Source organism: Mastigoproctus giganteus, chromosome 10, assembly GCF_048544385.1.
Source record: "Mastigoproctus giganteus isolate SK-2022 chromosome 10, ASM4854438v1, whole genome shotgun sequence".
Classification (NCBI taxonomy): Eukaryota; Metazoa; Arthropoda; class Arachnida; order Uropygi; family Thelyphonidae; genus Mastigoproctus; species Mastigoproctus giganteus.
The window spans coordinates 55,424,620-56,373,370 of record NC_143584.1 but is presented as its reverse complement, the minus strand read 5'-3'; the positions used below and the strand labels follow the sequence as shown (position 1 = coordinate 56,373,370).

Below are 948,751 nucleotides of genomic sequence, written 5' to 3'. Positions count from 1 at the left end.
TTTTTTTTCTCCTTTATTTATTTTATTGATCACCAGAAATGAGCATACAGCGATTTCAAGAAATTATAGTGCCCGAATACTTCAGATTTCTCCTTTATTTATTTTAATCATCACCAGAAATGAGCATACAGTGATGTCAAGAAATTATAGTGGCAATATTTATACAACGATCTGGATAAAAAACTTCATTATAGGAAGGCAACACTTCATTCAATGGTATAGAGTTAAAATTGCACGTAAATATCTTAGAAATCCAAGGTTAGGTTTACCACAAAATTTTGCTATATTCGTTATAGGATGATTTTCACTTTGATCAACTTACGCCATGATGCGCCAAGTCCATTTCGTTATAGTGGGAGGGGAGGAACCATGCACTTTAAAATCCCTTTGCAATTGATACAGCCCCACGCTCCAATCCCCCCAATAATACGAGAAATTTTATGGACTTTTTGCCCTCCGTAATTGAGTTAGCCAGTCTCCGACATCAGGAGCGGATTAAGGTCGGTTGAGACCCCGGGCGCAGAAGAAAATATTGGGCCCCTTAAAAAAAAAGAGAGAGACAGGGAAAATAAAAATACATGTTAACCATTTTTTAAAATAAATAAAAAATATTATGTACTATTAATGTTTTATTTCCAATAAAATTTGAATATGATATATGTATAATATAATTAATAATAGCATAATAATAATCACAAAGTTTTGAACTAATATGTTCAACTAATTTGTTGGGGTTTTGCGTGGGCCCTTCAGAAGTCGGGGCCCAGGGCGCGCGCCCGGTGCCCCCGCAGTTAAATCTGCCTCTGTCCGACATGGAAAGCAAGGTTTTCGTCAACCCAAACTTAGATTTTTTTTCATCCAGCAAAGCAGGCAAACCGAACAGAGCGAGCACACACTATTCATGGACATAATACACACGAGCAGATACGATATCTCTTGAGTGGCTCTAATATGACTGTTTTTTTTTTTTTAACTTCTTTTTTTCCAAGTCAATTATTTCCTTAAAATGTTTTCACACATTTGATTTTACTCTCCATCTTCCGCTGCTGCAAATTCACCCATTTCAATTTTTGTTTTATTTGCAGCGACTCACACAATTTCACTAGCTGCTATCTCCAACGCTAAACTGAGAGCAGAGTGATGCGTTAGCATTTATGCATGAAGCGCCTTTGTCTTCATGTCTGTAAGTCCGCCTACTTCAATATATAAAATGCACTGTTTGCTTGATGTTTGCAGAGCAATCGGGTACGGGACATGATACTGCCAAGGGGGATGTCTTTGTGTGTGCGCGATGCAAGAAGTGTATCGATATCAGGCAACAACTCGGCGTTCTTATGGGCCTATATGAGAGCTTGAAGGACAGGGTGGATGCCCTCGAAGAAACTAAATTGAGGGGCCCATCAAGCTCTCAGCTGCCCACATCAACGCCAGAGCTTGCACTTGGGCATCGCGTGACACAGAGACAACCCCCAAGGCAGAATGCACTGGTCCCAAAGGAACTAGTAGTTGTTGGTGACTATTGTCAGGGAAACGGGGAACATGCTTTGTAAAAAAGATAGGTGGAACAGGACCAGGGTATGTCTGCCAGGAGCAAAGGTTGATGACGTTGTAGAGCGAATATCATCTTAAAAGATTTTTAAGGGCACAAAAGGTGATATAGTTGTACACGTTGGCACTAATAATATTAAGAGTAGGACACCGGCAGAATTACTTAACAAGTACAGGTCACTGTTGAACAAAAGCCGAGAATTAGGGTTGAATTTGAAAGTGTCTGCAATTCTGCCCAGACACGATAGGAGGGAGCATATGATGAGAGCCTTGTCGATCAATTCGGCCCTGGAAAGATTGTGCAAGGCTCAAGGGGTAGAATTTTTTTCAGCCTGGACTATACTTGTTAACAGGAGAGATTGCTTCTATAGGGATGGGATACACTTAAATAGAAAGGGTGCAAGAATATTTGCTGATGCTATCGAGGCAGTGTTAGGTGGGTCGGAAAACTGCTAGCTTGGGGGGAGACAAAGACCAATAGATTGACAGTAGCCACTGGCAGAGGTGAAAGAGATTCTTGCACTGCTTCTATTAGAATGAGCAGAAGCCTGAAAAACAAGATGCATGGTATTTCAGAGACTGCTGGGAGCCATTGCGGTACAAGTAAACACATGGGTTGTGTTAGGGTATCTAAGAATAGAAACAGGTGCAGGTATACTTGCGTGTACACAAATGCTAGGAGTTTAGTAAATAAATTAGATGAATTTCAGGTTTTGCTCAAAACATCGAAGGCAGATATTGTTGGGATATCAGAGACGTGGTGTCACACAGATATAAGGGATGCGGAACTGCAATTTGGGGAGTACAACGTCTACAGAAAGGATAGACAGGATAGGAAGGGGGGAGGGGTTATGCTATTAGTTAAGAAACACATAAAAACCAAGGAAGTGAAGCCAGTCGACATCGCTGGACAGTGCAGAGTGGAGTCAGTTTGGTGTGACATAAACATTGGGAGATCAAAATTGAGAGTAGGTGTGTGCTATAGGCCTAATGACTCTGATGAGTATAATAAGGAACTGTACAGGGAAATAGAGTGGGCCAGTAAATCAGAGGGTCTTATAATGGGATATTTTAATTTCCCAGATATTGATTTGATTTTGGGGGCTGGTTACTCACACACTAGCAGGGCTTTTGTGGATTTATTGGATGATTGTTTTCTACATCAGCATGTTCGGGAGGCAACTAAAGGGAGTAATACTCTTGATTTGATTATCAGCAGTGATTCTTCATGCATTAAGAATCTGCAGATAAATGAACCACTAGGTGGCAGTGATCACAGTGTGCTGAAGTGGGATTTACTCAAAGAGGTAACTACCATTAGGGGTAAAGGGAAGGGTTATTGCTTCCGTAAAGGCGACTACGATGGACTGAGACAGTATTTAAATTCTATACAGTGGGACCAACTGATGATGTTACCAACAGCAAATTCAAAATGGGAAGCATTCAAAGAACTTATCTTGGAAACTACTAGCCTTTACATACCAACTAAGAAATATTGTTCAAGGTTTAGGCCAAAATGGATGTCAAATGAACTAATGAGGCACATGGCAGAGAAGAAAAATGCATGGGATACATACAAATTAACACATGACACAGAAGCCTATGATAGATACAAGTTGATATGCAACCAAGTTACAAAGGAGGTTAGGCAGGCGAAGGCAGATTACGAGAAATCCTTGGCAAGGGATGCAAAGAAAAACAGCAAAGAGTTCTTTACTTATGTAAACTCTAGAAGGAAGGGGATGAATCAGATTGGTCCACTTGATATTGATGGGTCAAGTGTTGATGATCCTGCTCAGGTAGCTAACAAACTAAATGAATATTTTGCATCGACATTCACACATGAGGAGTTATTCAGCAAGGGGAATGCCAGAGGTGTATTCAACTCTAGCAGTAAGCTACAGAATCTTGAAATAACTGGGAGTAAAGTGGAGGAGAAACTGTTGAAGATAAACACAAGAAAGGCACCCGGGGTGGATGGGATCTATCCAGTTATATTAAAGGAGGCAGCAAAGGAAGTAAGCAAACCCTTAGCCATAATTATGAGAGCTTCCTTGGACTCAGGGGAGGTACCCATAGACTGGAAATGTGCAAATGTGACCCCCAATTCACAAAGGAGGATCAAAGGCTGACACAAATAATTATAGACCTGTGAGCTTAACTTCTGTTCCAGGAAAATTAATGGAGGCACTGGTTAAAGAAGCACTGCAGGATCATTTAGACAAGACTTCAGTTATAGCTCAGACACAGCATGGTTTTGTTAAGGGGAAGTCTTGCCTGACCAACTTGATTGGATACTATGATGCAGTCACAAAAGAACTGGATGCAGGGAATAACTTTGATATTATATACTTGGATCTTAGAAAGGCTTTTGATACTGTTGCACATGGAAGACTGCTACACAAATTGGAGCAGTGTGACATTGGAGGCAAATTGCTGCTATGGATAAAGGGGTGGTTGAGGGGGAGAAGACAGAGAGTGGTAATCAATGGACACTGCTCATCGTGGACTGATGTTATTAGTGGAGTCCCTCAGGGCTCAGTGTTGGGTCCATTATTGTTTTCTGTATTTATAAATGATATTGATGATGGTATATCGGGCTTAATGTCCAAGTTTGCAGACGATACAAAGGTTGGCAGGGTTGTCAAGGACACTACTGACACTATGCTGCTGCAACAGAATCTGGAAAGGTTGAGCAGATGGGCTGAGAGGTGGCAAATGAAGTTTAACATTGACAAATGTAAAGTACTACACATGGGAAACAGCAACCCCAGAGCAACGTATCAACTCTGTGGTACAACACTGACAGTGGTAGAGAATGAAAGGGACTTGGGGGTAGTTGTGCAGGCAGATATGAAGTTCTCTGAGCAGTGCAGACGGGCTGCAAGAGTAGCTCATGGAGTATTATCAATGATATACAGGAATTTTTCCAGCAGGGATAAGCAGGTGATTATTCCATTGTATAAGGCGATGGTCAGGCCACACCTAGAGTACCGTATACAGGTCTGGAGGCCTCATTTCAAGAAGGATGTAGAGCTGCTGGAACGAGTACAGAGAAGGGCAACAAGATTAGTGAATGGAACAAAGGGGTGCTCTTACGAAGAAAGGCTTAAGTTTTGCAAATTACAGTGTCTGGAGACTAGGCACCAGCGAGGTAATCTGATAGATGTGTATAAAGCCTTGAATTGTTTAAGCATGCTCAATGCTGATGGGATTCTTCCTCTAGCTCAGAAAAATCACCTGAGAGGGCATAAATTCAAATTGAGGAAAGACAGATGTAGGATAGACGTGCGGAAATTTGCCTTTAGCCAGCGGGTGGTTTGTTGGTGGAACAGACTTCCATCCCTTGTGGTGGAGGTTGATAGCCTAAATAAGTTTAAGGCTCAGCTGGACAGGTATTTTGAACGAACAGAAGGGTGAAGTGGAAGTGGGTTGTTTTTTTTTTTTTTTTTTTTGGCTGATGCTGCACAAGCTTGCTTTCTTGCATCAAATGCCTCTACTAATGCTAATGCTAACACCTCCTCCCTTCCTATCCTTTCTGTACATGGAGAAGATGAAAAGTTGAATCTGTGGGTTTGAAGTTGGACAGTAAATGGATGTTGGCGGCACGTGTTCGGACTGTTTTGAAAGAGAGAGCGGGAATTATAGAAGCCAATTCAGAAGAACAGTGCCCATGGAAGTATCTGCAGAAGAGGCAGGCAGCAGAAACAGTACGTCTATGAGAAAGCGAGTGGAGAGACTCTGTTAGAGATGAATCATTAATTAATCAAACTGCTCTCTTCTGAATGGAATCAAGAAGGGCGGATTTGCGATTTATACAGAGTGAGCAGCTGTTTAGAAGAAAAGTAAAGCCGAGAGCGAAAGAGAAAACCAAGTTTTTTAGATGCAGAGGAAACAATATTTGTAATGTGCTTATGCGAAGAGAGGTTAGAAGTCAGGGTAATCCCCAAAAGAGATATATCGTTTTTCCTAGACATCGGAGTGTCACTAAAGATAAGCATAGGAGCAGAAGAATCCTTTTTGCGAGATATAAGACAAGACTGAGTTTTAGAAGGGTTGACATCAACTAAGTTGTCTTTGCCCCACTGGAGAATTATCTGAAGATCGGAAATTTAAGGAATTGGTTGCAACTTTTTGAGAAGTTGAAGCCGATTGAGCAGGACAAGGTTTCTCAAAATGGAAAGTGGAATGCAATGTGCTATCATCGGGAAAACTATGGATAGGATTTACAATCAATAGAAGGTCATTAATATACAAGAGGAAAAGAGTGGGCGAAAAGAAATGAACCCTGGGGGACACCCGCATTAGTGGAGAAGTTAGAAGACAGAGCCATCTACCGTCACCCTCAGTGAGCGATCAGAGAGAAAACTGGATAACCAATTACTAAAAACAGTTAGCAAACCATAAGATGGAAGCTTGTTTAGAAGACGTTTATGCCAAACACGATCAAAAGCCTTTGAGATGTCAAGAGCAACTACTTGTGTTTCACCGAACCTTTCCATTGAATTAGTCCATAAATGGGTAACATAAGCCAGAATATCACCAGTGGATCGACACTGACGGAATCCATACTGGCGATCGTTGATCAGATGGAAGGTTTCTAGGTAGTTTAAGAGTTGGTGGTTAATTGATTTCTCCATTACTTTAGAAAGAGTAGAAGTAATTGCAATGGGACGATAATTGGATGGGAGGGATTTGTCACCCTTTTTAGGAACTTGCTGGATATGAGCAAATTTCCAAGCAGAAGGAAAAACACATTTACAATAAATAAGGGAAAAAAGGCGGCAAAGAATAGGAGTAAGTTCAGGAGCACAGGTTTTGAGAACAAGTGGAGAAATACCATCAGGACCTGGGCCTTTCTTAGCATAAAAATTCATCAAACTCCTTCTGATATCCTTTTAACGGAAGACCACAGGAGGCATTGAATGGAGTATGTTGGGTATGGTGGGAGGTGTTTTACCAAGATCATTAATCCATGAGCTGGAAGGAAAATGGGATGCTAGCAGGTCAGCTTTATCCTTGGCTGAAGTGACAACAGAACCATCTGGTTTGGGCAGAGGTGGGAGCAGAGATGGGCAAAAGTTACGGCCAATAGCTTTGGCAAGAGACCAGAATGCTCGGCTACCATTAGGGCAAGAAGCAAGTTTTCTACTCTTAGCCAGTTCAAACTCCTGTTTGGACTGATTAATAACAGCTTTACAATTGTTGCGAGCTTTGGTGTAGGCAGAAAATGAAACTGAAGAATTAGAAACAAGCCAATTACGATATGCAACATTTTTCTCGTGAACAGCCTTAGCACATTTATTGGAGAACCAAAGTTTAGATAAAGGACGAGATTTTAAAGTGGAGTGTGGGATAAAGGATTCCATTCCTGCAAGAATAATTTCACTGACATGATCTGAGCAAACATTGACATCAGAAGATTTTGAAACATAATCTGACCAAGTAAAAGAAGAAAAGAAGTCTCGCCGGTCTTCCCATTTTTGATTCTTGTAATGCCAAACAACACGAGGTTGGGAATACCCATGAGATAAAGGTTCCATTGGAGAAGAGACCATCACCAAGTTGTGATCTGAAGTGCCTAAAGGACCTCTCACTTTGATCGTGTACTTAGAAGGGTTGTTTGTGAGAAAAAGATCAAGCGTATTGGCTGTATGATTAGGATTGTCCGGTATTCTTGTAGGTAAATGAACCATCTGTGCTAGGTCATTAGTAATTGGAAAAACCTCAGCATCTCGACCTGCTGGGTCGGTGTGACTAGAAAAGGGAAGCCAGCTGGAGTTGTGAACATTAAAATCACCAAGGAAAATTACCTCACTGTTAGGAGAGTTGGACTGGAGAAAGTCAAGTTGCAAAGAGAGGAAGTCAAAGAGCTCCAAGTGATTAATTGAGTTGGGAGAACGGTAAAGACAACAGATGAATTTGACACGAGGTAGAGAGATTTTGAGCCATAGAAGATCAAAGAGAGGAGATTCCAAATTGCCAAGTCTCTGACAGGGAATATCAGAACAGACATATGCACAAGTACCACCTTTGAGGCAAAAGGAATCACACAGCGAATAATTCGGGCATCTGAGATGAGCATAGTTGAATCAACTGATAACTGAGATTCTGTCAGAAAAAGTACACGGGGTTTGGCAGACTGCAAATGGAAATGAACATCGTTGAGATTAGAATTGAGACCACGTATATTTTTGAAATGAATTAGGAAGTGCTTGGGAGGTTTAGATCTTTTCGCAGGTAAGCTTGCTCTATTAGTTTGACAATTCATGGTGTATTCAATGGTAAGAAAAATTGGGTGGGGCATGCTATATGAAGTAATGAAATTTTTGGATATGGCGTACATGTGGTAAGAATATACCCAGAACCTTGACATAACGTGGCCTCGACAATGCTCCCCGCATACACACTACTCAGACTCCCTCCAGTCACTATCTGGCAGAGTAGAGGTAGCAAGATTATACACTAGGTGATCCAGAAGCCTCCTAGAGAGTTACCAATAGGTTCGGTCCGGTGTACTAACTAGTGGGCGGCCTGCGAATACCGTTTTAGAGCTGTACCCTCGAAATGTAAGGAATATTGGATCTCGCCACTACATTCATCATATTCTCAAAAGTCATCAATCATACTGCATGATGGAAGAGTTTACCGGAACTTAGCTCTAGAGACTAAACATGGGTTCCACCACTTCAAGCCTCCAATAAGCAAAGTGGTGGTATTTCACCAGTTGATGAGTTATCTACCTCCGGCGTTCCTCCATGTGGTGTGGGCGCTACTCCTCGACCCCTGCTTACGTTGGTTCACACCTGGGTGGTGACCCACCATGTACTTGTGCATGGAGGTTATTACTAACAGTCCCACCATCGTGAAGATGCAAGCAGAGGATTTGGCTGTCACAGACCCTCCAGACTTCGCCGAAATTGGGTCCACTTGACTTGAGTGTCACCCGAATATCAGTTCCATTAGCGTTTTAGACTCCCAGGTAGCAAGTACAGCTTGTCTGGCATATCTGAAAGAATGTCTGACAACCTCAAGGAATGATACTCATAAAGGGTGGTGGCCATTGAAATCCAATAGCAGGCAGATAGGGGAGGGTAGCTGTATTAAATGTTTTTCAAGGTCATTATAAGAGTATGATTTGGCGGGAGATAAATTGAGACTAGTGTTAAAGCAATGTGGGTAATCAGACGCACAGCAACAGCTTCAGTTTGGGTTTGGAGAGCGATTTGCTTAGCCGGAATCTTTGAGCTAATTAAAATGGCTACACCACCACAAGCAGAATTGAATGTATTCCAATCTAGTCTATAGATTGAGTAGTTTTATATGGAAACGGAAATTTGAGAAGTTAAATAGGTTTCTTGCTGGCAGAAGCCAACTGGAGGGTAGTAGTTAATGAAGTATTGAATGTCATCAATGTTGCCATGAAAGCCTCTGCAAGATGTTAGGCATTACTTGAATTTAGAAGCTGTACCTGACGTGGCTGTCTTATGGCATTCAGGCTTTGGTTTGTCTCTTTTTAGAAAGGTAGGGCGACCGGCGTCCACATCTTCTTTTACAAATACTGTATTTCCAGAATTGGATCTTCTTATTTGGATGAATACTCTGTATCCATCGATGTATCCCGAATAATCTTTTTTGAAGGACTACGATTATTTTAAGTAGTAGGAATCACTGGCGGAGATTTTGCTGGTATTGTAAGAGGCGTATTTGCTTACTTGGTCTAAGTGCTTAAGGGGACTGGAATGTTGCTGAGACCTGTTTGATGGAACGGTAACATCAGTTTGAGTTGCTATTGATATATTTTTGCAATATTGGCATATGTAGGTTTAGGTATAGTGGGTACAATTAATTTTCTTGCTTCCTGATAACTAATTTTATATTTCACAATTTTTTTTCTCCATTTTCCATCTCTCACATCTTAGAGTAGGCAGGATGGTTGCCTTTGCAGTTGGGACTTATTTCCTTCGCCGAACGATCACTTTGAATGTGATCGGAGGATCCACAGTTGGACAAACTGGGTTGCCTCTGCATGTAGTTGGAGAGTAGCCATACTTTTGGCATTTATAACATCTCAATGGATTGGGTATGAAAGGACGAGTGTGGCAACATAGATATCCTGCTTTTACTGTTGAGGGTAAGTTTGGACTGTTAAAGGTGAGAATATTTCTGGTAGGTGTGAGTATATTGTCTCTTTTGATCATAATTTTTTTTACAGCAATTACATTTTGTTCCTGAAGCTCTTCTTTAATTTCTTCCTCCATCACATTCATCATTAGGTCCCAACTAGATATTGCACCCTTTGTTGTATTTAGGGTTGCACGGGGGGTTAGAGAGAGTTTCACACTCTCTCTCTCTCTCTCTCACACATGCACACAATTCATGGTTATTTTGCTACAAAAACTGCTAAAAATTACACATGCACACAATTTATGGTTATTTTGCTACAAAAACTGGTAAAAATTTGTATTTTTAGCAGTTTTTCAGAATGCCTGTAGTTGAGAGTTTCAACAAGTCCCCTGATTGCAGTCTCTTAACTGTCTTGGGAGACCCCGCAATACTTTCCAGGTGTTTTTGGATTAGAAAAGGGGATAGCTTACTGAGTGGCTGTTCTGATAGTGAGTGCATTATTAAGAATGCAAGTAAGTCTGTTGCCGAGATATTGATTTTCAACCTCTTTGGTTGCGATGAATCATGTTCATGCTCATTTTCTGTATCTGGCCGACTTTTAGCCCTTGACGGATGAACTTTTCTGCCAAGGTTACCGGCCCTGCCATGGGGAGGCAGGAGCAGTGCCTGGTGTGACCAAGCAAAATTAGTAGGATTTAGTCTATAAAATATGAAAAATAAAGAAAAGTTACTTTCCCTCCTTGCTCTCTACCAGTACTTTTGATAAAAGAACTGCTATTAAATAAAAGGATTTATTAAGGAGAGAAATGTAAAAGATAACTTTAATTTACCTTTCTGAAAATCGCAGTGAAAGCACAGAGAAATTGCTCAGTCACAATTGCTTGGCACCCAGGGCCACATCACTTGTGCAAACCGAAAATCACGTCTTTGTCATCAAAAGTAGTGACAAAATGAAGCAACTTCAAGCACGCACACGCACACGCACTTTATGGTTATTTTGCTACAAATTAAAGCTCTACAACTACCAATGAGAAAACATACAAGATTTAGAAGTGTTTAATCTGAGTCAACAGAAACAGAAACAATTTACCTTTATTCTCCTTTGAAGTTTTGTGAGCAGGAGTGATTAAGTGCTAATTCAGCTGTAGGATTTTTTTAACATAGTTCACTCTTGTTGAACAAACCTGATAAAATATTACCTGTCTGCCTGTTGCAAAGTCACTGTTCCCTCTTACATCTTAAAAGACAAGTATTTTTTCTCTCTTAGGCATAATTCAACAATCAAAAAGGATAAAATTTTATAAAACAATTCAATGCTTCATGCAAGCAGCTACTTTTGTTTTTGGAAGGTTAGTACTACACAATCGAACTGATATGAAATGCAACCCATTGTGTTTTTGTCCCAATTATGATTTGTAAAAATGAAAAAAAAAAAAAAAAAAAAAAAAAGTCATAGTATGCATGTGTATCTCCTGAAAAACCCTATCTCAAAGTGTTTTGATATTTAAATAGTGACCTTGCAAAAATATAAGAGGGGAAGGGATTCTGTATTAATCCAGAAATAGTTGTGATTGAAAGATCAAAATTTCATTTGTTTGGTACCTTGAAATCTCTATAGCAACCACACAAATTTTTGTTTCATTCTGACAATTCATCTTTTTTTCTTATCGGCACTGAATGAAGAAGTGTCACAGATAAATCAGTGATTTGGTTCCTCTTTCTGCAAGGGAAAACACCCAAAACAATCCATGAAGAAACAAACGGTTTCTGTTCATAAAGAAAACTGCTCAAGTTTCAGTGTTGTTGCACATGATATAAACAATTCTCAGTGCATGATGAAGAAATCTCCAGATGCCCAGCAACAGAAGAGTTTTGTAAAAATTGAGGCATTAATCCTGGAAGATCACCATATTAGCATCAAAGAACTAGCTGCAGATCTCCAAATTAGTGTAGGATCTGGAGAACATCATCAATCAATAGTTGCACAAGAGTAAAGTGTCTGCTAGATGGGTTCCCAGACTTCTAACCCCTTACCAGAAAAAGGAAAGGGCATAATGTGCACGTCAATGTACCAGGAAAAGCAAGAGAAGTTTTTCATGGCTAGTCACCACAGATGAAACTTGGATCCATGATCCTAAAACTAAACAAATATCAAAACATTGGAAATATGCCAAATCACCACTCTCCAAAAAGTCAAAGGTGCAAAATTCCTAGCAAGGTGATGCTGTTAGTTTTTTGGGATCAGCATGGTGTGATACTAAAAGATTAACTTCAGGACTGTACTGTGACAGAAAAGTATTATTCCAACCTGCTCATAAAGCTACATGTTGCTATAAAAGAAAAATGACAGGGAAGGTTATCAAAAGGTGTGAGCCTGCTCCACAATAATGCCCCTGCATATTTCTCTCATACTGCAGTGAGGAGCGCCTATGAATGTGGGTTTGAAATTTTGCCACATACTACTTATTTCCCCGACCCTCGGATTTATTTTGGGATTTCTATAGGAATTTTGCTAGCAGAGACAAGGAGGTGATTATACCTTTGTATAACGCAATGGTCAGGCCACACCTTGAGTACTGCGTACAGGTCAGCACCTCCGTAGCCAGGTGGGAAGGAGCAGCAGTGCATAGCACACGCTTATTGATTAGACCGGGGTTCGAGCCCGTCACCACCAAATACGAAGGATGAGGAAAGGTCAGGAAATGACCACCGCATATCCCGGAGCAATCTGGCCTTAGTTGCTAATGCTCCTAAAAACCAAATAACAAACAACGACAAGGGTTCACTCTTGTATAGGTCAAGGGTATAGGTCTGGAAGCCTCATTTTAGGAAGGATGTAGAGTTGCTAGAATGAGTACAGAGAAGGGCAACAAGATTGGTGAGAGGAACAAAGGGGTTCTCTCACCAGGAGAGGCTTAAATTCTGTAAGTTGCAGCATCTGGAGACTAGGCACCTGCGAGGTGATCTGATTGAGGTGAACAAGGTCTTGAATGGTTTGAGCAGGCTCAATGCTGATGGGATACTTCCGCTTGCTCAGATTAAGAACCCGAGTGGGCATAGATTCAAATTAAGGAAAGACAATTGTAGAATAGATGTGCGGAAGTTTTCCTTTAGTCAGCGGGTAGTTGATTGCTGGAACAGGCTTCCATCTGTTGTGGAAGTTGATAGATTAAATAAATTTAAGGATGAACTAGACAAACATTTGGAGTGAATGGATGGGTGAAATGGGAAGGTTTTTTTTTATTATTATTTTATTTTATTCTTTTTTTTTGCTGATACTCTATAAGCTTGCTTTCTTGCATCATATGCCTCAACTAATTAATGCTAATGATGAAGTTCTTCCTCTTTCCAACTAAGTCCTTTCTTCAGAGAAAACACTTTGCTGATAATGAGGTAATTTCTGCCGTGTGGTTTGAAAGACAATCAGAAGACTTCTACAAAACTGGCCCGTGGAAGTGTATTGAGAGGTGGCAAAAATGTATCATTTTGTCTAGTTACTATGGTTGTTGGTTTTTATGGCGCATGAGTGACAAATGCAATGATGTGCCACTGGTGATTATATCAAAAAACTTTAATATATGGTGTTTCAATCGATATTACAATACCTCTGGATGAATAGAAATCTTTTTTGAACCCTATCATAACTATTACAACACTTATCACAACTACTTCTGGGTGAATACAAATCTTTTTTGAACCTCCCCATACATAAAATGTTTTATCTACATAATGGTTTTACATCATCCTTAATTTAAGATGATATTTATCAGATGTGAATGCTTGGGTATATGAATCCAGTTAAAAAAGCATAACTGAAAACTGATTCATTACACTATTTATTTGGGAACTATCTCCCAATTAACAAGTTTACATCCATAATATATACAGAATTGCTAAATGAGCATTTATTACTTGTTTTAGAAAAGTATTAGAACATATTTTATTAAATGAATAACAGAGTTAATCTGTACAAAATATGAATATGTTAAGTATTTAATGATTTTTTCAAGCTTTTTTATACCTTATCAAGAAATTCTTAAAAATTTTAATTAAGCACCTGATTTTAGAACCTGAATTTCAAAAGAAAAGTTAACTTGTAATTTTAAATTATACTATTGTTTCTGTATCTGCATATGGAAGATTCTGTTTTAGACAAAAAGAATCAGGCTTTAAATAAAAGTGAATGAGATCATAAAGCTTTTCAAAGTAACTTGATATTCAATTACACATAACAATACTATATTTCGATTCATTGAATTTTTGCCATTTCTTTCCTGTTTTTTTCTTCTTCAACAAATGTACCTGCAATAAGGCTAAAAAAAAAAATACATTCATTTTATAGGATTTATTGGTATGAAAAAATTACCATATATTCTCTTATATGGAACTCTACTTCGTTTTCCTTATTACCAAAAAATATCAACATATTGAAGGCAATAAAAAAATAAAAAAATTTGGTAGTACTGGAAAGCTTGTCGCAAGGGTTGCAACTGAAGGGGGGGGGGGGTTATGGCTCACACTGCAAGTGGATAAAATTTCTTTGTGGTTTTCTTTATGTGGAAATATTTTAATATGATAAAAATAACTGCAATGATTCTCTCAGCCTTATAATTAAAAATAAGATAAGCAGTATGAAGCACTTTACCTGTCAATAAAAGTAAAATTACTTACGGGAATGATATTAATCTCATTTGACTGATTTGTAGTTCAAAATTTCAGCATTGAAGTTCATCACATTTTGACCGAGAATATGTAAATACATAAATACAGTTTTAAAACTTTTTCTTTGGTGGTACATTTTTCTGAAAAATGTTCTGTACCAGATTCCTTGTAAGGGAAAACAAAACTTCATATGCATGATTATTAAACTGATGAAACATCTTTAATTTATGAATAGAAAAGAGATCACAGCATACACACATACATACATGAAAAAATCCTCTACTTCATCACATTATATAAATTATGTCACTCATCTTTGTGATAATAAAATGCTCATGTTAAATAACTAATTAATGTGGGTGCTGGTAATCTCAATAGTGAATATATTAAGGATTAAAAAAATATGATTACAGCAAAATTCTTAGTATAGTTTTAACTCCAAATAATGAAAACATGGAACTGCATGTGAAAAATTGCAGCTATCATGATTACACTAATAATCTGTTCTATTTTTACTTAATCCAAGTAACTTTTGATCCTTTATTCATTTCATATCTTAAGAATGTTATTATTATTAGCCATGTGGTGCAAGGAAGCCTGAGGCTTATGCTGCACCAGCCAAAAAAAAAAAAAAAAAATTCTGAATTTCCCTGAGAAAGAGAGAGAGAAGCAGAAAGGAATCACCAAGAAAGAGGAATGATGATATCCAGCTAAGGATATCATTTCCACATATTCACCAGATGCAGGCCCCTGGGGTAGATTATACTGAAAGTTTTATTTTATCTCATTCAAAGAAACTGTCAACTTATAATTTTATTATTAATGTATTTTAGGATTTAATATATAATATTCAATTTTAACATAATTTTAAAATAGTAAGAATAACTAGTTAATCTGCAGAATAATATGAAAGATTTTATGACAATAGTTAAATCTGGAGTTCAAATGAATCTTCAAATGCTGAAATGATTTACAAATATATATTTGAAATTTATTGAAATTTCCCATTTTTCTTAATTTTTTGAGGAATAAAATTTTCTGGCTTTTATTAAAAGAAAAATTCCACTATAGTACTCTACTGATAAAACTGATATACAGTGATAAATTAAATCATGTATGCCTCTAAACTTCCAAAAGGTAACAAAATTATGCAGGCAGCCATTCTAAAACCATAGCTGCACTTAAAGCTCTTAATGGATTTTTTTCTTATTTTTTACACTTCAATATCAGGCATACTAAATGTACTTTATAAGAAAATAGTACCTATAATTTGAGAATAATATAAAATAATAATGTTTGCAACTGACATATTTTTATTTTTTGAATAAATAATTGTTGAAATTATTTATTCAAAATTACATTTTCAAGTATTAATTTCATTTTTTGTAAGTTCTCTGGCACGACCACCAGATTAGTAAAGTTTACAATAAATCACTGATACAAATGTTAATCATATTTAGCAGTCATGGGCTTGAAGCCCAGTACTGTACACTCAAAGGGCGCATGCTACTGCACTCATGCTCCTGACCACTTGGCTATGTAGCACATAACAACCACCACTATTTTTTTTCCTCCGTTATTTTTTAAAAATTTGGAATAGACATATCTTTCTATATACCTTTCCCTACCAATTTTCTCTAAATGGTAATGCAGTATTTTTGATTTCATTTCAATTTACTACAGATTCTGAAAACCAACTGTTTGTTTGACATGTGAGTAACAGTGTTTTATTATTTTTGGAATTAGTGAAGTGTACTGATACCTCTTATTTGGCAATTACAATTCGCCCTTACATACACATTCCTTCAAGGCGTATTAAGTGAATAATAATCATGTTATCTCTGCACCAACAGCATTCTATAACTTGGCTTACTGTACCTGTTGTGTGTATTTTTCTGAAAACTATTTTGCCATATGAAAAATTGATAGAAGTAGGAAGAAATTGAAGAGAAGTGAAAAAATGTGCACAGCATAAGAAATTTCAAGCAATGAGAAATGGGATCAATTATGTAAATCATAATTAATAACGGCCTGTAGCACACTGAAATGTTGCAGTACCCAAATACCATGACATTGACATGTCACTATGCAGTAATTGTCAAATGAAAAGATCAGAAATACAAATTTCAGAAAAGAATAGGAAACAACATTTACAGTTCACAATTTTTAAAGTTTGCCAGCAGAATTTGAGATCAGAAATTATTAATTTTATATATATTCAGATGAAACACATTGCAGATGAAGAATACATTTTTTTTTAGAACTTTAAAAATAAAATAGTGAAAAATACACAAAGTAATGAAGGGTTACAAATTATACATTAAAAATTAATGTAACTGTAAGTTTACAATAACTTTATAACTTTGATGAAATACATGAGCATATAGCAGTCATACTTGATTTGAAATTTGATTACTGCTATTTGTCCTACTGAACAGTGAAAATGTTTCGATTAGAAAAGGCTGTTGAAAATTACTGTTTAACAGCAGCTTAAAAAAAAGAGTAAGCAACATCAGCCTCTAGAACAAAAAGTCAGGACAGTCAGTTCTTATATGGAGAAAAATATAAGGGTTCACCAAATCTCCAAATCTTCATAGCATGAAATTCTGGATTTTTCCAGATGATTTGAGAAAAATTGAAAAAAAAAAAAAAAAAAATCCTCTACCAGCAGCAGGAAATACTTGCATGCACTAAGACACGCAGTCGAAAAATCTGTAATCATTACTTCAGTTTTGTTGTGGGGACCCCCATCATAGCCTTCACTTTTTTTTTTTGTTTCAGTAAAACCTGGACAAATGAGGTGATTACGGTTGTTCAATTTCCAAATGATTTCATTTTCAGTCATATGACAAATACAATGTTTTTGAGGAGGATTATAAGTGGAACCCCCCTTTCCCTTTTGAGAAATATTTTTCATACTTCATCAATATTTTGGTAGATAGCACTGATTTTTCAGGATTTTTTTATTTTTGCAGTGATTTTGGAGCAATGATTAATATATGTTTTAAAACCTGCATTACACTATACTATACTTGCTTTTTTGGCACAGTTGCTCCTTTTCTACATTCTATTTGATGCTGCTGCTGAATAAGTTTGCTTTCTTGCATCATATGCCTATACTAATGCTAATATTATTAAAATGAATGAAAATTTTAAGATTTTATTAAATTAAACTAAATATACTTGAGCATTATAAACATGATAAATGTAGTATCAACTATTATCATGTTGATAATACATTTATATTGTGCTATGTTGTATAATAATAATATATCATGAACAAAATTTATTGATATCATGTTATTTGTACTGGCAAGGAAAGTGGATGAACAATGTTGAATTAAAAAAAAAAACCTGTTGAGTGTGCAAATGTAATGAAAAATGGCTACACATTAAATTTTAAAAAGGGCAGCCCTTCACAATTTCTATTCAATTAAAAGTTTTGAGTTAAATACAATAAACAATAGAAATTGAATTGTTCCCCTTCACCAGGAATAATTTCTATGAAGTTAACAAATCAAACTAAACAATCCAAGAAATTAGCCTGTATCGTTTCTTTCTCTCCCAAAACTAAAACCAAGAGGATGGGGATTTATATCTCAGTTAATTCCCCCCCCTTAAAAAAACCAATATAGGCAAGAAAGCATTTTAGTGCTACAGATTTTAACAATGCCCTTTTTCTGTTGTAAAATTTATCAGAACCAACCAACCATAACTGAATTTAAAACTGACTTTCTTGTATGCAATGTGCTCATGTATTTCAAGAGTTTACACAATGTAACTATAAATGTATAGTTTCTCTAAACTGATAACTATACTGATTTTTAATGTATTTTTTTAACCCTTCAATTATGTTATATATTTTTTCCACTTTTGCTTTTCAATAAAAAAACATATTCTTAATTTATAATCTTTATGTAAGGTGTTTCCTGATAAATGAAATTAAACAATTTCTAATTTTTTACCTAATTCTATTATCACACTTTTACTTGAAATGTTATCCTCATTCTTTTCTTAAATTTATATTCCCTATTGGGAAAATAAATTGAAGAGAAGAAGTAAAGTTTTTTTTTTCATTGTAACATTTACTGCATAGTGGTGTATAATTCTTCGCATTTTGACTGGCGCTGTTTTTAGTCTGCAGCATTTTGGTTCTGTGGTGACTTGATAAGAATCTAAAAGACTATTGACAATTCAATAAAAAAGCTAAAAATGAAGTTTTATAATAAAATTTAGATGCCACATGAACGTGTTCTATTTAGGAATGGGAGCGACTTGGAATCAAAGCAGCCTTAATATTCTATCTACAATAATTATAGATCAACTCCTAAATAAGTTTATTAAAATATGTCCTTTCACACATCTTTTTAGAAACAATGATAAAAAAAGATTGTGATAAAACTTCAACTTATTATATTAAGTTGAAACATTAGTTAGATTGGCAAGGTCACTGGATTTTATAATGTTTTTGAGGATGGCAACATAATCTGAGGTTGAACATTTAAATTCATTTAAGTAAAACATTATTGATGAAATACGAAATGTATGTGCAACAAGGACTGAATATTATAAATGCAGATTGATATAAACAATCAGTTTCTCAATCATGATAAAGTTTATATTTTGTATATTTTTGGTAGTATAGGAATGTTTAAGTAACTGAAGTCACTCTGGGATATGTTTAGTTTAAACATATTTCAAGGCAATAATTAAATACTCAAGGAATGTAACATGTATGCAACTTTTACATAATGTTTGTAAAAATTAGTATAATCATTATTCACTTCATCAAAAGTAGTTTCTTCATATAATTTTTACAGAAGCTCAATGTAACTCCTGTCATAATAATGGGTCATGATAAGCACACTCAAAAAAGCTTCTAAGTTACCTAACTAAAGAAATATATATACAATGCATAAAGAGAAATATATAATTTTTTCTGAAATATGGATGAAAAGTGTTGTCTAAAGAACAGACAATTTTGTATGAAAGTAAATCTAAAATCTGATTACACGAATATATGAATATTGCTGCACTGTAAATAAATACTAAGTTTGTCTAGAATTTTAACAGCATTATTTAGTGGCAATTAATTAATTTACTTTTGAATGCCGGGATTAGGCAATTTATTACTCAAAAGTTTAAAGGATTCTCTTTCCTCTCATGAATTTATGTTTAGAAAATCAGTTGAATTCAATTATAGTAAAAAATATTATACATGGACATTCAAACTAAAAAAAAAAAAAAAAAATAATAAAATAAAATAAATAAATAAAATAAAATATCACTTGCACTGATTTACATATTTCTAAGTATCTATTTATAAGGACTGCAATGAACTATCCATTTGGAAAGAATACTAAAGCAACAAGGATGGAAACCAAAATACTAAATTGGCTTTTTTTTTTTTATCACAAATTTCTTGCAAGAACAGAATCAAAACATTTTACATGCTTGTGAAACCCCCCAGAAAAACATACTATTCTATGTTATTATTTTAAATACCAGTATAGATGTTGCCAATGCCAAATTGGCAAAAATTAATACTATATATTAGCATTAATATATAGCCCATATTAACTTAAAAGATAATATAAGGTAGGAGTAATACTGTATAACCAAATACCCTGGTGGAGAGAATATATTTTCATGCCAGAACAGCAAATTACTAGCATACTTGAAGTTCTCTAACAAAATTACCAAATAATTTATAAGTTTTGAAAACTAAATGAGCATTTTACCAGGAAAGTAGCAATTACCTAAAGAGGTTAAGCTGTGACTTAGAACTGAATAATTCAGAATGCTTAAATCATATTAATTTGATTTATATATAAGTTAGTATGATTATATTTACAAAAGTGACCTTTCCTTTACATTATAAAACAGAGCCAGTGAACTTGGTATGTAATTTCCATCACAGTGGTAAATACAGGGGTAGATTTATATTACAGCCATGATGCTTTATATATATACATATATATTTATATATATATATATATATATATTCCCAACCACCATGAACTAAATCTCAACAGAAAACATTTCACAAGTAAATTGCATCATCATCCAACAAGATTTTTTACATGAATGAATAAACAAAAAAATAACATTTTTAGAAGTACAAAAGTATCAGAAACAAGTATATACTTACATACATACATTACATACATAAATACACTGGCATGAGAGGATTCAACTATCTTCATGAGCACCAAAATGTAAGTTTATGCATCCTCACATGCCAACTGCTTAAAGGACCAAACTGTTATGTACTTGCCATATACTTATGCAAAATGAAACTACTAACAGAATGGTGATGCAGTTGGATCAATGGTTTTAAACATATCCTTTAATGACGAAGTTTCATCTAGAGGATTAACTGTAGACACAGGAATTTCACTATTTGCAAACGAAGTGGGGGAATTAAGACTCAAAGATTCCTGGGAAGACAATGGCTGAGAATCTGTTGATGAACTGACAGAAGAATGATGTTCTGGAATGGTTGTTTGTGAACTTGCAATTGAATTCTGAATCCTTTGCTTAGGCCTTCTGTTATAATTATTATAACCTGAACTAATGGAATTACAGTCATCATATGAATTCAAAGGAGAAGCATAATCCATACTACTTTTCCTGTTGTAAGTAGAAGTCACTTTTTGCTTCTTCTCATCGTCTTTATTTACAGCTTCTGTTATTTCCTGATCTGGTGAATTTTTACTTTCACTTACGCTATTATTCTGAACAACTGTTAACTGTGTATCAGAAGGCAGTCTTCTTGGAAAGCTGTTATCCTTAGAAACAGGAATGGAAGAAGGTAACACATCATAAGCATTATCACTCAAAGTAATAGTTTTCTTCCTCACGGACTGCTGTGCAGAACTTTCTGTCTGTTGTTGGTTAGGTTCAGTTGCATGACGAACTCTTCTGGGATCCAGAGGGTGATGTAGCCTTGCAAGACGGGGGTCAGTTATTGCACGAGGAAGATGAGTTGATGTTACCATAAGTGAAGATGATACTGCAGACACAGAAGGAGAGGAAACAGTAGACAAGTTAGCTTCTCCAGTACTATTTTGAGGTGGAGTTAAACTTCCCTGTTGCCTTACTACACGAGGATCTGTGAGGACAAGCTTTGATATTCGTGGATCAGCAATTTGCACTGCTGGTAGCTTTATATCAGGAAGTTGCCAAGGATCAGGACCACTTGCAACTAAAGCTGAACTGTGCAATTTTGCGCTGTTCCCTTGGTTCTCTCCAATTAGACCTTTATTTTGATATCCTGTTGCATTCTTATCATGGGAAAACTGCTTGTGTGAATGCTGCTGCTGCTGTTGGAATTGTTCAAAATATTTTTTTAATCGTGGATCATTTAAAAGTTTAGGATCAGACTGACTAGCTACAACATAAGAAGAATAATTGGGTTGAGAAGTAGCTATAGCTCTTAACTTGTATGGGATATTTCCACTTTTTCCACCTTCAACAACAACAGCGGGTTTATTTTGTAGAACATTATGCAATTCTCTTAATTTGTCACTATTTCCACTTCGTGGATCATTAAAGATACTAACAGATGACTGTTCATTTACCATATTAGTTCCACCTGTCCGTAAGTCTCTAGTGACAACTCCTGAAATCCTAGGATCACGATTTTGAAGCCTTGGATCTCTTATGACTGGCAACCTATCTGGGTTTTGCGCTCTTGGATCTCGTGATGATGATTCTTGATTGAGGGATGTGTGTGTTCTTGGAACAGCATTATTAGGCCTGTCTTTAGTGGTGTCATTAATATTCCTAGACAATGCTGAAATGAATGAGGAATTAGCAGAAGGTGGTGGTAATGTGCCTGATAAGATATTTTGCCAAAATTCACTTTGTTGATTGCCAAAACTACTAGTATTTGGTCCCACAGTTTGACTTGCCTGTTGACGAATTGTGTTCAGCATTTTAGCAATATCAATGGGAGGTGTAGAACTAAACTGAGGCTTTGAAGGAATAGGCTGGGAGACAAAAAAAAAAAAAAAATAAATAAATCATCTTATCAATCTGCATCAATATTATGATTATATACATATAAGTTGTTATAGTTAATATTTAATTTGGTGAAAGTACTATGTTAAAATGGTATCATGTTTTATGGAGGGGGAAATTTGTCTCCCCAATTTAAATTTGGTCAGGGGGATAAACCAAAGAAGTGCAAATATTTTTTAAAATTAATTTTTTTATAGAATTAATAGAGAAAACTGCTTTTTTATATTAAAAAAAATAAAAAGCAACTTTTAAGCAAATCATTGGACCATTTTCTAATGAAAAACAATTTCTCATTTTTCAATTGTATTTCTGACCCCAGCTGCTCTAGACAGCAGCAGCAGACTGCTGTTTATGTTCCATGCAAAACAGATTGGATGGTACATAACAGATCATCTACAATATACCCCTTTCCTAAAACTTAACGTTAGCATTTTAATTAAGGAAATGCCAAAGGGCAGAGGTTCTATTGCAAATCCACACCACATTTGAGGAATGTTTATCTCCCCAATTTAAATTTGGTCAGGGGGATAAACCAAAGTGCAAATTTTTTTAAAATTAATTTTTTTATAGGATTAGTAGAGCAAACTGCTTTTTATTAATAATTTATAAATTATTAATATGGGGAAATTAAAAATATATACAGTGTGTTATAACACGTGAGACCAACTTCATGGAAGGATTTAGGACCTGATAAAAAAAAAAAAAAAAAAAAAAAATCATGTAAACAAGTCTGATTTCACCTTGTTTCCGAATTTCTGAAACACATTTCTGTGTTTCAGAAATTCTTCCCACAAACTGATTCAGCATATCTGGCTCCAATCAACTGTTCACAAACAATGCTCGATATCTCATAGAGGGCCCTGATAGTTGTAAAGAAGATCCATAGTGTTCTTTGAGTAATTTCAGTTAGTTCTGACAAGGACACTACATTTGGAACTTGTTATTAACATTTTGATACTGAGCATTTACTACGATAATGGAGGTTTATTCAAATTGAGAGATGGCAGATACACATCTCATTTATGGACTTGCTAGATGCAATGCAGCCAAGACAAGACATCTGTATGCAGAAAACTTCCCTAATCCATGTGCCAAATAAGAAGACCTTTCAGAGAATACATGAATGCCTTGTGGAAACTGGTTCTAAATGAAACAAGTGATCTACCCTCTGAAACTCGTTTCAGATGGTGGGAGATCCATCAACACTAGAACAGTAAATCCAATAGACAACTGGAACTTATGTTGTAGCAGGTGAGATCTATAATGAGGAATCTGCAGGCTTTTATTCAGGTGCACAGTAGTCATTTTGAGCATTTCCTGTAAATGTAAGCAGTTAAGTGTTGGAACACAAAAATAGCTGTAACCTGGAAACAAGGTGAAATCAGGCGTACATTTACATGGACTTTTATTATTGTTTATAGGTCCTAAATCCATCCCCGAAGTGGGTCCCACACATTACAATACCCCCGTCTATAACACTGTAACAAATTTTCAAAAAGTTTCTGTTTATCTACATTTCTTGGTATTTCTTTATGGCTTTCGGTATGATTATTCTGAATATGAACTTACTTTTTGAATAGTATCAATGGTTTGCTAAAGATGAAAGAAAAAGTTAACACTACATGAGATTTGTTAACATGTTTAACTTCTGTACAGAAGAGAAAATTAATTTTTGCTACAAGATAAACAAGCTAAAAAAATAACAAACAAATTAAAAAGAAGAAACTCTCATCTGGTTAATCAAAGAAAATTTAAAATGTACATTTCAATGACTGTCTTTTGTGGTCAATGTGATCAGCCTGAATGGTTGCTAACCATACTCACCTTCCTTGGTACTTTCTCTTCATTAACTGTATGTATTGGCAAAAACCCCTATGCTTTTCACCAAAATCACATAGGTTGATTTGGTCTGAAAAATTTCAGGTGAGAATGCAAGTAATAAAGCTTGATTGCAATTCTGCATCCCATTTTTCCATAATTTTCAGTCAACTTGTCAGCCACTTTGAAGAAAGGATAATAACTTAATTTGGAGAATGGCAGGAGAATCTATATCCAAGAATTCACTGACTAGAATTCAAGGCCAGCTGCAAAGTGGCCTTGAATTATATATTGTTAGTGTGAACTGTTTTGTAAACTGCATAATAGAAGATTTGGACACAGCAATGTTAGTATATCTGGCTTCTGTAGCACTCATATCATGTGTTTGACATGAGTACTACAGAAACTGTGAAATAAACTAGAGGATTACAGAGACAAATATTTGAGGAAGACTGCAAATTCCAAGTGGCACAAGGGCATTAAAGAAGATTGAGAATCTCTTGCCTCAACATTGGCATTCAAAGATTTATAAAGAAACGGCTTCCAAGAGTACTTCTATGAGAGGGATTGTAGATGGTGCAAGTGTATCTGCTTTGAAATGATTATTTTGTAAAGAAGAAAGAACTGGCAGACTTCAGAGATGAAGATTAAAATTATGGTAGGCTCATTAGCAAATTAATGTTATCAAGAAAGTCATTCACTGTCTCCCAGTTCTCTTGTGAAGCCAACATCTGCTTAACCTGTTGACCAATAAATATGCCACTTTCACTTTTGCATTAGACACTTTGGAAATATAAATTGTATATGCTTGAATGATTGATTGATTGGTTTGGTTTTTTATGGCGCATTGTATATGCTTGAAGCCGTCATCTTAAGGACCCAATGCTTTAACACAGTTTCACCAGTACAAGCTTCATAGGCTGATGGAAGCAAGTCATTTTAATTATTATTACTATTATTATTTTTATGGAAACCCCAGACACGAAAGTTATTAGAACCTATGCTTGGTAACACAGTATTTGGAATCTATGGGAAATAATAATAAAAGTGAAGGACTGTTTCATAAAACTGAAGAAGGAAGGGAAATGAAAAGGTGATTCTGTGAGTTTCGAGTTGGAGAGAAGTGGATGTTGATTGGTTGGGGCATGGGTCTGGACTAGTTTGGAAGAGTGGGGGTATTACAGATGCCATTTCTGAAGCATACCTTATAGAAGTATCTAATAAAAAGCATGCAGCAGAAATTGAATGTCTATGATAAAGAGAATGGAGAGACTCTGTAAGAGATGGGTCATTAATTAACCACTGTCCTTTTTTCAAATGAATCACAAGTTTGATGGTGGTTTCGGGACATTACCCCCAGATGTGGAAACAATAATCCATGGTAAGGATGGGCTTCAGATTTATAGAGTGAATGATTGTTTATAAGGGGGTCACACTAATCTCTCGGTAAATTTTGTGGAATTATCCAAGTCACTTGTTAAAATAATTAGTTTTATAAAATTTAAGAGATTATTTAAACTAGCGATGACCCTTAGCTGAAATATTTTTTGACTGAGACTCCCTGTGAACAAACCGACAGCATACCTATTTTCCTTTAATCTTGATCTGTAACTACTGCTGCAGTAATGAGGTTGTTTTTTCTTGCAGCTTATCTTGATCATCAGTAGGCATTTCAAAGCAGGCTTCATATGCAGAACAAAACTTGGCACATCAATGTTATATCTCAACTATCTCAGGCTTATATAATATTTACAAACATAGCAGAATGAGTATGGTGATGATTTACACCTTTTTTTGGTAGACATAGCAAACTGCAAAAAAAAAAAAAAAACGAGAGACCTTATTATATGAATATTATAGGCTCCTATATATCATAGCACTGGTATGAACTTGTGTAATTCATATAAATATCACAAAACATAAAATCTACAATTGAAACTAAAATATTGATACTACAGTAAAACAATGGCACCACTGGATTCAGTGTACAGAATACATATAAGAAATAGTTAATAAGCATTATCAATAACATTATTTATTTGATATCATTATAATGCAGCTTAATAGTCACTGGAGTATAAGAAAATTCCAAATATGTAACTTTGTATTGGGTACTTTAACCATAATGAGTATCTTAAACTGCTGCAAAATTGTTCCTTCAAAAGCAACCAGCATACTAGGTGTGACCATTTTGATCACACCTAGTATGCTGGTTGCATTTAAGCCTTCTTGGTAAGAGCATCCCTTTGTTCCCCTCACCAATCTTGTTGCCCTTCTCTGTACTCACTCTAGAAACTCTACATCCTTCCTAAAACAAGGTCTTCAGACCTGTATGCAGTACTCAAGGTGTGGCCTGACCATTGACTTATACAAAGGGATAATCACCTCCTTATCCCTACTAGTAAAATTCATGTACGTCATCGACAACCCCATGATCTGCTCTGGCAGCCTGTCTGCACTGCTCAGAAAACTTCATATCTGACTGCATAATTACCACCAGGTCTTTTTCATTCTCCACTACCCTGAGTGTAGCACCACACAGTTGGTACGTTTCTCTGAGGGTTACTGCTACCCACATGCAGTACTTTGCATTTGTAAATGTTAAATTTCAGTTGCCACTTCTCAGCCCATCTGCTCAACTCTTCTAGAAACTTTGTGTTATTTGCAATCTTTGACATTAAGCCCGATATACAGTGGATTCCGGTAATTTGGGCCACCGGTTAATCGGGGCAGCCGTTTATTTGGGGCAAATCTTAAAAAACAGAACCCAATCGAAAAAACAGCCAGAGTTTGCTTCGCTTAATTGGGACAACATGCTGTTTAATCGGGACAGGAGACTGCAGCACTGGAGATTACTGTACGGTTGTCTCCGACCGATTTCTGGAGGTCACAACCATAAAACAATAAAAACAATCAGCAGTCACCTGTTTATTGGGCTTTTCTGTTAGTGCAATCTATCATAAACGGACAGTAAACTCAATCTTATTGAATTTGCGATAATACCGACAGCTGGAATTCTGTGGTTTATTATGGTGAATTGTGTTTACACTTCAATGGAATCTTCAACCATATAAAAAAATTAATTTTCAGAATCTTCTCTTCATTACTATTTTTAAAGCTTCGTAACTTGTTACTCCGTTCTCTCGCTTGCGCATATCGTGTTACTTGCAATTTGTGTGTGCCTTGTTCTTTGTTATTGATTGCTTATCTTTTTACTGTTTTAAATTTTAACCCCCACCCACAAATGTCAGTGAACAGAAATGTCAACTAGTTAGTATGTACATATTACAGTACGTATTAATTATTCCGATTGTCACGTATATTCTTCCGATTTTCGTGTATCATTTAATTTTTTAATTGGTAAGGTAATAAAAGGTAAATTTGTGCTTAATATATCTTTACTTTTATAGCCTGTGGCTAATATTCCTCCTATTTTTGCTAATTAGAATCACTGTTTAATAGAATTAAAATTCAATTCACAAACGTGAGCACAATGACTGGCACTTACTACACATCATATAGTGAATGGTACTTTACTATGGTGACTCCATTGTAACATGATTTGATTGTACAGTGAACCAATTGTAAAGCGGGGGTCCATTGTATTTTTAACTTTTTTTTTTACGTGAAACTTTGGATAATTGGGACAGCCGTTTAATCGGGCCAAAATGCACTAGTCCCGATGTGTCCCAAATAACCGTAATCGACTGTCATTAATAAATATATAAAACAACAATGGGCCCAACACCGAACTCTGGGGAACTCCACTAATAACATTAGTCCATGAAAAGCAGTGTCCAATGATTACCACTCTGTCTTCTCCCACTCAACCATCCTTTTATCCATTGTAGCAACTTGCCCTTAATGCCATACTTCTCCAATTTGTAAATAGTCTTCCATGTGCAACAGTATCAAAAGCTTTCCTGAAATCCAAGTATATGATAGAAAAATTATTTTTTGCATCCAGTTTCTTTGTGACCACATCATAGTATCCAATCAAATTGGTCAGACAAGACTTCCCTTTAAGAAACCCATGCTGTGGTCTGTATTATTATTGCAGTCTTGTCTAGATGATCCTGCAATGCTTCTTTAACCAGACTCCATTTTTTCCCCTGGAACAGAAGTTAAGCTAATAGGCTGTAATCAAATTACTTGTGTCACCGTTTCATCTGCTTTGTGAACTAAGGGATACATTTGCACATCTCCAATTCGTAGGGACCTCCCCTGAGTACAAGGAAGCTTTCATAATTATGGTTAAGGGTTTGCTTACTTCCTTTACTGCCTCCTTTAATATTAGTAAATTAATACAGTTCAACTTTACGAGAACTTCGAGAAAATAAGGACATTATTATACAGAGGGCAGATAAAGGAGATACAGTGGTAATACTAGATAAACATGATTATATTAATAAGTTAGATTCAGTTGTGTCTGATACCTCCACTTATCGTGAAGTGGACCCGACACTGTTTACCAATTTGGTAAATCAATACAATAAAACGTTAACCACATATCGTAAAAACGACTACATTACTATGGTTCAGTTGAAGGAATTGAAGTCCAGAACATACAATATTCCTGCACTTTTTGGTCAGGTAAAATTACACAAGCCTGGATTTCCGATTCGACCTATTGTTTCCTACAGGAACTCGGCATTTTCAGCCTTAGCCACACATGTATATAACATTATAAAACCTTTTAGACAGGTTATAAATTTGCGATTAAGAATTACGATACATTATTTAATAATCTTAAAGACTGTAGACTCGGCGACAATGACAATTTATTCTCATTAGATGTTACCTCATTATATACGAATGTAAACGTTGAATACACATTAGATATTATTTGGGATATGTTAAATAAAAACTCGACACCGATTAATTATACGAAGCTGCCTATTAAGGAACTTTTTCACTTAATTAAACTATTAGTTGAGGCTAACTACATCACCTTTCGAGACAAGGTGTACAAACAAATTTTTGGATTACCAATGGGTTTGAGTCTGAGTGGCTTAATGTCAGAGATCTATCTCTCAACGATTGAGCAGATACATTTGACACCTTTTCGTCCCCGTATCACATACTATGGGAGGTATTTAGACGATGTTCTAGTTATTACCGATAGTAGTACTATCCAAGACATTCTACATTCGTTTAATAATATTCATTCTAGACTCAAATTTACATTGGAAAGGGAAGATACAGATACTAAGTCATTAAACTTTCTAAATTTCACGCTTACCCGGGACTCGAACAAAATACAATTTAGCATCTATCGGAAACCCACAAACACCGGTATGCTTCTACATTATAATAGCTACCACCCGTTCACCTACAAAAGATCGGTTATCTTTAATCAATTTCTAAATGCCTATAAATATTCAACGATGGATTCTGCTTTGGACTCAGAAATACAAATATTAACTAGCAGATTCTTGAACAGGGGTTATCCCATTAACACAATAAATCGAATTAGGGTACAAGCTAAGGATAGGATACAAAATACTGCACCAATCAACAATAGTAATATCAAAAAATACTTTATTTCTGTCCCATATGTTGAACAGTGGCACAAACAGCTTAACAGATTCTTTAAAGATACCGAATTTAAAATTATAGCTAGGCCTATACGGAAGTTACACACTATACTGAACAATCGCTCGGTTCTTTCCGCGTTCGCAACACAAATTAATGATCTAGTATACAACATTTCTTGCGGTGATTGCGACTCGTCTTATCAGGGTTCGACGCGGTTTTCTCTTAATATTCGGGTAAATCAACACGAATCCTCAGTTCGTGCTTCTCGTTCAGCAGCGTCAGAATTAGCCTTTCATGCCATTAACGAAAAACATACTTTTTTATTTAACGAGGCCAAAATACTTAACGTTCAACGTAATTATACGCGACTATTAATTGCAGAAACCGTTGAAATTAAATTACACGAGAATTCTGTTAATGTTCGGCGGCCATATTTGATCTCCGATGCGTGGACCTTTACGCGCATGCGCGAAGACACATAATCACTATTTAAGTTGCAGGTTTAGCCTGATTCGGTAATTTTCATTCCTGTGATCACGACAGTCAGTCGAAAAGCATTGTCAGCTTCAGGAAGGAAAATCGTTTTGAATTTTTTCGTTAGATTCTTTTAATTGCGTTAATTTGAATTTTAATTGTTTTGAATTGATTTTGAATTGTGTTAAATTGATTATTTAATTATTTATATTTTACTTTAATTATTTATATTTTATTTTAATGTACCGGTAAGTTGTCGATTTTTTCGTTTTTTCCGTTTTAATTTCTGGAGGGTATCATACGGAAGTGTTCCACGTACTATATTGAGGTATACTCCTCTTATTAATTTACTAATATTATTATCAACGTAGAACATATTGAGTATTACAGCTCTGATTCATACTATGCCTCCTTTAATATAACTGGAATGATCCCATCCACCCCAGGTGCCTTTTTTATGTTCAGTTTCAACAATTTCTCCTCCACTTTGTTCTCAGTTATTACAAAAACATTTAGCTCCCTGTTAGAGTTTAATAAGCTTCTATCCTCCACTTCCCTACAGAATTCCTCACATGTGAATGTAGTGCAAACTACCCATTCAGTTTGTCTATCTGAGCATGATCATCAATAGTCGAATCACTGATATCAAGTGGGCCAATCTGATTCATCCCCTTCCTTCTAGAGTTTACATACATAAATAATGAAGTCTTTGCTGTTTTTCTTTGCATACTTTGCCAAAGATTTCTTGTGATTTACCTTCGCTTGCCTAACCTCTTTTGTGATTTGATTACACACGCGTATATCTACCATAGGCTTCTGTGTTGCCCGATAATTTGTATGCATCCCATGCATTTTTCTTCTCTATCACGAGTCTCAATAGTTCATGTGACATTCATTTAAGTCTAAACCTTGAACAGTATTTCTTAGTTGGAACAAAAAGCCTGGTAGCTTCCAAGATTACTTCCTTGAATGCTTCCCATTTAGAATTTGCTGTCAGTAACATCATCACTTGGTCCCACTGCCATCACCTTTACAAAAGCAAAAATCCTTCCCTTTACCCCTGATGGTAATTGCATCTTTAAGTAAATCCCACATCGGTACAATGTGATTATGGAAAATGCACAATGAAAATCCACAAAATGTTAACAGCTTTTGGAAATGAAGCTATGTATTATTCAAAGACTTTTCAATGGTTTGCTGAGTTTAAAGAGGGACACTTGCCCAGCAAAGATGATCTTTGCTCTGGCCACCAAACTTCAACTTCGAAAACTAATGGTTCTCAAGTTTTGATCTCCTCAGGAGCAATCGATGTTTAACTATCCATGAAATAGCTAGTGAAACTGGTATTTCTTATGGAACACGTTTGAGCCAAGTTTGTAGCTTCCATCCTCAATGATGATCAAAGAGTGCAGCAAGTTCGGGCATGTAAGGATCTTTTTTTCTGCATGCTGCTGCTACTGATCCACACTGTTTCTTCTGTCATTATTGGGGAACTAATTGTGGGTGGCTATGAATTGGAAAGGAATGCCTGGTCCTCTCATCAAAAGGCTCTGTCTTCTCCACTTACAAGATCATACTTATTCTATTTTTTGACCAATAGGGACATTGTATATTATAAATTTGTTCCATATGGTCAAACAGTGAACCACGAATACTACAAAACAGTTCTATAGTGATTATGTGAAGCTGTTTTGAGAACATGGACAGAAAAATAGCCTTCAGGGAATTGATAACTACATTATGACAATGCCCTTGTACACTTGTCACTTTCCATTCAAGAATTTCTTATGATCTATTCATCATAGTCACTGGATATTTTTGTGATATTTTTCATTTTATTTACAAGCTTATTAAAGTTCCCTTGAATGGAACTATTAGCAATTCCAAAAGAAGTCAATCATTACATTATGACAATGCTCTTGCACACTTGTAACTTTCCATTCAAGAATTTCTTAGGATCTATTCATCATAGTCACTGGATTTAGCTCTTGTGATATTTTTCATTTTGTTTACAAGCTTAAAGTTCCCTTGAACGGAACTTTAAGCTTGTAAACAAAACTATTGGCAATTCCAAAAGAAGTCAATCAGGATTGCTTCCGGAAGTTGAAGAAGTGATGGAATTGTGTATATAGTGACATGGAGACTACTATGAAAAGGGTCATTTGAGTAGCCAGTAAGGGTCATAATTTCTTAAATATTAATTTAGCCCTGAGCTTTTTGATCACACCTCATAATATAAATGAAATACGCATAACTGAAATTATTGCATATATATCACCCCTGGATATGTACAGTGTGTCTGAAAAGTAATGAGACAAAAAAAAAAAAAAAAAAAGAAAAATCATTCAAAATAGACCCTACTCAACTCTACACTTTTCTTTTAATTGTTCAAAGCATTCTTGAAACTCTTCCAAATAGCCAAAGAATGTGCCTAACTCTCTCCTTGAGAGGGCTGGTTACATTCTTTTTGATGTTTTGGACAATATAAAATCGTTTCCCTTTCATCTTCATTTTTAATTTCAGAAAAACGAAGTCAGTGGAGTTGCTGGTGAATGGCGGGGGGGGGGGGGTTAAGAATCAGTTGATCTCAGTAACACTTTTTTTTTTGCAAAAGAAATCTTTGAACAATTAGTGTGGAATGTGCAACAAAAACAAAGATTTCTGTTACAAAGGAGATTATTGAGATCAATCCCACATTCACCAAATTTTGGATTTGGTTGACTTTTCCCTTTCTGAACTTAAAAATGAAGATGAAAGGGAAATGACTGCATTCCTACCAAAACATGTTTTTTTTTCTTTTTCTTTTTTGTTTTTTTTTCAGAATTTTTATTAATGGACATATCCTATTATTTCCATATGCTGCAGCCCTAGTATTACTTTTCAGATACACTATGTAACTCCATTTGTTTCACTTCAGAAGGGGCGCCTCCGTAGCCAGGTGGGAAGGAGCAGCAGTGCGTAGCACATGCTTCTTGATTAGACCGGGGTTCGAGCCCATCACCACCAAATATGGAGGATGCGGAAAGGTCAGGGAATGACCACCGCATATTCCGGGAGCAATATGGCCTTAGTTGCTAATGCTCCTAAAAACCAAATAACAACAACTTCAGAAGGGCTCTGCCACTTTATATCTCTCACAGCAGGGCTTGTACAATAAGTAATTAATCCAGTTAGATCAGCTTTCAATTTCCAAATTGGCTTTCAATTTACATCTCATAGAGTTTCTTGACTGACCAATAATAGAGATTAGCTTTCCAAAAAGGTCATGGATATTTCCTGAATAGTTAGCAGAAATAATCTGCAAAAACATGCATTTCTTTCTTTTCTCACCAAAACTTGGCATTTGTTTTAAACTACACCTTGAGGATTCTCTGGATACCAGAAGAGGCAAAAATGCCAACACGAGAACCACGGCAAACTTATCAGACAAACTGCTTTGCCGCTACTGCAGTTTCTCCCTACATTCTCGGTAAACAGTGCTTTTGAAAAATTGTGCATTAAAGAGGAAACTTAGTTATTTCATGGTTACTTAATCCACAGTAGAGCTTAGCTAAAAATGGATCATCCATTTTTTGTGTGCACTTGGTGCTGTTATCAGTGGCGGCAGTAGAAGTAGAGAACAATATACTGATTGATACGTAGGCATGACAGATGATGTACAGATTGGTGTGTGAACACAACAGAAGATAACATCATTGCGTTAAGTGATTGGTTGATGTTATGATACATGTGTGTGTAACAAATCTTTCTTTCTTTCTTTTCCTATTATTTCCTAACCTAACTGGTTTTAATAATGAGAAAAAAACTAATCATTACATCATCTGTCATGCCTACATCTCAATCAATATATCGATCTCGACTTCTACTGCTGTTACTGATATGCACTCTGTTTACCAAGAATGCAGGGAGAAACTGCGGTAGCGGCAAAACAGTTTGTCTGGTAAGTTTCCCATAGTTTGCTGTGGTTCTCGTGTTGGCTTTCTTTACCTTAGCCGGAGCTATTTTATGAATTCTGTAGACCAGAATAGCAGGTAAGCAGAATTCATAGCTGTAGTAAACAGGAAAAATGTTTCACTAGCATTTGCAATTTTCAAAATATATTCTGTTATATTGTTTCAACGGTATTTTAGGAATTGTATTAGTTAGTTGCCAGGGCTGCAATGAATTTTTCACTAGTCACTCTACGCAGCGACTTTCTTCACGAAATTTTACAAAAAGGTCACTGAGAACCTCAAATTATTGGCCATAGCAGCAACTAATCATTGTAAGAGATCAAAGTAGGACAGATAAATGGATAGCATTTTATTGCTGATGCAAATGAACTGTCTAAAGAGATGGAACAGGTGCATCTTGACATCTTGCTGGAGGAGCCTTACTGATTCAAAAGAGAGATAAGGGGCTACTCATCATTCAGAATTATATAATCACATCATACTTTCAATTGAGCTATCCTATACATCGACAGACTGCAGCCAAAGCTTTGTATTATCAGGGCAGTAGTCAAATTTTCATTTTTACTGACACTAATGCAAGCTCTACTATGTGGGGTTTAATGATTCTACAGATAACAAGAGTGATTAACTGGAGGAGTTCCTTACTACACAGAATGTTTTCATCAAAATTTCTTTGAATTAACCAAAAACATACAGTTCCACCGCTGGGGTTTCCAACTTTGGCACTTAGATGTAACCCTTATCTCTGCCCCTGTAGCAAAGAAGAGTATCAATTGGAGTCCTTGATCAGTGTCCCAAAAAAAAGTTTTGGGGATGCTGTTTTGCCATCATGATTTCAGTAAAGCTCTTTTCTCCCCAATCAATTGTTATTGTTATTTGGTTTTTTTTTTAGGAGCATTAGCAACTGAGGCCATATTGCTCCGGGGATATGTGGTGGTCCTTCCCTGACCTTTCTGCACCCTCCGTATTTGGTGGTCACGGGCTCGAACCCCGGCCTAATCAAGAAGCGTGTGCTACGCACTGTTGCTCCTGCCCACCTGGCTACGGAGGCGCTCCCCCCAATTTAAAATAGCTGTTTAAATGTATTTAAAAGGAACAACATTCAAAGGAGTGGATATTTAACAAAATAAGATAGATTGCTTTAATGATGAAGTTCAATGCATAATAAGAATGACATTTTTAAGTAGGGGAGACGGTGGTCATGCTGATATAAATGCTTACTTAAAATAAGGAAAAAAACAAGCAAAACTGATGTGAAACTACAAATTCTGGCTCCTCCCACAAAATACTCAATTAGGCCTACCCTATGACAATGTTCTTTAACAATGATATTGAAACAACAGTTGGGTTTTCTGAATTTCTGGGCACTCCCAATAATTTAGAAAGTGGAGAATTCAGAATTTCACACAGTGGCATTGCTGTTTCAACACTGCAAAATTGCCATTGTGCGTAGGAATGTGTCAGGTTATCACAATTCCTGAAAGTAAACAGCAAATGCAGTTTCACTCAACATGTGAAAAGGACACAAATAAAAGAGTATTGGCATTACTGGTTCCATAAACATACATTCATAACTGTTTAAGTCTGTAGAAGTGTGTGTGATCACTGGCTGATTTGCATGTTGTGCAGGCTGAAAAACTTGGAATAACTCATGAGAGAAAACCCTCTGAGATTGGCTAACTTCAGCTTTGAATAAAGATAACTTTAGAAATTCCTCCAGTTATCAACAGAAATTGAACTCAGACTTCTCCAAACACAAGCAGACAGTGAAGTATGACAGTGAAGCAAATAGTGAACATGGTTGATAGGTAGTTTTACTAAGCTCTTTTCATGCCACAGAGGGCATGAAAAGAGCTTAGTAAAACTACCATTTACTCTTCCTGTGAGTTGATTGCCCGGATGTAACGTTCTGGAGGTGGTAACATGGAAGGTAGTTTTTCTTTACTGCAGTATTCCAAGTATTAAAATGCTGCCAAGTTTTTCTCACCCATTTTCTTTTTACTGCAGTATGGACAATGGAACTGAGAGACTACCTGGTTTGCTGCCCTCATTTCTGGAAAATGGAATGAATGGCGGCAGCATTGTTGGAAATGGAAAGTGGGAATTCTTAAATTCCCTGTTCTCATGAGGAGAATTGTGGCTGAGAAGAATGAGAGCCATTCTTTAACAAAATATGGTCAATCATTCAATTATCAAAAGGTGGTGAGGTGGTGGCATGTATTAAGTGCCAAAGTGGCTAAAGCTATGAAGCATCAGTATATTGTGTTTGTAATAGTGTGTATATTCTTCAGTTGGGTTGATATTTACTGGATGAAACACTCAAATTTTCAGGAGATAAGCCATGCAACCCTGGTCCAAAACCAACTATGTTGTTGTTATTTGGTTTTTAGGAGCATTAGCAACTAAGGCCATATTGCTCCGGGAATATGCGGTGGTCATTCCCTGACCTTTCCGCATCCTCCGTATTTGGTCCAAAACCAACTATCATGGCTATGTTGTGAAAAAAGTTGATGAAAGATCCTACAGTCAAGAAAGGCCTTTTGCATACTTGGAAAGCTGGGCTCATATTTCTATTTCAATATCATGACACTGTGAAAATACTTTTGTTGAACAACAATGCCATTAAATATAGCTATACACAAGATTATTTATCTATAGAACTAAAATACCTTATGGAAAAATTCATAGCTAGAAAATATCCATTACAGTTAATAAAAGAGACCATTTCCAGAGTTGAAAACAGAATTAATAACCCACATCATCGCAATAATCATAATAAAGAACAAGGAACCCAAATTTTCCTCCCTTATCACAGACAATATGTGAAATAACTCTGACAGATTTTTTACAAACAAACATAACCATAATTTTTTCATTGTACAATAAATTAGGCTCCAAATTTAATTCATACAGAACAACACACAAATACACCATGCAGAATTACAATAATATCATATATTTAATTCGATGCCAATCGGACGTAAGGCCTGTTACACTGGGAGCACGACGACAAAATTTGGTACTTCTAAAATCTCTAATATGCGCACATATTATCGTTTTAATAGTTTTAAATCTAACCTATCTAATACAGAGTTAACACAACATATCCATTCCTACAATCATAACCCACTAATAGATTCAGCTATCACAATAATTAAATTAGAGTCCAATTACAAAATTCTCCAAAATGAAGCACTAGTTATTGAATGATTTCGGCGACATATGTCATTTAACATACTAAACACAAAACTCCAAATCAACCTTTCCCCTATTTGGAATTTAATCGTTGACAATGCAAGCCTCATTTCTTCATCAATAGATCTAAGTCTTTTCCTCTATGAGGTTTTAATTTTAGTGAAGGTCGAAAAGCCCAGTTCACACAAATAAGTAGTTGAAAATGAATAAAAAATGAATAGCAAGTGCTTAAAAAACGGTACTCACCTTGTATAAATCTGCAATAAATTTATTGGTAGATGGTGGCTAAATTTAGGTTGGAAGATGCATTAAAAAGAACTAAGGCGAAGAATGGGATGAAAATATTTTAAAGAGATTTTAAAATGAGCGCAAGGAAGTTGAAGTGCAGATCTCCAATCCTTGATTATCATAAAGAGGTTAAAGGACGCAAATGAAAAAATGAAAAAAGAAGACCAGTGATGCCAATAGTCGTTACGGGGGACTTTCGTTGAATAAACCATCATCAGTTGGCAAATGGGAGAGAAGTGAGCGCGTGTTGTATTTAAAGTTTATCTATACTCTCGTGATGCTCTTTTTGACACGTGGGAACTCTAGCCGCGAGAGGTTTCAAGCCGGTGAGAGGTTGAAGGGATTATTAACACTAAACTTCCCTTCAACCTCTCATCGGCTTGGAACCTCTCAGAGCTAACATTTTTTACAACACCAGAACTTCCAATAAGACTCTGTTCGTGATTCAATTAGTTAATTCAATTAGTGATTCTAAAGAAAAAAGGTCAGGTTACCCCCTCCACTTCAGGAGGGTTTCAAGCTCCTGTGGGATTCAATTTCTACTCCAGATCGATAACACCCACCGTCTGTTTACCGAGCAAGCAACAATACAAATGCCATTACGGCAAAGTACTTTTACCGGTAAATTTCATCAAACTTTTGCATGCTTCTTGCGTGGGCTTTCTTTACCTTAGCCATGTTTTGAAACAGTAGTGCGACCAAAGAAAAGAAGAAAATAAATCTCACAGGTCATCCCAATTTGCATTCTTGTAATACCAAACAACAAGAGGTTGGGAAAAGCTATGAGATAAAGGCTCCATTTGAGAAGAGACAATCATAAAGTTGTAATCTGAGAAAAAGATCAAGCGCACTGGCTGTATGGTTAGGATTGTCCGGTATTGTAGGTAAATATTAGGATTGTCCGGTATTGTAGGACCTCTGTGTGAAGTCATTAGTAATTGCAAAAGCCTCAGCATCTCGACCAGCTGGGTCTGTATGACTAGAAAACGGAAGCCAGCTCGAGTTGTGAACATTAAAATCACCAAGGAAAATTATCTTGCTGTTAGGAAAGTTGGACTGGAGAAAGTCAAGTTGCAAAGAGAGGAAGTCAAAGAGTTCCAAGTGATTAGTGGAGTTAGGAGTACGGTAGAGACAACAGATGAATTTGAAAGAATGAGGTAAAGAGATTTTAAGCCAGAGAAGATCGAAAAGAGGAGATTCCAAATTACCAAGTCTTTGTTAGGGAATATCAGAATGGATATATGCACAAGTATCACATTTGAGGTGAAAGGAATCATATAGCAAATAATTTGGGCAACCGAGATGAGCAGTAGTTGAATCAACCGATAACTGAGATTCTGTCAGAAAAAATATATGGGGTTTGGCAGACCGCAAGTGGAAATGGACATCATTGAGATTAGAATTGAGACCACATATATTTGTGAAATGAACTAGGAAGTGTTTGGGAGGTTTAGATATTTTTGCAAATAAGCTTACTCTATTAGTTTGACAATTCATGGTTTATTAAATAGTAAGAAAAAGTTGGGGGGGGGGGACATGCTGTATGAAGTAATGAAATTTTTGGATATGGCATACACACATGGTAAGAATATACCCAGATCCTTTACATAACTTGGCCTCGACAATGCCCTCTGCATACACACACAACTCGGACTCCCTCCAGTCACTATCTGGCAGAGTATAGGCAGGTAGCAAGATTATACACTAGCTGATCCAGAAACCTCCTAAAGAGTTACTAAAGATTCAGTCTGGTGTACTAACTAGTGGCCGGCCTGCGAATATCATTTTAGAGCTGTACCCTTGAAATGTAAGGAAGATTGGATCTCGTCTATCATAACCTCAAAAGTCATCGGCCATACTGCATGATGGAAGAGATGGGGAAGGTTTGACTGGAACTTAGTTCTGGAGACTAAACATGGGTTTCACCACTTCAAGCCTCCAATAAGCAAAGTGGTGGTATTGCACCGATTGATGAGAGTCATCTACCACCTAGTATTGCCTGGTAACACGGAGGGGCGGCATTCCTCCATGTGGTGTGGGCACCACACCTCGACCCCTGCTTATGTTGGTTCACACCCGGGTGGTAGCCACCCAAGATTACTAACAGTCCCACCATCGTGAAGGTGCAAACAGAGGATTTGGCTGTCACAGACTATCCGGACCAAGTCGAGTGTCACCCGAATATCAGGTAGTGGCCTCCTCAAGGGTCTTAGACATGGCCCAGATTTAAGGCATCTGCACAGGAGAGACAAGTTGAATTCCAAGAAATAAGGAGGGAGCTAAGGACAAGAAAAAGTAAAGCTGAAAGAAGTCCACCCTGTGGAACCAGCTAAAATGTTTTACTATACACCTATCTAAACTAATAGAAAGGAACAGTGACCTACCAATAAGTGAGACTAATAAAGTAGAGAAAGTCAGCGGAAATTGCATAAAATTGACTGAGAAGGGAAATGAGTATGGAAACAGTAACTGAATCAAAGGCAGCAGCGATGTTGAGATGGATAATATCAAGTTGTTACTTTTGATGGAGAGCACTAGTGACAAGAAAGGAGGTTTCCAATAGATTAGTGACAGTGGTGATTCCCTTCTTCCCTTGGTGTATATTTGAGAATTCAACTGGAAGGATATGCTGGGCGAGGATAGGAAGCAAAGCATTTTACATGATCTTCAACAAAGAAGATGAGATAGAGATGGGACGGTAAGAGCCGAAGCATTTTAATTTTGGGCATGGAAGATATATTGTAGCCAAGACTGAGGAAAGGATCTTTCTTTCAAACACCTACTGAAAATGGAGGTAATGGGGGTCTAAGATGTACACACACTGTTAAGCTTATCAATAAAATCTGGAATTGTGTCAGGACGAACTGAACAGAATGAGGGTAACCAGTTAATTACATATTTAGCTGATGAGTTTCAAAGTTAAAGCACTTTGCCTGCCTTTTTGATAGGTATACTGTGGTCAAGATGGGAGACTCCGGTCACTTGAGGAGAAATCAGCCTTACAAATAAAGTTGAGCCATTTGATGGAGTCAACTGATTGAGAGAAGGAAGCATTATTTTTTGGTATATTCTTGCCTGGAGAAACCCTAGAAGACAGAAAAGTTTCAATTTAGGTCCTTTTAAGTCTTACATATTCTGCCATGGCTATCTTATAGTTTTCAGAATCAGAGACAGGGTTGTTTGGCATTTACTCTAAATAGTTTCTCTTTCTTTCAGACTGCTTCAGAAAGTTGGGAACCTACAATAATTTGGAAAAGTTTGAAATTTTTACACATTCTGAAGCTGCATTGGTTGCAAAAGAGGAAAGTCATACATCAAAAAAGAGAGACAGCCAGGTCAATGGGACAGGAGTTGAGAGGCCAAGGAAAGATTTTTAAAAGTTCAAGGGCAAAATTAACATTAAGAAGTTTAGAGGAATATACCTGCTTGGTTATGATTACCTCCTTATCACAAGAGGAAAGAGATGACTGAATTTTCATTATGTTAAACATAGTTATGATCTAAGGAGAAGATTGGGTCAAAAGTCAAGGAAGCATAATTAGCAGCATTAAGATTAAGATGCATAATTCAGGATTTAATTGTTAAGAAGTTTAGGGGAAAATACCTAATTGGTTATTATTACCTCCTCATTACAAGATTCTAATAATGATTGAATTTTTGAAGGTGGTATGGTATTGATCTAGCAGAAGATTGGGTCAAAAGCATAATTAGCAGAATTAGTAAAAAGAAAGTTTAGAATTTGGTCATTGTATGTAGGAGAGAAAATAATTTGGACCATTCCTAAGACATGAAACATTTCAATAACTTGATTATGTAAAAGAGGAAAAGTTGGGGAGGTTAAAGTCCCTAAAAATGATTGTTGATACCTTTAAGTTTAAGTTAACATTAAGGGAAATCCCAGAGGGAAACTCTATATAATATTCCTCAACAGTGTCATGTGACAATTGGGGTGGATGGGATCTATCCAGTTATATTGAAGGAGGAAGCAAAGGAAGTAAGCAAATCCTTAGCCATAATTATGAGAGCATCCTTGGAGTCAGGGGAGGTCCCATTGGACTGGAGATGCACAAATGTATTTCCAATTTACGAAGGGGGAGATCAAAGGGTGACATGAGCAATTACAGACCTGTTAGTTTAACTTCTGTTCTGGGCAAAATAATGGAGCCACAGTTAAAGAAGCATTGCAGAATCATTTAGAGAAGACAGCAGTAATAATTCAGACACAGCATGGTTTGTTAAGTGGAGGCCTTGTCTGATTAACTTGAGTGGTTACTATGATGTAGTCACAAAGGAAATGGATGTAAAAAATAATTCTGATATCATACTTGAATTTCAGGAAAGCTTTTGATACTGTTGCACATCAAAGACTACTGTACAAATTGGAGCAGTACGGAATTAATGGCAAGTTGCTACAATGGATAAAAGGATAGTTGAGTGGGAGAACACAGAGTGGTAATCTATGGACACTGCTCTTCGTGGACTAATATTATTAGTGGAGTCCCCCAGGGTTCGGTGTTGGGTCCATTGTTGTTTTCACTATTTATCAATGATATTGATGAAGGCATATCAGGGTTAATGTCCAAGTTTGCAGATGATACAAAGGTTGGTAGGGTTGAGTGGGAGAAGAATGGTCCTTGAGTTTGTCACAGACATTCTCTCAGATATGCACAAAAGGTGATATAGTTGTACACGTTGGCACTAATGATATTAAGAGTAGGAGACTGGCGGAATTACTTAACAAGTACAGGTCACTGTTGAAAAAAAAAGCCGTGAATTAGGGTTGAATTTGAAAGTGTCTGCAATTCTGCCCAGACACGATAGGAGGGAGTATATGATGAGACCCTTGTCAATCAATTCGGCCCTGGAAAGATTGTGCAGGCCTCAAGGGGTAGAATTTTTTTCAGCCTGGTCTGTACTTGTTAATAGTTGAGACTGCTTCTACAGGGATGGGATACACTTAAATAGAAAGGGTGGAAGAATGTTTACTGATGCTATCGAGGCAGTGTTAGGTGGGTTGGAAAGCTGCTAGATTGGGGGATACAAGAACTAATAGATTAACAGTAGCCACTGGCAGAGGTGAAAGTGATTCTTGCACTGCTTCTATTGGAATGAGCAGCAGCTTGGAAAATAAGATGCAGGATATTTCAGAGTCTGTTGGGAGTCATTGGGGTACAAGTAAACACATGGGTTGTGTTAGAGTAGCTAAGAAAAAGAACAGATGCATGTATACTTGCGTGTACACTAATGCTAGGAGTTTGGTAAATAAATTTGGTGAATTTGAGGTATTGCTCAAAGCATCAAAGGCGGATATTGTTGGGATATCAGAGACGTGGTGTCACACAGATATAAGTAATGCAGAACTGGAATTTGGGGAGTAAAACGTCTACAGAAAGGATAGACAGGGAGGAGGGGTTATGCTATTAGTTAAGAAACACATAAAATCCAAGGAAGTGAAGCCAGTCAACATCGCTGGACAGTGCAGTGTTGAGTCAGTTTGGTGTGACATAAGTATAGGGAGATCAAAATTGAGAGTAGGAGTGTGCTATATGCCTATGACTCTGATGAGTATAATAAGAAACTGTACAGGGAAATAGTGGACCAGTAAATCAGAGAGTCTTATAATGGGGGATTTTAATTTCCCAGATATTGACTGGAATTTGTGGGTTGGTCACTCACACACTAGCAAGGCTTTTGTGGATTTATTGGATGATTGTTTTCTAAATCAGCATGTTCGGGAGGCAACTAGAGGGAGTAATACTCTTGATTTGATTATCAGTAGTGATTCTTCATGCATTAAGAATCTGCAGATACAGGAACCACTAGGTGGCAGTGATCACAGTGTGCTGAAGTGGGATTTACTCAAGGAGGTAACTACCATCAGGGGTAAAGGGAAGGGTTATTGCTTTCGTAAAGGCGACTACGATGGTCTGAGACAGTATTTAAATTCTATACAGTGGGACCAACTGATGATGTTACCAACAGCAAACTCAAAATGGGAAGCATTCAAAGACCTTATCTTTGAAACTACTAGGCTTCATATACCAACTAAAAAATATTGTTCAAGTTTCAGGCCTAAATGGATGTCAGATGAACTAATGAGACATATGGCAGAGAAGAAAAATGCATGGGATTCCTATAAATTAACATGTGACACAGAAGCCTATGATACATATAAGTTGATCTGTAACCAAGTTACAAAGGAGGTTAGGCAGGCGAAGGCAGATTAAGAGAAATCTTTGGCAAGGGATGCAAAGAAAAACAGCAAGGAGTTCTTTACTTATGTAAACTCTAGAAGGAAGGGGATGAATCAGATTTGTCCACTTGATATCGATCGTTCAACTGTTCATGATCCTGCTCAGGTAGCTAACAAACTAAATCAATATTTTGCATCTACATTCACACATGAGGAGTTATTCAGGAAGGGGAATGCCATAGATGAAGTAAACACTGGCAGTGAGCTAGATGATTTTGTAATAATTGAGAGTAAAGTGGAGGAGAAATTGTTGAAGAAAAATACAAGAAAGGCACCTGGGCTGGATGGGATCTATCCAGTTATATTAAAGGAGGCAGCAAAGGAAGTAAGCAATCCATTAGCAATAATTATGAGAGCTTCCTTGGACTCAGGGGAGGTACCCACAGACTGGAGATGTGCAAATGTAACCCCAATTCACAAAGGAGGATCAAAGGCTGACACAAGTAATTATAGACCTGTGAGTTTAACTTCTGTTCCAGGAAAATTAATGGAAGCACTGCAGGATCATCTTGACAAGAATTCAGTTATAGCTCAGACACAGCAGGGTTTTGTTAAGGGAAGGTCTTGCATGACCAATTTGATTGGATACTATGATGTAGTCACAAAAGCATTGGATGCAGGGAATAACTTTGATATTATATATTTGGATCTTAGAAAGGCTTTTGATACTGTTGCACACGGTAGACTGCTATACAAATTGGAGCAGTGTGGCACTGGTGGCAAATTGTTGATATGGATAAAGGGATGGTTGAGTGGCAGAAGACAGAGAGTGGTAATTAATGGACACTGCTCATCGTGGACTAAGGTTATTAGTGGAGTCCCTCAGGGTTTAGTGTAGGGTCCATTGTTGTTTTCAATATTATTTATAAATAATATTGATGATGGTGTATCAAGCTTAATGTCCAAATTTGCAGACGATACAAAGGTCGGCAGGGTTGGTAAGGACACTACTGACGTTATGCTGCTGCAACAGGATCTGGAAAGGTTGAGCAGATGGGCTGAGAGGTGGCAAATGAAGTTTAACATTGACAAATGTAAAGTACTACATATGGGAAACAGCAACCCCAGAGCAACTCTGTGCTACTACACTGACAGTGGTAGAGAATGAAAAGAACCTGGGGGTAATTGTGCTGTCAGATATGAAGTTCTCTGAGCAGTGCAGATGGGCTGCAAGAGCAGCTCATGGTGTCTTGTGAGAGATATACAGGAATTTTTCTAGAAGGGATAAAGAGGTGATTATTCCCTTGTATAAGGCAATGGTCAGGCCGCACCTTGAGTACTTTATACAGGTCTGGAGGCCTCATTTCAAGAAGGATGTAGAGCTGCTGGAACGAGTACAGAGAAGGGCAACAAGGTTAGTGAACGGAACGAAGGGTTGCTCTTACGAAGAAAGGCTTAAGTTTTGCAAATTACAGTGTCTGGAGACTAGGCATCGGCGAGTTGATCTGATATCGGTGTACAAAGCCTTGAATGGGTTCAGCATGCTCAATGCTGATGGGATACTGCCTCTTGCTCAGAATAATCACATGAGAGGGCATAAATTCAAATTGAGGAAAGACAGATGTAGGATAGATGTGCGGAAATTTGCCTTTAGCCAGCGGGTAGTTGGATGGTGGAACAGACTTCCATCCCTTGTTGTGGAAGTTGATAGCCTAAATAAATTTAAGGCTCAGCTGGACAGGTATTTCGAAAGAACCGAGCGGTGAAGTGGAAGGGTTTTTTTTTTTTTTTTTTAGGCTGATGCTGCATAAGCTTGCTTTCTTGCATCAATATGCCTCTACTAATGCTAATGCCAGACAAGCTGCACTTGCTACCTGGGAGTCTAAAACGCTGATGGAACTGATATTCGGGTGACACTCAAGTCAAGTGGACCCAGTTTCGGCAAAGTCCAGACGGTCTGTAACAGCCAAATCCTCTACTTGCATCTTCACAATGGTGGGACTGTTAGTAATCCTGGGTATATCCTACATGCACAAGTACATGGTGGGTGACCACCCAGGTGTGAACCAACGTAAGCAGTGGTCAAGGTGTGGCACCCACACCACATGGAGGAATGCCACCCCTCTATGTTACCAGGCAGTACCAGGTGGTAGATGACTCTCATCAACCGGTGGTAGATGACTCTCATCAACCACCACTTTGCTTATTGGAGGCTTGAAGTGGTGGGATCCAAGTTCCGGTCAACCCTTCCCCATCTCTTCCATCATGACTTTTGAGGTTATGATGAACATCATGGCGAGATCCAATATTCCTTACATCTCTAAAACGGTGTTCGCAGGCCGGCCGCTAGTTACACCGGACCAAACCTATTGGTAACTCTCTAGGAAGCTTCCGGATCAGCTAGAGTATAATCTTGCAACCTCTACTCTGCCAGATAGTGACTGGAGGGTGTCCGAGTAGTGTATATGTGGGGGGCATTGTCAAGGCCACGTTATGTCAAGGATCTGGGTATATTCTTACAATGTGTAGCCATATCCAAAAATTTCATTACTACATACAGCACGTCCCACCCACTTTTTCTTACTATTGAATACACCATGAATTGTCAAACTAATAGAGCAAGCTTATCTGCGAAAAGATCTAAACCTCCCAAACACTTCCTAATTCATTTCACAAATATACGTGGTCTCAATTCTAATCTCAAGGATGTACATTTCCACTTGCGTTCATGCAAACCCAATGTACTTTTTCTGAGAGAATCTCAGTTATCGGTTGATTCAACTACTGCTCATCTCAGATGCCCAAATTATTCATTGTATGATTTCTTTTGCCGCAAAGGTGGTACTTGCACTTATGTCCATTCTGATATTCCCTGTCAGAAACTTGGCAATTTGGAATCTTCTCTCTTCGATCTTCTCTGGCTTGTTTGTTTATTTAGTTTTTAGGAGCATTAACAACTAAGGCCATATTGCTCCGGGATATGCGGTGGTCATTCCCTGACCTTTCCGCATCCTCCGTATTTGGTGGTGACGGGCTTGAACCCTGGTCTAATCAAGAACCGTGTGCTACGCACTGCTGCTGTCTTCCCACCTAGCTACGGAGACGCCTCTTCTTTGGCTTAAAATCTCTCTACCTCATTGTGTCAAATTTATCTGTTGTCTCTACCGTTCTCCCAACTTCACTAATCACTTGGAGCTCTGACTTCCTCTCTTTGCAACTTGACTTTCTCCAGTCCAACTTTCTAACAGTGAGGTAATTTTCCTTGGTGATTTTAAGGTTCACAACTCCTGATGGATTCCGTTTTCTAGTCACACCGATCCAGCTGGTCGAGATGCTGAGGCTTTTGCAATTACTAATGACCTTGCACAGATTGTTCATTTACCTAGAAGAATACCGGAAAGTCCTAATCATCCAGCCAAAACGCTTGATCTGTTTCTCACAAACAACCCTTCTAAGTACACGGTTGAAGTAAGTGGTCCTTTAGGCACTTCAGATCACAACTTGGCAATTGTCTCTTCTCCAATGGAGCCTTTATCTCATGGCTATTCCCAACCTCATGTTGTTTGGCATTACAAGAATGCACAATGGCATGACCTGCGAGACTTCTTTTCTTCTTTTCCTTGGTCAGATTACTGTTTGAAAACATCTGATGCCAACACTTGCTCAGATCGTGTCAGTGAAATTATCTTGCAGGAATGGAATCCTTTATCCCACACTCCACTTTAAAATCTTGTCCTTTATCTAAACCTTGGTTTTCCAATAAATATGCTAAGGCTGTTCAAGAGAAGAACGTTGCATATCCTAATTGGCTTGTTTCTAATTTTTCAGTTTCATTTTCTGCCTACACCAAAGCTGGCAACAATTGTAAAGCAGTTATTAATCAGTCTAAACTAGAGTTTGAACAGGCTAAGAGTAGAAAACTTGCTTCTTGCCCTAATGGTAGCCGAGCATTCTGGTCTCTTGCGAAAGCTATTGGCCGCAACTTTTGCCCATCTCTGTCCAAACCAGTTGGTTCTGTTGTCACTTCAGCCAAGGATAAAGCTGACCTGCTAGCATCCCATTTTTCTTCCAACTCATGTATTAATGATCTTGGTAAAACACCTCCCACCATTTCCAACACGCTTCATTCAATGCCTCCTGTTGTCTTTAGCATTAGCATTAGTAGAGGCATTTGATGCAAGAAAGCAAGCTTATGCAGCATCAGCCAAAAAAAAAAAAAAAAAAAAAAAAGTAACATAAATAAATAAAAATAACCACTTCCACTTCACCCCTCTGTTCGTTCGAAATACCTGTCCAGCTGAGCCTTAAACTTATTTAGGCTATCAACTTCCACGACAAGGGATGGAAGTCTGTTCCACCCACCAACCACCCGCTGGCTAAAGGCAAATTTCCGCACATCTATCCTACATCTGTCTTTTCTCAATTTGAATTTATGCCCTCTCAGGTGATTTTTCTGAGCTAGAGGAAGAATCCCATCAGCATTGAGCATGCTCAAACCATTCAAGGCTTTGTACACCTCTATCAGATCACCCCGCTGGTGCCTAGTTTCCAGACACTGTAATTTGCAAAACTTAAGCCTTTCTTCGTAAGAGAACCCCTTTGTCCCATTCACCAATCTAGTTGCCCTTCTCTGTACTCGTTCCAGCAGCTCTACATCCTTCCTGAAATGAGGCCTCCAGGCCTGTATACAGTACTCTAGGTGTGGCCTGACCATTGCCTTATACAAGGGAATAATCACCTCCTTATCCCTGCTAGAAAAATTCCTATATATCATTGACAATACACCATGAGCTACTCTTGCAGCTCGTCTGCACTGCTCAGAGAACTTCATATCTGCCTGCACCACCACCCCCAGGTCCCTTTCATTCTCTACCACTGTCAGTGTAGTACCACAGAGTTGATACGTTGCTCTGGGGTTGCTGTTTCCCATATGTAGTACTTTACATTTGTCAATGTTAAACTTCATTTGCCACCTCGAAGCCCATCTGCTCAACCTTTCCAAATCCTGTTGCAGCAGCATAGTGTCAGTAGTGTCCTTGACAACCCTGCCAACCTTCGTATCGTCTGCAAACTTGGACATTAAGCCTGATATACCATCATCAATATCATTTATAAATACAGAAAACAATAAAGGCCCCAATACTGAACCCTGAGGGACTCCACTAATAACATTAGTCCACGATGAGCAGTGTCCATTGATTACCACTCTCTGTCTTCTCCCCCTCAACCACCCCTTTATCCATAGCAGCAACTTGCCTCCAATGCCACACTGCTCCAATTTGTGCAGCAGTCTTCCATGTGCAACAGTATCAAAAGCCTTTCTAAGATCCAAGTATATAATATCAAAGTTATTCCCTGCATTCAGTTCTTTTGTGACTGCATCATAGTATCCAATCAAATTGGTCAGGCAAGACTTCCCCTTAACAAAACCATGCTGTGTCCTAGCTATAACTGAAGTCTTGTCTAGATGATCCTGCAGTGCTTCTTTCACCAGTGGCTCCATTAATTTTCCGGGAACAGAAGTTAAACTCACAGGTCTATAATTACTTGTGTCAGCCTTTGATCCCCCTTTGTGAATTGGGGTCACATTTGCACATCTCCAGTCAATGGGTACCTCCCCTGAGTCCAAGGAAGCTCTCATAATTATGGCTAAGGGTTTGCTTACCTCCTTTGCTGCCTCCTTTAATATAACTGGATAGATCCCATCCACCCCAGGTGCCTTTCTTGTGTTTATCTTCAACAATTTCTCCTCCACTTTGCTCTCAGTTATTACAAGATTCTCTAGCTTATTGCTAGAGTTGAATACACCTCTGGCATTCCCCTCGCTGAATAACTCCTCATGTGTGAATGTCGATGCAAAATATTCATTTAGTTTGTTAGCTACCCGAGCAGGATCATCAACAGTTGACCCATCGATCTCAAGTGGACCAATCTGATTCATCCCCTTCCTTCTAGAGTTTACATAAGTAAAGAACTCTTTGCTGTTTTTCTTCGCATCCCTTGCCAAGGATCTCTCGTAATCTGCCTTCGCCTGCCTAACCTCCTTTGTAACTTGGTTACAGATCAACTTGTATCTATCATAGGCATCCGTGTCACGTGTTAATTTGTATGTATCCCATGCATTTTTCTTCTCTGCCATATGCCTCATTAGTTCATCTGACAACCATTTAGGCCTAAACCTTGAACAATATTTCTTAGTTGGTATGTAAAGCCTAGTAGCTTCCACGATAAGTTCTTTGAATGCTTCCCATTTTGAATTTGCTGTTGGCAATATCATCAGTTGATCCCACTGTATAGAATTTAAATACTGTCTCAGTCCATTGTAGTCGCCTTTACGAAAGCAATACCCCTTCCCTTTACCCCTAATGGTAGTTACCTCTTTGAGTAACTCCCACTTCAGCACACTGTGATCACTGCCACCAAGTGGTTCATTTATCTGCAGATTCTTAATGCATGAAGAATCACTACTGATAATCAAATCAAGAGTATTACTCCCTCTAGTTGCCTCCCGAACATGCTGATGTAGAAAACAATCATCCAATAAATCCACAAAAGCCTTGCTACTGTGTGAGTGACCAGCCCCCAAATTCCAGTCAATATCTGGGAAATTAAAATCCCCCATTATAAGACTCTCTGATTTACTGGCCCACTCTATTTCTCCGAACAGTTTCTTATTATACTCATCAGAGTCATTAGGCCTATAGCACACTCCTACTCTCAATTTTGATCTCCCAATGCTTATGTCACACCAAACTGACTCGACACTGCACTGTCCAGCGATGTCGACTGGCTTCACTTCCTTGGATTTTATGTGTTTTTTAACTAATAGCATAACCCCTCCTCCCTTCCTATCCTGTCTATCCTTTCTGTAGACATTGTACTCCCCAAATTCCAGTTCTGCATTTCTTATATCTGTGTGACACCACGTCTCTGAAATCCCCACAATATCTGCCTTTGATGTTTTGAGCAATACCTCAAATTCATCAAATTTATTTACTAAACTCCTAGCATTGGTGTACACACAAGTATACATGCACCTGTTCTTTTTCTTAGCTACCCTAACACAACCCATGTGTTTACTTGTACCCCAATGATTCCCAGCAGTCTCTGAAATATCCTGCATCTTATTTTCCAGGCTGCGGCTCATTCCAATAGAAGCAGTGTAAGAATCACTTTCACCTCTGCCAGTGGCTACTGTTAATCTATTAGTCCTTGTATCCCCCCAATCTAGCAGTTTTCCGACCCACCTAACATTGCCTCGATAGCATCAGCAAACATTCTTGCACCCTTTCTATTTAAGTGTATCCCATCCCTGTAGAAGCAGTCTCTCCTGTTAACAAGTACAGACCAGGCTGAAAAAAATTCTACCCCTTGAGCCCTGCACAATCTTTCCAGGGCCGAATTGATTGACAGGGCTCTCATCATATGCTCCCTCCTATCGTGTCTGGGCAGTCTTCAGTCAAAAGGATGTCAGAAGGATTTTGACGAATCTTGATGCTAAGAAAGCTCCAGGTCCCGATGGTATTTCTCCACTTGTTCTCAAAACCTGTGCTCCTGAACTTACTCCTATTCTTTGCCGCCTTTTTTTTTTTTTTTTTTTTTTCACTTTCTTATTCCAAAGGTTTTCCCCTTCTGCTTGGAAATTTGCTCATATCCAGCCAATTTTTCCTCAAAAGGGTGACCAATCCCTGCCATCTAATTATTGTGCCATTGCAATTACTTCTACTCTTTCTAAAGTAATGGAGAAATCAATTAAGAGCCAACTCTTAAACTACCTAGAAACCTTCCATCTGATCAATGATCGCCAGTATGGATTCCGTCAGGGTCGATCCACTGGTGATATTCTGGCTTATGTTACCCATTTATGGCCTAATTGAATGGAAAGGTTTGCTGAAACACAAGTAGTTCCTCTTGACATCTCAAAGGCTTTCGATTGTGTTTGGCATAAAGGTCTTCTAAACAAGCTTCCATCATATGGTTTGCCAACTGTTTTTGTAATTGGTTATCCAGTTTTCTTTCTGATCGCTCACGGAGGGTAATGGTAGATGGCTCTCTGTCTTCTAACTTCTCCACTAATGCCGGTGTCCCCCAAGGTTCAGTTCCTTCCATTTTGAGAAACCTTGCCCTGCTCAATCAGCTTCAACTTTTCGAAAATCTGCTATCAATTCCTTAAATGCCAATCTTCAGGTAATTCTCCAGTGGGGCAAAGACAACTTAGTTGATTTCAACCCTTCTAAAACTCAGTCTTGTCTTATATCTTGCAAAAAGGATTCTTCTGCTCCTATGCTTATCTTTAGTGACATTCCAATTTCTAGGCAAATTGATATATCTCTTTTGGGGATTACCCTGACTTCTAATCTCTCTTGGCACAAGCACATTACAAATATTTCTTCCTCTGCATCTAAAAAACTTGGTTTTCTCTTTCGCTCTCGACATTACTTTTCTTCCAAACAGCTGCTCACTCTGTATAAATCGCAAATCCGCCCTACCATGGAATATTGTTCCCACATCTGGGGTGGTGCTCCCAAAACCTCTCTCAGGCTTCTTGATTCCATTCAGAAGAGGGCAGTTAGGTTAATTAATGATTCATCTCTAACAGAGTCTCTCCACTCACTGTCTCATAGATGTACTGTTTCTGCTGCATGCCTCTTCTACAGATACTTCCATGGGCACTGTTCTTCTGAAGTGGCTTCTATAATTCTCGCTCTCTCTTTCAAAACAGTCCGAACACGTGCCGCCACCAGCCAACATCCATTTACTGTCCAACTTCAAACCCACAGAACCAACTTTTCATCTTCCTCATTTATTCATTCAACTGCCGTTTTCTGGAACAACCTTCCTTCATACGTATTTCCTGAAAATTACAATCTACAGAAGTTCAAGTCCAATGTCAACAAATATCTTCTTTCGTCTTCTCAACTGCAACCCAAGCACAGTACTAAGTATTATATGTTCTAATACCACTCGTGTTTGGGGTTTACATAAAAAAAAAAAAAAAAAAAAAGAAGACAGAGTGGTAATTTATGGACACTGCTCTTCGTGGACTAATGTTATTAGTGGAGTCCCCCAGGGTTCGGTGTTGGGTCCATTGTTGTTTTCTCTATTTATCAATGATATTGATGAAGGTATATCAGGGTTAATGCCCCAGTTTGGATATGATATGAAGGTTGGTAGGGTTATTAATGATAGTAAGGACACTATATTACTGCTATAAGATCTATAAAAGTTGGGCATATGGCTGAGAAGTGGCAACTGAAGTTTAACATAAGACACAGGCACCTGCGAGGTGATCTGATTGAGTTGAATAAGGCCTTCAATTGTTTGAGCAGGCTCAATGTTGATGGGATTCTTCGTCTTACTCAAATCACGAACCTGAGGGGGCATAAACTCAAATTGAGGAAAGACAGTTGTAGAATAGATGTGCGGAAATTTACCTTTAGGCAGCGGGTATTTGATTGCTGGAACTAACTTCCATCTGTCATTTTGTGGATGTGACAGTTTAAATAAATTCAAGGAAGAACTGGACAAGCTTTTGGATCGAATGGATGGGGTAAAATGGGGAGGATTTTTTTGGTTGATGCTGTATAAGCTTGCTTTCTTGCATCACATGTCTCTGCTAATGCAACCGTGGGGGGGTTGGAAACAGACATTAATTATACACTTATATGGATGTATCAAGACCTATCTCCAGGACCGGCAAGTTGTCGTGTCTGCTCCCCACTGCAGTGTCTCCAGACCAGTCTTCAGGGGATGCCCTCAGGGATCTGTCCTGGGGCCTCTCCTCTGGAATCTGGTGCTGGATGATTTCTTGAACACCAAACTCAACAATGTACAGACCCAGGCCTATGCAGATGACCTGGTCATGCTCTTTTCTGCCAATAACAGAGCCCAACTAGAAGCAACTGCCAACCAGGCCATCTCCACCCTTCAAGCTTGGGCAGAGAAAAACAACCTAAAGATCTCCCCAGAGAAAACCAATTCGATCCTACTAAAAGGTACCCTTGATTTGAGAAGACCACCACAAATCAAGGTCAATGGTGTTACAGTAAAACTAAAAACAGAGCTTAAATATCTAGGTTTGATCTTAGACAAAAACCTTTCCTTCACTCCTCATCTAGATCAACTCAAGATTAAGATCAGGAAGTATGCTGCCCAAGTCTCAAGAGTTGCCCGGAAGGACTGGGGCTTAAAGAAGAGAACGCTGTCCCTTTTCTATAAGGCAGTTTTCATCCCGGTTATCACCTATGCCTCTGGAGTCTGGTACAAGAAGGCCAATACAGTAGTAAACCGATCGCACCTAGGAACTATCCAGCGCTCCCTTCTCCTTCTGTCCTCGCGTGCCTGTCGCACTGTCAGCACCCATGCGCTCCAGGTTCTCACTGGATCTCTTCCACTGGACCTGGAGATTGTTTGTCATGGGTTGCTCTATCAAATAGCCAAAGGAAGAGCAGTTACCTGCACAGGTTTCACCACCGACCCAGCAAATAATAGAAACGCTGAAAAGAAGAGACTTAATGAACATCTAACAGACACCTGGCAAGAAAGATGGCAGACCTCAACTAAAGGCGCTGTCACCAAAAGATTCTTCCCGGATGTCAGGGCCTCCTACCCCTTCACACCTGTCTGGTTTTCACCGGGACTCTATGCTACCTACCTCCTCACTAGACATGGCTCCTTCCAGAAAAGACTACATGACTTCAGAATTTCAGACTCACCCCGCTGCCACTGTGGAGAGCATCAGACGTGGGAGCACCTTGCCCACAGCTGTGAAATCTACGAGGACTTCAGGAGGATCCTAATAACGAAACTACGCTTCAACTACCAAAATCAAGAACACCTCACCCTACAGAATGAAGAAACTTACAGAGCCCTGACTCAATTTGCAACGGACCTATTTACCAGGCAGAAAGCGCTACCACCACCTTAGCATCCGATTCAATGTCATAACAACTATGACTGCCAACTGTTGCTGCGCATCATTGAGCAATGGATGCTAATGCCCTGGACCAACTTACACAAGCCTGAACCGACAAACCATCTGGAGTACAGAACCTAACCTGATCCCTCACATGTCAAGTAGTCAACTGGTCTCCCCACTTGGTTGGGACAATATCCTGCAATCAAAGACAGGGTTTACACATACCTTGACAAATTCCTCATCATTGATTCCTGGACCAACTTCTCCTGACTAGACGTGACACATCTCATCAAGAAGAGACCTACCATCGATCCCTGTACTTGACCATCATATCTTGGACTCCCGGTTTTGACCACTCCACTATTCGTTATCATGGAGTACTGGAACAGGCTTCAGTCTGGATGCGACACAGACTCACCAAATGGAGTCCCAATGACAACACCTGGACTAGACCTTCCTGAACATGACCCATCCACCATAGCAGCACTCACACTGCTGGATTTCCACCAAGTGTCGGCTCCAACTGACTGGCCGTACTAGCTGTACCTACTCTGCACTTGCAGGGTATCTCTCTCTCTCTCTCTCTCTCTCTCTCTCTCTCTCTCTCTCTATCTATCTCTCTCTCTCTCTCTCTCTCTCTCTCTCTCTCTCTCTCTCTCTTTTTTCTCCCCCTACTATCCGTCCTTCTACCCCCCCACACCTATTTTATTTTACTTTTTTTTTTACCTTTGTGGGGAAGTGGTTTTTTTTTTTTTTTTTTTTGTGTGTCCACCCCACTCTTCTCTCCTGTGAGGCACTGGGCATGCCACACATTCATCAGGGGTCATCTTCCCTGTCGGCCCCCTTCTTCTGTTTCGTACCCTCCAGTCTTCTGCTTTCCTCCCTTACTTTACTCTTTCACAACTTTTTTTTTTTTTTTTTTTTATATATGTGTGTGTGTATATATATATATATATATATATATATATGCCCCACAGATCTAAATCTAAATACATCAAAATTACTGCCTGACCTATTTGGCCCTAGAACAAGTTATCAGCGAACAACCCTACGCTCTGTTAAAATTACAACCGTTGCTCAAGAAACAGCGATCATCTCATTCTCAAATCTGGTCCTAGCCACTGAAATCCCAGGAAAGTAGGTGGCAGGACCCGCCAGAGTACTCTAGCTACAGTGGTACACCCGGTCAGCCTCCCCGTGGCATGGTGTGGTAACGTCAGGTCCCACTAGGGGCTCGGCGGCTAATAGACCGGAGGAACAAAGGGCACAACACAATATACAGCACATGACCCCCACATACTTCAAATCTCTGGCCCCGATACAATGTACAGCCGCAGAGATGGGAGAAATCCCAGGAGCCGTTAGACACTAACATACCTTACACCTTACACCCAGCATAGGTACCCAAACAAAATTCACCAATCATGCCATCATGGCTTATTTATTTATTTATCTATCGGATTGTTAACATTTTTTATTATTTTAAATGGCTTTTTCAGCAAGGTCAAGACCCCAATCACTCACTCTTTTATTCTTTTGATAATTTACAAAATGGAAATATCCTACATTACTAGATATTAAAGAATCTTCAGTTGATTTCTTAATGCAAACCTCAGTTAAACAGACAAGTCAAATTTCTGAGTAAGGAGTAGTTGTTTGAATTCACTATTTGTTTTTCAAACTTTGCCTATTCTGACAAAAAAAACTGCACTTGAAGAAATCATGCAAAATCAATTGGACCCATGTTGGGAGTTGCGTGCTGATCATCAGAAGCAGATTTATTTATTTATTTGAGAATTCTCTGCCAATAGATGGTAACAGTTCTGACAGGAACAGAAGATCCAATTTTGAGTATTGCCACATTATAAATTGGAGACTGTAGATGTAAAATAAAAAAAGAGACCTAACTTGTGCATCAGTGTAATCTGAAATGCATAGAAAAACATCACAAACTCTAAAAAAAATTATAATACTTTAGAGAGCACAATCACGGGCTGCCTTGCCAAAGAGGCCAAGGTCACATGATAATGATACTTATTCAAGATAGAAAAACTGAAAGTGCATATTAAGCATATGATTAATATTATCTACACTAAGCATGAGGAGAACTACAACTTTGAAGACTATTTCTTTTATTAATAAAGGAAATATAAAACTTTCACACTTGCACATTTTGGAGAACAAAACAATTAGCCTACAATACAGAAGAAAAGTAAACTTGTGAAAACTGTAAAAACAAAATAGCAAGAATTTGTCAAAACAGAAAAATTTGGCAGGTATGCTAAATGAGATAATAAAATACAAAATTACACAGGTAGTGAAAGTAGCTTCATGCTTTGAAAGCTTATGCTATAAAAAAAAAAGTGAATTTATTACTGCATTCATAACAGATAAGCAAACAGATTTTATCAGCTCATTATAGTTAATTTACTATTTATGTCTTTTGGCATCCATCTCATTAGCTAAACCATTAAATTACTATCATCTCATATCCTGCTCTGTTGGGGAGCCTGGTATTCGCCAATAAAATGCCAAAAAGCACTGAATTGACCACCTGGGTATCATAGAACAGACAGTAGTATATCTGTTTGGGGAAGTGCTGCTTACTTTGACACATAAATGACACAAAGAGATTTTTCCTTTTTTACATAAGTAAACTTCGGTTGGCTGCCTTTCCACTAAAAAATGGAAGTGTACTAGGCTCATTAAAATTTAAAAATCCTTCCATGCCAAGTTAATGGAACAATACAATAGCATACAATAAATGGAACTGAATAAAAGATGCGAAGAAATGCAAAATAATGCATTTCTTTGCATCTTACCATTGCAGTAATAAAACATTGTTTTATTATGCAGTGTACACTCACAACTGGAATTCTGTAAACTAGAATATCTGATAAAGTGGCATCCAGTGAAATAGCAGCTGGCAGCCATATACAAATATTGGTGTTAGGCAAAATATTCTCTTAAACATTTAATTTCTCAAAATTCATTTTATAATGTTGGAAAAAATGGCTTTTCCATTTGACTAAACCAACTTTTCCTTATGGAAAACGGAATATCAAAACTGGCATTTTTGTCAATCAAGAAATCTGTGCAGTTATAGAAGAAGACGACTGTTTTAGTGAAACTGGAAATGAATTAGACAATGCAACTCAAAATGCTGTTAATGATTTCTTTAGATAGGTTGAATTATCATGTTTAGCTCACAAAGAGACAGGGTGCATTTATGTCATCACAAAAAATACATTTTCTTTGCTCTTATCATATTAATCCGAGTGAGTGAATGAGTGAGAAAGACTATGTGGTTACTTGTGTATATATTTATCCATTTAGTCCAAGGAATTAAGATTATGATAAAATAAATTTCATAGTTCAATATGAAAATATTACCGTTTGTTGCAACTTTTTCAGAACAGCAGTGAGTGGCTGATCTTCTGTATCATCGTCATCATCTTCATCATCATCATCACTACTATACCATTTTTCTTTCTCAACAATTTCTTCTTGTTCATCTTCCTCAGGCTTGAGATCATGATCTGAAGCTTCTCCCCCATCTGTTCCACTTTCACCACTTACAGCCTCTTTCTGATGTTGCTGGATACGAAGGAAAAGTTCCCTTTGTTTCCGTGGTAGATGACTTGGTATGGATATAGCACTCTGTGAAATACCAGAACCAGTGTTAGACATATCAATATATGGAGGAGACTGAGAATCACCACAAGATTCTTGAGAATGTGCAGTTACAGCAGCTTGTTCTTCACATATATTATTAATAATCGGGAGTGACTCTGGACGTTGGTTATTTGTTGCTGCATCTCCCATATCACCAGCACCAATTTCTTCTGTCTTTATTTGGTCTTCATCTGTAAAAGATATACAGTTAATAATTGTATATATACATATATTTGAATGGGAGACTTATACAAAGTAAAGAGACAATTAAATGCAAGTTGTTATAGTACCAGCACCAGCATATAATTTATAAGTATCGGAAAGCCAAAGTAGAAGCCAGGTAACAACTACCAAGTTCTGGACATAACAATTAATGTTACAATAAATTAATAATTTAAAACAAGTGTATAACAAATGTAAATACTAATAAAGTAAAGACAATAAACAATATCAATATAAAAGTAAAGCAAGGCATAAAGCAAAAATATTATACCAGAATTGATAAGCAATGAAATATGGCAAAATGAGCAATATATAAAAATAATCCAGAAATACTTAAAGCAAGAAATAAAACCAAGTAGAAATTGTGGCTATACTTCACTTTCTTAGCATTAGCATTAGTAGAGGCATATGATGCAAGAAAGCAAGCTTATGCAGCATCAGCCAGAAAAAAAAACAAAAAAACTTCCACTTCACCCCTTCATTTGTTCGAAATATCTGTCCAGCTGAGCCTTAAATTTATTTAGGCTATCAACTTCCACAACAAGGGATGGAAGTCTGTTCCACCAACCAACCACTCGCTGGTTAAAGACAAATTTCCAGACATCTATCCTACATCTGTCTTTCCTCAATTTGAATTTATGCCCTCTCAGGTGATTATTCTGAGCAAGAGGCAGAATCCCATCAGCATTGAGCATGCTCAAACCATTCAAGGCTTTATACACCTCTATCAGATCACCTTGTTGGTGCCTAGTCTCCAGACACTGTAATTTGCAAAACTTAAGCCTTTCTTCACGTAAGAGCAACCCTTTGTTCCATTCACTAATCTTGTTGCCCTTCTCTGTACTTGTTCCAGCAGCTCTACATCCTTCTTGAAATGAGGCCTCCAGACCTGTATATTGCCTTATACAAGGGAATAATCACCTCCTTCTTCTTTACATTTTGTTTGATTATTTTTGATTTTAATAATAGATTAAAAACCTACACTTGAAAAGAGATAAAAAGTAAAAAACTTGACATAAACACTCCAATAACCCAATCTTTTAAAGAAAATTTCAAAATCCTTGTGGATATTGTTGTGAAGTATAGATATGGAGACAACTGTTAGCCACTACCCATGTGGTATCTCATTAGACCCCTTATTTTACACACACACACACACACACACACACACACACACACACACACACACACACACACACACACACACACACACACACACACACACACACACACAATATTTAAATTAAAAGGGATCAAGGTTTTGGACTAAGTATTTGATTTGAGAATATCAAAATTAAAATTCTGGATAATCAACAGTTATTTTTTTCAATAGAAAAGTTGTGCCCTATCCTCAGTTTAGTCTAAAAACATCATTGGTGTACTTCTGTAACAAATATGAACTAATTTTATTTAAATAAAAAAAGTAATAATACAATGGCCACAGCATGAAGAGACATGGCACAATTCGATTGGTGTTGAAGCAAAACAAGCACACTGAACAGTAAATATCCCACGCAAATGGTGTGTTTCTTAGTTCTATTTTGTCAAATAAAATTGTCTTACATTTGACCTTAACCTGAATAAGGTTAGATGTACATCAATTTGATTGAAAGAGTTACCAAAATTAAAAAAAAAAAAAAAAAAAATTTCAGCAATTTTTTTTTTTTTTTTTTGCAGAAGTTGCACTAAACTGTCTGGCTAATTGAAATACTTTGTGCTTCCATAAACCATGGACATGTGGCTTTTTGATAAGTTAATATGTACCTTAGTTTATGATTATCCTTTATTCATTTATTCATTAATTGTATATATATTTTTTTCTATGTTATGCTTGTTTGTTTGTTATTTGGTTTTTAGGAGCATTAGCAACTAAGGCCATATTGCCCCGGGATATGCGGTGGTCATTCCCTGACCTTTCCGCATCCTCCGTATTTTGTGGTGACGGGCTCAAACCCCAGTCTGATCAAGAAGCATGTGCTACGCACTGCTGTTCCTTCCCACCTGGCTATGGAGGCGCTTCTATGTTATTAGTTATAATTCATTTTCATTAACCTTTACTTAACCCACTGCTCATTACATATAAAACAGCCATTATTATTAAAAAAAAAAACTGGTTGCTTAATGAACTATTCTCTAAAATTATAATTTATATATATACATATATATTTTTTTTAATAAAAACCCCAAACATTGAAGGCATTAGAACCTATAATACTTTGTACTATGCTTCGGTTGAAGGTTGAGAAGTCAAAAGATACTTGTTGACATTAGACTTGAATTTCTGTAGACTGTAATTTTCAGGAAATTCATGTGAAGGAAGGCTGTTCCAGAAAATAGAATTAAGTTGGTTCTGGGAGTTTGAAGCCAGACAGTAATCATATGCTAACTGGTTGCAGCACATATTCAGATTGGTTTTGAAGAGAGAGAGAGAGAGAGAGAGAGAGAGAGAGAGAGAGAGAGAGAGAGAGAGGGGGGGGGAGATTATAAATGTCAATTCAGAAGAAAAGTACCCATGGAAATATCTATGAAAACATCTATGAGACAAAGAGTGAAGAAACTGTAAAAGATGGATCATTAATTAACCTGACTAACCCCTTTTGAATGGAGTCTAGAAGCCAGAGAGAGAGAGAGAAGGGAGGGGTTAGGTGCACCACTCCAGATTTGGGAAGAATATTCTATGGTAGGGCTGAAGATGGAGGATCTATCTTCAGCAACAGTGGAAGTCTGTCACTCTTCCAAGATACTGGTCAAATCTAAATTGTGGACTATGCAGCAGAGGAATGGCAAGCTGGCTGCATTATCTGCCTTAAATCCTATGGATCTCAGTCATTGTAAGATAAACAGTCATGCTACCACGTCCGGGGTAACTGACATGGCTGTTCTTATACCATGGAGAACAGCTGTGAAGAAAGCTATATGGTCAGCCAAAACTCAAATGTATCTCTCAACGCTAAATGTAAGATCGCTTTACAAGCCTGGGAAAATAAAATTGGTAAAAGAATTGAAAAAGATCAAATGGGATATCGTAGAAATGTCAGAGATACATGCAACAGAAGAAGGAACACAGGATATGACAGAAGAAAGAATATTTTACTCAGGAAGAAAAGACAACATATATAGAGAAGGAGTCGCTTTCATAGTAAAGAAATATCTATTAAATTCAATAATAGAAATTCACCCACACAGCTCAAGAATGATAAGTTTAAGAATAAAAGGTAAAGAAAAAGGAATCTTCATAAAAATAATCCAGGCATAAGCCCCAGACTCCTCACATGACAATACAGAAACAGCTGCCTTCTATTCAGACCTACAAGAAACCATAGATAACACAAACAAGAAAGATATTTTAATAATAAAGGGAAACTTTAATGCAAAAGTTGGAGGCTTTTCGACAGACTTCAGCAACGTATTAGGAAAGTTCGGGATAGGAAATGGAAATGAGTAAGGAGAAGAACTCTTGAACTTCTGCAAAGAAAATAAACTATTCATCACCAACACGCTGTTCTACCACAGATCTCAACTTTAAGTATACATGGACATCACCAGATGGAAATACAAAAAACTGCATTGACTACATTTTAATAAATAACAACTGTAAATCATCCATTCAAAATGTTAAAACTCTTAGAAGTACAGATTTTGACACCGACCACGAACTGCTAGCAGCAACAATTAAATGGAAATTTATAAATACGAAGCCAAGGAACAATAGAGCAACATTAAATATATCACAATTTGAAGAAGACAAAATAAAGGAAATTTATGAGAAAACACTACAAGAAAAATTAAAAGATATAAACTATTCATCATCTGCAGAAAATATATGGGAGAAAACTAAACAAATGACTAAAGTTGCAGCCTTAGAAACCTTGGGAACAAAACCAAAACGTCCTTGAATTACACCAGAAATTTTAGATGCATGGATGGAAAAAAGACAAATGAAAAACCTCCTAAACAAAGAAAATAGTCAAGAAAAAAGGGAAAAATATAAAACCCTAAAAAACAAAACAGATAACCTATGTAAAGCTGCTATTTATTTGGTTTTTTTTTTTTAGGAGCATTAGCAACTAAGGCCATATTGCTCCGGGATATGCGGTGGTCATTTCCTGACCTTTCCGCATCTTCCGTATTTGGTGGTGACGGGCTCGAACCCCGGTCTAATCAAGAAGCGTGTGTTATGCACTGCTGCTCCTTCCCACCTGGCTACGGAGGCGCCCCGTAAAGCTGCTAAAAGGAAATGGTTAGAAGACAAAGAAAAGCAGTGTAAAGAGGCAAATAAATGTCACAACTCTAAAACAACTTAGCAGGTTATAAAGGAACTCTCTAAAATATACATCCCGAAAACACTGACAACGAAAAATAAAAAAAATATAAAAACAGGAAACATGCAAGAAATTAAAAAAATATGGAAAGAATATTACCAAACCCTGTTCAAAGGGGAAAGAAAAAAAGTTCTTGCCTTAGATAATATAAGAGATAAAGCACCCTTGATAACAAAAGAAGTTCAGAAAGCAATTAGCCAAATGAAGAATGACAAGGCACCCGGAAATTATGGTATCCAAGCAGAACTATGGAAATTTGGAGGCGAATGTTAAAACACATCGCACAATTGTTTAATCTAATTTTATTTACAGATGATATACCAGAAGACTGTAAAAGTGGAATAATAGTACGTATACCAAAAAAGAAGCAATAGTAAAATTCAACAACCTTAAAACAGAGAAAGGAGTCATGCAGAGATGCCCTTTATCTCATTATCCATTTAATATCTACCTAGAAGAACTAATGAAATCAATTGAAGAAAAAAGAGGCACAATAATAAATGGAAAAAATATAAACCACATAAAATATGCAGATGATATTGTGTTCTTTGGTTTCCAAAGAACAACTAAAAGAAATATTAACAAAACATTGATAAAGCAAGCAACAATTATGGAATTAATATTAATATAAATAAAACCAAAGTACTGCAAATCGGAAAAAACAACAAACATCCAAAATCAACAAACAGAACAAGTACAAAAATTTGTATACCTGGGCTCTCTAATAACTGGAAACCTAAGTAATATTGACCAAATTAATCACAGACTGAACATTGGATGGACAAAAATGAACAAACTCAAAAACATATGGAAGAGCAATAAAACCTCAAATAATCTAAAAATTAAACTATATGAAACTGTCATCATACCCACAGCAACTTATGGATCGAGAATTGGAGAATAAATAAGAAAAAAAGGCAAAATATAATGGCATTTGAAATGAGATGTCTAAGGGAAATCAATAAAACAAATTGGAGAGAACATAAAACTAATGAACAAGTAAGGAGAGATCTAAATTTTGAACGCAGAATAATAGAGCAGATCTACAAAAAACAACTTCAGTGGTTTGGACATGTGAACCAGATGACACAACACAGGCTGACTAATGTAGTACTGACAGGAAGAATTGGAGATAAGAGACCACCAGGAAGACCCAAAAGAGAATGGCTCCAATGCCTAAACGAAAACACAGGCTTTCAGAGTTATCAACAAATGATGCAAGATTCAATAGATCGACAACAATGGAGGACGATATCTAAATAGGGACTCAACCCGTGCCAAATGGAAGAGTAGAATGATGAATGATGAGGGATGTTTTAAAATTTGTACAGAGTAGATAGCTATTGTTTGGAAAGAAAAGTAACACTGAGGGCAAAAAAATCAGTTTTTTAGATTCAGAGGAAGCAATATTTGCAATGTGCTAATGACAAGGGAGAGTAGAAGTCTGGGTAATACCTAATAGGGATATCACTGAACAACAAATTTTGAGTCATATCTTCTTAAAGCAATGTCTCTCCCCCCCCCCCCACCTTTGTAAAATCTGTGGTTAAGAATGAGATTCAGGGACATCTCGACCAGAATGGTATCATGAATAGATACTGGCACGGTTCATTAAAGGGAGTTATGCCTGGCCAATTTGGTAAATTACTATGATATATTCATCAAACAGCTGGATGTAGCTAAAAATTTTAACATTATATATCTAGACTTCAGTAAAAATTTTGATACTGTTACTCAACGAAAGCTACTATATAAACTGGAACAAGTTGGAGTTACTGGTAAGATTCTATGCTGGATTGCAAGCTGGCAAAAAAAAAAAAAAAAAAAAATAGAAAACAGAGAGTTGTCATAAATGGTCAATCTTTAGACCATTTATGACAACTCTCTGAAACAAAGGGAATCCCTCTTATTTCTCAGTTTTGGGTCCCCTCTTATTTCTCATTTTCATAAATGAGAAATATTTTAAATAAGGATATCCAAGGGAAGCTGTCTCTAAGTCTGATCATGAAATAATTTTGGTGGGATGGGTGGGAACAGGCTTCCTCAAAATGATTTGGAATGGCTGCATATATTGTCCAAAAACATGGAAACACTAAAGTATAATGCTTCAAAATTCAAGGGAACAGAATTTGAGGGAACAGAAATCTTGGAGTCATATATAAGATGGGGGAGAGGAACTAAAAGTGATCCATGAAAAAAAGACAGTTTTTCATATTTAACCTGATATTACATTTTCCATGAAGTGTAAATAGGTAGCTAGGAAGGCACTTGGTAAACCCATCCATGATTTATAGGACCTTTTCCTTTATATAAAGGAAAAAACAGGGAGAAGGATATCATTATTTCTCTATATAAGATTAGATCATATCTGGAATAAAAAATAAAAAAAAAACTAACTTGCCCTTCTTTAAACCCTCCAGAAATTTTGGGGAGGGTTCAAAGAACGGTAACCAGATTAGTGATAATTAACACACATGAAAAACTAGACAATTAAGGGGGGCTTAAGTAAAACAAGGAATACTTGTTTTTCCCCTCACAGATGAGATAAGAACCAGCAGGCATAAATATAAAATATATATATTTCTAGGGATAACAGAAGTTTAGACCTCATGAAGTTCACCTATGGGCAGTGGATTGTTTAACAATGGAATAAGTTGCCTCTCAGGCAGAGGCAGTGAGTCTGACTAAATTTAAATTACCTTGTGGTAATGGGAATAGTATGAATATTGTGATGTGATTTTTTTTAAAACTTAGAGCTAAGACAGCTTGTATTATAAATCCCTTTTCTGCCTGACATTAAAATATGAATATACAAAGAGTGAGGGCTGTATGAAAGCCTATTGTATATAGCCGTAGCAATGCACGGCTATATACAATAATGGTATTTTTATACCATGCTGCTTTTCTTTCATATTCAGATGCCAAGCAGGGATTGGATTTGTAGGATTTGTATTATAAACTCTCTTAGCTCTATAGGTTTTGCTTGTATTCAATGTTTTTGATACATATGGAATTACAATAAAATCTAGTTAATCTGAAATATCTGTACAAGTTGAAAACAGGTTAGTATTAATTAATCAAATGAAATTTTTAGTGAGATATCTTATTAACACTGTGCAGAATTTTCATAATTCTTATTTAAAATATTAATAATCTTTTAGTTTCACAATGACAGATATTTGTTGAAGTGTTAAATTAGTCAATATGAGAAAGAACTTTGCAGAAAATTCAGTAAATTTCTTTTATGTGATAAGAAGTTTGCTAAGTTTTGGTTTTGTCACAATAACTGTCATGCAGCTTGACATACATAAGCTGTAAATAAAAAACAGGTACTTTTTTTTTTAAGTATAACTGTACAAGTGTATGCACAAGTGTGTGTGTCCTTATTTTGGGATATTATTTGCTGTTTAATATTTGTAATCCAGGCAAAAAAGGGTGATATTTCTCTATCTAGCATTATTGCTTTCAATAAACTTTGTAACTAAGTGTGAGTGTTATTTCTAATTATACCACGTAAGCTGATGTTCAGAACAGCTGAAAACATGTTTGATTACAGTTGTAAAATTTAAAATTAGTTCTGTGTAATTAAAATTTTTTGTGTGTAAATAAATTGCTATTTATGGAAAAAAATTAACCATGGAAGCTGTGTGAAAGGAAAGTATTACACACAGCTATTCAGGACAATGGAACTATTTAATTCAAATGTGGAGGTATCTGAGAAAATTTTTATTTAGAGATTGTTTTATTTTTATCTACACCGATGAGCCAAAACATTATGACCAAGCGAGTTGTTATGCAAATTGAAGCAACTGCAGGTGAACTCCGGCGCATGCGCAGGTCGGGACACAGTATAAAAAACACCTGATACTGAGCTCCATTAATCAGTGTTACTCTTGTTATTCAGATGGGAAAGGCAGCGGACTTAAGCAAGTTTGACAAAGGCCAAATTGTAATGGCCAGACGACTGGGTCAGAGCATATCCGAAATGGCATGGCTGGTGGGGTGTTCATGGTCAGCCGTGGTTAGTACCTACCAAAAGTGGTCAGAGGAGGGAAAACCCACGAACTGCCGGCGAGGTGTTGGACGACCAACACTCGATGCTCGAGGTGAGCGAAGGTGCTCCTGGATGGTACGTGGCAACAGAAGGGCGACGCACTGGTAATTGGAATGCTGGTGACGGGAGTAGTGTGTCACAACACACAGTATATCGAACCCTGCTGAAAATGGGGCTGCATAGCTGCTCCGAGTGCCCATGCTAACCATGGTTCACTGGCGAGTGAGCATCGAAACTGAACCTTGAGTGATTGGAAGGTCGTTTGGTCCGATGAATCCCATTTCCTGTTGCACCATGTGGACGGCTGGGTATGTGCGCATCGTTTACTTGGGGAAGTGATGCCAATGGATGCACCATGGGACAAAAACAAGCTAGCGGCGGCGGTGTCATGCTTTGTGAGATGTTATGCTGGGATACACTGGATGACTGGACCCAGTGTATCCCAGTGTATGCTGGGATACACTGGGTCCAGTCATCCATGTGCTGGGCACTCTGATGTCTGCCATCTACCTAAACATCATTGCTGACCAGGTACACCTTTCAAGACAACGGTCTTCCCCTCTGGCAGTGCAGTCTTTCAGCAGAATAATGTGCCATGCTACACCGTCTGGATTTTTCGAGACTGGTTCATGGAACATGAGGAAGACTTCCAGGTATTGCCCTGGCCTCCAAGTTCCCCAGACATCAATCCCATCGAGCATCTGTGGTTTGTGTTGGACAGCAACTCCAATCAGCAGCTTCTCAACCATGGACCTTACAAGAGTTAAAGGATCTGTTGGTTACATGTTGGTACCAGATACTACAAGACACATTTTGAAATCTTGTAGCATCCATGCCTCGTCGGGTATGAGCTGTTTTGGCTGCACGCGGAGGACCAACATCATATTAGGTAGGTGGTCATAATGTTTTGGCTCATCGGTGTATTTATTTCTACGTTTGGAGGTATGTGATAAAATTTTTAATCTTTTTTCCTTTTTAATTTGGCTCAGCAGAGTAGGTAATGAAAATGGAAGAATAACTCCTGAAGCAGATTCGTGGTTAATCTCTTCTGTAAATAGCAACTTAATTTATGTATGCAAAAATAGATTTAATTCCAGACACCGAAAGTAAAATTTTACAAGTGTGATCAGATATATATTTTTAAAGCTGTATCAAACACTGGACATTCTCTCACTCTCTCTTTTCACTGCCTTTTTTTTTTTCTCTCTTTTCAGTGCTCACCCAGTTGCTTTAAAGTAATTTCAAACTGGTCACTGGTTTATGCAACTGCTCTATGACCAGATTATGTAGCGGCAATTAGCAAGAGCAATTTTTGGCAAAGTGGATAAAAATAAAACAAAATTAAAATTTACTGTACAATACAAGTTATTAACTTTTTTTAATATTTTTAATTTTAATTGTGTGAAGTGGGGCACAATTTGTGGTTAGCCATTAACTGTGATTTAAATGAAATTTAAAACTGTTTTTAATTTCCTTTCAATTTTATATTTTGTTATACTGGTTGTTTGACTGTAGTTGGTTTTAGCAGCATTTGCGAATTAGACTATTCACAAGTCACAGGCCCAGCTGAGACTACATATTTCATTATGGATATAATTTTGAAATATCAATACTAAAATGCATATAAAACTGTATATTGTTAAGTCAGGGAATGACTTTGAAATGCATTACATTTTGAATAATCTGATATTCAATTAATGCAGATATATTGTCTGTCAGGGATGTCGAACTCAGTGTTCTGGGGCCACAGTCCCCTGAAAATGGCAAATGAGATTTCAGCAGTCAGGGATAAGTGCAAGGGCTTTAATTTCAAGAAAGGGATTACTGTGGACTGAGAAGATTTTTGGACACAGTCAGTTAAGATAAAATATATTAAAGTGGAAATAGAGTGGAATTATTACTTTCATCCCATTCACCTGGCATGGGTCACCTGTTAGGTGACCTGCGTGAAAGTTGTACGCATTTTTGTTTTGGTTGAAGATTAATAAATGAAACCTTCTCTACCTTCCTAGATATATACTTAGTTTTACTCATGGTGTTTTTACTCATTGTCATTTTACATACATGTGAAAAATGTAAAATGTAAAATATGTGAAAGAATCTGACAGGTCCAGCGTGCCACTCTTCACAGGTGACACTCCTCTTTATTGATTTAGTCGAATGGTTGCCTAGTTTGTCCATCCTTGTTCTAGTTTTACCATTTCCTAAAAGAAAGCAGCACTATTAGTTTAGTATGTTTCCTAGAAATAACAACAAATAAAACTTAAAGCAGTATCCATGCTGTTCTAGATCAAGAAAATACAATAGACATGCTCTGTAACCACACTAATTTTCTAAATAAAGCATTGTCTTATCCTTGGAAGGAATATTTCAGGCCTTTCTCAGAATATTTACCTGAAAAGATGTGATTGGAAAAATGTGTTAAAAAACCGTAGAAAAGTTAGCTCTTTTGCTGCTGTCATTCCTGTAATTATTTTCACAAAAAGCTTTGGTTGAGGAGAAACACTCAGTCCAGTTTTTTGGTTTTTTTTTTTTAATATAAAGGTACTGCATCTTTCTATACAGTACTTCAGATTTTAATAATTTTATTTTTCATTCATTTCAAAAAATAGTTTTATTTATGGTTTATTTCATACAGTATATATTATGCATAATATCTTCAACTGGTCTGTGAGTATTGAATACAGTAATGCCAGAAGTATAAAATATAATACAGTATTTTCATACTACCAGAGAAATATAGCAATGCAAGAAGTTAGTATAAAACATAAGAAATAATATATATATATATATATATATATATTATTATTATTTTACTTATTTTTTTTTTTTTTTTTTGTTTGCATGTTGCTATATGCCCCACACATAGGGCTTGCAATACCAGTCAAAATCTTAATACCAAATTGGTATTCCAAAAACAAACATAATAAATTTTCTAAAAAAAATCATTAAATACAATTATTCTAAAAACAAAGAAATATATATTGTTACTGCAAAGTTTAGTTATGTTTAAGCATCCACACTACCTGTCCGAATAAAGTGAGCTCTTAAGAAATAGTATCAATAGTATGATCGTTTAAAATGGATCTAATTTTGGTACATACAGTATTTGATTAGTGGCAGAAAACGCACCTTCGGATTCTATTCTGGTACTATTGTACTGAGATAACCGTAGACAATCTCAGTCCATATTTTCTAAGCTTTGAACTTTTTTAGCAAAAATAGTTAAAAAGTACCGTATTTCCCCATGTATAAGATGCACCTTAATTTTGGGGCCCGAAATTTGAAAAAAAAAAAAATGTATTACATAAGTTATTGAACTCAAGTTTTATTCATCATAAAATTCATACAACTCATCAGTGTCTGATGACGAATCACTGTTTTCATATATTGCCTCGTCCTCAGTTCCATCTATGGCATTTGAAATGCCACACTTCTTAAATGACTTGACAACGATCTCAATCTTGATATTATCCCAGGATCTTTTCACCCAGGTACAAACTTCTCCTATAGTTGGTTTCTTCACTCTTCCTGCTGGTGTCAAATTGTCCCTAGAAGACTTCATCCTTTGGTTCCATTCATCTCTCATGGCAGCTTTGAAGGGTTTGTTAATGCTGACATCAAGTGGTTGGAGCTGGGATGTCAAGCCTCCAGGTATGACGGCAAGTTTTGTTTTTTGCTCTGCAGCAATCTTCTTTGTATTTTTTGTTATGTGTGCCCTGAACTGATCAAGCACCAATAGGGCAGGTTTGTGTAAGAGCCCACCTGGTTTCCTGCTCCAAAATTTCTCAAACCAAATCTTCATCCCATCCTGATCCATCCAACCCTTGTCATGAACGTGACAATCACTCCTCGAGGAATGTCTTCTTTTGGCATTGTTTTGTGTTTGAAAATCAGCATAGGAGGCAGATTGGTTCCATCAGCACAACAAGCTAGAACAACTGTATAATGGCTCTTTTCATGTCCACTTGTCTTCACAGTTAGTTTTCACCCCCTTTCTTATCAACAGTTCTGTTACTTGGGACGCAAATTGAAGAGGGACTTTGTCAATATTTGCAATCTGTCCCAACTCAAACTGATGTGTTTTCCAACACTGAATGACAAAACAATGAAATTCAAGGACCTTCTGCTCATAGCTTTCAGGCATCGTTTGGGCAAGTCTGGTGCATGTACGCATGCTTAGTCCATTCCGTTTCATGAACCTGAAGCACCAATTGTGCCCTCCTTTGAAATCAGTAACTTCTTTTTCATCAGCAATTCTTCTTGCCTCATGCTGAACCATTTTTGTGGACACAGGAATTCCAATTGCCCTTTGTTCCTCAATCCATATCTTCAATTTCCTCTCTAAATCAGGCCATTTTGCTGACTTGCCTCTAATGGCCTTCTTCTGCCGTGGCGTTTACAGTAGGGTTTCTTCTTCTTCTTCCCATAGCAAGTCTCGGATTGTTTTCTCAGTTGGAGGAGGACCAAACTTACATTCAGCAGCACGATTTCCATTCACTTTTGCAAACTGGATCACTTTTAACTTGAATTCAGCACTGTACGAAAATATTTTCTGAGCCATTTCTGGGCAGAACGTGGCAAAATGTAACCTAATATACCGGTAACAAGTGCGAAACAATGAGCGCAAATACAACAACAAGCGGGAAAAAGCAGGAAATGCAAGTACAACCACTGTATAAGACGCATCCAGTTTTTAGACCCCAAATTTTTCGAAAAAAGGTGCGTCTTATACATGGGGAAATACAGTATTTCATTAATTTCCGACTCGAGTTCGTCTTTTAAAATCTCATTGGAGTCCAGGCAATTTCTTATTTTTGAAAGAATTTGTGGAACACTGATGTTCTGTTCCAAGTAGGTCTTCCATGGTTGAATTATGTTCATCATTTTCTAAAGGAGAAAGAAGTTTTGAAGTATAATTTTCACTATAGTATCTTTACTGAGTCTGGGGGAGAGCAAAGAGTGGAGATAAAGAATAAAGAAGAGAGCAGAGAGTGCAGTTAAGGAATTCTTCACATATCACATATCATATCAGAAGGACAAATCAGATTGGACCCTTATGTAATGAACATGGGATAGTATTGGATACCATAGCTGAAGTTGCAGATGAACTCAATAGTTACTTTGCATCGATATTTACATTAAAAAAAAAAAAAACCGCTTGTGTCAATGAGATATTATGGAAGTGAAGTTGAAAAAATGTATTTAATGATGGTGAAATTTCAAATGATTATTTAATGAGAACATTTCGTGCCTACAGGCAAGTAAGGCTCCTGTGGTTGATGGCATATACCCTATAATCTTAAAGGAGGTGGCAAGTGAGTGCATTGAACCATTAAGGCTAGTTATGAGAGCATCACTGGACTCAGGAGAGATTCCATTGGACTGGTGTAAATTGGAACATAAAGGCAGTTTATGTTCCAATTTATGCGTGTAACGGGAAATTACCGACCGGCCAGTCTAACTTCAGTAGTAGGGAAAATCATGGAGGCAATAATCATGGGTGGAATTCAGGATCATTTAGATGGAAATGAAATTCTGTAGGATACACAGCATAGTTTTGTAAAGGGAAAATAATGTTTAACAAATCTGGTTAGGTATTTTGACAGGTCACTTGTGAGCTGGACTTAGGGAATAATTTCGATATTGTTTATTTGGATTTCAGCAAAGCATTTGACTCAGTTCCACATGAGTGGTTACTTTATAAGTTGGAGCAGGCTGGAATCATAGGGGAAAATCCTTAGATGGATAGCACGATGGCTTGAGGGCACCAGGCAGAGGGTTGTGATAAATGGTTATTCCACAGATTGAGTTAATGTAAGAAGTGGGTTTCCCAAGGATCAGTATTGGGAACACTGTTGTTTTTGATTATCTTAAATGACATCTATGAAGGGATGGAGGGTGTGAAGTCTAAACTTGCAGATGCTGTAAAGATCAGTAGAGTAGTTAATGATTGCCGCCAAGCAGAGCATCTTCAGAGTGACCTAGATAGACTTCCGGGATGGTCACAAAACTGGCAGCTATGCTTTAATTCAGCAAAATGCAAGGTCTTACACCTGGGAAACAGCAACCCCAAAATAACTTATACACTTGGTAGAGTTGAACTAAAGTCAATAGTGGAAGAACGGGACTTGGGAGTTACGATACGGTCAGACATGAAGTTGTCCGAGAATTGTGGACAGTTGCAATGTTGCATAATGTCCTATCGATGATGATTTATTGAACATTTGCTAGTAGAGATAACTACGTCATAATCACATAAAGGTGATTTTATAATCTTTATGTGATTAAATTATAATCAATTATTTTTTTTAAAATTAGTACCGAAAAACCGGTATTTTTTGTATCAATACCGGAAAAAATGACTGTGATCCTGGTATTCGGGATTGCACGCACGCACACGCACCCACACACCTTTCCATTATGTATAGCCTTAATAGACTATGAAAAAGCATGACTCGGTCACAAAACAAGCAATAATCAATGTGCTAATCGACTAGGTGTAGACAGAGCATACAGCAATATTTTCCAATCAGTATATGAAAAGGTGACTGCATCAATATGGGTCAACAACGATAAAGTTCAGATCAACATAGAAAAAGCTGTCTGACAAGGAAACACAACCTCCCCAAAACTATTTTATGCCTGTTCAGAAGAAATTTTTTACAAGCTAAATTCAGGATAATAAAGGACTCAAGATAAATGGAGATTACCTGAATCACTTATAATTTGCAGAAGATATTATCCTTTTTTCCAATAATCTGGAAGAATTGCAGCAAAAATTCTTCAATTTTTGCTGCAATGAAGAACTGTAGCATGAAAGCAAGATGTTCAGCTTGAAGATGAATATCAAGAAAACACAGGTTGTGTTCGAAAAATTACCAGACCAAAGAAAATCATTTCCGACGGACAAGAAACGAAAGAAGTGGATTTCTTATCCAAGGTATTTGGATAAGAAATTTCAACAGATGGAAGCATCATGATGGAAATTGAATGGTGCATAAAACTGAGATGGCAAGAATTTGGAAAACAATATAGTCTTCAAGATAAACTTGCCACTCAGTCTCGAACAAAAAGTTTTTGATCAGTGTATACTTCCCTGTTCTAACATATGTTTGTAAAGCAAGGGACATTGAATGCCAGCTTTACAAAGACTAAGGGTCACACAAAGAAGTATGGAGTGCTGAATTTTGAATATAACCCAAAGAGACAAAAAAAAAAAAAAAAAGTGCTTGGATTTGCCAATAAACCAAGGTCTGTGATATCACTGAAAGGACAAAGCACTTAAAATGGAAATGGGCAGGTCACATATCAAGATGATGATAGATCAAACAAATTTTGGAATGGATGCTGCTTGGCTCTACATGCCCAAGAAAAAGACCAAAGTGAGGTGAATCAATGAAACTGAAATTTGCTGGTCTACAATGAGGTGAACCAATGAAACTGAAATTTGCTGGTCTACAATGGCAACAGAAAGTGCAAGATCATGGTTTTGGAAATGTGCTGAGGAGGTCTTCAGCCTGCATGGATCAACAATGGCTGAAGAAGAGGATGACGATGATGTGCCCTGACGTAGCCGAGTGGTCAGGAGCGAGAGTGCAGTAGCACGGCCTCTTTGAGTGGACTGGAGTTCAAGCCCGTGGCTGCTAAATACAATCAATGTTTGTATTCATGATTTATTGTAAACTCTAATGACCTGGTAGTATAAACAAGAACATTTATATATACAGTATTATTTTTCTTTTAATTCTGTTGTATTTGAAGACTTGTTTTTTTTTTTTTTTTGGTAGTTGTTGGCGGATAGGCTTCTGTGGCCATAATGCACCTCCCAAGGTTTTTGCAGTACTTTGATCCAAGCCCGAGGCGGGAATCGAACCCGCGACCTTTGGGTTGCCAGGCAGGCACTTTACCCACCCGGCTAGCCCGGTGAGCTTGAAGACTTGTATTTGGTATACTGCTAGTAATATACCAAACTGAATATAAAGTGGGAAAATAAAAAAGGAAGAGTGCAAGCATAATTATAAGCAGTAATATGCACACATCCATAACTTTGAATCATGTATATGATTTTATCAACTCTAAAATTAAAGTGCCTAACAGATTCTAGTTTATATTTTATGGTTGTACCTTTTTTTTTTTAAATTTTAAGCAGATAAAATTTGTCGCATATTTCTACATCCATACATAGTATATAAGCAGAAATAGATGCACATGCACAAATTTCGTGCTCTTAACCCTTGGTTGGAAAAAGGAACAAAGTATTTAATTTCATGTTTATATGTCATGTCTGTATTTTTTTTTTTTTTAAATATTGTAAAAAATACACATATTTAAAATTATTTATTTTCTTAAAATTAAATTTTTGAATCAAAAACTTTTACCATAAATAAATAAAAATCCAAGTTGATCACTTGACAGGCATAGCATGACTCCCACTGTCCCAAACCAGAATTTTACCAATGCAAAGTAAGGAGGATCTCTCCACTCTGTTTCACAGATGTTCTGTTTCTGCTGCATGCCTTTTCTGTAGATACTTCCATGGGCACTGTTCTTCTGAATTGACTTCCATGATTCCCACGTGCACATTCTCTCTCTCTCTTCCCCCCCCCCCAAACTAGTGTGAATGCCACAACCAGTCAGCTTCCTTTTACTGCCGAACTTCAAACTCACAGAACCAACTTTTCTTCTTCCTCATTTATTCTTTCAACCTCTGTTTTCTGGAACAACCTCCCTTCATACATATTTCCTGAAAGTGCAATCTATAAAAATTCGAGTCTAATGTCAACAAGTATCTTCTTTCATCTTCTCAGCCTTCAACTCATGCAAGGCACTAAGTACCATACATTCTAATACACTTCTTTGGAAAATGCCTTTTGGAAAATGTGATTTGACCAGTATAATATTATTTTCCCTCCAACTTTCACTTTTAAAATCCGATTTCATCTTTCCTTCCTGCATCTCCGTACTTAATATTTTCCACAAATTTTCAGTATTAGTTAGTATCCAAAATTTTCCCTATTTCAACCTTTTCCTCTTCAATCCATCATTGAGTAAATAGTGAATTCTAAAAATTTTTAGCATCATAAGCCTTGCGTCTAAGGACTTAGAAATAACAGCTACACTAGAGAGAATATTTTTAACTGATAGGAAATTACAATCAAAGTCTGCTGTGAAAAACGCAAATTATACTTTTCCAACTGCTCACTGATGAAATATTTGCTTCACTGGTGGCTGTCTGGGAAATACCATGACAACAATCACTAAAACAAATGTCAAAGGGAATGGCTCCATGTTACAAATGAGAATATTTCTCTTTTGAGTTCATGTTGCTTATTAGGTGTAAAAAAAGGAAACTTATTGCAACAGTCTCAATTTGTGAAACTGGTGTCTATAAAAAAAAAAAAAAAAAAAGGATTTATCTTTTCATTGTAAGTCCTATTGTCTATTATTAAAAAGAGCACAGAAGTATAGTTCTGTGTTCAAATAAATAAATAATAGAGATAATTAAAAAAATCAGGGATATACTAGATACTTACCATCTTCTCTTATGACAGATTCTTCTTCATTCTTCAAAAAGTTATTTTGCTCAGGTAATCCATTATTCTGCCACTCTTCTTGGCCACTACTATTACCATCAGGTAATGTTTGTTCAAAAGAATTTTTGACTTTATCCATTCTCTTAAACATCGAGTCCGAATTGAAGCCAGATATACTGGGAATTGGTAATGGGACTGGTTGCTTAGTGGGAGATTTCAACGGAGATTTCATAGTGTCTATATAGAAATTCGGTCTGCAAATCAAAAATTTACAATGTAACATGTGAAATAAAATTTACAATGTAACATAACGACAAAACAGTGTCTTAGGCATGCTAAACTATACTTGAAAAAAGCTGAATAGCAGTTCTAAAATAAAATTTATGTTTATTCAGTTTATTAATAACACTTTCTATTAATATATCATCAGCTGATATTTTGCCCCACTATTTTCAGAATTAGCTGGTTGCACTATTAAAGAAGGTATCTAACTTAAATCGAATGTTCATGGAATTCAGGTCAATACCCTGTGCTGGCTTGAGAAAATTCTGCAGCACTGTACTCTAAAACTAGACATCTGCTTTGAGAGAACACTGTTCCAGAATTTGTTCTCTCAGACCAAATGTCTAGTTTTAACACGTTGACTGCCACATCAGCGGTATATGTCTGACACCCTCTGTTTTAGTCTGAGTTCCATCAGCTATATAGCGTTGACGACATATAGCTGACATATAGCGTTGACGACATCAGCTATATAGCGTTGACGGGGTTTTGTCAATGATATATAGGAATTTTGCTAGCAGGGAAAAGGAGGTGATTGTCCCTCTGTATAAGGCAATGGTCAGGCCACGCCTTGAGTACTGCGTACAGGTCTGGAGGCCTCATTTTAGGAAGGATGTAGATTTGCTTGAGCGTGTACAGAGAAGAGCAACACGATTGGTGAGGGGAATGAAGGGATTCTCTTACCAAGAGAGGCTCAAGTTCTGCAAATTGCAGTGGCGGGAGACTAGGCACCTGCGCGGTGATCTGATTGAGGTCTATAAGGCCTTGAATGGGTTGAGCATGCTGAATTCTGATGGGATCCTTCCACTTGTTCAGATTACCAACCTACGGGGACATAAGTTCAAATTAAGAAAGGACAGATGTAGAATAGATGTGCGGAAATTTGCCTTTAGCCAGCGGGTGGTTAATTGCTGGAACAAACTTCCATCTGTCGTTGTGGAAGTTGATAGGTTAAATAAATTTAAGGAGGAACTGGACAGGCATTTGGAGGGAATGGTGTGATTTTTTTTTTTTTTTTTTTGGCTGATGCTGCATAAGCTCCTACACTTGCTTTCTTGCATCATGTGCCACTACTACTACTACTACTACTACTACGACTGATGGGAATTCACATTATTTTTGAAAAGCATGGCCCCTGGTGATACATCTGATTAAATTTGTATGGCACTATGAAAAAAATAAGCAAGTAGCTGCTGATTATTTATTATACGAATTTTACAATTACAATATTATGTAGATTTGTGGTATTGATCAAAACACTAAATACATGAAAGGCTGATGATTACAGTCCGGGCAAAGTCTTTTTGTTTTCCTTTACTGGTGGAGGGTTCATCAACCATTTTTGGGGCATGTTTTGTTGACATTTATTTTAGAATTACTAATCAAATTATTTGCTAAATATTTTTTGGCCCCAAGGGTAATTTTTTTTTAAACTAGCTTGGTAACCAACATGTTAAAGAATAATGGTACATGGGCAAATCCACTGCCACAGTGCAGATATGATTAAGATATCATTAGGTACAATCAACAGCCAGTCAAATGACAAGAAACTCCAAATGTCACTGTTTGGACAAAGCATTCTTTCACAGAATTTCCTAGTCATTCCAAAATTCATACCTTACCATTTGATTTGAACAGCATATAGTGCAACATGCTAATCCATAGCCTCTTTTCTTTATATTAGAGTAAAAAAACAATAGGAAATGCCAACCAATTCTTGTTTTTTTACATTATGTCAGGATTCAGATACTTAACCAATGCTTGAAATATCTATATATGGATGGACAGATAAGCCAACTGAAAACTGATTTGCCAACGTGTGGTAAATACTGAGCATTTTGATGTCTGTTTTGTTTTGGAAAAAAAAAAAAAAAAAAAACTTCACAGAGATATCCATTTGTATTGTGGATAGCATAGAGAACGGGCAGTATACATCTGTATTACAGGTAAGTAGGCAAGGACCTGTTTTTCAAATTGCTGAAAATAGTTATTAAAGCATGTTGGACATATCTGCCATAGAGATTTCATTACCGTATGCTCACTGAAAACTTTTACTTGGGTTCAGTTTCAAGGATTGTATTATATCCTGTAATCGCATGGTGGCTGGTTTATTCATCCTCAGTTTACTTTTGTATAGACAATCCCACTATGGACGGAAAAGATATTGCCAAATTGGATGACGTTCAAGTTTTTGATTTTTGCAGCATAGTTTATCAACAACATTTATCTACAGTGATGAAACAGAAATTAATTGGTGGGTGGGCAGGTATTCTGTTGTTGCAACAGTGACAACCTAGTTATGAAGTATAACTCCACAATATGAGAAAATGCCTGATGGTGTCTGTGGTTTAATCTAAAAGATATTTCTTGGTTAAATGCCTAAGAGCATGAAGGAGTTTAATTATGCATGGGTAATGCACATACATCATTTCTACTACCAAGGTAGTTTTAATGCATCATTTTAATTATATCTCATATTTTGAACACATTCACAATGAATTTACCATGGTATTGCACTACATCGAATAAGTAACGCTTCACCTATGGTAGGGGTCGGCAACCTGCAGCTCTTTAACTTTTAGCCCACACGAAGCACAATTTAAAATGGAGTTAAGAGGATTTAAAAATCATGGACATGTGGAGTGCAAGACTAAAATGCCTTAAAATTGAAATTGAGGATTTGGAGAGGCAAAAGGCTGCCCCTGCAATTCTACACAAATGTACGGCGATAGATGAGTTGAAAAAGCAAGACCAAATTGTATTCGAGGCGTGGAGTAACTTACCGGCCACATATATAAATTTGAAAATATTTGTGTTTGGACTTCTCTCAGTTTTTGGTTCGATGAATTTCTGAGGGCAAATATTTTCGAACATGAACTATATTCAAAATAAATCAAGGAAGTCTGAAAAATGCGAGTCTCTCAGTATGTTTAAAGGTGACAATTATGGCATACTTGCCCGAAGTTCAGAGACTCGCTCAAGAAGTTCAGCAGCAAAAGTCACATTAATTCGTACCAGAAAAATCATTTGTTACATATTTTCAGTATTAATAAATAATATTTCAAAATATATATTTTTTAAATAAAATACCTTCCCACTTTATTCCATTTCTTAATCCCCCCTTCTTCCCAGGTTGAGCTGAGGTGCAGCTCTTCGGATTCGTTCTTTTTTTTTAATTAGATCAAAAATGGCTCTTCACTTAAAAAGGCTGCCGACCCCTGACCTAAGGAGAAGACTATAGTGATATATCTTGTTCTACGGGGAAGATATATCTTCTGTTATGTTATATCTTATATAACATAATAGATTATCTTATTATATCTTATATAACTTATCTTCTATATGTCACTATTGCTTCTCCTATAGAGAAGCAATAGTGACAACCCAGTTTGAAGTATAACTCCACAATATGAGAGATGACTGATGGTGGGTGTGGTTTAATATAAAAGATATTTCTTGACAAAATGCCTAAGAGTATGAGGGAGTTTAATTATACATGAGTAATGCATAATTAAACTCCATAATTAATTCAATTAAACTCATAATATTTCATATTCTTCAATTAAACTCTTTGTAATTAATTAATTAAACTCCTCCAGTTATACTTCATAACCGGGTTGTCACAACCCTGTTATGAAGTATATGAAAGCAGGTACCCTGTTGTCATATTGCAACAGCGTACCTGCCCGCCAACCCACTGACTGACTGACCGACAGATGAGAAGCTAATAAGCTTCTCATCGGTGCTGTCTGGATGGTGGTGGTGGTATCTGCTGATAATAAGTAACATTAGTCTCCTCCATAAGTGAAGTGTTACTTATTCGAGGTAGTGCAATACCATGAGATATAATTAAAATGATGCATTAAAACTAATCTTATATATTAAATATACCAATGCTAGAAGTATAGTAAATAAATTTGATGAATTTGAAGTGTTGGTCAAGACATCAAAGGCGGATGGATAGTGTTGGGATATCAGAGACGTGGTGTCACACAGATATTAGGAATGCAGAATTGGAATTTGGGGAGTACAATGCGTACAGAAAGGACAAACAGGATAGGAAGGGAGGAGGTGTTATGCTGTTAATTAAGAAAAACATAAAATCAGAAGAAGTGCATCCAGTTGATACAGATGAACAGTGCACTGTTCAGTCAGTGTGGTGTGACATAAGCACTGCGAAAGCAAAAATAAGAGTAGGAGTGTGTTATCGGCCAAATGACTCGAATGAGTACAATGAACAATTGTACAGAGAAATAGAGTGGGCTAGTAAATCAGAATGTCTTATAATGGGAGATTTTAACTTCCCAGATATTGACTAGAACTTGTGGGTTGGTCACTAGCACATTGGTAAAACTTTTGTGGATTTATTGGATGATTGTTTTCTGCAGCAGCATGTTTGAGAAGCAACCAGAGAGGGTAATACTCTTGATCTGGTAATCAGCAGTGATCATTCATGTACAGTAAACCCCCACTATTTGCGGTATCTGTATTCGCGTATTCGCGATCGCTGATTTAATAGAAAATGAAACCTAAAAATATGTGAATTTTAAAGCGCCGTGAATATTTTCCGCCATAAAAAAAACATGGGCATGGCTAAAATTATCTTTCCCAGTCAAAATAGCGTTCAGTGGGTGGGGGGGAGAAGGGTGACAAAATCGTGAGCGTGGATGTTTCTCGCTAATCCTTGTTCAGTATGTGTTATGCGCTTGTCATGGAAGGTTTGGTCGTTTGCTTTTAATTTATATGCTTATAAATTGAATAAATTTATCAATCTATAAATTGATATGCTTACAAAAGTGATAAATCTACCGTTTTGCAGTGTAAAACAGACTTTTTCGAGTGTGTTAACGGAAGAAAGTGCCTTTATTGTGGACGAGTTCTTTTTTTACCCGTACAAAAATATGGCTACGAATAACAAGGGAAATGTGAAAATATCAAAGGTTATGACATTAGCGAATAAAATTGAGTTATTAGACAAAATTTCTAATGGTGAAAGTGTCTCCTCAGTGGCAAAACATTATAAAATCAATGAGTAAACGGTACGATCAATCAAAAAATCGGAAGAAAAAATCCGCCGTAGTGGCCGTGAAAACGCGCTAATTGCTTCAAAAATTTGCTCTGTAACTCGTGATGTTAAATTAGAAAAAAATGGAAAAAGCTTTAAATCTGTGGATAGAAGACCGAACTCAAAATAAAATCAGTTAAGTTCACTCATCATTCGTGAAAAGGCAAAACTTCTTTATCAACACTTTAGCGAAACTGGTGATAGCACTGGCGGGATAAGTTTTTTTGCTAGCAAAGGCGCTAGTTTGAAAGATTTGTTTGAAATTTCTAATAAATATTACATTTAATATTAAATTGTTTCTTATTTTCATTTCGATGCCATATGCTTGCATTTCACTATGTACTGTCTATGTACAGTCATATTATGAAGGTACATATAATACAGTCCATTCCGGTTATTTGGGACACATCGGACTAGAGCATTTTGGCCCGATTAAGCGGCTGCCCCAATTATCCGAAGTTTCACGTAAATAGTTAAAAATACAATTTACCCCCCTTTACAATTAGTTCACTGTACAATCAAATCACGTTACGACGAACTCACCACAGTAAAGTACCGTTCACTATACGATGTTCAGTAAGCGCAGGTCATTTTGATCACGTTTGTGAATTGAATTTTAATTCTATTACACAGCGATTCTAATTAGCGAAAATAGGAGGAATATAATCCATAGGCTATAAAAGCAAAGATATATTAAGCACAAATTTACCCTTTATTACCTTACCAATTAAAAAATACGTGAAAATTGGAAGAATATACGTGATAATCGGAATAATTAATACGTACTGTAATATGTACATACGAACTAGTTGACATTTCTGTTCACTGATATTTGTGGGTGGGGTTTAAAATTTAAAACAGTAAAAAGATAAGCAATCCATAACAAAGAACACGGCACACACACAAATTGCAAGTAACACGATACGTGCAAGTAAGAACGGAGTAACGAGTTACAAAGTTTTAAAAATAGGAATGAAGAGAAGATCTCAAAATTAATTTTTTTATTTGATTGAAGATTTCATGGAAGTGTAAACACATTTCACCATAATAACCCACAGAATTCCAGCTGTTGGTATTATCACAAATTCAATAAGATCGAGTTTACTGTCCGTTTATGATAGATTTCACTAACAGAAAAACCCAATACACAGGTGACTGCTAATTGTTTTTATTGTTTTATGGTTGTGACTTCCAGAATTTCGACCAAACCACGTTGTACCGTCGGAGACAATCGTAAGGTAATCTCCAGTGCTGCGGTCTCCTGCCCCGATTAAACGGCATGCTGTCCCAATTAAGCGAAGTAAACCCTGGCTATTTTCTCAATTGGTTTCTGTTTTTTAAGATTTGCCCCAAATAAACGGCCGCCCCGATTAACCGGTGGCCCAAATAACCGGAATCCACTGTACATACTTAGACAAAAATTTAGACTAGTTTTTCTTATATATTTCATACTTTGGAACGGAACCCCTTTATTACTATGGGAGCCATAACTCAGTAATTCGCGTTTTCGGTATTCGCGACATTTCTCAGAAACTTAACTCCCGCGAATATCGCGGGTTTACTGTATTAAGAATTTGCAGATAAAGGAACCACTAGGTGGCAGTGATCACAGTGTACTGATGTGGAATTTACTTAAAGATATAATTATCATCAGGGGAAAAGGAAAGGGTTTTTGCTTCTGTAAAGGTAACTACGGTGGTCTCAGACAGTTTTTAAATTCTCTACAGTGGGATCAACTGATGATGTTACAAACAGCAAATTCTAAGTGGGAAGCATTCAAGGAATTAATCGTGGAAGCTACTAAAAGTTTCAAGCCTATTAAATATTGTTCAAGGTTTAGGGCAAAATGGTTATCAAATGAACTAATGAGGCTCGTGACAGAGAAGAAAAATGCATGGGATGCATATAAATTATCAGGCGACACAGAGCCTATGGCAGATATAAGCTAGTCTGTAATCAAGTCACAAAGGAAGTTAGACATGCGAAAGCAGATTACGAGAAATCTTTGGCAAAGGATGCTAAGAAAAACAGCAAGGATTTCTTTACTTATATAAACTCTAAAAGGAAGGGGATTAATCTGATTGGTCCACTTGATATCGATGGTTCGACTGTTGATGATCCTGCTCAGATAGCAAACAAACTGAATGAGTATTTTGCATCTACATTCACACATGAGGAGTTATTAAGGTTTGAAAATGGCAGAAGGCTATCAAATTGTAGCAGTGTGCTTAATGATTTTGTAATAACTGAGAGCAAAGTGGAGGAGAAATTGTTGAAGTTAAACATAAGTAAAGCACCTGGAGTGGATGGGATCTATCCAGTTATATTAAAGGAGGTGGCAAAGGAAGTAAGCAAACCCTTAGCCATAATTATGAGAGAATTCTTGGACTCAGGGGAGGTCCCCAGGGACTGGAGAGTGCAAATGTATCCCCAATTCACAAAGGGGGATGGAAGGGTGACAAGTAATTACAGACCAGTTAGTTTAAACTTCAGTTCTTGGTAAAATTATGGAGTCACTGGTTAAAGATGCATTGCAGGATCATCTAGACAAGACTGCTGCAATAATTCAGACACAGCATAGGTTTGTTAAGGGAAAGTCTTGTCTGACAAATGTGATCAGATATTATGATGTGGTTACAAAGGAACTGGATGCAAAAAATAATTTTGATATCTATTTGGATTTCAGGAAAGCTTTTGACACTGTTGCGCATGGAAGGCTACTTTACAAATTGGAGCAGAATGGTATTATGAGTAAGTTGCTACAGTGGATAAAAAGGATGGTTGAGTGGGAGAAGACAGAGGGTGGTAATCAATGGGTGCTGCTCTTTGTGGACTAATGTTATTAATGTAGTCCCACAGGGATCGGTGTTGGGTCCATTGTTGTTTTGTATATTTATCAATGATATTGATGAAGGTATATCAGGCTTAGTGTCGCAGTTTGCAGATGATACAAAGGTTGGCAGGGTTGTTAATGACAGTAATGGCAGTATGCTACTGCAATAGGATCTAGAAAATTTGGGCAGATAGGCTGAGAAGTGGCAACTGAAGTTTAACCTCGACAAATTTAAAGTACTGCATATGGGTAGAAGTAACCCCAGAGAAACGTAACAACTGTGTGGTACTACACTTAAATTGGTAGAAAATGAAAAAGACCTGGGACTAATTGTGCAGTCAGATATGAAGTTTTCTGAGCAATGCAGACAGGCTGCCAAGGCAGGTCAGGTCATGGGGTTTTGTCAATGATATATAGGAATTTTGCTAGCAGGGAAAAGGAGGTGATTGTCCCTCTGTATAAGGCAATGGTCAGGCCATGCCTTGAGTACTGTATACAGGTCTGGAGGCCTCATTTTAGGAAGGATGTAGATTTGCTTGAGCATGTACAGAGAAGGGTAACAAGATTGGTGAGGGTAATGAAGGGATCCTCTTACCAAGAGAGGCTTACTGAAGTGGCTGGAGACTAGGCACCTGTGTGGTGATCTGACTGAGGTGTATAAGTCCTTGAATGGGTTGACCACGCTGAATTCTGAAGGGATTCTTCCACTTGTTCAAATTACGAACCTAAGGGGGCAATAAATTCAAATTAAGGAAAGACAGACATAGAATAGATGTGCGGAAAGTTGCCTTTAGCCAGCGGGTGGTTAATTGCTGGAACAAACTTCCATCTGTCGTTGTGGAAGTTGATAGGTTAAATAAATTTAAGGAGGAACTGGACAAACATTTAGAGGGAATGGTTGTGTGAATTTTTTTTTTTTTTTTTGGCTGATGCTGCACAAGCTCATATACTTGCTTTCTTGCATCACATGTCACTACTACTACTACTACCTTGGTAGCTGAAATGATGTATATGCATTACCCATGCATAATTAAACTCCTTCATACTTTTAGGCATTTAGCGGTGAAACCTCTTTTAGATTTTATGGATGATGTTCTATAAGCTCCCAAGCAATATGCAAAGCATTAAGATGAACTGGCACTTTCTGAGCTACATACCAGGGCATATATAGCCCAAGGCATAGATCTCATAGAAAATAAAAAATATTTTTTTTTTTTTTGGCTGATGCTGCATAAGCTTGCTTTCTTGCATCATATGCCTCTACTAATGCTAATGCTATGTGAGTAGGAAAGTGCATAATATTTATTTTCTTATCTTGTACTTTTTTTTGCTGGTGCGTCAAAAGCCTGTGGCTTCATTGCACTACATGCCTAATACTAATATAAAGCAATCAAGACTCATAATTGTTATCACTCTTGTTGGTTGGCTCATGGATTCACCAACAAGCTCCCCACTGTGCTCAGAGAACCATGACACCCAGCATAAATATTCTGTTTGAAGAACCCTTCAGCGATGTGAGGAATTTTATGGGCTTCTTCCAGAACTTTGTATTTTACTGGTTGGGAAAAGCGAGGATAATGGCTTGGATAAGTTTTCTGTGCAGATTCCATTTTACAGAAATAGCCATGAATTACAGAAGAGTGCGCAAAAATTTCTTACTGAGTTTTAGAATCATTTGACAGCATATTTCATTCTGGACCTGCAGCACTTTTTGTTCATCTGGTCAGAACACTTTTTGTAACTCATCATTATATAGCTGATTGTATAGAAAATATCAATTGGTAGTAAAAAGAATTTATATATTTTCTTTTCAACTAGGGATCTGGACTTTTGAAAAGGCTGCAGATATGCGAATATAGCTGATGACTGAACAAAGGTTTCACTATGGAATTTGCAACTTTGTTGGCAGTGGTTAAGTCTTTTCTATGCAATTGTAATATTGGAGTTGGTATAGCTAGGGATTTACCATTATGTTGTCTGATTTTATTCCATATTACCTGGCCATCTGTATTTTTATTGATGGTGGAAGCAAAGTGTGGCCAAGATTCTTTTTTGCTTTTGCACTGAATGTATTGTGCTTTTGCTCTAGCTTTTTTGTAATTTAATGAGATTATCAGTGGTGGGATATTTGTGGAAGAGATTCCAAGCCCCATACTTTTCTTTTTTGGCTTTGCTACAGTCATCGTTCCACCAGAAAGGACAGTGCCTATGATGGCCACAGATAGATTGTGGAATTGTAGCTTTGGCCATTGCTAGCATCTCATCTGTGATGTGCATAACTATATTGTCTATAGATTGAGAGGATGCAATCTGCTCTTTTAGTATGGCAAGATTTGCATACAGTGTCCAGTCAGCTATGAAACTTTGACCCCACTTGAGTTTTAACTAGCGGGGTATCATTTGTTAATAGTTTGAAGATTACAGTAAAATGATCACTTTTAAGTAGATCATCACTAACAGCCCAATCAAAAAGCAGATATATAGCTGGAGAGGTTATAGAAAGGTCAATTGTTGAGATAGTTTTTGTTGGGAAATGCATATACCTATGGGTACCAGAATTAAACAAGGCAAGGTTTTGCTTGTCAAGCAAGCATTCCATCATTTGTCTTCGCTTACCTAAATCAGTGGTTCTCAACCTTTTTTTTGGGCTTATGGCACACTTCAAAATAATGTGAATTCTGTGGCATACTTTATCAAATATAATTATGTGGTGGTTATAACAAAAAAAATACTATATATTCAATAAAGGAAGAACTAATATATTTTAATAAATCCCAAGTCAAAGATTTTTTTTTTATTCAGTTGGCAAATATACAAATTGGAAGTATTTTCACTGAAATATTTTGTTTCTGAGCAATTTCCTGTACGTTATGGCATATTTCAAATAAACTTACCCCTCAATGTCTTCGATGACATCAGTTTTTCCCTTTTATTGGATTTAACATTTTTTAATGTTGAGAATCTCAACTCACAACAATAAGTAGTGGAGAACTGCAATAAAATTCTCAAGGCACGATTTGAAATTTCAGGATACTCATCTTCGATTGAAATCCAGAACGCATCTAGGGGACTTCAATCACATAAAATTGATGCTAATTGTTCTTCTTCAATCACTATAAACCCTAAGCCAAATGACACGGACATAAAAGGGTTTTTCACCCAGTCAAAACTCTACATTTAGTGATGCAAAGTATTTTTCGATATTGTTTTCCAATGCTTCTAAGTAATGGGTTATGAGAGCAGCAATATCCTTTTTATTGGTTTTGGGTATAAATGGAAACATATCAATATTTCCCCTTCTTGATCTGTTCAGCCAAATCAAACATTCTTACTTCTACAGACAAGCTACTAGCATTTAAGCATACTGTTATTCAAGCTATTCAAATGGACAAATATTTTCACTAGATAAATTAGCCTTGAACACCACAGCTCATTATTGTAAAAATTGTTCTTTTCTTCTGATTGAAAGAAAACTTACACTTCGTTTTTCGGTTCATAGATGCAAAACAATACCTTTCCCTTTGACAGCCATCTTATTTCTGTATGCAAAATTAAATGTTTATACTTAGCATCCATGGCATATGGATGCTAAGTATAAATACTGTTTAAAGAGATGGGTTTTTAGTTGTCTTGATTTAATGTAAATGACCATTAATACAACATGATCTAACACTGATTTCAACTCACTGCCCAATGTTCTTCCAATAAGGGCCACTTTGTGCAGAAAGCAACAAATAAACATTGCATTCGGGTTTTTTCTCTCTACAAATGAAACAAAACCTCTGATGGACCCTATCATTGATGGAATACCATCAGTAGAGACACAGACATGCATGACTTCCATGGAAGTTCTAATTTTTCTAAGTAGCCAGTCACAGTATCAAAAATGTCACTACCTCTAGTATGTTCTTTAAGCTCTTTGAAGCATAATTGAGTTACAATTTTGGTTCCATGAATAAAATGAACCAAGGCTAGAAGTTGCGCTTTGCCACTACTTTAACTACCATTTTAACGTAAAACTGATTTTTTTAGCCTTGTAGATATTTGTTCCTTGATGTAAGAAGACGTTTTGATTATTCTTCTTTGAATAGTGTGATCCAATAGGGGTATTTTAGCAATTTATTTTTCAGCTTCAGCACCAATGTTACGCCAATCAAACAATAAGAGCAAAATAAGGGACTTGGCTATGGTGTTCTGTTTCTTTTGCAATTCAATGATTTCTGCTATTTGACAAAAAGCAATCTCAGCTTTTTTTCAAAAAGTTATATTCTTTTTTCAAAATAGTCTGCCCATTTTTGTTATTCAGAAGTAATCTTTTGAAATAGCTTACATTTTTTAAATTACATAAAGCATTTTAGCAGTCTAATTTTTATCATTTAATTTAATTGTTTAAGATTTCAATGGTTAGAAATTAAATTTGCTAGGAAACAAGACATCATTGGAAAGTTTTTCACCACAAATAATAAACACACTGGGGTAGAGGACAGCCCCTTCTCTTCACATGAAGCAGCTCCAAAATTTAAATAATTGTCCATATGCTTTTGGATAATTTTGTGCTCCTTCAGTTGTGTGTTCCTGCTCAAATAAATCTGGCTTTTATCACTTGTGGGACTCCCAATAATTGTTGCAGCATTCTTCTTTGTATCTCTTGATGAAATTTTCCATTTTACTTTTAGGGTGGCCATTTAAGCATAAAAAAATAACAATTAAATTAAATGATAAAAATTAGACTGCTAAAATGTTTTATGTAATTTACTCACAACACTGATTATATCTCTGCAAATCATTGAGCAAAATTGTCTGAGAATTTTATTTCTTTTAGGTGAACTGGCCAATGGGCATAAGTTGGTAGACAGATATTGCACCCAGATAGCTAGCACCATAGAGGAAGTATTACAATGTAATGCCCACTGTAATGTAATAATTATACGGAGGCAGCACTGGGATGCATAGACTTAGTTCGATTTCTCCATCATGGGTGCCACTCACTCACTCTCTCTCTCTCTACAGAATTGCTATATATTTTTTAAAATGAAATTCCCAAGCATGAAAGGTATTAGAACCTATAGTTGTTGTTGTTGGGTTTTTAGGAGCATTAGCAACTAAGGCCATATTGCTCCGTGGATATGCGGTGGTCATTCTCTGACCTTTCCGCACTCTCCATATTTGGTGGTCACGGGCTCGAACCGCAGTCTAATCAGAAAGTGTGTGCTACGCACTGCTGCTCCTGCCCACCTGGCTACGGAGGCGCCAGAACCTATAGTACTTAGTACTGTACATGGATTGAAGGTTGGGAAGAGAAAAGAAGATACTTGTTGAAATTAGACATGAATTTCTATAGATTAAAATTTTCAGGAAAAACATACGAAGGGAGTTGTTCCAGAAAACAAAAGTTGAAGAAATAAATAAGGAAGAAGAAAAGTGGGTTCTGTGAGTTTGACGTTGAACATTAAAAGGATACTGACTGGTTGCTGAACATGTTTGAACTGGTTTGGAAAAGAGAAAGGGAAATATAGAAGCCAATTCAGAACATTCTCCATGGAAGTATCAATAAAAGAGGCATGCAGCAGAAACAATATGTCTGTGAGACAGGGAGTGGAGAGACTTTATTAGAGATGAGTCATTAATAAACCTAACTTCCCTCTACTGGATGGAATCTAGAAGCCTAAGAGATGTTTTGGAACACCACCCCAGATACAGAAACAACATTCAATGGTAGGGTGGAGTTTCAATTTGTACAGAGTGAGCAACGGTTTGGAAGAAAAGTAATGCCAAGAGTGAAAAAGAAAACCCAGTTTTTTAGATACAGAGGAAGCAATATTTGTGATGGGCTTATGCCATCACAAATATTGCTCAAATATTCAGGGTAATCGCTAAGAGAGGGATATGTGATCTTGTCTAGAAATCTGAGTATCATCAAAGATAAGCATATAAGCAGAAGAACCCTTTTTCTGTGAGATATTAGATAGCACTGGATTTCAGAAGGATTGAAATCAACTAAGTTATTTTTGCCCTACTGGAGAATTACCTGAAGATCAGCATTTAAAGAATTGGTAGTGGATATTTGAGAGGTCAAAGCTATTTTTTTAGGGCAAGATTTCTCAAATTGGAAGGTGGAATGCAGTGTGCTATCTTCAGGAAAACTATGGATAGGATTTGCAGTCAATGGAAGGTCATTAATATACAAGAGGAAAAGAATGGGAGAAAGACATGAACTGGGGAACGCCAGCATTAGTGGAGAAGTTAGAAGGCATGGAGCTGTCTAACATCACGCACAGTGAATGATCAGGGAGAAAACTGGATACCCAATTACAACAGGACCCCACTCATATGGCGGGTTAAGTTCCAGACCCCTGCTGTAAAGTGGAACATAGCCTTTTTTTCACTTGCGAATGCACATAAAAGCCTAATAACATGTTTACACTATCATATGCTGTAAACAGACTGAATCGCCGACAATAAAAGGGCACTCTTCTTGGCCTTAGCTGCTGAGCACATCATGCCAAAAAAGCTGAACAAGCATGAACGTAATGAACATGGATATAATTGAAAAACTGGCGTATTAGCAGAATGCCGAAAAGCAGAGCGCTACAATTACAATACGGTCAGACATGAAGTTCTCCTAGCATTGTAGACTGCTTGCAAGGAAGGCCCATGGTGTCCTATCGATGATTTATTGAACGATTGCTAGTAGAGATAAGGATGTAATAATCCCATTATATAAGGCGCTTGTTAGACCACACTTGGAATATTCTGTTCAAGTGGGGAGACCGCACCTAAAGAAAGACTGTGCTTCTTGAAAGGGTCCAAAGACAGATAACTCGCATGGTGAGATTGGCAAAAGGCCATCCATATGAGGAAAGACTTCGTATATGTGGGTTGCCGAGCTTGGAAACTAGGCACCTTAGAGGAGACTTGATTGAGGTGTTTAAGGCTCTGAGAGGCATAAGTAAAATGAATGAGCACGAAATTTTCACAGTTATAAATGATTCTAGAACTAGGGGCCATAATTTAAAGTTACAGGGGGAGATGTTTAGACTGGATTGCATGCAGGAAGTTTTATTTTAGCCAGTGAGTTAAAAATTACTGGAATAGGTTACCTACAGGGGTGATAGAGGCTGGCAGTTTGGGGAAATTCAAAGGTTCAGCTGGATAATTACCTACGAGAGGAGGGAAACTCATAGGTTGCCTATTTCAAAGAATTAATCGTGGAAGCTACTAGACTTTATATACCGATTAAGAAATATCGTTCAAGGTTTAGGCCTAAATGGTTATCAAATGAACTAATGAGACTCGTGACAGAGAAGAAAAATGCATGGGATGCATATAAATTATCAGGTGACGCAGAAGCCTGTGGCAGATATAAGATAGTCTGTAATCAGGTCACAAAGGAGGTTCGGCAGGCAAAGGCGGATTACGAGAAATCTTTGGCAAAAGATGCTAAGAAAAACAGCAAGGATTTCTTTACTTATATAAACTCTAAAAGGAAGGGGATGAATATGATTGGTCCACTTGACATCGATGGTTCGACTGTTGATGATCCTGCTCAGATAGCAAACAAACTGAATGAGTATTTTGCATCTACATTCACACGTGAGGAATTATTACAATTTGAAAATGGAAGAAGGTTATCAAATTGTAGCAGTGTGCTTAATGATTTTGTAATAACTGAGAGCAAAGTGGAGGAGAAATTGTTGAAGTTAAACATAAGAAAGGCACCTGGGGTGGATGGGATCTATCCAGTTATTTTAAAGGAGGCGGCAAAGCAACTAAGCAAACCCTTAGCCATAATTATGAGAGCATCCTTGGACTCAGGGGAGGTTCCCACGGACTGGAGATGTGCAAATGTGTCCCCAATTCACAAAGGTGCATCGAAGGGTGACACGAGTAATTACAGACCAGTTAGTTTAACTTCTGTTCCGGGTAAAATAATGGAGTCGCTGGTTAAAGATGCATTGCAGGATCATCTAGACAAGACTGCAGCAATAATTCAAACACAGCATGGGTTTGTTAAGGGAAAGTCTTGTCTGACAAATTTGATTGGTTATTATGATGTGGTCACAAAGGAACTGGATGCAAAAAATAATTTTGATATCATATACTTGGATTTCAGGAAAGCTTTTGACACTGTTGCGCATGGAAGACTACTGTACAAATTGGAGCAGAATGGTATTAAGGGTAAGTTGCTACAATGGATAAAAGGATGGTTAAGTGGGAGAAGACAGAGGGTGGTAATCAATGGGTGCTGCTCTTCGTGGACTAATGTTATTAGTGGAGTCCCACAGGGTTCGGTGTTGGGTCCACTGTTGTTTTGTGTATTTATCAATGATATTGATGAAGGTATATCAGGCTTAATGTCGAAGTTTGCAGATGACACAAAGGTTGGCAGGGTTGTTAATGACAGTAATGGCAGTGTGCTACTGCAACAGGATCTAGAAAATTTGGGCAGATGGGCTAAGAAGTGGCAACTGAAGTTCAACCTTGACAAATGCAAAGTACTGCATATGGGTAGAAGTAACCCCAGAGAAACGTACCAACTGTGTGGTACTACACTTAAGGTGGTAGAAAATGAAAAAGACCTGGGAGTAATTGTGCAGTCAGATATGAAGTTTTCTGAGCAGTGCAGACAGGCTGCTAGGGCGGGTCATGGGGTTTTGTCAATGATATATAGGAATTTTGCTAGCAGGGAAAAGGAGGTGATTGTCCCTCTGTATAAGGCAATGGTCAGGCCACGCCTTGAGTACTGCGTACAGGTCTGGAGGCCTCATTTTAGGAAGGATGTAGATTTGCTTGAGCGTGTACAGAGAAGAGCAACACGATTGGTGAGGGGAATGAAGGGATTCTCTTACCAAGAGAGGCTTAAGTTCTACAAATTGCAGTGGCTGGAGACTAGGCACCTGCGCGGTGATCTGATTGAGGTCTCTAAGGCCTTGAATGGGTTGAGCACGCTGAATTCTGATGGGATCCTTCCACTTGTTCAGATTACCAACCTACGGGGACATAAGTTCAAATTAAGAAAGGACAGATGTAGAATAGATGTGCGGAAATTTGCCTTTAGCCAGCGGGCGGTTAATTGCTGGAACAAACTTCTATCTGTCGTTGTGGAAGTTGATAGGTTAAATAAATTTAAGGAGGAACTGGACAGGCATTTGGAGGGAATGGTGTGATTTTTTTTTTTTTTTTTGGCTGATGCTGCATAAGCTCCTACACTTGCTTTCTTGCATCATGTGCCACTACTACTACTATTTCCATTTCTCTTATTATTTTAATATTTTTTTAATTTTCTTCTTCTTCTTATTATTATTTTTTTATTTTTTGGCTGGTGCAGTATAAAGCCATAGGCTTCCTTGCACCATGTGGCTAATACTAATACTAAAATGTACGTGGAGTTTGGCAGACCATAGGTGGAAATAGACATCACTGAGATTTGAACTTAGACCACATATATTTGTGAAATTAATGAGAAAGTGTTTGGGAGGTTTAGATCTTTTCACAGATAAGTTTGTTCTATTAGTTTGACTACTCATCATGTATTAAGTAGTAAGAAAGGTGGGGAGGGCATGTTGTATGAAGGAATGAAATTTTTGGACATTACATAGACAGGGCAAGGATATACCTAGCTCCTTGACATAACGTGGCTTTGACAATGCACCCAGCATACACTCAGACTCCCTACAGTCACTATCTGGCAGAGTAGAGGCCATGAGAATATACACTAGTTCAGTGCTACTCAAAGTGTGGTCCGGGGACCGGGTCCGGTCCACAAACTGTTTTTTACCAGTCTGCAACGAATTGGAAATTAGTCATGGACGTTACCCCTCTCTGGAAATAAAAGAAACTGAACCTTCACCACAGATAGTTTGAGAAGCACTGCACTAGCTGATCTGGGAGTCTCCTAGAGAGATACCAATAGGTTTGGTCTGGTGAACTGTCCTGCAAACACTGTTTTAGAGCAGTAACCTTGCAATTTAAGGAAGACTGGATCTCACCATTATGCTCATCATAACATCAAAAGGCATCAATCATACTGCATAATGAAAGAGATGGGGGAGGGGATTTGCAGGAGCTTTGCTCTAGAGCCTAAACATGGGTTCCACCACTTCAAGCCTCCAATAAGCAAAGTACAGTCAGTCCTCTCATAACGTGTTCACACTACACGAATTTGATCATACACGATTTATAAATAGGGGAACGATATATTATATAACACAAACCGAATTCGCTTGTACACGAATCGCCTTTGTGTTTACAAGAAATGGCAGTTGAATGCAGAATCACCCCCAACCGGAACGCAACACGATGGGAATGAAGAGAAGATTCTGAAAATGTATTTATGTTTTTTATATCAGTGAAGGGGGAAACACATTTCACCATAATAACGTAAAAACCAATGCATTTCCAGCTATAGGTATTATCGCAAATGCAATTAGATCGAGTTTACTACCAGTTTATAACAGATTCCACTAGCAGAAACGCAACTGGAAATTGTTTTTATTGTTTTATGGTAGTAACCCCTAGAAATGTGCTTTAGCAAAATGTGAGGTGTTAATCTCTGCCTTTACGGTGTTGTTTATTCAGTTGCTACACGCACGCACGCACGCAGCTTTGTTTATGTGTATCAAACGTGCCTCCTCGTTTTGTAATTGTGCTTTATTCCCTAAAAATGAGTAAAATACTTAAAAGGTGTGAAAAGGAAGCGTCCTGGTGAAGACACTACAGATTCGGAGAGAAAAAGAAAAGCAATATCGATAAACAGAAGTGGACTGGATCAAAAATTCTTACTTAGGAAAATTTATAGTGGCCTCATACTATGGTTTATGGCCAAAATCACACCAGCCTACGGCCCACCGGGGTTTCCCCGGTAAGGCTTTTGGCCAGTCCGCCTCTATCGATAGAGAAAAAAAATATGAAACTGTGAAACGCTTTGAGCGAAATGAAAGACCATGTGATATTGCATGTGCTACAGACCAAAATGAGGAAACGCCGAGAATTAGAAAGAATGCAGAGAAAATAAAAACAACTTTGATAGCAGGAACACAAAGTGTAATTAAAATCCATTAGATTAAGACACAAAGAATTGGAAGAAATGGAACAGCTGTCATCTGTTTGGATAGAAAATAAAACAAAAAACAAGTTTGCTTACGATAGAAGCAAAAGCATTAGCAATATTTTATTACGTAATAGTCGTAATAAAATACAGAAGTATTTTATTAATTATTTATTGTGTTTAGTAATGTTTTGGTTACAAATGTGTGTTCAATCTTGGGTGGTCGGCACCTAACCCTATTTTTCTCGTAGGGCCTGTTGTTTATATTGCATGATTTTGCATTGCACGAGGATTTCTAGGAACACAACTATCGTGCTATACGAGGACTGACTGTAATGGTACTGCACCGATTGATGAGTGTCATCTACCATCTAGTATTGCCTAATAACATAAAAGGGCGGCATTCCTCCGTGTGGTGTGGATGCCACACCTCAACCCCTGTTTACATAAGTTCTCACCTGCGTGGGCCCCTTCAGTATACTTGGTACTATATTTCAGGAGTTGCACATGTATCTAGGGTTACTAACAGTACCACCACTATGAAGGTGCAAGGAGCATCTGGTTGTTGCAGAACATCATAACATCAAAAGGCATCAATCATACTGCATAATGAAAGAGATGGGGGAGGGGATTTGCAGGACTGAATATGTGCAACTGAATTTTGCACATATTCAGTCCACTTGACTTGGGGTCAAGTGTACTGAATATTAGTTACCTGAATATTAGTTCCATCAGCGTTTTAGACTTACAGGTAGCAAGTTTAGCTTAGCTTGTTATACCTGAGAGAATGTCTGTGACAGCCTAAAGGATTTCCTTCCAATGCTGGTCTTTTTAGGTTAGAAATGCAGTAGCATTATGGGAAAGCAAGTTGACAGCTAGAAGGAGGTTATAAAAAAGATCATAATTGTGACATGTCACAAAAGGGGTGAGAGCAATAGAGGAAACATATGAATCTGACAGAATGGAGTACAGAGATTTTAAGCCAAAGAAGATCCTGAATTACTGTCTTTGACAGGAATATCACAGCAGACCTATACACAAGTACCACATTTGAAGTGAAAGGAATCATACAGCTAATAATTAGGACTGAGATGAGCAGTAGTTGGATCAACCAATAATTAAGATTCTGTCAGAAAAAGTATATGGGGTTTGGCAGACTATAGGTGGAAATGGACATCATTGAGATTCGAACTGAGACCATGTATATTTGTGAAATGAAAGAGGAAAGTGTTCAGGAGGTTTCGATGAGTAGGGGGAATTCCAGCAGAAATTCCCAGTACTTATGTTGGGACCATGCACAGAAGATGAATTCCGTCTCTATATAATAACTTGTCTATTATACCTGGCTGACACTACCTCCTGAAAAAATTGTGAAATCACGTAGGAGTACATTTTTGTTATTTTTCTCACAAATTTAAAAATGTTCCATTTTATCTTGTGACACGGGTTGAGAACCACTGATCTAAATCAGTGCTAATCAAAGTGTGATCCGCAGACTGGCACCTTTTCACGACAAATTGGAAATTGGTCCTGGACGGTACCAATCCCCAACGATTCTTCTGTTACTGGTCTGCGAGATTTGTATTTTATAAAAGTACTGGCCCACGGCAGATTGAAAATAAAAGAAACTGGTCCACCACATATAGTTTGAGAAGCATTGATCTAAATGATTGCATTCCCAGAGGACAGTTTCCATTCATATCCCCCAAGATGCAAAAGAGGGATTGTACATGAGCGATAAGATTTTTAAGGTCCCCGTAAGCAATATGACTGTTCAGAAGAAGAAGATATAAAGAGATTAATATTAATGTCATGTGAGTACTGCTATAGCTTTCAAAGGTCCCTGTTGAGGAATATGCTGAGATGGTATTCTAGAATCGATGACGACTGCTACTCCTCACTGAATGCCATTTGAAGCACTGAGATCTAAATGATGGCACTTCCAGAGGATAGTTTCCATTCATATCCCCCAAGATGCAAAAGGGGGATTGTACACGAGTGATAAGATTTTCAAGGTCTCCGTAAGCAATATGACTGTTCAGAAGATATTAAGAGATTAATGTTAATGTCATGTGAGTCAGGATATGTACTGCTATAGCTTCCAAAGGTGCCTGTTCAGGAATATGCTGAGATGGTATTCTAGAATCGATAATGATTGCTACTCCTCATTGAATGCCATTTGAGGTGGTGCGATCTTTTCTAGAAGTGATATAACATTTCATTAAAAAAACTAAATTTATTCATCTTATTAATTTTCACTGTTAATCAATTAATTGTATTCAAATGGAAATCATGCTCCCAAAGCAGCAAAGCAATGGGCACAAAGTAGCGGGTGTACTGTGGCTCGGGAGAGAATCTCTAATGCATCACAGCCTAAACAATTTGTGCAATGTGAAACATTTGCAGAGCTTTCTGGAACAGGACATGATCTAGCCAAAGAGAATGTCTTTGTGTGTGCTAGGTGCAGAGAGTGTCAAGAAATTAGGCACCAACTCGGTGTTCTGATGGGTGTCTGAGAATTTGAAAAGTAGGGTAGATGCCCTCGAAGAAATTAAAATGAGGGGACCGTCAAGCTCTTAGCTGCCCAACTCAATGTCAGAGCTCACACTTGTACACCAGGCAGCATAGCAGCAGCAATCTTCAAGGCAGAATGAACAGGTGCCACAGGAGCTAGTTATTGTCAGGACTCTATGTTAGGGAGATGGAAATATATTGTGCAAAAATAGATGGAATAGGATAGGCAATAAGGACCTGGGTATGTCTGCCAGGGACAAAAGCTGATGATGTTGTAGAAAAGATATGTTTTGAGGGCACAAAATGTGATACCGTTTTACATTAATGATATCAAGAAAAGGAAATCTGCAGATTTACTTAACAAGTACAGGTGAATGTTGAAAAAAAGCCATGAGTTAGGGTTAAATTTGAAAGTGTCTGCAATCCCGCATAGACAAAATAGGAGAAGTATATGATGAGAGCCTTGTCAATTAATTCACAGCCCTGGAGAGATTGTGCAAGGCTCAAGAGGCAGAATTTTTCTCAGCCTGATCTGTGCTTGTTAACAGGAGAGACTGCTTCTACAGGGATGGGATACACTTAAATAGAAAGGGTGCAAGAATATTTGCTGATGCTATCGAAGCAGTGTTAGGTGCGTCGGAAAACTACTACACTGGTGTGCAAAACTTAAGGACCAGTCAGGTTTTCACCTGTAGCTTCTCATAGGAGTGGCCTGGATATGGAAAAAGCATACAAAAGGAACCTCGTGAGGCACAGAAATGATAAAGGAAACAGCACCGACACAACAATGGAAACAAACCGGTACATAGGGACTTTATTCAAAAATGGCGACATAGCACTGGCTGCCATGATACAGATGCATCACTGCCAAAGATGGAACAAAGGGAAGAGGTAGCCCTTGGAGATATGGTTACCTCTAATATCGATGCAGGCTTTGCACTGCCTGTCCATACTTAGAACAATGTTGTTGATAAGTTCTTGTGGTAACATCGTCCATTCCTCTGTTAGCGCCATCTTCAGCTGGTGAACATTTTCTGGCAGGTGTGGACGTGCCGCTAGGCATCTGCCTAAAGGCACGTCCCCAGAGTGTCCCATATGTGTTCAATGGGATTTAGATCGGTGGAACGGGCAGGCCAATCCATTCGAACAATGTCTTTATTTTCCAAAAGCATATCAACAGCTGCAGTGCGATGGGGTGTGGCATTATCATCCATAAACATGAACTCGGGGCCAATGGCACCTTGGAACAGATGCACATAGGGAAGGATTACCTCAGTACAGTAGTGTGCACTGGGTATTGTACTGCCTTCCAGTATCTGGAGTCATGTACATCCATCCAAGATAACGCCTCCCCAGACGAGAACACCTTGACTGCCATATCGATCCCTTTCAGTGAAGTTTGCAAGGTGATACAATATGCCAACCTCTCACCAGATTAGCTGAAGTCCAGAATCGCTGCTCAGACTGAATCTACTCTCATCAGTAAAGAGTACCTTATCCCATTGTGCTGCTGTCTAGTCCTTGTGTTCGATGCACCACTGTAAACAGTCTCCGATTGGCAGATGTTAAAGGGACACAGCGTACTGACTGTCGGGCAAACAGTTCATATTTGTGGAGTCGCCTGGCCACAGTAAACTGCGATATCCTGCATCCTGTGCTTGCAATGGATCCCACTGTCTGGTGTTGGTTCCTCTTGGCCTGTAGGAGTATATAGCGGTCATCATTGGGCGTTGTTTTTCGTGAACGACCACCACTGGTCCTTCAAACAGCTGTACCTGTTGTTCTGAAGGCCAACCACGCACATGAGACAATGCTATGGGCGATACCGAACTCTGCAGCCACACTCCTAGCACTTCGACCTTCCCAATTATTCGATTCAGGGTAAAGTCATCCAGATGTTGTCTACTGGCCATTTCACTGTCTGTAGCAATGTAGGAAGCCAATCGAATGTCTGTAACAATCGTGCTCACCATTTGGTAATTTGCACATAAATTCTGAACTGCTGCTTTTATCTGTTTATGTGAGCCCTCTCATCGTGATTCAAATTTTTGCATGTGCACCAGCTTTCTACTGAACGGCCACAGTTATGCAAATTGCCACAGGCTGTTTCGTTTGATTTTGTGGTTGTAACCTTTAGAAATAGTGTTGGTCCTTAAGTTTTGCACACCAGTGTAGCTTGGTGGGATGCTTGGACTAATAGATTAACAGCAGCCACGGGCAGAGGTGAAAGTGATTCTTGCACTGCTTCTATTGGAATGAGCAGCAGGCTGAAAAACAAGGTGTGGGGTTGATTTCAGAGACTGCTGGGAGTCATCACGGAACAAGTAAATACATGGGCTGTGTTAGGGTAGCTAAGAATAAGAACAGGTGCATGTATACTTGAGTGTACACCAATGCTAAGAGTTTGGTAAATAAATTTGATGAATTTGAGGTGTTGGTCAGAACATCAAAGGCAGATATTGTTGGAATATCAGAGTTGTGGTGTCCCACAAATATAAGGAATGCAGAATTGGAATTTGGGGAGTACAATGTGTACAGGAAGGATAGGATAGGATAGGATAGGAAGGGAGGAGAGGTTAGGTTGTTAGTTAAGAAACACAAAATCTAAGGAAGTGCATACAGTTGACACGGGTGGACAGTGCAATGTTGCGTCAGTTTGGTATGACATAAGCACTAATGACATCAAAATTAGGAAATCTGCATATTTACTTAACAAGTACACGTCAATGATGAAAAAAAAAAGTCATGAGTTAGGGGTAAATTTGAAAGTGTCTGCAATTCTGCCAGATCTGATAGGAGGGAACATATGATGAGAGCTTTATCAATCAACTTGGCCTTGGAGAGATCATTAGCATTAGCATTAGTAGAGGCATTTGATGCAAGAAAGCAAGCTTATACAGCATCAGCCAAAAAAAAAAAAAAAAAAAAACCCCACTTCCACTTCACCCCTCTGTTCGTTCCAAATACCTGTCCAGCTGAGCCTTAAACTTATTTAGGCTATCAACCTCCACCACAAGGGATGGAAGTCTGTTCCACCAACCAACCACCCGCTGGCTAAAGGCAAATTTCCTCACGTCTATCATGCAAGGCTAGGGCAAAAATTTCTTCACATGGTCAGTGCTTATTAACAGGCTGCTTTTACAGGGATGGAATACATTCAAATAGAAAGGGTGCAAGAATATTTGCTGATGCTAATGAGGCAGTGTCGAAAAACTGCTTGCTTGGAGGAATTCACATTGCACTATAAGGTATGTTCATGTCACACGGCACCTGGGATTTCTCCCAACTCCGCGTGTGTTTCGCTGTATCGAGAGACTTGAACCAGAGACTTGAAAGTGTGTGGACCGTGTCTGTGCAGTGTGATATGTTGTGCCCATTGTTTGACCGGCTTATTGGCCACCAGGCCCCTAGTGGGGCCTGAAGTTGCCCATACCCTGCCACGTGGGGCTAGCTGGGTGTATCCAGTATCACAACAAATTGCTCTGGCAGGTCCTGCCACCTAGTTTCCTGGGATTTCAGTGGCTAGGACCTTAAAAAAAAAAAAAAATTTACGCATTTGACATTAGTGCTTAATGGGATTGCTGTTTGGAAATCGCTGGTTAGGGTTGAACGCTAAAGAGATATGTTAAAGGCCTAATAGGTCAGGTAAAATTTTGATGTTATTAAATTTATACGTGAGGCTATATGCTAGATAAAAGCTAATAGTGTTTGTTGTCTTAGAGATTTAGACGAAACCGATGGAATTCAGGCGATTAGAATTTGGTGGCATTGTTAAGGGTGTACCTTGGTTGATTTAGTGAGGGGGGGGAACAAGACTGAGGGGAAAACAGAAGAATAGGGATGATAGAGTAGGCATCCCCAAAGAGGTCAGTGGAGTCGAGCCCCACCAGGTGAAGTATGGGGGATAGGCAGGGAGGAGAGGAGACAGAGATCCGTCACCCCCCCACCTGGGGATGGGGTTTTAAAGGGAACCAGGTTAGAGTACCCAGTTCAGATCGCAAATGGCGTGTTGGCAGCAAAGCCGCAGAATGTCTTTGTCAGGGTCATGTCCAAACACTGTTGAATCCGGTATGAAGGTCAAGCTGCCCATCCCGCTCCGGGGGTGGGATATGTTAGTGGCAGTGGGGAACCCACCATTTATTTCATTCATAATCTGCATTCTCACTCTACTTGCATTTTATATATATAAAAACAGTATAACAGTATATGTAAAGTAATGTAAGTTATTTTTAACTTCGTATTCTTTCGGCCAATTACATTTGCTCTTCCATTCATTCCCATTCATTCTCTTTCCCTCGTGCTAGGTCACTCTTTCTTTCACCAAAACTGCCATTTATTCCCTTTTACCATAATTCCTAGTCTAGTTCACTCAGTGCCCAGCCTATTCATTCTATCTTTCATTTTCATTCATTCATTCATTCTTCTTTCATTCTACATTGAGATCCCCTTGCTACTAGCTTACTGATATTTTTCAGTTAATCTGCTTCCCTGGCTGCCTGTACATCTCCCTCCCCCTGCATGGTTACTTATTTGGTGTGGGGCCACATGGCAGGGTAGTCCTGGGGAGTTTTTTTATATCAGGTTTCTGTCAAGGTGCAGAATTACTGCTGTCCTAACTGTTTTTAAGTCATCATCTGGGAGTGGTGGGAAACTTGGGCAATTTTACTATTGATTATTGTCTAATTGTTGGGGGGCTGAATTGCCATTCTTTGGATTGCTCTGCACATTTCGAATACTTTCTGTGTGAAAGATGTAAAAGCTTTATAATTTTGCTCTTCTATGATGAACAGTTCTTCTCCCTTGGGAAGGAGACCAATCTGTCCTATTAGCTCTGTTCTGGGGATGTCATATATTATACATTCATACAGAATGTGTACCCAGTCTTCACTTTCACCACAGGTGCATCGGTCAGGCCTAAGGAGGTTAGTTTCGCCTTTAGGGAGCCGTGACCTGTCAATATAAATGTTGTAAAAAGTCCAGGGGCATACCACTTAGGTGGCTCTGGGCTAACCATTGACACCCGTGGCAGAAACCATTTGATAACCAGACCTCTGGTTTCCTGCTCCCACTTTGTTTGCCATAGCTCATGGAGCTTTCATCATTGAAAGTCTTGGTTGTGTCAAGGGCTATCCCCAGAAATTCTGTGGGTATGCCCTTTTTAAATCTATAATATAATCCCACTTTACCTGGAAGTAGCCTCTTTTGGCTACTTCCAGGTAAAGTGGGAGAGCTCCAGCCAGCAATTGTAGTGCAGGTGTGCTTACTGTGCGACATGCTCTGGTAATAGTGAGTAGTATTGTCCTTTGTATTGATTCTAATTTATTCCTATTTCTTACTATGGCCGAGCAGATGAACCACGGACGGCTCCATAGGTGATAACAGGTAGGAACATTGCACGGTATATGACTGCCAGGGTCTTTTTTTTGAGGCCCCAGCCTGCTCAACTGATCCTGGCAATCACACCTGCATAATTTCTCACTTTCTTCGCCAAGTAGATCAAATGGGGTTAAAAAGTTAGTTTTGAATCCACTCTGAGATATTTTAGTTCTGTTACCATTTTTATAGTGGTTGTGTTAATTTTGATTTGTGGACGTCTGCTTATGTCCAAATTGCCTTTTAGAAGTATTTGTTTGGTTTTTTCAGGCGATATTTTGAGCATGTGCATTTGTGCCACTCCTGCAGCTGCAAGAGGGCGGCGTTTGCTCTTTGCTCTACAACCATTCATGAGTTACCTTTTACAAGGAAAATCATGTCATCTGCAAAAAGGCCAGGCTTTCCACGGGGCCCAGATCCAAGGCCAGAAATTCTTCCAGAACAATGTTCCAAAAGAAAGGGCCAAGGATTGAACCCTGCGGGCAGCCTTTATTCACAGGGCGTGTCAATTCCTGGAACCTTGTGCGTACTGACACACTCTGTAAGGTAGCTGTTTATTACCTTATAGAGGATTTGTGGGGCATTTGCCTGGCGAAGCCTCCTAAGGACACCAGAGTGAGTCAAATTCCCCAGCAAAGTCAATGGAGATTGCCAGCATATATTTCTCTGTGTTTTTAACTATTGTCAGTAGGTGGTGCATGGCATCCTCCATGGAATTTCCCTGCTTAAAACCGTACTGATTGTTGGAATGCAAACCTGCTTCTGTGTAATATTGAGCTAATCTGCTATATATTAGTCTTTCATATATTTTCCCTAGTAGGGCTAGGGCTACTGGTCTATATGATTCGGGTTCAGTAGGGAGTTTTTCAGGGTTTTTGAGAATTAATCAACACAGCTTGTTACCATATTTTTGGGAATATGCCTTCTGTCATACAGTTATTATATAGTGCTATTAATTTATCTGGTGCTATTTCTGCTAATTTTTTGATAATCTCAACCTCTAAGAGGTCAAAACCTGGGCATTTATCGTTTTTGGTTTTAGATAGTGCTGTTTCTAAGTCTTATATGGTGAACAGTGGTTCAATATTGGCATTGTCATATTCAGTGTTTTCGTTTATAATGTTTAGCTGGGTGGGGGAATGATTCCCAGTTTCAGTCTGAATGATACTGTCTAGGATGTTATTTACAGAATCCACCCAACACAGGGTTGGGGTTCCATCTGGTTTGACAGTAGTTTCTAAGACATCTCCTCTTGGCAGCTTGTTGGTCACTATTCTGTAGACAACTCCCCATGGGTTATTGTTTCCAGTAGTTCCCACCAAGTGCCTCCAGCAATCCCTTTTCTTGTCTCTTATAAGAGCCTGATTCCTGAGAGTTCTATAAGAATCTCTCAGTGCATCCACCTCATTTTGTGGTCAAGATGTTCTGGCCCTTTGAAAATGTCTCCTCGCCTGGTGTACCCTACTTCTGAGTATAGTCAGTTTGGGGCACCACCAGGGAACTGTCTGCTTCCTCGGTTTTTTCCGTGGGATAGACAGGGTTGCCATTTTTGTTAAAATGTTTGTCATAGTCAGTGTTTGCTCGTCCGGGCTGCAGTTGCCTGATCTAGACCACTAATTTTCCTGTTTTTGCAGCTCAGCTGCTGTATGTTCTGCAAAAATCTGCAGAACATACAGCAGCTTGTCTTTTTAAGGTTATACCTTTTGATGTCCAACAGGGAGTGTGGGTTGTTTGTTGTTGGTTGTTATTTGATTTTTAGGAGCATTAGCAACTAAGGCCATATTGCTCCGGGGATATGCGGTGGTCATTCCCTGACCTTTCCGCATCCTCCGTATTTGGTGGTCACGGGCTTGAACCCCTGTCTAATCAAGAAGCATGTGCTATGCACTGCTGCTCCTGCCCGCCCGGCTACGGAGGTGCCAGGGAGTTGTTTGTAATTGCCTGTTTAGTTTGAAGGAAATGGCTCTGTGATCTGATGTGGTCACACACCAGTCTGTGATTTTATAAGCTATTGAATTGGTGGCAAGAATAACATCAATGTCACTCTCCCACATGGTACTGCTAAAAGTTGGGAGGTTATTTGGTTAGTTTACCACTTGAAAGGGTGAAGTGGCTATATAGTCTGAGAGTATCTGGCCATCGTGTGTGTGCCTGCTCTGTCTTCCGTATGGCTATGTCATAAGGCTGACCGGCAGTTGACATTAGCACACACGATGATATTTGCAGTAGGTAGCAAGTTTGTGACTACTTGCAGGTATTCAATGGTTGGGTTTATATCTTCCCCTGGTCTGAAATAATGTAAAACTGTCCTACAGCACTGGTGATATGGGCACACATTCCCACTGGGGAGCAGAGGTGACCCACCTTTGTGACTGTAAGGTCAGTATTTTTAACTACTATTGCTGTAGAAGGGACACCTGAAGTATTCTATTATTTTATAGCCTCTTGGGTATCCTTGAACCCTATCCATATGTGTGTAGGGTTCTCGGAGTACCAAGATATCTATATTATTTTCTTCCAATTTGAGTTTGATCTGATCTACAACGGCTCTTGCTCTTTGAGCATTTAATTGGACAAGATTTAGAGCCTTAGTCACATTTATGTTTTCAGTCTGGCCCATAGTTGGTCCTAGATTGTATAAATTTTACCGTTTTTTTATAACAGGGGCATTTATCATCCCTGATACTATGTGCATAGTCAGTCAGTCAGCCGTGCTGCTTTACAGGTAGCACATTTTGGCTGCTGATTTTTATTTTGGCGGTTCTTGTAATCATGGCCAGTGACTGCACAGTGGCCACAGACAGGGGATTTCTGTCTGCAGTCTCTGGCAGTATGGCCATATTTATGACAGTTAAAGCACTGCTGTACAGGAAATTTATCCCTGAATTTATGGCTGGTCCAGCCAGCATAGACTCTTTGCTGTCCTTGTAGGTTTTTCCAAATTCTGGGTGACACTTCCACAATGACGTTGAATTGCCCATTTCTTTTGTTTTTTGTCCCTCTTTTTAGAAGAAATTCTTTGGCAAACTCCTCTAGTTCCATTATATTAAAGTTTTTGCTGTAGAAATCCAACATAAGATCTCTTTCCAGAGTTGTCTCAGGGATGTCAAATATAATAATGTTGGGGTTTCTGCTCCTTGGCTTTTCTGTTTTACTACCTCTGGGTTGGTTACAATCTTTTTAACATCCTCCTTATTTGGTAGTACATCAATTAAAACTCCATTATCTTTTATTTTTCTCATGTTATTCACTTTTATTTCTTTCAAATGAAGTTTTAATTTTGTCATGACAGTATCTCTGACTGCCTCACTGGATTTGTATGTAGAGTCAGACTTAGCCTTTATAGATTATGTTTGTTTCTTTTGCCTTTGGTATTTCCTTAATCTTATTGTTGGTTTGTTTAGTTTGTGATGAATCTGCTTTGGTGGCCCTTGATACTTGGGCATAAGTCAAAGTATTTATTTCTTTATAATTATTCTTCTCTTCAGTCACCGTTTCTACTTTTGCTTTCAATACTTTGTTTTCTGTATTAAGTTCAACCACTCCAAATGTTCCAAAACAGACCAGCAGTTCACTATCTGCAATCTTGTTGCAGATGTAATCCTATTTGTCTGTTTATAAAGAAGCTCTTCTAGGAATAGTTTCATTTCTTTAATTTGTCTTATGGGATCCTCTATTTGATTTATAAGCTGAAATTTCCTCTCCTCTTCTGTTTTTGTTATCTGTGGTTCTAAATTATCATTCTCCTTTTCATCTGTATTTTCTATCTGGTTTTTGCCTTTTCTAGCCTGTTTTACACTAAGGTGGCATGATTATAAGTCTTCGTTTGTGATTTCTTCATTGTTTAGTGCCTGTATCCCACAATCAGGCAGGTGCTTTAAGTTAGGAATGCGATCGATATTTTTTGATTTTTCAGTTTTTTCCCGTGAGTTTTGGTCTTTGCCAGTCATTCTGCTGTTATTATATTTTGTATAATATACGTATTATATATTATATAATATAAGTAAGGTATATTTTATCGTCGTGGGCCTATTAAAACCCAAGATGCAACGTTTTCCAGTTTTGGCAGGAAAACAGTCACACACAAAGAAAGGCAAGAATATGTTTAATCTAAGTGAAATTTACATTTCCCCTCACAAATAACATGTATCCAGCTAATCTGATTGGCAAATTTATCCCAATTTTTGGAATTTTGAGGCGTTGCAGTATCGAAATCGGCGAGGTAGGATTGCTAGTGCTGTAACAATCGTACTGTGCGTAAACGCATTCAAAAAGCTAACAATAGCTAAAAACAACTATAACTAACAAGCTTGCCTGAGTAATACTAGTTGTTTCCATTGTACACAGCATGTAGAATCCAAGTTTTATGGTTTTTGAAGCCAGAAAGTCCAAGAAATCCTCTCTGCTGCCGTCGGTTTCTATCCGCTGTTTACATCAAGTGGAGCTTCTTGCAGATGCATCCGTTCAACTCCGCGATCACAGTGCACAATCATTCACACTGCACTAAAAGATTAACAGTAGACGCAGGCAGAGTGAAAGAGATTCTTGCACTGCTTCTATTAGAATGAGCAGCAGCATGAAAAACAAGATGCTGGGAGTCATCATGGAACAAGTAAATACATGGGCTGTGTTAGGGTAAACTAAGAATAAAAACAAGTGCATGTATACTTGCATGCACACCAATGCTAGGATCAAGACATCAAAGGCAGATATTGTAGAGATATCAGAGATGTGGTGTCACACAGATATTAGGAATGCAGAATTGAAATTTGGGAAGTACAATTGTGTACAGAAAGGACAGACTGGATAGGAAGGAAGGAGGGGGTTGTGGGTTAGATAAGAAACACAAAATCTAAGGAAGTGCATCCAGTTTACATGGGTGGACAGTGCAATGTTGAGTCAGTTTGGTGTGACCAAGCACTGGGAAAGCTGTTGTTATTTTGTTATTGTTGTTATTTTAGTTTGTAGGAGCATTAGCAACTAAGGCCATATTGCTCCGAGATATGCAGTGGTCATTCCCTGACCTTTCCGCATCCTCTGTATTTGGTGGTGACGGGCTCGAACCCCGGTCTAATCAAGAAGCGTGTGCTGTGCACTGCTGCTCCTTCCCACCTGGCTACGGAGGCGCCACTGGGAAAGCAAAAATGGAAGTAGGATTGTGTTATAGGCCTAATGACTCTGATGAGTACAATGAACAATTGTATATAGAAACAGAGTAGGCCAGTAAATCAGAATGTCTTATAATGGGGGATTTTAATTTCAAAGATATTGACTGAAACTTGTGGATTGGTCACTTGCACACTAGCAAGACTTATGTTTATTTATTCGATGACTGTTTTCTACAGCAGCATATTCGGGAGAAAACAGGAAGGAGTAAGGAGTAATACTCTTGATCCGATTATCAGCAGTGATTATTCATGCATTAAGATTTGAAGATAAAGGAACCACTAGGTGGCAGCAATCACAATGTACTGATGTGGGATTTACTTAAAGATGTAATTATCATCATGGGTAAAAGGAAGGGATTTTGATTTCATAAAGGCCTTATGATGACCCCAGCATCTTGTTTTTCATGCTGCTGCTCATTCTAATAGAAGCAGTGCAAGAATCTTTTTCACTCTGCCTGCGTCTACTGTTAATCTTTTAGTGCAGTGTGAATGATTGTGCACTGTGATCGCAGAGTTGAAGGCCCAATTAATGAAATTAGCATTTCATTAATGCTAATGCTAAGGTGGTAGAAAATGTAAAAGACCTGGGAGTAATTGTACAGTCAGATATGAAGTTTTCTGAGCAATGCAGACAGGCTGGCAGGGCAGGTCATGGGGTTTTGTCAATGATATATAGGAATTTTGCTAGCAGGGAAAAGGCGGTGATTGTCCCTCTGTATAAGGCAATGGTCAGGCCACGCCTTGAGTACTGCGTACAGGTCTGGAGGCCTCATTTTAGGAAGGATGTAGATTTCCTTGAGCGTGTACAGAGAAGGGCAACAAGATTGGTGAGGGGAATGAAGGGATCCTCTTACCAGGAGAGGCTTAAGTTCTGCAAATTGCAGCAGCTGGACACTAGGCACCTGCGAGGTGATCTGATTGAGGTGTATAAGGCCTTGAATGGGTTGAGCATGCTGAATTCTGATGGTATTCTTCTACTTGTTCAGATTACGAACCTAAGGGGGCATAAATTGAAATTGAGGAAGGACAGAGGTAGAATAGATGTGCAGAAATTTGCCTTTAGCCAGCGGGTGGTTAATTGCTGGAACAAACTTCCATCTGTCGTTGTGGAAGTTGATACGTTAAATAAATTTAAGGAGGAACTGGACAAATATTTTGAGGGGATTGCTTTGTAATTTTTTTTATTTTATTTTATTATTTTTTTTTGGCTGATGCTGCATAAGCTCATGCACTTGCTTTCTTGCATCACATGCCACTACTACTGTTTGTTTTTTGTTATTTGGTTTTTAGGAGCATTAGCAACTTATTGCTAATGCTCCTAAAGGCCATATTGCTCCAGGGATATGCGGTGGTCATTCCCTGACCTTTCCGCATCCTCCGTATTTGGCGGGCACGGGCTCGAATCCCAGTCTAATCAAGAAGCGTATGCTACGCACTACTGCAGGCTCCACCCACTACTACTATTAGTGCCACCCTCTGAGCATTAATTGGGAACTGTAAAGTTGAGATAACTTGTGAGGGTGGTAGTGCTGCAAACTAACAAAAACAAAACTGTCATTTAGCTTAATACCAGCCCAACTTTGGGTGTACTCTCTTTCATTCTTACTGCCTTGATAAGTCAACCCAAAAACACCACCAAGTGAATCATCCACCCACAGAAACACTAGCCATTAACGTAAGAGAAGGGGAGGACTAAGTCAGTGCCAGCCTATAAAAAAAAAAAAAGGAACAAGATGGTATTATCAAAAATGGAACGAGAAACAAGAAGTCTAAATGAAAACCAGGAGACTCAGGACAAACCGGTCATTATTCGTGACACAAAAGATAACACCAACAAGCAGCATGGTGTCCCCCTAACCTTCCAGACAGCACTGTCCTTGAAAAGAAGCTAAAATTAAGATAGCCCTGGAGGACTTACTCAAGGACGAGTCAAATGGGGTCACAACTGGCATTAGGGGACAGATCGTTACCCTCTGAACGAAGCTGGAAACAGTGCTACTACAAACTCGCCTTGTGTGCGAACGAGCCACCGCAAAACTGGAGGCATACACGGAAAGTGGGACGAATCAAATGCTACGTGTACCTACTTATGCACAAGCGCTGAGGAACACACAAAACAGTGTACTAGTAGCCCCCAAGCAAGAAAGAAAACATTACTACCAATACCTAATTTGGTAATTGTAAGACCAACAGGAGTACAGGAACAAACAAGTGAGGAGATTAAATCGAAAATAATGGAAAACCTAAAAGAGGACTTTAGACCCACCAGGATAAACGCAATTAGAAAAACTCGAAATCCGGGTGTCATGATTGAAACTAAAATGAAAGAGGAGATGCAGCATATAATCAGTAATCCCAAAATGACCACGCTGGGTCTACTTGCTGAGCCCCCAAAAAAGAAAGGGCCATCGCTCATCATCTTTGATGTTGATAAATACCTGACACCAGAGAAACTAATAGAAGTGTATGGAAGAAATCTGCAAAGCGACCTACCGGATCAGGAAGGACAGAACCTTATATTTCTTAAGTATACGAGCAAAACAAAAGAAGCAATGGCAGCCTGAATTGGATCATTGAACTGGCCCCAGAAGCTTTGCAGGTACTGCGGGTGCAGAACAGGATCTACATAGAGTGGGGAAGCCACCGCTTCGGAGAACATGTGGCCGTTCCAAAATGTTTTAAATGTTGTAAGTTCGGCCACACTTCCCATACATGCACACAGATAAAACCACATTGATCTGCAGCCACTGCTCTGAAAAGGGCCACGAATTTAGTAGCAAACATTTATTTGACATAATATTATTTGACATAGTGGAGTACAAGATGAATGCAATTCATGATGTTACAACAGTTGCTCGAAGGTTCCACCATGAGACGCGATGCATGCGTGACACCGACGCAGCATGGATTGGCGGACATAGTCGAAAACACCTGGAGTTTCTTTGACAGTAGTAGCAGGGCAGACAAGTCTCGCCATGATATCCATTTCCGTCTCCACAGACGACTCATACACGATAGATTTGAGGGCCCCCACAGAAAGAAATCAAGGCTCGATAAATCAGGTGAGCGTGGGGGCCAGGTTATGGGTCCACCACAGCCAATTTAACGCCCAAAATGCCTGTTCAAATGGTCACGAACACACCTTCCATAATGGGCAGGTGCCCCATCATGTTAAAACCAAATGTTGCTTCTCACATTTGCTGGAACATCGTCAAGTAACCCTGGTAGAACTTGTTGAAGAAAGATCCGATATTTAGCGGAGTGCATGCGGGATGGTAACAGACATGAGTCGACTAAGCAGTCACCAACCATACTTGCCCACACATTTATTGCGAAGCGATGTTGTGCCGCTCGGGAATGCACACCGTATGGATTGTCGTGAGCCCACACATGAGCATTGTGCTGATTGAATAAGCCTTCCCGAGTGAAATAAGACTCATCCATGAACAAAACATAGGCTGTAAAATTCAAGTCTTGAACACTTTCTTGGAGAAACCACTGCGCAAAAGCCACACGTGCAGGATGATCTTGGGGGAGCAGTAACTGAACCCTTTGGAGATGAAAGGGGTGTAAGGAATCGTCATGCCAGACACGCTGTACACTGCAACGAGACACTCCTAAGCAGAGGCAACAGCACGTGTGCGGGTGCCTCTGTAGCCAGGTGGGAAGGAGCAGCAGTGCATAGCACACGCTTTTTGATTAGACTGCGTTTCGAGCCCGTCACCACCAAATACGGAAGATGCGGAAAGGTCAGGGAATGACGGCTGCATATTCCCGGAGCAACATGGTCTTAGTTGCTAATGCTCCTAAAAACCAAACAACAACAACACGGCAAGTGTGCTGGTAGTAGGATTATTCTGGACGGCATTCAACACACTTTCTTCCATGGCAGGAGTTCGCGTCGAACGTGGTCTGCCCGCACTACTCCTGTTACCTCTAAATGACCCATAATTGCACAAATTTTGATGCACATGTGCAAACAAACGGTGGTCTGGTATATGTATGTCTGGGAAGCGTTCTCCATAAATTCGTTGAACGGCTCGTCCATTACCCTCTGCTAATCCATACACTAGGTACATGTCTGCCAGCTCACAGTTCGTATATCAATGCTCTTCGTGCGGTGACTACTGCTTGAATGAGTAAACCAGAAATTTTCCCTCTTGCGAACTGATGAACAGCACCGTGTACCGACTTACGGTGATGTTTCCGGTTATGGGTTCCTCTGCGATTCACATTCCTTTAGATGTTACCTACATCCCCTAAACGTTTGTATCAATATTTTTGAGACACCCTGTATTTATCAATAATATTGATAAAGTTATATCAGGTTTAATGTCCAAGTTTACAGATGATACAAAGGTTGGCAGGGTTGTTAACGACAATAAAGACATTATGCTACTCCAACTGGATCTAGATAAGTTGGGCAAATAGGTAGCAATAACCGAAGAGAAACATACCAACTGTGTGGTACTACATTCAGGGAAGTGGAAAGTGAAAAGACCTGGGGGTAATTGTGCAGTCAAATATGAAGTTTGCTGACTAGTGCAGATGGGCTGCCAGGGCAGGTCATGGAGTCTTGTCAATGATATATATAGGAATTTTGCTAGCAGGGAGAGGGATGTGATTATCCTGTTATACAAGGCAATGGTCAGGCCACACCTAGAGTGCTGTGTACAGGTCTGGAGGCCACACTTTAGGAAGGACGTAAAGTTGCTAGAATGAGTACAAAGAAGGGCAACAAGATTGGTGAGGGGAAAGGGGTGCTCTTACCAAGAAAGGCTTAAGTTCTGCAAATTGCATAGCCTGGAGAGTAGGCACCTGCAAGGTGATATGATTGTGGTGTATAAGACCGTGAATGGGTTGAGCAAGCTGAATGCTGATGGGAATCTTCATCTTGCTCAGAATTAGAACCTGAGGGGGCACAGATTCGAATTGAGGAAAGACAGCTGTAAAATACATGTGTGGAAATTTGCCTTTAGCCAGTGGGTAGTTGATTGGTGGAACAGACTTCCATCTTTTGTTGTGGAAGTTGATAGCCTAAATAAATTTAAGGCTGAGCTGGACAGGCAATTTGGAACAAATGGAGGGGTGAAATGGGAGAATTTTTTTTTTTGGCTGATGCTCCATAAGCTTGCATCGTATGCCTCTACTAAAGTTAATGCTACGGCAGGATCATCTTTACAAGACTGCAGTTATAATTCAGACACAGCATGGTTTTCTTAAGGGGGAAGTCTTGTCTGACCAATTTTTTTTTTTTTTTTTTTTTTTTTTGAAAACCCCAAATATGAGAGGTATTAGCGCCTGTAGTACTTAGTACTGTGCTTGGGTTGGAGGTTGAGAAGACGAAAGAAGATATTTGTTGACATTAGACTTCAACTTCCGTAAACTGTAATTTTCAGGAAAAATTTACGAAAGAAGGTTCTTCCACAAAACAGCAGCTGAATGAATAAATGAGGAAGATAAAAAGTTGGTTCAGTTAGTTTGAAGTTGGACAATAAATGGATGTTGGCTGGTGGCAGCATGTGTTCAGACTGTTTTGAAAGAAAGAGCGGGAATTATAGAAAAGGCATAAAGCAGAAACAGTACGTCTATGAGACAGCGAGTGGAGAGACTCTGTTAGAGATGATCGTTAATTTACCTAACTGCCCTCTTCTGAATGGAATCTAGAAGACTGAGAGAGGTTTTGAGGGCACCGCCCCAGATGTAGGAACAATATTCTATGGTAGAGTGGATTTGCTATTAGAAGAATAGAAGTCAGGGTAATCCCCAAAAGAGATATATCATCTTGCCTAGAAATCAGAGTGCCACCAAAGATAACCATAGGAGCAGAAGAATCCTTTTTGTGAGATATAAGACAAGGCTTGAGTTTTAGAAGGATTGAAATCAACTAAGTTGTCTTTGCCCCACTGGAGAATTACTTGGAGATCGGTATTTAAGGAATTGGTAGTGAATATTGAAGAAGTTGAAGCTGATTGAGCAGGGCTAGGTTTCTCAAACTGGAAAGTGGAATGCAATGTGCTATCATTGGCAAAACTATCGATAGGATTTCCAGTTAATGGAAGAAGGTCATTAATATACAAGAGGAAAAGAGTGGGGGAAACAAATGAACCTTGGGGGACACAAGCTTTAGTGGAGAAGTTAGAAGATAGAGAGCCATCTACCATCACCCTCAGTGAGGAATAAGAGAGAGAAAACTGGATAACTAATTACAAAAAACAGTTGGCAAACCATAAGATGGAACTTCGTTTAGAAGACTGTATAAGTGTGTACAGCTCCTGGTCAGGAAATTACGATCCCTCATCTCTAGAGTGAAAACACCAGTTTCCACCATACTACAAAGTGGACTAGTCTACCGCATTTCTTGCCGTGACTGCACTGGTTTCTACATCGGAGAAACTGGCTGAAGGCTCAGCAAATGTATCTCAGAACACGAAAGAGCCATCCGCTTAGCAGACAGAGAACACTTGGCCATTGCTGAGCACTTCTGGTCAACCCCACACGACATTAAACCGCGCCACGATCTCATGGTTCTCAATCGGTCCCACCATTACCGATGCCGCACCTGGTTGGTGTCATTGCATATCACGTGCTATAGTACTCCAGTCAACAGAAGCAGTGGATGTCGTGTCCACCCTATTACTAACACAACCATTCTCACGACTGATAAAAGTTGGCAACATTCAAATACGTCACAACCACAGGCTTCAACTTCAAATAGTTAATTGTTACATCATGCAGTTTACTGTGCACGACTGGCACTATATGCTCTTAAGTTCTACATTCCTAAACTTTAAGTTCAACTGATGAAGGTTATCATAATAACTGAAAGCTTTTTGTAATGTATGTATTTAACATATTCTGTTTTACTCTTTAACATTAAACCTGTCATTTATTTTATTTTACTTGCCGTTTCACTCTGTGCTATATAATAGATTATACAGAATGAATCCAGAGCACACAGGCCTCTTTACCAATGTTGTTTAGAAGACCTTTATGCGAAACATGATCAAAAGCCTTTGAGATGTCAAGAGCAACTGCATGTGTTTCACTGAACTTTTCCATTGAATTTGTCCATAAATGGGTACTATAAGCTGGAATATCACCAATGGATCCCCAGTGATGAAATCCATACTGGCGATCGTTGATCAGACAGAAGGTTTCTAGGTAGTTTAAGAGTTGGCAGTTAATTGATTTCTCCATTACTTTAGAAAGAGTAGAAGTAACTGCAATGGGGCGATAATTGGATGGGAGGGATTTGTCACCCTTTTTAGGAACTGGCTGGATATGAGCAAATTTCTAAGCAGAAGGAAAAACACCTTTGGAATAAGAAAGTGAAAAAAGGTGGCAAAGAACAGGAGTAAGTTCAGGAGCACAGGTTTTGAGAACAAGTGGAGAAATACCATCAGGACCTGGAGCTTTCTGAGCATCAAGTTTCATCAAAATCCTTCTGACATCATTTTGACGGAAGACAACAGGAGGCACTGAATGGAGCGTGTTGGGAATGGTGGGAGGTGTTTTACCAAGATCATTAATACATGAATTGGAAGAAAAATGGGATGCTAGCAGGTCAGTTTTATCCTTGGCTGAACTGACAACAGAACCATCTGGTTTTGACAGAAGTGGGAGCACAGATGGGCAAAAGTTTCAGCCAATTGCTTTGGCAAGAGACTAGAATGCTCAGCTCCCATTAGGGCAAGAAACAAGTTTTCTACTCTTAGCCTGTTTAAAATCTAGTTTAGACTGATTAATAACTGCTTTACAATTGTTGCAAGCTTTGGTGTAGGCAGAAAATGAAATTGAAGAATTCGAAACCAGCCAATTATGATATGCAACATTCTTCTTTTGAATCTGCTTTATTGGTAAACCAAGGTACGAGATTTTAAAATGGAGTGTGGAATAAAGGATTCCATTCCTACAAGAATAATTTCACTGACACAATCTGAGCAAATGTTGACATCAGAAGTTTTGAAAAGTAATACGACCAAGGAAAAGAAGAAGAAGAAATCTCGCAGGTCATCCCATTTTGCATTTTTGTAATGTCAAACAACACGAGGTTGGGAAAAGCCACGAGATAAAGATTCCACTTGAGAAGAGGCAATCACCAAGTTGTGATCTGAGGTGCGTAAAGAACCACTCACTTCAACCGTGTACTTAGTAGGGTTGTTTGTGAGAAAAAGATCAAGCGCGTTGGCTGTATGGTTAGGATTGTATGGTAGGTAAATGAACAATCTGTGTGAGGTCATTAATAATTGCAAAAGCCTTAGCATCTCGACAAGCTGGGTTTGTGTTAATACAGAACGGAAGCCAGTTGGAGTTGTGAATATTAAAATCACCATGGAAAATTACATCACTGTTGGGAAAGTTGGACTGGATACAGTCAAGTTGCAAAGGGAGGAAGTCAAAGAGCTCCAAGTGATTAGTGGATTTGGGAGAACAGTAGAGACAACAGATGAATTTGACTGAATGAGGTAGAGAGATTTTAAGCCAGAGAAGATCGAAAAGAGGAGATTTCAAATTAACAAGTCTCTGACAGGGAATATCGGTGAAAAGAATCATACAGTGAATTATTTGGGCAACTGAGATCAGCAGTAGTTGAATCAACTGATAACTGAGATTCTGTCAAAAAAAGTACAAGGGGTTTGGCTGACTGCAAGTGTAAATGGACATCGTTGAGATTAGAACTGAGACCACGTATGAACTAGGAACCACGTAATGAACTAGGAAGTGTTTGAGAGGTTTAGATCTTTTTGCAGATAAGCTTACTCTATTAGTTTGACAATTCACGGTGTAGTCAACAGTAAGAAAAAGTGTGGGGGGAGACATGCTGTATTAAGTAATAAAATTTTTGGATATGGCATACACATGGTAAAAATATACCCTGATCCTTGACATAACATTGCCTCGACAATGCCCCCTCCCCCACATAGTGACTGGAGGGTCTGAGTAGTGTGTATGGGGGGGGGCATTGTATTGGTAGCAAGATTATACACTAGCTGATCTGGAAGCCTCCTAGAGAGTTAACAATAGGTTCGGTCCAGTGTTGCTGGCCTGTGAACACTGTTTTACAGCTGTAACTTTGAAATGTAAGGAAGATTGGATCTTGCCATGATGTCCTCATAACCTCAAAAGTCATCAGTCATACTGCATGATGGAAAAGATGGGAAGTGTTGACTGGAACTTAGCTCTGGAGATTAAACTTGGGTTCCACCACTTCAAGCCTCCAATAAGTAAAGTGGTGGTATTGTACCGGGTGATGAGTCATCTACCACCTAGTATTGCCTGGTAACACAGAGGGGCCGCATTCCTTCATGTGGTGTGGATGCCACATCTCGACCCCTGCTTATGTTGGTTCACACCTGGGTGGTCACCCACAGTGTGCTTGCACATGGGAGTTACTACCCAGGATTACTAACAGTCCCATCATTGTGAATGTGCAAGCAGAGGATTTGGCTGTCACAGACAATCTGAACTTCACTGAATTTTTGTCCACTTGACTTGAGTGTCACCTAAATATCAGTCCAATCAGCACTTTAGACTCCCAGGTCGTAAGTACAGCTTGTCTGGCATATCTGAGAGAATGTCTGCGATAACCTCAAGGACCAATTTGATTGGATACTATGATGTGGTCATAAAGGAAACTGGATGCAAAAAAAAATAATTTTAATATCATATAGATTTTAATATCATAATATTAAATATTATTAATAATCATAATAATTCATAATAATAATAATCATAATAATTCATAATAATAATAATCATAATAATAATCATAATAATATTATGATTATTAATCATATTAATAATCATAATAATAATAATCATAATAATAATCATAATCATTATCATAATATTATTAATAATATTAATTTTAATATCATAATATCACACCTAGAGTACTGTATACAGGTCTGGAGGCCTCATTTCAAGAAGGATGTAGAGCTGCTGGAACGAGTACAGAGAAGGGCAACAAGATTAGTGAATGGAACAAAGGGGTGCTCTTACGAAGAAAGGCTTAAGTTTTGCAAATTACAGTGTCTGGAGACTAGGCACCAGCGAGGTGATCTGATAGAGGTGTATAAAGACTTGAATGGTTTAAGCATGCTCAATGCTGATGGGATTCTTCCTCTAGCTCAGAAAAATCACCTGAGAGGGCATAAATTCAAATTGAGGAAAGACAGATGTAGGATAGACGTGCGGAAATTTGCCTTTAGCCAGCGGGTGGTTGGTTGGTGGAACAGACTGCCATCCCTTGTGGTGGAGGTTGATAGCCTAAATAAGTTTAAGGCTCAGCTGGACAGGTATTTTGAACGAACAGAGGGGTGAAGTGGAAGTGGGTTTTTTTTTTTTTGGCTGATGCTGCATGAGCTTGCTTTCTTGCATCAAATGCCTCTACTAATGCTAATGCTAATATACTTAGATTTCAGGAAAGCTTTTGATACTGTTGCACTTGGAAGACTATAGCAGAAATTGGAGCAGTTTGGCATTAAGGGCAAGTTACTGCTATGGATAAAGGGATAGTTCAGTGGGAGAAGACAGAGTGATAATCAATGGATTTGAGAAATAATGAGAAACTATTTGAGAAATAATGTTATTAGTGGAGTTGCCCACTGTTCGACGTTGGGCCCATTGCTGTTTTCTATATTTATTACTAGAATGATATAGATGAAGGTTGGCAGTGTTGTTAATGACAGTAAAGACAGTATGCTACTGCACCAGGATCTAGAGAAGTTGGGCAGAGAAGTGGCAACTGAAGTTTAACATTGGCAAATGAAAATTTCTGCATACGAGTAGCAGTAACCCCAGAGGGACGTATCAACTATGTGGTACAACACTGAGGTAGTGGAGAATTAAAAAGACCTATTTGTGCAGTCAGATATGAAGTTTTCTGAGCAGTACAGACAGGCTGCGAGAGAAGGTAATGGGATTTTGCGGCGTCTCCATAGCCAGGTGGGCAGGGTCAGCAGTGAGTAGCACACACTTCTTGATTAGACTGGGGTTCAAGCCCGTGCCCATCAAATACGGAGGATGCGGAAAGGTCAGGGAACGACCACTGCATATCTCCCCGGAGCAATATGGCCTTAGTTGCTGATGCTCCTAAAAACCAAATAACAAACAAATAAACAATGGGATTTTGCCAATGATATACAAGAATTTTGCTAGCAGGGACAAAGAGGTGATTATCCCTTTGTACAAGGCAAAGGTTAGGCCACACCTTGAGTATGGCCCCATTTTAGGAAGGATGTTGAAGTGCTGGAAAGAGTACAGAAAAGGGCAAGATTGCTGAGAGGAACAAAGGTTGCCCTTACCAAGAAAGGCTTAAATTCTGCAAATTACAATGTCTGGCAACTAGGCACCTCCAAGGTGATCTGATTTTTTTTTTTTTTTTTTTTTTTATGAAAACCCCAAACACGAAAGGTATCAAAACCTATAGTACTTAGTACCATGCATGGGTTGAAGGAGAAGTATGGGGGGAGGGGGATGCCGGAAACTTTGCTCCAGAGATTAAACATGGGTTTCACCACTTCAAGCCTCCAATAAGCAAAGTGGTGGTATTTCACCGGTTGATGAAAGTCATCTACCATTGAGATGTATAAGGCTGGAATGGTTTGAGCAAGTTCAATGCTGATTCTTCTTCTTGCTCAGACTATGCACATGGGGGAGAAGCTGAAAGTCAAATTGAGGAATTATAGTTGCAGAATAGATCTACTGAAATTTTCCTTTACCAGTGGGTGGTTGATTGCTGGAACAAACATTTTGAGCGAATGGATGGGTGAAATGGGAAGTGGTTATTTTTTTGGCTGATGCTGTATAAGCTTGCTTCTTGCATCATTTGCCTCTACTAATGCTAAATCAAGGAGATCAGCAGATTTTCAGAATTTCCTTTTCTTTTCTTCAGCATTTATATTCTTTTTAACCTAATACTTTGTCTGTTACTAAAAAACTGTTATAATGATTATCTTTCTGATTTTTCAGCTCTCAACTATAGTAGATTTTCACTATACATCTGGACCTGAACAGGTCCAGATGTATAGTGAAAATATGCACGCATGAATGCACAAGTTTTATTTTCAGTACTGATAATTTGCTGTAAAATAAACTTTTTGGATTTATAGAGCAACTTAAAAAAATAAATTCTTCTTTAATTTCACTAAAAAACTCATTGTAATTAAAATGTGCAAGGGCTGCTTACCGTGTAAATCTAGGTGCCGAAGAAAGCAAAGCTGGTGAGTGAGTCGCAAAATGTCTATCAAAAGGTCCATGGCCTTTACTCTTTTGCATTTGTAAAAGTTCCTGTTGCCAACGTAAAGTTTCTGCTGCTTCCTTAATGTGACGAGGTGGTGATCCTAGAAGACTTGGCCTTTTATGATGGTGTCTAGGAGGCGACGATATTACATCTTCTGTACCACTTCCTCCATCATGCTCTTCCTCTTGTCTGCAGGACTCTAAGTACTGAAATATGAATAAACTGTCACTGAAAAGTAATTTTACTTTTTAAAATCCTCTCTAAAACAGGTAATAAATTTAAAGGTTACTGAAGAAAATAAACAAAATGACTTCAGTCAATTTATTTCTGAATTAGTATAATTATACTAAGAACAATCTTAATAAAAACTTTCTGTTAATGCCAACAATGGAAATTTACAATAAAAAGCAAATCAGCAGAATAAAAAAGTTTTTGATATACAGGCATCCCTTGTTTAGCAGGTTTTCATATAGTGTGACTTTTGCATAGTTTTCAAACTGAGGAACTTTTGTTTAGTGCAAAATTCTCAATGTTTCATGCATCTCCATTTTTCTTCATATGAATGTCTGATGGAAGGTTGTATACACTTAATCTCAACCTAAAGATTATATACATCACCATGATTATTGTTTCACTAACAAAATTCAACCAAAGCTTAGTTAATTTCAAGATTAAAGTCAAGACCACATTCCATTACTGTTTACATATGACACAGAAAGAAAAGAATAATGGAGTATATGAATTAGTGTTTTGGTGTGTATTTTTGGATCAGCAGCAATGTGTGTACTGCATGTAGTTTGTGTGGATTTGTCATAGTGTTATGAGTAGCTTCATGTATTAAAATGTAGAAAACAATTATTCAAAATTAAAATTATCAAAATCACGTATCACCTTTCATTACTTTGCTTCTGTGTCAGTCTTCTATCACGTATGATGCAGTGTCAATTGCTTATTACGTTTCTGCTCTGGGAATTTCTTAAAATTATTTGTAACTTACATTTTAAAGGAGTTTATCCCTCACTACATCTTCAAAAAGACCATCTTCTTTAGTTCCTTGTTTTGGCAAGAAGAAATGTATTGATTTAGAAATGGAACTTGCAGTGCTCAAGCACCTTTTAAAAGGATGATTGTGTGATTGATGTTACTAATCAATGGGGTTGGCCGAATTAACTATGTATACTATAAACAAATACAGACAAAATAAAGAAGAGCAGTCAGGATGCAATTTCACATTAAATGAGAAAAGGCAGCATTTTCATAGATTGATGAGGGAGAAAATGGCTGTCTCAATAACAAACAATCTTTATTGAAGACCAAACATCACAAGTCCTATTGAACACAATGTCACTTCAAGAGAAAACCAAGGGTCTCTTTGAAAATTTAAAAAGTGAATCAAGTAGTGAATCCACTGAAAGTTAAGGCAAGCTCTACAGGTTTAGGCATTTTTTTTTTTTTTTTTTTTAAAGGGTTGATTTTAAACAACTTGAAATTAACTGGTGAGGGGATTGTGTTGATTTTGAAGCAACAGAAGTATATTGTGAAACTTTGCAAACTACTGTAGAAGGAGGAGGATATTAATCATATTAAGTTTTTAAATGTAGATGATACTTTCTTTTTTTGAAAAAAAAAAAAAAAAAATGTCCAGAAGAACTTTTAATTCCTGTAAGGAAAAGTCCACACAGGAGTTTAAGGAGGGAAAAGATATGATAACTGTTCTTTTAGGAGAAAACGAAACGCTGAAGGGTATTTTAAATTAAAGCCCAGGCTAGTTTATCACTGAAAGCATCCAAGCACTCTTAAAGGATATAAGGAAGCCTCTCTTTTTATTATGTGGTTATCAAATCAGAAGAGATGGGTAATGTGGAAGATCTCTGAAGAATGGTTTACTTCTGCCCTGCTGTAGTGAAATATTGCAAAAATAATATCATCATAAAGCTTTGTTGCTTCTTGACAGTGACCATGGACACATTAGAGCTGAATCTGTCCCCCACACAGCAGTTTTGATCCAACCAATAGATCAAGGTGCAATTAAAAATTTAAGGCAAACTAATTTCTTTTCATCTAGGCTAATGTTCTCTTTTAAAAGGAAACATTAGGGTAGGTGAAAAGAAATTAGTTCTTTTAAAAGAAAACATTAGCTCAGATAATTTGAAGGTGTTGGTTAGTCAATGGATCAAGAATTTTGGAGAAATTATATCATGTATGCCATTAGCAATATGGCAATATCAGAGAAATACTGGGGTGAAATCAAACAATCAACAATGAATTTAGTGTGGCAAAAATGTAAGATTTACATGGCGTTAATGAACAAATAGCTATAATAATTGGCATTGTTAAACTTTCAAAAGATGTGGGCTTCAATAAGGTTAAGGAAAGATATATGATAGAGTTGTTAAATTCACATAGTGAAGCTCTATCAAATGAAGACTTCCTTGAAGTGGAGAGGGCAAAAGAGATGATTACGATTTCAGATGAGGGGATATAAAAAAAAAAAAAAAAAACACTGAAGCACAGATCACTTAAATTACAAAGAAACTGGGCTGAATTTTCACTTTAACTAATGAGACAATAAATTAGTGAAGAGATGGATCCTTCTCCCTATAAAGTTTACAGGTAAATTTATAGGAAGAAGAAGTTTAGTACTATAGAAAGTAAACTAACAAAAGTAATAAAGTCACCTCCAGTATGAACTTCCAATAAATCCATGCAATAATTTCTTCATTTTTGATAATGTTAATCATTTTTTCTCGTTTTACAGTTTAATTTTATTTTTTATATTTTTAGTTTTACTTAACTATTCTGATTTCTATACAGTTAATTCAAAATAATAATTTAGTGGCTAACTACAGAAGAAAAAAAAAATTACAGTGACAACTTTTCATGACATCATACATGAAAAGTTTAAGTAGGGATGTACCTTATTGTATGCATCATTGTTTCATGTATTCTGATTGAAAAGTATTTCATTTAGCATGGCAATTTTCTGAAAAATATCTAATTTGCTAAATGAGGAATAGCTGTATTTGGAAAAGGACACTTATAAAATCATGTGAAGAACATATTTCATTGTGTGAATCATATAAGGCATTTTATAGGAACAATTTGGAATAATACAATATTTTAAATTTAATGCCTAAAAGTTGAAGCACTATTTTGAGAGCCTTCATCAGTGATTAACGTATATTCATTCACAAAGAAACTATTTACAAGTTCCTTATATTCCAGTCTAAGGTTACTATGCACTCTTTAGATGGGAATATTAATTTAATATGTTTGTTTGTTATTTGGATTTTAGGAGCATTAGCAACTAAGGCCATATTGCTCCGGGATATGTGGTGGCCATTCCCTGACCTTTCTGCATCCTCTGTACTTGGTGGCGATGGGCTCGAACCCCGGTCTAATCAAGAAGCGTGTGCTACGCACTGCTGCTCCTTCCCACCTGGCTACGGAGGCGCCTTTAATTTAATATAATTAATTTCTTGGATTTATGCAAGACATTAAAATTCAATGAGAAGAATTGAGAATCCTGCTAGCAAGGGGATTATCTTATCTGGATGTTAATTAGTTGAAGATATGATCAACAATGACATCCAGGTTCTGAAAACTGTGTGTGCGTGTGTGTGTGTGTGTGTGAGAAGACAAAGGCTACCTGCAGGTTCTGTTGTACTACAGTGCTTTTGGGTAACTAATGCATAGAAAGAGAGCTCTCTTGGATGCCACTCTGGCAGATTTAATCCTGAAAGCTTCTTTTGAGGTGGTCAAGCTGGACTTGTCATCTATGCTCATTCTTGTGTATTGATGAACTCCATGGAAGGAGGGATAAGATAAGATCCTATGGGAGGGTAAGCTGAAAGTAGGAGAGGATGAAGGAAAGGGGTAAGGGAAGTACCCGTCTCCTCCCCCTGGCTGGGGAGGAGAGTAAAAGAAAATCAGGTTAGAGTGCTCGGTTTGATTGCCAATGTGGCTTGTGGTAGAGAGGTTGCTGGTGTCACCAAAGCCTGTTTGGAGTCTTGCATGGGATCAGGTCCCGTTTGATCTTGCCGGCAGATTCAGTTGCAGATATCAGCCTGATGGAACTTGGACGAAAGAAGTGAATTTAAGTTCAATTGAGCTTCGATGAGGTTGGCGGTTTATGCTAGGTGGTCTATTTAATATTCCTTTCAGTAACAGTTGTTTGGTTTTTTCCATTGAAATTTGTAGTTTGTGCATGTTGCACCATTCAGATAGATCAGCTAGGATCGTGTTGGCTTGGGCCTCCAGGTCACGCCTAGAATTTCCAAATATGGGCACAGCCAGATCATCCACATAGGCTTTGACAGCATTGTTGTGTTGTAGTGTTAGCCACCCGTCAAAGACCGCATTATAGCAATAGGGGCCTAGAACTGTTCCAAAAGAAGAGGTGCAAGAATCACTTTCACCTCTGCCTGTGGCTGGTTAATCTATTAGTCTGTGTATTCCTTCAAACTAGCAGTTTTCAAACCCACCTATCGCTGCCTCCATAGCATCAGCAAATATTCTTGCATCCCTTCTATTTAAGTGTGTCCTTCCCTGAAAAAAACAGTTTCTCCTAACAAACACAGGCCATGCTGAGGAAAAATTCTACCCCATGAGCATTGCACATTCTCTCCAAATCAATTGACAAGGCTCTCCACATGTACTCTCTCCTATCGTGTCTGGGCAGAATTGCAGACACTTTCAAATTCAATTCTTACTCACAATGTTTTTCCCAACATTGCCCTGTAATTGTGAAAGCTAACGGATCCACCATATTTCTTGGAAGACAAACCCCTTATGTCCATAAGTAGTAAAAAAATACAAGATTATCATCATCATCATACACATCCCAGCAGTAAATCTCTATGATTCCCAGTGGCTTACCTTTTATTTCTTGAATTTATTCAAGACTAGACAAATTATTAAAGGGGATGGATAGGTGAAATGGGAAGTTTTTTTTTTTTTTTTTTTTTGTATCATTTGCCCACTAATACTAACAAAAAAAACAAAACAAAACTTCCCATTTTTATCCTGGGTGCCTAATCTTCTAGATCTGAACATATTTAATATGTTTGAGATATATTATATTTGAAAGTGCAATTTTGCTTTGCAGCTCACTACTGACCATAATACACCAACTTACAAATATCCTGATGAATGAATGATAAAAATGTGGAGCTAAACTTCCTGAGGCACTTACTGGAACACATACTATGACATGTACGGGCTGCAATTTGAACAAAGGGTGGCTCTACTAGATACTGAATAAAGAGTTCTAATTTTTTGGTCAGTAAGTATATGTTAAAATTTTCTTTATCTAATCGGCCTCCGTAGCCGAGTGGGCAGGAGCGGGAGTGCAGTAGCACACGCTCTTTGAGTAGACCGGGGTTCAAGCCCCTGACTGCTGAATACGGTCGATCTGCCAACCCGCACTGGACCAGCGTGGCAGATTATGGTCCATTTCCCTCAGCATGAATTGTTGAGGAGGCTTCCATCCTGCAGTGGGTTGATAATGGCTGCACTTTACTTTTTTTTTACTTTTTATCTAAAAAGTACTAGTAAATATAAATTTTAATATCACTATAATTAATTCTTGTCTTGAATTAATTCTTATAATTAATTCTTGTCTAAAGAGTAGAATATAAAAATTAAAATACTTTATTTACAAAATAAAAATACATAAGAATCCTAAAATTTGAGTACAGACAAGTGGTATTTTATATTTTATTATGTACAAGTAAAGTACATAATAAAATACCACTGAAATACAGAACAAATTTTAATCTTTTCACATGCATTCCAATATGTAATACAATAGAACCCGGATAGGAAATTCTCGTATAAGAAGTTTTCCTCTGTACTAGGTTTGGTTTCTTAATTCCCAATTTCAACTCTGTATATTCTAATGTATTATTTTCCTGTGTAAAAATTTTCCCACATAAAAAGTAGGTGATCAAGAACACACGGTGTATTATTATAATGACATTTTCCCACTTAATGTTTTTTAAATATAGAAATTGTTTATTTTATATAAACAATATATAACCTTTTGATAATTGAACAAGTTAGTGCATAGCATCATTTTAGTCGTAATAAATCACCAAAGTAGGTGAAATGGCATAGTTTTTTACATTTCATATTGTGAATGCCCTCACAAGTTGCCCAGATATTGCACTACCTCCAATAAACAAAGCTACACACTAGAGAAGACTAACATTACTTATTCTCAGCAGATGCTACCATCCAGGGGTGATGGTATCTGTCGAGAATCCACTGGTGAAGTGTTGCCTATTTGAGAATCCACCATCGAAGGTAGTTCAATATCAGGGCAACTTGTTATGAAAGCATTCACAATATGAGATATAACAAAAATGATGCCATTTCACCTACTTTGGTGATTTATTATGAACTTAAATGATTCTATGCACTAACTTGTTCAATTAGTGGATTTTCTGTAGTGAGAGACTTTCTGTGCTAAAACCTGTTTAGTTTAAATATAATGGAATTGACATATTGCAATTGTTGTAGTAGTAGTAGTAGAAGTAGTGGCATTTGATGCAAGAAAGCAAGTGTACGAGCTTATGCAGCATCAGCCAAAAAAAATCACACCATTACCTCCAAATGCCTGTCCAGTTCCTCCTTAAATTTATTCAACCTATCAACTTCCACAACGACAGATGGAAGTTTGTTCCAGCAATTAACCACCCACTGGCTAAAGGCAAATTTCCGCACATCTAATCTACATCTGTCTTTACTTCATTTGAATTTATGACCCCTTAGGTTCGTAATCTGAACAAGTGGAAGGATCCCATCAGAATTCAGCGTGCTCAACCCATTCAAGGCCTTATAGACCTCAATCAGATCACCGCGCAGGTGCCTAGTCTCCAGCCACTGCAATTTGCAGAAATTAAGCCTCTCTTGGTAAGAGAATCCCTTCATTCCCCTCACCAATCTTGTTGCCCTTCTCTGTACACGCTCAAGTAAATCTACATCCTTCCTAAAATGAGGCCTCCAGACCTGTACGCAGTACTCAAGGTGTGACATGACCATTGCCTTATACAGAGGGATAATCACCTCCTTTTCCCTGCTAGCAAAATTCCTATATATCATTGACAAAACCCCATGACCTGCCCTGGCAGCCTGTCTGCATTGCTCAGAGAACTTCATATCTGACTGCACAATTACTTCCAGGTCTTTTTCATTTTCTACCACCTTAAGTGTAGTACCACACAGTTGGTACGTTTCTCTGGGGTTACTTCTACCCATATGCAGTACTTTGCATTTGTCAAGGTTAAACTTCAGTTGCCACTGCTTAGCCCATCTGCCCAAATTATCTAGATCCTGTTGCAGTAGTACACTGCCATTACTGTCATTAACAACCCTGCCAACCTTTGTATCATCTGCAAACTTCGACATTAAGCCTGATATACCTTCATCAATATCATTGATAAATATACAAAACAACAGTGGACCTAACACCGAACCCTGTGGGACTCCACTAATAACATTAGTCCAAGAAGAGCAGCACCCATTGATTACCACCCTCTGTCTTCTCCCACTTAACCATCCTTTTATCCATTGTAGCAACTTACCCTTAATACCATTCTGCTCCAATTTGTACAATAGTCTTCCATGCACAACAGTGTTAAAAGCTTTCCTGAAATCCAAATATATGATATCAAAATTATTTTTTGCATCCAGTTCCTTTGTAACCACATCATAATATCCTATCAAATTTGTCAGACAAGACTTCCCCTTAACAAACCCATGCTGTGTCTGAATTATTGCTGCAGTCTTGTCTAGATGATCCTGCAATGCATCTTTAACCAGTGACTCCATTATTTTACCCGGAACAGAAGTAAAACTAACTGGTCTGTAATTACTCATGTCACCCTTCAATCCCCCTTTGTGAATTGGGGATACATTTGCACATCTCCAGTCCGTGGGAACCTCCCCTGAGTCCAAGGATGCTCTCATAATTATGGCTAAGGGTTTGCTTAGTTGCTTTGCCGCCTCCTTTAATATAACTGGATAGATTACATCCACCCTAGGTGCTTTTCTTATGTTTAACTTCAACAATTTCTCCTCCACTTTGCTTTCAGTTATTTCAAAATCATTAAGTATCCTGCTACAATTTGATAACCTTCTGCCATTTTCAAACCTTAATAATTCCTCATGTGTGAATGTAGATGCAAAATACTCATTCAGTTTGTTTGCTATCTGAGCAGGATCATCAACAGTCGAACCATCGATGTCAAGTGGATCCTTTTAGAGTTTATATAAGTAAAGAAATCCTTGCTGTTTTTCTTAGCATCTTTTGCCAAGAATTTCTCGTAATCTGCCTTCGCCTGGCTAACCTCCTTTGTCACCTGATTACAGACTTGCTTATATCTGTTATCGATATCCATAATTGGATACGTCGACCACATTAAGCATTAAGTTCTGATGGTCGTGAACAGTTCTGAATTACTTAGCGGATTGTTGCTCTGTCTTATTGTAATTGTGACCTTTTAAGGTATATTAAAACTCCAAAAGAGCTCTTTCTTCCTTGGTAATGAGTTTAATGAAGACAATATTAAGCAATTAGAAATCCTCAGTTTAAAAATGTTTCCCATAGGCAGAGTAAAATATTTATAAATTCAGAAATAGTACTTAAAAATGATCTTTAACTTATGATGTGTATCTTTTCATTTTTATTTGTGTAGTTAATATTTCATACCCTTAAGGTCATTTTTCCTTCATAAGAAGTTCTAAACCTCCACTCCCTTGGAAAACGTCTTATCCGGGTTCTATTGTATAACTTTACATTACATGTTATCATTATGCGATTACTTACTGCTTGAAGTTGAACAAAAATGAGAGCAAGGATTATCAGTTTGCTCGGCAAAACTACGTAATTTTTTAAACATGACCTGTAGAGGTAATTGTTTGTTGTATTTAGGCTATTTTTTTTTTTTTGCAAAACCGTGTATTTTAATACTCACATACGGTGATCAGAAATAAAATTTGTTTGCGTCTCATAATAAGATCATCAGCTAAACTAATGCATCTGGCAAATGAAATTTTTAATTCTTGATTTGTCCCTTCATCAGTATTACCATCATTGATGTCTTCACCTTTTTCAGAATGCAAGACCATGTCCACAATTTCACTGTCTATGTTGGAGAAAAACAGGAGCAACATTATCTACACTGAAACATTCCTTGATAGCCTCTTTATCTATCATTACTTCTTCACACATTAATTCTTTTGCATATTTTAACAAGTTATTTACAACTTGCTTTTCATGCAAAACAGCAAAACCTCTAAAATCAGAGATGTCTTTATTATCAAAAAAGGCCGTAGCAGCCTATGCTACCCATTAGACAAAATATCTTGTGGTAGACTTGCCCATGCTTTCTCAGCACCCCATAATGCATCCTTTATATTCAAGTCCCATGCATAAATTCATGCAGTACTGTATGCATAAGTTCATCCTTGCATTTGCAGGAATGGACAATGCCCCGATCCAATTGTTAAATAATAGCTGGAGACAAATACAATTTGAATGCAAATAGATTGCGTAAACATAACCATTTTTTTTTAAAAAAGAATTCTGCATTTGGCTATGCAGGATAGTTGTCTAGCAGCAGAGCACCATCTTATAACCTTACTGTCTTAAAATTATTTTAATCGAATTTAAACGAAAATCATACCTATTAGACCAGCGTTTCCCAAACTTTTTTAGTCACGGAACACTTTTCATCTCACAACACATTCACAGAATACTTTTCATCTTGCAATATATTCACAGAACATTTACGAAACACAAGTTTAGTGAGAGCCGAAGAACTGTTGCTAATATTTTATTACGTATTGAGTACTGTGCATCAGGAGCATCTTTACTTCCAACACATGCAAAGCCGAAATTCAAATAGCTGTCATCATACTTTCATTTTGGTCTTTCATTAATTGGTTCCTGTTTTTTCACTTCAGATTTCTGGGGAACAAAATGCTGAATTTTTCATCCTAACTTTGAAGTGTGGCAACACTGTTTTCGTTTTCATTGACCACAGTTGCACTACTAGAAGTACTTTGCTTCTTGTTTTAAAGTTCCTTTTTTCAACCACAAATCTATGGTCACATATTTTAATAATAATATTTCGAGATACTAATATTTATCAAAAAAAAAAAAACATTATACAAGGAAATGAGTTAAGTTATGATATCGGTTCGCTTCCCCCTCTCCTTCGCAACCCGTGTACTCCGAGCTAAATCGCATACGAATGGCATACTAGATTACCACATTGCTACTTTTTCACGGGTGTCATTTCTCTATGCAAAGTCTGCCAAAATAAAGTGTTCCACAGTCTGTTTGATTATTAGTCTATGCCAGTATACTAATAACCGAAAAAAAAATTATGTTAAATATTATAATAATACAAAAGCAGTGTCTGCTACAAATATGCAAAATTTATTTATTTTATTTTTTTTATTATTAATTACGATTTTTCAAGGAACACTTGTTCACATCTCACAGAACACAGTTTGAGAAACACTGCTTTCGACTAAAGCAGCAAAGCAAAGAGCTCAAAAGCAGCTGGAGTAGTGTGGCTCAGGGGACAAAAGAAGGAGACAGTTCTCTTATCAATCGTGGCTTTATAAAATGTGCATTTTCTTCAGTGTTTGCAGATGTCCCGAATGGGTTACAATACAGCCAGGAGGGATGTCTTTTAATGTGTTTGGTACAAAGAGTGTGAGGAAAGTAAGCATAAACTAAGCATTCTGATGGGCATTTATGACACCTTGAAGAACAGGGCTCATGCCCATGAAGGAATTAAAATGGGGCTCTTCAAGCTCTCAGCTGCCCAACTCAATGCCAGAGCTTACACTTGGGCATTAAACAACACGGCAGCAAACAAAAAGCAGAATGGCTGTTCCTACAGGAGGCAGTTATTGTCAGTGACTCTATTTTCAGAGAAATGGGAAATATATTATGCAAAATGGAGAGATGGAGTAGGACCAGAGTATGTCTCCCAGAGGAAAAAGTTGATGGCACTGTAGAGCAGATATTATCTTTTAATGGCACAAAATGTTGAAATGTTGCACACACTTGTAGAACAGTAGAAGATAAAAGGACTTATTAACACGTACAGGGCAATAGTGAGAAAAAGTTGCAAGTTAGGATTAAATATGAAAAAAGTCTGCAATTCCACTTAGAAATGATAGGGGAGCATTTATCAATCAATTCAGCATTCGAAAGATGGTGCAGGGCTTATGGGGGTAGAATGATTCTCAGTGTAGTCTATGCTTGTTAACAGGAGAGACTCTTTACAGGAATGGGATATAGTTAAGCAAAAGGGATGAAAGAATATTTGCTGATGCTATCAAGGTGATGGAACTGGAAACTGCTAACATGGGAGGGGATATATATATACTAATAGAACTATAACCACAGGCAGAAGTGTACATGATTCTTTCACTGCTTCAATTAAACATGAAGCAGTCTGAAAAGCAGGGTGGATACTGAACCAACGTGATTTTTTAAATTTGAGGCATGCCGGGGGGTTCTTATGGAACAAGCCAGCATATGGAATGTTTTAGGATAACTAAGAGTAAAAATAGCTGCAGGAAAATACTTCGGTGGATACTAATGTTTACACTAATTTTCTCTCAGATTTGCCAGACAAGCTGCACTTGCTACCTGGGAGTCTAAAATGCTGATGGAACTGATATTTAGGTGACACTCAAGTCAAGTGGACACAATTTCGGCAAAGTCTGAACGGTCGGTGACAGCCAAATCATCTGCTTGCACTTTCACGATGGTGGGACTGTTAGTAATCCTGGGTATAACCTCTATGCACAAGTACATGGTGATTGACCACCCAGGTGTGAACCAACATAAGCAGGGGTCGAGGTGTGGCGCCCAAACCACATGCCCCCTCTATGTTACAAGGCAGTACTAGGTGGTAGATGATTCTCATCAACCGGTGCATTACCACCACTTTGCTTATTGGAGGCTTGAAGTGGTGGAACCCATGTTTAGTCTCTAGAGCTAAGTTCCAGTCAACCATTCTCTATGTCTTCCATCATGCAGTATGATTGATGACTTTTGAGGTTATGATGAACATCGTGGCGAGATCCAATATTCCTTACATTTCGAGGGTACAGCTCTAAAACGGTGTTCGCAGACCGGCCGCTAGTTAATACACCGGATCGAACCTATTGTTAGCTCCCTAGGAGGCTTCCGGATCAGCTAGTGTATAATCTTGCTACCTCTACTCTGCCAGATAGTGATTGGAGGGAGTCCGAGCCAAAAAGTGTCCCACCCACTTTTTCTTACTATTGAATACACCGTGAATTGTCAAACTAATAGAGTAAGCTTATCTGCGAAAAGATCTAAACCTCCCAAGCACTTCCTAATTCATTTCACAAATATACATGGTCTCAATTCTAATCTCAACGATGTCCATTTCCACATGCGGTCTGCCAAACCCCATGTACTTTTTTCTGACAGAATCTCAGTTATCGGTTGATTCAACTACTGTTCATCTCAGATGCCCAAATTATTCGCTGTATGATTCCTTTCGCCTCAAAGGTGTTACTTGTGCATATGTCCGTTCTGATATTCCCTGTCAGAGACTTGGCAATTTGGAATCTCCTCTCTTTGAGCTTCTCTGGCTTAAAATCTCTCTACCTCATTGCGTCAAATTCATCTGTTGTCTCTACCGTTCTCCCAATTCCACTAATCACTTGGAGCTCTTTGACTTCCTCTCTTTGCAACTTGACTTTCTCCAGTCCAACTTTCCTAACAGTGAGGTAATTTTCCTTGGCGATTTTAATGTTCACAACTCCAGCTGGCTTCCGTTTTCTAGTCACACCGACCCAGCTGGTCGAGATGCTGAGGCTTTTGCAATTACTAATGACCCTGCACAGATTGTTCATTTACCTACAAGAATACCGGATAATCCTAATCATACAGCCAATACGCTTGATCTTTTTCTCACAAACAACCCTTCTAAGTACACGGTCAAAGTGAGAGGTCCTTTAGGCACTTCAGATCACAACTTGGTGATTGTCTCTTCTCCAATGGAACCTTTATCTCATGGCTATTCCCAACCTCGTGTTGTTTGGCATTACAAGAATGCAAAATGGGATGACCTGCGAGACTTCTTTTCTTCTTTTCCTTGGTCAGATTACAGTTTCAAAACTTCTGATGACAACGTTTGCTCAGATTATGTAAGTGAAATTATTCTTGCAGGAATGGAATCCTTTATCTCACACTCCACTTTAAAATTTTATCTTTTAACTAAACCTTGGTTTTCCAATAAATGTGCTAAGGCTGTTCAAGAGAAGAATGTTGCATATTGTAATTGGCTTGTTTCTAATTTTCCAGTTTCATTTTCTGCCTACACCAAAGCTTGCAGCAATTGTAAAGCAGTTATTAATCAGTCCAAACTAGAGTTTGAACAGGCTAAGAGTAGAAAACTTGCTTCTTGCCCTAATGGTAGCTGAGCATTCTGGTCTCTTGTCAAAGCTATTGGCCACAAGTTTTGCCCATCTCTGCTCTCACCTCTGTCCAAACCAGATGGTTCTGTTGCCACTTCAGAGAAGGGTAGAGCTGACCTGCTAGCATCCCATTTTTCTTCCAACTCATGTATTAATGATCTTGGTAAAACATCTCCCACCATTCCCAATATGCTCCATTCAATGCCTCCTGTTGTCTTCTGTAAAAAGGATGTCAGAAGGATTTTGATGAATCTTGATGCTAAGAAAGCTCCAGGTCCCGATGGTATTTCTCCACTTGTTCTCAAAACCTGTGCTCCTGAACTTACTCCTTTTCTTTGCCGCCTTTTTTCACTTTCTTATTCCAAAGGTGTTTTTCCTTCTGCTTGGAAATTTGCTCATATCCAGCCAGTTCCTAAAAAGGGTGACAAATCCCTCCAATTATCGTCCCATTGCAATTACTTCTACTCTTTCTAAAGTAATGGAGAAATCAATTAACCGCCAACTCTTAAACTACCTAGAAACCTTTCGTCTGATCAACGATCACCAGTATGGATTCCGTCAGTGTCGATCCACTGGTGATATTCTGGCTTATGTTACCTATTTATGGACTAATTCAATGGAAAGGTTCGGTGAAACACAAGCAGTTGCTCTTGACATCTCAAAGGCTTTTGATCGTGTTTGGCATAAAGGTCTTCTAAACAAGCTTCCATCTTATGGTTTGCCAACTGTTTTTAGTAATTGATTATCCAGTTTTCTCTCTGATCGCTCACTGAGGGTGATGGTAGATGGCTCTCTGTCGTCTAACTTCTCCATTAATGCCGGTGTCCCCCAAGGTTCAGTTCTTTCCCCCACTCTTTTCCTATTGTATATCAATGACCTTCTTCCATTGACTGGAAATCCTATCCATAGTTTTGCCGATGATAGCACATTGCATTCAACTTTCCATTTTGAGAAACATTGTCCTGCTCAATCAGCTTCAACTTCTCGAAAATCTGCTACCAATTCCTTAAATGCCGATCTTCAGGTAATTCTCCAGTGGGAAGATATCTCGCAAAAAGGATTCTTATATCTCGCAAAAGAATAAGATTATTCTTATATCTCGCAAAAAGGATTCTTCTGCTCCTATGCTTATCTTTAGTGACATTCCGATTTCTAGGAAAAATGATATACTTCTTTTGGGGATTACCCTGACTTCTAATCTCTCTTGGCACAAGCACATTACAAATATTGCTTCTTCCGCATCTAAAAAACTTGGTTTTCTCTTTCGCTCTTTGCATTACTTTTCTTCCAAACAGCTGCTCACTCTGTATAAATTGCAAATCCGCCCTGCCATGGAATATTGTTCCCACGTCTGGGGTGGTGCCCCCAAAACCTCTCTCAGGCTTCTTGATTGCATTCAGAAGAGGGCAGTTAGGTTAATTAATGATTCATCTCTAACAGAATCTCTCCACTCGCTCTCTCATAGACGTACTGTTTCTGCTGCATGCCTCTTCTACAGACTTCCATGGGCACTGTTCTTCTGAATTGGCTTCTATAATTCACGCTTTCTCTCTTTCAAAACGGTCCAAACACGTGCCGCCACCAGCCAACATCCATTTATTGTCCAACTTCAAACTCACAGAACCAACTTTTCATCTTCCTCATTTATTCATTCAACTGCTGTTTTCTGGAACAACCTTCCTTCATACGTATTTCCTGAAAATTACAGTCTCCAGAAGTTCAAGTCCAATGTAAACAAATATCTTTTTTCGTCTTCTCAACCTCCAACCCAAGCACAGTACTAAGTACTATAGGGTCTAATACCTCTCGTGTTTGGGGTTTACATAAAAAAAAAAAAAAAAAAAAAAAAAGGCATAGTAAATAAATTGATGAATTTCAAGTACTGCCTAAATCACCAAATGTGGACATTGTAGAGATATGGGACCTGGTGTTACTCAGACAAGGGATGCAGAATTTGAACATGGGAAATAAAATGTATACAGAAAGGACAGACAGTACAGGAGGGTTGGAAGGGATAAGCTCTTAGTTAAGAGTAGCATAAAATCTAAGGCAGTGCCCCCAGTTTACATGGGTAGCCAGGCAAATAGTCAATTTGGTGTAACATAAGTGCACTAGGTAATGAAAAATGAGAGTAGGGGTGTGTTATAGACCTAATGACTGTGATTACAAACAACCATACTGACAAATAGTGGCAAGTAAATCAGAATGCCTTATTATGGATGATTTTAACTTTCTGCATATTGACTGGAACTTGTGGGTTGGTCACTCACATAGCAGCAAGACTGTGGATTTATGGATGACTGTTTTCTACAGCAGCATGCTAAATAGGCAGCAAGAGAAAGCAATACTCTTGAACTGATTATATTAGCAATAATTATTCATCCATAAAGAATATGCAGATAAAAGAACCACAAAGGGATAGTGATCGTGATACTGATGTATGAGAAATTGTAGAAACTACTACTTGCTTTTTATACTAATTAAGAGATACTGTTCAAGACTTTGACAAAATGGAGGTCAGATGGACTGATACAACTCATGGCAGGGAAGACAAATGCATGGGATTCATATAAACTATCAGGTGATACTTTGGTTTGGTTTGGGTTTTATTGGCGCATCAGCAACTGAGGATATAATGCGCCAAATCCGGTGATACAGAAGCCAACATAGTTATAAAATAGTCTGCAATCAAGTTGCAAAGAAATTAAACAAGCTAAAGCAGATTATGAGAATTTCGAAAATAATGGAAAGAAATACAAAGAATTTCTTTATTTATGTAAGCACTAGAAGGAAGCAGATGAATCACATTATCCAGTAGATATGCATGGTTTAACTATTAATATTGATGATCCTGCTTAGGTTGCTGACAAACTGAATTGGAATTTTGCATCTACGTATCCATGTGAGGAATTCTTTAGGGAAGGGGATGCCAGAAGATTATCAAATTCTAACACAGAGCTAAATGATTCTACGATAACTGTGAGAAAAGTGGAAGAGAACCGTTGAAGCTAAACAAAAAAACAGGCATCTGGGATGGCCAGGCTCTATCCAATTATATTAAGGGAGGCAGCAAAGGAGGTTTTTATGGAGGTCAAGGGAGATCAAAGGGTGTATGAGTAATTACAGACTTGTAAGCTTAAATTCTGTTCCACGGGAAAATAATGCCATCACTGGTTAAAGAAGTAATGCATGTCTGTCTCGATAGCAGTGCACTTATACTGTAATAACAACAAATTTGTTAAGGGACAATTTTGTAGATGTCAGAAAAAGCTTTTGATACAGTTGCACATGAAAGACTGCTATACAAATTGGAGAAGTTTGGCATTAAGGGCAAGTTAATGCTACAGATAAAGGGATGGTTGATTGGGAGAACACAGTGATTATCGATGGATCCTGCTCTTTGTGTGATAATGTCATTAGTGGAGTTCCCCAGGCTTCAGTGCTGGGCCCATTTTTGTTTTCTATATGTATATTAATGATATTGATGAAAGCACATTATGCTTAAGCACATCTGTCTAGGGTTTTCAGATGATACAGGGGTTGGCAGGATGGTTAATGACTGTAATCAAGGTCTGCTGTTGAACAAGATCTTCAAAAATATTAGGCAGATGGGCTGAGAAATGGCAACTGAAATTTAACATTGACAAATTCAAGTTATTGCACATGGACAGCAGTAATCCCAGATTAACTTACCAACTATGCAGTACTACATTCACAATATGGGAAAATGAAAAACACCTGTGGGGTGGACTGTACAACCAGATATGAAATTTTCTGAACAGTGCAGGTCGATTTGCAGGGCAGCTCATGGGGTTTTGTCAATGATATACAGGAATTTTTATAGCAAGGATAAGGATGTGATTATCCCTTTATCTAAGGCAATGGTTAGGCTACATCTTCAGTACTGCATACAGGTCTGGAAGCCTCATTTAAAAAAAGATGTGGTATGTTGTTACAGGTACAGAGAAGAGCGACCAGATTGGCGAGGGGAACAAAAGAGTGATCTTACAAAGAAAGGCTTCAATTTTGCACATTGCAGCCTCTGGAGACTATGCAACTAGAAGGAGATCTGATTGAGTGTTTAAGGAATTGATATGAGGGGTCATAAATTTAAACTGAGGAAGAATGGTTGTAGGCCAGTTGTATGGAACTTTGCCTTCAGCCAGCAGGTAGTTGCTTGTTGGAACAAACTTCCATCTGTTGTGGAAGTGGGTAGTTTGAATAAAATTTTTGCCTTTAGCCAGCGGGTGGTTGGTTGCTGGAATAGACTTCCATCCCTTGTCGTGGAAGTTGATAGCCTAAATAAGTTTAAGGCTCAGCTGGACAGGTATTTCGAACGAACAGAGGGGTGAAGTGGAAGTGGTTATTTTTTATTTATTTAATTGTTTTTTTTTTTTTTTTTTTGGCTGACTCTGCATAATAGTGGATTCAGAACAAGATTTACAGACCATCTTGAACGAAGTGGACATAGAAAGCGAAGCATGGGGGCTACGAATCAACAAAAAGAAAACAAAGGTGATGAAGGTCAGCAGGACTGCAAGCAAAATCATGATCAAACTAAACAACGAAAAATTAGAGCAAATACACCGCTTCAAGTATCTCGGAGTACTCATTGATGACCAGCTGAACCATGAGGCCGAAATCAAAAGCAGAATTGAACAAGCCAGGCAGGCATTCACCAAATGGAGAACCCTCCTCACCGACAGAAGCTTGAACATCATGCTCAAATTACGCACATTGAAATGCTACATCTGGCCAATACTGCTCTACGGTGTAGAAACCTGGACTCTAACATCAGCCACTACAAAAAAGCTCCAGGCCTTCGAAATGTGGCTCTACCGAAGAATGCTGAAAATTCCGTGGACAGCCAAGATAACCAACGCACAGGTCCTGCAGGACATGCACACGGAACGGGACCTGCTCAAAACCGTCATCAGCAGGAAATGCAAATACCTAGGTCACATCGCTAGGAACCAACAAAAATATCACCTACTACCACTCATCCTGGAGGGAAAGATCGAACGCAAGAAACGCCCAGGCAGACCGAAAATGGCATGGCTAGATAACATCAACACCTGGCTTCACATGACAACAGCACAAATTTTACACGCAGAGCTAGACAGAGAACAATATCAAAACGAAGTCGCAAACGCCATTCGGCAGCATTAAAGAAGAAGAAGAAGACTCTGCATAAGCTTGCTTTCTTGCATCAAATGCCTCTACTAATGCTAATGCTAAATCAAAGAACAACTAGGCAAACTACTGATGGGGATAGACAGGTGATGGGGAAAGTGCCTGATTGTTTAAACCTCTCAAGCTAAAATTGGTAATATTTGACTGAATATTTCTCAACTGATTGACAACAAAACTGACTAATAAAACTGATAGAAGATAATAATACTTATAAAACAGGTGGAAACACTATCAATTACTGGGCCCAATTAGTACTAAGTTGGCTGAAATTAATTAACTTTTTGTTATACCCACCAGTCCACAGAGTTTTGTTTTCAGTGAGTTGAGCTTTTTTTTAGTCAAAATGAAATATTATTTTTGAGTGCAAAAAAAAAAAAGCAACAAGTATCTTTACATACTTGTGAATAAAATAAATGATTGTAAAAATTTTGATTTTTATTTGCTTACTTTTCAAGACACATTTAAAAACATTATTCTGCAAAAATAAATAGATGTAACTAGTACCTTGGTATAGGGTGTTGGAAATTTTGCCTTTTCAAACATAAGTAGTTTTTTGAGGCAAAACATTGAGTGCTATACAGTATATAAATACAGTACTGCACAGAAATGTCTGCATGATTTTTTTTTTTTATTATCGTTTTGTTACTATGGAATGAAATGAATTAAATGGTTGAAATGGCAAATATGCCTTTAATTTAGGTTTTTTTTATAATGCTGTCTATACTTATTAAAAAGCAATATTTCATTAACTTAGAAAATAAAATGTCAAAATTGTCAATTATTTCTGCAATCCAATGCTTCCACATGAGACATGTTTATCTATTTATAGCAATAAAATTATATCATATAAATAGGTAATACAGCATGGCATATAAACAGGAAATAAATCATTAGCTGCATAATCATAGCAATCTATCATAATATGACAATCAAATATCAAAACTGTCAATTACTTATACAATTATACTACTACGATCCCATGCTCCCATATGAGATATGTTTACCTAATTATAGCAATACAATTATAGAATATAAATAACAGTATGGTTATGAATAGGAAATACAAACTATTCAGCTACAAAATCATAGCTCATACATATGTATGAGCTATGATTATGAATAGGAAATACAAACCATTCAGCTACAAAATCATAGCTCATACATATGTATGAGCTATGATCATATATATGTATGAGCTACTTAACCTGGCAGTGGCGGCACCCAAATTGTAGCAAAAATGGCGAATGGCCATCTGACAAGTGCCATACACTTTCTCTTTAATTATTAGGTGCCTCTGTTGCATATATATATATATATATATATATATATATATATATATATAAGCTGACAGTTGGAAATGTAAAGAGCACAAGGTGCCAAACTATTAGAGAAAGGAAAGAAGTATTTAAAGTGGATGAAAGGAAAAGAAGCTGAAAAAACCTAAGTGATACACAGAATGATATGAAATTAAAAGCTGAATTAGAAAGCCAATTAGATGGAATGAAGCTAAAAAAGGAAAAGTAAAAATAAATGATTAATATTAATGATTATAATAAACTATAATAAAGTAGCATACATCAAATAAGAGCGTCGAAAATTATTTTTATTTTTTATTATTTTGATACAAAAGAAATCTAAAGATGGGAAAAAGGTAAAGACTAGTAAAATAATAAAACTTTTTGATGCATGGTATAAATAATTGATACACAAAATAGGTAATTCTTTGGGAGACTACACCTGATTATGTATCAGTAAAAAAAAAATTATAATAAAAGAGGGTAAAAGCAGCAAATTCTTCCATAAACATAGGGAGGGTAGTCCCAACACAGTGTATGTGAAAAATTATGGTAAAATAAAATAAACAAAATTAAAATAATATTAACAAGTGAATGCATGCAGCAATAATCAAATTTAAAGGGAGATTAAGGATGAATAAAGTGAATCTGAAGTAAAGGTAGGTTGGTAAATTAGAACAGGCTTTGAGGCTTTGTATGCTGTATGACTAATAAGTTGAAGCAAAGATGAAGAAGTATAAGTAAAAAAATGGTTTAAAGTATGGATAAGTATGGAAGAAAAGAAGTATGCAAAGGCAAATGGCATTGGAAAAGGAAAATAAAGTATGGTAAAGGAGGTGTAAAATAATGCATAAAAAGTAGGCGAAGGTAGCATAAAGGAAATGATGGCAACAGCATCCACATTGCCCTCATGTTACACTAATAGCTCAGTGTACAGAAAAAACAAAGTATAGAAAGTAAAAACATAAAAGAAAAGAATTTTGGAATAATTGGGCAAGCTAGGAGCGTAACTTCCCAGCCTCTTAAAGAGGGCCTTGGCTAAGAAAGCAGGTTTCTATTTGCTTTTTGTCATTTTTTAGGTATGGTCTCCAAGATCTGAATAGAATATTCAAAATGTGGTCTAACAATATTCTTCATAGAGGGATGATGGTGTCCTATAAATCAAGAACAGAAAATTTCATATCGGATTGAATCACAATACCTAAGTCTTTTTTCATCTTGAACCATTTCTAGTGCTCTACCCCTAGTTTATAAGTGACTGCAGAATTTCTTTTTCCCAAAATACATAATAATCTTATATCTAGAAGCATTAAACTTTAACTGCCATTTTTTGGACTACATATGCAACTGATTTTTGAAGCAACTTTTTGAAGCAACATGGCCTGGCTCAGATGGTTTACCAAACTTTAAATCTTCGCATCATCAGCAAACTTTAGCAGCTTCCCCTAGATATCATTTATCCACCATTTCCTCCACCATTAATGACCCACCCTCTGTCATTTGTCTTTTAGCCAGCCCTGAAATCCAGCATAGGATCTTACCAGGAATTCCAATTTCTTCCAGTTTATACAACAGTCTTCATGAGGAACAGTATCAAAAGTTTTTTAATGATTACATCATAGTAATTTACCAGATTGTCAGGAATGTCAACTGGGATGACATTATCACTTCTCCAGTTCGAGGGAATCACCCCAGAGTCAAATGATGCCCTCATTAGCATTTCTAATGGCTTGATGTACTCATATACAGCCTTTTTCATTATAACTGAATATATATCGTATGTTCTTGGAAACTTTTCCTCCTTTACTTCAACTTCAATAACTATTCTAGAAAATGCTTCTTTGATATCACTATATAATAGCCATCTAACATATATATAGATAGAAATATAACAAAAAAAATAGCAATTTAACTCCTTAACATTTTCCAATGATTTTAGTTTATTTATAACTGAAAATATCATTGAGACATATCTAGTAGTAGTAGTAGTAGTGGCACTTGATGCAAGAAAGCAAGTGTAGGAGCTTATGCAGCATCAGCCAAAAAAAAAAAAAAAAAAAAATCACACCATACCCTCCAAATGCCTGTCCAGTTCCTCCTTAAATTTATTTAACCTATCAACTTCCACAACGACAGATGGAAGTTTGTTCCAGCAATTAACCACCCGCTGGCTAAAGGCAAATTTCCGCACATCTATTCTACATCTATCCTTTCTTAATTTGAACTTATGTCCCCGTAGGTTCGTATTCTGAACAAGTGGGAGGATCCCATCAGAATTCAGCGTGCTCAACCCATTCAAGGCCTTATAGACCTCAATCAGATCACCGCGCAGGTGCCTAGTCTCCAGCCACTGCAATTTGCAGACCTTAAGCCTCTCTTGGTAAGAGGATCCCTTCATTCCCCTCACCAATCGTGTTGCTCTTCTCTGTACACGCTCAAGCAAATCTACATCCTTCCTAAAATGAGGCCTCCAGACCTGTACACAGTACTCAAGGCATGGCCTGACCATTGACTTATACAGAGGGACAATCACCGCCTTTTCCCTGCTAGCAAAATTCCTATATATCATTGACAAAACCCCATGACCTGCCCTAGCAGCCTGTCTACATTGCTCAGAAAACTTCATATCTGACTGCACAATTACTCCCAGGTCTTTTTCATTTTCTACCACCTTAAGTGTAGTACCACACAGTTGGTACGTTTCTCTGGGGTTACTTCTACCCATATGCAGTACTTTGCATTTGTCAAGGTTAAACTTCAGTTGCCACTTCTTAGCCCATCTGCCCAAATTATCTAGATCCTGTTGCAGTAGCACACTGCCATTACTGTCATTAACAACCCTGCCAACCTTCGTGTCATCTGCAAACTTCGACATTAAGCCTGATATACCTTCATCAATATCATTGATAAATATACAAAACAACAGTGGACCCAACACCGAACCCTGTGGGACTCCACTAATAACATTAGTCCACGAAGAGCAGCACCCATTGATTACCACCCTCTGTCTTCTCCCACTTAACCATCCTTTTATCCATTGTAGCAACTTACCCTTAATACCATTCTGCTCCAATTTGTACAATAGTCTTCCATGCGCAACAGTGTCAAAAGCTTTCCTGAAATCCAAGTATATGATATCAAAATTATTTTTTGCATCCAGTTCCTTTGTGACCACATCATAATAACCAATCAAATTTGTCAGACAAGACTTTCCTTTAACAAACCCATGCTGTGTCTGAATTATTGCTGCAGTCTTGTCTAGATGATCCTGCAATGCATCTTTAACCAGTGACTCCATTATTTTACCCGGAACAGAAGTTAAACTAACTGGTCTGTAATTACTCGTGTCACCCTTCGAACCTCCTTTGTGAATTGGGGATACATTTGCACATCTCCAGTCCGTGGGAACCTCCCCTGAATCCAAGGATGCTCTCATAATTATGGCTAAGGGTTTGCTTAGTTGCTTTGCCGCCTCCTTTAATATAACTGGATAGATCCCATCCACCCCAGGTGCCTTTCTTATGTTTAACTTCAACAATTTCTCCTCCACTTTGCTCTCAGTTATTACAAAATCATTAAGCACACTGCTACAATTTGATAACCTTCTTCCATTTTCAAACTGTAATAATTCCTCACGTGTGAATGTAGATGCAAAATACTCATTCAGTTTGTTTGCTATCTGAGCAGGATCATCAACAGTCGAACCATCGATGTCAAGTGGACCAATCATATTCATCCCCTTCCTTTTAGAGTTTATATAAGTAAAGAAATCCTTGCTGTTTTTCTTAGCATCTTTTGCCAAAGATTTCTCGTAATCCGCCTTCGCCTGCCGAACCTCCTTTGTGACCTGACTACAGACTAGCTTATATCTGCTACAGGCTTCTGCGTCGCCTGATAATTTATATGCATCCCATGCATTTTTCTTCTCTGTCACGAGTCTCATTAGTTCATTTGATAACCATTTAGGCCTAAACCTTGAACAATATTTCTTCATCGGTATGAAAAGTCTAGTAGCTTCCACGATTAATTCCTTGAATGCTTCCCACTTAGAATTTACTGTTTGTAACATCGTCAGTTGATCCCACTGTACAGAATTTAAAAACTGTCTGAGACCACTGTACTCCCCTTTACGGAAGCAAAAACCCTTTCCTTTACCCCTGACGGTAGTAACCTCTTTGAGTAAATCCCACTTCAGCACACTGTGATCACTGCCACCTAGTGGTTCCTTTATCTGCAAATTCTTAATACACGAATGATCACTGCTGATAACCAGATCAAGAGTATTACTTTCTCTGGTTGCCTCTCGAACATGCTGCTGCAGAAAACAATCATCCAATAAATCCACAAAAGTCTGACTAGTGTGTGAGTGACCAACCCACAAGTTCCAGTCAATATCTGGGAAGTTAAAATCCCCCATTATAAGACATTCTGATTTACTGGCCCACTCTATTTCTCTGTACAATTGTTCATTGTACTCATTCGAGTCATTAGGCCTATAACACACTCCTACTCTTATTTTTGCTTTCGCAGTGCTTATGTCACACCAAACTGACTCAACAGTGCACTGTCCATCTATATCAACTGGATGCACTTCTTTTGATTTTATGTTTTTCTTAATTAACAGCATAACACCTCCTCCCTTTCTGTCCTGTCTATCCTTTCTGTACACATTGTACTCCCCAAATTCCAGTTCTGCATTCCTTATATCTTTGTGACACCACGTCTCTGCTATCCCAACAATATCCGCCTTTGATGTCTTGACCAACACTTCAAATTCATCAAATTTATTTACTATACTTCTAGCATTGGTATACATGCAAGCATACATGCTCCTATGCCTATTCCTTGTTACCCTAACACATCCCATATACCCAACTATTCCAGGATGACTGCCATCCGTCCCTGAAACCCCCAACACCCCTCACTCCAGGTCGCTTCTTATTCTAATAGAAGTTGTGCAAGAATCACCTTCACCTCTGCCTGCGGTTACTGTTAAACTATTAGTCTTTGTATCCCCCCAAGCTAGCAGTTTTCCGACCCACCTAACACTGCCTCGATAGCATCAGCAAATATTCTTGCACCCTTTCTATTTAAGTGTATCCCATCCCTGTAGAAGCAATCTCTCCTGTTAACAAGTACAGTCCAGGCTGAAAAAAATTCTACCCCTTGAGCCTTGCACAATCTTTCCAGGGCCGAATTGATCGACAAGGCTCTCGTCATATACTCCCTCCTATCGTGTCTGGGCAGAATTGCAGACACTTTCAAATTCAACCCTAATTCTCGGCTTTTTTTCAACAGTGACCTGTACTTGTTGAGTAATTCTGCCGGTCTCCTACTCTTAATATCATTAGTGCCAACGTGTACAACTATATCACCTTTTGTGCCCTTGAAAGATGATATCCGCTCTACAACGTCATCAACCTTTGCCCCTGGCAGACATACCCTGGTCCTGTTCCACCTATCCTTTTTACATAGCATGTTCCCCGTTTCCCTGACAATAGAGTCACCAACAACTAATAGTTCCTGTGGGACCAGCGCATTCTGCCTTGGGGTTTGCCGCTGTGTTGCGCGATGACCAAGTGCAAGCTCTGGCGTTGATGTGGGCAGCTGAGAGCTTGATGGGCCCCTCAATTTATTTCCTTCGAGGGCATCCACCCTGTCCTTCAAACTCTCATATAGGCCCACAACAACGCTGAGTTGTCGCCTGATTTCCTTACACTCCTTACATCGCGCACACACAAAGACATCCCCCATGGCAATATCATGTTCCGTTCCAGAGAGTTCGGCAAACATTTCACAAGTTGCACATTTTTTTAGGCTGTGACGCGTTGGAGAATCGCCCCACTCAGTTCTCCCCCGAGACACAACACTCCTGCCACTTTGTGCCCGTTGCTTTGCTGCTCTAGTTCGGGGCATGGTAGTTTAAATTAATAAAATCAATAAATTAAATGTCAGTAGTATTTGAATAGAAACTATGAAATAGAAACAGTGAAGCGTATTACTATATAATTATGCGTTAGAGCTACCTAGCTACCTCAATTAAAAAATTTGAATTCCCTACAAAAACTTTGAATTCCCTATATACAAAAACAATGGCTACAAAAATCGAACAAAAATAACGGTTTTACCTATCGTAAGTAAAATCCACAAAAACTCTTTATCTAAATTAAAATAAAAAATAACCAGCGTAACTATAACTATATGACTACGTATTAAGTACAATATAAAACAACAATCATGTAAATAAAAGGCAAACACTTATTGTTTTTGCAGAGCTTGTAACTGGCAGCTGTAACTTTTAAATAGAGTCAGCGCCCTCTGACCGTTCAACTTCTCTGCCATTTTTGTTGGGCTTTTTATGGACTTTCAACTGTAACCAATTCTATTTTATTTACTCTCTTCTTTTTATGTTCATGTATAAGAAGTCCATTCTTAGCTCTCTTTACTAGCAATTTCTCATCATCAGCTTTCACTCATTTTATCTCATCAGTGGCTTGTACTCTTCTAATGCTCATACAAATTGGAATCACATGATTGTTTGTAGCTGGTACCTGTTTGTTTCTTTTGCTCAAAACTCATAACTTCACCTCCCATCCATTTTGGCACCTTACATTTATGTACCTCGAGCAATGGTACAGATATGTTTGTGGCTTTAAGGATAAATCCCTCGAATATTCCCCATAGCATATTTGTATCCAACAGCATCAGTAATCTCTCCAGCTAATAAAGCCTAAGAATATCTTATTCCATTATAAGTCCCACCACCTGAAATTAAAGCACTCATCTTTACCTCGACTGCATAAGATTCTTTAGATATAACCTATTTTATAGATTATATCTAAAGAATCTTATTCATGCTATTGGTTCCCCAACTGCCAAGCTTTTGATTTGGTTAAACCCTTTAATGAGAATAAGATCTAGGAGATTACATCTGATTGTGCTCTCTCAGCCCTAGTGGAATGAGTAGCAATCATCCAGCTGTTTCAAAAAATTGTCCACATATTCCAGTCTATAAGAGGGTGGGTGAACCTCCATGATGAGACAATTGTACTTACTAGCCCATCCATTCTGCCTAAAGAAAATTTTGTCACGCTCCTCAGGGTAATTTGGCCTATAGCATACCCATCAATCATCTTCCCTTTACTGTAAGTTATTTCAAACCATAACTCAATATCTGCAACATCTAATTATGATCTGATTCAGGGAATGTTCTTGCTACTTTCAGGCAGTTTTTGATCACAAAAGTTACTTCCCTCCCCACTCCATCCTGCCTATCCCTTCCAAACACATAATATTCACTGATCTTGTATTTTTGAGTGGCATCATGTCTCAGCCCAACCACGTAAGCATTAGCTGAATTGATCAAAAGCTGAAGTTCATTTAATTTGTTTACAACACACCTGACATTACTATACATGAAGTTTTATACATCCCGATACACAACTTACAGTTAGTTAAAGGCATTTTTGTGTGGTTTATTATTATTAGCCACATGGTGCAAGGAAGCCTAAGACTTATGCTGCACCAGCCAAAAAAAAAATTCCCGAGTTACCCTGTGTGTGTGAGTGAGTGAGTGAGAGAGAGAGAGAGAGAGAGAGAGAGAGAGAGAGAGAGAAGTAGAAAGGAATCACCAAGAAAGAGAAGAATGATGATATATTGCAAGTATTGATGGATTTCACTTCTATTACAATTTCATTTCAGTGTTTAGGTTAGTTAAGAGTTGCACACAAACAACTCTTAATTAGCCTCAAAGATTTTTTTTTTTTTAGGAGCATTAGCCACTAAGGCCATATTGCTCCGGGGATATGCAGTGGTCATTCCCTGACCTTTTCGCATCCTCTGTATTTGGTGGCCACGAGCTCGAACCCCGGTCTAATCAAGAAGCATGTGCTATGCACTGCTGCTCCTACCCACCTGGCTACGGAGGCACTTAGCCTCAAAGAGGATGCAAATGTAATTTTGCCCCGTGCACTTTACTTCCCAAACTAGCAATTTCAGTGAACCCTTAATGTCTCTTCAATGGCATTAGCAAGAGGCCTAGTCCCAAGCTCTGTCAACTGTTGCAGGAAGGATAATATGGCTCCCATATTATCCTTCCTTCATGTAATGATAGAAAAACAATGTAGCATAGCATTATTTTCTCAAATTATTTCTATACCTATATTGAAATAGTACTCCACTCCTATACTAAATTCCTTAACTATTTCTTCCTATGGGATTTTAAATTCCATTCCATTATAATTACTTAGACGTGTTCACAGTAGACATAACTGGAATCCAGTAAAGGTTGTTTGTTTTAATAACTCTTCTTGTTTTCTTGGGCTGGATGTTTCTATTAGAAGGTCTCCTGACTGAAGCCTTTTAATCATTTTGGAAGAACACGCAACTGCTTCAAAACTTTTCTGTACAAGGAAAGGTGAAAGCTTGTTTAGAGGTTGAGTACCCAGTGAATACAGTATCAGGAAGGATGGGGTATCTTGTGATAACAAAAATAGTCCTTTTCATGTGTTTCAGTTGAAGAATCTCATGATCTTTTAAATTGGCATGATTAGAGCATGCTAGAGCCATTGGGAGGGAAAAGATGTAATGTCCATTTGGACCTGAGGAATGGTTTTTCTTTAGGCTATTGTCCCTGCCAAAGAAAGGCAGAAGTACTGCTTGGTGTGATCAGTAAGGTTAGTAATTAAACAATGAAAAAATAAAGAATGGTAACTTTCCTTTCTTGCTCTCTTCACATATTGTTTGAAAGAATTGTTCTCAAATAAGTAGTGTAATCTCTCTAGAGGATCACAGCTGAGGTAAAGAAGTAACGCTCAGTCAAAAATAGCTTGGCACCCACATTCAAAGAGTTGTCTTCAGCGTGTTCAGCAAACTAATCCTGCACACATCTTGCCCAGCGCATTGTCTTGCTGGAAGATGCCATCACTCTCAGGGAACAGCAGGAATAATGACATGTATACGGCCTGTAATGATGACATGATAGGTCTTACCATCAAACTTCCTTGCACACATACCTAAGAATATGATTTAGGATACCTGAAGATCTTCTGTCCAGTAATCAACACTTTCTTCTCATGATCCACTGTTTGAATGCAGTGTTTGCAACACTAGTTGAGATACCGATGTCTATGACATGCAGTCAGGGTGGGATTGTCGAATTGGTAGGCTGGTTTGATATCTCATCCAATGAAGAGTATATCAGGCAATACTGCTACAAAGTGCTCTTTATTGTCTCACACTCACCACAAAGGAGAAGGGTTAGTTGCACCACTGTGACCATCCTGTTGGTCTGCATGAGCCACTGCAATTGTCTCCCATCCCTATTCATCCACCATCTCCACCATTAGTTTTACACCACTGGTTTAGCCCCTTATCTGTTGCTCTTGGTACATTAACACAAATTAAAGTCAGGAATAGCCAACTATACACAATATCCTGAAGATGGACACCCCTCCTCACTCTGCAACAATCATACTGTTGAAAGTTCATATCCTAGCCTCTTACATGTGCCCATGTGTACACATGGGCACATGTAAGCGTTACACATGCTTAATCATGTGTAACACTACCATGTGAGATGTACACACATACTTATGCATCAACTACTGAATGCTATTTCAATTTGTATTTACATAAATAATATGTGAGTATGGATCTTGCAAATAATTTATAAGTAATGTGCGAGCATAACTTTTGTAAATAATACATAAGAGATTTGCAACCTGTGGATTGGTGACGTGAACTTTGTCTCTTTTATAATAAAAATTTGGAGATTTTCATTAACAAGTTCAAACTTATTTCTGATTATCAAGGCTTTAATATGAATGCCAAATAGGTTTCCTAAATTTATTTTTAAATTATCTCTTACCTTATCAAGTAGCCGTCTTGATTCCTCTGTTAATGGATCATGGGAGAATCTGCAATTCTGATCAGAGTAACATTTTGAACCTGTGTGATAAAATTTGCATGGAAATTCCTGTACAACAGAATTAAGGTATAGCCAAAATATTTGCACTTTGCATATTACTAAGTACATTTCTGCATTTTTAAAATGTTTTCATAAAGGAAGCAGGGACCACAAAGGGCGATCTTACTAAGAAAAAATCCTGTTATTTCAGACTGTCAATTCATAACCTTTTTATCAATTTTATTTAACAAAGAATTCCAGCTTGAAATTCTTTGTTCAATTACATTAATTCATGTTTGTGTTCCACCTAGGAAAAGGTTGGGTTAGTCTGTTTAGGATTTCCACTGAGACTACCAAGAGTCAACATACAGTCTGTAAACAGTAAGTATTGTACAGTTGGCTTTTCTGAGATACCCTCTCTCACAAGTTTCCAGAAGGGAAAATAATTCAAGCTCTGCCCTAGTGTGAAACAAGTCAATAATGATAAAAGTTCCTTTTATTCAATGGAAGTATATTCAGTATTTTCTAAAACTTGTGCCACAACAAAAGAATTAATGGAATGGAACTGTCTAAAATCTGCATGCTAATGCACTGTTGATATACGCAAATAATCGAATAGGGTATATGCTGGAAACAAAAATAAGAGGATAAAGAGCAACAGAAATGGTCAGTTAAAATATTATCATTAGTTACAAAAGAAGAAGATAGGGTATTAGTGAATCAGTTTTTTTGTAAGGCCTTTTAAGATGCCAAAACCATGTTTACAAGCACCATATAGAAAATTATATCAGCCTGAAAAGTCATATAGTTGAAATTTATGAGACTGAATGGTCCAGTCAGCAAAATGCCATACCTAGAAGGAAGGGGATGAATCAGATTGGTCCACTTCATACTGATGGTTTGACTGTTGATGATCCTGCTGAAGCAGCTGACAAACTGAATGAGTATTTTGTATCTACACTCACACATGAGGAATTTTGCAGGGAAGTGGAGGACAGAAGCTTATCAAACTCAAACAAGGAGCTAAATGATTGTGTAATAACTGAGAGCAAAGTGGAGGAAAAACTATTAAAGTTAAACATAAGAAAGGCACTTGGGTTGGATGGGATCTATCCAGTTATATTGAAGGCAGTAAAGGAAGTCAGCAGGCCATTAGCCACAATTATGAGAGCTTCCTTGAACTCAGACAAGGTCCACATGAAATGGAGGTATGCAAATGTATCACCAATTCACAAAGGGGGTTCACAAAGGGTGACACAAGTAACTACAGACCTGTCAGTTAGTTAAACTTGTGTTCCGGGCAAAATAACAGAGTCATTATTTGGAGTCATACGTTCTACAAATTACAGTGTTTGGAGACTAGGCATCTGCAAGGTGATCTGATTGAGGTATACAAGGGCTTGAATGGTTTGAGAAGCTCAATGCTGATGGGATCCTTCCTCTTGCTCAGATTACTCACCTGAAGGACATGAATTCAAACTGAGGAAAGATAGTTGTAGGTGTGCAGAAATTTGTCTTTAGCCAGTGGCTGGTTGACTGTTGGAACAAACTTCCATCTGTTGTAGTGGAGGTTGATGACTTAATAAGTTCAAAGCAGAATTAGAGTAGCATTTGGAGTTGATGGATGAGTGAAATTTTTTTTGACTGATCCTATATAAGCTTGCTTTCTTGCATCACATGCCTCTACTAATGCTAATGTTTGCTAAGATCCTAAAATATTTGATCAAAGTTGGCACCAGCAGACAGCAAAACATACCTATAGTTGTCATACAGTTTTGGAGAACCCAGACAAATATCAAAACTTCTCTGAGAAGGATTTGAGATGATATTAATTCATCTTTATCATGAAGCACCATTATCAGATGGCTGGTAGAAGCATTAGGACATTTTATATTTTGCACTACATCCACACTTAATATATACATAATGAGAACATTGAGTAGATAAGTTCAACAGAGAGACTCAAGAAATGATAAATAGAACCATACATATGAAGAAAGGTAACAAAACAATGTCGAAATTAATAGTATAACTGCATCCTGTCTAGATGTTCCTGCATTACTAATTTAACCAACCACTCTTTTATTTATGCTGGAATAGAAGTCAAGCTAATAAGCATGTAATTATTCATGTCACCTGTGATCCAACTTTGAGAACTGGGGATACATTTGTACATCTCCAGATCATAAGGAACTCCCCTGAATCCAAAGATGCTCTCTTAATCATGGCTAAAGGTTTCCTTCCTTCTTTTGCTGCCTTCTATAATATAACTGGATAGATACTCAGCACTTTAGATGTTTTTTTTATGTTTAGCTTCAACAATTTCTCTGACTTTCAACTAGTTATCAAAAATCATTCTTCTATTAGACTTTGACGCACACTTCTGGCATTCCCATTCCTCATGCAAAATACCTATTCAGTTGGTCAGCAACCTGAGCAAAGTCAAACTGTTAAACCATTCACATCTAGCACATCAATGTGATTCATCCCCCTTCCTTTTAGTGTTTACATAAATAAAGAAGTTTTTGCTGGTTTTCTTTGCATTCTTTGGCAGGACCTTCTCATTATCTGTCTTAGCTCCTTTGTGCCTTAATTGCAAATTAGTTTATATCTATTGTGTAAAATATCACCTGATCATTTATATACATCCCATGCATTTTTTATCACTGCCACAAGGCTCATCAGTTCATCTGACACCATTTAGGTCTAAATCTTGAATAGTAAACTCATCGTGTGGTTCCTGCACAGAATTTAAAAGCTATCTGAGACCACTGTAATCACCTTTATGAAAGCAAAAGTCTCTTTCCCTGCTTTTGACAGTTGTTAGTTACATCTTTATGTAAATCCCACATCAATACACTGTGATGACTACCATCTACGTTGTTGTTGTTCTTTGGTTTTAGGAGCATTAGCAACTAAGGCCATATTGCTCTGGACTACCATCTACTGGGTCTTTTATCTGCAGACTCTTAGAGCATTAAGGGTTGCTGCTGATTATCAGATCAAGAGCATTGCTTTCTTTTGTCTCTCTAACATGCTGTTGTAGAAAACAGTGATCCAATAAATCCACAAGTCCTTCTGTTACTCTGTGAATGACCAACCCGCATGGTCCAATCAATATCTGGAAAGTTAAAGTTCCCCTTTTATAAGAAAGTCTGATTTACTAGCCCATTCTATATGTCTGTATGGTTGCACAAACGTAAGGTTTGTTATGCTTACTTAGTCATTAGGCCTATAACACACCAATTCTGATTTCTTTTGTTTTCCCAGTGCTTACATCACACCAAATTGACTCAACATTGTACTGGCTATCCATGCCCTCTGGAGGCACTGCCATAAACTTTGTGTTTCTTAACTAAGGGTATAACTTCTCTCCTCCACTTCTGTCTCTGTCTTTTCTGTACACATTGTATTCCCCATATTCAAAATCTGAATTCCTTATATCTGAGAGACACCACATCTCTGATATTCTTGCAATACCTGCATTTGATGAATTGACCAATAGTTCAAAGACTTGTCAAAGGTTGCAACTATTTCACGTCAAGTTACACATTTAATCAGACAGCTAACGTTTGCAGATACACTTTAAAATCTTTTTTACATCAGATTATTCCAAACAAAATTGTTTAAATCTATCTTTTTTCCTTTCATATACAATCTAGAATCTTCTTTCTAGATTGTATATGAAAGCATTCCCCTTTTTAGCACACAAATTAATAAAGTAACAAAGAGAGTCTTTTACCACCAAGTGCTCCATCTGCTCCTCCAGTTTTTAGGTGCACTGTCAACGCTGAATAACAGTTTTTTTTAAAAGGAATCCTACATGGCTTCAGGCTTTTCGCAAGAAGATGCCTAATGTTGTACCTTGTAAGTCATGTTCCAATGACAGCAAGCTACTTTAGATTTGACAAGTTTTTTTTTTTTTTCTGTTTGTTGCAAAAGGTTACCACAGTGGGATATAGCTTGGAATCACTTTGATTACTGTTTTTCCTATTTTTCCTGAACTGCTACTACCTCTATTTTCTCTACACATGCAATTTTACTAAGGGCTATACTAGACAAGCGCTTAAAGTGTGAGCGTAAGCTGGCGTCGTGAATGCCTCCAAAACAGAAAACTACATATAGTGCTCCTAATGTCAGATTGTTTCAAACTAGATGGTGCGCTTCTAACATTTCATTGGATACCACCAGCGACTCACTTTTTCTATTCCCAGTCTGAAGATGGATGTATTGCGTATTTATGTACAGTATTGATTTCAAGTAGAAAGAGACAATGATGATGGTGGATTCCAGCAAATTCAAATAGGTTAAAAAAAAAAGTTTTATATTATGTTTGTAACACACAGAAAGTTTCCCCAAGATTTTTTATTTTCTATTTTTTTTTTTTTATTTTACTGAATGTTGATACAGAGTTTTGATGAACTTCTAATGTTAATTAGTGAAAAGTCTTACAAATACTAAGGTATTTGTAAAACTCAGTGTCTTACAGAATTACTGTCGGTAACATAAAGTGCAACTTCCTGTTTGATTTTACTGCACGTGACTTCTTAGAATAAAACACCTATATTCCCATCTATATTCCACCACTCAACATTATTTTCAGATGGAATATTGACAAGTACTTTCCATCCTTTTGAAGCAGAAAACATTCTGCTTTGGAGTACTTTTTGTGCAATAAAGGATTAGTGTTGTTCGATTTTACGAATGTTCATGAAAAGACACCAGTTTCCAAAGTTTGTAACACGGCTATCAATAGAAATATTTTCTTGAATTTTCGTTAGAAGATCCAGAAAAGGTGCTGTACCGATACTGATCCTTAAAAACAATTACAATAAGGCAAACTTTTTTTATTTTTATCAAATCAGTTTTACAATAATTTTTCCTGTTTCCAGTGTGGCTTCCAATAGATGCATTTCCTTGCATTTGTCTTAATAGATGCAATACACACTGAAGAAAGGAAGTATGATCTTTTCGTTTTTCAAAAACAACCCGTTGCAATTCCTTCGGACATATTTTTTTCCATTATTATTTATTTTTTTTTTTTTCCCCTGTATCACGCTGGCAACAACTCTGTACTTTGTGCTTTCACAATACTTTTCAAAAAAGAAAGACACCGAAGTTATGTTTGAAACAAAAGGTTTTTAAGATTCATTTTTGAAGAAGACAGAGACCGCACGTGATTCTCATTTGTTAACACTGACATTAGTTGTATTGTTGCAGTGGATATTCTTCAGCAGTTTTCTGATTACTGTTTTCATCTTATTTAATAATAATAAAGTTCTTTATTAACTTAAATTACGTACATTCGTGATTCCATACAAATAAAACCCAGAATCTACCAATAAATTGTCTCTGCAAGTGAACAAATTTGTATTTTGTTAACTAATGAAACAAATAGAAGTAATATTTATTAAATATAAGGTTCAGAACTGAGCTTTCTGATTCTTCTCATCATTGCGTAGTTCATCCCAGTTCAGAAACATTTATTTTCCAATTTCAATACAACATTTGGCCTTTATTTCTTTGTTGGAGTAGTCTTTTGATGAAGTGTTGTACAGGGGAGGCCTCCTTTCCACCTCACAAATAAACTCCTCTGTGTCAAACATCGTCTTCTCTAAAGTATAATAAACAAACCAATTAAGGCCAACCACTCCATGCATGAGGAAAATGTCTCCTCAGGCTATGCAAATGGCTTGGCGTTTGCATAGCCTGAGGAGACATTTGCTGAATGCTTGTAACGCATTCAAAGGTGTTTTACGCCAGCATACGTCGTCCTATGCAGGGTTTGAAGTGATCTAGTTTGCATGCCTTTACCCTCTGCTTCCTGTAAAACTGGGCATTGGTAGGTGTCGGTGATGCCGTGCTTGACTAGTGCTTGAAGCACTAGTCTAGTCTAGTACAGCACTAACAGTCTGCATTTTTTTATTCTTCCACAACCATATTTTCTTGCTATTTGACTATTGGAAAACACATTTTTAAACAATAAAACTGCAAAATTAGCATAACTCAGAGGAACATTATGTTCTATGATAAATGATTAGAATAAATATTCAGTAAAACTGAAATTCTACACTGTAATAGTAGTAGTAGTAGTGGCATGTGATGCAAGAAAGGAAGTGTATGAGCTTATGCAGCAACAGCCAAAAAAAAAAAAAAAAAATTACACCATTCCCTCCCTGTCCAGTTCCTCCTTAAATTTATTCAACCTATCAACTTCCACGACAGATGGAAGTTTGTTCCAGCAATTAACCACCCGCTGGAGAAAGGTAAATTTCCGCACATCTATTCTACATCTATCTTTTCTTAATTTGAATTTATGCCCCCTTAGGTTCGTAATTTGAACAAGCGGAAGGATCCCAGCAGAATTCAGCGTGCTCAACCCATTCAAGGCCTTATACACCTCAATCAGATCACTGTGCAGGTGCCTAGTCTCCAGCCACTGCAATTTGCAGAACTTAAGCCTCTCTTAGTAAGAGGATCCCTTAATTCCCCCTCACCAATCTTGTTGCCCTTCTCTGTACACGCTCATGCAAATCTACATCCTTCCTAAAATGAGGCCTCCAGACCTGTACGCAGTATTCAAGGTGTGGCCTGACCATTGCCTTATACAGAGGGACAATCACCTCCTTTTCCCTGCTAGCAAAATTCCTATATATCATTGACAAAATCCCATGACCTGCCCTGGCAGCCTGTCTGCATTGCTCAGAAAACTTCATATCTGACTGCACAATTACTCCCAGGTCTTTTTCATTTTCTACTACCTTAAGTGTAGTACCATACAGTTGGTACTTTTCTCTCGAGTTACTTCTACCCATATGCAGTACTTTGCATTTGTCAAGGCTAAACTTCAGTTGCCACTTCTTAGCTCATCTGCCCAAATTATCTAGATCATTTGGGCAGATGAGCCAACCTTTGTATCATCTGCAAACTTCGACACTAAGCCTGATATACTTTTATCAATATCATTGATAAATATACAAAACAACAGAGGACCCAACACCGAAGCTTGTGGGACTCCACTAATAACATTAGTCCACGAAGAGGACCATTCTTTTATCCATTGTAGCAACTTACCCTTAATACCATTCTGCTCCAATTTGTACAGTAGTCTTCCATGCGCAACAGTGTCAAAAGCTTTCCTGAAATCCAAATATATGATATCATTCTATGTACTACGTACTATTACTATGTACATAGTAATGTACTATGTATGTGCCATATACATTATTCTCATGGTTATTTGTTTTGCAAATACCTAATTATACCATGTTTCTGCCACTTTAAACTGAAAAATCAGATATACAGTTGTTGTTGTTGTTGTTTGGTTTTTAGGAGCATTAGCAACTAAGGCCATATTGCTCCGGGATATGCGGTCGTCATTCCCTGACCTTTCCGCATCCTCCGTATTTGGTGGTGACGGGCTCGAACCCCGGTCTAATCAAGAAGCGTGTGCTGCGCACTGCTGCTCCTTCCCACCTGGCTACGGAGGCGCCCCAGATATACAGTCAGTCCTCGTATAGCACGATAGTTGTGTTCCTAGAAACCCTCGTGCAATATAAACAACAGGCCCTATGGGAAAAATAGGGTTAGGTGCCGACCACCCAAGATTGAACACACATTTGTAACCAAAACATTACCAAACACAATAAATAATTGTAATAAAATACTTATGTATTTTAAATACGTAAGTAAATATTTTAAATACGTAAGTAAAATACGTATTTTATTACGACTTATGTAATAAAATATTGCTAATGCTTTTGCTTCTATCGTAAGCAAACTTGTTTTTTGTTTGATTTTCTATCCAAACAGATGACAGCCGTTCCATCTCTTCCAATTCTTTGTGTCTTAATCTAATGGATTTTAATTACACTTTGAGTTGTTCCTGCTATGAAAGTTGTTTTTATTTTCTCTGCATTCTTTGTAATTCTCGGCGTTGCCTCATTTAGGTCTGTAGCACGTGCTCTTTCATTTCGCTCAAAGCGTTTCACAATTTCATATTTTTTCTTTATCGACAGAGGCTGACTGGCCATAAGCCTTACCGGGGAAACCCCGGTGGGTCGGAGTGATTTTGGCCATAAACCATAGTATGAGGCCACTATAAATTTTCCCGGGTAAGAATTTTTGACCCAGTCCGCCTCTGTTTATCGATATTGCTTTTCTTTTTCTCTCTGAATCTGCAGTGTCTTCATCAGCACGCTTCATTTTCACACCTTTTAAGTATTTTACTCATTTTTAGGGAATAAAGCACAATTATAAAAAGAGGAGGCACGCTTGATACACATAAACAAAGCTGCGCGTGTGTAGCAACTGAATAAACAACACCGTAAAGGCAGAGATACACAATTAACACCTCATATTTTACTAAAGCATATTTCTAGGGGTTACTACCATAAAACAGTAAAAACAATTTCCAGTTGCGTTTCTGCTAGTGGAATCTGTTATAAACTGGTAGTAAACTCGATCTAATTGCATTTGCGATTATACCGATAGCTGGAATTGTGTTGGTTTTTACGTTATTATGGTGAAATGTGTTTCCCCTTCACTGATATAAAAAACATATACATTTTCAGAATCTTCTCTTCATTCCTATTGTGTTCCATTCGGTTGGGGTGATTCTGCGTTCGATTGCCATTTCTTGTAAACACAAAGGCGAATCGTGCATAAGCGAATTCGGTTCGTGTTATATAAGATATCGTTCCCCTATTTATAAATCGTGTATGATCAAATTCGTGTAGTGTAAACACGTGTTATACGAGGACTGACTGTATTTATATAGTACACAAAGTAAACAGGTTACCTTCTTCAGAATTTACAACATATCAAAAATGCAGCATATATATCTAAAATTTTATACCATATTCTTTGGCATCTTTGTTAGATTTCACACAAACACACAAATATTGCTGCTGTACACAACAGAGAATGGTGACAATTTGTTGCATCAGAGATTAGCACAAAAAGACTGACAAAAGATGGAGAATCAATCTTTTTTTCTCAGAAAAAAAGACTGATTCTCCATCATAAATGTGGAGTTGGCAGATATATATGCAATAAGGCCTCTAAGGTTGGGATTATTCATACCACAAATTTAAACATATACGTTTAAAACTGATTTAATAATAAAATAAAATAATACAAAAGACTGTAAAATAATATTTACAAAGATTGATTATTTACAAAAAACTAGTTTAAGACAAAAATATAAAAATAAAATAAAATAAGTAAATACGTTAAAATGCATTAAAATATAAATTTAGAAGCGATAAAAACACTATTGTAAGCTTTCGGAGGTGTCTGCCTCCTTCCTCAGCAATAATGAAAGTTAAGCAAACCATCCTTAAATACCAGGTTCATTTGCAGGGCAATAGTGTTTTTATCACTTTTAAATTTATATTTTAATGCATTTTAACGTATTTATTTTATTTTATTTTTATATTTTTGTCTTAAACTAGTTTTTTGTAAATAATCAATCTTTGTAAATATTATTTTACAGTCTTTTGTATTATTTTATTTTCTTATTAAATCAGTTTTAAATGGTTGGCGTATCTGTTTAAATTTGTGATATATATGTACATTAATGTAAATAACAATGAAATTAAAATATTCATTAAAACCTCAAATGAGTCCATTATAGAGATATATAATATCCATATAATGTCCATAAACCAATATAATGATACCAAATAAAGATATCATACAATATCCACATAATGTCCATATTAGTAGACATAGTGATAATCAGACATTGACAAATGCAGAATTTGAACATGAATATAATCTATACAGAAATGACATGTACATATAAATATATACAAGGGGTATCAAAAAATTCGTACCCTGAGCTAGAAAATTTCAGTAGGAAGATGCCGTTTTTAATATAAATTGTCCACATATTCAATAATTAACATTGTGAAATTTCATTCCAGTAGGTGATCGTACACCAGAGGTGGAACCCAGAATCTGAGGAAGAACGCTATAGTTGACGAAGTGGAGTATTGTGCAGTGATCAATTTCCAGCATTTGCAGGGCAAGAAAGCTCAGGAAATTGATGAAGAAATGAAAGCTGTGTATGGGCATGAATTTTCCATCCTATGACACTGTAAAAAAGTAGAAATGGGAGTTCCAGCGTGGTTGTACAAGTGTCTTTGACGAGCCACGAGAAGGAAGGCCATCAACATCCACAGATAGTGAGATGGTTGCAAAGGTCGAGCAGCTGGTGCTGACTGACAGATGTGTGACAAATCATTTCATCACAAATTCAAAGGGAATTAGTTATGGGTCAACCCACAGCCTTTTACACGACCATCTGCACATGTCTAAGGTCTCCGTATGATGGGTTCCAAGACTGCTGATGCCTTTGCAGAAGCAATGTCGAATGCAATGTTCTCGCCAACTGTTGGATTTGTGCTACTACAGCACCCACTCTATTCTTCTAACCTAGCACCATCAGACTTCTTCTTGTTTCGAGAAATGAAGAAACCATTGCATGGATGGCGCTTTGGTTCGTCTCAAGAAGTCATCAATGAAGTGGAATCATGGTTTCATGGAAAAAGTGCGGACTTCTATGATCAAGGCATTAAGCAACTGATCCATAGATGGGAGAAATGTGTTACTATACATGGAGAGTACATAGAAAAGGATTAAAGTTCCTATGAAGTTTCACCTTTCCAAGGTTGTTATTATTTCTAGGTAAGGGTATGAACAAGATTGGTGAAGGGAACAAAGGGGTGCTCTTACCAAGAAAGGCTTAAGTTCTGCAAATTGCAGCACCTGGAGAGTAGGCACCTGCGAGGTGATCTGATTAAGGTGTATAAGGCCTTGAATGGGTTGAGCAAGCTGAATACTGATGGGATTCTTCCTCTTGCTCAGATTAAAACCCTGAGGGGGCATAGATTCAAATTGAGGAAAGACAATTGTAGAACAGATGTGCAGAAATTTGCCTTTAGCCAGCAGGTGGTTGATTGGTGGAAGACTTCCACCTTTTGTTCTGGAAGTTGATAGCCTAAATAAATTTAAGGCTGAGCTGGACAGGCATTTGGAATGAATGGAGACTAAACATTTAAGGCTGAACTAGACAGGCATTTGGAGTGGCTGGAGACTAGGCACCTGAGATGTGATCTGATTGAGGTGTACAAGGCATTGAACGGGTTGAGTGCGCTGAATTCTGATGGGATTCTTCCACTTGCTCAGATTACAAACCTAAGGGGGCATAAATTCAAATTGAGGAAAGATAATTGTAGAATAGATGTGCAGAAATTTGCCTTTAGCCAGCAGGTGGTTAATTGCTGGAACAAACTTCCATCTGTCGTTGTGGAAGTTGATAGCTTAAATAAATTCAAGGAGGAACTGGACAAACATTTAGAGGGAATGGTTGTGTGAATTTTTTTTTTGGCTGATGCTACATAAGCTCATATGCTTGCTTTCTTGCATCACATGCCTCTACTAATGCTAATGCTTTCTGATACCCCTTCATATATATGTATGTATGTATGTGAGTGGTGACTTATGTAGCAGCTCTCAAACATCAATTGAACTCAGCTATGTTATTCTATGATATTGTAATACACAAGCCGGGGTGAGTGTTTGTGTGTGATATGTTAAGCTGTTGTGCCTAGCCATTTTATTGCAAAGAATCAAAATGGTAAGGATGGATACTATTTGAGAAGGAACACAAAGTCAAAGGGGGAATGCAAGATGGCTCTTTAAATAAGATCTAAGTTAAATTTTTGGAACATAAATTTTTTAGTATCATTGACCACTTTATTTAAAGGAGTCTGCAAAAGCATTGGCTAAATTATTAGCAATTTTGTTAAGTGAGAGTGGGTTCATAAGTGCTATAATTAATGCATTTTACAGCTGAATTTAAGTGTGAATAGTAGTTGCAAATTTTCATCAGATTATCATTTGCCATTGTGCGTTTATAGGACAAATTTTTAGCATTAGCATTAGTAGAGGCATATGATGCAACAAAGCAAGCTTATTCAGCATCAGCCAAAAAAAAAAAACACCACTCCCATTTCACCCCTCCATTCGTTCGAAATACCTGTCCAGCTGAGCCTTAAATTTGTTCAGGCTATCAACTTCAACAACAAGTGAAGGAAGTCTGTTCCACCAACCAACTACCCGCTGGCTAAAGGCAAATTTCCGCACATCTATCCTACATCTGTCTTTCCTCAATTTGAATTTATGCCCTCTCAGGTGATTATTCTGAGCAAGAGGAAGAATCCCGTCAGCACTGAGCATGCTCAAACCATTCAAGGCCTTATACACCTCTATCAGATCACCTCGCCGGTGCCTAGTCTCCAGACTCTGTAATTTTCAAAACTTAAGCCTTTCTTCATAAGAGCAACCCTTTGTTCCATTCACTAATCTTGTTGCCCTTCTCTGTACTCATTCCAGCAGCTCTACATCCTTCTTGAAATGAGGCCTCCAGACCTGTATACAGAACTCAAAGTGTGGCCTGACCATTGCCTTATACAAGGGAATAATCACCTCCCTATCCCTGCTAGCAAAATTCCTATATATCATTGACAAGACACCATGAGCTACCCTTGCAGCTCGCCTGCACTGCTCAGAGAACTTCATATCTCCCTGCACAATTACCGCCAGGTCCTTTTCATTCTCTACCACTGTCAGTGTAGTACCGCAGAATTGATACGTTGCTCTGGGGTTACTGTTTCCCATATGTAGTACTTTACATTTGTCAATGTTAAACTTCATTTTCCACCTCTCAGCCCATCTGCTCAACCTTTCCAGATCCTGTTGCAGCAGCATAGCATCAGCAGTCCTTAACAACTCTGCCAACCTTTGTATCGTCTGCAAACTTGGACATTAAGCTTGATATACCATCATCAATATCATTTATAAATACAGAAAACAACAACGGACCCAACACTGAACTCTGAGGAACTTCACTAATAACATTAGTCCACGTTGAGCAGTGTCCATTGATTACCACTCTCTGTCTTCTACCACTGAACCATCCCTTTATCCATAGCAGCAATTTGCCTCCAATGCCACATTGATCCAATTTGTGCAGCAGTCTTCCATGTGCAACAGTATCAAAAGCCTTTCTAAGATCCAAATATATAATATCAAAGTTATTCTCTGCATCCAGTTCTTTTGTGACTACATCATAGTATCCAATAAAATTGGTCAGGCAAGACCTTCCCTTAACAAAACCATGCTGTGTCTGAGCTATAACTGAATTCTTGTCTAGATGATCCTGCAGTGCTTCTTTAACCAGTGCCTCCATTAATTTTCCTTGAACAGAAGTTAAACTAACAGGTCTACAATTACTTGTGTCAGCCTTTGATCCTCCTTTGTGAATTGGGGTTACATTTGCACATCTCCAGTCTATGGGTACCTCCCCTGAGTCCAAAGAAGCTCTCATAATTATGGCTAGGGGTTTGCTTACTTCCTTTGCTGCCTCCTTTAATATAACTGGATAGATCCCATCCACCCCAGGTGCCTTTTTTATGTTTATCCTCAACAATTTCTCCCCCACTTTCCTCTCAGTTATTACAAAATCAGCTAGCTCACTGCCAATGTTTACTTCACTTACGATATTCCCTTCCTGAATAACTCCTCATGTGTGAATGTAGATGCAAAATACTCGTTTAGTTTGTTAGCCACCTGAGCAGGATCCTCAACTGTTGAACCATCAATATCCAGTGGACCAATCTGATTTATCCCTTTCCTTCTTGAGTTTAAATAGGTAAAGAACTCTTTGCTGTTTTTCTTTGCATCCCTTGCCAAGGATTTCTCGTAATCTGCCTTCGCCTGCCTAACCTCCTTTGTGACTTGGTTACAGACCAACTTATATCTATCATAGGCTTCCATGTCACCCATTAATTTGTATGTATCCCATGCATTTTTCTTCTCTGCCATATGTCTCATTAGTTCATCTGACATCCATTTAGGCCTGAACCTTGAACAATATTTCTTAGTTGGTATGTAAAGCCTGGTAGCTTCCAAGATTAGTTCTTTAAATGCTTCCCATTTTGAATTTGCTGTTGATAACATCATCAGTTTGTCCCACTGTATAGAATTTAAATACAGTCTCAGACCATCATAGTCGCCTTTACGAAAGCAAAAACGTTTCTCTTTGCCTCTGATGGTAGTTACCTCCTTGAGTAAATCCCACTTCAGAACACTGTGATCACTGCCACCTAGTGGTTCCTGTATCTGCAGAATTTTTAATGCATGAAGAATCACTACTGATAATCAGATCAAGAGTATTGCTCCCTCTAGTTGCCTCATGAACATGCTGATGTAGAAAACAATCATCCAATAAATCCACAAAAGCCTTGCTAGTGTGTGAGTGACCAGCCCACAAATTCCAGTCAATATCTGGGAAATTCAAATCCCCCATTATAAGACTCTCTGATTTACTGGCCCACTCTATTTCCCTGTACAGTATCTTATTATACTCATCAGTTTTTAAGTCCATTAAACAAAATGTCTTTAGCATCAAAAGCCAAGAATAATTTTTACCACATGAGAAACATAAAAGAATCACAAGACAACCAAGGTTTGAATAATAAAGAATTATATGCACAACAACACATAACACTTGAACAGTCTCTAATAATGCTAGTTTTTATAAAGATAGAGGGAAGCTATTTTAATTCTTTAAACGTGAATGAGGGGCATCACAAACAGCAATATCATGAATGCTGCCCTACCCACCTGACTATGGAGGTGCCTCATGAATACTATTCACAAAACTATCTCATGACATTTTAAAAGAATTTTGGAGTTCTGTAATTTTATTTTGATTCTTTTGCCCAAAGGCAATCTGATGTTGGTGTTAAACATGAAACTATGCTGTAAAGAACATTATTTTCATGTCTCTAAGGTTAATTTTCATGAAAGACAGTGAAAGAGAATAACTTATCTATAATTCTTCATTTCTTTATATATTATTTTCTAAGATATATTTTTTTGAAGAAAGCAGCTGGTAAAATTATTTGTATTTCTAACAAGGATTCATTAAATGCTCAGTTTGTTGCTTTTATATTTAGAATTGTGTTTTTACTACTTTGATTTTGGACACATTAAGAGTAAAGAGGTTAACAAGTTATCATAATTTTAAACCTGGCTGATAGAGGATAATTTATGTTTTCTTCATCCCGGAATCCTATATTGATAATTAAAGTGTAAACATAATTAAATGGATGTCAGATGAACTGATGAGACTAGTGGAATTGAAGAAAAATGGATGGGATAATTATATAAATACAGGCACATCCTGGCTTACGTAATACTCAACTTACAGAAATTCGACTTTATGTTTTTGCCGGATGGTGCAAACTTAAAAAAATCGTGGAAACGTATCGTGCATTCCATAGGATAAATGGAAGTATCATGAAAATATCATAATGTGAAACCAATAACACATTGTGTTTTTTTTTTTTTTTTTTTTGGTAATTCGTTCCAAGACCTAGGAAGTTGAAATTTTCACTATATAACTAAGCTATTTATCTCTCTAAAAGGTCATTTTTATAATGGAAGCTGCATTATACTTTCATCATTATCATATGTTCCATTTTAAACGTGTTTGTGATATTTTTCTAAATATCTGGAGGTCACTAACATAAAACAATAAAAAAAATTTCACTTTTCTGTTAGTGCAATTTAATATAAATGGGTAGTAAACTCTATCTTATTGCATTTGCGATAATACCGATAACTGGAATTCTGTGGGATTTTACGTTACGGTATTATGTTTAAATGTGTTCCCCTTCATTGACATCTTCAATCATAAAAAAAAAAAAAAAAAAAAAAAAAAAAAAAAACATTTTCAGAATCTATTCATTCCTATTTACTTATTACAATGGTGAATGGAAAAGGGCCAACGAAAAGTGCAAGTTCTGGGAGGGCTAGGAAATGAAACAAAATTGATTTAGAAATGAAGATTAAAATGATTAAGTAACAAGCAGGTCGAAGTTTGTCATCTATTGAATGGAATTAGGTCTCACTGCTTCAACAGTGAATAATATTTTAAGGGATAGTGCACATATAAAAGAACATGTTAAAGGATCAATGCATTTAAGATAAACTGTGATCACAAAACAGTGTCCAGGTGCTATATCGAAGATGGAAAAACTATTAATAATATGGATGGAAAATCAGATTCAGAAGCAAGTGCCCCCGAGTCCAATGGCCATTCAATCAAAAGCAAGAAGTATTCATGAAGATATTAAGGATAAGTACGGCGAACCCCAAGCCAAGTTCGTGGCAAGCAACGGGTGGTTTGATAGGTTCAAGCGCTACACTGATTTCCAAAACATTAAAGTATGCGGTGAAGTTGCCAGTGCAGATTCTGCAGCTGCAGAGAAATGTTGTGATGTGCTGGAAAAAAAAAACCACATCGAAATCTTCACAGCGGCATGCTTATCAATTGGAGAGTTAATTTTGGCAATGATGCTCAAAAGGTAAAACTTGCCAATGTTATGCCTGTCTCCTCTCTCTTTTTGTAATTTTATAATTTTAGTAATTTTGTACGCTTTTGTAATTTTTCCTGAGCATGAGATACAAAAATTGAATAAATAATTCTATTTACATGTTCGTTGAACATTTATTTTTTGCTCCAATCAAATTCAGCACACATAGTTGCGAGTGCTACATAAGCATTTAGGGAAATTCTGACTTATGTAAAATTCAACTTACATAGGGTTCCACAGAACGCAGCCCTTACGTAAGTCAGGGAGTGGCTGTAATGGGGGATTTTCACTTTCCAGATACTGATTGGAACTTGTGGGCTGATCATTTGCACACTAGTAACTTTTGTGGATTTACTGGATGACTGTTTTCTACAGCAGCAAGTTCAATAGGCAACTAGAGGGGAATAATACTCTTGATCTGATGTTCCAGCAATCAACTACCTGCTGGCTAAAGCCAAATTCCCGCACATCTATTCTACAACTGTCTTTCCTCAATTTGATTCTATGTTCCCTGAGGTTTGTCATCTGAGCAAGAGGAAGAATCCCATCAGCACTGAGCTTGCTCAACCCGTTCAAGGCCTTATACACCTCAATCTGGTCACCTCACAAGTGCCTAGTCTCCAGGCACTACAATTTGCAGAACTTGTGCCTTTCTTGGTAAAAGCACCCCTTTCTTCCCCCTCACCAATTCTGGCCTTCTTTGTACTCATTCTAGCAACTCTACATCCTTCTAAAATGATGCGCCCAGACCTGTACACAGTCCTCAAGGTGTGGCCCGACCACTGCCTTGTACAATGAGATAATCATCTCGTAGTCCCTGCTAGCAAAATTCCTATATACAATATCATTGACAAGACTCCATGACCTGCTCTGGCAGCCCATCTACACTGTCAGAGAACTTCATATCTGATTGCACAATTACCCCCAGGTCTTTTTTATTCTCCACTTCCCTGAGTGTAGTACCACACAGTTGGTACATTTCTCTTGGGTTACTGCTACCCATATGCAGTACTTTGCATCTTTCAATGTTAATCTTCAGTGTTGCCACTTCTCAGCCCATTTTTACAACTTAGCTAGATCCTGTTGCAGTAGCATACTGTCTTTATTTTCATTAACAACCCTGCCAATCTTTGTATCATCCTGCAAACTTGGACATTAAGCCTGATATACCTTCATCAATATCATTCATAAATATACAAAAAAAAAAAAAAAAAAAAGGCCCAACACCGAACCCCGGGGAACTCCGCTAATAACATTAGTTCACAAAGAGCAGTGTCCATTTATTACCAAACTCAGTCATCTTCCACTTAACCCCCCTAACCATTGTAGAAACTTGCCTTTAATGCCATTCCACTCTAATTTTCACAGCAGTCTTCCATATTCAACTGTATCAAAAGCTTTTCTGAAATCCAATTAAAGTTATTTTTTTGCATTCAGTTCCATTGTGACCACATCACAGTATTCAATCAAATTGGTCAGACAAGACCTCCCTTTAACAAACCTATAATGTGTCTTAACTATTACAGCAGTCTTGTCTAGATGGACCAGTGACTCCATTATTTTCCTTGGAACAGAAGTCAAACTAACAGGTCTGTAATTAATTGTGTTGCCCTTTGTAAATTGGGGACACATTTGCACACCTCCAGTCCATAGACTGGAGGTGTGCAAGGAAGCTCCCATAATTATGGCCAAGGGTTTGCTTACTTCTTTTAATATAACTGGATAGATCCCATACAACCCAGGTGCCTTTCTTATGTTTAACTTCAACAAATTCTCCTCCACTTTGCTTGCCATTAATACAAAATCACTTATCTCCCTGTTAGAGTTTGATAAACTTCTGGCATACCCCTTCTTGAATAACTTCTCATGTGTGAATGTAGATGCAAAATACTCAGTCAGTTTATACATGAGCATGATCAGCAATAGACGAACCATCTATATTAAGTGGATCAATCTGATTTGTCCCTTTCCTTCTAGAGTTTACATAAGTAAAGAACTCTTTGCATCCTTTGCCAAAGATTTCTTATAATCTGCCCTAGCCTGCCTAACCTCCTTTGCAACTTGACTTCAGACTGGCTTATATTTGACGACATAGGCTTCTGTGTCGATGATAATTTATATGCATCCCATGCATTTTTCTTCTCTGCCACCAGCCTCATTAATTCATCTGACATCCATTTAGGCCTAAACCTTGAACAGTATTTCTTAGTTGGTATGAAAAGCCAAGTAGCCTCCAAGATTAAGTGACTGAAAACTTCCCATTCAGAATTCACCATTGGTGACATCATCAGTTGATACAACTGTATAGAATTTAAAAACTATTTGAGATCACTGTAGTCACCTGGAAGAAAGCAAAATCACTTCCTTTTACCCTTGATGGTAGTACCATCTTTAGGTAAATCCTACATCAGTACACTGTGATCACTGTCACCCAGTGGTTCCTTTATCTGCAAATTCTTAATGCATGAATAATCACTGCTGATAATGAGATCAAGGGTATTACTCCCTCTGGTCACCTCTTGAACACATTGCTGTAGAAAATAGTCATCCAATAAATCCACAAACATCTTGCTAGTGACCAACCTACAATTTCCAGTCAATATCTGGAAAGTTAAAAACCCCCATTATAAGACATTCTGATTTATTGGCCCACTATTTCTCTACATAAAAGGCCTATAACACTCACCTACTCTCATTTTCCCTGCTCCAGTGCATATGTCACACCACACTGACTCAACATTGCATTGTCCACCAATGTCAATTGGATGCACATCCTTAGATTTTATGGGTTTCTTGACTAACAGCATAATCCCTCCTCCCATCTTGTCCTGTCTATCCTTTCTGTACACATTGTACTCACCAAATTCCAATTCTGCACTGCTTATATCTGTGTGATAACACGTCTTTGATATCCCAACAATATCCACCTTTGATGTCTTTACTACACTTCAAACTCATCAAATTTATTTACTATACTTCTAGCACTGGTGTACATGCACATATACATGCACCTGTTCTTATTCTTAGTTACCCTAACACAGCCCATGTATTTACTTGTTCCATGATGACTCCCAGCAGTCCTGGAAATTCTCATCATCTTGCTTCCCAGGCTGCTGCTCATTCCAATAGAAGCAGTGCAAGAATCAGCTTCGCCTTTGGTTGCAGCCATCGTTAATCTTTTAGTCTGTGAATCCCCCCAAAGCTAGCAGTTTTCCGACCCATCTAACATTGCCTCGATAGCATCAGCTAATATTCTTGTACCTTTCTATTTAAGTATACCCCATCACTATAGAAGCAGTCTCTCCTGTTAACAAGCACAGACCATGCTAAAAAAAAATTCTACCTCATGAGCCTTGCACAATCTCTCCATGGCCAAATTGATTGACAAAACTCTCGTCATATACTCCCTCCTATCGTGTCTGGGCAGAATTGCAGACACTTTCGTATTTAACCCTAACTAGTGACTTTTTTTTCAACATTGACTTGTACTTGTTAAGTAAATCTGCAGACCTCTTACTCTTAATGTTATTAGTGCCCATGTGACATTAAGGGTAAGAGATTGTGAGAAGTCTTTTGCTAGGAATGCAAAGAACAGTGCCAAGAATTCTTTGCTTATGTCAATACTGCAGGAAAATGGATGAAACACACTGATCCACTAGATATGAATGGCATAATTATTGATGATCCTGTTTAGGCTGCTGAAAAACTAAATAAATATTTTGCACTTACATTCACAGATTTTTAGGCATGGGGATACTAGAAGTATACAAATTAGAAGTGAAGCTAAATGATTTTGCGCTAACTGAGAGGAAAGATGCACAGAAGGGAAATTTCTAAAGCTAAATGTGAATAAGGTTGATGGACGAATCTATCCAATTACAGGTAGTTCTCGACTTTACGAGTTAATTCGTTCCTAGCGCGTGCTCGTAAAGCGAAAACTCGTAAAGTGGGAATTTATTTCTCACTGACAATGTTAAAAATAGGGGTTACGTTATCAACAATGAAATTAGTTATCTAATTAGTTTATGTTTAAACAATGATTGATTTATTGAAAGAAATGAAAACGTAGCCTGTAAAATCAAGCAAATTATAATAATAGAGAAATTATTTACGACTTACAAATGTTAAAGAATGTTTATTCTTCACCATCATCATCAACTAAATGCACACTCGTTGATCATTCATTATTGGCTCGGCACTCGTTGGTTTGTTGCAGAAGGAGTTGTCTTCTTCAGAAATGCTTCAAGAGACGTTTATTTCCAAGATAATCTTCTCTTTTCTTTACAAATTTCAATAGCATGCATGAGCATTTTTTAATGGAAAGCACAAATTGCAACTAACACGATTCGCGTGGAGTAACAAGTTTATGAAGCTTTAAAAAAAGGAATGAAGAGAAGGAGATTCTGAAAATTTATTTATGTTTTTTTATACGATGGAAGGTTTCAGTAAAGGGCAAACACATTTCACCATAATAACGCAAAAACCCACACAATACCAGCTATCGGTATTTTCGCAAATGCAAATGCAATAACAGAAAAGCCCAATAAACCAGAAAGTGCAAATTGCTTTTATTGTTTTATGGTAGTGACCTCAGAAATGTGCTTTTAGAAAAATATCACAAAAGCATTTAAAATTGATTCTTATAACAAGAACATGATAACGATGAAAGAGTAGTGCATTTTAATGATTTGAATTGGTAACTAATCCATTTTACAAATCATGCTCACGACCTTTTATATGGCCTTAAGGTCATGTTCGTTACATTAAAAATGACATTTTAGAGAGATAAATTGCTTAGTTATACAGCGAAAAGTTCCACTTCCGAGATCTTGAAACAAATTACCAAAAAACAATCTGTTATTGGGTTCACATTACGATATTTTCACCATATGATGGTGTCTCTGGAACTGATTAATATCGTAAAGCGGGGGTAGATATACCACGTGTGTAGGTATACTGTATTGTATAGCTACGCACGTGGTTGGAATGCGGTATTTATGTGGTATAAATTTAACATTCATTTTTGTAATTAATGTTCATATTTTCCATTTTGTTGATACTTGGGGGAAAAAAACTCGTAAACCCGGGAACTCGTAAAGCGAGAACTCCCTGTATATGAAAAGAAGCTGAAAAATTGATATATAAACTTCTATCATATTCATAAAGGGGGGAGGGAGATCAAAGAGTGAAGTAATTACAGATCTATAAGCCTTACTTTTGTTCCAGAAAAAATAATGAAATGAATGGTTAGAGAAGCGATTCAGAATCACCTTGAGAGGAATGCGATTATATGGCAATCATAGCATGGATTTGTTAAGGAGAGTTCTCATATGACCAATCTGATTAGCTGCCATGATAGAGTAGCAAAAAATAAATAACATACAATACAATCTCAATATAATGAAGTTTTGGGTATAATGTGATCATGTTACTAAGAGAGGCTTAAAAACAATATTAATTATGGTAAAGCACAGATTTCTCAACGGATACCAGCAGAAGCAAAACTTTACACAGCAATATTAGCTACTGAATGATAATGGTTTTCCCCATGTATTGCCTCAATTATAGATACAATAAAAATACATCAATGAAATGTTAACTGGGCACATGATACAAAACTAAACATTTTTCTCTCAGAGGAGGACCAGCGACATTTCCCAGTTGTGATATACTCAGTTATAAATTTTTCCATTTTTTCCATAATCCAATACAGGATGTAACCCAGCTGTATTACACTATTTTCCATTTAATAAATAATACAGGGATTTTTTTTTTACCTTGATCTCTTTATAGGAGGGCTTATCCAACTCTCCTAGTCCATCACATAAAACAATTAAAATACAATGATAAAATTTATAAACTACATTTTAATGTGTTCCACAATGACAGCACAATAGCGATTTAATAGCCCGGTATCACCATTGAGGCCACAACCCGACTCTAAAAATATTAACCACGATGCTACTATCAAGTATGGGAAAACATTTTGTCAAAAAAAACAAATAGTTTAAGAACGAAAATAAAATACATGAAGACAGATTTCTTTCTCCTTAAGTTAGATGAAAACCTTTCGATACTACATGTTCACAGGATGGAATGAAACTAAAAAAATGCACCGCTGCATCTGTATTTAAAAGAAAATTTAGTCCTCATAACACGTGCATTTATAGGACAAATCATCTGATATTAAAAAAGGTCTGCGAATGTTGATTGAGTTTTTACATAATTTTATTTCAAGACTTTTTGCAATAAGTAGCTTACTACTTATTGCAGAACGTACCAACTGTGTGGTATTACACTTAAGGTGGTAGAAAATGAAAAAGATCTGGGAGTAATTGTGCAGTCAGATATGAAGTTTTCTGAGCAATGCAGACAGGCTGCCAGGGCAGGTCATGGGGTTTTGTCAATGATATATAGGAATTTTGCTAGCAGGGAAAAGGAGGTGATTGTCCCTCTGTATAAGGCAATGGTCAGGCCATGCCTTGAGTACTGCGTACAGGTCTGGAGGCCTCATTTTAGGAAGGATGTAGATTTGCTTGAGCCTGTACAGAGAAGGGCAACAAGATTGGTGAGGGGAATGAAGGGATCCTCTTACCAAGAGAGGCTTAAGTTCTGCAAATTGCAGTGGCTGGAGACTAGGCACCTGCGCGGTGATCTGATTGAGGTGTATAAAGCCTTGAATGGGTTGAGCATGGTGAATTCTGATGGGATCCTTCCACTTGTTCAGATTACGAACCTAAGGAGGCATAAATTCAAATTAAGAAAGGACAGATGTAGAATAGATGTGCGGAAATTTGCCTTTAGCCAGCGGATGGTTAATTGCTGGAACAAACTTCCATCTGTCGTTGTGGAAGTTGATAGGTTGAATAAATTTAAGGAGGAACTGGACAGGCATTTGGAGGGAATGGTGTGATTTTTTTTTTTTTTTTTGGCTGATGCTGCATAAGCTCATACACTTGCTTTCTTTCATCACATGCCACCACCACTACTACTACTACTATAATGAAGCTAAAATAATCAATATTCAGCATAATTATAGTAAGCTACTTATTGCAGAAGCTCTTGAAATAAAATTATGTAAACACTCAATCAAAATTCGCAGACCTTTTTTAATATCAGGTGATTGGTCCTATAAAATGCATGCGTGATGAGGACTAAATTTCTTTTAAATACAGATGCACCGGCGAATTTTTTAGTTTCATTCTGTCCTGTGAACAGGTAGTATCAAAAAGTTTTCGTCTAACTTAAGGAGGAAGAAATCTGTCTTCACGTATTTTATTTTCGTTCTAAAACTATTTGTTTTTTTTGACAAAATGTTTTCCCATACTGATAGTAGCATTGCAGTTAATATTTTTGGAGTCAGGTTGTGGCCTCAATGGTGATTCCGGGCTATTAAATCGCTATCATGCTGTCATTGTTAGCATTAGCAAGGGCACATGATGCAAGAAAGCAAGCTTATATAGCATCAGCCAAACACACACACACACACACACACACACACACACACACACACACACACACACACACACACACACACACACACACACTATTTCACCCATCCACTTGCTCCAAATGTTTGTCTAGTTCTGCCTTGAGGAACACATTAAAATGCAGTTTATAAATTTTATCAGTGTATTTTAATTGTTTTACGTGATGGACTAGGAGAGTTGGATAAGAGGCCTTCCTATAAAGAGATCAAGGTAAATCCCTGCATTATTTATTAAATGTTACATAATATAGGAAATATTGAGCATATAAAGCTCTTATTGCGCTAAACTATTTTCCATGGAAAATAGATTTCCATGACTTTGGTTTTTGACTACGTGATGTAGAAATGCCTTAATTGCATAACTCAAGGGACTCCTGTTAGAAAAAACAAAGCTGCCTTTTTATTTATTTATTTTTTTTTAATACCCTCATGTATGACCACTCAGCTATGGTGGCTGTTAAATTACGTGGCCGAGATTTCCTTATTTCCTATTTATGTGCTATCCTCTAAACTGGATTATTACAAAAATATCACATTTGGAAGCATGGGATCATTATAAGAAACTAGCAATTTTGAAATTTTATTTTTTAAGTATAAAATGAAGCATTACTGTTTATTACTTTTGTTTTAAAGTATAGCATTATTTAAGGAAAGAACCACAATAACACTGTATTTGCCAATTAAAGAATTTAACCCATTTCATCCACTGATGGCAAAACAATAAAGCTAAAAAAAAAATAAATAAATAAATAAAATTTGCTTTTATAAAAATGGTTGTCTTTTTTCATTGTGTATTCACAATAAAAAAAATTGAAAATTGGAATAAACTGAAATTTTATTTCCTAACAATGATGAAATTTATAATGTTTACTTATAATGTGGATGTTAAATTGTCTCCTGACACCACATTATATTGAGGTTGCATTGTTCTTAGATTTCCATAAAGTTTATGGTAGTGTTCAACATGAAAGACAGCAGTACAAACTAGAGCAATGTGGCATTAGTGACAAGTTACAGCTGTGAATAGACAGAGAGAGAGAGAGAGAGAGAGAGAGAGAGAGAGAGAGAGAGAGAGAGAGAGAGAGAGAGAGAGAGAGAGAGAGAGAGCAGTTATTAATGCTCTTATTGGACTAATGTTCTCAGTGGAGTCCATCATGGTCCAATTCTCGACCTCTTATTCAAAATACAGTCGAAGCTCTTTATAGCTAACCTCTTTTTAATGTGCCAGCATGTTATAACGTCCTATGTGGTGGATCCTGGCCAATTTCTCATTAACCTAATGCTATTTTACATTCATCATAATGACCTAGAAAATAAAAGGATTTCTCTAAAACGATCATAAATTTCTACCTCTTAATCTGAATTTTTACTTTTTTGGCATTTAAAAATGACAGAATGTTTAAAAATATATTGAAGTAATTCACGGGCTTGCAGCCTTATCATAAGAAATTGTTTTTTAAAGATTTCCTACATTCTTTTCTCACAGTGCGGTAATGAAATGAACATCGGCTAGAAGTTAATTTCATTAGCTAGAATGTATGTTTATTGGTATGGCTCCAAGAAAGTGGATAACTTTGCCAATCACAGATAAAATTAGAATTTTGCAAGCTGTAGATAATGGTGTGCATTCTAAGACTGATATCGCCAAACAGTTCGGCATTCCTAAGAGTGCTCTGTTCACTATTCTGAAAGATTGGAAAAAAGATTGAAAGCTTAAAGAAATCTGCTGCACCATGTAGTATTTGAGCATGAAAGGTGAAGTATCCAGACAGGGTACTTTTGAAATGGCTAATGATGATGTGTGCAAAAAACGTTCCAGTAGATAGTAATCTTTTAAAAGCTAAGGCTGAATCATTTGTGCACTGAATGGATATTGAAGAATTTAAAAGTTCAGATGGATGGTTCCAGAAATTTAAGACTCATCATGGCCTGTCTTTCAAAAAACAAAGGAAAATCATTTAAAAAATATTTTGCTGACACATGACCACAATGACACCTTCAATGCTCACAAAACAGGACTCTTTTTTTAAACTGCTACCGGATAAAACACTTACATTTAAAGCTAGAAATGTAATGGCAGAAAACAGTACCGTTCTCCTAGCAGCACTCATGCCTGGCACAGAGAAGCTTTCTCTTTTAATCATCGGAAAAGCCCAGAAGCCTCGATGCTTTAAAGGTGTGAAGACATTACCGACTATGTATCGAGCAAACCAAAAGGCATGGATGACATTACAAATCTAGGAAGAATGGATCCGAGACTCTGATCCCAGGATAAGTGAGAAGAATAGAAAATATTTTGCTGGTTGTTGATAACTGCACCTCCCTCATTGTCAAGTAAATGACCTATGTACAATCACTATTGAGTACCTACCACGAAATATGACGTTAGTTCTTCAGCCACTTGATCAAGGTGTAATCCAGTGTTTCAAGAAAAATCACTGAAGAATGCTATTAAACAAAATTGTGCCGTGTGTTGAAAGCAAAATTCAATGCGAAATTGGCATCTTGCAGGCAATGTATTTATGTGTTTCAGCATGGGATGAAGTTGATGAAAAAGTGATTGCCAACTGCTTCAAACGTGCTGGATTTACCATCTTAAATGATGCAATGTGTGAATTTTGATTGCGAAGAACAGTACGATAATAGGGAAGAAATATTTGAGCATGTGTGTCATCACCTAAACTTACAGGAAAACTTCAACTTCAAAGATTAAGCAGAAGTGGATGTGGACATGAATGTTTCAGAATATGCATAAATGAAGAATGAATGATGAATTGCAGACGTAATGGAATCTGAAATCTGCAGTGATGAAGATGAGGAACTAACCGTGGTTGAACAAGAAGTTTCAATGAAAGATGCTCATCAAGGATTAGAACTTGTATGCCGATTTTTTCAAGAGTAGCCTAACTGCGAAAGTGAAATAACTGCTATCGCGCACCTTCATAATTCTCTTTTAAAGGAGAATTATGAAGCAGTATTTTAGACAGATTATTTTAAAGTACGAAACAATTCACTTGTTAGTCTTGATAGGTATGTAGCCTATATAATGAAAGTTACAATTTATTTGTAACCTTACTGCACTCTACAATAAATGCAAAATTTACACTTATAATTTTCTTGTTTAATACTGCAGTACATATTATAAATAAGATTATAATTATTGTATTAGTAGAATTACATTAAATATTCAAGCCTTTACTTGTTTTTTTGCTGATTTTATGAACGATCGATATAACGTCCTTCCGATATAATGACCATTTTTCTCATTCCCCTAGGGGTTTGTTATATAGAACTTCGACTGTATTTATTAATGATACTGATGGAGGCATAGAAAATTTAATGTCTATGTTTGCTGATGATACAAAAGTTGGCAGGGTTGTTAATGACCAGAATCAAGGTATGCAACAATACCTAAAGAAATTAGCTGGATGGGCTGGGAAGTGGAAACTGAGGTTTAACATTGATAAATGCAAGGTATTGCATATGGGTAGGTGTAAACTCAGAATAACATACCAATTCTCAGTTACTTTTATGGTGTCACCAATTAGGTGGCATCATACTCAAATTAGCTGAGAATGAAAGAGACCCATGGATGACTATAGTCCTGCATGAAGTTCTCTGAGCAGTGCAAACAGGCAGACAACTAGGACAACTTACTGGGTTTCCATCAGTGATACATAGGAATTTTTCCGGCAGGAATAAGAAAATATTTATCCCCATGTATAAGTCAATAGCAATAAGGCTATAAAAAAAGCCGACCGGGCTAGCTGAGTGGGGTGTAAAAGTACCTGCCCGGCAACCCAAAGGTCGGGGGTTCGATTCCCGCCTCGGGCTTGGATCAAAGTACTGCAAAAACCTTGGGAGGTGCAATATGGCCACAGAAGCCGATGCGCCAACAACTACCAAATCAAAAAATAAAAAAAATAAATAAAAAAATAAGGCTATAAATGACTGATGAGCATAAAGGTCTGGAAGCTTTATTTTATAAAGGATATGGATGTCTTAGAACAGGTCAAAGAGGAAGATCAAGATTATTCAAGGGCATGAAAGGGTATTTATACAACATAAGTCAGTTCTGCAGCATCTGGAAATTCAGCACTTGTAAGGAGACCTGACCAAAGTATTTAAGAATTAAATGGACTGAATAAACTAAATGATCCTTACTGTAGTTATTCTATTATAAAGAGCTATAAATTTAAGTGAAAAAAGGATTTCTGCAGCACAGACGTGCAAAAATTTATTTTCAATTAGTGAATAACTGATTGTTGGAACAATCTATCACATGATGTTTTGAAAGTGCGTAATTCGAATTAAACATAAGGAAGAATTGAATAAGTTGTTATAGTGGTTGGACAAATGATGTAAGTTTTTTTTTTAAGCTGATGCTACATTTTTTTAAGCTTCTTCCTTGCATCATTTGCCACCACTAATACTAATATATTTTATGCAAATTCATATAATTAAATACAGAATATGTTCATTTTGACAGTTTGAGTTCAGTGACTTTATACTTACTCATATTATTGACTAGAAAAAAAAAAAACAGTGAAAAATATTCATAATCATTATGGCCAGACAACTTAAGCAGTTAAAAACAGACCCCTTCAAAACCTTAGGTGACATACTACAGAATTTTGAGAATTTTATATGCTGTTTTCTAGTTTGTTTCAGCAATAATTAGCACACAACAATAATAGATGAAAGGATATGGTGCATGAAAAGACAAACTTCTCCTTTGGCGCAATAACCATTTAGATAAAATTTACATAACTCCTTCTTTTTTTTCGGAGAACCAGCATGAGTAAATGGACAATCAGATCCCTATGTAAAAAAAAAAAAAATAAATAAATAATGATAATAAATAAATATATAGTTCTTGAAATAGTTATAAATTATGAACAAGAGGAAAGAATAAAAAAAAAAAAAAAAAAAAAAAATTGTGATTTTTTTTTATTTCCCTTCAATATTAATTATAATCAAGTTAACAGTAATTTTTATTATCTGTGCAATACACAAGAAGGTTTTATTTTTACCCAAACTATCAGTGAAAAGGCTATATTGTTATGGAGCTTACAGCAATACATTAAAGATTATATTCAGTAAATTTAATTTTTATGGAATGAATTAGGACTAAGTTCATTCTTCTGTGGAACAAATAAAAAAAACATCCTAAGCATTTTAGTGAAACCAGAACTATATGTGAATACAAAAACACATTCTAGTGTTTATCTTTCTCCCCTTTATTAATGAATTAGGATATGTACAATACTCTTCTAGAATTATGCAAACAATGAACTAATTTTATTAAATTATTTGTGACTATTATTATTACTTGATCTAATAAGATTATAATTTAAAAAACAAAATGATATAATAGCACTGCAAAAGTGCACTAAAAAAAAAAAACAACAAGAAATGGTTCTAAAATTAGCATAACACATAATATAAAGTTTTCTTAAACTGCATTAACCCTTTCATTACTGAGTTTGCCAAATATAAGCATGGGAATCAGTTTTCTGGCTCTGTAAAGCAAGTTTATTTGTATAATCTTGAAAATTTGTAAAAATTAAAAAATACTTTTAAACATTAATTTGTTTTTATTGTGATGACTTGAATAATTGAAATGAAAAATTGACTTGAAAAAATTGCCATTACTTTTTCTTTCTAATGTAATAATTTCATTTACATCTACAATCATTGCTTGAACTTCTGGATCTGAATTCCAAAGATTTTTTTTTTTCTTTTTGGTAAAATAGGTTTTTAAAATAAGAAATAGGTTTTTTTAATAAAAGATATAGGTTCTTTATATATATATATATATATATATATATATATATATACTTACTTTAATGCATTTTCCTTCAGCAAAAAATTTACACACTGCCTTGTATATTTTCTGGTCTTTTTTCCTTCCCCTTCCTGACTGCCCACCACCTCTTCTTTTTTTTGGATCACACATTCTCTTTCTTTTACCTCCCCTGGCAGATGATTTTCTAGATCTGGAATGATTATGCAAAAGCCTGTCCTTTTTTTTACGGTCTTCAGGTTGATCATCATCCTCTTCACCATAAGAAGGTGAGCTATAAGGGCTATGAGATCTGTAGTTTAACAGAAAGTAAAACAATAAAAATAAATTGGAAGTAAAATAATAAATGAAAATCTCTCTCTCTCTCTCTCTCTCTCTTTTTTCTCTCTCTCTCTCTCTTTTTTCTCTCTCTATATATATATATATATATATATATAATGTTTATATAGATTTGTTCTCCATAATGTTAGCGCATTGGCTTTCTCTATTTCAAACATTATGGTCGTTGGGAACTTTCTGCATATAGCAGTGTCCCAGGTCCATAAACCATTATTAATAATATTATATATATATATATATATATATATATATATATATATATATATATATATATATATATATATACAGGTAACTCTCATATAACACGGTGGTTACTAGGTTCCTATAAAATGTTGTGTTGTGCGAAACTGTGTTATATGGGACTAAGAAAAAGTACAAAAAGGGGAGTTACATTCCAAAAGCTAACAAAAATACACTATTTCATTAACAAAATGTTAACAAAAATACACCATTCTAGATTTTTTGTATCTTCTGCTCTCTCTTTAACAAAAAATCAGTAATCTGAGTTTGTTTTCTTTTGCTTGATAAATCTTTGTGAATTTCATCGTATGGAACTAAGCATTTTTGAAATTCCCCTTTGAACTTTGGTCTCCTTTCATTCAAGAATCTGCATTCAAAAAATAGGATTCTAATTGCTCGGCTACCTTTATGCCTTCCCGTATGCTTTTTAGTGTAAAATTTTGAAGTTTAGAATTTTCATCTGCACTACCATCCTCTGAATTGATTTGGTTTTGAAAAGATATGATTACTGAACGTCTTCAGTAATCATATCTTTTTTTATTAATTTAGGAGCATCGGCGACTAAGGCCACATTACTTTGTGTATATTGTCTATAAATTGCGTTTGTCCTAAAGTTGATTTTCTGTTTTGCTGGATGAAAAACCAGAGGTTTTTTTTGGGGGGGGGGGGGGAACATGCTACCCTCACCTGAACCTGACTAACTCAGTCATGTTGTGAAAAAGACCCATAAAAATTCCTCTCATCATTGACTGGATTTGAACTCAGGTCTTTTCTGCCCAGTGTGGGGAGGAGGAGGAGGGCAATTCTATCAACTGTACTACCCACGAGGGTTTCAGTAGTCATGTCATCAAAACCTTCCCCTCCTACTGAGATAGCAAGTTCTACTATCACACCAATTCCGTTTTCTGCCAGTTCGACCATATTTCCTGAACGAACTGATTCTGGCCATACATTTTTCCACATGTATTTAATGTTGACGGTTTTACTTCTTTCAGCAATAAAGCTACGATTCTGACACACAGTCCACAACTGAGAAATGTTTCCATGCCTCCAATTACTTCAGTAGATTCGGAATCAATTTTTTCCAAAATTCATTATAACAAGTTTTAAAGGTGGATATAATCTTGATCTAATGGCTGAATGAAAGAAGTTGTATTAACCTAGCAACTGTGGTTTGACTAGCGAGTCAACAGTGGGGATTCAAAAGGAGTGGAAATGTTGAAAAATTACATCCATCATAATAGCAGGGTTTCCCCTACACAAAAGCTCAAAAACAGCCTGTTATGCGAGGTTTACCAAAATTCTCTAATGTTATACAAGTATAGTATTATGCGAGGATTGTCTCAATTTATCAATCATGTTAGAGCGAAACTGTGTTGTAGAAGTACCGTGTTATATGGGGGTTGCCTGTATATATAAAGTTAAATAAAGAGTTGGTAAAGAGAATGAAATTTATACAGGATTATAGCTCTAGATTACTAAATTGAAAGTAGAAAGAACCCAGCAAATATAAGGTGTAGATAATAATATAGACTTTGAATATGGGGTACAGTATAGTCTAAGGAGCCATCTGTCGAACCCATAGTAAAAATACATGTCAGTATATTGTGAAAGTGAAAGTACTTAGTGTTGCAATTATGATGACTTTGGCATTTTCTTCAGGAGTCAGCTGCCAAAATCAAGGGAAATGCAAATTAAAGAGATTTAAGAAATTAACAAAATTGAGGAAAGCATATAATAGCTGATGTATATCTCATGGCTGACCCTACAGAGCCGGAGGTAAAAAGTAATAACCAGTGTAAAAAACTTTACAAAGCAAGAAAAATAATTTACGAAGCAAGAAGGAAATGAAAATGATTACGATTTGAAGAAAGAATGAATGAAATGCATTTAAAATAAATCAGTGGTTCAGTGGGCCAAAGTTGTACTTACTAACGTGCCATGCTGATGCTGGCATGTGTGCCGTGAGGCGTAAGCCAACATGCTGCGTAGGAGAAAAAGAAAGCGAAGTTTGCTGCTCTTAAGATGTGGAGGTGAAGCGATCTCATGTGTTGGAAAGTGGAAAGAATAAAAAGTAGGATTATGACTGGATGAGAACAAATTGAATGCACGTAACATGTATCCCAGGAAAGCATAGAGAACTGACTGTAAAAGTAGCGTGATATATATGCTGAGCTTAGTGTAAGATGAAAACAGTAAATATAGTAAAAAATAGCATCTTGATTGCTTTCAACAACCTAATTGTGCTCAAGAAGAAAGTCATAATGGGTATAAGGATAGTAAATAGATGTATGAGGAAGAGTGACAAAGGTAGTGCTCGGGCAGTTTGGGGTTGCAATTCCCGTTCCTCTAGTACGACCTTGAACGAAGTTCTGGGAGAAAGTTACAAGTGTTTAAGTCATTTGTGTTAAGATGGTAGGAACACCACATACAGCCACTCCCCAATTAACATAAGGGTTGCATTCCTTGGAACTCTGCGTAAGTCGGAATTTCCCCCATGCTTGTGCAGCACTCACAACTGTGCTCACTGAATTGATTGAATCAAAAAATAAATTTTTGATGAACATGTAAATAGAATTATTTATTGTATTTTTTTCAATTTTTTTATCTCATGTGCAGGAAAAATTACAAAAGCGTGCAAATTTAAAAATTTTCAAAATTATAAAATTACAAAAAAAAGAGAGGAGACAGGCATAATGTCAGTAAGTTTTACCTCTTGAGCATCTTTGCCAGAATAAATGTCTTCAATCGATAAGTACGCCATGCGGAGGTTGAGGGCTGTGGAGATTTAGAAGGGGTCGGCCGCTCAACCTTACGAAAGAACATATTAATGGATGACTGGATGGTGGCTTTTTTCTTTTCATTATAGATTTCTTTCTAGCAAGCAAGTATATCATTCACCCCTCTGTTAACTTTTAAAAATTGTTCGCTGTCAGGATCCATCTTCTCAAACCTCACTATCGCTGATGCAATTTCACGAAATGCCACTGCCATCCCTCTGGTGATGAAGCACCTTGGTTCCTCATTTGGTTCATCTTGAGCTTTGTCAGCATTTTTTATTTTTCATTATCGCTGCCTGCAAGTCAATAAGTTCTTCGTTAGATAATTCCTTCTCTTCTTTCTCTATTAACTCCTCATCTTTGGCAAAACCTCCAACTGAAGTACTCTGTAACCTCTTCATATGATTCATCTTTTTCAAACCCTTTGAAGCCTTTTACGTGCCATGGGCATATTTTCTTCCACGTGTCATTCAAACAATTTTTAATAATTTCCGCACAGGCCTTATTAATATTTAAGATGCCATGGTAAATATTGTAAGATTTCCAAAAGTCTCTTAACGTAAAAAAATTCTCACTGTCTATTGCAGACAATGGCTGAGCAAATGTTGTGTGTAAATAGAATGCTTTTAAATTCGAAATAGCGCCTCAATCCATAGGTTGGATGAGTGACGTCGGTAGAAATATGACTCTCATGTTCAAATTGAAATCATCTAAATGTGTAGTATGTCCTGGAGCATTATCTAATATGAGCAAAATCTTGAAAGGAACATCGTTGTATTTAGAATATTTTTCAACCTCAGGAATGAAGCAGCATTTAAACCAATCCTCAAAGAGAGATATTGTTATCCATGCTCTCTGGTTTGATTTTGATCGGAATGCATGGGTAGGGTGGCTTTATTGATGCCCCTAAATGCACAAGGATTTACAGAATGGTACACAAGCAGTGGTTTTAATCTGTAATCACCCATTGCATTAGCCACAAGCAAGAGCGTGGCCCTATCTTTTGAAGCATTGAAACCTGGCATTGTCTTTTCCTCTTTGGCAATGTATGTTTGATCCGGCATTTTTTTTCTATACAGAGTAGTCTTGTCAACGTTAAATTTGCTGCATTGAATAGCTGCCTTCATCAATAATTTTTTTTCCAATACATCACAAAATTTCTCTGCACCTGTAGAATCGGCCCTAATGACTTCACTGCATACTTTAATGTTTAGGAAATCACTGTGATGCTTGAACCTATTAAACCACCCGTTGCTTGCCACGAACTTGGCTTGAGGTTAGCCGTACTTATCCTTAATATCTTCATAAATACATCTTGTTTTTGATTGAATGGCCATTGGACTCGGGGGCACTTGCTTCTGAATCGGATTTTCCATCTTTGATATAGCACCTGAACACTGTTTTGTAATCACAGTTGATCTTAAATGCATTGATCCTTTAACATGTTCTTTTATACGTACACTATCCCTTAAAATAGTATACACTGTTGAAGCAGTGAGACCTAATTCCATGCAATAGATGACAAACTTCAACCTGCTTGTTACTTCTTAATCATTTTCATCTTCATTTCTAAATCAATTTTGTTTCATTTCCTAGCCCTCCCAGCACTTGCACTTTTCATTGGCCCCTTTTTCTTCACCATTGTAATAAGTAAATAGGAATGAATAGATTCTGAAAATGTATTTATGTTTTTTATATGATTGAAGATTTCAATCATATAAAAAATGGAGATGTTTTATTTGTCTTTGGTTCCTTTAGTTCTGAAAATGAAGTAAATGAAGGTAACCTGTATTGTAGGTAATGAGAACAATTCATGAGAATATTTTTAACTGTAAGAGTGGAACAGCGATTACACTGTGGCGTATAGTCACCTGTAAGAATACATAGGTTAGATGAGCATGTGTGTTCAATATGCATTCTAGCAAGGATTACTTCTTCTTGCCTATTTATTCAGGAACTGGAATTCCAAAAATTGCATTTTTAGAAGGCTGTGGTATATGATGTTGATGCAGATACCCTGGAGAACACTTTACCAAGGGCATTTGCAATCTCTTGGGAAGAAGGTATTTCTGGCCCATTCCAGTTAAGAATTGGGATAATGCATTCTGCTTGAATAATTTGTTCATCTAAAGAGACAGATAATATATATTTTATACTAATGAACGTTGTGTGGTAATGCAATATTTTGTTCGTAGTGAACTTGAAAGTAGCTGAAATGGTATCGACTAAATTGTATTTCATATTGTGACTATCACAACGAGTTGCCATGGTATTGCACTACCTTGAATAAGTAACGCTTCACTAATAGAGTTACTTATTCATTATATTATTAATTATATTATATTATATTATTAACTATTGTTACTTATTCTTGGTGGATACCACCACCCAGATGGCACTGTTTCAAGGCTTGTTGGCCTATCATCAGTGGGTAGGTAGGTACCCTGGTGTTGCAATTGTGACAATCCAGTTGCGAAGTATTTCCACAATATGAGAGATGCCTAAAGGTGTGCATTAGTATATACTTAAGTAAATATGCATGTAAGCATAGGACTATGAATTAGAAATTCACTAATGAACGTTCAGTGTAGATACACAATATTTTGTTTGTAGTGGAACTCAAAAGTAGTTGAAATGGCATCAATTTAATTGTATCTCATATTGTGACTATCTTATGCACACCATTATAAGATACAATTAAATCGATATCATTAACTACTTTCGAGTGCACTATGAACAAAATACTGCATATCTACACTGAATGTTCATTAGTGAATTTCTAATTCGTAGTCCTATGCTTCATGCACATACAGAAGGCCCCCGTTATAACGCGGTTCGCTTTACGCTGATTCGATATAACGCTGTTCTTATATTATAACTCGTATCTGACTATAACGCTGTCACAGATCACTATAACACTCTTTTACAGATTACATTTTTGACATATTTAACGAAATAGTTTCATTTGATGGAGTCGATAGCTTGAAAATGAATAGCAAAACAGCATTAAAACGTTTCCCTCACCGACTTGAGAAATTTTCCCACGTTCAGTGAAATTTTCTCGCACGCTAATTTAATTGTAGTACAGTGACTTGTTACGTAGTTCCGAGATCAACATTTTAAAAAATGATCAAGTATATTGCTTGTAATATTTGCGTTATGTGCATTTATCCGAAGTCTAGTCATCACTCAGTACAGTATTAGACATCGTGCGTAACGGACAGTTTACTTGAACATTGTATCATAATTAATTCAACCAATGCAGTTACATTTTCGAAGAGCTAATAATGACCGATAGGAATGAAAAAGCAACAACGTCTGGGCGCAGTACGAAGACTATAAATGTAAGAAAAAGACTGAATTTGAAAATTAAATTAGACGTTTTGAAGCGAATTGATTCCGGTCAATGACAAGCGGATGTGTGCCATAATTTAGGACTTGCAACTTTAACTGTAAGCACAATTAAAAAAAATGAAGAATTAATTTTAGCAGCGGGAAAGATAGCTGTTCCACTGCAAGCAACTAGGACTAGGCCGGCTATTAGGATTGAAATGGAAAGACTTTAATTTTATTGAAGATAATATTCCAATGCAGAATTCAGTTAAGTTAAATATTAAAAAAAAAAAAAAAAGAGAGAGAGAAAGAGATTAGCCAATATGATGATCTAAAGAAAACTCGCCTAAAAAAGAAAAAAATATGGAACCATTTAAAACTGGTAAGGGCTGGTAGAATAGATTTAAAATCCAGGGAGAAGCCGCTAGTGCAGATCAAGGAGCCAAAACTTTCAAAAAAGAACTTGTTAAAATTATTGAAGAGGGGTATTATGTGTTAAACTTCTCAACAAGTTTTTAACATAGATGAAGCAGGACTTTTGTGGAAACGAATGCCTAAAAGAAGTTTCATATTGAAAGAAGAAAAAACATGCCAAGTTTCAAAGCGGCGAAGGATCAGTTGACTTTATTGTTGGGTGGTAGCGCTGTGGGCCATTTAAAATTAATACCCCTTTTAGTTTATTTGGAAGAGGGCCAAAGTTCAACTCAAAATCCACACATTTTTCATGATTAAATTCGTCCATTAAATTAAATCAATTAAATTCATTATTTTAATTGGAATTTTAAGTTTACTTTTGATACGCAAATAGTTACCACATAATTATACGTATGTAATGCAGAATATTTTATATGTGCAAATATTTGAATATTAAATATTTTGACCGACATTTGTGCATCTTTTCATTACCGTTTATTATTGATTAGGAAATATCCTATGGCACTGACCGCAGCTCACAAATACATATGTTACCTTATGGGAAAGCGGCGCTCGCTTAGCGCGGATTCACTTCGAGCTCTGTTTTTCCGGAACGAATGATCAGCGTTAAGCAGGGATCACCTGTATTTACTTAACTATTTTAAACTAAAATAATATCGGCACTACCAACGGTTATGGTTGTGGGTTGCAATATTATTTTAGTATGTTTAACCCCAATGCTCGAGGCCTTTTCTCTAATTTATATTTTGTCCAATTTTCCTTAGAAAATTTCCATTTCCCGTGAATCCAGCCCTTTGTATAAAGCTGGTTGAAAAATATTGGGAAATGATTGCTGTTAAGTGGTATACTGTCCATTCAATGCTAGAGTATAAGGTTGGGGAACAGATGTAAAGATCAATGGCTGATGACGATCTAGTTTTTTTTTTTTTTTTTTTTTTTTGGTAGTTGTTGGCGCATAGGCTTCTGTGGCCATAATGCACCTCACAAGGTTTTTTGTAGTACTTTGATCCAAGCCCGAGGCGGGAATCGAACCCGCGACCTTTGGGTTGCCAGGCAGGCACTTTACCCACCCGGCTAGCCCGGTCGGCTGACGATCTAGTGGGAAGATGCATATGTGTGTGTATACTATTATTTAACTAGGTAAGATTTTGAGTGTCTAGAATAGATTCAATTAGTCAACCTTGTTTATCTAGTTGTAATGATCTGCACAATGGGTGATGCCTGTTGAAATCTAATAAACAAAGTGGATGAGGTAACTGTCAAGGTCTGCATTGGTGACAACATGATTTGGTGGGAGGTACAGTGACACAAGTGTTAAAGCAATTCCAAGTACTACACAGACAGCAACAACTTCCAGATCTGTGTGTATATTGACATGTTTTGATGATTTTCTAGTCTACCAGGATGGGGTCTGTAGGGTCTATTGCAAACAGTTGCCTGCTGGGTTATAATGATTGATCAGATCAAAGATGTCTTCCGAACTGGTACGAGAGCTTCTACTGTTTCACTGGATTATAACACATTATTTGGGTTTAGCAGATGAAGCATCTGTTTTTTTTTTTAAATTAGGAACCTGTTTCCCTTTTTTTTCTTTCTTAGAAAATACATGTTGCTGTCCAGTGTCAATATTGCTTTCTACATCAATCTCTAATATTTCTTCTTGACTGACTTTGTCAATATGTCCATATATGTATCAGGATAACGTATTTTTATAATGAGATCAGGTATTTTTGTTCTATTGTGGGAAGTTATGTGGTGGCTGTTGGGATTGAGTCTGCTGTGTTACTGGCTTGATCTGCTATTGGTTAATTACTGTTTTCTGCTTGTGTAGCAGAAAACAGTAATCAACTTTTTTGCACACTTTTGTTGTAGAAATTTTGCACGCTTTTGTTGTTTTAGTGTCGTTTCTTATATTCATTTTGTCAAATTCGGTAAGTTTTTTCCCTCCTGGTACTCGGTTTGGTGATTCCCCCCCCCTTTGCAGTTTGGACATATTACAGATTGGGCAGGACATTCAGTTTGAGCAGTTTTTGGATCCATAGTTTGGAGGGATAGAGATTCCTTTTTTGATAATACTCATAATAATTCTGAGATTTATAGTATCTTAGAGAATTAGGAATATATATCCTGCTTATACAGATGTTGGTAACTTTAGTGTGCTAAAGGTAATAATTAGGTTGTATGTAGGAATCAGTATGCCATTTTTTTTTTTTTTTTTTTTTAACTAGTATTTATTTTGCTTGCATAACCTTTTGTCCTTATAGTTCTTAAACAATTTCTTCCTAACTTAATGTTCATCAAGTCCCATTCTAAGATGACATCTTTGCATAAGTTAAAGAGTTGCATGGGGAGTTATCTTGACAGGCACTCCACCAAAGGATGAAAGTTTTAAGAAAGTCTCTGAATATTTGGTGCTAGCAGTTTCAATCAACGGCTCTCCATACTGAAGTCTTTTGACTGTTTTCAGTGAGCCAGCAGCATATTCCAAATATTTTTGGATGAGGAAAGATGATAACTTGCTCAGCTGATCCAACAGAGAATGAATTCAGGTTTTTGCATTTCACTAGGCATTCAGCACAGAAACATGGCACAGCTGCTCCTTTAGGCCCTTGGGGGAGATGTATGTTTTTATCTCTCAGGATTCTGGCCTTGCTATGCGAAGACAGGAGCAGTGTTGCTTAGTGGCCAAGTGCAGGGGTTAGCATCGTTAATATCAAATGAATTAAAATTAAACAAAAAGCACTTTCTTTTTCTGGGCTCTCTTCTTAGTGTTTTTAAGTAAATAGACTACTTTAAAAGAAAAATTAATATGCCATTTAAAACCTAGCCACAGGAATGCTTGGCACCCATGGCTGTAGGATGCTACCTCTCACCTGTTTATTTTGTCCATTTTCTTTCTGTGTATTGGTATTCTTTTGGCAGCCAATGCCTTTTTTGATGGCAGTGAAATGTGAAGTCCAGGTGATGGTTTTAAAAAATTAAAGGTATATTCCCCTAATTCACCAATAATCATGCAGTATTACAGTCCCTTTTTTATATTCAAAGCTCATCTGTAGCAAGAAGGAGAAATTTTACTTTCTCTCTCTTCCCCCCCCTCTGAAATTTGCTTCCTTAAGATTATTCTTATAATACTGGAGTTATCACTTTTTGAACTCAAGAATTTGGTTAGTTTGAAGTTGTACAACAGTAAATTTTTCACAGAAAAACCCTTCATTATCTTGAAATATTCATCTGAAATGTATGCCCTAACACAGTGGCCAGTTTCATATTAAATTACACTTTTATGATTGTTACTTTGAAGGAGTGGTCATAACAAATGCTGAAAGATAAGAAAAATTTTGTTACCTTTCAAGTTAAACATAAAAAAAACAATAATAACCATGTGATTTTTATTCTAGACGGGGCAGCTGTGGGATAATATATAGCACTCATATTTTCTTAGCCATCCTTTTTTCTATCATTAAGTCATTCACAATTTTCTGCTTACTTTGACAGGTTCATGTTTTATAGTATCAATTTGTATTCTACTGAATCTGAAATATATCAAAGAAAAATTTTCCTTAAAACACTTTGGATAAATTCTGTGGTCTGTTTTCATTCTGAATGTTTTCTTTAACCATGGCATACACTGTTTTTACATCTAATTGAGTTAAGGTACTCAATATTCACTTATTTATTATTTTTTTTTTTTTTTTAGAAATGAACACATATGTTCTTGTGGTATAAGAATATATCTAGAAATCTCACGGATGTTTCTCTCATTTGTAGTATGGACTTTTTCCTCCCAAGGATTAAATTTTTTTTTTAAACATGGCATGCATTTTAAATCCAATCGAGCATCAAAGTATCATATCACTGCCAAGCATAAGGGGGGTTTTAAGGGGGAAATGAAAGTATATGTTCATGAATCCTGTGGCATTCAGGTGATATATTATCTTTCGATGTTTCCCTCCTTGTCATAGGGCCTTTTCCTATAATAATTTGCATAGCCTACAAACTCTTGCGATTTCATGTAACGAAATAAATGCTCCCCCCCTCCCTTTATGCAATATTCCATAGTTAGTACATAAAAAAGTGAAAATTACTTTGGATAAATCATTACTTTTTTTGATAAGTAGTTGAAATATCTTCAACAAATTTAGTAAAACACAACATACATCTACAAAAAAAAAAAAAAAAAAAAAAACCCAATATGCTACTATTACTGTTCTGCAGATCATTTTATTGTTCTAATTTTATTTTAAAATCAGATTCAAAAATATTGAAAATTATTTACAATATAATTTTCATTGGTTATTCTAGTGGACACTAGTTTTCCTGTCCACTTCATATACACCTCTACTTTAACTTTTGGATTTTTATCAAATTTCTTTTATTCACGTTTTCTCCTTTTCATTGTCTACTGTTAGATTCTGAATCAGCTGCAGAGGTTATTTTGTTATTTAACACTTAAAATACAATCAGCACACAGACAGATAATAACACATTGCAATTCCCCAAACATCTTTAGAATAAATGCTTATGGTACTGTTAATTGAAAAGGCAGAACTAAGAATGCTATTACCACCAATAGATTGCTATATTTGATGGGATTAATGATGGATTTTGCAGTTTTTGTAATGACCAGTTCAGTCACTGGGTGAACTGGATGTTGGTTATTCTTGTAAGTAACCTTTAATTTGGCATTAAATACATCAATTAATTAAAAACTTCACAAAGACTGGTATTCTTCACACAGCTAATGCTACACTTCTATTGCTATGCTTATAAGAGAAAATTTTTAAAATTACTGCTCTAATTTTTTAATAGTGGAGTAGAATATATAAAAAAGTACATGATATTTTACTTATAAGATACTACTCATAATGCTTGTACTTGCCTCCTGTAATCTGGACTATAACCAGGGCTGTCATAAGGACCACGAGGTGACCTGCTGGGTGAGCTGTATGGACTACCTCGATATTCTGCTAATTCTCGGGTATAATCAATTGGATGATCTCTGTGTGAGTATCGTGTTGGACTAAATGATTTGAACCAGTTTTCATTATCTTCGACTCTATCATGATCGATATATTTAGTAATTTTCTTTTTTTTCTGAAAAAAAAAAAAAAAAAAAGTCACACATATATATAAACACACACATGCACACATTTTTGCATTATTACTGTGGTACCTCTGTTTACTATTAGGTGTGCATGTTTAAATATATTCTAAACTGCAAAAAAGATGTTAATATAATAATGGTGAAATTCTCTTCTACTGCACTTGTTGCTGGTAGATCTAACTTATAAGAATCAAAATGCATAAAACTTTTAATATAGACTTGTCTTCTTGCCAGAATGCACCTTACAAATTCATAAAAATAGTTACCGGGTAACTATATTATACAAACAATGGGAAAATTATGTATATCATAAAATTCCCAGTGAGAATTTAAGCAGGTAATACTATGTGCTCAGCACATGTGATTGTTTGACATTTACATTCCCTCAAAACTCTGCTGTTGATAAACAAATTAGAATATCAATGAAATGGAATGTTCCTCTTTTCACATATTTTTATGATAATTTTATTACGTGGTGTTTATTTTATTAATAAATTTAGTTTACTGATATATTTATAGAGAGAAATATAAAATTTTATGAAAACATAAAACTGCCCCAACAAACTTCCCTTTGCAGTTATGAAACTAGCTTGGCAGATTTTCAGATTATATATTCATCAAAGTTCACTTTCAAGAGAAATGAGGTATTACCTAATTGAAAAAATTTGCAATTATTGAACTATAAAATGGTTACATCATTGGTAAAAATAGTATATTTCTTCAGTGTAGGCATTAATTTATTAAAAGCTATATAAACAAAAAGGCTTTCTGTGACTGCAAAATATGTTTTCCGAAAAGACAATTTGATGGGAAAAAACCATAAAAATTGACAAGTATACAAGTATGATTTTTACAGTTAATGACAGCTATAAAGCTTTATATACTACAGCTCTGGAAGAACTACAATCCAGTACTACATAAAAACGAATCCAAAAATATTTCAGCATCATCATAAAAAAAAATTGCATTACATAAAAAAATTAAAATTAAATAATAATAATTATAAATATCTGTTTATATACAGGGCATCTAGCAGAATTACTATCAATAAAAAATGTATTTATTTCATAAAATAATAATAATAGAAAAATAATTTTTTTTTTCTAGGTTCAAAACCTGCTAAATTTGTGTAGCCAGAAGAGCAACAGATCATGTGCACTGTGTTGCACAGGATGTATGTGTGGGGAAATTTGCTTTTATCCAGCAAGTTGATTGCTGGAACAAATTTCCATCCGGTGTTTTTTTTTTTTTTTTTTTTTGGTAGTTGTTGGCACATAGGCTTCTGTGGCCACAATGCACCTCCCAAGGTTTTTGCAGTACTTTGATCCAAGCCCGAGGCGGGAATCGAACCTGCGACCTTTGGGTTGCTAGGTAGGCACTTTACCCACCCGGCTAGCCCGGTCGGCTATCTGGTGTTGGAATGAGTAGTCTGAATTAATTTAAGGTTGTAAGCAAGTACGGTTTTAGAGCATCAGCAACTAAGGCCATACTGCTCCGTGTATATTGTCTGTAAATTGTGTGTATTCTGAGGTCAATTTTTTGTTATGCTGGAAGAAAAACCAGACTTTCCAGGAGGGAAAAACCACGCTACCCTTGCCCAAGACCAACCAACTCAGCTATGTTGTGAAAAAGGCCCATAAAAATTCCTTCCTTTCAGTGTGGAGAGGATGGCAATTCTATTAACTCTGCTACCCACGAGAGTATTAATTTAAGAAATATATACGAGAGAGAGAGAGAGAGAGAGAGAGAGAGAGAGAGAGCGAGAGCTATAATGATCACAATTACTGCATGGAATGTTTTATTTCCCTCATTTTTTGTATTATAGCTGGAGAAATAATGTTTTTCTGCAGATATATAAAAGGAAATATTCAATGATTATCAGATATAACTTCACATAAACTGCTCTGAGAAATTTTAACTATCTACTGGGTGTATTGGTGTTAAATGTCCACAAAAAATTAAACTTAAATTTTTTACTTTAATAATTTTTATAGTTAAAGTTTAATTTAATTTAAATTAAAAATGTATAAGTTTAAAATCAGTAAAATTAACACAATGTTCCTTTTGCACAATGTGTACCTTTTTATAAACATGTACTACCAGTTATATTGCACTAATATTTTTTTTCATTTTTGTATCCATTTTGGTATTCCTTATTAATTTAACATATCAGGTTTGCGGACACCATGTATTAGGTTTGCGGACACCATGTACATAAAAACTTACACATTTCTAAGATATACAGAAGTACTTTCAACTCATATATAACAAAAGCATTTCAGGAACATTTCTGAAATCAGCTAATCTAAAAAAAAAATAATAATAAATTAAGTAACATAAATGTTGTTTAAACGTGGTTCATAATTAACATGTACTACTCTCTTCTTGTGTTTTGATTAATAATTAACAGAGGATTGCATTCAAGCAAAAATCATAGATAAGAAGATTCTTATGTGCATCTTGTAGCTGAGGGTACAATTGCAGTATACAAAATCTAGGTCAAAATTCATCAAAAGCATTTCCTGTCAGATGTTGAAGATGAACGATCTTGATAACAGTTAAGCAACAGAGGGTCATGAGGGAATACCTAATAGTGCACAAGACTTACCAAAGAATATTCTGCAAGAATATCTTCTCCCAGCCACTGCTGGAAAAAAAAAAAAAAAAAAAAAGAAACTAACAACATTCAAACCTGAAAAATGGTTTCCAAGTTTTTCTTTGCATAACTTATTTTACTGATAATCATGCTGAAATACTGTCACATTTTCCACATTCTCCTGATTTAATTATCTTTAGTTTTTAGTTCTTCTCAAAATAAAAGAAAGAGGCAGAAAGGTTTAGAAACAGTTCAGAACTGGGCATAATATAACTTTTCAGTATGGAAAACATCAATCAGCAACAGATAGTCAGATATGGGTAGTGGCTTCACTGCTTGCAAAAAAGAAAATATGCTGAAAAGTAACAGGTGTTTGCCTCATTATAAAAGCTGGTAATTGCTGTTTTCAAGAATAATAATGTATTCTTGAAAGTAGCAATTTAAAATTATACTACATTAGAATAAAATTCTTGAAAGTAGTAATCCAAAAGTATACTTACTTTTGTTTGTATTTCTTCATCTGGTTGAACAGGCGGTATACTTTTACGCTTCTTTTTTTTCTTTTTTTTATCTTCATTGTTTGTAATAATTTTTTCTGTAGGTTCCAATATGGCAGCTTCTTGGACATTGGGTAAATCCTCTAATTTTGTTTCTACTAAAAATTAAATAATAAGCTAAAGATCAGTAAGTTTAATTTACTTAATATTCTAATAACAAAAAGTTTAATTGGCATGGTATAATTTTTTTTTCTTAAATAACTACTTTGCTTAAAAAAGAGACTATGCTTAACCGCATTTCCACATTTTGAAATGCAGTTAAAAAGTAAAAGTATCAAGGAGAGAAAAGGAGCTGAAATAAAATTATACACTACCCCACCAATTTATGTCCTGCATTCAGCAAACTGTAAGTAGTTAGCAGAATACAGATAAAAAATATACAGTTGTACACTGCTACAGCACAGTTCACCCAGTTTGCTATACTGTTTTGAATATTTTGACCCCCCCCCACAGAAATAATGCTATTCGCTACATCAGTTTTTCCAGTCAAATTAAATTCACATTACTTGCTTTCAAAGGGGTATTAAATCATTTAAATCAACTCTTAACCATTAATGTACTTGACAAGAAAATGACTGAATTGCATGTGAAACTAGAAATAATGCAAAGCATTTCTAATTTATGACAAAGGGAAATTTTGAAAACTGCCTGTTTATTGATCCAACAAAAGTTATTTTTCATATCAACCAGTAATTTACATCTCTGCATCCACTGCTGCAAAAAGTTATGGTCATTTAATGTGATAGGTGGGGAAAAAAAAATTTTGAAGCAGTCACAGCACCATTTATTGCATATTACAAATACAGCAGAATCTCATTAATACAAAGTTCAAGGGAACTAAATTTACACATTTTGTAATAACGAGGTTTGTAGTAACAAAGTTCCCCAAAATTGGCAAAATTTTACTTTTTTTTTTTTTTGGTACGTACTGTATATCTAAGAATAATAATAATATCAAAAAAAAATAAAATAAAATAAAAACAAAAGCCTTGTCTAACAATAGGAATAACATTTTTTTTAAAAAGATTCTATTTTATTTATAAGATAAAATAAGAGAAAAGCAATATTAATGGAAATGAAAATATTGTACAGTATATATATATTGATATATACAATATTTTAATATCACAGTAAAAAGAATTAATCTTAATATAAAAGGAGACATACAAACCATTAACTTTTTAATAAATTAATCTAATTTAAAGAAAGAATCCAATGTTGTTTGCACAGTTTTTTTCCTATATGCATTTTTAACTACAGCACAGACGTCATCAAATGCAATAGTTGTTTTTTTATCAACATTACTGCAGGCTAACACATTCTTCATTATGATAAATGCATTTTTTTGGACATTTTTTTAGATGGCAGTGTGCACGTGTCTTCACTTTCGATGTCACTGGTAACAAAAACATCATCGTTTTGTTTGGTACCCAGCAGCTATTCTGGTGTTAGCACTGCAGTGGTAGCAACTTCAACCTTCACAAACTCTTCAACTTTTCCAACAAAATCCATATACTCCTTCAAATTCCTCCATTCCTCACTGTTGCTATCGCATTCATCTGCTGGACCATGTTTTTTGAGGATGTTCTCCTCAAAGCCACTCTTTCTGAAACAGTTGATTATTACACTTGATGCAATATTTTCCCAAGCAATAACATCCAAGACATTCCAATTTGGCTGCAAATTGTTCCCTCCTTCTATGTTGCAGATCAAGTACCTTATGAGGCAGGCTCTATATGCTCCCTTGAGGTTAGAAATAATGCCGTGGTTGCATTAAACTGGTGGTATTGGGGGGGGGAGATAAAAACAACAGCAGTATATGCTGTAAAATGGTCTAGAATCATCAAAATGTTCCTTTTTTCCGAAGCCATTCTTCTGTCCAATTTTGATAACCAAGACTGAAAAATTTTGATCGTAAGCCAAGCACTTCTATTGGCCTCATAATCACAGAGAAGTTGGTTAACTGCTTTAAAACATCTTGGCTTGGAAAACTTACCAATCACAAGTGGGCGCAGTTTTGTACTGCCATCTGAATTTCAGCATAACAGAACAGAGTCTTTGTTTATTAATTTTCCACCATGACAAGACTCTCCTCTAACAGCAAATGTTTTGTTTGGCAGCAAATTATAAAATAAACCTGTCTCGTCAAGATTAAAAATAGCCTTTGCCTCATATTTTTCAAGAATGGACCGTACAACACAACCAGTCTTTAGCCTTTTCTCTGTCGACTAATCCAGACTCACCGCAAACATTTCGTGAAACCAAGTTATTCCTGTCTTTAAATCTTTGGAGCCAGCCACTGCTGCATTTGAAGTCGCTAATCTCATGTTGCTGAGCTAGATAATTTGCCTTTTCTTGCAAAATCGGACCTGATATTGGCAAATCAGATGCACGCATTTGTTGGTACCACGAATTCGTTTCCTGTTTTTCATCGCTGCTCCAATGTAACGCACTTATTCAAGTCTTTTTTGGTTTTTCAGTATTGTAGATAAAGTAGGTAAAGGGATGTTGTATTCCTTTGCAATGTCTGTTTTGCTTCTTACCATCCTATCAGCCTCTTGTATAATTTTTAGTTTAATTTCCAGGCTTAATTCTGTATGTGTCTACGTTTTGTCACCATAACACAGTTAGATAAAATTTAATATAAACAAATTTTAAATTAATTTAAAGACACAAGTTCCGAAAAAGACATCAGCTCAGATAAAATGGCACAAAAAATAGATTGCTGTATATGATAGCAAAAGACTTTGAACTGGGGTAACAATTGCAAATGACTTTATTCCCGTGGAGAGCAAGGGAGTGCATGTAAACAACTTAGAAAAACTTTTTATTCTTTTGTGAATTTAACAACTCATCCTTCAGAAAGATGTTTTTCGGAGTGCACTTGACGTTGTAGCTACCATAAACTGCTTTTGTTTACACAAAACTAATTCTAACAAGTCAGTGCCATCCTTCGGAAAGTAGGGAGCCAGATGGCCAGGGGCAATAATCAGATCGCACTGTCAAGATTTGTATTAAACATACAAAATGACAATATTTATTTCTCATGGGGTGAAAAAGAACTTTGTAATACATATTAACCGAATTTTGTAATAAATGAATATATTTACATAGAAAAGCCTATCCTTTCACAGGGGAATGGTATGTGCTTCATATAAATGAGCACTTTGTATAAACCGAGTTTGTATTAACGAGATTTGACTGTATATATGCTTTATACATCATCCCACACAGTGGTGTTATTGAAAAGGGACCGGCCACTTGGGGGGGGGTACAAACAGCTGAAGTTTATTGAAATGTTTATAAAACTGCTCTTAACTACACAGAGTTCGGTAGCCAAGAATTGCTTAACAATGCTGCTTTCAGTTTATTTTGGTTTATGTATTGTTTGTGCGCATTCTGCATCCGAGTGATTGATTTTAGTTTACTGTGCAAGTAGTTTTCAACTTTTTTTTTTTTTTTTTTTGAAATGGACTCAAAGAGATCACGAGTCAGCTAATGCTAATAACACAAAGATGGGGATGAACAGCCAATTAGAAAAACATTTCCTTGTAAACTAAACTGGGCATTCTACAAAGACTGCAGTTGGGCAAGCACCAGGTTTAACTACATTTAGTGGCTTTTTGTGAATTGAAAATCAACAGTATCACACATTCTTTTTGTAATACAATATGCATATAAAGTTCTGTAATTTTAGGGTAAGCTTGTTTGCATTTTATTGAATGTATACCTAAATTATTTTTATGTATATATATTTAAAATTTTAAACGTTTCTGTTATGTTTAATACTGTTATAAAGAATTAAAATCAGCCAATCATGCAATTAAAGTTAATTACAAAATATTCTATGGATAAATCTTCCCCATTTAATGTGGATTCACTTAGTGATCTGTGTTTACAGCCCCAATTAAGAGTGCTAAATGGGGCTGTAAACAAGAGTGCTAAAAATATGCCAGTATATATAATTTGTCTAATTCTTTGAACAAAAGGAAAAAGTTGCCGCCATTTGCCATATCCACAATATGGCCAGAGTGGAAAACTATAACGGTAATTGTCACTTTTGTTAGTGAATGTAACTAGATTATCAGTGAAGAATAAGTAGAACAAGATCATTTATTCAAATTTGCATTTGGTGATAATGACCAGTGACTACAGAGCCATAGTTATCAACATTTGCACTATTAGTTGCATATTCCTCGCCACAGGCTTTCACTCAAAAATAGAGTAAATTCTGCTCCTCCATCCATACAGTACAATTTTTCATTTTCATTTGAAATTCTTACTACACATAACTTTTGCTGTTTCTGAAGTTGCATCATTTGATTAAAAGGCACTCATCAATGTATTGATGAGTGGCTTTCAACAACAATTTAGTCTTCTTTCAATGAACAAGAAGACTATAAACTCCAAATTTGTTTCATATTGGACTCACAAGTTGACAAATTTATGTTAACAAGTACCCAAAGCAAGAAAAAAACTACCAGTGCAAAAGAAGCTGGCCACTTTCAAAGGTTAATAGACTAAAATATATATCAGGACTTATGAATATGAAAAATGTATGTAAAAAGAAATTGCTCAGCAGAAGCTTTAATCTGACAACAACTCATTTTGGATGTTGGAAACTCAGATCTGCGGGGATTATCACGTATAAAATTAATAAACTTTAAGTAAGTCCTGTTAATTAACTTTAAGTTAATTAACAGGGTTAAGTAAGCTCTGTTGTCACAAATAATACAGACATCCAACTGGCATTACTCATTCACTTGCTATTCCTGATAGGCAACTACCAACTGATGATCCTTGTACAGATCTTCTGAAGCATATACTAATGCATATTTCACATTAATGGGGATACAGATTCTTTTACATTAGAATAGGTCAATCTGGCAGTCTCAAAAATAAGAATAAAAAATGTTAACACCAGAATCTATATCTTTACTGCTAAATTACATGAAATCAAACTTAATATACAACTAATGTTTTTCAACAGATGAATTTTTGGATCGGATTTTTCCAAAATTCCAGAAAAATGCATTTCTTAAAATTATTAAGAAACCTGGAAAACTTGTCACTGATCCTAAAGCTTATTGTCCAATATCTCTCCTGTTGAACCGAATAAAAAATCTTGGAACATATAACTACTTTCGGAATGATAAATTTGTTTAATATGAATAATTTATTCTCTCCTTAACAATATGGATTTAGAGCTGAAAAATCTTATGAAGAGGCACTGATTGTTCTGTTTCATGTGGAATCTTCACTGGCAAAGTACAAATAAGCTGTCTTTATCAATTTTGAGGATGCATTTGACTACCTCTTTGGAAGAGGAAGAGTGACTCAGATCAACTTCAGAAAGCCAATTGTACAACCTAACTGTATCTGCTTATTGGAAATTATTTTTCACAAAGGAGAGTACAGATGATATTGAAATATAACTTGATTTCCAAAGCCATTTCTAGAGGGTGTCATCAAGGATCACTTCTGGATCCCTCTTCTAAAACTTAGTTTTAGGTAGTTGCCAGAGATATCAGTGAGGTCATCCACATAATTACTCATGTGGATGACCTCACTAATATCTCTGGCAAATCTCAGCAGATCGCAATGCTGTACTATCTGACTAGAACTACTGGTCTATTTCAAATAAGCTTAAAATATCACCTTCGAAAACAAAAATGATAGCATTCAGGGGAAAATGGTGTCCAAATATTAACGTCAATGGCACACCTATCCCAATATAATGAAATATTTGGGTATCACCACTGATGCCAGATTCAACTTTTCATTGCATATACATCATATAACAATAAAAATTAAGAAATTCACAGCATCCATTATTAGAATTTCAAATGAGGAATGGGAGGAACATTTCTACCTCTATGGCCACTAATGGTATACCTATTTAGCTTCATATGGCTCAAAACAAAATTAAATAACTACAAACGCTACAAAATTATATATTCCTCGCAGTTATTCTGGCCTGCAGGTCATTTTTGTATGTAGAGGTCACTGTTATAGCTTCAAAAAGCAGATCCCCAATGTAATTCAAATTCTTGGAATTGAATTACACATAAATGCAGGTGTCAAATCAGGAAAATCTTATTGTTAGAATGAACTTGAAAATATCTGGTAGTCCAGATGAGACAAATGTGCAGAGATAAATGTGCATTTACCTCTGCACATTTGTCTTCTATTTTAAAACCAGAAAACAGTTCATACCCACTTTTTATACATTTTTTCTACTCACAGGGTTTAGATCCTTAAACAAAATTAAAAGAACTAGGTCTTGTAGATATTCATATCTGTTCCTGCAGCAAAGCAGAAAACTCAGTACATATTACTTACTGTTGCCTGTTTACGGTGATTATCAAGCCACCTAGAAACAATGCTGTGCAACTTTCTCCCAGGAGGAGATTCCTACTTTGTTTCTAATGAACAAATTTTTAAAAACTTTAAAAGGTTTTTACAAGGAGGAAAACTTTTTAACAAATTCAAGCTATAAATTTCAACAATGATTGCTCTCTATTTTCTGGAACTATGTACAGCTCTGGCTCATTTCTAGAATATTAATGGATAAAATGCTGTCATTCTGACATCACAACTGAACACCTAAAGCTGCAATAACAACTGCCCTATTGACTCCTCCAAGACATCCGACCTTGATCATCTGCAATAATTAAAATCACTGCATAACTTCTGTTGCATTTGCTTCAGTAGTATAGCAATGATTTCCTAAATCCAGATTTACATCTGACCATATAGGTATGACAACCTATACAGATTTCACAACTTGGGCTCCATTTGAACAAACCTCCTCGTTGGATGGTACAATCTACTGTCTGGAAAATGGAACAACTGCAAGACCACTAAAACTTTAATGATCAACTGCTGCAATGAACTCACTGATTATAACTACCTAAGATTTGATCTCTATGTGGTGATCCCTCTTGCTGGTTAAAGGAATGGAATTCACTGGAAATGCCTCAACTGTCCCCCTTCCAGTTCACTAGCACCTAACAGGTATTACTGAACTGAGCCCAAAGTAGTATTAGATTTGGTGGCATCCACTAGTCTGGCTTTACTTCCACTGGAAGTAAAGCCAGAGCACAAAGACCCACCTCTTCATGGCTAAGGACCGGTACCATAAAGCAGCTTTTCTAATTGGTTGCAAACTTCCTGGTAGCTAAATGCCACGAAATGACATTTACAACACAACACACACTATGCTGACATTCACCAACTATGCATTTCTAGCTTTTTACAGATTTGTATCATCACAGTACAAATTTAAACTCCGCACAGTGTATCTGTGCGGAGTTTAAATCATGTTTAGGAGCCACCTTACCTCAGACACAAACATGCATGCACACATCCTTTCTGTACACACTGCAATCATACTAAAATTCTGCATTTTTTATGTTCGAGTGACACCATGTGACTAAATTTCTGTAATGTCTGCATTTGATGATTTAACCAACATTTCAAATTCATCATTATTACATTCATTCATGTGCACATTATTATGTGCCTGTCAACTCTTCAGATTTATGTTAGAGAATCCATCTTTGACTCTTTTTGACCTCTTCCCAATCTCACCACTGTATTGTAATTTTCCTCCATCTTTTTCACAAAAAAAATAACAGCTTTGTTAATAAATTTGGAATTTTTTAAAATATTCTGCAAATTTTTGTTTAGTTATTTTTTATACTTATTTAATCAATTGACTGCCAGGTGTGACAGTCTATGTTGCATCACGTTGCCTTATTCTTGTTGTGTGTGTGTGTGTGTGTGTGTGTGTGTGTGTGTGTGTGTGTGTGTGTGTGTGTGTGTGTGTGTGTGTGTGTGTGTGTGTGTGTGTGTAGCATTTGTCATAAAAAAGTTTATTAAATTTTGTGATTACTTCCCTGAAAGCTTCCTATTTACAATTTACAGTTGGTAATATCATCACTTGGTCTCACTGAAAAGAATTTAAAAACTAAGATCATTGTAGTCACCATCATGACAGCAAAATCCTTTCCCTTTAATCAATACACCTTGGCTAAATAAGTATAACTACTGTCTTGGGTAAATGGAAGGGTTACTGAGTCTTTGATTGTAACATCATAAAAGAGTGATGGATTCTTATGATGTCATCTCCCTTCTCTTACTTGCCTGGACATCCTCACGACTGAGAAGAGTTGTACACACATTCAAAGGTCCAGTATAGGTTTTGGAACATGGCACCCATTATAAAAGTAATTAGTGCACAGTAACAGTGATTTAAATTGTACTTATCTCTTAATGGAAATTCTCCATAGCTGTGTTCAGATACATTTTAATACAGTACACACATGCTTGTTTTAAAATATTAAAGTGCTAATCATAAAGACAAGAGTAATGAATACAGCTAGTGTTTATACCTTTTATAGTGAGTTATCAACTATCAATACTTCAATTTATGATATCAAAGCGAATTATGATATCAAAAATAGGCATATAAATTGAACTACTAACACGGAAATAATGCATATAGGAAACCAATTAGACTAGAAGTAACAAGTATGTTGAATGCTACCATATTAGGTTAAAGCTCACTTATTAATAAGAGAAATGAAGTTGCTTTTTTTTTTTTTTTTTTTTTTTAAGTTTATAATATATTACCCTGTGTTGCAGAACTTTCACTGTCACTACACTGAATATCCTCCTCTCCAGAATCTAATATCTCCCCTTCCTCAAGATCAGCTTCTGAAACTGCATTTTCAAACTTTTCCTCACTATTTAACAAAATAATTTTCATTTATTTTTTTTGAGCAAATAAATCTGATTTAGATAAATACTAAATAATATATAAATATGATACTATATATATCTTTACAAAAAACACACAACCTAAAGACTACATTTGAATATACATTTATGTATGGATTTTTGATGTATAACAAATTAAATTAAACCTTTAAAGAAAAATCAGAAAAAAGAAATTAATTCATTTAAAATTTCGGAAAACTGCTGGCTTCAGGGGATTCACAGAGTAATAGATTAACAGTAGGTAGAGGTGAAAGTGATTCTTGCACTGCTTCTATTGGGATGAACAGCAGCCTGGAAAGAAAAGTACTGGGTATTTCAAGGACTGCTGGGAGTCATCATGGAATGAGTAAATACATGGGTTGTTTGTTTGTTATTTGGGTTTTAGGAGCATTAGCAACTAAGGCCATATTGCTCCGGGGATATGCGGTGGTCATTCCCTGACCTTTCCGCATCCTCCGTATTTGGCGGGCACAGGCTTGAACCACAGTCGAATCAAGAAGTGTGTGCTATGCACTGCTGCTCCTGCCCACCTGGCTACGGAGGCGCCACATGGGTTGTGTTAGAGTAACTAAGAGTAAGAACAGGTGCATGTTTGCTTGCATACAAACCAATGCTAGGAGTTTAGTAAATAAATTTGATGAATTTAAGGTGCTGGTGAAAACATCAAAGGCAGATGTTGTTGGGATAACAGATACGCGGTGTCACACAGATATAAGGAATGCAGAATTGGAATTTGGGGAGTACAACGTGTACAGAAAGGATTGATAGGAAGTGCATGTGAATTGGATGCACTTCCTTAGGAAACACGTAAAATCTAAGGAAGTGCATCCGGTTGACATGGGTAGACAGTGCAGTGTCGAGTCAGTTTGGTGTGACATAACCACTAGGAAAAGTTGAGAGAATTAGTGTATTATACGCCTAATGACTCTGATGAGTATTTTTTTTTTTTTTTTTTTTTTGATTTGGTAGTTGTTGGCGCATCGGCTTCTATGGCCATATTGCACCTCCCAAGGTTTTTGCAGTACTTTGATCCAAGCCCGAGGCGGGAATCGAACCCGCGACCTTTGGGTTGCCGGGCAGGTACTTTACCCACTCGGCTAGCCCGGTCGGCCCTGATGAGTATAACAAACAACTGTACAGAGAAATAGATTCGGCCAGTAAATCAGATTAGCTTATAATGGGGGATTTTAACTTCCCGGGATATAGACTAGAACTTGTGAGTTGGTCATTCATGTATACAGTGGGACCAACTGATGATGTTACCAACAGCAAATTCTAAATGGGAAGCATTCAAGGAATTAATCTTGGAAACTACGAGCCTTAAGGTTTAGACCTAAATGGATGTCAGATGAGCTCATTAGACTCGTGGCAGAGAAGAAAAATGTATGGAATGCATATAAATTATCATTAGATGAGGATGCCTATGGAGGTTAGGCAAGCAAAGGCAGATTACAAGAAACCTTTTGCAAAGGATGAAAGGAAAAACAGTAAAGACTTCTTTACTTATGTAAGCTCTACAGGAAGGGAATGAATCAGATTGGCCCAATCGATATTGATGGTTCGATTGTTGAGGATTTTGCTCAGGTAGCTTGACAAACTGAATGAGTATTTTGCATTTACATTCATCCATGAGGAATTCTGTAGGTAAATGGAGGCCGGAAGCTTATCAAACTCTAACAGGGAGCTAAATCATTTTGTAAAAACTGAAAGGAAAGGGGAGGAGAAATTGCTATAGATAAACACAAGGAAGCACATGGGGTGGTGGGATCTATCCAGTTATATTAAAGGAGGTGGCAAAGGAAGTAAGCAAACCCTTATCCAAGGACATCCTTGGACTCAGGACAGCTCCCTATGGACTGGAGACGAGCAAATGTATCCCCAATTCACAAAGGGGGTCGAAAGTTGACAAGTAATTACAGACCGGTTAGTTTAACTTCTGTTCCGGTGAAAATAATGGAGTCACTGGATAAAGAAGAACTGCAGAATCATCTAGCCAAGCCTACAGTTATATTTCAGACACAGCATATGTTTGTTAAGTCTTATCTTACCAATTTGATTGGATACTATGATGTGGACAAAAAGGAATTGGATGCAAAACATAATTTTGATATTATATACTTGGAGTTTAGGAAAGCTTTTAATACTGTTGCATATGGAAGACTTCAGTACAAGTTGGAGCAGTATGGCATTAAGGACAATTTGCTATAATGGATAAAACGATGGTTGAGTGGGAGAACACAGAGAGTGGTAATCAATGGACACTGCTTGCCATGGACTAATGTTATTAGTGGAGTTCCTCAGGGGTCTGTGTTTGGCCCATTGTTGTTTTCTGTATTTATCAATGATATTGATGAAGGTATATTAGGCTTAATGTCCAAGTTTGGAGATGACATGAAGGTTGGTAGGGTTGTTGATGACAGTAAGGATGCTACGCTATAGCAAGAGGTTCTAGAAAAGTTGGGCTGAGAAGTGGCAAATGAAGTTTAACATTGACAAATGCAAAGTACTGCATATGGGTGGCAAGTAACCCCAGAGTAACATACCAGCTGTGCAGTACTACACTTAAGGTAGTGGAGGATGAAAAAGACCAGGGGTGGCTCGTTGGTAGGCACTGCGGAACTGCAGCATCCCCAGCTTTTTAAATCTAAATATACAGTCAATGGAATTACATGAAAATTTGTGAAGGACAATGCAACGCAATGAATATTTTTATTAAAAGGTCCCACATATAGTATACTCATCCTGTATTTCCTATAATCAAAAAAATAAAAATAAAAAAAATAATTGCTTTATTGATACAAGTATTCAACAGAGCCCGATCCATCCAGGATCAACCATAGACTAAGGCCTTTGGTCCATGTGAAAACAACTATTTACAATAATCATTTCAATAATAAACAAATAAAAACACGAAATTGTTTTTAACTTTGAAGTTTAACCGTAGGCCAAACTGTGTGCTAGACAGTTCCACATTTTGCTCCCAGTGGTTGTGTCAATGCCTGGTCGTTGGGTTGCCAATATGCATTTTTTAGAGGTGACGAAACGAGTCAAAGGAACTGTGGAGTAAGCAGTGTCGATTTGATTGTTGACCGTTAGGGGGGTGTATCACCACAATGTGTCGGTGTCTTTTTGTTATTCGCAGGATTCACCCGAATTTCCATTATGTATATTATATCAGTGTCAACAGTGCACCAAACTTGAATGAAAAAGTCATTAATCTATTTTTAACAAATAAAAACCAAATGGATTTTATTTTTAAATAAAATTTCAAGATTACCCATGTCTGTTAATGCTAAGTGTCCAGTTAATGTTTTGTAGTATTTTTAACTTGCTTATTATTATAAATATCTATGTCTACATGTCTTTTAACTACGGCAATTTAACGTAACTTTAAGAAGCAGCACCAGCATACATCATTGTCACAAGCCACCACTGAAAAAGACGTGAGGATAATTGTGTAGTCAGATACGAAGTTTTCTCAGCAGTGCAGACAGGCTGCAAAAGTAGCTCATGGGGTCTTGTCAATGATATGTAGGAATTTTGCTAGCATGGATAAGGAGGTGATTATCCCCTTGTATAAGGCAATGGTCAGGCCACACCTTGAATCCTCCGTACAGGTTCTGGAAGCCTCGTTTTAGGAAGGATGTAGAGTTGCTAGAACTAGTACAGAGAATGGCAACAAGACTGGTGAGGGGGGAACAAAGGGGTACTCTTACCAAGAAAGGCTTAAGTTCTGCAGATTTCAGCATCTGGAGACTAGGCACCTTCAAGATGATTTGATTGAGGTGTATAAGGCCTTGAATAGTTTGAGCAAGCTTAATGCAAATGGAATTTTTCCTCTTTTTTTTTTTTTTATGAAAACACCAATAAAACGAGAGGTATTAGAACCTATAGTACTTAGTACCATGCTTGGGTTGGAGGTTGAGAAGATGAAAGAAGATATTTGTAGACTCTTCCTCAACTTCCGCAACTGATAAATTCAAATCAAGGAAAGTCATCTGTAGAACAGATGTGCAGAAATTTGCCTTTAGCCAGTGGGTGGTTGATTGCTGGAACAAACTTCCATATGTCATTGTGGAAGTTGACAGCTTAAATAAATTCAAGGCTGAACTAGACAAACTTTTGGAGTAACAGATGGATGAAATGGGAAGGGTTTTTTTTTTTTTTTTTGCTGATGCTACATAAGCTTGCTTGCTTTCTTGCATCATATGCCTCTACTAATGCCTATGCTAAATAAAACTGGTCCAGTTGTTAATAACCGTAATACAATAACAGCTAAAAAAAAAAAAAAAAAGCATGAAAATGTCATCAACAAGATGGTCACTTGAAAGTCAACTAATAAAATTGACATTCAGGTCACACACTGAGTGGATTCATGTAGAATTCTAATGAAGTCTGGTAATTTTATGGTCAAATAATCTCTTTCCATCATCATGCTGACCTCAATAACTGGGTATATCTGCCAAAAGGCATCAAAGTATTATAAATGGCTGCTGTACTGGAAGTGGCCACCTAGATACTAACTAATGCAATTTACTGATGGGGATTGAGATGTGTATTCTATACAAGAATGGCTAGGCTTCCATAGTACTAGGTGATTCTCATAACCATGTTTTGAGAATCATCTAGTACTATGGAAGCATAGTATTGAGTGATACTGTATTAGTACTATATACCACAGTCTTGCTCCTTCAGGCCAGAAGCAGCACTGGTTCATCATTCCTTCTAAGTGTAGTACAACAGATATTTTTATGACTGGCATCATCATGGGATCCAATATCCCTTACATTCTGAGCACAGCTTTAAGAATAGATGCAAAGTTAGCAGACCAGATATTTTTATGGTTGGACCTATCAGTAACAATTTTTTTTGGAAGGGCAGTTGCTTTGGTAACACAATTTTGCTACTACTTCATTGATGGGGTTCACAGTAGCGACTTTGAGGTGTAGTCCCTGCAGAGATCACAATAATTTGGATTTTATCTCCTTCAATCTAACCATATATATTAGGTGTGACCAAAAATAAATAAATGTATTTATTTAATTTCAAATAAATGTATTATACTGATTATTTTATACTAATTTGAAATAAAGTTAACTAACTCACATGCCAAACATTTCAGAGCTCTTTGACTATATCTTTGGTAGCTATAATATGAACAAATGAAACACATGGGTCGCTAGCAAGAAAGCCATTTTTTACTTGCTGCCATTCCATTTCAAAAGCTGAACAATCAAGTTCCAGATGACGACTAGCAAAATGGAGTTTACTGTCCAGTGTTGGGCTATTTATTATCAGCATACAGGTGATTTGAAGTTTACCCTAGCAGTAGTGGCACCCAAAATGTAGCAAAAATGGTGGCAGGTTACCTGACAGGTACTCAACTTTCCTTTTAATTTATGAAAATGTTTTGTGATTTTTTTTTTTTTTTTTTTTTAATTCTGCTTAAACGTGCCAATATTTCATATTTTCTTAGTACTTACTTTTTAAGTTTTTAATAAAAAATTAATTTTAAAACATGCTATGTGGTTTACACTTTTTATTTAAAAAAAAAAAAGAAATCCTGTTAAACTGTAAAAAACGTTTTACACAAAAAACAGAAACATAAATCTCTTGTATTATGTATTCTGCATATGCCTATGCACCAGTTCATGTAACAACAGGCTTAAGCCTGTTGCTTAAGCAAATTGCTGAGAATGCCAAGAGTTTGTAATAAAAACAAACATCACAAGTTGGAAAAATTACTTCTACAGTGATGCAAATGTCTGATTTTAATTTATTTTTGGTTTTGATTTCATGTCTTAATGTAATTTTTTCAGTTTGAAGTGCAATTCAATTATAATTTTCTGGTGGAAAACGTAATCAACATTACAAGTTTTAGGTCAATGGTCTGTTGTTAGTGGTTTTTAGATTCTGCGCAACTGGAATTCTTATTTTAAGTTTTATAAGTCTTCTTGCCACTTTTTTTAGTGCAGGTGTATTCAGCTAGCACAGCTTGACACAATAGGCTGCCAATATGATATGAAATTATTACCCAGAATACTAAAAAACAAAACAATAAACATTTATAACTGCATTAGCATACAGTATGACTGATTTCATTTGTAAATTTATTGTCAATTTTTATTCCTATTTAATTATCATATGTCATATGCTTAAATGCAGAATTCAATTAAGCGAGGGAAAGTGGTGGAAGCTAATCTAGCTCTCAAATTCTTCAAATTTTGAAATTGTTTTTAAACAAAGTATATACTGAAATATTTATTATAAAGCTTTTAAAGTTTTATTCTTAAAATCATAGTTTAATGTTAATTTTTAAAAAATGATTAAATTAAAATAATTAAAAGTTAAAATACTATTTCTTTTTATTGACTATTCTGTCAAGATAATGAATATATTAAAAAGTGCCCAATTTTAAATCATTTACTGCTTAACATTTCCATGGTATCATTGAGGGTTCAGATTGCCCAGTAACTTCCTGGATGCCAAGCTAGTTTAGTTTTTTTATCTGTTCTAATAAATGGTTACTGTCCATCCACATACCTCTGTTTCAGTTAATATTGTTGATTATGCCAATAATGAAGGATTCTTTCTATAGTATACAAGTAAGTAAATGTATACAAATTATACATTTATACAAATTATACAAACAGATTAAAAGCATAATCAAAGAATATATTATAAGAATAAGGTTGTACACTATATTCTTTAGCTTACATTACATTCTCACATATTCTTTACATTAAAAATATGGTAAACTGCCCCCCCCCACTTCTCTCATGATGAAGATTCTTTCCCAGTACACAATTTACAATGCAAAGATTGAGAAAAATCATAGAAGGATACACTGGAAGAAGAAGATTGTTCAAAAGAATTAAAGAACATAAATATGACCCCATATTTCCCCTTCTAATGTAATCTTCAATTTTAAACCACTATCTTTGTATCTGAGGCTCAGTGTCATAAGGAGAGCATTACAAGAGTGTAAGAATTTATATAGTTATCCATTTATTTAATGTTAATTTATTTAATTTTAATTGTTAATCTTATTATCAAAATTAATAGCTAATGTAAAATTATTTAAAGCTATTAAAATTTAATCTTTACCTGACATTTTCTAATTATTTAACTAATTCAAGACTAAACCTTAACAAATAAGAAATGTGAAATCAAATTAACAACTTTAATTAAATCAAGTCACCATAATATACTGGTTCTGTTGTCTTTAGAGTCACTGAAGAAGAGAAAGGAACAGGAAGATCTGCAAAATGTCTGAAAATAATCTGCAATTCTTTAAGAAATTAAAGGTATATTACACTCCACACAGGATTAAGTGCTCATTATTTCACCAATTTCCAGTCACTTCCAGTCAATTTCCAATTTCACCAATTTTCTGGTGAGCATCACTGGTTTACTACACCCAATGAGGATCACATAAGTTGCCTATAACACAGAAATAACTTCCAAAAAGTCTCCACATGTTTGACATTATGGAGGATTATAAAGGACACAAGGTTGACCAAAAATAAGCTTATATCAATAAAGAGATTAAGAATAGTTGTTATAAATGGTACATTTCAATCCGTATCCAAGCTCAAGAAAATGACTGTAATAGTGTCAGAGCATTGTACAAAACCAATCTCTGCAAAAAACAATGTTGCATCAATACTGTCTTACATATATTTTATTTTACCTTTTTAAAATTGAATCTGCCTTTTAGATTTTAACCTTGAAACAGCACTCACGAAAAATGTAAAAATTCAAAAAAACATTTAATGAATTTAAACAATACATATGGTATACATCTCAATCAATGTTTAAAATTAGATTTAATAATTATTACTATAAAAGCCAAATAATTTTATGTATCATGGTTGGCACTGTGTCAACAATTTTGAACAACAGGAATTTGACATTGGTGTGTCTGTAAATAACACTCCTAGAATGCATATTAGGCACCATAGCATGACCTCACATTTACAATATAAAGACATCATGCTCCTATTGCCGAAAAACTGTAGGAACTTCAAATGGGTGCAAAAATTGCTGATATACCTGACAGTACATAAAGATATAATTAGCATTAAAGACAAAATATTTTTGTGTTTTGCACTTAGCACTGATAACTCCTTTTCGGCAATAGGAACTTGGTTAAACTTCTGGAAATGGCCCGTCACATATAAAAGTGAGGTCATGATGTGTGGTAATGACAAGAATGACCTCCCTTTTATGCAAAGTTAAAGCACACCTCACAGTTCAAAGTATGCAAAGTTCGAAGTGCACCTCACAGTACATGCTTAAATACTGCATTCAGTATTTAATCAACACAATAATTTCAATGTACATTTTACTGTAAGTAAAATGCAACTGGCATTTTTTTGTTTTATAATTATTTCTAAAGGTATGGCCACTAGTGTTGACCATTCATATTCAGGTGTTCTTTATCATAATTTCATGATCCCCCCCCCCTTTTTGAATACAATTTATTTCAAAGCATAAGTTAAGATAATTTATCTGAAAAGTTTATAAAATGATTGGTTTTTTACAATATTTAAGATGGAAGAGGGACTAATCCCTCAAGAAAAGAAAAGTAAAAGAACAAAGAGCCCTGGTTGCAGCGACAAAGTTTGGTTGATAAACAAATAAGAATTTCACACATAGAATAAATGACTACTGCAATATCAAATGAAACTCTTGAGCAAACTTAAGTCAGATGAGCATCTGTAATTCTTCATGGTAGATAGCACATGTTAAGCAGGCGCCTCCGTAGTTGGGTGGGCAGGAGCAGCAGTGCATAGCACATGCTTCTTGATTAGACCGGGGTTCAAGCCCGTGACCACCAAATACGGAGGATGCGGAAAGGTCAGGGAATGATCACCACATATCCCGGAGCAATATGGCCTTAGTTGCAAATGCTCCTAAAAACCAAATAACAAACAAACATGTTAAGCATCAAAGCAACTAAGGCTATGAGGCAGAGTATATTTTTTGTAGGTCTGCCTGTTTGATAGATAAAAAAAAAAAACACACAAGAGCTTCTGGGAGATAACACCCCAGACTGACAAACTCTTCCATGTTGAGGAAAAAAGGCGAATAAAAGTTCCTTTCAAAAAGCAGAATTCAAAAACCCAGAACTTTTCCACATGATAATGGAGGGATGGTATTCATGACTGCTCTGCAACTATCAGATTAAGAATGAGATTTCTGAACAACTCAGCATAAAAGAAGTGAATTGGCCAGAAATTCTTAAAGGACCAAATATTGAACAGCACAACCCTGAACTATTTAATAATAGTTATTTTTGAGTTTTGCAAGAAGTCCTAGAGACAAAAAATTCAACAGCTGTTGCCACAAAGGCAAATTAAAATTGGAATTCACAGCAGTATTTCCAGACTTCTCCCATGAATTAATGCCAAATAGACGCTTTCCACATTATAAAAATTTTAAAAATATTAGAGGTTATGTAATAAAGAGTATGTATCCATAGGGAGAATCTATGGGAAATAATGAATGAATTTGGAAATAAATAAATAAATAAATATATATATATATAAAGTATATTGTATGTAGAAATGTAAAGATTTTGATTTAAACCTATTGAATATATGGTATACACTGTGAGCTTGACTGAATGAATAAGGAAAATAGTGATATATGGTTTGAAGAAGAAATAGGCAGGAAATTAAAAATAAAGATAAGTGAAAAGGCAACCAAAATAAGATAACATTGCAGTGTCTTTCACAGTATCAACTTATCTTCTTATCTTTATAAGATAAGAAGAATTAAAAAACTTCTTATCTTTATTTTTAGTTTCCTATCTATTTCTTCTTCCTTTTCTTCTTCATACCATATATCGCTACATTCCTTATTCATTCAGTCGAGCTCACAGTGTATACCGTATATTCAATAGGTTTAAATCAAAATATTCTTCACATTTCTACATACAATATACTTTATATATATATTTATATATATATATACACATTATGGCTGTAGGGTACGTTTTGCTAATGCAGTGTCCCTGATCCATAAGCTATGTTATCTTCCTTTTCGTATAGTCACATTCCACCCCCATGATTAATTAGCTTCTTAATACAATTAATTATTCTTTACTATATATATATATATATATATATTAATAAATATGAAAGTTGGAGTGAAGGCTACACAAGATACCAAAAGCAAGGCCAATTAGAGAGGAGTGATATGTAAAGTAAATAAATTAAATTAGTGACAAATAAATAAATAAATAATTATTTATTTATAAAGTGATAAATAAATAAATAAATAATTATTTATTTGTCACTTTTATTTAATTTATTTACTTTACAGGTAACTCCTCTCTAATTGGCCTTGCCTTGCTTTCACTCACATCTTCTCTCAAACTTCCATATTTATTAATACATACATACTCATACATATATATATATATATATATATATATATACCTATGCATCCTTTGCTGCTGCTTTGTGTGCTCTGGTGCATCTGTCATATCAAATTTATTTTATTTTATTTTTGTTTCTGCCTTTCCTCTGTAGCTTTGGATTTTGACCCATCATATCCTTTACTTCTTATACATGTATACACACACACACACACACACACACACACTGGTGTTCAAAGAAAGTGTATCACCTAGGAATTTCACCTTTCTAACCCTTTTTTCGATGGTATGCTCCATTAATGACTAGCATAACAAATAGAAATATAATGTCACTTCCATGTCACCCATTAATAAATTAATGGGGAACACGGGAAGCTTATGATAGATATAAGCTGGTCTGTAACCAAGTCACAAAGGAGGTTACATAGGCGAAGGCAGATTAGGAGAAATCTTTGGCAAAGGATGCAAAGAAAAACAGCAAAGAGTTCTTTACTTATGTAAACTCTAGAAGGAAGGGGATGAATCAGATTGGTATCATGAATCATAGTATCCAATTTGATTGGATACTATGATGTAGTCACAAAGGAACTGGATGCAAAGAATAACTTTGATATCATATATTTGGATCTTAGAAAGGTCTTTGATACTGTTGCACATGGAAGACTGCTGCACAAATTGGAGCAGTGTGGAATTGGGGGAAAATTGCTACTATGGATAAAGGGATGGTTGAGTGGGAGAAGACAGAGAGTGGTAATCAATGGACACTGTTCTTCGTGGACTAATGTTATTATAATGTTATTTCCAGGGTTTAGTGTTGGGTACATTGTTGTTTTCTGTAATTATGAATGGTATTGATGATGGTATATCAGGCTTATTGTCCAAGTTTGTACTACATATGGGAAGCAGTAACCCCAGAGTAACGTATCAACTCTGTGGTACTACACTGACAGTGGAGAGAATGAAAAGGACCTGGGGGTAATTGTGCAGGCAGATATGAAGTTTTCTGGACAGTGCAGACGGTCTGCAAGAGTAACTCATGGTGTCTTGTCAATGATATACAGGAATTTTTCTAGCAGGGATAAGGAGGTGATTATCCCCTTGTATAAGGCAATGGTCAGGCCACACCTTGAGTACTGTATAAAGGTCTGGAAGTCTCATTTTAAGGATGCAGAGCTGTTGGAACAAGTACAGAGAAGGGCAACAAGATTAGTGAATGGAGCAAAGGGTTGCTCTTATGAAGAAAGGCTTAAGTTTTGCAAATTACAGTGTCTGGAGACTAGGCACCTGCGAGGTGATCTGACTGAGGTGTATAAAGCCTTGAATGGTTTGAGCATGCTCAATGCTGATGGGGTTCTTCCTCTTGCTCAGAATAATCGCTTGAGAGGGCATAAATTCAAATTGAGGAAAGACGGTTGTAGGATAGATGTGCGGAAGTTTGCCTTTAGCCAGCGGATGGTTGACTGCTGGAACAAACTTCCATCTGCCACTGTAGAAGATGATAGCTTAAATAGATTCAAGGCAGAACTTGACAAATATTTGGAGCGAGTGGATGGGTGAAATAAGGTTTTTTTTTGGTTGATGCTATATATAAGCTTGCTTTCTTGCATCATGTGCCATTGCTAACAAGTAATTATAGACCTATTAGTTTAACTTTTGTTCCAGGGAAATTAATGGAGGCACTGGTTAAAGAAGCACTGCAGGATCATCTAGACAAGACTTCAGTTATAGCTCGGTTGGGTTGTTCTTACGAAGAAACGCTTAAGTTTTGCAGATTACAGTGTCTGGAGACTAGGCACCTTGCGAGATGATCTGATTAAGGTGTATAAAGCCTTGAATGGTTTGAGCATGCTCAATGCTCATGGGATTCTTCCTCTTGCTCAGAATAATCACGTGAGAGAGCATAAATTCAAATTGAGGAAAGATAGTTGTAGGATAGATGTGCAGAAGTTTGCCTTTAGCCAGCAGGTAGTTGATTGGCAGAACAGACTTCCATCTTTTGTTGTGGAAGTTGATAGCCTAAATAAATTTAAGGCTTAGCTGGACAGATATTTGGAATGAACGAGGGGTGAAATGGGAGCGGTTTTATTTTTTTGGCTCATGCTGCATAAGCTTGCATCATATGCCTCTACTAATGCTAATAAACAAAAGATATTTATTAAAAGTTAAGGCTGTCCATTATCTCCCATTCTTTTTAACATCTATTCGGAAATGATCTTCGACCAAACACTGGCTGACAAGAACATCGGCATAAAAGTTAACGGATACTACATCAATAACTTAAGATATGCCGATGACACAGCACTAATAGCGGATTCAGAACAAGATTTACAGACCATCTTGAACGAAGTGGACATAGAAAGCCAAGCATGGGGGCTACGAATCAACAAAAAGAAAACAAAGGTGATGAAGGTCAGCAGGACTGCAAGCAAAATCACGATCAAACTAAACAACGAAAAATTAGAGCAAATACACCGCTTCAAGTATCTCGAAGTACTCATTGATGACCAGCTGAACCATGAGGCCGAAATCAAAAGCAGAATTGAACAAGCCAGGCAGGCATTCACCAAATGGAGAACCCTCCTCACCGACAGAAGCTTGAACATCATGCTCAAATTACGCACATTGAAATGCTACATCTGGCCAATACTGCTCTACGGTGTAGAAACCTGGACTCTAACATCAGCCACTACAAAAAAGCTCCAGGCCTTCGAAATGTGGCTCTACTGAAGAATGCTGAAAATTCCGTGGACAGCCAAGATAACCAAACGCACAGGTCCTGCAGGACATGCACACGGAACGGGACCTGCTCAAAACCATCATCAGCAGGAAATGAAAATACCTAGGTCACATCGCTAGGAACCAACAAAAATATCACCTACTACCACTCATCCTGGAGGGAAAGATCAAAGGCAAGAAACGCCCAGGCAGACTGAAAATGGCATGGCTAGATAACATCAACACCTGGCTTCACATGACAACAGCACAAATTCTACACGCAGCGCTAGACAGAGAACAATATCAAAACGAAGTCGCAAACGCCATTCGGCAGCATTAAAGAAGAAGAAGAAGGCAAAGCTACTCTCATATTAATAGTTAAGGCAAAGCTACTCTCATATTAATAGTTAAGGCAAAGGTGCTCTCAAAATATATTCCAAAATGAGCATTTGCAACCTTTATACAACAGTTTCGGTAAACACGACAATTATGGCTGAAAGGTTATCAGAAGTCCTCAATTTGCTACAGTTTATCATTTTAAATGAAAACAAAATGAAAAGTTCACTGGGTGCAAAGTAATATTTAGTTGAACCGCCTCTGATCGTGATGACAGCAGCACACTGTCGAGGCATTCACAAGATCAATTTCTGAAGATAATCAACTGCTAGTTCGTGGTTCCAAACATGAATTATGGCTTCCTGAAGTTCAAGAAGGATCTTTGGTTTCTTTCTGGCAACTGCAGATTCCACACGATGCCAACAGTTCTATATAGTATTCAGTTCCGGGCTGTTTCCTGGCCAGCTAAGAGTTGTAATGAACCATTCTTCCAACCATTTTTTTCTCCTGTAACAAATGTAAACACATTAGTGTTGAACCTCTAATGCTGAAATGAAGCTAAAGTAACTACAGAAGTTCCTACTTACATTTTTCACCCAATGACAAGGAGCAGAGTCATTCTGTAAGATGCAGTCACTTGGCAGGTTGAAATGGTCTCTGATGGTTGGCAGTAATTTGCCTTCAAATATATCCAAGTATCCAGTGGCATTTACGGAACCTTTTATAAACTGCAGTTGAACTACTCCGCTATATGAAATGCACCCCCACATCATTTGGCAGTTAGGGAATTTCTCTGTAGATACCATACAGTCTGGATGGTATTCTTTACCACATCTACAGCGAATTGTTTGTCTCCCATCAGAGCCATGCAGGTTGAATTTCTTCTCAACTGAGAAAATAACTGACTTCCACTGCTCGGGAATCCATTTGACATGCTGCTTACACCAAATTAATCGGGCCTTTTTCATTTTTTGTGTGAGGAGGGGCTTCTTCTTAGGACAACAGGCTACAAGTCCATTTTTGAAGAGGCGTCTTCTGACTGTTACTGCCCTTGCTACCACTCCTGTATGTACTTCCCATTCTCTTTTCAGCTCAGATATAAGCACTTCAAACACAGTCCTGTTTGGGCATAGAGACTTGTTTGTGGCATCTGGTTCCTTTTTTTCCTATCAGCAGAACCAGTATTCTTCAGTTTGGAAAGAAATCTACTCACTGTTGACTGATTACAAGACATTCTATAAGCAATATAGAATGTCTCTGATTTACAAGATCAAGTGCACTAAGTGCTGATTTACAAGTCCAACTTACTGAATATATACTCTTGTATTTCATCTGGGTTGGCCAGATGAAATACAAGAGTGTGTGTATGTATATATATATATATATATATAAATATATATATATGTATGTATGTAATAATGATTGGTATTAGCCAAAGTGGTCTGTGAAAAATAAAAATTGACAAAGTGGATTTACTCTAGAGTTGCTATTTTATCAAAATTTCTGACTCAAAGGTAGTCGAGGCAGGAGGAAATTATTTAAATCTAATTAAACCCAGTTAAAAATGTAGATTACTTTGTAACAAGGATTATCAGCAGTGAGTCTTCATGCATTCAAATCTGCAGATAAAGGAACCACTAGGTGGCAGTGATCACAGTGTACTGATGTGGGATTTATGTGGGATAGATGAAACTATCTTTATGTGGGATAGATGCAACTCCCATCAGTGGTAAAGTGAAGTGTTTTTGCTTTCATAAAGGTGACTATAGTGGTCTCAGAGATTTTTTAAATTCTATTGATGATGTTGCCAACAGCAAATTCTAAATGGGAAGCATTCAAGGAATTAATCTAGAAAGCTACTAGGCTTTCCATACCAACCAAGAAATACTGTTGAAGCCTAAATGGATGTCAGATGAACTAATGAGAAGAAAAATGCATGGGACGCATATCAGGAGGCACAGATGTCTATGGTAGATACAGCAGACTCTCGATTTACCGAGATTGGTTTAACCGGGACACTTCAAGGCTCCAAATAAAAAAATAATAATAAAAAAAACCAGAATAGGTATAAACAGATGTTTTGCAAGTCGTAAATAAGCGACAAGCAGGGCGTTATAAAGTCATCATTGGGATATTATTATCTTGCAACCCCCACGCTTAAAGAAGCGTGGGGGTTGCAAGATAATAATACTGTCAAGAGAAAAATTTAGTTTCGTTATTTATGTAAGGGATAACAAAAAATTTTTTTTGTTTAGAAATCGCGAAAATGATGGGTAAATGCAAACGAGTTGCGCTTTCAATTAAACAAAAACTTGAAATTATTCAAAAGTTTGAAAATGGTGAGTTAAAACGGTGCATCCATTAAATCTCTAAAGAACCAGTATAATGTTGGTGACCAAACCATACGCGACATTGTAAAAAATAAAGGGAAGCATCGTATTGGACACGCAAGAGTGCATGCTAAGTTTTTTTTATCTATTGCCATATTTTTTACGGAGGTTGCTGAACATTTTTGGATATACTGTACTGTAGTAAGTCCCTGACTTACGTAACTTCGAACTTACGTTAATTTTTTTTTCTTTTTTAGGATTGTAAAATTTAAAACAGAATAATAAGCAACCAATAAACGATCACGGCACGCGGAATTTGGAGTCACAGGCTTAACAATAGGAATGAAGAAAAGATTTTTAAAATTTATTTAGGTTTTTTTTTTATATGGCTGAAGATTTCAGTGAAGGGTACACAATTTCACCATAATAGCGTAAAATCCCACAGAATTGCAGCCATCGGTATTATCGCAAATGCAATACGATCGAGTTTACTACCCTTTTATAACGAATTGCAGTAACAGAAAAGCCCAATAACCTGGAATGTGCAATATGGTTGTGACCTCCAGAAAGGTGTTTTAATAAAATGTGAGCTCGTGTGGGGTGATAATAGTGAGTTTTTGCCTTAACCCTGTGAAATTCTTTACATAAAATTTCATTTTGACCATTATCATAAGATCCCCATGCCGACTAAGGGAATAAGTGACAGCGGTACTAGTAAATCTATCAAAAAAAAAAAAAAAAGGAAAGCAATCGATTCGGATTAGAAAATTAAAATAAGGATGTTTGAAAATGGTCAAACATGAACAAGTATCGCGCGGAATTTAGATTTGTCAGTGTCAACAGTGAACACAATAATAAAGGAAAAAGACAGAATACGAGATTGATTGATTTGGTAGTTATTGGCGCATCGGCTTCTGTGGCCATATTGCACCTCCCAAGGTTTTTGCAGTACTTTGATCCAAGCCCGAGGCGGGAATCGAACCCGCGACCTTTGGGTTGCAGGACAGGTACTTTACCCACTCGGCTAGCCCGGTCGGCCCAGAATACGAGAAGCGGTGAAGGGATTGGCACAAATGAAGTCAACTATGATAACCAAGGCTACGAAATACATATCAGTTTTTACTGTACAATTTTTTCCTTTAATGTTTTCTTTTCTTATGTGCCACTCCAGCAACTTCACCACTGTCCCCAGATAAAGTTTTTAAATGAACTAATTAAAAAATATATAACTATTTTTCTTCATTCTTCTGAGGATATTATGTGGTTTTGTCATTTTGGCATATAACGGATATAGGAGTAATATTTTATTAGTCATTCCCAAGTTACGTAAAACTCGACTTACATAAGAAGTCCTGGAACGTATGTCGGAGACTTACAGTATTTTTGGATTAACCAGGAAATCGATTATCCGAGATTTTTATTTTACCATCTATCCTGGAAAATCGAGAGTCTACTGTATAAGACAGTCTGTAATCAAGTTACAAAGGACTTCAGGCAATCAAAGGCAGATTACAAGAAATCTTTGGCAAAGGATGCAAATAAAATCAGTAAAGACTTCTTTTCTTATGTAAACTCAAGAAGGGGATGAATCAGATTGGTCCATTTGACATCGACGATTCTATTGTTGATGGACCTGCTGAGGTAGCTAACAAACTGAATAAGTATTTTGCATCTACATTCACACAAGAGGAAGTCTGTAGGGAAGTGGAGACCAGAATCTTATCAAGTTCTGGCAGGGAGCTAAATGATTTTACGAAAGCTTTTGATACTGTCGGACATGGAAGACTACTGTACAACTTGGAGCAGTATGGCATTAAGGTCAAGTTGCTACAATGGATAAAAGGATGGTTGAGTGGGAGAAGACAGAGAGTGGGAATCAACAGACCCTGCTCTTTGTGGACTAATGTTATTAGTGGCGTTCACCAGGGTTCAGCGTTGGGTCCATTGTTGTTTTCTGTATTTATCAATGATATTGATGAAGGTATATCAGGCTTAATGTCCCAGTTTGCAGACAATACAAAGGTTGGTAGGGTTGTTAATGACAGTAAGGACCCTACGCTACTGCAACAGGATCTAGAAAAGTTGAGCAGATGGGCCGAGAGACAACTGAAGTTTAACATTGACAAATCCAAAATACTGCATATGGGTGGCAGTAACACAAGAGAAATGTATCAACTGTGTGGTACTACACTCAGGGAGGTGGAGAATGAAAAAAAACTGGGCGTAATTGTGCAATCAGATATGAAGTTCTCTGAGCAGTGTAGATTGGCTGCCAGAGCAAGTCATGGAGTTTGTTGTTGTTGTTGTTATTTGTTTTTTAGGAGCATTAGCAACTAAGGCCATATTGCTCCGGGAATATGCGGTGGTCACTCCCTTGACCTTTCCGCATCCTCCGTATTTGGTGGTGACGGGCTCGAACCCCGGTCTAATCAAGAAGCGTGTGCTACACACTGCTGCTCCTTCCCACCTGGCTACGGAGATGCCTCATGGAGTTTTGTCAATGATATTTAGGAATTCTGTCAACCCTTCCCTATCTCTTCTATTATGCAGTATGATTGATGGCTTTTGAGGTTATGATGAACAACATGGCAAGATCCAAACTTCCTTACATTTCGATGGTACAGCTCTAAAACAGTGTTTGCAAGCCGGCCGCTAGTTAGTACACCAGACCAAGCCTATTGGTAACTCTCTAGGAGGCTTCCGATCAGCAAGCATATAATCTTGCTACCTCTACTCTGCCAGATAGTGACTGGAGGGAGTCCAAGTAGTGTGTATGCGGGGGCATTGTCAAGGTCACTTTATGTCAAGGATCTGAGTATATTCTCACCATGTGTATGCCACATCCAAAATTTCATTACTTCCTACAGCGTGTCCCCCCCCACTTTTTCTCACTACTGAATACACCATAAATTGTCAAACTAGCAGAGAAAACATATCTGCGAAAAGATCTAAACCTCCCAAACACTTCCTAGTTCATTTCACAAATATATGTGGTCTCAGTTCTAATATCAATGATGTCCATTTCCACTTACAGTCTGCCAAACCCCATGTACTTTTTCTCAGTTATCGGTTGATTCAACCACTGCTCATCTCAGTTTCCCAAATTATTCGCTGTATGATTCTTTTCACCTCAAAGGTGGTACTTGTGCATATGTCCAATTTGGAGAGGTATTGACTCTGATTCTACTATGATAATTAAAGTTAATCAAAGAAAGCAAAGAAACATCAACAAATCCAATAATAAGTTCATATAGAAAGTTCTTAAAGTAATTAAGGCTGATGATGATGATGGAATTAAAGTATCATAAAACATCCAACTTAAAATTATTATTTTATTATAATATTTAAAATTATTATAATAAAATATGCCACTCATTAAGCGAAAATGCTTTCACCAATTTTTACAATGTCTGTACTTTTAATCTAGGTACAACTTGGGAGAAAGACAGCTAAGAAATTGTCTTTGGACATTATCTATATCCCACTAGAAACCCTATTAAGTGGCACTTAAATAACTGCAGCACATTCCAACAGAGGTACAGCCATCAAAAACTGGTAGACTATGTCCATACAGTCAACTTTGTTGGACCATGAAAATCCTTCTAAAAAACAATTTCTAGAAGCTTTATTTAAAACAGAATGATCATCGATCTTAAATTTGACTCCTAAATTGAGCATCCTATATTCTAGGAAAGAGGTTCATCTTGTATATTAGAAATTGAGTACTGATTTCTTCAAAGTTTTAAATAGTATAAAGCTTAATGAGCGGTACTCACCTTAGATAATCTGCTGTGTTACGTGGAATAGGATGGGAGAATAATTTTGAGGCTTAAGTAGTTTAAAATAATTTAGAGTAAGTTAAGATTATGAATGTGTGAACGCGGAATTAAAATACAGAATTAAAATATGCTCAAGGAAGTAGAAGTACACAACTTCGTCCCTGGTTGTCATTGAAGAATTAATTTAAACTTTAAAAATATTAAAGATATTTAAAAATATATGAGACCGGTGAAGCGAAATATATATCTTTAAAAATATTAAAGATATATAAAAATATTTTATATATTTTTTAATTTTATATTTTATAAATTTTATATTAAATTTTATATTTTTTTATTCTTTAATTTAAAAATATTTAAAAATATATGAGACCGGTGAAACGAAATATATATCTTTAAAAATATTAAAGATATATAAAAATATTTTATATTTTTAAATATCTTTAATATTTTTAAAGTTTAAATTAATTCTTCAATGACAACCAGGGATGAAGTTGAGCACTTCTACTTCCTTGAGCATATTTTAATTCAGTGTTCACACATTCATAATCTTAACTTATTCTAAATTATTTTAAACTACTTAAGCCTCAAAATTATTCTCCCATCCTATTCCACGTAACACAGCAGATTATCTAAGGTGAGTACCGCTCATTAAGCTTTATGTTATTTAAAACTTTGAGTCAATTTCAAACAGTACATTAAGACATTTTATAACTTATCTAAGTACTGATTTCTTTTGATAACCTGGCTGTACAAGATCATAGAATATTTATATAAGTTAAGTCAATACTTAATCTGTTATGTGATTCCAACTATTAATTTGATCGATGATATTCCGTAGCAGCTCCTAATCTCCTACATAGATCACCCCACAATTCTGGAACAGAAACTGTTAAAACATTTCTAAATGTACACCATTTTCACGAATGTAAATTATTTTGTCTGTCCACTACAAAGTGAGGAAATCATGGCTCATTGCATGCAGTGACAATTCAGTGTTTAGGATGCTTGATGTTGCACATTTTCATAGCATGTACCTTCATTTGGAAATTGTTGCCCAGGTAAAAATCCAGAGGGGGGGGGGGTTCAACATCAGGGAATTGTGGTGGCCATTCCATTCCAACCTTTCAATCAATTTTTGAAGAAATTGCTCATCCAGCCATCCTAAAGAATGGCTGCATACCTGTAATGATCAAGTGTGCAATATTACAGGAATCATTTCAGATATTTGCTCTGCTCAATGAGAATGTCTTAAAAAGCTTTATTCTGCAATGTATCAACAGAAGTACAATAATCTTGTTATTGTGTTTTGGAAGAAGAATGAACCAATTATTCAGTATTTACAGAGACTGCACCATAATGTGAACGATCATCAGCCTGCTCTTTAGATGGGCTAATCCAGTTAGGGCTACTTTTGGACCAGTTGCATACTTTGCTGATTAATTTCACGCAACAAATAAAAATCAGCCTCGTCGCTGAACAGAATGGCTGTTCTAAAGCAAGAATAAAATTGCTCTGAGCAGAATTCCCACCCAAAGAACTCAATGTATCAATTAGGATCATCCTCACTCTGCCCCAGAAACTGCTAGGAAGAAAAATAGTGAATATTTTGACTACTCCAGTTTCCACTGACATGTGGCACAGAAATCTGTTTGGGCAGAATACAAACCTTCCAAGTACTTCTATCACTGTTGCTTCCTCAGAAACTCTCCATGATGATCCATTTTTTTCTTTAAACACTGATCCTGCCTTCTTGAAATCTCACCAGCATCCACAGGAATGGGGAACTGAGAGCCACTCTCAGTTATGCACATTTAGTGTGCTCTGAACTGCTTTCAAACTATGCCCTTCACCATGCAGCAGAATTAACTACATACACTCATCATTCAATGGCATCATTAACAAGTACAACAAAAAACTAAAATAAGCCATGAGGTCCATGATTTCAGACTTACAAGATACCCTGTAAAGAAATATTTTTAAACATTAGCAAATGTCAGTATTATAATGTTAGCAGGAATGTGTGAGCAAAATTATTCATTCAAAGATCAGTGATAAACCACAGCACAAGAAATCTGTGCAAAACAAAAGGTACTATTATTGTGACGACAGAACACTTTTCTAAGTGGAAAGTACACAGAGGTGTAATATTATACTACTAAAGTATTTAACCAAGCGCGCAATTTTTTTTTTTTTTTAAATAAATGTAAAATAACTATGGATAATTACAAATAACAAATGCCATATAATTTGGCTTAACGCTTTCAAAGTTTTCTCCTATGGCTATAACAAAGAATTAAGAAAATGCTTACATCTGTTTTTACTCTTGGTTCTATGCTTCAAACTCAGGTCAGACTCAAAGGTACTGTCAAAGAAAGGGTACTATTCTTAAACTTGTAGCAGGTGTGCTTTATGTATTTTGTACACCAAAAAATATTACAAAAAAAAAAAATTAAAATATCTGTTAGAATTATGTCAATTTGAATTTTAGTATTCCTCAAGTATGGTATTCACTTTCGATGTGCATCATTAAACAATTTTTAATTGGAGAAGTACAGCAGTAAAAAAATTCTTTACAGTCAGATTACAAATGTGCAATTTTTAACAATTTCTTGCCATTTGTTTCAAAAACGGTTAGATAATGTTACAATATACTGAGTACTCTTGAATTTTTTTTACTGCATCTGCTAGAGAGTTAACATTTGAATGTCAAGAGTGCTCAAAATTTCACACACACACACACACACACACACACACACACACACACACACACACACACACAAAAGCAGCTGCATCTAATGAAATAAAGTACATTTCAGTAGTTTTTTCCAATGCAGCCATTACTAAAAACAATAAGTTAGGCTGTAAAATAAAAATATCTAATTAATTAACATCAAGGTTCATGGCTGTAATGATCAGGATGGGAATTGTATACAGGTTCTCTTCCACAACAGCAGACCACCTTGCATCACTAATACTTTTCGCTGTTTTCTTTTGTTGTAGATATGAATGATTTCAATATACTCCATCAATGTGGTAGAAAACAATTTTTAATAAAATCTCTAACTGCTCCCATGTTATAATTTTCTAAAAGCAGAATGCAATGATTAATAAACTAGCTATTTAACTTTAAAAATAAAACAAAACTAATTTTATAATAAGATACTTTATTATCACAGCACACAGAAAAGGTGTGATTAAAAAAAAAATTGATAAAAATTTTATTCACATTACTGTCACTATTAATTTAATATTTTTACATATAATTATTTGATATATTATTTTTGCAGTATATTTATCACTGGTAATTAGAAAAATTTGTAACACCATATGTGGCTACACTATAAGCTAATAAAAATACATTATATGAAGGGTATTTTAGGTTTTTTTTTTTTTTTTTTCTATTTGAACATTATAATTAACATTTACAATATATATATGGCATACTGTACAAAAAAATCTTGGCATCGTGTTCACTAATTTTTTATGGAAGGGCATGCCAGAGTTTTTCAAACTCTAAACGGAAATTAAATGATTTTGTGGTAACGGAGAGGAAAGTGGAAAACAAATTGTTGAAACTAAACATAAAAAAGGTGCCTGATGTGGATGGGATCTATCCAATTATATTAAGTGGGCAGCAAAGGAGGTAAGCAAACCCTTAGCCATAATAATGAGAGACTCTTTGGATTCAGAGGAGGTCCCTATGGACTAAAGATGTGCCAATGTATTCCCAAAATCAAAAAGGGGGAGGGCAAAAGGTGACATGAGTAATTACAGACATGTTAGCTTAATTTCTGTTCCAGGAAAAATAATGGAGTCATTGGTTAAAGAAGTAATGCAGGACAATCTAGACAGAAATGCAATTATACTGCAGTCACAGTATGGATTTGTTAAGGGAACAATATTTTTTGACCAACCCAATTGGAAACTGTTAGGTGGTGGTTGACAGTACCAAAAAAAAAAAAAAAATATATTTGATATAATAAGCTTGGGTTTTCAGGGGGGCTTTTGTTACTGCTATATAAATTTGAGCAATGTGGCATTAAGGGTGAGATACTGCTATGGATAAAGGGATAATTGAGTGGGAGAAGACAAAATGGTTATTAATGGACACTTTTTTTTATGGATTAATGAAATTAGTGGAGACCTTCAGGGTTCAGTGCTGGTCCCACTGTTGTTTTCTATACTTATTAATGACATTAACAAAGGTATATCAGACTTAATGTCTAAGTTTGCAGATGATACAAGGTTGTTAGGGTGGTAAATAAGTAATAAAGGTAAGCTACAACAACAAGATCTAGAAAAATTAGCATATTGGCTGATAAATGGTAGTTGGTACTTAACTGTAGTACTACACTCAGAGTAGTGGAAAATAAGAAAAGACCCAAAGGTAACTGTGCAGTTATATATGAAGTTTTCTACACAATGCAGACAAGCTGCCAGGCCAGCTCATGGAGTTTTGCCAATAATAAACAGGAACTTTGATATCAGAAACCTTTGGGTGTGATTATCTCATTGTAAAAGGCAATGGCCAGGAAGCAGCTTGAGTACTGCATATAGGTTTGGAGGCCTCATTTTTGGAAAGATTTGCTGAAAATGGTGCAGAGAAGTGGGTTGAACAAAAGGGTGCCCTTAAAAAGAAACGCTTCAATTCTGCAAACTGACGTCTGGATACTAGGCACTGCAAGGTGATTAAGGTTTTGAATGAACTGAGCAAGCTCAATGCTAATGACATTCTTACTCTTGCTTAGACTACACACGAGCCTTATAAATTCACACTGAAGAAGTATATTGTAGGATAGATGTGCAGAGGTTTGCCTTCAGCCAGCAGGTGGTTGATCATTGGAATAAACTTCCATGGGTAGTTTGAATAAATTCAAGGAAGACCTTGATCAATTATTGGAAGAGATGGAGCAGTGATGTAGCAATTTTTTTTTTTTTTTTTTTGGTTGATGCTTTATAGCTTGATTTCTTGCATCATTTGCCACTACTAATAATAATAAGAAACCAATTACGCAGTTCTTAGGATTATTTTAATTTTTGTCCTATACTAATAAAAGATGGATATGAATAAGATGCGTTCCTTAAAAATCATGCAGTTATCAGTTTAGTGTCCATATTAAGAATCCATCATACTGCACTTTTGTTGAAAACTGTGCCAATCCTAGGATACAGATCATGGTATTTGTGAAACAAAGAATTAACAGCTCATTTTCTCTTCCACTAGACAGATTTCTAATTGCCAAGCCAGATTTCTTAGCCACCATATCCGTCATGTTTTTCAGTCTCTGGGTCAGCTCTTTTTTAATGAAATTCAGAAACAATTAGGACCAATTAGTAGGATCTGATGTACTACACTGAGAACAATAATTATAACCCCTTTGCTTCTATCAGCAAACAATCCTTTTTATCCACTAGAGATTTACTACAACAGATGAATTCTCCCTTCTGGTAATTGTTCACTTTGTATAGAAACAATTCAGTTTCAAAAGTAAAGTCTACACAGACTATGTAAAAATTATTTTTTACATTCAAATTCTTTTGATATTTTCATTGAAGTGTACCAGATTAGTTAGATATAGTTACTGTTTAATAAGCCTGTGTCATTTCTCTATAATTTTTCCTGTCAAAGAAGTAAGACTTGCAGGTTTTACTTCTTTAAGGGCAAAACAGGTAGACACTGTTTTGCCCTTATGCTCACATTTGTAAACCGGAGAGACAATTTTCAATCATGAGGGACTTCCTATAAGTTCAGAGATTTCATTATAATAAAGGATTGGCCACTGGGCTTGCTGCTTCATTTAATATAACTGGATAAATCTCCACTACTCCTCTCCCCCATTCATATATGGGTGTGATAATACTGCTTCCATTATTAGTGCAACTGTTTATTTTCCAATTGCTGATATCTGGATTAGATGTACAGCACATGGTCCAAACTGGTCTGCAGACCAACTGATATTCCTGCATATTTTGATACTTACCTTGTAAGTTATTCATTTTTCATATTATGTATGACTATGCTAAATGCCATCAACTGAAATGTTTGGCAACAGTGCATACATAACAGGCAAATTATCAGAACATGATAAACTGAACTGAACTGTATACAGTTCTCCAGACAATTTTCAGATCTGAAAAAACTAATACCCAAACATCCTAAATAAACAGATTATGTCCAATGATGTTCATTTTCACCTTTCAAGGGTTTGAAAATAAAATGAACAGTCATTACTGGCATAAGAAAATCCAAGTCAGAGCCATCAAATCAGTGTTCACAAATAATCCAACACAAGCACCATATGATTGCATAGGCCAATGGTATCAATGTGGCAGAAAACATAACTCCAAGATCCTACCTTTCAGTATCTTTGCACAAGAATACATTTCTGCAACTTTCTACTTCTGATCTTTGAAGGAGAGTACATTATTCCCAGCACGTGAAATTTAAACACTAAACGTGTCTATGCTCTCTGCTATATATTTTAAAAATTTATTGCCATATTTTAACTGGCGTTTACATCAGCTGATCAACAGAAAGTTATAAAATCTTTTGACAGCAATTTTGAAATTACAGGGCCTAAATTCACAAATAAGTGAATTGCAGAGTCACCTCACAAAAATGGAAGCAGATCTAAACTACACAAAAATATGACCAGTTCTGTTCTTTATGATTTAAGTAAATATGAGCGTAAAAAGCATAGGACTATAAATTAGAAATTCATTAATGAACATTCAGTGTAGATACAGAATATTTTGTTTGTAGTGAACTCGAAAGTAGTTGAAATGGCATCGATTTAATTGTATCTCATATTGTGACTGTCTCATTAGTGAATTTCCAATTCTTAGTCCTATGCTTTATGCACATATTTATTTAAGTATATACTTATGCACACCATTAGGCATCTCTCATTTTGGAAATACTTTGCAACTACTGTATGTTATGATTGCAACACCAGGGTACCTACCCAACGATAAGCCAACAAGTTTTGAAATGGTGCAGTCTGGGTGGTGGTATCTGCCAAGAATAAGTAACAATAGCCTTCTTTATTAGTGGAGCGTTACTTAATCGAGGTAGTGCAATACCATGGCAACTCGTTGTGAAGGTAATCACAATATGAGATACAATTAAATAGATGCCATTTCAACTACTTTTGAGTTCACTTATGAACAAAATACTGTGACTATTTTTCATAGTGATATCTACACCGAATGTTCATTAGTTCTTAATGATTGAAATATTCATGGGTAAAAGACAGAGTTACTCATAAGTACCACAAACAAGTAAAATTATTTTGAAACAACATACATAAAAAATGCATATAAGTTAAGAGCCTAAGATAGAAACATTCCCCAAGTAAAGTAAATAAATAATCAATATATTATTTTCATTAAAGCTTTACAACATAATCCAGCTAAAAAGTTCTATTTACAAAAAAATTAATATTACAACAATAAGAAATTAACTTAATGAAAGGAAAAAAAAAAAAAAAAAGAAATCGGCAATTTAACTTTGTGAGATACAAACCAGGGAATCAGTGATTTAGAAATTCTAAAGAACTATCTCTTAATCATGTAAGTTGTGTACATAAATATTTTTGACTGCTTTGACCAAATATCAGAATATATTTACAAATAAAATCTGAAGAACTTGGATTAAGCATACAATAAAATATTATTGTAAAATATACCCAATAAAAGCATTAAAAATATAATGAAATAAAATCTAAACACAGGAACTTCAAGAATTTTTGTGCTGTTTTTTTTTTTTTTTTGTCCTCGCCTGTTCTCATTATTATATGGGGTCAGTGTTTTTATTGTTTTTGGCATGCAATTTTTGCTGCTTTTATCAACTGTAATACTTGCATAGAGGCAGTATATTAAATATCAAATATTAAATGAGGGGAAAAAAGCAGTGTCACACAGAAATAGTTTAAATAGTCAAACAGAAATTCTATTGTTCCACTCTCCCCATGAATTTATACTTGCTGCCTCCGCACATATTACAGCTGATAAGGGCAACATACACATGACAAAAACTCCTGTTTTCAAATTTTATTTCATTATATTTTTTTAATGTTAAAACTGGATATTTTAAGCATTTTACAGTAACATTTTATTGTATGTTTAATCAAAGCTGATCATATTTTATTTGTATATTTTTAACAACAAATATTTTCTTGAAATTTGGTCAGAACAATCAAGAATTATTCATGTATCCAGTTCCTGATTTCCAAGGGTTTTTTTTTCCCTGTCATTAGCATTAGTAAAGGCACATGATGCAAGAAAGCAAGCTTATATAGCATCAGCCAAAAAAAAAAAAAAAAAAAAAACCTTCTCATTTCAACCATCCACTCACTCTAAATGTTTGTCTAGTTCTGCCTTGAATCTATTTAAGCTATTCAACCACCCGCTGGCTAAAGGCAAATTTCCACACATCTATCCTACAACTGACTTTCCTTAACTTGAATTTATGCCCTCTCAGGCGATTATTCTGAGCAAGAGGAAGAATCCCATCAGCATTGAGCATGCTCAAACCATTCAAGGCTTTATACACTTCAATCAGATCAGCTTGCAGATGCCTAGTCTCGAGACACAACTGTAATTTGCAAAACTTAAGCCTTTCTTCATAAGAGTAACTCTTTGTTCCATTCACTAATCTTCTTGCCCTTCTCTGTACTTGTTCCAGCAGCTCTACATCCTTCTTAAAATTAGGCCTCCAGAGCTCTATACAGTACTCAAGGTGAGGCCTGACCATTGCCTTTATACAAGGGGATAATCACCTCCTTATTCCTGCTAGAAAAATTCCTGTATATCATTGACAAGACACCATGAGTTACTCTTGCAGGCCGTCTGCACTGCTCAGAAAACTTCATATATGTTTGCACAATTACCCCCAGGTCATATAAGCTGTCTTTTTCAATCATTATAATATTAGTCAATTGAAGTAAAATTAAAATAGCATTTGAATCAGGTCAATCTCAACATAATGCTGTTTGGTACTTCACACAGCACAGGATCCCAAGTAACAACTATGGAGGGTTTTTTTTTTTTTTTGTATATGATGATTACTTTATTACTCCATATCAGTGGGTTCTACAACTGGTCTATGGACCTTTGGGGGACAGGTCTGTGAAAGTAGTACTGTGGATCTCCAAACCATTTTCAATAAACCTTTTGTGGATTATTGATGAAATTCGTATAGTAGACAAAATTCAGAACCCTCATAGGAAATATGAGAAAATGAGTTAATTGTTAGTTAATAAAAACAGTCTGAAGAGCAGGTAGGATCTTAGAAAAACAAAAAAAGGCATCCATGAGGAACAAATAAGAATAAACAGGGTCAATGGAATGGGGGATTATTATTAAAGATTGAAAAACATTGCTCCAGAGTACAAGAATTCCACAGTTACAGAATCATTTTTCAAAATTTTAGCTAAACCCCAATATCTTTAAAAGATATAATCTATATATATGCATACACAAGTTAAATAAACTACAATATCTTCAAAAACAATGTGTATACATATATATATACATCAATACATATATTAAGGGGCTTAGAGGGGGAACAGATATTCTGTGTTATCAGACACTCAGTCTAAAACATTGATGGATCCAATATCTTTCTATTACAGAAGATTTAGGAGAAGTCCGGTTGGCCTGCATCCCTAAAATCCACTCGTGCACATCTCGATGGTAAGCCTTGTTACACCACTTAGGTGGCAATGAACGTGTAAAGTGGTTCTCCTCAAGACGCCTGGTCAGCGTGAAGAGGAAAAGACCAAACCCTCCAGCACATGACAGCAAGACGAAACAAATGGCCCTCAGTCCCCAGGGGCTTTCACTCCTCCTCTTACGGCAGCGAGGGGATCGGAGTGGAAGCAGAGGTGCTAAGAATCTCTAGGTAAGACCAGGCTGCTATGCATGGAAACTGAACTTGGCCTGTTACAATGTAAGATTGCTCATCGGTGAAGACAGGATATTAGAGCTGGAAACTATAAATTGGAATATCATTGGTTTGGCTGAAACAAGAAGAAATGAATCACTTATAAGTTTATCAAGTGGAAATCTGCTGTACACCAATGGAAACAGTGAAAGGTCGCTCCTTTCAGGTGGAGTTGGGTTTCTGGTCCATCAAGATATAAAAAACAACATTTTGGAATTCAAAAGTACATCACCAAGGGTGTCAAGGGACTCAAGATTTCTAAGAGGTATAAGCTGAAGGCTATAATGATTTATGCACCAACATCGAGCCATGATGATGAAGAGGTTGAAGAAATGTACACCGAAATTGAGTCTTCTAGTTGAGCAGAAAACCCACTACACTATTATTATGGGAGACTTCAATGCTAAGGTTGGAAAAAGACAAAACAGCACAGAAAGGGGAACTATAGGAAAATTTTGGAATTGGTGAAAGAGGTGAAAGACTTGTGGAATTTGAAGAATCTCAAGGATTGTCAGTAATAAACACTTTTTTCAAGAAAAGGGTGAACAGAAAGTGGACATAGAAGAGTCCAAATCGATTAACAACTAATGATATCGACTTCATCCTCACTAACAGAAGATATATTGTGAATGATGTTACCGTCCTGAATAAGGTAAATGTTGGAAGTGATCACAGAATGGTAAGATGTACACTTGATATAGATGTAGGAAAGGAAAGGAAAAAACTGACTCGAGTAAATAATACAAAGGTCTTTGAGATAACAGAAGAGGAGAAAAAGCAGTATGTACTGGAACTTAACAAGTTTGAGCTTCTGTAGACTGCTCAAGATCAAGATATTGACGAGGAATATTACAACTTTCTGAAAGTGATAAAGCCCAAGAAACCTATAGGGAAAAAGAAATCCAAAGAAGAAAAAATTAGTCATGAAACACTTGTTATGATGAACCGAAGGCGACAAGTGAAGAGCAAGATAAACACTGACAAGGAGAAAATTGAATATACTGAGTTATGCAAAGCCATTAGAAAGAGACTCAGAGAGGACATAAGAAGATTTAATTCAAGAAAAGTAGAACAAGCATTAAGGGAAAACAAAGGACTTAAATCAGCAGCTATGAGCAGTAATACAGAAAGACAAACAATACCAAAACTGAAGAATAGCGAAGGTGTACTTATAAATAGAAGAGAAGGTATAACTCAAATAGCAGAAGACTACTATAGAGAATTATACAAGGTGTGAGGGAATGATGCCAGCAGTAGGGAAGATGGATCACAAATTAGTAACACATATGACATACCCGACATGTCTTTCCAGTGCCCGAAACATACATGTTTCGGGCACTGGAAAGACAAGGCATAGATACCCCATATATTATGATTTTGAAGAAAATATATGAGAACGCTACCTCCTTTATTAGAGTAGACAAAGACAGTAGCAAATATAAAATCGAGAAAGGAGTTCGACAAGGAGAGACAGATGTAGGATAGACGTGAGGAAATTTGCCTTTAGCCAGCGGGTGGTTGGTTGGTGGAATAGACTTCCATCCCTTGTCGTGGAAGTTGATAACCTAAATAAGTTTAAGGCTCAGCTGGACAGGTATTTCAAACGAACAGAGGGGTGAAGTGGAAGTGGTTATTTTTTATTTATTTATTTATTATTATTTTTTTTTTGGCTGATGCTGCATAAGCTTGCTTTCTTGCATCAAATGCCTCTACTAATGCTAATGCTAAAGGAGACACAATATCTCTGAAGCTGTTTACTGCTGCCCTTGAGGAAGCTTTCAGAAGATTAGACTGGTCGCAGAAAGGAGTCGATGTGAATGGAGAGTACCTAAACCATTTACGATTTGACATTGTGATCATAAGTCACAGATGACATTGTGGTTATAAATCACGATCCCAAAGAATTACAGCAAAATCTTAATCAGTTGCACAGTTGGTAAGGATTTTGGACTACAGATGAATATGGCTAATCTACTGTAAACAATAGTCCACACAACAGATAAAATTATTTTATTCAATAATAAGTAAATATAATGACCATTTCTTGCAAGTAACTATATAATCTTTCCAGATAAGTCATATACTTATCTGGGACAAAATGAGGCCTCCAGACCTGTATACAGTACTCAAGGTGTGGCCTGACCATTGCCTTATACAAGGGGATAATCACCTCCTTATCCCTGCTAGAAAAATTCCTGTATATCATTGACAAGACACCATGAGCTACTCTTGCAGACCATCTGCACTGCTCAGAAAACTTCATATCTGCCTGTACAATTAACCCTTTCATTCTCTACCACTGTCAGTGTGGTACCACAGAGTTCATACGTTACTCTGGGATTGCTGCTTCCCATATGTAGTACTATACATTTGTCAATGTTAAACTATATTTTCCACCTCTCAGCCCATCTGCTCAACTTTTCTAGATCCTGTTGCAGCAGCATACTGTCATTAATGTCATTAACAACCTTCGTATCGTCTGCAAACTTGGACATTAAGCCTGATATACCATCATCAATATCATTTATAAATACAGAAAACAACAGTGGACCCAACACTGAACCCTGAGGGATTCCACTAATAACATTAGTCCACGAAGAGCAGTGTCCATTAATTAACACTCTGTCTTCTCCCACTCAACCATCCCTTTATCCATAGCAGCAATTTTCAAAAAACATTGACAAATGCAAAATACTGCATATGAGCAGCAGTAACCCCAGAGTAACATATGAACTGTGTGATACTATACTCAGGATAGTGGAGAATGAAAAAGACCTGGGGATAACTGTGCAGTCAGATATGAAGTTTTCCGAGCAGTGCAGACAGGATGCACTGCACTGCTCATGGGGGCTTGTCTATGATATATAGGAATTTTACTAGCGGGGATAAGTAGGTGATTATCCTTTGTATAAAGCAATGGTCAGACCACACCTGAGTACTACATATAGGACTGGAGGCCTAATTTTAGAAAGATGTTGAGCTATTAGAACAAGTACAGAGAAGGGCAACGACATTAGTAAGTGGAACAAAGATTTGCTGTTACAAAGATAGGCTTAACTTCTGCATCTGGAGACTAGGCACCTGCGAGGTGATCTGATTTAGATGTATAAGGCCTTGAATAGTTTGAGCAAGCTCAATGCTGATGATATTCTTCCTCTAGCTCAGATTTCACAACTGACCTTAGATGGGAGAAATGTGTAATAAGTAATGAGAAATATGTGGAGAGTACATAGAAAAGGATTAAAGTTCCTGTGAAGGAACTTTATTTCAAGGTAAGGGTATGAACTTTTTGATATCCCCTCCTATACAGGTCTGGAGGCCTCATTTTAGGAAGGATGTAGAGCTGCTGGAATGAGAGAAGGGCAACAAGGTTAGTGAATGGAACAAAGGGTTACGAGGAAAGGCTTAAGTTATGCAAATTACAATGTCTGAAGACTAGGCATCTGCAAGGTGATCTGACTGAGGTGTATAAGGTCTTGAATAGTTTGAGGAAGCTCAATGCTGATGGGATTCTTCCTTTTGCCAAGATTTTGCCATTAACTAATTGACTGAGGGACATAAATTCAAATTGAGGAAATACGGTTGTAGAAACAGAAGGGCACTGAAATTTGCTTTTAGCCAGTGGTTGATTGCTGAAACAAACTTCCATCTGTTGTTGTGGAAGTTGACAGCTTAAATAAATTTGAGGCTGAACTAACAAACTTTTGGAATGAATGGATGGGTGAAATGGGAAGGGTTTGTTTTGGCTGATGCTAAATAAGCTTCCATTCTTGCATCATATGCCTTTACTAACGTTCATATACAATAGGGGAAAGATTAAAACAATTTTTTGCAGTTATTGTAATTTCCTTAGGAACAAATAAACTAATTGTTTATTTATCATATGTATTATTTTTTTTATAATGTAGTTGCTACAATCATTTTTTATGTCATAATGTTTGGCATGCAATCAGTTACATCATATAATAGAATCATCATTGGCGGCACAAATAATAGTAATTTTGCATGTTTCTTGCAGTTGCAACTGTGACATACACTGAATTGCTATTCAAGTGCAAAGTCTGCCAACATCTGCCATATTTCCCTTTTTTTGGCTGTTCTTCTTCTTCTTCTTGGGAGGGCACCTCTTGCATTCAACATTTGTCCAAAATCCCATATGCCAAGGGCAGTGAATGTATTTTTATCCTTTCAGATAAGTGAGTTTTCATTAATTCCAATATTAATTGAAAAATATATCAAGAATATATTTCATGAAAGTTTTGCACTATTGGGGTTGCAGTCACTTTTCTTCTAAACAGCTGTTCACTCTTTACAAATCACAAATCCGCCCTACCATGGAATATTGTTTCCACATCTGGGGTGGTGCCACCAAAACCTTTCTGAGGCTTCTTGATTCCATTCAGAAGAGGGCAGTTAGGTTAATTAATGATTCATTTCTAACAGTCTCTCTCCACTTGCTGTCTCATAGACATACTGTTTATGCTGCATGCCTCTTCTACAGATACTTCCATGGGGACTGTTCTTCTGAATTGGCTTCTATAATTCCCGCTCTCTCTTTAAAAACAGTCCGAACACGTGCCGCCACCAGCCAACATCCATTTACTGTCCAACTTAAAACTCCCAGAACCAACTTTTCATCTTTCTCATTTATTCATTCAACTGCCATTTTCTGGAACAACCTTCCTTCGTACGTATTTCCTGAAAATTACAGTCTACAGAAGTTCAAGTCCAATGTCAACAAATATCTTCTTTCGTCTTCTCAACCTCCAACCCAAGCACGGTACTAAGTACTATAGGTTCTAATACCTCTCGTTTTTGGGGTTTACATAAAAAAAAAAAAAAAGAAGTAAAATAAAATTATATAAACAATATTTAAGAGAGGAAAAAAGTCTGCCATAGACATCCTCTGTGACAGGTGGCAGATTAACCAGATTTGGGCCACATCCTTTGTGGCCCAAATCTGGTTAAGTGTCTGAAAACCTTTTTTATGTTGCAATCAGATACAATCTGTGATTTTCTGGTGTCAACCCAGAGTCATTTTTCGTGAAAAATGAATATCTAGATTTTTGCAAGTACATATATCTTAAATGCTTTTTATACCCAAACAATGATAACTCTATTTGTGTTCCTTTCTGTGGCAAGACTTTGGCAGGTATTTCCCACTTCTCTTTTGTAGCAGTACCAATGTGCATGAAAGAAATTTTTCTCGTGACTGCTATAGAGTGTTTAGTTTCTTACAAGAAGCAGTGGGTGGCAATATGAACTGCAGTGATGCCATCATGCATCAACAAATGGTCACCAGAGAGAGATGCTGCTGTTTTTAATAACACATTCTCCAGTTATTTTAAAAAAATCTGTGTTATGCAAACATGCATAAACAAAGCTTCCAAAAAAGAAAATTTTGCCTGTTATTTTATTTTTTATGTTCAAGCTAATCCAATTTAAGTGCAAGTAAATGATGCAGATTGAAAAGAAACAATAATAACACTGATGTCATTCTGATAGATGCATATCTTTTTTTTTTTTAAAGGGATTTGTGATACTTTATATAAGTGTATGCCTTTATGTGTGTGTATATATATATATATATATATATATATACACACACACGCACATTTCAGAAAGAAATCTATAACAAATTCAATGTTGCCTAAATGGGGGGGGGGGGGCAAAATACAACAGCTGGTCTAACACGAACTGAAAACTTCAAAATGCCTTTCAGAACTCCACTATTTAAAAATAAACAGGCGTCATCACTTAATTATATAAAATTAATGTCATTCTATTATAGAATTAATAAATAGTAAAAAAGAATATTTGAATATTTATATGGTCACACATTTAACCCTCAATTCTTACTCTGGGTAGTGAGGTGCCCACAGTGGTATATAGGAGGTCATATGTTTTTTTTTTAGTGTGCAGCAGTACTGTTTCATGAATCTGCCTATTTAACTTCTCTATATTAGGCCATTATGACCGTCAGTCATGCAGCACCTGAGAAACTGTATCCTGGTAACCATGGGTAGTAACGTGTTTTTTGATTTTGTCTGATGAAAGTGGGAACTGTTTTCTGAGTGAAACGTTTGAGAATAGGTCAAATCAGTGACAAGAGAATTTTAGTTTTGAGTCCAGCTGATACAGAGAGCGAGTCCATTTATGTAAGAGATTTTGTGATTGTATTGAGTATGCTTGAAAAATTATAGGAACAGCAAATACAAATTGACCAGGAAAAGATTTTAAAACACGAGTATGCAGATAAAATTTACTTTTTCACATCCAAGTAAATTTTACACAAACTACTGCTTGTGTAAAATTTACTTTTACACAAGGAGTAGTTTGTGTAATAGAATCCTGGTGTAAATTTCTCCTTATTTCAAAGAGTTATTTAATCATTAAAATAATAAATTTTGGATAGCACAGCACTCACTCCTCTTTCATATTGCGTGTTAAAAAGAAAAAAAAAACAAGATAGTAACTAATACTATTTTTTCAATGCATTACTACCAGATAAAGAAGAGAGTTCAGATTACCAGTTTTTATAACACAACTGCAGTGCTGTACCCAGACTTCTGTCAGACCCAGAGAAAAGATTCAACTGGGGGCCCTCCTCACAAAAATTAAAGGTGGAATTCATAAAATTGAAAAATAAAGGAATTACCCAAATATTATTCAAATCATAATTATTTATTTAAACTTACTCTAATGACTAGTACATTATTTATGTAAACTTAAAAGTTTTCACATTATTACCTTATGATATTTACTTAATATAAATTTGTCTATAAATTCTGATGTTTTTATATCTTTTAGTCCATCTTGTTCTATTGACATAATGGCCAATCCATCAATTCTTCCTTGGACAATTGTTGCTCATCAATATGTTTTTATCATTCTGAGTCTTGAAAAACTCCTCTCTCCAGGCGCAACTGTAATTTGCAATGCTAATATCCGAATGGAATATAATTCAACTAAGTTTTTTTTTTGAATAAATGTCCATAATTCTAAGCAACCAAATTTTTTTTCCTTTTAAAACATGCTGCGAAGATTGGATTTCTTGACGTAACTCTTTGGAATCAATATCGCTGCTCCTGTCTTCACCAGTGAGAATTCCTTCGAGGTGTTGACATTTCGTTTCGATTGCACTTTCAAAGAAATTCATGAAGTTTTCTGATTTTAGAATAAGATGAAAAACCGAGGATATTTTATTCATCTGATCAAATCTTTCTTGTAACGATAGCTACATAAATCATTATATTAAACAATTCCATTTCGAACCTTTTGGTTGGATCAACAGAGCATTCATCTGATGAAGTTCCATAGGTAAATTCACAATTTGTCCTAGAAACTCACACTTCTGGAAACACAGATAACACTTCCAACTCAGTTGCAATGTCTATAGCTTTCATCATACACAGTTTAAAACCCGATGTTCTAAATTCGTTTAGTTGACTAAGAGCATCTTCCATCAATATAATTGCAGTGTTCATATCAATTTTACTACTTTGCATGACTTTAATTACTTAATTTATAATACTCAATAGTTCAACACCAAACAACTACACTTATAATAAATTTAAAAGTAATTTTTGTTAATAACTTGGTATTTCAGCCTGCAATTTTGCATCTTTTCCTTTGGTCTGTTCCTTGATTTCATTTAATGCAGTTGTAATATCCCGTAACTGATATCGTACTATATTTCTGAACGTTCAATTATTTTTCATTGTTGAAAAGCTCATATTTCTTTATAACAAATTTTTTAAAGCGAACAATCGATTAAGTTATAGAGATCGAATTGTATTCTGTTCTCCACAGAATAATATCGTTTCTTTTAATTAAGACTTTTGTTTTCTTTCATTTCAGCCCCATTTGTTTCAAAATTGCATGTAGAGCTATTTTCTGAATGGAAAATCTCATTCCTGCCTTATAACTGGCAACAATTTATTTAAAGTGGCTACCTTTCTATTGACACTATAAAAATTCTTGAATAGTGCAATGAATAATGCATATATCAAAATCATCTACCTCATCATTTGTTTTCCTACTCACCATTCTTTTTATTTCTTATGTGCAGATTTTAATTTATCTTCCGAATGTGACAGCAATGCAGGTTCATTTCTAGTCAGTTTAATTGTTATTTCTGATAAACCTATAGTTATAACAACTCTTCTTGTAGGTTGATTTTTAGGCACAATTAAATAGAACACCTTCATTACAGTATACGTCATATGTACTGCTCAGTCAGGTGCCTCTTTACCTTACCCTTCTGCAAAATGGTTTTTGCCCGGTTGTCAAGGCACCAAAATCTGTTCCACTCTCCAAATGACAGTACTGTGCACTAGTACAGGTTGCAACTTGTAATGTACTGTGTTAGTGCTCATGTCTCTTCCATCTCATTCTATGCAATATGACATCACATTCAGTGCAAAGCGAAGAGTTTTAAATGTGAATCTGCATTATTGTGGATTTTTGTTTAAATAATAAAAATAGGCAAAAATTAATTTCTTTTAACATCTGATTAAAAAACAAATAAATTTAATGTAATATAAATAAGCCAATATTGAATTTTTTTGTATAATTAAAGTATTACAGTAGAATCTCGTTAATACAAAGGTCAAGTGACCTAAATTGTCATGTTTTGTCATAACGGGGTTCGTAGTAACAAGGTCCCCAAAAGTGTCAAAATTTTACTTTCATTATTATTATTGGCACATACTATACATCTAAGAATAATAATAAATAATAATATCAAAAATAAAGTAAAAAATAAAATAATAAAAATAAAAAAAAACAAAAGCCGTGTCTAATAATACAGTAAGATTAGCACACTTTTTAAAGATTTTATTTTATTTGTAAGATAAACTAAGAGAAAAGCAATTAACAGAAATTAAAATATTGTACAGTTTATATTTTAATATATATATAATATTTTAGTATCACATTAAAAGAATTAATCTTAATATAAAAGGAGACATCAAATCCATTAACTTTTTTCTAATTTAAAGAAAGAATCCAATATTGTTTGCACAGTTTTGTCCCATATGCATTTTTAACTACAGCACAGACAAAATGCAATAGTTGTTTATTTATCAACATTACTGCAGGCCAACACATTCTCTATTATGCTCAATGCATTTTGAGCATCTTGATGATAGTGAGTGTGTGTGTGTGTGTGTGTGTGTGCACGCTACTTCACTTTTGCTGGTAACAAAAACATCATCGTTTTGCTTGGTGCTTAGCAACTCTTCTTATGTTGCATTGCTGTGGTAGAAACTATATGTAGCTTCACAAACTCTTCAAATTCCCCATTCCTCAATGTTGCTATCATATTCGTCTGCTGGATCATGTTTTTCGATGATATTCTCTCCAGAGGCCATTCTTTCTGAAGCAGTTGATTATTACACTAAATACTGTCCCAAGCAATAACAAGATTATGGATAGCATTCAAGACATTCCAATTTAGCTGCAACTTGTTCCCTCCCTCCTATGTTGAGAATCAAGTACCTTATCAGGCAAACTCTATATGCTCCAGTGTGGTTATAAATAATGCCTTGATCCAGTGGCTGCATAAAACTGGTAGTAAAAAAAAAAGAAAAAAGGGTAAACTACAGGCATTATCACCCACTGTAGGACGGAAGCCTCCTCAACAATTCATTTTGAGGAAAATGGACCATAATCTGAAATATGGTTGACAGATCAACCATATTTAGCAGTCTGGGGCTTGATCCCCAGTCTACTCAAAGAGCGTGTCCTGCTCCCAACCACTCAGCTACATGGTAATGGGAGGTTAAAAACAACAGCCGTATATTTGTAAACTTGTGTGTGTCTCGGCAGAACATGCTGTACAATGATCTAGAATCTTAAAAATGTTCCTTTTTTTTCTGAAGCCATTCTTAAAACATCTTGGCTTGGAAAACTTACTGATCACCAGTGGGCATAGTTTTGCATTGCCATTTGAACTGCAGCATAACAGAATATGAGTTTTTCTTTACTTAATTTTCCACCATGACAAGACTCTTCGAACAGCAAATTATAAAATAAACCTGTCTCGTCATGATTAAAAATATCCTTCACATCATATTTTTCAAGAATGGACTGTACAGAACACAACCAGTCTGTAGCCTTTTCCTTATCGACCAATCCAGACTTGTCGGAAACATTTTGCGAAACCAAGTTATTCCTGTCTTTAAACCTTTGGAGCCAGCTGCTACTGCATTTGAAGTTGCTAATTCCATGTTGCTGAGCAAGATAATTTGCCTTTTCTTGTAAAATTGGAGCTGATATTGGCAAATTAGATGCATGCATTTGTTGGTACCACTTGAAATGTTTTGTTTCAAACTCAGTGTTTTGAATCAGGAATTCGTTTCCTTTTTTTTTGCTGCTCCAGTGTCACGCAGTCCAGGTTTTTTTCCAGTTTTTCAGTATTGTAGACGAAGTAGGTAAAGGGATGTTGTATTCCTTTGCAATATCCGTTTTGCTAAGTTTAGTCCTATCAGCTGCTTGTATAATTTTCAGTTTAATTTCCAGGTTCAAATTCCGTCAGTTTACGTTTTGTAACCATAACACTACTAGATGAGATTTAATATAAACCAACTTTAAATTAATTTAAAGACAAGTTCCGAAAAAGATATTCACTCAGATAAAATTAAACAAAAAATAGATTACTGTATACTGTAGCAAAAGATTCTTTAAACTGGCATAACAATTGCAACTGACATTAATCCTGTGGAGAGCAAGGGAATGCATGTAAACAACTTAGAAAAACTGTTTTTATTCTTTTGTTAATTTAACATGATGTTTTTCAGAATGCACTTATGCTGTAGATACCATAAACTGGTTTTGTTTACACAATAATAATTTCTAACAAGTCAGTGCCTTCCTTTGGGAAGCAGGGAACTGGGTGGCCAGAGGCAATAATCATTTATCTGTGCTAAGATTTCTATTAAATGTTCAAAATAACAATATTTATTTCTCACAGTGTAAAAATGAACTTTGTAATACACAAATATATTTACATTGAAAAGCCTATCCTTTTGCAGGGGAATGGTATGTGCGTCATATAAACGAGTACTTTGTATAAACCGAGTTTGTATTAACGAGATTTTACTGTATATTACAAAACAACTATTTTTTTTTATTTTTTAAAAAAATTAAAATATCATTGGAATTTGAGCCCCCTACATTCCTGGGCAGCCGCCCGATCTGCCCATACCTAGGTATGGCACTGCACAACTGAAGATACTTTGATCAGCTTCGTAGCCTAGTGGTCAGGTGCGCGGGTGCATAAGTACACGTGCCTTGAGTGACCGGGGTTCAAGCCCGTGACTGCTGAATTCAGTGCTGTTTCTTGTATTCTGTCTATCTTGTTAACTCCTCTGACTGTTTGGTTGTCCCGGAGTATAAACAGGAAATTTATATATATATATATATTTTTTTTATTCAGTGCCAAGAAAAATATGCCACTGGCCTTTATAATTATGTTTATGAACGTCCCAATACTGTTAGAATAAATTCTATGAATTCTTTTTAACAATTCTAGTGTCAAGGATAACAAATCAATTCTAAATGGATGGTAGCCCCTCAAGAGTTTGGAATCAGTCTAATCAACCTCAGGGGCTCACATCTGGTGAGTATGGGCTTGGCACGCCCAGGGTCCTGAGCTGGATATCATCATTCTTCTCTTTCTTGGTGATTTCCTTTTACTTCTGACTTGATTTCTCTCTCTCAGGGTAACTGAAATTTTTTTTTTTTTTTGGCTGGTGCAGCAGAAGTCTCAGGCTTCCTTGCACCATATGGATAATTATAATAATAAGACATTACGTGAAACATTGACATACATATCAAACTTTAGATCTGACAATGTGAACATAAGTATTTTAAAAAAAAAATTACCACAAGAAGTCCCAAATCAATTAGAATCAAGGAATAGAAGGGGTCAGGTGCAAGGGTAGAAATGTAGCAAGCATCAGATAAAAATGTGTTATCCCAATAACATATACAACTTTTTTCATGTCATCATATACAAGGTCATTTATTAAATAAACATATGACAAATAAGCATCTTCTTTTCATTTTTTCATATCAAAATATGGGTAGGAATTAATAAAATTTAATTAAAATGATAAATATTATTTTAATTAAGAAAAATTTAATTTACAGTATTGTCTGTATATATATCGATTTGCTTATCCTTTGGGTTTTATTTCATAAAACTATAATATTTCTAGAGATATTCTGTTCAATCAAACCAAACTAATGAGTACATTCAGGCCGTTGGCAAGTTCATTCTGGAAAGAAGTTGCCGATTGGTGCGGAATGGATAGCAATCGTTGGTTGACAAATTACCTCAGTATATCTCCTCAAACAATTAATTCAGCTAATCTAAAAATGATTAAGATTAAACTTTGTTTTATTGCATACATGCATTTATGAAACTACTGCAAGTATTTATTTGCAAGGAGATATCGCTACATGTACGCAAGCAAATATAAGTATAAAACATGATTAACAACTGGAAATTCAAAATAAATTAAAAAATTAAAAATAGAAAAAAAAAAAAGTGTCGAATTGTCTATTATTATATATATATGTTAACGAAGGAAATAAAACTTCTCATGTATCTCACTGTTAAAATTAATGTGTTTGTTATATGCATTAACTGAAATAATCAGTGGAATGGAGATGATTATTTATAAATTCCGATTTAAAATTGCGGATGATGATAACAGCACCACTGACAACGACGTATCACCCACCAGAAATTTTACAGACATTTTATTTATTACAGTGGTAATTACACAATAGCATATACGGTTTACTTCGTTCTTTGAAATATGATTATATCTCGCACTAAAATGGGAGATATATTTTTCAATAAACTGACCAAACTGTGCATTTTATTGTTTACACTAACAATGGCCAGTACTTTTATTTTGAGGGGGTGTATGCATCAACGGGCGTACTACGACCGTTTAACGGTACACTCAACCAACCCGTGTATTGGCACACCCACAATTTTTAATTTGAGAGAAGCTGGGAATCTCACTGCTCTGAACTAGACAAAAATTCTAATTTTTTTTTTTTTTTTTTCATTTTAATAACCCTCTTCGGGAGGGGAAAGAACCCCCATCGAGTATGATAAGCTTAATACGCCTTGGCTATAATTCGAATGCACGTTAACTGCTATAACCACAATAGCATGTATGGTTTACTTCGTTCTTTGAAATATGACTATCTCGCACTAAAATGGGAGATATATTTTTCAATAAACTGACCAAACTGTGCATTTCATTGTTTACACTAACAATGGCCAGTACTTTATTTTGAGGCGGCGTATGGCTCAATGTGCGTACTACTAATCATAACTAACTCAGCGAGAATATAATTTAAAATATTTGCCTCTACCGTTATTCTTTTAGGAGTATCAACTACTTTGGTCCATACGCCAGTTTACATTGGATGTTCTTGTTTATAGTTGTTTACTGAGGAGGACACGATCTGAAGAGTTTACATTTGTATACATTTGAAAATGAATACAATTAACCGCAGTCACGCAACTTAGAACCACGGTCTACTAAAAACCTGTGTGATCCTGCACACTTTAGGAAAACCACTTGGATGCTAGTTCATAATGTCTTTACCGAGTCTGCATTCATAGGCCGCCTGCATGTTGTGCAGACTGAAAATCCCACACAACATGCAAACTAACTCAAGGGGAAAATCCCTACTACCCCCAGGGGCTCACATCTTGTGAGTATGGGCTTGGCACACCCAGGGTTCCGAGCTGGATATAATCATTCTTCTCTTTCTTGATTCCCTTCTACTTCTGTCTCTCTCTTGGGGTAATTCAGAATTTTTTTTTTTTTTTTTTTTTTTGGCTGGTGTAGCCTCAGGCTTCCTTGCACCTCAGGCTAATAATAATAAAAATCAAGTTTTATCGACATCCAGTAGCGCGGTTGTGTTCCAAGACTACAGATCGCGGGGTTACCCTAGAAGAATGCGATTACTGTTAAAGGGAATCCCTTCCCCAAAGACTATTTCCTGGTGTTCAAGAATAAATGGTTAGGGCTCCAGCCAATCTAGATCCAGCACTGCCTCGTGAGATCAGCTAACTACAACCTATATCGAAACAACTATTCATTGTTGTTTCGATATAGGTTGTATATCGAAGTTTCATACACGCACATAATCGCTATTATCACGAATTTTGTTCCCTGATGCAACGATATTTTATTATATATTCCCTTTTGTTATATATATATAGATGAAATAAAAAAAAAGTTCACATGGCAGGGTATGGTGTGCAACAGAAATGAAAATTCTTATGTTTACATTAATTGCAGAAAAATTTCTTCTGTTACTTGGACACCGTCAAACATAAAAAAATAATAATAAATAAATAAAATTCAACTCGAAATAGTTGTCTTTCCTATCACCTTATGCTACGACCATTACGGATGGGGAAAGTCCACGCAGAGACGAAACTAGAAATTACCCCCTCCCCATACACAAAGATCTTCAGATGTGCTCCTGCTCTTTAACAGCCGAACGAAATAATGATCTTCGCGTTCCCAAACTCTGTACCCTCCCCCTCTCACCAGTGGTAGCTGATGGGTAGTTTCATCACTCCCGGAGCACTTCTACATTCCACGGTAATTTCGCGAAATATACTGTAATATGCATGCACTAACGCAATGAAAATCTATTCTGACCGACTGATACAAAATCTGTACTCCGTGGCCAAATAAATTATTTCATTATTAACGTACTGCAGTACATATTTTACGTATAAACACAGCATTAATTAGAGAAACTTCGTTTTTCAGTAGGGGAATAATAAATTGCTCGAAACTGAAAGAAACATACTGCTTATGCTCTTCGAATTTACGAGTCAGTTGCAATGGAACAAAAGCGGAATCCATCCTCATATTTTGGAATGGAAAGTGATAACGGCATAATAAAATACACGAGCTGGTCTGTGGAGGAATAACAGAATACGAAAAAAAAAAAAACTGTTTTGTTTACAGATAACGCAGAATCATAACACGCATTTGGAATAACCTTAGAAGTAATTACCTGCGCGCCCCCATCCGGCCACGCAAAAGCAAGTGTTCTCTTTTGTAACCCCCGGCATACCAATCGAATACGTAATCTGACTATTTTTTGAGGGGAGGTATTCCCACCTGCTGAGCAGAAAATGGGAAGCCCCACAAAAATGATGTAATCTAACCCAATAAATAATTTTATATACAGTATTACATAAAATTATTTACTGAGATTTCATCTAGAACGATGTTACGTTACCCGCTAGCAAGGCATTCACTCGTTAACTCCACTGTAAGAATAATTTGGCTTTCATATTTTTATTGGTGCAATGAACTTAATGTTCATTATTATGTACAGCAGAATATTTTTCACAAATGAAGGTGAGGGCTCTCAAAAATGGGACAGCTGCACTGGATACGAAGCATCACGGCTCAACACTGAGAAACTTTACAGTGATTCCAACTTGTGCCAATTACAATAACTATTATAAATATTATTAAAAAGTATACATGATAAGTATAATTATTAGTAACTGCTATCAAAAAGTTTACATAAAAATAGGCGTAATATAACCTAACAGCTGAAGCATATCTTTGTATCAATGATAAAAGATAGTCCAATTATAAATATTGCTTTCACAATTAGCAGATCCACACTAAGAATTATTCACTAGTAACGTTAAACAGGAACCGGAACTAGCGGTTACGCCTAGGTCAACAAAATGACCAAATGTGATATTGACAAATTATTCGTAATCCACCTTTACTTTAATTTCATAAAAATAATGGCATGCATTATTGACATCTTCGTTTTTTTTTTTAAATTTTATCTATCCTTGAAATTAATCAGAAATGTCAATCGTCATATCTTTGTACATTAAAACTGTACACTAAAAGTACAAATCAATCGGTATAGTGTATATTAAGTTGGTTTCTGAGATGTATGCATAATCTAACAATACCTGGATGTAATGAAATAAAATTAAAAAAAAAAAAAATGTATGGTATGCAAAAATGTTACTAGTAGTATTTCGTTCATCTAACAAAAGATTTATTTCCTACTGAAGTACTCTTCTATCTAGGCACAACGATAAAATAATGCTTTCTTACAATATCCATTCATTATTATTTTTTTCTTTTATTGCAGTATATAATATAAAAACACAATGATTGGGCTTAAGTTTCTAAGAAAAGTCCATTACCAAACAAGTTCCTAATAAATGAATATCGATAAACGACACAACATAAGAACAAAAGGAACGTCAAATTAGAAATATGAAATAGAGATCCTTGGGACGAGATGGTAAAAAACTTTATTACAATCTAAGCCTCTTCCCCCAATAAATTTTGCATGTCTTCTATTAATATCACCAATCAGTATTCAAATAATAATTTAAAAAAATAACAAAAAACTATGGGTGGAAATAATTTATTTCCAATTTTAACTAATTGCACGATGGTCTAAGTACATGTACCGAGCAAATAAAAAAAAAAAAAAAAAACACGTGCACAGAACCATTTCCGCGAAGAGCGTAAGGTTACTCTCCGCGTTATATGATAAACCAATGTATCTTCACGCGATTGCTCGGGCAGTTGAAAGAATATTTTAGGAGCGCATGCACCAATGGCGCTGAAAGTGTAATACGAGGTAGTATCACTAGAAGCGTAACAGATTTTGAAAACAAGGCAATGAGCCATTCATTATTCAATTAACATTAGCCACACTACTTAAATACCACTCAAATAAGCACAAAGAAAAAAGTTTGCATAAGTTATTTAAACCCGACGAACTTCGTATTTATCTAAGAAATTAAGCAGAGAAATTTTGCTTCGATTACAACTTCATATGCCAGACTGCATATGCAAGAGACAATCTTTCAATAATAAAATTGTTTATTTTTTTAAGCGAAAAAAAAACAAGAGTTGAGTCAAAAGTTGCCAAAAAGAATTGAACAAGATAGGTTTCTCAATACGCTGCTATACACCACGACCATTCTTAGCAAAGTAGACGAAACGCAAAAGTCCCTCCGCCATGACACTATGAAGAGACATTGAAGGACGAGTAGAGGTTAAGACTTGATCACATTAGGAACATATTAAACTTTGCATGCAGGAGACCAATAAAGATACCACTAAGTTGCTTTTTTGATATACATAACGACCCGATTGTTATTCATTCAATATTTTAGTCTACTCATTTTCTTCCCCCCCCATTAGCAGATGTTACCTTTTCATGTACATTTAGACTTACTCCCTTCAAATAATATACGCTAAAATCACAAAAGTGAAATTTTAAAAGGGCACGTTGGCCAGATGATGTTTGAATACTCGACCTTTCTTTTTCTCCAATCTGTGTGTCTTTGTTTACCTCACCGATCAAAGGTGGGGCTTTGGCAAACACACTTTCAAGGGCCATTAGCGCGAGTTTCGCATGTAAGACGTCAAAAGATGAGGTCTAATCTTTAGTGGAGTTTCAGAATGTAGAAATAATAAAATTTGTTACGATTATGTCCAATATCCTGCTCCAACACAACTTCACATACTCTCATTCAGTCCACTTTTAACTGCAATGGCGCAGTCTTGAATACGGTAATGACGTCACACGCTGACCTGGCATTTGGAGTATGCGAAAAAGGTTAAGGTAATTATAACTTATGAGTAAAATTGTTTAAATTCTAATGAAAAATTCCATATTAGTATAAAATATAAAATTTAACACAAAAATGCCATTAAAATCAATTTATTTAAAATAATTAAATATTTCAAATAAATAAATAGTAATTTATTAAATACAATAAACATGTATAATGATGCCATCTCGTAAATTTATTTTTGGTAAAAACTACTAAACTTTTACTACAAGTTATAAAGGGCATTTTTACAAGAAAAATTTGTACGGATTTGGTAACGCATACGAAACCGAATCAGTAACATGGCGACTGAGGACGAATGGAAGTGAAATTTGTGTGGTCCGTCTGTTATTGACTAAATTTTATGAACGTTGTTCTAAGTTCATTTTGGCGAAAATAAGGTAAATCTTTGAATTGGGGTATGTTTTTTTCCTTCTCTCTCCCATTTATGATCTGATTGCTTTTATATTGCATGTAAAACATATATATTACCTGAAATTAGTGTAATGTATAATGAAATATATATTACACTAGCAATAATAAAATATTTTAGAGGTAAAATATTTTCTAGATAATATTTAGAAGCCATAAAGGCAGTTGTTTTATTGAAATCCAATTACGCTATATCTTTTGATATGTAGAATTTATGTTGACAGTTATATAACCTATGATTAGCTGGCGAGTAGAACAAGCAAGTATACTTGCTTGAGTATGTTAGTGTAATTTAAAATTATAGAGGTTCTTCCTTTCTCGTTTACATCGATGAAAGTTGAAAAAGAACAAGCAGTTACCGCGCAACAGATTTCACAACAGTACATGTAACTGACTGGTGGCACAGAAATATATTGATAATGAACCCAGAAACATGCTAGAAAGATGTTATGTAGCGATGAAGTGCAGTATAAAACATTAACATTAGTGTTTGTCTCCTGCTTACCCAAGAAAGGTAAGCTGTGGGATTAACGTTAATGTAATTTTTAAAATAGGAACCATTATAAAACAATGTATGTGCTGATAAGGTTGGCTGATGAAAAGAACAAATATAAAAGACAAATTTATGGAAAGATTTACTTGGAGTTCCAAAATTTCAGTGAAAAAAACAGCCAGGTAGGAACTTGCATTGTTAAATGCAATAATTTTCATTATTGCTAAGTTGATATTAAACCATGTGGGGAAGAAAAAGGGTAGGATTTTTTTTTTTTTCCTTTTTTGTCACTGGAGTATTGGGAATGGTCTAAATGGGAAAGGAGGTGATTATTCCCTTGCATAAGGCAATGGTCAGGCCACACATTGAGTACTGTATACAGGTCTGGAGGCCTCATTTCAAAAAGGATGTAGGGCAACAAGATTAGTTAATGGAACAAAGGGTTGCTCTTACGAAGAAAGGCTTAAGTTTTGCAAATTACAGTGTCTGGAGACTAGGCACCGGCGAGGTGATCTGATAGAGGTGTATAAAGCCTTGAATGGTTTGAGCATGCTCAATGCTGATGGGATTCTTCCTCTTGCTCAGAATAATCACCTGAGAGGGCATAAATTCAAATTGAGGAAAGACAGATGTGGGATAGATGTGTGGAAATTTGCCTTTAGCCAGCAGGTAGTTGGTTGGTGGAACAGACTTCCATCTCTTGTTGTGGAAGTTGATAGCCTAAATAAATTTAAGGCTCAGCTGGACAGGTATTTCGAATGAACGGAGGGGTGAAGTGGAAGTTTTTTTTTTTTTTGGCTGATGCTGCATAAGCTTGCTTTCTTGCATCATATGCTAATGATTAGTATAATCCTCATTAACAGCTTATAGGAAATTTAGTATATTTTTTAGAAAATATTGAAAGGAAACGATTAGTGAGGTATTAAAAGTTTGGAATTCTGTTCCTGAAACTTTTTCTCTTTAAAAAGTCTGGCAACAGCATTACTAACAATTTTCTCATCAACATATTCTTGAGAGTCGCCGTTCTCAGTGATGAAATTTGTCAAGGCTAGTCATAGGAGTAGTGTTACGGATGAAACTAGTGCTGCATGCATATCTCTAACAGTTACAAAGTATAAGCCTGATGTAAAGTATCCATTGTCAATGGTGTAGCAACAAAGTCTCACTGATGTTTTATAATTATAATATGAGAGGTTTATCATTTTATGGTAGTAGTAGTAGTAGTGGCATGTGATGCAAGAAAGCAAATGTATGAGCTTATGCAGCATCAGCCAAAAAAAAAAAAAAAAAATCACACCATTCCCTCCAAATGCCTGTCCAGTTCCTCCTTAAATTTATTCAACCTATCAACTTCCACAACGACAGATGGAAGTTTGTTCCAGCAATTAACCACCCGCTGGCTAAAGGCAAATTTCCGCACATCTAATCTACATCTGTCTTTTCTTAATTTGAATTTATGCCCCCTTAGGTTCGTAATCTGAACAAGTGGAAGGATCCCATCAGAATCCAGCGTGCTGAACCCATTCAAGGCCTTATACACCTCAATCAGATCACTGCGCAGGTGCCTAGTCTCCAGCCACTGGAATTTGCAGAACTTAAGCCTCTCTTGATAAGAGGATCCCTTCATTCCCCTCACCAATCTTGTTGCCCTTCTCTGTACAGGCTCAAGCAAATCTACATCCTTCCTAAAATGAGGCCTCCAGACCTGTACGCAGTACTCAAGGCGTGGCCTGACCATTGCCTTATACAGAGAGATAATCACCTCCTTTTCCCTGCTAGCAAAATTCCTATATATCATTGACAAAACCCCATGACCTGCCCTGGCAGCCTGTCTGCATTGGTGCCTCCGTAGCCAGGTGGGAAGGAGCAGCAGTGCGTAGCACATGCTATTGATTAGACTGGGGTTCGAGCCCATCACCACCAGATGCGGAAAGGTCAGGGAATGACCACTGCATATTCCCAGAGCAATATGGCCTTAGTTGCTAATGCTCCTAAAACCAAACAACAACGAAAGTTTATCATTTTATATTAAATTTGTTCTGTATGCGAAAAGTTAAATTTTTTTTGTTATGAAGGATTTTATTTTAATACCTTTATTAAAGCATCTTTGAAATAATGTATTTTATTTCTTTTTTTTTTTTTTTTTTTTTTGATTATGCTTTTGTCAAGTAAAACTTGCATGAGAAAAATAACAATACAGTACAATGTTGATTATCCGAACTAACTGGGACCAAGGTTTGTTCAGTTAATCAAATTGTTCAGATAATCAAACACGAGAATACCCAGTTTATACGAAACATAGTGTAATTAGGCCTACAATTTATTGTACTCAAGGTATTTTGAAATATGAAATATTATAAAAAATAATTGATTTAGGAAAAATGGTTTGTAAATAATAACCAAAACTTTTTGAAGAAACAATGTGTATTATATTTATTTCGAACTTATTTAATTGTGTTACATAGTTTCAACTATAAACCACACTTTGTTTATGTCAAAAAAAAAAAAAAAAAAGTAATTGCACACAAATAAGAGTATAATGAACCTTGGGAAGGTTTATTTTTTAAAATATGTAATCTTGAATTTTTCTTGGAACTATGCGAGATTGACTTTTTTTTTGCGGCAAGATTTCTCATCCTCTTGAATAGTAGTTATCTCCATAGAACTGCATTCAGACTGTTACTCACACCATGTCATTGTAGTTCTAGTGCAGTGAAGGCCTCCGAATGAGTGGGCCTTCAAATGCTTTAAGCGGCAGAAATAATATTTCAGCATAACAATCAGTGCACTAAAAGTAGATACTGTAATTTTGGGGGCGGGGGGTTGGATAATCGTTCTACTCTACTTTTCAAAATTCCGAGGCACACAAGGGTAAATTTCTTAAAAAATTTAGCCAATTTTGTCATACACCCATAAAAAGGTTTGCCACACCTGGCCTAGATATTTGATTTTGTCAACTCTCTCTTTATATATATATATATCAGCCTTCCGTTTAACATGAGGGGAATTGTTGAGAAGTGGGGAGGATAATGGGGGAAATTTGCCATTTAGCTGTTTTATTTTTCTCCATATTATTCTGTCCCATTAAGGACCATGAGCTTAGTCTTGTTTATATTAATCCCGAGACCCATTCTTTCACTTTCTTCACTTACAAGATTGAAGAGTATTTGCAAGTCCTGCATATTATTAGTTGTACAAAGTACAGTGTGATCTGCATGGCAAAGGTTGTTAATCACTACCATTGACAGATATTCATTTCTTCCATCTAATGCTCTCTTGAAGATGATGTCCGAGTAAATGTTAAACAGGAGGGGGGGGGAGTACACATCTTTGTTTCACTCCACATTCAATGTTGATGTTTTCTGTCTTTTCATTATTATTATTATTAATAGCCATATAGTGCAAGGAAGCCTGAGGCTTATGCTGCACCAGCCAAAAAAAAATTTCTGAATTACCCTGAGAGAGAATGAAAGTCAGAAATTAATCACCAAGAAAGAGAAGAATGATGATATCCAGCTCAGGATCCTGGGTGTGCCCATACTCACCAGATGAGAGCCCCTGGGGTTGATCAACTAAACGATGCCATTTGGTTCCTGTAGAGGTGTTTGATTATTTGGATGTCATTTTCATCAAGGCCAGATCTTCAAGGATCTTGATGAGCTTGGTATGTTGGACTCAATCAAAGGCCTTCAAAGTCAATAAAACAAAGATGAGCATCAATCTGTTGTTTTTTGCATCACGACCTGGGCACAAAATAGTGCTTCTCTCGTACCTAATCCTTCCCTAAATCCATACTGAGCACCGTCCATCGACTCCTTACAATTCCTGAAGATCCGATTTTGAATTATTTTTAGGAACATTTTGAGGACTTGGCTCATCGAGCTTGATTAGTCCGAAGTCTCTTTTTGGAAAGAGTGATGAACGTTGATGTCAGCCTGTCCTGAGGGATGTTGCTGTGTCGTAAATTCTGTTAAATAATTAAAAAAGAATGTCTGCGTTTTTGTAGTCGATTAATTTGACTATTTCCACTGATTTCATCAGGTCCCTTGGCTTTTCCCTTCATTGATTTAATCACCTTCTCCATCTTGAATGTTAGGATGGATGGCCCTGCCACTGCATCTTTCTTGTCATTACTTCACGTTCACTGTCGGCGAAGAGGTCTTTTATGTATTTAGTCCACATGTTCAGTTTTTCTGATTCTTCCATGATAATCTCACCTTTGTCATTTCAGACTGAAGTTGGTTGTTTCCTTCTATTAATTCCTGAAATCTCTTTAATCATTTTGTGAAGATTGAAATCATCATGTTTTTCTTGCAGAGCTTCTATTTCTCCGCATTTTTCTATGATCCAGCTTCTTTAGTTCCTTTAATTTTGTTCTTAATCATTCTATTCATCTCCTTATACCTTAGTGCATTGCAGTTCTTAAATGCTCTGCGCTTCTCCATGAGTGTCAAAATTTCATCTTCGTTTCTTAGCTCGTTTCAGTCAGAACAGATTTAAAACTCTTCCAAAGATCTTCCACTCGCCTCTCCTCCTGCCTATGGATATGTTGCATTCTTTTGTTAAGGCATGTCTTTATTAACTGATATGTTTCTGGATTTTTTAACTTCTCTAAGTCAGCTTTCTTTATCAGCTGCTTTCTCTTAGTTGCCTTCAATCTCAGCTTGATCTCAGTTATGACTGGATTGTGGTCTGAATCAATATCTGCACTGGGGGTATGTCTTGGTGCTTTTAATACTGCTCCAGAAATGCTGATTGATCATAATATAGTCAGTTTGGTTTCTGACCACATTTTGTGTGCTGTCTAGGGGGTGACTTCCATGTATACAGCTTTCTCTTGGGCAGTTGAAACCAGCTGTTAGCAATCATCAAGTTCTTCTCTTGGCAAAATTGTATCAGCCGATCCCCTCTTTCATTCCTTTCCCCAAGATCAAATTCTCCTATAGTTTTACCAGATCTGCCTTTTCCAATCTTTGCATTCAGATCTCCCATAGCATTATTTAGGTCTTGTTTCTTTGTTAGTTTGACTACTTCTTTCATCTCTGTATAGAATCGTTCAATTTCCACATCTTCCTTATCAGCGATCACAGCATATACTTGAATTATGTTGAAATTTAAAGATTGTCCCTTCGGCTGGAGTAACATTATTTGCTCGGAGCATGGCACAAAGTTGAGGATGCTTTTGGAGACATCCTTGGTGACTAGGATCCCCACTCCATGCTGGTATATGTTGTCGTCATTTCCTGAGTAGTACAAGGTCGCGTCTTTGGAAACACATGTGCCTGAACTAGGCCATCTAGTTTCACATAACCCCATCACCTGTACATTAACTCTTTTCATCTCCTGGGTCGCATTCTTAAGTTTTCTCGCAGCAAACAGCATTCTGACATTTAATGTTCCAATTCCCAAAACATTCACCTTTTTGAGCCTTGGAGGTTCTTAAGCACCCCTATCCCATTAAAGTGAAGCTGAGAACTTGGGGCTGGTTGCTGTAGTAGTTTTCTTGCCATGGTGATTGTTCTTGGGATACAGTAATGCAGTAGTTTCCCTGCTGGCTTTCTGTATCACAGTGCTGTAATGATATAATGTATTACTAAGCTGTCAGGACAGTGACTGTTCAGATAGCTTCTATCCCCACTCATTGCCTGTACTGTAGGAGCTGCTGCCCTCTTCCAGAGGTGTTATTTAGAGCACTTTTTCCTAGGTATGTTGCCTTAATGGGCTAAAGAGTCACACCTACCCTGTTTGAATCGGAGTTTCCTTCTCCTAGGTATATCTCTTAGTCTGGCTCCTAACTCACAAAGACCCGCCCGGCTTGGGTGACCCTACTAGTAGCTACGCTACTGCTGGCAAGACTTTCAAGGTTATCAGAGCATTCAAGCCTCATTGCTGCGACAAGGTTAAGATGCCATCGAGGGGTTCTGATATTCATTACATAAATTCTGTGTAACCGAAATAATGATGGTATTTCATTTTGTATTAGCTTGATTATTTTTATCTTTCTTACAAATAGTTTTATTTTTTACAAACTTTTCTTCACATATTCATGTCTGCATGTTATTGATACTTCATGAATATATTCTTTAAGTAATAAAAAAAATCATCACAGACCAGCAGGCGACAGTATAGCATTTCAGCTGATATTATACAAAGCTTTGCCGAAGTATGTCATCTCCCCCTCCAGAATTGTAAAATGCAATAATATCTAGTTTTTTTTTTTTTTTTTTTTTATCTCTCCTGTTGAAGAATTCATTTTACAAATACACTGGAATTAGCAGATTTACTGTTTATGGCCACAAAATCTACCAGAATTTCATTGTTTTCTAAATAGTACCCATGTAGCTGAGATTGTGATCTTTGAGTATTTTGCTACCTGATGAACTGCACTTGGCCAGACACAATGGAGTAACATAAAAAGTTTACATGTAGCGAACAACAATATAACTGTTCAAAAACAAAAAAAAAAGCACATTTTTTTTTTAATGTGAATAAACACATTTTTAAATAATGTGTTATGATTTAAACAAAAAAATAAACATTTTTAAAATAAGAAAATATTAAGAAGGCTTTCTTTATTCGTATACCTTCTTTATTTAAAGAAGGTATACGTAATCACCAGTAATTCCTAATCAGTGACTGAAGAACAATAAATATTTTTCTGCAGAACCTTCAAGGCTATGCAGTACCACTGCTATATTAAGTGATGTAACCATTCCTTTTATGGCTTTGAGTGCTGTGCTATAGGAGTTTAGCAATGTATATGTGTTGTGTTAGTTAATTATATATATACACATAACTATTTAGTAAATTATACAAGAAGCTTCACTAATAGTGCAGCCTTACTCCCAATTTATTCCTATATTAGTTCCCTAATGCTAGTTTTATTATATATCCAAAGTCCTTAGCATCAGTACAGATAATGCAAGAAAGCAAGCTTATGCAGCATCAGAAAAAAAAAAAAGTCCATTTTCTTCAATAGTTTTGTTTCCTTTAATTTATTTAAAATATCAATTTCCACAAAACAACAGATATGTTTATAGCTACTCTACAACTGTCTTTTTTCTCAATTTGAGTTTATGCCCCCTCAGGTTCGTAATCTGTGCAAGAGGAAGAATCCCATCAGCATTGAGCCTGCTCAGACTAAGCCCATGCAAGGACTTATATACCTCAATCAGATCACATTGCAAGTGCCTAGTCTCCAGATGCTGCAATTTTCAGAACTTAAGCCTTTCTTGGTAAGAGCATCCCATTGTTCCCCTTCTCTGTACTCATTCTAGCAACTCTGCATCCTTAAAATGAGGCCTCCAGACCTGTATGCAGTACTCAAGGTTTGGGCCGACCATTGCTTTATACAAAGGGATAATCACATTCTTATCCCTGCTAGCAAAATTCTTGTATATCATTAACAAGGTCCCATGACCTGCTCTGGCAAGCCTGTCTGCACTGCTCAGAAAACTCATATTACTGCACAATTACCCTCCAGATCTTTTTCATTCTCAACTGTCCTGGTGTAGTACCACACATTTGGTACATTTCTCTGGGGTTACTGCTACCCATATGCAGTACTTTGCATTTGTCAATGTTAAACTTCAGTTGATACTTCTCAGCCCATCTGCCCAACTTTTCTAGATCCTGTTGCAGTAACATACTGTCATTAACAACCCTGGCAGCGTTTGTGTCATCTGCAAACTTCAACATTGTCTGATATACCTTCATCAGTATCATTGATAAATATACAAAACAATAATGGTCCCAACACCACTGGGGTAATAATAACATCGGTCCATGAAGAGCAGTGTCCATTGTCTTGCCACTCAACCATCCTTTTATCCATTGTAGCAACTTTCCCTTAAACCATACTGCTCCAATTTGTGCAGTAGTCTTTTGCAACAGTATCAAAATCTTTCCTGAAATTCAAGAATATGATATCAAAATTATTTTTTGCATCCAGCCTTTGTGACCATATCACAGTACCCAATCAAATTGGTCAGACATGACTTCCCCTTTTCAAACCCATGCTGGGTCTGAATTATTACTGCAGTCTTGTTTGGATGATATTTCAATGCTTCTTTAACCTGTGACTCCATTATTTTCCCCAGAACAGAAGTTAAACTTACACGTTTGTAATTACTTGTGCCACCCTTTGATCCCTCTTTGTGAATTGGGGATACATTTTCACATCTCCAGTCCGTGGGAACCTCCCCTGAGTCCAACGATGCCCCACCTCCTTCAATATATTGATCTCATCCACATCAGGTGCCTTTCTTATGTTTAACTTCAACAATTTCTTCTCCACTTTGTGTTCAGTTATTACAGAATCATTTAGCTCCCTGTTAGAGTTTAATAAGCCTTTGTCCTTCCTCATGTTTGATGTAGATGCAAAATATTCATTCAGTTTGTCAGCTATTTGAGCAAGAACATCAACAGGCAAACCACTGATATCAAGTGGATCAATGTGATTCATTCCTTCTAGAGTTGATATAAGTAAAAAAGTCTTTACTTATATCAGCTCTAGAAGTAAAGAAGTATTTCCTGTTTTTCTTTGCATCCTTTGCCAAAGATTTCTCGTAATCCGTCTTTGTTTGCTTAGCCTCCTTTGTGACTTGATTACAGAATGTATCTACCATAGTTTCTATGTACCCTGATAATTTATATGTATCTCATGCATTTTTCTTCTCTGCCTTGAGTCTCACTAGTTCATCTGACATCCATTTAGGCCTAAATCTTGAACAGTATTTCTTAAGTGTATGAAAAGCTTAGTAGCTTTCAAGATTAATTCCTTGAAAGCGTCATCAGTTTGCCCCAATATAGAATTTAAAAACTGTCTGAGACCACTGTATTCACCTTTAGGAAAGCAAAAACCATTCCATTTACCACTGATGGTAGCTACATCTTTAAGTAAATCCCACATTAGTACGCTGTGAAAACTGCCACCTAGTCATTACTTTATCTGTAGATTTTTAATGCATGAATAATCATTGGTGATAATCAGATCAAGGGTATTACTCTTTCTGGTTGCTCTCGAACATGCTGCTCTAGAAAACAATCGTCCAACAAATCCACAAAAGTCCTGCTAGTGTGTGAGTGATCAACCTACAAGTTCCAGTCAATATCTGGGAAGTTAAAATCCCCCATTATAAGACATTCTGATTTATTCGCCCACTGTATGTACATTTGTTCGTTGTACTCGTCAGAGTCAGGCCTATAACACACTCCTACTGTCATTTCTGATTTCACACTGCTTATGTCACACCAAACTGACTCAGTATTGCACTGTGTGTCAACTGAATTGTACTTCACCTTAGATTTTTGTTTCTTGACTAACAGCATAGCCCTACTCCCTTCCTGTCTGTCCTTTCTGCACACTTTGTACTCCCCAAATTACAATTCTGCATTCCTTATATATGTGTGACACTGCATTCCTTATTTATGGGGATACTTACAAGTTAAATATATATGATTTTTTTGATTGTGGTAACTGCGATTGTTCATTATTGCAGATAATTTAGTTGATCAGCCTTTTGAAATATACCACTTCATGTGTGAACAATCATGTAGCATTCCTGATCATTAATATCTGAATGTTATATACCATAATATAATTCATAAGAATAAGAACTTGAAACACAGCAGATATAAATGGAATGTGTGTCTGTCCATCTATCTACATGCAGGCCCTATCTGTAAACTAATTTCACCAAATGTTGTCAAAAGAACAAGTCTGTAAACTACTAATTTTAACAAATATTGGTAAAGGAAGATACCAGTCATATTTGATTTTGCACATTTCGACTTTAATGAATCAGAAAAAGATGTTGTGATCTGTATATATCCAGTAATAAATTTAATGACAAATGACAAGAATGTAGCTTTCAGAGTAAAATGTGGACCCTTTCATCAGCAATATACAGATTTCATTAGAATCTCTATATTCCATTAGAATCTGCGTATTGCTGATATGGGGTCCATTTTACCCTGAAAGCTACATTCTTGTCATTTAATGACAAGAATGAAAGCTACATTCTTGTCATTAAATTTATTGCTGGATACAGTATCATTAATCTCCTTACACAATGGAATCCAGTACAACAGGCCCATTTGTATTTATATTGTGATCTAATGATTACCAGTATTAATGTGGCAAGTGATACAAGAAAGCAAGCTTGTGCAGCATCAGCTGATTTAAAAAAAAAAAAAAAAAAATTTCTCATTTCGCCTATCCATTCCCTTCACTAGTTCACCATCAACCTGAATTTATTTACACTATGGACTTCGAAACAACAAATGGAAGTTTGTTCGAGCAATAAACCACTCGCTGGCTAAAGGTAAATTTCTGTACATCTGTTCAGTAACTGTCCATTCTCAGTTTGAATTTGTGCTCCCTCATGTGAGTAGTTTCAGCAAGAGGAAGAATCCCATTAGCATTGAGCTTTCTCAGTCCATTAAATGCCTTAAACACCCCGGTCAAATCACATTGCAGGTGCCTAGTCTCCATTTGCCGCAATTGGCAGAACTGAATTTTTTCTTGTTAAGAGCACCCCCTTCGTTCCTCTCACCAATCTTATTGCCTTTCTCTCTGCTCATTCCAGCAATTCTACATCCTTCCTGAAATGAGGCCTCCAGACCTGTATACAGTAATCAAGATGTGACCTGCCCATTGCCTTATAGCAGGGGTGGCCAACTTAATTTGTGATGCGATCTACTTTTTTTCCTTCAAAATGTGCCACGATCTACCATCTCAAAAATTTCATTGCACAAGGTTAAAAAAGTTAGTCAACACATATCGAAAAATGTTGTTTATGAATTTTAAAATTCAATACAATTCAGAATTCTTATTTTAAATTCACACATTTTTTAATTTATGTGAAGGTTGTCTCTTCATGTCATATGCCAAGCTTTCAAAATCGGGGATATACTGTGATAAGGCCAACCGTAAAGAATCTTCTGTATGCAAGTCTGTAAGAGCACAGCGATTCTTTGTTTCAAATACGAAAAGGCCGTTTCACAGATGTGGTACCAAAACAGGAATTTAGAGTTCACTTTTTTCTTTTACATTTGGGTACTTTTCTTGGCAAACATTTCCAAAACTCTTTTACTGATGATCTGTCTTTTAGGAAGATGTCGTTTCGCAATGTAATAATTTCATTTTCAAGTAATATTTTCTCCATGTGAAAAGTCGCAGCATTTTTTTTTTTTTTTTTTTCTGCAATTTGTTTTGTATCCAAGTCAACATTAAATGGATAAGAAATATATTGAACAATGTCTTCAATTGTTTTAAAATCACGGAATCTGGTTTCAAAATTGTCCACAACATTCTCAATTTCCGAAACATATTTCTCACTATTAAATTATTCAAAAACAGGATATTTTTGCAAATGGTCTTGCATATTTGCAAAATGGTCGAATTTTTTTTTTCTTTGAGATCTTTAGCCATTGCCAAAAATTGATATTTATATGCAGAAATACTAATGTCATCCACATTTTAATTTTTACTTGTAATTCGAAATTCAGATCACTTAATTTACTGGTAAAATCTACAAAAAAGCCAGATTACACAACCACTCCATATCTTGTAGCTGCTGATAATCATCTCCCCTTTGATCAACAATTTTTTTAATTTCATTCAGCAAATTTCGAAATCTCTGTAGAAACTTACTCTGACTCAGCTACCTCACATCTGTGTATACTTTCAGATCTGGTTCTTTTTCATCGAGTTGCATTTTGAAAAGTCTCCTTTGAAGAGATTGTCATCTGATGAAATTCATGATTTTGAAAGCAAAGTTCATAACACTTTTAGTATTTAATCTTTTGCTGGCTAACACTTGTTGGTTGATGATACATTGGTAACTCAGAAAATCTGGGAATTCATCATTCTTTTGGCACAATGCAGTGAATCTGTTAAGATGCCCAGTCATTGCTTTAGCTCCATCTGTTGTTACTGATACGAGCTTAAATAGTGGTAATTTACTTTTTTCAATAAAATGTTTTGAATGAGTTAAAGATATCAAGACCTCTAGTTCTTTCTATTAATGAAACCATACCCAGCAGTTCTTCTCTAGTGGCAGAATCATTGAAAACCATATGAATAAAAACGAGCAACTGAGCTGTATCACTGACATCTGTAGATTCATCCAGTTGTAAAGAAAAGGACACACAATTAGCAATATCATCACGCAGTTGTTTGCTCACATTTTTACTCATTTTTTTCGATGCATCGCATCACAGTATTTCGAGATAATTGCACATCTGGAAGGGCACTTTTAATTTCATTTTTGCTCTTAAAATTTTCAAAAAGAGAATCTGTTATTTCTAAAAATGCATCTTTGATGAATTGACCATCAGAAAATGATTTGCATTTTTTTTGCAAGAAGATGACTCACTTTAAATGATGCTACAGTTACTGCTTTAGATTGTAAATTAGGTGTCATGAAGAAATTTTGTTGCGTGAATAATCTAGATTTAAGTTCTAATTTCTTTTTTCTGAGGTCACTATTTGGTGGAAAATCCGATTGGTATTTACCACGGAGTGTGTTGAAGTGCCTGTCTAAATTTCCTTTTTTGTGTAGCCATGGAAGCATTGCAAATCAAACAGCAACATTGTTCTTTCACCATTACAAAAAAGTATTCTAGTTCCCACTCTTGATGAAAATTATACTAGGGCTTACAATACCGGTCAAAATCTTAATACCGGTATTTCGGTATTTTTACTTTATGAAACCTGGATACCGGTATTAATACTGGTATTCCGAAAACAAACATTTTTCTCAATAAATTTTGATGATAATTAGGTGCAATAAAGTAAGGAAAAAAAAACAAGTACTGTAATTACTTGAATTAATGTTTAAATAAACCTTTATTGCAATAATAAATATTCTTAAAAAAATCATTAAAATACAGTTATTCTAAAAACAAAAAAATACATATTGTTACTGCAAAGTTTAGTTATGTTTAAGCATCCACACTACCTGTCCGAATAAAGTGAGGTCTTAAGAAACATAAGCAATCAATAGTATGATCGTTTAAAATGGATCTAATTTTGGTACATACAGTTTGATTAGCAGCAGAAAATGCCCTTTCTGATTCTATTCTGCTACTGAGATAATAGTAGACAATCTCAGTCCATATTTTTTAGGCTTTGAGCTTTTTTTTTTAGCAAAAATAGTTAAAAGTATTTCATTAATTTCCGACTAAAGTTCATCTTTTAAAATCTCATTGGTGTCAGGCCATTACTTATTTTGGAAAGAATATGTGGAATACTGATGTTCTGTTCCATGTTGGTTCATTTTCTGAAGGAGAAAGACGTTTTATTCAGCGAAGTATAATTTTCACTATAGTATCTTTACTGAGTCTGAGAGAGAGCAAAGAGTGCAGTTAAGGAATTCTTTACATATATAAATGCAAAGAACAGAAGGACAAATCGGATCGGATCCTTATGTAATGGACGTGGGACAGTATTAGATACCACAGCTGAAGTTACAGATGAACTCAACAGTTACTTTGCATCAATATTTACATAAAAAAAAAAACCCTTTGTGTCAATGAGATATTATGGAAGTGAAGTTGAAAAAAATGTAATTAATGATGTTGAAATTTCAAATGATTATTTAATGAGAACTTTTGAACCTACAGGCGAATAAGGCTCCTGTGGTTGATGGCATATACCCTATAATCTTAAAGGAGGTGGCAAGTGAGTGCATTGAACCATTAAAGCTATTATGAGAGCATCACTGGACAGGAGGGATTTCGTTGGATTGGTGTAAATTGGGAAAAATAGTAGTAGGGAAAAATCAGAGGTGGAATTCAGTATCATTTAGATGGAAATGGAATTCTGTAGGATACACAGCAGGGTTTTGTAAAGGGAAAATCATGTTTAATTAATCTGGTAAGCTGTTTTGACAGGGTCACTCGAGCTGGACTTTGGGAATAATTTTGACATTGTCTATTTGGATTTCAGCAAAGCATTTGACTCAGTCCCACATGAGTAGTTCCAACCGGCTCCAACTTTATAAGTTGGAGCCGGCTGGAATCATAGGGAAAATCCTTAGATCGATGGCTTGAGGGCACCAGGCAGAGGGTTGTGATAAATGGTTATTCCTCAGATTTTGATTATCTTAAATGACGTCTATGAGGGGATGAGGTCTAAACTTGCAGATGATGTAAAGATCAGTAGAGTAGTTAATGATTATCGCCAAGCAGAGCTTCTTCAGAGTGACCTAGATAGACTTCCAGGATGGTCAGAAAAGTGGCAGCTATGCATGCTTTAATTCAGCAAAATGCAAGGTCTTACACCTCGGGAACAGTAACCCCAAAATAACTTATACAGTTGGTAGAGTTGAACTAAAGTCAGTAGTGGAGGAACGGGACTTGGGAGTTACGATACGGTCAGACATGAAGTTGTCCGAGAATTGTGGACAGGTTGCAATGTTGCATGGTGTCCTATTGATGATTTATCGAACATTTGCTAGTAGAGATAACTACGTCATAATCACATAAAGATGATTTTATAACCTTTATGTGATTAAATTATAACCAATTATTTTTTTTTTTAAATTAGTACCGAAAAACCGGTATTTTTTGTATCAATACCGGAAAAAAATGACCGGGATCCCAGTATTGTAAGCCCTAAATGATACTTTTTACTCTTTTTCATGGTATTCGTTTTAAATCAAAAAGGTATTAAATTAATATATAAGTACTTTCCAGTTATTAAATCATCAAAAGCAATACCTACTGATTTAAAACACTTAGGTTACCCGAACCGGAAAAATGTTCTGTCTGAACCGCTAACGTAGGATAATTGACGAGGATTCCCGAATGAGGATGTTGTTTCCAAAATAACCGGACAAACACACCACCATTTATTCCTCTGTTTGGTTATATCGTTATAAGAATCAGTTTTGAACACCTTTGTGATATTTCTCTAAAGCTATTTCTGGAGGTCACGACCATAAAACAATAAAAACAATTTGCACTTTCCGGTTTATTGTGCTTTTCTGTTACTGCAATCTAATTATAAACAGGTAGTAAACTCAATTTTATTGCCTTTGCAATAATACTGACAGCCGGAATTCTGTGGGATTTTACTTTATTATGGTGAAATGTGTTTCTACTTCAATGAAATCTTCAATCTTCAATGAAATCTGCAAAAAAAAAACAAAAATAAGTTTTCAAAATCTGATCTTCATTCCTATTTTTGAAGCTTCATAAAATAAAATAAAAATAACACGCAGGTAGCGAAACCCGCTGCACAATATAAAATTTTGGTAGTATACCTGACCGCGCAGATCCAGGGATGACTGTATATTTAAAATTCATTGTGATCGACCGAAATTAAAGCTACAATTGACTGGTAGATCACGATCTACTCGTTGGCCACCCCTGCTGTATAAGCTTGGTTTCTTTCATCATTTGCCACTATTAATACTAAATTGTCTTGCATTACTTCTTTAACCAGTGACTCCATTATTGTGCTTGTGCCAAGAGGGATTAGAAGTCAGGGTAATCCCAAAAGATATATCATTTTGCTTAGAAATCGGAGTGTCACCAAAGATAATCATAGGAGCAAAAGAATCCTTTTTGTGAGATATAAGACAGAACTGGAATCAACTAAGTTATCTTTGCCCCGCTGGAGAATTACCTGGAGATCGGCATTTAAGGAATTGATTGCGAATATTCAAGAAGTTGAAGCTGATTGAGCAGGGCAAGGTTTCTCAAACTGGAAAGTGGAATGCAATGCAAAACTATGAATAGGATTTCCGATCAATGAAAGAAGGTCATTAATATACACGAGGAAAAGAATGGAGAGAAAGAACTGAACCTTGGGGGACACCAGCATTAGTAGTGAAGTTAGAAGATAGAGAGCCATTTATCCTCACCCACCGTGAGCAGTCAGAGAGAAAACTGGATAACCAGTTACAAAGAACAGTTGGCAAACCATAAGATGGAAGCTTGTTTAGAAAATCTTTATGCCAAACACGATTGAAAGCCTCTGAGATGTCAAGAGCAACTGCTTGTGTTTCACCGAATTTTGCCATTGAATTTGTCCACAAATTGGTAACATAGGCCAGAATATCACCACTGTGGACCAACACTGACGATAGTTGATCAGATGGAAGGTTTCTAGGTAGTTTAAGAGTTGACGGTTAAGTAATTTCTCCGTTACTTTAGAAAGAGTAGAAGTAACTGGATGGGAGGGATTTGTCATCCTTTTTAGGAACAGGCTGGATATGAGCAAATTTCCAAGCAGAAGGAAAAACACCTTTGGAATAAGAAAGTGAATAAAGGTGGCATAGAACAGGAGTAAGTTCAGGAGCGCAGGTTTTGAGAACAAGTGGAGAAATACCATCAGGACCTGGAGCTCCATCGAGAAATACCATCAGGACATAATCTTCATTATATGTTGAGATTGGCACTACAATTTGCAACCAAATTTTGAACAATTATTTAAAAATATCCAACCTCAATCATCTCATTAAATGTTAAGTTTTGTCCACTAAATGTTATTTTGTATTGTACTTAATAAAATTTTCGAATATTTCAATTTTAGGTTTATCATTATATTTGTTTATTCACCTTAATATTGAAAAGCAGTGATCCTTTTCAGGTTGTAAATTTTCTAAAATGAGCATTTAAAAGCAAAAGTAAAGTATTTAGAAAAAACCAAACAAAAGTAAGGCATATTTTTATACTTTTAATAAAATCTAAAAAATAAATCACTGACAGATTTGTTGCAAGTAAAAGTGCTGGGAATTTGCATTTTTTTTATATATAGCTTGAAAAGAAAAAACTGTAACATGAAAATAAACTTTCTTTTACGAGTAACAACATATAGAAAATGTGACAATTTTTTTTCTCGAATCACTCTGTGCGGCCCGTGAAAAAAATCTAACTTTGAATACAGCCCCCGTACGGGAAAAGGTTTGACACCACTGAAGTAGAAGAATCTACAATGAAGAAGAAACTTCTTAGCTCCACAACAGATGGCATTGATGCAGTAATCAAAAATTGCAGGAGTGTTATGAATTGTGAGAACTGTGAGGGAGGTCCTAATTAAAGAACAGCAGCAAAATAAAGTGCTTGCCAGAAGTACAACTTCTGGGTCTTGTATTGGATAAATGTATTGTCTTTATATAGTTTTTAGCTAAAGGCTGTACAGTGGCCCCTCTGCAGCCATGTGGGCAGGAGCAGCAGTTCGTAGCACACGCTTCCTGATTAGACTGGGGTTCGAGCCCGTGACCACCAAATACGGAGGACGCGGATAGTCAGGGAATGACACCGCATATCCCCAGCCTGGATAAAGGGTGAGGGTTGATGTCAGGAAGGGCATCTGGCTGTAAAAATTTCATGCCAAAACAGTAAAAATGCTGAAAAGCGTTTTTACTGTTTTAATGGGGAAAAAGGTGAGGACAAAAAAAAAAAAAAAAAAGTTAAAGGCTGTACAGTGATATTTTTTTAATTATATACTCATCAGAACTACCTATATCATTACATTTTTTTTTTTTTTTTTTTTTTGTGTTCTAAATTTTTTGTCTTTTAGGGCTCTTTTGCTTTACTAATCTGAATTATCACTGTATTCAGATGACCCCTTCCCCCAATTAATCCAGATTAGCGAGGAGAGAATATGATATCAAAATTATTTTTTTGCATCCGGTTCCTTTGTGACTATATCATACTACCCAGTCAAATTGGTCAGACAAGATTTACCCTTAACAAACCCATGCTGTTTTGAAGCATAATTCGGTCCTTGTGGTAGGTTCTTCTTTCAACAGTGACTCCATTATTTTCTGTGGAACAAAAGTTATAAACTAACAGGTTTGTAATTACTCATGGATGCATTCATCCTTTGTGAATTGGGGATGCATTTTCTTATCTCCAGTATGCGGGTACCACCCCTGAATCCAAGGAATGTTCTCATAATTATGGTTAAGGGTTTGCTTACTTCCTTTGTAGCCTTCTTTAATATAATTGATTAGATCCCATCCACCCCATATGCCTTTCTTTTGGATAACTTCAACAATTTTTCTTCCACTTTCCTCTCAGTTGTTAGAAAATCATTTAGCTCCCTCTTAGAGTTTGATAAACTTCTGACATCCACTTCCCTAAAGAATTCCTCATGTGTGAATGTAGATGCAAAATACCTATTCATTTTGTCAGCAACCTGAGCAGGATCATCAACAATTGAACTGTCAATTTGAAGTTGACTAACTTGATTCATCCCCTTCCTTCTGGTGTTTACAAAAGTAAAGAAGTCTTTGCTGTTTTTCTTTCCATCGTTTGTCAAAGATTTCTATCAGAAGAGGAACTATTAGTAACATTTCTCTGCATTCTGCTCTATGGCCATCCTGTGATCATAACATATTCCAGCTTATACAGTGTAGGTGGTAGATGACTTTCATCAACCGGTGAAATACCACCACTTCGCTTATTGGAGGCTTGAAGTGGTGAAACCCATGTTTAGTCTCTAGAGCAAAGTTTCTGGCATCCCCCTCCCCCCATACTTCTCCTTCAACCCATGCACAGTACTAAGTACTATAGGTTTTGATACCTTTCGTGTTTGGGGTTTTTCATAAAAAAAAAAAAACCTCCCCTGTGAGTTGATTACAAACTAGTTTATCTACCATTGGCTTCTCTATTGTGTTAACTGATTATGAAGTGTAATCTCTGGCTTTGATATGGGCAGCTGAGTACTTTTGATTCCGTCAATTTAACTCTTTTGAATACATCCACCCTGTTCCTCAAGCTCTCAAAAGCATTACATGCATTTTTCTTCTATTCCACAAGTCTCATTAGTTCATCTGACATCCATTGAGGCCAATACATTGAAGAGTATTTCCTAATTGGTATGAAAAGTTTGGTAGCTTCTATGATTAATTCCTTGAATGCTTCCTATTTAGAATTTTCTAATGGTAACATATCAGTTCATCCTACTGTATAGAATTTTTAAAAACTGTGAGACCACTGTAGTCAGCTTTACAAAAGTAAAAGTGACTACAGTACTCTGTGATCACTGCCACCTAGTGGTTCTTTTATCGGCAGATTCTTAATGCATGAATAATCACTGCTGATGATTAGATCAAGAGTATTACTTCTTGTTGCCTCTCTAACATGCTTCTGTAGAAAACAGTCATTGAATTCAAAACTCTTGCTACTGTGTTGAATGACCAATCTACAAGTTCCAGTCAATATCTCGAAAGATAAAATTCCCCGTTATAAGATATTCTGATTTACTGGCCCACTGTTTCTCCGTTCTTTCTCATTACAGTCATTACGCCTATAACATGCTTCTATTCTCATTTTGCTTTCTCTCAATGCTTATGTCACATAAACATTGCACTGGCTACTTATGTCAGCTGGATGCAACTGCCTTCGATTTTATGTGCTTCTTAACTAAAAACATAACCCCCCCCCTTTATATCCTTTCTGTACACATTGTACTTCCATATTCTAATTCTACATCCATATCTGAGTGACATCATGTCTCTGATATCCTAACAGTATTTGCATTTGATGATTTGACCAGCACTCCAAATTCATCAAATTTATTTATTATGCTCCTAGCATTGGTGTACATGCAAGTATGCATGCACCTGTTCTTACTCTTAGTTACCCTAATCCAGTGTATTTACTTTTTCCATGATGTCTGCAGGTTTCTTACACTTAATGTCATTACTGCCAGCATGAACAACAATATTACCCTTTAAGGGTATGACAGTATACTCTTAAAAGATGATATCTGCTCTACAACATCATTAACTTTTGCTCCTGACTCTATTCCACCCATCCTTTTTGCACAATACATTTCCTGTTTCCCTGACAATGGAGTCACCGACGAGAACAAGCTGTTCTGTGACCAGCGGATTCTGCTTTGGGGTAGTTGCTGTGTTGTCCGATGATCAAGTGCAAGCTCCGGTGTTGATGTGTGCAGCTGACAGCTTGATGGTGCTCCCAAGTTTAAATCCTTCTAAGGTAACCTTAGAAGGATGGATCAACTTACCTATGTGAGGTGACTTTCTATGACCGTTATTAAAACCACATTTAGAAATAAACTTAACTTGGAACCAGATCTTCCAGTAGCTGTGTCCCAAAATATGAAACCAAGATACACAGCAATAATGAAAAATATTCAAGCACATTGTTCCCACTTAAAAATGCTGTTGATTTGATTTATACCACTTTGTACTTTAATTAAAATTTTTTTTTTTTTTTTTTTTTGTATTTTTGCATTGAATTAGATTGTGATCTTTTCAAATTATGTGATTTTATATATATGATTCGAGATATAATTCATACCATATAAAACAAATAGGATTACATTACATTTACTACACTTGTTGCATTAATGATTTCATATCATTTTGTGCTTGAACTTCAATTTAATTTTTTTTTTTTTTTTTTGTATTTTTTTTATTTGTGATCTTTTAAAATTATGTGATTTTAGATTTAATGCCTTGCATGTAAATGATTTATAAATAAAATAAATATTTAAACTTGTATTTTTAATTTTTTATTCCGGGGTGCACACTAGTAGTCCTTTTAACTAAAGTAAGGGTGCATGAACAAAAAAATTTGGAGACCACTGCTCTAGACAACAGGCTTAGATTCGTATTGTATGGTGCAGAAGATAATTTGTGTTTTAATGATGACCAAAATTGTGAAAGGTATTGGAACATGAATTAAAACTCAGAAGAACACACACACACACAGTTATTATTACAAACTGATGAATTTTTCACCTACAGTAATTGGAGTCTAATGCTGTAACTGAAAATTGAACCGGTGTGGAATAAATACTGCCTTTTGTTTTGATATTAGTATTAGTAGTGACAAATAATGAATGAAAGCAAAAGCAGCAAAGAGTAGACCTGTGCAAAGAAATGCTTTTTTCATTTTGAAACAGGGTCAAAACTTCTTAAATCAAATAGCGATTTGTGATGAAACTTGGATTTTCACTATGATCTGGAGACAAAACAGCCGTCGAGTGAGTGGAAGCATTCTGATTCACCAAGACCTAAGAAATTTCTAGCTTCTCATTCGGCTGACAAACAAATGGTTCTCGTGCTTTTTGACATAAAAGATATTTTTGCCTCGTGGAACATTTATGAATAAGGAAGCATACTCTGAGGTTCTCAGAGTCAAACTTTGCCACGCCATTTGTGAGAAAAGTCTAGAACTTTCCATTATGAAGTAGTGTTTCTCTTCAAGACAATGCCAGACCCCATTTCTTCATACATGGAAACCAAACAGGACTAAGTCCGGAATAAGGTAGACATGGCAGAACCTCTGCACCTATGGCTAATATTGTGCAGCCAGTGATCAGTGCCATAGGTGCAGAGGTTCTGCCATGTCTCCCTCTTAAAGGCAGGCCTTTCGCTTCCAACAATTATGCTCTCAGAGCTATACTTTGCAATCTTTTGAAAAATGGCGTGCAAGAAGCATTTAATGTATGATGGTTGCAAAAGTGTGTGAAGTTCATAGGAGAGTATTTTGGGGATGAGAAATCCACAGAAGATTCAGATGATAACAATTAAGATAAGATCTTGCACCAGTCCACACATTAAATTATCACCCCTCATATATATGTATATATTTCTATCTGGTGTTTACAATATATTATTTCTTAACTTTTATTATTATGCTTTTCACTTTTATAATTAGCTATAAACTACCTCCTCATCTTTCCATTTTGTCTTCCCACATTTTCCTTTTTCTTTTCTTTCCTCTTCTCAACAACTTTATCTATTCATAATACAATTATGGTTGTTGGGTGCTTTCTGTCCATCAGTGGCCCTTGTCCATAAGTTTTCCCTCTTTCTTCCTTTTCCTTTTCAAATAATATATATATATATATATATATATAAAGCTCTATATACATATAAAGACTTGTAAAGCCAGAGCTTTTGTAAGCTAATTTCTTTCAATTGAGAAAGATAATGCTTAAGTGTATAAAACTTTTTAAAATAAATAAACCATATATTGTGGCATGTGATTCAGCTTTGGAAGATTAAAAAATCACCTTTAAAACTATCACTGGCCAAAACTTAGACCTTAAATTTGTTTATATCATTATTATTATTAGCCATATGGTGCAAGGAAACCTGAGACTTATGCTGAACCAACCAAAAAAAAAAAAAATTTCCCCAAGTTACCCTGAGAGAGAGTCAGAAGTTTTTTTTTTTTTTTTTATGTGAACCTCAAACATGAGAGGTATTAGAACCTATAGTACTTAGTACCGTGCTTGGGTTGGAGGTTGAGAAGACGAAAGAAGATATTTGTTGACATTGGACTTGAACTTCTGTAGATTGTAATTTTTCAGGAAATACGTATGAAGGAAGGTTGTTACAGAAAACGGCAGTTGAATGAATAAATGAGGAAGATGAAAAGTTGGTTCTGTGGGTTTGAAGTTGGACAGTAAATGGATGTTGGCTGGTGGCAGCACGTGTTCGGACTGTTTTGAAATAGAGCGGGAATTATAGAAACCAATTCAGAAGAACAGTGCCCACGGAAGTATCTGTAGAAGAGGCATGCAGCAGAAACAGTACGTCTATGAGAAAGTGAGTGGAGAGACTGTTAGAGATGAATCATTAATTTACCTAACTGCCCTCTTCTGAACGGAATCAAGAAGCCTGAGAGAGGTTTTGGGGGCACCACCCCAGATGTGGGAACAATATTCCATGGCAGGGCGGATTTCTGATTTATACAGAGTGAGCAGCTGTTTGGAAGAAAAGTAATGCCGAGAGCGAAAGAGAAAACCAAGTTTTTTAGATGCAGAGGAAGCAATATTTGTAATGTGCTTGTGGAAAGAGAGATTAGACGTCAGGGTAATCCACAAAAGAGATATATCATTTTGCCTAGAAATCGGAGTGTCACCAAAGATAAGCATAGGAGCAGAAGAATCCTTTTTGCGAGATATAAGACAAGACTGAGTTTTAGAAGGGTTGAAATCAACTAAGTTGTCTTTGCCCCACTGGAGAATTACCTGAAGATCGGCATTTAAGGAATTGGTAGCAGATTTTCGAGAAGTTGAAGCTGATTGAGCAGGACAAGGTTTCTCAAAATGGAAAGTGGAATGCAATGTGCTATCATCGGTAAAACTATGGATAGGATTTCCAGTCAATGGAAGAAGGTCATTAATATACAAGGAGAAAAGAGTGGGGGAAAGAACTGAACCTTGGGGGACACCGGCATCACCCCCAGTGAGCGATCAGAGAGAAAACTGGATAACCAATTACTAAAAACAGTTGGCAAACCATAAGATGGAATCTTGTTTAGAAGACCTTTATGCCAAACACGATCAAAAGCCTTTGAGATGTCAAGAGCAACTACTTGTGTTTCACCGAACCTTTCCATTGAATTAGTCCATAAATGGGCAACATAAGCCAGAATATCACCAGTGGATCGACACTGACGGAATCCATACTGGCGATCGTTAATCAGACAGAAGGTTTCTAGGTAGTTTAAGAGTTGGCGGTTAATTGATTTCTCCATTACTTTAGAAAGAGTAGAAGTAATTGCAATGGAACGATAATTGGATCGGAGGGATTTGTCACCCTTTTTAGCAACTGGCTTGGATATGAGCAAATTTCCAAGCAGAAGGAAAAACACCTTTGGAATAAGAAAGTGAAAAAAGGCGGCAAAGAATAGGAGTAAGTTCTGGAGCACAGGTTTTGAGAACAAGTGGAGAAATACCATCAGGACCTGGAGCTTTCTTAGCAACAAGATTCATTAAAATCCTTCTGATATCCTTTTGACAGAAGACCACAGGAGACATTGAATGGAGTGTGTTGGGAATGGTGGGAGGTGTTTTACCAAGATCATTAATACATGAGCTAGAAGAAAAATGGGATGCTAGCAGGTCAGCTTTATCCTTGGCTGAAGTGACAACAGAACCATCTGGTTTGGACAGAGGTGGGAGCAGAGATGGGCAAAAGTTGCGGCCAATAGCTTTGGCAAGAGACCAGAATGCTCAGCTACCATTAGGGCAAGAAGCAAGTTTTCTACTCTTAGCCTGTTCAAACTCTAGTTTGGACTGATTAATAACTGCTTTACAATTGTTGCGAGCTTTGGTGTAGGCAGAAAATGAAGAATTAGAAACAAGCCAATTACAATATGCAACATTCTTCTCTTGAACAGCCTTAGCACATTTATTGGAAAACCAAGGTTTAGATAAAGGACGAGATTTTAAAGTGGAGTGTGGGATAAAGGATTCCATTCCTCCAAGAATAATTTCACTGACACGATCTGAGCAAACGTTGACATCAGAAGTTTTGAAACAGTAATCCGACCAAGGAAAAGAAGTCTCGCAGGTCATCCCATTTTGCATTCTTGTAATGCCAAACAACACGAGGTTGGGAATAGCCATGAGATAAAGGTTCCATTGGAGAAGAGACAATCAGGAAGTTGTGATCTGTAGTGCCTAAAGGAGCTCTCACTTCGACCGTGTACTTAGAAGGGTTGTTTGTGAGAAAAAGATCAAGCGTATTGGCTGTATGATTAGGATTGTCCGGTATTCTTGTAGGTAAATGAACAATCTGTGCTAGGTCATTAGTAATTGCAAAAGCCTCAGAATCTCACCTGCTGGGTCGGTTTGACTAGAAAATGGAAGCCAGCTGGAGTTGTGAACATTAAAATCACCAAGGAAAATTACCCCACTGTTAGGAAAGTTGGACTGGAGAAAGTCAAGTTGCAAAGAGAGGAAGTCAAAGAGCTCCAAGTGATTAGTGGAGTTGGGAGAACGGTAGAGACAACAGATGAATTTGACACAATGAGGTAGAGAGATTTTAAGCCAGAGAAGATCAAAGAGAGGAGATTCCAAATTGCCAAGTCTCTGACAGGGAATATCAGAATGGACATATGCACAAGTACCACCTTTGAGGCGAAAGGAATCATACAGCAAATAATTTGGGCATCTGAGATGAGCAGTAGTTGAATCAACCGATAACTGAGATTCTGTCAGAAAAAGTACATAGGGTTTGGCAGACTGCAAGTGGAAATGGACATCGTTGAGATTAGAATTGAGACCATGTATATTTGTGAAATGAATTAGGAAGTGCTTGGGAGGTTTAGATCTTTTCTCAGATAAGCTTGCTCTATTAGTTTGACAATTCATGGTGTATTCAATGGTAAGAAAATGTGGGTGGGACATGCTGTATGAAGTAATGAAATTTTTGGATATGGCGTACACGTGGTAAGAATATACCCAGATCCTTGACATAACGTGGCCTCAACAATGCTCCCCGTATACACACTACTCGGACTCCCACCAGTCACTATCTGGCAGAGTAGAGGTAGCAAGATTATACACTAGCTGATCCAGAAGCCTCCTAGAGAGTTACCAATAGGTTCGGTCCAGTGTACTAACTAGTGGCCGGCCTGCGAACACAGTTTTAGAGCTCTACCCTCGAAATGTAAGGAATATTGGATCTTGCCACTACATTCATCATAACCTCAAAAGTCATCAATCATACTGCATGATGGAAGAGATAGGGAAGGGCTGACCGGAACTTAGCTCTAGAGACTAAACATGGGTTCCACCACTTCAAGCCTCCAATAAGCAAAGTGGTGGTATTTCACCGGTTGATGAGTCATCTGCCACCTAGTACTGCCTGGTAACAGAGGGTCGTAGTTCCATGTGGTGTGGTGTGGGCGCCACACCTCGACCCCTGCTCACGTTGGTTCATACCTGGGTGGTCACCCACCATATACCCAGGATTACTAACAGTCCCACCATCGTGAAGGTGCAAGCAGAGGATTTGGCTGTCGCAGACTGTCCGGACTTCACCAAAATTGGGTCCACTTGACTTGAGTGTCAACCGAATATCAGTTCCATCAGCGTTTTAGACTCCCAGGTAGCAAGTGCAGCTTGTCTGGCATATCTGAGAAAATGTCTTTGACAACCTCAAGGACCAAAGAAAGGAATCACCAAGAAAGAGAAGAATGATGATACCCAGCTCAGGAGAGCTGACCATCTGGTATCTGGTGAGCATAATTATAATAAGATAATTGTAACTAATGTTCTGGTGTATAATTTGACCTTTTAGAAAGTAACAATTTCTCAAAAATTTTAACATTAACTCTGAAAATCCATGCAAATTTTCTCATGAATGTGAACAAAAATCTCTTCCAGAAATTTTATTTGTGGCATATTTTTTTTTCTTTTTTGAAATTGTTCTTCAGTTTAAATAACAGTACTGTTCACTTAAAGTAAACTGAAAAGAAGTTGACGAGATTGTCAATTTTTTGTTGGTTTACTTTTTTAGATGCTCCCATCGTCTACAGAGAAACGTGTAGACAATAGAAGCATCTAAAATTAGTACTGTACAATTTGCAGTACAGTACTAATGAGGCAACAAGGAATGACTCAGTTACATAATCATGACCTATGTCCTCACCATGCCTGTACAAGAATTGTGTTATACTTATTGCCTCCTGCACAGTTTTACTGTGCAATGTTAAAAAAAAAAGTCACAATGCAAACTTTTAAAATAAAAAGCAGAAATAATTGAATTAATAAGTAGATAGAGGTTCTTCATGTAGAATTTATCATAATACGCCACTGTGTGAGACGCAAAGGGGACTGTAAAAAGCGGGCCAAAATATATGGCAAACGCTCAAATTTCATGATCAAACATGAAATTTTCATTGAAAAAAAAATAGAAGTTAAAGCTGACAAAAATAGAAGTTGAATGTATGCTGGAATTATGGTAACTGTGTTAAGCCAAAACAAAAAGTCCTGAAATTTTATGATATTAACTCATTGCTTTTAAATCTAAATTTCAGAAAAGAAATAAGGATGTCAGATAGTGAAGGAAGCAATTTCTCTGATAATGAAAGTGAAAAAAGCTTTGCTGAAAGTGAGGTGGGTTGAATTTTTTTTATTTTTATTTTTAATTTCCAATTGAGTCAGCAATTTCTTGTATAAAAGTTTATAGATTGTCTAATCTTAGTTGGAAAAAGTGAAAATAGTAAAGAACAGCTACTAACAGTTTAGTATTAGTATTTTTCAATATTTTTCTCCATGGAACCTCTTTGTCAACCCTTGAGATAACAGATAACAAATGCTATAAACATGGAATTTTATTTAAATTTATAAAATTAATTAAGTAATAAAAAATATAAGTGAAATAGTGATATAAGATGAGATTTAAAACTGAATCAGTTACAGTAGACTCCTGATTATTTGGGGACAGTCTAACCGAGTTGTGGATTAACCAGGGATGAAAAAAAAAATTGATTTTAAATGTCTTGAAAAAATCAATTACAGTATCTGCTTAACAATAATTTATTTTTAAATTTAAATGTTTTGAGAAAAATACCACTTAAGGCCCACAAGCCCTTACCACTAGGAGTCGACTGTCAAATCCTGTTCCTTAGGGATTTCTTCAATCCTTAGGTGCTTGCACATACAGACAGGTATGTAATCATTGTTCATCTATTAATTCAAAATTTTAAAGAAATAAAAAGAAAAACAAAAACTTGTTACATAAATTAATAATGGAAGGTAAATCATTGTCATTTTGGTAAAATGACAGTATTAGATGCAATTTATGCAAATTTCAATGTCGTCAACTTTGATCAAAAGTACATCACAAAATTCTTTTTGGTAAAAAAAAATTTACACGTAACTGCAGAATATGGAAGTTCTTAGTGATGAGACTAATAAGGATATATTATATGATTTAAGAAAGACTGAAGGTTTTTTTAAATTTTAGATGAAGAAGCAGTTGCTGAATGGTTTAATTCAGATAAAAGTTTAATCTGCCATGAAATGTTATATGATGATGAAATAATACATAGGGTTATGAAGGAAGAAGAGTGAAACAGAGACAAACTCTGAGGACACGGAAGAAAATCTATTGCCAACAAATAAAATCTCGGTAGTACTGCACTGCTTTGTCTCATGTGGAGATTTTGCTTGACTATGCAGAGCAAGAAGACTTTCTTGCCAACAAGATATTGTGTAATTTATGTTTTGCCATTTTAGGAAGATCAGTCAAAGAAACAGACATCTTTACTTTGCTTCTCCAATAAATAATAGAACATGAATAAATGTATACATAATTTGTTTCCCATCAATACTGATTTTTTTTTGCTTATTTTGTGGATTATCCAGGGCAGTCAATTTCCCTACCTTCCTGGTTAATCAGGAGTTTATTGCACATTAAAAGAAGAAGAGAACATAAATCAGCTGAGTAGGATTGAGTCGTCATATCCAAAGTTTAATTTTTTTTTTTTTTATTATTATTATTTATTTTTAATTTTTTTTATTGTTATTACTTTTTTCACTTGAGAATATACATCACTCTTCAGAATTCAAGAGTTTAGTGTCAGATGTTAATTACAAAATCATTTTGTAGTAAATGTTTTTGTAATTAACTAAGAAAAAGTCATTTGACGTTTTCTTGGTTTACCAGAAATGTGCCTATAGCCCAAGCTAACTTGTAAACTACTAGAGAAATACATTTCTATGACATGATATGCATTGTTATTTCTATAAAGTTAAACTAAAGATGTCTCAAAACAAAAAATGCAATTTTGTAGTTAATGTTGTCCGACACTAAGCCCTCGAATTATACCAATTGATAACTTATTTTTTTATATTGGTTTTTACATAGAAAACATCAATATTAGAAGAATTTAAAAAATTAAACGTTCTGTTGAAAAAGTCAAATTTTAAATAGTTCTGAATTTATGAAGAACGAAAGGTATATATTGACCAGAGATAACAGAACAGGGGAATCCAATTTACTGGAGATCAATAAATGTAGAAATTTACAATCTGCAATGAAATGCTTGACTAAATTCCTTTGATGTAGAGGAGATAAGCCAAAAAATTTACAGCACTCATCATAAGATTTCATTTCGATTTTAATTTAGTTTTGTATATAAGAAACCTATCATGAACCTCTGAACCTGTTCCAGTTGATTTATTAAATATTTAGTACTAGGGAGGCCGAAACCTGGGAAGCATATTCTAAAATAGGATTAACTGTTATAGTATAGGCTGTTTTTAGGTTTTATGGTAAGAGTGCCATTTTGTGTCCTTGACTAATCTTGTTGCTGTTTTCTTCTCTGCACCCATTTGAACAGTAACTTCCTAAAACAACTTCCAAACAGTTTTTGCGATATTCAAGATGTGGCCTAATCAATAAACCAATATCTTATGCAAGTGGACAATTGCCTCCTTGTCTCTGCTGGCAAATTTCCTGTATATCATTGACAGAACAACCCGGAGTTGCCCTAACATCCTGTCTATATTACCTAGAAAACTCCATGTCAGACTGTACCATTATCCCAGGTCTTTTTCTTTTCCATTACCTTTCTTCTCCATTGCTCAGATTGCTGATTCCTGTATGGAGCACCTTGCATTTTTCAATGCAGTTAATACACAAAGGTTGTTCCTTATGAGGGCATTTGGCTTAAACATGCCTGCTCCTGGTGTAAGGGTGAATTGTGGGAACAAAACTGAGAGGTATGGCCATATCCCAGGCACAAAAAGCATTTAGTCACAATTATAAACAGCCAAAAACCCATGCAAACTACTACTACTAAGAAATACTCTGTCAGATGATTTGATGCATTTAAACTGTTTAGAAGAAAGACTGACAGTCCAGTGCATGTAGTTTGAAGACCTTGATTTGGTATCGAAACAAAAATCTGTCATTTTTAACCTCATCAAATGTGAAGCTGTAGTCAATGAGGTTTTGGTTGTAGATATTGTCAGTTATTTCTTCATTAGTCATATCCTTAGGGTATAGATGAGAATTGACGGCTTGGCATGTTTAGGTGGACTCACTGCTACACCAGCCTAGGTATGAGAAGTTGAACTTGAAATATTGTCAAGGTCAGCCTTATTACTAGTTTTTAAAATGATCCCTCAGTTTCTTACCAAGTGCAAGGACAGTGTTTTTAAAATGTGTTTTCAAAGTCTAAATAACTAATTCTTTAACTTCATTACTGGTTCTAAGTTCAGAATTGTCATTTGGACATATCAGTAGGGTATATTGTGATACACTCTTAGAAGCAGGAACAGAAGAAAGGAGTCTTTGGTCTGCAAGATCGCTGAAGGCAGTCCTGTTCCCACAGCATTCACAAAAGTGGTGATGGACGAGGAAATTGTGTGATGCCCAACTAGGATGTACGTCACGTGAAGGAAGAGGAGCTGGAGGCCAAAGCATTCAAAAGCAATCAAAAACCTAATAAGTTGGCTCTGGTTCTAAGCTCATTCACATTCAGAGTTTTTCATTATTCTATGAGTAAGGAAGCTGTAATTGTCTCAAAATTAGACCATATGTCTAAGATTGCATTGTGTAAAGTTTTAGTAACTTCGTTTTAGTGAGCTTCGCAGGCTATGAAACTCGTATTTTCTTAATTTGGAAATAGTTAGTTCTGCTGATAATGAAATTATAGTAATCTTATAATACCGTGATAAATCTGACTAAAAATGAATAGCAAGTTTAAAAAACGGTACTCACCTTGTATAAATCTGCAATAAATTTATTGGTAGATGGTGGTTAAATTTAGGTTGGAAGGTGCATTAAAAAGAACTAGGGCGGAGGGAGAATAGGATGAAAATATTTTAAACAGGTTTTAAAATGAGTGCAAGGAAGTAGAAATGCAGATCTCCAATCCTTGGTTGCTGTAAAGAGGTTAAAGGACATAAGTGAAAAAAAAGACCGGTGATGCCAATAGTCGTTACGAGGGACTTTCGTTGAATAGAACGTCATCAGTTGTCAAATGGGAGAGAAGTGAGCGCGTGTTGTATTTAAAGTTGTATCTATACTTTCGTGATGCTCTTTTTGACACGTGGGAACTTTAGCCATGAGAGGTTGAAGGAGAGTTTAGCGTTAATAATATTGAGATTGGAATGGTGTCGGTACCATTCAACTTTCCCAAAATTGAATGGTACCGACATTTTTCCCAAAAATATCTGTAAAAAATATCCACATATCATACACGTGAAGAACTAAAGAAAAGATTTAACAAAAAACATCAACTTTTAAACCGTATACACCAACTACGATTCTTTCTGAAAAGAGATATGCCACCGCACACCTGGAATGAATATATTAACCACAACAATATACATATCAATGCCCCCATCCAACACACACAGCACAAAAACACACCAAAAAATGAAACACACTCGCATCCAACCCCCCCCCCCCCCAACAAATCTCCACTGTCAACCTCTCTTCAAAATCCTTCAATCCTTCCGAACTCCCCGGCCTAGAATTTGGCTTCAATTTTGCCATTAAAGAACAACACTATCCAATTAAAGATTGTATAATCGAACTTCAGTCCAAACTTGACCAACATCCCGATAAGTGGCGATTTATACACCAGGATAATAAATTCTATACTCACATCTCTCCCTAACATAAAAAAACAACAACTCTCGGATTTACAAAGATTAAGCAAAATCCCAAATATCATCATTCAAAAAGCTGACAAAGGAGACACGGTCGTTATCCTGGACAAGAACACCTACACAGAAAAAATGGAATTAATTTTAGCCGACCAAGATACATATACAAATGACAGCAACCACAACATTACAAAACTCAAAAATAAACTTGACACAATTCTTAGAAAACTCAGACAGAACAAAGAAATAAACCTCTTTACATTACAACAGATAGGTATTCGCAACAACATTCTGCCCCACATGTTCGGAATAACCAAGTTACACAAACCTGGCCACCCACTAAGACCTATCGTTTCTTTTAGTAGATCAGCTTTTGCCAATTTATCCTCCTTCCTTGTCAAAATTATATCCCCATTCACTCAATTCTCTACATTCAAAATTAATAATACCAACCAAGCCTTCCAAAAAATCAGTAACACCACCATATCCGGCGGAGACGTATTAGCTTCTTTTGACGTTGTATCCCTATACACTAATGTTCATATTCCTTTCACCCTACAAGCATTACATGTACTTCTAACAGCTGATGACACTTTAATGAAACATACCTCTCTTTCAGTTGACCACATCCTTGAACTCGCCACCCTTTTATTAGACGCTAGATATTTTAGATTTAATCATAAATTTATAGACAAACATTCGGTTTACCAATGGGTTTAGGCATTTCTGCCCCCCCTTTCTGAAATTTATCTTGCCACTATTGAAAACCAAATTTTACAGCCTTTCCCTTCTGAAATTAAATTATACACATGCTATGCCGACGATATCCTAATAATAGGCAACAGATCAACCATAGACAATCTCTTTTTGAAATTCAATACAATACATGACAGGCTAAACTTTACCCTTGAAATCAGAATGAACAACCAGATTAATTTTCTTAATCTTACTATTTATACAACAGGCACAAATTTAAATACAAAAAAGATTTTTAGGAAAAATATGGACACCGGTAAATATCTACATTTCACTTCACATAATCCCCTTAGTACCAAAAAAGCCGTCCTACACAACCAAATCTACAACGCTATCAAATTCAGCCCCTCACAAAATGATCTACACAATGAACTTCAGTACCTTACTGATAAATTCATAGCCAGAAACAACCCCCCCCCCTCAACTCATCCAACATACAATATCCACCGTTTAAAACAGTATTAATAACCCCACCAGACACAATAACAAGACAAACGCTCACATAGTTCTCCCTTATCATAGTGAACTCGCAGCACAATTCTGGCATATATTCAAAGATACCGATATCTCCCTCACTTTCTCTACTTACAATAAACTAGGTTCTCTATTTAATTCTTATAAAGATACACGCAAATATTCCACCAATGATCTCAATAATATTATATATCTCATAAAATGCCAACCAAACTGCGACACCTGTTACATCGGCAGCACTACCACCAAATTCGGTTCCTCCACAACTTCCAATACCAGCACATACTACCACTTCAACAGTTTCAGGACAGGTCAATCCTGCACTGAGTTAACAATCCACAACCAAACCCCCCTTATCGACTCTGCCATCATCATTATTAAACTTAGATCAAGCTACAGAATTCTTCAGTATGAAGCCGTCACCATTGAACGGTACCGACACCATTCTGATCTCAATATTATTAACGCTAAACTCCCCTTCAACCTCTCACCGCCTTGGAACCTCTCGCGGCTAAAGTTCCCACGTGTCAAAAAGAGCATCACGAGAGTATAGATACAACTTTAAATACAACACGCGCTCACTTCTCTCCCATTTGCCAACTGATGACGTTCTATTCAACGAAAGTCCCTCGTAACGACTATTGGCATCACCGGTCTTTTTTTTCACTTATGTCCTTTAACCTCTTTACAGCAACCAAGGATTGGAGATCTGCATTTCTACTTCCTTGCACTCATTTTAAAACCTGTTTAAAATATTTTCATCCTATTCTCCCTCCACCCTAGTTCTTTTTAATGCACCTTCCAACCTAAATTTAACCACCATCTACCAATAAATTTATTGCAGATTTATACAAGGTGTGTACTGTTTTTTAAGCACTTGCTATTCATTTTTAGTTAGTTCTGCTATAACGTGGTACATGTGTCCCTAAAAATATACGCACTATGGTATTTTGCACATTAAAAACAACAGGGCTTATGGGAAAAATAGGGATAGGGGCAGAGCACTCAAAAAAATATTCAGTGTAGTAAGTAAAAAACTCAATAAAATTGCTAACACAGGTTTAAACATTTTAAATTTCTAATAAATAATATTACAGTAAATATAGCACTTTACCTTGACTGGATAGTTTTGTTCACTGACATTTTCTTTTTTTGGATTATAAAATTTAAAACAGTAAAAAAGATAAGCAATGAATAACGACGAACATGGCATACACAAATGGCACAAGTGAGATACAGAGTAACAAGTTTACGAAGCTTAAAAAATAGGAATGAAGAGAAGATTCTGAAAATTTATTTGTTTTTTATATGATTGGAGATTTCACGGAACGGAAACACATTTCTCCATAATAACGTAAAAACCCACAGAATTCCAGCTATCGGTATTATTGCAATTGCAGTAAGATTGAACTAACTGAAAAGCCCAATAAACAGGGAACTGCAGATTGTTTTTATTGTTTTATGGTAGTAACCTCCAGCAATGTACTCTGCTGCTCATGCTATCCTGCCTCACGAAATTTCTGTTCTAACAGGAAAATATGAGCTCCTGAAAACATGAGTCGGTCTTCAATCTTGTGAATATAGCTAATGACCAATACAACTACAGTAAATGGGAAATACAGCTTTCACACATTTGATGTTTGACATTTTTTTAAGCTTCGTAAACTTGTAAAATCGCATTGTTCCCTAATATATCAGTTGTGTTGGAGCAAATTCGCTTTGCGAAAATGCATGTTATAGCAGAACTGACTGTAACCGTAAAAAAAAGTGATGATGCATCTTGATATTTGTCTTCAGTTTTATCAAGCATAGCACATAAATCAAACATGATGCCAAACTGAGAACTAACAGGTAGCCCTGTGCTGATATTACTATCAAGGGCAGAAATTGCTGGAGTAGCTGTCAAAGTTGAAGTTACAGAAGTAGACAGGATTAATTTTTAGCAGAATTATCCTGAGACACACTGGATAAAACTTCTTGAAATAACATTGAGTCAACTTGAGACAGTTTGACTAGGGAAAACCCAAGGGTCATACAATTTTGCTTCTGCAAAATTAATAGTTGTCAAGGGAGGAAAATCCTCGGAGGTGGTTAACTTAACCTCCATTGTGCAATATTACAAATAAATTCAAAATAAATAAATACAGTTATAAAAGAAAAAAAAATAAAATGTACAATAAGCAGAGTCAGTGTTAAAAATAAAGCAAGTACACTTAAAAATGATAGGTTTTCAAAGAAATATCAGTTAATTTTGGAGTCTTCTGAAGATCACAGGTCCAGAAATGCCCTGGTGGGCATTTCTGGACCAGGGCATGCTTAAATTCCACAAGATGCAGAAGGTCTTAAAAAAAAGAAACCTTTCAAGTTGTACTACAGTCATAACCGTGAGTTTTTCATGTTAATAGAACAAATACAGAACTTGCCGTATAAGTTTGAACAGGTTGGGATTACTGGTGAGCTTCTAAGATGGATTGGTGGGTGGCAGCAGGCAGAGGGCTGTGATTAATGAATATACTTCGGATTGATGTAATGTCAGGAGTGGGGTCCTTCAAGGTTTTGTTCTTGAACCACTGTTTCTCATTTTTATAAATGACATTGATAAAGGAATGGAAAGCATTATGTCAATATTTGCACATGTAAAGATTAATATATCGATAAAGTATCGATGGTTTATTGAATATTATCCTGTAGAGATAGTGATAATCCCACTCTATAAGGAAGGCAGTTTGTAAGGCCACATTTGGATTTCCGTGTTCAAATATGGAGACCACTTCGGAACAAAAGACATTTGAACTTCTTGAAAGGATCCAAAGACGGAAAACTCGCTTGGTGAGATTAGAAAAAGGGAGACCATATGAGGAAAGACTTCCTGTAGTGGGCTACAGTGCTTAGCAACCAAATGCCTCTGAAATGACATGTTTTGAGGTTTCTAAGGCGCTGAGAGGGATTAGTAAAATGAATGAAAAAGGAATTCTCACTCTTATAAAGAATTCCAGAACTAGGGTTCATAAATTCGAATTAGAGGTTGAAGTTTAGATTAGGTTGTAGGAAGTTTACTTTTAGCCAGTGAGTCATTGATTGCTGGAACAAGTTTCCCTCAGGTAGTTGAGGCTGAATGTTTGAATTAATTCAAAGGTCAACTGGATAGTTACCTGTTTGAGGAGGAAAGCATGTAATTAGTATTTTCTTATCTACATCTTCTTTGCACTATATGACACTGTTACTATTACTAAATACCAACCCTGCAGGTTTATGAGTGAAGCGAGTTTTCGGAGAATTAAGTATAGTACATGGGGAGTTGAAAAAATATTGATAATTGAAGTAATTGGAACTATTTACACGTATATTTTTTCCAGAATTAACTATGGTGTGGTTAAGGAAATATTGCTGAAAGAAGTTTTGCCCTAAACTACCCCAATATAGGCTTCAATGCTATTATAGGAAATGACATAGAAAATGCAAAGTAATCACTGCCAGGTCCCTCACAAGGATATATTAAAGCAGAAATACTATAAAGAACCCCTACAATATATACTTTTGAAATATTTAAACTTAATATACATAGAACCTTTTGTATCGCTTGAATCTTGCCCCCATCATTATAGTTATAGAGTGGGTAGTAGGGGAAATTCAAATTTTTTATTATGGTATCACTTAGGTTGGCATTAGTGGATAATTTTGTTATAAGTTATAATAACTCCTAGTCACTTGTTGGGCATACATCTTTTTGTGTTTAGCTTAGGATACAACTAATTTAATGTTTTGATCGTTATGGTATATCGTAATGTATATCCCAAACTTGATAGCGTAAGGTGTAATGTAAAACTAGATATTGTAATATGTATAACTGCATTTAGGAATCTATTAGCTTAGTGTAGTATTGTCAATTAATTAATTAAATTTATTAATCTTATTAATTTTCAATTTTAATCAATTGAATTGTATTTAAATAGAAATCCTGCCCCAGACTAGTGCAGCAAAGCAACGAGCACGAAGTAGCGGGAGCGCTGTGGCTCGGAAGAACCGAAGGAGGTGGTTCTCCAATGCATCACAGCTAAAAAAAATGCCCGACTTGTGAAACCTTTACAGATCTTTCTGGAACAGGACATGATCTGTGTGTGTGTTGGTGCAGAGAGTGTGAAAAAATTAGGTGCCAACTCAGTGTTCTGATGGGCATCCATGAGAGTTTGAAGAGTAGGGTAGCTGCACTCCAAGGAATTCAAATGGTGGCCGATCAAGCTCTCAGCTGCCCAGCTCAATGACAGACCTCATTATTGTGCATCAGGCAACACAGTGGTAATCTCCAAAGAATGTGCTGGACCCACAGAAGCTAATTATTGTCAGTGACTCTATTATCAGGGAGATGGGAAATATATTGTGTAAAAAGGATAGGTGGAATAAGACCAGAGTATGTCTGCCAGAGGCAAAATTTGATGTTGTAGAGCAGATATCTTTTAAGGGCACAAAGAGTGATATTGTTGTACACATTGGCACAGGTGACATTAAGAGTAGATGTGCAGATTTATTTCACAAGTACAAGTCAAAGTTGAAAAAAAATTTAACTTAAGGTTAAATATGAAAGCATCTGCATTTCTGCCCAGACATGATTGATAGAAGGCAGTATATGACGAGTGCCTTCTCAATCAGTTCGGCCCTGGAGAGATTGTTCAAGGCTCATGGGATAGAATTTTTCTCACTGCATTGTGTGCATTAACAGAAGAGACTGCTTCTACAAATATGGGATACACTTAAATAGAAAGTGTGCAAGAATATTTGCTGATGCGGTTGAGGCAAGTGTGGGTCGGAAAACTGCTAACTTGAGGAGATTCTCATACTAATTGATTAACAGTAGCCACTGGCAGAAGTGAAAGTGATTCTTGCAATGCTTCTATTAGAATGAGCAGCAACCTGGAAAGAAAGGTGCTCGGGATTTCAAGGACTGCTGAGAGTCATCCTGGAACAAATAAATACATGGGCTGTGTTAGGGTAACTAAGAATAAGAACAGGTGCATGTATACTTGCATGTACACTATGGTAGGAATAAAATAAATAAATTGGATGAATTTGAAGTTCTGGTCAAGACATCAAAGGCTGATATTGTTGGGATATCAGAGACTTGGTGTTGCACAGATATAAGGAATGTAGAATTGGAATTTGGGGAGTACAATGTGTACAGAAAGAATAGACAGAATAAGAAGGAAGGAGGGGTTATGCTGTTAGCTAAGAAACACACAAAATCTAAGGTGAAGTACATTCAGGTGACATGGGAGGACAGTGCAATGCTGAGTCAGTTTGGTGGGAAATCAGAAATGATAATAGGAGTGTGGTATAGGCCTAATGAATCTGATTAGTACAATGAACAACTGTACATATAGTGGGCAAATAAATCAGAATGTCTTATAATGGGGAAATTTTAACTTCCCAGATATTGACTGGAACTTGTAGGTTGATCACTCACACACTAACAGGACTTTTGTGGATTTGTTGGATGATTGTTTCCTAGAGCAGCATTTTGAGAGGCAACTAAAGAGGCAACTGATTGTCACCAGTGATTATTCATGCATTAAGAATCTGCAGATAAAATAATGACTAGGTGGCAGTTTTCTCAGTGGTAAAGGGAACGGTTTTTGCTTTCCTGAAGGTGAATACAGTGGTCTCAGACAGTTTTTAAATTCTCTACAGCGTGGCCAACTGATGATGATGATGATGTCAAAAGCAATTTCTAAATGGGAAGCTTTCAAGGAATTAATCTTGGGAGCTACTAAGCTTTTCATACACTTAAGAAATACTGTTCAAGGTTTAGGCCTAAATGGATGTCAGATGAACTAGTGAGACTCAAGACTGTCAGATGAACTAGTGAGACTAATTTCTGATCCTGGGAAAATAATGGAGTCACTGGTTAAAGAATCAACACAGGATCATCTATAAGACTGAAGTTATAGTTGATGCATAATGTGTGACCAATTTGATTGCTTACTATGATATCATATACTTGGATTTCAGGAAAGCTTTTGATACTGCTGCACATGGAAGAATACTGTACAAATTAGAGCAGTATGGCATTAACAGCAATTTGCTACTATCAATAAAGGGATGGGAGAAGACAGGGAGTGGTAATCAATGGATGCTGCTCTTTGTAGACTAATGTAAGTGAAATCTGCCAAGGTTCGGTGTTGGGAACATTATTGTATTGTATATTTATCAATGATAATGATGAAGGTATATTAGGATTAATGTCCAAGTTTGCAGATGATACAAAGGCTGGCAGAGATGTTAATAACAGTAATGCCAGTATGCTGCTGCAACAGGATCTAGAAAAGTTGGGCAGATGGACTAAGAAATGGCAACTGAAGATTAACATTGAAAATGCAAAGTACTGCCTAAGAGTAGCAGTAACTCCGGAGTAATGCACCAACTGAGTGGTACTACACTCAGGGAGGTGGAGAATGAAAAAGATTTGGGGGTAATTGTGCACTCAGATATGGAGTTCTCAGAGCAGTGCAGACGGGTTGCCAGAGCAGGTCATGTAGTTTTGTCAGTGTTATACAGGAATTTTCATAGTTTATGATTATCCCTTTGTAGAAGGCAATGGTCAGGATACACCCTGAGTACTGCATTCAGGTCTGGAGGCCTCATTTTATTAATGATTTACAGCTGCTGAACAAGTACAAAAAAGGGACACGAGATTGGTGAGTGGGACAAAGGGTTGCTCTTAGCAAGAAAACCTCAAGCTCTGCAAATTGCCGCATATGGACACTAGGCACCTGTGAGGTGATCTGTTTGAGGTGTATAAGGCCTTGAATTGTTTGAGCAAGCTCAGTGCTGATGGGATTCTTCCTCTTGCTCAGTTTACTTTTTTGGTGGGGGGGCATAAACTCAAGTTGAGTAAAGTCAGTTGTAGAAAAGATGTGCAGAAATTTGCCTTTAGCTAGTGGGTAGTAGATTGCTGGAATGAATGGGTGAGCGAATAGATGGTGAATGGATGAATGGAAAGTGTTATTTATTTTTTATCTTTGGTTGATTCTGTGTAAGTTTTTCTTGTGTCATATGCCTCTACTAATGCTAATGCTATTTCAATTAAATTTTTGAAATTTCAATTTATATTAACAAATTTCAGCTTAGTTAGCATTAGCAGAGGCATATGATGCAAGAAAGCAAGCTTTTTAGCACCATCCAGAAAAAGCTGTTCCGTTTATCCCATCCATTCACTTCAAAAGTTTGTTTAGTTCAGCCTTGAATTTATTTAAGCTCTCAACTTCCACAACAACAGAAGGAAGTTTGTTCCAGCAATCAACCATTGGCTAAAGGCAAATTTCCACACCTCCTTTCTACAACCCTCTTTCTCCAATTTGAATTTATGCTCCCTCAGTTGCAGACACTGAGCTAGAGGAAGAATACAATTAGCATTGAGCTTGCTCAAACTATTCAAGGCCTTATACAACTCAATCAGATCACCTCGCAGATGCCTAACCTCCAGAGTGCAATTTGCAGCAGTTAATCCTATCTTCTTAAAACCACCCTTTTGTTCCACTCACTAATCTCGTTGATTTTCTCTGTACTTGTTCTAGCAGCTCAATGTCTTTCCTAAAATGAGGCCTATAGTCCTGTATGCAGTACTCAAGGTGTGGTCTGACCATTGCCTTATGGAAGGGGACAATCACCTCCTTATCCCTGCTAGCAAACTTTCTGTATATCAATGATAACACACCATGAGCTACTCTTGCAGCCTGTCTGCACTTCTCAAAAAAAACTTCATATATGACTGCACTATTACTGCAGGTCCTTTTCATTCTCTACTACTCTAGAGTAGTATAGAATGAAAAGTTACTTACCACATAGTTGGTACGTTACTCTGGGGTTACTGCTACCCATATGCAGTACTTTACATTTGTTAATGTTAAACTTCAGTTGCCACCTCTCAGCCCATCTGATCAACTTTTCTAGATCCTGTTGTAGTAGTGTGCTATCATTACTCTCCTTAACAATCCTGCCAACCTATTGTCTGCAGACTTAGACATTAACACTGATATACCTTCATCGATATCATTGATAAATACAGAAAATAACACTGGGTCCAACACCGAACCCTGGGGGACTCCACAAAGAGCAGTGTCCATTGATTACAACTGTCTTCTCCCACTCAAGCATCCTTTTATCCATTGTAGCAACTTTCGCTTAATGCCATACTGCTCCTACTTGTACTGTAGTCTTCATTGGGAAAGAGTATCAAAATCTTTCCTAAAATTCAAGTACAGTGGATTCCGGTTATTTGAGCCACTGGTTAATCGGGGCAACCATTTATTTGGGGCAAATCTTAAAAAACAGAAACCAATCGAGAAAATAGCCAGGGTTTACTTCTCTTAATTGGGACAAAATGCTGTTTAATCGGGGCAGGAGAAGACCGCAGCACTGGAGATTACTCTACGATTGTCTCCGACGGTGCCACGTGGTTCGGTGGAAATTCTGGAGTTCACAACCATAAAACAATAAAAACAATTAGCAGTCACCTGTTTATTGGGCTTTAGTGAAATCTATCATAAATGGACAGTAAACTCGATCTTACTGAATTTGCGATAATACCGACAGCTGGAATTCTGTCGGCTATTATGGTGAAATGTGTTTACACTTCCACGAAATCTTCAATCATATAAAAAAATTAATTTTCAGGTCTTCTCTTCATTCCTATTTTTAAAGCTTTGTAACTCGTTACTCCATTCTCACTTGCGCTTATTGTGTTACTTGCAATTTGTGCGTGCCATGTTCTTTGTTATTGATTGCTTAGCTTTTTTCTGTTTTAAATTTTAACCGCCACCCACAAATGTCAGTGAACAGAAATGTCAACTAGTTCGTATGTACGTATTAATTATTCTGATTATTACGTATATTCTTCCGATTTTCACGTATCATTTAATTTTTTAATTGGTAAGGTAATAAAGGGTAAATTTGTGCTTAATACATATTTATTTTTATAGCATGTGGATAATATTCCTCCTATTTTCGCTAATTAGAATCGCTGTTTAATAGAATTAAAATTCAATTCACAAACGTGATCATAATGACTGGCGCTTACTACACATCGTATAGTGAACAGTACTTTACTATGATGAGTTCGTCGTAATGTGATTTGATTGTACAGTGAACTAATTGTAAAGGGGGGGTACATTGTATTTTTAACTATTTACGTGAAACTTCGGATAATTGGGGCAGCCGCTTAATTGGGCCAAAATGCACTAATCCTGATGTGTCCCAAATAACTGGAATGGACTGTATATGATATCAAAATTATTTTTTGCATCCAGTTTCTTTGTGACCACATCATAGTATCTAATCAGATTTGTCAGACAACACTTCCCCTTAAATCCATACTGTGTCTGAATTATAACTGCAGTCTTGTCTAGATGATCCTGCAGTGCTTCTTTCACCATTGATTGCATTATTTTCCCTGGAACAGAAGTTAAACTAACCTTTAATCCCTTTGTGAATTGGGGACACATCTGCACATCTCCAGTCCATTAGGAACTCCCCTGAGTCCAAGGAAGCTTTCATAATTATGGTGAAGGGTTGGCTTACTTCTTCTGCTGCCTCCTATTATATTAATGGGTAGATCCCATTCACCCCAGTTGCCTTTTTTATGTTCAATTTCAACAATTTTCCCTTCACTTTGCTCTCAGTTATTATAAAATCATTTAGCACCCTATTTGAATTTGATAAGCTTCTGGCCCCCCACTTCCTTACAGACTTTCTCATATATGAATTTATATGCAAAATACTCATTCAGTTTTTCTGCTACTTCAGCAAGTTCATCCAAAATCGAACCATCGATATGAAGTGAACCAATGCTGATTCATCCCCTTCCATCTAGAGTTTATATAAGTAAAGAGGACTTTGCATTCTTTGCCAATGATTTCTCTTAATCTGTCTTCACTTGCCTAACTTCCTTTGTGACTTGATTAGACTAGTTTATACTACCATAGTCTTCTGTATCACCTGATTATTTATATGCGTCCCATGAATTTTTCTTCTCTGCCACGAGTCTCATTACTTCATCTGCCATCCATTTAGGCCTAAATCTTGACCAATGTTTTTTAGGTGGTACAAAAAGCTTAGTAGCTTCCAAGATTACTTCCTTGAATGCTTCCCATTTCGAATTTGCTGTTGGTAACATCATCATTTGATTCCATTGTATAGAACTTAAAAACTGTCTGAGACTACTGTAGTCACTTTTATGAAAGCAAAAACCCTTCCCTTTAACCATAACCCTTCCCTTTAACCATAACCTTGAAATTAATTCCACATCAGCAGAGTGTGGTGACTGCCACCTATTTGGTTTCTTTATTTGCAGATTCTTAATGCATGAAGAATTACTGCTAATAATCAGATCAAGAGTATTACTTCCTCCAGTAGCCTCTCCAACATGCTGCTGTAGAAAAGTCATCCAATAAATCCACAAAACGTTTGCTATATAGTGTGCAAGTGACCAGTCACAAGTTCCAGTCAATATCTGGGAAGTTAAAATCCCCCATTATAAGACAATCTGGTTTACTGGCCCACTCTATTTCTCTGTACAGTTGTTCATTGTACTCATCAGAATAATTAGGCCTATAACACTTCTACTTTCAATTTTTCTTTCACAGTGCTTCCCACCTAACTGACTCAGTGTTGCAATTGACTACCTATGTTAAGTGGATCCAGTTGTTTAGATTTTATGTATTTCTTAACTAACGGCATGACCCCTTCTTCCCTTTCTACCCTGTCTATCCATTCTCTTCACATTATACTCCTCAATTTCCAATTTAGCATACCTTATCTCTGTGTGACACCACATCTCTGATATGCCAACAATATCCACCTTTGATGTCTTCACCAGCCCATCAAATTTATTTACTATACTCCTAGTATTGGTGTACATGCAAGTATACATGCACTTATTGTTACTCTTAGTTATCGTAACACAGCTCATGTACTTGTTCCATGATAACTCCCAGCAGTCCTGGAAATCTGTGGCACCTTGCTTTCCTGACTGCTCCCTCATTCCAATAGAAGCAGTGCAAGAGTCACCTTTGCCTGCAGCTACTGTTAGACTATTAGTCTGTGAATCCTCCCCCCATTCTGATAGTTTTCTAACCCACCTAACAATGCCTTGATAGCATCAGCAAATATTCTTGCACCATTTCTATTTAAATGAATCACATTCCTGTAGAAACACTCCTGTTAACAAGCACAGTCCAGGCTGAGAAAAATTCTGCCCCATGAGCCTTGCACAATTTTTCCAGGCCGAATTGATCGACAAGGCTCTCATCATATGTTCTGTCCTATCATGTCTGGGCAGAATTGCAGACACTTTCAAATTTTACTCTAACTCATGACTTTTTTTTTTTTCAACATTGAATTGTACTTGCTAAGTAAGTTTGCAGGCCTCCTACTCTTAATGTCATTAGTGCCAACATGTACAACAATATCACCCTTTGTGCCCTTAGAAGATGATATCTGCTCTACATCATCTACTTTTGCCGTGGCAGACATACCCCGGTCCTATTTCACCTATTATTTATTTCCTGTCTCCCTCACAATAGTCGCCAACAATAACTAGCTCCTGTAGGACCAGTGCATTCTGCTCTTAATGTTGCCACTCTGTTGCCTGATGCACAAGAGTGAGCTCTGACATTGAGATAGGCAATTCATAGCTTGATGGGTCCCCCATTTGAATTCCTTCAAGGGCATCTACTCTACTCTTCATACTCTCATTGACGCCCATCAGAACACAGAGTTTGCGCCTAAGTTCTTGATACTCTCTGTACCTAGCACACACAAAGACATCCTGCTTGGCTTGATCAAGTCCTGTTCCATAAACATTTCACCAGCTGCACAATTTTTTAGGCAGTGATGCATTGGAGAATCACCTTCTTTGGTTCCCCCTCAAGCCACAGCCCTCTCACTACTTTGTGCAAGTTGCTTTGCTGCTCTAGTCTTGGGCATGATTTCCATTTAAATATGATTTAATTCACAATGAAAATTAATAATGTTAATAAATTTAATTGATTAATAGACTATACTACACTTAACTATACAATATTATACTAAGCTAATGCAGTGATACGTATCATGCTATCTAGTTATATTTTATTCCTTGTGCTGTCAAGTTTGAGATATACGCTGTGCTGTAATGCTTACAATGTTAAATTATAAATTAGTTATAAGTTTCCCTCCAAATTTAAAGCTGTTTCATGTTCTGCCAATTACAGTAGCATTTGGTGAAGAAGCTAAGAATGCAACAGAGGACAGTGGTTAATGCAAATATAATATAATACAGGGTAATTCAAAAAAGGACTTTACAACTTCGTAAGTGTATAGAAATTTATTCAGGAGACATATAATTTATTGAACTGTCATATTGTATCAAAAAACATCAAGTTTAACCTAGAACAGTCATTTTGGTTCAGTGTGACTGCCATTGGTGATACGGCAGACATCCCATCTGAACTCAATTTCCTCCCAAACGCAACGTAACATCTGTGACTGCGGCGGTTATTTTAGTTTTGAGCTCGGCAAGATTGGTTGGTAAGGATGCAACAAACATTCGATCTTTAATGAAACCCCATAGAAAAAAGTCTAGAGGTGTCAAATTTGGGGAACGAAGGTGGCCATGCTAACGATTATCGAGGAATTCCTTTACCACTGTCAGGTAGTGAGGAAGTGCTACGTCTTGCTGAAAGTGAAAGCGTCCTTTGTGGTCATCTTCGTTGAACTGTGGAATGAGAAAATTTTCCAGCATATCCAGATATATGATACCGTTGATGGTTGTGTCATGGAAAAAGAAAGGTCTGTAAAAGACATTCACCTTTGGGCTGTCGTAAACATGTTCCAGACGTGCACACGGGTTTTCGCCGGCCCAAATTCTTCAGTTGTGGGTGTTAACCCTACCACTAACATGAAATGTTGACTCATCACCAAAGATTATGTTGTCCAGTAATGTCTCTTCTTCCTCTATCCGATGTAACATGTCTGCACGAATTCCTGATGAGCAACTTTATCTGAGTGAGTAATTTGTTGCACCATAGTAAATCAGTATGGCTGCAAGTGTAAACGTCTTTGTAACACTCACCAAACAGTCGGTTGTGGAATGCCAGTCTCACGGGATGCACCTCTTGTTGATTTCACAGGATTCCGAACAAACCTTTCCCTCACCATTTCCACGACAGCATCAGAAACATGTGGGCGACCTGGAGATTTATCATGGCAAGCAAAACAACCCTCCCAGTAGACCTACATTGTAGGTCTACTGGGAGGCTCCTTTCCATATTTGCTGCGAAAATTCCATTGAACCGTTGTCGCAGATTTCGTTTCTTCAAACCAAAATGCACACTGAGCATGCTCCGCTCCTGTTAAAGTAACCATTTTTGAAATGCAAGCCGCTGGCACTCGCGGTGACGGAATTCGGTACTACGGCAGTAAAACTTGATGTTTTTTGCTACAATATGAGAGTTCAATAAATTATATAAGTCTCCTGAATAAATTTCTATACACTTACGAAGTTGTATAGTCTTTTTTTGAATCACCCTGTATATCAGGCATAAGCTAACAGTAAAAAAATCAAATATGCCCCATTTTAAGTTGTCAAAAGAGTCCTTTGACGTCTTGTGATTATCCAAAAATGCAGTCGGCATATTGTTTTGTGGAAGATGTCAAGGTGGTGTCCCATATCTGCACCATAGTACTTTGTGAAGAAGAAGTACAGAATCTCTGTAAAAGCCAGAAAAGTGTAATGTCTGGTTTGTGTAAGCAACAGGGGCGGGCCATCCCGAGGGTGAAAGGGGTGCACTGCACCCGGGTGGCAACATTCAAGGGGCACCTGAAACTTACATACATGTATGAAGAAAATTTTAAAGGGGGGGGGGGTACCAAATTTTAATTGGCAAAAAAATCAAATCTGCCCCATTTTAAGTTGTCAAAAGAGTCCTTTGACGTCTTGTGATTATCCAAAAATGTAGTTGGTATAGTGTATACCCTAGGAATACCTTGATAAGCAATGATATGTTCTTTTGTTGTATCTCTGTCTATTTCCTGCAAGGTCCCTAGTGAGCCCCAACGTTGCCTGCCACAACCACCACCACTACTGGGAGGTGAGCCAGGCTACCCATCACACTCTGGCTGGCCTCCACCAGGGCCACCTGAGGAAAAGCAGTTGGCACCATTGCCCACCCCTTCTGAAAAGGAGTTGACAATAAATAATTTGTCGCAACTTGAAAATAACTACAATTATAAGAGTAGCCCTCTTTTACCCACAAAGAAAGAAAAAAAATAAGCAAATACATATGAAAGGGCAATTTTGAAAATGACAAATAGCACGGCAATCCCCACTAGCTGTCACAAAAATGCTATCTATAAACTCATCACATATTCATAGAACTTTCACTTATGTTTTTGAAGAGTGGATGTCCAGAAATAAAGAAAAATGTGATTTTCTGAGAGCTAATTAGGAAGCTAGTACACCACTCAATCAACAGGTGCCTCCGTAGCCAGGTGGGAAGGAGCAGCAGTGCGTAGCACACGCTTCTTGATTAGACCGGGGTTCGAGCCTGTCACCACCAAATACGGAGGATGCGGAAAGGTCAGGGAATGACCACCGCATATCCCCGGAGCAATATGGCCTTAGTTGCTAATGCTCCTAAAAACCAAATAACAACAAATAACAACACCACTCAATGGACGAGTCTGCTATACTGTACAGAAAGGACAGTGTTTAGTTTTTCCATGGGGTGGGGAACACCCCCTCGTCAGGGCAGTTGTTATTTAGGTGAAGTAGTTGGTCAGGGGAGGTTGGCCTCCGTAGCCAGGTGGGCATGAGCAGTAGTGCATAGCACACGCTTCTTGATTAGACCAGAGTTTGCTCCTGTGACCACCAAATACAGAGGATGCGGAAAGTCGGGGAATGACCACTGCATATCCCCAGCCCGGATAAAGGGTGAGGTCAGGAAGGGCATCCAGCCGTAAAAATTGCATGCCAAAACAATAAAAACGCTGACCCCATATAATAATGGGAAAAGGCGAGGACAAAAAAAAAGTGAATAACTGTTTGGAAGAAAAGTAATGCTGAGAGCGAATTAGAAAACCCAGTTTTTTAGATGCAGAGAAAGCAATATTTGTAATGTGTTTATGCCAAGAGAGATTAGAAGTCAGGTTAATCCCCTATAGAGATATATGCCCTTTCCTAGAAATCAGAGTGTCATCAAAGATAAGCGTGGGTTGTAGGGTGAGAAGATGAAAGAAGATACTTGTTGCAGAAGAATCCTTTTTGCAAGATATAAGACAGGACTGAGTTTTAGAAGGAATGAAATCAACTAAGTAATCTTTGCCACACTGGAGAATTTCCTGGAGATCAGCATTTAACAAATTGGTAGTGGATATTCGAGAAGTTGAAGCAGTTTGAGCAGGGCAAGGTTTCTCAAACCGGAGGGTGGAATGCAATGTGCTATCATCAGCAAAACCTTGGGGAACACCAGCATTAGTGGAGAAGTTAGATAAGACAGAGAGCTATCTACCATCACCCGCTATGAGCAGTCAGAGAGAAAACTTGATACTCAATTACAAAAGTCAGTTGGCAAACCATACGATAGAAGCTTATTTAGAAGACCTTTATTCCAAACATGATTAAAAGCCTTTGAAATGTCAAGAGCAACTGCTTGAGTTTCCCCAAACTTTTCCATTGAATTTGTCCAAAGATGGGTAACATAAGCCAGAATATCATCAGTGGATTGACACTGATGGAATTCACACTGGCATTCATTGATCAGATGGAAGGTTTCTAGGTAGTTTGAGTTGCCAGTTAATTGTTTTCTCTATTACTTTGGAAAGACTAGAGGTGATTGCAATGGGACAATAATTGAAGGCATTTGTCACTCTTTTTAGGAATTGGCTGCATATGAGTAATTTTTTAAGCAGAAAGAAAAATACCTTTGGAGTAAAAGTGAAAAAAGACGACACAGAACAGGAGTAAGTTCAGGAGCACAGGTTTTCTCAAAACCTGTGCTCCTGGGGATGAATACTAGAATTTGGAAAGACAAAGAGGTTTACGTGACAGCATTTGAATTTTAGATATTGATTAGAATTTGCAGCAGCATTGTTAGGGGTATACTCGGTCGGTTTAATTAGAGTGTAGAGGGAGATTGAAAACTGGGAGAAACAGGTAGAAGGATGGGGATGATAGAGTAGGCATCCACAAAGTGGTCAGTGGGGATGGGCCCCACCAGGTGAAGTGGGGGGAGGAGACAGACGCCAGTCCCCCATTCCCCTGCCTGCGGATGAGGTTTTAAAGGGAACATGGTTTGAGTACTCGGTTCAGATTGCTAAATGCCTTGGGTAACGGAGCCACAGTGTGTCTGTCAGTGATGGTTGTAAGGTCCATGTAAGCATCGCATCCGGTAGGAAGGTCAAACTGCCAATACTGTTCCAGGGATTGGAATACGTTAGCTGGCAGTCGGGCACCTACCAGGCAAAGGGAGGACAATCTCTCCCCTTACCCAGTGTGGGTGAGAGAGACACATTTACTTCATTCATAATTCGCATTCTATTTTTATCCTTTTTCTTATATTTTATAATATATATATATATATATATAATTTTTTCTTTTCACTCATTTTTTTTATCACACCAGGGGGAATGCAGTGGTGTGTAATGTAAATTTAAATACTAATGCATAAATAATTAAGAATACAAAAGATTAAAACTAGTATGGTTGTTTTTTTTTTTTTTTTTTTTTTTTCCCCCACACACGTACACTCTCATTCATTCTTCTGGCTTTCATTTCATTTGTTCTACTCTTGCTTTTCTGCACTGATCTCTCTGGGCACCAGCTTACTGTTATATTCTTTGATTAGACCGGGGTTCGAGCCTGTAACCACAAATATGGAGAATGCGGAAAGGTCAGGGAATGACCACCGCATATACCTGGAGCCTTAGTTGCTAATGTTCCTAAAAACCCAACAACAACAACAACTGTTATATTCTTCAGTTGTGGTGCAGACCTAGCCACAAGTTTTTTTTTTTGCAGGCCAGGGAAGAATGCAGTGATAGTGTTTGTGTTGTTAGTATATATATAGTAATGTTAGTTGTTATTAACTTTGTATAGGCAACGAGATTATACACTAGCTGATCCAGAAGCCTACTACAGGTTGGGGGCGGTGTACTAACTTGCGGCCGGCCTGCAAACACCGTTTTAGAGCTGTACCTTCGAAATGTGAGGAAGATTGGATCTTGCCATGATGTCCACCATAACCTGAATAGACATCAATCATACTTCACGATGAAAGAGATGGGGGAGGGTTTGCCAGAGCTTTGCTCTGGAGACCAAACATGGGTTATAACAATTCAAGCATCCAATAAGCAAAGTGGTGGTATCGGACTGGTTGATGAGAGTTATCTACCACTTAGTATTATCTGGTAACACAGAGGGGCAGCATTCCTCCATGTGGCGTGGGCGGCACAGCTAGACTCCTGCTTACATTGGTTCGCACCTGGGTGGTCACCTACAGCGTGCTTGGTGCTGTATTTCAGGACTTGCGCATGGGAGTTATACCCAGGGTTATTAACAGTCCCACCCTCGTGAAGGTGCAAGCAGAGGATTTAGCTAGCACAAACCGACCGTACTTCGCCAAAATTAGATCCACCAAGTGTCACCCGAATATCAGTTCCATCAGCGTTTTAGACTCCCAGGTAGCAAGTACACCTTGGCATATCTGAGAGAATGCTTACGACGTCCTCAAGGACCAGTATTAAAGAATGTAGGGGTGTCCCAGTTGATGTAAAAGGTCGAAGGTTATTCTTCTCTGATATGATGTAGTGTCCATGCATCATGGGCACACCAGTTTGTTATTTTGGGTGATATCACTGCAATTGCTATGGTTGAATAAATCGTAGAATTGTGAGTACCAGCAAGGCCCTCAGTCAGGCTCTAAACAAATTCTTAGCCATAATTAGGAGAGCATCTTTGGATTCAAAGGAGGTCCCTATGGAGTAGGTGTGCAAATGTATCCCTAATTCACAAAGCAGGATCAAAAGTTTAACTTCTGTTCCAGGGAAATAATGGAGTCTGATTAAAGAAGTAAGGCAAGACCCATTCACACAAGAATATAATTATACTGTAGTCACAGCATGGCTTTGTTAAGAGGCAATCTTGTCAGACCAAACTGATTGGATACTACGATGCAGTAACAGAGGAACCAGATGCAAAAAGTAATTTTGATATCATATACTTGTATTTCAGGAAAGCTGCAATACTGTTGTATATAAAAGACTGCTGAACAAATTGGAACACTGTGGCATTAAGGGCAAGTTACTCCTCTGGATAAAGGTGTGGTTGTGTTGGAGAAGACAGTGGTTATTAATGGCCAATACTCTTTATGGACTAATGTTATTAGTGGACACGCCCACGGTTCAGTGCTGGGCTCTTTTTTTTTTTTTTCTTTTTTCTCTATATTTATTAATGATATTGTTGAAGGTATATCAAGATTAATGTCAAAGTTTGCAAATGATAAAAGGTTGGCAGGGTGGTTAATGACAATAATCAGGGTGAGCTACTGCAACAAGATCGAGGAAAATTAGCTTGATGGGCTGAAAAATGGCAGTTGTAGACTCCCAAATTAATGTAGCATGTTTGTGGCACTACACTCATGGCAGAAGAAAATGAAAAAATACCTGGGGGGTCACAACAAGAAGAACTTGTTCTAGAAATATTTGCAGAAGAAGATATGGACACTGGAAAACCATACTTCCCTAAAAAAGACAAATCACAGACAGAAAAAAATAAAAGAGTAATGAGAAAACAACCAGAAAACTCATAGGCGCCTCCGTAGCCAGGTGGGAAGGAGCGGCAATGCGTAGCGCACACTTCTTGATTAGACCGGGGTTCGAGCCCGTCACCACCAAATATGAGGATGCAGAAAGGTCAGGGAATGACCACCGCATATCCTGGAGCAATATGGCCTTAGTTGCTAATGCTCCTAAAAACCAAATAACAACAACAGAAAACTCATCTAAAACAAAACAATGAATACTTTATTCAATGGAATTGTCGAGCTTTCCGTAATATTGACGATGTCTGGGATTTAATTCCTCAGTATCACCCAATATATTTCTGCTTTCAAGAAACATATCTAAAACCTGACAATACAATCTTAATCAAAAAGTACACTATACATAGATGATATCAAATAAATAATTCTAGTGCCACGGAGGAATAGCAGTCCTTGTCAATTCTCACATAACAGTCCACTTACAAATCACTTGTGAGGCAATAACTATTTGAATAATGGCAAGTAGTTGTAATAACAATAATATCAATATATATATAACCCTCGAACCAAGAAATAATTTATGAAGACTTAGAAGAACTGATAGATCAACTATCCCCCTCCTTACTGTATAATGGGGGATCTAAATGGACATCACTACTTATGGGGAAATACTGATTTTTTTAAATAAAAGGGGCTGTGAAATAGAAAAAGTAATTGATGCCAACAATCTAACTCTCCTGAATAGTGGAAAATGCTCGTATGACCACCTTCCAACAGGAACCAGCTCATCGATATACCTTATTTTATACTTCCCAGCATTATATCTCATTTTAGGGTGGACAGTTCATGAAGATCCATACACAGCAACCACTATTCCATTATTGTCAATCTAACAATAGATACCCCATGTCAATCCAGATGAAAACTCAAATGGAAGCTTGATAAAACAGACTGGAAAAAATACAAAAATCTAACAGTAATCGAACAACAGAAAGTTAGACAACTAACCATTGACTAGGCAGTACAATATGTAACCGTCCAAATTAATCAAGCAGCAGAACAATCAATACCAAAAATATCCACCAAACTTCCTCTATTCCCAACGCCTTGGTGGAATGAGGAATATACACAAGCAAAATGAGACAGAAACAGAGCTTGGAATATTTTTTGCAAAAATCGTACCATAGACAATCTAATACAATTTTTAAAAAATGAGAGCAAGAGCAGGATATGCCAGACGAACATGCAACAAAGTCTCCTGGATACATTTCTCCTAAGCCAGGAATAGAACTACAAATACTAAAACAGTTTGGGATAAAATAAGAAAAATGAGAAGTAGATACCAAAATTTAGTACATCCAAGATATAGCTGGTCCAAAAGATATAGCAAATTCTCTAGGTGAAACTTTTGCCAAAATATCTACCACCAGATCCTATTCACCAAAGTTCCAAAAATATAAAAATCATCAAGAAAAATACAACTTAAATTTCTCCACAAAATACGTAGAACAATATAACCATCCACTAACCATAACAGAACTCCATAAGGCATTTTCACAAACAAAACAAAGTGCAGAGAGCGTCGATCATATGATGATGAAGAAACTTGGTGAAGAATCTTTACAATTTCTACTTCTTTTATACAACAGAATTTATACAGAGCACAAATTCCCTAACATGTGGCATAATGTGATTTTCTTCGCTTTCCCAACACCTGACAAAGACCCTACTAATCTGAACAACTATCATCCGATAGCACTCACCAGCTGCCTAGGGAAAAAAAAAAAAAAATCATAAATACGAGACTTATGAGGTGCCTAAAAAACTATATAATGTTTTGTGCTCAGTACAGTGTGGCTTCAGGAAACATAGATCAACCTTGAACCTACTCATTAAAATAGAAAACAACATACAGAATGCTTTCATTAGAAAAGAGAATTTAGTTGTGATATGTTTTGATATCGAGAAAGCATACGATACAGGCTGGCACCATGTCATCCTCCGGGACATATATAACTTAAAGTTAAGAGGACATCTCCCTATTTTCATCCAAACTTTTTACATCACCGAACCTTCCAAGTATGAATACAAACTACACTCTCAAAAGTGTTCCTACAAGGAGTACCACAGGAATCAGTCCTCAGTGCCACCCTGTTTGCAATAAAAATGAAGTTGATAACTCAACAGATACTATCTACCATAAATACAGCTCTTATGTAGCTGATTTCAGTATCTTTTTACAATCCCAAAACACGAGAACAATAGAATGCCAACTACAAGGTGCAATTAGGGCTCAGGAAAATAGTTTCACAATCTCCATACAAAAAACAATAGGCATGCATTTCTGTAGGAAGAGAAACCTTAATTTAGATTTGGAATTAAAACTTAATGGACAGTTAATCCCAATCAAACCAACCATAAAATTTCTTGGACTTATTCTTGATAAAAAAAATAAAAAAAAACCTGACCTTTTTAGAACACAAAACAACTAAGAACAAACTGCCTCAAGAAACTAAACATTTTGAGAGTCTTGTCGGCTACGACCTGGGGCACAGATAGTTACTTTATTATGATTATACAGAGCCCAAACGGAGTGCCCTGAGATGGCTTGATCCAGTGCATCATAGCACTTTAAGTACAGTATTAGAAGCATATCGCAGATCACCAGTCCAGAGCCTATATGCAGAGGCTCATGAACCACTGCTACAGTTCTGGAGACAAAACTTGCTGTTATTCTACGCTGCAAAGATAAAATCAATACCAAACTGATATGTACAATCCTACATGAACCAAGTTCGGAAAACATATATAGAGCACATTGAAAATACCAACAAACCAGAAGGCATATATTTAAAAGGTCTAATACAGCAACGTAATCATAATCAGATAGAAACTTCTAAAGTTTCGTATCCACCTTGGGATACCATACAAACAACATGTGATCTCCATATGTATAACTGAAAAAAAAGATTCTTTACCTAAGCAAAATTTCCAGTAATTACATGCAGCCTACGAAGACCAACATTCCAGTCGCACCCTGATATGCACAGATGGTTCCAAAACAGAAACTAAGGTAGGAATAGCTGCCAGGTTCCTAAATACCATCATCTCTCAACTAATGGCAAATTTCTGTACACCTATTCTACAACTGTCTTTCCTCAATTTGGATTTATGTCCCCTCAGGTTCGTAATCTGAGCAAAAGGAAGAATTCCATCAGAATTGAGCCTGCTCAACCCATTCAAGACCTTATACTTCAATCAGATCACCTTGTGTCTAGTCTCCATATGCTGCAATTTGCAGAGCTTAAGCCTTTCTTGGTAAGAGGGTCCCTTCGTTCCCCTCACCAATCTTGTTGCCCTTCTCTGTACTCGCTCAAGCAACTCTACATCCTTCCTAAAATGAGGCCTCCAGACCTGTATGCAGTACTCAAGGCATGGCCTGGCTGCCTTATACAAAGGGATAATCATCTCTTTTTCCCTACTAGCAAAATTTCTGCATATCATTAACAATACCTCATGACCTGCTCTGGAACCTGTCTGCACTGCTCAGAAAACTTCATATCTGACTGCACAATTACTCCCAGGCCTTTTTCATTTTCTACCACACAGTTGGTAAGTTTCTCTGTAGTTAATTCTACCCATATGCAGTATTTTGCATTTGTCAATGTTAAGCTTCAGTTGCCACTTCTCAGCCCATCTGCCCAACTTTTTTTTTTATTATTATTATTAGCCATGTAGTGCCAAGAAAGCCTGAGGCTTATGCTGCACCAGCCAAAAAAAAATTTCTGAATTACCCCAACACACACACACACACACACACAGTGAGAGAGAGTAATAAAAGGGAATCACCAAGGATGAGAAGAATGATGATATCCAGCTCAGGACCTGGGTGTGCCAAGCCCATACTCACCAGATGAGAGCCCCTTGCAGTAGCACACTGTCATTAACAACCCTGTTAACCTTTGTATCATTTGCATACTTGGACATTAATACCTGACTATTCAAATTCTCATAAGTGCCCATCAGAACGCTGAGTTGCAGCCTAACTTCTTAAAACTCTCTGCACCTACTCTTTTTTTTCTTGACATTTTCTGCCCACATACAAAGACATCTTCCTTGTCTAGATCATGTTGTGTTCCAGAAAGATCCAGAAACATCCCGCAAATCCCAAAATTTTTTAGACTGTAATACGTTGGAGAATCGCTACCCTTGGTTCTTCCCCTATTCACAGAACTCCTGCTACTTAGTGCCCATTGCTTTGCTGCTCTTGCCTGGGGCATGATATCCGAATTCCTAAATGCCATCATCTCCTAACTAACCCTAACCGAATGCTGCAGTAATACTGCAGAATTGGAGGCTATATTACTAGCCATGATCTATATGTATGGCTCACCAACATCCCCCTGCAGTTGAATCTTCACGGATTCATTTAATGCCCTGCAAGCATTTAAAGATCGTCGGTGGCCACGTTCATCCACCACCTTTCTCCGCCCACTGTCCACGATGAGATGTTAAATGCCCATCAGACCGTATTGGAAATCCAAAACATGCTATCAAACAAGCAAAGCGAAAGAAAAACAGAAGTTTCTGCTGGATTCCTGTACATGTAGGAATAGATGGTAATGAACAAGCAGAAAAACAAACAGATAGCACAATCAACAAAATCTGAAAAATACCACACCTAAACTATAAAATAACAATTCAAAATAGCGGTGAAAGATAGTGGCAACAAAAATGGCAGGAGCAAGCTGGTAACAAATTATTATAGATAAAACTGTTGTTACAACAATGGAAAACCAGTACAAGACCTAACAGACCAAAAGTTATACTGAGCAGACTAAGAAGACTAACACACCAATGTTATCCACTCCTATCTGCCCAAGCTGAATCTCCACCTCAGTGCTCTGACTGTCAAAAATTTTGACAGTCGAGTGCTAACAGTCCAACCTATTGTACTTGACTGCTCTAACTTTACATGAGAATGTCAGATTGCTTTTAAATCCTTAAATCCAATGAACATGTTTTAATTACAAATAATATTGTCAGATAGATCTGATATATCCAAAGTTTTCCACTTTCTGAAATGTATAAATTACTCTAATTTAATTTAAAAATCATAACAAATGGCATTAGTGAATAAACCATAAATCATAAGTTTGGCGCACTTGGCCATAGAAGCTGATGCACCAGTAAAATATCCAAAATCAACATACGAATCTGGGGGTCATTGTGCAGACAGATGACAGGTGCCAGGAGAGCTGATGGGGTTTGTCAGACATTTAGACCTGCACACAAGTCTAAATGTCTGATTTTAAGAAAGATGTAGAGCTGCTGGAATGGGTAGAGCGAAGGGCAATGAGATTGAGAGGGAACAAATGCTCTTACCGAGAAAGGCTTCAGTTTTGCAAATTGCAGTGGCTGGAGACTAGGCACTTACTTGGTGATCTATTTGAGGTGTTTGAATTGGACTGAGTCCCATTTGAATCTGATTGAGGCTTTGAATGGTGTGAGCAAGCTTAATGTTGATGAATATTCTTCCTCTTGCTCAGGCTGCATATATGGGTAGTTGGTATATGGGTTGAAATGGGTAGTTTGAATCATTTTAGGAAGAACCAGACCAATTATTGGAGGGGGGATGGACAAGTGATGTGGGAATTCTTTTGGGGAGGGTTTCTTGCATCATATACTACTACTACTTTATTTATTATAATAATAATAACAATAACTGGACACAACTAATCACACCATGCACTTGGTATTCCAGTTCCCATCATGGGGTAAAGAAAAATAAAAAGCCCACAAAAGGAGAAAAGGTTTTAAAACAATAATAATCTCCTTGACAGAGGGTATGGCATATAAATATCTGAGAATAATGCAGACCTCACCAGTTAGAACACAAGAAGATCAAGGCCTGCCTCTCTGAAAAACACCACCAGAGACTGAGAAGCCTGCTAAAATCAAAGCTTAGTGGTGGGAACATGGTCACATCCATGAACAGTTACATAGTCCCAGTACTAACATACTCCTCTGGGATCATAGATTGGACCATCACTGAGCTGGAAGAGATTATGGGTTCACTAGGATAATGATGACCAAGATCCACCATCCTCACCCAAAGTCAGCCATCGAGGGACTGATCATAGCCTGGAAAGGAGGGAGGGAATTGATTCACTTCATTGAACAAGAGAAGGTGATTAAGACTGCTGGATTACCTCCAGGAAAACACAGCACCAATCTACCAAGCCATAAAAAATATAGACAAATAGCACACAGCACTCAACTTTAACAATAAGATCCAACTTCACATAGACAGAAGAGACAAAGACAGAAAGTTAGGTGAAGAAGACACTCCATGGCAGACACTACAATGACCTCCTTCAAGAATACATAGATAGGATGGCTTCCACCACACGGTTCATGAACGGGACCAAGTAATCAATACTAGGAAATACATTACCAAGGACTTGTGGGGGGAGGGGTTATTTTAGAAAATGTTATTTTATATATTTGGTTATATTTATTATTTCCCCTATTAACAACTCCCCTTTATAATAACTCCCCACTTGCGCAATCTGACAATTTCTTTACAGAAAATTCCAAGTTCTAGGGGAAAATCTCCTTGATGAGTTTAATTCCCTTTGGATAGGCTTTTTCTCAGAATAACAAAGAGACACACAAATGTTGTATAATAAAAATACAGTTTATTGGACACCTTTACATAGATACATCAAACAAAAGAAATCTATTAAACTCATGACCAAATAGATTTCATTTCATCTTCTTATAACAGAATGTAAATGAGCAAAGTAATTTGCCTATTGAGCAAACTCAAGGAGGGCTATTTCCTTTACATAAATCATAAACAACTATCTCCTCTTTTAAACTAACAAAATGTTTCTACTTCCTTACTCCTGAGTTCAATTGACTTTCAAAAGAATCTATTAACATTCTCCTTTCATTACAAAACAATTCCTACTCCAAATTGATAAAGCTCCGATACTCTTAATTTCAGTATAAATCATTACTCTGTTTTCTAACAGATTATAGCCTACAACCTTCTCTAATCTAGGTAATTATTACTATCAAATTTCTACAATTAACTACTTGCACATTCGGGGGTTACTGACATCCGTCTATCCCCTTCCAAAATTCATACCTAGTCATTCACTTATTTAACCAAATATTAACAAGTATCAATCACATCAAAAATTTTATATCTATTCCCTTCCAAAATTTATCTATATGTATATATTGACTTGCCTTGGGTAATGTCCTTCAGTTCATAACATTCACTAACTTATTCATTACAATAAAGTACTACTTATACATATGTGTTCAATCGAAAGTTCTGATAAATTGGTCATCGAGTGTCTATAGGCGGTGTGATGGTGCTTAAGCAAACTAATCACTTACTTACATAACTTGGCAGACTTCACGGTACATCCTTCTCTAAGCGAGTAGGGGATTCTTTCTATCTAGATCGCATCTCACAATCACTGGGGGAGTTCGATATAAGATACTGGATTCCTTCCTGGGTACCTTTTTATTTCTTTATGGACGCATTAATTTCATCTGATCAGAATGGCTGTACTCTTTTTGTCCGGCTTCGGATTTCATCAGCTCCAGCGAACTTGCTCTCAGAAATATCAGGCAATCTCGTTCCTTATAATGGAGTTGACTCCTTCTCATCTACTTTAAGGATCTTGAAAAATTTTCCCTCTTTCCTATGGCTCGTGTTCATCTCTCACTTCGAAACTCAGTCTACTTTGACTGACTGTCTGACCGACTTCTACGCTCCAACTTCATCTTTCCACTTACTCGACTGCTTCTCTCACTACTTATTAGATCACTAACTTAACTGTTCACTTAAAGCTTATCTATCCCTCATACTCACTACACATTAGAACTTAGCCACTTTTCTCCACTGGCTACTCTATCTAAAAAAAACTCATTCCTTTCCTTTCTTCTCCAACTCTCATCTTACTGCCCCACTCACTGACACTGACCCACTCTCATCTTACTGCCCAACTCACTGACACTGACTCACTCTCCTCTTACTGCCCAACTCACTGACACTGACCCCCTCTCATCTTACTGCCGAACTCACTGACACTCTTTTTTGTCCGTCTCCATCCACAAATTTTCCGAGTTTGTCACGCCTTCCTACAGTGGTTCTGCCAATCTCCTCCTTCCTATATTCATTTTTATCCTTTCATTTGTTGGCAGGTCAGCCAGCCCTGTGGCACGTGATTCACAATACCCCTCTCCTTTTTTATTTCCTACCTGTTGACATCCGTTGAGCTCTTTCATGTAGGCCGAATGCATCAAAACAACTCCTTCTGTGTCATCACAGCTTGTCTCCATAGCACTACAGACAAACCACAAATGTGTCACTGGAGACCATCGCGTCTATTTTTAGAGGCTTGTGTGTGCGTTTAGCCATATGCGTTTCCGGTGCGTGACCCCTCATAAACTTGTTGCGCCGTACCACCTGCTGGGCTTGCTATAGTATTTTCCGTCAGTTTTCTGTTTTTGACGGATTTAAAGCTAATTTTTCTGTTTTTCGTTCTTCCTACCTTTTAAGTTTTACAATCCTTACTGGATAATTCTTGTTTATTGAACTGACGCTATTAACATTTCTCCCAACGGCAAGAATCCAAAAAGGAAAACTAACTTCAGAAGTCAAAAAAAATATTTTATTTTTGTAAGATTTTCAGATCTTACAGACTATCAACTGACAGATGACACGTGGTTGTTTCCACCACACCAGACATCCATTTAGGCCAAAATATTGAGCAGTATTTTTATTAGTTGATATGGAACGCCTAGTAGCTTCCAAGATTAATTCCTTGAATACTTCCCATTTAGAATTTGCTGTTGGTAATATCATCTGTCTGAGACCACTGTAGTCACCTTTATGAAGGCAAAAACCGTTCCCTTTACTCCTGATGGTAGTTACCTCTTTGAGTAACTCCAACTTCAGCACAGGCGCCTCTGTAGCCAGGTGGGCAGGAGCAGCAGTGCATAGCACACGCTTCTTGATTAGACCGGGGTTCAAGCACTTGACTACCAAATACGGAGGATGTAGAAAGGCCAGGGAATGACCACCGCATATCCCTGGAGCAATATGGCCTTAGTTGCTAATGCTCCTAAAAACCAATTAACAACGACTTCAGCACACTATGGTCACTGCCACCTACTGGTTCCTTTATCTACTTATTCTTAATGCACTGCTAATAATCAGATCAAGAGTATTACTCCTCTCTAGTTGCATATTGAACTTGCTGCTGTAAAAAACAGTCATCCAGTAAATCCACAAAAGTTGCTAGCGTGCGAATGACCGACACACAAGTTCCATTCAGTATCTGGAAAGTGAAAATCCCCCATTACAGCCACTCCAAGATTTACGTAAGGGTTGCGTTATGCGGAACTTTATGTAAGTCGAATTTTACGTAAGTCAGAATTTCCCTAATTGCTTATGTAGCACTCGCAGCTGTGCGCGCTGAATTTTAATTGAAACAAAAAAGAAATGTTCTAACATGTAAATAGAATTATTTGTTCAATTTTTTTTTATTTTATACACAGGAAAAATTACAAAAGTGTATAAAATTACAAAAAGAGAGAGGAGACAGGCATAATGTTAGCAAGTTTTACTTTTTGAGCACTGTTGCCAGAATTAAGTCTCCAGCTGATAAGCATGCTGAGATTTAGAAGGGATTTTTTCCCAACATGTCACAAAATTTCTATGCAGCTGCAGAATCTGAACTGGCGACTTCACCGCATACTTTAATGTTTTGGAACCCAGCACGATTCTTCAACCTATTAACCCACCCGTTGCTTGCCACTAACTTTGCTTGGGGTTCGCCGTACTTATCCTTAATACCTTCATAAATACTTCTTGCTTTTGCTTGAATGGCCATTGGACTCGGGGGCACTTGCTTCTGAATCTGATTTTCCATCCATATTAATAATAGTTTTTCCCTCTTCGATATAGCACCTGAACGCAGTTTTGTGATCACTGTTGGCCTTAAATGCGTTGATCCTTTAAACATGTTCTTTTATACATACACTGTCCCTTAAAATAGTATTTGCTGTTGAAGCAGCAAGACTTAATCCTGGGCAATAAATGACAAATTTTGTCCTGCTTCATCCTTCTTAATTGGCCCCGGATGCCAAGCGTTTTCCGTGGCCAAGCGATTCTCTGAGCTCTATAAAGCGATTTAAAGCATTCTCCTTTAAAGGAATCACTTTTCTTTTAAGTTCCCCGTTAGTTTCTCTTAAGTTCTTAAAAAAAGCACTGTAGACTTCATCTTACAAGTTGTAAGTTAAGTCAGGAAAGAAAAGACAACTTTCCTTTAATTTTATTAGAGTTACTAACCAACTAACCTAACAACCGCTTGGCCACTCGTGGCATTATTCCTGCCTCCCCGTGGCGGGGCCGGTAACCTGAGTGGGAAAGCCAACCCTCAGGGCCAAAAGGAGTATAAAATGGACAAAGAAACCTTTCCCTCACTTGATCAGTTGAGATCATCTACTGATCAAGACCAACCCGATCATGACACTTATCAAAATAAAAGGCAAAAAACAGATCTATGTCAACAAGATCACCCAGCCTTTCTCCTTATTCATTCTGTATCAGATTCTCCTGTTAGCAAATTATCCCCATTTCTAATCCAAAAATGCTTGGAAAATGCTGCAGGATCACCGAAGATGGTAAAGTGATTACAGTCTGGAGATCTGCTGGTAGAGACAATGAAGCCAAAACACTCGGAATTATTATTGAAACTGACTACTTTTGGTGGAATTCCCGTGAAAATAACGCCTCATGCCACTCTGAATACATCTAAAGGAGTTATAGCAGTGGGATCTGATTAACATCTCAGAGGATGAAATTGTACAAGAAATGACAGATCAAAGAGTAATACATGCAAAAAGAATATTAATCCGGAAAGATGGAGAATTAAAGCCAACAAGGAACATAATACTGACCTTCAGTACCCCAAACTTACCAACAATGGTTAAAGCAGGGTATCTGAATTGTCGTATACGTCCATATATACCGAATCCCATCAGGTGTTACAAATGCCAGAAATATGGACACTCCCAGGTAGCATGCCGTGGCACTATGATTTGCCCAAACTGTAGTTCAACAGAACACACTCAAGCTGATTGTACCGTAACCTCCTTCACCTGTCCCAATTGCAAAGGTAACCATCCGGCATATTCAAAAAATTGTGAAATGTGGAAAGTGGGGAAAAAAATACAAAACAGAAAACAAAGTAACGTATCAGGAAGCCAAAAAGCACATCATGCAGTTTATGCCGAAACGCACGTATGCACAAGCAACCCAACACAATCATTCTATTGCTACTCAAACTGACATTGCTGTCCCTCCAAACATTTCTTTTGCAGATTGGGCCAGGTCCGTGCTTAATGCTAAGCCACAACCTGCCAAACACAAGCAACTGGAACAAGGAATTAATACTCCAATTTCAGTTCCGCCTAACATGCCTGAAACTACAAAAAAAGCAGAAAAAACAGTACCTACAGGTCATGCTCTGACCAAGAAACAATTCCCTGTACATATGGATGTTGACAACAAAACTGACCAAGAAGAAACTATATTAGAACTTCATGCAGAAGAACACATGGATACAGAGAGACCGGTTTTCCCCAAGAAAGACAGAAATAAATCAGATTGTTACAAACAAACTGCTTCAAAAAAACAGACAGATCAAAACATAACTCCTAAAAGCAAGTAATGCAGCACATACTTCAATGGAATTGCAGAGGCATACGAGCCAATATTGATGATATATATGACCTGATTAATAAGTACAATCCAGTGAGTGTTTGTCTGCAAGAAACAAATTTAACACCACAGGTAACTCTCTCAATTAGAAACTTCACAATGTACAGAAAAGACAGGAATACTGCAAAATCCGCACATGGAGGAGTAGCAATACTAGTTAATTCTAAAATCCCAGTTCGACATATCTCTCTACAGACTGACTTAGAAGCTGTTGCTGTGCGTATTGCACTTGGAATAACACTAACTCTTGTTTCAATATATCTCCCACCAAACAGACTTTTCATGCTTAAAGAACTAGAAGATCTTATAGCACAATTGCCAAAACCTTTCTGCCTTTTTGGAGATTTCAATGGGCATCACCCGTTGTGGGGATCTTCAAGCATGGATAAAAGAGGACATATGATAGAGACATTACTGAATCAATTTAGCAGTTAACCTTGCTAAATACTGGCCATCACACTTATGTCCATCTACCCACAGGCTCCACTTCAGCAATTGATCTATCAATCTGTTCTCCCATACTGTTCCCCAGTATGGAGTGGTCAACCTTATATCATCCACACAACAGCGATCATTTTCCAATTATATGTAAAATACAAATAAAAGAATCCCACTCTCCAGATTACAGAGTAAAATGGAAATTCACAAAAGCAAACTGGACAAAATATTCATTCTGTGTTTATTTTGATGATCAATTTATTAAAACACAACCAATAGATAAAGTCACAGAGCACATCACTGCACCAATTTTGGCAGCAGCTTCTGAGGCAATTCCTCAATCCTCTGCAAACCAAAAAAGACATGCAAAACACTGGTGGAATGAGGCCTGTAACAGTGCAAAACGAGAAAAAAATAAAGCTTGGAACCTATTTTGTAGATTTCCTACAACAGCCAACCTCATTTTATATAAAAAACAAAAGGCAAGGGCACGACAAATCAGGAAACAAGCCAAAAATGAAGCGTGGATTACATTTGCCAGTACCATCACGAAGGACACCAGCAGTCGGCTAATATGGAAGAAAATCCAACAATTAAATAATAAGTACATTCCCTTTTCTGCTCCAATCTTGATTAAGAATGGACGAGAACTGTCCTCCCCAAAAGAAATAGGCAATTTCCTTGGAGAGACCTTCAGTCAAATATCATCAGCTTCTGCGTACGACAATCCTTTCCTGAAAATGAAAACCTCTGCAGAAAAATATAAATTAAATTTCAACACCACCCAATCCCTTCCTTATAATCAACCATTCATCCTAGCTGAACTCCAAGAAGCTCTGAACAGATCAGCAAACAGCTCAGCAGGACCGGACGGAATCTACTATATAATGCTTAAACACCTAAATAATACAGCTTTAAGATTATTACTAGTATTCTATAACCAGATATTTCTTGAATGTGTTTATCCTTCCTCATGGCATCATTTTGTAATTCTTGCCTTTCCAAAACCAGGAAAGGATCAATCGCTTCAACAAAACTACCCACCAATTTCTCTAACCAGCTGTTTGAGTAAAACACAGAAAAAAATTATACATAGGAGATTAAAATGGATACTAGAAAGCAAAATGCTACTAAATATCAACCAATATGGTTTCCGATGAAACAGATCCTGCTTGGACCTTATGGTAAGAGCCGAAACTAACATTCGGAATGCATATGTTAAAAATGAACATCTGGTAATGGTGAGCCTAGATATTGAAAAGGCATTCAATACCACATGGAGATATGGCATTCTTCGAGAGCTGTATACCCTAGGTTTGAGAGGACACATACCTCAATTCATCCAGAACTTTCTCAAGTGCAGAACTTTTCAAGTTCGTCACCAGAATGTACTTTCACAATATTTTATTCAAGAAGAAGGGGTGCCTCAAGTGTCCATACTTAGTCCTACCCTCTTCGCAATTAGACTAAATACCATGACGCAGAATATTCCCAAAAGCGTAGAAATATATATGTATGCCAACGATCTTGCTATATCATGCCATTCACCAACAATTAACAGCATAGAGAGATAGTTACAACTTTCCATAAATAAGTTAGAAACATGGACTGTACAAAATGGTTATCGCCTGTCAAAACAAGACAATTGCAGTTCATTTCTGTAAAAAGTGCAGATTACATCCAGAGCCTGAACTTAAGTTAAAAAACCAACCAATCCCTCTTGCCAGCAATATCCGCTTTTTAGGTTTAATATTAGATACTAAACTTAATTTTTCCATGCACATAACTTATCTCAGAACTCTCTGCTTGAAAAAACTCAATATACTCAGAGCCATCTCTGCCATGGCATGGGGTGCAGATAGATGGACTCTCCTGCATTTGTATCGTTCGCTCATCAGGTCCCGTCTAGATTATGGTTCAATAGTATACGACTCAGCTAGGAAAACTGTACTTACAAGACTGAATACAATACAGCACAGTGCTTTTCGAGCTTTTCGAACATCTCTGGTCCAAAGTCTCTATATAAAGGCAAACGAACCACCACTCCACCTCAGAAGGAAAATGTTACTCCTCACCTGTGCAGCCAGGATTAAAAGCCTTCCAGATCATCCAAATCAACCGCTACTTTTCAATCATGAAAGGGTAACATTCTATAACAATAAACCCACTGAAAATAGACCAACTGGTATTAGACTACAAGATTTGATGTATTACTGGAATGTTCACTTTGAAAACACGCTCAAAGAAACCAAAATATCTGATCTGGCTTGGTCCTCAAACCCACCTTACTGTGATACCTGTTTCCATCAATGGGGAAAAAAGTCCATGGAAAGCTGCTACATCAAGCAACCGCACGAAGGACATGCCGCTAGCAATGCGCAGAGCTGCTTAATATATACTGATGGCTCAAAATCAGATGATGCCGTAGGTGCTGCAGCAGTCTTTCCCACATTTACATTATCTGTATCTCTCTCGACTGAATGTAGCAGTTATACTGCAGAACTTTATGCAATATACCTAGCTATATACAATATCAATATCTTTCTCAACACTAATAGTTTAATATATAGACTCCATGAGTGCGCTTTCCGCAATAAGTAGCAATTTCTCAACCCCACATCCCATAGTAAAAGAAATCAGGTCTCGTCTAAATCATTTGAGGAATCTGAATCATACCGTAAGTTTCTGTTGGATTCCAGGGCATGCTGGAATCACAGGTAATGAAACAGCAGACCAGGCAGCAAAGCACCCAAAGAGCAACGCACCTCCATCTTACCAAGTACCCTATACAGATTTATTAAAACATATCCGACGTATCTGTAGGGACCAATGGTTAAACATTTGGAAGACGCAGACAAACAATAAATTATTTGAAATTAAACAAGAACCACAAATATGGAGCTCGAGCTTGAGGAAAAACAGGCATGAAGAAGTAATACTGGCAAGATTGTGCATAGGGCACACACACCTGACCCACTTGTTCCTGCTCATGGGCGATGACCCTCCTTATGCATGCATTGTTCATCACAACTTTTTACAGTTCGACATAATCTGTTAGATTGTTTGTATTATTCCCATATCAGAAATACTACCTTCCTTTCTCTGACACAAATGCAAGAACTTTTATCACTAACCCACCTATTGGGAAACACTGCCAATCTGGATGAGCTTTTCGCTTATCTCAAACAAATTAGACTTTATGAATATATCTAATAACAAATAAGGCAAACTCCGGTACAATTCCAAATATTTGAATAGGCACATTTTGGCCACAGTTGCCCTTGTGCCGAAAAACCTCTACATCAACAACAACCTTCTTAATTAATCATCTTCATTTCTAAATCAGTTTTGTTTTGTTTTGTTTCCTAGCAATGCCAGCACTTGCACTTTCATTTGGTCCCTTTCTCTTCACCATTGTAATAAGTAATTTGGTCCTTGAGTTTGTCACAGACATTCTCTCAGATATGCCAGGCAAGCTGTACTTGCTACCTCGGAGTCTAAAACGCTGATGGAACTGGTATTTGGGTGACACTCAAGTCAAGTGGACCCAATTTCGGCGAAGTCCGGATGGTCTGGAACAGCCAAATCCTCTGCTTGCACCTTCACGATTGTGGGACTGTTAGTAATCTTGGGTATAACCTCCATGCACAAGTACATGATGGGTGACCACCCAGGTGTGAACCAACGTAAGCAGGGGTTGAGGTGTGGCGCCCACACCACGTGGAGGAACGCCACCCCTCTATGTTACCAGGCAGTACTAGGTGGTAGATGACTCTCATCAACCGGTGAAATACCACCACTTTGCTTATTGGAGGCTTGAAGTGGTGGAACCCTGTTTAGTCTCTAGAGCTAAGTTCCGGTCAACCCTTCCCTATCTCTTTGATCATGCAGTATGATTGGTGACTTTTGAGGTTATGATGAACGTCGTGGTGAGATCCAACATTCCTTACATTTCGAGGGTACAGCTCTAAAACGGTATTCGCAGGCCGGCCGCTAGTTAGTACACCGGACCGAACCTATTGGTAACTCTCTAGGAGGCTTCCGAATCAGCTAGTATATACTCTTGCTACCTCTACTCTGCCAGATAGTGACTGGAGGGAGTCCGAGTAGTGTGTATGCAGGGAGCATTGCTAAACTTCCCAAGCACTTCCTAATTCATTTCACAAATATACGTGGTCTCAATTCTAATCTCAATGATGTCCATTTCCACTTGCAGTCTGCCAAACCCCATGTACTTTTTCTGACAGAATATCAGTTATCGGTTGATTCAACTACTGCTCATCTCAGATGCCCAAATTATTCACTGAATGATTCCTTTTGCCTCAAAGGTGGTACTTGTGCATATGTCCGTTGTGATATTCCCTGTCAGAGACTTGGCAATTTGGAATCTCCTCTCTTTGATCTTCTCTGGCTTAAAATCTCTCTACCTCATTGTGTCAAATTCGTCTGTTGTCTGTACTGTTCTCCCAACTCCACTAATCACTTGGAGCTCTTTGACTTCCTCTTTCTGTTTGACTTCCTCAACAGCTCCAGCTGGCTTCCGTTTTCTAATCACACCGACCCAGCAGGTCGGGATGCTAAGGCTTTTGCAATTACTAATGACCTAGCACAGATTGTTCATTTACCTACAAGAATACCGGACAATCATAATCATACAGCCAATACGCTTGATCTTTTTCTCACAAACAACCCTTCTAAGTACACTGTCGAAGTGAGAGGTCATTTATGCACTTCAGATCACAACTTGGTGATTGTCTCTTCTCCAGTGGAACCTTTATCTCATGGCTATTCCCAACCTCGTGTTGTTTGGCATTACAAGAATGCAAAATGGGATGACCTGCGAGACTTCTTTTCCTTGGTCGGATTACTGTTTCAAAACTTCTGATGTCAACGTTTGCTCAGATCATGTCAGTGAAATTATTCTTGCAGGAATGGAATCCTTTATCACACACTCCACTCTAAAATCTCGTCCTTTATCTAAACCTTGGTTTTCCAATAAATGTGCTAAGGCTGTCCAAGAGAAGAATGTTGCATATCGTAATTGGCTTGTTTCTAATTCTTCAGTTTCATTTTCTGCTTATACCAAAGCTCGCAACAATTGTAAAGCAGTTATTAATCAGTCCAAACTAGAGTTTGAACAGGCTAAGAGTAGAAAACTTGCTTCTTGCCCTAATGGTAGCTGAGCATTCTGGTCTCTTGCCAAAGCTATTGGCCGCAACTTTTGCCCATCTCTGCTCCCACCTCTGTCCAAACCAGATGGTTCTGTTGTCACTTCAGCCAAGGATAAAGCTGACCTGCTAGCATCCCATTTTTCTTCCAGCTCATGTATAAATGATCTTGGTAAAACACCTCCCACCATTCCCAACACGCTCCATTCAATGCTTCCTGTGGTCTTCCGTCAAAAGGATTTTGATGAATCTTGATGCTAAGAAAGCTCCAGGTCCTGATGGTATTTCTCCACTTGTTCTCAAAACCTGTGCTCCTGAACTTACTCCTATTCTTTGCCACCTTTTTTCACTTTCTTATTCCAAAGGTCTTTTACCTCCTGCTTGGAAATTTGCTCATATCCAGCCAGTTCCTAAAAAGGGTGACAAATCCCTCCCATCCAATTATCGTCCCATTGCAATTACTTCTACTCTTTCTAAAGTAATGGAAAAATCAATTAACCGCCAACTCTTAAACTACCTAGAAACCTTCTGTCTGATCAACGATTGCCAGTATGGATTCAGTCACTGTCGATCCACTGGTGATATTCTGGCTTATGTTACCCATTTATGGACTGATTCAATGGAAAAGTTCGGTGAAACACAAGTAGTTGCTCTTGACATCTCAAAGGCTTTTGATCGTGTTTGGCATAAAGGTCTTCTAAACAAGCTTCCATCTTATTGTTTGCCAACTGTTTTTAGTAATTGGTTATCCAGTTTTCTCTGTGATCGCTCACTGAGGGTGATGGTAGATGGCTCTCTGTCTTCTAACGTTTCCACTAATGCTGGTGTCCCCCAAGGTTTAGTTCTTTCTCCCACTCTTTTCCTCTTGTATATTAATGACCTTCTTTTATTGACTGGAAATCCTATCCATAGTTTTGCTGATGATAGCACGTTGCATTCCACTTTTCATTTTGAGAAACCTTGCCCTGTTCAATCAACTTCTCGAATATCTGCTACCAATTCCTTAAATGCTGATCTCCAGGTAATTCTCCAGTGGGGCAAAGACAACTTAGTTTATTTCAACCCTTCTAAAACTCAGTCTTGTCTTATATCTCGCAAAAAGGATTCTTCTGCTCCTATGCTTATCTTTAGTGACACTCCGATTTCTAGGCAAAATGATATATCTCTTTTGGTGATTACCCTGACTTCTAATCTCTCTTACCACAAGAATATTACAAATATTGCTTCCTCTGCATCTAAAAAACTTGGTTTTCTCTTTCACTCTTGGCGTTACTTTTCTTCCATACAGCTTCTCACTCTGTATAAATCGCAAATCCACCCTGCCATGTAATATTGTTCCCACATCTGGAGTGGTACCCCCTAAACCTCTCTCTCTGGCTTCTTGATTCCATTCAGAAGAGGGCAGTTAGGTTAATTAATGATTCATCTCTAACAGTCTCTCCACTCGCTTTCTCATAGATGTACTGTTTCTGCTGCATGCCTCTTCTACAGATACTTCCATGGGTACTGTTCTTCTGAATTGGCTTCTATGATTCCCGCTCTCTCTTTCAAAACAGTCCGAACACGTGCCGCCACCAGCCAACATCCATTTACTGTCGAACTTCAAACCCACAGAACCAACTTTTCATCTTCCTCATTTATTCATTCAACTGCTGTTTTCTGGAACAACCTTCCTTCATACGTATTTCCTGAAAATTACAGTCTCCAGAAGTTCAAGTCCAATGTCAACAAATATCTTCTTTCGTCTTCTCAACCTCCAACCCAAGCACAGTACTAAGTACTATAGGTTCTAATACCTCTCGTGTTTGGGGTTTACATAAAAAAAAAAAAAAAAAAAAAAGTAAATGGGAATGAAGAGAAGATTCTGAAAATTTATTTGTTTTTTATATGATTGAAGATTTGAGTGAAGGGGAACTCATTTCACCATAATATCATAAAGTAAAAATCCTCAGGATTCCAGTTATCAATATTATCGCAAATGCAATAAGATAGAGTTTACTACCCATTGATAATAGATTGTGCTAACAGAAAAACCCAATAAACCAGAAAGTGCAAATTGTTTTTATTGTTTTGTGGTAGTGAAAAAAAAAAACATAATTTTTCTAAAACACATTTCTGGAGTGACCTCCAAACGTGTTTTAGAAAAATATCACAAAGGCATTCATAATTGATTCTTATAATGGAACATATGATAACGATGAAAGTGTCTGCAATTTCCATTATAAAAATTTACCTTTTAGAGAGATAAATAGCTTAGTTATATAGCGAAAATTTCAACTTCGAAGGTCTTGGAATAAATTACCAAAAAAAAAAAAAAAAAAAAAGTGTTATTGGGGTCACATTATGATATTTTCACAATACAGGAACTCCCCGACTTATGGAATGGTTGCGTTCCACGGAACGCTACGTGTTGGAATTTCCCCCATGCTTGTGCAGCACTCGCAGCTGTGCTCGCTGAATTGATTGAATCAAAAAATAAATGTTCAACGAACATGTAAATAGACTTAATTATTGTATTTATTCATTTTTTTATCTCATGCGCAGGAAAAATTACAAAAGCATGCAATTTAAAAAATTTTGAAATTATAAAATTACAAAAAAAGAGAGGAGACGGGCATAACGTCAGTAAGTTTTACCTCGAGAATCGTTGCCAGAATTGACATCTTCAGCTGATAAGTATGCCGCTGTGGAGGTTGAGGGCTGTGAAGATTTAGAAGGGGTCGGCCACTGAAACCTTACGAAAGAACATATTAATGGATGACTGGACGGTGACTTTTTTTCTTTTCATCCTAGATTTCTTTGTAGCAAGCAATCATATCATTCACCCCTTTTAACTTATAAGAATTGTTCGCTGTCAGGATCCATCTTCTCAAACCTTGTCATTGCTAATGCAATTTCATGAAATGTCACTGCCATCTCTCTGGTGATGAAGCGTCTCGGCTCCTCATACGGTTCATCTTGAGCTTCGCCAGCATTTTCTTCTTTTGCCATCACTGCCTGGAGGTCAATAAGTTCTTCATTAGAAAATTCCTCCATGTCTTTAGCATCAATCTCCAACTGAAGTAGCTCTGCAACCTTTACAATCTTATCTCTAACCACTTTAAATGATTCGTCTTTTTCAAATCCTTTGACGCCTTTTACGTGTCATGGGCATATTGTCTTCCATGCACCATTTAAACAGCGTTTAGAAATTTCCACCCAGGCTTTATTAATGTTTAAGATGGTATAGTAAATATTGTCAGATTTCCAAAAGTCTCTTAATGTAAAATTTTTCTCATCGTTTACTGCAGACAATGCTTGAGCAAATGTTGCGCGTAAATAGTATGCTTTTAAATTTGAAATAACACCCTGATTCATAGGTTGGATGAGCGAAGTCGTGTTTGGTGGTAGAAATATGACTCTCACGTTAGAATTGAAATCATCTAGATGCGTAGGATGTCCAGGAGCATTATCTAATAGAAGCAAAATCTTGAAAGGAACGTCATTGTCTTTAAAATATTTTTCAACCTCTGGAATGAAGCAACATTTAAACCAATACTCAAAGGGAGATATTGTTATTCATGCTCTCTGGTTCGATTGGAAATGCACGGGTAGGGTGGCTTTATTGATGCCCTTAAATGCAAGAGAATTTCCAGAATGGTACACAAGCAGTGGTATTAATCTGTAATCGCCCACTGCATTAGCCCAAGCAAGAGTGTGTCCCTATCTTTTGACACCTTTAAACCTGGCAATGTATGTTTGATCTGGCATTTTTTTTTTTACAATACAGAGCAGTCTCATCAACGTTAAAAATTTACTGCATAGTATAGCCGCCTTCATCGATAATTTTTTCCAGCACATCACAAAATTTCTCTGCAGCTGCAGAATCAGCACTGGCAACTTCACTGCATACTTTAACTTTGTGGAAGCCAGCGCAAGGCTTGAACATATTAAATCACCCGTTGCTTGGGTTGTGGTTTGCTATACTTATCCTTAATATCTATATAAATACTTGTTGCTTTTGCTTGAATGGTCATTAGAATCAGGGGTACTCACTTTTGAATCCGATTTTCCATCCATGTTATTAACAGCTGTTCCATCTTCGATATAGCACCTGAATGCTGTTTTGTGATCACAGTTGATCTTAAGTTTGTTGATCCTTTGACATGTTCTTTTATATGCTCATAGTATTCACTGTTGAAGCAGCGAGACCTAATTCCTTGCAATAGATGACAATCTTTGTCCTGCTTCTTACTTTTTAATTAATCATCTTCATTTCTAAATCAATTTTGTTTGGTTTCCTAGCACAGCCAGCATTTGCAATTTCTCTTCACCATAGGAATGAAAAGAAGTTTCTGAAATTTTGTTTATTATATGATTGAAGATTTCAGTGAAGGGGAACACATTTCACCATAATAGCATAAAAACCCACACAATTGCAGTTATCGGTATTATCGCAAATGCAATAAGATCGGGTTTACTACCTGTTTATAATTACTTGCACTAACAGAAAAGCTCAATAAACCGGGAAGTGCATATTGTTTTTTGGTCGGGACCTCCATAAACGTCCTTTCGAAAAATATCACAAAGGTGTTCAAAATTGATTCTTATAAATTGGAACATATGATAACGATGAAAGGGTAGTGCAATTTCCATTATAAATATGATCTTTTAGAGAGATAAATAGCTTAGTAATACAGCGAAATTCCAAGGACTTGGAACGAATTAAAAAAAAAAAAAAATGCATTATTGGGTTCACATCACGATATTTTCACAATACCTCCATTTATTCCTACGAGATGAACAATACGTTTCCATGATTTTTTTAAGTTTCCACCGGCCGGCAAAAACTTACTTAAAGTTGAATTTCTGTAAGTCGAGTATTACATAACCCAGGGAGTGCCTGTATAAGACATTCTGATTTAGTGACCCACTCTATTTCTCTGTACAGTTGTTCATTGTATTCATCAGAGCCATTAGGCCTACAACATACTCCTACTCTCAAATTTGCTTTCCTAGTTTTCCGACCCACCTAACACTGCCTCAATAGCATCAGCAAATATTCTTGCACCCTTTCTATTTAAGTGTATCCTATCCCTGTAGAAGCAGTCTGTCCTGTTAACAAGCACAGACCACGCTGAAAAAAATTCTACCGCTTGAGCCTTGCACATTCCCTCCAGGGCCGAATTGATTGACAAGGCTCTCATCATGTATTCCCCTCCTGTCGTGTCTGGGCAGAATTGCAGACACTTTCAAATTTATAACTCTGGCTACCCACGTTTGTGTCCCTCTGTTTTTAATTCCATCTTTGCATTTTTTCTCCTTCAGATAAAATCTGTTTGCATTCATTTCAATGGTTCGAGCCCGTGACCACCAAATACGGACGATGTGGAAAAGTCAGGGAATGACCACAACATATCCCCGGAGCGATATGGGCCTTATTTGCTAATGCCCCTAAAAATCAAACAACAAGCATTCATTTCAGTGTCATTTGTAAAACAAACTGAGTGGAAACAATTTACCCATGGTGGGGGGTAGTTAATTAGGCAGATTGTAAATTTAGAAATCCGTGATTCTTAATGGTAATACTTAATGCAATTTTAATATCAGAATCAAAAAAATTCATCCAAAATATTGCAAAAAATATATAAATATATAAATGACAAATATCCTAAACCTAAAAATAAGCAAGATAGAAACAAACACCCTGTATGTATGCACTTGGTATATTTTTGAACCTTAAAATGTAGGAAAATTTTAGGCAGTGTTTCCCAGTAAGAAGTTATGTCCTATAGTCCAGAAAAAATATGGTAAGTCCTCATTAGGAATGAATTTGTGATAATAAAGAAATAAAAAAAATTCCCCAACCTTTTTTCATATTTATTACTTCATTCTCAGTTTCTTTATATCCATTTATGTTAGTGTTGTAGATAAGGGATCTTATTTTGTCAATTAGTAGAACCTTGTCATCACTTTTCATTTTTAATTTGTCTGCAGAAGGATGAACAACCTGTGGGACATAGAACTAATTTAATTTATTTTGTTTCACTAGAAAGTAGAAGTTTAAAGTTTCTTAACCACACTTGAAATAATTATGTTAAACATTATTGTTAGCCTAAACCAGGGATCTCCAAAGTGGTCCATATGGGTTGATGAATTTCAAGGGGTCAATTAAAAGTTTTTACTCTTATTCATAAATTTCAGGCCAAGTCCAGAAATAGCCAAGATTTTAATATACTGAAATACAAAAACATAACATCTTGAGAAAATTTAGTTATTTTTGAAAGACAACTTTTTTTTTTTTTTAATATTTAAATTAATTTTTTAAATTTATTTACTGATCTAATAGTAGATCCTGCAAGGACTTGACCATTACCTTGCTTTCTGTTATATTGTTATACTATGAATACTAAATTGAAAGACGATCATTTCATGAAACTTTCACATGTGCACGTACTCTAAAATATAAGTTGAGCTACAACCCCAATAAGTACAATGGCTGCCACTATATCTAAGAAAAAATATTGACAATATTCACAAGAGTATTTGAAATTTGGATTTGTGCCCTCGATTGACAATGAAACAATGCCTATTTAGGCACATAGGTATTGCTTCGTGAAAAGACTTTCATTAATGATGTTACGAAATGAAATCTTTGAATATGAAAGAACACATAGAATGGATGCATCCTGAAAAGAAAAACAAAGATCTTAAATTTTTTAAGGCGCTGAAGGAAAAAATTCAGAAATCAGCCAAATTTAAATACATTTTTTAAAGCATCTGCTTATGCTGATAATGAAGGACTAAAGGCATCATTCAATATCTCTTATTATAGCAAAGAAAGGAAACGCATATATCATTGGTGAGGAGATTATAATACCAGCGATTACAGAGGTGATTAAAACGATTTATGAAGAAGGATTCCTATCCTGTTTTAAAATGCTTTCCAATAAGTGCGAATACAGTTCAACGATGCATTGATGAGATGACTGATGATGTGGAGAAAACCTTGGTGTCTGATCTTAAAAATTTCAAATTCTCCATCCAACTTTGATGGATCAACTTTTGGTAGTTCAAATATTCTAATGACCTATGTGATGTATTATAGCCAAAAATGTATTGTTGATGAGTTTTTATTTGCCAGGTATATGAAAGTGGATGGAAAAGGTATGACATTTTACAATATTTGGAAGAGTACTTTAAGAAACACGGTTTCCCTCAGCAATATAACTGCAGTGGCTACCGATGGGGCACCAGCAATGGTTGGTCGTAAACAGAGGATTTGATGACCCTCTCAAAGAAAAGGTTCCGGAAGTACGCATTGTTCACCGGCGCCTCTGTAGCCAGTGAACAATGGAGCAGCAGTGCGTAGCACACACTTCTTGATTATGACCACCAAATATGGAGGATGTGGAAAGGTCAGGGAATGACCACCGCATATCACCGGAGCAATATGGCCTTAGTTGCTAATGCCCCTAAAAACCAAACAACAACAGCATTGTTCACTGTATGTTACACAGACACAGTCTTGTAGCAAAGAAACTCATTGGTAAGCTGCTTGTGTTCTAAAAGCATGTATCAGATCAATTAATAAAATCAAGCCCAGCAACCCAAAGGTCGCGGGTTCGATTCCTGCCTCGGGCTTGGATCAAAGTACTGCAAAAACCTTGGGAGGTGCATTATGGCCATAGAAGCCTATGCGCCAACAACTACCAAAAAATAAAAAATAAAATCAAAACACATCCACTTAATTCATGTCTGTTTGCCATGTTATGTGAAAAAAAATGATAAAATGTTCAACCAATTACTTTTGCATGCCGAAGTAATTTGGTTGTCAAGAGGTGATAGTTTGCAAAGACTTGTCGATTTGTATGACTCAACTGTGGAGATTCTTGCGAGCAGAGATCCATCACTGTGACTAGTTGAAAAAGTGTAAGAACCATCTGTTCTATTTGGCAGATCTATATTGAAAATTTAATGAAGTACAGAACAGACTCCAAGGTAAAGGAAGATGTTACCATCATTCAAGCTCGCACAATTCTATTAGGGTTCCATATCAAGATAGACCTATATAGATCTTTGTTGGCATGCAGAGATTTTCAATATTTCTCAAACTTAAAACAATTGGAAGGAGGAGGTAAAAAAAACTTTCTGATGATCATTTGGAGATATACATAGAGCATCTTGAAAATTAAAGGAAGATAAGATACATTTCATGAACCTGGAGGAAACGAATGTACCTGGTTGGATCATTACAGGATTTAATATAAATATTGAAAATGGAGTTGAACCAGGTTACTTAAACAATGAATTTGTTGATATGTATGTTGACACAGAAGTTAAATCGTTATTTAATAATCACTTCAAATAATCACTGATACTTTAAAAGTATCAGCGATTATTGGAAGAATACAGGTTGACCTCAATTAATGCAATTAATTCGTCCCGTGAGCACATCTTGCAAATCAGAAACGCATTAATTGAATATAATAACTTGTGATATTTTAAGGAGTCCTTATGTGCTGTAATGTGATAACTAGATCGTATGTATAGCTTAGCTTAATTTTCAGCACTCACCTCATAGTAATCCGCTTAGCTGGTGGAGGGTTTTACCACATACATAGTGGTTATAGGATTCTAATACTTTACAGGGATTATGGGTTTAAAATTAAGTTATGGGCTGTAGAAAAATTTTTAAGAAAGGAAAGTGCACCTTCCACGGTTGCCTAATTAAATTAAATTAAATGAAGAGAAAAAAGAAAGGAAAATATAAGCTAATAATCGCGCACGAGCGACTTTCAAGTTTCCTCGTCTTCAGTTAGCTATAGTGGGGGGGGGGAAGAGAGCGCGCTTGTGTTATATACGGGTTGGGTTCCCGAAATGCATTTCAGTGCACGTGGAAACTTGATACGTGCTAAATTCCAAATGGGGGAGAAATTGGCGGGAATCATTTTGTTTAACACATTGAGTGATGTATGGCGCTTGAACCATTCAATAACGAGGGCTTCGTTTTCAAGGATTTTGTAGCTAGAATTTAATTTAATTACTGTGATGGCTGAATCGATGAGTGGGTTGTGATTTTGAGTTCTCGGTTCATCGATTCAGCCATCACAGTAATTAAATTAAATTCTAGCTAAAAAATCCTTGAAAACGAAGCCCTCGTTATTGAATGGTTCAAGCGCCATACATCACTCAACATGTTAAACAAAAAGATTCCCGCCAATTTCTCCCCCATTTGGAATTTAGCACATATCAAGTTTCCACGTGCACTGAAATGCATATTTCGGAAACCCAACCCGTATATAACACAAGCGCGCTCTCTTTCCCCCCCCCCCCCCCCACTATAGCTAACTGAAGACGAGGAAACTCGAAAGTCGCTCGTGCACGATTATTAGCTTATATTTTCCTTTCTTTTTTCTCTTATTTAATTTAATTTAATTAGGCAACCGTGGAAGGTGCACTTTCCTTTCTTAAAAATTTTTCTACAGCCCATAACTTAATTTTAAACCCATAATCCCTGTCAAGTATTAGAATCCTATAACCACTATGTATGTGGTAAAACCCTCCACCAGCTAAGCGGATTACTATGAGGTGAGTGCTGAAAATTAAGCTAAGCTATACATACGATCTTGAATATAATCAATAGGAAAAATTATAATTGGTCACCTTCAGGAATGTCCATGAAGAATTTTAAAAATACCTTTTAAATAATTTTTTAAGTGCATACCATGTAAAAGATAATGAAAATAATTATGGAATTAAATGTTTATTGCATAAAACAGCGATACCCGACATCTGTCGGACACCACACAAACTACTAGCTCAAGATAGTTCAGTTTCAACATTTTTTATTAAGTTGTTTGGACCTAACTGTTTAATAAACCGAACTGTTAGGTATTTCTTTTGGTCTAGGTGCGCCGTGAAAATTTTACTGAGACACTAAGGGCGCCGTGAACCGAGAAAGTTTGGGAGCCTCTGACATAAAATACACAATGAAGAAACAATTTGTTATGGAAATATTTGAACAGTGTTGACTTTCTCTTTTCATCAGTCAATTTCTGATAGCCGACAACAATCTTGCGATACAAAAGATTTCATCTAGTTCTTTTACCGTTATCTCCTTCGCGGCAACATTTTCATCTCGCTCATTTAAAAGTAAGAATTTTTAAATGCAAGTCTGCATTGCCTTTATTAGCAGGAGACAAACAAGTAACATGTCTTCTTCCGATGATTGATGGAACACACTGATGCGGGCAGCATGCAAACGTTTGTTTATTGCCTGGCCGACACGCGGTAAGCTTAACGCGCAATTCAAATCTTTTTCAACTGTCACATAAAAAAAAAAAAAAAAAAAGATCATTAACTGGAAATTTGCATCGTGAAAAGTGGTATAATTTTTTTCAAATAGCGGTAACTGTAAAATGCATTAATCGAACTTGCATTATATGAGGCCTGGCTGTATAAACATTACAACAAAATATCCCAAACTTTCTGCAGCTGTTCAGACATTTTTACTTGCATTTCCGAGCACTTACATGGTTGAAGCCAGTTTTAGTCACATAAATGGAGTTTTAACAAAAGAAAGGAATCGACTAAACTTGGAAGATCATGGTGAATTAAGATTAAAACTCACAAATCTCAAACCCAATATTTAAAGAGCTTATAAAACCCATCAACCACATCCTTTGCATTAATGATGTTCAATAAGTATATTTAATATGATATTTAAAATTCAATAATGGATACATTAATTTATTTTTAATGTTTTATTTTTACAGAGGAATTCAGAAGAAAAAAAATGCAATAAATTTCAAAAAAACGAAAAAATTGCAGTCTGGAAATTGCAATCTAAGCATATCTAGAAATTATTATATCTAAATGGTTGTTTGTTTCTTATAATAAAATACATTTTATAAAGTTTATTTGACAAGAGAACAGTGTTTTCATTATATGCATTTAGATATTCTTTTAGTACATTTCAGAAAAAAAGAAAAAAAAATGGAAACTTCAAAAGTAGATTTTTAAATTAAAATAAGTAAAAAATATTTGAAATATTTTAAATGATATACATAAAATCGACCCCATTTAGAGCTTTATTAAATGTTTCCATGTTTTTCATAAATTAAGAAACAGTCCTTAAAATGTTGTTATTTTTATTATTTTTTTATTAAATGGTTGGGGATCGGTGAAGTATAACGGATTTCATTAAAGTGTCACGACTCCAAAAAGTTTGCCTCCCTGGCCTTAATGGAATATCAGAAAAGAACTGCATGTGTATTATTATTCAGAACATTAATGTGAAAATATGCTTGTAAATCATAACTTAATTGCAGGTTGAACAAGAAGAGATAAATGATGCTGCAAGTGATGTTGGAAGTGAAGTAGGTAGTGAAGCAGGAAGTCAGGGAATTGGAGAAGATGAAGCTGAAGAAGTTCCAGATGCAGAAGCTGAAGCTGAAGCTGAAAATGATGGTGATGAAGAGCCCGAAGGAGAAGCACTGGATGACGAAGAGGAGGAGGAAGAAGAAGAAGAAGAGGTTAGAATATTAGGAAAATAGTAAGAATAGTAAAATGCATATCTAGAAATTATTATATCTAGATGGTTGTTTGTTTCTTATAATAAATACATTTTATAAAGTTTATATGACAAGAGAACAATGTTTTCATTATATGCATTTAAATATTCTTTTAATACATTTTTTTGTGCTAGAATTTTTAATTTGATCTCTTATGTAATTTAAACTGCATCTCATGTTTGGTGGGGGGGGGGGGTAGGAACAAGTGAATAAAGGAGGCACTCTTTACTATCGATGAATATAATAAAAAGACTGATATCGATACAGAGAAACATATATCATATTAGGTGCTCATGATGACAAATAAACTGAAAAGGTATCAATGTGCCTGATAATTCATAGATTCTATGATTGCTTCCACTTCCTCAGAGATGACTCATACATATATACAAAGGTGTGTGGAACATGAGACCCACTTCAGGGATGCATTTAGGACCTAAAAAAAAAAAAGTCATGTAAATATAGATCTGATTTTTGCCTTGTTTCCAAGTTACAGCCAGTTTGTGTTCCAGAAATTATTTTCACAAACTTAGTTTAGCCTAGCTGCTCCATTCAACAGTTTACAACAATAGATTTCTCTTAGTTGACCTTGTTAGTTTTCCTGACAGGGACACTACATTTGGAGCTTCTTCTTAACATTTTGATATTGTGTACTTACTGTTATAATGAATGCTTATTCACATTGTTTGCCTTTTTATTTACCTAATTGTTATTTTATATTGTACTTTATACGTAGTCTTATAGTTATGGTTATGCTGGTTATTTTTATTTTTAATTTAGAGTTTTGTAGATTACTACTTAATATACGTAAAACCGTTATTTTGTTCGAATCTTGCAGCCATTGTTTTTGTATAGAGTAGTAGGGAATTCAAATTTTTAATTGTGGTAACTAGGTAGCTCTAATGTATAATTATATAGCATAATACGCATCACTGCATTTATGATATCTATTAGATAGCGTAGTATTGACAATTAATTAATTAAATTTATTCATCTTATTAATTTAAAATATCATGCCCCAGACTAGAGCACCAAAGCAACGGGCACAAAGTCGCAGGAATGCTGTGACTCTGGGGAGAACTGAGGGGGGCGATTCTCCAACGCATCACAGCCTAAAAAAATGTGCAACTTGTGAAATGTTTGCCAAAATCTCTGGAACGGAACATGATCTACCCAAAGAGGATGTCTTTGTGTGTGCCAAGTGCTGAGAGTGTCTAGAAATTAGGCATCAACTCAGCGTTCTACTGGGCATCTATGAGAGCTTGAGATGTAGGGTAGATGCCCTGGAAGAAATTAATGAGGGGCCCATCAAGCTCTCAGCTGCCCAACTCAACGCCACAGCTCACTCCTGGGCATCAGGCAACACAGCTGCAATCTCCAAGGCAGAATGCGCTAGTCCCAAAGGAACTAGTTATTGTTGATGACTCTATTGTCAGGGAGACGGGGAATATATTGTGTAAAAAGGATAGGTGGAACAGGACCAGAGTAAAAACCAGGGTGTCTGCCAGGGGCAAAAGTTGATGACGTAAAGCATATATCATCTTTTAAGGGAACAGAAGGTGATATTTGTAACATTGGCACCAATGACATTAAGAGTAGGAGATCTGCAGATTTACTAAACAAGTATAGGTCAATGTTGCAAAAAAGTCATGAGTCAGGGTTAAATTTGTAAGTGTCTGCAATTCTGCCCAGACACGATAGATAGGAGGGAGTACACGATGAGAGCCTTGTCAATCAATTTGGCCCTGGAGGGAATGTGCAAGGCTCAAGGGGTAGAATTTTTTTAAGCCTGGTCTGTGCTTGTTAACAGGAGAGACTGCATCTACAGGGATGGGATACACTTAAATAGAAAGGGTGCAAGAATATTTTCTGATGCTATCGAGGCAGTGTTAGGTGGGTCGGAAAACTACTAGCTTGGAGGGGGAATTCACAGACTAAAAGGTTAAAAGTAGCCGCAGGCAGAGTTGAAGGTCATTCTTGCACAACTTCTGTTAGAATAAGTAGCCACCTGGAGCGAGAGGTGCTGGAGGTTTCAGGGACTGGTGGCAGTCATCGTGAAACAGGTGAGTATAGGGGATGTGTTAGGGTGAATAGGAATAGGTGCATGTATGCTCACACGTATATACCAATGCTAGAAGTATAGTAAATAAATTTGATGAATTTGAAGTGTTGGTCAAGACATCAAAGGCGGATATTGTTGGGATTTCAGAGACGTGGTGTCACACTGATATTAGGAATGCAGAATTGGAATTTAGGGAGTAAAATGTGTACAGAAAGGATAGACAGGGAGGGAGGAGGCATCATGCTGTTAATTAAGAAACACATAAAATCAAAAGAAGTGCATCCAGTTGATATAGATGAACAGTGCACTGTTGAGTCAGTTGGTGTGACATAAGCACTGCGAAAGCAAAAATAAGAGTAGGAGTGTGTTATAGGCCTAATGACTCGAATAAGTACAATGAACAATTGCACAGAGAAATGGAGTGGACTAGTAAATCAGAATGCCTTATAATGGGGGATTTTAACTTCCCAGATATATTGACTGGAACTTGTGGGATGGTCACTCACACACTAGTAAGACTTTTGTGGATTTATTGGATGATTGTTTTCTGCGAGCAGCATGATCGAGAGGCAACCAAAGACGTTGCCTCTCTTGATCTGGTTATCAGCATTGATCATTTGTGTATTAAGAATTTGCAAATAAAGGAACCACTAGGTGACAGTGATCACAGTGCACTGATGTGGGATTTACTTAAAGATATAATTACCATCAGGGGTAAAGGAAAGGGTTTTTGCTTCCGTAAATGTGAGTACAGTGGTCTCACACAGTTTTTAAATTCTGTACAGTGGGATCAATTGACGATGTTACCAACAGTAAATTCTAAGTGGGAAGCATTCAAGGAATTAATCGTGGAAGCTACTAAAAGTTTCATCCCTATTGAGAAATATTGTTCAAGGTTTAGGCCTAAATGGTTGTCAAATGAACTAATGAGACTCGTGACAGAGAAGAAAATTGCATGCGATGCATATAAATTATCAGGTGACACAGAAGCCTATGGCAGATGTAAGCTAGTCTGTAATCAGGTCACAAAGGAGGTTAGGCAGGCGAAGGCAGGTTACGAGAAATCTTTGGCGAAGGCAGGTTACGATAAATCTTTCCCGAAGGATGCTAAGAAAAACAGCAGGGATTTCTTTACTTATATAAACTCTAAAAGGCAGGGCATTAATCTGCTTGGTCCACTTGATATCGATGGTTTGACTGTTGATGATCCTGCTCAGATAGTAAACAAACTGAATGAGTATTTTGCATCTACATTCATACATGAGGGCAAAGTAGAGGAGAGATTGTTGAAGTTAAACATAAGAAAGGCACCTGGGGTGGATGGGATCTATCCAGTTATATTAAAGGAGGTGGCAAAGCAATTATGCAAACCCTTAGCCATAATTATGAGATCATTCTTGGACTCAGGGGAGGTCCCCACGGACTAGAGATGTGCAAATGAATCCCCAATCCACAAAGGGGGAGCCGACCGGGCTAGCCGGGTGGGTAAAGTGCCTGCCCAGCAACCCAAAGGTCACAGGTTTGATTCCTGCCTCGGGCTTGGATCAAAGTACTGCAAAAACTTTGGGAGGTGCATTATGGCCACAGAAGCCTATGCGCCAACAACTACCAAAAAAAAAACAAAACAAAGGGGGGATCGAAGGGTGACACGAATAATTACAAACCAGTTAGTTTAACTTCTGTTCCGGGTAAAATAATGGAGTCACTGGTTAAAGATGCATTGCAGAATCATCTAGACAAGACTGCAGCAATAATTCAGACACAGCCTGGGTTTGTTAAGGGAAAGTCTTGTCTGACCAATTTGATAGGATATTATGATGTGGTTACAAAGGAACTGGATGCAAAAAAATAATTTTGACATCATATATTTGGATTTCAGGAAAGCTTTTGACAGTGTTGCGCATTGAAGACTATTGTACAAATTAGAGCAGAATGGTATTAAGGATAAGTTGCTACAATGGATAAAAGGATGGTTGAGTGGGAGAAGACAGGGGTGGTAATCAGTGGGTGCTGCTCTTCGTGGACTAATGTTATTAGTGGAGTCCCACACGGTTCGGTGTTGGGTCCACTGTTGTTTTGTATATTTATCAATGATATTGATGATGATATATCTGGTTTAGTGTCGAAGTTTGCAGATGATACAAATGTTGGCAGGGTTGTTAATGACAGTAATGGCAGTGTGCTACTGCAACAGGATCTAGAAAATTTGGGAAGATGGGATAAGAAGTGGCAACTGAAGTTTAACTTTGACAAATGCAAAGTACTGCATACAGGTAGAAGTAACCCCAGAGAAACGTACCAACTGTGTGGTACTACGCTTAAGGTGGTAGAAATTACTCCCAGGTCTTTTTCATTGAAAATGAAAAAGACCTGGGAGTAATTGTGCAGTCGGATATGAAGTTTTCTGAGCAATGCAGACAGGTTGCCAAGGCAGGTCATGGGGTTTTGTCAATGATATATAGGAATTTTGCTATCAGGGAAAAGGAGGTGATTGTCCCTCTGTATAAGGCAATGGTCAGGCCACACCTTGAGTACTGCGTACAGGTCCGGAGGGCTCATTTTAAGAAGAATGTAGATTTGCTTGAGCGTGTACAGAGAAGGGCAACAAGATTGGTTAGGGGAATGAAGGGATCCTCTTACCAGGAGTGGCTTAAGTTCTGCAAATTCAATGGCTGGAGGCTAGGCACCTACGCGGTGATCTGATTGAGGTGTATAAGGCCTTGAATGGGATGGGCTGCTGAATTCTAATGGGATCCTTCCACTTGTTCAGATTACGAACCTAAGGGGTCGTAAATTCACATTAAGAGTAGATAGATGTAGAATAGATGTGAGGAAATTTTCCTTTAGCCAGCACGTGGTTAATTGCTGGAACAAAGTTCCATCTGTCGTCGTGGAAGTTGATCGGTTAAATAAATTTAAGGAGGAACTAGGCAGGCGGGAATTTGGAGGATATTGTGTGTTTGTTTTTTTTTTTTTTTTTGGCTGATGCTGCCTAAGCTCATAAACTTGCTTTCTTGCATCACATGCCACCACCACCACTACCACCACCACCACCACTACTACTACTACTACTACATGGAGAGATGGCATGCAGCTACTTGCTCGATGTGGTGCAGCCAAAGCAAGTCATCTGTATGCAGAAAACCTCCCTAATCATCATGTGACAAATAAGAAGACATTTCAGAGAATACATGAATGTCTTGTGAAAACTGGTTCATTTAGAAAACGAGTTTCAGATGGTAGTAGATTCATCGGCACCAGATGGATTCGTGGAACGTTTGGGTGAAAGGCTATGATGAGGTGTTTGCTGGTTTGTATTCAGACATGTGGTGGTTATTTGAGTATTTTCTGTTAACACAAGCAGATAGTTGCTTGAACACAAAAATGGCTGTAACTCCGAAACAAGGCAGAATGAAACATATGTTTAAATGAACTCTCTTTCTTTTCTTTTTTTTTTTGACATTGAAAATCTCTTTATTGGCGCTAGTTGAATTTGTATGTTATGATAAAGCATTATAAAACATGGAATAATGTAACATTCAACATTATAAACAGGCAGGCAGGGAAAGCCCACGGTATCATATCAATGATTTATCAAATGCTATCCTGTAGAGATGGGAGGTCATAATCCCACTTGTAAGACCACATTTGGAATACTGTGTTCAAGTATGGAGATCTCATGTGTAAAAAGACATAGAGCTTCTTGAAAGGGTCAAAAGACGGGCAACTCGAATGGTGTGATTGGCAGAAGAATGACCAGATTATGTGGGCTACAGAGCTTGGCAACCAGGCACCTCAAAGATGAGCTGATTGTCTCAGATTGGCTAATTGGCTTTGAGAGGGATTAATAAAACGATTGAAGATGGAATTCTCACTGTTCTAAAGAATTCCAGGACTAGGGGTCATAAATTCAAATTATAGAGCGTGAGGTTTAGATCATATTGTAGGAAGTTTTATTTTAGCCAGCAAGTCATTGATAGTCGGAACAAGTTGCCTCACTGGTAGGCGAGGCTGACAGTTTGAATGAATTCAGAGGTCAACTGGATAGTTACCTGTGTTAGGAAGAAGCATATAATTTGTATCTTCTTATCTACTGGTTTTTTTTTGGTTTTTTTTTTTTTTGCCAGTTCAGCAAAAGCCCGTTGCTTCCTTGCACCATATAACACATACTATTACCATTACTATTCATATTGAGGATGGTAGAATAAACTCAGTTTGCAAACATCTGCGATATGGTAACGAGATGAGCGGTACAGTTATGGAGTATGTATGTTTGTTGTGTGTTTATTGTTAAGGTTAAGAAATTCATCTATTGTTTAACCCTAATAAGCAAGAAATTATGGTCCCTTTGGAGATTATTATATTGTAGATTATTTCAAATGAATCTAATTTCCACACAGTGGAAGTCTACATGCACAATGTTATTATGGTTAAATGATTCATCTGATTGTTTAACCATAATATGTGAGATACAATATGCGGTATATACAGTGGTGAGCTGTGAATATTTTAACAATGGGTTTGCACTTTTGCTGACTTTTTGATGTGAAACATCCTTTGGGGGGGGGGGATCATCATCATCAGCCATTTTCAATCCACTGCAGGATGAAGGCCTCTCCTCCAGCAACTTTCTAGTTCCTTCTGTTTTGAGCACTGGCCATCAATTTACTACCCACAAACTCGTGAATTTCATCTATCCATCTCCGCCTTTGTATTCCAGATTTTCTTCTAGCTCCTCTTGGGTACCATTCTGTTATTTTCTTCGTCCATGTGTCATCATGTCTTCGAGCTATGTGTCCTGCCCAAGACCATTTTAGTTCTTTAGTTTTGATAAGAATGTCCTTTACTTGAGTTTGCTGCCTAATAGATGTGTTTCTCTTCTTATCTAACAGTCTGATTCCCAATATAATTCGTTCCATTCTTCGCTGTGTAGTTCTCAGCTTCTCTTCCATTCTTTTAGTGAGTGCCCATGTTTCACTTCCATAAGTCATGGTGGAGTTATCCCCACCATGACTTCCATAAGTCATTGGTTCATTATTTTACATTTCAGACAAACTGGGATATTGCTCTTCAGTATGTGACTATATTTCCTGAATGCTATCCATCCAAAATTTATTCTTCTCTTGACTTCCAGCCATTTATCATTATTACAGCTAATAACTTGTCCCAGATAAGTATATGACTCCACCTTTTCAATTATTGCTCCTTCAATCATTATTTCCCTTTCTGTGGCTTACTTGTTCATCATTACTTTTGTTTTAGCCATATTCATCTTTAGTCCAAAATCCTTACTAACTTTGCATAACTGATTAAAATTTTCCTCTAATTTTTTGGGATCGTGGCTTATGACCACAATGTCATCTGCAAATCGTAAATAGTTTAGGTACTCTCCATTCACATTGACTCCTTTCTGCGACCAGTCTAATCTTCTGAAAGCTTCAAGGGCAGCAGTAAATAGCTTCGGAGATATTGTCTCCTTGTCGAACTCCTTTCTCGATTTTAAATTTCCTACTGTCTTTGTCTAGTCTAATAAAGGAGGTAGCATTCTCATATATTTTCTTCAAAATCATGTGGGGTATCTGTGCCTTGTCTTTCCACTGCCCGAAACATTGCCTTATGCTGTATGGAGTCAAATGCCTTTTCATAATCCACAAATTCCAGGCATAATGGTAGTTTATGTTCATTTGCTTTCTCCATTAGCTGTGATATTACGTGAAGGTGATCCATAGTTGAGAATCCTGTCCTAAAGCCAGCTTGCTCTTTCGGTTGATTTCTAATCTGTTAATAATGACCCTTGTGAACAACTTGTAGATGTAGGATAACAAGCCAATAGGTCTATATTTTCCAATTTCTGATTTATCTCCTTTCTTATGCAGCAAAACTATGATTGCATTATTCCACTGCTTAGGCATCACACCTTTTCTAATGCACTTTGTGGTGGAGTCTTCATTTTCCTTGGGCTTTCTGATTCTTAATTTTCTTCAGTGCATGTTCTACATCATCATGAAGCATATCGGGCATGTCGTATGTGTTTCTAATTTGCGATCCACCTTCCCCACTGCTGGCATCATTCCCTCACTCCTTGTATAATTCTCTATACTAGTCTTCTGCTATTTGAATTATGCCTTCTCTGCTATTTATAAGTACACCATTGCTGTTCTTCAGTTTCAGTATCATTTGTCTTTCTGTATTACTGCTCATGGCTGCTGATTTCAATCCTTTGTTTTCCCTTAATGCTTGTTCTACTTTTCTTGTCTTAAATCTTCTTATGTCCTCTCTGAGTCTCTTTCTAATGGCTTTGCATAACTCAGTATACTCAATTTTCTCCTTGTCAGGGTTTATCTTGCTCTTCATTTGTCGCCTTCGGTTCATCATAACAAGTGTTTCTTGACTAATTTTTCTTCTTAGGATTTCTTTTTCCCTATAGGTTTATTGGGCTTTATCACTTTCAGAAAGTTTTAATATTCCTTGTCGATATCTTGGTTCTGAACAGTCTGCAGAAGCTCCAACTTGTTCTTAACTTCCAGTACATACTGTTTTTTCTCCTCTTCTATTATCTCAAAGACCTTTGTATTATTTACTCGAGTCAGTTTTTTTCTTTTGTTTTTTCCCTACATCTATATCAAGTGTACATCTTACCATTCTGTGATCACTTCCAACATTTACCTTATTCAAGACGGTAACATCATTCACAATATATCTTCTGTTAGTGAGGATGAAGTCGATTTCATTAGTTGTTAATCCATTTGAACTCTTCCATGTCCACTTTCTGTTCATCCTTTTCTTGAAAAAAGGTGTTCATTACTGACAGGCCTTGAGATTCTGCAAATTCCACAAGTCTTTCACCTCTTTCATTTCTTTCACCAATTCCAAAATTTCCTATAGTTCCCCTTTCTGTGCTGTTTTATCTTTTTCCAACCTTAGCATTGAAGTCCCCCATAATAATAGTATAGTGGGTTTTCTGCTCATCTAGAAGTCTCAATTTTGGTGTACATTTCTTCAACCTCTTCAGCATCATGGCTCGATGTTGGTGCATAAATCATTATAATCTTTAGCTTGTACCTCTTAGAAATCTTGAGTATTAGTCTTGACACCCTTGGTGATGTACTTGGAAATAGCATGCTCAATTACATGAAAAAAAATTATTACACAAATATTCAATAAAAATTTATTCTAAAAATTGCCATATGCAATTTACTTTATTAATATTTGTTATTGATTTTCTGCTTTGCTCAATAGCTGAGTGATGATTACAGAGGAATGGTTTTCCATTTAGGTGTATGTCTTTTTTTATGATAATATGATCATCATAATCTACAACATTTTTTATTCATTCACATAATATTATTCATTATGCTGAAAGCTCGCTCAGCTTAAGCACTACTGATCGCAGTGGGTTCAAAGATATTTCTGGCTTTCTTAATTGAAAAGAGAATTTCACTCGTTTTTTTTTTTTTTTTTTTCTTTCTTTCTCTCTCTCTCTCAGGGTAACTCAGAAATTTTTTTTGGCTGACACCCTTGGTGATGTACTTGGAAATAGCATGCTCAATTACATGAAAAAAAATTATTACACAAATATTCAATAAAAATTTATTCTAAAAATTGCCATATGCAATTTACTTTATTAATATTTGTTATTGATTTTCTGCTTTGCTCAATAGCTGAGTGATGATTACAGAGGAATGGTTTTCCATTTAGGTGTATGTCTTTTTTTATGATAATATGATCATCATAATCTACAACATTTTTTATTCATTCACATAATATTATTCATTATGCTGAAAGCTCGCTCAGCTTAAGCACTACTGATCGCAGTGGGTTCAAAGATATTTCTGGCTTTCTTAATTGAAAAGAGAATTTCACTCGTTTTTTTTTTTTTTTTTTTTCTCTCTCTCTCTCTCTCTCTCTCTCTCAGGGTAACTCAGAAATTTTTTTTGGCTGATCAGTATAAGCCTCAGGCTTCCTTGCACCATATGGCTAATAATAAAAATAAAAAAAATAATAATATTCCATGATTTCCATTAGCATATGTTTAAAATTTCTTTCAGTGGTTTCATTCATTTCTTTATTTAATATAAAATAACTCTGTTGCATTAATAACTTATCCTTTAAGGATGAAACAATGCATTTAATAACTTGTCACAAGGTAATTTTTTAAATGTGTTCTTACTTTCGATTTTGATTCCTTCATATTCTTTCTACTTCAACATGCTCTCAATTTTAGCTTCATAATTTCCTTCAGAATTTTTCAAATTAGGAATAGCATTGATAGTTCAAATAAATCTGCTTTTACCATATTGAATCTGTAAAGCTTCTGAAAGGTAAGAGAGCTCCTGCTGGATGTCAATCCTTAGTGCTAAATGGTTAAGAAATTCCAGATTAAAAGTCGATTTAATAATCCCGAATATTTAACTTCTGATTCAAAATGTCTGCACAATGCGGAATAATTCCCTTAACCCGCAGTTTCCATCTGCAAGCTACAAGCTGTTCATCGTGGCCCGAACAAACAACCGATATTTATAGTTTCCACATCAAGTTCTTTAGCAATCATCCTTGACTTGCACTGGTTTTTTGGAGATTGATGATATAATACATAGTTTTTTTTTTTTTTTTTTTAATTTAAATTATTGCCTGAATGCCATTATATTTTAGAACATTTTCTACACAGTGAAAAAGCCTTGACAAAATTTCAAAATCTGCCAACATTTCATCTTTGAAAAGTTTATATAATATCTTAGTTGCCTCAATCCACCCCCTCCCCTGTACGTTGCTACTGTCACAATATTCTTTGAATATTGTGCAAAATGTCAGAATCACATGGATATTCAGCTACTGTGACCACATAAACATGAGACAGGAGAGATTTACTGGAAGGCATGGACCACTCACTTCTTTGAAAAACATATGGCATCTTGTCTGAGTAAAGGGGAACCACAACACAGGTTGACCAGAGGCTATTATCCGTGTCGGGAATCTTCTTAATCCTCTAACTGGCATATTGACAAGCGTGACTTCTCGGTACATAGGTTTTACGCACCACTAGCATTGTGAAACGGTAATCTTTTCACCCTTGATTCACACTTTCTAATCACCTAAATTGCCTAAAGGCCAGAGGTGAAAACAATGCATACAAAGTTCTCGTAATCTGTTCGTTATATGTAAATTTTCTTCATTCAATGGAAACTACAGGTAGTTCTCGACTTTACGAGTTAAGTCGTTCCTAGTGCGTGCTCGTAAAGCGGAAATTTATTTCCCATAGACATAATGTTAAAAATAGGGGTATGCTATCAATAATGAAATTAGTTAGCTAATTAGTTTGTTTAAACAATGGTCGATTTATCCAAAGAAATGAAAACGTAGCCTGTAAAATCAAGCAAATTATAATAACAGAAATTATTTATGACTTACAAATGTTAAAGAATGTTTATTCTTCATTACCATCATCGACTAAATGCACACTCGATCACTCATTATTGGCTCGGCACTCGTTGTTTTGTTGCACAAGGAGTCATCTTCAGAAATGCTTCAAGCGGCATTTATTTTCAAGATAATCTTCTCTTTTCTTTATAAATTTCAATAGCATGCATAAGCATTTTTTAACGGAATGCACAAATTGCAACTAACATGATTTGTGTGGAGTAACAAGTTTATGAAGCTTAAAAAAAAAAGGAATGAAGAGAAAATTCTAAAAATTTATTTATGTTTTTCATACGATTAAAGATTTCAGTAAAAGACAAACACATTTCACTATAATAATGTAAAAACCCACACAATTCCAGCTATCGGTATTTTCACAAATGCAATAACATAGAGTTTACTACCTGTTTATAATTGCTTGCAGTAACAGAAAAGCCCAATAAACTGGAAAGTGTAAATTGTTTTATGGTCGTGACTTCCAGAAATGTGCTTTAGAAAAATATCACAAAGCCGTTCAAACTTGGTTCTTATAACATATGATAACGATGTTTAATGATTTGAATTGGTAACTAATATAATTTACACTATAAAAACGACATTTAGGGAGTTATATAGCGAAAATAATAAACTTCCGAGGTCATGGAATGAATTACCAAAAAACAATGGTTCACATTACGATATTTTCGTGATACGATGGTAACGGATTAATATCATAAAGCGGGGTACACTGTATTGTATAGCTATGTGTGTGTTTTGAAATGTGATATTTATGAATGTTTAACATTTCATTTTTTGCATTTATGTTCATAGTTTCGATTTTGTTGATACTTGAAAAAAAAAAAAAAAAAACCTCGTAAACCCGGGAACTTGCAAAGCAAGAACTGCCTGTATTTCAAATATAATTTAATGGTAATTTACATTCCATGTAAATGTAATTACCAAGGGAATTAAAAAAAAATTCCCTATGAAGAAGTTCCTTAAACAGAGGTCTATCTGAATTAAAATCAAAAATGAAGCAATTTTAAAATACATAACTGATTGGTTGCGTGATTAAAATGCTAGGGATGGGGCCCTGCTTGCTCCACCGTAGTTACGGCTCTGAATACTGAATAATTGAAATCTGGATTTCATTTGTAAAATAAATGATCGTCTCAACATTGAGCTGCTGCAAGCCCACTGAAGCTCACCACTGGGTATATATGTTGTAATGGAATAAAAGTATATAATATAAGAGACTGATACAGTAGGGCCCCACTCATACAGCAGGTTAGGTTCCAGACCCTGCTGAAAGGCAAAAATCGCCAAAAAAAAAAAAAAATGGAACACGTGTTTTTTCACTTGCGAATGCATATAAAAGCCTAATAACATGTTTACACTATCATATGTGGTAAACAGACTGAATCACCAACAATTAAATGGGGCCTGACACCCCTTCTTGGACTTGGCTGCTGAACGTGTCATGCCGGAAAAGTGGAACAAGCGGCTAACATAATGATCATGGATATAGTTTAAAACTGCCGTATTAGCAGAACGCTGAAAAGCGGGGCCCTACTGTATAGATTTGTAATGTGGCTCCTGGGGTTCCCCCCAACTCCGCATCATGCAATGTTATAATACAAAACTCTGTAAAGGCCAGATTTATGTAGGGGCGCCTCCGTAGCCAGGTGGGAAGGAGCAGCAGTGCGTAGCACACGCTTCTTGATTATACCGGGGTTCGAGCCCGTCACCACCAAATACGTAGGATGCAGAAAGGTCAGGGAATGACCACCGCATATCCGGGAGCAATATGGCCTTAGTTGCTAATGTTCCTAAAAAAAAAAAAAAAAATATGTAGGTTTTTGTGTAGTATTAGTGCGGGGTTGTGCTGTTCCTCCTACATTTGGAGCTTGTTATTAACATTTTGATACTGTGTGCTTACTGTGATATTGACAGTGTTTTGTGTGAAAATGGAAAATAGTATTGGGGAGAGAGGAAATGGGAGGGGATTAAAGTGATAGATAAAAAAAGAGGACAATAATGTATGCACCTGCCTGGTTGAAGGGGGGGGGGACAGTATAGGGCTTACCAGGACTGGATGCCCGTCCTGTCTTGGGGTGGGAGTTGAGAGGTGGTGATGGAGTTACCCACCAGATGGAAGGGAATGGGGGAGTGAGAGAACAAACAACCCAGGTGATAGGAGAGTAAGTTCTTGGGGATAAGGATCCCTATGTTAGAGTGCCTGTTTGCTGCTCATTCCGAAACTGGAGATAAGTCCTGCTGAACAGTATCTGTATTCCACATCATGCTGCTAAATAGGTATGTTGTGGTGTGTGCTTGGGTAGGCAGGGGACCATGCTGGTCCATCTGCCCACCAGTCAGTCGGGGGGGGGGGTTAAAAGCAAATTTTCCCCACTCAATAGTCATTCACTCTCTGCTCTCATTCAATTTTTTTTTTTTTTTCCTTCTCATTTATCCTTCTTTTGTAATGTGCTAGTTAACTAATAACTAAATTTAAGTAACTTAAAAAGGGATATAGAAAAAGAAGTAAGGTTAGTAAGTACTAAAATTATACCTATGTATTTTATTCTTTCACAAGCATACTTTCATTCATTCATCGTATTTGTTCAGCCATTTCTTACTGGTCTGCACTCCTCTGGCACTCCAACTTACTAGTATTTTTTTAGTTGCAGTGCAGCCCTGGCTGCATTTCATGCAGGCCAGGGAGTTGCGTTGGTGTTGTTAGTATATAGATCAGATTGTGTTAATATCTTAAGCTAAATTAATTATTATTTATTTATTTTTTTTTTTTTTTTTGTATATTCGTGCAACCAATTACATTCATTTCTTCACTCACTCCCATTACTCACAACACTCATTCACTCTTTTGATGCCTTACTGGGTCACTCTCTTTCACTAAAACTAACCCTGGGTGGGAGTTGACAGGTGGTGGTGTACACAGTATCACTCCCTTTTCACTCAATCATTCAGAGTGCAGCACATTTACTCAGTCTTTCATACTTTTTCATTCATTTAATCCATTTATACTTCTTTCATTCTACACTGCATCCCCTTGCTACTAGCTTATTAATATTTTTCAGCTAAGCTGCTTTCCTGGCTGCCTGTACATCTCCCTCCCCTACATGATTACATAGTGGGTGTGTGGACCCCCAGGTCCCTACACAGGGCAGCGTGTTCCTGGGGTAAAACCCCAGTCAATCCAGTTTTAATTCAAGTATCTGTCAAAGAGCTGAAAACAGCTGCCCTGTCAGGTTAAAATGTCATCTGGGCGTGGTAAGGGGCATGGGCATTTTTTGGCTATTGGTTATTGTTTGGCTGCTGGGGGGGGCGCGAATCGCCCTCTTTGAATATCCCTTTGTATTTCACATTTTTGTGTGAAATTTGTGAAAGCTTTGAAAAGCGTTCTTTGCCCTTGGGAGGGGGCCAATTTCTGCTATTAATTGGGTTCTTGGTATGTCTTAAGGCGCCTCCGTAGCCAGGTGGGCAGGAGCAGCAGTGCGTAGCACATGCTTTTTGATTAAACCGGGGTTCGAGCCCGTGACCACCAAATATGGAGGATGCGGAAAGGTCAGGGAATGACCACTGCATATCCCCGGAGTAATATGGCCTTAGTTGCTAATGCTCCTAAAAACCAAAAACAACAACAACAACAACTGGTATGTTTTAAATTATACATTCATAGAGAATGTGTGCTCAGTCTTCACTTTTGCTACGGGTACAGTTTGGGTCATCAGTCAGCCCTACAGAGGTTAATTTTGCCTTTAGGGAGCCACGATCTGTCAGTATAAGGGTAGTAAAGAGTTTGGGAACATACCACTTTGGTGGCTTTGGGCTAACCATTGCCACCTGTGGCAGAAACCTTTTTATAACAAGACCTCTGGTTTCTTGCTCCCAATTTGTTTGCCATAAGCTCACGGACCTTTGTGGCTATTCTTTTCCTTTCAGCCTTGGTGTTGTTGTCTCTAAGTGATATCGCCAGAAATTCTTTGGGTATACCCTTTTTTGAGTCAATAGCAGGGGTGGACAACCCCCGACCTGCAGACCAACTCTGGCCGCAAACCTGTGTCATACAGCTCATATTCATTTTCAATATATATATATATATATATATACACAGGGTGTTTCAAGAGTGATGGTCAGTAATTTAAAGGTGAACTGTACAGACTACAATATGCAAAAAAAAAGCCCAGTAAACATGGGTCCTTAAGTGAATTGTTTTTAAGATATTGCACATTTCTAGTTGGGATCCTCCACTTGAATTGTACAGAGTTGGGATCCACCATTGACTTATTTGTTTAGGTTAGGTTATGCTCATTCTCTCCCTTTCCCCCTCTCTCAATGCTCTGAGACGTAGCAGGCATACTAATACTTGTCGAAGGATAGTCAACATGGAAAGAGGTTACAGCAACGAAGAGTATGCGAGCATGTACTTCATGTATGGTAAAGCCAATGGCAGTGCACGTGAGGCTGCACATTTGTACCAAGAAGCATTTCCTTGCTGAAGGCAGCCCAACAGGTGCACATTCGTCAGGGTACATCAGTGCCTTAGAGAACATGGGCACTTCACACATGGAGTATGAGCAGGTAGGGGCCCAGAAGCATAATGCTTGATGTTGAATAAAGGGTGTTAGAAAGAATAGAACAAAATCCAGGAATTTCGATAAGGGTTGCTCTGCAAGAGCATGTACTGAGTCATAGCAGTGTGTGGCGAATTTTGCATCACCAATTACTGTACCCCTACCACAGCGGCGAGTCCGTAGCCAGGTGGGAAGGAGCAGCAATGCGTAGCACACGCTTCTTGATTAGACCGGGGTTCGAGCCCGTCACCACCAAATACGGAGGATGCGGAAAGGTCAGGGAATGACCACCGCATATCCCGGAGCAATATGGCCTTAGTTGCTAATGCTCCTAAAAACCAAATAATACACAACAAACAACCTACCACAGCCAGAGTGAACTTCTGCCAGTGGATGCAACAACAGTGTGTCCAATTTTTAAACAACATTTTGTTCACTGACGAAGCTGGGTTTACTCGTGATGGTATTTTTAATTTTCATGACTGTCACGTTTGGTCCGACGAAAATCCTTGAATGTCTGGTCAGTATACTAGGAGACCATCTAATTGGACCAGACTTTCTGCCAAATAGGCTAACAGGAGAGCTGTACCTTCAGTTCCTGTAGAATGTTCTTCCAGACCTCCTTGATGATGATGATTATGATAATGTTCCACTTCAGCAATGCCAGAACATGTGGTTTATGCATAATAGTGCACCGGCACATTTTGCTCGAGTTGTGACTCTGTATCTAACTATCTAACTAGAAGTTATGGTCAATGGTGGATAAGTAGAGGTGGGCCTGTAATGTTTCCTCCCAGATCAGCAGACCTAAATCGTATGGATTTTTGTATCTGGGGTCATGTAAAAAGCTTAGTGTACACTTCGGACATTAACACAGTTTAGGAATTGCAGTGTCGGGCGCCGACCGGGCTAGCCGGGTGGGTAAAGTGCCTGCCTGCCTGGAAACCCCAAGGTCGCGGGTTCGATTCCCGCCTCGGGCTTGGATCAAAGTACTGCAAAAACCTTGGGAGGTGCATTATGGCCACAGGAGCTTATGTGCCAACAACTACCAAAAAAAAAAAAAAAAAAAGCAGTGTCGGGTTGAAGGAGCCTTTCAGCAAATCAGGAATGCCTGAGAGGATTTTTGCTCAATGCAGAGAAGACTACAAAGCTGCATATGGATGCAAGGACAGCATTTTGAACACCTTTTGTAGCATCCAATAACATATAACATTGGTAAAATCCTCAGATGTTGAAACCAGAAATTAAAAATGTATTATCTTATGTTTAATAAAACCGCCCTTAGCAAAGGATTCGTAGTTTTTTTGCTAAACTAGTGCTCCCGTAGTTAGTGGCGGATCTTAACAGAAAATGTGCATTATCTCGCAAACTGTTCAATTGCGGCCCAATGTTCACTGGGACTTTTGCTTATTTTAGTTTGTACTTTTAATCTTTAAATTATTGACCATCATTTTCGAAACACCCTATATATATATATATATATATATTGGAGTTGTCTGAGGACTTTTAATTTTAAGGGGTGTTAATGGAGTTATGTGCTACATTAATGCTATTGTATAGGGGCCATTATACGTGCATAGTTTTTATATTTCAAAATGTAAGAGCAATGAAGCCCAATTTTTCCTACTTTAAGTACAGGCAGTTCTCACTTTACAAGTTCCCGGGTTTCCGAGTTTTTTTTTTTTTTTTTTTTTTTTCAAGTATGAAGTATCAACAAAATTTGAAAATATGAACATGAATTGCAAAAAATGAATGTTAAACATTCATAAATACCGCATTTCAAACCATGCGCCTAGCTATACAATACGGTGCACCCCGGTTTACAATATTAATCCGTTACCATGGGCTTGGCACACCCAGGGTCCTGAGCTGGATATCATCCATCTTCTCTTTCTTGGTGATTCCTTTCTACTTTTCTTTCTCTCTCTCTCTCTCTCTCTCTCTCTCTCTCTCTCTCTCAGGGTAACTCGGGAGCTTTTTTTTTTTCCTGGTGCAGCATAAGCCTCAGGCTTCCTTGCATCATATGGCTATTAATAATAATAATAACACGTTTTTTAATAATTCATTCTACGACCTCGGAAGTTCAAACTTTTGCTATATAACTCGCTAAAAAAGGTCATTTTTATAGTGCAAATTGTGTTAGTTACCAATTCAAATCATTAAATTCTACCCCAGGGGCTCACATCTGGTGAGTATGGGCTTGGCAAACCCAGGGTCCTGAGCTGGATATCATCATTCTTCTCTTTCTTGGCGATTCCCTTCTACTTCTGCCACTCACACACACACACACACACACACACACACACACACACACACACACACACACACACACACACACACACACACACACACACACACACACACACACACACACACACTCTCTCTCTCTCTCTCTCTCTCTCTCACAGGGTAATGAGGGATTTTTTTTTTTTTTATTTCCATTGCAGCATAAGCCTCAGGCTTCCTTGTACCATATGGCTAATAATAATAATAAAGCGCTACACTTTAATCATTATCATATGTTCTATTATAAGAACCAATTTTGAACGGCTTGTGATATTTTTCTAAAGCACATTTCTGGAAGTCACGACCATAAAACAATAAAAACAATTTGCAGTTTCCGGTTTATTGGGCTTTTCTGTTACTGCAAGCAATTATAAATGGGTAGTAAAATCTATCTTCTTGCATTTGCAAATATACCGATAGCTGGAATTATGTGTGTTTTTATGTTATTATGGCGAAATGTGTTTGCCCTTTATTGAAATCTTCAATCGTATAAAAAACAAATGAATTTTCAGAATCTTCTCTTCATTCCTTTTTTTTTTAAAGCTTCATATACTGGTTACTCCGTGCATATTGTGTTAGCTGCAATTTGTGTGTTCTGTTAAAAAATGCTTCTGCATGCTATTGAAATTTATAAAGAAAAGAGATTATCTTGGAAATAACGCCTCTTGAAGCATTTCTGAAGAATTCCTCTTGAAGAATTTCTCCTTGTGCAACAAACCGAGTGCCTAGCCAATAATGAGTGAACAAAAGGTGTGCATTTAGTCAATGATGATGATGATGAAGAATAAACATTCTTTAATATTCGTAAGTCATAAATAATTTCTCTATTATTATAATTTGCTTGATTTTACAGGCTACGTTTTCATTTCTTTAGATAAATCAATCATTGTTTAAAGAAACTAATTAGCTAACTAATTTTGTCGTTAATAACGTAACCCCTATTTTTAACATTATGTCTATGGGATATAAATTCCTGCTTTACAAGCGCGCGCTAGGAACGAATTAACTTGTAAAGTTGAGAACTACCTGTACTCTTGTTTAAATATAAGATCGATATCATACCTTGATTGTAGGAGATCTTGGCCCGACGCTAACATCAAACTAAGCCGGTTAATGTAATATAAAATCTTTATGTATTAAAATCTTTAAAAACGCAAACATATCCCTATTAAAGGATTGTTAAATTATATGATATTATATAAAACTAAACTCTTCTTCAATTCACATAATCTGCTATCAAGGAAGAGCCAAGCGCAGCCGATGCACAGATCAGATATATCTGGTCTGTGCATCGACCACCGGTCAATGATAGACCAGGAAGAGAAGACAATTGTCAAACTGTATTAAAACTATATTATAATATTCTTAGGCTGAACTTTTTAATATATGACCAGGTATTTTGGTTGTAAACCATTCTCACAAGAAGTAACAAGTTAAAAACAATATCCACTCTCTTATACTTTAAAATAGGTGCATCGCAACAAGATTATTACTGTTAACCAATGTGAATTGTGCTATTCACACATACGCGTGAAGGTCCACGGGTCTGAAATAGTATATGGTCTCTGTACATTTATAGAACAACAGTTTAATTTCATTTCAAGTGTTTCAGCTATTAACAGTTTTATGTATTTTTTCTATGAATTTATTACTTTAGCTTTGTTAAACAGAAAAACGTGGTTCTCCTGGTGTGAAAGGAAAGTTCAGATGCGCCTGTCCTTTTCGCCCTCGCAGATGCCTGGTGTTGTTGTAAATCTTGTAAGTTCCCTGAGTTCATCATTAAGGGTACCTTGTGTACAACTATATCTATACGCATTGTGAAATTGGTTGAAAATGATACTCGTGTTATACCTAAAAGGGTGGTAGCTCGAAAAATGTAAAAAATTTCCCTGCATTAGTAGGTTTCCGACATATTTTAAAGTGTATATTATAATTACCCTTCTTAACGGTAAAGTTAAGAAAGTTTATAGTTCTCACCTGATTTTTCTTGTTCCTCAGTCTCTAACATGGAGCAAACCAATATTGTCTATAACATGCTTATGGGGATGCAACTCCTTTTACATCGGTTCTACCCAAAATTATCTTTCGATGCATTTACAACAACACAAGGCATTTGTGAGGGCAAAAAGGACAGGTGCATCTGAACTTTCCTTTCACACCATTCAGGATAACCACGTTTTTCTGTTTAGCGAAGCTTTATATCTATTTACATAGATTTCCACAGAATGCAATGCTTACATAAGTCAGGGAGTGGCTGTGTAAATGAATGTATGAGCAGTATTACTTACAGTTATTCAGCATTCGATTGTTCATTGGGAGGGCGCCTCCGTAGCCAGGTGGGAAGGAGCATCAGTGCGTAGCAAACGCTTCTTGATTAGACTGGGGTTCGAGCCCGTCACCACCAAATACAGAGAATGTGGAAAGGTCAGGGAATGACCACCGCATATCCCCGGAGCAATATGGCCTTAGTTGCTAATGCTCCTAAAAACCAAATAACAAATTGTTCATTGGGTTTTAGTATTACAGTCCCACGTTGTTTTTTTTTTTTTTTTTTTTTTTAGCAATTATTAAAAAAAGCTTAATTAATAAAACATTTATTTTTGTGAGTTGATTGATAACTTTGTGGAAATGAAGTATGTGTCCCTTCCTGGCATGTTGGAAACCTAGTATCACCACTGTGCTTGTATCTCCACAATTGTCTGTTAAACATTATTAAAGTTTGGGAGCTGTTACTGCCATACATATGTACATTCTTTTGTAATATTTTTCTCACTGTTATTGTAAATCCTTAAAAATATCACGTATACAAAAGTACATTGTTTTAACAGTTTAAAACAAATTGGAAATTATTAAAACACAAAAAAGACGAAAGTGTGTTAAATCATTTGCAGATGAATTTGGAATTGGCCTGCAAACTGTACAGGTTAAGAGTAAACCACGCCAGAATAGAAGAATTTATGCCTATATAATAAACTTATTGGAGCTTTTCAAGGAAAATCACTGAAAAATACTACAAATGAGCAACTTGGAACTTTAATGACAGACTTTGTTTTAATGATAAAATGATGCTATTCAATAAATAGCAGGGACAGTGACTTAAAGCAAAATATATAGTATTTTTTTAGAAAATTGAAATTCTTAAAACACCATATTTTTTTTCTGGTTTGTTAAACTATTCAAAGAAAAGTATGATATAAGGGAATAAAGGGTGAGAAACTCAGTACCGATAACATGTTAGTAAGGTTGTTCTGTGACGCATGTTTTATTATTTTTTTTTTATTTATTATGAAAATCCCAAACACAAAAGATCTTGTTTATACTCCGGCACGACCACCAGGTCAGTAGAGTTTACAATAAGTCAATAAATATAAATTGTTAATCATGTTTGGCAGTCACAGGCTCGAACCCCGGTCCACTCAAAGAGCATGTGCTACTGCATTCATGCTCATGACCACTCGGCTATGTCAACCTATAGGACTTAGTACTATGTGTGGGTTGATGGTTGAGAAGATAATTGTTGACATTACACTTCAATTTCTGAAGATTGCAATTTTCAGGAAATATGTGTGAAGGGAAATTGTTCCAGAAAATGATTGAAGGAATAAATTAGGTGGAAGAAGAAAAAAGTTGTGCGAGTTTGAATTTGGACAGTCAAGGGATGTTGACTGTTGTGGCACATTTTTAGACTAGTTTGGAAGATGGGATGGGGGGGGGGAAACTATAGAAGCCATTTCAGAAGAACATTGCTCATGTGAATATCTGTAGAAAAAGCCATACAGAACTTCCGTGAGACAGATCATGGAGAGTTGTCTTAGGAGATGGGTTATTAATTAATTAACATAACTACCCTCTTTTGAATGTAATCTTGAAATGTGAGAGAGAGGTTTTGGGGGTCACCTCCCCCAGGTGTAGGAACAATATTCCATGGTAGGGCAGATTAGCACAGATTAAATAGCTGTTTTTGGAAGAAAAGTAATATTGAGAGCGAAAGAGAAAACCCAGTTTTTTAGATGCAGAGGAAAAAAATTGTAACGTGTTTATGTCAAGAGGGAGTGTAAACTGGGATAATTTCCAATAGAGATATATGATCTTGCCTAGAAATCAGTGTTCCATGAAGATAAGCATAGGAGCAGAATAATTCTTTTTGTGACTCATAAGACGGGGCTGAGTTTTAGAAGGATTTCAATCAGCTAAGCTATCTTTGCCCCAGTGTAGAAGTACCTGGAAATTAACATTTAAGGAATTAATAAGAGATATTTGAAAAGTTGAAGTTGTTGGGGCAAGGTATCTCAAACTGGAAGGATGTGTTTTTGTAAGAGCTTTTTTGTAGCTCCTAGAATGTTATTTAACTCCATCTTGTATCTCTGTGAAGAACAATACCACTGTAAAAGGGCCCAGAAATGTGAGAAGTGTAGGTTTGTGTGTGTTATGTGTGCGTGTTCTGCTCTGGCCGCTTTCCTACCCAGAAACATCAGTCACCTGGATGGTTGATTCTGGGTACTAGTCAACACCACAGGAAGGTGGGCCAGTCCCAGTAAAGCAAGTACTGTCTCAAAAGAGACTCTGACCTACCTGGTGTTGCCAGAAGGTGGGTTAGGATCCCCTGGGGGCCTATTCCAGAAGAAAAAAGAGAAAAGGAACCTGTGGTGCAGGCTATGGGGGGAAAAAGAAAGCGAGAAAGATAAACCCCCCTCCCCCCCAACTTTTTTTTTTGTCCTTTGGATTTATCGCAAAATACTTCCATGCAATACTTGGTGCCATAATGGTCACCTTGACAATTGCTTAAATCCAGGGCTGTAGTGGAGGGCATATGCCATATACCTTCTGAATTTTTTTACGTGAATAGTTAAACCTTCTGGCTTTTGAACGACTTGAAAAAGCAAATATTAAAATATTTACTGAAAATTAAAAAATAAATTTATTAGAATTTGATTCTTAGGCAATACTTATATAGGTCGACCATCACTAATCCCCCCAGCATTGGGACCTGTGGGGTGCCAGATTGAGTTTGCCGGATCACCAGTGGTTATTTTAGAACATACATTTTTACCCAACAGCTAACCACCTCCTTCTACCTTTAACACTTTGACTGCCAAACTAGTTTAAGAAAAAAATTAACCAGGGGCCAAAAAATATTTAGCAAATAATTTGATTAGTAATTCTAAAATAAATATTGTAATGTCAATGTTGTCGTTTATTTTTGCTTAAAATATTTTAAAAAAAAAGACCTTTTTTTATGTTGCATATATGTGGCCGACATGCCACAGTAGATTACTTTATTTCTTGAGAAGCCGTGTCGGCCACATACGTGTGATGCTATTATGGCATACATATGAAGGTTGTTTGTGATTAGTTTATTGCACTGCGGTGAGCGCTGCAATAAAACTAATTACGATAAAATAAACTCAAACATCTCAATAAGTTTGTCAGTATTGTTAGAGATTTTGTGAAAACAAGTTCATTAGCGCGCTGTATTATCCATCATATTGTGTTGTTTTCCCACAAGTTTGTATAAGTGTGTTGTAAAAAAAATCTAAAGAGGAATGGCTAAAAGAAAATTACTAAGATAAGAGGAACTGAGAGAAATTGCTGGAATTTACAATTAAGCAGAGTTAAACTTCTCACAGACACACTGCTGCCAGTTTTTTCAGAAGTTCAACTTTATCTGTTATGGACAATGTACGGTGTTTGTGCTTTGCACCACCGAGAGGCACTTTCTTTACTTAGCCCTCTTCCTGGTAAACTAAAAGAGATTTAAATTTAAAATCCCCTGCAGCATTACAATACAACACAACAATAAAGTCAGCTGATCTCTTGCCGCCTTGAATCCTTGCATGTTGTTTTTCCTCTTTAAATATGAAACTTCTCTTAGACATTAGTTTCCAAAAAAAGTCCTGTTTCATCTGTGTGAAAAACTTGAAGAAAAACACCCCTTTCAATAATTTTAACAAGTGCTTTTTGAAAGAACTTGATAAAGACAAGTTAGCTTCTCTCTGGATTTTAAATCTTTCAAACCAGCCCTTACTTGCTTTAAATGGTTCCACATGTTTTTTTGAGGTGAGCTTTCTTCAGATCATCATATAAGCTAATCGGTTTTTCTTTAATAATATTTAACTTAACGGAATTCTGTGTTGTATATTATCGTCAATAAAATTATTTAGAAGTGTTTCCATTTCAGTCATAATAGCTGGCCTAGCCAATTTAGTTGCTTGCAGTGGAACAACTGTCTTTCCTGCTGCTAAAATTAATTAATTTTTTTTTTAATTGTTCTTACAGTTAAACCTGCCAGTCCTAAATTATTGCACACATCCACTTGTCGTTGACCAGAATTGATTTGCTTCAAAATGGCTAATTTAATTTTCAATTCAGTCTTTTTCTTACCTTTGTAGTCTTTGTACTGCATCCAGACGTTGTTGCTTTTCATTCTTATCCGCCATTATTAACTCTTCGAAAATGTAACTGTATTTTTAATAATTTTTTTTTTTTTTTTGTTTGAATATTTATTATTGGAATAAAAGTTTGATTTAAAACACAAATTCAAGTAAATACTTGTTTTTCCCTTACTTTATTGCACCTAATTGTCGTCAGACTTTATTGAGAAAAATTTTTGTTTTTGGAATAAGAGTATTAAGATTTTGACTGGTATTGTGAGCCCCAGTCATGCCTAATTTCTTGGTGGCACCAGGTTTCTGTTAGCCCTATTATGTCAGTATTAGTTGTCCTGACCAGGAGTTGGAATTCAGTCATTTTATTGACAACATTCCTGATATTATCATAGACACTGTTAAGACTTTACATTCTTCTGTAGTTTACTGTCCTCACACACCCCTTGAAGTTGTTTATGCTTTTTCCCTAGCTTTATCATCCTGCTCATTTGAAATGTTACTACCCTCAAAACATCTTGCCAACATTGGCTGTCGTACAACAAAAAAAAATTTTTGAAGTGAATGCAAGCATTAATTTGCCCCATATCATCAGATAAATGGTGGATCTATATTACCCTTCTTTCCCCCCCAACTGTGTCCCCAAACCCATAAGGATATCCTCACTGATACTGGCAAAAATTTCACCGTCATTGTTCAAATGAATACTATCTCTACAAAATAGATTCCTTCTACCTACTTCAGGCCAATCTGATTCCCCCCCCCCCACACGAGCCTTGCAGATTCCCTCAAGTTTTGAGTTAATCCACGAGGCTTTCAGTATATAATCCCTCTTATTGTGTATAGGCAGAATTGCAGATACATACATATTCTGACCTAACTCATAACATTTTATCACCATGGTCCTATATTTATGTACAAATTGTCAGGTCATGTTTGTGTAATATCGTTAATCCCCCATGTAAATAATAATGATACCTATACTCCCCTTAAAATCTGATAATCTGTTGGTAACAACATCAGTTGTTGCTTCCACCAAACACATCCTGGTTCTGGTCTACCTATCTTTATTACAAAATGTTACCCATTTACCTGACAACAGTCTCCCAATAAAACTAGATCTCTTTAAACCAGAACAGTGTGCACTTGACTATTCTTTTCTGCTCCCTGAATTGGTGGTGCATCACTTAGTAAGTCATGAAGTTCCTGACAAACTCCCAGTTACATTTGTTAGGGCCAACACCATTTCTTCACAAATTCTTCTCATAATGCACCAAGTTCAGTAAGCCTGTTGGGTGCAAAGAAACTTGTGACTTGCACCACAAATGCCCACAGGTATTTCTATCTGAGTCATGGTGTTCTTGGACTTTGTATTGTATGTGGATCTTGCAACAACCATTATTTAGGTAAAATTTGCACAACTTAGAAAGATTACAAATTTTAAATTTATGATATATTGCAGAAATTAAATTGTATGCCAAAAGTTTATCCACTAATGAAGTTAAAATAGACTTAATTTGTCTGCCAGACACCTAATGTCAATCTCCTTCTGTTATTATGTCTGGGCCATTGTTTGATGAAAGTCCAGTAAAACTCAATAACTGTAATAGTGATGCCTTAGAATTTTCTATCAATGGTAGATTTGCCCATTTGATGGTGTTATTCAATCATAATGATATTAGTAATTTTAGGTCAACTCATGATTAACAGTATCATTTCTAAAATGTCCACGCCAGTTACTTAGAGAGAAAACAGTGTCCCCACTATTTCATGACACCTATAACATTAGTGTCATGAAATAATTGAAATTGTGTCATTGAAATAGTCTTCATATCTAACATTATTGTTACATGGTAATAATAAATATTCCCCAACACTTGAGACTTTCTAAATTGTGGGCTGCACAATGTGAATGAATGTGCACCTGTTCTGTGTCAAGGGTTACAAATATTAATAATTAGTTCACAGTACAGTAATCCTTTCCCAACTGTGGAAGATATATATGTCCCAGAAAAGTGCTATGTTTCACTCAACTGTAGGTTGCATGACTACGGCCCACATAAAATTGAGGCTTAAGGGAAAAACAATAACTATGCCAATAAAATTTTAGGAAAAAACTCGGTAAGCTTCATTATTAAATTTATTAACCAATTAAGCACTTATTGAATATATTTAGAAGCAATAATAAATAAAGTGTAAAATAAATATTAATTTGTTACAAACATGGTAATCTTCAGAGCATTACAAAAACAGTAATTTTAGTAATTTTTCTCGTATTGTAACATGCTCATATGTGTCATTTGACAAATCTCTCTCTTTCTCTCCACTCCACTCCACTCCACTACTAGATCTGTCTTCCACACAGGATAATTATGATCTAAGGAAGATTCTGAGCAATAAATTAATCTTTTTTTGCTTGAACAGACTGGACTGAATGAAGTATGCATAAGGAGAATGACGTATACATAAGAAAAACAAAAGTGAATTGTAAAATTTTGGTATATAAATATAAAGCTCCATTATATCCAATCAGCATTTGAAGGAGGGGAGGATTATGTTATTGAATTTTATGGTTGTCATGGCATTTCTTTATGGTTCTTTAGCTTAACAATATACCTTTTAGCATTTGAGATTTTGCTGATATACATATTCTCATCTTACCTGAAGATAATTTTTAAAGGGAGGGAGCCAAAAAATAAATCAAACAAATATATTTATTGTTTTTTTTTTTTTTTTTTTTTAACAAATGATCACCTCTGTCATTTTCTCTATTTTTCAAATTTTGTTACTGGCCAAATTGAAAGTGGGATAGTTGTGTTAAAAAGAGAAGTTCTTTTCTTTCATGATTAATTTAACATTTTTTTTTTTTAAGGATTCATATTTGAATTTGTCTTCTTTCTACTTAAGCGTCTACTGTATCATAGTACTACTACAGATGAAAAATTTTCAAAAGATATTCAAAAACAATAACAATCCACTATAAATTGCAACTGAAATTTAAACATTTATTCATGTTCCAATCACCCCCTGGGGCTCACATCTGGTGAGTATGGGCTTCGCACACCCAGGGTCCTGAGCTGGATATCATCATTCTTTTCAGAAATTTTTTTTTTTTTTTTTTTTTGCCTGGTGCAGCATAAGCCTCAGGCTTCCTTGCACCATATGGCTAATAATAATAATAATTTCAATCAGAATTTATTTATTAAATGATTATGTGAACATGGATTCATGCTTCCTGCTTGTGATTAAATATTATTTTCTTGGGTTTTTTGGTGTGAATTATTACTGTTATAATGAAGGAAAAAGTTTAAGAATAAAATTACTTTTGCATTGAATTTCATCTTTAATTTGTACAATGTTAAGTGCATTTTTTCATTGACATTTGTAATTGTTAGTCTCGGTTTATCAGAGTTATAATTGTAAAATAGAAAGATTGTTTTTTCCCTCATTTTTTAAATATTGTTTTTTTTTTTTTTTTTTTTTTTTGGAAATTAATGATAAAGAACCATAATTGTTTCTTCATAGATATTGCTTAAAAGTAATTAACTTGAACTAATTAACAATTTGTGTATTCTGATTATGTGAAAAGGATGATTATGATGATGAAGATGATGAAGAGGAGGAAGATGGGAGGAAAAGAAAACGTAAAAAGCAGCGTTTTGGAGGTTTCATTTTAGATGAAGCAGAAGTAGATGATGAAGTAGAAGAGGAAGAAGATTGGGAAGAAGGAGCCGAAGATATAATTGATAGAACACGGCCTAGTGAGGAAACTACATCCAGAGATATTGATAGCCATCGACGCCTCCAGATGATGTGGACGTAAGTAGGAAATATAATGAAATTTATGTTTTAATTTATTAAAATTTTTTCTGAAGGTCTGATAATGAGTTACAGAATAAAGGCATGTTCTTTAATATATTATGATAGTTTACTGATGCAGTAATGATATTAGGAGAGTCTACCTTTGCTTAACAGAATGCGAGGGACAATCATTAAGTATTTACCTTCACCAAGAAATATTTTAGTTAGTGATTTTAAACTTGGCTGGTAATTTTATCCTCCTCTGTGTGGCAATCTTCTAGAGCTATACATTTTCCTCATCCTTTTTCAGGTCTCTTGGATTGAATGCCTCACCTATTCACAGGCTTCCACTTTATTAATTACCTACTCATCAGTCTACGTCCTTTTAATGGTTTCTTCATTTTAGGAAAGTGGAAGAAATCTGAAGGTGAGTGTCTTGAGAATAAGGTGGGTCCTCCAGATTTTCAAAGTCACACCTGATTACCAAGTCCATTGTGAGAGAAGCCTTTTGAGCAGGAGCATTGTCAGCTAGGAGGTGGATACATTTGGATAGCTTCCTTCTCTTCTTCCATCTCTCAGCCTTTATTAATCTTCCCAGCAGGATTATATAGTACTCCCCAGTGATATCATTGCCTTTTGTGAGGTAATCTGTAAGGATGAGACTTTGAGTCCCAGAAGACTGACAACATGACCTTGTTGGCATACTATTGAACCTTGGCTTTTTTGGGGGATTTGTGAAGGTCAAGGTTTCCATTGTTTGCTCATCTGTTTTGTTTCTGGGTCATAGTGATGTATCCAGTTCATCCATCATCTCAATTTGGTAAAACAAATCTACATTCTCTCTATAAAGCTCCAACAGTTGCGTGGAACACTTCCCTGTAGAGCTTTTAAGGAGGTGTCAACAGTTTTGGAACCCACAGAGATGCTACTTCAGACGTGTGGGAACTTGTGCATTATGCTGCACATGGACACATAAGGCCACATATGGATATAGTGTTCAAGTATGGTGACCTCGTCTGAAAAAGACATTGAGCTTCTTTAAAGGGTCCAAAGACGGGAAACTTGAATGGCGAGATCAACAGAAGGATGACTGTACAGGTAACTTTCGTATATCATGGTAGTTTGGTTCCTACAAAATCTCGTGTAATGCGAAACCATGTTATACGGGACTAAGAAACAGTACAAAAAGGGTGATTACTTTCCTAAAGCTAACAAAAATACACCATTTTTTTTATAACTATCGGAAACTTAATTTTAATAGTAGTAATAACTGAACAAACATCTTACCTTACAAACTGCGATACTTATATGTGAGGTAATATATGTTCATTTAGTTTTCTTCCTCTTCATTGCTGCTAAGCACAATCTCTTCTGCAGCATCTAGATTTTGTGTACCTTCTGCTCTCTTTAAAAGTCACAAATTGCACTCTTCAAAGTCACAATTATTTTTCATGGTCTCAAATAGGCACCAGTTCAATAGTACAGAACCTACGGATCTCTCAACAAAATACAGTGGGCCCCGCATTAAATGATACGTGAAAATCTGAAGAATATTTTCCAGTTAGCAAAAGAAAAATAAATTTACGCTTACATAAATAGCTTAATATGTACTGTAATGTGTACATACTAATTGATATATTGATATTTCTGTTCACTAACTTTTTTTTTTTTTTTTGTTGTAAAATTTAAAAGTGAAAATGATAAGCAATTAATAACAAAGAACACTGCAGGCACAAGTTGCAACAAACAAAATATGGAGTAATGAGTTGTTTCTGAAAATTTATGTTTTTTAGATGATTGAATATTTCATGGAAGGGTAGCACATTTCACCATAATAACTTGAAAACCCACAGAATTCCAGCTATCGGTACCATCACAAATGCAAGATCAGGTTTACTACCCGTTTATAAATGATTACACTAACAGAAAAGACCAATAAACCAGAAACGGCAAATTGTTTTGTGGTGGTGACCTCCAGAAATGTATTTTGGAAAAATATCATGAAGGCAATAGCAACTAGCAAGTCAACAGCAGAGATTCACAAAAAGGAATGGAAACATTGAAAATGATACGTGAAAATCTGAAGAGTATTTTCCAGTTAGCAAAAGAAAAATTTATTTTTCTTTTGTCAGCCTCAGCTACCTGGGCTGTAGGTTGGACACCACTGGTCTATGCCATTGCCTCTCCCTGTATCTTACTAAAAAATGGCCCTTGCACCTCCTGTGCTCAAGTGGATTCCATTTTTACTAAGCAAATTTCTTCTGTTAACTAGTGCAAATTCTGAGAAAATTTTTCCCATAATCTAAGCAGTATCTAGACAAACGTTTTCACTTATATTGTTGCAGATTTCCAGCATGCTCCTATTTTTGTGGCCAGTTCTCAATCTTTTTGATTTAATTCATTAGTTCTCTCTTGGATAACCATATGCTCTAAAGAATATATGGTTACCTTTGCATATGGGTCTTAAGAATTGCAATTGAATTGGCAAATATATCAGCCTGGTAAAAGTTTTTTTTTTTTTTTACCAGGCAGATTTGTTCTGTTTTGTTCCTTCTGTCTGTGTTCAAGTTTTCCTAATAACTGAGTCCTCCACTAAAATTTCCTAATTTGGAACCAAAGAAATTGGTACCTGTTGATCCATCCCCAAGGTAGAATCATTTGGGAAGACAGTATATGTCACAGGGACATCAAGTAACTGCTGTTAGTTTATTAGTCTCTAAGGTATTAGTATAATTTTAATAGTCACTAAGGTATTCCTCACTTTTCAAGCAACTATCTCTTGTCTGTAACACTGGTCAACACACAATGTTACGAAAATAATCAATCTTGACTAATTTTATGCTGCTGAACATGAAAATCACTTTAAAATTTGTCGATTGGCTCTTGTTTTCGAATTACAGTTGGGGTCTCGTATTAGTGAGTTTCTCTACATTATCAACTACAGCTCTTGGCAAAATGCATGGCAACACTGCAGTTTCAGTAGCACCACGCTCTTATCACATGATCAGCAACTGTCGCCTCTCTCTATATCATTTGGTAAGTTGTTTCGCCTGAAATGTGTCTTCAACTCTCTTGCAGTAATCCTGGAATATGGCTAGGTACTGGGTGATTTGTTCTCAGTTAATGATTGTTCTCTGTGAGATTCCTACTTTTTTGAAGTTTTTGTGTCGTGTAAGATTAATCTGCCCTGTAATTGTGTGAATAGTCCAGATGACTTCTGTTACGTATGTGGAGAATTCATAGCTTCAAGAAAGCATCCCTTAACTTGAGCATTAAAAAAAAGCCTACTTCTTGTACTTTGGGTGTAAAGTAGGTGACCAGGGCAAGAACTGGGCTCCACACATATGCTGCACTACCTGTTCATCAAAACTGAATGCATGGGTGAATCAGAAGCAACATGTTATGCCTTTCACAGTGACAGCAAAATGTACAGTGATGTTCCCAAATATACCATGTCATTGGAGATGCATTTCTTGCACTCACATCTGGATTTTTTCCCTCCAACCTGTGGTGCCATCAACGACGAACACGGTGAGTGCTTCCATGGGGCACTCACCACGTTCGTTGGAGGTGCATTCGCCACAAGGGAAGAAAGATACAAAAGCAAATGGAATGCCACCATGTCAGCCGATTATTGTTTGATTATGAAAAGGGATGCCCTTGAAACTGAATGTAAGTGAAAGGTGAAAATGTTCCACATTTGATACAGGTATGTTCATGGCTACATCTTACTGCCATATAAATATAAAAAAAAAAAATGCTCTGTATAAATATAAAAGAACTACTATTTTAAAAAACAAGAGCTGATCTGTAGCACTATTTCCGTGTTAGCACCCTAAAATCTATAAAGTAAACTTACTTTCATGCCCGTAACAAGATATGACCCAAAATTTGTTGTTCAGTGTAATATGCCCATTCTGTTGCATGCTTCTGGCCATAGCTTCTTGCATACTCTGTTAATGTAGTTTTACCATGTCTAGAGGAAACCATATTTAGTACAGGCATAGCCCGGTTAGCACTCAAAATACATTCCTAGAAAATGGAGCGCTAAACGAAAGTGTTATGAGGTCATTCTAATATTAAATAAATGAAGGTGCATTCTTTATATATATATATATATATATATTTTTTTTTTTTTTTTTTTTCAACCTGAGAAATATAATATACAGTAATTTATGGGTATATTAAACATTAATCTTCAAACTTCATTTGAAGATTAATTTTTCTTAAAGTTGGATTCAAGAGTTGACTGGCTTCTCTTAAGTTTCCTCTCACAAAGTAGTTCTCGATAGCAAGAAATCATATCGAGAACACTTCATAATGGACATTCTTAGTGGATTAGTCCATTATATGGAAGAATGTAGCAGTACTGCCACTGAGGAATTCTCTGGTAAGGTTTCTCTGGTGTTTTCTCCTCAGCATCAGGATTTTCAGGGTTTTTAGTTTCACTCTGTATGCACCATTTTGCCAATTCATGAAGTTCATTGTTAGTAAGACTCTTATCATGAGATTGCAGTAATTCGTCAATATCGTCCACATTGTCATCCTTCATTTCCACTTCACAGGCTAGTTCAACAATGTTTTTTATGACTTGTCACATCCTATAAAGTTTGTTGCATGCTTCTGGCCATAGCTTCTTGCATACTCTGTTAATGTAGTTTTGAATCACTTCATGCCAGGCTACAATGCTATGTTGTCTATAGCATTCGTGACATTGTATTTTTTTTTCCAAAATTGCCTGAGAGCCTGTTTATCTTCACCATCTGTTTCCTCTACAAGGATGTGCAGCGAAGATAATAGGCTTTAAAATTCGATATGACTCCTTGATCCATTGGTTGTAGTGACAAAGTGATGTTGGGTTTGAAGGTAAACTACTTTCAGAAATGCAGGTCTGAAAGGTGTCTAGATTCTCCGAGTGCCAGGTGATTATCAAGCATTAACAATGCCTTTGGTTCAAGGTTGTGCTCTTCACAATAACACAGCAAAAATATGAAACAAACCACTGATGGAAAATATCAGTCATCACTCAGGCCTTCTTGTTTGATTTCCATATCACTGGCATATGTGATTTTGAAAATTCTTTCGTAGCTGATGGTGTTTCTGACTAATACACAAACATTAACTTAAAGTCACCTGAAACATTCCCCCCTAGTAAGAGTTAATCTGTCTCTTCCAACCTTGAATCCATATGTGCATTTTTCTTCTTGGGAGATGAAAGTACGAGATGGCATTCTTTTACAAAAAAAGCCTCTTTCATCAACATTGAAGGCAATCTTGGGAGGGTAGTTGCCACATTTGATGATGGCTTTCAGAGTCGTGGGAAATTCCTGTGCTGCCTTTGTGTCTGCACTAGCAGCTTCACTACAGATATGTATGTTGTTGTTGTTGTTGTTATTTGGTTTTTAGGAGCATTAGCAACTAAGGCCATATTGCTCCGGGAATATGCGGTGGTCATTCCCTGACCTTTCCGCATCCTCCGTATTTGGTAGTGACAGGCTCGAACCCCGGTCTAATCAAGAAGTGTGTGTTACGCACTGCTGCTCCTTCCCACCTGGCTACGGAGGCGCCTCAGATATGTATGCTGTGGAGGTTAATGTGCTGTTTGAATCTATCAAACCAACCTCTGCTGGCTGTGAATGTTTCTGGCATCTTCTTCCTGAAGGTGTTTCTGAAGATGCTCCTTCCCTTTTCCATTATTATCAGTTAATTTATGGATGTGTTTCATTGTGTTTGGTCCTCACTCATATATTAAGCCATCTTTCTATTTCAAGCAGATGGCTACTTGAACGAGTTACTCTCATTGCAGACATCTTCGAGATCATAATTCTTAAAACGTTTATCTTCTTTGCAATTTTGATAATTGCTCTGATTATGGACATACCCAAGTTCAAAGAGGCACCCATCCAACATGCTCACCAGCTCCCAGTACTTGCAATTTCCCATTCAAGGAAATGTTTTTCCTTAGCACCTTAGGTGCATTATTAGCACTTGAAGTTGTAGGCTGTTTTCCAGACATGATGGGCAATAAAAATAAAATTTTTTTTGCCTAAATAAGAATGTATACACAGGTGATCGTGGCAGAATTTAAGGTAAAAGCTTGAGAGGAGAGTGTAGATTGGCTGTGAGCGTGTACATATGTGTGAAGCGCTTTGTTTGGCTACATGAATGGATTCGATCATTTCAGCCTTAACCCACTGCTACGTTGTAGTTACGGGCAACCGTTTGGGCTCACTTCGACAACTGGAAATTTTAAAATCAGAAATTACCAAAATGTTAATAACTACTTTTTGAATGTAGTACATTTGACTTTTTTTTTTTTTTTTTTATGAATAAAGAAAACTTAACTAGTGAATAAAGATATACGTAATATCATTACATTACATAGTCTATGAAATTTTGTAATTTCTATTAATTTCTAGTAAAATTTGAATTTCCCAAGTTGCAAGAGTGCTATAACTAAACAGCACCAAAAGGGATAGCACTAACTGAGGTATGCCTATACTAGATAAAATTAAAAATAATAAAAATATCACAGAACATTCAGTAATAAAAATTCTGTGATGAAGTAATTTTATAAAATATGCTACGCTACAATTTTAATTATAAGAATTGTACATTTATTATAAGTTTTGATAAACTGTCAGTTGTGCCTATTGTTAATAATAAGAGGGGGATTAGTATATAATGAGATTTGTTATTTGAGGTAATTTGGCTGCATTATGGAAAAAAACTTTTTTTGCAGCTCTCAGAAGGAGGATGAAATTGAAGATTATTATAGAAGGAAATATGCTGAAACATCGGCAACAGAACGTGGCTATGGAGAAGGTGATGTAGAATTGTCAGATGAAATAGCCCAGCAGACTTTACTTCCAGGGGTTAAGTAAGTAATTCTATTTTAGATGAATTTTATCGATTTGGGATAGAAAGTATTCAGTTGCTATTTGCAATTAATTATAAATAATGTGGAATAATTGCAATTTGTAAATGTATTAATGAACAATGAATATTTACTTTAAATGAAAAGAAAAAGGACCCAGTAGAAACGGAGCTGTCCTTTCAACTAGTAAAAAAAAAATAGCATATTGATGGTTATTATACAATCAGTACTATCATTTATTTTTATTTATTAATTTAAAGAACTAATATTTGTTAAAAAATCAAGATTAAACAATGTTTTTAGTAATTGATTAAACAAGGTTTTTAGCAAAAGATTATTCATAACGTGCAAAGTTGTCATTAGTTCTGACATTTCAGAAATTGCAAATAATTATGAGTTTGTCCAAACTAATAGTTGACATTGGCCATTTGATTGTTGCTTTAATCAAAATAAATAGATAAAAATAACTTATTAGTAACTAATGTTGAATGTTTAAAACAAAGTTCACACTTTAGCATAGGCAGGAAATGGAGCTGGAAATTTGTTTGCAAGTCATTAGTGATATGAGTAGGATTATGTTATAGGCTGAATGATTGTGATGAGTATAATATGCAAAAAAAAAAAAAAAAACGAGTTGATAGAATGACCAGCAAATCAGAATGTCTTATGGATAATTTTTAACTTTCCACATATTAATTGGAGCTTGTTGATTGGTCACTTAACACAGAGGCAAAATTTTTCCAGATTTACTGGATGACTGTTTTCTACAGCACCATTTTAGAGCCTACAAGAGAAAGCACTATTCTTGGTGTGACTACACAAGTGTGCATTTGATGTTTCAAGAAGATATTAGACAGTAACCAGTGCATTATAGCCTAAGTTGCTGATGCACCAACAAATTTAACAACAACAACAACAACAACAATTTGATGTTTCCAAAATTGATGGTATTTCTAGTTGTATTTGCAGTGCTAATTCTAAAAATCCAGATCGCTTTTACCTATCATGTACAGTGTGTTGTTGGTTTTTTTTTTTTTTTTTACAAACACTGAGTAAGAATTGTTTTCTTAGTACACATATCGCTTATATATTCCATGTATGCAAGATATGCATACTACTTCCTCTCTGACAATCCCTCTACATGTGTAGAGGGATTGTGGAAAACTGTTAAAAAGAAAGCCACATTTGTCATTCCCATGGTGTGGAGGGAACTTTGGGATCATGTTAATGACTGCTACACAAAGTTTTATAATGCAACAAACAAGCAGAGCATTAGGAACCCAACAACATTATTTCTGCTGAAAAGGGCAGTAACCTATGGACCAGAACTACCTGCACAATGTCTGGCAGTCATTCCTGAACAGGTACCATCAGATCCTAAATATCTGAACTTTTGGCTCTAGGGCTGTCAACTACAATAGACTTTCAGAATAACAGCACCTTTGGGGATTGAAGGTGTCATTATTTCAATTTTTCTGTTATCTAGAAAATTTTTTTATTTTAAATTAAGCTAACTTATCTTAAATTTAGTTAACCATCCATCGGTAAAAGCAATCGTTGTATCACTGCCCTTTTTTTTTTTTAAATCTTTTGCTTTGGCAATAATCATTAACCTTGATACCTACCAATTATTTTAATAAAAAAAACCACTCATGTAGCACTTTCTCTAAGTTTTCTAATTTTGGCTTGTGTAAACTTTTTCTATCATCTATCTTATTGTTAGTTTCTGAACATGTAGTGAATTCTAAAAGTTTGTGCTTTGAATGTTTAATATCATACAATGTTGACGATCCAATGTTATATTCTGCCATTAATACCCTCCTACTTAAGCCCCTTTCTATTTTCTTTACTATATCAAATTTGTCACTAAGCTTTAATGTTGCTCTTCTTTTCTTCTCTGTATGAGGTTTATTAACTTTAGAAACCACAGTGAGGAGTTTTTAATTTAAAATAAATGTTAAACAGTGGTATGCACTTTCAAAATGGCGAATGAAACAAATACATTAATCACCTGACTTGTTGTTTGCTTTTATCGACTGCAAGACCTCTGAGCTGTATGTAAACATCCAGACCGGATGTTTACATACAGCCTCCCTAAAACCACTCATGCACACCTTCTCGATGGTAAGCCCTGTTATGTCACTTAGGTCGCAACGAACATGTGGAGTGGTTCTCTTCAAGACGCCTGTTCAGCGTGAAGAGGAAAAGACCAAACCCTCCAGCATATGACAGCACGACAATACAAATTGCCCTCAGTCCCCAGCAGCTTTCACTCTCCCTCTTACGGCAGCGAGAGGATCAGAGTGGAAGCAGAGGGTGCTAAGAATCTCTGGGTACGACCAGGCTGCCATGTACGGAAACTGAACTTGGTCTGTTATAACGTATGATCACTCTTCGGTGAAGACAGGATATTAGAGCTGGAAAAGGAATTAGAAAATGTGAATTGGAATATAATCGGTTTGGCTGAAACAACAAGAAGAAATGAATCAATTATAGTTTATCAAGTGGAAATCTGCTGTACACCAATGGAAACAGTGAAAGGAGTGAAGGTGGAGTTGGGTTTCTGGTCCATAAAGATTTTAAAAACAACATTTTGGAATTCAAAAGTACATCACCAAGGGTGTCAAGACTAATACTCAAGATTTCTAAGAGGTACAAGCTAAAGATTATAATGATTTATGCACCAACATCGATCCATGATGATGAAGAGGTTGAAGAAATGTACACCGAAGTTGAGAGTCTTCTAGATGAGCAGAAAACCCACTACACTATTCTTCTTCTTCTTTGGTCCTTAGCTGGCAGCTGGGGGAGGCGGTTGGCCACGCAACCAGTATGCTGCTGTAGGTGCCGCAGGGTTTCGGACTTGCTCTGTGATGTTCTTCCATACCTTACGATCCATGGCTTCAGTCCTGGCCTGGTTAAGGTCGAGACGTCGGCTCTTCAAGTCATCTTCCACTTGCTTGGCCCACGTTTTCCTAGGCGCGGTCCGTTGGATGCTCCATTGGGTGGGTCGTTGTCTCCAAAGGAGTGTGGATGGTATTCTGTTCATGCCCATTCTACATACGTGGCCAAACCATCTGAGCCTTCGCTTCTGGATTTGGTCGGCAATGGTTGGTTGCTGTTGGCATCTGGCGCGGATGGTATCATTAGTGATGCGGTCGCGAAGAGAGATGCCCAAGATCTGCCGCAGGCATCGCATTTGGAATACCTCAAGTTTGTTCAAATCTAACTTGAGACAAATCCATGTTTCCGATCCGTAAAGAAGAATGGGCAGGATCAAAGTCCGGAAGAGTCGGATTTTAGTCTTTGTGGAAATGTTGGTCCTCTTCCACAGACACCATTTGAGCGAGGCGAACGCAGTGGCCGCCTGTCCAATTCTGCTGTGGATTTCCATGGTGGATGCAACTTTCTTCTCCTGGACCAGCGACCCAAGGTATTTAAAGTCCTGCACTTGCTCGATCTGGACCCCTTCGAGATAGATGGTGGCTTGCGACCCATCTGTTGTCAGGGCCTTTGTCTTACCAGCATTGATCTTCAAACCGTATGGCCGGGCAATGCGGGCAATGTCGTAGAGGATGTCCGTGGCTTCAGCGTCGTTACCGGCAAGGATAGCACTATCATCAGCAAACATCAGGTCAGTCACATAGTGATCCTTGTCATATTGTATGCCCTGTCTGTTTCTGAATGCTTGCCTCATAATGGCGTCAACCACGATGTTGAAAAGCAACGGGGAGGCTACATCCCCTTGGCGGACTCCAGTTTGGATGGTAAATTCCTCTGATAAATCGTTCTGGATGCGCACCTGGCTGGTTAAACCGTTGTATGCAGTTTGGAGGAGTGTGATGACTTTTCGAGGTACATGTTCAACCTCTAGTAGTTTCCATAAGGCAGGCCGGTGGACACAGTCGAAAGCAGACTTAAAGTCAATGAAAACAATGACGGTTCGCTGTCCACACCGGATCCTCTCCTCCATCAGCTGACGAATGGCAAAGATTTGATCACAGCATCCTCGCCCGGGTCTAAATCCTGCCTGTTCTTCTCGACTGGTTTGCTCGCGATGTTTTTGCAGTCTTGACTGGATGATCTTCATAAAGACCTTTCCGATGATGGAAAGGAGGCTGATGCCACGGTAGTTCTTGCAGTCCCGGTTATCACCTTTCTACTACACTATTATTATGGGGGACTTCAATGCTAAGGTTGGAAAAAGGCAAAACAGTGCAGAAAGAGGAATTATAGGAAATTTTGGAATTGGTGAAAGAAATAAGAGGTGAAAGACTTGTGAAATTTGCAGAATCTCAATTAATGTCAGTAATGAACACTTTTTTCAAGAAAAGGGTGAACAGAAAGTGGATATGGAAGAGTCCAAATGGATTAACAACTAATGAAATCGACTTCATCCTCACTAACAGAAGATATATTGTGAATGATGTTACCGTCCTGAATAAGGTAAATGTTGGAAGTGATCACAGAATGGTAAGGTGTACATTTGATATAAATGTAGGAAAGGAAAAAACTGACTCGAGTAAATAATACAAAGGTCTTTGAGATAACAGAGGAGGAGAAAAAGCAGTATGTACTGGAACTTAAGAACAAGTTTGAGCTTCTGCAGACCGCTCAGGACCAAGATATCGATGAGGAATATTACAACTTTCTGAAAGTGATAAAGCCCAAGAAACCTATAGGGAAAAATATATCCAAAGAAGAAAAAATTATTCAAGAAGCACTTGTCATGATGAACCGAAGACAACAAATGAAGAGCAAGAAAAACACTGACAGGGAGGAAATTGAGTATACTGAGTTATGCAAGACATTCGAAAGAGAGTCAGATAGGACATAAGAAGATTTAACACAAGAAAAGTAGAACAAGCATTAAGGAAAAACAAAGGATTGAAATCAGCAGCCATGAGCAGTAATACAGAAAGACAAATGATACTGAAACTGAAGAATAGCGATGGTGTACTTATAAACAGCAGAGAATTCATAATTCAAATTGCAGAAGACTACTATAGAGAATTATACAAGGAGCGAGGGAATGATGCCAGCAGTGGGGAAGATGGATTGCAAAGTAGCAACACATACGACATACCCGATATTCTTCCTGATGAGGTAGAACATGCATTGAAGAAATTTAAGAATCAGAAAGCCCAAGGAAAATGAAGACTCCACCACAAAGTGCGTTAGAAAAGGTGTGATGCCTAAGCAGTGGAATAATGCAATCATAGTTTTGCTGCATAAGAAAGGAGATAAATTAGAAATTGGAAAATATAGACCTATTGGCTTGTTATCCTACATCTACAAGTTGTTCACAAGGGTCATTACTAACAGATTAGAAATCAACCGAAAGAGCAAGCTGGCTTTAGGACAGGATTCTCAACTATGGATCACCTTCACGTAATATCACAGCTAATGGAGAAAGCAAATGAATATAAAACACCATTATGCCTGGCATTTGTGGATTATGAAAAGGCATTTGACTCCATACAGCATAAGGCAATGTTTCGGGCACTGGAAAGACAAGGCATAGATACCCCATATATTATGAGTTTGAAGAAAATATATGAGAGTGCTACCTCCTTTATTAGACTAGACAAAGACAGTAGCAAATTTAAAATTGAGAAAGGAGTTCGACAAGGAGACACAATATCTCCGAAGCTGTTTACTGCTGCCCTTGAGGAAGCTTTCAGAAGATTAGACTGGTTGCAGAAAGGAGTCAATGTGAATGGAGAGTACCTAAACCATTTACGATTTTCAGATGACATTGTGGTCACAAGTCACGATCCCAAAGAATTAGAGGAAAATCTTAATCAGTTATGCACAGTTAGTAAGGATTTTGGACTAAAGATGAATATGGCTAAAACAAAAGTAATGATTAACAAGTATGCCACAGATAGGGAAATAATGATTGAAGGAGCAGTAATTGAAAAGGTGGAGTCATATGCTTATCTGGGACAAGTTATTAGCTGTAATAATGATAAATGGCTGGAAGTCAAGAGAAGAATAAATTTTGGATGGATAGCATTCAGGAAATATAGTCACATACTGAAGAGCAATATCCGAGTTTGTCTGAAACGTAAAATAATGAACCAGTGTATACTCCCCACCATGACTTATGGAAGTGAAACTTGGGCACTCACCAAAAGAATGGAAGAGAAGCTGAGAACTACACAGCGAAGAATGGAACGAATTATATTGGGAATCAGACTGTTAGATAAGAAGAGAAACACATGGATTAGGCAGCAAACTCAAGTAAAGGACATTCTTATCAAAATTAAAGAACTAAAATGGTCTTGGGCAGGACACATAACTCGAAGACATGATGACACATGGACTAAGAAAATAACAGAATGGTACCCAAGAGGAGCTAGAAGAAAACTTGGAAGACAAAGGCGGAGTTGGATAGATGAAATTCATGAGTTTTTTGGGTAGTAAATGGATGGCCAGTGCTCAAAACAGAAGGAACTGGAAAGTTGCTGGAGAGGCCTTCATCCTTCAGTGGATTGAAAATGGCTGATGATGATGATGACCTTAGCCCCGCAACTCTGCCATATTACTCTGACTGGTTGTGTTGAATGTACCTTGCGGCAAAGAAGAAACGTGCGTTTTCGTGCTCCTTCAAATGCATCTAGAATCGGTCTGAAATGTGCATTTACGTATCCAAAAGATTTAATATGTTACAGTATTGGCTTACTTTGTGAAAGGTGTGTTCATTGTCAAGCCTTACATTTTAAGTGTTAAAAAGTTGTGGATAATTTTATTTTACTGCAGAATATGGCAATTTCGGAAGTATGAGACTTATATTCAAAGTTTCAAAGTTATTGATCAATAGTATGAGACTTATTTTCAAAGTTATCCATCAGAATTGTTTGGATCTAGAAATAATAACGGGAAAAAGGATAAAGCAAAATGAGTACTCTTACCACATGTAGATTTGACTCAATCTGATTCAACTTTGGCATTCTCATTTAAGAGACGGCAGTTTCTTATTCGGCGGGATTTTGCGATGACTATAAATAAAAGTAAAGGGCAAATGTTCGATAGAATAGGGATTTCGCTTAATAACCCTGTTAGTTGCAGCCAATTGTATGTAGCTATGTCTTGGGTCGCATCATTCCAGCATGTTAACATAATGGTACCAGAAGGGCATAAAGGTATAAAAAATGTAATTTTCAAAGAAGTATTATAGAGACTGTACTACATTTTTTACGTGTGAAATTGTTACGCAACGTGCACATTTTGAATAATCAGCAAGATGATGAAACGAAAGAAAATTTATAAGTTTCCTCAGATACAAGAAATGAAAGGATTCGACACATACCGGCTTACCTGCTCACGACAAAGCACCGATTACATTTATTTAGGACAGCTAGAGAAAAACTCAACTTTGCTACAAATTGTGAAATTTTTGCAACAGGTACAGCTAGTTTTCTTTATTTAGAAAGGTACAGAAAATTACCACGCTTCTTGATTAGACCAGGGTTCGAGCCCGTCACCACCAAATACGGAGGATGCGGAAAGGTCAGGGAATGACCACCGCATATTCACGGAGCAATATGGCCTTAGTTGCTAATTCTCCTAAAAACCAAATAACAAAAAAACAAAACAGAAAATTACAGATTTTTATCTTTTACCAACAGGTAACTTTGTGTCATTTATTGTCGAATTAGACCTCTCGGTATAGCGCTAGGGTGAACATCTCATAATCCCCCCCCCTCCCCCTCCACTGTTAATCAGAAATACAAATGTTTAAATTAGCAGTTTGTTAGCATTTATTTATTTATTTATTAGCATTAGTAGAGGCATTTGATGCAAGAAAGCAAGCTTATGCAGCATCAGCCAAAAAAAAAAAAAAAACCCCACTTCCACTTCACCCCTCTGTTCATTCAAAATACCTGTCCAGCTAAGCCTTAAACTTATTTAGGCTATCAACCTCCACTACAAGGGATGGAAGTTTGTTCCACCAACCAACCACCCGCTGGCTAAAGGCAAATTTCCGCACGTCTATCCTACATCTGTCTTTCCTCAATTTGAATTTATGCCCTCTCAGGTGATTTTTCTGAGCTAGAGGTAGAATCCCATCAGCATTGAGCATGCTTAAACCATTCAAGGCTTTATACACCTCTATCAGATCACCTCGCTGGTGCCTAGTCTCCAGACACTGTAATTTGCAAAACTTAAGCCTTTCTTCATAAGAGCACCCCTTTGTTCCATTCACTAATCTTGTTGCCCTTCTCTGTACTCGTTCCAGCAGCTCTACATCCTTCTTGAAATGAGGCCTCCAGACCTGTATACAGTACTCTAGGTGTGGCCTGACCATTGCCTTATACAATGGAATAATCACCTCCTTATCCCTGCTGGAAAAATTCCTGTATATCATTGACAATACTCCATGAGCTACTCTTGCAGCCCGTCTGCACTGCTCAGAGAACTTCATATCTACCTGCACAACCACCCCCAAGTCCCTTTCATTCTCTACCACTGTCAGTGTAGTACCACAGAGTTGATACGTTGCTCTGGGGTTGCTGTTTCCCATGTGTAGTACTTTACATTTGTCAATGTTAAACTTCATTTGCCACCTCTCAGCCCATCTGCTCAACCTTTCCAGATCCTGTTGCAGCAGCATAGTGTCAGTAGTGTCCTCGACAACCCTGCCAACCTTTGTATCATCTGCAAACTTGGACATTAAGCTTGATATACCATCATCAATATCATTTATAAATACAGAAAACAATAATGGATCCAACACTGAGCCCTGAGGGACTCCACTAATAACATTAGTCCACAATGAGCAGTGTCCATTGATTGCCACTCTCTGTCTTCTCCCCCTCAACCACCCCTTTATCCATAGCAGCAATTTGCCTCCAATGTCACACTGCTCCAATTTGTGTAGCAGTCTTCCATGTGCAACAGTATCAAAAGCCTTTCTAAGATCCAAGTATATAATATCAAAGTTATTCCCTGCATCCAGTTCTTTTGTGACTGCATCATAGTATCCAATCAAGTTGGTCAGGCAAGACTTCCCCTTAACAAAACCATGCTGTGTCTGAGCTATAACTGAAGTCTTGTCTAAATGATCCTGCTGTGCTTCTTTAACCAGTGCCTCCATTAATTTTCCTGGAACAGAAGTTAAGCTCACAGGTCTATAATTACTTGTGTCAGCCTTTGATCCTCCTTTGTGAATTGGGGTCACATTTGCACATTTCCAGTCTATGGGTACCTCCCCTGAGTCCAAGGAAGCTCTCATAATTATGGCTAAGGGTTTGCTTACTTCCTTTGCTGCCTCCTTTAATATAACTGGATAGATCCCATCCACCCCGGGTGCCTTTCTTGTGTTTATCTTCAACAGTTTCTCCTCCACTTTACTCCCAGTTATTTCAAGATTCTGTAGCTTACTGCTAGAGTTGAATACACCTCTGGCATTCCCCTTGCTGAATAACTCCTCATGTGTGAATGTCGATGCAAAATATTCATTTTGTTTGTTAGCTACCTGAGCAGGATCATCAACAGTTGACCCATCAATATCAAGTGGACCAATCTGATTCATCCCCTTCCTTCTAGAGTTTACATAAGTAAAGAACTCTTTGCTGTTTTTCTTTGCATCCCTTGCCAAGGATTTCTCGTAATCTGCCTTCGCCTGCCTAACCTCCTTTGTAACTTGGTTGCATATCAACTTGTATCTATCCTAGGCTTCTGTGTCATGTGTTAATTTGTAAGTATCCCATGCATTTTTCTTCTCTGCCATATGCCTCATTAGTTCATCTGACATCCATTTTGGCCTAAACCTTGAACAATATTTCTTAGTTGGTATGTAAAGCCTAGTAGCTTCCAAGATAAGTTCTTTGAATGCTTCCCATTTTGAATTTGCTGTTGGTAACATCATCAGTTGGTCCCACTGTATAGAATTTAAATACTGTCTCAGTCCATCGTAGTCGCTTTACGGAAGCAATAACCCTTCCCTTTACCCCTAATGGTAGTTACCTCTTTGAATAAATCCCACTTCAGCACACTGTGATCACTGCCACCTAGTGGTTCATTTATCTGCAGATTCTTAATGCACGAAGAATCACTGCTGATAATCAAATCAAGAGTATTACTCCCTCTGGTTGCCTCCTGAACATGCTGATGTAGAAAACAATCATCCAATAAATCCACAAAAGCCCTGCTAGTGTGTGAGTAACCAGCCCCCAAATTCCAGTCAATATCTGGGAAATTAAAATCTCCCATTATAAGACTCTCTGATTTACTGGCCCACTGTATTTCCCTGTACAGTTCCTTATGATACTCATCAGAGTCATTAGGCCTATAGCACACTCCTACTCTTAATTTTGATCTCCCTATGCTTATGTCACACCAAACTGACTCAACACTGCACCGTCCAGCGATGTCGACTGGCTTCACTTCCTTGGTTTTTATGTGTTTCTTAACTAATAGCATAACCCCTCCCCCCTTCCTATCCTGTCTATCCTTTCTGTAGACGTCGTACTCCCCAAATTCCAGTTCTGCATCCCTTATATCTGTGTGACACCACGTCTCTGATATCCCAACAATATCTGCCTTTGATGTTTTGAGCAATACCTCAAATTCATCAAATTTATTTACTAAACTCCTAGCATTGGTGTACACGCAAGTATACCTGCACCTGTTTCTATTCTTAGCTACCCTAACACAACCCATGTGTTTACTTGTACCGCAGTGTCTCCCAGCAGTCTCTGAAATACCATGCATCTTGTTTTTCAGGCTTCTGCTCATTCTAATAGAAGCAGTGCAAGAATCTCTTTCACTCTGCCAGTGGCTACTGTCAATCTATTGGTCTTTGTCTCCCCCCAAGCTAGCAGTTTTCCGACCCACCTAACGCTGCCTCGATAGCATCAGCAAATATTCTTGCACCCTTTCTATTTAAGTGTATCCCATCCCTGTAGAAGCAATCTCTCCTGTTAACAAGCACAGACCAGGCTTAAAAAAATTCTACCCCTTGAGCCTTGCACAATCTTTCCAGGGCCGAATTGATCGACAAGGCTCTCATCATATACTCCCTCCTATCATGTCTGGGCAGAATTGCAGACACTTTCAAATTCAACCCTAATTCTCGGCTTTTGTTCAACAATGACCTGCACTTGTTAAGTAATTCTGCCTTTGTGTTCACTAAGTGTAAAATAATTTCAAAAATAACAACACCACAGGTACTCAAATGCACTGCATGTATTAAGATGCCTTTGGGGATCATATGGTATAAGTTATAATGACTAACGTCACACACACAACTGTTTATCACTTCTGTGATGATGATTCAGATGCCATGCATTGATCATTGTTCTTATTAATATATAAGTTCTAATAAAAACATTGTTGATATACCGCTGCTTGATATTTTTGTTATTTATGATGCCAGAATTCCAATTTGCACACACACCCTAAAACCCCAAGCCAGTACTGGTATATAATTATTATAACTTTGATTTCTTTGTTGTTAACAAAGAAAATAATGACATTCCTAAACATTTGAATTCCTGAAGAAATATAAAGGAAAATATGTACAAAAAAATTACAATACTTTTACAACATACATAATGAAAAAATCATTCAAACTAGTCAGGATTAGGGTTTGGGAAGACTCGGTATTTTGGAGGTAAGTCGAGTCTAAAATACTGAGTTCGGGTCCGAGTCCTAGCTTAAATTTTGAGCAACCTATTTTTTTTTTTTTTTTTTTTTTTTTGATCACATTACAATTATTAACATCATAAATTTATTTGGTAACAATTAGGTATTATGTACATTAGTAAACATTTTTATTTAGATTTATATTTCACACCCAGCAATACATTCTAAGTAATAACTAACAATAAGTAAAATAATTTACGCTTTAACTTTATTTAAAAACTAGTATTTTAAATAAAACTAAGGCATTTAGTGATATGTCAGATAATCTAGAACGTACCTTAGTGCAAAAGTTTGCCACAACAAAGAATGTTCTCTCGGCAGTTGTCGATGTAGGTTGAATTGTTAATAAAGCAAAATATAATTTGTCCAGATTTTCATTTCTTTGTTTAGTACTTAAAAATATCATATATTCTTGCTTTAATTTATTAAAATTTGTTTCTGAAAGTGAAGAATGAGTATTTTTTTGCATCTTCTTACATTGTCATAGGGTGTACAGTATTTGCAACATTCTCATTATAATCAGTTTGATTCTCACTAAATTGAACAATTTCACTTGGAAACAGCCTAATCATTAAGTTTGTTGCAAAATCTATAAGCCTTTTTTTGTTAATGTATTAGCACTTACGAGAAAATCCAAAATGTCTTCAAGATTTTCATTTCGACATTCATTTATATGAGTTTTTCATTTTATTTAATAGTTCTTGACCTTAATTCCCTGGAATTTCTTCCAATTTTTTTAGCCCAAAGTTAGCTGCCAAATGTGCTGAATAAAGATTTGCACCTTGTCTACTAAGTGCTTCTCTAGTTAATTTAATTGGCTTTAAGGAGTTACTCAAATCGTGAAGCAATTGAATGTTGTGATTTTTTGTTAAATTCATATTACCAAGGTCTGTAATGAATTGAAGCAGTCTTAAAAAAGTTAAAATCATACCAAGTAATGAATTCCAATGCATCTTAACATCTGTGATTAATTCCATTTCATATCCTAATTCACATTTTATTTTCTGTTGTAGAAAACCATTGCGCACAGTAGTCTTCTTAAAATATTTTACTGTTTGACGAATAATTTGAATATTTTTCTTTAGGTCATAAGACTTTGATAATTCTAATTGGTCAGCATCCACACAGAGTTCTTTCTCTTCATCAAAGGAGAAATCATCTTCTGAATAATCTGAATCAGCAAACTCATCATCATCAACTGTTTCAACTTCATTTTCCTCGTAACTCATGCTTTTTTTTGTACAAAACATCGCATACAGTTAAATATATTGTATGGTTAAGACACAAATGATATAATATAGGAGACTCTCAACCATATATATGCCGACCGGGCTAGCCGGGTGGGTAAAGTGCCTGTCTGGTAACCCAGAGGTCGCGGGTTCGAATCCCGCCTCGGGCTTGGATCAAAGTACTGCAAAAACCTTGGGAGGTGCATTATGGCCACAGAAGCCGATGCGCCAACAACTACCAAAAAAAAAAAAAAAAAAAAAAATCTCAACCATATTTTAACATAATACTAGCACTGTCACCAGTAAATCCAACAATATGTTTTTCAAAATTGATATTGAAATTTTTCAAATGATTTCTTACAAGTTTTACTAATTGCAGAGCTGAACATGAATTTTGAATTTGAACTAAACCAAGATTATATGTTACACCATCGTTTCCATGAAGATTAATATTTAAAAATCATCTAATTTTTGTACTTGTCCACTCATCAAGAGAGAGACTAAATCTTTTACTGAATTTTTTCTGTATTAAATTTGTCATTTCTGATTTTTTAATTTGATAAAAATTGTGAATCAATTTCATCACGTCTTTTTCTGCTTTAGGAAGCTTATAACCTGAATTACAAAGACTTTCTCGAATAAAACTAGATTTTGTAATCTCTTACAGGTAGATTATCAGCAGCAGCTAATTCCGAAACAATCTCATTCGAAGATTTTTTTAACAAAATAATAATCTAAAATTTTTACTTTTTTGGAAGAACTACGTTCTTTCTTGTTTTTCATCTTCTGTTTGCAAAATTATTCGGTGTTTAGTTTTTAAATGTTTTATCATAGTTGAAGTGTTTCCATCTTTGTTTCCATCTTGCATTGGACTTCGGAGTTCAGTCCTGCTGTAAAGTGTTCCCAAACCTTTGAGCTCTTTTCCTTTGGCATAATTAAAGTTTTTTTTTTTTTTTTTTTTTTCAAATTATCTGAAATTGTATGAAAATTATTAATATATTTAAATAAAGAACAGAATAGTTAATATTAACAGGTAAAAATGTGTCTAAAATTTTATATAAGACAAGATAATCATGAGAGTAGAGTAGCAAATTTAATTTGTTAAAAGTAAAGGTTATTCCGAGTTATAAATTTGAACTGTTCAGAGAATATCAGTTTCCGTGAAACTTGATATAATACAGAAAATGTGCACATCCATGAAAAATAATTACAAAATAAATCACTTACTATCTAACTTCATATCAAAAATACATAAAAATATGCAGAAACAGTAAAGAAGCTTGTATAAATTGTAAAATATTTGCGATCGTATTTTTTTGATATGACGTGTTATATGAATGAACAATGAGAGTTATTTCAATGCAGCACCATCTCACATATGAGATAAAAAATAGCAATATGATTAGGTCGTAGTTATATTTAGAACATTTAACAGGTAAGTGAAGATAACAGTAATTAAAACAACGGAAAAGCAAGGTTTGGACTCTTCAAGTCTCAAACGAAGTATCGGGTCCGAGTAATTAATAAAAGACTCTTCAAGACCGAGTACTTGGTCTAAAAAACCCTAGTCAGGATCAGTTACTGTATGTGGTGTCTGCTATTACAGTTAATAAGTGAGAACTGAAAAGCTGGAAACTCCTTATGGAAAACATGGTGCAATGGTATATATTATTTGGATTTCATAATTGCATTGCTGCGCTAGATGGTAAAATATTTAAATATTTTATTTTGTTCTTCAAATAAGCCTCTGGGGTTGGGTATATTCGTACTATGATGAGGAAGACTGTTGAGGAAGAAGGCAGAAGCCTTTGAAAGCTTCAGTTATTTTAGCGCTTTTAATCTAGTATATTTTATTGCATTTTATTTCAGTATTTTATTATCATTTTATTTGTACATTCACTGTAAACTACATTTGTTTTATTTTTATTCTATCTTAATTCAGTATTTTATTATCAGTAACATTTTATTTGTATAATCACATTTATTTTGTTTGATCTACTGTAAATTTATTGTAAATTTAAATATAAAGCTTTTTAAGATTTTGGTTTTCATTTTTACTTCAATGGTTGGTGAGAAACGCTAAAAATCATAGTATTTTATTTTGTTTAAATAATATTTACTGGGCTCTATTAATGACTTCTGACAATCTGGCATTTTGAACTGTTCAGTACAAAATAATGAAGTTTGCACAGGAAAACATTAATAGTTGATCATCCTGTTTAGTTTATCACATAACTAATAAAATTTTTTGTGTGAGTATGGCTTTTTATTGCGATATTAGTTATTAAGGAGGTGAATGAATGTTTAAAATTCCATGTCTAATTGATTCTCTAACCATTACTTAGGTTCTCTTGCTAAAAGTACTTAATTATTTTAATAGAGATCCTAATCTGTGGATGGTCAAGTGTAGAATTGGCGAAGAAAAGGGTACTGTTCTTCAGCTGATGAGAAAGTTTATTGCATATCAATATACAGATGAAGTAAGTAAAACTAATATATTAAGAAATAAATAAAATAGAAATTACAGAATTTTTAAAATGGAGGACAGTATAAATTTTAAATTTTTTTGTCATATTTTTGTCTGCTTTTCAGTTTGTTAGACTGTATTAGCACTGTTGCTTGTTATAGCCAGTTTGGTAGAAGTGATGAATCCATCAAATCACTGTTCCTTTTTTTTTTTTTTTTTTTTTTTTTGAAATAATTACCCCAAACACGAAGGGTATAAGATCCTATAGTAATGAAATATATATATATGAAGGAAGGTTGTTCCAAAGAACAGAAGTTGAATTGTGAAATCATTTAGAAGAAATATTAGTTCTGTGATTCTGTTGTGGCTGTTCCCATTCTCTGTCTAAATTCAAACAGATTAGTGCTCATGTCTGCTGGTTTGGATTGAGAGCGTTGGAATTGTTATTATTATATTTTTATAATTAAAACCCGAAACACAAGAAGTATTAGGAACTATATACTTAGTTGAGAAAAGAAGATGAATGAATGAGCAAGAAGAAAAATGAAGTTGTTGGACAGTAACAGGATGCTGACTAGTTGTGGCACATGTTCGGACTGCTTTGGAAGAGAAAGAGATCGAGTGTGAATTATAGAAGCCAATTCAGAAGAACAGACCCCATGGAAGTATCTGTAGAAAATGCATGCAGCAGAAATAGAAATCTGTGAGCAGAGAGTGGAGACTCTGTTAGAGATTAGTCATTAATTAACTTAACTACCTTCTTTTTGAATGGAGATTGGTCTTGGGGCACCACCCCCGATGTGGGAACAATATTCTATGGTAGGACAGATTTGCAATTTGTACAGAGTGGACAGCTGTTTGAAAGGAAAGTATGCCAAGAGCAAAAGTGAAAATCACGTTTTTTAGATGCAGAGTAAGCAATATTTGTAATGTGTTTATGCAGAGAGAGAGAGAGAGAGAAGTCAGGGCATTCCTCAACAGAGATATATGGTCTTGCCTAGAAATCAGAGTGTCATTGAAGATAAGCGTAGGAGCAGAAGAATGCTTTTTGCGGGATTATAAGACAGGACTGCATTTTAGAAGGATTGAAATCAACTAAATTATTTTTGCCCCGTTGGAGAATTACCTGGAGATCAGCATTTAAGGAATTAGTAGTGGATGTTCGAGAAGTTGAAGCTGTTTGTGCAGGGCAAGGTTTCTCAAACTGGAAGGTGGAATGCAATGTACTGTCATCAGCCAAACTATGAATAGGATTTCCGGAAGAAGGTCATAATATACGTGAGGAAAAGAGTGGGAAAAATAACTGAACCTTAGGAAACACCAGCATTAGTGGAAAAGTAAGAAAACAGAGAGCCATCTACTATCAGCTACAGCCTGCGGTCAGAGAGGAAACTGAATATCCAATTACAAAGAACAGTGGGCAAACCATAAGATGGAAGCTTATTTAGAAGAACTTTGTGCAAAACACGATCAAAAGCCATTAAATTTTTCCAGAGATGTGTAACATAAGTCCATATATAACCAGTGGATGGATACTGAAGAAATCCATACTGGCAATCATTGATCAGTTGGACGTTTTCTAGATTTCTGGTTAATTGATTTCTCCACTACTTTATAAAGACTAGAAGTAATTGCAATGGGACGATAATTGGATGGGAGGAAATTGGCCTCCTTTTACATGCTAATTAAAAAGTAGCTAAAAGTTTTAATGGTTGTTCACGACAGTCTCTGGATTTAAGTATTTTTAATGAATCTTCAATATGAATATGTTTTTCTCTTCTCGTGTAACTTAATTACAGTGCCACAAACATGCCACTTTCTCAAAATACTTACTATCTTCAGAGAATAATAATTAAAGAAAAGCCATTACTTTTAAGAAACATGCAGTGTTTGGATCAGTTCAGCTTCTCATCTCACAAAAGAGGGTGCTTTTTCTTAATATAATTCAAGATTTATTTTTTCATTAGCATATATAAAGTATGCATGGCCAGTGATAGTATTAAATTTTGTACTACAGATAAAGACAGCAGCAGTTTAATCTAAAATAATGTACCTCCAATGGCTTTATTCCGGCTCGAAGTAATCAGCCACACTGATCTCCAACCTGATATTTGATTTCAATTTGTTCTGCTTGGTTAGATGGAAATCCATAACCCTTTCTGCTATAGCCCATATAAAGTTGAACTGGCTGATTAGGGCCAAATTTCCAAGCGCCTTTTGAATAAGAAAGCGAAAAAAGACAATGCAGAACAGGATTAAGTTCAGGAGCATGGGTTTTAAGAACAAGAAATACTAGCAGGACCTGGAGCATTCTTAGTATCAAGATTGATCAAAATCCTTCCTTTTGACAGAAGGCTACAGGAGGCATTGAATGGAGTTTACAGGGAATGGTGGCAGGAGGTTTACCTAGATTAGCAATACACAATTTTGAATTAAAATAGGATGCTAGCAGGTCAGCTTTATCTTTGGCTTAATTGGCAATATAACTATCTGTTTTTGATAGAAGTGGGACCAGAGATCAATCTCTTATCAATGCTCCAATAGCATTGATAAGAGACTAGAATGTTTGGCTACCATTTGCATGTTCAAAATCTAGTTCAGACTCATTAATAACAGCTCTACAATTGCTGCGAGCTTTTGGCATAGGCAGAAAATGAACCTGGAGATTTTTGAATGAGCCTTTTCAGTTACGTTGCATATTATAACTGGAAACTTGCCAGTTATGATATGCAACATTCTTCTCTTAAAGAGCTTAACACATTTATTTTAAAGTGGAGTGTGGAATGAAGGATTCCATCCATACAAGAATAATTTAACTGACACGGTTTGAGCAAACGTTGATATCAGAAGAATTGAAACAGTAATACAACCAAGGAAAAAAAGAAAATAAATCTCGCAGATCATCTCATTTTGCATTCTTGTAAAGCCAAACAACATAAGGTTAAGAATGGCCACGAGAAAAAGGCTATTCTGAACCTTATATTCTTTGGCTTTACAAGAATGCAACATAATGTTGAGAATGGCCATGAGAGAAAGGCTCCACTGAAGAAGAAACCATCACCAAGTTGTGATCTGAGGTGCTTAGAGGACCACTCACCTTACCATATACTTAGAGGGGGTTGTTTGTGAGAAAAAGATCAAGCGTGTTGGTTGCGTGGTTAGGATTGTCTGGTATTCTGGTAGGATAAATGAATAATCTGTGTGAAGTTATTAGTAATTGCAAAATACTCAGCATCTCGACCAGCTGGGTCTGTCTGGCTAGAAAACAGAAGCCAGAGGAGTTGTGAACATTAAAGTCACCAATGGAAAATTACCTCACTGTTAGGAAAGTTGGACCTGAGAAGATCAAGTTTCAAAGAGATTAGTGTAGTTGAGAGAATGATAGAGGCAACCGATGAATTTGACAGAATGTGGTAGAGAGATTTTAGTAGAGAGATTTAAGCCAGAGAAGATCGAAAAGAGCTGATTCCAAATTACTCAAATCTCTGACAGGGAATATCAGCCGTACATATGCACAAATACCACCTTTGAAGCAAAAGGAACCATGCAGTGAATGATTCGGACAAATGAGCAGTGGTTGAATCAACCAATAACTGGGATGCTGTCAGAAAAAATATGTGGAGCTTGGCGGACTAAGTGGAAATGGATATCATTGAGATTAGAGACTGAGATCACATATATTTATGAAATGAACAAGGGAGTGTTTTAAATTTTTTTTGCATATAAGTTAGTTCTGTTAGACAATTAATTGTGTATTCTGTAGTAAGAAAATGTGTGTGTGTGTGTGGGGGGGGGGGGACATGCTGTATGAAGTAATGCAATTTTTGGATATGGTGTATACATGATTAAAATATACCCTGCTCCTTGACATAATGTGGCCACGACAATTCCCCTGCAATCACACTAGCGACTTTCTCCAGTATCTGGCAAGGTAGAGGCAGCAAGATTATACACTAGCTGATCCGGAAGCCTCCTAGAGAGAGTTACCAGTAGGTTCAATTCAGTGGTCTATCTAGTGGCCAACCTCTCCCCCCCTCGAAATGTCAGAAAGATTGGATTCTGCTTTGATGTCCATCATAATCTCAAAAGACATCAGTCGTACTGCATGATGGAATAGTTAGTTGGGGTTGCCGTTTAGTCTCCAGAGAGACTAAACATTGGTTCCACCAATTCAAGCCACCAGTAGGCAAAGTGGTGGTATTGCCTGGTAACACAGAGTGGTGGCATTTCTCCATATAGTGTGGGTGCCACACCTCGACCCATGCTTATGTTTGTTTGCACCTACAGGGTACTAGGTGCCGCGGCACTGTATTTCAGGACTTGCACGTGTGGGTTATACTAGGGTTACTAGCACTCCCACCATCATGAAGATACAAGAGAGGATTTGATTGTCACAAACCAGATGGACTTTGCTGAAATTAGGTCCACCGGACTCGTGTCACCCGAATATCAGTTCCATCAACGTTTTGACTCGCCCAAGTAGAAAGCACAGCTTGGCATATCTGAGAGAATGTCTGCAACAGTGGCAGTGGAAATATCTGCAGAAAAGACGTATGGCAGAAAATAACCAGCTTTGAAACAGTAGAGAGAGTTTGTAAGGGAAGGATAATTATTTAACCTGACTGCCCTCTTTTAAATAGCGTCAAATCTGAGGGAAGTTTTAGGAGTACCACCACATGTGTGGGAACAATATTTCATGATAGGATGGACTAAGGGAGAAAAAAAGCAAAAAAACACATTTTAATTACCAATAACCCTGGCATTATGGCCGCGGCAGCTGATGCCCAACAACTAACAAACAACAACCAATAACTGATTAATCTTGTTTAGAAATCTGAGTGTTATAGAAGGTTAGATTTGAAAAACAATCTCTTTTTTGTTAAACAATTTGTGAGAAATAATGACTTCTTAACACAAGTTAGGAAGTTTTCTGTATCCCCATTAAATAATTACCTGGAGATTAGAATTTAAACAATTGGGGATATTCAAAGGCATTCAATAAATTATCTACCTACCTATGAAGGAAATGAGATAGAGACAGAAATCTTTTTAATTTTTAAATTTTTTTTAATTTTCAATGTAACTTCCCTGAACTTCAATAGACTGTTCCATTTTAGTATTAGTAACGACCAATGGGGCAAGAAAGGCTGTCTTATGCTGCACCAGTCAAAAAAGAGAGAATAATAAAATTAAATAAAATGAATTTAGGTTGGGGGGTTGCCACAACGGGCTAGCTCCTCGTTCAGTGTAAAAAATACACAAATTCTAAACTACCTACAAGTGAAAATGAAAGTGGACTGCACTTTTGGAAACGACTCAGCAAACGGAAAAGGACTATGATTTTGGGATGCTGGAATATTCAAGGCCTTTCAACTAAAAGAAAATTTCTTTCGGATGAACTGCAAAAATTCAAGTTAGATATCGTTGTGTTATCAGAGACAAAGAAAAAGGGATGTGGAGAGGAATTAATGGGAGAATACTACCATTTTTGGAGTGGAGTTGATAAGAGTGAAAGAGCAAGAGTTTCTGTTGCTGTTAAAAAGAAATTGAGACACAACATCAAAAACTGGCAATTTATTAATGAAAGAATGATCTCATTGGAACTGAAAATGTACGGGAGAGAAATATGTATTTTGGGAATATATGCCCCGACTAATGACACCGCCCCTTGAAGGATGAATTTTGGGAGGATCTGAGAGAACTAATAGAAAAAATTCCTAAGAACAAAGAGATATTTCTAATGGGAGATTTCAATGCAAGAGTAGCAACTGAACAAAATAGCAAAGTTATTGGAAGATCTGGAGAGAAAGAGAGGAAAGACAACGGAGATAGACTATGCAATCTTCGTGAACAGTTCGACTTGAGAATAAACAACACATTTTTCCAACACAAAGATATCCATAAATATACTTGGTCACAGGAGACAAGACAAATTAGATCAGTTATAGATTACATTATTTCAAAACATTCAGGGACATATGTATTGAAAGATGTCAGAGTTTATAGAGGAGCTGAATGCGGATCTGACCATTTTCTTGTTAAAACAACACTGAGGTGGAACTGGATTAAGAAAATATGTGTGGACAACCAACAATTCAGGGAAGGAGAAATACTACAAGTGGATCAATTTAACATTGACTTACTCCAGGACGACAGCATTAGAAACAATTTCACCCAAAGATTGGATGCTGCAATTAACATAGAGATAAAAAGTAATACTGAAGAAATCTACGAATATTTAAAAAATACTGTTATAAAAATAGCTCATGAAATCCTAGGCAAAAAGAAGAGCCAAGGACCAAAAAAGACCTGGATTACAGAGAAAGTAAGAGCTGCTGTAGAGGAAAAGAAACTTGCATATCAGTAATGGCTGGGTGATAGGAATGATGCATATAGGAACATTTATGTTGAAAAAAAGAAAATAGCCAATCGGTTGGTAGTAGAAGCGAAAAATGAAGAATGGGAAAGGAAATGCGCAACTATTAATAGCAAATTGGGCTTCAAGCAATCAGCGGAATCGTGGAAGGTCCTTATAGACTTGAGAAAACAGAATAAACACAATGCTGGTTTGCAATTAATACCTTTGAAAGACTGGACGGAGTACTATGAAGGACTTTTAAAAGAAGACCGGGAAGAGTTCAAGACGATGGAGGATTTTGGTGTAGAAGACTTGGGCTTAAAAGTTTCTGTTAGGGAAGTGGAACTCCTGCTAAAGGAAGGAAGGCAGGAAGGAATGGCAAATCACCTAGACCTGGAGGAGTTTACATGGAACTTCTGAAATATAGAGGAAGAGGGGTGGCTGTTCTGATACAAAAACTGTTAAATAGTATACTGAGAGGAGAAGAAATACCGAAAGAAATGATTACAGGATATATTACATCAATTTATAAGAAGGGCGATCGGAAAAGCTGTTCAAATTACAGAGAAATATGCGTCCTGAATCCGCTGTTAAAGATCCTTGGAAAATGGATCAGGAGCCATTTAGAAGCCCGAATCAAGGTATCAGAAGAACAAAGTGGTTTTTCAGCTGGGAGGTCATGTATAGATCATATCTCAACAGTACGACAGATCCTTGAAAAATTCCAATCAAAAGGGAAAAAAATCTTTATGATTTTCATTGACCTTGAAAAGGCATATGACAGTGTTCCAAGAAAACTCTTATGGGAAGCATAGAAAGAGGCAAATATTGAGGGACAACTGTGATTAACATTATTAAGGCAATTTACAGGAATAATAAATGCAGAATTAAACTGGGATCAGCTTTGTCACCTGAATTCCACACTTCAAAAGGCTTATTACAAGGTTGTTGCATGTCACTAACCCTTTTCAAAATTTATATCAACATCTCCCTAAGATCCTGTTCAAAAAAATGTAATAAAATGGGATTGCCGATTAATAAGAACACCTATATTCACAATTTACTTTTTGCAGATGATCAGGTGGTGATAGCACAAGACTTGAGAAGATGCAAAGTATGCATGTCGTCAATTGTTTGAGGAATATAAACAATGGGGTCTAAAAATCAATTTTAGAAGACTGAAATGTTGTCTTCAGGGCCAGGACACGTTCTAAATATTGCAGGTTTTAAAATCAAACAAGTCGATAAATTCAAATATTTGGGCTCAATCTTACAAAGTGATGGATCATCCCAAGCAGAGATCAATAAGAGAATTACAGACAGCAGAAAGGCTATTGGCATGTTAAACTCTGTTCTGTGGAGCAAAAATATTCTAAACAAAACAAAGAAACTTATTTCAAACAATTGTACAAAGTCTTCTATTGTATGGAGCGGAAACCTGGACATTGAATAGGCGAGTGGAAAACAAATTGCTCTCCACAGAAATGGATTTTTGGAGACGCTCAGCAGGAACTTCTAGAAGAGAGAAAGAAAACGGAATGAAGACATAAGGAAAAAAAATGGAAGTGAAAAAGATTATTATTGACACCATCAAAGAAAAGCATCTAACATTGTATGGATATGTAAAACGGATGCAAGAAAACAGATATCCAAAGGCTATTCTGGAATGGATACCTCCTGGAAGAAGGAGAAGAGGAAGACCTAGGAGGACATGGATGGATGCAGTACGAGAGTGCATGACAGCCCGAGGCTTAACGGACCAAGACACCTTGAACCGTACTTTATGGCGGGAAAAAATTCCTAACAAGAAATAACTTGTAGGCTGAAGAAACCCATCGTAAATGGAAACACTCCTCTTGAAGAAGAAGTAATAAAATGAATAATTAATAAAAGAAAAGGAAATCGAAAACCTATGCATTTCCCTCCTCCCATAGGTAACTATCCAGCTGACCCTTGAATTTCCCCAAACTGTCAGCCTCTACCATCCATGTAAGTAACTTATTCCAGTAATTGATAATTCACTGGCTAAAACAAAACTTCCTGCAATCCAGTCTTAAACGTCTTCCCTCGTAACTCAAATTTATGGCCCTTAGTTCTAGAATCATTTATAACCGTGAAAATTTCAACGTCATTCATTTTACCCTTGCCACTTAAAGTCTTAAACACCTCAATCAAGTCTCCTCTAAGGTGCCTAGTTTCCAGGCTGTGCAACCCACATATTTGAAGTCTTTCCTCATATGAACACCCTTTTTCTGATCTCACCAGGGAAGTTACCCGTCTTTGGACCCTTTCAAGAAACTCAATGTGTTTTTTTTTTTTAGGTGTGGTATGCACACTTGAACACAGTATTCCCAGTGTGGTCTAACAACAGTAGACCCGGTTTTCCGGGATAGATGGTAAAAAACAAATCCTGGTTAATCGATTTCCCGGTTAATCCAAAAATACAAAAGTCCCCGACATACGTAAGAGATACCTTCCAGGACTTCTTACTTCGTCGAGTTTTACGTAATTCGGGAATGATTAGTAATATATTGCTACTATATTATTATTGACAAATCTTATTTCCGCACAATACTTGTTAATGTTTGGCCATTTTGATACATCCTTATTATAATGATTCTTTAGAGATTTAGCAGATGCACCGTTTTGAAACTTTTGAATAATTTCAAGTTTTTGTTTAACTGAAAATACAACTCTTTTGCGTTTATCCATCATTTTTGCGTTTTCAAAAAATTACTATAAAAAAAAATCCGACATCCCTGACATAAATAACGAAACAAAATTTCTCTTTTTGTGCTGCAACGGAACACAAAAATGGATGCAACGCACTAAAACAAACTAAACATTTGGTCTCTCTCTCTTTTTTTTTACCGGCGGGTGTGAAGACTGGGGATTGCAAGATAATAGGTGCACTGAACTCCCAATGACGACTTATAATTCCGCTTATCGTTTATTTACGACTTGCAAAATATCTGTTTATACCTATTCTAGTTATTACTTGAATTTTTGGTTTCTGGTTGATTTTTTTATTATTATTATTTTTTTTTTTAAATTTGGAGTCTTGAAGTGTCCCAGTTAATCAATAGTCTGCTGTATAATGGGATTATGACGTCCTTACCTCTACTAGCAAATGTTCGATAAATTATCGATAGGACACCACGGACCTTCCTTACGGCCTGTCTACAATGCTCAGAGAACTTCACGTCTGACTATATCATAACTTCCAAGTCCCTTTCTTCCATTACTGACTTTAGTTCAACTCCAACAAGAGTATAAGTTATTTTGGGGTTACTGTTTCCCAAGTGTAAGACCTTGAATTTTGCCGAATTAAAGCATAGCTGCCACTTTTCTGACCATTCCTGAAGACTATCTAGGTCACTCTGAAGAAGCTCTACTTCGCAGTGATCATTAACTACTCTACCGGTCTTTACATCATCTGCAAAGTTAGATATCACACCTTCTATCTCTTCATCAATGTCATTTAAGAAAATCAAAAACAACAGTGGTCCCAATACTGATCCTTCGGGAACCCCACTTCATACCTTAACCTAATCTGAAGAATAACTCTTTATCACAACCCTCTGCCTCCTTCCTTGAAACCATTCTACTATCCTATCCATCTAAGGATTTTCTTTGTGATTCCAACCTGTTCCAGCTTATAAAGTAAATGCTCATGTGAGACTGAATCAAATGCTTTGCTGAAATCTAAATAAACAATGTTGAAATTATTCCCTAAATCCACCTCACGATTAACCCTATCAAAATAGCTAACCAGATTTGTTAAACATGATTTTCCCTTTACAAAACTATGCCGTGTTATCTTTCAGGATTCCATTTCTATCTAAATGATCCTGAATTCCACCCTTGATCATTGCCTCCATGATTTTCATTACTACTGAAGTTAGACTGACCAGTCTGTAATTTCCCACTGAACTCTTAGATAGAAACCACCTTTATGTATTGGTAGTGAGGAAATACCAGACAAATAATTCTTTGTCCTGTCCATCAAAGAACGTAGAAACAGCAGACTTCAGTTCATTGTCATCAGCAAAGTGATGTCCACATCCAATTTTCTTGAGGTGTCGAAACAGGAAATGGTCACTGGGGTCCAGATCCCAATTGTAATGTGAATGGGTGAATTCTGTAAAGTCGGTCTCTCAAAGCAGCAGCAGCAGCAGCAGCAGCAGCATGTGACTTATGCACTGGTGTGTTGTCCTGAAGAAGCAGCACACCTGAAAAATTTTTGCAGTGTTTTTCCTTTATAATATCCCTTAGGTTGTACAGTAGGGATGCACATGACTCCCCAGTGACTGTCTGCTTGTATTCCAAATAGTTAACATATAATATAAAATTCCCTCAGCATCCCAAAAAAATGGTGGTCATAATCTTGACAGCTGAAGGTTGTCTGAAATTCTTTGGGTAGGGGAGAACCATTGCATTGATTCTTGCTTCATCTCAGGATCCCTTCCATAAAGCTCTAAATTCTCCTCGCAATACCATACTCTGAATTGCTTCTGCTGCATTGACTTAAGTCATCCCCAGTGTTCGTGGAGGATGGAATTAAGTGCTCCCTCACATATTTTATATTCCCTAGAGATTTGGGACACCTTTAAATATCTGTCATTCAGCACAAGGGTATCCATAGCTTGGCACATTTCTGGTGTGGTCGCTGTCACTGGCCCTGGATGTGGATCATCTTTGACAGACTCTCTACTCTACTGCACTTGAATTGTTTTGACCAGAATTTCACCTGGAACTCTGAAGGTGCACTGTTGCCATACACAGCCACCATCCTTTCATGAATGGCCTTTGACCCATTTCCTTCTTTGGTGAGAAACTTGATGACTGAATGACGCTCCAATTTCAGCAAATTCATAATTTGATACAGGTGTCTTCCTTTCTTTCTGATACAGTAGCACAACCTAAAAACATAGTGGGATCAAAATTAGTATGATTCAAGTTGAGATATGTAGGAACATGATAAATCATGAATAACTGAAATATAACTATGGGAAGTACCTTAGGTAGATAATTAATTGAACACCCCTCATATATACTTTTGTGGGAACCTTTTTTAATTTAATTAAAAAAAAAAAAAAAAAAAACCATCATATAAACATTAGTAGGTGACTCTCCAAGGTATATCTGTCACTTAGTGATGATGATGCATCTGTTTGTTAGGCTTAAAAACTGTGGTACCAAGGGTATTAAAAAGGGAAATCGAGTTGTTGTTGTTTGGTTTTTAGGAGCATTAGCAACTAAGGCCATATTGCTCCGGGGATGTGCGGTGGTCATTCCCTGACCTTTCCGCATCCTCCGTATTTGGTGGTGACGGGGTCGAACCCTGGTCTAATCAAGAAGCGTGTGCTATGCGTCTGCTGCTGCTCCTTCCCACCTGGCTACAGAGGCACAGGAAATCGAGTATTTGGTGGTAAATTCTTGGTATTCATTTATTGCTATCTAGAGAGCAATGTTCTAAAGCAATGTTTCTCAAACTGTGTTCCGTGAGATGTGAACAAGTGTTCCGCAAAAAATCGTAATTAATAATTAAAAAAATAATAATAAAATAAATAAAGTTTGCATATTTGTAGCGTACACCAATTTTGTATCATTATAATATTTAACATAAGTTTTTTTTTTTTTTTTTTTCAGTTATTAATATACTGGCATAGACTAATATTCAAACTGACTGTGGAACACTTTATTTTGGCAGGCTTTTGCATAGAGAAGCATGTTCGTAGAGGTAATGATACCTAGAAAAAAAATAGCAATGTGGTGATCTAGTATGCCATTCATATGCGATTTAGCGTGGAGTACACAGATTGAAGAAGAGGAGGAAGCGAAGCAAACCGATATCATAACTAAACTCACTTCCTTGTATAATTTTTTTTTTTTTTTGATAATTATTAGTATTTTGAAATATTATTAAAATATGTCAACATGGATTGGTGATTGAAAAAAGGAACTTTAAAATGAGAAGCAAGTACTTCTAGTAATACAACTGTAGTCACTGAAAATGAACACAATATTGTCACACTTGAAAGTGAGGATGAACAATCGCAGCCTTTTGTTCCCCAGAAATCCAAAGTGAAACCACAGGAACCAACTAATGAAAGACCAAAACGAAAGTATAATGACATTTATTTCAATTTCGGCTTTACATGTGGTGGAAATAAAGATGCTCCTGATGCACTTCTGATCATCATATGCAATAAAATATTAGCAAACAGTTCTTTGGCTCCAGCTAAATTTGCGTTCGGTGAATATGTTGTGAGGTGAAAAGTGCTCCGTGACTAAAAAAGTTTGGGAAACGCTGCTCTAAAGAAAGATGGGTTTGAACAACTGATGCATGCACTTAAGTAAAAAAAAAGATTTTGAAGCATATGTGTACAGTTTGGTAGTCTTTGATTCAATGTGTAACCAAATTGATAGAATAGTAGCAACATTTGACAAGTCTCTTTAAAGAAGTTAGAAGTGGTCAGAAAAGCCATACTTTTCAGTTACCAAAGTTAAAAGTACAAGTTTCATTAGTGCGTAGCACTGAATCATATCAAAATCCAGTTCCTGAAATCCTGATTCATATCAAGACCTTTCAAAATTCTCTAGGAACTCGAGTTTAGTGAACTCCCAAAGGAAGAGAACTTCTGAATTGCAATACACCGAAAGCACTCCTAAAAGGGCCAAGTAGACTGATAACTCTTGGCATGTTTGCCCTATTCATGCTGAAAGTCCATTCATGATCCTTTCTTGTGACTTCACTAAAGCAATTATCTTGTTTCTATTAAATGTTATGCCAGTGCACCTCTGTTCGATGTACTGAAGTCATTGAACCTGTATATGGTGAGGAATGTTATTTGAAAAATTATTTTACGAACAGTTTTCAAATCCTCCACTTCTCTTTTAAATGTTGATTATCGGAGCACACTAAAGTGATTAAAGGATCCTGACAGTGATAGGCATTTCTACTATCTTGGAAAATCTAAAACAAGAATAAAAGATTCTGTTTTGTTCAGTAAGGAAGTACTTTATGACTACTTGGTGTACAAGTGACTACTGGGTCACTGTCTGTGCCTGGTACTGGGTCAATCTGCTGTGCCTGTTGGAGGTTAAAAGGTTAGTTTTAATATTTTAAAACTTTTCAGGTGTTTTGATCAATTTTTTACAATTGAGACAGGAGCTGAAGATCATGAAAGTTTTGTTACGTGGGTATGGTATTTAAATTGATTTTAGTAAAGTAGCAAATAAACTTTTTTTTTTTTTTTTTTTTTACAAAGTGGCTTACTTACTCAATATTAGTTTATTTTGAAAAATTACTAGTGCTAATGATACTGCTAGTAATAATATTATTATATGAGAATATTACTGCTACTACTTCTGCTGGATTTCAAAATTCTATTTTCTGATTTTGCTTTCATGTTTATTTTCATTCTTCCAACATGAATTTTGATATCTACATCTGAAATTATATTTATAGCCTCTGCAGATCAAAAGCATTGTTGCTCCTGAAGGTGTCAAAGGATACATTTACATTGAAGCTTATAAACAGACTCATGTTAAGCAAGCTATTCAAGGTGTGGGAAACCTTCGAATGGGACAGTATCAGCAAACAGTAAGTACAGGATTATATCATTGTATTTAAATTGCACTTTTATCATTGTTTATTAAAGTGCAATTTCTTTAAATTTGCATATGTTTTAAAGTGGCAGCTTACTATTAACATCTTTTTCACATGTTTCCCCGTGTTGCTCCTCAAGAATATGCTTAAGAAAGAAGCCTTAGTGGTAGGATTATAGGAAGTTTTCCTTTAGCCAGTGAGCTGGAACAGGTTGCCTCCATTGACAGTTTGGAGAAATTCAAAGGTTAACTGGATAATTACCTACGTGAGGAGAGAAGCACATTTATATATATATATATATATATATTTTTTTTTTTTTAACTCTCTCTCTCTCTCTCTCTCTCTCTCTCTCTCTCTCTCTCTCTCTCTCTCTCTCTCTCTCTCTCTCTCTCTCTCTCTCTCTCTTATTTTTATTTTTTTTTTTGCCAATGCAGCAAGAGATTGTGGCTTCTGTGTACTATACGGCTAACACATACCAATATTTAGTTCAAGTTTTCATCCACCTTTGTTGAAACAGGATGCTTATACAGATTTAAAGGGGAATTGGATAAATATTTGGAAGAACTATATAAAACTATATAAACATTTTAGTTTTTTAATTTATTGATACATTATTAAAGCAATTCATAAAAGCAGATTTTACATGCTTTTTTGTTCCTGTGTCATTCTGCATTTACTATTTAATATATGAAAAGCATGGAAAAAAGAAAATAACCTACAGATTTTAAGCAAAATTTTGTGCAGCATCCACTGCAGTAGCACCAAACGATTAAATAAATTTTTTGTAGTTTTAATGTGTTCGGTGTTAAAAGAGATTTTATGTGGTCACCTAACAAGAGCAGAAAAAAATGGCATTGGAAAGTTAGAGCTATGAAACATACTGAAGCCTATGACATCTACAAGACCAATAGCACCAAATTATCTTCAATAGTACCACAGAAAAAGTTAGAATGGCAAAGGTTTAGTACAAGAAAGTAATGGCTAAGAGAGCAAATAACGAGGGGGGGGTAAGCAGTTTTTCATGCATGTGAATAAAAAGAAAACAAATCAGCTCAGCTCAACTCTATTAGACTTACCATCTCAGCATTCCCCTCTTGCTGTACTCTCTTCCAAGGGATATTCCATAATTCTGATATATTTGCTCTACCCAATTGATGGATGCCACATAGTGCCTTAAACTTCATAGTCCTCTTTTCTGAAATTAAAACCCGTGCCTTTGCTGTAACTTCTGCAACATCTTACTTTATCTTCCAACTAACAACTGCATGATCACTAACTGCCTGGTTCCTGTACTGTACTGTACTGTAAGCCCTCTGATGTCATTTGATTTGTAAGTAATGATGAGAGGTAGAATATTCTTACCCCTAGTATTTTCTTTAATATGCTGATATAAATAATCATCTAGTTTATTAACAATTTTGATCCTCATAGTGTGGTCTCCTCCTATTTATTCTATTTAATTAAGAACAAATTGAAATCACCCATAATAAGACACTCGAGCTTGCTTGCCCATTCCATCTGCATGTAGAGACCCTTATCTTACCCACCACGATTCTCTGGTCTGTAGATTATTCCCACTCTCATTATACCTATTCTTACAACTAACTCACATCACTGATTTTATGCTGGCATGTGCAACTTCAGATGCTAATGCATCATAAAACCTTTAAACAACCAAACAATCAGTCTCAGTTTTCCACTGATTGTAATGTTTCTCTTACAGTTGACTCAGTGAACAAGAAACACACATATACAATCAGCTCCTTCAAATGAAACAGACTCCACAACTGTTGGAGATGCAGCTTCTGTTTAAGAAGAATTGAAGAGGTTGCGTTTTGCAGCATACAGATTAGCCATACGCATTTAACACATTTCTTTTTATTGCTTGAGTATTGTCTGCCCCTCACTGCTTGCATTACCCTTTCTTCCTTACAATTCAATGTACATGAACAATTCTGGTATTCTTGTAGATAAATGAACAATCTGTGCAAGGTCATTAGTAATTGCAAAAGCCTCAGCATCTTGACCAGCTGGGTTGGTGTGACTAGTAAACGGAAGCAAGCTGGAGTTGCGAAAATTAAAATCACCAAGGAAAATTACCTCCCTGGTAGGAAAGTTGGACTGGAGGAAGTCAAAGAGCTCCAAGTGATTAGTGGAGTTGGGAGAACAGTAGAGACAACAGATGAATTTGACACAATGAGGTAGAGAGATTAAGCCAGAGAAGATTCCAAATTACCAACTCTCTGACACGGAATATCGGAACGGACATATGCACGAGTACCACCTTTGAGGCGAAAGGAATCATACAGAGAATTATTTGGACAACTGAGATGAGAAGTAGTTGAATCAAACAATAACTGAGATTCTGTCAGAAAAAGGAAATGGGATTTGGCAGACTGCAAGTGGAAATGGACATCGTTGAGATTAGAATCGAGACCACATATATTTGTGAAATGAACTAGGATGTGTTATTTGCAACTAAGTTGTATTAGCATTAGTAGAGGCATATAATGCAAGAAAGCAAACTTATTTATCATCAGCCAAAAAAAGAAAGCTTCCCATTTCACACATCCATTCACTCTAAAAGTTTGTCTAGTTCAGCCTTGAATTTATTTAAGCTCTCAACTTTCACAACAGATGACGTTTGTTCCAGCAATCAACGACCTGTTGACGAAAGGCAAATTTCCGCACATCTATTCTACAACTGTCTTTCCTCAATTTGAATTTATGCCCCACTAAGATGTGGAATCTGAGGAAGAGGAAGAATTCCATCAGCATTGAGCTTGCTCAAACCATTCAAGGCCTTGTACACCTCAATCAGATCACCTCGCAGGTGCCTAGTCTCCAGAGGCTGCAATTTGCAGAACTTAAAACTAAGCCTATCTTCGTAACAGCAACCCTTTGTTTCAACTCTATAATCTCGTTGCATTTCTCTGTACTCATTCTAGTAGCTCAACTTCTTTTCTAAAATGAGGTCTCCAGACCTGCATGAAGTACCAAAGGTGTGGCCTGACCATTGCCTTATACAAGGGGATAATTACCTCCTTATTCCTGCTAGAAATATTCCTATATATCATTGACAAAATCCCATGAGCTACTCTTGCAGCCTGTCTGCATTGTTCAGAAAACTTCATATCTTACTGCCCAGTTACCTCCAGGTCTTTTTAATTCTCCACTACCCTCAGTGTAGTACCCACAGTTGGTATGTTACTCTGGGGTTACTGCTACCCATATGCGTCACTTCACTTCCTACCTCTGCACTACCTCTTAGTGTACCAACCTTACTGTCATTAACAACCCTACTAACCTTCATATCGTCTGAAAACTTGGACATTAAGCCTGATATACCTTCATCAATATCATTTTTAAATATACAAAACAACAATGGGGCCAACACCAAACTCTCTGGGAGTCCACTAATAACATTAGTCCAAGAAGAGCAGTGTCCATTGATTACCACTCTGTCTTCTCCCACTCAACCATCCTTTTATGCATTGTGGAAACTTGCCCTTAATGCCATATTGTACGAACTTGTACAGTAGTATTTCATGTCCAACAGTATCAAAAGCTTTCCTGAATTCCAAGTATATGATATCAAAATAATTTTTTGCCTACAGTTCCTTTGCAGTCACATCATAGTGTCCAAATTGGATACTATAATGTGGTGGAAGTAAGATTAACTTATATGGCTTCATTTAAATCTGTTTTGTTCATAATGTTAATCATCACTCCACACTAATAGGTGCAGTTTGGCCATGCCAACATGTACACCATTAACCTCCCCTCCCTCCATTCAAACAACTGCAACATAAGCACCAGCTGCTTATTGCAAAATAGATATGCCATTATGACTATATTTCAATATCTATATATTTCTGGTTTAGTTTTTTTGGGAAAGCACTTCAAGATTAAACTTTCTTACGGAATTTATGATTAAATGATGAATATGCTGATATATATATATTTTTTTTTATCCAACTAGTACTAAAGCAGTATTAAGCCAACTAGCATACTATAACAGTATTAATCATTAATTTTTTTAGATGGTGCCAATTAAAGAAATGACAGATGTTTTAAGGGTGACTAAGGAACAAGCTCAGCTGAAGCCCAAACAATGGGTACGATTAAAACGTGGAATCTTCAAAGATGATCTTGCACAAGTAAGTTTAGTTAATATATTATTTTTTTAACTATAAAATCAATTATATTGCAGAATATCTTGACCTGGCTAGTTTTTTTTGTTTTCAACCAAGGCAAATATATCTAATTGAATATTTACTGCATTTATTTTGCAAATAGTGCAAAGCTGCCAACTTTCTACCTTCAAAAAGCTGGATACCAGGCATTTGTAAGCATGAGGATAACAGGATGTTCTTTTGCCAAAATAGATAAAAAACTGCATTGCTTCCCAAAAAAAAAAACATGATGTTATTTTGTAGTTAACACTAAACTAAGAATTAAATTTCATTGACAAAATACACATTTGATATAAAACTTAAAACCTGCCTGACAGACTTTGAAGGAATCCTACATGTTGTTTTCGGGTTGTTCAGAAGATGATCTCCTGCTTGATATCATATATAGTCACTTTCCACTGCCTGCACTGAGTTAATTGTCTTTCAGTGTCAGCATTGGCAAAAGCATTGCTTTAGACATGACAGCATTTTTTTTTTCCTCTCATATTTATTATTAGAAAAGGGTCACCGCCACGGGATATAGCTTGGAATCCCTTTAATTAGTGCCGTCTGTAGCAGTTGAAAATCGAATTTTTTTTGCAGCCTTCACTTACCCAATTTGTGCAGTTTCACTAACAATGCCTATCATTTGTTTTTCTGAATAATGACCTACATGGTAGCACAACTGAGAGGAGATTATGATCTGTCACATAAGATACAAATAGTGCCAGTTATCAATTGCTGCAGAAGGCATACATTACATTTTTCTTCCAGCTCATGTATTAATGAACTTGGAAAAACAGCTCCCACCATACCCAACACACTCCATTCAATGCCTCCTGTACTCTTCTGTCAAAAGGATGTCAGAAGGATTTTTGACGAATCTTGATGCTAAGAAAGCTCCACGTCCTGATGGCCTTTGCTGCCTTTTTACACTTTCTTATTCCAAAGATGTTTTTCCTTCTGCTTAGAAATTTGCTCATGTCCAGCCAGTTCCTAAAAAGGGTGACAAATTCCTCCCATCCAATTATCTTCCCATTGCAATTTTTTTTTTTTTTTTTTTTTTTTTATGAAAACCCCAAACATGAGAGGTATTAGTACCTATAGTACTTAGTACCGTGCTTGGGTAGGAGGTTGAGGGTTGAGAAGACAAAAGAAGATATTTGTTGACATTAGACTTGAACATCTGTAGACTGTAATTTTCAGGAAATACATATGCAGGAAGATTGTTCCAGAAAATGGCAGTTGAATGAATAAACAAAGAAGATGAAAAGTTTGTTCTGTGAGTTTGAAGTTGGACGGTAAATGGATGTTGGCTGGTGGCGGCACAGGTTCGAAGTGTTTTGAAAGAGAGAGCGGGAATTATAGAAACCAATTCAGAAGAACAGTGCCCATGGAAGTATCTGTAGAAAAGGTATGCAGCAGAAACAGTATGTCTATGAGACAGCGAGTGGAGAGATTCTGTTAGAGAGGAGTCATTAATTAACCTAACTGCCCTCTTCTTAATGGAATCTAGTAGCCTGAGGGAGGTTTTGGGGGGCATCGCCTCAGATGTGGGAACAATATTCTGTGGTAGGGCCCATTTGTGATTTGTACAGAATGAATAGCTGTTTGGAAGAAAAGTAACGCCGAGAGTGAAAGAGAAAATCAAGTTTTTAGATGCAGAGGAAGCAATATTTGTAATATGTGTGTGCCAAAAGAGAGAGATTAGTAGTCAGGGTAATCCCCAAAAGAGATAAATCATTTTGCCTAGAAATTGAAGTGTCACCAAAGATAAGCATAGGAGCAGAAGAATTCTTTTTGCCAGATATAAAACAAGATGGAGTGTTAGAAGGATTGAAATCAACTAAGTTGTCTTTGCCCCACTGGAGAATTTCCTGGAGATCGACATTTGAGGAATTGGTAGTGGATAATCGAGAAGTTGAAGGTGATTGAGCAGGGAAAGGTTTTTCAAAACAGAAAGTGGAGTGCAATGTACTATCATTGGCAAAACTATTAGTATTACTAACAGCCGCATGGTGCAAGAAAGCCTGTAACTTATGCTGCACCAGCCAAAAAATAAATAAATAATAATAATTAATAAAAAAAAAAAAAGAAAAGAAAATTAAACCTATCATCCTATGCGCTTCCCGTACCCGAAAGTACTATCCAGATGACCTTTGAATTTCCCCAAACTGTCGGCCTCTACCACCCATGAAGGCAACTTATTCCAGTAATTTATAACTCGCTGGCTAAAATAAAACTTCCTGCAGTCCAATCTAAACATTTCCCCCGTAACTTGAATTTATGTCCCCTAGTTCTAGCATCATTTATAATCTTGAAAATTTCGTCCTCATTCATTTTACTGATGCCTCTCAGAGCCTTAAACACCTCAATCAAATCTCCTCTAAGGTGTCTAGTTTCCAAACTCTGCAACCCACATATTTGAAGTCTTTCTTCATAAGGACGCCCTTTTGCCGATCTCACCAGGCGAGTACCCGTCTTTGCACCTTTTCAAGAAGCTCGATGTCTTTCTTTAGGTGCGGTCTCCATACTTGAACACAGTATTCCAAGTGTGGTCTAACATAAGCCTTATATAATGGGATTATCACGTCCCTATTTCTACTTGCAAAACTTTGATAGGTCATCAATAGGACACCATGGGCCTTCCTTGCAACCTGTTTACAATTCTCAGAGAATTTCATGTCTGACCGTATCGTAACACCCAAGTCCCTTTCCTCCAGTACTGGGTTTAGTTGAACTCCACCAAGTGAATAAGTTATTTTGTGATTACTGTTTCCCAGGTGTTAATACCTTACACTTTGTTGGATTAAAGCATAGCTGCCATTTTTCTGACCATTCCTGAAGTCTATCTAGGTCTATCTGAAGAAGCTCAGCTTGACAGTGATCATTAACTACTCTACCAATTTTAACATCATCTGCAAATTTAGACATCACGCCCTCTATCCCTTCATCAATGTCGTTTATGAAAATTAAAAACAACAGTGGTCCTAATACTGATCCTTGGGGAACCCCACTTCTTACATCAACCCAACCTGAGGAATAGCCATTTATCACAACCCTCTGCCTCCTGCCCTGAAGCCATCCTTCTATCCATCTAAGGATTTTCCCAGTGATTCCAACCTGTTCCAGCTTATAAAGCAACCGCTCATGTGGGACGGAGTCAAAAGCTTTGCTGAAATCTAAATAAACAATGTCGAAATTATTCCCTAAATCCAGCACTTGAGTGACCCTTTCGAAATAGCGAACCAGATTTGTTAAACGTGATTTTCCCTTTACAAAACCATGCTGAGTATCCTTGAGAATTTCAATTCGATCCAAATGATCCTGAATTCCACCCTTGATCATTGCCTCCATGATTTTCCCTACTACTGAAGTCAGACTGACAGGTCGATAATTTCCAACTTCACTTTTAGAACCACCCTTATGTATGGGAGATACATTTGCACTTTTCCAATCCAAGGGAATCTCCCCAGAGTCTATCGATGCTCGCATAATTAGCCTCAATGGTTCAGTGCACTTGCTTGCCGCCTCCCTTAAGATTATAGAGTATATTCCATCAGCTCCAGGAGCCTTACTGGTCTGTAGGCTTGAAAGTTTTTTCATTAAATAATCTTGCGAAATTTCAATATCATTAATTACATATTTTTTAACTTCGCTCCCACAATTTCCCATTGCCACAAAAAGCTTTTCATTTGTAAATATCGATGCAAAATAACTGTTGAGTTCATCTGCAACGGCAGCTGGTGTATTTATTACTATCCCCTTTCCCTTACGTAAAGGTCCGATCTGGTTTGTCCTGCTCTTCTTGGCATTTATATATGTGAAGAATTCTTTATCCCCCCTCTTTGCTCTGTTTGCTAGTGATTTCTCATAAACTGCCTTTGCCTGTCGAACCTTTTCTGTGGCTCTATTACACATCACCTTGTAGCTGTTATAGGCTTCAGTACTTTTTATTGCTCTGTAACCTTTCCATGCCACCTTTTTCTGCTCAAGTAATGTGGCAACTTCACTATTCATCCAACTTGGAACTCTCCTGGTGGAGTATTTTTTTAATGGTAAATACACATTCAAGGCATCTGTGATTAATGTTTTAAAAGCATACCACAGTTCAATTGTATTCATTCTCTGCGCGATATCTACCCAGTTAATAGAGGCCATGTTGTACCTTAAGGCATCGTAATTTTCTTTTCTGAAATTAAAACCCATTCCTTTGCCTTTTACGTCTGCTACCTCTCTCGTCATCATCCACCGTAGAACTCCGTGATCACTTCCTGCTACTGGTTCCTCTACTGTCAGCCCTGTTATGTCATGGGCCTTCCTTGCAACCTGTGGTTCATGGGTGATGATGAGGTCTAGGATATTCTTTTCTCTAGTACTTTCCTGACATGTTGATACAAATAACAGTCATCTAGTTGAATTAAAAATTTTGTTCCCCATGTCGAGTTTCCTTCCCATTTACTCCAATCAATTAGAGGCAAATTGAAATCACCCATAATAAGGCATTGACGCTTACTTGCCCATTCCATTTGCATGTAGAGGCTTTTGTCATAATCCTCACAATCACCTGGTCTGTAGATTACTCCTACTCGCATTATACCTTTTGTTTCCAGCTATCTCACACCATACAGACTCTATACTAGCATGTGAAATGTCCGAATCCGGGAAAGCTATCGTCGCCCTCAGGCTGCTTCTGATAAGAAGCATTACCCCACCACCCCCTTCTATCTACCCTATCCTTCCTAAATACATTATACAAGCCGTACTTAAACTCATCATCCCCAATTTCCGGGTGGCACCACGTCTCTGTAAGCCCTATTATGTCCGCATTATTTGTTTTAACCAGCAGTTCGAATTCGTTCATTTTATTGACGACACTTCTAACGTCACTGTATAAACAATTAAGATTTAACAACCCTTGAAGTTTTTTAGGCTCTCTTCCCTGATATTAGCTACCCGCTCACGTGAAAAGTTTCTGCCCCCAGAACATCTAGAAAATACGTCCAGTTGGGGTAACAGATAAGAACTCTTAAGGTATGTGCAAGAGTTACTTTGACCAATAAAACTATGAATAGGATGTCTTGACAATAAGTAAGGTCATACACCAACCATTAATTGAAATAGCTCTTTACTGTGACTAGAATTTACAAATTAAAATAACGTATTTACAATAAAATTTAATGTATAACTACTATGATACACTATACAAGGATTAAAACTGTAATAAAATCATTGTGATAAAATTAAAATTACCTAAAATAAACTGGATTAAAAGCGATAAAACCTGTAGCTTTTGGAAGCATCAGCTTCCTCGACAATAATAAATCTTCTGGCAACACTTCCTTATATATAACAGGCTCACGGTATTTCACCACATGGTTCCATCGGCACGTGGTCAGAACTGGAAGCGGAAATATCTCGGGAACATGCAGAGCAAATCCATTCATCCGTACTTAGGACAATAGTTTCAAATAGGAGATGCAAACGCATACCCCTGTCCCTATTCATGGTATTGTTGTCGGATGAACAGATTCGCAGGCTCTCGAGCCATTTACGGTCCCAGAATCCATGCACTCGATCCACAATAACCGCATCCTCTTGGGAGATTTGATGCTGCTTCTTTCAATAATGGTCGGCCATAGCAGACTTGTTATAATCAGCAGTTTTTATAGCATTTAAATGCTCCCCCAGACGATCTTTTAACCGCCGTTTTGTTTCACCCACATAACATTCCCCACAATCCAGGCATTTTATCCTATAAAGAACTCTACTACTAAGGTCCTTTGCGATTGAATCTTTTACCTGGGACACAACTATGTGCAACCTCCGCCCGGGAAGCTGCACACAGCGTGTTTTGAAACCCCATAAAATTCTGGTTAACTGCTCAGTAAGGCCCGGATAGTAAGGAATGTATGCAGTAGCCACAGGAACAAACGGTTCCCTACGGTTGGACATTATTCCTTTACTGTATCTGTCCACGATCCTCTGGGGGTGCCCACATTTTCTAAGGTCTGCTGTGACCCGTTTGATTTCACATTCTTTATCCTCAGAAGTAGTACAGTGTGATGTTGCTCTATCTACTAGAGCTTTTACCACACTATTCTTATGTTGTCCAGCTTGTGCTGAACTATAGTGAGTGTATTGACCTCTACACATAGGTTTTTTAAAAACCGAAGTTTTTACCCTATGGCCTATCCTAGAGATCAATACATCCAAAAATGCAAGGGTGCCACCTGTCTCCACCTCTGAGGTAAACTGTATAAATTGGGAGAAGCTATTAAGCCAATGAAGTGCATCCTCCTCTCTCCCCTTTTGGACCACGGTGAAAGTATCGTCAACATACCTCTTCCATTTCTTCATGGGAAACTGGATCTCATCAAAAACTCTACTTTCTAACTCTTCCATGGCCAGATTGGCCACAATGGTACTAATGAGAGAACCCATGGCTGTACCTTGAACCTGTTTGTACATGACTCCTTTAAACACCATAGTGGTGCTGGCCAGACACAGTTCTACACCTGAACAAATATCCTCTATACTTAAGGGCGATCTGTTAACCAAAGAGACATTGTCACTCAATGCCATTCTCACACAAACTCAATGCTTGATAGGAATGCATGTAAATAATGACACAATGTCAAAAGAAATTATAGTCTCATTTTCATCTATGATCAAATCCTTCACAAATCCCACAAACTCTTTACTGTCTTTAATGACGCAGTCAGACTGGCCCACTACAGGCTAAATCAATTTTGCCAAATACCCTGACAAGGCATATGTGGGGCTGCCTCTAAATGAGACAGTGGGTCTAAGAGGGACTTCTGTCTTGTGAGTTTTTGGCAATCCATAGAACCTGGGGAGTTGGCATCCAGTAGCATGCAAAGACCAATATGTCTCCTAGGAAATCTTGTCTGCCTTTAACCAAATCTGCACCAATTTATTAGCACATCGTTCCAGGGCAACTAACGGGTTTCTTTGAATAATTTTATTATTATTCTATAAATTATTCTATAGTATTATTATTCTATAAAAGCTGCAATGCTTTTTTCTCATAATCTTCTTTGTTTAAGACTACCGTAGCTCTCCCCTTGTCCGCGGGCAACACCACAATTCCATCATCTCTCTTAACTCTTCTAACGCTCTCCTTTGACTAAAGTTAAGATTCGGCGGTGCTTTCCTCACTTGGCTCAAAATAGCGGCTGACTTCACGTGGATCTCACTGGCTAAGGCTTCCGGTAACTTACAAATTGCCCGTTCAATACCCATTGCTATCTCCGCAATGGGCGGTTTGGAAGGTACAAGCGTGAACTTGTACGTTATGTGGAATATGTTGGCGAAACAAAACAGCGGTTAAAAGATCGTTTGGGGGAGCATTTAAATGCTATAAAAACCGCTGATTATAACAAGTCTGCTGTGGCCGAGCATTATTAGGAGAAGCAGCATCAAATCTCCCCAGAGGATGCAGTTATTGTGGATCGAGTGCATGGATTCTGAGACCGTAAATGGCTCGAAAGCCTGCGAATCTGTTCATCCGACAACAATACCGTGAATAGGGACAGGGGTGTGTGTGTTTGTATCCCCTATTTGAAACTATTGTCCTAAGTACGGATGAAGGGTTTGCTTTGTGCGCTCCCGAGCTATTTCCACTTCCAGTTCTGAACATGTGCCGAAGGAACCACGAGGTGAAATACCGTGAGCCTGTTATATATAAGGAAATGTTGCCAGATTTATTACTGTTGAGGAAAGAAGCTGATGCTTCCAAAAGCTACAGGTTTTATCGCTTTTAATCCAGTTTATTTTAGATAATTTTAATTTTATCACAATGATATTATTACAGTTTTAATCCTTGTATAGTGTATCATAGTAGTTATACATTAAATTTTATTGTAAATATGTTATTTTAATTTGTAAATTCTAGTCACAGTAAAGAGCTATTTCAATTAATGGTTGGTGTATAGCTTATTTATCGTCAAGACATGAATTTACCCAACTTCAGAGGCCTTTTTCAGGATATGAATAGGATTTCCAGTCAATGGAAGAAGGTCGTTAATATACGAGAGGAAAAGAGTGGGGGAAAGAACTGAACCTTGGGGAACACCAGCATTAGTGGAACATTACCATCACCCTCAGTGAGTGATCACATAGAAAACTGGATAAACAATTACAAAAAACAGTTGGCAAACCATAAGATGGAAGCTTGTTTAGAAGACCTTTATGCCAAACACGATCGAAAGCCTTTGAGATGTCAAGAGCAATTGCCTGTGTTTCACCGAACTTTTCAATTGAATTTGTCCATAAATGGGTAACATAAGGCAGAATATCACTAGTAGATCAACACTGATGGAATTCATACTGCCGATCATTAATCAGACTAGAGATTTCTGGGTAGTTTAAGAGTTAGCGGTTAATTGATTTCTCCATTACTTTAGAAAGAGTAGAAGTAATTGAAAATGGAGCAATAATTGGATCGGAGGGACTTGTCACCCTTTTTACGAACTGGCTGCAATGAGCAAATTTTCAAGCAGAAGGAATAAGAAAGCGAAAAAAGGCAGCAAAGAACAGGAGTAAGTTCATGAGAACAGGTTTTGAGAACAAGTGGAGAAATACCATCAGGACCTGGAGCTTTCTTAGCATTGAGATTCATCAAAATCCTTCTGACATCCTTTTGACGGAAGACCACAGGAGTTGAATGGAACATTCCCAACACGCTCCATTGAATGGAGCGTGTTGGGAATGGTGGGAGGTGTTTTACCAAGATTGTTAATACATGAGTTGGAAGAAAAATGTGATGCTAACAGGTCAGCTTTATACTTGGCTGAAGTGACAACAGAACTGGTTTTGACAGGTGGGAGCAGAGATGGCCAAAAGTTACGGTCAATAGCTTTGGCAAGAAACCAGAATGCTCGGCTACCATTAGGGCAAGAAGCAAGTTTTCTACTCTTAGCCTGTTTAAAATCTAGTTTGGACTGATTAATGACTGCTTTACAATTTTTGCGCTGACCAGGCTAGCCGGGTGGGTAAATTGCCTGCCTGGCAATCCAAAGGTAGCTGGTTCGAATCCCGCCTCGGGCTTGGATCAAAGGAGTGCAAAAACCTTGGGAGGTGCATTATGGCCACAGAAGCCGATGCGCCAACAACTACCCAAAAAAAAAAAAAAAAAACAATTGTTGCAAGCTTTGGTGTAGGCAGAAAATGAAACTGAAGAATTGGAAACTAGCCAGTTACGATATGCAACATTCTCCTCCTGAACGGCCTTAGCATATTTATTGCAAAACCAACGTTTAGATAAAGGACGAGATTTTAAAGTGGAGTGTGGGATAAAGGATTCCATTCCTACAAGAATAATTTTGCTGACAAGATCTGAGCAAACGATGACATCAGAAGTTTTGAAACAGTAATCCGACCAAGGAAAAGAAGAAAAGAAGTCTTGTGGGTTACATTTTACATTCTTTTAATGCCAAAAAATACAAGGTTGGGAATTACCATGAGATAAAGGCTCCATTGGAGAAGTGGCAATCGCCAAGTTGTGATCTGAGGTACCTAAAGTACCACTTACTTTTACCGTGTACTTAGAAGGGTTGTTTGTGAGTAAAAGATCAAGCGTGCTGGTTGTATGGGTAGGATTGTCTGGTAGTCTTGTAGGTAAATGAACAATCTGTGCAAGGTCATTAGTAATTGCAAAAGCCTCAGCATCTCGACCAGCTGGGTCGGTGTGACTAGTAAACGGAAGCCAGCTGGAGTTGCGAACATTAAAATCACCAAGGAAAATTACCTTGCTGTTAGGAAAGTTGGACTGGAGAAAGTCAAGTTTCAAAGAGAGGAAGTCACTGAGCTCTAAGTGATTAGTGGAGTTGGGAGAACGGTAAAGACAACAGATGAATTTGATAATGAGGTAGAGAGATTTTAAGCCAGAGAAGATTCCAGATTACCAAATTTCTGACAGGGAATATCGGAATGGACACATGCACAAGTACCACCTTTGAGGCGAAAGGAATCATACACAGAATTATTTGGGCAGCTGAGATGAGCAGTTATTGAATCAACCGATAACAGAGATTCTGTCAGAAAAAGTACATGGGGTTTGGCAAACTGCAAGTGGAAATGGACTTCATTGAGATTAGAATTGAGACCACATATATTTGTGAAACGAACTAGTAAGTGTTTAAGAGGTTTAGATCTTTTTGCAGATGAGTTTACTCTTATTTTAACAATTCATGGTGTATTCAATAATAAGAAAAAGTGGGGTGGGACATGCTGTATGAAGTAATGGAATTTTTGGATGTGGTGTATACATGGTAGATCTTTGACATAACATGGCGTCGACAATGCCCTCTGCATACACACTACTCAGAATTTTTCAGTCACTTTCTGGCAGAGTAGAGGTAGCAAGATTATACACTAGCTGATCCGGAAGGCTCCTAAAGAGTTACCAATAGGTTCGGTCTGGTCTACTAATTAGCGGCCAGCCTGCGAACACCATTTTAGAGCTGTACCCTCGAAATAAGGAAGATTGGATCTAGCGATGACATTTATCATAACCTCAAAAGTCATCAGTCATATGATGGAAGAAATGGGAAAGGGTTGGCGAAAACTTAGCTCTGGAGACTAAACATGGGTTCTGCCACTTCAAGCCTCCAATAAGCAAAGTGGTGGTATTGCACCGGTTGATGAGAGTCATCTACCACCTAGTGTTTCCTGGTAACACAGAGGGGCGGCGTTCCTCCATGTGGTGTGGTCACCCACAGTGTCCTTGTTCATGGAGGTTATACCCAGTATTACTAACAGTCCAACCATCGTGAAGGTGCAATCAGCAGATTCGGCTGTCACAGGCCGTCTGGACCTTGCCAAAATTGGGTCTACCTCACTTGAATGTCACCCGAATATCAGTGCCATCAGCATTTTAGACTCACAGATAGCAAGTACAGCATGTCTGGCATATCTGAGAGAATGTCTGTGACAATTTCAAGGACAATTACTTCTACTCTTTCTAAAGTAATGGAGAAATCAATTAACTACCAACTCTTAAACTATCTAGAAACCTTTTGTCTGATCAGCGATCGCCAGTACGGATTCCGTCAGTGTTGATCCACTGGTTATATTCTGGCTTATGTTACCCATTTATGGACAAATTCAATGAAAAGTTCAGTGAAACACAAGCAGTTTCTCTTGACATCTCAAAGGCTTTCCAATCGTGTTTGGCATAAAGGTCATAAAGGTCTTCTAAACAAGTTACCATCTTATGGTTTGCCAACTGTTTTTTGTAATTGGTTATCCAGTTTTTTCTCTGGCCGCTCACTGAGGTAGATGGTACAGGTAGATGGCTCTCTATCTTCTAACTTCTCCACTAATGCTGGTGTCCCCGAATGTTCAGTTCTTTCCTCCACTGTCTTCCTCTTTTTTATTAATGACCTTCCATTGACCAGAAATCCTATCCATAGTTTTGCTGATGATAGCACATTGCATTCCACTTTCCAGTTTGATCCTCGATCAACTTCAATTTTTCCAATATCTGCTACCAGTTCCTTAAATGCCGATCTCCAGGTAATTCTCCAGTGAGGCAAAAACAACCTAGTTGATTTCAATCCTTCTAAAATTCAGGCTTCTTGTATATCTCACGAAAAGGATTCTTCTGCTCCTATGCTTATCTTTGATGACACTCCGATTTCTAGGCAAGATGATATATCTCTTTTGGGGATTACCCTGACTTCTAATCTCTCTTGGCACAACCACATTACAAATATTGCTTCCTGTACGTCTAAAAAACTTGGTTTTTTCTTTCGCTCTCAGTGTTACTTTCCTTCCAAACAGATGTTCACTCTATACAAATTGCAAATCCACCCTGCTATGGAATATTGTTCCCACATCTGTGGCGGTGCCCCCAAAACTTCTCTCAGGCTTCTAGATTCCATTCAGCAGAGGACAGTTAGGTTAATTAATGACTGATCTCTAACAGCATCTCTCCATCCTCTGTCTAATAGACATGCTGTTTCTGCTGCATGCCTTTTCTACAGATACTTCCATTTCTACAGATTTATCCAGTTTCCTAAATATTCATATAATTGGGTTGTCTCAGTAATGGATTTTTGTATTTCAAAAGTGTTTGTTTTATTTACTGTACAATTAAATGTTGTTGTGTTGCATTTAGTTATTGATTTTTTTCTTGTTTTTTTTTTTTTTTTTCACCCCCAAATTTATTTTCAGCATGCATTGGAAGAAGTAATTAATAGCATTCATACATGGCATTTCATAAATTATGAATTTATTTTGCTTTCATACATTCATAATTTTCATTTATCAATGGTTTATATGTTAAAAATACATAGTACTCTGTGGCCTTTTTTAAAGATAGTATAGTCACCGTATTTAGAGTAAGTGCTAAAAGTTTGACTCATGGTGATTCACTTTATTGGCAAGCACTATATGTAATGTTACTGCCATAATTGGCTGCATGTAACGTTTAATTTATTTGAATTTTGTAATACTTTTTTTTTATTATTATTATTTTTTTATAAATCTTGGCCTTTGCTGTTTTTCCATAAAAAGAATTCAAATGGTAAGAGCAGGTGAACAAGGAGACCAAATCCCTCTCGAAGTTATCTGTTCTCCAAAGAAGTCTGTCAAAATTCCATCGACCAACAGCTATGCTGTGTCACCGTCTTTTTTGGAAGAATGGATTGTTAAATATAAAGAAATAAGCCCATTTTCTGTTTATACTCCATGATGACCACATAAGGTCAGAGGAGTTCACAAGACAAAAGAATACAAAAACATCATACCATAATTAGTATTCATGTGGGCTTGAACCATGGTAAACATATTTGCACTTTAGTAGTCTTGCACTTCACCACTGGCGCATTATAGCCGTAGTTGCTAATGCGCCAAAAAACCCAAACAAACAAACAAACTTCACCACTTGGCTGCAGAGGTCTATAACTTTATCCCTAGTTTAAATGGACAATAAATAGGAACAAAATTTACAGAAAACATTCTAAGAATTAATGATTTCAGAAAAAAATATTGGGCCAGTGATAAGCTTTCTTGAAATTCCAACCCAAATGCTAAATTTGGCTGAGTGTAAAAGCACTTTAATAATTGTGTGAAGGATTACCAACACCACAATTGTGTATTTTTCTTGTTGATGTAGACTGAGAAGTGAAACCAAGCTTCATTGTTATAGAACTTTGCATCCAAAATATCCTCCCCATATCAAGCAATAAAATTAGTAAATCACACCACACATATTAAAATTTTAGCAATTTTCTTGTACAGATAGTTTGCAAGGAATCACCTCTGTAACAGCTTTCTGAGTTGAAGCAAAGCATACTCTACATGATTTTCAATTTCCTGATTGATTTTTTCTGGGCTTTGTTGAAGATGTTCACAAAATTCTTACTCACTCTAAATTCTAGGAGCATCTTGAACAGAGCCAGTTTCACAGAATTTGCGAATTCTCTCTTGGACAGTTTTGTGATGAAGCTCGTTTTTTCTTTGGGAAATCATTTCTGGAATTTGTACTTCATAGATTCCATGTACTTATTGCCATTTTTAAACATAAACTCAACTAAAAACATTATTTTTTCCATCAACACTTTTGATGCTGTCTTTAGACTGATTGTAGACAGAATTCTCTGGAAGAGGCATGTTGCAGTGCAGCTGTGCAGAGAAAATCAGAACTACAATGGTGTGGGTCAGCATAACTTAGAAACTCTAAAGGTTTTACTGAATTAAAAAATGCAGAACATTTGCCAATAGCTATGGTGAGACTTTTTGATTAACCTGAATTTATAATTATGGTGATATTAAACATAACACACACACACACACACACACACACACACACACACACACACACACACACACACACACACACACACACACACACACACACAATTTATATATTAGTAAAATTTTAGGGCAGAAAGCCTCAAACTATGATGTTGTTTAATGCAATTGCATCATTATAACTCCTCATATTATGAAATCCTTCACAATGAGTTGCCTTCACCTTAAAGTTCGAATAAGTACTACACATTTCTCTATCAGAGAAGTCTGCTGTTACTTATTTTAACAGAATAAATAATAGCAGATTTCTGTAATATGGAAATGTGTGAGCACCACCACCAGTTAGACACTCCTGTTTCAAAGCTATTTGGTCCACCAAATGCATTGCCAACCAGCTTTGAAACAGTGCAATCTGAGTGGTGGTATTCAACATTTATATCATTTTGATATCAGACAAACTACATTGAAAACAGGTAAGTGGCTCAGCACCAAACATTTGAAGTTTCCCTCTTAACATTAATCCTTGAAGAGCAGTGACCTCTGTTAAAATTTTTCTTTGTTATTATTAAGTAAATATTAATGTTACTTTGTAGTAATTATTATTGCACATATGTTCTGAATGTCAGATGTTTTTTTGATATGCATATAATCCCCCCGCATACACACTGTTAATAGTGAATTTCTTTTTTCTAGGTAGATTATGTGGATACTGCCCAGAATCAAGTACATTTAAAGCTGGTTCCACGAATAGATTATACTCGATTGCGTGGAGCTCTTCGAACATCAAATGTAAGTAAAAAGCCATTCTTGAACTATAGAATGAGGACTCCTATACATATAATGCTTCTCTTATTAGTCTTTTAATGATGCTTTGCTGTTTTCTGGTATCTCTTCAAATATGGATTTGTGATTTGATTTAAAGGGGACGGCAAGTTGAAGTTAACCATTAGGCAGGAAAACCAAATTTCATGAAACACAAATGAAAATTTTATTTGTAAATGATGTGATGCAAGGAAGAAATACTTATACAGTTGCAGCCAAAATAAACCCTTCATTTCTGTTCTTTTCAATAATTTCTCAAAACAAACCATTCTAAAATTTATATAAAAACCTACCCACCTCAAAAATGCTTAATGAAAGTTTATTGTGATAATTCATTAAGCTGACTAAATGCAACTTTCTGTGCATCTATTTTTTGCAACCATTATTTTGTTTCTAATTAAATTATATGGAAAATATGGCATTGTGAAGTCAAGAAACCATTATAACCAATTAAATAATAATAATAAAAAAACTATAAATTATATAAGAAAGCTAATTTAGCTTGAAATGCTCATTAAATTTGAGAAATTCTTTGACTACATACAAGTGAAGGTTGCCAGTCATAATTTTGTGTGTAATCACATGCAGTGTGATCACTGCATGTGAACCTTTCTGATTTATTTCCAGTTATGTTCCTACATAGCTTAATTTCTATAAAAATTTCAAACAGTGTGTGAGAGAGCGTAAGTAGAAGTCACTTATGGACTAGATCCTTTCAAGATTTCAAGTGAACAATCATAATTTTGCTGTTTCATATGAAGTTTCAACAGTATCCCACAAAGGACAAATGATATTATTTTATGTAATTGAGATAATTTATCAAATTGTTTCTACACAGTACTTAAGACGTAAGACGTTTTTATTAGGCCGTTCCATAGTCTTGGGTTTTCTTGATAGTTTTGTCTTGGGTTGAGCAATTTAGGTATTTCAACATGAAAGTTAATATCAAAGATAATATATACAGTGCAATTTTGATATATTGTGCCCAACATACCCTGGATATGTTAGTATACCCCCCCCCCCCACCACCACACCCCAAAAAAAAAAAAAAAAAAAAGTGTTCAAAGCACCAGCAATTTCACAATTCAAACTGGTAAAAATAAACATCTACATCATACTATTTCCAGGGGGGGGGAAACAAGCTAATATATTCACTTTAATATCTTCAGCATTCAGTTAGAGAAGTAATTTTTATAAACAACAGTATTTCTCATACTGTAGATTCCTAATTTCTCTTCTACCTTCTCTCCATTTGAAGTGCCATAAAAAAAAATATATTAGTGAAATGCTAATAACAGATATTTCACTTTGGAAGTGGAAACAATGATACTGTTCATACTTTGCATTATACTGAATTATGGAGTAAATTTTTGTAAGTAACTGTATGCAATATTCTTTCATATTGTCATATTTAGGATAGCAAAAACTGCTCAAGGCTTTACATATACGGTGCAATATGGCCAAAGTTGCTTTTGCGCCAAAAAAAAACCCAACAACAACCAACCTTTACATATACAAAAAGTTACATAAATTAATTGATGCCTCACATTTTATTAATGTATTTGGGGGTGGAATGCAAACTTCTGTCAAAACAAACCACAGTGTTTGTGACTTGACGTAACTGTGTATAAATTCAATTGTTGTTAATAAATGAGTGCTATAAAAGGAAAAGCACATAAAATAAATGCTCTTCGATAGCGGAACATTGATTGAACAATGGACTATCTGAATTATGGCTGAGGTTTTGCTTAGTGCAAATCGTGCAGACTCTCCAGCACTATAAAAGCTGTATACATGGTTCACAGTTTCGCATGTTCCTTGCTTACATCAGAGTTATTTTATTGAGTTCAGCATTTCCACTAGAAGAAAAGGTAAACATTTTTGATGATTATGCTTGCCGAATTAATTCTTATAGTTTGTTAGGCTGATATGGGATGGTGTTGGTAGCTCATCATCATTATCCTCGTCCTTCTCGTGATATCTGAGAGCACTATAAAAGCTGTATACTTAGTTCACAGTTTTTCATATGTTCTGTGCTTATGTTAAAGTTATCTAGTTTAGTATTTTCCACAAGAAGAAAAGATTATGCTTGCAGAATTTTAGTTCTTTAGTTTGTGAAAAACAAAGCATCATTGTTAATGTGCTTGAGTACTGATAAAATTTAGTATAAAAAGTGTTTTCCTATAAAATTTTACCTTAAAGGGTGATATGGATCCACAGCCTGGGACATCAGGACTGAAAAGGAACAGGGTTAGACAGTATGTTGAAGCTGATATTGAATCAGCTCCTTATATGTCATCTGATACTGAAATAGAATTATATTCAAATGATGCAGATTCTGAAAATCCCATTTAAATTCATGTGTTGATGTTAGAATACTACAAACAGCGGATACTGGTGTTATGTGGAGTGATGATTCTTCACGGATGAAACCCTTTCATTTACTAAAAAGCAGTGCCTACTTGTTTCTGCTCTGTATTTCTTCCTAGATAGCCCGAAAAATGCAAAGATCTGGGGAAGATGTGGGTTATTATGGAATTTTAGGAATCTTGGTTATGTGAGAAGAGACACTGATGTTCCGTTCTTTTAATAAGTGATCCTTAAAAGCAAGTGTTTCACAGTGCTTATTCAAATGCCAACTGCACTGATTGTCAGGGTACATCTGGTGGCAAAGTCTTGGGTTATTACTGAATCCATTGCTCTCAATGATGAAATGTTAGGCTGTTGTAATTTTTTCTGCATGGCTCCCACCTGTCATGTGGTGGGTGCATTCATCTGTTCTTTTCTCTCTTAACCACTTAGCATATGAATTAACAGTTTGTCGTCCTCTCCCCCCCACAGTTCACAGTGAATGTTTTGCTGTTGCTCATGGTTCCCCCTGGCTAACAGCATGTGTTGAAACACCTTCATAATCTTGGGACAAGAATGAACCTCCCTTAATCCAATACCCTTACCTCATAATCCAATTTAAAACTCCAGAGTATACAGAAAACATTAGAATCTTCCAGCAGACAAAAGCTTCTCCCAGCATAGCTTTACAGTAGCTAGGGTTGCATATTCCATACATCCCACATTCTGACTCTAGATACTGTCATTATTCCAGTATGGAATACTGATGTAAAAAAAGAGGAGAGATGGAATGATATGGGGGGTCTCTCACACAGAGGGACCCCTGTGCCCAGACAGGGGAAACACCATAACATGAACACGGTGTTGAAATTTCTGGCTGTACATTCCAGTTTGCAAGTACCCTGAGTTTAACTATAAACACTGGAATTGTGTGCCCATAAGGGATCTGTGTAAACCCTGTTATGGTAAAACTGGTTGACACTGGGTCCCAAAACCTAACATGAAATGTATAAATATGTAAGTATCCACCTAGACAAATAGGGTTACACCACTACACAAATAGGTTACATATTCTGACACCTCACATCTTGACTGTAGATACTGGCATCGAACAAGTACAGGATACAGACATAAAAACCTTTCTGAAGGATTGGACCTGGCTCCAGTGGGACCATGTGCCAAGATGTGAAAGTAAAGCCCCCTAACATGGAAGCTCCTGACTTTAAATTCTTGACTTCATATGTCCCGATTTTTGACTGCAGACACTGGCACTCTGTGTCCGTGTCGGATGTCTGTAAACATTTTATAGGGTAAAATCAGTTGATATCAGGTCCCATGCACCCTGGTGTGTGATGTACCTCAAGGTTGAGGAGTTTTCTGCTAATCTTTTTTCAAAGATTGGAACAATTCATTTTACAACAATGTACCAAATTGGTACTTTGTTGTACCAATTTGGTACGACATATAAAATGAATATGTAAGATAGCAATTTGCAATTTTAGCAAATCCTACATATTCATTTTAGGCAATATTTTAGTTAGATCCATGTGAAGTGCTGGAAATGTATTTCCAGTATTTCACAAATTCAGCAGTTTATAGATATTATTAAGCAGTTCCTACATGGGACTTCATTAGTGAGACCCCCAATTTTTGTTTATTTATTTACATTTATTTTCTGGATGTTTTTATTGATTATTAACTAACTTTGCTAACAATTCTATTTCTTTCAACGAATAAAATTTTTTATTCTGTAAATTCATCTTTTCTAGCTGCTATTGATCATGAAAAGAATGGAGAAAGAAAAACATTTTAATCAATTGAATATTGTAATGCAAATGCATTTGAAGAGTGCAAAAACAATTGACAAGGAAGTTATTGGAATTCATCCTAAAATGCTAAATTCTGTAGTTGTAGTCATTTTTTGGTTGCAGTTATCCTTCTCTATTCCAGCCAGCTGAAAGGAATAAAATTGTTAGCAAAGTCTTATTTAATATTTTAACTATCATATAAGTTTGTGCATTATGTTTACATGCAGCCAACTACTAAGTAGTTGCAAAATTGGCATCATTTAAGTATATCTCATATTCTGAATGCCTTCACAACGAATAAGTAACACTTCTCTAGTCAAGAAGACTACTGTTACTTATTCTTGGTGGATGCCACCACCCAGACAGCACCGTTTCAGAGCTTATTGGAATTTCATTTTTGGGTGGAAAGGTACCTGGTGTTGCAATGGTGACTACCCAGTAATTGAAAATTACATAACATTGTTATTTTCAATTACTGTACACCATCAGGCATCTCTCATATTGTGGAGTTATACTTCACAACTGGATTGTCATCATTGCAACACAAGGATACCTGCCCACCCAACGAAGAAGAGCCAATAAGCTCTGAAACGGTGCTGTCTGGGTGGTGGTATCTGCCGAGAATAAGTAACAGTATAGAGAAGTGTTACTTATTCGAGGTAGTGCATTACCATGGCAACTCGTTGTGAATGCATTCACAATATGAGATATACTTAAATGATGCCAATTTTGTAACTACTAAGTAGTTGGTTATGTGTAAACATGATGCTACAGCACAAACCTACACATAACGTCTTCGCAACCTTAGGCTACTGCCCTAAACAAATTTGTTAATTTTTAATATTAACTAAAAAAGTAAAAAATGGGGGTCCTGCTAAAGAATTACCATGTAGGAACTGTTTAATGATATCTGAACTGTTGAAGGTTGGCATTTAAAGGATTTCACATGGAACTAGCTTAAATATTGACTAAAATTAATATGTAAGTTATAATTGGTACATTGCTATAGAGTGAATTGTTTCAATCTATAAATAGCATCATCATAAAAACTGCTTTTGCTCTTTTTGACATTAAAATCAACACATGTTCCCAATCTAAAAAAAAAAAAAAAGTCATTGAGTTATGTATGTGCCACTGAGCACCTGGCGTCGTTTTACTTTGTTGAAATAGAGGTCCGTATTGCAGGGCCATTTTGAAGAGTGCTGTGGTGCTCATATCTTGTTTAAATTATCCCAGAAGTATTTAAAAAAAAAAAGGGCATTGTCAAATGGACAAAGCATCTCTGAAACGGCAGTTCTGAACTTTTCACGCACCACAGTTTCATGGGTGTATCAAGAATGGTGCAACGAACAGAAAACATTCTCTCAAAGACACTCCAGTGGAAGAATATCGCTTGCTGATGAGAGAGGTCAGAGGATGGCTAGAATTGTGCAAGCAAACAGATGGGCCACAATGTCGCACAATCATGTCAGAATACAACCTTGGTGTGCAGAACAAAATATCGCAATGGACCACTAGCCGCACTGTGTCGCAAATGGGCTACAACAGCCGACGGCCACATCGCGTACCTTTGTTACCAATGAAGAACGAGAGCACGCCTCCTGTGGGCACAGCAACACCAGAACCGGACTATCGAGGATTGGAAAACAGTCGCTTGGTCCGACGAATCGAAGTTCCTGTTGCATCATGTTGATGGAAGGCTCAGAATTTGGCAAAAACAACGCAAATCCATGGACCTGTCATGTCTGTGCAAGGTGGTGGGAGCAGTGTTATGGTGTGGAGAATGTTTTCTTGGCACATGTTGGGTCCATTGATACCCATAGATTCATGTCTGAATGCCACATCATACCTAAACATCGTTGCTGACCAAGTGCATCCGTTCATGTTGACAGTTTATCCTCAGTCAGATGGTTACTTCCAGCAGGATAGTGCACCGGTGCACAAAGCCTGAATCACTATGGAATGGTTCCAGGAACATGACAATGACTTTTCTTTGCTGCAGTGGCCCACTCAATCCCTGGATCTCAATCCTATTGAACATCTTTTGGGATGAGCTGAAAAGGGCTGTTCGCTGCAGGCCGACACCTCCGTCGAATCTCAAGGAAATGTGTGACACACTCATGTCTGCATGGTACTCCATTCCTGCACAATTTTCAGCATCTTGTACAATCCATGCCTAGATGCATTCAGGCTGTTTTGAAGGCTAAAGGAGGCTCAACATGCTACTAGGTAGGTGTACCTAATAAAGTGGCAGCACAGTGCATATTTAAAACATTGTATCCATTTTTGAAAGAGCAGCACAGGCATTAAGAATTTCTTGAGCAAGTATTGAAAAGTTTGCCACAACTGAACAACAGTCACTGACACCATGGAAAAGAAAAACATGGAAGTGTTACCAGAGTGGACAATTTCATGCTTGTTTGAGATTTTTGATATATATATATATATATATATATATATATATATATATATATATATATATATATATATAATGAATATGCTAATAATCATAATCAATTAAATCTCCCTGTCTTTAATCAATTGAATTGATTAAAGACAGGGAGATTTAATTGTTTGGTATCCACACATCATTACACCATGTCACAAAAGATCACATAGAATGTTTAGACATTTTTAACCTATTAAAATAATTTATTTTTAATTAAAATATTTACATTTTAAATACAGAGAATGGTAGTTCAAATTTTTTTATTTGTTAAAACTGCACCACACAGTGATACAGTTGCCCAATTGACTGTCAGAAAATCTGAAGATGAAATGGTCTTTTTTTTTAAATGAATTTCTCTACAATCCACAATAAAAATTTCCTTTCTAGAAAAACAAAACTGTCATAACTCCAAGAATCATGCTGATGCCTTTTTTTATCCTATAGGGAGAGGATGCAGCAAACTAGTTCAGGACCACATGTTGTGTTCATCTGATATAATAGTCATTGAGAAAATAGTTTTTGAGTAACAAGTTTTGCTTAACAAAATAACTTTCAGTTATGTATGAAACCTGCCACTTTATACTTGTAATTATGAATAATGTTGATAACATCATGTCAGATATTTTGAGGTTTTCATTTGTTTCCAATATTTATATGGTAAGTGTGCTCTAATTCTTTTTTTTTTTTTTTTTTTTAAAGGAAACAGAAAAACGGAAAAGAAATAAACGCCCACCATCTAAGTTGTTTGTCGTGGATGCCATTAGGTATGTTGTTTTACTTAAAAAAAAAAGAGAAGGGGGGGGTAAGGTGTTTAGAATTTGCTCATTTGAAGTCCTAAATGAGAAATCCCTTATTTAATAATAATAGTATAAACCAGAGCTATGATGCTCAATACATTCTACATTGATTTCAATATTTGTACAAGAATAAGAGAAGTAAAATAGTTTAAAATAAACAAAAATACCTTTCCCGGGTGAGGAAACTTTGCGAGAAATTAAATTATCTACACACAAACAATTGGCCTGTATTGAAGAGCTCCATAGATTTGCAACGTGAAGCACAGACCACAGAAATAAAAAACAGACACATTAACAAACTGAATACATTATCAGCGGTATTCGGACAGGTTCATACTAGCTCAAATACATTATTGCAAGCTTTGGAACAAGTGTATACAAGTTCTTTGACAACCTCCCCACCTTCATATAACATGCTGGCTCACAATCAGAATGCTTCAGCTAGTTCTCGAACACCCCCCAACGTGGAATGTTCCTACCTATCAACAAGTTACAAATCTCGTCGTATACACTATGGAATGTTCCTACCTATCAACAAGTTACAAATCTCATCGTATACACTATCGCAGGACCAGGTTTCACTTTTATCCAAAGGATTAAATGGTAATTTACCACCTCGCAAGCTACCTAAAAAACAGTTTCTACTAGATATTGAATTTGGACTTTGTAATGTCCCACAAAAAGATTTATTTATTCAACAAGTTAAACAAGTGGTGAATAATATAAAAGTATAAGGAACATGACTTCCTAAGTTGAATAGACATGGAAGTTCAACTTTACTCGAACTTTGGGAAAATAAAGACATTATTATTCAGAGAGCAGACAAAGGAGATAGTTGTAATACTCGACAAAACTGATTATATAAATAAGTTAGATTCAATTATATCAGATACCTCAACTTATATTGAAGTAAACCCGGCACTTTTTTACCAATTTGGTTAATCAGTACAATAAAACATTAACCACGTATTGAAAAAGTGACTACATTACTATGTCTCATTTAAAGGAATTTAAGACGAGAACATACAATATTCCTGCACTTTTTGGTCATGAAAAATTGCACAAGACCAGTTTTTCTATTCGGCCCATTGTTTCTTACAGAAATTCTGCATATTCTTCTTTAGTAACATATGTATATAGTATTATAAAACCCTTTAGACCTGCAATACAATTTGGGATAAAAAACTATGATACATTATTTAATAACCTTAAGGACTGTAGACTCGGCGATAATGATAATTTATTCTCACTGGATGTTATTTTGTTATATATGAACTTAAATGTTGAATACACATTAGATATTCTTTGGGATATGTTAAATAATAACTCTATACCAAATAATTTTATGAAGCTTCCTGTCAAAGATATTTTTCACTTGAGTAAACCCTTAGTTGAAGCCAACCAGACCACCTTTCGAGACAAAGTATACAAACAAATTTTTGGTTTGCCACAGATTAAGTCTAAGCGGCTTAATATCTGAGGTCTATCTCTCAATGATTGAGCGTGTACATTTGATGCCTTTCCTCCCCTGGCATCACATACAATGGGAGGTATTTAGACGATGTTCTTGTTGTTACTGATAGTAGCACTATCTCAGACATTTTACATTCATTTTATAATATTCATCCCAGACTCGATTTTACATTAGAAAGGGAAAATACAGATCATCATCATCATCAGCCATTTTCAATCCACTGCAGGATGAAGGCCTCTCCAGCAACTTTCCAGTTCCTTCTGTTTTGAGCACTGGCCATCCATTTACTACTCAAAAACTCATGAATTTCATCTATCCATCTCCGCCTTTGTCTTCCAGGTTTTCTTCTAGCCAGGTTTTTTTTTTTTTTTTTTTTTCAGGAAAAATACAGATACTAAATCATTAAATTTTCCGTTTACTCAGGACTCAAATAAAATCCAATTTAACATCTATCGTAAACCAACAAACACCAGTATGCTTCTGCATTATAACAGCTATCACCCATTCACCTATAAAAGGTCTATTATCTTTAATTAATTTCTCAGTGCCTATAAATATTCAACAACAGAATTTGCTTTAGACTCAGAAATATTATCCAGTAGATTCTTAAAGAGGGGTTACCCCCTTGCTACTGTAAACCAAATTAGGATACAAGTGAAGGATAGGATAAAAAAAACTACACCAACTAACAATAGTAGTATCAAAAAATACTTTTTCGTCTCATACTTTGAACTGTGGCACAAACAGCTTAACACATTCTTTAAAGATACTGAATTTAAAATTTTGGCCAGACTAATATGGAAATTACACACTATACTTAACGACCACTGAGTTCTTTCCACTTTTGCAACACAAATAAATGACCCGGTATACAACATTTCTTGCAGTGATTGTGATTTGTCTTGCCAAGGATCTACGCGGTTTCCTCTGAATTTTCAAGTTAAACAGCACTCATTCAGCAACATCAGAATTAGCCTTTCATGCCGTTAATGAAAAACACATTTTTATTCAACAAGGCCAAAATAGTGTCCAACGTAATTATACATGACTATTAATTGCAGAAACTGTCAAAATTAAATTACATGAGAATTCTATTAACGTTCGCCGGCCATATCTAATCTCCGATTCCTGGTCTTTTACCTGAATGTGTGAAGATTAATAATCTCTATTTAAGATTCATGCTCACATGTACTTGGTAATTTTCATTCCTGTGATCACGACATACGGTCAAAGTGTTTTCAGCTTCAGGAAGGAAGCTTCTGAATTAATTGATAAGAAAATAAGTATATTTATATTTCACTTCTATTAATCACAGCATAAGAAAAAAAAATAATTTAAGGGGGAAAAAAATCAAACATGAATGAAATGCAATGTAGATCACCAAACTTGATTTCTTTATCTTATCTGATAAGTAAATATAGTTATCTCTTTATAAGTTAACTAGTTGTACCCGGCATAACATACACCATCTTTCTGATTATGGCTTAAATAGTTTAATCTGGATCCTCAGTCTTCACCATTCTTGTTTAGTGGTGATATAATTCTTCAGCAGTCACCTGTAGGATATATGCATATGTCCATTTGCAGGTGGTTCCCTGTCTTCTCCAACAGCTATTGCAGCAACTTCCGTTTTGGACGTAAGTGCATTATATCGTCTCTTATCTAAGTCTGGGTCTTCTACAAATACCATGCCCACATTCATGGTTGGATTCTCCTGGATTATTTGATGCATTTGTTTATATGACTCAGCAAATGGGTTAACTTGTTGCAGCATCTCGTCCAGTTGTTGCCTTACTTCAGCCATACACCTTTGGTCTGGTTTGATTATTTTTCAAGCCATTTTGTTCTTGCTTCAGCAGAATTGAAAATATAAATTTGTCCATATCCTGGCTTATTTGTCTCAATTCAATATAGTGGTGAGACCAAATGGTAAATCTGGCCATGCATTCTAAAACAGTATGGACCATTTCCAGGCAATGATTTAATCTCTGCGCCCATTGATGCACATGCCATTGCTGAGTTGTACTCCCGTATATGTTCTCTGTGGTTATTTGCTTCATGTGTATTCCCTGTAAGCAGTTCTCATAATAGAGTAGGCATCTCAAACAGTGGGTCTGAGACACCTGTTTCGCTCACTGTCTGAGGGTCTCAGACAGTGAGTGAAACCTTGCCATCATGACAGCATTTAGTGCATTTATTCTATATGTTTAACTCATGAGCCCAATATCTTGCATTGCAATACTCACCATTGTAACACATATTTCCTATGTCGTGCTCTTCCACGTTTACATCCAGTACTTCTATTTGATTAGTCGTATAGCATTTTGCCTATCTTCTATTTCCAATCTTGCTTCTATTTCTTCATTATTTTCTGTCTGTCTTTGCAGTCGTTTCAGTCTCGCAGTCTGTTAGAATTTCTTCATTAGCATTTCTTCTACATTTTCTCAAAGTTCTTACACACTGTTCAGCCATTTTTACACTTCTTAAAACTTAGAATAGTTTATTAAAATTAAAATTGAGTTTATTAGAATTTAAGTATCCTTGGATCGGGTGTGTTTGTGAGATTCTTGGAGTAGGCAGAAATCTATATTTTCTTTATCTGTCTTCTTTTTAAGCTGGTTAGCCACTAGTTGCACTCACTTGGTGTTTAGCTGTACAAATCTGATTTTCTCAGAATAGCAGAGATTAGGGCATACTGCCATAGGCAGTCTCCTGTTTATAAACTCGCTTGTCCTTTAGATAGATTGGGCAATTTGAATGTGTGTGGTCCATTTTGTTGCCTTTGCAGTTGGCACAGACAGGCTTTTGGCATTCATCGTACAAGTGGCCACATTTGCACAATTGTCACAGGTGGATTGGGTAGAAGTATGCGTTGTGTGTCCTAATTTCAGACACTGAAAGCATGGTACTGCAGAGTACACCTGAAACCTGTGTCAATGAGTTTTCAAATGGCAGGCGAAAACTCAACAATCCAGTTGAACTTTTGCTTTGAATTTGGTGCTTTTTATCAAAACCATAAATCCAATAAACATGTTAGTTTATTGGATTTATGGTTTTGGGGGTATTTTGGTTTGTTAGGATGAAACTAGAATCTTAATCCTTGTATAAAGGTTTTTACCAGATTATTAGCTGGTGAGAAGGAGACATTTTGTCGTAATCCCACATCCCAAAGAATGGTGTCAACCAGGATTATTTGATAGTTTTGATCATGCCTGCCCAATCATATTACTGTTGATCCCACAAGCACCATGTTTTGCCATGAGTTACATCTTCCACTGCCTCTCTTCTATACATAGTGCACAGCATAGCTGCTCTGTGGGGGAATGGGACCTTACACAGTAACAGAGCGTGGGATAATTAGTGCCTAACAGTCCAGAATTCCAGAGAAATACAAAACAGAGGTCAGCAGAAGTGGGATTTTTGGTATTTTAGGATATTCTGGTTTGTTGGGATGAAACTAGAATCTTAATCCTTTTAGAAATGCTTCACCAGATTAGTAGCTGGTGAGAAGGCATTTTGTCATAATCCCACATCCCAAAGAATGGTGTCAACCAGGAGTTTTTGATGGTTTTGATCATGCCAGCCCAATCAAATTACTGTTGATCCCACATGCGTCATGTTGGGAGAATCAGACATTACCCAGTAATAGGGTTTGGGGTAACAAGTGCCTAAGAGGCCATAATTCCAGAGAAATATGGTCAGAAGAAGTTGGTTAGCAGATTGTTGTATTAGAAAGACAATTTTGCTTTTGAGAGAAGGGATGGGAGAAAAGAGAAGGACACAGTTATTAGAAAATAGAACAGCCTGGTAGTCTGCGGAAGAGTCGATTTCCCCAGGAAGCTGATTAGTTAATTCTCTGAGTTAGCTAGTTAGCAGAAATACTCTTACCTTGGCATTCCCTTTTGGGACAAGCACTTATGGGTGAAATAGTTGTGTAGCTTAATGTGTTGGGAGATTAACAATTTTTTTATAACAATAGCTATTTATGTAGCACTATGGTTAGAGTGTACCTTGGTGCAACATGGCCTTGGTATCCTTTGCACCATAAAAACTTAAAGCAAATCAAAGTGTGGTTAGAGGGAGTGGTTAGCATAGGCAATAGTTAACACGTTTACTGCAAAATATGAGTTAACTCGGACTGGTATGACTTGGCTTTCAGTGCAGCTACGAGTACATTTGTAGCAAATACGTGCAACTGATGGATAGTGGGCATCTGGGATAAGAATGAAAAATCAAGCACGTCATCAGAAAACAAAATTTATTCACAAAAAATATATATACAGGAAACCCTCGTATAACACTGCAGTTAGGGTCCAATAAAATGTCGTTTTGTGCGAAGTCCTGTTGTACAGGACTAAGAAAAATTTTAAAAGGGGGAGTTATGTTCCAAAAGCTAACAAAAATACACCATTCTAGATTTCGTGTATCTTCTACTCTTTTTTAAAAAATCAGTAATCTGGGTTTGTTTTCTTTTGCTTGATAAATCTTTGTGAATTTCATCATGCGTATGAAACAAGCATTTTTTGAAGCTCCCTTTTGAACTTGGGGCTTCTTTCATTCAAGAATCTGCATTCAAAAAATAAGATTCTAATTGCTCGGCCAACTTTATGCCTTCCCGTATGCTTTTTAGTGTAAAATTTGGAAGTTTAGAATTTTCATTTGCGCTATCATTCTCTGAATTGATTTGGTTTTACCTCCGATGCCATTTCCACGAAATCTGCTTCGCCAGCCACTTTTCTACTAGTATATCATATCTTATTAATCTAGTTATCTAGTTAATCATATCTTATTTTAATTTTTTTTAGGAGCATAGGCAACTAAGGTTATGTTACTCTATATATATTGTCTATAAATTGCGTGTATCCTGAGGTCGAATTTCTGTTTTGCCGGACAAAAAAACCCAAGATTCTGGGAGAAAAAATCATGCTACGCTTGCCTGACCCATCTAACTCAGCCACGTTGTGAAAAAGACCCATAAAAATTCCTCTCATCATCTACAGAATTCGAACTCAGGTCTCGCCCTCCTCCCCACACCGAACCCATCTGGTGTGGGGAGGAGGGCGATTCTATCAACTATTCTATCCATTAGGGCTTCAGTAGTCATATCATCAAACCTTCCCCTCCTATCGACGTAGCTAGCTCTACTATCGCACCAATTCCCTTTTATCTGGTTCAACTATATTTACTGAATGAACTGACTCTGACCATACATTTTTCCACACGCATTTAACATTCACGGTTTTACTTCTTTCAGCGATAAAGCTATGATTCTGATACAGTCCACAATTGAGAAATGCTTCCATGCCTTCATTACTTCAATAGATTCGGAATCAATTTTTTCCAAAATCCATTGTAACGATTTTCTGATGGAATGAGTTTTAAAGGTGGATATAATGCCTTGATCTAATGGCTGAATGAAAGAAGTATTAACCTAGTACAACTGTGGTGGTAGGAACAAAACTTCAATGTTTGGATGACTTAAATCTTTTGGATGGCCTCGTATGCTATCCAACAGTAATCAAAATTTGAAATCTAGATTTTTTTCCCAGAAGTTCAATAGCACAGAACGTAACGTGGGGATTTCCCAATAAAATAAAACGCAGGGATTTCTCAATATTTTTTTTTTGACTAGCAAGTCAACCGCAGGGATTCAAAAAGAGTGGAAATATTGAAAAATTACATCCAACATAATAGCAGGGTTTCCCCTTGCACAAAAGCTCAAAACTAACCTGTTCTTTATTTTATTTTTTATGAAAACCCCAGACACGAGAGGTACTAGAACCTATAGTATTTAGTACCGTGCTTGGGTTGGAGGTTGAGGAGACGAAAGAAGATATTTGTTGACATTAGACTTGAACTTCTGTAGACTGTAATTTTCAGGAAATAACGTATGAAGGAAGGTTGTTCCAGAAAATGGCAGTTGAATGAATAAATGAGGAAGATAAAAAGTTGGTTCTGCGAGTTTGAAGTTGGACAGTAAATGGATGTTGGCTGGTGGTGGCACTTGTTCGGACTGTTTTGAAAGAGAGAGTGGGAATTATAGAAGCCAATTCAGAAGAACAGTGCCTCTAGGAAGTATCTCTAGAAAAGGCATGAAACAAAAACAGAACATCTAAGAGACAGCAAGTGGAAAAAAAGCCCATGGAAGTATCTCTAGAAAAGGCATGAAACAGAAACAGTACATCTAAGAGACAGCGAGTGGAAAAAACTCCGTTAGAGAGGAGTCATCAATTAACCTAACTGCCCTCTTCTGAATGGAATCTAGCAGCCTGAGAGAGGTTTTTGGGGCACTGCCCCAGATGTGGGAACAATATTCCATGGTAGGGCACACTTGCAATTAGTACAGGATGAACAGTTGTTTGGAAGAAAAGTAACACCAAGAGCAAAAGAGAAAACCAAGTTTTTTAGATACAGAGGAAGCAATATTTCTGATTTGCTTGTGTAAAGAGAGAGAGAGATTAGAAGTCAGGATAATCCCTAAAAGAGATATGTCATTTTGCCTAGAAATCAGTGTCACCAAAGATAAGCATGGGAGCGGAAGAATCCTTTTTGTGAGATATAATATAAGACTGAGTTTTAGAAGGATTGATATCAACTAATTTGTCTTTGCTCCACTGGAGAATTACCTGGAGATTGGCGTTTAAGGAATTGGTAGCAGATATTCGATAAGTTGAAGCTGGTTGAACAGGGCAAGGTTTCTCAAAATGGAAAGTGGAAAGCAATGTACTATCATCGGCAAAACTATGGATATGATTTCCAGTCAATGGAAGAAGGTCATTATACAGGAGGAAAACAGTGGAGGAAAGAACTAAACCTTGGGGGACACTAGCATTAGTGGAGAAGTTAGAAGACAGAGAGAAAACTGGATAACCAAATGCAAAAAACAGTTGGCAAACCATAAGATGGAAGCTTCTTTAGAAGACCTTTATGCCAAACATGATCGAAAGCCTTTGAGATGTAAAGAGCAACTGCTTGTGTTTCACTGAACTTTTCCATTGAATTAGTCCATAAATGGGTAACATAAGCCAGAATATCACCAGTGGATCGAAACTAATGGAATCCATACTGGCAATCATTGGTCAGATGGAAGGTTTCTAGGTAGTTTAAGATTTGGTGGTTAATTGATTTCTCCATTACTTTAGAAAGAATAGAAGTAATTGCAATGGATCGATAATTGAATGGGAGGGATGTCACCCCTTTTAGGAACTGGCTGGATATGAGCAAATTTCCAAGCAGAATGAAAAACACCTTTGGAATAAGAAAGTGAAAAAAGGTGGCAAAGAACAGGAGTAAGTTCAGGAGCACAGGTTTTGAGAACAAGTGGAGAAATACCATCAGGACATGGAGCTTACTTAGCATCAAGATTCGTCAAAATCCTTCTGATATCCTTTTTACGGAAGACCACAGGAGGCATTGAATGGAGTGTGTTGGGAATGGTGGGAGGTGTTTCACCAAGATCCTTAATACATGAGTTGGAAGAAAAATGGGATGCTGGTAGGTCAGCTTTATCCTTGGCTGAAGTGACAACAGAACCATCTGGTTTTGACAGAGGTGGGAGCAGAGATTGGTAAAAGTTGCAGCCATAGCTTTGGTAAGAGACCAGAATGCCCAGCTACCATTAGGGCAAGAAGCAAGTTTTCTACTCTTAGCCTGTTCAAACTCTAGTTTGGACTGATTAATAAATGCTTTACAATTGTTGCGAGCTTTGGTGTAGGCAGAAAATATATCTGAAATATTGGAAGCAAGCCAATTACAATATGCAACATTCTTCTCTTGAACAGCCTTAGCATATTTATTGGAAAAACCAAGGTTTTGAAAAAGGACGAGATTTTAAAGTGGAGTGTGGAATGAAGGATTCCATTCCTGCAAGAATAATTTCACTGACTCGATCTGAGCAGATGTTGACATTAGAACTTTTGAAACAGTAGTCTGATCAAGGAAAGGAAGAAGAGAAATCTTGCAGGTCATCCCATTTTGCATTCTTGTAATGCCAAACAACATGAGGTTGGGAATAGCCATGAGATAAAGGCTCCATTGGAGAAGAGACAATCACCAAGTTGTGATCTAAGGTGCTTAAAGGACCACTCACTTTGACCGTGTACTTAGAAGGGTTGTTTGTGAGAAAAAGATCAAGCGTATTGGCTGTATGAATAGGATTGTCCGGTATTCTTTTAGGTAAATTAACAATCTGTGCAAGGTCATTAGTAATTGCAAAAGCCTCAGCATCTCGATCAGCTGGGTCAGTGTGACTATAAAACAGAAGACAGCTGGAGTTGTGACCATTAAAATCACCAAGGAAAATTACCTCGCTGTTAGGAAAGTTGGACTGGAGAAATTCATGTTGCAAAGAGAGGAAGTCAAAGAGCTCCCAGTGATTAGTGGAGTTGGGAGAACCATAGAGACAACAGATCAATTTGAACAAATGAGGTAGAGAGATTTTAAGCCAGAGAAGATCGAAAAGAGGAGATTCCAAATTACCAAGTCTCTGACATGGAATATCGGAATGGACTTATGCACAAGTACCACCTTTGAGGCAAAAGGAACAGCAAATAATTTGGGCAAATGTGATGAGCAGCAGTTGAATCAAGCAATAACTGAGATTCTGTCAGAAAAATTACATGGGGTTTGGCAGGCTGCAATTGAAAATGGACATTGTTGAGATTAGAATTGAGACCACATATATTTGTGAAATGAACTAAGAAGTGTTTGGGAGGTTTAAATCTTTTCTCAGATAAGCCTTCTCTATTAGTTTAACAATTCATGGTGTATTCAATATTAAGAAGAAGTGAGGGGGACATTCTGTATGAAGTAATGAAATTTTTGGATATGGCATACACATGGTAAGAATATACCCAGATCCTTGACATAACGTGGCCTCGACAATGTCCCCTGTATACACTCTACTCGGGCTCTCTCCATTCACTATCTGGCTAGGTAGATTATACAGTAACTATCCGGAAGCCTCCTAAAGAGTTACCAATAGGTTCGGTCTGGCGGCCAACCTGCGACCAACTAGCGGCCAACCTGCGAACATTGAGTTGTACCCTCGAAATGTAAGGAAGATTGGATCTCTCCGTGATGTCCATCATAACCTCAGAAGTCATCAGTAATACTGCATGACTTCTGAGATGGGGAAGGGTTGACTGGAACTTAGCTCTGGAGACTAAACATGGGTTCCACCACTTCAAGCCTCCAATAAGCAAAGTGATGGTATTACACCGGTTTGTGAAAATCATCTACCACCTAGAATTACGCGAGATTTGGTGAAATTCTCTAACCATGTTAGAGCGAAACAGTGTTATATAAGAACCGTGTTGTGTGAGGCTTTCTGCAATCAATTGTGTTACAGCGAGACCGTGTTGTAGAAGTACCATGTTATATGGGGGTTGCTTGTGTATATATATATATATTATTCACAAATACATAAAAAAAGGTGTATTATTAAAACTCACGAAAATGATATTGTTTATTTGTGATATTTCTTGAAACATTGTTTTTCAGAAAGAGCTGCTTCTGTTGGCACACTGGACAATAATAGCATGTTTCGCGGCATTTTTTATTTTTTAAACATACTCGACATGGCTTAATTGGGCATGTTTGTTTGGTTTTTTTTTTTTTTTTTTTTTTCATTTGGTGATATATCCTATAAATAATGAATTTCACATTCAGACCTAATCTTTGGAACGTTTAGAATTTTTTTTCCAATCAAAGATTTAATGAATGTTTCTGAATTTCAGATATTTTATGGTGGAACCCATAACTTGATGGAAAAGGATGTGTGCATTATGTATATATATTTCTCTAATATGTAATGCCATCTGATGGTTTTTCTTAGTGCTGAATAATACCAGAGCATTTGATCCGATCAGTCTATGTCGGACATTCCTCTGTTGTAATCTCGAATTATGTTTTGGTTTTATCGAAATTCTTCCATTCTGGTTGCATACCTCGACCATTTCAACAACGTGTTTGTTAGAAATAGTGTGTGAAGTTCTCTTCTTCTACTCCTCTACTTACTACAACAGGGCCATTTCTCTGCCATGCAACTTCCCCTTTCTTCAATTTTCACATCACCAAATCTTTTGGATTTTCTTTTCTGTTGGTGTGCAATGTTCTATATAGGTTTTTCAAGCAGACAACAATTTTATCAGAGCAACAGAATTATAAAAATTATCCATATGTAATACATATCCCTTATCTAAGTAGTCCTCAGGCAAGTATAGCACAACTTCAGCAGTATGACCTCTGCTTTATTCAGTTTCTTCTGATTTACTGGAGAGTTTTTATTTTCATAACAAGGCCATCGAACTCACACAGTTCGTAAAGTTTGATTCCGCATTTGTGCTTTATATTTTTTATGTACTGGCAGAAATTCAGTCTCCCATGCCACAACATTATCGACTTGTTAATACAGATGTTTTTATTCCGTGCGTAATTATTGTGCATGATATTATTGAAATAATTCAAAATTAGTCTTACTTTGTATAGCCTGTCAGCAGGTTGTAAATCTGCGAAGTGAAAATATGGTAATATCAACTGGAATCTATATCGACTCATAAATAATCACCAACACATAACATTGTAGAATGCACTTGTCCCCGTAATGCTGTATTGAAGGAAAAGAACAAGGAGCCATTTGTAACAAAAGTCCAAGAAGCACTTTCATTTCTGAGATGTCACTGTCCTTCCATCTTGACAACCTGGAAGATTTTCGCAATTGTCCACTCTTTTCAATTTCTTGCAAAGCCTATAAATTAGTTTGTTAGACTAATAATGTAAGAAATTCTTCTGAAAAATATAGCTCTACCAATTTTTGTACATTAAGTTCTGTTATGTCCATTTTCAAGCCAACATTCTCTTCAAAATTAAATTGTGGAGGATCTTGTGCTATTTAATTCCACAAATTATTGTCATTATTTGACGTACTTGCCTGTGGAGAATTAGGATTATCTACAGGCTGGGAGCTGACTTCACCTTCACTATCCTCACTTGAATCGTTAGAAGCTTCATAATTTTCACTGTTGGAACCAGAATTGTATGGCTCGTCAAAAATCTCTTCAAATTCTGAGTCACTCATATTAGCATACAGCTCAAGCTCTTTTTTGGTCTGTGGTCTCTTCTTATCCATGTTATAGGGGTTGCGTGTTTTTTTTTTTTTTTTTTTGTAAAAAAAAAAAGAAAGAAAAAAAGAAAAGAAACACGTAACAAAGTACGAAATACAACGTGGCTGACTCATATACAGCAAATACAAGGTACAATATGTCTGAGTTAATTGAGTTAACTCGTAGTTGGCTGCCACGAAGAATTTTCTATTACATATGCCAACTACGAGATAATTCACAAAGCTTTTTTTTTTACAACAATAAGCTTTTTTACGAGTTTTGGTGATGAATATATATTATAATTTGGGTTTTGAATAATTTAACATGCCTAACTCAAATTGGTGTGTGTCAGGGACCTGTTTACCCAAATAAGCCTTGGCAGTCAACGTGTTAAACAGCATGGGATAGGTTACCATGTCATTGAAATTACTTAGGCTGACTAAGAATAGAAAGTCACTCAGGCACTATACTCTACTGTATGTTGTTGCGAGTGATCCATTGTTAAGTCAGGTCCAGTATTACCTCTAGTTAGTGGTAGCAGTAGAGTGTGAAGTTTTTGAGGTGATTCTGAACAAGTTTCAATATTTAATTTTTTTTTTAAATTTTGCAAATCAGCTCTGTATGTTTTGTGGGGAAAGTGGGGCAACAGCCCAAATATAGAAGAACACTGTCTGGGGAGGACAAGATGGAGAGTAGAGTACTGGAAATGTCCAGCAATGGTCGAGGAGCAATATAGGATTTATCAGAGGAAAGACAATTAGCAGTTATTTAGAGTGATTTAAAATAGGTGGTAAGCAGCTCAGTAATGATTCAAGGAACAGTGGGAGGGATAGAGAAAAATTGGGAAATTTTGGTTTGTTTGGAACATTTGAGATTGTTTGGTGGGGAACAGCCTGGATGACAGTGATTCCATCAGAATAAGCAGGACCACTTATGTAGGCATTGTGGATTGGAGCAGCAGGCCAGTATTGTTTTCAGTGTTTTGCAACCAAAACACCAGTGTTGTGCCAATCTTCCTTTTGTTTTGAATCAGATATTTGAAACATATCAAATGATGCTTTTGTTTCAACAAATTTTTCTACCATTGTCTTGGTCAAGAAACCCTGAACTGCTTTAATTCTCGTGTCTTCTTAACACCTCCAATATCTAATTTCAAAATTACGGTCTACACTATTCATATCAATAATTCCCTTATGTATATATTTTAAACATTTCTATTATTTTGGACTATTTTTATTATTTTAGACTTTCTATTATTTGAAGCACCATGGAATTGCAAGAAAATAATAATAACATACCTCATTTGCAGAGTAATATAAATTTGACCACAGGGTCTTATGCTCCTAACCTGGACAGTTTTGGGAACCATAACTTCCACACTAATGCGTCCACAGCACATAACTATCAATGCTACAATTCCTACCTTTTGCAAGTCTACCAATGCCATATATCTAATCACATGCAGAATCTGTAACATAAAGTATGTTGAGCAAACCAGCAACAAATTACACTGTAGACTAAACCTACACAGATCAGCTATTAACAACTATAATAATAATAAGCACAAGTATAACATCGAACAGCAACTAGAATATAAACATTTTCAAATCCACATCGTTACCAATATGTACATATCTATACTAGCACATATTAATGATACCAATATCATAAATAGGCAGGAAGAATTATTTATAATCAAGTTAAGAACCTTATAAGAATAAATTCAACTATAAAATTACCTGAAATATAGCAGATAGTTGCATATATGATAAATTCAGTATGATTAAATTCTATAACAAACTCAAACCCCCTAGACACTCCAAAAAATCAAATAATACCAACAAATCAAAACTAGGTAATTTTGCTCTAATACTAAAAGAATGGGATAACAGTAACATAGAGATACAGTATATACATGATTTGCTCTTCAGTACAAACAGTGTACTCACAGCCTTACATAGATTCATATACATATTTACCTTCAAGTCCAGAAGATAAATGTGTGCATGAATGTGTACTTCAAGTCCAGAGAAGAGTGTCATTATGCGAAGACTTCATCCACACTTGTCAAGACAATCCTAATTTCATCGACTGCATTTCACTGGAGATGAGTGTTGGGTGTTTTGGTACAACCCAGAGACAGTGTTAGAGCATGCACTTAAAAATTATCACCAAGGCCCAAAATGTTTTGTTTACCGAAATCTAGGATCAATGTGATGCTGATCATGTTTGCTGACAAACAAGGTCTGATTTACAAGGAATTTATACCTGAAGATGAGAGAGTCAGTGCTGTGTTCTACATACAGGTGCTTCAAAGACTATTGAAGCATATTTCCAGGTGAGGTTGCAATTTTGAGAGAAAGGCAGCAGGTTTTTATTGCATGACAATGTCCCCCACCGATTCTGCAATTATTGTGAAGACATTTCTAACAAAACATGCCATTGTGCAGATCAACCTCCACCCTACTCTCCTCCTCATCTAGCAACAGCAGACTTCTTCCTCTTTCCCTAGGTGAACACTGCCTTCAAACGAAGAGGTTTCAGGACATTGAGGTCACAAAAAACATGTAGCTGACAAACATCTCTTTGGAAACCTTTGGTGACTCATTTTCAGAAAGGTTTAATAAGTGCATTCAGTCAAGTGGTGATATACTTTGAATATAAATAATTACTTTTGAGCCTTTTATGTTCACTTATGTTCTTTTTATTGCTCCAGTCTCTGAACTTTATTGCCACATCTCATTGTCTAAAAAGGCGTAGTTTGTAATAATGTAGTTTATACTGCTGTAATCAAATAAGTGGGATTAGTATAACATCTCCTGGTTTTGGGAATGAAGTCATGCCTCAGACTACAGCAGCTAAGCAAAGGGCTCTGGGTAGGATGAATGCTTTGGTTTGGAGGAGAAATTCCAAGGGAGATTTTTTCTATGAATCAGGATTATGTGATGTGTATATTATTTTTGTGCCCTCTTTGCGAAGCTGCCTTTAGTAGGACATGACATGATACTGCCAGAGGGAATGCCTTTGTATGTGTTTTTTGCAAAGAGCATAAGAAGATTAAGCACAAATTTGGTATTCTGATGGGATTATATGAGGGTTTGAAGAATAGAGTTCATGGCCTCTTGAAGGATTAAAAGAGTAGGATCCATCAAGCACTCAACCACCCACCACAACACTTGAGCCTGTGCCCCAGCATCATGCAACACCATAACATCCCCTGTAGCAGATAACCTTGGTCCCACAGAAGTAGCTATAGTTGGTGGCTCGTGCGTCAGAGTAACAAGAAACATATTGTGCATAAAGGAAAAACCCCGGTCATATCCACACATTTTGGATATGACCGGGGTTTGTCTGCTATAGAGGTTAAAGTAGATGACATTGTATAGCATTTATTATCTTTTAATGCCATAAATGGTGATATTTGCACCCTTTGTATTAATGGTATTAAGAGTAGGAGATATGAGGATTTAAATAACAAGTATACAAAGCCATGTTGATAAAAAAAATTATGAATTAGAATCGAAATTGAAAGTGTCTTCAATTCTGCCTCGACACGAGAGGAGGGAATGCATGTTGAGAGCCTTTTCAAGCAGTTGGGCCATGGACGACAAAGCTCATGGGGTAGAATTTTTTTTTTTTTTTTTTTAGGGATGGAATACATCATTTAGGACTTTCCTACAGGGATGGAATACATCTAAATAGAAGGGATGCAATAATATTTGCTGATGCTCTTGAGAGAGCGTTAGATTGGTTGGTAAATGGATAGCCTGGAGAGGAAACACATGGACTAATAGATTAACAGTATCTACGGGCAGAAGTGAAACTGATTCTTGCCCTACTTGTATTGGAACATGCAGCAGCCTGGAAAGCAAGATGTCAGGGATTTCAAGACCTGATAGGGCTCTCAAGGAACAAACAAATACATGTCTGTGTGAGAGTCACCAGAGTTAAAAGTTTTGCGTGTATACTTGCATGTACACATCCTAAGAACATAGTCAATACATTTGATGAATTTGAAGTACTGGTCAAGTCATCAAATGCAAACACTGTGGGCTTGTTAGAGACATGGTGTCACTCACTGATATAAGCGTTTCATAATTGAAATATGGGGAGTAAAATGTGTATAAAAAGGGTAGACAGGAGAGAGTTGGAGTTTATACTGTTAGTTTAGAAGCACATAAATCAAGGGCAAGCATTCTGTGGACATGGATGGCCAGTGCAATGTTCAATCAGTTTCATGTGACATAAGCACCGGGGGAAAAAATGTGTTATAGGCCTAATGATTGTGACAAGCATAACGAACAACTTTACAGACATATAGAGTGGGCCAGTGAATCAGAATGTGTTAGAATGGGGAACTTTAACTTTTCTGATATTGACTGAACCCTGTAGATTGGTCAGTCACACATTTATTGGATTATTCTTTTCTATACCATATTAAAGAGGCAACAAGAATAAAGCAATATTCTTAAGCTGATTATCAGCAGCAGTGACCTTTCATGCTTTAAGAATTTGCAGATAAGATGCAACTGCTGTCAAGGGCAAAGGGAAGGAATTTACCATCATAAGTGTGACTACAATGGTAATGGTCTCAGACAGTTTTTAAATTCTGTGCAGTGGAACCAAATGCTGTTTAAGTTTAAACCTAAAAGGATATCAGAGGACTTGATGAGACTTGTAACAGAGAAGAAAAATGCAAGGGATGCATATAAATTATCAGGTGATACAGATCTGTATAGCAAATAAAAACTGGTCTGCAGTCAAGTCTTAAAGGAGGTTAGGCAAGCTAAGGCAGATTATGAGAATTCTGTCAAAGAAAAGTAGCAAAGGCTTTTTTCTGTATACAAATACTAGAACAAACGGATGGAATGAATCACATTGTTCCACTGGATATGAATGGTTTAACTTTTGATGATGCTGCTCAGGTTCCTGACAAACTAAATAGGTATTTGCATCCAAGGAATTTTTTTTTATGAATGTGGATACCAAAACTGTATCAAATTCTGAGATAGAACTGAAATTTTTTTAGTTAATTGAGAGGCACCTGAGAAAAAAATGGTTGAAATTAAATGTTAAAAAGAGACCTGAGAGGATGGCATCTATCCCATTCTATTAGAGGAGGTAGCAAAAATGGTACAGAAACCTCTAGCTTTATGATTATCCTTGGGTTCATGTGAGCATCCTTGGGTTCATGGGAGGGTTTCTGTGGACTGGAAATAGTAGTAGTAGTGGCGGGTGGTGCAAGAAAGCAAGTGTATAAGCTTATGCAGCATCAGCCAAAAAAAATCACAAAACAATCCCATCTAAATGTTTCTCCAGTTCCTCCTTAAATTTATTTAACCTATCAACTTCCACAATGACAGATGGAAGTTTGTTCCTGCAATTAACCACTCACTGGCTAAAGGCAAATTTCTGCACATCTATTCTACATCTGTCTTTTTTTAATTTGAATTTATGCCCCCTTAGGTTCATAATCTGAACAAGTGGAAGAATCCCATTAGAATTCAGCGTGCTCAACCCATATACACCTCAATCAGATCACCTTGCAGGTGCCTAGTCTCCAGCTGCTGCAATTTGCAGAACTTAAGCCTCTCCTGGTAAGAGGATCACTTCATTCCCCTTACCAATCTTGTTGCCCTTCTCTGTACACACTCAAGCAAATCTACATACTTCTTAAAATGAGGCCTCCAGAATTGCATGCAGTACTCAAGACTTGGGCTGACCATTGCCTTATACAAAGGGACAATCACCTCCTTTTCCCTGCTAGCAAAATTCCTGTGTATCATTGACAACACCCCATTACCTGCCCTGGCAGCCTGTCTGCATTGCTCAGAAAACTTCATATCTGACTGCACAATTACTCCGAGGTCCTTTTATGCATTTGTCAGTGTTAAACTTCAGTTGCCATTTGTCAATGTTAAACTTCAGTTGCCATTACTGTCATTCACAACACTGCCAACCTTTGTATCATCTGCAAACTTCGACATTAAGCCTGATATACGTTCATTGATATCATTGATAAATATACAAAACAACAGTGGACCCAACACCGAACCGTGTGGGGCTCCACTAATAACATTAGTTCACGAAGAGCAGCACCCATTGATTACCACCCTCTGTCTTCTCCCACTCAACCATCCTTTTATCCCATTGTAGCAACTTACCCTTAATACCATACTGCTCCAATTTGTGCAGTAGTCTTCCATGCACAACAGTGTTGAAAGCTTTCCTGAAATCAAAGTATATATCAAAATTATTTTTTGCATCCAGTTCCTTTGTAACCACATCATAGTATCCAATCAAATTTGCCAGACAAAACTTTCCCTTAACAAACCCATGCTGTGTCTGAATTATTGCTTCAGTCTTTGCCAGATGATCCTGCAATGCATCTTTAACCAGTGACTCCATTACTTTATCCAGAACAGAAGTTAAACTAACTGGTCTGTAATTACTCGTATCACCCTTCATTCCCCCTTTGTGAATTGGGGACACATTTGCACATCTCCAGTCCGTGGGGAACTCCCCTGAGTCCAAGGATGCTCTCATAATTATGGCCAAGGGTTTGCTTACTTCCTTTGCCGCCTCCTTTAATATAACTGAATAGATCCCATCCACCCCCATGTTTAACTTCAACAATTTCTCCTCCACTTTGTACTCAGTTATTACAAAATCATTAATCACCCTGTTAATTTGATAACCTTGTGGCATTTTCAAACCTTAATAACTCCTCATGTGTGAATGTAGATGCATACTCATTCAGTTTGTTTGCTATCTAAGCAGAATCATCAACGGTCAAACCATCGATATCAAGTGGACCAATCAGGTTCATCCCCTTCCTTTTATAGTTTATATAAGCAAAGAAATCCTTGCTGTTTTTCTTAGCATCCTTTGCCAAAGATTTCTCGTAATCTGCCTTCGCCTGCCTAACCTCCTTTGTGACTTGATTACAGACTAGCTTATATATATATATATCATACTCTTCTGTGTCGCCTGACAATTCGTATGCATGCCATGCATTTTTCTTCTCTGCCACGAGTCTCATTAGTTCATTTGACAACCATTTAGGCCTGAACCTTGAACAATATTTCTTAATATGTATGAAACTTTTAGTAGCTTCCACTATTAATTCCTTGAATGCTTCCCACTGTACAGAATTTAAAAATTATCTGAGACCACTGTAATCATCTTTACGGAACAAAAACCCCTTCCTTTATTCCTGATGGTAATTATATCTTTAAGTAAATCCCACATCAGTACACTGTGATCATTGCTGATAACCAGATCGTATCACCCTTCAATCCCCATTTTTCTTCTCTGCTATGAGTCTCATTAGTTCATTTGACAACCATTTAGGCCTGAACCTCGAACAATATTTCTTAATATGTATGAAACTTTTAGTAGCTTCCACTATTAATTCCTTGAATGCTTCCCACTGTACAGAATTTAAAAATTATCTGAGACCACTGTAATCATCTTTACGGAACAAAAACCCCTTCCTTTATTCCTGATGGTAATTATATCTTTAAGTAAATCCCACATCAGTACACTGTGATCATTGCTGATAACCAGATCAAGAGTATTACCCTCTCTGGTTGCCTCTCGAACATGCTGCTGCAGAAAACAATCATCCAATAAATCCACAAAAGTCTTACTAGTGTGCAAGTGACCAGCCCATAAGTTCCAGTCTATATCTGGGAAGTTAAAATCCCCCATTATAAGACATTCTGATTTACTTGCCCACTCTATTTCTCTGTACAACTGTTCATTGTACTCATTCGAGTCATTAGGCCTATATCACACTCCTATCAAGTCTCCTACTCTTATTTTTGCTTTCACAGTGCTTATGTCACACCCAACTGACTCAACAGTGCACTGTTCATCTGTATCAACTGGATGCACTTCTTTTGATTTTGTTTTTCTTAATTAACAGCATAACACCTCCTCCCTTCCTATCCTTTCTGTACACATTGTACTCCCCAAATTCCAGTTCTGCATTCCTTATATCTGTGTGACACCACGTCTCTGCCTTCCCAACAGTATCCACCTTTTGATGTCTTGACCAACACTTCAAATTCATCAAATTTATTTACTATACTTCTAGCAGTAATAAGAATAGGTACATGCAAGTATACATGTACCTATTCTTATTAGTTACCCTAACACATCCCATATACCCACCTGTTTCACGATGACTGCTATCAGTCCCTGAAACCCCCAAAAATCCTCACTCCAGGCCGCTGCTTATTCTGATAGAAGTAGTGCAAGAATCTCCTACGCCTCTGCCTGCGGCTACTTTTAACCTTTTAGTCTGTGAATCCCCCAAGCTAGCAGTTTTCCGACCCACCTAACACTGCCTTGATGGCATCAGCAAATATTCTTGCACCCTTTCTATTTAAGTGTATCCCATCCCTGTAGAAGCAGTCTCTCCTGTTAACAAGCACACACCATGCTGAAAACAATTCTACCCCTTGAGGCTTGCACATTTCCTCCATGGCCAAATTTATTGACAAGGCTCTCATCATGTACTCCTTCCTATCGTGTCTGGGCATAATTACCAACAGGCAGTACTGGGCAGAAATCTGGAAATGTGCAAACATATCCCCAATTCACAAAGAGGTATCAAAAGGTAACATGGGTAATTACAGACCTGTTAACTTCTGTTCCAAAGAAAATAATAGAATCACTGGATAAAGAAATAATGCAGGATCTAGACAGGAGTGCAGCTATAATGCAGTGACAGCAAGGATTTGTTAAGTGGTGATCTTGTCTTACTAGTTTGATTGTATATGATTCAGTTACAAAGGAACTGGATGCAAAAAAAAAATAATTTTAATATTATATAATTGGATTTCAGAAAAGCTTTTGATACTGTTACTTATCAAAGACTGCTATATGAATTGGAACTGTATGGTATTAAGGGCAAGTTGCTGCTCTGGATAATGCTGCTGTGGGTAGTTGCATCGGAGAAGACAGCTTGATTATCAGTGTGCACTGCTCTTATTGGATTAATGTTATTTGTAGGATCCCCCGGGATTCAATGCTATGCCCATTGTTGTTTACTACATGTATTGATGATATTGGCAAAGACATATCAGGCTTAATGTATATCTTTGCAGATTATATGATGTTTGGCAGTGTAGTTAGTTAATCCCAATAATGAGGCTATGCTACTGCAAAATATCTAAATGATTAGGCTCATGGGCTGAGAAGTGGCAATTGAATTTCATATCTACAAATGCAAAGTACTTCCTGTTGGTAATAGTAATACCATATTAACATACCAGTTCATTCACACATGCAGGGAAGTGGAGAATGTAAAAGACCTGCGCTTAATTGTGCAGTCAGATATGAGGTTCCCTGAGCAGAGCAGACAAGCTTCCAGGACATCTCATGGGGCTTTGTCAATGATATACAGGAATTTTGCCAACATGGATAAAGATATGATTATTTCATTAAATAAAATTATGATCAGGCTACATCTTGTGTATTGCATAAAAGTCTGGAATCCTCATTTTAGGAAGGACATGGATCTGTTTGAACTGGTGCAGAGAAGAGCATCAAGATTAGTGAGAGGAAGAAAAGGGTAAAACTGTAGAGCCTTGAGATTAGGCACCTGAGTGAGAGAGGAGATGTTTAGGCTTTGAATGTATTGAATAAGCTCAATGTTGATGAAATCCTTCCTCTTGCCCTGACTACACACAATTCAGCATAAATTGAAACTGAGGAAGGATAGGGTAGATGTGTACAAATATGCCTTTTTAGGGCATATTTGTACAGAAGGCATATGTACAATATGCCTTCTGTCAATTACAAACTCCATTTTAATTTATTCATATACAAGAACTAGACTAATTGTTAGAAGGATGGACATGCAATATGTGTATTATTATTTTTTTTTATTTATTTACTTTTTTTTTTTTTTTTTTGTCTGATGCTGTTATAAGCTTGCTTTCTTGCATTATTTGTCACTCTTAATTCTAATCGTAATACTAAATCATTCAAAATGGATCAAGTTTAAAATCTCATAATAATCCTTCTATTGAGTAATTGCACGAATATGGATGGATAAAAAAAAATAATTGCCAGATTTGTATTGTTCCAATTTAAATGAAATTTGGCACATCAATTCCACCTTATTTTATTTATTTCTTTATCATCTTAAAAAGCTAAAAATTGTCTATTAAATATTAGTGTAGAAACACCATAGATGGCTCTTAAATGAAAACTATGGTAGTAGTGTAAAGGCATCATTTCAACTTTATCTCATATTGTGATTATCATTATAATATTATGCCTCATTGCATTTGGATTTATTATAGTATTATCAAGTACACCTTTTGGCATCTCTCATATTGTCGGACTAACTTCACAACTGGGATGTCATGAATGCAATACCAGGGTACCTGCCCACCCACCGATGAAAGGCCAACAAGCCTTGAAACTGGTGCCGTCTGGGTGGTGTTGGACTACTGTCTTCACTAATAGAGAAGACAATAGTCTTCTCTATTAGTGAAGTGTTACTTATTCGAGGTAGTGCAATATCGTATGATTATATTTAAAGGATGATCACAGTATGAGATACAGTCAAAACGATGCCTTTACACTACTACTATAGTTTTCATTTAAGGGCAATCTATGGTGTATCTACACCAATATTTAATAGATAATTTTAATTTAATAGGTAATATTATGCCTCACTGCATTTGGATTTATTACAGGAAATAAGTATGAAGGTAGGTTGTTCCAGAAAACAGAAGTTGAAGAAATAAATGAGAAAGAAGAAAAGTTGGTTCTGTGAGTTTGAAGTTGGACAGTAAAAGTGTGCTTACTGGTTGTGGCACATGTTTGCACAGGTTTGGAAGAGAGAGAGCAGAAATTATAGAAGCCAATTCAGAAGAATGGTGTCCATGGAAGTACAGTAAACCCTCGCTATTCGCAGTTTCGCGGTCGCTGATTTAATATAAAATGAAACCTAAAGAAATTTGAATTTTAAGGCGGCATGAACATTTTCCGCCATAAAAAAACATGGACGTGGCTAAAATTATCTTTCCTGGTCAAAACAGCGCTCAGTGGGTGGGTGGGGGGAGGGGAGAGGAGTTGCAAAATCGCGAGCGTGGATGTTTCTTGCTAATCCTTGTTCAGTATGCGTTATGCGCTTGTCATGGAAAGTTTCATCGTTTGCTTTTAATTTATATGCTTATAAATTTATCAATTTATAAATTGATATGCTTACAAAAGTGATAAATCTACCGTTTTCACTGTAAAATAGACTTTTTTGAGTGTGTTAATGGAAGAAAGTGACTTGATTGTGGACAAGATCTCCCGTACAAAAATATGGCTACGAATAACAAGGGAAATGTGAAAAGATCAAAGAAGGTGATGACATTAGCGAATAAAATTAAGTTATTAGATAAAATTTTTAATGGTGAAAGTGTCTCCTCAGTGACAAAACATTATAAAATCAATGAATCAACGGTACGATCAATCAAGAAATCGGAAGAAAAAATCTGCCGTAGTGTCCGTGAAAACGCGCTAATTGCTTCAAAAATTTGCTTTGTAACTCGTGATGTTAAATTAGAAAAAATGGAAAAGGCTTTAAATCTGTGGACAGAAGACTGAACTCAAAATAAAATTCCGTTAAGTTCACTCATCATTCGTGAAAAGGCAAAACTCCTTTATCAACACTTTAGCGAAACTGGTGATAGCACTAGCGGGATAAGTTTTTTGGCTAGCAAAGGCGCTGGTTTGAAAGATTTGTTTGAAATTTCTAATAAATATTACATTCATATTAAATTGTTTCTTATTTTCATTTAGATGCCATATGCTTGCATTTCACTATGTACATAGTCATATTATGAAGGTACATATAATATGTAGACAAAATTTTAGACTAGTTTTTCTTGTATATTTCATACTTTGGAACGGAACCCCTTTATTACTATGGGAGCCATAACTCAGTATTCGCGTTTTCGATATTCGCTGCATTTCTCAGGAACGTAACCCCCTTGAATAGCGGGAGTTTACTTTATCTATAGGAAAGGCATGCAGCAGAAACTGTCCTCTTTTAAATGGAATCTAGAAGCCTGAGAGAGGTTTTGGAGGCACTGTCCCAGATGTGGTAACAATATTCCATTGTAGGGTGGATTTGTGATTTGTACAGAGTGAACAGCTGTTTGGAAGAAAAGTAATGCCGAGAACAAAAGCAAAAACCCAGTTTTTTATATGCAGAAGAAACAATATTTGTAATGTGCTTATGCCAAGAGATAATAGAAGCCAGGATAATCTCTAATAGATATGTATGATCTTGTATAGAAATCAGAGTGTCATTGAAGATAAGCATAGGTGCCAAAGAAATCTTTTTTTGCGAGATATAAGCTAGGACTGAGTTTTAGGATTGAAAAAAAAAACTAATTTATTTTTGCCCCACTGGAGAATTATCTGGAGATCAGTATTTAGGGAATTGGTAGTGGATATTCGAGAAGTTGAAGGAGTTTGTGCAGGGCAAGATTTTGAAACTGGAAGGGGCAATGCAATGTGCTATCATCAGCAAACTGGAAAGGATTTCCAGTCAAGGGAAGATCATAATATACCAGAAGCAAAGAGTGGGAGAAAGAACTGAATCCTGGGGGGAACACCTGCATTAGTGGAAAAGATAAAAGATAGCTCTCTTTCCTATCTCCCGCAGTGAGCAGGCAGACACTGAATTACAAAAAGCAGATGCAAACCACATAAGGGAAGCTTATTGAAGAGATCAAATATAATCAAAGCCTTTGAAATGCCAAGAGCAACTGCTTGAGTTTCACCAAACTTATGCATTGAATTTGTCCACAGATGGGTAACGTAGGCTGGTTAATCCACCAGTGGATTAACACTGATGGAATCCACAGTGACTATCGTTGAGCAGATGGAAGGTTTCTAGATAGTTTAGGAGGTGGCATTTAATAAATTTCTCCATTACTTCAGAAAATGTAAAAATAAGTGTAATGAGATGATAATTAGATGGAAGTCATTTGTTACCCTTATTAGGAACTGTCTGGATATGTGCAAATTTCCAATCAGAAGGGAAAATACTGGTGGAATAAGAATGTATGAAAAGGCAACATACAACAGGAGTAAGCTCTGGGCACAGGTTTTGAAAACAAGTCGAGAAATATCATTTGGACCTGGCACTTTCTTTACATTAAGGCTGTTCAAAATTTTCCTGACCTCCTTTTGACATAAGACACGGGAGATAGGAGGTGGTTTACCAAGGTCATCAGCACACAAGCTAAAAGAAAAGTAGGATGTCAGCAGGTCAGCTTTATCTTTGGCTGAAGTGGCAATAGAACCATCTGGTTTTGACGAAGGTGTAAATTGAGATGAGCAAAGGTTATAGCCAATAACTGTGGCAAGAGACCAGAATGCCCAACCATCATTTTGACAAGAAACAAGTTTTTTACTCTTAGCATGTTCAAAATTTAGTTTGGACTGATTAATAACTGCTTTACAATTGTTGCAAGATTTCATATAGGCAGAAAATGAATCTGGAGATGGGATACAAGCCAATTGCGATATGCAACATTCTTATCTTGAACAGCCTTAGCACTTTTATTGGTAAACCACGATTTAGATAAAGGAGATTTTAAGGAGGGGTATAGAATAAAGGATTTCATCCCTAAAAGAATAATTCCACTAACTCGATCTCAGTATATGTTGCCATCAGAAGATTTGAAACAGTAATGTGACCAAGGAAAAGAAGGAAATGAATCTTGCAGAACATCCCATTTTGCACTCTTGTATTGCCAAACAACGTGAAGTTGAGACTAGCCATGAGGGAAAGGTCCATTGGAGAAAAGATAATCACCGAGTTGTGATCTGAGGCACCTAGAGGACTGCTCACCGCATCCATGTACTCAGAAGAGGTTTTTGTGAAGAAAAGCAATTGCATTGGCAGTGTAGTTATTTTCTTTGTCTGTTACTCTGTGTAGGTAGGTAAATGAAAAATTTGTACGAGGTCATTAGTAATTGCAAATCCTCAGCATCTTGCCCAGCTGGGTCTATTTTACTAGAAATGTGAAGCTGGTTGGAGTTATATGTTAAAATTAACAAAGAAAATTACCTCGCTGTTAGGAAAGTTGGACCGGAGAAAGTCAAAATTCAAGTGATTAGTGTAGTTGGGAGAATGATAGAGGCAACAGATGAATTTGACAGAACGCAGCAGACAGATTTTAAGCCAGAGAAGATAATTCCAAATTGCTGAATCTCTGACCGGGAATATTAGAGTGGACATATGCAGAAGTATCATCTTGGAAATGAGAGGAACTGTACATGTCAAAATTAGGACAACTGAGATGGGCAGTGGTTGCCAATAATTGAGGTTCTGTTAGAAAAAGTATGTGGGGTTTGGTAGACTGTAAATGGAAATGAACTAGGAAGTGATTGGGATGTTTAGATCTTTTTTGCAGATATGTTTGTTCTGTTAGTTCAACAATCCATGATATATTCAGTAGTAAGAAAAGGCGGGTAGGATATGCTTTATGAAGTAATGAAATTTTTGGATATGGCGTACACACGACAAGAATATATCCAGCTCCTTGACACAGCGTGGCCTCGACAATACCCTCCCCCACACACATACACACTGCTCTGACTCCCTTGCCAATATCTGGCAAACTGATCATTATATCCGGCATGCAAAATAAATGGATGGGAAAAGTGCCTGTTGTCATAACTGATTGTTTTTTGAAATGTATGTTGCTTTAGCATCTTTTTGGATATAATAATTAGATCCAAGAAGGATCTAATTAATTGGATTCTTCTTGGATTTTATCTAATAAAATAACTTTAAGGAATGCTATACATTAATACTCCCAGCATAAAGTGCTAACTGCTACTGTCAAATTTGACAACAAATTATTCAGAGTTTTGATTATAGCTGCAGTTGAAAATATAAATTAGAAAACAACAAAAAGCATGAAGGTTTAAAAGTCCCATTTAAATTTACCAGTAAGGTTAATTTAAATCTTTTGTACAAGTTTAAAAAAAATTTAAATTTGTGAAAACTTGTGTTTTTTATTATCAGGCCTCTCTCTCTCTCTCTCTCTCTCTCTCTCTCTCTCTCTCTCTCTCTCTCTCTCTCTCTCTCTCTCTCTCTCTCTCTCTCTCTCTCTTGTATTATTTAAATTTGAGCATTTTTATCATGCTGTTTATCTTTAAAATTATTTTAGGGCAATTGGTGGAGAAGTGACTACTGATGGTGATTTTCTGATATTTGAGGGTAACAGATATAGTCGTAAAGGTTTCCTATATAAGGTTTTTGCAATGTCAGCAATTGTAAGTATTTATGTTATTAATTTGTAATTCATCAGCTGCCATAAATTTTTAAAAAGATTAGTAGTATAGCTTTCTTTCCACTTTATAAATGTGTCTTAAAGTTCAGAAAATGAATAAAAGTGGGTACCGGAAGTGAAAATACACTAATTAATAAATGTCTTAATAATATACCATTTGTCCAAAGTGAAGTGAAAATTCTAGTTCAGAAAGTGTTTAAACTGCATTAAAGAAGTATAATAGGAAACTCATTAATGGCATTAGTTTACTTTACAAAATTATCAGTATTAACTCAAATTTCATATTAGTTATGGAGTGTAGTGTCTTAATTTCTTTAACATCAGTCTACTTAAATTGTAAATTGTCTAGATAAGTGTATGAACTAATTCCCATTAAATTGCTAATTATTGATATATATACCCTCTAAACATTATACTAAATATCCTTAATGATCTGATCTGATGTGCTGTTTTGCTGCCATTCATAGATATTTGTCTTGTTTTTATGAAAAGCAGGAGTTTACCATTCTCTGCAAAAGAAAAAAAAAGTTGTGATTGCTTCTTTTTATTAATGATATTGGGTGAAATTCAAATTTAATCACACGTAGCGGGGCCTACTATAATCTGTTATACTGTTCTTAACCAATGAAGGTTAAGCAGTTTTAACCAATGCTCTATTGTTCTCCCCGTTTTTTTTGCAAGTGTTTATCAGAAGATGAAGGTGAAGGAAAGCAAGTTCATTAATCTTCTCCATTGCTTTGATGAACAGGAAGGAGTTTGAGTGCCTGCAGAACAGTGTGAGGGGAGGGGATTTTCCTATTTTTGCATTTTATTTGCTTTGTTTTGAGTGTTAGAATAATGTTTTTTTTTTTTTTTTATGAACTGTTTTTTATATTATGGTTTTGTGTTGTGTACAGTATGCCTGAAACTCAACTGAAACAATATACACAATATTAATTTTAAAAAAATATATATTATAGATCCTAATGTATGAATTGTGCCCCTCTATCTATCCAAAAAAAAAAAAAAAACCACCCAAACAACAGAAGTATTTAATTTTTTTGTTTAATGTTAACTAAAAAATTAAACAAGAAATGTTAAAGTATTGTTTTTTAGTTTTCTTTTTTTAATGAAGTGTTGAATTGAACAAGCCAGGCAGGCATTCACCAAATGGAGAACCCTCCTCACCGACATTCCATCCGAATGGCTCCAATCCATCTTTGTGGCCCTACCAAAAAAGGCTACCAGCCGGAAATGCGAAGACTTCAGGCTGATCAGTCTAATGAGCCAGGTGCTAAAAGTCTTCCTCAAGGTGATTCAGCAAAGGATAAGATGTAAGTGCGAAAGTGCACTAGGAAACACACAGTTCGGATTCTGCAGGGGACTAGGCACCAGAGAAGCAATTTTCTGTTTACAAATATTGCTACAAAGGTGCTATGAACATCAAAAAGACGTGTATATATGTTTTATTGACTACGAGAAAGCCTTCGATTCAGTAGACCACGACCGCCTAATTGACCGACTGAGAAAACTTGGGCTTGAAAACAATGATATCAACTTTATTACAACTCTTTACTGGAATCAAACAGCCCGGCTTCGCTATGACAACGATCTGACAGACCCAATTCCAATAAAAAAAGGCGTCCGGCAAGGCTGTCCATTATCTCCCATTCTTTTTAACATCTATTCGGAAATGATCTTCGACCAAACACTGGCTGACAAGAACATCGGCATAAAAGTTAATGGACACTACATCAATAACTTAAGATATGCCGATGACACAGCACTAATAGCGGATTCAGAACAAGATTTACAGACCATCTTGAACGAAGTGGACATAGAAAGCCAAGCATGGGGGCTACGAATCAACAAAAAGAAAACAAAGGTGATGAAGGTCAGCAGGACTGCAAGCAAAATCACGATCAAACTAAACAACGAAAAATTAGAGCAAATACACCGCTTCAAGTATCTCGGAGTGCTCATTGATGACCAGCTGAACCATGAGGCCGAAATCAAAAGCAGAATTGAACAAGCCAGGCAGGCATTCACCAAATGGAGAACCCTCCTCACCGACAGAAGCTTGAACATCGTGCTCAAATTACGCACATTGAAATGCTACATCTGGCCAATACTGCTCTACGGTGTAGAAACCTGGACTCTAACATCAGCCACTACAAAAAAGCTCCAGGCCTTCGAAATGTGGCTCTACCGAAGAATGCTGAAAATTCCGTGGACAGCCAAGATAACCAACGCACAGGTCCTGCAGGACATGCACACGGAACGGGACCTGCTCAAAACCATCATCAGCAGGAAATGCAAATACCTAGGTCACATCGCTAGGAACCAACAAAAATATCACCTACTACCACTCATCCTGGAGGGAAAGATCGAAGGCAAGAAACGCCCAGGCAGACCGAAAATGGCATGGCTAGATAACATCAACACCTGGCTTCACATGACAACAGCACAAATTCTACACGTAGCGCTAGACAGAGAACAATATCAAAACGAAGTCGCAAACGCCATTCGGCAGCATTAAAGAAGAAGAAGAATGAAGTGTTTTTTTTTTTTTATATTATGGTTTTGTGTTGTTTACAGTATGCCTCAACTGAAACAATAAATACAATATTAATAAAAAGGGGGGGGTTTAAACCTATTAAAGATCTTAATGTATCAACTGTGCCCCTCTATCTATCCAAAAACAAATAGCAGAAGTATTTAATTTTGTAGTTAATAATCAACAAGAAACACAAAGCTGTTCTGTCATGTCTCTTGGGTTTATAAAATTTCTTGTTATCTTTTAATATCCTGTTCTAATGTCTTGTAATTCAGTTTCAAGAAATAAGACAGTTTATCAAGAACAAACAGAATAAAACATTATTGTATTTTACCATGCAAATTTTACAGTTTTTCCATTGCATATTAACTTTTATAATTACATCAGCTATTTTAAATCTAGACTGCTACAACTAATACTACATTATGAAACATGCTTACGCTCAATAAAACAATTTTTTTAACCGATCCAGTTCTAAGTAAAATTATAAAAATCTAGCCACTTATCTTCTCTCTACCTTTAATGAACAAAGTTCAAAGTAATGATGAAACTTAATTTTATTTCACTAGTGAAATAAACTAGCAGTGTTGTTTATTTCACTAGTGAGCAGTTGTTTGTGTTGTTTATTTCACTAGTGAAATAAACAACACTGCTGCTCCTGCCCACCTGGCGTCTCCATAAATGTTAGGTCATCAGAGCAGTTAGTTTTTTTGTTGATATCTAAAGAAGTTAAAGGTTTGTAAATGAAACCTTTATGTTCTTTAGATGACAATATTTTAAATGGCAATTGCGGAAACCCGTTTTGTGCTCCTTAAAAATCCAGCAACCAGATATGAATGCCATAATTTCTTCAGTTTTGAATAAAGCTGAACATCTGTATTATTTACATTGCTTAATTCATTAGAGCTCTATACTGTTTTTTAATGACATCATTGCAGTGAATGTAGTAAAGTGCTTAACTTTTAAAACATTTACAATTAAAATATTTACCATTTTATATGACACTTTATGCATTTCAGATTGCAGATGGAGTAAAGCCTACACTTTCTGAACTAGAGAAATTTGAAGAACAACCAGAAGGCATAGAGCTGGAATGTATCCTTTCCTTCTTATTGCCTATTGTTGAAAGATCACAGTAGTTAAAATGTTTATGGACAAATATATTTTATAAATGGAAATTCAGTTTTTAAATGGGCTTAAAATTATAAGGCCATATTCTTGATATCTTATTACCAAGTGCAGATTTATGTTTTAGATTTATCTTTGATTTAATTAGCATATTTGTCTTAAATTTTTTATATGGTATGCCAGATGTCGGTATTCTTTGGGTAATATATCTTCTTAGAGGTTGATTCCTTACACAAGTACAAACATCAAACAGAATCTTAATCCATTCTTTTATACACAGAGTGTGACTGAATTATGACCACCTATAACTAATACCATGTTGAACCACCATACGAATGGATAACATCTGCTATTTGCCTAGCATTGACTCCACTAGATGTCTGAAGACAATCCATGGGGTCTGCATATAGTTGTGTATCCATGCTGCCTGTGAAGCTTTCTACAGGGTTGACTGTTGTTGTCCATATGCCCCACATCCGATTCACAAACATCCCACAGGTGTTCAGTTGGATTGAGGTCAGGAGAATTTGTAGGCAAATCAAGATGGGTGATTTCTTCACTGTGTTCCTCGAGCCATTTATGCACCATGCAGGCCCGAGGACATGGTATATTGTTGTCTTGGAAGATCTCATTTCTGTCCAGGAAAAAATGTAACATGGCAGGGTATGCATGGTCTCCTAAGAGTTGCCTGTAGACCTCATCAGTGAAACATGTGCCATATTAAACAACTGCCATCTGCCTGGATAGTGAATACCACACATGATGGGTCCATGATTTCTGTTGCTTGTACCACAAACGAAGGCATCCGTGTGCATGTTGCACTTATAATATGTCCACGAAGAGCAGTGCCCATTAGTAACCCGTTTCACCTGACATATCGCTTGCTGAATGGGCTAGGGCTCAGCTTTCAGTTCCTCAGCCATCCTTGAAGCAAAACAACAGAGACTAGACTTATAATACCACAATTTCCATCCCCTCTACTAGTGGCATAAAGTCACAAAGTGAGACCTGGATGACATAAGCTGAATCTTCTACTAAGAGCCAAATTAATACTGCAGAAATTGATACAGATAACAAAACTCAAGAACCTTTATTAGAAATTTATGCTGAAAAATATGCGGACACTGGATGGCCTACCTTTCCTGAAAAAGATAAAATTAAAATAGATTGCTTTAAGCCTACTACCTCTAAAGAGCAACTGGATCATCCTATCATCTAAAGCTAAATAATGCAGTGTATTTTACAATGGAAGTCGAAGACTACATACTAATACAGATGAACTTTACGACCTAATCCAAGATTTAAATCCAGCAGGTATTTAGCATTAGCAAGGGCACATGATGCAAGAAAAGCAAGCATGTATAGCATCAGCAAACACACACACACCCACACCCCTTCTCATTTCACTCACCCACCCACTCCAAATGTTTGTTTAGTTCTGCCTTCAATCTGTTTAAGCTATCAACTTCTACGATGACAGATGGAAGTTTGTTCCAGCAATCAACCACCTAAAGGCAAACTTCCGCACATCTAACCTACAACTGTCTTTCCTCAATTTGAATTTATGTCCTCTCAGGTGATTATTCTGAGCAAGAGGAAGAATCCCATCAGCATTGAGCATGCTTAAACCATACAAGGCTTTATACACCTCAGTCAGATCACCTTGCAGGTGCCTAGTCTCCAGACACTGTAATTTGCAAAACTTAAGCCTTTCTTCATAAGAGCAACCCTTTGTTCCATTCACTAATCTTGTTGCCCTTCTCTGTACTTGTTCCAACAGCTCTACATCCTTCTTAAAATGAGGCCTCCAGACCTGTATACAGTACTCAAGGTGTGGCATGACCATTGCCTTATACAAGGGGATAATCACCTCCTTATTCCTGCTAGAAAAATACCTGTATATCATTGAAAAGACACCATGAGCTGCTCTTTCAGACCGTTTGCATTGCTCAGAAAACTTCATATCTGCCTGCACAATTACCCCCAGGTCCTTTTCACTCTCTACTGTCAGTGTAGTAACACAGTTGATACGTTACTCTGGGGTTACTGCTTCCCATATGCAGTACTTTACATATGTCAATGTTAAACTTCAGTTTCCACCTCTCAGCCCATCTACTCAACTTTTCTAGATCATGTTGCAGCAGCATACTGTGATTAACAACCCTGCCGACCTTCGTAACGTCTGCAGACTTGGACATTAAGCCTGATATACCATCATAAAAAGCATTAATGAATACAGAAAACAACAATAGACCTAACACTGAACCCTGGGGGACTCCACTAATAACATTAGTCCATGAAGAGCAGTATTTGTTTACAGGAAACATTTTTAACTGCACAAGTGACCCCCTCAATAAATAAATAAATATATATACCTTGTACAGGCGTGACAGGAATGCAGCAACTGCAGTGCATGGAGATGTAGCGGTTTTGATATCCGTTACTAATATGTCTAGACAGACCTCCTTAAAACCTAATGTAGAAGTTGTTGCTGTAAGAATAGAACTTGGAATAACTTTATCTCTTGTTTCTATTTGTCTTCCACCAAACCAAACGTGTGTACTCAGAGACTTTGCCCAGATACCTCCTCCTATTTGTTTGATGGGCAGCTTTAATGGACACACCCATATGGATAAAAGAGGGCAGCTAATAGAAACATTACTGGACACACACACAGTCTAACTCTGCTGAACACTGGTGCACATACTCATGTGCATTTTCCCACTGGAAATACTCTTTCCCCTAGATCTATCTATCTATCTGCTCTCCTGCTCTGTACCCTGGGCAGTACATCCAATACATTGGGCAGTATTGGATAATCCCCACAATAGCAATCATTTTCCAATTACTTGTAAATCCCAAAATACCTCCCCCTATCCGGAAACTTGCATAAGATGGAAAATTACAGAGACAAACTGGATAAAATTTTCCTTAAGTTCAGTATTTGATAAAAACTTCATTCTGAACCAGTCAATAGATGAAGCTGCCCATATCACTAAACAGATGCTAGCAGCAGCTATCAAAGCTATTCCTCAGTTGTCGGACCCATCCACGCAGGTGCAAAAACTATTGGTGGAACAATGAATGTAATAGAGCAAAAAAAGAAAAGAAAAGCTTGGAATATTTTCCTCAAGCATCCTACTACTGTTAACCTTATAAATTGCAAAAAACTTAATGCTAAAGCATGACAAATAAGAAGGAAAGCCAAAAAAGATTCCTGGATACAGTTCACTTCCACTATCACCAAAAAGACCAATACTAGATTAATCTGTTGGAAAATCCAACATGCGAATGGCAAATATCCATTGTCATCCTCTCCTATATTACTCTGTAATAGACAGGAACTGTCTTCCCCAAAAGATATAGCAAATGCTTTTGCAAAAATTTCAGGAGCAAATTCATATGATGCTCCATTCCAACAAATTAAAAGGGTAGCAGAAAGGTATAAGTTAAATTTCAAAACTGATCTATCTTCTCCATATAATCAGCCTTTTTTCAATATCCAAGTTAATGGAAGCTCTTAACAGAGCACCCAATTGTGCAGTTGGTCCTGATGGTATATTTTATATTATGCTAAAATACTTGAATGATACTGATTTACCTTGCTTTTGGAGACATTCACTTGTATTAGCCATCCCTAAACCAGGAAAAGATCTCTCTAATCCAGGAAATTATTGTCCAATTTCCTTAACTAGTTGTTTGGGGAAAACGCTGGAGAAAGTGGTTCTCAAGCGTCTCACCTGGTTTTTCGAGTCACATAACATCTTACATGGCGCCTCCGTAGCCAGGTGGGAAGGAGCAGCAGTGCGTAGCACACGCTTCTTGATTAGACCAGGGTTCGAGCCCGTCACTACCAAATACGGAGGATGCGGAAAGGTCAGGGAATGACCACCGCATATCCCGGAGCAGTATGGCCTTAGTTGCTAATGCTCCTAAAAAAAAACCAAAAAACAAACAAACAAAAAAAAAACATCTTACGTATAAATCGGTATGGCTTCCAGAAAAATAGGTCTGCATTAGATATGATGACCAAAGCAGAATCACTCTTGTCAGAAATGAACACCTAGTTATGATAATAGTAGTTTCAATTTAGAAAGGGCCTTTGCAACATGGCGTTTCAGTATTCTAAGGAATCTTCACACTTTTAGATCTTCACACTCTTAGACTACGAGGCAGGCTTACCTTATTTATTCGGAACTTTCAGGTCAGAGCAGAACCTTTCAGGTCATCTAAATGCTCTTTCTAGAATTCATATACAGGAGGGGGGGGGGGGGGGGTCCATCAGGGATCTGTTTTGAGCCTATGCTATTTTTAATAATAATAAACAATATCATCCATGATATTCCAAGCACAATAGAATTATATCACTATGCAGATGACCTTATGATTTCGTGCCAAGGAAAAACTATGAAATCTATTGAGAGACAGCTTCAGATCTCAATTAACAAAATTGAGCTGTGGATGTCTCGCAATGGCTACCACTTATCAGCACAAAAATCCAACTGTATTAATTTCTGTAAAAAACATAACATCCATCAGTATATATTTGAAAACATCCAGAGCCTGAATTGCAACTTAAAAATCTCACCATACCTTTTTCCAATAGTATCAGATTTCTTGGCCTAATTCTGGACAATGAATTAAATTACATCTTGCCTGATATAATTTAATTTATCGTATTAAATTACCTTTAATTTATTGTATTAATTTACCTTAAATTACCTTGCCTGAGAACCATTTACTTTAAAAAATTAAATATCCTCAGAGTACTATCTTCGGCGATGTGGGGTGCTGACCGATACACTCTGCTTTGGCTATATCAAGTATTAATTTGATCGTGATTGCATTATGGAGCTCCAATCTATGACTCTGCCATGAAAAGTGCACTAACTCAGCTAGACACTATCCATCGTAGTGCCCTAAGAACTGCTTTAGGAGCATTCAGAACATCCCCTGTACAGAGTCTATATATAGAGGTACACGAACCCCCACTCCATCTTCGGAGGAAAATGTTGCTCCTCAACTTTGCAGCAAAAATACGGAGCCTTCCCTTTCATCCTATCTCGCCATACTTATTTGAGCCCCAATGGACCACCTTTTATCAAAACAAGCCAATTAGGATAAGGTTGCTATGGTTAACACAATGCTGGAATTTAGACATGGGTAATATCTTTCAGGTAATAAGCACACATGACCCTCCATGGTCTGATTATACAAAGTTCTGCGATTTCTCATTCCAACAATGGGGGGAAAAGCAACCAGCAGATCTCACCATCAGGAAACTTCATGCTCCACATGTAGCTTCTGGATGTTTTCAAACATATACTGGCTCAAAATCAAGTATGATAGTTGGTGCAGCGGCAGTTTCTTTTATCTTTTCTAGTTCTGTGTCCCTTCCAAAGGAATGCAGCATCTATTCTGCTGAAATTTGATCCAGTTCAGCATCTATTCTGCTGAACTGGATCAAATGATTAAATTGTCCAGTAAGCAAATTATGATCTACTCTGAGTGCAATAACATCATTGAAAAATCCATCCATGCTAATCCACTCTGTTTTGAAGCAAATCAGATCATAGATAATTGGGTTATAAGCTGTTAACCAATCAATCACTTTCTGTTGGATGTAGGCATCAAAGGAAATGAATATGCAGATCAAGGCACTAAACACCCAATCACTGCAAGCTCTCCTAACTACGAAGTGCCATATAGAGACTACAAATCAGTTGTAAAAAACATGTGTGGAGAGCAATGGTTTCAAATCTGGCAGATTCAGGGTGGCAATAAGCTCTTCAATTTAAACAGGAACCTAAGTTGTGGTCATCAAGCATGCAATCAAATGGGCAAGAGGAGGTGATCCCGGATAGGATGTGTATTGGGCACATGCATCTAACCCATATTTATCTACTCATGGGGGATCCGTGAGTTTAAAATGTAAAAATAGACGGATCCGTCTGTTTTTACATTTTGTCAGTCTACACTTACGGTGAGGCATATTCTAATAAATTGCAAGCATTATAATAATTATCAAAACACTATTTTCACATCTGCAAGAACCTTTGACATTACCTCATCAGATTGGAGACAATGCAAATCTAGCCAAGTTCTTTGTTTTCTTAAAGCAGGCAGGAATACTTAACAGATTTTTAACTGGTAATTGCACTACGGAATAGAATCATGCATAATATGGCCTTATCAGTTCTTGTACCACTAAACAACATGCACTGGTGTTCAAAGAAAGTGCATCACCCGTTAAAATTGTAATTGTTGTCCAAATAAGTATGTGGCAATATTTCTTATAAATTGCATCAAATAAGATTAGATAAGATAAGATCAGATGTTGGCATCATGTGGAATCTGCAATTGCCAGAAAGAAACCAAAGACCCTTCATGAATTTCAGGAAGCCATAATTTGTGTTTGGAATCACGGACTATCAGTCTTCAGAAATTGATCTGGTCAGTGCCTCAACGGCGTGCTGCTGTTATCATGGCCAGAGGTGGTTCAACTAAATATTAGTTTGCACCTGGTGAACTTTTCATTTTGTTTTCCATTTTTAATGATAAACTGAAGCAAATTGAGGGCTTCTGATAACATCTAGCATCTTGCACATATAAGATGTCCAAGATGCTAACAATGTTCCCGACAGCTTCTGAAGTGATGAATATTGCAACCTTTCACAGTGTGAGTAGTCTTCCAGGAACTCCATCCCTCATTTAAATTCTTCTGTCCACTTCTTAACCATATTCTCATGGATTGCCTTTGGCATTAGTTCCATTTTTCCAAAACATTGGATGATGGCACAGAGAGGGATTTGTTCATCTTATCTCATTCGTCATTCTCCCATAATTTAAAAAAATATAAATAAATAAAAAAAAAGACATTGTTGAACCTGCATGGAATTTGTTGGGTTACTATTTGAGGTGTTATACATTAAGTACTGAAATTTTTAACACTGCACCACTACCCTTTCATACTCAGCCCATGAACTATTCAAACCCCTCAAAAAAAAAAAAAAATAAATAATAAATAAATATTAATCAACCAGAAATCATAAAATTCAAGTAATAAATAGAATAGGTATAAACAGATGTTTCGCAAGTCGTAACTAAATAAACGACAAGAAGCGGCATTATAAGTTATCATTAGTGTACCTATTATCTTGCAACCCCTGCTGCTCAAAAAAAAAAAAAAAAAAAAAAGAGAGAGACCAAATGTTTAGTTTGTTTTAGTGCATTGCGTCGATTGCTGTGTTCCGTCCCACCGGGGAAAAAAAAAAAAAGAAATTTTGTTTTAGGGATGTCGGAATTTTTTTATTTTTTTTTTATAGTAACTTTTTTTTTTTTTTTTTTTTTTTGTTTGTTTAGAAATCACGAAAATGATGGGCAAACGCAAGAGTTGTGTTTTCAATTAAACTAAAACTTGAAATTATTCAAAAGTTTTAAAATGGTTCATCTGTTAAATCTCTAAGGAACCATTATAATGTTAGTGACTAAACCTTACACGATATTGTAAAAAAATAAAGGGAAGCTATTAGATTTAAAATCGACATAGTAAAAAATAAAGGGAAGCTATTAGATTTAAAATCGACATAGTAAAAAATAAAGGGAAGCTATTAGATTTAAAATCAACATAGTAAAAAATAAAGGGAAGCTATTATATTTAAAATCGACATAGTAAAAAATAAAGGGAAGTATCATATTGGACACGCAGGTAATGCGTGGCAAGTTTTTACGTTTTTTTTTTATCTATCGCCATACTTTTCACATAGGTTGCTGAACATTTTTCGATATAGTAAATCCCCGATTTACGGTGCTTTGGGCTTATGTTACATTATTTATATATTTTTTATAAGACTGAAGATGCACATACATTTCACTATAATAACGTAAAAACTCGTAGAATTCCAGCTATTGGTATTATTGCAAATGTAATAGGATCGAGTTTACTACCCATTTATAATTAATTGCACTAACAGAAAAGTCCAATAAACCAGAAAGTGCAAATTGTTTTATGACAATGACCTCCAGAAATGTGCTTTAGTAAAATGTGAGCTTGTGTGGAGTGATAATAGTGAGTGTTCACCTTAACCCTGTGATGTTCTTTACAGAAAATTTTCATTTTGACTGTTATCACGGTGCTGACTAAGAGAATAAGTAACAGTGCTACTAGCAAATCTATCAAGAAAAGGAAAGCGATCGAGTTGGATCAGAAAATTAAAATAATAAGGATGTATGAAAATGGCCAAATATTAATAACATGTAGTGCACGGAATTCAGATTTGTCGGTGGCAACGGTGAACACAAAGAAGAAAGACAATACGAGAAGAGGTCGACACCAATGAAGGTCAACTATAATAATAACCAAGGCTACGAAATACATATCAGTTTTTACAGTTCAATAACATGCGTTTTTCCTTCCTTTTATGTTTTCTTTTCTTGTGTGCCACTCCAGCTACTTCACTGCTGTCCCCAGATAAAGTTTTTTTTTTTTTTTTTATGTGAACCCCAAACACGAGAGGTATTAGAACCTATAGTACTTAATACCCTGCTTGGGTTGGAGGTTGAGAAGACGAAAGAAGATATTTGTTGACATTGGACTTGAACTTCTGTAGATTGTAATTTTCAGGAAATACGTATGAAGGAAGGTTGTTCAGAAAACGGCAGTTGAATGAATAAATGAGGAAGATGAAAAGTTGGTTCTGTGGGTTTGAAGTTGGACAGTAAATGGATGTTGGCTGGTGGCGGCACGTGTTCGGACTGTTTTGAAAGAGAGAGCGGGAATTATAGAAGGCAATTCAGAAGAACAGTGCCCATGGAAGTATCTGTAGAAGAGGCATGCAGCAGAAACAGTACGTCTATGAGAAAGCGAGTGGAGAGACTCTGTTATAGATGAATCATTAATTAACCTAACTGCCCTCTTCTGAATGGAATCAAGAAGCCTGAGAGAGGTTTTGGGAGCACCACCCCAGATGTGGGAACAATATTCCATGGCAGGGCGGATTTGCGATTTATACAGAGTGAGCAGCTGTTTGGAAGAAAAGTAACGCCGAGAGCGAAAGAGAAAACCAAGTTTTTTAGATGCAGAGGAAGCAATATTTGTACTGTGCTTGTGCCAAGAGAGATTAGAAGTCAGTGTAATCCCCAAAAGAGATATATCATTTTGCCTAGAAATCGGAGTGTCACTAAAGATAAGCATAGGAGTAGAAGAGTCCTTTTTGCGAGATAAGACAAGACTGAGTTTTAGAAGGGTTGAAATCAACTAAGTTGTCTATGCCCCACTGGAGAATTACCTGAAGATCGGCATTTAAGGAATTGGTAGCAAATTTTCGAGAAGTTGAAGCTGATTGAGCAGGACAAGGTTTCTCAAAATGGAAAGTGGAATGCAATGTGCTATCATCGGCAAAACTATGGATAGGATTTCCAGTCAATGGAAGAAGATCATTAATATACAAGAGGAAAAGAGTGGGGGGGAAAGAACTGAACCTTGGGGGACACCGGCATTAGTGGAGAAGTTAGAAGACAGAGAGCTATCTACCATTACCCTCAGTGAGCGATCAGAGAGAAAACTGGATAACCAATTACTAAAAACATTTGGCAAACCATAAGATGGAAGCTTGTTTAGAAAACCTTTATGCCAAACACGATCAAAAGCCTTTGAGATGTCAAGAGCAACTACTTGTGTTTCACCGAAGCTTTCCATTGAATTAGTCCATAAATGGGTAACATAAGCCAGAATATCACCAGTGGATCGACACTGACGGAATCCATACTGGCGATCGTTGATCAGACGGGAGGTTTCTAGGTAGTTTAAGAGTTGGCGGTTAATTGATTTCTCCATTACATTAGAAAGAGTAGAAGTAATTGCAATGGGACGATAATTGGGTGGGAGGGATTTGTCACCCTTTTTAGGAACTGGCTGGATATGAGCAAATTTCCAAGCAGAAGGAAAAACACCTTTGGAATAAGAAAGTGAAAATAAGGTGGCAAAGAATAGGAGTAAGTTCAGTAGTACAGGTTTTGAGAACAAGTGGAGAAATACCATCAGGACCTGGAGCTTTCTTAGCATCAAGATTCATCAAAATCCTTTTGACGGAAGACCACAGGAGGCATTGAATGGAGCCTGTTGGGAATGGTGGGAGGTGTTTTACCAAGATCATTAATACATGAGCTGGAAGAAAAATGGGATGCTAGCAGGTCAGCTTTATCCTTGGCTGAAGTGACAACAGAACCATCTGGTTTGGACAGAGGTGGGAGCAGAGATGGGCAAAAGTTGCGGCCAATAGCTTTGGCAAGAGACCAGAATGCTCGGCTACCATTAGGGCAAGAAGCAAGTTTTCTACTCTTAGCCTATTCGAACTCTGGTTTGGACTGATTAATAACTGCTTTACAATTGTTGCGAGCTTTGGTATAGGCAGAAAATGAAACTGAAGAATTAGAAACAAGCCAATTACGATATGCAACATTCTTCTCTTGAACAGCCTTAGCACATTTGTTGGAAAACCAAGGTTTAGATAAAGGACGAGATTTTAAAGTGGAGTGTGGGGTAAAGGATTCCATTCCTGCAAGAATAATTTCACTGACACGATCTGAGCAAACCTTGACATCAGAAGTTTTGAAACAGTAATCCGACCAAAGAAAAGAAGTCTCGCAAGTCATCCCATTTTGCATTCTTGTAATGCCAAACAACACGAGGTTGGGAATAGCCATGAAATAAAGGTTCCATTGGAGAAGAGACAATCACCAAGTTGTGATCTGAAGTGCCTAATGGGCTTCTCACTTCGACCGTGTACTTAGAAGGGTTGTTTGTGAGAAAAAGATCAAGTGTATTAGCTGTATGATTAGGATTGTCCGGTATTCTTGTAGGTAAATGAACAATCTGTGCCAGATCACTAGTAATTGCAAAAGCCTCAGCATCTCGACCTGCTGGGTCGGTGTGACTAGAAAACGGAAGCCAGCTGGAGTTGTGAACATTAAAATCACCAAGGAAAATTACCTCACTGTTAGGAAAGTTGGACTGGAGAAAGTCAAGTTGCAAAGAGAGGAAGTCAAAGAGCTCCAAGTGATTAGTGGAGTTTTGAGAACGGTAGAGAGAACAGATGAATTTGACACAATGAGGTAGAGAGATTTTAAGCCAGAGAAGATCAAAGAGAGAAGATTCCAAATTACCAAGTCTCTGACAGGGAATATCAGAACAGACATATGTACAAGTACCACCTTTGAGGCAAAGGGAATCATGCAGTGAATAATTTGGGCAACTGATATGAGCAGTAGTTGAATCAACCGATAACTGGGATTCTATCAGAAAAAGTACATGGGGATTGGTAGACTGCAAGTGGAAATGGACATCGTTGAGATTAGAATTGAGACCACGTATATTTGTGAAATGAATTAGGAAGTGCTTGGGAGGTTTAGGTCTTTTCGCAGATAAGCTTGCTCTATTAGTTTGACAATTCATGGTGTATTCAATAGTAAGAAAAAGTGGGTGGGACATGCTGTATGAAGTAATGAAATTTTTGGATAGGGCATACACGTGGTAAGAATATACCCAGATCCTTGACATGAAACTTGACAGTTTTTAATTGAACTAATTAAAAATATATAACTATTTTATTTATTTATTATTTTTTTTTTTTTTTTTTCATTCTTCTTTGAGGATATTATGTGGTTTTCGTAATTTTGGCAGATCAGGGATATAGTAGCAATATTTTATTAGTCATTCCCGACTTATGTAAGAAGTCCTGAAACGTATCTCTTATGTATGTCTGGGACTTACTGTATTTTTTGAATAACAGGGAAATCGATTATCCGGGAATATTTTTTTACCATCTATCCTGGAAAACCGAGAGCCTGCTGTATTTGCAACATGTGAATTCATTGTTGTGCATAGCATTGAATTCTAGTTCACAGTAGAGTACTCTTTAATGAGGTGCCTCCGTAGCCAGGTGGGAAGGAGCAGCAGTGCGTACCATACGTTTCTTGATTTAGACCGGGGTTCGAGCCAGTCACCACCAAATACGGAGAATGCGGAAAGGTCAAGGAATGACCACCGCATATCTCGGAGCAATATGGCCTTAGTTGCTAATGCTCCTAAAAACCAAAAATAACAATAACTCTTTAATGAGGAACATATCAATGTTGTGTTCATAAAATATAGCAGTAAGTGAATGTGATTATGATACTACTGTGTTTAGAAAAATGTAAATTTGTATTTATTTAGTAATTGCATTGGGGATTCCCCGGAATCTAAATTTTTTTTTTTTTTTTTTTTTTCTTATTGCAAATGCATAATTGTAATCACTATGCTATTGCATTGCTTTAAGGTGTTGTCAGTATTGTCATGATTAGATTTTCTGTATAATTAGAGCATCTGGTGATACCGATTATCAAGGTTTCTTTTTATCATTTTTAGTTTACTTTAGCCTATATTGACTTTATAAGAGAGAGAGAGAGAGAGAGAGAGAGAGAGAGAGAGAGAGAGAGAGAGAGAGAGAGAGAGAGAGAGAGAGAGAGAGAGAGAGAGGACTGTGTGGCGAGTGCTATATCGTGATCAAGATTTTTTTTTTTTTTTCAAGAAAGTAATAAGTTACTTTAAAATATTATTCTTCTTAACTTCATATATGTTTAGTGGTGGAGGGGCGAGGTAGAGAAGATCAAGGTCATAATTTTTCACCTGGTGACAATGTAGAGGTTTCAGAAGGAGAATTAATTCATTTGCAGGGAAGAATAATCAGTATAGATGGTAACAAAATTACCATGATACCCAAACATGAAGATTTAAAGGTAGGCTGAGTTTTAAAACTTGTTACTATTTACATTTCTTAATATAATTAGATAATCAGAGTATTAGAAATATGTATATTAATATCTAATTTATGTTCTTTGCACTGATGTCTGGTGATATCATTTAAACTAGAATGCAGGTCATTGCCAGTACAAATTTCATTGTATTTATTGCAAGCAAACCCAATGTTTTTGGAATGGCTAGATGTTCCACCCCCCCCCCACCTACAAGTGAGATTTTTATTCTTTCTTATGTTTCTCTGACTGCATTTCTGATTTTATAATAGTATTTGGTGTCTACTTGCACAGTTCCCTTCACATCAGACATTTTACAGTTCTGCATAGAAAAAACCTTTTACACATGCAAATTTTCTCCCTAAACAGTTCTTTCTTTTCCCCTACATACTTAAAGAAACATCAGTGTGAATGAGGAAAGAATAATGGCAGACTAGATGGGAGAAAACTTACCGAGAGAGAGAGAGAGAGAGAGAGAGAGAGAGAGAGAGAGAGAGAGAGAGAGAGAGAGAGAGAGAGAGAGAGAGAGACTTGCAAATTGTAAAGGAAATTCGCTATCTTAAAAATTTTAATTTCAGAAGTACACTGCTGATGTTTTTAGACTAAATTGACAATGCAGAAAAACTTTTCCATTCAGAAAACAGCACTTGATTAGGCAAAAGTTAATTTAGAAACTTAAAATCTAAACAGTAACACAGTCTAATTTTAACATGAAATTCAAAAATTTCAGCTGAAATATGAATGAAAATGGTCCAAATGGCAAATAGTAAAAATCTAAAAGTAAGCAAGATAGACTGCAATGTTTAATTGGAAGAACCTGTATACCACAGCATATTCTGTAGTATAAATCTAAAAACTACTTTTACCATAAGTAATATAAATAAAAAAACAATAAGAAAATTCTAAATTGTTATTATATAATTAAACATGAAAATCAGTTAGTAAATAGCAGTTTCACTTTGCTGTTTGAATGGAGCTATGTAGTACAGTTGAACCTCCCAGATCTGTCAACCTTAAGACCTGTTCCTTGCTTGGAATATTCCAAATTCTAGTAGTCATAGATAAATGGATATAGCAACTGATTTATTATATGGCAGGGAAATTAGTGTATAAATCTGTCCATAGTATAGACCATCTGTAAATTCTAAGATGTGCATAAATGGCTTCTGTGCCTATAAAGAACATTCTTTTAAGTTTTCTGAGTCATTGTCAGCTGTATTAACAGGAAGCCTTGGTGATACACCCAACCACAAACTTTAATACACAATTTTTGATTAATGCCATGCAAAGTACATCAGAAAATTTTGCACCTATTTAAGCAAGTGGTTGCACTATTGTAAATTCTAGTTCTGGTTTTTCCTCAGAATTTTTTATAATATGGAGAACTCGGATTTGCCACTTAGTTCAGATCTAACAGGGTCACACAATAAAAAAAAAAAAAAAAATTAGCTTATTTAGGGAAGGCCAACCAACCAGACATATTGAAAATACTGTCTCAAATCATATCTAAAGGTGTTACTACATCACCTAGTACACTTTCACACCATAAGACAGAGGAATAATGCTTGTCTGTATTCCAGTTTTCATTTTCCCTTGTGACAGTATCTGCCGAAGCTCTTTTGTCTCTTTCTTAGAGAAATTTCTTAGTTTCAAAAAATACCCAAATAGTTGCCATTGGACTATAATTGTGTTGTTCTGTATTTGGCTCCACCCTCAATTTCTGTTTATTTACCATATTTTCTGGACTATAAGGTCACTTCTTTTTCCTGGAAAATGTTTCCTTAAATTCTTCCTTGTCTTATGGTGTGAAAGTATACTAGGTGATGTAGTAATACCTTTAGCTATGACTTAAGACAGTATTAAGTCTGGTTGGTTGGCCTTCCCTAAATAAGCTATCTCTTATTGTGTGACCCTGTTAGATTGTGCTTAATGGAAACAACGAAAAGCACAGGTTTCTGAATTAAACATGTAATTAGCTAAAATCATATATAAAATAGTAGTAGACCTACTATATAGTAGGTCATAGCTAACTGCTATTATTGGACTTCTTGATTAACAAACCCTTTATATATTCGAGGATTGGATGAAATGAATGGAGGCTCCAAATCACCAATAGGAGGAATGAAGCAACCATCCATTTCTCAAGAGAGCACTATCCACTTGACTATTCTGTTCTGTGGCTCAAACCAGTAATGCATCACCTTGCAGGTCATAGGCACTTTAAGAGGTTCCCAGTTTTGTTTGTCTCTAGGATAGCCACTCATTTCTTCACTGACTCAATTTCAGCTGCTAATATCTCACATATTTGTGAGATCAGTACTTTCTTTATGTTGGAAAAAAAGAAAGGAATCATTGATTTAGCTTGGGGAATGATCAACTCAGCAATTGATCATTCAGTCTACAAAAACTAAGACTGACCTTGGCAGTACAGACTATACAAATTATGATAACATGATTCATATGTTAATTGCCTAAGGACAGTCCTGTCTGAGTCATATCCTTGTGTGAAATGTTCAATAAGGGTCTTGTCACAATGTTATTGAGGTAAGAACTTGATGTTCAAAATATTACACTCACTAAGAAGTTACCAAAACTTTATCTACTGCTGAACCTAAGAATTTAATCCTTCAAGATATTAAAAAGACCGTAACCTAGCAGATTTAGCTTCACAAGAGGCAAGAATTAAAAGAATTATTTACAGAGTATTACTGAAAATAACTACAGAGAATGGCCAAAATTAATTTTATAAATGTTTAGAGAGTAAATTTAAAAGATATTAATGAAATTAAACAGACAAACAAAAAAAATTAATCTAATAACTCTAACCCAAACTTCCTACAGTTCTTTAAAAAAAAGTTTCTTAGTATTTACTGTAACTCTCATTAAGAAAATATACCTACCAATTGCTGTAAAGCACATTGGATCACAAGCTATGTAGCTATAGTAGTAGTTCACAGTGATTCTGATTGAATTATTGTTTCATATGGTAAGTGCTAGTTTTCAGAAATGTAATTATCCTATGGCATAAAGCTTAATGAGCGGTACTCACCTTAGATAAATCTGCTGCATTACATGAAGTTGGGGTGAAAGTATGATTTGAAGCTTAGAGTAGTTTAAAATAAATTAAAATTGAAATGTTTGTATAAACACAATTAAAATTTGCTCAAGGAAGTAGAAGTGCACAACTTCGTCCCTGGTTGTCATTGAAGAATTAAATTTAAAACTGATATGAGACCGGTGAAGCCAATAGTCATGAACGACTGACTTCGTATTAATGTCTTCCGTTGGCAATACTAAAGAGAAAAGAAATCACATGTTTTAAAGGACTTCTATGTTCCCATGATGCACTTTGTAACATGTGGGAATTTTATGTGCGTAAGATTCCAGACCGGGGAGAGGTTTGTGGGTAGTTTCGTGTTTACGACGTTAAGTTTGGTATTACGGCAGCACTATTCTATAATGAGTGCCTCATACTGAAAGATTTTATAGCTGGATTTTAATTTGATGATTGTGGTGGCTGAATCGACTAGGGGGTTATGGAATTAGAATGTTGTGTGAGTTCAGTGCTGGTTTGACCTGTCCTAAAGCTGTTGTAATGGTAATAAGCCCATGTGTTGGGAATTTTTGTGGAACAATGTATTTTTGTTGTAGTGCTCCCGATATAGCATGCGTTGCAACCTTGTTGACACTTAATTAAATATACAATGCTGTTCGTGTCATTTATTGTGTATTTGTGTGTTTCTTTATATGTATTAAATAGGGTACCTAACTTATTGTGTGAAGAGAATATAAGTGTGATGTTTGTGCCTGTAATAAAATAATAATAGCGAACACTTGGCAGAACTGTCTAGCAAGACTGCTGTGATAAGGAAGAATGATGTGCGTGTTCTGTTTAGTGTTGTGTTTATGTAAGCTGTTGGAACTATTCTTAGCAACGGAAATTGTGTGTTGGATTAATTGAAGTGGATATTTCCTGGTCGCGAATTTTTTTGTGAGATATTGTAATTCGTCTGTAATTTCTCACTTGTTATATTGAAATGTTCCAAAACATCTTTACAAATTGCAGTCAAGCTTTATGAACTTTTTGAATAAACTTTTAGCATCTCGTTTGTGTTCAGATTTATCTTCAAAAATATATTTGAGTCCTTAAGATGTGCGCCTCCGTAGCCAGGTGGGAAGGAGCAGCAGTGCATAGCACACGCTTCTTGATTAGACCAGGGTTCGAGCCCAAATACGGAACATGCGGAAAGGTCAGGGAATGACCACCGCACCGGAGCAATATGGCCTTAGTTGCTAATGCTCCTAAAAACCAAATAACAACAACCTTAAAATGTTGTTGTACCCAAGTTGCAAGGCTCGAACAGCTTTATAATGGGTAGACCATCTTGTTACACTTAAGACTCTTGAAGAAAAATCCAAGTCGGCCTGTGTGTTTAAAATACTCCATCTACGAGATGAACCCAAAAAGAAAATACAGTGGACCTGCGCTTTACAATTGGTTCACTTTGTGATGGACTCTCTGTTCACTATATGATGCCGACCGGGCTAGCCGAGTGGGTAAAGTACCTGCCCGGCAACCCAAAGGTCGCGGGTTCGATTCCCGCCTCGGGCTTGGATCAAAGTACTGCAAAAACCTTGGGAGGTGCAATATGGCCACAGAAGCCGATGCGCCAACAACTACCAAATCAATCAAATCAATCAATCACTATATGATATGTAGAAAGCGGCAGTCATTGTGATCACTTTTGCTAATTGAATTTTAATTCTATCAAATGGCGATTCTGATAAGTGAAAATAGGAGGAATATTATCCACAGGCTATAAAAGTAAAAATTTACACTTTATTACCTTGCCAATTAACAAAATTAAATGAAACATGAAAATCTGAAGAATATTTTCGACAGATTAGCAAAATAAAAATAAATTTATGCTTACGTACAAGCTTAATTAATATTGTAATATGTGTGTGCTAACTAATTGGTATTTCTGTTCACTGACTTTTTTTTTTTTGTTATAAAATTTAAAACAGTAAGAAAGATAAGCAAAAAATAACATAGAACACGGCACACATAAAATTGCAACTAACACGATATGCACAAGTGAGATACGGTGTAACAAGTGTACGAAAATTAAAAAATAAGAATGAAGAGAAGATTCTGAAAATTTATTTGTTTTTTATATGATTGAAGATTTCAGTGAAGGGAAACATATTTTACCACAATAACGTAAAATGCAGTACTGCCACAAATGCAATTAGATTGAGTTCACTACCCGTTTATGATAGATTGCAATAACAGAAAAGCCCAATAAACTGGAAACTGCAAATTGTTTTTATTGTTTTATCATAGTGACCTCCAGAAATGTGCTTTAGAAAAAGAGGCATTCAAAATGAATTCTTACAATCAAAAATATGGTAATGATGAAATGTAGTTCATTTTAATGATTTGAATTGGTTTTCTGAAATTTCATTCTATAAAGCAGCTGATTCTACTAACCAGTTACCATGTTAAGAGACACCTGCTCTTTTCATTTTGATGGGCTTGACTTAAGATTGTCTCCTACCAGACCATGTGGTCCTTCCTCTTAGCCAATTTGCAGCCTTTGTGAACGTGTTGGCCGTGTGTTTTGTTTTTGCATCTTTTAATTGAAGTGACTTTTTGTGTTGAGCTGTAATTAGTATAATAGTTTTAATCAATATATACAATTTCCATTATAAAAATCACCTTTCAGAGAGATAAATAGCTTAGTTATATAGTGAAATTTTCAACTTCCGAGGTGTTGGAATGAAAAAACAATGCATCATTGGGTTCACATTACAATATTTTTATGATACGATGGCGTCTCTGGAATGGATTAGTATCGTAAAGCGGGCATCCACTGTATATAACTGTTGCGAAATACCAAAGTAGTCAAATTCAAGTACTGTGGAGGCAGCTTTTTCTTCTGAGAGATTAAGGGAATTCACTGTGCATGGCATGTATTCTGCATATTTATTAATGTTTTCAAATAGTGTGCCTGTAGCTCTTTGTCCTACCCTTTCATAACAGCTGCGTTGTCATACAACTGACCGAGAATTTGTTCGATGGCAGGTTACAATTGTCCAGAACTTGTTGAATAAAGTCACAGACAAAAGTGTGACGGAGGAGAAGTCAGAGTGGAAAGAGATATCAGTCTTAACTGATTGTGGTTAAAATATATTACTTTTGCAAATTATACAAAAACCTGTGACCAGGTGAACACATTGCTAGGGCTCCTGCCAGGGCCTTGGAGGGGCCCGTGCAAGTGGGTAAATTTGCACGGGCAAATTTACCCATTTGCCCGTGCAAATTTGAATTAACCTGTAAATCAATGTGAAGATGTTTTCAAACAGGTTGCCTGAGCCTAGATGGAAGAATATGAGTGTTCTTTTCATTTGAGAGCAGTTGCCTCTTCTCATGCATCTCAGACAGACAGACAGCAGTTTCATGCCACCTGCAATATAGGCTTAGCTTTTATGGTAATCGATTAGTTATTCACCACTGAGGAACAGATTAAATAAAGATTTGCAAAGTTTGGTTATGAAGGTTTAATTTAAATTTTAAATAAATTCTTTACCAAAAAAGGTGAAAAGGTGTTTTCTTTCAAATAAAATGTGTACTTCCTTTGATAGCTGTCATTTAAATTAAAAACACAGCTGAATATTTAATGTAGTAAATGCTATGTGTCCTATAAAATAAATTCTTAACTTTGAAGACAGCCTTATCTATCTATTTTTTGCACCTTAACTTAGAGCAGTTCTGCTGATTGTGAATTATGCCAGAAATCTTATTCCAAATTAATTTTTCCTAATTTTTATTAACTTCTTTAGGATCCACTGGAATTTCAATCCCATGAACTACGAAAATATTTTAAAATGGGAGATCATGTGAAAGTTATTGCTGGTAGATATGAAGGCGATACTGGATTAATTGTGAGAGTAGAGGAAAATATAGTTGTCCTTTTTTCAGATCTTACTATGCATGAGGTATGTATGAATAATTTTTCTTAATACTGTACATTATTGTTTATGTGCAGCAATTGCTTACACATTTATACCTGCAGGAATGAAATTATACGAAATTCAGAACACTTTCAGGTAAGAGAAGAGAATGGAAGTAAACAAAATAATATTACTGATATAAACAAATTTATATAGAATAGTTGTTTATTCATTTCTCATAAATAGTCGATTGTGATTATGAATGATTTATTATATGGGGGGCTGCTCAATAAAGGATGGTTTTTATTTTATTTTTTTGGCACACTGCAGGTCCTGAGCTGGATATCATCATTCTTCTCTTTCTTGGTGATTCCTTTCTAATTCTCTCTCTCTCTCAGGGTAACTCAGGAATATTTTTTGGCTGGTGCAGCATAAGCCTCAGGCTTCCTTGCACCATATCGCTAATAATAATAACATACTTTATTAATCATCGATGTTTTGATGGTCGTTTTCAAAGTAGTCCCTAATTGATAAAATACATTTATTCAAACATTTCTGCCGCTCTTCAAAAACATGGCGGAAGCCATTTGTTGACATGTTTGAGAATTGCCTCCAATGTCTTTACAAGTCTTGACAACTGTAAACATTTTACTTTCAGCTTTTTCTTTAATTTTGGAAATAAATAAATAAAATAGAAAAAAATCGTGCAGGTCAGGGCTGTAGGTAGGGTTCCCAAGTGTCCTTTATTTCAAAGGACAGTTCTTTATTTCAGCTCATGTGTCCTTTTACTTTAATAAACTAGGAAAGGATACCAAATGTCCTTTAATTCAGTAATTGAACCCCAAGATTTTATTCATTGCTAAAATTTTTAGATGCACATGTTTTCAAAATTAATTAGTTAATCAGGATAAGTCAAATTCAACATTCAAATGTCATTTCTTGTTAATGCGTAAATTAGAGCAGTTGGCAACTTGGCATTCCTGCCACACTACCCATTGCAACTTGTCACTCTGTTATCGTTGCTGGAAGGGAAAGAGGAAGGCACTGTTCCCTAAAATGTTAACATAATTAGTGTTCATACATTAATGTAATTATATTTCTTATGAGTTGAAGAATATTCAGATGAATATTTAGGTAAGAATACTTAATTATATATTAGGTTTCCCTCTGTTTAAAAGTTAGAAAACATTATTTTACCTATATGAACATGGATTATTTTTTTTGACGAAGTTTCAACTCTTCAAAGCAACTCTGGATCTATTTTAAACACTGAAAGTTTTAAGAACTGCTTAAGTATAGCACGCAAATGGCACCTCGTTTTTAAAAAGCAGTAGTTTCAAATATATAAATATTTTCAAAGTGGTGTCGTATTCTTTGTTGATTCTTGGAACATCAACATATTGTGAAAGAATTTTCAGTGTAACGAATGCAAAGTGGCAAGATGACAGAAACAAATGTTCAATGGAATTAATAAAAAGTGAACTTTTGATTTATTTTAATTTGAAAGATAATTGTGCCAATTTTGCTCGCAATATAAAAAATGATGCATCTGTATTGAAGGCCGATATAAGTCAAGAGAAGTACAGTTTCATAAATAAATAAAGGCTTCATTCATCATAATTTGTAATTTTTTTTTCTGTCTTTAATTCACAAAATATAATAAATAAATTTTAAAATGTTTCATTTTAATATAGTAGTGTGATTTTAAAAGTGTAAGACTTTCTAGATATTTTTATCAATGAATATAATAATGACATTATAAAAAATATTGCACAGGCAAATTTTTATCATGGTAAGCAGGGAAATATATGGTAGTGTGCAAGCACCTCCGTAGCCAGGTGGGAAGGAGCAGCAGTGCGTAGCACACACTTCTTGATTAGACCGGGGTTCGAGCCCGTCACCACCAAATACGGAGGATGTGGAAAGGTCAGGGAATGGCCACCGCATATTCCCGGAGCAATATGGCCTTAGTTGCTAATGCTCCTAAAAACCAAATAACAAACAATATGGTAGTGTGCAAGTTTCCTTTATTCAAGATCTGTTGACTTGGCAACCCTAACTGTAGGGCAGATGAGGAACACATTTGGCGTTAATGCTGCTAAATACTTGATTTGACCGTATGAGCAATGTGAGGTCTTATATTGTGATGCAGCATCCATGCACCTGCATGCAGAGAGTGCAGTACTTCTCTGATGAGCTCCCATAACAATCATATGATGTGGTGCAATGTGCTGGTAAACCATTCCATGAATGTCAAAGAAAGAGATGGCCATAACCTTTCCTGCAAAAGCCACAACGTTTGCTTTTTTTCAGTGCTGGTAATGATGTAGACTTCCAAATATAGCATTGTTGCATACACTGGGTCAAAATGATGAAGCCATGTCTCATCTCCCATTATCACCGTGTGAAGAATCTCACCAACTGCAGTATCAAACCCTTCCTAGTTCATTTCACAAATATACGTGGTCTAATTCTACTCTCAGTGATGTCTATTTCTACTTAGTCTGCTAAACCCCATGTACTCTTTCTGACAGAATTTCAGCTATCGGTTGTTTCAACCACTGCTCATCTCAGTTGCCCAAATTATTCTCTATATGATTCCTTTCACCTTTTAAGGTGGTACTTGTGCATATGTCCATTCCGATATTCCCCGTCACAGACTTGGTAATTTGCAATCTCCTCTTTTCAATCTTCTCTGGCCCAAAATCTCTACCTCATTCTATCAAATTCATCTGTTGTCTCTACTGTTCTCCCAATTCCACTGATCACTTGGAACTCTTTGAAACTTGACTTTCTCCTGTCCAAGTTTCCTAAAAGTGAGGTGATTTTAATGTTAACCACTCCAGCTGGTTGAGATGCTGAGGCTTTTGCACTTATTAATGACCTCACATAGATTGCTCATTTAGCTACCAGAATACCGGATAAGCCTAACCATACAGGCAACACGCTTGATCTTTTTTGCACAAGCAACCCTTCTAAGTACACGGTCGAAGTGAGTGGTCATTTAGACACCTCAGATCACAACTTGGTGATTGTCTCTTCTCCGATGGAGCCTTTATCTCATGGCTATTCCCAACCTAATGTTGTTTGGCATTACAAGAATACAAAATGGGATGACCTGCGAGATTTCTCTTCTTCCTTTCCTTGATCAGACTACTGTTTCAAAATTTCTGATGTCAACGTTTGCTCAGATCATGTCAGTGAAATTATTCTTGTAGGAATCGAATCATTTATTCCACATTCCACTTTAAAATTTCGTCCTGTATCTAAACCTTGGTTTTCCAATAAATGTGCTAAGGCTATTCAAGATAAGAATATTGCATATCGCAGTTGGCTTGTTTTCAATTTTCAGTTTCATTTTCTGCCTGACCAGAGCTTGCGACAATTGTAAAGAAGTTATTAATCAGTCCAAACTAGATTTTGAACAGACTAAGAATAGAAAACTTGCTTCTTGCCCTAATGGTAACCGAGCATTTTGTTGTCTTGCCAAAGCTATTGGCCACAACTTTTGCCCATCTGTGCTCCCACTTCTATCAAAACCAGATGGTTCTATTGTCACTTCAGCTAAGGATAATGCTGACCTGCTGGCATCCCATTTTTCACATTCCATTCAATGTCTCCTGTGGTCTTCGGTCAAAAGGATGTCAGAAGGATTTGACCAATCTTGATGCTAAGAAAGCTCCAGGTTCTGATGGTGTTTCTCTACTTGTTTTCAAAACTTGGGCTCCTGAACTTACTCCTGTTCTTTGCCGCTTTTTTTTCACTTTCCTATTCCAAAGGTGTTTTTTCCTTCTGCTTTGAAATTTATTCATATGCAGCCAGTTCCTAAAAAGGGTGACAAATCCCTCTTATGCAATTATCGTCCCATTACAATTACTTCTACTCTTTCTAAAGTAATGGAGAAATCAATTAACCACCAAAAGTTAAACTATCTAGAAACCTTCCATCTCATCAACAATCGCCAGTATGGAATCTGTCAGTGTCGATCCACTGGTGATATTCTGGCTTATGTTACCCATTTATGGACAAATTCAATGGAAAAGTTCGGTGAAACACAAGCAGTTGCTCTTGACATCTTAGGCTTTCAATCATGTTTGGCATAGTCTTCTAAACAAGCTTCCATATGGTTTGCCCGCTGTTTTTTGTAATTGGGTATCCAGTTTTTTCTCTGACCAATCACTGAGGGCGATGGTAGATGGCTCGCTATCTTCTAACTTCTCCATTAATACTGGTGTCCTGCCAGGTTCAGTTCTTTCCCCCCACTCTTTTCCTCTTGTATATTAATGACGTTCCATTGACCGGAAATCCCATTCATAGTTTTGCTGATGATAGCACATTGCATTCCACTTTCTAGTTTGAGAAAACTTGCCTTGCTCAATCAGCTTCACTTCTCGAATATATGCTACCAGCTGCTTAAATGCCGATATTCAGGTAATTCTCCAATGGAGAAAAGACAAATTAGTTGACTTCAATCCTAAAACTCAGTCCTGTCTTATATCTTGCAAAATGGTTTCTTCTGCTCCTATGCTTATCTTTGGTGACACCGATTTCTAGGCAAAATGATATATCTCTTTTGGGGATTACCCTGACTTCTAATCTCTGTTGACAAAAGCACATTACAAATATTGCTTCTTCTGCATCTAAAAAACTTGATTTTCTCTTTTGCTCTCAGCGTTACTTTTCTTCCAAACAGTTGTTCACTCTGTACAAATCACAAATCAGCCCTACCATAGAATATTGTTCCCACATCTGAGGCTGTGTCCCAAAAACCTCCCTAACTCACAGAACCAACATTTCATCTTTCTCGTTTATTCATTCAACTGCCATTTTCTGGAACAACCTTCCTTCATACGTATATCCTGAAAATTACTGTCTACAGAAGTTCAAGTCTAATGTCAACAAATATCTTCTCTCATCTTCTCAACCTCCAACCCAAGCATGGTATTAATTACTATAGGTTCTAATACCTCTAGTGTTTGGGGTTTTTGTTTAAAAAAAAAATACACTGTGTCAGTACTACCGTGTCCATATTTTTGTGGAAGTTATACTTATTTTAATTTTTAAAATTACTTTTCTTTCACAAGTATGAACAAGTATAGAAAGATAGTTTTTGATATATTTATTTATTAATTGCATGGTACAATAAAAATCAGCACAACAAAGAAAATTACAGTAATACCCCGACTTACGCGAACTCAGAGTTTACGTGGTTCTTGATTTCGTTTGGTGTATATCTAAAATTAGCTTGCCAGTGATTCGGAAGTCAAATCATAAAGCTTGAGTGACAGCTTCCGTTTTGAGGACTGGTTTGGTCACCACTTCATACCCGAAGTTGAACGTTATTGCAAGTCTAAACAGATTTCATTTAAAGTGATGCTTCTTATTGACAATGCACCCAGTCACCCTCCTGCCACCCTAATTAATTTCGACCCATGTGTGAAAGTTGTGTTTTTGCCTCCAAACACAATCAGCTTGCTTCAACCGATGGACCAGGGAGTCATCAAAACATTCAAGGCTTACTACACGAGGCGTTTGTTTGCACGTCTGAATGAAACTTAGACAAACTAGTGAGATATCTGTTAAAGACTTTTGGAAACAATTCAGTGTTTTAGATTCCGTAAGAATCATTGAAGAATCTTGGGATAAAATTCACAAAAAAAACATTGAATGGTGTCTGGAAGTAACTTTGTCCATTTTTTTTTTTTTTTTTTTTTTCAAAACCGAGACAAAAACAACGCCAGAAACTGATCATGTTGCTCATGTGGAAGTGATCATGTTGCTCATGTGGAAGAAGTTGTTAATCTTGCCAGGCAATTAGATTTGGAAGTCAATGGTGATGATGTCAACGAGCTGTTGGATTCACATAGTCAGGAGCTGACAATGAATGAGCTCATAGAGATGCGTAAGCAAAACGTCACTGAAGTATCCGGCACTTCAGACCCAGTTCCACCAGAAAAGCACATGACAGTTGCAAGCTTGACAGAAGGTCTCAGCTCAATTGAAAAGGACTTAAAAATTTTAGAAAACATAGACTCCAACGAAGAACGCGTTATAGCTACAAAGCAAGGAATAAACAAATTATTAGCTTGCTATGAAGAAATTCTGCGTGAAAAAAAGAAGGCACTGTGTTGTCAGACGAATTTGTTAGATTTTATGAAGCCATCGACATCGAAATAACTTTTTTACGTAACTCATTTATTTTTTTAATACATATTTTGTATTAATATGTATAAAGAACTGCAATTTTATTAAATATTTTTCTTCTAAACTAGTGTTTTTGTTAGTCCTTGGTCCCAATTAAACAAAATTTATATGTATTTATATGCAAAGTTGTACTCCAACTTACACAAATTCGACTTAAGCGATTTTCGTTGGACCCACCTATCACGTAACTTCGGGGTATTACTGTATTTCACGTTTCTAGAACTTTTTCTCATCTGTACTTGGAAATCCATTGACTATAAACACTGTCTAGATTAATTTCGCACCCAGATGAAAGATAAGTCTTAATCATGATCAGATCATCCAAATGTTCAACTTCCAGTCTGTTTCTAGATTTACATTTGATGGAATTCGTGACACTGAATCAACATTTGCATTTAGCACTAGAAGCTTCAAATGTTCCACAGATGTCAACAAGAATTAGATTCTTCATTTCTGAGCATAAAATTCAACATATCAGTGAATGACTTAATTGAACCATTCTTAACCTTCTCAGAAATGACGGATTTCAAATCGTAGTACTGATGCGATATTATTGTAGCAATGCTGTAGTTTATTGTAAAGGTGAGTATTTTTTTATTAGTTGTTTAACATTCTCTTAACTCATCATCAGGAAATCTATTGTCCAAGTGACACACGTTTAATGAATAGAATAATAGGTGTAGTATCGACGTCAGAACTTATAGATGAAAGCAAATCTTTTACTTTGTCACTTTAATAAAGAGTATGGCCAAGATACTGTGACCTTATCTTGTTAATTTTTGCTTTTGCATACTACAGTGTTTCAATTGTATTCAAACAACTTTTCTGAAGAAATTTACAGAGATGTCAGATCTAAAACATCGTTAAGAACAGTTAACGCTACTTGATATTGTGGATTGGTCAAAATCTTCAGGCAGTAGTTACTGGTTGGATCGTTATATTCATTAACTCACTCTTTACAGTACTGGATTAAAACGTCATAATTTCTCATTAAAGCAGTTACAACAAAATGTCTTGACAGCCATCTCACTTTGTTTAGTGGTTGAAATGACAAACATCACATTTTGCGACATTGGCTAATTCTTCTAGCTTTCCTTTTTTTAATAGAGAACCTACTGAACATTGTATATACTGTTCGTAACAGTGTTTCTATGTCCTGCATGATTGACACTTTTTTCTATGCATCATATAATTTCAGGTCTTCTCTGTTGACAGTGCTATGTTGTTCAGACAGATGCTTTATTTCTCATCAAAGAATTGCTGCTATACCATTATTCTTTCCAAGCATAACATGTGCTCTCGTCTGATGTAAACATGACCATCTTTTGAAGATCAAGAATGTTTCTGATATAAAATGTTCTTATTGCTTCAACAATAGTTATACTGTCACATGCAGTTAGTTTCAAAATACTTGCAAACACAGTCGTATAGGAAGTTTCATTTTCTGTTCAGAAATGTCTGTACTTTGATTAGCAATTAATGTATAGAAAGCAGATTTCTGCAATTCAAACACAGTTATTGTTGTGCCAATTCTCTTGTATATTTACATGTGCATGAATTTTTTGCATAGAATGCATTGAAGCATTAATTTTAATTGCTAAGATAATGTTATAAATCAGCAACTTGACCATATTGGAGTCAGGCTTCTTTCGTGCATCCACTCTTGCTTCGTGCTCTTTTGGAGTTTCAGTTAACATTCACAGAATTCCACCTTTCTTCTGGTTGTGTCATTTGGTAACTGCATCTACATGGATTCTCTGGTTGAGATGCTGTTTTAAGTAATCTGTCATTCTTCCCATTTTTTTCTACTACCTAACTTGCCCCCAAATTTCGCTTCCACACAAATGATGCATACAACATCGCCAGTATCTCAATATTTAAAAATATTGCCAGTTGTTATTATTTTTTTTTTTTTTTGATGCAGAGAGGGTAGTTCAGTTGCTACGAGCAAAAGCTATTCCTTCTTAAATCTTGCACAAACTTTATTCTTCAAAACATTTAACTCTCCTTCAGCCTTTCTTTTCGACATTGTAAGGATACTAAAAATAATAATTTTTATTATAATTATTATTTGGCAATACCGAAAAAATTGTTAAGTGAAGAAACTTTTTAGCAAAACAACTGCTGTCATACGAATAATTTTATAGAAACTAATTTTTACTTTGTTCTAACAATTTTTAATAAAAATTAGAATTTTCAACACCGAGTGCACCTTCCACAGCTTCTGTTATTATCATCCAGTTTTGTATGCATTCCTTGCAACTGTTGACAGTGCTTCCAGCAGCGTTTTTAAAAGAAATTTTCAGCTCCACGGCAACAATTTAGCAGTGTGTGGCAGCATTTCAATTACTGCACGGCCGCGCACCCGCACAGCTTAGAGGGAACATTGGTTGCAGCTACTTCTGTTTCATTTTTTACGATCTCTGCTGGTTCTTGAAATCCTTTAAGGTTTTCAGTAAACTTGATGACAGAGTTTATTCCAAACACACTTCATGTTCATCTCTGTAATTTTGTCCCACACTCATTTTGTTATTTTGATAGCATCTAAAATATGAATGAATTCTTTCCAAAATTCCTTGGACCTCCCTCCTTATCTCTGCCCGTACAATCAAATGCACGCACAGTAGTACTGTATTGTATAGCTACGTGCATGGTTTGAAATGCTGTATTGATGAATTTTTAGCATTTATTTATTGCAAATTAATGTTCATATTTTTAATTTTATTGATACTTGAAAAAAAAACTCATATATCCGGGAACTCATAAGGCAAACTCATAAAGCAGGAATTGCCTGTACTTAAAATGAAATAGCTAATGGTAAATTAGATCACTGAGTAACTTCTGTACATGGTTCTTGAAATTTTTAGAAATTGAATAATACATTCAAATAACAGGAAGCTGAAATGGCCAAAGAATGGAACAAAATGGGATAGAATGTCTGTGAACATCCTACTTCATAAAACTTCTTCAAAGATTGAAATAGTATGGTGCAAGGTTCAGTATACAATATGATTTGAGTGCATATGTAACTTAGCAGGTCTTCATATCATTTCGTATACAGTAAACCCCCGCTATTCGCGGGGGTTACGTTCCTGAGAAATGCTGCGAATACTGGGTTATTGCTCCCATAGTAATAAAGGGGTTCCGTTCCAAAGTATGAAATATATAAGAAAAACTAGTCAAAAATTGTCTATGCATGTATTATAGGTACCTTCATAATGACTATGTACATAGACAGTACATAGTGAAATGCAAGCATATGGCATCGAAATGAAAATAAGAAACAATTTAATATTAAATGTAATATTTATTAGAAATTTCAAACAAATCTTTCAAACCAGCCCCTTTGCTAACTAAAATAACTTATCCGCCAGTGCTATTACCAGTTTCGCTTTAGTGTTGATAAAGGAGTTTTGCCCTTTCGCGAATAATGAGTGAACTTAACGGAATTTTATTTCGAGTTCAGTCTTCTATCTACAGATTTAAAGCTTTTCCATTTTTTTCTAATTTAACATCATGAGTTACAGAGCAAATTTTTGAAGCAATTAGCGCGTTTTCACGGACACTGGCGGATTTTTTCTTCCTATTTCTTGATTGATTGTACCGTTGAATCATTGATTTTATAATGTTTTGCCACTAAGACACTTTCACCATTAGAAATTTTGTCTAATAACTCAATTTTATTTGCCATTGTCATCACCTTCTTTGATGATTTCACATTCACATTTCCCTTGTTATTCGTAGCCATATTTTTGTATGGGTTAGAAAGAACTTGTCCAAATAAAGTCACTTTCTTCCGTTAACATGCTCAAAAAAGTCTGTTTTACACTGAAAAATGGTAGATTTATCAATTTTGTAAGCATATCAATTTATAAATTGATAAATTTATTCAATTTTAAAAGCATATAAATTAAAGACAAACGACGAAACCTTCCATGGCAAGCGCATAACACATACCGAACAAGGATTAGCGAGAAACATCCACGCTCGCGATTTTGTCACCCCCACCCACTGAGCGCTGTTTTGACTGGGAAAGATAATTTTAGCCACGCCCATGTTTTTTTATGGTGGAAAATGTTCATGGCGCTTTAAAATTCACATTTTTTTAGGTTTCATTTTATGTTAAATTAGCGACCGCGAATAGCGGGGGGTTACTGTAATTTTCTTCAATTAAGTTAAATCCTCATTAAAATTCATAAAAATACTTTTGTATTTTTATTAATACCTCTAGAATAAGATTATTAAAAAGCAACACTTCTTTATATTTCTTTTTAAAAAAAAAAATATATATATATATATATGTGGGGGGGGGGAAGAATATGAATGTATAAATATATATTTTGCTGTAGCTTTTACATGTTTTATTTTTTGTTTTGCACAAAACTTGGATGTGATTTTGTACAAGTTCACCTATTTGCATTTAAAAGAAGCAGAAAATTTGAACAGTAATGTACACCAGTGTTATCTATTACCAGTTGTTTTGAAAATTTCTCTAACAGAAACTGACACAATCTGAAAATTGGCTTAACTTATGCAGGATCGATTGCCGACCGGGCTAGCCAGGTGGGTAAAGTGCCTGGCTGACAACCCAAAGGTTGTAGGTTCGAATCCCGCCTCGGGCTTGGATCAGAGGTAAAATGCAAAAACTTTGGGAGGTGCATTATGGCCACAGAAGCCAATGCGCCAACAACTAACAAAAAAAAGCAGGATCGATTCTCCATAAAATGTACTTTCCATTTGTTTTCTGGATTAAAGCTAATCTACAAAGTTGGTTAAGTTCCATGACTAAACCAATTTAAAGCTACTAGATGTTAAAATGTCTAGGAATAAATGAACTAATACGCTGACCATTAAATAAAATTTTTATTGTAACTGATGGCAGGGTACCATCCGTTTCCACCTCGATACCTTTGCCCTGGTCCAGAAGGGGAGGGAGGATGATGCCGTTTGCTGGCTTAACAGCTTCTCCCAATTTATTCAGTTTACCTCAGAGGTGGAAAGGGATGGTACCATGTCATTTTTGTATGTACTGGTCTCTAGGGTGGATTCTAGACTTCAGATGTCAGTTTTTAAAAAATCCATGTGTAGAGGCCAAAACACCCACTATAATTCAGCACAAGCTGGACAGTACAAGAATAGTGTAGTAAAAGCTTTATTTGACAGAGCAGGATCCCACTGTACCACTTCTGAGGATAAAGAAAAAGAAATTAATCGTGTCACTGCAGAACTTAGTGTGGATACCCCCCCCAGAGGATCCTGGATAGATATAGCAGAGGAGTGTCTGAATGTAGGGAGCTGTTCGTCCCGGTAGCCACCGCATACATCCCCTACAATCCGGGCCTTACTGAGCATCTGGTGAGAATTTTAAGGGGTTATAAGACACGCGCTGTGCAGCTTCCTGGGCTGAGGCTGTGCACAGCGGTGTCCCAGGTTAAAGACCGTATACCGAAAGATCTCGGTAGTGGAGTTGTTTACAGAATAGAATGCCCGGATTGTGGGGAATGTTATGTGGGGGAAACAAAACGACGGCTCAGGGATCGTCTGGGGGAACAATAAGTTTTTTGCATTCTTTGAGTCTCAGCAGTGTTTGTTCATCAGTCTTGCAATGCAGAACACACTTAGCACATCTATTTCTGTCACTTCTGAGAAAATCTGAAAAGTTGTCAACAGTTAGACACAGCCAACAGTTTTCCCTTTAACTCCCATTTCTGGGGGTTAAAGGAAAAACTCAGTGCTGGAATTTAAATTTCAAATTTTGTAGATTAAAAAATTTAGTTTCCCATTTCCTGGAAGGTATATTTTAAAAATATATAAGACATGGTTATAGCTAAAGTTATTTGTAACAATTGAATAGTATTAAAAACAATTGACTTTTATTTCAGTTGAGAGTCCTTCCAAGAGATTTACAGCTCTGTTCGGATATGGCTACCGGTGTTGATTCTCTTGGCCAATTTCAATGGGGAGATCTTGTTCAGTTAGAGTAAGTGAAAAATTAAATTCTAGTTTTATATTCTTGAATCATTTATGAAATTAGTTTCAAATTGCTTTTGAATTATATTTTGTGATTATGATGGAATTATCATTGATGTGGGTGTGCTGTTTAATTTAATGTTAAGAAATTTCGTTATTGTTCATTCTCCAGACCTGTTGTGCAGAAAACAGGAACAATTATCAAGATCAATCGCCAGAATTTTTCCCTGAACTGACACGCAAGAAATAAAATAAAATAAGACTGAAAGATAGTTAGATTGAAATTATATGTTCTTACACTTTTGCTTGTGAAGTGAGACAAAACAAAATAAGTGCAAAGTTGTGATTATTTTGGATACAAAATAAAGCCTAGCTATTGAAATGTTTAAGTTTTGTAGCACTCTTTTTATATTAAAAAAAGTTATAATTTGAGAAATGAATAGATTTTTACAAAATCTATTTTCATTTGTTTTGTCAAGGCTTGTTTTGCCTGTATGTGGATGGATGGCTGAATGGACAGAAATTATGATTATATTCAGCATGCAGTTAAATACTGCTGTGTTTATTATTATCCTTAGTCATAGTATTATTTATTATTATTGTTGCTCTTATATTATTTCTCCCTGATTGGTGTTTCCACCTCGTGATGGGTATTGCTACCCATCACAATTTTTGTAAAATGGGTCATGCATTTTTCATGGCAGTGCACTGGCTCAGATCCACAAACTACTTACTTAAGGAAAAGCATAACAATCAGCTGGTTGATGGATTTATGAAGTTTTTAATTTTTGTAAAAACTGCAAAAACTAACCATAACCTTGGAAAGTGTTTTGAGTTATTTCAATGATTGAACGAAAAAAAAAATAATAAAATAATAATAATAATAATACATGATATTGGGGACCGAAATTATCCATACACAACCAACCAGCAATAAATTAATAATTTTGAATATTTCTCATATTTTCACAAGTTATTGACTAGTGTCTGTAGTCTAGTTATTGAAACAGCTCTACAGCTGTTTCAATAACTAGACTTTTAAATTGAAGCAGCTCTACAGCTGTTTCAATTTAAATGTGCCAACTAATAGCCTAAGAATTTGTCTTATATTTAGGTTGTCAATCTGGACCTTTTTTATGATTTGTTTGTTGAAATTTTTGAATTTTGTGCTTAAATTGGACTAAAACCTAGATTTTATTATTTCTAAATTTAAATTTAGCCTAAGTTTGCCTAGTTTTTTTTTTTTTTTTTTTTTTTTGAAAGTTGTTCCCACCCTTGTTTAGTCTAAAATCATTGCTGTACTTCTGAAACAAACACAAACCAGTTTTATTTGAAGAAGAAAAGTAAACAGAGTGGTATTGGTAAGTGATGGTTACTTTTCGATACATGTGTTTTAGCTGTGGCAAAGGGCTATGCCACATAACATATTTGACACATAACTGTACAAAGGCAGTTATGTGTCAAAAATCCTCTTGAAAATAATGACAAAAGATGTAACATTCAAAATATTATTATTTAAACAAAAAATCTGAGATGGAAAGCAGCAGTTTCATGAAATAGAAGTGTAAGTCAAAAATAACAAATGTGAAATTATAAATTCATTATCAGAAAAAATGAAACAAGAATGGATATTTCTGTGCATAATTTTTTTGATTTTGGCCGTTTAAATAAAATAAATAATTTTTCTGTTTATACTCCAGAACTAAACAGTCAAACAGTCAAGTTAGAAGAGAGAGAGAGAGAGAATACAAGAAACAGCTCCATATCCATATTTAGCAGTCATGCTTTATTATCAAAGATTAGTTATGAGTAATGTTAGTATTAGAAGTATTGGCAAACTATATAAGAAAGCAAGCTTATAAAACTACACAAGAAAGGAAGCTTATACATTGGGGAAGGGGGGGAACCATATCACATGTTCATCCTGTCTAACAGTTTCTCTAATTCTTTCTTGAATTTATTCAAACTATCCACTTCTACAACATGAAAAATTTTTTTACAAAAATTGACTACAGGTATGATCTGGCCATTGCATTATACAACAGGATAAGCACCTCCATATCCTGCTGGTAAAATTCCTGTGTATCATTGGAAAAGTTTCATGAACTCTTGTGGCAGTCTGTCTGCACTGCTCGGAGAACTTCATATCTGACTGCACGATCCCCCCCCCCCTCCTGCAGATGTGTATCATTTTCTACTACTCTGGGTGTAGTACCACACAGTTGGGACATTGCTTACCCATAGGAATTACCTTGAATTTGTCAGCGTTAAACTTTCACTTCTCAGCCCGTCAACTTAATTTTTTTAGATCTTTTTGCAATAGTATATCCTGTTTAGTTTCGTTATCCACCCTGCCATACATGACGATGCCTTCATCAACATCGTTAATCAATATTAAAAACAACAAGCTCAGCTATCCCTTTATTTCTATATAACTTGCCCTTAATGCCACAGTGCACTGATTTGTGCAGCAGTCTGTGCAACGATATTAAAATCTTATCTAAAATCTTAGCATATAATGTCAAAAAAGCATTGCATGGCTGCTGCTATTATTTCAACAGATTAAACTTAACAATGTAACTAATATTAGTGATGGCAGATTTTAGTAATTTCATTCTTTTAACAAAACAGCAGATACACTCCAAACAAATATTTTTGAACATTCTCATTATTTATATGAGACTGAAGGCAGCATAGTTTTGAAAGAGAGCCATTAATTCTGTAAATGTAATTCATAAACTTGATGTGGTTTCTATCTGCCACAATACAATCACCCTCATGTCCTATACACTGGCCTTTAAATATATTAGCATTAGCAGAGACACATGATGAAAGAAAGCAAGCTTATATAGCATCGGCCAAAAAAAAAAAAAAACTTTCTCATTTCATCCATCTACTCACTCCAAATGTTTGTCTAGTTCTGCCTTGAATCTATTTAAGCTATCAACTTCTAAGACAGATGGAAGTTTGTTCCACCAATCAACCACCCACTGGCTAAAGGCAAATTTCTGCACATCTATCCTACAGCTGTTTTCCTCAATTTGAATTTATGCCTTCTCAGGCAATTATTCTGAGCAAGAGGAAGAATCCCATCATCATTGAGCATGCTCAACCCATTCAAGGCTTTATACACCTCAGTCAGATCACCTCGCAAGTGTCTAGTCTCCAAAACTGTAATTTGCAAAACTTAAGCCTTTCTTTGTAAGAGCAACACTTTGTTCCATTTACTAATCTTGTTGCCCTTCTCTGTACTAATTCCAGCAGCTCTACATCCTTCCTAAAATGATACCTCCAGACCTGTATACAGTACTCAAGGTGTGGACTGACCATTGCCTTATACAAGGGGATAATCACCTTCTTATCCCTTCTAGAAAAGTTCCTGTATATCGTTGACAAGACACCATGAACTACTCTTGCAGACCGTCTGCACTGTCAGAAAACTTCATATCTGCCTGCACAATTACCCCCAGGTCCTTTTTATTCTTTACCACTGTCAGTGTAGTACCACACAACTGATAAGTTACTCTGGAGTTACAGCTTCCCATATGCAATACTTTACATTTGTCAATGTTAAACTTCAGTTACCACCTCTCAGCCCATCTGCTCAACTTTTCTAGACACTGTTGCAGCAGCAGCATTCTGTCATTAGTGTGATTAACAACCCTGCTGACGTTCGTATCATCTGCAAACTTGGACATTAAGCCTGATATACAATCATCAATATCATTAATAAATACAGAAAGCAACAATGGACCCAATGCTGAACCCTGGGGGACTCCACTAATAACATTAGTCCACGAAGAGCAGTGTCTATTGATTACCACTCTTAATTATTTTATTTAATCTTACTGGAAAAATTATCCGGAAAATGTTCTGGTTCGATTATCTGGAAGAGGTCTGACATCAATTATTCCCGATAACTGGTGCTCTAGTTCAGGGGTGGCCAAAAAGTTGAGCTCAGCTTTAATTTCCGTCAATCATGACAAATTTTAAATACAGTATATATAAAAAATGGATTAGTCAAAATCTAAATATTATTATTATGCGCCCCACTGCATACACTTATTACAAATCCATTGAACCTGACTACTCTTGTCGGTACACAGCCACAAAGCGTGTCTAGTGAAAATTCACGCAGTTACATTGTGGAGAGCATAGTGTATGTGTCCAATTCTTATTTAGCTTACTTAACATTAATAACTGGACAGTTCTTATACGTTAATTTAATACCCTTTGATTTAAAATGAATACTACAAAAAAGAGCAAAACATATAATTTTCATCAAGAGTGGGAATTAGAATACTTTTTTGTAATGATAAAAGAAAATTGTTGTTTGATTTGCAATGCTTCCGTGGCTATACCCAAAAGAGGAAATTTAGAAGTGCATTTCAATGCACTCCATAGTAAATACCAATCGGATTTTTCACCTAATAGTGACCATAGAAAAAATAAATTAAAAGAACTTAAATCCAGATTATTCACACAACAAAATTTCTTGACGACACCTAATTTACAATCTAAAGCAGTAACTGTAGCATCATTTAAAGTGTAATATTTTTCTGAGGGTCAATTCATCAAATCTGTATTTTTAGAAATAACAGATTCTCTTTGAAAATTTTAAGAACAAAAATGAAATTAAAAGTGCTGTTCAAGATCTGCAATTATCTCGAAATACTGTGATGTGACGCATCGAAAAAATGAGGAAAATGTGAGCGAACAATTGCGTGCTCATATTGCTAATTGTGTGTCCTTTTCTTTACAAGTGGATGATTCTTCAGATGTCAGTGATGCAACTCAATTGCTCATTTTCATTGATATGGTTTTCGATGATTCTGCCACTAGAGAAGAACTGCTGGGTATGGTTTCGTTAAAAGAAGGAACTAGAGGTCTTGATATATACTAGTGTTCAAAGAAAATGCATCACCTAGAAATTTCACAATTCTAACCCTTTTTCACAATTCTAACACTTTTTCGCGATGGTATGTTTCATTAATAACTAGCATCACAAATAGAAATATAAACAAAAAATATTTATTAATAGTTAAGGAAAAGCTAAGTAATATTTGACAGGTGCTCTCAAAATATTCCAAAATGAGAATTTGCAACCTTTATACAACGGTTTTGTTTAACACAACAATTATGGCTGAAATGTTATCAGAAGCCCTCAATTTGCTTCAGTTTATCATTTTAAATGGAAAACAAAATGAAAAGTTCACCACGTGCAAACTAATATTTAGTTGAACCGCCTCTGGCCCTGATGACAGCAGCACACCGTAGATGCATTGACAAGATCAATTTCTGAAGATAATCAACTGATAGTTCCTGCTTCCAAATGCGAATTATGGCTTCCTGAAATTCATGAAGGGTCTTTGGTTTCTTTCTGGCAACTGCAGATTCCATTCCTACAAGAATAATTTCACTTACACGATCTGGGCAAACGTTGACATCATAAGTTTTGAAACAGTAATCCGTCCAAGGAAAAGAAGAAAGGAAATCTTGCAGGCCATCCCATTTTGCATTCTTGTAGTGCCAAACAATACGAGGTTGGGAATAGCCATGAGAGAAAGGCTCCATTGGAGAATAGACAATCAAAAAGTTGTGAACTTAAGTACTTAATGGACCACTCACTTCAACCGTGTACTTAGAAGGGGTTGCTTGTGAGAAAAAAATCAAGCATGTTGGCTGAATGATTAGGATTGTCCAGTATTCTTGTAGGTAAATGAACAATCTGTACAAGGTCATTAGTAATTGCAAAAGCCTCAGCATCTCGACCTGCTGGGTCGGTGTGACTAGAAAACGGAAGCCAGCTGAAGTTGTGAACATTAAAATCACCAAGGAAAATTACCTCAGTGTTAGGAAAGTTAGACTGGAGAAAAATCAAGTTGCAAAGAGAGGAATTGAAAGAGCTCCAAGTGATTAGTGGATTTGGGAGAATGGTAAAGACAACTGATGAATTTGACAGAATGAGGTAGAGAGATTTTAAGCCAGAGAAGATCGAGAAGAAGAGATTCCAGATTACCAAGTCTCTGACAGGGAATATTGGAACGGACATATGCACACGTACCACCTTTGATTCGAAAGGAATCATACAGCGAATAATTTGGGCAACTGAGATGAGCAGTAATTGAATCAACCGATAACTGGGATTCTATCAGAAAAAGTATGTGGGGTTTGGCAGACTGCAAGTGGAAATGGACATCCGTTGAGATTAGAATTGAGACCACGTATATTTGTGAAATGAATTAGGAAGTGTTTGGGAGGTTTAGATCTTTTTGCAGATAAGCTTACACAATTAGTTTGACAATTCATGGTGTAATCAATGGTAAGAAAAAAAGTGGGGGGGTGGAGTAGAAAAAAGTGCTGTATGAAATAATGAAATTTTTGGATACGGCATACGCGCTGTAAGAATGTACCCAGATCCTTGACATAACATAGCCTCGAAAATGCCCCTCGCATACACACTACTCTCACTCCCTGTAGTCACTATCTGGCAGAATGTAGGTTCAGTCCGGTATACTAACTAGCGACCGCCCTGTGAACACCATTTTAGAGCTGTACCCTCGAAAGGTAACGAAGATTGGATCTCGCCATGATGTTTACCGTAACCTCAAAAGTCATCAGTCATACTGTATGATGGAAGAAATCGGGAAGGTTTGGCTTTAATTTAGCTCTATAGACTAAACATAGGTTTAGTTGATGATACATTTCGATGATACTTTGACATTTGAAGCTTATAGATTAATTGTGAATGTCAATCGTAATGATCCAGTCAAGACAGCACATGTGTTCTTTGTATTCTCCATGGATATTCTCATTATAAAGGTGTTGTTGGTATATATCCCTTGTATCATGCTTCACTTCAGACCAGTTATATTTCCATACTGTTAATTTGTTAAAAAAATTTTAAAAATTTAAATACATTAACTTGGAAACAATTCTGTAAAGCTTCAAATTGGCGATCTTCAAATTTTGTCATAATTTTTTTTTTATTCATTTTCTTTCGTTTTTAAAATTAGTTTGAGAACCTCATTTTTTTGTAACATAGTTGCTCCCTTCAAAATAATTTTGAATTAATTTCATGTTTTACCGTGACAAAGGGCATTTCTAAATGTGTTGCTGCCTGAGCAACATCTAAATGCTTTCTTGGTAGAAATTTCGATGCCAAATTTATATTTAAAAGAACCTTTTCCATTATTATAGTAACAACGACAAAAAAATACAAAATTTTCCCTATTATTTTTTATTCTGATTGCTTCTGTTTTTCTTTTTTTGTAGTATCCAAAATGATATTGATTTAAAACCTTCAGAACATGCATATATCGTTGTTTTATTGCTATTAATATTGAAAGATGGCCAGCCCATCTTGTTGTAGGGTTTACCTTTTTTAAAGTAACGTCTGCTTCACCACAATATGGCCGCCTCCGTAGCCAGGTGGGAAGGAGCAGCAGTGCGTAGCACACGCTTCTTGATTAGACCAGGGTTCGAGCCTGTCACCACCAAATATGGAGGATGCAGAAAGGTCAGGGAATGACCACCGCATATCTCGGAGCAATATGGTCTTGGTTCCTAATGCTCCTAAAAACCAAATAACAAACAACAATCACCATTAAGTTCATGTTATGAGCTGCACAGTGGACATGTAATGCATTTGGTTTCATTTCTTTTATGAGTGCTTGTACACTGGAATAAATGCCACTCATAGTGTTAGCCCCATCATATCCTTGGCCCTGACATTTAGAAAGACCAAATTGTTTGATTGCAGAGTTTTGCAAATAGTCACTGTTATACTTGCCAAGAAAAGGCTCCTCGATTTTTAATCTTGTAGCTTTATTTATCGCTGTTGTTTAAAATTTTGACGTATCTACAGATAATGCTCAGCTGATGCTTTTTGAAATGTCCTGAGTTGTCTAATGTGACAGGAAACAAAGGAGAGGGTTTTTTTTTTTTTTTTAATGCAAATTCAAACATTCTATCAACTCATTTTGTATTTTAGCACTTATTTTGATGTGCCAATTGTCAAATTTAACACTTGTCTCCTAGTATTGTCATATTCGACTAAACATTTTACCTCAGACACAAAAAGTTTCCATTGTATGTATCTTTCAAACTCTCTTGATTACCTCAAAATGCAATGTTGAATTTTTTGATATTTTAGAGTAATTTTGATAAGCCGCTGCAAAATTTACTCGAAAAATTGCATTCTTGTTGTAAATTCTCTTCTACATTTGTATTCAAACATTTGTTTGTTAGCCATAATTCCTTGACATAAGCCTCTGTATACAATGAACTTGCCTCGTAGTCTTTACTTTTATTGGATAAATTTTGCCAATCATTTATTCCTTTTATCCATCCAAAATTCTGCTTGCTTGATGAGATGAGAACATCCAACAGGGTTCATAGTATACTGTTTCCAATTTTGTGGAATAACACAAACAAAATCTGTTCATTTTAAGACCCGATTTGTTTATTGTTTTTTAATACCTTTCTGAAAATGACCTATTGCTGTGATTTTAGAAGGCAACTTCGGAATTCTTTTTCTAGTACTTCTGCCGACCCCATTCTTTTAGCGTAAACACTTGGTGTGCTTATATTCTTTTTTATTTTATTTTTTTTTTCTAAAAAGAAAAGGCAACAGATGAATTTGTAAAAAAAAAATTTTACATCTTTTGTTTTCACCTTATTTATTTGTTATAGAATAATGAACCTTATAAAATAACTGCACATTATGCTTTATCACTAATCACTAAACACTATATTGTTTAGTGATTAGTGATAAAGCATCAGAGCCGACAACAGTGCCTATGGCCCATAGCCACTTTTGCCATTTGAGATTTGTAAATTCCGCTAACTGATCTTCAAAAAATGAGCTAAAATTACAGTAAGTGGCACTACATAGAGGGCTAAATGGTTGTTAAGAATGTGTTACATTTAATTTTAAAAAAATTCTCTTTTATTAATGAGCTCGTTAATTGTTGTGAGAAATGAATCTGTCTGCCAAATTTCCCGGGTCCCTTTCAAGCTCTGGCCCCACTGCAGCTGCGTTGGCATGGTTAAGCCACTGGTAGCCACTCTCTTTTAGGTGTGGTCATTCATTAAATGAGTTGACTGAATGTGTAATTTGTATTATATGTAAAATTTTTCTCAATAATTATATTAGAAATAAGAATGACAAAGATACAAGTAACCCAAAATTCAAACACGTGGGGGGGGGAGAATTCTATTTATTTTGCTTGAAATTACTTTGGAAATTTTAATGAGCATTTTGCTTAATTTGTTCATATAGCATTTTAAATTATGAGCTGTTCAGGCAGTTTTCGCTTTACGAGTTCCTTGGTTTACAAGTTTTTTTCCCCCCAAGTATCAACAAAATCGAAAATATGAACATTAATTGCAATTAATCATCAATCATTGCAGGATCATCTAGACAAGACTGCAGCAATAATTCAAACACAGCATGGGTTTGTTAAGGGAAAGTCTTGTCTGACAAATTTGATAGGATATTATGATGTGGTTACAAAGGAACTGGATGCAAAAAATAATTTTGATATCATATATTTGGATTTCAGGAAAGCTTTTGACACTGTTGCGCATGGAAGACTATTGTACAAATTGGAGTAGAATGGTATTAAGGGTAAGTTGCTACAATGGATAAAAGGATGGTTAAGTGGGAGAAGACAGAGGGTGGTAATCAATGGGTGCTGCTCTTCTTGGACTAATGTTATTAGTGGAGTCCCACAGGGTTCGGTGTTGGGTCCACTGTTGTTTTGTATATTTATCAATGATATTGATGAAGGTATATTAGGCTTAGTGTCGAAGTTTGCAGATGATACAAAGGTTGGCAGGGTTGTTAATGACAGTAATGGCAGTGTGCTACTGCAACAGGATCTAGATAATTTGGGCAGATGGGCTAAGAAGTGGCAACTGAAGTTTAACCTTGACAAATGCAAAGTACTGCATATGGGTAGAAGTAACCCCAGAGAAACGTACCAACTGTGTGGTACTACACTTAAGGTGGTAGAAAATGAAAAAGACCTGGGAGTAATTGTGCAGGCAGATATGAAGTTTTCTGAGCAATGCAGACAGGCTGCCAGGGCAGGTCATGGGGTTTTGTCAATGATATATAGGAATTTTGCTAGCAGGGAAAAGGCGGTGATTATCCCTCTGTATAAGGCAATGGTCAGGCCACGCCTTGAGTACTGCGTACAGGTCTGGAGGCCTCATTTTAGGAAGGATGTAGATTTACTTGAGCGTGTACAGAGAAGGGCAACAAGATTGGTGAGGGGAATGAAGGGATCCTCTTATCAAGAGAGGCTTAAGTTTTGCAAATTGCAGTGGCTGGAGACTAGGCACCTGCGCGGTGATCTGATTGAGGTGTATAAGGCCTTGAATGGGTTCAGCACGCTGAATTCTGATGGGATCCTTCCACTTGTTCAGATTACGAACCTAAGGGGGCATAAATTCAAATTAAGAAAAGACCGATGTAGATTAGATGTGCGGAAATTTGCCTTTAGCCAGCGGGTGGTTAATTGCTGGAACAAACTTCCATCTGTCGTTGTGGAAGTTGATAGGGTGAATAAATTTAAGGAGGAACTGGACAGGCATTTGGAGGGAATGGTGTGATTTTTTTTTTTTTTTTGGCTGATGCTGCATAAGCTCATACATTTGCTTTCTTGCATCACATGCCACTACTACTACTACTACATTCATAAATCGTGCATTCCAAACCATATGCGTAGCTATACAACAGTGTACCCCTCTTTACGATATTAATCAGTTCCAGCGACACCATTGTATCGTTAAAATATCGTAATGTGAACCCAATAACACATTGTTTTTTTGCTAATTCGTTTCAAGATCTTGGAAGTTGAAATTTTCGCTGTATAACTAAGGTATTTATCTCTCTTAAATGTCATTTTTAAGGTCACAAGCGTGAGCGTGGTTTATAAATTGTATTAGTTACCAATTCAAATCATTAAAATGCACTACACTTTTATCATTATCATATGTTCCGTTATAAGAACCAATTTTGAACGGCTTTGTGATATTTTTCTAAAGCATATTTCTGGAGGTCACGACCATAAAACAATAAAAACAATTTGCAATTCCGGTTTATTGGGCTTTTCTGTTACTGCAAGTACTTATAAACAGGTAGTAAACTCGATCAGTTTTCGCATTTGCAAAAATACCGATAGCTGGAATTGTGTGGTTTTTTACGTTATTATGGTGAAATGTGTTTGCCCTTTACTGAAATCTTCAATCGTATAAAACACAAATTTTCCAAATCTTCTCTTCATTCCTTTTTTTTTAAGAGAACGTTGAATGGCACACACACACAAATGCAATTTGTGTGTGTGCCGTTAAAAAATGTTATGCATGCAATCGTGAAATTTATAATTAAAAGAGAAGATTATCGTGGAAACAATCGCCTCTTGAAGCATTTCTGAAGAACACTACTCCTTATGCAACAAACCAACGAGTGCCGAGCCAATAATGAGTGATCAGTGAGTGTGCATTTAGTTGATGATTATGAAGAAGAATAAACGTTCTTTAACATTTGTTAAAGAACGTTTTGTCATAAATAATTTCTCTATTATTTTATTTGCATGATTTTACAGGATACGTTTTCATTTCTTACGATAAATCAATCATTGTTTAAGCAAACTAATTAGCTAGCTAATTTCATTGTTGAGAACATAACCCCTATTTTTAACCTTTTGTGTATGGGAAATAAATTCCCACTTTACAAGTTTTCACGAGAACTACCTGTAATATTGTATCTTAAAAAGTAACCTCTTTGTGATCATTTTTTAAACAAATTAACAAAATGTATAAATTTGTCATATGTAAAATTTTTCTGAAAAAGAAATAAACTGGCAAAGATAAAAGGACATGAGAAAAATTTAAAAAAAATATAAATAAAATTAATTAGTTTAATAATATTTATTTCAAATTGCTTTCACATTATACCATAAATTAAGATATATATTTTTATGAATAAATTGTTTTTTTCTGAAATTAACATAAGTTTTGAACATGCATACCATAAATAAAGATTTGGATATCAAAACTGTCCATTTAACTCACTATAAGTGGAAATATCATGACAGTGAAAATTTACATACATTTTTCTCTTAGTGATTTCATGTATTAGCATTGTATTTTCTATAGCAGATCTGGAAAAGAACATCCTTTTTTTTTTAATTGGAAATTGCAGATGTCGAAATCATATTTTCTTAATATTCCTAAATGCAGATGAGCCTTTCAAATAATGCCTACTATTGTGCCACCCTGATCTCTTGCCATGGCCTGTAGATGTGAATGTGCTTATCGAAAAGCAACCATTGCATACATCTGTTGTGTTTGTTTTTTTCCTTCAAATAAAATTGGTTTGCATTCATTTCAGTAGTAACTGATGATACGTTTGGAATAAATCAAGGGCGAGGAATATCTTTCCCATTGAGAAAAAAGCCGTTGATTAGGCAGAATTTAAATTTAGAAATCATAAAATCTAAAACAAGTAATATTTGTTCCAATTTTAACCTAAAGTTCAAAAATTTCAGCCAAAATATGACAGAAAACATCCACATGGTAAATAGCACAAACTTCAAAAATAAACAACATATAGTACAAAAGTAATAAGTAACATATAATAAAAAATAACTCCCAAAACATACGTACTTATTAGTTTTATTAGTTGCAAAATCAATATAATGTTATTTCTTTTTAGTCCTCAGACTGTTGGTGTCATTGTACGATTAGAAAAGGAAAATTTCCAAATCTTAAATATGCATGGAAAGGTAAGAGTAAAAACTTGCAAGCTAATTTCATATCATTGGTTTATATGGAAATAATGTTTTAACATGGGGGGGGGGGTGGATTAGTTTTCCTAATGGTCATAACATTATGAAGGAATTTTTTTTATTATTAACAGCTTAAAATAGTAAATTATAATTATGGGGATTTGTTCTCTGTAAGCATGATATACCTTCATCACTGTCATTAATGAATATAGTCTGTGAAGAGCAACAGCAAATTCAAAATGGGAAGCATTCAAAGATATTATCTTGGAAGCTACTAGGCTTTACATACCAACTAAGAAATATTGTTCAAGGTTTAGGCCTAAATGGATGTCAGATGAACTAATGAGAGAGAAGAAAAATGACATCGATGAAAAGATGACAGAGAAGAAAAATGCATGGCCTAAATGAATGTCAGATGAACTAATGAGACATATGACAGAGAAGAAAAATGCATGGGATACATATAAATTAACACGTGACACAGAAGCCTATGATACATACAAGTTGATCTGTAACCAAGTTACAAAGGAGGTTAGGCAGGCAAAGGCAGATTATGAGAAATCTTTGGCAAGGGATGCAAAGATAAACAGCAAAGAGTTCTTTACTTATGTAAACTCTAGAAGGAAGGGGATGAATCAGATTGGTCCACTTGATATCGATGGGTCAACTGTTGATGATCCTGCTCAGGTATCTAACAAACTAAATGAATATTTTGCATTGACATTCACACATGAGGAGTTATTCAGCGAGGGGAATACTAGAGGTGTATTCAAGTCTGGCATTAAGCTAGATAATCTTGTAATAACTGAGAGTGAAGTGGAGGAAAAATTGTTGAAGATAAACACAAGAAAGGCACCTTTCTTGTGTTTATCACACAAGAAAGGGGTGGATGGGATCTAATCAGTTATATTAAAGGAGGCAGCGAAGGAAGTAAGCAAACCCTTAGCCATAATTATGAGAGCTTCCTTGGACTCGGGAGGTACCCACAGACTGGAGATGTGCAAATGTGACCCCAATTCACAAAGGAGGATCAAAGGCTGACACAAGTAATTATAGACCTGTGAGTTTAATTTCTGTTCTAGGAAAATTAATGGAGGCACTGGTTAAAGAAGCACTGCAGGATCATCTAGACAAGACTTCAGTTATAGCTCGTACACAGCATGGTTTTGTTAAGGGGAAGTCTTGCCTGACCAATTTGATTGGATACTATGATGCAGTCACAAAAGAACTGGATGCAGGGAATAACTTTGATATTATATACTTGGATCTTAGAAAGGCTTTTGATACTGTTACACATGGAAGACTGCTGCACAAATTGGAGCAGTGTGGCATTGGAGGCAAATTGCTGCTATGGATAAAGGAGTGGTTGAGGGGGAGAAGACAGAGTAGTAATCAATGGACACTGCTTATCCTGGACTAATGTTATTAGTGGAGTCCCTCAGGGTTCAGTGTTGGGTTCATTATTGTTTTCTGTATTTATAAATGATATTGATGATGGTATATCAAGCTTAATGTCCAAGTTTGCAGACGATACAAAGGTTGGCAGGACACTACTGACACTGTGCTCCTGCAACAGGATCTGCAAGGGTTGATCAGATGGGCTGAGAGGTGGCAAATGAAGTTTAACATTGACAAATGTAAAGTACTACATATGGGAATCAGCAACCCCAGAGCAACGTATCAACTCTGTGGTACTACACTGACAGTGGTAAAGAATGAAAAGGACCTGGGGGTAATTGTGCAGGCAGATATGAAGTTCTCTGAACAGTGCAGACGGGCTGCAAGAGTAGCTCATGGTGTCTTGTCAATGATATACAGGAATTTTTCTAGCAGGTATAAGGAGGTGATTATTTCCTTGTATAAGGCAATGGTCAGGCCACACCTTGAGTACTGTATACATGTCTGGAGGCCTCATTTCAAGAAGCATGTAGAGCTGCTGGAACGAGTACAGAGAAGGGCAACAAGATTAGTGAATGGAACAAAGGGGTACTCTTAGAAGAAAGGCTTAAGATTTGAAAATTACAGTGTCTGGAGACTAGGCACCAGTGAGATGATCTGATAGAGGTGTATAAAGCCTTGGATGGTTTGAGCATGCTCAGTGCTGATGAGTTTCTTCCTCTTGCTCAGAATAATCACCTGAGAGGGCATAAATTCAAATTGAGAAAAGACAGATGAAGGATAGACGTGCCGAAATTTGCCTTTTGCCAGCGGGTAGTTGGTTGATGGAACAGACTTCCATCCCTTGTCGTGGAAGTTGATAGCCTAAATAAATTTAAGGCTCAGCTGGACAGGTATTTTGAATGAACGGAGGGGTGAAGTGGAAGTGGGTTTTTCTTTTTTTTTTTTGCATCATATGCCTCTACTAATGCTAAAAGAGCAGTGTCCATTAATAACAACTGTCTTCTTATACAACAGTCTTTTATGTGCAACAGGTATCACAAGGTATTCTGAAATTTATCAGAATTACTATTTTTGATTCCACTTCCTTTGCCACTGCATCATATTATCCAATCAGATTGGTGAGACAACATTGCCCATTAACAAATCCATGCTCTGACTACAGTATAATTACATTCCTGTCTAGATGGTTCTGCATTACTCATATAACCAGTGGCTTCATTATTTCCCTGGAACAGAAATCTAACCAGCATGTAATTACTCCATTCCCCTTTGTGAATTCAAGGTATATTTCCTGTCTGTAGGGATCTCTCCTGGATCCAAAGATACTCTCATAATTATAATTAAGGGTTTTCTTAGCTAATTTGTTGCCTCTATTTGGTATAATTGGATAGATCCCATTGTTTAACTTTTCACGTTAGCTTTCACAACCTCTCCCCACTATCCTCTCAATTTTCACAAAATCATTTAGCTCCCTGTTTGATAAACTTCTGGCATCCTTTCCTTAAAGGATTCTTCATGCATGAGCATAGATGCAAAATGCCTATTAGTTGTCAGCAACCTGAGCATTTTGGTTTACCCCTTGGAGCTTTGTAGGCTAGACATTTTGCACAATAGATAATCCATTTCTGATGCCATGGTAGTAACAGAAAACAGTTATCAACACTTTCCCTGCTGTAGCCTCAATCGTCAATAGTTAAACCACTGACATAAGTGGATCAATCTGATTAAACCTATTGTTTCTACTGTTAATATAAGCAAAGGAGTCTTTGTTGCTTTTCTTTACGCTCTTTTCAATAGACTTTTCTTAATCTACCTTACTTCTAATGTTCTTTCTGACTTGATTGCACACTATTTTATATCTACCATGGGCTTCTATATCACTTGATACTTTATATGCATCCCATGCATTTTTTTCATCTGACATCCATCTAGGTCTATGCCTTTAACTCTATTTCTTAGTTGGTATAAAAATCTTAATAGCTTCTATGATAACATCCCGAATGCTTCCCATTATAATTTGCTGTTGGTATCATCAGTTGGTCCAACTGCATAGTTGGACCAACTGAAATTTAAAAACTGCCTGAGACTACTGTAGTCACCCTTAAAGCTAAAGCCCTTCCTTATATCATTGCGAGTAGTTATGTCGAAGTTAATCCCACATCAATACACTATGATCACTGCCATCCAACAGGTCTTATATCTGCAGATTCTTAATTCAGATAATTAGACCAAGAATTTGGCTTCTTCTAGTTGCCTCTCTAACATGCTGCTGCTGTAGGAAACAGCATCCAGTGTATCCCCAAAAGTCTTTCTAGTGTGTGCCTATTCAGCCCATAGGTGCTAATCAATATCTGTAATGATAAAATCCCATTTTTTTTTTTTTTTTTTTTTTTTATGTGAACCCCAAACACGAGAGATATTAGAACCTATAGTACTTAGTACCGTGCTTGGGTTGGAGGTTGAGAAGACGAAAGAAGATATTTGTTGACGTTGGACTTGAACTTCTGTAGATTGTAATTTTCAGGAAATATGTATGAAGGAAGGTTGTTCCAGAAAACGGCAGTTGAATGAATAAATGAGGAAGATGAAAAGTTGGTTCTGGGGGTTTGAAGTTGGACAGTAAATGGATGTTGGATGGTGGCAGCACGTGTTCGGACTGTTATGAAAGAGAGAGCGGGAATTATAGAAGCCAATTCAGAAGAACAGTGCCCATGGAAGTATCTGTAGAAGAGGCATGCAGCAGAAACAAACAGTACGTCTATGAGAAAGCGAGTGGAGAGACTCTGTTAGAGATGAATCATTAATTAACCTAACTGCCCTCTTCTGAATGGAATCAAGAAGCCTAAGAGAGGTTTTGGGGGCACCATCCCAGATGTGGGAACAATATTCCATGGCAGGGTGGATTTGCGATTTATACAGAGTGAAAAGCTGTTTGGAAGAAAAGTAACGCCAAGAGCGAAAGAGAAAACCAAGTTTTTTTGATGCAGAGGAAGCAATATTTGTAATGTGCTTGTGCCAAGAGAGATTAGAAGTCAAGGTAATCCCCAAAAGAGATATATCATTTTGCCTAGAAATCGGAGTGTCACTAAAGATAAGCATAGGAGCAGAAGAATCCTTTTTGCGAGATATAAGACAAGACTGAGTTTTAGAAGGGTTGAAATCAACTAAGTTGTCTTTGCCCCACTGGAGAATTACCTGAAGATCGGCATTTAAGGAATTGGTAGCAAATTTTCGAGAAGTTGAATGCAATGTGCTATCATCGGCAAAACTATGGATAGGATTTCCAGTCAATGGAAGGTCATTGATATACAAGAGGAAAATAGTGGGGGAAAGAACTGAACCTTGGGGGACACTGACATTAGTGGAGAAGTTAGAAGACAGAGAGCCATCTACCATCACCTTCAGTGAGCGATCAGAGAGAAAACTGGATAACCAATTACTAAAAACAGCTGGCAAACCATAAGATGGAAGCTTGTTTAGAAGACCTTTATGCCAAACACGATCAAAAGCCTTTGAGATGTCAAGAGCAACTACTTGTGTTTCACCGAACCTTTCCATTGAATTAGTCCATATATGGGTAACATAAGCCAGAATATCACCAGTGGATCGACACTGATGGATTCCATACTGGCGATCGTTGATCAGACGGAAGGTTTCTAGGTAGTTTAACATTTGGCGGTTAATTGATTTCTCCATTACTTTAGAAAGAGTAGAAGTAATTGCAATGGGACGATAATTGGGTGGGAGGGATTTGTCACCCTTTTTAGGAACTGGCTGGATATTAGCAAATTTCCAAGCAGAAGGAAAAACACCTTTGGAATAAGAAAGTGAAAAAAGGCGGCAAAGAATAGGAGTAAGTTCAGGAGCACAGGTTTTGAGAACAAGTGGAGAAATACCATCAGGCCCTGGAGCTTTCTTAGCATCAAGATTCATCAAAATCCTTCTGATATCCTTTTGGCGGAAGACCACAGGAGGCATTGAATGGAGCGTGTTGGGAATGATGGGAGGTGTTTTACCAAAGATCATTAATAAATGAGCTGGAAGAAAAATGGGATGCTAGCAGGTCAGCTTTATCCTTGGCTGAAGTGACAACAGAACCATCTGGTTTGGACAGAGGTGGGAGCAGAGATGGGCAAAAGTTGCGGCCAATAGCTTTGGCAAGAGACCAGAATGCTCGGCTACCATTAGGGCAAGAAGCAAGTTTTCTACTCTTAGCCTATTCGAACTCTGGTTTGGACTGATTAATAACTGCTTTACAATTGTTGCAAGCTTTGGTGTAGGCAGAAAATGAAACTGAAGAATTAGAAACAAGCCACTTACGATATGCAACATTCTTCTCTTGAACAGCCTTAGCACATTTATTGGAAAACCAAGGTTTAGATAAAGGACGAGATTTTAAAGTGGGGTGTGGGATAAAGGATTCCATTCCTGCAAGAATAATTGCACTGACACGATCTGAGCAAACGTTGACATCAGAAGTTTTGAAAGAGTAATCCGGCCAAGGAAAAGAAGAAAAGAAGTCTCGGAGGTCATCCCATTTTGCATTCTTGTAATGCCAAACAACACGAGGTTGGGAATAGCCATGAGATAAAGGTTCCATTGGAGAAGAGACAATCACCAAGTTGTGATCTGAAGTGCCTAAAGGAGCTCTCACTTCGACCGTGTACTTAGAAGGATTGTTTGTGAGAAAAAGATCAAGCGTATTGGCTGTATGATTCGGATTGTCCGGTATTCTCGTAGGTAAATGAACAATCTGTGCTAGGTCATTAGTAATTGCAAAAGCCTCAGCATCTCAACCTGCTGGATCGGTGTGGCTAGAAAACGGAAGCCAGCTGGAGTTATGAACATTAAAATCACCAAGGAAAATTACCTCACTGTTAGTAAAGTTGGACTGGAGAAAGTCAAGTTGCAAAGAGAGGAAGTCAAAGAGCTCCAAGTGATTAGTGGAGTTGGGAGAAAGGTAGAGACAACAGATGAATTTGACACAATGAGGTAGAGAGATTTTAAGCCAGAGAAGATCAAAGAGAGGAGATTCCAAATTGCCAAGTCTCTGACAGGGAATATCAGAACGGACATATGCACATGTACCACCTTTGAGGCGAAAGGAATCATACAGTGAATAATTTGGGTATCTGAGATGAGCAGAAGTTGAATCAAGCGATAACTGAGATTCTGTCAGAAAAAGTAAATGTGGTTTGGCAGACTGCAAGTGGAAATGGACATCGTTGAGATTAGAATTGAGACCACGTATATTTGTGAAATGAATTAGGAAGTCCTTGCAAAACATCCTGATTTACTGACCCACTATTTCTCTGTATAGTTGTTATACTAATCACAGTTATTCATCTTCTATCACACTCCTCTCTTCCACCCCCCCACCACCACCACCAAACTGACTCAACATTGCATTAGTGGCTCATGTGGACTGGGTGCACTTTCTTAGTGTTTTTTTTTTTTTTTTTTTTTTTATGAAAACCCCAATCACAAGAGGTATACAAACCTATAGTACTTGGTACTGTGCATGTGCTGAAAGTTGTGAAAATACTTGTTGACATTAGAATTGACTTTCTCTAGATTGTAATTTTCAGGAAATATGTATGAAGGAAGGTTGTTCCCAAAAATGGAAGTTAAATGAATAAGAAAAGTTGGTTCTGTGAGTTTAAAGTTGGATAGTAAAAGGATGGCCGACAGGGCTAGCTGGGTGGGTAAAGTGCCTGCCTGGCAACCCAAAGGTCGCAGGTTCGAATCCCGCCTCAGGCTTGGATCGGAGTACTGCAAAAACCTTGGGAGGTGCATTATGGCCACAGAAGCCGATGCGCTAACAACTAACAAAAACAAAACAGTAAAAGGATGTTGACTGGTTGTGCATATGTTCGGACAGCTTTGGAAGAGAGAGTGGGAATTATAGAAGTCAATTTAAAAGCATAGTGACCATGGAAGTTTTGTATTTGCTATAGAAAAGGCATGCAGCAGAAACAGAACGTCTATGATACAGAGAATGGAGAGACTGTGATCTCTCTCTCTCTCTCTCTCTCTCTCTCTCGGCGCCTCCGTAGCCAGGTGGGAAGGAGCAGCAGTGCGTAGCACACGCTTCTTGATTAGACTGGGGTTCGAGCCCGTCACCACCAAATACGGAGGATGCGGAAAGGTCAGGGAATGACCACCGCATATCCCAGAGCAATATGGCCTTAGCTGCTAATGCTCCTAAAAACCAAATAACAAACAAACAACTCCTCTCTCTCTCTCTCTCTCTCTCTCTCTCTCTCTCTCTCTCTCTCTCTCTCTCTCTCTCTCTCTCTCTCTCTCTCTCTCTCTCACACATTGTTTTTCAGATAGGCATTTATGTCACTTGTTTTACATTGGTTCAACTTAGCTCTGCTATTTCCCCTCAACCCCAAAATACCTTTGGCAGCCCTTTCAGCTGAATTAGTCTAGCAAGAAGTACTTAATATTAAATTTACTTTCTATTCCTTTGCATTGATATACGAATATAAATAATATAACTCAGTTTTCCCTTTCTTGGCCCTTTTTGCCAGTGATGCAGTTTTCCTCACCCAACTTTTTGCAAGTCTTAACTCACATAAGTTGTATTACATCTGCTTATAGTTATCATATGAAGTAGTCATCATTCATCATCATCAGCCATTTTCAATCCACTGCAAGATGAAGGTCTCTCCAGCAACTTTCCAGTGCTCCAGCAACTTTCCAGTTCCTTCTGTTTTGTGCAATGGCCATGAAGTAGTATCAAGTGACAATTGTCTGTATCTCTTCCAAACTCAGTTAAGTCTTTTAGTTTCCTTTACCATCGACATTGACACATTTTTCTGCAGTACTTGTCATGTGCAGCATTTGACTTCCAAGATAAATCCCTTAAATCCTCTCCATAATGCATTGGTATTAAATAGCATATAATAATAACTGGTTAATACTCTCTAGAAATACCTTAGCCCACCATAGCCCTTCCCCCCCATAACTGAAGCCTGACATTTCCCTTGGCCCTGTGAAATTTCTTTTTATCCAATCCATTTTATGCTATTATCCTTTTTATTGTTTTCTGAAGTGTTATTTTGATACTGTTTGGATCATTGGCTGAGTCAAAATATTTGATCCCATTTTATATTTTAATTGGACATTTTCGATTTTCATAAATGATATCGATGAAGGGATAGACAGAGTGATGTTTAAATTTACAGATGATGTAAAGATTGGTAGAGTAGTTAATGATCACTGCCAAGCAGAGCTTCTTCAGAGTGACCTAGATGGAATGGTCAGAAAAATGGCGGGCATGCTTTAATCCAGCAAAGTATTGCACCTGGGGAACAGTAACCCCAAAATAACTTGTACACTTGGCAGGATTGAGCTAAAGCTGATAGGGGAGGAAAGGGACTTTGGTATTACGATACTGTCAGACATGAAGTTATCTGGGCATTGTAGGCTGCTTGCAAGGAAGGCCCATGGTGCCCTATCGATGATTTATTGAGCAATTGCGAGTAGAGATAAGGACGTCATAATCCCATTATATAAGGCTATTGTTAGACCACACTTGGAATACTGTGTTTAAGTATGGAGACTGCACCAAAAGAAAGACATTATGCTTCCTGATAGGGTCCAAAGATGGGTAACTCGCCTTGTGAGATCGGCAAAAGGGTATCCATATGAGGAAAAACTTCGAATATGGGTTGCAGAGCTTGGAAACTAGGCACCTTAGAGGAGACTTGATTGAGGTGTTTAAGACTCTGTGAGAGGCATAAGCAAAATAAATAAGAATAAAATTTTCATGATTATAAATGATTCTCGAATCATAATTTCAAGTTGGGGGGAGGGATGTTTAGACGGGATTGCAGGAAGTTTTATTTTAGTTATAATTACTTTTAGTTTTATTTTAGTTATAAATATACATACAAAGGGTACTAGGAAAGTTTTGCAATACAGCTTTGTTTATTTAATTTTTTCAAAGTAATTTCCTCTACATTCAATACACCTCTCCATCCTCCGAAACCAATCTTTAAACCAGTTCTACCAAGTTTCACTAGGGAGTAAAGCACACTCGTTGTCCCAAGCCCGTAGAAGGTCCTCATCACTGGAAAACCGCCTCCCTTTTAGCTTCATTTTCACATGCGGGAACAGTGCAAAGTCGCAGGGAGCAAGGTCTGGACTGTAGGGAGGGTGCTCGAGAAGTTTCAGTCCTGTCGTGGTCAAATGTTCGGTGCAGGCTTTGGCGCGGTGAGCTGGAGCATTTTCGTGATGGAGGTACCAGGTGTCCATTCTTGACTTTGGCCGCAGGTTCTTCATAGATCCAATGACTTTAGGCAGGCATTGTTCAGTATACCACTTAGCTGTGACTGTCTTCTGCGTGTCCAAAACGACACGTTCCACAATCCACTCGATTTGAAAAATACAGCTATCATTTTCTTCTTTACAGATCGGGATTTTCTGACAATTACGGGTGTGCCGTCATCATCAAAGACCCAAACTTTGTTTTGAGCCTTGGTCGGCAGATCGTAATAGTACAGCCAAGTCTCGTCACCTGTCACGATGTTGTCCACATACCGAGACTGTCCCTTATCAAACTTTTTTAACATCTCCCGGCACCAAATCACACGTCGTGTCATCTGCTCTTCAGTCAGTTGATGCGGCACCCAGAGAGAACAAAGTTTCTTCACGTGCAAATGATCTTGCAGAATCGAACGAATTGCTGGTGCATTTAGGCCCAAAGTATCCTCTATCTGTTGGTAGGTCACTCGCCTGTTTTCGTCAAGCATTTTCCTCACAGCAGTAACGTTTTCCTCCGTAACTGACGTTCGTGGCCTCTCAGAATCCTCCAGAGTGAAATTTCCCCTTTGGAATTCTCTATACCACCTGAATATCGTTGTACGATGTGGACAATCATCATCTAGTGCAAGAGTCATTTCTTCTAAGCACTGGTCTATGGTTAAACCACGCACGAAATTATACCGCAAAACTGTCCTTATCTCATTTCGTGACCACGATGCCATCGCAAACACTTTACACTCTCACTTTACACTCTCACTACTAATGAATAACTGAGCCCATCAACTTGGCGTGGCGGCTACTATGCGCGTATGAATATGTCTCAACATGCAGCAACAAGCAGCTTCCTGTGATTCATTGTTGCGTCATATTGCAAAACTTTCCTAGTACCCTTTGTATAAATATAGTGGTAGAGGCTGAAGTTTGGGCAAATTCAAAGGTCATCTGGATAATTACCTGTAGGAGGAGGGAAATGTATATTTTGTCTATTTCCTTTTTTCTTATTTTTTATTTTATTTATTTTTTGTTATTTTATTTCAATTTTATTTCAATTTTTTTTTTTTTTTGGCTGGTGCAGCATAAGCTATAGCACATCCTTGCACCATGTGGCCATTGCTAATACTAATTTGAAATAAATAGCAGTCATCTAATAGACAATATTATTTGTGTCTTGTTTCAGGAAGTGACTGTTAAACATCAGGCAGTTACCAAAAAAAAAGATACCCGTCGAGCAGTTGCCCTTGATTCTGAACAGAACAATATCCAAGTACGAGATATTGTAAAAGTTATTGATGGACCCCACTCAGTAAGCATTTATTTTTTATTTTTTTTTTTTTATGAATAATTTTTGCTAGGCATTTCCACTAATAGAATTTTTAACATGGAAGAAAAATTGTTTTTACCATTTAGAGATTTTTATACAAGATTTAGTTAGTTTATTGCACGTTTATAAGTAAATCTTCTACACGTACCCATACATACCAGATTTGAAAACTGGTGGTATTTCAGGATTGTTACTGAATTCTATCATAAGGTACCACAGACAGGTTGAAAAAATAGGCTGATAGGTTGCAAGTAACAACCAGTTTTATTAGTAGCGTTAAATGTTCCGTGTCACAATTTTGCAACAGAGAAATGAAGAAATATAAAATTTTGGTTGAAACTAGAAAATTGCTTGAGAGGATTATAAAATAGCACCAGACATGGAATCTGCAGTAAGTGTAAACTAGTCTGCAGTCAGGTCACTGATGTGAGATCGGGGTTAGAAAAGCTAAGTCAGATTACAAGAAGCCTTTGATTAAGAATATAATGAAAAGCAGCAAATAATTTTTAATAATACTAGAAGGAAAGGGATGAACAATAATGGCCTGGGTATGAATGGCATAACTGGTCCAGTTCAGGTTACTGACAAATTAAATCAGTATTTTGCATCTACGTTCATGTGTGATATTTTTAAAGATGGGAACACCAAATTATAACTGAATGATTCTGTCATAACTGCAAAGTGGAAGAGAAATTGTTGTAGCTAAAAGTAAATAAAATATCTGGGACTTATGAAAGCTATCTGATTGTATTAATAGAAGTATCAAAAGAGTATGCAAATTGATTTTGTATATGACTGAGAGAAAATTGGAAGCGAAATTGTTGGAAGGTAAATGTGAAAAAAAAAAGTAAAATAAAATAAAGGTGGATGGAATATATCCAGTTGTATTAAGGGAGACAGGAAAAGATGGAATGCAAACTTCCTTGCCATAATTATGAGAGATTTCTTAGATTGAGAGGAGTTTTCTGTAGATTGGAGACCTACCTCCTATTCATGGGAAGGGGATCAAAGGGCATCAAGAGCAATTATAGACCTGTGAACTTCTGTTTCAGGGAAAATAATGGAGTCACTGGTTCTAAAGATTTGTAAGTTATCTTAACAGGAAAGGAATTATACGGAGATTGTAGCATCAGTTGTTGTGGTGTGGGCATTTCAAAGGAACCGAATGCAAAAAATAATTTTGACGTTATATATTCAGATTTTTTTGACGGGTTGACACCATTCCACATGAAAGGCTGCTGTACAGTTTGGAAGCAGTTACTGCTATAGATAAAGGAATGGTTGAGAGACATGAAAAAGTGGTTATAAATAGTCAATAATCTTCTTGGACTAATGTTTTTTAGTAGAATTTCTTAGGGTTCAGTGCTGGGTCCTTTTTATTGTTCCCAATATTTATAGTGATAATGATTAAGGCATATCAAGCTCATTGTCAAAGTCCATAAAAAGTTCAGAGTTGGCTGGGTGGTTAATGACAAGAATGAAGGAATTATAGTGCAGCAAGACCTACATAAATTAGACAGACTAGATGAGAACTGGCAATTTACATTTAACATTCGTAAATAAAAGGTATTGCATATGACAGCAGTAATCCCAGAATAACATACTGTGTGGTACCATGCTGAAGTTGGTGGAGAACAAAGGATACCTATTGGTAATTGTACGGAGTGACAAATTCTCTAATCAGTGCAGACAGGCTGCTAGAATAGCTCATGGGAGACAGCAGATTCTGTTGATATACATGAAAATTTACTTTCAGGGACATGGGGGTGATTATTCCACTGTGTAAGGCAATGATTGGGCCACATAGTGCAATCAGGTCTGGAAGCCTTATTTTAAGCAAGATGGTACAGAGAAGAGCAACCAGATTAGTCAAGAACATATAGAAGTACTCTTACCACGAAAGATTTCAGTGCTGGAAACTAGGCACTTCCATAGAAAATACTGAAAATTTCCAAGCAAATAATTTTAAACAAACAAAAAATTTTTTTGAAAAATAGGTCTGTTTTTGTATTTGTTTTTTATTTTATTTATTTATTTTTATTTCATCTTTGAAATTGATTTACTTGTATTTATATTGTAGTACTATATACAGTGGATTCTGGTTATTTGGGCCACCAGTTAATCGGAGCAGCTGTTTATTTGAGGCAATTCTTAAAAAACAGAACCCAATCGAGAAAATAGCCAGGGTTTACTTCGCTTAATTGGGACAACATGCCGTTTAATCAGGGAAGGAGAATGCAGCACTGGAGATTACCCTACGATTGTCTCCAACCGTACCGTGTGGTTCGGTCCAGTCGGATTTCTGGAGGTCACAACCATAAAACAATTAGCAGTCACTTGTTTATTTGGACTTTTCTGTTAGTGCAATCTATCATAAACGGATAGTAAACTCGATCTTATTGAATTTGCGATAATACCGACAGCTGGAATTCTGTGAGTTATTATCATGAAATGTGTTTACACACTTCCATGGAATCTTCAATCATATAAAAAAATTAATTTTCAGAATCTTCTCTTCATTCCTATTTTTAAAGCTTTGTAACTTGTTACTCCGTTCTCACTTGCACGTATCGTGCTACTTGCAGTTTGTGTTTGCCATGTTCTTTGTTATTAATTGCTTACCTTTTTACTGTTTTAAATTTTAACCCCTACCCACAAATGTCAGTGAACAGAAATGTCAACTAGTTAGTGTGTACATATTATAGTATGTATTAATTATTCCGATTTTCATGTATCATTTAATTTTTTAATTGGTAAGGTAATAAAAGGTAAATTTGTGTTTAATATACTTTACTTTTATAGCCTCTGGATAATATTCCTCCTATTTTCGCTAATTAGAATCGTTGTTTAATAGAATTCAAATTCAATTCGGAAACGTGATCACGATGACCGGCGCTTACTACACATCGTATAGTGAATGGTACTTTACTATGGCGAGTCCATCGTAACATGATTTGATTGTACAGTGAACCAATTGTAAAGTGGGGATCCATTATATTTTTAACTATTTATGTGAAACTTCGGATAATTGGGGCAGCCGTTTAATCGGGCCAAAATGCACTAGTCCCGATGTGTCCCAAATAACCGGAATTGACTGTGTGTATATATATATATATATATATATATATATACAGGTTTGTATATATTCTGCTGGATAATAAACAAAGATTGGTAAGATAAACAGCTTCTTGGATCATGTCAGGAAAAAAAAAACGAAAAAAAAAAAAAAACGAAATATCCTTCTGTTTAATATTATTGATTTTTGTAAATTTGGTGTGATCAAAAGAAGTGTATTTTGAAATTTCATTCTATTTAAATTAAAGCTAAGTAACATTTAATTTGAAGCATCCAGGACTTCATTTGGCAGGTGGACTCTCCACTTTAAATAAATACATTTTCTGTTTATACTCTGGGACGACCACACAGTCAGAGGAGCTCACGAGATATAGAGAATACGAGAAGCAGCTGTATTTAGTAATCACGGGCTGGAATATTGGTCACTCAAAGCACAAAGTACCTTTCGCATGACAACTCTGCTACCGAGAGCCAGAATTTACATTCAGTGATTGAATGTAAATTCTGGCTCCCGTAGTACAGCTCCGATTCATACTATCTATTCAATGATTGAATGAATACATTTTATTTTTGGCAACCAGTGGATTTTCAACTGTTGTTAATAAGCCCTATGATCTTAATTATTTACGTTATAGTCTGCTGAGCTCCAAACAGAATGTGCCCATTCATATGCTACTACAGAAAAGTAATGAGATTGAATTAAAAAAAAAGAAAGAAAGAAAAGAAAATGTCACAAAGGTATCACTCCAATAGAGTACTTGCAAAGTCTAGAAATATGAGAAAAGCAGTCCCATCAACCCAAACCATTAGGCCTTATGTTGCTTGTTTTGTGCAGATATTCATTGTGCATCACATGTAACATCACCTTTAGAAACCAAATATTTAAATAACAGACCAATGTTAAGTTTTATGTAAACTTGAAACATACAAAAATTCACTAAAACATACAAAATATTACAAACAGCTGATGGGGATGGTTCCTGTCCTTAACACAAATGTCTTAATAGTATTAGTGTTTTAAAGTGAGCAGAGAACATAACAGGTCATCCTCTAGTGGCTGACTGAAAATGACATGCAGCCCCAAATTGGTGACCAAAGTGTGCATTTACTAGGTAGTGACCACCAATTAATACTGAGAATGTTAGCAAGTGTTAAATGTGAATGACAGATACCAAGACTTGAATGTGAATAATGAATAATAATGAAATATAATAATGATAATTAATTAATGATAATAATAATAATAATGAAATAATGAGGTCCATTTCTACTAGACTTAAGAAAAGAAAAATTTCTCCAAACTGTTGCGTGTTAAGGAAAATATTCAGACATTGAATGCTTGCAAAACCTTTGTTCAAACTGATGATAGTGAACCTATTTTCCTAAACAGCATTATAACTGGAGAAGCGGGTTGGTGCCTCCATTGTGATCTTGAGAAGGAGAAGGTTCCAGAAATTGTGTATCACAACAATGCAGATTGCATTTTTTGATCACGAAGGGAAATCCAAAAGAAATTCTTCCAAGGATTTTCACCAGTGATCACTACTTAGAGATAATGAAGTGTTCAAAGTCTCAATGTGCAGACATAGGTTTCAGTTTTCCAAGTTAAAGCTTAAAGGATGCTGATTTGATAGTGTTTGCAACATTCAGAAGAATGTGACAGAACTAAATGCCATCACAACATTGAGTTTTCAAAGTTCCAGAGCTTGTATTGTACTCTGAGAAGGTTATTCGGTCGGTTGTTGACCAATTTGAGGGAGACAAATAAGAAAATAATTTTCATAACCATATTTGCATTATTTGAATTAAGTGTCATTACTCTTTTTTCTGCACTGTATGGATCAGACTTAGATCCATACAGTTAAAATCCCCCTTTATAGGACAATCTGGTTTACTGGCCTATTCTATTTCTCTGTATAATTGTTCATTGTACTCATCAGAGTCATTGGGCCTATAACAAACTCCTACCCTCATTTTTGCTTTACCAGTGTTTATGTCACACCAAACTGACTCAACATATGTCAACTCAATGCACTTCCTTAGATTTTGTGTTTCTGAACTAACAGCATAATCCCTTCTCCCCTTCTATCCTGTCTATCCTTTTTGTACACGTTGTACTCCCCAAATTCGAATTATTCACTGCTTAAATGTGTGACACCATGTCTCTGATATCCGAACAATATCCACCTTTGATGTCTTGACCAACGCTTCATATTCATTAAGTTTATTTACTATACTCCTAGCATTGGTGTACTTGCAAGTATACATGCACCTGTTCTTACTCATAGTTGCTCTAACACAACCCATGTATTTACTTGTTTCGTTCTTGTACTCAGCAGTTCTTGAAATCCGCAGCAACTTGCTTTTCAGGCTGCTGCTCATTCCAGTAGAAGCAGTACAAGAATCACTTCCACCTCTGCTGGCAGCTACTGTTAATCTATTAGTCTGTAACCCCCAGGCTACAAGTTTTCTGACCCACCTAACATTGCCTTGATAGCATCAGCAAATATTGTTGTACTCTTTCTATTTAAGTGTATCCCATCCCTATAGAAGCAATCTCTCCTCTTAACAAGCTTTGTTGCTCACTTGATTACCTTTGCAATCACCTACCTGAATAATTTCAGAAAGCAGCTTATAGAGAATCCCTGACTGCTTCTTCTGTCAGTTTTGTATTATGCAATCCTGCAAAGTTCTGTCTTTTTTGAAACTGAAACCATCCTGAAGTTTCCTTAAATGGATCAAAATTATAGTCCTCACTACCATCTTATCCTATACAATATTCTGATAGATATCTTTTGCCTTTATTAATTAGTTGCAACATTTTTTCATCAGTAATCCATATTTTCAAAGGAATATCTATTTCTTTCTTTATGCTATTAAGCATTAAGAAAGTAATTTGCTGACTGCTGAACCCATTTTTACATTTCATAATTCACTCTTTATTCTCTACTATCATTTTTTTTGTTAAATGTGCTGACCTAAACTTACGATCAATATATACATGCCTATATCACTTTCAGCTCTTCTTATTATTTTTATTTTCCCTTCAAAAGTAATAGCTTGCCATTTCTTTTTTCAAATTACTAGTTCCAGGGGTATGCTTGAATTTTTCCACTAAAACTATCCAATATCATTTCATAGTGTAAAGCAATGTCAAATTGCAAATCTTTTGTTTGTTTCATTTTCATATTTCTATGGAATATTAGCTGCTGATCTTAAAAATAACTTTTCTGTTCATGCTCCATAATAATCACAGGAATCAGAAGTGTGTACACTTCTGATCCCTGTACAGTATTGATTTAAATGGATAACATTAATGTGCCAAAGATGTAAAATTGTGTAACTGCAGATATACAGGGTGTTTTTCGGTTTAGACTGTTTGTTATTTAGAACTTTTTTTTGTAACATTTGGGAAGAGAGTTTTGAATTTGTCAAAATTGGGCTAAGCACTACTATTAGATTTTATGAGTTCTTCATTCCAGGTTTACTAAATAACTGCATTTTTCTAAATGGGAAATTGACCCCCCCCCCACCCCATATTTGGTTTAGTCTAAAAATGTCATCACTTCTGAAACAATCATAAACCAATTTTATTTGAAGAAAACCAAACAAGAACAACAGTTGCATGTGATGTTCACTCCTCAATACACACACGTTTGTCAGTTGGTGTCAAATCTTCGTGTGCTATGACCAATGTGTTACTTTATTTTATTTATTTATTATTATTTTTTTTTTTTTCCCCTTCAAATAAAATTTCATACACTCTTGAGAAGCACATTGATGACTTTTTAAACTAAACGAAGGACAGGGAACAACTTTCCTGTTGAGATAAGATCAGCTAATTAGTCAAAATTTCAATACTATTCAGCTTACTGAGTAATATCTATTCAATTCGTCATCCTGAATTTTACTCAGTTAAATTCTTAACTTCACCAGTCACCCATTTTGGCATCTTATATTTCTGGCAATTGACCACTGATATGAATACATTTGTGACTTTGAGGATAAATTTGCAAATATAGGTTTGTGTTAAACATGAAGACATTTGTATCTGAATTATACTGTAGTCTCTCTAGTTAATTGAGCCTAAGAAATATCTCATTCCATTTATATTATCCTCTGTCTCTCTTGAAATTGATGCATTCACCTTTACCTTTGACACCTAAGTTTCTTTGGATACAACTCATTTTATGCTATTGTGATCACTGTCTAGTGTGTTTTTTTTTTTTTTTTTTTTTTTTTTTACTCCACTGTCAACTTTCTGAAACACTGAAGTTACTTAGTCAGAACCAGACCTAGGATATTAGAGTCCCTTAAACTTACATCAATCCCAGCACATCTGGGATTGATGTAAATTCAATGTGCAGTAAAATCAGTTGTAAAATGCAAATAAACACTTTAGAGATCTGTTATTTAATGCTATTTTATGCATGAATTAACCAGAATAAAGAATTTGCAAATAAAGGAACCACTAGTTGCCGGTGATCACAGTGTACTGATGTGTGGATTACTTAAAGATGTCACTACCATCGGGTAAAGGGAAGGGTTTTTTTCTTTCATAAAGGTGACTACAGTGGTCTCAGAGAGTTCTTTAAATTCTATAGATTTTTTTTTTTTTTAAAAAAGAAAAAAAACAGATCAGAAAGATCAATAAAATATTTTCTAGCAGTGGGACCAACTTATGATGTTTTCAACAGCAAATTCTAAATGGAAAGCATTCATGGAATTAGTCTTGGAAAACTACTAGGCTTTTTGTACAAACTAAGAAATAGTGTTCAAGGATTAGGCCTTGCAAAGATTAGGCTAATCAACCCTTAGTCTAGGAAAATAATGGAGTCACTGGTTAAAGAAGCATTGCAGGATCATCTAGGCAAGACTGAAGTAATACTTGAGACAAAGCATGGGTTTGTTAAGGGGAGTCTTGTCTGACCAATTTGAATGGATACTATGATGTGGTCACAAAGGAGTTAGATGCAAAAAATAATTTTTCTATCATATACTTGGATTTCAGGAAAGCTTTTGATACTGTTGCACTTGGAAGACTACTGTACAAATTGGAGCAGTATGGCATTAAGGGCAAGTTGCTACTATGGATAAAAGTATGGTTGAGTGGGAGAAGACAGAGAGTGGTAATCAGTGGACACTGGACACTGCTCTTTGTGGACTAATGTTATTAGTGGACTCCCCGAGGATTCGATGTTGGGTCCATTTTTGTTTTGTATATTTAATAATGATATTGATGAAGGTGTATCTGGCATGATGTCCAAGTGTGCAGATGATACAACGGTTGAAAAGGTTGTTAATGACAGTGTGCTACTGCAACGGGATCTAGAAAAGTTGGTCAGATGGGCTGAGAAGTGGCAACTGAAGTTTAAATTGACAAATGCAAAGTACTGCAGTAACTCCAGAGAAATGTACCAACTGTGTTGTACTTGGGTAGTGGAGAATGAAAGAGACCTGGGGGTAATTGTGCAGTCAGATATGAAGTTTTTTGAGCAGTGCAGACAGACTGCCAGAGCAGGTTATAGGGTCTTGTCAATGATATACAGGAATTTTGCTCGTAGGAAGATTAAGTTATTATCCCTTTGTATAAGGCAACGGTCATGCCATGCCTTTAGTACTGCATACAGGTCTGGTGGCCTCATTTTTGGAAGGATGTAGAGTCTCCAAACTCTGCAAATTGCAGTGTCTGGAGACTCGGCACCTGCGAGGTGATCTAATTAAGGTTTATAAGGCCTCAAGTGGTTTGTGCAAGCACAATGCTGATGGGATTCTTCCTCTTGCTCAGATTACTCATCTGAAGGGACATAAATTCAAATTGAGGTGAGACAGTTGTAGAATAGATGTGCAGAAATTTGCCTTTAGCCAGCGGGTCGTTGATTTCTGGAACAAACTTCCATCTGTTGTTGTGGAAGTTGATAGCCTAAATAAATTAAAGAAGAACTAGACAGAGTTTTGGGGCAAATAGATGGGTGAAATGGGGAGGTTTAATTTTTTTTTTTTTTTTTTTTTTTTGATGCTGTATAAACTTGCTTGCATGCTTAATACAGCATCATCATTGCTCTTTTGCGTCATGTGTGTAGTGCTAATGCTAGTTTTCAGTTATGTCTAGATGAGTTGTTTGATGTGTTACAACAAATTGTAGCTCACTGCAACACACGTCTCAATCACCTCATGTCCTTCTTAATAATATTCAAAATGGACCCAAGCTGGTCGAAAAACACTGCATTATACAGGGATGGGATAAGAAGGTTTAATCAAATAAGCAGTGTGCCGCTCCTTCTCGGCAGAGGTAAAAACAAGTGGCATAAGCATTGTTAAGCAACTATCATAGCTTCAAAGCATAAATTTCAGTGTTAAACGAAATTGTTTCATCAGAACTGTTTATGGTAATTTAGTTAGCAGATGTACCAGACCATCTGGTTCATCTAAAGTAAGGTATTCCTGAATACCACTAAGAGACAGGAAACTAATGACTAAGATAAATGCACTCAACCCTTAGTTAGAAATGTTCTGATTAAGGAATTTGCTATCCCCTCTGATCAGTGTGACCTTTCTGTAATTTAACTGTATTCAATATAATGAAAAGAGGAGCAGATCTTAATAGACAAATAAATATGACTCAAGAGTTAAATTTGCAAATTTTAAAGATAATTGTGTCAAGGACATGACAGCAGGCTACTTTTTACAAACTCCTCCATGTGATTCAGTTTTATTCTTATGATGCACATAATTGAGAAACATGGGCAGAATGTAGTTGTCATATCAAATTTTAATGAACAACAGTGGTTTCTTTTATGTGTGTGTGTGTGGGGTAGCAGTCCTGAAGAATTAGAGGGAAATCTTAATCAATTGTGCAGAGTTAGTAAGGATTTCGGACTAAAGATGAATATGGTAAAACCAAAGTAATGATGAAAAAAGTATGCCACAGAAAGGGATATTAATCATTGAAGGAGCAGAAATTGAAAAGTTAGATTCATATACTTAACTTGGACAAGTCATTGGCTGTACTAATGATAATTTGCTGTAAGTCAAGAAAAGAATAAATTTCTGATGGATAGCATTCAGGAAATACAGTCACATACTGAGGGGCAATATCCCAATTTGTCTGAAACTTAAAATAATGAACCAATGTATATGACTCATGGAAGCTCATTCACTGAAATAATGGAAGAGAAGCTGAAAACTATGGAGCGAATTATAGTAGGAATCAGAGTTTTGGATAAGAAGAGAAACACATGGATTAGGCAGCAAACTCAAGTAAAGGACATTCTTATCAAAACTAAAGAACTGAAATGGACTTGGGGTCGGACACACCGCTTGAAAACGTGATTACCAATGGACTAATAAAATAACCAAATGGTACCAAGGGAAGCTGAAATAAAACCTGGAAATGGGCAGATGAAATTCAAGACTTTGTAGGTAGTAAATGGATGGCCATTGCACAAAACAGAAGGAATTAGAAAGTTGCTGGAGAAGCCTTCCTCCTGCAGTGGATTGAAAATGGCTGATGATGATGTGGTGTAGCAATAAAAGAACACAAAGTGGAGTTTTAAAAAAATGATTTATTGCTAATCAAACTAATCGCTACCTAATTGAATATACTTATTATGCCATTCTGAAAAAGTTGGCAAAGGCATCCAAAGAGATGGCGCCTCCGTAGCCAGGTGGGAAGGAGCAGCAGTGCGTAGCACACGCTTCTTGATTAGACCGGGGTTCGAGCCCGTCACCACCAAATATGGAGGATGCGGAAAGGTCAGGGAATAACCACCGCATATCCCGGAGCGATATGGCCTTAGTTGCTAATGCTCCTAAAAACCAAATAACAAACAAACAAACAAGCATCCAAAGAGATGATATTCAGTTTGGCAGATTCATTTTTCTTTGTCCTCAACAACCTGAAATCTCTTTCCTTTGAGGGCAGTTTTCACCATGCAAAGAGGAAATACACTGGTACTAGTGGATTTCCTGGAACTAGTGCGCTAGTGGATCAGGTGAGTAGAGTGGACAATTGATCTGTGTAATGCCATGTTTCATCAGAAATGTCTTTACAGTTGTAGAATGTGCACAGGCATTGTTATCACCCCACCCATTCTGCACTTGTTGTGAAGTCACAACTAGTCTCCCTTCTCTCAGAATTGCAGCCTCACCTGGGAAATGCATTTCATTAGTGTCTGGAGCAACTGTGCATAGAAAGCAGAATAGTCTCTCCCCCTTCCTTCAAGTACACCATTTGCTAAAAATATGGTGATCATCATCATGATCCTCAACTTCTGTAAATGAAACTTGGGCCTTGGTAATGAATTTGAAATCCACTGCATGCTCTCTGATGCTTCATTTCTTGGGCATACTGACATAATCAAACTTCATTTCCATTGACAGTAGAGTTGAGGAAATTAGGATTATCATGACAAGTCTGGATGAAGGCTCTGCATGATGACACTTTTTGTTGCTGCTGCTCATCTGTGAGGCTGTACGGCACAAATTTTGCACCTATCCTTCCTTTTCCCTAAATCTTTATGCAGAATTTGACCAGTCATCTCCTTATTCATATCCAACTCATCAGCCATCATCCCGAGAGTAAAACAACGATCTTTTTCAATCTTGTTCTCATTTTATGAGGTTGGTGGATGTCCACTTTTTGGATCATCACAAACATCCTCACATCCTTTGAACTGCTACATGGTTAACGTTTCATCACAGTTATACAGTTTTTAACAGTTCATACGTTTTTGTTGCTCCATTGCAAAATTATGATATGGAATGTTGATAACTTCTTATTTTGTATTGTTTTTTACATATCAAACATCAATATTAGATGTGTTAAAAAATTGAATTTCTATTGAAAATTGTCAAAAAATATTTATGAAGAACAAAAGGTTTATGATGCCTTAGTGGTCTTGATAAACACCCATTATTGACCAGAGATAACAGATTGGATCAGGGAAATCCAATTTACTGGAGAATATTGAATGCAGAAACTTACAATATGCAACAGTTTTTCTTAGATATGGAGGAGAAAAGCCAAAACATTTATACCACTCATCATAGAATTTCATATCAAATTTTAATTTAGATTTAGGTATAAGAAACCCCCAGTTACATATGCACTTACACTGCATATGTAACTAATTATGGCTTTTACATTCCTTTTCTTTTCTTGTAAAAAAATTTCAACATGTCTTTTTAATTTTGCTAGAAACATGGCACTATTTGACAAAACTTCTGAACAAATCTCACACTATGGACTGCTTCTTTAACATGTGAAACCATACTTAATGTAATTAGGATTGTATTTTCAGTATACCTTTTCCTGCTTTTTCTGATCTGTCTGTGAAAGTAAATTACATGGTCTTTTACCAGCAGTCATTCATGCTGAAGTAGATGGAATACATCATCAAAACTTGTTACACTCACTTCAGAATTTTTTATAAAAATTCTGAAGTGTGTGAAACAAATTTAATCATGTTATCTTGCGGGTACAAAGTGGACATTAATTTTATTAATGTACAAGCTTATTCATGCACTATTTTCTATCAACGAAACATGCAAGAGTACAAATTCCACAACTGTTTATTGATGCTTTCAAATATATGCAATGGTAAACAAAAAACTGACACCAAACAACCACTATGGAATACATGTGTAATGGACATCCACAGATGGTGCTGGGTTATAAGATAAGAAATAAATGGCTGATTTTAATGTAGCAGGGAATATGCCATGCTATGATTAGCTGCTGATGCTTATGGCAATTTGGAAGACACTGTGGGAAAATAATGATATTCACCCTCGTGGCTAGCACAGTGGTTATAAACACTGTTCTTCTACATGCAGCAAAGGCTTGAGTTCGACTGATCAGTAATCAGACCAGTATATTTACAAATTTGTTTTTGGTTTTATTATTAATCAGAAACTTTGCTAGATAGAGGAAGTTGTGTGAGAATTCATCACACTACAAAACAAGTGACTAAATTCGCTCCCCACAGTTATGCATTTTTCCCCATCTATGTTTCAACTTAAATTTCTTCCTTGTAGAAGTCTGTATTTTGCTCATCAATCCACTCAGTCACTGCCTGTTTCAGATGTTCATCATCGACAAAATATGTTCCATGAAGATGCTGTTTCAATTTTCCAAACAATCAAAAAATCAGATTTGGCCATATCAGGTGAATAACGAACCCACCAACCAGCAAGACATGTCATGGGTAGCTGCTCGTGTATGGTGGCATGTACTGACCTATGGCTAATCTTTTCTTTATTGGTTATCTGTTCAGTGTTAATTTTACAGTTTTCCATAACTAATTTATGCACCGTGTTGACCATTTCTTCATTTTTGGCTGTTGCTGACCACCCAGTCCTTGGTTCATCTTTGTTGCTCTCTCAGCCATGTTTAAATTCAATATGCCACCTCTGGTTTGAACAATGTATAGTTTCAACATATACATTATTCAAACATTGAATTATTTCTAGTAATTCTACGTTCTCTGTTAGGAATTTTATAACTGCTCAGATTTTTCAATTTTTATCTTGATTAACCATCAATTATTATTATGCCTATTTGTACCTTTGTACTTTAAATCTAGAGTATGTGTTTGGTAAAACATTTTGGATGCCCCTCATAATTTGTTTCTGATTATGATACTCTGATTTGTGGCTCAAAGTTCAACTTCTATTTCATTCAAAAAGCAATTCTCCATTTCTGCTGCAATTCATTTAATTTATTTTTATGGGTTTTATACTGAAATCCACTAGTTTTCCTTTGAACAAAAACTAGTGGATTTTACAGTAAAAAAAACACATAAAAAATGTCAATTTTTGTAAACTTCAGAATCTTTATAAATTCATACAGATTACACATCTTGTAATCCGTACAAATCCACTTTTAATAGGATGATTGGACAATGATTAGATTACTATTAAAAATTTACAGTGCTGAGTGATTTTTTTCTGAAAGTACTATACTGTTTTTTTTTTATAATTTGTGTTGTCAAAAATATCATTGCTTTCCACATTAACGATTTATAAGATTTAAACAAGTGAATGTGAAGAGGAAGCATCCTCCATAGTTCATTGCCAATGAGGAAGTGGTATAGGTTTGAAATGTTCCATTCACTCCCTCATTCACCATTCCCTCTTTTTAAATTAATCTTGGGGAAATTGATTGGGGGGGGGGCAATGGAAAATAAAATTGAAAATTTAAACCCATAAATGGAAGAAGTGTTAATTTTTTAAAATGTTCCAGTGTTGGGTAAGGTGGCCATCCATCCCATTCATGCTTTTGAAGTTTGATGTACTTGTTACAAAAGCAGAATTAGCTTTACTTGTTGCAAAATCAGAATTAATTTCAATTTGCCACTTTGTAGTGAAATTAATACATTGCTCTTCAGCACTTTTTCATGTGTTCCCTATCATAGCAAGTAATTTATTTATTTATGGTTCTTGGCATAGGCCCCTTAGATTCCTTTGTGCCATAAAGCACCTAACAATCAGTGTTGGGTGGGACTTTGACTCATATTTTAGAGGCCCTTTCCTAGTACATGAAGATCACTGCAATATTTAATATGAATGGATTACAAAAGCAGTGCAGGTTAGAAAGAAATTGCTTTAAAGCAGTTATTACCCTCAGTAGTCATGTGATCTTAAATGACAATTAGTGCCTTGGATGGCTATTTTCATCCATTTTAAGAATTCAATTTTGAGTTTGTGAATAGCTGTTTTTGATATTTTATTCAGAGATGTGATTTGCAGCTTTTTTTAAGTTTATGGAAGTAAAAGTATCACCTTAAATAATTGAGTTACAACATAATAGAAAATATTTTAGTATTTGCTGATGTTGAATAAGGAAATAAGTTAGTTACCAGCATATGCCTATCAAGCTATACACTTTAAAGAAACATTTCTCTTTTGAAATAGTAATTAAATTATTTTACTGGCACAGGTAAATTGAAATGGAAAATTATGAAAATCTAACCACTTCAGAAGAGTATAAGGTAAGATCTGTCTTTAATTTCTTGAGCAAATTACAGATGATTCTCAGACATTTCGTGGTACTTTCTATACTACTTCTTTAGCGAATGAATTGCTGTCCTTATTACACTTCAATTTTACATGTATGTGCACATTTATTATAATAAAGACAGTAATCCAATCACTGAAGAATTTGTAGAAAAGCTGCAGTGCCCCTGCATACTTACCGCTCTCCATTCAAGAATTTCTTTTGAAATCCTCCATCAGTATGGTCCCCAAATCACTGAATTTAGCTTCCTTTGATTTGCAACAGCTGACTATTCAGAACACGACAAAGGAACTGTTAGCAGTTCCAAAAGAAGCCTATCACAAATGCTTCCAAAAACTGCAAAAGCATCGGCAATAGTATATATAGTGGCAAGGAGTATACTAAACTAATATATAAGAAATTATGAACCAGCTATTCTGATGGATCACTTCAAAGGCGACCCATCCAAATAGCTGGTTCATCATTTCTTAAATATTAGTTCAGTAACCAGGATTTTTGATAACACCTCATAGATTTCAAAAATACAGCAAGTTCCTATATCAATAAATTTAAAAAGTTTTAGTATTATTGTGTGTATTGAGGTGGGGGTCTGTTTATCCTGTGGTTTTAATGCTAATTCTAATATATTTGCTGCAGGGTCGGCAAGGAGAAATCAAGCACTTGTACAGAAATTTTGCATTTCTTCACTCCCGCATGATGTTGGAAAATGGCGGCATCTTTGTGTGCAAGACTCGACATTTAGTACTTGCAGGAAGTCAGAGGGTAAGTAACCCCCCCAAGTCTGCTTTATTTTTACACTTACTTTACTGATAGAATTTTTGGATTATCTTTTGATAGGCTCCCCCCAACTGACACATGTATGTGATTAATTAGTTAAATCAACAATGTTCTCAGAGGATAAGTAACCCCCCCCCCCCCAAGTCTGCTTTATTTTTACACTTACTTTACTGATAGAATTTTTGGATTATCTTTTGATAGGCTCCCCCAACTGACACATGTATGTAATTAATTAGTTAAATCAACAATGTTCTCTTCAAGTTGGATCAGTGTACAGGTTAAAATGGTGTCCTATGTCATCGGTGCCTGATAGCAGTCTTCTCTTCGCAAAATCGCACCTGATTTGGCAAATTAGATGCACGCTTTTGTTGGTACCACACAAAGTTTCACATTCTGTTTTTTATCGCTGCTCTAGTGTCACGCACTTAGTGGGGTTTTTTTTTTCCCCCTTTCAGTATTGTCGGTAAACGGATGTATTCTTTTGCAGTATCTGTTTTGCTTCATTCCATCCTATCAGTCTCTTGTATAATTTTCAGTTTAATTTCCAGGCTTAATTCTGTCATTTACATTTTGTCTCCATAGCACTGCTGGATGAGATTTAATATAAACAAACTTTAAATTAATTTAAATACACAATTTTCCAAAAAGACATCTCAGATAAAATGGCACAAAAAATAAATTATACTGTACTGTAGCAAAAGACTCTTTGAACTGGCGTAACAATTGCAACTGACCTTAATCCCATGGAAAGCGAGGAAGTGTATGTAAACAACTTAGAAAGACTGTTTTTTAAGTCAAGATTCACTGACCTTGTTATGATTGTAAAATAGAATATTTGTGGGGAAAACTTCTACCCTAACTGCTGCCATCATGCTATTGTTTTGGCCTTTACAAAACTACAAAAGGATCTCAGTTACTCTACAAACCTTGTAAGTACAGAAATTTTGCATTTTTGTGCCTCCCATCGCTCTTACTAATTAGGTAAAACTCTAGAAAAGATGATTCCTGTCTTATATGTTTCTTTAAAGCAAACTACTCAGTAAAATGCAATATGGATTTCATAGAAACAGGTCTACATTTGATCCTTTGGTTGAAAGCAGAAACAAACATCCAAACTGCTTTTCTTTGAAATATTATCTAGTTACGATTTGCTTTGATCTTGAAAAAGGCTATGATGATCATGATAACATGTGGTGATTTGGTCTTCAAGATCTTTGAGGCAATCCCCAAAATTTGATTTTTGGGACTTGTGTTTGATGGAAAGTTGACCTTTCTACAACACATGCGTCAATTATGTGCAAAGTGCACGAGGGGCTTGAATATCCTAGGTTCAATCTCATCTAACTATTGGGGTGCTGACTGATGCACTTAATTGCACCTCTATCATGCAATCGAAGTTAGATTACGGGTCTAAGCTATATGTATTTGCTAGACTGTATGCTCCGATGGCTGGAACCCATCCACAATCAGCCTATTCGTATTGCCAACTTTAAAGTTTTGAACATTTGAACATTTCTAGTCCAGAGTTTTGTTGAAGCATATGAGCCATCATTATCACTTTGCAGGAAACAGTTGTCTCTACAATATGCTTTCAGACAAATCCCTGCCAGACTACCCCACGTGGACACCCATTTTTGAGCCATGGTTGGAAAATCTTTGTAAGACCCATCAGACTGCCAATTGTCCCTTAGGTATTCATGTCCAAGGGCTTCTCAGACAGCTTAACATCACACTAGACAACATTGCCCTATCCCCAAGGGAACTGCTTCTACCCTGGTATGTTTGAACACCATCATGCAACTTCTCTATTAACAAGTGGGGAAAGACCAGCACTCCACATTCTGTCTACCAACAAATCTATGCTGCCCACCGAGCTGAATACAGATGACCCCCACTTAACACCAAAAAAACGAGCGCTAAGTGAGTGCCATATTCCCATAAGGTAATATATGTATTTGTGAGTTGTGGTCTATGCCATAGGATATTTCCTAATCAATAATAAACAGTAGTGAAAAGATGCACAAATGTCGGTCAAAATATTTAATATTCAAAAATTTATACATATGAAATATTCTGCATTACATATCTACACTGTGCTGCCACTTTATTAAGTACACCTACCTAGTAGCATTCAGCCTCCTTTGGCCTTCAAAACAGTCTGAATTCGTCTAGACATGGATTGAACAAGATGCTGAAAACGTTGTGCACGAATGGAGTACCGTGCAGACATGAGTGTGTCACACATTTCCTTGAGATTCGACGGAGGTGTAGGCCTGCAGCGAACAGCCCTTTCTAGCTCATCCCAAAGATGTTCAATAGGATTGAGATCCAGGGACTGAGCAGGCCACTGCAGCAAAGAAAAATCATTGTCATGTTCCTGGAACCATTCCATAGTGATTGAGGCTTTGTGACTGGTGCATTATCCTGCTGGAAGTAACCATCTCACTGAGGATAAACTGTCAACATGAATGGATGCACTTGGTCAATAACAATGTTTAGGTACGATGTGGCATTCAGACGTGAATCTATGGGTATCAATGGACCCAACGTGTGCCAAGAAAACGTTCCCCTACACCATAACACTGTCCCCACCACCTTGCACAGTGGTCGTCAGACAAGACAGGCCCATGGATTCATGTTGTTTTTTTTTTTTGCCAAATTCTGAGCCTTCCATCAACATGATGCACCAGGAACCTCGACTCGTCAGACCAAGCAACTGTTTTCCAATTATCTATAGTCCAGTGCTGGTGTTTCTGTGACCACAGAAGGCGTGCTCTCTTGTTCTTCATTGGTAACAAAGGTACGCAATGTAACCGTCGGCTGTTGTAGCCCATTTGCGACACAGTGCAGCTAGTGGTCCATTGCGATATTTTGTTCTGCGCACCAAGGTTGTATTTTGACATGATTGTGCGACATTGTGGCCCATCTGTTTGCTTGCACAATTCTAGCCATCCTCTGACCTCTCTCATCAGCAAGCGATATTCTTCCACTGGAGTGTCTTTGAGAGAATGTTTTCTGTTCGTTGCACCATTCTTGATACACCCTTGAAACTGTGGTGCGTGAAAAAGTCAGGAGAACTGCCGTTTCAGATATGTTTTGTCCAGCACATCTTGCACCTACTACCATGCCACGTTCTAAATCCATTAGATCACTCCTTTTGCCCATTCTTGCTACAGTTTGTACTCTTAACTGATAATAGAAAGGTTGTTCTGCTGCATTTATATCCACAACTGTGGTCGTGTGACTTGCAACGTTGTGCGACTAACCATTTGTGTGCACAGCAGGGATGTACCTAATAAAGTGGCAGCACAGTGTATATAATTATGTGGTAAGTAACTATATTACATATCGAAATTAAACTTAATGCCAATTAAAATCCTGAATTTATTTATCCAATGGCACTGGGCTGTTGAGTTTTTGTACCTTTTGTCGATTTTGGGTTGTAATTTGCTCTCTTCCTGGTAAACTAAAAGGGATTTTAAAATAAAACCCCGCAGTGTTACAACTCAACAACGAAGTCAACTACTTTGAAACCTGGCATGTTTTTGTCTTCTTTCAATATGTACCTTCTTTTAGGCATTCATTTCCAAAAAAGTCCTGTTTCATTTATGTTAAAAATTGGTTGATAAGTGTAACACCCCTCTTCAATAATTTTAACAAGTAGTTATTTGAAAGTTTTGGCTCCTTGATCTGCACTTGCGTCTTCTCCCTGGATTTTAAATCTGTCGAACCACCCCTTACTAGCTATAAATGGTTCCAAATGTTTTTTGAGGCGAGCTTTGTTCAGATCATCATATAGGCTAATCGCTTTTTCTTTAATAATATTTAACTTAACGGAATTCTGCATTGGATATTATCTTCAATAAAATTATTTAGAAGTCTCTCCATTTTAATCATAATAGCTAGTGTAGCCCAAGCCAATTTAGTTGCTTGCAACAGCTGTCTTTCCCACTGCTAAATTAATTCTTTATATTTTTATAATTGTTCTTACAGTTAAACCTGCCAGTCCTAAATTATTGCACACATCCACTTGTAGTTGACCAGAATCGATTTCCTTCAAAATGTCTAATTTAATTTTTAAATTCAGTCTTTTTCTTAACTTTGTAGTCTTCATACTATGTCCAGACGTTGCTTTTTTATTCTTATCCATTTTTTATTCTTATTCTTATCCAATATTAATTATGATACAAGTAAACTGTCCGTTACGGACAATGCCTAACACTGTACTGAGTGATGACTAGTCCAGATAAATGCATATAGTGCAAATATTACAAGCAATATCCTTGATAATTTTTTAAAATGTTGATCTCAGAACTACATAAGTCACTGCATGGGAAACGTTTTGCTATTCGTTATCAAGCTGTTGACTACATTGGATGAAACGCAGCCAACTGGGCTAGCCAGGTGGGTAAAGTGCCTGCCTGGAAACCCAAAGGTCGTGGGTTGGAATCCCACCTCGGGCTTAGATCAAAGTACTGCAAAAACCTTGGGAGGTGCATTATGGCCACTGAAGCCGATGCGCCAATAACTACCAAAAAAAAAAAAAAAAAATCGGATGAAACATTTTTGTTTCAATCTGTTTGCTGGTAGAAGAGCATTATAGTGAGATATGGGTTATAATATAAGCACAGTGTTATAGCAAACCATGTTATAACGAGAGCCTACTGTACGCTGACTTGTCTGTCTTCACTGATGGATTGAGGTCGGCGTTTTCTGTCAGGTCTGCTGCCATCTTTACAAATAACATTATATCTCAGAAGATATCTAATGAATGTAGCATATACTCAACAAAATTGTAAGCTGTTGAGTCTTGGGCCTCATTAAAACCAACAATTTCCAAAGGTGTATGGCGTATACAGCTTTTACTAGACTACAGGTGTTATCAGGGAGAAGATATAATCCTCATACTTTTTGAATGTTCTTTTGACATTTGTTTCTTCTGGATTCCAAGCCACACTAGAATCAGAAGTAATGAACTAGCCAACATTGCAATGGTTACCACAACCCCAGAACAACTGTAGCCTTTTAGGCTCCTATACAGACTACAGACAATTAATATTAATTCCTCCCACACCATAGCAAGCTGCCAGAAGGAAGACGGCTTTGTACAGAGTAGTCTGAGTCCTCAGTAGCACCTTGAGATTGATGCATATGTTCTAATTTTTGTAGCGAGGTGAACCAGGTGGGGGTAAAAAAAAAGCGTGGTTTATAATAATGCCAAGGTATTTGATTTGAGAAACAAATTTGATGGGGACATTGCGTAGTTTCACTGTGGGAGGTCTAGTAAGACTGATTGTTCCTTTGATGAGTATGTCTTATTTTTTCTTCAGGTAATATGAAGAGTTGACCATTTGTGGATTTTGCTAAGGGCAGCATTACTTCTCACCTAGGGAGGAGGCACAAGTATCAGCATGGACAAGCGGTAGTAGGCTATCTGCAAATGCTATCAATTTTGAGTGCTCGATTTTGGTGTTGAGTATTTCATTCATGATCATGGGCTAGAACATAGGGCCAAGGACTGGCCCCTGGGGGGGGACATCCTTTTGGGGACTTGACAGGTGGAGCGTCTGTATTTCTGTATTTGGTCATAACCATTACAGTTCTGCTGGTGAGGTAGATTCATAGACAGTGATAGAGTTTGTAGAGGTTGGCTGCATATGTGAGTCACCTAAGAATGCTTTGTCACCATAGAGCATTAAATCTGCCAGCAAATTCGATCAGGTAGGCTGCTAGATACTTTTGTTCCTTTTGAGGGGTTGCTGAAATTAGATTGGAGGGAGTCCTTGGTACAGGAGCCATACTTAAATTCATGATATCTTGGAGATGGTAGTTTGGCAGCAGTATTATGTTGATTGGTTTGCGTATATAGGAGTCTCTCGAAGACCAAACCATGACAGGACATCATCATCGTCATATTTAAAACTTGTATTACCTAAACTAAAAGTTCATCAACACTAAAAACTAACTGTTTTATTGGCCACTTGGCCTTCACTAGTCTAAAAATATTTAGACTGTAGAAGTGAAGTTGCCCACCCCCTGCGGGTCTCCACTAATCTAGCGCAACTCTATCAAATCTTGTCAAATTAAATTTTGCGACATCATTCCTCTGTCTCAAGCAGTCATCCTTTAAAATTACTTCTGTATACAACTATATACACAATAAATACCCTTCCCAATATACAATAAAAACAGCCTATATAAATTTAAAAAAACTGTTTATAATTCTCTAAACCAGGGCTATCCAAACCTCAGCCCGCTGAATGATTTGTGCGGCCCTCCTCTGGGTTAGGCCTTTTGATTTTCACATGCAAAAAGAATAAAACTCTCATCGCAAAAGACTACTTGCAAGTGCAGACCTAGCTTCTACGTGCGACTTCAAGTGCATTTCGTTGTGTCCATGCTAGATGTCTCGTTTCAATGTGCATGCTCTGCTCTGCTCTGCTGGGCCCATCATTAGTGTTGTTCATTTGTCCTTTTACCAAGGTTGTGCCACTGGGCTCACCAAATTACTAGATACCATTGCTATTGATTTTCGTGTTATCTTCAATATACCTCACTTCCACTTAATAAATTACTACTTACTGTCGAACAACCATGTCTCACAAGAAATAAAAATTGAAGAAGAAAAGAGAGTGTATCAAAGCCGATGGGAATCAGATTATTTGATTACAAACAACAAGAATGAAATTCAATGTCCTGTTTGCATGCAAGTTTGTCAGTGCCTAAAGAGTATAATGTGAAACGACACTATACTACATTACACAGTAAAAGATTTGAGATGTATATTGAGGAATCAAAAAGCACCATTATTGCAGAATATAAGAAATTAATGCATCAAACGAGTTTTTTTTTTTTTTTGCTAAACTTAGAACTGCACAAAGTTCTAGACTTGCCGCTTTGTACAAAGTACTGTTGGAGTTAGTGAAAGCAAAAAAGCCTTTTAGTGATGGTGTGATTGAAGAAATGTTCATTTGAAATGGCAAAACAATTTAATGAGCAGAAATTAGCCGAGAAGTTCGAAACAGTAACATTATCTCATCAGACCGTTGCAAGACATGTAGAAGACATCGATCAGTACATTTAAAAAAAACTGTGTGATTCAATGGCAAAATGTGGATACGTTTCATTGTGTCTGGACGAAAGCACTGATCAAGCAGATGTAAATCGACTTTTAATTTTTGTTCGAACTATTCATGACTTGACTATTAACGTGCAAAGATATAAGACTGCTCAGTATTATATCTTTGCATGGGACTACTAAAGGTACTGATATTTTCGAAGCAGTTCAAAACTCTGTTATAAACTATGGAGGATTCGATAAATGTTCCTGCATTGTCACTGATGGGGCCAATGCTATGGCGGGGACTGGAATCGTGTTTTGTGGACTATTGAAACAAAATAATATTAACTGCCCTACCATTCATTCCAGCATTCATCAAGAACCACTCTGTGGGAAATCACTACATCAAGTCAATGCCATGAAAGTAGCTGTAAAAGTAACCAATATTATACGAGGAGGTAATAGATTTCTGACCCATCGCAAGTTCCACAAGCTCCAACGAAATGGATGCTGCATTTGGCAATTTGCTCCTCCATTCTGATATTCGCTGGTTAAGTGCCGTAAAGTGTCTAGAGCGCTTTTTTGCCATTCGGAAAGAAATGCCCATATTTCTTAAAAACAAAGTGAAGGCTGACACAACAGGGCTTGAAAATCAAATTCACGATCCCACCTTTTTATCTGATCTTGCATCTTTAACAGATATGACCAACCATTTGAATCAGTTGAACTTAAAGCTGCAGGGCAAACAACAAAATATTGCCATATTTTTACTTTTTTTCCTAATTGCAAAAAACAATTTGAAGAAATTAAGAATTTTGAAAGAACATTTTCCGCTCATATAAATGCATTGAAGCAATCATGGAGGACTTTGAATCGATTTGGCGATATTAAGGAAATTATAGAAGATATTTCAGTTTTCATTCAACCATTAACTGTCAGCATTGAAAACAAGATCTGACCTCAAACTGGAATTGTTCGATTTGCAGTTTAACCCTTTTCGTACTGGCAGAATCAAAAAAGGAGATTTTTTTAAAATTATTACCAAGAGAGTGCTATCCGAGATTGAGGGACTTTGGACTCAAGATGTGCTCAATGCTCGGGAGCACATCTTTGCGAAAGCACCTTTTCAACAATGAAATTCATCTGATCTGATTTGAGTCTGTACTCCATTGTGGAGTACAGACTCAAACCTGGCCATTGCTTTATGTGTATAACTCTTTTAACATCTAGAATCATCTTATATGTAACACAGCCTTTTTCTGACTGTCTCGACCGCTCCTGCCAGATCTGATATGCTGCTCTAAACCTCTCCCTCTCTTTTTTAATATCACCCTTATCAATTGGGCAAGCTCTAACCACATAGTTTTAGTTTATTTCTTTTTGTTTTATAATATAGACTCCTCTCCATTATCACGAGATCTATCGGCGTATAACCATCTATCACACTTAGAACATCATTAGAGACAGTCCTATGTGCACGTATTACTCCTAGTAGGGCCATACACATCAAGTGCTTTTTTATCACAGAATGCCCAAGTCCCACAAGCGTCAATAGCTATGAGGATAAAGATGCACTTATAAACATTGTATAAAGGGGAAGGCATTAGATGTGCATCTAACGCCTTCCCCTTTATCCCTGTCTACTCTCACTATTCGTTTAATCTTAGCATATATTGTTTTCACTTTTTCTTTTATATATTTTATGTGGAGAAAGAAGCTCGGTTTACTATCTAGAATAACACCTAGATACTTAACTTCAGAAGCAAAACCCAAAAATAAGTCCCTCCGACCTGACTGTGGGATATCTTGTTTGGCTCAGCACAACTTTTAATAACAAACACTTTGATTTGGAAGATGATGTCTCCAACTTGTGCTTCCTAGTCCACTTCTGTACTTTTATCAGTGTACTGCTCTGCTTTCCTCTCTGTTTGCAATCTATAGTTCCCATGCACCACGATCAATACATCATCTGCAAAAGCCACTATAGCAGTGCTGCCCCAGTCTTGTTCCAGTAGTTCGTCCATAATATAATTCCACATAAAGAGTCCAATTATGGACCTTTGTGGAACACCCATATTAACTTGTTTTTCAGCCATTCTATAATTATTAGTGACCTACTGTTCAAAGGAAGTTAGACAAGCGAAGGCAGATTATGCAAAATCTTTGGCAAAGGATGCTCAGAAAAACAGCAAGGACTTCTTTACTTATTTAAATTCTAGGAGAGATGAATCAGGTTGGTCCACTTGATATCAATGGTTCGACTGTTGGTGATCCTGCTCAGATAGCTGACAAACTGCATGAGGAATTGAGGAATTCTCATTTCTCTAAAGAAATACTCACACATGAGGAATTCTTTAGGGAAGTGGAGGGCAGAAGGTTATTAAACTCTAACAGGGAGCTTAATAGTTTTGTAATAACTGAGAGCAAAGTGGAGGAGGAAGTGTTGAAAAGCACCTGGGTGGATGGGATCTATCCAGTTATATTAAAGGAGAGGGCAAAGGAAGTAAGCAAACCCTTAGCCATAATTATGAGAGCATGCTTGGACTCAGGGGAAATCCCCACAAACTGAAGATATGTAAATGTATCCCTAATTCACAAAATGGGGTCAAAGGGTAACATGAGTAATTACAGACCTGTAAGTTTAACTTCAGTTCCGAGGAAAATAATGAAGTCATTGGTTAAAGAAGCATTGCAGGATCATCTAGACAAGACTGCAGTAATAATTCAGACACAGCATGGGTTTGTAAAGGGAAAGTCTTGTCTGACAAATTTGATTGGATATTATGATGTGGTTACAAAGAAACTGGATGCAAAAAAATAATTTCGATATCATATATAGTGAGTCCTCGTATAACATGTGTTTACACTACATGAATTCGATCATACACGATTTATAAATAGGGGTACGATGTCCCAAATAACGCAAACCGAAATCGGTTATGCATGATTCGGCTTTACATTTACAAGAAATGGCAGTTGAATGCGGCAGAATCACCAGCTGATTCTGCCTTGTTTACTCATTTGCTACTTGTGTGCTGCTTTATCTGTACGTATCAAGTGTGCCTTCTCATTTTTGTTCTTTTTATATTTTAATTGTGCTTTTTTTTCCTGAAAATGAGTAAAATACTTATAAAATGTGAAAAGGAAGGAAGCTGGTGAAGATACTGCAGATTCAGAGAGAAGAAGAAAACTTTTGTGGTTTTATTGAATGATTTTTTTCTACAGCAACACGTTAGAGAGGCAACCAGAGAGAGTAATACTCTTGATCTGATTATCAGCAGTGATTATTCGTGCATTAAGAATTTGCAGACAAAGGATGGGTGGCTGTGATCACAGTGTACTGATGTGGGATTTAATTTAAGATATTACTACCATCAGGGGTAAAGGGAAGGGTTTTTGCTTCCATAAAGGTGACTTTATGGAAGCAAAAACTCTTTACTAGGCTTTTCATACCGATTAAGAAATATCGTTCAAGGTTTAGGCATAAATTGGATGTCTAAAAAAAGAAGAGAAGAAAAATGCATGGGATGCATATAAATTATCAGGCGACATAAAGCCTATAAGCTAGTCTGTAATCAAGTCACAAAGGAAGTTAGGGAAGTGAAGGAAGATTACCAGAAATCTTTGGCAAAAGATGCTAAGAAAACAGCAAGGACTTCTTCAGTTATATAAACGCTAGAAGGAAGTGGTTGAATATGATTGGTCCACTTGGTATCGATGGTTCGACTGTTGATGATCCTGGGCCCAAGTGCCAATCAATCTTTCTAGTGCGATTTTTTACTGCTTCCCTCACTGAGCAATGTCACTGTTTCACTGCTAGCAATGTTACTGCTAACCCTGCTTGCAACGTTACTGCTATCGTTAGCATCGTACTTCTCTCCTCTTCTGCTGATTGCTTGGTCACTGGTTGGCACCTCTCCTGCCTTCACTTGGTGGGGCCAGTAACCTGGGAGAAGGAATTCCCTCTTCCAGGGCTAAAAGGAGCGATGATGGATTGCAATGAATATCCATCAGTGGAGCCCACAGGTGGCAAAGTTATTAACTCTGTCTCAGAACATGAGTCGAATCATCTGAAGAGACTATGGACGAATAAACAGAATTCAGATATGTCAGCATTTCTTATAATGCATTCACTGTGCACACAACCTTTGGGCAAGCTATCGCCTTTTCTAATACAAAAATGTTTAGAATCGGTTGTTGGATCCCCTAAAATGGTGAAGTGTGTTTTCAGTCTTGGAGACTTAATAGAAACATCAAACACATCACAATCAGAAAAATTTGTTAAAATAAACAACATGTAACAATATTCTAGTGTCAGTTATGCCCTCTGAACCCCTCTAGAGGCATTATCGGCGAATGGGGCTTACTGTCTCTGAAGAACTAGTACAAGATCATAGTGAACAAAAGGTAACACATGCAAGAATAATGACTAAGAAAGATGGCATTCTACTACCCACCAGGTCCATCATTTTAATGTTCAATGCTCCAACACTTCCATCTTCTGTTAAAGCAGGTTACTTAAACTATGAGATTCAGCCTTATGTCCTGAATCCCATTCGCTGCTTTAAGTGCCAGAAGTATGGGCATTCTCAGACAGCGTGCCAAGGCGATACTGTGTCCTATTTGTGGCTCCAAGGAGACAGTACTGCTTCCACTCCTTCTTGCCCAAACTGCAAAGGAAGCCATCCTGCATTTTCTAAAGTTTGTGACCTTTGGAAAACAGGAAAAAAAATCCAGAAATATAAAGTGAAGACATAAAGTCACATACCCTGAAGCAAGAAAGCAAATACTGCCAACCATGCTGAGCCGATCATAAGCATTGGTCACCAGAAACAGCCACTCAGCTAACTGAAACAGATGTCTCCACAAAATTGAACATTTCCTTTGCTACTTGGACCAAAACTGTGCTAACATGCAAAACGAAACCTCCAGTCAATGAAACCAGCAGCATGCCGATTAGTATCCCAAATGATGCTCTATCAACCTTGCCTGAAACAACAAAATTAGCTACTATTGAAAACCAAAAGAAAGTGAAACCACGCATTAGCAACATGGAAATGGAGGTCAGTCAGAGGATGACAACACAGTACTAGAGTTACGTGCTAATGATACCATGGATACAGGACACCCAGCCTTTCCCAGAAATGAAAAATCAAAAGTAAGTAGACAGAAATCTTCTCAGAAAAAACAGTCAGATCAATCTTCCCCAAACAAGCCCAATCAATGAACAAATTCCTACAATTGAATTGCAGAGGATGACACAGTAATGCAGATGACCTGAATGATTTACTCATACAAACTAAAGCAGTAGGTGTATGCTTACGGGAAACATTTTTAACACCAAAAGTTTCTCACAAATTAAAAAACTATGCTATATTTAGACAAGACGGGATGCTGGCACTCCTGCTCGTCGAGGGGTAGCTATTTTTGTCAAAAATACCATACCATCAAGACATCTCCGACTACAAACCTCCTTAGAAGTTGTAGCATTTCGGATAGCAGTGGGAATATCATTAACCTTTGCATCCATTTATATCCCACCGAATTATCCTTGCTCCCAGACTGAACTTGATAATCTTATCACACAACTGCCACCCCTATATGTATACTTGGTAATTTAAACGGACACCATCCATTGTGAGGGTCTTCCACCATGGATAGCAGAGGCCAATTAATTGAATCATTCCTGGATAAACATAATCTGGCTGTATTAAACTTTGGCTTTCCAACTCATGGTCAACTACCTACAGGTACAACATCTGCGATAGATTTGTCCATTTGTTCAGCATCTCTTTTTCTAAGCATGGAATGGTTAGTGCTGAATAATCCATTCTACAGTGACCATTTTCCTATCGTAAGTTCAATTCAAACACAGGTCGTCATGTCATAAAGGCCATACTTCTCGGAATTTTCACAAAGCAAACTGGAAAAATTATTCTACTTGTTTTCTACTCAAAAACCAGTATGTACAGCAAGAACACTGTCGGCAGCCAAAATTTCCATTCCAAAATCTGACCGGCACAAACGGGTATACCAAAGCCATTGGTGGAATGAAGATTGCTGCAAAGCAAAAAAGAGGAAAAAAACCATGCTTGGAACCAATTTTGCAAATTCTCAACTACCACCAACCTAATAGTTTTCAAAAAACTCAGAGCCAGAGCAAGACAAATTAGAAAAAAAGCAAAATGTGACACTTGGATTAACTTTGCCTCAACTATTAACAAAAATACTGACATTCGATTATCTGGAAAAAAATACAAGCTCTCAATGGGAAATTTCTACCATTGCAGTCTCCAATAATACATGTAATGGACAGGACTTATCCTCTCCTATTGATATTGCAAATGCTTTAGCAGAATCTTTCTATAATATTTCTGCCTCCTTCCCTTATGTGACCTCCGTTCGACACATTAAGGGGGCATAAATTCAAATTAAGAAAAGACAGATGTCGATTAGATGTGCGGAAATTTGCCTTTAGCCAGCGGGTGGTTAATTGCTGGAACAAACTTCCATCTGTCGTTGTGGAAGTTGATAGGGTGGATAAATTTAAGGAGGAACTGGACAGGCATTTGAAGGGAATGGTGTGATTTTTTTTTTTTTTTTTTTTTTTTTTGGCTGATGCTGCATAAGCTCATACATTTGCTTTCTTCCATCACATGCCACTACTACTATTTAAACTAACGAAGAACATATTAAATTGAATTTTTCAATGATCTATGCATATTATTACTCTTTTACAACCGGCACCATCTTTTCTTTTCAGAAAATTCGTACCCTCTTGCTTGGCATCATTCCTAATTTGCGCTATACCAAAATGTAACAAAGATCCTTTTCAAATTCAGATTTATAAACCAATATCATTGACAAGCTGTTTGGGCAAAATATTTAAAAGGATGGTGCATAAGAGGCTCGCCTAGATTCTAGATTCCCAACCTGTACTTTTTGATCATCAATATGGCTTCCGTAAAAACAGGTCTCCCTAGATTTACTTGTAAAAATTGAATCCAAGATCCATAATGCCTTCATCACGAGAAAACATCTAATGATGGTCAACTTGGATATTTATAAAGCATTCGACACCATATGGCATCATGGTATTATTAAAGATATGCATCAGTTGGGGCTGAGAGACTACCTTCCTTTAATAATTCAGAATTTTTTAAAATTACGCATATTTCAAGTCCGATATAAAAACATTCTGTCAGCATTTCACATTCAAGAAGATGGTGTCCCACAGGGTTCCATGTTGAGTCCAACCCTATTTGTGATTAGGGTCAACAATATATTGGAATCTTCCAAAAATTATTGAAGTATACATGTATGCTAACTACCTCACCATATCCTATCAATTGCAAAGTATGAATACCATCGAAAGACCTACAAATTGCTTTAGCCAGAATTCAATCCTGGACCTTACGCAATGGATACCATCTCGCTGAACAGAAATCCACTACCATTCATTTCTGCAAACCTCGGTCACTTCATCCTGATCCAGAGCTGAAGTTAAATAACGTGCCAGTTCCTCTTGATCTGATACTAGTCAGGAAACTGAACTGTCAAGCACACATGTGGCCTATCTTAGAACCATCTGCTTGAAGAAATTGAACATCCTCCAGTGTGTGTCTCATCCATGTCATGGGACGCTGATCGACATACCCTCATCCATCTTTATAAAGCTCTCATCAGGTCTCACTTGGACTACAGCAGTGTCCAAGCAAAACCATTCAACACAGTGCTCTGCGAGTCGCTCTAGGGACTTTCAGAACCTCTTGGTTCAGATCCTTTACATCGAAGCCCATGAACCTCCCTTACTTCTTCCCAGAAAAACATTACTTCTGATGTATGCTGGAAAACTCCGTAGTCTCCCCTCTCACTCTTGTTGTAGATGTCTGAATAATACTGAATGGGAGACATTTTACAACAGTAAACATAATGAAAACCAGCCTGCTCTACTTAGATTTAAGGAACTGGCTCAATCATGGAATATAGAAATTGGTAATATATTTCAGGACACAACCCCACTGGATCCACCCTGGACAAATATCTGTGTAATATATGATGACTATTTTCAACAGTGGGGAAAGAACACCCTATCTTCTTCCAATATTGCACAGTTACATGCAACCTAATCTCTTTCTAATTCAAAGGCATGCGAAATCTATACAGATGGATCAAAAAGTGACACCCAAGTAGGTGCTGTGGTGATCTTCCCGTCAGTCACCACTTCTGTCTCATTACCAGTAAAATGCAGTATCTTCACTGCTGAGCTTTATGCTATAAACTTAACTCTGGATCACATTATTGAACCTCTAATTCAGTCTGCTTTACACTGACTCGCTCAGTGTTGTCTCCACCATAAACAGTAATACCAATTCCTCTCATCTTGTAATAAAAGAAATACATTCTAAATTACTTGCATGTAATCAGTCAAACCAAATTGTGACATTCTGCTGGATCCCAGGTCATTCTGGGATGGCAGGAAATGAAAAAGCAGATCTCGCCGCCAAACAACCAGATACTTCTATTGTAAAGACTTTTCAAGTTAACTCCATTTACCGATTTCAGACCAATCATCCATAAAGTGCGTTACAATAGTTGGTCAGTAATCTGGAGATGTTATTCAGGGAACAAACTTTACCCAACAAAACCAGTTCCAAAGCTGTGGCTCTCTGACTTTCAGAAAAGCAGATGAGAAGTAATTCTGGGAAGGCTAAGAATTGGGCATACTCTCCTCACATACCTCTATCTATTAATGAATGAAAGCGCTTCTCAATGCACATCATGTCATGTGCAACTGACTATTTGTCACTTATTAGTGGACTGTCGTCACCTTCTCAATGTCCGCTCAAACAGCTTTAAACCATGTGCTAATGCACAGTCTTCACTAACATTAATGCAGATCCTTGGAGATGGTCCTAATAAAACAGAACTGTTTGCCTTCCTAAATAACATAGAATGTACCAGAAAATATAACAGGTATTACAATAAAGTTAGTATTTCCTATTAACCATTAGAAAGATACAGTATGGCCCTACCAGCATATGTGATTTTAAATTTCATCACAACAACAGCAATTGATGATCCTGCTCAGCTAATAATCTGAATGAGTATTTTGCATCTACATTCACACATGAGGAGTTATTAAGAGAGGAAAATGCCAGACATTTATCAAACTGTATCATTATAATAATCAGCAATTTTCAATCCACTGCATGATGAAGGCATCTCCAGCAACTTTCCAGTTCCTTCTGTTTTGTGAAATGGCCATCCATTTACTACCACAAACTCATGAATTTCATCTGTTCATCTCCGTTTTCTTCTAGCTCCTATTGGGTACCATTCTGTTATTTTCTTAGTGCATCTGTCATCATGTCTTCAAGCTATGTGCCCTTAGTTCTTTAGTTTTAATAAGGATGTCCTTTACTTGAGTTTGCTGCCTAATCCACGTATTTCTCTTCTTATCCAAGTCTGATTCCTACTATAATGCGTTGTGTAGTTTTTCAGCTTCTCTTCCATTATTTCAGTGAATGCACAAGTGTCATTTCCACGAATCATATAAATTGGTTCATTATTTTTAAGTTTCAGACAAATTGGGATATTGCTTCTCAATATGTGACTATATTTCCTGAATGCAACTAACCGAAATTTATTCTTCTCTTGACTTACAGCAATTTATCATTATTGCAGCCAGTGACTTCTCCAAGTTAAGTATATGAATCTAACTTTTCAGTTTCTGCTCCTTCATTGATTATATCCCTTTCTGTGGCATACTTTTTCATCATTACTTTTGTTTTAGCCACATTCATCTTTTGTCCTAAATCCTTACTAACTTTGCATAACTGATTAAAAATTTTCCTCTAATTCTTTGGGATCAAGAACTTATGAGGGTAGTCCAATTAAGAATCGCCATGACCTATCTGCAGAGGTGCTAGCCTGTTGATTCTTGTCACAGGTGTTAGTCCTTCTCTACATAGCCACTGTGTAGATTTACACATTTTTCCCATCGATGGATGAGGCTACGAATACCATTTTTGTAGAAGTGGTAAGGTTGGTCTTTGAACCATGACTCTGTTGCAGAAATGAGTGTCTCGTCGTCAGGGAAGTGGGTCCCCCGAAGAAATGATTTGAGGGAGGGAAACAAGAAGTCTGGTGGTGCAAAGATCGGATGAGTAGACTGGATGGGGCAGTATTTCATATCCAATGGTGGCCGCTTGTGATGTTCCAATTTCAGAAGTGTGAACTGAACAAGACATTGTCTTGAAGCATTCTCACACCTTTGGACAGCATGCCGTGCCTACATGTTTTGGTTTTCTCCCGTAATTTTGTGAGTAAGTTGGCATAATAGGCACTTGTAAGCAACACCTTTCCTGCTGACACTTGGACCCTTGCCTTCTTGGGGGTTGGGGAACCATGATGTTGCCATTCCATGGACTGCCCTTTTCTTTCAGGGTCGAAATGGTGTATCAGACTTTCATCCTGAGTGATTAGATGAGAGATGGTCTTTCTCATTTTTTTGGCTCAACACTAACACCCTTGTGATTTCTGTTGTCGATAAGCCTTCTGGAAACCATTAAATAATCGGGGAATCCATCTTGCACTCAATTTTCGTAAATGGAGTTGATCATGAAGGACTGTTTCAATAGATCCCACACTAATCTTCACTTCCTGTGACAATTCACGCACAGATATCCGGCGATCTTCCATAATTAACAACTCCACTTTACTGATCGTGCTGTCATCAATGGCTGAATGGAGACGACCTGGAATGGCCTCATATTCTAACGATATCCCACCACACCTAAACTGTCTATGCAAGTGTTTCACAATGCCATAGGTTGGGGATTCATTGTTATATACAGCAGTAATCTCCTCGTGGATTTCTTTAGTAGATTTCCCCTTCAAGAACAGATACAGCATTACAGCTCTGGTTTGAACTTTGTCCATGATGCTACTTCGTCACATGTTCAGCTCTGTAAGAGAAAAACAAATTAAGAGACAGGGCTGAAATTTTACACCTTTAGTACAGAGATAGGTATGATGCTAAATACAAAGTATCATGACTCTGCGATATGTGGAAGTAGGAGAGGGCGATTGTTTATTGAATCACCCTCATATGATCACAATGCCATCTGCAAATCATAAATGGTTTAGGTGCTCTCCATTCACATTGAATCCTTTCTGCGACCAGTCTAATCTTCTGAAAGCTTCCTCAAGAGCAGCAGTAAACAACTTCGGAGATAGTCTCCTTTCTCAGTTTTAAATTTGCTACTGTCCTTATCTACTCTAATAAAGGAGGTAGCATTTTCATATATTTTCTTCAAAATCATAATGTATGAGGTGTCTACGCCTTGTCTTTCCAATGCCCGAAACATTGCCTTATGCTGTATGGAGTCAAATGCCAGACATAATGGTGTTTTATATTCATTTGCTTTCTCCATTAGCTATGATATTACGTGAAAGTGATCCAGAGTTTAGAATCCTGTCCTAAAGCCAGCTTGCTGTTTCGGTTGATTCTCATCAAGTATTCTTTCTAATCTGTTAGTAATGACCTTTGTGAACTTGTAGATGTGGGATAACAAGCTAATTGGTCTATAATTTCAATTTCTGATTCATCTCCTTTCTTATGCAGCAAAATTATGATTGCATTTTACTCCTTAGGCATCACACCTTTTCTAATGCATTTTGTGAAGAGTCTTGCCAGTTTCTGTGTCATGTCTCTTCCTCCCAATTTTATCAAATCTACAGTAATTTCATCTTCCCGGGGACTTGCTGATTCTTCATTTTCTTCAAACTTTGACAGGGTGCTTAATGATTTTGTAATAACTAAGAGCAGAGTGGAGGAGAAGTTGTTGAAGTTAAACATAAGAAATGCACCTGGGATGGATGGTTTTTCCAGTTATATTAAAGGAGATGGTAAAGGAAGTAAGCAAACCTTCAACCATAATTATGAAAGCATCCTTGGACTAGAGATGTGCAAATGTATCCCCAATTCATAAAGGGGATCTTAGAGTGACACAAGTAATTACAGACCAGTTAGTTTAACTTCTGCTCTGAGAAAAATAGAGTCACTGTATAAAGATTCAATTCAGGAAAAGTTTTTTTTTTTTTTTTTTTCTGACAGATTTGATTGGATGCTATGATGTGGTTACGAAGGAACTGGGTGCAAAAAATAATTTTGATATCATATACTTGGATTTCATGAAAGCTTTTGATACTGTTGTACATGGAAGACTGCTGTACAAATTGGAGCAGTGTGGTATTAAGGGTAATTTGCTACAATGGATAAAAAGCTGGTTGGGTGGGAGAAAACAGAGAGAAAGGACAATGCTCTTCGGGGACTAACATTATTAGTGGAGTCTCCCAGAGTTCGGTGTTGGGCCCACTGTTGTTTTGTATGTTTATCAATGATATTGACGAAGGTATATCAGGCTTAATGTCGAAATTTGCAGACGATAGAAAGGTTGGCAGGGTTGTTAATGACAGTAATCACAGTGTGCCACTGCAACATGATCTAGAAAAGTTGGTCAGATGGGCTGAGAAGTGGCAACTGAAGTTTAACATTGACAAATGGAAAATACTGTATATGGGTAGCAGTAATCCGAAAGTAACATACCAACTGTGTGATACTACTCAGGGTAGTGGTGAATGAAAAGGACCTGGGGGTAATTGTTCAGTCAGATATGAAGTTTTCTGGGCAGTACAGACAATCTGCAAGGGTAGCTCACTGGTCTTGTCAGTAATATACTGGAATTTTGCTAGCAGGGATAAGGAGGTGATTGTCAGGTGATGTTCTGGAGGCCTAATTTTAGGAAGCATGTGGAGCTGCTGGAACTTGTAGTTAGAAGGGCATTGGTGAATGGAACAAAGGGTTGCTGTTACCAAGAAAGGCTTATTTCTGAAATTTCTGAAAATTGCAGCATCTGGAGACTAGGCACCTGCAAGGTTGATCTGATTGCAGGTGCCTTGAATGGGTTGAGTAGGCTCAATTCTGATGGGATTCTTCTGCTTACTCACATTACAAACCTGAGGGGGGGGCATGAATTCAAATTGAGGAAAGGGTTGCAAAATAGGCATGTGGAAATTTGCCTTTAGCCAGCATGTGGTTGATTGCTGAAACAAACTTCCTACTTCTGTTGTTGAGAAAGTTGATAGCTTAAATAAATTCAAGGAGGAACTTCATAACCTTTTTAGAGGAAATGGTTGTGTGAAATTTGTGGGGTTTTTTTTTTTTTTTGGTTGATGCTACATAAGCTCATTGCTTTCTTGCAACACATGCCTCTACTACTACTACTACTGACAAAGTAGCTCTGCATCAATCTATACAAATTGTCGGGACACTAAGATTGCCGCAATCTTGCCATAACATTCTCCCACCACATCAAATCAAAATCGCCTCTGAAGTTGATTCCCACACGTTTTTTTTTTTTTTTCTTAGCATACTTTATTCTTTCAAGCACTTCACTGATCACATCCTCAGTGGATTTTCTTTTTCAGAATCTAAACTGCTTAGAAGACTCCAGTACTGTGTTCTGATAATTTTCATTCAATCTCTTCATTACCAACCTCTCCACAACCTTTCCTACAACATAAAGCAATCAGCCTACGAGAGTGAGGATCCGTAACCTCTTATTTTTGCTCTTAAATAATAATTTAATCTTAGCTTCCTTTCATGTTTCAGAAAAACATCCCTCACTCAAACACTAATTATACATAGACAATAGCAGCTCAGACCATTCCTAAAAAACTGTTCCCTGCATCCACTGGAATTTTATCCTTCCCGGTGCCTTCTGAGATTTCATCTTCTTCTTTAGAGCCGCCTTTAACTTATCCATCATAAATTCTTGCTCTATTATCTCACTGTAATATTCCTAGTCTAATCTCCTAATTTCCTTTGGTTCCTCATTCTCAGACTATATCATCACCAGGAAAATTTATTCAGGATCCAAGTCCGAGTTCTCACAAGCACCACGCTTTCCTTGTTCCAGACATCATAAAATACTAAAAAGAATCTAATTTAACTTTATCCATAAGAACTTGATATGGCATGCCCTGAGGATCTATATTACCCTGTATTTTCACAAAATTTTGCCATGCCTTAATTTTATTCTTACTGATTTCCATGTTATACTTTTTCTTTGCCTCAACATATCAATTTCTCATTTCCTGAATCCGCAATACTCATTCTTTCTGGCCCTCTAGAGGCACCTGTGCAATCTATTTGCCTCATTCCTCATTCTAGTTAACTGCACTCTCCTAATTGAGCCCATTGAGGCGCAATACAAAATTCATGAGCAATCTTCACCCATTCGGCTGCCAGACTACTGTTTCCTCCCCCCTCAACCCTTCATTCTTATACAACACTTTCCTTCTCACTTTAACCTGAAGCTTTTCTACTCCTCCTTACTCACCAGAAACCCATCCATTTATTTTCAGTATTTCTACTGAAAGGTTCTACCTTAAACTCTTTTAATTACCCGACGGTCACTTGTAACTCCATCAACTACACACCACTCTTTTATTCTATTCAACATAGAACTCGAACAAAGTGTTACATCTATATTAGACTCGCATTGAAGATAAGGTACTTAACTGATTTAATTTATTAACTATCTCCAATCTATTAGATGTTATACATTCTTCATATAGCACATTTCTAATATCATTCTCTCCACTTCCCCATAAGACAGAGTTTGAGTTCTTATCGATTCCAGTAATAATATTAGAATTCCTCAAATAATCACACTGTCAATATACTGTATTGAAAAAGTGAATATATACTGAGAGTGGAATACTGGGAATATATACTGAGTAAAAATACTCTTACAAATTTACCTATAACTTCTGCACAACATGCATTAGGTATAGTAAGATTCAAAATTTGTGTTACCACAAAATCTCGATTTACAATTACTATAGCAGCCTTTGCCATGCTGCACAACCCTATAATTCAAGGGATAACCCCTTACTTTAGACTCTAGCATGTTGGCTCATGAAGCAGTTGACAGTCACAACTGCCAATCTCAGTTTTTCAGTCAACTGCAGTGCCACCTGATAGGATCTATGACCATTAACCTGAAAAATGACCATTTAACTTTTCCATCATTTGTCTTTGAGATCTCTCCAAAACTAATATTAGCTTGCATCTGCTGTACAGCCTTCTTATGCAGGGTGTCTCAAAAATATTGGTACAAACGTTTAGGGGAGGTAGGTAACATCTAAAGGAATGTGAATCGCATGGGAACCCATAACCGGAAATGTCATGGGAAAGTAGTAGCAGGGCCACAAGAAGCAGAAATGACACAAGACAGTAATTAGTGGCAAACATTTATTTGACATAATATTAACAATGGAGTATGAGATGGATGCATTTCATGATGTTACAACAGATGATCGAAGGTTCCACCATGAGATGGTCTACAGCAGAATACTTCAGCTAGTTTTCTAACACCCCCCCCCCCCTCGCCCAACATTCAACGAACCGACATATCAACAGTTTACAAATCTTTCCTCGTATACGCTATCACAGGATCAGATTTCACTTTTATCAAAAGGATTAAATTACAATTTACCACCTCGAAAACTACCTAAAGACAGTGCATAATTGATATTGAATTTGTGCTACATAATGTTCCACAAAAAGATTTATTTAACAAGTTAACCACGTGGTGAATAACATAAAAGAAATGCGACTGCCTAAATTGAGTACACATGACAGTTCAGCTTTATGTGAACTTTCGGGAAATACAGTAATAATACTCAATTGATAAAACTGATTATATTAATAAGTTAAGAGTCAGTTGTATCAGATACCTCCACTTATCTTGAAGTAGACCCGGCACTATTTACTAAGTTATTCAGTTAAAAGAATTGAAGGCCAGAATATACAATATTCCTGCACTTTTCGGTCAGGTAAAATTACATAAGACCACTGTTCCTATTCGGCCTATTGTTTTCTACAGAAACTTGGCATTTTCATCCTTGGCCACACATGTATATAACATTATAAAACCCTTTAGACAGGCGATACAATTTGGGATTAAGAACTATGATACACTATTTTATAACCTTAAGGACTGTAGACTTGGCGGTAACATCTATTGAGGTAACATCTCAATAGATGTTACCTCATTATATACAAATGTAAATGTTGAATACACATTAGATATTCTTTAAGATATGTGAAATAACAACTCAATACCAATTAATTATACAAAGCTTCCTATTATGGAAATTTTTCACTTGATTAAACTCTTAGTTGAAGTCAACTATATCAATTTTCGAAACAAAGTATACAAACAAATTTTTGGTTTGCCAATGGGATTAAGCCTGAGCGGCCTAATATCAGAAATCTACCTCTCAACGATTGAACGTGTATACATTTGACACCTTTTCTACCCCATATCACATACTATGGGGGGTATTTTGATGATGTTTTCTAAATTGCAAGCTTACTCGGGACGCGAATAAAATCCAATTTAACATCTATCGTAAACCTACAAACACCGGTATGCTTCTATATTATAACAGCTATCACCCGTTCACCTACAAAAGATCAATTATCTTTAATTAATTTCTCAATGCTTATAAATATTCAACGACAGAATCTGCTTTAGGCTCAGAAATACAAATATTAACAAGCAGATTCTTGAACAGGGGTTACCCGCTTGCTACAATAGACAGAATTAGGGTACAAGCGAAGGATAGAATAAAAAAAAAATAAACCAACAAACAATAGTAATATCAAAAAATACTTTCTTTCTGTCCTATATGTTGAACAGTGGCACAAACAACTTAACAGATTCTTTAAAGATACCGAATTTAAAATTGTAGCCAGGCCAGTACGGAAATTGCACACTACTGAACAATCGCTCAGTCCTTTCCTCGTTCACAATGCAAATAAATGACCTAATATACAACATTTCTTGCAGTGATTGCTACTCATCTTATCGGGGTTCTATGTGGTTTCCTCTGAATTTTCGTGTTAATCAACACATGGCCTCGGTTCATGCTTCTCGTTCATTATCGTCAGAATTAGCCTTTCATGCCGTTAATGTAAACACATACTTTTTTGTTGAACGAGGCCAAAATACTTATGTCCAACGTAATTATACTAGACTATTAATTGCAGAAACCATCGAAATTAAATTACACGAGAATTCTGTTAATATTCACCGGCCGTATCGAATCTCTGAGTCTTGGTCCTTTGCATGCATGTGCGAAGACAAATAATCCCTATTTAAGTTCCATGCTCACCCCTATTCGGTAATTTTCATTCATGTGATCACAACATACATTTGAAAAAAGCATTGTCATCTTCAGAAAGGAAAATCGTTTTGCATTTTTTTCATTAAATTAATATTTTGCTTAATTTTTAATTGCATTAAAATTGATTTTTAATTGTGTTCGTTTGATTTTAATTATTTCTTACTGTAATGTATGATTTAAAATTTTTTTTTAAATTGTTTTCGTTTTATTTTCTTGAGAGTATCATACAGAAGTGTTCTACGTATCATATTGAGATAAACTTCTTATTCTTTGACAAATATTGATATCAGCGTAGAATGTATTGAGCATTATAGCTCTGGTTCATACTAAATCAGTAGAATAAAACTTAAGCACGTATCGAAAAAATGACTACATTTCTGTCTCAAAGGAATTTATGCCAGAATATACCGCATCCCAGCATTTTTGGGCAGGTAAAACTGCATAAAACCAGATTTCCTATTCATCCTATCGTTTCTTACAGCAACTTTGCATTTTCATCCTTAGCCACACTTGTATATAAAATTATAAAACCTTTTATACAGGCAATACAATTTGGGATTAAAAAAACTACATTTAATAATGTTAAAGACTGTAGACTCTGCGATCATGACAATTTATTCTCACTACATGTTACTTCGTTATATATGAATTTAAATGTTGAATACACATTAGATATTCTTTGGGATATGTTAAATAATAACTCTATACCGATTAATTATATGAAGCTTCCTATTAAAGAAATTTTTCACTTGATTAAACTCTTAGTTGAAGCCAATTATATCACCTTTTGAGACAAGGTATACTAACAAATGTTTTGTTTGACAATGGGATTGAGTCTAAGTGGCTTAATAGAGGTTTACCCCTCATCGATTGAGCATATACATTTGACACCTTTTCTACCCTGTATTACATATTCTGGGAGGTATTTAGACGATGTTCTGGTTATTACTGACAGCTGCACTAATCAAGACATTTTACATTCTTTTAATAATATACATCCTAGACTCAATTTTACATTGGAAAGATAAAATATTGAAACAAAGTCATTAAATTTTCTAAATTTCGCGTTTACTCAGGAAGCAAATAAAGTCGAAATTAACATTACCTTAAACCAGAGGTTTTCAACCTTTTTTTAATAACGGCACCCCTAAATAATTTATTTTATTTTGTGGCACCCCTACCCAATTTTCTCAATATATATAATATTAAAAAATATATATGTTATTTATTACAATAATATAATTATAAATATGACATATTATGGCGACAAGGAATGATTCTGAAATTTTTGAAGATTATTCCTTGTAAGACCCTCGTGATACTACTTAACAATATGCTATGCAATAGAGTGTTTGAAGTTCATTTAAACGGCAGAGTGAGCAAGCCTTATGTAGCTGAGTGGTCAGGAGCGAGAATGCATAGCACGCGTTCCTTGAGTGACCGGTGTTCAAGCCCGTGACTACTAAATACAATAAATATTTGTATTGACGATTTATTGTAAACTCTGCTGACTTGGTTGTCGTGCAGGAGTATAAACAGAAAATTTATTATTTATTTATATTAAATGATGGTTTACCACAGGGATCAGTTCTTGCTCCATTATTATTTAATATCTATACTGCGATCTTCCAGCAACTGCTTCTAGGAAATTCATGAACACAGATGACATAGCTCTGACTGCCCAGTCTACTGACTTTAAAACAGCCAAAATTGTACTTACAAAGGATCTTCATAACCTGAATAAATATTTTCATACATGGCGACTTAAACCTAACTTAAATAAAACTGAAGTTAGCTGCTTTCATCTGGATAATCAAAGGGCTAATTATATGCCTCAAGTGGAATATAAAGGCCAACGACTTTCTTTGAATATGTAATCATTTCTTTTGTATAATTTTTTATTACATTACCAATTAACAAAATTAAATGATATGGGAAAATAGACAAATAAACTGAATGCTATCCAAACCAACTACTCTTGCTGAAAAGAGTGAGATTTGGCAGTGAAGAAACGAAGTTCGAAAATGGTGCAGCAAAAAAAAAGGTAAATTACTTTACCTTTTTTTAATTAAAATAATTAATTAATTTAATTAATAATTTATTAATTAAATTCTGTTAATTCTGTACTTACTAAACCTTTTTCTCCAGAACAGTATTTTTGATAAGTTCAAAAATTCAAATTACCCCTAGTCTCACTTAGTTCAGATTATCGATGCTCTACTGTAATTCCTTTTCTTGCAAATTTGAGTGGTAACTATTTCAGTTTATCTAATACTAAACAAAACTTCCTTCAAACTGAATTCCTAATTTAACTTGAAATGGTTTATTTTATGTTGACTTTTGTTTTTCTACCTACAGGCTTGGTCACCACAGAAAAACACAGTGGGGTTGAACTGGCATTCCAGGTGCCGCCATCCATCAGACACATATACTAAAAAAAATATTCCCAAAAATAATATCCTCCCAATGTCTCCACCATAACAAAGTGGTGGGGTGTGTTGTGGTAGGGTAACCCTAAAGAACAAGTCAACATAGAAACAGGTGTTGAAGTTTAGGATTTTCTTTATCATTCATTGTTTAAACTTAATATAATTTGAAAATGAAACTATGTGGTGATGATCCATAGATTAATTTTTGAAATGAACCACGTGGTTCATTTACCACATGGATAATATAGAATTAGTTTTTTTTAGTGCTGTGACCTAATTCTTAAATTTATTAAAAAGGTGGCTCTTCAGGAGCCTTGCCAGATCCCACGCAATATAGGATTAAAATAAGAACATGGAATAAATTTACAATATTGCAATTTTAGTTCAGAGAAGAGTAGTCACAAATAAATTAAAAAGTTCTCATTAATTAATTATAGGTAAAATTACAATATACAGTTTCAGTCCCAAATAAATGAAAATGATAATCACCAACTGATGGCCATTGGCCAATAGTAATAATAATATTTCTTTCGTCTCTTAACTTTCCTAGGTAAATTTCTTTGGTGTTCAAGGCTTTAATACCTGGCTTCCTCCCATTGGCCATCAGTTGATTGTTGCCATTCAGCCTCAGGCCTTGAAAATGTATGAAACCTTAACAGCATCTCGCATTTAGATCAAGAAGTCTTAGTTAGACAAAGCTGAGTGAGGAGCTGTTAACAGGTAGGTTGTTTTATGTATAATTAATTTATAAAAACTGGTTTTCATTTCATTTATTTGTGACTAAAATTGTATATTATAATTAATTAATTTGTAAAAAATTTTCATTTATTTGGGACTATTCTTTTCTGTACTAAAATTGCAATATTGTAAAAATGTTAAGAATTTAAATTTGTTTTATGTTTCCCTTATTTTAGTCCTGTATGGTTTGATGATTGGGTCTGACAAGGATCCTGAAACATCACCTTTGTAATGATTTAGGCCAAAGCACTTAATTAATAAACTAATTATGCATTATCCATGCGGTAAAAGAGTTATTTCAAAAATTAAACGTTGGAACTCTTTGCAGAAGAAGAGTCCTTTGAAGAAGTCTTTCCCAGTATCCACGGATGGATCCAGCAACCCTAAATAATGGCCATATTCAAATTCTGACCTCCCTACTTGTGTACGTGGGTTGCCAAGAAAAGAATTATAGTATTGACCACTTCCAAGTGATATCCACCATTTTCAAAGAGGAAGCCACGTCAACCACTGATAAAACTACAGTGGAAGATTACTCAGGCTGACTGAAGAACTTTCAAACATCTGGCAATTTTAATACCACACAGTCAGTAATGACCAAATCAGTGATGCACTGAAGTAAGTCATATGTCCAAGCAGTAGCAAATTCCAAAAAGATCTATTAATTTTCCATCATTTCTAAAACTATGATAGAATTCAAAATGCATGGCAGCAAGAAAAGCACAAAACAAAGTGTGGGGAATAATCCAGCGATATCCCACCCTATAACTTTTAAACATGCACATGCCTAAGCACATTCCGTGTGACTTCAGTCATTTCATTTAGGTCAGCTAGTCACCCCACCCATGCTTTCAGACATATGCAACTAGAGTTTATCTCCTTTTAAGAACATTACAATGACTCAACAGTAGCTTTATATAAAAACATTAATCATGCAGAGACCCCACACTTCCGGGCAGTGACAGGGTATCACACCCCCACACACTGAGGTAGTTCACTACTATCTATGCTCTCAAATGACAAACTCAGATTAAAAACTTATGTTAGCACAGTCAATCACGTGCAGGTTCATTAGACCAGTGACGCACAAACTTATTTCACTCACAACCCCCTTTATTAAATATAAAATTGATGTGACCCCCTCAATGTAAACCCCAAGGTAGGATGACAAGATTTTTAGAGAAGAAAAATGGCATTTTATAAATTAGGTACTAGAAAATTTTATTTGAATACTGAGAAAGGAATTAAAAAAATTTTCCTTTTTAATTTACACATTAAAATAATTTAATTTTTTTATTGAATATACAGCAAAAACAACAAATCAAATTCTTATTCTTCATTTAAGATTACAAAACAATAAAAAATGAACAATTACAAAACAAAACAATTAATGAGAAGGATGAGCCTGGATAATTGATAATATTTGGATGCAATATTTGAAAATGCTAATCTCGTGTCATCGTCTGTATCAGGTCTGGAACGCTGTTTTGTTTTTATAGCTGCTAATTTTGGGAAACGAACGTCACATAAATATGTAGACTCGAAAGCTAACTTTGTATCGCCATTTTTGATAATTTTGGATACTCATCTCGAAGAGAAAGCCAAAATTTTTCACAAATAGTCTTGAAACGAGCACGTCAGACGACAGGTCGATGAGATCTTCCTTTTTGCTCAATGGTAATTTCGGGACAAGAAGAAATTTCAAAAGTAAAGGGATCACAAATCCTATACAACTTTTTTTTTTCTGGAGATATATTAAATCGTTTGGAAAAATTCTTAATTAGCATTGTTAGGTGGGTGGCAGTGACATTTAATAAATTGAATTTTGTTGTCCGATGACAGTAAGATGCCTTGAAACTGTCTCTGGACAGAGGAATGTTTTTAAATCGTCACTGTATTTTTCTCCATGCATTATTGAAATAATTTTTATTGCAGCAAGGTGACTGCACTGAATTACGAAGCAGAATAAAGCTTGCGTGCAACCAGAGCCGACGGAACACAGTAAGCAGGGCATAGGGGCGCCAACGTCTGGGGGTGCCAAAATTCAAAATTTTTATTATAATAATATTTAATAAAAGTATCTCAAGGGCACCAAATACATTTCTGTCTAAGGGTGCCAAAAAACCCTAGCACCGTGCCTGCGTGTGACACACTTGCTATGCATAATTACTGATCCTGCACATTCGTACCTCTGACTTTTAGGCAATGCAGTACAGGCAATTTGAGAATTTCTCCTGAAGGAAGCATGAATTAACAGCTAAAGGAATTACTGTAAGGGATTAATTGAGTAGAAGTATCAATACATACTGAGAAGTCGCACTAGTCAGCTGCTTTTTGTGTGTCCATAGCCGGTGAACAAATTAAAGCATGGTGGGCAGTAGGGTTCATTCATATCTCAGACTTAATTCGAATAGCAAGGTCTCCACACCTACAGTATTGAAAAAGTAGTTTTAACAACAGGTTTTTAGCTTTTATGTACACAAAAATAAATTTATTTCAAATTTTCCGTGACCCCTCTGGGGGTCGCGCACCACTGCATTAGACACTCAACCTGTTAAGTCCTGAGAGATGTCAATCAGCCCAGACCTGGGTTTTATGGACTCCTCAAAGCAAGCTCTTATCTGCTTGAGCGACACCATCATGGACACCCTATCAGCATCAAATGTGTCAATCATTGCATTTAGCCTCTTCTAGGTGGACCACTGGGTCACTTCACCTTTAGAGTGACGGAATGAGTACTTCTACTCGTAGTTCTTATGAATGGTATGAAGTGCACAATCAAAGTCAGGACATAATCTGCTAACAGTACATGCTCCAAGGGGAGATTCCTCCTCCAGCAGTTCACACAACTAGGAGGAACATTTAGTTTTTGACTCTCCTTATAAGAGTGATCTCTACCTCTTTTTTACCCTCTGCAGTGCCCACAAGAGACATCATTCTTACAATACTGCACTATGTGGCCAAAGGTCATGCAGCTAACATTGTGTAGGGACCAGGAGGTCTGCACCCTATGCAAGTACCAATCAACTTAGACCCTTGCCCTAGTCATAAAGATTTTCCTCATTGTACCAGGACACCGTACCACAAAGTTAAACGTCTGTCTATTTCTAGCGTTATTCCTGGCCACCACCTGAATAATAGAATAAGTCCTTTAGGTTGCTCATCCACAACTGGTCCATAAGATGTTCCTTAGTGACTTCACAATCAGGCTCAAACACCACCACCACTTTAGTCTTAACTTATGAGGCTGATTACTTTCCATTTCGAGTTCAGTCACTTTAAGGCAAGAAGTTATTTTGTTCATGACCTCATCTGTCAGCGTCTCCTGTACCACCCTCTTATCCCAGATTGGTCTTGTGGACAGAACTTTGACATCAGAGTAAGAGGGAATCTTGGATCCTTACACACACACACACACACACACACACACACACACACACACACACACACACACACACACACACACACACACACAGTATTTCAAAAGTGATGGTCAATAATTTAAAGGTGACTTGTACAGACTACAATATGCAAAAAAAAAAAGGCCTAGTAAACATGGGTCCTTAAGTGAATCGTTTTCGAGATGATATTGCACATTTCTAGTTGGGATCCACCACTGACTTGTTTGTTTAGGTTAGGTTATGCTCATTCTCTCCCTTTCCCCCTCTCTCAATGACTAGTACTTGTCAAAGATAGTCACTTTGACATCAGAGTAAGAGGGAATCTTGGATCCTTACACACACACACACACACACACACACACACACACACACACACACACACACACACACACACACAGTATTTCAAAAGTGATGGTCAATAATTTAAAGGTGACTTGTACAGACTACAATAGGCAAAAAAAGGCCTAGTAAACATGGGTCCTTAAGGAAAGAGGTTAAGGCAACGAAGAGTATGCAAACATGCACTTTATGCATGGTAAAGCAGTGCACTAGAGAGTACACGTCCATCAGGGTTCATCAACGCCTTAAACGACATGGGTGTCTTGCACATGGAATACGATCGGGTAGGTCCAGAAGCATAACACCTGATGTTGAGGAAAGGGTGTTAGAAAGAATAAAAAAAAAATCCAGGAATTTCGACAGGGTTGCTCTGCAAGAGCGTGTACTGAGTCGTAGCAGTGTGTGGCGAATTTTACAATGCCAATTACTGTACCCCTACCATATCCAGCGTGTACAAGGTCTCAGCAATAGAGACTACCCTCCCAGAGTGCTCCCTTAGTCAGTGGCGGATCTTAACAGAATATGTGCATTATCTCAAACGGTTCATTTGCGGCTCAATGTTCACTGGGATCTTTTTGCTTATTTTAGTTTCTACTTTTCACCTTTAAATTATTGACCATCATTTTTGAAACACTGTGTGTGTGTGTGCACACACACACACTCTTGCTGGAAATTTTCTAATTTTGTTCTTAACATGTGTCTACAGCACACGTGCACCATACCATACAGAAGCGTCTTTCTCATAATTTCGGTGGATGGCCTCTGATGAGGACACTGAAATTGTGAAAAATACTGCAATGTAGTCTTATTTTGGGTTGCCTTTTCATTTCTTATTTTAAGTTTTTGCCAACTATGGGCCCCTTTTTCATATATCTTACTTGGTCACTTCATCCTGACATATATAGCTACATTTCTTATCCTTCTCGTCGAATTCATTTCTCGTGTATACCGTAGATTCAATAGGATTAAACAAAAATCTTCTTCACACTTTCTACATACTATATATATATATATATATACACACACACACACACATTATGGCTTTTTTGCTAATGCAGTGCCCCTGATCAATAATCAACGTTATCTTCCCTCTGTGATTACTTAGCTTCTTAATACTATTATTCTTTTATTCTATATATATATTGTATTTTTATTTAATGGGTAAGATCATAGTAAGAGAATTACATTAACAGAATGCTTAGATCTACAGAAAACACATAGGCAAATTATTTTATATATGTATACAAATGATAATATAATATACAAAACTTATTGTTGTATACCTATAATTTGAAATTGAAAAGAAAAAACAGTGATAATGGGTTCTCTGTTTCTGTAATGATCAATATGTACTAAGGTAAAATCAGTTTTGAGGTTGTATAACAAATAATATAATTTTGGATAGTATAATATATATCTATCTATCTATGATGAACACACACACACACACACACGTACATATATATATATATACACAGGGTGTCTCAAAAATATTGGTACAAACGTTTAGGGGAGATAGGTAACATCTAAAGGAATGTGAATCGCATAGGAACCCATAACCGGAAACATCACCGTAAGTCGGTACATGGCGCTATCCAGTTCGCGAGAGGGAAAATTTCTGGTTTACTCATTCAAGCTGTACTCGTTGGACGAAGAGCATACATCGATATACGAACTGTGAGCTGGCAGACATGCACCTAGTGTATGGATTAGCAGAGGGAAATGGACAAGCCACTCAATGAATTTATGGAGAATGCTTCCCAGACAGACATTTACCGGACCACCGTTTGTTTGCGTGTGTGCATCAAAATTTGTGCGATTATGGGTTATTTAGAGGTAACAGGAGTAGTGCGGGCAGACCACGTTCGACGCAAACTCCTGCCATGGAAGAAAGTGTGCTGAATGCCGTCCAGAATAATCCTACTACCAGTACATGTGCCTCTGCCTCTGCCTTAGGAGTGTCTTGTTCCAGTGTACAGCGTGTCTGACACGATGACTCTTTACACCCCTTTCATCTTCAAAGGGTTCAGTTACTGCTCCCCCGAGATCATCCTGCACGTGTGGCTTTTGTGCAGTGGTTTCTCCAAGAAAGTGTTCAAGACTTGAATCTTCCAGCCTATGTTTTGTTCACAGATGAGGCTTATTTCACTCGGGAAGGCTTATTCAATCAGCACAATGCTCATATGTGGGCTCACGCCAACCTGTGTGGCACAACATCGCTTCGCAATAAATGTGTGGGCAGGTATGGTCGGTGACTGCTTAGTCGGCCCATACCTGTTACCATCCCGCATGAACTCCGCTAAATATTGGATTTTTCGTGAACAAGTTCTACCACGGTTACTTGACAATGTTCCAGTAGATGTGAGATGCAACATTTGGTTTCAACATGACAGGGCGCCTGCCCATTATGTAAGGTGTGTTTGTGAACAGGCATTTTGGGTGTCAATGGATTGGCCGTGGTGGGCCCGTTGCCTGGCCCTCCTGCTCACCTGATTTATCGAGCCTTGATTTCTTTCTCTGGGGGGGGGTCCTCAAATCTATCGTGTATGAATCACCTGTGGAGACGGAAATGGATCTCGTGGCAAGACTCGTCTGCACTGCTGTACCGTCAAAGAAACTCCAGGTGTGTTCGACCGTGTCCCCCAATCCATGCTGCGTCGGTGTCACACATGCATCGCGTCTCATGGTGGACCCTTCGAGCATCTGTTGTAACATCATGAAATGCATCCATCTCGTACTGCATTGTTAATATTATGTCAGATAAATGTTTGCCACTAATTACTGCCTTGTGTCATTTCTGCTTCTTGTGCCTCTGCTACTACATTCCTGTGACTGCTCCGGTTATGGGTTCCTATGCAATTCACATTCCTTTAGATGTTACCTACCTCCCCTAAACGTTTGTACCAATATTTTGGAGACACCCTGTGTACAGGAACTCCTCGACTTATGGAAATTCGACTTTACATAAATTTTAGCCAGCAGGTGCAAACTTAAAAAAATCATGGAAATGTATTTTTCATCCTGTAGGAATAAATGTAGGTATCCTGAAAATGTCATAATGTGAACCCAATAACGCATTGTGTTTTTTTTTTTTTTTTTTGTTTTTTTTTTTTTTAATTTGTTCCATGCCCTTGGAAGTTGAAAATATCACTATATTACTAAGCTAATTATCTCTCTAAAAGGTCATATTTATAATGGAAATTGCACTACACTTCCATAGTTATCATATGTTCTGTTATAAGCATCAATTTTGAACGCCTTTGTGATATTTTTCTAAATCACGTTTCTGTGGAGGTCGCAACCAAAAAACAATAAAAACAATTTGCACTTTCTGTTGTATTGGGCTTTTCCGTCAGCACAATCTTTTATAAACGGGTAGTAAACTCGATCTTATTGCATTTGCATTAATACCGATAACTGCAATTATGTGGTTTTTTATGTTATTATGGTGAAATGTGTTCCCCTTCACTGAAATCATCAATCATGTAAAAAACAAATTTTCAGAAACTTCTCTTCGTTCCTATTTATGTATTACAATGGTGAAGGGAACGCGACCAACGAAAAGTGAAAGTGGTGGTAGTGCCCGGAAACGAAACAAAAGTGATTTAGAAATGGAGATGAAAATGATTAAGAAGTACAAAGCAGGACAAAGTTTGTCGTCTACTGCTCGGAATTAAGTCTTACTGCTTCAACAGTAAATACTATTTTAAGGGGCAGTGCGTGTATAAAAGAACATGTCAAAGGATCAATGCACTTGAGAACAACAGTGATCACAAAATAGCAGTCAGGTGCTATATCGAACATGGGACAGCTGTTAATAATATGAATGAAAAATCAGATTCAGAAGTGAGTGCCCCTGAGTCTAATGACCATTCAAGCAAAATCAACAAGTATTTATAAAGATATTAAGGATAAGTACGGCGAACCCCAACCCAAGTTAGTGGCAAGCAACGGGTGGTTTAATAGGTTCAAGCATCACACTGATTTCCACAACGTTAAAATATGCGGTGAAGTCACAGAGAAATTTTTGTAATGTTTTGGAATTGTTGATGAAGGCTGCCATTCAATGCAGAAAATTTTTAACGTTGACGAGACTGCTCTGTATTGGAAAAAAATGCCGGGTCGAACATTCATTGCCAAAGAGGAAAATACAATGCCGGGTTTGGAGGCATCAAAAGATAGGGCCACGATCTTGCTTGGGGCTAATGCAGCGTTAGATTACAGATTAAAACCACCATCTCCCTTTGAAGATTAGTTTAAATGCTTATTCATTCCCGAGGTTGAAAAATTTTGTAAAGACAACAGTGTTCCTTTCAAGGTTTTGCTTCTATTAGATAATGCTCCTGGGCATTCGAAGCATCTAGATGATTTCTGACTTGCAGGCAGCGATAGTGAAAGAAAAAATGCTGACGAGGCTCAAGATGAACCAAATGAGGAGCCGAGACGCTTCATCCCAGAGAGATAGCAGTGGCATTTCGTGAAATTGCATCGTCAATGGCAAGGTTTGAGAAGATGCATCCTGACAACAAACGATTCTTGAAAGTTAACAGAGGGGTGAATGATATGCCTACTTGCTACAAAGAAATCTACGATGAAAAGAAAAAAGCCACCGTCCAGACATCCATTAATATTATGTTCTTTCGTAAGGTTGAGCGGCCGACTCCTTCTATATCTCCACAGTGGCATGCTTATCAGCTGACAACGATGCTTGAGAGGTTAAACTTACTGACGTTATGCCTGCCTCTCTTTTTTGTAATTTTATAATTTTGAAATTTTTTTAAATTGCACACTTTTGTAATTTTTACTGCACGTGAGATAAAAATTGAATAAATACAATAAATAGTTCTATTCACATGTTCATCAAACATTTCTTTTTTGATTCAGTCAATTCAGTGAGCCCAGTTGCACGTGCTACACAAGCATGTGGGAAATTCCGACTTACATAAAATCCGAGTTACATAGCAATCCGCGGAATGCAACCCTTACGTAAGTCAGGGAGTTACTGTATAAAACTGTAAAAATAAAATGTTTAATAGTAAAAATAAAGAAAGAGATGACTGCAAACGTCGTAAGTGGCTGCATAAGCAAAATCCAACAACACGTTGCATAATATATAAAAGCAATAAGAAACAAAAAAAAAAAAAAAAAAAAAGCAGAAAATGAGCAAAGAAACAAAAATGAATAATGAAGTCAGAAGTAGAAATTGAAAAGTGGAAGGAATGTGTATTTAAAAATTTTGAAAAATATTAAGTATGAAGCAAATTCAGCCAAAGTTATAAGCCAAAATATAAATTAGACTAGCACTACCTGACTGTGCCGAGGTCAGAAAAGTGTTAAATATCACTAAAATGATACAATAAACTAACCACAAAAGGAAAAAAAAGACTGTTGCATCCAATCTTGTAAGAAGTTCCCTGCATACAACAGCTACAAACATCACTGTATTTCGAACGCAATGCAATTTTTTTTTTTCCTCCCATATATTACTTCTATATGTACCACACACACACATTTAATGTGTAGATTAAGGATTAATGTAGTCATATTTAGTATAGTATCTCAGAAGCTAATACAAGAAACCATACCATATGTGCAGAATTAAATGTGATCTGAAAGGCCCAGACACATCTTTTGCTTCACCAAAGAATGCTTAGAGCCAAAGCTTGAAAGAAGAGGATGATCAACTACTGAAGGGTGAGTGCAGTGGAAGGCTCAAAACTTAATTCTATTTATAAATCTGTTCCAGATGTGTTAAATGCAAAAATTAAATAAAACAATAATAATAATAAAAAATCATTGGCTATTTTTACCTCCACAGTCACCTGTCAGGTAGCATGAAAACTATTTAGGACAAAATATATACAATTATTGACAAAGGTTCAAAATTCCTAAGCATTCTCTTGCATTACAAAAGTAATAATTTCAGAACCGACAGCTATGGCAGATACATTAATTGTAAATTATCCGGTTTCTCAGCTAATACAACATATACACCCTTCCTTTTTTTTTAAAAACTAAAGAATCGAGAGAGAGAGATCTCAAATGAATTTTATTGTATAGAGAACCATATACTAAATCAGTTGCTAGAGTTGTGTGCAAGAATTTCAATCTTGATTTCAGCAATTTATATATTCCAGCCTTCCACTGGACCTGCAATTGGAGGATTTAGCCCAATGTCTCCACGTATATCCAGTCCTATGCATCCCTCAGGAGGCAGGAGTCCAGGCTTTGTGAGCGGGACTGGAGGAGGTGGAGGAGCAGGTCGAGGCCGTGGTAGGAGAGACAATGAACTTATTGGGCAGACCATTAAAATCACTCAAGGCCCCTACAAAGGTAAATTACTGATTTTGCAGATTTTCTGATTTTCAATAAAGAACTTGCAAAATAATTTAAGAAAGTGCAAAATTTTGTAGAAAATTTTGGATATGTTAGAATTAGACAGTCTAATTTTAAAATAAAATATTCTCTTAAATATAAAGCCTTATATTTAAGAGAATCTGTTGAAGTTTTAGTATAACACTAAGAGTTTCACTTGGCTATACTAAAATTTGCCAAGCTAAATACAGTCAGTCCTCGTATAGCACGATAGTTGTGTTCCTAGAAACCCTCATGCAATGCAAAATAGTGCAATAAAAATAACAGACCCTATAGGAAAAATAGGTTTAGGTGTCGATCACCCAAGATTGAACACACATTTGTAACCAAAACATTACCAACCACAATAAATAATTGTAATAAAATACGTAATTATGTTTTTAAGACTATTACGTAATAAAATATTGTTAATGCTTTTGCTTGTATCGTAAGCAAACTTGTTCTTTGTTTGACCTGCTGTTCTTTGTTTGACCTTCTATCCAAACAGACGTTCCATCTCTTCCAATTCTTTGTGTCTTGAACTAATGGATTTTGTTACACTTTGAGTTGTTCCTGCTATGAAAGTTGTTTTTATTTTATCTGCATTCTTTCTAATTCTCGGCTTTGCCTCATTTACGCCTGTAGCACGTGCAATATCACATGGTCTTTCATTTTGCTCAGTGTTTCACAATTTCATATTTTTTCTCTATCGAAAGAAGCGGACTGGCCATGAGCCTTACCGGGGAAACCCCCGATGGGCCGGAGGCCAGTGTGATTTTGGCCATAAACACTAGTATGAGGCCACTACAAATTTTCACAGGGAAGGATATTTCACCCAGTCCGCCGCCTCTGTCTATTGATTTTTTTTTTTTTTTATATGAAAACCCCAAACACGAAAGGTATCAAAACCTATAGTACTTAGTACCGTGCATGGGTTGAAGAAGAAGTATGGGGGGGGGGGGTATGCCGGAAACTTTGCTCTAGAGACTAAACATGGGGTTTCACCACTTGAAGCCTCCAATAAGCAAAGTGGTGGTATTTCACCGGTTGATGAAAGTCATCTACCACCTGAAAATTTTGCTTTTCTTTTTCTCTCTGAATATATAGTGTCTTCACCAAATTTTTCCTTTTCACACCTTTTGAGTATTTTACTCATCTTTAGGGAATAAAGCACAATTACAAAATGAGGAGGCACACTTGATACACATAAACAAAGATGCGTGCATGTAGCAACTGAATAAACAACACCGTAAAGGCAGCGACACACTATTAACACCTCACATTTTACTAAAGCACATTTCTGGGGGTTATTACCATAAAACGAAAAAACCATTTCCATTTGCGTTTCTGCTGGTGAAATCTGTTATAAACTGATGGCAAATGCAATCTAATTGCATTTGCGATAATACCGATAGCTGGAATTGTGAGTTTTTACGTTATTATAGTGAAATGTGTTTCCCATTCACTGATATGAAAACATAAATACATTTTCAGAATCTTCTCTTCGTTCCTATAGTGTTGCGTTCAGTTGGGGTGATTCAGTGTTCGACTGCCATTTCTTGTAAACACAAAGGCAAATCGTGCATAAGCGAATTCGGTTTGTGTTGCATACAATATCGTTCCCCTATTTATAAATCATGTATGATCGAATTCGTGTAATGTAAACACATGGTTATACAAGGACTGACTATATTAAATTTCAGACAGAAATGAAAGAACCCAGTGCAATATCGTCATTCCTATAAACTTTAAATAGAAGCAGTACTATAAGCAGTTCAGTAATTTTATAATAACACCTCTCTGTGTTATATCTTAAGACTAAATTTTTGCTTTACTTTGGAAATAATACCAAAGATTTTTAATTTGACAGATGTTATCAATGTTGTTTTTATATATATATATATATATATATATATATATATTTTTTTTTTTTTTTTTTTTTTTTTCCCACTTTTATGCTTTTATCCAAAGTTAAATGTAATGCATGTACAGATCAGTGGTAGTACACACCAGTTCTTCTGAACTGCCTTCCATTCAATACTCTTTGAGCAGTTGCATTTTGTTTTGTGTCAGCAGTGAAGCCAGGAAAGTTGCTGCATTATTCAGCATGGATTTCTTGTAGGATACTTGCAATAGTACCAAGAACCTAATCCAACTTCCATGTTACTATTCTTACCAGTTGATATTCTACAGGTTGATCGTGGTGACACTAATAGTTTTGTTTAATAATTTTGTTTCAACTGTCGCTACATAACTTATCCTGAAGGAGAAAATGGGGTTCTCAATTTCACTTTCCATTTTGGTTTTGCTGCAAGCACTCTTGAATTTGAGATTGTCCTTATGAGTTTCAAACATTATTGGTATAGAAACTTCATTCTTGCAAGGTCACATCAATGCATTATTATGGCTGGCATTCATTTTTCTTTCTTTGGAGAGGTTACCTTTGGTTTCAGATGTGTCAGGGTAATTGCAGTTTGAGATTGCTGCAATGTTTATGCTGGATAGACGCTTAGTCACTTTTTTCATACTGGCATGGAAATAGGCATTTAAGAATGACACCTATGACTGTTGAATTTTGTACGAGAGGGACTATTTCCACATTCTATTCTATAATACTTTTCTTCTTTTTTAAATGGTCTTTATCATCTTACACCCTGGTTTATTATGGTAAAAGCTGTATTCAGAATCACTGTGTGCTTTTTTAATTAAATTATTTCTACTGTTTATTTTAAAAGATTACATTCTAACATTTTTGTTATAATGCAGAGTAAACCATAAAGAAGTAGGAAGTATATTGCGCATCCTTATATAGTAAGTCATGAACCCAAAACTACCACATGAACACTACCACATACTTGTTTATGGTAGTGGCTAAAACAGCTACTATTATACCGTCTTCGGTGTACAAGCTTCCATCTTATGGTTTGCCAGGGATTATATATTAAGAGCCTTGCAGATTCCTTAACATTATATGTTAAGGAATCTGCAAGGCTTTAGGGGGGAAATTTCTATCAGCATGGCCCACACTTGTAGGTAGAAGGAATTTGTTTTGTAGAGACGGGATACACTTAAACAAAGGTAGTGCAAATGTTTTTGCCAGTATTATTGAGGATACCTTAAAGGTTCAGGAAAACTGCTAGTTAGGGGGGATGTGGGTAATACTGACATGCATTTATCTGATAATATTGGTCAAAGTAACTCTTGCACATACCTTAAGAGTTCTTATCTGTTACCCCAACTGGAGGTATTATCTAGATGTTCTGGGGGGCAGAAACGTTTCACGTGAGCGGGTAGCTAATATCAGGGAAGAGAGCCTAAAAAACTTCAAAGGTTGTGTTAGGGTTGTTAAATATACAAGAACGGTAAATCTTAATTGTTTATATAGTAACCTAAGTACGGATGAATGGATTTGCTCTGCATGTTCCCGAGATATTTCCGCTTCCAGTTCTGACCACGTGCCGATGGAACCATGTGGTGAAATACCGTGAGCCTGTTATATATAAGGAAGTGTTGCCAGAAGATTTATTATTGTCGAGGAAGCTGATGCTTCCAAAAGCTACAGGTTTTATCGCTTTTAATCCAGTTTATTTTAGGTAATTTTAATTTTATCACAATGATTTTATTACAGTTTTAATCCTTGTATAGTGTATCATAGTAGTTATACATTAAATTTTATTGTAAATACGTTATTTTAATTTGTAAATTCTAGTCACAGCAAAGAGCTATTTCAATTAATGGTTGGTGTATGACCTTACTTATTGTCAAGACATCCTATTCATAGTTTTATTGGTCAAAGTAACTCTTGCACATACCTTAAGAGTTCTTATCTGTTACCCCAACTGGACGTATTATCTAGATGTTCTGGGGGCAGAAACTTTTCACGTGAGCGGGTAGCTAATATCAGGGAAGAGAGCCTAAAAAACTTCAAGGGTTGTTAAATCTTAATTGTTTATACAGTGACGTTAGAAGTGTCGTCAATAAAATGAACGAATTCGAACTGCTGGTTAAAACAAATAATGCGGACATAATAGGGCTTACAGAGACGTGGTGCCACCCGGAAATTGGGGATGATGAGTTTAAGTACGGCTTGTATAATGTATTTAGGAAGGATAGGGTAGATAGAAGGGGTGGTGGGGTAATGCTTCTTATCAGAAGCAGCCTGAGTGCGACGATAGCTTTCCCGGATTCGGACATTTCACATGCTAGTATAGAGTCTGTATGGTGTGAGATAGCTGGAAACAAAAGGTATAATGCGAGTAGGAGTAATCTACAGACCAGGTGATTGTGAAGATTATGACAAAAGCCTCTACATGCAAATGGAATGGGCAAGTAAGCGTCAATGCCTTATTATGGGTGATTTCAATTTGCCTCTAATTGATTGGAGTAAATGGGAAGGAAACTCGACATGGGGAACAAAATTTTTAATTCAACTAGATGACTGTTATTTGTATCAACATGTCAGGGAAAGTACTAGAGAAAAGAATATCCTAGACCTCATCATCACCCATGAATCAGATGACATAACATGAATCAGATGACAGTAGAGGAACCAGTAGCAGGAAGTGATCACAGAGTTTCTACGGTGGATGATGATGAGAAAGGTAGCAGTAGTAAAAAGCAAAGGAATGGGTTTTAATTTCAGAAAAGGAAATTACGATGCCTTAAGGTGCTACATGGCCTCTATTAACTGGGTATATATTGCACAGAGAATGAATACAATTGAACTGTGGTATGCTTTTAAAACATTAATCACAGATGCCTTGAATGTGTATTTACCATTAAAAAAATACTCCACCAGGAGAGTTCCAAGTTGGATGAATAGTGAAGTTGCCACATTACTTGAGCAGAAAAAGGTGGCATGGAAAGGTTACAGAGCAGTAAAAAGTACTGAAGCCTATAACAGCTACAAGGTGATGTGTAATAGAGCCACAGAAAAGGTTCGACAGGCAAAGGCAGTTTATGAGAAATCACTAGCAAACAGAGCAAAGAGGGGGGATAAAGAATTCTTCACATATGTAAATGCCAAGAAGAGCAGGACAAACCAGATCGGACCTTTACGTAAGGGAAAGGGGATAGTACTAAATACACCAGCTGCCGTTGCAGATGAACTCAACAGTTATTTTGCATCGATATTTATAAATGAAAAACCTTTTGTGGCAATGGGAAATTGTGGGAGCGAAGTTAAAAAATATGTAATTAATGATATTGAAATTTCGCAAGATTATTTAATGAAAAAACTTTCAAGCCTACAGACCAGTAAGGCTCCTGGAGCTGATGGAATATACCCTATAATCTTAAGGGAGGCGGCAAGCAAGTGCATTGAACCATTGAGGCTAATTATGCGAGCATCGCTAGACTCTGGGGAGATTGCCTTGGATTGGAAAAGTGCAAATGTATTTCCCATACATAAGGGTGGCTCTAAAAGTGAAGTTGGAAATTATCGACCTGTCAGTCTGACTTCAGTAGTAGGGAAAATCGTGGAGGCAATGAACAAGGGTGGAATTCAGGATCATTTGGATCGAATTGAAATTCTCGAGTATACTCAGCATGGTTTTGTAAAGGGAAAATCATGTTTAACAAATCTGGTTCGCTATTTCGAAAGGGTCACTCACGAGCTGGATTTAGGAAATAATTTCGACATTGTTTATTTTGATTTCAGCAAAGGTTTTGACTTGGTCCCACATGAGTGGTTGCTTTATAAGCTGTAACAGGTTGGAATCACTGGGAAAATCCTTAGATGGATAGAAGGATGGCTTCAGGGCAGGAGGCAGAGGGTTGTGATAAATGGCTATTCCTCAGATTGGGTTGATGTAAGAAGTGGGGTTCCCCAAGGATCAGTATTAGGGCCACTGTTGTTCTTTAATTTTCATAAACGACATTGATGAAGGGATAGAGGGTGTGATGTCTAAATTTGCAGATGATGTTAAAATTGGTAGAGTAGTTAATGATCACTGTCAAGCTAAGCTTCTTCAGAGAGACCTAGATAGACTTCAGGAATGGTCAGAAAAATGGCAGCTATGCTTTAATCCAACAAAGTGTAAGGTATTACACCTGGGACACAGTAATCCTAAAATAACTTATTCACTTGGTGGAGTTCAACTAAACCCAGTACTGGAGGAAAGGGACTTGGGTGTTACGATACGGTCAGACATGAAATTCTCTGAGCATTGTAAACAGGCTGCAAGGAAGGCCCATGGTATCCTATCGATGATCTATCGAACTTTTGCAAGTAGAGATAGGGACATGATAATCCTATTATATAAGGCTTATGTTAGACCACACTTGGAATACTGTGTTCAAGTATGGAGACCGCACCTAAAGAAAGACATCGAGCTTCTTGAAAGGGTGCAAAGACGGGTAACTCGCCTGGTGAGATCGGCAAAAGGGCGTCCTTATGAAGAAAGACTTCGAATATGTGGGTTGCAGAGTTTGGAAACTAGACACCTTAGAGGAGATTTGATTGAGGTGTTTAAGGCTCTGAGAGGCATCAGTAAAATGAATGAGGACGAAATTTTCAAGATTGTAAATGTTGCTAGAACTAGGGGACATAAATTACAGGGGAAATGTTTAGATTGGACTGCAGGAAATTTTATTTTAGCCAACGAGTTATAAATTACTGGAATAAGTTGCCTTCATGGGTGGTAGAGGCCGACAGTTTGGGGAAATTCAAAGGTCATCTGGATAGTACTTTCGGGCAAGGGAAACGGATAGGATGATAGGTTTAATTTCCTCTTTTTTTTTTTTTATTAATTATTATTATTTATTTTATTTTATTTTTTTTTGTTTTTATCATTGTTTTGTTCGGGGGGTGTGGGTTTTTTTTTTTTTTTTTTTTGGCTGGTGCAGCATAAGCCATAGGCTTTCTTGCACCATGCGGCCATTACTAATACTAAATAGAGGTGAATATGACATTGCTTTTATTGATTGTTCATGTGTACATAGGAGACTTTGAACATATGTAATCTGTATATCTTCTATAGTACTATAAATTGGTTTCTTTGTAAAAGTACCTCAATACAACTGTATGTTTACTATAAGAAATTAGCAATCTAGAAAAGTAAACTGAAAATTATAACTCCCAGATTTACTACAATTGTGGTAAACAATTAACTATTTTGATTTGATGAAGATGGACAAATTGATGTCTTTGAAATTTGTAATAAATTCTAAATATATTTGTATTCATTTTTACCATTCTAACTCTGCGCATACACTTTTAACATTAGCATTGGTAGTGACAAATCATGTAAGAGAGCAAGCTTATACACATCAGCAAAAAAAAACAAAAAAAAAACTAAAACCACTTCACATTTCACCTATTCATTCCCTCCAATAATTTGACTACTTTCTTGAATATACTTAAGCTATCGACTTCCACAACAACAGATGGAAGTTTGTTCCAGCAATCAAACACCCACTGGCTAAACACAAACTTCAGTACACCAATTCTGAACTGTCCTTCAGTTTGAATTTTTTTGCCCCCCCCCCCCCCCTTTGTGTGTAGTGTGAGAAAGAGGCAGAATCCTATCAACATTGAGCTTAAAGACTTAAACACCTCAATCAGATCACCTTGCAGGTGCCTAAGCTCCAAATGCTGCAATTGGCAGCACTGACACCTTTTCTGGTAAGAGCACCCCTTTGTTCCCCTAACCAACCTTGTTTCCCTTCTCTGTACTTGTTCTAGCAGCTCTTCATTCTTTCTAAAATGAGGCTTCCAGACTTGTATGTAGTACTCAAGAAGGCAGTGGCCTTTCATAAGGCAGTGGCCTGACCACTGCCTTATGAAATGGATAATGACCTCCTCATCCCATGAGCTGTCCTGGCAGTCTATCTGCATTGTTCAGAGAACTTCATATCTGACTGCATAATTACCCCAGGTCTTTTTTCATTTTCGACTACACTGAGTGTGAAGTACTCTATATGAGTAGCAGTACTACACTGAGTGTAGTACTGCTACTCATATAGAGTACTTCACATTTGTCAAGGTTAAACTTCAGTTGCCACTTCTAATTCCATTTACCTAACTTTTCTAGATCCTCTTGCAGTAGCATACCATCATTCCTGTCATTAACCACCCTGACAACCTTTCTATCATCTGCAAGCTTGGACAATAAGCAGCCTTCATCAATAATACAGATAAATATAGAAAACTGATTGGCCCAACACAGAACCTTGGGGGACTTCATCAATAACTTTAGTCGACGAAGAGCAGCAACTTGCTTGTTTTTTACAATTTGTTGTAAACAGTTTTAAACTGTTTTTGTACGATTTGTTGGCCACTTTGTGCTCTCTGTCTTCTGTTTCCAGTAATCTTGGGTGTTCCCCAAGGTTGAGATTTTTCTCCCATTCTTTTCTTTCTTGTATATTAATGACATTCATCCACTGACTGGAAATCCTATCCATAGTTTTGCAGATAAATTCCACCTTCTAGCTTAAGAAATCCTGCCTTGAAGAAACAGATTGTCCTGTCTTATATCTTGCAAAAATCCACTTCTCGTGTACTTATATTCGATGACGCTCATCTCTAGACAGGATCACATGTCTCTGTTAAGGATTACTGCATCTCCCTTGGCCTAATGACATCAAAAATGTGTTTTCCACTACATCCAAAAACTAAGTTTTCTTTTTTGCTCTCTGCATTACTTTTATTCTAAACAGCTAAAATCCCTTCCCATCATCACCATGGAATATTGTTCTTACATCTGGGACTATGCACCAAAACTTCTTCTAGACTCCATCAAAATGATGGAAGTCAATTTAATCAAACATCCATCTCTACAAAGTTTCTCTAATCTCTGTCTCTGCTGCATGCCTTTTCTATACAGTAAGTCCCTGACTTATGTAAGCCCGAGTTACATAAATTCGGACTTACATAAATTTTTTTTCAGACTTTTTTTTTTTTTTTTTAGGATTGTAAAATTTAAAACAGTAAAAAAAAATAAGGAAGCAATAAAGACGAACACAGCAAGCACAAATTGCACAAGTGAGACATGGAGGAACAAGTTTACAAAGCTCAAAAGATAAGAATGAACAGAAGGTTCTGAAACTTTTTGTTTTTTATGACTGAAGATTTCGGTGAAGGGGGAAACATTTCACAATAATGTAAAAACCCACAGAATTCCAACTATCAGTATTTTTGCAAATGCAATAAGATCGAGTTTACCCCGTTTATAATAGATTGCAGAAAAGCTCAATAAACCGGAAACTGCAAATTGTTTTTATTGTTTTATGGTAGTGACCTTCAGAAATGTGTTTTAGTAAAAGTGAGCTTGCATGAGGGAGTAGTAGCAGTAGTAGTGGTGGCATGTGTATGAGCTTATGCAGCATCAGCCAAAAAAAAAAAAAATCACACCATTCCCTCCAAATGCCTGTCCAGTTCCTCCTTAAATTTATTTAACCTATCAACTTCCACAACGACAGATGGAAGGTTGTTCCAGCAATTAACCACCCGCTGGCTAAAGGCAAATTTCCGCACATCTATTCTACATCTGTCTTTTCTTAATTTGAATTTATGCCCCCTTAGGTTCGTAATCTGAATGAGTGGAAGGATCCCATCAGAATTCAGCATGCTCAACCCATTCAAGGCCTTATACACCTCAATCAGATCACCGCGCAGGTGCCTAGTCTCTAGCCACTGCAATTTGCAGAACTTAAGCCTCTCTTGGTAAGAGGATCCCTTCATTCCCCTCACCAATCTTGTTGCCCTTCTCTGTACACGCTCAAGTAAATCTACATCCTTCCTAAAATGAGGCCTCCAGACCTGTATGCAGTACTCAAGGTGTGGCTGACCATTGCCTTATACAGAGTGATAATCACCTCCTTTTCCCTGCTAGCAAAATTCCTATATATCATTGACAAAACCCCATGGCCTGCCCTGGCAGCCTCTCTGCATTGCTCAGAAAACTTATCTGCCTGCACAATTACTCCCAGGTCTTTTTCATTTTCTACTACCTTAAGTGTAGTATCACACAGTTGGTACGTTTCTCTGGGGTTACTTCTTCCCATATGCAGTACTTTGCATTTGTCAAGGTTAAACTTCAGTTGCCATTACTGTCATTAACAACCCTGCCAACCTTTGTATCATCTGCAAACTTCGACACTAAGCCTGATATACCTTCATCAATATCATTGATAAATATACAAAACAACAGTGGACCCAACACCAAACCCTGTGGGACTCCACTAATAACATTAGTCCACGAAGAGCAGCACCCATTGATTACCACCCTCTGTGTTCTCCCACTTAACCATCCTTTTATCCATTGTAGCAACTTACCCTTAATACCATTCTGCTCCAATTTGCACAATACTCTTTCATGCACAACTGTGTCAAAAGCTTTCCTGAAATCCAAATATATATCAAAATTATTTTTTGCATCCAGTTCCTTTGTAACCACATCATAATATCCTATCAAATTTGTCAGACAAGACTTTCCCTTAACAAACCCATGCTGTGTCTGAATTATTGCTGCAGTCTTGTCTAGCTGATCCTGCAATGCATCTTTAACCAGCGACGCCATTATTTTACCCGGAACAGAAGTTAAAATAACTGGTCTGTAATTACTCGTGTCACCCTTCGATCCCCCTTTGTGAATTGGGGATACATTTTCACATTTCCAGTCAGTGGGGTTTGCTTAGTTGCTTTTCCACCTCCTTTAATATAACTGGATAGATCCCATCCACCCCAGGTGCTTTTCTTATGTTTAACTTAAACAATTTTTCCTCCACTTTGCTCTCATTTATTACAAAATCATTAAGTATCCTGCTACCATTTGATAACCTTCTGCCATTTTCAAACCTTAATAACTCCTCACGTGTGAATGTAGATGCAAAATACTCATTCAGTTTGTTTGCTATCTGAACAGGATCATCAACAGTCGAACCATCGATGTCAAGTGGACCAATCAGATTCATCCCCTTCCTTTTAGAGTTTATATAAGTAAAGAAATCCTTGCTGTTTTTCTTAGCATCTTTTGCCAAGGATTTCTCGTAATCTGCCTTCGCCTGCCTAACCTCTTTTGTGACCTGATTACACACATCATTAGTTCATTAGATAACCATTTAGGCCTAAACTTTGAACAATTTTTCTTAATAGGTATGAAACTTTTAGTAGCATCCACGATTAATTCCTTGAATGCTTCCCACTTAGAATTTACTGTTGGTAACATCGTCAGTTTATCCCACTGTACAGAACTTAAAAACCTTCTGAGACCACTGTACTCACCTTTACGGAAGCAAAAACCCTTTCCTTTACTCCTGATGGTAATTATATCTAAGTAAATCCCACATCAGTACACTATGATCACTGCCACCTAGTGGTTCCTTTGTCTGCAAATTCTTAATACACGAATGATCACTGCTGATAACCAGATCAAAAGTATTACTCTCTCTGGTTGCCTTTCGAAGATGATGCTGCAGAAAACAATCATCCAATAAATCCACAAAAGTCTGACTAGTGTGTGAGTGACAAACCCACAAGTTCCAGTCAATATCTGGGAAGTTAAAATCCCCCATTATAAGACATTCTGATTTACTGGTCCACTCTATTTCTCTGTATAATTGTTCATTGTACTCATTCGAGTCATTAGGCCTATAACACACTCCTACTCTTTTTGTTTTTGATTTCGCAGTGCTTATGTCACACCAAACTGACTCTGCACTGATCATCTATATCAACTGGGTGCACTTTTGATTTTATGTTTTTCTTAATTAACAGCATAACACCTCCTCCCTTTCTATCCTGTCTATCCTTTCTGTACACATTGTACTCGCCAAATTCTAGTTCTGCATTCCTTATATCTGTGATAGCAGTGACACCACGTCTCTGCTATCCCAACAATATCCGCCTTTGATGTCTTGACCAACACTTCAAATTCATCAAATTTATTTACTATACTTCTAGCATTGGTATACATGCTCCTATTCCTAGTTACCCTAACATATCCCATATACCCACCTATTTCAGGATGATTGCCATCCGCCCCAGAAACCCCAACACCCCTCGCTCCAGGTCGCTACTTATTCTAATAGAAGTTGTGCAAGAATCATTGCCTTCACCTCTGCCTACGGCTGCTATTAAACTATTAGTCCTTGTATCCCCCCAAGCTAATAGTGTGTTTTCCCCTTAACCCTGGTAAGTTCTTTACAGAAAATTTCATTTTTAACTGTTATCATTGTGCCAAGCCTCATATGTTTAAGTCAGTAATGGTATTGTTTTAAAAATATGAGACGGACAGCGGTACTAGTAAGTCTACCAAGAAAAGGAAAGCAATCGATTTAGACCAGAAAATTAAAATACAGTAAACCCCCGCTATTCGCGGGGGTTACGTTCCTGAGAAATGCCGCGAATAGCGAAAACGCGAATACTGAGTTATGGCTCCCATAGTAATAAAGGGGTTCCGTTCCAAAGTATGAAATGTATAAGAAAAACTAGTCTAAAATTTTGTCTATATATATGTTATATGTACCTTCATAATATGACTATGTACATAGACAGTACATAGTGAATTGCAAGCATATGGCATCCAAATGAAAATAAGAAACAATTTAATATTAAATGTAATATTTATTAGAAATTTCAAACAAATCTTTCAAACCAGCGTCTTTGCTAGATAAAAGACCTATCCCGCCAGTGCTATCACCAGTTTCGCTAAAGTGTTGATAAGGAGTTTTGCGTTTTCACGAATGATTAGTGAATTTAACGGAATTTTATTTTGAGTTCGGTCTTCTATCCACAGATTTAAAGTTTTTTCCATTTTTTCTAATTTAACATCACGAGTTACAGAGCAAGTTTTTGAAGCAATTAGCGCGTTTTCACGGACACTACGGCGGATTTTTTCTTCCGATTTTTTGATTGATTGTACCGTTGACTCATTGATTTTATAATGTTTTGCCACTGAGGAGACACTTTCACCATTAGAAATTTTATCTAATAACTCAATTTTATTCGCTAATGTCATCACCTTCTTTGATATTTTCACATTTCTCTTGTTATTCGTAGTCATATTTTTGTAGGGGTTAGAAAGAACTTGTCCACAATAAAGTCACTTTCTTCCGTTGACACACTCGAAAAAGTCTGTTTTACACCGCAGAACGGTAGATTTATCACTTTTGTAAACATATTAATTTATAAATTGATAAATTTATTCAATTTATAAGCATATAAATTAAAAGCAAACGACGAAACCTTCCATAACAAGCGCATAACACATATTGAACAAGGATTAGCGAGAAACATTCACGCTCACGATTTTGTCACCCCTTTCCCCCCACCCACTGAGCCCTGTTTTGACTGGGAAAGATAATTTTAGCCACGCCCATGTTTTTTTATGGCGGAAAATATTCACGGCGCTTTAAAATTCACATTTTTTAGGTTTCATTTTATATTAAATACGCGAAACCGCGAATAGCGGGGGTTTACAGTAATGATGATGTATGAAAATGGTCAAACATTAACAAGTATCACCCGGAATTTAGATTTGCCAGTGCCAAGAGTGAACACAATAATAAAGGACACAGACAGAATACAAGAAGCGGTGAAGGGATCAGCACCAATGAAGTCAACTATAATCAGTTGATCCCACTGTATAGAACTCCCAAATTCCAGTTCTTCATTCCTTATATCTGTGTGACACCACGTCTCTGATCTCCCAACGGTACCTGCCTTTGATGTTTTGAGCAACACCATCCATTTAGACCTAAATGGATGGTATTGCTGACATCCGTTTAGGCCTAAACCTTGAACAATATTTCTCAGTTGGTATGTAAAGCCTAGTAGCTTCCAAGATAAGTTTCTAGTTGCTTCCCATTTTGAATTTGCTGTTGGTAACATCATCAGTTGGTCCCACTGTATAGAATTTAAATTCTGTCTCAGACCACCGTAGTCGTCTTTATGAAAGCAAAAACCCTTCCCTTTACCCCTGATGGTAGTTACCTCTTTGAGTAAATTCCACTTCAGCACACTGTGATCACTACCACCTAGTGGTTCCTTTATCTGCAGATTCTTAATGCATGAAGAATCGGCCCCGGGTGCCAAGCGTTCCGTGGCCAAGCGATTTCTAGTGCATTTCTAAAAGCGATTTCTGCAAAGAGTATTTGAACAAACAGATTCTATTTTTTGTTACAAAAACCGTTTTCTTGATTTTCTTTATATATCAGAGTAGCACTTTCGCTCTACAAGAAGTAGGGAAAGGCCCAGAAAGGGAATCCACCTTTCTGTTTTTTTCTATAAATACTAATTACTAACTCAGCTGCTTGGTCACCTTGTGGCACTGCTCCTGCTTCCCCATGGCGGGGCCGGTAACCTGGGTGGAAAAGATAATCCCCCAGGGCCAAAAGGAGCCATCATGGATTCTACAAATTTTCCACCCTTAGAGCCTTCAAGCTCAAGGCAAGAATATTGTCATGAAGACAAGGAAAATAGCCAACCCAAAAGGCTTCGAACAGAAACACACTGTTCAGACATTCCCAATTTTTTGGTGATACACTCTCTGTCTACCCAGCCTGTGGGTAAGTTATCTCCGTTCGTGATTCAAAGACATCTAGAATCTATTGCAGGATCACCAAAAATGGTAAAGCGACTACAATCCGGAGATCTCCTGATTGAAACAGCCACCACCAAACATTCGGAGTGGCTATTAAAGACAACGACATTTGGTGGGTTGCCAGTATCTGTTACTCCCCACAATACCTTAAATTCATCAAAAGGTGTCATCACAGAATGGGACTTAATTACTGTGTCTGAGGATGAATTAGTACAAGAACTTAGCAATCAAAAGGTAATCAGCGCTAAAAGAATAATGACAAAAAAAGATGGAAATCTCATTCCAACTCGTTCCATCATTTTAACTTTTAGTACTCCTGATTTGCCATCCTCAGTAAAAGCTGGATATTTAAACTGCCGAATTCGTCCATACATCCCAAATCCTCTTCGCTGTTTTAAATGCCAGAAATATGGCCATTCACAGCAGGCATGCAGAGGTGACGCCATCTGTCCTATTTGTGGAGCAAAGGATCATACGCAGGCAGATTGTCCAGCCGCAATTCCCATCTGCCCCAACTGCAAAGGCAATCACCCCGCGTTTCTAAAACATGTGAAATGTGGAAAACAGGTAGGAATATCCAAAAATACAAAGTAGAACATAAAGTCATCCAGAGGCACGCAGACAAATAATGCTGACCATGCCAAGTCCATCTTATGCCTCTCGAACCCGAAGTTTTCATACAACTGCAATTCAAACAGATGTGTCGATACCGCCCAACGTCTCGCTAGCTAACTGGGTTAAAGCAACCATATCAACCACAGGAAAAGAAAATTCTAAAACGAAAACCAGCAATGCCACCAACACCCCAATTAGTATCCCAAATGATACTGTGACAGTCTCAAATGACACAGAAAAATTCCCAATTGAGACTCGGACAGTCCCGCATAACAAAGAAAAACTAAAAACTACTAAAGACAACAATAAACCTGAATCATCAGCCAGTAGTATGGAAGTAGATGTAAACACAGATCATGAAGAACCTATACTAGAACTTCACGCAAATGACACGATGGATACCGGACGCCCTACTTTCCCAAAAAAAGACCGAAAAAAAATCCTCTTCAAACAAAAAACAGTCAGATGATTCATCCTCAACTAAACCAAAATGAACCACAACATCTTACAATGGAATTGCAGAGGCTTTCGTTCCAACACAGATAATATTCAATACCTAATTAACCAATATTCTCTGGTTGCCTTTTGTTTACAGGAAACTTATCTAACCACAAAAATTTCTCCTTCGATAAAGAACTATTGTATTTATCGAAGAGATCGAAATACTGCTAACGCTGCCCATGGTAGTGTGGCAATCCTAGTAAATTCAAAGATCCCATCTAAACATATCCCACTCCAAACTGAAATAGAAGCTGTTGCTCTTCGTATTACTCTCCATGGTACAATAATACTAGTCTCAATCTATCTACCACCAAACTGTACTTACTCTTTAAAAGATCTTGAAGACCTCTTTATACAGATACCTCCACCTCTCTGTATATTAGGGGACTTTAACGGGCACCACCCATTATGGGGCTCTCCTAAATTGGATAGGCGAGGTCGACTGATTGAAAGTTTTTTGGAGGCACTAAATCTCACTGTATTCAATACAGGTGCACCGACACACGTACAGCTCCCAGCAGGACACACCTCAGCAATAGATCTCTCAATCTGTTCACCAGTACTAGTCCCAACCATAGAGTGGTATGTAATAAACGATCCCATGGGCAGTGACCACTTCCCAATAGTATGCAACTTTCTGAAAGCAAAGACTCCTTCATTTCAACCCTGCAGAAAGTGGAAATTTGTCCGAGCAGATTGGGCAAAATTTTAGTCATCAATCGACCTTGATGAGGAAAAAATCCGCCTCCAGCATATTGGTAATGTGACAGAATACATCACGTCGCGTCTTCTAAATGTGGCTAAAAACACAATACCACTATCAAATCCCCCGGGCGGAAAGCATTATAATTACTGGTGGAATGACAAATGCACCACAGCAAAGAGAGCAAAAAATAAAGCCTGGAATTTGTTTCGGCAGTGCCCAAGCAAGTCAATCTCATTAATTATAAGAAATTAAGGGCAAAAGCACGCTTTATACAAAAGCAAGCAAAGAAAGAATCCTGGACCCGTTTTGCATCCAGTTTTCACAGAAATACTGATCCCAAAATAATATGGAAAAGAATTAGACAGCTGTCTGGTAAGTTTCCTACCATACCTTCTCCAATCCTCTCCTGGAATAGGAAAGATATATCTAATCCTGTAGATATAGCCAATGCTTTGGGCAATATTTTTGCAAAAATCTCAGCAACATCAGCCTATACTACCTCATTTCAAAGAATTAAAAACACTAAAGAAAAGCATGGTATTAATTTTGAAACTTCAAGCCTTCTCCCATATAATAAACCTCTGCAATATTCTGAACTGTTACATGTCATTAGAACAGCCCGCAATGGTGCTGCTGGACCAGGTGGGATTTATTATGTCATGCTACAACATCTTAATGACAAAGCTTTGTGCCTCCTCCTAGTCTTTTACAATCGTATATTTTTAGAAAATGTTTTTCCAGTTTCTTGGCATCACTCTACAGTTTTGGCTTTCCTAAAACCTGGAAAAGATCCATCCAACCCCTATAGCTATAGACCCATATCTCTCTCAAGCTGCCTCAGTAAAATCCTTGAGAAAATTATCCACAGAAGACTTGTCTGGATCATTGAGTCGGAAGAGCTAATGAGCCATAGTCAATATGGCTTTCGTCAAAACAGGTCATGCTTAGACCTTATGGTCAAGGCTGAATTTGCCATCCGTAATGCTTTTGTCAAACCTGAACATCTAGTAATGGTTTCAATAGACATAGAGAAGGCATTTGATACCACCTGGAGGCATGGTATACTTAGTGATCTTTACTTTCTCGGACTACTTGGCAACCTTCCTATATTTATTAAGAATTTTCTACATACTAGATCATTTCAAGTTCGATACCAACATGCCCTCTCTTCAACTTTCATTCAGGAAGAAGGTGTTCCACAGGGATCAGTATTGAGTGCCACACTTTTTGCTATTAGAATTGATTCCATCACCAAACAGCTTCCAAACACAATTGAGACTTATCTATATGCAGATGACCTTTCCATCTCCTGCCATTTCCAAAACATGACATCTATTGAAAGACAGCTTCAAATTACACTAAATAAAATACAACAGTGGGCCAGCCTCAACGGCTACCGACTCTCTCAGCAGAAAACAACTGCAATCCATTTTTGCAGACAACGAAAACTTCATCCGGATCCTGAACTTCAAATTTCCAATGTCTCCATCCCAATCGCTACTAACATCAGATTTCTAGGATCCTTACCTCTGCCAATAACATCAGATCTCTACATTAATCCTTGACCACAAATTAAATTTCCTAGATCATATTAAAAATGTACGGACTTCCTGTCTGAAAAAAATAAACATACTCAGAGCTTTATTCGCCCGAACGTGGGGTGCAGATCGTACCTCCCTGCTTCAGTTGTACAAGGCATTAATCAGATCCCGTCTCGATTATGGTGCTCCAATTTATGATTCTGCCAGAAAGAGTGCATTACGCTGGCTTGATCCTATTCAACACAGTGCTTTGAGAATTGCAATTGGTGCATTCAGAACGTCGCCAGCACATAGTCTCTACATAGAAGCTCACGAGCCCCCACTAACTTTACGCAGGAAAACACTGTTATTGAAATATGCTGTCAAGATACAAAGTTGTGCCTCTCATCCCGTTCAGTCATACCTTTTAAACCCACTGTTAGAAAACCTATACAGAAACAAACCCGGCATAGTTAAACTTGCACAGATTTGGAATATTTCCATCCGGAAAGTACAGCAGATACCAACCTTTACTCAACCACCATGGGCTCCTCCTCCTCTTCCAACATGTGACACTTACCTCTGCCAATGGAGAAAGAATACACTGCAAGCAACAAACATCAAACAAATTCATGATGTTCACATTCAAAGATATATTGATTTCTACCAAATTTATACAGATGGCTCTAAATCTAATTCAAATGTTGGAGCAGCTGCAGTGTTTCCAAATACAGTTGTATCAGTATCCCTTCCATCAGATTTTAGTAAATTTTCTGCTGAATTGTATGCAATAAAACTTGCTTTAGAAAATCTCTATTCTGACTGTTCTTTAAAATCTGTTATTTATACTGATTCCCTCAGCTCAATCATGTCACTAAGTAATTCCGAAGATAAAGTTCACCCTGTTCTAGATGAAATCAGAAGCTTGTTACTACAAATCAAAAAACGTCACCAACTGGTTGCTTTTTGTTGGATTCCAGCCCATTCCGGTATTTTAGGCAATGAATTGGCCGATAAAGCTGCAAAAAATCCAACTACCTTAGATTTAACCAATATGCCTGTTCCGGCATCAGATTGTGTACTAACCGTTCATGCTGCTTGCCTATCACAATGGACAGCACTCTGGCACTCTCAGACTAATAATAAACTCTTTCAGTTTAAACAAGATCCGAAAATTTGGCGTTCCAGTGTCCGTACATCGAGACGAGAAGAAGTAGTCCTTTCAAGGGCAAGAATAGGTCATACTCATCTGACACATCTTTATTTACTCACAGGAGGTGATCCACCACGGTGTACACATTGCTCTAACAATTTGACTGTTAGACATATTCTCACTGGCTGCCCCTACTACTGCCCCTACTACTCCTTGATCTCACTGATAAATAATCGTAAACCAATAACTCTTGAAAATCTCATTGGTGATAAGGCAAATATTTCTGAATATTTTGACTTCCTCAAGCAAACTGGACTTTTTAATAATTTCTGATTTCAAATTTTCTTTTGATTTTATGGAAATTCCTCATCTCTTAAAATAATAAGTGAATAGGCACATTATAGCCATAGAAGCTTATGTGCCATTAAGCCTCCATAACAACAACAGCATGAAGAATCACTACAGATAATCCAATCAAGAGTATTACTCCCTCTAGTTGCCTCCCGAACATGCTGATGTAGAAAACAATCATCCAATAAATCCACAAGAGCCTTACTTGTGTGTGTGTGTGTGTGTGTGTGTGTGTGTGTGTGTGTGTGTGTGTGTGTGTGTGTGTGTGTGTGTGACCAACCCACAAATTCCAGTCAATATCTAGGAAATTAAAATCCCCCAATTATAGGACTCTCTGATTTACTGGCCCACTCTATTTCCCTGTATAGTTTCTTATTATACTCATCAGAATCAATAGGCCTATGGCACACTCCTACTCAATTTTGATCTCCCAATGCTTATGGCACACCAAACTGACTCGAAACTGCACTGTCCAGCGATGTCGACTGGCTTCACTTCCTTGGATTTTATGTGTTTCTTAACTAATAGCATAATCCCTCCTCCATTCCTATCCTGTCTATCCTTTCTGTACACATTGTACTCCCCAAATTCCAGTTCTGCATTCCTTATATCTGTGTGACACCACATCTCTGATATCCCAACAATATCTGCCTTTGATGTTTTGAGCAATACCTCAAATTCATCAAATTTATTTACCAAACTCCTAGCATTGGTGTACACACAAGTATACATGCACCTGTTCCTATTCTTAGCTATCCTAACACAACCCATGTGTTTACTTGTACCGCAATGACTCCCGGCAGTCTCTGAAATATCCTGCATTCTGTGTTCCAGGCTTCTGCTCATTCCAGTAGAAGCAGTGCAAGAATCACTTTAACCTGTGCCAGTGGCTACTGTTAATCTACTAGTCCTTGTATCCCCCCAAGCTAGCAGTTTTCCGACCCACCTAACACTGCTTCGATAGCATCAGCAAATATTCTTGCACCTTTTCTATTTAAGTGTATCCCATCCCTGTAGAAGCAGTCTCTCCTGTTAACAAGTACAGACCAGGCTAAAAAAAATTCTACCCCTTCAACCTTGCACAATCTTTCCAGGGCTGAATTGATCGACAAGGCTCTCATCATATACTCCCTCCTATCGTGAAACTTACTAGACGCATTTGAACTAGGCCTACTAGACTTACTAGATGTATCTGAACAGGAGATGCTAGAACTTAAACAATGAGTTATCCAAGTCAAGAGAATCTCCACCAGAAAAGATGGCAATGTGATCTTGACCTTTAACATGGTATCGTACAACATCCATTAAGACCAAATATCTGGTATCCAATGTCAGAAGTACAGACATTCCCAGAGAGCTTTCTGGAGAACCCCTACTTATGCAAAGTGTGGTTAAGTAGAACCCCATTGTGAAACCCGTAATTCTCCTCAACCAGTATGTCCAAATTGCAAAAAAGATCACCCCATTTATACTAGAACATGTGAACGCTGGAAAAGTGAGAAACTTATTCAAAAATATAGAACCAATCACAATGTGTCTTACAAGAAGCAAAGAGAATCATCTCATCACCAACTCATACAAAGACCTACATATCCTGAAATCACCAAAAAATTCCAATCAACCGCATCGCAAACTGAACTAACAGTACCCCCCAAAAGTCTTTCTCGAAATATGAGAAAGGCTTCTGAGGGTACTGTTAGTTCAAACCCAAGCAGTCAATACATCAATTTCCCTATCACTCATAAACCTCCACACCCCGAATCAAAATCACAAAGAAAAACATATTCTAACTTCTAGCCACCAACAAGAAATGGACACTAAAGAAAAACCATCAGATGACCCTGTCCTACATATTTTTCTTGAAGAAGACATGGACAGAGAAAGGCCTTTCTTCCCAAAAAAAGATAAAAACAAGAGTGAAAAACAGAAAACCCCAGTAACACGAAAATGGTTGGAAAATCTCAAAAGAGATAAATTATTAACACAGTAATACAGAGGAATTATCATGGTTTCCATGCCATCATCGATAACCTATAAGACCTTACCTCTAAATGCTCACCAATATGACCCTGCCTTCAAGAGATGTATTTAAAACTCCAAGATACAACAAAATTGTCTCAGTATAATATCTTGAAAAAAGACAGAACCCTTCAGAATACTGCAAATGGTGGTGTAGCTGTTTTTACAAACCCACATATTCTTACGAAACAGGTCTTACTGAACTCTTTCCTCAAGGCAATAGCAGTCCATGTAGCTGCTTACATCCATATTGCAATCTGCTCCTTATACATTCCACCAGGCTATGCCTTCCAACAAAATGATCTAAACAACTTTATAGCTCAACTCCCCACACCCCTCCTCATTCTGGAGACTTAAATAGTCATCACTCTCTGGGGTAACAACAACATCGATCAAAGAGGAAAACTAATTGAACAGTGTTTAGACAATAACAACCTCCTTTAAAAGATGGTTCACCTACATATATTTTACCTTCCTTCCGGAACAAATACTGCAATTGACTTGTCTATCTGTTCAGCAACCTTGTATCCTACTCTTAAGTGGATGATAAACAATGATCCACTACATAGTGATCATTTCCCCCATAACATTTGAATTACCGAATAAGCACTCTTATCATCCTACTAAAATTAACCAAACTTGGCCCTGAAATAATCAAAAAATCCACAACTGATGAAGTGGTTGATTATGTTACAAAAATGATATTGCATGCAGCAGAAAAAACCATACCAAAATCCTCTTAAAATTACCGATACACCCAAAAATCTGGTGGAGCGACTTGTGACTAAAAAAGAGCAAAGTAAAGCTTGGAATATTTTTTGCTGGAAGAGTCCAACTACAGCCAATCTCATTCAATATAAGCATGCCAGAGCAAGAGTGAGATATTTTAGATGCTGCAATAAAAAGCATGCTTGGATCCGCTTTACTTCAACCAACAATCGAGCAACTCCTACACAAAATTTGGGAAGTAATCAGAAAAACGAGTGTCAAACGACACCTCTGCCTAATCATGGAATGGATGGGGCAGAATGTAAATGATCCTGCTGAAATTGCCAATATACTAGGAGAAACCTTTGCTAAAACATCAGCAACAGAAAGTTACATACTGACCTTCAGAAGATTCAAAACAAATTCAGAAAAACAAAAGTTAAACTTTTCTTCAACGGGAGGTGAATAATACAACTTACCTTTTACCATCCACGAACTGCATAGAGCTTAGTCAACATCTAGATGCAGTGCTGTAGGACCAGATAATATTCATTATTCAATGATACAGGAACTCAGTACGGAATCATTGCAGCCACTTCTTCATCTAAACAATGACATCATGCTACAGTCCTTGCCTTCCCTAAAACAGGTAAAGACCCAACAAATCCCACTTATGGACCTGTCGCCCTGACCAGTTGCATTTTCAAAATTCTTGAAAAGATGGTGAACCACCAACTGATCTGGTACCTTGAAAATTTCAATCTGCTACACTCTGCACAATTCAGTGTTCAACAAAACAGATCGGTATACTAGTAAGACTAAAGAATTCCATTCGGAATGCATTCCTTAGATCGGAACACCATGTATTGGTCTGCTTTGATATCAGTAAGACCTATGATTCCACGAAGTATGGAATACTCCGTGAATTATATTGCCGTGGACTTTGGGGTCACCTCCCAATTTTCATACAGAACTTCCTATACAAGTGTACGTTCCAGGTTCAATATAAAACTTCACTGTCCCAAGTATTTTTACAAGAAGAAATAGTTCCTTGGGGCTCTGTACTCAGTGCTACACTTTTTATAATTGCAATAAACAACATTGCTGAACAACTTCCAAATGCTTTTGATAAAGCACAGTTTGAATACTACCTTAGTATTTAGTGTCATGCGAAAAACATGAATTCTGTTGAGGGACAGTTGCAAGGGGCGATAACTAAGATCTGTTCGTGGACACAAACTAATGACTTTCAACTTTGCCCGCAAAAAAAATTGTGCATCCATTTTTTCCGCCAATGTAAACTTCACCCAAATCCGGAACTATAACTGAATCGCCAACCAGTAGCAGTTCATCCCAGCATACAGTTCTTAGGAATCACTTTAGATCATAAACTCACCTTTCTACAGCATATTAAAAGACTAAGAACATCCTGTCAACAAAAACTAAATACCAACCGAGTTCTCTCAGCAACTAAGTGGGGAGCTGATTGCCTTACTTTGTTACTGTTATGTAGAACCATAATAAGATCGAAGCTTGACTACCAAGCACCAGTGTATAGCTCCACGAGACCTAGTGTCCTTCGCTGGCTTGACCCTCTCCATCGTAGTGCAGTATGCATTGCCTTAGGAGCATATAGCACATCTCCAATACATAGTTTATATGCTGAAGCACACGAACCCCCCTCTCTCAAAGACTACAACAACTGATACTACACTATGGATATAAAATTATATCTATGCCAGAACACCCAAACTGGCAGATATTTTTCACATCACAGCACAGCCCAGCAGGTTATACCAAAACTGCCCTACTGCTAACTGCCCTTTGGGTATGAGAATAAAATGCCTCTTAGAAGAACTAAATTTAACCTTAGACAATGTGGTGCACCCCCCCCCTCTCTCTCTCTCTCTCTCTCTCTCTCTCTCTCTCTCTCTCTCTCTCTCTCTCTCTCTCTCTCTCTCTCTCCTTGGAGAAAACTTCTTCCAACTATACCATGCAGTAGTGGACCAGTTTCCCAACTTCTGTCTAGTACATACTGATGGATCGAAGAATGGTGCCCACGTTGGAATCACCGCAGTTTTTTCAACATTGCATTAGCCTATTAATTGTTGTGTGAGTTCAGTATATTCTCTGCCAAACTAATAGCAATTCAGGTTGCACTGATTTACACCGAGTCCTCTAATATTAACAACGGCATAACTTTCACAGATTCTTTAAGTGCACTGCAGGCATTTAAAAACACCATGAAAGCCACCCACCCAACTTGGGAGAAACATACTTCTAGGTCCAGGCACATCCCAGGTCCCAATTCCTGGAAATGAACTAGCACACAATGCTGCCAACTTGGCTCACCTACCACCCGACAAGTGGAAAGTACCTCATCAAGACTATAGACCAGCAATCCAGAAAAAATGCATGTGCCAATGGCAGATGCATTTTTTTTTTCATGGGAAAATCAACCTAACAATGAGCTTCGAAGTATCAAGCCAAACCGTGAGCAATTGCTTTCCAGCTTCAGTTCAATCCGACAACAGGGTTAATATTGACTCATCTGCGAATAGGTCACACAAAATCACTCATGGTTATCTTTTAAGATGGGAGAAACCCCCTCAGTGTCATCACTTTAACATTGTGCTTTCAGTGCACTTACTCTGTTGTCCCCATCCTTCTACCTGTCTTCCCCCCACTCTAACAAAACCAACCAAGTACAACCCTAATAATGCCACCAAATTCAAATCAGCATCAAAAAATTCAGCTGCTTTCTTTTAAACCTCTTTGGGCCATATATATATATATATATATATATAGGTCTTGCCACTGAAATCCTTGGAAATTAGGTGGTGGAGCCTGCCAGAGTACTTAAATAATCTGCTGGGTGCCTGACCTACCTCCTCGTGGCAAAGTGTGGGCAACAGTGGTCCCAGTAGGGGCCCAATGGCTAAATGGTCAGAGAAGCAATAGAACATTACACTACAACAAGCCACTCCCCACACACTTTTTAAATCTCTGGCCTCCACGGAGTTCTATGTCACTTACAAAGAATACAACGTGGAGATGGGGGGAAACCCCCTTGTCATCAGACAACTAACACACTTTAGTTGTGCTTTCAGTGCAACATATTCTTGTTGAATGCACAAAATATACAAGAGAAGCCAGAATCTTTACACTCCAACCACAGCAGATCCTCTTATACTTACTTCCTTTTTGAATAATAAAACAATGTCTCAAACATTTTTACCTTTCTCAAAATGATTAATGTATACCACATCCTTTAGCTAGTTAAAAACTAACTTTCTGGTGCTATTTTTGATGTGTAAACATCTTTGGCAGCACCTACTAAATTTCGGACGGTAGTAAAATCAATTTGTCATGATTTTGCGACATGGAAATGGCATCATTTGATGTCATTTCTGTTTCAAAGGATCATGGTAGGTGATCTTTCATATCACCTACTAAATTTCAGACGGTAGTAAAATCAATTTGTCATGATTTGGAGATGTGGAAATGATGTCATTTGACGTTATTTCCATTTCATAACAAAGAAAAACAAAGTCGAGAGAGAAGATCGTGCAAAGGATTGTGGGAGGTGATCTTGGATGTGATCAGAGCTGACATAAACCAGCTGATTACGGAAAAAGTTTTATGATTCAGGACATACTTTAGGTGGCTTTGGGCTAACCATTGCTACCAGTGGCAGAAATCTTTTGGTAACCTGAGAAATGGATATCCCGAGGGCAGTGATCTTGGATGTTGAAGTGCATGTAATGTAGACGTTACAGTACCCGTCTTATTACTACAGTGGTTGTATATTTCTATCAAGAGATGAATCATAAGGTGGATATAAATGCAGCAGAACAACCTTTCTAGAGTCAATTAAGTGTACAAACAGTAGCAAGAATGGGGAAAAGAAGTGATCTAACGGACTTCAAACATGGCATTGTAGTAGGTGCAAGACGTGTTGGACAAAGCATCTCTGAAACGGCAGTTCTCCTGAACTTTTCACGCACCACAGTTTCAAGGGTGTATCAAGAATGGTGCAACAACAGAAAATATCCTTTCAGCGGCACTCCTCTGAAGAAAATTGCTTTTTTTTTTTTTTTTTTATATTTATTTTTAATGTATACCCCAAACATGAGAGGTATTCGAACCTATAGTATTAAGTACTGTGCTTGTTTGCAGTTGAGAAGACGAAAGAAGATATTGGTTGATATTAGACTTGAACTTCTGTAGACTGATTTTCAAGAAATACGTGGCCCCGAGTGCCAAGCGATAGTGACAAGCGATTTCCTCTGAGATATATAGTGTGCTATTTCTAAGCGACAAAGTTCAATTTTATTTCTAGTGTCGTTTTCTCTTTTGTTTAGCTAAAGTGGTTCTGTGCTTCAAGCGTTAAAGTAAGAACCAAGAAAGGAAAACTACCTTTCTTTTTTCAGAGTATATATATTAATTACTAACAAGCTACTAAACTTTACAACCGCTTGGTCACTGGTGGCACCGCTCCTGCCTCCACGTGGCGGGGCCGGTAACCTGGGAGAAGAAAGCCACTCTCCCGGGGCGAAAAGGAGCAAACATGGAATTTGACAATTTCCCTCCAATTGAGCCTCGGCGCTCATGTCCTAAATCAAATGATAATGACCATGACACATCACAGTCGAAAAGACTGAGGACTGACACAGAGCAAAAGGAATGTCCATCTTTCCTTATATTCCACTCCTTGTCAAACAAATGCATGAGTACACTCTCCCCGTTTCTGATACAGAAATGTTTGGAAAATACAGCAGGTTCACCTAAAATGGTGAAAAGACTTAGATCAGGTGATTTACTAATTGAAAGTGTGAGCCGTCAGCAATCAGAGACTCTGCTGAACCTCTCAGCCTTTGGTGGTATTCCCGTGCAAGTTACCCCACATGCGACGCTAAATGCATCCAAAGGGGTCATCACTGAGTGGGATTTGATTAACGTCACAGAAGACGAATTAGTCGAAGAATTAAAAGAACAAAAAGTCACACATGCTAAGCGCATCATGATCAAAAAAGATGGCCAGCTGGTTCCAACGCGGAACATCATCCTTACGTTTGGCACACCAAATTTACCATCTAGTGTTAAAGCCGGCTATCTCAATTGCCGTATAAGACCCTACATTCCTAATCCCATCAGATGTTATAAGTGCCAAAAGTTTGGACACTCTCAAACCGTCTGTCGAGGGGATGCTGTGTGTCCAAACTGTGGTTCAAAATCCCACGCACAAACGGAATGTGATGCGGAAACACCACATTGTTCAAACTGTCAAGGCCAACACCCTGCCTACTCAAAGTCCTGTGAACTGTGGAAAACAGGAAAAAAGATCCAACAATATAAAGTAGAGCGGAAAGTCACATACCAAGAAGCAAAGAAGCAGATTATGCTTACTACAACTAAACACACCTACGCAGCAGCAACAAAGAAATATCAGTCAGCAGCCACTCAAACTGACGTGTCAGTTCCCCCATCCATGTCTATTGCAGACTGGGCTAGAGAAATACTCTCAAAATCAAAGCAAACTACTATGGAACAGCATGTGAATGACAGTGCCAATAACACACCAATTACAGTACCGCCAACGGCTTTGCAGTCTTCCTCAGAAACTATAAAAACTAAAACAGCAGTCCCAAGGCAGAAAAGTCAGCAAAATACAACAAATATGGATACTAATGAAAACATCAGCCCGGATGAGCCAATCTTAGAGCTGTACGCAGATGATGACATGGACACAGCGCGTCCTATCTTTTCGAAAAAAGAGAGAATAAAATTTGAGAGACAAAAACAGACTGGACCTAAAAAACAGACTGAATCAAACACAACCGCCAAAATCAAATAATGGATCACATAATACAGTGGAACTGTAGAGGTCTACGTAGTAATATCGATGATATCCATGACCTAATCCAACAGTACAGTCCAGTAAGCATATGTTTGCAAGAAACTAATTTACCTCCGCAAGTAATTCCAAAAATCAAGAACTATACTATATATCAACATAATAGAAATAATAATACCACCGTGCGTGGAGGTGTGGCCATTCTAGTAAACTCAAGAGTCCCTACTAAACACATTCCACTGCAAACTTCCTTAGAAGCAGTAGCAGTACGTGTCTCCTTAGGAATCATGTTAACAGTAGTTTCAATCTACCTATCACCAAACAAAGAATATACTTATAATGACCTAGAAGTACTTCTACTACAGATCCCTCCTCCATTTTGTTTATTTGGAGATTTCAATGCACACCACCTGATCTGGGGCTCCCCACATACAGACAGACGAGGTAAAGTACTGGAGTCGCTGCTTGACAAACACAATCTAACACTGTTGAATACTGGTGCTGATACCTACATCCATTTCTCTACTAGAACAACGACAGCTATAGACTTGACAATCTGCTCTCCAACATTATATCCACTCATCCGCTGGACAATTCTGGACAATCCGCTAAACAGTGACCATTTTCCAATAATTTGCGAATTCCAAATAGCTAGAATCCCTCAGGTAAATAATTCCCGCTTAAAATGGAAATTTTCCAAAGCCGATTGGAAGTTATTTGCTCTCAGTATCTCATTCAATGATGAAATTATCAATTTCCAATCCATTGATGATGCCACACAGCACATCACATCTGAGATTCTGAATGCCGCGACCAAGGCCATACCAAAAATGCGTACTGGTTCGTTTAAACATGCCAATATTTGGTGGAGTGAAGCATGCCAACTTGCAAAAAAAGAGAAAAACAGGGCATGGAACCTGTTTCGTAAAAACCCAACTACCGAGAACCTTATAAATTTCAAAAAACTGAAAGCAAAAGCGCGATTCGTAAGGAAAAAGGCAAAAAGAGATTCTTGGATCCAGTTTGCCTCTACTATAACAAAGAACACAAACAGCAGAATAATCTGGAATAAAATAAAAAAACTAAATGGTAGATTTCTCCCAGCATCTTCTCCAATACTGAGATGGAATGGACAAGATTTATCATCTCCAGTTGAAATAGCTAATGCTCTAGCAGAAAACTTTGCCAATATCTCAGATACAGCTGCATATGAACCATCTTTTCAGCAACTTAAAAGAAGGACTGAGCAAAGCAAATTAAACTTCAGTACAAGAATAGAGCTCCCATATAATCAACCCTTTACAATGTTGGAGCTGCAGGTTGCTCTAAACAAATCAAGAAATGGGGCATCAGGACCTGATGGTCTTTATTACGTCATGTTACAACACCTAGACAAAAAGGCTCTAAATTCCCTATTGCTTTTTCTGAATCGGGTCTTCTCCGAAAGCTACTATCCTCGCTCATGGTGTCATTCAACAGTGCTAGCTTTTCCCAAACCTGGGAAAGATCAGACGAATCCCTGCAACTATAGACCGATATCCCTTACCAGCTGCTTAGGCAAGACATTGGAAAAGATGGTACACAATAGACTTGTATGGTACATAGAATCCCACTCAGTCATCAGTAGTAATCAATACGGCTTTCGCAAAAACCGATCCACATTAGACCTTATGGTGAAAGCTGAGTGTAACATACGGAACGCCTTTATTCGGAAAGAACATCTTGTCATGGTGTGCCTGGATATTGAAAAAGCCTTTGACACCACCTGGCGCTATGGTATTCTGCAAGACCTATATGCTATAGGACTCAGAGGTCGACTCCCAATGATCATAGAGAGTTACCTTAAAATTAGAACCTTTCAAGTGAGTTATCGTAATGCTGTTTCGCAAGCTCTTATCCAAAGAGAAGGTGTACCACAGGGATCGGTACTCAGCGCTACCCTCTTTGCTCTTAGGATAAACAATCTAGCGCAGAACATCTTGAGTAACGTAGAAATCTATCTTTATGCTGATGATCTTGCGATATCTTGCCATTCACAGAATATGCGTTCAATTGAACGACATTTGCAGCTTGCAATAAACAAAATAGTGTCATGGACTTCACGTAATGGTTACCGTCTATCAGCAACCAAAACTGCAGCTATTCACTTTTGTAAAAAACGCCAACTACATCCAGAACCTGAATTATCACTGGAAAAACAACCGATACCAATTACCAGCAATATCCGATTCTTGGGCATAACTCTTGACACTAAACTGACATTCCAGAAACACATACTACAAACGCGAACTGTCTGTATGAAAAAGCTGAATATACTTAAAGTCATCTCATCTATGACATGGGGAGCTGATCGCTATACTCTACTCCACCTATACCGGGCCTTAATCAGATCTCGATTAGATTATGGTGCTCCTGTTTATGACTCCGCCCGAAAGACTCTGTTAGCCTGTCTCAACACAATACAACATAGTGCGCTCAGGATTGCTCTTGGGGCGTTCAGGACTTCGCCTGTGCAAAGCTTATACATAGAGGCCAATGAACCTCCACTCCACCTTCGGAGAAAGATGCTGCTCCTCAATTATGCAGTTAAAATATATAGCCTTCCATCTCATCCTATCTGGCCATACCTCTATGATCCACAATGGGTAAACCTTTTCAGAAATAAGCCTCTTGAAAACAAACCTACAGGAATCCGTCTACGAGAACTGATTCAGCAGTGGAATATGCAGTTGGACAATTTACATCAAGACAGAGAAATTGTACAGTCTCCATGGAAAGTGTGTATACCTTCGTGTGATGACTATTTCCGACGTTGGGGGAAACACTCCCTGAACAATTCAACCATTCAGAAACTACATGCAGCTCACTCTTTGGCAAATGCAGACACTTTGCAAATTTATACTGACGGCTCTAAAAATGACACAGCTGTGGGAGCTGCTGTGGTGCTACCAACATCAACAGTGTCTGTTTCATTACCACAAGAATGCAGCATTTTCACTGCAGAACTCTATGCCATTAAGATGGGTTTGACCTTGCTTGCTCATGTTTTCACTCCGAAGACTATTATCTATACAGACTCCTTGAGTGCAGTGACAGCCCTCCAAGGCAATTCTCGCTCTCCACATCCACTAATAAATCAAATAAGAACTCAAATATCCGAATTGCATAACAATAGGCAGACTGTCACATTCTGTTGGATTCCAGGGCACACTGGAATACCAGGAAATGAGAGTGCAGATAAAGCAGCAAGAAACCCCACCGATAATAACCACATCCGGATTCCTTACACAGACTACAAATCAATCATACGCCGCATTTGCAATGAAAAATGGCGAGAAATATGGCATAATCAGGAAAATAACAAGTTACTAAATATAAAACAGAATCCACAGCTATGGAAATCTAGTTTCCGTTCAAACAGACATGAAGAGGTAGTGCTTGCTAGAGCACGTATAGGTCATACCCAACTTACACATCACTATTTATTGCGAGGAAATAATCCACCACTGTGCTTCCACTGTAATTCAACGCTAACCGTAAAACATATCCTTATAGAGTGCACTCACTATCAGCATGCCAGAAACACATCATTCCGATCCCTATCAAATTTAAATGAACCTCTTCAAATTAGACATATGATTGGAGACAACTCCAATTTACCTGAGTTTTTCCACTATCTAAAACAGATTAATATATTTATGCTCCTATAAACCCTTTTTATTAATCATTACTGTGTCTCTCGACTAGAACAGGCGCAATATGGCCAAAGTAGCTCTTGCGCCAAAAAACCCAACAACAACAACAACAACAATCAAGAAATACGTACGAAGGAAGGTTGTTCCACAAAATGGCAGTTGAATGAATAAACGAAGATGATGAAAAGTTGATTCTGTGAGTTTGAAGTTGGACAGTAAATGGATGTTGGCTGGTGGCGGCATGTGCTCAGACTGTTTTGAAAAGAGAGAGCGGGAATTATAGAAGCCAGTTCAGAAGAACAGTGCCCATGGAAATATCTGCAGAAAAGGCATGCAGCAGAAATAGTATGTCTATGAGACAGCGAGTGGAGAGACTCTGTTAGAAAGGAGTCATTAATTAACCTAACTGCCCTCTTCTGAATGGAATGTAGAAGCCTGAAAGAGGTTTTGGGGGCACTGCCCCAGATGTGGAAACAATATTTCATGGTAAGGCAGATTTCAGATTTGTACAGAGTTAACAGCTGTTTGGAAGAAAGTAACACCATGAATGAAAGGAAAATCCAAGTTTTTTTAGATGCAGAATAAGCAATATTGGTAATGTGCTTGTGCCAAGAGAGATTAGAAGTCAGGGTAATCCCCAAAAGAGATATATCAACTTGCCTAGAAATCGGAGTGTCACCAAAGATAACCGTAGGAGCTGAAAAATCCTTTTTGCGAGATATAATATAAGACTGAGTTTTAGAAGGATTGAAATCAACTAATTTGTCTTTGCCCCACTGGAGATCGGCATTTAAGGAATTTGAAGCTGACAGTGCAGGGCAAGGTTTCTCAAAATGGAAAGTGGAATGCAATTTGCAATCATCAGCAAAACTATGGATACGATTTCCAGTCAATGGAAGAAGGCCATTAATATACAAGAGGAAAATAGTGGGGGGAAGAACTGAACCTTGAGCGACACCGGCATTAGTTGAGAAGATACAAAACAGAGAACCATCTACCATCACCCTCAGTGAGCGATCAGAGAGAAAACTGGATAACCAATTACAAAAAACAGTTGGCAAACCATAAGATGGAAGCTTGTTTAGAAGACCTTTAGGCCAAACATGATCGAAAGCCCTTTGAGAGGTCAAGAGCAACTGCTTGTGTTTTTCCGAACTTGTCACCCTTTTTAGGAACTGGCTGGATATGAGCAAATTTCGAAGCAGAAGGAAAAGCACCTTTGGAATAAGAAGTGAAAAAAGGTGGCAAAGAACAGAAGTAAGTTCAGGAGCACAGGTTTTGAGAACAAGTGGAGAAATACCATCAGGACCTGGAGCTTTCTTAGCATCAAGATTTGTCAAAATCCTTCTGACATCCTTTTGACGGAAGACCACAGGAGGCATCGAATGGAGCTTGTTGGGAATGGTGGGAGGTGTTTTACCAAGATCATTAATACATGAGTTGGAAGAAAAATTGGATGGATGCTAGCAGGTCACCTTTATCCTTGGCTGAAGTGAAAACACAACTATCTGGTTTGGACAGAGGTGGGAGCAGAGATGGGCAAAAGTTGCAGCCAATAGCTTTGGCAAGAGAACAGAATGCTCAGCTACCATTAGGGCAAGAAGCAAGTTTTCTATTCTTAGCCTGTTCTAACTCTAGTTTAGACTGATTAATAACTGCTTTACAAATGTTGCGAGCTTTGGTGTAGGCAGAAAATGAAACTGAAGAATTAGAAACAAGCCAATTATGATATGCAATGTTCTTCTCTTGGACAGCATTAGCACATTTATTGGAAAACCAAGGTTTAGATAAAGGACGAGATTTTAATGTGGAGTGTGGGATAAAGGATTCCATTCCTGCTAGAATAATTTCACTGACACAGTCTGACCAATGTTGACATCAGAAATTTTGAAACTGTAATCCGACCAAGGAAAAGAAGAAAAGAAATCTCGCAGGTCATCCCATTTTGCATTCTTGTAATGCCAAACAACACTAGGTTGGGAATAGCCATGAGATAAAGGTTCCATTGGAGAAAAGACAACCACCAAGTTGTGATCTGAAGTGCCTAAAGGACCTCTCACTTCGACCGTGTACTTAGAAGGGTTGTTTGTGAGAAAAAGTTCAAGCGTATTGGCTATATGATTAGGATTGTCCGGTATTCTTGTAAGTAAATGAACAACCTGTGCTAGATCATTGTAACTGCAAAAGCCTCAGCATCCCGACCTGCTGGGTCGGTGTGACTAGAAAACGGAAGCCAGCTGGAGCTGTGAACATTAAAATCATCAAGGAAAATTACCTCACTGTTAGGAAAGTTGGACTGGAGAAAGTCAAGTTGCAAAGAGGTCAAAGAGCTCCAAGTGATTAGTAGAGTTGGGAGAATGGTAGAGACAACAGATGAATTTGACACAGTGAGGTAGAGAGATTTTAAGCCAGAGAAGATCGAAAAGAGGAGATTCCAAATTACCAAGTCTCTGACAGGGAATATCGGAACGGGCACACGTACCACCTTTGATGCGAAAGGAATCATACAGCAAATAATTTGGGCAACTGAGATGAGCAGTAATTGAATCAACCGATAACTGGGATTCTATCAGAAAAAGTATGTGGGGTTTGGCAGACTGCAAGTGGAAATGGACATCCATTGAGATTAGAATTGAGACCATGTATATTTTTTAAATGATTTAGGAAATGTTTGGGAGGTTTAGATCTTTTTGCAGATAAGCTTACTCTATTAGTTTGACAATTCATGGTGTATTCAATAGTAAGAAAAAGTGGGGGGGGTGCTGTATGAAGTAATGAAATTTTTGGATATGGCGTACACATGGTAAGAATATACCCAGATCCTTGACATAACTTGGTCTCAACAATGCTCTCCGCATACACACTACTCGGACTCCCTCCAGTCACTATCTGGCAGAGTAGAGGTAGCAAGATTATACACTAGCTGATCCGGAAGCTTCCTAAAGAGTTACCAATAGGTTCTGTCCGGTGTACTAACTAGTGGCTGGCTTGCAAACACTGTTTTAGAGCTGTACCCTCGAAATGTAAGAAAGATTGGATCTCACCACGACGTTCTTCATAACCTCAAAAGTCATACTGCATGCTGGAAGAGGTGGGGAAGGGTTGACCGGAACTTAGCTCTGGAGACTAAACATGGGTTCCACCACTTCAATCCTCCCATAAGTAAAGTGGTGGTATTGCACCGGTTGATGAGAGTCATCTACCACCTAGTACTGCCTGATAACACACATGGGGCGACATTCCTCCATGTGGTGTGGGCAACACACCTCGACCCCTGTTTACATTGGTTCACACCTGAGTGGTCACCCACCGTGTGCTTGTGTATGGAGGTTATAACCAGGATTACTAACAGTCCCACCATCGTGAAGGTGCAAGCAGAGGATTTGGCTGTCACAGACCGCCCAGACTTCGCTAAAATTGGGTCCATTTGACTTGAATGTCACCCGAATATCAGTTCCACCAGCGTTTTAGACTCCCAGATAACAAGTACAGCTTGTCTGGCATATCTGAGAGAATATCTGTGACAACCTCAAGGACCTAGTGTTATAATTTATAGTTATAATCCTCTGCTGATACTGATGACACTGCTGCAAGTTACATAGAAACTTCCAGTATCTGCTATATCAATACAAAAACAATTGCGGCAAATTCGAATGCTGCTGTTATTTCAATGCCAGCAAAAATTGACCATGGTTTTCTATACTATTACAAGGCCAAGTAAAGAATAAATGCTCCAAATTAATCAGAAAATCAGAAAAAATACTATACTACTAAATTTAAATGAAAAGTTTTACAAAAACAATCATTTCAAATCAAAGCGGCTTTGAACACGTCTGTCCCATGTCTGGATTTCTTGAGATTTCAGCTAAAAAGACATCTTGCTACGACAATACACACTTGAAACGACCTCATCATACACGCTGTTTAGAAACAGAATGGTGTAAGTCAGACTTACTTCACCATTGATTCAACTTTGTGCTCCTTTCGGTCGAAGCATCTGCGTTCAAAAAAAATAAGATTCTAATTTCTCAGCTAAGTTTATGCCTTCTCATATGCTTTTTATTCCCCATTATCTGTGCTATCATCCTCTGATGCCATTTCCACCCAATCTGCTTCGCCAGCCTCATTTTCTACCAGCAATTCTTTAACATCTTCAGTAGTCGTATCATCAAAGCCTTCCCCCTCCTACCAAATTAGGAATTTATACTATCACACTGATTCTGTTTTCTGCCAATTCAACCATATTTCCTGAATGAACTGACTCTGGCCATACATTTTTCCGACCTGCATTTAATGTTGATGGTTTTACTTCTTTGATCGATAAAGCTATGATTCCGATACAGTCCACAATTGAAAAATGTTTCCATGCCTGTATCACTTCAGTAGATTCAGAATCAATTTTTTTCAGAATCCATTGTAAAGGTTTTCTGATATAATGAGTTTTAAAGGTAGATGTAATGCTTTGATCTAATGGATGAATTAAAGAATTTGTTATTATGGTAGGAACATTTCTCCAACATTTGGATGACTTAAATCTTTTGGATGGCCTGATGCATTATTCAATAGTAATAAAACTTTTGAAATCTTTTTTTTTTTTTTTTTACCACTTTAAATAGTTTTCCACAGCTGGCACCTAACAATTTAAAAACTATTCTTTAAATAAATTGACAGTTACCCAAATTATGCATGAGTTTCTTAGGTATAATTTAGGTCTGGAATTTAATTCACAACAAAATAAATTATTCAATATTGTTCTTAAGAACAAAGCTTAGTAATACATTCCTTAAAAGTCACAAACTGTACACTTTGAAGTCACAATTTTTTATGTATAAATATATATATATAAAATAGATAAAATATTTTATACAGGGTGATTCGGGAGAAATAGTAAATATTTTGGGAGGTTATAGTTAGGTTATAGGAGTTATACAAATTATTCTGAGTAAAAAAGTTCATATAAACATGTGTCCAATTCTCAATAGATACGGAGTTACAGCTGTTTGAAACTGGCGTGCACAAAGCCTTTATGAGAGGTATTAAAGAATGATAAATTACTTATTGTTTATATTTATTCACTTTTTGAATGATACAAAACACAAATAATTGACAAATTTTTTACAGTTCACAATAAATGTTCGAAAATCCCACCACCAACCTCAGTGTACTTTGCCACTCTTGTGGTAATATGACCTGTTGTTCTTCTGAGGTCATCTTGGTCCCCCTTTATGAGGACAGCAGTATCCAAAATGCAAGTGAGAATTCATCTCTTATATTCACCTTTTCTTTGTATACTGCGCTTTTCATCCATCCCCACAAACAAAAATCTAACAGTGAGGTTTTGGAGACCTCGGTGGCCACTGATCGGGACCACAAGGCAATCCATCGCTTAGGGAAAGTTCGATTTAGATGTTGTATCACCAGATGGGTATAATGTGCAGGAGCTCTGTCATGTTGAAACTACATACCAATTCCTGTAGCCAAGGGAGCATCCCCCAATAGTAGTGGAGGTTAGTTTTGCAGAAATTCTAGGTAAGCGGACCCTGTAAGACGATTTGGTGACACAACAGGCCCAGTCAACTGATTGTCGATGATACCGCACCACACGTTTACAGAGAAGCAATGTTGAAAATTTGTTTCTACAGTGGCATGTGGATTTTTGTCTGACCACCTATTAGAGTTATGGGTGTTGTTGATACCGTCACTGGTGAAAGTAGCTTCATCGCTGAACAGTATTAATGGAATTAATTGGCAATTAACATTTACCAACCGACAAAATTCCATTAACTGGGTGTCATCTACTGGTTGAAAGTGTTGCACCCAATTTAAGTCAAATGGATACAAGCCGTGCTCGTGTAATGTTCGTCCTACTCTTGTTTCCGGAACACCTATATCCATAGAAATCCTTCATGTGCTAATGACAGGAGTACATTCTACCGACTGAAGAATGTTTTCTATTTTATCCACATTTTGTTCATTTGCACATTCAGAAGAAATATGAGCACTGGGAACTGTACCAGTCTCACGCAGCTTGGTGTAAACACTCTTGAATCCGGTATTCTGTGGTTAGGAAACCGTCAATGGTATTCTCTACAAGCAGCAGTAGCACTTTCACCACAAAAACCAAAATGGAACAGCATATTTAGTATGTATTTAGCAACACCAAACAGCATCAAGTTATAACTGCTTCTTGGTCACATCTGATTCGGGGAGCTGCATTCTCCAGTTTCAAACAGCTATATCTCTGTATCCATTGAGAATTGGACACATGTTTATATGAACTTTTTTACTCAGAATAATCGATACTATAACCTCCCAAATATTTACTATTCCTCCTGAATTACTCTGTGTATATTTATTGGGATTTCCCTTTTTTTTTTTAATGGCGACTAGTGAGTCAACAGCAGGGATTCACAAAAAAGAATGGAAATGTTGAAAAATTACATCCAGCATAATAGTAGGGGTTTCCCACCCCCCACACGAAAGCTCAAAAAGTACTGTGTTATACGAGGTTTGCCACAATTCTCTAACTGTGTTAGAGTGAAGTTGTGCTGTGGAAGTACTGTGTTATGCGAAGGTTGCCTATATTTTATCTTTATTTTCATGTATTGAAAGCAGTATTGCATAATATGAATTATCTGCTGAATTCTAAATGTTGCCTATTAAATAGGAATATTTTGTTGGAAAGTAATATAAAGGTAAATTTATTTTATATATAGGAATATAATTATCTGATTTTCATAATTATTCCTTTTTGGGGAAAAATTTTTTTTTTTTTTTTTTTTTTTTTTTTTATGATTCCTACCAAAGGCCACATTGGTATTGTAAAGGATGCTACTGAATCAACTGCGAGGGTAGAACTACATTCTAAATGTCAAACAATATCTGTTGATCGTACTAGGATTGCTGTTGTTGGGTAAGTATAAACATAGGGAAGCACAATGCTTTCATAGTCCCTCCCCACTTCATTTCCCACCTACCCTGGCACTCACTCATGTGCGTGTGCAGCATTAGTTCCCATATAAGTCGGATATGAAAGTTTGGAAATAGTAATCAGCAGAAAGGCAAGCCAAGCAAGGAGCAAATACAAAAAATCAACATTAACAAAAACAAAGGGGAGTTATCGAAATTAGGAATTGCAAACTGTAGAGGGAATACAATCATGAAATAATTCAGATAAATAGCTAATTAAAACGAATTTAGCCCCACTATAAGTAGAATTGCAGAATCAACCACAACACTCGAACATGATTGTGTAAGAAAATAAATTTAGCAGGGATGCTATGTGGTACTTATACTGCCACTGTCGCCTAATTCTCTTATTTGAGCTTGCTCTCTCTCTCTCTCTCTCTCTCTCTCTCTCTCTCTCTCTCTCTCTCTCTCTCTCACTCTCACTCAGTGGTTTGGTATTGATATGAAGTTGATCTGTTATAATTTTTCACTGCATAAGGGCCACCATTTTCAAATCTGTTACATTGGGAAGCTGATTAGTTTGAGGCCAGTGATTCCATGGCCATTGTTAGCCCTGTGGCCTTCTAATGATCAATTTATTTTCACTGTCCAAATCCAGTAATTCATTGTAATTGCCATTTCATCTAAATTATTTCAGAAATGTATTCCTACAATTCCCTATTCTTCATTCAGTTCCCCCACCCCCCAGCTTATTTGTTATTGTTAATGCCTGTTTTTTTTTTTTTTTTATTCACACCTTACCTGGCTTGCCTTTCTGTTGACTATTATTTATTAAATTTACATATCCTACTTGTGTTATTTGATAATGTGCAATAGGTAATGCAGTTTGCATTACCTACTGCACATTATTAGTTTTTACTAGTTTTTTTTTTCTCTCTCTTTTGTCTGTCTTTATTTTCCTTTTTCTTTTTAGTATTACTTTAAGTAAAATTTCTTTATATATATGTATAGCTTCTTCTACATACATTGAATACACTGTATTTGAGCTACCGTGGTATTAATTATATCTTATTGTAGTTTATTCAAATTTTTTATTTAAATGAATGCAGCAAGCCCCCGTTATAACGCGGTTCGCTTTATGCTGATTCGCTATAATGCTGTTCTTATATTATAACCCATATCTGACTATAACGTCTTTTTACATATTGCATTTTTGGCATATTTAATGAAATCATATCATTTTATGGAGTCAATAGCTTGAAAATGAATATCAAAACAGCATTAAAATGTTTCCCACGCCGATTTGAGAAATTTCCTCGCACGCTAATTTAATTGCAGTACAATGACTTGTTATGTAGTTCCGAGATCAACATTGTAAAAAATGATCAAGTATATTGCTTGTAATATTTGCGTTGCATTTATCCAAAGTCTAGTCGTCACTCAGTACAGTATTAGACATTGTGCGTAACGGACAGTTTACTTGAACATTGTATCATAATTAATGCAACCAACGCAGTTAAATTTTCGAAGAGCTAATAATGGCCAATAAGAATGAAAAAAGCAACAATATCTGGGCGCAGTACAAAGACTATAAATGTAAGAAAAAGACTGAATTTGAAAATGAAATTAGACGTTTTGAAGCGAATTGATTCTGGTCAACGACAAGCGGATGTGTGCCGTAATTTAGGACTTGCAACTTTAACTGTAAGAACAATTATAAAAAAATAAAGAATTAATTTTAGCAGCGGAACGGTAGCTGTTCCACTGCAAGCAACTAGGACTAGGCCAGCTATTAGGATTGAAATGGAAAGACTTGTAACTAATTTTATTGAAGATAATATTCCAATGCAGAATTCAGTTAAGTTAAATATTAAAAAAAAAAAAAAAAAAAAAAGAGAGAGAGAAAGAGATTAGCCAATATGATGATCTGAAGAAAACTTGCCTAAAAAAAAAAAAAAAAAGTGGAACCATTTAAAACTAGTAAGGGCTGGTTGAATAGATTTAAAATCCAGGGAGAAGCCGCTAGTGCAGATCAAGTAACCGAAACTTTCAAAAAAGAACTTGTTAAAATTATTGAAGAGGGGTATTATGTGCTATACTTCTCAACAAGTTTTTAACATAGATGAAGCAGGACTTTTGTGGAAACGAATGCCTAAAAGAATTTTCATATTGAAAGAAGAAAAAACATGCCAGGTTTCAAAGTGGCGAAGGATTGGTTGACTTTATTGTTGGGTGGTAATGCTGAGGGGGATTTAAAATTAATACCCATTTTAGTTTATTTGGAAGAGGGCCAAAGTTCAACCCAAAATCGACACATTTTTCATGATTAAATTCATCAATTAAATTAAATCAATTAAAATCAATTAAATTCATTATTTTAATTGGAATTTAAAGTTTACTTTTGATATGTAAGTAGTTACCACATAATTATATACAGGTGACCCCCGCTTAACGCTGATAGTTCGTTCCTGGAAAACAGAGCGCTAAGTGAATCTGCGCTAAGCGAGCGCCATATTCCCATAAGGTAACATATGTATTTGTGAGTTGCGGTCTATTCCATAGGATATTTTCTAATCAATAATAAATGGTAGTGAAAATATGCACCAATGTCGATTAAAAATATTCAATATTCAAAATTTTGTACATATAAAATATTCTTCATTATATACACATATAATTATGAGGTAATTAACTAACGAAAATCATGAATTTATTAATTCGATGGCCCTGTGCTCTCGAGTTTTCGTATCTTTGGACTGAAAAATGTGTCAATTTTGGGTTGTGCTTTGGCCCTCTTCCTCTCATTGTACAACATCATGTAGGGATTCATTTCTTTTTTCAAATTTCTTATTACCTTGGTACTTCGTTCCATGTCAGGGTCGTTCTCCCGGAAATAATCACACATTTTTTCGAAGTGTTCAAAAGCTTCACTAAGTCCTTTTGCAGTCAGCGACTTCATCGGTTCTTCATCTATAGTATCTTGATCATCATCTCCCTCAATAGCAAGCTCTTCTTCTTTTATAATTTCCATTAGTTCTTCATTAGAGAGGCCATCCCTGTCGTTGTCGATCATCTCTTGTAGGATGTCTTCGTTAATTTCGTGTAATCCTGCTTCTTTTCCGAGCTCAACAATTTGTGTTTTAACATTTTCAACGGAATCATCAGGTTCCTGGGAATGCTTTATGCAATTTTTCCAAACTTTCCTCCACACTCCATTCATGGTTTTCTGAGTCACTTCATCCCAGGCACTTGAAATGTTGTAGATGGCGGTTTTAATGTTATAGGATTTCCAAAACTCCTTTAAGCTCGGTACATTTTCAGTGTTGATGGCTTTAATAGCTTGGGAAAAGGTGTTCCTTATGTAGTACGCTTTAAATGTTGCAATTACTCCTTGGTCCATTGGTTGGATCAGAGACGTAGTGTTTGGAGGCATGTAAAAAACTTTTATGTGATTGTTCAAGTCTTCTAAGCTCTCTTTGCTTGGGTGTCCTGGCGCATTGTCCATGATTAGAATAGCTTTATAACCAATGTTATTTTTTGCACAATATTTTTCCACTGCAGGACAGAAGAACTCAGCATACCAATCAATGAAAAGCGGCCTGGTTACCCAAGCTTTTTTATTAGCCTTCCAGATTACAGGTAGGTTTGATTTAGCTAAACCTTTAAGAGCCCTTGGATTTTCGGAATGGTAAACTAAAAGGGGTTTTAATTTAAAATCTCCCGCAGCGTTACCACCCAACAACAAAGTTAACCGATCTTCGCCGCTTTGAAGCCTGGCATGTTTTTTTCTTCTTTCGATATGAAACTTCTTTTAGGCATTCGTTTCCAAAAAAGACCTGTTTCATCTATGTTAAAAACTTGTTGAGCAGTATAACATCCCTCTTCAATAATTTTAACAAATTCTTTTTTGAAAGTTTCGGCTCCTTGTTGATCTGCACTTGCAGCTTCTCCCTGTATTGCTACGTTGTGCAGGTTATAGCGCTTTCTAAATCTATCAAACTAGCCCTTACTAGCGTTAAATGGTTCCACATTTTTTTCAGGTTGAGCTTCCTTTAAATCTTCATATAGGCTCTTCGCTTTTTCTTTAATAATAATTGAACTTAGAGGAATTCTACGTTGAATGTTGTCTTCAATAAAATTATGTAGAAGTTTCTCCATTTCAATCATAATAGCCGGCCTAGCCCTGGTCAATTTAGTTGCCTGCAGGGGAACAGCTGTTTTTCCAGCTGCTAAAATTGATTCTTTATTTTTTATGATTGTTCTTACAGTTGAACCTGCCAGTCCTAAATTATTGCACACATCCACTTGTCTTTGACCGGAATCAATTCCCTTCAAAACGTCTAATTTAATTTTCAAACTCAATGTTTTTCTTACCTTTCCAATCTTTGCACCGTGTCCAGACATTGTTGCTTTTTCATTCTTATCCGCCATAACTCTCTGCAAATGTAACTGCGTTGCACTGATTGTGATACGATGTTCGAGTACAGTAAACTGTCTGTATGTCTAACACTGTATGCACTGAATGCTATCTAGAATTCCTCTGGCAAGTGAGCTGAAGACGGTGACAAATGTTTTATTTATCTGAAAAGTCCGATTTTACCGTGCAGTGAAATCGAATGGTTGTTTATTGCAGGAAAAGTACTGTAAATCAATTATGGTTGACTCATGGAGAATGTTTATGGAATTTCCAAAACAGTAAAACAAACAAATTTTATGTACTTCGGGTAACCACAAGGTCAGAGGAGTTCAGAAGACAAGAGAATACTGTACAAGAAACAGCACCGCATTTAGCACTGATGGGATTGATTGTGTGAAAAACATTTCGCAAGTTATAGTTCCCACAGTAAAACAAAAGAAGAGATAGGGAGTAAATCTATTTTTAGTATCTTTCTATTACAGGTCAGAACAGAAAATGCAGACTTCGTAACAACATATGACACTGGATGGTAAATTTTTTCAACTTGAGTACAGTACTAAAAAAGAATTTCTCCCTTGAAACTATCCACACCAAGAAAATAAGAGCATATTGAAAGTTTCAATTTTGTACATAGAGTAGAAATTATAAAAAATAATTACTGTAGTTAATTTCATGGTGGCTATTTTCTCCTTTTGCCAAAAAAAAAAAAAAAAAAGGCTCAAAACAGACTGGACTGAAGACGGATTTGCCAAAAATTCAATCTGTATGCTAGTAAAATAGCGTTACAGTGAGTTTTGACAGCGTTATAATCAGATACGGGTTATAATGTAAGAACAGCGTTATGGCGAATCAGCGTAAAGCGAACCGCGTTATAACAGGGGCCTGCTGTAATGTAATGCAGAATATTTTATATGTACAAATATTTGAATATTAAATATTTTGACTGACATTTGTGCATCTTTTCACTACCGTTTATATTGATTAGGAAATATCCTATGGCACTGACCGCAACTCACAAATACATATCTTACCCATAAGGTAACAATAAGGTTAACAATATGGGTAACCATAAGGTTACCCATAAGGGAATGGTTTCCAAACTTTGTTACTATGCCCCCTTTTAAAAGAAATCTAATCTTGGCGCCTCCCCTTATATTTCATAAAATATAATACAGACACATTTTTAAATGGTAAAAGTATTAATATAAAAAATGAAAAAAACGTAATTGACAGAATAATAACAAGGTTATTATTCTGTCAATTACGAGATGGATGTGCTTGTTTATTACCACAAAGTTTATCAAATCTAGGTGTCATTGGGGAGAGTGCTACTCGTAGTGTTTTTTTTTTTTTTTTTTTTTTTTTTAATACTAAACGTGCTCAATATTTGGATTTCATTGCAGCTAATGCAGAAAATCCCGTTTCACATAAATATGATGTTACGAATGGCAGCAGTACTTGCATTGCTTTGCTTGACAAAGTATTATATTCTTCACTTCGATTCAACTAAAATTGAACTAGGCTTTCACTCTGAAATTTTTGTTTCAATGAAGTATCGCATGATAATTCTATCAATTTTTCCTTTTCAATAGTTGTCAATCCGAATTCATCATCTTGTTCATCGACAAATGGATTCTGTATCCACACGAACTATGTAAAATCAAGATCTTCGAAATAATGTGAAAAGTGCATTAGCAAACCATCCAAGTGTTTAGTAAATAGATTTTTGTTTGCTTCAATATTAACTCTGGCGCAGAAATCATATAAAAGTGGAAACATGTCGAACTTATTTTTTTGTAAATTTGATTTCCATAGCTGCAATTTTTTTATGAATGCTTTCACTTTGTCTTTTTGAATCAGTGAATGCATTTGTGGTCCTTGCATTGATTTATTCAAAACACTCAATTTTCCAAAAATTTCAACCAAATAGGCAAGTTTAACAATAAAGTTATCATTCCTAAATAAATTTGCCTCTTCATTATGATTTTCATCAAGAAAAATTGCAATCTCTTCTTTGAGTTCAAACACCCTTTGAATCACTTTTTCACGAGATAGCCAGCACACTTCACAATAGTATAGAAGTGAGGTATAATTAGCTTCCATATCTTCACACAGCTTTGCAAACAACCTAACTTTTAAAGGACTGTTTTTTATGTAGTTTATAACTTTCGTAACTTTTGTAAAAATGTTAAGTTCCTCGCTCATATTTTTTTACACGAGCTGCTCTGTGAAGCATGCAGTGCTTCCAGATAACTTCGGGTGCTTTCTTTTTAACTAATGTGTCCTGGCATTGACTATGCTCCTTCAGTATAGAGTCCAATGCAGTTATTCCACTTTATGTCGTTCTCATCAAAATAAGTGTCAATTATGTTAAAATTTTCATTGGAGTGGCCTTTCCAGGAATGGGGGTTGCAAAATAATATATCTTCCATTATATTAGTTTCTGCAATATATCGAACATATGCAATTAAATGAGCATCTTTAGCTACATCAGTTGCCTCATCTACTTGTATGGAGAATTTCGAAGTATGCAGTCGAGAAACTAACTGATCGCAAAGATCTTCAGATATATCATCGATTCTTCTGCCAACTGTATTATCAGCAAGCAGTATTTGTCGCAACTGTTTTGCATATGATTCGCCGAACATTATTTTAACCATATCAATAGCTGCTGGCAAAACTAGAGTTTCTCCTATTGTGTGTGGTTTTTACATTTCGCGATTCTGTAAGAAACTTGGTATGACTAGCAATGCATTTGATGGAACAGAAACTATTTTTTTGAACGTTTGCTTTTGTTTATTAAACTCATCTAATTTTCTTTGAAAAAATTCTATGGGCTTACCAACGTATTCAGAATGCATAGTTTTAAGGTGCCGTTTTAATTTTCCTGGTCTCATACTATCTGCAGCCAAAACTTTTGTACAAAACAAACATTGGTTTTTTCCAAGCCATCTATAATAACACTTGTGAATCCTAATGATAAATAGGATGAATTGTATTTTCTTGTCTTGGGAGTTCTACCTCCTTGTTCCCTGTTGCTTGTATTCTCACTACCTTTACTTGAATGTATCAGCATCAGTATCTTCATTATTAGTGGATTTTCTCTTGTAACCAGTCAAAATTTATCCATTCGTCTAAAACTATTAGGATTAAATTTATATTCTTAAAAAAATACAACTTCTAAATTACTAATGATTATTATCAGTAAGTAATTAAGCCAAAAATAATAAAAAACACAATCGCACACTGCTGAAACCATATTTTCAACCATGCAGCTAATGCTATACTATGCAATCTACCTATATATGTCATACATAGTACGCACTAAATTATATATATTACATTACATCATATCAATCATAATTCATCAATCCATTTCAGCAAAATATATTTTTTTTTTTTTCCAAATAAATGTTAATCTCATGTTTATATCGAAGTTAGAGTGAGATAGGTGGCGGTAAATGCTTTAAAAAATAGGTTATAAAATTTAATGATATGTTATGAAAGTTTATTTATATGTATATATTTTTTTATTTATATATGTTATGTTGTGAAAATTACATTTCTGTAATTTTTCGTGCCTCCTTTTGCACTAGTCCCCGCCTCCCAGTTTGGAAATCGCTGCCTCATGGGAATGCGGTGCTTGCTTAGTGCGGATTCACTTAGCACCTCTGTTTTTCCGGAACAAATTATCAACGTTATGCGTGGGTCACCTGTATAGGGCTCGGTCAAAGGATTATGTAATTCTAGGTCATAATAAAAATAGACACTTGAACTACAGTGGGTGCCAATTATTGTGATCACATTTGATTTATAAAAAAAAAAAAAAAAAGATAGCATTAAGCAGCTGATAACATTTAAAAAGGGTTTTTTTTTTTTTTTTTTTTTTGTGATGAAATATAAAGTTATCTTACCAATATTTATTTATTATCCAGTCCAGTATATATAGTACTCTACATACACTCTGTGAATGCTGAATTATGACTCTCCCTCATCAAATCAAAAGTGGTGGACTTGGTGAAAGTTCATTGTGAAGTGTTCACTGAAAGGGAAGACCCTATAATTTGATGAATCATTAACGAAATTGGTATCAGAATCTCACTGAATTACAATATCAGCTGAACTAGGAATTATATGCCCAATTTAACACTGAAGATACTGTAACAAGCTGTTAAAAATTAGTCACTCCATAAAATGTACTCCTCTGTTTTAAATTTTATAATATTGCTGCATCACCTCTTCATATATCAGTGCTAACAATGCAGTGGAAAATTTAGAATAGTCACTTCACTGTCCTTATGTAAAAACCTGTTTTATGAGCATTATAAGTGGATTGTATCGATAGAAAATTGCTAAATTAAATTAATATAATCATTTTAAATCATTTTTCTTAACTTCTTTAATGCTTTCCTTTTACAAAAGTTTTAGATGCATATAATCAAACAAATAATTCAGCAATGCAGTGTTAAGAAATCATTTTAGTTCAGCAATCCTAATTTTTTTTTTTTTTTTTTTTTTTCATTTTTTTTTAAATTCTGTGTGACAGTTTTGAAAGAGATACTGTGAGTTTCTTTTTCAAAAAACAATAAAAAAGATGGGGCTGGTACTGTCCATTGTATTGTAATATCTATACGTTCATGATGTTTTGGCTCCCAGTGGTTCTAGTTCTTCATCCTTTGCATTGGCTGTAAGAGAACCTTGTGCTCCTTTTAAATTTTTTTTTTTTTTTTTTTTGAGCATTCATAACGACCTATAAATCTCTATAGTCAAAAAATAATTATAACATAACTTTACCTTTAGACCTATCAGTGATGTTGTTTTGTCTGTTGGTCATAAAGGTAACACCATCTCTTGTTTCCTTTCCTGTCACTGTTTTTAGAAAAACTGGCCCATGATCAAATTCCAGCTTGTATTTTGAAAGTTAAGCTCTTTTTTTTTTTTTTTTTTGATTTGGTAGTTGTTGGTGCATCGGCTTCTGTGGCCATATTGCACCTCCCAAGGTTTTTGCCGTACTTTGATCCAAGCCCGAGGCGGGAATCGAACCCGCGACCTTTGGGTTGCCGGGCAGGTACTTTACCCACTCGGCTAGCCCGGTCGGCGTTAAGCTCTTGTTTCCATTTGATATGCTATTATGGAAACAAGAGTTGCATAGCATAACCTTTTAAATTTAAAAGATCTGATACAGTGGCATAGTAATTTCCATATGATATGCCAATTCAAGGTTTCAGTTATTTGATAATTGATCCTAATAATGTTTATAACATGTGAGAGACTAGTTCATTTGTTAATATATGTGATGTTTCATTATTTTATTATTATAATTGATGATTCATCACACCTTTCATTATTCTTGGTGATATTGTATCCATCTTTGAAGTGCTTATGCCATTCTGTCTCTTGATAAGCATCTTCAACAGAGGTAATCTCTATAGGAAATCTTTGTTCAAAAAAACAATTTTTAAAAATAATGATACAAAATTACTATCATCAACAGATTAGCATTAGTAGAGGGATTGATGCAAGAAAGCAAGCCTATACAGCATCAGCCAAAAAAAAAAAAAAAAAAAAAGCAAACACACTTCCATTTAACCCCTCCGTTCATTCGAAATACCTGTCCACCTGAGCCTTAAATTTATTTAGGCTATCAACTTCCACAACAAGGGATGGAAGTCCGTTCCACCAACCAACTACTCGCTGGCTAAAGGCAAATTTCCGCACATCTGTCTTTTCTCAATCTGAATTTATGCCCTCTCAGGTGATTATTCTGAGCAAGAGGAAGAATCCAATCAGCATTGAGCGTGCCCAAACCATTCAAGGCTTTATACACCTCTATCAGATAACCTCGCCGGTGCCTAGTCTCCAGACACTGTAATTTGCAAAACTTAAGCATTTCTTCGTATTCACTAATCTTGTTGCCCTTCTCTCTACATCCTTCTTGAAATGAGGCCTCCAGACCTGTATAAAGTACTCAAGGTATGGCCTGACCATTGCCTTATACAAGGGAATAAGCACCTCCTTGTCCCTGCTAGAAAAATTCCTGTATATCATTAACAAGACATTATGAGATACTCTTGCAGCCCGTCTGCACTGCTCAGAGAACTTCATATCTGCCTGCACAATTAACCCCAGGTCCTTTTCATTCTCTGTCACTATGGTACCACAGAGTTGATACGTTGCTCTCGGGTTGCTGTTTTCCATATGTAGTACTTTACATTTATCAATGTTAAACTTCATTTGCCACCTCTCAGCCCATCTGCTCAACCTTTCCAGATCCTGTTGCAGCAGCATAGCATCAGCAGTGTCTTTAACAACCCTGCCAACCTTTGTATCGTCTGCAAACTTGGACATTAAGCTTGATATACCATCATCAATATCATATATAAATACGAAAACAAGAATGGACCCAACACTGAACCCTGAGGGACTCCACTAATAACATTTAGTCCACAATGAGCAGTGTCTATTGATTACCACTCTGTCTTCTCCCACTCAACCATCCCTTTATCCATAGCAGCAATTTGCTTCCAATGCCACACTGCCTCCAATTTGTGCAGCAATCTTCCATGTGCAACAGTATCAAAAGCCTTTCTAAGATCCAAATATATAATATCAAAGTTATTCCCTGCATCCAGTTCTTTTGTGACTTCATCATAGTATCCAATCAAATTGGTCAGGCAAGACTTTCCCTTAACAAAACCATGCTGTGTCCGAGCTATAACTGAAGTGTTGTCTAGATGATCCTGCAGTGCTTCTTTAATCAGTGCCTCCATTAATTTTCCTGGAACAGAAGTTAAGCTCACAGGTCTATAATTACTTGTGTCAGCCTTTGATCCTCCTTTGTGAATTGGGGTCACATTTGCACATCTCCAGTCTATGGGTACCTCCCCTGAGTCCAAGGAAGCTCTCATAATTATGGCTAAGGGTTTGCTCACTTCCTTTGCTGCCTCCTTTAATATAAGTGGATAGATCCCATCCACCCCATGTGCCTTTCTTGTGTTTATCTTCAACAATTTCTCCTCCACTTTACTCTCAGTTATTACAAAATTATCTAGCTTACTGCCAGAGTTGAATACACCTCTGGCATTCCCCTCGCTGAATAACTCCTCGTGTGTGAATGTCGATGCAAAATATTCATTTAGTTTGTTTGCTACCTGAGTAGGATCATCAACAGTTGAACCATCGATATCAAGTGGACCAATCTGATTCATCCCCTTCCTCCTAGAGTTTACATAAGTAAAGAACTCTTTGCTGTTTTTCTTTACATCCTTTGCCAAAGATTTCTCGTAATCTGCCTTCGCCTGCCTAGCCTCCTTTGTAACTTGGTTACAGATCAGCTTATATCTATCATAGGCTTCTGTGTCACATGTTAATTTATATGTATCCCATGCATTTTTCTTCTCTGTCATATGTCTCATTAGTTCATCTGACATCCATTTAGGCCTAAACCTTGAACAATATTTCTTATTTGGTATGAAAAGCCTAGTAGCTTCCAAGATAAGTTCTTTGAATGCTTCCCATTTTGAATTTGCTGTTGGTAACATCATCAGTTGGTCCCACTGTATAGAATTTAAATATTGTCTCAGACCATCGTAGTCGCCTTTATGAAAACAAAAACCCTTTCCTTTACCCCTGATGGTAGTTACCTCTTTGAGTAAATTGCACTTCAGCACACTGTGATCACCTAGTAGTTCCTTTATCTGCAGATTCTTAATGCATGAAGAAGCACTACTGATAATCAGATCAAGAGTATTACTCTCTCTAGTTGCCTCCCGAACATGCTGATGTAGAAAACAATCATCCAATAAATCCACAAAAGCCTTGCTAGTGTGTGAGTGACCAACCTACAAATTCCAGTCAATATCCTGGAAATTAAAATCCCCCATTATAAGACTCTGATTTACTGGCCCACTCTATTTCCCTGTACAGTTTTTATTATTATACTCATCAGAGTCATTAGGTCTATAGCACTCCTAGCATTGGTGTACACGCAAGTATACATGCACCTGTTCCTATTCTTAGCTACCCTAATGCAATGACTCCCAGCAGTCTCTGAAATATCCTGAATTCTGTTTTCCAGGCTGCTGCTTATTCCAATAGAAGCAGTGCAAGAATCACTTTCACCTCTGCCAGTGACTACTGTTAATCTATTAGTCCTTGTATCCCCCCCCAAGCTAGTAGTTTTCCGACCCACCTAACACTGCCTCGTTAGCATCAGCAAATATTCTTGCACCTTTTCTATTTAAGCGTATCCCATCCCTGTAGAAGCAGTCTCTCCTGTTAACAAGTACAGACCAGGCTGAAAAAAATTCTACCCCCTTGAGCCTTGTACAATCTTTCCAGGGCCGAATTGATCGACAAGGCTCTCATCATATACTCCCTCCTATCGTGTCTGGGAAGAATTTCAGACACTTTCAAATTCAACCCTACTTCACCGCTTTTTTTTCAACAGTGACCTGTACTTGTTAAGTAATTCTGCCGGTCTCCTACTCTTAATATCATTAGTGCCAACGTGTACAACTATATCACCTTTTGTGCCCTTAAAAGATGATATCCGCTCTACAACGTCATCAACCTTTGCCCCTGGCAGACATACCCTGGTCCTGTTCCACTTATCCTTTTTACAAAGCATGTTCCCTGTTTCCCTGACAATAGTCACCAACAACTACTAGTTCCTGTGGGATCAGCGCATTCTGCCTTGGGGGTTGCCACTGTGTTGCATGATGACCGAGTGCATGCTCTGGCTTTGATGTGGGCAGCTGAGAGCTTGATGGGCCTCTCAATTTAGATCCTTCAAGGGCATCAACCCTGACCTTCAAGCTCTTATATAGGCCCATAACAACGCTGAGTTGTTGACTGATTTCATTACACTCCTTGCATCGCACACACTAAGACATCCCCCATGGCAATATCATGTCCCGTACCCGATTGCTCCACAAACATCATGCAAGCTGTGCATTTTTAAAGGCTGTGATTCAGAGGGCAACTGCCCCCTCAGTTCTCCCCTGAGCCACAGCACTCCCATTAGCTTGAGCCTTTTGCTTTGCTGCTCTGGTCTGAGTCATGATTTCGATGGCGCCTCCGTAGCCAGGTGGGAAGGAGCAGCAGTGCGTAGCACACGCTTCTTGATTAGACCGCGGTTCGAGCCCGTCACCACCAAATACGGAGGATGCGGAAAGGTCATTCAGGGAATGACCACCGCATATCCCGGAGCAATATGGCCTTAGTTGCTAATGCTCCTAAAAACCAAATAACAACAACAACAACAACATGATTTCGATTTAATTTCAATAACATTTCAATTTCAGTACAAAATTAAAACCCTAAACTTGTATCCCAACACAGTTATAACGCTATATATTTTTTTCAGTATCGAGTATTATCTACGAGTTCCGTTTATATAACTTCCGTATCACGTTATGTATTAATTAATTATGTTACATTTGTAATCTAAATCATTATATGTATTTAGTTAAAAGTACAATTTAATTGAAACAAAGTTTAGATTTTATTGATTAATTGACAATATTTTATTATATACTGTACTATACTAAGCTTACGCTATCTAGTTCGGCATATAACGTTGTGTCTTATAACAGTGGCAGCAAGTTACGAACGGTAAATCTACAACACTTAAGTAATAATTAACTTCCAAATCTCGCTGTCTAATTCAGAATAAACTAAGGATCCTGACTAGGTCTATAAGCTACTTATAGAAAATAATTTGATGTAACAATTGGTCAATAAAGCGGCTAAATATGGCTAAAAAACTTCTCGTTCAGCGGAGCTGCAACTTGTAACACGTGGATTACCCTTACCGATACTTTTATGCAATTACAAGGCCGAGTAAAGAATATATACACCAGATTAATCAGAAAATCACAAAATAATGCTATACAACTAAATTTAAATCAAAAGTTTTATAAGAACAATAATTTCAAATCAATAAATAAGAAAATCCACTTCACGGCTTTGAACACTTCTGACTCCCACTAGCCTCGTCAGCAGACAAAGTGTCTCGTTGTTTTTTGAATAGAAACCTTTGTGCATCTGCAATCAAAACACTAGATACTGTAAAAAATTTTAGCTATTCTGTATTATAAAATAAATATTTGCCAGAACATTTCTTTGCAGTAACAACATAACTACAAAAAAATTGTAGATTATTACCAAGCAGACGAGGAATTGATAAATAGCATCACCCACATTCATTATGCATATATCAGTTTATTTATTTCAGTTAAAATATTTTACCAGTAAAAAATTAACTTACGACAAATGAGGATAATGATTTTGTTTAACTCTACTGGGCGACAAGATGAGTAACTTCACAGTTTTTGAAGTACTATAACAGTATGTAATGTTAGCAATTTCTGTTGTTAATCTGTAGTTTATTTATTCCCCTTTAGACTAACGGATAGTTGTCTTTCAGTAGTGTGTTCTAAATCATAAAAAGAACAGAATTTATATTCTGATTCAGTTCAATTTGAAATCTTAAAAATATTTTAAAGTGGAGCCCACACTGAATAAGGTCTGTTATTTATACTTGTGTCCAATTAGTTCTATTTTATTACATCATCCAATGTATTATAAAAATCAACAAATAATCATGTGCCAGTTTTTAAATCTAATACAGAGGGGACTCAACTGTTTTAGAATTTTTTTTTTTTTTAATTTATTTCAGTTTTAAAATTTTCTTCCAAAAGTACTAATGAAACTATATATTCTCCAATTAGTTTGCCTAACTGACATCTCACTTATAGTTTAAAGTACTAAACCCTATGGTTTAGTACTTTAAAAGCCTAAAATGAAACAGTGATTATCAATAATAAATTATTGTATATATTTTTATAAAATCAATAATGGTTATTTCAAAGGAAAGTTTCACTTCTCAAATGGATTATTTTCAACAGCGGACCTACCAAAGGCGGACTGTCAAGCTATAGTCGAACTCCTGTTTATGGTAGTCAGACTCCAATGTATGGTGCTGGATCTAAAACTCCCATTATATATGGATCTCATACCCCACTTTATGATGGTAAGTTTATACAAATGAAATTTTTCGTATAATATTTTGATTACAGTTAATAAGTACACGGTTAAGTTACTGTTATCAGTGTTCAAAATTAAATTAAAAACTTATGCATTTTCATTCAAGAAGATCAGGAATCATAATTTTGATTTCCTTTTTTTAGATCTTATTGATGGTAAATTATATTTAATGCACATGAAAACATGTTTTCTGCAGTGTGATCTGAATAACCTCACATAGGAACCATTAAATAAAGGAGAAACTCTCAGCTTTGTGTGAGTTGATTATTGTAGCAGCAGAAAACAGGTGTTGATGCAACAAAACCTATATCCACATGTAGGTGCCATTTACTTAAAAGTAAATGGAACAGTATCAGTTATTACCCAAATCTGACATTTCATGGATTCCACATCTGTTCCTTTTCTGGAATGAACACATGATTAATATGATCTACGGATATGTTTAAATATATATATATATATGGTTTTTAAATTCAGTTCTGAAGTGGGATCTCAGATCTCCAACTTAATTCCTTCCTGGGCATCTAACCTGTTGTTCAAGCTCTCATAAACACCCATCAAATTCTGAGCTGATGTATTTTGTGTGTTTGATGTAAAATGTGAGGATCACATTTTACATCGAACACACAGAGACATCAACAAGTAGTACATTTCGTGAGGCCATGATTCCGAGGACAGCCATCCCCACCTCTCAATTCTCCCCGATCCATAGCTCCTACTACTTTGAGCCATTTGCTTTGCTGCTTTAGTTTGAAGCATGATATTCGTTCATATTCAGTTTACCTGAGAATGCTACACTAAAGTAATATACAGTAAACCCCCACAATTCGCATTATCTGTATTTGCGATTGCCGATTTAATATAAAATGAAACCTAAAAAAATGTGGGAATTTTGAAGTGGCGTGAATATTTTCCGCCATAAAAAAACATGGGCATGGCTAGAATTATCTTTCCCCGTCAAAACAGCGCTCAGTGGGGGGGGGGACAAAATCGCAAGCATGGATGTTTCTCGCTAATTCTTGTTTAGTATGTGCTATGCGCTTGTCATGGAAGGTTTCATCGTTTGCTTTTAATTTATATGCTTATAAATTGAATAAATTTATCAATTTATAAATTGATATGCTTACAAAAATGATAAATCTACCGTTTTTGGTGTAAAACAGACTTTTTCGAGTGTGTTAACGGAAGAAAGTGACTTTATTATGGACAAGTTCTTTCTAACCCCTACAAAAATATGGCTACGAATAACAAGAGAAATGTGAAAATATCAAAGATGGTGATGACATTAGCAAATAAAATTGAGTTATTAGACAAAATTTCTAATGGTGAAAGTGTCTCCTCAGTGGCAAAACATTATAAGATCAATGAGTCAACGGTACGATCAATCAAAAAATCGGAAGAAAAAATCCACCGTAGTGTCCGTGAAAAGGCACTAATTGCTTCAAAAATTTGCTCTGTAACTCGTGATGTAAATTAGAAAAAATGGAAAAGGCTTTAAATCTGTGGCTAGTAGACCGAACTCAAAATAAAATTCCGTTAAGTTCACTCATCATTCGTGAAAAGGCAAAACTCCTTTATCAACACTTTAGCGAAACTGGTGATAGCTCTGGCGGGATAAGTTTTTTTGCTAGCAAAGGCGCTAGTTTGAAATTTCTAATAAATATTACATTTAATATTAAATTGTTTCTTATTTTCATTTCGATGCCATATGCTTGCATTTCACTATGTACATAGTCATAATATGAAGGTACATATAATACATATATAGACAAAATTTTAGACTAGTTTTTCTTATATATTTCATACTTTGGAACAGAACCCCTTTATTACTATGGGAGCCATAACTCAGTATTCGCGTTTTCGATATTCACGGCATTTCTCGGGAACTTAACCCCCGCGAATAGCGGGAGTTTACTGTACTTCAATTCAATACTAAGACTCCACCAGTTATGTAGCAATATTACTCAGAAAGCTTCAGGGAAATATTCCACTGGGACACAAATCAAGATGGCTTTTCTACCTAAAAAGTCATTTACTTCCATTTTAACATACTATTTATAAACCTGCAAATTCCTAACCAGAAAGACCAGTTGGCTGCCACTCCAGTAAACCCTTCTGCACTCCTTTACCCAGTGATAAAGGGAGATTACAAAAAAATGGAAATACCTTGTGAAGCATAAAAAAAAATAATTGCCAAGATGGAGCCGGTACCTTGATGATTTGGTCTTACAACTTTTGCACAGGACAGCATGTCCATACTTCCCTTAAAATTCCCCAATACTCATCTTGATAAACTCAATACTTCCCCAATTCTCATCTTGATAAACTCAAGATGAGAATAAATACCAAGCTTTCAGTACTTCAGAATCTGACCACAGGATCCACCAAACCCAAATAATGACTGAATCCCTGTAGAGAAATTAAGCCATTATTTGGAATTGCTGTAGATTCCAGTTGACATCAAGGTCATCCTGCAAAAGTACAAAATAGTTTGCAATTATGTTTTTTATATGATTGAAGATTTCAGTGAAGATGAAACACATTTCACCATAATAACGTGAAACCCACACAATTCCAGTTTATCAGTATATTTGCAAACCCAATAAGATAAGGGTTTACTACACGTTTATAATTGATTTCACTAACAGAAAAACCCAATAAACCGGAAAGTGCAGATTGTTTTTATTGTTAATGGTCGTGACCTCCAGAAATATGCCTTAGAAAAATATCACAAAGGCATTCAAAATTGATTCTTATAATGGAACATATGGTAATGACGAAAGTGTAGTGCATTCTTCGGCTGGACAGCGTAGCCCTTCCTCTCAGCCAATAGTACAGTTTGTAAACGTGTTGGCCACATGCTTTGCTTTTGCATCATTTAGTTAAAAGTAATTTTTGTGTTACGCTTATTTGACATAAATTTATATAAACTAATGCAATTTCCATTATAAAAAAATGTCCTTTAGAGATTTAAATAACTTAGTTATGTGGCGAAATTTTCAACTTCTGAGGCCTTGGAATGAATTACACAAAAAATGTGCTATTGGGTTCACATTACGATATTTTCACAATACCTCCATTTACTCCTAAAGGATGCAAAATACGTTTCCATTTTTTTTTTTTTTTTTTTTTTTGGTGTGCACCGCCTGCCAAAAACTCATAAAATCGAATTTACGTAAGTTGAGTATTACATAAATCTGGGAGTACCTGTATATAGTAGAATTTTAACAATACAATAGGATATTATTAACAATCTGCTCTATTTGTCACCTGGGACTGATGGCCCTTATACAGACTTTGATTGTCTTATTGTGCAGCTGCCTTCTCTGCTCTTCTGAAATTTCAGTAGCCATAACACTGTGGGGTTAGTGCACGGAGACGAGTCGTGGACATAATTTTCACTAGTAATGGCCTCTGCTCTCTGAAAGTGGGAGTAGCACATTCTTCCTTGTCTTATTTGGGCAGTGGGGAGGAAACCCTGTGAAAGTGACCACATCTGTCTGATGTGGTCACTTTCATGTCACATTAATCTCCATAGGGAGTAGTAGTGCATTCAGTTCTGCTATAATGCGGTACATGTATTACTAAAAATCTCTGCATTATGGTATTTCGCACATTAAAAACAAGCGGGCTTACGGGTAAAAATAGGGATAGAAGCAGAGCACTCGGTGGGGGGGGGGGGGAGTTAGAAACCCAATAAAATTGCTAACACAGTTTTAAACATTTTAAATATTTAAAAAATAAATAAATATTAGAGTAAATATAGCACTGTAATATATACATACATACTAATTATTTTTGTTCACTGATTTTTTTTATTTTTTTTTTTTTTATTAATATTGTACAATTTAAAACAGTTAAAAAAAAAACATGTTCTTGTTTATACTCTAGTGGGACCACCAAGTCAGTGGAGCATACAATAAATCAATCAATACAAATGTTAATCATATTTAGCAGTCACAGGCTTGAACCCCAGTCCACTCAAAAAGTGTGTAGTACTTTTTTTTTTTTTTTTTTTATGTAAACCCCAAACACGAGAGGTATTAGAACCTATAATACTTAGTACCGTGCTTGAGTTTGAGGTTGAGAAGACGAAAGAAGATATTTGTTGACATTGGACTTGAACTTCTGTAGACTGTAATTTTCAGGAAATACGTATGAAGAAAGGTTGTTCCAGGAAACGGCAGTTGAATGAATAAACGAGGAAGATGAAAAGTTGGTTCTGTGAGTTTGAAGTTGGACAGTAAATGGATGTTGGCTTGTGGCTGCACGTGTTCGGACTGTTTTGAAAGAAAGAAAGAGAAAGAGCGGGGGTTATAGAAGCCACTTCAGAAGAACAGTGCCCATGGAAGTATCTGTAGAAGAGCCATGCAGCAGAAACAGTATGTCTATGAGACAGCGAGTGGAGAGACTCTGTTAGAGATGAATTATTAATTAACCTAACTGCCCTCTTCTGAATGGAATCAAGAAGCCTGAGAGGGGTTTTGGGGGCACCACCCCAAATGTGGGAAAAATATTCCATTGTAGGGCAGATTTGCGATTTATACAGAGTGAGCAGCTGTTTGGAAGAAAAGTAACACCGAGAGCGAAAAAGAAAACCAAGTTTTTTACATGCAGAGGAAGCAATAGTTGTAATGTGCTTGAGCCAAGAGAGTTTAGAAGTCAGGGTAATCCCCAAAATAGATATATCATTTTGTGTAGAAACCGGATTGTCACCAAAGATAAACATAGGAGCAGAAGAATCCTTTTTGCGAGATATAAAACAAGACTGGGTTTTGGAAGGGTTGAAATCACTTTGAGCATGGACTGGGCAAGGAAGACCATTACAATAAAAATAGCCACCTATTGCAGTTTCTGAAGGATATGTTTCTCAGACTCAACCTGAAGCAAAAATGCAAACCCCCCACCAGAAAAGAGAAACTCCTTGACCTGGTCTTCACAAATTTTGACGTAAATATTAACTATACTCCCAATTATTTCCACTCGGATCATCTAGCCTTATTGCTTGACTTTGATATCAAGACCAAATATATCAGCAATGAAGTCAGGGAATGCTCCTTCAATTTTAGGAGAGCCCCCTGGGACAAAATAAGAAATGAAATCTTAAATGTCAACTGGCAACCATTATTTAGGAGTCAAGACCCAGATATAATTCTGGACATGCTGTACAACAACTTAGACCTAATTATCAAAAACTATACACCCAAGAGCCATGCAAAGGCAAACACTAATAAATTTCCTATGTGGTTCACAAAAGAAATTATTCAATTACTCAAGAAAAAAACAACAAATGTTCATCGATTTCAAAAACACACAGAGACATGACATTTACATTCAGTTCTCCAATCTAAGAAGGCAAATAAAAAGCAATATCAATTTGGCCTACCAAAATCACTTAGTTAACCTACAGAATGCAATGCTAAACAGGCATGATATGGGTCCATTCTGGAAGCATTGGAAAATGGGTTATAAAAAACACAAAAACATGAACAAAATGGAGACCATTCAATCAGATGAATTTACAAATTTCTACAGTGAACTATATACTGAAAAAGCTGATCACAGCAGTAAGCTTGATAACACCTCTCCCTCCTCATATTTCAGTGATACCCTGACACAATTTGAAGTCAATGCAGAGACTTTATTGAATACCCTCAACAAATTTAAATTAAGTTATGACACAAACACCGGCAGTTTCCCCATGGCACTCTGGAAACACTGCTTTGTTGTCTTGCAACAACAACTTATACATCTGATCAAAGCCATTTTCAATAAAGGATCACTCCCCGGAACATTAAAGGAAACCACTATCACCTCTCTTTTTAAAAAGGGGGCTAAAGACACATTCCTCATTTCGACCCATACACAAATCTAATCCTCTAAGCAAGATCATTGAGAACCTCCTTTACTCTCAACTCTGCTCCTTCATGAAAAATAAATTCAGCCACATTCATCATGGCTTCCTAATGGGCAGATCAACAGTGACTAACCTACTCTCCATAGAACATGACATAAAACTTAGCCTTGACAATAACAATCAGATAGACATTATATACCTGGACCTACAGAAAGCCTTTGACTCAGTACCACACAAGTTGCTTTGCCTCAAATTAAAGCACATAGGTTTATCAAGTAATGCCTTATCACTTATGTCTAACTTCCTTGAAAACAGGAAAAGCAGAGTTCATTTTGAAGGAAGATACTCCTCCACTTTCCATATACAAAGGGGAGTCCCACAGGGTTCTCCTCTGGGGCCACTACTCTTTGCTATATATATTAATGACATACAAGATTGTATGCAACATGTTGACATCAAAGTGCTCTCATATGCAGATGACTTGAAAATATACAAAACCATCAAAACAACACAAGACTGTGAACCACTGGAAAATGGACTAGACACCATCACCCGATGGATCACAAACAATGGTCTAACACTAAACTTAAACAAATGCTGCACCATGTCTGTCGCAGACTATCACAAAAAACACAAGATTAATTATCCCTATAAAGCTAATAATCATAAGCTATTGAGAATACATGAGGTTTCAGATTTGGGAGTATGGTTTTCTGAGAAGGGAAACTTCAACAAACATGTAAATAAAACTACAGCTAAGGCCTCCAAATCCCTTGGACTGGTTAAAAGAATCTGCTTCGATTTCACCGACGTACAGCTCATAAAAACAGCTTGCATAATGATGTTCAACCCAATTCTAGAATATGCCTCACAAATCTGGAATCCTCACACCAAAATTCTTATAAAACAACTGGAACGTATTCAGAAATCCATAGTCAGATTCCTGGTGTACAAATCTAGGTTGGAATTGAACACAAAATCCTACGAAATGGTACATTCACTTCGGGATTGTACCACTCTACCAAAGAAGAGCTGCGGCAGACTGCAAATTCCTAATGCATCTCGTGGCTGGAAAGTTGGATGCCCCCGAGCTGCTCTACCTCATCAACTTCAGCTGTCCTCCAAAAGTCTTGAGAAGACAAAATATGCTGGCAGAAGAGCCATTCAGAACTGATCAACTCAGATTCCATTACTTCAACAGAACTACAAAATTGCTGAATGAATCCAACATTGATATCCTAAATGAAATCATTAATATCAAAAAAGAGCTACAAAGGTTTTACAATCAAACTAATAGAGAATGAAAATAAATGACTAATTTAATAATAACAATAATAATACTATAAAGATAGGTATACTTAGCTTTAACCAAAAAAAAAAAAAAAAATTTTTTTTTTTCAATGAACAAAGATAAGAAATAACAATTAGGAAAAAAAAAAAATAGGGATAACAATAAGAATAATAACACAAATCAATCAATGCATCTATTTAATGTGAACTTTCAAGAAAAGAAAACAACAAAATGCTTAGAAATACAAATTTCTCTATTACCACAGCTTTGCTCAAATGCAAATTGCTTGTAACGTATGATATGCATTGTATATGTTGTAAATTGACCTTGTATATTTGAAATTGTATATTGATACCTGACATTGGGTACAGATTGTAAATAGAATGATTACTGTATTGCTACTGTAAAATTCCTCCTCTGTAAGGCTTCGGCTGTTTTGGAGTAATAAAAAAAAAAAAAAAATCAACTAATTTGTCTTGGCCCCACTGGAGAATTACCTGAAGATCGGCAATTGAGGAATTGGTAGCAGATTTTCGAGAAGTTTAAGCTGATTGAGCAGGGAAAGGTTTCTCAAAATGGAAAGTGAAATGTAATGTGCTATCATCGGCAAAACTATAGATAGGATTTCCAGTCAGTGGAAGAAAGTCATTAATATACAAGAGGAAAAGAGTGGGGGAAAGAACTGAACCTTGGGGGACACCGGCATTAGTGAAGAAGTTAGAAGACAGAGAGCCATCATCCTCAATGAACGCTCAGAGAGAAAACTGAATAACCAATTACAAAAAACAGTTGGCAAACCATGAGATGGAAGCTTGTTTAGAATACCTTTATGTCAAACACGATCAAAAGTCTTTGAGATGTCAAGAGCAACTATTTGTGTTTCACTGAACCTTTCCAATTAATTAGTCCATAAATTGGTAACATAAGCCAGAATATAACCAGTGGATCGACACTGATGGAATCCATACTGGCTATCATTGACCAGGCGGAAGGTTTAAGTAGTTTAAGAGTTGGCAGTTAATTAATTTCTCCATTACTTTAGAAAGAGTAGAAGTAATTACAATAGGACAATAATTGGATGGGAGGGATTTGTCACCCTTTTTAGGAACTGGCTGGATATGAGCAAATTTCCAAACAGAAGGAAAAACACCTTTGGAATAAGAAAGTGAAAAAAAGGCGGCAAAGAATAGGAGTAAGTTCAGGAGCACAGGTTTTGAGAACAAGTGGAGATACCATCAGGACCTGGAGCTTTCTTAGCATCAAGATTTGTCAAAATCCTTCTGACATCCTTTTGACGGAAGACCACAGGAGGCATCGAATGGAGCTTGTTGGGAATGATGGTAGGTGTTTTACCAAGATCATTAATACATGAGTTGGAAGAAAAATGGGATGCTAGCAGGTCAGCTTTTTCCTTGGCTGAAGTGACAACAGAACCATCTGGTTTGGACAGAGGTAGGAGCAGAGTTGGGCAAAAGTTGCGGCCAATGGCTTTGGCAAGAGACCAGAATGCTCGGCTACCATTAGGGCAAGAAGCAAGTTTTCTATTCTTAGCCTGTTCAAACTCTAGTTTAGATTGATAACTGCTTTACAATTGTTGCGAGCATTGGTGTAGGCAGAAAATGAAACTGAATAATTAGAAACAAGCCAATTACAATATGCAATGTTCTTCTCTTGAACAGCCTTAGCATATTTATTGGAAAACCAAGGTTTAGATAAAGGACGAGATTTTAAAGTGGAGTGTGGGATAAAGGATTCCATTCCTGCAAGAATAATTTCACTGACCCGATCTGAGCAAATGTTGACATCAGAAGTTATGAAACAGTAATCCGACCAAGGAAAAGAAGAAAAGAAATCTCGCAGGTCATCCCATTTTGCATTCTTGTAATGCCAAACAACACGAGGTTGGGAATAGCCATGAGATAAAGGCTCCATTGGAGAAGAGACAATCACCAAGTTGTGATCTGAAGTGCCTAAAGGACCTCTCACTTCAACCGTGTACTTGGAAGGGTTGTTTGTGAGAAACAGATCAAGTATGTTGGCTGTATGATTAGGATTGTCTGGTATTCTTGTAGGTAAATGAACAATCTGTGCAAGGTCATTAGTAATTGCAAAATCCTCAGCATCTCGACCAGCTGGGTCGGTGTGACAAGAAAACGGAACCAGCTAGAGTTGTGAACATTAAAATCACCAAGGAAAATTACCTCACTGTTAGGAATGTTGGACTGGAGAAAGTCAAGTTGAAAAGAGAGGAAGTCAAAGAGCTCCAAATGATTAGTGGAGTTGGGAGAATGGTAGAGACAACAGATGGATTTGACAGAATGAGGTAGAGAGATTTAAAGCCAGAGGAGATTTCAAATTACCAATTCTCTAACCAGGAATATCAGAATAGACATATGCACAAGTACCACCTTTGAGGCAAAAGGAATCATACAACGAATAATTTGGACATCTGAGATGAGCAGTAGTTGAATCAACCGATAACTGAGATTCTATCAGAAAAAGTACATGGGGTTTGGCAGACTGCAAATGGAAATGGACATCGTTGAGATTAGAATTGAGACCACGTATATTTGTGAAATTAATTAGGAAGTGTTTGGGAGGTTTAGATCTTTTCGCAGATAAGCTTATTGTATTAGTTTCACTATTCGTGGTGTATTCAATAGTAAGAAAAGGGGTGGGACATGCTGTATGAAGTAATGAAATTTTTGGATATGGCATACGCGTGGTAAGGACATACCCAGATCCTTGACATAACATGGACTTGACAATGCCCCCCGCATACACACTACTTGGACTCCTTCCAGTCACTGGCACCTCCGTAGCCAGGTGGGCAGGAGCAGCAGTGCGTAGCACACGTTTCTTGATTAGACCTGGGTTCAAGCCGGTGACCACCAAATACGGAGGATGTGGTAAAGTCAGGGATTGACCACGGCATATCCCCAGAGCAATATGGCCTTAGTTGCTAATGCTCTTAAAAACCAAATAACAACAACAACCTCCAGTCACTATCTGGCAGAGTACAGGTAGCAAGATTATACACTAGCTGATCCGGAAGCCTCCTAGAGAGTTACTAATAGGTTCGGTGTACTAACTAGCAGCCTACCTGCAAACACCATTTTAGAGCTGTACCCTCGAAATCTACGGAATCTATGGATCTCATCACGATGTTCATCATAACCTCAAAAGTCATCAATCATACTGCATGATGGAAGAGATGGGGAAAGGTTGACTACTGCACTTACGCTCCTGATCACTCGGCTAAGTCAAGAAAAATTGCCCAAGATATGCATTAACATTTTGTGCATTAAAAATAGGAAGGAAGAGAAGATTCTGAAATTTTATTAATGTTTTTATATGATTAAAGGTTTTATGGAAGGGCAAACACATTTCACCATGATAACCCACAGAATTTTAGCTATCGGTATTATAGCAAATGCAATAAGATAGAGTTTACTGCCCATTTATAATAGATTGCACTATCAGAAAGCCCAGTAAGCAGGGAACTGCAAATTGTTTTTATTGTTTTATGGTAGTGACCTCCAGAAATGTGCTCCTCTGCTCACGTTATCACGCCTTACAAAATTTCTGTTCGAACATAAAAATGTGAGATCCTGAAAACATGAGTCGGCCTACAGTATCACCTATTATCTTGTGAATACAGCGAATGACAACAGTGTGTCTGACCAATACAACTACAGTGAATGGGAAGTATAGCTCTCACATATTTGACATTTGACATTTTTTAAGCTTTGTAAACTTGTGTGTATTGCTGCGCAGGTTGCTACATTCAGACCTGGTGTTGTTACTCACAGCTGAAATCATGCATGAGCCAACGCGAAAATCACATTATACTCGCATTGTTCCCTAATATATCAGTGGCGCTGGAGCAAAAACAAGTTGTCAAAATGCATGTTATAACAGAACTAACTTTAGTAGTAATGCATGTTATAGCAGAACTAACTGTAGTAGTCCATTAGGAGGCATGTGATGCAGGAAAGCAAGCGTATGTAGCATCAGCGAAAAAAATGTTTCACGCATCCAATCCCTAAAAAAGCTTGTCCAGTTCCTCCTTGAATTTGTTTAAGTTATCGATTTCCACACCAACATGTGGAAATTTATTCCAGCAATTAACCACCTGCTGGCTAAAGGCAAATTTCAGCACATCTATTCTACAACTGCTTTCCTCAATTTGAATTTATGCCCCATCAGGTTCGTAATATGAGCAAGCTGAAGAATCCCACCAGAATTCAGTGTGCTTATCCCATTCAAGACCTTATTCACCTCAATCAGATCACCTTGCAGGTGTGTTTTTTTTTGGCTGATGCTGCATGTTAAAGCTTGCATCACATGTTGCCACTACTACTGTTACCTCTAGTAATCTAGAGGTAATAGTAGTAGTCTCAGCATGTGATGCAAGCTTACAAAGCATCAGCCTAAAAAAAATAATAATATAAAAAACTTCCCAAATCCCTTAAATTGATTTTTTTAGTCCTTCCTTAAATTTATTCAAATTACCCACTTACACTACAGATGGAAAGTTGTGAAACAATCACCCGAACACTGATTGAAGGCAAACCTATGCACCCCGCGTGTGTGTGCAGTTTGAGCAAGAGGAAGAATATCATCAGCACTGAGCTTGCTCAATCCATTCAGAGCCTTAAACACCTCAATCAGATCACCTCACATGTGTCTAGTCTCCCGACACTGCATTTTGCACACCTGAAGCATTTCATGGTAATATCACCCTTTCGTTCCCTTCATCAATCTAATTGCCGTTTCCAGCAGCTCTACATCCTTTCTAAAATGAGGCCTCCATACCTGTATGCATTACTCAAGATTTGGTCTAATCATTGTCTTGCAAAGTTCCTGTATATCATTGACAAAACCCCATGGTTACATTAATGAATTGATAGAGCTACACTGTAATATCACTGGGAGATTGAGTAATTTATTGTTGAATGGGTACAATTTTAAGGAATTGAACACGTCAATGCCAAATAAACTATTTATGGCTACATTTCGAGAACTCGCTGTTACCTGTCTTCATGCCTATTAACATGATCTGGTTGGGGAAGACTCGGACTTCCCCAAGATGCTCCACTCTTGGATCACATTACTGTAGATTTATTTATAATATAACTTATTCTCAACAGAAAAGCAGTAAAATTGATGATTAAATTTTTTGATTATGTTTTGGTATGCTTAAATTAAAGGTAGAAAAAAACTTACAATAAACCAGAAGTGTTTTCTGAAAAGCCTTCGACTCGAGATTATTGAGAATGTGTTGTTCATGCGATATGACTTGCATAGCAGTACTCAACTGTTTTTTTTTTTTTTTTTTTTTTTTCAAGGCCCCTCCCCTACTAGATCCCTTAGCATGCCTGCGAACTCTTCTAGTCTGATAATTGAGCGTTTTCAGCTTTCCAGTATGTTCAGTTTTATTCTGGTTTTCTGTCAAGTTTGAGTTATTTGTGATATATATGTTATTTTTATTTATTTATTTACAGCTCTACCAACTTTAACAATATGCACTTAAAAGCAGTGCATTGTTTTTGTAATTTACAATAGTAAATGACAAAAATAATCTGAAATTTGTATATCATGTTTTGACCGATATCTTTTGTCTTTATGCCACAGCACAGAATACCATGTGATGAAGACAACTTTTAATTCTTTATTTTTTTTTTTTTTATTATTTTTTTTTTATTATTATCTTTTGTAACTCAGGAATTTAGCTAACCATCATCCAATTACTAATTATTGGATAGTGTTTTGTGTTGTTTGTTGTTAAAAGGTTAGTTTAAAAATGTAATAACCAGTTTGATTCTTTAAGAGAATCTGTTAATGAAAGATAGGAGCCTTTTTATATTAAGGTGCGGGTGCCAAAACAGCAAGAGGAGCCATGCACCTGAACAACGACAGATTGTTGAGTAGTATGGCTCTGCTGTAATAGTCATTTTGTGTCATTTTGCATAATGCATTATAGTCAAGTATAAGAGCAATATATGAGGACCTACTTAACTTGGTAAGGAATCTTAGTTTTATTGAAACATGCTAGAACATACAAAGCCTTGATTGAGTATTCTCAGCTAGTAAGACTTTGTAGACTACATTTCAGGTTTTCTGTGGAATCTTTCTTAGGCAAGATGGGGAGGGCTAAAATTAATAAAATGTATACACGTTAATATACAAAGTTAAGTAACAGACTGAAGGTTTATATTTTAATTAAATGACTATGAAAATAAAGGTAAATTCTGATTTCTGCGTAATTAACATATTCAGCAGAATTGGCTGGATGAATAGTAATCACATAATACAGCATACTAGAATGCCATTTCATAGTGTATCTCTACTTGTTCAAGGGCTGTGTACCTACTAGTACATTTCAATAAAACTGAAAATTTGTTGCCAGCACATGATTTAAGCATCTCCTAATTTAAAATAAATTCATGTAATGAAATGAACTTAAAAAACCCTATGTAATCCTTTAGTAATTACGTTTTTCTAATATTAATTAGAAATTAATATTAGAAAAACGTTAAGTAAAAAAAAAAATAAAAACAAGGCTTTAAAACACTATTTATTGTCAATTTGGAAGTTATTCTTCAACATTACACATCTGTCGAAAATTTGTTTTCTTATCTAAAACAAACACATTATACAGTCACATCTGAATCAAATCTGAAATTAGATTAGACCAGGGTGCAAATAATTCATATTTAATTATAGTAACTTTGTTTATACCCATAGTGCAATTCACTATTCTTTATGTTCATACAAACTGACATGTATTTCTGCAACTGCTTTTGCATTTTGATCCTTTCAAATTATATATAGGTAACTTGGGTAACCGAACTCCACATTATGGCAGCCAGACTCCTCTTCATGAAGGTAGCCGCACTCCTAGCCACGGCGGTGCTTGGGATCCATCAAATTCTAATACTCCAGCTAGGTATGTATAGTCATTTGATTTGTAAATGAATCTCATCTGACAATACAGTAGTTACCATTTTATGGACAGTCATTATATGAAGTGTGGTAATCAAGTTCCAAGACTTGTGCAGTAAAATGGTTTTATTTTTATTCAAACTAATCCCCATCTAATTGGAATGCACTTATTACACTGCTCTAAACGTTTCTGTAAGTAAAGGCATCCAATGATGATGTTCAGTGCAAACGTTTTTCTTTATGTCTTCAACAAATCTCTTTCCTTTGAGGGCAGTTTTCACCTTGGGAAAGAGGAAGAAGTCTGCTGGTGCTAGATTGGGATAGTAAGGTGAATGGTTGAGCTATGCGATGCCAGGTTTCATCAGAAATATCTTCACAAGTGCAGAATGAGTGGGGCATTGTCTGCCCCCACTGATTCCACACTTGTTGTGAAGATACAATAAGAACCAGCTGCCTTTCTCTAGAAATTGGGACCTCACCCAGGAAATGCACTTCAGTACACTTTGGACTACCTGTACATAGAGCACAGCATGCATTCTCTCTCTCTCTCTCTCTCTCAGGTACAAATTCATTGTAAATCACTCCCCGTTTGTCAAAAAACATGATCAGCAGCATCTTGATCCTTGGACTTCTCTAAACAAAATGTTTTTCTGCCTTGGTGATGATTTTGAAGTCCACTTCATGCGCTGATGCTTCATCACTCATACTGAAACACCCAACACTCATTTCTAGTGACAATACAGTCAAGGAAATTAGGATTTGCTTAATAACTGTGGATGAAGTGTCTTCTTATAATGACACTTTGTTGCCTCTTTTAGTCTGTGTACAGGCGGACCTGTACCGATGGCACAGTTGTGCAAAAGGAAGGTCTATGAACAATTTTGCATAGGCCTTCCTTTTCTCTAAATCATGCAGAATTTTACAGATCATCTCCTTATTCATATCCAACTCACCAACCTTTATTCTAAGGGTGAAATGCTAATCTCTTGCTACAATTTCCCAAACTTTTGCAACTCTATCCTCATTTCAAATGGTTGAATACCAACTGCTTGGGCTATTGTGAAAATCATCTGATATGATTTAATGTTTCTGTTTCAGATCTCCCAGGTTAAAACAAATGGTATTCGTTCATTGCCCCATTGCAAAATTAGGGCATTGAATATTAATGACACTAATGAAACTGATTGTTACTTGCAACCTGTGAGACTACTGGACAATCTCAATACCGCCATCTGCTGGAGAAGTTTGAACTGCAACATATCACTTCCATGTTTTTTTTTCACCTCATAAAACATGATGGCAACAGCACCAGTCCAGGAACTTGATTGCCACACCTCTTCTGCATTATATATGCAAAAATGATTGCATATATGATGGAATTATAATTTTACATATTATGAGTACATGTTAAAATAGAATGATTTTGGAAAGCACGTACAAAAAAAATATATAAACTTGCTTAGCTCCTCTGCAGCTCATGCTTTTGGAGGTTTTGAATTTGTGAATTAAAGTTCAATAAAATTATCAAAAATATATATAAAGCAAAATTTTGCTCACTAGGGCTCCACCTTAGTTGCCACAAGGCCTAAGTGAATGAAAAAAATCAAAAGACCGCATTTTAACAACCCTTGAACCAGAAGTTTAACCTTTATTCTACTGTGAGATAGATGAAAATTTTATAAGTTTTCATGAGCTAGTGCTCTACTTATGCATATATACATGCTTTGATCAAAAAGTTTAGCAAGCATTGCAAAAATTTATTCAATAATAAATATTTACACTGTTAATATTCTTCGATATAATCTCCTTCTGCTTTTGGCATAGTGCAATACAGTTAATTCCAGCCAAATCATGGAATATATTCAAGGAGGAACTGGACAAACTTTTAGAGGGAATGATTGTGTGAATTTTTTTTTTTTTTTGGCTGATGCTAAGCTTCCTTTCTTGCATCACATGCCTCTACTACTACTACTATATGCCACTTCATGGGGTTGATCATAGGACCAGAAGAAAGAATGCTGAAAGAAGGATAGTATTTTAAGCACGAGTTTATAACAAGAGTTTACCATATTCTTATCATTAATTGAGTTAGTTATAATCCCCCCCCCCCCACACACACACAAGTCAGCTTTCACTGACGAAAACATCTTTATTGTCTTTTAAAATATTAGCATTAGCATTAATAGAGGCATATAATGCAAGAAAGCAAGCTTATGCAGCATCAGCCAAAAAAAAACTTCCACTTCACACCTCCGTTCGTTCGAAATACCTGTCCGGCTGAGCCTTAAATTTATTTAGGCTATCAACTTCCACGACAAGGGATGGAAGTCTGTTCCACCAACCAACTACCCACTGGCTAAAGGCAAATATCCGCACATCTGTCCTACATCTGTCTTTCCTCAATTTGAAATTATGCCCTCTCAAGTGATTATTCTGACCAAGAGGAAGAATCCCATCAGCATTGAGCATGCTCAAACCATTCAAGGCTTTATACACCTCTATCGGATCACCTCGCCGGTGCCTAGTCTCCAGACACTGTAATTTGCAAAACTTAAGCCTTTCTTCGTAAGAGCAACCCTTTGTTCCATTCGCTAATCTTGTTGCCCTTCTCTGTACTCGTTCCAGCAGCTCTACATCCTTCTTGAAATGAGGCCTCCAGACCTGTATACAGTACTCAAGGTGTGGCCTGACCATTGCCTTATGGAATAATCACCTCCTTATCCCTGCTAGAAAAATTCCTATATATCATTGACAAGACACCATGAGCTACTCTTGCAGCCCATCTGCACTGCTCAGAGAACTTCATATCTACCTGCACAATTACCCCCAGGTCCTTTTCATGCTCTACCACTGTCAGTGTAGTACCACAGAGTTGATACGTTGCTCTGGGGTTGCTGTTTCCCATATGTAGTACTACATTTGTCAATGTTAAACTTCATTTGCCACCTCTCAGCACATCTGCTCAACCTTTCCAGATCCTGTTGCAGCAGTATAGTGTCAGTAGTGTCCTTGACAACCTTTGTATCGTCTGCAAACTTGGACATTAAGCTTGATATACCATCATCAGTATCATTTATAAATACAGAAAACAATAATGGACCCAAGACTGAACCCTGAGGGACTCCACTAATAACATTAGTCCACGATGAGCAGTGTCCATTGATTACCACTCTGTCTTCTCCCCCTCAACTACCCCTTTATCCATGGCAGCAATTTGCCTCCAATGCCACACTGCTCCAATTTGTGCAGCAGTCTTCCATGTGCAACAGTATCAAAAACCTTTCTAAGATCCAAGTATATAATATCAAAGTTATTCCCTGCATCCAGTTCTTTTGTGACTGCATCATAGTATCCAATCAAATTGGTCAGGCAAGACTTCCCCTTAACAAAACCATGCTGTGTTCGAGCTATAACTGAAGTCTTGTCTAGATATCCTGCTGTGCCTCCATTAATTTTCCCGAAACAGAAGTTAAACTCACAGGTCTATAATTATTTGTGTCAGCCTTTGATCCTCCTTTGTGAATTGGGGTCACATTTGCACATCTCCAGTCTATGGGTACCTCCCTTAAGTCCAAGGAAGCTCTCATAATTATGGCTAAGGGTTTGCTTACTTCCTTCGCTGCCTCCTTTAATATAACTGATTAGATCCCATCCACCCCTTTCTTGTGTTTATCTTCAACAATTTTTCCTCCACTTTACTCTCAGTTATTACAAGATTATCTAGCTTAATGCCAGACTTGAATACACCTCTGGCATTCCCCTCGCTGAATAACTCCTCATGTGTGAATGTCGATGCAAAATATTCATTTAGTTTGTTTGCTACCTGAGTAGGATCATCAACAGTTGAACCATCGATATCAAGTGGACCAATCTGATTCATCCCCTTCCTTCTAGAGTTTACATAAGTAAAGAACTCTTTGCTGTTTTTCTTTACATCCTTTGCCAAAGATTTCTCGTAATCTGCCTTCGCCTGCCTAGCCTCCTTTGTAACTTGGTTACAGATCAGCTTATATCTATCATAGGCTTCTGTGTCACATGTTAATTTATATGTATCCCATGCATTTTTCTTCTCTGTCATATGTCTCATTAGTTCATCTGACATCCATTTAGGCCTAAACCTTGAACAATATTTCTTAGTTGGTATGTAAAGCCAAGATAAGTTCTTTGAATGCTTCCCATTTTGAATTTGCTGTTCGTAACATCATCAGTTGGTCCCACTGTATAGAATTTAAATACTGTCTCAGATCATCGTAGTTGCCTTTACAAAAGCAATAACCCTTCCCTTTACCCCTGATGGTAGTTACCTCTTTGAGTAAATCCCATATTTTAGCAGCATAGACTGGAACTGTTTTGTCCTTCTTTAAATCTCCGTACATATGCAACAAATTCCTCCAACTGCGTCGATCGTGTGCTATACGAGCAGCTTTGGAAAAGTGTCATGCCCAGAAGTTCACTGATCCCATCCTTCCACCTAGTTGCAGTTCTTCCTCTGCACCTCTTCCCCTCAGTTTTTCCTTCCATTATATTCTTCAACAGAAAGTTTTCCCCTACTATATGACCAAAAAAACCTGTTTACTTTTGTTGATGCTGTGAAGAAGAATTTTAGGCCTGCCAGTTTTATTCAATACCCACTCATTTGTTCTTCAATCCAAGTAAGAAATACACGGTATTCTCCTGTAACACCACATTTCAAATGCCTCAATTTTCTTCCTGTCAACTCTTTTCAGGTTCCATAAGTGGCAACTGGAAAAATTAACAAATCAATGATTCTCAGTTTCGTCTTTAGGGGCAGATAATGATCTCTCCATAATTTTATAGTTAAGATATCTATTATTATATTTAATATTTTAAAAATGCATCCTATTGGATGCAGTTTTAAGGCCAAATAAGAAATGACTTGTACACATGGTTAGGTTAGGAATTTATATTATCAAGTTATATATGTAATTTGTATGTTGTTGGTGTGAAAACCTCACCAGAGAAGAGATTGTTCAGAAATCTGAATTGTGCAAACTACAAGGATAGCAACCCATTTAGTATCTTTTGGATGACCTTCAAAAAATTGGTTGCAGCCGAATATGTACATGTATTCTTAAAAACTGTTGCGAATTACATAATTTTTCAGTGTAGAAAATATTATCTGCTTTTCAGAAAAAGCCAGTAAATTAGTCCTTATGATGATTTTTGGAATTTAGTGTGGACTAGCTGTTTAAGTTTAAATATTGTTATGAAAATCAGTGGTCCACTGTGGTCATTAGCTATAGGAATCAAAGAATTCAACAACAGTTATTCTTAATATCTATTTCACAGTTTTTTTACATCTGCAGTATAAATTAATTAATGATTGAAGTTATAGTTCATTTGTAGTTTCACAACTTCATCTCGGCGCCTCCATAGCCAGGTGGGCAGGAGCAGCAGTGCGTAGCACATGCTTCTTGATCAGGCAGGGGTTCGAGCCCGTGACCACCAAATACGGAGGATGCGGAAAGGTCAGGAAATGACCACCGCATATCCCCTGAGCAATATGGCCTTAGTTGCTAATGCTCCTAAAAACCAAATAACAACAACAACTTCATCTCCTTTTATTTAATAAAAGTTATAATTGATTTCGTATTGATTTTGTTTTAGATCTGGCGACTTTGAGGATTATCACTTTGATGAGCCTTCTCCATCACCAAGTTATAACCATGCAACTCCCGGTTACCAACCTGAAACTCCACAAGGGCCCTATACTCCACAAACTCCAGGAAGTACAGGAATGTACAGTTCAGATCACACATATTCCCCTTACCAACCAACGCCGTCACCTACTGGATTTCAAGGTATGAATTGTTGATTGGTTGAGTTTAATTTTGCTGGTGATCAAAGCACAAATTTTAAATTAAAATAATTAGAACCGTTTACTTCAGGCTAAAGTTTTAATTGTACTGAATAAATATCATCCATATTTATTGCATCCAAAACAACTTCTCTCCCATTTTTCCCATTAAAGAAGGTTTTGAAATTAGACCGCACTGTAAAGATAGTTCAGCTGTAGTAGGACATACATCGTATTTTATAGCACGGATGTAAAAACACACTAAGTCTAATGAAATTTATTTATCTCTCAAATTGAAGCTTACCACCACAAATTGCCTCATGCTGAGCTACTAATAAATAAAACTTCTCCAAAGAGAGAATTTTCTGTTACATTATATTAGTAATGTGATGGCATTTCATTGGACAACAGAGTGATGGTGTAACTCAAAATGGGCACTTTCAAAAGGTGCAAATAATAAATTTATAAAATGAGCTAATAAAATGCCTTAGGCTTATCATAAATAATATACAATAGAGGTAGATAATCCGAACTAATTGCAACCAGGGGTAATTCGGACTTCCGATTTGTTCGAATTTTCGAACTTATCAAAAATATAGTTCTGGAGACTAAAAATTTGCACTTACATATTTTTATTCATAGGTAACAAAACAAATGGAACTTTCAGTCACAGTAACACATATTAGCATTAGTAGAGGCATATGATGCAATAAAACAAGCTTATACAGCATCAGAGTGGGGGGCGGCAATCAGATATTCCCATTTGCTCCAGAAGTTTGTACATTTCTTCTTTGAATTTATTTAAGCTATCTACTTTCACAACGACAAATGGAAGTTTGTTTCAGCAAAGGTAAATTTCCTCAATTGCAGTTTATGCCCCATCAGCATTGAGCCTGCTCGATCCATTCAAGCCCTCAATCAGATCGCCTCATAGGTGCCTATTCTCCAGATGCTGAAATTTGCAGGACTTAAGCTCTTTCTTTGTAAGAGCAACACTTTGTTCCATTCACAAATCTTGTAGCCCTTCTCTTTATTCATTCCAGCAGCTCAACGTGCTTCCTAAAATTAAGCTTCTAGACCTGTACACAGTACTCAAGGTGTGGCATGACCATTGCCTTATACAAGGGGATAATACAAGGGGATAATCACCTCCTTAACCCTGCTAGCAAAATTCCTGTATATCATTCACAAGAATCCATGATAACACCACTTCATATCTGATTGCACAATTACCCCTCAGTCTCTAACATTTGTCAATGTTAAACTTCAGTTACCACTTTTCTACAACCTTTTGCAGTAGCGTACTGTCATTAACAACCCTGCCAACCTTTTTATCACTGCAAACTTCGACATTAAGCTTGATATACCTTCATCAATATCATTGATAAATATACATACAAAACAACAATGGGCCCAACACCGAACACTGGGGGACACCACGTATAACATTAGTCCATTGATTACCAATCTCTGTCTTCTCCCACTAACCCATCCTTTTATTCATTGTAGCAACTTGCCCTTAATACCATACTGCTCCAATTTGTACAGTAGTCTTCCATGTGCAATGGTATCAAAAGCTTTCCTGAAATCCAAGTATATGATATCAAAATTATTTTTTGCATCCAGTTCCTTTGTGACCAGTTCATAGTATCCAATCAAATTGGTCAGACAAGACTTCCCCTTAACAAACCCATGCTCTGTCTGAATTGTTACTGCAGTCTTGTCAGATGATCCTGCAATGCTTCTTTAATCAGTGACACCATTATTTTCACCCAAAGAGAATATAAACTAACATTTCTGTATTACTCGTGTCACCCTTTGATCTCCCTTTGTGAAGTGGAGATTCATTTGCACATCTCCAGTCCGTGGAGACCTCCCCTAAGTCCAATGATGCTCTCATAATTATGAATAAGGGTTTGCTTACTTCCTTTGCCGCCTCCTTTAATATAACTGGACAGATCCCATCCATCCCAGGTGCATTTCTTATGTCTAACTTCAACAATTTCTCCTCCACTTTGCTCTTGGTTATTACAATATATATTACAAAATCATTTAACTCCCTGTTAGAGTTTGATTAACTTCTGGCCTTCCCCCCCATGAATAACTCCTCGTGTGAATGTAGATGCAAAATACTCATTCAGTTTGGCAGCTATATGAGCAGGATCATCTACAGTCAAACCATCGATATCAAGTGAGCCAATCTGATTCATCACCTTCCTTTTCGAATTTATATAAATAAAGAAGTCTTTGCTGAGTTTATTTTATTTTATTTTTATTTTTTTTGCATCATTCGCCAAAGTTTTCTCATAATTTTCCTTCACTTGCCTAACCTCCTTTGTGACTTGATACAGACTAGCTTATATCTACCATAGGCTTCTACGTCACCTGATAATTTATATGCAACCCCTGCATTTTTATTCTCTGCACGAGTCTCATTAGTTCATGTGACATCCATTTAAGTCTAAACCTAGAACGGTATTTCTTAGTTGGCATGAGAAGCCTAGTAGCTTGCCGGATTATTTCCTTGAATGCTTCCCATTTAGAATTTGCTGTTGGTAACATCATTAATTGGTCCCGCAGTATAGAATTTTAAAAAATCTCTGAGTAAAGTAAAAAAAAGTAAAGGTGACTACAGTATCACCGTTACGAAAGCAAAGTCCTGTCCCTTTACCCCTGATGGTAGTTAAATCTTTAAGTAAATCCCACATCAGTACAATTTGATCGCTGCCACCTACTGGTTCCTTTATCTGTAAATTCTTTATGCATGAATAATCACTGGTGATAATCAGATCAACAGTATTACTTCCCCCCCCGGTTGCTTCCCGAACATGCTGCTGTAGAAAACAATAAATCCACAAAAGCCTTGCTAGTGTGTGAGTGACCATCCTACAAGTTCCAGTCAATATCTGGGAAATTAAAATCCTCCATTATAAGACAATCTGATTTACTGGCACACTATTTCTCTGTACAGTTGTTCAATATACTCATCAGAGCCATTAGGCCTATAACACACTCCTTTTTTTTTTTTTTTTTTTGTTAGTTGTTGTCACATCGGCTTCTGTGGTCATAATGCACCTCCCAAAGTTTTTGCATTTTACTCTGATCCAAGCCCAAGGCAGGAATCGAACCTGCGACCTTTGGGTTGGCAGGCAGGCACTTTAGCCACCTGGCTAGCCCAGTCGGCAACACACTCCTACTCTCAATTTTGCTTTCTCCATGCTTATCTCACACCAAACTGACTCAATGCTGCACTGTCCACCCATGTCAACTGGCTGCACCTCCATAGAGTTGTGTTTCTTAACTAATACGGTCTGAACACTACGGTTCTGACAGTGGGGAAGATGTCCCACCTGTGCACAAAATTGATATCGCCATCCTAAAGAATTATTAGCGAGTTGGACTAGGAGAGTTGGAAAAGAAGCTTCCTATATCTAAAATAAAGGTAATCCCTGTTGATTTATAATATAATAGAATATAGGAATTATCGAGCATTAATAGCTCTCAATTATCAAATCTATTAACTAATAACATGACTCCTCCTCCCTTCCTGTACTGTCTATCCTTTCTATACATATTGTACTCCCCAAATCCCAGTTCTGCATTCCTTATATCTGTGAGACACCACGTCTCTGATATCCCAATAATATTCAGCTTTGATGTCTTGACCAACACTTCAAATGCATTAAATTTATTTACTGTGCTCCTAGCATTGGTGTACAAGCAAGTATACATGCACCTGTTGTTACTCTTAGTTACCCAAAAACAGCCCATGTATTTACTTGTTTCATGACTCCCAGCAGTTCCTGAAATCCTGAGCAACTTGCTTTCCAGGCTGCTGCTCATTCCAATAGAAACAGTGCAAGAATCACTTCCACCTCTGCTGTGGCTACTGTTAAACTATTAGCCTGTGAATTCCCCCCGCCAAGCTAGCAGTTTCTGACCCACCTAACTGCCTCAATAGCATCAGCAAATATTCTTGCGTCCTTTCTATTTAAGTGTATCCCATCCCTGTAGAAGCAGTTTCTCCTGTTAGCAAGCACAGACCACGCTGAAAAAAATTCTACCCCATCAGCCTTGCACAGTCTCTCCAGGGCTGAATTGATTGACAAGGCTCTCATCATATACTTCCTACCATCGTGTCTGGGTAGGATTGCAAACACTTCCAACAATATGTACAACGATATCACCTTTTGTGCCTCTGAAAGATATCTGCTCTACAACAACATCAACTTTGCCCCTGGCAGACATAACCTGGTCCTATTCCACCTATCCTTTTTGCACAATATATTTCTCTTTTCCCTGACAATTGAGTTCACAACAATAACTAGTTCCTGTGGGCCAGTGCATTCTGCCTTGAAGATTGCTGCCATGTTGCCTAGTGTACGAGAGTGAGTTCTGTCATTGATTTGTGCAGCTGAGAGCTTGATGAGGCCCCTACCCCCATTTTAATTCCTTCGACAGCATCCACCTGACTCTTCAAACTCTCATAATAGTGTTCTCTCTTGGGCCACAGCACTTCCCGTACTTTGTGCATGTTGCTTTGCTGCTCATTTTTTTGGAAAAAAATGCCAAGAAGGACCTACATAATCCAAGAGGAAAAGTCACTGCCTGGCCACAAACCAATGAAGGACAGGCTTACACTTTTATTGTGCACTAATGCAAGTGGGGATTGTAAGATTAAGTCTCTTTTAGTTTACCACTCTGAAAATCCGCACACTTTTAAACGCAATAAAGTGCTAAAGGGTAAACTTCCGGTACATAACCCAAGAGGAAAAGTCACTGCCTGGCCACAAACCAATGAAGGACAGGCTTACACTTTTATTGTGCACTAATGCAAGTGGGGATTGTAAGATTAAGTCTCTTTTAGTTTACCACTATGAAAATCCGCACGCTTTTAAATGCAATAAAGTGCTAAGGGGTAAATTTCCGGTATTGTGGAGAGCAAATAGCAAGGCTCGGATAATAAGATTACTTTTTATGGAGTGGTTGACTGAAGTTTTTATGCCAACTGTCAAGAAATACCTTGAGGAAAATAATTTGCCCCTTAAGTGTCTGCTGGTTATGGACAACGCTCCTGCCCATCCTCCAAGTATGGAAGAAGACCTTGATGTTGAATACGACTTCATAAAAGTCAGATTTCTGCCTCCTAACACCACTCCTCTCATCCAGCCCATAGACCAGCAAGTAATTTCCAACTTCAAGAAGTTATATACAAAGGCTCTTTTTTCCGGGTGACCAACGACACGGATTTGACCCTGCGTGATTTTTGGAAGGATCACTTCCATATCCTCCACTGCATAAACCTCATTGACAAGGCATGGAACAATGTCTCTAACCGCACGTTTCAATCTGCCTGGAGGAGACTTTGGTCAGGTTGTTTGCCTGATAGAGACTTCGAGGAGACAGATTTAACTCTAGTAAACGAGATTGTGACCATTGGCAAGAGTTTGGGCTTGGAGGTCAACGAGGAGGATGTGGTGGAGCTGGTGGAGAACCACAGACAAGAACTCAACACAGAAGAACTTGTTGAATTGCAACGTGAACAGATGAAAGTTATGCAGGAGGAGCACTCAGGAGAGGAGGAGGAGGAAGAGGTGGTACATGTTTCAAGTGCTGAGATAAAAGAAATTTGTAGCAAGTGGAGTGAAGTGCAGGTTTTCATTCAGAAGCATCACCCTAACAAAACTGTGACCAGCAGAGCAGTGGACATTTTAAATGACAATGTGATGTCCCATTTTCAGAAAATTATCCAACAAAGAAAAAGACAAATGCCTCTGGATCGTTATCTTGTGAAAACACCAGCCACCGAGCCAGCAATCGAACCACTTCCCAGGATACAAACAAGAGAAAAAACACCAGAAATGCTCGAGGTTATTATGGAATGGGACTCTCCTTCAAAGGAGTAGTCTTCCTCCTCTACCATCTACCTGTGCCAGCAACTATCAACCACAAAGGTAAAGTTATACTGTCCATTTTATATTATATGTTTTTGCCACACATAAATCCGTAAAGTCAAAAAAAACAATGTTTCTGGGGGCGGGCGAATGGATTAATTGGATTTGCATTAATGGGAAAAATTGTTTTGGTTCGCGAACGGAATCAAAGAACGAATTAAGTTCGTAACCCGAGGTACCACTGTACTACAGAGTCCAGTCACAATATTATGACCCCCCCCCCCATGCAGACATCACACACGCCTAGCGAATCATACAGCGCACGTGTTAAGTTCACACACCACAAGCATATAAGGCTTGATGTTTGGCATCCGTGGACACAGTAACAGCCTCTGTCGTGGCAAAGAATGCAACATATCTAATCTGGGATAAGGCATGATCATCGGCTATCGGGCCAGAGGTGCCAACATTTCTGAAACAGCGGACTTTGTGAAATGCTGACCTTCTGCAGTGGTGAAAGTGTATCAAGATTGGATGAATGGGACAGTTTTGACAATCCAACGTGCCATTTGTGGAGTGCCATTGATCCCATAGGTAAATGTCAGCTGAAACAGTTCGTTAGGACTGATCGGCACTATGTTGCTGAACTGGCCATCCAAATGAACTGTGGGGGGGCACCTGAAAGGTCTCCAACACAAAAATGCAGCGAACGCTGTTATGCGTTTGGCTCCGGAGCATACACTGGGTGACAGCACCCATGCTGATGGCTATTCATCACAAACAACACCGTAAGTTTGCACAGTAATGCCGACACTAGATCCCGACTGAGTGGCCTTCTCCGATCAGTCACGGTTTCTTCTCCACCGAGTGGATGGACGGTGGTGTATTAGGCATGAAACCTCAGAGAACAGACACCCGGACATGGTTGTTGGCAGACTGGTGGAGGCGGCGTTATGGTCTGGGGAATGTTTTCATGGCATGGCATGGCTTGGGTCTGCTGATACTTCTGGAGGGCACCCTGAATGCAAATTGTTACCTATCGATCGTCACCAATCAGGTACACCTGTACATGTTGATTGTGTTCCCTGGGGGTGATGCTATCTCTCAGCAAGACAATGCACCATGCCATGCCGGCAGAATTGTCCGTGAGTGGTTTGAGAAGCACAAAGACTTCAGGCTACTCCCTTGGCCACCGAATTCCTCGGATCTTAACCCAATTGAAAATCTATGGGACCACCTCGATCGACACATCGGACGGGTGGATCCTCCACCAAGTAACCTACAGGAACTCTGGGGTGCACTGCAGTCTGCATAGTCACAGATACCTGTAGCAGCATTCTGCAAGGTCAGGGAATGACCACACGCATATCCCCGAAGTAATATGGCCTTAGTTGCTAATGCTCCTAAAAACAAACAACAACAACATTCCGCAGATTTATTGATTCCCTGCCATTGTGGCCGGCTGCAGTACGTGCTGAGAAAGGTGCATATTCTGGATACTAGGTAGGTGGTCATAATAATGTGACTGGACCCTGTATATACCACTATGGACATATGAGTATAATGATGATACTAACAATTCTGTGAAATAATGCGAAAATTATTCCACCATCGTTCAATTTTCTCTTTTGTGAAATGATGTTTATTTGATCACATATCTGTTTGATTTTTAGGCCAAATTATTAAGTAGTTCAGAATTATCATTAAAATTTGCATTTATAATAAAATGTAAATGTATCATGGGTTATTTTCTGTAGGAGTCAAAATCCATAGGAAAAGTGCTTACAGATAATGACTTCCATGATCATGATATAAAACTGTTTCCCATTACCTAACCACGTTTCTAATTTAGTAGCGAAAGGCATGAGGAATTATTAAGTTGACACTGCTCAAAAAATTTAATTTATATTAAAAGAAATTATGGAATCACATGTTTAACCATATTTTTCCTTAAAAGGTGCTCACAATACCCTTTCACCAAGTTCATTCTCTCTCTCTCTCTCACAGTATAGTTTGATAATTATTAGGCAGTTACAGTGTGAAAGTATTAAACTACTACCTGATACAGCTACAGTAGAGCGTTGATAATCCGAACTAACTGGGGAGCGGTGGTAGTTCGGATTTCCGAGTGTCTGTTCTGGTTGACTCTCCTACCTGTTAAAATTTTGCTGATGAACACCCGCTTTCTCTATTTAAAATCTCAATAGGGGGTGATGCTATCTCTCTATCAAATAACAAAAATAACTTTGATTGAATTGTTAAAAATTTCTGCTTCCTTTTAAAAGACGGAAAAAATTGAAATATGCAAAAAATTGAAATATCCTTTTAAAAGACGGAAAAAATCAAATGCTGTTCAGAATCTTTTTACTAATATCTCACTTGCGTGTGTCATGTTAGTTGCAATTTCTGCGTGCCGTGTTCTTTTATAGGCGGACTATCTTTTTTTTACTGTTTTAGCTTTTACAACCCAAAAAAAAAAAAAAAAAGTTAGTGAACAGAAATATCAGATTACGTGTGTTGAATAACAGATTACAAAGTGTTATGTTTAGTTCGTACTGCATATATATTAATTAAGTTATGAGTGTAAGCATAAATTTATTTTTATTTTACTAACTTGTGGATAATATTCTTCTGATTTTCACATATCATTTAATTTTTGTTAATTGGTAAGGGGGAAAAAAGATGATAAATTTGTACTTTTTATCTTCATTTTTATAGCTTGTGGATATTATTCCTCCAATTTTCCATATTAGAATTGCCCTTTAATAGAATCAAAATTCAATTCATAAACATCACAATAACCAGCGCTTACTGTAATTATTTTATGGCACCAGCATTAAAAAATAAATAAATAAAATACTGTCTTCTTTGGATTTTTGACGCTCTACTGTATTTGATAAAACTTGCTTTCTATTTGGGGGATCTTTTCTCTCTATTTTCCCTTCTCATTCCTTTCCCCACAAATGGTTTTTTTTTTTTTTTTTTTTCTTTTTCAGATATTTCAATTTAAATAAACAAAAATCAATTTTATTGGTTTTGTTATTAGCCATAACAAGCAGCAGAATGTCATTGATGTCAGAATACTGGTGTAACAAGTTTCATAAATATGATATCATTCCTTTAGTATATGATATTATACTAAAAGCTTTATTATCTGGTATGTTTGGAGATTAGGATATACTGATTGTCTAATTTTGCAGTTACCTGAGTGTCCATTACCTGTGGATAACAATAGTTAAACTAACAGTTTAGATATGTATAACTATGTAAACTGCATTGTAACCAAAAAGTATGAATAGGACAATCAAAATATAACCTTATTACCAGTGGATAACAATTTTTGAGGAAATAAATAATTATTCAAAGCAAGCCAACTCTTCAGATTTACAATGAAGAGTCCATCTTTTTCTACTTTATTTAATTTTGTGAATTCCTGTTTATTTTTGTTAACCAACTGGCCTCAGGTGTGCTGTGTTAGTCTGTGTTGCAGAATATAAATGTGCAATAATCACATTCTTATCTGTTATGTTCAGTAATTTCATAATACTTCTGCTAATTAACATTTTCAGTAAAATGCTGAAGAAATACAACATAAAATTTCAGAAAACGTGCACACAAGAGTTTCTGTGTATTATAAAATATGAAAGAGGCAATACAACTGCATTACATACTGTACATAGATGTAATTTTCCAATTTCAATCAGTATAAAACCTGATTTAATCAGATATATACAAACAAATAAGCATAAAGCATGTAGTAACTACACAGAAATGAATAATTAACGTTAGATTTCATGGTGATGATGATGTTATATTTGCCAAATGTTTATTTGCATCTTTTGTTGTAGAACATAATGTTCCCCTAATTTCTCCTCATCATACATAATGTTGTCCATAAATATGTTTCCCAATAGGAAATAACAAAAAAAAAAATATATATGGAAGAACAAAAACAACAGACATTGTTAGTGAAATTGAATGGGTAGAGAAAGAAGAGGTAGTGATGTCTATGAATAATGGGCAACTTTCATTTGCTACATTAGGCAACATGATTAGATTCTAAACTATATTCTATTATGGTGGCCTTTTGTAATAAAAAAACATGAAATCCAAAGCAGCTTGCTCTCAGTGCCAGTATTCGTAGGCATATCTGCAGAGTACATTATTGCACATGTTCTGAACAACCTAAAAGTATATGGAATTGCTTAAAAAAAAACTGGAAATTTATTGCTATCTGGAAGGAAGTGCTAAAAGAAAAGGTAGATTCAACGATGGATGGATAGATTCACTTCCGCTGAAGAGACTGCCACTGAATCTGCATCTTTTGTTGTAGAACATAATGTTACCCTAATTTCTCCTGATCATACATAATGCTGTCCAGAAATATGTTTCCCAATAAGAAACAGCAAAAAAATTTTTGCAAAAGAACAAAAACAACAGGCATCATTACTGAAATTGAATGGATAGAGAAAGAAGCAGTGATGTCTATGAATAATGGATAAATTTCAATTGCTGCATATGGCATTAAGCAACACAATTAGATTCTAAACTATATTCCATTATGGTGGCCTTTTGTAATAAAAAAAAAAAAAACACGAAATCCAAAGCAACTTGCTGTCGGTGTTAGTATTGGAAGGTGAGTCTACAGAATACAGCATTGAACATCTTCTAAACAACCTAAAAGTATTTGGAATTCCTTCAAAAAACTATCTGGCACTTAGTGTTAATAATGGACCTGTTGTGGTAGGGTGCCAAGAAACTGCAGTAGTAAGGTGCTAAAAGAGGAAATTGAAGATCTGATACTAATAAGACTGTACTGAGAAAGGGAGCTACATACTAAGATAGATTAGATTCAACGATAGATAGATTCACTTCCACTGAAGAGAATGCCACTGAAATGAAGAAAAAAAATAATAATAATAATAAGAAGAAGAAGAAAAGATTTTCTGAAGAAGGTTTTTTACATGTTGGACAGTTTAGTTAAATGTGTAACCAGACATAAGAGTACAAATGAGCACTAGTGGGTGGTACTGCTGGTCCTCCAGATTAGCATCACTGGAATCCAATGTCCACAGCCTATGTTCCAGGCTAAGACCATAAGAATTGCATGTGTGCTGTGCACTGCGACCTGTGGAAACTCAGAAAATGGATTCTTGTGGTTGGGGAGCTCAGCTTCAACACACCACTTTGACCCCTGCTTCAACAAGATGGATGGTCCTGGGGTGGTTTACCCAGGACTTTGGCTAGTGGGCACATATTAACATAAAGTACTTAACACTAATTAAATAGTTAACTATTAATTGCTATTGATACTGGGGCCAATGTCCCGATGTAAGATTGATGCTTACACCTGATGATTTGGTGATTCACTGTGGTGTAGGATTCCATGCTGGTGCATCTTACTTGCATGGGATCTTTCCTTTGGGGATTCCTGCCACAGCATGGACTTGCTTTTCCATTCAGCCTAACTCCCCCAGCTCCTCCACTTTGCAATTTTTCTCTCCTCCAACAATAGCCCCCCCCTCCACAAAAATCTTCACCCCCCATACCTATAGCCACATGTAATTCTCTAACCCTTTCTGCATCTTTTTAAATGTGCACCCTTGAGAACAACCACCCAGAATCCTTCCCATCTAGTTGACCTCCTTTTGTATTCTGCCATGGCCTCCACCCCCCAGTTCTTCCTCCCTCAGAACCATCTGTTCTCCTGGCTTCCCTAGTTTTCACTGATCTAACCCTGCTTGGGTTCATTTACTCTGCGTTCTTACTCCTCAACCAGCGGGAATTTCCCCTGCTGCCTTCTCCACTGATCTCCCACCCCACCCCAGGTCTCAGACATTGCACTGTTTTTCATCTCTTATTCCACCCCAATCTGTCATTCCTTCTTTCCCAGTGGATGCCTTTGCCTTATGTCCACCTTTGTCTTCATCTGCTTTTCCCCCCACACACACATTAACTCTGTCTCCCTTCAGTGTTCTCAACACCAATTATTTTATTTATTCAACAAAAATTCTGTATTTTGTGGCCGAGTCCACGTCCCTGGGGTGGACCAGTAACTGAGAGGCTGGTCATGCAACATGAACAATATGCCCCACATATTTGATCTGTTTTTTTGGATCTGTATCTCTTTGATTTGTATCAACACAAAGAAACATCATACAGTGTTGGGGGTGACCCTCTTTGCCATCTAAACAAGTACATATTACTCATTGCCTTGTCCCACTTAAAACTCACAGAACCAACTTTTCTTGCCGACCGGGCTAGCCGAGTGGGTAAAGTACCTGCCCGGCAACCCAAAGGTCGCGGGTTCGATTCCCGCCTAGGGCTTGGATCAAAGTACGGCAAAAACCTTGGGAGGTGCAATATGGCCACAGAAGCCGATGCGCCAACAACTACCAAATCAAAAAAAAAAAAAAAACCAACTTTTCTTCTTACTTATTTATCCCTTTATCTGTTTTCTGGACATATTTCCTGAAAATCACAATGTGTTTGGGTTTTCATTGAAAAAAAATAATAACTTGCTCTAAATGCCATGGCACTCTAATTTGTATAGCAGCTTTTTTGAAACCTAAATATATAATGTCAAAATTATTTTTGTGCATCCAGTTCTTTTTTTACTTCTTCATAATATTCAAACAGATTGGTCATGCAAGGCTGCCACTTAACAAATCCATGCTGTAACTGCAGTACTTCTTTAACCAGTGACCATTATTTTCCATGGAACAGAAGTCAAGCTCAGAGGTCTGCAGTTATTCATATCACCTTTTGATCCTCATTTGTGAATTGAGGATACATTTGCACATCTCCAGTCCATAGGCACCCCCCCCCCCCCCGAAACCAAGGATGCTCTCATAAGTATGGCTGAATTTTTTGCTTACCTCTATCTTCATGTCATTAAAGATAAAGAACTAGATGAAGCAGTAGATGTTTTAAAGCATCAATTCTGTTAGTTTCAGTACAAAACATACCAGTTACTATTATGAAATAAAAATGGATGATATACAGTGGTTCTTGGTTGTGGAAGCTGACACAGTGCATAAAGAAGCTCAAAATATAACAAATTATCCCAATTCATGCTTAGCATTTTAACAATTCCTCACAGCAGTGTTGATCACTAGAGAATATTCACAGCCAGATTAAAAAAAAAAATTATATTCAGATTCTCTCTTTCTGGTGAAACTTGGGAAATGTTCCTAGCTAAGTCTATACAGCAAGGCCATTGTTATGAAAAAAATCTTTGACTCATTTCTGAAGAGGCAAAGTCTGAACCATTGTATTTCCTGATGCAATAAAAATTCCTTGTCTAACCAAAGAGCTATAAAAACAGAAAAATTTTTAGGTAAGCTAATGTTTAAAAGCATTCTTTACTTACAAACAATCCTATGGCTGTAGTTAATATAAAACATATTTTGCCAATGCAATTTAATTTCTATTATTTTCCTGCCACTTAAAAATGCCTGCATACTTATAAAATCTCCAGCTCCTTGAAATTCAAAAGTTGGCAGCTATGTATTACTGACACTTGGTTTCACCTGAAATAACTGGATTTTGCTGACTTACAACAATCAGCACAGTTATTCTTCACCTAATGGGATTATCATAAATCACTCTGGTTAACCCATTCATCATCATCATCATCAGCCATTTTCAATCCACTGCAGGATGAAGGCCTCTCCAGCAACTTTCCAGTTCCTTCTGTTTTGAGCACTGGCCATCCATTTACTACTCAAAAACTCATGAATTTCATCTATCCATCTCCGCCTTTGTCTTCCAGGTTTTCTTCTAGCTCCTCTTGGGTACCATTCTGTTATTTTCTTAGTCCATCTGTCATCATGTCTTCGAGCTATGTGTCCTGCCCAAGACCATTTTAGTTCTTTAGTTTTGATAAGAATGTCCTTTACTTGAGTTTGCTGCCTAATCCATGTGTTTCTCTTCTTATCTAACAGTCTGATTCCCAATATAATTCGTTCCATTCTTCGCTGTGTAATTCTTAGCTTCTCTTCCATTCTTTTGGTGAGTGCCCAAGTTTCACTTCCATAAGTCATGGTGGGGAGTATACATTGATTCATTATTTTACGTTTCAGACAAACTGGGATATTGCTCTTCAGTATGTGACTATATTTCCTGAATGCTATCCATCCAAAATTTATTCTTCTCTTGACTTCCAGCCATTTATCATTATTACAGCTGATAACTTGTCCCAGATAAGTATATGACTCCACCTTTTCAATTACTGCTCCTTCAATCATTATTTCCCTTTCCGTGGCATACTTGTTCATCATTACTTTTGTTTTAGCCATATTCATCTTTAGTCCAAAATCCTTACTAACTGTGCATAACTGATTAAGATTTTCCTGTAATTCTTTGGGATCGTGGCTTATGACCACAATGTCATCTGCAAATCGTAAATGGTTTAGGTACTCTCCGTTCACATTGACTCCTTTCTGCGACCAGTCTAATCTTCTGAAAGCTTCCTCAAGGGCAGCAGTAAACAGCTTCGGAGATATTGTGTCTCCTTGTCGAACTCCTTTCTCGATTTTAAATTTGCTACTGTCTTTGTCTAGTCTAATAAAGGATGTAGCACTCTCATATATTTTCTTCAAAATCATAATATATGGAGTATCTATGCCTTGTCTTTCCAGTGCCCGAAACATTGCCTTATGCTGTATGGAGTCAAATGCCTTTTCATAATCCACAAATGCCAGGCATAATGGTGTTTTATATTCATTTGCTTTCTCCATTAGCTGTGATATTACGTGAAGGTGGTCCATAGTTGAGAATCCTGTCCTAAAGCCAGCTTGCTCTTTCGGTTGATTCTCATCAAGTATTCTTTCTAATCTGTTAGTAATGACCCTTGTGAACAACTTGTAGATATGGGATAACAAGCTAATTGGTCTATAATTTCCAATTTCTGATTTATCTCCTTTCTTATGCAGCAAAACTATGATTGCATTATTCCACTGCTTAGGCATCACACCTTTTCTAATGCACTTTGTGAAGAGCCTTGCCAGTTTTTGTGTTATGTCTCTTCCTCCCAATTTTAACAACTCTACAGTAACTTCATCTTCCCCCGGGGCTTTCTGATTCTTCATTTTCTTCAATGCATGTTCTACCTCATCAGGAAGAATATCGGGTATGTCGTATGTGTTGCTACTTTGCAATCCATCTTCCCCACTGCTGGTATCATTCCCTTGCTCCTTGTATAATTCTCTATAGTAGTCTTCTGCTATTTGAATTATGCCTTCTCTGCTGTTTATAAGTACACCATCGCTATTCTTCAGTTTCAGTATCATTTGTCTTTCTGTATTACTGCTCATGGCTGCTGATTTAAATCCTTTGTTTTCCCTTAATGCTTGTTCTACTTTTCTTGTGTTAAATCTTCTTATGTCCTCTCTGAGTCTCTTTCTAATGGCTTTGCATAACTCAGTATACTCAATTTTCTCCCTGTCAGTGTTTTTCTTGCTCTTCATTTGTCGTCTTTGGTTCATCATGACAAGTGTTTCTTGACTAATTTTTTCTTCTTTGGATTTCTGTTTCCCTATAGGTTTCTTGGGCTTTATCACTTTCAGAAAGTTGTAATATTCCTCGTCGATATCTTGGTCCTGAGCAGTCTGCAGAAGCTCAAACTTGTTCTTAAGTTCCAGTACATACTGCTTTTTCTCCTCCTCTGTTATTTCAAAGACCTTTGTATTATTTACTCGAGTCAGTTTTTTCCTTTCCTTTCCTACATCTATATCAAGTGTACATCTTACCATTCTGTGATCACTTCCAACATTTAGCTTATTCAGGACGGTAACATCATTCACAATATATCTTCTGTTAGTGAGGATGAAGTCGATTTCATTAGTTGTTAATCCATTTGGACTCTTCCATGTCCACTTTCTGTTCACCCTTTTCTTGAAAAAAGTGTTCATTACTGACATTCCTTGAGATTCTGCAAATTCCACAAGTCTTTCACCTCTTTTATTTCTTCCACCAATTCCAAAATTTCCTATAGTTCCTCTTTCTGCGCTGTTTTGCCTTTTTCCAACCTTAGCATTGAAGTCCCCCATAATAATAGTGTAGTGGGTTTTCTGCTCATCTAGAAGACTCTCAATTTCAGTGTACATTTCTTCAACCTCTTCATCATCATGGCTCGATGTTGGTGCATAAATCATTATAATCTTTAGCTTGTACCTCTTAGAAATCTTGAGTATTAGTCTTGACACCCTTGGTGATGTACTTTTGAATTCCAAAATGTTGTTTTTAAAATCTTTATGGACCAGAAACCCAACTCCACCTTCACTCCTTTCACTGTTTCCATTGGTGTACAGCAGATTTCCACTTGATAAACTTATAAGGGATTCATTTCTTCTTCTTGTTTCAGCCCATTAAATTTCTTCTTCTTGTTAACCCATTAGATAAATCCAAAAAATGGTATTACAGTGTGTGCCATTGTTGCACCCAAGTGTCATATAGCACATATATTGAATTGTATTTTCTAGTAATGGATTTCTAGTATTTTCTAGTAAAAATCCTTTGTTAATTTATTCTTGCTATCTGTTATTATTATTATTAATCTAACATATAAGTTACTGCAAATTCATCATTTTAATATGCAGCAGCCTACTAAAGTAGTTAAAGATTGACATCATTTAAGTATATCTCATATTGTGAATACCTTCACAAGTTGCCATGATATTGTTACTTATTCTCAGCAGATATCACCACCAAATTGGCACCATTTCAAAGCTTATTGGCTTCTCATCAGTGGGTGGGCAGGCACCCTGTGTCACAATGATGACAAGCAAGTTATGAGGTATAGCTCCACAATATGAGAGATGCCTGATTGATGTAACTAATTTTCAGACTGAACAAGCTTATTGGCTTCTCATCAGTGGGTGGCAGGCACCCTGTGTCACAATGATGACAAGCAAGTTATGAGGTATAGCTCCACAATATGAGAGATGCCTGATTGATGTAACTAATTTTCAGACTGAAAACATTTTGAGCCTAAAAGCATTTAAGTGCCATCTGCCATTGTTATGACTGCTATCTGTGTGTTGAAAAAGCTAGACAGATGATAGTTGAATCCCCTGCATTTGGTGTAGTTAGGTTGTGGCAGGAACTCACAAACCATACATTGAATTGCTATTTTTGCCTGTGCAATATTGCAGGATGCAACACCACAAACTAAGTTCCAAAAGAATATTTAAATCTGCTGTCAGCCATTCATCCTATTTCAACCCCTCCCCTTGCAAAGATTTACTAGTTGAAGCTAAACCTTAGAGCTTTGATATTTTCAGTATACTGAATTTGAAAGTACCAGTGTCTTCTATGATGTGGCATATCAAAAAAGAACCAGCTGCTTATACAGGGAGTCTGAACTTGAGCAGTTTTCAACTTGAGTCTACCCAAGAATGAGTTGATCAGCATGGCTCTCTGGCTCCATTTTGAGTGAAAAGAATCTCTTGGCAGCTGGAACTACATTGCTTGTTATAAGTCCAGTGATAAAGAATTCATTCACTTTTACTCCACACGACTTCCTCTTGATTCTTACTGACATAGGTAGTTTAATTAGTGCACTATTATTTAACTCATTTAAATCACCTATTCCATAAACTCAGAGCATCTGAATTTCTTGTTATAAAAGAAAATATTGTGATCAGTGTAAATAGTGTTATTAGTGACAAATGATACAAAGAATTTGAGTTTATGAAGCATCAGCAAAAAAAACTTTCCACATCACCTGTCTCCATCTCTTCCAATATCTTGTGTTACTCATACTCGGGGAAACAATACTTTACACAAAATTCCTTTGCCTTCTGTTCAAATGAGATTAAAATTCTGGTCATTGGATTAAAGATAGCCAGAAAAGTGTCTCAACAGGACAAATACTGCATCTAGAATCAAATCCTTGAGTCACTTTTCTCCACAAACAAAGTTTTTCTTCCACTGATAAGTATAAAACTGGGACTTTGGTTTGTTCAGGCCAGTGATAAAGAGGGAGACTGTTTTGGTACCTTCTATCAAAATTTCCTAAGATAAGTAATTTTTAACTTCACACTGCTTTTTTGACAGACCATAAATCAGGGAGCTGCTGAGATTATAATTTCACAATAGATTTCAGGCACACTTCAACAACCTAAACCATATTGTGCCACACAACCTTTGCATTTTAGAAAGAAGTAGTGGGTTGGTTAGCAATTAGTAGTATTTTGAAAAACGTTTTATTCATTTATAAATTGAATACAGAGAAAATTGTCAACAACATGACTGTGTTGGTTCGTGTTATGCACTGCCACCTTGAGTACTTTTCCAGGAACTATGGTGTAGTGAATGAAGAATAGCGTGAAAGGTTTCCCCACAATATCAAGAGTATGAAAGTTATCAGGGTAATTAAAATAAGGCAAAAGTGGAAGTTTACCCAGATACTCATGTGATGAGCAGAAAAGAGTTTCAGAAAACTCCAAATTCTTCCATGTTGAAAATAATCTTATTGAACCACTAAATAAAGTATTGATTTAGTGATATGGCTGAACACCTGTGTAAATTACTGGTGGTTTTTTTTTTTTTTATATATACTAAAACCTGTCTGCTGAATGGTTGAAATACATATTTTGCTGTGAGTTTTACATTTATTATTTTTCATTTTTTGAAAAAATGACCTGATTGACCTGATCAACAGAGGCGGATTTACTCTGAAGATAAATAAGCTTTGGGGCCTTCATTTGAACAAGCCCCTTCCAAAGCCCAGGGAGGAGTCCTAGCAGTGTGTTCACATGGTCATGTTTTTTTTATAAAATTTGCAAAAGTAAGATATTTTAGCCAATCTTAACAGTTGGTTAAGACCGCTGTCTCTTTCCATTCCGATTGCTGATTTGACACAAAATACTGACATCGACAAAGATAACATAAACCTCAAAATACGCCATTACAACAAGGACATCAACGACAAACTGGTTAGTGTGTGTCATCAATTCAAAGAGTATTTAAGATTAGTCACTGCACAAGAAAATGCAGCTCATGTATGAAAGAAACTTGATAGAGATTTTCCCAAATTTGACAACAATCCTAAAAATTTACATGACATTACCAATAACCAGCGGCAGAGCTGAAAGAAACTTTTCTAAACTATCAATACTACAAAACATTTCGATCAACAGTGCTAGAGGAAAGGCTGAATTATCATTCTATTCTCTCTATAGAAAATTATATTACAAAATCATTGTCATATGAAGAGGTGATCATAGGGTATGCAGTCAAAAATGTAGGGAAAAAAGTATTGTAGCGACGTGTCAGGCAGTTAATTAATGAAAATGTTATGTTATTTTTCTGGATTTTGTTGATGTTTGTGAGATTTGTCAGCTTTTTTTTTTAATTTGTAATTTGTTGTGATTTCTTTTCTCATTCTAAATAAATATTCACTTTCGTACCTAATTTGGTATTCTTTCTCTTAAAGAGGGCCCCAAAAATTGTATAAGCTTCAGGCCCCTTAAAACCTGTATCTGCTCCTGCTGATCAATTATAGAATCTAGAAATTGTACAAGTTCACCTATTTGAACTCAAAAAGCAGGTTTGTTGATATGTTGAAAACATGAAAATTTGTAATCCTGATTGAAAATTATGATTAGATTTACTTCAGGTTTTCTGTATCCATAATGAGATAATTTATTGATAAATAACATAATTATTGTTGATAAAATGGCCTTATAAACTTGTATTCTCTTTTAAGTTAACTTATATTACACGTTCTCTGTAAATGTTCTATGTTCTGAATAAAATTAATAGAGAATTGCTCTCTGTTCATTAATTCTTATCTGTATTACAAACTAGGTACTCCAAGTCCTTCTGGTTATGTTCCAACACCTAGTCCGACAGGATTTCAAACGACACCTTCTCCTTCGGGTTATGGATACAGTCCCATGACACCTGGAGCACCATCTCCATTTCATCCACAGACTCCAGGAGCAGGTATAAATTATTTACTATAAACAACTTTTACAATTATGAAATTTAGCATACATCAGTATGCTCAGACTTGTTAGTTCCATTCGTTTGCTTCTCTTTACCCACTGCCAGCTTATCCAGTTTAAACTTAAACTTAAACTTGAGGAATGTAACTACTGGAATAAATTACCCAGGAAAATAATTTATTCCAGTGTGCGCCCTGAGTTTGTTGATTGTATAGCCTGTGGCATGTACTCTAAGGTTGTCTAGCAGCTAAACAAAGTTCAACTAATGATTTTTTCTTTTGTGCCTGATGTAAAGAATGTAATGATCTCAAATTAAATTAAAACTTGTGCATTACTAGAAGACTATGAGGAAGTAGGTGTTTCCCTAGAAACAAATGTAACTGGGAGCATATTGGTGCCTCAAGTATCTTGTGATCTACCAAGTAATTGTCCCAGGCTTGGGATCCCAGAACAGAATAATCATGTGTATACTTCTCTAGTTCAGGAAGATTTAGTTTCATTAGGAGACTGTGCTTATGAAAATGGGTACCAGTTTTTTGTAATAAAGGTTGGTGGACTGGAATCAATGGATACTTCCCAGGTGCAACAATTAACAGTGTAGTGTTACCAAAAAATGTCAGATTTAGTGTGTTTGTGTGGTTGGGGGGGGGGGGGGGGTAAATAGGGTATTATTTATGTGGGGACTAATAAAATTAAACAAACACAACCTAATGATTTGTTGAATAAATGTAGAACCATGCTGAAAAATGCACAAGTTTAGTCAGATGTATGTTTGCAGTCCTTCCCAGACAAATAGGAGAGGGTTATATGTTTAAAGCCTTGTGAATTAACTCAAGACTTCAAGGAATTCAGCAAGACTTTTAGACTAAAATTTTAAATTTCATTTTATCATTTTATTTTTTTATATTATTTTTACCCATGCTTGTAGGTAGAAGTAATCTGTTTTGCATAGATGGGATTTATTTGAACAAAAGTGATCTAAGGCTTTTTGTCAACATCATTGAGTATATCTTGAGGGTTCATGGAACCTTATTTAGGGGAGACAAGTGAAATATAGACACACATTTATCTGATGATATGGGTAGAAGAATACTTAGCCTTAATCTACAGTAATTTTGTCAGTGAAATGAGTGAATTCAAACACTTGGTTAAGATAACTAACACAAGCTAACAGAAATGTAGTGTCATGTGGAAATTGGGGATGACAAGTGAAGTTGGGAAATGAGGCAAGTCTCAATGTATCATTTGTTTGAATTCTGGGAAAATGTTTGGCAAACTCTTGAGCAATATTGAATTTGTCCGATAAGAGAATTCCATCTGCATTATGGAGTTGTAACTTTCTACTGGTTATATTCTTGTACTTCATGAAATTCCAGAAGGTTTGTTATCTCTGTGAGTAAACAGACTATCCTGAACTGTATACATATTGTGAGAGTTTATTATGAGCGTTTTCACTTCTTTGTGGGTATTATTTATGTGGGGACTAATGAAATTAAACAAACACAACCTAATGATTTGTTGAATAAATGTAGAACCATGCTGAAAAATGATTATACTATGTCAATTATATCAATACTATGAATATTTCATAGTATTAACTGTCACCTGATTGGTTATACTTGTTTCTAAAGAATTCTTTGGATTTAATTTTATGTATTAGTTCGCTGTTATACCAGTGCGGGTAGGTAGAGTGTGCAGTCAGATGGGATTGAGGAACAATGTCAGATATAACTGAGTGGACACAGTTGATCAGGTTATTGGTGAGTACATCGATGTCATCTGTAGCATCAAAGAGCTGCTTGTCTATGTTGCTGAGAGCTAGGTTGAGAAGAGGCCAGTCAGCCATCCTGAAATTGAATCGTAGAGAACGGGAGCTGCATTTGAAGTTGAGAAGTCACAGTGATGTCAAAAGTATTTGGCGAATGGTCGGAGTGAAATATTGGGTTGTCTTTGTGAACCTCTATATGAGTAGAGGAGAGTATTAGGTCAAGGTAGGCATTTTCTCATGTTGGAAAATTACAAACTTGTTCAAGACCATAGCTGTGAAGCATATTAAAGAGAGCCCTAGTCTGCAGTGATAGAGAAGAAGATCCTAAATTGGCCAGTTGACAGTTAAAGTCACCCAAAACCATTGCTATGTCAGCAGATTGAATTAGCAGAAAGATAGATTTCAGCTAGCTTTCTAAGTACTGAAGGTCGATATTAGTTAAGGGAGGTGGAAAATAAAGTAATATGATTAAAACTTTTAACTTGTTATATTAAGTTATAGCAGCATTAATCATTACATTTGATACAGCTGCTTTGTCTAGAATTGTTAGCTATGAGTATTTTTCCAAATTAGCTTTTGCAAAGTTCCATTTGACAATATGATAAGGGCAGGGTGGAAAATTTGCCTCTATATGGCAAACTATTGATTGGTGGTCACTATCCAGAAGACTACCATGAACAGACCAGTTGAACAGTGGAAAAAGAGTCAGTAGGCATATGGAGAGATGATTGCTTGACTCGACCCAGAATGGCAGGTTAAAATAAGTGGGTAATCCAGTATTCAGTACTGTCAGATTTAACTTATCAAGAAACATGTCCTCATTTGTTGTGTATTTTATCATCCCATAAAGGATGATATGCATAATACAATATGCTAAGATACAATACTTTCAAGGTCACTCTAAGAGCTGTCTTGGTTGGGGGGGGCAGATGTAAGAGGACAGTGGTAAATGCAAAATGGAAAGATATTCCAGGAGCCACAGCATCTAGGTTTGTTTGTAACATAATGGTCAGGAATGACACTGGATCTGATTAGAATTGCAATACCTCCATGAGCCAAATTAGTCACGAGAGACTATTTCTTCTGTATATGACATGATGTTTAATTGGTGTCGTAGCCGATGCTGTTAAGTTACTTTCTTGACAAAAGACTGGACAAGAAGGTCCTGAGTATCATCTGAGTTGCTGTGATATCCTCTACAATTCCATTGATGGAAACTGAGCATCATTTAGGTTGAGTGCAGCCCCGATTTGTCTCTGAGGGGATGATAGCTTAGTTTCCCCCTGCCCCTAAGGAAGTGCGGTCGTCTGGTCTGGTTCGTCCTTTCCTCTCTGAAAAAGTGGACAAGAACTGGATCTTCTTGGTGAAGGTTTTCTTCGATTTCCATGTCTGCTGAGTCAGTTTGTCTAATATCATCAGAAGCAGTACTTTTTGAATACTTAACTGTTAGTTTGTGGAACAGTCATTGGTGTGTTATCAACCTTGTTTATGTTAGTTGTTTGATGAGGTAATGGCACACTTTCCAGAAGGGACTAAGCCCAGTCTGAAATTGATCTGTTTGGGTACCAGTTGGTGTTATTCCTTGCTCAGCAGTAGATATTGGTGCTGACATTTTAATTATTTGAGAGAAATTGGGTTGGGTGTTATTTCGAGCCTGTACCGATGTGTTTTTTTTTTTTTTTTATGTGCAATGTTTTGTTCGGCTCTTACCTGTTGAATCTTTTAATTTTTCCAACAAAAATTTATATGTAGGGATGGGAATACCCACTGCTAGCAACTTCACCCTAACCCTTAATTCATCTCCTAATTTGATCAAAGCTGGCTATCTTTCCTACACAATACAGATGCTCACAAGTATCTTGTAATGCAGCCCCTGCATGTACTCCAAAGGGCCATGAAATTTCATCATGTTCAGCTATAAAACCTATTTCATTAATTGCCAAGGAGACCAACCTCAATAGTTCGCTGCATGCTAGAGGAGGGAAAGAAGAAAAAGAAATGCAGACTTAAGGCAGAGCTGAACATATTGGGAGGCAAGAAAAGTGGTGAAACCTCTAAATACATAACAAACCTTTGTGCACTCAAAAGATAGCAGGGAGACATTTCGTTAGAATTCAAACCAAAATGACTACTGACACCTAAAGAGTCATTTGCTCCCATTGCACAATACTTGCTAAGCTCACAAAAACCCACCCAGAAGGACCAGTAAGCTGCCACTCCTATATCTGCACCTCCTAGTGCCCCATGGTAACAAGAAAGTTTTTAAGGGAAAGATTAAAAACCCTAAAATACTACCCCTACTTTACAAGAAAAAAGGTGTAAAGGTAAGGGAGGATCCAGACGATTCAGTTTTGGGACACTTTGCAGAGGAAGAATGGACACAACTTCCCCAAAAAAAGATAATTCAGGTTTGAGTAAAACAAGCTTTCAGCACTTCGGAAGCTGACTGACAGATCATCAATCCCAAATAATGGCTAAATTTTTAGTGGAATTATTGTGGAGTTCATCAAAATACTCATGACATCAGGGCCTTCCTGTGAAAGCATAAATTTGCTTTTTGCTTGCAGGAGACATATTTGAAGAAAATGAAAACCACTCTTCATAATATTACCATCATTAGTTAGGACAGAACTGGGGATGGACTTGCCTGTAGACCCCATTTCAAACTATGCCGCTTTCCCCCAACATAGAAGTGGTAGAAATTTCCTTTCACTGGGGTTTATATTAACAGTCTGCTCTTATCTCTTTGCCACCTGGGACTGACTTCCCCAGAGAGACCTTGGTCATCATTATGCAGTTGCCTCCCCCTATATTATACCCTATAGGGGAGTACTGATATTAATGGAAGAGACATATAGAGCATAGGTGTCAAACTCAAATAGGATCGGGGGCCACTAAACCTTATATGAGGATCAGTGTGGGCCTCATATTGACTTGACTTGCAAATGCATTGGTTTTCAATATTTATATTGAAAACCAATGCATTTACAAATCGGATAGGAACTAAAGATAAAAAGAAACATAATTTTGTTTTAATATCAAATAGATTCAAAATTTATTTAAAATTGTTTGCTCGAAACTTGGCATCTTTTGTGAGAAACTATTTTATCAATATCAGGTATAAGCTTTTGTTAAGCAGTTAATAATGCAGTTAAGTTCCATTTGAATGTTACGTTTTGCTTTCTCAACATCAAAATAAAAGGGAGCACTAAATAGTAAAAAATTGTTTTCATGCATCTTGAATCCTTCAAATCTCTTTTCAAATTCAAATATTAATTCCTGAATATCTGAGGCATACTTGCTGAAATTACAAGGATCAAACAAATCTTGATAATTTTTACATGTAGGATAATGACTCAAATCACAAAATTGATAGGGAGTGACCTTCAAAACTACCTTCAAGGTGCTTCCACCTGGTGCGAGAGAGAGACAGAACAATGCTGTGAAGGGAACAGCAGTCGGAAAGAGGGGAATGTGTTGCCTACTTAAAGGGCATGCGTAACCAAGGTCAAAAGAGAATTTTATGATTTTTAGTTTTAAAATGAAATATTATCCGTGTTTTATTGTATTTTTTTATTATTTTGTTGAATTTTTCCCGATTAAATTTTAATCTGGTTTGGGCCACGTGTTTGACACCAGTCATAGAGCATATTCTCAATGACCTCTCCCTTCTGAATGTGGGAACTAACACCTTTTTCCATATGCCTACCTATATATTTTCTGCTATTGATCTTTCTATATGCTCCCCTTCCTTCCTTGAGTTTTTGGGAGCTAGAGTAGAACCCATATATAAGTGATCACTTCCCCTTGATAACCTGCTTACTTAGTGAGAAATCACTTTTAGACTATCCTGGTGGAAGGTTGATCAGGCTGACTGGAATGCCCTTCCATCATCTGGCAAAATTTAACATCACTATAGTCATTCAGTAGCCTATCAATGATGCAGTGGCATACATCACAGAAAACACTGTTGATAAGCTGCAATTCCAATTGCATCTACCTAGTTTTCACCATTTCCCAAATCTTGGTGGGGGCAGTAATTCAAAGACATCCTACTGCATTTAATCTCTTAGCATTTAAACATACATGTGCCAAAACACTATTTTCCATTAGACCTAAAAGGAATTGTGCACCAGCGTAACATCCGCTATTGGCCAGTCAATGAGCAAGTCTCTCTGGGACAGAGTTTGGAAATGAAGGGAAAATACACATCACACCCTTCGTCGTCCTGACACATAATGTGTGTTGCAGATTCCACTGAGCAGAAGGGTTAAGGCCCTGGGTGCCAAGCGAATTCGAGGTCAAGCATTCAGAGTGTGAATATATAGCGATCTTTCCCAGTGTAGGTGCCTCCGTGGGAAGGAGCAGCAGTGCGTAGCACACGCTTCTTGATTAGACCGGGGTTCGAGCCCGTCACCACCAAATACGGAGGATGCGGAAAGGTCAGGGATTGACCACCGCATATCCCGGAGCAATATGGCCTTGGTTGCTAATGCTCCTAAATAACAAACAAACAACAAACAAACTTTCCCAGTGATAAAAGTTCATTTTAAGTTATATCATTTTTTACTAGCAGTTCATTTATAATCCAGTTCTATACTTGAAAAATCACAAGTAAGAACAAGAAAGGAAATTCACGTTTCTTTTACATTACATATATTACTTTATTTTACTAACCAACTAACTTACCTAACTGCTTGGCCTCCTTGCGGCACTGCTCCTGCCTTCCCGTGTCGGGGCCGGAAACTTGGGAGGGAAAGTCAACCCCCCCAGGGCAAAAAGGAGCCTAACACGGACTATGACAATTACCCAGAATTTGAGCAGCCTAGGCACTCATCCAGTACCGTCAGCAATGCTGACCATGAAATTTCTCACGATGTAACAAAGTCTAAGCGACTGCATACAGACACAGACCAACAGGAATGCCCATCATTCCTTATCTTACATAGTCTGTCGGACAAATCTATGAGCACTCTCTCTCACCATTTCTTATACAAAAATGTTTGGAAAATGTGGCGGGCTCTCCCAAAATGGTGAGAAGATTCAGATCTGAAAACCTCTTGGTAGAAACAGGGAGTCATGCACATTCTGAGAGACTGTTGAAACTAACGATATTTGGCGGACTACCCATTCAAGTCACTCCTCATGCAACATTAAATACTTCCAAGGGAGTAATTGCAGAGTGGGAACTGATAAATGTAACAGAAGATGAACTGGCCCAAGAACTCAAACATCAAAAAGTGGTACAAGTGAAACGCATCATGATCAGGAAAGATGGAGATCTTGTTCCCACCCGCAACATCATCCTGACATTCGGAACACCTATCTTGCCATCCAGTGTCAAAGCCGACTATCTCAACTGCCGAGTACGACCCTTTATCCCGAATCCTATAAGATGCTACAAGTGCCAAAAATTTGGTTAAGGCCAAATGGCTTGTCAGGGAGATCCAGTCTGTCCAAACTGTGGGTCAAAAGAACATTCGCAAACAGGCTGTGGCGCAAAAACACCGTACTGTCTGAATTGCAAAGGCGCGCATCCAGCCTACTCCAAATCATGCGACCTCTGGAAAACTGGAAAAAAAAATCCAGAAGTACAGGGTAGAATGAAGTCATATACCAAGAGGCAAGAAAGCAAATTATGCTCAATGCACCTAAGAACACATATGCAGCAGCAATGCAAAAATATCAAACAACAGCAACACAAACTGAAGTATCAGTTCCCCCAGCCATATCGATTGCACACAAAGGAAGGTGGAATGAATATTGTGAGCAGCTCTTCATAGCACTTGCTGACACTAATGATCAACCACTCGTTTTCAAGGATGTGATCAAGAATCAGTTCCACTAAAGGAAGAAGTTGAAAAAGCCGTCAGAGAACTAACGTGGCAAGTCACCTGGAATTGGTGAAATCACAGCAGAATTGATTAAAGCTACAGGTGTAAGGGGACCTGAGTTTTTTCATAAAATAATTGTAGATTCAGAAACAGGACAATGGCCTTCAGATTGGAAGAAATTAATTTTTATTCCATTACCCAGAAAAGGATATCTGAAAGTTTGTTCAAATTACAGGACTATTAGCCTAATTTCTCATGCTAGCAAAATTCTTCTTAAAATCATACTAGATGGAAATTCAAGAAAATGCAAGAAGAGCAAGCACATTTCAGAAAGGGCAAAGGAACCAGAGATCAGATCTTAAGTCTGTCCAATTGTTGAAAAATGCAAAGAATTCAAAGATCCAATCATTTTCTGTTTTATTGATTATTGAAAAGCATTTGATTGTGTTCAACATGAGAAACTATGGGAAACAATAACTGATATGGGATTCCCAATCCACATAATTCAGCTGATTAAGCTGAATATACCAGGAATAGGAAGAAACTATAAGAACCAACATGGGAAACACAGGCTTTTTCAAAACTGGTGAAGGTGTCAGGCAGGGCTGCATTTTGTCACCTCACATTTTTAATCTTTATGCCAAAGATATCGTGCATGAAGCTTCCGATGATTTAGACACTGTCATCAAATTTGGAGGACTGAAGATAAATAACCTTTGTTATACCGATGATATTACGCTAATTTGCAATTCCAAGGATCATCTAAAAGAAACTCTGAGGAGAATATGTGAAGCAAGTAAGAAAAAAGGACTGTTTCTGAATGTGAGTAAAACTAAAATTATGGTGATTGGTGATAATCTCAGTTCCAGCAAAGTAAAGGTTAATGGGTATGATATCAAAGAAGGTGATGAATTTGATTACTTAGGATGAAGAATAAATAAAAATGGTGACTGCTCAAATAATGTTAAGAGAAGACTGGCAATTGCTAAAATGTTGGTCATTGATCTGACGAAATTATGGAGAGATCAAGATCTGCCACATGTGGATGTGAAGGATGGAATCTGAAAAGAGTTGACAGGAATAAAGTTGAGGCATTTGAAATGTGTTACAAGAGAATACTGTGCATTCCTTACCTTGATCGAAGAACAAATGAGTGAGTGAATATTGAATAAAACTGGCAGGCCTAAAATTCTTCTATGCCTCTATTAATGCTAATACTATCAAAAAGCCAGCAATGTCCGGGTCTCAGGGCTGCTGGATTTTGGATTTTACACCAGTATTAGCATTTTGGATGAGTAACATTGATGTGCCAAATGAAATCCCATATTCACAGCAACAAGCATAACTGGATAACTTAAATATATTTATCGAAATTTACTTAAATATTTAATTGATTTTTATAGTAGCTGCAAAAATGAATCCATAAGACCTTCTTGTCCACTATATTGGATTTCATAGCTAAACAGTCTTTCTACAATATACAATGCTATTACTGCATTAGTTTTATTCTAATATGAACAAGTGATTTTAGGGTAGAAGTTCATTAGATTCAAAGAAATTTTTGGTTCTTTCACCTCGTTTGCACTTTCAGTAGTATGAGGGCTCTTGAAAAAAAAAAAAAATTAAAGAAGCTGTTTAAGTGATCTATCTTTTCTTTTTGCAATTGCTCATTAACTGACTGTACCTCATTTTCTGAGCTTTTATTTATGAAATTTACTTTTTTCTTGTGATATTGGCCCTTTTTTTACGTAATTTATCCAAGCTGGTTTGAAACAGGGTTGAAAGTATTATGCCAAAGTTGTTTCATTATCAACCAGTGTACTCATGAATCTCGTAATATCTTAATACTTATTGCCAGCAAAATCTGCAAGAAACTGCTACACTGTTGATGCTGAAAACCAATTGTTTGGTTATTCTGCAAAAATATCCAAGGATATTTTGCTAAATTCCTTTAAGAAATTGATTTTAGAAGTAAGTTGGTTAAGCGATGAAGTAATTTTTAATAAGTGATGCAACTTAAGCCCACATGGTCACAAACTACATGAACCTTGTCTTGGCTTTCACCCAGCAGTCAAATAGTCCAGCAACTGCTACCTAGAATGAATTCTATCTGATAGAATTTAGTAAAATGAGGGCAGGTCCCCATAGTTATGCTCTTATGCCAGATAAATTGTTGACTTTGATTTGTTCCTAAACTGCTGTGAGGTCAACATGTGACACTGTCTCACTTTTGAATGGTTCTGCTTGAAATTTTCAGTTAGTCATGAATAACTTCATGCTACAAGAAGTGTTGATATATAGCTGTTATATATAAGGAGGAAATTGGGAAAAGTATCGGTATTCATATTCCACATGGGAATACAATTTACAACTTAGTAAGTAAACCGAGAACCAAAACTGTAAAGCAGGGCCAGCCAGTATTAACAGCTGGCAGAATTGAATGAAACTGGTGCTCGACAGGAAGAGAACACTGAATGAAACTGTTGCTTCACAAGAAATGGGTGTATCAAAGGTACTGTGAAACAAAATAGGTAAACTGCAACCTTAAAAACAATTTTAGTGTAGTTTTTCCAGCCACAGAATCCTACAGATGTAAATTCAGTTTCTGCAAATAGTTCCTTCAGTCAGTTCATTGTCAGACAAATTGGCCAGAATTGTCTCCCCCACTCTCCCCAGATGAAACATTGTTTTATTTAAGCAGACAAGTGGAGATAGCAAAAATAACAGATATTGTTCCTTATAAAACCCACAACTTGGGTATTTACTTTCTCTCCATGATGTAAGTGGTTATTTAGTGTGCTTTCAGTGCAGGGAGGATTATTTTGGCTTATGTTTCTTACAGAGACAATTAACTCAAAAACTGTATGTGAGGCAGGCATTACAGCCATTTCTTAGGAAACTAACAAAGAAAAATTCTTTTGGACATTTCCTACACGATTTTGCTATCACACATGCCACCAATGCATGCAATTAGAAATATATTAAAACAAAAAGTCTTCACATTGAAGAACTTATGGAATACTATAAAGTTGGAGTGGCAGGCACCTGTGTTAGTTATGGCCCCTGATGCCAAACGAGTGACTATAGCAATCTTTGAGTGGATTTCTTAAAGAGCAGCTAATTACAGTATAGCTAATTTACAGTTATAATTTTGCTTTTCTAAAGTAAAGAGGTTAGTTCACTTAATAGAAAGGTTAAATAATTTTCTTCTTGTATATAGGACTAACTTACAAACACACTAATAAGGAAAAAACCTTCCCTTATTGCTTGATCACTGGTGGCACCACTCCTGCCACCACGTGTTGGGACTGAAAACCTGGAAAAAGAAAGAGCCACCCTCCCAGGACTGAAAGGTGCAACAATGGGAAACACAAAACAGTCCACTTAGGAATCTTTTGATCCAGATCCCCTGATAGATGTGACAAAAAAAAAAAATAGTAGGAACAGATAATACTGCTCCTCTCATTTTAATAATACATTCCTCCACAGAGCAACCATTGCATAGGCTATCTCCATTTTTGATACAGAAATGTCTCAAAAATGTAGCTGCTCCTCCAAAAATCATTTGGCAGCTAAGATCTGGAGATTTATTAGTGAAGATGAATAAGAATAGACATGATGAAAGACTCTTAAAAAAGACTCTTAAAAGGTGGGGAATTCCACCTTTGGTGGAATTCCCCACATGACAACTTGAACTCCTCTAAAGGGGTAATATCACAATGGGATCTGACAAATGTATCAAAGGATGAAATTTCAAAAATTAACTGATCAAAATACAGTACACAGCAAAAGAATTGTCATAAAAAAAATAGATAGCCTGTATTTACTCGACAGTCATACTCACATTTAAAATGCCAATTCTCTTCACAACTACAAAAGCATTGTTACCTAAGATGCCAAGTTCGATCATACATTCCCAGTCCAGTCCAATGCTTTAAGTGCCAGAACTTTTGCCATTGATAAACAATCCACAGAGGTGTAGCTGCTTGTGCTTCTTGTGGATTAAAAGAACACAATCATATAAGCTGTAACAAAAGCAAAGCTGATCAAACTATCATGGTAATGACAGTTTGAACAGCTTTGTTTTGAACAAAAAGCAAATTTTACTTTTGTTCTGCCTTCTTTAAGCATTGCATCCAATGGAAATGAGAAAAGAATATTCAAAAATATCATATCAAAAGGCAAAGAAACATTTTGCAATACCAACTAAATGACCACATGTGCATCAGTTACACAATATCTGTACTCAGTAGCAGCTCCGACCGACTGCTCAGTCCTTCTAAATATCTCTATCTGGTTTTGCAAAATCACTCCTCCTCTCATCAAAGGAAAAACCTACGTCCAAGTATGCAACTGAAGAAGTAAATACACCGGTAACAATATCTCAAGATAAGAATTCTAATCAGCTATCAACAGAACAATCCAAGAGCTCTGAAAAAGGCAACACACACATTTAGTGCTGATACCATGGATGTTGATTAAAAAACAGATGAAGATGATTCATTCCTTGAAATTCATCAAGAGGATGACACTGAAACAGGCAAGCCACTCTTCCTAAGGAAAGAAAAAGCAAAAATAGACAGGTGCGAACAAAGTCTCCCACATAAGTAAGCAAACAGACAAGTTAAAACCAAACAATGCACACGGTGATTCACTGGAATTGTCATGGACTTCGTGCTGATTTATACAATCTCTTAGGTGAATGTAAGTCTGTTGCAGTATGTATACAAGAAACAAACCTGACAAACAATATCTATGACAATAAAAAAATTCTACCATGTATAGAAAAGATAGAATCTCCTCTATTATAGCATATGATGAATTGCACTCTTAGTGAACTCTGGAATTCTCCCTAGACCTGTCCCCCTGCAAACATCTTTAGAGGCAACTGCAGTCCAAATTACCATTGGTACTATAACATTTGTTTTGCTGTATCTATCACCAAACCTCACAGACACCCTTTCTGATTTAGATGACAGTAAGGCAGATACCTGCTCCCTTTTGTATTATAGGTGACTGGAATGGCCATCAACCCCCTTGTGTGGTTGTCAACAACTTTGCTGCAGACGACAGAAAACTGAAAAATTTTTAAATAAGCATAATTAATGATTTTAAACATAATCACACATGCATTAATTTATCATCTGAGTCGAGCTCTACTATTGATCTTTTGGTATGATCTCCAACAATTTCCTCTCATAGATTAATGACAACCTTTTTGGTACTGGCCACTTTCCGACCAACTGTACTTTCTGTAGTTTCCCTCCCCAGGCTAACATAAGAACAACCTGGAAATTTGATAAAGCTGACTAGACTTAATACCAAGAAACAGCTCATGTGTCTCCTGCATGTGTCTCATCCAGACCAAGTGTACTGAAATGGCTTGATCCTGTATATCATAGTGCTCTATGAGTTGTAGTGGCAGTGATGTGTGAAATTATTGATATGAAAAAACTGCCTTTCACACATCACCAGTTTTAAGTCTCTATACAGTGTAAAATGTATTAGTTGTCTGAAGGCACCAGGAGTTTCCCACATCTCAGTGTTGTATTCTTTGTGAGTGACACAGAACTCTGTGGAGGCCAGAGATTTAAAAGTGTGTGGGGAGTGGTCTGTTGTGTAGCGTTCTGTTGATTCTCTGAACATTTAGCCGTTGGGACCCACCGTTGCCCACACTTTGCCACGAGGAGGCAGGTCAGGCACCCAGTAGATTATCTAAGTACTCTGGCAGGCTCTACCGTCTAATTTCCAAGGATTTCGGCGGGAAGCCTAAAAAAATTTGGGGGGGGGGTACACTAGAATTTGGCCAAAAGAGATTTACAAGAAAACGGTAGAATTTAGACGTTGATTAGAATTTGGCGGCATTGTTAAGGGGTGTACTCAGTCGGCTTAGTGAGAGAACGGAGGGAGACTGAAGGGGGGAAACAGATAGAAGAATAGGGACGATACAGTAGGCATCCACAAAGCGGCCAGTGGAGACGAGCCCCACCGGGCAAAGTATGGGGGTAGGCAGGGAGGAGAGGAGACAGAGACCTGTCTCCTCTCTGCCCGGGAATGGGGTTTCTAAAGAGAACCGGGTTAGAGTACCCAGTTCAGATCGCCAGTGGCGTTGTTGGCAGCAACGGCACAGAATGTCTTCATCAGCGTCATGTCCAAGTAGTGTCAAATCCGGTAGCAAGGTCAAGCTGCCCATCCCACTCTGGAGGTGGGATATGTTTGTTGGCAGTGGAAGAGACACATTTACTTCTTTCATAATCTGCATTCTCACTCTACTTGCATTCTATTTTTATACCTTTTTTTTTTCTTTCAAGTTTCATATATATATATATATTTTTTTTTTTTTTTTTCCCCACTCACACTCATTCATCTTTTTCTCACACACCAGGGGGGATGCAATGATGTGTAATGTAAATTTAAATACTAATTAAAACTATAGCATTTATGGTTTGTGTTCTTTTTCTCGCACACTTATACTTTCATTCATTCTTCTGGCTTTCTTTTAATTTATTTGGCTCTTGCTTTCTGCACTGCCCTCTCTGGGCACCTCAACTTACTGTTATTCTTCATTTGCGGTGCAGGCCTAGTCACAAGTTTTTTGCAGGCCGGGGGAGAATGCAGTTATAGTGTTTGCGTTATTATTATTATTTCGTATGGCAAAAATGAGGATACATTTGTAACAAACAATGTCAAAAAAATAAATAAATAAATTACAATAAGCCTAAAAACAATATTTACAGAAAAAAATTATAAGTAACATTTGATGAATTAAAATGTAATGTCCAGTTTATTCAGCCACTTAATAGCATCATCAGTAACACTATGTAGATCTTGGATGACGCCTTCAAATCTCCTCTTTGGGCACTCCGAGATGACATGCTGGATGGTCTGGGGCACGTTGTCACAGTCGCAGAATGGGTTTTCAGTTTTTCCCCACTTATGCAGCCAAAACTTGCATCTTCCGTAATTTGTTCGGATTCTGTTCAGGGATGTCCATTCCTTTCTTGGTAAGTTGAAACCTGGAACAGCTCTGCATGGATCACTGATTAAGCCCAGGTGGTCAGGATTTGAAGTAGTCCAGTCTTCGCGCCAGGTCTGGTCAGCATTAAAACGTGACTTGATAAGTTTCTCGCCTAGCTTCCATGAGGGGTTCCTAGACTTCAATCTCTCCGGCTTCTGGGGTTTGCAATCCTGATGTATGGGCAATTGAGGATTTCTTTGACATTTCTGCCATTCTTTCAGCAAGGCTATTTCTCTTCTTATATGAGGGGATGTTAGATAACACTGGTAGCCATTTTAAAGGTGTCGATTTAATGGTGCCTGATATTTTCCTCATTGTGTCATTCAGTTGGGTATCAACTTTTACAGAGTGTGCACTATTAAGCCATACGGGGCAACAATATTCTGCAACTGAGTAGACTAGGGCAAGGGCTGATGTTCGTAGCACCGTTGCATTTGCTCCCCAGCCTGTTCCACTGAGTTTATGCAAGATGTTATTCCTAGTTTTTATCTTTGCTGCAATATTACAAAGGTGTTGTTTATACGTCAGTGTTCGGTCCATTATAATCTAAATGGCTCCTTTCAGAACCAAACAACAACAAAGAACATAGGACACCCTCTGAATATTCTTCAACTTAATATCGAGGGTATAAGCTAATCAAAAAGTGTTTGCGTTGTTAGTAAATGTTTGTTAGTATATATAAAGTAATGTAAGTTATTTTTAACTCTATTTTTTCAGCCAATTACATTTGCTCTTCCACTCATTCCCATTCACTCTCTATACAAGTCTCTATACAGTGAAGCCTATGAAATGCCATTACTAAACTATGCAGCCAAAATGGAGGAACCTCTGTCAAACTTTTTAGGAAGATGAACAGATCAAAAGCGTTAATATTGAATAGGCTTTAATAAGTGCCCATTTAATAAATAATTACAACATTGATAGATGTTAAAGGCCAAAGATCAAAAGCATACTCATTGTTTCAGGATTTTCATTTTTACAAATTTTGTTATAATGATCACATTTTTTTCTTAGAAGGATGAATTTTTATGTGAGTAGATAAACAAAAAGTTGTGTTAAAATAAGATTTTCACATAAAGATACATAGTAAATTGGCTAATATTCAGTAAAATGAAATTATTGAAATTATTTGTTTTGCTGAATAACTAGCCCACAGTGATGGCTAGTTATATAACTAGCCCATCACTGTGTTTTATATTGATTTTTAGAGCATTCTGTGATCTTATTCTTTTCTTAATTATGTAATTTTCAGGAATAGAACCAATGTCAGTTGAGTGGCAGACACCAGATATTGAAGTATGTATTAGAGAAACACATGATGACGATGGTCTTATTGGACAAAGAGGCATAATTCGAGGCATATCAGTAAGTTTTCAGTTGTTAAATTACTCTGTTATTGTATTGATTTATGTAAAGATTACTATTATTCTAAGGTAACGTTATTTAATGCTTTCCATGAGTGATTTTCTGGAACTCACTGCCCTGTGGTGGTGAACTATCTCAAGGTAGATGAGCTACCAGTACTCAATTTTGAAAGGAGTAAATTTCTTTGCAAAATTTTGAAGATTTGTAAAAATGAACACTAAAACCATTATATATTTAAATATTAATGTGTTCTTATTTTGGCTCAATTGTCCAACATTAGGGTGAAATTACTTTCAAAAATCAATCTGAATTAAGGGTAAAAAAAAATCTGGCAAGAACTGTAATGGGAAAAAAATAATAAACAAGTTACTTTTTGTTTATCAGTAGTAATATGCACTATATTTAATATCTTCTGTATATCTAATTATATATCATGATTCAGTTTCATCGACTTTTTAATCAAAATTCGGGAGAATTTATTAAATTTTATGTTTAATTTGTGCATGTGTGCAAGCGCAAATTGAACATGTAGTTAACAGGCACGATTTTTCTTCCAATTATCAAAGCTGTTTTCTCACCAACATCTATTTGATGATTGCTGGACAATTCCTGCATCAATCAACACAAAGTAACCTCAAAGTGTTCTCTCTCTCTCTCTCTCTCTCTCTCTCTCTCTCTCACACACACACACACACACACACACACACACACACACACACACACACACATCCCATATATTGAAAATGTATATGCTGTTATGCTGTAAAATCTCATTAAATCAAAGCTCAAGGAAACAAAATACAGCAGACTCTCGATTTACCGGGATCAGATTAACCGAGACAGTTCAAGAATCAAAATTTAAAAAAAAAAGAAAAGATAAGAAATGTTTAGTTTGTTTTAGTGCGTCATGTCAATTCTTGTGTTCCGTTGCACCGCAAAAAGACAAATTTTGTTTTGTTATTTATGTCAAGGATGTCAATTTTTTTTATAGTAAATATATATGTATATTTTTGTTTAGAAATCACGAAAATGATGGGTAAACACAAAAGAGCTGCGCTTTCAGTTAAACAAAAACTTGAAATTGTTCAAAAGTTTGAAAATGGCGTATCCGTTAAATCTCTAAAGAAACAATGCTGGTGACCAAACCATATACCACATTGTAAAAAATAAAGGGAAGTTATTAGATTTAAAATGGACATCGTAAAAAATAAAGGGAAGTTATTAGATTTAAAATGGACATCGTAAAAAATGAAGGAAAGCTATTAGATTTAAAATGGACATCGTAAAAAATGAAGGAAAGCTATTAGATTTAAAATGGACATAGTAAAAAATAAAGGGAAGCATCGTATTGGACATGCGAATAGTGCATGGTAAAATATTTTATTTATCGCCATACTTTTTACATAGGTTGCTGAACATGTTTTGATACAGTAAGTCCCCGACTCACACAACTTCGGACTTACGTAAATTTTTTTCACCCTTTTTTTTTTTTTTTTAAGCATTGTAAAATTTAAAACAAACAAAAAATTAATAATAAGCAATCAATAACAACAATCACGACATGCACAAGTGAGATATGGAGTAACAAGCAAAAAAATAGGAAAGAAAAGAAGATTCTTAAAATTTATTTATGCTTTTTTTATATGACTGAAGATTTCAGTGAAGGGGACACCCACATTTCACCATAATAACATAAAAACCCACAGAATTCCAGCTACTGGTATTATCGCAAATGTAATAAGATCGAATTTGCTACCCGTTTATGATTAATTAGATGCACTAACAGAAATGTGCTTTAGTAAAATGTGAGCTCGTGTGGGGTGATAATAATGAGTTTTAACCTTAACCCTGTGAAGTTCTTTACGGAAAATTTTATTTTGACCGTTATCATGGTGCCGATTAAGAGAATAAGTGCCAGCGGTACTAGTAAATCTACCAAGAAAAGGAAAGCAATCGATTTGGATAAGAAAATTAAAATAAATAAGGATGTATGAAAATGGTTAAACGTTAACAAGTATCACGCCGAATTCAGATTTGTCAATAATAATATTGTAGCAATATGTTATTAGTCATTACTGAGTTACGTAAAAGTCGACTTACATAAGAAGTCCTGGAACGTATCCCTTACGTATGTCGGGGACTTCTGTATTTTTGGATTAACCGGGAAATCGAATATCCGGGATTTGTTTTTTACCATCTGTCCCGGAAAATCAACAGTCTACTATATATCACCCAGTACTTTTGCTTATTCACTGAACTTGGTAGCATAAGACAGATTCCTCTTGAAAATTACAGCTATGTAAGCTTGAGGCGAAGACATCGACTTCTGTAGCTGCTGCAAGCTGATAAGTTTTCATTGAAATTTTATCGTATTTTTGATTAGTTGGCATATTAATTTGCAATTTACAAACGGATTAAATAGGCTTACTGTCGTACGTTAGCTTATTTTTTAGATTTGTAAGTTACAACTCGCTACTCCTACTGCTATCGCAGCAGTCTTTTTGGTGGGAATATTGTAGCGTAACCATAAGCTCCAAAGAATAGTAAGGTTTAAATTGCAAAAAAATGAGTATTTTGAAGGGTTTACAGCCACTCCCCAACTTACGTAAGGGCGCCGCTATGGAGATTTAGGAGTTGGCCGCTCAACCTTACAAAATAACATATTTTAATCAACAGTGGTTTTTTCCTTTTTATTCTAGATTTCTTTGTAACAAGCAAGCATATCATTCACTCCTCTGTTAACTTTTAAGAATCATTCGCTGTCAGGATCCATCTTCTCAAACTCTGCCATACCCATCTCTCTGGTGATCAAGCATCTCAGCTCATTTGTTTCATCTTGAGCGTTGTCAGCATTTTCTTCTTTCACAATCACTCTCTGCAAGTCAATAAGTTCTTCGTTAGATTATTCCTTCTCTTCTTCTTCTATTAACTCCTCCACGTCTTTGGCATCAACCATCAACTGAAGTACCTCTGTAACCTTTACAATCTTATTTCTAACCTCTTCGTATGAAAAGGTTAGAAATAAGATTGTAAAGCTTCCATGTGCCATTTAAACAACTTTTATTAATTTCCGCCCAGGACTTCTAAATGTTTAAGATGCCATGGTAAATATTGTAAGATTTCCAAAAGACACTTAACGTAAAATTTTATTCAATGTCTACTGCAGACAATGCCTGAGCAAATATTATGCATAAATAGTATGCCTTTAAATTCGAAATAACACCCTGATCCGTAGGTTGGATGATTGAAGTCATGTTTGGCAGTAGAAATATGACTCTCACGTTCAAATTGAAATCATCTAGATGCATAGGATGTCCACGAGCATTATTTAATAGAAGCAAAATCTTGAAAGGAACGTCATTGTCTTTACAATATTTTTTCAACCTCTGGAACAAAGCTGCATTTAAACCAATCCTCAGAGAGGTATTGTTATCCACGTTCTCTGGTTCGATTGGTAATGCACGGTAGGGTGGGTTTAATCTGTAATCTCCCACTGCATTAGCCCAAAGCAAGAGCGTGGCCCTATCTTTTGAAGTCTTCAAACCTAGCATTGCCTCTTCCTCTTTGCAATGTATGTTCGATCTGGCATTTTTTGCCAATACAGAGCAGTCTCGTTACCGTTAAAAATTTGCTGCGTTGAATACCTGCATTCAATAATAATTTTTTTGAACACATCACAAAATTTCTCTGCAGCTGCATAATCGCCACTGACGACTTCACCACATACTTTAACGTTGTGGAAACAAGCGCATTCCCTGCCGCGAACTTGACACTTGGCTTTTGCCGAACTTATCCTTAATATCTTCATAAATACTTGTTGTTTTTTGTTTGAATAATCATTAGACTCAGGGGCACTCGCCTCTGAAACCGATTTTCCTTCTATTTTATTAACAGCTGTTCCATCTCCAATATATCACTTGAACGCTGTTTTGTGATCACTGTTGATCTTAAGTGCGTTTATCTTTTGACGTGTTCTTTTATACATGCACTGTCCTTTAAAATAGTATTCACTGTTGAAGCAGCGAGAACTAATTCCCTTGCAATAGATGACAAACTTTCTCCTGCTTTGTACTTCTTAATCATTTTCATCTTCTTCTCTAAATCAATTTTGTTTCGTAAAAAAACATGTTATTGGGTTCATAGAGGCTTAATAGAGTTCGTTAGTGACTTTGTAAGTTACATCTCACTACACAGATGGCCTCCATAGCCGAGTGGGCAGGAGCGGGAGTGCAGTAGCACACGCTCTTTGAGTACACCGGGGTTCAAGCCCCTGATTGCTGAATATGGTCGATCTGCCAGCCCGCACTGGACCAGCGTGGCAGATTATGGCCCATTTTCCCTCAGCATGAATTGTTGAGGAGGCTTCCATCCTGCAGTGGGTTGATAATGGCTGCACTTTACTTTTTTTTTTTACACATACCGCTATTGTGTTGGTGTTTCAGCTGGAATCTCATAGCATAGAAGAATAGAGGGGTTTTAATTGCAATAAATATGTATTTTGAAGATTTTTAATCACTTATGTAATTAATTTAGCATTGTGTTCGCTACGGTGTAGCGTAACTTGATAACGTATATCTCAAATTTGATAGCTAAAGTATAATGTAAAACTATACAGAGGAATATGTATTATTGCATTAGCTTAGTATCATCATCAGCCATTTTCAATCCACTGCAGGATGAAGGCCTCTCCAGCAGCTTTCTAATTCCTTCTGTTTTGTGCAGTGGCCATCCATTTACTACCCATAAACTCATGAATTTCATCTGTACATCTCTGTTGTTGTCTTCCAGGTTTGCTTCTAGCTCCTCTTACCACTCTGTTATTTTCTTAGTACATCTGTCACCATGTTTTCGAGCTATGTGTCCTGCCCAAGACCACATATTTCTTTCGTTTTGATAACAATGTCCTTTGCGTGAGTGTGATGCCTAATCTATGTGTTTCTGTTCTTAATCAAAGTCTGATTCCCAATATAATTCGCTGTGTGGTTCTCAGCTTCTCTTCCATTCTTTTGGTGAGTGCCCAAGTTTCACTTCCATCGTCATGGTGGGGAGTAAACATTGGTTTGTTATTTTATGTTTCAGCAAATTGGGATATTGCTCCTCGTATGTGACACTATATTTCCTGAATGCTATCCATCCAAAATTTATTCTTCTCTTGACTTCCAGCCATTTACCATTATTACAGCAAATGACTTGTCCCAGATAAGTATATGACGCCACGTTTTCAATTACTGCTCCTTCAATGATTATTCTGTGGCATACTTGTTCAAGATTACTTTTGTTTTAGCCATATTCATCTTTACTCCAAAATCCTTACTAACTCGACATAACTGATTACGATTTTCCTGTAATTCTTTGGGTTCGTGGCTTATGACCACAATGTCATCTGCAAATCGTGAATGGTTTTAGGCACTCTCCATTCACATTGACTCCTTTCTGCAACCAGTCTAATCTTCTGAAAGCTTCCTCCATGGCAACAGTAAACAACTTTGGGAATATTGTCTCCTTGTTGAACTCCTTTCTCAATTTTAAATTTGCTACTGTCTCTGTCTAGTATAATAAAGGAGGTAGCATTTTCATATATTTTCTTCAAAATTATAATGTATGAGATGTCTGTGCCTTGTCTTTCCAGTGCCCAAAACATTGCCTTGCACTGTATGGAGTCAAATACCTTTTCATAATCCACAAATTCCAGGCATAATGGTATTTTATATTCATTTGTTCTGTCCTAAAGCCAGCTTGCTCTTTCAGTTGATTCTCATCAAGTATTCTTTCTAATCTGTTAGTAATGTGAACACTTGTAAATGTGGGATAACATGTGGTCTATAATTTCCAATTTCTGATTTATCTCCTTTTTTATGCAGCAAAACTATAATTGCATTATTCCACTCCTTAGGCATCACACCTTTTCTAATGCATTTTGTGAAGATTCTTGCCAGTTTTTGTGTCATGTCTCTTCCTCCCAATTTTTAAAAACTCTCCAATAACTTCATATTCCCCCCCCCCCCCGGGCTTTCTGATTCTTCATTTTCTTTAATGCATGTTCTACCTCATCCGGAAGGATATCGGGTATGTCATATGTGTTACTAATTTGCGATCCATCTTCCCCACTGCTGGCATCATTCCCTCGCTCATTGTATAATTCTCTATAGTGGTCTTCTACTATTTATAAGTACACCATCGCTATTCTTCAGTTTCAGTATCATTTGTCTTTCTGTATTACTGCTCATGGCTGCTAATTTAAATCCTTTGTTTTCCCTTAATGCTTATTCTATTTTTCTTGTGTTAAATCTTATGTCCTCTATGAGTCTGTTTCGAATAGCTTCGCCTAACTCAGTATACTCAATTTTCTCCTTATCAGTGTTTATCGTGCTCTTCATTTCTCGTTTTCGGTTCATCATGACAGTTGTTTTGTGACTAATTTTTTCTTCTTTGGGTTTATTTTTACCAATAGGTTTCTTGGGCTTTATCACTTTCAGAAAGTTGTAATATTCCTCGTCGATATCTTGGTCCTGAGCAGTCTGCAGAAGCTCAAACTTGTTCTTAAGTTCCAGTACATACTGCATTTTCTTCTCTTCTGTTATCTCAAAGACCTTCGTATTATTTACTCGAGTCAGTTTTTTCCTTTCTTTTCCTACATCTATATCAAGTGTGCATCTTACCATTCTGTGATCACTTCCAACATTTACCTTATTCAGGACGGTAACATCATTCACAATATATCTTCTGTTAGTGAGGATGAAGTCGATTTTATTAGTTGTTAATCCATTTGGACTCTTCCATGTCCACTTTCTGTTCACCCTTTTCTTGAAAAAAGTGTTCATTACTGACATTCCTTGAGATTCTGCAAATTCCACAAGTCTTTCACCTCTTTTATTTCTTTCACCAATTCCAAAATTTCCTATAGTTCCTCTTTCTGCGCTGTTTTGCCTTTTTCCAACCTTAGCATTGAAGTCCCCCATAATAATAGTGTAGTGGGTTTTCTGCTCATCTAGAAGACTCTCAATTTCAGTGTACATTTCTTCAACCTCTTCATCATCATGGCTCGATGTTGGTGCATAAATCATTATAATCTTTAGCTTGTACCTCTTAGAAATCTTGAGTATTAGTCTTGACACCCTTGGTGATGTACGTTTGAATTCCAAAATGTTGTTTTTAAAATCTTTATGGACCAGAAACCCAACTCCACCTTCACTCCTTTCACTGTTTCCATTGGTGTACAGCAGATTTCCACTGGATAAACTTATAAGTGATTCATTTCTTCTTCTTGTTTCAGCCAAACCGATGATATTCCAATTCACATTTTCTAATTCCTTTTCCAGCTCTAATATCCTGTCTTCACCGATGAGTGATCGTACGTTATAACAGGCCAAGTTCAGTTTCCGTGCATGGCAGCCTGGTCGTACCCAGAGATTCTTAGCACCCTCTGCTTCCACTTTAAGCTGGGAACTGAGGGCCGTTTGTTTCATCTTGTTGCCATGTGCTGGAGGGTATAATCTTTTCCTCTTCACGCTGACCTGGGGTCTTGATGGTCACGTTGACAAGGGATCTACCACTCTACACGTTCATTGCCACCTAAGGAACGTAACAGGGGTTACCATCAAGAAGGTGTGCGTGTGTAATTTTAGGGAGCAGGCCAACAGGACTTCTCCTAGATCTTCTGAAAGAGGAAGATATTGGATCCATTAGTGTTTTAGACTGAGTATCTGATAACACAGAGAATGTCTGTTCCTCTCTAAGCTTAGTATAGTATTGTATAATCAAGTATAGTATAGTAAATTAATCAATTAAATTTATTAACCATATTAATTTTCATTGCTAATTAATTAAATCGCATTTAAAAGGAAATCATGTTATTGTGCCGGTGTTTTGGCGAGAATATCATAGCGTAACCAGTAGCTCAGAAGAATAATAGGGCTTAAATTGTAAAAAGTATTTCGAAGGTTTTTATCACCTTTGGGGCATATATCTTTTGTATTTTATTGTATTTTTGGTTAGTTAACATATATTAGTTTGTGTTTTACAAGATTAAATAGGCTTAATAGCATTCGTTAGCGTATTTTTTATATTAACTAGTGACTTTTAAGTTGCAACTCACTACTCGTACTGCTATCATATCAGTGTTTTGGCTGAAATATCGTAGCGTACCCAGTAACACAGAAGAATAATAGGATTTTATTGTAATAAAATAAGTATTTTGAAGATTTTAATCACTTTTTGGGCATATATCTTTTGAATTTAGCTAAGAATATAACTAATTTAACATTGTGATCATTAAGGTGTAGCATAACTGGATAATGTATATCTTGAACTTGAAAGCTAAAGTATAACGTAAAACTATAAACAGTAAAATCTCATTAATGCAAACTCGCTTTATAGAAAGTACTCGTTTACATGAAGCACATACCATTCCCCTACAAAAGGATAATTAAGCCTGGAAATTATACAAGAGGCTGATAGGATGGGAAGATGCAAAGCGGACATTGCAAAGGAATACAATGTCCCTTTACCTACATTATCTACAATACTGAAAAGGACTTGAAGATGCGTGCATCTCATGTGGCAAATTATCTAGTGGAGCAACATGGGATTAGCGACTTCAAATACAGCAGTGGCTGGCTCCAAAGATTTAAAGGCAGGAATAACTTCGTTTCGCGAAATGTTTGCGGTGAGTCTGGATTACTCGACAAAGAAAAGGTTACAGACTAGTTGTGTTCTGTACGGTCCATTCTTGAAAAATATGAGGCAAAGGATATTTTTAATCTTGACGAGACAGGTTTATTTTATAATTTGCTGCCAAACAAAACATTTGCTGTTCGAGGAGAGTCTTGTCATGTGGAAAATTAAGTAAACAAAGACTCTCTGTTCTGTTATGCTATAATTCAGATGGCCATAAAAAAAATACACCTACTTGTGATTGGCAAGTTTTCCAAGCCAAGATGTTTTAAAGCGTTTTTTTTTTTTTTTTATTTTATGAAAACCCCAAACATGAGAGGTATTAGAACCTATAGTACTTAGTACCGTACTTGGGTTGGAGGTTGAGAAGATGAAAGAAGATATTTGTTGACAGAGTTGAACTTCTATAGACTGTAATTTCCAGGAAATACATATGAAGGAATTATTCCAGAAAACGGCAGTTGAATGAATAAACGAGGAAGATGAAAAATTGGTTCTGTGAGTTTGAAGTTGGACAGTAAATGGATGTTGGCTGGTGATGGCACGTGTTAGGACTGTTTTGAAAGAGAGAGTGGGAATTATACAAGCCAATTCAGAAGAACAGTGCCCATGGAAGTATCTGTAGAAAAGGCATGCGGCAGAAACAGTACGTCTATGAGACAGTGAGTGGAGAGACTCTGTTAGAGATGAGTCATCTAAGTGCCCTCTTCTGAATGGAATCTAAAAGCCTGAGAGAGGTTTTGGGGGCACTACCCCAGATGTGGCAACAATATTCCATGGTAGGGTGGATTTGCGATTTGTACAGAGAACAGCTATTTGGAAGAAAAGTAACGCTGAGAACAAAAGAGAAAATAATGTTTTTTAGACGTAGAGGAAGCAATATTTGTAATGTGCTTGTGCCAAGAGAGATTAGAAGTCAGGGTAATCACCAAAAGAGATATATCATTTTGCCTAGAAATCAGAGTGTCACCAAAGGTAAGCATAGGAGCAGAAGAATCCTTTTTGCGAGATATAACACAAGACTGAGTTTTAGAAGGATTGAAATCAACTAAGTTGTCTTTGCCCCACTGGAGAATTACCTGGAGATCGGCATTTGAGGAATTGGAAGTGGATATTCGAGAAGTTGAAGCTGATTGAGCAGGGCAAGGTTTCTCAAAATGGAAAGTGGAATGCAATATGCTGTCATCGGCAAAACTGTGGATAGGATTTCCAGTCAATGGAAGAAGGTCATTGATATACAAGAGGAAAAGAGTGGGGGAAAGAACTGAACCTTAGGGGACACCGGCATTAGTGGAGAAGTTAGAAGACAGAGAGCCACCTACCATCACTCTCAGTGAGCAATCAGAGAGAAAACTGGATAACAGATTACAAAAAACAGTTGGCAAACCATAAGATGGTAGCTTGTTTAGAAGACCTTTATGCCAAACACGATCGAAAGCCTTTGAGATGTCAAGAGCAACTACTTGTGTTTCACCGAACCTTTCCATTGAACGAGTCCATAAATGGGTAACATAAGCCAGAATATCACCAGTGGATCAACTCTGACGGAATCCATACTAGTGATCGTTGATCAGACGGAAGGTTTCTAGGTAGTTTAAGAGTTGGTGGTTAATTGATTTCTCCATTACTTTAGAAAGAGTAGAAGTAATTGCAATAGGACGATAATTGGATGGAAGGAATTTCTCACCCTTTTCAGTAACTGGTTGGATATCAGAAAATTTCCAAACAGAAGGAAAAACACCTCTGGAATAAGAAAGTGAAAAAAAGGTGGCAACGAACAGGAGTAAGTTCAGGAGCACAGGTTTTGAGAACAAGTGGAGAAATACCATCAGGGCCTGGAGCTTTCTTTGCATCAAGATTCTTTGTCAAAATCCTTCTGACATCCTATTGACGGATGACCACAGGAGGCATTGAATGGTGGGAGGTGTTTTACCGAGATCATTAATACATGAGTTGGAAGAAAAATGGGATACTAGCACGTCAGTTTTATACTTGGCTGAAGTAACAACAGAACCATTTGGTTTTGACAGGGGTGGAAGCAGAGATGGGCAAAAGTTATGGCCAATAGCTTTGGCAAGAGACCAGAATGCTCAGCTACCATTAGGGCAAGAAGCAAGTTTTCTACTCTTAGTCTGTTCAAAATCTAGTTTGGACTGATTAATAACTACTTTACAATTGTTGCGAGCTTTTGTGTAGGCAGAAAATGAAACTGAAGAATTGGAAACAGGCCAATTACGATATGCAACTCCACTTCTCTTGAACAGACTTAGCACATTAATTAGAAAACCAAGGTTTAGATAAAGGATCAGATTTTAAAGTGGAGTGTGGAATAAAGGATTCCATTCCTACAAGAATAATTTCACTGACACGATCAGAGCAAATGTTGACATCAGAAGTTTTGAAACAGTAATCAGACTAAGGATAAGAAAAAAAGAAATCTCACAAGTCAACCTATTTTGCATTCTTGTAATGCCAAACAAAACAAGGTTGGGAATAGCAATAAGATAAAGGCTCCATTGGAGAAGAGACAATCACCAAGTTGTGATCTGAGGTGCCTAAAGGACCACTCACTTCAACCGTGTACTTAGAAGGGTTGTTTGTGAGAAAAAGATCAAGCGTGTTATTATTATTATTATTATTATTATTATTATTATTAGCCATATGGTACAAGGAAGCCTGAGGCTTATGCTGCACCAGCCAAAAAAAAGAAAAAAATTCCCGAGTTACCCGTGTGTGTGTGTGTGTGTGAGAGAGAGAGAGAGAGAGAGAGAGAGAGAGAGAGAGAGAGAGAAGGCATCACCAAGAAAGAGAAGAATGATGATATCCAGCTCAGGACCCTGGGTTTGCCAAGCCCATACTCACCAGATGTGAGCCCCCGGGGATTGTTGGCTGTATGGTTAGGATTGTCCACTGTCCTTGTAGGTAAATGAACAGTCTGTGCAAGGTCTTTAATAATTTTAAAAGCCTCAGCATCTCGACCAGCTGGGTCAATGTGACTAGAAAACGGAAGCCAGTTGGAGTTGTGAACATTAAAATCCCCAAGAAAAATTACCTCACTGTTAGGATAGTTGGACTGGAGAAAGTCTCAAGTTGTAAAGAGAGGAAGTCGAAGAGCTGCAAGTGATTAGTGGAGTTGGGAGAACAGTAGACACAACAGATGAATTTGACAGAATGAGGAAGAGAGATTTTAAGCCAGAGAAGACATTGGAACATATGGAAAGTACCACCTTTGAAGCGAAATTAATCATACAGCAAATAATTTGGGCAATTGAGATGAGCAGTAGTTGAATTAACCAATAACTGAGATTCTGTCAGAAAAAGTGCATGGTGTTTGGCAGAATCTCAGTTATTGGTTTAGATTAGTTTAGATCTAAACTGATCTAAACTAAAGATCAGTTTAGATCTTTTCACAGATAAGCTTACTCTATTAGTTTGACAATTCATGGTGTATTCAATAATAAGAAAAACTGTGTGGTATATGAAGTAATGAAATTTTTGAATATGGCGTACACATAGTAAGAATATACTCAGATCCTCGACAATGCCCCCTGCAAACACACTACTCGAACTCCCTCCAGTCACTATCTGTCAGAGTAGAGGTAGCAAGATTATACACTAGATGATCCGGAAGCCTCCTAAAGAGTTACCAATAGGTTCATTCCAGTGTACTAACTAGTGACCGGCCTGCGAACACCGGTTTAGAGCTGTACCCTCGAAATGTAAGGAAGATTGGATCCTGCCATAATGTTCATCAACCTCAAAAGTTATTAGTCATACTGCATGATGGAAGAGGTGGGGAAGGGTTGACCAGAACTTAGCTCTGGAGACTAAACATGGCTTCCACCACTTCAAGCCTCCAATAAGCAAAGTGGTGGTATTGCACTGAGTCATCTGCCACCTAGTATTGTCTGGTAACACAGAGGGGCAGCATTCCTCCATGTGATGTGGGTGCCACACCTCGACCCCTGCTTACATTGGTTCACACCTGGGTGGTCACCCACAGTGTGCTTGTGCACAGAGGTTATACCCAGGATTACTAACAGTTCCACCATTGTTGAAGGTGCAAACAGAAGATTTGGCTGTCACAGACCATCTGGACTTTATTGAAATTGGGTCCACTTGACTTGAATGTCACCCGAATATCAGTTCCATCAGCGTTTTAGACTCCCTGGTAGTAAGTACAGCTTGTCTGGCATATCTGAGAGAATGTCTGTGACAATCTCAAGGAGTTTGGAGAACAGTAGAGACAACAGATCAGTTTGACACAATGAGATAGAGAGATTTTAAGCCAGAGAAGATCGAAAAGAGAAGATTACAAATTACCAAGTCTCTGACAGGGAATATCGGAATGGACATATGTATAAGTACCACCTTTGAGGCAAAATGAATCATACAACGAATAATTTGGGCAACTGAGATGAACAGTAGTTGAATCAACCAGTAACTGAGATTCTGTCAGAAAAAGTAGATGGGGTTTGACAGACTGCAAGTGGAAATGGACATCGTTGAGATTAGAACTGAGACTACATATATTTGTGAAATGCACTAGGAAGAATTTATACCACTGCTATCATTCATAAATAAGCTCTTAAATTGTTTAAAACACAGTGCAGTTTTCTTCATTCAGCTGAAGTAGAAATTTTCAAACTGGCTCCCAAAGGCAAGGTATCTTGTTTGAGAACTACTGTGCCGTTTGAGGAATATGCACTTCTAATATTTGGGAAAGCTGGATCTATATCACAAGCAGTTTATCTTTATAAACTCCTATTTAATATAATCTTCACTGTTAATTAAATAGTATTGGAATAAAAATGAAAACCTTAATGTTACTTCAATCAAAATTTTGAATAAGTTGTTTCATTCTTATGGTTATCTATAAAGAATGATACAAATTGCTTGCATTTTTAATGTTATAGTTACTTTTATCAGAATTCTGTTCTTAAAAATTATTTAGCTTTTTATGATTGTGCCTACCTCCCCTTCCCAGAATATATTGTGTACCCAAGTGAACTAAAATTTGAGAATCACTAACGCTTGCATTACAACATTTCCTTTAGTGCCTTTTGGCCTTTGCTTTGATACCAAGTGTTGATCGTAAATAGATTTCATTACTGCAACTGATCCATTATAGTTTCTGCAAGGTTAACAAAATTCTAGTGTAACAAAAGTTACACTAGAATCAGGTTTTTTAGTGTAGCAAAAAAAATTTTCCACATACACACTGTGCAGAAATTTATAAACCTGCACAAAGTACACTTAGTATGTTCCTACTTAAAAATCTCTTAACTATTTTTTGGCAAAATTGCATTTAAAAATAAAAAAATAAAAATTGTACCTGCAGTACTAGTGGTTATTACATAATTAAAATGAATTATGTAATAATAATTTATTCCATTAATTTTTATTACTCTCATATATTGTATTATTCTTAGGGTGGTATGTGTCCTGTATTTCTTTTAAAAGAAGATAGAGTGGTAAATATTATGAGTGAACACTTAGAACCAGTGGTACCTTTACAAGGAGATAGGGTATGTATTGTAGTTCACAGATATTGTTCATATTTTAGGTTTAATCCTCTATTTTTGCATAATATTTTATTTATTATTTCTACCCCCCCCCCCCCCTTTTTTTTTTTCATTAATCTTTGATTATATACTTTAGAGGTATGACAGATAATCAGACTTAATCATTCTGTTATATCCATAAAAATTAATATAATACTGCTGGTTTAAATTCCTGGCACAGGCAGAAGTTTATCTTTTTAGCATCAGCTCATGATAATAGTTGAAATTAATTTTTCATAGAGGCAATGTTATAAACTTTGCAGTTATTATAGCTGATCAAATTATGGATAAATATGATAAAAAAAAATTACTTAACACTTACAGTTGTGCAGGATGGTTGAAAAATAAAAAGTAGAATACTTTTTGAAGAACACACAGCACTACAGGATAGCCCTAACTAAAAAAATTTCTTCCATTATCTGTTATGTTAGGGTGTACACCAAATCCATGTATCGAAATAAAATGGTATGAGATCTGATGATATTGGCTCCATGCCCAATCTAGCATTTAGGGTAATGCCATTTTTAAATATTTTTTTTACTTTTTGACCTGTAAGAGATAGTAAGGCATTGTCTTACTTGTAAGAGGTTGTAAGCCATTGTGTCAAGGCACATTGTTAATAATCCTTCATGCAAAAGAATGTCTTCTATCAGAGATGCCAATTTGTACTCCACTTCTCTGATTTCTGTGTCGTGTTTTGCATTTGGTGTTTACATTAGTTGCTGCTGTTGCAAATAATGTAAACATTTGCCTTAGCACAAACTGACATCTCAGTTGCCTCCCCCCCATATCTCTATAAGAAGACAGGCTTGAATACTCCTTACTCAACCAAAACAACATTTGGATCAAGAAAATGGCACTCTGGTTGTTCACCTTCCTTCCCCCTTTTTACTACCACATAACTTTATGCTTCTTGGTCATTCTAGAAGCATTTCTCTTATCTTCTTTGGGCTAAACAGAGCAACAAATAAACATTAGTGACTCAAGATTTTAATGCATTAACTTGTGTCGAATAGCCTATGACTACTCTTAATCTAAGAGATAATAAAAGGAGTCCCAGAATTTTTGATAATGCATTCTCTGCCAACCCTCTTCTTTCATTATTCAAAGAGGTCTCAAAAATTCAACAAGATCAATCAGAATGGTCAAACAACTCCTGCTAATAGAAACTACACAAGAAGTCTATTAGCAGTTATAACTGAATGGAACCTGTTATATATTTCTAAAGAAAAAAATAGTCTTTATTATTATTACTAATAAATAAAACGGTTTCTTGTTTCAATTGTTTATCTGTGAATTCCTTTCTTGCTTTGTCATACATATACATGCATGAGTAAATTTTTACACTCAACAATTTTCTGAACTGTTAAGTCAAAAAGAGAATACAAAGGAGGATTAGTGTAGTGTAAAGCATTTTGGTTGTCTGACAGCACAGGGGGGTTTCCCCCCAATCTCCACGTTGTATTCTTTGTAAGTGACACAGAACTCTGTGGAGGCCAGAGATTTAAAAAGTGTGTGGGGAGTGGCTTGTTGTGTAGTATTATGTTCTGTTGTTTCTCTGACCATCTAGCTGTTGGACTCTTATTGGGACCCACTGTTGCATATACTTTGCCAGGAGAAGATGGGTCAGGCACCCAGTAGATTATTTAAGTATGCTGGCAGGCTCTACCACCACTTAATTTCCAAGGATTTCAGTGGCAAGGCGTAGACCTATATATATATATATATGGGGGGGGGGAGTGAAGACTAGAATTTGAAAAGGCCGAAAGAGATTTACGAGAAAGCAGTTGAATTTTTTGACGCTGATTTTCATTTGGCGCCATTGTTAGGGTGTACTCAGTCAGGGGAGAGTTAGAGTGGGGAAACAAGTAGAAGAATGGGGACAATAGAGTAGGCATCCCCAAAGAGGTCAGTGGGAACAAACCCTCACCAGGGGAACCATGGAGGAGGCAAGGACCCATCTCCTCCCTCCCCTGCCTGGGGATGGGGTTTTAAAGGGAATCAGGTTAGAGTACCCAATTCAGATACCCAATTCAAATGGCGTGTTGGCAGCAAAGCTGCAGTATTTCTTCATCGGTGACTGTTGTCAAATCCTGTATTATCGAATCTGGTAGGAAGGTCAAACTGCCCATCCCTCTCTGGGGATGGGCTATGTTAGCTGGCAGTGGGGAACCCACCAGGAGAGGGGGGGGGTAGGGGAGACACATTTATTTCATTATCTGTATTTTCACTCTACTTGCATTCTATTTTTATACTTTTTTTTTTTTTTTTTTTTTTTTTTTTCACTCATTCATCTTTCTCCCACACCAGGGGAGATGCAATGGTGTATAATGTAATTTAAATACAGTTAATAATTAAGCTAAATAAGAAAGAATATAAAAGATTAAAACTAGCGTTAGTGTGAACTTGACTATAACATTTATGGTTTGTGTTCTTTTTCTCACATACTTACACTCTCATTCATTCTTCTGGCTTTCATTTCATTTATTTGACTCTTGCTTTCTGCACTGCACTCTCTGGGCACCTCAAATTACTGTTAATCTTCAGTTGTGGTGCAGGCCTAGCCACAAGTTTTTTTGCAGGCCAGCGGAGAATGTAGTGATAGTGTTTGTGTTGTTAGTAAACGTTTGTTGGTATATATAAAGTGATATATAACAGGTATTAACTTTTTATTCTTTCAGCCAATTACATTTGCTCTTCCACTCATCCTCATTCACTCTCTTTTCCTCGTACTAGATCAGTCTTTTTTTCACCAAAACTGACATTTATTCCCTTTTACCATAATTACTAATTCACTCTTTCACTCAGTGACCAGCCTATTCTTCCTGTCTTTCATTCTACATTGCATCCCCCCGGCTGCCTCCCCCACATGGTTACTTATTTGGTTTGGGTCCCCAGGTTCCTACTCATGGCAGGGTAGACCTGGGGGGTCCCCAGGTCACTCTGGTTTTGTCGTGTCAGGATGCAGAATACTGCTGTCCTGATAGTTATTAGATTATCATCTGGGCGTGGTGGGAGACGTGGGCAATTTTAACTATTGATTATTATTTAATTGCTGGGAGCGGAATTGCCATTCTTTGGATAGTTCTGCACATTTTGAATACTTTTTGCGAGAAGGTTGTAAAGGCTTTATAATTTTCCTCTTCTATGATGAATAGATGTTCTTTTCCCCTTGGAAGGGGGCCAATCTGTGCTATTTACTGTATTCTGGGAATGTCATAAATTATACATTCATATAGAATGTGCGCCCAGCCTTCACTCTTGCACAGGTGCAATTTGGGTCATCATTCAGCCCTAAAGAGGTTAGTTTTGCCTTTAGGAAGCAGTGACCTGTCAATATGAATGTTGTAAAAAGTCCAGGGGCATATCGCTTAGGCGGCTTTGGGCTGACCATTGCCACCCATGGCAGAAACTTTTTGGTAACTAGATCTCTGATTTCCTGCTCCCATTTTGTTTGCTATTTACTGTATGAAGTTACTTACTGTAACCACAAAGCTCATGGAGCTTTGTGGCTATTCTTTTTCTTTCAGCCTTGATAGTTTTGGCTGTGTCAAGAGCTATCCCCAGAAAATCTGTGGCTATGCCCTTTTTAAGTCTATAATACAAGCCACTTTTGGCTACTTCCAGATAAAGTGGGAGAGCTCCAGCCAGAAACTGTAACACAGGTGTGCTCACTGTGCAACATACTCTGGTAATGGTGAGAAGTATTGTTCTTTGTATCGATTCTAATTTATTCCTGTTTCTTACTGTGGCCGAGTAGGTAAACCACGCACGGACTCCATAGGTGATAACAGGTAGGAACTTTGCACAGTATATGACATTTATTGCCAGGGTCTTTCTTTTGAGCCCCCAGTCTGATTGACTGATCCTGGCAATCATACCTCCATAATTTCTCACTTTCTTTGACAAATAGGTAAAATGGGGATAAAAAGTTAACTTAGAATCAAAGGCCACTCCAAGATATTTTAGTTCTGTAAAATATCTTGGGATATTTCTTTGACAAATAGGTAAAATGGGGATAAAAAGTTAATTTAGAATCAAAGGCCACTCCAAGATATTTTAGTTCTGTAACTATTTTTATAGTAGTTGTGTTAATTTTAATTTGTGGACGTCTTCTTATGTCCAAATTGCCTTTTAGCAGTATTTGTTTAGTTTTTTTGGCCATATTTTGAGCATGTGCATTTGTACCCACTCCTGCAGCTCTAAGAGGGCGGCATTTGATCTTTGCTCTACAATCACTCGCATGTTACCTTTTACAAGGAAAATCATATAATCTGCAAAGGCCAGGCTTTCCACATGGCCCAGATCCAAGACCAAAAATTCATCCAGAACAAAGGGCCAAGGATTGAACCCTGTGGGCAGCCTTTATTCACAGGTCGTGTCAATTCCTGAAACCTTGTGCACACTGATACACTTTTGTATGTAAGGTAGTTATTAAACCTATATTACCTTATATAGGTTTTGTGGGGCATTTTGCCTGGCAGTCTCCTAAGGACACTAGGCCACCAGAGTGAGTCAAATGCCCCAGCAAAGTCAATAGAGATAGCCAGCATATATTTCTCTTCTGAGTTTTTAACTGTTGTCAGTAGGTGGTGCATTGAGTTGCTCCATAGAGTTGCCCTGCTTAAAACCATATTGATTGATGGAATGTAAACCTGCTTCTGTGTAGTATTGGGCTAATCTGCCATATATTAGTCTTTCGTATATTTTCCCTAGTACAGGGAGTAGAGCTATTCGTCTATATGATTTGGGATCAGTAGGGGATTTCTCAGAGTATTTTAGAATTAATTTTAATACAGCTTTTTCCATATTTTTGGGACTATACCTTCTGTCATACATTTATTATACAGTGCTATTAATTTGTCTGGTGCTATTTGCGCTAATTTTTTGATAATCTCAATCTCTAAGAGGTCAAAACCTGGGCATCTATTGTTTTTGGTTTTAGATAGTGCTAAATCTAAGTCTTGTATAGTAAACAGAGGTTCAATATCGTATTCAGTGTTTTCTTTTTGAATTCGTCCAGCTGGGTGGGGGAATGATCCCCAGTTTCGGTCTGAATAATACTATCTAGGATGTTATTTACAGGGTTGGGGTTCCATCTGGTTTGACAGTAGTTTTTAAGACATCTCCTCTTGGTCACTATTCTGTAGACAACTCCCCAGTGGTTATTGTTTCCAGTGGTTCCCACCAAGTGCCTCCAGCATTCCTTTTTCTTGTCCCATATGAGGGCTGTATACTGATTCCTGAGAAATTCTATAAGAATCTCTCAGTGCATTCACTTCATTTTTGGCCAAGATGTTCTGGCCCTTTGAAAATGAATTGGTGGCAAGAGTAACATCAATGTCACTCTCCCACATGGCACTGCTAAAAGTTGGGAGGTTATTTGATTGGTTTAGCACTTGAAAGAGTGAGGTGGCTATATATAGTCTTGAAAGTATCTGACCGTGGACTTGAGAGATTTGGGTCATCATTCAGAAGTATGGATCATACGAATACTCATATAGTTTTTTTGGGTTTTTTATAAATTTTTTTAGTAGAAAATACATGGGAGTAATTAACCCATTTGGGCTATCCCGAGTTATCTTGTGTATGCCAAAAAGTTTGCAAATTATACAGATTTCTTTAATAAATTAGTGCTTGAGCTAAAAGAAAGGAACAGAAAAAAACACTCTTCACTACTCAATATATAAATAAATTTAAAAATTCAAGTGGAACAAACAAGCAGTACCCTCCCACCGCAAGTGCGTAGGCGAAGTGTCGCTTGCGGGCGGCAGTTCAAAAGGGTGCCGAAATATTTTTTGATCATCATCAGCCATTTTCAATCCACTGCAGGATGAAGGCCTCTCCAGCAACTTTCCAGTTCTTTCTGTTTTGAGCACTGGCCATCCATTTACTACCCACAAACTCATGAATTTCATCTATCCATCTCTGCCTTTGTCTTCCAGGTTTTGTTCTAGCTCCTCTTGGATACCATTCTGTTATTTTCTTAGTCCATCTGTCATCATGTCTTTGAGCTATGTGTCCTGCCCAAGACCATTTTAGTTCTTTAGTTTTGATAATAATGTCCTTTACTTGAGTTTGCCTCCTGATCCATGTGTTTCTCTTATCTAACGGTCTGATTCCCAATAAAATTTGTTCCATTCTTCGCTGTGTCGTTCTCAGCTTCTCTTCCATTCTTTTGGTGAGTGGCAAGGTTTCACTCCCGTAAGTCATGGGTAGTATACATTGGTTCATTATTTTACGTTTCAGCCAAATTGGGATATTGCTTCTCAGTATGTGACTATATTTCCTGAATGCTATCCATCCAAAATTTATTCTTCTCTTGACTTCCAGCCATTTATCATTATTACAGCTAATAACTTGTCCCAGATAAGTATATGACTCCACCTTTTCAATTACTGCTCCTTCAATCATTATTTCCCTTTCTGTGGCATACTTGTTCATCATTACTTTTGTTTTAGCCATATTCATCTTTAGTCCAAAATCCTTACTAGCTGTGCATAACTGATTAAGATTTTCCTCTAATTCTTTGGGATCGTGGCTTATGACCACAATGTCATCTGCAAATCGTAAATAGTGTAGGTACTCTCCATTCACATTGACTCCTTTCTGCGACCAGTCTAATCTTCTGAAAGCTTCCTCAAGGGCACCAAACAGCTTCGGAGATATTGTCTCCTTGTCGAACTCCTTTCTCAATTTTAAATTTCCTACTGTCTTTGTCTAGTCTAATAAAGGAAGTAGCACTCTCATATATTTTCTTCAAAATTATAATATATGGGGTATCAATGCCTTGTCTTTCCAGTGCCTGAAACATTGCCTTATGCTGTATGGAGTCAAATGTTCATCCTTTTCTTGAAAAAAGGTGTTCATTACTGACAGGCCTTGAGATTCTGCAAATTCCACAAGTCTTTCACCTCTTTCATTTCTTTCACCAATTCCAAAATTTCCTATAGTTTCCCTTTCTGCACTGTTTTGTCTTTTTCCAACCTTAGCATTGAAGTCTCCCATAATAATAGTATAGTGGGTTTTCTGCTCATCTAGAAGACTCAATTTCTGTAATTTCGGTGTACATTTCTTCAACCTCTTCATCATCATGGCTCGATGTTGGTGCATAAATCATTATAATCTTTAGCTTGTACCTCTTAGAAATCTTGAGTATTAGTCTTGACACCCTTGGTGATGTACTTTTGAATTCCAAAATGTTTTTAAAATCTTTATGGAACAGAAACCCAACTCCACCTTCACTCCTTTCACTGTTTCCCTTGGTGTACAGCAGATTTCCACTTGATAAACTTAAGTGTTTCATTTCTTCTTCTTGTTTCAGCCAAACCAATGATATTCCAATTCACATTTTCTAATTTCTTTTCCAGCTTTAATATCCTGTCTTCACCAATGAGTGATCTTACATTATAACAGGCCAAGGTCAGTTTCCATGTATGGCAGCCTGGTCGTACCCAGAGATTCTTAGCACCCTCTGCTTCCACTCTGATCCTCTCGCTGCCGTAAGAGGTAGAATGAAAGCTGCTGGGGACTGAGGGCCATTTGTTTCGTCGTGCTGTCATATGCTGGAGGGTTTGGTCTTTTCCTCTTCACTCTGACCAGGCGTCTTGAAGAGAACGACTCTACACGTTCGTTGCCACCTAAGTGACGTAACAGGGCTTACCATCGAGAAGGTGTGCATGAGTGGATTTTAGGGAGGCAGGACAACTGGAATCTTCTGTAATAGAGAGATATTGGATCCATCAGTGTTTTAGGCTGAGTTTCTGATAACACACAGGATACCTGTTCCCCCTCTAAGCAAACTCAAGTAAAGGACATTCTTATCAAAACTAAAGAACTAAAATGGTCTTGGGCAGGACACATAGCTTGAAGACATGATGACAGATGGACTAAGAAAATAACAGAATGGTATCCAAGAAGAGCTAGAAGACAAAGGCGGAGATGGATAGATGAAATTCATGAGTCTGTGGGTAGTAAATGGATGGCCAGTGCTCAAAACAGAAGGAACTGGAAAGTTGCTGGAGAGGCCTTCATCCTGCAGTGGATTGAAAATGGCTGATGATCGAAAAATTTCGATATAGGTTTCTAATTGGTTAATGCTTATCAGTATTCAGCATTTAGGACAGCAGATTTAATTTTACTTACTGGCGACACATAGGAACACGAGCTACTGTTCTGACATTGCTGTACAATAAGTAAATATAAGTAAAATGAAAGCCAGTCATGTGCTGCCAGACATAAGAAAATCCCAAGAAATCTCAGGATTTACCTGACTAATTTTGCATTACCCAAGAAAATATGTTTAAATCCTAAATTTGGAGGTATTGTTTCCTTCGGGTATTACTGTATCCCGAGATATTTTGGGTAGTTCCAAATAACTTTTAAATCTAAAAACAAGATATCCTGGGATAATCCATGAAAGGATTAATATACGTAGAACCTTTATCTTACGAAATTTGGCTATAGTATTATAGAGTCAGTGACGGAGAAAATTTTAGCGTTTTAATTCTGGCAGTAGGTAGCTCGAAAGTTCGAATCCAGTAGGTTGGCATTAGTTAGAATTACTTTATTATATACAGGGGACCCCAGCTTTACGATTGGTTAACTGTACGATCAAATCACTTTACGATGGACTCTCCATAATAAAATACAGTTCACTATACGATATGTGGTGGTAAGCACCGGTCATTGTGATCACATTTCCAAATTGAATTTTCATTCTATTAAGCGGCAATTCTTAAGCAGAAATAGGAGGAATATTATCTACATGCTATAAAAGTAAAGATCACAAATTTATACTTAATAAAGTGTAATAATGTGGTTCCTTAAGCAATTAACAAAATTAAATGATACGTGAAAATCAGAAGAATATTTTCCACAGGGTAGCAAAACAAAAATAAATTTAAGCTTACTTACATAGCCTAATTAATACTGTAATATGTACATACTAACTGATATTTCTGTTCTGACGTTTGGGGGGGGGGTTGTAAAATTTAAAACTGTAAAAAAGATGATAAAGAAGCAATCATTAACAAAGAATGCGGCACACACAAATTGCAATTAACACGATACACGCATGTGAGATAGAGTAACAAGTTTACGAATCTTAAAAAGTAGGAATGAAGAGAAGATTCTGAAAATTTTCTTTACGTTTTTTATATGATTGAAGAGAAAAGGGAAACATATTTCATAATGTTTCAAATTTCAATTTCAATGTAAAATTAATGTAAAATTCCACAGAATTCCACCTGGAATTCTGTGGGTTTTACATTAATTCTATCGGTATTGTTGCAAATGCAATAAGACAGGGTTTACTACCTGTTTATAATAGATTGCACTAACAGAAAAGCCCAATAAACCAGAAACTGCAAATTGTTTTTATTGTTTTATCATAATGATCTCCAGAAATGTGGTTTAGAAAAATATCACAAAGGCATTCAAAATTGATTCTTATAACCGAACATATGATGATGAAAGTCTAGTGCATTGTAATGATTTGAATTGGTTTTTTGAAATTAAAGCAGCTGATTCAATTAACTAGTAATCATTTTAACCAGTGCCTACTTATTTCACTTTATGATGGGATGAGCTTACGATTGCCAAATCTGGACCATGTGGTCCTTCCTCTCAGCCAATAGAAACATTTGTAAACACGTTGGCCGTGTGTTTTATTTTTGCATCCTTTAATTGGAATGATTTTTTTGTTGTGTTTTAATTAATATATTAGTTTTAATAAATCTTTTTAATCAATATGTACAATTTCCATTATAAAAATCATCTTTTAGAGAGATAAATATTACTATTACTAACCATACAGTGTAAGGAAGCCTGAAGCTTATGCTGCACCAGCTAAAATAAATTTCCGGGTTACCCTTGGGGGGGGGGGAGAAATAGTAGAAAGGAATCACCAAGAAAGAGAAGAATGATGATAACCAGCTCAGGACCCTGGGGAAATATAACTTGGTTATATGGCAAAACATTTAACTTTCAACCATAACAGTATAGCCCAGAGGTTCCCAAACTTTCTCTGTTCACGGCACCTTTCGCGTCCCAGTAATTTTTTCACGGCACCTAGGCCAAAAGAAATACCTAACAGAGTGGTTTTTAACCTTTTAATATATATACCTATATAATATATTTTTTTTTATATTTAGAAGTACTAAATAAAGATCAATTATAGATCACCACAAAATTAAAAAGATACGGTACAATGGATATCGTACACCTTTTTATAATGAAATAAATATACAAATTTTAAAAAATAATAATAATAACTTTAAATAACTTAAACCCCGGTTGAAATTACACAGCATGCAAGAATGTTGTGTCACCCTAGTGTGCCACGGCACCCTGATTGAAAACCACTGGTATAGCCTAATATATATAATGTTGTTATTTGGTTTTTAGGAGCATTAGCAACTAAGGCCATATTGCTCCGGGGATATGCAGTGGTCATTCCCTAACCTTTCCGCATCCTCCGTATTTGGTGGTCACGGGCTTGAACCCCAGTCTAATCAAGAAGCATGTGCTACGCACTGCTGCTCCTGCCCACCTGGCTATGGAGGTGCCATATATATAATGTAAGCTTTGTAGCATGGTAGTATAATTGCTGTGTAAATGTTGAAATGGAGTAGAATTATTATGTCATTTAACTTATGATTGAAAATTAAAAATGCAATTCTTATTTGATTCTCTAACAGCATTGGTTAATTTGTTTGTTTCTTATCATTTATAATTACTTAAGGAACCACATTCGACTTCTGCCACCATTGTTTTGTATCAATAAGAATGTTATAGTTTTGAGTGTTGTATGGGAATTCTGGTGTTTTAATTGAACCAAATTAGTAGCTTGAAAGTTCAAATCACGTATGTTGGCATTAGATAAATTCATTATCTATTATAATTACGTAGAATTTACAAACGGTGTAGTAATGCATAAAACTTACACTTGACAGGAGATGCGAAATACTATGAGCTTGATATTCCTATATATATATATGATTCATAGCGTACACTTCGTAACTGGTGCATAGTGTCATTATTGCATTAGGTATGTTAGTTAGTATAGTATTTTTAATTGTATGGAGTTTAAAAGAAACTAATGCCTAAGACCAGAGCGAGAAAGCAGAGGGCTCCAGGTAGTCAGAGTGCCGGGGCTCTTGAAAAACTGTGGAGTAGTTATCCTCCAAATCACAGCTTTATGAAATGTACTGTTTGTGTAATGTTTGTGGATCTATCTCTGGAACAGGACATTATATTCCCTTTGTGGTATTGTCTTTGTGTGTGTGTTTAATGTAAGGAGTGTGGGGATATTAGATGCTCAGAGTTAAGGGCCTTTATTGGGAGAGCTTCAAAAACAGGGTGGATGTCCTCTAATGATTTAAAGGGCATCAAGCTTTCAGCTTCCGACACCAACACCAGAGCTTGCACTTAATCATCAGGCAACACAACAGCAACCCCTCCCCCTCCAAGGCAAAATGTACTGGTTCCACAGTAGCTAGTTATTGTCATTGATTTTACTGTCATGGAAACAGGAAATATATTGTGCAAAAAGGTTAGGTGGAATAGGACCAAAGTATATCTAACAGTGGCAATAGTTGGTGATGTAAAGTGAATATCATCTTTTAAGGGCACAAAAAGTGATACTGTTGTGCATTTTGGCACTAATGACATTAAGAGCAGATCTGCAGACTTACTTAACAAGTACAGGACAATGCAGAAAAAATCTTGCAAACTAGGGTTAAATTTGAAAGTGTCTGCAATTGTGCCCAGTCACGACAGGAGGGACTACGTGGTGAGGGCTTTGTCACTCATTTCAGTCCTGAACAGATTGTGCAGAGCTCATGGGATAGAATTTTTTGCAGCTTAGTATGTGCTTATTAACACGAGACTGCTTCTACAGGGATTGGATACACTTAAATAGAAAGGGTGAACAATATTTCCTAATGGCATCATTAGGTGGATCGGAAAACTGCTAGCTTGGGGAGAATACACAGACTAATAGAGTAACAATAGCCATAGGCAGAACTCAAAGTGATTCTTGCACTGCTTCTATTGGAACGAGCAACAGCCTCAAAGATAAGGTGTTCTGGAGTTCAAAAACTGCTGGGAATCATGATGGAACAAGTAAAAACATTGGCTGTATTAAGATAACTAAGAGTAAGAACAGGTACTACAATCGGTAGGGAAGGACGTTATGTGGTTCTTTTCCATGAAGATCAATTACTATATTTAATAACCACTCTTATACCACGTGAGATTAATAATGTAGGTTATTAAACTTATAGCCCAAACCACTATACATTTAAGGTGACGTTTCAGGTATCTTACCTAATGGTGGGTATCGGTAACATGCCTGAAATAACACATTAAATGTATGGTTTGGGCTATAAGCTTAAAAAACTACATTATTAATTTCAGGTTATATCAGAGTGGTTATTAAATATAATAATTAATCATCAACGTGCTACAAGGCTAGTAGAATAGTAAATAAATTTGATGAATTTCAAGCGCTTGTCAACACATCAAATGCTTACACTGTTGGGACAGCAGAGACATGGTGTCACTCAAATATAAGGCATACAAAATTTGAATATGGGCAGTATAAAATGTGTACAGAAAAGATAGACAGGATACAAGAGGTAGGGGTGGTTAGTAGCAAGAACAAAAAATCTAAGGCAGTGCATCCAGTTGACATGATGGTCAGTGTGATGTTGCGTCGGGTGTGACATAAGCACTGGGAAAGCAAAAATGAGAGTAGGAGAATGTTGTAAGCCTAATGACTATGACGAGTACAATGAACAACTGTACAGAGAAATACAGGTTGCCAGTAAATCAGAATGTCTTATACTAGGGGGTTTAAATTAAATAGGGTTAGAGTTAAATTTGAAAGTGTCTGCAATTGTGCCCAGACACGATAGGAGGGAGTGCATAATGAAGCCTTGACAATCAATTTGGCCCTGGATAGAATGTGCAAGCAAAGCTTGTGGGGTAAAAATTTATTCACAGCATGGTTTGTGTTTATTAACAGAAAAGATGTTAACAAACTACAGGGATGTAGTTTGTTAACATCTTTTCTGTCTACAGGAATGGGATAGAAAGGATGGAAGAATATTTGCTGATGCTAGCGAGGTGCTAGATTGGGGGCATTCACAGAATAAAGGATTAACAGGAGCTGCAGGCAGAGGTGCAAGTGATTCTTGCACTGCTTCTATTCCTTGTACAACATGTATAGGAGGTGGGGGTTATGCTCTTAGTTAACAAGCACAAGAAATATAAGGCAGTGACAAGCACAAAAAATCTAAGGCAATGCATCTAGTTGACATAGTGATCAGTGCAATGTTTCTCACATCCACTGGGAAAGCAAAAATGAGAGTAGCAGTGTGTTATAAGCCTAATGAGTACAACGAACAACTGTACAGAGAAATAGAGTGGGCCAGTAAATCAGACTGTCTAATAATGGGGGGTTTTAACTTCCCAGATATTGACTGCAACTTGTGGGTTGGTCACTCACACACTAGCAAGACTTTTTTGTGAATTTTGTGAATGATTGTTTTCTACAGCAACACTTTAGAGAGGTAGCCAAAGAGAGTAATACTCTTGATCTGGTTATCAGCAGTGATTGTTCGTGCATTAAGAATTTACAGATAAACAGTGTACTGATATGAAATTTATTTAAAAATATTACTACCATCAGGGGTATAGGGAAGGGTTTTTGCTTCCGTAAAGATGACTACAATGGGACCAAATGATGATGTTACCTGCAGCAAATTCTAAATGGGAAGCATTCGAGGAAGTAATCATGGAAGCTACTAGGCATTTCATACTGATTAAGAAATACTGTTCAAGGGGTAGGCCAAAATGGATGTCAGATGAAATAATGAGACTCGTGATAGAGAAAAAAAATCCATGAGGTGCATATAAATTATCAGGTGACACAGAAGCCTATGATAGATATAAGCTAGTCTATAATCAATTCACAAAGGAAGTTGGGCAAGCGAAGGAAAATTATGAGAAATCTTTGGCAAAGTATGCTAAGGAAAACAGCAAGGACTTCTTTAGTTCGACTTCTTATATAAACTCTAGAAGGAAAGGGATGAACCAGATTGGTCCACTTGATATCGATGGTCTGACTGTTGATGATCCTTTTCGGATAGCTGACAATTTGAATGAGTATTTTGCATCTACATTCACACATGAAGACATGTAGACATGTATAGTATCTTATATAGGACGGCACCTGAATGAAAGTTCAACTCCGTCTTTGTACACTGTGATGGTTACAGAGCACTGTAACAGGCCAGAAATGTGTGTAACGTTATGTTCGTGCAGTGTGTGTGTTGTTTAGTTGTTTCTGGCCGTTTTGTCACCAGGCAGGCGATCACCTGGAAAGCCTGCCCAGTGTCCATCTACACCATGGGGAGGTAGGCCACAACTGCGCAAGAACCATGGCCAACCTCAACAGTCACGTACTGAATGTCCAAAGAGGGTTTGGAGCCATTCAAAAGAATCCCGCGCCGGCAACAGCGCGCACGCACGCGCACACACACACACACACCCAGGAGACAGGACAGCAGAAGACGAAGAAATAAGGATGTGAATAGCATAAAGTAAAAAAAATAAATAAATAAATAAAATAAAATAAAAATAAATAATAAAAATAAAAAAAATAAAATCTTTATCCATTTCTTGCCCACATCTGTATGCAGTGCTGCCCAAAGTGGTCCACAAGGAGAAAAGGTGTATTGTCAAACAGAAGTAGTAATGTCATTCAATCATGATCGGCAGGAACAAGTTCTAGATATAATTCTGAATTCTGTTAAACTGGAGTGGTGTCAGAAGTCTCTGGTAGATGATGGTATCACTGAGCAGAGGTTTAGTTGAAGAGAGTCTTGATAAAGGATGAGTCAGAGAAGTGCAGCATCTGTTAAAATCTTTGCGTGGTCTTGAAAGCCACAACAATTTTGTATATGACGTCATCAGGACGACGAGGCAGCGCACAGTTGTATTATGATTTATGATGCATTTTCAGTTTCATTTCTTGAATTAACATTGAGGTTGAGAGCCTTCCTGCGATTAAAAGCAGCATTGCAGAAGGTTTGAAGGGCCTGGAAATTGTTGACAGAAATGAGTATCTTCTCACCTCCGGGACACAAGTTTGGTACTGTTGCCTTAAGAGCCGATCTTAGATCCTCGTAAATGGAGCATTCAAAAAGTACGTGAGGAGAGTCTTCCGGTAGCCCACATCGACAGGAGACTGTATTGGAAAGTCTGAATTGGTAGAGTTTTGCGTTAAGCGAACCATGCCCAGTTAGTATGTAGGAGGTAAACAGTGAGGGTGAAAACCATTTTCTGGTGGATGATGAGAGTAGTGCAGTTACGTCGGGAACGAAGTTTTTGGTGATAGCTCCTTTTTCGGTAGAATTCCATCTATTCTGCCAGGTATTCACTAACAAATTCCAGCATCTGGTTCGCTCAGTTTTGGGATCAGTCTGAGGGTTAACAATGATTCCCTGAAATTCCACAGAAATGCCTTTGCGGATGTAAAAGCAAAGCCCTCTAAACACAACATGCAAGTCAAGTGGTATGGTGCCTGCAAGAGTCTGTAAAGCTGGAGTTGATACTGTTCGGCAAACGTGAAGTAGGCTGAGGAGAAAGCAACGTTGAATAGTGGATAACTTGGTTTGTACTGTTTTGAGTGCAGTACGTCTAAACCAAAGGCTGGCAGCGTAGGTTGTAATTGGGATTATGGCAGCATTATAAAATAGATGTAGGGTTTTAGTGTTCAGTCCCCAGTCTTGTCTGGTAATTTGGAGCAGCATTGCGGTAAAACTCTTAACTTTGACGGACAGATGTTGAATATGCTCAGTAAAGGAAAAGCGGTCGTCGATGATGACTCCTAAAAATTTGGTGCTTCGGACAAGTGGAAGTGATTTCTTGTCAAGTTTTACAACTGGTGGTCTGCGATAGTCTAATTTGTGTTTAAAAATCATGATCTTCGATTTTGTTGGGGATAATTTTAATTTGTTCTTAGAGGACCAGGATGATAGTTCAAAGAGTACTTTATTGGCATAGAGTTCTAATTCAGATCTTGAGTTTCCATTCACTAAAATAATGTCATCTGCATACGCAAGTTGTTGCACATTTTGAAATTCAGTCGTCCTAAGCAGCCAATCATAGAGAACTAGGTTCCAAATCAAGGGACCTAAAATTGATCCTTGGGGGCAACCACGGGAGACAGATCTGTTAATCTTCGTGCTTTTAGTGATGACGGTTACGGTGCGATAAACAAAATAGTTTCTAACAAGTTTATAAAGCTGAAGAGAGCAGTGATTGGAACGGAGTCTGCTGAGGGCACTTTCCCACCATAAATTATCAAAAGCGCCCTCAAAATCGATAAAGATTGCCATAACGTACTTGGAAGTGGAGCAGTCAATGAGGTGGTGGAGTTCTAATAAGGCGTCTTCGCATCCAAGCCCTTGCCTAAATCCGTATTGAAGAGAGGATGTGAAGCTTGTGGCTCCCTGCAGTGTGGTTATTTTATTGGCAATTAATCTCTCTAACACTTTTCCCAGGTGAGAGAGCAAGGCTATGGGGCGGTAGGATCTCGCATTATCTAGTGGCTTACCAGGTTTATGTAAAATCTTAAGAATGGCGTGTTTCCACGGTTTGGGAAACGTTCCAGTATTTAAGCAGTTCTTCACACATGAAGAGTTATTAAGGGAGGAAATGGCAGAAGTTTATCAAACTGTAACAGGATGCTTAATGATTTTGTAATAACTGTGCGCAAAGTGGGGCAGAAATTCTTGAAGTTAAACATAAGAAAGGTACCTCAGGTGGATTAGACCTATCCAGTTATATTAAAGGAGGTGGCAAAGGAAGTAAGCAAACCCTTAAGCATAATTATGAAAGCATTCTTGGACTCAGGGGAAGTCTCCAAACACTGGAGATGTGCAAATGTATCACCAATTTACAAGGGGGGGGGGGTGATATAAGGGTGACACAAGTAATTAGAGACTTTTGTTCTGGGAAAAATAATCGAGTCACTGGTTAAAGATACATTGCAGGATCATCTAGACAAGACTGTGGTAATAATTCAGACACAGCACGGGTTTGCTAAGGGAAAGTCTTGTTTGACAAATTTGATATTATGGTGTGGTTACAGAGGAACTGGATGCAAAAAATAATTTTGATATTATTATTATTATAATTAGCTATATGGTGCAAGGAAGCCTGAGGCTTATGTTGCACAAGCCAAAAAAAAAAAAAAAAAAAAATTCCCGAGTTACCCTGAGAGAGAGAGACAAAAGTAGAAGGAAATCACCGAGAAAAAGAAGGATGATATCCAGCTCAGGACCCTGGGTGTGCCAAGCCAGATGTGAGCCCCTGGAGATACCGTATACTTGAATTTCAGGAAAGCTTTTGACACTGTTGCCATGGAAGACTACTGTACAAATTGGAGCAGTATGGCATTAAGGGTAAGTTGATAAAATGGTGATTGATTAGGAAAAGATAGAGTGGTACTCAATGGATGCTGCTCTTCGTGGACTAATGCTATTACTGGAGTTCCCCAGGGTTTGGAGTTGGGCCCAATGTTGTGAGCAATGCAGACAGCACTGCTAGTAGGGAAAAGAAGATGAGGCAGAGAAGAAAAGCTCATGGATTACCATGCACTTTTCTGATGGCATAAATTATTGGGCAGCACAAAAGCCTATAGTCAATATAAACTAGCCTGCAATCATGTCACAACAGAGTTCAGGAAAGCATGGGCAGATTACAAGAAATCTTTAGCAAAGGATGCAAAGAAAAAGACCAAAGACTTCTTTGTTTATGAAAATACTAAAAGTAAGGGGGAATTAATTAAATTGGTCCACTTGATATTGATGGCTCAACTATTGATAAACCTGCTAAGGTTGCTGACAAACTGAATGAGTATTTTGCATTTACATTCACACAAGAAATTCTTTACGGAAGTGGCTGCCAGAAGTTTATCAAACTCTATCAGACAGCAAAATTATTTTGTAATAACAGAGGAAAGTGGAAGAGAAATTGTTGAAGTTAAACATGAAAAAGGCATTTGTGCTGGAAGTCATCTATCCAATTATATTAAGCAAGGCAGCAAAGGAAATAACCAAGACCTTAACCTTTATTGAAAGAATCCATGGATTCAGAAAAGGTCCCTGCAGACTACAGATGTGCAAATTTATTCCCAATTCACAAAGTGGGATCAAAGGGTGACACAAGTAGAGACCTGTTAGTTTAACTGTTAGATGACTCATCAACCGGTGAAATACCACCACTTTGCTTATTGGAGGCTTGAAGTGGTGGAACCCATGTTTAGTCTCTAGAGATAAGTTCCGGTTAACCATTCCCTATCTCTTCCATCATGCAGTATGATTGATGACTTTTGAGGTTATGATGAACGTCGTGGTGAGATCCAATATTCCTTACATTTCGAGGGTACAGCTCTAAAACGGTGTTCGCAGGCCGGCCATTAGTTAGTACACCGGACCGAACCTATTGGTAACGCTCTAGGAGGCTTCCGGATCGGCTAGTGTATAATCTTGCTACCTCTACTCTGCCAGATAGTGACTGGAGGGAGTCCGAGTAGTGTGTATGCGGGGAGCATTGTCGAGGCCACGTTGTGTCAAGGATTGGGTATATTCTTCACACGTGTACGCCTTATCCAAAAATTTCATTACTTCATACAGCATGTCCCACCCACTTTTTCTTACTGTTGAATACACCGTGAATTGTCAAACTAATAGAGCAAGCTTATCTGCGAAAAGATCTAAACCTCCCAAGCACTTCCTAATCCATTTCACAAATATACGTGGTCATATCTAATCTCAACAATGTCCATTTCCACTTGCAGTCTGCCAAACCCCATGTACTTTTTCTGACAGAATCTCAGTTATTAGTTGATTCAACTACTGGTCATCTCAGATGCCCAAATTATTCGCTGTATGATTCCTTTCGCCTCAAAGGTGGTACTTGTGCATATGTCCGTTCTGATATTCCCTGTCAGAGACTTGGCAATTTGGAATCTCCTCTCTTTGATCTTCTCTGGCTTAAAATCTCTCCACCTCATTGAATCAAATTCATCTGTTCTCTCTACCGTTCTCCCAACTCCACTAATCACTTCTTCTCTTTACAACTTGACTTTCTCCAGTCCTACTTTCCTAACAGTGAAGTAATTTTCCTTGGTGATTTTAATGTTCACAACTCCAGCTGGCTTCCGTTTTCTAGTCACACCGACCCAGCAGGTCGAGATGCTGAAGCTTTCACAATTACTAATGACCTAACACAGATTGTTCATTTACCTGCAAGAATACCGGCCAATCCTAATAATACAGCCAATACGCTTGATCTTTTTCTCACAAACAACCCTTCTAAGTACACGGTCGAAGTGAGAGGTCCTTTTGGCACTTCAGATCACAACTTGGTGATCCTTCAAAACTATTCTTCTTTCTGTATTTCAAACTGATGCCTTCCATGACAATTTAGCTGGCACGATACATTTGCCACTTTCCTGTCGTTTGGAAGGCTTAGGTTCATTTCCCTTTGATGACCAGAGGAATTTTTATTCTTCATTTGAGACTAGTGGGGGGAAGCTTAGGAGATGGAAAAGATTATCCCCAAGAGTTGTTTTTAGAATTTTCATCCCACAAAACTTGCATATTGGCCTTTTTCTCCTTGGTATTTACTTGGTATTGGTATTAACTACTTTACAGTAGTTAATACCAATAAATAATAAAATCAACTGCTGCTGAAACTTATTTTAATATTATTTTGCTGTGCAATTTCTTTATTCATAAAGAAAATATGAACTATACATTCATTTCCTTGTTATATTTATGATTTTGAAGAATACTACAACATTATCTGTTCATCCTCAACAGTAAGTCTTCACTTTGGCTGATTTCAATACAAATTAGTGATTGCAAGAAAGCATTGCAACAACTATTTTTGTCTTTAGGTGATCAGTAAATAAATAGTAATTTAACAGAAACTTTATTAACCAATAAATAAACAAATCAGTTAAATCCATTCTTGAACCATGAGAAATCCATTCTTGAACCATGATGCTCAAATTACAGCACATTCTATGTATTTAGGTAACTGCTACTGTTACCGTATAGGGAGGAGGCTAATTTAAAAAATAACCAAAATTAATTAAATATTGTATTTGTCGGCTTATAAGTTGCTGTGGCATGGAAGATGCACTCTAATTTTGGAACAGTAAATGTAAGAGAAAAAAAATTTTGTTAATACAATGAAAATTTAAAATTCAATAAAAATACGAGCCAATAAAGAAAGATATAGGATTATTACTCTTATTATTTTAGTATTATTCAACTTCAGATTCATTACTGACTTGATCATCATCATCCTCTTCACTAGTATCACTGTTGCTCTCATACAATAAATGATCTTCAGTGCCATCCATTCCTTATATCTGGTAATTACTGAAAAGAGTAATAACGTATAGTAGTTGCCTATACGTTAACTCTCGGTTTTGTGCGTGTGCTGTATTGCCACTAAGACGCATGGTGATTTTTTAAGGTATTTATAAGGAAAAAAGGTGTATCTTATAAGCCAACAAAGGCCTACTCTCACCATGGAAAAGGCCCTCAGCCTTTTCCTTTTCTCTAATTTGAAATTATATTAAATTTTCTCTCCCCCCCTAGGTAAAAGTAATATTGGGTGAAGACAGAGAATCTACAGGAACTTTAATAAGTCTCGATGGAAGTGAAGGAGTAGTTAAACTGGATCAGGGTGATATCAAAATGCTTCAACTTCGTTTCCTCTGCAAAATGAAATCGTAAATAATAAAGAGAATTTTTGAAAACTTTGTCTCCTCTCAACTTTGCCTGACTCATTAAAAAATGAAACTTTACTTTTTTTAAAAATTAGATAAACTAAAAAACTATAACCAAGCATTTCATTCCATGTGAATTATTTGGGTGTAAATATAAATAAATATTAGTTTATATCTACTGAATCAAGGGTGCCGTAACAGTCGTATGACATGACATAAACATGCTGGTAAACCATTCCTTGAATGTCAAAGAGAAGGCCATAACTTTTCCTGCAGAAGCTGCAACTTTTGCTTTTTTCTGGTTTTGGTGATGACAGGCTTTGCTGCTTACTCCTTTGGTCGAAATGAAGCTATGTCTTATACGCCGTTAACACCTTGTGTAGAACCTCACCATCTGTTGCAACTCCCGAAAAACCTCCATGCTGAGGTGTGAAGAGTCTTCGAACCCAACATGCACAAACACATCATGCGCAAATGTACATTGAGATGTCATGTGCACTTCCTATTGATATTCTCAACATCTCTGCCAATTGCCGTACTGTTATAGAACAAGGACATCCAAATAACTCAAAATCTTATGCAACTTTGGAAAACATTGTGATTTCTCTTAGAGTTTGTTATTATCGAGTATGATAAACAAAGAAAACTTTTCATAGCATAATTGCTAAAATATTAAATAATTGATGCTAGTATCTTAAATATTTGTGCAGTTATAATAAGTTGTTTTAAACTATAGATACAGTGTAGTTTTGATTACTGGTACAAGGCCTGTTCGATAAAGAGTGATCGTGGTTTTTTTTTTAAAACATATCTTTTTCGATGGTCCTTTTCAAAGTAGCCCCCATTTTTAATGAAATGCACTCCAATGTTTCTGCAATTTTTCAAAAACATGGTGGAAGCCATTTTTTGACATGCATTTGAGAATTGTCTCCAATATCTACAACTTCTAATGACTGGTAATGTTTTCCTGACAGATTCTTCTTTAACTCTGCAAATTAAAAAAAGAATTGCAGGGTGCAAGGTCAGGGCTGTAGTACAACGGACAAGGAATACATTTGACAATGCTTTTTTGCCAAAATTTTTCATCGGCCAAATATACCATTAGCTATATAGCATCAGCCAAAATTTTTTTGGCTGATGCTATATAAGCTTGCTTTCTTGCATCATGTGCCTTTGCTAATGCTAAAAAAGTACTCATTGACAGCATTAGTAGAGGTCCAACAATTTTCCGATGCCGCATCCAACCACCCGCGCACAGTTGTGGTCATTTGCAAAGAATGTGATCCTGCAGAGTATGCAGTACAATTCTGTGGTAAGGTCCCGTAACAGTCGTATGACATAAACATGCCAGAAAACCATTCTTTGAATATCAATAGAAGACCATAACTTTCCTGCAGAAGCTGCGAATTTTGCTTTTTTCTGGTGTTGTTGATGACATAGGCTTCCATAAAAAGCCTTGCTCCTTTGGTCGAAATGTAGCTATATCTCATACACAATTATCACCTTGTGTAGAACCTCACCATCTTCAGTAACCATCTATTGCAGCTCCTGACAAATCTCCATGCAAACTTGCTGTTGCTCGGGTGTGGAGAGTCTTGGAATCCAGCATGCACAAACACGTCATATGCAAATGGTCATTCAGATATCGTGTGCACTTCCTATTGACACTTACTGTTGTAGAACAATCTTCTCTCATAATTAGAGAACCAGCATTTATGGTTTCTGTGTTGACAGGAGTGGTTGCTGCTCTAAGACCACCAATTTTGTGGCTGAATCACATCCATCTCTAAACATTCTGACTTTGAGAGATGTGCTATATGGAAGCAAAGATTTACCATAAGCTCCTTTTAACATTTCATATACTTCAGCTGAAGTTTCTCAAGATGGAAATCAAATTTGAGAGCAGCATGGTGTTCCTTGCATATCACATTCATTGTTAAGTACACAAAATGGAACAGGCATAAGCTTTACTGACTGCCAAAGTCACACCTTGCGCACAAGCGAACTGCAAAACCAATATATGATGCAGCTTGGTTTGGTCATAAATTCCGCAGCTCAGCTAGAAATAGCATGCAATATAGTTTTTCATGAAAAATTTTGATCATTCTTTATTCAACGCCCCTTGTATAAGGAAATTTTTAATGCAATATAATCAGCCTGGTTTATGTAGGTGTTTAAAAAAAAAAAAAAAAAAAAACTTTTAGTTCAGGAGCTGGCAACTGAGTTATGCCATACAGTGATGTGTTGGCCTAATCTTGAGATGATGCCTGCAGAATCATGTACGAGTTCAAGAGATCCAGCAAGATCTACCCTCAAACCAATAGCCTAGGGTGGAATTGCCTCTGATTGTGGTATTCAAAATTCTGATTAAAATTTTGTGAATTCCATTTTGGAGGTAGGTTGATAGAAACTGTTACATGTCCATTAAATTGATTTTGGCCTCAAGATGTCGCTTGGTGAAGACAGACTTCTGTAGCTGCTGCAAATGGATAAGTTTTCCTTGAAATTTTATGGTATTTTTGATTAGTTAAAGTATTAATTTCTGTTTCACAAATAGATTAAATAGGCTTAGTAGCGTCCATTAGGTTATTTTTTAAATTTAGCTAGTGATATTGTAAGTTACAACTCGTTATTCATACCACTATCGTGCCAATGTTTTTGCGGAAGTATCATAGTGTAACCAGTAGCTCAGAAGAATACTAGGGCTTAAATTGTAATAAGTATTTTTGAAGGTTTTGATCACCTTTTGGGGGTATTTTATTGTATTTTTGATAAGTTAACATATTAGTTTGTTTTACAAATAGATTAAATAGGCTCAGTAGCATTCGTTAGCGTATTTTTTAAATTTAGCTAGTGATTTTTAAGTTACTACTCGTACTGCTATCATATCGGTGTTTTGGCAGGAATATTATTATTATTATTATCCGTTTATTTCCATAAGGAAACCACCCCGGGACGGCAAAGTGCCAGGAGGGTGCTAAGTACATATCAGGGTACGAGATACTACGTGCAGTGGGTTACATATACTGAACACGTAGTCTCGTCCCGAAATATTATATACACATTTTATGTTTAATATATACAGTATTTACACATTGATGATTCTGTACATACATTATACAACTGCTATATTTACAATTCACTAATAATTCTATCTATAAATTACATATTTACATAACTGTTACAGAAGGTATATTTTTACAGTCAACAAATTATTATTGTTCTGAAAGCAGAAAGTTTCTCTTTTACTCTAAATTCTTTGGTACTTTGCAGCCGATTCATATTTTGGTAAGTCTATACGAATCCTGGAAGATCTCTTTCCGATATGTTGCATCCTCACACAGTTTTTCGGCATCTATGTGTAATGAGTTAAATATTTTCGCTGCATTTGATGGGAAGAATCTTTGCAGGCTACTAAGATTGTTCAGGACTGGACGCAGTGGATTATTTACTTCCCCGCAACGTCTAGCAGTGGCACGCGGTTTGACTAGAATATCCAGGACTGGAGCATCCACTCTGCCTGTGAGCATTTGTGCGAGAGTGTGTATGTTCCTGTTAATTGTCCGCTGCATCCAGGGTGTGATGTTAAGGTTTGAGTAGAGAATGGCCCTTGAGATAGTAAAAGGGTGGCCAGCAATTCTGTTAAGCCATCGCAAGAACCAGTACTCGATCCCAAGGACGGACTTATAATGTGAATCTGGAGCTGAAGACCAGATTTGCGAGGCATACATTGCAATTGGCAGGACACACATTAAAATGTACTTGGTCGCTAGCTGAGGATCCCTAATTCCTACAAGTTCCTGTCTAGTAGCCCATAAAGCGGCGAATATTTTTGTCTTCATATGGGCGAAGTGTTGAGCAAAGGTGAGTTTGTCATCCCACTTAAGACCCAGGTCCAGGTGAGAGTGCACTTTTACCACATTAGACCCGTTCACAGAGATCGAAATGTCATTTTTATTCTGCTTGCAAGTTATGGTCATTTGGGCAGACTTCTGCGCATTAATACGGAGCCCGATGCAATCCAGGTAGCTCTCAAATTCTCTGATTGTGCTATTTGCCATCTGACAAATACCTTCTGCTGATTCATGGTCTTTGGAAGTGATGAAGAATTTTACATCGTCAGCATATGTTATAAAATTGTAGTACCGTGCAAGAAACGGCTCCAGGGCGGCCGCGAAGAGAGTAGCCGAAAGAACTCCCCCTTGTGGCACTCCTCGCGAGATGGTAAAGCAAGATTGTAGCTTTTGGTGCTTAACAATAAGTTTTCTATGTTCTAGCAGGCTGGTTATTATAGTTAACAAATTTCCTCTTACATTAAAATAATTCTTTAAAATCGCAATGAGCGCTGGAATTGAGACGTTGTCGTAGGCTGCGGAGATATCCAAAAAAATAATATCAATTTGCTTTTTCTCATTTAGTGCTTTCTGCACGCGAAAAAGGGTTTCCAGTAAGTTTGTTATTGTTGATCTACCCGAAATAACTGAGTGCAAATGTGGTGGTCTATGGCTGAAGCAGTGTTGATTGATGGTGGGAAGCAGTGCTTTTTCGAATACCTTCTGTAGGGTGCAGCTGACAGAAATTGGTCTGTAATCCTTAGCCAATTTTCGGTGTTTAATCTTTGGTATTGGGGTTACAATGTAATTTTTCCAGGCTTGCGGGAAAGCTCCTGACCTGATGATTTCCTGATAGATGTGCAGTAATAGATCTATTATAAATGGGCTACTTATCTTAAGGATGAACATTGGAAATTTGTCTGGTCCAACAGTGGCCTTATTGGGCAGATCGTTGATTGCTTTCATTACGCTCTCTTTGGTGATTTGTATTTCACTCAAAGGAGGTCTTGTTGGTTCCTCTATTGCCGAATGGTTTCGCTTGTTTAAATCTTTCAGGAATTCAAAAATTTTGTTACCATTATCAGTGTTCTCAATTTGATTCAGTCCATGCAGGTTACTAAAAGTGTTATTAGCCCATTCCTTGAAAATGCATTCGGTCATATTCTCTGTGCTATTTCTATTGCTAGTAATTCTTTTTGCTCGTTTTAGTTTGTTACGAACAACACTGCAGTGTGCCTGTCTTTTTGCTTTGATGAAATGTGCTCTTTCTTTCTTATAACGAATGTGATCGGCAGGATGACCCGTTCTTTGCCATTTTCTATACAGTTTTTGCTTCCTGAGGAAACTTGCTTTCAGTTGTGGGTTAAACCATTCTTTTGTTCTCTCAGATATTTTGATTTCTTTTGCTGCTCCTTCCAATGCTGTTTGGTATAGCTTTTTAGTGATCATTTCTAAAGCTTCGTCTACTGGCTTTTCTTGCAGGTCATTCCAGTTGTAACTAGTCAGGTGACTGAGAATGACCTCTGATTTAATATACTTCACGGAGAAAAGATACTTACTTTGCTCTTCCCAGTTCATGTGGTTACCCTGCATGTATTTGTGTATCTTCAGTGCTGCTTCTATTTCAATGGGATTGTGGTCCGACTTAAATTTTATGCAGTTTTGCGCTAGCCTTATGTCTAAGGAACTATGATACAACAGGTCAAGTTGCTGCATTCCCCTTGTCACTGGTGTCGGAAGCTGCGTTAAGTGCAATGCACCCAATGTAGCATCCAGCTCTTTCTTGGCCTCCCTGTGTTTCGGAAAAGGCAAATTAAAATCTCCCGCTATTATTGTGTCGACTGATGGCTTTAGATTTGCAGCAAGCCAAGCATAGAGTTCGTTTCTTGTCTCCTTTGAGTGCTCAGGTGGGAGGTATATGATGCATAACTGTATTTTCACGTGCTCTTTTGAAAAGGTAACGCAAATCCCTTCAAAATTATTTGAATTGGTTTTTCGTTCTCTTATAGGCTGGTATTTATTTTGATAGCAAATTATAACTCCCCCTCCTCGCCTATCTGTTCTTCCGGTTCCCACACATTTGCAGTTTGCTGCCGCAGTTAGCCGATCTAACTGTTTTCCATTTCCCAACCAGGTTTCGATTAGGCAAATGAAATCCAGGTCCTCGTACATCATCATCGTTTGTAGGGTGTGGAGCTTATTTGAGATGCTCCTCACGTTTTGTACAAACAGGTGGATGTGATGTTCTGCATTCCCAGCTGGGGGTAGTTTTCTTGATTGCTATTGAGCCCGATTCCTTGCATCATTTTTAACCAGTGGTCTGGCCCATCTGTCTCTGTAGGGCTTGACTAAGGTACCTACTGGCCAGGCGCTTACGTCTTGTAGGCGAGTTGCTTTATCTGGTGGACAAGAGATTATAAAGGAGGAGTAAGCTGGGTGTCGTGTTTTCACCTGCTTTACTTCCACAGTTTTCCCATGTTCGCCCTCACACATGGCTTTAATGTTTCTGGGCTGTGTTGTGGGTCCCAGCCTTGATACAAAAATTTGCTCTCTGGTTGCAACGGAAGTAATGTTGTACATTTCAGAAAACCGTTTGTTTGTTTCAGGTGTGTTACAGGAAGACACGTTAATACTTTCTCTGTGAACTGGATTACGTCGTCGGCTGTCCTCGGCGAGAGTAGGCATGAAATTTTGGGATGGGCGGGTTTTTCTACCCTCAAAAGTGTTATGCTTTTTAGGTAGCATAGTGATGTGCGCATAAGTGAGTGGGTCGGCAGGAACATGATTTGAGGGGGAAGATGTAACTCTGGAGTTCGTACTCTTGGAATACATGCATGCTCCAATCATTTCAGTTGATTCCTGTTGTCCTAATATTTCTGAGGCTTCTTTATTTTGGTTTCGACTTTTCCTAGTGGAATGTGTGGAGCCATTTCCTTGTGCTGCCCCTAAAGTTTCACTGGGTTTGGTGCTATTGCTTGCGAGGTCCTGCTGCAAACAGACAGTTCGCGGCTGGGCTTGAGATTCACATATTATTTGGCTGTCTTGTAGTTTTGCAATTCTTTTTGATATGTTTTCCTCCGAATTCAATTCTTTTCTTGTCTTCTGTTTGTGATTTTCAATGCTTTCTGTCCTCCTGTACAATCCATGCATATCACTTCTACTTTTCTTTGGGTAGCTCTGCCTCGCATAGCAAGTTTCGTCGGTTACGGGAGCCGTTGAGCCACCTTGTGCAACGAGGACGGATTCAAAGCATCCTAGCTTTTCCTCCAGTCGTTTAAGGGTGTGCAATATTTTACTGTTTTGTTCTTTGAGAAGAAAATTCTCTTCCTGCAGTTCCTGTAGCATTTTATGTACAGGGATGAAATTGCTCGCGAGGTTTTCAGCATATTCCACAGCCTGCATCGAAAAGGGGCTGATGCAGTCTGCAAGGATATCCTTTAATTCCGTACGCGAGACATATTCTTTACGGTTCTCTTCCTGCCTTTCATCCGGGCTATGATTGCTCCTCTTTCTAGCGAAACCCCCTTCAGAGTGCTCGCAGTCTTCCGGGCAAGTATCGCATCCCAAGGTTTCAAAAATTGATCCTTCAGGATGGCCCAAGATGCCATTTCCAAGGTCAGTCTGCGAGAGGATTTCTCTTGTTGCTTGTTCAAGGTCATTAATCTGTTCTGTGCAAGAATCTTCACAAATGACTTCATTGGGTAATTCTTCATTATTTTTCCCTGTTTGTTGCCTACAGGCGTTACATTCAAACTTGCGTTTTCTAGTTTTGTTTAATTTCTTAATATCTACAGAAGTACAATCAGGCTTATTGCAATAGTTTTTGTGACAAGTAACGCATTTAATTATGAAGTCATCAGACATATACAGCAAGTAAGCGGCACGGCTGATGCGCTGAAATCTGTCATTCTGAAATGCAAATGGGGGCTGGAATTTCAGTAATTTCGAGGAAGGTAGTCTTTAGTACAACAAGATAGGGCACTTTTATCGTTCGATGACTAGCCTACGAAATATGCAGGTGGAAATGGGGGAGGTTTTAATCCCTAACTTTGTCACCGCTTGACCTTGTTCAGAGCTTAAGTGCCGTATTGCCTTAAGCAGAATATTGCTATGTTCCGCTGCACTGAATCGCTATAAACCAACCGTTCCTTTCAACTATTACGCGAAGTATGAATGCTTAAAATCAAGATTAGACATATTACCTGTTCAGGATTCCATTAGTAGACACTATATCCAGATTCCACTTCTCATAAGCTCTCTGTCAATATGCAGTTCATTTATGATCCTTTCAGGTTAACTTAGGTATTTGAGTATTTTTAGGAGCACATAATTCAGTAACTCACTGACCTTCGCCACCTATCTTAGTGTAACCAGCAGCACAGAAGAATAGTAGGGTTTTATTGTAATAAATAAGTATTTTGAAGATTTTAATCACTTTTTGAGCATATATCTTGTATTTAGCTAAGAATAAAACTAATTTAACATTGTGATCGTTACGGTATAGTGTAATTTGATAACGTATATCTCGAACTTGAAAGCTAAGGTATAACATAAAACTATAGTGGAATACATATTATTGCATTAGCTTAGTATAATATTGTTTAGTCAAGTATAGCATGGTAAATTAATCAATTAAATTTATTAATCTTATTAATTTTCCTTATTAATTAATTAAATTGTATTTAAACGGAAATCATGCTCCAGACTAGAGCAGCAAAGCAAAGTGCACAAAGTAGCAGGAGTGCTGTGGCTAGGAGAACCGAAGGTGGTGATGCTCCAATGCACTACAACCTAAGAAAAAAAAGTGCAATTTCTGAAATGTTTGCGGACTTTCTGGAAGAGGACATGATATTGCCAAGAGGGGGGGGGGTCTGTGTGTGTGTGCTCAATGTAAGAAGTTAGGTGTCAACTCAGCATTGTTATGGGCCTTTATGAGAGCTTGAAGAACAGGGCAGATACCCTCAAAGGACTTAAAGGCCACCAAGCAATCAGCTACCCACATCAATGCCAGAGCTTGCACTTGATCATCAGGCAACCTTCAGGACAGAATGCGCTGGTCCCACAGTAGCTAGTTATTGTCAGTGACTATTGTCAGAGAGACGGGAAATATATTGTGCAAACAGGGTAGATGGAATAGGACCAGGGTATGTCTTCCAGGGACAAAAGTTGATGACACTGTAGAGCAGATATCATCTTTTAAGGGCACAAACGGTGATATTGTACATGTTGGCACTAATGACATCGAGCCTCAATGTTGAAAAACAGTTACATATTAGAATTAAAGTTGTGGAAACAATAATCCGTGGTAGTACGGATTTAGAATTTATACAGAGTCAACAGCTCTTTGGAAGAAAAGTAACACCGAGAAGGAAAGAGAAAACTAAGTTTTTTAGAAGCAAGGGAAGCAATATTTGTTTCTAATCTGCTTGTACCAAGAAAGATTAGAAGTCAGGGTAAACCACAAAAGAGATAAATCATCTTGCCCAGAAATTGCAATGTCACAAAAGATAAGCATAGGAGCAGAAGAGTAGTTTTTGCGAGATATGACAGGCCTGAGAATTAGAACGATTGAAATCAGCTAAGTTGTCTTTGCCCCACTGGAGATCGGCATTTAACGAATTGGAAGCAGATTTTCGAGAAGTTGAAGTTGATTGAGCAGGACAAGATTTCTCAAAATGGAGAGTGGAATGCAATGTGCTATCATCGGCAAAAATATGGATAGGATTTCCAGTCAATGGAAGAAGGTCATTAATATACAAGAGGAAAAGAGTGGGGGAAAGAACTGAAACTTTGGGTACACCAGCATTAGTGGAGAAGACAGAGCCATGTACCCTTATTTAAGCGGTAATACAGAAAACTAGATAACCAATTACAAAAAAACAGTTAGCAAACCATAACATAAAAGCTTGTTCAGAAGACAAGAAAAACACCCGTACTCAATTTTCTTCCTGTTAGATCTGGATGTAATCATATGCTCTTTCCAACGAGTGCAAGTTAAAATTTGTCCAGTCAGTAGCTCCTGATTTATGACGGAAAGGGTAATAGTAATTTTGTGCATGTCGTAAGGAAATTTAAAATGGACCAAAGAGCAGTTATCAAATTTTATTCTAAATTGAGAAAAAGTGCTATAGAAACTTGTGACGATTTAAAAAATGTTTATACTGATGAATGTTTGAATGGTTTCTCGTTTTTCTAAAGGACGCAGAGTCGTTAGAGCAGCGTGTTTCACTGTACTTTTTCATTGAATTTGTCCATAGGTGAGTCTAACTTTTTTTTTTATGTATACCCCAAACACGACAGCTATTAGAACCTATAGTACGTAGTACCGTGCTTGGTCGACGAAAGAAGATATTTGTTGATATTCGACTTGAACTTCTGAAGACTAATTTTCAGGATGGTTGTTCCAGAAAACGACAGTTCAATGAATAAACGAGGAAGATGAAAAGTTGGTTCTGTGAGTTTGAAGTTCGATAGTAAATGGATGTTGGCTGGTGATTGCACGTGTTCGGACTGTTTTCAAAGAGAGCGGGATTTATAGAAAGCAATTCAGAACAACAGTGCCCATGGAAGTATCTGTAGAAGAGGCATGTAGCGGAAACAGTACGTCTATGAGACAGCGAGTGGAGAGAGACTGTTACAGATGAATCATTAATTAAACTCACTCAAGAAGCCTGAAAGAGGTTTTGGGGGCACCACCCCAGATGTGGGAACAATATTCCATGGTAGCGCGGATTTGCGATTTATACAGAGTGAACAGCTGTTTGGAAGAAAAGTAACGCCGAGAGCGAAAGAGAAAACCAAGTTTTTTAGATGCAGAGGAAGCAATATTTGTAATGTGCTTGTGCCAAGAGAGATTAGAAGTCAGGATAATCCCCAAAAGAGATATCATTTTGCCTAGAAATCGGAGTGTCACCAAAGATAAACATAGGAGCAGAAGAATCCTTTTTGCGAGATATAAAACAAGGCTAAGTTTTAGAAGGGTTGAAATCAACTAAGTTGTCTTTGCCGCACTGGAGAATTATCCGAATTTAAGGAATTGCTAGAAGATTTTCGAGATGTTGAAACTGATTGAGCAGGGCAAGTTTTCTCAAAATGAAAAGTGGAATGCAATGTGCGATCATCAGCAAAACAATGGATAGGATTTCAAGTCAATATACAAGAAGAAAAGAGTGGGGGAAAGAACTGAACCTTGGGGGACACCGGCATTAGTGGAGAAATTAGAAATAAGAGAAAACTGGATAAAAAAACAGTTCGCAAACCATCAGACGGAAGTTTCTTTAGAAGAGCTTTATACCAAACACGATCGAAAGTCTTTGAGATGTCAAGAGCAACTAGTTGTTGCTCTTGTCATCTCCATAAATGGGTAACATAAGGATCAACACTGACGGAATCCATACTAGCAATCATTGATCAGACGGAAAGTTTCAAGGTAGTTTAAGAATTGGCGGTTAATTGATTTCTCCGTTACTTTAGAAAGAGTAGAAATAATTGGATGGGAGGGATTTGTCACCCTTTGGATATGCGAAAATTTCCAAGCAGAAGGAAAAACTTTTCGAATAAGAAAATGAAAAAAGGGGGCAAAGAATAGGAGTAAGTTCAGGAGCACAGGTTTTGAGAACAAGTGGAGAAATACCATCGGGACCCGGAGCTTTCTTAGTCAAGATTCATCAAAATCCTTTTGACGGAAGACCACAGGAGGCATTGAATGGAGCGTGTTGGAAGGTGTTTTACCAAGATCATTAATAGAGGAATTGGAAGAAAATGGGATGCTAGCAGGTCAGCTTTATCCGTGGCTGAAGTGACAACAGAACCATCTGGTTTCGACAGAGGTGGGCAAAAGTTGCGGCCAACAGCTTTGGCAAGAGAGCAGAATGCTCTGCTACCATTAGGGCAAGAAGCAAGTTTTCTATTCTTAGCCTGTTCAAACTCTAGTTTGGAGTGATTAATAACTGCTTTACAGTTGTGAACTTTGGTGTAGGCAGAAAATGAAACTGAACAATTAGAAACAAGCCAATTATGATATGCAATGTTCTTCTCTTGAACAGCCTTAGCACATTTATTGGAAAACCAAGGTTTAGATAAAGGACGAGATTTTAAAATGCAGTGTGCGATAAAGGATTCCATTCCTGCAAGAATTTCATTGACACAATCTGAGCAAACGTTCACATCAGAAGTTTTGAAACAGTAATCCAACCAAGGAAAAGAAATCTCGCAGGTCATCCCATTTTGAATCGTTGTAATTCCACACAATACAAGGTTGGGAATAGCCATGATATAAAGGGTCCGTTGGACAAGAGATAATCAAGTTATGATCTGAAGTGCCTAAAGGACTTCAACCATGTACTTTGAAGGTTTTTTGTGAGAAAAAGATGAAGCGTGTTGGCTGTATGATTAGGATTGTCCAGTATTCTTGTAGAAAAATAAACAATCTGTGCAATGTCATTGGTAATTGCAAAAGCCTCAGCATCTCGACCTGCTGGGTCGGTGTGTCTAGAAAAGAGAAGCCACCTGGAGTTGTGAACATTAAAATCAGCAAGGAAAATTACCTCACTGTTAGGAAAGCTGGACTGAAGAAAGTCAAGTTGCAAAGAGAGGAAGTCAAAGAGCTCCAAGTGATTAGTGGAGTTGGGAGAACAGTAGAGACAACACATAAATTTGACACAATCAGGTAGAGAGATTTTAAGGCAGAGGAAATTCCAAATTACCAAATCTGACAGGGAATATCAGAATGGACATTGCATAAGTACCACCTTTGAGGCGAAAGGAATGATACAGCGAATAATTTGGGCATCTGAGATGAGCAGTAGTTGAATCAACCGCTAACTGAGATTCTGTCAGAAAAAGTACATGGGGTTTGACAGACTGCAAGTGGAAATGGACATGGTTGAGATTAGAATTGAGACCACGTATCTTTGTGAAATGAATTAGGAAGTGTTTGGGAGGTTTAGATCTTTTCGCAGATAAGCTTACTCTATTAGTTTCACAATTCATGGTGTATTCAATAGTAAAAAAAAGTGAGTTGGATAGGGCGTATACATGGTAAGAATATACCCAGATCCTTGACATAACGTTTTCTCAACAATGCCCACCCGCATACTACTCGGACTCCCTCCAGTCACTATCTGGCAGAGTAGAGGTAGCAAGATTATACACTAGCTGATCCGGAAGCCTCCTAGAGAGTTACCAAAAATTTCGGTCCCCTGTACTAACTAGCGGCCGGCCTGCGAACATAGTTTTAGATCTGTACCCTCGAAATGTAAAGAATATTGGATCTCGCAACGATGGTCATCATTCATACTGCATTATGCAAGAGATAGGGAAGGGTTGACCGGAATTTAGCTCTAGAGACTAAACATGCGTTCCACCAATTCAAACCTCCAATAAGCAAAGTGGTGGTATTGCACCGGTTGATGTGTCATCTACCACCTAGTACTGCCTGGTAACATAGAGTGGTGGCATTCCTTCATGTGGTGTGGGCACCACACCTCGACCCCTGCTTACGTTGGTTCACACCTGGTTGGTCACTCACCATATGCTTGTGCAAGAAGGTTATGCCCAGGATTACTAAAAGTCCCACCATCGTGAAGGTGCAAGCAGAGGATCTGGCTGTCACAGATTGTCGTGACTTCGCCGAAATTGGGTCCACTTGACTTGAATGTCGCCAGAATATCACTTCCATCAGCGTTTCAGACTCACGGGTCTCAAGTACAGCTTGTCTGGCATGTCTGTGGCAACCTCAAAGAACATGAGGCAGAATTGTGGTGACTCTATTCTCAGAGAAACGGGGAACATCCTATGTAAAAAGTATAGATGGAACATGACCAGGGTGTGTATGCCAGGGGCAAAAGTTGTTGACATTGTACAAGTTGGCACTAATGATATTAAGAGTAGGAGATTGGCAGAATTACTTAATAAGTACAGGTCACTGTTGAAAAAAAGCCATGAATTAGGGTTGAATTTGAAAGAGTCTGCAAGCAATTCTGCCTAGACACGATAGGAGGGAGTATATGTTGAGAGCCTTGTCGATCAATTCGGCTCTGGAAAGATTGTGCAAGACTCAAGGGGTAGAATTTTTTTCAGCCTGGCCTGTACTTGTTAACAGGAGAGACTCCTTCTACATGGATGAGACACACTTAAAGAGAAAGGGTGCAAGAATATTTGCTGATGCCATCGAGGCAGTGTTAGGCGTGTCGGAAAACTGCTAGCTTTGGGGGATACAAGGATTAACAGTAGGCACTGGCAGGGATGAAAGTGATTCTTGCACTGCTTCTATTGGAATGAGCAGCAGCCTGTAAAAGATGTAGGGTATTTCTGAGACTGCTGGGAGTCATTGCGATACAAGTAAACACATGAGTTTTGTTAGGGTAGCTAAGATTAGGAACAGGTGCATGTATACTTGCATGGACACCAATGCTAGGAGTTTGGTAAATAAATTTGATGAATTTGAGGTATTGCTTAGAACATCAGAGACGTGGTGTCACACAGATATAAGGAATGCAGAACTGGAATTTGGGGAGTACAATGTGTAAAGGAAGGATAGACAAGATAGGAAGAGTTATATCATTAGTTAAGAAACATAAAATCCAAGGAAGTGAAGCCAGTCGACATCGCTGGTCAGTGCAGTGTCGAGTCAGTTTGGTGTGACATAAACATTGGGAGATCAAAATTGAAAGTAGGAGTGTGTTATAGGCCTAATGACTGATGAGTATAATAAGGAACTGTACAGGGAAATAGAGTGTGGCAGTAAATCAGAGAGTCTTATAATGGGGAATTTTAATTTCCCAGATATTGACTGGAATTTGTGGGTTGGTCACTCACACACTAGCAAGGATTTTGTGGATTTATTGGATGATTGTTGTCTACATCAGCATGTTCTTGAGGCAACTAGAGGGAGTAGAGTAATACCCTTGATCTGGTTATCAGTAGTGATTCTTCATGTATTAAGAATCAGCAGATCAAGGAACCAGTAGGTGGCTGTGATCATAGTGTGCTGAAGTGGGATTTACTCAAAGGTAGGAACCATCAGGGTTAAAGGGAAGGGTTTTTGCTTTCGTAAAGGCAACTACTGTGGTCTGAGACAGTATTCAAATTCAATACGGTGGGACCGACTAATGCTGTTACCAACAGCAAATTCAAAATGGGAAGCATTCAAAGAATTTATCTTGGAAGCTACTAGGCTTTACATACCAACTAAGAAATATTGTTCAAAGTTTAGAGCTAAATGGATGTCAGATGAACTAATGAGACATGTGGCAGGGAAGAAAAATGCATGGGATACATATAAATTAATGGGTGACATGGATGTCTATGATAGATACAAGTTTGTCTGTAACCAAGTCGCAAAGTCAGATTATGAGAAATCCTTGGCAAAGGATGCAAAGAAAAACAACAAACAGTTCTTTACCTATGTAAACTCTAGAAGGAAAGGGATGAATCAGATTGGTCCACTGGATATTGATGGTTCAACTGTTGATCCTGCTCAGGTGGCTAACAAACTAAATGAGTATTTTGCATCTGCATTCACCCATGAGGAGTTATTCGTGGAGGGGAATTCCAGAGATGAGTTAAACTCTGGCAGTGAGCTGGATGATTTTGTAATAACTGGAGGAAACATTATTGAAGATAAATATAAAAAAGGCACCCAGAGTGGACGGGATCCATCCAGTTATAATTAAGGAGGCAGCAAAGGAAGTTAGCAAACCCTTAGCCATAATTATGAGAGCTTCTCTGGACTCAAGGGAGGTACTCATGGACTGGAGATGTGGAAATGTGATCCCAATTCACATGGGAGGACAAAGGGAAAACAAGTAATTGTTGTTTGTTTGTTGTTTGGTTTTTAGAAGCATTAGCAACTAAGGCCAAAAACAATTAACTATAGACCTGTTAGTTTAACTTATGTTCCAGGAAAATTAATGGAGGCACTGGTTAAAGAAGAACTGCAGGATCATCTAGACAAGACTTCAGTTATAGCTCGGACACAGTCTGGTTTTGTTAAGGGAAAGTCTTGCCTGACCAATTTGATTGGATACTATGATGTGGTCACAAAGGATCTGGATGCAGGGAATAACTTTGATATCATATATTTGGAGCTTAGAAAGACTTTTGATACTGTTACACATGGAAGACTGCTGCACAAATTGGAGCAGTATGCCATTGGAGGCAAATTGCTGCTATGGATAAATGGATGGTTGAGTGGGAGAAGACAGAGAGTGGTAAATCAATGGACACTGCTCATCGTGGTCTAATGTCCTCAGGGTTCAGTATTGGGCCCATTGTTGTTTTCTATACTTATAATTGATATTGATGGTGGTATATCAAGCTTAATGTCCAAGTTTGCATACGATACGAAGGTTGGCAGTTTTGTTAAGGACACTAATGACAGCAACAGGATCTAGAAAATTTGAGCAGATGGGCTGAGAGGTGGCGAATGAAGTTTAACATTGACAAATATTAAGTACTACATATGGGAAGCAGCAACCCCAGAGTGACGTATCAACTCTGTGGTACTACACTCCCCAACGTTGGAAAACTCTATCCAATGGCTCCAGCATGGTTCACGCCGGGACTCCACGCGACCTTCCTGCTAACAGGACATGGTGCGTTTAAGGCTAAACTTACAGCCCTGGGCATTACAGATGACCCTACTTGCTGCTGTGGAGAGCTGGCACCACCTCATGCATGAATGCCAGCTTTATGATGACCTCCGCTGTCAGCTCATCACCCGGATCACTTTTTTGCTCAGAGATAGAGAACAACACCTCCTGGACGGAAGGCAGGAATATATTGCCTTCTCAAAGTTCGCTGAAGCCTTGTACAGAAGAAGACGGGACCTGAATGCACATTAGCCACATAATGGCTAGAAGCCAAAATGTGCATAACACCAAAGAGGACCTACCAAGCAACCATGAAGATAGACAAAAAATCTGAATGAAGGACGAATAGCAGCTGTTCTGGCGGCCTGAGCCAGGCACTAGCCCGGCTCTCCTTTAATACCCCTTCCTGGCAGGAGGACGAGATGACCAGTCGCCTCGCCCCCCCCCCCTGCTACCCCACCTTTCTTTCTAGTGAGGCATAGACATGCCTCACTGACAACCTGGGGGAATCTCGTCTGTGTCCCCCATACTTCTGCCTTTTCCCCCCAACCTTCTTCCTCCCCTCCCCCACTCTATCTATACACGACGCGAGTGCCCTACACACTAAATTTAATCTATCCCAAAAATAATCTTCGCCCAGTCTCGGCCTAATTATCCTCCGCACTGCCCTACTCCTGCCTTATGAATGCATGAACACGTGCTGTATGCAAACATCCAAAGTAATTCCGATTACATGGATGCGTATATATTATGTACCACTGTTGTGTGTATGTTCTTATATATACAGGGTGTTTCAGTTAAACGTTTCAGAATTTCTAAGAGGGGTAGGGTACATCCTGACAACTCGAAATCACATAGCAATGTGGGGTCGGAAATGCTTTCCTGAAGCGGTGTTGTACACAGAAGCACCATAAAGAAAAGAGACCGTAAGTGAGAAATCGTTTTAATAATACATGAAAAGAAGCAAAAGGTACATGGATTAAAGTAAGTGTTCGAAGTTTCTTCCACGGGCTACAATGCACGCCTCACATCTCCGACGCATGGACATCCGAACATTCTGGAATACTCCAGGCGAATTTCGAATTTCTTGAACAAGAACGCCAAGTTAGTAGGATGGATGATTACACGAACGCAGAGTTAGCCGATATGCATTTGGCGTACGGGGCTGCAAATTGTAGTGGGCCAGCCGCACAGCGTTTGTACGCGGAACGATATCCGACGAGGCATATTCCCAGTCATAATTTCTTTGCAAGACTGCACCAGAGGTTAGCTGAGAGAGGTTCATTTGAAAGAGCTGACAGGGACAGGGTAAGAACAGCACGGACTCCAGCCGTTGAACAGAATGTGCTGCAGCATGTACAGGGGAATCCAAGAACGAGTACACGAAGTCTAGCAAACGCAGTCGGGGTTTCCCATTGCAGCGTCTGGAGGATTCTCCGAGAACAAGACAAGCATCCGTTTCACGTGCAGCGTGTCACGACACAGCAACCGGAGGATTATGCACCTCGTATTGCTTTCGCACAGTGGTACCTTAGAAAATGTGCTACAAATCCCCTTTTTCCTGCTGAAGTGTTGTTTTCCGATGAGGCATCCTTCACAAGGGAAGGAATTTTCAACACGCATAACGACCATATCTGGGCGGTCGAGAACCCGCATGCAATACGACGTCGTGCAGCACAGATTCGATTTTCGGTCAATGTATGGGCCGGTATTATGGGAGATCACCTCATCGGACCTTACCTGTTACCGTGTCGTCTAACCGGACCTATCTACTTGATCTTTCTGCAGCAAGTATTGCCACAACTTTTGAGAGATGAACAGATTTCTGCATCGACGCAACAGACAATGTGGTTCCAACACGATGGAGCCCCTGCCCATTATAGTGGAGATGTTCGTAACTACCTGGATGTCACATTTGGTCAACAGTGGATCGGACGTGGTGGTCCCGTGCGTTGGCCTGCTCGGTCACCCGACCTATCATGTCTTGATTTTTATTTCTGGGGTCATATGAAATCGCTAGTTTATGACACCCCTGTTGACAATGCTGAGGAGCTGGTTGCAAGAATCGCAGTAGCTGCCGAAGAAATTCGAAATTCGCCTGGAGTATTCCAGAATGCTCGGATGTCCATGCGTCGGAGATGTGAGGCGTGCATTGTAGCCCGTGGAAGAAACTTCGAACACTTACTTTAATCCATGTACCTTTTGCTTCTTTTCATGTATTATTAAAACGATTTCTCACTTACGGTCTCTTTTCTTTATGGTGCTTCTGTGTACAACACCGCTTCAGGAAAGCATTTCCGACCCCACATTGCTATATGATTTCGAGTTGTCAGGATGTACCCTACCCCTCTTAGAAGTTCTGAAACGTTTAACTGAAACACCCTGTATATATGTATGTGTACATAAGTTTTTTTTTTTTTTTTTTTCTTTTTAAGGTCCTAGCTGCCGAAATCTCAGGAAATTAAGCGGCAGGACCTGCCAGAGTAAAGCTTAGTCTACTGGTGTTTCCTGGTCTGCCTCCACGGGGCGAAGGTGGGGCAACGCTGGGCTCCAACAGGGCTCCAGCGGCTAAATGACCAGATGAACAACGGTACACGACATTACACAGGTACAATACCCACACACTTTTAAACATCTGGCATTCCCAGGAAACTGGTACACCCACAAAGAAAGCAACGCGGAGATGGGGGAACCCCTGGTGCCGCATGACAACAATATACCTTACTGACAGTGGTCTCCTCAACCTCTATCTAACTGTGCAGCAATAATCTGTTATCCGAATATTCCCGATATTTCCAACTAATCTGAGAATATGGATACAGCCAGTACAAATCCCATTGAATTGATTTGTAACGTCACTGAACGGTCATCGAGCGCTCAACAAACCACTGATAGCACAAAAAGTAACCAACCTGACACTGAGATTGCGGATAATTTTGAGGATGTCCGGCTGACACCGGTATCCAAAAAAAAAACACAGAAAACGGGTAGTTCCCCAATCGGACAGGGAAACCCGCTCGCAAAGTGAGCTTCAAGAGCCCCAGGGATCCCAGGGCCCCACACGACAACCGCGAAAAGACGACAAAACAGCAAGAGTCGACTAACATCGACCCAACTCTTCCAGAGGGCACCGTTAATGAGCAGGTATTGGCCCTTCGAGTCGAACTAGAAAATAAACTAAAAGAGTCTTCCAGCCGCATTACTTCAACCCTTCGGGGCGAGATTGTTGGTACCTGCGCAATGTTCACCTTGCTTCTGAGAGGAATGAGGCCAAACTCGAGGTATACCTCGAATGTAGGGGCACACAAATGCTACAGCGCGCCCCACCTTTTGCTGATGCGCTGAGGAACACAAAGCCAAATACGAGAACGGACCTGCCACCAAAAAGAAAGACATTACTACCAACACCACACCTGGTAGTTCTCAAGCCGGCCACAGTCAATGCACCAAAAACAAGCGAGGAGATTAAGAAGACTGTAATCGCTTCCCTTACTGATGACCTGAGAAACACTAAAATAAAATCCATCCGAAAGACCCGAAATACGGGCATCATCATAGAAACTGACTCGAAGGATGACGCTGATATGATATTAACAAATGTTAAGATACCTACCCTTGACGTAGCTGAGCCCCCAAGGAAAAAGGCACCCTCAATAGTAATTTATGATATCGACAAGGGCCTGGACCCCAACACCATACGAGATGAATTGTACAGGCGTAACCTCCAACATGCACTCCCAAAAGAGGACCCAGCTAACCTAATAAAGCCAAAGTACCAAACGAAGTCTAGAAGTGGCATTTCCTTCAACTGGGTTGTAGAACTGGCACCAACAGCCTGGCACATACTGACCCACCACAATCGAGTGTACATAAATTGGGGCTCCCACCGCTACAAGAAGCATGTAGCTGTCCCAAAATGCTTCAGATGCTGTCATTTTGGTCACACGACCCACACGTGCACCCAGACAGAACAGACCTGTGGTCACTGTGCTGATAAAGGCCACAGCTATGAAACCTGCCCGAACAAGGCCAATGAACCAATCTGTGCTAACTGTAAAAGCCAGAAACTACCTCATGCCTACTCACTTCGGAATAATAAATGCCCTGTCTACATAAGGCCAAGAGCATGCTCCAACGACGAATAAATTATGGGGACACTGCATAAACAGTATAACAGCAACAAGATAAAATTCCTGCAAATAAACGCAGCGGGCAAAGGCCGTTGTGGGACAACTCCGACAGAAGGCGGATGAGGAAAACATCGACAGTCTCTTAATACAAGAACCCTACACTCATTCAAACGAAATCAGGGGATACCCCTTGTCCTACAAAATTGTCCAGGCTCCTGGTGTGACACCCTGGGCGGCAATCGCTGTGAGGAAACCTCACTTGACTGTGATGCAGATATCTCATCTCTGCTCTCCATGGGCTGCCTGTGCCCACATCATCTCCTCTCTGGGTGACTTCTATGCCGTTTCCCTGTACTGCAGGCTGGGAGAGGACATCCTACCTGCAGTCCAGTACCTACAACATGTCTTAACAGAACTGGCGGGTGCAAAGATTGTCATTTGTGCTGACGTAAATTGCCGCTCTGCCTCTGGCACAGTGAGACCCCAGGGCGTAGAGGTGCTGCAAATGGACAGCGGTTGGAGGAGTTCCTGGCCAATAGTGGTCTGGAAGTCATAAATAGGCCCAACAGCCAGCCGACGTTTTCCAGCTCACTTTGGGAAGCTACGATTGACGTGACTCTCTCCACCAGGTCTTTTGCTAGATTTCTGTCGGCTTGGACCGTACGGGAGGGCTGGTCCACCTCAGACCATCGAGCCATAACTTTCAACATGTACAAATCGATCACTCAGTCCACAATTCTCAGACAGAAGCAACACAGATACGCTTTGAACAAAGCTGACTGGAGCCTGTTTAAAGAAACACTCATCAATGGGGCGGTCCCCTGGTGGTCAGAGGAGCTTCAGGCCCTCAGACGTGAAGTAAACCAAAAGAGGCGTGCATTCCAACGGGCCAGGCGATCGTGGCCCCCCCGCAGAAATTGAATACCTCCGGCAGGAGTACAGAGAAACTCGAAACGCCTACAACGCGATGATCAGGCAGCGTAAAAGACTGTCCTGGGAGCACTTGGTATCAACAGTTGGTAACTCTGACCCCTGGGGTGTCGTGTTCAAGGTAACAACAAATAAACTGCCAAGAGGTAAAGTTATTCGCTCCACAATCACCCCACAAGGCCACATGACCTCCACCTGGCAGCATTCAATTTCAAACATACTTGATCACTCTTTCAAACAGCTACCAGATGACAACTCACCAGAACAGCAGCTTTGCCTCGACAATAACAACTACAACTCAACACTCGTGGAAGAGCCTTTCAACGGCGAGGATCTCTCTATGGCCGTTGGGAGACTGAAAAATAATAAGTCACCAGGCCTGGCCATGCTCGAGCCCGAAATAATTAAAAAAGTTGCCGAATTCGCTCCAGAAACCCTGCTAAACCTCTTCAACCATTGCCTGCTAAAGGGATGGTTCCCAACTGATTGTAAAACTGCATCCATTCGGCTCAAACTCAAAAATCCAACTAAACCGCATGATCGCCCTGACTCGTACAGACGTATTGCTCTCCTCTCTGTGCTGAGTAAGGTCTTTGAGCAGCTCCTTAGACAGAGACTGGAAAACCACTACAATACTGCACAGCTACCAGCACGAAATCAATTTGGATTCAAACCGGGCATGTCTACGGTCGATGCGCTGGAGACCATTACAAATGCTGCCAGGAACTGCACCCAGAAGTACCTCCTCGTCATCTCGATCGACTTTCCTGGGGCGTTCGACACCTTATGGTGGCCTAGCGTCCTCGGACGGCTGAGATACGCTGAGCTTCCAGGAAATCTCTACAACTGCATTGCCAGCTATCTCAGTGACAGGAGCATTGTGGTTCAGGCTCCCTTCTCCAGTGTGGAACGTCGTGTCCACCGAGATTGCCCTCAGGGCTCTGTCCTGGGCCCACTTTTCTGCAACTCTGTACTCGACGAGCTTCTCAGTACTGACAGGCGATGTCCAGACCTTGGCATATGCTGATGATCTCTACCTGATCCTGGCAGGGGACTCCAGGGCTCAACTTGAAGTATCTGCCAACAGAGCTCTTACCACAATGCAAGAGTGGGTCCGGAAAAACCATCTGAGCATCTCATCCACAAAAACCCAATCCATTCTCCTGAAGGGCTATCTTGATCCGCGGAGGCTGTCTCAAATCAAGATACATGGCACAACCATCAAGCTTGTTACTCAGCTGAAACTCCTAGGCATTATCATCGACAGCAAACTAACATTTCTCCCACATCTCAACTATCTACAGAAGAAAATAAGAAACTACATTGCACTGGTTGCCAGGGTGACCCGCCGAGATTGGGGGTTCAAAAAACGCACTCTAGCCTTACTGTATAAAGCCATATTCATACCAGCTATCACCTACGGTTCTGGCATATGGTTCCCCAAAGCCTCCACTGTGGTAGGACGAAGAAAGCTGAACATCATTCAATGGCCAATTCTCCTTACGATAACCAGAGCATGTTGCACCTCCAGAGCGCACGCTCTACAGGTCCTGGCCGGTGTACTGCCCCTAGACCTTGAGGTGGCCCATGTGGGGATGCTGTATCAGCTAAGCAGAGCCTACCACCTTTATTGATTTTACCACGGATCCTGCTAACACTTATTCCAGTGAAAAAAGCAGACTCCTAACCTACTTACAACAGACCTGGCAAGCTAGATGGTCCGAATCCACCAAAGGGGCCATCACCCTCAAATTTATACCGGACATATGCAAAATATATCCCAAATCACCATCCTGGTTCTCCCCAGGCCTTCTAACCACGTACCTCCTAACAGGGCATGGTGCCTTTCGCAGCAAACTGAACCTTCTTGGACTTTCCGACAACCCCCTTTGCACCTGTGGTACCCAGGAAACCTGGGACCACTTGATGCATGACTGCCTACTATATGATGACCTCAGATCTTCTCATCATACAAATTCATTTCATCCCGAGAGATCAGGAGCAACATCTCCTGGAAGACCACCATACCTACACAGCCTTTTCGAACTTTGCTCAGGGCCTCTTAACGAGTCGGAAAACCCTACCACAACCACAGAATCAGACAAAGAAACGGCCTAATCAGCCATGTGTCAAGACCACTACTGGCTTCAGCATACTGAAATCCCCGTGAAGACTCAACCTGCACATTAATTGTGCCTTTACAATGCAGTCTCAACATCACCTCCATCTACCATGACTGCCGCTCCGGCATCGCCTCCCACCAAGTTAACTCAATACTGAAATGACTTCACCACCTGATGGGACCTGTCTGTCCCAGGATTGCACTACTCGAAATGGACCTTCTCGGACTGGACTCTGCCAACTGTGACTTCACGCAGCATTGCTGCCAATGCCACGTGGCGATCCTGAACCCGTGCTCCCTTGCACGGCCCTGTTTCTCCCCTGTCCTGGTGGGGGGAGAAGGTGAAGGTTCCCTTGTCTCCTCCGCGCCGCCCCCTCTTTCCTTCTGGTGTGGCATGGGCCTGCCTCATTGATTTTGGGGTCATCTACTCTATCGACCCTATACTTCTGTCTCTCACCCCCCCAGCCTTTAGTCTCCCCTCCCCCACTAGCTTTCCAACTAGCGTTCATCCCATGTCAAAATTATCCTAGCCCTACACCCAAAATTCTTAATTCCAACACTGTATAACTTAAAACTCCTTTGGCCTGACCCAAACTCTAGCGCACCCCCCCCCCCCCATTTTTTTTTTTTTTTTTTCCGGGTCCTAGCCACTGAAATCCCCGGAAATTAGGTGGCAGGACCAGCCAGAGTACTTATTTAAAAATACTGGTGTACCTGGCTTGCCTCCACGGGGCTAAGTGTGGGCAACGTTGGGCCTCGGTAGGGGTCCAGCGGTTAAATGGCCAGATGAACAACGGTACACGACACTACATCCAACAATATCCACATACTTTTAAATCTCTGGCCTTTACAGTGTTCTGTAACACACGACAATGTAGACTACACGGAGATGGGGGAAATCCCTGGTGCCGTTATACCCTAAACACACTTTACACACTGACAATGGTAGAGAACGAAAAGGACCTGGGGGTAATTGTGCAGGCAGATATGAAGTTTTCTGAGCAGTGCAGACGGTCTTCAAGAGTAGCTCATAGTGTCTTGTCAATGATATACAGGAATTTTTCTAGCAGGGATAAGGAGGTGATTATCCCCTTATGGTCAGGCGACACCTTGAGTAGTGTATACAGGTCTGGAGGCCTCATTTTAAGAAGGATGTAGAGCTGTTGGAACAAATACAGAGAAGGGCAACAAGATTAGTGAATGGAACAAAGGGTTGCTCTTACGAAAAAAGGCTTAAATTTTGCTAATTACAGTGTCTGGAGACTAGGCACCTGCGAGGTGATCCGATTGAGGTGTATAAAGCCTTGAATGGTTTGAGCATGTTCAATGCTGATGGAATTGTTCCTCTTGCTTAGAATAATCATTTGAGAGGGCATAAATTCAAATTGAGAAAAGACAGATGTGGGGAAGTTTGCCTTTAGCCAGCGGTTGGTTAGTTGGTGGAACAGACTTCAATCCTTTGTTGTGGAAACTGATATTAATTTTAAATGACAATTTTCAGTGACAATTTAATATGACAATTTTAAACTTTCAACTTATAAAAAACTTGCGGAAAAAAAATTCAAAAATGAAAATGGCGTTGTGGTTAGTGATCGGCTATATTGCAAATCGGTGCAAATCGGGCCAGCGCAAAACGAGGGCTATCTATATATGATATCAAAATTATTTTTTGCATCCAGTTCCTTGGTGACCGCATCATAGTATCCAATCGAATGGTCAGACAAGTCTTCCCTTTAACAAACCCATACTGTGTCTGAATTGTTATTGCAGTATTGTCTAGATGATCCTGCAATGATTCAACGAGTTACTCCATTATTTTCCCTGGAAGAGAAGTTAAACTAACAGGTCTGTAATTACTTGTGACACCCTTAGATCCCCTTTGTGAATTTGGGGAATTTTTGCACATCGCCAGTCCATGAGGACCTCCCTTGAGTCCTTCCTTGGACTCAAGGGAGGTCCTTTAATATAACTGGATAGATCCCATCCACCCCCAGTTGACTTTCTTAGGTTTAATTTCAACAATTTCTCCTCCACTTTGCTCTTAGTTATTACAAAATCATTTAGCTTCCTGTTAGCTTATTAAACTCTTCTATCCTCCACTTCGGTCTTGTGGGAGGGAAGTGGAGAACGTAAGTATTCTTCATGTGTCAATGTAGATGCAAAATACTCATTGAATTTGTCAGATATCTGAGCAAGATCATCAACAGTCAACCCATCGATATCGAGTGGACCAGAAGCAGGACGTCCTGGTGTGAAACTGACCGGAGCACCAACGATCAAGGGTTGTCTGAAACTTATATACACATAAGAAGAAAATTTTAAAGGGGGTCCCAAATTTCAATTAGCACCTGGGTGCTAAACTGCGATTAGGACCTGGGTACTACATATCCTAGTAACGCCGCTGAAGTGGACCAATCTGATTCATCCACTTAATTCTAAAGTTTATGTATATAAAGGAGTCTTTACTGTTTTTCTTTGTATCCTTTGCCAAATATTTCTTGTAATCGGCCTTTGCTTGCCTAACCTCCTTTGTGACTTGATTATACACTAGCTTATATCGACAATATGCTTTCGTGTTACCTGATAATTTATATGCATCTCATACATTTTTCTTCTCTGTCACGTATCGTATTAGTTCGTATGAAAAGGTGAGTAGCTTCCAAGATTAATTTTGTTCAATGCTTCCCATATGAAATGTGGTTTTAGTAATAACATCGTCAGTTGTTCCACTGCACAGAATTTAAAAACTGTCTGAGACCGGTACAGTCACCTTTAAAAAAGGGAAAACTCTTCCCTTTACCCCTGATAATAGTTATATCTTTAAGTAAATCCAACATCAGTATACTGTGATCACTGCCATCTAGTGGTTCCTTTATCTGTAAATTTTTAATCCATGAATAATCACTGCTGATAATCTGATCAAGAATGTTACTCCCTCTTGTTACCTCTCTAACATGCTGCTGTAGAAAGCAATTGTCCAATAAATTCACAAAAGTCTTTCTAGTGTGTGAGTGACCAATCCACAAGTACAAGGCTGGGAATTTAAAATCCTCCATATTAGGCCTATAACAAACTCCAACCCTCGTTTGTACTTTACCAGTGCTTATGTCACACCAAACTGAATGAACATTGCACTGTCCATCTATTTCAACTGGATGCACTTCCTTAGATTATGTGTTTCTTAACTAACATCCCCCATTACAAGACATTCTGATTTACTGTATCACTATTTCTATGTACAATTGTTCGTTGTACTCATTGCAGTCATTAGGCTTATAACACTCCTACTAAGCGAAGGCAGATTATGAGAAATCTTTGGCAAAAGAATACAAAAGACTTCTTTATGTAAACTCCAGAAGGGGATGTATCAGGTTGGTTCACTTCACATCAACGGTTCGATTGTCGATGAACCTGACAAACTGAATGAGTATATTGCATCTACATTCACACATGAAGCCTGTAGGGAAGTAGAGACCACAAGCTTATCGAACTCTAGCAGGGAGCTAAATGATTTTATAATAATTGAGAGCAAAGTAGAGGAGAAATTGTTGAAATTGAACATAAGAAAGACACCTGGGATGGATGGGATCTATGTAGTTATATTAAAGAGGCAGCAAAGGAAGCATGCAAACCCTCAGCCATATAGCTTCCTTGGACTCAGGGAGTGTCCCCATGGACCGAAGATGTGCCCCCAATTCACAAAGGGGTTCAAAGGGTGACAAGAGTGATTACAGACCTGTTTAACTTCTGATCGAGGGAAAATAATGGAGTCACTGGTTAAAAAAGCACTGCAGCATCATCTAGACAAGACTGTAACTGCAGTTACAGTTCAGACAGCATGGATTTATTAAGGGGAAGGCTTGTATGACAAGCCTTCCCCTTAATAAATACATCACATCATAATATCCAAATTTGATTGGATATTATGATGTGGTTAGAAAGTAACTGGATGGAACAAATAATTTTGATATCATATACGTTCATTTTTAGGAAAGCTTTTGATACTGTTGCAATACCTTGGACGCTTGAAGTGATGGAACCCATGTTTAGTCTTCAGAGCTAAGTTCCGGTCAACCCTTCCCCATCTCTTCCATCATGCAGTATGATTGATAACTTTTGTGGTTATGATGAACATCGTGGCGAGATCCAATCTTCCTTACATTTTGAGGGTACAGCTCTAAAACGGTATTCGCAGGTCGGCCGCTAGTTAGTACACCGAACCGAATCGAACCTATTGGATCCGAAGCCTCTAGGAGGCTTCAGATCTACTCTGCCAGATAGTGACCGGAGGGAGTTTGAGTAATGTGTATGCGGGGGGCATTGTCGAGGACACGTTATGTCGATGATCTGGGTATATTCTTACCATATGTACGCCATATCCAAAAATTTCATTACTTCATGCAGCATGACCCACCCTCTTTTTCTTACTATTGAATACACCATGAATTGTTAAACTAATAGAGTAAGCTTATCTGCAAAAAGATCTAAACCTCCCAAACACTTCCTAATTGATTTCACAAATACACGTGGTCTCAATTATAATCTCAACAATGTCCATTTCCACTTGCAGTCTGCCAAACCCCGTGTACTTTTCTGACAAAATCTCAGTTATCGGTTGATTCAACTCCTGCTCATCTCAGTTGCCCAAATTATTCGCTGTATGATTCCTTTCGCCTCAAATGTGGTACTTGTGCATGTGTCCGTTCCGATATTCCCTGTCAGAGACTTGGTAATTTGGAATCTCCCATTTTCGATCTTCTCTGGCTTAAAACCTCTCTACCTCGTTGTGTCAAATTCATCTGTTCTCTCTACCGTTCTCCCAACTCCATTAATCACTTGGAGCTCTTTGACTTCCTTTCTTTGCAACTTGACTTTCTCCAGTCCAACTTTCCTAACAGTGAGGTAATTTTCCTTGATGATCTTAATGTTCACAACTCCAGCTGGCTTATGTTTTCAGGTCACACCGACCCAGCTGGTCCAGATGCTGAGGCTTTTGCAATTACTAATGACCTAGCACAGATTGTTCATTTACGTACAAGAATACCGGACAATCCTAATCACACAGCCAACACGCTTGATCCTTTTCTCACAAACAACACTTCTAAGTACACGGTCGAAGTGAGAGGTTCTTTACGCACTTCAGATCACAACTTGGTGATTGTCTATTCTCCAATGGAGCATTTATCTCATGGCTATTCCCAACCTCGTGTTGTTTGGCATTACAAGAATGCAAAATTGGATGACGTGCAAGATTTATTTTCTTCTTTTCCTTGGTCGGATTACTGTTTCAAAACTGCTCATGTCAACGTTTGCTCAGACTGTGTCAATGAATTCTCAAAACCTGTGCTCTGAACTTTCTCCTGTTCCTTGCCGCCTTTTTTCACTTTCTTATTCAAAAGGTGTTTTCCTTCTGCTTGGAAATTTGCTCATATCCAGCCAGTTCCTAAAAAGGGTGACAAATCCCATCCAATTACTTCTACTCTTTCTAAAGTAAGGGAGAAATCAATTAACCGCCAATTCTTAAACTACCTAGAAACTTTCCATCTGATCAATGATTGCCAGTATGGATTCCGTCAGGGTCGATCCACTGGTGATATTCTGGCTTATGTCATACATTTATGGACCAATTCAATGGAAAAGTTTGGTGAAACAAGAAGTTGCTCTTGACATCTCGAAGGAATTCGATCGTGTTTAGCATAAAGGTCTTCTAAACAAGCTTCCATCTTATGGTCTGCCAACTGTATTTTGTAATTGGTTATCCAGTTTTCTCTCTGATAGCTCACTGAGGGTGATGGTAGATGGCTTTCTGTATACTAACTTCTCCACTAATGCCGGTCTCCCCCAAGGTTCAGTTCTTTCCCCCACTCTTTTCTTCTTGAATATTAATGACCTTCTTCCATTGACTGCAAATCCTATCCATAATTTTGCCGATGATAGCACGTTGCATTCCATTTTGAGAAACCTTGCCCTGCTCAATCAGCTTCAACTTCTCGAAAATCTGCTACCAATTCCTTAAATGCCGATCTCCTCAAGAATTCTCAAGTGGGGCAAAGACCACCTATTTGATTTCAATCCTTCTAAAAATCAGTCTTTGTCTTATATCTCGCAAAAGGATTCTTCTGCTCCTATGCTTACCTTTGGTGACACTCCGATTTCTAGGCAAAATGATATCTCTTTTGGGGATTACCCTGACTTCTAATCTCTCTTGGCACAAGCACATCACAAATATTGCTTCCTCTACATCTAAAAAACTTGGTTTTCTCTTTCCCTCTCGATGTTACTTTTCTTCCAAACAGTTGTTCACTCTTTACAAATCGGAAATCCGCCCTACCATGGAATATTGTTCCCACATCTGGGGTGGTGCCCACAAAACCTCTTTCAGGCTTCTTGATTCCGTTCAGAAGAGGGCAGTTAAATTAGTTAATGATTCATCTCTAAAAGAGTCTCTCTACTCGCTGTCTCATAAACGTACTGTTTCTGCTGCATACCTCTTCTACAGATATTTCCATGGGCACTGTTCTTCTGAATTGGCTTCTATAATTCCCGCTCTCTCTTTCAAAACAGTCCGAACACGTGCCGCCACCAGCCAATATCCATTTACTGTCCAACTTCCAACACCAACTTTTCAACTTCCTCATTTATTCATTCGACTCCCGTTTTCTGGAACAGCCTTCCTTCATACGTATTTCCTGAAAATTACAGTCTACAGAAGTTCAAATCTAATGTCAACAAATATCTTCTTTCGTCTTTTCAACCTTCAACCCAAGCACGGTACAAAGTACTATAGGTTATAATACCTGTCGTGTTTGGGGTTTACATTAAAAAAAAAAAAAAAATGAAAGACTACTGTACAAATTTAAGCAGTATGAAATTAAGGGTAAGTTGCTACAATCGATAAAAGTATGTTTGAGTGAGAGAAGACATATTGGTAATCAATGGACAATGCTGCTCATGGACTAATGCACTTGATATATATAAACTCTTCAGTGGAATCGCCCAGGGATCGGTGTTGCACCAAGTGTTGTTTTCCGTATTTATCAATGATATTGATGAAAGTATATCAGGGTTAATATCTAAAGTTTGCAGATGATATGAAGGTTGGCAGTGTCGATAATGTCATTAATGAAAGTATACTACTGTAATAGTATCTATAAAATTTGAGCAGATCGGCTGAATGATGTCAAATGAAGTTTAACATTCACAAATATAATGTACTGCGTATGGATAGCAGTAACCTCAGAGTAACGTACCAACTGTGCGGTACTACACTCAGAGTAGTAAAGAATGAAAAGGTCCTGGGTGTAAGTGTGCAATCAGATATGAAGTTTTTTGATCAGTGCAGACAGGCTGTATGAGTAGCGCATAATAGCTTGTCAATGATATACACGACAATGGTCAGTCTACACCTTGAGTACTGCATACAGGCCTGGAGGTCTCTTTATGAAGTATGTAGAGCTGCTGGAACGAGTACAGAGAAGGGCAACCAAGTTGTCGAGTGGAACAAAGGGTTGCTCTTACCAAGAAAGACTTAAATTCTGCAAATTACAGCGTCTGGAGACTAGGCACCTATGAAGTGATCTAATTAAGGTATAATGCCTTCAATGGTTTGAGCAAGCTCAATGCTGATAGGATTCTTCATCTTGCTCAGATTACTCACCTGAGGGGACATAAATTTAAATTGAAGAAAGACAATTGTAGAATAGATGTGCGGAAATTAGCCTTTAGCGGTGATAGTTGGAACAAACTTCCATCTCTCGAAGTGGAGGTAAAAAAACTTCAATAAGTTCAAGGCAGAACTAGACAAGCATTTCAAGTGAATACATGTGTAGAATGGGAAGCTTTTTTTGTTTTGTTTTTTTGGCTAATACTATAAAAGCTTGCTTTCTTGTATCATATGCATCTACTAATGCTACTCTCTTTTTTTCTTTCCTGGGCCTTAGGTCACACAAAACTGACTCAACATTGCACTGTCCAACAATGTGGACAATGGCAATGGTGCATCCCCAACTGCAACTGGACAATGCAATGGTGCATCTCCAACTTTTTATTTTCAAATGACACTGTCCCATATGGCTACATTGAAACAGTGCCATTCTAGTGGCAACTCTATCTCAACAGTAGTGTAGTCTTTTGGGACAGAGGGCTTCAGGTTTTATGACTTTTCTTTGTTATTACTCGTGTCGACCTGACCACAACATTAGGTCAGTTGGTAAGTGAGCAATGTATAGGGTGTGTGATTATTATTATTACTAAAAGCCATATGGTGCAAGGAAGCCTAAGGCAGGAGCCAAAAAAATAAAAAGAAAAAAAATTCACCAGTTACCCTGAGAGAGAGAGAGAGAGAGAGAGAGAGAGAGAGAGAGAGAGAGAGAGAGAGAGAGAGAGAGAGAGAGAAGAATGATGATATCCAGCTCAGGACCCTGAGTGTGCCAAGCCCATACTCACCAGATATGAACCCCTGGGGTTAATTGTCTTAGATCTCGCCAACGACCGTTCACTAGTTAAATCTGTCCTTTTGTTTCATTTTGTTTTACTAGTGAGGCTACAGAAAAATGTGTTCTGGCTGTATTTATAGATTTTACTGGTGCCTTTGGCATGACAGTATTCTAATGGATCACTTAGGAAAATGCAATGTCCAATACTATTGTATCAAATTATACAAAGCTTTTTAACTGGAAGGAAACTTATACTTAAGGCAAAGCATTTAAAATATGAGAGAAGTCTTGGGAGAGGCTGCCCACAGGGATCTTTATTGGGCCCACTATTTTGAAACCTGGTGTTAACCTATGGTTACAGTTACAGGTTCGAAATGTACATAAAATTGCATATGCTGATGTTGTTGTAGGTTTTACGGCGCAACGGCAGCTAACGGCAATTATGCGCCAAACAATGGTAGGATATATTGATGATTTGGTGTTGTCTGTTAAGGGTAATTCTGAGTCTATGTTAGAGAACAGGTTGTCTCAAGGGTTAAACAGTATAGCCAAGTGAGCTAATTTGCATAAACTAGTAATTTACAGAACTAAACCAGTAATGATGCTTCTTAAAGAGAAGTTAAATTATCAGCGTTCCTCTAAGGCATTACTTAATAGGGTACAGATTCCCTTGATAGCAGAGATTAAGTACTTGGATTTACCGACAGGCTTTCATTTCTACCACACTTAAATCATTTAAATGATAAAATTAAAAGATTTATCTCTGCTATAATCAGAATAACAAGTCAGAATGGGGCTTGAAACGAAGGGTACTCAATTCATACCATAAATCTGTTTTTTTACCAATTGTAACGTATGGAGCGTCTGTGTGGTATCACAGAGTAATTATCGTCAAGATTAAACAGAAATTGTGGTCAGTTCAGAGGTCTATGCTTTAGGCTATAATGAATGTACACTGAGTGATCACTGAATTATGACCACTCCTATGAAAACTGAATGCGACCCGTCGACCACGTGAAGTACGAGAGAAGGGACTTAGTCGACCTAGGTAGCACAGCTAAGTTGTCAGTGGTTCAGCAGATAGTAAAATTCCGAACGTGACGAGTAAAAGGAAGACTTTATCGGACTTTGATAAAGAGCAGATTGTGGGTACTCAACGAGCTGGTCCCTCAATTTCCCAAACGCTGAACTAGTGGGGTGTTCGAGAGCAGCCATTCTTAAGGGTGTACCAGGACTGGCGTCAAAATGGTCAAATAACGACCCAACGGCAAAACTGGAAGGTCAGCCAAATGTTGATGTTAGAGGTGAGCGCCGGGTGCGACGACTCGTACAGACGAACATGCGCAGCACTGTTGAAGAGCTGACTACCTAAAACAATATGGGCCAACCCGGAACAATATCTGGCATGACCATGCGTCGCACGTATGAGCTATACCAGCAGACGACCCCTATGGCATCCTCCCCAACCAAGGTTCATCGGCATAAGACTCGCCTGGTGAAAATAGCATGCAATTTGGACGTTAGAAGACCGGAAGAAGGTGTGCTGGTCGGATGAGTCACGTTATTTACTCTACACTGTGGATAGTCGTGTGCAGATTTGGTGTCAACAACATGAGGCTCTTCATCCATCATGCATGGTATCAAAAGTGCAAGCCGGTGGAGGCAGTTTTATGGTGTGGGGCCTGTTTCACTGGCAGGAACTTGTACCCCTGGTGCATGTGGAACAACGTATCAGTAGTCTCCGCTATTGTCAACTGCTTGCTGACTGTGTACACCCCGCTATGTTACACATTTTTTTCCGAATGGCGATGGTGTCTTTTAAGATGACAATGCGCCGAGCCATCGGGCACTTGTTGTACAGGAATGGTTTGAGGAACACAGTTCTGACTTCCAGCATATCGATTGGCCTCCGAACTTCCCCCGATATCAATCCCATAGAGCACTTGTGGGACATTATGGAAAAGCATATCAGGCGTCTGAATACACCAATCGCCTCCATACCTGCATTGCTGACCGCATTACACACAGCTTGGGTGGCCATACCTCCCGAACGCTTCCGACATATTCTTGAATTAATGCCACGTCATATAGCTGCTGTACTGATAGAAAACGGAGGACCTACGAAATATTAGGTAGGTCGTCATAATTCAGTAATCACTCCGTGTACGTAGAACAGTTTCAACCAATACTATGCAGGTGCTTGCTGGCCATTTACCATTGGCCTTGTATAAGTTTATCGGGCTTATTGCTATTTTATTAAGAAAGGTGTGACTGTCTCGTTCATGAACATTACTTGTGATCTAACTAGTGATTTGGCCAGGAAGGATATATTACAGCAGTTGATACATAAATGGCAAGAAAGGTTTGATTCTAGTGACACTGGGGAGGTAATTAGGTTATTTTACCCCAGGGTCATTTTACTTTTTCTAATAAAATTAATAAATGGTTTTTTTCCGGCAATGGAAACATCATATGTCCTTACTAGCCATGAGTCACTAAACTTCAAGTTGTATTATTATAATTTGATAAGTTCTCCACTGTGTATTTGTAGATTGCCTGAAATTTGGAGCCATGTTCTTTCTGACTGTAATATATATTTAGATTTGAATTTTTAGATTTGATTAGATTAGATTAGTAAATTTAGATTTGAAGCATTGCAACAAGATTGTGTTGCCATGTTCAAGAGAAGATATTTTTCATGTTCAAGAGAAAGTTAACTTTGTCAATGTTGAAAAAAAGTCGCGAATTAGGATTGAATTTGAAAGTGTCTGCAATTCTGTACAGACACGATAGGAGGGAGTATATGATGAGAGCCTTGTCGATCAATTCGGCCCTGGAGAGACTGTGCAAGGCTCATTGGGTGGAATTTTTTTCAGCCTGGTCTGTGCTTGTTGACAGGACAGACTGCTTCTACAGGGATAGGGTACTCTTAAATAGAAAGGGTGCAAGAATATTTGCTGATGCTATCGAGGCAGTGTTAGGTGGGTCGGAAAATTGTTAGCTTGGGGGATACACAGATTAAAAGGTCAATAGTGGCCGCGGGCAGAGGCAAAAGTGATTCTTGCAATGCTTTTATTAGAATGAGCAGCAGAATGGAAAGCAAGGCAATGGAGATTTCCAGGTGTGTTGGGAGACATACTGGAACAAATAAACACATGGGCTGAGTTAGGGTAACTAAGAGTAGAAACAGGTACATTTATAATTGCATGTACACCAAAGCTAGGAGTATAGTTAATAAATTTGATGAGCTTGAAATGCTAGTCAAGACATCAAAGGCCGATATTGTTGGGATATCAGAGACGAGGTGTCACACAGATATAAGCAGTGCAGAATTGCAATTTGGGGAGTACACTGTGTACAGGAAGGATAGGCAGAACAGGAAGGGAAGAGGGATTATGCTATTAGTTAAGAAACACATAAAATCTAAGGAAGTGCATCCAATTGATGTTGGTGAACAATGGAACGTTGAGTCTGTTTGGTGTGACATGAGCACTGGGAAAGGCAAAATGAGAATAGGTGTGTGTGTTATAGGCCTAATGCGTATAATCAGATGAGTATAATTAGCAATTGTCCAGAGAAATAGAGTGGGCCAGTAAATCAGAATGTCTTATAATGGGAGATTTTAACTTTCCAGATATTGACTGGAACTTGTGTCTTGATCACTCGCACACTAGCAAGACTTTTGTGGATTTATTGGAAGACTTTTCTTCAGCAGCATGTTCGAGAGGCAACCAGAGAGAGTAATACTCTTGATCAGATTATCAGCAGTGATTATTCATGCATTAAGAATTTGCACATAAAGGAACCACTGGGTGACAGTGATCACAATGTACTGATGTGAGAATTATTTAAAGATGTAACTACCATCAAGGCTAAAGTGAAGGGCTTTTGCTTTTGTAAAGGTGATTACAGGGGTCTCAGACAGTTTTTAAATTCTGTACAGTGAGATCAACTGAGATGTTACCAACTTTTAATTCTAAATGGGAAGCCTTCAGGGACTTAAGAAATAGATCTTGGAGACTACTAGGCTTTTCATTCCAACTAAGAAATACTGTTCAAGGTTCAGGCTTAAATGGATGTCAGATGAATTAATGAGGCTGTTGGCAGAGAATAAAAATGTATGGGATGCATATAAATTATCAGGTGACACAGAAGCCTATGGCAGATATAAGCTTGTCTGTAATCAGGTCACGAAGGAGATTATGCAGGCGAAGGCAGATTACGAGAAATCCTTGGCAAAGGATGCAAAGAAAAACAGCAAAGGATTCTTTACTTAAGTAAACTATAGAAGGAAAGGTATGAATCAGATTGGACCACTTAAGATAGATCGGTTGACTATTGATGATCATGCTCAGGTAGGTGATAAACTGAATGAGCATCTACATTCACACATGAGGAGTTATTCAATGAAGTGAATGCCAGAGGTTTATCAAACTCTAACAGGGAGCTAAGTGATTTTGTAATAACTGAGAGCGAAGTGGAGGAGAAATTTTTGAAGTTAAACATCAGAAAGGCACCTGAGATGGATGGGATCTATCCAGTTACATTAAAGGAGGCAGCAAAGGAAGTAAGCAAACATTAGCCATAATTATGAGAGCTTCCTTGGACTCAGGGGAGGTCCCCATGGACTGGAAGTGTGGAAGTGTATCACCAATTCACAAAGGGGTTCAAAAGGTGACACAAGTAACTATAGACCTGTCAGTTTAACTTGCGTTCCGCGGAAAATAATAGAATCACTGGTTAAAGATGCATTGCAGGATCATCAAGACAAGACTGCAGTAATAGTTAAGACAGAGCATGGGTTTGTTAAAGAGACGTCTTGTCTAACATATATGATTGGATACTACGATGTGGTCACAAAGGAACAAAATGTCAAAAATAATTTTGATATCATATACTTTAATTTCAGGAAAGCTTTTGATACTGTTGCACATGGAAGACTGCTGTACAAATTGGAGAGGTATGGCATTAAGGGTAAGTTGCTACAATGGATAAAGTTATGGTTGAGTGGGAGACGACAGCGAGCAGTAATCAATGGACACTGCTCTTCGTGGACAAATGTTATTAGTAGAGTTCCCCAGGGTTTGGTGCCGGGCACATTGTTGTTTTTTGTGTATTCATCAATGATATTGATGAAGGTATATCAGGAGTAACGTCAAAGTTTGCAGATGATACAAAGGTTGGGAGGGTTGTTAACGACAGTAAAGACAGTATGCCACTCCAACTGGATCTAGTTGTTTGTTTTGTTGTTTGGTTTTTTTTTTTTTTTTAGGAGCATTAGCAACTAAGGCCATATTGCTCCGGGAATATGCGGTGGTCATTCCCTGACCTTTCCGCATCCTCCGTATTTGGTGGTGACGGGCTCGAACCCCGGTCTAATCAAGAAACGTGTGCTACGCACTGCTGCTCCTTCCCACCTGGCTACGGAGGCACCACTGGATCTAGATAAATTGGGTAAATGGGCTGAGAAGTGGCAACTGAAGTTTAACATTGACAAATGCAAAGTAATGCATATTAATAGCAATAACCGAAGGGAAATGTACCATTGTGTGGTACTACACTCAGGGAAGTGGAAAAGACCTGGGGGTAATTGTGCAATTAAATATGAAGTGTGCATTTAAATATGATGGGCTGCCAAGGCAGATCATGGAGTCTTGTCAATGATATATAAGAATTTTGCTAGCAGGGACAGGGAGGTGTGATTATCCCGCTATACAAGGGAATGGTCAGGACACACCTAGAGTACTGTGTACAGGAGGCCTTCCTAAAATGAGGCCTACAGAGGCCTCATTTTATTAAGGATGTAGAGTTGCTAGAACGAGTACAAAGAAGGACTACAAGATTGGTGAGGGAACAGAGAGGTGCCTTACCAAGAAAGGCTTAGGTTATGCAAATTACAACGCCTGGAGCGTAGGCATCTGCGAGATGATTTGATTAAGGTTTATAAAGTCTTGAATGGGTTGAGCAAGCTGAATGCTGATGGGATTCTTCCTCTTTCTCGGATTAAGAACCTGAGGGGACATAGATTCAAATTGAGGAAAGACAGTTGTAGAATGATGTGTGGAAGTTTGCCTTTAGCCAGTGTGTGCGTGATTGGTGAAACAGACTTCCATCTTTTGTTGTGGAAGTTGATAGCCTAAATAAATTTAAGGCTATTAAAGGTTAATACTAAAGGTTACTGTTTCTTACTGTAGTTTTGTTGAGGGGAGAGTAAAAAAAAAAATTTTTTTTTTTTTTTTGATTGTTTTGGTTGATTAATTATATATATATATATATTTTTTTTATGTTATCTTGTACGTGTATGTCTACGTTGTGTTATTATTATTATTATTATTTTTTTTTTTTTTTTTTGGTTATGTTTGTGTGTGTGTTGTTTGAGAGATCACGGGTTTGGGGAGCCTGGGAGCAGGAGTGCTGGCACTCATCAGTCTTGCACTTCACTGGTGGGTGCAGGATGATTGTGTTTAACTGCACAGAATAAGATAGTGCAGTGGTGCGCAAAGTATGGGGCCCGACTCCCTTGAGGGGTCGTGGGATAAATTAAAGGGGTCGCGGAAATTTTTTAATAAAATTAGTTTTTGTGTTCACGAAAGCCAAAAAGCCTGTTGTTAAAATTACTTTTTCAATACTATAGGTGTAGAGACCTTACTACTCAAACAAAGTCTGAGATACGAATGAACCCTATTGCCACTCTATTTTTAAGGGCGGTTTCACGTGTGCTGCAGGTGGCTTTCTTACTTATTGTCCTTGTGGATAACACGGCTTAATTTGCTCAGTGGCTATGGACACACAGAAACCATCTGACTAGTGTGACTTCTCAGTACTATTCAATTGCTGAACCGTAATCCCTCTAGCTTCCACACATCATTCTACAACTGTCTTTCCTCAATTTGAATCTATGTCCCCTCAGGTTCTTAATTCGTGCTTCCTACATCAAAAATTTCTGAAATTGCCTTCAGGCCAGAGGTGCGAATATGCTGTTGCAGTAAATAGCATTAGCATTAGCATTAGTAGAGGCATTTGATGCAAGAAAGCAAGCTTATGCAGCATCAGCCAAAAAAAAAAAAAAAAAAAAACCACTCCCACTTCACCCCTCTGTTCGTTCAAAATACCTGTCCAGCTGAGCCTTAAACTTATTTAAGCTATCAACTTCCACGACAAGGGATGGAAGTCTGTTCCACCAACCAACCACTCGCTGGCTAAAGGCAAATTTCCGCACGTCTATCCTACATCTGTCTTTCCTCAATTTGAATTTATGCCCTCTCAGGTGATTATTCTGAGCGAGAGGAAGAATCCCATCAGCATTGAGCATGCTCAAACCATTCAATGCTTTATACACCTCTATCAGATCACCTCGCTGGTGCCTAGTCTCCAGACACTGTAATTTGCAAATCTTAAGCCTTTCTTCGTAAGAGCACCCCTTTGTTCCATTCACTAATCTTGTTGCCCTTCTCTGTACTCGTTCCAGCAGCTCTACATCCTTCTTGAAATGAGGCTTCCAGGCCTGTATACAGTACTCTAGGTGTGGCCTGACCATTGTCTTATACAAGGGAATAATCACCTCCTTATCCCTGCTAGAAAAATTCCTATATATCATTGACAATACACCATGAGCTACTCTTGCAGCCCGTCTGCACTGCTCAGAGAACTTCATATCTGCCTGCACAACCACCCCCAGGTCCCTTTCATTCTCTACCACTGTCAGTGTAATACCACAGAGTTGATACGTTGCTCTGGGGTTGCTGTTTCCCATGTGTAGTACTTTACATTTGTCAATGTTAAACTTCATTTGCCACCTCTCAGCCCATCTGCTCAACCTTTCCAGATCCTGTTGCAGCAGCATAGTGTCAGTGGTGTCCTTGACAACCCTGCCTACTTTTTTATCGTCTGCAAACTTCGACATTAAGCTTGATATACCATCATCAATATCATTTATGAATACAGAAAACAATAATGGACCCAACACTGAGCCCTGAGGGACTCCACTAATAACATTAGTCCACGACGAGCAGTGTCCATTGATTACCACTCTCTGTCTTCTCCCCCTCAGCCACCCATTTACCCACAGCAGCAATTTGCCTCCAATGCCACACTGCTCCAATTTGTGCAGCAGTCTTCCATGTGCAACAGTATCAAAAGCCTTTCTAAGATCCAAGTATATAATATCAAAGTTATTCCCTGCATCCAGTTCCTTTGTAACTGCATCATAGTATCCAATCAAATTGGTCAGGCAAGACTTCCCCTTAACAAAACCATGCTGTGTCCGAGCTATAACTGAAGTCTTGTCTAAATGATCCTGCAGTGCTTCTTTAACCAGTGCCTCCATTAATTTTCCTGGAACAGAAGTTAAACTCACAGGTCTATAATTGCTTGTGTCAGCTTTTGATCCTCCTTTGTGAATTGGGGTCACATTTGCACATCTCCAGTCCATGGGTACCTCCCCTGAGTCCAAGGAAGCTCTCATAATTATGGCTAAGGGTTTGCTTACTTCCTTTGCTGCCTCCTTTAATATAACTGGATAGATCCCATCCACCCCAGGTGCCTTTCTTGTGTTTGTCTTCAACAATTTCTCCTCCACTTTACTCTCAGTTATTACAAGATTCTCTAGCTTACTGCTAGAGTTGAATACACCTCTGGCTTTCCCCTCGCTAAATAACTCCTCATGTGTGAATTTCGATGCAAAATATTCATTTAGTTTGTTAGCTACCTGTTAGCTAGCTAAAAAATTAAAAAAATTAAATAGCACGTCTGTTGCACGCACGCTTTATTCTGCTTTGTAATTTGGTGCTTTCACGTCAACATGGATGTGTTTTCATTCTTCTGCTACTTTTTATATTATCGTTGTGTTTTTAAGAAGAAAAAAAAAATATACATTTTACCATGGACAATTGGGTAATCAGAACAAAACAGTCGAATAGCAATGACAATAATGTTTCTACAGATACATCAGAAGAAATGTATCATGAGAAAATTTGGACACTAACGTTATTTCAAGTGTAGTGCAACCACCAATTTCTGGTAGAGAGAGTCATCATATCTCAAATTTAAAAAAAATTAAAAAAATATAAAATATCAAGAAGAATTTATGAAGTACGGCTTAAATAACATATACAGCTGTAACGTGTCCAGATAGGTCAACACAGTCACTGTTTTTTCCGCAAAGAAAAAGGGCCCCAAAACTTCCGAACATGACAAAGCACACCAGACTTGACCTTTGGGCTATCTTTTTCGAATTCTTGAATGGCGTGAGGGTTTTCTGATATCCATATTCTGCAGTTATGACGATTTACCCTCCTTGATACATAAAACGTTGCTTTATCACTAAATCTCCATCTCCGAAAGTAATTTTCATCAGCTTCGGCGTTTGACAAAATATCTTGAGCAAATTGGAAATGGTGGGGTTTATCGTTCTCTTGAAATTGCTTTAACCAACGTCGGATAGCATTGTCTGAAGGTGGATCTTTTCCATACTATTTTTTCAATTCGATGAAGGGAAACCTGAGCAATGATCTTTTCCGTACTGAGTTCTGTAACGACGTTGCGTTGTAATAACGGACTTTGTTTCGAAAAACCAAAGTACGCACATTGCCTTCTCTTGAACAGTCGCCATTTTGAAGTAATGACATCAATATCTTCCAGACGGGAGATATTGACGGCATGCGGCGTTGCCAAATAAAACTTTTTGAGTTACACTTTCATATTCCGTAAGCAGTTTTATTTTGTTGTTTCCCATTTGAAAATTATAGGCCACAGAAACCCCTACAATAATTTAGAATCACCCTGTATGTTACGTAAATCTGGCTAACGAAAGCATGAAACCTATTAAATTAAAAAGACACTTGAATACGAAACATCCAGAGATAATGAAAAAAACTGAATCCTTGTTCAAAAGACACGCCGACACCATACAAGGTCTGAAATCTTTCATGAAGAAACACTGCAGTTCCTTGTAAAGCATCGTTGTAAGTTTCATATTTAATAGGGAAAAATTTGAAATCACATACTATTGCTTAATCTCTTGTTCTCCCTTCTGCAATAAAAATGATTTCAATTATGCATGGAGAAAAGTACAGCAACGATTTAAATACCATTCCTCTATCCAAAGACAGTTATCGCGAACAACATAAAATCCAATTTATTAAATCGATTGAGAGAAAATCCAATTTTTGCAATACAGTTAGATTAATTCCCAGATATTTAAAACCTTGCTCAACTTATTGTATATGTGAGATTCTGCTACGAGGGAGGTATTTTGGAGAATTTTCTATTTTGCAAAGCTTTGCAAGGAAGAACGACAGGCGAGATTTTTTTGATGTTATAAATATTTTCTTTCAGACAAATATTGCCTAAAGTGGAACAACTGCTTTGCGATTTGTACGCTGCATTAACAGGATAAAATCGGGTTTAAAGGGCAAAGTAAAGGAAATTGCTCCAAATATAGTTTTGAATCATTGCACTAGACAGTACATAGGGAAGCATTAGTAGAAGGAAATTCAAACTGATTTGCACGAAGTTTTGAAAGATGCGACAAGTGTGATCAACTTTATTTAAAAAGTAGAAGCTTCAATAGCAGACTTTTCACAATGCTTTGTAATGAAATAGAAGAACTCTTTATTCCATACAAAACGCACATGCTGTACACAATGAAACGCTTCTTTTATATACGAAAGTGAGGTGGTTGTCCAATGGTAAAGTGTTGCGACGTCTTTTTGACCTCAAACATGAAGTTTTATTGTTTTTATCGAATAAAAATCAGAACTTTGCTCAATTGTTTACAACTCAAAAATGGCTTGGAAAACTTAGTTCTCTTGCTGATATATTTGAAAAACTTAATGATTTAAATTTACGTCTTCAAGGACAGGAAGTCTTCAACAAATATATTAATACTCCGGGATAACATAGAAACTTTTAAAGGGAAACTTAATCTTTGGGAAACTGAATAATACTAAAATGTTCCCATGCTTTTTTGATTTTTTTATAATTGTGAAATTTTACAATTTAGGGATATCACTGCCACCCACAATGCTAATTAAGAATTTTTCCAAATGATTTAATGTATCTCCAGAAAAAAAGTTGTGTTGGATTCGTGATCCCTTTGCTTTTGATATTTCTTCATGTCCCGAAATTACCATGCAACAAAAGGAAGATCTTATCGACTAGTCTTCTGACGAAGCAATACGTACTCTTTTCAAGACTACTTGGGAAAAATTTTGGCTTTCTCTTCGAGACGAGTATCCAGAATTATCGAAAATGGCGATACAAACATTGCTACCTGACGGGTCTACATATTTATGTGAGGTTGGTTTCTCAAAATTAATAGCTATAAAAACAAAGCCTTCCAGACTTGGTCCAGAAGACATGAGATTAGTAATTCAAACATTGCGCCAAATATGGACCAAATATTACCGGTTATCCAGGCTGGTCCTTCTCATTAATGGAAAATTGTTCAGTTTTTTATTGTTTTGAAATCTTAATTGAAGAATAAGAATTTCATTTGTTGTTTTTGCTGTATTCAATTAAAATACTTAACAATTATTTTAATGTTTAAATTAAAATGGAAACAATTTTTTTATTCCTTTCTCAGTACTCAAATAAAATTTTGTACTACATAATTTATAAAATGCCATTTTTATTCTCTAAAAATCTGGGCATCCTACCTCGGGGTTTACATTGAAGGGTCAAGTCGATTTTATATTTAATAAAGGGGGTCGCGATCAAAATAAGTTTGCGCTCCACTGAGACAGCGAACCCAGGCCCGGCTCCTTGTGCCAGGGACGGGAGACGGGTTGCGTTTGTCTGTTTGACGGCTGTTTCCTGGTGGTAGAGATGCCTAAAATACCCTTACAGGCCAGGCCTGTATGGGTATTTGAGAATTTTCTTTTGTTTTTGTATACAATGAACATAGGTGGAGATAGGAATAAGCCTGGGTGCCACCGACGACAAGATTATGCATATATATATACCCCCCCCCCACACACACAGAGCAATTTATGTTTCCATAGTGTGCTTCCATCTTGTTCAGACAAGCAACGCTAGTGAGAAATATTCGGAAACTGGACACTATCCACCAACGGTTCATGCTGCACTGTTAGCACCCCTGCCTTGCAGGTGCTACCAGGATGTCAACCACTATATCTCGTGGCGGTAGAGTCACTTCTCGAAGTGACTCTACCACCTCAGAAAAGGAATACCAACTGAAATTTTAAACCTCCAGCTTGACCTTGCATTTGACCCCAAGATTGAGAAGAAGCAAATCACGCAACACCTACACACGATACGGCAACAGAAATGGGAAACCACACCGCCGAAAGGGGGAGATCACGAGGCAATTCCTACCAATCATCAGTGTAACTCACCCAAAACCTCCTCCTCCTTGGTTCAAGCCTGGGCTGCACGTGACATTCATCATTACCGGACACGGCCCCTTCCACCAAAAACTGACAGCCATGGGGAATGAAAGAGTCCACGATACCACTGTAGCGAAGAGGAGTCCTGTGGGCATCTCATATATGAGTGCTCCGCCTACGACACCAGTAGGCTCAAATTCCTTACAATCAATCCAAAGAAACCCACGAAACCAAGAGTCCTTGGTGCTTATGGACGAAACCACGTACAAGGCACTAACTATATTCGCGCAGGAGACCTTTGTGCTTAGAAGAATAAATATCGCCGAAAAGAGAACAGCGCTGAATCCGGTGTCTCAAGTTCCGAACCGAACGGGAGTGGGATAGTCCTCCTGGCTTGATGACCGTCTGAATGAACATTTTAACTCAACGGGATTGAATACTGCTGACGCCACTAGGTGCAGGATTGCTGGCTCTCCTGGATTCCTCTTGGAGAACGGGATTTAGCTGCTAACCCATAGTGGGTAGGATTTTGTTGGCACTCATCAGGGTGCGGGATACAGAGTTCTCTCGCCAGATGGCGATCATGCAGGGGCACTTCCCCCGTGTAACTTTAACTCCCCAACCCCATCCCCTACTTCGCCTTACTCAAGGGGGACTACCTCCTTACCTATCAGTCTGACCTCTCCTTCCCCTCTTTAAAGCCCAACTTGTCTATACCCTATAATCATATCTTTCTCTTTCCTTCTTCTTTTTTTTTTTTTTTTTGTTTGTCTCCATCAGGGTCGCCTAAGCTTCCTGAAGGAGGCCAGCCAGAGTATGTTGGGCAGCCTGGCTCATCTCCCCATGTGGGTGGTGGGCAACGTAGGGATCCACTAGGGGTCCTGCGGCTAAGAAGCCAGAGACATAACAACAGAACAAAACACAATACTTCATAAACCAGACATTACGCTTTTTTTGGCTTTACAGTAGTTCTGCATTTCATCACAGAGTACATGTGGCACAGATGTGGGAACCACTGGTGACACCTTCCACAAAACACTATGCCCCCCTCCCCTCACGCATCCTGATTCCCGTGGGCATTATTTTTTGGGCGTATTTTCCGTGGGCATTTTCCCCAGATCCGCCGCTCTACAACAGCACGAAAGTAGAATCATGTTAAATAATAAATAATTTATCTTAAAACTTGTTTATTTGAGAAGGGGTATATACAAGGTTATAGGCTTTCATATAATAAGTCACGTTGTTGTGTTGAGGCGGGAGAAGTTGGGAGTTAATTACAGCCAACTGTGTAGAAGGTCAATACTCAGTTCGCATGAAAACGTCAACAGGGAGGTAAAAACAAGAATTCATGTGGTTAGTTAAGTTTTAAAAATCAGTTGTGTTAAAAGAATTAATATAGTAACACCTTGTTTTCCTTCAGAATATTTAATTTTTATTTATTTATTTGCTATAATGAAAACGTACATGAGAAATGTACGCAATCATTTGGAAAACCCTTACTTATGAAACCTCTCTGAAGGTCAAATACAAGTTTACTTAACTGAACTTTATCAGCTCGATCTCTAAAACACGAGAAACAATAATTGATGTTGCTTTTGCCAATATCCAGTATACAATGCACACTTAAAGACGGTAACAACCTTTAATTATAAAATAAAACGAAACAAGACTAAATATTGTTTCAATTTTACGATTTTCTAACTTTAAAAATTTCCCTAATTAACCTGTTTTTTTTTTTTTTTGTTGACAACATCGTCAGTTTATTTGTAAAACGAACATAAACTGGAAATCGATTTTATTTGTAAAAATATAAAAACAAAGGAATATATCAAAGGTTTCCCCATACATAAGCGTTGGTTACTTGAACCGTGATGCGAAAGTATGTCAAAATTCCTAGGGCACAGGTGAAGCCAGTCTGTATAAGCAAACTAGGCAGCAGTCCATTCTCAAAATTCAAAGAAAAAAAAAAAAAAAAAACTTCGGGCAAAAATTGAAATGGAAATGATGTTGGGGGGGGGGTGACATACAAATAAAAAGAAAATATGATGTCATTTCATTTCCTATACGCACACTGAGAGAATAAAAATTGCAATTCTCTTCTGAGGAATACTATGTAAAATCTTTCACATAGTACAAATGAATAATACATTGGTGTTCAAAGAAAGTGCATCACCTAGGAATTTCACATTTCTAACCCTTTTTCGCGATGGTATGTTACATTAATGAATATAAATATAAACAAAAGTTCACAAATCAAAACATCACAAATATAAATATAAAGAAAAGATATTTATTAATAGTTAAAGCAAAGCTAAGTAATATTTGACAGGTGCTCTCAAAATATTCCAAAATGAGCATTTGCAACCTTTATATTCATTTCTACATTAGAAGTTTGACAGTAATGTGTTTACATTTGTTATAGGTGAAAAAATGGTTGGTCTGGCTAGGAAACAGCCCAGACTTGGATCCTATAGAGAACTGTTGGCATAATGTGAAATCTGCAGTTGCCAGAAATCAACCAAAGACCCTTCGTGAACTTCAGGAAGCCAGAAATTGATCTTGTCAATGCCTCGATGGTGTGCTGTTGTCATCAGGGCCAGAGTCGGTTCAACTGAATATTAGTTGAATACCTTTCATTTTGTTCAAACTGAATACCTTTTCATTTTGTTTTCCATTTAAAATCATAAACTTAAGCAAATTGATGTCTTCTGATAACATTTCAGCCATAATTCTTGTGTTTACCAAAACTGTTGTTCAGACCTTTTACATTTTTTGAGTCTTCTTTGAAGACTCAAAGAATGAAACTCAAAGAACTCAAACTTTTTTCATTTTCTGAGTCTCTTTGAAGCCCCTCCTCACATTTTTTGTGAGGAGGGGCTTCTTCTTATGATACAAGTCCATTTTTGAAGAAGCCTCTTTTGACTGTTACTGCACTTGCTACGACTCCTGTATGTTCTTCTCATTCTCTCTTCAGCTCAGACGAAGAAGCTTTACGGTTTTTAAGGCATAAGCGCTTCAAAACGCGATCCTGTTTTGGCGTAGAAACTCATTTGCGGCGTCTGATTCCTTTTTTCCTATCAGCAGAGCCATTATTCTTGAGTTTGGAAATAAATCTACTCACTGTCGACTGAGAAACTGGGGTTTTTTCGTCCAGAAAAAAAACAGGCAAATCGACCAGAGAACACAAGCAATTTACAATCATAATACATATATGGGTATATGTAAGAGATTACAGGTGGCCCTAATATAGTAATTTGATTTGATTTGGTTTATCGACTGATTGTGCGGCAAGCTCGTGTTATTGTTAGGAGAATAGAGCGCTAGATGGTTTCTAGCCGAAAGCTAGAAACCATCCAGCGCTCTAACCCCCTAACAATAACACGAGCTTGCCGCACAGTCTATACCCGTGCCCTGCAAGTCCTAGCAGGACAAAATGTATACTCTTGTCCTTCTACTGTACTTTTTGGGAAAATAAGTGTTTTGTCATTTTATCGCATTTGAAGAAACTAACTATTGAAAACAGACTCAAGGCGAAACCCTAATCTGATAACTGTATGGTAGGCTGTACAATCAGTTCTTTTCGCAGAAATTGGATTCCCGAGTTCGGTGATTGTGAACCCTCACTCCGAAGAAATATAAGTTTCGTTTTCTGCGGTTGCAACTTCCCTTCTGTTGCTGATTCGACCCCAGATACCAGTTTCTTTCGAAGAAATTAGATTCACGAGTCTGGAGATTGTGAACCCTCACCCCGAACAAATATGAACTTCGTTTTCGTATGGCTGTAACTCCCTTTCTGTTTTGGTCCCCAGTTATCAACCCTGAAGGTTAGCCTTTCCCCTCCCCACCAGATCAAGCACCGGACCGATGGAAGTGTATACGGGAAGGGCCCTATATATACAGGCAGAGCGAACACAACGAGCGGAGAGAGGACAGAGAGAAGAAAGAACAAGGAGAAGACGGAGAGCAGAGAAAGAAATTAGTAAGGGAACGACGAAGGCTCAAACCACCGCCCTGAGTTTCCAGCTGAACCATAAGTTCAGCTGGTCCTCATATTGGTAAGTTTTTTTTTTACTCTTACCCTTTTTTAGTACATAAGCATTCCTGTTCAGTAATATAATTGTTGTTGTAATACATCATTGTCTGTAAATTAGAGTTTAACTGGCCTAGCTTATTCTTAATGTCGCTACACAAATTGTTATATACCTCTCCACTCACCAGGACGTGGAATGCGGGCTAGAGATGAGCTAACCGTGGAAGAATCACACGAAGAACATAGACATGTCAATAACTCACATCACTAGCTAGAGGCAGCACATAAGGTGTCTTTTCATTGCTTATTAACGACAAGATGTTCAAAAATATACATATAAGCTAAATTTAGCTTATATGTATATTTTTGATATATTTTGATAAATTGTTTTGTTTGAGTATCCCTGCCAAAGACCTATTCTCTTGCTGCACGGCAACCATAACATAAGTTTTAGAATAAAGAACTATTATTGCGGCACTTCAAGATCTGACTATAGCAGATAGGGTCTTGTAGTGACAAACACAATGCTGGTCGAAGCTGCAGGTTATATTCCCTACGCGGCTCAATAGATCTTTTAGAGCTCGAGACCATTGTCCTATTATAAAAGCCACTAGGCACTCACGTAAGTTCATTGGAGTTTTCGGAAACATGCTTCAATTAAGATTTTTCAGCATCCAAACCATTCCTGATACTTAGGCATATTGTGCGGCATTTCATAAAGACCAGACCGGCCCTGTAATGAAGACTTCCCCAAAACCACAAATGTAACAATATTTTCGAAGTAATCACCTCTTAAGTGTAAGAGGTGATTACTTCTGGTACCGCTTTCAGCTGGTCGGTCACTGCAGCCTGGATGTCCTCTATCATCCCGTATGGCGTTCCTTTCGTGACTGTTTTGATTTTGGGAAACAAAAAGTAATCTGCGGGAGCCAAATCGGAGAATATTGGGGGGGGGGGGAGTGTTATATGACCGGAATCAATTGCTTGATGCTGACGGCAGAATGTGCGGATGCATTGTCTGATTTTTCATCCTCTTCATTGATCATCCTCTAACGCAGCGTTTCTCGAACTTTTTTAGCCGCGGAACACTTTTCATCTCACAACATTTCATCTCTCAGGAGCATCTTTATTTCCAACACATGTAAAGCCGAAATTCAAATAACAGTCATCATACTTTCGTTTTGATCTTTTATTAGTTCGTTCTTGTTTTATCACTTCGGATTTTTGGGGAACAAAAGGCTGCGATTGTTCATCCTCATTTGAAGTGTGTTCGTTTTCATCGACCATAGTTGCACTACTAGAAGTACTTTTCTTCTCGTTTTAAAGTTCCTTTTTTCAACCAAAAATCTATTTTAATAATAATATTTCGAAATTCTAATAATTATCAAAAAATATTTATACAAGGAAATGAGTTTAGTTATGATATGGGTTCGCTTCCCCCTCTCCCTCAACCCGTGTACTCCAGGCTAAATTGCATACGAGTGACATAAAAGATCACTACAGTGCTACTTCTCTTGCAAAGCCCGCCAAAATAAAGTGTTCCGCGGTCTATTTGATTATTAGTCTATACCAGTATATTAATAACCGAAAAAAAAAATAATATTATAATGATACAAAAGTGGCGTACGCTACAAATATGCAAAATTTATTTATTTTATTTATTATTTATTTTTTTAATTATTATTACGATTTTTCACGAAACACTTGTTCGCATCTCACGGAACACAGTTTGAGAAATGCTGCTCTTACGACTCGCGTCCTTTACAAAAACGAGAAAACCATTCAAACACTCTTGGTTGCGAAAAACATTCATCAGCATAAACTTTTTTTAAATCGTCAAAAGTTTCTGTAGCACTTTTTCTCAATTTAGAATAAAATTTGATAACTGCTCTTTGCTCTATTTTAAATTTTCTGACGACATGCACAAAACTACTATTACTCTTTCAATCATAAATCACGAACTACTACTGACCGGACAAGTTTCAACTTGCACTCGTTGGAAATAGCACACTCTAGCGGATCTAATCATGTACTATTTTGGCCTCTTCCAAAATAGTACATGATTAGAGCGCACGCAGTCTCGTTATTTAATTGGCGCACTGTGTTAAAATGACTAGTTGTAAACTCCTATAGTCTATGTGACCATGTGCTAAAGTAAACAGAACAAAACATTGCTCGCGCGTGTGAAGGCCCTGGCCACTGAAATCTCAGAAAACTAGGTGGCAGGGCCTCCAGAGTAAATAATTTCTCAATACTGGTGTAACTGGTCTGCCTCCACGGGGCCAAGTGTGGGCAGCGATGGGCTCCAGCAGGGGTATAGCGGGTAAATGGCCAAAAGAACAACGATACACAAAACTACACTCATACAATATCAATACATTTTTAAATCTCTGGCCTTCCCAGTGAACTCGTACGCCTACAATGAAAGCAACGCGGAGATGGGAGGAAACCCCCTGGTGTCGTTTGACAATAAGTGTCTCCTCGTGCCGAGCCCCCAAATTCTGACCCAGACTCGCTGGTCTTACTAAATTAAAATTTAGCATGTCCACACCAGTTTCATTCAACTACTAAAAATCCAGCTCAGACTCTTCACATCCACCTGCCTCCTCCTCACCACTTCCAAAACTGGCCACTAAGGCTTCTTCTACATCTCCAGCAGCCCTCCAACTTGCTGCAAGTTCATCCGATATTGCCAAAACTCATTCAAGTTGTTCTCCGAACTGATCGCATTTAATTTCACCATTCACTCAAGATAGTAGCAAGTTTAGATGTATTATCTGGTTGTAGGAAAGTTGACAAGCTATGGGATAAACATAATGAACAATACGAGTAAAGCTTTTATTTCTTGTTTGTTTTGAACAACAGAGAAGAATGTATTTCTCTCTATTCATTTCTGTTTATAGAGAAACAGCAGATTCTGGGGAATGGGTGCCCTTGCATTGTGGAACACGTGACCCAATGCAAGGGCACCAACCGTGGAATCTGCTGTTTCTCTATAAACAGAAATGAATAGAGCAAATACATTCTTCTCTGCTGTTCAAAATAAATAAGAAATAAAAGCTTTACTCGTATTGTTCATTATGTTTATCCCATAGCTTGTCAACTTTCCTACAACCAGATAATACATCTAAACTTGCTACTATCTTGTGAGAATAAGTTTCTTATATGAAGAAGCCCTTCATGGCCAGGATATTATTAAATATTGCACGATGGCATTAAGAGATATTAGGAGATAAAATACATAATGAGTAGGCTGTTGTTTCCAAGAACTCTGGCAATTAATTGACTTCTTGAATGTCAGAAAACGACCGTGGGAGTGTTCCACAACGTCACTTAATTTATTCCCACGTGATAACAGAAAATTTCCTTGACATATATTTCAAGCTTAAATAAAGTTAATGATCCAAGTTCAGTTTCACCATCCCAACATCTAGCGTACGAAGAACCTTTAAGAAATGCAATCTATTTAGTTTGAATTTGAAACAGCATTGGAATAGAAGGAGATAAGGAAGGAAAGAGAGGAAGGGAAACAAGAAAATGTAGGACAAGAGAAGGTGGTTTTTTTTTTCCCTCTTCCAAAACAGGCAAGAGTAACATTGATATTAGAACCTATATCTTAATTTGGAGCCTACCCGGTAGTGCACTGTACTACGGGAGCTCTCTCTCTCTCTCTCTCTCTCTCTCTCTCTCTCTCTCTCTCTCTCTCTTCTTTAAATCCTATCGGATGAGAATCGATTTATTTTTCCTAGAACTCATGGCTTCAGCATATTGGTTTCTAATTTTAAACAAAGTACTTTAGAAATAATGCTAATGCTTAAATAAAAAAAAAAGCCATACGCACTACATGAAATTCTGTAGTTTTTGTATCCACCAAGTGAGTGGAATTGGGATAAGGGGCAAAAGGGGGGGAAAGGTCGGTTCCCATCAGAGCCAAATCTGGAGGCAGCAACAGAAATATCTCTAAGAAGATACCTCCAAAAAAAATTTAAAAATTTAATAAATAAACAAAGAAGACTATTTTTTACCTCCATATCTTCTAACTGAGAATCATAGATTACATGATGCTAATCAGGACAAGAATGAGTCCAAGGCTAAAGAATTTCTTATCATAAACCGCACTTCAGTAAATCTCCATATGGGCCCCTTTGGTAGCAAGTAGAATGTCCAGGTGGAAGTGTTTTGATGCATCCCTTGAAAAATGGAAGTCCCTGCTCGTTCAATCCGGTCTTTTAACTCTATGACGTTAACTTTTTTTTTTTTTTGCATTAACCTTGACCTTTACGTAGTCCCATACGACGACATATATAGGTTGTTGTTGTTGGGTTTTGGGAGCATTAGCGAATAAGGCCATATTGCACCGTGTATATTGTATGTAAATTTTCGTGTGTTCTGGGGTCGATTTTCTGCTTGCTTGAGGAAAAACTAGAGTTTCAGGGAGGAAAACCATGCTACCCTCGCCTAATACCGACTAACTCAGCCACGTTGTGAAAAAGGCCCCATAAAAATTTCTCACGACATCCAAGGGACTCCAACTCAGGTCTCTTCCACCCGGTGTAAGAAGGATCACGATCGTACCAACTGTGCTTCCCACGAGGGATCATACATCGATGATATTCTGAGAACTAGGAGGCCATGGAATGGGACCATCCTGGCCGGTCCATCGATTAGGAATTTTTTTATTGAGGAAAACGAGCACATGTAATCTCCAGTGTGGTGGTGAACCATCTTGCATATAAACATGTGGCTTCATATCTTCCAGTTGAGGTGCAATATACAATTCGAGCATATCTGGCTAATTTGCGAATTCATCTTCTTGAAGAAAAATGACCCAATGGCTGAAGGACAATGCGGACCACACAATTTACCTACGACGCTCGTATTCACAAAATGGAGATGTTCAAATCCCCATATCAGATAATTGTGTCTGTTAACTTGAACAGACAGGTGGAATGTCGCTTCATCAGTGAAAACAAAAATTTTCCATAAAGTGCTCATTTTCGTCTTATACAGGGTGTTTCAGTTAAACGTTTCAGAACTTCTCAGAGGGGTAGGGTACATCCTGACAACTCGAAATCATATAGCAATGTGGGGTCGGAAATGCTTTCCTGAAGCGGTGTTGTACACAGAAGCACCATAAAGAAAAGGGACCGTAAGTGAGAAATCGTTTTAATAATACATGAAAAGAAGCAAAAGGTACATGGATTAAAGTAAGTGTTCGAAGTTTCTTCCACGGGCTACAATGCACGCCTCACATCTCCGACGCATGGACATCCGAACATTCTGGAATACTCCAGGCGAATTTCGAATTTCTTCGGCAGCTACTGCGATTCCTGCTGAAGTGTTGTTTTCCGATGAGGCATCCTTCACAAGGGAAGGAATTTTCAACACGCATAACGACCATATCTGGGCGGTCGAGAACCCGCATGCAATACGACGTCGTGCAGCACAGATTCGATTTTCGGTCAATGTATGGGCCGGTATTATGGGAGATCACCTCATCGGACCTTACCTGTTACCGTGTCGTCTAACCGGACCTATCTACTTGATCTTTCTGCAGCAAGTATTGCCACAACTTTTGAGAGATGAACAGATTTCTGCATCGACGCAACAGACAATGTGGTTCCAACACGATGGAGCCCCTGCCCATTATAGCGGAGATGTTCGTAACTACCTGGATGTCACATTTGGTCAACAGTGGATCGGACGTGGTGGTCCCGTGCGTTGGCCTGCTCGGTCACCCGACCTATCATGTCTTGATTTTTATTTCTGGGGTCATATGAAATCGCTAGTTTATGACACCCCTGTTGACAATGCTGAGGAGCTGGTTGCAAGAATCGCAGTAGCTGCCGAAGAAATTCGAAATTCGCCTGGAGTATTCCAGAATGCTCGGATGTCCATGCGTCGGAGATGTGAGGCGTGCATTGTAGCCCGTGGAAGAAACTTCGAACACTTACTTTAATCCATGTACCTTTTGCTTCTTTTCATGTATTATTAAAACGATTTCTCACTTACGGTCTCTTTTCTTTATGGTGCTTCTGTGTACAACACCGCTTCAGGAAAGCATTTCCGACCCCACATTGCTATATGATTTCGAGTTGTCAGGATGTACCCTACCCCTCTTAGAAGTTCTGAAACGTTTAACTGAAACACCCTGTATAGTTGAGAATTTGAACAGCTAATTCCTCTCAGTGTGGATTGTTGTGATGCTTAATTTCCTGGACGATTTGCACTTTGTAAGCATCAAGTTTCAAACGCTTGCGAACAATCTTGTGCACAGTTGCTCGCAGTATTTACAGCTGCAGGCTTGCACGGCGAATAGTTTGTAAGACCACTTCCTCAATCTCCGAAACTTTATCTGTAGATACACTAGCCACACCCGCTCCTTTCTGGTGCAGCAAACTGCCAGTTTCTTGGAACTTCTTTCAACCGTCGCCTCATTATTTGTTCGGTAGGTGAATCTTTCTGAAATTCCCATTGAAAACGTCCCTTTACAGTCACTGGCGATTTGGTCTCCCACAGCCCCAACACGCACATTGTTTTCTTCTGCACTGTCGCTATTTTACTGCTGTACTGCCATATTACTTGCTGGGATCAAATCTGTCAACGGCATAAGAACCTCATAGAGTTGCTTTGATAACAGCAGCAAACCATTTTAAGATACCTATTACTATAACATTTTATTTTATTGAAATGCTGTATTATATTGCTATGATTAAGCAGGTTGAAATACTCCAAGTTCTCAGCTTGAGAGGAATCGCAGTGATTTATTTTGATAAACAGAACTTCATTTACCACTAGTAAGTAGTTAAAAGACTGAATTTAAGAGGACAGCTTCCAGAAAATACTCTTTTGGCGAAGACTTGAAGTGCAGTGAAATTTTCCTGATTCTGTACAATAAGTTGTTTAGATCCCTGAGTAAGCTGTCCCACTAGCATCTGAACTGGAAGGCGCAGTCGAATAAATTCAAAAGTCAACTGGATACTTACGTGTGTGAGGAGAGACGCATATAATCTTTGTTTTCTTATCTGCTTGGTTGGTTGTTGTTTTTTTTTTTTTTTTTTTTGTTTTTGTTTTTGTTTTTTTGCCAGTGCAGCAAAACCTATGGCTTCCTTGCACTATATGACGGTCTCCTCGCCTGAGACCGTCTAATTCGGCCATGTTGGGAAAAATTCCACACGTCAAAGACGAGATTATAGGGTCAGAGGAGGTAAAAAACAATAATTTTGCGTTTAAGGAACCATGTCCGGTATTACAGTAAGAGAAAGCCTTGGAGAAAGCTACTTTCTAGTAGCTTTAGTTTTGTTTGAGAAAACGTTTGGGATAAACAGTTTTTCACCTCTATATTCGTGTAATTAGTACAGGTGCCTGCCATTACTAAAGCAGTAGCTCTCACAATCTCCTCGTTTCAAGTTTAGGTGTAAACTTCATTAGCTGCTGTGTACGAAGATAGTAAAAGAGGCCTTTAGAGATGACATAAAGGTTTAAACAAGGAGGATCTAGTGGGGAACTCTAGAGCAATAGTTGATACAGTGCAGAAAGCCCTAGTCATTGCAAACAAGTAGCCCCACTGGACTGAGTTGAGTCTAGCGTGCGAGGTCTTCGTAGCAATGAAGTATCAGAGCCCAGCCCCATAGGTACAAGGGGCGTTCAATAAATTATCCACCTAAAGTACTTCCCATAGTTATATTTCAATGACTCATAATTTATCATGTTCCTACATATTTCATATTGAATCCTACTAATTTTGATCTGTGTTTTTAGATTGTGCTGCTGTAACAAAAAGAAGGAAGACAAATGTATCAAATTATATATTTGTTGAAATGAAGTTTAGTCATCAAGTTTCTAACCAAAGAAGGAAATGGGCCAAAGGCCATTCATGAAAGGATGGCTGCTGTGTATTGCAACAGTACAGCTTCAGAGTACCAGGTGAAATTCTGGTCAAAACAATTCAAGTGGGATAGAGAGTCCATCGAAGATGATCCAAGTCCAAGAAGGTCTGTGACAGCGAACGCTCCAGAAATGTACCAAGCTGTGGAAGCCCTTGTGCTGAATAACAGACGTTTAAAGGGTCCCAAATCTCTAGGGAATGTGATATATCTTAGGGATCAGTTATAACCATCTTCCATGAATATTTAGGAATGGCTAAGGTCAGTGCAAGTGGGTCCCCAGATTTCTGACCCTTGTGCAGAAGCAATTCAGAGTATAGTGTTGTGAGGAGAATTTAGAGCTTTATGGAAGGGCTCCTGAAACTTCCATTTCCATAATTGTTGTGATGGGTAATGAAACATGGGTTCATCACTGATATCCTGAGACTAAGCAAGAATCACTCTCGGCGTTACTTTTCTCCCAAACAGCTGCTCACTCTGTATAAATCGCAAATCCGCCCTGCCATGGAATATTGTTCCCACATCTGGGGTGGTGCCCCCAAAACCTCTCTCAGGCTTCTTGATTCCATTCAGAAGAGGGCAGTTAGGTTAATTAATGATTCATCTCTAACAGAGTCTCTCCACTTGCTGTCTCATAGATGCACTGTTTCTGCTGCATGCCTCTTCTGCAGATACTTCCATGGGCACTGTTCTTCTGAATTGGCTTCTATAATTCCCGCTCTCTCTTTCAAAACAGTCCGAACACGTGCCGCCACCAGCCAACATCCATTTACTGTCCAACTTCAAACTCACAGAACCAACTTTTCATCTTCCTCATTTATTCATTCAACTGCCGTTTTCTGGAACAACCTTCCTTCATACGTATTTCCTGAAAATTACAATCTACAGAAGTTCAAGTCCAATGTCAACAAATATCTTCTTTCGTCTTCTCAATCTCCAACCCAAGCACGGTACTAAGTACTATAGGTTATAATACCTCTCGTGTTTGGGGTTCTCATAAAAAAAAAAAAAAAAAAAAAAATCAATGCAATGGAAGCACAAGAGTTCTCTCCAACCCCCTCCCAAAAAAAAAAAAAAAAAAAAAATTGCGGGCACAACCTTCAGTTGGCAAGAGTTAGTTATTTGGTTTTTGGGAGCATTAGCAACTAAGGCCATATTGCTCCGGGATATGCGGTGGTCATTTCCTAACCTTTCCGAATCCTCCGTATTTGGTGGTGACGGGCTCGAACCCCGGTCTAATCAATAAACGTGTGCTATGCACTGCTGCTCCTTCCCACCTGGCTACGGAGGCGCCGGCAAGATTATGGCCACCATTTAGGGGGGGGGGGATGCTGGAAGGAATTTGAAAATCACTACTTGGAATACAAGCAGACAGTGACTGGGAAGTCATATGTATCCCTACTGTACAACCTACGGGATGTCATAAAGGAAAAACGCCGAGGAAAACTTCCCAGAGGTGGATGCTTCTTCACGACAACGCACTAGTCACATGCTGTTGCTATTGCTTTCAGAGACTAACTTTACAGAAGTTACCCGTCCACTTTAAAGTTCGGATCCGGCCCCCACTGACCATTTCATATTTTGACACCTCAAGAAAAACACATGTGGACGTCGCTTTGCTAATGATAATGAACTGAAGCCTGCTGTTTCTGAGTTCTTTCATGGACAGGAAAAAGAATTTTATTTGTCTGGTAGTTCCTCATTGCCAACAAAATGGAATAAGTGTACTGAAGTTCAGGGGAGTTACATTGAAAAATAAAAAGATTTTTTCCTTTATCTCATTTCCTTCATAGGTAGTTAGATAATTTACTGAACGCCCCTCGTAGTAAGGGGAATAAAGACAGCTTTATAAGGGAGAGTCAGGGTCTCAAAGTTAAGACCCTAGTCTCATCTATATACCCGAATCAACTGAGCAACGAATTTTTTCCCTTTTTTGCGAAATGTGAATAAGATGCGGGTTAAAATTTAAAAGTATTATCAAAAATGGCTTCACGATGGTTGATAGAGGAAACAGTAACTAAAGAGATGTTATTATATTTAATGGCAGGTGACCTGTTCGCTGAGAGTTTCCCTTTTAAAAGACCATAGTTTTAGATTTACTGGTAGACACTTTTAGTTTATTAACATATGTCCAACGAAATAGATCTTCCAAAAGAGTATAAGAAATTTGTTTTAGCTGTGCACGTGAATATACGAGTACAAGTCATCAGTGTAAGCGATGAGTTTTGTATTATTGTCTCTGGAAAATCACTCATTCAAGACAATATTCGATACAAGTGGTCACAGAATAAAACCCTGTGGGCATCCTCTTGAAACCGGCCTGGAGATAGATTCATATCTTGTATAACACATTTTTCTTTCAGAAAAGTAGCTAGGAAGAATGTTATACAAGTTTAATGGTTATTTAGTGAGAAGTCGCTGAAGGACGTCCCCCCCCCCCACACACACACACTACCAGAAGGCTTGATTTGGTTTGGTTTGGATTTTATTGGCGCATTAGCAACTAAGACTATAATGCGCCAAGACCAGGTAATATATAAAAATTTAAGCTTTCAGTGACCTAATTAGTTAGGTCACCATGTCAAGATATATAACAAGGGTATAAAATGTATAAAAGATAATTCAATAAAGAAATAGCAATAACATGTAAATTTTAAATACGAGTAAAAACGTGTATTAATTTTAAATAGCTAAAAACAGCAGACACATTGTCATTGTCGGATAAAATCTGACTGAGTGTATACGGCTCAGTCAGATGATTAAAAGCGGTAAAACGGATATTGCTAAAATCAGAATAGTCAATTAAAATGTGTCTAATAGATAAAATTGTGTCACAGAACTCACACATAGGAGGGTCATCAGCCCTCAACAAATAAGAATGTGTCAAATGACTATGTCCTATGCAGATCCGGCCAAGAACAACTTCCTCCTTACGATTCCTGCGCAGACTAGACTGCCACGGTTCAATTACAGGCTTTATATGATATAATTTGTTCGTAGTCTGTCTATTCTACGAATCCTTCCATTGGGAGTGTATCTTTTGGTGTATTATTTGCCTGTAGTCTATATAGCGGACTGACAGGCAACGATTATTATTGGGAATTGCTGATTTGGCTGCGGTGTCAGCCAAGTCATTTCCACTAATCCCAACGTGGCTGGGAATCCAGCAGAAGCGGATATCGTATTCATGTTCATGGAGACAATGTATCTTCTGCTGAATGCAAGACAGAACTGGATGAGGATTATATCTCACAGTTATTAAAACCTGTAACACGCTGAGAGAGTCGGAATATAAAATGAACCGTTGGTATTGGCATTTACTAATGTGATCCAAGGCTAACTCTATAGCGTGCAGCTCTGAAGTAAATATGTTGCATTCAGAGAGAATCTACTCCGATGTAGTGGTGTCTGTAAAGACAGTAGCAGATCCTACATGCGATTCCGACTTCGAGAATTCTGTGTAAACTGGCGAGAAGTCAGAATTTTCAGCTCGGTGTGCTGAATAAAGCTGCAGGTAGACAGATGTTGGAGTGTCCGACTTTCCCCAATTTTTAAGGGACAAGTCGCATCCTGGAACGTGAGCATGCCAGGGTGGAAGGGGTTGCTTTAGTGTTTGGGCAACCTTGTCTACCTTGATTTTAAGTTCTTTGAGTAGTTCTTGGAGACGAATACCAAAAGGACGATTGGCAGTCTTACGGTTGTGTACAAATTTTCCCATTGTGGCTCAAAAACGAATGGCCACGTAAGTTGGTCTAGCAGGGATTTCAGTTTTAAAGCATACTTTAGAGACAACTGTTTGAGTCGAAGCGATAATGGTGGTTCGTTTCTTCGACATATAAGCTCTGGACAGGAGATGTTTGAAATGCTCGAATAGCGATACGGAGAGCCTAATGATGGACAGGATCCAGCCATCGAAGTACACTGTCTCTGGCCAAATTGTATACCAGGGACCGGTAATATAATCTGGATCATACAAGCGCACGGTAAATGCGTAGTAGGGTGCATCGGTCCGCACCCCAAGATGTAGGACAATGAGCGGAGAATATTCAGGCCTCTTGTGCACTTTGTACGGAGTTGACGGATGTGATCCAGAAATGTCAGATTTTTATCAAATACGAGTCAGAAGAATTTTGTGTCTGCCGCTACATGAAGATAACGCTTATGACAAAAATGTACGCAAACGGTCTTCTGCGGCGAGAACCTGAATCCATTAGACAGTGCCCAGGAGTTTAGACGATCAATGGCTTTTTGCAGTTGTCTTTCAATAATCCTCATGTTGCACGACTGACAAAATATGCTAAAGTCATCAACATAGAGGGCACTGTTTACAGCTGGAAGAAGTTGTTACGTTGATAGCGAAAAGCATGACACTTAATACTGACCCTTGTGGTACTCCCTCCTCTTGGCAAAAGGGACGAGAGAGTGAGGATCCCACACAAACTTGGAAAGATCGATTGGCTAAAAAGTTTTTAATAAAATGGGGAGATGCTCTCTAAGACCAAGGCTATACAAATCTTTTAAGATGCCAAATCTCCAAGTTGTGTCATATGCTTTCTCCATGTCAAAGAATACAGACACCAAATGTTCGTGTTTTAGGAAAGCATCCCGGACGGATGTTTCCAATCTAATAAGATGGTCCAGAGTGGACCTGTTCTTTCGGAAGCAGCACTTGATGTTAGAGAGAAGACCATTTGATTCTAAATACCATATTAAACGAAAATTAACCATTCTCTCTAGGATTTTGCACAGCAAGCTAGTCAGAGCAATAGGACGATAATTAGTAGTGACTTTAGGATTCTTTCCTGGCTTAGGAAAGGAAAGAACGATTGCCTTGCGCCAGGAATCGGGGAACTGCCGTTCAATAAAGATTCTGTTATATAGAAGGAGCAGGTGATCCATAGATTTTGATGAAAGATGCTTAATCATTTCATAACGGATGCCATCTAGTCCAACAGCACTTGCCTTGGAAAGAATGAGAGCTCTTTTCAGTTCCTGTATAGTGAAGCCCGTTGTTATGGATAAAGGCTCTTAGACTTAAAATTAAGTGCCTGTTTTTCGATTTTATGTTTCAGGACCAGGAACTCTGAGGGAATATGAAGATGTCGCAGAGATGTTAGAAATTTTCCCCCAAGAGAATTGGCTATTGCAGTTGGATCTGATAGTGCATCCATTATAATCTACGATTAAAGAAGTGTGGGATGTATATTTTCCCTTCATTTTTCCGGATTTTCTCCCAGACCAACATAGTACTAGTGGACAGAGTAATTGATGAAGTAAAACGGATCCACGATTCCTTTTGACTCCGACGGCGGATGTAGCGTGCTTTGGTTCGTGCGCATTTAAAGTCTATAAGGTTGGTCGCGGTAGGATATCATCGGAATTTCCCCCAGGCTTTGTTTTGAGCCTTTTTTGCTGCTGTACATTGTGAATTCCACCATGGTGGAAACCGGGCAGATGTTTTTGGAACGGTATTCGCAGCTACTTGGACAATATTTTCTGTGATGTACGTGACTGCATCATTGATAGGCTCCTGACTGACGGCACTGAGGTCAAAATTTGCCTGATGTTGGAAGGCAGTCCAGTCAGCCTGATCAGTATTCCACCATGGTAACTTGACAGGAAGACACGGTCTCCCATTGTGTAAGGAGGTTACACAGTGGGAGACCGTGATCACTTCCGTATGGGTTCTCCTCCACTTCCCAAGTGAGTGAAGGGAGTAGAAAAGGGGAGCAGCTAGAGGGATGAATGGCAGAAAACGTACAGGTAGGCATGTGGAAGAAGGTGTTTGTTACCACATTTAGAAGGGAAAGGTCATTGTCATAGAGCATATGCTCTATGACTCGTCCCCTTCCATTGTTGCTAGCGCTACCCCACAGGATGTTATATCCATTAAAATCCCCGAGAAGTAAGAAAGGGGAGGCAACTGAATTACAAGATCATCAAGGTCTTCCTGGGAGATGTCAGTCCCAGGTGGCAAATAAATAGAGCAGACGGTTATTAAAATCCCACTGTACGGCGAATTGCAACAACCTCTATGCTGGTTGTAATTAGAAAGGGCTGAACTAGGGTCTGGTTGCCCACAAGGATAGCCACTCCTCCACGAGCAGGACCATCCGCAATTCTATTCTTAAGAAAAATTGTAATGTTATGCATGATGTGATCATCATTTGCCTTTTGATAAGTCTCCTGCAAGCAAAAGCAAACTGGCTCGTGCTTTTGCAGGGGGTCTTGATGTCATCAGTATTTCGCCGGAATCCACGACAAATTCCATTGTAAGAATTTAGCCATTATTTTGGCTTGGTGGGTCTCCGGCGGCTTCCCAGGTGCTGAGGGCTTACTTTTGTCAGTCTTGGATTTATCTTTTTTGGGTCAGTATGGACACTCTCCCGTGTCCATTTATTCCTCTGCAAAGAGTTCCAAGACTGATTCGTCCGGTACCTCCTTGTTCTCTACATCCATTGTTTCTGGTATTACTGGTGGCTCTTTTTGCCACTTTGTTTTGGTAGTGGTGGAGCACTAAGAGGTACGGATATAGGAGTGGCAGCTGACTGTTTTTTTTGGTGGACTTTTGTGAACTCAATAAATAGTGTGCAATCGGAGTGAATGACTCTTTTGGTGGTACAGTCATCTCAGTTTGTGTACCGATAGTGTACTTCGCAGAAACCTTCTGAGCATATGAAGGCTTCCCGCTATTTATTGGTTATATGCGTTTTCTAGCCTCTTGGATTTCTTTTTCATCCTTCCACCGCTGGCATGCTCTGAAATAGGCAGGGTGCTCTCCTTGGCAATTTACACAGATCGGTTTGGAAGCTGAACATTCCTTGCTCTCGTGTGGGCTTTCGCGCCACATCGAGCACAGACAGGGTTACCATGACAAACTGTTTGTAAGTGGCCATATTTTTGCCATTTAAAACACCTCAGTTGGTTTGGAATATAAATCCTCACTGGGCAGTTTAAGTACCCTACCTTGATGGAACTCGGGGGCCGTGGGGTATTAAATGTTAGGATGAGAACTCGGGTAGGGACGAGATTCCTATCCTTTCGCATTTTTATCCTTTTGACAGCCGTCACTCCAAGTTCTTTCGATTCAGAGCAGATCTCTTCTTCAGAGACATGAAGAAGGTCCCACTCTGAAATGAAACCTCGTGAAGAGTTCAAAGTTTTGTGGGGGATTACGGTGATAGGTATTCCCCCCCCCCATTGATGTGGCTTTCAGGATTTTTTTCGCCTGTTTATTATTTGTAGCTTCGATCAAAAGGTCTCCAGAACGCAGATGTTTTACAGATTTAGGTGCTCCTGCCAACCCTTCTAATCCTTTCTGGATAAAGAAGGGTGACATCTTCCCAATTGACTGCTCTCTGGTGGAATGGAGAATGAGGAAGAGAGGTATCACCGATGGTGGTGGTGTATCCTCAGTTCTGGCTCTTTTTACAGAGGTGTTTTCTGTGTTTTCATCTCGTTTAGGTAGGAGCCTTGTTGGGGCCCCCCAAAAGAAATAGAATTTAAATTACTCTTATGAGCAAGATAAAAATTTCCGATGCCCTAAGTACTTCACCCACCACGGAGCGCTACGAGGGGACGCCCACTCGTGAACTAGCAGGTACTGCGTACACGAATGGGACGCCAAGTTCGCTTAGGAGCACCATACCCACGTTTCCAATAAGCCTTCATCCCGTCCCAAGACCAAAGGGAGGGAGACTTTTTGGAACGCAGTTGACCCTAGCAGTAAGAACCACCCGCCGATTGATCCCAGTCGGGCCGGTCCGGGACCACCCGTCTTGTCGAAGCAGAGGCCGAAGTGGTGTATTAAGGCTGGGCCCCTCAACCACCAGATCCCCCTTTACAACTTTCCACGGGTCGCGGCGCACGGCTGCACACGCCGGATTCCAACGATGTAACCCTAGAACCAAGGTATGGGCGTTATATCACAGTGATGCTAAACTGGAGGACCAGCAGCATCACTGGGAATTGGCGCCTCCGTAGCCAGGTGGGCAAGAGCAGCAGTGCGTAGCACACGCTTCTTGATTAGACCGGGTTTCGAGCCCGTCACCACCAAATAAGGAGAATGCGGAAAGGTCAGGGAATGACCACCGCATATCCAGGAGCAATATGGCCTTAGTTGCTAATGCTCCTAAAAAAACCAAACAACAACAACACCACTGGGAATTCCCATCACCACGTACAGGTGCCCACGTTGAGGGGCCACCAGAAGGCATCGAATTCTTTAAAGTCAAAGAAGATGACTAAGACATATTTGTAGTTATTATCAGTGATAGAATAGTAAAGTTCGACACTGAATCTTCAGAGTTTTTGCCAGAAGTAAAAGCCAAACTGTCCGTTGGTTTTTAAGCTGGAGTTTCGAAATAATGTAATTATTTTATTGCTGGAGCTTTTCTAGTAAAGTTCGACAACTGAAAGATCGGGTTTCTGAACATGAGGTAGCTCTTCGAATCGCTAATTTTGAACGATCCGCGGTCGCCGAGCATTATTGGGTTGAGCAGCAGAATCTTGATCGCCGACGGGATATTGAAATCATCGACTATTCACCTGATTACTGCCAGCACTCATGGCTTGAGGCACTGAACATAGCTAGCGGTTACAGTACCATGAATCGCACTAGGGGAGTGCATTTGCACCCCCCATTATGGAATCTACTGTTTTGCAGTGCGATGAGCGCTGGCGATCATCACGTGTACGTAATTCTGGGCTGTTGACACCAGACTCGTTATGCATGATCATGCTCAGCTGACTTTTGCTGTTATATCCAACAAATATAGGCGACTCCGTAGCCAGGTGGCAGGAGCAGCAGTGTGTAGCACATGCTTCTTGATTAGACCGGGGTTCGAGCCCGTGACCACCAAATACGGAGGATGCGGAAGGGTCAGGGAATGGCCACCGCATATCCCCGGAGCAATATGGCCTTAGTTGCTAATGCTCATAAAAACCAAAAAACAACGTTCATATGTATATACGGCAGAACACCATTGGCCGACTAAGCTGATGAAGAGGCACTTCGTCTCGAAAGCTATTATATATTTTGTTAGTTTTATCCATATTTTATTGTATTTTAACGCTTTTATTTTATTTATTTTTTATTTCTGTTTTAATATTTTATGTAGATATTTATTTTAATAAATTTATTTTAAATCAGTTTGTTGGGCGTCGCTAGAAAGTTTTGTGATGCGGTGCTTTTCTAGTAGTTTCCTAAGCGAAGCAAGAAGAGCAATACAGTTAAAGAAGAGGATCGTTCAGGGATTTAACTAGTTTTGAAACAAGTTTTACCAGTGCAGTTTTCCAACTCTGTGAGAAGTGACCCTCGTCAAGGCACTTATTATAAAACAGTACGTTTGGCATCAGCTGGAAGAACGTTTTTGATTGACTCTCTTTGGACGAGGTCCGAACCTGAGCATTTATTGTTTTTCATTTAAACAGCTATTTCCAAGTTAGATGAAGAGAAAGGAGATGAATAGGACGAAGTTTTGGATCTAGTACTGGAGTGCATAGGAAGCTCTGTAAACGGATCATCTTCGAGGAAGAGTACATCCAATATTTCATTACAAATGGCCGTTTCACTGGAATCAGATGAAATAGTAATGATTTTCTACAGAGTGAATTTTATTCATTGTGAATATATAGATCATACCTCAACTATCGGTATTTCCATACGATTCGACGAACTGTTACCAAAAAGTGATTTTGGCTTTTACGAATGTTTTCTTATATAGGTTTCTAAGGTCTTGATACACCCATTTGAGACACTAAAACTCAGTAGAAGGGCAGGATCTCCGCCTTCTTTGGAGTACCTTCATTGCGAAGAGAATCTGCCTATGAGAAGTGATATCGTGATTCCACCAGGGATAGGAGTATTCTTTGAGAACTTTCTTCTAGTGGCAGCCTCGATAATAGAATCAAGAAGGATAGAAGCTAAATCATGGCCAATCTCTGAATTCAGAAGTGGAGAAGGCTGGCCAGGGATGTCAGAATTAATAGCTATTTAAAAATTCTTTTCTATTTCATGTGCTTAAGAGAGTATCACATTAAGTGGTGGGAGGTGACCTATGAGATTAGACTGGAATGCATTTAAAGAAGATAACATGGTGGTCACTGACGATGCACTCGGATATACTAAAAGTGTAATATTAGGGACACGCGAAAACTAATTCATCTTCTCTTGTGTCATATGTCCATAAATCGAGTGTGTTCTCTAGTTGATTTGCCTGTTTTGCTGAACGAAAAACCCGAGTTTCCTGGGGGTGGGCTTGCTATCCACGCCTGAGACGGATTAACTCAACCACAGAGTGAAAAAGCCCATAAATGTTTCTCGCTTCATTGACTGGGCGTTTTCCATCCGGTGTGGAGCACAGCGCTACCCACGCGGACAGTCTGGATATTCTGTCCAATTATAAATATGTGAAGCTAATGTACATGAGTAGTTATGATTGAGGTCTATATATCTGAGTTTCCTACATCACTGAAGTAAGTAGCAAGCTGGCCTGGTGCATTTAGGACTGTGAAATGATGTGCATAAGAAGTCTTCAGACAGAGAACCTCTGATCGGTGATTGCAGAATCCCATAAGAATCAGATGCCAAACCCCATATACTTTTTCTAACAGAATATCAGTTATCGATTGATTCAGCCACTGCTCATCACAGATGTCAAAATTATTTGCTGTATGAATCCCTTCAAATGTGGTATTTGTGCATACGTCCGTTCTGAAAATCCCTGTCAGAGACTTAGTAATTTGGAATCTCTTCTTTTCGATCTTCTCTGACTTAAAATCTCGCTACTAAAATCTCTTTCTGTAAAATTCATGTGATGCCTCTATTGTTCTTTCAACTGCTCTAATTCCTCCTCAATCAAAAGCAAATTAAAATCACCCATAATAAGACATCGATGCTTACTTGCCCATTCCATTTGCATGTAGAGGCTCTCTTCATAATCTTCACAATCACATGGCCTGTAGATTACTCCCACTCTCATTATACCTTTGCTTCCAACTGTCTCACACCATACAGATTCCATACTAGCATGCAAAAGGTCTGAATCCGGAAAGCTTTCGTCGCGCTCAGGATGCTTTGGATAAAAAGCATGACCCCCATCACCCCTTCTATCTTCCCTATCCTTCCTAAATACATTATACATACCTTACTGAAACTTTATAAGAGACGTTGCAGAACTCATGGATAGTAGAGACCAACCTCCATGTTGTTAAGGTTGTCAAACTCGCGTCAGTGGATGGCATGATGATGTAATTTATTGGCAAGTAGCTAATGGCCAAGTCCTGTTTTATATTTTACATTTTATTGTTTTTTTTATTATGCTGTCATTTCAACTTATACTATTTTTTTTTTTCTAAAATAATTAATTGCCTTACACATTAATTGGAAGACAGGATTTGAATTAGTGCATATGGGCTCCTGGCCCTAGTGACCCGAAAAAAGAACAAAGTTATCCTAATAAATGAAATGAAAAAAAAAAAAAAAAAAAAAAATCAATTCTGTACACACTGTACTCCCGATATTCAAATTCCGCATCCTTTATGTTTGAGTTACACCACGTCAGTGATATCCATATCCAGTTTGATGACTTAATCGGTACTTCAGATTCATCAAATTTATTTACTATGCTCCTTGCATTGGTGTACATGCAAGTATACATGTTCCTGTTTTTACTTTTAGTTATTCTAACACAGCCCATGTATTTGCTTGTTTCGTGAGGAGCAGTATGCGTTGAAATCCCTGCCGCCTTGCTTTCCAGGATGTTGTGTGTTGTGATAGAAGCACTGCAAGAATCACTTTCACGTCTGCTTACTGCTATAGTTAATCTATTAACTGTTCATCCCCACAAGCTAGAAGTTTTACAACCCACAGACTACTGCTACGATAGCATCAGCATTCTTTCATCCTCTCTATTTATGCCTATCCCATCCCTGTAAAAACAGTCCCTCCTGTTAACCAGCATAGACCACGTTGTGAAAATTTCTACCCCATTAGCCTTACACAATATCTTAATGGCGAAAGTGATTAACAAGGCTCTCTCAACATGTACTTCCTCCTGTCGTGTATGGACTGAATTGCACATACTTGCATATCCATTTAATTCTAACTCGCGACTTTTTCTCAACATTGCCGTGTGCTTGTTCAGTAAGTTCTCAGAACTGCTACTCTTAATATCATTAGTGCCAACGTATCATACAACCATATTACCTTTCCTGCCCTTAAAAGATGATAATTTGCTTTTTTACATCAACAACCTTTGCCCCTAGCGGACATACCACGATCGTATTTACCTTTTTTCTCACAATATATTTCCCGTTTCTCTGACAATAGTGGACATAGTGTTTTTTGATATGCGGTTCCCGTGGTTTCCCACAAATCCGCGTTAAATACTCTGTTAACATAGCAAAGCCAGTCAGTGTGGGTTATGTGTGAGTAGTGTTTTGTTTGTGTTGTTTGACTGGTCTCTTCGTTACTGGGAGGCGCAATCACCAGGAAGGAGCCTCCCAGCATCCGTCCAGGGAATAAAAGACATCTGACGGGCCGTCCACACTCTTGCAGGGGTGAGAGTGGGGAAGGCCAAGGAAAGAGCAGAGAAGAGACAGGAAAGTGGAAGACAGACAAGATAGCGAGGATGACAGAGCGAGGCATCCTCCCAGGCGAAACGGAGCAGGAAGAGTGCTAGGTGCAGTTGTGGGAGTCCTGGAGAAAGACTGTGGGTAGGAAGAAGAGAATAGGTAAAGTTCAAATTAAAGAGTCCAGGATCATCACAATGGAGAATCACGGAGCGGCGTCGACAGGGCTGGCCGCCATTTGCAGTTTCATGTCTGGAAGTTTCCGGTGCTGGTTATCAGTTGCTGTCTGGAGGAGGTTATCCAGGAGTAGTGTTCGGGAGTTGCAGGTGATGCCAGCGACGACGAAAGACCTCGTTGGCATAACTGGTCAGTGCACGGAAGGTATCATTAGATTCCAATAACTTGGTTTCTGGCCGAAGTGATGTAGTGTGGAGGTCTAGGAGTAGTTGGATTCTTAGATCTAAGTATACGTTGCATGAGTGCATCACGTGATCCCAGTCTTCAGGTTCTCCGCAGGTACAGAGGGCATCCTCGACTAGGCCGAACTCTAGAAGGCGTCTCTTGAAGGACCCGTGGCCAGTTAATAGGAAGGAAGCATAGACGTTAGGGAAGAACCAAGTGGAACGTTGTTTGTTGATGTAGGTTACCTCAGGAAGGAAAAGTTTAGTAGTTGCACCAGTTGTGGAGTTATTCCAGCGGGTTCGCCATAAGTTTATCAATTCTAGCCACACACGTTTATGTTCCTGTTTGATGTCCGTATCGGTACGGGTTTGAACAGTGAGGAAATCAGCTTCCTTATTCTTCTTGATGGCATGAGAGAGTCCGATGAAAGCGACGTGGAAGTCCAAAGGGAGGCGGCCTGTTAGTAGCTGTAGGGCAGCAGTTGATGTCGTTCTACATGCGCTGGTCATTTGCAGTAGCATAAGTCGTTGAATTTGCTGAATTTTACGTGGAGCATGCACTAAAGTCATTTGGTGGTACCAAACTGCAGCTCCATATGTGACAATTGGTATAAATACTGCTGAGTATAAAAGGCGTTGAGTTGGTCCTTTAAGACCCCAGTCCTTGCGAGTAAAACGTGCTAACATAGTGATGTAATTTTTTATCTTTTCTTTGATAGCTTGGATATGGGGGATGAAAGTTCTCCTGTCGTCCAAAACTACTCCCAGGTACTTCACCGTTCGGTAGTTTTTCAGTGGGCGGCCATTAAAACGTATGGTAGGAGGTCTGGAGAAGTCCAGTTTGCCTTTTAATAGGAGGGTTTTGCTCTTCTCAGTGGAGACAGAGTTTATTTTCAGTGGCCCATACGGACAGAGCAGAGAGAACAACCGTGGCCTGGGTTTCTATGGTGGCGCCCTCAATGATGATAACCATGTCGTCGGCATAAGAAAGCTGAGTAGTGTGTGGGTAGTCCCTCAGGAGCCAGTCGTCGAGTATCATATTCCAGACAGCTGGCCCCAGGATGGAGCCCTGGAGACAGCCTCGGGTTAGATGTCGGGTGATGCAGTGATATTTTGTTTTGATGCTGACCTTGCGGTTACAGAAGTAGCTTTTGAGGCAGTGGTAGAAATTCCAAGTACAGTTAGAGACTCTGGCCCTCTGAAGAACGCCCGGCCACCACACTGTGTCAAAAGCTCCTTTGAAGTCAATGAAGATTGCCAGTACATAAGTTGCACCCGACTGTTCTGCAACTTTGAGGGTTTTAGATAGAGCATCAATTGTGGAGCACCCTTGTTTGAATCCAAATTGAAGCGAGGATGCCAAACCACTGGCTTCATATCGGGGTTGGAAGCGGGAGAGCAACAGTCTCTCAAAAACCTTGCCGAGAATGGGAAGCAGCGCAATCGGGCGGTATGCCTTGGAGGTACCTTTAGGTAAGAGCCTCAGGTTAGCATGCTTCCAACGTGATGGAAAGTTACCCTCATTCAGACAGGTGTTGAAGAGCTGAAGAAGTATCATTGGAGCTATGGCCCAGAGACGTTTCACAGTCTCGCCTTCAATAAAATCCAGACCAGGAGCTTTACCTTTTTTGATTTTTTTTAATTGCTGCATCGACTTCTTCCTCTGTGAATGGTTCCTCCATAATGCCTGGCTGGAAGCTGGAATTTTGTACTGCTATCTTCCTGTGGATGTCAATGTCAGAGTTGGTGTTGTCCTGATATATTAGTTCATCCAGAATCCGGTTGATTGTATCTTCCCAGCGTGTAGTCTCAGACGAGTCATCAGAGCGGACAGAGTGTATGACATCCGTGGATCCCAGCTTATTCCTCACGAGTTTGTGGACTAAACCCCACGGATTCCGTTTCCCCTCAGTCTCGACAAGGGAACGCCAGGAGCTTTGCTTGGCATGGTAAATTTTGTTAGTATATTCACGGCGGACTGCTTTGAATCGGTCTCTATACTGTTCTACGATGTGAGCAGGTTCAGTCCTTCTCTTGCGTTGGTATTCTTTCCGAGCGAGCTTCAGAGAATTGCGCTGACAATAACTATCTCCTGTGCGACCAGCACATTTTGCGTTGGGGATCGCCCCTTTGCTGCGAATGTAAGCTCTGGTGTCGAGGTGGGCAGCGCTGAGTCTTCGATGGGCCCCAATTTAATTCCTTTCAGGCAGAGGCGGACTGGGTCAAGAAATCTTATAGGGAAAAACTTGTAGCGGCCTCATACTAGTGTTTATGGCCAAAATCACACCGGCCTAGGGCCTCCAGCTGAGTTAGTACCGAGCTAATATCCTCACACTCTTTGCGCCGAATACACACAAACACATCTCTTCCACAAAGACAAAGGGAGAAATGAAGTTCCCCTTCATTTCTACCTAGAGCCATAACGCTCCCATTATTTTGTTCAATTTTTTTGCTGCTTTGTGTTAGGCATGATTTACGTTTAAATTCAATTTAATTTGAGAATATACTAAACTTATATGTACCTAAATGCAGTATTTGTTATTTGGTTTTCAGAAGCATTAGCAACTAAGGCCATATTGCTCGGGGAATATGCGGTGGTCATTCCCTTGACCTTTCCGCATCCTCCGTATGTGGTGGTGACGGGCTCGAACCCCGGTCTAATCGAGAAGCGTATGCTACGCACTGCTGCTCCTTCCCACCTGGCTACGGAGGCGCCTCAAATGCAGTAATAACACCACTCCATTCATAAGTGAAAGCATAAATAATACGCAATAAGCTAGACATGCACGTATTTGCATGTATTATGTTATACCGTTATGTCCGTAAAGTTATAAATTAGTTAAAACTTATTAGATAATAAAATTTTAGATTAAAAAAAAAAAAAAAAAATATATATATATATATATATATATATATAAAATATACAATGGCGGACAAAAAACTGCATCATTTGTGAATTTTGCAAATAATGCGTTTTGCGCTGCAGAAATGTTCGAAATGCATTTGTTAGATGGGATATATATATATATATATATATATATATATATATATATATATATATATATATATATCTGTGAATGAAATCCAATAAAAAGACTCCACCTGATATACTTAATTGCCATAAACATCTTCCGAAAGAGTAAAATGCGTAATTAATGGAAATATGAGAAATCATGCAAAGCATTAGCATTAATAGAGGCATATGATGCAAGAAAGCAAGCTTATGCAGCATCAGCCAAAAAAAAAAAAAAAAAACCCCTTTCACTTCACTCCTCCGTTCGTTCGAAATACCTGTCAAGCTGAGCCTTAAATTTATTTAGGCTATCAACCACCCGCTGGCTAAAGGCAAATTTCCGCACATCTATCCTACATCTGTCTTTCCTCAATTTGAATTTATGCTCTCTCAGGTGATTATTCTGAGCAAGAGGAAGAATCCCATCAGCATTGAGCATGCTCAACCCATTCAAAGCCTTATACACCTCAATCAGATCACCTAGCAAGTGCGTACTCTCGAGGCGCTACAATTTTCAGTACTTAAGCAGGCGCCTCCGTAGCCAGGTGGCCAGGAGCAGCAGTGCGTAGCACACGCTTATTTATTAGATCGGGGTTCGAGCCCGTGAGCCATGAAATATGGAGGATGCGGAAAGGTCAGGGAATGACCACCGCATATTCAAGGAGCAATATGGCCTTAGTTGCTAATGCTCCTGAAAAAACCAAATAACAATAACAGTACTTAAGCCTTTCTTGGAAAGGGCACCCCTTTGTTCCACTCACCAATCTTGTTGCCGTTCTTTGTACTCATTCTAGAAACTCTACATCCTTCCTAAAATGAGGCCTCCAGACCTATACACAGCACTCTAGGTGTGGCGTGACCATTGCCTTGTATAACGGGATAATCACCTCCCTGTCCCTGCTAGAAAAATTCCTGTATATCATTGACAAGACAACATGAGCTACTCTCGCAGACTGTCTGCACTGTTCAGAAAACTTCATATCTGCCTTCATAGAACCACACAGCTGGTACATTTCTCTTCGATTATTGCAACCCATATGCTGTACTATGCATTAGTCAATGTTAAACTTCAGTGGCACTTCTCAGCCCATTTTCGCAAATTATCTAGATCCAGCATACTGTCTTTACTGTCGTTAACAACCTTGCCAACCTTTGTATCATCTGCAAACTTGGACATTAAACCTGATATACCTTCATCAATATCATTGATAAATATACAAAACAACAATGGGCCTAACACCGAACCCTGGGGATCTCCACTAATAACCTTTCTCCACGAAGACCAGTATCCATTGATTACCACTCTCTGTCGTCACCCACTCAACCATCACTTTATGCATTGTAGCAACTTACCCTTAATGCCATACCTCTACAATTTGTACAGCAGACTTCCATGTGCAACAGTATCAAAATTTTTCCTGAAATCTGACCAATCTGACTTGTCTGACCAATTTGATTGGATATTATGATGTGGTCACAAAGGAACTGAATGCCAAAATTATTTTTGGCATTCAGTTCCTTTGTGACCACATCATAATATCCAATCAAATTGGTCAGACAAGACTTCCCTTTAACAAACCCATGTTGTGTCTTAACTATTACTGCAGTCTTGTCTAGATATTACTGCAATGCTTCTTTAATCAGTGATTCCATTATTTTCCCTGGAACACAAGTTAAACTATCAGGTCTGTAGTTACTTGTGTCAACTTTTGAACCCGCTTGTGAACTGGTGATACATTTGCACGCCTCTACTCCATGGGCACCTCCTCTGAGTCCAAGGAAGCTCTCATAATAATGGCTAAGGGTTTGCTTAGTTCCTTTGCTGCCTCCTTTAATATAACTGGATTGATCCCGTCCACCCCAGGTGCCTTCTTTAGGTTAACTTCAACAATTTCTCCTCTACTTTGCTCTCAGTTATTACAAAATCACTTAGCTCCCTGTTAGTGTTTGATAAACTTCTGGCACACCCCTCATTGATTGACTCCTCATGTGTGAATGTAGATGCAAAATACTCATTCAGTTTATCAGCTACCTGAGCATGATCATCAATATGCAACACACCTGTGTTAAGTGGTCCAAACTAATTCATCCTTTTTTTTCTAGAGTTTACATAAGTAAAGAACTCTTTGATGTTTTTCTTTGAATCCTTTGCCAAAGATTTCTCATAAAATCTGGTTTCGCCTGCCTACCCTCCTTTGTGACTTAATTACAGACTAGTTTATACCTGCCATAGGCTTCTGTGTCACCTGATATTTTATATATGCATCCCATACATTCTTCTTCTCTGCCACGAGCCTCATTAATTCATCTGACATCCATTTAGGCCTAAACCTTGAACAGTATTTCTTAGTTACAATGAAAAGCCTAGTAGGCTCCAAAATTAAGTCCCTAAAGTCTTCCCATTTAGAATTCAACGTTAGCAACATCATCAGTTGATCCCACTGTACAGAATTGAAAAAATGTCTGAGACCTCTGTAGTCCTTTTTACGAAACCAAAAGCCCTTCCCTTTAGCTTTGATGGTAGTTACATCTTTAAGTAATTCCCGCCTCAGTACATTGTAATCATGTCACCCAGGGGTTTCTTTATCTGCAAATTCTTAATGCATGAATAATCACTGCTGATAATCAGATCAAGAGTATTACTCCCTCTGGTTGCCTCTCGAACATGTTGCTGTAGAAAACAGTCATCCAATAAATCCACAAAATTCTTGCTAGTGTGCGAGTGACCAACCCACAAATTCCAGTCAATATCTGGAATGTTAAAATACCCCATTATAAGACATTCTGATTTACTGGCCCACTCTATTTCTCTTGCCCAATTACTCATCATAGGCCTAATGAATCTGATACTCATCACATCTATTAGGCCTATAATACACACCTACTCTCATTTTTCCTTTCCCATTGCTTATTTCACACCAAACGGACTCAACAACTGCATTGTCCATCAACATAAATTGGATGCACTTCCTTAGCTTATGGGTTTCTTAACTAACAGCATAACCCCTCCTCCCTTCCTGTCCTGTCTATCCTTGCTGTACACATTGTACTCCCCAAATTTCCAATTCTGCACTGCTTATATCTGTGTGACACCATGTCTCTGATATCCCAACAATATCTGCCTTTGATGTCTTGACTAGCATTTCAAGTTCATCAAATTTATTAACTATATATTTAGCATTGGTGTACATGCACCTGTCCCTTTTTTTTTTTTTTTTTATGTGAACCCCAAACTCGAGAGGTATTAGAACCTATAGTACTTAGTACCGTGCTTGGGTTTGAAGTTAAGAAGCCGAAAGAAGATATTTGTTGACATTGGACTTGAACTTCTGTAGATTGTAATTTTCAGGAAATACGTATGAAGGAAGATTGTTCCAGAAAACGGCAGTTGAATGAATAAATGAGGAAGATGAAAAGTTGGTTCTGTGGGTTTGAAGTTGGACAGTAAATGGATGTTGGCTAGTGGCGGCACGTGTTCGGACTGTTTTGAAAAAAAGAGAGAGCAGGAATTATAGAAGCCAATTCAGAAGAACACCACGCCACGGAAGTATCTGTAGAAGAGGCATGCAGCAGAAACAGTGCGTCTATGAGAAAGTGAGTGGAGAGACTCAGTTAGAGATGAATTATTAATTAACCTAATTGCCCTCTTCTGAATGGAATCAAGCAGCCTGAGAGAGGTTTTGGGGGCACCACCCCAGATGTGGGAACAATATTCCATGGCAGGGCGGATTTGCGATTTATACAGAGTGAGCAGCTGTTTGGAAGAAAAGTAACGCCAAGAGCGAAAGAGAAAACCAAGTATTTTAGATGCAGAGGAAGCAATATTTGTAATGTGCTTGTGCCAAGAGAGATTAGAAGTCGGGGTAATCCCCAAAAGAGATATATCATTTTGCCTAGAAATCGGAGTGTCACTAAAGATAAGCATAGGAGCAGAAGAATCCTTTTTGCGAGATATAAGACAAGACTGAGTTTTAGAAGGGTTGAAATCAACTAAGTTGTCTTTGCCCCACTGGAGAATTACCTGAAGATCGGCATTTAAGGAATTGGTAGCAGATTTTCGAGAAGTTGAAGCTGATTGAGCTGGACAAGGTTTCTCAAAATGGAAAGTTGAATGCAATGTGCTATCATCGGCAAAACTATGGATAGGATTTCCAGTCAATGGAAGAAGGTCATTGATATACAAGAGGAAAAGAGTGGGGGAAAAAACTGAACCCTGGGGACCACCGGCATTAGTGGAGAAGTTAGAAGACAGAGAGCCATCTACCATCACCCTCAGTGAGCGATCTGGATAACCAATTACTAAAAACAGTTGGCAAACCATAAGATGGAAGCTTGTTTAGAAGACCTTTATGCCAAACACGATCAAAAGCCTCTGAGATGTCAAGAGCAACTACTTGTGTTTCACGGAACCTTTCCATTGAATTAGTCCATAAATGGGTAATATAAGCCAGAATATCTCCAGTGGATCGACACTGACGGAATCATACTGGTGATCAATGATCAGACGGAAGGTTTCAAGGTAGTTTAAGAGTTGGCGGTTAATGGATTTCTCCATTACTTTAGAAAGAGTAGAAGTAATTGCAATGGGACGATAATTGGATGGGAGGGATTTGTCACCCTTTTTAGGAACTGGCTGGATATGAGCAAATTTCCAAGCAGAAGGAAAAACACTTTTGGAATAAGAAAGTGAAAAAAGGCGGCAAAGAATAGGAGTAAGTTCAGGAGCACAGGTTTTGAGAACAAGTGGAGAAATACCATCAGGACCCGGAGCTTTCTTAGCATCAAGATTCATCAAAATCCTTCTGATATCCTTTTTGACGGAAGACCACAGGAGGCATTGAATGGAGCGTGTTGGGAATGGTGGGAGGTGTTTTACCGAGATCATTAATACATGAGCTGGAAGAAAAATGGGATGCTAGCAGGTCAGCTTCATCCTTGGCTGAAGTGGCAACAGAACCATCTCGTTTGGACAGAGGTGGGAGCAAAGATGGGCAAAAGTTGCGGCCAATAGCTTTGGCAAGAGACCAGAATGCTCGGTTACCATTAGGGCAAGAAGCAAGTTTTCTACTCTTAGCCTGTTCAAACTCTAGTTTGGACTGATTAATAACTGCTTTACAACTGTTGCGAGCTTTGGTGCAGGCAGAAAATGAAACTGAAGAATTAGAAACAAGGCAATTACGATATGCAACATTCTTCTCTTGGACAGCCTTAGCACATTTATTGGAAAACCAAGGTTTAGATAAAGGACGAGATTTTAAAGTGGAGTGTGGGATAAGGGATTCCATTGCTGCAAGAATAATTTCCCTGACACGATCTGAGCAAACATTGACATCAGAAGTTTTGAAACAGTAATCCGACCAAGGAAAAGAAAAAAAGAAGTCTCGCAGGTCATCCCATTTTGCATTCTTGTAATGCCAAACAACACGTGGTTGGCAATAGCCATGAGATAAAGGTTCCATTGGAGAAGAGACAATCACCAAGTTGTGATCTGAAGTGCCTAAAGGACCTCTCACTTCGACCGTTTACTTAGAAGGGTTGTTTGTGAGAAAAAGATCAAGCGTATTGGCTGTATGATTAGGATTGTCCGGTATTCTTGTAGGTAAATGAACAATCTGTGCTAGGTCATTAGTAATTGCAAAAGCCTCAGCATCTCGACCTGCTGGGTCGGTGTGACTAGAAAACGGAAGCCAGCTGGAGTTGTGAACATTAAAATCACCAAGGAAAATTACTTCACTGTTAGGAAAGTAGGACTGGAGAAAGTCAAGTTGTAAAGAGAAGAAGTGATTAGTGGAGTTGGGAGAACGGTAGAGACAACAGATGAATTTGACACAATGAGGTAGAGAGGTTTTAAGCCAGAGAAGATCAAAGAGAGGAGATTCCAAATTGCCAAGTCTCTGACAGGGAATATCAGAACGGACATATGCACAAGTACCACCTTTGAGGCGAAAGGAATCATACAGCGAATAATTTGGGCATCTGAGATGAGCAGTAGATGAATCAACCGATAACTGAGATTCTGTCAGAAAAAGTACATGGGGTTTGGCAGACTGCAAGTGGAAATGGACATCGTTGAGATTAGAATTCGGTTACCCTTTCTCTTAGTTACCCTAATTAGCCTTAGTTATCCTACTCTTAGTTACCTTAACACAGCCCATGTATTTACTTGTTCCACTATGACTCCCAGCAGTCCTGAAAATCTCCATTACCTTGCTTTCTAGGCTGCTGCTCATTCTAATAGAAACAGTGCAAGAATCATTTTTGCCTCTGCCTGAGGCCACTGTTAACCTTTTAATCCATGTATCTCCCCCCCCCCAAGCTAGCAGTTTTCCGGCACACCTAAATATGCATCGATAGCATCAGCAAATATTTTTGCACCCTTTGTATTTAAGTGTACCCTATCCCTGTAGAATCAGTCTCTCCTGACAACAAGCACAGACCAGGCTGAAAACGATTCAACCCCTTGAGCCTTGCACAATCTCTCCAGGGGTGAATAGATCGACAAGGCTCTCATCATATACTCCCTCCTATTGCGTCTGGGCAGAATTGCAGACACTTTAACATTCAACCCTAACTCGCGACTTTTTTTCGACATTGGGACGCTAAAGGAATATGCACAAAAACCAATTGCTAGGCGTAGCTATACTGATAGCCAGATAAACTGAAACAGATAATAAATAAAAAAAAAAACAAAAAAAAAAACGAAGACACAGAACATGAGAACACGCGCGAAGTGGACTCAGGGAGAACCTCCCTCAGGAACCTGTTCACTACTAATAATATCTAATACCTAATGAAAGCAAGAATAACCCAATAGAGACAGATGCGGATCTTCCCATGATGAAGAGAACCACAGCCATTGATATCAGACTGACAACGGACCAGACCAGTGTTCGTAGCTGAGGAGGACAATCCTGGATACTAAAGACTACCGATGACAGAGAAGACCAACGAAGATCTCATACTGCATAGAAACTCCAAGTTGCCACCTTGACGGAGCTATATTGTCTCAAGGCGCTGCACTCTCTTGTGCGATGCAACCCTTTTTCTCGCACACTTGGCAAGGGGGGAAGTTACAGCTCGCCGTAACCTTCTCCCTTGCCAGCATGCCTCACTGAATAATACGGGACACCTACCCTATCGACCTTTTAGGCACTTCAGAAACGGGCCTTCAGCGTCAAACCCATGTTAGCACCTTCATGTAGCTGATCTAAAATCAACCACACTCATTCTAATTTTATTTTAGGTCCTAGCCCCTAAAATCTCAGGAAAGTAATTGACAGGACCTGCCAGAGTACAATTGTCTCACTGGTAACACCCGGCTACCCTCCACGTGGCGAGGTGTGGGCAACGTCGGGTCCCATTAGGGGCCTGGCGGACAATAAGCCAGATAAGCAATGGGCACAACATATAACACTACACATGGCCCACGCGCTTCTGAATATTTGGCTTTGACAGGGTTCTGCCACCGATACACAGAACATTCGCGGAGATGGGGGAAATCCCTGGAGCCGTCAGACCCTCAACATACCTCATACACCTCTCCTCCCTGCCACCAAACTTTGCCTGGTAGGGCATATGCCTGCCTGACAGATAGTCTGTGGCCATCTTCCCTATTGTCTCCATACTCCTGTCTCTCACCCTCCAAGCATTCAGTCTCCCCTCCCACTGTAGTTATCTCACAACTAGCGTTTTACAATTGTCAAAACTACAAAAGCCCCACACTGAAAAATTTTAACCGTACCCCACATAACATATCTCTTTCGGCCTGACCCAATTTCAAGCGTTCCCCCCCCCCCGTTTTTTTTTAGGTCCTAGTCACATAAATCTCAGGAAATTGGGTGGCAGGACCTGCCAGAGTATAAATCTAAAATACTGGTGTACCCGACTGCCTCCACGGGGCATAGTGTGGGCAATGGTAGGTCCCATTTAGGGCCCAATGGCTAAAGGGCCAGATGGATAACAGTTCAAAACGTTACACTCCACAATATCCATAAACCTTCAAACCTCTGGCCTCTACAGTGTTCTGTATCATACCACAATGTATACAATGCAGAGATCGGGGGGGAGAGATTCCTGGTGCCATTAGACCTTAAACCTCACCAGACCTGGCAAAGAATCTATCGAAGTCTGTTACCCTCAACAAATATCTGACCTCCTTCTGTAAATACGCCGCATTTATCATCTCACCGAGAGCACCAGCAGACTTCCATCCAGCAATCCCACTCTCTGGAGCCCCTCAATTTCGGGCATCTTCTCGTTGCTGCTCATTCAGGTAAATTCTTAGGACTGATAATGGACGAAAATCTGACTTATAAGGATTAAATCCAGCAACTGCGTTCAAATGCGCTACGGGCCTTCGGGGGCATGAAACTCGACCTCTGTAGATCGCATAATAAAGAAACAGTCAGGAAATTTCTCTTCTACTACTTCAGCTCACTCATCAGACATTGAAGTCTGGTTTGCCGCTCCTTTGTCCATCCTAAAGACGCTTTGGGGCATAGAAATCTGGGTCCCCAAGTGGGCCAACAATTCGGCTCACCTTCCCTATACGACATCAAGATCACAGCTCTGTTAAAATCTAAGCTACACCCCCAGCCCAACACTTCGCATATGCACGGAAGCTCGCAGTTCACAACTTCATCAACATCTGGGAATTCCTCGGCTGGTAATTCCCAGGTTGAGCTCTCAGAAACCCTCCAATGCTCTGCTCTGCTCAAACCCGCATTAACTATCGACCTTCAAACGGCACTTTCCCAACAGCATCATCGGCGCACTGAGCTCCACGGACAGATTTTGATCTGTGGTCCAGTGTTTCGGCATATAGGGAAAAAAAGAGAAAATCCATATTCAAGTGCGGTCACCATTTCTTACCTGTCATTAAAACTAAAACTGACTCCAAGTGTTATATGTCCAGACTGGTTCAATCGGTCTATCAAGTTATACCCAGATCGGACTCTACAGTACTGCCCAATATCATCAGTATCTCAGAAGATCCAGGTCAAATGCAATTATCAATAACTCAAAGATATTTGGGTTAATCTTATTCTGGAGAAAGCGATATATTCGCTGTGATTCATGCATTCTATGGATGTCATATGTATTGTTATCGTTTTATGTATTCTATGATGTTCTATGCAGTTTTTCTATGTTTTACCAGTTTCAATGTAAATAAATAAAATGTCTCCAATTAGACAGTTAAGATTCCTCTGGATACCTGTAACGGGAATCTTCTTCTTGTAAAATTTCATAAATAAAGAATTTTATTTTTATTATTATTGCTCTTATTTCTCCCTAATTGGGGTTTCCACCTCATGACGGGTATTGCTACCAAGAACACAGGTTGCTTGTTGTTATGTCTGGTGTTACTGTTGGTCGAGGAACTCTCTGAATACGATAAATATTTGGATTGACGATTTATTGTAAACTCTACTGACTTGGTTGTCGTGCCGGAGTATAAACAGAAAATTTATTTACTATCCTACAGGGGTGCGACTTTCTGGAGTTCCTTGTAGGTGTTCACTGGGAGACCTATTGTTGCTAGGATGTTATGTAGGGTCTTGGGCACCATACCTACGGTTGACACGATGATCGGAATGGTCGTTACTTGTTGCATATGCCAAATCTCTTTGATAGCATGTCTTAGGTTCGTGTACTTCCTGATTTTTTCCCCATGGGTTTTCTGAAGGTTGCCAGTGTTGGGTTCTCCTATGTCAATCCGATAGGCAGTTTTTTCCATCTAGTCCACAAGCGTTATGTCCAGTCTATTGTGCGGGATTGTACTATCCGTTATTATGGCGCGGTCCCAGTACAGCTTGCGGGTTGGGGTCTCTAGTCCTGCCTGGGGTTCGTACTTGTAGTACGGTACACTTTCTTCGATCAACTGGTATTTCCTTGCTAGCTTCTGATGTATTATCGTGGCTACCTGGTCGTGTCTATGAGCGTACTCAGTCTGGGTGATCACCTTGCTTCCTGCGGTGATGTGTTGAATCGTTTCTGAGGCCAGGTGGCCTCGTCGACATGTGTCATTGAACACTCCGGGCTCCTTGGCGATGTATTTTCTATAATTCGTGGTGTTGATTACCTGGTCTTGGATGACCAGCATGAATCCTTGAGTCTCGGGGAAGAGCGTCCCACTCGAGAGCCATGCATTGGAAGCAATTTTATCTATGTGATTTTGATGGAAATCATTGTAGTGTCTGCCATGGAGTTTCTTCTCTGCTCGTCTTTCTAACTTCGTTTGTTCCTCCTGGTTGTGGGGACTCCTTGCTTAGGTTGAGTAGGGTGTAACATTTATCTACCTTCCTTATGGCCTGCTGGAGTGCTGCTGTGTGTTTCTGGAAGTAATCCTTCAAGTTAGCTATCGCTGTTTTCTGTTGCTCAATGAGGTCTATCAGGCCCCTTCCTCCTTTCCGGGCAGTCGTCAGTCTCTCCACGGCAGATTTCTGGTGGTGTTGGCGGCTCTTGGTCATCATTGTCCTTGTCTTTCTCATGATATCCTCCAGCTCGGTGTTAATTCAATCTATGACCCCGAAGGAGTATGTTAGCACTGGGACTGCATAGGTGTTTATGGTGTTTAACTGAGTTCCCTCCGTTCAGCTTTTCTTTCAGCAGGCTTCTGAGTGTACGATGGTATTTTTTTATCAGCATCATCCCCAAGTATTTGTAGGCCTCTTACTCTGCCAAGGCTTCGATCTCTTTACCAGTCTGCAGGTGGTAGTTTCGGTTGACTAATTTTCCCTGGGGCAATCCGTGAGTCTTGATTTGCCTAGACCAAATTCCATCCTAATATCATTGAACCATACTGGGCTCAGGGCATTTGTCTGAAAGATTCCTCTCCTGATGGGGATTGGCTTGGTTGTGATGTGTTCGACCTTAATCGTGATACTTCATTTTGCCATCTTTTCTCCTAGGAAGTTTGTCACTATCGGATTGACTTTATAGATGGTCAGCGCCTCCATTAGCCAGCTATGAGGCACGGAGTCGAAGGCCTTGCAGTAATCTAATCGATGTAGGCTGCATACATGGTTAGACGCTTCTTGTAGGCTTGCTCCACAACCGTGGCATCTATGGTTAATTGCTCCTGGCATCCTTTGCTCAGCCCCTTGCATCTTTTTTTTTTTTTTTTTTTTTTTTGGATAGTTGTTGGCGCATCGGCTTCTGTGGCCATATTGCACCTCCCAAAGTTTTTTTGCAGTACTTTGATCCAAGCCCGAGGCGGGAATCGAACCCGCGACCTTTACTCAACAGACACTCAGGAGCCACCCTTCACACGGGATGAACTACAACAAATGGCAACCACGATAAGAAATAATAAATGTCCAGGCCTGGACTACTTAGAACCCGAAATTATTAAGAAGACCGTGGAGATCGTTCCAGACCTCCTCTTACACCTATATAACAGCTGCTTGGCTAAGGGCATCTTCCCCAAAAAATGGAAGACAGCAAAGGTAAAATTAATCGCCAAAAATTCGAACAAACCACCCCACCTGCCAAACTCCTATCGGCCAATAGCCCTACTGCCGGTTGCAAGCAAACTGCTTGAAAGACTACTTTGTACAGAGACATCGCAATACGGATTCAAGAAGGGTTCGTCTACTGTGGAAGCCTTGCGTAGCCTATCGGAATCAGCAGCAAACTGCAATAATAAATATCTTCTAGCCATCTCTGTTGACTTCGCTGGGGCGTTCGACACCATTTGGTGGCCGAGCGTACTGGCAAGACTAAGGCTGGCACATGTGCCGATCAACTTATATTCCATAATTAGGTCTTATCTCTCCGAGAGACGCATCATCGTGGAAGCACCTTATGGTAGAGTGAATCGTGATGTCCACAGAGGCTGTCCCCAGGGTTCTGTTCTGGGGCCGCTCCTGTGGAATATGGTTTTGGATGGGTTCTTGGCTTTGCACCTTGGGGATGTGCGCTCCCAGGCCTTTGCTGATGATTTGGTCCTCACCATTGCTGCAGATAGCCGGGCCCAGCTAGAGGAAAAGGCCAATCAGGCAATGCTGATATTGCAAAACTGGACCAGCACCCACTGCCTGACGATATCAACAACAAAGACGTCCTCCGTCCTGCTAAAAGGCAAGCTTGATATACGTAGACCCAGTTAAAATATTTAGGAGTTATACTGGATGGTAATCTTACTTTTAAACACCATCTAACTTATATCAGAGCCAAAATCAAAAGATACTCTGGATTGGTGGCTAGGATCGTCAAGCGGGACTGGGGGTTAAACCAACGCACCCTGTCATTGTTTTATAAAACAACCTTCCTACCGATCATCACTTACGCCTCAGCAATATGGTTTTCCAAAACAGGAACTGTAGTAAACCGACGCATCCTTGATGCAACGCAAAGAACAATCCTACTGACAGTTACACGTGCTTGTAGGACAACCAGTACCCACGCGCTGCAGGTCTTGGCCGGAGCTCTTCCCCTTGACTTAGAGATCATGCGTAGGGGAATGAACTACCACATAGAGAAAGGAATACCTTGTACATACCATGGCTATACTGTGGACGTTAATGCACCACAAAAAAATGAAAAGACAAGGCTGCAAAAACACCTGATGCAAGTTTGGCAGGAGCGCTGGGCCAACTCAAATAAGGGAAATATCACCAGGAAATTCATTCCGAACATCGACAGGATGTACCCCAGTCCCCCAACTTGGTTTCAACCTGGCTTTCAATCTATTTATTGACTGGTCACGGGGCCTTTACAGCCAAGCTGGCAGCGCTGGGATTGAGGTGGATCCGAGATGTGCCTGTGGGGAGCTTGAGTGCTGGGAGCACATTATGTATGATTGCACCCATTATGAGGACCTCAGGTGCAGACTGATCACTGCAATACACTACCTCCCCAAGAACTTGGAATCACATCTATTGGACTCACTTGAGGAATACAGGGAGCTAAAGGAATATGCCCAAAAACTATTTGGTAGGCGTAAAACATTGATAGCCATCTACAGAAGATAAAAAAAAAAAAAAAAAAAAAAAAACACAGAATATGCGTGGAGAGGACTCAAGGAGAACCTCGCCCAGGAACCTGCTTACTACTAATCATCTAAAACCAGCGATCGCAAGAATAACCCCATGGAGCTGCGGATCTTCCCATGATGAAGAGAACCACAGCCATAGCAAACAGACCAACAATGGACCTGACCAATGTTCATAGCTGAGGAAAAATATGGCTACCAATGACAGAGAAGACCAACGAAGATAGAGAAACTCCAAGTTGCTGCCTCAACGGAGCCATATTGGCTCTATGCTCTGCACTCTCTTGTGCAGTGCAATTCTTTTACTCCCACACCCGGCAGGGGAGGGAGGTGACGGCTTGCTGTCGCCTCTCTTCCCTGCCACACCATTTCTTCCCTCTGGTGGGGCATGGGCATGCCTCACTGAAAAATTGGGGGTCACCTACCCTACGACCCTCTTCTTCCTATTTCACCCACCAGCCTCGATTCTCCCCTCCCAGCACTTTTTCTTGCACAGCGTATAGCCCTACACGTCCAAATTTAAATACACCAAAAAATTTCGCCCAACCTTTTAGGCACTTCAGAAACATGCTTTCAGCGTCAAACCCCATATTAGTGCTTTAATATAAGTGATTTAAAATCAACCGCGGTCGTTCCAATTTTTTTTTTTTTTTTTTTTTTTAAGGTCCTAGCCACTAAAATCCCAGGAAAGTAAGTGGCAGGACCTGCCAGAGTACAATTGACTCAATGGTAACACCCGGCTAGCCTCCACGTGGCGAGGTATGGACAACGTCTGGTCCCATTAGGGGCCTGGCGGCCAATAAGCCGGATAAACAATGGGCACAACATATAACACTACTCATGACCCACACACTTCTAAATCTCTGGCTTTGACAGGGTACTGTCACCGATACATAGAACATTCGCGGAGATGGGAGAAATCCCAGGAGCCGCTAGACCCTCAATATACCTCATACCTTTGGGTTGCCGGGCAGGTACTTTACCCACTCGGCTAGCCCGGTCGGCCCCCTTGCATCCTTTCTGCTGTTCGGCCATTACGTTCTAGCTCACCAATGGGTCTGGTATCTTCCTGGTTATGCAGCTGGTCAGGATCTTATACATTGTTGGGAGGCAAGTGATTGGACTATATTTCAACTGGTTACTTGTATCTTCGTGTTTAGGCTTCAGATATTTCTTTGAGTGAGAAACTTCGGGATTGTCTCTGGGTGCCTTATATCATTTGGGCGAATTGCTCTGCCAGGTGCTTGTGTGTGCAAGTATGTTTCTTGTACCAGTAGTTGTGGACGTTATTTATTCCTGGGTGGGTTCACCAGTAGTGAGCGTTCTTAATCGTATGTTTTACTTCTTCCCGAATTTCCCATCCTCTCATTTCTTGTACGTCCTTCGTTTTCTTACATTCCACTTCTATCCAGGCAGCTCGGCGGTTACCAAAGAGGCTTCTGTTCGGAGTGGTCCGTTCCCTTCTTTCCCATCTTCTCCGAGACTTCTGTAGAAGCCTCTTTAGTCCTCATCGAAGATTCGGTTGTTTATTTTCCTCAGGGAGATCTCTTTGTATCAGCGTAGTCTCTTGCTGATTGCAAGGAAGTTCTGCTTCAATGTGTCCAAGTACTCTCCTATTCTCTGATTTTTTGTCTCATGTTTGCTGTGGATGCTCTTCACTTTTCCAATTAATTTCTTACTGCTATTGCCCCGTTGGTACTGGGTCAATTGGCCTATCTTGACTCTTAATTCTTCTATCTTCTGCTGAAATCTTTCCCAAGTTGGCAGTTCCTTCTATTTTCGGTTCTTCATTTCTCTTCCATTAATCCTCGTGGCTGCTAACGCAGCACAATACACGGCTGTGTGTGTGGATGGCCTCCAGTGTTGCACCATTGCTGTCAAGGTAATGCGGTATTTTTTGCCGATTAAGGTGGTCTGTGACTCTCCACAAGGTTCTATTCCGCCTTTGCTTCGGTATCACATGAGTCTTGGTGGGATCCATTCCTTCGAATTTTGTTAGGGCCTTCCACTCGTCCTCTATTCTGGATATCATGACCTCATCTCTTTCCACTTCAGCTGCTGCGGGTTGTATTTTTTCTTGCTCTTCTTCCTCTGGTTCGGTGATGGTATATGCTCTTCCTCCTCTGGTTCCGTATTCTTTATCCTTTGTAGTTGATCTCTCACGTCCCGCTTGATTTTTTCCTAGATTGCAGGAGCTATCAGGTTCTTCGTGACGATGGCCCGCTATTCGCTGACCTGAATATCCGGGAATCGTTCCATCCACTTAGTATCTAGTCTTTCCTGTAAGTCACCAGATCAGTCTCCAGCTTCGTTATTTCGTAGCATGCTTGCATGATGTAAGTATTCATTTCGATGCTCCACCTCATGCGTTGACGTTTTCTCCCTTCCTGGGTGGCGCCTCCGTAGCCAGGTGGGAAGGAGCAGCAGTGCATAGCACACGCTTCTTGATTAGACCGGGGTTCGAGCCCGTCACCACCAAATACGGAGGATGCGGAAAGGTCAAGGGAATGACCACCGCAAATTCCTGGAGCAATATGGCCTTAGTTGCTAATGCTCCTAAAAAAAAAAAACAAATAACAAAAATAACCTTCCTGGGTGATCACTAGCACAGTTACGCAGGAAGAAATTCCAGTTGGTGGTGCTGGATGGTCTCACCCTTCTCTTGTAGTAGCCATACGGGGGACAGTGCTACTTTCTCCACTATCTTACTCGGGAGGACGCCTCTGATTTTTCGAACCGACCTTTCTGCCTAAGGCCTGAACATGAGTGACTGTCCTGCACACTTGATGCAGTATGATTAATATTTCTCTGCGATGTTATCCATCCATGGAGGTGGACCTGTTTAGCTTCAGCTTATGTGCAGTGGTAGTTCTCAGGAGTGACTCCAGATGGCGCCACAATCTGCCTTAGCCGCCACTCTAACCTTGGGTTGAGGTAGGGGCCCTTGGAGCAACTTTCATGGTGTTTATTTATTTATTAATTTTTATCATTATTTATTTATTATTATTATTCCAATTTATTACTATTATTATTTGTTCTCCCAGCGTGACAGAGCCGCATTCGCTTCCACCAAGGTGGTATTATTATTATTATTATGATATTTAACCTCAAACAACATGAAAATGCAGACTTAACACACAATACCAATCTGATCAAACATGTCAGCCATTTCAAATATTTGGGAAACACTATCACTGAGAACTTAGACCATGAGAAAGAAATAAGTCCCACTGAAATCGCCAGAGCAACTTTCAAGAAATGAGGTCACTTCTTTTCGATGATAACCTCAAACAGAAATTAAGGAAACGTATGGTCAAATACAACATCTGGCCCGTACTTTTATAGGTGCTGAGATGTAAACTTTCAACATAAGTTCCCTCAACCGGCTAAAGGCATTCGGAATGTGGATATATCGCAGGATGCTGCGAATACCATGGACGGACTTAGTTACTAGCAGCATTACTAGAGGCATATGATGCATGAAAGCAAGCTTATATAGCATCAGCAAAAAAAAATAAAAATAAACCTTCCCATTTCATCCATTCATTCACTATAAATGGTTGTCTAGCTCTGCCTTGACCTAAGTTTTCGACCTCCACTACACAGATGGAAGTTTATTCCCTATCATACACCCGCTGGCTAAAGGCAAATTTCCGCACATCTTTCTTCAATTGTCTTTCCTCAATTTCAATATATGTCCCCTCAGATCAGCAATCTGACCAAGAGGAAGAATCCTACCAGCATTGAGCCATTCCAGACCTTATACACCTCAATCAGATCACCTCGCAGGTGCATAGTCTCCCAACGCTGCAATTTGCAGAAGTTAAATATTTTCTGGTAACAGCAGCCCTTTGTTCCACTCACCAACCTCGTTGCCCTTTTCATTCCAGCAATTCTAAAATGAGGCCTCCAGACCTGTATGCAGAACTAAAAGCGTGGACTGACAATTGCCTTTGCCTCGTACAAGGGGAAAATCGCCTCCTTATTCCTGCGAGCAAACTTTCTGCATATCATTGATAAGATACCATGAGCTACTGCTGCAGCCTGTCTGCACTGTCCAAAATACTTCATATCTGACTGCACAAATACCGCAGGTCCTTTTCGTCCTCTGCTACCATGAGTGTAGTACCACACTTGGTACGTTACTCTGGGGTTACTGCTACCCATGTGCATCACACCATCCGTGCCATTTCGGATATGCTCTGATCCAGTCGTCTGCCCTTTGTCAAACTCGCTTAAGTCCGTTGCCTTTCCCATCTGAAGAACAAGAGTAACACTGATTAACGGAGCTCAGTATCAGGTGTTTTTATACCGTGTCCCGACCCGCACCATAGTTCAACTGCAGTTGTTTCAATTTGCATAGTGGCTTGCTGGTCATAATATTTTGGCTCATCGGTGTAAGTTTTCTGCATATTCAATAACTAACATGTGAAATTTCATTCCTGTAGGTGATTGTACACCAGATGTAAAGCCCGGAATCTGAGGAAAGACGCTATGGTTGACAAAGTGGAGTATTGAGCAGTGCTCAAGTTCCTGCATTTTCAGGGCAAGGAAGCTCAGCTCAGGAAATTGACGAAGAAATGAAAGCTGTGTGGGTAGAATTGTTCATCCTATGACACTGTAAAAAAGGGGAAACAGGGGTTCCAGTGCGGTACAAGTGTTTTTGACAAGCCAAGAGAAGAAAGGCCATCAACATCCACAGACAGTGAGACAATTGCAAAAGTTGAGCAGCTGGTGCCGAGTGACAGACGTATGACAATTCATTTTATCTCAAATGCAATGGGAATTAGTTATGGGTCTGTCCACAGTGTTTTACATGACCGAAAAAAAACTATTATATTTAGGCCACCCGAATAATTAAATTCATTTGCCTTGCTGTGTCTTATGTCTGTCAATTGCGTGTGTTCTATGGTCGATTTGTCTGTTTTTCTGGACGAATAACCTTGCTGGCTATGCCTGAGACCGACTAACTCAGCCACGGAGTGAAAAAAGCTCATTAAAGTTCCTCGCGTCATCGACGGCATTGGAACCCCGGTCTTTTCCCACCCAGTGTGGGAAGGACATTGACGATACCACTGTGCTACCCACGCAGACTATTTTACATGATCATTTGCATGATGAGTTCCAACATTGTTGACGCCTTTGCAAAAGCAATGTCGAATGCCAACTATTGAATTTGTGTAATGAGGATGTTCATAACTTTTTTTTGATCGGTTGGTGACAAATGACGAATGCTGGGTGTACCAGTGTGATCCTCACACTAAAAACATGTCAAAACGGTGGAAGCATACCTCCTCCCCACCTCCCAAAAAGGCAAAAACCACTCCATCTGCGAAGAAGGTAATGTTGTCCGTGTTTTGGGACAGAAAAGGGCCTATCCTGGAAGATTACCTAACTCGTGGTTGCACACTTACCGGAGAATACTACAGAAATCTTTTGAAAAAGTAACGCGATGCCTGGAAGGTGAAAAGGCGTGGAATGTTAACCAAAGGTGTCCGTCTTCCGTCAGACAATGCACCGACTCACATGGCCGTTGCCACTATCAAATTTGTTGCCCAGTGTGGTTTCGAACTACTGCAGCCCTATTCCCCTGACCTAGCACCGTCAGACTTCTTGTTTCGAGAAATTAAGAAACCAATGCATGGATGCCGCTTTGATTCTTCTCAGGATAATCACTGAAGTGGAATTGTGGTATCGGGCAAAAACTGGGGATTCTATGATCAAGGCATTAAACAACTGATCCATGAATGGGAGAAATGTGGTACTATACATGAAGAGTACATAGAAAAAAGGATTAAAATTCCTGTGAAGTTTCACCTTTCTAGGGCTATTATTTCTAGGTAAGGGTACGAACTTTTTGAAACCCCCTCATATGATATCAAAATTATTTTTTGCATTCAGTTCCTTCTGGACCACATCAGAGTATCCAATCAAATTTGTCAGATAAGACTTCCCCTTAACGAATCCATGCTGTGACTGAACTATACTGGTGTGCAAAATTTAAGGACCAGTCAGGTTCTCATATTCAGAAATACGATCACAAAATCTATATACTGTATATATTTTTTTATTTAATTTATTTATTTATTTTTTTTTTTTTTGTTTATATCAGTGAGGCGGAACCTCACCAAAAAACAAAAACAAAAATCATACAAAAAAAAAAAAAAAATCTGAATATTTTCCACTCTAATCAGGACAATACACTCATTTCTACTGCTTATATTTTCCAATATCCGAGCGTTTCCCTCGTATTGCCAGGGTGTTGCGCCGGTATCGTATTCGTTGTGTGCAACTCCCCGGCCGGAGATTATAGTCCGTGTTGTAATTCTAATGAATTTCGCTGCGTTCTTCATTGTTTATACAGCTTAGCCAATACTGTTATAAGTGCATATTCTGGATTCTGTGCTAACTGGAGGGTCAATTCGTCTTCATATTTGCATGAAATTCTTAACTGTAAGGTACTTGTGATTCCCATTGTAAAGGTGATAACATGGCAATTCATGGGACGTTGAAACCAACAACGTGCAACATTTAAATCGGACGTTGGCTTTTTATTTTGTACTTGATTTACACTTGCTTTCGAAACTATACTGCCTGACCATTTAAATTACTACTTGATGTGCCGCTCTTTTCTGTTAATAGTGTATAATGTAAATTACTTATTTGGAGTGTATCTGCTATTTTAAAATTATTTGAATTTGCCGTGGTTTTTTTTTTTTTTTTTAAGTTACATTTTTACTTTTCATTTGTGGAAATAATAATAGTACAATGTTCTTGAATGTTACGGCTAACTGATCGTCAATAACAAACAACCAAAATTGCAAAGTTAAACACCAAATATCCATTCCCGTTTCATTTATCTCTTATTTTATTTCTTGTAATGAATTTATTATTGCGCATTTGTTTTTTGTTTTTGTTTTTTTTTTTCCCTTAAACTTTTGTTTCATAAAATTGCTGCTTTCCATTCTATTATTTTTTTAAAAAGAAATATTTTTAACATTATTTCTTTTGTCATTATTTTCCAGAGCAGATGCTACACAGCTGTATTTATATTATATTTTTTCTGTTTATACTCCAGTTTTTTCTCTCTACCTTATGAACTCTTCTGGAGTTCATATGGTTCAGACGACAAATAGTCCAAACCTAAAAATAAGCTAGATAGACGGAACGTTGAAACACCCTGTATAAGGATGCTAATGCTCAAAGATTTCTCTTAAAAATGGCATCGCACCGGTTGTTAAAAATGTAATAAGCCAGAGCCCATTAATAAAACAAAATTTTAAAAATTATTTAATTAATTAATCTGAGATGGGTCATACTGAGTCACAGGAGTTTACAAAATAAAGAGAATAAGAAATATTCCTGTATTTCATATCATACGGTGATGAGAACGGAAGTGTATTATTATTATTTTATATTTTTGTTATGGGGTATATATTATAACAGGTGACAAGATAAAATGTATTAATGAAACTTCGTTAATTAATTATTTCAATTATTTATTAATAATTTATTTCAATAAGTCTGCTTAATATGAAGTTTTGTAAAAAATACTATGTACTTGATTTCTATCAATACCATTCATTAAACTAATTATTACGAAGTGCAGAATCAAAGAAAGTCAGTGTCAATAAAAACTGGATTGCCACCACTGCACAAAAGTACCTACTACCATTCGCTGGATTACTTTCGCTGAATAAGCAACGCTGGCTTTCCGGTAAACAAACACAACTGTAAACATTTTTCACTCCATTTCTTTAAGACACCATTTTCATAATTGAAAGTGAAATAATCGTTCCACATTAGCGAATCTAGAAGGAATGTCAGTTTCGTATTTTACTTATTCACTGAAGTATCTCAGCGGACCGTAACTTGTCGTTGCCCTTTATCATTCTCTACTAAATAAAAACAAATTAAAGTTTACTACCAGAAGCAATAGCACGTGGAAAGTAGTGAGATGTCAGAAAAGACGTGACGTGAATGTGACGTTACGCACCTTCAGCAGAAGGCCCAATAGCATTCAAGGTCATATTAAAACTCCAACGCCATTAGCTTCCTAGGCGCAATATAATGAGAAGCTAAGAGGCTGAAGATACACTTCTTGGTTACCGAAGGCTCCAGCGCGCATGCGTTTGTAGCACCCGGGTTTTTCACATAAGGATAAAGCATCCCGGCGTTTCTAAGGAGCTAAAGCAATCAGTGCCTGCAGTTGACTGTGGAGATATGTACAGTTGACTGTGTACGGTGAAGCATTGTGTAGTGCGCAGAAATTTCATATAGTATAACAACCAGTAACTCCTACCTGTGATAAAAAGAAAGCACAACCGCCCCTTTTATTTCCTCCAACGCTAAGGTAAGTGAACTGTTATTAACATTTTTTGCACTTTTTCGTTATTTCACATATGCAATCTCATTTATCTAAAGATAATTAATTACCAATTTCTAATTTTGTTCTGTAATATTTCAATTACGTTTGGCAAAATTTTTATGCATGAAACGGACCTCACTGACGTCATAAAAGCCTTAGGTTTAATATGTCAATATCAGTAAAACGTACCGAGATGCTATCTATCTCCATGAAACATGCAAAGTGACCACAGAAAACACAATACATTGATGCCTCACGGCATTAGTTACCTCGGGGAATAACTGGATCTTCCAATGGAAGATCATTTGGTTTTCTTTATGAATCCGACGCAGAGCTACTGATGGCATATTACTTCCTTTTAAAAATAAACAGAAGCAAACATTTCCATTTATCGTTACACACCACTGGATGCAATAACATGGAAATGTTGTGGAATTACAAGTCTATTAAAACCAGAATTTGCCTAAAAATCGATACGGTTACAGTACTTTCGCAATCGTATAGCAGTGCTCATAATATGTGAATATATAATACTGGATATTTACGTGGATTCACCTGAATATCGCACAAGCACTTAATGCATTTTGGAAGGCCTCAAGGGTATCACCGCGGATAAAACTGATGTCCTCCCCACATCGGGTGGAAAATGCCCAAGTTCGAATCCTGTCAATAACGCTAGGAATTAGGAATTTTTATGAGCTTCTTCTTTTTTTCTTTTTTTTTTTCAGTCAGTCTCACGCGATAACTGCGTGGCTTTTTCTCCCGGAAACTCAGGGATGTGTTTTTTTTCCCTGTTTTTTTTTTTTTTTTTTTTTTTTTTTTTTTCTCTCTCTCTACAGAAAAATAGGCAAATCGACCAGAATACAGGTACTCCTCGATTTACGTAAGGGTTGCGTTCCGCAAAACGCTACGGAAGTCGTAATTTCCCCTATGCTTGTTCCGCACTCGCAACTGTGCTCACTGAATTGAATGAATCAAAAAAGAAATGTGCGACAAACATGTAAACAGAATTATTTATTGTGTTTATTCAACTTTTTATTCAATGCGCAGGAAAAATTACAAAAGCGTGCAATTTAAAAAAAATTCAAATTTATAAAGGGATAACATCAGTAAATTTTACCTCTCGAGCATCGTTGCCAGATTCGACTTCAGCTGATAAGTACGCCGCTGCCGAGGTTGAGGGCTGTGGAAATTTAGAAGGGGTCGGCCGCTCAACCTTACGAAAGAACATACTAATGGATGGCTGGACGGTGGATTTTTTCTTTTCATCGTATATTTCTTTATAGCTAGCAAGCATATCATTCACCCCTCTGTTAGCTTTTAAGAATCGTTTGCTGTCAGGATCCATCTTCTCAAACCTCGTCATTGCCGATGCAATTTCATGAAATGTCACTGCCATCTCTCTGGTGATGAAGCGTCTCGGCTCCTCGTTTGGTTCATCTTGAGCTTCGCCAGCATTTTCTTCTTTCACCATCGCTGCCTGAAAGTCAATAAGTTCTTCGTTAGATAATTCCTTCTCCTCCTCCTCTATGAACTCCTCCACCTCTTTGGCATCAACCTCCAACTGAAGTAGCTCTGCAACCTTTACACTCTTATCTGTAACCTCTTCATATGATTCGTCTTTTACAAATCCTTCGAAGCCTTTTACGTACCGTGGGCATATTTTCTTCCATGCGCCATTTAAACAACTTTTAGTAATTTTCGTCCAGGCTTTATTAATGTTTAAGATGACGTGGTAAATGTTGTAAGATTTCCAAAAGTCTCTTAACGTAAAATTTTTCTCGTCGTCTACTGCAGACAATGCCTGAGCAAATGTTGTGAGTAATTAGTATGCTTTTAAATTCGAAATAATATCCTGATCCATAGATTGGATGAGTGAAGTCGTGTTTCGCGGTAGAAATATAACTCTCACGCTCGAATTGAAACTATCTAGATAATCCAGGAGCATTATCTAATCGAAGCAAAATCGTGAAAGGAACGTCGTTGTCTTTACAATATTTTTCAACCTCGGGAATGAAGCAGCACTTAAACCAATCCTCAAAGAGAGATACAGTATTTTTATCCATGCTCTCTAGTTCGATCGGAAATGCACGGTTACGGTGGCTTTACTGATGGCCTTAAATGCACGAGGATTTCCAGAATGGTACACAAGCAGGTTTTAATCTGTAATCTCCCGCTGCATTAGCACCAAACATGAGCGTGGCCATATCTTTTGACGCCTTGAAACGTGGCATTGTATTTTCCTCTTTGGCAATGTATGTTCGATCCAGCATTTTTTTCCAATACAGAGCAGTCTCATCAACGTTAAAAATTTGCTGCGTTGAATAGCCGCCTTCATCAATAATTTTTTCTAACACATCACAAAATTTCTCTGCAGCTGCAAAATCGGCACTGGCAACTTCACCGCATACTTTAATGTTGTGGAAACCAGCGCGGTGCTTGAACCTATTAAACCACCCGTTGCATGCCACTAACTTGGGTTGCGGCTCGCCGTACTTATCCTTAATATCTTTATAAATACTTATTTGTTTGTTTTTTTGCTTGAATGGTCATTAGACTCAGGGGCACTCGCTTCTGAATCTGATTTTCCATCCATATTATTAACAACTGTTCCATCTTTGATATAGCATCTGAACGCTGTTTTGTGATCACTGTTGATCCTTTGACATGTTCTTTTATATGCGCACTGTCCTTTAAAATAGTATTTTAAAATGTCGAAGCAGCGAGACCTAATTCCCTTGCAATAGATGACAAACTTTGTCCTGCTTCGTATTTTTTAATCATTTTCATTTTCATTTCTAAATTAATTTTGTTTCGTTTCTTAGCACCCTTTCACTTCATCATTGTAATACGTAAACAGGAACGAAGAGAAGTTTCTGAAAATTTGTTTTTTATATGATTGAAGATTTTAGTGAAGGGGAACACATTTCACCATAATAGCGTAAAAACCAACGCAATTGCAGTTATCGGTATTATCGCAAATGCAATAAGATCGAGTTTGCTACCCGTTTATAATTACATGCACTAACAGAAAAAGTCCAATAAATTGGAAAGTGGAAATGTTTTTATTGTTTTATGGTCGTGATCTCCAAAACGTGTTTTAGAAAAATATCACAAAGGCGTTCAAAATTAATTCTTATAACGGGTACATATGATAACGATGAAAGGGTAGTGAAATTTCCCTTATAAATGTGACCTTTTAGAGAGATAAATAAGCTCAGTAATATAGCGAAAATTTCAACTTCCAAGGACTTGGAACGAATTACAAAAAAAAAAAAAAAAAAAAATGTGTTATTGCGTTCGCATTACGATACCTCCATTTATTCCTACGGGATGCAAAATACGTTTCCACCGGCCGGTAAAACCTTACGTAAAGTTGAATTTCCGTAAGTCGGGGAGTTCATGTACACTGAATTGCAGATATAATATAACTGAGTAAGATTATATAACTAACCTTACTCTATTTGGAGTTTAAGGCACGCTAAAATTATCATAATAATGAATTGAGTCACTTTTCAGTTCAAACTAAAAATGGCAAACCTCTGTGAAGGTGGGTTAGTCTCTTTCCAAAAAGTGAAGTCTTTTTTGTATAAAGTACACATGTTATTCATGATTCTAAAACTAGTTCCGAACACTGGTCAATCGGTGATACCTCCTAGTCTTTAGAATGTAATTTCAGCTGCTGGTTATTTTAGTTCATTGCAAGAATATTACGGTTGAGGAAGAAATTACATCTCGTGTATTATTGAACGCATTAGTCATAGAAAGTGGCGTTCAGAAAAACAACGTGTAAGATTTGGTTTTCCAGTAAATGATTCCAGATTTTTATTTTCTTAATAAAGTATCTAGGACCTTGCCTGTTTTTGATTTTTTCAATGGAAGTTCTAATTTTCTTTTACCAGACTTAACTCTTTATAATGTTCTTATTTATTCATATTGAGGTCATTAAGGTGAACACAGACGTTGGCAAAACAAGTTAATTAGACACCCATCATTCATAAAATGTGCTATAGGGATGCGCCGCGATTATAAAGCTGCCCAGTGGTTATAATCGCTGTCTTTCTACGCCGTATTGGAAACATTTGGGTTCAAATTCCATCTTGACGGGAGGAATTTTTAATGGACCTTTTTTTTTTACAACGTGGATAATCCAGTAGGCTGAGGATTGCATGGTCCTCCTCCAGACCGGAAAAATACAAAATCCGACCACAGAATATGAGCAATCTACCGATACAATCTGAGAGGTAACACTGATGCCTCATGGCCTTAATTATCTCAGCGCAGAATTCAAATGAACCCAGTTCTAAAGAAATACTTCACCAAGAAATTCAACGGGTTTGCTAAATATCTCCCTTTGTCATCACATTGCCCTCGTGGGTAGCACAGTGATTATTATCACCGTTCTTTCGCGTCGAGTGAAAGAGGCCTGCGTTCTAATCCTGCAATGTCACGAGAAAGTTATGGGAATTTTTTTTTTTTTTTTTTTTTTAGGGCTAAGTTAGTCGGGCCTGGGACAGGGTAATGGTTTTTAACTCACGGAAACTCGGGTTTTCGGTCGAGTAGGCAGCAAACCGAACTTAGAACACGCGCAATTACAGACACAACATACTGATTCCTTTGTTGCTTTTGGACTTTACCTAACCTGTCATCGCGTGATTATTTTGTGAAAAAGATGGTATTTATGAAAAGATACCAACTCCTCTCCTCAAGCGCGTTAGAAAAATCAAGAATGCTAATTAGTGATAGGCTTTTAAAGAAGCTGGTGACTTTTAACTGATCAGTCAGGTACTTGGGCGAATTCTTGATGGCATTACTGTAAAAAGGGTTTGTCAATTTTTTTTAACAGGCCTATGCTTAAGACAGTAACACAAAGATGTTTACTAAAATAGTGATGGTAAGCACCACGCTCACTGCCTGTTGTGAAAACCCGTCTCCATTTAAAATTACTGGTGCTCGAGAACGAGGGCTGATCCATTAAAGTTTTCCCCACTGGAGTTGCAGAAATAGTTACATAAACAGTTGGCAAACGCTTCTTCTAACACTTCGAGGATGAAGAAGAATACTTTTGTCCAATCTTAAGGAGATACCAAACAGTGACAAGACGTTTGCAATTCGGAGGAGGAACCAAAATGAGATGAACGTTTTCTCCAAAAGTAGGAGCTTTTTTCTTCAGGAAAAGTGACTATCATAACCAGGGCATGATTGTAGCCGAGTGGTCAAATATTAGTAAATTTATTGGTAAACAGAAGACAGAAGTCGTATGCTGTTGTTATTTGGTTTTTAGGAGCATTAGCAACTAAGGTCATGTTGTTCCGGGGATATGCGGTGGTCATTCCCTGACCTTTCCGCATCCTCCGTATTTGGTGGTCACGGGCTCGAACCCCAGTCTAATCAAGAAGCGTGTGCTACGCACTGCTGCTCCTGCCCACCTGGCTACGGAGGCGCCAAAAGTCGCATGTAAATCCACTAATACCACAAAAGACGGTAATAACTGTCTTTTGTGGTTTTGTGGTAGAATCAGAACTTAAAAGGTGCTCCACTTTTGTGGAGCACCTTTTAAGTTCTGATCCTACATAGACATCCCACAGTATAGGGCTTAAACAGAAGATATACGTACTATATTGTACTTCTTTCCAAAATTAAAGTACACAGTATCACAGATATGAAATCTAGCCCAGTGTCAAGGCGAGAGTGCAGTAGCATACGCTTTTCAGTAGACCATGATGGTTCAAGCTCGCTTGACTAATAATTATTAATGACTGTATTCATTTTCAAAATAAGGAATTGTAAGTAAGCTCCTCTGACCTAGTAGTCGTGCTGGGTATAAAGAGAACATGTTACAGACAAATTCACACAACTCTTAGCAAGACAAAAGTTAAAAGTATTTCAGCTAGAAAAAAAAAAGTCAAAGGAGTCCCTATGACTGTAAACGAAGATTGAGTCCGGTGTACGTTAAGTGCCAAAGCAACTAAGGCTATGGGGCGTCGTTATGTTGTTTATATTTATCGAAGGGTCGGGCTGCTATTTGATGGAAGAAAAATCTGAACTTCCGAAGTGGGGGGGGGACATGCAACCCACCCTCACCTGAGACCAACTAACTCAATCACACTGTCAAGAAAACCCATAACAATTCCTCACGTCAGTGAGGATATAAAACCTCATTCAAATTCAAGTTTTAGCATTGCATTATGTTAGTACATAGTAAATGACTGAAATATGTGAAATGGCATCGTTTTTGTTACATCTCATATTGTGATTGCCTTCACAACGAGTTGCCCTGATATTGTTTGTTTGTTATTTGGTTTTTAGGAGCATTAGCAACTAAGGCCATATTGCTCCGGGAATAGTCGGTGGTCATTCCATGACTTTTCCGCATCCTCCGTTTTGGTGGTCACGGGCTCGAACTCCTTCCCACCTGGCTACGGAGGCGCCCGCTAATATTGTACTACCTAGAAAAAGCAATGCTTCACCAATGGCGGCCAAAAAGCCGTTTCAAGGCTTTTTGGCCGCCCTTCAGCGGGCGGGTAGGTACCCTGGTGTTGCAATAAGTGACAACCCAGTTATGAAGTATACCTCCACGGTCTGCGCCGGTAGCACAGTGGTATCGTCACCGTCCTCCCCACACCGGGTAGAAAAAGCCCATTAAAGTTCCTCGCATCATCGACGGGATTCGATGACGTGAGGAACTTTAATGGGCTTTTTTCACCCCGTGTCTGAGTTAGTCGGTCTGAGGCGTAGATAGCAAGGTTTTTCGTCCAACAAAACAGACAAATCTATCATAGAAGACACAATTAACAGACATAAGAATACACTGCACGGCAGATGAATTTAATTATTCGAATGGCCTAAAAAATAATACTATAACTCCACAATATGAGAGATGCCAGATGGTAGCCACAAACTACAGAAAGATTCACTAAACGGACAAGTTATTTGGTTGCATCATGTTAATACGTACGAACATGATGCAATGCACTAATTTGCTCATTTAATAAATTTGAAAATTAAAAAGGCTATTTTTATAAATTGAACATAAACTTTCAAATATATAGATGGGGTATAGCGGAAGCATTCCAAAAACTACCACTAATCAATCTCCTCGGATATAATACATGGTTCACCTTGTATTATATCTATATAAGTAAGTGTTCTTGGGCTAAAAACCCAGACTATTTCATCGGTGTGTGTGGGGAGGGGAATACGTCCTCTTGAGCTCAGTTTACTGCAGGCTCGACTGAGGAAGCCTTTAGGAATTGCTCCAGTCTGGAAGGAGAAATGGAACCCAGAGTTTTCCAAACAAGTGGAGAAAGCTGATTCATTTCGCTACATTCACAGTGTGTCTTTGTTGGGTGAGGGGTTGAAGGTTAATGAGTGAAACATTCTTTGCCTTGATAAATATACAAGTAGACCCAATTTCACTCAAGTTGTTTTTGAAGCCATATTTTGCGGTTTTCGCAGAATAATTCTGTGAAATAATCAGAGAAATGAAATGCCCCTTTCCTTTTTGCCTTTTTCCAAATTTCGGTTTTCTCAAGCGCGGCATATGATGATCCTATTTTTCGATTGAGTCAAACGATTGCCGTTCGAGTTGGCCTGTTTCCTAAGGGAATTGCCATTATTAGATTAATCCATTTGCTAGAAGTAACAACAAATATGTATTGGTAACAACAAACGTTTGCTAGAAGTAACAAATAGGAATAAAAAAAAGCAGTGTCCATGTTTGTCTATTGAATATGCTCTCCTCTAAAATTTCTGAACCGCTTTCTAAGTAGAACTGTGGAAAGGGTTTCTTTTGCTGCAATCATTTATGTAATTAATATTCTGTGCATTTAACATTTTATTCATTTTATCAAGTTGAAAATGGAATTCCATTTTAATCTTAGCAAAATGAAAATGGAACATATATATACATACGGTAAGAAATACAGTAATGTATAAGCAGAAATATGCGCTTTATTAACTCTAAAATCAAAAGTTCATGTTTATATTTTATGATTAAATTGTTTTTTTTTTCAGCAGAATTTGTAAGAAATTCTATTCAACTTGAATTCCAGCAGAACTTGAAAGAAATATATTTCATATATTTCTTTCATGCCAATGTATATTTCTTTGTTACACACAGGACCTTGGATTCTATTGGCTTGAAAGAAATATATTTCTTTCAAGCCAATATATTTCAAGCCAATATATAAGAAAGAAATATATTTCTTTCAAGCCAATAGAATCCAAGGTCCTGGGTGTAACAAAGTATCTTAACTTCGCTTGGAATGTCTGTGGAGCAGGGCTGTAGTGGAGGGTATACGCTGGTATACCCTCTGGATTATTTTAGGTGAATAGCGCATACCTTCTGGTTTTTGAAAGACTTGAAAAATCAAATATTATTAAAATATTTACTGAAAATTAAAAAAATAAATTTATTAGAATTTGATTCTTAGGCAAAACTATAAGTACTTTATTGCCTAAGAACCATATAAGTATTATTTTTAATATGCAGGGTGTTCGAAAATCTCACCGCCAACCTCAATGCACTTTGCAACTCCTGTGGTAATATGACGTGTTGTTGTTCTTCTGAGGTCGTCTTGGCGTTCCTCTATAAGGGTAGCAGTATCCAAAATGCGAGAGAGCAATTCTTCTCTTGTATTCACCTTTTCTTTGTATACTGCGCTTTTCATCCAGCCCACAAACAAAAATCTAACGGAGTGAGGTCTAGAGACCTTGGCGGCCAATGAAAGGGATCACAGCGGCCGATCCATCGTTCAGGGAAAGTTCGATTTAGATATTGTATCAACAGACAGGTATAATGTACAGGAGCGCTGTCATGCTGAAAGTACATACCAATACCAAACCTCCAATAGTAGAAGTTCGTTTTGCAGAAATTCTAGGTAAATGGCCCCTGTACGACGATTTTGTAACACAACAGGACCAATAAACTAATGGTCGATGATACCGCATCACAGAGAAGCTATGTCGAAAATTTGTTTCTACAGTTGCATGTCGAATTTCGTCTGACCACCTATGAGAGTTACGGGTGTTGATACGTCACGAAAGTAGCTTCATCACTGAAAAATATTAATGAAATTAATCGGCGATTAGCATATTTACCCACCAACAAAATTCCAATCGGTTGGGCGTCGTCTCCTGGTTGAAGGTATTGCACCCGCTGCATGTGAAATGAATACAACCCATGCTCGCGTAATATTCACCATACTCTTCTTCGTGTACTTATTCTCAGTGTGCTAATAGTAGGACTACGTTCTACCGACTGAAGAATGTGTTCTATTTCATCCACATTTTGTTCATTTGCACGTCCAAAAGAAATATCGCGCTGGGAACTATACCAATCTCACACTGTTTGGTGTAAACACTAGTAAGCGCTCTTGAATCCGGTATTCTGCAGTTAGGAAACCGTCGACGGTATTCTCTACAGGCAGCAGTAGCACTTGCACCACAAAAACCGTAGACAAGCACCATATCGGCGCATTCAATATGTGTGAAGATGTGCAGCATTCTTAACAACACGTCTAACACCAAACAGCATCAGGTTATAACTGCTTCTTGATCACATCTAATTCAGAGAGCTGTGCGCCCCAGTTTCAAACAGCTATATCTCCGTATCCACTGAGAATTGAACACATGTTTATATGAACTTTTGGGGTTAAAAACGTTTTTACTTATTCCAAAAATTTTGTAATGAAAAACCGTCATGCGAAAAGCGTTACGGAAGTGACGTCGTCTTCATGACGTGACGTCCTTCTCCGTTTTCAGAATGTCATCTCAAATGAAGGAAAGTACACGGAATAATATCTATAGATTTTTAAGTTATGATATTATTATCTAATCCTAAGTTAAGTGTTCCATCTCATGTTTACAGTGCCAATTTCTCCCCTGGTGGCGGACATTTGAACTCTTTTTTCCCCCCTTCTACAACGCTTCTCCATACCCTAAATGACATATCCACCGATTTTCACAGCGCTATCTCTAACCGTTTTGACACTAGGGTCTCCTGAACAGGGAAACTTATTTCATAACCACCCAGTATTTTAATATATCGATTACAATGGTCTATTATTTGAGAAGAACAATAAAATTAAATGATATTTTATTATATATTTTTTTGTGGGGAAAGGGGATCCTCCGGTTATGCTAACGAATCAAAAGGAGTTGTCGCCAAAAAAAATACTGACTGAAACCAAGTCAGTTAATGTCAAGCATATGATTTTGAAATATAATGACATATTAAAACGTTAAATGCATTATAATATATAGATATAAATTACAATTTTATTGAAACAAATATTGTAAAAAATTTCTAGGTTATTGTAATGAATTTTAATTGTATGTACTTTAAATATTTATCCGTGTTCTCGGATAAAAAAACAGCCGTTGCTATATAACTGATGGTAGCTTTATAAATGTGAATAATCTAAAATCAAAGAAACGGTGTTTAGATGTACAGTATATAACTTTGTCTACTATTATAGGCATAGGCTGATGTTACATTAAATTTGCCTCAAAGGGGAATAATTTGGTTTGGAAAATAAATAAATAAATGAAATCCTGTTTACGAGCCAAAGGAAATGGCATCGATACAGCTTCAAACAAACCTGTTTCTCCTATCAACAGTAAAAACGTGAGTTTGACGAGCGAAGTCGGTTGTAGGAGACACATTGATACCACGTCACTTTATATATACATGTACTGTATATGTTGTTCTCTTTTGGGAAAACTGAAGCGAAATGAAGTCCTAAAATTCATCTTCATATTTTGAAGAAGATTCAGAAAATGCATGTTCTTTTCTTATAGCCGAATAAACAAAAGGTTGTAAGCAATGGATACACGACGTTTCTGCATGCAGTGTTCGTCGTTATTGATTGCTTATCTTTTTTACTGTTTTAAATTTTGCAATAAAAAATGATTCAGTGAACATAAATATCAATTAGTTAGTATGTATGTATTGCTATGTTAATTAAGCTATGTACGTAAGCATAAAACACTGAAAATACATCTCACCATACAGAAGAAGAAGTACAGAGGATTCATTAGACACATATGTTATATCTGCGTGGTAAATATTTAGGCTCTAAAATTAAAATAACGTCAGCGTCAGTTTAACGGTCAGCGCGTTCGAAGAATACAGAATATTATGCAGCGGTTAATGCCATATGAAAGGAGTGTAAATTTGAAATACAGGAAGAAATATTTTAAAATGTAAGAAATGTATTCATTGGGAGTTAAAGACTGTGCGAATCAGCATGAAAATATGTTTATGGTAAGGAAACGTTCCATGCTTTATAGTTTGGGAGAAAATTATTTTAAAATATATTCGACATAATTAGAAATAATTGGAAATATTGGACATGGAATAATATCTGCAGGAGACATCGAATTAGGAAGAAGAGGGATAATAGCTTCACCTTATGAATAAATTCATTGACTGAAGATATAACTACTTGTGCGAATCTAATGAATAATATATATCCGTTTATATACATAGACGACCTCTGAAAACCAGTTGTAATCAGCCTTCTGCACTAAGCGGGCTCTGCTGTAGTCACCTTTCCTCTTCAAGAGGATCAAAGCTGGCCCCTTTCAAAATCGGCCATGTGGTTGTTGTTGTTATTTGGTTTTTAGGAGCATTAGCAACTAAGGCCATATTGCTCCCGGAATATGCGGTGGTCATTCCCTGACCTTTCCGCATCCTCCGTATTTGGTGGTGATGGGCTTGAATCCCGGTCTAATCAAGAAGCGTGTGCTACGCACTGCTGCTCCTTCCCACCTGGCTACGGAGGCGCCTCGGCCATGTGGTAAGCAATGGCATACCACCACATTATCTGATGCCACAGAGACCATAACAAAACCACCCCCAAAAACTGCTGTTAAAGGAAGACCTGCAACTAGGTGGAAGGATGGGATCAGTGAACTTTTGGGCGTGACATTTTGCGATGCCGCTCGTATAGCACATGGTCGATGCAGTTGAAGGAATTTGTTGGTGGCCACAACAGCTCCTCAGGGAACTACGTAAATTTATTTTTATTTTGATTACCTGTGGAAAATATTCTTCCGAATTTCACATATCATTTAATTTTGTTAATTGGTAAGATAATAAAATGTAAATCTGTGCTCCTTTTATATATCTTTACTTATATAATCTGTGGATAATACGAGTATTCCTCCTATTTTCGCTTATTAGAATCGGCGAATTAAAATTAAAATTAAATTCGTAAACGTGATCACAATGACTGGCGCTTAATACATATTGTATGGTGGACGGTATTTTGTTATGGTCAGTCCATAGTAAAGCGAGGGTCCACTGTACCATTTTTACAATAAAACAAAATTTATTGACAAAGTCTTTTCTTTTCAGGTTTTTGTCAACCGTTAACTCTTTTCGAAGCCTAGGTTTCAGTTTCTGGTTAGGTTTCAGTACAGTTCAAAAAATAGTGATCGATGTATGTGACGCCATTTGGCATAAGTTGGGACCCATTGCAATGCCAGAACCAAGCGAAGAGCTTTGGCTCCATTTTCTTCTTGTCACACTATCACGCCTTACGAAATTTCTGTTCGAACAGAAAAATGTGAACTCCTGAAAATATGAATCGGCCTTGTAGGCCGACACGTTATCTTGTGAATACAGCCAATAACAACAGTGAGTCTCCGACCAATAAACTAAATGGTAAATACAGCTCCCACACATTTGACGTTTGACATGTTTACATGTGAAGTCCCATGAGGTGTGTTTCCTCCTCGTGCTTCCTGACTTTTCCTCCTCAGGATGATACATAGACCAGAATCCCTCTCCACTTTTAATCCAGGAAACATACTTGCCTCGCCCGCAGTAAACTCAATAAGTAAAAATATAAGCACACACGATTATAAATTTGAGCTGTTTATATTAAACCATTATTTTCACATGGTAACCTTCATGCTATTTTCATACCTTCCTCTTTAATTTATTCTACATTCATATACTTTATTTTTTCTCTGATTGTCCGACTAAATATAATTGTATAGGATAGCTAACAGTGCTAATATTGTTAATCATACACAAATATCAAATCATGTGTAACGGCCGTACGGCCTCCGTAGATTAATCGCTAATGACGAGTATCTACTGAAGGATAAGTAGCAAAATGGATGGCATACTGTATATTACAACACTTCTGACTAGATACCATACAATACAACGTTCTACAACAACTCATTATACGATTGATTAAATTATCTCGGAATGGTTCACACCTTAACAATCAATATGTAAATGTTCATTCGTTTAACTAAATAAACATACCGTATATTTACACACAGGGAATTTCAAACTGCGCGGAAGTAGTGCAGAAGCGTATTGTACAACTAAACATAAGAAAGAAAAGGTCCTATAAATATATGAATAAAAGCCTTTATGATTAATATCTCATAAATAAAGTACAAATCATAAAAAAAAAACTTAAATAATAAAATAAACCACTAAAAGGAAAACATAAAGCTGTTCAAAATAACTTTTTTTTTTCTTTTTTTTAATGAAGCACAAGAGCGATAAATCCTCGATTTTCCTGACAGGTCTTAGCGTTTCAGGACTATTTTAATGGCTTCAGTAATTTACAAAATGTGAATTCTCAGTTCGCCTTCCCTTGTTAAAAATAATACTAAAAATAAAAATACTAAATAATAAAAATAATATAATATTATACCAAAGAGTTAAAACCAGATGAAAAAATTTTTATCTATCATATTTATTACAATATATATATAACAACACGCGTATAATACGGTATGGAATTCGTGTGAACCACACAAAGTAATCTAAAGGTTGGGTGATTGTGGTGGCTATTTGAATCAGTCCATCGGTTGCTGTACTCCATATTTAAAAAGTCAGGAATATCACTGGTAAAGTGGGCTGGATTTGTTAATCATGTATGATTAAACTATATCAGCCCACTTTTCCCGTGATGATTAGATATGTGAAACGCATTTTACATACAGTATATTGAAATACTGTATATTAATATATAAAGTGTAATCAGAACAAAGGTTTGTCAGGTTTGTTCGTTTTCACTTATTCTGAAAAAAAAAAAGGGGGGGAGGGGGTTGAAAGGCATCAAACTTTGGGAACAACTGTTCTAAGCCGTTCTTCATATGTGCGTACATCGATAATAATATTAAATTAGTCGTCCTTCTTTAACCCCTCTCTCTCTCTCTCTCTCAAGGTGCTATCTCCAGACCTGAATAAAATACTCCAAATGCGGTCTACACAGCTCCTTAAAAAGAGGGATAATAATCTTATCCCTGCTGACAAAGGTCTTATAAATCATGGACAGGGCACCATGTGCCTACCTAGACACCTGCTCACACTGCATGAAAAATTTCGTGTCAGTTTAAATCACAACACGTAAGTCTTTTTCGGCTTGAACTACTTTTAGCTCCTCTCCCTATAGCTTACTACGTAACTGCAGGATTCTGTTCCCCAATTGCATAACTTCACATTTAGAAGAATGATGGTTGGCGAGATTTCGGCACCATCATTCTGGGACCTGTGCTCATGGAGAGTCCCTCAGAACGACTCCAACTCTATGCCCACATCTCAGCCGTCTCCACCTATCCGATAGGTTTCTGCCTTTTCAACTACTTTCATGTGCCCAGTCCTTGGATGCTGACCTTAATAAGTTCGCTTCTGACAGGGAATACAGACTGCTCATCCTTGAATTGTACTTCTCTGTCCCTGATCCTTTTCCTCGAAGCTCGTCTTAATGCTGCAAGCCATCACTACCACCTGATGTGAAGATGGCATACTAACTTTTTAGTATGAAAAGTGAGTAATGATGAACTAACTACTTGTGTTCAGTGCAAAGAACGTTGCCTGTTTATATTATTATTATTATATGAAATTATTTGTTTCACTAATATCTTCTCTTTATATATTGTACTGTAAATAACTGTATTATAATTGTATTATTGGAGTTTAGAGCTGTATTTCGACTTACGCATTTCCTTATGTTTGATATATCAATGCTCTCTATTTATTATTATTACTGTTAACCCCTGGCCTGGCCTGGTGGCCGTGAAGGGCAACATTGCAATGTATCGAATAGTATTATCATTATTATTATCATTGCAATAAAGATTTCGTATATAAATTAAACGTTATTTGCTATTTTTCGGACCACATATGCAATCCATCCAATTCTTTTCGAAACATGTTGGCCTAGCTCAAATTGTTAACCAACTTCTCACCTTCGAATTTATGATTAATGTTTAATCATTTATGATTACTGTTTCGACTTCTGATACATTTGTTTATAGGAGCATTTTTCTTAGTTTTAGCTGTAGAATACAGCTGCCAATTTTATACTTGCAAAAGCTGGAGATCAGGCAAGAGAACTGGCGTTTTTGGACTAAAACAAGAGGTTTTTTTTTTGCAAAAAGCAGGAATCAGGGGGGAGACAGTAAGAAAACAGAAAAATAAGAGATAATTTTCAAAGTCCACACTGCACTATAAATTAAATTTTACTGGAAAAGTGCACATTTCGTATTAAAATACAGTCATAGGATTGTCCGCCCAGTACAATATGCCTTCAAGCATTAGCTTACTTGACATTTTTCTGTCTGTGGATTTCTGGTTCACACAAAATGATTTTGATTGTTTCAAGAAAGATACCGTTGCAGACTTTCACATCTAAGTTAAGTCAAAGTTTTGTTCATGACAATAGCTCTGCTTGTCTAGACTTGGCTGTCAAGAGCATTTTCAAATCTACGCCAGGGAGAGATCTGAACTCATTTTTTTGTTTTTATAACCTGATTGAATATTCTCTCATGCTCAGCACTGTTGTGAGAAACTGTTAAAATGCCAACCATGACTTGGGATAATTTGTTATATTGCAAGCTTCCATGTGTACTTGTCAGTTCCCTAGTCAAGGAACACTGTACGACAGTAGCAGCCGCATATAACTAAGTCAGAATCAGCCTTCTGTGGTAATCACTTTCCAAAATGGAATTGGAAAATTTGAAAACCGTTGGTAAAATAAATTTTCACTTAACATTCTTCAACATATCTAGTTGCAATGACCTAAGTACTTGATTAGAGGATTTTCATTTTCAAACGATGGCATAACATTTAACAGAAACAAGCAATTTGTTTATTCAGGCCGGAAGAGAGAAACATGGGCAGAGTCTCTGCAGAGAATAACAGGTCCAGTATTATCAGCATGCTTGGCCGGTTTAGAATTAATTGCTTTTACCAGAAGTTTGTGATACAGACGTTCTTGAATTCATCAATTTATTAACTTTTGGATCATAAACTGGATTTTGAATATGAATCACTGCCACTCACTAATGATCGCTTATTGTATTTTTAAATTTGGAAACTCTGAAAAGTGCTCATATTACTTTTCTCGCTAAGTCTAATCTCTTCTTTAAACAGACTTTTCTCAAAGGTTGCCACTGTTCTACCAATCTAGTTATACGTTTAACCAAAGATACACAAAGTGTACACAAAATTCAAAATCTTTTTTAGATCAGTGGCACCAGTTGAAATTGTTTAAATCTACCTTTCCTTTTTAGTGCTTCTTTCTAGACAGTAGTAAATTTCCACAAATATTCGTCGACTTTCACAGAAAGACAGGCAGATCCCTTTTCAGCACACAAATTAATAATATGGCGAGGATAACCGATTACCATCAAGCAATTAATATCCTCTTTTAAACTCTTGTTATGCCAGTTTTCAAACCTACCATACCAGTATTGTACCATAACACACTCACCATTCAATGCTGGGAGCAATTTGCTTTCGCTCTGATTATCATCTCTCTATACATTAAAAAAAGTTTTTCTCCTAGTGATATTTATTCGAGCCAATGGAAGAAAAAAAAAAATTATTATTTTAGGATTACCCGTAATTAAACACATTAACCCGTATTTGTGTTTGTAAATTGCGTATGTTCTATGGTTGATTTGCCTGTTTTGCTGGACGAAAAAACCCAAATAACTGGGGCGAAAAACCTTGCTATCTACGCCTGAGACCAACTAACTCAGCCTCCGAGTGAAAAAAGCCCATTAAAGTTCCTCGCGTCATCGACGGGATTCGAACGAGCCAATGGAAGAAGAGGGCGGGGCAAATACGTCACTACAAATGCGTAGCTAAATATTGCACTGCTGTCTTTGAAAGACAACTGCTTCCATAACGTTCGCCAAGCTAGTGCACATGCTTCACTATCTAATACATGACCACGTCCGGTATCATTTGATGTTCCATTGTAACGTCAGCTGATGAAGGAACGCGATATACTTTGTATATTTGTAAATATTTTAAATATTTGCATTTGTAAATACTTTAGTCCTCCTCTTTCGGATTGAAATATTCCTTATGTATTATGGAACTCGAAACTAAAGGCCTTTTCCTAAGTGACCTATGTAAATGCAGATAAATGACAGTGATATTTATTCCACCTTGGGAATGCTGCGTGATGGGGGATAGGGTAGCCAATGGGAAAAGAGGGATGCGGATCGCGTGTACAAGTGGGCGGGGCAATTACTTCACTGCAAATGCACAGGTAAATAATTACATAGCTCATTTCCTGATTAGACAGCGATCAGTGCGTTTCAACAGGTGTGTATTTTAGGTAGAAAATAATTTTTACTCCGTCATACCTCTACATTTTACATAGAAAAGCGTTGGGTGGCGAGCAAAGCGAGCAGGGGGTGAAGCCCTCTAGTTATTTATTATAATTTTATTTATTTATTTATTTTTTATGTAAACCCAAAAACACGAGAGCTATTAGAACCTATATTACTTAGTACCGTGCTTGGGTTGGAGGTTGAGAAGACGAAAGAAGATATTTGTTGACATTGGACTTTAACTTCTGTAGACTGTAATTTTCAGGAAATACGTATGAAGGTAGGTTGTCAAGAAAATTGAAGTTTTGAAAGAGAGAGCGGGAATTATAGAAGCCAATTCAGAAGAATAGTGCCCATGGAAATATCTGTAGAAGAGGCATGCAGCAGAAACAGAACGTCTATGAGACAGAGAGTGGAGAGACTGTGTTATAGATGAATCATGAATTAGAGATTAATCATTTTATATACAAAAGGCTAGCACAGTGGAATCAATCTGATTATAACATCTGCAAAACTCGAAAGTGATGGGTGCATATCTGTGAGTCAATCGTGTGTGTGTATATGCCTTCTGGAAGGAGACGGCAGAGAATTTCATTGTTATGAAATTGTACCTATAGGGAACTATCGGTGCAATTTCGTAACAATGTCTGTGTTTTTATTTTTCCAAACTGTTTTTCCCCCTATTACATTAACCAGAAACATATTTCTGATAAACGCACCGGCATGATCAGCACAACTCAGAAAATTATGTTCTGATAAAAGATTCAAATAAATATTCCGCCCGAAATGATCGATCACTATGAAATGCAGAATCTGTCATTCTGCATTTCATAGTGATCGATCATTTCAAATGTGTGATTACATCGCGTTTCCCGCCCGCCGCTTTCAACTGAAAAAGGACATCTACATACAGCACAGATGAGGTAACACGTTTGACCACGTGCCGTATGTCGATTTTCAGATTTTACAATACATGGAAAATCGTGTGTATGTCTTCTGAAATTTTACGTCATATTTCTTTGGCATCTTACTGAAAAACACTGTTAATTATCGTATTACACAAGTGCAGGTAGTTCTCGACTTCCCGAGTTTATTTGTTCTCAGCGCGAGCTTGTAAAGCGAAAACTCGTAAAGCGGGAATTTCTTTCCCATAGACAATGTTAAAAATAGGAGTTACGTTCTCAACAATGAAATTAGTTAGCTAATTAGTTTGTTTAAACAGTGATTGATTTATCCAAAGGAATGAAAACGTAGCCTGCAAAATCAAGCAAATTATAATAATAGAGAAATTATTTATGACTTACAAATGTTAAAGAATGTTTATTCTTCATCATCATCATCGACTAAATGCATACTCCTTGATCACTCATTACTGGCTCGGCACACGTTGGTTTGTTGCACAAGGAGTCGTCTTCTTCAGAAATGCTTCAAGAGGCGTTTATTTCCAAGATAATCTTCTATTTTTATTATAAATTTCAATAGATACATAAGCATTTTTTAAAGGAAAGCACAAATTGCAACTAACACGATTCGCGCGGAGTAACAAGTTTACGAAGCTTAAAATAAAAAGAATGAAGAGAAGATTCTGAAAATTTATTTATGTTTTTTATACGATGGAAGATTTCAGTAAAAGACAAACACATTTCACCATGATAACGCAAAAACCCACACAATACCAGCTATCAGTATTTTCACAAATGCAATAACACCAAGTTTACTACCCGTTTATAATTGCTTGCAGTAACAGAAAACCCAATAAACCGGAAAGTGCACATTGTTTTTATTGTTTTATGGTCGTCATGACCATAAAACAATAAAAATTCCAGAAATGTGCTTTAGAAAAATATCACAAAGCCATTCAAAATTGGTTCTTATAAAATATGATAACGATGAAAGTGTAGTGCGTTTAATGATTTGAATTGGTAACTAATACAATTTACACTATAAAAACCATCTTTTAAGGAGTTATATAGCGCAAATTTGTACTTACCAGGTCGTGGAATGAATAATCAAAAACAATGTATTATTGGAATCACATTACAATATTTTCCTGATAAGATGGTAACGGATTAACATGGTAAAGTGGGGTATATTGTATAGCTACGCGCGTGGTTTGAAATGCGGTATTTATGAATGTTTAACATTCATTTTTTGCAATGAATGTTCATATTTTAAATTTTTTTGATACTTGATACTTGGAAAAAAAAAAGAAGAAAAAAAACTGGTAAATCCGGGAACTCATAAAGCGGAAACTGCGGGAATTTTTTTTTTCTGAAAACCCCAAACACGAGAGGTATTAGAACCTATAGTACTTAGTACCGTGCTTGGGTTGGAGGTTGAGAAGACGAAAGAAGATATTTGTTGATATTGGACTTGAACTTCTGTAGATTGTAATTTTCAGGAAATACGTATGAAGGAAGGTTGTTCCAGAAAACGGCAGTTGAATAAATAAACGAGAAAGATGAAAAGTTGGTTCTGTGAGTTTGAAGTTGGACAGTAAATGGATGTTGGTTGGTGGCGGCACGTGTTCGGACTGTTTTGAAAGAGAGAGCGGGAATTATAGAAGCCAATTCAGAAGAACAGTGCCCATGGAAGTATCTGTAGAAAAGGCAAGCAGCAGAAACTGTACGTCTAGGAGAAAGCGAGTGAAGAGACTCTGTTAGAGATGAATCATTAAGTAACGCAACTGCCCTCTTCTGAATTGAAGCCTGAAAGAGGTTCTGGAGGCCCACCTCAGATGCAGGAACAATATTCCATGGTAGGGCGGATTTTCGATTTGTACAGAGTGAGCAGCTGTTTGGAAGAAAAGTAACGCCGAGAGCGAAAGAGAAAACCAACATTTTCAGATACAGAAGAAGGAATATTTGTAATGTGCTTGTACCAAGAGAGATTAGAAGTCAGGGTAATCCCCAAAAGAGACATATCATTTGCCTAGAAATCGAAGTGTCACTAAAGATAAGTATAGGAGCAAAAGAATAATTTTTGCGAGATATAAGACAATACTGAGTTTAGAAGGATTGAAATCAACAAAGTTGTCTTTGCCCCACTGGAGAATTACCTGGAGATCGGCATTTAAGGAATTGGTAGCAGATTTTCGAGAAGTTGAAGCTGATTGAGCAGGACAAGGTTTCTCAAAATGGAAAGTGCAATGTGCTATCATCGGCAAAATTATGGATAGGATTTCCACTCAATGGAAGAAGGTCATTAATATACAAGAGGAAAAGAGTGGGGGAAAGAACTGAACCTTGGGGGACACCAGCATTAGTCGAAAAGTTAGAAGACAGAGAGCCATTTACCATCACCCTCAGTGAGCAATCAGAGAGAAAACTTGATAACCAATTACAATAAACAGTTGGGAAACCATAAGATGGAAGCTTGTTTGGAGACATTTTTGCCAAACAAGATCGAAAGCCTTTGAGATGTCAAGCGCAACTGCTTGTGTTTCCCCGAACTTTTCCATTGAATTTGTCAATAAATGGGTAACATAAGCCAGGATATCACCAGTGGATTGACACTGACGGAATCCATACTGGCGATCACTCATCAGACGGAAGATTTCTAGGTAGTTTAAGAGTTGGCGAGTAATTGATTTCTCCATTACTTTAGAAAGAGTAGGAGTAATTGCAATGGGACGATAATTCGATGGGGGGGGGGATTTGTCACCCTTTTTAGGAACTGGCTGGATATGAGCAAATTTCCAAGCAGAAGGAAAAGCACCTTTGGAATAAGACAGCAAAAAAAAGGCATCAAAGAACAGGAGTAAGTTCAGGAGCACAGGTTTTGAGAACAAATGGAGAAATACCATCAGGACCTGGAGCTTTCTTAGCATCAAGATTCATCAAAATCCTTCTGACATCCTTTTGACGGAAGACCACAGGTGGCATTGATTGGAGCGTGTTGGGAGTGGTGGAAGGTGTTTTACCAAGATCATTAATAGAGGAATTGGAAGAAAAATAGGATGCTGGCAGGTCAGCTTTATCCTTGGCTGAAGTGACAACAGGACCAACTGGTTTTGACAGAGGTGGGAAAAAATGGGAAAAGATGGGCAAAACTTGCGGCCAGTAGCTTTGGCAAGAAACCAGAATGCTCGGCTACCATTAGGGCAAGAAGCAAATTTTCGACCCTTAGCCTGTTCAAACTCTAGTTTGAACTGATTAATAACTGCGTTGCGAACTTTGGTGTAGGCAGAAAATGAAATTGAAGATTCGGAATCAAGCAATTACGGTATGCAACGTTCTTTTCTTGAACAGCCTTAGCACATTTATTGGAAAACCAAGGTTTAGATAAAGGACGAGATTTTAACGTGTAGTGTGGAATAAAAGATTCCATTCCTACATGAATAATTTCACTGACACGATCTGAGCAAACGTTGATATTAGACGTTTCGAAACAGTAATCCGACCAAGGAAAAGAAGAAAAGAAATCTCGCAGGTCATCCCATTTTGTATTCTTGTAATACCAAATAACACGAAGTTGGGAAAAGCAATGAGATAAAGGCTCCATTGGAGAAGAGACAATCACCAAGTTGTAATCTGAGGTGCCTAAAGGACCACTCACTTCGACCATGTACTTAGAAGGGTTGTTTGTGAGAAAAAGATCAAGTATGTTGGCTGCATCGTTACGATTGTCCGGTATTCTTGTAGGTAAATGAACAATCTGTGCAAGGTCATTAGTAATTGCAAAAGCCTCAGCATCTCGACCAGCTGGGTCGGTGTGACTACAAAATGGAAGCCAGCTGAAGTTGTGAACATTAAAATCACCAAGGAAAATTACCTCACTGTTAGGAAAGTTGGACTGGAGAAAGTCAAGTTGAAAAGAGAGGAAGTCAAAGAGCTCCAAGTGATTAGAGGAGTTGGGAGAACGGTAGAGACAACAGATGAATTTGACACAATGAGTTCGAGAGATTCCAAATTACCAAGTCACTGACAGGGAATATCGAAACGGACAAATGCACGAGTACCACCTTCGAGGCGGAAGGAATCATACAGCGAATAATTTGGGCATCTGAGATGAGCAGTAGTTGAATCAACCGACAACTGAGATTCTGTCAGAAAAAGTACATGGGTTTGGCAGACTGCAAGTGGAAATGAACATCGTTGAGATTAGAATTGAGACCACGTATATTTGTGATATGAACTAGGAAGTGTTTGGGAGGTTTAGATCTTTTCGCAGATAAGCTTGCTCTATTAGTTTGACAATTCACGGTGTATTCAACAGTAAGAAAAAGTGGGTGGGACATGCTGTATGAAGTAATGAAATTTTTGGATAAGGCGTACACGTGTGAAGAATATACCCAATCCTTGACACAACGTGGCCTCGACAATGCTCCCCGCATACACACTACTCGGACTCCCTCCAGTCACTATCTGGCAGAGTAGAGGTAGCAAGATTATACACTAGCCGATCCGGAAGCCTCCTAGAGCGTTACCAATAGGTTCGGTCCGGTGTACTAACTAATGGCCGGCCTGCGAACACCGTTTTAGAGCTGTACCCTCGAAATGTAAGGAATATTGGATCTCACCACGACGTTCATCATAACCTCAAAAGTCATCAATCATACTGCATGATGGAAGAGATAGGGAATGGTTAACCGGAACTTATCTCTAGAGACTAAACATGGGTTCCACCACTTCAAGCCTCCAATAAGCAAAGTGGTGGTATTTCACCGGTTGATGAGAATCATCTATCACCTAGTATTGCCTGGTAACACAGAGGGGTGGCAATTTTCCATGCGGTGCGGGCGCCACACCTAGACCCCTGCTCACGTTGGTGAGCAGGGGTCTAGGTGTTGCGCCCACACCTGGGTGGTCACCCACAGTGTGCATGTGCATGGAGATTATACCCAGGGTTACTAACAGTCCCACCATCGTGAAGGTGCACGCAGAGGATTTGGCTGTCACAGACCGTCCGAACATCGCCGAAATTGGGTCCACTTGACTTGAATATCACCCGAATATCAGTTCCATCAGCGTTTTAGACTCACGGGTAGCTAGTACAGCTTGCCTGGCATGTCTGAGACAACCTCAAGGGCCTGTATATATACAGAGAACAACGCTATTATCGCGCGCGCGTTTCTATTTGTATGTTACAAGTAGGGTTGCCACACGTCCTTTATTTCAAATCACAATCGTTTATTTTAGCGAAATTGTCCTTGTCCGTTATTGAAAAAGCTTTCAAATATTTTTAAGTTTATTCCCTATGTTTTTTCAGTGCCGGGGACTTCGGTAAATTCAGAAAGGATTTTTAGAGTAATGAACTGGGAGTGGAGGGATGGGTGAAATAAATGTGATCTACTTCAATTTTAAAGATAATTGTTTAGATTTTTCTGAGAAAATTAAAATTGATGCCCAAGTTCTTAAGCCTGCTCGAAGTAGTACAAAATATGTTCGATTGAATGATTTCTAGCTATTAAACCAGTATGTTTTTTTTCTTTTTCTTTTTTTCACCCATCTAAAATTACTTTAGATTGATGTGTCAATTAATGCACTAAACTTGCATTAAAATTGTATCAATCCAATTTATATCATCCATATCGTTCATTATCCTTACATATCAATCCATATCCTTCCCAATAGAAAGCCATGGTTTACCATTAAATATTTTAAATTCTAAATTAAAGTAAAATTTGCAAATATTTATAATAAATATAAAAGCTATAATTTTTAAACCAAAATCTAAAGAACATAAACAAAATGTTTAATTATTAACTAAAATAATCACACAATTTTCCTTTTTTGGGGTGGGAGGGGGCGGAATGAGAGTTGGAGAGTGGTAGCATTAATTATTTGAGTGTCCTTTAATCCAGTCATAGAAATCTGGCAACCCTAGTTACAAGACTCATCTTCTATTGATTCTAAACAAGGGTTCACGAACTGAGTGCCAACCTCTTAAAGAAGACTATGTACGAGAAGGAAGAAGAGTATGATATATATATATATATATATATATATATACAGCCAATTAATGAATAGATACATAATATAATAGAAAACGAATGGGGGAAAACCTAAATAGGATAGATAATGACAAGTGAGCTAAAACAATAAAGAACTGGAAACCCATCAGCAAACGAAATAGAAGAAAGCCAAGAAGATGGAAGGATAATCAATCTATCCTAACCCAAAAAGCAATATGCTTAATAAGAAAAAAAAAAAAAAAAAAGAAGGTCCTATGATACTTCTATGTGAGGAATATACACAACCTTGTATGAACTTACTGCACGAGGATTTTCTGCGCATCATATTCGATTCTTTTGGCCGTTGATATATCTGTCCAAATGAAACAATACTTTCATTGAGAAAAATATAATATCCAAAACATTTCTCCCGAACGAACAAAACTGCGAAACTAGTTACAGTATGCTACCTTGGTTGTTTCCAGCTCGTGCATAACCTGAACTCAATAAAAATGCATCTTCAACTTCAGCATTCCTGTCAAGATGATCCTGCATTACGTATTTAAGCACTGTCCCCGTTATTTTCCGCAAAACAAGAGTCGAGCTTGCAGGTCTGAAATCACTTACTTCATCCTTTGATTCCACTTTGTGAACAAGGAAACTGTTTGCACCCCTTAAAGTGCAAATGTTCTCTAGCCTTAAGCTTAAGGCTCTGGTGGGTTTCAACAAGATCTAGAGCAGTGGTTTCAACCTTTTTTTAATAACGGCACCCCTAAATTATTTATTTTATTTTGCGGCACCCCTACTCAATTTTCTGCCTGTTGTTGTTGTTATTTGGTTTTTAGGAGCATTAGCAACTAAGGCCATATTGCTCCGGGAATATGCGGTGGTCATTCCCTGACCTTTCCGCATCCTCCATATTTGGTGGCTCACGGGCTCGAACCCCGGTCTAATCAAGAAGCATGTGCTACGCACTGCTGCTCCTGCCCTCCTGGCTACGGAGGCGCCTTGCCTGTTAGATCCGATTCTCTCTCCCTCTGTGTGTATATATATATATATATAATATTAAAAAATATATATGTTATATGATATTTATTACAATAATATAATTATAAAAATTACATTTCATAATACAAATTATATATATACAGTATATAATAATTTTATTCTTTATACAGAGGTACTAAGTAAACATCAATTATAGATCACCACAAAATTAAAAAGATACTGTACACCTTTCTATAATGAAATAAATATATAAATTAAAAAATAAGAATAAGTTTAAGTAACTTAAACCCAAATTACGTGGCACCCCTGGAATGTTGTTGCGGCAACCTAAGGTGCCGAGGCACCCCGATTGAAAACCACTGATCTAGAGGGTCGAAGCAGATGTTCTTCCGATTTCTTGCAAATGCTCTGTTAAAATATCATGGACGGCTCGCTGACCCATGTTCAGCCCATCTGCCATCAGCTACAATCAGAGCCCTAATCCTCTTCACATTTTTCTCTTTTATGGCCGAGACAGATGTTTCTGTGTATGATTCATCTTCAATGGCTTTACGTCCTTCCAATAAGGCCTTGTGCCATCAGAAAACTTGGACTCGGGGTAAACCTTGATACTCATATGCTCTTTTGACGTTAAAAACGTTTTTATTGGAATTATTCAAAAAATTTTGTAACGAAAAACAATCATGCGAAAAGCGTTACGGAAGTGACGTTATCTTCAGCTTCCGCCAGAGGCGAATTATTGTAACTTGTATTGTTGCAATCATACTTGTAGGATGGCAACAATAGTTTTTTTTCTACTCGACCAAATTTAATGAAATTATGCGGAGCTTCATCTTACCTCTATACTAGAGGAAAAACTTTCAAACATGAAAATTGCAGTAGTTTTTCAGGACAGTGGAAAATATGAACATGTGATCAAGGAAATTTTCTCACGTAATAAACAGGATAATGTGGACGTATAGCATATCGTTGGAAAGCTAAGGAATTTAGAAACAGAAATATTAAGGTTTTAAGATACAAAAAACTTTCGGAAACAGGGAAATGCGTTAATTCGAAAACGCATCTGGTTTCAAGTCATGGTGTTTTCAGATTGAATGTAATTTTTTTCTTTACAATTAAACTGTGAGGCTGGAAAAGAGTTCTGCACATTTATGAAAACATTCTTCAACTTGGACATATCATCAGATCATTCGATAAATACCACATGTAATGGAACAACTATAGATGGTGTATTTAGTTTTTTTTTTTTAGGAGCATTAGCAACTAAGGCCATATTGCTCCGGTGCGGTGGTCATTCCCTGACCTTTCCGCATGCTCCCTATTTGGTGGTGACGGGCTCGAACCCCGGTCCAATCAAGAAGCGTGTGCTACGCACTGCTGCTCCTTCCCACCTGGCTACGGAGGCGCCTGGTGTATTTAGTCGTGAACTACGAGGGGGTATCAAAAAGTTCGTACCCTTACCTAGAAATAATAGCCCTAGGAACGTGAAACTTCACAGGAACTTTAATCCTTTTCTATGTACTCTCCATGTATAGTAACACATTTCTCACATTTATGGATCAATTTTTTAATACCTTGATCATAGGTAGAAGTCGCAATTTTTGCCCGAAACCACGATTCCACTTCATTGATGACTTCCTGCGATGAATCAAAGCGGCGTCCACGCAATGGTTTCTTCATTTCTCGAAACAAAAAGTCTGATGGTGCTAAGTCAGGGAAATAGGGTGGGTGCTGCAGGAGTTTGAAACCACGCTGGGCAACAAAGTTAGTGGTGGCAACAGCCATGTGAGCCGATGCATTGTCTGACAGAAATCTTTGGTTAACATTCCACGCCTTTTCACCTTCAAAGCATCGCGTAATTTTTTCCAAAAGATTTCTGTAGTACTCTCCGATAAGTGTGGAACCACGAGGTAGGTAACCTCTCAGGATAACTGATTTTCTATCCTTAAACACGCATAACATTACTTTCTTCGCAGATGGAGTGGTTTTTTTGGAAGATGGAGAGGAAGTGTGCTTCCATTGCTTTGACATGTCTTTAGTCTCCGGATCATTCTGGTACACCCAGCATTCATTTGTCACTAACCGATCAAAAAAGTTCTCAACATCCGCATTACACAAATCCAACAGCTGGCGAGAAGAATGCATTCGACATTGCTTCTGCAAAGGCGTCATAAATCTTGGAACCCATCGTGCGGAGACCTTAGACATGTGCAAATGGTCATGTAAAATGACTGCGCGGTAGCACAGTGGTATCGTCACCGTCCTCCCAGCGCCTCCGTAGCCAGGTGGGAAGGAGCAGCAGCAGCAGCAGCAGTGCGTAGCACACTCTTCTTGATTAGACCGTGGTTCGAGCCCATTACCACCAAATACGGAGAATGCGGAAAGGTCAGGGAATGACCACCGCATATCCTGGAGCAATATGGCCTTAGTTGCTAATGCTCCTAAAAACCAAATAACAAACAAACAAACACCGTCCTCCCCACACCGGGTGAAAAAGGCCCGGGTTCAAATCCCGTAGATGACGCGAGGAACTTTAATTGGCTTTTTTTCACTCCGTGGCTGAGCTAGTCGGTCTCAGGCGTAGATAGCAAATTTTTTTTCCCTAGAGAAAAGGAGTTTTTTTTGGTTCGGCAAAGGGACAAATCGACCATAGAACACAATGAACGCAATTAACAGACATAAGACACAGCACGGCAGATGAATTTAATTATTCGGGTGGCCTAAATATATATATTTTTTTTTGGGGGGGGGGGTCATGTAAAATGCTGTGGGCAGTCCCATAACTAATTCCCACTGCATTTGTGATTAAATGAATAGTCACACGTCTGTCACTCAGCATCAGCTGCTCAACCTTTGCAACCGTCTCACTGTCTGTGAATGTTGATGACATTCCTTTTCTTGGCTCGTCAAAGACGCTTGTACGACCGCACTGGAACTCCCGTTTCCACTTTTTTACAGTGTCATAAGATGGACAATTCGGCCCATACACAGCTTTCATTTCTTCATCAATGTCCTGAGCTTTCTTGCCCTGCAAATGAAGGAACGATCACTGCTCAATACTCTACTTTGTCAACCATAGTCCTTCCTCAGTTTCCGGGGCCACCTCTGGAAATTTCACATGTTAGTTGTTCAATATGTACAAACTGATATTAAAAACGGCATCTTCCTAATGTTTTATCTAGGTCAGGATACGAACTTTTTGATACCACCTTGTAAAATCTCTACAGTGTAAAAATTATATATCCTACTTTAGTCATCACAGACCAATACTTTCAGTAACCGATATTCAAAGTATTATATTATTTCCTGCGGGCTCCAGGGTTTCCCCTATCCGCCGAGAGCCGATATGTAATTATTATTAATAAAATAAAAACATCGTTATATTATTATCCATGAATTTTATTAATATCTGAAGATTAAAGCGTTTTTAACGCCTTCCGATGACTCATAAATGTAAAACACGTTAAATATGGCAAGACACATTATGTACCTGCTACAGAATTTTTAATTTTCCGCACGTTTCCGTCGCTCTTTCGTTGAGTTGGACGCAAAATTTGATGGCATAACTTTGCTTTATATTCTTCCGCTCCATTTTTCGCGACGCAGTTGACAAACACGTGGTTGCTTACTTCAGGAGAGCTCAACACACACACAGAACACAACGACACGCGACTACTTTCGTTGCGTGTAGAGGGTGGGGGAAGACTGCAACTTACATGTTGATGCGCGGCACGTGTGCGTAATGCTACCACGTCGCGGTTTATAAAATCAGTTTGCAGTAATTAATTTTGAGACATACCTCGTATTTCCCGTTTTCGCTGACCACAGAGTCACCGACAATAGCTATTTCCTCTGGGACCAGCGCTGGATGCATGAGTGCAGGCTCTTACTAGACACCATAGTGCTTGTTAGATCCTCGTTGTAATCCCTTCAAGGACATCAATCCTTTTCTACACGCTATCATATACGCCCATCAGACTGCTGAATATCCCCATATCATAGGATTTTCTTTATCCCCATATCATAGGATTTTCTTTATCCCCATATCATAGGATTTTCTTTATCCCCATATCATAGATCTTTCTTGTTTCAAGATAGATCAAAGTTTTCAAGTAGATCAAAATAAAATTATTTCTGTCAGAATATCTCTCTGACAAATGCCCCTTCAAAGTACTGCAAAAATGTTTGGATCCAATCATGAACCACTCGTTCTAAGCAGGTTCTCATAAATTGGAGTGGCGACTACTTTGTTACAAATTGGTGAACTGAAATAAAAACATCCCCGTCAAGCTACCACTGTATCCTCTTCCCATCTGTACTTCGGATGTGAATTTTAGTGCAATTATTTACCACTAAATTAATTACTAATTAAAATTAGTCAAAATGGTAAAAAAAATTATGAAAATACAGTACTCTTAAGCGAAAACAGTGTGAATATTGCTCATAGCATAGAAATTCCTACACGTTCTTTCACGTTCATTGTGAAATGTATACGAGAAAAGTGGCAAACACTGAACTTGGATGCATACCTCATATTCAATAGGTGAATATATCTTATGAGATTTCAAATAAAGCACTACATTTTCTTGATTCAGCATATTTCCCAGTATGGTATTTCACTTAACTTAATCTTTAAAAAATTAACACTACTGTTTGAGATAAAACCTGAAATTTGATATATCTGGTGGATGCGAATTTATATTCAGGTGCTTCTCGATCAAATAATATAACTGAATTCCCAAAATTCCTACATGTAAAATACATGTAGGAATTTCTTAGATGTAATTCCTGAATTATTTTGTGTACTCAGTTTTTGTCAACAAAATCGGAGACACGAGATTAATTCAAGATAAAATGACTTTGTTAAAATCAACATCTCTCAGAGTTTCAAACATATTAAGATAAAAGTTTTATAAGCGCTTGTGTACGAGAGCAGACTTTCAGCCAGAGGCAAACATCAATTACTCCCACCCAATCAAATAACAAAAAAGGTTCTTAAAATGTTATTTCAGACCTTTCTGGAAGGACGTAAAATCACAACGGTGAAGTTTTACTATTATTACCATCCGTTTATTTACACACACGGTTTTGCCCCTACGCAACCTGAAAGCAAAGTGGACATAATACAAGTTACAATGCATGCATGCATCCATCTCTGCAAGATTCATATATGCATTCATGGCAGAATTAACATCTAATCAAGATAACATTTATACATTTTACAAATCATGTGTTTAAATATATATTCAGGTAAATAGTTAGAAACCCCCATGAAAACGTGTAAAAGTTTTACAGATTAATCTATGACTATCACCACGATAACAAGCATACTTATTTACAATTACAAATTCAGGGTGGGATTACATACAGTTTTAATTAATGTCCATACGGCGATTTCACTGACAGCTCTTCTGAAGCGAAATGAATGCTTCATCATGCCTTTGACACGGTCAGGAGTATTCTAAGTGTTTATGAAAAGCTGCTCATCCCAATTAACTGGAACCTGTCCCACATTAGAGACTGCTGTTGTGCTATATATCAATGAACTGGTATGGTAATTATTCTTGAGGGCGTGATTCCTGTAGCCGCTGTCATCGCGAATAAACTTCAATTATAGCTTTAAGAGAAGAGACAGAATGCAATTGTCTTTCACACAAGTGAAAGACAGTGCATTCGAAACATGCTAAAAAACTTATTTACGCGGTTTTTTTATTTTAGAGAAATTTACCTCACTATGTATATACTATCTGTAATATGTATATACTTTGATATACTATCAAATACTGATTGTTTATATATTTTATTTTTTCGTCATGCTGATATTCATAAACAACAATATCAGCAGAAATAAAGAACGCACAAATGAATTTTACAGAAGGTTACAGATGAATTTCTGTTTGTACAGGTTGCCGAGACAGCGACTTCCCAGTGGGACTCTGAAGTATAGCGGGAACAACTCATCATGGAGCACGTGATTACAGTCCTTCGAGCTCCCCTCCAGTTCTATGAGTGGATGATTTCCAAGGGCGGTAAGTAAAGAACATGTTTCTCAACTCAACAAACAGGCGTAGTACCCTTAGGAGCCGCAGTCTTAATAAGTTTCTAACAGTACTCCAATAGTAAAGGTCAATTCCGCATGGGGCCGCGCAATTCTGCAGCATTGAAACTGGTTTGGGGGACAGCAGAGGAAGTCTGTATACATTATACAACGTAGGTCAAGTTTACGAAGAAATAGGGGAATGAAATGCGGATGAAGTAGGGAGGAATGGGCACATGCGGAACTTGTCTAGCAGGTCATTGCGGTTTCCAGTGCTAGACAATTCCGACTATTCCCGCTATGCTAGATGGCATTTTTTTCCCTACCCCTCCTTGGCAGGAAAATGAACGGTGGCCTACAAGTGAGCTTTGGGTCGCGCCTTCTGCCAACTTGGGTCGTCTGATAAATAGAGATTTGGACTCTCAATGTGCGTGAGAGAACTTTCTTCTGTAAACGGATCCTGTTTAACAGATAACGACAGACTTGTCTGCTGTTACTTGATATTTCACTAGGGCACAACTTCGTAGAGATGTATAATACGAAGGCAACGCCTCTTCCAGCGAATGAATCACAGAAGATGCGGCGCTTAGAATAAGATCTAAAATGTCCCAAATTACAGTTCTGAATCCCGAAATAATTACATTTTGGCATGCTGTTTTCTTATTTTGAAGTTCGGTCACTTCACTGGCTACATCTATTAGTCAATCAATGTATTGACATATCATAATATGACAAAAAAATAAATAAATAAATAAATAAATAAAACAGATTTTAAACAGATTATTGAGCTTCCCAGAAACTGCTAGTAGATGAAATTAAGTCGTTGATAACGCTTTGCAACAGTTATCACGGTTGTACTGAACCGATGTGAAGCAGTGAAAATAGTTATCATGAAATAAAGAAGATTCAGAAATAAGCTATTCCAGATATTAAGGTAGCAGTCGCTTAATTAGTATCTTAACATAATGAAACCCTTGGCTTGTAGAATAATATTATTGTTATTTGCTCGTTGTATAATAAAGGGTATTTATTTGTTTAAGATTCATTTATCTTCGAATAATAAATAAATAATTACTTATGAATAAAAACTTTTAGAGATCAGTTCAACTAATGAACACTTAAGCAACTAGAAAAAGAAAATGTAACTGAGTTTTTGAATGCTATATAGTTTTATCTATTTCTATTATTATTGTAATGTTCTAAGAGAAGAAAAAAAACCCTGAATATTAAAAAAATTAATATTCAGGGGTTTCTGAGTATGTCGTGGATAGAATTTAGGGGGTGACAGCTAAGACTTCCGTTTGGAAGTCTAAAAAGCCGATGGAAATGCTATTCAGGTCTTACTTGTTTGCTAAGTGCATCCAAATTCGAAAAAATCCTGTCGTTCTATGATAATCAAAACCTCTGCTTGCATCGCTACGCTGGTGGTGGAACTTAACAGACCTTGCACATGAGAGAGATACACCTGGGGTTACTAACGTAACGCCGGGTGTATCTCTCAATGGGTATGTTTGTCATGAGCAAGGTATATCCCATGAGGGATATAACTCGGGTATATCCCTCATGTGCAAGGTCTGCAAATATACTAGGTCTACAATCTGGAGATGACCACTCAGGTATCAAAGTAAGCAGTGGTAGAGGTGTAGGGTCCACACCACACGGAAGAACGGTCAATCCTAGGAAATAGTTGTTGATAGATGAAACTCATACCTTGGTGCAATACCAGCACTTTGCTTGACAGAGGCTTGGAGTAGTGAAAACCATGTTTGGTCTCCAGAGCAAATCTCTGAAATCTCTTCATCTCTTCTGTTTGATGCAGTATGGGTCATGTCTTTTGAAGCTATGACAGGTAACACAGCGAGATCTAAAGTCCCGCACATTTCGATAGTACTGATTTAAGACGATTTTCGCAAGCATGTCACTAGAACTGATTGGTGATTGATCAATTCTAGCGATTGATCAAACAAAACTGACTGATGATACTCGGGGAGGCATCTAGATCAGCTCTGTCAGCTGTGACTAGAAGTCAGGTAATTTATATCTCGGGCCACCGCTAGGTCACGTTTATATTGAAGACTATGTCTTACTGTATGCCATATAAAAAATTTCATGAATTCATCCATATTCCCACCAAATTTTACCTCATTTACATCGATGAATTATGAATAATCAAACGAATGGAACAAATTTATCTGTAAAAAGACCCAAACCTACCAAAAATTTCCTGATTCATGTATATGTGGCCTCAGTTCCAAACTCTGTGATGTCCATTCTGCAATCTGACAAGCACCACTTACTCTTCCTGACAAATCTCAATTATCACTTGTCTCAACTACCAACCATCTCATTCAATTTTTTCATTTATTCGCTCTATGATTCCTTCTGCTTTAAATGTGGTAGTTGTGAATTTGTCCGGTCTGATATTTCTTGTAACAGACTGTCCCAATCTTGATTCTCTCCTTTCTGATCGCTTCTGATTCAAAATCCCTTTAAAAACCTATTCTGCACAAATTCATTTGTTGCCTTTGTTGCTCTCCAAACTTTATAGACCATTAAGAATTTTTTGACCTTCTCGTGATAAGAAAGTTTTCCTGGATTATTTAATACATACAGAACATTTAAGGCAGCTGAAGCTTTGACTATTACTAATCCCCTACACAACTTCTTTACTTTCACCGACTAGAATACTAATCGATTCTAACTATGCACCAAACTTCCAGCATTCTCAGCTTCATATTGTTTGGCATTACAAGAGTGAGAAATGATCTACATGCAGGGCTGGACTGCCAGGTTTCGGCTCCAGCAGCTCCCAACAATTTTGTCCCCACATGGATGACTTATCTTGCCACAACTATCAGTCGATAATCCAAATTTGTTGTTTGCCCGGCGGCAATCGTCATCCGACCGCGTGGGCCAGTCCGCGCCTGTCTGCATAGTTTCTATTCCTCTCTCCTCTTTGTTTGGATTACTGTTTTAAATCTTTTGATCTCATTCTCATTTTCTCAGATCACGCCAGTTCAATTATCCTTTTTGGAACTGAATCCATTCTTCTTCATTTCGCGATAAGCTGCCATCCTGATTCATTTATCGGTATTTTAACTGATAATAGATCAGGGCTTGAAATGAAAATCTTTACGAAACGGAAAACTAGCCAGGTAATGGAACAGAAAGTAGTTAACGTATACATGACATTATCATGTCCACTCTCTGAGACTTGTGTAGGAAAAAAATGGATAAAATATCCAAAAACAGATAAACAAGTGTGTATGATCCACGTATTCCTCGGTTTAACACCAGAACTGGAAAAGGACCACTGATGTGAATATATGATACTTCTTGGACAAAAAAAAAAAAAAAAAAAAAAAGAGAAAGAAAGAAAAAGTCATTAGGGCCACAGAGAAGCCACTCATTGGCAGCTGAGTGGCTTCTCTGTGAATAGAGAATATCCGCCATTTCTCTGTGAATAGAGAATATCTGCCAACTAGAGAATATCCGCCATTTATGAGTCCATAAATAGCGGATATTCTCTAGTTGATTTGCGCATTTGACTGGGCGAAAAACTCGAGTTTCTGGTGGGAGAGAGAGAGAGAGAGACTCACTGTTCACGCCTTAATTCGAATTCGCTAATTCGAATCCAGTTCTTTTCCACCCAGTATGAAGAAGACGGTGATTATAACCAATGTTAGTACTTCTTGCATATAGTACATAGTGTTTAGGGTCAAGCGACACCGGAGGTTTCCCACAGCTCTGCAATACTTCTTGGGTAAGAGAGAGCGTGAAGGAAACTCCTTAACAGAACACAGTGACCAGAGAGAATCATGGGTGCACTATTATAAACCGGAAAGCAAACCCACAAGTTCAGAGTTGCACTATTTTGACTTTCCCCAATCTAACCCTCCTTATAGTGAAGTACTTTTCCTGGATTATTTTATTGTCTGTCCATAACTCAACCGACCTCGACCAAAACAAGTCCTGACCAAGCAACAGCCATGAAAGTGTTACTCGCTCTAATCAGGGATCATAACAGAGCGATTCTGAAACGTTATGTGGAGAGAGGGCAAGGAATGACGGGTTATAAATGCTGTGATGTGTTTCTGAACCAATTAAAACTAGCAATTCAAAATAAACGTCATGATTGGCTGCCCACAAGTGTTTGTCAGCAGCATAATACGCCTGTCATCACACAGCCTATTCGACGGTGAATCAGATCGGAGAAGATGGCAAGTTTGAGGTATTACCCATCCTCCATACTCAGAGTCCATGTGATTATCACATTTATGGCAATTAAAAGACACACTAAAAGGACGTCACTTCTCGTCAGACGAAAAGGTCAAAACAGCGGTGCACGAATAGCTTCAACACTAACCACAAAACTGCTCTCGAGGAATCGAGGCATTGGTGTAGTGTTGAAGGTGTATCGAACGTAATGGAGACGACACTGCCAATATGCACAGTTCCTTTATTGTCTGTGAAATATTTTTAGCTTTTGCAGTTTTCGTATGAATGGTCTTTGTAATGTGCACCTTAACACACACACACACACACACACACACACACACACACACACACACACACACACACACACACACACACAAGGTATGTCAAAAGTAGCTTTACACATTCGGTGCCTTATTTTTCATTATAACTGAACAGCCCATATTTAAGATGCGTTTCTACTTATCACTATGAAAATAGGACGGCAGTGATCTTATTAATGTAACGTGTAGATGGCTGGTATCCAAATATCTTCTTTCTTTTTCTGCGCTCACTAAAGCTCGCAACAGTTGTAAACAGGTTACTAATAAATTCAAACTCCATTTTGGAAAGACACACTACAAGTAGGATACAAATAGCAGTCGAGATTTCAGGTCTCTTACCTAAAGTATTATATTTTATCTGGTCTCTTACCTCATTACTTCGGTCCCTCCATATTTCCATCCTAATGGTTCTATTCCATCCTTATCTAAAAATAAATATGACTTCTTAGCATTCCACTTTGACAAACCCTGCTCCGTACAATAGCTACAACTTCTTGACTATCCACCATTTCCTCAAATGCTGATCCTCCGGTGATCCTTCAGAAGAAAGCTTAGTCAACAAAAAAAAAAAAAAAAAAAATATATATATATATATATATATATATCCTATACCTCCCATGCTTATCTTCAGCAACAGTCGGACTTCTAGATAAAATCACATATTTGCTGGGAATAATGACTAACCTTTGATGCATAAATATTTCACAGATATTGAGTATTGTGCATCGAAAAATTCTAGGTGTTTCTCTTTCGCTCTCAGTGTTACAGCTACTGACTGTAGAAATCACAAATCCACCCTACAATTGAATGCTGTCATATTTGAGGCGGTGCCCCAAAACTTACCTTAAACAAACTCGCTCCACTCCATATTTCACAAATGTTCACTTTCCGCTGCCTGACTTTTACACATTATTAAACAAAACAAGGACCACATTTTTAGACTGCTCCCGCAGTTTTTCCCCCTTCTCCAAGAGCTATTTCATAATGTATCATGGGTGTATTGTACAGAACGTTAGTAAATTCTTACTATCAACAATGAGATCGAATTTAAAAATTTTCTCCCATGCTTTCTTCTTTATAATGGATACTGTCATTTGATTTCATTCTGTATTCTCTCTGGAAACATATTTGTGACACTTGGACCAGTGAAGATGGTGGAGAGTAATTTCATCCACTATAGGAATTCGTGTCCTTAAAAGCACTCGTAAAAGATAACATTTGAATATCTAACCTTATGCATATTTCTAGGCCTCAAAGCTCTAGCAACGTTTATTATTTACTTCTTTATATCACAGGCAGCAGAAATGCCAACGTCAAAATTATGGCATACGAGTAAGTTGAGCTTGGCTCTGCTAATTCGCTATCACCTGTTTTTTAATTCCTGGTGCATATCTTGTGGCTAAATAATCGAAAATACGTGTCAAGGTATAGCGCTTCAATTCAGTGAACAAAGTTGGTGTTTATTTTCTGCGGAGCAGATCACCACATGAAGTTTGAATACAGAAAACAATTTTAACAAAATTATACATTAAAAATGCACTTTCATCAAGGAATGGAACCTCCCCACCCCAGATTATTCCAAAAGCATGTCCTTGCATGTTTTACTTCTGCGCTTTCTGTAAATAGAACAATTTTCCTATACCGTTATAACCTCCGCCTTCCCAAAAAAACCAGAAGGGCAAAATCAGTCCGTGCTTTCATCATACAGTTCACGCATTCAAATATCGTGTTAAATAAATCAATCTTTATTGTACTTAAGCTCAAAGTACATAGTACAATATAATCCTACACATCCAGGGATTTTCGTTAAAAGTAAAAATGACCACCTCTAGATTATAGTTCAGCTAGAAATTGGTTTTAGCGTGACTGGACAAAAACATTCTCACTGCTCGACATTTTTTTGGTTGTTTCTGTTCTGTCATTTTTACTTGAAATTACGACTGCGATTGATCGAATATTATATCTAGCTACATCATGGAAAGCGAGAGCCTGTAGCCCTGGATTCGTGATTCTGCCAAATTCTAGGGTAACGAAATGGATAGCGTCACCGCTCTTTAATGCCCTCGATAGCTGACCTCAGAGGTAGTAAAATGAATACTGCAACCTCACGTAGTAAGGTTGCAGTATTCATTACGGGGATATTTTCATTATGTCAGTAAAATGAAAATAGTATTATGGGGAGATATTTTCATGCAGTTTGGGGCGACATTTGTTTGTCTGCATTCATATACTTGAAAGTTTTCACCCACAAAAATTCCTCCCTGGATGGAAGAATTTTTATAGGCCATTTAATACTATTACGGAGTTAATAGCAGCAATTTTCTTAGAAGAGATCATGTCATGAAGCTCATCTCGGCTCTGGTGTGTACCATGATTCAGAATCAAACAGATTTGTAAATTTCTGTTTTATGCCCTAAACGTATGGACTGTTCGCCCTAAACCCAATGGAAGAAATGGCCAAGAAATAACACCTGGCACCAGCTTCAAAAAGTGTTGAGGATACGACTAAAGTCTTACTCTCTCCACTTGTGTCAAATTAGAGTTAATGAAACAATTTATAAAGGCTTTAGAGACAATAATAACATCGACAGCAACTGCTTTAAGTATTTTTGGAATAAATCTTAAGTTTTTATCTAATTCAGAAATTCAAAGAAGGCATTTTCGATGTAAATTTAGACGAGGGATTTGAAGAAACGATGCTCACAATTCACACACACACACACACACACACACAAAAAAAAAAAAAAACCGTGGATTTCTTCAAAATGTTGTTGACACCTTCTGCGGAATCAAGAAAAATGTCAATTATAAAAGTATCGCTGAAAATATATCTCAAAAAAATTTCGAAAATTGAGATGTAAAATGAGTGTGAGGGCTCAATTCTTAACTCCCGCTTATTTTTTATTTATTTATTTTTCTGTAAAACCTTGATTCTGCCTGAGAAGAAGGGAATGGGCGATTCTACCAATATACAGGGTGTTTCAAAAGTGATGGCCAATAATTTAAAGGTGAACTGTACAGACTACAATATGCAAAAAAGCCTAGTAAACATGGGTCCTTAAGTGAATCGTTTCCGAGATATTGCACATTTCTAGTTGGGATCCACCACTGAAAAGGTGAACTGTACAAAGTTGGGATCCACCACTGACTTGTTTGTTTAGGTTAGATTATGTTCATTCTCTCCCTTTGCCCTTTCTCAATGCTTTGAGACGTAGCAGGCATACTAGTACTCGTCAAAGGACAGTCAATATGAAAAGAGGTTACAGCAACGAAGAGTATGCGGCCATGCACTTCATGTATGGTAAAGCTGCACGTTTGTACCAAGAAGCATTAACCCGCCGAAGGCAGCCCAACAGACGCACATTCATCAGGGTACATCAACGCCTTAGAGACCATGGCGCTTCGCACACGGAGTACGAGCAGGTAGGCCCAGAAGCATAACATCTAATGTTGAGGAAAGGGTGTTAGAAAGAAAAAAAAAAAAAAAAAAAAAAAAAATCAAGGAATTTGGACTAGGAGAGTTGCTCTGCAAGAGCGTGTACTGAGTCATAGCAGTGTGTGGGGAATTTTACATTGCCAATTACTGAACCCATACCATATCCAGCGTGTACAAGGTCTCAGCAATACAGACTACTGTCCCAGAGTGTTCCCATAGTCAGTGGCGGATCTTAACAGAAAATGTACATTATCTCGAAAACGGTTCATTTGCTGCCCGATGTCCAGTGGGACATTTTTGCTTATTTTAGTTTGTACTTTTCACCTTTAAATTATTGACTGTTTTTGAAACACCCTGTATAAAAGAAAGGAAGTAGAAGTGAAAGTGGAACGTAAACATGATACCAAATGAAAAAGTTCATTTGAGACTAGAAACCTATGATTTATTCCAAGAAATCTGGTGAATCTATATAATGTTCACTATGGTATTAATATTCTTCTATGTTATTCATTTAAAAATGAATTTTGACCATTTTATTTTTAAAAAAGTACTCAAATCTGTATAAATTTAATAAAATTTCCAAAATAAGGAAAAAACGTATTTTCTCCAATTTTTTTTTTTTTTTTTTTTTTTGTCTTCAATATGTTTTCAGTTTTTGTAAACTCCTTATGTGGTACAAAAAAAAAGTCAGTTTAGAAATAAAAAGAGCATATAGGTATAATAGTGGCTGAGGAAAGTACTAAGTTAAGCATGCCTCGCGTGGGGTCCGCTTAACACCACAATATACGATAATTATTCGTGTACTCTTTATCTTTTGAACTCCTCTGAACCTGTGTAATTTTCTTGAAGTATAAACAATTTATTTAAAATTACAAAAGATAATGATAGATAGAAAGGGTTTTTTTTATCGATCACGCAGTGTTTAACTGTATTAAAATGGCATTAGGGATCTAATAGACAGTCAAATTAACTAAATTCAAAAGCTATATCTACGAGTTTCATATCTATCTACCTTATATATATATACAGTATATATATATTTTATTATTATTTAAACATAAACAGTAGATACGATTTCAAAATTCTATTTACATTCTATATACCAAGGGGTAAAATAAAGAAAATTTTGCAGGGAGAAAAAACATTTCATAATCGGGAATAGCGAAGACAGTTTCTTGCCATTTGATCAGTTTCATTCTAAAGGTCGCACGTTCAAAGTGATGGACTCTTCTGAGATGGTGAAGAGATGACCGCCACTGTTCCATTCTCTGTTCAGATGATTTAAAATTTCGGATCTTTTACGGTGGAATTCGAGCATAAGTCTACTCTGCAACTTCCTCAGTAGGCTCCACTTGAGATGAAGCGCTGATATGTCGATGGGAGGCACGTCGTCCCTGCTTCTTGTTTGTTTCAGGTAAAAGTTGTAGATGATGGCCCTGGCGACAATGAATAAGAAGTTGCAGGTGGTATGCGTTATCTGTTCAGAGTGAAGCAGATACCAGTAGTCCTCCCGAGTGTGGGCGTGGTTGCAGGCAAGCCTCGCAACATCCAATGCGCACTCGATCAGTTTGTTGTCCACAGGGTGCGTCAGGTACGTGTGTTCCAGGGTACCTGGAGTGTCGCGGAAGAGACAGTAGTTCGAGGTACGTAGTCTGAAACTTTGTAGCTTGACTGGGGTAGGAAGGATGTTGTGCCACAGCATTCTCTGGATGTCAGCGTCTGATTTGGAACATTTAATCATGTAGGGAAGGTTCGACTGAAAGTTAAATAGTAAGTGGAGAAGTGTACACGGAAAGCTTGGTAAGTGGATGACGAGAAAATCGTGGCTGTGGCGTGACATAATTAGCTGACAGATCTTTTGGGAGAGTGCAGGAGACAGAGGTACGGTATCTTCTGGTGATGTGATGACGAAAGTTGGTGCAGATGAGGATCCAGTGACATTTCCAATCCCTTTTGCAGTTGTGATGTCAGGAAGAGCTTGTGAGATTGCTGATTTTAGACGTTTGTGTCGCTGCTTTGCAGTTATGGTTTTAATGGGCAAGTCTTTTGAACTTTTCCATTCAATGAGTGGTGTCAAGAGGTCGCCAATGATCATAATTCCTGCCCTGTTCCACGTAGGAAAAAAGAGAAGTTCATCAGTTGCAAGGTCTGTTATCCTTTTATTGTAGAAGAGCGGCTCTGAAAGTATTGCGGGAAGTGATGTTCCCTCAAGAGTGTGGTGAAGGTCAAGCTTCTTCTAGCGGTACAGTGCGTCTTTATAGAAGGAGTAGTCTCAGTGGAATTGGCGCCATATCCATTCTCAAGATTGTTGAAAGAGATAGCCCTCTATTGGCTGTTGCTAGTAGTTTATCCGTAGTGGCAGAATGTGGGTATTTCATTGGCATTGTCTTAAGAAGAAAGGTGATCCGCAAGGCTGTGATTTTGTCATCAAAAGAGACCAACCCTTGATCCCCCGTGAGTGAGCGGCTGGCAGAGTTTAGGACAGGACATCCAGTTGGTTTTTTTTTGTTTTTTTTTTCAAAGGCAGCTTCGAATAGATGCTTGCATTTGGTGGAGGAAATCAACAGGTGGAGTTAGAACTTTTAAGGTATGCCAGAGAACGCATGCCGCCATCTGGTTGACCACAGCGAAGATGTAGCGCACGCTCTTTTACATTTCCCGAGTACTCTGTTGAAACGACTCAGCAATCCGGGCCAGTTCTTCTAGAAAAAAAGGATGGTATTTCCGAGATACACGCCTAGATATTTCAGTCCCTCGCTGAACCATGTGCATTGGATGGGGGAATCGGTTCTGGTTTCCCAGTTGCCAGCCCAAAGGCCACTGGTCTTACAATGGCCTTTGGGCTGGCGTGATTCAGTTTTGCACCTGATGCTTGAGCGTAGAGGTCGTGAGCCTTTTGAATGTCTTCAAATTCACTCTCATGGCGTATAACAATTGTGACGTCATCTGCGTATGCTCAGTGGGTTATTTTTAGGTGAGGCTCTGGTAGCAGCATTCGTCGGGATTGTAGATTGGTGACAATTTTATTGAGGAAAGGTTCAAATTATGTAGAGTTGCCCAGAGGGTGGGCAGCCTTGTTTTATCCCTCTGGAGTAAGGAAGGTTGCGGGTGAGCTGTTATTCACTTTCAAGCAGAATCTGGCATCATTGTATAGCAGATGGATTGTTCGGATGATGTAGGACCCGTATCCAAATGCTTTCAGGGTTTCAAGTAGGTAGCAGTGTTCAACTCTGTCGAAAGCCTTTTCCTGGTCAAGGCTAATTAGTGCTAGGAATTCCCGTTGGCTGTTTGCAGTGGAGAGGAGGTCACGGATCATATGAAGATTGTCATGTATCGATCTTCCAGGTACTGAGTATGTTTGTTGGTGATCGATTATATCAGGAAGAGTGGATTTCAATCTATTGGCGATGGCTTTGGAAATAATTTTGTAATCTGTGTTCATTAAGGATATCGGGCGCAAGTTTTGGAGGTTTGTGCGATCTCCTTTCTTCGGGATCAGTAGTGCGACAGAAGTAGTGACCGAATCTGGAAGAACGTGGGATTTTGCTTCTTCAAGCATTCGTAAGAATAGCACTCCGAGTTGATCCCAGAAGGTTTGGAAGAATTCAGAAGTCAGTCCGTCCAGACCTGGAGATTTGTTTTTGGGAAGTGCTTTTCACGCTGCTGTAAGTTCTTGTAGGGTGATTGGTTTCTTCATACTGTGTTGGACCGTTGGGGCGACTTTTTTTTTTTTTTTTTTTTTTGAGTCCGGAAAGGATTTCCTCGGTTGCCTTCGTAGAGGTTTCTTGGGAACTGAATATTTCTTGATAAAATCTAGTTACTTCACAGAAAATATCTTCCAGGTCTTCAGAATGTTTCCGTCTTGCAGCTGAATGGCAGTAATGGTGGTTGTTTTGTGATGTCTGCGTTCTAATGAGAAAAAATATTTGGTTGGAGCGTCAGAAAGAGTTATGTGGGCATGTCTTGATCTCAATAGGGCGCCTTTTGCAGAGTGTTCTAAGTCAGTGTGAATGACCTGTAGTTTGACTGATGGGCCTGATTATCAGGTAGATGCTTCAGTCTTTGCTCAAGTTGGTAGAGGTTAATAGCTTTTGTTGACTCTTCTGATGGCTGTAGGTATGTGAGAATGATCTCAGTTGAATTTTAAATTTAGGCTACCATGTGTTCATGGGTTCCAATCTGTCTTTAGATTGGACAAGAGTGGATATCAGGTATTGGGTAGCTTAGAGATATAGTCCCTGTCTTGAAGAAAGCTGTTGTTGAACGTCCAACAAGCACCTCCACTTTTGAAGTAATTGGGTGAGAAGGAGCGTTGCAAGATAGATACGAGATTCGTAGATACAGCTTAGTTAACTAGACCAACTGTTAAATGCCTAATGCCATTTTTAATACAGTTAAACACTGAGTGATCGATGTAGGTATATTTTAATAAATTTGAAATTACGTTTTCAATCCTTTTGAATCCTATATTGATCACTTATAAATCAGAATAGCACTGCCTAGTTTTATAATAAAACTATAATACTGATATTAGAAAATACTGAAATATAAAATATGAAAACCAGAAATCTATGCGTACTAAATGATCAAGGAAGCAAAATTTTTTAACATTAATATATTTAAAATTATGAAGAATTTTAGCTCAAAGGCTTCTTGTTATTTCAAAAAGATTTTTTTTTGAAATAATGTTTTAAATTGCTACTATTTAAAACTATGTATAAAACTAATGCTAATTATCGTTTATAAACATCTCATCGAAGTGCCTATCATGTGTAAAGACAGTAATTAGCATTAACTTTAATTTAGTTTTAAAAAATTTTGTCTTCTTTATTTAGCACGCATAAATTTTTTACAGTTCTGTTTTACATTTTAGTGTCAGTTATCTAATATCAACTATCATCGTTTTACTATAAAACTAGCTTGTGATATTCTGACATATGGATGATAAATATATAGACTTAAAACCTTAATTTCATATTTATATTAAAACACAGATTGATAGATATTTAAATTGTATCATGAGGATGATGAATGGGGGACCAAAGTTACTGCGGGCGCAGGAAAAAAAAAAAAAAAAGAATATTTCGAATCAATACGGTATGCCCTACATATAGGAGAATTGACAAGCACACAATATCAACCACCGAAATTAATAAGGTGTCAACAGTCGAGAAATCCAGTGAGCTGCGCTGACAGCCTATTCAAATCAGAATGGATTTTACCCCACACCGGATAAAATCCATTATGATTTGAATAGCTCTTGCTTAATGTAGGAACAATTTTCTCTTTTTTCAACTTTCCTTACTTTTGATCTCTAAATGTAATGTACAACGTCAACTATGGAACTTATTCAGAAACTGTTCGCGCAGACACATCTGAACTGTTTCCAAGATAAGGAAATCGTGAAGACACTCCAAAGCCAAATCAGCCGTGAATAATGGTTTTGTTGGTTTCTTTGTTTTTAACGTTAATGTCCTTACAGTCTCCTACGTTTTATTCAATCGTGGCGTTATGTCAATATCTGTTTAAGGATGACTGAAATTATATATTTTTTTAATTGTTGAAAATCACTTTTACATTTTGCTCTATAAAATTTAAATGAATCCAAATTAGCACTCTCTCTCTTACTTTAGTTCCTGTGAGTAAAAAATAGTCTGTTCATATGGCAGCTAGTAGGAAAATTAATTGAGACAGAGCACTTTTTTTAAAACTTCCACGAGCTGTTAGTTATAAAACTAGACTTTTTCAAATCGTACGTTTCATCCCTACAAGGGGAGAGGGGGAAAAAATGTCATAACATTAATGGCGTTAATAACAGAAAGCAGTGGTGTCACCCCAGCTAGTTCAGTTGAACCAGTTGTTAAATTTATAAAAAGGAGAAAGAGTTGTTAAAAATATTTTCACTAATTCCGAATTATTTATAACTCCACTACTAAATTAAATATATTTCTGTATTCTACTTTGGGAGCTACTCTAACGTTATGTGGTCGTTCTGGAGCATAACAGTAAATTTATTTTTAAATTTTGATTTATTTGACAGATCACCTGACATAAAAGAGAAATGTTGCCTTTACAACTATAAAAAATATTATTTGAGGCAAAGCAGATAAGCTTAGCATGCTACAGCTTAGTAGATAAATGTGCACACAATATACATTACTGCAGCGTAAACTGCTATTATACTTTGCTGTATCCAAAAGAATTATCGAAGAATACCAGTTGTTAAAAAATAAAATAAAATAATACATAAAATAATAAAAAAAAACTGGGACCCATTTCTGCCGAGAAGAGTAAAGGGTACGTGCCAAGTAGTACAGGGCGCCTCCGTAGCCAGGTGGGAAGGAGCAGCAGTGCGTAGCACACGCTTCTTGATTAGACCGGGGTTCGAGCCCGTCACCACCAAATACGGAAAGGTCAGGGATTGACCACCGCATATCCCGGAGCAATATGGCCTTAGTTGCTAATGCTCTTAAAAAAAAAAACCAAACCAAAACCAAACCAAGTAGTACACGCGTTTGACTTGACAGTGATTCAAATTAAATCAAATTGTGACTTTAAATTAAGGTATTGTTCTTGTATTTTCTCTTATATATACTCTCTAACCCTAGTTAAAATAAATTTAATCACGATAAATTGCTTACTTCGTTAAAATTAATTAGTAGGGTTATAATCATCAGTAAGATGGCTGGACCTGAATTTGTGAACTCTTTCTCCGGACCAGATTTGATTTTTCAAATTTGATTATATGATGTTCAAATATGACAATGTAGCCGCTTGACATAACCCTTTTAAAGGAGCTCCGTTGGATACTCTCAACTAGGTGCAAACGTGTTTCCTAGACATGTCCGGTGCTTTTCACCGGACATGTCTAGGAAACACGTCCTACTACTACTAAAATGTCCGGTGCTTTTCACCGGACATTTTAGTAGTAGTAGGAGTCTCGAGGAGCATTCTCAGTTACTGAAATAACTAGATTTACTTCCTTGAGATCAACCGATAAGACCATAATAAACTGACCATTAAAACCTAAAGGAACGAGCTTTAATTTCTGATAGCTGTCATAAAAATAAATTATCTTTATTGTAAATATAATCACAACAGCAGTTAGCCAGACGTTAACATAATCAGTACATGTCCAGAAATGCCCTTTGCAACAAAAAAAAAAAAAAAAAAAAAAATTTCCATCACAAAACTCCCACGATATGCAAGTATGTCAAAAGGAATCACTTTATAAAATCACTCTATTAGTAACGTGCAAAATGAAGGAACAAGTTACCTTGCAAAAAAGAAGGCACGCGCATCATGTTTTCGATTAATGTAGATTGAATATAAAGTACGCACCTCGCGTTTCAATAAAACAATCCAGATGTGTGGGTATCGGCAATTTAATAGTGTTAAATTGCTGTTGTGAAAATTTAACAGCTTAATAATGTTACTCTGTTTATGTTAATCACAGCCGAAATATTCATAAAAGCAATTAGCCCATGTTTGCTCAAGTAAGTCTACTAAATTTGAATTAAACGTTCATAAATGCTTGAGGGAAGCATCAAACGTATTCCTAAAATAAACTCGATAAAACTATTTAAGTTTTATTCAGAATCCTATAGTGGATATGAAAAACAAACTAGATATTACGTTAGTTTTGTTTTTAATTCATCCATTCATTTAAGCAAAAATATAACGATAACTGTTTATCGATTTACTGTTAAATTTTTTAACCAAAACAAAAGCAATTAACAGCTTCTACCACCAGATTCGTTAACTTAAGTTTGCTCTTTCCTGCTGAAACTACTTTCTCCAACTTTGCCTTTCCTCTGTGATAGTCCGTTGGGGGTTTTTAAACTTTACATGCCCACAACAGAGAAGTTCAAGTGCACGAAAGTGCTTGGAACGCCAAGAAGCCGGAAGAAAAACTGGATAGTTTTCCGAAATTACGTACCACTTGTGTATCGCTTCGTTGACTCACTCTCACAGGGAAAACCACGTAATCCTCTGGAGCGTGAATGCAGCTTGCAAGAGTCGACCGCAACGCTTGCCGAAAATACGTGACGCTGGTGCTTCACATGGGCTAGGTTCGTAAAGCAACTAGTATTTGGCAATACGAATTGTAGTTATTTTTGACAGTCCGTTCCAGTAAAAAAAGAAAGAAAACCTGAATTTCCTCGATATTTTTGCATATCTGTTCAGAGACCATGGAACTTCGTATCGATAAGATATTCACTTCTTGAGAAGTGAATATCGCTCTCCCAATAAAACTTCTTATAAAGACAACAGACAGATTCTCTCTCTCTCTCTCTCTCTCTCTCTCTCTCTCTCTCTCTCTCTCTCTCTCTCTCTCTCTCGTCCAACATAGAGTGCTCTACAAAACTCGCAATGGAGAAATTTCTCAAGTCAGCCATTTGTCTAATAAACTAACTGAAACTGGCTACCTTTGTTATTGCAGCAATGCGGCTTATAGGAGAAAATTCAAATCTGACTACAAGGTACGACCAACAACAACAAAGTACAAGGCCTTATTCAATCTTTTAACAGGAATGCTCCAAAGATGCACAAAGTCAACCCCATATATGAAAACGCGTAGCATGGTTAGTCAGGTCAAAAGTCATCTAAACAGTAGCTTGATATATCGCCTAGATATAATTTTGACGTCTTAACAAGCCAACTTTCGTACTTACCTTTTTGTTGTACAATCCCATGACTTTGCTGTAATATGGTTTCCGTGTAATAACTCGACAAAAAAGAGTATTCATTTATATCTTTGAAGAAAACATTTTCTGGCCGAAGTATCATTTTGTTAATATCCAAAATAATATTTAAAATTAATTTAAATCAAAAATGATTACACATGTACTAATATAATATTTAAAAAAATAATTAAAAAAATTTTAGTACAAGCTTGAAATATTATTAAACTCCTTAGGAAATTTTTATAAAATCTAAAATTTATATGAAATGACTTTCTAGTGATCAGTTAAAAATTTGAGAATTATAGTCATACTTACTGGAAAGAAAGGCACAAAGGCTGATTCAATCAGCGGGGTTTTTGCGACTTGTCCAGCTGATGGAATCAGTGGAAAAGATTGCAGGTTTTACTGTTAACTTTTACAGTTAACTGTAAATCCTACAATCTTTTCCCTCTCTTGTAATTCATAGCCGTATGGAATTAGCTACGCATAACGGAAATCAGTTTTAAAAAAGAAACAATGCATGAAGAAAAAAAAAAAGACATACATCAGTTAAAAGATTTATAAAACTGTCAGTCATGCTTATAGAAATGGGCTCTAGAATCGCTATTGCTTACTCGTCAGGTTAGTTGTGTATAAGCTCTAAATGTAAAACGCACCCTTTCTACTTTTCTTGTAATGCATTCGTAACGCATATTAGGTACGCATAATAGAATCAGTTTAAAAGAAAGACAAAGAAATAATGCATGAAGATAAAAAACACACACACACACACACACAAAATCGGGCGTAAACGGCTTTTGCCGTTTACGCTCGTGAATTTAGTTTCTCAAGGAACCATGAATGCTCTATGTTATATACATATAGTTTTTCTGGCACGTGTGTGCGCGCAGCGTGAGTGTTGATGTATTCATATAAAGATTAAGATAACACAACGGCTTGACTATTTTCAGATGTGTGGATAATCTTTGTCTTCACACCTTCATCTCACTATCCATCCGATCCCCCCCCCCCCACATACACGTACACATAGGGAACGAAGAATCAAAATATCTTATTTTGATTCTTCTTTCAGTAGATATTATTTGTTTCAATATTTGTTGACAAATCATAAAATGAGGGACTATGATGTATTCTGCTTATTCTCCCCACCAATCGTATTGGCCTTTGTACCATATAGTACAACTTTGCATAAGGGGAATAAGTATTTAAAAAAAGAACATAAAGAAACAATGCACGAAGAAAAAGAAAAAAAAAAAAAAATATATATATATATATATATATATATATACAAACAAAAAGATTAATGAAACTAGCAGTTACCCTTCTTTCACCCTTAAATGTACCTGTACTTAAAATAATCTTAGGGAATAAGCAGGATAAACGAAAATTTAAAAATATATAATCTACATTTATTACATAAAATGATTACTTTTATTATATGTTTATTATTAACCCCAGGGGCTCAACATCTGGTGATGTTGGCTTGGCACACCCAGGATCCTGAGCTGGATATCATCATTCTTCTCTTTCTTGATGATTCCTCTCTCTCTCTCTCTCTCTCAGGGTAACTTGGGAATTTTCTTTGGCTGATGCAGCATAAGCCTCAGGCTTCCTTGCACCATATGGCTAATAATAATAAAAATTATCATTATTATTTAACATATGCAGTAGAACCCAGATAATAAATTTTCGCTTAAGAAGTTTTCTCCTGTACTAGGTTTGAAATTGTGGAGGCTTAAGTCTGCTATATCCACTCCAGCTTCTTATGCTGGAATTTGTGCTCTCGGCAGCTCCTGGCGCTGGCATTTCTGTTCTCGGCAGCTTCTGGCTTTTCAACAACAGACTGTGAACAGATGCAGCTCTTTCCAATGAAGTTTGGACTTTGTCTGAAATTTAATTATATGTATATTTTATTTTTTATGTAATTTGATTATTTTCAATTTGTTCATATCAATCTTTTTTTTGGCCATGGCAAGGTTTTTTCCCTCCCTATAATTGGGCAAACAGGAGAGGGGGTATTATAAGAGTACGATAAATTATGTGTAACTGACAGCGGGGTTGCCATTGGTTGGCTGGAATCGCTTTAAGTAATAAATATCAGTGTACTAGATTTGGGTTCTTAATTCCCAATTTGAACTCTATGTAGTGTAATGTATTATTTTCCCGCGTAAGAAGTTTCCCAGGTAAAAATCTTTCCCACATAAAAAGTACATGATAAAGAATATACGGTGTATTATTATAATAACGTTTTCTCACTTAATACGTTTTTTAAATATAAAAATTCTTAATTTTTATATTAAAATATATAAAACAATATAAACATTTTGGTAATCGAACAAGTTAGTGCACAGCATCAGTTTAGTTCATAGTAAATCACCGAAGTGAAATGGCATCGTTTTTTTACATCTCATATTGTGAATGCCTTCAAAACGAGTCGTGATATTGCACTACCTCCAATAAGCAACGCTTCTCCACTGGAGAAGATTAATGCTACTTATTCTCGGCGGATGCTACCACCCGGGGATGGGGGCATCCGTCGAGAATACACTGGTGAAGTGTTGCCTATTCGAGAATCCACTGTCGAATGTAGTTCAATATCAGGGCAACTCGTTGTGAAGGCATTCAAAATATGAGATAACAAAAACCGATGCCATTTCACCTCCTTCGGAAATTTACTACGAACTAAAATTATACTACACACTAACTTGCTAGATTAGTGAATTTTCCGTAGTCAGAGGCTTTCAGCGTTAAAACCGTTTTAGTAAAAACATTCTGATTTAATGAAGTGACCTATTGCAATTGGTTTCATCGATATCTATTATTGGACACGGCGACCACGTTAAGAGTTAAGTTCTGATGGTTGTGAAAGTTCGGAATTACTCAGTGGATTGTTGCTCTGTCTTATTGTAATTGTGACCATTTAAATTATAATGACACTCCAAAGGAGCTCATTCTTCCAACTTGGTAATGAGTTTAATGAACAGAATGTTAAGCGATTAGAAATCTTCAGTTTAAGAATATTTCCCATAGGCAGAATAAAATTTTTATAAATTCTGAAATAATACTTAAAATTGATCTTTAACTTATGTGTGTGTATCTTTTCATTTTTGTAGTTAATAATTCATACCTTAGGTCTTCTAAGAAGATTTCCTTCTTAAGAAGTTCTAAATATCCACTCACTCCCTTGAAAACTTCTTATCCGGGTTCTACTTGTATGCGTAAAGCGCTTAACGTCTTAACCATATCCACCAGCCCACATGTAATAACTCGATTTAGTAATAGTATTAGCCATATAGTGCAAGGAAGCCACAGGCTTTTGCTGCACTGGAAAAAAACAAATCCAGTTGACTTTTGTATTTATTCAAACTGTCAGCCTCAGCTACCTGAGAGGGCAACTTGTTCCAGCAATCAACGACTCGCTGGCTAAAAGAAAACTTCCGACAAGCTAATCTAAACCTCAACCACTGTAATTTGAATTTATGACCCCTAGTTCTGGAATTATTTATAGCAGTGAAAATTCCACCTTCATTCATTTTACTAATCCCTCTCAGAACCTTGTAAACCTCAATTAGATCACACCTCTGAGGTGCGTGGTTGCCAAGCTCTGTAGCCCACATAATCGGAGTCTTTCCTCATACGGTCGTCCTTCTGTCGACCTCACCATTCGAGTTGTCCGTCTTTGGGCCCTTTCAAGAAGCTCAATGTCTTTGTTTCAGATGAAGTCTCCATAATTGAACGCAGTATTACAAAGTCTTACAGTTGCCTTATACCTCCCTATCTCTAGGATTATGACCTCTACAGGATAACGCTGAATAAATCGAACGTTATTTCGAACGTCTTTCTGAAGAGAGGAAGCAGTGACTTTCAGTCACTGCTTTCCCCATACATATCACATAGGCTAACCAAATACCGTATAGTGTAGTTCAATTTCTCAACCTTTTTTTTTTAATTATCGCACTCTAAAGGGCTTTTTCAGAAAAAAAAATTTCTCAATCGTCCCCCGCCCCCCATGAAATTTTAAACAAGAAAATACTTTATACTTAGTCTTTTGATTAAATGGGATCCATGAGCCTGGTGCTTCTTAGCTAAAAGTTGAATGTTCGGTATGATGTTAGTAAGTTTAACTCTAATGTCTCCTCTTGAACATATATCGATTCTATTTCTTTCCTTTGTTATATTTTATTTACTGAACTAAAACCACTTTCAACCATACAAGACGTTGGAAAACGAAGAAGTACTTTGGCCATTTCAGACCACATTGTTGGATAAAGAAGTTTAGTTGTTTTTGATCCCCACAACTCAGCCATTCCACCTTTTTCGAATTTATATTAGCATTCTTCATTACATTTTAATTCAATGAGTTCTTGAATTTCTTCGCTAGCAGACCAGCATCACATCCAATTGGATCTAACATCCATGGTTTAACTTCAAAAGAAAATAATTCTGAAAATCTATTTTTAATTTCATCTTTTAAAGAACACAAATGATCTGAATAATTCTTAAGATCATTCTCGGTGAGAGATTCATTGATTTCAGCTAACTCTTGCATACCATCAAATTGTTTTCAAATATTTCCAATGTTTCAGTGAAGGCTTTTAATACGTGTTTGCAGTCTATCACCATAATTAATTTCTCTTGAAGCTGAAGTGATACTTCGTTAAGTTTTTGAAAAATCCAAGCCATACAGTATAAGCTGTTTTTGTGTTTGCTGATCTCCTTTGCTAAATCTGTCTCCTTCGCTTTCTAAAAAACGAATTTCTAAAAAACGATAATTCGTTTTTTAGAAAAAACGATAATTCGTTTTTTAGAAATCAAAGGTTTACAAATCTTGTTAGACAGTTTCCTTTAGAAGGCCATATGGCTTCCGTATGTAAAAGAAGCCTCACATACTGTTCTTCATTATCAACACAAAATTTGCTGAAAAGGCGATCATATTTGCTAAGTGACTTTATTTATTGATGGTTTTAATAACTATACTGAGAGACTGATAAAGAACAGGACTAATATTTTTTGCAACCAGATGATGCCGTTGCACAGTACAGTGTACAACAAGAACTTCGGGACATACTTCCTTTAAGTGAGCTATAAAAACTTAATGTATTCAAATCATGGAGGTAGCACCATCAGCAGCACAGGATACCAAATTTTCCAATAGTACTTGTTTTTCCTCAAACCATGTTTTTACAGAAGCAAAAATTGATGCTCCAGTACAGTTATTTCTATAGATTTTACAAACACCGTGCAATTTACAATCATTATCGAAATAACGAACGTATGCCTTATTGTCGGTAACCGTGGATTCATCAATCTGAATAGAAAATTTTCTTCTTTTTAGTTTGTCAATTACACAAACAGTGTTTGACAGTGTTAACTGACATCTCATCGATTCGTCTTCTAACTGAATCATTGCATCTATTAAAATACAGGAAGGGTATTGATGCATCACTGTTGAAATTACAGTCTCTAATGCGGGTCGTATAACAGTCTCAGAAACTGTATGAGCACTACTAGTTTTTGAAATGATTTCTGGAATTTTATAAGACGCAATTATTCCATCGTCATTTGTTTGTGTGTTCTTCAATAAGGAAGTAACAGTGTTATGTTGCTCAAAATTCTGTTTTAAATTTTTAAAATATTCTATATGTTTACTAAAATTATCAGGACATTTCCTTTTTAAGTGATCTAAAAGTCTTGATGGTTTCATAGCCTCATTTGAAAAGAACTATTACACATAAGACATGTGGGCTGGCTGTCTTGAGTCGAATGGGCTTTCAATAAAACAATAAACTAGATACTGTCGACACTCTTTCTTTTCGGCAATTGCCATGATTGATTGAATAACTACAAAGAATTAAATAATAAAATATAAACTATTTTCATTTAACTCTCATAGCCCATGTCGCCCACAAAAACACTGTGGATCAAAAAAAAATAAAACAATTTCCACAAGGAAACAATAAATCAATACTAATTGTAGAAACAAACTGAAATATTCCCTCATCCCATCGATGCCTCATATATTGACCAATGAAACAAAAGAATACATAAATAAACCACGCCCACCACACCGCCGCCAAGGTGCAGCTGTCGGAAGGCGCAAACGCCAAGGAATACGGACATTACCTCTGAAAGCACATAGGCATTTAATGCCTATGAAAAGCAAAGGTGGTTGAATTAAACCACGCTCACTATCTTCCTTTTATCAAAATTTCTCACTTACTCCTAATATAATACCTACAAGTTAAAAATCAGTTGTCTCAGGAGAAAAGAAAACTCAATGAGAGAAATTAAATATTAAGGACGGGATATTGTTGGTAGGGTTGAACTTTGGAAGCCCGCAAACCATTGTGATACCCATGATTTTTTCGCCCCCAAAAAACAATTTTTCCCCCTTGGGGGCGAAATCGTCCCTGTTGAAAATCCTTAGTGTAGTTGAAGCACTGGATATTACGTTTGTTGTATTGGGCGCGCTAATTAGAGAAATGAATGAGCAATATTGTGGATGCGTAGAAACGAAATGCTCTCGGTTCGCAGATAAAAGTCGTTGCTTTTGTTCTTTTATATATACCGATGAGCCAAAAAAATACAGCGAGTTGTTATGCAAATCAAAGCAACTACAGGTGAACTACAGCGCGGGCCGGGACACGGTACAAAACACACCTGATACTGAGCTCCGTTAATCAGTGTTACTCTTGTTCTTCAGATGGGAAAGGCAGTGGACTTAAGGGAGTTTCACAAAGGCCAAATTGTAATGGCCAGATGACTGGATCAGACCATATTCGAAACGGCATGGCTGTTGGTGGGATGCTCACGGTCAGCCGTGGTTGATACCTACCAAAAGTGATCCGAGGAGGGAAAACCCACGAACTGCCGGCGAGGTGTTGGACGACTACGGCTCATCGATGCTCGAGGTGAGCGAATACTCTTCAGGATGGTACGTGGCAACAGAAGGGCAACTGTGGTGCAACTCGCCGGCAATTGGAATGCTGGTGATGGGAGTAATGTGTCACAACACATTACTCCCGGAGTATTTAAGGAGTATAATGTGGGCCGCAAGTCATTAGAGTGTTCAATTTTGTTATTTTTTACTAAGAAATAGTCATGCTTTAGGACATTAAAATTTTAATGGGAATAATAACAGAAAGATATATTGAAGAAATTGTAAAACCACTGAAGTTATATGCAAAAACACAAAAGTTTGTAAAAGTTGTTGCGGGAATGAGTTGAAAAACAAACTATTCCAGAAAAGGGCTACTACTATTAATAGAAAAATACAAACGTTTCATCACAAAGATGGTTTCGGAAATCTTCCAAGATGTGGATACAATTATAAATGAAGCCAACACTCGTATGCTACTGTAAGCCATTTTGAGACCACGACGAATACCGAGTGGAAACTTTCCAGTAATGAAACATAAAGAAACTCCACAAAAAATCTTAAAGAAGAATCTTAAAGTTTACTGGATTCAAGTGCAATACACCCAAATTAGTCTAGGCTTCAATGAAAATAACTCTGACAAGCATAAAAGGAATTAGAGAAGAGTTACGTACAGCATCCTGCAGTTATTGTTTGGGAAATATCACTGAGAGTCATGGACCTTTTATCTTTCATGGTGTAATGACAGCAGGCTCGTATTAAAGCACATCAAACGGATTTTCTACACCTTGGAATGATGCCACTTCTTAATATTCTCTTGCTAATGACATCTGGAAGAAATATTTTCGTGGAAAGAAAGCAGTCCTAGAGAATACCCGCCAAAGTCTGTACAGTGGGATTAACTGATGATGTTAGCAACGTTGAATTCTAAATGGGAAGCTTTCAGGGACTTAATCTTTGAGGCTACTAGGCTTTTCATTCCAACTAAGAAATACTGTTCAAGGTTTAGGCATAAATGGATGTCAGATGAAATGATGAGGCCCGTGACAGAGAAGAAGAATGTATGGGATACATATAAAGTATCAGTGACACAGAAGCCTATGGCAGGTATAAACTAGTCTGTAATCAATCACAGAGGTTTGGCAGGCAAAGGCAGATTACGAGAAATCTTTGGCAAAGGATGCAAAGCAAAGCAAAACAGCAAAGAGTTCTTTATTTATGTAAGCTCTAGAAGGAAAGGGATGAATCAGATTGGACCACTTAACATAGATGGGTTGACTACTGATGATCATGCTCAGGTAGCTGATAAACTGAATGAGTATTTTGCATCTACATTCACACATAAAGAGTCATTCAATGAGGAGAGTGCCAGAAATTTATCAAACGCTAACAGGGAGCTGAGATTTTGTATTAACTGAGAGCAAAGTGGAGGAGAAATTGTTAAAGTTAATCATAAAAAAGGCACCAGGGGTGGACGGGATCTATCCATTTATATTAAAGGAGGCAATAAAGGAAGTAAGCAAACCCTTAGCGATAATTATGAGAGCTTCCTTGGATTCAGGGGAGGTCACCATGGACTGGAGGTGTGCAAACGTGTCACCAATTCACAAAGGGGGTTCAAAAGGTGATACAAATAACTACAGACCTGTTAGTTTAACTTGTGTTCCGGGGAAAATAATGGAATCACTGGTTAGAGAAGCATTGCAGGATCATCTAGACAAGACTGCAGTAATAGTTAAGACACAGCATGGGTTTGTAAAAGGAAGGTCTTGTCTGATCAATTTGATTGGATACTATGATGTGGTCACAAAGGAACTGAATGCCAAAAATAATTTTGATATCATATACTTGGATTTCAGGAAAGCTTTTGATAATGTTGCATATGGAAGACTGCTGTACAAATTGGAAAGATATGGCATTAAGGGTAAGTTGCTACAATAGATAAAGTGATAATTGAGTGGGAGACGACAGAGAGTGGCGTCAATTGACACCGCTCTTCGTGGAGTTCCCGAGGTTTCGGTGTTGGGCCCATTGTTGTTTTGTATATTTATCAATGATATTGATGGAAGTATATCAGGTTTAATGTCCAAGTTTACAGATGATACAAAAGTTGGCAGGGTTGTTAACGACAGTATGCTACTCCAAATGGATCTAGATAAGTTTGGAAAATGGGCTGAGAAGTGGCAACTGAAGTTTAACATTGACAAATGCAAAGTACTGCCTAGTTTCTCTTCGGTTATTGCTACCCAATAACCGAAGAGAAATTGTGTGGTACTACACTCAGGGAAGTGGAAAAGACATGGGGGGTAATTGTGCAATGAAATATGAAGTTCGCTGATAATGCAGACGGGTTGCCATGGCAAGTCATGGAGTCTTGTCAATGATATATTGTAATTTTGCTAGCAGGAACAGGTTATCCCGTTATACAAGGCAATGGTCAGGCCCACACCTAGAATATTGTGTAACAGGTCTGGAGGCTTCATTTTAGCAAGGATACAGAGTTGCTAGAACGAGTACAAAGAAGGAGAAAAAAAGGGGTTCTCTTACCAAGAAAGGCTTAGTTCTTCAAATTGCAGCGCCTGGAAAGTAGGTATCTGTGAGGTAATCTGATCGAGGTGTATAAGGCTTTGAATGGGTTGAGCAAGCTGAATGCTGATGGGATTCCATCAGCATTCATTAAAAAAATCCAGCCATAAACACTAAAGTTTATTCAAAATATGTTATGTTTTAGGCTAATGGTTAACAATTTTAGCATTAATCATTTTGTAAAAATATATACTTTTTTTCAAGGTCATTTTTCAGAATATCACAAAACATTATGCATTAAAGCCAGCGGTTCTCAAACTTTTTCGCCAATGGCCAATATTGACGAGAATACGACGATATAAATTGTGAGTGGGCCATATATAGGGTTAACGCTATGATATAATTACCATTTTCGCATGAATGGTTGGAAAGACAAGGGTTTGCTGGTGCACCTTGTTATCGCGACTGTGATAGTTGGGATTTTCGCAGTACCTACCGGTTAACTAATTATTTTCTGTGAACCAATTCCCACCTATATGCCCAGTTCCCTCCGTTTTCCTCTATACTTGGAATCAATCAAAAATTTTACCATGGATAAGACTTGTGTACTAACTACAGTTTCTACTGTAGTTAGTTTCTAAACAGAAGAGAAAGTTTTCGCCCTCACCAGCGCCCGTGTGAAGGGTCCATTTTCCATTTTAAAAAAAATGGGGGGGTCCATTTTTAAGGGTGTTATTATATTTAATAGCACACTTAAAAATAACGTGCAGTTCATATATATTATTTATATATTCGTACAGTTCGTCATTTAAGTATATCACTGACCAAACAACATTTTTATCGTCATTAAATGAGATAAAAATAATTGTGTTAAGGCGGTGAAACTAATTTCCAGATTTTTAAGAAAAAACAAGTCGCGAGGTGTAAAATATTATAGTTCACAAAATGACCTTTACAAGAAAAAAATAGTAAAGTATTAATTAGCAATGAAATGTGTTAATGTGGGTGTGTCTTGGAGGAAATAAAAATCACGAAAATAAAATTCAGTTTAAAAAAGTTTAAGTATAATACTTCTTTGCTGACTAATGGATGTCATCTCTTATTTGTTAATTTAAGTATTACGGATATATAAAAAAACATTATGCCAACCCAGTCGGGCTGTGTATTCGTATGAATGTACTTGACCCAGCTGTCTGCTCTCGTCGTAGGGCGGTTTACCTTGATATAGGTAACCTTCACCTTCCACTTGTCCTCATATGAATGCTTCAAAAACTTCCTTAATCATCAAGAGAACACGAGGAAGGAAGACACGGTTAGCTAAACAATAAACAGGGCATTGCACTTTGCTGTCACATGTTTGCCTAGCGTGTATATCTTAGTTTGACTTAGTACGATAGTTACGCCATTATAATTCGTTGCGGAACACATTTTTTCATTCCGGTGTTATTCTTATAACATAACACCCCCCAAGCCTACAAATCATTATGAGGCGAATATTTTTTTAAATCATAAAATACATATGGAACTAACGCTCGATTTCGTAAAGTAATAAAGTTTATTACTTAATGCGTAACGCATTAGTAATAAAATGGTTTTTAATAAATAATAACCTTTAACTACTATGGTGAGATATTTTGTTACTTAGCATATGGTGTTGTTTCACCCAGAAAACTATAGGTTTTTTTTTTTTTTTTTTACATCTAAGCATTGCAGGTTTTGTTAAAAAAATGTTTTGGTCTGCAACTATATAAAATAACACCGAATAACTCTTATAGAGACCTTTTCTTAATTTTTCTGTTTTTTTTTTTTTTCTTTATTTCATTTTACAGAAATTACATAAAACATGAAAAAATTTAACATTCTAAAATCTTGCCAATTTAAGACTAAATTTTTGTAAAAAAAAAAAAAAAAAAAAATCAAAAACCAGAAATACACGTAATAAAAATAATTTACAAATGCCTTGCAGTCTGATAGATCGTACAATTAAGGGTTAAGATCTTAAAACAGGGTTTCCCATCCATGTGTAGGCGCGAGCCCTGTGTGACAGTATAATGGTCTAGCCACTTGTTAGGAGAGATGTTCGAAGTCCATTGCAGAATACAGGAATTTCTAAAGACCTCTTGATTTTGGCTGTAGTTAGCTGAACCTCAGGAGGTGTGGTAATGTGAGAGACGGGTTTGCCTGTAAGTTTTTCCAGGTTTTTTCAGCTGACAAATAACATACGTTGCGCTGCGACTACGCTTTGATAGAGCGAATTGATTAGACCAGCGTTTCTCAACCTATGGTGCATGTACTTATGAAAGTGGACTGAATGACTTTACAATAATAGGAAATACAGTTATTATTGCATTCCAGTATACCGACCAAAAGCGGCACTCGCAAAATTTCCGTAACTCCCCCACCGCCGGGCTAAAAATCTTTTATTTATAATTTAGACATTCGATACTTTAGTTTTGTATGTATACTTATGCATATCAATATAGATATCATTCTGACTGACTTTCATATGTTGTCAATTCTCGCATGATCGCTAAACGTTCTCTAAGAGTTACGTTTTTAGCACAATGTCATATCAGCGTTTCGTGCTTATTACGATACACAGGCAACCTCCGTATAACACGGTACTTCTACAACACGGTTTCGCTCTAATAGGATTGATCAATTGCAGTAATCCTCGCACAACATACTTATATAACACTGTTTCGCTCTAACAAGGTTAGAGAATTCCAATATCTCGCAGAACGATATTTTTGAGCTTTTGTGCGGGGGAAACCCTGCTATTATGTTGGATGAAATTTTTCAACATTTCCACTCTTTTTGAATCCCCGCTGTTGACTCGCAAGTAAAAAAAAAAAAAAAAAAGAGAGAGAGAGAAATCCCTGTATTTTACTTTTTTGGGAAATCCCCGTATTATGTTCTGTGCTATTTAACTTGTGGAAAAAAAAAAATCTAGATTTCAAGTTTTTTACTATTGGACAGCATAACAGGCTATCCAAAAGAGTTAAGTCATCTAAACGTTTAAGTTTTGTTCCTGCCACCACAGTTGTACTAGGTTAATCAGCCATTAGATCAAGTTAAACAATCACCCTCCTCCCGTCATGATGGCGCAGATTAAACTTCCAAATTTTACACTAAAACGCATATGGGAAGGCATAAAGTTAGCCCAAAGTTCAAAAGGGAGCTTCAAAAAATGCTTAGTTCCATACGATGAAATTCACAAAGATTTATCAAGCAAAAGCAAACCCAGATTTTTTAAAGAGTAGAAGATACATGAAATCTAGAATGGTGTATTTTTGTTAACGAAAAAGTGTATTTTTGTTAGCTTTTAGAACGTAACCCCTTTTTTGTACTTTTTCTTAGTCCGGTATAACATGATTTCGCACAACGCGACATTTTATAGGTGAAAAATACAGGTAACCCTCGTATAACCCCCGTGTTATACGAGGATTACCTGTACAGATATTAACAGTTAATATGCAGTTGGATTACCATATGAAATAATCAAGTGGTATAAAAATAAAATATCAAAACCGAAATCCCATGAATATAATAACCGTAATTACCCCTGAAAATTGAATGGCTAGGAGTAGGCAATAACTGGAAATTAAATCGATATTAAAAACAGCAAGAACTTCTTACGGAAATAAAATCTTAAATCGCAAGAGCCACGATTTAACAGGTATATGGTGTTAATATGAGATCCTACTTCATTTGTTCAGTAGGTTTTTGATCGCAAAGGCAGCACTTAAATCCCCTCTCCCTACCACCCACGACGCAAACTGGCTTCTGGAGACTATTTCATTCAATCATCCCAACATGGCATTGCCACAAAAGTCGCCATAAAGACAAAGAGGAGCCAATTTATCACAAATTATAATGTGATTTCAGTTATCCGAATACCAGCTATTCGAAATTTCAACTAAATTAATTATTTCTCATTTCATTTTGCGCTATTTATCAAATTTCTCTAAGTAAAATTAGGAGGAAAATAAAAATTTCCCATAATTTCACTTAGAGAAATCGACCCATTTAAAATTTAACTTTAAAAAACAAAACTATCACAAAAATACAAAAATACAAAAAAAAAAAAAAATATTATCCACTCATGTAAAGCATTATGAACAAAGCAAAAAAAAAAACAAAAAAACCAGTAATTTCATCCAAGATCTTGTATAACGCTACAGTGATATAATGCATAAGCATGCAGAATACATAATGTATAAATAATAATGCAAATTAATGCAAACAAATGAATTTTTTCCTGCTTTTATATAGAGTGCATTTAAATCAATTTTCCGGGGGGGGGATCGATTATGCGGTTCTAATTTGTTTCGAATAACCGGAATTCTACTGTAGAAAGTCTCAGACTGTTGAAAATAAAGCATTTTGCATATAACAACAATTAATTTCAGAAATTCACCACTGATACCTAAGACGGAATTATACCTATGGATCCTAGCAACACATCACACCGACCACTCCCCAAAACCAGAGTGGATTCGAAAGATCGCCACGGAAAATATGCGTGGTTTATTAATTGGGAAAATTATAGATATACCACGATTTCTAAGGAAGCATCAACATTAAGGTGATGGACAATTTAAGACTTCCAGTGCTTTGTCGATGATGCCTGGTTTTTTTAGCTAATACTTAGTGAAGCAACACTTATCCGTACGAATGACAAGTTTCATTGCAGGCTTTACATAATGTGATCTTTTCTTATACTGCGGTTGACTGACAGTCGTTACTCTGTCGGTCTACTGTGCAGTCAAGTAAATACTGAATACGTTATATATTATTTTAAGCTGATTTCATAAATAATAATCTTGGAATAGTGAACTTGTCACGGTTCACTCATCCTCGCGGATACCCGGTGTGAAGAGGCGGCAATATGATCACTGCCCTTCCCACACTAGGTAGAAAACAAAATTAAGAGATAAATTAATAAAACAGAAGCCCTAAATAAAATAAAATAATGAGATATAAAAGAAGTAAAAGGTGAATATTTAATATTAATAGTGTATTTTTATAAACATTAAAATGTCTTGACAAGCATATATAAAATGACTTTTACTGGAACAACCTCTCTCAGTAAATTCCAAAACGAGGCTATAAAACTGAACAGCAAGACATTCGCGCGGGCGGGCGCGGCGAACACACACAACAGCAGATCAGAAAAGCGAAACCTGCTTCTTATTTATTCTACTCGCAGGTTGTCGATCAAACAGTAAGTCGTCTTCTTGCTATTGATATTTAACAGAGAAGGAAAAAAATCTGAAATTCGTTAGTGCAATATAAGATTTAACGGTGGAGGGGTGTACCACTCCACCTTTTTTACAAACCGAACTGCTGAACTAAAAGGTTAATTTATCGACCAGTAGTTAAAAGTGTTAAAGAAGAGAAATTAACCTAAACGCAAATTATACCAACCAAACTTGCATACCAATTAGATGCATATAACATGCTTTTTGACTGGCAGCTGCCACAAACTTCTGAAAAACACCGAATTTCCTGTTAGGCGCTTGACTCTCCAATCTTCCAGTTGCCAAAAAGTCTTGTGATTAAAATAAAATCAGAATCATCAAACGATCATTCACATCAAATACAGTGTTTCATTCATATTTTTAACGTTAAATCACCTTCAATGTTGCACAATTCTCGGGAAGTAAAATATTTTGCCTGTTGGACGAGAGGCAAGTTTTCTCCAAGTTCTAAGACCAAGATTGCACGACTAACCCACTCAACCGAGGAAATAACAGATGGCCTATTCAATAAGAAGTTGGTATCAGTCAGACAATTTTAGGCAAGGGGTTTTTTGTAAGTACTTAAATTACTAAAGCCGGGTGTTCAAATCCAGGTAATGGCACAACTTAATTTAATACTGTACGAGTATTCATATACTCTCTTCTGATACTGTGGCCTTCCCAGAGCATAAACAATTTTTTTTATTATTATTACTCACGCAATCAAGTGTTCATTGATCTTATTTTACATTTATATTTGTCACAAATTTTTACCTATATGTATTGCCGTTGGGATACAATTGCATTAGCTCAACCACAGCAGGCTACTTAATTTGTTTATACTACCCTGCCAAAATCATTCGGACAGATTGCGTTTGGGAAAAGGAATTTTAATGAAAAAAAATTAAATCAGGCAACCCATCTTTTACTCCAGTGACCGCATCGATCCGTCGTGGAACATTTTCACCAATTCCTTATAACAGGCGGCAGGAATTGCATCCATTCTTCTTTCAAAGCAATCGCCAGTTCGACTCTACAAGAGCATTTGCCTCGTTTGTGATATCTATTGCCTGAACACTTTTGAATCTATTCCTGCTACACACACACCAATCACTACATTAAAAAGGTGTTTGAATACTTTTGGTGGGACACTCTATATAACATATTCAATATTTAACTTTGATATTCTTATTGTCTGGAGCTGGTAGGTATCAAGAACCCTGACCTTGTTAAGCAATACATTTTAAAATGCATCATCCCCATCAATCTCTACGCATCTCAGATTTGGTCTTCTGCTCCGGACGCTACCATCAAGGCTTTCCTTGCCGACCGGGCTAGCCGAGTGGGTAAAGTACCTGCCCGGCAACCCAAAGGTCGCGGGTTCGATTCCCGCCTCGGGCTTGGATCAAAGTACTGCAAAAACCTTGGGAGGTGCAATATGGCCACAGAAGCCGATGCGCCAACAACTACCAAATCAAAAAAAAAAAAAAAAAAAGGCTTTCCTTGGTTTAGAGTACTGGATACTGCGATGGTTAAACAGGATCACTACGCAGCCAATTTACCATCTCAAGGGCTATTTTATATGCCAACTTGGATGTCAAGCCATAGTCTCACATAATTGTCACAAAGAACGTTCTTACAAAACTGCTGACCAGAAGACTGGACTCGCCCAAAGCCGAGTACTTGCTGACTCGGCCCCGCATGACGCAAAGGTGGGCGAACAGAACACCATTACCTCCACTCAGTAGCGCGCTCACGCAGCTGGGAAGTCTTCGGTGATTTTTTCCTTCTAACACCATTAAGATGTACAACGATCTTCAAGCAGACCCAGAAAGGCTTTGCACAGAGAAGAAGTATAGGACTGACATGTTTCTCAGAATGCATTACTCCACCTATAAATGCTGCGAGCAAGTGAAGCCCACGTGAAAACAAAACAGAATGCAGGAAATGAAAAGTGAACTGAAGTCTGAACTGTTTTTGTTTTGCACTGGCTCTTCTGTTATAAATAAATCTTTATTGTGAAGTACAGCGTTACAGCACAATATGCCATCATGGCGACGAGCGTCAGGGATTCACATGTGGCAGCTTGAGAAAAACAGAATAAAATACGGCATACAAATACAAAACAGGTTACAAAATACAGAGTACATATACAAAAAAGATACAAAATACTGTACAGCGTACAAAAAAAAATACAAATACAGAAAAACAGAATACGGCTTAGCAATGATTCAGCAGGGCTCCACTGATAACAGATTTGAACCTGTTTATGTTGCCTGTCTTATCTTTTTGTTATCTCGCTGTCAATAGTGTGTTAAGTGTCTAACGGCACCAGGGGTTCCCCCCATCTCCGCGTTGCTTTCATTGTGAGTGTACCAGTTCACTGGGAAGGCCAGAGATTTAAAAGTGTATGGATCATGTGAGTGTGTTGTGTTATGTACCGTTGTTCTTCTGGCCATTTAGCCGCTGGACCCCAGCTGAGGCCCAACGTTGCCCGCACTTCGCCCCGTGGAGGCAGACCAGGTAACCACTAGTTTAAATTTGCACTCTGGCAGGTCCTGCCACCTAGTTTCCTGGGATTTCAGTGGCTAGGACCTTAAAAAAAAAAAAAAAAAAAAAAAAAAAAAAAAATTTTTTTTTTGCATGGGAATATTGCGCTAGAATTAGAAAAGCCAAAATGGTGGGCGAACAGCGTAATTTAGACACGGTTATTTTTGGCGTGTGGGACATTCGCTTGCATACAGATAGAGTTGGGTAGGGAGAATGAAGGCTGGAGGGATAAAGACAGAAGAATGGGGTCAATAGGGGAGACAACCCCAGGTAGAATCAGTGGGGCATGCCCATACCCCACCACAGGGAAGAGTGGGGTCGGCAAGGAGGGGAGGAGACAGGAAAGCCGTCACCTCCCCCCGCCGGGGTAAGGGAGAAGAAAGGGCCGAACACGGGAGCCGGCTCAGATCACTAACATGGCGTGTATGTAGCAAAGCTGTGGCTTCGTCAGGTCCATGACAGTGTACAGTCCATTAGTTGGTCAGTGTTGGGATAGGATCCCATCCACTGCTGTTCCAATAATCAGGGTGTCAGTGTGGGATGATGTCACTAAGGGGATATAGGTCTCCTCCAGTTAAGTCCTAGTCACTGTTGTCCGTTTCAGTTGTCAGAGTTCCAGTGTCGAGTTTAGGGAAGTTGTGGTAATGCTCGTAGTCTGCTGAACAGTTCGTGCGCAAATTTCGAGAAGGCTCTCTATAGTACTCCTCCTCCGACAGTACAAGGTGTTCCCGATCCTTCGGGTTGAAACATATTTTTGTTATAAAGTGACATCTTATATCATCAAAGAGGGGGCATTCATGCATCAGATGTGTCCATGTCTGATTTTCACCGCAGTGGCATAGTGGTGATTCTTTTATTCCGAAGGTCGAAAGTTTGGCATTAAAGGAACCATGTCCCGTTAGAAGGAAGGTGGTGTAGAGCCCCGGTGAGAACCAGGCCGGCTGGTGGGGGTAGACTTGGGTAACGTCCGGGATAAATTTCCGGGTTATGGCGCCTTTAGTTGATTCTGCCCATCGGGACTGCCAGGTTTGCCGGAGATGGTTGATAAGACGTTTTTTCTCTATGTTGCTGTTGTTGGCTGGATCGGTAGTGAAGCCGATGCAGGATACACTTTTACCTCTGGACAGTTGAAAGAGCATGCCGCAGCGGACAATTTCCAGGTATTATGATATGTATAAATTATAAGTGGATAATTATGTATATTACTTATCTTTATATCTGAATGTGCACCCCCTGGTCAATAGCTGTAAGCGGGTGTCTCTTAGAAGAAAATAAAATAATAATAAACGACGACGAGTCGTGAAACTACCTGCCGCCAGATACATCATCGTGATGAGAAGGGGAATAGACGGTTGATTTGGCATGTTAACGAACACAGGAAGAGTATTTTAGTATAATAGCTGCAAATTTCTAGTTTAGCCACTGATACAAAAAATATTTTCTTCTGTAGTAGCACCATGACGTTTCATTTGATGATTACTTCAGCTAACTCCTCTGACCGTTTGCAGAAACGCAGGGTGCTGCAATGGCACGAACACGTTCTAATATGCTGATTCCCCATTGGAAGTCACTAAGCTTAGACCCGTCTACTATATTTTGTTGATCTACTTACATCTAGCAGATTTCGCAGTGGCGCCTCCGTAGCCAGGTGGGCAGGAGCAGCAATGCGTAGCACACGCTTCTTGATTAGACCGGGGTTCGAGCCCGTGACCACCAAATACGGAGGATGCGGAAAGGTCAGGGAATGACCACCGCATATCCTCGGGGCACATGGCCTTAGTTGCTAATGCTCCTAAAAACCAAACAAAAAAAAAAAATCTCGCGGTTGTTTTTATACCCATCCCTGATATGCACATGGTGGATATTGTGAATTTTTCCCATTTCCCAGGGGTGGTCGTATACTTTTGACAGCAGAATATACACTGAGTAATTACTGAATTATAACCCCTATGAAAACTGAATGCGACCAGTTGACCACGTAAAGTAGGAGAGTACGGAGTTAGTCGACCTACGTAGCATAGATAAGGTGTCAGTGGTACAGTAGGTAGTAAAATTCCGAGCGTGATGGGTAAAAGGAAGGATTTATCGGACTTTGATAAAGGACAGATTGTGGGTGCTGGACGAGCTAGTGCCTCGATTTCCCAAACGGCTGAACTGGTGGGGGTATTCGAGAGCCGCCGTTGTTAAAGTGTACCAGGACTGGCATCAACAATGGTCAAACAACGACCCGACGGCAAAACTGCAAAGGTCAGCGAAAGATTGATGTTAGAGGTAAGCGCCGGGTTCGACGACTCGTACAGGCGATCAGGCGCAGCATTGTCGAAGATTTGACTACCCAATACCTAATACAAAACTACAACATGGGCCAACCCGGAACAATATTTCTGGCATGACCATGCGTCGCACGTATGTGCTATAACAGCAGACGACCCCTACAGCATCCTCCCCTAACCAAGGTTCATCGGCGTATAAGCTGGTACTCGCCTGGTGCAAAGAGCATGCAAGATGGACGTTAGAAGACTGGAAGAAGGTGTGCTGGTCGAATGAGTCACGTTATTTACTCCACACCGTGGATGGTTGTGTACGGATTTGGCGTCAACAACATGAGCCTCTTCATCCATCATGTATGATATCAAAAGTGCAGGCCGGTGGAGGCGGTTGTATGGTATGGGGCATGTTTCACTGGCAGGAACTTGTACCCCTGGTGCATGTGGAACAACGTATCATTGGTCTCCGCTGTTGCCAATTACTTGCTGACTGTGTACACCCCGCTATGTTACACTTTTTCCCGAATGGCGATGGTGTCGTGCAAGATGACATGCGCCGAGCCATCGGGCACTTGTGCAGAAATCGCTTGAGGAACATAGTTCTGACTTCCAGCATATCGGTTAGCCTCTAAACTCCTCCGATATCAATCTCATAGAGCACTTGTGGGGAACTATGGAAAGGCATATCAGGCATCTGGATACACTAATCACCTCCATATCTGCATTGCTGACCGCATTACACAGAGCTTGGTTGGCCATACCTCCCGAACGCTTCCGACATCTTGTTGAATCAATGCCACGTCGGATAGCTGTACTGAGGGCAAAAGGAGGTTTGTTATTTGGTTTTTAGGAGTATTAGCAACTAAGGCCATATTGCTCCGATTTCTGAAACTTAAAGACGGGGATATGTGGTAGTAATTCTCTGACCTTTTCGCATCCTCCGTATTTGGTGGTCACGGGCTCGAACCCCTGTCTAATCAAGAAGCGTGTGCTACGCACTGTTGCTCCTGCCCACCTGGCTGCGGAGGCGCTGGCAAAAAAAATGACCTACGAAGTATTAGGTAGGTGGTCATAATTCAGTGATCACTCAGTGTATCTTTAACTCCTACTGCAATTCCTGATAGCATTAAACTACAGCTTTCAAAGTGCGTGTTTCAATGTCGCCAAATTATGGGTTGTTAATTCTCAACATGTTCACCGTCATTACGTATAGAAACTGAGATACGATTCTGAAGTTCTACAAATACTGTACGTTTTGCAGTTGATTTTCAGTAATACTCTGAATCACATTAATTATCATAGTCCGAAGGTCGTCCAAGGAGCGACGTTGTTTTGAATAAACAATAGTCTTAATGTGTCCCCATAGAAAAAAAAAATCTAATGGGCTCAAATTGCTGAACGTGGTGGCCTAAAGATCGGTCTACCTGTACCAATCCATCTGTTAGGAAAATTTTCACTAAGAAACTGCCTAACACTGAGAGCAAAGTGACAAGGTGCACCACCTTGCTGAAACACTGTATCACCTATAAGTCCTGAACGTGTTAGTTCAGGAATAAAGTAATTCTGCAGCATTTCCAAATAACTGTCACTATTGACAACCCGTCCTTGGCCTTCCAGATCGCGGTTTATTATTGACAGAACCTGTTTCTTTAACCTTTTTCATTCAGTTAGTTATGGAATTCCAGTGTGGTGCATCTTTGTTGTAATGGGTTCTAAATCTTTTTTTGTACTGCGATTACAGACTTTAACTGGGTCAGCCACAGCACACAATTTACTTTCTCTTCTATTGAAACCATTTGGCCAAGCTAATTCTGCAAAAAAATAATAATGCATCGTCCTGAGCTCATACTGTTACCATTTGATTTTCCTCGGGGGGGGGATGGTCCTATGGTTTGAAATGATGCGCCACACTGCAACCTATGCAACGGTTGCGGTGTGATGCAGGTTACCGATTTCTTTTAAGACCAAATGAAATGGTAGAGATTTCTGATCATTTATTTTGATTTCCCTTCTAATATTGCTGAATCAAAAGACGATCAACAAGAAGAAGTCGGAGAGACTGAAAACTTGTATCATGAAAATTGTCCAACATAGATGAGGAAGCTGCATAACTAAAGACGCAGTATATTTACCCGACTCTAAACTGCTTTATTTATACGGTTAAATAAAGTTTTTTATTATTTATTTTTTTTTTTTTCCACAATACAAATTAAACAAATTGGCACAAATTAATGTCAATTTGTTCAACTGAAATTGCGAAATTAAAATCACTAGTTGACAGTTCCGGACCCTGTATAAATAACTGAAGGAAATAAAGTAAGTAAGAACAAAGTGTGTGTGCATAAAACTGCCAAAATTTAAAAATGAAATTAATTAATTTATTATAAATTAAGAAACTAACGCCATTTTTATTTTAGATAAGCTTCTATTTTTTTCTTTCCTCAGATCCAAGGACGAGCAGCTGGCCATTATTGGGGAGCCCGTTTCCTATGCTGTCAATAATATTTTCTTACATGTACTTCGTCAAAGTCCTTGGTCCCGCATGGATGAAACACAGAAAACCTTTCCAGATTGAAGGTATCATAGTAGCGTACAATGTCCTCATGGTGATCTTAAGTGCGTTCTTCTTTTTTTACGTAAGTGTCTATCTTTATTAATATTCCTTGCTACGGTTGTTTAAACCTTCAAGAAATATTAGATAAATTACTTACTGAAATGTTGGATATATTAACATGTTACATTTTTGAAACACCGTGCTCAGAACTTTAAGTTAACGATTTTCAAGTCCGAAATAAATGCATTCCCACTGCACCATGTCAATACAGACCATAACAAATACAAAGCCATGTGTGGATCTGTATTTGTTGGACATTGTTTAACTATGCATTAAATCTGTGTTTTATTCAACAATTACAACTGGAGATCCATCTTCTATCAAATTTACTTCTCTGTTAAATTTCTCAAAAGGAACAAGCTTCTCTAAAAAGACTATTAATTTACTCAGTGATACGCTGAACATGTTTGAGGAATATAACGCACAACTGCCCTGTAGATTAATGTTTTATTGTAGATCTGGACTGCTTTCATACATTCGCTATTCTTTTCTTTCACAGTTTTTCTTTAATTTTTCATTGTTTAGTCATTTTTATTGTGATCTGCCTTGTCTTTACAAGAGGGTAAGGATGCCGCGATCAAAAGCCGCTCCATAAATACTAAAAGAACGATACTAAGCTTTTAGCAACAGCTGTCAGAACATCCACGTTGGTAGAAAGAGTTGTATTTTGCGCTAGCATCAGTTGGTACAAGAAAGAAGTTTAGAAGAGAACATAATGGCGGCCATTTTTTGGGAATGTCACTGTTTTTCGTCTTGTACATTTTCAAAAAGATAATATGAGTGCTTCATAATACTGCACAGTTATGAAGGAACTTGGGATCAGTTTGCAGAAAGCGAAAACAACTGAGACGCGGGACTGCCACTGCGACAACGGAAGGCCGCATATATGCAACCCTAGCGATCACTAATAATTTGAGATACCACAAATAAGGAGCACAAAGTGCTACTATCTCGAAACTTATATAACCAAATAATCATCATCCTCCACAAGCCAAACTTCGCCCTTAGATTTCGATCTGTCAGATCCACTTTAACAACAGCTTGTTTGGCAAACTTTTTTCTGACAATCAAAGCTGAAAAAAATTGTTGTTTAATGTTGTTTCCAAAATTATGGTGTTTTTGCGCTCACCTAAATTAAATGAGTAACGTAGCGCCCTCTTGTCATTGAACAGATATCGAACGTATAATTTTAACAGACGTATAAAAATAATTTCATTCGGGATAGCGTGTTTAAAAGTAAAATTCTCTGCTTACTTAAAGAAATTGTAATAAATAGTGCATTCATTAGAAATTACTTTTTAATTCTTTTCTTATATTTAAGCCGTTCGTCTCTGTAAACACTGATTTCTGGCATCCCACAAGGAAGATCTGGAAAATGCCAGTTAAACCAGCGGCTTCCAGAGGCACAGAATCAAAACAAAAGGAGCCTGTGAGTTAATATGTCGGCGTTGCAGCTACAAGACACGAAACTTAAAGACCTGAAACTTTGTATGAACACTTAACGGATATGATTATTTATTATTATTTAAATGCAGTAATTCTTTCAGAGTTTTTAAAATTGCTAGGTTCTAATTATTAGTACCTTCCGTAAAGAAGGCACCATTTATGAATTTACAGATATCATAAAAGAATGTTTCCATAAATGAAACTCTATTTTGTAAACTCCGTTTTAAATGAGAAGACTTTGTATTAATTAATGTCATTATTATAAATGAAAGAGGGGGGGCCATTTTCATCTGAAATAGGTTATAAATTATTTTATTCGCATGCAAAGGAAAAAGTTTCAATCGGTTTTTTTTTTTTAAACTTGGTCGTACTGGTCAAGGAAGTTGTTGCCTTTTTTTTTTTTTTTCCTTGCTAGTTTATGATTTTCAATACATCTAAATCTTGAAATTTCACTTTTTTTTTTTTTTTTTCTTTTCTGATTAACCAGTTCAGAGTTTTAGAATTGTATTACTTAGCAAAATACGCTATTCCTGTACACGCAAAGCGATTTATTATTAGTGATTTTGATTGTTGCAGCAAGGTTCATAAATAAAAAATAAATGTTTGTTTATTCAGTGGCACCAAAATTACATGTCGAAATTAGCCACATACCGCCAAGAATGTGGAGAGTGTGCAGAGCTTGGAAACTAGCCACCTTAGAGGAGACTTCATTGACGTGTTTAAGGCTCTGAGAGGCATAAGTAAAATGAATAAGGACGAAATTTTCACGGTTATAAATGATTCTAGAACTAAATAAATAAATTTTCTGTTTCTACTCCGGGACTACCAAACAGTCAGAACTAGGGGTCATAATTTCAAGTCCGGGGGGGGGAGATGTTTAGACTGGATTGCAGAAAGTTTTATTTTAGCCTGCGAGTTATAAATTACTGGAATAAATTATTAGCATTAGCAATGGCACATGATGCAAGAAAGCAAGCTTATATAGCATCAGCCAAAAAAAAAAAAAAAAAAAAACCCTTATTTCACCCATCCCCTCGCTCCAAATGTTTGTCAAGTTCTGCCTTGATTCTATTTAAGCTACCAACTTCTACAACAGATGGAAGTTTGTTCCAGCAATCAACCACCCGCTGGCTTACGCTGACAGTTTGAAGAAATTCAAATGCCAACTGGATAGGAGGAGGGAAACGCATAGGTTGTCTATTTCCTTTTCTCTTATTATTTATATATTTTTAAATTTTCTTCTTATTATTATTTTATTTATTTTTATTTTTTGGCTGGTTCAGCATAAGCCATAGGTTTTCTTGCACCATGTGGTCATTTCTAATAACCAATACATGAATATTTGTAGGCCTGTCGATTCGAACGCGCAAAGCAATTGTGTGCTTTGCTTCGATTTCCATCTTGATCTTATGCAATCTTGGAAGCATTATGAAGTCCTCAGTTTCCATAGATCCTCTACCATCTACTGAAACCCATTCTAATCTACATTATTTGTGGAAATACAAATATATTATCTGTAAGGCATGAATCTTTTCAAGAATGCGCTGAAGCACTTAATTTTGTCGCACATACATAAAGTACTGCACACAGAAATTAAGTCATCTACCCTGGTGTTGTAATCACTGCAATAAACCTCTAGAAACTTCCAAACCCATCAGAAAACAATCTGTGCAGGAGTGGATTGAAACAACGAAATTGTTATCGGAGATCTAAACAATACATCTTGATAGTTGTTAAAATTTAGTTTTATGCTTAAGGAATTGTACATTAAGTGATAAAATGTATAAATAAACTTGAAAATACCTACTTAATAAAACTTGAAAATACCCACTTAATTTAAATTTTATAAATTTAAATGTTTGTTATATATTTGCTTCATTTAAATTTCAGGGTGGAAGTTATACTTATCTTCCTAGTGGAGAGTTTAACTGGATCTGTGAACCAATTAGTTATAACACGGATCCGAAATCGTTAAAGGTAAGATTTTGTTAAATTTGTGAATCTGGTGAAAGTGGATACATAGCTGTGTGATTCGTTAAGAAAGATGGTTGAGGAAAAGGAACCTCTTATGATTGGCTGAATGAAAGAAAGTAAGAAGACTATCACGGTACATTTTCCAAGCTATTGTAGCCCTTGCAAAATAAATCGAGAGATAGGGCTTTGCAAATATAAACTAGTTCCCAGGCATAAAAGTACTTGTATATGCAATAATGAAGAAGGGATGTTTGAGCACTTTTAATGTCAAATGTTTAAGGTGCGCCTATACCCAGTGACAATCGCAGGGTTTTCTAAAGGGGAGGGCTCAAGAAGTTAAAGGGGCAGAGCTAAAGCTGCGTTCCGAGGAAAAATTAAGCTTTATTTATCACGTAGCAGTAAAAAAAAAAATCCACGTTTTTTTTTTTATCATGGGGGGTGGGGACTATAGCCCCTATTAGTCCATAACTGACAGTCAAGTTCAGATGTGCAGAAATATCTGAACTTGACAGTGTGAATCTGAATTTAAACAGTTCATGACAGATGGCAGTCATTTGAAATAAACTTTCTTTGGCGTTGGTTATGTAACTTCCAAAACTAAACAAAAAGACCGAATCATGAATCGTGTCCTCTGTCCAGGATGATGACAAAGCAGAATTGGTCCACTTATCGTTACATCTCAATAGCCAATTCACGATCAAACGATTATAGGATTATACTTTATTGATGAATCTCTGATAAACACGTTGCAAGGGACGCTGCAACATGCGTTTCGAAGGGGCGCTGCAATATAAAAAAAATTACATAAATAAAATGTATTAAATTGCTACTGTTTTTAAAACAATAATATGATTCCTTCTCCCCTTTCGCTTGTATAGCAAAATATGGTTAGTTGGCTGGTAAACTGATAGGATGGTGCAGTACAGCTGAGTGGACAGCAACAAATCTTTCACCCCTTGATTTCTTTCTATGAGGACTAAAGTCGGTTGTTTACCAAACTTCAGGCAATCAACCAACTGAGAGATAACACGGGGAAAACAGAATGAAAAATTAACAAAGAAATAATTCAGAATGTAACTGAGACAACAAAAATTAGACATCGAAATGAAGCGAACTGTCATAACTGATCCATATCCCACAACATAACAAAAATACACACACACAAATCACTGCGCTACCATCCCCATGTGAAAGCACGTGTAAAAAGCTATTACTCTCATTCATACACATGAAATTTTTACTTCACTTGCGAAAGTGAAGTAAAAAATAAAAAAGAAGACTATCTTTGCACCTACTCGTAACTATACAATTTACCACTAACTTGATACTTGTACAATATATTTAAGGCATGCTGCTCTGAAATAAGTTTTATTTTTTATTTATTTATTATTATTATTTTTTTTTTTTTTCAAACAATTATTATACTGCAGCTCAAACGTTTCGTTTCATTTGATTTATTTAAAATGTGAGTACTATTTTCACGTAGTTAAATTGTGTTTTTTAATCGGTGGAATTACTTTATATTTCAGCTTATATGGCTTGGATGGTGGTATCTCTTACTGAAGATAGCGGAATTTGCCGATACGGTGAGTTGTGATCTAGAAAGAAAGAGAGTGTGTATTATACTGTAACCGTAATTGCATTTGATAAAAGATTAAGTTTCCAGAAAACAAATAAACAAGGAGAAGTCTTCACTGGTCTATACTTCGTCTTAGTGTTTTTGCGATGTGAAAACATCTACGGCAGCACTAGAGTAAAATCGATTGGTAACGAAATTTTTTTACGGAAGTAACGCAATTGACATCACCTCCAATAGGTGGCTGTTAGGTTTAAATGACGTCACTTCCTAAATGGCGTTAACGATGTTAACTCAGGCACTAACGTCGATTTGGTAAGTAGTTGATTCAGTAGAGTAAGTTCATACTAAGATACGAAAATGACGTCCTTCCTAAATGATGCAAACTCAGTCACTAAATTCGGTTGTTGTTTGTTATTTGGATTTTTTTAGGAGCATTAGCAACTAAGGCCATATTGCTCCGGGATATGCGGTGGTCATTCCCTGACCTTCCCGCATCCTCCGTATTTGACTAAATTCGGTAGAGTAAGCAACGGGTAGTAATAATATGCAAGAATAAAAGCCTCAAAGCCACCGAAGAAGCCCCCATGTCGACAAAAGAACGAGTTCAAAAACATAGAAAATGAAAAAAATGCAGAGTTTAACATTATCGAAGAAGTTTGAATTTTGGATTTCGTGACATTTCTCCTCGTATACCACTCATGCAAATTAGAAGACTAAGACATAGTTTTGGCCAATATGGAATTTTGGGCCAAATTATAAATGTTCCTGTAAATGTTAATTCGATGATCGATTATTTGCCTCAGAGAATAGATAACGATTATTGCGTTAACGTTCATATCGAACTAAAGAAAAAACTCACAAATCGAGTAATTTAATGGGCTTGGTTCGTAAACGAGATGTAAGGGTTAGGTGAAAGTATCTACTTACTTGTATCCAGGGCCGCGTTAACGCTACGGCCACACCGGCCATGGCCGGGGGCTTCACCCGAATAGGGGACTCATTTTCAGTGTAAATATTTTATAAAGTAATAATAAAAATTTCTAATAATAATAAACCAAGAAAACGTGTAATAAAACAGCATAGTTAAACTTAACTTGTTAAGCACTTTAATTTCATTCTTATAGCTTTTTATTGTACAATAAATAAGTTAAACGTTTCTATTAAAATAAAATTGTTTTTATTGTTACTTTATTTTTCAATTCAAAAATCATTTTTAACCTCTTATTTTACATTTTTATCAAGGGATTATTATACACAATATAAATATAAAAACCTATGCGGTATTTGTATTTATTATGTATGTGCAAAATATATATATATATATATATATTAAGGGACCTCAAATTTAAATATGGCCGGGGACTTATTTCATCCTTAATCCGGCCATGCTTGTATCGTCTGTATGATATCGAGATTAACGAAGCATTCTTCGATGAAGACATGGAACACGATCATGCTCCTACACGTGGTGAAATCAGTGAAACTATACCTATTGAAGAAAGTCCAGCTCATAAACATACTTTTACTTGTTTATGAGTTTTATGCCATTCATTCGGAATCATATTATATCGATTTACTTCGAGCTAGTATTACTCGACCAAAAGTCTTTCTGAAACGAGAACCTCATCAAAAATGGCATAACCCCTTCAATCCTTTTGTGTTTAGCTGTTTTAAAGTCTGACATGAACATTCAATGCATCAAGGAAGAATATTCTTATGCTGCTTATGTCGTCGAATACGTAAATAAGACCAATCGTGGGATTAACAATTTACAACGTGAAATTATTTAAATTATGAACGAGTATCCTGAGTTTGGCATAATTGAAATTACAAGAAAATTAAGCATTGCCAAGCTAAACTCTGTCGAAATTACTGGTCAAGAGGCTGCTTGGTATTTTGAGAGAGCATAATAGAAAATCGAACGAAGAAATGGAACGAGAAAACATGGGTAACGATTCCACCGACATTTGGAAAGAGAATTGGTTTGATAAGTACGAGAAAAGGATGATGAGGAACAAGTTCAAACGGGCCGGAATTGGTAACGACATCTTTGATCTTCCACCGGTAAATAGCGGGCTCACGCCCTCTACAGAAGCATCATTAGTGACAACATTGGAAATTTAGGAAGTGACGTAATTTACTTTATTTCCGTTTCACATTTTCGTCAAAGATGTTTTCACATATCTTTCGCGCGTACAGAGTACACACGGGCTTTTTTTTTTCTTTTTTAATTTATTAAGAGGTTATGTGTGTTCTGCTGGAATTGTTTTACGCCTCAACTGCGTAGACGTGATAAATAATAATAAAAACAGAGCCACATTTTATTATCATTAGAGAACCAGTATTACTGCCAATTCTGTTTTATTTTTCAACGATGCAGTGAACATATTATGTTCTCTAGGAAGTCCCACGTTACCTGTTGCGATAAATGCATGGACCTTTGTCTGAAAGCTGCCAGGCTTGTTCATCCTTGCATAACGAAATTGTGAAATTAACCATGAAATAAGTGTACGAATGTCTATCATAAGCGCATGCCTTCAGTATGACATTAGCTGCAGAGCACTCTACTTTCTGAGGAAAGGTGTGGCGCAGAGCACATGCTTTCGTCATGCTGCAGTTTTGACTGAAATTGAAAATAAAAAAAATAAATAAAATGTAGATAATGCTTGAGCATTAATACAATCCAGTTTTAAAAAATTCGGTACTCCTTTTGCTACTGATGTCCTCAAAACTTACCGTAAGGCACAGAAAATTATACTTTAATTCCTTCCACTTTTCATATTCCCCCATCGTAAAAAAAAAAAAAAAAAATCCCATGAAAACAACCATTGATTGCACACTAATTTACGACTCCTGAAATAAGAGCGATAATTTCATGCATAATTACTTCACCAATATTTCTGAAGAGCGAATAGTGGAGAATACACAATAAAAAATTTTCTTTTCACATCTTTAATATATGCAAGTTTTTCACAGTTTAAAGCGAAAAACAAAACTAAGTTTACCAGCGTATGTTTGAATACGCTCAAAGGTATAACTTTTTCTATTAACACAAACACCAAAAAAACGACAGATGTTTATTTATTTTTTTTTATGCCTAGATTTAACTATATGTATGAAAAGAAAGAAAAATATTCGTTCTATTTGATAAAGAACACTTTTTTTTTTTCTGAATATATAACTTATCACAATTAAAGAAACGAAAATTACAAACAGTGCATATTTCCTTTCCTTTTTAGATCTTTTTCGTGCTCAGAAAAAAATTTAGCCACATAACAGTTCTGCATGTGGTGCATCATTCTTTAGTAGCGTGGGGCGTGTGGATTGGTATGAAATTTGGAGCAGGTAAGCATTGGAAATTATAATTTTTGTTATTGATGAGTAGTAACTATGAAGTACAAGCGTAGTACCAAATGCTCGTTAGCCGTTGTTCATGTAGTATTGTTTAATTTTTTGTGAAACTTTGCAATTAAAAAAAAAGTAAATCGTCTTCTTAAATTGTGCATTCTTCTTCTAGACCTGTGTAGAATAAACTATGTATAATAATGGTAACGCAAAGAGCCCAGTTGGTATAATCACGGTCCTTTCTTTTTTTTTTTTTTTTTTTTTTCGGTAGTTGTTGGCGCATCGGTTTCTGTGGCCATAATGCACCTCCCAAGGTTTTTGCAGTACTTTGATCCAAGCCCGAGGCGGGATTCGAACCCGCGACCTTTGGGTTGCTAGGCAGGTGCTTTACCCACCCGGCTAGCCCGGTCGGCACGGTCCTTTCTATACGAGATGGAAAAGACCTGGGTTCGAATCCCATCAATCGAATCCCAACGCGAGGAATTTTTTTATAGGCCTTTTTCACAACATGGCTAAGTGAGTCGGTCTCAGGCGAAGGTAGCATGGTTTTTGTCTCCTCTACAGGAAACTAGGGTTTTTCTTCCAGTAAACAGGAAACCGACCACAGAACACAAACAATTTACAGATATAACATGACGTCGCAATATAGCTTGAGTTGCTGAAGCGACTAAAACCCTACAACACTGTCTAAAGACAGGTGTAGGCATACTGGCTAATTAATTTTATGGAAAAACACAACTGACGTCAGCAATGCTCGAAGATGGGAATAAAAATATTGAGGATAAGCATAGACCTAAAAGACCTTTACTGCAGTCAGACTGTTTAACAGATGGAATAACATAACAGTGCAAACAATTATTAATGTTCGGGATTGCAGAAAACTAAATGGATTTGCCTATCAATTCACAGAGAACAAATGAAAGGCTGGAGCCGTGTAATTAACCAAAACCAAATCCCACATTTTATAATCAAGTTCTAACTCCACACACTACAGACCCCATTACTTCAAGTTTTCAATTCTATTCTGAATCAGCGGGCCTTCTCCGTCCAATAGAAAGCTATTGTGTTATGCCACTTCCTAAAACTCTTTCCCCTGAAACATTTTCGGCCAGTCACGACTGAATCAATTTTTTTTTAAAGTTCATGGGAAAAAAATCTTTTTCCATAAACTTGCGACCACCGTTTCTCCCTCAAGCAATCTCTATTCATCGTCCAACCTATTTTCGCAAGAACAATGATACCAAGCATCAAAAACTACAAGACCTCGGAATGATATTTATCCAAAAATTAAGAACTAACTCCCACATAGAGCCCCTTCAAGCGCTTCAGTACTCTTCGTTGGCAGGCTAAACAACACGAAGATCATATTCAAATACATTAAATCTGTTGTGTAACCAGCAGTCTTATATGTCTCTGAATTATGGGCCTCTGCCACCACCAAACACATCAAAAACCAAATTTTGGCATGAGAATTCTGGCTCCTAAAGTGGGATGGATACCCAAAAACAAGCATCTTCCACAGTTAGAAACCCTGCCAATGCTGATCTGTTATCTAACCGTAATTCCTGATCTAATCAGCTTGAGAAGAATCACAATAACTGTCAAGATGTTCGCAAACCAGATTACTTCTCCAAATCTCTGGAATACATGCATATATTATACCACCCCCTCCCCGGCTCTCACGGTAGAACAAAATGTTCTCAAGCTCTCCGACTGGTAACTCCCTAGGGAAATGCTCCATGTAATCCTTCGAATTTGAAAAATGAGAATTGGTCAAGTTTTCTTCAAGTCGGAATTCATTCACTTCTAAACTGGACCTTCTTCAACCCCAATCCCCACATGCTTTATTTCGGATGACATCTTCGCAATTCCAGGACACCGACCAGAGCGTCATCAGGTCATTTTTTTTTGAAGTCCTAAAAATGAATCTCTTCGCAAGCAACCTCGACTATTTTTGTGCTACTCACAGGCTGGAGAAAACGCAAATGAACCTAGTCTCATTTACATATTTTTACTTTTTTTTTTTCCCTTTTCTAAGACCTACATTTCAGATTATTATTTTTTTTAATTAGAATGTACCTCGTTCTACACAATCTTCATGTAATGAAGATTGTGTAGAACGAGGCTCTTGCTCTGTCTTCCGTGGTGGACATATCTGTAAAGTGTAAAATATTTGATGTCTTACGGCACCAGGGGTTCCCCCCATCTCCGCGTTGTATGCATTGTAGGTGTAACACAGAGGTCTGTGAAAGCCAGAGATTTATAAAAAGTATATGGGCAGTGTCCTGTTTTGTACTGTCATGGTATGTTGTATCTCCGACCATTTAGCCGTTGGGCCCTAGTTGCCCACACTTGCCCCGTGGAGGCAGGTCAGGATACCTAGTAATTTATATTCAACACTCTGGCAGGCCCTGCCACCTAGTTTCCGGAGATTTCAGTGGCTAGGGCCAAAAATATATATATATATGCGTGGGGCTTATCGCTTTGGTAATGTTATTCCAAAAGGATTAAAAGTTGATTGAATTTTGGATTCGAGTTAAATTTAGTCCGAGGGCTGACATACATGGTTACAAAAGTTAGAGTGGGGGGGAGAGATTGAAGGCTGAGGAAGTGACAGTTAGAAGTATGGGGGCTACAGGGAAGGCGCCCCCCAAGTTTAGCAGTGGTATGCACCACCAAAGGGAGAATGGGGGTAGCAGGAGAGCGAGGCGACGAGTCGTCTCGTCCTCCTGCCAGGAAATCTGTAATGATATGTACTTGTTTTACTCTAAGCCATTTTCATATTTATCATATTAAATTACATAATGACATGAGTTCATGTAAAAAAACAACTTGGTTTTCCAATTCTCCGTCTCATGTTGGGATGCCGGAACAAACTAATACACTCGACATTCTTGCATGACTCAGAAGACTGCTGAAAAGCTCTCGATATCCCATTATGTGTATTTAATTTTCATCATCATTACGAACTTGCTCATAATGATGATGAAAATAACAATAACACTTCTTATTTAACAATATAAGAAACGCATCGTATTTAATCCCATCTAAAAAAAAAAACATAAATAAAGGTCTATAAGCATCTCAGAGGGAATGGTAAAATGAATGAGAGAAAAATTATCACGTTATGATTCCAGAACGAGAGGCCATAAATTCAAATTACAGGGAGGTTTAGACTGGACTGAGATATTTTGTTTTCGCCAGCGAGGTTGATTACTAGAATAAGTTACCTCCGCGAGTTGTTGGGACTGACAGCTTGGGGAAATTGAAATGTCAGCAGGATGGTCACATATGTAGAGGCGAAAAATATAATACTGTATATACAGTGTATATTTTTAATTATTTTATGTTTAATTTTTTATTATTCATTTATTATTTATAAATATTATTATTACTTCTTTTTTTTTTTTTTGGTTTTTTTGGCTGATACTAATAATAAATCAACAATTTACCAACTGCTAAGCTCATCTCATCTCTCCTAATTGAAAGTAAATGTACAGGGTGTTGCATTTATCTCGAGATTGATTGATTTGTTGTTTAATGGCGCATTGGCAGATGAGGCCATAATGCGCCAAGTCAAATTTAACCGAATAGTAACATTTTGGTATATCTCGAGACCATCTGCTCATATTAGCTTACATGAAAGTACGTTTTCATTTTGCGCTCACGACATCAGTGAGCGCGGCGCATGCACCGGTTTCAGTACAGAACATCGTGCGCTGAAGCCGGGGTGTCTACTGACAGCCAACGAATATTCTTAGTTCGCTCTGCTTTATTTAGTACATACAGTATTTTAGCACAAATCGATAATCAACTTGAAATAACGGCGAAAAAGTATTGCGCAGTTCCTATGAAATAACATCTCAATATACTCAGATAAACGGAACATCCTGTACTAAAATGTAATATATGCTAATGTAATCTCCCCTCTTTCGTTTATTACAGGTGGCCACAATGCATTCTTCCCTTTCATCAACTGCTTCGTTCATATGATTATGTACACTTACTATTGTTTGGCTGCTCTTGGACCCGGTATGAGAAAATATCTATGGTGGAAAAAATACCTCACTATTTTTCAGATGGTAATTATGTTTTATTTCATAATGCACCGTTGCTACCAATATTCTTTACTGTTATAAGACTTTATTACAATCAGACCGTTACATCAACAAAAAAAAAAAGTAGAAACCTATATATGTGTTACTGAGCTAAGGGCTGTATTTTCGACTGAAACCATTCGTAACATCATGATTACTTCTTAACAACTGAAAGCACGACTAGTGAAAACACGATATGCTCTACAATAGGATTAGCCTTCCAACCGTTTCATTTATGGATTCTATGACCAGCACACCGGAAAAAAAAAAAAACTTTTGGGAGTTTTTATTTCTTTCTATACATTAAAATAATTTTCATCCTGGTGATATTTATGTTGCTGTTATACAGGGGCATTATAAAGTCCTTGTGCAGTTCAAAAATTCAATCTGCTGAAAGAGTAAGGGAAAGAACAACGTATTACAGTTTTACATACATTTATTCTTGGGATTGTTAATTCTCAACATGTCCATCGTCATTATAAATACAAACTGAGATACGATTCTGAAGTTCTACAAATACGTTTTGCAGTTGATTTTCAGTAATAGCCTAAATCACGTTAGTTATCCGAGTCCAAATATCGTCTAAAGAGCGAGATTTGTTGAATAAACAATACTCTTAACATGTCACCATAGAAAAAAATCCCAAGAGCTCAAATCTGGTGAACGCGGTCAACCTCTTCCGATCAATCTGTTACGAAAATTTTCATTCAGAAACTGCCAAACACTGAGAGCAAAGTGAACCATCTTGCTGAAACACTGTATCACCTCAAAGTGGAAGAGAAATTGTTGAAGTTAAACATAAGAAAGGCACCTGGGGTGGATGGAATCTATCCAGTTATATTAAAGGAGGTGGCAAAGGAAGTAAGCAAACCCTAAATGATAATTATGAGCGCATCCTTGGATTCAGGGGAGGTCCTCACGGACTGGAGTTGTGCAAATGTATCCCCAATTCCTTCCTGATGAGGTAGAACATGCGTTAAAAAAAATGAAGAATCAGAAAGCCCCGGGGGAAGATGAAGTTACTGTAGAGAGTTGTTAAAATTGAGAGGAAGAGGCATGACACAAAACTGGCAAGACTCTTCAAAAAATGCATTAGAAAAGGTGTGATGCCTAAGGAGTGGAATAATGCAACCATAGTTTTGCTGCATAAGAAAGGAGATAAATCAGAAATTGGAAATTATAGACCGATTAGCTTCTTATCCCACATCTACAAGTTGTTCACAAGGGTCATTACTAACAGATTAGAAAGAATACTTGATGAGAATCAACCGAAAGAGCAAGCTGGCTTTAGGACAGGATTCTCAACTAGGGATCACCTTCACGTAATATCACAGCTAATGGAGAATCAAATGAAGTACCATTATGCCTGGCATTTGTGGATTATGAAAAAGCATTTGATTCCATACAGCATAAGGCAATGTTTCGGGCACTGGAAAGACAAGGCATAGATACCCCATATATTATGATTTTGAAGAAAATATATGAGAGTGCTACCTCCTTTATTAGACTAGACAAAGACGGTAGCAAATTTAAAATCGAGAAAGGAGGTCGACAAGAAGACACAATATCTCCAAAGTTGTTTACTGCTGCCCTTGAGAAAGCTTTCAGAAGATTAGCCTGGTCGCAGAAAGGAGTCGATGTGAACGGAGAGTACCTAAACCATTTACGATTTGCAAATCACATTGTGATCATTAGCCACGATCATGAAGAATTACAGGAAAACCTTAATCAGTAATGCAGAGTTTGTAAGGATTTTGGACTAAAGATGAATATGGCTAAAACAAAAGTAATGAAGAACAAGTATGCCATAGAAAGGGATACAATGATTCATGAGTTTGTGGGTAGTTAATGGATGGCCAGTGCACAAAACAGAAGTAACTGGAAAGTTGCTGGAGAGGCCTTCATCCTGTAGTGGATTGATAATGGCTGATGATGATCCCCAATTCACAAAGGGGGATCAAAAAGTGACACAAGTAATTACAGATATGTTAGTTTGCCTTCTGTTCCAGGAAAATATAATGGAGTCACTGGTTAAAGAAGCATTGCAGGATCACCTGGACAAGAAACAGTAGTAATTCAGACATAGCATGGGTTTGCCAAGTGGAAGTCTTGTCTGACCAATTTTATTGGATACTATGATGTAGTCACAAAGGAATTGGATGCAAAAAATAATTTTGATATCACATACTTGGATTTCAGGAAAGCTTTTTATACTGTTGCACGTGGAAGACTACTTTACAAACTGGAGCAGCATGGCATTAAGGACAAGCTGCTACAATGGATAAAAGGATGGCTAAGTGGTAGAAGACAGAGTGGTAATCAATGGACGCGGCTCTTCGTGGATTAATGTTATTAGTGGAATCCTCCAGCGTTCGGTGTTGGATCCGCTGTTGTTTTGTATATTTATCAATAATATTTATGAAGGTATATCAGGCTAAATGTCCAAGTATGCAAAAGATACATGTGGTTGTTGTTATTTGGTTTTGAGGAGTATTAGCAACTAAGGTCATATTGTTACAGGGATATGCGGTGGTCATTCCCCGACCTTTTCGCATCCTCCGTATTTGGTGGTCACGGGCTCGAACCCCGATCTAATCAAGAAGCATGTGCTACGCACTGCTGCTCCTGCCCACCTGGCTACGGAGGCGCCTCAGAAAATACAATGGTAGGCAGTGTTGTTATTGGCAGTAATGGCAGAGTGTAAGTAAGATGGCTCTGAAGAGCTAACAGAGGAAATATACTGCAAAAACTTGAAGCAGACACTCATGAAGGAACAATCAGGGCAACATTAGGCCCAAACATAAAACTAAATCCAGAAACGGAAATGCCGTAAATTGGATCATAGAGCTCTCAGCAGCGGCTTGGAAATCTTTGAGCCAACAATAAAAAATTTATGTAAACTGGGGAAGCCACCGTTTTCGTGAGCACGTGGCTGTTCCCAAATGCTACAGGTGCTGGTAACATGACCCACACCTGTAAGCAAATACAGCCTACCTGTGGCCATTGCGCGGACACCGGACATGAATTCGCACTGTGCCCCAGGAAAGCAGAACAGGCAATTTGTGCGAATTGTAAAGAAACGAAGCTACCATTTGATCACTCACTAGGGGATAATAAGTGTCCAATCTACATAAAGGCTAAGAGTGCACAACAAAACAGAACCGACTATGGGGAATAACAGGAATCACATCATAATCAAACAAAGATTAAACTGGCACAGCACAGCACAGCACAATGCTCAGAGATCTAGGGCTGTTGCCGCACAAATGGCTAAAAAAGCCGCGGAAGAAAATTATGACATACTAATGCTACAGGAGCCTTACACCTACAACAAGGAAGTAAAAGGCAACTCCCTACATTACAAGATCGTACAAGTCGATGGAGACAACCCATGTATTGCTATCTCTATCCGGAATCCTGACCTCATGGTAACCAAGATCTCGGACACATGTACAAACTGGGCTGCATGTGTCCATATAGCCTCACCGCTAGGTAAATTTTATGTCATCTCTATATATGCCCGTCCTGGAGAAGATATATTGCCCGTGACAAGATATATGCGAAATATCCAACTAGAAATGCGGAATGCCAAACTCACAGTATAAATGGATGCCAACTACAGATCCCCTGATTGGCACAGTGAAAGACCAGACTACAGGGGTGCAAGAAATGGTCAGCACCTGCAGGATTACATCTCCAACAGTAATCTACCAGTTCTGAACGGGCCTTATCAACCCTCAACTTTTTCCAGCACATTATGGGAAGCAAATATAGATGTAACTCTCGCCATTCGGTCGATTGTTAGGCATCTCTCCCCCTGGGTGGTACAAGAACACTGGACCACTTCGGACCACAGAGTCCTAAACTTTGACCTCCACCACTCCCTCGTAGCACAGTATCCGCCTAGATTCCTCTCGCCAAGATACGCCATCCAAAAAGCATACTGGAACTTATTTCAACAGACATTGATGGAAAAAGCTGGAATTTCGACCCAAAATATATCAATCCAGACCAACACCAACAAAAAGTAACCCAGCTTATAACTGAAGCAGCAAACATGGCAATCAGGAAGAAGAAGCCCGTTCCCAAAGCGGTCCACTGGTGGTCACCGGAACTCCAGGCAATAAGACAGCGAGTGAATAATGCTCGAAAAAGGTTCCAAAGGGCACATAGATCTTGGCCCCAAGCAGAGGTTGACATACTCAGACAGCAATACCGGGAGATCAGGAACCAATATACGGCTCAAATTAAAACAAGAAAGAGCCACTCCTGGGAAGACCTTGTATCCACAGTGGGAAATGCAGACACCTGGAGAGTGGTGTATAAAGTCACCACCAGTAAACTCCCCAGTGGAGAAGTCACTGCTGCCAACTTAACACCTCAAGGGACATACACCAGATCCTAGCACTCTTCCATTAATAATACACTGGACCATATCTTCCTAACTTCAATAACTGCACACATGCAGGAACAGAGAACTCTACAAGGGGAATGATAAATACTCCACCCAGCCAGTGGAGCCCCCCTTTCACGATAACGGAACTCAATATAGCTGCAGCCAAAATACAAAACAGGAAAACTCCCAACGAAGATCAAATAGAGCCGAAAATACTAAAAAAAAAAAAGGAAGTGGAAACGATACCAGATACTATATTAAACCTAGCAAATCAATGCCTCATGGAGGGTTTCTTTCCAACTTCGTAGAAGACAGCGCGAGTTTAGACTTATCCTGAAAACCCCACTGAACCCCAGGACATGCCAGGCTCATACAGGCCTATTGCTCTGCTGTCGATGCTGAGCAAGCTCTTTGAGCGACTCATCTACCATAGAATTGGAAACTGATACCAGAATGCTCAACTGATGTCAAGAAACCAATTCAGTTTCAGGAGCGGATGCTCCCCCACTGATGCCCTCGACAGGATTATCGATGCAGTCAGAAAACTTGACAGGAAATTTTTCTCCTCATCTCAATTGACTTTGCTGGAGCCTTTCACTCCCTCTGGTGGGTTGCCCAGTGTTCTGGCAGGCTCAAATTCCATCAAATCTATTTCGCTGCCTGAAATCTTACCTGGAAAACCGAAGAATCACAGTCGGCACTCCCTTTACCACTGTACCCAGACCAGTTTACAGGGGCTGCTCCCAGGAATCCATCCTGGGGCTGCTCCTGTGGAACCTGGTGCTTGATGAGTTTTTAAATCTGGATATTCCAAATGACACTACAGAGGCCTATGCTGATGATCTGATTATGATGCTTCAAGCAGACAGCAGGGCTCAACTGGAGGCCATAGGCAATCAAGCCACACACATGCTACAGGATTGGGCCAAGAGGAATCTTCTAACGATCTCAACCGAAAAAAAACTAACTCAATACTCCTCAGGGACGCTCTTGAGCCTGGTCGACCTCCACTAATCAAAATAAATGGAGCGACCATCAAACTCAAACAGGAACAAAAATATTTAGGAATAATACTAGACCGAAACTTGAACTTCACATCTCATCTCTGTTACCTCGGAACCAAAACAAGGAGGCTCTCGCCCCTGAAAACCAAAATCACCAGGAGGGACTGTGGACTAAAAAAGAGGGCGCTCTCCCTTCTATACAAAGCTCTCTTCAACCCTATCCTGGCTATGGTGCAGGGGGTCTGCTATCAGAAAGCAAACACAGCAGTCAACAAGAAAAAGGTGGAGTCGATCCACACTATTGACAACTAGAGCCTTCTGCACGGTGAGCACCCATGCACTACAGGTCCTGGCGGGCTTCCTTCCCCTGGACCTGGATGGAGATTGTGGGCTGCTGCACCAACATTCGAAAGGTTGTTGTTGTTCGGTTTTTAGGAGCATTAGCAACTAAAGCCATATTGCTCCAGGATATGCGGTGGTCATTCCTTAACCTTTCCGCATACTCCGTATTTGGTGGTGACGGGCTCGAACCCCGGTCTAATCAAGAAGCGTGTGCTACGCATTGCTGCTCCTTCCCACCTGGCTACGGAGGCGCACATTCGAAAGGAAGAACCAAAACTTATCTAGACTAAACAACAGATCCACAGAAAAGCAAATCCTCAGAAAATAACAGATTAACGGAACATCTGCAATTTATCTGACAAAATAGATGGAATCTTACCACAAAAGGGCAAGTCATCAAAAAATTTATACCCGATGTCAGCAGGGTATATCCTATCTCCCGTCCTGGTTTTCCCCTGGCTTGCACACCACCTTCCTTCTTACGGGACACAGCTCTTCAGAGGGAAACTCCACGAGTTGGGAATCTCCAACAACATGAACTGTAATTGCGGGCAGGAGGAAACCTGGGAACACCTTATCCACGACTGTGACAACTATGAGGACCTCAGATGTCAGCTATACACAGGATCAACTCCTTACTAAGGAACCGAGAAGAAATAATATTGAAAGAAGAAGATAGTTACCGGGCTTTCACCGTCTTTGCCCGCGAACTCTTTGAAAGACAAAGATCCCTGCCACATCATCACACTAACCGCCGACCGGGCTAGCCGGGTAGGTAAAGTGCCTGCCTAGCAACCCAAAGGTCGCGGATTCGATTCCCGCCTCGGGCTGGATATCACGATGGTGCCGAACCAACCGGTTGGTTGGATATCCCGGCCACGATACACGAAGGAAGCAAGAAAAAACTGGTTCCTTCGTGTATTGATCACATCATACGAAATAAATAAATAAATCACACTAACCTATGAAAATACAGACGTCACTACCGGAAATGACTGCAAAACTCTGAACTAGTGACACCTGAAGTAGATACAACACATGAACGTGACGAACTGGACCTGACTTCTGGACTCGGACCTCCACTGGACTAACACAAAGGTGAAGATTGCATCTTATGATGCCATACAGCCATATGGCGCTCCGACTAGATACTCTGTCTAGCCTGTTTTACTCCTTTCCCTGGCAGGGGGGGAAGGGGACGGCTTGCTGTTTCCTTCCCCCTCGTGCCACCCCTCTTTCTCCTCTGGTGGGACATGGGCATGCCCCACTATGTCAACAGGAGTCATCTTCCCTATCGACCCCTTACTTACAATTTCCAATGCCCCAGTCTTCCGCCTCCCCTCCCATCTGTTTCCACTTACACAGCACCTGCCCCACACGTCCAAATTTAAAACACCAAAATTCATGCCCGACCTATTGGGAAATCATATCCCTTATAGCCCCTCTAAACAGCGTAACTATAATATACCATCCCAACTCTGCCCAAAAGAAAAGATTATTTTTATTTTTTTTTTTATTTTAGGTCCTAGCCACTGAAATCTCAGGAAAGTAGGTGGCAGGACCTGCCAGAGGAAACTTTAAGGGAACACGTGGCTGGCATCCACGTGGCAGAGTACGTAAACATCAGGTCTCATCAAGGGCCCTGCGGCTAACAAGCCAGATGAACAAGAGGCACAACACATGAGCCACACACTTTTAAACCTTCTAAGCCTTGTCAGCATACGCTCCTCGATACAAAGAACTTACGCGGAGATGGGGTAAATCCCTAGTGCTGTTAGACCCGAAAATACTCTGTATATACTGGCTGTCTCAGGCGTAGATAGCAAGGTTTTCTCCCTCAGAAACTGGGGTTTTTTCGTCCAGCAAACAGGAAAATCGACCAGAGAACACGCGCAATTTACACACAAAATAAATATATGGGTAGATGTAATCATTTACAAGGGACCCTAATATCATAATTTAGTTTTTTGTATACTGGCTCTTATGCCCTCGGCTTGCACAGCAGGAGATAGTAGATCCTGGCCGCATCCATGTGGCAGGGTAGGGGGGGGGGTGAGACTGCTTCTCACCTGCTAAGAGCCAGGCATCGGCCAGAAACAGAACACATCATAACACTTACATGCCCAACACACTACATACAAATGGCCGGTTTTGGCGTAAGCTTCAACACAAGAAGTACAATAGCGGCTTATGGGGGGGAACCCTGGGGTCCGCCACAACAACAACAACACATGAATATCCCCTGTATATACTGGCTATTCTAATATCTTTGCATTCTACAACCTGCTTAAAATATATTTTACAATACTCTACAGTTTACAATCTTACATGAATCGACAACCATAGTGCAGCCACATCACTCACAGAATTTAAAATAACCTAATCCTCTTTTATAAACAAATTCTCTTTAAAAAAATTATACTAACCACCATCGTCAGCAGCGCACAAGATCATAAAAGCTCACTCCATGTGCTCAGGGTCGCGATAACCGCATAAGACATCCTTGCAAAACTTGAACCAGGAGTTTAAGACATCAACAGCATTTGAGGTCTGTACACACTACGCATGAAGCACCACAGCCTTGGTTTACATGGGAGAGTGGCGGCGCATAAACCAAACATCGCCAACCACAATCAGCAGTCTCACCGTGTACATAAGCCGTAATTTGTCCAATGAGCAGTAGAAATCGGTTCTATGGAGAAAGTAATCTCGAAACACTATTCTAATCACATGAATGTGAAAGATGCCTGAAGAATTTCTGGGGCCAGAGGGCATATGCCAATGAAGTTCAGAGGAGGGAAAGTTATGCTGCCGAACTGTTTCTCGCTGTATGCAGGGCCGAATTTCCCATTAGGCATCATAAGCACAGTGCCTAGGGCCTACGAAGAAAGGGAAAATTAAAAAAAAAAAAAAAAAAAAAAACCCGCTTCACTCTTTTCACTGTGACTAACGAAAAACTAGCTCAGAAAACATATGTGCAATCGACTCTAGGAGCTTTAATTTAATACACATAAGCTATTTAGCGACTGTTCTCGAAACTAGAAGAATCGAAGTGATGGTCGCTCCGTCAATTGAAGTGGTTTATCAATTATTACAGTTGAAACTTGAGTCACGTTAATTGAGTTAATTGACGTAACTCGCAGTCAAAGTGTTAACATAGAAGAAAAAAATTTACCCCCTTTCTCTAGAACATTTCGGAATAAAAGTGTCTAGGGCCTACGAACACCAAAATCCAGCCCTGGCTGTATGGGACCTTTGGTAGTTATTAAGGGAACCAAACGCCAGCACCTTCCTTAACATTCTAGAAAATTCCGTGCTCTCTACACAATGTGGCAACTGTTTGATACAGACCCAAGTTTGATTCAACAGGATAATGCCATACCATGAATGCTTGTCGACAATGGTCCATGAATATTATTGCAGAAAAGTTGAGGTTGGCGCAAAATGCCGATTTCAAGTATATGGAACACGTATCGCGGATGAACTGGAACGTCAGGTAAGGACCACACCAACCACTCAGTAGTTAACTGTTCAGAGGGGGCGTGGAGAAGTACTGGTCCATTGTGCGTTGCTGGAAAACCTAGTCAAGAAGTTGGAGTATGTTGAGGTGACCAAAGCAGAAACTAACACGCTATTGAACTGAGTGGAAGTGACAATGTAAGAGTGCACTCTTACAAATATAATGAAAATATTATTTATTTGAAACAAATCCAAGTAGGGCAAAGAAAATGGTAAATATTAAGGTTTGAATATGGTAGATATTAAGGTTTGAAAATACTGGATTTAGAAATAGGAAGGTTATAAATGTGTGATATAAATAGCAGCTAAACAGGAAACAAAGAGGGTGAACTGAGAATGAACAAAAACAGTGGCCTGTACTAAGTAAGGAATGGTCATTTGCGAATGGGCGAGAAAGGGTTGCAAAATGCGAGAAACAATAGGACCAAATTATGAAGCGTGTTTTAGCTGAGCTGCGCACCTGGAAGTAAACAGGAAATAAGTGGATAGTGTAGCATTCGTATTGGGAAGACTGCACCAATGTGGCGATTTTAGGTAAACTGGCAACATTTAACAAAACTGTGGAAACACGAAAACAGCTACTTTTGGAGATGATCGGCATATATAAAAGAGTGGTATTTCTGGGGTATGAAATAAACAAGGTACAGTAATTACAAGAGAGAGGAAGGGGGTTAGTTTGTGGCACGAGGGAGAGAGTTGTGGTAAGTTTTTTTTTTTTTTTTTAGCAAACACGAAAGAGTGAGAAACTAAGTATAGTATTGGGATTGGTTGAGAGTCCTGTGGGAGGCGTTCCAAACTTCTGAAGAAAAAATGGGTTCAGAAGGGAGTTCGGGAAGAAGTTTTTGAGTAAAAGTCATGGGTTGCCGGTTCGAATTAGACTTCGAAAATCTTGGAAGATCAAGAAGAAAAAGAAAAAAAAAACAGTAGTGAGGCAGAGAGGAGGCGAGGACACGGTTGTTGTTGTTATTTGGTTTTAGGAGCATTAGCTACTAAGGCCATATTGCTCCAGGGATATGCGGTGGTCATTCCCTGACCTTCCCGCATCCTCCGTATTTGGTGGTCACGGGCTCCAACCCGGGTCTAATCAAGAAGCGTGTGCTACGCACTGCTGCTCCTGCCCACCTGGCTACGGAGGCGCCCCCTGAGAGTTGTTTTAGAGTTTTAGAGTTGGAGTTCGGAAACAGAGAGAGATGTGAGAGATCTGAGATGAAACTGAAAAAGATAAAGGGAATGTAGTGAGGGGCGAGAACACGCGGATTGAAGTGTTCAAAAGTTAAAGCAAAAGTGGTGTTGGGCGGTCGGCATGTCTGGAAACATAACCACATGCTGTATTTCTGAAGAAATTTCATGTAGGAATCTGCAGATGTTTCGATCCGGCCCGTCGGGAATGAGCCAGATATGCAGTGTGTGTTGAGAGAGAGAATCCAGTCGTTGGGTGGTCGGGGCGTGCCTATCAACGTAACTGCATGGTGTATTTCTGAAGTTAAAAATATGTAGGAAGCTACACGTGTCTAGGGTGTGTCCCGTCGAGAGTGAGCCACGTACGCAGATATGAGTCGAGAAATCTCCGTGAGAAGGAGTGTCCAGTCCACGAGCCCCTCGAAGAAGAGATATAGCCATTATAACACCAGAAGGATTTTAAACGAATGTGAGAAACCTGTTTGCCACAGAGGAAAACAGAGTGCCAAAGAATTGAAGTAGCAGCCCATTTCAGAACGTGTGTTCCGGTTTTTATTCAACCCCGAACTCAAACTCATAAGCTAAACTCTGTGTGAGAAAATGCTTGATAGTTTCTTTCAAAGAAAATCTTTTTTGTAATGTACAATTACATTATTAACTTGGCATATAGATTAATTTAAAGAACATGAAATGATGCAAGGGTACTAAAGGGGTAAAAAAGAAATAAAAAATATATAAGGGAATTAATAATAGAATAAATCATAGGCGTAGTAGGATGAGAATGTGATGCCTATATTATTATTCTAGACGATGTGTTAACAGATGATAATTAAAAAGATAAGATTCAAGGTAATGTATTAATGTGTAAAAGGAAGAAAAATTTATTTTTATTGAGAAACCTTGAGAAAAAAGGGGAACTCTGCCCTGTATCAGAAGAGGGAAGTAACAAAGATACTTGCAGGTAAGGTTGTAGTAAGCACTACTGATGTAAGGTGAAAATAGTAATTGATCTGATAGGTGATTTGATAGAAATATGCGATTTGTAGTAAGTATTACTGATGTAAGGTGAGAAGCGGTGATTGATTGATTGATATGATAGTTTATTTTATAGACATTGGTGATTTGTAATAAGTAAGAGACAACTGATGTAAAGTGATATGTGTAAACCTGTAAAGGAAGAGAAGCTCCTTTTCCTAAGCAATAGTTGAAATTTATAAATTGTGTGAGAGATTACGAATAAGGAAAAAGGAAAGGAAGGGTTTTGTTTACCAACGTAAATCATGTATACGTATGAGGAATATTTTAGAATTGTTGATGATATGTGTGAGATGGTGAATTTTCTCGTATCATAGTTCCTATATATGTAAATTTTAAATTTGGAATTTGTAGGTATATACGTAAAATTTTATTTATAATAGGACTCATTAAAAATTTGTTATGTAAATTTTGTGTCGTCTTCATGCTCTGCTAACTACCGCTTTATACACCCTAGAATTTGGAAATTTCTGAGAATTGCAGTTCGTGTCCATCCGTGACTTCAGTAAGGTGGAAATCAACAATAATCCTAAACAACAACAATTTTTTTAAAGAAAATTTATAAATATAAATAAACGGGCAACCACAACATCAATATGAAACGGACATGTTCGGTTTCCCGTGTGTGTGTGTGTGTGTCGGAAATTATCCAAGAAGGTGGAATCGAAACCAAATTATAGGTGTATGCGCTGTTGGTCCATGGGAATTCGGATTCCGTATCCCCAAATTCCTACTCCTCCACATAAATCTAATCTATTACCGTAACAAACAGTGCCACGGAAATCTACCTACAATATTACTTTTCTATAACCTCCTCGCCTACACAGAAAATATCCAGATCTGTAAAAATTTAACTGCTTCCAGTTAGATAATGATTTCAGTGATCATCCCCTGAGTTTGAACCCCGTCAATGGCGCGATGAATCTTTATGGGCTTTTTTCTTTCACAACGTAACTGAGTTAGTCGGTCTCAAACGAAGGTAGCGTGGTTTTTCGTTCCACAAATCGACCACAGAACACGTAATTTACAGACATATGTATGGCGCAATATGGCCTAAATTGCTGATACGCCTAAAACCCTACAACATCTATAAACATAATACATTCGCTAGCCAAAATATTATAAACCTTTATTCAATATCCAATTAGGCCACTATTTGCTCGAATTACACGTCTGTACACGTCATGGCATGAATTCCACTCAATCTGAGGGGAGGGGAGGAGTCTAGCTCTAGATTTGGCCATTTTTCCATGAGGATATTTTCAGCTGCTGTATTGTGATCTGTAGAGAATTAGAAGCCGAATTGTCCTTTCCAGATGTTCTCAATATGATTCAGATCTGAAGAATTAGGCGGCAGTAGACGTTGGAAATCTTGGGAATGTTCCTCGAAACATTCAGATACAATTTTTTTTAAGGTGGAGAGTTGCGTTGTCATCTTGTATGAATCCACAGGGAAAAAAGAACTGCAGACTAAAGTTGGTACGATACGAAAGAAAGATATTCATTGAAGGTAACACGACCTTCTAACAGATGAGAGGTCTCAGTCAATGGCAGAGGGTTGTGATTAATAGATATTCTTCAGATTGGCAAACTAGGGTTCGCCAAGGACCCACTTGGATCACTGTTGTTTCTGATTTTCATTAACGACATCGACGAAGGGATAGAGGGCGTGATGTAAAAATTTGAAGAGTCGCTAATGATCAGTGCCAAACAGCACTACTTCAGTATGACTTGAACATGCTCCAAGAACTCTCGGAAATGTGTCCCGCATGGTTAAACAGTAAACCAGGAATGCTATAAAACAGATCTACGTTGATTGCGAGATGGTGTTCAGAAAAACGCCAATTCCCTGAAAAGTGGAATTTTCAGGGTATCTTTCCATTCACAAAAGTTTTCATTCTCCATCACGTTGTGCTCAATCCTAAAACTCTCCAGATTTAGTTTCCTATGATTTTTCTCCAAGGTCAGAAATTAGATTTTCAAGGAGTAAAGAAATTATTAGCAATTCCAAATAATTTCCTATCAGGAATGTTTCCAGAAGTCGAAAAACGATTTTAAATTGGCGTATACCGGGGACTACTGCGATGACAGATCCATCCGAATTGTCGGATGGATCTGTCATCGCAGTGAATCGCAATGAATTAAGCTTCATCAAATATTCAGTATTCTATATTAGTTCAGTCCTCAAACCTTTAGATCACCTTGTAGATCTTTAATATGATGCAGGATAACTTTAATAACTTTTATTTTACCTTATAAATATGTTACTTAATCCTTTATTTTCCTTTCCAGACTCAGTTCGTGATCGCGTTCTTCCATGCCATGGTTCCACTGTTTCTCGACTGGTGTGAATACCATCCAGGATTCGCTTATGCACTTATGGGTCACGCTGTCCTGTTCTGGATAATGTTCTACAATTTTTACAGGAAAGCTTACATTGGAGCGCAAAAGAAAGACCAGGCCCAAGAAGATGTTAAAGTAAACGGTGTTACCAATGGTTACGTGAAGAACGGAATAACTAATGGCAGGAACGGTGTAATTCGAAATGGAAAAGAACTCTATTCGAACGGCGCATCAAATGGTGTTATTACTCACAGGAAACATGAAGAGGCAAACCACCACTGATGTGCAAACTTCCAAAGGCATTTAATAAGCTCAAATGTTGTATTATTGTTGAATATTACTCCGCTGAGAAGGGAGACTTGTTACCAGTTGAATTCCAGTTTGTAAAATCAGGGAACTTTTTTTTTGTACTTTATATCTACAATGGGACTCAGATGTTGCTGATATCAGTGGCTGTACATTAACAAGAGATTTAACCTGATGTATGCATTCACACGACCTCTGATACTTCTTCTTTGAAAGAATGGGTCAAAGAGGTATATATATTTCAGCTAAAAGATCTTAAGACAAGATACTTCCAAAAGGAAGGGGAAATGGGTATTTTCTGACCTCAAAGTGTCAAATACGATATACTCCTCAAATTAAGTTGGCAACAAAAGCAGAAACTTTGTGTTTGCTTTAACTAGCATACGGTTGTTGTTGTTGAATTTTGTCAACTACTATGTGGATGACATACATATAATAGTGTGTGCTTTAATAAATGTAATACAAGAGGGGTGAATGCATGCAACACTAACTCACTGTTTGTATATTAAACGTGTTACATTGCGCATTACAACTCAAGTCATTTGTATCCCTCACTTTTCTGACCGACAGCCACGATCAAGTCTTGAATCATCTCATCTTCGCCTAATGCTAACTGCTTTTGCTACGGGAATGGGAACTCAGTTTTCGCAAGGTACGTTATACGCAAAATCGAAGACAGCGATTTTGCAAAATCGCAAATATGTAAACCAGTACTTAAAACTGAAAAACTAAGACATTTTCAGTAAAAAGGCATTTGCGTTTTACGGAAAGTCAACATTGTGTAATATGACTGGAATTTTTATTCATTTAAATACCGTCCAAAGTGGTATCTTTTCTTGTCAGCCGGAGGAAACGTTTAGGCACTGATACAAGTTTAGACATACCTGTTCTATTCTGCAGAGCATCGATATTTATTATGGAGCAGTTACGATTATAGCAAACATACTCATTGATATACTTGAATAAGTCAAAGAGCTTTATTTTGGGCAGCTATATAAAGGCATTAAAATCGATTTCAAATGAAAGCACAACAACGTCCAATGTGAAACTGAAATTCGAAAGAGAAGGAACTGTAAACTCTCATTTCTATAGAATTTCTGTCGGTAAAAGTTACTATGGGTAAAACTGTGCCTTGGTATTTTTCTCTCATCGTCAGAGCTGTAGGGAGAACAGCGAATTGTCTATGTATGAAAGTGATAATAAACTGTTTATTATTAACAAGAATTGTGTTCTCTTACCATAACTCACATTAAACTGAGATCTTTGTGTACTGTAATTAAAAGAATCCCATTTTTAAGTTGGTTCCGGTATTGTAATTGAGCGCGATAATCTTCGTTTAATACAAACGCTTTTTTTAAATGTTGATGCAGATGAATCTGTGTACTTAAAATATTTCAAAATAAAAAATCCTGCAAAATAATAGTATTTACCTTACATTTTAATCATTACATAACTGTTATTATGAAGATGTTTAAAAAATATATATAACGTTACTCGATGCTGTTTTCTTGTCTTTTACTGTCAGAGGACACTGATATCCCTCTAGTGACAGCTTTTGCTTAAGATCTTTAGAAACGACTACGTTTATCCACAAGTTACTAATATCATTTTGAATCGAATAAGATTACCAATGAGATAAATCCGTTATTCATTAAACTAGAAGGCACAGTTTTTACTGGTTTTGGAACTATCTGCTCTTGGTATTGGAACTATTTGCTATTGGAAGAGTATTGGTCGCATTCATCATCAGGCCGGGGCTGTCTTTTGGCGTTTGTAGACTCTACGTAATCCTTCATTCCGAGGACACAACGTGTTATATCAAACGCGATTTATCTGAAAACTGGGTTTAAAAATTAGTTCGTAGAATTTTATTGTTGGAAAAAATCATCGAATTCTATTTGAATTATATTTTCCGGATCCCGATTTTTTCCTAAGCCAAACACTTAGCACAAATGAATAACGGAAAAGACGACCCTGCATCGGATTACAGATAGCTTAAATTAACGACCTTGTGTAGAGTGGTGAATCGTTTAGAGCCGATACATTTATTTACTACTCGGCACAAGGTTGCTAACTGAGGCTACCTGCTGTCTGATGATGAAACTAACTAGTTCAGAAACAACTGTCTTCAAGTTTTAAGCATAACGGATTCATCTCCTCGATGATGTTATTCAGTTAAAAACAATATTAGTACTGTAACTTAAAATCTAACCATGGATAAACGTAGTTTCTAAAGGGCGTAAAAGCCTAAGCACTAGGGCGGCTGGACTACAGTGATAACAGCATCCCCAAAAATAAAACACAAAAACATAACGATGTTTTCTGTTGAAAAACTTTTTTCTTTTTTTTTTTTTCTGCACATTTGTGCTTCTTTTACAGTGTATCTCAATTTTAAAATACTCCTGTTCCACTTCGATTCCAGATTTTAATACAATAAATGAAATAATTTTTCATTAAGAGACTACTATTCTTATTTAAGTGAGTGCTATTCTCTATTTTAAAAGTATTGAAATCTATGAAGTAGTCTCCTCTCTTCTCTTTTGACCAGAAGCAAAACAACTAAAAAAGAAAAAAATAATAAGAAGAAGAAGAGACAACACGGGAAGCACTATATGTAGGCAATGGTACTGAACCCGTACAAGAAAAAAAAATATATATATTACAGATCTCATTCCTCCAGGGTTAAAAAAAAAAGCAGCGAGTAAAAATAATTCACTCAGAATTACACAGAATTTCCTTACAGAAACAAATTCTTGAGTAGATATTATTAAAGATCGTCATGCGTTCGACATATACTGAGTTTTTCATGACTATCCCTCCACAGGCACTTTTCTTGATGGGTAATGTCTCAATATTTTATTCTTCCTTTACTTTCATTTTTAATTTCCGCCAATAACCAAATAATCAGCTTATTTTAATTGTTTCTAACCAAGAAGCAAGATAAGATAATTAAAGCAAAAAAAAAAAAAACTATTTAACACATATACATTAACTTGATAAAATAAGTTTTTCTTTTGCATTACGATCACAAATACAGGGTCATCGAAAAAGGTGTCCGTGATTGCCCTTTTAATTATCTTCGGAAATAGTTGATCGATTGCTGTGATCGTAGCAGCAAACAGTGTGGTAACTCACTAAGTTTTATTTGACACCTCAACAATGACCTTGGCTGCGCAGAATGACTCCTATTGAGGTTGCACTGTTATGACAGATTTAAATTCAGCGTGCCACAACACACACTGATTTCTGTTGCATGGTGGCCATCTTACCGACACAGACTGAAGCGGTGCGCGTAGGAGTCATTCTCGGCACACTCACGGCGCAGCCAAGGTCATTGTTGAGGTGTCAAATATACGTAACTTAGTGAGTTACCACACTGTTTGCTGCTACGATCACAGCAATCGATCAAATATTTCAGAAGATAATTAAAAGGGAAATCACGGACACCTTTTTCGATGACCCTGTATATAAAATGCATCATATCATAAGAACTTAAGGGAAAGCACACGAGCTTCGTAATCTACATCACCACAGAGACAAGGATATATTTCTTAAAGTGGATTGTTATTGTGGATTTCATATATATACAGGGTGCAGAGAAACTTGCCGACAAACTTGAACAGGTGATAGAGGGTACCATGAGTCGTTATAGCAGCAGAGCTGTCAGAAAAAACAATCCATAACAGTGCTCGAACGTAAGACTACCATCAACATTAATGTATGCATGCGTTGAGAGGTCCTCGGAGTGGTGCGTATCTGCCGCTAACAGCATAAACGCGTAAATATCATTTTATGTTCAGTACGGGTACAGACATAGAAACGGAAGAGAGGCTCGCAGGATTTATCAAGAACGCTTCCTAGGCAGAAGGTTGCCTCACCAAACAACATTTGCTGCAATACACCAAAGATTGCGGGACAGTGGCTCTTTCGGTATGAATATGCATGATACTGGACGTCGACACGCTTCTAGTACACCCTGGTTTGAGGAACAGGTTTTGCAGATCTTCGCTAATACTCCTTGTACCAGCACAAGGGCCATTGCACGCCGATTGGGTGTGCAGCTTTGTTTGGTGTGGGATGTGGTGCACGAAGCCAGACTACATCCTTTCAGATGCCAGAAAGTGCATGCACTAGAACTTGCTGACTTTGCCCACCGTGTCGAGTTCTCCCACTGATTTTTACAGGAAATCAACTTGCAGCCTGATTTTGCCAATAATGTGCTTTACACTGATCAGGCATGTTTTACCCAAGAGGGATTGTTCAGCAGCCGCAACAGTCATGTGTGAAAGAATAATCCCCATGCAATGGTTGAACATGGCTACCAACACAGGTTTAGCGTCAATGTATTGGGCTGGCATTATGGGAAACGTTTTAGCTGGACCATACAGGTTGCCTGCACGTTTGGATGGACGACTCTATTTGCGTTTTCTAGAGCACACACTTCCAGAGTTGTTGGAGGATGTTCCTCTGATTGTCCGAGCACAAATGTGGTTCCAACACCACATTTTGACAGACGCGTACGCGCACACTTACATACCTTTCCAGGCAGATGGATTGGTCAAGGTGGACCTGTAAGCCTGGTCAGCAAAGTCGCCTGATCTGACTTGTTTGGACTTTTTCATTTGGGGATACATGAAGACTCTTGTGTATGAAACGCCAGTGGAGGAATTTACAGCACGGATTGTCGCAGCAAGCGCAGAGATACAAGACAATCCTAGGAACTTCCAACGCTAACAACACTGAATGATCCGTCAGTGTGAGTTATGCATTGAACATCATGGTCAATGATCATGGTCTTATGAATTGTTTTTTTTCTATTCTGTGTGCAACAGCAAATGATTTGTATGCATTAAACGACATTAAATTACTAAATGTGTTGTTTTGATTTTTACAACCCTTTAATAGCTTTTGCTGCTATAACGACTCATTTACGACCTATGTTTACTTGACAAAAAATGTTTCTTTTGTTACCATCTATCACCTGTTCAAGTTTGTCGGTACAGTTTCTCTGCACCCTGTATATATTGGGTGTTTCAAAAATGATGGTCAATAATTTAAAGGTGAAAAGTACAAACTAAAATTTCTTTCGTCGCGCATACATCCCCCGTTATTATATTTCTCTGCAGAGCAAAGTCATGCAGCAGCCAATCCGTTTACACAGAATACTATTCGAACGGTTTTGCTGATGGGATTGATTTCCATATTTTCGGGTCTCCAAAAAGGGCAGTGAAGGAGGAGAGAAATCAGAGGATGAATCTTCTCAAAAATTGGTAAAGACATCTTTCGTCATTGAGAGACTAGGAATGCCACAAGAACTACTATCTTTTCCCCTTCCTTAGGATGTTTTTTTTTTTTTTTTAATCAAGTGGATTATTATGACTTTATCAACAGCTTTGAATACTAAAAACTTTTGGGGAAGCAACACCAAAATAAATACCATATAATGATACTTCGAATTAATATTAGGGCGCAATTGCATACTGATAATGTGAACAAATTAATTATATTAAGACTGACTAAATAATTCAATGCCATTTTTAATTAATACGTATAGTTCCAAGTATAATCAAGTACAATTACAGTCAGAAAAATTGCAGTATCGTAAAAGAAAACTTGATTTATCGGAGTTAAGGCCCATATAATTTCCATATCAATGTTCTGATAAATAGAGGCAAAAGCAAGAAATAACTAAATATCAGTACAAAAGATCCTTATTTACTGCGGATAGCTGGTAATTTTTCTCCTCTTTTGTGGGAGGAGAGCAAAGGCACTAAAGACCATTGAGCTCCAGTATACTATGCAGTTAATGAGTATGTTCTATGGTCACTTTGCTCTTTTGCAGGATAAAAATCCGTTTGCTAAGCAACAGGCGAAAAAAGTCCACAGAAATTCCTTATATCTAGAAAGACCCGAACCCACGCCTTTCCCAAATATTCTGTAATAACAGCGATCATATTCACTCTGCTAGTTTGACTTTTGGCATCGATCCACACAAAACAAGAATGGACTGAGGAAGGTGAAGTAATCCCCCCCACCCCACTTAGGCTCTAGATCACAGTTAGAAGCCCGTGCAAACCATGCACTGCAAGTGCTCCAGGACTGGGCAAACCTGCATACACTGGAGATTTCCCCGACCAAAACGAACTCAATTCTACTGAGAGGAACACTCAACATCAGACGGCCGCCCCAGATAAAAGTAAGGGGAAGCACAATCAAACTGGCAAAACAGATGAAATACCTAGGCATTATCCTAGATTCCAACCTGTCCTTTAAACAACACCTCTTATATCTGAAGGAGAAGCTGAGAAAATACGCAGCACTAGTAGTCAGAGTAACACGCAGAGACTGGGGACTAAACAAAAGAACATTATCCCTCTACTATAAAGCAATTTTCGTCCCAGCAATTACTTATGGAGTCCCAATATGGTACGTCAAAGCAAGAACTGCAGTAAATAAAAGAATCCTCGATACAATACAGCGAAAAATACTCCTCACCATCACCAGGGCGTGTAACACGGTGAGTACCTGTGCGTTGCAGGTCCTGGCGGGAACTCTCCCTCTGGACCTGGAGGTGGCGAGATGTGGGTTGATGTACTACCTGGCAAAGGGAACACCGACCACGTTTGACACTTTTACACTGGACCCTACAAACAACCACCGAATGGAAAAACAGAAAATCATGGAACACCTGAAAGAAACTTGGCAGAGGAGATGGCAAGAGACGACCAAGGGTGAAGTCACACGGAAATTTATACCCTACGTAGACAAGACCTATCCAAAAGCCCCCAAATGGTTCTACCCAGGACTGAACACCACCTTCCTCCTGACGGGCCATGGGCCCTTTAACGCAAAACTGAATTCATTCGGACTGACCGAGGACCCAACTTGCACCTGTGGCAATATGGAGACGTGGCAACATATCATGCACAAATGTGAATGCTATGAGGAACAAAGATCAGTACTCATCACCAGTATAAAATTTGTACCAAAAGACAATGAGCATCACCTCCTGGATTCGGAAGACGAGTACACCGCGTTCAGCCGCTACGCCCAGGACATCTTTAACAGAAGGAGAACAGAAATCGCTATCCGCAACAATATGGAAACATCTGAATAGAAGAACTCCATTGAAACTAACCAAGGAGGAGACATTCAAGACTACAGCATGAACATATCGCATGACTACAACCGATCAGAAGAAATTACCAACAAAGATAACTCTCCATTCATGACCTGGTGCAAATGGCCAGGACTGATGCTCTCAACGAATATGACTACCTGAATTGACATCAAAGCAGTACTACAAACTGACCAGAGTCATCACTCCTCTTCCTGATCCCATAAGATGAACACGAGACAAGTGAGACTGAACCAAGACTGTGACCCACCTGAAGCAACACTGAACTGAACATCCAAAAACCATGACTGTGACTGCAGCTACGCTGTTGCCTCGCCTTTTGGCGATCTGGGTTGGACACCTAGTCTGGCCCACTTTCTCTCCATATCCTGGCGGTGGGAGGGGCCGGGACCGTCCCCTCCCCCGTCTCCCCCGTTTACTTCTCCTGGTGCGGCATGGGCATGCCACACTGATATCTGGGGTCGTCTACCCTATTGGCCTCATACTTCTGTCTTTCCCCTCCAGTCTTCAGTCTTTCCCCCACTCTCTCTCTCTATACATCACAGTGTACGCCCCACACGACAAAAACTTAAACTTCCAAATTATAACAGCCAAATCGTGCATCAATTCCGAAACTTAACCTCATTAGCGAACCACCCCCTAAAATCGCGTTATTATTATTATTTTTATTTATTATTACTATTTTTTTTTTTTTTTTTTTTTTTAGGCCCTAGCCACTGAAATCTCAGGAAATTAGGTGGCAGGGCCTGCCAGAGTAAATAATTATGCTGGGTGTACCTGGTCTGCCTCCACGGGGCTGAGTGTGGGCAACGTTGGGCCCCAGCAGGGGTCTAGCGGCTAAATGGCCAGAGGAACAACGATACACAACACAATACTTCCAAATCCCATACACTTTTAAATCTCTGGCCTTAACAGTGATCTGTTACTCCCACAAAGAAAACCACGCGGAGATGGGGGAAACCCCTGGTGCCGTTTGACACGAACACACTTTACACTTTACACTTACCCCACTTAGGCTTGTTACAAAAGCATGTTCTGCTCAGAAGCAGAACATGCTTTTGTAACAAGCAGGTAAACATCTGTAAACAGACCCGCGTGACTGCTAAATATAGTTTTTTTTTTTTTTTTTTTTTTTTTTTTATTCTCTCTTGTGAACTTCTTTGACGTTATGTGATCGTCCCAGAATTTACACATACTATACTCCCCCCCTCCCCCAAAAATGTGAAGGCTGGATAAAAAAACAGAACCTTAAATAATTACTAAAACCAATCCGCCATCATTCTCATCGCAGTAGCTCTGTCTCTGTACCAATGAAATCTCTGTATGAGAAGATGTGGTGACAGAAAGTCAATGCAGTGCACAAAATGAACGCAGCCTCCTCCAGTTGTCCACTACTGGTACTTTCGAAACTACACGTACCAAAGATGAATTAACATCATCTTTAATAGCCAAAGGCAGAGCTCGAAATGGACTCCGGGACGCCATTCATATAGATTGGTAATGTCAGGCATAACGCTGTTTGTTTGTTTGTTATTTGGTTTTCAGAAGCATTAGCAACTAAGGCCATATTGCTCCGGGACATGCGGTAGTCATTCCCTGACCTTTCCGCATCCTCCGTATTTGGTGGTGACGGGCTCGAACTCCGGTCTAATCAAGAAGCGTGTGCTACGCACTGCTGCTCCTTCCCACCTGGCTACGGAGGCGCCTAGGCATAACGCGTTAGCTGCCTTCTGCACGTATTATCCTCAACAAGTGTTCTATTTCGAGCCCTGTTCAGAAGCAGATCTGCTAGCCACAGCCTGTGGTAAATCATCTGATTCTCAAGCTCCAATATTCATTTGTGTGCGTCTTTCCAGAAGTCGTTACTCGGAAGCGCACAAATAACTGGGACTATCCACTGGGACAACATCGTCCCAGTGGATAGTCCAACATGAGCAGCAATGTGCCTGGTGGACCGACACATTGCCGCTCATGTTGTTATCTAGTCTCAAAGAGCCTGACTACGTGCCTCTGTCCAAGCTCATTCGAATGAGTGTATGTACGGATGCTCGGCATCTGGGCATCTTAAGAGCCATTCCGACAAACTGACGAGAAACCATGCAGAATAGAATAGACTGGCAGCAGTGGTTTAAAATAAAACTTATTCTTAGTCTCCATAAAAGATAATATTAATCAAAACAGTAGGAACTTCGTTTATCATTTCAACTGCTCGCTACCTTAGCCACCAAATGTCAATTTTCAAACTTGGTGAACTGCGTGTACAAAAACAGAATTACAAAAGTCGCATATTCGAATCCAATTTATATCTGTCTTGAACTGAGCCGGAAATTAATCATTGCAGTTAAAAGCTAGATCACATTATGGGGCATATGAAGGGAACTTCGGAAAGGTCGCCCGACGGCTGGGATATAATGTTTGCAAATGTTGGATAAGCTTTTGACAAACTATACATATTCAGTTTTATTTTTGCTCACAAATATTATGATTGCTAATATTTTACATTTCAATCGCTTCGTTATACCGAAAAATTAAGGTAATATTCCTATAGTCTTGTTAGGCTCCTTGACCACATAGGGCCAACGCCCTGTATAGAGGGAAAACAATGATTTACTTTTTTTCTGTACAAATTTAATCGTCACTGTTTCGATATGTAAATGCACCGATAAGTCCTACTCTCTGAAGAGACTACAGTAATATTGAGACAACGGCAAAATTGTCTCAATAGAAGACAGGTAATCGCATTACTAATAAAAGACAACAGGAAAACTTGTGCTGATCAAGGTCCCTTTCAGAGAGAGAGATAGAGAAGGAAGAAAGCAAGTTCTAAGAAAAATTGAGAGGCTACTTTTTGCTCTTTCGACATAGTAACTCTCTTTTGTGAATGTCTTGATCAGAACCCACGAGAAAAGCGTAGCACAAAATCATGTGTTCTGACATGAATTCTGAAAAGTAGTGACAATACTTTGAAAGGTTCACAATTATTTTCCAACAGGAGCTCGCAATTAAACATCCCACTGTAATGTAGCAGTTTGCATCATCAGTCCCCAACTGTAACTCTTTTTTTTTTTTTTTTTTTTTTTTTAACAAAGCAATACAGTATACTACACCATAGATAACAAAATGGTTACACATTTTTGGTGCCAGCTAATGGGCTCAATCTCGCAACATGCGTACTGTTGGTCACGTACGTAATCCCAGAACCACAGCTAGCCCACATATACCCTTACGGGGAGCATAGTGATGTCCTTCCATGCCACGTGCAAAAAAATGTGACGAAAACGTTTTGGGCTTTCCCGAGTTAGTCAGTTTCAACCGAAAGAATTCGGTTGAAATTCGAAGGCATTCGGTTTTTCATCCAGATAAACATGCAAATCAACCGTAGAATACACACAATTTGCATATACGATATATTGAGGCCTCGTGGCCTTAGGTGCTTTGGCGAAAAACCCAGACAAACAAACCTTCAAAGACGAATTCTAAACAAGGGGTGCACGTAAAGCTGAGTAATCGCTATCCCTTTTCAAAACAGGGGAAAAAGTCCCCGAAGCGAAGGAGACACACACACTTCTTACTAGCACAACTAACTGTGGGTCCTGACTTCGGCTCTGTTCAAGGTACTGTTAAACGTAACGGCATTAATTCAGAGTGGCCAAACATACATCTCCACTGATAACAGTACTGGCTCATCTAAGTGTCACGCTGTCCGCCATTGCTGAAAGTAAATAAAAGATTCTAGCTTTCGTAAAATGATTTAATTCCTTTGACCCTACGAGGCCGTCCCGGCGTATAAACAGAAATTTTATTTATTATTATTTTTTATCATTATCACCGTGAATACAGGTACTTGATCGTTGTTTCATTTCGATCTCCTTACAATTCCAAATATAAACAGACTTCTTTAACTTTTCGTTTTGACAGTTAACTTTCTTTGCACCATTTCACTCTTCCTCACCCATTCGCGACACGGAAGTGTCGAATGGCGAGGAAGCGCAACTCTGCATTATCCTAAGGGAGTAAATACAGCTGTCAAACAAGCAATGGAAAAGTTTTTCAGTCAAACCGGATACGAAAGTCCAACTATTAGGAAAAGAACGTGGAAAAGTCATGAGTTCAATGGATGGTCTGAACGCTTCGTTGCTTTGCTGAAAGAAGCGCCTAAGAAATATGTCCCAATACATGCACGATATCAGAGAGAGAGAAGGCAGAATGTTGCGGAGTTCTTTTAAAATTACTTAAGTAAAGTACTCGTCCACCTTAAGGAAGTAGGGAGAGATAGTAAACAAGGTAGGAAGAGTAATATTAGCCACAGTTCTGATACATGTGCTAAAAATACCAGTTTCCACGGTCATGAAAGTATACACTGAACGGCCTTGAACTGTACTGAGATTGGTCCACTACATTTTTCCGGGGAGGTTAGCGACATTATAGTGCCGGCGGCTAACAGTTCGATGAATAACACATATGATTCACATTCAAGGAAGAACTCTTATCGGGAACATAAAATGCATACCAGCAGAGGTTATTCTGTTGTTTAATTGTTTAGTAAGTTACATTCACCCTCTTCGAATCAAACACAATCGAATTTACAATACAAGAAAGCAATAAATATATAAGATATTATCTTATTTATATATAAGACATGCAGGACAAAAATAAACACAAAGGAAATAGACTCATAATAGAGTGGTCCTTTCTCATGAATTCGAAACCACACAGACAAAATGTAATAGTGAAACTGCTATACTACCAGGTTTAGACACGGCGGGAAGTGAGCCCGCAAGGGGCCAATAGTTGGTTTTCTATGGTTGTTAAAAATCTCGGAAGGGAGGGGGGAAGGGGGGGGAGAGTCGAGATTTTACGTCACACAGAATCTGCTTTTCCATTACTGGGAATATGTTATTCACGAATTGTGGGTTCGAAAAAAAAAAAAAAATCTGTTTATACTCAAGGACGACAACGTGATACGAATTCATAAGATAGAAATAATACAAGAAACAACACAGTATTTAGTAATCACGCGGGCTCAAACCACGTGCACTTATGTACCCTCGCGCCTGACCACTCAGCTACAGCATCCTCCATTTATCTTTGAATAACAATAATCTGAATTAACTTACGTAAATCATCATTATTACGTGCATAACAATCGAATTACAAAACGGGTTTCCAGCCTTTCCCATCCTAATTCCCCTTCAACTTGGCCATTACTTTAATACCAGCATATAAACCGATGAGCCAAAACATTATGACCACCGAGTCGTTATGCAAATCGAAGCAACTGCATGTCGGGACATGTTATAAAAAACACCCGATACTGAGCTCCGTTAATCAGTGTAACTCTTGTTCTTCAGATGGGAAAGGCAGCAAACTTTTTCAGGAATACTTTCCAGCGTACACGTGCTTTTCTGGTCAACGCAAATGACACTGGTATAAGTAACGAGGTGTAATAAAGTTACTTTTTATCATAAACTTTAAGTGGATCTTGTAAATAACTGTACATTTCATCTTACCATTTGTACCCGTGCACTGACAGCTTCCGGGTTAGGTATATAAAGAATATAGGAGTTTATGGTTGTGCAATTGATGGCTATGTATTCACAATTTCTATTAAGGTTAGATGCATTGTTGAAATCAAATTTAGCTTTGATTTTCAACACTCGTTTTGTTAGTAGTCATATCTATTTGTATTTACTTGTAAATTTTGATGAAGTTATAAATAATGCCAATAATGTTAAATTTAAAGAAGTTGTTCTTACAATTTTTTTAAGTTAATTTTAAAATGCTCAGTTAATAGTACATTGCAATTTTGTCCTCTATTTTGGGGATTAAGTATTGGCTGCTGATAACTTTGTCATTGTTACGGCTAAATGTGGAAATTTCGTTAATGTTAAATACCTTTTATTTATTTATGAAATAAGGCGAAGTTGAACTAAAGTTCTAGGAGCCGCCTTATCCAAAAACATACTTACTTATCACTTTAACAATAGCATCTATATATATATATCCTAATTTCTCATTCTCTTCAGATGACCTAGAAAACTTGCATGTACACCAATGCTAGGAGTTTGGTAAATAAATCTGATGAATTTGAAGTGCTGATCAAGGCATTAAAGACATATTGTGCGGATATCAGACACAAGGTGTCACTCAGATATAAGGGATGCAGAGATGGAATTCGGGGAGTACAATGTGTACAGAAACATTAGAAAAGACAGGAGGGGAGGATAGGTTATGCTGTTAGTTAAGAAACACGTAAAATCTAAGGAAACGTTCAGTTGACATAGATGGACAGTGCAATGCTGAATCAGTTTGGTGTGACATAGGCACTGGGAAAGGGAAAATGAGGGTAGGAGTTTGTTAGGCCTAATGACTACAAGGAACAACTGTGCACAGAAATAGTGGACCAGGAAAATCACATTGTCTTATAATGGGGGGGGGTTAACTTCCCAGATATTGACTGGAACTTGTGGGTTGGTCACTTGCATACTATCAAGACTTTTGTGGATTTATTAGATGATTGTTTTCTACAGCAGCATCCTAGAGAGGCAACAAGACGGAGTAACACTTTTGATCTGATTATCAGCAGTGATTATTCATGCATTAAGAATTTACAGATAAAGGAACCACTAGGTGGCAGTGATCACAATGTACTGATGTGGGATTTACTTAAAGATGTAACTACCAACAGGAGTAAAGGGGAGGGTTTTTGCTTTCGTAAAGGCGACTACAATGGTCTTAGAGATTTTTTATGTTCTATACAGTGGGGCCAACTGATGATGTTACCAACAGAAAATTCTAAATCGGAGGCATTCAAGGAAGCAATTTTGAAAGCTACTAGGCTTTTTGTTTCAACTAAGAAATACAGTACTGCTCTAGGTTTAGGCTCAAATGGATATCATATGAACTAATGAGACTCGTGGCAGAGAAGAAAAATGCATGGGATGCACATAAATTGTCAGGCCACACAGAAGCCTATGGTAGATACAAGCTAGTCTGTAATCAAGTCACAAAGGAGGCAAGCGAAGGCAGATTAAGAAAAATGATTCCAAAGACTTCTTTACTTATATAAACTCTTGTGTTTAGAAGGAGATGAATCAGATTGGTCCACTTGATATCGTTGGTTTGACTGTAGATGATCATTCTCAGATAGCTGCTGAAATAAATGAGTATTTTGCATCTACATTCACACAGAGGGCCAGATGTTTATCAAACTCTTAACAGGGAGTTAAGTGACTTTGTAATAACAGAGCAAAGTGGAGGAGAAATTGTTGAAGTTGAACATAAAAAAGGCACCTGGAGTAGATGGTATCTATCCAGTTATATTAAAGGAGGTGGCAAAAGAAGTAAGCGAACCCTTAGCTATAATTATGAGAGCATACTTGGACTGGGGAAGTCCCCATGGACTGGAAATGTTTGTACATTTCCAGTCCATGGGGACTGGAAATGTATTACAAATGTATTACTGGAAATGTATTACAAATGTATTACTGGAAATGTATTACAAATGTATCTCCAATTCACAAAGGGTGACACAAGTAATTACAGACCTGTTAGTTTGACTTCTGTTCCAGGAAAAATAATGAAGTCACTGGTTAAAGATACATTGCAGAATCATATAGACAAGACAGCAGTAATAATTCAGACACAGCATGGGTTTGTCAACGGGAAGTCTTGTCTGACCAATTTGATTAGATACTATGATGTGGTACCAAAGGAACTGGATGCCAAAAATAATTTTGATATCATATACTTGGATTTCAGGAAAGCTTTTGATACTGTTGCAATGGAAGACTACTGTACAAATTGGAGCAGTATGGCATTAAGGGCAAGTTGCTACAATGGATAAAAGGATGACTGGGTGGGAGAAGACAGAGTGGTAATCAATAGATACTGCTGTATGTGGACTAATGTTATTAGTGGTGTCCCTCAGAGTTCGGTGTTGGGCCCATTATTGTTTTGTATATTTATCAGCGATATTGACGAAGGTATATCCAGCTTAATGTCAAAGTTTGCAATGATACAAAGATTGGCAAGGTTGTTAATAACAGTATTATAATGACAGTATGCTGCTGCAACAGGAAGTAGATGGGCTGAGTAGTGGCAACTGAAGTTTAACTTTGACATATGCAAAGTACTGCATATGGGTAGCTGTTGTTGTTGTGGGGTTTTCTGACGCATAAGCTGCTTTGGCTATAATACCCCTCATATGGGTAGCAGTAACCCCAGAGAAATGTACCAACTCGGTGGTGTTACACTCAGGGTAGCGGAGAATAAAAGAGATCTGGGGGTAATTGTGCAGTCAGATATGAAGTTTTCTGAGCAGTGCAGACAGGCTGCCAGAGTAGGTCATATGGGCTTGTCAATGTTACACTGGAATTTTGCGAGCAGGGATAAGGAGGTAATTATCCCCTTGTATAATGCAATGGAAATAATGCAAATACAATTCAGGCTTGAGTACTGAGCACAGGTCTGGAAGCTTCATTTTAGGAAGGATATAGAGTTGCTAGAACGAGTACAAAGAAGGGCAACAAGACTGGTGAAGGGAACAAAAGGGTACTCTTATGAAGAAAGGCTTAAGTACTGCAAATTGCAGCTTCTGGAGACTAGGCACCCGCGAGGCGATCTGATTGAGGTGCATAAGGCATTGAATGGATTGAGCAGGCTCAATGCCGATGGGATTCTTCCTCTTGCTCAGATTACAAACCTGAAGGGGCATAGATTCAAACCGAGGAAAGACAGTTGCAAAACAGATGTGCGGAAGTGCCTTTAGCCAGCGGGTAGTTGATTGCTGGAACAAACTTCCATCTGTTGTTGTGGAAATTGATAACTTAAATAAATTCAAGGCAGAACTAGACAAACATTTGAAACGAATGGATCAGTGAAATGGAAAGGGGTTTTTTTTTTTTTTTTTTGGCTGATTCTGTATAAGTTTAGTTTCTTGCATTATACGCCTCTACTAATGCTAAAAACCTAATAGACCAGTTACCATCTCTGTTGTGCTTACTCGGAGACTTCAAAGCTCATCATCCGATGTGGATATCTCCAACAATTGAAAAGAGAGGTAAGCTAATAGAGTCCTTTCTTGACGCTTACCAACTTACCCTTTTAAACACTGGTGAACCTACCTATATTCATTTTTCGATAGGATCCACGACTGCAACAGAACTGTCAATTTGTTCTCCCAACATATATACTGTTATAAAGTGGTCTGTACTTGAAAACCCACTATATAATCACCTGCCGATTACCTGCAAGCTCCAAACACGGACAAACTCCCCTTAACTACGTCATTTCACTTGGAAATTTGGTAGGATACACTGGAATAAATATGCCCCATGTCTGTTAGATGATAAAAATAGTACAATCCCAGCCCATAGACAATGCCACAGACCATGTAACTAATCAAATATTACAAGCTGCTACCTCTGCAATACCAAAATCTTTTCCCAGGAAACGAAAACACAGTAAATACTGGTGGGATCAAGACTGCACACATGCCAAACAGAAAAAAAATAGAGCTTGGAATTTATTCCGTAAACTAGTAACCTAATTAACTTCAAAAGACTGAAAGTCAAGTTCCACCAAATAAGAAAAAAAGCAAAGAAAGAATGATGCCTGGATTAGATTTACCTCAAGTATAAACAAGGACACGGGCAGAAAAATCATCGGGAGGAAAATTTCTCCTTATGATGACAACTCCTTCCTTTCCCAGTTTAGTATTGTAGCTGGGCACTGAACATATTTGCCATTAAGCGTTTGCAAACGCTTAATGGCAAATATGTTCAGTGCCCAGCTACAATACTAAACTGGGAAAGGAAGGAGTTGTCATCACAAGGAGAAATAGGAAATGCCTTAGCAGAATGACTTGCCAGTACTGTATATCAGCAATATCCACCTACAACCCATCCTTTCAATGAATTAAAGAACCTGCAGAACAGCATTATGATTAATTTTTCTACAATAGTTTCACACCCATACAACCAGCCATTTACATTAACAGGACTTTTAGGGGCGCTCAATAAAACATCCAGTAGTGCTCCTGATCCAGATGGGATCTACTACATAATGCTAAAACAACTTAATAACAGATCAAAAAGAACATTGTTAAGCTATTACAACCTAATATTTTTTGAAAATACTGACCCGAAGCACGAGTAAGTATTTTCTAAAAATACTTACCCGTGCTTCTATTTACTATGTAAATATTATGGAAAAATATTTACTTTCCATATAACTATCGGCCGATTTCACTAACTAGTTATATAGGCGAAGTCCTGGAAAAAATGGTACACACAGGCGGCTAACGTGGTTTCTGGAAACAAACAACTTGCTAAACAGTAACCAGTATGGGTTTCGAAAGAATCAGTCCACGCTATATGTAATGATAAAAGGAGAATCAAACATCCGTAATGCCTTCATTAAAAGACAACATCTGGTCATGATTAATCTCGATATTGAGAAAGCCTTCGATACTACCTGGCGATATGGTGTACTTTAAGATCTTCATTCGGTCGGCTTGTGAGGTCGGTTACCACAATTTATACAAAACTTCCAATGCCACCTAATGTTTCAGATCAGATATATGAACAATTTATCCAAATCGTTTGAACAAGAGGAAGGTGTACCGCAGGGATTTCCTCAGTGTCAACATTATTTGCAATAAGAATTAAAACATGGCACAGGATGGATAAAATACAGTACAATTGTACATGTTTGCTGGTGACCTCAATATCTCTTGTCAATCCCAACTATGAATACAATTCAAAGGCAACTTCAAATTTCCATCGCTAACACAGAATCGTGGACACAACGGAACGGTTATTCCCTAGCAGAAAAGAAATCCAATGCAATTCATTTTTGTAAAAAACGCAAACTACATCTGGATCCAGAAATATTTCTGAAAAACAGCCAGATTTCTGTTACCAACAATTTTCGACTATTGGGGTTATGTTTAGATAATAAATTTAATTGTGCTTATCATATACCTTACTTTCGAACTACTTGTCTTAAAAAAACTGAAAATCCTAAGATGCCTATTACATCCCTACAGAATTATAATTCTGTCACGCTTGGATTATGGATCACCTGTCCACGACTCCGTTAGGAAAAGTTCTCTATTACGTCTGAACCATCCAGCAAAGCACCCTTAGGAACGGGTTTTTTTTTTTTTTTTTTTTTTTTGTTGGCGCATCGGCTTCTGTGGCCATAATGCACCTCCAAAGTTTTTGCATTTACTCTGAACCAAGCCCGAAGTGGGATTCCAACCCGCGACCTTTGGGTTGCCAGGCAGACACTTTACCCACCCGACTAACCCAGTCGGCAAGGAACGTTTTGGGAGCCTTCAGAATATGTCCGGTCCACACAGTCAGTATATTGAGACAAATGTACCGCCTCTACATCTCAGGGGAAAATTCTTATTGCGTAACTATTAAGCAAAGATTAAAAGCATTCCATCCCATCCCACCCCAGCTGTGGTGGGATGAAATACTTTTATTCATAATACCTGTTTGACACTCAGTACGCCATATTATATTACAACAAGCCGATGAAAACCGCCCCGCAAGGCTTCGACTGCAAGAACTCATGCTCAGTTGGGATAACTTTCAGAATATATTCCAAGACCTTGCTATCCCTGAATTTCCATGGACTGAATTCTCACCTCTCTACAATTTCTTTGTACGATAGGGAAAATCCTCCCTGGCAAATACCAACTTTCAACAGTTACATACAGCATATTCCATGGAAAACCGAGATAAACTACTTGTCTATACTGATGGCTCCAAAACAGATGCAGCTGTAGGTGCTGCAGTAGTAGCTGTATCTCTTCCTACTGATTGCAGTATCCATACTGATTACAATATCCCTACTGATTGCAGTATACATACAGCAGAATTATTTGCAATAAAGCTAGCTCTGGATAACATAAACAACCACTGTATTAAGCAATATCTGATATATACGTATATATATATATACAGGGTGCCTCAAAAATATTGGCACAAACGTTTAGGGGACATAGGTAACATCTAAAGGAATGTGAATCGCATTGGAACCCATAACCGGAAACGTCACCGTAAGTCGGTACACGGCGCTGTTCATCAGTTCGCGAGAGGGAAAATTTCTGATTTACTTATTCAAGCAGTATGATTTTTTATTATTATTAAATCTGTTTATTGCGCTGCCAAAGAGCCACCCCCTGGACAGCAGGAAGCTAGGGGGATAAAGTCGCCGCACGAATAGCATGCATCGATATACGAACTTTGAGCTGGCAGACGTGCACCTAGTGTATGGATTAGCAGAGGGCAATGGACGAGCCGCTCAACGAATTTATGGAGAACGCTTCCCAGACAGACATGTACTGGACCACCGTTTGTTTGCGCATGTGCATCAAAATTTGTGCGATTATGGGTCATTTAGCGGTAACAGGAGTAGTGCGGGCAGACCACGTTCGACGCGACTCCCGCCATGGAAGAAAGTGTGTTAGATAGCTTCCAGAATAATCTACTACCAGCACACGTGCCGTTGCCTCTGCCTTAGGAGTGTCTCGTTGCGATGTACAGCGTGTCTGGCACGACGATTCCTTACACCCCTTTCATCTTCAAAGGGTTCAGTTACTTCTCCCCAAGATCATCCTGCACGTGTGGCTTTTGCGCAGTGGTTTCTCCAAGGCGCGCGGGTGCATAAGTACACGTGCCTTGAGTGACCATAGTTCAAGCCCGTGACTGCTGAATACGGCGCTGTTTCTTGTATTCCGTCTATCTTGTGAACTCCTCTGACCGTTTGGTCGTCCCGGAGTATAAACAGAAAATTTATTTAAATTTTCCAGCCTTCGTTTTCTTCACGGATGAGACTTATTTAACTCGGGAAGGCTTATTCAATCAGCACAATGCTCATGTGTGGGCTCACGACAACCCACATGGTGTGCGCCCCCATGCGGTACAACATCGCTTCGCAATAAATGTGTGGGCAGGTATAGTCGGTGACTGCTTAGTCGGCCCATATTTGTTACCATCCCGCATGAACTCCGCTAAATATCGGATCTTTCTTGAACAAGTTCTACCAGAGTTACTTGACGATGTTCCAGCAAATGTGAGTTTGTTTTCAACATTTGGTTTCAACATGACGGGGCGCCTGCCCATTATGGAAGGAGCGTTCGTGACCATTTGAACAGGCGTTTTGGGCGTCGATGGATTGGCCGTGGGCGACCCGTTCCCTGGCCCCCACGCTCACCTGATTTATCGAGCCTTGATTTCTTTCTGTGGGGGGGCCTCAAATCTATCGTGTATGAATCGCCTGTGGAGACGGAAATGGATCTCGTTGCGAGACTCGTCTGCGCTGCTGCTAGTGTCAAAGAAACTCCAGGTGTGTTTGACCGTGTCCGCCAATCCATGCTGCGTCGGTGTCACGCATGCATCGCGTCTCATGGTGGAAACTTCGAGCATCTGTTGTAACATTATGAAATGCATCCATCTCGTACTCCATTGTTAATATTATGTCAAATAAATGTTTGCCACTAATTACTGTCTTGTGTCATTTCTGCTTCTTGTGCCTCTGCTACTACTTTCCCGTGACGTTTCCGGTTATGGGTTCCTATGCGATTCACATTCCTTTAGATGTTACCTACCTCCCCTAAACGTTTGTACCAATATTTTGAGACACCCTGTATACAAAACACTGTGTTCAAAGAAAGTGCATCACCCCTTAAAATTGAAATTGTCGTTCGAATAACGTAAGTATATGGCAATATTTCTTACAGATTGCATCAGATAAGACTGACACGCGTAGGTGATGACGCAATATTGAATCAGCTGTTACATTCAGCTATATAAGCACGTTCTGCAAGAGTTGCGGTCATTCCTTGCTTGCTTGTGTCAGGATGGCGAGTTACCTGCAGTTTACGCCACGAAGAAAGAGTGCTATTGTTGCTTTACGCGAAAAAGTATGTTCTTCCCGTCATATTGCTTATAGGGTGTCTTGTAATCAGAGTACAGAGTATTTTTGGGTCTAAGGGCACCAGGGATTTACCCCATCTCCGTGTATGTTCTTTGTATCGAGGACAGTACGCTGTCATGGCCAGAGGTTTAAAAGTGTGTGGGTTATGTGTTGTGCCCCGTGTTCCTCTGGCTTGTTAGCCGCCAGGTCCCAGATGGGACCTGTCGTTTACGTACTCCCCCACGTGGAGGCCAGCCAGGTGTTCCCTTAAAGTTTGCTCTGGCAGGTCCTACCACCTATTTTCCTGAGATTTCAGTGGCTAGGACCTAAAAAAAAAAAAAATATATATATATATATATATATATATATATATATATATTAAATAAATAAATAAAAAATAATTAAAATAAAAATTCTTCTTTTCTTTTGGGCACAGATGGTACATTATACGCTACTTAGAGGGGCTATAAGGGATATGCGCTGGAGGTGATAAGATTTCCTAATAGGTCGGGCATGAATTTTGGTGTTTTAAATTTGTACATGTGGGGCAGGTGCTGTTGTAAGGAGAAAGAGATGGGAGGGGAGGTGGAAGACTGGGAGGTTGGAAATTGGAAGTAAGGGGTCTATAGGGAAGATGACCCCTGTTGAAATAGTGGGGCATCCCCATGCCCCACCAGAGGAGAAAGATCGGTGGCTGGAGGGGGAGGAGACAGCAGGCCGTCCCCTCCCCCCTGCTAGGGAAAGAAGAGTAAAGAGCAGGCTAGACAGAGCCGGGGCGCTATATGGCTGTATGGCATCATAAGATGCAATCTTCAAGGTCCGAATCTAAGTTGCAATTTTCGTCTTTGCATTTGTCCGGTGGAGGTCCAAGTCCAGAAGTCAGGTTCAGTTTGTTACGTCCAGTTTGTGAGTCAAAGGCTCCAGCGAAGTGAATTGAGATGAGGAGGAAATATTTCCTGTTACAGTTTCTGACTGCATCGCTGATCCTCTCGAAGGCATCAGTGGTGGAGCATCCCCTCCTGAAACCAAATTGGTTTCTTGACATCAATTGAGCATTCTGGTAACGGTTTTCAATTCTGTGGTAGATGAGTCGCTCAACGAGCTTGCTCAGCATCGACAGCAGAGCGATAGGCCTGTATGAGCCTGGCATGTCCTGGGGTTTAGTGGTGTTTTTCAGGATAAGTCTGACTCGGGCTGTCTTCCACGAAGTTGGAAAGAAACGCTCTGTGAGGTTTATTGATTTGCTAGGTTTAATATAGTATCCGGTATAATTTCCACTGCTTTTTTAGTATTTCCGGCTCTATTTGATCTTCGCCGGGAGTTTTCCTGTTTTGCATTTTGGCTGCAGCTCTTGAGTTCCGTTATCGTGAAAGGGGGCTCCATTGTCTGGGCGGAGTATTTATCATTCCCCTCGCAGAGAGTTCTTTGTTCGTGCGTGTGTGGAATTGTTGAAGGTAGGAGGATATGGTCCAATATATTATTAATGGAAGAGTGCCAGGAGCTGGTGTATGTATGGCATCATAAGATGCAATCAAGGTCTGAGTCCACGTTGCAATTTTCGTCTTTGCATTGGTCCGGTGGAGGTCCAAGTCCAGAAATCAGGTCCAGTTTGTGAGTCAAAGGCTCCAGCGAAGTGGCAGCAACGACTTCTCCCCTGGGGAATTTACTGGTGATGATTTTATATACCAATCCCCAGGGGTCTGCATTTCCCACTGTGGATACAAGGTCTTCCCAGGAGTGTCTCTTTCTTGTTTTAATTTGAGCTCTATATTGGTTCCTGACCTCCCGCTATTGCTGTCTGAGTATGTCAACCTCTGCTTGGGGCCAAGATCTGCGTGCCCTTTGGAACCTTTTTTTGGGGCATTATTCACTCGCTGTCTTATTGCCTGGAGTTCTGGTGACCACCAGTGGACCACTTTGGGAACGGGCTTCTTCTTCCTGGTGGCCATGTTTGCTGCTTCAGTTATAAGTTGCATTACTTTTTGTTGGTGTTGGTCTGGATTGTGATATTTTGGGTCGAAATTCCTGGCTTTTTCCATCAATGTTTGTTGGAATAGGTTCTAGTCTGCTTTCTGGATGGCGTATCTTGGCGAGAGGAATCTAGGTGGATACTGTGCTACGAGGGAGTGGTGGAGGTCAAAGGTTAGGACTCTGTGGTCCGAGATAGTCCAGTGTTCTTGTACCACCCAGGGGGAGAGATGCCCAACAATCGACCGAGTGGCCAGAGTTACATGTATATTTGCCTCCCATAGTGTGCTGGAGAAAGTTGATGGTTGATTAGGTCTGTTCAGAACCGCTAGATTACTGTTGGAGATGTAATCCTCCAGGCGCTGACCATTTCTTGCACCCCCACGGTCTGGTCTTTCACTCTGCCAAGCAGGGGATCTGCAGTTGGCATCCATTCCTACTATGAGTTTGGCATTAATCAGTCGACAGTGAGTAGATTTCTTTCCAAACTCAAGAATACTGGTTCTGCTGATAGGAAAAATAACCAGACGCAAATGAGTCTTTACGCCAAAACAGGACCGCGTTTTGAAGCGCTTATGCCTTAAAAACCGTAAAGCTTCTTCGTCTGAGATGAAAAGAGAATGGGAAGAACATACAGGAGGGGTAGCAAGTGCAATAACAGTAAGAAGACGCCTCTTCAAAAATGGACTTGTAGCCCGTCGTCCTAATAAGAATCCCCTCCTCACACAAAAAATGAAAAAGCCCGATTAATTTGGTGTAAGCAGCATGTCAAATGGACCCCTGAGCAGTGAAGTCAGTTATTTTCTCGGATGAGAAGAAATTCAACCTGCATGGCTCTGATGGGAGACAAACGATTCGCCGTAGAGGTGGTGAAGAATACCATCCAGACTGTATGGTGTCTACAGTGAAATTCCATATCAGCCAAATGATGTGGGGGTGCATTTCGTATCGCGTAGTAGGTCACCTGCAGTTTATAAAAGGTTCCGTAAATGCCAATGGATATCTGGCTATATTGGAAGGCAAATTGCTGCCAACCATTAGAGACCATTTCAACCTGCCAAGTAACTGCATCTTTCAGGACGACTCTGCTCCTTGTCATCGGGCGTAAAGTGTAAGTAGGCAATTCTGTAGTTACTTTAGCTTCATTTTTGCATTAGAGGTTCGACAGTAATGTGTTTTACAGGTGAAAAAATGGTTGGAAGAACTGTCCATTACAACTGTTAGCTGGCCAGAAAACAGCCCGGACCTGAATCCTATAGAGAACTGTTGGCATTGTGTGGGATCTGCAGTTGCCAGAAAGAAACCAAAGACACTTCGTGAACTTCAGGAAGCCAAAATTCGTGTTTTTAACCACGAACTATCCTTTTATTATCTTCAGAAAATGATCTTGTCAATGCCTCGACGGTGTGCCGCTGTCATCAGGGCCAGAGGCGGTTTAACTAAATATTAGTTTGCACCTGGTGAACATTTAATTTTGTTTTCCATTTAAAATGATAAACTGAAGCAAATTGAGGGCTTCTGATAACATTTCAGCCATAATTGTCGTGTTTACCAAAACTGTTGTACAAAGGTGCAAATGCTCATTTTGGAATATTTTGAGAGCACCTGTCAAATATTACTTAGCTTTGCCTTAATTGTTAATAAATATCTTTTGTTTATATTTATATTTGTGATGCTATTCATTAAAGTAATATACCATTGCGAAAAAGGGTTAGAAACGTGAAATTCCTGGGTGATGCACTTTCTTTGAACCAGTGTATATAACTCCTTAAGTGCAATCACTGCCATTCAATCTACCTTTTCTTCCTCTTATCCCATTCTTAAAGAGATCTGATCTAAATAAGTTTACTATCAAACAGCCAACCAAAGGTTAAATTCTGCTAGATCCCTGGCCATGTCGGAATCCCAGGTAATGAACGTGCGGATGAGGCTGCTAAACATCCCGATTTTGGATCTTCCAGTCAACCCAAGCACGGTACTAAGTACTATAAGTTCTAATACCTCTCGTGTTTGGGGTTCACATATAATAAAAAAAAAAAAAAAAAAAAAAAAAAAAAACTGAACGTGCCTTACACTGACTACAAATCCATTATTAAAACAACATATAAGAAAAAATGGACTCACCTCTGGCAAACTCAAATCAATAATAAACTGTTTCAAATACAAAAAAAAAAAAAAAAAAAAAAGCCACATCAATGGGCTTCCAGTTTCAGGAGGAGACAAGAAGTGATTCTAACAAGACTGTGCACGGTCATTCCCACCCAACCCATCTATTTGCTTCTGGGAGGGAATACTCCTCAGTGTTTCTTTTGCCAGTCACAGCTAACAATAAACCATATTCTCATCGAACGTCCCAGCGTTCATCAATCCGAAAATCCAGCTTCAACTCCTTATCAAACTTTCAGAAACCCTTAACGTTATCACACATTCTTGGCAAAGATGCAATTTTTGGAGGAACTGTTTAAGTATTTGAAACGCATAAATTTGTATAACAGCATCTGAAAATAAAAATGTGAAATAAGAAAATCATTAACAGGCACAATGTGGCCAAAGAGGCCCTTGTGTCAAAAATCCTCAAACCGAACAACAGCCAAGTGGATGAATGTAAATTTTCCATTTCCTCTCTAACCCTTCTATATTCCTTGTCAGCTTTTTTTTTATGAACCCCGCAAACAAGAGAGATATTAGAACCTATAGTACTTAGTACCGTGCTTGGGTTGGAGGTTGAGAAGACGAAAGAAGATATTTGTTGACATTGGACTTGAACTTCTGCAGACTGTAATTTTCAGGAAATACGTAGGAAGGAAGGAAGGTTGTTCCAGAAAACGGCAGTTGAATGAATAAACGAGGAAGATGAAAAGTTGGTTCTGTGAGTTTGAAGTTGGATAGTAAATGGATGTTGCCTGGTGGCAGCACGTGTTCCGACTGTTTTGAAAGAGAGAGAGGGAATTATAGAAGCCAATTCAGAAGGACAGTGCCCATGGAAGTATCTGTAGAAGAGGCATGCAGCAGAAACAGTACGTCTATGAGACAGCGAGTGGAGTGACTCTGTAAGAGAGGAGTCATTAATTAAACTAACTAACCTCTTCTGAATGGAATCTAAAAGCCTGAGAGAGGTTTTGGGGGCACCACCCCAGACGTGGGAACAATATTCCATGGCAGGGCGGATTTGCGATTTATACAGAGTGAGCAGCTGTTTGGAAGAAAAGTAACGCCGAGAACGAAAGAGAAAACCAAGTTTTTTAGATGCAGAGGAAGCAATATTTGTAATGTGCTTGTGCCAAGAGAGATTAGAAGTCAGGGTAATCCCCAAAAGAGACATATCATTTGCCTAGAAATAGAAGTGTCACTAAAGATAAGCATAGGAGCACAAGAATAATTTTTGCGAGATATAAGACAATACTGAGTTTAGAAGGAATGAAATCAACTAAGTTTTCTTTGCCCCACTGGAGAATTACCTGAAGATCGGCATTTAAGGAATTGGTAGAAGATTTTCGAGAAGTTGAAGCTGATTGAGCAGGGCAAGGTTTCTCAAAATGGAAAGTAGAATGCAATGTGCTATCATCGGTAAAACTATGGATAGGATTTCCAGTCAATGGAAGAAGGTCATTAATATACAAGAGGAAAAGAGTGGGGGGAAAGAACTGAACCTTGGGAGACACCTGCATTAGTGGAGAAGTTAGAAGACAGAGAACCATCTACCATCGCCCTCAGTGAGCGATCAGAGAGAAAACTGGATAACCAATTACTAAAAACAGTTGGCAAACCATAAGATGGAAGCTTGTTAAGAAGACCTTTATACCAAACACGATCGAAAGCCTTTGAGATGTCAAGAGCAACTACTTGTGTTTCACCGAACCTTTCCATTGAATTAGTCCATAATTGGGTAACATAAGCCAGAACATCACCAGTGGATCGACACTGACGGAATCCATACTGGCAATCGTTGATCAGACGGAAGGTTTCTAGGTAGTTTAAGAGTTGGCGGTTAAATGATTTCTCCATTACTTTAGAAAGAGTAGAAATAATTGGATGGGAGGGATTTGTCACCATTTTCAGGAACTGGCTGGATATGAGCAAATTTCGAAGCAGTAGGAAAAACACCTTTGGCATAAGAAAGTGAAAAAATGCGGCAAAGAACAGGAGTAAGTTCAGGAGCACAGGTTTTGAGAACAAGTGGAGAAATACCATCGGGACCTGGAGCTTTCTTAGCATCAAGATTCGTCAAAATCCTTCTGAGGGAAGACCACAGGAGGCATTGAATGGAGCGTGTTGGGAATGGTGGGAGGTGTTTAACCAAGATCATTAATACATGAGCTGCAAAAAAAATGGGATGCTAGCAGGTCAGCTTTATCCTTGGTGAAGTGACAACAGAACCATCTGGTTCGGACAGAGATGGGAGCAGAGATGGGCAAAAGCCGCGGCCAATAGCTTTGGCAAGAGATCAGAATGCTTGGCTACCATTAGGGCAAGAAGCAAGTTTTCTACTCTTAGCCTGTTCAAACTCTAGTTGGGACTGATTAATAACTGCTTTACAATTGTTGCGAGCTTTGGTGTAGGCAGAAAATGAAACTGAAGAATTAGAAACAAGCCAATTACAATATGCCACATTCTTTTCTTAAACAGCTTTAGTACATTTATTGGAAAACCAAGGTTTAGATAAAGGGCGAGATTTTAAAGTGTAGTGTGGGATAAAGGATTCCGTTCCTGCAAGAATAATTACACTGATACGATCTGGGCAAACGTTGACATCAGAAGTGTTGAAACAGTAATCCGACCAAGGAAAAGAAGAAAAGAAATCTCGCAAGTCATCCCATTTTGCATTCTTGTAATGCCAAACAACACGAAGTTGGGAATAGCCATGAGATATAGGCTCCATTGGAGAAGACACAATCACCAAGTTGTGATCTGAAGTGCCTAAAGGACCTCTCACTTCGACCGTGTACTTAGAATGGTTCTTTGTGAGAAAAAGATCAAGCGTGTTGGCTGTATGATTGGGATTGTCTGGTATTCTTGTAGGTAAATGAACAATCTGTGCAAGGTCATTAGTAATTGCAAAAGCCTCAGCATCTCGACCTGCTGGGTATGTGTGACTAGAAAATGGAAGCCAGCTGGAATTGTGAACATTAAAATCACCAAGAAAAATTACCTCACTGTTAGGAAAGTTGGACTGGAGAAAGTCAAGTTGCAAAGAGAGGAAGTCAAACAGCTCTAAGTGGTTAGTAGAGTTGGGAGAACGGTAGAGACAACAGATGAATTTGACACAATGAGGTAGAGAGATTTTAAGCCCGAAAAGATCAAAGAGAGGAGATTCCAAATTACCAAGTCTCTAACGGGGAATATCAGAACGGACATATGCACATGTACCCCCTTTGAGGCGAAAGCAATCATACAGCGAATAATTTGGGCAACTGATATGAGCAGTAGTTGAATCAACCAATAACTGAGATTCTGTCAGAAAAAGTACATAGGGTTTGGCAGACTGCAAGTGGAAATGGACATCGTTGAGATTGGAATTTAGACCACGTATATTTGTGAAATGAATTAGGAAGTGTTTGGGAGGTTTAGATCTTTTCTCAGATAAGCTTGCTCTATTAGTTTGACAAATCATGGTGTATTCAACAGTAAGAAAAAGTGGGTGGGACATGCAGTATGAAGTAATGAAATTTTTGGATATGGCGTACACTTGGTAAGAATATACCCAAATCCTTGACATAACGTGGCCTCGACAATGTTCCCCGCATACACACTACTCGGACTCCCTCCAGTCACTATCTGGCAGAGTAGAGGTAGCAAGATTATACACTAGCTGATGCGGAAGCCTCCTAGAGAGTTACCAATAGGTTCGGTCCGGTGTACTAACTAGCGGCCGGCCTGCGAACACCGTTTTAGAGCTGTACTCTCGAAATGTAAAGAATATTCGATCTCGCCACGACGTTCATCATAACCTCAAAAGTCATCAATCATACTGCATGATGGAAGAGATAGTGAAGGGTTAACCGGAACTTAGCTCTAGAGACTAAACATGGATTCCACCACTTCACGCCTCCAATAAGCAAAGTGGTGTTATTGCACCGGTTGATGAGAGTCATCTAGCACCTAGTACTGCCTGGTAGCATAGAGGGGCGGCATTCCTCCATGTGGTGTGGGCGCCACACCTCGACCCCTGCTTACATTGGTTCACACCTGTATGGGCGCCACACCTCGACCCCTGGTTACGTTGGTTCACACCTGTGTGGTCACCCACCATGTACTTGTGCATGGAGGTTATACCCAGGATTACTAACAGTCCCACCATCGTGAAGGTGCAAGCAGAGGATTTGGCTGTCACAGATCATCCGGGCTTCACCCAAATTGGGTTCACTTGTCTTGAGTGTCACCCGAATATCAGTTCCATCAGCTTGCTCTTTTATTTAATTTATTTTATTATTTTTCAACATGGTTCTTTAGCTATAAGTTCACACAAATTCAAATTTAGTATTTAACTAGTAAAATTAGGATTTAACATTAATAAATAAATAAATGAAATGGGCGAACCGGCTACTACTAGCACACCAAATTGCTAGTCAGTGCCATTAGGCCTTAATTCCTGAAATGCCTTCCATTCAAGTTATAAATACACCTGCAAAAATGGATCCAAAAATAAAGAGGACCATGCCCTAGGTAAAACAATGTGCGTATAATGTTTAATTATATATATATATATATATAATATACATATATATAGACACTTTTTTTTTTTTTTTTGCACAAATACACTGTTCCTTACCTATTTAAACCTAAAAGTTTTGTTCATTTTCTTCATCAGACAAAAAATATTCACGAAATTGTTTGTGAGTTAAGTTTCTTTTCGAGATAAACCCAAAATACAACTTTTCTAAAGTAATAAACCCGATCAAAGGTTTGCTATGTTCTGGTTTAAAGAATTGCAAAAAAAAAAAAAAAAAGGCGAATTTATTTTTAGACAATCATAGAAATATGGCTGAGATGCCATCAACCACCTTTTTATTCCCGCTGTGAAAAGGCTGCTGAACTACTGAATCTCCAATAGAAATTCGTGTCCGGTTTTGTGCGTCATCCATGCGATACTGCACTGATTATGTAATTATTACTATTTTAATTTTGAGCACATTTACGATGCAAAGATACCCATAAGATGAGCAGTTATATATTCAATACTAGGAAAACCTTTCATGCTATTTAAAAGAAAGGACATTATTTCCCCTTTTCTTTGGATTCCAATGCAAAGATTCAAATAAATAAATCCCCTCTTGCTGTTTTATGATAACTGTTTTGCTGACAATTATTAATCATAACTAACAAAATGGTATGCTGGTTCAGGTGACACAGTTTTTGATACTTAATTTTGAAAACTATACCAGGCCATTTTTTTCCCCTCGCACTACGGTGTTATTTGCCAGCTGGCGCAAAGTGTGCGTGTGTGTGTGATAAATACATTACTTAAGTAAAGCCATGTTTGATGAATGAAAAAATGGTTTTCGGAAGGCAGTTATTTAGATCAAATTCAAAGACAGTAAAGTATTTTAGTTGTAATACTCACTAGTTATTAACTGGTCACGCGCATTGCACTCAAAAGTCGATATTAGCGAGATAAATTCGGTATAGATAACCACTGATGCAGAGTTGATTGCTTTGGCTAGAATTAACGGCTGTTCGCATGACTTATTATTTTGTTTGGAAAAAGCCAGAAAATAGGGCGTACTTCTGCAAATGAGGGTAATGATAATCCCGACAAACACATCTTTCTCGCAAAAGCAAAATAAATGGTTACTGCAGAAAGAAAGAGCATAAAATTAATCGAATGGATGGCGATAAAGAACTGCTGCTAAAATTCTATATAATTTTTTTAATTACCATACGACACTACACCGATTTCGTTTTCAATTATACAAAGGACGAATTTCATCGAGAATTTGAAAAAAAAAATTTTTAAAAAATAATATATACAATAAAAGTAATGATAGTTACAGCAAGTTAATCTGGGGATTCCTTGGTGAGCAGAAATCAAACTGGCGACCACACCCATTTTTCAGTAACAGAGAAGCAGGCTTTAAAAAAAAAATGTGAACAGCATTAAGCAGTTAATGGGGGTTTTTTTTTACCCAAAAAGTGTAATATATCAATATATAACTTTAAGAAGAAACGAAAAAAATCAATGCATAAACATTTTTCTTAACTGTGAAGTAAAAGGACAACAGATTCGAAATTTTCTCACCTAGAAAGAATGGAAGAATGAATGAAGAAAAATTTGCATGCATAACTGATTTTTTAATAGAAAAAGCCAAGAATTCATCTAAAAAAATCTGTATTTAAAAATTAAAGTTTGTAGAATTTTTTTATTGGAATAAAATCATTAAATTCTTGTAGCTGAGTGGTCAATTGAAAAGTACAAAAGTGCATGCGCTTTGAGTGACAGTGGCTCAACCCTGAATGACTACTAAGTACAGTATTATAAACGATTGCATCATTTCTGTACGTAGACAATTGCTTAAGTAGTCATAAATTAGCATCATTAAGTATATCTCATATTGTGAATACCTTCACAACGAGTTGCCATGATATTGCACTACCTCGCCATAGAAGAAGACTATTGTTACTTATTCTCAGCGGATACCATCACCCATAACGCACCGTTTGAAATATGGTATGGGATAAAGATCTCTGTTATCCTCATACAATTCCTATTAGACTTAGGAAAGCAAAAAAAGATGTAGGAAGGCGAGAGTAGGAGAAGAAGAAATGCCGTCGAAGGAAGAAAGGGACAACTGTCCCTTTCTTCCTTCGACGTTCCTTGAGTTGAAGGAGTAAAAGGAGTAACTACTCCTTCAACTCACACTACTCAAAAGCTCATAAATTCCTCGAATAGGCAACGCTTCCACAGTAGACAAGATTATTGTTACCTATTCTCAGAAACTCCGTGGCCATCAGGCCTCCTCCATACGGCACCGTTTTGGAGCTTATTGGCTCCTAATCAGTGGGTGGGCAGGTACCCTGGTGCAATGATGACAACCCAGTTGCGAAGTATAACTCCACAATACGAGAAATGCCTATGATGTGGAGTAATTTAGATTACAGAATAATTTATGGCTAAAGCCTCAGGTTACGTAGGGAGTTAACTAACGTACAAGTTAGTGCAATTTCATCATTTCTGTACGTAGCCAACCGCTTAAGTAGTTATAAATTGGCATCATTGTAAGTATATCTCATATTGTGAATACCTTCACAACGAGTTGCCATTATATTGCTCTACCTCGAATAAGTAACGCTTCACCATAGGAGAAGACTATTATTACTTATTCTCATGGGATACCATCACTCATTCGGCACCGTTTCGGAGCTTATTGGCTTCTCATCACTGGGTGGGCAGTGGAATGATGACAACCCATATGCGAAATATAACTTCACAATATGAGATATGCCTAATGGTTAAATTACTCCACACCAGCAGGCATCTCTCACATTGTGGACATAAATGTTATGTCCAGAAGTTCCTGATCCCATCCTTCCACCTAGTTGCACGCCTTCCTGTGCTCCTCCTCCTTCCTTCGATTTTTCCTTCTATTATATACTTCAACAGAAAGTTTTCCATCCTTACTGTGTCCAAGTTTGTCATCCTTACTGGGGCTTAGAGGGGAACAGGTATCCTGTGTGTTATCAGACACTCAGCCTAAAACACTGATGGATCCAATATCTCTCTATTACAGAAGATTTAGGAGAAGTCCGGTTGGCCTGCCTCCCTAAAATCCACTCATTCACACCTTCTCGATGGTAAGCCCTGTTACGTCACTTAGGTGGCAACAAACGTGTAGAGTGGTTCTCTTCAAGACGCCTGGTCAGCGTGAAGAGGAAAAGACCAAACCCTCCAGCAATGAGAGCACAACAATACAAATGGCCCTCAGTCCCCAGCAGCTTTCACTCTCCCTCTTACGGCAGCGAGAGGATCAGAGTGGAAGCAGAGGGTGCTAAGAATCTCTGGGTACGACCAGGCTGCCATGCACGGAAACTGAACTTGGCCTGTTATAACGTACGATCACTCATCGGTGAAGACAGGATATTAGAGCTGGAAAAGGAATTAGAAAATGTGAATTGGAATATCATCGGTTTGGCTGAAACAAGAAGAAGAAATGAATCATAAGTTTATCCAGTGGAAATCTGCTGTACACCAATGGAAACAGTGAAAGGAGTGAAGGTGGAGTTGGGTTTCTGGTCCATAAAGATTTTAAAAACAACATTTTGGAATTCAAACGTACATCACCAAGGGTGTCAAGACTAATACTCAAGATTTCTAAGAGGTACAAGCTAAAGATTATAATGATTTATGCACCAACATCGAGCCATGATGATGAAGAGGTTGAAGAAATGTACACTGAAATTGAGAGTCTTCTAGATGAGCAGAAAACCCACTACACTATTATTATGGGGGACTTCAATGCTAAGGTTGGAAAAAGGCAAAACAGCGCAGAAAGAGGAACTATAGGAAATTTTGGAATTGGTGAAAGAAATAAAAGAGGTGAAAGACTTGTGGAATTTGCAGAATCTCAAGGAATGTCAGTAATGAACACTTTTTTCAAGAAAAGGGTGAACAGAAAATGGACATGGAAGAGTCCAAATGGATTAACAACTAATAAAATCGACTTCATCCTCACTAACAGAAGATATATTGTGAATGATGTTACCGTCCTGAATAAGGTAAATGTTGGAAGTGATCACAGAATGGTAAGATGTACACTTGATATAGATGTAGGAAAGGAAAGGAAAAAACTGACTCGAGTAAATAATACAAAGGGCTTTGAAATAACAGAGGAGGAGAAAAAGCAGTATGTACTGGAACTTAAGAACAAGTTTGAGATTCTGCAGACTGCTCAGGACCAAGATATCGACGAGGAATATTACAACTTTCTGAAAGTGATAAAGCCCAAGAAACCTATAGGGAAACAGAAATCCAAAGAAGAAAAAATTAGTCAAGAAACACTTGTCATGATGAACCAAAGACGACAAATGAAGAGCAAGAAAAACACTGACAGGGAGAAAATTGAGTATACTGAGTTATGCAAAGCCATTAGAAAGAGACTCAGAGAGGACATAAGAAGATTTAACACAAGAAAAGTAGAACAAGCATTAAGGGAAAACAAAGGATTTAAATCAGCAGCCATGAGCAGTAATACAGAAAGACAAATGATACTGAAACTGAAGAATAGCGATGGTGTACTTATAAACAGCAGAGAAGGCATAATTCAAATAGCAGAAGACTACTATAGAGAATTATACAAGGAGCGAGGGAATGATACCAGCAGTGGGGAAGATGGATTGCAAAGTAGCAACACATACGACATACCCGATATTCTTCCTGATGAGGTAGAACATGCATTGAAGAAAATGAAGAATCGGAAAGCCCCGGGGGAAGATGAAGTTACTGTAGAGTTGTTAAAATTGGGAGGAAGAGACATAACACAAAAACTGGCAAGGCTCTTCACAAAGTGCATTAGAAAAGGTGTGATGCCTAAGCAGTGGAATAATGCAATCATAGTTTTGCTGCATAAGAAAGGAGATAAATCAGAAATTGGAAATTATAGACCAATTAGCTTGTTATCCCATATGTACAAGTTGTTCACAAGGGTCATTACTAACAGATTAGAAAGAATACTTGATGAGAATCAACCGAAAGAGCAAGCTGGCTTTAGGACAGGATTCTCAACTATGGATCACCTTCACGTAATATCACAGCTAATGGAGAAAGCAAATGAATATAAAACACCATTATGCCTGGCATTTGTGGATTATGAAAAGGCATTTGACTCCATACAGCATAAGGCAATGTTTCGGGCACTGGAAAGACAAGGCATAGATACTCCATATATTATGATTTTGAAGAAAATATATGAGAGTGCTACATCCTTTATTAGACTAGACAAAGACAGTAGCAAATTTAAAATCGAGAAAGGAGTTCGACAAGGAGACACAATATCTCCGAAGCTGTTTACTGCTGCCCTTGAGGAAGCTTTCAGAAGATTAGACTGGTCGCAGAAAGGAGTCAATGTGAACGGAGAGTACCTAAACCATTTACGATTTGCAGATGACATTGTGGTCATAAGCCACGATCCCAAAGAATTAGAGGAAAATCTTAATCAGTTATGCACAGTTAGTAAGGATTTTGGACTAAAGATGAATATGGCTAAAACAAAAGTAATGATGAACAAGTATGCCACGGAAAGGGAAATAATGATTGAAGGAGCAGTGATTGAAAAGGTGGAGTCATATACTTATCTGGGACAAGTTATTAGCTGTAATAATGATAAATGGCTGGAAGTCAAGAGAAGAATAAATTTTGGATGGATAGCATTCAGGAAATATAGTCACATACTGAAGAGCAATGTCCCAGTTTGTCTGAAACGTAAAATAATGAATCAATGTATACTCCCCACCATGACTTATGGAAGTGAAACTTGGGCACTCACCAAAAGAATGGAAGAGAAGCTGAGAACTACACAGCGAAGAATGGAACGAATCATATTGGGAATCAGACTGTTAGATAAGAAGAGAAACACATGGATTAGGCAGCAAACTCAAGTAAAGGACATTCTTATCAAAACTAAAGAACTAAAATGGTCTTGGCCAGGACACATAGCTCGAAGACATGATGACAGATGGACTATGAAAATAACAGAATGGTACCCAAGAGGAGCTAGAAGAAAACCTGGAAGACAAAGGCGGAGATGGATAGATGAAATTCATGAGTTTTCGAGTAGTAAATGGATGGCCAGTGCTCAAAACAGAAGGAACTGGAAAGTTGCTGGAGAGGCCTTCATTCTGCAGTGGATTGAAAATGGCTGATGATGATGATGACTGTGTCCAAAAAATTTGAGTTTTTCTTCTGTCAATATTATGAAGAGGAATTTTAGGCCTACCAATTTTATTCAATATTCACGCACTATTCTGCATGTAACAACAAATTCAAATGCTTCAATTTTATTCCTGTCAACTCTTTTCATTTTTCATCCTTCACATCCATAAGCGGCAACTGGAAAAAGGAATGAATCAATGATTCTCAGTTTCGTCTTTAGCGGCAGATCTTGATCTCTCTCTCCATAATTTGGGTTTTGATATTGCTTGTCGTCTCTTTAGATCATTTGAACAGTCGCCATTTTTATTTATTCTTGACCCAAAGTAATCAAATTCATCAACTTCTTCGATATCTTGCCCATTAATCTTCACTTTACTATAACCGAGATTAATCACCAGTCAACATAATTTTAGTTTAACACACGTTCAGAAACAGTCCGTTTTCATACTTGCTTTATATAAATCCGTGGGGTTTCTTTAAGATGATCCTTGAAATTGCAAATTAGTACAGTATCATCTGCATAACGAAGGTTAGCATTAGTAGAGGCATACGATGCAAGAAAGCAAGCTTATGCAGCATCATCCAAAAAACTTCCCATTTCACTTCTCCATTCGTTCCAAATGCCTGTTCAGCTTAGCCTTAAATTTATTTAGGCTATCAACTTCCACAACAAAACATGGAGGTCTGTTCCACCAATCAACCACCCGATGGCTAAAGGCAGGCAAACTTCTGCACACCTATTCTACAACTGTCTTTCCTCAATTTGAATCTATGCCCCCTCAGGTTCTTAATCTGCGCAAGAGGAAGAATCCCATTCAGCTTGCTCAACCCAGTCAAGGCCTTACACACTTCAATCAGATCACCTCGCAGGTGCCTACGCTCGCGCTGCAATTTTCAGAACTCAAGCCTTTCTTGGTAAGAACACCCCTTTGTTCCCCTCACCAATCTTGTTGCCCTTCTTTGTACTCATTCTAGCAACTCAACATACTAAACTGAAGCCTCCAGACCTGTACCCAGTACTCTAGGTTTAGCCAGAATATTGCCTTGTACAACGAGATAATCACCTCCCTTTCCGTGCTAGCAAAATTCCTATATATTATTACAATTAGCCATATGGTGCAAGGAAGCCTGAGGCTTTTGCTGCATCAGCCAAAAAAAAAAAAAACTTCTGAGTTACCCTGAGAGAGACAGAGAGAGAGTAGAAGGGAATCACCAAGAAAGGGAAGAATGATGATATCCAGCTCAGGACCCTGGCTGTATCATTGACAAGACTCCATGACCTGCCCTGGCAGCCGTTCTGCACTGCTCAAACTTCATATTTGACTGCTCAATCACCCCCAGGTCTTTTTTCACTTTCCACTTCCCTGAGCGTAGTACCACACAGTTGGTATGTTTCTTTTCGGTTATTGCTACCCATATGCAGTACTTTGCATTTGTCAATGTTAAACTTTAGTTGCCACTTCTCAGCCCATTTGCCCAACTTATCTAGATACAGTTGGAGTAGCATACTGTCTTTACTGTCGTCAACAAACCTGCAAACCTTTGTATCATCTGCAAACTTGGACATTAATCCTGATATACCTTCATCAATATCATTGATGAATGCACAAAACAACAATGGGCCCAGCACCGAACCCTGGGGAACTCCACTAATAACATTTGTCCACGAAGAGCAGTGTCCATTGATTACCACTCTCTGTCGTCTCCCACTCAACCATCCCTTTATCCATTGTAGCAACTTACCCTTAATGACATACCTCTCCAATATGTACAGCAGTCTTCCATGTGCAACAGTATCAAAAGCTTTGCTGAAATCCAAGTACAGTATATGATATCAAAATTATTTTTGACATTCAGTTCCCTTGTGACATTATAGTATCCAATCAAACTGGTCAGACAAGACGTCCCTTTAACAAACCCATGCAGTGTCTTAACTATTACTGCAGTCTTGTCTAGATGATCCTGCAATGCTTCTTTAACTAGTCACTCCATTATTTTCCCCGGAACACAAGTTAAACTAACATATCTATAGTTATTTGTGTCACCTTTTAAACCCCCTTTGTGAATTGGTGATACATTTGCACACCTCCAGTCCATGGGGACCTCCCCTGAGTTCAAGGAAGCTCTCATAATTATGGCTAAGGGTTTGCTTAGTTGCTTTGCTACCTCCTTTGATATAACTGGATATATCCCATCCACCTCAGGTGCCTTCCTCAGTTGTTTTTCTTTAGTCCTCCAATTTTGATGCCAGTGTCTAAATCTTCCAAAGCTTCACGCATGATATTTCGGCATAAACATTAAAAAGGTGAGGTGACAAAATGCAACCCTGCCTGACACCCTTACCGATTTTGAAAAAGTCGGTTTCCCATGTTGGTTCTCACAGTTCCTTCCTCTTCCTGGTATAGTAACTTAATCAGCTGAATCATGTGGATTGGGAATCCCATATTAGTCTTCGTTTTCCCTAGTTTCTCATGTTGAACACAAGCAAATGCTTTGGAATAAGCTAAAAAACACAAACCGACCGGAACACTGAATTCTTCGCATTTTTCAATAATCAGTCGTAGACTTAAGATCTGATCTCTAGTTTCTCTGCCCTTTCTGAAACCTGCTTCATCAACTGGCATTTCTTCAATTTTTCTTGAAATTCTGCTTAAAAAGAATTTTAAGAAGAATCTTGCTAGCATGAGAAATTAGTCTAATAGTCCTGTAATTTGAGCAAATTTTCAGATTTTTTTTGGTAAGAGAAAGAAAATTGATTTTTTCCAACCTGATGGCCACTGTCCACTTATAAAACATTACTAATATTTAATAAGATATAAAGTTATTTCAAACAAGTTAGTTAATATACTCAGGGCGTTACATTTCAAGCGAGTTCGATTTTTAACTTAAATTTATTGTTGTTTTTTTCCTTTTCTGTGATTAATAGCAATGAAAAGTAAATACAGTATAGTTATCTCGTTATCAATTAATTACTAAGTTAATAACTTTATAAAATGCTTAATAAAACACTATAGGTTTATGTTCTTTAAACTTTGTCATTTAGTTTAATTGCAACTATAATATTTATTGCCCTTCTTCCGTATAATTTTTTTAAGTCTCCTTTCGCTCCGTGTTTATTCATGAGTGACATTATGTTCACGAGTCTTAAATAACAACGCACGCGAAGCGTGCACAGACTATCTAAAACTAACAACATTTATTTATTAATAAATGAATACTGTACTGCATTAAAACTTCATTTAATCTATGAATTTCGTTTTTCCATACAAATTAAATTGAAAGACGATATAATAATTGGCATATTCCTATTGTCCGATTTAAATGAAATTTGTAATGCATGACAAATATTTCAAGGCCTAAAAATAAAATTTCATGAAAATCAGCCCACTGGGTATCCTCTGATACATGCGAACGGAGGATACAGTGAAGATAACAGGCACATCGAACAGATCCTTGCAGATAAGCCTCCTCAGATTCATTACGCATTTTCACAGCGTTCAACGACTACAAACCTCCACACGACAAGAAATGCCGCATTTTCAACGTTTAAATGCAATGAATAAATGCAATTCATTGCACCTTCGATGCAATGAATGCCCCGCCACTATTATGGCTGTTAAAATCGCACATTAAAGGAAACATCCTGTAATTTCTTTCTACTCTCCAGCAATGAAAAATGTTACAAGCACATACAAAAGGAATATACTATAAGAGAGTAGTCAAGGCTGAAGACCACCCCAAGGTACCCGTTATTCAATGCTATTATTGCACGACTAGTGCATAATAATAAAAATTCTGTTAAGCAGATGACCTGATGTTGTACAATCCTACAGCGATTGCACAACATTTGGTAATACCACAATCCCATCTGTAAATGCCACTCCGACTTGGCTGTATTATTAAACAGAAACTGCGGTTTAGCGTTGGTATCGACATGAGGTTCAAAAAGAACATTCTTGAATCTCCGGTACTACTTGCTGCATTTCTCATAATCGGATTCGGTTGGTGTGCACAGCAGGCATTTTTGTACACTTCTTTTATTTTAGCCTGAACTTCCCCTTTCTTGCCTTTCATCACACTTGCGCCATCAAACGTCTGAGCAACCAGTTTTCGAGTATTTCCTTCGAGGATTACGTGTAACTGATCTAGAATGCACTTCGCTATTCCGTCTTTCCTTCGAGGATTACGTGTAATTGATCTAGAATGCACTTCGCTATTCCGTCTACCGTTTGGTTTTCCGGAGTGAAAAAACCCCAAAAACGCTTAAAGATATCTCCATTCAGTTCATATCTCAGAACAATTACCATTTGTATATGTTCTGAAACATCTGTTGTGTCATCAGCCATGACAGCTACAAATGAAGCTTCTTTAATTTCTCTTTTTATTTCATCCCGGCATACTGCAGCAAAAAGTCAAGATTATCATTCTGAATAGTTTTTGAAATGCCTTTAAATGCTTCTTTAAATTGGAATCTAATGTACAGTCTAAATTTATTTATCCTCTGAATACTCCGAGCTTTTTTGAATCGTCTTTTTCATGTCCACGTAAAGGAATTTCAAACTGTCCACAAAATTCAATGCAGTCTATTCTTTTAGATAATACCTCACGATTCTTGGTAACTTTTCTGTTATGTTTGCAGATCGAAAGTCTGTAGGCCTCACTAAGCTGTTCTTTAATATTAAAGCTTCCTCAGAGCGATAATGAAATCACATTATCAATATGTTTCTTCGAACTCTCATGTTTTAGAGTTTTTTTTCTTTCATTCTGTTTATGTTTGTAAAGCTACTTTTTGTCCACGTTAAGTCACCTCCGAACAGTAAACATAGAAAACAAAACAATGGATTTTTAACTTCACAACCACAAAACCAACTTTTCCTTTGGTACCATTCAGTTTTGAAATTGCGAATATATTTCTTATTATTACTTATTCCGTGCTGACAAATTTGGTGTGGGGCAGCCTTCTTTTTTAATCGCATTTTTTTCCTTGGAGAGATAATTGTGAAAAACTAAGTTGAAGTTTATTCACTGCCATGCGATTTACTTCATGAGGAAGCATGGAGGCCATGATCGAATCAAATTTCACGAAATCGTGTGTCGTAGAAATAATATTTTACTTACACATCACCTCATAATATAACTTCAAATTACCAAGTTCAAGCTCGATTCAGCTGTAATCACATAATTACATTGTTGAATATTAGTAGTAGTGGCATGTGATGCAAGAAAGCAAGTGTATGAGCTTATGCAGCATCAGCCAAAAAAAAAAAAAAAAAAAAATCCCACCATTCCCTCCAAATGCCTGTCCAGTTCCTCCTTAAATTTATTTAACCTATCAACTTCCACAACGACAGATGGAAGTTTGTTCCAGCAATTAACCACCCGCTGGCTAAAGGCAAATTTCCGCACATCTATTCTACATCTGTCTTTTCTTAATTTGAATTTATACCACCTTAGGTTCGTAATCTGAACAAGTGGAAGGATCCCATCAGAATTCAGCGTGCTCAACCCATTCAAGGCCTTATACACCTCAATCAGATCACCGCGCAGGTGTCTAGTCTCCAGCCACTGCAATTTACAGAACTTAAGCCTCTCTTGGTAAGAGAATCCCTTCATTCCCCTCACCAATCTTGTTGCCCTTCTCTGTATACGCTCAAGCAAATCTACATCCTTTTTGAAATGAGGCCTCCCGACCTGTACGCAGTACTCAAGGCGTGGCCTGACCATTGCCTTATACAGAGGGACAATCACCTCCTTTTCCCTGCTAGCAAAATTCCTATATATCATTTACAAAACCCCATGACCTGCCCTGGCAGCCTGTCTACATTCTCAGAAAACTTCATATCTGACTGCACAATTACGCTAATTTTCTACCACATTTTCTACCACCTTAAGTGTAGTACCACACAGTTGGTACGTTTCTCTGGGTTTACTTCTACCTATATGCAGTACTTGCATTTGTCAAGGTTAAACTTCAGTTGCCACTTCTTACCCCATCTGCCCAAATTATATAGATCCTGTTGCAGTAGCACACTGCCATTGCTGTCATTAACAACCCTGCCAACCTTTGTATCATCTGCAAACTTCGATACTAAGCCTGATATACCTTCATCAATATCATTGATAAATATACAAAACAACAGAGGACCCAACACCTAACCTTGTGGGCCTCCACTAATGTTTGTTTTGTTGTTTGTTGTTTGGTTTTTAGGAGCATTAGCAACTAAGGCCATATTGCTCCGGGATATGCGGTGGTCATTCCCTGACCTTTCCGCATCCTCCATATTTGGTGGTGACGGGCTCGAATCAAGAAGCGTGTGCTACGCACTGCTGCTCCTTCCCACCTGGCTACGGAGGCGCCGCCTCCACTAATAACATTAGTCCACGAAGCGCAGCACCCATTGATTACCACCCTCTGTCTTCTCCCACTCAAAGAATGTCGAGTAATGACGTAACACTGATATTATTTAGTTACTTAATGGGAATTCGGGCGAATAACAAAAAGACACCGACAATGTGGCTACACACCCATCATGGTCAACGATGAAATCTGCACTGCGCGCTTTACAGTGACTTTGATTCGTTTCACCTATAAAAAAATTATACTGGCAAGTTGCCAATACGCCGGTTGCCAATGGCAACCAACTACCAGATATTCACTGGAAGGCAAAATGTCACTGCTGGCGCGCAGTGAGGCCCATGGTTAATTAAACTTCAAAGTTGGAAACGATTTCGTGTTTTTATTCGTTTATTATTGAAATGGTTACTGGAAATAGAGGATGCGCATACTATAGGCGGGACCTGTTAATAAAAATATTCATCGCATTGTTCTTCACAAAATTTCGTTTAACTCCGTTCACTGTATATTTAGATTTAAATAGCTGGGGGTGCCGCAGTGCCTATGGACGAGCGGCCCCTGCCCGTAGCCAAACTAGACTTCTTAAACGTGTCGAGAATACCTGTAGTAAAGTGTCATCGTGTAACGTGTCGTGTAGCACGATAATGGTGCACAGCCAAGATAGATGTGACTGGTTCATTCTGTTTTTCTATTTATACTCTGGGTTGACCACTCGGCTACGGCGGACTTTAAATACATTGTGTTCTAAATTTTATGCTCCGGGACGACCACAGAGTCAGAGGAGTTCACAAGACAGGAAGAATACAAGAGAAAGCACCGTATTTAGCAGATCACAGGCTTGACACCGGTCACTCAAAGCACGTGTACTTACGCACCCGACCACTCGATAGCCTGTAGTGTGTGTATATATATTTTTTTTTCTTAAATCATTTTACTGTATTACCATACAAATATGCATAGGTTTACTTTTATTGTTTGCTCTATTTTTCATTTAAATATTTTTAAATTTATATATAAGCCACTCAATAATATTCTCTACGCGAACGTCAAATAAATAAAATAAATAAATAAATTTTCTGTTTATACTCCGGGACGACCAAACGGTCAGAGGAGTTCACAAATAGACAGAATACAAGAAACAGCACCGTATTCAGCAGTCACGGGCTTGAACCCCGGTCACTCACGGCACGTGTACTTATGCACCCGCGCGCCTGACCACTAGGCTACGGCCTTTCCAGATCAATGTACAACACTTAAAAATCATTATTTTCAGTGTGTTAGGGAACATGGGAACCCATGGCCTGTAGCAGCAACTGTTCTTTTTACCCCAACAATAATTGGAAGAATTTCTATGCAGTAACACAGCATCATGAGAACAGAGCAACATATTACAATAAACGACGGTAGGCACATATTACACTTCCGATGCACGGTAATAATACACATGATAAATAAGCAAAATTCTAAATAAGTACTCTCTGAGCAGCCGACTTCACCTAGTATGCAACACTCCCCCTACCTTCAAAAGTTCAAACATTATTTTACTACGTTTACATCTGGGTACATGCTTACAAGTCGCGACACATCAGCTCACTCAATTGCTCATGCAAATGATATGAGATAAAAAAAATAAATTTAAATAAATTTTCTGTGTATACTCCGGGACGACCAAACGGTCAGAGGAGTTCCCAAGATAGACAGAATACAAGAAACAGCACCGTATTCAGTAGTTACGGGCTTGAACCCCGGTCACTCAAGGCACGTGTACTTATGCACCCGCGCGCCTGATCACTAGGCTACGGCGGCCTATGATGCTTCCTCGGTCAACTTTTTTAGATAAATCTTGAATATACTGTGAATTTACTATATACAGGAAAATTGCAAAGCTGTCGCGTACACTATTTCTACATAAAAAGGCCTGACGTAGCCCAGTGGTCAGGAGCGAGAGTGCATAGCACGCGTTCCTTGAGTAGACCGGGGTTCAAGCCCGTGACTACTAAATACGATAAATATTTGTATTGACGATTTATTGTAAACTCTACTGACTTGGTTGTCGTGCCGGAGTATAAACAGAAAATTTATTTATTTATTTTATTTATTTAATGAGAGTTTTTTTTTTTTTTCCGAGAAGGGAATTTTCATGTTTATTGTTAAGTTTCAAGTGCTAAAAGCAGTCGATCGTGATACATAAATGGATATACAAATAAAATTAAAGAATCCTTATGTAGAGGGCTCTGGAGCGAGTTCTAAGGCTCGTACTGAAGAGAAATTTGGACAACAGGTACAATAAAGAATGCGCTCCCCATTTATTGGGGGAAAAAATTAGTTACAAAATTTGTCGCTATATGGCGCTGTGGCAATAAAAATCACTTGAACAGCGCTACAATTGTTCAATGCGTCCTCCATTTTGGTCAACAACAGTTTCCATTCAAAGAACAGCATTTTCTACAGCAGAACGTAACATGCCAATTGGAACAGCCAGCACATGACATCTAATGCTGTCCTTCGGATCTGCCAGACTTTGACATCCTTCCCAATACAAGGTATAAGGTATGTTCGTGTCAGATGGCACCTGGGATTTCTCCCATCTCCGCGTGTGTTTCACTGTATCGAGGACAGTACACTGTCAAGTCAGAGACTTGAAAGTGTGTGGGCCGTGTCTGTGCAGTGTGATTTGTTGTGCCCATTGTTTATCCGGCTATTGGCCGCCAGGCCCCTAGTGGGGCCCTACGTTGCCCATACCCTGCCACGTGGAGGCTAGCCGGGTGTAACCAGTATCACAACAAATTGCTCTGGCAGGTCCTGCCACCTAGTTTCCTGGGATTTCGGTGGCTAGGACCTATTTAAAAAAAAAAATTTGCGTTTGACATTAATGCTTAATGGGATTGCTGGTAGGAAATCGCTGGTTATGGTTGAAAGCTAAAGAGATGTGTTAAAGGCCAAATAGGTCAGGCAAAATTTTGATGTTATTAAATTTAGACATGTGAGGCTATACGCTAGATAAAAGCTAATAGTGTTAGTTGTCTTAGAGATTTACAGGAAACCGGTAGACTTTAGACGTTGATTAGAATTTGGCGGCATTGTTAGGGTGTACTCGGTCGATTTAGTGAGAGAGGGAGGGAGACTGAAGACTGGGGGGAAAACAGATAGAAGAATAGGGACGATAGAGTAGGCATCCCTAAAGAGGTCAGTGGAGACGAGCCCCACCAGGCAAAGTATGGGGGGGAAGCAGGGAGGAGAGGAGGCAGAGATGTCTCCTCCCTCCCCTGCCTGGGGATGGGGTTTTAAAGGGAACCAGGTTAGAGTACCCAGTTCAGATCGCCAAAGGCGCGTTGGCAGCAAAGCCGCAGAATGTCTTCGTCGGTGTCATGTCCAAGGAGTGTCGAATCCGGTATGAAGGTTAAGCTAACATATCCCACCCCCATATCCGGGGGTGTGATATGTTAGCTGGCAGTGGGGAACCCACCAGGCGAGGGGGTGAGACACATTTATTTCATTCATAATCTGCATTCTCACTCTAATTGCATTTTCTTTTTTTTATTTATTTATTTTTTTTTTAATATATATATCTTTTTTTTAAGTACTTTTTTTCCAAGTTTTTTTTATATATATATATATTTTTTTTTTCCCCCACTCAACTCATTCATATTTTTCTCACACACCAGGAGGGGATGCAATGATGTGTAATGTAAATTTAAATACTAATTAAAACTAAGGTTAGTGTGTACTTAACTGTAGCATTTCTGGTTTGTGTTCTTTTTCTCACACGCTTACACTTTTATTCATTCTTCTAGCTCTCATCTCATTTATTCGACCGTTACTTTCTGCACTGCACTCTCTGGGCAACTCAGCTTACTTTTATTCTTCAGTTGTTGTGCAGGCCTAGCCGCAAGTTTTTTTTTTTTTTTTTTTGCAGGCCAGGGGAGAATGCAGTGATAGTGTTGATGTGGTTAGTAAATGTTTGTTGGTACTATATATATAAAGAGTAATGTAAGTTATTTTTAACTTTGTATTCTTTCGGCCAATTACATTTGCTCTTCTACTCATTCCCATTCACTCTCTCTTTCCGTCATGCTAGGTCACTCTTTCTTTCTTTCACCAAAACTGCCATTTATTCCCTTTTACCATAATTCCTAGCTCACTCGGTTCCCAGCCTATTCATTGTCTTTCATTCTCATTCATTCATTCTACATTGCATCCCTTTGCTACTAGCCTACTGATATTTTTCAACTAATCTGCTTCCCTGGCTACCTGTACATCTCCCTCCCCTACGTGGTTACTTATTTGGCATGGGGCTCCAGGTTCCTACACATGGCAGGGTAGTCCTGGGAAGGTTTGTCATGTCAGGTTGCAGAATACTGCTATCCTGACAGTTTTTAAGTCATCGTCTGGGCGTGGTGGAAAACTTGGGCAATTTTACTATTGATTATTGTTTAATTGCGGGGGGGGGGCTGAATTGCCATTCTTTGCATTGCTCTGCGCATTTCGAATACTTTCTGCGTGAAAGATGTAAAAGCTTTATAGTTTTGCTCTTCTGTGATGAACAGATGTTCTTCTCGCCTGGGAAGGGGACCAATCTGTGCAATTAGCTCTGTTCTGGGGATGTCATATATTATACATTCATATAGAATGTGTCCCCAGTCTTCACTTTCGCCACAGGCACAGTTTGGGTCATCGCTCAGGCCTAAGGAGGTTAGTTTCGCCTTTAGGGAGCCGTGAACTGTCAATATAAATGTTGTAAAAAGTCCAGGGGCATACCACTTAGGTGACTTTGGGCTAACCATTGACACCCGTGGCAGAAACCGTTTGGTAACCAGACCTCTGGTTTCCTGCTCCCACTTTGTTTGCCATAGCTCGTGGAGCTTTGCGGCTATTCTTTTTCTTTCATCATTGAAGGTGTTGGCTGTGTCAAGGGCTATCCCCAGAAATTCTGTGGGTATGCCCTTTTTAAATCTATAATATAAGCCTCTTTTGGCTACTTCCAGGTAAAGTGGGAGAGTTCCGGCCAGCAACTGTAATGCAGGTGTGCTTATTGTGCGACATGCTCCGGTAATAGTGAGTAGTATTGTCCTTTGTATCGATTCTAATTTATTCCTATTTCTTACAATGGCCGAGCGGATGAACCACGCATCGGCTCCATAGGTGATAACAGGTAGGAACATTGCACGGTATATGATTGCCAGGGTCTTTCTTTTGAGTCCCCAGTCTGCTCGACTGATCCTGGCAATCATACCTGCATAATTTCTCACTTTCTTCGCCAAGTAGATCAAATGGGGGTAAAAAGTTAATTTTGAATCAAAGACCACTCCAAGATATTTTAATTCTGTTACCATTTTTATAGTGGTTGTGTTAATTTTGATTTGTGGACGTCTTCTTATGCCTTTTAGAAGTATTTGTTTGGTTTTTTCAGGCGATATTTTGAGCATGTGCATTTGTGCCCACTCCTGCAGCTGCAAGAGGGCGGCATTTGATCTTTGCTCTACAACCACTCGTGAGTTACCTTTTACAAGGAAAATCATGTCATCTGCAAAGGCCAAGCTTTCCACGGGACCCAGATCCAAGGCCAGAAATTCGTCCAGAACAATGTTCCAAAAGAAAGGGCCAAGGATTGAACCCTGCGGGCAGCCTTTATTCACAGGGCGTGTCAATTCCTGGAACTTTGTGCTTACTGAGACACTTCTGTCTGTTAAGGTAGCTGTTTATTACCTTATAGAGGTTTTGTGGGGCATTTGCCTGGCGAAGTCTCCTAAGGACACTAGGCCACCAGAGTGAGTCAAATGCCCCAGCAAAGTCAATGGAGATTGCCAGCATATATTTCTCCTCTGCGTTTTTAACTGTTGTCAGTAGGTGGTGCATGGCATCCTCCGTAGAATTGCCCTGCTTAAAACCGTACTGATTGTTGGAATGCAAACCTGCTTCTGTGTAATATTGAGCTAATCTGCTATATATTAGTCTTTCATATATTTTTCCTAGTACAGGGAGTAGGGCTATTGGTCTATATGATTTGGGATCAGTAGGGAGTTTTTCAGGGTTTTTGAGGATTAATCTTAGCACAGCTTGTTTCCATATTTTTGGGAATATACCTTCTGTCATACAGTTATTATATAGTGCTACTAATTTATGTGGTGCTATTTCCGCTAATTTTTTGATAATCTCAACCTCTAAGAGACCTGGGCA

The 948,751-nt window shown here is 37.6% G+C and overlaps 3 protein-coding genes across 4 annotated transcripts; 2 read left to right on the top strand and 1 right to left on the bottom strand.

Moving 5' to 3' along the window:
* Window positions 1-20,475: 20,475 nt before the first annotated feature.
* Window positions 20,476-251,989, bottom strand: LOC150079042 (uncharacterized). The gene is made up of 11 exons (XM_090382501.1): window positions 251,739-251,989; window positions 204,722-204,834; window positions 196,028-196,182; window positions 192,707-192,921; window positions 180,740-180,992; window positions 179,604-179,715; window positions 150,916-151,025; window positions 121,024-121,283; window positions 76,549-76,802; window positions 58,133-58,605; window positions 20,476-22,331 (listed from the first exon to the last, which is right to left on the bottom strand). The coding sequence occupies exons 1-11, from the start codon at window positions 251,819-251,821 to the stop codon at window positions 20,640-20,642; spliced, it is 3,720 nt and encodes a 1,239-aa protein (XP_090238627.1). The 5' UTR covers window positions 251,822-251,989; the 3' UTR covers window positions 20,476-20,639.
* Window positions 251,988-709,844, top strand: Spt5 (Transcription elongation factor subunit Spt5). 2 transcript variants are annotated; one of them, XM_090382503.1, is made up of 27 exons: window positions 251,988-252,046; window positions 279,736-279,814; window positions 333,072-333,275; window positions 361,626-361,855; window positions 368,580-368,717; window positions 383,979-384,078; window positions 397,898-398,032; window positions 402,082-402,198; window positions 416,689-416,784; window positions 424,123-424,187; window positions 452,003-452,108; window positions 455,681-455,756; window positions 468,412-468,566; window positions 475,428-475,583; window positions 487,625-487,722; window positions 500,440-500,509; window positions 511,365-511,490; window positions 527,239-527,364; window positions 564,749-564,944; window positions 603,441-603,546; window positions 618,870-618,994; window positions 632,994-633,108; window positions 638,733-638,926; window positions 658,632-658,769; window positions 674,644-674,756; window positions 688,862-688,957; window positions 709,684-709,844. In XM_090382503.1, exons 1-27 carry the CDS (start codon window positions 252,030-252,032, stop codon window positions 709,819-709,821), a joined length of 3,315 nt encoding a protein of 1,104 aa, XP_090238629.1. In that variant the 5' UTR covers window positions 251,988-252,029; the 3' UTR covers window positions 709,822-709,844. The 2 variants fall into 2 exon arrangements, with proteins under 2 accessions (XP_090238629.1, XP_090238630.1); XM_090382504.1 differs by lacking the exon at window positions 251,988-252,046 and adding an exon at window positions 252,345-252,454.
* Window positions 709,845-803,217: 93,373 nt separating this feature from the next.
* LOC150079040 (very long chain fatty acid elongase 7-like) lies at window positions 803,218-901,431 on the top strand. Its single transcript, XM_090384030.1, has 8 exons — window positions 803,218-803,454; window positions 834,885-835,008; window positions 873,586-873,776; window positions 877,091-877,177; window positions 878,704-878,760; window positions 881,993-882,098; window positions 886,044-886,180; window positions 899,963-901,431. Exons 2-8 carry the CDS (start codon window positions 834,942-834,944, stop codon window positions 900,293-900,295), a joined length of 978 nt encoding a protein of 325 aa, XP_090240156.1. The 5' UTR covers window positions 803,218-803,454; window positions 834,885-834,941; the 3' UTR covers window positions 900,296-901,431.
* The last annotated feature ends 47,320 nt before the right edge of the window (window positions 901,432-948,751 follow it).

Bases quoted from the DNA above. Each gene is read 5' to 3' on its own strand.
- LOC150079042 (XM_090382501.1), bottom strand. From the start codon at position 251,821: ATGGCCCTTGAAAGTGTGTTTGCCAAAGCCCCACCTTTGATCGGTGAG. The intron at 192,922-196,027 runs GTAAGTATACTT...TTTTTTTTTCAG, and splicing joins ATGAAGAAATACAAACAAAA to AAAAAAAAGAAAATTACTAA. The intron at 180,993-192,706 runs GCAAGTACAAGC...GTTAAACTACAG, and splicing joins TATAGTCCAGATTACAGGAG to ATCTCATAGCCCTTATAGCT.
- Spt5 (XM_090382503.1), top strand. The intron at 603,547-618,869 runs GTAAGTATAAAC...TATTTTCAACAG, and splicing joins ACTAGGATTGCTGTTGTTGG to CGGACCTACCAAAGGCGGAC. The intron at 658,770-674,643 runs GTATAAATTATT...TGTAATTTTCAG, and splicing joins TCCACAGACTCCAGGAGCAG to GAATAGAACCAATGTCAGTT.
- LOC150079040 (XM_090384030.1), top strand. From the start codon at position 834,942: ATGGAGCACGTGATTACAGTCCTTCGAGCTCCCCTCCAGTTCTATGAG. The intron at 835,009-873,585 runs GTAAGTAAAGAA...TTCTTTCCTCAG, and splicing joins GTGGATGATTTCCAAGGGCG to ATCCAAGGACGAGCAGCTGG. The intron at 877,178-878,703 runs GTAAGATTTTGT...TTTATATTTCAG, and splicing joins CGGATCCGAAATCGTTAAAG to CTTATATGGCTTGGATGGTG.